The 1,153,433-nt window shown below is 36.1% G+C and overlaps 1 long non-coding RNA gene, 1 other non-coding gene and 2 pseudogenes across 12 annotated transcripts; 1 reads left to right on the top strand and 3 right to left on the bottom strand.

Annotated features, from left to right (window-relative positions):
- Window positions 1-14,669: 14,669 nt before the first annotated feature.
- LOC123801073 (large ribosomal subunit protein uL5 pseudogene) lies at window positions 14,670-15,282 on the bottom strand (annotated as a pseudogene).
- A 182,937-nt stretch (window positions 15,283-198,219) lies between these two features.
- LOC123801282 (uncharacterized) lies at window positions 198,220-1,123,418 on the bottom strand. 11 transcript variants are annotated; one of them, XR_015727934.1, is made up of 9 exons: window positions 1,104,326-1,123,374; window positions 897,504-897,647; window positions 744,733-744,814; window positions 572,745-572,859; window positions 457,359-457,483; window positions 304,932-304,997; window positions 258,607-258,683; window positions 253,084-253,130; window positions 198,220-199,422 (listed from the first exon to the last, which is right to left on the bottom strand). It is a non-coding gene; the product is annotated as an uncharacterized LOC123801282 (long non-coding RNA). The 11 variants fall into 11 exon arrangements; XR_015727939.1 differs by lacking the exons at window positions 198,220-199,422; window positions 1,104,326-1,123,374 and adding exons at window positions 1,040,038-1,040,111; window positions 1,123,385-1,123,418 and having other exon boundaries at window positions 245,081-253,130; XR_015727940.1 differs by lacking the exon at window positions 198,220-199,422 and adding an exon at window positions 1,040,038-1,040,111 and having other exon boundaries at window positions 245,081-253,130.
- LOC123801272 (glyceraldehyde-3-phosphate dehydrogenase pseudogene) lies at window positions 588,787-596,889 on the top strand (annotated as a pseudogene).
- On the bottom strand, window positions 613,752-613,854 carry LOC123802827 (small nucleolar RNA SNORA1). Its single transcript, XR_006782670.1, has one exon. It is a non-coding gene; the product is annotated as a small nucleolar RNA SNORA1 (small nucleolar RNA).
- Window positions 1,123,419-1,153,433: the final 30,015 nt, after the last annotated feature.

The following is a 1,153,433-nucleotide window of genomic DNA, read 5'->3' as shown; positions in this document are numbered from 1 at the left end:
GCCCGTATGGATGGTTGCCTTAGGGGAAAGAGACAGCCCCAGGGCATACTGACAGACGAAGACAGGTAGCATGTACCAGTACTCTGTGAGGTTTGGGGTCTGTGTTGACAAACAGTAATCACATTAAATCATATAAATTTTATATGCATATATGTATGCATATTGTATGTGGGGGAAAACTCATTATTGCAGAATTTATCTGTACAATTTTTTCTTACACTATCACTTCATTTTTAACTTTTGTAATAGGTCTTTGCTAAACAACTAAATTTGAGAATTCATCTAAAAGCATGGATACATTTTTAACCTTAATTTGTGTGTTATATATGGTTGTATCTTATATGCTGGGAATTTGCCAGCTGGCACACTTGTGACATTTGCTTAATTACTCTAGACAAAGTTCATTTTTTGAAAAAAATTTTTTAAAAAGATTTATTTATTTATTTATTTGTTTGTTTATTTATTTATTTGTCAGAGAGAGAGAGAGAGCACAAGCAGGGGAAGCAGGGGCAGGCAGAGGGAGAGGGACAAGCAGGCTCCCCGCAGAGCAGGGAGCCCCCACGTGGGGCTTGATGCCAAGACCCCGGATCATGACCTGAGCCAAAGGCTGCTGCTTAACCGACTGAGCCACCTTGGTGCCACTCTTGAAAAAAAAAATTTAAAGAAAACTATACATGATTTATTTTAAAGTTTTGCTATAAAGTCTTTACATATAATCGAAGACTTAACATGTCTACATGCCTCCTGTTTTCTCAGAAAAATTAAGAAAGTGCATTAAGTGTAATAAAAGACAGATGGTTCTTAGTCAATATCAAAATTTGCCCTTATAAGTGAGTTACTTTCATTCTTGATATTGGTATCCCTGCTAATATAATACTATACAAATTTGTATTTTTAGTACATGTTATGAAACTAAATTCATATAATGAATACAACACATTTTTAAAAATAATAGATTTCTATATTATAACTCTTTTTATAGAGCAATGTACTACATTATTTACTGAAACTATTGAATTATACCTTGATTATGAAGAATAGGAAGTCCACTACTTCCTGAATAGAGAGGAGGAAATGTGTCTCCTAGAGAGTAGAAATAAGAAATAGTCTACCACATAGTCATGATTCTAAGCTTTGCAACACATATATAATATATATCTATACATTTATATCTATATACATACAAAATAATACAAAAAGTTAAATATAAAATAATACAAAAAATAAAATATTTTTAACAAATAGAGATTTCTAATAGAGGTGTTTATTCCCCTGCCTTTTTCAAATGTTTCCCACTCTTTCAAAGATTTTCTCATAGACACTAATCATATTTATTTAATATTTCTTCACCTGGTAATGGTATTTAAATATTACCTTATTAGAAATCAATAGCTGTATGTAGGCACTTCATGTTTTAATATTATAAAAATAATGTTCTCATATAATCAATTATAATCTCTAGGTTTTAAATTTCACATGCTTTTCCCCCCCTCAAAATTGTATTATCATTTTCAGTTCATATTCTATTCTATGGTCCAAAACGGTGTTTCTTTGAGTTGGGTACTCAAAAGACTCATAAAAAATATGTTTTTGTCATCACTGGAAATGTCAGTAAGTCGTCTATTTTTTCAGTTTTCTATTACACCTATGTCTATAAATTTAATTACACACAATCACCATTTGTCCTCTCTGTTACACAAGTGTTGCTATAAAGACATAATAATTTTACACCTTCTAAAGATGTAATATTTTACTATTTCAGAAAATACCAGCGATTCCTCTCCTTCTATGGCTTACTGAAAATCTTTAAAAAGTAAACAAGATATGGATTGTGTCTGCCTCTGAAGGTAAACTTTATTTTATTTTATTCCTTTTTTTGTAAATTGTATGCCATCTATAAAATAATAAAAAAGAATAAAAGTCAAGGAAATATGCATATTTTTCAGAATGTTATTCCCAATCATCTTAATGATAAGAGAAAAATTTTATCTTTTATTTGAATTGCATCATTCCATATATTAGGTATATATGTATACATTAATATGTATCTTTTTATCTCTAAATATATTGAGAGAGAGAGAGAGAGAAGAATATAGTTTAAGAGAGTGAAAAATATTTGCACTCTTGTTTTCCTCTCAAAATCCCTAGCAGGGAGTGAGCTTTGAGAGGTTCTGGGGTCAGATGCTTGTGTACTCATTGACAGAGACGATAATGATGCTTCTGACAGCCCTGAGATACTGCACGCTGTATGACAACGAGCTTGAAAAGGCATCACTGAAGGTGATAATAATGGGGACCAGCAGGAGGACATATTTCAGACTGAGAAGCTAGGAGGGTATTATCAGCCTGATGGAACAGGCTGAGCTCCGGATCCATGTGGATGTCATTCTTCTTTTATTGAGAATCCTGCTGAAATAGATACCCTGTACTCTAGGATAGGCTTTTTGCAGCAGCTAAAGAGACTGAAAAACATTCTTCATGCAAGAGCAATTCTAGAGAATGATAAAGTCCACAAAGAAGGGTAATATTCATTTAAAAAGCCAGAGACTTGAGAAATCATCTTAGGATTTTGATTTTATCACAATGCAATGACAAGTTGCGCTACGTTTTACTGTGAATTTGTTATTACAAAAATTAAATATGGGCTTTCTTCATCTATAATCAGTCGTTCTAGAATATATGATACAGGGTCATTTTTACATTTTAATGAGCAGGTTTTCTAGTTCTACTAAGAACGTTCTGCCCAACATGCAATTTATAGCATAGTCCTGGGTTCCACAGAGGAATTATCAAAAGGGAGTTAGAGACTATATCTGCATGCCACAGTTCCCTCAATATAGTGCTAATGCAGAGCAGAGGTACGTAATAACACATCCTTGAAAGGTAGGTTTGGAAATGCAACGATTCACTCTAAACTTGTAACTGAATTTTTAGGGAACAAAAGTAGGGATGAAGTAGCTAGGAAAATGCCTCTGGCTCAGGGGTGCAACTATGCATCCTGGTTATAATGGTAAGTGATTCTGATTAAGTATTCCAAAGGCACACTCTTCCTTGAAATGGTTGCATAGCTAGTCCTAGATGTCTTGGAGGGGACATGATCTGATACTTTCTAGGGGAAAGTTTCTAGGGGAAAATTTATCAGGTTGTCATTGACTCTTCGGTTTCTGCCAGGATAGTATCACTGTCAGGCTCTGAGCAGGGGGTGATATGTGGAGTATCCACTTCCTAATTAACCACTATGGTGATCAATACAGAAGAACAGATTATGAATTCTGGTTACATATACCTTTCCATCAAGTTCAAATTCTTTGCAAATGCAACCAGATATATATAAAAATCATGGTGGGGCCTAATTAGCAGATATTCTAGTACCTGGGATTTCTGTTCAATTTATTGCAACCCCTGCCTCCCCCACAAAACAAGCAAGCAAACAAACAAACAAACAAACTATAAAGGAAATAACATGATGGATAGAAGAATGACAGGACACTGAAAAAATCCTGCAAGAGAAGTGTGATGCAGGATTCTGCAGTCCCAGAGAAAGATAGCCCACAGTGGCTAAAAATCCATCACTATTAATAAGAGATCAAGGTTGACCTGTTTCAGAACACTGAGGATGCTGTTCCCATGTACAGTGTTTCTCTCATCCTCCCTAAGTAATACCGCTTACGCTGATGCTTCACAAGATTATATTTTTACTTTGTTACTTTCCTCTGAGTTGTAGCAATCTTTATCCAGCTTCTTTTAGACATTTCCACTGGATTGTTTTGAAAGAATTTTAAAATAACATGTCAACCAAAGCTTTCATTCCTTCCAAATCTTTTTCTTTCTCTTTTTCAATGTAAAATATAGTATTATCAGCCACCCAATTGTTAAAGTCAGAAAACTCCATTACGAAATCCTATTTCTCCCAACAAAATATCTTAATTTGTCTGCTTGTTTTAACACCATTTCAACTTTCTGCTCCAATTTCTTCTCCTACGTGTATGTATTTTTCCTATGCTACGTTGAATTGTGTTACCTGAGAGAGTAAACTGAACTTACTTCTCTGTAAACAGGAAAAATAAAGCCTAATTTGTTCTCATGATAAATAGGACAATCTATGAAAATAACTAAGCAGAATTCTCTGTCATTATTGCTTATCCAAAATTTACACGTTACCTTCTCAGAGAGGATAACTCTGATGATCCTATCTGAATTTTCCCCTGACCTTTTTATCTCATGGCACATATTTTTGGTAGAATGGGTAAATGTATCCTCAAACATAATATTTATATGGGCAGAGAGTCTGTCTGTCCTGTTGGGACACTGTATCCACACCCTTAAAACAGTGTTGGAAAACAGTATTCACTCCATCAATAGTGGATGAATGAATAAATGAAAGAGCATCCTCTGAAGCCCAGATGTACTATGAAAATTAACTGGAATTACCTATTCATGAATTAAAAGTTCAAAAAGTATCATCTCCTCCATTCACAATTTTGGGATCTCTAAGCATGTCACTCATTTATGCCTAATTTATGCTTCTTTTCTCTGTGAGAAGATCAATGAGGTAAAGAGATCCCCCTAATAAGAGACTTTTTAATATCAAATATATGGTATTTTTAAAACTTTCTATATTTTATTAAAACATGACTGTTGATAGTGTTTTGAAATAATGATGGAGTCACACTGATACGCTTATAATCTCTTGCTGTATTGCTATTTGGTTCAATGTGAACATTTTCTAAGAATTATTGTGAGTTATGGACCAAAATCCACATTTGCGGAGTGTTAAGACATCACCTATTATGTATTATGTAATGTATTCAAAATACATTACTGGGAATTCCTAGAAAAATTCCAAATACACACTAACTACCTAAAAATATACTACTACTACTACTGGGTTTGTTACCATTTTTTTGTTTGTTTGTTTGTTTGTTTTCCTGCACATGAAGAAAAGACTAATTCCTGAATATTCTGTCCTATCAGAATGTTATTTTCTTAGGATGACATTGACTAAGGCTATTTTAAAATTCTATGTAGTCACTTAAATGTAGCTCCCTCTCCCCCCTGCTGTACTTTCATGTACAGTAATAAGCAAGCCTCCTTTTAAAGCTTTCTCTTGTGTGTATAACAGTGCTTTGATGTATTCATGTGGCTAGATAGGGACTCTTGGTCAGCAGGGACCACTGGGAGGGTTTTGGGACCAAAATTTACTCTGACCAATATTGAGCCTCTGTTTGGAGGTCACCCTCAACTAATTACCAATAAATGAGTATTTGATTTCTTGTTTGTTATTGTCCCTCTCATGTTTAGCTCCTAGAGAAACTCAGTAGAGGTATAGCTACATAAAGGATTCAATACTGTCTGTTTCATTGGCTAAAGTAACATTTTACAATATTAAGAAATAGCCCTAAATCCTGATATAGAGTGTGTATATATTATGACAAAAATTACCAATTTTGTGTTTGTTAGTATTAAATCAGAAGGTCTTCAAGCTCCCTTCCATTCTTGAATTACTTGCAAAATCCTGCTCCAAACAAATTGCTTCAAATGTGCCCTGAAATGACTAATTGTCGTATTTTTAAATAAATACACTTTCAAATACAAAAGAAATACATGTTTACTAAAAAAATATTGCAGAAGAAGAGAACATGTAGCAGGTGATGAAAATAATTCATATTTAAATTATTTAAAGCAAATTATTTGAAGCATTTTATTTTTTTTAATTTGTTGTTTTTTATGTGATTAGAAAAATAAAATATATTATTTATATACTTGTTAATTTAATATATAATGAAAAATTTCTTATGCCATGAAAAATTATTCATAAATGTCTTTACTGGCTCTGTAATATTCTAACAAGGAGGTAATAAAAATTCACTTAATAATTCTATTATGGATATTTAGCTATTTTCCCTAAATTTGCCATTAGAAATAATTTTCATCTGAATTTCCAGCGATTTTCTCCATGATTATTCAAAATTAATCTACTGAACCAAATATTTTTAAGGCTCTTGAAATATTGGCCAGTAGCCAAATAAGCAGCCAGTAGTTATGTATGAAAGTATTCAATTTATCAAAAATTCATTCAGCATAAATTCTTAGTGTGAAAATAATAAGTGATGTTAGAAATAATTTGCATTGTTAATATTTTCTTATTCCCATTATTATTCTCAAATGCATTGTCTTCATTTTGGAAGTTATTTTTATAGGACATTTATAAACATTTATAAATTAACATTGTTATTATCAACACAAATCTCTCATTGCCATATATATACTAAATGGTTATGAAATAACTCAAACACATAATCAGTATACAAATCAATTTAAGTGGTGCAACTAATGTGAATTTTGCCACCTACCATGGGAGGGAGTAATATTATATTAATTTTACTTTTCTAAGTGAAATATAGTCCGTTCTGATATTCCATCTTAACAGCTGGTAGAGATTCAGTGGCAGTCACTTTTGGGGTTCTTTTTCTCAGCCAGAATTTTACATAAAGTACAAGGATCTTGCCTAGTTCAGCATTAAGGAGCAGAGAGCATGATGGTATACAGAGTTTGGCCTGCTCCCCTGCATCAGCAGGAAGTATTACAGAATTTTCCTCCTGGCTCCTGAGTTCTTGCTGTCTGGGGCATAAAGAGAAACATGTCTGACTGAGCTTGACCCTCAAGAGTAAGCCTGTCTCCATTTCTTAAACAAAATGTGTCTCCCTGACACTACTGCCAACTACATTTCTCCCTTTCTTAAGAATGGGCTCTCTTGATGGATGTGGGTTACCAGAAAGTGTCTATTTTCCCTAAAGTAAGGAGAAAAAGAGGTGTATAAACTTCCCTAAACTTCAAACTGCTGACTCTGAGATGTTCACCTTACTATGGGTCAGAGCTCCCCATCAAAATCAGTTTCATTGCATCAAACCTTTGAGTCTTAACCAATTGTTAAGGTACTAAGGTCTATTCAACCAAGCAATTGGCTTCTGAGGGGTTATAAATGCCTCCAACTCTAACCTCTGTGACTAGTCTTCTATGCACTGTTTTCTGGTGCCTCTGAAGTTGCCATGGCTTTCTTTACTCAGAAAGGCGCTTTTTTTCCCCTTCACCACCTTAGGCAACTGGAAAAAGCAGAAGAAAATCTTTTAATATGGTGCAGCTTAAAGAGGATTGTTGTGGTCAATATTAACCAAAGCACACACGTTCTATGTAGAATTAATATTCTTGTGTTTAAAACTCCCAGGTCCAGTGTCCTCCATAGTTTTATGTATTTAATATAATCAAATTTTCTGCAGCTCTGATAAAACGTTAGGAAATTAATCTGAGATTCTCTTGGATATAGTGTGCATTAAAAAAAGTTTGTTTTAAAGTGATTAGATATTCAGTCACTATTGCTTGGGGCGCCTGGGTGGCACAGCGGTTAAGCGTCTGCCTTCAGCTCAGGGCGTGATCCCGGCGTTGTGGGGTCGAGCCCCATATCAGGCTCCTCCACTATGAGCCTGCTTCTTCCTCTCCCACTCCCCCTGCTTGTGTTCCCTCTCTCGCTGGCTGTCTCTATCTCTGTCAAATAAATAAAATATTTTAAAAAAAAAATAAAGTGATTAGATATTCAGTCACTATTGCTGAATACTTTTATGTTTTGAGTACTTACTGCTACGTTACAAATTTGCAGCCAAAGACATCCCATCAGAGTGTCATCCCTTCCTCCTACACATATTTCCACTCTGGCAGAACAAGGAAATACTACCTTTTGGGTATTTTCCTTAAAATATATTTAAATAAAATTTTAAATCATTCTATAAGCTGGTGAAAAAGTCAATGTCCACCGTTAGGGGGACGTTCCCTGCAACTATCAGCGGGAGGTGATATTTTCGGGAGTCTCATACTGTCATGTACATATATGGAAAACCCCTGTGTCATGGGTCTATACCAGATGTCTCTGGTAGACCCATTTTCCAAATGTTCCAGGCCTCCTGAATGTCAGGTGGCTCCTCTTCTTTTGGGTCAAACTTGGGTATTTAGGTAAAACAGAAACTTTGTAAAATATCTATGCTCTAGACTCCTTAATTATACAAAACCTGCTTCTCTCTATGTCCTTGGGACATTGCAAAAACGTGAGTTATAGCTCTGTTCTCACATGGACATTCCCAGTATTGAGAAAAATCTCTAAAAACTGACGTCACCTAAAGCCACTTCTGCACCTGTGACTTAACGTTTTCATCTCCCTTATCTCACCGTTCTGAAAGTATCCTGCGTTTTCTTTACACATGCTGGAAGCTCATTAACATTAGAGGGAGTTCTGTATTTTGAATGAACATTGATTTTCCCCCTTGCTGTATTGGATTATATTTATGTTTATCTAGTTCAACGATTAGTTTTAACTGTTTCTTTAATCTGTTCAGACAGATCTTGAATCGAAATTTGATTCCAATATTTATTTTCAAATAACTTCTCAAAGTTACACTTCAGTCTCAGCTATAAAATTAAAATGATCACAGCCTGGTTAGGAACATTGTATAGATGATATGTAGAAACCATATAACCCGGGCATGACACACAGTAGAAACAATACATACTAATAATTACTACATTCACTGTCACAAACATTTTAATATGAAATCAGAGATGTATATTACATGTGAACGCTTTCTCTTAATTTTTTAAACTTACAACCTAAATTTTTATTTTTCATTTATCTGGTAACTTATTTGTCTGGTGTTCTTTTCACTGCTCTAAATCAAGTTGAGAGCTTAGCAAGCACTTATTAAATATTTATTGATTTTATGAATAGTCATATGCTTTCAATAAGAGAAATCTAAACGGGGGTTGAAGGTTGAAATTTTCTTCAATTTCTTCATTCAGGTGTGAACTTCCATAGGCCCTGAGGCAAATCAACACGTGCCTCTTTATCTTCTCGGAATGAGTACGGAAAAAAACCTAGTAACCAGTAAACAGAACACCGCGTATTTCACTAAATTATCCTGTCACAATGACGAACATCTTGAAAAGCTGGAGAGCATGTCATCAAATAAATCAATGTGTCATGCATGGCAAAATTGACCTTGACATTGTTTACTTGGACTCCAGACACTGGGTTTCCATGCTTCTGGCTTCATCTACACCCAGACGTTAGAGAATGGATGTGTAACTCTCGAAGCTCTGGCATCCTCTGGTCACGCTACTCCATTCCCATGATCGAACTGTGTCTAGTCACAAACCCCAACACATTTTGAAAGTGAAGAATGTGTTTTAAATGGAAAGAAAATGCATTTGGTAACAATTAATCAAGTAAAACAGATTTTTCATGTTTCGGCATCAGCTGTTGGCGTCACAGAGCCATGATTCTGGACATAGCTACAACTACAGCAGAGATGAGATGTGAGACCCAGACAGTATCACTATATCCCTTCTCAAAGGAAGCGATTTTGACAATGAATACAATAAAATATGAAACCACTGGTCAGTGGTGAAAGGGACAGGAAAGACAACAGCAGCCTTGGACTTGAAGCCCAAAGATGACAAAAAGTCTGTTCCTTCAGAATGTAACAAGTATCTTTTTCCTGGTAAATTGGAAAGATGTTCACAAATACTGCCTGGTATACTATACCACACTTTTAGTTTTCTGATTCATACTTCTTATAAAATTCCAATTATGACATATTTTAGAAATCTGAATTTTAAGTGTTTCATAACTGTGAATGAGAGACAGTTTGACAATCTTTTAATCTAAATAAAGTAACTTTTTTTAATGAGTTAGAAACTGGTCAAGTGATACCAAGGATATTTTAAAAATAGAAGTAGTTTTAAACTTTTCTTAGAATGATTTTTTAAAAAATACATAGATGCATACAAATACTTTTGCAGCAATTATAAAATTTCTTATAAAGACAATACAGTGTTTATAGTACTTGCACATTTGAACAAAAAAAGGTTTAATGGGATTTTAAATGCTGGAAATTACAGCTATCATTTATATAGAGAATTAATTCATTTGCAAATATTTTATATGATATGAAATTATAAAATTAAGAAACTATTTTTTCTATCTAGGCTAGTCACTATCTTTTTAAAGCCATTATTATCATTCAGCTAACCAAACACCTACACTTTCAGATAATGTAGGAATTCTGGTGACTTAAGATTATACTATTAGCATATATCTTTTCATGTATAATTTATGACCCTGAAAGTTAAACTTTTTTTCTTTCTTTTTGGACTGTAAGCATAGTGTTCAACTTCAGCTAATCCTTTCATCTTCTTTCAATCTAGATTGTGAAGGTCGAGCTGAATATAATATTCCTTATAAAATCAGAACCAAGGTCAGCCGTTGAATTTTATGATCAAAATTTCCCACAGGAGAGAAGACTAAGACCTGGGAATCAATCCAGCCTCTGAAACTACCATGAGCTAATTACTGAACACTCTTCTCTGAAGGTCCTGGTTTAAAAAATAAAATAAATTCTATGATAAAAATTAAAGCTGCAAGTGCAAGTTAAAAATAGTAACCAAATGGTTTCTTTAACCTGTGATAATTTAATATAAGTAGTTTTGTGCAAAAATGACCACAGTGTGTCTTCAGTAATTACTTCAGTAATTACTTTACTCTGGACTCAATGCATTTGTAAGCCCATGCACAGCATTTTGACATGACATATCCTATAAAGATCTTCATTTGGGCTTCCATGTCATTTTGTTTACGCAAGTTCAGAATAGATTCTCTTCTTAATGGGTATTTTAAAGAAAAATTCTTAAATCACCATATTTACTTATTTTTTCCAGTTTTATGGAGAAACAATTGACATACATCATTGTTAGTTTAAGGCATACAGTAGGATGGTTTGATTTTTATATATTGTGAAATGTTTACTATAGTATGTTCAGTTAACATCCATCTTCTCATATACATACAAAAAAATTCAAAAAAAGAGAAAGGGAAAAAAGTCTTGTGATGAGAACTATTAGGGTTTGCTCTAATAGCGACTTTCCCGTACATCGTACAGCAGCATTAGGCATGGACAGCATGTTGTACGTTACATCCTTGGTACTTATTTGTCTTGTAACTGGAAGTCTTTATCTTTTGCTTACCTTCTGCCAGTTCTCCCTCCTGGTACCCTCTGCCTCTGGTAACTACAAATCTGTTCTCTTTTGCTATGAATTTATTTTTGTTTGGTTGGCTTGGTTTTGTTGTTAGATTCCTCATATTAGGTGAAATCATTTAGTTTTGTCTTTCTCTGTCTGACTTATTTTATTTAGTATAATGCCTTTAGGGTCCATCAATGTTGCCACAAAATGGCAGTATTTCCTTCCTTTTTATTGTTGAATAATATTCCCTTGCATATATATGTATATACCATAAGTCTTTTACCCATTCATCCATCAATGGACACTTGCTTGTTACTGTGTCTTGGGTATGATAAATAATGCCGCTATGAACATGGAGGTGCAAGTACCTTTTCAAGTTAGTGTTTTTATTTTATTTTTTGGATAAATTCTCAGAAGTGGAATTGCTGGATCTTATGGTAGTTCTATGTCTAATTCTTTGAGGATCCTTCATATAGTTTTCCATAGTGGCTGTACCAATTTACAATCCCACCAATAGTGCAAAAGAGATCCCTTTTCTTCATAACCATGCCAGTATTTGTTATCTCTTATCTTTTTGGTGATGGGCACTCTAACAGGCTTGGGGTAATATCTCAATGTGGTTTGGGGGTGCCTGGATGGCTCAGTCCATTAAGCATTTGCCTTCGGCTAGGTCATGATCCCAGGGTCCTGGGATCGAGCCCCACATCAGGCTCCCTGCTCAGTGGGGAGTCTGCTTCTACCTCTCCCTCTGCCTGCTGCTCACCCTGCTTGTTCTCTTTCTCTCTCTGTCAAATAAATAAATAAAATCTTAAAAATTATATCTCAATGTGGTTTTAATTTGCATTTCCTTAATAACTACTGATGTTGAGCATCTTCTCATGTACCTGTTGGCCTTTTGTATATCTTCTGTGACAAAATGTCTATTCAGGTCCTTTGCCCATTTTTCAATTGGGCTGTTAGTTTATTATTATCATTAATTATTATTATTATTATTATTATTACTTTTTACTATTGAGTTGTATGAGTTTTTATGTATTTTGGATATTAATCCCTTATCAGATACAGGTTTGTAATATATATTTTTTCTCATTCTGTAAGCTGCCTTTCAACTGTGTTGATGGTTTTTTCTGCTGTGCAGAAGCTTCTTAGTTTGATGTAGTACCACTTGCTTATTTTGATTTTGTTGCTTGTGCTTTGGGTGTCATATCCAAAAAATCATTATCAAGAACCACATCAAAGTGTTTCACTTCCACTTTTACTTCTAGGATTTTTGTGGTTTCAGATCTTATATTTAAGTCTTTAATTCTCAATAATTTTTGTGAGTGGTGTAATTTATGGGTCTAGTTTCAGTCTTTTACATGTGAATATTTAATTATCCCAACACCATTTATTGAAGAAACCATCTTTTCTCCATTGAGTATTCTTGGCTCCCTTGTCAAATATTAATTGATCATATATGCTTGGGTTTATTTCTGGACTCTTGATTCTAGTCCATTGGTCTTGTAAAAATGAATAAGGAAACCTAATTTAAAGTGAAGCTGGGAAGCCCTGAAGGGAGAGCTTGCACACACTACAACTTGCTATAAAAAGCATGACTCGAATTCCCCAACTGGAAGCTTACTTTACATGCCTCAGCAAGAGGAAAGAATTTCTCACACAGCAGTCATCCAGAGATCCAGCAGGGATCAAGTTCATGATTTATGAGTGCCATGTGATATTCACATTTGGGAATACTCCATATTTTATTTTTCCATTGCCTTATTAATGGTCATGTAGTTTAATGAAATTTTCATTATTAGAAAGAATTCCTCACTGATTAATCTTGAATGCTTATCCTTATGCATAAACTCAAGAGTGATTTCAGTATATCTGCTTGAAAGTAGTGTTCAGTTTTATCATGTAGTGGTCTTAGGCTCTCCAAAGCGTTGGGACAGCATATAATTCTTCTACTGGGTATGAGAGATAGTGCTTCTCCATATTTTTATCCACAGTTTTCACACTTTATGAAAGTTTTAAAAAATTTTAATTTAAGAAAATTTTATAGTTTTTGACTAGTGCTTGTTTTAGTTTGTCTTTCCCACAGTAATATAGCAGTTGAATAAATTCTGATATATTAGTAACCAATAAGATTTCTTTTAATATATATATACATTATATATATATATTCCTTTTGCTGATTTGTGAAAGTTATTTATATATACCTGATAGTAATTATTTGTTTGTTTTATTTGTTGCAAATAACTTTTCATGGCTAGGATTATCTTTCAAATTACTTTTGGGTTTTTTTCCTTATCTTTTCTTTATCTTTCTTATAAAAGATAATTTAACATAAACAAATGTCGATATTTATTTTCATGGACTGTATTTAATGATGTGGATTAAGATCACTGACCTCCATACGACTTGATTATCAGGATTAAGAACACAGATCATCTATGTCAGCACGACAACTAATTATTTCAGCAAATTCTTGCCCAGAAAGCAAAGACTATAAATGAATAAATCACTTTATTGTCAGCAAACCAATTTGTGTAACTGGATAAACTCCCTCCTATTAGAAGAATAGAAAGCTAAGCTAAGCAAACAACTCACTTAGGAAATAATAATTTACTTGTCAAGATTTGCTTCATTATCCTCACTTCATAGTGTCCATCAATTTTACACTATTATATTGCTGACTTGACCGGATTCCAACCAGTTTCTCACCTTGAAACCTCAAACCACTTGAGAACAGACTCAAAGATGTGTTAATACCTTCCATGACCAACCAATTTTTTCTAAGAATTATTAAGATTGTCAAGATTGGTGTCTTCTCTTAATAAAATAAATTGAATAAACTTACTCAGTTGGGTGATCAATGATGTGATTTTCTGTAGGAACCAAACAGTTAACAATCCTGGAAGTCACATTGAGATCCCATCAAGACACCCTCACTTTTATACTTCAAAATTCCCAACTTGGAAGCTGTATTCCTTGGAGACCCCTTTAGTCTCCTTTCAGAAGTACCCCCAAGTGGCGATAGTGGGATAAGATAAGATAGTGAGGTTATGTGAGATAAGCGTATTGTGTCAGATTCCCAATTCCTTTCATCAAGCTTGCAAGTATTTTCCTAGGAATAGGCAGAACTTTTAGGAATCCTCGATTACCTGGTCAGTATAAAAACTTTTGTTATGGGCAGAAATCAGCCTAATTAGTAATAAACATGACTATCCGTTCTTGCCACATTTTGGCGTGAGTCGTTAAGAGGAATGTCATAGAGAAGAGGATGTACCTGGGACCCATATGGCCCTCTCCCAAGCTGGATGTAAAAACATGAATTTAGCTTTCAACAGAACATTGTTCTTTACAGACAAATTTTCCATTGTGAGAAATTTCCCCAGTCTCATCTTGTTTTGTCCCTGAAAGACTGGTCTGGAAGTGACCTCCTCTATAAAAATTCTGTTTGCCAGGAATTGAAAATTTGTCGGGTCTGCAACAGAGGAAGCCAGCCATATTCAGTTAGAGGCCTGAGAAATAAGGCACACCAACAACATAGTCGATGAAAAACTCTAGACCTTCATAGGCCTATCTTCTAAGTTGAATACACTTTGTGTCAGATTGCTGCTTTAAAACAAGCAAACAAACAAACAAAACCCCATTTCACTGAAATGTTTATTGGTCTTTGGGGTAGAAACAGGAATTTCTTTTCCAGGAAGCATATTCCCATCATGCTTCCACAGAAACCAATGCAGCAATCCTTGCTGATTCTGTTTCTGAGTTTGGCCACAAAGCAGTCTGTCCTGCGCTTTTTGTCTCTGAGGGTGAAACCTGGCTTACACAGAACCACATAGAAATCCCAGGCTGTAGATACCAATGCTTGGGTCATATTTGATCTGCAGATCAATGAGTTCCTGATCCCTAAATAAAAGATTCTCCTATTGGAGAAGTTGTTTCTGTTAACTCAAACATAGTCACCTTTAGAACTTTCTCCAGGATTTCCTCTGCCTTGACATGGAATGTGCAGTGGTCGGCAAAGTTTTCATTTCTGTTGATGCCAAAGGATCTGATGCTGTGCCTGGCTTTAGAGAACACAAGGGTCTGGCCTATGAGCTGTCCCAGTGCCTTGGCTGCCAGAGTCCGTCTGTTTCCACTCTCCCTCACCCCAAAGAGGCTGAGGCAGAGCTTGTGGATGGGAAGTTCCCACATGGTACTCTCCTTTTCACCTTGATATTGTGCCATGATGGAGAACAGGAAAAGCCAGATTACTTCTTGTTAAGTGTATTCAAATTATGGCTCCAATTCTTGTACTTATCTTTAAAAATGGTATCATATCATCAAAGATAATTGAGAATTAAATGGTCCTTCAGGAATCTTTTAATGTGAACAAAATATTCATTTGAGAACTACCTATAAGGAAGGAGAAGGAGTGTAGAATCCCAAACATCCGATGATCTTCATTTTTATGTGAAAGTTCTTAAAGAAACTCAGATTCCAGATGGTTTCAAAGAAATATATATTATAAAATTATAAATGTACAAAGTTTTATATCCCCCTACACTACCCAAATCACAACTTGAACACGGTGGTCTTTATTAGTGGCTAACATTCCATAACCCTCTTTATAACCCATTTTCTTTTCATTTTCTCAGACCAGAAACATCTACAGCTTAATAGCTTAAAATTAATCTCTCTTTGAAACAGTCAAGACTCTCATGGTTGATTTTTAAGCCCTGGCCTCATTCTCTGCTAAGAACTATTATCCAAGAATTTTTAAAATTCTGCAAATATATAATTCAACACTTCCAAATCTATAATGATTGGTTCATATCCTAATAGCAATCTCAGATCTTTTTTTAAAAAAGGTGTACCAAGATAGAGTGGGAAGATTCTGAGGGTGATTTATAAGACTAAAAATTGTATAGAACACCAGGCAGATTTGAAAAATCTGGATGTTGGACAACATCTTTTGAAGGCTTTACCCAGAGTCACTTTCTATGGAAATAGATTGAACTCTAATTCAGTCCTGCAGGTAAGGAAAAATAAATCCACTGGAGACTTTTGGATAAGTTAACACCACCACACAGCATTCAGGAGTACATTTTGAAGCAGATGTGACATTCCCTTTCTTTTCACTTTTTATGATCAGCCTTAAGCCGCAACTAAATGGATTTAAGCTGCAGGCTAAAACTAGATTGGTAAATGGCCCAATGGCCAGATCCCTAACTTTCTCATTGGACATTTTAAAAGAGGCTTAGAACAAAATCAGACCTCATCCATTAAGCCTCTGAGGAGGGAACGTTTTGATAAAGACACCTGACGATACTATAAGCAACAAGGAATTAGATAAATAGTTGTGCTGTGCTGGCTAAGAATCTTGTAGCCTAAAGTAAAGTTGGTGACCAATAAAATTGCTCCAAAAAGACATCGGGAACTTTATTTCTTATTTTTCTTTACTGTCACCCAGCTTCCCTTGCTATGAGTTATTTTAATAAATCATTGAATGAAGAATCAACCAAGAAATGACTTTTTAGACAGTAACATCACAACATGTCAGGAAATCAAAAATCTAATATCTCTTCTGGTTCTGGAAAATATGGAGTAGATGCATTTATTTCTCTCTCCAACCAAGTAAAGCTAAAAACCCTAGATGTTATATGCAAAACAAATAAGAAGAGATGTTAAGGGCAAGAAGAGGAAGGCAGATCGACTAGAAACACTGAAATGTGAGCAACAGCACAGTGGTGAGTCTGTTGTGTTTTCTTTTTGCCTCCAATGCATTTCTGACTGCTCTAGAAGTTCCAACTGGCACCAAAAAAAAGTTTCAAGAAAAGTTTGTTCTCTTCTACTGAAGAATCATATAAGCAGCAGCCTAGAAATACAGAAAAATGTTTACAATTAACACCTACTCCAGCAAAAACATTGAGAAAAACCCTCACACACAAGGAAGGCTGAGTGAAGAGTCTAGACTTCACTTTCACTCATAGTAATGAAGAACCTTCCTCTTCCCCGTTGAGGTGATGTCAGTGGAGGCTGAAAGGATAGCCTGACTTACCAATGTCCAGGGGTGACTGATACTTTTCTGGGTAATTGTTCAGTTTATTTGTATTTTATATTTCTTACCTAATATTTTTCCTATGTCTCCTGTTTCAACTCTAATATTATTTATTTATATCATATGTGTATATGATGTATGTAATATATATTATATATTTTGCCAGGAATTTGCTCTACATTGAATCATTTTCTAGGAACAGCTTTGATTACTTTAATCTTCTATATGTGATTATTTTGTTTTCCACATTCACTCATATTTTCTCTTACACATACTTAATAATTTTTTAGATTCATAAACATTTTACTCTAACTTAATGAATTGAATTAAACATTAGTTAAGAATATGTTTAGTGGGGGCGCCTGGGTGGCACAGCGGTTAAAGCGTCTGCCTTCGGCTCAGGGCGTGATCCTGGCGTTACGGGATCGAGCCCCACATCAGGCTCCTCGGCTATGAGCCTGTTTCTTCCTCTCCCACTCCCCCTGCTTGTGTTCCGTCTCTCGCTGGCTGTCTCTATCTCTGTCTAATAAATAAATAAAATCTTAAAAAAAAAAAGAATATGTTTAGAGATAATAGTAAAAGCCATATAATTAGCCATATAATAACTTAATAGGACTTCAGTTTTCCCTTATTCTCAGAAAGACTGGAGATAGAGGTAATGTAATCAAGATGGCAACAAAGATTGTTTCCAACCTCAGTCTCTCTCACAAGCAGACAAACTAGCAACTATTCATAGACAAGATGCCATTTTGAAAATCCCAGAACCCAGGGATGGGAATGAAACATCCTCCTGCACCACAAAGACTGAGAAGAACCACATTAGAAGATTAAGAGGAGCAGAACAGATATACTTGGACCATATCACCCCTCCCCCAGGTTGGCACAGTACTGCACTGAAAGTCCCCATTACCCTGACCAGGTCTATGGTGTTTCCAGTGGGAAAAGAGAGCCTAAAGTGGATATGTATGCCCCCAGCATTGTGGGATGCTTCTTGGGAGCCCCACTTGGGTCTTGTCTCATGGTGATCACCAGGGAAATCTGGGACTAGCCCACTGGGGATCAGATAGCAATGGAGAAGGTAGTGGAGCTTATAGCGATCAGTGCCCAGATCTTGGAGGATCAAGTTCCTGCTTGCAGCTGTGTCCAAGCAGAGACCCTGGCCACAAGCTCCCAGAGTGAGATTGCTGGATCAGATGATAGTTCTATTTTTAATTTTTTGTACAATCTTCATACTGTTTTCTACAGCTTCTGTGTCATTTTATATTCCCACCAACAGTGTAATGGAGTCCAATTTCTCCACAACCTTGCCTACTCTTATTATCTTGAAAAAAATCTACTTAGGAACTCCTGGGGCTCAGTCGGTTAAACGTCTGCCTTTGGCTCAGGCCATGATCCCAGGGTCCTGGGTTCAAACACCACATTGGGTGCCTTGCTCAGTGGAGAATCGGTTTCTTCCTCTCCCTCTGCTGCTCCCCCTGCTTGTGCATACTCTCTCTCAGATAAATAAATAAAATCCTAAAAAAAAAAAAAAAAGAGGATTTTTTTTTTTAGGCCCACATGCTGAAATTCCCCCTACCTGGACCAGTGGAAGGGAATGCCTATCTTTTAATTGATTTGCTGAAGGAGAGAAATCCTCCCACTTAGGGGAAGAGCCAGGTATAATTCCCCTTCCCAGATTTTATCCTGAGAAGATTTTTTTTTTTTGTAATAAGACTTAGAAGAAGGAGGCCTGGAGCTTTCTGATTTAATGTTCCCCATATTATTTCAGTGTTACAGACTCCTGGGTTTTTATTAGGGAAGAGAGAGTCACCCTTATGAGACAAAAGAAGGGATGTCTAGGCACCCTGCCTTCTGTTTTTATCTGATAAAATGCTAACCTGAAATACACACGTGTGTGAAGAATGGAATATTCGACCATAAAAAGAAGGAAATTCTGCCATTCATGGTAACACGGGTGGAACTTTAAGGTATTATGCTAAGTGAAATAAGTCAGAGAGAGAAAGACAAATACTGTATGATTTCACTTACATATGGAATATAAAAAAAACTGAAATTAGGGAAACAGAGAGTAGATTGGTAATTGCAAGGTGTACAGGGTAAAGCGGGGGAAAATGGGTGAATGTGGTCAAAGGATATAAACTTGTTATAAAATAAATAAATTATGAGGTTGTAATGTACTGTATGGTCACTATAGTTAACAATAGTGTATAGTATATTTAAAATTGTTAAGTTTAAAATTGCTAAGTTAAAAGTTCTTAACATATACACAAAAAAATAACTATGTCAGCTGATGGATATATTAACTAACCTTATAATGGTAATCATCTCACAATATGTACATATGTCAAGTCATCACATTGTATACCTTAAACTTACACAATGATATATGTCAATTATATATATCACAAAGGTGGAAAAGATGTAAATAATTAAGAAAGAAGACCGGAGATGGTCATTTCAAGGCAAGCTGAATCCACAGTACTTCTATGTATGCATGAATTCTAGTCTCCACATCACCCCATCATCTAAAATAGATGCTAACACTAGTTATGTAATCAGTTCTATAGCCAATAGGAAGGAAAGCAACAGAAGAAATAAAGGATGCTTCCAGGATTTGCGCAAAAATTTAAATCTTAATGGTGAAAATACAGCCACATGTCTATGTCTAGTTATGGCTATCAAATACAGGTTTTCAGGTAGAAAATGTAGGCTATGTTGAAGGTCATACACCAAGCTAAAATTCAAGAATTATATTACCATGGAAGAAGGAGAAAGAGGGATTTGGGTGAATTTATGTCCTGTGCTAAAAACATTTACCAAAGGATGGTCAGTCCTTTTTCTGGTATAATATCTGCATTTGAAGTTCATGTTGTAGGCTGAACATGTTGTCCACCAGCATTTATGTGTCGAAGTCCTAACTCCCAGTACCTCAGAATGGAAATGTGTTTGGAAATAAGATATTTAAAGAAGTAATACAGTTAAAAAATCAGGTTTTTCATGGTGGACCTCTTTCTTATCTGACTGGTGTCCTTATAAGAAGCAGGGGTTAGGACACAGATATAGATATATGCCCTTAGGGGAAAGACAAAGCAGGAAGGGAAGCATCTGCCAGCCAAGGAGAGATGCCTCACCAAACCTGCCAACATTTTAGCTTCTAGCCTCCAGCACTCTATTTTGTTTAAATGCTTTTCAAAGAAATAAGGTATTTAACAGTACTAAAAATTTATCAATTTTAGTAAAGTTGATTATTCCTTTAAATTATTTTTAAGCATGCAATTGAATTATCTCTAATTTTCTCTTTGCTTTATTGTTTTCACATTATAGTATTTTGTTTCTTTTTAACAAGACCAAATTAGAAAGGCATATTGCAAGTTGACATGGTGCAAAATTGATTTTTCTGCTATAAATTAGAGTTGTTTCTGGTTGCTTGTGGTGAATAAACCATCACACTCATCTTAACTAAAGCATTTGGACAATGCACCTTCTGTTGTTTCAATTGATTGTTTTAGTGTCTCAACTGAGAGAGGTATCTGTGCTTTCACACATTTCTGCCTCACGATCTTTTAGGAACGACAATTTTTACCAATAGAGCTTTTGGAAGAACTCTTTTCTAGGATGTTAAAAATCTAACATTTGTTGAATAATGATAAGGAAATGGCTTGGAATATTTCAGACAAAGGGGAAAAAGAGAAGGGGTAAACGACCTGAGGAAGAAATGTGTTGGTAATGTTTGAGGAAGAGCAAGGAGAAAAATGTCATTTGTAAAATAAGTAAACATTGAGCTTTTTATTTAAATTTTCAAAAGTGTGTATATATATATATATATATATATATATATTTCTTTTCCTGCTTTATTGAAATATAATGGACATATAACATTATGTAAGCTTAAGGTGTACAATGTAGTGATTTTATATATGTATATATGTATGGAAAATGATTACCACAATAAGGTTAGCTAACACATCCATCATAGTTATTTTATTTTATTTTTTTTTTGGTCAAAGGATACAAGCTTCTAGTTATAAGATCAATAAGCTCTGGGAATGTAATGTACAACATGGTGACTATAGTGAACCATACTGTATCGTATAGTTGGAAGATGCTAAAGAGAGTAAGTTTTAAAGGTTCTCATCAGACGCACACACACATACACACACACACACACACACACACACACACAAATATATATATTTTAATTGAATTTCTGAGCAGAAACCTCTGATTTTCTTTAGAAGATGTAAAATCAGGGGCCCCTGGGTGCTCAGTAGGTTAAGCTTCTGCCTTCAGCTTAGGGTCCTGGGACCTAGCCCTGCACGGGGGCTCTCTGCTCAGTAGGGAGCCTGCTTTTCCCTCTCCCTTTGCTTGCTCCTCTTTCTGCTTGTGCTCTCTCTCTCTGTGTCAAATAAATAAATAAAATCTTAAAAAAAAGAAAATGCAAAATTAAAATAATATAAGCCTCTTCTTTCATTAAGGAACGTACTTTAAAAATGTGAATACTACTTTGAAATGAATATGCTCCTATTAAAAAGAAGTTGTAAAGCAAATCACTTGGGGCTAAAAATATTCAGGCATCATGTTAAAATCCCTTCATTTTTATGATAAGACAAGCTGAGAATACATAAGTTTGTGATACAGAAAACTAACTAAAGAACTTGCTTCTCTTCAGCTGCAGGGGGTTATATATAAATTTTGCTTGTCAATCATAATTGAAAGATTTCTTATGTTGTTTTTACATGCCATTTAGTGTAAAGGTGTGAGGACTCTCTTACAGATTTATAAGACAACTACATCTAGAATTCAATTTTAAATCCACTAGCTTAAGGTATTTTCCTGGAGACAAGAAATATGTTTTTATGAGAAACAAAAAATCCATAAAAATACATACATACTGCCCATAAATGACAGCATCAAATTTTTTCTCTTCTTTGTTTTTAAATTTTAAAATACATATAGGGGAACACCTGGGTGGCTCAGCCAGGTAAGTGTGCGACTCTTGATTTTGGCTCAGGTCCTGGTATCAGAGTCATGAGATGGAGCCTTGTGTTGGGCTCCATGCTCAGCAGGGAGTCTGCTTGAGAGTCTCTCTCCCTCTGCCCCTCCCCCAACTCATGCTATAAATAAATAAATAAATAAATAAATAAATAAATAAATAAATAAATAAAATCTTAAATAAAATAAAATACATATACAAATTTAAAAGAGGTTTTGGTTGTGGTAGATATCTACCATGATCTTTTATGCATCATTTGTAAAGTAGGTATTAAGACACAAAATTATCAAAATAAAAGTGATTTTTAGAGTTTCCAAAGTCTAAATATATGATGGAACATGTTTTGTACTTTTGTACTTTTAACTTCCACTATGATAATTCTTTAAAGTTGCATATCATAATCATGAAAAATATTTATCCATGTTAACATTCAAAAATTTATAGTCAGTAGTCCTGTACACTACATATCCCTACGCTGAGGCTATAAAAGAGAAAAAGGTACACTGCTTATCCTCAAGACACTCAGTCTAGCAGGGAAGCCATTCTAATAAACAGAATACAGCCTTCAGCGGTGCCTGGGTGGCTCAGGTGGTTGAGCCTTGGACTCTTGATTTTGGCTCAGGTCATGATCTTGGGGTCATGGGAGCGGGCCCTGTGTCAGGCTCCATGCTCAGCAAGGACTCTGCTTGAGATTCTCTTCCCTCTCCCTCTGTCCTTCCCCTCTCTCATGCTCTGTATCTCTAGCTCTCTAAAATAAATAAATCTTAAAAAAAGAATATAGCATTCAGTATGAGAAGTGAAATGATCATCATATGCCTAGGGTAAGGTGGTGTACAAAGATAGACAATGGACCCTAAGGGTGGGGCAATAAATCAACTCAACAGTCATCCAGCAAATATTCCTTAATCTCTTACTATGTGCCAGACATTATTTTTATTTTTTTGAAGATTTTATTGATTTTATTTGAGAGAGAAAAAGAGAGAGACCACACACAAACAAGGGGAGGGGCAGAGGAGAGGAAGAGAGTATCTCAAGCAGACTCTGTGCTAAGCACAGAGCCAAGCAGGGCTCGATATCATGACCCTGAGATCATGACTTTGAGCGAAAATCAAGAGTAGATATTTAACCGACTGAGCCACCCAGGTGCCCCCAAACATTATATTATTGCTGGGGATGTGGTAGTGAATAAAACTACATTTACAGGGGTTACATTTCATCATGGGGAAAAGATAATAGACAAACAAACACAATGAGTTGTATGTCAGATGGTGGTAAGTGCTTCAAGCCTGAAAGGACTTCTGAATTTGAACTTGACAATCATCTGAGTATAAGGAAGACTTGCTTAAGTTAACTTGACTGGGATCAGAAATCACGTCAGCTTTCCTTCTCATTACCACAATGTGGAAAGAATAGAAGACAAAAAGTCAAAGAAAATCATTGTTCTAGCATCGTTCTATTTCCAAGTTTGCATACACAGTATGGAAAGCATGATCGAGAATGACTACTAAGCAATTCATAGTGTGTTTGAATCAATGAGCATGTGGGGGAGTAAACAGACGCAAAGATTGGGCAATTGGGTAGTTCAGGTAAGTAGAGATGTTTGGTATTAAAGGGTGAAATGAAGGGGAAAAATCTTAACGATTTTTAATTCTCTGCTCTCATATTATATATAAGGAGCATTCTTTTTAACCTGTCATCCAGCCTCTCCAGATACTGCAGGGTGGGGCAGAATTAATAGATATGGAGAGAAACTTTTATATTTCTCTACATGACACAAAGGAAAATGCAGCAGTGACTTTGTGTGTGTGTGTGTGTGTATGTGTGGTAGGAATGAGAATTAAAGAAAGAAATATAGAACAAAAGGCCGTTTAGAGAAAAATATAAAAGGTCCTACTCTGAGATGGGTATTATAACCCCGACTCTTGTGTCCTCATGATACCTGAATGAACACCTCCCTTACTCCATAAGACTTTTGTTAATGGATCTATGGCTATGTTGAGAAGGCTGAAGCACAATTGCTCAAGAAAACTCAAAACATGAGGTTTGCTGTATAGTCAAATTGACCGGTAACTACATATGAAATATTTCTAGAACAGTTCTCTGGTACTGACTTTGAGCAGTATGGTAAAGCAGTCAGGATAGGTGTGCAGGCTATGGAGCCAGACAATTTATGTTCACATCCTGCCTTCAGTGCTTACTAACTGTGTGGCCTTGAACATGTTAATTGACCTCAGTGTGCCTTAGTTTCTTAATCTGTAAAATGGAAAGTATAAGTGTATTCCATTATGATTGTTGTGAGGATTAACCTAATATGTAGTTTATCAGCACACATTCTTAATAGAGGTTAACAATTTCTATTTTTTAGTTATCTCAATAGAAAATAGTTATAAAATTAAATCACTCTCTTGTTATCTTGCATCATTCACAACATGAAAGATAAAAAATAAATTATGTACAATGTTATAACTACTAGAAAACTATCAGAGGGGGTTAAAATAAAAAATAACAGAGGAAGAAGTAATTTGAATAATACAACTAGATTTTTATTTTTGGTAGAACAAAAAAGTTATATGTGTCTATATTGCTAGAGGGAGACAATGACAACGGAGTCTATGTTGAGCTTAAGGGATTGAGTATCTGAAATTGTCTGGACATTTCAAAGGCAGTGGTAACTATTAAATGTATGTTGTTGCTTTTTAAAACTTTGCAACCACAGTAAACCTTTATGGTCAAATAATGTTTTTGTGAACTTAATAATTTTTAAAATGTATTTGTTAGGTCATGTGGGGATTTGACACCATTATTAGCTCCTGTTGTTAAAATGTAAGCATCTCATTAGTTAGGGATTGAATTTCTTTACTGCAAGTAAAAGGAAACATAACTAAAAAGTAGCTTATACAAAGTTTGCATTTTTCTTACATAAGACAATTCCAGAAGCAAATAGCCCAGGACGAATATACGAGTTCTTTTTGTCATAAAATGCCCATGCTTTTCCTCATGCTCACTTATGTGTATCATATGGTTTGTCACCTGATAGTTACAAATGGCAATTCCACATCCAGCATCATGACGATGTTCCAAGAAGGATAGAGGAGAGAAGGGCAAAGGGCAAATTGCAGGTTTCAATTCTTTTTTAAAAGTGTTTTCTGCAAATCAGTATCAGTAATTCCCTTACATGTATTGTCCATGACAGTACATGAAGTTCAAGGGGCAAGCTCTCTCAGAGAGAGGGGAGAACTGGTGTTTTGTGAGTGTTAGTAGTATCTACCTGTCTAAATAAAAATATGCATCCAGAGTCATTTTTTATGTTAAATAATTCTTTAAAATTGCTTATTTATACCAGTTGCTTATTCTGAAAACAATCCAATAAAACAATTGGGTTTAATAATTTGAATATAGAGAATAATTATAATTTAATAATGATAAGCCAATGTTTTTAAATTTAACAGACTAAGAAAATCTCATAAACAGTAATCTCAGACAGAAATGATATGCTGTATAGAGTAATTAAAATAAATATCTATAGGGATTACCTATCAGAAATCTTTCCAAACATGTTATATGACTCTATCTTGATAGCTTTTAGGAATCAATAAATTTCAACTCCAGATAATTTTTTAATCTACCTTTCTATCTGTTTCTAATAAACAAAGGCAGGCAAAATTAGCAAACATTTTAAGATGATCATAAAGGACATGAAGCATCATAAACCTACCTGATGACTTGGGATATTAAATACTTCATGCTGAATTAGGAAATGCATCATATATATATGAATGTATATATGAATATATTCATTCAACACGTATATACTTTGAACCAATTAGGTATACCCTATGCACAGTGCAATGGTAATATTGAGAATCTATGATTCAACTTGGTGTTTTGAAATGTTTAATTTAATTAACTGTTTTGTGGTTGATCAAAGGAAAAAGAAGGTAAGTTCCTTTCAAAAATATTTTTATCTTGTCTTATTAAAAAGCTGTCTTTGAACTGTCCGCACTAAGTTGGTATAATTATCTTGATGATGTGAAGAGGCGTGAGCAGGGCGTAAGTCACATGAAATGACACAGACCTAGAAGGAAGATGGAACCAAGTGAGTGGGTAAAATATCCTTCTTTCATAAGCAGGATCTAAGAAGGAATGTACTTCACAAATATTCCTTTCAGTTTGAGAGCAATTCAAAAAAGGAAAGAGTCAAGAGCACCATTGCTTCAGAAGCTGACCTAGAATAGCTTTTCAATGGTTACCAGAAAGTATTCTTACTGGGAGCAGCAAAGGCCGCACTAACTACATGATTTTAGCACAGATCTGGGTCATACAACTGCCACCTTCCGGAACGGACAAGCAGGTAGTTCCAGTGGTTACATCAAGTCAACATGCGACAGGTGTATGCATTATTCACAATTCTGAATTGAAAATTCATTTGGTTGAAATAAATTGTGCTTAATTCTTAATTCTTGTTTTAAGCCAGGATACACATGTCGATTATCACCTTCAAGTGATAGATTTTCTGAACAATAATATATTTTCCCACCTATAAAATAGCTTAAAGGAAAAACAAACCAAGGAAAATTCATTTTATATGGAAGAATGCCATAATTAAGGTAACACAGAGAAATAAAGTGCATTTCCAGATACTATACTTCTAAATGAGATATAAGAATCCCCAAGAATTTTAATTCTTCAGCTAATGTTAAATTCCACCTCCCATCACAGGAAAAAAAAAAATTCACTAAAAAACATTTTTTTTTGTTTGTGTGATTGATTGGTTTGGTAAATTTATCAAACTATCATCATTCGAAACATAATTGTGTTTTAATTATGCTTTAGTTGGAAACATGGATTAGTGATTAAAAATAGTAAGTTTGTAATATCACAGATTGATATCAGTGAATCATTCTAATTATTAACGTTAAACTTGAAATCACTAATATATGTCAAACACAATATTATGTCACAAATCCACAACAGTAGGCTTTTAAATAAAGATAATATTACCATCACAATTATAATAAATAGATCAGTAATATGTATTATTTATTGTAAAAATCACTGAATGTACTTAGATGTTTATTTTTAAATGATTTTTATCACTGGGGACTACATTGACCATAAGTCTTGCTGTTTTTATATGAGAAAGACCAAGAAATAAAGAGATGGACTATTATTTGTAGCAATATTTAAGTAGATTCAATCTATATACTCATATTTAGTAAAGGTATATTGTAATATTTTGGCAATAAAGCAGAGGAGAGGAAATAACTTGAAGAGATAAGTGATAGATTAATGAAATCACATCAACCACTGATAAAAAAAATATGACGTAGGGAAATTAAGGATAGTTTTGGTTGCTTGCTTTAGCTTGCTTTGGTGATTTATATCTTTATTTGGTATAATACCAAACCATCTTTATATAGAATAGGATGCAAAATTCATATAAAATTTTAAATAAACTGTGAGATTTTAGAGAAATTCCTTCTTTAAAAAGGTGTTGGTTATAATGCACTAGATTCTTGAGGGACATGTTTATTTCAAACTGTTGTTAGTTTTGAGAGGGAGGAAGAATCAAGTGAAAAACACAAGTTATCTTAAAATGCAGTATAACTGATATGAAAATGTAGTATACTGGCAGTGAGTAATAAAGCTACATATTTCTTAGATTTAAGGAAGGAATGGGGAAATGGCTGTGAATGGAGAAGACTTAAAATGTATAAAGAAAGTAAAAGTTTGTTTCGGTGTTCTATAGCCATAGCTGGTCAACAACTCACTTGCCATCTTGCCATCTGCCATTCTGGATGTATAGTTCTGTGAATTCAATTAAAAGACAAGACCTGAGATAGCTATTTTTTCTTTACTTTTTAAAAAGCCTTAGAGAAAAAGTAAAACCTACCTGATCTGGACGGCAGGAAGCTGTGGGAATAGCAGTGCGAAGGATCAGTCTTTGAGCTCCATCAGTCTATGAATGGAAGTAGAGGAAAATACGGAACAAATTCCAGGCAAGTCAAAAGTCTTAGAGAAGTGAAGGGGAGAGGAACCGTACATGTGAGAAAGGTACTGAATAGACCAGTAGAACTAATACAAAAGATCACTCACAATGTGGTATCAGGAGAAAAGAATGGATTGATAAAATTAACAGGCTGTAGAAGGTTTGAAAGCCAAGACTATGAACTTTAATTCAGGCAATCCAATATAACTTGATGATATAAGGTTTTATTAGGATTTTTCTGGCAAATGCCAGATTGCTTCATGGAGAAAAGGACACCATTTAAAAAGCGATTTCAATGTTATGAAAGTGAGACAATGTGGGAAGATATAAGAGGATATATAGGTTATGCAAAAATATTGGATTTTACCCTGGAAACAATGAAGAGTAATTTGCATTTTAGAAATTTCATTTTGCGGTGTGGATAATATATGAAAAGAAGACACGGTCGGAGGCAGCGGGATAAATTGGGAGAATTTGGCTTGATTCAGAAAAGAAATGATCATGTTGCAGAGCAAACAGTAGATTCAATAAATATTTCACAGTTTGAATTGTCAGTATTTAATTACTAATTGAAAATGAGATTGTTGATGGAGAAGATGGAGTTAAAGGAGAGTTTTGTTTTCTGGCTTGAGCAGATGGAAACAGAGTACCCTTCTGAGATGTACCAAGTAATTGGCTAGAGAAGTGGAGAAGTTTTATGGTAGTGAGGGGTGGCAATGAGTGATAGATTCTGTATAGAACAATTTTTTTTTCTGTTATCTATGGCTATCTAGACGGAGGTTTGATGACTGTCTATGATGTTGGATATTTTGGGTCTGATGTTAAGGAAATATTTAATATTTCCAGGATTGGGGGGATAATGTTAAGAAGACTGAGGATTTGAAGACCAAGAGAAATGAGTAAAACAAGGAAACTGTAATATAAAAAAAAGAAAGAAAGAAAGAAGGAAAAAATAAAGAAATTATCAAACTCAAAACCCAAAAACAAATAATCCAATTAAAAAATAGGCAGAAGACATGACTAGACATTTTTCCAAAGAATATATACAGATGGCCAACAGACACATGAAAAGATGCTCAACAGCACTCATTATTAGGGAAATACAAATCAAATCTACAATGAGATATCACCTCCTTCCTGCCAGAATGGCTAAAATCAGCGACACAAGAAACAAGTGTTGGCAAGGATGTGGAGAGAGGGAAACCCTCCTACACTGTTGGTGGGAATACAAACTGGTGTAGCCACTGTGGAAAACAGTATGGAGGTTCCTCAAAAAGTTAAAGATAAAACTACCTTACATTCCAGCAATTGCAGTGCTATTTACCCAAAAAATACAAAAATACTAATTAGAAGGGATACATGCACCCAAATGTTTATAGCAGCACTATGAACAATAGCTATTATGGAAATTATGGAAAGAGACCTAATATCCATTTACTGAAGAATGGATAAAGATGAAGTGGTATACACAATGGAATATTACTCAGCCATCAAAAAGAATGAAATCTTGCCATTTGCAACAAATGCATGGAGCTAAAGAGTATTATGCCAAGTGACATAAGTCAGGGAAAGACAGATGCCATATGATTTCACTCATATGTGGAACTTAAGAAACAAAACAAATGAACATAGAGGGGATAATAGAGGAAAACCAAGAGAAAGACTCTTAAGTATAGAGAAAAAACTGATGGTTACCAGAGGGGATGTGTGTGTGTGTGTGGGGGGGGGTGGGTTACATAGGGGATGTGTATTAAGGAAGGCACTTGCTGGGATGAGCACCAGGTATTGTATGTAAGTGTTGAATCACTAAGTTCCACACCAGAAACGAATATTACACTGTATGTTAACAAACTGAAATTTAAATAAAAACTTAGGAAAAAAAGCAAAATGAAAAGACAAGCCCCAGACTGGGAGAAAATATTTGCAAAACATACGTATCTTATACAGGACTATGACCCGAAATATACAGAGAACTTTTAAAACTCAAAAAAAAAAAAAAAAAACAACAAAAAGTATTTAAAAATGGCCCAAATACCTGAACAGATACCTTATCAAAAAAGATATGCAGAGAGCAAGAAAGCATATGAAAATATGCTCCACGTCATTTGTCATAGGGAAGTGCAAATTAAAACAATAATGAGAAACCACTATGCACCTATTAGAATGGCAAAATCAAGAACACTGACAACACCCGATACTGAGGATGTGGAGCAGCGGGAATTCTCATTCACTGTTAGTGAGAATGCATAATGGTCCAGCCACTTTGGAAGATAGTTGGGTGGTTTCCTATAAAACTAAACATACTCTTACTATATGATCCAGCAATCATGCTCTTTGGAATTACTCAAAAGATCAGGTTTATGGTCTACATTAACATGCTCACGGGTATTTATAACAGTTTTATTCATAATTGCTGATACTTAGAAGCAACTAAGACGTCCTTCCGTAGGTGAATGGATAAATACTGTTATATACAGACCATGGACTATTTTTAGCACTGAAAAGACATGAAAGAAACTTACATGCATTTGCTAATTGAAAGAAGACAATCTGAAAAGGCTACATGCTAAATGATTCCAACTACATGACATCTGGAAAAGGCAAAACGATGGAGACAACAAAAAGTTCAGTGATTGCTAGGAGTTAAGAGAGGGGAAAGAGGAGCTGGCAGAGCACAGAAGATTTTGTGAAGTTATTCTGTATAATAGTATGCTGGTGGGTATATGTCAGTACACATTTCTCAAAACCCATAGGATGTACAACACCAGAGTGAATTACAAGGTAAACAACAGGCTTTGAGTGTTGATGTGTTAATGTGGGGTCGCTGAATGCAGCAGATATAGCCCTGCGGTGCTAAATGCCAACGGTAGGGGCGGTTGTGTGTGGGGAGGACAAAGGGGTTCAGGGAGTATATGCAAACTCTCTGTACATTCTGCTCAGTTTTGCTGTGAACCTAAAACTGCCTTATGAAATTGTTTATTAATTTAAATACACACAGACACACACATCTTCACGTGGTATTGGTAAGTTTTACATTCCACATATGTTTGTTTGTTTATGACAACCTGTTCCAGAAAGAAAGAATGTTCAGTAACTTAAAAGGACTCATGAATCTGTATCTATACTTACATCTCATAAGATAGGAGGAAAAAACAGAAAGAAAAGCTAGGGAAAGGACAGAAATTAGTCAATAATGAATTGAAGATTTACACAACATTTCCCTTCATACTTCAATGGACCATGAATTTGGTTTGAAGTTTTATAGAAACTCCTGTAAAAAAGGTATTCTGATCATTTGCGCATTTGACAGCAATCATAAGATTAAATATGCTCTTGGAGGAAGAATAGTTCTTCTTTCAGAACAATGTTTATTATCATTTAAAAAGTCCTTGCTGACATTGTTTTGGCACAGCTGCAGTGGGGCTTTGCCTCCTGAGCTCCTACCTTTCAGCATTTTCTCCTATATAGACTGATAAGGAATTTCACAAAAGCAATTCTGCAGGAATGGTGGGGTGGAGCAAGGAAATTCAATCCAGTTACTCTTTGCTGACTTTAACACAGTGGCAGAACACAACATAATGTATCCTATATTAAGGACTCCATATGCAGATCTGACAATGAAACAAATATGTACTGAACCAATGTTTCTAGTATAATTCTCTGTTGAACACAAAATATCTCTGCATATAGTTATCCAGGCATTCAGAGAAGATGGATGACTTTAGCTTATCTTAAGCCTCTACACCCTAGGTTGCATATGCATGCTGTCCATCAGGGAGGAATTCATGCAGTGAGACCTGGAAAGAGAAGAGCAGATGAGGGCAAAGGAGATCAGTGTGCTTCGAGCTGAAATGTTTTTACAATTCCGTGGCTTGGGTTACCTTGTACATGTTTTGAAAAAGTGCTATCTTTGTTTATATCAAATTTTAAAAGTATTGTAAATTATAAAACACTCAAACAATTTTACATGTAAGAATTTATGTCAGGTATAGATTTGAGTCCGTATTGCCAATTCACTTACTTGAATATAAGTATAGTAAACTGTGGGAGGTAAATATGGTAAAGCAAACAAAATATGCTATGTTGCACATATACGGGTTCTGTGAAGAAATATTTCAATGTTTAGTTGTAACCTCTAATTTCATTTTAATATAAGAAAACATAGAATTTCTCTTTAACATATACTTTCAATTCATTTTTCTTTAGTTTACTATCTTTCTGGGTAGATTTAACACTAATAGGAATAAATAAATCACTTCTGCCTTGCGAAACACACACACACGATTATAGCATTTTAAGAATTAGAAATATTAGAACATCATAAACTTGATAATGTATAACTCAGTCCTGTTAATGGCATACCGCTACTGTGTACTATTCAGTCAGTACAGATTTTAAGTTCAAATGGTTCAAGCAGATAGCCTAACTGATAAATTGAGACAGCTGAGACCTGAGGTGAAAAATAAAGCAATGTCATCAGTCATTGGTGTCCTGCAAAAAAAAAAAATACCAAACCAAACCAAAACAAAAAAACATGAACCTGAGTTATGCGTATCTCCTGATTTTTGGAGAAAAATGATTCCATTTATGTTCTGAAATCTATGTATATACAAGATGTATTATAAATTTCAAAAGGAAAAAAATGAGACAAACCAAAAAACAGACTCTGAACTATAGAGAACAAACAGATGGTTACCAGAGGGGTGGTGGATGAGGGATGGGTGAGATAAGTGAAGGGAATGGAGAGTACACTTATCTTGATGAGCACTGAGTAATCTATGGAATTGTTGAATGACTATACTGTACACCTGAAACTAACATATCGTATGTTAATTACACTGGAATTAAACTTTTAAAAAAGGTAAATTATTTTTTTTTAAAGATTTTATTTATTTATTTGACAGAGATAGAGACAGCCAGCGAGAGAGGGAACACAGGCAGGAGGAGTGGGAGAGGAAGAAGTAGGCTCCTAGCAGAGGAGCCTGATGTGGGGCTCGATCCCATAACGCCGGGATCACGCCCTGAGCCGAAGGCAGACGCTTAACCGCTGTGCCACCCAGGCGCCCCCTAAAAAAGGTAAATTATTTTTAAAAACAAGTAAAATTTTAATTCTGACAATTATATGTTGAAAAACTTATTACTGAAAATGTAGAAAAATGATATTGCCAATAATAACTAAAATAATTTTTCTTTCTCTTTTAATAATATATATTTAAATTTTTACATAATATCTCATTGAAAATACTGACAAATAAATATGTAAATTAAAAAATGCAGATCCACCAAAAACATAAATGTTAAAATTTTGGTTAATTCCCTTCATGGTATTTTATTTGAATACAGGCAACTAATAGAAAAATTAGGGTAACATTGCAATTATATTTCTGTGATCTGTCTTATGTCACAATTTTTATACCATTAAAGTGTTTGAATATTTACTTTTAAGTAGCAATGTGATTGATATGCATCATGTAATTACACCATAGTTAATCAAGCAAAATTCCTAGTGTTAGGTATGTGTGATGCTCCTAATTTTTTTATTATTAGGAAAAATGTTATTTAGCTAAAAAAAAAAAACCCCACAAATATATTTACTGCCAGAAGACGTTCCATCATTCTACAAAAATTTCTATCTCTGCACAGACCTAGCAACCGTATTAATAGTAGACAACATTTTGTCAATTTGGTAAATGGAAGTCACATGAGATCTCTATCCTTGATTGTTTCCTAGGGAGTATAAGCATATTTTGCTGTTTGCTGACTATTTGTATACTCCCACCAATAAAGTTTTTATTATATTTGTTCATTTTTTTTTAATGGGAAGAAAGTGATTCCTTATAAAATTTCAGGGACTCATGTTTTAAGGATAATAATCATTCTTTAGCATACTTGCTACAATTATTTTCTTATTTTTTCATTCTTTAACACTGTTTATTAAAGGATTGTTCAGAAGACTCTAAATGTCCAATATTTATATATCTATGTAGTTTTGCAAACTATGGTAATATTGAAAACAAGAAAAAGCTAAAACATTTATTTGCATATGCCTTAGATATATAATTATTGTCGTATGTATTTACTCTCATTTTACAAGAAATTTGATTTCTTGTGTCAGCCTGAGAATGGAAAGTCTTTAAATTCTTCTCTCTAGCTAAAGTAGATAAAATGATTGGCTTGATAAAAATGCAGCAAACTAAGGAAAGTTAGTCAAAATAACATGTTTCAGATTTTACGGTAGAAGTGGGGAGAAACTGCCAAATATAGATAAGATATGAAGATTCAAGTAATCCTTTTTTCACTCCCCTAAATATGATCAAAGGTGTGCTGTTGTATTCTGTAAATGCTTTATACCAAAAATATATCTCAATTGTAGTACTAATTGATATTCTTGCTGTATAATTTAATATTAAATTAGATCATAACAAAGCTAGCTCCATCAATGTTTGGAATGAAGAATTTTAAGTGATCTTTACTTCTAAGGAGGAGAGTAGAAAATGACTTTAGGACTCAAAATCACTTTTAACTTGTCCCAGAGGAATGAACATACACCTGTGTTTGTAGAAGAATCAGATTATGTTGTAAAGATGCGTTATTGTGATTGCAGATTTGCAGTTGGAAACTTTGGCAGCTGGAAGATTAATTGATACAATATTATGTTAGGTATGACCATAGTATAAACCAGAGTTTTAAATGGGTGCCTCCTGTATATCTTATTCAAATGTGTGCACCAATATCTTCCAAAATATAAGAATGCATAACTGAAATGGATTTTCTTTTTTTTAGGATTTTATTTACTTATTTGAGAGAGAGAGAGAGATTGCACACATGGGGGTAGGGGCAGAGGGACAGGGAGAGGCAGATTCCGTACTGAGCAGGGAGCCTGATGCAGGGCTCTATCCCAGGACACTGGGATCATGACCTGAGCCTAAGGCAGATACGTAACTGACTGAGCCATCCAAGGACCCCCGAAATGGATTTTCTTGAATAATCTATGATATATTTCCATGGTATCCAACTTAAACTTAAATCACTTTATACAGCTTAACCTTTGCCTCTTATGGATTGCATTTTTGATAATGAGCAAGAGTCTGGATAAATAAGCAATTAAGATGCTATACACTACACAAGAATGTGGGATTCCTGGGAAGAGAGAGGTTAAATGATGAGTTATTCCCACTCTATTTCCATTCATATAATAAAAGTGTATTGTTGTTCAAATAACTAATTCACATTGTTTTGTAATAATCTGAGCAATAATGTTTGCTTAATCTCATTTTGAGATCCAAAACACTTGATAAATGTTAGCACTTTATTTAACTTTGAATTATATTAGTTTCAATTAATCAGGAGGTCTTATTTAAAACACATAAGATTCATTAAGAAAAGAATAATAAATATTGAACCAAACTGAGGAGCTTCCTGAGCTTTTTATGTTTTACATATCTAACCATAGAATATTAGTGGATAAATTATCATTAAAGGGAGCAAGAAAGGATCACTGACAAATCATTTCCAAGAAAAAAGTTTATGAGTGATTAACTATTAATGATTAAAACCAACATAATCGTATGTGATATCCCAATGGGATGATTTAATCAACTCAATAAACATTGAGTAATTGAGAGATGATGAAATAGAGTAAGGTAAATCAGAATCAAGTAGACACAAACTAGGATCTAAGAATTAAAGGTCAAAGATATTAGAAAAAATTGTCAACCTTATTTACATGAAACATTCCTGGGACTATCTCATTCAAGCTAACTTAAGGAAGAAATAAACATGTAGCAGCAGAATTGATCATAATTGGTAGGAGTTAAAATTAGAGAACTGTTTCTTAGGGAAGAATGAGAGCAAAACATAACACCTGACACACTTAGGAATTTAATAAATGGTAAATAAAATTTAAGACTGAAAATCAAGTTGGATAAATGCAGATCAAAACTTCATCTGCTTCTGATAGGTATTTATTGAATGTCAGATTTAAAATAGCTACTCAAAAAATAAGATATTTTAATCAATTAATTGACACCTAATTTGGTATTTTTATCTTGCTAAGTACAAATTAAGCACCTGTATATATTTCTGAAGGTTAATACATTCATATGAATGCAGTTACAATTTTAGTATTTATAAAGTTCTAAGTTAAATGGTACAAAGAGTAATTCGTTGCACACATTTAAATACGTCTTTCTATGTATTGTTATGAGTCTTTTTTACTTACCTACTTTTTAAAAAAAGCCATTTCGTCTGGGCATATTTTCATGATAAATATATAATACAACCATAGTCACTGTAAAAATCATAAAGTTGAAATTAGAAGTTGCTCTACTTCAGTGTAAAAATGAAAAAAATGGACTAGAAAAATCCTCATTTAAATAGTGAGTAAATTAAAATTTGAAATGCAGTATTGTACTTCATTAAAACATCCGCACTAAAGGATAATGAGTCTGAATGTGCATAAATATATAATTTTATTTATCTGTGATTCTCAAATACACTATTATCAATATTTTAAATTACCAGAAGCCATATAACTTTGGTATAAGTAGCAGTTTTATGTAAAAATATTATTAAAGTCATGAGGTGGCAGAGAAGCAAAGATAAATGACCTGAGTCAATTTTAAATGAGATATAGAGTAAATTAGGGGAATAGCTCAAGTGTCTGTTGACTGATGAATGGATAAAGAAGAAGTTATATATATATATATATATATATATATATATATATATATATATATATATATATATATAATGGAATATCACTTAGTCATAAAAAGAATGAAATCTTGCCATTTGCAATGACGTGGATGGAGCTAGAGAGTATTATGCTAAGCAACATAAGCCAGAGAAAGACAAATACCATATGATTTCACTCATATGTAGAATTTAAGAAACAAAACAAATGAGCAAAAGGACAAAATAGCAAAGACAGAGAGAGGGAGTCAAACCAAGAAACAGACTATTAAGTATAGAGAACAAACTGATTGTTGCCAGAGGAGAGGGGGGTGGGGCGACAGGTGAAATAGGTGATGAGGATTAAGGATTGCACTTATTGTGATGAGCACTGGGTGTATGAAAGTGTTGAGTCAATATTGTAAACCTGATACTAATGTTACATTATGTGAACTAACTGGAATTTAAATAAAAACTTTAAAAAAAAGAAAAAAAAAGGGAGATGAACATTTACTGAGTGCCTACTATATTCCAGAAAATGTGTTATGTGTTTTCATACTGTTTAATTTTCCAAAATAACCTCGTAGGAATTTTTATCCTCATTTGTTCAATAAATGAACACCTGTTTGGTGAGTTAAAGGACTGGATTGTGATTCTCTCTTTTACAGTGAGGAAACTGAAATTCAGAATGATTAACATAATTACAAGAGTATGCAGCTAGAAAGTGACAAGAAGTGTTCAATCATAATAAAGAAACATTTTTTTACCATCAAATCATACTAAATTTTAGTATGATAGAAGTCAAGTTACCCCTGAATTGAAAAAAATCTTTATCATTGTACCTATTAATTTAAAAAGAGATCTATGATAATGACAGAGATATGACCCAATGAGAAAGCCAGAGAAGACCACTGGCCTGATAACTTAGTAATCAAAGTAAGCACCAGATACAGACTCCTAAGAGGGAGTAAATAACTCTCTGGTCATGTACAAATAAACATGAATCAACTGACTTGCCTGAATAATGGTAGCCCACTGGTCCATTGTGTCTCTGTGCTTTATTTCTCTAAGTCCTTTAGTTTCAAGACAAATAAAGAAATCATTTACAAATAGTAACATTTTCTTTTTTTTTTAAAGATTTTATTTATTCATTCGATAGAAATAGAGACAGCCAGCGAAAGAGAGAACACAAGCAGGGGGAGTGGGAGAGGAAGAAGCAGGCTCATAGCGGAAGAGCCTGATGTGGGGCTCGATCCCAGAACGCCGGGATCACACCCTGAGCCGAAGGCAGACGCTTAACGACTGAGCCACCCAGGCGCCCCAATAGTAACATTTTCATCACAATGGACCTAAATCTAAGTGACATATAGATTCAGTAGGGATGTCCTATAAATTCAAAAGTTATCAATATATTAAAACAAATTTCCAGAGAAAGTTTACATAGCTCATGTTATGACTATTTCTTTATTCCATGACATTAAACTCTTAGTGGTTTAATGGAAACTAAAATAACCAGATATAATATAATAAGAGATGTTTAGGAAGATTATCCTGGAATGAAAAAGAAAGAAAATTGAGAGTATATAAGCCTAAGATATGTATTAAATATTGTCAAATTGACCTCTATAGGGGTTGGACCAAAATAGATCCTAACTGAAATGTCTGGAAAAGTTTGGTGAGCATAGCATAATGTATAAACTTGTCAAATCACTTGTACACCTGAAACTAATGAAACATTGTGTGTCAACTATACTAAAATATATTTTTAAATGAGAATGTTTGTTTCCTTAAAGCTTTGCCAGCTGGGTGTTAAATACATATGTTTTGTTTTTGTTTGTGTTCTTTGTTGTTTGCTTTTTTCAATCTGATAGATAAGAAAGTTATGTCAGTTTAGTTTTAATTTGTATTACTTGTATTATAAGTTAGGTCTAGCCTCTTTTCTTATGTTCACAGGCCATGTATATATCTTTCTTTGTAAATCGTCAGTTCATGAGCTGGCAATATTTAATAATGCTATATATACATTTATCTTTTAACCAATTAATCCTCTTCTATAAATGTATTGTTTAGTTCTAAAAATATCAAAATTCATGCATGTATTTTATATACATTTATTCATAAGTTCATACATTCATACATAAAAATGCAAAGGGTTTTTCATTGCGACTTTACTTTTAATAACAAAATATTAGAATTATGAAAACAGGCAAGAGTTTCCTCTCCCACCACTACTATTTAACTTTGTATGCAAAGTTCCAGCTACTTCAATAAGGCAAGGAAGATATATCTATGTCTATACCATCTATCTCTATCTCTATCTGTATATGTAGAGAGAAAAAGACTGGAAAAGAAGAAATAAAACTGTCCTTAAAGAGGACATGATCGTCTATGTAAAAAAAATCTCCCTTCTCCCAAGAAATCACAAGAATATTCCTGGAACTAATAAGCAAGTATAGCAGGGTTTCGGTAAAAAGGCTAATATTCAAAAGTCAATTGTTTTCCTATATACCATCAATGAATGATTGCATTTGAAAATTAAAAGAAAATACTATTTATTATGGCATCAAAAAGTAAGCACAAAATAAAGCAGTATTGTATTGTAAATCCAAGAGTAAAATAAATATTCATGAGTCTATACTGATATAAATAAATGATCTAATAATTAAATAAACGAGAAAGAATAGACCAATCTCTGGGGTAGAATTTCAAGTAATTTATACTAATACTCCAGTCAAAAGGAGATGGAACATAATTCCCACTCAAGTGTGGGTATTCATAGCAATTGGCTTCCAAGGAATGCAGTGTTCAAAGGAAAGAAAGAAAGAGTAACTTTACAGCGGAGAAAGCTGACAAGTACTACCTCAGGCAGGTGATCAAGTTTATCATCAACAGTGATAAGTTATGTTAATAGTATGTACCCTTGATACGATCTGATGAAAATTGCACTTGATGTCTATGGTCTTCCTCCCAAAACACATAACACTAATCTAATCACAAGAACAACAGACAAGTCCCAGTTGAGGGACAGTCTACAAAATACATGACCAGTTCCTTAAAATTGTCAAGGATCAAAAATAAGGAAAGTTTGTGAAGCTATTACAGCTAATAAGGGCCTAAGGAAACATGACTACTCAATGTCATATGGTACCTGGAACAGAAAAAAGACATTAGTTAATAAAAATCTATCAGTATTGGTTAATTGGTTGTAACGAATGTACCATACTAACATAAGATGCTAATAAGAAGCAAAACTTGCTTCTATAGGATAGTGTAGCATATAGGGACTCCCTATACTATCTTTGAAATTTTTTTGAAAAATCTAGATCTACTATTGTAAAATTAACCATTTATTTAAAAAAATGGGGGGAAAAGCCCTTAAATATCCACACTTGGGAGATTAGTCAAATAAAGTAGCATACCTCAATGTAATAGAGTACTATACAACTATAAAATAGAGTATAGAAGACACCTATAAATTAATATAGCTTTATTTTTAAGACAGAAACCAAAACTTGCCAACAGAAAGTGTTCTAGAATCTTGTTCTTTCAAAAATATTTTAGCACCAATAATTTGGGGGAAGATAGCAACTCCAAAATTGCTAACACATCCAAAAAGAGAATCGAAGGTAGACTGCAGGTCAGAGAAGTATGGAGGAGCAATAGAAGGTTTTAAAGGCAATTCCTTAAACATTTCCATTCTTCAAATTATTCACTGTTGGTTATACATTTGGAATAAAATCTCTTAATTGCATAAGATTTATTGAAAACAAATTTGATAAAATAAAAAATTAAGAAAATAGTGGGCTTTATTGCATTCACATGGGTTTATTTATATAGAAACTAATGTTTTATGATCACAGGTTGTATTGTATCATTTTTCTTTATTCACTGCCTCAACATTTTCTCACCAGATATTCTTGGAGGACCTGTTGAGTGGCACACTGTTCTAAAGAGAAGCCTTGCAACATTAAATAATACTGCTGAGACCTGTGTTCTCAAACTTTTTACACCCTAAAGTGGGATGAGGCTTGAGAGAGATAATAAACAAACAAATAGAAAAATCCAAGGTAGTGATAGAGCTAAGAAGAAAATAAAATACTAGGGAAAACTTCACATGATCAGAGAAGCCCTCTCCGAGGAATTTATATGTAATCTAAAATGAGAATGACAGAAAGGAGTCTATTCTACAAAAATTGGAAGCGTAATATTTCTAGATAGGAGAAATAGCACTAAAGGTCAAGGAGGAACCAGCCTGGTCAGTTAGCACGGCAGAAAGTACACCAGTAGGGCTGTAGTATAGTGGGTGAAGGCGAGATGGGACAGACCACTGTCAGTAAAGGAGGTCAGGATATGGAATAAAACTTGATTATGACTGTATAGTGGTCTTGTTTTGTTTGATGTAAGTTTCTTGTGGTTATATATACCAACTATTCTCAACTGTGGAGGTTGAAAGTTTGTACCCATTGAGACAATCAGTTTTGGTTTGGAGTGACATGTGGGGGATTCCTCTGCACCAAGAACATAAAAAAAAATTTTGCAGTGATGTGTGGTCATAAAAGGCATTTTTATTACCTAAACTGCTTTCGTTGGCTTTAGTCACAGTGCATAATGTGAAATGCCACAGTATTCATGCATGGTATGCGATTTTAAGGCTTATTAAAAAGGCACATGGGATTAAAAAGGGTGAGCACCACATCATAGTCCACTAGAGACCATAGAAAAGACACTTCTGTTGATAAAAATGCCTAAACTTGTTTGCTGTTGGAGATATTAGTGTAGCGGACTTGTGTTCCATGGGCAATAGTGCTGAGATCTAGAGAGACAGAGGAAAAAGGGAGAGTAAGATCTCTTGATGTGGTTTGGGGAAAATCAATGTTAGGCATTATTACAGGGTTTTCTGGATGCATCTGGGGAAATCTGAAAGCATTTATTCCACTTTAGAGGTTTAGCTGCTGGTGCTTAGGAGACAGGATTTGAAAAGTATCAAAAGGACAAATAGAGAGTGTTGCACAAATTTATCAATCTGTTAACTAAATATTAAGCAATCCCCCATTTTCAATTTTATTTAAACAAAAACTAAACAGCGATAAAAGTAAACTAAATATATTTAAATATTTTAATAGTCAGTAAGACTTCCTAACTGTTCCTTAACTTCCCTTACCTGTAGGGGATGACTAGCATTACAACAATTCATTTGCATCTCTATGGACCAAGGTAACAACAAAAATCGCTCCCGCAACTACGCCTTGTCTCACAATGTCCTTTATACCACAAATACTCTTTCAGTAAAGATCTGGTTTCAGTGTTGCCTCAAAACCTAAATATGCAGTTTTTATTTTGTAAAACTGAGTTGTGATAGAAACATGATGTCAAAACATTGCATGCAACTCTGATACAAGGATATGTGACTTTGCACAGCTCTTAAATGTTAAAACCAAATGCTGAATTTCTGTTTATCCATTTGTAATATCATGTTAGAATTAGCTACCTCATCAGATTGCTGTGAGAATTATATAAGAAAAACACAGTTGTCTACAAGCTACTCTCCTTGTATTTCTTCTTTGGTCCAGAGTAGGGAGACATGGACTCTTTCTACAGTAGAGCTGTTCCTATGTTTTGCAGGGCCATAGCCACTGTGGTCTGGTTGGTTCTATTAACCTGAGGGGATGTAGACATTACCAGAAAGGCACTCAAAAGCAGCATGCTGCTGGAGACCCAGGGCCTGAGCCAGGGCTGCAGTTGCCCAGATCTAAGAATGTTCTATACTCAGTGCTGGGGAGAACTCCCACATCTTATTCCTCTTCATGGCCAAGGCATTTGAAATGATTTGTGCAATGAGGAGTTTAAAGAGAACAATGAACCCTATAGCTCTGTCTCAGGATCTAACAAGGAGATCTTTGGGAGAGGTCCAGAGGTGCCTCTATGTGCTTCATTTGACCTAGAAGATTATTTTAATAACCTCAAGAAAAGAAAACTGTGCTCATTGAACATAAAGCCATTTTTTTCTGAGCTAGTTTTACTTTTAACCTCTTACTCTTGTATGCTTGTGTCCATTTTTCAATTGGCTTAGAATTTAGAGAGTAAATATTGTTATTTGGTGTGTGCAGAAACCCCAATACTTAGAAACAAATAGGACCTGCGAACTATAACATGACACTCAAATACAATTTATTACCACAATCATGTATTCATGCATATCATTGTTTGCAAGGTACAAGGGTACAATTGTATGTACGAGTGTTAGGCAGGCTGCATAATGTCTGGGTCAGGCTAAGTAAGGATAAAAACATAGAGAGTGGTGGTGCTAATAAAATGTTGGTGAGTGCATGACCTGCACAGAACATTCACGTTCACTAATTTGGACATTCTTTCAGGGAAAGAAAATATTTGGAAATTGATTTAATCTAGGGCTGCTGGTATAGAAACTGCCTGGTAGAGTGCACTTCATTTGAGGTTAGAAATTGATTGTGGTTATTCCTTTTAATATCCCTGGTACCCATCACTGGATCTGGTATTTTCTAGGTACTCTATGAATATTTCCTGATTGATTGAACAGATGAAAAGCACAATTTTCTCAAATTTATTATTTATTGTATTTAGCTCAAAATGCCCAGTCAAATGTGCATCTACATTTAACATTAATAAGGGTCATTTAGGTATTCCAGATTGCCAGTCTAAAGCACTTATATAGACCTATAGATGCATACACACACACACACACACACACACACACACACACAGTCTAATTATTTAACACAAAATCAAGAAATGTGAAGATTTGATATTGTTGGATATCTGAAGTGTATAAGGTGTTGAAATATTTATTTTCTTAAATAAATTTAGTTTTAGATATTACTTAAATTGAAACCAAGGGGGGCGCCTGGGTGGTGCAGTCGTTAAGCGTCTGCCTTCGGCTCAGGGCCTGATCCCGGCGTTCTGGGATCGAGCCCCACATCAGGCTCCTCCGCTATGAGCCTGCTTCTTCCTCTCCCACTCGCCTGCTTGTGTTCCCTCTCTCGTTGGCTGTCTCTATCTCTGTCGAATAAATAAATAAAATCTTTAAAAAAATAAAAATAAATTAAAACCAAGGGTCTTCTCTAAAAATGCGTGTTACAAATATATGGATATATTTTACTGAATGAAGAAGACTCTGAAAGTCTATTACTTAAATATTTTGTACTGGAATACATAAACTCCAGCATGGTAGGTCAAATATTTCTTCTTCAAGTTTTTTCAATAATTTCTTTATTTTATTTTATTCCATTTAAGTTCAATTAATTAGCATATAGTGTATTATTAGTTTCAGAGGTAGAGTTCAGTGATTCAGCAGTTGCATATTACATCATGTGCCCTCCTTAATGCCCATCAACCAGTTACCACATCCCCCCACCCACCTCCCCTCCAGCAACCCTCAGTTTTTTCCCATAGTTAAGAGTCTCTCATGGTTTGTCTCCATAATTTCTAACAGCTGTATGATTTCCAAGAATATCTAGTTTTGTGCTGGCAAATCTGAACCATAGGGAGGTTCCTCATATTCAATTTTGCAATGTTTGCTTGCCCTGTATACTACCTAAAATCCAAATGCAAACAGAAATATGTCAAACTTTTATTAACAACATTAAAAACCTATGATAAAAACTATAGAAATTATTTAGTTTGAAATATAACTAAATCTGAATTATTATAAACACAATAACAATCATCTTCCTTGGAAAGGTTTGAAGAAACATTTTCAAAGGTTGAGGATTTAAAGGTAATCTTTCAAGTTCCCAAACAATTTTTTCATTCTCTGATTCACCTTTCATGTACTAAGCTTCCATATGTTCTAATATTGCTAGGAAAGAAAGATACCACGTGTTAGTGTTCAGGAATTTTTTATTCTATTAGATTACGTATTCACAGAAATTAATAAAATGTAATGCCAAAGTGATATGTTTCCCCATTTCTGTCCCCAAACACAAACACACATATAAGCAAACACTACCACCCACACATGTTAAAGCATACATAGGCTTCCAGTTTAATGGCATTCCTTCTTACTTCATTGTGAATTTGAAGCTATTAAAAGAGAAATTCTACAGACTTCCACGTCGTTCATATCTTCCCAACTTTCAATGTCAGAATTACATATTCTTTATCGTTGGCCTTCCCTATCCCTTTCTTTAGTCAACATAACTGCCAGACTTTTCTTTAAAAATCTTAATCCAATCGTATCCCTCTTTTCCCCCCAAACTTATATTTAAATTCTTATTAGTTAACATATGGTCCATTATTGGTTTCAGGAGAATTCAGTGATTCATCACTTACATACAACACCCAGTGCTCAAAATAACAAGTGCCCTCCTTAATACCCACCACCCATCTAGCTCAACCCCACCCACCTGCCTCCATCAACCCTGAATTTGTTTTCTATTTTTAAGAGTCTCTTATGGTTTATTTCCTTCTCTCTTCCCCCCCCCCATGATAATCTGTTTTGTTTCTTAAATTCCACATATGAGTGAAATCATAGGATATGTTTTTCTTTATTGACTTTTTTCGCTTAGCATAATACATTTTAGCTTCATCCATGTCATTGCAAATGGCAAAATTTCATTCTTTTTGGTGCCTGAGTAGTATTCCATTGTGTGTGTGTGTGTGTGTGTGTGTGTGTGTGTGTGTGTACCACTTCTTTATCTTCATTAGTTGATGGACATTTGGGGTCTCTCCCTGGTTTGGCCAAAACATATGTGCTTCGACTCATGCCTCCTTAAATTGAAATTGAAAAAGTCTTTTCTGTCTCTGTCCTCATCCTGTACCTTAATCTTCTACAGATTTTTCAAGCTGGTCTGTGGTCCTACACATAGTGGTCAAATGTACACTCTAGAATCAGAGCACAGCTTACATTCCAGCCCTTCTTTACTAGCTGTGTGTCCTTGGGCAAGCTACTCAATATCTCTGTGCCTCAGTATCTATATCTGGAAATAAAAATAATAACTGTACCTCTCACAGGATTTTGTTAGCATTAAATAAATTAATAAACCTAAAACACTTAAGAGTGTCTGGCATATAGTAAGTGCTAACTTATTGTGTGTCACATTTCTGCTAGAGTATCTAATTCTTTCTTCTTTTTAAGTTCTTCTCATTAAATTCCAATTTTTCCCCCTGAGAGCACTTGCTCAAAGCAAACCTGTAAAAAGTAAATCTTTAGCTTTATAATAGAATTTGCTTTCTATTTGATAATTTAAAGAAATGTCACTTACACTTCCGTTACACTGTTAGTCACTATCTCTCTCTCAAACCTATGCTGTCTGTGTTACCAAGAGCGATTTTCTTTGGTGTCTATATAGTTTTCATGAAAACAGGAATGTTTTTCAGATACGGTAACTACAGACAGAGAATTTTAAATCTCACTGTTCAGTGGAGCCTCCTTCTTTTTGAGTTTCAAAGCAGACCAAGGTCTCTCAAGGCTGAGAAATGTAGGCACCTTAACACTCCTGTGGAGGATCACCAAGCTTCCTAGGTAGTTGTGACCAAAGGCGTTATTGTTTAATCATCTCATACCCAGTATCATAAGGTTACATTCATTAGGTATAAAGTCACACTGCCGTGGCGGTGAGGGGGTTTCTGCAGTCCTTTCTTACATGTCAGATGATTGTCGTATGAACTGCATTACCCGATGGTGTCATTCTTCAGAAAATTGAGTTTCCTTATTAATGCCAGACCTATATTCTCTATAAGTAACCAAAATGCTTGAGAATTCTGAAATAAAACTATTATTTGATACTCTGGGCATTTTTGTTTGTTTGTGTTTGGTTTTGGTTTTGATTTTTTACTAAGTTCTGTGGGTGTCATAAAGTACTTCTTTGCAGTTATAAACAACGCCGTGCTGGAGCCAGCTCGTATACTTACGGGTCTCTTCTCTGTGAAGTCTAAATATGTCCCTCTAAAGAAAATCTCTTCTCCACTTCATCGTACGTATTCTCTGTCACAGTTTTGGATTGCAAACAAACACTGGTTCAAGCAGATTTAAGGGCAAAAGCAGTTTATATACTCACAGTAATACAGGAAAAACTGGAGAACAAGGCTTGGAAAACAGAGAGAAACAAAAAAGGCCTTAAAATCACAGTTAAAGTAAAAATTAAGCTTCAGAAACATTGAGCAAGGACATCATCTCCACTGCTAGTGAGCACCTGTGTCTCTTACTCGACTGCAGACAGGGCCAGCACTAGACAATGGAAGCCCCACAGGCTCTACTACAAGTGCTAGTTTTGGAGAGACATATAAAGATTTTATGTGTATAAGGCAGCAATAAACACATTTACACACAAAAGGGAGAATATTTTCTCCCACCTTTGCTACTGATCCACAGTTGATTCACCAACCTCCATGTTACATGTCATCAAAGTATTTCAGTTCAAAGCCTAGGAATCTGGTTTTGACTTGCTAAGCAAGAGAGGCCTAAAAAATAAGTATCTGGTTTTTATTGCTTCTGTAGTTGTAGGCAAATTCTACCTAGCACCAAATTTTTTGAAGTGCTTAACTTCCCAAACATGTGAAGGAGTTCAGAATAGGTTACCAAAAATAATCAAGTTTGATTCCATTTCTGCAAAATATTTTGCCAATAAAATTAATATTGTCAAATTAAATCAAAGGATGTCTGCATGCTCCTGTTCATTCCAGCATTATTCACAATAGCCAAGGTAAGGAAAAAACTTAAGTATCCATCGATGACTAAGTGGATAAAGAAAATGTAGCACATATATATAGTAGAATATTATTCAGCTATAAAAAGGAAGGAACATTGTGACAACTTGGATGAACTTTGAGGGCATTATGTTAAGTGAAATAAGTCAGAAAAAAAATAGTAGATGATCTCACTTATATATGAGATCTAAAGAGGTTAATCTCATAGAAACAGAATAGATTAATTGTTCGTCAAGGTCTAGGAGGTGAAGGAAATGGGGAGATGTTGGTTAAAGGCACAAACTTCCGGTTATAAGATGAGCAAGTTTTGGAGATTTAATGCACAGCGTGGTGACTATCATTAACAATACTGTACTATATACTTGAAAGTCGTTAAAAGAGATCTTAAATATGTTCATCACATATACACACACACACAGAAATGGTAGTAATATAAAATAACGAATGTGTTGACTAATATTATTCTAATATTATTATGGAAATCATTTTGCAATATATATAAGCATCAAATTGTCACATTATACATGTAATACGTAATCTTGATTACTATTAACCTAGCATCAGTTTCTAGTTCCACAATGCCCTTTTAGGGGGATGAATCCATCCTTTTCCCATGCAGTCATGTTCTGTAAGAGATTGATACCACACTCAACTCCAGTTTGGGGTATGAATGTTATAAAAGTGACCCCATCTCCATTTCCTGGGAATTGTACAGGAAGGACATATACAATATATTTTTTAAAAATCTGCCTTAAATTCTAGGAAAGTCTCTCATTAGTATTAAGATAGCAAGCCACTGTAAACCACTATTGATAGACATGAGAAAGATGAATGTAGCCCTAATATCATAATTGGCAGCCATCTTACAACCAAAATTTAAAAAAGTTCTAGAATGAAATTGACAAAGTAAAGGGGAAAAATAAAATCACTGGAAATATCCAGTCTTATGAAAATATTATTGAACTCCTGGATCAAACCCAAACAGAAACTTTGAGACTATATTATACATGATCAAATACATTACTTTGTGGCATAATTTATTTTTAGTTGGATTCTCCATTGTTTTCAGCTCAAAGAGCCTTAACAATTAAAGCAAATTTAAATATACATAAGAGAAGATCATACTATACGTATGTTTGCAATATTTAAACCTTTTAAACTACTCTCCCAAATCTCAAAATAAATACATTAGTTAATAAATTGATTTAAAAATGCATAATTCCAGTTTTCATGAATTTTTAGTAATGTGTAGTATAGATATATGTTATTTTATTTTATTTCAGCATGTCCTTATTAAACGAAGGCCTAGAATATTTAGTGGTTTGCTTTATTATTTTTGTTACTATAATAAATGTTGTAGTGGTACAATCTTGGCATGCCCCTTGTGAAATTATTTTATTAACTCTGTAGGATCATTGCTAGAAGTATGACATGTAGGTCAACCAATATACATATTTTAAGTGTTCAAATGTATAGCAACACTACCCTCTAGAAGTTTATAATGACTTACTTATATCCATCTGTGCGTGAAAATACTTATTTCTCCACATGCTCATTCAGGCTTGGTGTTGAAAGTTTTGTTAAGCATTCCAATGTAAGAGGAGAAAAACACTCTATCATTTTTCTTTCAGTTTTTATATCTCTCATTTTCTATATAAGCCATTGTAAACTTTTACATTTGTTTACCATCATTACTTCTTTTACAAAATTTTTTTATGTCTCTTATTCACTTGCTCCTTGAAGTATTCATCTTTTTTCTTGTTCTGTGGGTGCTCAGTGCATATTAGTTATATTACCACTGTATTTCATGACTTGAAAATATTCTCCCTTTTGTTTGTAAATGTGTTTATTGCTGCCTTATATACATATAATCTTTATGTAGCTGAATCAATTAATCTTCCTTTTCTGTTTTTTTAGTTACTGTCAGTCTTAGTTTACTAAATTTTAACGTATCTCATTCCTTCTCTAAGTTGTAATTCTCAACTGTTTTCTGTCCATTGGGTATTTAAATAAGTGTGAAAATTCTCTATCATCCCAATGAAAATCAAGTGAACACTAAAATAGTAAATGTTAATCACCAGAATTAACCTTGATATATACCCCAACATGCCTTGGTTTCAAAGGAATTATGAATGGACTGGTGTGTCATGTTTATAAAATCATGATTAATTCATGCCATAATTAAGAAAATATTTGTTTTGGTTTTCATTTATAATGCGTTAGTATCTTCATATTTTAAATCTATTTTAAAATATGTAAGTTTTGTTGTTGGGAAAATACACAATAATTTTGTGATTGTGGAAAGACAAGACTATTTATATGTATCACATATAAAACATGCTTCAGGTAAATAATCTGCGAACTATAATTCAAAGTAAAATAATTTCAATCCTGTTTGAAGAGCTTATATGCATTTTGTTATATTTTATATTGTCTTAACGTAATTCTTACTAGGCACACATATTTCTCCATCTTAAAAAACATTTGCCATATGTTTATATAGTTAATATCACAATCTTGATAGGTATAATAACATATTAGCATAAGAGACTAATCTGTGAGTTTTCCAGCATCGCTTGTAGTTATACAATATTTCTCTGCAGTAGAGACATCAAAGAGGAAGTTATTCAAACCTATTTAAATTTATTTTAAATGAATAAAATAGGAAATAGAAATTTTAAGGTTAAGATGGAAATAATGTGACATTACTCTAATAAATTTATTCTAAGAAACAAAAATTATTTTTAATTGTTAATTATGTGAAATTGCTGGGATTATTACCTTTCTATGAATGAGGTATCTTAAAAATAAGCTGTTTCTTGATGAGAAACTATATTTTCTACTGCTAAATCCAACTTCTCCATAGGTCAGGCAACTATCCATGTGTTCCACATACCAGTATTGACTATTTTTTATGTGGTAAGTACTGCCTTAATTTTCATGAGATCAAAACGTACCATTCAGCTATGACATGCATGACAGTCTTAGAAGCCCCATCAGCACAAAATAAGAGCTAAACAAACTGAAAAACAACGTTTTTCTTGGACTCATCAGAAAATTGAGGTTGCAATGCAAACCACTACCTCAAAATCTGGAGAGATGGGCAACTTAGGAGAAACACAGCTAACCTGGAGCAGAAGCTACCATAACAATAAACTGGTTAGAATACTTAAATGATAATTTTGATGAGTGGATGGAGGCCATATTTGGACTATTGTGAGAGTAAGAAACTCCTGGTGGGATACATCTTAGTGGGGGTTCTCACATTTTTGGGGGTTTTAGCTCCAGGAACCTATAGGTTTCTCACATCTAAGTCTAAGGGCTTAGAAAAGTTACCTCCTATCTTTGTCAAGGAGATATGTGAAATTATGAAATATTATGAAATATACCTAGCATGTATTCCATTAAAAAAAACTTACTCTCCAGTGAAAAAATTTACCAGAGCCTTATCTCACCTAGACAGAAGTGCGATTACCTAACACAAGCACACACTAGCCTTCCAGTCTTATATTACGTGGGAGGAAAAAATAAAACAAAACAAAAGGTAAAAAAGCACTTATGAAGGTCACAATCAAGGAACGCAAGCCCACTAAAAGACTAAGAATTAATTCAAAATTATAGAATAGTTACCTTTCCAATTCCTTATGACCACTTAACAAGGCTCCAAAATAATAACAGAATTATAACTGGAAATAATGCAAGGCAAAGACTGTATTTTAAGAAGAAGTTCTTGGGGAAAAACAAAGACAACAAAGGAGATGCAAATAAAGACACTGGAGAAATTGAAGCCCCTGACACTTACCATTATAGCAAACCTTAACCACAGCCCAACTCCTGGCCAGATTAATATAAACCTCACACTAAAAGCATATTTATCTCAGTTCCTATTATGTGATATATCATATCATCTTTCAACAAAACATTATAAGTCATGATCGAAGTCAGGACATAGCACATACTGAAGACACAAGGCAAGCATCAGAACCAAATTCAGATATGGAACAAATTTTGGAATGATCAGACAGAGAGTTTAAAATAACTATGATTGATATGTTAATGACTCTATAAAAGGTAGACAATATGCAAGAACACATGTATAATACAAATAGAGAGATAGAAACTCTAGAAGGAATCAAAATGAAATGACAAAACATCAAAAAGCTGTAACAGAAATGAAGAATGCTTTGATTAGCTTGTCAATAAACTAAACACAGCTGAGGAAAAGAAAAAGAAAAGAAAAAAAAAAGAAAATCAGTGAACAGAAACGTCCCCAAACTTGAATGCAGAGAAAAAAGAATTTAAAAAATTAAATACTGTAAGACTAATGTGAAAGCTGTAACTTGTATGTACTGGAATTATCAGAAAGAGAAGAAAGTGAGAATAGAGAAGATAAATATTTGAACTAAGCTAAGCATTTTCCCAATGGCTAAGAATTTTCCAAAATTAGTGACAGACACCAAACTATAGATACCAGAGGCTCAGTTAGCACCATACAGGTATAAGTACCAAAAATCTTCATCTAGGCGTATCATATTCAAACTGCAGAAAACCAAAGACAAACAGAAAATCTTAAAAACAAAACAAAACAAAAAACAGAAAAACAAAACATCTTGTCTATAGAGGAGCAAGGATAAGAATTAAATAAGAGTTCTTTTTAGAAACCATGCATACAAGAAAAGAGTTCAGTGTGAAAAGATAAAACACCAATCTAGAATTATATATCCAGCAAAATTATCCTTTAAGAAACAAAGGAAAAATAAAGACTTTCTTAGACAAACAAAAATTGAGGAAATTCAATCTGAGCAGTTTTGTCCTGTGAAAAATGACAAAGGAAGTTCTTCAGGAAGGATGAAATGATATAGGTCAGAAAATCAGATGTCTATGTTACAAAGGAAAAGCAATTTAAAGAGGAATAAATGAAGGTAAAATATTGTACTGTATTTGATTTTTTTAATTGAAGTATAATTAACATGCATTGTTATATTAGTTTCATGTGTACACAATTCTATACATTATTCAGTGCCCACCATGATAAATATAGTTAGCATTGATCACAAATGTTATTACAATATCATTGACTAAATTCCCTATGCTGTACATTTTTATCTTCATGACTTTTTTATTTAATATAATTTTTTAAAAAGATTTTATTTATTTATTTGAGAGAGGGAGAGAGAGTGAGTGAGAGAGAGCACAAGCAGGGGGAGGGGCAGAGAGTGAGGAAGAAGCAGCTCCCCACTGAGCAGGCAGCTGGATGTGGGACGAGATTCCAGGACCCTAGGATCATGACCTGAAGTAAAGGCAGACACTTAAACCGACTGAGCCACCTAGGTGCCCTAATTTAATTTAGTTTTAAACTGGAAATTTATACCTCTAATCCAATTAATCTAAGCATTCAAATTACTAATATTCAAATAAGCATTCAAATTAATAGTATTAACAAGGAATTGTGTGATTATAGCATATGGATAACGGCGAAAGGAAATGACAACTTTATAAAAGAAAGGAGGGAGGAATTGTGAATACTTGCTTATAAAGTACCTGCACCACCCCTGAAATGGTATAGTACTATTTGGAAGTAGATTTAGAGTAGTTGTACATGTATATTGCAAACTCTAGAGCACCTAATAAAACCATTAAAAACAAAGAAGCATAATTGATATGTTAAGAGAGGAGAAAAATGGAATCATATAAAGTGTTCAATTAACAACAGAGAAGAGGGAAAAAGAGAAGGAGAAAAGAGAATTAAAAGAACAAGTACAATGAATAGAAAACAGTTGTAAGTATGGTAGATGAAAAAAACACGAGTGAGACTTAGGGACACGTTCTTAAGACAAAAAGGCCAGCCTGAAAAGGATATTTACTTCATGATTTCAATATAACATTCTGGAAAGGGCAAAACTATAAACAGTAAAAGGTTGGTACTTGCCCAGGGTTCAGGGTGGATGATTGAATAGGAGAAGCATGGGGATTGTTACGGCAGTGAAAGTATTCTGTACAGTACTCTAATGATGCATACATGACATTATGGTATTTTTCAAAACTCATAGAAATTTAGAGCACAAGGAATGAATTTTAATATGTGCAAATTAAAAAATTCTTTAAAAGGTTTAGAGGTCCTAGGAAGGAATGGAGGCTATAACAAGAGAATATAACTGTATCACAAATGTATGAAGTAATTTTAATGAAGGAGATGGGAGATAAAGGTGCTGATCTGATTAACTTTGGAAATGAGTGGAGTATATAAGACTCAAGGCAATAGGAAACGCACATAAACACTGTACTTTCACTGATGAAGTTTTTTTCCTAAGGGGATAGAGACTGAGATTCTGACACTGCAATACATGTATGTTGGAATCAAAGATTTACTCAATGTGTGGTGTGAGGTGGCAGTCAGGATTTTACAGTTAGAGTGGAAATCTACAGTTGAAAAGAGAAGATCCCTGCGGTAATAGATTAGGGTTGAAAGCATCAAAATGAACTCATGTATAGCTTAATATAGATTTGAATGTTTACACACAGAAATATTTATAAATATTTGTATTAACAGGCATTTTATGCTCACATATATTTCCTGCTTTGTTAGCTGAGAAGTTCTAGAAATAACAATATCCCAGTAATGATGAACACACCTGGCACTCAGATCTTGATCTCCAACACCATCTACCATTCAAAGGGGAAAAAAAAGGAATCAAGTTTCCTTGGAGATATGTCTGATGCCAGAATTGGGCAGAAAATATACAAGATGAGCCTGGAGCATCTTAACATGTAAGAAAGTTTTTCCAAAACTTTGATTGTAAAAACAAGTTAATTTTAGCAGTAAAATAAAGTAATACTATTAAAATCCAAAGTATAAAATAATATCATAGAGAACTAAAACATAACTGTGAGGCCATGCCTTCTACCACAAATAATTTGTGTAGACAATCTGTTCTTAAGGAGCAGGAGCATAACTCTCTATTCTTTCAATGTGGGCTCTATATGCATAGTGAATTCTTTCCAAAGAAGATCTCATAGAAGGGAAGAAAAGAATATTGTCTTTGGAGGCAAGGAAAACAAAAGCAAAAATGAACTATTGAGACCTCATCAAGATAAACAGCAAAGGAAACAATCAACAAAACTAAAAGACAACCTACTGAATGGGAGAAGGTATTTGCCAATGACATATCTGATAAAGGGTTAGTATTCAAATCTGCAAAGACTTACCAAACTCAACACCCAATAAACAAATAACCCAATTAAGAACTGGGTAGAAGATATGAATAGACAATTTTCCAAAGAAGAGATGAAGATGGCTAACAGGCACATGAAAAGATGCTCAATCACTCATCATCAAGGAAAGGTAAATCAAAATCACGATGAGATACCACCTCACACCTGTCAGAATGGCTAAAATTAACAACACAGGAAACAACAGGTGTTGGCAAGGATGTGGAGAAAGGGGAAACCGCTTACACTGTTTGGTGGGAATGCAAACTGGTGCAGCCACTGTGGGAAACAGTTTGGAGGGTCCTCAAAAAATTAAAAATAGCACTACCCTATGACTCAGAAATTATACTACTAGGTATTTACCCAAAAAATACAAAAATACTGATTCAAAGGGGTACATGTACACTGATGTTTATAGCAGCATTATCAACAAAAGCCAAATTTATAGAAAGAGCCCGAATGTCCATCGACTGATGAATGGATAAAGAAGAAGTGGTATGATATATCTACATATACATGTATACATACACACACATATATGTCTATCTATCTATAATGGAATATTACCCAACTATCAAAAATAATGAAATATTGCCATTTGCAATGATGTTGATGGAGCTGGAGTGTATTATGCTAAGTGAAAGATGTCAGTCAGAGAAGATAAATAGCACATGATTTCACACATACGTGGAATTTAAGAAACTAAACAGATGAACATAGGGGAAAAAAGAGAGAGGCAAACTATAAAACAGACTCATAACTATGGAGAACAAACTGAAGGTTGCTGGTGGGGAGGGGCACAGGGGGATGGGCTAAATGGGTCATGGATATTAAGGAGGCACTTGTTGTGTTGAGCACTGGGTGTTGTATCTAAGTGATGAATCACTAAATTCTACTCCTGAAACTAATATTACACTGTATGTTAACTAACTGGAATTTAAATAAAAACTTGAAACTACTAAATAAATATATAAGTAAAACAGGTGGCTTTTTTCTTAAATTCGAATGTGTTCTGCCTTTTTATCTTCTAAATAAACCCCATTTTGAGCTAGTATATGGTTTTCTTTTTTTTTTTTTTTTTTAAAGATTTTATTTATTTATTTGACAGAGATAGAGACAGCCAGCGAGAGAGGGAACACAAGCAGGGGGAGTGGGAGAGGAAGAAGCAGGCTCATAGCGGAGGAGCCTGATGTGGGGCTCGATCCCAGAACGCCGGGATCACGCCCTGAGCCGAAGGCAGACGCTTAACCGCTGTGCCACCCAGGCGCCCCAGTATATGGTTTTCAATAGGCAAGAAGTTTCATGGTAGAAAAGTCTTAGACATTTAGGAAAATAATGCAACCTTAGATATTTTTTATTTTACTTTATTCTATTTTATTATTTTATTTTATCTTATTTATTTGAGAGAGAGAGAGAGAGAGAAAGAGAGCATGAGCAGGGGGAGGGGCAGAAGAAGAGGGAAAAGGATAAGCAGACTCCTCACTGAGCAGGGAGCAGAGGCGGGGCTTCATTCCAGGACCCTGAGATCATGACCTGAGCTGAAGTCAGACACTTAAGCGACTGAGCCACCCAGGCGCCCCACAACCTTAGATATTTTTAATCAAATAATTAAATTTATTCATCATTTTACCCCCTTGATAGTAAGTTAACCCCTTATTTATCAAAATGCATATTTGAGACAACTCTGTAACTGGGCACTGCATACAACAAGAATGAGACAATGAATTTTATTTAAAACTTATGTATTAGCTTAAATAATGGTTGGGAAACGGGCAGGAGCAAAAAGTGGCTGTGCAGCCTGATCTACATACAATTTATACTAAAATAAGTGTCAGGTTAGGACGCCATCATCATTGCTGCTGAAGACTGAGAACAATGCATTGCGTTACCTCCACCCTGGACCTGGATGCTGCCCCCCTATTGCTGGTCCTGCTGGCACAGCTGCTACTGGGCATTGCGTGCTCCTCATGATGAAATGAACATTAAGGAACCCCAGATTTTTTGCATCAGTCTTTCCAAGTTAAATTTAGAGAGATAGGATTATCCTTGATTCAGCTGTCTCTCTCTCTCACTCCACATCTAATCTTCAGGAAATCCTGTTGTCTTTTGTTTTGCAATATATGCAGAATCCAGCCACATTTTGCCATCTCCACTGTATCCCAAACCCAGTATGCTGTGATCTTGCTTGGATTACAGTAAATCTCTTAAATGGTCTCTTGTTTTTATACTTGATACTCTGCCGTCTATCCCCAATGGTATACATCTGGAGTGCTCCTTTTGAATCGTAAATCAAATCATGTCACTCTTCTGCTCAAACCTCTTCAAAGTCTTGCTGTTTCAAAGTCAGAGGAAACCCAAAATTCTTGGCAAAGCTCAGTGAACAGCTGAGTACAAGGGCCTAAGTAATCTGGCCTCTTGCTAATTCCTCACCCTTGAGCTTCAGTCCTACTGGCCTCCTTGCCATTACTGCATAAATGCAGGCAGAGCCTCTCACTCACTAGTCTCTCAGCAAGAAGGTTCTTCCTCACATACCCACATGACTAACTCCCTCTTTTTCTTCAAGTCTCTCATGACTACCCCATTTGGAAATGCAATATGCTCTCTTCCTGTGACATTGCCAATCCACTCACTCACTCCATTTTATCGCAAGGAACACATCAAATAACAATTTACTCTTTTACATGTATTTTTCTATTATTTACCTCTCCTCCTTTCTACCAATAAACAAACATATAAATAAATAAATAATAAATAAATAAATAAACAAACAAACAAATAACCTACAGTAGGATACATATGGCGGGGAGAGGGAAAGGTGAACAGGCAGGTCACAGAAGACTTTTAGAGCAGTGAAACTATTCCATATGATACTATAATGGTGGCTATGTGTACATTATACATTTGTCAAAACCCATAGAAAATGGAGCACCAAGAATGAACCCTAATATAAACTATGGTCTTTGGGTGGTACAAATGTACCACCCTGGTGTGGAATTGCTAGTGACAGAGGCTCTATATGGGGTAAGGGGTATAAGAGAGCTCTACGCATTGCCTATTCAATTTTGTTGTGAACCTGAAGCTGCTTTAAAAAAAATAGTGTATGGGGGCGCCTGGGTAGCGCAGTCGTTAAGCGTCTGTCTTGGGCTCAGGGCGTGATCCCAGAGTCCTAGGGATCAAGCCCACATTGGGCTCCCTGCTCCACTGGGAGCCTGCTTCTTCCTCTCCCACTCCCCCTGCTTGTGTTCCCTCTCTCGCTGGCTGTCTCTCTCTCTGTCAAATAAACAAATAAATAAAATCTTTAAAAAAATCTCTAAATTTTGGGAAATAATTAGCACAAATATAACTGAAAATAGAGTAATATTCAGAATATATTCAGAACTTCTAAATGTAAAATTAAAAATATAAACTCAATCAAAAAATAGGACAAGACATGAAAAGAAATTCCAAGAAAGCAAACATGAATGAATATAACATACCTTATATCTGAAAAAGAAAATGTGAATCAATAGTACATTTTCTAAAATGAGTTTCCATGTCACTCACACACACAGATAATAATATTCATAATAATCATAATAATTAATTGAAAAGTATGTTGAGCAATAATACCTAGCTTACATTTCTGGTGATATCTAAAGTGATACAGCCGCTTGACATAATAATGTCACAATATCTACAATATTGCTTCACAGTCTATGTTTAAAATTCCTTAAAATATCTTGGTATTTCTTTCCCTAGGCATAGTTACCTTGGGGAATATCTTTTGGTTACACTGAGTAAAGGCTAAGGGGAAGAACCAAAGTCCATACATCAGAAATTATTATAGGAGAGTCTCATAGGGATATCTATTATGTAACCATAATCTCCCCTATCTACACTCCCCAGATTTTTTATAATGTAAATTACTAAAATAAAACACTGAAAATCTTTTGGTATAATGCCTCTTTTCAAAGTTGTCTTTAAATTGACAATCACTAGAGAATTTTAAGCTGTTACTAATTCAATGTTTCCCAACCCTGGCTGAGTTTCAAAATCTGCTGGGAGGATTTAAAGATTCCTGGTGCCCAGACCATTTCCCAAACTAATTATATTGGTATTCCTGGGGACGAACTCTGGCATCCAGGCTTTTTAAAACTCCCTAGGTGATTCTAATGCACAAGCAGGTTGAAAAATATTCCTTTGGGTAGAAATTAAAGATGTGTGGTAGATGAGGAATGAAGTAGGCTAACTGATGGCCCTCCAAAAGATGTGTCCAGGTTCTAATCCCCAGAACCTGTGACTATTGCCTTATATGGTGAAAAAAAGTGAATATTGTCTTCTACGGCAAAAAAAAAAATATATATATATACACACACACACACACACACACACACACACACACACACACACACACGTCTTGAGAGGAGCAGCTATTCTTGGATTACACAGATGAACCCTAAAATGTAATCATATGTATCCTTATAAGAGAGGAGGAGGAAGTTTAGGGACAGATACATGGAGGAGAGGACATCCACAGAGTAGAAGGTGATGTGAAGGTGGAGGCAGAGACTGGAGATATGTAGCTGAACGCCAAGGAACACCAAGGATTGCTGGCTGCCACCAGAAGCTAGAAAGAAGCATAGAATGGATTCTTCCTCAGAGCCCTTGAGGGAGTGTGGCCGTACCGACATCTTGATTTCAGACTTCTGACCTCTAGAACTGAGAGAGAATAAATTTATGTTGTTTCAAGCGTGTTAAAGCAACCACTTGAAACCAATACAAGGAGGAATAAGAAATTATTTTTCAGGGAATTCCCCATGTCATTAAGGCAGCATAGATGTAGTCTTATCAGGTAAATGGCTAGCAGGAAACATACATAGCACCTGTGTCGTGCCTGCTACTGTCTTGTGTACTTGCTGGGCAAAGGAACTCAACACTGACCAACGGCAACAGGCAGGATATCCATATATATCCAGCAGAATGATCACCTGTCCATCCTTTCACCATTTGTACAGAGGTATATTTTGGCCTGGGACCATCTTGCTAAACCACGGGAGGAGCTTCAGAAGAGATTCTAAGCATAACAAAGAAGTTAAAAACATGCAGCCAACTGTGTGATAATGGAAACATCTGGCACAGGAACTAATCTTCAGTGACCTGAGGAGCTCAACTAGGGAGTTTGCATATCAATGTTTAATGCTGTTCCTCAGAGTCCCTGTTGAACTGGCCTTTTCCTAAATGATCAGAAAGTGGGTGTGTGGTGTTTGTGTGGGGGTAAGCCTCCCAGGTCATCAGTTTCTCTCTTTTCAGCGCTTTGTGTATTTTAAACTGACTTAAATCTCTCAACAACCCTATTTCATAGGTATTATTATTATCCTCATTTACAGATGGGGAAACTAGGTTCAGAATCGTTACCTACCTTGTTCAATGCCATGAAAATGTTAATGGCAGAGCTGAGATTTGTGCTCTTAACCACAAGGCTACGCTGCAGCAATGGGGACTTTGAAGTTTCCATGTGTCAGATGTGGTGAGCCAGGGCCCCATTCCTGGGCATTTACCTATGAGGTTGCACAGATTCCCACACTTAGAAGGGTCCCATAATTGGTTTAATTCATCTTGAAATCTTAATTTTTGACAAAGGACCCCATATTTTCGTTTTGCCCTGGGCCCTGCAAATTTTGTAGCCAGTTCTGCTCTGAATCTTTGGGATTCTTATAGTTTATTTTTATCCTCAAGTTTCCGTTCCTTACTATGGAAAGTGCTTATGTGCATATGACATCTAGTAATAGATTTTGAAAAACTATATTTCAGAGATTCTAAACACATCCTTTAACATCATTTTTTAACATCACTGATTTTCAGATGCACCTTTCAAAAACTGATGTTACATTCAATGTTGGTCAGGTGGCAGTCCTGATTTAGTAGCTATTACCTACACTCGTGCAAAGATAATAATTGCTTTTGATATTATCATTAAATTGAGTTATCTACATTGTTGGAATAGCACATGTTGTGTTTAACTGCCACTCAAAATGTCTTCAAAAAGATTAATCTAAGATTAAAAGGAAAAAAAAAACCTTTATGAATTATTACCAGACAACCTGTTAAAAAGCAAATCTGAGTTTATTTGACCGCACTGCAAGAAGGGAAAATACCACCTTGGCAGGGTCTTTGAACTGCCTTAGGGGGAGTCAGAAGTCATATATATATAAACATTGTGGGGAATCTGGGTTCAAGTGGTTTAAGGTGGGTCCTTTATTGCAGAAAACTGATGGGAATTAGGCAATGTTTGTGAGGTTTTTGTAAGTCATTCACTTTGGGTTTCAGGAATTTCCTGAAGCAAGGTGCAAAGTCATTTATGGGTTTACAAACTTATCCTTCTTTTTCCCCTCTTTCCTTTTCTTTATTTTAATTCAGCGTAGTTAACATACAGTGTTATATTAGTTTCAGGTGTATAATATAGCCATTCAACAACTCCATATATTACTCAGACTTACCCTTCTTGAAACAAACAACAAAATCATGGGCTACAGGTTATCTCAATTTGTTTTTAAAACTATAGTTTACTGTGTTCCCAGAAAGTCTATATTTTATTCTAATGGAGCATTACTACAACTCCATATTCTGTTACAGAGCAAAAACCAAAAGCTTGACATCCCTGCTACTTGTTACTAAAGTATTGACGTCATCTAGGATCTGTAGCAGATGCAGAATCCTAGCTTTCATCATTCCACCCCCAAGTTTAATAAATCAGAAGCTGCATTTTAGCAAGGTCCTCATTGTGTTAGTCTGGGTTGGCCAGAGAAGTAGACCAATCATATATATATGTATATAATTTGTTATGTGTTATATATATTTATTATATAGTATATATACTATATGTTTTATATAATAGTATAGTAATAGAGTATATTATATAGTATATAATTCATTATAAGGAACTGTTTCATGCCAATTGGCTAAAAGTCCCAAGATCCACAATTAACAAGCTGAAATCTCAGGCAAGCCTGTGGTATAACTCCAGTCAGAGTCTGAGTCTGAAGGAAGCAGAACACAGATTTCTCAGCTTTAAGACATTGAGGCAGAAAGCGTGAATTCTCCTTTACTCAGCCTTTGTTCTTTTCAGGCCTTAACCAATTGGGTGAGGAGAGCAATCTGCTTTACTCAGGCTACTAATTCATAATATTGAGGAGAGCAATCTGCTTTACTCAGGCTACTAATTCAGAAATAAAACATCGCACAAGTAAAAGAAGCTGTTAACTTTTGGCACCGAATTTGTGCAACAGGGTAACCAAGTAAATATAACGTACCTGAAAGCAGTAGAGATCGCCAACTCCTTTAGAAGAGAGGGATTGCATTTTAAAGAACCAAGAAGTTAGTAAGATTGATTCGTGTGACTGGCCAGACCATTGTTCAATTGTTGACACTCAATTTGTCAGAAAATTTGCATTTTGGACAGAGCTGTTTAACTTCTGTGTGATTTAATTGAGCGAATGAATAAGAGTTTAATAAATTTAGAACAATCTAGCATCAAAACCTGAAGAGTGTTAGAAGCTTGGGAGAATACCCCAGAGCTATCATAGAACACTTTTAAAAAAGAAATCCTGCTGCACCATCAATAGTCTTGGGGACACAGAAAATATTGCATGGAAAAATCAATATATCAATGACTCCAAGTTGAAAACAATTCAAAATTCAGACATTGAATTTACGAATTTAAAGATACTTTGGTAATACCTTAACTAGTTTATTCCATTACTATTTCCATTGTAGATTATGAGTGATTAATACATAAAATTTTATTTAAATAAACCTATAGTTCTCTAATAAGTACAAAACAATAATTTATACTAAACCTTATGTCTTTGCTTAGTTTTTCTTTTTAATTATAAATTTTTTTGTTTTGTTTTGTTTTTTTTGTGGCTTCTCATAGCAGAACTGAGTTTGCAATGCCAGGCCCATCTTGGGAGCCCCAGAGGAGGGCCCCAGAGTCCAAGGCACAGAAGGAAGGAAACCACTTCAAGCAAAGAGTGACCATCCCAGGAAGCCAAATGTCCCCAAGAGACCTTGCTGTGTCAGGGGCCCAGAGCCTCTGGCCAGGAGGTTCCTGAAGCAGAAAATACCAGGAAGAATGGGCTCTGGGCACCATGTTCCACCCCTTAAAGGGGACAGGCTTCTGACACAGGTTGGTGCCACAGTGCACTCCCCATGCCAAACACGGTAGGTGTAGAAGTTTTTGAGGAAGGTGCAGTGGAGGCCGTGTGAGTCTAGCAGCGACTGCACATTCTCCAAGCAACATCGGCCATTGATAATAAGCCCACCGTGCTTGGGAATGATGCCCAGGTGCTTCCCTAACACCAGCTGTTCAGCATGTTTGAGAAAGGCTTTGAGCTTCAGAGTTCATTTGAAGTCCCCCATGAGCTTGAAGAACGATGAGATGTTGATGATGTCCTGCTGCACCAGAACCAGTGCCAGCTTCAGCATCTCTTGGTTCCAGTCTGTGCAGCCTTCCACATATGAATTATGTTCTCTCACTTTCTTGTTTGACAGAATATCCATTTTTCTGCTGTATGTGTGTTTAACCCCTTTGAATAACAGGGCCTCCCTTTGGCTCGGTTGCTCCTGCTACTATTGGCCAGAAGCAGCTGAAAGCCTTCTGGACGTGGGAATGAAGCTCCGGAACGTATGCGCTTGGCCCATAAGTAGCTACAGAGTCCAGAAGCAGCTGACTGGACAAAGCATCCACTGCTGGGACCTATGTGCAACAAATTTTGACATCCTAGCCACTTAAGCTTGCAATTATCAAAGAGGTCCTTCTCTTTTAATGGTCATTTCCAAGGGGATCAAGGTCTGCCACCTGGACACTCTTCAATACAAGTAAGTCACTCTGGGTTGGCTACGCCCAATGCTGCTGACCTTGAATACTAAACAACACTTTCCGTTGCGCATTCTGCTTGGGAATATGGGAATATAGGGGGAAGACAGGATCACTACATTTTCAAAATCATGATTAATAGGGGCTTTTGGGGTATGCTTGTGCAAACTAGCTATCCAGCACATGTCATACAAATACCCATGATCTACATATCAGTTGTCAAAGGGGAAAACATTTGGTTTTAGTAGTAGAAAGCAGCATACTGCTTCCCCATAAGAACTACACCTTGCTATATTCCTCAAATATGGAAAGGGCTTTCAGATGCAAATCTGAAGGAAGAATTCACTGGGTCTTCAAACTTACCTAAGAATTTTCTGAGGTCTGTAAGGATACAGCATAAGGTACCAGGTTGTACAAATGTCAGAATTAGGGTTTAGGATTCTAATTTAATGACAATTAGTAGCCTTTTATTTCTCTTTCCTTTTAAAAAATCCCACTGAAATGCCAAAAAACATGAGAAAAAAAATCAAAACGCATGATTCCATTGAGAATAGAAAGACGAGACTTTCCTTATTCATATTGGAAGGCAGAAATCCCACTGACCAATGAGAGTGTACAAAGAATGTGCAAATATGTTTGGTATGGAAAGCAAGAAAGTGTGTGACAGAAATGCAAGTAATTAAACAAAGGATTGTATAGTGAATAGCAGAGCTGGATCTTTCCCCATTTTAATATTTTCAGGAAAATAAAACTGGCAGCACCAATGTTGGTTCCCAGGTTAAATCCCTAAAAGACCTGATTGCGTGGGGAGAACCTGGGCTCTGTGGTATTTGTTCCTCAGAGAAAAGGAACCCTTATTGTGGCATTAAATACTTTTACTTTAAAAAATTACCAATCTATTAAGTTAGTTAAAGTCATTAAACAGAATTCTCTATTACCACTCTTCCATTCAGGGGAGTTACCTTTTATAGAAATGGAACAACATAACTGCTGAAGAAACCCTTGCTGTCAATCCATATTAATAAAATGTTATTGTAAATTCAAGGCATAACCAAGGGGAATTTGAAAGCCATTGGCTCAAAAGAAAAATACCTTTATGGGAATAAAAATTTAAATACTGCAGTACTCTCTTACCTATGTTCCTCATTGCTTTAGGAAAAGTGTGTGTGTGTATGTAAAGCGTGCGATGATTAAGACTTCTTGGTTTAATAAAGAAGAGGATGGCATCTCTCCAGTCTTGTCCTCTTAGGGTCTCTTGAGAACACAAGCTATTTTTATGTCCCCTCCCACCACCCCAATGCAAGGTCCTGAGTCTTCTGATTCTTGGAACTAGAAATACAAACCTCCAAGATTAATTCAGAAGACCCCCAGGAAAGGTATTGGAAACTGTCATGGGTGTATTTTCTTATCTCTCAAGGAAATGAGAAAAGTTTTCATTTTTTTTCATACTTTACAAATTGCATGAAATTCCATCAAGACACTGTAAGCACTCTTAGTCAGTTATGCAATTGTCCTCTGCCCCCTTTTGTATATTTTCCCCAATTTATGTTAGACTGATTCTAGCCACTTAGACTACTGTTTCTGGAAGTAGAACATTTACCTCTAATCCCTCTCTAAGAATTTTTTACTTAAATATAGTATGCATATAGGGAACATCTCACTAAAAAAAACAAAGGGTGAAATTTAGGGTAGCATTTCAGCATGTATTTGGGATAAACAATTTCTCTAAAGTTCCTCAAACCATGCTTACAACTGAAATTATGCAATTTCTAGTCCACTATACGGCCACATTTGTCTATCTTCCTATTTCCTGTGGCACACTTTTATGTACACTAGGACTAGCTGTGAGAATTGAGAATGAAAATGAACTTGTTAATCTGAGGATAGCCTATTTTGTTCTGGTTTTCTCCCCCCTCAATTGAAAATAGTCAGTGACTCAAGTGGCAAGTTGCATTTCTGTAATACAGCTTTAAATATACTCCTCATCTGTCTTAAATGTTTTTGCATAACATTTAATGAAGCTTAAGTCCTAATCTGTGTTTAGAAAACATGTGATTGTACCATTAGATTCTATTTTTAACCTTATATCTAGAACATAAAGTTCTACTACAATTACATAGAGGCCACTTTTACTGTAATTCTGAATTTTCATGGGTCCATTGGGAAAGCTTAAGATGTGTGTAATGGTAATGTGAATTTTATTGAGCCTCCTTCCTTAGGAAATAACCAGAGTGATTATTTTCTACTGAGAGTGCGTGCCGGTTGGATTGTCCCGCACCTCCGTCAGTGTGAATGTATTCCTTAGCTAGAAGCTGTATCGGGTGAAACCTCATGTCTCTGTATCAGGCATTTTGTAAGTCTCTACATAGTGGTATCTGCTGGGGCTTTGTGTGTACAAAACCGAAAAAACAAAACAAAACAAAACCCTAGAATAAGTGTCAATTCTTGTGGGAATGACTTGTTACCATTTCCAGGATGGAGGAACCTAATAGAGTCAACTTGCCACCAAATGGACGATTTGTCTTCCCAAGTGAAAGTGCCATACTGGTGCTTCAAAATTGGTCTTGCTTTCTGGGAGATTGAACCTTCTGAGAAGGCAGGAGATAGATTGTGAGAGTTCATGCTGTTGGATTCATATGTAGCTTCCATCTATACTCCAGTGATTACTCCATTCCTGTACCTGTCAAGCCAGGTCTGATACAGCCCATGAGAAAGGCTGTTTATCAACTGGCTGAGTAATTTTTGTCCACATGGTCGGTGAGTGCTCTCTAGTGGGCAATTACATCTGACATTAACATTTTCAGCTGATGCCCATTTGCATATACCCATCCATGTGCCTTTCCCCTAGACCTCTTTTTAGGTGTATCCCAGTCCTTTCACTTTTGGGTCATTCACTGCCTGCAATTTCACGTAAATTCTCATCCCTCGCCACATATTTTTCCATAAAGTAAATGAACAGTGGTAACAATAGAAGCTCTGTCTATTGGAAAGATTTTTCACTCACCCACCATCCCTCAATGCTACCACTGAGTGTGACTGCAAGGTATTATTATTTATTTGGGGGGGGGGTTGCTTTATATACTGAGCTAATGTATCCATAAACCAAACTTGGATTTTTGATTTCCCTCCATTTCCTCTAGATACAAGGTGAGAGAGGGAGGCAAATATGGGGGTGACATGGGAATCAAGTCTATGTGTTCGTACAATTGTACCTTCTATGAACTGTTGCTGGATCTACCCAGATTGATTTTTATGGGTTATCAAATGGGCATATAGCCATCTAAGTTATTTAGGAATTTAATCTTATACCTCCATCTGGCGGCCAGAAGAGAAGGGGAGGACAGCTTCTGAGGGGGCACCCATTGCTTTGCAGGGAAGAGGCCTTTGCAGCATATTTCCACACTGGGGAACTGCTAGTACTTCCTAGGAAAGTGTGAGCTCCCTCTGGAGACTGAGGGTTCAGAGGAATCCACAAGAGAGGTTCCTAATCTAAGCTTCAATAACCTAGATTTTCTCAAATAGGCCCCTAAACATAGCCTAGCAGGCATGCCTAGGCTGAGCATTCAAAGGACTGTAGCTCAATGATCTTAAAAATATCCTGAATCTGTTCCCCAGAGAGTTCTACCTCACCCTGCCAGGGCTAAAGACCTCTTTTGTAAGCTACAGCGGCAGCTCTCTGACTTACACCCTCAGCTCCATCCAGTTCATCAACCTTCCTCTGTAGGGTGTCCGTGTAACTTCGTAAATACCAGCCAATTCCACTATCCTTGTATGCATTGTTCTTCCTGAACTTTTCAAAAACCTTATTCATTACTCTGGACGAGGCATTTCCTCCCCCTTTGTACCACTACCACCCTCTGCCATTGTTTTCTAGGATGTTCCTACCTTCACCTCAAAAGCTAACAGAGTTTCTAATGGCACTTAAAGTAAGAAGTCGGATAGAAACTCCCACAAAAAAGTATCCCTTTCTTAAAAGGAGATATGTGCAACTTCTGTCCATAACTGAAATCGTTGATAAATTCTGTGCTTCCAGAAACATAATCAATATGTGATTTAAAAATACCATGAAAATGTTCATTCAACACTTTTCATTAAGAACCACCGTGTGAAAATTTTGTGATGCATAATCTTTCCATTTATCCTTAGAATGGAAGTTGTGATGTACAAATACCTATACTTAGTTGGAAGTAATTTATCCTGAGCAGTATACTTAGGAAATAAGAAAACCACCATATGAGATTAGCGAAGTTCAAAATCAAATCCAGTTGAAGAGAATTGGATGTTGGCAGGATAGATGTGCCATTTAAGCTTGAAATTCAAATGACCATAAAGGTGAGAAAACACCTCATAGAGGAGGAAAAAAATGAGGAAACCATAAGCATAGATGAACGGAATTGCAGGGTCCTTTCTGGGAAAGAGAGTAAGTATTTTAACTGGGTGAAATATATATAATACAAAAAGGAGTTCTGAATACGCCTAGGTTCTGACACGTGGCTGAGTGTCTTAAAGACTAATCTTGAGTAAACACCAGCCTGGAGCAACTGTGCAGCTGCTTTTTTTTTTTTTTTTTTTTTTTGACCAGGCAGAGGCATGTCTACAGTTGGCTTAGGTATTTACTGAAACTTTCTAATTTCATTAAGGGTTACCAGTACTTCATCACTGTGGAATCCATGGAAGCCTAATGTCCTTTGGGTAATGTATGTGCTAGGTATGCTTTATCTTGTTTCTGTAGATTCCCATATACATGAGATAATCTGGTTTTTATCTTTATCTGACTTATTTCACTTAGTGGAATACTTTCAAGGTCTATCTCTGTTGTTGCAAATGGCAAGATTTCCTTTTTTTATGGCTAACAATACATTATATATATTAATATACATGTATATAATGTATTTGTGCATATATATATGATCACATGTTTATTCACTTATCCATCATTGGACACTTAAGTTGCTTCCATGTGTTGGCTATTGTAAATAATGCTGCAATGAACAAGGGAGTGCAGATATCTTCTCGGGTTAGTGTTTTTGTTTTCTTTGGATAAATACCCAAAAATAGAAGTGCTAGATCATATAATAGTTACACTCTTAATTTTTTGAGGAAAGTCTATATTGTTTTCCTTGGTGGACCAAATTACCTTCCCACCAACAGTCACAAGGTTTCCCTTTTCTCCACATCACTGATACTTGTTTTTTTGATTTTTGTTAATAGCCATTCTAAGAGACATGATGTAATATCATTGTGGTCTTGATTTGCATTTCCCTGATGATTAGTGATGTTGAGTACTTCTCCATGTACATGTGGGTCATCTGTCCTCTTCGGAAAGTCTATTCAGATCATCTGCCCATTTTTTAATTGGATTGCTGGGTTTATGGGTTATTTTGTTTTGTTAGGGTTTGTTTTTTTGTTTTTTTTTGTTAGGGTTGGTTTTTTTTTTTTTTTGATAGGGTTTGTTTTTGCTATTGAGTTGTATGAGTCCTTTATATATTTGAATATTAACCCCTTATCAGAAAGATGATTTGCAAATATTTTCTCCCATTTGATAGATTGCTTTTTTGTTTTTATTTTTTGATGGCTTCTTTTTGGTATTGGCATGGAAAAACACATAGACCAATGGAAGAGCATCAAGAACCCAGAAACCAACTCATACATATGATTGATTAGTTTATGATAAAAGAGCCAAGACTGTTTTGATGATCTTAGCTTGGTACTATAGTTTGAAATCAGAAAGCACGATGCCTCTAGCTTTAAGATTGCATTGGCTATATAGGATTTGTGTGTGTGTGTGTCTGTGTGTGTTTGTTTCCATACAATTTTTTTGGAATATTTGCTCTTTTTTTGTGAAAAATACCATAGGAATCTTGATAGGAATTGTATTGAATCCTTAGTTTGCTTAGGGTAGAATGAACATTTTAATAATATTCCACCAATCCATGAGGTTGAAATCTCTTTTCAATTTGTGTCTTCCTCACTTTCATCGAAGTCTTACAGTTTTCAATGTACAAGTCTTTCACTTCCTTGGTTAAATTTATTCCTGAATATCTTATTATTTTTGTGTAATTATAAACAGGATTGTTTCTTTTTTTTGATAATTAGTATATAGAAATACAATGGATCTTATTTTTTTTATCAGTATGAATGTATTGAATTCTAAGTTTATTTTATTTGTGTGGGTTTTTTTTTTTTAATTCTTTGAGCTTTCTTTCTTTCTTTCTTTTTTTTTTTAAAGATTTTATTCATTTATTCGACAGAGAGAGACAGCCAGCGAGAGAGGGAACACAAGCAGGGGGAGTGGAAGAGGAAGAAGCAGGCTCATAGCGGAGGAGCCTGATGTGGGGCTCGATCCCAGAACGCCGGGATCACGCCCTGAGCTGAAGGCAGACGCTTAACCGCTGTGCCACCCAGGCGCCCCTCTATATATAATATCATGTCCTCTGAAAATAGTGACACTTCTACTTTCCAAATTGGATGCCTTTTATTTTTCTTGCCTAATTTCTGTGGCCAAATTTGCTAACTAAAATACACCAATTATTTTAATCTCAGATCTTTCCCCCCTCTGTTAGATAAGTTGCTAAGTAGCTAAAATTTAACTATGTGTTACAAAGGAAACAAATTATCAAAATACTTAAAAGCCTATCTCTAAGGATTTCTCAACCTTACTCTCGTATTAGTCTGTTTTGGTTGCTATAACAAAGTACCAGAGACTGGGTGGCTTCTAAACAACAAATTTCTCCTACTTTTAGAAACCAGAAATGCAGTAAAAGGGTGTGAGCGTGGTTGACTTCCGGGAAAACCCCTCTTCTGAGTTGCAGACTGTCAACTTCCTGTTGTGTCCTCATATCGTGGAGAGCAGAGAGCAGCAAGTTTTCTCATGACTCTTATAAGGACATTAATCCCATTCATAAGGACTCTGCTGTCATGACCTCATTCAATCCTAATTATCTCCTGAATGCTCCACTTCTGAATACCATCTCCTGGCAAGCAGAGGGAGGGTGGGTTTTCACATACAAATTTCAAGGGGACTCAACATCCAGTCCATAACAGCTCTGTTGACTATGGAGGATAGATAATTGTTTGTGATGGGAGGTTGACCATGATATCGAATCAGGTTTAGCAACATCCCTTTATCCACAAGATGTTGGAAGCGCTCCTCAGTTGTATCAACCAAACCCATCTACAGACATTGCCAAATGTTTCCAGGGTGGGAGAGAGGGGTCAAAACCACCCTTGTTGAGGAAAAACTGCTCTAGGTGAATAGTATAAAAAAAATCTTTAACAGGGAAACGTGTGCATACACATACTATACATTCTATGTACAACCTATATATATTTGCTTATTACATGTTACGTATAATAGAGGTAGGAAATAATTGTTGGTATGCATACTAATGATATAACCATCTTCTTTGTTAATTCATAAATGGAATTCACCTAAAAGAGCTTTGTCTTATTCTACTACAGAATACTATACCAAAACTAGTTTATCACATTGTTAAAAATAGTAAACATAATCAACTTTTATATTAACATGTATATTCTAATCAGTTGTTCTAGATTTTTAATTTCAACCTAAAACCTCAACATACACAAATGAGGAGAGCTTGTATATTATTTAAGTCCTTGAATTACATTTTTTTTTTAAAACCAAGTATAAGTTTGCTATTCTCAAGTGGAGATATTAGCATGGACAACATCAACAAAACTTGCGTAAGGTATTTTGGCAAGTTGCTATTCCTGAGACCAGAACTAATGGACTGCTCAGAATAATTCATTGATTCAAGAATGATGTATTGAATACCAACTATGTTCCAGGTATTGTTATGGGTACCAAGAATATTGTCATGAATAAGGCAGGCAGAAAATAACCTAACTATCCTAGAACTTTTCCTCTTTGTTGGGGGGCGGGGAAAGGGAGTTGTTGAGACAGAATATAGGTACATAGTATGAATACATTTTAAATATGTTAATCTAATTGGATAGATAACTTATGAAGCAAATAAAGTGTATAGGTGAAATAGGGAGTACCTGGTGTGGTTTGAGTGGTATTACATTAGCTAATTAGAGTGCTCATAATGGGCTTTCAGTAGATGACATTTGAATTGAGAAGTGATGGAAAGTAGGTAGAATTGTGACTGGAAAAATATTTCAACCAGAAGAGCAGTAACAGCAAAGTCCTGGCAGTTCAAGAATGTGGGGTAATACAGTGACAGACAGCCCACTAGTGTGGCTGAAATTTAAAGGAGAAAGTGGCAGGGGATTCTTAGAATTTCCTTAAAACAATTGTTACTTTAAATAACATGTATCTTCATTTAAAATGCTGCCCTGCCCTGCTTTGTAATTCACTAAACATTTCCCTTTAGATAGCTCAGATTTTACACTTAAACCTAAGCCCTGGTTGAATTTCAGAGACTGATTCTCCCAAGCCATAACGTTTCTTTCTGATCTTACTTCAAGTATCAGAAACATTTGCTTAAAAACAAAGTGTTTACTCTCGACTTTGGCCATATCATTCCTGATATCTGCTATCTCTATTTTCTTCTTCACTACCTAAAGCTAATTCTTTTTCTAGTCTCCCCTCAAAGCCTATCCTGTATACTGTCTTAGTCACCACCACTTTGACTGGATTTTAGTAACAGTTCTGACTGATTGCTACACCAATCAGTATTTGTCCAGTTGGAAAATACAAAATTACTACCTCCAATATACCTCTTAACTGTAGAGTTTGTATAATGTATTAAATAGCCTCATTTGCCCCAACCCCAAAATTGTAGGATCCTTGCAGTTGGAGATAGTTGCTGAAGTCTATAAATAAGCTATATAGACCATTTTATTCCATTTAGGATCCACTGTAATAAATTACTCATATATAAATATTTAATGCCAGGGACTAGACAAAGTTCTTGAGATACACTTGTGAATAACGTGTAAATAACTTCATGTCTGTTACATTCTCAAGAAATGAAGCAGATTAAACACTACAAACCTCATAATAAGTTGTATATAATCTTAGAATGTGTTAAGTGCTATGAAAAAGAAAGTACCCCGAACTTAAGGTTTATGAGTGTGTGTATATATGTGGAGTTTATTTCAATTAAAAAATAGTAGCCAGGCTATGCATATTAGAGATGATATTTGAGCCAAGACATGAAAAAGTTTTATTCCATTCATATTAAAGAAGTTAGAAAACTGATCAGTGAAATTATAATTCAGTACACTTAGCCAGTAGAAAATGTGTCTGGAAGGCAGACATAAAGAAGAGCATTTGCAGTTATTTTGAATGTTAGTTACAAACCCAGTTTTTGCAATAGTCCTTTCCTCTGCCTGTTAGATCAAGGAAACAAAAGCATAGTTTTCTTAAATTGCATCCCTTGATAAGAAAATTAAATTTCATGGATCTCATTTTTCAAGAATGAACACTTTGTACTGAAACAAATCACAATACTTTACCCAATTTTTGCAATAAATTAGAACCAAAGGTACAAGCCAATTTAATTCACATTTTTTGGTAAATTTTATAAAAATATTTCAAGCATAGTTGTTACATATGTGTATATGTGAATAGTATACAGGTGTATTGAAACTAAAAACTCAAAACTATATATAGTTTCAGATCTTTTTTTGGTTTTATTTCAATAACAGGTGAAATCAACCATTAACTCAAATAGTTTGAAAAAGGTCATTTATCATCTCTTACTGTAGAAAATGTGGAATTTAACCGTAACTTCAATAACCTATTCTTCATAAAGTGATTTCTCAACTTGAATTAGAAAATTCTAATTCACAAAATGTGGGAACAGTCTTCTGAGTCTCTGATTGGAATATCTTTGACTCCATTTTAAGTGAAGGCAACTTTCACTGACATTGTATGTTTAGGTAATAGAATTAAATATAAACATTTGTTTAATCTTGTTATAAACAATTGCTATACATTTCAAATGATCTCAACTCTCATGATTAGAGTTACTTCCTTAAGCATAAGGATTTCTTCATTAGTATTTCAAGTATTCTGTTTGCTGATTTCAAGTGATGTTAGACTAAATCCTGCTTTGTCTGTTCACATTTGTTTTCTGATTTAGAATAGTCACTATCAAATGAATAAAGGTTTTAAGATATATATTTCCTACTTAAGAATTTTTTTATAACTCTTTGATCATATTTAGTCAAAAGATCTAGAACTGAAATATTGAACACTTAGAAATGAGAATGTAAGTTTTTTATTCTAGTATAGTTAACATACAGTGTTCTATTTCAGGGGTCAACATAGGGATTCAACAATTCTATAAATTACTCAGTGCTCATCATGATAATTTTACTCTTAACCCTCATCACCTAGTTAACCCATCCTCCCACTAATCTCCCCTTGGGTAACCATGTTTGTTCTCTATAATTAAGAGTCTGTTTTAGTTTGTCACTCTTTTATTTTTCTGTTTCTTAAATTCCACATATGCGTGAGATCATGGTATTTATCTTTCTCTGACTGATGTATTTTGCTTAGCATTGCTCTCTAGCTCCATCCATGTTACAAATGGGAAGATTTAATTATTTTTTATGGATGAATCATGTTTCATTGGTGTGAATGTATATGAGTATGTATGTATACACATGTGCACACACACACACACACACACACGCACACACACCTACACATACCACATCTTTATCCATTCAACTATTGATGGATGCTTGGGCTGCTTAGTTTGGCTATTGTAATAGTGCTGCAATAAACATAGGAGTGCATATATCCTTTTGAATTAGTGTTGTTGTATTCCTTGGGTAAATACCCAGTAGTGTGATTATAGGATTGTAAGGTAGTTCTATTTTTGATTTTTTGAGGAACCTCCATACTGTTTTCCACAGTGCTTGCCTCAATTTGCATTCCCGCCAATGATGCATGAGGGCTCCTTTCTCTACATCCTTGCCAACACTTGTTGTTTCATGTGTTCTTGATTGTAATCATTCTGACAGGTGTGAGGTGACCTCTCGTTGTAGTTTTTGATTTGCATTTCCCTGATGATGAGTGATATTGAGCATCTTTTCAGTGTCTTCTTTGAAGAAAGGTCTTTTCATGTCTTCTACCCACTCTTTAATTTTTTGGGTGTTGAGTTGTGTAAGTTCTTTATGTATTTTAGATATTAACCCTTTATGGGACATGTCTTTTACAGATCTCTTCTCCCATTCAGAAAGTTGTCTTTTTGTTTTGTTCTTTTCTTTGCTGTGCAGAATCTCTTTATTTTAATGTAGTCCCAATAGTTTATTTTTGCTTTTATTGCCCTTGCCTCAAGAGACCTCTCCAGAAAAGAGTTGCTATGGCTGATGCATCAGAGAAATTATTGCCTCTGTTCACTTCTAGGATTTTTATCACTTCAGGTTTCACATTTAGGTCCTTACTCCATTTTGAGCATTTTCTTGGTGTGTGTATGGTATAAGAAAATGGTCCAATTTCATTCTTCTGCAGGTGGTTGTCAAGTTTTCCCAACAGTATCATTGATGAGACCATTTTTTCCCCATTGCATATTCTTGACTCTTTTGTCAGATTAATTGACCATATAATTGTGCATTTGTTTCTAAGCTTTCTGCCCTGTTCTATTGATCTATGTGTCTATTTTTGTGCCAGTTTGATTACTATAACATTGTAGTATAACTTGAAATGTAGAATATTGGTATGTCCAGCTTTGTTTTTCTTTAAGATTATTTTGGCTATTTGGGGTCTTCTATGGTTCCATAAAAATTTTATGATTGTTCTGGTTCTGTGAAAAACGTTATTGGTATTTTGGTAGGAATTTCATAAAATTTATAGATTGTTTTGGGTAGTACAGACTTTTTAACAATATTCATTCATCCATGAGTAATTTCTCTTATTAGTGTTTTATAGTTTTTAGAATACAGGTCGTTTACCTCCTTGGATAAGCTTATTCCTAGGTGTTTTATTAATGCAATTGTAAATGGGATTGCTTTATTTCTGTTGTTTCATTATTAGTGTATAGAAATGCAACAGATTTCTATATTGATATTTAAATTTTTAAAAAACTTTTTTGTATCCTGTGACATTACTGAGTTCATTTATCAATTCTAGTAGTTTCTTGCTGGAGTCTTCAGGGTTCTCTGTATATAGTATTCTGTCATCTGCAAATACTGAAAGTTTTACTTCTTTACCAGTTCAAGATGCTTTTAATTCTTGTTGTCTCACTCCTGTGGCTAGGACTTTCAGTGCTACGTTGAATAAAAGGTAGAGGGAAAGTTTTCACTGTTTCCCTATTGAGTATGATGTTTACTATGGATTTTTCCATGTATGACCTTTACTATGTTGAGGTATGTTCCCTCTAAACTTTGTTGAAGGTTTTGATCATGAATGGATGTTGTACTCTGTCAAATGCTTTTTCTGCATCTATTGAAATGATCAGATAGTTTATCCTTGTCAATGTGATGTATCATATTGATTTGTAAATATCGAACCACCCTTGCATCCTCGCAATTAATCCCACTGGATCATGGTGAATGATTTTTTTAATATATTGTTGGATTTGGTTTGCTAATATTTTGAGGATTTTTGCATCTACGTTCATCAGAAATTTTCTATAGTGTTTGTTTTGTTTTTGTTAGTATCTCTATCTAGTTTTGGTATCAAGGTGATGGAGGCCTCAAACAATGAATTTGAAGGTTTTGGCTTGTTTTGTTTTTTGAATAGTTGAAGAATAGGTATTAACTCTTTAATCTGGTAGAATTCACAGTGAAGCATCTGGTCCTAGACTTGTTTGTTGGGAGCTTTTTGATTACTGATTCCATTTTGTTGCTGGTTCAAATTTTCTATTCTTGATTCAATTTGGAGATTTTAGGTTTTTAGGAATGTATCCATTTTTTCTAGGTTGTCCAATTTGTTGGCATGCAATTTTTCATAATATTATAACCCCTTGTATTTCTGTGGTGTCGGTTGTTACTTCTCTTCCATTTCTGATTTGGTTTGAGCACATTGTGCATGCCACTCATGAACCTGGCTAAAGGTTTATCAATTTAGTTAATATTTTCAGAGAACCAGCTCCAGTTTCACTGTTTGTTTTTTAAGTTTCTATCTTTTTTCTGTTCTAATCTTTCTTTACTTCTACTGGTTTTGGATTGTGTTCTTCTTAATCTTTTGGCGAAAGATTAGGTTGTTTGAGAATCTTTTGTTTCTTGAGGTAGACCTGTATTGCTATAAACTTCCCTCTTAAATCAACTTTTGCTGCATCCCAATGATTTTGAAACTGTTGTTTAAATTTTCATTTGTCTCCATGTTTTTTTTTTTTAATTTCCTCTTTTATTTCTTAGCTGTCCTATTCATTGTTTAGTAGCCTGTTATTTAACCTCCATGTATTTGTGCTCTTTCCAGATTCTTGTGGTTGATTTCCAGTTTCATAATGTTGTGGTCAGAAAAGAAGCAAGAAAAGACTTCGAGTTTTTTAGTTTGTTGAGACTTGTTTTGTGGTCTGATACGTGCCCTACTGTGGAGAGTGTTCCATATGCACTTAACGTATATTCTGCTCTCTTAGGATGGAATGTTCTGAAAATGTTAGATCCATCTGGTGCAGTGTGTCATTTAAAGTCACTGTTCCCTGTTGATTTTCTGTTTGGATAATCTTTTGATTGATGTAAGTGGGTTGTTAATGCTATTTCCTTTATATTTGTTATTAACTGCTTTAAGTATTTGGGTGTTCCCATGTTGGGTGGATAAATATTTACAATTCTTATTTTTTTGTTTGTCCCTTCTATGATTATATAGTGTCCTTCTTTATCTCTTGTTGCAGTCTGTTTAAAGTCTATATTGTCTGATATAAGTATTACCACCCCATCTTGGTTTTTGGTTCCATTTGCATGACAAACGCTGCTTCACTCCCTTCACTTTCAAACTGCATGTGTCTGTAGGCCTGAAATTCCTCCTTTTAGTTAGCATTTGGATGGGTCTTGTTTTTTTGTTTTTGTATTTTTTTAAAAAATTCATTCCATTACCCTATTTGCATTCAAAGTAATTGTAATAGGTACATATTTTTTGCCATTTGGTTATTTGTTTTATGGTTGTGTTGGTAGGTTTTTTTTGTTTTTTTTTTTTTTTTTTTGCATTTCATTTCTTTTCTCTCAAGATTTATTGGCTTTCTTTAGCAACATACTGGGATTCTTTCCTCTTTATTGTTGCATATCTACTATTGGTTTTTGATTTGTGGTTACCATTTGGTTGGTATATAACCTCTTTGCTATTTAGCAGTCAATATTAAGTTGATGATTGCTTAAGATTGAACCAATTCTTTACCTCTTCTCTCTCTACTAGGTTTTGGGTAAATTGTGTCCTACTTTAACATACTTTTATTTTGTGAGTCTCTTGACTTTTTTTTTTTTAACAGATATACTTTACTGCTTTTGTGCTTCCTGCATTTCTTACTCCTGCTTATGATTTTTCCTTTCTACTCAGAGTCCCCTATAACATTTCTTGTAGGGGTGGCTTAATGGTCATGAGTTCCTTTAACTTTTATCTGTGAACTCTTTATCCAGCAAGGCTATCATTCAGAATAGAAAAATGGTTGCAAACTTTTCCCCTTCAGCACTTAGAATATATCATGCCACACTCTTCTACGCTGCAAAGTTTCTGCTGAAAAACATCCGAGAGCCTTATGGTGTGCCTCTTGTGTTTAACTACTTTCTCTCTCTTGCTGCTCCTAAAATTCTGTTTATTACTACGTTTGCCATTTTAAGTACTATCTGTCTTGTTGTGGACCTCCTTGGCTTAATTTTGTTGGGAGATCTCTGTGCTTCCTGGATCTGAATCTGTTTCCTTCCCAAGATTTGGGACATTTTCAGCTATTTCTTCAAATAATTTTCTGCCGCCTTTTCTTTCTCTTCTCCTTCTGGAATCCCCGTAATGCCAGTGTTCTGCTTGACTGTGTTGCTGAGTTCCCAAAGTCTATTCTTTACATATTTATTTTTCTTTCAACTGCTTAGCTCCACTGGTTTCCATTACTCTGTCTTCCAGGGCACTGATTTGTTGTTCTGCTTCGTCTAGTCTACTATTTATTCCATCTACCGTATTTTTTATTTCATTTATTGTTATGCATTCTGATTGGTTCTTTTTTATCTCCTTGTTAAAAGTCTCATGGATATCCTCCACTCTTTTCTCAAATCCTGTAGGTATCTTTTTGATCATTACTTTAAATTCTCTATTAGGCATGTTATGTCCATTTTTGCTTAGGTCTCTTACTGTAATTTGTGTCCTGTTCTTTCATTTGAGACATATTCCTCTGTCTCCTCATTTTGTCTGAGTCTATTTCTGTGTGTTAGGAGAGACAGTGATGTCTCCTGAACTTGAAAGTAACGACCTTATGAAGAAGAGATCCTGTAATGCCCTGCCTGCCTCACAGTGTCTCCTGTGGACCAGAACCCTCCACTTAAGGATGTCTCTTATGTGGGATATGTGTACCCTGCTGTTGTGGCTGAGCCACTTTTTTTCTTCAATCCAGTTGTCTGCAATGGTTTTCTTTGCCTTCTCTGGTCAGTGTTTAGTCTCTGGTATTAGTGGGTGATGCAGTACCACCAAATTACAGGGTGCTTTCCCTGTGTTGTTCCCTGAGATGCTTTCATTGGTGGGTGGGGCTTGCAGTTAGACCAGTTGTCTGCCTCTAGCACACTGCTAGGGCCTCTGACTGGTGTATGTGGTTATCTTCTCCCTCTCTCTGGGGCAGGAGTCCCTTTGGAGTGGTGCTGGCTACTCTAGGGGCTGCTTGCATCTTGCCAGGCTGGGGCACTGCCCTGTATGAGCTCTAGTTAAGAGCATATTGGAGAGGGTAGATCTGTGGAAGCATAGCGTGGTGGGGAGGATGGTGTCGTGGGGCAAAGTGTGGTGGGACAGTGGTGCTACCAAGCTTTGTGCACCACTGTTCCTCTGTGGGCAGTGCCCTGTGGTACCAGGACTGAGGTGGGCTGTCTGGAGGGGTTTACTGGCAAAAGAACAGTGCTGAGGGTGCAGCAGCAGTGCTGGCAAGTTAGCAAATCCTGATGGGGAATGGTGGAAGGAAATGGTGCCTGGTGTTCCTTTGTTCCTGGAGGAGTTCCTGAGCAATTTCTGTGCCTCAATGACAGCTACAAGATGAGTAAATAACTCTCCCTCCTGTATGTCCCCAGCACCTTTCATACTGCTGCTTCTATGCTGTATCTTTGTGCACTGTTTGTTACACTGTCTCTTTAACGGCAGGGGTATTTCCTCTTGCCCGTGGGCTCCCCAGAGCCCAGACTTTTTTTTTTTTAAATCCCAGGTTTTAAGTTCTGCTGGTAGTAAGAACTCTTGAAATTCAGCCCCTCTGGTTTCCAAAGCCAAATGTTATGGGGACTTGTATTCCTCATGTAGGGTACCCAGTGTTGGAGTCTGCTTCTTTCCCTTCACTGTGCGTGTGACATCCTTCTTTCCTGTAGAGAGCCCTGTAAGTCTGTTTAGTTCCCGACCATATCTCTGCCCTTTCCACCCTCTTTGATGTGGCCTCTTCTCTACGTTTAGTTGTGGAATTTATTCTGGTAGTCTTCAGGTCAAGTTCTGGGTTATTTACACTGATTTGTTATCTACTTGTATCAGTGGGATCATGTGAGTCTGGGATCTTCCTATCCTGCCACCTTCCCTGGAAGTGGAAATGAGACTTTAATAATATTTTGGGGTGCCTGGGTGGCTCAGTCCGTTGAGCCTCCAACTTTTAATTTCAGATCAGGTTATGATATCAAGGTCGTGAGACTGAGCCCCACATCAGGCTCTGCACTCAGCATGCGGAGTCGGCTTGGTATTCTCTCCCCCTCTCTCTGCCCCAGTCCCTGCTCACATGCATGTGCTCTCTCTCTAAAATAAAATCTTCAAAAAAATTAATTTGACAAATGAGAATGTACCTTAGAATACTTATTCATACTCTTAAATATTATTTAGCAAATTACCCTCAGATTTTAAGGAGTATAAAATGAATCTTTTGCAAAAAATGTAGGTTGTAGTCTACTGTTGGCTTGTTGGCTTCCTAGAATCCTACTAAAGATTGCCTTTAGTTTTTTAAAAGAATGTCTTTAATGAACAGACAAATTTGTTATTCTATTCCCGGTTACGTTTGAATGTACCTTCTTCATTTGGCTGCAGAAGGCATGGAGTACCCTGGTTTGTGAAAAGCAATGCCATTAAAATTTTTTTTTTAAAGATTTTATTTATTTATTTGACAGAGATAGAGACAGCCAGCGAGACAGGGAACACAAGCAGGGGGAGTGGGAGAGGAAGAAGCAGGCTCACAGCAGAGGAGCCTGATGTGGGGCTCGATCCCATAACGCCGGGATCACGCCCTGAGCCGAAGGCAGACACTTAACCGCTGTGCCACCCAGGCGCCCCAGCAATGCCATTAAAATTTATGTTAAATACTTAATTGAACATTATTTAGGGATATTTTATTATATAATATCATATAACAGAGCTGGACAGGGTTGGGAGGAACCAGTCCTCATGTATCTTATTTGATCTAGTTAAAATTATGTACTTACTATTTAGATGCTGTAGCACAATTTATGTTGAAAAGCTGTTACTTTCAAATAGATTCTAAACAATACAGTTGTAAAATTGATAGTACCTTTGTCTCTCTGAAGGGTATGCTCTTCCCTCTCTGTACCTCATACTAAGAAAAATATTAATGTTCATGCACTGAATGTGATGTATGGTTACACTTGTCCTCAGTTCTATTTGGTTGATATTAGGCGTGTTTTTACATTCTCAATTTTCTGAAATAGTAACAATATCATCATGCCACTGCTATAACTAATCTATCACTTTAGAATAAGAGACATGTGAATAGTTATAATATCAAGATAACCTTATGTTTTTCCTTCCCAAAATGTTAGCACTACACTCCATTTTCATTCACTGCTGAAAGTTAGAGTTGAGCAATCAAAGAATAAGATTTACACTATACTTAGAAAAGTTGGTGAAAATATCACTGAAAGCCATCACTGAAAACCGTCATTAACATATAAGGATATGTTTCTGTTGCAGATACTAAGTTGAAGCAGTTTGCCTTTTTCTGCTAACTTAAATTACTGCCTTTGTGAATCTCATTATAAGTGCCAAATTTTCAAGTAATGATGTGTTCTGTGATGGCATTCATCAGGTTGTCATTCATTTTGTGAAGTTAAGACTAATTGGCAATGTTTTTAAGAGTTTTTTTTTCTTAATCCTTTAGACATGTTATCAGTTGGGGGGGGGGAGCCTCAAAGTGCCTAGCAAGCAGATGGTTCAATATAAATTGCATGTTTGCCAAGATGCATGCATTGCCCTGCTATGTGAAAGCAAAGCAAATCCTTATATACACATAACATTTTTGAATTCAGTGCTTAAAACACCTTCTGAATTTCATAATTTAACAAACATGATGTAGACTTTTCTGAAGACAAAACTATATACTGAATATTTCATCAGGTAAATGTCATATAGATATCAGGAAGTTCTAGAAGATTATATTTAATCACTTCTTAGTACTTCACATGATTGTTTCTTAATTCTGGATTTACAAGTTACATGGATACATACCAGATCCATAACTGACAGAGGAAGGCATTGATTATGGTTACTGGTTAATACGTTATACTACTCTATCTGGGAAAAGAGATATGTGTACCCCACAGGACAGGGTTAGATAGGGTGGGGAGTAACCAGCCCTCATGCGTGTTCCTTATTTCCCTCAAACTCAAGATGCCTAAAGTGAGTTCAGTTTTCGATCAAATTCACTCTACTAATCAATAATAAGAAACACTGACCAAAAAACAAATCTTTACTTGGAAATTAAGTAAGACATTGCTAGGCAATCCTACTATGGTGGCTTTCAAAGTATTCTGAGTCAGCAGTATGAGATCACCTGGGGACTTATTAGAAATGCAAATTTGGGGGCCTCACTGAAGACCTACTAAACTAGAATCTGGGAGGAGTCCCAGCAATCTGTTTTAACGCCCTTCAGGTGATTGTGATGTCTATTAAAATTTGGGAGTAACTGCCCTTAGGGCAAAGTGAAACTCAGAACAAAACAAAACAAAACCCTCTAGAAAGTTATGAAAATAACATGCATATGAAATATGCATATGAAAATGATAGTGAAATCTGTACTCAGATTTATAAACATAAATATTCTTAAAAGGCCAAAATTGACATTTTAAAGCTATGATTCATATTATAAATATTAAAGGTCATATAAAAGGATAATTATCTCCCCAGTTCTTTTTAGGAATTTAGCGTAACGTTAAAACCAAATTATGGATAACCACTTACTGACATGCATACACACTCGTGTGCATACACATACATGTGTTCCACACTTGACCTAGAAATAAAACCTGAAAATGGTTAATATATAAACAAATGTTAAAAATGCCATTTGTTAAAATGGAATTTGCACAGATTCAAAATACAATAAATAAGATTCAATTTTAATTGACTTAATGCTCTTTTTCTGTGCTGTTCCCTCCTAATTAGATATTGCGTCAAATTACAACACACAATCCTAGTTTTCCTGAGAACTAGCTACTCAATGATTGGTGAATAAGCAGGACATACTCAAGAGTATGGTTAATCTGTGAAAATGAATTTAAGATATTCCTTATTCAATTTTTTAAAATAATTTGGAATGAGAATCTGGTTATCATGCATTTTTTTTCTGACTTCAAAAGAACTTTCAGCATTATGAAATATCCTCTTCATATATGATATACACTTGAAACACTGTATACGGAGGCTGCCTTATGAGAATAGACTGCACTAACATTAAAAGATACATTTGGAGACCTAACGTATAAATCTAACTTTGCCTCTATTACTACTAGCCTTTTCCTATTTTCATCAATTTGTTACTGGTTCTTAGTCACAAAGTTTATTTATATAGAACATAATTATGCCAGGTAAATATACTCCAAGGGAGAGTAAATGATTGAATGTTACAAATCTTTAATGATCTTTTGAGTTCTAAAAAGGGCAGACTACATAACTTAGTATCTAAAACAATGGATAGAATACAAAAAACTCATGGAATATGAATAAAGTCCCAAGAACAATTTAGGTAACTAATGTCATTATATAATATCAGTTATGACATTTTTAAATTGTCTAAGAAGTTGAATAATCTAAGAACTATAACCAGTTACTTCATTGATATATTGTCAAAACAATACACTTGAAAGAAATACTAAAGGAATGGAAAATGAGATGGAACATAAACTACTTTTAGATGTACCTTTTCCTTTGGTCTCCATATAATATTAAATTACTTGCACAGCTAATAAAAGTTCACAAAATCTGAAAGTAAAGTAATTTTTAGGACTAGTTATATTCCACACAAATTCAGATAAGACAATTGTGAAGATTGAGGGTTAGTATCTGTTAGTAATTGACGTTGGCTCTGTATAAGTTTAAATGCACTGAAGTTGTTGTAGAAACATTTTTTCCAGAAGTTTCTAAAACTATATATTTAAATATCAAGTGATTTCTTTAAACTAGGATCCCTTGTTCAAAAGAAAATATAAGAGTTATTTTGGAGGTTTTCTTGTATTGAGGATAATTATTAAATCTGCTTCAGGTATAAACACTCCAGAAATATAAATGCTTTCAAAACAAAGTATCAAATGTTAAAGTTTGAATACAAAAATATTATCTTACATGGATGTATGAGAAAGACATTTGTATGCAGTTTTAATCCAACCTATTTGGTTTAATATTCAAATTAACCAAATTATTAAACTTAAAAGTAAAGACATGTACACATGATTTATACATGTATATATACATATACATATATATGAATGTATAAGTATAGTATATAAGAATTAACATCTTTCAAACAATATTGAAATTAATCATATCAATATCTTATAGCTTAAACATAGCCAGTTATAAAAGCCTATGCATAAAGATTTTTTTCACAGTTCACTAAACTAACCTTTGCACATTGAATCCAAGTTGATGGTCCAAATTTATGTGCCATTTCCCCAGAGTTGATAAGCATCCTATGCCCAGCACAGATGGTAGTAACAAGTATTGTCAATGACAATGGAGTCACTGGATGACTGAATTTTAGGTCTAAGCCACCAAGCAAACTAAAGTGGCATCCTGTCAATTTCTACAACTCCTCAGATATGACCAACAATAGGCAATTACAGCAATACTTATACTTAACTCATCACTGAAATGGTAATGCTGTTAAATCTAGACAGCAAGGGGAATGTGATACCATCATGCTAAAAATATAATACTTTCAATTAGGAGTTAGATGTTAAAAGATCAGCTAATGTAATATAGAGGGCCACAATTCTTACATAATGCCAAACAATTTACGGAGCAATTAGCACTAAAAATAGCTTAAGTTCATGTTGTTTTAATAAAATTTCTAATGAATTTTATGTATAATTTGGAATTTTCACAAATGACTGTGGTCCAAATTAGGTTTCAAATCAAAGTAATCAAATGAACTTTACATAAGTCATTATCTAGCATATCCTTGTACCCTATGATAAGGGTTTGATAATTAAAGTTTTCACTCAAAAAAATAATGGACGGAAAAGCTGGAGTTGCGGGGAGGGGAGTATTATGTGAGCATATCCTATTGGAATGATCAGTGAATATTTGCTGAATTGCATTTGACTATGCCGACCTCCAGTACACTGGTGATTAAGCTCAGGTATTTATCATCATACCTGCCGCCTTAAGAACTTACATTGTCTTTATCAGTGTCACACTACCACTAGGTATATGAGCCAGTATCACGAGTTCTCAGTGACCGTCACCAATCGATATCAAATAGTCAACCTGAACTTTATACTTTCTGAAAAGAGGAAACTACTTAGATTGGCATTGAGATAACTTACTCGTAAGTGAAATACCACATTTTACATAGATGTTTGTTTTGGCATCGGGGAGATATTAAAAACATTTTTATGAAAAGAATTTAAGTGCGTTAAGTGTTGGACCAACTTTCAGTTTTTATCATTTATTTAGTTCCCCATCTGAGGCACTTGGCAATCCTCTGTATCCTGTCTTTCACCTAATAATTCCATATGTCTGTTATCAAATCTTGTTGGTCTTATAACTGAGAAGTGACGGCATCTTATCCGTACTACTGAAGTGGTCATAATGTCTCTTCCAGCCTCCAGTCTAGCTTTATTCTGTTACCCCCTTTACATATCCTCTAGGGAGGCTCTTCTAAAACATAATACATCTTTAGATGTTATTCCGTTACCCTGAGCATGGTAAACATACAAATCTCCTAGATCAGTTGTTCTAAAACATTGTGCTTACAAATCACTTGGGGATCTTGCTAAATGTGTCTCATTTGCTAGTTTCCAGAGCCTAACCTCTAGAAAGTCTGACCCAGCAGGATCTAACTGGGGTCAGAAATGTACAAAGAGCATGGCACCGTGCCCTGAATGACCTGGCTACCTTCTCCCTAGTCATTTCCCACCACTTAAAAAATTTTAGGGCTTAATAGTATAAAAAGCTTTATAATAGTATTTCCCCCTTCGTGCTGAAAGACAAAGGAATAGAGAATGACAGGATGGCTATATTTTTTAGAGGGTGGTAAGGGAAGTTCACCTTGGTAAGGTGGCTTTTGGGTTGAGATCCTAAAGAAGTACAGGAGAAAAACAAGTTACCATCTTGGTTAAGACCATTCTGGACAATGGAAAGACAAAGGTCTTACATCTGAAGTTCAGTGGGAAAGGGGTTATGGTATGAGGCACAGTTTGAAATGTAGGCAGGAACCAGCTCTTCTAGAGCTGGGTGAATTAGAGATTTCTGGTAAAAAATATTTATGGTGCCTTGTGGAATTTTTCTGAGAGGAGTGCCCCAGGGCCTACATTTTAGGCCTACAAATTTCCAAAAGGATTATCATATAACTTCATTTTTTTTTTCTTTTTGCAATAGAAAGGGGAGGTGCTGTAGGGGAGTGCTTCTCAATCTTTAGCAAGCATCACAATCCCCACCCCCCCCAGCTGGTTAAAACATATTGCTAGGCCTCACCCCCAGAGTTTCTGATTCAGTAATTTGGAAATTGGGCCTGATAATTTGCATTTCTAATGAGTTCCCAAGTGACACTGATGTTGCTGGTCCAGGGACCACACTTTGAAAACCAGTGTGAAGAAATTTTGAGCCAGGTAATAACAAATACCAATTTATAACTTCAAAGTGTCTAAAGGTTGAGTAGGAGGTAATTAAGCTAAGGCCTAGGGGGGCAAGGACAATTTCTGGTGAAAAGAATAAAATTCCTGACGTCTTCAAGTGGCAGGAGATCGATTTCTGTTTTGCACCTAAGAAAGGCTGGCAGTGAGGCTGCAGTATGAATAGGGAAAAAGAAGGTGGTAAGAGGAGAGCTCAAAGACTGGCAGGAGAGAGATCACGGTGGAGCAAGATCCCTCAAGGCCTTGTAGGCCATGTTAATTAAACTGATCCTGTTCAAAAAATACAAAAATCCATTGGAGGGCTCTTAATGAGGAAATAACACAGAATTATTTTAAGCGTTTAAGGGGAAACTGAATCTACAGGGGCATAGTAAATAAAGGAGTGGAAATCATAACAATTTCAAATAGTTAGCGATCCTAGTTTCATGTATAACTGTATGGAAGAGTATTAACAATAACTTACATGTTTACAGTCCCCTAGATTTTGCAGACTATTTTCATGTACATAGCAAATTTTGAAATGATAATTTGAAATGGAGGGGAATCAATGCTTATATGGGAGGGTTTTTACTGAAATGAACTGAAGTCTTGACACTTCGTCAAAAAGATTTAGAGGCATGCTGGAGAGAAGGCTGAACTTGCTTTGTCTTCAGGCTTCAAGTTATCGGAGGATTATAAGCACAAAGTAGCCCACAAGCAGAAGAGAAGCACCTAAGGACAGGGACCACAAAATAATGGTATTCCCCAAAGAACCGTTGCTGTGTCACATGCCGTTTAAGTAGCTTCAGTGCATTTTGCCAGGAATTCGTATGGTGGGGGAAGGTAACAGATGATCAGATGTAACGTGAGGCACGTGTTATTGCACGTACAGATTCAAGTTTATTAGTCATAGGTGCATTAGTGTACAACCTTCCCTGTTTTGGGAAAATAGGCTGAAAGAACTGCAGGTACCTACGAGGTTGGTGGAAAGTCATGCATTTTCATATGTAAATCAGGTGTGTGATGGATGGTTGATATCTTTTCAAAGCCATGAAAGGAAATCTGAAAAATGAAAGCCATTTCCCTGAATAGAAAACATCGAATGTTTTTTAAGGTATTTTAATTCACATAGTTTGGACAGAGACTTTGGGAGTTTTGCATTACTCCAGTTACCCAATTTCAACCCCCAGGTGATCTTTACATACTTGCATATGAGTATTTGTATATTTATGTATCTACATTCACTATTTTGCATTAATTACTCTTATTGTGCGGGGAAACCAGTGAAACCAAAGGAACACCCACAAAAGAACAAAAAAAAAAAAAAAAAGGAAGGAATAAGACATTTAAAAAAACTCATTTAAAGAATATGACAATTTAAGAAATGAGGTAGTTCTTGGCTATTAAGGATTAATAGACATTCTTGCCTGATTTTCTAATAGTAGGGAATTATACCATCAAATATAGGCTGCCTATCTTATATTGAAGGATAAAGTGACCTAAGGGGTCAACAGAGCCTAAACTTGATTTGTCTACTTACCCAAGTTTTATTAGTGTGTTCTTAATGGGAACTTGCATGCTTTACCCTTCTCACTAATACCCTCTGAATCCATCTTGTGACTTGGGTACATTTATAAGTGTCTTAGAGTGTTCTTCACCATAAAACCTACCTTGTAATCAAACTGCTGACCCAAACCTCGTTAATGCGGTTCTCTATTATAGCAGTTACACAGTATGTAAATCAAGATATTTAAAAAAAAAATGACACAGGTGGATCTATTTAGGATAAAGCTAAGGGTGACTGGCAAACGTGTATGTGGCTAAACACTTAACAAGACACATAGAATTATCCCAAATTGTTACTTCTGTAACAAATGCGTCAGATTGTTTGCAATGAAAATTACAAAAATAACTCTTTCATATGCTCTTCTGCAATGTGACTTTTCCAGTTTCCCATCAAAAATTAGATCTCATTTCTCAATTTTTTATCAGAGCAAGAGTAGGATAAAAGTCTTGACTACATTCACTATTAGAATAATGTCAGGAATGACATTTACTGGCCTAGTAGCATGCATCTGCTGCTGCTTGTCTCATGAAACACTCATACTGGGGACAATCTCATTCAAAAACCAACCACTGTGCTGTGGAAAGAGAGGACCAACCCATGTGGCAGAATCACATACAGGAACTCTGGTCTACAACCCCAGATTAGTTCCCAGCCAACAACCAGAAACAACTGCCAACCAGGGTAGTGGGCCACTTCCTTTGACTGGACCCTCCCAGGAGAACACAAGTGAGAATCATTCGCATGAATCCAGTCAACCCATTGAACAATGAAGATAAATTTCGTTTGCTTCAAGGCACTAAATTTGGGCCATTTTTTTTTAGGAACAAATAAATGGAATATCAACAAACACCCCGGCCTAGAAAATTATAAGTCTTTTATTAAATAAGTTAATAAAGTAGCCTGAGGGGTCTCTGGAACTTTCTAAGGGCTTCGGAATACAAGATGTTCTGCATTCTATTCTAAAAGATGAACTAGTTCAAAACTCTGGAAGCCTGGTCATTTACATGATTGGCTCCAAAAAATCTTATAGTCCTATGCAGATGAATAAAAAGTGAGTGCAACGTCTTTCTTTTAAAACTTTTTCTAGCTTCCTCCACCCCACCACCAATTTCTCTTAAAAAAAAAATCTGCCTCTATACTCTCTGAAACATAGCCCTTTCATTATTATAGACAGGTGTTTCCACAAGAGTTTACCCTTGATTTGGCAGGGGGAGTGTCAAAATGTTTGGGTCCTCCTGATCTGCCCCAGGTCATATTCCTAGTGGTTGACCATCCTCCTGTCTTAAACACAAGATCTTGCTAGTCTACAATAAGATAAAAGAATTTTAGAATTTTAAAATTTTTACTTAGAAACACTAAGCTGAGTGAATATTTCCTAAGTTGCCTATTATCTCATTAAATCATATACTGTCACCATCACCCCTAAAAGCTACAAGGGGAGGTTGGAAAAAGGCTTCCAAAAATTATTCTTTTAATAATTTTCCCCTCTCCATGGCATTTGAACATTGAATTTTATCTCCCATATAGGTTATTAGGTTCAGAAAATCTTTTGAATTATTCATAACAAATGCTGTATTAAAATATCTTTTCCCCTCTATAGCCTTCACAAAACTCAGTAATCACATTCGGACTTCTCTAATAAAATATCTCCATTAAATGTATTCCATCAACTAATAATCTCTTTCAATAACAAGAGACTGTGATCACTAATTACACAGGTTAATTTGTCATAGGGATGAATTATGCTTCAAAGTAATAGTGGAAATTTCAATTCTTTTTCAAATGATGGAAAATTATCAATAAATAATAAATAAATAATAATAAATAATAAATTCAGTCCTTTAACTGAATATGTTTTGCATTTTGGCAAATTTAAGACTGTCATCTAAAAGATAGCTGTTTTGTTCTTAAATATTTTTTGGGTTGTATTTTACTTTTTATTACTTTCCCGGCTTCTGAAGTATATCAATAAACAACACAATCTGGGTAGTGAATATTGTATAATCATTGCAAGTTATTGGAGAAATACAGTTATGGAATTATAAGACACAAGAGACAAGCAAAGTTTTCAAAAACCTGAAAAGGGTGATAACTTAACTTTAGAACATTTATTATGATATAATATTAGAGGTCGGAGATAGATGTTATTCCCTTTTAAGAAGCCAATGAAATGTTCTTTTGGCTTAACATCTCATTAATTGTTATAACCATCTGGAATTTGAACACATTTCATATGCAATTATTTTCGGAGGAATAATTATTTGATAGTATTTGTGACCCTAAGGTATTATAATGCTTACATATATCTGGAGTACTTCAATAAGCTATTGAAATTAACCTGCTCCTAGCAGCTAATCATATTTTCTTTGCCCTTTGCAAAGAGTTATCATAAGTACAGAATGAAACCAGATTGAATCTGAGAAACTTGTATTTAAAAAATGTTTAGAATTTATAGTGAAAATGCAAGGTACTCTCACCCCATGTTTAAGTTTATCCATAATTAGCAACAAATTGAACAAACACTTGAGAATATACTATGGATTTAGATAGTATTTTAACTGAGTGCCTTCTGTCTTTCTAAATTTTTCATAGAAAAATAATATATTTAGGTCATTGTACCTTATAAGTCTCAATTTCCCTGCGAGTATAGACAAGTCATCATAAAATTTATAAACATTTATTAATCTCTTATGGTCAGTTTTAAAATGTTGGACATATCTTTAATATAACACCTGATTATTTCTTACTAAACTCTATTTTGGAATGAGAAGAGATTGAAGTGTTCATGTTAGCCTTACAGAAACATGTTGCTGCCCTATATAGATGGAATAGGCAAGAGCAAAAACAATGGTGGGGACCATATAAATGGTTATTTTATTCATTTAGTAATAATAACCTGAGCTAGAACAGTGGATGTGGACATTTAAGGATGGGAAGGAGTTTGCAAGCAATTTAGGGTAGAGTGTTGGACTGTTAGAACATAGACGTGACAAGATTAATAAGCAACATTCTCTAAATAATTTGTGAGATAGTCAGATAAAAATACTTCTAAAATAAAAAAAATGAGGTCAATTATTTTCCAAATACTGACTACCAAATAGCAGAAAGGGATTAAAAACAATGCTGAATTGCAAATTAATTAAGTAGAGAGAAATTGTTTTCCCACAAATCCAAGATTCAGTGATGTTCTCAACTGTGTGTCATGCACATCTATGTTCTCAGCGGAACTATGCTCTCTGAGCCCCAAGTGCTATTGCTGCTAAAGTGAATGTTGCTTCTGAACTATATTTCTTATCACCTCAAGCACTGCAATGTGTTCCTTTTTTCCTGTTCCAGAATATTTGATGGGATTCTGATAGTTCTTCTTATCTTCCCTTAGATTTTGTTCTTTCTCTTTGACGAGTAATTTTACTATATCAAACTTTTCCCTTTCCTTTGACTTTATTAATTCCTTTGCTAAAACTCCTGATGAGATAATTATTTGCATAAAGCATATCTACAGACCATTACTTAATAGTTACTCTTTTTTTTTTTCCCTTTGGATGTTGTAACTTAGAGTGGAAATTGATGCTACTTTTTTTGAGAAACTAAAAAGTCGAGTCAGATATTCACATTTCTGAGGGTATAGAACTGGGGGTTTTGAAAGAGTTTAAAATTATATCAAGCTGAAAAAGAAAAAAGCAGCTCCATAGCTCAATCAGGTTGGGGGGATAGAGAGAAAGCCATCTGCAAATTTAACAGAAAATACAGTTTTTCTCAAGGTCACATAGTGGCTATAAAATGCTGTAAGTAACCCATCTTAGTAATGCTGCTTTTTTTCTCATGGTGCCAGGGATCTGTTTATTCTCAGGACAGCACCCCATTTTTTTGGTTATGTTAGTCCCCATACAGTATATCATTAGTTTTTGATGTAGTGTTCCATGATTCACTGTTTGCGTGAATGCACCCCATTCTTGGTTAATCTCCATTTTTAATTGGCCTCATAAACAACAACCCATCCCCACTTCTTTAGATCCTGGTCAAAATTCTTCAGCAGGAACCTAAACTTTACAACATACACTTAACTCAGGCTGCCTGGATGGCTCAGTTGGTTAAGTGTCTGCCTTCAGCTCAGGTCATGATCTCAGGGTACTGGGGTTGAGCCCCAGGTCAGGCTCTCAGCTCAGTGGGGAGTCTGCTTCTCCCTCTGTGCTCTCTCCCCACCCTGCCTCTGTCTCTCTCAAATAAATAAAATTAAAAATATATATATAAACAAAGTACACTTAACTCTCATTTTTTCACAGTTCCTCTGAAAAGGGCTCTGCTGCTACATTGAGTCCATAAACCCAATATTGTCAAACTACAGACTTGTTCCTATGATCACTGCATTTACAGTAAACATTTCAAATACATATTTCAAAAACTTATGTAGTAATATTGGGTCCCTTTTCTAAAGGTTAAAATGTACATGATTGTCAGCTTAATGCTTTTCGGGGATAAGAATACTCTATTTTAGGTTTTTTTTAGAAGTTGGAACAATTATAAACAAAAATTAGGAAGCTGTTAACTGAGTGTTTAAAAGTATGAAAAAATGTAATACTGTACTATCTCCATATTAGAAAGGGTGTCACTTTCTTTTTTCAAAAGATGGAAAAAAAAACCACTTTCTTTCGAATATTTCATTGTCTCCTATTTCTCACAATCAGTATGTTCTATCCAAGTTGACCCAAGTTGTGACCCACTTTGAAGATATCCTGCATTTGGATGGTAACAAGTATGGACAGACCCAACAATTTTTCTATTCCTATACCTTTTTCTGAAAGGAAAAATCCATATGAAAAACAAAAACAACACACGAAAGTGTAATCTAGCACACACTTTGTATGCTGGATTCTGATAGGGATCAGAATATCTGAAGAACACTGAAGTAGAAGTATAAATGGAGTTGCGTTGAGAACTGAAAACACCGAACAGAAACATTGCTTATAAAAAAATGAAATATAAAATATGACCTTTGAAAAAATATATTTGAAAGTAAGATCTGTCAAAATTCTAGATTAATATAACAACCAAAATAATTGCTTAAGGATGAAGGAAATATTTGCTAACCTCTTCATTTTTACTGAGAGTGGTGTCACGCAGTTTGTAAGTTGTATCTTAATAATCAGGAAATACTGTTTTTATGATGTATTTTCAAACTGTCAGTAGTAAACGTAAGGTAAAATGCAAACAAGCCTACACGGGTGGGAAAGTAACAACAAAAATAACTCGGAAGAAAAAAATAGAAAACATTTTATAGAACATCTTAAAAAGAATAACCTGATATGAAATAAGCGAGAACAGTGTTATAGAAAAGAGCTTGTACTCAGATTAGAGTCCATTCAAGTTTATTTAAAATAGTCAATATCCTTGGGGCGCCTGGATGGCTCAGTCGTTAAGTGTCTGCCTTCGGCTCAGGGCGTGATCCCAGCGTTCTGGGATCGAGCCCCACATCAGGCTTCTCCGCTAGGAGCCTGCTTCTTCCTCTCCCACTCCCCCTGCTTGTGTTCCCTCTCTCACTGTCTGTCTCTCTCTGTCAAATAAATAAATAAAATCTTAAAAAAAAAATAAAAGTCAATATTCTCTCTTGTCACAGGATTCCAAGAGCAGCTATATTTCTAAGAAAGCAATGTATGCTTAGAAGTCAAAGCCATGCAAAAAAATAACATGCAGAATCAGACTCATCCTAGAATGCCTATAAAAAATTCTTGTTACTATAGCTAAATAAAATAGAAGAAATGGACATTTTTTTTGCAACATAAATATAACCCCTCTGGAAAAATTCTAATTTAACATATTAGCTTTGAAAATGTAAATTAATTCTCTTTTAAAAAGCAATGGTCTCAGGGCACCTGAGCGGCTGAGTCAGTTGTGCCCCACTCTTGATTTCAGCTTAGGTCATGATTTCAGGGTTGTGAGAGCAAGCCCTGCCTCGGGCTCAGAGCTGGGCATGGAGCCTGCTTAAAATTCTCTCTGTTCCTTTGCCCATCCCCACCACCCTTTTCTTCTCAAAAAAAACCCCAAAAACAACCCCCCCAAAAAACCCCAATAGTTTCCTATTAAATATATGGGTTAGTCACAAAAGGTCTACCTAAATATAAAATAAAAACTTTAAAAATATATCAAATAAGCACAATTATAAAAAATAAACTTTCATAATCAGTTATGAAAATTGAAATTCAAAGCAAAAGTAATTCAATGTAGCATTGAATACTTAATACTAATTAATACTTATTTTTATAAGTATTATGATTTCAAGGAAGATAAAAGTAAAAACTTTTTTTTATATACAAAATAACCTAGTATTTGAAAGAACAGTTGTTGGAAACATAAGCATATATTGGGAAAGGTTTTAACAAGCTCTATAAAAGCTTATTAATCCTATAATTAAGAACAATATTTATTTTGTAAGATGGAATTTTAATAAATGTTTACAAGCTATTAATAATGCTGGGGAAAGAATGGGGAGATTTGCATAAGAAACTAGGGTTAGATTTGCTAGACCTTCCCAGGAATCAAAGATAAGGAAAACTTTGTGTCCAAAGCCCAGTGTAAATAAAGCAGGGCACCCAAAATATTAATATCAACAAAAAGACAAAACAAATGGGCAGACACTTGCACCATAGTCATTTGCCAAAGATGATTTTGGGGTCTGAAATCTGTTTAATGACTGAAACTGAGAATTTTGTCCCAAACATGATGTGCAGCTAAAATACCAGTGGGGTAGCAGAGCGGGGGAATCTAAAAGCTACATGTTGCCACTTTCGGCGAAGCAAAATGTTGAGAGAAGCATTATTCTTTCTTGTGCCCTGAAGAACCAATGCAGGTTTCTGAGCTGTGGCTATTGAGTGTTGCTCAGGTCCTGGGTTTCTGTTTGGCCTACAATTAAGTTCACCATTTGTGCTCATAAAGCCCTAGGTTTCAATCCAACAATCTTACTTGAGAAATGTGACACCTTGAACAAAGTATGTCAGATCTGAATCCTAGTCCCTTACCTATAAAATGCAAATAATGCTTTTTGCAGAGTGTGGTTATAAAATTAATATAAGATTTTCTTCTTAAGTTACTTAAAACAGTGTCTGGCGTATGACTATTGCCAATCATATTAAGCACAAAGAACCTTCACTAAATTTCCATAACTCTCTTGAATTGTGCATGATATATTATTGGATAAAATGACAAAAATTTAATTCTTTAGAGCTCTAGCCATTCCATATAGACACATACACATTTAAAACGCTACATAATTGAGTAAAAAAATGTGGTCAAAAAGTAAATGGAATATTAATTTTAAATAAAAACAGTGCTAACACTGAAAACTATGGCCAAAGTTTTGTGGGAGGCAAGTGCAGAGCATATAATTTCATCATTAGACAGTAATTGCTAGAAACATACGAATTCCCAAGCCAATTAAAAAGGATAGAATAGGATGGCCAGAAAATACTGGATACTCAGTTCAATTTGAATTTCGAAATCTTTTTAGTGTAAATATGTTCATCAATTTTCTCTGAAATTAAAATTAGGCATTGGATTTGACAGATCTGTTAACCTTAAAATAGATATCAGCAGAGATAAGGATTATAAAAATAAACATGCTGTAAATATTCTAGAAATTAGAAAAATTCAGTGACTAATTAAAATAACATGGTAAGCTTCAACTTCTCAATTGCTTGTGTGTGTGTGTGTGTTTAATTTGAATACAGTGTAATATTAGTTTCAGGTGTACAGTACAGTGATTCACTTCCATACAACACCAGGTGCTCATCACAAGTGTGTGCCTTAATCCCTGTCACCGTTTAATCATCTGCCCCCCCAACCAGTAACCATCAGTTCCCTACAGTTGAGACTGTTTCTTGGTTTGCCTCTCTCTCTTTTTTTCCCCTTTTGCTCATTTATATAAAATTGCATTAGAAAGTAGAAATAACTCAGGGAAATAGCACAGATACTGTTGTGTAATATTTGCAAAATAGTCCAATATTATTAAAACAAATTAGAAAGCACCTCAAAGACCTTTAAATCAGCTATGGTGAAGTCAAAATCAAGTTTAGATTGCTGTTGTAGAAACATAGATAATGACAGAGAAAAACACCTATGCCATATTACCAGAGATAAAAAGCTTTGCATAATAGTGCAAACAAAAGAATCCTAAATATGCCTCCAAGTATGTACGTGAATATATGTAAAGTGAAAATATGATATTCAGTACATTTTCTCTTAACTCACCTCCACTTCTCTCAACTAATTAATGGTCTTATTTTCCTGTAAAATATACAGAAAAAGACTTATTTTAAATGATCTAGGATAATAAGTTTACACTTCAGTTAGCCAAGAATCTGATGGGTTTAAATTTGCTCTGCAAAAATATTCCTGTGAAAAAATGTTTCTATAACATGTAAGTTAATATTTTTGAAAACCCAACAAGCTCAGTTGCTAAAAAAGTACTTTCACAGGGACAACCTATAAAATCTGGAAATCTGCTCTCCTTTTGCTTACAATTGTTTTTAAGTTCTCACTCTATTTTTAAGAAACTAAAACCTGAACTCTTACATGATGCATTATAGGTATGATTTTTAAAAGAAAGCCTATCGGGGCACCTGGGTGGCTCGGTTGGTGAAGCATCTACCGTCGGCTCAGGTCATGATCTCAAGGTCTTGGCATACAGCCCTGCATCGGGCTCCCTGCTATGGGGGAGTCTGCTGTTCCCTCTGCCCCTCCCCCCACTCATGCTTGCTCTTTCTCTCTCTCTCTCTCAAACAAATCTTTAAAAAAAAACGGGGGGTGGGTGCATATATCCTTTGGAATTAGTGTTTTAGTTTTTAAGTAAATACCCAGTAGTGTATTTCCTGGACCCTTTGAGTAGTTCTATTTTTAACTTTTTGAGGAACCTCCTTAATGCTTTCTGTAGCGGATGCACCAGTTTGCATTCCCACCAAGATGCATCGATGTTTCTTTTTCTCCACATCCTTGCCAACACCTGTTGTTTCTTGTGTTTTTGATTTGAGCCATTCTGACAGATGTGAAGTGATATCTCATTGTAGTTTGGATTCGTATTTCCCTGGTGAGTGATGTTGAGCATCTCTTCATGTTATCTTTGGAGAAATATCTGTCCATGTCTTCTGCCCTTTAAAAAAAATGGATTATTTGGTTTTTTTTGTGTGTTGAGTTGTAGAAGTTCATTATTTTGGATACTAACTCTTTATTGGATGTCTTTTAGTTTTGTTGATTGTTTCCTTCAGGGTGCAGAAGCTTTTTATTTTGATGCAGTCTCAATAATTTATTTTTGCTTTTGTATCCCTTGCCTCAGAAGACCTATCTAGAAAACTGTTGCTATAGCCCATGTCAAAGAAATTACTATCTGTGCTCTCTTCTAGGATTTTTATGGTTTCAAGTTTCACATTTAGGTCCTTATTCCATTTTAAGTTTATTTTTATGTATGGTATGAGAAAGTAGTCCAGTTGCATTCTTTTGCATGTTGTTGTCAAGCTTTCCCAAAACAATTGTTGAAGAAGCTCTTTTGCACACTGCATATTCTTGCCTCCTTTTTCAAAGATTAATTGACCATATAATTGTGGGTTTATTTCTGGGCTATCTTTTTCAATTGATTTGCATCTTTGTGTGTGTGTGTGTGTGTGTGTGTGTGTGTGTGTGTGGTGCGTGCAAGAACCAGCACCATTTTGTTTTGATTACCACAGCTTTGTTGTATAACTTGAAATGTAGAATTATGATACTTCCAGATTCGTTTTTCTTTTTCAAGATTGTTTTGGCTATTTGGGTCTTTTGTGGTTCCATACAAATTTTAGGTTTGTTCTAGTTCAGTGAAAAATGCTGTTGGTATTTTCACTGTTGGTATTTTCATAGGCATTGCATTAAATCTGTAGATTGTTTTGGGTAGTATGGACATTTTAACAATATTCTTCCAATCCATGAGCACGGAATATTTTTCCACTTCTTTGTGTCTTCTTTAATTTCTTTCATCAAGTTTTATAGTTTTCAGAGTAGTCTTCTTAAAATATTTGGTAGAATTTACCTATGAAGTTATCTGATTCTGGACTTTGTTTGTTGAGAGTTTGATTACCAGCAGTGAATCAGTAATCAGTCCATTCAAATTTTCTATTTCATCCTCATTCAATTTTGGTAGTTTATATGTTTCTAGGAATTTCTCCATTTTTTTTTTCTAGGTGTGCAAGTTTTTGGCCTATAATTTTTCATAATGTCATATGATCCTTTGTATTTCTGTGATGTCAGTTATTCCTACTCTTTTGTTTCTGATTTTAAGTCCTCTGTCTTTTTTTTTTTTTTTTTTTTGAGTCTGGCTAAAGGTTTATCATTTTTTTGATCTTTAAAAAAAAAGTTCCCTGATTTCATTGATCTGTTCTATTTTTTTGTTTGTTTCTATTTCATTTATTTCTGCCTAATCTTTATTATTTCCTTTTACTGTCTTTGGGCTTTGTTCTGTTTCTAGCTTCTTTATATATAAGTTTACGTTGTTTGAGACTGTTCTTGCTTCTTGAGGTAGGCTTGTATTACTATAAACTTTCCTTTTAGAACAGCTTTTGCTGCATCCTAATGATTTTGATACCATTGTGCTTTCATTTTCATTTGTCTCCGTGTATTTTTTGATTTCCTCTTTTATTTCTTGGTTGACCCATTCATTGTTTAGTAGTATGTTATTTAACCTTCACATATTTGTGCTCTTTCCAGATTTTTTCTTGTGATTGATGGCCGGTTTTATAGTGTTGTAGTCAGAGAAGATACATGGAATGACTTTGATCTTTTTGAATTTGTTGAGACTTGTTTTGTGGCCTAATATGTGATCTATTCTGGAGAATGTTCCATGTGCACTTGAAAAGAATGTGTATTCTGTTTCAGGATGGAATGGTCTGAATATATCTGTTAGATCCATCTGGTCCAGTATGTCATTCAAAGCCATGGTTTCCTTTTTGATTTTCTATTTGGATGAACTGTCCATTGACGCAAGTAGGGCATTAAAAGTCCCCTACTATGATTGTATTACTATTAATTACTTTAGGTTTGTTATTAACTGTCTTAAGTATTTGAGTTCTCCCATGTTGTGTGCATAAATACTTACAATTGTCTTCTTGTTGGATTGTCCCCTTTATGATTATATAGTGTCCTTTTTGCCTCTTGTTACAGCCTTTGTTTAAAGTCTATTTTGTCTGATATAAATATTTCTTCACTGGCTTTGTTTTCACTTCCTTTTGCATAATAAATGCTTCTCCATCCCTTTGCTTTCAATCTGCATGTATCTGAAATGAGTCTCTTGTAGGTAGTATACATATGGGTCTTCGAATTTTTTTTTAATCCATTTCATCACCCTATGTCTCTTTATTGGGGTATTTAGTCCAGTTACATTTAGAGTAATTATTGATAAGTATGTATTTATTGACATTTTGTTACCTATTTTGTGGTAGTTTTTGTAGTTTTTTTTCTTTTCTTTTTTTTTGTATAAAAACAAACATTTTAATTTTGTTATAACCTGTAACTTGGTACTCTCACTTGATTTTTTTAAAATTTAATTTATTTCTTTCAGTTTTTACTATTTTTTTTACTTTATTTTATTTTTAAATTATTTTATTATGTTCAATTAGCCAGCGTATAGTACATCATTAGTTTTTGATGTAGTGTTCAACAATTCATTAGTTGTGTAGTTTTTCTTCTGTTGTTCTCTTACTCTCTCCTTTCTTACAATTTGTTGGCTTTCTTGAGTGATACACTAGGATTCCTTCCTCTCTAATTTTTGCATATCTATTACTGGTGTTTGATTTATGGTTACTCGTTGGTCCGTATGTAACATCTCATGCATATAGCAGTCTCTATTAAATTGATGGTGGCCTAACTTTGAACTCATTGTTTACTCTTCTCCCCCACATTTTAGGTGTGTGGTATTACAGTTTATATCCTTCTGTTTTGTGAATCCCTTGACTGATTTTTACAGATTATTCTTATTTCTATTGTTTTTGTGCTTTCTACTTTCCTTACTCTTGTTTATGATCTTTCCTTTCCACTCAGAGTATCCTTTAACTTTTCTTGTAAGGCTGATTTAGTGGTCATGAGTTTCTTTAACTTTTGTTTGTGAAACTCTTTATCTCGCTTTCTCTTCCAAATAATAGCTTTGCTGGATAGAGTATTCTTGGCTGCAATTTTTTTTCCCTTTTAATGCACTGAATATATCATGCCAATCTTTTCTGCTTTTAAAATTCTAATCATCACTACTTTTTGCCATGTTAAGTATTCTGTGTCTTCCTGTGGACCTCCTTGGGTTGATTTTGTTAGGAGATCTCTGTGCTTCCTGGATCTAGATTTATTTCCTTCCCAAGATTTCAAACATTTTCAGCTATTTACTTCAAATAAAATTTCTGTCCCCCTTTCTTTCCCTTCTGGGATCCCTGTAATGCCAGTGTTCCTATGTTTAATGGTGTTGCCAAGTTCCCTAAGTCTATTCTTATTTTGTATAATTTTTTTTCTCATACCTGCTCAGCTATATTACTTTCCATTATTCTGTCCTCCAGGTCACTGATTTGTTGTTCAGTTTCATCTAGGTTACTATTTATTTCATCTAGTGTATTTCTAATTTCATTTATTTTGTTTTTCATCTGATTCTTTTTTATCTCATTGTTAAGGGTCTTATGGATATCCTCCACTTCTAAGTCCAGCAAGTATCTTCATGATCTTTACTTAAATATTCTATCAGGCATGTTAGCTATCTCGGTTTCACTTAGTTCTTTTGGGATTTTTGTTCTGTTCTTTCACATGGGACATATTCCTCTGTCTCCTTATTTGTCTAACTCTGAGTCTGTTTCCGTGTGTTAGGAAAGACAGCTTTGTCTCCGCAGTTTAAAATTATGACCTTATGAAGAAGAGATCTTGTAGCACCCTGCAGCACAGTGTATCCTGTTCATCAGAACCCTGCACTTCAGGGACATATCTCATGCATGATGGGTTCACCCCACTGTTGTGGCTAAGCCAATTTTTTTTTCAGTTATCTTCAATGGCTTTCTGTGCCTGTTTTGGGCAGGGTTTGGTCCCTGTGGTGTTAGTTGTCACTCTGGGGATCCCTTGGGCTTGAGTTGAGTCAGACAGGGCATTTGCCATAGATAAAGCGATAACAAACTGCAGTGGTGATTTCCCTGTGTTGTCCCCTGAGAATCTTTCATTGGTGGGTGGGGCCTGCAGTCAGACCAGTTGTATGTCTCCAGTCCACTGCTGGGGCCTCTGTTTGACTGGTGTGTGTGGTTATCTTCCCCTCTCTCTGGGGTAAGAGTCACTTTGGAGTGGCACAGGCCACCATAGGGGCTGCTTGCATACTGCCAGGCCTGGGGCACTGGCCTGTATAGGACACTGGGATTATCAGTAAATCTCCCTTCTTTATGCCCCAGGCACCTTTCAAACTCTTACTTCTATGAGGTATCTCTCCTGGCTGTTTGTTGTGCTCCCTCTGTGTGGGTGAGGACTCAGTTTCCTCTTGCTCTCCCAGAGCTGAGCCCATTAATTTTTTTTTTTTTTAATTCCAGGTTTTCAGTCCCTCTGGTTCAACGAAAACAATGAAATCTGGCTCTTCTGGTTTTCAAAACCAAATGTTATGGAGATTCATCTTCCCCTGTGAATTCATGGTTGTGGGGGTCTGTTTCTCTCCCTTCTTCAGGGTTTGCAGCATCCATTCCTGCCTTTCATGGACAGTTCCGTGAGTCCATTTATTTCCCAACAACATCTCTGTCCTTTTTTTCCTCTTTGTGGCCTCTTTACATTTAGTTGTGGAGTTTATTCTGCCAGTCTTCAGGTCATTTTCTGGGTTATTTATACTGATGTGAGTGTTATCTAGTTGTATCCATGGGACAAGGTGAGCCTAGGGTCCTCCTACTCCACCGTCTTTGCTGAATTCTCCACATTACAATTATTAAAAAACTGCCAATGTCACATATGCACCTGCAATTAAAATAAGCAAAAGAATAACAATAAAACTTCTATAATATTTTTTTACATGTTCTGGGTGTATATTCTTTACCTCTTTAAATGACAACATTTTCTAAAGAGAAAGAATTTAATTCAGTCTTCCCTTATAGCATGGTTGACCAGAATCAATTTTTTTTAATCATTTGAAGTCTTTGAACATTTCTTTTAGCCTCACAGCTTATTAATATAATGTAAATGTTTATGATTATCATCCAAGTTGCAAGGAAATTCTACCAATTTTCATGTATGTTATCAGACTTCAGGAAATTTCAAGATGTCTTAGATTCCTATACCCTCATACTTGTGTCACCAGGTACTGAAAGCCACACTCATATCATTGTATGATATCTGGCTCTGCTCTTTAGTGTCCTACTACCTAGTGAGTCATCAAAGCACTAGGTAGGTGTGTTCCTGGAAGCCATTCTACTCCGGGATGGCTAGCAGTAATTAGCTATGGTAGGCAGAATTCTAAGATGAATTCTAAGATCTTAGCCCCTTGGTGTATACACCCTATATAGTCCTGTGAGTATGATGGGCAGCACTCTCATAAGTTTAGTTACATGACAAAGGTGAAAGAATTGTCTATATAACAAAGTCCTAAATTAGTGGACTTTAAGTTGATCAAAAGGGTGATCAGGCTGGTTGATCTGACCTAATTAGGTAAGCCCTAAAAGGGACTGCACTCTTCCTCATGCAAGAGAGTCAGGGCTTAAGAATATAAAGTCTACAGAGTGAGTCATGTGGCAAAAAACTGCGGGTGGCCTCTAGAATCAGAGTAATCCTTGGCTGACAGAAAATAGATGCCTCAGTCCTACAAATGCACATAATTTTACCAAAAAACTTGTATGTTCAAAAGAGAATCCTGAGTTAGAGAGGAATGAAACCAAGACAGCACTTTAGTTTATGCTTTGTGACCCCAATAATAAAACCTAGGTTAGCCATACTCAGATGTTTAACTTACATAGCATTTTAGATAAAAACAGTATTCTTAAAACAAAAAACAGTATTCTTTTAAGCTACTAAGTCTAGAGTAATTTTCTATACAATGATAGAAAACTAATGTAGTAATGATACACAGAAATGATACAAAACCCATACATATCTCATAACTTCAAACTCTATTTTCAAATCAATTTCCCATTAGCCTGATCTGAAAAATCTCTACAGCTATTCTAACGTACTTGGCACAAGGGGAAAAACAATGAAGAGGGAATACCAATGCAAAGAGAAAGGAATCTCCAGAGTTAAACTATTTTGTAAAAATTACAAAACACATAAGAATGTGAACATGTGTCTAGGGTACCTTCTTGGGTGTTGGAAGAGGCCCATCCACGTGACATACTAAAATATCTAACAATAAGCTTCTCATGTGTCAAACACTAGGATAAAGATTTCTGTGTGTAACCTCATTTAATTGTTAAATCTGAATATATAAGCATTGGAAGGCATGGATCTGTGATCCTAATTGTTATACTCAATTATAATTATTAGATCAATTTCTTTACTGAGATACAAAAAATGTCTACAAAACAAGTGGATCATGGTCAACATTAAGAAACCTATATGAAAAGTTATAGCCTGATTCTAAGATTAAGCTTCACTGGATAAAATTAAATTTTATTTATTTTGATATCTTAAAATTCAATAAATGTGCTAAAACAAATGTATCCATTAAACAAAATCATAGCATACTCTTCCCTATGCTAAAGCAAGGTCTGCTATCTATAGGTGGAAAGGGATTCTCTTTTTCTTTTTCTTTTTTTTCCCTTCTTTTTTCTCTATTTTCTCTTTTTTCTTTCCCTTCCCTTCCTTTTCCTAGATTTATTTATTTACTTGAGAGAAAGAAAGGGAGAGTGAGCAAGCAGGGGGAAGAGGCAGAGGAAGAGACAGAATCCTGAAGCTGACTCCCCACTGAGCATGGAGCCCATTGAGGCGTTCGATCCCAGGACCCTGAGATCATGACATGAGCTGAAATTAAGTCGGCCACTCAACCCACTGAACCACCCAGGATGCAATTTTGGAAAAACAGTGTGAAGCAGTGTTGAAATACAAGTAATCAGCTAAAGAACAGTAGAAATATTTGGTTAAAACTTTGGCATATTTTAAATCTCAGGATGTTCACTAAGACACTTAAAATATTTTCCTGAAAGTATAATTTGTATTGCAAATAAAATCTAGATAAAAATAATTTGTTGCCATGATAGCATGGTGCCCTGAGCTGAAATATGATTTTCTCAGAAACCTCAGAACTTGCATTGAGAGTGAGTTCAGAACACTAAGGTAAAAATTAAGGTAGAAATCCTGTCCTGTGCTAGATAGATTAAGGTTAAATTCATGGCATTTCATTTTTCATACCAGAAACACACATCATGTTCCTCAAAAGATAGCTTTCTATCCATCTTTTTCAATTTAGAACAAGCTAAGATTTTGAAAAGAAGCAAAGGGATTGAAACTACCCTTTTCTTTCTTTTGAGAAAAAGAAACTAGATGGAATAAGGCAAATGGAGTTCATGGAAACAATACTTCTAATTTTCAAAGTTCTTAGAGATAAATGCAAATAGGATACAATTATTAGGAATTTTGAATAAGGAATCTATAATCTTCAAAACAACTGGAGTTGTCAGAATAAAACAATGATATAGATAAAAGTGATAGAATCTTCCCATCTATTAAAAATTACATAATTTAAAAACTAAATTTTCTATGCACTGATTAAAGATAAACACATCAGAATAACAATTTGCCAATTTGCAAAGATAATAACTTTCATAATGATAATTCTAATTTGTGAAATCAATGGATTATATTTTAGGTAATTATTTGTTATGGGACTATGAGAGTTTAATGAAATATTTAATGGATGATTTAATAAAAATAAAAATCTACATACCTAAAGATAAAACCAGGCAACATTTATTCTTTTGCCCTGATTTTTAAAATATATTTTAATGTTTTATTAAATATTTTTAATATATTAATTTAATATAAATGTATTATGGCCAGCATTGACTGACAATTTGAAAGATATTGTATTACTAGCTTTAGATTCCTTCATTAGTTTCTGCTGCTTTTAAAGGAAGCATACGCTCTCCAATTTGCCACAATGCAGCTCCCCTTCCCAGCTGCTTCAATGCTTACCCTCTTTACGCATTTGAGTTTGATTATTGTTTTGCAACCATACAGGCACATAAATGGTTTTAGGTTCATGATAAAAATAGATATATTCTTGCTGCAACTTACATTTCTACAATTTATGATAATGCAAATGTATGTAACAAATTAGACTCTACATAAAATGAATTTTAACTTATAAAATGCTTTTGCATACATCTTAGAAACTTATATGTTTAAGCTGAAAATCATGCAACTCAGTAAGCATTTATAATTTCTATTCATGCATGCAACTCAGTAAGCATTTATTCCTATTTGTGCAAAGCCCGATGCTGTGTTCTTTGATATGGCTGCTGATCTCCAATAGCCTACTCCTTATATGAAAGAGATATATATACAATTATGAAACCATGTAGAATTTGAGGAAAAAAGTTAAAACATAATTATCAAATAGTGGCACACTTGAAAATTATAATTTTCTTCAGAAGAATTAATGAAGACTGTTTAAAAGGTGACATTTAATCTTTGTCTTGAAAACGGAATAGGATTTTATCTATTGGAAATGTGGATACATAAGGACTGAGCAAAAGAAAGGAATGCATGGAACCACCAAATACTTTAGAAAATGGTGAGCATTATTGTTTGCTGTCTTTTAAATAAGCAGGATGTATCAGAAAGTTAAAGTAGAGCCAATGAATAGGACACCTAATTTTCATGATGTATCAGTTAGAATAGGTTATATTATGATGTAGTAACAATCAACCAACTCTAAAAGCTTAATAACTTAAAGGATAATGGTTTACTTTTTGCTTATATGCATATCTTGTGTTATCATAGGCTTTGTTTTATGTCATTCTGGAAAGCTGCCTACTGTAACATCTGTCATTTAGATTTTTGCTGGTCACTGAGGAAAGAGGAAGGGAAATGGGGAATTACTGACTCAACAGATCCGTCTGGAAGAAATACTATCACTTTCATTCATAATTCATTAACCAAAGAAGGTCATATGAACATGTCCGATTGTTGGGAGATAATTATGCATTAATATCTCACATTTCTTCATGTTATGAGCTAAGGCAATTATAGCTAAAGTAAGGATGTTAGCATAAGAATATATTCCAGGATAGTGAAGTTTAAAGATGTTTTCTTTTCAGGAGATGTTCCAGGATGGTATAGATAGACATTTTATTTCTAGAGAAAATTAGTTTACCTTCCAGAGTAGAGATAAAATCTCTCTTTCTCCCAAAGGGAAGATAGGCCTGTTACTAGGGTCCTTATGCAAGTTCAAAGACTGCTATACTCAGAATTCCTCTCCTGTGATACATTCCAATGGATGTGCAAATACCATCTAGTCTTGACCATGTCACCCTGTAAGAACTGTGACTTGGGAACAGATACTCTGATGTTCCTTGGCTGCTGCTTTTTCCATAAGTAATAAACTCTTTATTCTGACCCAAAGGGCTCAGATTTTCTGTCAGGGTATAAATTTAAAACTCTGACAGCTCACTTGTTATCTTGCAAATAGAGTAAAATGTCAGTATTCAGTTCCTGAACTAACACTAATGTCAGGGAATCAGGGAAGTACATTCTTGATATGTACCTAAAAAGAGGAGATCTGAGAATGACAGTAAACCACTAGAATAATTCTGACACACGATAAAGGAACCTAGGGATGACTCCTTTGGCTCATTGGTTTCTCAGTATTTTATGGAAGGCAAGCAACCTCATCATAATAACCCTGTGCCTATATTTAATAGTACAGTTAGTCCTAAATTAGAAGGGCTGTTAGGGGCTTTGAGCTGCATTCCTTGGTGAATCCTATATATGAGAATACAAAAATATATTTGGTGCAATTGATGAATTGTAGGGTGGTCTATTTTTAATTTTTTGAGGAACCTCCGTACTGATTTCCAGAGCAACTGTACCAGTTTGCCTTCCCACTAATAGTGTAGGAGGGTTCCCCTTTCTCTGCATCCTTACCAACATCTGTTGTTTTGCACTACTAGGTGTTTACCCAAAGAATACAAAAATACTGATTCAAAAAGATACATGCACCCCAAAGTTTATAGCAGCATTGTCTTCGATACCCAAACCATGGGAAGAGACCAAATGTCCATCAACTGATGAATGGATAAGGAAGATGTGGTATATATCTACAATGAGATACTACTCAACCATCAAAAAGAATAAAATCTTGCCATTTGCAATGACCTGGTTGGAGCTAGAGAATTATGCTAAGTGAAATAAGTCAGTCAGAAGAAGACAAATACTATATGATTTCATTCAAGTAGAATTTCAGAAACAAAACAAATGAACATAGGGGGGAAAAGAGAGGCAAATCATAAAACAGACTTAATTATAGAAAACAAACTGAGGGTTGCTGGAGGTGGTGGCAGCAGTGGGGGTGGGGAGAGAATGAGTTAAACAGGTGATGGGTATTAAGGAAGGCGCTTGTTGGGGTACTTGGGTGGTTCAGTCAGTTAAGCATCTGCCTTCAGCTCAGGTCATGATCTCAGGGTCCTGGGATCAAGCCCCACATCAGGCTCCTGGCTCAGTGGTGAGTTTGCTTCTCCCTCTCCCTCTGATCTCTCAGTCTCACTCTCTCTCAAATAAACAAAAATCTTAGAAAAAAAAAAAAAAGAGGGTGCTTGTTGTGATGAGCACTGAGTGTTGTATGTAAGTGATGAGTCATTAAATTCTATACCTGAGACTAAAATATTACACTCTATAATTCACTCTGTACTTCAAATAAAAACTTGAAATTAAATAACAACAACAAAAGCCAAAATACGTTAGATTGGATACTTTGTCACTTGTGATCTGATGTCTACCATTAACATAACAAACTGATAAATGTAATATCTGTTCTTGGGTCAACATTCGGATAGCAAAGAAACACTTTTCCACATCTTTTTCTTTTTTTCCCCCTCAAAGCTTATACTGAAATGGCATGCATATGGCTGGGTCCTGCTACTATATATGGAAACAAATACTGCTTTAGAGTAAGGGAAAGATTTGTGCAAAGAAACTGCTTATGTAAATGTTGTAGGCAGAATAATGGGCCACCCAAGATTTCCAGGATCTAATCCCTAGAATTCATGAATCTATTACTTTGCAAGGCAAAGAGAATTTTGCAGATGTAATTAAAGTTAAGGACCTTGAAATGAGGGGAAATCACCCAGGATTAACCAGGTGGGCCCCAACTAATCCCATGGGATTTAAAAGCCGAGGACTCTGCTGTGATCAAAGAGAGATTAAGTATTTATGGACAAAGGGTCAAAAAGATGCAACCCTTTGTTGCCTGTGAAGGTGAAGAAGGGAGACAGGAGCCAAGAAATGTAGGATGGCTTCTAGAATTTGAAAAATAAAGAAGGTGGATTCTCCTGCAGTTTCCTGATAACATTAAGATATTCTTTTTTTTTTTTTTTTAAGATTTTATTTATTTATTTGACAGAGATAGAGACAGCCAGCGAGAGAGGGAACACAAGCAGGGGGAGTGGGAGAGGAAGAAGCAGGCTCATAGCGGAGGAGCCTGATGTGGGGCTCAATCCCATAACACCGGGATCACACCCTGAGCTGAAGGCAGACGCTTAACCGCTGTGCCACCCAGGCGCCCCACATTAAGATATTCTTGATGGGAATAAAGCCCTACCAATACCCTTGATTTTAACCTTTAGACATGTGTTGGGCTTGTGACCTATGGAACTATAGGATAATAAACTTGTTTTCTTTGGCGCCATTAAGTTTGTTCTAATTATTAGGGCAGCAATAGAAAACTAATGGAGCAGGAAAAAAGCCAGCTGAGTTAATTTACTCTATCCTTCCTCTGGAAGAGCATGGATACAACTGATTCTTATATACAAGTATCACTGCCTATTTATGGTAAACACACATTTTATTGTTTCTCTTACAGTTCCGAGTTGGAGTTTTCATAGTATATCAAAGAATTGCACATGGTAGCCACTGAATATTTGATACTAAAGCTATATTAATTTTAAGTATCTTTTATAGATCTAGCTGTAATATCTTTAGAGTGATATCAATATTTTACGTTGACTACTAGATGCATATTGAACGTAAAACTAATATATTGTCAATATTCAATACAATTAGATTTCAATAAGCACTTTCATTTATTCAAAGAATTTTGGTTAAAAATCTTATTCAATTTTATTTTTACATTTTAAAATAGTAATTTTATTTTAGAGATTAAAATTAAACATTTTTAAATAACATAATCTATTAACAAAATTAGAATCAATTTTAAAAAATTTATTAGACCATTACTCTAAATAGAATACAAATTATGGTTATACTTGATTATAACAGCAAAATTATAAATTTTCTTGATGTTAAGGATAGAAAAAGGAGTCTTATGGAATACAATAAACTATTAATTATGCATTTCTTGTTTGTCACCTAAATATTGCTAACCCATTAAGAATATACCAAGCATACACAAAAATAAATTAAATATTCTTTGGTATTTTTGTCAAATATTAATTATGCAAAATAGCTTTGTGTTTTAAATTTTTACCTTATGAAAGAATAATTGTCAAATTATTAATTTCTAACTTCTAAGGGTAGAGACATGTTAAATGGCCCTCCTTTGTAATCCTGTCCAGTCTTCACAAATATTAGAGGACGGCCTACATGAACTATCCCTAAATTTGTAAGTATTTTGAACCATACATACATGACCTTGTTCACAGCTGTTCTTAATACTGTCACTTTTGGTTTTGTTTTGTTTTTTAATGTTTGTATTTTGTCAGAGTTATTTTCCATTTAAAATAGGTTCAAGAAAACTTCAGTTCAAATGATAATTTTGTTATCTTACATATTAGAGAACTAGGAAAAAAACTAATGGAGAATAAAAATGTGTGAAGGAGTTTTGAAGGAATGACCATAATTCCATATTCCTTCCAGAGCAACAATGAAGTGCTTTATGGAGCCTAAGAAATGAAAACCCCACACTTAGAGAAGTCTGTTCTTTTGTTATGATAATACATTTGAACTCTGAATCTAAAACACAATTAAAATTCATTAAGAAATTTGTTATAATGTAATAAATATTTCTGTACACCTAACAGATCTTTCAATTAGTGAAATAATTCTGAATGACATAAAATTATTGGGTCATAATTTAAGTAATACTGTTTATTCATTAAATAAAGCATCTCAAGCAATAGCATGTCAGATTAGATGAAATGTGAAAAGTCATAACTAAGGATGCTTACTCTAGGAATGCAAGGATGCTTCAGTGTAGAAGCCTGATGCAGAGCACCTGGGTGGCTCCATTGGTTAAGCGTCTGTCTTCAGCTCAGTCATGATTCCGGGGTCCTGGAATTGAGTGTTGCACTGGGCTCCCCTCTCAGCAGGGAGTCTGCTTCTCCCTGTCCTCCCGCCCCTCCCCACCCCACTTGTGCTCACATGCGTGAGCGTGCTCGCTCTCTCTCTCTTTCTCTCTCAAATAAATCTTAAAAAAAAATTGATGCAATGTACTATTTTAATGGATTAAACAGAAAGTCTGAGAGCATATTAATGAGTGTATAAAAGGCATAAGTGGAATTCATTCTTTGGTTATTCAAATTTCCTAGCAAAATAGGCACATAAGCAAACTTTTATAATCTGATGTTATACATCTATTTTTTACATCAGGGAAAAAATCATACTTGAAACTGACTAGAATCTATTACACCAGAAACAAGACCAAGAGGTCCACTATTTTTCAGTATTGCTTTGTAGAACCTACTGCTTACAATAAGCAATGCCAAAAACAAAATGGCACAAAAACCCTGTAAGTCACTAGTCCTTAATGTACTAATAGGAGGCTAATACATGCAACATGATAAAAAAAAATGCTTAATTGACAATAGTAAAAAAAACTACATTGTACTGGAGACTGAACCTAATAAAACATATAAAGGCCTATATTGAAATAAAAATCCTCAATGATGTGCATGAGAGACCAGTTGAATAAAAGCATGGATACTACACTATTGGAACTCTATTATAATAATGACATGTTAATCTACAAATGCAATGCACTTCCATTCAAAACCCAGAGGGTTTTGGGTTTTAAAACCTATATAGAAAAATACATTATCTCCTCCAGTGCCGTCCATGTTGCAGCAAATGTTGAGAACTCGTTCTTTCTGATTGCTGAGTAATATTCCATTGTATATATGGACCACAACTTCTTAATCCAGTCATTTGTTGAAGGGCATCTCGGTTCCTTCCACGATTTGGAAGTATGAGAGACTATGGACTCTGAGAAACAAACTGAGGGCTTCAGAGGGGAGGGGGGAGGGGGATTGGGATAGGCTGGTGATGGGTAGTAAGGAGGGCACGTATTGCATGGTGCACTGGGTGTTATACGCAAGTAATGAATCATCGAACTTTACATCAAAAACCAGGGATGTACTTTATGATGACTAGCATAATAAATAAAAAAACATTAAAAAAAAAGAAAAAAAGAGAAAAATACAGGCTATGAATAATTAAAAAAAATGTTTAAACAGAAAGGGGGTAAATCATATATATCACATTTTACTATGAGGCTATCTTAAAACTATGTAGTTATTACACAGATAAATAGGCCAATGAAAGGCAAAAAAAAAAAAGAGCTCAAAAGCAGCTCAATGCAAATATGGCGACTTGATATATAGCAGAGCTGATAATCTAGACCCGTGGAAAATAAAATCTGTATCTATATCTCACTATATATAACTGTTCCAGGTAGATTAGAAATTTAGGATAAGCTATACAACTTTTATGAAAATAATGTTAAATATTTTTTTATTTTTAGGTGAAACACTGTTTTTAAGGAGACGACAAATTCAAGTGTAAAAGTAGGAAGAAAATGAGTTCATTAAAATTTGAATTTACAACACAGAAAAGCAGAGTAGGTAAAGATATTTGAAATACACACAAACCTCTGATCCAGATTTGTTTACAAAATTCTAACAGTATGGAGAATTGTCTTCAAAATGAGTGAATTATATGAAAAGGTGCTTCACTGTAGTGAATATTTGAATTATCCATAAACCCACGTTCTAGTTACTTATTGCTATGTAACAAGCCAAGATTGAGTGAATTTATTTGGAAGGTTCTCCCTTAGAATCTCTAAAGCAATTTCAATCAGAAGATGCTAAATCCAGAGGCCATGTTCTCTATCTAGAACTCGGGCTGGACGCCTAGAAAAGCTAAGGACTGGGTGGGCATCTCTCAATAGTGCTAAGAGGCTGTGTTTCCTGCTATCATGCTGCACTCCTTAAATGATAGCTAATGTCCTCACAATAAGCATTCCAAATCACAGTGAGATCAAAATGCCAGCCTAAGCCCAGAAATTGGCTCAGCGCCACTTTTGCCATATTCTATTGGACACAGCAATCATGAGCCCACATTTTCTCAAGGGGTAGATGTATACCTCTATTAGTGGGAGGAGCTTCAAAGAATGTGGCCATTTTCGATCTGCCACAACTTTGAAAATAATCTCAAACTTACAAGTAGTCAAATAAGTAAATTAAAACTATGATGAAATGATATTTATCCAACATTGTACTGGCTAGAGGCTTAACTTCTAAAAATAGCAAATGTTGGTGAAAAGGTAAATAAAAAAATCTGAGGCACTGCTAGGTAAGTGGACACAGGTACAACTCTTTAGAGGGCCGTGTTTGGAACGCTCAACCCTCTGGCTCAGTAATTCCACTTCCGTAAGTACAACCTAGAGACTTTCCTACAAATGTGCATCAGGATATTTGCCCACGAAGTTTATACAACATTCATTGTTCACAGTAGCAAAAAATACAAACTGCTGGATTGATTCTTTCCCAGCAGAGAAAACTGGGAAAGGGAAAAGAAATGGGGCCTCATTTGTATCTGCTACAAAATTAATATTTAATTTTAGTTTTTACGATTCTGAACTAAATCTAGCATACTGTTAAGATTTACTGAAGGTGTTGAGAGTTTGTGAGTGTCCATCATATTTTTATTTCATATATATGTAATACATTTGAAAATATATTTCAAAAATACAATGAAAGAGCACCTGAAAAAATTTCAAGTTACACTGAATTCTGTAATTTAGAGCTCAGGAAGTATGTTGTAAGGGAGAAAAGACATTTACATATATTAATGTAGTTAAAACAATTTTTATTTGAGAAGTTTTCTTTGGTAAAGCCCTTAATTTGGGGTTTAATTAAAAAGTGCACCTTAAATACATCAGACAAGATAAAAAAAACCCTCATTTTTGTTTGCTTTCTGTATATACAAATATTATGCACATAGAATTTTTGGACAGTATATTTATACAAATTAAAAATGAACAGCTGTTTCAAATTATCAAATAGATAAAATATTTACATGAAATTAATAATTTATATTATGAATCCATGCTAGTATAGTTCTCATAATTTTAAAGTGATACAGTCAAACAATACAAATTGTTTAAAAATTTTGTAGTTATAACACTCAAATAGTTATCATTTAAAAAAATTTTTTAATTAACATATATTTGTTTCAGGGTTACAGATCTGTGATTCCTCAGTCTTATGTATAATACCCAGTGCTCATACAACAGTACCCTCCCCAATGTCCATGACCCAGTTACGCCATCCCTCCATCCTCCACCCCTCCAGCAACCCTCAGTTTGTTTCCTAAGATTTAGAGTCTTATGGTTTGTCTCCCTCTTTGGTTTTGTCTTGTTTCATTTTTTTCCAAATAGTTATCAGTATGTATTTTTGTAGAAATAAAACTGCAAAGTAGTCTGGATAATCCTATTCCTTAATATTTTCTAAAGATGAGTGAGTAAAGAATAGTTTTAAAATAGTCCCTGTGTGCTTTAGGGAACATGCATTCTCCAGGCCTGGGTTAAATTGTTTTATTCATGTATGTTAGGCCAATAATGATTGTTGATATGTTTAAATCTACACTTAAATGAATTTTTGTCCCATCTGTCACTTACTGAGAGAACTGCCAAATCCTCATGATACGATGGTAGACTTACTAATTCTTCCTTATAGTTCTGTTAATCTTTGTTTTATAGTGAAAGCTCAATTATTAGGGAAATATATTTTGAATTGTTATATATTCACTAATGAAATTTCTACGATTATGGAGTGGTTTTCTTTTTTACTTATAAGGCTTAACCCTAAAGTATTTTTGTCTTGTAATAATTTTAATAACAGATATTTGGTTAAAGATGGCATAATTTTTTCCACCATTTGACTTAGAATATTTACTGTGTCTTTATGTTTGTGTCTTGTAACCTGTATATAACTGATCATTTTTAACTGGAGAGTTTAGTCATTTACATTTACTGGTATATTTAAATTCATTTCTATTATGTTATTTGTGCTTTGTGTTTTTCCCTCTTTTTCTTCTGGTCAATTTCTGAATTGAATTTTTATTCAATTTTCCCCTTTGCTACTTGGAAAATTACTATAGTTCCATGTTTTCATGGCTATGCTATAAATTTAAATGTGCATATTTACAATAACAAAATCCAAAGTTAACGAATACCTTGATTCACGTCCCAAAGAATATAGGTGAGCTGAATTGCTTTTGTTTGGCATCTTTCTTCTCAGCAGACCCATTTTGCCTCTTACTTTCATTCTATTTTTTAAGCCCACAGATTATAAATTATTACTGTTTTAGAAGTGTGATGCTCATTTAGCTTTTCTCATGTGTATCATCTGTCTTGCATACTAGTCTTTCCCGCAAATCAAACCTTCCTTGGTTGATGATTTACCATCTTCCTGAAATACATTTTTTAAAGGAACTTTATTGAGAGTCTCCTGGTAGTACTGTCAATGCTGAGTACTCAGTTTTTGTCTGAAACATGCTATTGAAAAATAGTGCAATAGTTATAGAATTCTTGAATAAATTATTTAAGTATTTTAAAAAGACATATAATTCCATTGTCTATGGTTTCTATTATTCCTGCAAAATGAGAGTTGTCAATTACCATTCTCTTCTGCCTGCAACTTTTAAACTTACTTTTATTCCTTTGGCGTATTAAAGTTTCAGAAAATCTCCAAGGTGGATGTCATTATATCTCTTTTTCTCAAGATACATTAGGATTTCAGAGTATAAAACTGTTGTCATTCATCAATTAGAAAGACTTATTAAGCATGATCTCCACAAATATTATCTGCATATCTTCATTTTCTTCCCTGTAGAGATCTGTTTCAAATTATGGTAGATTCCCTCCCTCCTTTCAGCTTCCATGGCCCTTAGTTCCATTTCCTATGTTTTACTTCTTTGTTTCACTTTGCTGTATTCATATAATCTCTTAATTCTTATTCAATATTTTGATCCTCAACAGGGTCTAATCTACATTTTAAATCATGAATTTAGTTTCTATATTTAATCATTATATTTTCCTTTCTAGAAATTCAATTTGCTTTTTATTCAGAGCTCCCTGGTAATTTTTCAATTGACAAAACTTTCTAAATTCTTCTTTCAATATGTTTAAATTTTTAAAAATATAAATACATTCATTAAATTACATTGGAGGATAGTACATTTGTAAGATGATTTAGCTGAATATACTATGTGTCTAATCAATCTAAAAACTGTTGATTTTTTAAAGTGTGTGTGTGTGTATTTATAATTTCCTTTGAACTCATTCAATGGACATTTTTTCATGTTTTTATTATTTTTTAATTCAATTAGCCAACATATAGTATATGATTAGTTTCAGATGTGTATTCAACAATCCATCAGTTGTGTATAACACCCAGTGCTCATCACATCATGTGCCCTCCTTAATGCCCGTCACCCAATTACCCCATCCCTCTACCCACTTCTCTTCCAGCAACCCTCAGTTTGTTTCCTATAGTTAAGAGTCTAACAGTTTTTCTCCCACTCTGATGATTTCCCCTTCAGTTTTTCCTCCCTTCCCCATGATCCTCTGTGCTGTTTCTTATTTTTCACATATAAGTGAAACCATATGATAATTTTCTTTCTTGGTTGACTTATTTTGCTCAGCATAATACCCTCAAGTTCCATCTACATCAATGAAAACGGTAAGTATTCATCCTTTCTGGTGGCTGAGTAATAGTCCATGTGGTATATACATTCAAATTTTTATTTAAATTCTAGTTAACATATAGTGTAATATTAGTTTCAGTAGTAGAATTTAGTGATCCATCACTTACATATAATACACAGTGCTCATCAGAACAAGTGTCCTCAATACCCAAGACCCATTTAGCCCATCCCCTGCTCCCCTCCCCTCCATTAACCCTCAGTCTGTACTCTAAGAGTCTCCTATGGTTTACTTCCCTATCTTTTTTTTTCCCCTTCCCCTATGTTCATCTGTTTTATTTCTTAAATTCCCCATAAGTGAAATCAGATGGTGTTTGTCTTTTCCTGATTGGCTTATTTCACTTAGCGTAATACACCTAGCTCCATCCATGTCCTTGCAAATGTCAAAATTTCATTATTTTTGGTGGCTGAGTAATATTCCATTGTGTGTATGTGGGTGTGTACCTCTTCTTTATCCATTCATTAGTGGATGGACATTTGGACTCTGTCCAGAATTTGGCTGTTATTAAAATGCTGCTGTAAACATGACGGTGTGTGTGCCTCTTCAAACTAATATTTTTGTATCCTTTGGGTAAATACCTAGTAGTGCAATTGCTGGGTCATAGGGTAGTTCTATTTTTAACTTTTTGAGGACGCTCCATACTGTTTTCCAGAGTGGCTGCACCAGTTTGCATTCCCACCAACAGTGTAAGAGGGTTCCCCTCTCTTTGCCTCCTCCCCAACATCTGTTGTTTCCTGTGTTAATTTTAGCCATACTGACAGGTGTGAGTTGGTATCTCATTGTGATTTTGATTTATATTTCCCTGATGATGAGTGATGTTGAGCATCTTTTCATGCATTAGTGATCATCTGGATGTCTTCTTTGGAAAAATGTCTATTCATGTCTTCTGCCCATTTCCTGATATTTGTTTTTTGGGTGTTGAGTTTTGTAAGTTCTTTATATATTTTGGATATGAACCCTTTATCAAATATATCATTTGCAAATATCTTCTCCCATTCCATAGGCTTCTTTTTAGTTTTATTGATTGATTCCTTTGCTGTTCAGAAGCTTTTTATTTTGATGAAGTCCCAAGAGTTCATTTTCACTTTTTGTTCCCTTGCCTCCAGAGACATGTCTAGTAAGAAGTTGCTACTGCTGAGGTCAAAGAGGTTGCTGCCTGTGTTTTCTAGGATTTTGATGGTTTCCTTTCTCATATTTGGGAATTATTTTTGTGAATCGTGTAAGACAGTGATCCTGTTTCATTCTTTTTTTAAAAAAATTTTTATTATGTTATGTTAGTCACCATACAGTACATCGTTAGTTTTTAATGTAGTGTTCCATGATTCATTGCTTGCATATAACACCCAGTGCTGCATGCAGTACATGCCCTCCTTAATACCCATCATCAGCCTCACCCAATTCCCCACCCAACTCCCCTCTGAAACCCTCAGTTTGTTTCCCAGAGTCCATAGTCTCTCGTGGTTCATTCCCCCTTCTGTTTACACCCCCTTCAACCTTCCCTTCCTTCTCCTACTGATCTCCCTGCTATTCCTTATAAATGAGTGAAACCATATGATAATTGTCTTTCTCTGTTTTTCTTATTTCACTTAGCATAATCTCCTCCAGTCCCGTCCATGTTGCTGCGAATGTTGAGTAATCGTTCTTTCTGATGGCTAATATTCCATTGTATATATGGACCACATCTTTATCTATTCATCTGTTGAAGGGCATCTCGGCTCTTTCCATGGTTTAGCTATTGTGGACAAAGCTGCTATGAACATTGGGGTGCATATGGCCCTTCTCTTCACTACGTCTGTATCCTTGGGGTAAATACCCAATAGTGCAATTGCTGGGTCATAGGGTAGTTCTATTTTTAACTTTTTTTTTAAAAAAGATTTTATTTATTTATTCGACAGAGATAGAAACAGCCAGTGAGAGAGGGAACACAAGCAGGGGGAGTGGGAGAGGAAGAAGCAGGCTCATAGCAGAAGAGCCTGATGTGGGGCTCGATCCCATAATGCCAGGCTCACGCCCTGAGCTGAAGGCAGACGCCTAACCGCTGTGCCACCCAGGCGCCCCCTATTTTTAACTTTTTGAGGGACCTCCACACTGTTTTCCAAAGTGGTTGTGCCAACTTGCATTCCCACCAACAGTGTAAGAGGGATCCCCTTTCTCCACATACTCTCCAACATTTGTTGTTTCCTGCCTTGTCAATTTTTGGCATTCTAACTGGCATAAGGTGGTGTCTCAATGTGGTTTTGATTTGAATTTCCCTGATGGCTAATGATTTTGAACATTTTCTCATGTGTATGTTAGCCATTTGTATGTCTTCATTGGAAAAGTGTCTGTTCATATATTCTGCCCATTTTTTGATTTATTTGTTTCTCCTGTATTGAGTTTGAGAAGTTCTTTATAGATCTTGGATACCAGCCTTTTTCTTTTTTAAAGATTTTATTTATTTATTCGACAGAGATAGAGACAGCCAGCGAGAGAGGGAACACAAGCAGGGGGAGTGGGAGAGGAAGAAGCAGGCTCATAGCGGAGGAGCCTGATGTGGGGCTCGATCCCATAACGCCAGGATCACGCCCTGAGCCGAAGGCAGACGCTTAACCGCTTAACCGTTGTGCCACCCAGGCGCCCCTGGATACCAGCCTTTTACCTGTAGTTTCATTTGCAAATATCTTCTCCCATTCTGTGAGTTGCCTCTTTGTTTTGAAGACTGTTTCCTTTGCTGTGCAGAAACTTTTTATCTTGATGAAGTCTCAAAAGTTCACTTTTTCTTTTGTTTCTCTTGCCTTTGGAGATGTGTCATGAAAGAAGTTGCTGTGGCCGATGTCAAAGAGGTTGCAGCCTATGTTCTACTCTAGGACTTTGATGGATTCCTGTCTCACATCAAGATCTTTCAGCCATTTGAAGTTTATCTTTGTGTATCTTTGTGTATGGTGTGAGAGAGTGGTCAAGTTTCATTCTTTTGTATGTAGTTGTCCAATTTTCCCAGCACCATTTATTGAAGAGACTTTTTTCCACTGGATGTTTTTTCCTGTTTTGTCAAAGATTAGTTGCCCAAAAAGCCAATGGTCCATTTCTGGGTTCTCTGTTCTGTTCCATTGGTCTATGTGTCTGTTTCTGTGCCAGTACCACACTGTCTTGGTGATCACAGCTTTGTAGTATAGCTTGAAATCAGGCAACATGATGCCCCCAGCTTTGTTTTCCTTTTGCAACATTTCCTTGGCAATTTGGGGTCTCTTCTGGTTCCACACAAATTTTAGGATTGTTTGTTCCAGCTCTCTGAAAAATGTCATTGGTATTTTGATCAGGATGGCATTGAAAGTGTAGATTGCTCTGGGTAGCATAGATATTTTAACTATGTTTATTCTTCTGATCCATGAGCGTGGAATGTTTTTCTATCTTTTTGTGTCTTCTTCAATGTCTTTCATCAGTGTTCTGTAGTTTCTAGAATATAGATCCTTTACCTCTCTGGTTAAGTTAATTCCAAGATATGTTATGATTTTTGGTGCTATTGCAAATGGAATTGATTCCTTAATTTCTTTCTTCAGTCTCATTGTTCGTTATAGAAATGCAACTGATTTCTGAGCATTGATTTTATGTCCTGCCACATTAATGAATTGTTGTATGAGTTCTAGTAATTTGGAGGTGGAGTCTTTTGGGGTTTCCATATAAACTATCATGTCATCTGTGAAAGGAGAGAGTTTGACTACTTCTTTGTCAATTTGAATACCTTTTATCCCTTTTTGTTGTCTGGTTGCTGTTGCTCGGACTTCTAGTACTATGTTGAACAATAATGGCGATAGTGGGCATCCTTGTCATGTTCCTGATCTTATGGGAAAGGCTTTCAGCTTTTCCCCATTGAGAACGATATTCGCTGTAGGCTTTTCATAGATGGTTTTTATGAAATTGAGGAATGTACCCTCTATCCCTACACTCTGAAGGGTTTTAATCAGGAAAGGATGCTGTATTTTGTCAAATGCTTTTTCTGCATTTGGTTCTTGTCTCTTTTCTTGTTGATGTGATCTATCACACTGATTGATTTGCGAATGTTGAACCACCCTTGCATCCCAGGGATGAATCCCACTAGGTCGTGATGGATAATCCTTTTAATGTACTGTTGGATCCTATTAGCTAGGATCTTGTTGAGAATTTTGGCAAGGATATCAGTCTGTAATTCTTTTTGGTGGGGTCTTTGCCTGGTTTGGGGGTCAAGGTAATACTGGCCTCATAGAATGAGTTTGGTAGTTTTCCTTCTGTTTCTATTTTTTGAAACAACTACAGAAAAATAGGTATTATTTCTTCTTTGAATGTTTGGTAGAATTCCCCGAGGAATCTGTCAGGCCCTGGACTCCTGTTTTTTGGAAAGTTTTTGAATACTGCTTCAATTCTATTCTTTTGAATAAGTCTGGCCAGTGGCTTATTGAACTTATTTATTCTTTCAAAGAACCAGCTTCTAGTTTCGTTGATCTGCTCTACTGTGCTCCTGGTATCTAATTCATTGTCCTCTGCTCTAATCTTGATCGACTGCCTTCTCGTGTGTGGGTTAGGCCTGTTCTTCTGTTCCAGCTCCAGCTTCTTAAGGTGAGAATATAAAGACTGCATTTTAGATTTTTAGATTTTTCTATTCCTTTGAGTGAAGCTTGGATGGCTATGTATTTTCCCCTTAGGACTGCCTTTGCAGTGTCCCATAGGTTTTGGACTGATATGTTTTCATTCTTATCGGTTTCCATAAATTGCTTAAGTTCTTCTGTAATTTTTTCTTCTTTAATTTTAATTTAACAGTTTACCCAATCATTCTCAAGCGGGATGGCCCTTTGTTTCCAAGTATTTGAGTTTCTTCCAAATCTTTCCTTGTGATTGATTTCCAGTTTCAAAGCATTGTGGTCTGAGAATATGCAGGGAATAATCGCAGTCTTTTGGTATCAGTTGAGACCTGTTTTGTGACCTAGTATATGGTCTATTCTGGAGAAAGTTCCATGTACATTCAAAAAGAATGAGTGTTCCATTGTTCTAGGGTGGAGTGTTCTGTATATATCTATGAGGTCCATCTGGTCCAGTATATCATTCAAAGCTCTTGTTTCTTTGTTGATTTTCTGCTTAGATGATCTGTCTATTGCTGAGAGCAGAGTGTTGAGGTCCCCTACTATTAATGTATTATTTATATGTCTCTTTATTCTGGTTAAGATTTGGCTTGTGTATCTAGCTGCTTCCCTGTTGGGGGCATAGATATTTATTATTATTACATCCTCTTGTTGGATACACCCTTTAAGAATAATATAGTGTCCTTCTGTATCTCTAACTACAGTCTTTAGCTTAAAATCTAATTTGTCTGATATGAGAATTGCTACCTCAGCTTTCTTTTGAGGTCATTGGCATGAAAAATGGTTCTCCATCCCTTCACTTTCAGTCTGGATGTATCTTTAGGTTCAAAATGAGTCTCTTGTAGACAGCATATGGACGGGTCATGTCTTTTTATCCAATCTGCAACCCTGTGTCACTTTATGGGAGTATTTAGGCCATTCATGTTGAGAGTGATTATTGAGAGAGATGATTTTAATGATGACATGCTGCCTGTGAAGTCTTTCTTTCTATAGATTGTAAATTTCTGTTCTGTATCACTCTTGGGGGTTTTTACTTTTAACCCCCCCCCCTTAATATTTCTTGTAGAGCTGGCTTGGTGATCACATATTCTTTCAGTTTCTGCCAGTCTTGGAAGGTCCTTGCCTCTCCATCCATTCTGAATGACAGTCTTGATGGATAAAGGATCCTTGGTTGCCTGTTCTTCTCACTTAGGGCTCTGAATATGTCTTCCCAGCTTTTTCTGGCTTGCCAGGTCTCTGTAGACAGGTCTGACATTATTCTGATGTTTCTCCCTCTGTAGGTCAGGTTTCTCTTCCCCCTGGCTGCTTCCAAGATTTTATCCTTGGATCTAAGATTTACAAATTGTACTATTATGTGACGTGGTGTTGGTCTGTTCTCACTGATCTTGGGAGGGGTCCCTTCTGCCTCTTGGACACGAATGCTTGTTTCCTTTGTCAGATTAGGGAAGTTCTCTGCTACAATTTGTTCATATATCTCTTCTAAACATCTCTCTTTCTCTACCCCCTCAGGGATGCTGATGATTCTGACATTGGAACATTTCGTTGAGTCAGTAATCTCCTGTATTCTACATTCTTGAGATTGGAGTTTTTAAGGCCATGTTCCTTCTTTTTCCTTCTTTTCTATCATCTCATCTTCCAACTCACTAATTCGTTTACCCTGGCCTTCAGAGCATCCAGTTGAGACTGCATTTGATTCTTAGCATTCTTAATTTCTGCCCCATTCACTCTTATTTCCACCCTTAGAGATTCTATATTCTCTTTATTTTCATTAATTTTTTCAAGCATACACATCATCTTGACCATTGTTACTCCGAACTCCATTTCTGACAATTTGGTTATATCCATATCCATTAGTTCTGTGCAGAGGCCACAGTCTCTGTTTCTTTCCTTTGTTGGGGGTTCCTCCTCGTCATGAGGTGTGGTTGTGGGGATGTACAGAGCCCAATTATTGACCAGGACCCAAGCAATGTGCACTTGTTTTATAGGGACCTTAGGGATGTGGGATTCTTGTTTTTTCAGCCTACCTTCTGGGGGAGGGCCTGCCACACTGATACTCAGGCAACCCTGCTTAGGTAGAGTTGCCCTGTTCCATTTGGTGGGGGGATGGGCACACTGAGAACCGGTTTTTCCAGGCTTTTGTTCTCTGGCAACTTTCCCTGGTAGCTTTCAGTGACTTTTCTGAGAGTCAGAGCAGCAGTGGCCATATCCTAGCCTCTGTCTCAGAACAGAGAGATGCAGTCCGCTCTCCACTGAGTTCTCCTGGCTACTGTAACTCTGTTTCTGCTGGTGCTGCTAAAAACCCTGCAGCATCCTGGAAGGTGTGCCCCACAGCTATTCTTCTAGTCCTCACTCCCAGGGCTGGCACATCTCTGTCCTTTGTGCTTCTGACACTGTCAGCTGCCCCAGGTTTCCATGCACGCATTCCCAGGCTCACAGTCTCATCAGTCTGCTTTCTCCGGGTGCTGATCCTCGAGTCCAGCCCACTCCCCAGTGCAGGTGGCTAAGGTTTCCCAGTGCCTGAGTGCAGTGGCTCCCTCCCCTTTCCATTTATCTTCCAATATCTGTGCGTGGATTCACGGCTCCTCGCTTAGTCCCTCAATACTCAGCGCTGGAGATGTTTGTTTGTAGAGATCCAGATGTATCTTCCTGAGTCTCAGGCTGATTTCGTGGGTGTTCAGGATGATCTGGTAGATATCCAGCTCGATTCAGGGGACCAGCCGAAAAAAGGTCCCCTACTCCTCAGCCAACTTTTTTCCTCCTCCTGTTTCATTCTTCTGCATGTTACTGTCCAGTTTTCCCAACACTATTTGTTGAGGAGACTGTCTTTCGTCCATTGGATATTCTCTCCTGCTTTGTCAAAGATTAGTTGACCATTTGCTGTGGGTCCATTTCTGGGTTTTTCTCTTCTGTTACATGGATCTATGTGCCTGTTTTTGTGCCAGTACCATACTGTCTTCATAATTACAAATTTGTAATACAGCGTGAGTCCAGAATTGATACTTCCAGCTTTGCTTTTCTTTTCAAAATTGCTTTGGCTATGCAGGGTCCTTTTGGTTCCATACTAATTTTGGGATTGTTTGTTCTAGCTCTGAGAAAAGTGTTGGTGGTATTTTCATAGGGATTATATTAAATGTGTAGAACACTTTGAGAAATATAGACATTTTGGCAATATTTGCTTTTCCAATCCATGAGCATGGAATGTTTTTCCATTTCATTGTGTCCTCTTTAATTTCTTTCATAAGTGTTTTATAGTTTTCAGAGTATAGATATTTTACCTCTTTGGTTAGGTTTATTCCTAGGTATCTTATCATTTTTAGTGCAATTGTAAGTGGGATTGATTCCTTGATTTCTCTTTCCACTTCTTCATTACTGGCATATAGAAATGCAACAGGTTTCTGTACACCAATTTTATATCCTGTGATTCTGCTGAATTTGTGTGTCATTTCTCACAATTTTTTGCAGAGTCTTTCATGCCTTCTACATAGAATATCATGTCATCTGTGAGCAGTGAAAGTTTGATCTCTTCTTTGCCGATATGGTTGTCTTTATTTCTTTTTGTTGTGTGATTGCTGAGGCTAGGACTTCCAGTACTGTGTTAAATAACAATCGTGAAAGTGGTCACCCCTGTCTTGTTCCTGAACATTGAGAAAAAGCTCTGTTTTTCCCCATTAAGGATATTAGCTGTGGGTTTTTGTATATGGCCTTTATGATGTTGAGGTATGTTCCCTCTATCCCTACTTTATTGAGAGTTTTTATCAAGAATGGATCATGTACTCTGTCAGATGCTTTTTCTACATCTATTGAGAGGATCATATGACTCTTATCCTTTCACTGATTAATGTGTTGAATCACCTTGATTTGTGAATTTTAAACCAACCCTGCAGCTCAGGAATAAATCTCACTTGATTGTGGTGAATAATTCTTTTAATGTACTATTAGACTCGATTTGCTACTATCTTTTTGAGGATTTTTCATCCATGTTCATCAGGGATATTGGCCTGTAATTCCCCATTTCAGTGGGGGTCTTTGGTTGTGGAATCAAAGTAATGCTGGCCTCGTAGAATTAGTTTGGAAGTTTTCCTTTCATTTCAATATTTTGGGACAGTTTGAGAAGAATAGGTATTAACTCTTTAAATGTTTGGTAGAATTCCCCTTGGGAAATCATCTGGCCCTGGACTTTTGTTTGTTGGGAGATCTTTGACTACCGTTTCAGTTTCTTTTCTGCTTAGGGATCTGTTCGAATTTTCTATTTCTTCCTGTTTCAGTTTTGGTAGTTTATATGTTTCTAGGAATTTATCCATTTCTTCTTCCAGATTGCCCTGTATAGTGGCATATAATTTTTCATAATATTCTTTGTACATTTTTTGTTTGTATTCCTGTGGTATTAGTTGTGATCTCCCCTCTTTCATTCATGATTTTATTTATTAGGGTCCTTTCTCTTTTCTTTTTGATGAGTCTGGCTAGGGGTTTATCAATTAGTTCTTTCAAAAAAGCAGTTTTTAGTTTCTTTGATCTGTTCTGTTTTGTTTTGTTTCTATATTATTTATTTCTCCTCTAATCTTTATTATTTTGCCAGCTTTAGGCTTTATTTGCTGTTGTTTTTCTAGCTCTTTTAGGTGTCAGGATAGGTTTTGTAGTTGAGACTTTTCTAATGACTGCTTTTGCTGTACCCCCAAAGATTTTGGACTGTCATGTTTTCATTTTCATTTCCTTCTATGTATTTTTTTAAATTTCTTCTTTAATTTTCTATTTAACCCATTCATTCTTCAGTAGGATGTTCTTTAGCCTCCATGTATTTGTGGTCTTTCCTAAAGTTTTCTTGTGGTTGACTTCAAGTTTCATAGCATTGTGTTTTGAAAATACACGTGGTATGATCTCAATCTTTTTGTACTTGTTGACAGCTGATTTTTGACCCAGTATGTGATCTATTCTGGAGAATATTCTGTGTGTACTTGAAAAGAATGTGTATTCTACTTTAGGATGAAATATTCTGAATACATCTGTTAAGTCATCTGCTCTGATGTGTCATTCACAGCCATAGTTTCCTTGTTGATTTTTCTGCTTAGGTGATCTGTCCATTGGTGTAAGTGGGGTGTTAAAGTCCCCTACTGTTACTGTACTATTATCAATGAATTTTGTTCTGTTTGTTTATAAATGGTTTATATAATTTGGTGCTCCCAAGTTGGCATAAATATTTATAATTGTTTAATCATCTTGTTGGATAGACCCCTTAGTTCTGATGTGGTGCTCTTCTTTACATCTTGTTATAGTCTTTGTTTTAAAATCTGATTTGTCTGATATAAGTATGGCTACTCAAGCTTTCTTTGGAAGCCTTAGCATGATAGATCATTCTCCATCCTCCCACTTTCAATCTGCAGTGTCTTTAGTTCTAAAATTAGCTCTTGTAGGTAGCATATAGATGTTTTTCATTTGTTTTTTGTTTTTGTTGTTTGTTTATCTATTCTGATACCCTATGTCTTTTGATTGGAACATTTAGTGCATTTATATTTGGAGTGATAATTGAGAGGTATGAATTAAGTGCCATTATGTTACATGTAAAGTTGGCATTTCTGGTGATGTTCTTTTTTCCTCTCTAGTCTTTGTTGCTTTTGGTCTTTCTTTCCCCCTCAAAGAGGCCCTTTAATATTTCTTGCAGGGCTGGTTTAGTGGTCATAAACTTCTTTAGTTTTTGTTTGTCTGGGAAACTCTTTATCTTTCCTTCTATTCTGAATGACAGGCTTATTGGATGAAGTATTCTTGGCTGCATATTTTTCCCTTTCAGCACAGTGAACATATGTTGCCACCTTCTTCTGGCCCGTCAAGTTTGTGGGGAGACACTTATTGTGAATCTGATTTGTCTTCTCTTGTAGGCTAAGGACTTTCCCCCCCTTGCTGCTTTCAAGAATTCTTCCATGTCTGTGTTTTTTGTAAATTTTACTACAATATGTCTTGGTTTGGGCCAGCTTTTGTTGATTTTAATGGGAATTCTCTGTGCCTCTTGTGTTTCACTGTCTATTTCCTTCCCCAGATTGAATTTTCCAAGTATAATTTGCTCAAATAAACCTTCTGTTCCCTCCCCCCCTTCTTCTGGGACTCCTATGATACAAACGTTATAGGCTTTATAGAGTCACTGAGTTCCCTGAGTCTACATTCATGATCCAATAATTTCATTTCTATCTTCTTTTCAGTCTATTTTCCATAAATTTATCTTCTATATCACTGATTCATTCCTCTGCTTCTTCTGTCCTTGTCAGTATATCCAGTTTTGCATCTCAGTTATAGCACTTTTAAATTTTGGCCTGAGTAGTTTTTATGTCTTTTATCTCTGCATTTAAGGATCTCTCTGGTCTCTTCTATGCTTTTCTCTAGCCCAGCTAGTATCCTTATGATGGTTGTTTTTAATTCTGGTTCAGGCATATTACTTATATCTGTTCGGTTAGATCTCTGCCCATTACCTCTTCCAGCTTTTACTTTTGGGATGAATTCCTCCATCTTGGCATTTTGCCTAGACCTCTGTCTACTGTGTATTAGGAAAACCTGTTACATTTCCTGCCCCTGAAAATAAAGGCTACAATAAGAAGTCATATACTGTCCAGGGCCTGGCACTTTTTCTTTTGGTGTATGCTGTATGTACTCTGCTGTCATGTTTTGGCCACTCTTTCCCTCAGGTCAGTCCTCTGCAGTGTTTCTCCTTGCCTGCAATGGGGAGTGTTTGGACCTTGTCCAGTGTGTGGCAAGTTTTAACTAGGTTCATTTTGGTCTGCTTGTTAGAAAAGGCTAGATCCTATTTCCCCTAGAGCTAAAGTTTTGTAGCACCCTATGATCAGTAGAGTTGGTACATGCCAGGGATTTGTGCTGGTCTTTTGAGGAAGGGGCGTTTTGCACTGGCTTTCAGGACAGCTTGCCCTAGTAAAGATTAGCCTGCAGGGTGTAGTGGGGTGGGGCTTGGTGTAAGTGGCTCCAGCCTCCACTGGGGCACTCTGTTGCTCACTGAAGTCTGTCCCTGCTGATGGGCAGGGGCAAAAATGGTGTCAACCCATTCTCTCCTCCCCAAACCCATTCTCTCCTCCCCAAAGAGGGGGAGTTTCTTACTAGCTGTGTAAACAAAACTTAACTGACATTCAAGCCTTAAGCTCCCCACCTTTTATGGTGAGGTTAAAATATAATAACACCTATAATGTAGCATAATGCCGAAACACTGTATGTGTTTAAGATGCTTGAAGTTATTATTAAAATGGAAAATTCCACTCTGATAAAGATAATAACCTAATAATCTTGTCTTGAAACCAAGGACAAAAAGAATCTATTTAATAGTCTTCCGTGACCTTTAGGATATAACATTCCTTTGAAGTGTAACATACATGCAGAATAAATAAGGATCAAATTAGAAATAAATATACTTTAAACACCATTGATTCTTATCTGTTGAATGTCTTTTACTAATTTCTTAAATAGTTTGCAGATTCATAGAGATGTGTTAATGTAACATAGCTGAGCTCTTGGTAAATGAGAAAAGTATGAAGATAAAACAACATATATCTTTGCCCCCCATTTTAGTTTAGTAGAGTATAAAAATGTACATTTATGTAATTGCTATCTTTCCAAATATTTTATAACCTGTTCATATTTTTAGAAAGACAGACATATTTTTCCAGGTGTGGGTAATGAGCTATGACTATTTCTGAGATCTCTTTCAATTTGTAACTTCTTATACCATTGAAAAGTGAGAAACTAAAAATAACATCATTATCTTTATGAAATTACAATGATTGGGTTTTTCTACAGCCTTTTCCATCAGGTTCATCATCAAATATCTATTTTTATTTGCTGAATATTTATATGCATTGCTTGAAAAACTTGCTGTTTTACATTGATTCTTCTATTCCTACACTGAGTTTATAAATAATATATTATTTGTAAATAGCTACCATCAATGCAGAAAGTAAGCCAAAAATCTTAAAAAAAAATGAATACCTATTTTACAATAAAAGAATATACCAAACATTTGACTTGACCATTTGTAAATATACGAACAAGTTAAGCCTAGTTATTCAAATATTCTAATGAGCCATGGCTTAAGATTTTGGTTCCTGGTTATAGAAGTTATTGATATAATCAATTTTTTTAAAAGAAAGATGCTAAATATAAGGCCACATGGTTCTAGCATTATATCATGGAAGCTAAAGAACTCAATTGCTATTAGCATGAATAGATGCAACATGGAAGCTATCTTTCTTCCTTTTCTTAAACACTCTTTACTTTTCTACTTCTAAAATCAATATCTAAAAATATACTTACGAGTAAGAGTAATTTAACTCAATGATCTTTACAGCAAATATACCTTTTCCCCATATTTTGAGAAGGGTCATAAATAGTATCCAGATGGAAATTATGAAAGTGTTCCTAAAAATCCTCATTCCAAACTGTGATCGCTGCTTCCCTATAATTAGGAAAGAGTGCAGTTTTCTCCTTATTTTACATAGTTCAATATCATGAACAGTAATATGCTTTTTTGACTTCCCCTTTGAGTTTAAATATTTTTAACATGTTGGCATTATATAGATTACATGAAAAAATCATTTGCCATTCTTAAGGATATCTTTCCAAGTAACAAGATAATTAAATAGGTAGAGGTAGAGAAAGAACATTACCTGAGAGGGAAAGAAAGCACCTGGGATTTTTTAATGTAATAAGTAGTGTAGTCAGATATCAGAAATGGAATTATTTTTATTAAATTGTATGTATGTGGGTGTGCTGTATGTGTGTAAACCACACTTTATTCAAATAGCATTTTTGGAAGTTCACTTCTCTACATTTGCAAGAGCAAAATTTCTCATAGTGATACCTCCCTTTGAAAATCTGGTACTCCCTGACATGTGAATCTCTGGGGACACTTTGAGTGTCAAAATGCAGAGCAGAATTTCGTATACCAGTACTGATATTCAGCTATTATAGTAAACATACTCCTTACTTTCTGTTGATGTTATTTGCATTTATCTGGAGGAATATTATAGACAGTATTCTCCTTTGAAGTATCTGCTTAAGTCTGTGAAACAATAATTTATGTGGCTTTACTGGCTGAAGTATTAGTTGAATTATTAGATATTTAAAATTTGTTTAGTAATGAAGCAGTGATAAATTCCTGTGCCTGATCCATGTCTATTTTTCTTTGTAGTTTAAAATAAGTTCTTATATACATTGCATTTACTAGTCAAAGAAAGGCAAGGAGATTATTAAATCTTAAAATGTCCTCTAAATTGTAATGATCATGCAGATGAGTCCACTCTAAAATATGGTTAATGCATTTTTAAAAATTGTAATACACATATTTACCACCATAATGACTATATTTCCCCTCACTTTTTCTACAGGATTGCTGGGAGCTTGACTTTCATATATATATATTCATATATATTTATTTTTTAAACCACCTTTGGTATTTATTACTTCAACATTATTCTACTATATTAATTTCAATTTTATTACTCTTAATTTTATCATTTTTTATTGAAGTATAACTGACATACAATATCCTACTACTTTTAGGTGTACATAATAGGATTTAATATTTTTACACATTACTAAATGATTTCCATGATATGTCTATTTATTCTGTCACCATACAAAGTTCAGTGGGAAGTCTGTGTGTCCCTCTCCTGCTCTCTCCCCCACCCCTATGGTGTACATTATATTCCCATGATTATTTATAACTGGAAATTTGTACCTCTGAATACATCCAACTTGATTGAGGCATGTGATCTTTTATTGTATTGTTGAATTAATTTGCTAGTATTTTGTTCAAGATTTTTACATCTATGTTTATCAGGGATACTGACCTATAATTTTCTTTTGTTTGGTATCTTTGTCTGGTTTTGGTATCAGGTTAATTCTGGTCTTGTAAAATGAGCTTGGTAGCGTTCCTTCATCTTCAATTTTTGCAATGATTTGAGAATAGGTACTAACTCTTTAAATGTTCTGTGTAATTCTGGTCTTGTAAAATGAGCTTGGTAGCGTTCCTTCATCTTCAATTTTTGCAATGATTTGAGAATAGGTACTAACTCTTTAAATGTTCTGTGTAATTCACCTGCAAAGCCCTCTGGTTCTGGACCCTTGTTTTAAGAGGAATTTTTAAATTATTGATTTAATTTCATTACTTGTAATCTATTCAGATTTTCTATTTCTTAGTGATTCAGTCTTGGAATGTTGTGTGTTTCTAGATGTTTATCCATTTCTTCTAGATTTTCTAATTTGTTGGCATACAATTTTTGTAGTAGTGTCTTATGATCCTTGGTATTTCTCTGGTGTCAGTTGTAACTTCTTTCATTTCTTTATTTTATTATTGGGTCCTTTCCTGTTTTTTAAATTTTGTGTATCTTTTCAAAAAACCATCTTTTAGTTTCACTGATCTTTTCTATTGTTTTTTAGTCCCTATTTTGTTTATTTTCACATTGGTCTTTTTTATTTTCCTTCTTGTACTAACTTTGGGTGTTCTTTATTCTTTCTCTATCTCTTTGAGTTGTAAAGTTAGTTTATTCAGAATTGTTCTTGTTTCTTCATGTAGGCCTGTATTGCTATGAACTTACCTCTTAGAATGGCTTTTCCTGTGTCTTACAGATTTAGTAAAGTATGTTTCATGTTCACTTGTCCCAAGGGTTTTTTGTTTTAATTTCCTCTTTGAATTCGTTGGCCCATTGATTGTTCAGTGGCATGTTCTTAGTCTCCATGTGCTTTTTTTCCCTCAATTTTTTTCTTATACTTGATTTCATTTATTTTATTTTTATTTTTTAAAGTAAATTCTAGGCTTGATATAGGGATTGAGCTCATGACCCTGAGATCAAGAGTTAACATGCTCTACTGGCTGAGCCATCTTCTTGTAGTTGATTTCCAGTTTCACACCATTGTTGGAAAAGATACTCAGTATGACATCAGTCTTCTTGAATTTGTAGAGATTTTAGTCTTCTGATTTCAGTCATCTTGAATTTGTAGAGACCTGTTTTGTGGCCTAACATATATGGTCTGTCCTGGAAAATGTTCCATGTACACTTAAAAAGAATGTGTTCTGCAGATTTCAGGTGAAATGCTCTCTCTCTCTCTCTCTCTCTCTGTGTGTGTCCTTTTAATGTGTGTGTGTAAAATAATTTGGTTTATTGTGTCATTTAAGGCCATTTTATAAATTGATTTTTCTACCTGGTTGATCTATCCATCAATATAAATGGGTTGTTAAGGTCCCTTGATATTTTATTTCTGTCAGTTTCTTGCTTTAGGACTATTGATGTTTGTTTTATGTATGTAGATGCTCCTATGTTGAGTTAATAAATATTCATAATTGTTATATTCTATTCTTGCATTGACCACTTTATCACTATGTAATACCCTGTTTGTCTTCTGTTACAGTCTTTATTTTAAAATCTGTTTAGTCTGGTATTGTTTTCTTTTGGTTTCCATTTGCATGAAATATCTTTTCCCATCCTTTCACTTTCAGTCTGTTTGTGTCTAGATCTGAAGTGAGTCTCTTATAGGCAGCATACAGATGGGTCTTGTTTTTTATCCATTCATCCACCCTAATTTTTTTTAATTAGAGCATTTAATCATTTACATTTAAAGTAATTATTTAAAAATAATTATTGATAGGTATGTTTTCATTGCCATTTTAGTTGTTTTCTGTTTGTTTTGTAGTTCTTTGTTCCTCTCATCTTCTCTTACTTTTTTCCCTTGTGATTTGATGGTTTTCTTCGGTGTTATGTTTGGGTTTCTTTTTATTTTTTGTGTACCTATTACAGGACTTTTGGGTTGTGGTTGTCATGAGGTTCATATCATATATATCACTTCATACACATATATAGCAGTCTATTTTAACCTGATAATCACATAAGTCGAATACATTCTAAAAGCACTACAGTTTTACCCCCTCCATGTTTTGTTTTTCAAGTCCTAACTTACAACTTTTTATTTTTTGCATCTCTTAACAAGTTATTGTAGTTACAGTTATTTTTAGTATTTTTGTCTTTTAACCTTCTTACCAGCTTTTTAAGTTGTTAACCCACTACCTTTACTATATATTTGCCTTCTCCAGTAAAGCTTTTCTTTCATATTTCCTTCTAGTTATGTCCTTTTGTGTTTAAAGAAGACGCTAACATTTCTTGTAAGGCTAGTTTCGTGGTAATGAACTCCTTTGGTGTTTGTATACTATCTTTCTTTCAATTCTAAATGACAATCTTGTCAGATAGATTATTCTTGGTTTTAAGTTTTTTTCATTCAGTGTGCGTGTGTGTGTGTGTCCTACCATTTTCTTCTGGTCTGCAAAATTTCTGTTGAAAAATAAACTCACAGCCCTATGAATTCCCCTTGTATGTGACTATTTGTTTTTCTCCTGCTGCCTTTAAGATTCTCTCTTAATCATTAATTTTGCTATTTTAATTATAATACATCTTGGTTTCAATCTCTTTGGGTTCATTGTGTTTGAGATTCTGTCATTTCTGAACCTGAATGTCTCTTTCCTTCCTCAAGTTAAGGACGTTTTCAGTAACTATTTCATCAAGTAAAGTTTCTGCCCCTTTCTCTCATGTCCTTCTGGGACCCCTATGATGCAAAAATTTGTAAGCTTAATGTTGTTCCAGTTGTCCCCCAAACTCATTTTTAAATATATATTTTTTTCTTTTTCCTTTTTTGTCCAGGTGATTGCCACTATTCTCTTTTGCAGATCACTGGTCCATTCTTCTGTGTCATCTAATCTGTTGCTAATTCCTTCAGGTGTATTTTTCATTTTATTATTGTATTCTTCAGCTCTGTTTGGTTCTTATATTATCTCTTTGCTAAAGTTCTCACTGTATTCTTCCGTTCTTCTCCTGAGTTAATTGAGCATTTTATTGACCATTACATTGCAGTGTTTTTCAGGGAACTTACTTTTCTCACTTCTATTAGAGTTTTAAAAATTTTCCCCTGGGGTTTTTCTTTGTCTTTCATTTGGAACATATTTATGTCTCTTCATTTTGTCTGACTTTCTGTATGTCTACTTTCCGTAGACAAGCTACTTCTTGTCTATGATGAGTGGCCTTGTGTGGGAGCATCCCCTGTGTAGACTGCATGCACCTGACAGTTTTAGTAGGTTGGCTAGAACTGGATTAGGCATAAGCCAGGGAGACCCTGGGGTGTATTACATCTGGGCCACCTTGACAGGGCAGTTGGAGCTAAAATGTGTAGAGGTCAGGGGTTAGGGGGTTTCCCCAGGATGTGCCTCTCCAGGGTTGCCTTAGTGGCTCAGCCAGAATTGTTTCAGGTGTAGTCCAGGGTTTCCTGGAACGAGCATGTGGTGTTCTGGGGCTGCATTAGTGTGATGGTTGAGGCTGGAGTGGACTTAGGTTTCCAAGGTGCTCTGCACCAGGACCACCATGGTGGGATGGCTGGAGATGGAGTGGACATTGGTCAGGAGGTATCAAGTTGTTCCACTTTGGGGCTGACTGGCAAGATGGCTGAAGCTGGAGCAAGCATGCAATGGGGGTGGGGGGTGGCTATGGCATGCTGTACTGGAGCTGTCTTGTAGAACTGCTGAGGCTGGAGAGGTATGGGCCAGAAATGCCCTGTGTCATGATGTGTTGAGGCTGGCTACCTTGCCAGAATAACTGGATTTGGGAGTCCTGGAGCACACTGCTTCAGGGGTGCCTTGGTGGGATGGCTTGAGCTGTGGTGGTGGGGAAGCTAGGGCATATCATGTTGGGTTTGCTTTGGCATGGCTGGAGCTGGTATGAGTCAAGGGCCCAGGGCAGCCTTAGCAGGGGGGAAAAGAACACTTGGACCTTGCCCCTGCCTGCACTACCAAGATGGAATGGTACTGTAAGAAATGATATGTGCCAGTTCCTCCAACCCCAGAAGGAATTCTTGCAGTTCCTTGCCCATTTGGTGGATGCTCTAGGATTAATAAATGGATTTCCTTCACTTACCAAGTTGCCCTTTAAACCACTGCTTTTTTGTTGTGCCCTAGGCTGGGTAAGTCTTTCCACAGGCCCCTTGGTAATTTCCTTTCCTCCTGTAGGTCCCTGTATTGGGGGTGGGATTTATGTCATTATAGTGTCTTCACCTCTCCTACCCTTCTCTATGTCATCCCTTTCTCATTTGTTGTGCAGAAGCTGTTCAATCTGCTCGCAGTTCTTTACAAAGATTGTTTTATATGTAGGTGTAGATTTGGTGTGTCCACAGGAGGAAGCGGGTTCAGTGGTTTCCTATGCCACCATCTTGGACTATCCTCCTCTCTATCATATTTTTTGAAGGGGGAGGTTGAAAGAGAGCAAGAAAGAGAGATTCTCAGGACACTTGCCAACAGTTATTTTCTGTTTGATAGTGGCTATTTTAATGGGTATAAATTAACATCTCATTGTGGTTTTGATTTATATTTCTCTAATGCTTAGTGATATTAAATATCTTTTCATGTTCTTATTAGCCATTTATATATCTTATTTGGAGAAATGCCTATTTAAGTCCTTTGCCTATTTTTAAATCCAGTCTTTTTTTATTGTTATAGATGTTCCTTATATAATCTGGATATTACCTCCTTGCTAAAAGTATGATTTGCAATTATTTTTTTCAATTCTATAGGTTCTTTTCATTCTATTCATTTCTTTTGCCATGTAGAAGTTTTTAAGTTTTGTGTAGTCCCATTTGCTTGCTTATTTTGTTGCCTGTGCTTCTGGTTGCCTATCCAAGAACTCATTGCCAAATCCTAGGTCATGAAAATTTTCTTCTAGGAGTGTAATAGTTTTAGGTCTTAGTCCATTTTAGTTTTTAATCTATTTTGAAATAACTTTTGTATATTGTGCAACATGAGAGTCCAACTTCCTTCTTTCGCATTTGGACATAACATTTTTTTAAAGTACTTAATTGTACTTATGATATTTAAGTCTCTGAAATAAAGGTGGGGCACCTGGGTAACTCAATTAGTTGAGCGTCTGACTCGATTTTGGCTCAGATCATGATCTCAGAGTTGTGAGATCGAGTTCCTAATTGGTCTCCATGTTCAGTGGGATGTCTGTGTGTCCCTCTCCTTCTGCTCTCCCCCCCACCCCTGTTCCCATGTGTGCACTCTCTCATGAATGAATGAATGAATGAATGAATGAATAAAATGGTGGATCAAGAGTTAGATCTGATAACATCTTTTACTTTCTTTCCCCCATATATATACTGGAGAGTATTTAAAAACAAAAGACTTAGAGGCTAATTTTCATGAAAGTAGCTTCTATGCAAAGATATAGGTTGCCAGCTCCTCTGGACTCTTTGGAGATTGCCTCTGTTGGCGTGCCAGTACTCTTCTGGATCCAGACTGCTATTGTGCTTTTGGGTAGGTATTCACAAGGCCACTTTGCTACATTCCCATCATTCCCTGTTATAATAGTAGCACTTAGGTCAAGTGGCAGGGGCTTTCAGCCTCACCCTTTCACTTTTATTTTCCTCATAGCAGAGTTAAGAGGAAAGCAAACCACTACTTGTACCCTTATCTATCTCACAAGTGGAGAAAAATAAAAATTGACCCAGAGGGCTACATGTTTCAAGAAAAGATAAGGAGTATTTTTTTTTCCTCTAAGTGAAGAATATTTTTCAACCTGGCATATTTCAAACATTCACATTATCTTCCCACCCCCTACAGGCATTTGAGTTTGCAAACCCTGTTTTAAGCCGTAACTCATGCTAACAGTGAGAAGTGTGCCATAAATATTCTCAAAAGTTCATCATTATATATCTTGCTCCTGAGGGAAGCAGAAATGATAAAAGGTTCTATTAGGGGAGAGTGGAGCACTTCTTCTTTCTGTTCAGTGCATACTATTTTTGTTTCCTAAATTGAATAAAAGCCCCCTTGCATGTGAATCCATGAAGTAGAATACCTTATTACAAATTCTCCAAAATATTCAAAATTGACATTTTAAGCAAAACTTCTGTCTCCATTGTGAATTTGGTAATGTATTAAACTGCTTATCATTAGTAATTAGGAATAGATTTAAACTGCCTACAGATTTCCAGCCTGTTTCAACAAGATTCTTTACTTTTCATACATGTTTGCATGCACAATGATAAGATTGGTAATAATAAAGTATATAAAAGATAAACGGATTTCAACAAAACAATTCTATAAGGCAAATATTTAAACTTAGAAATCCTTTCAAGTCCTGTAAAGTTCTTTGTGGAAATGCAACGTGATAGGAGAATTCTGGTTACTCTTTAAATGTGAAATTCTTTATCCATTACGGTAACAAAAGTGGTTTTAACAACTCTTCTTGTGTTCCTTTAAAATTTCACAGCCCCTTGGGTCCTTCGAAGATGAATGCCCTTTCTTTTTACCTCTCATTACTTATTTTCTGAAGATAGCAATGTTTACTGGTTTAACTGACTCCAAATTTAGGCATTATTTCATTTCTTCCTTTTCTTTCCTTATGAATGGACTTCAAATATTTTTCCCTCCAAAAAATTGTCCCTCCTCCATGCTTCCTTGGTATTAGGAGAGCCCACTGGGAGCTACACTTCTACCCGTCTAGACAGCACCCTATCGTGTCCTTCCTTTAGTCTCTTCTTATACTCTGTCCACTCACACAAAATCACTTCCCAGTTCACAGCAATAGGACTTCTGCTAATACCATCACAGTAATCCAGAGAATTTTTTTCCTTTGGATTTTTAAGAATCTTTTTTTTAAACATTTTAAAATTTAAATTAAATAAATTAACATATAATGTATTATTGGTTTCAGAGGTACAGGCCTGTGATTCATCAGTCTTATATAATACCCAGTGCTCATTACATCACATGCCCTCCTTAATGTCCATCACCCAGTTACCCCATCCTTCCCTCCCCTCCCCTCCAGCACCCGTCAGTTTGTTTCCTATGATTAAGAGTCTCTTATGGTTTATCCCTCTCTCTATTTTTGTCTTTTATTTTTTCCTCACTTCCCCTATTCTGTTTTGTTTCTTAAATTCCATGTATCAGTGAGATCATATGATAATTGTCTTTCTCTGATTGACTTATTTTGCTTGGCATAATACCTTCTGGTTCCATCCATGTTGCAAACGGCAAGATTTCATTTTTTGATAGTTGCGTAATGTTCCATTGTAACATCTTCTTTATTCATCTGTCGATGGACATCTGAGCTCTTTCCATAGTTTGGCTATTGTGGACATTGCTGCTATAGACATTGGGGTGCAGGTGCTCCTTCAAATCACTACATTTATATCTTTGGGGTAAAAACCCAGTAGTGCAATTGCTGGGTCATAGGGTAGCTCTATTTTCAACTTTTTGAGGAACCTCCATACTGTTTTCCAGAGTGGCTGTACCAGCTTGCATTCCCATCAATAGTGTAGGAGGGTTCCCCTTTCTCTGCATCCTCACCAACATCTGTCATTTCATGACTTGTTAATGTTAGCCATTCTGACTGGTGCAAGGTGGTATCACATTGCAGTTTTGATTTGTATTTCCCTGATGCTGAGTGATGTTGAACATTTTTTTCATGTGTCTTTTGACCATGTGTCTGTTCTGGAGAAATATCTGTTCATATCTTCTGCCCCCTTCTTGATTGGATTATTTGTTCTTTGGATGTTTAATCCAGGGATTCTTAATCTAGAGGTTGTAGCAGCTGATAGTCTCACATGTGAGAGCTGCCCTCCCCACAACAGACTTGGGTGTATAGCCAGTATATTGCAATCTCTGAAGAGAGTGGTAGTCAAGAACTCCTTCTATTTTTTTATGTATAAAATATTAACTTTATTTATATTTTGATATCTACACAGTAAATTGTATGGAAGTTATAGTAAAATTTAAAAAATTACCACTTAAAATGCTATAATATAACCTAAAAATGTATAGCAAATCAAAAAAAGAAAATGCATAAATACAACATCATCATAAGATAACTATCAAAGTATTTATGTGGTGATCTCATACTTACTACAGAGCCTTCTGAATTGTGGTTTTCCAAGTAGTTCAGAACCAGAAAATTGCCTGCCTTAATGGTTTATACACTGTAATGAGAGAGACATATAAAATATAATTTGATCAAGTTTAAGAAGAAAATTCTAGTCCAAGGTTTCTCAAACTCAAGTGCACACTGCAATCTCCTAAAGGGTTTTTAAATATTACTGATGCCTGTGTCTCTCCACTAGAGGTTCTGGGGAGTCCTCTGTGTTTGAATTTTTATAAGCCTCCATATGATTCAGATGCGCAACCAGTATTAAGAACTATTTGCCTTGAGAATTAGGTTAAGCAGGGTTAAAGTAAGGAAATGTGATAGACCTTTGAATTTCTGTATTTCTAAAGCCCATTAGATGTCTCTAACATAATCTTAAAGTATGTTTAAGGCTTTCCAAATTTGAAAATGTCTAAACTTTATTAGAGCAGGCATGCAGTTTAATGGAAATGCAAAAGATATCTGAAGGAAGATTAAAAATCTAAAGTTGGCTTGTAAAAGATAAAAGAAATTTCTGAAGATCCTGAGAATGAAATTGAGAATTGAAAATGCCCATATGTCAAAGACAAACATATGAGCTAGAATGTTTGAAGGAAGGGATTGGAAATGAGAACCAGATTTATGGTGAAGGCTGAAATAAGATAGAAGGAGATTAAAATTCCACAGATGATTGAAAAGACCTTGAGTGACAAAAATATTGGGATTAAATTTTTATAGCTTTTTTTTTTTATCATCTGTCTGCATCAATGCAGTGGCTTTATACATCTACTATCTTGTATTTATATTGGCAGATTCCTTGGTTCAGGTTCAGATTATTCTTGGCACTATGCATAGTGTTCTTAAGGTATATATCTCAAACTCCAATATGCAGCTTAACTCAATTGGACATTTTAGTGTGTAACAAAAACTAAATTTTCCACTAAGTTTTATCTTGGACAGAAGACTTTTATTAGAGGTATGACATAATAAATTAAGTTTCTAACCCTTTTATTTATCTTATTCACTGAATTTTAACATCCACATGAGTGAGATGAGAATTTCAAAAACATTGTAGAAATAATATATTTTTTAAAGTTATTCACAGTAAATTCTACCAGCATTATGTTGTACAATTTTTGTGAAGGTGTTTGATTTAGGAAATTCCCCAAAACCCAATGGAGAACAACAAATATTAAGTATGCAACTTGAATTCTAAAATACATAGTTAAAATTTATCATACATTGGCTTATTGCAGCTCACTATATTTCAGTAATACATATTTCTATAATTTTAAAATGGGAAGATATTAACTGGTCAACGTAAAAACAGATATTTAAAATTTCAGTGACTGATTTAACAAAGACCCCACAACTACTTTCACAATAGTCCACTTGGTAAAATGGTCAATATCGTAAAACAAGTGGATATGACATGCAGCCAACTAAATTACCCAGCATATGGCCACCACAATATAGCTACAATGAGTTTGTAGACTTATTAAGTCTCCAGGTTCATATGGATAATTTTACTTATTTATTATTTATTTTTATTTTTAATTTTAGCTTTTTAAGGTTTTACATTAATACCAGTTAGTTAACATATGGTGTTATATTAATTTCAAGTGTATAATGTGGTGATTTAACAGTTCTGTTGCTCATCACAAGCACACTCCTTAATCCCCAACACCTATTTCACCTATCCCCCACTCACCACACTACTGGGAACACTTTATTCCCTGTAATTGAGAGTCTGTTTCTTGTTTCCTTTTTTCTTTGTTTTGTTTCTTAAATTCCACATATGTGTGAAATAATAGGTAATTTGCCTTTCTCTTACTTATTTTGCTTAGCATTATACTTTTTAGCTCCAAACATTTCATTGCAAATGGCAATATTTCAGTTTTTATGCCTGAAAAATATTCCATTGTGTATATATACCACATCTTTATCCATTCATAAATCAATGGACATTTGGGTGTTTCCATAGCTTGGCTATTTTAAATAATGTTGCTATAAACATTGGGGTGCGTATATCCCTTTGAATTAGTGTTTTTGTATTCTTTGGGCAAATACCTAGCAGTGTCATGGCTGGATGATAGAGAACATCTCTTTTTAACTTTTTGAGGAGCCTCCAAACTGTTTTCCACAGTGGCTGTACCAATTTGCATTCCCAGCAACGGCTCATCAGTGTTCCTTTTCTCCATGTCCTTGCCAACATCTGTTGTTTGTGTTTTTTTATTTTTGCCATTCTGACAGGTTTGAGGCAATAGCTCATTGTGGTTTTGATTTACATTTCCCCAATGAGTGATATTGAGCATCTTTTCATGTCTCTGTTGGCCACCTGGATATCATCTTTAGAAAAACATCTTTCATGTCATCTGCCCTTTTGTAAATGGATTATTTGGGTTTTGAGGGGGTGTTGAGTTGTATAAGTTCTTTGTATATTTCGGATACTAACCCTTTATCAAATATGCCATTTGCAAATATCTTTTTCCATGCTATAGCTTGCTTTTTATTTTGTTGATTGCTTCCTTTGTTGTGCAGAAGTTTTTTATTTTGATATATTCTCAATAGTTTATTTTTGTTTTTGTTTTCCTTGCTTCAGAAGATCTATCTAGGAAACTGTTACTATAGCTCATGTCAGAGAAATTACTGTCCATTCAAAGATTTTTATAGTTATAAGTCTCACATTTAGGACCTTATGCCATTTTAAGTTTATTTTTGTGTATGGAATGAGAAAGTGGTCCAGTTCCATTCCTTTGCATGTAGCTGTCTAGTTTTCCCCAACACCATTGTTGAAGGGACTCGTTTGCGTATTGCATATTATTGCTTCCATTTTCAAAGATTAATTGACCATATAATAGTGGGTTTATTTCTGGGTTTCCTATTCTGTTCTATTGATCTATGTGTGTATTTTGTGCCAGTACCATACTGTAGTTTTGATTACTACAGTTTTGTATATAATTTGAAGTCTAGAATTGTAATGCCTCCAACTTTGCTATTCTTTTTCAAGGTTGCTTTCACTATTTGGGGCCTTTTATGGTACCATACAAATTCCTGGATTGCTTGTTCTAGCTCTAAGAAAAATGCTGATGCTATTTTGATAAGAATTGTTTTGGGTAGTATAGACATTTTAACAACATTTGTTCTTCCAATCCACGAGCATACAATGTTTGTCCATTTCTTTGTGTTGTCTTCAATTTCTTTCATCAGTGTTTTATAGTTTTCAGAGTAAAGGTCTCTTTTACCTCTTTGGTTAGGTTTATTCTTAGGTATCTTATTATCTTGGGTGCAATTGTAAATGGGATAGTTTTCTTAATTTCTCCTTCCGCTGCTTCATTATTAGCATAGAGAAATGCAACAGAATTCTGTCCATTGATTTTTGTATCCTGTGACTTTACTGAATTCCTTTATCAGTTCTAGCAGTTTTCAGGTTTTCTATATATAACATGTCATCAGCAAATAGTGAATGTTGTACATCTTCTCTACCAATTTGGATGCCTTTTATTTCTTTTTATTGTCTGATTGCTGGGACTTCCAGAATATGTTGAATGAAGGTGGCAGGAGTAGACATTCTTTTCTTGTGCCTAACCTTAGGGGAGGAGCTCTGTTTTTCCCCATTAAGGATGATGGTAGCTGTGGGGTTTTCATATATGGCCTTTATTGTGTCGAAGTATGTTTCTTCTAAACCTACTTTGAGGAGGGTTTTTTTTTTATCATGAATAGATGTACTTTGTCAAATGCTTTTTCTGCCTCTATTGAAATGATCATATGGTTTTTAATCTTTCTCTTATTGATGTGATGTATCATGTTAATTGATTTGTGAATATTGAGCCACACTTGCAATCTAGGAATAAATCCCACTTGATCATGGTGAATGATTTTTTTAAACGTATTGTTGAATTTGCTCTGCTAGTATTCTGTTCAGGATTTTTGCATCTGTGTTCATCAGGGATATTGATCTGTAGTTCTCTTTTTTAGTGGTGTCTCTACCTGATTTTGGTATCAGGATAATGCTGACCTTATAGAATGATTTTGAAGTTTTCTTTTTCTATTTTTTGGAATAGTTTAAGAAAAATAGGGATTAACTCTTCTTTAATTTTTTTTTTTTTTTTTTTTTAAGAATTCACCTGTGAAGTTATCTGGCCCTGGACTTTTGTTTTTTGGGGGGAGTTTTTTGATTACTGATTCAATTTCTTTGCTGGTTTTTGGTCTGTTCATATTTTCTATTTCTTCCTGTTTCATTTTTGTAGTTTGTTTCTAGGAATTTATTCTTCTAGGTTGTCCCATTTGTTGGCATATAAATTTTCCTAATAATCTCTTATAATTGTATTTCTGTGGTATTGGTTGTTATTTCTCTCATTTGTGATTTTGAGTACTTTCTCTTCTTTTTGTGATTAGTCTGGTGAATGGTTTATCAATTTTATTTTACTTTTTTTTTTTTTAATTAGGCAGCTCCTGGTTTCATTGATCTGTTCTACTAGGTTGTTGTGTTTTTTTTTGTTTTTTTGTTTTTTTGTTTTTTTAGTTTTGGTATCTTTTATTTCTGCTCTAATCTTTATTATTTCCTTCCCTCTGCTGGTTTTAGATTTTGTCTGTTCATTTTCTAGCTCCTTTAGATATAAGGCTAATTTGTTTGAGATTTTTCTTATTTCTTGAGGTAGACCTGTATTACTATAAACCTCCCTCTTAGATCAGCTTTTGCTGCCTTCCAAATGTTTTGGACCATTGCGTTTTCATTTTCATTTGTTTCCATGTACTTTTTTTTGTTTATTTCCTGGTTGACCCATTCATTGTTTAGTAGCATGTTATTTAACCTCCATGTATTTGTGGTCTTTCCAGACTTTTTCTTATGGTTGACTTCTAGTTTCATAGCATTATGGTCAAAAAAGATGCATGGTATGACTTTGATCTTGAAATTGTTGAGGCTTGTTTTGTGGGATGATATGTAATCTATTCTGGAGAATGTTCTGTGTGCACTCAAAAATGTGTATTCTGCTGTTTTAGGATGAATGTTCTGAATGTATCTGTTAAGTCCATCTATTCTAGTGTGCCATTCAAAGCCATTGTTCCCTTGATTTTTCTGTTTAGACGATCTGTTCATGGATGTAAGTGAGGTGTTAATGTCCCCTTCTATTTGTATTACTATTAGTTCCTTTATCTTTGTGATTAACTGTTTCATGTATTTGGGTCTTATATATTACAGTCTTTGTTTTGAGATCTATTTTTGTCCAATATAAATGTCGCTACTCCAGCTTTCTTTTGACATCCATTGGTATGAGAGATTTTTCTCCATTCCTTCACTTTCAATTTCTAGGTATCTTTAGGTCTAAAATGAGTCTCTTATAGGCTGCATATGGATAGGTCTTGTTTTTTTTTTTTTTTTTTAACAATTCTGTCATGCTGTCTTTTGATTGGAGTGTTCAGTCCATTTACATTCAAAGTAATTATTGAAAGATATGTATTTATTCTCATTTAATTGTCTTGTGGTTGTTTCTAAAGACTTTCTCTGATCCTTTCTTGTCTTTTTCTCTTTCATGGTTTGCTGATTTTCTTTAGTGCTATATTTTGATTTCTTTAGGTTTCTGTATAACCTTCATTAGGTTTGTGTATAACCTCTTCTGCATATAGGAATCTATAGTAAGTTGATGGTCCCTTAAGTTTGAACCCATTCTTTACTCCTCTCCTCCCAACATTTTAGATATATGTTGTCATATTTTACATCCTTTTATTTTATGATTTCCTTGACTGGCTTATTTTACAGAAATGTTCATTTTTACTGCTTTTGTTTCCTACATCTAGACTGTCACTTTGGCCTCTCCTTTCCACTCAGAGTCCCCTTTAATATTTCTTGCAGGGCTGGTTTAGTGGTCATGAACTCCTTAGTTTTTGTTTGCCTAGGAAATGCTTTATCTTTCCTTCCTTTCTGGTTTTTTTTCTTTTTTTTAGTAATATATTCATCTGAATTTTGAGGCATAGATTTTTTTGTTTGTTTTTTTGTTTTATTTTGTTTTGTTTTGTTTTTTAAGATAAGTTCCACACCCAGTGTGGGGCTTCAAATGTCGATCCCAAGATCAAGAGTCACATGCTTACTGACTGAGACAGCCAGGCCCCTTCCTTACACTCTGAATGATAGCCTTGGTGGATAGAGCATTCTTAGCTGCAGATTTTTTTTTTTTCCCATTCAGCACTTTGAATATATCATGACATTCCCTTCTGGCTTGGAAAGTTTCTTCTGAATTTCCTGCTATCTTTTTTAGTTTTCCCTTCTATATTACTGTCTTCTTTTGCTTTTTTGCTTTAACATTTTTTTCTTCATCATTTTGCCAATTATAGTATGTCTTGGTGTGGATCTTCTTTTGTTGATTTTGATGGGAGTTCTTTGTGCCTCCTGGATCTGGTTATCTGTTTCTTTCCCCAAATTAGGGAAGTTTCAAATATTATCTCTAAAAACAAATTCTGCCCCCCTTTCTCTCTCTTCTTCCTGGACTCCTATTATATGGATGTTATTACATTTGAAAGAGTCACCGAGTTCCCTAAGCTTGATTATTTTCCATTACTCTGTCTTCTAGGTCATTAATTCATTCTTCTGTTTCTTCTAGTCTGTTATTCATTCCATCAAGTGTGTTTCTCATTTCATTTATTGAGCCCTTTGTCTCAACTATGTTATTCCTTACCTCTGTGTTAAGGGTCTCGCTCATGTCTTCCAGTGAGTCCAGTGAGTATGTGTATGATAATTATTTTAAATTCTCTATCAGGCATGTTACATATGCCAGTTTTGCTTAGATCCCTCTTTGTGGCCTTGTCCTGTTCTTTCATTTGGGATAAGTTTTTCCATCTTCTCATTTTGTCTTAGTTTCTGTGCCTCTCTATATGTTAGGAAAGTCATCTACATCTCTTGTTCTTTAGGGTAATGGCCTTATGAAGGAGAGGTCCTGTAGTGCCCTGTTGTATAGTATCTCATCTTCCCTAGGGCCTGATGTTTCTGGGAGAGTCTCCAGTGCATGGCTCCTGTGCTCTGTTGTGTTCTGACCACTTCATCTTTCAGGCCAGTCACCTGCAGAGGCTCTCTTTGCCTGTTGTGGGCAGTGTTTGGTCCCTGGCCTGAATATGGTGAGTGTCAGCACTGCACTGGTTCCCTTATGCTGAGGGGTGGGGAAGGGAAATGGCACTGGGCAGTTCTTTTCTTCCCAGAAGGGTCTGTCTGTGAATGCTGCCTCTCTGGATGTGTTCCAAGATAAGTGAATAACTCTCCACTGTGTGCTTCAGGTGTTCTTCAGATTGTTGTTTCCACACTGTATGTCTGTGGGTTCTTGGCCTGCTTTCTGTCCAAGAGCTGGACAGTGCCCTCTAGGCTTGATCCCAGTCAAGCCCACTGACTTTTAAAACTCCAAGTTTTAAGCCCTGCTGGTTGAAAGAACTGATGAAATTTGGGCCCTCTCATTTTCCATACCAATTGCTATGGGAATTTGTTTTCCCCTGTGGGCTCCCCTATGTGCTAGTCTGTCTCTCCCCCTTCTTTGCGACCATGGATCATCCCTCCTCACTACAGTGGCTTTGATCCATTTCTACCAGGCCTTGTCACCACGCTTCCTACCTTCTTAGTTGTGGCCTCTTCTTTACCTTTAGTTGTGGAGTTTGCTCTACCATCCTTCAGGGCAATTTCTGGGATATTTAGGATGATTTCATAGTTATCTAGCTGTATTCGTGAGATGAGGCAAGCCTAGGGTTCTCCTACTCCTCCCCCATCTTCCATTCTCAACATATGATGGTTTTTAACCATTGGTAGCTTTTCTTTATTCTGTAGTTTATAAGGAAAACAATGGTTAATTGTAAACAAACTCACTCAAATTCAAACTCCTATCTATGAGGATAGAGATTATGCATTTCCCCCAAATTCTTTCTTTAAAAATAATTATGTATTAATTAAGTGAAGTAAATAAAATGTTGCTACAAATGTCACATAGTCTTGGTTTTTACTTTCAGATGGTGCTAAAGAAAATCTCTACCCTAACATTATTCAGATCCTCACTCAGCATCAGTTGCCTAATAATAATATCCACAGAAACAAACTGGAGATTTTTTAACATATTACAGAGTCAGAGTTTTTGTTTTTAATTTTATGTAGAATTACTTTAAGCTTTGTTCCCAGGACAGTTTGCTTATCTCCACTTTTGGTTTTCACCATCTGTAGGAAGGTATCTCTGATTGCCATACTCTCTGGTTTAGTTGTTCCATTCCTTGTCATAAGGTTTATAAATTCAGGGCAGAGATTATATCCAAGTCCACAGATCCTGAATCCATTATTACTCCAATGTACCAAATGACTTACTTGCATTTTCATAATGAAAATATCAGACCGATTTCCCACTTAAAAAAATTTTTTTTCAAGTAGAAATGGGAATTCACTAAGTACATCCTTGATTAGAAATAATGGCCAGCACTTATTTCCTTGCCATTGGAGGTCTTTCTCAATTGTACCAGGTTTTAATAGACGGAGTTCTAATTCTTAAAGAACTTATATAGTAGTAACTTTGGAAATTAGTATTTGGGACAAATATTCACTTAGAATATTGTAAATGGAAATATTCACTTATAATAGAGTGATCCTGTTCTGACTTAGAACTTTTGCTTTATACTCCTAGATAAAGTTAGAATTAAACTCTAGATTTAGTACAATTTAAAAACAGTACAAGTTATAGATTGTTTCAGAGCTGCCTTTTTTTTTTAATTATTGAATCCAATGGGTAATTTCTTCAAGGGCCCAAATATATAAAAATTACTTAACAATCACAATATGTTAATGGCTTTTCTCTCTAGGAGCAGATATATGAAAGTGTAGCTCATTACAAGTCTTTAGAGTTTCTATCCTCTCAGCAGGACAATGTTCTGCAAAGTTTATAAATATGCTAAGCCTTTCCCAATATTTGTCATTGGTTAATAAATTATGCTGGTTAATATAATATCTAATAAAATATTTATTTTAAACATCAGGAGGCATGGTTTCAGCTAAGACTTTAGTTAAAAATCTATGGGTCAATAGCTTGATATATTCTCTTTAATCAAAAAGATTAATGAATTGAGTCACACACAGTAGGACACAGGTTCAAAACCTGCAGTGAAAGTATCTTAATTTGTTCTACCCCCATGCTATTAACCTAATTACTATACAATTTAAAGTTAATAATAAATACAGCTTAAATGAGATCAGACTAAAGTGTAGGCAATTATGCCAAAAACTTTAATAGAAGACACAATGAGTTTTATCAATTAATTTCAATTCTATTTGACTTCCTCTGAAACTCTCAAATTGAAATAGATTAAGTCTCAAATTAAAGAGATAGAATTTTTGATAGAGTCACAATAAGATAATAATATTAATCACCCCCTGCCTTGTTGCCACATTATAGTCCTTTGGAAGAGAAATTCCTAGCACAGTTTGAGTTGCAGGTCATACAATATCACAGCAATGTATTGGCAGAGTAGTGTAAGGCTTATTCCCTGAATCGTAGTTTTAGTCCCTTAGTTACACATCAGCAGAATACTCAGCTTTATCTTCTTTTTTTTAAGTTTTTATTTGAATTCTAGTTAGTTAACCTACATTGTAATATTAGTTTCCGGTGTACAATTTAGTGATTCAACAATTACATATAACACCCAGTGCTCATCACAAGCGCGCTCTTTAATCCACATCACCCATTTAGCCCATCCCCCACCCACCTCCATGTAGCAACCATTAGTTTGTTCTCTAGTTAAGACTTTGCTTCTTGTTTTGCCTCTTTGTTTCCCCCATGATCATTTGTTTCTTAAATTCCACATATGAGTGAAAACATATAGTATTTGTCTTTCTCTGACTGACTTATTTTGCTTAGCATGATGCACTCTACCTTTATCCATGTCATTGCAAATGCAAGATTCATTCTTTTTTTTATTGCTGAGTAATATTCCATTATCTGTCTATTTATCTATACCACATCTTCTTTGTCCATTCATCAGTTGATGGACATTTGGGCTCCTTCCATAATTTGGCTCTTATAGATAATCCCAGCTTTATCTTCTGTATATCTCTAACTGAAAACTGTTTGATTTCATAGAATAACTGTACTTAGTACTAAAGAATATATATGAACATGCACAGTGTTTTTAATCTGAGAACAACTGTTAGAAGTAAAATTATGGCATTTTTTTAATGGACATCAGCAAACAAAGATAGTGTGAGTTCAGTTGTTCTTTCTTTCTTACAGAATCAGATGGTTTCATCTGACTATCTCAATCTGAAAATATGTAGAACTCTTAAGAATCACATAAAAAAAGCATGTTGACACATTTTTAAGTGAAGCAATTGGAATTAATTTAGCAATTTGAGAAAAATACATATAACTAATGGAGATCCAGATAAGGGAATTTAAAAGCTGTGGGGAAAGTGCCTTGAAATGAAATTTTCCAGTGCATAATTATTAACTGCTTAATTTGCAGAGCCATTATTAAGATAACTCCCTTTCTGACATTTTTATATCCACAACAAACTCCTCTTGATTTAGTAGTTTAACATACAATATTTATTTTCAAGTTATTATCACAATATATACTACTAGCAAACAAATCCACAAAGAGTATAGAAAACTCTGAAAGAGCAACCAGTATATGCGGCACACAAAAATAAACATAATATAAAAAAAGAATGTCAAACAACAAAGTATACTTGAAAAACAAAGGTTTATTTACTATTTAATAATTCAATTTTCTTACAATAATAGAATTAAAAATTTTAGAAGTTGTAAATCAGCAATTGTAAATGAACCAGTTTTACTTGTTTACAGTTAATTAATAGAATATGAGGATTTCTTTCTTTCTCCGAACTATAAAAAATGATGGCTCTTCTATGGCAATGCTATTAGTTTTCTACTGTCATATAACAAAATACCAAAAATTTAGAGGTTAAAAAGCAACACTCATTTATTAGCTCACATTTTCATTAGGTTAAAAGTCCAGGCATAGCATAGCTCAGGGTCTTAGAAGGCTGACATCAGGTGTCACTGGGTTGTGTTCTCTTCTGGAGCTTGGATCCCTCTTTCAAGCATATTCGATTTGTTGGTAGAATTCAGTTTCTCTTAAGAGTGAACTGTTTTCTTGCTGGTGATAGAGCAGGAATCACTCTCATTCCCTAGAGGCCACCCTCTGATCCTGGCCCTCTCAAAATATGGCAATTTCCTTCTTCAAGGCCAGCAGGAGAATCTCTCTCACACTTCAAATTTCTTCCTTCAGAGAGACAGTTCTCTCTGTGTCTTAAAGGGTTCACTTAATTAGATCATCCTCCCTTAAAGGATTCGCCTAATTAGGTGCTATCTACCACACTAACTTCTCTTTTCATAACCTCAAAGTCAACTAGTTTGGGACCTTAACGACATCTGAATTTTTTTTTTCATTTTTGTCCTGTAACATACCTTAGTTATGGGAGTGGAATCCATTCTATTCCATACTGTACCCTACAGAAGGGGAAAGTATTACATAAGGTTTATACATCAAGAAGAGTCTTGGGAACCATCTCAGAATTCTCCCTACTACAGAAATCTATGATATCCTTAATGCAAAATTTTGCAAATTCATAAAACACTAGAGCTTGAAGTGTCCTCAATCCTTCATCCTTATGATTAGAAAAAAATGTTTTTGGAAGATAGAGTAACTGTCTTATTTTCCGTTTTGTGTGTCAGGTGTTAAAGGATTTCTTTTTTTAGAATGAAATTAAAAAATGATTGATTTTTGTCTGTCTCTAGGAATTAGAAATAGTTGGTTAAAAAAAAAAAGTTATCCAGGATAACTAAGTTAATGGTGGAAAACTAGGATTGCCCCTGTATCTGATACCCATCAGTGCTCTTAGCAGTATTTGATTGTTCTTCTTGGTATATGAACAGATAATTTTATTACATATTTTCTGCATCTGTTGAGGTAGTCATTTCCCCTTTATTTTGTTAATGTGGCTGGTTTTATTGATTTTCAACTTTTTGCCCACGTTGCATTTACTTTTTGTGACATCTTTGAAGATTTCCTTTGTACCTTTGGTTTTCAACTGTTTGCTCAGATTTTTCTTTGTGGATTTCTTTTTATTTATTCCACTTGATGTTTGTTGAGTTCCTAGAATCTATCAGTTGATTTCCTTCATCAGTTCTGGAGAATTCCCAGCTGTTATCTTAAAATATGACTTCTATTCTCTCATTCTTCTCCTGCCCTGAATCCTGTTGAAGGTATTTTAGATTTTCTGTGTATTTTCTACATCTCTTACTTTGTTTTGTTTCCCAGTTACTTGTTTGTGTATTTCTGTGAGTTTTTCCTCTAAACTACTTCATGCTCACTAATTTCTTTCAGCATATCACATCTACTGTTAAAGGTTTCCAGTGAATGTATGTCTCACTTAGATTTACATAAAATACATTTTTAATGTGCAGATTGATGAGTTTTGTTATATTTATATATTCAGGCAAAGAAAATTCACACACAAAATATTTTCCATCATATCAGAAAATTTTCACATGCTCCTTCTAATCAAACATCATTCCCATAGTCAGTTTAGATTTCTACCCTCATGCATTAGTTTGGCTTATTTTTTAATATTATATAAAGTGAATCATATAGTAAACACTTTTTATCTTTTGCTTAAAATAGTTTTTATGATTCATCCTTGCTGTTGGATCATCATTAGTTCATTCTTTTTTATTGCTAAATGCATACTTTTGTATGACTATAACTCAACTTACCCATTCTCTGGGTTTATAGGCTTTGGAATGTTTTCCATTTTTAGCCATTATGAAAGGTTGCCTATAAATGTTTTTGTTAAGTCATGTGGTGTATATATAGGTCTTCATTTCTCCTTAGTAAAATATGCACTGCGAGATTGCTAGATTATAGTAAGTGCATGGTTAATGTCAGAAGAAACCACTTTTCCTGAGTGGCTATAACATTTTACATTTCCTCCAATAATATGTGAAAATTCTAATTTCTTTTTTTTTTTTTTGAAAATTCTAATTTCTACACATCCTTGCCAACATTTGTTATTATCATTTTTAGTCATTCCAGTGGGTGTGAAGTAATATATCCTCATGATGGTATCAGTTTGCCCTTCGTAGATCACTAAAGGTGGAGAACACATTTTTTATGTTTGTTGGGTGCTCCTATGCCTATTTTTGGGTAGGGATGATTCAATTAGTTTGTCTGTTTTGTCAATTGGGGTATTCGTCTTCTTACTATAAAATTATAAAAGTTCTTTATACATTCTAGATATAAGTTCTTTAAGATATCAGCATTGAAATTTTTTCTTTCTCCTATGATGTAGCTTGCCTTTTATTTATGATGCAGTGTCTCTTGATTAGCAACAATTTGTAATTTTGATTATGTCTTATCTGCTTTTGTGTAAATGATTTTAGGTCTGGTCTAAGAAATTTCTTTCCAGAGGTTTCAAAGATACTATAAAATTTCATCCAGAAGTTTTAGATTTAATTTAGGATTTCACATATAGAGCTATAATGTATTCCAAATTAAAGATTAAGGGTTTTTTTTTCTATTTATGTAGATATGTTATTTCTTCTCATTCATGATAATGATGTATATCTCTGTCTCCTTTAGTTACTTTGATCCATGTTTTGTAGAGGTATAAAATCACATTTTATTTTTTAGAGTTTTGATGGGTTTGATGTTATTTTTAAATGGTTTTTATTTTATTTTTCAATTATTCACAGTTACTTATAAAAATATATATGGGGGGTACCTGGGTGGCTCAGTTGGTTGAGCATCCAACTCTTGATTTCTGCTCAGGTCATGATCTCAGGGTTGTGATCTCAGGGTCGGGGGATCTAGACCCACATTGGACTGTGTTCATTCATGAGTCTGCTGGAGATTCTCTCCTTCTCCCTCTGCCCCTCCCCCTGCTCACATGTGTGTGCTCTCTCTCTCAAATAAAAAAATCTTTTAAAAATATATGTTTGATTGTTAAAGTCGATCTTGAATCTACAGACTTGCTAACTTCACTTAATAGTTTGTGTAGTTTTCTGTTTTTCAAATTCCATAAGATAGTCCATATGAACAATCAAGTTATCTCTGAATAAAGAGCATTTCCTTTTCTGTTTCTAATATTTATGCTTGTTTTGATTTTGCTTGCCTTCTTGCACAAATTAGGGCCTTTGGCACAACATTGAACAAATGTGGGCGGTGAGAGCAGACATTCTTGATTTGTTGTTGCCAGGCTTAGGAAGATGTTTTCTACATTATGTACAATGTTAAATGTATGATTTCTAAAGTCATAAAATTATTTTCCAAGCAAAAGTAATGTATTCATTTACTCAGCAAATCTGTCATCGTTTAATACACAGCAGATGCAGAGACAGAATAGGCTCTTCTCCTCACAGAGCTTATAGATGGTATAAGGGCAAGAGATGGGACCACAGATAATAAACAAGTAAATAAGATACCTGTGTTAGAGGGAATTACTAGTGTAAACAATAATTGAGCAGTTTTTCCCAATTACATTACAACTTGGTTTTATGAAGAGTGTTAGTTCCTGTCTACTGAAATACTGGCCTTGTCCTATAAGTGCCATGTGGATAAGAGTCTTTTTTATCTCTGTATCTGACTTGTATGTTTAATGAATGAATGAGTTACAGAGTGATTGAATGAATAACTGAATAATTTTGCTTGAAAAACAGTTTTGTGACTTGATAAATAATAATTATTTGTCAAGAAATAGTTAAAGCTTTCCAAAGAAATGGAAAATATTTTACCTGAGAAAGCATCACTAGCAACTCACCCTTTACAGAATATTTAGTTTGTACATGTCTACTTACCAGCGTCTGGGTTCTTTGAGGTTTGAAACTAGATGATGCTTGTAAAATAGTGGATGTTGCATAAATGCATGTTCCAGGAATGAGTGGATTAAAAACTATAGACATTGTTGATCCGCTGAGCAAAATGTTCAAGAAATTCTACATTTTGTTATACTTAGATACCAGCAATTTAGTATTTGTCAGGTTTGCTCTATTATGTCAAGATCTCATTTCGTGGTAAAAATGGAACTTTATAGTGTGTATGTCAGAGAACATTATTTTCTATTTGATAAGGACACTGCTTGCATTTAGAGACAATAACTTTTCTTTCTATTAATGCCATCATTCCATCAAGAGCCTAAGGCACTGACATATATTACAAAACAATAGGTCACAGAGAAAAGCACTTGAAAATTTTCAGTATAAATTCATAAGTTAAATTGATTTATACCTACAAGTGACAACTTGTTGCAGAAATTAGATGGATGTGTTCATAAGTCAATAGTTAAACTGAAAGCTGTGCCTATACCCAACATCTGTGCAACGGCATACTGTTCACAAAGCTGTTGTGGAGGAGAGCATGGTTGTATAACTAAACATCAAAATGTCCAAATACTAAGGTTCTACTAAAGATAAACCTCTGGATTAAAAAGAAAAAAAACCTGAATTTTTTTCAGGGCACTAGGAATGACCTCAGGGTCTCACATTCAACTATGGTTTCTGTACATTTAAAAATCAGCAGAGATCAAATTCAACATAGCAATAATATAGTTTTAGTTTCCTTAGAACAAGCTGTGTCATTAATTTTTTAAAACTCTGGTTTTTTCTTCAATATCTTTTCATATACCCAGAATAAATTTTTGGATTAAATTTCCAAATTTTATTTCATATTTTATCCTCTATCAAAAAGCATCCATCATAAATGAAAATTTGGAGATTCAGGATTTAGTCACACTTGACTATAACTTCAATCTGAAATTTAGTCCCTAAATTTTCATTTATTTTACCCACTAACATTGAATATTACCCCTTACTTGCAGGTCTGTGCTCTCTTTGGAATACTATTGCTGAACAGAATTTTAAAAAATAATGTACTTTTTTAAAAAAGCTTTTTAAAAAAACCATATTTATAATCACAAACTTAACAATTCAAGAATACAAGGCAATAAAAAGACATTGCCAACTGAAATAAAATCATTATCCTTTACTTAAAAGTTAAAGGTCTGGAAAAGCTATACTGGTGATTCATTTAAGCATGAATGATAGTTTCCATATCATGGTAAAGATTATGACTAAAAATATGGTCATTACTGAGTTATTGAGGATTTTGGAAAGAGAACAATGGAATGTCTTAGGTAACTTGGGTTGAATCACATGAAATTACCAATATTTGATTTTTAAAATCTAATAACAAAGCAATTTTATATGGCTCAAACTAATATTATTTGTCCAGGACTAGGGTAGTTATTTTGCTTTGATAACTGATCTATAACAGGCTACATCACATTAATTAATAAGACCACATTAACATTTATCATGGCATTAAATATTTCCCAGGGACAAAGCTGCTCAATGAAGAATCCCTGAGTGACTTCTCAAATACAGAGGCTCTATACCAAATATTGGAGAGAAAGTGAATTCTTATATATCAATGGTGGGAATATAAATTGGTTAAGTCTCTTATGAAATAATCACTTGGCATTTTCATATAGAGTTAAGCATTACATTGTGGTATATTTGCAATGAAATATTGTATAGGAGTAAAAATATAAATAGCTACATGCAATTGTACTGATGAAATAGCAAAACACATTTGAGTGAAAAGGCCTCCCTAACATTACATAGAATAATATTCTTTTAACAAAGTTAAAATTTTTATTAAAAGTTTAAAAAGTTAAAATAAGTAAAGTAATAAAATTGCATATAAAAAAGTAGGGGAGGGGCTCCTGGGTGGCTCAGTCGTTAAGCATCTGCCTTCGACTCAGGGTGTGATCCCGGAGTCCTGGGATCAAGCCCCACATCGGACTCCCTCCTTGGTGGGAAACCTGCTTCTCCCTCTCCCACTTCCCCTGCTTGTGTTCCCTCTCTCACTGGCTGTCTCTCTGTCAGATAAATATATAAAATCTTTAAAAAAAATAAAAACATAAAAAAGTAGGGGAATGTTGAGCACAAGATTCAGGATAATGGTTAGTTTGGAATGGGGTCATATCAGTCATGTAAGATGTCAGTTGTACAGGTTTTGTTTTCATGTGTCTCATGGATGTTTATTATATTATTATAGATAAATAAATACATCAATAAAAGAGGATTTCCTGTGGACAGATTATGAGACTGTGTCATAAAGCAAACACTGCAATTCATCCAATTCAATAATTGTAATAATATAAATGAGTAATGAAATAAGTTATATAAATGAGTAATAAAGTAAAACCTCTAGAAATTGAATAATATTTGCCATTGATGAATGAGAAAATCAAGACACAGCCAAGTTTATATAAAGGTATTATTAGATGTATTTGTTATACAATCTCCTTTACAAAAAGAGTGCTTTAGGGCATATTTGATGGGTAACATGAATTCCTGTCCCCTACAACATATCTAACCTGTCATCCAGGCAGGAGACAGAAAAGTTTATCATTAGAGAATTTCTGAATTCTGTTGTCGTTTTTGTTTTTCCAGGAAGTTTCCTGACCTTAGTGAGCCTGACCTTACAGTCATGTGTAGAGGAGAGGGTGACCACACTATCACAACTCCAGCAATATTGACCATGCTCTGCTCTCCCTTTCAACTAGTATGCTCTTCTCAAAGGTTCTCCTAGATTGTCCTTGACAAATTCTTGTGTACCACATCCTCCTTAAAAAGGTCTGAGGGGTGCCTGGGAGGCTCAGTTGGCTAAACATCCATCTTTTGATTTTGGCTCAGGTTATGATCTCAGGATTGTGGGATTGAGCCCTGCATCAGGCTCCATGCTCAGCAGGGAGTCTGCTGGAGATTCTCTTTTCTTCTCCCTCTGCTGCCCCTTTCTCTTCATCTCTCTCTCAAATAATTAAAAAAAAAAAAAAGTCTAACTGATCTCCCTAAACAAGAATATAAATGAGTAATAAAATAAGATATATAAATGAGTAATAAAGTAAAACCTCTAGAAATTGAATAATATTTGCCATTGATGAATGAGAAAATCAAGACACAGCCAAGTTTATATAAAGGTATTATTAGATGTATCTGTTATACAATCTCCTTTACAAAAAGAGTGCTTTAGGGCATATTTGATGGGTAACATGAATTCCTCTCCTTACAACATATCTAATCTGTCATCCAGGCAGGAGACAGAAATGTGTATCATTAGAGAATAGTTCCCATCCCATCCCCACCTCATCACTGTCCATCCCATTGCTCTATTTTCTGTTTTGCAACTCCTTCTTTTCTTTTAACAAACTTCAACTGCATACTTTATCACCTGTTTATGTAATTGTTCAACTGTGTAATTATTTTCTTTTTTAAGCTTATTACTCTTTAAAATGTAAATATCTTAACCTTATATTTATCTTTGGATGTAGTACCATTTTCCTTAGCTTGGTTGTACTTTGAAACTGAAACAAGTCACTTTTTAAAATTACTTTTTAAGTCCTTACTTTCATTTACATATGGTCATGAGAACATAAAAAAATTGGGACTCTACATCTTTGGTTCTCTGATGAAAAGTTTATATAGTAAAGAATTCCAACCAGGGGAACTTTATACTTTATAATTGTATATTTAGCAGCAAAGTCTTCATCATTATTTTCCTTGACGAGCATACCTGTCTAGTAATTGGCAGATTTCAAGAACGCATCCTTGCTGTGTGTTGCCTTGCCCACATACCATATCATAAAATTGCTATTGGCAGAAGCAGCAAGAAAAGTAGATGGTCCTACAAATAGATCTTATGTTATTTAAGCATCTGTTTGGGGCAAATATTAAACTAGATATCCTGGAAATTAAGATACTTGAAAGATTGTTCTCTGGTTTTGCCCTTTTCTCAGAAGCTTTCTCACCAAATTCAATGCACTGCAGGAACTCATTCAAATATTTTATACTGACTTGAATTTAGCCTTGCACACGTGTTGCTTCATTAGGAGCAATAATGAGGCTTGAATAATGACACCTACTAGTGGAATAAAAATACTATGGAACAACACCAGCAGTTTTCCCTATCCCTCATTCCTGATGGGGCAATAAATGTGGCTTTAAGTTTTAACACACAGGAAGATATCATATATGCATTGGGCCAGGTTTCTGCTGTGCTGTTTCTATTATTACTAATGATAGCTTGCTGTTCAAACTGCATTTTATCCAGTCAGCATTTTCCCATTATATAAATTACGTAAATTATAGCAGCTGACATGTGTACAGTCTAGCCTATAGGACACAAAATATACAATTCATAGCAGTGCTGAAAACAACTGTGACTTGTGTATCTGAGTTCTCCTTCCTCTTGAATAATACTTGTTTAGAAAATTAAGGAGACTTTACTCACATTATTGTGTCAACTACAGCTTATATTTGTATAAACTGTTGATTTTTAGTCTCCTTTCCAAAAAACATTGATTAGATTTGTAGGTGGCCTTTTATTCTACAAAGAATTTTTAAAAATCATACCTAGGAGCAGAATTTTTGAACTGGAAATAAATTATTTTTCCTTCATTTTTTACATTTTTATTAGGTTTTTATTCTAATTCCAGTTAATATAAAGTGTTACGTTAGTTTTAGATGTACAATATAGTGTTACAACAATTCCATGCATCACTCAGCTCAGCATCGCAAGTGTACTCCTCAATCTCCATCACCAATTTCACCCTTCCCCTTATCCCCCTCCTCTCTGGTAACCATCAGTTTGTTGTCTATAATTAAGACTCTGTTTCTTAATTTGTCTCTTATTTTCCCCTTTGCTTGTTAGTTTTGTTTCTTAAGTTCCACATGAGTGAAATAATATATTTGTCTTTCTCTGACTGATTTCGCTTAGCATTATACTCTCTAGATACATCCATGTTACTGTAAACGGCAAAATTTCAATTTTTTTTGGGGGGGCTGAGTAACATTCATATAGATATATTTATTTTAGGGATTAATATTCATATATATATCTCATATTTCTTCATTCATAAGTCAGTGGACACTTGGGCCACTTCCATATCTTGGCTTCTATAAACATAGGGATGCATGTATTCCTTTGAATTAGTGTTTTTGTATTCTTGGGGTAAAGACACAGTAATGCAATTGCTGGATCATAAGCTAGATCCATTTTTTAACTTTTTGAGGAAACTCCATGCTGTTTTCCAGAGTGGCTTCACCAGTTTGCATTCCCACCATCAGTGTGAGAGGGTTCCTTTTTCTCCACTTCCTTGCCAACACCTGTTGTTTTTTGTGTCTTTGATTTTAGCCATTTCTGACAGGTGCAAGGTGGTCTCTCATTGTAGTTTTGATTTGCATATTCCTGATGGTAAGCGAACATCTTTTCATGAGTCTATTGGCCATCTGGCTGTCTTCTTTGGAAAAAGGTCTGTTCATGTCTTCTACCCATTTATTTAATTGGATTATTCATTTTTTGAGTGTTGAGTTTTATAATTTCTTCATATACTGTGGATACTAACTCTTTATCAGATATGTCATTTGCAAATATCTTCTCCCATTCTGTAGGTTGCCTTTTAGTTTTGTTGATTGTTTCCTTTGCCATGCAGAAACTTTTTAATTTTGATGTAGTCCCAATAGTTTATTTTTGCTTTTGTTTCCATTGCCTCAGGAGACCTAGGTAGAAAAACGTTGCTATGGCTGATATCAAAGAGGTTACTGACCATGTTCACTTCTAGAATTTTTTTGGTTTCAGGTTTCCATTTAGGTCTTTAATCCATTTTGAATTTATTTTTGTGTATGGTATAAGAAAGTGGTCCAGGTTCATTCTTTTGCGTGTTGCTGTCCAGTTATCCAAACACCACTTGTTGAAGAAACTGTCCTTTTCCCATTGGAAAGTCTTTCCTACTTTGTTAAAGATTAAATGCCCATATAATTATAAGTTTATTTCTGGGTTTCCTATTCTGACCTATTGATTTATGAGTCTATTTTAGTTCCAGAACCATAATGTTTTCATTACTACAACTCTGTAATAGAACTAGAATTCTAGAATTGTGATGCCTCCACCTTTGCTTTTCCTTTTCAAGATTGCTTTGGCTATTTGGGATCTTTTGTGGTTCCGCACAAATTTTAGGATTGTTCTAGATATAAGAAAAGAGCTGGCACTATTTTGATAGGGATTGCATTTATTTTTTTATTTTTATTTTTTATCAGTCCAGATTTATTTTAAATTTGGTTTTTATATAGCAGTCACTTTGATTAGGCATGAAAAATAACTTCATAACTTCATTACCCTATTTTATTTTTTAAATAATTTTATTATATTATGTTAGTCACCATACAGTACATCCCTAGTTTCTGATGTAAAGTTCCATGATTCATTACTTGCGTATAACACACAGTACACCATGCAGTACATGCTCTCCTTAATACGCATCACCAGCCTATCCCATTCCCCCACCCCCTCCCCTCTGAAGCCCTCAGTTCATTTCCCAGAGTCCACAGTCTCTCATGGTTCATTCCCCCTTCTGTTTACACCCCCTTTCTTCTTCCCTTTCTTCTCCTACCAATCTTCCTACTTCTTATGTTCGTTAAATGAGTGAAACCATATGATAATTGTCTTTCTCTGCTTGACTTATTTTGCTTAGCATTTTCTCCTCCAGTCCCGTCCATGTTGCAGCAAATGTTGAGAAATCATTCTTTTTGATGACTGAGTAATATTCCATTGTATATATGGACCACAACTTCTTAATCCAGTCATCTGTTGAAGGGCACTGTGGCTCCTTCCACGATTTAGCTTTTGTGGACAATGCTGCTATGAACATTGGGGTGCATATGGCCCTTCTCTTCACTACATCTGTATCTTTGGGGTAAATACCCAGTAGTGCAATGGCTGGATCATAGGGTAGCTCTATTTTTAACTTTTTAAGGGACCTCCACACTGTGCTCCAAAGTGGCTGTACCAACTTGCATTCCCACCACAATGTAAGAGGGATCCCCTTTCTCCACATCCTCTCCTACGTTTGTTGTTCCTTGCCTTGTCAATTTTTGCCATTCTAACTGGTGTAAGGTGGTATCTCAGTGTGGTTTTAATTAGAATTTCCCTGATGGCTAATGACTTTGAACATTTTTTCATGTGTCTGTTAGCCATTTGTATGTCGTCATTGGAAAAGTGTCTGTTCATATCTTCTGCCCATTTTTTGATTTGATGATTTCATATGTATTGAGTTTGAGAAGTTCTTTGTAGATCTTGGATACCAGTCTTTTATCTGTAGTTTCATTTGCAAATATCTTCTTCCATTCCGTGGGATGCCTCTTAGTTTTTTTGACTGTTTCCATGGCTGTGCAGAAGCTTTTTATCTCAATGAAGTCTCACGAGTTCATTTTTTCTTTTGTTTCTCTTGCCTTTGGAGATGTGTCATGAAAAAAGTTGCTGTGGCCGATGTCAAAGAGGTTGCTGCCTGTGTTCTCCTCTATGATTTTGGTGGATTCCTGTCTCACACTGAGGTCTTTCATCCATTTGGAGATTATCTTTGTGTATGGTGTGAGAGAGTGGTAAAGTTTCATTCTTTTGCATGTAGCTGTCCAATTTTCCCAGCACCATTTATTGAAGAGACTGTCTTTTTTTCCACTGGATGTTTTTTCCTGCTTTGTTGAAGATTAGTTGCCCAAAGAGCCGAGGGTCCATTTCTGGGTTCTCTGTTCTGTTCCATTGGTCTATGTGTCTGTTTTGGGCCAGTACCATGCTGTTTGTGATCACAGCTTTGTAGTATAGCTTGAAAACCAGCAATGTGATGCCCCCAGCTTTGTTTTTCCTTTTCAACAATTCCTGGGCAATTTGGGGACTCTTCTGGTTCCACACAGATTTTAGGATTGTTTGTTCCAGCTGTCTGAAAAATGTCATTGGTATTTGGATCGGGATGGCATTGAAAGTATAGATTGCTCTGGGTAGCATAGACATTTTAACTATGTTTATTCTTCTGATCCATGAGCATGGAATATTTTTCCATCTTTTTGTGTCTTCTTCAATGTCTCCCAGAGTGATTTGTAGTTTCTAGAATATAGACCCTTTACGTCTCTGGTTAAGTTAATTCTGAGATAACGTATGATTTTTGTTGCTATTGTAAATGGAATGGATTCCCTAATTTCTCTTTCTTCAGTCTCATTGTTCGTGTATAGAAATGCAACTGATTTCAGAGCATTGATTTTGTATCCCGTCACATTACTGAATTGCTCTATAACTTCTAGTAATTTGGGGGTGGAGTCTTTTGGGTTTTCCATATAGAGTATCATGTCATCTACAAAGAGAGACAGTTTGACTTCTTCTTTACCAATTTGGATACCTTTGATCCCTTTTTGTTGTCTGATTGCTATTGCAAGGACTTCTAGTACTATGTTGAATAATAATGGCGAGAGTGGGCATCCTTGTCATGTTCCTGATCTTAAGGGAAAGGCTTTCAGCTTTTCCCCATTGAGAATGCTATTTGCTGTAGACTTTTCATAGAGGGTTTCTATGAGATTGAGGAATGTACCCTCTATCCCTACACTCTGAAGTGTTTTAATCAGGAAAGGATGCTGTATTTTGTCACATGCTTTTTCTGTATCAATTGAGAGGATCATATGGTTCTTGACTCTTTTCTTGTTGATATGATCTATCACACTGATCGATTTGTGAATGTTGAACCACCCTTGCATCCCACGGTTGAATCCCACTTGGTCATGATGGATAATCCTTTTAATGTACTGTTGGATCCTATTTGCTAGGATTGAGAATTTTGGCGTCCATATTCATCAGGGATATCGATCTGTAATTCTCCTTTTTGATGGGGTCTTTGCCTGGTTTTGGGATCAAGGTAATGCTGGCCTCATAGAATGCGTTTGGTAGTTTTCCTTCTGTTTTATTTTTTGAAACAGCTTCAGGAGAATAGGTATTATTTCTTCTTTGAATGTTTGGTAGAATTCCCCAGGAAATCCCTTAGGACTTGGACTCTTGTTTTGGGGGAGGTTTTTGATCACTGCTTCAATCTCTTCATAATTAATTGGCCTGTTTAAAAAATCAATTTCTTCCTGTTTCAGTCTTGGTAGTTTATAGGTTTCGAGGAAGGCATCCATTTCTTCCAGGTTGTTTAATTTATTGGCATAAAGCTGTGACAAATGTTTCTAATAATCCTTCCTATTTCTTTGGTGTTGGTTGTGACTTCTCCCTTTTCATTCATAATTTTTTTAAATTTGGGTCCTTTCTCTATTCTTTTGAATAATTCTTGCCAGTGGCTTATCGATTTTATTTATGTTTTCAAGGAACCAGCTTCTAGTTCTGTTGATCTGCTCTACTGTGCTACTGGTTTCTAATTCATTGATCTCTGTTCTACTCTTGATCAACTGCTTTCTCGTGCATGGATTAGGCCTATTCATCTGTTCCTGTTCCAGCTTCTTCAGGTGACATTATAAAAACTGCATTTTAGATTTTTCTATTCTTTTGAGTGAGGCTTGGATGGTTATGTATTTTCCCTATAGGACTGCCTTTGCAGTGTCCCATAGGTTTTGGACCATTGTGTTTTCATTCTCGGTCTCCATAAATTGTTTAAATTGATTTTTGATTTCCTGGTTTATCGAATCATTCTTGAGCAGGATGGTTCTTAGTTTCCAAGTGTTTGATTTTCTTCCAAACTTTTCCTTGTGATTGAGTTCCAATTTCAAAGCATTATGGTCTGAGAATATGCAGGGAATAATTTCATTCTTTTGGTATCAGTTGAGAACTGTTTTGTGACCCAGCATATGATCTATTCTCGAGAACGTTCCATGTGCATTCGAATAGAATGAGTATTCTTTTGTTCTGGGGTGTAGTATTCTATATATATCTATGAGGTCCATCTGGTCTAGTATAGCATTCAAAGCTCTTGTTTCTTTGTTGATTTTCTGCTTAGGTGATCTGTCTATTGCTGATAGAGGAGGGTTGAGGGCCCCTACTATTAACATATTTTTATCTATATGTCTCTTTATTCTGGTTAAGAGTTGGCTTGTGTATCTTGCTGCTCCCCTTTTGGGGGCATAGATATTTATAATTGTCATATCCACTTGTTGGATACATCCTTTAAGAATAATATAGTGTCCTTCTGTATCTCTAACTACAGTCTTTAGTTTAAAATTGTATCTGTCTGATATGAGAATTCATACCCCAGCTTTCTTTTGAGGTCCATTGGTGTGAAAGATGGTATTCCATCCCTTTACTTTCAGTCTGGATGTATCTTTAGGTTCAAAATGAGTCTCTTGTAGACAGCAAATGGGTGGGTCATGTCTTTTTATCCAATCTGCCACCCTGTGTCATTTATGGGAGCATTCAGGCCATTCACATTGAGAGTGATTATTGAGAAATATGATTTTAATGATGTCATGTTGCCTGTAAAGTCTTTGTTTCTATAGATTGTAAATATCTGTTCTGTATCACTCTTGGGGCCTTTTTACTTTTATAGAACCCCCCTTAATATCTCTTGTAGGGCTGGTTTCATGGTTATGAAATTGGTCAGTGACTGGTGATTCTGGAAGGTCTTTATCTCTCCATGAATTCTAAATGACAGCCTTGCTGGATAAAGGATACTTGGCTGCATGTTTTTCTCTGAAAGAGCTTTAAAAATGCCACCCCCCCCCAACCCTTTCTCTCATTCCAGGTCTGTGTAGACAGGTCTGATGTAATCCTAATATTTTTGCCTTTGTACGTGAGAACTTTCTTTGCCCTGGCCACTTTCAATACTGTATCCTTGGATCTAATATTTGCAAATTGCACCATGACATGACATGGTGTAGGTTTGTCGTGGTTGACCTTGGGAGGGGTCCTCTCTGCCTCCTGGACACGAAAGCTTGTTTCCTTTGCTGGATTGGGGAAGTTTTCAGCTACAATTTGTTCAAATATCTCTTCTTAACCTCTCTCTTTCTCCACCCCCTCGGGGATGCTGATGATTCTGACATTGGAGCGTTTCATTGAGCCAGTAATCTCCCGTAACCTACATTCTTGAGATTGGATTTTTTTGAGCCAAGTTTCTGTTTTAGCTTTCTCTTCTACCATCCCATCCTCCAATTCACTAATTTATTCTTCTGCCTCATTTACCCTGGCCGTCAGTGCATCTAGTTTTGACTGCATTTTATTCATAGCATTTTTAATTTCTGCCACATTCACTCTCATTTCTGCCCTTAGAGATTCTATATTCTCATTAGTATTTTTGTTAATATTTTTTTCAAGTCTACACATCATCTTGACCATTGTTACTCTGAACTCCATTTCTGATAATTTGGTTATATCCATATCCATCAGTTCTGTGGCAGAGGCCACAGACTCATCTTTTCTTTGCCGGGGGGGATTTCTCCTTGTTGTCATTCTGATGAGGAGAGGTTGCAGGGTTGCCAGAGCCCAAATTATTGACCAGGACCCAGGCAGTGTGCTCTTGTTTTATAGGGATCTTAGGGATGTGGGCTTCTTGATTTTTCAGCCTGCCTTCTGGGGGAGGGGCCTGCCGCATGGATACTCAGGCAACCCTGTTTGGGTAGGGTCTCCGTGTCCCCTGCGAGGGGGGATGGGGATGGGCATGCTGTGAGCTGGTCTTTCCAGGCTTTTGTTCTCTGGTGGCTTTCCCTGGCAGTTTGCTGTGCCTCTTCTTCTTCTTCTTCTTTTTTTTTTTTTTAAATGATTGAGGGGCAGCCCACGGAATGGGAGAATATATTTGCAAATGACACTACAGATAAAGGACTGGTATCCAAGAACTGCACCTCTTCTGAGAGTCAGAGTAGCAGTGGCCAAATCTCAGCCTCTGTCTCAGAGCAGAGGGATGGTAGTCTGCTCTCCACTGAGCTCTTCTGGCCTCTTTAACTCTGTTTGTGTTGGTGCTGCTAAAAACCCTGAAGCCGGCGTCCAAGCCCTCACTTCCAGGGCCAGCACGTCTCTGTCCTTTGTGTTTCTAACACCGCCAGCCACCCCCCGCACGCTCCGGAGCTCCATTTCAGTGTGGTTTGCACGCACTCCGGAGCTCTGGCCCTCAGACTGGTTGCGCACATTCCCCAGCTCACGGTCACAGTCTGCTCTCTCTCTGGGTGCTGGTCCGCGAGTCCACCTAGTCCCCAGTGCAGGTGGCTACCACTTCCCAGCACCTGAACATGGAGGCTCCCTCCCCCTTCCGTTTCTATTCCAATATCTGTGCACGGTTTCATGGATTCCCGCTTCACACCTCAATACTCAGCGCTGGAGATGTTCATTTGTAGAGATCCAGACGTATCTTCCTGCATCTCAGGCTGATTCCATGCATGTTCAGGATGGTCTGGTACCTATCCAGCTGGGCTCATGGGCCATCTGAAAAAGGGGACCCCTACTCCTCCGCCATCTTCGGTACTCCCTCGTTTGTAGATATTAAAACACACTTGCATGCCTGGAATAAATCCCACATGATCATGGTGAATGATTTTTTTAATGAACTGTTGGGTTCAATTTGCTGGTATTTTGTTGAGGGTTTGCATCTGTGTTTATCAGAGATATTGGCCAATATTTTTCTTTTTTGATAATTTCTTTTTCCGGTTTTGGTATCAGGGTAATGCTGACCTTATAGAATGAATTTGGAAGATTTCCTTCTATTTTTTTTTTGGAATAGTTTGAGAATAATAGGTATTAAATTTATAAATATTTGGTAGAATTCACCTGTGAAACCATTTGATGCTGGACTTTGTTGAGGGGTTTTTGATTACTGATTAAATTTCATTGCTTATAATCAATCTGTTCAAATTTTCTAATTTTCCTGGCTCAGTTTTGGAAAATTGAATGCTTCTAGGAACATTTATCCACCATCTCTACATTTTCCAGATTGTTGGTATATAATTTTTCAGAATATTCTCTTATAATCCTTATGTTTCTTTGGTGTCAATTATTTCTCCTCCTTCATTTCTAATTTTATATATTTGAGTCCTTTGTTTTTTAATTGATGAATATGGCTAAAGGTTCATTAGTTTTATCTTTTTCAAAAACCAGCTGTTAGTTTCATTGATTCTTTTTCTTTCTTCTTTCTTTCTTTCTCTTTCTTTCTTTCTTTCTTTCTTTCTTTCTTTCTTTCTTTCTTTCCCTTTCTTTCTCTTTCTTTCTTTCTTTCTTTCTTTCTTTCTTTCTTTCCTCTTTCTTTTGTCTCTGTTTCATTTATTTCTGCTCTGCTCTTGATTATTTCCTTCTTTCTACTAGCTTTGGTCTTTATTCTTTTTCTAGCTCCTTTAGGTGTAAGATTAGGTTTTTTAATTTAAGATTGCTTTTGTTTCTCGTGGTATGCCTCTATTGCTATAATATTCTTTCCTAGAACTGCTTGTGCTGTGTCAAAGATTTTGGGATACTATACTCTTATTTTCCTTCATCTCCATGTATTTTTTAGGTTCTTCTTTGTTATCATGGTTGCCCCACTCATTGTTTAGTAGCATGTTGTTTAGCCTGCATGTTATTCATTCCTTCCAGGTTTTTTTCTTGTAATTGAATTCTAGTTTCATACTGTTGTGGTTAGAAAAATGCTTGATATGATTTCAGTCTTTTTGAATTTATTGTGACTTGTTTTGTGGCCTAGCATGTGATCTATTCTGGAGAATGTTCCATATGTACTTCAAAAGTATGTGTACTCTGCTGTTTTAGATGGAATGTTCTGTATGCATCTGTTAAATCAACCTGGTCTAATATTTCATTCAAAGCCATTGTTTCCTAGTTGATATTCTGTCTGGATATCTCTATCCATTTATTTATGTAGGAATTTAAAGTCCCCTACTATTACAGTATTACTGTTAATTTCTCCCTTTATGTCTGTTAGTAATTGCTTTGTGTATTTAGATGCCCCCATATTTGGTGCATAGATATTTAAAATTGTTATATCTTCTTGGTGGATTGTTCATTTTATCATTATGTAGTGGTATTCTTTGTGTCTTTCTTCAGGTTTTGATTTATAGTCTATTTTGTCTGATAGAAGTATTGTTACACTGCTTTCCTCCCCTTCCATTTGCATTGTAAATATTTTCCTATCCCTTCACTTTCATCTGCATATGTCTTTATATCTGAAGTGAATCTCTTATTTACAGCACATAGCTGGGTCTTGATTTTTATCCAATCAGTTGCCCCACGTCTTTTGATTGGAGCATTTAGATAATTTACCTTTAAAGTAATTATTGACACTGATTTTGCCTTCAGTTATTGGTTTTCAAGTTGTTTTGTAGTTCTAAAGTATTCCTTTCTTCTATTCCTTTTTTCTCTTGTGGTTTGATGGCTTTCTTTAGTGTTATACTCAGATTCCTTTCTCTCTCTCTCTCTCTTTCTCTCTGTGTGTGTGTGTATCTATTATACGTATTTGATTGTGGTTACCATTATATTCATATATAGCATTCTGTATTAAGTTGATGATTGCTTAAGATTGAACCCATTCTAAAAGCAGTAAATTTTTACCCCCACCACATTTTATGTATATGAGATCATACTTTTATTTTTGAAACCCTTGACTGATTTTCATAGATATATTTAACTGCTTTTGTGTTTTAACCTTTATACTGGTTTTAGACATGATTAATCTGCTACCATTATGATAGATATGCCTTTATCAGTAAGTTTTTCCCCTTGTATAATTTTCTCCCACTGAGGGCCTTTTCTTTCTACTCAAAGAATTCCCTTCAACTTCTCTTGTAATTTTGATTTAGTGATGATGAGACTCCTTTTACTTTTGTCTGGGAAACCCATTATCTCTCCTTTATGAGCAATAGCCTTGATAATCTCTCCTTCTATAAATGATAACCTTGCTGGATAGAATATTCTTGGTTGTACACTTTTTTGTTTCATTACTTTGCAAATATCATGCCTGCAAAGTTTCTGCTGAAAAATCAACTGATGGCCTTTTGGGATTTCCCTTATATGTAACTATTTTCTCTTGCTGCTCTTAAAATTTTCTCTTTATCACTATTTTTTTGCCATTTTAATGATTATGTGGCTTGGTGCCACTTTTCCTACCATGTGTATGCCTGACAGGGTTTGGTCCCAGCCCTGCTGAAGGTCTTATGTGAGGCCGCCACAGGCTTATGGGTGGGAGGTGTCAGCAATCAGGCTAGCTGTTTGCACTTACTTTTCTGTAGCTGTGGGCATACTAAAGGCAGAATGCTCTCCCTGAGCTGTTCTCTGAGATACTTTCATTGATGAATAGGGCCAGCAGTCAGATTAGATGTCAGCACCTAGTCTTTCTGGTGCAACTCTGTGTGCACCTAATGTCAGGGTCTTTTCTCTGCATGGCCAGCTAACTGTCTCAGCTTCTGGAACTGTAGGCAAAATATTATATTGGATCATCTCCCCCTCTCTCTGGGGAAGGAGTCACTTTGGAATGGCACTGGCCCATGCCAGAGTTTCTTGTAGGGTATGTAGGAATAGGAGCCACTTTGGAGAAATGGCTGCTGAGGTGGGTAGATTGGCTGGGGCTGGACCATGGTGTTAGTTGGGATGGGGTACATGATGCTGTCAAGACAGGTGTAGAGTATTGGTGATGGTTCCTTCAAATATCCAGCTACCTAGGCTTGAGAAGGGAAAGAGAAATGGCACTTGCTATCTCTTTTGTTTTTGGAGAAGTCTCCTAATGATCCCTGCCCCTCTAGCACATGTTCTGAGATGAGTACTATCTCCCGTTCAGGTATAACCCCAGGTGCTCTTCAAACTGATGCCTCTCTGTGTGTCTTTCCAGGTTATTTATTATGCTAGTATTTTAAGGGTAGGCACTGTTTCTTATTGTTCTCTGGCTCTCCTGGAGCTAAGCTCACTGATTTTAAAGTACCAGGAGTTGAGCCCCACTGATTTTAAAAGCTCATGAAGTTAAGCTCCACTTGTTTTTCAAACCAAATGTTATGGTGACTCATCTTCACAGTGTGCGTTCCCAGTGCCCAGGATGCCTAGTATGGAATCTGATCCTCTCGCTTATGTGTATTACAGTATTCCTCCCAGTTTTGATTAGTATCACTGGGGGTTTGTTTCCCATCCCAGGGATGTCTCTGCCTCTCCTTCCCTTTTTGATTAAGTGCAGAAGGTCTGGTATGCCAGTCTTTATGTCCTTTTCAAAGCTGTTGTACATATGTAGCTGTTGTTTTGGTGTGTCCATGGTACAAGGTGGACTGAGGATCCTTTTACTCTGTCATCTTCTTCAGTCTAGGAACAATGACATTTTAACACATAATATAGCCTAAATTTATCAAATTAAACTAAAGAGGCTAGTTATTGATAATATTCAAACTAAATTTCTTATTTAATATACTTTTGACAACTTCTTACATATTATAATTAATTTAACTAGGATTAGTCTGCAGCTATGTACTTAGAAAAATTTTCCTGAGGCTTTGTCATCATTTTTTTGTCTTAATGGTATTATTGCTTATGTTCCAAACTATTAACTGTAGAAACTTAATTTCTTTAGAGGTTAAATTTTGACACCTGAGGGTGTTAGAACTTAAAATTACATTTTAAGATAATACTTCTGACAGTTTTACTCTCTGGTGTTTAATGTAGAGGCAAACTTACATTTGAATTCTAACACAATCTGTCCCATAGCTTTGAATAAATTACATAAATTCTACCAACCTTGTTTGTTTTATCTTTAAAATAGAAACAATAGAAACAACTTATGGGGTCTTATGGAGACAAAAGTTGACAATGTTTCTCTAAAACAGTTCCTGACACAAAGCAGGTGCTCAGTAATTTTAGTCTTTTTTTTTTCTTTCTTAAATACTTCTTTTACAAATATAGATGATCCCTGGTGACTAAGTCTACATTTTCCTCTGTGGGAAAGCTATTGAAAAATAATTAGATTTGGAAAACTACGAATACTTTCATTACACTTTTCTGTCTTACTGTGTTTCCCTTTGATCTACTATTTCTTGCTGAATGGTCTTTTCTGGGAGAAAATATAGTTTTTTTGGTTGCTTGTTATCTCAAAATATTGATCAGTATGTTAACATGTAAATCAAAACATCATTAAAGTTCAGAAAATAAACAGAATCAAGATCTTTAAGGGAGAGCTGGAGCATTTAGAATAAAGACTCCATCCACTCACAGGTTCTCACAACTTCTAAGGAAGAAGCATGGAGAAAATGTGAGGGAGTTTAATAATCTGTAATATATTACTCATGATGCCTTACAATATGCCCTCAGCACCATACATCTGGGTATATATATTTAATTCCATCTTCTCCCAAATCCAGTTAATTCTCTAGAATTGTCAGTTCTACTTCCTGCACTTTCTGTGGATATATCTGTTTATGTTCCTTATCTTCATTATCACTCTCCTAGGCAGATAATTCCCTCCAGGTTGTTCTACTCAGATTTGCAGCACAAACAGAGTTTCTAACATGTCCATGTGAGGATGTTTGCTATTAACTGAGTGTTTGGGTTACTTCCTCCTGAATCATTACGTTGAAGCCCTAACCCCCAATATGATGCTATTTGGAAGAAGGACCTTTGGGATGTAATTGGTTTTGGATGAGTTTGTTGACATGGTGCCCTCATGATAGGATTGGTGCCTATGATGGTTAATTTTGTATCAACACTAATGGATCATAGGTGCCCAGATATTTGGCTAAATAGAATTTCTGCATGTGTCTGTGAGAGTGCTTCTGAATGAAATTAGCATTTGAATTGGTAGACTCAGCAAAGCAATTTCCCTTCCCAATGTGAATGGGCATTCCCCAATCTTTTGAGGGTCTGAATAGAACAAACAGGCAGAGGAAGGTTGATTCCAGCCTTTCCTGCCTGAATATTGATAGGGATGTCAGTTGTCTCCCCTTGGTATTTCTAGTTCTAAGATCTTCACAATTAGACTGGAATCTACATCATTGGCTCAGTTGGTTCTCAGGCCTTTGTACTTTTTTTTTAAATAACATTTTTTTAATTTATTTTAGAGAGAAAAAGGGGGTGGGAGGGGGAGGGGCAGAGGGAGAGAGAAAATCTCAAGCAGACCCCATGCTGAGCATGAAGCTCAGTGCAGGGCTTGATTTCCTGACCCTGAGATCATGACCTGAGCCAAAATCCAGAGTTGGATGCTTAACCGACTGAGTCACTCAGGTGTTCCTCAGGCTTTTCTACTTCTACTGACATCATGGCTTTCTTGGGTCTCCAGTATGTGGATGGCAGATTGTGAGACTTCTCAACCGCCATAATTATATAAGCCAATTCCTTATAATGAAACCCTTCAAATAAAAGTATAAATATATGTACATATATATGTGTATGTATAATTATTGGCTCTCTTTTTCTAGAGAACTCTGACTAATATAGATATTTTGGTACTGAGAATGTATCTAGAGAAACAAAACTTTTAAGGGTGAGTTTTCTGAATTGAGTTCTGAGGTTTCTGGAATTGGCTCTCTAATCTGATTAGAATTAAAGACTACTGACTTTCTTTTAAGGAGGGCAAGTAAAGTTATGAGCACTGGGTGTTACAAGCTACTAATGAATCATTGAACACTACATCAAAAACTAATGAAGTACTAATGTTGGCTAATTGAATTTAAATTAAAAAAAGACTACTGACGTTCTAGTAGTAAAGAGAGCACTGATTTTCTATGGTGTTAACTCATAGAGATATACAAATTATCTATATTAGATACTCTTAATCAACCACTTAAAAGGAACAAGGAACTATTGCAAAGGAGGCAAAAATATACAATGGGGAGAAGACCATCTCTTTAATGATTCTGGAAAACTGGATAGCTACATGTAAAAAGAATGAAACTGGACTACTTTCTAATACCATAGACAAAAAGAAACTCTAAATGGACTAAAGACCTAAATGTGAGACCTGAAACCATAAAGTTTCTGAAAGAGAAAGCAGGCAGTAATTTCTCTGATATTGACCATAGCAACAGTTTTCTTGATATGTTTCCCAAGGCAAGGGAAACAAAAGCAAAATTAAACTATTGGGATTACATGAAAATAAAAGTTTTGCAAAGCAAAGGAAATGGTAAACACACACACACACACACACACACACACACACACACACACACACACCCTACTGAATGGGAGAAGGTATTTGCAAATGATACCTCTGATAGGGGTAGGTATTCAAAATATATAAAGAACTTATACAGCTCATCACCCAAAAAACCAAATAATCCAGTTTAAAAATGGGCAGAGAACATTTTTCCAAAGAAGATATACAGATAGTCAACAGGCACATGAAAAGATGCTCAATATCACTCATCAGGGAAATGTAAATCAAAATCACAATGATCTCACCTCACACCTATAAGAATGGCTAAAGTCATGATGGGTATTAAGAAGGGCATGTATTGCATGGAGCACTGGGTATTATATGCAAACAATGACTCATGTAACACTAACAATGAATGAAATACTGTATGGTGACTAACACAACATAATACATGTTAAAAGTCTGTTAAAAAGGTAGATCTCATGTTAAATGTGCTGATCACAATAAAATCTTTATAAAAATTGAAAAAAAGCTAAAATCAGAAAGATAAACAATTGTTGGTGAGGATGTAGATAAAAAGGAATATTGCTGCACTGTTGGTGGTAATGTAAATTGGTGCAGCCACTGTGGAAAAGAATAAGGAGATTCCTCAAAAAGTTAAAAATAGAAATACAGATGATCCAATGATTCCACTATTGGGCATTTACCCAGGGAAAATGAAAACACTAACTCAAAAAGACATACACTGTTATACAACACAAAGACTCATACAATAGCCCAGACATGGAAGCAACTTAAGTGTCCATCAGTAGATGAATGGATAAGGATATGCACACATACTAGAATATTACACAGCCATAAAAAATGACAAGATCATGCCATTTGAGACAACATGAATGGACCTAGAGGGTTTTACTGTAAGTAAAGTGAGTTAGACTAAGAAAGACAAATACCATATGATTCCACTCATAAATGAAATCTTTAAAAAAAAAAAAGACCAAAAAGTAGAATCAGAACATTAATACAAACTGATAGTAGCCAGAGGGTGGGGGGTGGGGGTTTGAGCAAAATGGGTGAATGGGAAGAGGGAGATACAGGCCTCCAGTTATGGAATGAGTAAGTCATGAGAATAAAAAGCAGAGCATAAGGAATACAGTCAATGATCTTGTAATAGAAATGTAATAATACAGATAGTAGCTATACTTATTGTGGACATAGCATAATACATATACTTGAGAAATCAGTAAGTTGTACAACTGTAGCCAATGTAATATTGTGTGTCAACTGTACTCAAAAAAAAAAAAAAAAGAAGAAGAAGAAAAGAAAAAGAAAAAACCAGGAGCTATGGGATTCTGTATATGATACTTCTGAACATTTTTTGAAAGCTAATTAATGACTGGTTGATACCTCCTAATATCCCTGAACAATGTAGTGAAAGAAAAGGATAAGCTCAGGGATTCAAATATTCACTTTCAGCTTAGTATAAATGAAACCAGAGCTTCTATATGTGTCCTATCTATAATAACAGGGCTGAAATTGCTGAAAAACAAACATAGAGCCTCATCTTGAATTTGGCTACATTACAACACAAGTAGAACTTACATTTTTGAGAGGTGTCTACTGTTAAGTGAGGGCATCTATTAGGAGAGAATGGGATCCTACAAATTGGAATGGGGATGTGCAGAAAAACTTTCATAATGATGGGTCATGAAGCCCCTAAATTCTGATGAGTCTTCTTTGCCTCTGGGAAAGTTCTCCCCACTCCCAGTGGAATTAGCCACCCCACATCTAGCAGAAGTGGCCTCCCAACCCCCAGAGGCAGCAGAATCCATTCCCAATTATTTTGACTTCACCCAAAGTGGTATAGGCCTTTCTACCCCTGTCTGAGAGGATTAACCCTGTATTGCCTGAGAAAAGTAATGACATCTTCTGAGGCAGTTGCCCTATAAGACAATGTTGATTCTCCTCAGGATTCACCCCTACCACTCCTCTTCATTTTTACACCCTTAACTAGACTCAAGTCCCAGTAGGTCCCTGAAAGTGCAGTACAAAGTGTGTCCTACGAGGAGGTATGTTATACTGCAAAAGAACTACTGAGTTTTCTAATTTATTCAGATGGAACTCTTGGGGACATGTTTGGGAATTGATGCAAAGGATTTGGGATAGTGGTGAAAGAAATGCAATGTAGGATCAAGCCAAATTTATGCATATGGACTTACTAAGCAGAAATTCTGGCTTTCACATTGCAGCTTTATGACACACTGGATGTTACACAACCCACCAAACCATAAAGTTGTGCATACACAGTGATACTCCATGATCAAATGTCAGTTGTCCAAACTTGATCAGGCCCTGAAGGCACAAGTTACATGAAGAATTGGCTGAAATGCTGATGGTCCCTATTTCTGCTGCACTGCCTTCTCTCTCCAAACCTGCAACTATGGCCTCAAGGGGCACTCCCTATGGTCAGTTGACAGAGGAAGAGAAAACTAGGGCCAGGCTTGTAGATGGTTCTGCACACTATGCTGGAACCACCCAAAAATGAACAGCTTCAGCACTATTGCCCCTTTCTGAGGCAGTCCTGAAGGACATTGGTGAAAGGATATCTTCCGTGTGGTCAGAACTGTGAGCAATGCATCTGGTTATTTACTTTGCTTTGGAGGGGAATTGGTTAGGTGTGTGATTATATATAGATTCACAGGCTGTAACCAATGGTTCGTTGAATTTGTCAGGGACCTTGAAGAAATAGAATAGAAAATTGGTGACAAAGGAAATCAGAGAAAAAAATATATATATGTAGACCTCCCTGAATAGGAAAAAAACAAAAAAAGATATTTTTGTCCCATGTAACTGCTCACCAAAGGGTGACCTTGCAGAGAAAGACTTTAATCATGGACAATATGACCCATCCTATAGATATTAGTCAGCTTCTCTCTTCAGCTACCCCTGCCATTGTCAAATGGACTTGTGAAAATGTAGTCATCATGGCAGTGATGGAGGTATGTATAAGCTCAGTAACATGGAATTTCATTCTCCAAGGCTGATCTCACTGCAGCCACCACTGAATGGTGGATCTGTCAGCAGCTCTGAGACCAGCACTAAGTCCACAATGTGGCACAATTCTCCATTGATCAGCCAGCTTCCTGGTGGTGAGTTGTTGCTATTAGACCACTTCCATCATTAAAAGAGCAGTGTTTTAGTCTAACAAAATAGACAATTACTCTGAATACAGATTTCCCTTCTCTGAACACAATGTTTATGCTAAAACAACCATCCATGGACTTAAAGAATGCCTTATCCAACTTTCATGGTATTCTATGTAGCACTGTTTCTGATCAAGGAACTTACTTCATGGTGAAAGTAGTATGCTAATGGGCTGGTGTTTATGAAATTCAATAATTTTACCATGTCACCATCCTAAAACAGGTGGCTTGATAGAAGGGTAGAGTGGAACTTTTGAAGATCCAGTTACCATGCCAGCTTGGTGCTAATACCTTGCATGGCTGGAGTAAGGCTCTCCAGAAGGTTGTATATGCTCTGAATCAGTGTCTAATATATGTTGCTGTTTCTCTGATAGGATTCATGGTTCCAGGAATCAAGACATTGGGCATGGTACCATTCATTATTACCCCTAGTAATCCACTGGAAAATTTTTTACTTCTTTTTCCTATGACTTTATTCTCTGCTAAAGGTCTGTCTCTCAAAGGGAGAAATGCTTTCACCAGGAAAAAAAAATGATCTTGTTGAAATGGAAGTTAAGACAGCCACCCGGCCACTTTGGATTCCTTATGCCTCTGAACTAACAGTTAAAGTAGTAAGTTACTGTGTTGCGTGGAGTGATTGATCCCGACCACCAAAGGGAAATTGAACTACTGCTCCACCGTGGAAGTAAGGACGAGTGTGTCTGGATTACAGTAAGACCCCTTAGGTTGTCTCCTACTATTACTGTGTCCAATGATTTAAGTCAGCGGAAAAGTAAATTGAATCCGGGCCTAACTACTAATAGCCCATAATTTCAAAAATGAAGATTTGAGTCACCTTTCAGGTAAAGAACTCTGACCAACTGAGGTGCTTGCAGAAGACAAAGGGAATACAGAATGAATACTGGAAGAAGGTAGTTACATATAGGAGACTTGTTACAGAAACAAGGATTTATTATCATGAGTATTTTCTCCTTATTTTGTTATGAATATGCTTGTGTGTGTGTGTGTGTGTGTGTGTGTGTGTGTGTGTGTGTGTGTGTGCAGGCATACATCATTTTATTGTAGTTCCTGTTATGTTCCTCCGATACTGTGTTTTTACAAATTGAAAGATTTTTTTTAAATTTTTCCTTTTCAGATTTTTTTTAATGGAAGTATAATTAAAATACAGTGTAACATTAGTTTCAGGTATATAATTGTATACATTACTTCTCATTACAATAAGTGTACTCTTTAATTCCCATTATCTATTTTACCCATGACCTCATCTGCCTCCCCTCTGGCAACCATCAGTTTGTTCCCTGTATTTAAGAGGTGGGGGTGTTTTTTTGGTTTTTTTTTGGGGGGGGGTTGGTCTACTTTCTTCCTTGTATGTCTTTGTTTTGTTTGTTAAATTCCACATGAGTGAAATCATGGTATTTGTCTTTCTCTGACTTATTTCATTTAGCATTATACCCTCTAGGTCCATCCATGTTGTTGCAAATTACAAGATCTCATATTTTTATGGTTGAATAATATTCCATTGTATATTTATGCAACATCTCCTTTATCTATTGATGTACACTTAGTTTACTTCCATATCTTGGCTATAGTAAATAATGCTGCAATAAACATACTGCATATGTCCTTTCAAATTAGTGTTTTCATTTTCTTTTGGTAAATACCCAGTAATGGAATTGGATCATATTTTATTTCTATTTTTAACTTTTTGAGGAATCTCCATACTGTTTTCCACAGTGGCTGAACCAATTTTCTTTCATACCAACAATGCATGAAGTTATCTTTTTCTCTGCACCCTTGCCAATGCATGTTATTTCTTGTCATCTTTATTCTAGCCACCCTGACAAATGTAAATTGATATCTCATTGTGCTTTTGATTTGCATTTCCCTGATAATTAATGTTGCTGAGCATCTTTAATGGGTCTATTGTACATCTGTAGGTCTTCTATGGAAAAATGGCTACTCAGCTCCTCTGCCCATTTTCTTAATCAGATGATGATAATGATTGGTGTTGAGCTCACTTCCATTTGCTTGACAAATGCTTCTCCAACCCTTCACTTTCAATCTGCATGTATCTTTACGTCTGAAATGAGTCTCTGATAGGCAGCATATAGATGAGTTTTGCTTTTTATCCATTCAGTTACCTTATGTCTTTTGATTGGAGCATTTAGTCCATTTACATTCAAAGTAATTACTGATAGGTATGTAGTTATTGGCATTTTGTTACTTGTTTAAGGTTGTTTTTGTAGTTCTTCTCTGTTCCTTCTTCTCTTGCTCTCTTCTCTTGTGTTTTGATGGCTCTCTTTAGTGTTGTGTTGGATTTCATTTTATGTTTTGTGTGTCTATTACAGGTTTTTGGTTTATGGTTACCACTAGGTTGGTATATAACCTCTTATGCATGTAGCAGTCTATATTAAGTCGATGGTTGATTAAGTTTGAACCCATTCTAAAAGCACTAAATTTTTACCCCCCCCATATTTTATGTATATGATTTTATAGTTTACATCCTTTTATCTTGTAAATCCTTTAACTAATTTTTGTAGATACAATTGATTTTACTGCTTTTGTGCTTTAACCTCTATACCAGGTTTTTAAGTGATTGATCTACTACTTTTATTATGTGTTTGCCTTTACTTGAGCAATTTCTTTTCCTTTCATAATTTCTTACATTTTTGGCTTTTTCTTTCCCTTCAAAGAATTCTCTTTAATATTTTTTGTAATACTGGTTTTGTGGTGATGAACTTTTAAAACTTCCATTTGTCTGGGAAACTCTCCTCCTCTTGAATGATAATCTTACTGGTTAGAATATTCTTGGTCACCAGGTTTTTTTCTTTTTTTCTTTTTTCTGTAGTACTTTGAACATATCATGCTAATGTCTTCTGACCTATAAAGTCTCTGCTCTAAAATCAGCTGATAACTCATGGGGTTCCCCTTGAATGTAACCATTTTCTTTTTTCTTTCTGCTTTTACAATTCTCTTTTTATCACTATATTTTGCCACTTTAGTTATGCTTCTTGGTGTGGACTTCCAGTGGGTTAATTTTATTGGGGGCTCTGTGTTTCCTAAAATTGGATGTCTGTTGTTCTCCAGATTAGTGAAGATTTTAGCTCTCATTTCTTCAAATAAATTTTCTTCCCCCTTTTCTCTCTTCTCCTTCTGGAAACCTTATAATGGGAATGTTATTATGCTTGATGATGTTTCTGAGTTTCTCTTAATTTCTGAGTTCTCTTAATTATTTTCATTTTTTATTCTTTTTTTTTTCTTTTTGCTGTTTAGCTTAGTTGCTTTCCATTATCCTGTCTTCCAGATCTGTTCTGCCTCCTCTGATCTGCTATTGATTCTTCCTAGTGTTAGTGTAATTGAGTTATTGAGTTTTCCATCTCGCTAATTCTTTTCATATTTTCATCTCTTTGTTGAAGGTCTGACTGGGATCCTCCACTCTTTTCTTAAGTCCAGTGAGTGTCTTTAAGACCATTAATTTGTATTATTTATTAGGCATGTTGCTCATCTCCATTTCATATAACTTTTCTGCTGTGATTTTTGTCCTGTTCTTTCACTTGGGACATATTCCTCTCTCCTTATTTTGTCTAACTTTCTGTGTTTTCCTGTGTTAAGTGGTCAGGTATGTCTGTAGATCTTAAAAGTAGTGGCAGTACGAAGAAGAGGTCCTGTGGTGCCCTGTAGCACAATGCCCCCTATTCACCAGATCCAGGCACTTAAGGGGTATCCCATTTGTGGGTTTACATGCACCCAACTGTTGAGGCTGAGCTGTGTTTGCCTTCGGTCCAGTTGGTTGCAATAGCTCACTTTGACATCCAGCACAGAGCCTAATGCAGGGCTTGATCTCACAACCCTGAGATCATGATCTGAGCTGAAATCAATAGTAGGGTACTTAACCAATTGAGTCACCCAGGTGTTCCTAAACTGATGTTTCTATATAGTTTCTCAGTCTGGTTATTTGTAATGCTGGCATTTTATGTGCAGAGACTCAATTTCCTACCACCCTCTGGATTTCCTGGAGCTAAGCCTACTGTTTTTTTAAAATACCAGGAGTTAAGACCCTGGTTTGCAAAGCTGCAATGTTATTGGGACTTATTTTCCTAGTGTGGGCCCTCTGTGCCTGGGGTGCCTGTGTGGAGGTCAGATCTTCTTGCTTCTTCATGCTTGTGGTGTCCTTCCCATTTGTGGTTAGTCTTACTGGGCGTTTGGTTCCCAATCGTGACTCCACCCCTTTTAACTTTTTTGATGTGTCCTCCTCTCTAGAAGTAACTATGGAAAGTCTGTTTTGCCAAACTTTGGGTCATTTTCAGAGTTAGTTCACTGGTATACCTGTCATCTTGGTGTGTCAGTGGGACAAGGTGAGTTCAGGATCTTCCTATTTAATCATTGTTCTATAAATTAAAGGTTGATGGAAACCCTGAATTGAGCAATTCTTTCAACATAGTTTTTTCAACAGCATTTGCTCACTTTGTGTCTCTGCATTACATTTTGGTTAATTCTTGTAATATTTTTCATTGTTATTATATTTGTTATGTGATCAGTGATTATGACTCACTGAAAGCTCAGAGGGTGGTTAGCATTTTTTTTAAGCAATAAAACATTTTTAAATTAAGGTATGTAGTTTTTGGACATACTATTGAACATTTAGTAGACTACTGTATAGTGTAAACATAACTTTTATAGCATTAGAAAACCAAAAAGTGTATTTGACATGGTCTATTGTGATATTCATTTTACATGGTGGTCTAGAGCAGAATCCCCAGTATCTCTGAGGTATGCAGATAAATAATAGATGATAGATAGATAGATGTTTTCTTTCCTCTCATTCATTTATGTAACATAGGATATGTTGATCATATATCCTACTACTTCAGGTACAAGATATCAAGAAGAATCAACATCACTCATGGACATTATCTTCTTTCTCAGAAAAGGGGTTTGTGCATTGTTGGTTGTATGCAGTTAGGCCTTGTTACTGTCTTTATTTGGAAATTAAGTATGGTTTAAGGGCATACGGGTACCAAATTGAAAAGGGGTGGACTTGTGATGGTTAATTTTATATGCAAACTTGACTAGATAGATCTTGGGTGCCCAGATATTTGGCCAAATATTATTTTGGGTGTGTCTGTGGCAGTGTTTCTGCATAAAATTATCATTTGAGTCAGTAGACTCAGTAAATTGGTTTGCCCTTTGCAATGCAGGTGGACATTCTCCAATCCATTGAAGGTCTAAATAAAGCACAGAAAAAAAGGGAAAATTCAGCCCTTTCTTCCAGTTGCTTAAGCTGGGACATTGATCTTTCCCTGCCTTTGGCACTCTTAGTTCCCAGGACTTCAAATTCAAGCTGAATTACACTAACCAGCTCTCTTGGGTCTCCACTTTGCAGATGGAAGATAGTTAAGACTTCTCAGCCCCCATAATTGTGTGAACCAATTCCTTATAATAGATCTCTTGCTGTATATATTCTATTAATTCTGTTTCTCTAGAGAACCTTAATAATGTGCCCTTATAAGGAGATGAAGAGAACAGAGTGCTTTCTGTACACTATGTGAGCATATTTGAAAACCAGGCAGAGGGTTCTCACCAGGAATGGAATATGCTGGCCCTTTAATCTTGGGGGTCCCAAGATTTTTAGCTTCTAGAACATCAGAAATAAATTGTTGATTAAGCCACTTTTATATTTGATACAGTATCCCAGAGTGATCAAGACAGTGTTATTCTATAAAAAACATTCCTATGGCTTTTTATGCTCTGTCTTGTCTGTCTATTTAGCTGCATTTTTGGTCATTCTTCCCTTTGTAACTATTCGTTTGAATAATTTGTCTGAAATTTTTCTCCCCTCTGAAAAAACTAGGCTCTTTCTGGACTTTGAATCCCTATGCTGGCTATATTCTTCTCACCCCCACTTAAATTCTGCTTAAAGACCACTTCCTCTGGAAAATCTTTCATGACCCTGTTAGACTAGGTAATTTTCAACGTCTTTCATTCCTGCCACATGTTAGCTCAGAATCTCCTGTAGTCCAATATCTATATTTCACTCCATTTCATTTTTTGTCCCATTTTTTCCTCCATCGAACAGAATCCTGTCTTGTTAAGTGATGGATATTCAATTTGTAGTGCAACACCTAAGACTATGGGCAACTAATAAGGATAACTATTTGATAAATAAATGCAAATATTGTGCACAATATGCACACACTGGTTAGTGATATTGAGGATCATTTTTAAATGAAGTGTGTCAGGAGACTCTAGTTGATCCTCTGGTAGGATCAAAATATAAATGTTCATTATTCCTTTCTTCTCTATGTTCCCCTCATGAACCTTTTCTTTTGTTCCTTAATGACTCAGATTTTAAGATCTGACAAAAAAGGATGGTGAAAGAGAAATAAAGGCATCCAGGCTGGGGCTAAAGAGGAATTTTTCTGAGTTGTTAAAAAACAACAAAAATAATTTTAGTGTGTGGGAAAAAAGAAAACAAGGATTTTTAAAATATTGTCATAGTCTTACAATCTTAGAATAAAAGCCCCATTTTCCTAGAATAAAAAGTATTTATTTCCTTATATAATTCAAATATAAAAATACTACATATTGAATATATTTATTTTAAACATTTAAAACATATGCTACACACAAGCTTAGAAGAGTAAATCTAGGGAAGGAAGTGAGAAGAGCAGAGGTGGTCAAACTATAGCTATTTCTTTTAGCAAATAAATTGGAGAAAATATGGCCATATATGAGAGTTAGGTACATGACTCCTATTGTTTTTGATACATATATTTCTTAACTAAATTAAAATGTGAATATAAATCTTTCCACTTCATTCAACAAACATTTATTAAAGTCCAAACATTTATTAAAGCTCTTGGTACTGGGGCTACAGCAGTGAAAGAATGGGAATCCTTGTGCCTACAGAACTTACATTCTCAGAAATCAATAGTTACCTTGAAATTATCTCACCCAAGAGCATGAGACCAGAAGAGCAAGTGACAGATTTTTTAAATGAAATTAAATATTCCTTAATATATCACCAATTTTTATTGAGTACCTCTCTTCCAGACATTGATCTAGGTAGTGAGAATCTAGGTATTGATCTAGGTATTGACAATATTAGAATAAACATGTATTTAAATTAATATGCCTTGGTTTGTAAAATTGACTTTAAGAATGATTGAGTTTCTAGTTTCATAAAATATTTTCCTAAGAAAGATAAGAATTTAGAAAATGATAATCATGTAATTTTCTATGAGGGTATTGAGCAAATATGAAGGAAGCCTCAGAGATGTGGGCTTTGGAGAAATAACTACTATGTTAGAAAAACAAATCTCTTTCAGATGAGGGGACTAGGAAAGCATGTATTCCCTGGAACTGTTTTGGCAGACATAACCTTTTCACTTTAATAGTTTCCAGAATTTAGTCTTTCTCTTTTAACTGTACTGTGATGAGAATCTCATTGGCAAACCATAATGATCAAGTTATGGGGATATTCTGAACTCATCTGTCCCCATCATATCAACTCCGAGGAAGAATGCTAGAATTAAAAGTGCTTCTCTTTTCAAACCAGGTACAGGAGACTAGAGAAAACATACTGCAGCTGTCACATTTTTCTTTCCTTATGAGGGCCAATAGGATATTTTTCTCCTTTCTTTTCATCCTCCTTTTTCTTCTTCTGAGATAATTGACATTACATTATATTAGCTTCAGGTGTATAATGACTTCTTATTTAAATCTGGTACCATCCATCACCGTACATAGGTACATTATTTTTCTTGTGATGAGAACCTAAGATCTCTCTTAGCAACTTTCAAATATACAGTTCAATATTATTAAGTGCAGACACCATGGTGTATGTTACATTCCATGGCTTATTTTATACCTGAAGCTTGTACCTCTGACCATGTACCTTCACCAATTTCATTCAGTCCCAATCCTCACTTTGGGCAATCGCCTATCTGTTGTCTGTATCTAAGAGCTCAGTTTTGTTTTGTTTTTAGATTCCACATATAAGTGAGATCATGTGGTATTTCTGTGACTTATTTCACTAAGATTTCATTTTCTTATGGCTGAATATTTCATTTTATATGTGTATATATACTGCATTTTCTTTATCCATGTATCCATTGGCAGATACTTACATGTCTTGGATATTATAAAAATTCTGTAATGAACATGGGGGTGCATCTATCTTTTTGAGTTTGAGTTTTTCTTTCTTTTGGATAAGTATGCAGAGGTACAATTACTGGACAGCATGGTAGCTCCACTTTTAATTTTTTTAGGGACCCCCATACTGTTTCTCATAGTAGGTGCACCAATTTACATTCCCTCCAATAGTGCATGAGGGGTCCTTTTCCTCCATATCCTCTCCAACACTTGCTATTTCTTTTTTGATCATAGTCATTCTAAAATATGTGAGATAATATTTAATTGTAGTTTTGACTTGCATTTCCCTGATGATTAGTGACGTTGAACATTTTTCATGTATCTGTTGGCCATCTGTATTCTTCTTTGGAAAAATGTCTATTTGGATTCTCTGACCATTTTTACTCGGATTGTTTGCTTTTTGCTATTGAGTTATAGGAGTTCCTTATATATTTTTTAATATTAACCTCTTATCAGATGTATGATTTGCACTATTTTTTTCCCATTCAGTAGGTTGTCTTTTCATTTTTATGATGGTTTCCTTTGTTTTGCAGAAGATTTTGTTTTGATATTGTCTTACTTGTTATTTTTGCTTTTGTTCCCTTTGCTTTTGATGTCAAATCCAAAATTTCATCACAAGTTTGATGTAAAGGAACTCACTGCCTATGATTCCTTATAGGAGTTTTATGGTGTCAAGCATACGTTCAAGTCCTTAATCCATTTTGGTTAATATTTTGTGTATATTTATAAGGCAGGGATTGAGTTTTATTCTTTTGCATGAGGCAGTCTAGTTTTCCCACATTATTTATTAAAGAGACAGTCCTTCCCCCATTGTATGTTCCTGGCTTTTTTTGGTCATTAATTAATTGATCAGATATGCATGGGTTTATTTCTGAGCTCCCTTCTGTTCCACTGATTTACCAGTCTGTTTTTATGCCAATTCCATACTGTTTTGATGACTATGGCTTTGTAAGGTAGTTTGAAATTAGGATGCATGATGCTTCAAGCTTTTTTTTTTCTTTCCAAGATTGCTTTGGCTATTTGGAGTCTTTTGTGGTTTCATATAAACATTAGGATTATTCTATTTCTGTGGAAAAGTATCATTGGAACTTGAAAGGGATTGAGTTGAATCTATAGATTGCTTTTGGTAGTATGGACATTTTAATATTCTTCCAACCCAATTGCATAGAATATCTTTCCATTTATTTGTGTCTTAATTTCTTTCATCAATATCTTATAGTTTTTAGGGCACAGGTCTTTCACTTCACTGGTTATATTTATTTCTAGTTATTATTTTTGCTGCAGTTGTAAATGGGATTGTTTTCTTAATTTATCTTTCTGATAATTCATTAGTAATAGAAAGGCAATAGATTTTTGTATATTGTATCCTGCAACTTTACTGAATTCGTTTTAGTTCGAGCAGGTTTTTTTGTTTGTTTGTTTTTTGTGGAGTCTTCAGGGTTTTCGGTATATAATATGCCATCTTCAAATAGTGACAGTTTTACTTCTTTCATAATTAGATGACTTTTATTTCCTTTTCTTGCCTAATTGCTCTGGCCAGTACTACATCAAATAAAAGTGTGAGAGGTGTTCTTATTCCTGATCTTAAAGGAAATGCTTTCACCTTTTTACAGTAGAGAATGATGGGTTTGTCATATATGACCATGTTTTTGTTGAGGTATATTCCCTCTACTCCCACTTTGTTGAGAGTTTTTTTGTTTGTTTTGGGTTTTTTTGTTTGTTTCTGAGAGGTTTTTTTTTTTAATCATAAATATTGAATTTTGTTGAATGCTTTTTCTGCATGTTATGAGATTATATGAATTTATCCTTCCTTTTGATAATATGGTGTATCACATTGATTGATTTATGGATGTTCAGCCATCCTTGCATACCTGGAGTAAATCTCATTTGATCATACTGTATGGTCATTTCAATGTATTGTTGAATTTGGTGTGTTAATATTTTGTTTAGGACTTTGCATCTATTTCATCAGTGTTATTGGCTTCAATTTTCTTGTGATGTCTTTTTCTGGTTTTGCTATCAGGGTAACATTAGACTCATAAAATGTGTTCGGCAGTGTTCCTTTGTCTTTGATTTTTTTGGGGAAAGTGTTTGAGAAGAATTGGCATTAATTCTTTTTTAAATATTTGGTAGAATTTACCCAGGAACCATCTGGTCCTGGGCTTTTATTTGCTGGGAGCTTTCTGATTATTGATTTCATCTCCTTACTAGTAATCAATTTTCTCTTTCTTCTTGATTCAGGTTGTATGTTTCTGGTAATTATCCACTTCTTCTAGTTTATTCAGTTTAGTATTGTTATTATAGTTATTATAGTAGCTTCTTATGAATCTTTGTATTTCTGTGGTATCTGTTATAATGTCTCCTTTCATTTTTTATTTCTTAGTCTAGCTAGTGATTTGTGAATTTTATTTATCTTTTTAAAAAATCCATCTCTTAGTCTCATTGATCTTTTCTATTTTATTTTGTCTCTATTTCATTTATTTCCACTTGGATCTTCATTATTTCCATCTTGCTAATAATTTTAGCCTTTGTTCTTTTTCTTTTCTAGCTTATTGAAGTGTAAATTTAGGTTATTTGAATTATTTCTTGTTTCTTGAGGTAGGCAATGTGCGCTTTGAATGTCCCTCTTAGAACTGTTTTCCTGCTTCCCATAAGTTTTGGTATGTCGTATTTCTGTTATCATTTGTATTAAGATTATTTTTTATTTCTCTTTTGATTTCTTCTTGAACTCATTGGTTGTTCTATACCATGTCATGTAATCTCCAAATATTTGTGAATTTTCCAATTTTCTTCTTGTATCTTATTTCTAGCTTCTTATCATTGTGGTCAAAAAAGATTGTTGATATGTGGGAATTCACAATGCCTGGCTAGCTAAGATATGATAGACAATCATCCTTGAGAGAGGCTAGTTGAAAAGCAAGGAAGGAGTGACCAGAAAACTGGGCCTCCTTTTAGGTTTTTGGGCTGAAAACAGTCAGATGCTAATTGTGGCTCTGGGGCTATCTCCCAGGGGACAGATGCTTAACTTAGGTTAGACATAAATCCTTAATAGGTACCTACTCCCTGCTTGCAAGTCACAAATGCAGATAGTTCTAATCACACAATGCCCATAAATGTCACTGCCATAGTTACTGAAACTTTACATTCCTTTCTAATCTTGATTCTTTGACAGCACGCATAACAAAAATGGAGGTAGTTTGGCTTGGGGTCTTTCGCCACTAGAGCTCTGGTCCCTAGGCCTTCTCCTTTCTCCTACTTAGGTGGCTGGAGTAATTTTTTTTTTTTTCACTATCTCAGGGTTTTGCTGGCCAGACCCAGACATTGATATTTCAATCTTCTTAAATGTATTAAGATTTGTCCTATTGTTTCACATCTGATTCTTGTGTGTTTTTGAAGAATGCATATTCTGTTGCTTTTGGATAAAATGTTCTGTATAGGTCTGTTAAGCCCATCCAGTCTAACATGTTGCTTAATGCCAATGTTTTCTTACAGTTTTCTATTTAGATAGTCAATCCATTGATGCAAATGGGGTATTAAAATCCCCTGTTGTTTTTGTATTGTTTTTATTTCTCCCTTTAGGTCTGTTAATATTTGCTTTATATATTTAGGTGATTCTATGTTTGGTGCATAATACATACAAATGCTATATCCTATTGTTGTATTGACCTGTTTATCATAATGAGTTTCTTTGTCTCTTATTATAGTTTCTTAATGTTTATTTTGTCTGATTATTGGTATAACCACCCCAAGCTTCTTTTGGTTTCCAGTTGCATGGACTATCTTTTTGCATCTCTTCAGTTCATGTGTGTCCTTACACCTGAAGTGGATTGCTTGGTAGGCAGCAAATAGATTGGTGTTGTTTTTATCTATTCAACCACTCTGTCTTTTGAATGGAGAATGTAGTACATTTACACTTAAAGTAATTATTGATAAGTATGTGTTTATTGCCATTTTGTTAATTGTTTTCTAGTTATTTTGTAATTTATCTGTTCCTTTCTTCTCTTGCTCCTTTTCCTTGTGATTTGAATATTTTCTAAAGTGGCATGCTTAGATTGCTTTTTCTTCATTATTTGTATATTTACTATAGGTTTACTTTTTGGTTACCATGAGCTTACTTAAAACAAGTTATATAATTATAACAGTCTATTTTAATTTGCTAACGACTTGATTTTAAATACATTCTGAAGCTCTACATTTTTACTCACCCCTCTACTTTATATTTTTGATGTTACAATATACATCTTTTTACCTTGTGTATCCCTTATTCAATTATAGTTATTTTTATAACTTTTGTCTGTTAACCTTCATGTTAAATTTATAAGTGATTAACCTACCCCATTTCAACACTTGATAATTCTGAATTTTATTATATACTTACCTTTACCAGTGTTATTTATACTTCCATTGTTTTCCTGTAACTAATTTGCACCTTTTTATTTCAGCTTTAGAAGTTTAATCATTTTTGCAAGCCCAGTTTAGTCGTGATGAACTCCTTTACCTTTTGTTTGTCTGGGAAATCTTTATCTTTCCTTCAGTTATGAAGAATAATTTTGCCCAGTAGTGCATTCTTTGTTGGCAATTTTTTCTTTTCCTTTCAGCACTTTTAATATATCATGCCTCTCCTTCTGGTCTGCAAAGTTGCTGCTGAAAAATCTGCTCATGGTCTTATGGTGGTTCTCTGTACATAATAAGTTGTTTTTCTCCTGGTACTTTAAAAAATTCTCTCTCTGTCTTTCACTTTTGATGTGTCTTGGTGTTGGTTTTCAGGTTAATATTTTTTGGAAATCTCTGGGATTCCTGAATCTGTACATCCTTCCCCAGGTAAGGGAAGTTTTCAGCCATAATTTCTTTAAATTTTCTGCCCCTTTTTCCTCACTCTTTCCATCAGATACTCCTATAATGTGAATATTGGTCTGTTTGATGTCCCATAATTCCCTTAAGCTAACTTTACTCTTTTCTATTTCATTATTACTATTATTATTTGTTTTGCTGTTTTGTTTGGGTGAATCCCACTGCTTTGTCATTAAATTCACTGGTCATTTCTTCTGCTTGATTGAGTTTGCTGTTGAACTCCTCTACTGAATATTTCAGTTCACTGTGTTCAGCTCTGTGACATTTATTTGGAACTATCTTATATTTTCTGGCCCATTGTTGAAATTCTCACTTGTCCAGATTTCAGTAAGCTCTTTTTCTGAGGTTTTATTTATTTTCTTTGGAATGTATCCCTCTGTCTCTTTTTCCTTGACTCTGTGTTGCTTTCTATGCATTAGGTAAAACAGCACCTCACCCAGCCTGCAAGGAGTGTCTGTGTGTAGGAGATGACCTTATTGTTTAGTCCTGCCCTATTTTGGGGTATCTCTCAAACTTTTGTGATTGTTCAAATCAGCTACTTTATTTTCAATGGCTCTGTGTAGTTGAGGGTGTCTCAAGACTTGTCAGTGTCCCAGAAGGGAGGATCTCAGTCATCACCTATATTCAGGTTGATTGGAAACCAGATTCTCAGGCAGCAGCTTTTAAAGTATGTAGATATATACTGGCCACAACAGCCTGATGATCAATGGGTGTCCCCTGGATGGCAGCCACAAAAAAGGTATTGTGCCCTGAGGGTGGTAGTTGGTTAAGAAATTTTCCTCCATTGGTTATAGCCTGTGGGACCTGTAAGTGTAAGCCCCACTGTCCACCAGAACCAGGTAATGTAGAGGTTACCCCTGGGTGGCAGCTGCAAAAATCAGGGCTACCAGATGATAGTTTAAGCTCCTTTCTGAGAGATGCTTGTTATCAGAAATGAGGCAGAGGGAAAGTGCCAAAATGGGGCCCATTAGCTTCTATCTCTGAAGAGTATATCAGTAGGCCCCTAGATGTCTGTTAAATTGGATGCCTGCCTCTCAGGCTGATGATTTAAGATAAACAAGCCTCATTCACAGAAAGTCTGGGTGTTTTTCAGTCGACTGCCCCTGTTTTGGGCCATGTGGTGGGTGAGTCTGTGTATGCGATCCCCTTAAGAAGTGTTTCTCAGATCACTATAGCTTTGTGGATCTTAATGGATGCAAGCAGTGTTGACTTTCAAATCTAGATGTTTTGAAGGATTGTCTTACAGGTACAGGTCTTAAAAGTTGGGGTGCCAGTGTAGGTTTAAAATGCTTTACCCCTCAGGGAGAAGCTTCAGGTTTTGAGTTCCTTCTTGTAGGTGAGTTTCTGTGCCAGTGTTGGGGTTTATGTCAAGTTTGTGTCTCAGCTTTTCCTACCTACTTCAAAGTTGGCTTTTCCTTGGCTACTCAATGTGTAGGAATTTCTCAACTAGCCTACCCCCGTACTCTGAGGAAATTGTTCCTATGCAGCTGTAGATTTGGTGTGTCCATTGGAAGAGGTGAGTTCAGGCTCCTTCTATGTCACCATCTTGAACTCAACCTCTTTTTTTTTTTTTAAGTGTCTATTGCTCAGGGTGATTTAGTGACTATTGATATAAATTATTTTTCCTCTTCATTCATTTAAAACTTAGAAATCACCCCAAACAATGTCATATATATTGATCTTTATCTTCTAGTTTGTTTAGTAAGGTGCCCAGTATATTCTAAGTATAGATGGAAGTAAGCAAGAACTCAAATGTGCAATTTAAAATTATACTTTTTACTGAGGAAAGAAATAGCATTTCAGAGTAATTCCATTTCACATTTTACTGTGATAGACATATGCCATAATCCCTCACTCTGTATACTTTCCTTTTGGAAGGATATAGGCTTCTTTAATATGTGGAAAGGATACAGCATCTTTGTTTGGAGACAGCACAGCTTCCTACAGTGCCTACCAGGGCACTCCCTGTATGCTCTTGGCACACTTTGCAACTGGATACTCAATATCTTGGCTTTCTATTTCCATCATCACTAAAGTGATTTTATGCAAGGATTTCATACTGATTATCTGAACTGACAGATAATCTTGACTGCTTCCTTCCTGTTCCTAATGGAGCCTCTGGGACTCTAAGCATCAGCTGCCAGTTCCTCAGGGAATCTTCATATTCTCTGCCTACTTCCCTCTGTTCTATTAAAGTTTCTTATTAAAAATATTTTTTCACGAAATTTTCTTTGCATTTCTAATGACTTCTGCTTTGTGAATTTAGTTGCTAAGCTATTAGTTTTATACAAGTTTGTCACTGTTTTACCTTTGTAAAGTGTGTCTTTTATCATGACACACTATTCTTCTCACTCTCTATCACACATTTAACCTTACACTACAGCATGTTTATGTATGATGCTAATAAAGCCACTTCTGTTGTGGAGTTTTCCAGATACCTATTTGAGAACTTCTTTATTTTCAACCTTTCTTCATTATTGATTTTAAATCTGTTTCTTATGGCCTGCATTTAAACTGATGAATTTGAACTCTCTTAATAGTCATAATTCTATTCACACAGAGGGCAATGAAGTATATAGTTGTCATGCTTCTTCCATCTTATTTTATGTTTATTATTTTAAACTATCATTTCCTATACTTATTTTATTTTTTAAGGATTATATTTATTTATTTGACAGAGAATGAGAGAGAGTGTGAGGGCTCAAGCATGGGGAACAGCAAAGGGAAAGGGAGATCATTGCGGGTCTTGATCCCAGGATCTGGGATCACAACCTGAGCTGAAGGCAAACGCTCAACCGACTGAGGCACACAGGCGCCCCTATTTCTTTATTTTTTACACGCTTTTATCAAGTGGCTATTAATTTCATGTTTTCCCTACATATTTGGATATTCTATGATTTTTTTGTTACCTTACCTGACCCTGTATTTATAATTACATATGTATTTCTCCACTATTGTTTGATAACAAAAAAAGCATTTTCCCATGAAGGCATACTGATTCCCCACCAAGATGGTCTATGTCACCCATCCCATTAAGAGGAGACATTAAAAAAACATTACCTATCCTATCTCACCACCCTCCCCACCTCCAACCTTCACCCTGGGGCCTTTAGATGCCCCAGTCCTGGCAGACCTAGTTAAAAATTTTAATTCTTAATTATGATTAAAATTTTCTTACAGTTTAGGATGTTCCTTCTGTTTCAAGTGTCCTTAAGTAGTTCCTCAATCATCTCCCTCAGATGGCATTTATTACATTATAACACACTAACAATCTGCTGTGAGATGATGCCTTATTCAGTAGGTATAGGATCTGGGGGTTACATATTTTTTTTTTCTCAGTAGTCAGCAAAAGTTACATTACCCTCTTCAACTTTCAAGTGTTCCAAATGAGAAATTTGAGGCCAGTCCTTTTACCTGCATAGTTAATGTTTTGTTGTTATTATTAACAACAGCATAAATTATTTTTATGTTCTAGGAACTTGAAGATTTTACATTTATCTGTAAAATTCAATATTTTCACATAACAAGATATATTGCTTTTTTCACTAATCTACCTTAGAACCTGATAGGTGCATTCATATCCAGACACAGGGCTTTCTAAAGCTCAGATTTCCTTCCATTATTTGTTAAGCATTGCCTATCTAGTACCTGTTCTTTTTTCTTTCCTTCGAAATATTATTTGCACCTTGAGTGTCTTAGATTCCCTTTTATGTGTCATCTTTTTTTTTTCCATATGTTTTGCCCATTTACTTTTTTTTTTTTTTTTTTTGCTTTTGGCAATACTTTTTATAGTTTCAAGCCACTAATTTGGGGATAATAACAGTGACTAGCCTCTTTTTAATTATATGAGTATGTCATATTTTTAAAATGTAGGGTTTTGTCTGTTTAATCTTCAGAATTCCCTTTAATGCTATTTTTATTTGGTTTTGTTTTTAATCATCTTTCCCCACCTGCTTTAATATGTGAAACTTACGACAGATCTCTGTAGCTACTGGTCCAGTTTAGACATACTATTATTCATCTTCCTTGAGTGAGCTGCTACAGGGTTGGTTCTTTCCTTATCCTGTGTAGTTGATAGTGTGAAAACTTTTCTTACGTAGCCAACAGTTGTGAGACTGGTAAAGGGTAGCAGAATATGTCACTCCAAAATGTGCCACCTTGAGATACTGATTATTTTACATTAAAGGTAGTTAAAAAACAGCTGGTGCAAGAAAGACACTCTGACTCTTCGACCCCCTACCCCCAAAGCAGGAGATAAATCTTCCATGTGAAAGGTACCTACCTTGTACCAGGAAAGTAGAAGAAAACTTTATCACCAGAGATAGGAAATTTAGGACTGAGAAGGAAATATAAACAAACCTTGTTACTTCTGCACCACTTACTCTACCCATAGCCCAAAACCCCTTGTATTGTCAATTCTTTACATGTTTTAAAAATCTTTGTCTAGGAGGTATAAAAGCTTCCTGTTCTGCTCACTTCTTCAGGTCTTCATTCTCTTATGAAGGCTCCAACATACATATAAAAATTCAATAAAGTTTGTATGCCTTTCTATTAATCTTTTAAAGTTTAATTTTCAGACCCAGCCAGGTATCCTAAAACAGTTGAGGAAAACTTTTTCCTCCTCTACACTTGTAAGGTCATAGAACCGAACTATTCTCGTAACTCTGTATCCCTTCAAGGTTTCTCATTTCCCAGGGTTGGCTCAAATCTTAATCTGTTCCTTCATTTCCTATTAGTCTTCTTGTCCTGGGAGAGATTAGGGTGAGTTTTAATGCTCAGATAGCTGAAGGTCCTGTTATTCTCAGGATTCTCTGCTTTGAGGACCTCAGAAGCTTACATCTGTGCATCTTCACTCTGGTGTCCCAAAATTCATCCACCCCCATGGAGGAGAAAACCATGTATGAGTCCTGTCTACCTTGAGTACCATAGAATAGATTTCGTTCTACCTATGTGCTTTTAAACCCCAGTGGTTCTTTGGTTTAGGCAAGGGAGATAGATTGGGAATTCTCAATGATGGAAACCTGGGGTTCAGAGTCATGTTCCCATAATCCTCTACTATTCCTAGCAGATACTTCCAAATGTTCTAATTCTCCTTGTTCTGCCCTCACATCTCTAGAAGCAAAGATCCTCTCCCATTGCTTTATATATAATTTGGTCTCTTTATCCAGATATTCAAAATTATGTTCAAGGATACTTTGAACATTTTCTTTCAGGTTCTCTTGGTTCATCCATCCAAACTCTACTCTGTTTGCTTTTCTGGTGTATCAGTTTAGGCTCTTGTTGACTCAGGAGGGTAAGCCAACTCCTGATTGACTAGATCAACTATATAAATTTCCAGGAAAAGTTTTATTTGATTGATCCACAAGTTTTATTTTTTAATTAGAAAATAGGATTGTATACACATGTATACATCAAGCTTGCAATATTTTCAAAAGATATTTTAAGTTCATATTAAATCCCCCGAAAACGCCCTTAACAAGTATTAAATGTCACTCTGAAAAATGCAATGTAACTGTAGTGTCTACATAAACTTCCTTATAGTCTTTGTAGCTGATAGCATAACACTTCTAGGATGATTCTTTTGCTGTCCTTTATAATGAATTGCTTCTTTCGGCCATCAGTGGATATTCTATGTATGCACAGAACAAATCTGCAAGAAATAAAATGTACAAGTACAAACTCTGGCTTGTGAAGTGCAAGCAAATCAATTGTGACCAGTTCAAATTAAATTCTTTCCCCCATTGAATATAATTTTAGAGGAAAATATACCAATATAGTTTATTCTAAGGGAATACTTTGGTGAGTCATGATGTGACATTTGCAATATCTCATTTTATTTCTAAGGTAAAAAATGTACAAAATAATTAATAGTGATACAATTTATTAGATACTTATTTTCTGTGCCAAGTAGTCTTATTACTTTAGATCCATTGTATCCTTTAATAAACATAACCAAATCAGTGGTGAGTTGTCATTTTCTTATTTTATGGATGAGGACATCAGAGTATAGACAAGTTAAGAAAGTTCTACAAAACATGTAAAATAATTCCTGATAAAGCCTGATTTTAAAACCATATTGGTTTTAATTCACTATAGCAGTATGGAATTTTAAGTTTATTCATGAATATCTATGTAAAATAAGAAAGCCACAGATGAAGAATTTTAAGTAAATATATCTGAAAGTATTTGACTTACTAAGTGTGATTTTATATAATTATCAAATACTTTAATAACCAAGAAATATTTCTAAATATGAGCCTGAGGCAGCTGGCATTGAGGAAAAAATATAAATACTGCATTCTCAATTATTAGTCTTTCCTGTATAAATGTATTTTCTCATTTAAAATTTTTCTCAATTTTTAAATTATAGAATAATACTGTTCAGAAACAACTTTATGTGGACTTTAATGATAATCAAAATAATTAACAAATTTAAACAAAAATCTGTGTGTATGGTTTTGTTATTCAGTACACTTTACTTTCAAATTCAATATTGATCAATCAAGTCCCCTTTAAACAAAGGCAGGAAAATGCTGGATTGTAACAGTTTATGTAGTATATTAAAAAAGAATGCCCTTAGTGTAAGCCAAACAAGACATGCTTACTCGAGGCAACAAAGTCAGCATACTTAAGTATTTTTTTTTCTTCTATGTAAAAATATACAATGGTTATATAAATAAAGTATGTATAATTTATACATTAAACTTGGAATCCTTTGTAATAAATTATTATATGGACAGGAAAAAAATTGCCTGAGAACATAATAAGATTTCTACCCATCTTCTAAAATGGGGAATTAAAAAAATTGCTTATAATTATATACAAAGAAAGAACAGCTTTGCTTTATTTAACTTTGTGTTCACATATAGGCCCAGGACAATCCCCAAACTTCTTGAAGTTGCACATTCCTGTGCTGTCCTGGAAGTTCAGCCATGGCTAGGCACTGGACCAATCCTCATCAAGACAATGATATACATATGTGTCTTGAAAAAACATTTAATTTCATCTGGAATCTGTCCTCCTGCCATTATGTTTTCAAAGCAACAGAGTTTAATTGCTTCTCTTGGTTCACAAAATAAAATAGCAAAAATAAAAAGTCAAAATTTATTAGTAGCTATCCTTTCCTATTGTTGAAGCCTTATTTTTGGATTTCAATAAAAGAAAAAAAGAGAATAGTCATTTCAAAAAAAAAACAAAACCCATATGGTTGTCACCTGAATATATTTTTTTAAAGATTTGGTTGATTTTGAGAGAGAGTGAGTGCAAGCATGAGCAGGAGGGGGAGAGGGAGCTCCTGCTGAGCATGAAGACTGACACTGGGCTGGACTCATGACCCTGAGATCATGACCTGAGCTTAAACCAAGAGACAGGCGCTCAACCAACTGAGCCGTCCAGGTGCCCCATCACCTGAATAATTTTGTCCCCAATTTACCATTGGGAAAAATTAGACAATTTGGAAAATGCTGAGGCTAGAAATAATGGCATTTCCAAATTTGAAAGGTGATAAACTTTTATATCCATGATCTGGATCCAAATTTGTTATCAAGTATGGCATATTTACTTCTGTTTTCATTGGCAATTTCTTTTTCTTTTTAAGAATTTATTTATTTATTTGCTGGAGACAGTGAGAACGAGCACAAGCAAGGGGAGTGGGAGGCTCCCCACTGAGCAGGGACTCCGATGCAGGGCTCAATCCCAAGATCCTGGGATCATGTCCTGAACCAAATGCAGATGTTTAACCAACTGAGCCACCCAGGTGCCCCATCACTGACCATTTCTTTAGACAAAAGTGGAGAAATCCTAATCAGGGAAAGCGAGCCCTTTATTTATCAATTTATTTACTTATTTCTTTATTTGGCTTTTATGTGTATGATTGATGTTCTTTTATTTCTAAAATGTTTTGTAAGGAATTTGGCTTGGTTTTTTATAATAATGAAAAGAAACCCTGTGCGTGGTGGTGTTCTATAGGGGGAGAATTTCAATGTCATTCTATCAGGTGATTCTGTACTTGGCAGGTGTGCTTAAAAAGTTGGCTACACAAGCCTCCTCAAAATGCTCCAAGACAGCATATCCAGGTGGCATATGCCACATCATATACATATTGTGTTGCCCTTCAGTATTCAACAAGGAGAACTCATCCCCTTTATTCTTCATCCTAATGAGACATATCCAGAATGATCAATATACATGCTAAAAACAACATAGGAAAATAAACCATTGATTACATTATCCGTGTAGCAATTAATTGTGTGGACATGCTTTAATTATTAATAGCTCAAGGAAATAAAGAGAATTGGTGATCTAAATGTTTTTAAAATGCGTTCCAAAAGGTTTTTCTTGAGACAGTAAAAACAAATTTTCAAGAAAATTTTACTGTTGTAAAATTATATATGTAATTATGTAAATAAAATTAGTTTTCAGTTAGCAAAACAAAGACTTGGGTTGTGCATGTATCTATCAACATTTTTGAAAAAGATATGGGTGTATTTGTGATACCTTTTAGGGATCTGGTCAGGTTTTTTAAGTTCATTGGAAATCACCACTAAGACAGCAGTGATAATGAAGACTGAAATCTTACATAAACTATTACTAACTTTCTCTAAAGTTAAACAATGTCCAAGATACGGGAATACATTCCACAACCAGAATTTACACACTATGACATCTATTGTAATAAGCAATTGTGACCTAAAATTTAGGGTTTGCAAAATCAGTTACTACTAATCACATTTTATCTATGATAAAGCGTTCACATAAATCAAACTTCAAAAAATGATAAATCATTTCATGTAATTCTAACACTGTTAAATTGTTATTAAGTAATCAAGAAAATATTTAAAATTATGTAATAATCCTTTTTTAGAAACACTAACTGCATGACAGTTTCTAATATTTGAAAATATTAGAAAAATGTGCATCAAAGTCTATTCAATTGTACTTCACATCTTAACAAAGTTTACCTTTTTTATAAAGATTTTTTTTTAGTTTAGAGAAAGCATGCACCTGTGGGAAAGAGGCAGAAAGGGAGAGAGAGGGACAAGCAGACTCCGTGCTGAGCATGGAGCCTGATGCGGGGCTAGATCTTAGAACTAGATCATGTCCTGAGCCATCCAGGCACACCCCACCAACTTTTTATTTAAAAAAATTCCATTCTCCAGCATTCAAGATTAAATTCTTCTCATTGAATCCCAAGCAGACTCCACAATGAGCATGGAGCCCAATATAGGGCTCCATCTCACGATCTGGAGATCATGATGTGAGCCGAAAACAAGAATCAGATGCTTAACTGACTGTGCCACCCAGGCACACCTAGTGTTTTCATTTTCTTCGGGTAAATGCCCAGAGTGGAATTATAAAATTGTATGGTATTTCTATTTTTAAGAAGTCCTACATAATGTTTTTCATAGTGGATACACCAATTTATTTCCACCAATAGGGCATGGGAATCCCACTTTCTCCACATTCTTGTCAGCATTTGTTATTTCTTGTCTTTTTGATACTAGCCATTCAGACTGGTATGGGATGATATCTCATTGGGTTTCAATATACATTTACCTGATGGTTAGTGATGTCGAGCATCTATTCATTTATCTCTTGGCCATCTTCATGTGGGCATTCTTTGGAAAATCTCTACTCAGGTCCTCTGACTGTATTTTCATCAGATTTATTTGCTTTTGTTTGTTTTTTGATGTTGTATCATATCAACCCCTTTGCATCACTGAAATAAACCCCATTTGATTGTGGTGAATTATCCTTTTAATGTATTGTTCAATTCACTTTTCTAATATGTTGAGGATTTTTGCATCTATGTTCAACGGTGACATTGGTCTGTAATTTTTTTGTATTGTCTGTCTGCTTTTGGTATCAAGGCAACCCAAGGGAAACCACTACCGATGGTCTGCACGACTAGACTAAGGCATGGAAGTGACCACAGCAAGGCTTTCGGGTCTGTGCTCTGACTGGGCCCTGCTGTCTAAGCCCATAGGAGAGGTGGGTGTGAGTGGACAGGGCTGGCACCAGCTGGGCACTAATGCCCAGTCTGCAGGCTAGGAACACACTGGTATAGGGGAGCAGGGACTGTCTGCGGGAAATGCTATAGCAATTTTCCAGTCAGAGGAGAGACCAGGCAAAATGGTCACCAAGGTCACCCATTTTGCGGCTGGCCCTTGAAGAACTACACCATGCCTCCAGGGCTTTGTCACATGCCCCAAACCAAAACAAACTGTGAACTGTGAGGTAGGACAACCAGAATCATGGGCATTTACAGATCCAATACCATCTCACACTTTATTATTAGTACTATGAGCATTTTCATCACCAAATTACAGATTCCAGGAGTACTTAAAACCCAGAAGATCCCAGAGCATTCAACAGGGAAAGAAAAAAAGCAGCTGTCTGAGGGGTAACTCTGTGTTGTTCTGCAGAGGGGGCAACTGTGAGAAGGTTCTGTGTCCTTATCCAGCAAGAATCTAAAAAGACAATGAAATAAAATTTAATACTTCAATAAAAAAAATGCTGGCCGCTTAGAATAAATTTGGAAGCATTCTTTCCTTTTCTATTTTTTGGAATAGTTTGAGAAGGATAAGAATTAACTTGTCTTTAAATTTTTTGTAGAATTTACCTGTGAAGCCATCTGGTCCTGGATTTTGGTTTGTTGGGAACTTTGTGTTACCATCAGTTTCACTACTAGTAATCAGTGTGGTCAGATTTTCTATTTCTTCATAATTCAGTGTTGAAGGATAGTATGTTTCCATGAATTTATCCATTGCTTCCAGGTTGTTTAATTCGTTGGTGTGTAATTTTTTGTATTAGTCTCTTAAAATAATTTGTATTTCTGTGGTGGTCTTTGTAACTTCTTTTTCATTTCTGATTTTATATATTTGGGTCCTCTCCCCTCTCTCTTGATGAATTTTGCTAAAATTTTATAAATTTTGATTATCTTTTCAAAGACCCAGCTTTTTGTTTTATTGATGTTTTCTATTGTTTTTTTAGTCTCCATTTCATTTGTTTCTACTCACATGTTCTTCTTATTTTCTTCATCCCATTAAATTTGTGATTCTTTTTCATGTTCTTTGGGTGTCAGAATAGATTGAGATTTTTCTTCTTTCTGGAAGTAGACCTGTATTGCTATAAACTTACCTCTTAGAGTTGCTTTGCTGCATTCCAAAGATTTTGAATTCTTGTGTTTTCATTTTCATTTTTCATGTTTTTAAAATTTTTTTCATCTTTGATTTCTTGGTTGACTCGTTTATTGTTTAGTAGACTGTTGTATAGCCTTCATTTATTGGTATTCTTTCCAGCTTTTTTCTTATGACTGATTTCTTATTTCATACCATGTGGTCAGAAAAAAATGCTTGATATGATTTTAGTCTTCTTAAATTTATTGAGACTTGTGTCCTAACATGTGTTTATATCAGAGAATGTTTCATACCTATTTAAAGGGATGATCTCTCTTGTTTTTGTTTTGTTTTGTTTTTTGGTCTTCAGCTTGGGTTGGTTTCTACTACCCTGTCTTCTAGATTATTCATCCATTCTTCTGCATCCTCTAATCTGCTGTTTATTCCCTCTACTCTAATTTTTTAATTTCAGTTATTGATTTTCATGCTCTGATAAGTTCTTTTTTGTATTTTCTATTTCTTTGTTAAATTTTTCACTCGGTTCATCTGCTCTTCTCTCGAGTCCAGCGAACATATTTATGATTATTACATTTAACTCTTTATCAGGTATATTTCTTTACTTCGTTCTTTTTCTGACGTTTTTCTCCTTGAGAAATCTCCTACAGATCACTTTCATAGACAGATGGCCTCATATTATTCAATACATTTTCTTTAGATATAATCCAGGTACTATTCAAACTGCTGCCATTGTTCTGGGTCTCTGACCAAGTCATATAGTAGTCTGGCCCTTTAAGAAAAAGTTTTAGTTTCCTATAGCCCTTTAGCTCTCCTGTAGTTCAGTCCTGCTGATTTTCAGAGGAAATCATTATGAGCACTCATCCGCGGTACCGGTGTTGGTGGGGCTGATGCCCTGTCTGACTGCAACGTACCTGTCCTGAGGCATGGGAGTAGGCAGCATTGCCGCTTGGCCCAGCTGCAGTGTGTGGCTGCAATGCAGCATAGTTACGGGTGGGGCTGTCAAACTGGACTTATTTATATATTGATTTTGTATCTTGTAACTTTTAGAGTAAAAGAATTTAGAACTAATAAATGAATTCAGAATTATTGGAGTCTTTAGGGCTTACTATATGTAAAATCATGTCATCTGCAAATACAATTTTATTATTTCTTTCCTATTTGGATGTGTTTTTAAAATTTTTTTCTTGCCTAATTTTTCTGGCTGGGACTTCCAATATTATGTTGAATAAAAGTGGTGAGAGGGAATTTTTGTCTTGTTCCTGATCTTAGAAGAAAAGCTTTCAGCTTTTTATTACTGAGTATGATGTTAACTGTGGGCTTGTTATACAGGGCATTTATTGTTTCCTCTATACCCACTTTGTTGACACTTTTATTATAAATGATGTTGTTTTGTCACACGCTTTTTATGAATTTAGTGAGATGATCATATGATTGCTAGTCTTTATTTTGTTAGTGTGGTGTATAAAATTGATTTGTGGATATCAAATCATCCTTGCAACCCTGGGATAAATCCCACTTGATTGTGTGTATGATCCTTTTAATGTAATGTTGACTGGTTAGTTAATATTTTGTGGAGGATTTTTGTATTTATGTTCATTAGGGATATTTGTCATTTTCTTTTCTCATAACATCCTTGTCTGGTTTTGATTTTAGTAATGCTGGCCTTATAAAATGGAATTGGAAGCATGTTCTCTTTTATTTTTGGAAGAGAGAAGCATTGGTATTAATTCTTTGAATGTATGGTAGAATTCTCCAGTGCAGCTGTTGTTCATCTGGGACTTTTGTTTTTTGGGAGGGTTTTGAGTTCTTGTTCAATCTCCTTACTAGTAACAGGTCTGTTCAGATTTTCTATTTCTTCATGATTCAGTCTTGGTAAGTTGTATGTTTCTAGGAATTTATCCATTTTTTCTAGATTGTCTAATTTGTTGGTATATAGTTGTTCAAAGTAGCTGTTATCCTTTTTATTATTGTGGTACTAGTTTTAACATATACTCTTCTCATTTTGAGTTATTATTATTTTTTTTTTTCTTGGTTAATCTAGCTAAAGGCTTGTCAATTTTACTTTTTGAAAGAACTGAAGAACTACCTTTGGTTTCATTGATCTTTTCTATTGTCTCTTCTTAGTCCATTTTTCATTTATTTCTGTATGATCTTTGTTATTTTTTTTCCTTCTAATAACTTTGAGCTGCATTTGCTCTACTTCCTTGAAGTGTAAAGTTAGGTTCTTTATTTGAGATTTTTCTCATTTCTTTATGTTGAGCAATTTTTTTAACTTCTCTCAGAACTGTTTTTGCTTCATCTTATAAATTTGGTTTGTTTCATACACATTTTTATTTGTCTCAAGGTATTTTTTTTTTTAATTTCTCCTTTGATTTCTTTTTTGATTCCTTGGTTCAGGAGCATGTGTCTTAGTCTCCACACATTTCTTAATTTTTATTTTCTTCTTGTTACTGACTTCTAGTTTCATATGATTGAGGTCAGAAAAAAATGTTATAATTTCAATCTTGAATTTATTAAGACTTGCTTTGTGACCTAAGATATGATGTATCCTGGATTATGTTCCATGTGCACTTGATAAGAATGTATGTTCTGTTGGTTTAGAATGGGATGTTCTGTATGTATCTGATAAGTCTATCTGGTCAAACATGATGTGTAAGGCCAATGTTTCCTTATTGATTTTCTGTCTAGATGACATATCCATTGATGTAAGTGGGTTATAAAGTTCTATACTATTATTGTGTATTGTTATTTCTTTCAGGTCTGTTAACACTTGCTTTATATATTTAGATACTCTTATGTTGGTTGCATATATATTTACAAATATATCCTCTTCTTGGATTGAATCCTTTATTGTTATATAATGCCCTTCTTTGTTTCTTACTAAAATCATTGCACTTTACTTTTTACTTACTTTAAAATCTATTTCTTCTAAGTATATCTCCTAGCTTTTTGTTGCCATTTGCTTGGAATACCTTTTTCTATTCACTTTCAGTCTGTGTGTGGTCTTGCATCTGAATTGAGTGTTTTATAGGCAGCATATGGATTGGTCTTTTTAAAAAATTCATTTACTCTTTTATTGGAGAATTTAGTTCATTTTTAAGTAATTATAGATAGATATGTAATTATTGCCATTCTGTTCATTGTTTTCTGTTTTATAATTCCTCTTTTTTCTCTTCTTCCTCTCTCTTTTCCTTTGTGACTTGATGACTTAGTGGTACGCTTAGATTCCTTTATCTTTTGTATATCTAATATAGGACTTTGCTTTGTGATTACTATGAGGATTACATATAGCACATATATCCATAACAGTCTATTTAAGTTATCAACTATTAAGTATGTTCACATTCTAAAACTCTGTTTTTTACTTTCCTCCCCATTATGTTTTTGATGTCACATTTTACATCTTTTTACCTTGTCTCTCTCTTAACTATCGTGGTAACAGTTATTTTTAGTACTTTTGTCTTTTAACCTTCATACTAGCTTTGAAGTGATCATCCATTTTTTTTTACTATTTGTTTAACTTTCCAGTGGGATTTATTCTTTCATGGTTCTCTTGTTACTCAATAGTGTCCCTTCTTAGCAGTTTAGGGAAGTTCCTTTAACATTTCTCGTGAGACTGGTTTAGCGATGATGAACTCCTTTAGATTGTGCTTGTCTAAAAACCTTGTTATCTCTCCTTTAATTCAGAATGATAATTTTCCTGGGTAGTATCTTGGTTAGAAGAATTTTTCTTTTCTTTGAGCACTGAGATATAACATGCCACTCCTTTCCAGCTTACAACTTCCTGTTGCAAAGTCAGCAGATAGCATTATGGGGATTCCTTTCTATGTAACAAGTTGTTTTTCTCTTGCTTCTTTTAAGATTCTCTCCTTGTCTTTATGTTTCAACATTTTAATTAATATATCTTGGTTGTGGGTGTCTTTAGGTTCATCTTGGTTGTAACATCTGAACTTTCTGAATCTGATGTCTGTTTCTTTTCCTACATTAGGGATGTTTTCATCTCCTATTTCTTCAAATAAGGTTTTGCTTCTTTCTCTCAGTCTTCTACTTTGTGGACCCTCATAATGTGATTGTTAGTCTGCTTGATGTTGTCGTGTAGGTCCCTTAGGCTATCTTCCCTTTACATTATTTTTTTCTGTTTCTCTGATTGGATGAGTTTCACAGCCTTGTCTTTGACTTCACCAATTCTCTCTTGATTATATATTCTGCTGTGGAACCCTTCAATATTTTTTAGTTCAGTTATTGTTTTTATTAGCTTTGTGACTTCTCTTTGGTACTTTCTTAAATTTTTTATCTCTTTGTTGAAGTGCTCAATGTGTTCATTCTCTTCCTGAGTTCAGTGAGCATCTTTATAATTACTTTGAACTCAGGGGTGCCTGGGAGGCTCAGTTGGTTGGGCATCTGCCTTGGGCATGGGTCATGATCCCAGGGTTCTGGGATAGAGCCCCGTGTTGGGCTCCCTGGTTGGGCTCCCTGCTCAGTGGGGAGCCTGCTGCTCCCTCTCCCTCTGTCGCTCCCCTTCGTCAAATAAATAAATAAACTCTTTTTAAAAATAATTACTTTGAGCTCTATTAGGTAAATAATTTATCTTAATTGTAGATTTTTATCTCGGGTTTTATCTTGACTTTATATTTGGAACATATTGCTCTGTTGCTCATTTTGATTTGCTCTGTATGTTGCTTTCTATGTAATGCATGAAACAACCAACTCTCCCAGTCTTGAAGGAATGGCCTTTGTAGGACATGAATCTTATTGTTCAACTCTGCCCTAGCTCTTTGTTGTCTCTCAAACCTTTGTGATTGTTCAAGCAGCATATTATATTTTTAATAGTTCACATTAGCTGAGGGTGTGCTAAGACCTGTCAGTGTCCCAAAGGGGAGGATCTCAGTCAGCACCTAGACTACACCTGATTGGAAGCTATACTCTTAGGCAGCAGCTTTTAAAGTATGTAGATATATATAAGTCTCAGGGAACCTAAGCTAAATCCCACTGGCCACCAGACCCAAGTGGCCTGGAGGTGTCCCCTAAGCAACAGTCAAAAAAAATCAGAAATCCAGGTAACTCTATAAGCTCTTTTCTAGGAAATACCAGTGAGCTGTAGTGTAATAGAAGGAGAATTCAATAATGGCATCCACTTGCCTATAGACTCAGAGTAGTTCCATAGGACCCTAGATGTGTCCAAGCTTGAAGCCTGCTCCTTAGGCTGTAGCTCCAGGACCATCAAATAGGGCCCTTAAACCAAATGACTTGGTGGTGTGTTTTCAGTCAGCTGTCTGTGAAGTGCCCCATTGGGTACTGGCCTGCCAAAAAATGTTCTTTGATTGTTACTGTCCCATGGGACCCAAGAATACACACACACACACACCCCTTTGCCACCATATCAAGACAGTCGAGGAGTATCCCCTGGGCAGCAGATGCAAAAACTAGGGCAGCAAGCACATGTGAGTTCCGCTTTGAAGATACTGGTGGTCTGGAGTGCAGCAGAGGGAGAGCACAAAAATAGCACCCTCTGACTTCTCTGGAAAGGATAACAGCCCCTTAGATATGTGCTTCATTAGAATCATACCCCTCAAGCTACAGCTATGATGATAAGCTTAAAGGCTTTTTTTTCCAGAGAAAGACTGAATAGGGTCTGTTGTCTCTTGCTTTTTCTCCATTGGTTACAGTCCTATAGGACCTACAAGTGTAAGTTCTGCTGGTTACCAGAGCAAGGTGATGTAGAGGGTAAACCCTGGTGACAGCAAAAAATATGAGTGCCCCACAAGATTATAAGCTCCTATCTGAAAGACCCTTGCAAGTTGGGGCAAGGCAGAGGGAAAGCACAAATATTGCATCCGCTGGCCTCTATTAACTGATAGCACTTCTGTAGGTTGCTAGATATCTATTGTAGAAGTCTGCCCCTTAAACCAAAGGTCCTGGAAAAGCAATTAGGCCTCTTAGAAAGACTAGGGTTGTATTTCAGTCCACACTCTGTGCAGGTGCCTGAAAGTGGTAGCCTATCATAACTGTTTCTCCAATTGTTACAGTCCCATTGTACCCTGGAACCAAGCTTCACCTGGCCAGGTGATCAAGGAATGCCCCACAGAGAGCAGCTACAAAAATCCGGTCACCAGATATAATGCAAAAGCCTCCTTCTAGGAGATAGTTGTACTCTGGAGCATAGCAGGGAGAGAGTGTGAAGATGGTGCTTAGTGACTGTAGCAAGACAACATTAAGACAGAGGAGTGTAAATATGGTGCCCATGGGGAAAAGATGAGTAAAAAAAGAAAAAGAAGAGAAAAAAGAGATGGTGCCCGCCAGCTAGTGGAAGGCAGTAGGGGAGCATAAAGATAGGGAAAAAAGATAGTGCTCACTGCCTAGAGAAAAGCAGAGGGAGTGCATAAATGTGGTCTCAACCAATATCTGTCCCTGGAGTTTTCCAGCAGGCTCTTAGACGTATGTGTTAAATTAGATGCTTGTCTCTCAGGCTGATGCATTCATATAAACAAAGTCTGAGCCTGACCAGATGCCTCTGAGCTGGGCTCTGGGGTGGGTGAATCTTTTTTTCAGATCACTACAGTATGATAGGTCTTGAGGATGCAAGCCCCATTGGTTTTCAAAGCTCAAAGTTTTGAGTGCTCATTTCTCAGGTGCAGCTCTTAAAAGTTTGGATACCCAGTGTGAGGTTAAAGTCCTTTACTCCTGAGGGAAGAGCTTCAGGTTTTGAGTTCCCTCCTGACTGTGGGTCATTATACTGGGAGTGGGGTTTATGGTGAAATTGTGTCCTAGCTTCTCCTCCCTTCAATGTGGTTTTCTCAATTCGCCTGATGTGTCGTTGCCACTTAGAAAGGCCTTAGTTTTTTGTTTATGTTTTTGTTTCCCCAGAGGAAATTGTTTCATACATAACTGTATATTAGGTATGTTTGTGAGAAGAGATGAGTTCAAGATCTTCCTACATTGCCCACATTAATCAGAACCTCTTACTATGTAATTTTGATATGACTTTTAAAACATTTTGTATTTCTATAGACATATCTTCAAAATTAACAGCAAAAATCATTTAAAAATTTTAACATATTAGTTTCAGGTGTACAACATGATTTGATATTTGTATGAAATGATCAGCATAATAAGTCAGGTTAACAACCATTATCACATTTTTGTTTCTTCTTATAACTTCTAATATATACTCTTTTAGAAACTTCCAAATACATAACACACTATTGTTACCCATAGTCACTATGCTCTACATTACATGCCCTGGACTTACTTATTTTATAACTGGATAACTTCATAACTTATTTATTTTATAACTGGATTCAAAAATTTGTAACTTTTGAACACCTTCACCCTTTTGGCCCACACACTGCCCCCTGCCTCTAGTAACTACCAATCTTCCTTATGAATTTATTTATGTATTTATTTTTTAGATTCCACATAAAGGAGAAATCATATTGTATTTGTCTTTCATTTAGCATAATGCCCTTGAGGTCCACCCATATTGTCACAAATGGTAAGATTTCATTCTTTTTATGGGTGGATAATATTACACACACACACTGCGTTTTCTTGTTTTCTTTCTTTCTTTCTTTCTTTCTTTCTTTCTTTCTTTCTTTCTTTCTTTCCTTCCTTCCTTCCTTCCTTCCTTCCTTCCTTCCTTCCTTCTTTCCTTCCTTCCTTCCCTCCCTCCCTCTCTCTCTTCTTTCTCTCTTCTCTCTCTCTCTTTCTTAAGGGAGAGAGAGAGAGAGAGAGAGAGCTCGAAAGATCAAGCAGGGGAGGGGCTGAGGGAAAGAGAGGGAGAGAATCCCAAGCAGAGTCAGATGCTGACCACCTAGACCACCAGATCGACTGAATCACCCAGGCACCCCCATATACCACATTTTCTTTATCCATTCACCCATTGTTGGATACTTAGGTTGCTTTCATGTCTTGATTATTGTAAATACTATAATGAACATTGGGTATATGTATCTTTTTGAGTTATTGTTTTTGTTTTCTTTGGATACTCAGAAGTGAAATTGTTGGATTATAGGATAGTTCAATTTTAACATTTTAAGGAAATTCCATACTGTTTTCTATAGTGTCTGTAACAGTTTATATTCCCACCAATAATGCACACTTTTCTCCCCATTCTTGCCAACACATTTCTTTTCTTTTTGTTAATGACCATTCTAAGAGATGTGAAGTGATATTTCATTGTGGTTGTGATTTGCATTTCCTTGATGATTAGTGATGTTGAGTACCTCTTCATGGTCTTTTTGGCCATCTGTGTGTCTTCTTCAGAACTATTCAGATCCTCTGTCCATTGTTTAATAGGATTTTTTTTTTTTTTTTGCTATTGTGTTGTAGGAGTTATTTTGGATATTAATTCTGTATCAGATACAGGATTGTGAACATTTCTCCCATCTGGTAGGTTGCTTTTACATTTTTTTTTTTCCTGTGCAGAAGCTATTATTTTGTTGTAGTCCTGCTTGTTTTTACTTTTGTTGCTTTTGCTTTTGTTATCAAAAAAATCATTGCCAAGACAAATTCACCAAGCTCACTGCCTATATTTTCTTCTAGGAATATTACAGTTTCAAGTCTTACTGTCGAGTCTTTAATCCATTTTGAATTAATTTTTGTATATGGTAGAAGATACTGGTCCACTTTCATTCATTTGCTTGGGCTCACCAGTTTTTGCAATATTTGAGAATTATGCTTTCTCCATTGTATATTCTTGACTCTGATATAAATTAGTTGATCATATAGACATATGGGCTTATTTCTGGGCTGTTTATTCCATTACATTTGTCTATATATACGTTTTTATGCCAACCCCATATTTTTAAAATCTCTCTAGTTTTATAAAATTGAAATCATGCAGTTTGATGCCTTCAGCTTTGTTATTCTTTCTCAAGATTGCATGGCTACTCAGTATCATTTGTGGTTCCATTTTAGGATTGTTCAGGATTCCAAATTTTAGGATTGTTTTATTTCTGTGAAAAATGCTATTAGAATTTTGATAGGAATTGCACTGAATCTGTAGATTGCTTTGGGTGGTATGGACATTTTAATATTATTCCAACCCATGAGCTTAGAATATCTTTCCATTTATTTGTGTCTTCAATTTTTTAACAGATTTTATTTTTTATTTGAGAGAGAGTACAACCTTGGGAGAGAGACAGAGGGAGAGGGAGAAGCAGACTTCCCACTGAGCAGGGAGCCTGATGTGGGGCTTTATCCCAGGACCCTGGGATCATGGCCTGAGCCAAAGACAGAAGCTTAACTGACTGAGCCACCCAGGCACCCCATGCTTCAATTTCTTTCATCAGTGTCCTATACTTTCAGTGTACAAATTTTTAACCTCCTTGGTTAAATTTATTCATTGGTATTTTTTTCCCCTAAGTTTTTATTGAAATTTCAGTTAACATGCAGTGTAATATTAGTTTCAGGTGTAGAATTTAGTGATTCATCACTTACATACAACACCTGGTGATCATCACAAGTCCCTCCTTAATGCCTGGCACCTATTTAACTCATCACTATCCCCTCACTCCCCCCACCTCCCTCCAGCAACCCTGTTTGTTCTCTATTGTTAATTGTCTGTTTCTTGGTTTGCCTCTCTTCCCCCTGCAATGTTCATTTGTTTCTTAAATCCCACATATCAGTGAAATCATATGGGATTTGTCTTTCTCTGACTTACTTGACAGAATAATACTCTCTAATTCCATCCACATCATTGCAAATGGCAAAATTTCATTTTTATGGCTGAGTAATATTCCATTGTGTGTATGTGTATATATGTGTATACATATGTATGTGTACATATATACACACCACATCTTTTTTTATCTATTCATTGGTCAATGGACATTTTGGCTTTTCCCATAATTTGGCTGTTTTTGATAATGTTGCTATGAACATTGGGGTGCATGTATTCCTTTGAATCAGTATTTTTGTTTTCCTTTTCCTAGGTATTCTTTTTGATACAACTGTAGTCTTTTTGATGCAATTGTAAATGGGAACATTTTTTAAATTTTGTTGATAATTTGTTATTAGTATTTGGAAATGCTATGGATTTTTTGTACTAGTTTTGTGTTCTGCAACTTTACTGAATTAGTTTATTATAAGAGCTTTTTGAGGAGTGCCTGGTTAACTTAGTTGGTAGAGCATGTGACTCTTGATCTTAGGGTTGTGAGTTCAAGCCCCACATTGGAGATAGACCTTTTTTTTAATTAAAAAGTTTTTTTTTTGCAGTTTTTAGGGCTTTTTATACATAAAATTATGTCATCTGCAAGTATATATATACACACACATATTTTATATATATATGTGTGTGTATATATATTGTGTGTGTGTGTGTGTGTATATATATATATATATATATATATGAACCAATTTGGATGCCTTTTCCTTCTCTTTTTTTCTTGTCTGATTTCTGAAGCTAGGACTTGTAATATTAGTTAAAGAAAAGTGCCAAGAGTCGGCATCCTTGTTTTGTTCCCAATCTTAAACCACAAGTTTTCAGCTTTTTACCATAGTTTGATGTTAGCTGTAGACTTATCATATATGGCTTTTATTATGGTGAAATATACATTTCCTCTGTACCTAGTTTGTTGAGTTTTTATCATGAATTGATATTAAATTTTGACAATGTATTTTTTGCTTTTTTTGAGATAATCTGTAACAAATGGTGTATGTTCTTTTTCATATATTGTTGAACTTGGTTTGCTAATATTTTGTTGAGGATTTTTGTGAGTATGTTCACTGGGATATTGGCCTATAATTTTCTTTCTCATGTCTTCTTTTTCTCATTTTGGGATGAGGAAATTGCTGGCCCTATACAAGGAGTTTGAACGTGGTCCCTCTTTTACTTTTTGGAAGAGTTTGAGGATTGGCATTAATTCTTTTAAAAACATTTGGTAGCATTCACCACCATAGAGCAGTCTGGTCCTGAGGAATTTTGACTACTCATTCAATCTCCTTTCAGTAACTGGTCTGTTCAGATTTTCTTTTTCTTCAAGATGCAGGTTATATATTTCCAGTAATTTATCCAATTCATCTAGGTTGTCCAATTTGTTGGACTATAATTGTTCATAGTAACCTCTTGTATTTTGTATTTATGAGTTGTAACATTTCTTCTTTCCCTTGATTTATTTTTTTTTCTTAGTGTAGGTAAAGGTTTGGGTTAATGTTTTAAAGAACCAGCTCCTAGTTTCATTGTTCTTTTCTATTATCTCATTAGTCTCTATTACATTTATTTCCATTCTAATCTTGGTTATTTTTTTTCTTCTACTAAGTTTGGGCTTTGTATTTTCTAGTTAACTAAGTCATAATGTTTGGTTGTTTGAGATCATCTTGTTTCTTGATTTAGGTGTTTATCAGTATGAATTTCCCCCTGGGAACTGCTTTTGGAATATCTTATAAGTTTTCATATCTTGTACTCTAATTTTAATTTCAGTCAAGGTACTTTTTGAATTCTCTTTTGTTTTTTTATTGACTTGACTATTTAGTAGCTTGTTATGTAATCTCCACATATGTTTGAATATTTCAATTTTTTTTGTGATTGATTTCTAGTTTCATACCATTGTGGTAAGAAAAGGTGCTCCATTATGATTACAATCTTCTAAAATTTACTGAGATGTGTTTTTTGGCCTAACATATAATCTGTCTTTTAGAATGTTTCATTTGCACTTAAGAATGAGTGTTTTTTAATTTTAGGATAGAAGATTTGTATGTCAAATCCATCTGATCTAATGTGTCACTTAAAGCCAATGCTTTATTTTTTTTATCTCAATGATTTATTGATTAAAGTGGGAATATTAAATTCCCCTTCTATTGTATTACTGTGTAGGTTTCCCTTTATGTCTGTTAAGTTTTATTTCACATATTAAGTGCTCACATAAAAATCATTTTTAACTCTAGCCAATAGAAGAATCTTTTTCAACTGAAATACTTGATACCTAAAAAGTATCTAAAATCAAAATGATAACATTAATAGCAACAAACTTATTAACAACCAGAAAATCAAGAGACATTCATCATGCTAATTCATCATTGTCTTTGACAAATTTTGATAAATAGCAAGGATATAAAGCTAATTTGGGATTCAAAATATGCAAATGATGCATTTGTATGTTTTATCCTTTGAAAGAGAGCAGTTTAGATGGCCTCACCTCCAATGGCTCATGATTTAAATTAGCCATAGTAAATCAAAGCTTTTATTCCTTAGCGATTGTGGCTCTTCTCTTTGAATGCACACTGGAATCACTGTTAGAGCTTTAAAAAATACAGAAAAGCAGGACTTTAACTCAGATCCACTGATCCAGGATCTTGCGCATATCATCTGGGAACCTTTATTTTGTTAGAAGTTGAATTTTATGCCCTGCCAGGATAAAGAATATTTGATCTATTGGATGAGTGTTGGTCATTTTTTTTTTTCAGTTGGTCACTGATTTTCTCCTTATTTCTTGACCAAAGAGATTTATCCTGCAATAAGTTGAGCTAGGAGTGGTAAGACAGTTTTAGACAGTTGGTTTTCCATAAAGTAAAATCCTGAAAATAAGACAGTGGCAAAATGAACTTGATGGGAATTGTTCCCCACACTTAGGGACAACAGATGTTTTTTGTGTATTTTTAGAGTATCCTATAATTAACAAATTATTTTGAATTCTGATTTTAAATTTATAAAATTAATAAAATTGGGAAATTAGGAAAACAGTTACTGAAATCATTGGTCAGAAAGATAATTAAAAATTGTAGTGACAAACTGTTTACACTTTTAGACTTTATTTGCCCAAATCATTTTGTCTATATTCTGATTTCAATCTGTACCCCTAAATTAAATAGTCCTTAATCCTGATTTTATATTAAAACCACTCAGGGAACATAAAAAAATCTTGATTCAGCTTCATACAAAGCAACTAAAATAGAATCTAAGGATGGGGACTGATTACCTGGTATATTTCCCCCCCATCAGGTAATTCTATGCAGCTAGAACTGAGAATCCTATTTGAAACCTGAAGTCTAGGAAATACTTTGCAACCTAATTTAATTATGCAAAATTCCACTTTCAGACAATGGTTTGGAAACCTACTATGTCTTTAAATATGTAGGGGAGTTGGAAATACAAGGAAGAAAAATCAATATTCAAAACAGAAACAAACTATCTTGAAAATACCTTCTTATAACTGTAAATATTTTTATTATTAAAACAAAAGTATCATAGTGTTAAGTAGGTCAATATATAAACAATAATGCAAGCCTAAAGGTTTTTTAAAATAGAAATTATTAAATCAGGTGAAAAGAAATTTGGTAAGAGCAGGATTATTCTGAAAAGATCAAGGAAGGATTTAACAAGTTTAATGGGAAAGAGGAAGTAAAAGAAAACATGAACCTGCAATCAAAACAATTATTTTCCTTAGGATTTTCTTAAAGAAGAATTCCTGAAATGAAAAACATTGCCAAAATATGGAAGTCCTTGACTTTTGGTGGTTGGATAGGAGTTATGTTCACTTTTTGTCTTTAAACATTTTCTGCATTATTTAGTTCATCTATAATTATACTACATATACAATTACATACAACTTATATATAATTGTATATAAAAATTATTATAATAACTCTGGTGGGTGCTTTTAGAATTGTCAGTATACTATTGTGGTTTTTATTTTCCTAAATTTTTATTTAAAAAATTGCATGACCAAAGGTGTACAAAACACAACAAACGAGTTAGGAAAAAGAATGTTTCCATAAAATATCATTGCTTTCTAGTCTAATCCTTTTCTAGTCCTGAAGTTATCTCATAGCTGCCATGGAACCTATTTGCAACTTCAGAACACTGGTTTGTACTGTGAAGTTTCAGGTACTAACAGTGAAACATAAGTTACAGTTTTTGTTGCTCAGTTCTGTAATTCTTTTGTTTGTGATTTATACCTGTGAAAAGAGCACAGTGCAATAATTGCGTTGCTGATGTATTTAATTTACAGGTTGGGTGACTAGAGAAGTATGTTTCAATGTGTTCAGTCTTGTTAACCATAAAGTAGAAGCTGGAGTATTCTCTTCAGCAAGTGAAGCAGGCAGATATTGCAGCTTTGATTTCACAAGTAAATGACTTTATTATTTTTTTTTTCTGGAAGCCTGTATTATTACATTGTGTGTGTGTATAAAATATGTACATATATAAAAGCAAAACTACATTTGAGATAATTTTCAGTCAAATATATGACCATGAATAAGTATAATTATTGAAGACATACACCATTCTGTTTTTTCATTGAGGAAATAATTTTAAGACCAGATTAGTTCCCATATATCTTCTCAAGAACCCAGCTGCTGACTCTCACTTACACTTAGAGATGATGTTAGATTGCTCTGGCAGTGAGTGGCTGGCTCATAGATTTTCAATCAGACATGACTTTGGGGAGGAATAATGTTGCAGAGAGATGTATTTTGTGTATTGAATTTAATTGCTAATAATAAAAAATGTTCAAAACTTCTTGGCCAGTTCTCTCATAGGAGAACCACTGGAGTAATCCAGTGGTTAAGAGATTAGTGGTAGTGGATTAGTTATTATAGTGGATTAGTTAAGATAAGTGGAAGAGATTAAAGATAGTGCCACACCTTGAATGGCATACCAGTTGGCCATGTATCAAACATTTTCCAAATAAATAGAAGTGCTTTATGCATGTGAATGCAATAACACATTTCCTAAACATGTAGACTCATTATATTCATTCTAAATATTTGTTTTTAATTTTTTCACTCAAATCGACATTGCATAAATAGAGATTTTTATTGTATATTAATTGTTGCCTTGTTACTTAGAGGAGGCCACAAACAGTAAGACTGCCATATCAGGGATTTGAGTCTATGAATCTAGTATTCTTTGTCAGATTGTTTTTGAAAAATAATTTCAAATCTCTATCTACCATGGAAGTGAGTAATTGTTTCATTCTTCCCCTGACAGGTTAAATAGTACCTTAAATTTGATTAGTAAAAATGAGATATCATTCTCTTTCATTTTATCTTTCACTCATCATTTAGTATTCACTAGGTTCCAAGTACCATACCATTATAGGTTCTGGGGATTCAACAGTAAACAAAATAGATTTTAAAAAATGTCCCCATCATGTTGCTTACACAGAGAATTGGTGAAACAGTGTCCCTGAGAAAGTAAGAGTGGATATACACCACGATTGGAGGTATGAGCCCCAGTTGCTAGTCTATGCATAGAGAAGAGTATATGTTATCACTAATGAAAGAGCAGCGGAAACTAGTACAAATTGTTTTTAAATTGCTATATTTTGTTGTTGGGATCATCTGAAAATAAAGATTAATGGGGGTATAATGGGTTTAAAGAGAAAGTACCATGTATAGAAGAGTTCCCTAGCAAATGGTTTAGAAAGTGCAGTTTTGTTTGGCATCTGCATTAAAGGCTATTTTAGTAGAGTGTTTTAAAAAATACATATAACTTGAGACTACCCAATATGATTGTATTTTTTCCAGTGATATTCAGAAACAGAATATAGGTCTGTGGTAAGCAGAAGTCTGGAGTTTCTTCATGTGAGTAGAATGAAATAAAAGGGTGGCAAGGGAAAAAGTATGTACGGAAATGGGTAAATATGATTTGCCTTGGGAATATGATGAATAAAGGGGAAACTGAGGACATAAGTTTGAGGGATGCTGTAGCATCAATGGCATGTTAGTTCAAGTGAAGGCAGAAAGTGTTTAGGGTGGGACATTAGAATGAATTGGAAAGATAAGAACTGGTGATTAGAAAATGGAGATATTTGAAATTGAGGTTATAAAAGTACTGCATGTGATGGTAACGACATCAACCAAGTGACTACGGTGGATGGAAAGCAAATTTCAGGGTAGGAGATCAAGGAAGCAAGAAAAATGTATGGGTCATCTTTATGTTGTAATAACCCATGTTGACAGGAGATCGAGGCAGGGAGGGAAGCATAGGGGAATAGGTGATAAGAAGGAATAACACATGGTTATTTAAAATATATATATTTTTAAAGAAGAATGGCCTAGAAACAGCCATGAACAAAGAGGGCACCTGTCCCACCTCCAGAAAATTTTCTCTTACGCTTTTTAAGAGAGCTGCAAGAGAAATAGCATCATCAGAAGTGAGCTTGATGTCACACAGCAGGAATATGAAGATAAATTTTACAGAACAGTTGAGGATTCTGTTTGGGGTGTGCCTGTGATTGATTGTGTTCCACAGGGCTCACTGAAAGAGTTTCAGGTGTATTTTAGGGTTTATTTTGCTCATGAATTTTACCAGATATTCCATTTGAGTGTTAGAAATTTTCCTATTTTATACCAGCTGCTTAGGTATCAACTCCTGTGTTGCAAGTACGTTTCTAATTTTCTCTTGAAATATTTTATAGTACTGATGAAATCATGAAGTAGAGCTTATTTGTAATTTATTAAGCAAGACCCAGTTTTATTTATGTCACAGATATTCTCATTTGAAAGGTCATGTTCATGTCATACCTGGGTCTTACTCCAGGTTTGTGAGTATAAATTTAGGCAAAATAGTCATTCATGTTGAAATCTGTAGGGTGTAAGAAAAAGAAAAGTTAAGGATTAAAATAGATTTTTCCCATGTACTTAATAAATGTTTCAAAATAGTTGTTAAATAATTTACCTCTTCTTCTTTAGACTGTGATTTTTATCCACAGTAGCATAGTAATATCATTTTCAGAATATCCTAAGTCATCTGTCCATTTTTATATAGTACTATTTTATATAATATACTGTTCATGCATTATATTACAGATGAAAATTTATGCACATGGAAAAGAATTTTAAATATCACATTAATGAGAAGGCTTCACAGCAATATGCTAGTTACATCCTTTTTTTTTTTTCTGTAAAAATGTACACATTCCTATTCAGAGAGGATATCTTTGGAAAGGATGAACATCAATGAGCAGCTAATGGTGGTTATCTCTACCTGTCAGAGATGTATTTTATTTTTATTTTTGCTAAATATGATTTTCTCATTCTTTTTCAATAAACATATTGACATATATTTACCTTTTTTAAATACCACAAACACAATATATATAGCAATAACCATTTAAAGAGACTTTGAAAATAGAGTGAAAAAAACCCAACCATTTACTTTGTCTGATACCCAGGCAACTATCCTTGTTTCATTTTATGAAACTCAGACTCCGAAAATGTCACTTTTTAGGCATTGTCCAGTGACTCCTGTTTTTCATAAATAAGTTTATTTAGCTAAATCTTATTTTTCAGATCACAGCTTAACTTTTTATAGATGTTACTTAATAAAAGCTTTGTCCCTGTCCCCACTCCTGCTTTGTATAATGTATATGTTTCCTTGTTACTCCTTAGTAAAATTGCCATCACTTGGCCACTGTCAACTCCACAGGGAAAGGAATCACATTTTTCTAGACTCTTCGATACTTAATACTAAGAGAGGCACATAACAGGCAATCAATATATGGTACACTGAGTGGATGAAAAAGAGAGAGGCTATATGTACAGATTTACTCTCCTGAGTAAATTTAGCTAGGTAACTTAGCTTCTCTTGATCTCAATTTCTTCTAAAAGATAATGAATTAGACTGCTTCTTTCATTATTTTTTTATGGTTAAAGATTAAAGAACCATATGAAAGACACTAAATTTCTGCATATATTATAAATATCCAATCAATGTTATCATGGCTTTAAAAGATTCCGGGAGGAGCGCCTGGGTGGTCCATTTGGTTAAGCCTCTGCCTTTGGCTCAGGTCGTGATTCCAGGATCCTGGGAGCCCAGCATCTGGGCTCTCCGCTCAGTGGGGGGCCTGCTACACAGTCTCCTCCTTTCTGCCGCTCTACTTGTGCTTATGCTCTCTCTCTCTTTCTCAAATAAATATATAAAATCTTTAAAAAAAGATTCCAGGAATAGATTCTTTTAAAACAAAAATGACTAACCAGTGCAATGGAGAATACAACAGAGAATTCCTGAAAGAATGGCCAACTAACAAGGTGGGAGTGGTGGTAGTGTCAGTGTATAAAAGATCACATTAAATTATGAAGTAATTTGTCAGCAAAGTAACTTGACTTACTGCCACAGGGTTTAACAGTCTAAAAGTAGAAGTAAATATTTTCAATTTTTTATTTAAGTAGGATTAACAGTGTTATATTAGCTTCAGGTATGTAATATAATTATTCAAAAGTTCTACACATTACTCAGCGTTTATCATAAATATACTCTTCATCCTTTTACCTATTTCACCCACCCATTTCCTTTCTGGCAACCACCAGATTTTTCTTTGTATTTCAGAGTCTCTTGACTCTTTTTCTCTTTGTTTCTTAAATTCTACATATGAGTAAAATCATATGGAATTTCTTCTTTTCTGACATATTTCAGTTAACATTATATCCTCTAGGTACATTAATGCTTTTGCAAATGGCAAGATCTCCTCTCTTTTACATCTGAGAGATATTTCAATATTTCATATATACCACATCTTCTTTATTTATCTGTTGGTGGACACTTGTGTTGCTTCCATATCTTGGCTATTGTAAATAATGCTGCAATAAACAGGGGTGCGTATGTCTTTTTGAATTAGTGTTTTTGTTTCCTTTGGGTAAATTCCATAATGAAATTACTGGATCATGTGATAATTTTATTTTTAATTTTTTGAGGAACACTCATACTCTTTTCCACAGTGGCTACACCAATTTGCATTCCCACCAACATTTGTTATTTCCTGTGTTTTTTATCCTAGCCATTCTGATGGGTGTGAGGTTACATATCATTGTGGTTTTTATTTGCATTTCCCTGATAATTAGTGAATGTGTCTGTTGGCCATCTACATCATCTTTGGTAAATTCTTTATCCATTTTTTAATTGAATATTTTTGGTGTTAAGTTCTTCATATATTTTGATATATGAGATATATCATTTAACCCTTAATGAGATATATCATTTGCAAATACATTTTTCCATTCAGTAGGATGTCTTTTCACTTTTTAAATCTTTTTGGGTTTTTTGTTTTTCTGTGTAAAAAGCTTTTTATTTCAGTACAGTCTCAATGGTTTATTTTTTATTGGTTTCCTTGCCTGAAGAGACCTATCTAGAAAAATGTTTCTGTGGCTATGCCAAACTATTGCCTGTCTTCTTCAAGGAGTTTTATAGTTTTAGGTCACATATTCAGGTCTTTAATCCTATTTGAACTTATTTTTATGTATGGTGTAAGAAAGTAGTCCCGTTTTTCCAGCCCATTTGTTGAAGAGAGTATTCTTTTCCCTAAATACTTTCTTGCCTCCTTTGTCATAGATTATATTGACCATAAAATGTTGGGTTTATTTCTGGGCTTTCTATTCTGTGCCATTGATTTATGTGTCTATTTTTGTGCTGGAGCCATACTGTTTTCAGTACTAGTGTATTTTTAAATCTGAGATTGTGATACCTCCAACTTTGTTCTTCTTCCTCAAAATGGCTTTGGGTATTCAAGGGTCTTTGTGGCTCCATACAAATTTCAGGATTATTCTAACTCTATGAAAAATGTTGGTATTTTGATAGGGGTTATATTAAATCTGCAGATTGCTTTGTAGAGTATGGACATCTTATCTTTGCAATAGTTCATGGCTTCTTTAGTTTTTGAAGATCTTTCACTTCCTTGGTTAAAAATTTATTGCTAGGCATTTTATTCTTTTTGGTGTAATTATAAATGGGATTGTTTTCTTAATTTCTCTTTTTGTTACTTTATTACTGTATAGAAAAGCAACAGATTTCTCTATATTAATTTTGTATTCTACAGGTTTACTGAATTCATTTATTAATTTATTAGTTTTTTGGTGCAGTTTTTAGAGTTTTCTATACATAGTATCATGTTAACAGTAAATAGTTTTACTTAATAATTTGGATGCCTTTTATTTCTTGTTATTGCTGTGGTTAGGACTTTCAGTGCAATGTTGAATAAAAGTGGTAAGAATGGACATGTTTGTCTTATTCCTGACCTTAGAGAAAAAGCTCTCAGTTTTTCATCATCAAGAATTTGGTTAACCATGGGTTTTTCATATATGGGATTTATTATGCTGTGGTATGCTTCCTCAGTTTTTACATTGAGAATTTTTATTGAATGGATGTTGCATTTTGTTAAATGCTTTTTCTGCCTCTATTGACAGGACCATTGGTTTTTATCCTTTCTCTTATTAATGTGACATATCACATTGATCAATTTGTGAATATTGAACTACCCATATAGTTGTGGAATAAATTTCACTTGATCATTGTGAATAAATTTTTAATGCAGTATTGGATTCAGCTTACTAATATTTTGTTGAGGATTTTTAAATCTATCTTCATTAGAGATATTGGCCTGTAGTTTTCTTATTTTGTAGTCTGTTTGTTTTTTGGGGTCAGGGTAATGCTGGAGTTGTAGCATGAATTAGGAAGTTTCCCTTCCTATTCTATTATTTGGAATAGTTTGATAAAACAGGTATTAACTTGGGGCACCTGGATGACTCAGTCAGTTAAGCATCCAGCTCTTGATTTTGGCACAGGTCATGATCTGAGAACCTTGAGATCAAGTCCTAGGTAGAGCTCCATGCTGGGCATGGAGCCTGCTTAAGTCTTTCTCTCCCCCTCCCCCACCTCTCTAGAAGAAAAAAAAAAACGGTATTAACTCTGCTTTAAATGTTCGTAGATTTCACCTGTGAAGCTATCTGGTCCTGGACATTTCTTTCTTGGGAGTTTCTTAATTACTGATTCCATTTCATTGCTAGTAATTGGTTTCTTCCAATTTTCTATTTCTGACTCAGTTTTGGAAGTTTGTATGTTTCCAGGAATTTACTCCTTTTTTCTAGGTCATCCAGTTTGTTGGCATGTAGTTTTTCATAATACTCTCTTATACTTTATATTTCTCCTCCTTTATTTATGATTTTGAGTCCTTTTTTTTTTGATAAAATAGGTAAACCATTAGCTAGACTTATCTTTTCAAAGAATCAGCTTCTTGTTTCGTTGATGTTTATTTTTATTATTACCTGTTTTCTTCCTTATACTTGTTTAAGCTTTATTCTTGTTCTAGCTCCTTTGGGAATAATGTTAGGAGGTGTAGTCAGGATTTTGCTTGTTTCTTGAGGTAGGCCTGAATTGCTCCACACTTGATTGTAGAATAGCTTTAGCTGCCTTCCAAAGATTTTGTAACCATTGTGTTTTTGATTTTCTATTGATTTCTTGGTAGACCCATTCATTTTTTAGTATCATGCTATTTAGTCACCACGTATTTATGTTTCCAGATTTTTTCTTGTGATTTATAATTTCATACAGTTGTGGTTGGAAAAGATATATAATTTCAATCTTTTAAAATTTATTGACTTGTGGACTAACATGTAATCTATTTTGGAAAATGTTTCATGTGTATTTGAAAAGAATGTATATTTCACTGGTTTTGGAAAGAAAGTTCTGCAAATATTTGAGAGATCCATTGGTATAATTTATCTTCATTCAAAGCCACTGTTTCCTTGTTGATTTCTGTCTGGATAGTCTATCCATTAATATAAGTGGGGTTTAAAGTCCTGTACTATTACTGTATTACTGTCAATTTCTTCCTTTAGTTGCTTAATAGTTGCTTTATGTATTTAGGTGCTCCCATTTTGGGTGTGTAAATATTTACAATTATTACATTCTCCTGTTGGATACTTTTTGACTATGTAGTGTCCTTTGTCTCTTATCACAGTCTTTGTTTTAAAGCCTATTTTGTCTGATTTAAATATTGCTATCCTACCTTTCTTTTTGCTTCCATTACATGGTAAATGTTCTTCCACCCCTTCATGTTCAACCTGCATGTGTCTCTATGTCTGAAGTGAATCTCTTATAGGCACCATAGAGATAAGTCCTGCTATTTTTAACTTCAAATTTTAATGATTTAGGTGTATAATGGTTCAACAATCCTATACATTTCTCACTGCTCATAATGACAACTGTACTCTTAATTCCCTTTACCTACTTCACCCAACCCCCCCTTTCCCTCTGGCATTCATCAGTTCTCTGTATTTGGGTTTAGGTTTTTTTTTTTTTAATCTCCTTTTCTTTTGTTTCATTAATTCCACACATGAGTGAAAGCATATGTTATCTTTCTCTGGCTTATTTTGCTTAACATTACACACTCGAGTTCCAACATGTTGTTGCAAATGCCAAGATTTCCTGCTTTTTTATGGCTAACATTCCACTGTATGTATATATCACCTCTTCTTTATCCACTCACTTATGGATGGATATTTGGGTTCTTTCTGTATCTTGGTTATTGTAAATAATGCTGCAATGAGCATAAAGGTGCATATAACTTTTCAAATTAGGGTTTTGGTTTTCCTTGGGTAAATACCCACTAATGGAATTACTGAATCAAATGGTAATTCTAGCTTTTATTTTTTGAGGAAACTACATACTGTTTTCCACAGTTGCTGCAGCAGTTTGCGTTCTCACCAATATTATTTGTGTTTTTTATTTAACCATTTTCACTTGCAATTCCTGATGATTAGTGATGTTGAAAGTCTTTTCATGTGTCCGTTGGCCATCTCCATGTCTTCTTTGGAAAAAATGTCCATTTTTAATTGGATTTTTTTTGGTGTTGTATAAGTTCTTTTGGATATTAAACCCTTATCAGACATAATTTACAAATATCTTCACCCATTCAGTAGGTTGCCTTATTCATTTTGTTGGTGATTTTCTTTGCTGTGTAAAATCTGTTCTAGGAATTTTACAATTTTGGGTCTTACATTTAGGTCTTGAATCCACTTGGACTTTATTTTTGTGTATGGTGTTAGAAAGCAGTCCAGTTTTCCCAGGACCATTTGCTGAAGAGGCTGTCTTTTCCCCCACTGCATATGCTTGACTGCTTTGTAGAATATTAACTGGGTTTATTTCTGGGCTCTCTATTCCCCTCCATTGACCTATGTGTCAATTTTTGTTTTGTACTGTACTGTTTTAATTACCACATCGGTGTAGTATATCATGAAATCTGGGATATGATACCTCTAGTAGTTTTCTTTGGCTATTTGAGTTCTTTTGTGGTTCCATGCAAATTTTACTGTTATTTGTTCTAATCCTGTGAAAAATGCTGTTGGTATTCCAATAGAGACTGCATTAAATCTGTAGACTGCTTTGGATAATACAGACATTTTAACAATATTTGTTCTTCCAATCCATGAGCATAGAGTATCTTCCATCAATGTTTTATAGTTTTCACAATATAGATCCTTAACCAAGATATTTTATGATTTTGGGTGCAATTGTAAAAGGGTGTGTTTGTTTTCTTAATTTCTCTTTCTGCTACTTCATTAGCAGTGTATAGAAATGCAATGGATTTCTGTATGCTGAATTTGTATATTACAACATTACTAAATCCATTTATCAGTTCTGGTAGGTTTTGTTTTTTTTTTTAAGTTTTTTTTTTTTTTTTTTTTTTATTCGACAGAGATAGAGACAGCCAGCGAGAGAGGGAACACAAGCAGGGGGAGTAGGAGAGGAAGAAGCAGGCTCATAGCAGAGGAGCCTGATGTGGGGCTCAATCCCATAACGCCGGGATCACGCCCTGAGCCGAAGGCAGACGCTTAACCGCTGTGCCACCCAGGCGCCCCAGTTCTGGTAGGTTTTTGGTGGAATGTTTAGTGTTTCTATATATAACATCTTGTCATCTGCAAATAGTGAAAGTTGTACTTCCTCCTTACCAATTCAGATGATTTTCATTTCTATTTCTAATAAAAATGGTGAGTGGACATCCTTGTCTTAGAGGAAAAACTCTGTTGTTTTTCCTGATTCAGAATGATGTTAACAGTGTTTTTCATATATGGCCTTTATTATGTTGAGGTATGTTTTTTGTAAACCTACTTTATTGAGAGTTTTTTTTTTTTAATGATGAATGGATGTTGTATTTTGTCAAATGCTTTTTCTCCATCTATTGAGATGATCACGTGGTTTTTATTTCCCAGACAAAATTTAAAAGGATTCATGACCACTAAGCCAGCCTTACATGACATAGCAAAATAAATTTTTTGATTGAAAAAGATCATAACTAGAAGAAAAGTATGAGATGAAAAAATTGCACATGTAAATGCAAACATATAATTGCTTATTCCATTTTAGCCTACATAATCAGTCGAGAGATTCATAAAATAAACTATGACATATACATAAAATATAGGCAAGGAGTAAAAATTTAGTGCTTCAGAATGGGTTCAAATTTAATGTAGATTGCCATACACATAAAATGTTATATATGAGCCTAATGGTAACTACAAACCAAAAAAAAAAGATATACAATAAACATAGAGAAAGGAACCCAAACATTACACTAAAAAATCCCATCAAACTACAAAGGAATAGAGCAGGAGGAGAAGTAAAAGAACTACAAAAGCAACCATAAAATAACTGACAAGATGTCAATAAGCACATATTTATCAATAATTACTTTGAATGTAAAAGGACTAAATGCCCCAATCAAAATACATAGGGTGACTAGATAAAAAAAAGTGAGACTCATTTCTGACCTAAAGACACATGCAAATTGAATGTGAAGGATGGAAAAGCATTTATCATGCAAATAGAAGCAAAAAGATAGCTGGAGTAGCACTACTTATACTGCACACAATACACTTTAAAAGACTATAATAGAGATAAAGGGAGCGATCCTGCAAGAAGACATAACAATTGTAAATATTTATGTACCCAACATGGGAATACCCAAATACATGAAGGAGCTAATAGCAGACATAAAGCAAGAAATTAATAGTAATACAACAATAGTAGGGGACTTTAACACCCCACTTACATCAATGGATAGATCATCCAGACAGAAAATCAACAAGGAAGCAGTGGCTTTGAATGACATATGGGCCAGATGAGTCTAACAGATCCATTCAGAACATCACATCCAAAGAGAGCAGAATACACATTCTTTTCAAATGCACGAGGAACATTCTAGAGAATAGGCCACAAAAGTTTTAGCAAATTCAAAAGAGTGAGGTCATATGCATCTATTCCAACACAGCACTAGGAATCAACCACAAAAGAAATCTAGAAAGAACACAAATGCATGGAAGTTAAATGCTACTAAACAATGAAGACATTAAGAAATCAAAGAGGAAATAAAAAAAATTCATGGAGACAAACGAAAAGGATAATACGATGATACAAAAGCTGTGCTAAGAGGGAAGTGTACAGCAATACAGGCCTACCTCAAGAAAGAAGAAAAATCACAATGTAACCTTCCACCTAAAGGAAAGAGAACAAGAGGAAGAACAAAACTTAAAACCGGTAAGGACATAATAAAAATTAGAGCCAAAGTAAATGAAACAGAGAATTAAAAAAAAAAAAAACAATGCAACACATCAATGAAACCAAGATTTGGTTCTTTGAAAGAGCAAGGAAATTGATAAAACTTTAGTCACAGACTCATCAAAAAAAGAACTCATAATCCTTTTTATGGAGTCAGTTATTTCTCTTTCATTTCTGATTTTATATAAGAGAATATTATGAAAAAATATATGCAAACAAATTGAACAAACCAGAAGAAATGGATAAATTCCTAGAAATGTACAATGTCCCAAAATCAAATCAGGAAAAAATAGAAAATTTGAACAGACCAGTTAACATCAAGGAAATTGAATCAGTAATAAAAAAAAACCAAAAAACAAACCAAAAAACAAACAAACAAAAAAAAACTTCCAATAAACAAAAGTGTAGGACCAAATGGCTTCACAGGTGAATTCTACCAGACTTTTAGAGAAGAGTTAATACCTCTCAGGGATTGTCTGTCTCCCTCTCTGATTTCCTCCCAGTTTTTCCTCCCTTCCCCTGTGATCCTTTGCACTGTTTCTTATATCCCACATATCCATTCTTTTTAGACTCTTAACTATAGGAAACGAACTGAGTGTTGCTGGAGGGGAGTTGGGTGGGGCAACTAGGTGATGGGCATTAAGGATGTGATGAGCACTGCCTGTTATATGCAACTGATGAATTACTGAACTCTACATTTGAAACTAAGGATGCACTATACATTGGCTAATTGAATTTAAATAAATAAATATTCCCAAACTATTCCAAAAAGTGGACAAGGAAGTTAAGCTTCCAAAATCATTCAATGAGGCCAGCATTACCTGATACCAAAACCAAGTGAATACACTACAGAAAAAGAACTACAGGCTTATATGTCTGATGAAGATAGATGCGAAAATCCTCAACAAAATATCAGCAAACCAAATTCAACAGTAAAGTAAAAAATTCACCATGATCAAGTGGGATTTATTCCTGGGATGCAAATATGGTTTAATATTCATAAATCAATCAGTATGATACATCACATCAACAAGTTAAAGGATAAAAACCTTATGATCATTTCAATAGATGTAGAAAAAGCATTTGAGAAAGTACAACATCCATTCATGATAAAAACCCTCAACAAAGTAGGTTTAGAGGGAACACACTTCAACATAATAAAGTCCATGTATGAAAAACCCAAAGGTAGCATCATACTCAGTGGTGAAAAACTGAGAGTTTATCCCCTATGTCAGGAAAAAGACAATGAAAGTCATCTAAAATGAAGAAAAAAGTAAAACTTTCACTATTTACAGAGGACAGGGCGATATAAATAAAGATTCCACCAAAAGACTACAAGTACCGAATAACGAATTCAGTAAAGTCGCAGGCTACAAATTCAACATACAGCAATCCATTGCATTTTATACAATACTAATGAAGTAGCAGAAAGAGAAATTAAGAAAACACTCCATTTTACAATTGCATCCCAAATCATAAAATACCTAGGAATAAATTTAAACAGGGTGGTGAAACACCTATACTCTGAAAACACTGATGAAAAAAATTGAGGATGGCACAGATGGAAAGATGTTCTATACTCATGGATTGGCAGAACAAATATTGTTAAAATGTCCATACCACCCAAAGCAGTCTACAGATTTAACGGTCTCCATCTTCACAAAATTAGAACAAAGCAGTAAATTTGTATAGAAGCACAAAAGAACTCAAATAGCCAAAGCAGTCTTGAAAAAGAATACCAGTGGTATCACATCCCAGTTTTCATGATATACTACAAACCTATAGCAATCAAAATTGTACAAGGCGGCACAAAAATAGACACATAGATCAATGGAGTAGAAAAAGAGCACAGAAATAAACTCACAATCATATAGTCAATTAATCTTTGGCAAAGGAGGCAAGAATATGCAATGGGAGAAAAATCTCTTCAACAAATGGTGTGGGGAAAACTGGGCCATTTTCTTACACCACACACAAAAATAAACTTCAAATGAATTAAGCAACTAAATGTGAGACCTGAAAATAGAAAAAAAAAATCCTAGAAGACAGCACAGGCAATAATTTCTCTGACATCAACCATAGCAATAATTTTCTAGATATATCTCCTAAGGCAAGGAAAACAAATGCAAAAATAAATGATTGGGACTACATCAAAATTACAGTTTTTCACTGCACAGGAAACAATCAACAAAACAGATAACCTGTTGAATGGGAGACATTTTCAAATGACATATCCCATAAGGGGTTGGTATCCAAAATATATTTAAAAAGTAACTCAATGCTACATAAATAATGCAATTAAAAATGGGTAGAGGACATGAAAAGACATTTTTCTAAAGATGACATCCAGATGGCCAACAAACACATGTAAAGATGCTCAACATCATTCTTCATTAGGGAAATGCAAATCAAAACTACAATGAGCTATCACCTCACACCTGTCAGGAAACCGAAAGTGTTGGCAAGGATGGGGAGAAGTAACCTTTAGGCACTGTTGGTGGGAATGCAAACTTGAGCAGCCACTGTAGAAAACAGTATGGAAGTTCTTTAAAAAATTAAAAATAGAATTACCCAATGATCCAGTAATTCCACTATTGGGTATTTACCTAAAGAATTACAAAAACACTAATTCAAAAAGATATATGCACTCCTATATTTATTGCAGCATTATTTACAATAGCCACAATATGGAAGTAACCCAAGTGTCCATCCACAGGTGAAAGGATCACACACACACACACACACATACACACACAGAGGAATATTATTCAGCCATAAATGAAATCTTGTCATTTGCAACAATATAGGTGGATCTTGAGGGTATAATGTTAAGTGAAATAAGTCTGGGGGAGACAAAAACCAGATGATTTCCTCATATTTATAATTTAAGAAACAAAGGACCAAAAAAAAAAAAAAAAGAAAGAAAGAAAAACCAGATTAAATATAAAGAGCTGGCAGTTACCAGAAAGGGGGGGGGGGGGCATAGGTGAAGGGATTAAGAGTACAATTATTGGGATCAGCAACATGTAATGGAGAAGTGGTGAATCACTATATTGCCCACCTGAAACTAATACAACACTGTTAATTATACTGGAATTAAAAATGTAAAAATAAGGATATATTACCTTTAAAATTTAAAAATTTACCAAAAATAAATTGCCTTAAAAAGTAAAATAAAGTGAACAAATATTAAAGGGAATACAGAATAATTTGGTGTTTTTGTAACTCTCAGTTACCACATCTTATTTCATATTTTAGATACTAGTTTTCCCATTCACATTTTAACTGGTCTTGGAAATAATTTATTTATACAACTTTTATAAGGTGTCATATCATTGGGAGTTTTTTAAAATATCTTCTTCAAGTTAAAACTTTAGCAGTTGAAACATATCCACCACATATTTTTATATGTGATATCTATGATCACATTTGTTAATTTATCAAAGGTATTCTGAAGCCGGATTGTTAACTTTTGTGAGATTATCATAAATATTCAAGTAACTTTATATTTTGTATATATTTTTGATATAATACAATAAGTTTTACCTTACTACAGGTATATAAGTTAAATGTAGTGGTACTAACAATTTTAAAAATTTGCCCTAGCTTAAATGAAGCAAATGTTAAGCTTTGATAAGATGTGCTATTGATTAGTTTGATCTCTGAAATGTCTAACCTCTTTTTCAATGTTACAATAAATATTATATTTAGATAAATATTTAAACAAATACTAGTGTAACCAAATCATAGCTATTATCTTCTCCAAAATGATTATCAATACTTGCCTTGGTAAAGATGATTATATAAAATCAAAATAGCTCTAATTGTGAAGCGAGTAATAAGGAGGAAAATGCCTTTGCACTATTCATGGTCCTCAGTTTTTTCATGTTCTCTTGAAATAATCTTTAAATTTTTACTTCATTATAATGTTTTAAAAGTTTTTTTTTAAAATATGTAATCATGGGATTACAAAAGGTAATGGTTTTGAGAGATTAGACAATCTACTTCTATGTTTTAACAGACAAGAAAGATACCAAGAAATTAAATGACTTTCAAATATTAGATTTCTTCTTGCCCCACTATTTTTCAGTTTCTGTAACTGTCTTCTTTTCATCCCTCCACACTGCCTTTTACCTTTTAGTCCTATGTTCTTTAAATATTTGGGAACACCTTTCGTGTTAGGCAGTGTTGAGATAAAGAAAGATGAATGCATTGTACAATATATCCACAAAATATTTAGCAATATTTGTCAAAATATTAAATGCAAATCAGTACTTTTATTCATCAATATCACTTGTAAGAATGTGCACTATAATCACAAAAGCATCTACACAAGAATAATTATTAAAGTTTGTTGTTTGATCAAAAACTGGTATGGCAGATTAAAAATGACTTGGGATTCTTTAATATTCCTCCTATTGAGAAGAATTTATCTTCCCTCTTCTTGAATCTGTTCTGATCTGTGACTGCTCTGTCCAATAGAATCTGGTGGTAATGATATTGTGTCAGTGTGGGGCATTCCCTTTAAGAGGGTAGGAATCATCCACTTTGGTATCATAATGCTCCAAGTTGTTATGTAAGAAAGCCAATTACCATATTAGTACCACATAGGGAAGCCCTGAGACCACTTGGAGAGAGGCCATATGAAGCCAGTTCTCCAACTGTCTCCATCTTACGTCATCCAGCCTGGCATCAACTAAGTATTACCAAGTAACCAGTTTATACAATGTGAGCTAGAAAAATCACCTAGCTAGGTCTTGCACAATACCTTATTAACAAAATGATGAGATACAATAAAATCATTGACGTTTTGATAAATTTGAGTTTTAGGGTAGTTATGTAGCAATAGATAACTGGAACAATTGGAAATGTGTCTGCAATGCAGTAATTATACATAAGATGAGTCAGCTCTATTACCCAGTATGGAATGATCTGAAATAAACTGAATGCAAAAGTAAGCTATAAAATATACATATTATTTTCTTGCTTAAAACATTAGCTATATACTACAACTATGCTCTCAAAAGGATAGAATATCTGCAAAGATACCCTCCAAAACTGACAAGTTTTTTGACTTTTGGGGGAAAATATATAGATACATAGATTTTGTGTGTGTGTGTGTGTGTGTGTGTGTGTGTGTATAAACTTAAAGCACTGGACTACTTGCTATGCTTTTCATCCTTTTAGTAGAAATTGGAAGAGAAAAGGAAATAAAACAAAGATAATACTATGGTCCTAATTTTGCTTAGTCTTATGCTGGTTAGTGTCTAGTATTCTATAAATACAAGATTTTTAGAAGTTGTCTTTAGGTTGTTTCTTAGAATATGAAAATGATCACTCAATAAATATTAGCAACTTAGGAAAACATTTCATGAAATACAATTGAAATCTGAGGCTAAATTCCTTGCTGAGCTGATCTGGCCCTAAAAGAGATGTACAAATCCAGAACATCAGGTTTGCATTTCTAATCATCCTCTATACCCCATCTAGCATGTATAATGAAAGATGATTACACAGTCACTGGTAACACAGCTGGGAGGTGTTCTCTGAATAAGAGTTTTGTTCTCTTTCATTTCAAAACAGCTTTTATTTCTATGACATCTTGCATAGAGCAGATGGTCTCAAAAGTTAAATTTGACCATGAATACTACATTAGCTGTCATGTAACTAGGGAGAGAACATTATAAACAAGAAGAACTTCCTTTTAAAATGTTTCATTCATTTTACTGTTATATCATATGTGTATGTTTCCATTTAGTGAAGAAAGTATTTAGCAAATAAGGTTTACTACTGTTTTATAACTCAATATCGTGTCATTTTATTTCTGACCATTCAAAGTGAAACAAGGATGGATCTGAAGAGTCATTAATATGCAATAGGGTATTACAATCATCACCACACAGAGAAAGAAAAGGTTTTCTTATTGTTTTTCATCAAGAGAGTCAATAAAAGCAGATGTTCTGCTCTTGACTTGCCAAGAAAATTAGTACTTTTCTAGGAGGTACATACAAAGTTGAAATATCCTCTAGTCATTGAAAAAAAAATAGATCTCAGCATGTCAGAGATGTGAAGAAGCAAACACTTTGAAATGGAACTACCAGCTATAGCGTGTGGTATGTGTCTATACATACACGCATTCATACACATATTTTGCACTAAGTTCATCCAATTTATGCCAGCCATCGCTTTAGCTTTGAGATAAAGTTCTGGCACCTACTTGTTGACCTTATTTTCTGTGGGTGAAAGAAGAGAATACAGGAAGAAAGGATCAAAGCAAATAAAACTAGAAAATCATATAGTGGTTCTAACAATCCAAACTCTTATTTTGACCCAATGATTAGGATATGACTGTCTAGGGATCCCTGTTGCCATCTTTGCTTTAACCCATTGCTCTTTCTACAGCTTGCTCTCGTTAGTCCTGGGGAGTAGTCTACACAGGAGTAACCAAGAGTCTGAAGCAAGACCCCTGGCCACTGACCCATACGACTTCCTACCTGACTGTTCTTTGGCCACCCCAGTCTCTGTGACAGCTTTGCATCTTTTAAACTAGAAGAATAACAGTATCTTCATTACAGAAAGCATGTCAGGATTAGAAGATTGATACATGCAAAGAATTTAGATCTGCCTACAGTAAGCACCCTAACAATGTTAACTTTTATTTTCATTCATTAATCAGAGAAAAATAGACCACTGCTGCCATTTTTGTATTTATCTTGTCTAATTTCATGCACTGTTACACAAATAATATTTTCTTTTAAAAAAAAATTTACTTATTTGACAGAGCACAAGCAAGGGGAGCTTCAGAGGGAGAAGCAGACTCCCTGCTAAGCAGGGAGCCCAAAGCTGGACTCGATCCCAGGACCCTAGGATCATGACCTGAGCCAAAGGCAGACACTTAACTGACTGAGCCACTCAGGCACCCCTATACAAATAATATTTTCAATGCTAGAAAGTGAATACAACACTAAACTCTCAAGAAAAAAAAAAATTGCTCTTTCAGGTAACACCTCCATCCACAGTGCAACACCCTGTCAAATTTCCATTTTAATATCTATCTAGCTGTAGCTAACATTGAATTGGCTAATGCTTAAATGTTCTATTTTTACCAAAGAACTGTACAATGACAATTTTTGCACTTTATCTTAACTATGAAATCCCATTCATTTGTTGAATCAAAATCTCTATATTGAATATTCACTATGTTCCAGAAATTATTCTGTGCTCTCTGGATATAAACATGCCTAAGTGGCCCTTGCTTGATGCGACTCATTATCTAGCAGGGGAAAGAGAAGTTCATAAAGCTAAATATAATAAAACATAATAAATGCTCTTCTTATATTATGACCAAAGTAATACCAGAATATGGAATAAGGGGAATTTAAGCCTATAAAAGAGGGGAAGGGAAGCAGTACAATGTGAAAAAATCATTACAGATGCAAGGGCTTTCAAGGCTAAGGGAAAAAGCAAAAGTGAATACAAAGTAATGATAAGTGAATACCTGTAATGATAAGAAATATAAGTGGGAAAGTAAATTAGACAGTGAAGTGGCATAATATGAAAAAAAGTTTCACCACCATTTCTAGCTGAAGGAGAATTAAAGACCACCAAATAAATAAATTATATGGTTAAAATTAAATAATGCTGTTAATTCCAATAATACCTGTGTTTTAGTTATTTTAACATAACAGGTTTAAAATGTGTTATTTATATGATTAAAATGCATTTAACTTGTATTGTAAAATGTAACACACACACAAAAGCATCTAATCAGTAACATAGCTTCTTCAGTTCTCAGGAAGTTTCTGAACTATGGATGCCCTAAGAATTTGGCAATGAATAGGAATGAAGGTTGAGGACTTACCTTTGTTCTGAAAATTGTAATGTCACAACTATAACACCACCTTACCTTTTAATCCTGAGTTCTATTTTGTTTCAGTTTATTATCCATTTCTTAGACAACTAGTAAACATATTACTTGTGTTCACAAAAAGATACATTGAAAGATAGCTAAAATAAAATATTCTCCAAAATTTCATTTCAAAGCCATTAATCATGCAGCATACTGCAGTTCTGTAGCTTTGACCTTGTACAGTGTAAAGATCCAGGTTGACTGCTTCTGAGATGGAGTCATGCTCCATGAGTTCCTCCAAGGTTCATACTTCCCTTTGTATCATGTGGTAAAGCTGGTTAAGAGGTATATTGGAATTCGCTATGCAATTTTTGCAACATTTCTGTAAGTTTATGATTAGTTCAAAATAAAAGTTTTAAAACTTAAGGAATATGGAAACATTTATGTAAATATTACTTCCATTTATGCTCAACTCCAAAACAGGGACTCATTTTTTGAAACTTTTAAGAATATGTTTCAAACAAATATTCAGGACCTAGATAACAAAAAGAAAAGAATTGAGGGCTAATTTCATAGCTCCTGTATAACAAAGTATATAGGAACCACATGGAGAATGACAGGAGGGATGGAGACACAGTAACAATATGAACAACACCCCCCATACTGCAAAATACAGGAGGAAAGATAGCACTGAGGGCCATAGGACATATCTTGGGACACAGGAAAAAAAAAAAAATTAAAGGGCAACTAGGCTATAAGAGAGGAGACCCATTTACTAACACTGAAGAATTTGCCAAATGGTGGGAGAACTGCTGGAACTGTCTCTGGGATGAGAGGAGCTGGTGAGTGCTATTGCTTGCACTCCCCTTCCACCTTCACAGCACAGATGGGAGTAGGGTCTGGGTACTCTAGCTGACCCAATGCTTCAATGAGCCCCAGATCCCTAAGTCATACTAACACTAACCATTCCCCTAAGGCATCCCCCCTCTCATTTACGCTACTTAAGCTCTCTTCCCTCCACCAAGGTGGCCCAAAGCAGTATACACCAAGACACCCCAGGTATTTCACCAAGGTGACACAGGTACAAAGCACGCAAGGACAACTTCAGCCTGGACCTGCTTAAACTCCAGTCATCCCAACAGAGTGTCCCCTGCACAGAGTGCCTCAAGAGTCACCAGCCCATGCATGTCCACTTTAGCTCCAGCCATCCACAAGGATGGCCCTGGCAAGATCTTACTTTGGCTCCAGCTCTCTCACCAGGACAGCTCTGGTGAAGTGTGTTCCAGAACCCAAAGTCTGTGCCTGCAATAGCTTCAGCCAGCTAGCTAGAGCCACTAGGTATATGCAGTCTACAGAGGGGACACACCTAAATAAGTCCGCTCCTTTAAGATTGTCAAAAGTAGCTGTTTCTCCTAATCCATAGAAACAAGATGGGGAGACAGAAATATGATATAAATGAAAGATCAAAATAAGACTTCAGAAAAACAACTAAAAGTAAGCAATCTTCCTGATAAAGAGTTCAAAGTATGTTTATAAGGATGCTCACCAGGCTTGAGAGAAGAGTATATAAACTCTGTAAGAAAACTTCAACAAAGAGATAATAAATATAAAAAAGAACAAATCAGAGTTGAATAGAATAACTGATACAGCAAATATATAAGAAGGTAGCGAATCACTTTTAAAGCTAGTATGAAGGTTAAGGGACAAAGGTAGTGTAGTCAATTATATCTATAAAAATTAAGGGATTCACAAAACAAAAATGTAAAATATGCCTCATATACGTGAAAGGGGGAATAAAAATGCAGCACTATTAGAATGAGTTTGAATTAAGGAACAAATTGGACAATCTAGAAGAAATGGATACATTCAGTGAAACATACAAATTTCAAAGTCTGAATCAGGAAGACAAAAAATCTGAAGAGACTGATAACTAGTAATGAAATTTAATCAGTAGTAAATAAATTCCCAGCAAATGGAAGTCTAGGATCAGATAGTTTCACAGGTAAATTCTACCAAACATTTAAAGAAAAGTTAATGTCTATTCTAAAACTAACCCTTTCCCCAAAGAAGATATTCTTCCAAATTCATTCTATGAGGCTGGCATTACCATGATACTAAAACCAAAGACACTACAATAAATTATAGAACAATATTCCTCATAAACATAGATGCAAACATCCTCAACAAAATATAAGCAAACCAAATTGAAGAATACATTAAAAGGATCATTCACCATTATCAAGTGGGATTTATTCTGGGAATACAAGGATGGTTTAATGTCTGTGAACTAATGCAGTACACTACATTAACAAAAGATAAAATCATATGATTGTTTCAATAAATACAAAAATTGACAAAATTCAATGTCTGTTCATGATAAAAACTCTCAATCAAGTGACTATAGAGGGAACACAACTCAACATAATAAAGGCTTACGTGTGACAAACCCACAACTAACATCAGACTGAATGGTGAAAATCTGAAAGCTTTTCCTCCAAAATCAAAAACAAGATGAGGATGTCCACTTTCACCACTTGTTTTAACATGACTGGAAGCAATCAGAGAGAAAAAGAAAATTCATCCAAACTGATGTCATGATACTTTATATAGAAAACCCCAAAGGTTCTGCCAAAAAAATTGGAATACATAAATTCAGTATGTTGCAGGATATAAAATATACAGAAACTTCTATATACTAATACCAAGAAAACAATTCTGCTTATAATTGCATCAAAAGAATAAAATTCCTAGGAATAAATTTGACCAAGAAATGAAAAACCTGTACTCTGAAAAGTATAAGACTGATGAAAAAAATTACAGACAACATAAATAAATGGGAAGATACACCATGTTCATGAATTGGAAAAATTAATACTGTTAAAAGGTCCATTCTTCTCAAAGCAATTTATAGATTCTTTGATAAGGATTAGTGCAATCCTGATCAAAACATTACTAGTACTTTTTGAAGAAGTAGAATAAATAATAAGAATCTTAAAAATTATACAGGACCACAAGACCTCAAAGAGTTAAAGCAATCTTAAGAATGAAGAAAAAAGCTGTAGTAATCAGAACAGTATGGTACTATCACAAAAATGGATACACAGATCAATAGAATAGAGAGCAGAGAACTAAACCCCCATTTACATGGTCAATTAATCTAAGACAAAGCAAACAAGAATATATAATGGGGTAAATACAATCTCTTCATATTTAGGTTGTTGAGAAAGGATGTTGGGAAAGCTGGACAGCTACATAATGAAACTAGACCAGTTTCTCATATCATACACAAAAATAAACTCAAAATGGATTAAAAACAGAAATATGAGACCTAAAATCATAAAACTCCTAAAAGAAAGCATAGAAGTAATCTCTTGGCACTGGCCTTAGAAGCATTTTCTGTATCTGTCTTTTCAGGTGAGGAAAACAAAAGCAAAAACACAAATGAGACTACATCAAGCTCAAAAGCTTTTGTACAGAGAAGGAAACCATCAGCAAAATTGAAAGTCAACCTACTGAATGGAAGAACCTATTTGCAAATGATATATCCAAAAAGGGGTTAAGGTCCAAAATATATTTTTTAAAAAGTCTACTAAACATCCAAAAATATCTGATAAAATGGGCAGAGGACCCACATAAACATTCTTTTAAAGAGGACATACAGATAGCCAACAGACATCAAATGCAAATCAAAACTACAATGAGATATCACCCCACACCTATCAGAAATGGCTAGCATCAAAAAGACAAATGAGTATTGGTGATAACGTGGAGAAAAAGGAAACCTTGTGCACTGTGGTTAGGAATGTACTTTGGTGCATTCATATTGGGCAACAGTATGGAGGTTCCTCAAAAAAATAAAAATAGAACTACCATATGATCCAGTAATTACACTTCTGGGTATTTACCTCAAGAAAGCAAAATCAGCAGGTCGAAAATGTACACACACCACTCTGTTTATTGCGGCATTATTTACAATAGACAAAATACGGAGGCAACCTAATGTCTATCAATAGATAAATGGATAAAGAAGATACTGTGTATTTATACAATGGACTATTACTCAGCCATAAGAAAGAATGAAATCTTGCCATTTTGTGACAACATGGATATGCCTAGACAGTATTATGCTAGGAGAAATAGACAAAGCCAAATACTGTATGATTTCACTTATATGTAAAATCTAAAAAACAAAACACAAAAATACAAAAATAGACTCACAAATACAGAGAACAAACTGGTTGTTGCCAATGGGAGGTGGGGAAATTGGTGAAAATAGGTAAGGAGGATAAGAGGTACAATCTTCCAATTATAAGACAAATAATTCACAAGGATGGAAAGTACAGAATACAGTAAATAATATTGTAATACCTTTGTATGGTGACAGATGGTAACTGTGATGATTGTGGTGAGCATTTCATGTGTATGATTGTTGAATCACTGTTGTATACCTGACACTAACATAATCTGTATGTCAACTATCTTCAACAAAAATAAAACATTTTGCTGCATCATATTAAGTAATACCATTTTATAAAACTATTTTCACCATATAGATTCAATGTTATTAATTATATGGAAATTAGATTATATAATAGGAGAGTCAAAGAAAAATCTTAGTATAAAAACACAGTAAAACCTCTTACATATAAAATATTTGTATCTATACATACCTATAAAACATTTAAATCTACATATATAAAGCATGTTCCAAATGAAATACATATAATTTCCCATATTAAATATAGACTTATTAAAATTTTAATAAATTATATCAATGTATAATATAATGTCATATGATAAAATATTTGACATGTGACACTATTCTCAGAATTTAGGAAAAACATGAGTTATTGAACAAAATAAAAACAAAATTTCACCCTGTAGATAACAAAACATGTTATTTAAAAAGGTATCTCAATAACAATGCACAACATAAAGACCAAAAGAGTTTGTCTCCCCCATCTGATGTGATTGCTGAAGTGAAATGATTGGCCAGAAAGCAATACTTAGTCCTTGCAGAGATTTTGTTCTTTCCTTCAGCAAATCATCTGGCCTATCATCAAATGACATCAGTTCTTTAGGAGGCCATTTGATTTGGCTCGTCCGCATATAGGTATATGGTGACACCCACCACTGAGTCGGATGTCCATAACCAATTTAAATAGAGAATGGTCAAATCACTGGCGATAGTTCAACTATAAGTTATCTTGGGAAATGTGCACACTCCTTAAGAATAGAGAAAAGGTTTCTAGATTCCTTTGTAGCAAACACTTCCAATTAATACAACTGGACATTGAAATTGATATTTTAACAGCTTAGGCACTAATAAACTTGTGATTAGCTTCAGTGAAGACAGAAGAATCAAGAAAATAATTTAATGATAATGTTTAGAAGGTTAATTCTAGTTTTTTTCTTCTATTAGAGACAAATATTGGACATGTTCCCTATTCCAGAAGTTATTAAGAAATATATAACCTGCATAGTCATATACTTGATAGAGATTTTATTCTTTTCATTTCTAATCATATATTGTTTCTGATCAAATTTAGACAGCTCTTGTTCTTGAATACCAATGTGATTACTTTTTTTAATCCCTGAAAATATATTTCCAGTTATTATTACACTCTTCTGTTTCATATATTCAGAGAATAACAGCAATCATTAAGGCTCAGTTTGATTTGGTTTTCTGTCATAAGTGTCAGGTATAAAAAATACTTTACAGCATAGCTATAAACTGTGTCAATATGATTAAAGTAGCAGTTGTTTTTGCTATAAATAGTATTCTGTAGAAGCTCACCAGTTCTGCAAATGACATTTACTCTACTAAAGTAATAAAAAGAATAATCATGAGGTGGAAAATTTACATCTCATAAGAAAAAAAGGTAAATTCTAAATTAATTTAGTGTTGAAACTTTCTATCTTTTTTTCCATTAAAAATGTATCTGCTATAACAGAGGTTGCTGTCTCAGAGATTAGTATTCAAAAAGTGCCTCTGTGCTTACTTAGCTCTCTCAGCACTTCAGGACTAAAGTTAAAAATAAAAAGTAATAAAAACCAAAAGAGATTGTTCCATAGGTGTGGCTGGCCACTATTACAGAACCATAGTATGTATAAGGCAGTATTGTTCACAAGGTATTTCTGGCTCTGGACATTTTTTTTTTAACAAGTATTCCCACTCCTCAATATCTGATGATTTGCTGATCTATAAATCAGTCAGGTTTAGTATTATAGATATCAGTGTTAGAAATGTTTCCATGTTATTGAAAGGGTCCTAGATAGATTGAAATTGAGTTGATCTAGAAAAAAAAAAAATCTGGTCATGGGATTTAGAATCTTTGATTACTTGTTGATGATGTTTTACCTCTGCAACGCAGAAAATTGCATGTACAATGCTGATTCCACCTACACCGAGACAAGAATTGCACTTAATTGCAAGTCATTCCCTCCGAAATTATTTTTAACCTTAGGTTAACAGTTCCATATACCCTACTTGCTGGAGGGTATATCTTAGTTGTCTGATTAGATTACATTTTCTAGATACGCCTTGAAAGTCACTGAACACTTAACCCTCTGGTGTTTAAATTATTTTGCAGAATAATGGACTATAAATAAGTATAGCTATTCTTTTTTTTTATTTTAATGTTTTTTTTATTATATTATGTTAGTCACCATACAGTACATCCCCGGTTTCTGATGTAAAGTTCGATGATTCATTAGTTTCGTATAACACCCAGTGCACCATGCAATATGTGCCCTCCTTACTACCCATCACCGGTCTATCCCATTCCCCCATCCCCCTCCCCTCTGAGGCCCTCAGTTTGTTTCACAGAGTCCATAGTCTCTCATGTTTCATTCCCCCTTCTGATTACCCCCCCCTTTCTTTATCCCTTTCTTCTCCTACCGATCTTCCTAGTTCTTATGTTCCACAGATGAGAGAAAACATATGATAATTGTATTTCTCTGCTTGACTTATTTCACTTAGCATTTCTTATGTTATATGCTATAAAAGAAAACTAGCAAACCGAGCGCATTTCGTGCATATTTACTAGAACAAAAGTGATCTAAGATTTCCTCAATGTTTTTGTATAGATTTGTATTTAAAAATGAAAATGGGGTAGGAAATGTATGAAGCATTATAGAATAATGAACCAAAGATACTTTTGGAATACTAATACACATCTTGGAGATAGATGACAGGTAGATGCTAGATAGATAGATAGATAGATAGATAGATAGATAGATAGATAGATAGATATATAAGATAGAGGATAAAAATAGCTAGATGATAGGTAGAAAGAATGCCATTTACAAAGCCAATGGAAGGATTTCACTCCCAGAAGTGGAAGAAACATACTTCTTAATATTTCTCTTATTAAATATAACTAAACCCCCTGAATATTACATATAAAACCTATTTAAAAAGACTTTGAAAGGGAAAGAGAAGACAGGCTGGCTAGGAACCTTGCAACCCAAGAGAAGACACAGTGGTGAGTTCTTAGCTTTTGTTTTTGCCCCATGATTCCCACCCTTGGTACTGAAGAAGCCAGAAATCAGAAATGCTAAGTGAAATAAGTCAAGCAGAGAAAGACAATTATCATATGATTTCTCTCATCTATGGAACATAAGAACTAGGAAGATCAGTAGGGGAAGAAAGGGATAAAGAAAGGGGGGGGTAATCAGAAGGGGGAATGAAGCATGAGAGACTATGGACTCTGAGAAACAAACTGAGGGCTTCAGAGGGGAGGGGGCGGGGGAATGGGATAGACCGGTGATGGGTAGTAAGGAGGGCACGTATTGCACGGTGCACTGGGTGTTATATGCAACTAATGAATCATCGAACTTTACATCAGAAACCGGGGATGTACTGTATGGTGACTAACATAATATAATAAAAAAACATTAAAAAAAAAAAGAAAGAAATGCCGGTGGGAGCCAATAACTCTTTAAAATTCCTGCTTTTTCTAAAGGACAAGGAAAAGGACAGCCTCAGACAACAGAAAACTTTTAGAAGATTGTTAGACTGAAGACAAACAGTACAGGTAGGAGGGCTAGATTTCCACCCCTTAAATGCTACCCCAATCCACCCTCACCCATTACCCCAGGTGGTGTCTGTGAGAAGTATGAACTAAAGAGAAAGGAAAGATATTGAAAGCAATGAGAGAAAAACAAAACCTCATCAATTAAGGAAAAACAATTCAAATAAAAGTGAATTTCTCATTATGAACCACAGAGACCAGAAGGAAATGATACATCACTGTTCAAAACTATAAGGAAAAGAACTGGCAACCCACAGTCCTATATCAAGCTAAAATATTCCTCAGGAATAAAAAGAAAATCAAGATATTTTTAGATACAAAGAAACTATAAGAATTTGTTGTCAGCAAACTTACCCACATAGAACAGTTAAGAAGGAAACTTGAAACACCAGGAGAGAATAAAGAATAGGAAAAAGTAAAGGTAAAGATAAATCCAATAGATTTTCCTTCTTTTGAGTTTTCTAAATTTTGTCTGGTAGTTGAATAAATGTGGTTCTAAACATTTGTGGAGGAAATATTGAAGACAGTTATAAACAAGGAAGAGTAAAGACATAAAAAGAGACATAAAGTTTCTACCCTTCACTAAAACTCTAAAATAATAGCAACAATCAATTCTAATGTAATGTATACATACATTGTGTCTGATATAATGTAATACTTAAAGCAATCCCTAGAAAAACCATAAAAACAGAATTCTACAAAGTAATAAAGGAACCCATAGGAAAGCAGGGAAAGGAACATAGAGAGACCAAATATCCCCAAAGAATGGAGAAAACTAACAGAAAACAAAACAAAATGAAACAAAATTTAAGTGGTATGCAGGCATACCTCATTTTATTGTGTTTCACAGATACTGCATTTTTTACAAATTGAAGGTTGGCTGCAATCCTGTGTTGAGCAAGTCTGTGAATAACATTTATCCAACAGGATTTACTGACTTCATGTCTCTATGTCACAGTTTGATAATTTTTACAACAAACTTTTTAATTATCATGACTGTTATGGTGATCTGTGATCAGTCATCTTTGATATTGCTAGTGTAATTTGGGGGGGCACAAACTGTGCCCATATAAGATGGTGAACTTAGTAAATGCTGTATGTGTTCTGACTGCCTCACTGGCTCACCCATCTCTCCCTCCCTCCCTCCCTCTCTCTCTCTCTCTCTCTCTCTCCCCTCAGGTCTCTATTCCCTCAGACACAACAATATTGAAATTAAGCCAGTTAATGACCTTTGATGGCCTCAAGTGGAAGCAAGAGTCATACATTTCTTACTTTAAACCAAAAGCTAGAAACAATTAAGTTTAGTGAGGTAGGCTTGTCAAAAGCTGAGACAGGCTGAAAGCTAGGTCCTTACGCTAGACAGCCAAGTTGTGAATGAAAAGGAAACATTCTTGAAGGAAATCAAAAGAGCTACTCTTATCACACAAATAGTAAAAAAGCAAAACAGCCTATTGCTGACATGGGAAAGTTTGAGTGGTCTGGACAGAAGATCAAACCAGTCACAAAATTCCTTTAAAGCCAAAGCCTAACCCAGAGCAAGACCCTAACTCTCTTTAATTCTGTGAAGGCTGAGAGAAGTGAGGAAGTTGCAGAAGAAGTGGTGGAAGTTGGCAGAAGTTGGTTCATGAAGTTTAAGGAAAGAAGCCATCAGCGTAACACAGAAGTTCATGGTGAAGCAAGTGCTGGTGTAGAAGCTGCTACAAATTATTCAGAAGATCTAAATATAATTAATGAAGGCAGCCGCACTAAAACAACAGATTTTCAACGTAAGTGAAAAAAGCCTTGGAAGAAGATGACTTCTAGGACTTTCATAGCTAGAGAAAGGAAGTCAATACCTGGCTTCAAAGCTTCAAAGAACAGGCTGATTCTCTTGTTAGGGGCTAATGCAGCTCATAACTTGAAGCTGAAGCCAGTGCTCACTGACCATTCTAAAAATCCTAGGACTCTTAAGAATTATGCTAAATTTACACTGCCTATGCTCCGGAAGTGTAATAACAAAGCCTGGATGAAAGCACATCTGTTTACAACATGGTTTAAGTATTTTAAGCCAACTGTTGAGACTTGTTGCTCAGAAAAATTCCTTTCAAAATATAACTGCTCACTGACAATATATTTGGCCATCCAAGAGCTCTGATGGAGAAGTACAATTAGATTAATATTATTTTCATACTTGCTAACAGAACATCTATTCCTTAGTCCATGGATCAAAAAGCAATGTCAAATTTCAAATCTTATTGTGGAAGAAATACAGTTGTCTGCATAGATAATGTTTTAACTGAGGGATCTGGGCAAAGTACATTGAAAACTTTTTAGAGTGGATTCATAGGATCAAGTCAAAAATGGACAGGAACAGGAGTTTGGAAGACATTGATTCCAACCCTCATGGATGATTTTGAGGGGTTCAAGACATCAGTGGAGGAAAGAACTGCAGATGTGGTAGAAATAGCAAGAAAACTAGAAATGGAGCCTGAAGGTGTGAATGAATTGGTGTAATTTCATGATAAAACTTTAATGGATGAGTAGTTACTTCTTATGGGTGAACAAAAAAGTGACTTCTTGAGATGGATTCTACTCCCAGTGAAGATGCTGTGAAGATTTGTTTTTAAAGATTTTATTTAGTAGAGAGAGAGAGAAACATGATTGGGGGGAGGGACAGAGGGACAAGCACACTCCCTGTTAAGCGGGGAGCCTGTCACAGGGCTGGATCTCAGGACCCAGGTATCACAACCTGAGCTGAAGTCAGACACTTAACTGACTGAGCCACCCAGGTGCCCCACTGCTGTGAAGATTTTTGAAACAATAAAGATTTAGAATATTATATAAACTTAGTTGGTAAAACAAGAGCAGTGTTTGAGATGATTGACTACAATTTTGAAAGAAATTCTGTTGTGGGTAAAATGTTGTCAAACAGCATTGCCTGCTGCAGAGAAATTGTTCATGAAAGGAAGTTAATTGATGGGCAAACTCTGTTGTTGTTTTATTTTAAGAAATTGCTACAGCCACCCCAACTTTCAATAATGACCACCTTGATTAGTCAGTAGCCACCACACTGAGGCAATAACCTCCACCAGCAAAAAGATTATGATTCGCTGAAAGCTCAGATGATGGTTCACATTTTTTAATTTAAAGTATTTTTCAATTAAGGTATGCACATTTTTAAACATAATGCTATTACACACTAGTAGACTAGTAGAGTGTAAAAATAACTTTTATATGCATTGGAAAACCAAAAATTTCATTTGACTCATTTTATTATGGCATTTCCTTTGTTGGTCATGGAATTGAATCTTCAATATCTCCAAAGTATGCCTGTGCTTAAGCTCCACTACACAATGATTAAATGTAAATAGCCTAACTACACCAATTAAAAGAGGGAGTGAGATTAGCAGAACATATTTAAAATATGAGCACTATGTACTGTTTACAAGAAACTCACTTCAAATACACCAAAATAGGTTGAAAGTAAAAGGATGGAAAAAGACACATCATGCAAAAATTAATAAAAAGAAAGCAAAAATACCTACACTGATACCTCCTTAGAACAAAAAAAAATTACCCGATACAGAGAGGGACTTCATATAATGAGAAATGGGTCAACCCATCAAGAATACATTACTGTCAGGGGCGCCTGGGTGGCACAGCGGTTAAGCATCTCCCTTCGGCTCAGGGCGTGATCCCGGCGTTATGGGATCGAGCCCCACGTCAGGCTCCTCCGCTATGAGCCTGCTTCTTCCTCTCCCACTCCCCCTGCTTGTGTTCCCCTCTCTCGCTTGTTGTCTCTATCTCTGTCAAATAAATAAATAAAAAATCTTAAAAAAAAAAAAGAATACATTACTGTCCTAAATGTGCGTACATCAAACAACTAAGTTGCAAAATATAAGAAAAAAATAGAAAAATATCTAATTAAAGTAGATCAATACCTCAATTTTGGAATGGGAATTTCTATAACTATTATACTATGTCATTCCTGTCACGATATTTTAAAAACAAATGACATGTTTTCTACTTTTCAGACCCATAGATAGACAGGAATTTTGCCCAAGGATGAATCATATCCAGAGTTTCACCCATATCCCATTTGAATTGTTTAGATGATCAGGGAGAAGGAGATTTAATATACACGGTGGGTAAGGCAATATGAAGACGAAACTGAAAGAGGTTTATAGATCGCCTTAAAAATGGAGTGAAGTGCCTAGAAGCCAAAGAATTCCTGCAACCACCAGAAGCTAAAGGAGGCAAGCAACAGATTATCCCCCACAACCCCCAGAAGGAGTATGACCCCACTAACACCTTGACTTCAGTTCAGTGAAACTTATTTCAGACTTCTGCTCCCCAAAACTATAAGAGAATAAGTTTCTGTTGTTTTAAGCCACCATGTTTGTGGTTATTTGTTACAGAAGCCATAGAAACTACTACGGATACCATCGACCAAGAGAATATAATCAACATTTTTTTTTTTAAAGATTTTATTTATTTATTTGACAGAGATAGAGACAGCCAGTGAGAGAGGGAACACAAGCAGGGGGAGTGGGAGAGGAAGAAGCAGGCTCACAGCGGAGGAGCCTGATGTGGGTCTCGATCCCATGACGCCGGGATCACGCCCTGAGCCGAAGGCAGACGCTTAACCGCTATGCCACCCAGGCGCCCCAGGAGAATATAATCAACATTTATAGAACACCCCACCCAGTATCAGAATAAAATGTCTTGCAAATTCCCATGCAACATGCACAAAAACGGATCATATCCTAAAACAAACCTCAATAAATTTAAAAGAATTTAAACCATACAGAATCTGTTCATAATCCACAATGGCACCAAACCAGAAATCAACAAGACAATGATCGTAGAGAAACCTGGAAATGAAGCAACAGGATTCCAAAGCATCCATGGGTCAAAAAAGAGGACTAGTTGGATAAAAAAAAAAAAAAAAAAAAAAAAAAAAAAAGCATTGAAATAAATGTAAAAAAAAATACAAAACATCAAAATTTATGAGACACAACTCAAAGAGTTTTGAGAAGGAACATTATGGCACCAAATGCATACATCCATAAAGAAAATAAATCGCAATCTGTAATCTAGGGTCTCACCTCAAGAACCTAGAAAAACAAGAGCCAAAGAAACTCAAAGCAAGCAAAAGGAAGGAACAATAAAGAGCAGAAATCAATGAAATTGAAAAAGAAACCAATAAAATGAAGAGCTACATTTTTTGAAAAGATCAATATAATGGGCAAACCTTCAGGAAATTGACCAAAAAAGGGGGGGGGGGAGAAGACAACTTAGCAATATCAGGAATGAAAGAGTGATAGCGTTACAGATCCTGTAGACATCTAAATAATATTAAAAGAGTAATATGAACAACTCTACACATAAATTATACAACTTAGATGAAATGGACAAAGTCCTTAAAAAGTACAAACTACCACAAATCTCCTAAAGTTATATAGATAACTTGAATAACCCCATACCCTATTAAGGAAAACAAGTATGTACTTAGTAAAACTTGAAAGAAAGAAAGAAAGAAAGAAAGAAAGAAAGAAAGAAAGAAAGAAAGAAAGAAAGAAAGAAAGAAAGAAAGAAAGAAAAAAGAAAAAAAGAAAAGAAAAGAGAAAATTCCAGGCCCAGATGGCTTCACTAAGGAATTCTACCAGATCATTAAAAAATTAAGACCAATACTACACAATCACCTCTGGAAAATACAATAGGAAGGGACACTTCCCAAATTATTTCATGAAGTTAGTATTGTCCTGATACCAAAATGAGTCAAGCATAGTATGAAAAAAGAAAATCACAGATTAATACCTCTAATATAAATACAAAGATCCTTACAAAGTATTAGCAACTAAAATTCAACTACCTATTTATCAATCTTTCTTTTTTTATTTATTATGATATGTTAGTGACCATAGAGTACATCATCAAAATTAAGAACTTTTGTTCCATGAAAGACCCTATTAAAAGATGAAAACACAAAGCTACAGGCTGGGAGAAAACATCTGCAAACCACATATCCTATATAGACTATATAAAGAACTCTTAAAACATGCTGATTAAAAAAACAATCCATTTAGAAAAAAGAAAATGACATGAAGAGACATTTCACAAAAGAGACTATATGGATAAGAAATAAGCACATAAAGAAATGTTCAATATCATTAGCTGTTAGGAAAATACAAGTTAAAATCATAAGATATCGCTACTCACTAATCACAATGGCTAAAATAAGAAGTACTGACAACACCAAATACTGGCAAGGAATACACAGAGACTGGATCACTCACAGATTGCTGGTGAGAATGTGAAATATTATAGCCACTCTGGAAATCAGTGGGGCAGTTCCTTATAAAACTAAACATCACAACTTCTATAAGACCAAGGAATTTCACCCTTAGGCATGTATCTCACAGAAATGAAAACCTACATTAATACACACAAGAAATCATGAAAAAGGATGTATAAAGTTGCTTTAGTTATCATCACACACATGCAAAGATATATGTGTGTGTATGTATGCATATATATGTGTGTTTGTGTATATTATGTGTGTGTGTGTGTGTGTATATATATATATATATTGCTCACTAAGACCCTTTTCTTCCTATGTTCACCAAGGCTAAACTTATGAACTAAGTTATTCAACTGAAAAATAAGTTAGAATTAAAAAAATCAAAGTCCCAAACATTCAATGGTCTGCATTTTAACTGGTATGAGTAAGCTTCAGATTGCAAAATAGATTCAGATTGCAAAATTATTTTAATTGTGCCACCAAGGCAAAGAAAAAGTATGTGAACTTAACTCTATTTCACATTCCCCCAACAATAAATTGAACCTAATAGTTTTTACCCCAACATATTCCTTTCCTTGTCCTATGTATTTTCATTGCTCTCTGCCTCTACCTTTCTATCTGATCTAATTTACCTACCATGCTGACCACCCGGAAAGAAACTTCCAATGCTTAATTGCCTGTTAAAACTGAGCCATAATTAGAATAAAGCAAGTCCCTTAAAGCTTATTTTAAGACCTCGTCCTGGTAATAGGTGAAAGTTATTATTAAAATCCTAAAACCCATAAAGATGAACAGAAATTTATACAAGAATTTAGAGTAGCTCTAAGAATGAATCTCGCACGTACATAATGGTTGACAAATGCAGAAAAGGACGACCCTAAGACGATTTAAGAGACTCCATTTTGCATAGGGAACTAGGGTGGTTCCAAAAAGCTGAAAATGCTTGATAATATCTTTGGAAACTCTCTCATAAAAATAGCTTATATTTTAATACAGTCCTGCAATCAAGGAGAAGACAATCCTTAGAAGACTTCAGGAATAGGTTGACCCTTTTATGCACCAGTCAGGTGTAAATTCTCAAACAGATGTATACCAGCTTTGTCTTCATGATTTGTGATGAGCATTAAGCCAGAAATAGGGAAATTCAACTTCTGCAAACCTGTAACGGGAAATTATTCTATTGTCAGACCTCCAACTACTTTCTGAACATTTAGAGTACGAGTAGAATGAGACCCAGGAAAAACTGCTGCTGCTAGCCTTACAAACAACAACAACAACAACAAAATAGCTGGTTCCTTCCAGTCATTACATACCAGCAAAGAGAGCCTTTTGAAAAAGACACCTGCAGAAAGTGCAATCAGAAAACAACACTGGGTAAGCAATTGTCCTGTGTTCACTAAAAACCTGAAAAATAAACTTAAAAAGCTGATCAGTGAAGGTGATCTGAATGAGAACCGAGTGCCTGATTTTCTACTTTACCTTTAAACAATCACGGAGATATCCATCTAAATATTAAATAATAAGTCTACAAATTTTTGATACATGAAGGTATGGGATATGAGCCTCAAACACCTGCCAATGTTTCACAAACTCTGCCTCAGAGTCTGTTTTTAATAACTCACAGATAGTTCCCATGCCCCAGTCTAGAATCTTTATGCTGGTGTCCCTTTGCAACAAGAGAGTAAATATCTTCTGTTTTTGGAAAACACAACGATGTATTGAGACAGTTCTGTCTCTGGAGTTTACTAAGACACTGTCTTCCCACTCCCCCTGTTTGTGTTCCCTCTCTCGCTGGCTGTCTCTCTCTCTCTGTCAAATAAATAAATAAAATCTTAAAAAAAAAAAAGACACTGTCCTATTTTTCAAATCCTTTAGTCAAGACCCTGAGGACCCTTAGATTTCCCTGTAACTCTAGTATTATTCAAATATGCAAGTGATCTCTTAGTGTGTCTTAAATATGAGGGGACCTCTAAGATTTATTACAATTACCTTTCTATTTTAGCTCAAGAAGAATACTGAACTTCCAATTCATGTTTTAATATTATTAAAAAAATCCCCTAGGATATGATTGATGCCTAGGAGGTAAATTCTTATATCCCTTTATTCCTCAAACATTTTCATCCAACTTTCCTTTTACTACCAAAGAAGGGAGAACTCACAAATGTCCTAGCATATTTCTGACAACTGTCCATATTTCAAGTCCATTTATTAAAATTTCCTTCCCTAGAAAATATTGTGTTTGAGGGGCTATAGTCTATGACACGAATGGGAAAACATGAGGCATTATACAACACAGCAAATCTGAATCCATAGTGTCCAAACCATCTGACACTCTTGGGCTTTCTTAGACAATTCTGTTGTCTTTGGCCTGTATGGCCTTCAACAATCATTGATTCTCACAGTAAAACATACCCAGTGTTATTCTATGAAGTTGGGCATTTCTCCCCAGTTGTGGACTTTAAATTAGTTTAAGATGACATGACAATATCCTAAAAGGACTCATGAAATAAACTCAGCCATATTCCAGGTACAATCCGCTTGTTCTCAGGGTCCTTCCAAGGGGTCTCCACAAGCTCAAATTCTAAGGACTTTCTTTGATGTCTTTTCTTAAAATGAAAATGTCTTAGAAGCACATCAGAACAGACATTGTCATATAGCCACTAGAATAGCAGCAGTTCATCACCAGAGGCAGGGCTTGGATGCATGATCCCCAATTGAGAAGACATACAGTTGTTAACTCTTTATCATCTTTCTCCATCCCAGTGAGAGATTTAAAACTAGAGACTGTCAAAAGTTATCCATAAATAGATGACATCAAATGAAAGAGAGCTATTCCAAGATCATAAAATCATGCTGATGACATTGTGAGGTACACAGCTTTCACCTAAGGCATTGGATCAAGATCTTGCCTTTCTTTTTTGTTTTGTGTCTATATCATTTTTGTTTGGCTTTGGTTTTGTGTTTTTTTATTTTTTAGTGCAGTCATTCTACTCTGCATTTAGTGCCACTTTCTGTCATTTAAAGGTGAGGACTTCTCCCCCCGCCCCACTAACCTTTTTGCCTGTATCTATGAGTATGGGCAACATTGTTTATTTTGTGGTAAGATAGCAATAGCTAGTTAAAAAATGGACCGTTCAATAGTAAAATGCTCAGAAAAATACTGGACTCTAATATGTTTCATTTTTCTACTATAACTAATAGCACACTTACTAAAAAGCTATTGTAATTTTTTTCTTGATTCATCTTTCAAGATATTAATCATTTTAGTAATCTTTTCAAATAACTTTTGGCTTTGTTAAATTTTTTAAGCTTTTTTACTTTTTAAAAACTTCTATGTTTAACTTTATTCTTCTTTGGTTTTGTTTTTCTATATTTTTCTAGCTTCTTAACAGGCAACATTAGACCTTTATTTTCAGGCTTTTAATATTTCAACATTGTTTATAAAACAAGGTATATAGTCTACCTTTATTTTCCAAAAGTATTTAATTTTGATAATAATTCTAAGTTAATACTATTTTTCTTTCAACATTTATCTTTTCTTTAACTTTGGTGTCCATTGTTTCTGTTGAAAAGTGTACCAAAGATTTTATGTTTTTGTAGAAGTGTGTCTTTTTTTTTCTCTTGTCACTTTAAGGATGTTATCCTTATTTCTGGTTTTAGGAAATTTGACTATGGTAATCTATATGATTTTCTTTTCTTTTCTTTTTTTGTATTTTCCTTCACAGAGCAGTCCAAACTCAATGATTCTGTGTGTTATAGTCTTTCTTCAATTCTGGAAGGTCAGTAGACATTATCTTTTTGAATACTGTTTCTGCCCAAATCTCACTCTACTTTCATTCTCGCATTTCATTTAGACTTAGATATTGTTCCTGTATTCCATAACTCTCTTATGCTTATTTCTGCATTTTGTTTCTCTTTTTCTGTTCATCTCATCAGTGTTTCTCCATAAATTTATATTTTGTACTCTTTCATTTAAACAATTTCGTATTCTGCTAAATGCAATATTTCTTAATTTCAGATACTTTAAAATTCTAGATTAGATTTTAGTTCCTTAAAATATATAATTCTTCATATATTTGGCTTACATTTTCCTTTATTTTCTTGAATAAAATTATTATAATTATTTTTAAAGCTCAGATTAATAACAACTATATTCAAATCACCTGGCAGTTCATTTTAATCTGTTTTTTGGACTTTTTAAAATATTTTAACATGTTTCAATTTTATTTCTACTTTCTTTTAATTTTTATGATACCCATACAGATATATGAAAGATTTAATGCATAAACTTATTGAAGTAGATAGGTTCTGCCTAAATCTCATGTAAATAAATCTGTCATCTCTCTTTTTAAAATTCAGGAAATGCACATCCTTTTTTAAAGAAAATAAATAATTCAAGTTGATATGCCTATAACTCAACTGCTAAGAATTTCAGATTCTCAAGCATGCATTTTATTTTATTTGGACATTTATTTTTACCCTTTAACTTTTTATTTTAGAATAATTTCCAAATATTAAAGTCACAGAGAAGATGGCAGAGTAAGAGGATCTTGGGCTTACCTTGTCCTATGGACGTACCAAGGCAACAGCTACATTTATGCAACTAACTCTGAAAATGACCAGAAAATTGGCAGATCTTCCAAAGTTAATCATAGATAGGAGGCCACGTTGAAAAGGGTAGGAGGGGCAGAGACACAGATGGGAACCAAAGTCGCAGCAAGACTAACTACCAAGCACAAAGACGTGAGAGGACTTGACTCCACATCAGGCATTCCCGGCACTAATGATCCACACTAGGAAGATGAGTCCCCAGAACATCTGGCCTTGAAAACCAGTGGGGCTTAGCTTCAGCAGCTTTTAAAGTTAGTATGTCTTAACTCCACATACTTTAATAATCATTAGGCTTAACCCTGGGAGAACCAGAGAGTGTTAGAAAACTCAGTCCCTGACCTTGAAGAGTCAGCATAGCAACACATTGATACACAGCACAGAAGCAGGAGTTTGAAAAGCAACTGGGGTATACGTGGAGACGAGACTTTTTTTGACTAATCTCAGAACATGCACTGGAGGGACAGGCACCATTTCCCTTCCCTCCCCCAGTCTAGGCAGCCAGACACTTGCAGGAGCCAGCACCATTACTCTAAACCACCTATCTTGCCAACACTATGTATCCCACCCCTATGTTCCTTTCAACCCATTCACCTTGGCAGGCATCCCTCCAAAGCAGCTCCCACCCCAACATATTCTGCAAGTGGCCCAGGCAGGAACCAGTGCCACTCCAAAGTGATTCCTGCCCTGCGGAGGAGAGGAGGTAATGTTACACACCAGTGTGACTGCAGTTCCAGCAGCTAAGCCCTTTATCTGGCTGAGCAGGGAGAAAGACCTGTAAAGTTTAGGGTGCCCACAACCATAACAAAGAAGGTAATTGTGTATACCTGGTCTGACTGCCAGCCTTGCCCACCAATGTTTAGGATGTCCACAACCATGAACATAGATGCAAAAATTTGCAATAAAATAGTAGCAAACTGAATTCAAGAATACATTTTAAAAAATCACTCACCATGATCACTGAGGATTTATTCCAGGAACAAAAGGGTGGTTCAATATCTGCAAATCAATCAATATGATAAACCACATTAACAAAAGAGAAAGGATAAAAACCATATGATCATTTCGATAGATGCAGAAAAAGCATTTGACAAAATACAACATACATTCATGATAAAATCACTCAACAAAATGGGTTTCAAGGGAACACATCTCAACATAATAAAGGTCATATATGAAAAACCCCAGCTAACATCATACTCAATGGTGAAAATATGAAAAATTTTCTTCTAATTTCAGGAACAAGACAAGGATGTCCACTCTTACCATTTTCATTCAACATAGTACTGGGAGTCTTAACCATAGTATTCAGAAAAGAAAAAGAAATAAATGTCTTCCAAACACTGTCACTATTTGAAGATGATCTAAATACTCCACCCAAAACCTATTAGAACTAACGAATAAATTCAGTAAAATTGTGGGATACAGAATTAAAGTACAGAAATATGTTGCATTTCTATCCACTAATAACAAAGTGGCAGAAAGAGATATTAAGAAAACAATCCCATTTACATTTGCACCAAAAAGAATAAAATACCAAGAAATAAAGTTAACCACATGGTGAAAGACATACCCTGAAAACTATAACACACTAACAAGGGCAATTGAGGATGACACAAATGAATGGAAAGATATTCCACATTCATGTTTCGGAAAAATTAATACTGTTAAAATGTCCATACTTCTCAAAACAATCTATATGTTTGACACAATCCTTATCAAAATACCAACATTTTTCACAGAACTAGAACAAATGCTGAAATTTTTATGGAACCACAAAAGACCCCAAATAGCCAAAGCAATCCTGAGAAATAACAAAGCTGGAGGTATCACAATACCAGAGATTTCATGATATACTATAAAACTGCAGTAATCAAAACAGCATAACGCTGGCATAGAAATAGGCATATAGAATAATGGAACAGAATAGAGAGCCCCCAAATAAATCCACACTTATATGGTCAATTAATCTTCAACAAAGGAGGTAAGAATATACAAAGGGAAAAAGTCTCCTCAATAAATGGTGCTGAGAAAACTGGACATGCAAAAGAATGAAACTGGACCAGTTTCTCACAGCATACACAAAAATAAACTGAAAATGGATTGAATACCTAAATGTGAGACCTGAAACCATAAAACTTGTAGAATAAAACATAGGCAGTAATCTCTTTTACATTGGCCTTACCAATAATTTTCTAGATATATCTTCTCAGGCATAGGAAACAAAAGCAAAAAGAGAACTGGTGGTTGCCAGAGACTTATTTGGGGTGTGTGTGTGGGGTGTGTGTGTATGTGTGTGTGTGTGTGTGTGTGTGTAATAGCTAAAAGGGAATAAGAGGTATAGACTTCAAGTTATAAAATAAATACATCATAGAAATGAAATGCATTGTATAGGGAATATAGTTGTTAATATTGTCATACATTGTATGGTGACAGAGGGTGCCTACTTATCCTGGTGAGCATTTAGTAATGTTAAAGCAATATATTGTGCACCTGAAACAAATATAACATTGCACATTAATTATACTTCAATTAAAGAAAAATTTCCAACTTTCAGAGAAGTTGAAAAATATACAAAATGATTCCATGTACTCTTTGTACAGATTCAACAAGTTATATTCTCCTCTACTCCTTAATATTTTATTAAGTGTATTTCTTAAGAACCAAATATTTCAGTTCTATAGTTTTCATGTTTAAATAACATGTTAAAACAAGAGTGCTACAGCTATCATTTTAGAAAATTTAACATTCACACAACGCTTTAACCTGCATTGTATATTTAAATTCATTATATTTCACAATAATATCCACAAAGGATTTTGTTTGCTTGCTTTTCCTATATAGGACTCAGTCAGGGGAAAAAATTTCCACTGTTTTTCATTCTCATAGTTTCCTTTAATCTGGAAGCTTTCCTCAGTCTTTCAATGTCTTTCTTGGCATTTGCTCTACCAGTTATCTCAATTGAGGGTTGGTTGTTTATTGACTTTCTCATTATTGGTTCAGGTTATTTATTTTTGGCTACAATAATATAAATTTGATTATTCCTTCTCAGAGTATCACATTTTCAATACTGTATACCTGCTTATTCATTATTTGCTATATTAATTTTGATCATTTAGATGAAGTGTCGTTTGGTTTCTCTAATGCATAGTTACTATATTTCCTTTTGAAGTTATCAAATAATTTGTTAGTAGACATTTGAGACTCATTACTTCTGCCAACAGAGTATATACATTCTAATACATATTAAAGTAACACTAGGTCAGATTGTTCCCAGTATATTTTCTCAGGGATTTTCTAATCAGTGACCATAACACCCAAAGCAGGCTCATGACTTAAAAGTGTGTTATATATTGAACTGTAAAAACAAAACAAAAAAGTAAAAAAAATAAAATAAAATAAAGAAAAAACCACCACCACCGCAAAAAAACAGCTCAATTAATCAAAAATAAAGTAGTAAAATTTGACTTCTTGGTTTCTTCAATGCACAACAGATACTTTAGAACAGAAAGTTCTACATTTTGAAGCATAAAAAAAAAAGTAACTTTGGGAATCTAATGAAAATTTAGTGTATTGACCAGACTTTTTAACTTGTCATATACTTAATTTATATTTTAGCAATAATAAAATTACACCTCAAAGGGGTGTGATTGAACATCATTATCAAAACCCAGTGATACGGACCACCTGGGTGTCTCAGTCAGTTAAGCACCTGCCTTCGACTCGGGTCATGATCCCAGAGGCCTGGGGTAGAGCCCCACATCAAGCCCCACATTGGGCTCCCTGCTCAGCAGGAGCCTGCTTCTCCCTCTCTTCCCCGCCTATGCTCTCTCTCTCTCTCTCTCTCTCTCTCTCTCACTATCTCTGTCACCATTTGTCATTCTCTCTTAAATAAATAAATAAAGTCTTAAAAACAACAAACCCCAGTGATGATGATTTATATTATTATGCCATTTACCATACTGAGGAGTTTGGAGATAAATCTGGAGTTGTGGAGAGGAAAAATTCATCTTTATGTCCAGAACCTCAAAAGTGGGCCTTCAAAATAATCTCTTACATATTTTTTAAGTAAATATCAATTTTATCTGTCTTCTTTCTAGAATAATTAAAACTGGGAAAATCAATATGTAAATTTTGAAGATAGTAAACAAGAAAAAGCTTGAGGTTTATATATCATTTAGGTTATAGATGAAGAACAGATTTTCAAAACTTTGCTCCAGAAAATAAATTTTCTTTTTTATTCCAATGTGATTTTCTCAATTCTGTCTGCTATATTTATTTAGCTTTCTGTACTTTCTAAATCTTTTGTATATTTTGTGGATTCTCGAGCCATATAACTTTTGAAGGAATAATCAGCATGTTTAAGTTGATTTTTTTTTACTGTTAGTTTCATTTTTCATTTCTCCCACTAAACTCTAAGACTTACAGACTCAGGAAATACATATGCAAAAAGAGATATTTTCCTGGAGAAATTAAAAATAATAATAATAAAAGAAAAGGGAAGAATATATAGAGACAAATCCTTAAAACAATGGATAATAATATAGAAGTAGGAAGTCCAAAAGTGGTAAGTTACATTGTCCTAAAATACATTTCTTATATCTACTAACCTTTTCTCTGTTATTTAGTAATAATTTTTTGTATTCGGTTATCCCTCTACGAAGTTATTTTCTACAAGTAGTGACATTTCTTTTAGCTTGATTGCTCCTCTAACCAAATGATAAAATAAACCATAACATTCAACTTCATATGTAATCATAGGAAAAAAGGACTATGATACATTAAATGACATTCCCGAAGTCATAGCTATGCTGTCAACCTATGAGCTGTTGCTAGGAATTAGATATACCCTCACCTCATAACTATGATAGATTGAAACAGAGAGAATTAAAGCTCCATCCCCTTTAGGAAAAATTTTTACTAATAACCATTTTATATTAGCTTATTTGCCAAAGTAGTATTTCCTAAATGACTAATATAGTCCATTAGAAAGGTTGACCCTTCAGTCATAATACGATGTTTTTATAACACATGATGAAATATCATATTGGTAAAATTGCCTACTTGTTTGAGTCACTCTCTCTGGATTCACATTATGTTATGAAATTTATTTCATAACATAAACAAAAAAGGTTCCACATGCTAGTATTATCATATGTAAAACAATCAGAAAACAGGGAGAGAGTGGGGGAGAGAGTAGAAAAGAAAATAGAGGAGAGAAAAGAGAATATGTCAAATTTCATTTTCTAAAACAATGTTGAATTAAAGTGCATTTCATTTTTAGTATTTTCAATTCTGATTTTTTAATTGGGAAAAGTATTACCTGATTCAAATAAATAAAATGGCAGTAACTCTATATCATAACAAAAGGAATTTTGACTTCAGTGGCTATGAGCCAGAGTGGTGCAATCATGTGAAAAACCATGGACATAATTGGTGTGCAAGTAACTAATTAGTACTAAAATTAATGGTTGTAGGAATCTCAGGCACAGGTGAAGGATATTGTATTCTTAGACATAACTAGGATTGTTTAATAGGTAAAATTAACATCTTCGAAGTGATTTACTGAGAATAGGTAAGCATACATCAGATGTAACAGTAATTACTCTGAGGCGTTAAAGTGTATTTAAATCATAGTATTATCATCTGAATTAACAGTGTCTATTTATGCTCCAATCAGACAGCAATTCTTCCAGCTGTGCTATTTCTGGAATTTTAACAGGAACAAAAATAACATTCAGATAAATGCGCTAGGTTTGTGAACCTTTGTAATAGGAATACTGTGAAAAGATGTATATGTCTAAATGATCATATTGAATATAAAGTGATTTAATACAAATTTTCTTCTTATAGTCTATGTCTTCTCCATGCATTAATTATTTCCAAATTGAATTAAGCTTTTGAAGATAATACTACGGTTAAAATTCTTACATTTTGTGTAAATTTCCTTTCTTTGGAATTTTAAATAAATAATAAATTTTAAATAAATATTAAATAATAATAAATATTAAATATTTACAAATCATTTTAAAAAGGAAGAGACAATCAAATGAGAGAAAAATATCAAATAGTATATATTTAAACTTAATATTTAAAGCAGAATTACATGTTAACCACACTATTATTAGTATTATTGTTATTAACAAAGAGATATGGGTTAAGAATGAATTGACAAATAGAGAGGATACTTTTTAAAAATGCTAACATGACCATTTTAAATCATAAACACTGAAAAATAACCGTAAGTAGAAAAAAATTTCTCAGGAATGAAATAATTTTTCTTAAAAATCATTAATGAATCTACATAGCTCTTTCAATAAAACCTGTAATTTTGAAATTAAAGCTTTTATGTATCTTTTACAATAAGATTATCTGCAAATTAAGTTTTGTTTATCAAACATACTGCTTCCTCATTTTGACATAAAAATATTTTAAATATAATAAAATTTGGTAAGAAATTCGTGGTATCTATGACCTGTTTACATGACATGACGCTGCTCCCACAAGTCCTTTTGGTATGTTCAGGTACTTGTTTTTGTGTAGATCACTTGCCTACATAAAAAAGAAAATGGAAAGAAAACCTTAATCGCTCAGCAAATATTTGCTAACACCTTTTCTGTGTAAGTCACTGACGTGACCATCATAAACACAACCAATAAAAATCCTAGACCTTGGGGCGCCTGGGGCGCTCAGTGGTTGGGCATCTGCTTCAGGTCTTGTCATGGTCCTGGGCTCCTGGGATTGAGCCCTACTGGGGGTCTCTGCTCCTGCTCCATGGTGTGTGCCTGGCCTCTTCCTTTCCCTCTGACTGCTGCTCCCCCTGCTTGTGTTCTCTCTCTCTCTCTGTCAAATAAATAAAATCTTAAAAAAAAAAAAAAAAATCCTAGACCTCAAGGCCACATCTTAGTTTTGGAAGATAGGGAGGGATAGGATCAAATAGGTTCAAATCCATCAGTCACCTAAACATGTGCCTTGTTTATCTTGAGCATGTTTTTGGTTACCGAAAAAAATATATAGGCAGAAAGATAGAAAGCATACTACTACCCTAATTGTCGTTTATAGCTATGTGTTGTATTTTACGCATTTGCCCCGCTGCTTTACATCCATTAGGGAGGGTGGTATGGTGGGTTTAGGCAGCTCAGTTTCAGCTCCAGGCTCTGTGCAGGTATGAAGTTACGGCTTATGTCTCAGGTTTTACATTGTAATCTCATCACCAAGTCCGGGAGGGGTGACTCCCCTCCAGCCGCCATGGTATCACTTCCAATTTAACCTTCTGTTTCATCCTCATTTCTGGCACCTAAAGACATAAATGCGTGTTGCCACATATGAATCGGAAGCCCCAAACCAGGGCAAACTTGATGTTAGTATCACAGTCCTCTGACAATGATTCAGGAATATGACAAATGACACTTTCTTGCATTTGGAGATAAAAGGAAGTTAATCCAAGCTGTGCAATTTATGTTGTACTTACATAAACCTTTCAAAAGTACATTTAAACCAGAAAAAGCACCGTAAGAGTGATAGAGAATTCCCCAAATCATCATTTTATTTAATTTTGTTAGTAAGAATAATCTCAAACTTTGAAGAGAAGCATGAAAAGTCTTTATTACACAAAAGCATAAAATGTGAACTGCTTCCTTTTATCACTCTAATGTCTCAATACTGAGGCAAATAGTGTCTATGAAATACCACTGTAATGACAATAATACTGGTAATGCAATTTCAGTTTTAATTGTTTGCCATAATGAGACAGAAAATGAACATATAAAAACATTTTCTAGTATTTCCTTATCATTTCAGCAACAGATTTTATTTTTGTTCACATTAATAAAATGTAGCCAAGTTCAACAAACTGACCATTTCAATTTCTCACATTAAATTTTGTTTGCTGCTATATTTTATTTATTTATTTAATCTTTTGCTGCTGTCTCATCTCAGTAGCTCACAGTCAAAACCTAATGGTCTGTAGCAAAGCTCAGCCTCAGAAATCAGAATCATATCAATGTTATGTGAAAGAATATCCCATTAAAAAAGTATCATGCTGCCTTATGATCTAGTCTTCTCATTTCAAAATATCTTTGCCTCAACCAAATCTGCTTCTACTCTACCAAATATCACTAAATATCAGACATTATGTATGATGGGACTCATCCCCCCATATGTTATTAAAATAAAATTTATAATCATTTCATTATTTTTCCTTCTTGCTATCTCTCCAATCCATTTCTTCCCATATATGCTGAAAACATTCTCAGGGTTAATTACTCCAAACCTATATGAGCTAAATTAAGACCTGCATAAAGGCAGATGTCTGATCAAAATCTCTGATTATTCATATGGCTTTAGTTGTGAGTAAAGAAACAAGAGTTTCCTGGAAGTGAAAAAAAAAAAGTCAGTTTCTGTTCATCCAATTTTCTAAATATCATTAAGGGGATCAGCTATTAACATGTCACACATAAAATGTGAAATGACCAGTATTTATCAAAGAAGAATCAGAGACTATATTAACCATGTAACAGAAAAAAAAAATCCACAGCAATATTTGGTAAAAATATAATGAGTTAAAAAAGCAGATTGAAGACAAAATACATAGACCATCAAGTTGATATGGAGGAGGAATCAAAACAGGGAGATGCAATGCTTTTCTTTCTTTCTTTTTTTTTTTTAAGATTTTATTTATTTATTGGACAGAGATAGAGACAGCCAGCGAGAGAGGGAACACAAGCAGGGGGAGTGGGAGAGGAAGAAGCAGGCTCATAGCGGAGGAGCCTGATGTGGGGCTCGATCCCATAACGCCGGGATCACGCCCTGAGCCGAAGGCAGACGCTTAACCGCTGTGCTACCCAGGCGCCCCAATGCTTTTCTTTCTTGCCACAGAAGTGTGAAGTGAGCCAAAAACAAAACGGGTAGTTTAGTAAGATGGTGTTAAGACTCCCATGAATGCTGAATTGTGTATATATCTTGTGAAAGTGCACTGAACTTGCCACTCTGCCCTGATTTTTACATTGTTTTATATCCCATAAAGTAATTAGAAACTATGGGCTGAGGAACATGAAACTCTAACAAAAGTATGTTGAGAAAGTCTGGATAGGAGTCTTTATGGGTTTCTACCGAAAATAAGATATTAGAGGACTGTGTGTGTGAAAGAGGACCTTGACCTTGTGTGTTCAAGAACTTCTTGGGAATTGCAGACCTACTTTATCTTCCTGAGCACTGATCACGGTCAGATGAAGTAGTCAAGTAAATGTTCCACCAACACACATTTCCTCACTTAAACCGCTGCTGACGTTGTGTGGAAGGAAGCATGAAGACAACAGGGTAGGTGGATATATTACTGGATATATTAGTGAAAATTACATTCATCTGCCAGCTGGAAACAAACATATACTGCTGACAGAATTGATTTGTATCATAAAGCTCAGGGTGAGTACGGTGGCTCAAAGTTGTCACTGGGAATTCAGGCCGTTTCCATCCTTGTCCTTTCTCCCCCTTAGGGACTTGGTCTCTCACCACGTTCTTGTGGTTTTATGGCTATATGTCTCCTCCAGCCAACCAAACAGGAAGAAGCAGGAAGGGTGAAGAAGGAATGGTGGTCATCTGCAATAAGAAATTAAGCTGCTTTCCCAGAAATGCTCATCTGATTATGTTCAATTGGCCAAAACTATGTTTCATGGTTTAATGTGTTTTACATAACACATTGCCATCCTAAACAAACTGGGTGGTATTTTGGCAAAAAAAGAATAGCAGGCAGTAATAAGGTATTTGTATCAGAGTCACCAGTAACAGATTTCATACTCAAATAGGATAACTGAGGAGAGGAATATTTATAATATTCAAGAAATGGTAAGGGAAATCAAAGAGAGATGATAAAGAACTTCAGGTCAGAAATAGCAGAAAGTCATTACCATGCCAGATTGAAGGAAAAAGTTAGAGGGAGCTCTTACTATTGTCCAGAGAAACAGAGTTGTATTTGTAGGACTAATCGGGACAGGAACCGTGTCAATCTACAGGTTAGCACAGGGAGATTAAATGCCCCAACATCACTGTCTTCCCACCTCTGATCTCTTGTTGGTGTTTGCCACTGTGGAATTCAACCAGAAGGCAAAGTGAACCCAGTTAAAACAGTCCCTAAATTTACACCTCCTGGGGGGAAGTTTTGAGGGGTGGCTAAAGCATGAGGCCAAAAGGAGGAGGTAGATTTGAAGGGGTAAATGGATAATAGCCAGTTCAATATCCAAATAACATGTAAAATCTGTGCAAGAAATATTGACTAAAAGACTTAGGGAAATACATGCTTTCAATTGAAACTAGAGTGGTTCTGCTTTGGGTTCAAATGGATAGCTCAACTTCATTGTCTAATTAAGATGATCTTGGTAAACTGCACTCAAAGTAACCTACACTTCTATTTAACACTTATTATGTATACATTAAAGTCATTATTTGTGCTTTTGTTCCCAAACTTGATGGCATACATTGCAAAAGGGGAGATTGTGTTTGACTTATTCACTGCTTGTGGTAGACAGAATACTAAGATGTGTCCCCAAATTCCCATCCAACCAGAAAACACACAATTTTTACCAGTTATTCAAATGACCAGTAACCTGGGTGTTGCTATGATGGTATTTTGTGGATGTAATTAAATCCCAAATCAGTTGACCTTATGATGGGAAGATTATCACTGATAAGCATCACTGAATCAGGTGAGCTCCTATAGGGGTCTGAACTCTTCCTGGTAAAAGATACAAGGTTAGAGAGATTCTAAACATGAGATAGATCTGATATGAGGGAGATTTTCTATTGCTAGCTTTTAACATGGAGGATGTAGATGGCTTCTGAGAGTAGAACACAACCCTAGGCAGACAGCCAGCAAGGAAACAGGGACTTCATTCCTAGAGCTAGAAGAAACACTTCTATGTGTTGCTGGAGAGGAGAAATGTGGAGGGATAGGGTAACTGGGTGATGGACATTGGGGAGGGTATGTGTTGTAATGAGCACTGGGTATTATATAAGACTGATGAATCAATGACCTGTACCCCTGAAACAAATAATACATTATATGTTAATTAATTGAATTTAAATTTAAAAAATGTAAAAAATTTTTAAAAATTACGAAAAGAAAAAAAAATGACACACTTCTGCCAACAACATAAGTGAGCTTGGAAACAAATCCCAAGTTCTAGATGTGAACCATAGTATGGCCCAAACTTAGGTAGATCACAGCCTTGTGGGAACCTCAGCAGAGAATCCAGTTACGTTGGCCCCATTCCTGACCTACAGAATTGAGCTACTAAATTGTGTTGTTTTAAACCACTAAGCCCATTATACAATAATAGTAAACTATATACTGCTGTGTCCACAAGCACAGTGACTGCTCCAGGAAAGAAAAAACAGTATTCGCAAAGTAATTTTCATGTATGAGAGAATCAAACCATAATAGAAACCTTTTAGATAATTCTGACTTCTCATTTGACAGATAAGAGAACAAAAGCTCATAAAAGTTCATATATCAAAAGTCAGACAAGTAAAAAATAGCCGAACATCTTGACCAGGTGAACTCTCTCTACACTTCCTGCCCCTTCCTCTATGTTGCACATCGCTGTTTATCCAGGTTTCCCTTCGCAAACAGTTCCTCAAATAAATACTATGGCACTTTCCAGATTTTGAAATACATGATTCTTAATCAGCAAACCGATAGGAAACTTGGAAAATAGATTTTTAACATCACTTTCAAACTGCTAGAAAATGAATAATCCACTAAATTTATGTAACATAATTTCAAACAAATTTATACATTTAGCCTCCATTTCTACAAGTTGTATTGAAGAAAATAAAAAAGACTGAAAATTTAAAATTATATGTTAAATCTGAATTCTTTTTAAATAAATATATTTCAAGAAAGTAGAATCTTAAAAAATATTTTAGATGCTTTCCATTTTACAAAATGGAAAATGGCATTTTGTAGGCACATGTTTAATTTGAACCATTCTAGAAATAATCCCATGTTTCTTGTTATTCTGTATTTGGGTACACCACTGTTGAGTATGTCCTAACCCACAGAAATAAAAGCAAATAAATCATAGAAACACAGATGGACACCTTCTGTTCAATAAACTAATGGCTACTAGAGTGGTATCTTATGTTTTTTTTAAATTTAAATGTATACTTGAAATGTTAACTATATATCAGTTTTAAAATATAAACATAACTTTTGGTTAATTAATTTTTTTAGACTTTCAGACAAACCAAAGGACATCTAAAATTTTTAATACTGAGAATTTCTGAGAAAAGTTATAAGTAATTTAATATGAAAAAATATATAATGTTATTCTATCAAGTGAAATCCAAAACATAAAATTAACTCAGATAAAATTACTTATATGGGCTATTTTTTTATTAAGTTTGCAATGCAATTGTAGCATCAGAATTCTGTAGACAATGAAAGCAATGATAGAACTTAAACTTATATTGCAATTATATTTCCAACTCCTAAAGCTCAATTGGAAAAGTGTCCTTCAACTAATTCCTGAAAACAGTGTGTTCTATTAGGTTTCTTCCTGAAACCAGTTTTATTAAATAAAATATTTGATTTAATGATAAAGTTTGCCTTCAAATTTAAGTGAAATATACATTTTCTAGAAACTAAAAATACTTAAAACTTTCAATAATTTTTGGCACGTACAAAATCATTGAGGATTTTAATTGGAAATATTTTTTAAAACAAAGCTTGAAAATCAAGGGGGGGAAATTTCCAAATTCTAGATTTCACATTAGCAGTACCAGTAAAAGATAATGAGTTAACTGAAATTTAAGGATCTTTATTGCCAGCAAATAATTGCTTAACAGACTTTGTGTGGGAGTATACTGCATTGTATTGGTACCTAACTGTATTGTTTTCCTAAATTTGGACTACTGATTTTGTAAACTATCTGTAAGTTTCATTTCCCAGTAAGTTCATCAGTCACTTTAAATAGCTTTAATTTCTCTTGCAAAAAATTAAGACAATTAAACCAAGAGAAAATTACCTTTTACATCGGTAAAATTCAATTAACCAAACTAAAATATACACATCATTTATGTATTTATGTGCAACTGAATTTTGTCTTTTTTTGGGTAAGTTCTCATTGCTTGCATGTATTATAATTTACTCTTCCATAACTTTTTGGGGGAAGGTAAACAAATCTATGTAATTCCAAAGATAAAAATAACCTTGCAAAACATAAGGACCCTAAATGAATATTACCCAAGTTAACAAACAATAGATATTGTTTATTGATATAAAATCCATTTATACATCAAAATACATATGTTGGTTTGCACACCATTAAATACTGAAGAGAATTATTATTTTAATTGGGTGTGCTTATCAAGTAATGAGGCAAATACACAAATATTTTGGAAATAAATAATTTGTACATGCTATTTATGTAAATAGAGAGATGGACTAAAAAAAACCCAAAAACCAAAAAAACAAAAACAAAACAAAACCCAGAAAGATTTAATTTCTTATTGGTGAAAGTAATACTAAATGGTGAAAGTCATACTAGACAGTATAACAGATAAAATCTAAAAACTCAGTGCCATAATATGTAAACATGTAATGTATTTTCTCTTCATGCAACTACCCTAAGTGGTATTTCTGAGTAGGGGCTCTCTTGAATGAGCAGAATTTAAGCAGTAACTCAGAAACTAGGCTTCCTCTCTTCCATTTTGGTACTTCTCCCCTCATAAACATCCTCATATCCTCTCCAGTTAGTGGTCTGGGGGAAAAAAAAGGAACAAAACAAAACCCAGATTGGAGAAGACATTCCCACTTTTCAGCACCTCAGCCTAGAAATGATACCTCCACTCACTGCAGCGGTGAAAACCAGTCACATAGTCATTTTGATTCAAGGAGACCCCAAAATGTCATTTTACCTCAAGAAGTGAGCACTGGTAACCTCTACCATAGTTATTATGAGTTTCCTCAGAATGTCTTGAAATCCACTGTGAAAAAAATGTAGAATCTATCTTTAGAACCTTATTCTGAATTTGCTTCTTAGGACAAGGCATCTTTATTCACTGATAGAGGGTAGAATTCACTGGAGAATTCTTTTTCTGATAAAGTACATTCTCTCCTAAGAGACTCTTTCTATGCTTTCTTATGAGGAGATAATTATTTTTCCCGCCCTCTAAATTTAGAATGTCTGTGCTTTCTACATATCATCTTTATTTTATTTATTTATTTATTTATTTATTTATTTATTTATTTATTTATTTATTTAAAGATTTTATTTATTTGACAGAGACAGCCAGTGAGAGAGGGAGCAGAAGCAGGGGGAGTGGGAGAGGAAGAAGCAGGCTCCTAGCAGAGGAGCCTGATGTGGGGCTTGATCCCAGAACGCCAGGATCACGCCCTGAGCCGAAGGCAGACGCCTAACAACTGCGCCACCCAGGTGCCCCTACATAATACCAGCTTTAAATATATGAAAGGTGGCCCACGTGGTAAAGGTAATAGTATTAACTACCTTTATTCATCTTGCTTCTTTCCCTTGTTAATTGTGTCCAGGATGAACACAGGCTATTTGTGCCGTTATCTGGAGTGGTGATGCATTGATAGGAGTACCTTGAAGTTATTCTGCCATTAGTATTTTTAAGAGCTATATAAAGAATCTTTTTACTCAATAAATAGCATATGATAGAAATCATTGCTATAACAAGTTTTATTTATGAAACTGCTATTGGTTTACAGGGTGTGAATAGAATCAATGAGTTTTACCAGAATCTAAATTAAATAGTTCACTAGTCCAGCTCACACGGTTTTCCATTTCAAGACTTTCTCAGTGAAGGATGCAGTACACTGATTTATCTTCTGGTTCAAGCCTCTTACCTCGTTGTGGATCTCCCCCCTTTTTTCTTTAAATATTCATTTAATTCTTTCACAGTTATAGAATTTTTCTTTTTATGGTCTTCTACCTTTGTCATATAGTTATTTCAGGTATAGAAATCCTATTCCTAAGTTAGCAGTTTTTAAATCCATTTTTATTACATTGGTATGTTCTATTCTATTAATTATTTTGAAACTTGAAACTTGTATGGAATATGCAGACTCATTCCTTAAAATTGTGACATAGAGACAATGAAATTTATTCCCTTTTTTACTTTTATTCCAGAATTCTCAGTAATTAAAACTTCTCTGATGTTCCCCTAATGGTGAGTTTCATGTCTCCCTATCTTTGCACACACTAATAAAGAAAACCAAAACATAGAGGATTAAACTAACATTACAAAGATAATGATAATTTTGCAATTGTTTATTTTTTCCTCCTTTTTGCATTCTTTTGGATTACCCATTTTTATTATCCCATTTTTATCCTGCCAAATTCTTTTTCTACTTTTGTTTTGTTTTTGTTTTTTCTTTTTCTCCTGCACTTCTAGGTTTCTGCCTGGCATCATTATTCTTCTTGAAGTACTCTGTTTATTTATTATTATTATTTTTAGCAAAGATTTCTAGAAAAAAAATTCCTCAGTTCATGTTTCTCTGAAAATGACTTTCTTTTCTATGTTTAAATATTATTTTCCCAGGGCATGATGTCATAATGGTAGATTTCCTTTTAGCACTTAAAAGTTGTCATATTTTTACCTCTGCCTCCCACCTTTCCTGTTGGTAGTCAGCTGTCAGTCTTATTGCTACTTTAAAGATTATAGGCCTTTGTATATATGAGGGTGTACAAGGGTTTTTAAGATGTCTGCTTACCTTTGTTTCTCAAGGTTTTAACACTATGTGTCTACGTGGGTTGTACTGGGACACATTCCCAGAGAAACATACTTGCAGAGATGTGTGTGCATCAAATCTATTAAGGAGTACTTCAGAAGGGGCGCCTGGGTGGCACAGCGGTTAAGCGTCTGCCTTCGGCTCAGGGCGTGATCCCAGTGTTATGGGATCAAGCCCCACATCAGGCTCTTCCGCTATGAGCCTGCCTCTTCCTCTCCCACTCCCCCTGCTTGTGTTCCCTCTCTCGCTGGCTGTCTCTATCTCTGTCGAATAAATAAATAAAATCTTTAAAAAAAAAAAAAAAAGGAGTACTTCAGAAAATAGCTGATCCCATTTTTTAAAAAGATTTTTATTTATTTGTCAGAGAGAGAGCACAAGCAGAGGGAGTGGCAGGCAGAGGGAGAAGCAGGCTCCCGGTGAGCAAGGAGCCCCATGTGGGACTTGATCCCAGGACTCTGGGTCCATGCCCTGAGCCAAAGGCAGATGCCTAACCAACGGAGCCACCCAGGTTTCCCTAGCTGATCCCATTTTAATGGAGCAAACACTTAGCCTTCTGAGAGCGCTGAGGCCCAAGATCCTGTCATCAATAAAAAGCAAAGCCTACCTAAGAATATGTGTTTATTTCAATCGAGATGAATTTCTGCCATTTCCAGCTGGAAGGGTTCCCATGTGGCAGCTCTCCCACCTACTAACTGGTTGGTCTCTGTGAGGGGTGCCATATCTGAGCCATAGCTTTCTTTCTACCGACATGCTGAATGCTGAGCAGCAACGGTCGCTGTATCTGCTTGCCTACATGGGTTTCCATGGATGGGGACCTATACATAATGTCCATTGATGGCATTATGGTTACTCTATCCACGAGTCCATTTTTCTAGAACTGGGGTGAGCAAGCACAGTGGATTCAAAGGTGAAGAAGATGGCTGACATCAGCCGGATGAGTCATTCTACTTACTAGGTTACTTAGCGCCTTTTCTTTAGTAGGTGGGCATTCATGTGCAATACAAATATCTTCATACTGCATGCCTTCCCATATGTCAATCTGTATGTTTCTTCCCAAGACCTTCTGCCCCAAACTTGTTTTTTTTTTTTTAATTCCAAGACTCTCATCAGTCAACCATTTGCTATTTGACCATGTGTTCATTTACACCTAGGTTCTGCAATTTCTTGGGTGCTTTCCTCACTCGGCAAACCCAATTCTTTCCTAAATAAATTATATTAGATGATCCTAGTTGTTGATATGTCAGGCAAGAGTACAGGGATGTGATTACAGATCCTTACTTCTAACAAGGAAAATATTCAACATTTTCAAATGATTCAGAGAATTTTACGAATTCAAGGTTTTCAGGTTCCTATGTCAAGTCTCAAAGACCCTGTCTTTCCCAATCATAGTTTTTACCTTGGCATATAAGACATGGAACAGTTGAAAATCAAACTCGCTATAGTCCTGTTATTTTTTCTTTGTTTGCTTCAAGTTTTTATTTAAATTCTTGTTAACATATAGGGTAATACTGGTTTCGGGAATAGAATTTAGTGGTTCATCACTTACATATAACACCCAGTGCTCATCACATCTGCCCACCTTAATACCCACCACACAATAGCCCTGTTACTTTGATACTTATATCCTGCATTTGATCTTTAGGGCTTTTTTTCTGGCTCAACTAATTTCTCTCCTAAGAGATTATTATTAAGATAATAATAATTATTCTAGTTATTAATATAATAATTAGTAGTATATTAATATGAAATTATATGATTTATAATAAAACTGAATTATAACAATATGTAATGCATCAGAAATTATCCTGTATTTTACCCGCATAAAAACAAAACAAAAAAACCTTGTGAAAAAGTTAAATATTATTCCCAATACCAATGTTTAAACCAAACAACTGAATTAAAGAAACAAGTCCAAAAATATTTGAAACATTGCTATTTAACACAGCTAGTAGCTGTTGAAAACAGTATTTAACCCAAGTGTCGTGACTCTAGATTAGTTAGGCAGGAGGCTGGGCATGAGCTACAGGAGGCTGGACCTTAGACATCCTGACTGAGAACCCCATCTGGGGACCGCCCAGGGACCACCCCATTCCACCCATCTGGAAGTCGGTTTGCGGTCATACCACATCCCAGCAGAGGAAGAGTTAAGTTTGCTGTACTTGCACATCTGCAGAAAGCAGCTCCTTGTTCTTATCTGACCGATGTCTTTAGAAACAATGTTGTGGCTTCCTACCGCAGGCAGGCATTTTGAATACACCTTGGGCAAGGACATGCACAGTTGGCTAATTATTATATAATTACGATAGAACCCTAGGACCCTGGCATTTCTGGGGCCTTTTTCTCTTGACTGGCCCACTCCTCCCTTGAAGTGTACTTTAATAAAAACTTGCTCTCTGGGGCGTCTGGGTGGCGCAGTCGTTAAGCGTCTGCCTTCGACTCAGGGCGTGATCCCAGGGTTCTGGGATCGAGCCCCACATCAGGCTCCTCCGCTAGGAGCCTGCTTCTTCCTCTCCCACTCCCCCTGCTTGTGTTCCCTCTCTTGTTGGCTGTCTCTCTATGTCAAATAAATAAATAAAATCTAAAAAAAACAAAAAAAAACAAAAAACTTGCTCTGCTTTACTTTCCCTACCCTGTCCTGCAATTCTCTACTGCAACAGTGAAAAGGACAGAGGCATCTTTCCTTGTTCATCTAACTTGCAGTAACATATAAAGGGCCTCAATTCTAGCCACTGTGCCATATGGCCTTTTAATAGTTTCCTGTGTCTATCTTTCTAAATACCATCTTTGCGTTGCAGGGTTTCAGGGTTCTTGTCTCACAGAGTTGAAGATGAATCTGGAGGACAATAAGGGAAAGTGAAAGTTTATTAAGGGAGTGTGAGAACAGAAAGGAAAACTCTCTAGAGTGAGAGGGGTCCTGAATGGGTTGCCATTGAGGGATTTTATAGAAAACTGACCAGGGAACTTAGTAAACACGTCTATAACATTTAAGACAAACAAGGTGGATTTGTAAATATTATGACAATATCTCATCTATATTTAGAACAAGGTGGATTTGTTATGTTTCCTTCTCTCCAGTTAATATCTTTTCTATAACATTTCTCCGCATCTGGGATTTCTGTGAGCCTGGTTACGTAGCCCCCTGCATGAGCCTAGTCATGTTGCCCCCTACCTGTCTCTCCCTACCTAGTGTTGCCTGTCCCTTACCATTTGCATATACAAAGATAATACATGAGAAATTTAATTCTCAAATCATACTGAATAATTTATTTGTTCATGTTAGACTATACATACCATTCATTTATTTTCACTTTACAATATGAAATATTTTGATGCCAGTACACTTCTTCCTTCTTATTTCAATGGTTGCATAATATTTCATTTATAAGCAATAATATCCTTAGTTTTTGGTATAGCGATTAATGGCACATTAAACTGACATTATGCTAGTTCTTGAGTACTTGTACACTAAACTTATGTTTGAGATTCCGCCATATTGTTATCTTTATGTTGTTTATCCATTTGCATTATTTTAGAATATTCTATTGTATAACTATACCACAATTTAATTATTCATTCTACTGTTGATGGGCATCTGAGCTTTTTTCAATTTTTGATTATTATAAATAATGCTTACATGAATGATTCTAGTACATGTTTTTGATAAACATGTACACATTTTTCATTGTAGTATCTCTAGTGGATACAGCCAAAGAGTTCTCCAAATTGACTGTATTTTGTTTTACCAGCAGTACGTGAGAGTTTCAGTTGCTCCACATCCCTGGTAACACTAATTAATAACAGGGTTGGTTTGTTTCGTTTTTATAATTTCATTCATTCTGATGGTTTTGCAACAACATCTCTGTGGCATTGTCAAGGAAACAAAATGATGCTCTATGAATATTTCCTTTTTTTGTTTATGGTCAGGGCTTCCTCAGCAAAGAAAATTGATATAATGATAGCATCAATTGTCTTTTATTCCTACTTGTCTTCTGTTTAGTTGAGCCATGTGTTTACATTTCAAGGGACTGAAAAACATAAACAAAAGATTCTTCTTTTCTCAGGAGAGGAAGGGGACACTATGTAGTCTACCCCAGACTGATAATTATGGGGGTCCTCTCCTATTGTTCATGACGTCCTCTTAATGTATGCACAGACATAATCCTCAGACTACCATTGCATTGTGCTAAAGTGGAGAAAGCAGTGTGGAGAACGGATGTGGTTATTGTTGTAAATAATGATAGTCCGTCTTGAACCAGAAATGTTTGCTTTCAGAGTAATAAGATATGTATACAAAGAACAATGTTAAAAAGGTATCAGGCATTATTTTGCATGTCCCTGAGGATGAATGATATTAAACAGTTTTCTAAATATTAATTTACTATTTTTATATCTTTTTAAAGTGCCTGTTGAAAACTTACATCCATTTAAAAATGACTACCTGCTTTTTTGTATTAATTAGTACAAGTTTAGTTTAATATAATTTGGTTGTGTTGTCCAATATATATAATAAAAATATCTTCTCCCACCCTTGGTTTGCATTTTCAGTGTTTTAATTGTGATTTTTTTGGTTTATACAACTTAATTTTAATGAAGTTCAATTTACCAATATTTCTCTTTTATGGTTAATATATTTCTGTGTCTGTATTTCCCTTTCAAAATACATTTATCCAAATCAAGCTCACTGAATAGTCAGTCTCCTATTATTTCTAAAAGCTATATTATTTTGTCTTCCAAATCTAGATCTACAACCAATATTGTTACTTTTGTTGTATGTTATGACTTAGGGGTTGATATTAATTTTTCCCACATTAGTATCCAAATTGACCCTAACTGATGAAAAACTCAATTTCCATTGGATTGAACTTATTCTTAAATTAGGCCTCTCTATCATTACATTTGTTTCAATTATATTTTATTTTTCTATTTATCTATTTTTGCATCCAAACTGTCTTAAATGTCATAGTTTTATTATAATCTTGAACCCGTGTATGTAAATCCATTCATTTGATTTTTCTTTAAGATTTTCTTGGCCATTCTTTGAACCCTTGAGGTCCACATAAAATTCAGAATCTGCCTATCAATTTCCACCAAAATATGTTTTTATTATTATTATACAATTTTGAATAGGAGTGAATTAAATTTGTAGATCAGTTTAGGAGAGTATTCACATCTTTATAATGCAGATTTTTCCAATTTATAAAATCCTCACCTGGGTGCTTTTATGATACCCCCATGGTGAGATCTGACCTAGTCAAATTAAGAATGAAGCAAATATCTCCTATCTAAACAAATCTTCCTTATTATTTTCCTCACATAAAAAGCACTCAGTAAATATTTGCTTAATGTAATTTATTTGGTAATTAGTGCTGAGTATGCCTGTACTATCTCTAAAACTGGGAATACAAATTGGAACTAGGAGTACCTGAAAGACCAGAACAAACATCTTTATATCTCCATAGGAGGTAGTCAATAAAGAGACAAAAGGCTCCACACATTGGATACTTAAGTTGACTATGTTTCATTTAAATGTCACCATTTCATAATTACCTCCATTAAAGGCAGTTCAAAGCAACACACACTGACCATGATGTGTTTGTTGACATATACAATGTGATTAATGTCAAAGGAATATCACTGAGCCCATGCAACAGGGCAGATTTCATTTTCCATTTTAGTGTTTAAACACAGTACAAAATAAATAAATTGTTTGAACTGAAATGATTGAGTGAAGAATAGGAAAATAAAATTGAGGCTACTATTCAATAGTAAAAAGAACATCCAATGATGGTAGCAGGAAGCAGTTAGAGTTTATCTAATTAACATCCAATGATGCCAGGAAGCAGTTAGAGTTTATCTAATTAAAATAGTGACAGGGCAGTTACCATTTTCCAATTCTCATTGTGGGAGAGCTCTATATAGCAGAATTAATAGTCAGAATACTGAGAGCCATAGGTGAGTAGAACAAGGGAACACACTGGGAAACATTTTGCATAACCTCTGGATGAAAAAAAAAGCAGGTAAAATATCATAAAAATAACAGGCAAACCTGGAAGAGGACACAATGAATGCCTACCTTGAATTGGTATATGAGAAAAAGAAAGAAATCAAAACATTAAATAATACGGGGCACCTGGGTGGCTCAGTTGATTAAGTGTCCAGTTCTTGATTTTGGCTCAGGTTAAGACCTCAGGGTTGTGAGACTGAGCCCTGCATCTGGCTCTATGCTCAGTGGAGAGTCTGCTTCAGATTCTCTCTCTCTGCCCCTCCCCCCTCCTGGCACTCTCTCTTCCAAATAAATAAATCTTTAAAAAAATTTTATAAAAGAAACATTAAATAATACTTGTTAGCCTGATGAGGTTCTCCCCCTTTTGGCTTTGTCTTTCATTTGTTACCCACTAAATTCACAGTTCTAGAAAATTTTATTTTCAAAACAGAGACTTCTCCTTGTTTATCAATCATTTTTTTACTCCAGGTGATATCATAAGAGAGAGACACTGTGGCCTGCCTGCAGTGGAATGCTGAGGCCAAGATGAGTGAAGCAGACACTGGGGAGATGAGCCAAATAAAATACTGACATATCTATTTTTTCCCCCCAAAATAAAAATATCTCTATTTCTTGCATATTTACAGAAGAGAAAATGGTGTTATTTTAAACCAGATAAATAATCTATACTTTTATTTATAAAGAAAAAATGTAACTCAAATATTTTTGGAAGTTAAAATTCTGGAATTATCTAAAATTTTCATTATTGGCTTCTCTTTACCATTAACACTTTGTTTTTAATCTCTAATTTCCAGAGTAGTATTGAGAGAAATCTTTATCTCAATCTATGAGATTAACTATTTTATATAATTGTGTAGAAAGCATGGAGAATGGCCAGGTCAGTAGGAGTCAAGTTTGTAACATAGTTCTTATTTATCAGATAACTGAATTTTGAAAGCATTCATAACCTATGTTTAATGAACATTAAAAAAATTCTAATTTCCAATGTATTCATTTTCATATACCTTTTTGTCAATCATTTACAGGAATGGAAATTTAGTGTGCATTTCTAGTTTTAAATCCATTTCTCAAACAGGAAAATCTTATATATAATTAGATATTATATATATCATATAAATATAAATACAATATAAATGAGATACAGGGATTTTTAAATAACTTTCCTGGTATATGATGTTGGGTATAGGGTGGGAATGTTCATTTAAGCATATAAATTTGGAGGGAAAAAAAACAAAAAATAACCTAAAGTAAACTTTATACTTTTCAGCAAGACTTGGCCATTAAAAAATATTTCATTTCCTAGGGCTCCTACGTTTTGTCTTCAGAACAAGATAAAACTATTGTAACCACAAAAATCAAACTTTTCTTCTCTCGAGCAGTTCTCTCAAGAGTAAACAACTCAATAAAAAGTAACTCCTTGCTTCTTTGCTTTTCTAACATCCCTGGAGAGGAAGACAGCAAAACAGAATACTTGTTCATTGATCTCCAGTTCAATTCCCAATCTCCCACCTTTGGACAAGTAATTAAAGATATAGTTTTAGCAGCTTATGGTGTAAGTGGAATCACTAAACCTGTGAGTCACTGTCAATTACATCCATCCCTAAGTGGAATAAAAAGACATGGGGTCCTCTTAGTTGGCATCACCTCCATTTTTGTCTCTGAAACTCAAAGCTTAATCCTGCTATTTTAAAATACGTCATGTTGAATACTCTACTTGTGTATTTAAAATATTAAATCCATCCAGAATTAATTTTGGCATTTTGTTATATTGTATTTACAAGTAAATAGCTGGTTGAATTAATAACCCTATTAAATAATCTATTCCTTTGTCTCTAAACTAGTAAATACTAAATTCTCAAATATATGAAGGTCTATTTATAGAGTCTACAAAATCCAGTATCAGTTATCATACCAATATGTACAATTTACTTTAGTATCTGATATTCTGGTATTTGATTAGGGTGCTACTTTCCCCCTACCACCATAACACAAGCACACATAAACATACATACCCTTCATATCTTTTTCTTTTAATTTCTTGGATAACCATGTATTGTTAAACAGGAAATTAAAAGGTAAGTTTCAAATCCATCTTTAAACTTTTTCTGGTTCACAACTATGTTTTTCTGTTATTTGAAAAACAGCATGAACTATTTCCCTCCCACCCCAAATACGAAGACTATTACACAAAAAAAAGAATTTATCTTCCATGTATCCTTTCATCCTCCAAAAGAAATTGTTCAGTCCCTTCCTATTTTTTTAACCCCTTGAAATCTTAAGAATGCTTTAACAGTATTTCTCAAGACTTAAAGGTTTTGTAGAATTTGTCTCTTTGTCTTAAGAAACTTAACATTTATCTTTATATATTTAAATGTAAGTTGAGATACATATGTAGCAAATTGGATTGTTCACTAGTATTTACTTTTCTTTTTATCTTTGCTTACACATGTCCTTTGTGCTGTTTCATTGATTGGACTTTTCTTGACCACTTGCCTCAGATTATCATAACACTCTTAATTCTTGTATGAAGCTATGTGAAGTGGATAACATCTTTTCTATTATTTCCTAGCTTACAAGGTCATAGTTAAAAATATGACATCCATCTGTTTTTCCTTTCAAGGTTCTTGCTGCCCCAGTGTTTTAAAGACATCCTCTTTAACCTCAGATTTCTGATATGTTTGAGGATTTGGATAGTAATCCTTCAAAAATTATAATGTTAAGAACATGGCCTCTGACTCTGACACTCGATTGAGTTACTTAATATATCTGTGCCATAGATTCCTCAACCTTAAAACAGTACCTAACTTATAGAGTACTGCAAGTATGAAGTGAATTAATATATGGAAATACTTACAGCAGTGCCTGGCATGTAGTAAATTCTATAAGTGTACTCTATTAAAATATTATTATTGTTATTATTATTACTATTATTATTACTATTATTATTATTATTTTGCCATTATCAGTCCAGCCTGGAAATTAGTGAACTCTTTCATTTGGAAAATTGAGGTACTTTATTTTTTCATCTCAAGAACATTTATTTCTATTATTTGATCAATTATTTCTTTTCCTTCTTGAATTTCTACTTCACTATTAATGTCCTAACTTTATTCTTCAAGTCTCACATATGCCATCACAATTTCAACCTACTTTTCCCTGTTTTATGAAATATGCCCTTCACCTCAACTTTGGGAGCCAATATTATCTTTCTTTCCTTCAATTTATTTGGAAATACTATTTTTAAATTAGATGCAGAAAGCCTTTTTGTATTTGTGTATTTATAACTTCTTAAGTGATTATTTTTAAATGAAGTTTCAATCAGTTCCTCCAATATAACTGTTTCATGAGGCGTGTGCTCTGAGTGTGCTGTCTTATCTTCCTGTTTTTCCTTATCAAACCACCACATAGGGTTTGCTTCCCTGAGACAGAGAGACACAGGTTGCTTATTGCAGTAGAAATTCTGTGCCTGATGAAAGGCAAAGCCATCTGGAACTTTTCTTCTTCTGGTATAGAAGAGAGCAAACTAAGTTTTTAGAACAAATGTTCAATAACACAGTGAGTATGTTGGTTATGTGACATTTCTACAAGAATCCTTCTTCCTTCTTCCATTGGGCTAGACTGTTTATCACAGGCATAAAGTGAACAGGTTTCAGAATGCCCCATAAACTAAGTAGGCTGTCCCATTTTTGTGTTTAAAATTCATTCCCTCTTTCTTGTTGGTAAAGATTTACCATTTTCTGGACTCTCCTCTGATTCCAGAGAATAACTTCGGAAATTCAGCATAGTGAGGAAAAAGTAGAATTTTGAGGTAAAATACTTGGAATTTTATTTTGCTTTGATCACATACTAGCTATGTTACTTTAGTATGATGATATTTCAATTCTCTGACTGCAAAGTTTCTCTTTTGTAAACTAACCCAACTTCTGGAACTTTTAATACTTCTTGAACTTTTATGAGGATTAAATGATATATATTTTTTATATTGTGTATGTTACTTATACTTGGAAGACAACATTGTTAAAATATACATATTACCCAAAATAATCTACAGATTCAGTACAATCTCTATTAAAATCCCAAAGTCATTTTTTGCAGAATTAGAAAGAAACCCTCCTAGACTTCAGAACCTCAAAGGACTCTGAATAGTCAAAACAATCTTAAAAAAGAACAAAAAGACAAACATATAACCAGTGGAATGGAATTGAGAGCTAAAGAGAACATCCACACAAAAATGACCTGAGAAAAATATGCTCCAAAGAAAGAACAAGACAAAAGCTCAGAAAACTAAATGAAACGAAGATAAGCAGTATGTCTGATGAAGAGTTTAAAATAATAATTGTAAAGGGGGCACCTGGGTGGCTCAGTCCGTTAACTGTCTGACTTTGGCTTAGGTCATGATCTCAGGGTCCTGTGTCAGGCTCCCCACTGAGCAGGGAGTCTGCTTATTCCTCTCCCTCTCTCTCTCTGCCCCTCCCCCTGCTCATGCTCTCTCTCTCTCTCAAATAAATAAATAAAATTGGAAAAAAAATAATTGTAAAGATGCTCACTGCCCTGGAGAGAGAGTGGAAGAACTCAGTGAGACCCGCAAAAAAAGATACAATATATTAAAAAGAACCATAGCTGAAGGATACAATAAATGCAATAAAAAATACACAAGAGGGAATCAACAATAGATTACTGGATGCAGAATGTATCAGTGATCTGGAAGACAGGGTAATGAAAAGCACTCAAGGTGAATAGCAAAAAAGAAAAAAACATACAACATAAACATAGGTTAAGGGATCTCTTGGACAACATCAAGTGAACAAACACTAGCATTTTAGGGGCCCCAGAAAGAGAACAGAGAAGGGGGCAGAACACTTAGAGAAATAATATTTGAAAATTTCCACAAACTACTGAAGGAAGCCTTCCAAGGTTTAGGAAGCACAGAGAGTTCCAAACAAGATGAATCCAAGGAGATTCATACCATGACATATAATAATTAAAATGTCAAAATTTAAAGATAAAAGGAATTTTAGAAACCAAAAAGTTACATATAAGGAAAACCCTATAAGGCTATCAGCTACATTTTCAGCAGAAACTTTACAGGCCAAAAGGGATATATTGATATATTCAAGGTGCTAGAGGGAATAAAAACAAACTCACAACCAAGAATATTACATCCAGCAAAGTTATCATTCAGAACAAAAGGATAGTTTCCCAAATAAAAGTTAAACAAAAGACAAACAAAAGTCATCATCATTAAACTATCTTTACAAGAAATGTTAAAGGGACTTCTTTAAGAGAAAAGGAAAGTGCATAATTTGATGTAAAAATATTATGAATAAAAAGATGTAAGATATGACAACAGATACACAAAATGTGGAGGAGGGAGTAAAAAAAATTTTAAATAATGTGTTCGAGTTTAAATGACCATCAACGTAATATAGACTGCTATAGACTTAGAATGGTATATATGTGAACCTCATGTGAACCCTAAACCCAAAAACTATAATAGAGACACAAAAAATAAGGAGAAAGCCAAATATAACATTACAAAAGTCATCGATCACAAAGAAAGAAAGAGAAAGAGAAAGGAACAGGGAAGAACTAAATAAACAACTAGAAAACAATGAACAAAACAGCAATAGGTACCAAATTATCAATAAATACTTTAAATGTAAATGGTTTGAATACTCCAACCAAAAGCCATAAAGTGGCAGAATGAATTAAAAAAAAAAAAGATCAATTTATATGCTGCAAAGAAGAGACTCACTTCAGACCTAAAAAAATACAGACCAAAAGTAAAGAGATGAAAAAGATACTCCATGCAAATGGAATGTGAAAAAAGAGCCAGGGTAGGAATACTTAAACAGAATAGACTTTAAAGATTTATTTATTATTAGAGAGAGAGAGGGAGAGAGAGAGTGTACAAGTGCATGCAAGTGGGCGGAAAACCAGACAGAAAGGAAGAGAAATCTCAAGAAGAAATCCCTGCTGAGCACAGTGCCCAATGCAAGGCTCAATCTCAGGACCCTAAGATCATGAGCTGAGCTAAAATCAAGAGTCAGAAACTCAACTGATTGAGTGACCCAAACACCTCAAACAAAACAGACTTCAAAACAAAGACTGTAACAAGAGACAAAGAAGGGCATTAAATAATGACAAAGGGTCCAAACCCAGAAGAAGATATAACAATTGTAAATGTCTCTGTATCCGTCATTGGAACCTAATACATAATTGGTGGTAATACAATAAGAGTAGGGGACTTAACACCCCACTCACATCAATGGATATATCATCCAGATAATCAGTAAGAATGTGGTATCCTTGAATGACACATCAGACTAGATGGCCATAACAGATATATATGGACATTCCATCCCAAAACAATACAGTACACATTCTTTTCAAGTGCACATGGAACATTCTCCAGAATAGTTCACACGATGGCCACAAGTCTAAATAAATTTAAGAAGATTAAAATCATACCTTGCATCTATTCTGATCACAATGGTATGAAACTAGAAATCTCTCTCTCTCTCTCTCACACACACACAGAACCTGTAAAAAACACAAACACATTGATGATACTAAACAACCAATGAGTCAATAAAGATATCAAAGAAGAAATTTTAAAAAAATACATGGAGACAACTGAAAATGAAAACACAATGGTCCAAAATCTTTGAAACATAGCAAAAGCAGTTCTAAGAGAGAAATAAGAACATAGAACAACAGAACAAAAAGAAGGTCCAGAAATAAACCCATGCTTATATGGTCAACTAATTTATGACCAAAAAAGCAAGAATATACAATTGGAAATAGTCTCTTTAATAAACAGTGTAGGAAAGCTGGACAGCTACATGCAAAAGAATGAAACTGGACCACTTTCTTACACCATATATAAAAATGAATTCAAACGGATTAATGACTTAAATGCGCGACTGGAAATCATTAAAATTCTATCAGAGCACAGGCAATAATTTCTCTAATACCAGTTACAGCAACAGTGTTCTAAGGGAAACAAAAGCAAAAATAAACTATTAGGACTACACCAAAATAAAGGGCATTTGCACAGAAAAGGAAACCATCAATGAATCAAAAAGGCAAACTACTGAACTGGAAAAGATATAGCAAATGACACATCTGACAAGTAGGTAATATCCAAAATAATCATTTTTAAAAAATTATTTTATTTATTTGACAGAAAGAGAGAGCACAAGTAGGCAGAGTGGCAGGCACAGGGAGAGAGAGAAGCAGCCTCCCCGCTGAGCAGAGAGCCCGATGCAGGGCTCAGTCCCAGGACCCTGGGATCATGACTTGAACTGCAGGCAGACACTTAACCAACTGAGCCCCCAGGTGTCCCATTATCCAAAATACTTAAAAAACATATACAACTCAACACCAAACAAAATAATCTAAATAAAAAATGGACAATGGACCTGAACATTTTTCCAAAGAAGAAAGATGACCAATAGACACATGAAAAGATACTCAACATCAATAATCACCAGAAAATGAAAATCAGTCTACAATGAGATATCACCTTACACCTCTCAGAATGACTAGAATAAAAATAAAAGTAAAAAAACAAAACAAGAAACAAGAGTTGGTGAGGATGTAGAGAAAAAGGAGTGCTTGTGTACTGTTGGTAGGAATGTAAATTAGCACAGCCACTGTGGAAAACAGTAGAGTTTCCTCAAAAAACTAAAAACAGAAAAATCATACAATCTAATAATTTCACTATTGTGTATTTACCCAAAGAAAATGAAACCATCAATTAAAAAAGATATATGCACCCCTGTGTTTACTGCAGCATTATTTACAATAGCCAAGATATGGATGTAACCCAAGTATCCATTCATTTAAAGCAGAAGTGGTATATATAAATACAATAGAATATTATTTGGCCATAAAAAAGGATGAGATCTTGCCATTGCAATGACATGAACGGACAAAGATGGTATTAGGTTAAATGAAATAAGTCAGACACAGAAAGACAAATACCATATGATTTCACATTTATGTGGAATTCACAAACAAAAATAAAAATCACAATCAGATCTATAAATACAGAGAACAAACTGATGGTTGCTAAAGGAAAGGGGCATGTTGGGATGGGAAAAATAGGTGAAAGGCAATGGGAGACTTCCAAATATGGAATAAGTCTCAGGAATAAAAGGAATAAAAGGTACAGTATAGGGAATATAGTCAATGGTATTGTAATAGCATTGTATGGTCACAGATGGTAGCTATACTTTTGGTGAGTGTGGCATAATGTGGAGCCCATCTATTACTATGTTGTATACCTGAAACTAATGTAACATTGTGTGTCAACTATACTAAAAAAAAAAGTTGTATATGCATACAATAGAATATTATTCAGCCTTAAAAGAAATCCTGTAATATGTAACGATATAGATGAATATTGAAGTCATTATGCTAACTGAACTAAGCTAGTCACAGAAGGGCAAATACTGAATGATTTGACTTATATGAGCTATTTCAAATAGACAAGCTCATAGAAACAGAGAATGGGATATTGGTGCCAGATGCAGGGGCAGAACGAAATGGGGAATTGCTAACCAAAGGTATACAGTTTTAATTATGCAAGATTTATATGTTCTAGAAATCTGAATATTTTCCAATAGTCAACAATAGTGTATTTACATTTAAAAATCAGTTAAGAAGGTAGATATCATGGTGTGTCCTTATCACAAGAAAATAAAGGCTGGTTGGAATATCTTCATTATATTCTACAAATTTTATTAATTTTCATAAAAATATCTGCATACCAAAATAGAAATTTATCTTAATCCAGCCAATAGTTATTATTTCTAACAGAGATAAACACAAGATTCAATATAGTCATTAAATATAATTATCTTTATGAAACTAAGTGAAATTTTTCATTAGAACTTTCCTTCTTCCCCGTTTCCCTCTCAGCCTTCTTCTTTACATACCTAATGCTGACATAGTTTGTTCTAATACTTTTCATATTTTTTCTTGTATAAACCTAAATATAACCAATATAATAGTGATTCCATGAACAAGGTATGTTCTTTTGTGCCTTTATATATTGATAAAAATTTGTAGTGCTGCCATACAATATATTTTCTTAGTCTCTTCTCAAACTCTTTTTCCTAAGTTAAGACTCACAAGAGAGGGGGGAGGGTAAAAAAATAAAAAGATTTTTTGTGAATGTTCCTTAACCCACTTTTCTCTCCTCCTATGAGTTATTCTTCTTTGGCTTTTGAGATGGTTTCTCTATTGCGTTTCTTTCATCATATTTCATGACATTTCAAAATGAACACTATTTTCACTCAAACATCCTCTTCTGTGTTTGAGTTTTCTGGGGACAGGAATCATTTTTATTTCCTCTAACTAGAGCCTAAGCATAGGTTAGGTACTCAGTAATACTTGCTGAATTGATAATGGAGTAATGGATGCATGCATTTGCTCAGTATTTTTAATTTTATGAAACATATTCACATATTCCTTCCATGAAAGAAATCTCCCACGAGAGTTCCCTACTTTATAACAATATAGCAGAGCACTCCAAAATTAATCCTTAGTTGTATAAAAAGGGCAAACTAAAGAAAGAGAAGTCATAGCTAAAGGAAGTAATAACAAATGCAAGATTTAAAAACTGGAATCTTGAAGTAGGCACTGTCTAGGGGCTTGTAATCTCCAGATAGAAAATTTACTTACACATTTTCAAATTTTACTTGGTAGATGCAGAGGCAAATTATTGTCTCCATATGTTTTTGACCACCCTGTCCCAGTCTATTCTCTTTGAAATGAGGTAAGAAAACCTCAGGGAACTGGTTAGAAGTTTCCTACAATTGCCCTTCTGTCCCAATTAATAAAAAACTACAAGAATTCATCCTCAACACCTCTCTGGTATGGGCTATAGATCTGGGGGCGGGGGCTTGGGAGGGAGTGTAATCTGTGGCCAAATAACCTTGGGAAAATATGAGTTAATCATTTTTCTTTTTTTAAAAAAACTGTAGAACTTTTGAGGCACCTGGGTTGCTCGATGTGTTAAGTGCCCAAATCTTAATTGCAGCTCAGGATATGATCTCTGGGTAGTGAGAACAAGGCCCCAGCTGGGTTCTGTGCTCAGTGCGTGGAGTCTGCTTGTCTCTCTCCCTCTGCTCCCCCCACCCCAATTGTGCATGCTCTCTCTCTCTCTCAAATAAAATCTTTAAAAAAATAAACTGTAGAGCTTTTATGATCCTCTTATATCAAAGAATATCTAGTGTATGTTCAATTAATGACTATTAATGTCTATTGTTAATCTTCAGAAGGGTGCTATAGCATACAGATCTCTACAATACATTTGACTATAATTTGCTAGTAATTTCTGAATTTTATTTCTGTGTGTGTATATCATTCAATAAAGTCTTCTGTATACAAGCTATCTCTTGTGATCATGCCCCTCTCCTTTAACTTCAAAAGTTTTTAATTTGCACATCTGTAAAATGAGACTTAGAATGTAAGTGCTTTAAGGTATCTTCTAGATTTAAAATATCATTTTATAATACTAAATCAAATATTTTTTCTCATTGATAAATCCTGAGTACAGCAAATAGCCTTAATTCATAATTCAGATCTTTTTCATTATTTTTAAATGAAAACATGCGCTGATCTAAAAAGAAATGAAGACCATTTATCTCTATGATTTATGTGCACATTTCAATATATTTAACTGGATCTATGCCAGCTTGAATTGCAATGTCTGTAGAATGACTTAACCACATCCATCTTTAGTTTGTACATTTAGCTCTCATGACTGTGAAACTTCTTTCACTTGTCTTGTGTGGTCTCCTGACTTGAATAACATGCTCAGATGTTCCTGCTATGGCATATGCCATACATTACTTTGTTTTTATAATGAGATTATTAGAAATAATGAAGCTATGAACATTCTAATATATTGTCACTGCATTTGTTCATGTAATCCTGCTAGGTATATGTCTAGGAATGAAAGTACTGGTTCAAAGATATGCATATATTCACCTGAAGCAGACAGTCCCAAAACAGGGACTGAATTAATACAATATGAGATGGGGGAATCAGGTTTATTTTTATGTCTCCATATGAAAATCCAGATTACCCAGTAATATTTATTGAAGAGGCTGTTTCCAGTATCACGCTTACTACAAGTCAAGTGCCCATCTGTGTGACACCTTGTATTCTACTCTGTTCCAATTTTCTTTCAATAATATTGCATTTAAAAAACCAAATATATTTTCTTGAATTTAAAATAACTGACATGATCACAATTATTTAAAAAATACATTTAGCAAAAAATAAAGCAAAAATAATTTTGCATGGAAAGATGTATGTAGAGTTCCAGAAGGTCTTCAAGACTCTGTATGGCATTAACTGGAATATATCGATACCTAGGAATACACCAAAATCTAACGTTGTTGGAATATGAGCCAATCATTATGACTTTAGACCACAAATTCTGTCAGAGAAATTAGATTCAATAAGAGTTCTGGATTACATATAAGAGATACATGAACAAAGGAGTATTTTAGAATAAACTGTTGAAACCACCACTAAAAGTTCTCTGAATCTCTGGCAAAATAGAGCTGTTGTTATCACCTTTAGCAACTATGAACTCAGATATGTGTGTGTTTGGGGGAGGGGCATCCTCAGGTGAGCACATGCAGATGTCTATTTATGTTTGGTGAGCAGATTTGTTAAGTTGGAGTTCTAAGGCCACTGGTGATTTGCTAACTCTTTGTCCCCAAGGAATTTTTAAGATTTTATTTATTTATTTTGAGAGAGAAAGAGAGGCAGGGAGAGCACAGAAGAGAAGCAGACTGCCTGCAGAGCTGAGAGCCCAATGCAGGGCTCAGTCCCAGGACCCAAGGTCATGACCTGAGGCACCCAACTGACTGAAACACCCAGGCACCCCCCAAGGCATTTTATCAAATCATATTGGTTTATTATGGGACATATGACATCAGATATGAGGAGAGCATTATTGAGAATCACAACAGTTAGGAGATAAGTGTTTCTATCAAAATTAAAGCATCCATTTAAAAGTTGGGGTAACTGAGGTACACATTGTAACTGACAAATGTGAGGCAAGTTTAAACTCTTCCTAAATTGTCAGCTGTTTCACCAATTGTGACTTTGATAACTCAGAACAGATATGAAATAAGTAGTTCACAAGAGCTTCATGGACTCTTCATTTGAGGACTCAAAATTAATATATTTGAATGGACTTTTTCAAATAAGAAAATAGGTTAACATTTTAAAACTAACTCAATGAGGGAGTATTTTAATATTATCATGTTTCTAAATTGTTTCTCACCTTTCTATTTGTAATGTACTTAAGCAATTATTGTCCACCTTCTAGTAACTCAATTTACAAATGTGCTTATCTCCACAAGAGAATCTTAATATATTTATCTTGAAAGCGTGTAAAAATGCCAAATCTCTCAAAAAGAAATCAAATAAACAATATATTATTTTTCTGATTAACTGGAATGGAATTTTCCCATGACTCTAATTTTCATTAGTCAGTTGTAAGCTATGTTAGGGACCCAATAGAAGTTTCATTGAACTCTGAAGAAGTAAACATGAAACAAGATTAATTCCTGACTGTGAAAATAATTACACTGTCTCTAACACATGTATTTGTAATCAATCTTTTTGCTAGCTAACAATAAAATATACCTTAAAGGCATACCCAAATTAACATTATTTGAATCCTCTTCCATTTCATTGTGCTAATATATAACTTTTAAAATCCAATTTCTCAAATGTTTTCAGGAAATTGATATTGCATAAATGTAAACAATTTAAATATTATATTGGAAATGTTTATTATTATGTTTTATATAGACTTTTGTAACTCCTGATATGGGGCACCAAAAAAATTGAGTCCTTAGGAAACATACATATACAGGGGTATAAATCAAATCTTAATGACTCAAATACATTTTAAAATTTAATAAGAGAACTCGCTTCAACGAAGCCCTATAGTAATTATTTTAATCACAATAAAACCATTTATTTAGGCTGATTCTAGTACTAGTATTTTGTTTTGCAAGACAGGTTATACATAACCGGTTTTTTTATACCTGTTCTGTGGCTTGAATTGCATCTACTCCCCCACTCTCCCCAAAATATATTCTAGTCCTAACCCCCAGCACCTCTGAATATGACTTAATTTGAAAATTAGATCTTTACAGATGTAATCAAGTTAAGATGAGGTCCTAAGTGACTAAGGTGGGCCCTAATCTAATGACTAACATCTTTGTAATAAGAAAGCAATTTGGCTGCAGTGGGAGTTAAACTATATAACAATAAGGCAGAGATGGAGTGCTGTGACTGTAAACCAAAGAACACCAAGAATGGCTGTCAATCCCCTGAAACTAGAAAGGAAGGACCCTTTCCCAGAATCTTTGGAGAGAACATGACCTTGCTCACCTCTTGATTTTGGCTTCTAGATTCCATAAGTGTGAGAAAATTTATCTTGTTTTAAGCTATCCAAATTGAGATAATTCGTTATGGCAGCTCAAAGAAACCAATACAACCTGCTGGGAATTTGCTCACACAATTACACGTTAGAAAGAGAATTTTCTCTTAAACTCCAGGGCCTGTGTTAGGTGTTTTTTATTTCAATCATTTATACTCAAAGTAATACAATGGGGAGAATATTAGTATCTTCAGTTTGTACTTAACCTAAATCACAGAGAAGTCATATTAGACACGTTCAACGTAGGTCTATGTAACTTCAAAATGTACTTCTGCTAAGAACTTGCCATACATAGGAACCCACGTTGTTAATTTTTAATACATTTCATCTTCAATTTTGAAAAGATAGTGGTGATGTATCCTTTGTTGTATATGTTACTATTTTAATATGTGAAATCCAAGTATAGTGATTCTAAGATATACAACTATCTTTCTACCAGTTATGCAGATTATTAGTAGATGTGAATTTTTAGTATTCGTCTCTTCGCATATTCTATATCTGTGTTAACAGTGTTCTTGATGTAGAAATTACATACCATATTATTTTTCAGGTAAGTATGCAATGATTTTTAGTAAATTCAGAGTTGGACAATCATTACAATCTAATTTTAGGACATCTTTATCATCCTGAGATGATCCTTATGCTCATTTTCAGTCAATATCCTTTCCCATTCATGGCCCAGGAATCTCTAATCATTTTCTGTTTCAGTAGATTTGTCTTTCCTGGACATTTCATATAAATGAAATTACATTAAATGTGGTCTTTTACATCTAACTTCTTTCACTTAGTGTTTTTGAGGTCCATCATCCAAGTTGTTGCGAGCATCAGTACTTTGCACTTTTATTGCTCAATAGTCTTCCATTGTATGGATATTCCATGGTATGTTTATCCATTCTTCAGTTGATGGATAGGTTATTTCTATATTTTTGATTAAACATTCGCAATAAGTATTTGTGTGGATATATGTTTTCATTTCTCTGAGAGTAAATTCATGTTTAAGATTTTTAGAAAATGCCAAGCTATGTTCCACAGCAGCTGAACCATTTTACATCCCAATAAGCAAGGTATGAGGATTCATTTCTCTCCATCCCTGCCCACACTTTATTATGTGTGCTTTTTATTGCAGTCTTCTAGTAACTGTGCAGTGTTATCTCATTATGGCTTTAAAATGCATTTCCCTAATGACGGGTGAGGTTGAATATCTTTTCATATGCTTATTGACCATTCCTATATCTTCTTTGGTAAAATGTCTATTCAGGACTTTTGCTCATTTTTTTACTTGGATTACTTCTCTTTTTATTTTTGAATTATAATTGTTCTTTCTATATTCTGGATGCAAGTCCATTATCTGATATATGATTTGTAAATATTTTTCCTACTCTGTGGTTTGCCTTTCCATATTATTAGTGTCTTAAGCACAAAATTGTTAAATTTGATGTGTAATATTCAGATAGTAATGTTTTGTAACTCCTTTACACATTTTAATCACTTGAAAGTTTAATAAAGAAAAATTACTTTTGTCCCTTCTTTTTACTTAAGATATCAGTCACTCCAAGGTGCTGTCAGTTTGAGAAACAGTACTGTCTATGGAAAAATTATTGCATGCAGAGCATGTTCCATGGTTCTCTTTTTGGGGTGCAGAACTCAGATAATAAGTATTTCTCCCATAAAATGCACTAAGATAAGGAGACCAATTTGTACATTCCAAGGAACTTTTCTAAGGTCAAGATCAGACTAGGAAAGAAGACTGTTCAGAAGGGTGTGTTGTGGATTAGGATTTTCACATGTTTATATAATATATATAATATACTATATATTAATATACAATATATTAATTAATATAATAATTATATTAATTAATATAATAACATATAATATATTATATATATTTTATAAGCATCAGCAGATAAGCAAAGTGGAAGTGAGAGGACTTTCTGAGAGAAAGTGAAAAAAGAGTTTTCTTACTGACATGAGTGGCTGGAGGCTGAGTGAGGACTAATGTAAGAGTGAGGAACTTATGAGGCCACATTCTCAAGGGGCCTGTGTTTTAGTGGGTTTTCTCCTAGAAACACTATAAATTTTGAGTTCTCACTGTGAGGATCCAAGAAATAGCTCCTCTTGGCTCTGGCAAAAGAGAGGGAGAGTTTATGAACTACAGCAGAGCAAAGGATAGCTCTCCAGGGAAAAGTATTTTGACAAAACAATTACGAAACCTCATTCCTGCTGGGAAAGTAGAGGATTCCCAGTTTAGCTATCTCCAGTATGGACCCCCCCAAAAAAGGGTCAAAAATAATAGTCAATAGGAGACAAGGCTTCAAGGAAATGGAATGGGAGCTTTGCAGACAGGGAAAACATTAGGGGACAGTTTATACCACTGGAGAAATGCTTATGAAAGTCTCAGTACTGAAACACAAACCCACTAAAACACTGACTCTCACTCAAATTATAGAACACCTCCCTTTCCTGTCACATTATTATCACACAAATAGAGTTCCAATATAATATAATTATAGTGAGTTTAGATGAAAGAGGTGTATAATACAGATTCTCTATGAAGATAGATATGTATATCTCCCAAAAATCAAGATAGGACATAAAAACACCAAAAGAATTTGAAGCCTCTAGTACATAAAGCTACAACAAACATAAAACACAGCTCAACTCCTACCCAGATTAGCTTAAATCCTCATATTAAAGATCTTTTTACTTCATTTATTTCCTGTTCCCCTATTTCTCAGATAGAATGTCCAGCTTTCAAAAAAGTGTAAACACAATAAACGGCAAGAATAAATGCAAGCTAAAGTGCTGTCATGGCCTCAACTCTATATACATACATACATACATATACAAACATATGTAGATGATGGTTTTTTATTTTGCTATTTTATTTGGCTCATTTTCTTATCATCTTATGAGTGTTACATATTTAATCGCTCTTTTAAAAATTTATTTATTTGAGAGAGACAGAGAGAGCACATGAATGGGGGTGAGGAAGCGTAGACAGAGAGGGAGAAACAGGCCCTCCACTGAGCAGGGAGCCTGACTCCAGGCTTGATCCCAGGACCCTGGGATCATGACCCGACCTGAAGGCAGACACTTAACTGTCTAAGCCACCAAGGCACCCCTATTTAATTACTTTTAAAAAGTATTTTTTTTGTCATCCTGGTATACTAATTTATTTTAACTTTCCTTAAATATTACTCATTTTGTTTTTCTTTAGCCTTATTCTAAGCAACAATAACCTTGAAATAATATTATGATACATTAATTATAATTTTTCTACTTTATACTACACTAAAAGGAATATAAAATGTTAAATGTTTTAAAAGTTCATTCAGTTTTTATGCTTATAATCATTTTCCTTTTTCTTCCTGATTATGAAAATCAGAGCTAATAGTTTTGAACTAAGGACAAAAATTAGGGAAATATTCAGCTCCACAAATCAACCTAAAAAACGCAACAGAAATAGCATATAGTCACAGGATTCAAGGAACCTGAAGTAAGACCAGGAAACAGGAAAGACCCAGGCTTTCAAAAGCAGCAGGGAATCTAGGTCTTCTATTTAGTATATTAGATTATGCTCTCAAATTTTCTGGTCATCATTTACATTCCTAGTGAGAGCCTGATCTAGCCTACACATATATTTTTGAGTTTGGAAACCCATAGTTACATTTCCTTAAGATTCACAAACAGTAGGGGTGCCTGGGTGCCTCAGTTGGTTAAGCATCTGCCTCTGGCTTGGGTCATGATCCCTGGGTCCTGGTATCAAGACCCTCATCGGGCTCGCTGCTCAGTGGGGAGTCTGCTTCTCCCTCTCCCTCTGCCTCTCCCCCTGCTCCTGCTATCTCAAATAAATAAATAAAATCTTAAAAGAAAAAAAAAGATACACACAAAGTAGAGGGAAAAAAGCCCTGCACTGGAGAGGAATGTTTTTTAAAAAGAAAAGAAAAAAGAAGTTGCCTTATGTTGTATCCTGGGGCCACTGTGTATTCAAACTTTCTTTTAATACATACAAACCCAGAAAATTGTTCCATTGGGCATTGCAACTTCTCTCCAAACCAACAAAAATATAGATCCATTCCCTTTCTGTTGAGAGAAACACAAGGTTGCAATTTGCTACTGAGTCCAGGAGATAATATCATGAAGCCATTGTTGTCAGAGTCCAGAACCACTAACTGATGGCACTGTTCATTTTCCTTCTCATTCTTCCTAATAAACCCTATGTAATATTATAATGAGAAGGAAGATAATGTTTTTCTTACATAAGGATAACATACAAAACTTTGGTGGCCCTGCCTGTATTAGGTGTGGGATGCCTTCTGCCTCCTGATAATCATTGCCTCTAAGCATAGGGATACTACAAAGTATTTCAAATGTGTCATAATTATAAATTTCATTTAGGTCGTTATTGGATAAACCGATCCTCTTTCTTTTTCATATTCATGGTCAGTCACCACATATAGATTTTACCCTGTTTGCAATGACCCAGTGAGGAGCGCTGGCTGCAATGAGGCAGTTATCAGTATGCCTTGGTGCCATCATCCCTTGGTCACCAAGACCTGTAAACTAGAAGAGTCCAGAATCATAGGAGCAAGTCATAAACCTACTCAGAATAAGCAGCTAGTATAATCCCAAGAGGCCTATCTCTTAGGAGAAAACATTAACGCCCTTACCTTTGATTTTCCTGAACCATTTCATAAAATCCTGTCTATCCCAATACAGAATATTCTTTCAAACAACTAAAGCACCTATTTTAAATAAACATCAACACATCCACTTAGTTTATGTTAATAATGACTTCCATTATGATAATACATTCTGTTTAAAATCTGCATTTCATGTTTTTAGATGATTTGACATTTTAAATAGCATTCTTTTAATTACAAAATTAATTAGAGTATAATACTCTTCTCATTAATGATGAAAATTAACATGCCATGCAATACAGATTGTTTTCAAATATGAAAATTGTCAGTGTTTATTGAAAGCTTAGGTAATTTTCATTAAAATATGCATAATTGCATCCATTCATAGGAAATTTTTTTCAGGAAATTATAGTTAGACTTTTTTTCTTTGAATGCGCCTCTATTTTTTAGGAAGAATTGAAAACCTGATTAAGATACATTATAAATTTAGGAAAAGAGACTTTTATCAGTAATAATCCTCCTCTAAGTTTACACAGTTAAAGCACTGAAGTGTTTCATTTCTTTACTTGTAAATTTTAAGCAAATAAATTCCTTTATCAGCAATTTTTTTCCTTAAAAAGCCAGCAGCTAAACCCACAGAAGATTTATGGGTTCACAGTTATAGATGTCAGCCAACTCCTTGGGGTACTGGGAAAAGAGAAATAGAAGAAGTCACTCTAGTCTTCAGAAATCATGCAAAGTGCAAAATGTACAAAGTTTTCAGAATCGTATTACATATTAGTTTTCCAGAATACCTCTCTATATCTGGTCCCATCCCTAAAACTTCAGCATAAAAACTAAAATATATGTATACACACACACACACACACACACACACAAAAGCAGTAAAATAATTTCAAATTGAATAGCAACTTGTGGTCAATTTTTACAGATTATAATTTTATTAACTCAGCTACCATTGGCTGAAAGAGTATTTTACCAGAGTTTTCTATGAGAGCATAGTAGGTTGATGTGTCTTGTGACAGACTAAATAAACTCATTCACTTCTGGAAACATACAGGTCAGGACTGGTTACCTCTCTAACTTAGAATCTATTTTGGTAATTTCCATCTTGCCTCTTACCATGGAATGCCAATCTTAGTATCTGGTTTTTGAGAATACTATCAATCCCACCAGTACAAAGCAAGCCAGTTGCATGACAATACCATGGTGATTGGAACACCAAGGTAAATCAGTTTGTCAGCTCTAGCCTCCTGAGCTCCTTAAATATCCTCATGTGTTCTTACAAATACATTTCTTATTACCTAGAAGAAGTTTCTTTTGAGCCTTTCCTGGGAACCTACTAAAGTTGTAGTTGTTCCCAAATTAGTCTTTGTAGCAATCTTAGCCTATCTATTGGTTTTAAGACAAAATGAAGATAAGCGTAGAAATTGAGATGTTGAGGTAGACATAGAGCATCTTTGTGACAATGCCTCACATGAGATTTCTGCGTGGTTTCCAAGTGAGAGAAGGCTGTTGTCTCATAACAAGGAAGGAGCTGTTTCCCTTGGGTGGAAATATTGGGAGTTCAAGACTCTCAGCTATGTTGACACAAATTCCACCATCATATACACCTGTATTGTACTCTTTCTCTATCTTAATTTTGGCATAGATCTCTGTAGATGTACATTTGGTGTCCTTTGGAGCTCTGCCACCACTAAAATTAAATTTCACCCTGATTTTTCAGCACAGTCTACCTTGTAGTTGTAGGTAACAAGTTTCTTAAAATGTTCCCATGGTGTTTTTCTGACATTCATCATGTGCCATTGATAGTTCGCTAATCTGAGCCTATCATTTTCTTTTAGGACTACTAAAATTAATCTCAAGCTATCAACCAAGTCCTTATAATGTCCATTGTTGCAAAATGTTCAAGTGTAATCCCTATAGTATAAGCCAAAGTTTCACGGTCTACCTTGTTGCATTCTGGAAGTTGCCACCAGAATCTAGAAGAAAAACATGGGACAGATTCTCTCTTAAAGCCCTTGGAGGAAGCATAGCCTTGCCAACTCCTTGATTTCAGAGCCCTGGCCTCTGAACTATGACAGAATAAAGAATAACCTTGTTTGTGATAATTTGTTATGACAGCCACAAGAAACTAATACACACCTCATCAAAATGTTCCACCACTTAGGTTCTTAGTAATGATAATTGTTCTGCATTCCAAGGATTATTACCACCACTACTGTTAACATCAGTGGAGTCCTTATTGCTGTCTGTCCTGTGGGTGATATCTCACCAGAATGCCACATTGAGTGTATGCTTTCTAAGGCCACTATGATACCAATTATCTCATATCAATTGTCTATCTTCCAAAATAGAACTTACAATAAGGATTAGCACACAGGTAGTTTATGTGAGAATGTTCTCCTAGGGACAAGGACAAGGGTGTTAGGGAAGAGTAAAACAGTAATGTCAAACCAAGGTTGTGTTATTGAGCTGGTTTCTGCTCTGGACAAATAAAGCCATATGAAGGGCTATTTGATGTACAGACTTGGCCAGGCCACACTCCTAAGTTATTTAATCATACATCAATCTAATTTTTGCTTTGAAGATATTTTGCAGCTGTGATTAAAATGGAATATTGGGGGGTGCCAAGGTGATACAGTTGGTTAAATGTCTAACTCTTGGTTTCAGGTCAGGTCATGATCTCAGGGTCATGGGACTGAGCCCCACACCAGGCTCCATACTCACCATGGAGTCCACTTAAGGTTCCCTCTCCATCTGCTCCTCCCTCCTCTCGCCCCCCCCCCAAATAAATAAATCTTAAAAAAGTTGACTTTTTAAAAAAGATTTTTTTTTTTTTTTTTTTTTAGAGAGAGAGTGCACATAAGCATAGGGAGGGGCGAGCAGATGGAGAGGAAGAGAGATCATCTCAAGAAGATTCCCCACTAAGTGTGGAGCCTGACCTTGGGCTGGATTCCCTGACCCTGAGATCACAACCTGAGCCCAAATCAAGAGTTAGATGCTTAACTGACTGAGCCATCCAGGTGCCCCATGAAAAAATTGACTTTAAGTAATCCCTTGACTCTAAGTAAGGGATATTATTCTAGATAATCTAGATGGGATTGTTTCAGTCAGTTGAAAGGCCCTAAGAACAGAGCTGAGCTTTCTTTGGATAAATTTCATATATGGGCAGCAGTTCAGCTCCTTCCTGATGGTCTGCCCTGGATGTTGGAATTGCCTAGCAAGCCTCCCTCAATTGCATAGGCCAAATCTTTGCAAGAAATCTATCTATCTATCTATCCATCCATCCATCCATCCATCCATCCACCCATCCACCCATTTCCTAATGATTCTACTTCTCTGGTTGAAACTTGAAGGACATGAATCCCCCAGAAGTACCTCAAGTGGCTATACCAATTGAACCTCAGGATTTTTAACAGAAACAGAAAAGTATTCATCCACAGACTTCTATTTTCACATCATCAAGGGTTCCTTCAGGAGCTATTAATTACTTAACCTTTCCAATTTTGTGCATAACTAGGATGGCTGAGCAAATCTTACAGGTAAACCATGTAGTGATAGCAGATAAATACTAGGGAAAAGTAAGCAAGAGATACAACATGGACTGAGAAAAATGACCAGTGGATTCATGCAAACTACTGGTTCCTGCAGCAATGGCCTGATTAAAAAGGTGGCTCAAAGTGATGTGAAGATGATGGGTATAGGAAGAAACATTTACATAGCTATCTCTATGTAGATACAATAAACAAGTTTTTCTAAAACTAAAATTTTAAAAATTTCTTTCTTTTTCCATAATGATCATGGTAAGGAAAAAGATGGTTGGTTTATTATGCTTTACTGCACCCAGTTAAGCAAAACATTTACATAAAAAATGTGAAAGTATTAAGTACTCAGCCATTCATATTAATTAACACTTATTACTGTATAATATTTCTTCTTTATATAACCCTAATTTCATTAGTCTTAATTGGAAGTAATTATGACTGATTAATTGAACACTTCATTAAATGATTTATCTATTAGTTTAGCTGTGATCCCTAATACTAAAGTACCATGTATGCAAATAGCACACTACTATTTTGGAATTAAGATAAAAATCTCCAAAATACATAACAAATCAAATATTTAAATTAAAATAACATTTATACATGCATGTACAATACATACACTCGTGTATATATACATATGCTCATGTGTCCATACATGTACTCAGGTTGAAAGGTAAATCAACACACACACACACACACACACACACACACAAAGATACACAAACACGAGTGTGTATATGTATATTCCTGTGTTTAGAGGAAAATCATATTTTTTCTTAACGCAACCTGAAGTTTTCTTCTTAACACAATGGTGAAAATTTTATATGTATATTCCTTTCCATATCTCTATTTTAAATAATCAAGTTTTTTAGACTGTAAAATTTTTAAGTTTTTATTTATCATTGAACTGTATGATCTAGCAATTCCATTTCCAGGTATATAAGCAAGGAACATGAGTTCAAAGAGAGACCTGCATTTCCATGTCCACTGCAGCATTATTCACAAAAGCCAAGATATGGAAACAACCTAAATGTCTCTCAGTGGAGGAATGGATAAAAAAGTTGTGGTAAACATATATAACAGGATATTGCTCAAATACAAGAAAGGAAATCCTGCCATTTGCGGACATGGAATATGCTCAGGCAATATGCCAAGTGAGATAATCAGACAAATACCGTAAGACTTTTTTCTGAGTGGGTTAATCCATGAAAATACAAACCAATTACTATGCCTATATTTATACCAGAGTTATCATGACCTATTTGCAGAACAATCATAGATTTCCTAGTGCCTTTAATAAATAAAAGTCATTGATTTTTAAATCCTCCAGAGCCTAGCAAATTGGCATAAAAGTATGTTATAGTTTAATTCAGATTATCTCACCCTATCTTCTTAGGTACTTCTAATGATTATTGCTATACCCTTCTCCAATGATTCTTCAATTAAAACTCTTCACTCTTAATCTTTTATGCATAGTAATCAGAAAAAAACTAAGGTGATCATGAGAGAATTTTCCCAGATCTTTTTCCTAAAACCCAGAATGACTTGTATTAACGGAAATGTGGCTTTGTCTTTACAGAAAGTGTACGATGAAATCAATAATTATTTCAGGTGGACAAACAGGAACTGTGTGGAGGTTACCTGTACAAATTATGATTCTACAACTAAGACAAATACGATCTTTAAAAACAAACAATTTGAAGGAAATAATATGTATTTTATTTTAATGATGAGTCTGATTAATGTTACTCCTGAATGTATATATGTTGTAAAATGCTAATTCATATTAAAGTTACCTATTCTTAGTTGGAAGAGTTATGGATAATAAAAAAAATTCGATAGGACTATATCTAAGTTTTGAACAAATTAAAACTACTTAAGATGATTTAAAGCATAAAGTATAATGCATTGGCTGGTATTTCTCCAACTCATAATTGTTTCTCTTTCTGTGTCTCTCTCCTTTTTTTCCCTCTAGCCTAAGAGCATCTTTGAGACAGTGCTTTTATTAATTCCCAAATTAGTGATAAACCCTTGTTTTCTCTTCAAATGACCTCTTTAGTAAGGGACAAGATAGGTAGGAAATACTACCAATTAGTATCGATGAATTGCCATTTCCTCAAGGACTTTCTCAATTTTTCTTGCCAAAAACAAAATTAATCAAATTAGCAAACGTTAATGTATGCACTCAGAATGGAATACACCTATTCTGGCCTATTACAGAAAGAATCACTGATAAAGATTCTTCGATTACCTTGGAACATTTAAGAAAATAACTACCAAAAATATTTCAACTTCTTTTCTCTCATTGGAATGCGAAATGCAGGTAGGCTAGTAATTATGGTTATGGTTACAATGGCAAATGAAAATGTATTACTCAACCTCCTGCAGTTCGTGAAAGGATCATCACTCAAAACTCCAGGATGATTTCTCCTGGGTACCTCTAAACGGTATCCTTTCTACGAAACTTTTATTTCTATTTTATTTCTCTCTTCTTGGAAATGCTACTGCTTCTTAGATTTGCAGCCTTCCTAATTTCCATCCTGTGCTTTGTGCCTGATGACAGAGTCTACAGGGACTCCCTTTGCTATCTACTTTTCTTATCCAACTGAAATAGAACATTCTGAATTACTGACCTCTTCACTCCTAAATGAACTTCACTCTTTTGAAAAGCTGGCAGTGATAAACTTCAACTTATTATCCCACAAACTGCTAAACCTAAATAACCACTGAAGTTGTTTTAAGTCTTTTGAAAACATTGTATCAGAATTTCACTCCTGCAGGATACCCACCAGCTGGAAATTGAAACAAAGTCCATTTAAATACAATAAAATGAGGTGGGGAAAAAAATCACAAAAGAGGAACTGAATGCTTACAGCTTTATTCAATCCAAGTCTCCAATATTCTGCAATTTCGTGACATTGACAAAAGCTCAGTCAAGTGAAAAAAACGTTACTGGTGATAGATTTGTTTCAGATTTGTTTGTTCTTTGTCACTTGTTACCAAGCCACAGTAAAACCACATCGTGTTCCCTGAAGAACAGGTTTCCGTTGTGGTTTTATTGTGGTCACCATGATGTATTCAATGCTACACTGTGGCAATGCAATTAACTACCAAAACATATTAATAAATTTTAAAACTAACAAAAAGATTACTCCTGAATACGCCTGCAAGATTTCCAAGATTAAAGAAGCACATCTGCTTAACTATTATTAAATGAGTGAAACTGAAGAAAGAAGTAGGGGAAATGAATAAATATTAAATGTTCTTTGGTGTATACCTTTGTTGTTTTAAGTATTACCCAGTAAAGATTGATTTTTTTTTATTATTCACCTGAAATACTCTCAAGGAATTTGTTAGATATCAATGTCTTTGTCAGCTAGACTGGGTAATATATTCCATTAGGTGGCACTTATATATGTTTGTGTCATAGTGGGTATGCCATATTGTTTACCTAATTGAAGTTACTGAACCTCCCTTTTACAGTCCAGAACAGGGAATATTAAGCAAAACTGCGGGACACAACACTGCACTGGAGAACTTTGATAATGTCATTCTTGTCTTAATATTTTCTTAAGGGGCACCTGGGTGGCTCAGTTGGTTATGCATTCAACTTTTGATTTCAGCTCAGGTCATGATCTCTGGGTCATGAGCTTGAGCCCCACGTCGGGTTCCACACTCAGCACAGAGTCTGCTTGTCCTTCTCCCTCTGCTCCTCCCCCTCAATTGTGTGCACTAAGTCAATAAATAGAATCTTTAAAAATATGATTTTTAAGAATGTAGGTTATTTTAGTAGAGTGCCCCTTAATTTGTGTACTTCTGATGTTTCTCCATGACTCTATTTACATTATGTATGTGGGGTGGGATTACCACTTAAATAATATAATGTCCTCTTCAGTGCATTATTTCAGAAAGCACAAGATTTTCCAATATTGGTAATGTTAAATATTAATCACTGGAAGTTGTGCCTGTCAGGTTTCTCTGTAAATACTACTTTTCTTTTTCTAATTAATATTTCTTGAGAAAAACTATGAAAATATTTCAACTTTTCTCTTATCGAAATTTCAATGAATAGTTTAACATTGATGATTTTCCAGTTTCAACATTCCTACTACATTCAACAGCCTCCATTCTAATAAAAAGCTTTTTGTGTGTGTGACTTTTATTGTATCAGTATGATTTTATGAATTCTCATTTCATTTGATGGATTATTGTTATTTATTTTGATGCTTGACTTGTCCCAAATTTGGCCAGTGGAAGTCTCTAAGTTTTGTGTGTCCTTTTGACATGGTCTTATAATTCTTTAATTACTTTCTTACTTTCCACTGTAAAAATAAGTACTACGTTTATCTTCTACTTTACCAGCTATACTCTGAAATCAACTATTTCCCGTGGTTTATTTAGTGGAGAATATTATTTAGAAACCAAGAGCTCAGGGTGCCTGAGTGGCTTAGTCATTAAAGCAACTGCTTTTGGCTCAGGTCATAATCCCAGGGTCCTGGGATTGAGCACCGCCCTCTCCCCACCCCACATTGGGCTCCCTGCTCCCGCTGGGAGCCTGCTTCTCCCTCTCCCACTCCCCCTGCTTGTGTTCCCTCTCTCGCTGTCTCTCTCTGTAAATAAATAAAATCTTGAAAGAAAGAAAGAAAGAAAAGAAAGAAAGAAAGAAAGAAAGAAAGAAAGAAAGAAAGAAAGAAAAAGCAAGCTCAATGCTACCTATGCTCATTGTCACTGGTGTAGCATTGCTTTTAGGTCTTTTGCGTAAACAGATATAGGAATAGATATATAGATGTATGTGTGGGTATAACATATAAATGTGTGTGTGTGTGTGTGTGTGTGTGTGTGTGTGTGTGTGTGTTGCCCCTTATGATGACCGTGTTCACCTAGCTTCTGATCATTAAGCCATATCTGCAGCCCTGGGATCTATCATCCCACTTAGGTCTGAGAACTCACTGCAATGACAGTATATCCAACTGTAATCTCTGGTTTGCAGATAACAGACAACAATAATAGAGTTTTTTCAGTGATATTGATGTTTTTCAAAGAAATATGTTGCTCAAGGTATTGGTGGAGGACACATCAGTCCTGGACAGTCCCAGGTGACAGACTTAAGGGACAGGGAGATCGTACATAATAAATTTATAAGTACACTCATCTCCTTAAACCTTTAATTTTCCTTTTAGAGTATAACAAGTATGTTCTGAAATCTCAACTTCATTTAATGCAGGCCACTTTTGAGCCCAGGTTTTATTTAATCGACTGAGTAAAGTGTTAGAGCTACTTTCATATATTCAAAATAATGCATTAACTATTGTTAATTCAATAATGTTCAGGGTCTTTTTGATCAGTACCCATATCAATAAATTCAGCTAGATCTAACATTTTTTTTCAACCCTTGTATAGCACTCTTAGGCTTATTCTCACCTGAATTCATCAGGTTTGTGTCAATATAACTTGATAAAATTTTGTAATTCTTTGTTGTGTCTGGTGCATCCTGTCAGATCAGGCTTTGTAGTCATTCTTTTGTGGTCTGCTACATCTAGTTGTAAGTCTAAGTGCAGGGAAAAGTAATTCATGTAGGAACTGAGAACTGGCATCCACCTAAAAAGCCACTGTCAGGTGAAATCCTTAAGGGGATAATAGGCAATACTTAGCTAATCCCTTGATTGGGGAGGATTCTGCTATTTCTGCCCACAAGAGAACCTCAAAGGAAGTTCATGGTCTTAAATGCCATTTAAATCCATTAAATGCCATTAAAATCAAGCTTTTAAGAAGTATTTAATAACATGAAGTAAAAAAGAGAGAGTAAAAACAATGTGTCTATCACCATAATATTGAACATAGAAAAGTAAATACATATATATGTTATTCATTGAAGGCAGACTGGAAAGAACTACCATGAAATAAGAGTGGGTTTAGTAAGAGTTCTTGAAAACCACTCTTGTTTTGGGGGAGCAAAGCCTTCTTTTCCACAAAAGCTGCACCATGATGAGTCATTAGAATTTAGCTCCTTTCTGGCTGGCAACATCAGTTAAGAATGTCCTAGGTAACTTCACGTAATCTGGGGATGCTGTGTGTAACTGCCTGTAGGAAGCTACATTGGTTGAACAACTGGGGGGTGGAGGGATGGTGGGTAAAAGAGTAAGAGGTGATACTCTGATAATAAAGCAAAAATGATACATGATTTTAAGTTTAGATTCTTTTATAATTTGAATGTTTCCAGTAGTAAACCTAAGACTTGCTGTTCAGAACATGCTCTATTGCATCTAGCTATTTTAATTTAGAAGTAAAAAAAAAGTCCTCGGTCATTCTATCATTTGTACAATTTTTGTTGACGTTGATTTAGTGTCCATTTAGAGTTTTACTTTAGAAGCCTTTTTGAAAAAAAATCTCATTATTTTTAATAATTCAGTTTTCAACTTTAAAATATGTATAACTGACTTAAGAGTTAATTTATGAAGTTAGTCAGAAGTACCACAGTCAAAGAGAGGCAACTATGAAATGCACCTGCAGCACAAAGATGCTGTGGCAATGCCAACTAACACTATTCTATCCCCTTTTGCACCCAAAAGCAAGTGAAATTATCTCGCACACAAATATTTGATCCTAATCTCAAACAGCTGACACTCCTCTGGAGACCCACTGTCAAGCCCTCTAAAAATTTACACAGTATAAGTCTTCCTGCCCTACTTTCCAATGCTAGTTGACTATCCATTAAAAGCCAGTTTCTGACCTTTTAGAAGCTTCATGACTTTAAATGTAGTAGTGAATAAAAGCAAGCTCACCAGGTTTTCTTTTTGATTACTGTACATGCTTTCAGAATTATCTGTGTTAGATTGGTTCCCAAGTTAGAAATCCGATATATATGTGTATATGTATTTTGTTTTACTATTGTTCTTTTTTTGTTTGTTAAACACCAAAAAGGAGTCACCGTTTCCTCTAGGAGCTAAAGGAGGAGGACTAGAAAGTAGAGAACTATTAAAGTGCCTTTTTCCCCACACTTGGCTCTGCTTGATTTACAAAACTCATAGACGAACATAGAGTAAGTCAGTTTTGTAATTTATATAATACACTTGCATAAGTGTCCCTTCTAGGCTCTCGTGCACACTTGTAACTTAAAAGAAGGGCTTTGATACTTTCAAGGAGCTACCTTTACCATTACTTATTTCAAGGTACTTCTGAAAGAGATCTTTGAGTGTGTGTATGAAAAATCTAAAATAACTGAAAATCAAAACTGACTGTAGAACTCAAGCATGGTCTTGAAATAGTTGCTCTTTTTGATGAGATATATTATTTCATATGCTTTTCAGATAGCAGCCAGGCAGTATGCCATATATAAGGATAAACAAAATACTTATATTAAAAAAAACAATGTATAGGAGAATTTGAGCCCAAAGAAAAAACATGAAAATACCACTCTAACTTAAATGCACCATGTCAAATTAATGCAAATAATAGTTTAATGTTTACTGTCCAATAACAGGGAGAAACACTAATGAATGAAAATACTAGAGGAGTAATGTTACCAAGATGGCAACATAGGTTATGCCTAGCTTTGCTTTTCCTCACAAGAACAGCAACTAACAACCATTCATGGACAAGGCACAACTGAGAAAATCCTAGAACACAGGGGTAAGACTGAGGCAGTCCTTCGTACCACGAAGACCAAGACAGATCACATTAAATGGGTAAGGGGAGAGGCTACATGCTGACAAATTTCCCCTACCCCCCAGGCTGGCGCAGCACCAGACTGACTGGTCTCACCTGAGCTTAAGGCACTCCAGTGGGAAAAGAGAGACCAAGGTGGACATTCAACTCCCCAGTGTTATGGGTCACTTCTTGGGAGTCTTTAATGCAGTCTCATCCTACAAGTGCTATGTGAGAATCTGCAGGGCTAACCACTGGGAATCAAATTGTGAAGGAAAATAGATAGAGGCTTGCAATACCCAGAACTCAGATTTTGGCAGACTCAGTTCCTACCTACAATGCCCAGGTAGTTTCAACCACTATCTTTGCTCATCTGCCAAGTCAAACAGTCGCACAGCCTGACCAGGAAACTTGGCAGGGTACCCGTCTGCCTGATTTGGGTCTTCAAACAAAGAGCCAGGCCCTGGAGCTTGCTCTGTCCCTGCCTAGGCAGGGTAGCTAATTCAAAACCTTACCCACTGGTAAAGTATAGCTCCCAGCCATGCCTGACCAGAAAACCTGGCTGGAATACCTGAAAGCTATATAGCCCAGCAACATTGGAGCAGAGACTCTGGCGGATAGAGTGAGTCACTCAGAGCAAAGCCAGTGGCCCCATTCAGTCAAGGAACCTAGGGAGTCGGTAGGCTCAAGTCAAGACCACAAGCAAAGAGCCTTGCCAGCCTTGGAGGCAATCCTCCTGCCTGGCATAAGCAGTGAAATTAATTCACAGCCCTACCCATTGTTAAATACAGCCTTCAGATTGCTTCATAAGGGAATCAAACCCAAGCATATTAGAATCTGTGTAACCCATCCAATAGCCCAGCATACAGGGGCACTTGAACAAAGAGCACAGCCCATGGCTTAAGCCATCTGCAGAGCAAAACAGGTAGCGCCATCTCACCAAGAAATTCAGTGCACAGTCTTGCCTAATTTATGTTCCCAAACAATGAGCTATGCAGGCTCTGGAAACCATGCTGATACTCGACCAGGGAAGGGGAGCCAATTCATGGTCTTGCCTATTGCTGAATACAGTCCTCAGTCCTGACTACCTAGGAAGCCTGATCAGAAAATCCAAGAAACCATGGAGCCAATCCTATGGTCTCATTTGAGTGGGGAACCAATCCATCAGTACTATCAAACTGTTCATAACCAATGGCGGCCCCCACCTCCAACCTCAGAGCTCAGGTTGCATCCTCACCAAAACATAGACCCTAATAGCAAGCCCTCCTGCCCAAGGACATTACAACAGACATGTCCAGAAACCTAAAATGAGTTGACTGGTGAAAAGATATCTCCGATAAAGTGAACCTGTAACGTCTGGAATAGGAGACTGCTTATTCAAATGTGCAGATACCAACATAATAAATAGAATCACAAAAATCAGGTACACACAGCACCACCAAAGTAATAAAACTCCAATAACTGACTCTAAGGGAATGGAGAAGTATGAGCTGTGAAAAATGCAATATAATTCTCTTAAAGTTTAGGGAACTGCAAGAACACACAGACAACTAAATACAATTAGAAAAAAATACATGGACAGAACAAGAAATTCAATAAAGAAATTGAAACCATTAAAAAAAAAACCCACAGAAATCCTAGAGCTGAAAAATCCAGTAACTAAACTGAAGAATTCAGACAAGATCTTCAAAATCACACTTAAAGAAAGAATCACTGACCTAAGGGCTCCTGGGTGGCTCAGTGGTTAAGCATCCACCTTCAGCTCAGGTCAGGATCCCAGGGTCCTAGGAAACACAAATAAAAACTACAATGAGATCACCTCACACCTGTCAGAATGGCTAAACGTAAACACAGGAAACAGCAGATGCTGGGCAAGGATGCAGAGAAAGGGAAACCCTCTTACACTTTTGGAGGGAATGCAAACCGGTGCAGCCACTCTGGAAGACAGTCAAAAAGTTAAAATAGAATGACTTTATGATCCAGCAATTGCACTACTAGCTATTTATCCAAAGGATGCAAAAATAGTGATTCAAACGTTCACATGCACCCCAATACTTATAGCAGCATAATTAGCAATAACCAAATTATGGAAAGCACCCAAATGTCCATCGACTGATGAATGGATAAAGAAGTAGTGCGCGTGCACACGCGCGCACACACACACACACACACACACACACAGCGGAATATTACTCAGCCATCATAAAGAATGAAATCTTGTCATTTACAATGACAAGTGGCTAGAACTAGAGTGTATTATGCTAAGAGAAAGATACCAGTCAGAGAAAGATAAGTACCATATGATTTCACTCATATGTGGAATTCACTCAAACAAAAGAGATTAACATAGGGGAAAGAAAAAAAAATAGAGAGAAGCAAACCATAAGAGATTCTTAACTAAAGAGAACAAACTGTGGGTTGCTGGAGGGGAGGAGGACAGGGGATGAGCTAAATGGGATGGGTATTAAGGAGGGCCCTTGTTGTAATGAGCACCAGGTGTTTTATGTAAGTGACACATCACTAAATTCTACTCCTGAAACTAATACTCTATGTTAACTAATTAAAATTTAAGTAGAAACTTGAAACATAAAAAAAAAAAAAATCTCCCAATGAAGAAAGCCCATGCCCAGATAGATGTCTTCACTTTCACCAAACATTTATAGAAAAATTGAAGCTAATCCTTTTCAAATCCTTCTGAAATACTGAAAATAAGGGAACACTCCCAAACTTATTTTGTGAGGCCAACATCACTCTGATACCAAAGCCAGAAAAGGAAAAAGCTTTAACTACATTGAAAGAAAACCACAGACCAATATCCCTAATGATTTTAAATGTAAAAATTCTCAATAAAATACTAGCAAACTGAATTCAGCAGTACATTAAAAGGATCATTTGCCATGATTAAGTAGGATCTACCCCTACATCAAAAAAATGGTTCAACATACACAACTAAAAGTGGCATGTTACATTAATAGAATAAATGAAAAAAATCAAATCATCATCTCAACAGATGCAGAAAAAGCATTTGACAAAATTCAACATCTGTTTATGATAAAATCTCTTAACAAATTTGGTATAGATATAAAGAATGTCAATAAAATAGAGGCCACATGACAAGCCCACAGCTAATATCGTTCGCAATAATACAAGATTGAATGCTTTTCCACTAAAATCAGGAACAAGACAAGAATGCCCACTCTCACCACTTCTATTCAATATAGTACTTGAGGTTCTATATAGAACAATCAGGCAAGAAAAATATAAAAGACATCAGAATTGGAAAGGAAGATGTAAAATAGTCTCTTTGTAGATAGCATGATTTTATATAGGAAATCCTAAAGACTCCACCAAAAGCCCTTAGATCTAACGAATGAATTCAGTAAAGTTGCAGGATACAAAATCAACAAAGAAAAATCAGTAGTGTTTCTATATACTAACAAATTATCTGGAAAAGAAATAGAAAACACTGTAATATACAATACCATCGAAACCAATAAAATACTAAGGATTAAATGTAACTAAGGAGGTGAGTGCTCTCTACACTGAACAAGACCCTGATGAAATAAACTGAAGGTGGAACAAATAAACTGAAAGGTATCCATGCTCATTGACTGCAAGTATATTGTTAAATTTCCATGCTACCCAAAGCTGACTGTAGAGTCAATGCAGTATCTACAAAAATTCCAATGGTATTTTTTTTTTTACAAAAGTAGAAAATAATAAAATGTATATGAAGACCTCAAATGGCCAAAGTATTCCTGAGAAATAATAGAACAGGAGATATCACACTTTCTGCTTTTAAGCTGCATTATAAAACTATAGTAATTAAAACAGAATGGTATTGGAATCAAAAGCAGACACATGGAACAGAGAAGAGCCCGGTAATAAATCCATGTATATATGACCAACTAACACTCGGCAAGGGAGCCAAGAATACTAAACAAAGAAAAGGCAGTCACTTTAAAAAATGGTTCTGGGAAAATTGGATGTTTACTGTAAAACAATATAACTAGACCCCTATCTTATACCATTCAGAGAAGTTAACCCCCCAAAAAAGACTCAAATATAAGAATCCATAAAACTCAGGAAAAAGAAAAAAAAAAAAAACAGGAGAAAAGCTCTTAGTCATAAGTCTTGGCAATGATTTTTCTTGTTTTGTTTAGATATAATAATGAAAGCACAAGCAAAAAAATTGAAAAATAAACAAGTTGGACTAAATCAAACTTAAAACCTTCTGCACAGCAAAAGAAACTATGAACAAAATGAAAAGGCAACTTACAGAACAGGAAAAAATATTTTCAAACCATATATCTAATAAGCAGTTAATATCTAAATATATAAATAACTCCTACAACTCAAAAGCAAGAATCTAAATAATCTAATTTAAAAAAATTGGCCAGGACCTCATTAGATCTTTTTCACAAAAGTATATATGAAATATCAATAGATCCATGAAAAGGGGTTCAGCATCACTAATCATAAGGCAAAGGCAAACCAAAGCCACAATGAGATATCCCCTCATACCTGTTAGAATGGGTATTACTAAAGAGACAAAAAAAAAAAAAAATGCTGGTATGGGTATGCAGAGAATTGAACCCTGGTACATCATTTTTGGGATTGTAAATTGGTGTAGCTACTAAGAAAAACAGTATGGAATTTCCCCCAAAAAACTAAAAACAGAACTATTATATGATCCAGTAATTCTTCTTGTGGGAACGTCCAGAGGAAATGAAAACACCATATAGAAGAGAGGCAGGCACCACCTACTCATAGCAGCCAAGACATGGAAATGCATTAAATGTCCCTGGGTAGAAGAACAGATAAAGAATGGACACACACACACACACACACACACACACACACACACACACACGATGGAATACTACTCAACCACTAAAAAGGAAATTCTGTCCTTCATGACAAGTGCATGGAACTGGAGGGTATTATGCTAAGTAAAATAAGTCAGAGAGAAAGAGAAATACTTTATGATCTCACTCGTATGTGCAACCCCCACAAAACAAACAAAAAACTCGTTAAAAAAGAGATCAGATCTGTGGTTGCCAGAAGCAGGGGTTGAGGGGGGTGAAGGAATTAGAGAAAAGTGGTCAAAAGGTACAAAAATCCAGTTACAAATAAATTCTAGGGACATAGCATAGAACATGATGCTATCATGAACACAGCTGTATAGTATATTTGAAAGTTAAGAGTAAATCCTAAAAGTTGACATTAAAAGGAAAAAAACCCACATGTTTTTCTTTCTTTTCTTTTTGTATCTACATGAGAGGATGGTTGTTAAACTAAATTTATTGTGGTAACCATTTTACAATATATGTTAGTCAAATAATTATGTTGTATACTTTAAACTTACATGGTGCTGGATGTCAATTATAGATCAGCAAAATGGGGACAAAAGAAAATACCAATGAGCAAATGCCAAGCAAGTGACAAACTAAAATGTGGGCTACATCACAGGCATTTGAAATCTTGCAGCTGTTTTTTCTCATGTGTGTTTGATGTTTAAAAACCTGAGGATTTCACAGAATGGATCAAAATAGATTTATTGAAGATAAATTGAATTCTCCCAAGTGTCATCATAAAAGATTTTGTCTTTATAACTGATTTACATAGTGACAGATTCTGATGCTAGGGAGCTGGTGAAATGGACAATGACTATGTCTGCTAACCCTTTACACAGCTGCTTTCACATCCAATAAACATCCTGTGTTCCCGAAAAAACAGTCTGGAAATCCACACTTACTATTGAGATTGCCATCATGAATGAGGCATTTTTACTATTTCTTTTCTTGCTTAGACATGGCCGAAGCTATCATGTAAATAAAAATGCCAACATTCCTAAATGAATAATGGCTTATCAGACTACATAAGCATTCTTGAGAATATAATGGAAGAGGTTATAAAACCATTTGATTATCCACCAAGATGTTTGTTAAAAAAAAAAAAAAGAAAGAAAAAAGAAAAAGAAAAAGAAGGCTCAGTTTATAAAAATACAGCTAGGCCAACTATTTGAAAATAACTTATCAGCCATTCTCCTTAGAAAATATCATTGCTGGGAGGAATAGTCTAAAGATTAGGATTCAGGTGAAGGACATTCTCCTCCTACCTTATCACTAACCAGCGAAGCACACTGGCTTCTGCAAGTGTAAATTTGTTTTGTTTTGTTTTGTTTTTTTGAAGCAGCATAAAGATTCTAACCTTCGGGAGTTTAATTGAACTGGCTCTGCTTTCAGGCCTTACCTCTTGGTAAGACCGTGACTTTAGTTACTTAGTCACTTTGAGTCTTAACTTCCTATTTTAAAAAGAAGTAGCGTAAGTATATATAGCCCATAAGGTTACTAAAGTTAACAGAATAAATAAATATATGTAAAAAACCTGGAAAAGGATAGACCCTTAATCAAGATGGTTCTCTAATAGGTGTTACATATGGAAGCAAAGGGAGTTCAACTTGTGGAAACACTTTACAAAGGAAAAAACACAATGGAACTTTATTTCTATCATCAGCACCATCATCCACATGTTGTGAAACAAAGGTTGCACTGGAATCTATGAAAAATATTTCCGGCCTTCTTTTTCTCCCCAGTATCATTTTGGACTATTGCAAGGATAATAAAATGGCAAAAACAGCAATCTATGTACTTCCCTAAACATTCACGGACTGTTAACATTTCTCTCTTTCTTCCTCTTTTCCCTTCCCTTTCCCACTCTCACTCTCCTCATATGTATAGCATTTGTGTGTATTATTTATAGATATGATAGCATTTTATTCCTAGATACTTTAATATTTATCATGATGAAAAAAGAAGTTTCTTCTATGTAAACATAATACAATAACCCCACACACGTACCTGAACTTAATATTATCATTTGATATACATTATCATTTGATATTTCATTTCATTTCATATACAGTCCATAATTCCTAGTTATTTCAGTGTCTTAACCAGTGCTTATTTTCCAGGGTTTATTTTTCACGTCTTATAAAAGTATTTTAAATACATTTGCAATTGTGTTATTAATATTGACTTCTAGATAAAATTTATAAGAGATAGGGAGAGATTTTTAAAATTATTAATCATAATTGCTAGAGCAAATCATGTTATCTCACAGATTTGTTTTAAAAACTAGAAATTTAATTAAAAACCAATGATAAATTTTCAGACATGCTAGACACAATGAAAATATTTATACATTGGAAATTACTGCCAAAATATAAGACATCCATGACAAATTATGATGTATCATGAGATATAATGCAGAGTAATGGACTGAGTGTTTGGGGTGTCTCAACACCCCTGTGTTGAAATCTCAATGTGATGGTATTAAGAGGTGGGACCTTTGGGAGGTGATTGTGTTATGAGGGTGGAGCCGTCATGAATGTGATTAGTGTCCTTATAAAAGAGACCCTAGAGAGTTCCCTCACTCTTTCTGCCTGCAGAGGCACAGTGAGAGGACTGTTAATGAACCAGGAAGCAGTCCTCACCAGACATGGAATTTGTTGGTACCTTGCTCTTAGTCTTTCCAGCATCCAGAACTATGAGAAATGTCTATTATTTAAAAGCTACTCAGTCTATGGTATTTTATTATGGCAACCTAAACAAAGATAGAAATAAAGATATGGAATCCAATACATAAAGGAAACTTTATTTCAAATAAGCAATGTTGGGGCGCCTGGGTGGCACAGTGGTTAAGCGTCTGCCTTCGGCTCAGGGCGTGATCCTGGTGTTATGGGATCGAGCCCCACGTCAGGTTCCTCCGCTATGAGGCTGCTTCTTCCTCTCCCACTCCCCCTGCTTGTGTTCCCTCTCTCGCTGGCTGTCTCTATCTCTGTCGAATAAATAAATAAAATCTTTAAAAAAAATAAAATAAAATAAAATAAAATAAAATAAGCAATGTTGGCTTATATCAAAACCTCAATTATTGTTCTTATTTGTCATTTTGTCTTGAAATTCTTGGAATAATTATAACTAAGTAGAAACTGTCTAATTAAATACTAGTTACTTATATCAAGAGAATACTTAAGCTCTACTTATTAGATATAAACTATAAAAGGCCACATCTCTTTTCATTTACATAGAAGAAAAATCTAATCTAAATTAGTATTTTTTATTTAACTTTGGTACACTTTTAAAAAACGGGCACATATGCTCGTTATGAAATGTTTCTGAAATTCTATCATTATTTTCTTTAAATCTTTCTTCTAGAGTAAGCCTGATAGTTGGGAGAGAAAAAGAAAGTTCAGATAGCTCATTCCCTACAGAGATGTATCAAACTGTGTGTAAAACGGGTCACACAAAGCCAATAGCAAAGAAATGCTCACCGCTGATTACCGCCCTGTGAGTATCCTACGGTGGAAGATGAATTGGCAGTGCTAACCTTCCTAAAGTCTACGTACAGCTTTATAGCCTACTATATTGATTGCTCGTTTAAATTTCATTGTTCTTTTTTCCATCTCAGATTTCTTTTCACTCACATTTGATTACTTTGTATTTTACAAATTAATTTGAATTTTTCAATCCGTTATTAAAATAATTCTATGAGTTGTCAGCTTAATATTTAATATTTTGGTATACTGTAGAGAAACCTCAACCCGAGAGTCTTATGTAAATGTAAAAATCAAAACAAAATTTGGCTTCCACTGGAATAGCTTTTTCTCAAATATTTGCATGCTATTTTATTCGGCAAAAGTGGTTGAGTTCTTTCAATTTCATTGCAAATTTTATTGGCTATCAAATTATAACTACACTTTTGATTTAGTGCACTTTGTTTTTTAAATCTTTTTGTCTATGTTGCCATCTTTGGTTACCTTTAATTTATTAATCTGCTAACCAACATGAATTTGGGAGATTTCTGATCTTTTTATTCTTATGAAACAGCTGTTTGAAATTTTACACTTTCAACTTTTGATCTCAGATTTTGTAATAACAAAAATACTATTTTTTAAGTTGTCTTTCTTGTTTCATGATTTTGAATTTTTGTGGTTGTTCCATTGTTTATTATAACTAGCTATGTAATATGGATTTTGTATACATGCTTATTTTGTCTTATCATTCACACTAATTTTAGTTAATGGTTGCTTTTATGTCTTCAAATCATCTTTAAGTATTTTTAAAAGTCAACTCAAGAAATAGATTATCTTTTGAATATCTCTAAATCTTTGGCAATACGGTTGAGAATTTTATAATGTTATTTTTTCTAACATTGTATAGGTCATTGTTTTATATATTTTATCCCACTTTAATTAAAAAATAAAAATTATTTTAGGCTAATTCCTCTTAATCATTAATTTGAAGTTTTTTTAAAATTTTTTTATTATGTTATGTTAGTCACCATACAGTACATCATTAGTTTTTGATGTAGTGTTCCATGATTCATTGTTTGTCAGTTTTATTTATTTTCTATTGAAAGAATTCTAACTCAAAGTAGCTTCAGAGAAAGAACATAACATTGACTCATGAAATAGTTTTTTGCAACTACAGGAATGGTAGAAAATTTAAGTATCAGCAACCAAAACCAAAAAGCTGGCAGGATTATCTTCTCTCATCCTGTTGGCATTTTGTTTTGTTTTTCTTCAACATTAAAATCTTTCTCTACATATTGAGAAACATAGACTTTAACGTTGTTGTTGTTTCAAGTTTTTATTTAAATTCCAATTAGTTAATATATAGTGCTATATAAGTTTCAGGAGCAGAATTTAGTGATTCATCACTTACATATAATACCCAGTGCTCATCAGAAGTTTGGATAATTCCTAAATTTTAAAATATATGCCTTCTATCACTAGAAAGGACTTTGATTTTATCCTGATTTCTAAATTCCCAGGGAAAGGAGTAACTGGCCCAGCTTTGACCAATTCACCAGCCTAAAGAGAGGTAATAATTTTCGATCATCTTTTCCATGTCCATCAATAAAATAAGTGCTATGATGACTAGAAGCTCTCAAATTATAGGGGAAAATTAACAGTTCTAGCAATCTGATAATTATACAATAAATGTTAAGGGTTACTAGGCTTTGACCTACCCTGGGATATGCTATAAGCATTTATTGACAGTTGTTATTTTCTATGTATTACATGATGTTCAAATGTAAATCCTGCATCACAAACATTAATTTATTTTTTAGGTACATTTAACAATTTGTTTGTTTAATTCCTTTCTTTGTGCTATTATACCCGTTGACAATTTGTATGTCTTCTTTTAGGAAATACCTAATCAGGTTTTTGCTCATTGTTTAATTTTGGTTTTAGATTATTTATTGCTATTGAGTCACATGAATTCCTTATATATTTTAAACATTAACTCCTTATCAGATATATAGTTTGCAAATATTTCTCATTCTGTTGGTTGCCTTTTCATTTTGTTTCATTATTTTCTTTGCTGTGCACTAGCTTTTTAGTTTGATACAAACTCACTTGTTTATTTTGGCTTTAACTGTCTCTGCTTTTGGTGTCATAGCCAAAAAATTATTTCCCAGACAATATCAAAAGATTTTTGCCTCTGGTTATTTTTTTCAGTAGTTTTAAGGCTTCAGGTCTTAAGTCTTAAATTACTCCATTTTGAGGGTTTTTTTTTTTTTTTTGTATATGGTGTGAGATGTGCCCAATTTTATTATTTTGCAAGTAGATATTCAGTTTTTCCAACATTATTTATTGAAGAGACCATCCTTTCCCCATTGGGTGCTCTTGCCACCCTTCTCAAAGATCAGTTGACCATAGATGCATGAATTTCTAGGCTTTCTATTCTAGTCATCTCAATATCAGTTTTTATACCAGTACCATACTGTTTTGATTACTGTAACTTTGTTTGAAATCAGAGAAAACTTTATTATTCATGCTCAAGATTGCTTTGGCTAATCAGGGGTCTTTTGTGGTTCCATATGAATTGTAGAATTGTTTTATTTCTGTGAAGAACGGCCATGAGATTTTGATAAGGATTGCACTGAATCTCTCAATTGCTTTGGGTAGTATGGACATTTTAACAGTATTAATTCTTCATATCTGTATAAGGCAAATCTGCCCACTCTCAGCACGGCCAACAGAGACCCTTTTACTTCTTCCTTTCTGATTTGAATGCTTTTTCTTTTTCTTGACTAATTACTCTGACTAGAAAAATAGTACCATGTTGAAAAGAAGTGGTGAGAGTGGGCAGACTTGCCTTATAGTGGATCTTGGAGAGAAAGCTCTGTTTTTTCCCTGAATTGTGATGTTAGCAGTGAACCTTTCATATGTTGACCTCATTGTGTTGAGGTAAGTTCCTTCTACAGTTATTTTGTTGAGACTTTGTCATGAATGGATATTGAAATTTGTCAAATACTTTTTCTGCATCAACTAAAATAATCATATAGTATTTGCCTTTGATTTTGTTAATGTGTTAGATCACATTAGTTTGCCTATGTCTTAATACACTTGCATCCCAGGGATAAAACGCACTTGGTCATAGTGTATGATTCTTTTTAATGTGCTGAATTTGATTTGCTAGTGTTTTATGGAGAATTTTTGAATCTATGGTCATCAGGGATATTGACCTGTAGTTTTCTTGACTTTTAGTGTCTTCGTCTGATTTTGATATCAAGAAGATGCTGGCCTCAAGAAATGAGTTTGAAAGGATTCCCTCTTCTGTTTTATGAAAGAGTTTAAGAAGGATTCGTATTAATTCTTCTTTAAATATTTGATAGAATTCACCTGTGAAGCAATCTCATCTTGGGCCTTTAGTTTTGGAAAAGTTTTTAGTTATGAATGCTTTGTATTTGTTACTGGTTTGCTCAGGCTGTGTTGTTCAAATCAGTCACTTATTTTTTGCCTATATATTCTATTCAGAATTGTAAGTGGGGTATTGAAATCAATTTCTACCTTGAGATATGTCAACACTTGCTTTGTATTGTTAACTGTTCTGATGCAGTTTGACATATAACACTGTACAAGTTACACAGTATGACTTGACTACATATATTATGAAATGATTATCAAAACAAATTTAATTAATGTCCAGCACCTCATATAGTTGTAATTTTTTTCCCTTTTAATGAGGACTTCTAGGATTTTCTCTCTTAGGAACTTACAAATATACCATAGAGAAATGTTAACTATAGTCATCATATTGTATATTATAACCCTACTACTTATATTTATAAGTTTGTATCTTTTGACTACCTTCTCCCAATTCCCCATTCCCCAGTCTCCATGCTTGGTAACAAGAAATCTGACCTCTTCTTCAATGAGTTTGTTTTTATATTCCACATATAAGTGAGATCTTACAGTATTTGTCTTTCTCTGATTTAACTTACCAAAACGCCCTCAAGATCTATCCATGTTGATCATTCTCGAGAGAGGAGTTAAGATGGCGGAGGAGTAGGGGTCCCCTTTTTCAAATGGTCCCCTGAGTCGAGCTGGATGGGTACCAGATCATCCTGAACATCCACAGAATCAGCCTGAGACGTAGGAAGATACGTCTGGATCTCTACAAATGAACATCTCCAGCTCTGGGTATTGAGGTACAAAGCGGTGAGTCGTGAAATCCGCACAGATACTGGAAGATAAACGGAAGGGGGAGGGAGCCTCCGCGTTCGGGCACCGGGAAGCGGTAGCCACTTGCACGGGAGAGCGGACGGACTCACGGACGGCACCCATGAGAGAGCGGACTGAGACCGTGAGCTGGGGAACGCGCACGACCAGTCTGAGGGCAGGACCTCCAGAGTGCGTGTGAACCACACGGAAAAGGAGCTCCAGAGTGCGCGGGGGCGGCTGGCAGCTGGTGGCTGGCAGTGTTAGAAACACAAAGGACAGAGACGTACCGGCCCTGGAAGTGAGGGCTAGGATGCCGGGGGTGGGGCGCACATCCCGGGATGCTGTAGGGTTTAGCAGCACCAACAGAAACAGAGTTATAGTGGCCAGAACATCAGGGGAGAATGGTCCGCAATCCCTCTGTTCTGAGACACAGGCTGAGATTCGGCCATTGCTGCTCTGACTCTCAGAAGAGGCACAGCAACTGCCAGGGAAAGCCACCAGAGAACAAAAGCCTGGAAATACCAGCTCAAGGGTGCCCACCCCATCCCCCTTTGCAAGGGACATGGAGACTCTACCCAAACAGGGTTGCCTGAGTATCCACGTGGCAGGCCCCTTCCCCAGAAGGCAGGCTGAAAAATCAAGAAGCCCACATCCCTAAGATCCCTATAAAACAAGTACGCACTGCCTGGGTCCTGGTCAATAACTTGGGCTCTAGACAACCCTACAACCTCTCCTCATCAGAATGACGAGAAGGAGAAATCCTCCCCAGCAAAGAAAAGACAATGAGTCTGTGGCCTCTGCCACAGATTAATGGATATGGATATAACCAAATTATCAGAAATGGGGTTCAGATTAACAATGGTCAAGATGATGTGTAGACTTGAAAAAATATTAACGAAAATATTAACGAGAATATAGAATCTCTTAGGGCAGAAATGAGAGTGAATCTGGCAGAAATTAAAAATTCTATGAATAGGGGCGCCTGGGTGGCACAGCGGTTAAGCGTCTGCCTTCGGCTCAGGGCGTGATCCCGGCGTTCTGGGATCGAGTCCCACATCAGGCTCCTCCGCTATGAGCCTGCTTCTTCCTCTCCCACTCCCCCTGCTTGTGTTCCCTCTCTCGTTGCCTGTCTCTATCTCTGTCAAATAAATAAATAAAATCTTTAAAAAAAAAATAAAAATAAAAAATAAAAATTCTATGAATCAAATGCAGTCAAAACTAGAGGCTCTGATGGCCAGGGTGAATAAGGCAGAAGAACGTATCAGCGAATTGGAGGATGGGTTAGTAGAAGAGAAAGCGAAAATAGTAACTTGGCTCAAAAAAATCCAATCTCAAGAGTGTAGGTTACGGGAGATTACCGACTCAATGAAACGTTCCAATGTCAGAATCATCGGCATCCCCAAGAGGGTGGAGAAAAACAGAGGTCTAGAAGAGATACTTGAACAAATTGTAGCTGAAAACTCCCTAATCTAGCAAAGGAAACAAGCATTTGTGTCCAAGAGGCAGAGAGGACCCCTCTCAAGTTCAACCATGACGAACCCATGTCATGTCATAGTGCAATTCACAAATATTACATCCAAGGATACAGTATTGAAAGTGGCCAAGGCAAAGAAAGTTCTCATGTACAAAGGCAAAAATATTAGGATTACATCAGACCTGTCTACACAAACCTGGAATGAGAGAAAGGGTTGGGGGGGGACATTTTTAAAGCTCTTTCAGAGAAAAACATGCAGCCAAGGATCCTTTATCCAGCAAGGCTGTCATTCAGAATTGATAGAGAAATAAAGACCTTCCAGAATCGCCAGTCATTGACCAATTTCATAACCAAGAAACCAGCCCTACAGAAGATATTAAGGGGGGTTCTATAAAAGTAAAAAGGCCCCAAGAGTGATACAGAACAGAAAGTCACAATCTATAGAAACAAAGACTTTACTGGCAACATGGCATCATTAAAATCATATCTCTCAATAATCAGTCTTAATGTAAATGGCCTAACTGCTCCCATAAAATGCCACAGGGTGGCAGATTGGATAAAAAGACATGACCCATCCATTTGCTGTCTACAACAGACTCATTTTGAACCTAAAGATACATCCAGACTGAAAGTAAAGGGATGAAATACCATCTTTCACGCCAATGGACCTCAAAAGAAAGCTGGGGTAGCAATTCTCATATCAGACAGATTGGATTTTAAAGTAAAGACTATAGTTAGAGATACAGAAGGGCACTATATTATACTTAAAGGATGTATCCAACAAGTGGATATGACAATTATAAATATATATGCCCCCAACAGGGGAGCAGCAAGATACACAAGTCGACTCTTAACCAGAATAAAGAGACATATAGATAAAAATATGTTAATAGTAGGGGACCTCAACACTCCACTATCAGCAATAGACAGATCACCTAAGCAGAAAGTCAACAAAGAAACAAGAGCTTTGAATGCCATACTCGACGAGTTGGACCTCATAGATATATATAGAACACTACACCCCAGAACCAAAGAATACTCATTCTATTCTAATGCCCATGGAACATTCTCAAGAATAGATCATGTTCTGGGTCACAAAACAGGTCTCAACCGATACCAAAAGACTGAAATTATTCCCTGCATATTCTCAGACCACAACGCTTTGAAATTGGAACTCAACCACAAGGAAAAATTTGGAAGAAACTCAAACACTTGGAGACTAAAAACCATATGCTCAGGAATGACTCGATAAACCAGGAAATCAAAAATCAATTTAAAGAATTTATGGAGACCAACAAGAATGAAAACACAATGGTCCAAAACCTATGGGACACTGCAAAGGCAGTCCTAAGGGGAAAATACATAGCCATCCAAGCCTCGCTCAAAAGAATACAAAAATCTAAAATGCAGTATTTATATTGTCACCTCCTAGAACAGTAACAGAGGAACAGGACTAATCCACGCACGAGAAAGCAGTTCATCAAGATTAGAGCAGAGAACAATGAATTAAAAACCAGGAGCACAGTAGAGCAGATCAACAGAACTAGAAGCTGGTTCTTTGAAAGAATAAATAAAATTGACAAACCACTGGCAAGACTTATCCAAAAGAATAGAGAAAGGACCCAAATTAATAAAATTATGAATGAAAAGGGAGAGGTCACAACCAACACCAATGAAATTGGAAGGATTATTAGAAACTTTTATCAGCAGCTTTATGCCAATAAATTAAGCAATCTGGAAGAGATGGAGGCCTTCCTGGAAACCTGTAAACTACCAAGACTGAAACAGGAAGAAATTGATTTTTTAAACAGGCCAATTAATTAAGAAGAGATTGAAGCAGTGATTAAAAACATTCCAAAACACAAAATGCCAGGGTCTGATGGATTTCCCGGGGAATTCTACCAAACATTCAAAGAAGAGACAATACCTATTCTCCTAAACCTATTTCAAAAAATAGAAACAGAAGGAAAGCTACCAAACTCATTCTATGAGGCCAATATTACCTTGATCCCCAAACCAGGCAAAGACCCCATCAAAAAGGAGAATTACAGACCGATTTCCATAATGAATATGGATGCCAAAATTCTCAACAAGATCCTTGCTAATAGAATCCAACAGTACATTAAAAGGATTATCCATCATGACCAAGTGGGATTCATCCCTGCCATGCAAGGGTGGTTCAACATTCGCAAATCGATCAGTGTCATATATTTTATCAGCAAGAAAAAAGCCAAAAATCATGATTCTCTCAATTGATGCAGAAAAAACATTGGACAAAATACAGCATCCTTTCCTGATTAAAACCCTTCAGAGTGTAGGGATAGAGGGTACATTCCTCAATCTCATAAAAACCATCTATGAAAAGCCTACAGCAAATAGCATTCTCAATGGGGAAAAGCTGGAAGCCTTCCCCTTAAGATCAGGAACACGACAAGGATGCCCACTCTCGCCACTATTATTCAACATAGTACTAGAAGTCTTTGCAACAGCAATCAGACAACAAAAAGGGATCAAAGGTATCCAAATCGGCAAAGAAGAAGTCAAACTGTCTCTCTTCGCAGATGACATGATACTCCATATGGAAAACCCAAAAGAATCCACTCCCAAACTATTAGAAGTTATAGAGCAATTCAGTAATGTGGCGGGATACAAAATCAATGCTCAGAAATCAGTTGCATTTCTATACACAAATAATGAGACTGAAGAAAGAGAAATTAGGGAACCCATCCCATTTACAATAGCACCAAAAATCATATGTTATCTTGGAATTAACTTAACCAGAGACATAAAGGATCTATATTCTAGAAACTACAAATCACTCTTGAAAGACATTGAAGAAGACACAAAAAGATGGAAAAATATTCCATGCTCATGGATCAGAAGAATTAACATAGTTAAAATGTCCATGCTACCCAGAGCAATCTACACTTTCAGTGCTATCCTGATCAAAATACCAATGACATTTTTCAAAGAACTGGAACAAACAGCCCTTAAATTTGTGTGGAACCAGAAAAGGCCCTGAATCACCAAGGAATTGTTGAAAAGGAAAAACAAAGCTGGGGGCATCACAATGCCAGATTTCAAGCTGTACAACAAAGCTGTGATCACAAAGACAGCATGGTACTGGCCCAAAACAGACACATAGACCAATGGAACAGAATAGAGAACTCAGAAATGCACCCTCGGCTCTATGGGCAACTAATCTTTGATTAAGCAGGAAAAAACATCCGGTGGAAAAAAGACAGACTCTTCAATAAATGGTGCTGGGAAAATTTGACAGCTACATGCAAAAGAATGAAACTTGACCACTCTCTCACACCATACACAAAGATACACTCTAAATGGATGAAAGACCTCAATGTGAGACAGGAATCCATCAAAATCCTAGAGGAGAGCATAGGCAGCAACCTCTACAACATCAGCCACAGCAACATTTTCATGACACATCTCCAAAGGCAAGAGAAACAAAAGATAAAATGAACTTGTGGGGCTTCATCAAGATAAAAACCTTCTGCATAGCCAAGGAAACAGTCAAAAAAACTAAGAGGCAGCCCACGGAATGGGAGAATATATTTGCAAATGATGCTACAGATAAAAGACTGGTATCCAAGATCTACAAAGAACTTCTCAAACTCAATACACGAGAAATAAATAAACAAATCATAAAATGGGCAGAAGATATGAACAGACACTTTTCCAATGATGACATACAAATGGCTAACAGACACATGAAAAAATGTTCAAAATCATTAGCCATCAGCGAAATTCAAACCAAAACCACACTGAGATACCACCTTATGCCAGTTAGAATGGCAAAAATTGACAAGGCAAGAAATAACAATTGTTGGAGAGGATGTGGAGAAAGGGGATCCCTCCTACATTGTTGGTGGGAATGCAAGTTGGTACAGCCACTCTGGAACACAGTGTGGACGTCCCTTAAAAAGTTAAAAATTGAGCTACCCTATGATCCAGCCATTGCACTACTGGGTATTTACCCCAAAGATACAGTTGTAGTGAAGAGAAGGGCCATATGCACCCCAATGTTCATAGCAGCATTGTCCACAATAGCTAAATTGTGGAAGGAGCTGAGATGCCCTTCAACAGATGACTGGATTAAGAAGTTGTGGTCCATTTATACAATGGAATATTACTCAGCTATCAAAAAGAATGATTTCTCAACATTTGCTGCAACATGGACGGCACTGGAGGAGATAATGCTAAGTGAAATAAGTCAAGCAGGGAAAGACATTTATTATATGGTTTCTCTCATCTATGGAACATAAGAAGTAGGAAGATCGGTAGGAGAAGAAAGGGATAAAGAAAGGTGGGTAATCAGAAGGGGGAATGAAGCATGAGAGACTATGGACTCTGAGAAACAAACTGACTTGCTTCAGAGGGGAGGGGGTGGGGGAATGGGATAGCCCGGTGATGGGTAGTAAGGAGGGCATGTATTGCATGGTGCACTGGGTGTTATACGCAAGTAATGAATCATCGAACTTTACATCAAAAACCAGGGTTGTACTGTATGGTGACTAACATAAAAAAAAAATTATTATAATAAAAAATTAAAATTAAAAAAAAAAATCTATCCACGTTGTCACAATTGTAGAATTTCCTTTTTATGGCTGAATATTTTCCATTGACCTAGGCCACATTTTCTTTATTCATTCATCTGTCAATGGACACTTAGGTTATTTTCATGTCTTACCTATTGTAAATAATGCTGCAAAAAAACATGGGAGTCCAGACATCTCTTTGACATAGTGACTTTGCTTCCTTCAGAAACAGTCCCAAATGTAGAACTGCTGAGTCAAATGTTAGTTCCATTTTTAATTTTTTGAGGACCCTCCATACTGTTTTCCATAGTGGCTGCACCGGTTTACCTTCCCCCCAATGGTGCACAAAGGTTCCCTTTTCTCCATACCCTTGCTGGGCATTTGTTATCTTGTCTTTTTCATGACAGCCATTCTACCAGGTATGAGGTGGTATCTCGTAGTTTTGATTTTTTTTTTCCCCTGATGATTAGTGATGCTGAACATCTTTTCGGGCACCAGCTACCTACTTAAATGTATTTTTTAAAAAGAACGAGGTCCTTTGTCCATTTTTAAATTGTTTTACTATTGAGTTATAAGAGTTATTTTTTAATATTTTGTATATTAACTCCTTGATAGATACACAATTTACAAATATTTTCTTCCATTTCATCAGTTGTCTACTAATTTTGTTGACTGTTTCTTTGGCTGAGAAATTTTTTAGTTTCATGTAGTAACCCCACTTTTTTGTTGTTGCTTGTGCTTTAGGTATCATGTCCAGGAAAAATCACTGCCAAGACACATGTGAAGAAGCTTTTTCCCTGTTTTCTTCTAAGATTTTATAGTTGCCAGTTCTCAATTTAAGTCTTTAGTCCATTTCAAGTTACCCTTTTTGAGTGGTGTAAGATATGAGTTTAGTTTCATTCTTTTACATGTGAACATCCAATTTTTCCAACACAATTGACCGAAGAGACAGTCTTTCCTCCATTGAGTTTTCTTGGCTTTTTTGTTAAATATTAGATGTCTGCATGTGCATGAGTTTATTACTGGGCTGTTGTTCTGTTCTATGCGCCTGTTTTATATCAGAACCACACTGTTTCATTTACTACAGCCTCATAATATAGTGTGAAATCTTCCTTTGTTATTTATTTTTGTAGTGATTGAAAAAAGGTTTTTTTGTAGTGATTTATTTTGTAGTGATGAAAAAAGATTCAAAATCATTAGCCATCAGGGAAATTCAAATCAAAACCACACTGAGATACCACCTTTCCTATTTATCTTTTATGTATCTGTTTTCTCTTTGCAATTAGGTTGAGGTTTAAATAAAACATTTTGTTAAAGCCATCTCTTTTAAGAATTTAACTTCGATTGCACAAAAAACCCTGTATTTTTACTCTTCTTACATGTTTTTCGTTCTTATAGTGAAAGTATATCTTTTATATTGTGTACTCATTAACAAATTTTTATCTTTTAACTTTTATATTAGAATTAAAGGTAATTTATATGCTATCATTACAGTATTAATCTGTATTTATATATTTACATTAACAATGAGGCTTATGTTATCATATGCTTTCACATTGCTGTTCAGGGTGTTTTCATTTTAAATTGAATTATTCCCATAAGCATTTTGTATCAGATTTCTTGGTATTTATTTAGTTGTGCATTTTTGTTTTGTTTTGTTTTGTTTTGTTTTGCCTGGGAAATGCTTCTTCATCTTAAAATAATTTTAATGTGTAAATTATTCTTAGTTGTAAGTTTCTTTCAGCAATTGAATTCTATCATCTCACTTTTTCCAGGCCCGTCAAGTTCCTACTGAGTAATTCATGGATAGTCTTACAGGTGTTCCCTTATATGTAGAGTCAATTTTTTTTTCTGCTTCGAAATTCTGTTTCTCTCCTTGACCTTTGACAATTTAATAATAACACATCCCACAGTAGTCTTGAGTTGATCCTGTTTGGGGACTTTAAAGCATCATGAATCTATATGTTCATTTTCTTCTCAAGATATGGAAAGTTTTCAGGGGTGGCTTTGGCTGGCTCTAAGGGAGAATAGCATAGGCTCCAGGCACCCCATCAGCTAAGCTCAGAGTCACCCAAGACTGTGGGTGTCCTCAGCAGCCAAATTTTGAGTAACCATGGCAACAGAAAGGGTTGCCGGGGTTCTCAGCGGTAATGGCTGCATGCATTCTTCACCTATCCTTTTCTTGACCACTGCAGTTAGTCATGGCCTAGGGGATCTATCTTAGCATAGGGTAGCGGGGTGTGGGCGTACAATGTTGGTGCTGGTTCAAAATGCAGGTGTGGACAGACTAATCTTGGTATCTGTGTCTGGGTCACATGTATATATATGGTGGTGACAGTTCAGGGGCACAGATGCACATGAGGTTATGGTGACGCCATTGTCTGTGGCTGAGCATGTACAGAGGGAACACAGAGCTAGAGTTTGGGGGATGGGAAAGTACAAAGCAGTGGTGACACCAGCGACTGGTGTATGGCTGATATGTGGTGGTTGTGACACTGGGTTGTGATACTGTTGTAGAGGGGCCACGGGGCCAGGACTCAGTGTATGTAGATATATGTGGCGTGGCCACGGACCTGGAGTGTGGGATGCCGCACACGCATAGCAGCAATGACACTTGGGGATTCGTGATGTGGGCAGGTGAAGAGCGGCAGGGCCAGGGTCAGGGATGCATTCATGCATGGAGCAATGGCAGCACCAGGGCCCAGGGATGGGAACACATGGAAAATCATGGATCTGGAATCTTGAGCACGTCCACAGTGGCACCAGGATGGGGTGTGGAGCACAAAGCAGTTGTTTGTTCCCTGTGGGTGTATACACTAGCATGACCTTCAAGTAGCTCTGTCAGCTGTGATCTGCATTGGTCAAGACTAGAGGTGGGGATAACTGATGTTGAAAGCAGTGATTTTCCACTAGTGGTATAGGCTTCTGGGGTCCTTCTGTTTTTTCCTTTCCTTGTGGGGTTGCCACAGCAGACTGGAACCCTCTTGGTGCTGAGTGTGCCGGAGTGGGGCATGCAGTGACACAGGTAAAATTCCTCCTACCCTTTCCTATTTGTTTCTGTGCGTGTGTTTCAATGGGTGATCCAGCTTCTTTTTTGTGTTGTGGCAGTCTTTTAGAGCTATTTTCATCAATAAGGAGTTTTTATTTTTTATTTTTGTGAGGGGTCAAGCATTGGGATTTCCTGACACATCATTCTTGATCTTATCCCGTTTAATTCCTTTGATTAAAAAATATAACTAGTGTGTTTTAATAGCCATATAAACTTACTTAATTTTATCAGCAAAAGATGTATTATTATATAATAATAAATGGATTAGGTATGTATGGATGAGTGAGGAATAAGTAATGAATAACTGTTTTACGAAACCCTAATGTTTCTCAGTTTAAATATGCACCCTGGCCTTCAACTTCCTAAACATTTGTGAATTTATAGGTGTAATCCCAAATCATGTGAATAATTACCAAATCCAAAGGGTGGATGTTGGATTAATTTGTCTCTAAAATTATTTGTAACTGATTACACAACCATGACTATTAGTCCTCCAGGACCACCGCTGTCTTGACTCATTAAAGATTGTAGTTTAATAGTCTTTGTTTAAAAATATCTTTATTCCTCAATATGAAGCGTAAAATAACTTTCATGTCTATATTACAGTTAAATAGGGTTGTACAGGTTATTGGACTTCAACATTTATATTATCCAGAATTTCATGGGGTTTGCCAAGAATGACTGACACAATAATGGATGTTGTCATATGTTAAAATTAAAGAGTGATAAGAGGGAGACTTCAGAGTTTACAATTTTACGTATTACTAAAGCTGTTTGATATTTAAGAGATTTTTATTAACATTAGAAAAAATATTGTATACATTTGGCAAATTATATACAAAAAGCTTGTGATATTTACTGGTCTTGCCCAAAATTACTGACTCATTTGTTGTGATTTTAAAAGACTACCTTGTAAAAAAAAATGTTGATTCACTATGGTTTACCAAGTTATTAATTACTTCCCTTTCAAAATATATTCCTTATCTAAGAGAATATATTTTACATAGTTATCATTATAACATAGGCACTATTTTGATATATCAAAACTATTCAACTGGATTGCTACTTAAACTTCATAACGATAATTTTAAGAAAGTATAACAAATTTGACAGCCATAATTTTATATCCATTCTTCTAAGTTTTTTAGATAGTATTAAATATGTACCTGACACATGATTTAAATTATTAAAATATTTAATAATCATTGAATTGATATTTTCCAAGTTTATAACCATAAGAATTTTTAATATTGCACATATATTTCTTTCACACAAGCACAGTCTTAATATTTTATCCATGGATGATTTTGAATGGTTGCTTAAATTAATTTTCATTATTAACCATCATTCTTGCTCTCTCTCATATATGTAAAAGTAATTTATATAGTTTCAATTATATTGAACCAAAAATTTTATTTTCTCCAAATTTCTAGTCATATGAAACATGTCTATAAAATCAAAATAAACACTGGTTCTATTTTCAGTCTGTCAAACTCAAAAGAAGGCCAGTTATATTGTATTATAGGTCACACCAGTAAACCTAAAGAGAAGTGTTCTTGATTTCAAAAATCAGTTTTAGCAAAAGTGAATTTTGGTAAGAAACACAGATATACCCATATACATGAATACATGTACCAATTGTCTCATTTTGCCCTCAGCAATCTAAAATATGGCCGAATTACTGGGTCTTTTGATATGCAATTAGGAAGAAAAGCTGTAGGGGAATATCCAGCTATGGTTGCTAATTCAAAATTTCGTTTTTGAAAATTATATTCCTCAACTTTAGATCTCAATTTTTAACCTTTGAAAGTTGATAGGAGTTTAAAAGATTATTTAAAGATATAAGGCAGAAAATTTTGGATAAGATACTTAGATCTTTTCTCTGTATTGAATAAGAATCTTCCCATACACACCTGAAAGTCATCTCTTATTTCCCTTAGAGGACACACCAAGGAACTCTTATGCCTTCTCTAAATCATGCACAGGCTGGTGGGCTGCTTAAATACTATATTGGTTTTTAACACTGGTATATTAGAGGGGTGAACCCAAGTTGAATTATTAAAGTTCAAAATCATTTATAAAATGTCATCACCAGGAGCATTTGCTTATCTATCACACTAAAATGCCATTAACATTCACAGCTCAAACATCAAAGGATAAACTATCTTAACTCCCACTAGAAAAGACAGTTGTTAGAGATCCACATTTGTGACTATCAGACACTTTTCACATTCAAATCTTCTTAAAATCTTAGTCACACTTTTCCTTTAAGACTTAACATTTGTGTTTTTTGTTTTAATAATTCCTCAGTGTCCTTAATCATTGATTTTTAATAAATAGTAATGATGAGGATTATGATTTTTAACCAAATAAACACTATTACTATTGCTTTACAATGATGTTTGGTCCTCAATAAATTTACAGTTGATACTAAAAAAATTTTTTTTTCTGATAACACCATTGAAGAGAAATGATTAAGAACTAAAGTGTAGGCAGAGCCAGTGCAAGATGGTTGCTCGGGAAGATCCTGAACTCACCTCCTCCCATAAGCACAACAAATCTACAGCTACATAAGGAACAATTCCCTCTGAAAATCCTTCATAACTAGCTGAAGAGCTCCTCTCCAATAAGGGGTAAAAGGACCACAATGAGACAGAGATGTAGTCTTGCCAAAGTCCCCATGCCCAGCACAGCAAATCAACCAACAGGAGGATTCTCACAAATTTTGAGCTTCTCCCTGAGAAGCAAGGGGTTTGTACCCCACATTAGGCACCACAATGTTTGGGACCTGAACTAGAGAGAGGAGTTACTTGTTAACCCAGCAAGGCTTACATCCACTAGAACCATAGGGTCACAGGGAATGAAGTATGTGCTCTTAGGAAACAAATTGAGGGTTACAGAAGGGAGGGGGCTGGAGGGATGGGGTAACCATGTGATGGGTATTAAAGAGGGCACATGCTGTGATGAGCACTAGGTGTTACATGCAACTAATGAATCACTGAACGCTACATCAAAAATTAATGATGTAGTATATGTTGGCTAACATAAGATGATAAAAAGCAAAAGAAAAGAAAGAAAACAGTGAAATGAAGATAACAGAGGGGAAAAAAAAGAAAAAGAAAAGAAAAGAGATCATATGCAGATCACTTGCACTGGGACCCAGCCAAAAAAGCAGTGTTTGGAAAAGAGCCTAGACCATGTGTGAATGAGATTCATTTGCTAATCTTAATTTGCTGGAGGGGCAAAAGTAAAGTGACTCATCCTACTACACCCCTCCTGTTGTCCCAAAAGGGCCAGCAGGTGGGTGTCCCATCCATTTCATGGCCCCCCAAATCCAGCAGGCATACACAGCCTATAAAAAGTGATGCCATTTGAGTGCTGGGCTCTGGAGGCCAGGGAGTATCGTTTTTCTGTGCCCATGGGCCTAAAAGAATCAAAGAGACACCTCAAGAAACGACCAGATCAAATGCAAGATTAAATGGTAAGGTTCATAATCTAAACAAGGCCACCATTCAAGAGCAGGACAGAGCTGTTTCACTGAATACATAGAAACAAACATTAAGCACCCAATCAAAATGAACAGAAGAATATCTTCCAAATGGAAGAAGATGAAACTCCAGAAAAAGGCTCAATGAAGAAGAGTTTACAATATGCTGAAGAGTTTACAATAACAGTCATAAAGATGCTTACTGTACTCAGGAGAAAAATGAACAAAGAGAGAACTTCAATAAAGAGAAAATATAAGCATAAAAAAGGTCATAGAGCTGGAGAGTATAATAATTGAACTGAAAAATACACTAGAAGAGTTCAATAGACAACTAAGGAGAAGAATCAATGATCTGGAAGGTAGGGCATCGGAACTCACTCAAACAGAGCAGCAAAAAGAAAAAAGAAGTTCAAAAAATGGAGATAGCTGAGGGAACAATGGGACAACATCAACTGTAATAATACTTACATTATAAGGGTCCCAGAAAAAGTAGTTATAGAAAGGAGCAGAAAACTTATTTGAAGATATAATGGTTGAAAACTTCCTTAAGCTGGGGAAGGAAACAGATACCCAAATCCAGGAAGCCCAGAGAGTTCCAAATAAGATGAATGAATGCAAAGATATCCTCACCAAGACACACTATAAGAAGCACGTCACATGTTAAAGAGAGAACCTTAAATGCAGCAAAGGAAAACAACTTATGTAAAAGGGATCCAGGACAAGACTATAAGTGTAGTTATCAGCAGAAATTTTGCAGGCCAGATAGAGTAGAAGAGTATATTCAAAATGCGAAAAGCACAACACTTTTTGGAAGGAAAACTTCCAAACTCATTCTATTAGACCAGCATTACCCTGATTCCAAAACCAAATACTCCACTAAAAAAAAAAAAAAAAAAAAAAACTACAAGCCAATATCCCTGATGAACATACATAAGAAAAATTGTCAACAAAATACCAGCAAATTGAATCCAACAGTGCATTAAAAGAACCATTCACCACAGTCAAGTGGGATTTATTTCTGGTTTCCAAGGGTGGTTCAATATTCACAAATCAAGCAAGGTGGTACACCACATTAGTAAAAGAAAGGATAAGAACCATATGATCATTTCAATAGATACAGAAAAAAATACTTGAAGTATAACATCCATTCTTGATAAAAACCCTCAACAATATAGGTTTAGAGGGAACATACCTCAACATCATAAAGGTGATATATGAAAAACCCACAGATAATATCATCCTCAACGGGGAAAAACTGAGAGCTTTTTCTCTATGTTCAGGAAAAAGACAGACACATGCACTCTCCCCACTGTTACTTAACATAGTACTGGATGGGTGCCTGGATGGCTCAGTTGGTTAAGCATCCAATCCTTGATTTTGGCTCAGGTTGTGATCTCAGGGTCATGAGATCAAGCCCTGTGTCAGGCTCTGTACTGGGCATGGAGTCTGCTTAAGATTCTCTCCCACCCCCTCTGCCTCTTGCCATATGCTCTATTGCTCTAAAAAATAAGTAAATAAAAATGAACATAGTACTGGAAGTCCTAGCCACCACAGACAACAAAAAAGAAATAAAAAGCTTCCAAATCATCATAGAAATCAAACTTTCACTATTTATGGACTACATGATACTATATTTAGAAAACCCAAAGGACTCCACCAAAAAATTGCTAGAACTGATACATGAATTATGTAATGTCACAGGATACAAAAATCAACATAAATCTGTTGCATTTTTAAACACCAATAACTAAGCAGCAGAAATAGAAATCAAGGAATCGATTCCACTTATAATTGTACCAAAATCCATAAGATACCTAGGAATAAACTTAACCAAAGATGTGGAAGACCTATACTCTGAAAACTGTAGGACGTTTATGAAAGAAACTGAAGAGGACACAAAGAAATGGAAAAACATTCCAAGCTCATGGATTGGAAGAACAACTGTTGTTAAAATGTTTATACTACCCAAAGCTAGCACATGTTTAATCCAATCTCTATCAAAATACCACAAACGTTTTTCACAGAGGTAGAATGAACAATCTTAAAATTTGTATAGAAACACAAAGGACCCTAAAGGGACAAAGTAACTTTAAAAAGAAAAGCAAAGCTCAAGGCACCACAATTCCAGACTTCCAGTTATATTATAAAGCTGTAGTGATCAAAACTGTATGGTACTGGCAGAAAAACAGACACATGGATCAATGGAGCAGAATAGAAAACCCAGAAATGGACCTACAAGTGTATGGTCAACTAACCTTCAATGATGCAGGAAAGAACAACCAATTGAAAAAAGACAGTCTCTTCAATAAATGGTCTTGAGGAAGCTGGACAGCAACATGCAAAAGAATGAAACTGGACCACTTTCTTACACTATACACAAAAATAAATTCAAAATGGATGAAAAGGCTTAAATGAGAGACATCAAAATCCTAGAGGAGAACACAGGCACCACAACCTCTTTGACATCAGCCATAGAAACTTCTTACTAGATATGTTTCCAGAGGCAAGGGAAACAAAAGCAAAAATGAAGTATTGGGACTTCATCAAGATAAAAAGCTTCTACATAGCAAAGGAAACAATCAACAAAACTAAAAGGCAACCTTCAGAATGGAAGAAGATATTTTCAAATGAATCTTATAAAGGGTTAGTATCCAAAATGTATAAAAAACTTATCAAACTCAACATTGCAAGAAATAATCCAGTTGAGAAATGGGCAGAAGACATAACTAGACATTTTTCCAAAGAAATACAGATGGCCAACAGACCCATGAAGAGATGCTCAACATCAGTCATCATCAAGGAAATACAAATCAAAACCCCAATGAGATACTACCTCACACCTGTCAGAATGGCTAAAATTAACAACACAGGAAACAAGAGATGTTGGTGAGCATGCAAAGAAAGGAGAACCCTCTTACTCTGTTGGTAGGAATGCAAACTGGTGCAGCCACTCTGGAAAACAGTATGGAGGTTCCTCAAAAAGTTAAAAATAGAACTACCCGACGACTTAGCATTTGCACTACTAGGTGTTTACCCAAAGGATAAAAAAATACAGACTCAAAGGGGGTACATGCGCCCTGATGTTTTCAGCAGCATTATTAAGAATAGCCAAATTACAGAAAGAGCCCAAATGTCCCTCAATTGATGAGTGGATAAAGTAGTAGTACGTACACACACACACACACACACACACACACACACATACACACACAATGGAATATTACGCAGCCATCAAAAAGAATGAAATCCTGCCATTTGCAATGACGTGGATGGAGCTAGAGAGTATAAATGCTAAGTGAAATAAATCAGAGAAAGACAAATACCATATGATCTCACTCATATGTGGAATTTAAGGAACAGAACAGATGGACATATCAGGATAACAAAAGAGAGGAAACCATAAAACAGACTCTTAAGAGAACAAACTGAAAGGTGCTGGAGGAAAGGTGGGTTGGGGGGATGGGATTTAAGGAGGGCACTTGTGATGAGCACTGGGTGTTATATGTAAGTGATGAATCACTAAATTCTACTCCTGAATCTAATATTACACTTTAAGTTAACTGGAATTTAAATAAAACTTGAAACTAAAACAAGAACAAAAAAAAATTTTGTAGATACCGTCTCAACAAAAGAGGTTAAGACATGATTTGAAACGTGCGTATTTAGATTTCCTGGAAAAAAGACAAGAGATAGTGAAGTAGAAATCTACCTAGAATATCAGTCTGCAGATCCTAATTGTCTTGTTTGGCTTCTAATTACGTCCAAGCCTCTGGAGGAAGATCAGCTCCGGCAAGAGCGCAAACAGAATGTTTTTTCCTAATTACAAGTATCCAGAGTCTCATTTCCTGCTTCGTTTTCCCTTATATTCCTCCTTTATATTCTAGTTTTCCATAGAACAGACCCCTTCTACTAAATGCCTTCCAAATATCCCTTTTTATTCTTACATCTCTAAGGCAATTTCCTACCCACCATCCCTGTTTTCTCTAAAATAAGGTCAATTCACCCCAGTGTCCTAATACTTCTCTAATATTAAATGTTCTTACCTGATGTTCTTCTTTGAGGGCAGAGCTGGCATGAAGGCATTGGACACTGCTATTGCTAGGCCAGATTTTTTATCTACTCCAAATACCAGAGCAATGATTACTTATATTTTCAATGCAGAATTTGACATATCTAGTGTCATTAAGTCTTTACTAAATGTGCGTGCAGGGAATAACATTTCTGCCCTAATTAAGGTAAAGGTTAAAATTGAGAGGTATTATCAAGCAATATTCTGTATTACATCGATACCATTTAAAGTCTGATTCTTGTTATCCTACTGGAAAAGAAAACACAATCTATGCATAGTGCTGCTTAAATGGCTTAAAAAAAAATTCCTATCACCAATTACCTTACTGCCCCTGAGTAAAATCCAGTATTTATTTTTAAATATGAGGACAAAAATGTATTCATGGTTATGTGCCTAAGGATTCATTGAGATTTTCATCTCAAAATTATAATTTATCTTACAACGGACTAAGAAAAATGTTGTAAAAACAATTTGATTTCATCAAAGACATTTGATACACTTAGAAAAGTACTCATATATATTCTTTTAGATATATTTTGCTTCATGAAATTATATTCTGTAAATATTTGCAAGAGTAGAGAGAATAGTGTATTTTCCCTAAACTTCAAAAAAGATAAATTCTGAAAAGATGATACTACAGCAGAGTTATTTCAAACCAGTATATACCACCCCCGCCAAGGAAAGATTCGTGTTAAACCAAATTCATTTTGTTTCCGCATGAATGCATGTGGAGTTATTCTTTGAAACACATAGGGAAACAGTAAAAATTCTTCGACACCGAAGGTACAATATAAAAAACAGTAGAAAGAAAAAAAAAATAAGACAAAAATGCTTAATATTTAACTTGCATCTTTGCAATTTAAATGTATGTATTTTAGACTATTCATATTTACAGGTATTGACTCTGCAGGAATCTACTCAAATACCTCAGAGTGTAAAAACTGATAGACTAGCTAGTTAGTATGATGACAACAGCAAGGCTATTTTAGATCCCAAACTGTGTATTTAAAAAATTAAGTCCTATATGGTGAAACTAGAATAACAATATTATTTTTCTGGATATGTTGCTTAACTGACATTTTCAGCTCATTTATCTTTTAAGAATTACTTTATTATTTTTTTGAGCACAATTGCCATTATTGAGTCATGACTGTATAGGCCTGATACCAAAGCAAGTTATAATTTTATCAGCATCTATGCCCAGATGTTAAAATTTACTAAGAAAAATCATGCAAAAATTTGTCTGATTATAGACAAATGACATAAAAAAGTAATGTCTATGAGTCTAATTAACAAGCATTACTTGCAAATGAATGTTTTTCCAACTAATTGCAAAAATTTCTTAATAAGAGGGAAAGAAAGTTAAAGCTACTGCAGAATAGAGTTGTATAAAGGGAATTTTAGACAGCAACCTAAAGTTGCATTAGACCTAGTGTGCTGCAAAATTAGTTCTAGGGTTTGACATATGATATAAGTTTATCTCATATTGAGACTGTGGGGACTCAGTATTCCTTGCTGAATGTATTTAAGAGGCTTTTAGTATTATTTTGGCCTTCTGAAATTTGTTCTTACCTTCCCACTGGGTTTGAGAGAAATAGCTGGAACGATCCTGATTGAAGGCAATAAGCCCCACATTTGCCAGGTTCATGTTGAAGTTTTTAAAGTTTTCTGTGATAAAGTGAGATACTTCCTGGTATTTGTCAATTACACTTTGAAAAGCTTTTGGTTCTGACCTGTAGGTTGTAAATTTACTATCGATGGGCCAGAAGAGGAATGTTTTAAAACTTGGAGGTGTTTAAAGATTTAGTTGGGGCTGAAAAGAGCCTTAAAACCCTCACATTGCCAGCAAAAGGGGTCCAAGAGACTATAACAGCAGGTACATGGATTGAAAAGAAGATTATATCTTCAGTAATTACTGAACCCTGTTGCCACCTGTTCATGAAGCATTTCCCAGCTCCCTACGTCAAAATGAATTGCTTCCTCTGCTCTGCTTCAATAGCACTCTGGGCATTCTCGATACCTCTCTTATTTGTATTATACTTCGTTGCATACACGTCTGTTTTGTTTTGTCTTTTTCCAACAGATTAAAAGTTTCTTGACCGTCAATAACTTTTTATTCATCTCCGTAACTCCTGCAGATAGATTAATGCCTGTTACTTAACAGGTATCACTGAAAGTTGTCTGCCTTAAAATTAATTCCAGAAGGCACTGTGAACAAGATAGAGAATAAAAGAAGAAACTGAAGTTAAAAACTAACAAAACACATAAACCACACACCGTGAAAGAATTAAGTAAGTCAAATACAAGAGAATCAGTATCCCCACAAAAGTACAGATAATAGAAGACTTTTTTCAAGTTATAAAATATGAATGTTTACAATTTTTTAAAAAAATGATCAGTTAAGTAATAGAAATCAAAGTGGAGATGCTCTTCAAAAAAGATCCAAACAATAAAGCCCATTTAGAAATAAAACAACAGTTAGGTAAATTAAATTAGGCACTAATGGACAGGATAAACAGAGAGTGTAAAAGAGAAAATTTAGATTCTCGTCTTCAAGTAATGATGGACTAGCAAATTTAAATAAAGTCTGCCACTGAGAATAACCGGGAAAAAAAAAAAAAAACTATACACATGTAGATCTTAATTCTGCTTCCAGGTATTGCATAGGCAAAATCGTGGAGAAACCTAATGGAAAAATCTTCGCCTTGGCTTTGGGGGATATTTCTTCCCTTGGACTGTCTGATAACCTCAGCTAAGAGTTGCAGAAAATTAACAGTTTTAACAGCCTTTTGCGTTAGTGGTTTAACAAATGGAGTTAGAATGTGCCAAGAAGCTGAGAAGGCAGATTGAGTCCAGTAAAAACCACTGGTTTTAAGTTGGCAGTTCAAGATGAAGGAAAATGTGAGTTGGAAATAGATCCTTGACATTTCAGAAACCCAAATCTATCCTTAAGGTATCACAAACACTGAAACTGGATGCAGATGACCCATCAGAATTATTAATGCTTCCAATCTTGCTCTTGCCCTGAACTAAGAGTAAGAGTATATTGTCTCTGGAGAAAGTAGACATTACTTCAGCCGTCAATTACTACAAAAAAGGATTCATTAAAAAATCTCTAGAACACAATAATGAATCCTCCAGTCTACAAGAAAGCCACAAACTCCAAATAACCAGTAAGTATTATAAAGTGATCATTTACGTGCTTCATTTACAAGAGTAAAGATGATCATACGGGGTTAAATTTTAGCAAAACTCAGCTTTTAAGAAGAAATATAAAAACGTGATAAAATTAAGAGAATGGGGAAAAAGATTTACTATGCAAACAACTAATCAAGGGAAGCTAGTATACATTTATTAACATCAATTAAAGTAAGTCTTACAGCAAAAGCATTAAAGAAATAAGACACTAGATAATAAAATGGTTAAATTTATCAAAAAGATAAAAATTCTCAATTTGTGTGAAAGGAATAACATGGGTTCAGGTATAAAGCAGAAACTGACAGAAATAAAAAATAGATAAATCTGTAATCATATGAGGCTATTTAACATACCTGTCAAAATCTAATAGAAAGGCAAACAAAGTATTAACAATATTATTGAAGATATTGAACAAGGTGATTATATCCTGGTTTAACTGAGATTACAAATCCAAACTCCAAAATACAGAGTCATGTCAAGATCACACTCAATGTTTAAAAAATTAGCTTTGTCAGGGTATAAATCAAGATGTAACAAATGTCAGGAGACTGAATTTATACAGGACATGCTCTCTGTCATCAGTGGGAAAAAGCTAGAATTCATGAACAAAAAGATAACTGGAAAATACCCATATGTTTGGAAATAAACTTATAAACCTATGAGTCAAAGAAAAATATCAGAGGAAATAAGAAAATATTTGAACAGACTGACATTTGAAACACTATATATCAATAATAATAGAGATAGCAGCAGTAATTATATAGATGGTATTACAAGAGTAGAAAAAATAGAACAGATAAGCCACAAGATAGGAATATACTGGTACTTGGATTATAACAAAAGGGCCCTTGCTAAGTGGTAGGGAAAGAGCCATCTTTTTAATAACTAGTACTAGATAAATTGGACATCCACCCGCAACTGATGAAACCTTCCCACCCCTGCCTCATGTCTACACACAATGGATAGTTCAAAGTGGACCTCAGAATGAAATATGAAGGAAAAAACTAAGATTGCTTAAAAATGATAAAGGATAATATTTTTAAAAACTTGGTATAGAGAAAGATCTCTTAAAGCACAGACATCATTAAACCTAAATAAAAATTTGGGATATATTAAAGTTAAATATCTCTTAATAACACTCAGTATGTGAATGTGAAAGACAAACTACTGACTGAAATTATTTACAATATATAACAAAAAACTCTTATTCAGTACAAAAAATATCTACCAATCAACAGAGGACATTTAGCTCATTAAAAAAATGGGCAAAAAAATTGAATTGGTACTTCAATGCGTGAACTTAGCTACTAAAAGTGAACATAAAGAATGTGTATGCTCATCCCAGGACTACATCTGAATCATCCCGGGCTTGATTAGAGAAGCGGGACCGGATAAGCAATATGGACTAAGGATTTATTATTGCAAATAACTCTTCCTCAATTGCGGGAGCTGGTTAAACAGTTCATGTAAGACTTTTTGATTCTACTGTGGAGGCCTGATGTCAGAGGGCTTGTAGTCAGGAATAAAGATGGGGGTGAACTGCAGAAGAGAGAAAAAAAAAATGGAAACAGCAAAGAAGTTACGAGGACAAATTGAATTCATGAGGGCAGACTGAAGCATAGCCTGACAAATTGGAGCTCTATCCTGCCACTAACCAAGGCGTCTCAATGATAGGTATGACCCTCAGCATGAGCTGGTGCCCTTTCCCCAGAGCTGCCCATGCACCTGGTTTAGAATTCAGAAACACTGGCACTGCCCTGAAATAGTTACTGCTTATCTTCTTCCTTCTAATTTTACACAAATTTAATTGTCTTCTATTCATTCCACAGAGACGGAAGATGGCCAAGCATGTGCCACTCAGCACAGGACAGATGAGAATGACAGCTTTCCACACATCCGTAGTCTGGGGAAGGAGGACACTGCACCTCGTAGGGTGACACAGGGTTGCATTTGGGAACAGAACCACCAGGGACCGCGGAGGCAGGGTTCGGAGCATCAAATGGTGAGGTGCCCCCAGGTCCCCAGGAGGATGAGATTGGTTTACGTGAATAATTCCCCAGGATCGCAGGGAACTGAAACCCACTACTCAAGATAAGACCTGCTCTCTGTGCCCTTGAAAAGGAGGGCTGTTTGGCTGGGGGACCTTATCTAAGTGAGCGGAGCAGGAAGGGGAACCTACAGTTCAGCCGTGGCATCCCAAGGGTCACGCAGTTAAAATATTTAACATGACCTAGTGAAGAGTAAAACAGGGACTTCAAGAATTGAAATTTATTATCTAAGACTTAGTGAGTGGAGGGGTGTCTCCATTTAACACCTCAATTTGGCCTGTTCTTAAACATAAGAAGACTGAATGGCACTTCACAGCAGATTACCACAAGCTTCATGTGTGATCTCACCCAGTAAGACCTCCATTATCTAATCTCCAGAATTATTGAAATTACTGATTCTGATATTCAATCACCAAATATTTTGCTATCTATAGATTAGGCTAAGATGTTTTATCCAGTGCCTATTTCAACGGTCTCTCAGCTTTAACTTGCCTCCTCTTCTGAACAGAAACAATATGCCTTTTCAAGGCAACCTAAACAGCCTTTCCACTGCACACAATCTTTGCTGTCAAGATCTTAACTGCATCCACCTGTCTCTGGCATCACAAGAATGACATTATACATATGAAGGCCACCATATAAGGCCTCACCAGGACACTCCTTATTCTTTCTGGAGTTCCTGATAATGACCAAGACACACATTTCATTTCTCACAATGCACAATTCTGGGCCCTTGAAAAAGGAAGTCAATGGAACTTCCATCTTCCCCATAGGCCCCAGGCAGCTGGTTTAACTAACAGGCATAAATGGGTTCCTTAGAGAACTCCTATTTAAGTTGCAAGGTGGGAAATGGAAAAACTGCTAGGTGTCATTGTTGCAACAGGCATTAGTTAGTCTAAATCCATGCCCCCTGGGTATACACACTGCCCACAACAATGGCCTACAGCTCCCTCAATTGCCTATACTGGTCACAAAAGCCCTCTAAAACTCATTTCAGTGACAACATCGCCATGTGCACTTACTCTTCCGATCTAGTGCCTAGCTTGCTATCTAAGGAGGAATCTTTCTGACACCCTAAAGTCTCAGTTATCACCAAGATTTAAACTAATGGCAAGGCATCAAGAAAGCAACTGAGATGCAAGGCCTAAGATTAAAGGTTAATAATATGTGGTATGTTGCTATCAGTGGGATTGAAGAGCCTCAAATGGCCTAAATCAAATTTCTCCTTGACAGTTTGCTCTCATGGATGAGGTCTCTTCGTCAAACAACCCTCTTTATAAAGAGAACCAGACACAGTTCCTTCTTGTTCCAGAGTAGTACGTTCAGAATTAAACCACAGAATTATTCAAACAAGCCAATCATTTCCTGTCGTGGGAACTAGGGGACACCTCACCCTCTTAATATTACAAAATCATGCCCTTGATTTTTCACTAGGTTCACTATGTTCCCTGTGCAGTGCTGCATGGAATGGTGTTCTCTTTCCCCAGGCTATGAGTTACATGACTAATAAACTGCTCTGTATCTCCTCTGCTCCATGTCAGGTGTCCTGTGTTTGACCATGCCCTTAACTCTAAGGTATAAATCTCTCCTTCACCAATGGAGAGAAGACAGCATGATTAAAATAGGGAAGGAAGGGAAAAAGGTAGAAAATATGTTAGGATCATAAACATAGGCTCTAGAATTTAAAAGACAGGAGACATTTTTTCCCTCCCCAATGAATTAAGAGCATGTATTACCTGTATTTGTTCTTAGGTTATAGATCCTAGAGCAAACTTTAGTTTTGTTATTTAGAACATAAGTATTGTTTTCTATATAGTGCTTGATTGGTTTACTGATCTTTCAAGATATATTATTGTATCATTTCTATGATAGGTTTCCATTCTTTTGTGAGGAAACTGTGCATTGAGTTGTTTTTTTAATTGTGTTTAAAATGTGGTATATGCATTCCAAGAAGAAAATTTACTCGGCACCACTACCTGTTAAATAAAAGGCAGAGTACCATTCTTACAGTGTCTGTCATCAGCATTTTACTAGGGATGTCAACAAGTCCTGTTAACAGGAAAAGAAATCTAGAACACATTGGTCCTATTACGAACACTCAAATGCTTAGATATTAAAAATCTACATTCTAACCTAAGAAATTATATTTAGAAGTTATATTTAAATATATCAGTATATATATATATGTATGTATTGAATTCTCTACAGACACAGAGCAAAGAAATACAATTCAAAATATTGTACTTTTTTTTCATGCACATTTTCAATTGTGATTTTACTTTAAGGAAGGGAACAGACTTTGTTATAGGCCCCAGAGAAACCTTTTTTTAAAGGGAAAGAGAAGTAGATACATTATAATTGAGAAAAACCTTATTCACAGAGGTTCTTTAATATATCATCCCTGTCTTGTCAAAAGTATAAACAAGAACAGATATCCCTTTTTCTTTGGCTCTTCTAAGTACTCTAAAGTTCTTCAAGTCAACTAACTTCTGAGGTAAAATGGTAGTGATAACTCTTTATTTCTGTAGTTGGCAAATATATATAATAAATAAATGGACAAATGAATGAACAAATTGCTGAAAACAGCAAGTAACATTTTGCTTGTTTGTTTGCTTTTAAATTGTTTTTTTTAAATCATTTCAACCCCTAAATTTGTAAAGCATAGGGATTTGATTATAATAAAGACTATAATGAGGTATATTACCCTGTTTACTTTTGTTCTCTTCAATGTTGCCTTTGAAGTTTGAGTGAAGATCTTATAACATGATACTAATTATAAGTTCAAAAGCATCAAATAGTAACGATGTTTCAATAAAACTTCAGAAGCCTAGAGCACTAAATGATAGATTCTAAATAACATGGCATATCCTTCAAACAGGCCATGTATTTAAAATATATTATCATCATTCTTGATCAGTAAAAGTAAACAATGTTCAGGGGGAAATTTATCAAATGAAAGCCATATTGTTGTATAGCATAAGAATTCTAATATGTTGTAAAATTGTTTTATTGGACACGAGGAAAGAGTAATGATTGGGCAAATGACCATATCTAAACTTAATTAGATACATTTATCACTTTAACTTTAGACAAAACATTTATATTTGACGTTATCCATCTAGACCAGGAGTGGGCAAATATGACCATGGGCCAAATCTGGCCCACCTTCTTATCGATAAAGATATATTGAAGCACAGCCAAGTTCATTCATTGGTATATTGTCTGTGACTGCCTTTGCATTAATAAAGCAGAGTTCAATCGTCATGACAGAGACCAGATGGCTTGCAAAGCCACATATTTTACTCTCTGGACCTATATAGAGAAAGTTTGCTGGCACCTAACCTAGACCATTCAGTTAGATCAAACATGATTGGTAAGTATTATTTGAATATCTTCTATACTTTATATAGTTTCAGCTAACATTTGTAAATCACTGCCCCTATTCTCTATATCTTATTGATATTATTGTTAAAGGAATATTAGAGTGATTGTGAACTGGAATGGAGACGTAATGCATTTTACTAAACCACAGTATTAATTATGGTGCTCCAAAAATATATTGATTAATAATCTTAGATAAGTTTTAGTGGGGTGTTGTCAAAATAAGGGAAAACAGGTATTGATTGATCTCATGTGGTACAGAATAGCATCTCTTTTCTTCATATCTCCATATCAATTCAGTAACCTATGTAAGTATAAATTAAATTTTTTAAAAAACTGATATTGATGAAAAAGAGAAGTATATTAAAACAAGTTTGGAATGGGAGTTGCAAAAACACCAGGACCTTGAACTTGTATTACTACAGTGTGGATAAAGGGACAGAATGCTCAAAGTCAGAGGATCTTGAGAGATTCTGTAGTGTTTTCTCAGGCGACACCAAGTTTGAAGCGATGTATGTCCTGAGAAGATGTTGGAGAACTTGCTGGCATATGTCTGACATCTGAAAGGGTGTAGGCCTCTGTTAAGCCAGCTTATAAATGGTAATAAAGAATTATTCTGGTTTATATGTTTTCTTACGTAAACTCTGATAATAAGGGAAGAAAACATTTTCAACTGTCAAATTGTATGCAACCAATTGCATATTATCATTCAATTCCTGAGGTATGATAGGTGCTAATTTTACAACCATCAATTTACATTATTTTATTATTATAATTAATCTTGCAGCCAGCAAGATAATGGGATGCATTGTTCCGGGAAGAGAATATATTGTAACAGAGTCAGAGTAATTAACTAATAAATATTTAAAATGCATTTTTTACATTTTTAATAATAATTTTTTATTATGTTAGTCACCATGCAGTACACCCAAGTTTTTGATGTAAAGTTCCAGGATTCATTACTTGCGTATAACACCCTGTGCACCATGCAATATGTGCCCTCCTTAATACCCATCACCGGCCTATCCCGATCCCCCACCCCTCTTCCCTCTAAAGCCCTCAGTTTGTTTCCCAGAGTCCATAGTCTCTTTAAAGAGAATTTTGTTAACTGTGTGGTTATATAAGTTTTGGAATTTGTGTAAAAAGAATTTAAAACTCATATAATTAATTGGCCATAATTCAGGTAGCAAGAATAAAGTTTTGATCAGGAAAACACATAGAAATTCAGGCATGAAAAGAGGAAGGCACAGTTCTGACATACTTTCAAACACAAGAAAGTGGAAGGAAACAGAATGGAGTTTAGTAGCATTGTGCAGGGAATTAAAAATGCCTGAGAGCACATAAGGATGTTTTTTAATGGTAAATAAAATGTGTTCATAAGCAGGAGAGCCCAGGACCCTCTTAAACATTCTTCTCCAGCTCACATAGTGGTGAAAAGCAGTGGTAAATGACATCTCTCCTTTCTGTAAAAATCCCTCCATGGAATGGAACAACACAATATAACCTAGGGAGCTAGTGAATTTCATTTTCTGGTGGCCCCCCAGTGTCAACTTGAGTGGAGGAAGCTCCTGCATTAGTTGCCCCCCCCAACCTCTCACTCTCGTGCCAACAAAGAGGATTAAAAAACAAGTGCAGAACAGTAATACCCAAATATTTATATACACTATGGATTAGGTCCCACTTGGAAAGTTTTTTGACTAAAGATAAATCTACTTTAAAATTTTAAAAATGTGCTATATACAGGTGTTTTAAAGAATATTCCACAAGTTCCAAAGCCATGTCCAAAGGAGGCTCCAGAAAGATAATTCAAACAAGAACAATAGAATGGGTAAACATTGTATAGTTCATCTAAAGTGACTATTCTGAAGATAAACACATACTGAGATGCATGGGCCTGTTGTGTTTGCTACAAAATCAGTCTCATTAGAAGATATATACAAATATATTTTCATACCTCATATACTTCTGAATCCAAATCATAAGACTATCTGCTTCAATTAATGACAGGCAGATTACAAAGGGAAAGAGGAGCACCTAGAGAATTCTACTAGAACAAAGCTATTAGTAACACTCAGCACAGAAGCACTGAAGTGTTTTAAGTAAAAAGCACTGTTTACTTTTCTAGTCCATGTTCTAAAGACAAAATGAAACCTTTAAGTACATTTGCATACATTAATACCGGAAGGAGTTTGAGGAAAAATTAAAACGAATATCCACTCTCCTCTGCTTTGGTTGTCTCTCCAATGATTTTTAAAAAGCATGTGTTAATTGTGCTAGGAAAACTAAAAATAAATAGCCTTTGGCCAATGAGCTAGACTCCAAAGTGAGATCACCTGACCCCATCTCAGTTAGTTGTACTGTTTGACATGCTGACTCACGGAAGTCCTCTCATCTTTTTAAAATATATCTTGAGTATGTTTCTATCTGCTGAAGTTTATATCTGGTTCAATTCTTCTTTCTAGACTAGATATTAAGACTATCAACACTTTACTTTTCCCTAGACTCCTATTCACTGATATGCACAGTGCTCCAAAAAACATGCTTCATTTACCAGGAGAAAGAACCCTGCAGTGTATCTCAAGCCTGAAGGAATTGACGTACAGCACTTCATTTGGAGGCCCAGTTAATGGAAATGATTCTGGGGCACACTGGTTTCTTATAGGTATTCGCTGCTGAAGAAAGAAGTTTAAGTCTCAATAGTACATCCAAAAGAAAACCAAAGCCATTTCAAGTGGCAAAATAACTAAAAGAATGATCAAAAATACTTTCAAAAAATTACATACATGCATGTATGTGTATGTATGTGTGTAGTTGGAAAAAACTTTTAAATTAGCAAAGGCTAATTGATTTCTCTCTTTTTAAAAATTATATAAAGACTTCTAGTTACTCATTAACTCCACTAATGAGTTATGTAGCCATCAGAGGTCAAAATTAGAACGGCAGAAACTAAGGCAAAAGAGGATTTAATTTTCTTCCCAATAACGTTTCAAAAATATACATTGTTCAGATTGGAGTCCACAGCTGACTCCATGCATTTAAGGTGTTACATTATTAGGTTAAGTGACACAAATTTCAGAAAGTAATCACTGCAGCTTTTACTGAAGAAACAGTTTGTTTCTGGTAAGTGACTTTCTTGGGCAATATTTTCAAAAAATATATACATGATATTGTTATAACTTCACTGTAGAATCTTTCACCTAGCATCTGAGGTGTTACGCCCACATGTCTTCAGTTGATCGCTCAGCAGTGCATTCAGAGAAAGGATGATGAGGAAATTGGAGACGGAGAGCCAACACAACTACCCTTTTAAATCCACCTTCTCTCCTGAATGTAGCTAAACAGGAATACTTGTTATAGCAAACGAGCAGCTTTGGCAAACTAGAACCACATACCCCAGGGGACCACCGCAGTATGATACCAGTGCTCGAGATTACATTCCTACCTCTCAAAGATGGAGAGAAACAAGTTTCCAGCTCCATGCTGATTTTCTAGTGATAATTGAATCATACCTTATCCATCCCCTAAATAACTGAATTAGCCAAGTAATCAAGGCTATTTAACCACATTCCAAATACAGAACTATCTTAAATATTCAAACTAGAAATGTTCAAAATAGAACTTACAATCCATTACCTCACCTGCTAGTTCTTTTTCCTGTGACAACTATTTCTGAATTTTTTAAGTGCACAATATAGTATTATCAACTATAGATATTATACAGATCTCTAGAACTTACTCATCTTGTGTAACTGAAACTTTTCACCCTTTGAACAGCAACTCCCTGTTTCCCTCTCCCCACACAGCCAGCCTTTGGCAGCTACCGTCTATTTTCTGTCTCTCTGAGTTTGACAATTTTAGTACCTCATGTAAGTGGAATCACACAGTATGGCTTCTAGATCTTTGCTATTGTGAATAATACCACAATGAACATGGGGCAGAAGACTTGAATAGACATTTCTCCAAAATGACATGAATATAAAATGGCAATGAGTATATAAAAAGATGTTCAATATCACTAATCATCAGAGAAATTCAAGTCAGAAGCACAAAAAGATATTACCTCATACTTGTTAGGATGGCTATTACAAAAAAAAAAGTGTTGGAGAGGATACGAAGAAATTTGAATGCTTGTACACTGTTGATGGCAATGTATAATAATACAGCCACTCTGGAAAACAGTACAGTGGCTCCTCAAAGAAAAAAAAAAAAAAGAATTACCATATGATCCAGTAATCCCACTGTGGGTATATATCTATAGTAATTCTTAGAGAAAACAGAAGATGTAAGAACAATCCTTAACCATTTTATGAGTCCAGTATTACCTCAATATCAAAATCATACAGTGACATTGCAAAAAGTAGATTCCCAGATCAATATTCCTCATGAACATAGACATGAACATCCTCAAGGAACTATTAGGGTAAAACCAGCAACTTATAGAGAAGATAGTGTACTTTAACCATTTTGGATTTATAGAAGGGATAGAAAGCTAACATTCAAAAACCAATGAATGCATTTTACCATATTACAGAATAAAGAAGAAAAAACTTATGATAATTTCTAGGCATAGAAAAATCATTTGACAAAAGTAAGCAACAATTCAGGTAAATATTTGCACAACCTAAAAACAGATGAAGACTTCTTTAATCTGATAAAAGTCATCAACTAGAATTCTACAGCTAACATTATACTTAAGGGTTAAATATTGGTAACTTTCCCCACTATTAAAATAAAAGAGTAAAAATATGCACTCTGAATTTTTCATCAATGTTGCATTAGAAGCTCTAGATGTTACAATAAAGGAAGAGGAAGAAAGTCATAGAAATCAGATTAAAAAGTATAAAACTTTATATTTGCAGATTGCATAATTATGTACATAGAAAATCCTTAGGGATTTAAAAAAATACTTGAACTAGTAAGAACTTAGTTTGCAGGTACAAGGTTAATATACAGAAATCAATATTTCTATATAAACACTTAGAAAATTAATTAAGAAAAATAATTCTGTTTATAATAGTATCAGAAACCATTGAGTTCTTAGGAATAAAAATACCAAAAGATGTGGAATATCTCTGTGTTGGAAAAATAAAGAACATAGATAAAAGAAATTAAAAGATACCTAGGTAAATCAGATACAATACCAAGTCTTCTATCAATGTTCATGGTATACAAGGGGGTTGCCAAACTACAGCCCATGGGTTGAGTCTGCTCCACAGCCTGTTTTTGTAAGGAAGTTTCATAGAGCACAGCCACATTCATTCATTTGCACATTGTCCATGGCTACTTTCATGTTACAACCATAGAGCTGAGTATGGACACACACATGTGCCCGGCTACACTTGAAGTACAGACTACCTAGTCCTCTGTAGAAACAGTTGACTTACGCTGTAGACTAGATGATGATTGGTTTCTGTATATTAACCTTGTATCCTATGACCTGACTAAATTCATTTAACAGTACTAGTTTATCTGCAGATTCCCTGGGGAAGTGCTGGCTAAAGGAAGAAACTTATCAGACAACAAAGTAGCTGCTATACCTGCTGACTTTATTTCAGGAGTTACCGAGAGAACGAAGGTGGGCCTACATTCTGGGTGTGTTCAACAAAGGGGAGTAGAATGTCAAGTTTCAGAGTAGCAAATATATCACCATGTGGACACTCTCTCATGACAGGTAGTTAAGTCCATGATAAAGAGATTGAGAGATGGTACTAGTGTGCTGCTAGTCCATCTATCATGCTCTTGGCATCAGTATGTACATCAGTTCCCTTTGACCTCAAGTCCCATAGTGATGATGCCAACAGGTCCAGAAGGATGCTGCACTTGCAGAAGCTTTGCACTGCAGCTGTGGGACATGAAGTTTGGGGAACATGCTAGTGTACAGCAAATGATAAGTAGTTTTCTCTTTGTCCCAGAGGGAAAACGATCTCTTCCCTCAAGATTGCTTGCTGCAAACACATACTAATGAAGGAAAAAGAGTAGAGTGGTTAGAGCTTGTACAGTTGTCAAGGGCATGCAGAGTCACTCAAGCTCATAATAAAATGCCATAGACTAAGTGGCTTAAACACGGAAATTAATCTTCGCAGAGTTTCAGAGGATCAAAGTCTGAGATCAGGGTGCCAGCATGGTGGGTTTGGTGAGGCCTCTCTTCCTGAATTGCAGACAACTGCCTGGGAGGATAGGGTTGGGAGACGGGAGAGGAAAAGTGAAAGAGAAGGAGACACACAGAGATGGAGACAAAGAGAATACGCTCTCCAGTGTCCTTGCTTATAAAGGCACTAATCTTATTATGTGGACCCTGTTTCTCAGGACCTTATCTAAACTACCTCCTAAAGGCCCCATCTCCGAATACCATCACACTGGGCATTAGGTCTAAAACATACATTTTGAAAGGACACATTCACTCCATACCAAGGCCTATGATGGATTGCCTATCCCAATGTTGAGAGATTAAATAACATAGGAAATGAAAAATATTCCTTGGACTTCAAGACTATGAGGTTGGTAGTCAACTTGGAGTTAAAATTTCAATGGTATGTGTGGGCAGAAATTAGATTAGAAGGGAGTAAGGTGTGAATAGGAAGTTGAGAAAGCAGGGCCAGAATATAAACTTAGAAAATAACTTTAAATCCAATGAGCTCATGGTGTTAATGTGCTGATGGCGTGAACTGCAATTAATTTCAAAGTTAGAGTGACTCTAACTTTGAGTCGCTGTCATAATTCTGAAGGCTCTGAGGTGAATATTATTTACATAAAATGAAGCATTCCACATGTTGCAGCACAGTTCATGATTGATGGGAAAATCTTTTGCCCTTTTTTGTTGCTTTTGTTTGCTGTTTGATAAACATATAATCCTTTTCTAATGACTACTTGCTAACTAAGCACACTTAAGCAAGAAAACTACCATTCATTTAATGTCTCCTAAATGCTATGCCCAACATTTTTACCTCTTTTAGTCTTCAAAGCAATCCTGTGACATGGATTTTTTAATTACCATTTTATACCCCATTAAAATGTGGCAGTGTCTGATTTTAAAGCCCATCCTCCCAATTCCTAGTCTATGTTGTTTTCCTACAATACATGGTTTTGAAGGAATAGGCCATGGCTTAGTTTTTTCACTGAACATTAAGAAAACCAACTAAGGATTCAAGGAAAAGAGGTGGAGGAAAAGGGAGCTCAGATATCAATGGAATGGTATTTTCCAGTGCCTGTCACTATGATAATTGAAAAAAAGGAAAATTCATAAGTTATCTTTTTATTTTTCATAAAAAATAAAAATGCATAATGTTAGAATTAGCAAGAAACTTTCTAGAACTAAATTTGGGACTCCAGCCCAAATATGTCACAAATACACTTTAATAATGAAAGTACTGTTAACTGATGAGCATGCAAATATTATATGTGGCACTTATTAATCATTATGGAAAGGTCTGAATGTAAAATACCTAGTCCTCAATTTTAATTGAAGGAATTTCATCTAGAGCTTTAAAGGAATAATCAGCAAAATTGATTAGGAAGTCAAAAATTAACAGATTTTTTTTTCTCTTAAGATATGGGAAACATCATAGCTTATAACAATACTTATAATGGCAGCATTTGAAAAGATAATTGTTTAACAATTCTGTCAATATCACTTCTAGGGTGTCTATCGGGAGACATTTGAAAGGATTAACTTCTCCCCCATACATGTGTTCTCTCAGTGGTTCTCTTATACATTGAAAGATAACATAACTTCTCATACATTGAGATGGTTAATATTTCTCCTACCAGGACACTGAAGATACAGTGATGTAGGGTAATTACTTTGGACTCACATCCAGCAGTGTTCAAATTCCAGATTGTCCACTTATAAGGTGACATTTGAAAAATTACTTAACTCCTCAAAAATGTTAGTTTCTTCATCTATGGGGTGTAATAAACACTAACATGTTTATTAGGATAATGAAATTATTATCATTGGCATATTGTAATTGCAATAAATGACCTCTACTTTTTATCATTATTAGGAGTGATTCAAGTATTTTCTCATAATATAGATCAGGAAGCTCAGAGATTCATTTGAAATCACTCTCTAGACCACTCTTGCCTCCTCCTGAGTGATAGATTGAAAACACAAACTCCTTCAAATAAAGAAAATAATAAATATGAGACAGCAAGACACTTGTCAACAGGAGACACTGTCACCTTTCAACTTCTTTGTTGGTATAGCAAAAGAAAGGAATCAGGGTGTGCTTGAGAGAAACAGAATTCTTTTAGAAGCCTCTATATTAAAAAAGACAGGTCAGCATAAATGAATTTTTTATGACTTGAATGATTTTTCTTATGCTCTCACTCTGAGTGGTGTCTGAAAGAAATTAGGACTACATTTTGTCTTCTTGTTGTTAAATAAGGCATATGAAGAAAACAAAATATGTGGTTCTCTTAGAATATAATTTTCTTTCTCTAAATCTCTTTTACTTAGAAAGCTTGATAATAAAAATATTTTGTAATTGAATGTGATTCTCAAATATCTCAAAATACCTCAAATATCTATAAAAATAGGCCAGTATTTGTGAATTAGTCTCTCTCCCAAACTATTCCCAGACTGGGATGTCAATCTGCCTTAATATAAAGCTCCTTAGATCTGCAAGTCCATTTGGATAGAGGACGGCTATACACCTATCTACATATCACTAGTAAAATCCTGTAGGCAGCTAATTTATGAAAAAGAACATCTTACCAGGTATATTCTGAATTTGGTGATTTAGTTAGAGTTCTTTATTCCTCTCACACTGTATTAGCTTACTAAATAAATCATACTTGTAACATTTTCTCCATTAGGCTACCTTGAAGGGCTAAAATCTAACCAACCAACCAACAAGCACTGGACTTCCAAGTCAAACTGTAGACAGAGCATATGGATTGGTCTCCTCTACCCTGTAAAGATCCACAAAGAGAAGAAGGACAAAGAAAACCAACAGGGGGAATGAGAAAAGTCAACAACAAAATAGGATGGTGAGTTTCCAGTGACAACAACAAACAGAAGCCATAGTCTCAGAAGGGGCTTAAAACAGAGGTGGAAGCCAGTCTTTCTCCAGAGACCTCAGAGGCTACAAATCAGGTATCAGTGAGGACAGGAACCTGCAGCAATTTTTCTCTAGGGAATGTCTGTTGATTAGCTCTACCACTTGACAGCCCTGTCCATCCATGCATGGAATTTACTTTTAGGCAAAATCACTTGCTCTGTTTGGCCTTCACAGTTGCAAAAAAAAAAAAAAAAAAAAAAAAAAAAAAAATGCCTGAAGAGATCAGGGACATCTTTTGGGTATTGATACTTCAACAGGGTTCCTCTGCATGTTGCTGCACAGGGAAAGAGGATGCTTGATTACTGGTCATTCATTAATTCACTCTAGGACTATTTGGTTTGGGAAGTCTTCTAGATAATGCGGATACAGAAATTAATCAAACAGGCACAAATCCCATAAACCGTGAAGTGTACATGGTGGACAAGGGTGGGAGGGTAAGCCAATAAACACACAAATGGATAGTTTATATTGCATATATGGATAGGTCATATTGAGAAAATACAGCAGAGCAGGAAAAACAGGAGCTGTGTTTGAGAGAGAGAGAGAGAGAGAGAGAGAGAGTGTGTGTGTGTGTGTGTGGTGTGGAGAGGGTCACAGCCAGTGAAAGCACCTCAACTACAACTGCAGCATAGCATATAACTTTCCACTTAGGAGTAAGGAATATTTTAAAAATACAACTATTTATATAACAGCAGAAAATACTCATACCAGATACCTACTTTGTTAAAAATAAAAGCAGCAAAAATCTCTAGATATTTGAAACACACACACAACACAAAAATAAGGAACCAAAAGAAACAACTAGGATTATTGAAACCAAAATAAAAATAAGTTAGGAAAGGGGGTAAAATGTTTTGAATTCTTATTAATAGTCTTAAAGTCATACAGAGATATACATAGATGCTCTCAAGCTTGAGCACCCTTGTTGAAAGAATTAAAACAAAGGGGTACAAGTTTATGATCTCAGTAGGTGATGTAAGACAAACGAACTTCACCCTCAAAAGGATGTTAACCAAATTTATCTCTAAAAATACAGAATGCTAAAAGAAAATTGAAGGCTTTAAAGTTACATAAAAAAATAATTCTTTAAGATTTTATTTATTTGAGAGAGAGCACAAGAGAGTACATTAGTTGGGGGGGGGGGTAGAGGGAGAAGCAGATTCTGCTGAGCAGGGAGACTGAGGCAGGGGCTTGATCCCAGGACACCAAGATAAGAACCTGAACTGAAGGCTGCCGTTTAACCAACTGAGCCACCCAGGTGCCCCTGGAAAAATAATTCTGAACACAGAACTTTAAACACAGTCAAACTAATCAAGAAAATTTCAGAGAAGCTAGACTCAAAAGTTTATTTAACAGAGGCAGTTTCTGAAAGACAGTATTTTTTTTAAAAAAAGAATTTATTCCAGCAAAACAAAAAAATGACACTAAAGCAAACTTGAGTTCCAAGAAACCCTGGCACTAATCCAATAGGGCAGGGTAGAGAGTTTCCATCTAATAACTGTGCCCAGCCCCAGGATGGAAGAGAAAGTCAGAGGGCTTGAATCTACATCTACGGGAACTTCGACATCACTCAGCCCACTTTGCCCACCGTCGCTCTACAAGTAAGGTAACATTCCTGCTGGACAGCTCCTGAGGTGTGCACTGAGATACAGCCTATAAACCAAGGGAATATTCTTCATGAGCAGGAAATTGATGTTAAGGGACCCAACTGTTAGAACTGAAAACAGTTTTGGAAATATTTATGGAATCATGGAATCAGTAAATCAGCAGGGGCTGATTAGTTTAAAATGTCTTATTTTAACTCATGTGTTTATTTATTTTTTTCCTGGAGGAAGTTACCTTAGAAACAAGGTTTATTGGCCCATAAACATTAGCAAATTTTTTAAATGCTATATAAAAAGACACGTTTTTGAAATTTCAATAATCTGTTGCCATTTTACTAATTGCTTACTTTATCTCAAGCTATTGTGTATATCAGATGAAGACTTAGTTACAATTTTTGGACATTACCCTCAATGTGTGGGATTTGAAATATGTTACTGTGACCACACGTGAGATGACACTTAAGTCATTTTAAATGAAATGTTTTTTAATTCAAAAAACAAAGCAATCATATCTCTTAAATATCACTTATTCTCTTTGAGATTTAACTTTTAACATAGCAAGAATAATCTATTTAAAGACAACATTAAGTACAATATACATAAAATGAATACATTAAATTTTGACCTCTTATTTTCTACAGCTATTTGAATTCCAATATCTATACGTCCTAAATGATTCTTTTAGATTCTATGTAAAAAAACAAACAAAAAAACATACAGTCCTTCCTTACCAGAAAGGCAAAAGAAAATTTACTAAAATTGCATTCTTTCCATAGATGGATCATTATGAAGAATATTTTGAAATTCTCTGGAAAATGAAATTTTGGCAATTGCTAGGATTAAATAAATTTCCTATTTAAATAAAAGAAGGGCTGATAGAGCCTTGGCATTTAAACACAAACAAAAGAAAGATAAGACTAGTCCTCCTAATGTGTTATTGCTTGATTTATTTAGGCCTTATGTAAGCAAAATTTGGTAGGAATAAATCACAGAAGAATGCACAATATTTAAAGTTCTGAGTTGGATAACAGTGAGGCTCATCCGAACTTCTATGTACTACACCATCCCAGGGATATTTTTTATAGTTTGATTTAAAATAAAAATCCCCTTTCTCCAACCTATTTCCTAACCTCTCCTTCTCTTGAAAGCTGGAGCAAACTGCTGTTTCTGCAGGTCCTACTTCCAGGTCTTAGGGTGAATGTAAACATCTATAGTTAGTGTGAAGTGCAATTCTGTGGCTCAGAATCCTATCATACCTAAATTTGTATACCCTTTTGAGAAACAGGTTTCCGTGTGTTCTGAGGACGAAATGCCTTCTATTGCCTTTGCCTCAATTATTTGGTCAAAAGCTTTATAAACTGCCTGGCAAACTGTCTGGCTCTTGCTATTCCTAGGACTTGGCCTTGCTCTTATCAGTTGCTCTTAAGTAGATTAGGGACCTATTCTTAAGTATTTCACTTAGGTTTAATGCTTTTTATACTGTCTGACATGCTTCTTTAATGCAGATTATTTGCCTCATGATTTCCAAATATTGTAGCTTGTAAAGTCCTGGTCTATTGATATTTTAGCTATTGGAACACTCTGTAAATCACTTTAGACCATATGTGTCACCTTCTTACTTGTACAAAAGTCTGTTTTTGTCATTTCCCACACATATAATTTTTGTTTGACTAACTGGATTCTAAGGCCAGAACTGTATTTTTTCTTTTTCCAGAAAGCAGAGATTATTTATAATGTCTGAACTCTAAACCACACTAACTTCCGTTTTATCCTACAGAAAGTAATTGAACAAAGTCTAAGTCTCAAGATACGTCAATCCCTGACTATGCACATGCATGCATTCAGACATTCATGAAACATGAAAACAACTGTTTCTCTTAAAATGGCTTTCTCAGGGGCGCCTGGGTGGCTCAGTCATTAAGGATCTGCCTTAGGCTCAGGGCATGATCCCAGAGTCTTGGGATCGAGCCCCACATCAGGCTCCTCCACTGGGAGCCTGCTTTTTCCTCTCCTACTCCCCCTGCTTGTGTTCCCTCTCTCGCTGGCTGTCTCTCTCTGTGTCAAATAAATAAATAAAATCTTTAAAAAAATAAAAAATAAAATAAAATGGCTTTTTCAAACATCAGAGTATTTCTCTACAAGACTATGAATTTAAGAGTATGAACTGTGAGCTTATAGGTAAAAAAAAACACTATTATATGGGCATGTTATTTATAGTATCACTCTAATGGAATTTTTCTTGTGGTACAAAACACATTGGACGGTTTTAAAGATCATGTACCTGAACCAATTAGCAATAAAATAAGACAACACAAGCTAGGGACAATCTTTCCTTCTTGCAACTGTCTTCCTGGGTTTTAATTGTATTCTATCAGGTAATAGGAATCCATTCAGGGAAACAGAAACCATGGTAGGTATTTCAAACAGAGAGAATTTAATACAAGGAATTGCACACAGGTGTTGGATGCAGAAAGAACCAACAAACTATGTCAAGGAATCTCAGGTTCGTAACAGTAGGAAACAGCTAAAACTACCAGAACTGGAGAAGTAAGAGAAAGAAGAGGTTCTTATGCTTTTACATAAGGCACATGTAGCTAACGTGTGGCGGCCAGCAGAGGCCACCTGAGGCTGAGGCACAGACTCCGGAAGGGCCCGGCCCTTCCTCTCAGCTTCTCAAACCACTGAGAGGACTTCAACATGCATGGCTAGCTGGGTTGATGCTGAAGCAGAATGAAGCTGGAGACTGGGGACACTAAATCAGCTCCCTTACCCCCTTCCATCACCCAGTCATTTGCCAGTGCCTCTGTGCTCAAATTCTAAGAGGAAGACCACTAAAAAGGGAGTCTGGAAACACCCTTCACATATGAGCAGATCCACCAGGGTGAGGGAAGGCTGAGTGATGATAGATATGTAAATAATGATATACAATCAATACATATAGAAAATTTGTAACTATTATATCACATATGATTTGTAGGTAACTGATAGATACTGATATATACACCTTAAAAACATAATGTGGCTTTCTAGAGTATAAAATTTTCAGCATGAAGTTCAAATCCCATAGCTTGGGGTATAGGAATTTTCATTATGTGGTTATCACATATTTCTTCATTATATGCTTTCACTCTTACAGTAATCTCATCAGGCCAGCTTTTCTTTATGCTCAAGTATAGCTCATTGATAGCATATTAAATATCATTAGAAAAGGTACTATTAAAATAGATTTAAAGTTAACAACTAAATAATTTAAAAACCAAAAAGATGTTTACATTCTCCACAGAATGCCATTTTTCCCATTTTTAATTCAGAAAGTAAAATATGTATTGTTTTACTTGTTCTCCAGAAAAAATAAATTGAGTAGTTATTGGACCTAACTTCATGTTCAAAAATGTTTACATATTTTCAAATGAACTTGTTTTAAAAAGAATCTACATTGTAGTAATTTTTCAAAGTACTTCTCTAAGAAAATTAAAAAAAAAAACTTTAGAATGTTGTACATCCATTTTCACTAATTAAAAGGCTCAAATAAATTGTTTATTTTTGCTGAGGAGTTGTTCAAATTATAAAGTGTCTCTCATCCCACTGCCTTCAAAAATCAGTGTGCTGTTGCATTATTCATCCAAACAGCATTTCAACAGATTAGCAGTTTAAGTAAGAATAAAATAGATTTTTATAAATATTCCAAACTATTTGATTACACTGTTGGAAAGGCTTGTAAACATTATGGATTATGAGATTTTACTGCCATCTTCTGATGAAAATACTTTATGAGGAAAGCAAAATGTTTAGAGATTGTTCAAAAGACATTCTCAGTGTTTTACTTGTGCTCGGAGATGGGATACTAGAGTAACATATGGAAATACGTTAGTAACACACATATAACTTCCTTACTGCTCCATTTCCTCAAACATGTTATTACTACGGTGCTGATTTCCTTCTTGGCCATTTTAAACAAAAGATTCAATATTCTCTGGTTTAATTGGAATAAAAGTAATTGGAAAGATTTAGTCATGCTCCATTTTAAATTGGTAAATTTAAATACTATACCATGATTTAGCCAATTGCAAAAAATTAGCAGGGTTTTAGTCTGGAGGATCGTTACTATATTTAACATATATATAAAGACCTTCAGGTTTATGCTCTTTCTGAAAAAAATGTACTGTTCAAATTCTGTTCTTCTGTTTTTTTGTTTGTTTGTTTTAACGTATAAAGTCTGAAGGAAAAATTAATGAGATTATCATCCAAATTCCTCAGATGATTACACTGGAATACAGTGCTTGGTTCTGCCATGAGCTTGCAGTATAATTTTATGCTAGTTATACTTGTGCCCCTAATTCAAAATAAGTTCAGTATTTCCTAATAACCAGTTTCAGAACATCATGCCTATGCGCTCCTTCATAAACTTCTGAGGTGACAAAATACTGGATTCCCCTCTTTGTCCCTCACCAAATATTTCCCTCACATTTGCAGTTATAGGCTGAGATACCAGAAAGTTGGTCTAGTATAATTTGGGTTAGAAAACACTGGATGATTGAAAGGCCTATACTCAGAAAATTCAAACATTTATGAAAAAATGGAAGATGACACAAAGGGAAAGACATTCATGCTCATGGATTGAACAAATATTGTTAAAATGTCTATTGTATCCAAGGCAATCTACATATTAAATGCTATCCCTATCAAAATACCAAAAGCATTTTTCACAGAACTAGAATAACCTTAAAATTTTTATGGAACCTCAAAAACCATAAAGAGCCAACATAATCATGAAACAAACGAAGAGGAGGTATCACAATTCCAGACTTTAAGTGGTATTACAAATCTGTAGTGATGAGCACTGGGTGTTATACACAACTAACGAATCATTGAACACTACATCAAAAACTAATGATGTACTATATGTTGGTTGGCTACTGAATTTAATAAAAAAATAAAAGTAAAAAAAAAAGCTGTAGTAATCAAAACAGTATGTGATACTGGCTCAAAAATAGACATATAGATCAATGGAACAGAACAGAAAGTCCAGAAATAAACCCACAATTGTATGGTCAATTCATCTTCAATAAAAGAGGCAAAAATACACAAGGAGAAAAAGCATCTTAAATTGTGTTGAGAAAACTGGACAGCGACATGCAAAAGAATGAAATTGGACCACTTTCTTACACCATACACTAAAATAAATTCAAAGTGGATTAAAGACCTGAATATGAGACCTGGAACCATAAAAATCCTAGGAAAGAGCGCAGGAGGTTATTTCTCTGACATTGGCCATAACAACATTTTTCTAGATAGGTCTCCTGAGACAAGGGAAACAAAAGCAAAAATACTTATTGGAACTACATCAGAGTAAAAATTTCTTCACATCAAAGGACATGACAAACAAAACTAAAAGACAACCTACTGAATGGGAGAAGATATTTGCAAGTGACATAGCTGATAAAGGGTTAGTATCCCAAATCTACAAAGAATACCAAAAGAATAATCCAATTTAAAAATGGGCAGAAGACATGAACACCAAAAGAATAATCCAATTTAAACAACACCAAAAGAATAATCCAATTTAAAAATGGGCAGAAGACATGAACAGGCATTTCTCCAAAGAAGACATACAGATGGCCAACCAACACAACAAAAGATGCTCAACATCACTCATCATCAAGGAAATGCAAAACAAAACCACAGTGAGATGTTATCTCACACCTGTCAGAATGGCTAAAATCAATGACACAAAAAACAAAAAGGTGTTGGCAAGGATGAAGAGAAAGAGGAACCCTCTTGCACTGTTGGTGGGAATGCAAACTGATGAAGCAACTCTGGAAAACAGTATGGAGGTTCTTCAAAAATTTAAAAGTAGAACTACCTTATGATCTAGAAATTGTACTTGTAGTACTTACTCAAAAGATACAAAAATATGGATTAAAAGGGCATATGCACTCCTATGTTTATAGCAGCATTATCTGTAATAGCCAAACTGTGGAAACAGCCCAAGTGTCCATCAACTGATGAATGGATAAAGAAGTAGTGTATGTAAACACACACACACACACACACACACACACACACACACACACACACACTGGAATATTACTCAGCCACAGAAAACAATGAAATGTTGCCATTTGCAACAACTTGGATGGATCTAGAGAGCATTAAGCTACGTGTAATAGGCCAGAGAAAGACAAATCCATATGATTTCACTCACATACGGAATTCAAAAAATGAACAGAGGGGAAAAAAAAGAGAGCGACAAGCCAGGAAATAGACTCTTAACTATAGAGAGATGGTTACCAGAAGGGAAGTGGGTGTGAAAGTGTGAAATAGGTGAAGGGCATTGAGAATACAGTATCTCAATGAGCATAAAGTAATATGTGGAATTGTTAAATCACTATATCATACACCTGAAATGAATATAACACTGTATGTTAACTATACTGGAATTTTTTTAAAAATTTGGATGATTGATCACAGGCTTCAAGCTCTTGACACTTATGAACTGTGACCACTTTAGCGGATGGATTGTGCTCAAACTATTGGATAGAGCTTGATGTAAAGCTCACCAGAAATGTTGAAAACTCCTTTTTTTTAAAGCATATTTTATTTTATAACTTTGCCATTAGGTTTTTCCTTCAGTTTTGTCTATGATTATAATCTTCCCAGTTCTCCCTTATCTGTGGAAAAGTGGTTTTAGAAAATTGTGTGATTTGTTAAATTTAATTGTGAAGATGGGCTCATTTATACTTTTCCTAAACATATTTTTATTTTCGTAATTTTGTGACACTTTAAAGAGTTGGCTCTAAATGTGGGAATTAGGTAGACATCTCACTTACGCACAAAACACAGTGTTTTAGTGTTGAGATAGCAACACTAGACCAATGATGGTGACTAGCTCATACCACATCATTGTGTAAATGACAAGATGTACTCCTTGTAGACACAATGCAAAAAGCACATTTCTTTGTCTAAAAGACCCCCAACCAGGAACATGAGTTTGGTGAATGGAGCTAAATGAAAGTCAATATGCAATGCATAACCTGCACAACCATATACAGTGACCCTAACTAAAGTAAGATTCTGAGATTTCTCGAGTTTCTCAGCTTAATTGGTGCCTGAAGTAGATTTTTAAGGTTTCTTTGCCTACTCTTTCTCTGCCCATCAAGTAAATGAGTAAATGTGAGAAACTGTCAGGGATCTGTCCTTGACCTCTTCTGTGCTCACTCTACCTTTTTTTTTCTTGACAATCTCAATCCTTTTTATGACCATGTATTCAATGCCCCAGATATACCCACGGTAGTATTTCCTTCCTGGTTCTCCAGGAAGAAATATGTCCTTTATCCTCTTGAAATCTGCACTTGCATGTTTTGCATTCATCTCAAACCCTAAGTGCTCAAAACTCAACTTGTGATCTACCTTTCAAATCTATTCCTTCTTCAGTAGTTCTAATTTCAATAAATTGCCCCATTATCCGCTACTTCACCTTCTTTCTCCAAAACTGTACATTTATCTCCATCTTCACTACTACCATATCCATATACTATCTTTGTTTCTCATCGTAAGTGTGACAAGTTGTCTGAGTCTCCCCATGATGCTTCTATCCATCTCCACTCTCTTCTCACTTTTGTCAGAGAGTCTTTTAAACACAGAGGTCTGGCCATGTCCTCTGCTCAGAATTCTTCTAAGGTTTCCTATTTCTTGGAGCACGTATGATTGGCTCCCTGCTCATCATTCTTGCTTAGGTACATCTCTCTCTTGATCTTTATGCTGGATTTCACAATATATCTTTTGAGGACCTACTATTACCATTTTCTCTGCTCTAGAGCATCCTGTCATTACACCTAATTAGTGACTATTTTTCTTCAGTTCTCAGCTGAAAAGTTATTCTTCTGAGCCCAAGATTAAGTAGTTATCCTTGCAACTCCTTACCCCTCAATAATATAAACTCTTCTAGTATCTTGATTTTATTTTTACCTTTACTACTTGGAGGTAATTACTATGTCTACCTGGACTGTAAACTCCATGAGGACAGGGACCTCATCTGCCATGTTCTTGACAACATCTCAACCATCTGACATGTGTCTGACAGACACAGAGACACTCAGTAAATATGGTTGGTTATGACATTTATTCATTTACTTTTTCCACAAATCTTTTTTAGAGCTACTATAAACAAGCAATGTGCTATTATGTTTGTAAATAAATTTACTGACTGTAATACAAAGTATGGGTTGGAGTCAGTAAAATATGAAAATAAATGGAACCATATTTTACCATCTTTTATGCTGATTTTATTCAAAACAACTGTGATCATATTATTTACAGCCCTACTTTGACTTTCCCAAGTTTTATGGTACTTTTTGTTGATAAGAAGTTACCATAACCATGGGGATCCTGTTTATTTCCATGGTGAATATAGTTAAAATATCTTCTCAGAAAGTTACCTCTGGTTTATATTCATTTAGTTCATTAAGTGTCAGGAAATGTCAATGTCATTTACTCACTAGCATATGTTTCACAGGTTTGTTTAACTTTGAACTTCCTTTATTTCTTCATTTAATTATCTGCCATGTTTTAAATACTTTTCAAAGATCATGAACTTCAAATTATGTTGAATGAAAGCAACTTCTTTACAACTGTTAAAACTTCAAAAGATGCTGGTGTTGTTTTATAAAACTACCACTAAGTCATCTGTGATGTTAATAAAATGAATTTATTCTCCACAAAATTATTTTTCTAAATATCTGAGCAAAAGTTATCTTTTATACTATGCTGAAAATATTTAGTTTTATCACTGAGTTCATATTTTCATAATTTTCATTTTCTTCCTTATAGATATTTTATTTTCCAAGTTGTATATAGAATACTAGAAAAATCAGCTGTACCTGCTAGTTATTAATAAAAATTGTCGTAAAACTAGTCCACATGATTTTTTGAGAATGAATAAAGCTTTTTACTAATTAAAATGTTAGGCTGCTTAGATCAGTTTATAACTAGATACTACACACAAGGATGTGAGATATCTACTAAGAAAACTCTTGATAGTACAAGTCAGCAAACATTCCACTTTTCAGTAATAAGCTTCACAAAATTAGACTAAAATTCAGATTATAGAAATGGCAGGATATCCTGTGATTATAGCTGAAATGTGTTTATTTGGGAAAATCTATTACCAGCACATTAGATTTTTTTTAATGTTTACGTATAATATGAGCTTGTTCAAACATTTGAAAATGAGGTTGAGTCCTCAACAGATAATGATAAACTTATGCAAATCAGCCACATCTTATGATGTAGCAGATTGCATTGTTTATTAAGAACCAAAAGCCTTAAATATATCAATGTTCACAGAGTGGCACCACTCTGCAGTGAAGATAGTTTGTGAGAGCTGCACACGCAAGTGATTTTATATATATATTTCTTATTTGTACACAATGATCCTATTATGATTCTACTCTAAGGAAGTTCACAAGGCAAAGCTGCTAAGTCCTTCACCTTGTTACTACAAATGTGTGGTGGTTACTTTGGGGGACTTGTTTTTTATATTACCAGCAGAACGTTGAATCATATTTCAGCTCTTTATAATTTAACTTCTTACCAGGTTTTCAGCTCTATAAGGATAAAAACAGTGCATTGCGTCTTTGTACTTCCAAATGCCCTAGCCTAAATTGTAGCATGCTGAGGGTAACATGGAGGTGCTGAGTGATCCTGCTACTCCATATGCAGTTATGGGGCGTTATCAGCATCATCTGGAGCTCATAAGAAATGAAGAATCTCAGACCCTACTCCAGCCTTGGCAAATTAAAATCCGAGTTTTAACAAAATTCCCCAAATCATCCAATTCACATTAAAATGCTAGAAACACTGGTGTGAAGGACATGATGTAATTTAAAGATAGGGATTTGAAACCCAGCTTTGTCACATATTGTCTCCAGAACTCTGAAAATCCCTTAAACATCTTTGAGTCTTATTTCCTTACCTGAAAAATGAGAAATTAACTGTTTTGAATCTTTCAATTATTACGAATATCCAGAATTATATAAAAATCTGAATATTTGTGAAAAAGTTCAACAACCTTTACCTTTATATACAGTGTTAAGAAAACCAAGTATTTGTTATATTCGTTGCATATGTTTTGCATGCTTTCACCTGTTTTGACTTTAATATTGGCATGTTTACTGTGTAAAAATTTAATGCTTACATTGTCAAATATATTTTTGTTCTGATTATTATTTAGAAAAGCCTTTTTTACTCAAATGCTTCATTTTTCTCAGTTCATATTTTGAATTATGTTGTATATTTTGAAGGAAAGCATACAGAACAATGTACAAAGCAAAAGTTTCCACCCCATGATTTATTCAAAAGTGAACAAAGCATACAACCACCAGCTAGAGTAAGAACCAGGCAATTCTAGCACCCCAGAACCCTATTCTCTAACTGCGCTCCTTTCCAATCACCACCCCATCCTTTCACTCCAGTGGTGACCACTATACTGATCTCTAAAACCCCAGATTATACAAAATTTTAAAAACAGGCAAAACTAAGTGAAATAAAATACTATGTATTTCTTGTATCATGTTCTTTTAATGTAGAAATTTGAGAGATTCATGTTGCTGCCTAAGTTTGTGCATGTATTTTTCTCTAAGACATTTTTATCTTATGCATAGGCCATTTTACTGTTGATGTTTCGGTGGTTTCAATTTAGAGCTATTATACTGCCACTACAAATACTCTTGTACATGTATTTTGGTACAAACGTGCACCCATTTCTTTTGGCTATCACCTAGGAGTGTAGTTTCTTTGTCATAAGGAATACATATGTTCAAGTTTAGTGATTATACTTGTACCAGCAGTGTGTGGGAGTGTCAGTTGCTCTATAGCTTCCCTACCACTTGATGTTACCTTTTTCATTATAGCGCCTCCAGTGACTGGATAGTACCATAATAATAATGTGATTTTAATTAGCTTTTCCCTGCTAATAATTTGATTATCCTTAAACATGGCAATTATCCACTTAGACATCTTCCGTGAGAAGATGTCTTCCGTGTTACCTATTTTTTTTTATATTGGGTGTTTGTATTTATAAGGGTTCTTTAGATAATATAAACAGCATTCCTTTGTTGATACATAATCTAAAGAACCCTCACATAAATATATCAAATACTATATGACTCACAATATATTATCTTTTTACTCTCTAGCATCTACCGATTAACAAAAGTCCTTATGCTAATACAGTTCCAAGTATCAGTTCTTCCCTTCTTGATTAGGCTTTTTTGGGGGGGCGGGGGTGAAGGGAGGCAAGAGGGGAGTAGATCTTTTTAAGAATTTACTAGCCAGGGGTGCCTGGGTAGCACAGTTGGTTAAGCATCTAACTCTAGGTTTTGGCTTATGGTCATGGGATTGAGCCCCATGTGTTGGCCTCTGTGTTCAGCATGGAGTTGGCTTGGGACTCTCTCTCCCTCTCCCTCTGCCCCTTCTGCTCATGGGGTGCTCTCTCTCTGAAATAAATAAATTAATTAAAAAAAAAAAAGAATCTCCTAGCCAGATATCATGGAGATATATTTCCTTTCATCCTGTGTAAGTTCTGTGGTTTTCTCTTTTACATTTAGATATATACAATCCACCAAGAATTGATTTTTATATATGGTTGAGATAGTTTACATTCATAATACATTTAAAAGTATGTATATTCTGGTGACTCAGTTTCATTTTTTTTTTTTTTAAGTCTGTCCTTTCTCCACTAACCTACTATACCATTTTGGCCACCATTTAAGTGTCATACGTATATGAGTGTTTCTAAATTCATTTCACTTTCCTTTCCAGTGATATAACAGACTTTCCTTGTGCCAATACCACACATTCCTTTAATTACTATAGCTTTATAAAAAACCTTGTTTTCTGACAGAGTAAACCCTCCTAACTTGCTTTTTAATAGAGTCTTGGCTCTGGGAATTCTAATTATACACATATGTTAGAGTTATTTATCTAATCTCCTATGACTTTTATGCTCTTTTTTGTATTTCTTGGTTTTATTCCTTATATTTATTCCTTTACTTCCCATTATCCATGTTAGTATACACATTTTCCCCTATTTTCTCCAGTTTAATAATTCTAAGTTTTATCTAATTTGCTAATAAATCCACATATTTAGTCTTAAATATCCATGATTACAGTTTCAATTCTAGAATTTGCTTTTCTTTTTATTGTTTCATTTTTGTGCTGAAATTAACAATTTTATTTTCTATTCCACCATAACCATTCGCCATTATTACTTACCAGTCTAGTTTGGAGTGACATCAGCAACATGGCAATATAAGACATTTCTCCTTTTAATGCTCTTTATAATCAATGAATTAAACATGCACACACTAACAAGAACACCTCTGTGGAAATTTTCAGACTGCATCTTGCTCCAACAGACTCAGAAGGAATTTTGCCTACCAGTGCAGCAGGTAGGAAATAGTCAAATCTCCATATGGGCTGTGAAACCAATGGAACCAGAAAGACTGCCTGGACCTCCTCTGACTGTTATGTAGGAATTGAGTTAGTGCTGAACTGGGCAGGCACTCACCCAGAAGAGAGAACTTGCTCAAGTCCAACTCTTAAAAAACACTCCAACACACTATTAGAGGCAAAAAAGAAAAAGAAAAAAAAAAGAAAGAAAGAAAGAAAAAGAATACAAGTTTGTAGTTGCAGTAGAGGTGATAAGAGACACCTTCTCACTGCTGCCTCATCCCCAAGGAGGTATTGATTGGGGTTGGTTTATCTGGCAGAGGTGACTTCTACCACAAGGCAAGAAGAAGGTCGTTAGAGAGAGCCCAGAGACTCCAACTGGCCCAGACATTGCTGGAGAAACCCCACTCTCTCCACCAGCACACAGTGGACTGAGGTGGGAACTCTGTGATTGAAGGGAAGGAGGATATAGGGAAAGAAACAGTAAGAATTTCGAACAGACTTGAAGGCATTGAGCTCAGCAGAAAGTTTACCCATGAACCTCTGGGAACACCACCTTTTGGGATTTCTCCACCAGGACATGGACATCCCCAACAAACCAAGTGCTAGATCCACACCTCTTCTCACTCTGCTACCACCTCCTTGTGCATGCCCTCCAGTGCTGCCACAAGAGGAAGCTCTGGTAGATAGGGAGCATGCTCAGAAAGGCAATGGTGGGTAGCAAGGAAGAAACCACAAACTCAAGCTACAGTGCCACTTTTTGGAAAACAAAAGACGTTTCTAATAGCCAGCCTGGTGTATTGTAAGAAACAAAGATGACATAAAAGCTAAGTTAAGGAGGTGTCTGCTACTTCAAATGCAAAAGCAGAAACACATAACTACAAGCAATATAAAAAGCCAAGGAAATATGTTATCACAAAAAGAAGATAATTCTCCAGAAGCCAAGATCAAAGGCATAAAATATTACAATCTAACTGAAAAAGAATTCAAAATACTTTAGAAAAAATTCAACAAACTACAGAAGACTCAATTCAGTGAAATCAGGAATAAATTTTAAGAAAAGATAAAGTTCTTTCTTTTCCAAAGACATTGAAATAAAAATATACCAAACAAATTCTGAATCTGTAGAATTCAATAAATGAGATGAATACAATGGAGAGCGTCTGAAGCATGGCAGACTAGACAGAAGAAGGAAGAAATGATGTAGAGAATAGGAATACAGAAATAACAGAAGAGAGGTAGGTAAAAGAGAGGAAAACCTACGAGAGCAATTAGATACCACCAGAAAGATAAATGACTGAATAATTGAGATTCTAGAAGGAAAAAAAGAAGTAGAAGGGGGGAAGAGAACTTAACTGAAGAAATAATTGCTGAGAACTTCCCAAACATGGGAAAAGATTTGGACATACAAGTCCATGAAGCTAATATAACACATTTGCATTATTTCAATGCAAAAAGACCTTCTGCAAGATACTTTGTAATTAAATAATCAAAAATCAATGATAAAGGATCTTAAAGGCAGCCAAGGACAAAAAAAGACTGTAATCTACAAAGGAAGCCCTGTTAGCTATCAGCTGATTTCTCCATAGAAACTCTATAGGAAAGGATATAATGACATTTTCAAAGTGTTGAAAGAAAAAAATTGCCAGCTAAGAATACTTTATCTGGCAAGTTATCCTTCAAATGTTAAGGAGGAATAAAGCCTTTCTGAGACCAATGAATGCTGAGGGAGTTCATCACCACTAGATCTACCTTGCAACAAATGCCGAAATGAGTTCTTCAAGCTGAAATGAAGACGTTAATTAGTATTATAAAAATATATGAAAATACGCAACATCCTGGTAAGGGTAAAAAAAAGTACAGACAGATTTAAAAAACTATACCTCTATATTATGATGGTGTTAGCCGCTCTAAGTGAAAAGGAAAAGAAGAGTCAAAAAAAAAAAAAAAAACTATAGCAACTATAAATTATTAATATATGACAAAGAGATAAATTGTGACAATAATGTAAAAGGATGGGACCTTAAATGCATGCAAAAATAAGTTACTATCTCCCTAAAATTGGCTGTTTCATTGACGGTTTATGTAAATCACATGACAACCACAAAGCAAAAACCTAGAGTAGATCCATAAAAATCAAAGGAGAAATTGAGCATAGCATCATGAAAATAATTTATGAAAGTATCGTGAAAGAGAGGGGAAAAAGAACCGTGAAAATACAGAACAACTAGAAAGCAATTAATATGTTGGCAATAGTAAGACCTTACACATTTACATAATTACTCCACATGTAAATAGATTGAAATCACCAATCAGGAGACACAGAATGGCTGGATTTAGAACAAAAAAACAAAAAAAATTATATGTTGCTTCCAAGGACCCATTTCATATTTAGTGACTCATACAGACTCAAAGTGAAGAGATAGAAAAAAAAAATACTCCATGCAAGTAGAAACAAAAAGAAAGTAGGGATAACTATACTTCATCAGATAAAATAGACTTTAGCTAGAAAGAACAACAAGAGCTGAGGAAGTTCACTATACATAATGATAAAGGGATAAATCAATCAAGATGCAACAATTATATATGCACCCAACACTGGAGTATCCAGGTGCATTAAATAAATACTAACAGATATGAAGGGAGAAATAAACAGCAATACAATAATCTTAGGAAACTTCAATACACCACTTTCAACAATGGATATATCATCTAGACAGAAAAATCAACAAGGAAACAATGAACTTGAACCATACCTTAGACAAATGGACCTAACAGACGTCCATAGAACATTCTATCCAACAGCAATAAAACACACATTCTTTTCAACTGTACATGGAAAATTCTTAAGGACAGATCATATTATAGGACACAAAACAAGTCTTAGAAAATTTAAGGAGACTGAAATCCTACACCAGGTATCTTTTCTGACCACAGTGGTATGAAACTAGCTACCAAAAACATGCATGAGGGAAGAATGAAGAGGGGGTAAACAGAAGAGGGAATGAACCATGAGAGACTATGGACTCTGGGAAACAAACTGAGGGCTTCAGAGGGGAGGGGGGTGGGGGACTGGGATAGGCCAGTGATGGGTAGTAAGGAGGGCACGTATTGCATGATGCACTGGGTGTTATACGCAAATAATGAATCATGGAACATTACATCAAAAACTAAGGATATACTGTATGGTGACTAACATAATAAACTATTATAAAAATTTTTTTTTAAAAACATGCATGAGGAAAGTTGGAAAATCTACAAATATGAGAAAATTAAACACATTCCTGAACAATGAATCAAAGAACAAATATAAGGGAAATCAAAGAGTATCTCAAAACAAATGAACATGGGATAGAAAACAAAAACAAAAACCTTACCAAAACCTATGAGACACTGCAAAAACTGTTTTGAAGGGGGAATTTATAGTAATAAATACATGTATTAAGAAATTAGAAAGATTACAAATAACCTAAATTTATGCCTCAAGTAACCAGAAAAAGAGACTACTGTGACAATTCTATGCCAACAAATTAGATAACCTATAAGAAATATTTTTTAATAATCAAAGGTAGAAGGAAAAAAAAAGATCAGAGTGAAAATAAGTGAAATTGAGACCAGAAAAACTATAGACAAGATCACCAAGACTAAGAGCTGGCTTTTCAAAAAGGTAAACAAAATTGACGAAACTTTAATGAGACTAACACTAAAGGATTCAAAATCAAAAATGAAGGAGGAGAAATAGTAGCTGACACTACATAAATACAGAGGATTATAAGAGGCTACTATGAATAATTCTATGACAACAAACTAGATAATCTACAAAAAATAATTTTCTGGGATCATACAAATGACCAAGACTGAACCAGGAATAAATATAAGGTCTGAACAGATCAATAACAAGCAGAGACTGAATTAGTAATCAAAATTTTCCCAACAGAGAAAACACGAGGACCTGATGGCTTCATGGGAGATCACTACCAAACATTTAAAAATTAATGCCAACCCTTCTCAAAGTCTTCCAAAAAACTTAAGAAGGGAAGTCTTCCAAACTTATTTTTAAAAAGCCAGCATCACCCTGATAGCAGAGCCAGATAAGGACACTGAAAGAATATTATAGACCAATATCCCTCGTGAAGTAAAAATCATCAACAATATGCTAGCAAACTAAATTCAAGAACTTGATGATTTTACCCTATGACCAAACGGGATTTTCCTTGGAAGACAAAGGTGGTTCAATACACACAAGTCAATAAATGTGATATACCACATTAAGAATGAAAGATAAAAATCATAACTATCTTAATATGCAAAAAAAAGCATTGACAAAATACAACATCACTTCATGATAAACACTTTCAACATACTAAGTAATAAAGAATATACCTCAATATAATAAGGGCCATATATAACAAACTCAGAGCTAACATTATACACTCAACTCTTTCTTTAATGTAAGGGTCACAAGAGTGTTCACGCTCACCACTCTTACCCAACATAGAACTAGAAGTTCTAACTAAAGCAATCAGGCAAGACAAAGAAAAGCATCCAAATTGGAAAGGAAGAAGTAAAACTGTTGATGTTTGCTGATAATATGATTTTATATATTTAAAATCCTAAAGACAACTGAAAAATTGCTAGATCTAATCAATGAATTCAGTAAAGTTTCAGAACACAAAATTAATATACAGAAATCAGTTGCATTTATACATACTAACAATGAAATATCTGAGAAAGAATAAATTATCTCATTAATAATAGCATCAATAAAACACCCGGGAATAAATTTAACCAAGAAAGTAAGAGATAGGGGTGCCTGGATGGCTCAGTCTGTCAAGTGTCTGCCTTCAGCTCAGGTCATGATTTCAGGGTCCTGGGATCGAGCCTCACATCTGGCTCCCTGCAGGCAGCCTGCTTCTCCCTCTCTGCTCTCTGTTGCTTTCTCTCTCTTAAATAAATAAAATCTTTAAAAAAAACAAAAAACAGATATGTGCAGTGAAAACTGCAAGATTCCTAAAATAAACTGAAGAAAACACAAATGGAAAGATACCCCTTTCTCATGGATTGCAAGAGCTAATACTGTTAAAATGTCCAAACTACCTAAAGCCGTCTATAGATTCAACTTAATCCCTATCAAAAAATCTAATGGCATTTTTCACAGAAATTAAAAAAAAATCCTAAAATTTGTATGGAACCACAAAAGACCCTGAATACCCAAAGCAGTCATGAGAAAAACAAAACAAAATAAAACCAGAGACATCATACTTTCAGAATCCAAATTATATTACAAAGCTATAATTAAAACAGCATGGTACTGGCATAAAAATAGACAAAGAGAACAGAACAGAGAGCCCGGAAGTAAACTCCCACATATATGGTCAGCTAATACATAGGAGAGCCAAGAACATCCAATGAGGAAAGGATAGTTTCCTCAACAAATGATCCTGGAAGACTGGATAACCATATGCAGGAAAATGAAATTGGACCTCTATTTTACAACATTCACAAAGATTAACTCAAACCGAATTAAAGACTTAAATATAAGGCCTTGAACATAAAACATAAAACATAGAAGAAAATGTAGGAAGTACCTCAACAATGGTCTTGGCAGTGATTTCTTAATATGACACCAAAAACACAAACAACAAAAGAGATTAACAAGTGGGACTACATCAAACTTAAAAGCTCTGCACTGCAAAACAATCGACAAAGTGAAAAGGCAGCCAAGCAAATGGGAGAAAAATACTGGCAAACCACACACCAGATGAGGAGTTAATATCCAAAATTTATAAAGAGCTCATCAACTCAATAACAAAACCCCACAAATAATCCAATTTAAAAATGGGCAGAGACACTAAATACACGTTTTGTTTTTTTTTCCAAAGAAGATGTCCAAATAGCCAAAGACACATGAAAAGGTGCTCAACATTGCTAATCGTCAGAGAAATGTACATCAAAACCATAATGAGTTATCATTTCGTCTGTAAAAATGGCTATCGTGAAGAAAAGAGAGAACAAGTATGGGTGAAGATGTGGAGAAAATGGAATCCTTATGCACTGTTGGTGGGATTGTAAACTGATTCAGCCACCATAGAGAAAGGTATTGGTTACCTTCATAACCACTTATTCATTAATTCTCTCAGAATTTTACATAAAAACTTGGTATCCTCCCCTTTATTCTGCTCATCCTCACTGCCACCACTTAATTTTGGTTGATTATATTATTATTAGTTCTTTCACTGTTGCCTTTAAAACCTCTGGTATTCTTGAATATATTTCATAAATTACATAACTCTATTTTGACCTTTTGTTTTAAAATACAGGGAAATTGATATCCTACCACCTCCAATATTCTCTTATACTTGACTTTTGTTAATTAGCCTAACACTGTCTTTCATAGTTTATAGCAGACAAATTCTGTTCTGAAACCATATTTTCCACAAGTATAGTTCTTCAGTTAAGTACATTCAGTATTCATTCCCAATTATTTTATCACTATATTTCTATTCCTTTGTAAGTTGGTGCCAAATTAATCATTTGTAATATCTGAGAAAAAAAATTCTGGGAATCCTGTTGCCCAAATTCTTACATTTGAAAATATTTTCTGTGGCCTTTATGTTTGAAGGAAAGTTTGAAAAGTTGTAAGATTCCTATAACATACTTTGAGGATGTGGTAGACACAGACACATTATTGTATACCACCGAATGTCACTATAGTGTATTATAAATGCAAACAGAGCTTTCCATTCAGAGGTCACCTGCTTTTATATCCCAATGGTGATTGTTCCATGTTTCTATAGATTTCTCCTTAATTTACAAACAATAATATTATGATAACTTTCTCAATGATAGTCAATCTATATAACTTTCTCAATGATAGTCAATCTATTTTAGACATAGAATAACCTATCAATACATATATATTTTTCTTTTCTTATTTCAGGATACTTTTCTCAAATTATAACTTTATGTCTTCTATCACGTTCATGGAAAACACATGCCTATACTGTCTTTGTCTTCTGTAGGACTGTAATATAACTTCCATATGATTTGCGATAAAGATATACATCCACTTATCCTCTCTAAATAATGTCTTTCTAATATATAACCAATTATATTAAGTTGATAGATCAGGCAACACATTACGTTTTATCAATTATGGTATTTTTGGAAGGGCTGCCTATTATACACAGATAGCACTTATTTTTACCCTACTTTCAAGTAAAAATGAAGAATGAAGATAAATTAACTGTAATAAGAATGAAAATTAAATGGGTACTATTTTACATATGTGAATAATTACAAAATCTAATTGCTATAGTAGAAAAATTTGCTTTTCTGAATTTACATATTTATTTTTAATAGTTATGGTGTTGGTGGACTTTGCTCTGTAAATCAGTCCTACCTGCATAAATACCCAAAGTCCATGGGCACTGAGACCAGGCCAACAATTAGAACCTGAGTTTTCTATTAGATTTTATTTAATTACTTAATGTAAAATAAAGTCTAGAAATTACATTGCCAAAAAACCCATTATATAAAAGATTATTTCCATTTTAATCATCAAAAACATTCTTGATAACAATGCTTCATTCTCAAACCAAAGAAAAAATATAATTTTCATTAAAATGTTTTATATAGCTCCATAACATACACTAAATAACTGTTTAATGACCATAGGAAACCAATTCGGTCTATACAAATCTAAAAGAAGTGTTTTTTGGTGGAACCTAGGTGGCTAAGTCGGTTGAGCATCTGCCTTCAGCTCAGGTCATGATCTCAGGGTCTTGGAGTCAAGCTGCACATGGGGCTTTGTGCTCAGTGGGGAGTCTGCTTCTCCCTCTGTGCCCCCCAAATAAATAAAATCTTAAAACAAACAAGGTGTTTTTAATTTTGTATTTACAGTAGCATTAGTCTCTCTGAAGAAAAATATGACATATGGCTATGATTCTTAGAGAACAATAAAATATTTGCACCATGCTTTCTCATCCAAATTTTCCACTCAAAAGTCTAACAGAGAACAGACGTACAGGCAATCTTCACTTTGTTTTGTGATTTTAAAATTTTTAATTAAATTGTTAAAAGTTTCTTATATTTGGTTATAAATTCATAGAGAAATGAAAAAAGACATAGTACAGCTAACACCTATTTAGCACAGTATAATTTAAAACATTAAAAACATTGAGAATTAATGTTTTATTTTGTGTGATTTATCAAGAACAGTTTGAACAATGCTTGTTATATAGCCTAAAATACCAAGAAATAATCTCTTCAGAGCCTTGAAGAACTGTCATACTCTTTTCCAAAATTTTGGATGGGCTTCTACCATTTTATCCTTTGAGCTCTCAAATGTTGTGAAATATATCCCTAACTTCCTTTACTGTGAAGTTAATTGCCAATGGTGTTTCCTCTGGGACACCTTCGTCCTTTTTATCATGACCATTTTCCTCATTTAGGTCAATAAATTTACCTTCACTAAGTTCCTCCGGCTGCAAATCGACTATCTCCAACGGTGGCAATACCAACATTCCCAAAGTCAGCTATTTCTTGTACACCATCATCTACATTTGATTAGAATTTCACTTTCAGCATTATCACATTTTTGGGGAGGGGGTAGGGCTGAATAGGGCTGCACTTTTGTTTTTGTTGGCTGATTCTCTTTACTGATTACTCAATCTTGTAAAAAGCCAGGTAGGCTTATCACTGGGAACAAGAAGGCAACCCGAATGCATTCTTCATTATCTGTATGTAAGAACTGATTAATAGATGTTCTGTGATCAATCAGCAATCAACACATTTTGGAAAAAATTAAGGTGATTGGTCAGTGATTAGGATGTGCCTCTGTTACATATGTAACGATGTGTAGGCTGAAAGCCTAACAAAGAAATTTGTCCCCTATGTGATAGCTCACAGTTTAAATATATTTTGGTAACTGAAATTTGAACCATTTTGTCAGAAAACTGGTTTTATTAATTAATTAATTAAATATTTGAGAAAGAGAGAGAGAGAAAGTGCAAGTGTGTGCGAATGCATGAGTGGGAGGGGCAGAGGGAAAGGGAGAGAGAATCTCAAGCAGACTCCACATTGAGCGCACAGAGCCTGATGTGGGGCTTGATCTCACGACCCCGATGTCATGACCTGAACTGAAACCAAGAGTCAGACGCTTAACCAATTGTGCCATCCAGGTGCCCCAGGACTGGTAGTAAGTAAACTGTGATCAGTTAAATTTGTACAACTCTGAACCACACAAAATGAGAACTGGCTGTGGTTCATAGTACTTAACAAGGTTCAATACCAAAACCAATGGAAATATGTTAATGCAACTCACCACATAAATAAGGGAGATTAATTCAACCAATGCAACAATATTTGCTAAAGTTCAATACTTCCAAGTGGTTTTAAAGCACTCAACAAATTCAAAAAAAAAAATAACCAACCATATCTATTTGATAATAAAATATACAAAAATGGTAACAGATCTCCAGTTTATATGGAGAACCAAAGAACCCAGAATAACCCACTCAGCAATGATGAAGAACAAAGTCACAGGACACTACTCATCTTAAAAACCTACTATAAAGCTAAAGTAATCAAGACAGTGTAATATTGGCAAAATGACAGGCAAATAGAACAATGGAAAAGAATAGAGAGCTCAGAAATAGAGCCACATAGGAATGCCTTGGCGGCTCAGTCAGTTAAGCATCTGCTTTTGGCTCAGGTCATGAACCCAGGGTCCTGGGATCGAGTCCAGGCTTGGCAGGGAGCCTGCTTCTCCCTCTGCCTGCCTGCGGCTCTCCCTGCTTGTGCTAGCTCGCAGGCTCTCTCTCCTCTCTCTCCCTCTCTGTCTCTCTGTCTCTCTCTCTCTGTCTCTCTCTCTCTGACAAAAAAATAAAATCTAAAAAAAAAAAAGAAAAAGAAAAAGAAATAGACCCACATAAATATAGTTAAGTGATCTTTGACAAAGGGGTAAAGGTAATAGAACAAAAATAGCCTTTTCAATAAATGGTGAACAGCTAAGCTTACACATTAAAGAAAAAAGTAATTTAGAAACTTTATACCCTTCATGAAAATTAACTCAAAATTATTGTAGACCTAGATGTAAAATGTAAAACTGTAAAATTTTTAGAACATAGAAGAAAACCCAGATGACTTTAAGGATGGCAAGGATTTTTTAGATGCAACACCATAGGAAGGATCTACAAAGGAAATAACTGAAATGCTGGACTTAATTAAAACTTAAATTTTTTGCTCTGTTAAAAAAACTATCAAGAAAGTGATAAGACAAGTCACAGAGAAATATTTGTAAAAGACACATCTGATAAAGGACTGTTATCCAAAATACACAAAGAGTTCTTAAAAAAAATAGTAACAGCCCAATTAAGACATGGGCAAAAGAGCTGCACAGACATCACACCAAAGAAGACATATAGATAAAAAAGCCATTTGAACACTTTATGTCTCAGGAAAATTGCCATTTAAAACAGCAATAAGATACCACTACAAACCTAGGAGAATGACCAAAATCTAGAACACTACCACTACCAAAAGCTGGCAAAGATGTGGAGAAACAGCAATTCTCATTCATTGCTGGTGGGAATGCAAAATGATTGATACAGATATCTTAGAAGACAGTTTGCAAGTTTATTATAAAACCAAACATACTCTTACTATGTGACCCAGCACTTGCACTCCTGAAACCTATGTCCATGAAAAAACAAAAACAAAAATAACTGTACACAGAGGTGTATAGCAGCTTTATTCATAACTGCCAAAACTTGGAAGCAACCAAGATATCTTTCAATAGGTGAGTGGATAAATGAACTATGGTACATCCAGATAATGGAATACTGTCATACTAAAAAGAAATGAGCTATCAAAACATGGAAAACATAGAACTTAAAGGCATATTACAAAGTAAAAGAAGCCAATCCGAAAAGACTACACTACTGTATGATTTCAGCAACATGATACCTGAAAGGGCAATATGGAGGCAGTTAAAAAATAATCAGTAATTACCAGGTGTGGGGTGGAGGGATAGATGAATAGGCAGATGGAAGGGGATTTTTAGGCAGTGAAATTATTCTGTATGATATTATAATGGTGGACACACGTCATTATATATTTGTCAAAACCACTGGCATATACCCACCCAGAATGAATCCTAAAGTAAACTATAGACTTTGGGTGATAATGATGTCAAAAATAGGATCACATTTGTAATAAATGTACCATTCTGTTGTGGGATTTTGATGGTAGAGGACACTGCATATGTAGAGACAGGGGTATACAGGAACTCTCTATTTTCCATTCAATTTTTCTGTGATCTATCTGCTATAAAAAATAAGATTTAAAAAATTTTAAATAAACTTCATGAGTTTTCCTTATGAGTGAAAAAAAATAAAAGCAATAAAACAAAAAAACAAAAACAAAACAAAAAAGCCCAGTCTTCCATTACTGTCTAACACAGAATCAAAATTACTGACAAGGTATAATCACTTGAAGAATTGACACAGTATTTGAAACAATGTGATCATTTACCTAGAAGAATCCACAAAAAAACTATTACAACTAAAAAGAGTGTTCTATGAGTTTATCAGATACAAAATAAGCATATAAATTTAATAGCACTTCTCTATATAATTATCAGTATGGTATATAATTTAAAAATGATACTGCCAACAATAGCAAAAACTATAAAGCACAAAAGTTAGCACAAAAATGAATGTGTAGGATATCTATGGAGAAAACTTAAAAACTGTAATAAAATTCATAGAAAACAGTCTACATAAATGAAGACATTCCAAGCACTTAGGATTTTTAAATATAGATGTTAATTCTGCCTTTTAAAAGTCTCATCAAAATTCCATTTTGATTTTTAAGGATTTATTTGGTGGGGGGGAAGCATGTGAGTGCTGGTGGAGGGGCAGAGGGAGAGGGAGAGAATCCTCAATCAGGCTCCCCAAGGAGCATAGAGCACATCATGGGGCTCAAATCATGACCTGAGTTGAAACCAGGGGCCTGATACTGAACTGACTGAGACACCCAGGTGCCCCTCCATTTTAATTTTTTTAAGGGTGCCCACATTTTTACAACATCCTAAAATGTTGTAGAAAAATAAACATTCATTTACAAATTAGTTAACCTTAAACAGAATAAGCAAGAGAATAAGAGGGAGGGAGGGTACTTTCCTTACTACATATAACATTAAGAGATAAATAGACCAATGGAACAAATAAGCAGCTGGCTAAGAAATGACCTACACATACAAAAATGCATAGTAGGTGATAAAAATAACAAAAATCATTGGTGATAAGACAGATCATTTAGTAAGTTGTATTGGAAAAACAGGAAAGAATTAAAAACTAATAGAAAATACAGAGATGAATAGTAAAGGAAGTGGTAGTCTAAATCTAAATGTAATTATACTAATTTTAAAAAATAGCATTTTTTGTGAAATAAAAGGTAAAGAAGGACTTCCTCAAATTTTAAAAGACAAACTTGGAAAAAATAATTGGTGATACACAGAACTTAACATCTCCCTTGTTGGGGTTAATGTAGAATATGAAATCATCCATAATACCCAGCTTGCTAAAATGTAACACAGAGGCCGCTGGGGGTGTTGGAAGGTTTTGGAGAAGGGCATAGGCTTTTGGAAGGCCAAGTCCTGCGTGACCACTCTCCTGTAGGAATGCCACAGGGAGTCACCTTCCCTGGAGTTTTCTTAGCACAAACAGCTATCCTGTGATCTAAGAGATGGACACATTGACCCCTAGGCTATGTTTAGCAGAACTTGTAGAACAAGGTGATCAGCACATCGCATCTTTCCCGTAATCACTCTCCTGTAAGACCTCTTGCCACACATCACTTGAGAAACAGAGTAATAAAGATTTATGATTATCCTGAAGCAGAAATAAAGGTGACAGCAAAGAAGAGCAAAGGGTCTTCATCTCTGAGCATTGACCCCCTTGCCTTCTCCTCTCTTTCACAGCAAAGTGATCTTTCATTCGTCAGTAAAGGGATTGCTGGCCATTCCAGCACTCCTTCAATAAATGACATCATGGACAGAGTTGACAGACCTAGCATACATTGTGGAAAAATATTTACTGAGGCTAACAATTTTTTATAGAAAACACAAGAGATTTCTGCAGAGTAAGAGGCATAAAATAATAATTTCCACTAGATCTCTATGGACAAATATTACACACAAAATGCTACTTATGGAGGAGAGAATAAAAAGGCTAAGGGAAATATGAAGCAATGCTCCAAAATAATAAATAATAAGAGTAAAGTAAATTAATTATTCAAGTACTGGTAGGGATGTTGGTGGAAACCCTGCATATTGTTGGTTAGAATGTAATGGATGCAGAGCCATTCTACAGAGTGAGTATCTATTAGTATTTGGTAATATCAAATATCTTTATAGTTTGTGAGCTAATAATGCTAATATCAGTTTGTATCTCTAAGAAATCCTCTCATTGTCTATGAGGAATACACATATTAAAAGGTATTTATTACAGCATTCTTTGTGTGGTGAAATGTGGAGTCAGCCATAGCCTGGGTTTCTATAACTGGGTTGGTGGATATGCAAAATGTGGTATGTGCACCTCAAAGATTACTATGCAGAAGTAAACAATGTGATAGGAATCCCAGTGGATTTTTAAATTATAGTGCTGAGTAAAAAACAGAGCAATGGCATTATACATTTATATATTTAATATACAAAGTGTTATATATAGATTTATATAAATTAGAAATACATGTGTGCAACACAAATATATTTGATGAGAACACATGCAAGCAAATGTACATCTGAATGAGTGTCTATAAATAAGGAGCTTGTACAAATATAATTTCAGAAAAATGATTCACTCAACATTCTGTACCCAAACAATCCTACTTTCCAACTTGCAGAGCAATTGCTATACATATTTAACACCTAAACCAAAGAGGTTTTTGCATTTGTAGTACTGAGATATCAAACTTACTTAAAGATTTAGGAAAAATGTCTGTTCATGTCTTCTGCCCATTTCTTAACTGGCTAATAGACACATGAAAAGATGTTCAACATCACTTATCATCAGAGAAGTACAAATCGAAACCATGATGAGATACCATCTCACACCTGTCAGAATGGCTGAAATTAACAACACAGGAGACAACAGATTTTGGCGAGGATGTGGACAAAGGAGAACTCTCTTATACTGTTGGTGGGAATGCAAACTGGTGCAGCTACTCTGGAAAACAGCATGGAAGTTCCTCAAGAAGTTAAAAATAGAACTACCCTACAACTCAGCAATTGTACTACTTGTATTAACCCAAGGGATACAAAAATACAGGTTCAAAGGGGCACCTGCACCATGATGTTTATAGCAGCATTATCCACAATAACCAAACTATGGAGAGAGCCCAAATGTCCATTGACTGAGAACAGATAAAGAAGATGTGGGGTGTGTGTGTGTGTGTGTGTAGGTAATGAAATATATGTGATATATGTGCGTGTGACATATGTGATACATACATGTTTTATACATTATATATATATATGAATGATGGAATATTCATCATCAAAAAGAATGAAATCTTGCCATTTGCAATGACATGGATGGAGCTAGAGTGTATTATGCTAAGCAAAATAAGTCAGAGAAAGACAAATACCATATGATTTCACTCATATGTGGAATTTAAAAAACAAAACAGATGAACATAGGGGAAGGGGCAAAAAGGGAAGCAAACTGTAAGAGACAACTATAGAGAACAAACTAAAAGTTAATGGAGAGATGGGGGTGGGCTAAATGGGTGATGGGTATTAGGAGGGCTTTTGTGGTGATGAGCACTGGCTGTTATAGGTAAGTCATGAATCACTAAATTCTACATCTCGAACCAATATTAAGTAGAATTTAAATAAAAACTTAAGGGGTGCCTGGGTGGTTGAGTTGGTTAAATGTATGCCTTCAGCTCAGGTCATCATCCCAGGGTCCTAGGATCTAGCCCTGCATCCAGCTCCCTGCTCAGTGGGGAGCCTGCTTCTCCCTCTCTCACTCCCCCTGCTTGTGCTCTGTCAAATAAGTAAATAAAATCATTAATAAATAAAAACTTGAAATTAAAAAAGTTTTTATCTGCCACAGATTTTTGAATAGCTTACTGGAGTCCAAGTTGTAGCCCAGCATTTCTTACTTCATCTTTTCTCAAAAACTGCCTTAGTTATAATAGTTTCTTATTCTGTTAGATCTAATTATTCTGGAAGACAGAACTAAATTTTCTATTGATATTGATAGAACAATTAGTATGGAACCCATCAAAGTTCAGAAGTTTAAAGAAGATTAAAACCAATGGTCAGTAGCTTAACAGAGAGAAGACTCATCATAATTTGTACCAGTTCCTATAACACTTCTACAGAACCAGTTAAAACCCCAACAGGTAAGTATATATTGTTTTAGAATCTCAGCTTTATAAAGTAGCCATTTCTTGATTTCTACTGGTAGCAAAGTCAACAGAACTGATCTCAGAGATAATACTGAACTATCTCTGGTGAAAATAACATGATTGTGACTAATGTATTAAAAGCTAGTAGAAAAGATAAATGATATGCATAATCAGATGAGTAATTTCAGCAGAGATACGGAATCGTTAAAGAGAAACAGTAACAGATATGGACTGCTTTTAATGAGCTCATCAGTAGACAATACAGCATAATACAACATAAAAATCATCAACATGAACAAAAATAAGTGGAAATCACCAATTTGAAACACAAGGGGATAAAAAGGTTAATCAAAATCATCAGAAGTCTGTGAAACACCACATTTTAATTTTTATATAATTGAAATCCCAGAAGGGTAATAAAGATTTTAAAAAGGCAAGAAATATTGAAGGATGGCTAAGAATTTTCCCAACTAATGATAGACACTATAGTTTTAAGGAACTCTAAGAACACCAAGCAGGATGAGTACAAAACAACCAAACAAAAAAAAATCTCATGCCTAAACATATCCTATTTAAACTCCTGCAAACAAACAAACAAAAAAAACAAAAAACAAAACAGAGAAAATACTAAAGGCAGGCAGATTTTTTTAAAAGGTAATTTCATAGAGAGGAACAAACTTAAATAATTACAACTAACTTCTTTCCAGAAACTATGCAAACTGCAATACAGTGAAAGGATCCTTTAAAATGCTGAAAGAAAAATGTCGTCAACCAAGCATTCCCTACTGGTGGCAACAGCATTTTAAAAATGAAGAAGTGATAAAGACTTTTTCTCCCCTGGGTAAAAATTGAGAGATTCCATTGCTTGTTGACCTAAACCAAATATTAAAGGAAGTTCTTTAGGCAACAGTAATATGATGTTAGAGAGAAACTTAGCACCACACAAAAAAATGAGTACTGAAAAAAAAAATAAGAAAGGAAATAAAGTTCATTTTTATTTTTAATATACTAAGGAGATATTTGCGATGTTGTGCCATGCAAAAGACTGCACAAAGAAATCTATGAAGGCTAAAGGAAGGCTAATCTTTCTGTCAGGCAAATAGTCCTCACTCTTACGTCTGCCCCCTTGATAACAGAAGAGACCAAGGTTTTGGAAAGTTTCAAATACAACATTAGAAACTGAGTGATTAGCTCTATGAATCAGAAAGGGATATCAGGAGAAATCTATTTTCAAATTACATAATTAAAATTGCTGGCACTTTCAAGATGGCCACTTAAAGATGCTAGAGGAATCTGAAAGGAAGCTTAAAAGAATATTCTATGATTATTTCATATTAGAACAAGTTGGCCACTCACTCCACTCAACCAACATTGTACATGAACCTTAACTAAAATTGCTAATGTTTTTGGTACTCGTCTCCTGCTAATTTTGGTAATATTATAAAGCTGAAACTTGGACAAGTCCCTAACCTCATATTTCCTCTTAATATCTCCTCAGGGTTACATGTAACTACACCACTATATCCTCACCAATGTTGCCTAATTCACAGGGTGGGCTGAAGCTTTTCCTTCCAGAGTTTTGGCTGTGACAGTCCTGGGGAATTCCAAGTTATTTCTGCAGCTTCAGAAGCACTCATTTTCATGCAGCTGTCATTAAACTATGTTATCAATACTTGCAGTAAGGGAGATGGTCCACTGTGTGTATCACTCCAATTTTACAGATAGGAAAAATAAATGAATGGAATTCTTAAACTAAAGTTAGCAAACCCCTCAGAGATCTTCAAAGTCCTATGGCCTAAGATATTTTCATTGACCTTAATAACAATGAATTTAACTCATTTAGGGGGACATCACCTCTCTTTAGAAATAGGCCACACCATGCATCAGTAAATATCAACTCTATTTATAGATTCTATCCTGTTTTAACAAGAGATGGCCAAATCCCCCAAGAGATTCATACAAATCCACTCAGTGTGAATGGGCAGCGTTTCTTCAACATTCTGCTAACGACACTTGTCAAGACCTAAAACCTGAATAATTAGTCTGTTGGAAGAGAGGTCAGACGTACAGCCCTTAAATCTAGATAGGTTGGGCCTCACTCGATAATGACAGTAATCAGAAATTAGACGTAAACATTTCCCCGAGACAGTAAACAGGTGCCCCTAAATTTTCCAATTCTTATAAACAACAATAGATGTTTTAGTCAGTTATACTGTATTCTCTCCCCCACATTCTTCAAACAAAATGGTTTATACCCACATCATCATTCTTCATATTTTTAAAATAAACATTCTATTTAGTGTTTATTTTTTTATATTTTGATTTTTAAAAATATTTCCCATTAATATGCTTTCCAACTGTTAGAGATTTGACAGATGAAGGTTTATATCCTGTCAGGGATAGTCTCTCTGTGACATAGTAACCAGACAGTATTTGGTAGAAACATCTATTAAATTGAAATTCTTCACACAGGGGTGCCTGAGTGGCTAAGTTGGTTAAGTGTCTGCCTTCAGCTAAGGTCATGATCCGGGGTCCTGGGATTGAACCCAACTGGGGTTCCCTCCTGTGCTCTAATCTTAACAAATAAATAAAAAATTTAAAAAAAAATCTTCACACAGTCAGAAATTAGATATAGAGATCTTTCCTTTGCTGGATTCTCTGGTACTGAAATATACGTGGTCATTTTCCACTTGAAAAGTGACCCATTAATTACTAATTAACTTTGGATGCTAGAGGCCTTAGAATCAATTATTATTGTTTTAAAAAATGTAGGAAATTGACCTTAGGTTAAAAATGTATGCAGAAGTAAAGGCCTCTGATGAGTAATAGTATTGCCGTTCTCCCGTGGGAGCACAAAATAGTTTTCCCTCATCATCCGTTTGAATACAATAAAGCCTATTTAAATATTATGCCACCAGCTCCCTCTTATCCTCCTTCCACTCAAATAACCAACAGAGTGCCTGTAAAATCAAGTCTTGTTTGGTGAACACACCTAATCAATACTTACAAATTCTGGGATTGTTCCCAATTATTACAGCAATCAAGCAGGCACATGTCTCTAAAATACTTGAGAGGAGGCAAGGAGATATAAAAAAGGCTTAAATATATGGGAAAATTAAGGCCTTGAATAGAATTATCACTTAAATTAGGTTTTATATGACCAGGCAGGGTGCCTTTGTGACAATTTAAGGTTAAAAACAAAACCTCTTCCATTGGTAGAGAGTGCCACTCTTCCCACCTCCAGTGAGTCCCCTGACCATGTTAAATAAACAGGCTTTCTTGACTTTTATTGTGCCTGTCAGCCAAGCCAAGGTCCCTTTTGTGACAGCACTATATGCAAAATGAAAACCAATATAATACTGAGCCATTAAGTCAAAGAAATACCTAAGTGTAGTCATTCTTATACTTTATAATGCAAATATTTATTCAGTGTTCTTTCCAGATATATCTTATGGATTTATGTAATTAAACTATAGTTTCAGCTATTCTTTAAGCATGCTACATATTGCTCTTCTGAACAATTAAAAGTTACTAAATTCTTGCTTATATATTAATAAAGAATTATCAGAACACTTCATTTTATAAATGTAGATTTTTCATTTTCTTACAAAACAGAATAAAAATAACTATATTGTGTGGTTTCCTTAAAATTATATTTTCAGTTTTTTAAAGATGAACATCTATGTTGACTTCTAATCACAACTCTACTCATATGGGTAGGGAAGGTAAAGAGTACACAGTATAAATTAACCAAACTGGTAATGCAGGAAACTTCTAGTACCATGCCTACATGCTCATAGACCACAGGCCAAAAAAACAAAGAGGATCTTTGTAAATTAACCAAACCAGAGGCTATATTGCAATTTTGTTGTATGTCTATTCCACAGGTCAGGGTCAGGATTAATTCCAAATAATGTTACAAAAAAAAAATAATAATAATAATGTTACCATTTGGTTTCCAAACTCTTTAAAGTATATTAGCTAACATCATATTCTTAGTTTGGCATGGTCTAGAATTGTACCAAGGATTAGAAATATAATGAGCTACAAATGTCATTTAAAACTTTCTGTTAAGGGGCACCTGGGTGTCTCAGTGAAGCATCTGCCTTTGGCTCAGGTCACGATCCCAGGGTCCTGGGATTGAGCCGTGCATTAGGCTCCCTGCTAAGCTGGGAGTCTGCTCCTCTCTCTCCCTTTGGCTGCTTCCCTGCTTGCGCTCTTGTGTTTGCACTCTCTTGCTCTCTCCCTCTCTCTCTCTCTCTCTCCAAATAAAAAATTTAAAAAACAAAACAAAACAAAAAAAGCTTTGTTAACTACATTAAAAGTAGAAACAGGCAAATTAATTTAATGATACATTTGGTTTAATCCAATATATCTAAATGTGTGTATTTCAATACGTTATCAGTATAAAATTGAGATATTTTATATCCTTTCCTTTATAGTACGCCATGGAAAACTACATATATATCACATCTCAACTGACATGCTAAATTTATTTGTAGATATATTTCATGAAATTTATAGTTATAAAAATAGATTCATATACTGAAATTGTTCCAAAAATACTTTTAATGTCTGATTCAAGTGCCAAAACATATTTCATTTAGCTTTCATACCCAGTGATGAAACTGGCTTATTCTTTTTGGGAGAATGGATTTGACTTCGAAGGAAAAACATCGATTTTGAAACTACAGCTCTCTGACACTCTTGTGTCAACTTAGTATTACTAACATTGAATGCAAAGCATTATTAACATTAAATGTATAAATTGAACCACAATCCTAAATATATCAACATAAAAAATAACATGATGTTGTAAATTAAAATTATATAATTGTACCAATTAACAAAATTAAAATCTGCATATTAATCTGTTCAAAAAATGGATAAATCTGTTTCATGGATTTATTTTATGAAAAGTTTAATTTTCAACATAAGTTATCATATTATCTATCTAAGTCTCACACAGGCCTCTCCTCTCTTAGGAGCTCATTTGTATGCAATCTAATATTGGTGAGGAAACAAACCACACTGACATTTTTGTCTTGATTGTTGAGTATTTGGCAAGCATTCCTTTTGTTCTAAGAAAATCTTGAATTGGAGTTAACAGAACAAGCAAATCTTTATAAAACTCTTCCACAACTCAACCAATGAGCACTGACAAAGAACACAAGATCATTAAATTCATTGTCTTCTATTTCTCTAAACAGTTCCATAAACTGGTGATGATTCATAACATTTGCATATACAGACGGAAAGATTTTAACAATTATATCCATGACACTTTTCTCTAAGCATCTGCTTCAGAAAATCTAGCAAAAATATATTCAGTATGTATCATACAGTGAAATAAAACTAGAAGGGGAACATTAGTCTCTTGTTTTGAAATTCCAATAAATCCTAATTTTGGTCTAACAAAAAGAGTACCATCTGTCATGATAGAAGCTAATTTTGTTTTATTTAGATGAATTCTTTCTTGACAGATAAAATGTACAAAAATTACTATACCACAAAATTTATATTTCAGGCTGCAAATTTACAATATTTCTTCATAAATATGGAACTCTTGAGGCAATTCAAGATATTAATTGGGAAGTATCTCTTATTGCATACTTAATCTAAAGCTAGAAAGGAACTTGCAATTTTTTTGAATTTTGAACCAAATGATCTTTGCTATTCGAAAAATCCTGTATTCTGCAATTAGTAGCCAATTGAAGATCTCTAACTTTTTGTGAAACATCTTTTTTAGTCTGTTCCTCATTTCTAACAAAATTTTAATAACTTTTTTGCTGTTTCTCCATCAAAAAATGGCTTTTTGTGTACAAATAAAAGTTGGTCAAAATTACAAGCTCAGATCTTGTTAAGATTGGTTTAAAAATTTTTATTTTAGGCAAGAAATTTCATTGGTTTTTGATTAGTGAGAGAAAAACATCAATTCATTATGTAGCCATTGAAAATATTTCTTTTGTCCATTTTATTACTTTAGAATTTTTACATAACAATTAACATTATATTGCTCTTCTCTGATGCAACAAATTTGCAACACACTTTCAGTTTTTCTTTACTGTTCTCATTACAGTATTCGTTTTTGCATCTTCTCTAAATTCTGCATTAGTTGTTTGCTTTCATGTTTAATTTTTAAAGAATCTATACTTATTTCTTAACCTAAAAAATCTAATTACATTAAAGGTATTCTAATTTGCATAGGCATCAGTATTAACGCTATCTTCATAGGGCATTCGAATGAACATGTTATATTTGTACAGAGGAAGAGCTACTCCAACTGAATCAATCCATTGACCACAGCTAGATCAATGAGGTGTTTGTAACACTGGAAATGAGGTCTACTCCCAACACTTGCACTGCAACACAGTAATATAGCTCGGGCAAATCAGCAGTTGAAATTAAATGAAGTCCCACTAAAAGAATAGAGTTTAACAGGAAACTATTTCACACTGTCTTCACAAACAGCTCAAAAGAAAAACATTCCATAATGCTAAAGTAAAATTTAACATTCAGTTCCTCTGTAGTCTAGCTATATTTCAACTATTCTATGCTGACCTGTGCGTTAAACCCCTCCACATTCCATACTCAAATACAGAAATTCAATCGACAAGGAAGATTTCTGATGTGATCTCAGACCCAAGACGTTAATATAGTTAGTTAACTAAAAGTGTGATGAGTTATCATTAGCTACCAGAGATAATATAAAGATAGAATAGATAAGACAGATTAAAAGGGTGGATAGACCACAAGTTTCCTAAAAAAGTGAATCCAAGAGACGAAAGAAAATGCACTACAGCATTTAACAGAAAACAAATGTACTAAATTTCCTTCAGACTATGCTAGGACTTGTTTTTATATCCCATTTACATACCTTCTATACACTCAACTAATTTTCAACCTTTTATTTTTAACTATTTCTGACCCGCAGAGAAGTTGCCAAAACAGCACTATGCCTACTTACTTTTTCCCAAATGCCTCAATGTTAACATTTTACATTTCCCCTTTAGGTTTTTATTTAAATTCCAGTTAGTTAACATATAGTGTAATATTAGTTTCAGGTGTACAATATAGTGATTCAACACTTCCACAGAACACCCAGTGCTCCTCACAATAAGTGCCCTCCTTAATCCCCATCACCTATTTTGCCCATCCCCCCATCTACCTCCCCTCTGGTAACCATTACTTTGTTTTCTATAGTTAGGAGTCTGTTTCTTGGTTTCCCAGTCTCTTTTTCCCTATGCTTACCTGTTTTGTTTCTGAAATTCTACATGACTGAAATCATATGGTATTTGTCTTTCTCTGACTTACATCATTTAGCATAATACTTTCTAGCTCCATCCACATCATTGCAAATGGCAAGATTTCATTCTTTTTATGGCTGAGTAATATTCCGTGTGTGTGTGTGTGTGTGTGTGTGTGTGTGTGTGTGTGTCTGTATGGGTGCACACACACACACACACACACACACCTTCTTTATCCATTCATCCATTGATGGACACTCAGCCTGTTTCCATAGTTTGGCTATTGTAGTTGATGCTGCTATAAACATCAGGGCACACGTATCCCTCTGACTTAGTAATTTTGTATTCTTTGGGTAGATACCTAGTAGTGGAATTGCTGGATCATAGGGTTATTACTACTTTTAACTTCTTGAGGAAACTCCATACTGTTTTCTAGAGTGGCCGTACCAGTTTGCAGTCCCACCAACTGTGCAAGAGGGTTCCTCTTTCTGCATATCCTTGCCAACACCTTTTGTTTCTTGTGTCATTGATTTTAGCCACTCTGACAGGTAAGAAGTGATATCTCCCTATGGTTTTGATTTGTACTTCCCTAATGATGAGTGATGTTGAACATCTCTTCATGTGCCTGTTGGCCATCTGTAGGTCTTTGGAGAAATGTCTACTCATGTCTTCTACCCATTTCATTGGATTATTAATGTTTTGGGTGCTGAGTTTTATAAGTTCTTTATATATTTTGAATACTAACCCTTTATCAGATATGTCATTCACAAATATCTTCTCCCAGTCCATAGGTTGCCTTTTAAGTTTTGTTTCTTATGTCCTTTGCTGTGCAGAAGCTTTTTATTTTGATGAAGTCCCAATAGTTTATTTTTTGGTTTTGTTTCCCTTGTCACAGGAGACATATCTAGAAAGAAGTTGTTACAACTAATGTCAAAGAGGTTGCTGCCCGTGTTCTCCTCTAGGATTTTTATGGTTTCATACCTCACATTTAAGTCTTTAATCCATTTTGAATTTATGCAGCAAACCAACTCCAACAATATATCAAAAGGATCATTCACCACGGTCAAGCGGGATTTATTCCTGGGCAGCCAGGGTGGTTCAATATTCACAAAGCAATGTGATACACCACATTAGTGAAAAAAAGGATAAGACAACATCTATTCTTGATAAAAATCCTCAACAAAGTAGGTTTAGAGGGACCATACCTCATCACCATAAAGGCCATATATGAAAAACCCACAGCTAGTATCATCCTCAATGGGGAAAACCAGAACCTTTTCTCTAGAGTCAGGAAACAAGACAAGGATGTCCACTCTCACCACTGTTATTTAACACAGTACTGGAAGCCTGAGTCACAGCAATCAGACAACACAAAGAAATAGAAGGCATCCAAATAAGCAAGAAAGATGTCAAACATTCACTATTTGCAGAGGACATGATATTTTATACAGAAAACCCTAACAGCTCCACCAAAAAATTTCTAGAAGTGATACATGATTTCAGCAAAGTCACAGGATAAAAAATTAATGTACAGAAATCTGTTACATTTCCATACACCAATAATGAAGCACCAGAAAGATAAATTAAGGAATTGATCCCACTTACAATTGCACCAAAAACATAAGATACCTAGGAATAAACCTAGCCAAAGAGGTGAAAGAAATGTACACTGAAAACCATAAAACACTGATGAAAGAAATTGAAGATGATTCAAAGAAATGGAAAGATATTCCATGCTCATGGGTTGGAAGAACAAATATTGTTAAAATGTCTATAATCCCAAAGCAATCTACACGTTAAATGCAATCCCAATCAAAATACGTGCAGCAGTTTACAAAGGCTAGAACAAACAATCCTACAATTTGTATGCAACTACAAAAGACCCCAAATAGCCAAAGCAGCCTTGAAAAACAAAAGCAAAGCTGGAGGCATCACAATTCCAGACCACAAGTTATATCACAAACCTGTACTGATGAAAACTGTATGGTACTGGCACAAAAACAGACACAGAGATCAGTGGAACAGAATAGAAATCCCAGAAATGAACCCACAACTATATGGTCAGTCTTCAGCAAAGCAGAAAAGAATATCCAATGGGAAAGAGACAGTCTCTTCAACAAATGGTGTTAGTAAAACTGGACAGCAACATGCAGAAGAATGAAACTGGACTAATTTCTTATACCATGCATCTCCACTTTATGATTCTTTTTCTGTACACACATATGCATACACACATATTTTCTAAAACATTTTATAAATTACAATCATGTTGCCCATTTACCTCTAAATATTTAAATGAATTTTCTTAAAAATTGTTTTATATAGCCATAATACAATTATCAAAATCAGAAAATTATCAGTGACATAACATTATTTAACTTACGAATCTTATGCAAATTTCACCCCATTAACTCTCTTCATTGTAAAAGGGAAAATAAATGTTTTTTCAGGATTGGGATCTAATTCAGAATCAAAGGTTTCACTCATTTCATGTTTTAGTCTCTTAAATTTGTAATACGGAACATTTTTCACTCAGACTTATTTTTACAAGGTTGAATATATCCTAAAATTAACAATGAGCTATAACCTATAATTATTTTTTGCCACCTGTTCCCCTGCCCAGGAAAACACACTGAGTTCTAAATGTACACACAATTAAAGCCCAACATTAACTTTCAATTCTATCATTTTCCAAATTATTAACAACACTAACTGCCATAAACAGCAAAATTTTACACGGAAAATGCACTCAGAATTGAGTTTATCTTGCCAGGAAAACAATCACCTATTTCTCTCCTTGGACATGTATATACAGTTTAGGCCAGGTAAGTATCCCTCTCATTTTATCTTAAGAAGGAGGTAAGGGGTGCCTGGGTGGCACAGCGGTTAAGCATCTGCCTTCGGCTCAGGGCGTGATCCCAGCATTGTGGGATCGAGCCCCATATCAGGCTCCTCCACTATGAGCCTGCTTCTTCCTCTCCCACTCCCCCTGCTTGTGTTCCCTCTCTCGCTGGCTGTCTCTATCTCTGTCAAATAAATAAATAAAATCTTAAAAAAAAAAAAAAAAAGAAGGAGGTAAAGGATATTTCTGATCAGGCTCACAAATAACACACTTTGGGTAAAGATGATAAGGATGGTCAAAACCATTCCTCTCAGATTTTAACTCCAGTGTCTCACAGCAGAAGAGGCAGTGGCAAAAACAGCTTCATATAGCACTAGAAACCATGGTAAAATCTCAAGATCTTATTTCTAAACAAAAGTCAGGGATCTTTCTGGGCAATAATCCTGCATTGTTAAAATTAAGAGAGAAGCAAGGGAGCTCTATCACCCACAAAGGCCTGAAGGGAAAAACAAAAGGAAAGAGAAGAAAGAGAAGAAAGAGAAGAAAGAGAAGAAAGAAAGAAAGAAAGAAAGAAAGAAAGAAAGAAAGAAAGAAAGAAAGACAGACAAGACAGGTCTACCTGGAAGCACAACACACCAAAGTTGTATTAGCCAGAAGCATTACCCAGAAGCAAAGTAAACCACCCCCTCTTTGGTCAAAAACTATGGGTTCTTAAATGATCCCAACTGCTTCCCTCTTTTACATTCTAAATCATGCACATAAATTTCTCAGGCATGAGAACCTCTGGAAAAGAGAGAAATAGATGGTTTTGAAGGAAAAATGAATTCCAGATCCCCAAACAGCAGTCCCTAACTTCTTTTTTTTTTTTTTAAGATTTTATTTATTTATTCTACAGAGATAGAGACAGCCAGTGAGAGAGGGAACACAGCAGGGGGAGTGGGAGAGGAAGAAGCAGGCTCATAGTGGAGGAGACTGATGTGGGGCTCGATCCCATAACGCCGGGATCACGCCCTGAGCCAAAGGCAGACGCTTACCGCTGTGCCACCCAGGCGCCCCCTAACTTCTTTTTTGAGGGAATCAGGGAAGGTATCCTGATGTAGGAAACATGTGAAGCCTTTGGAGGAGGAAGAAGAATTAGTCAGGAAAGCGGAATGAAGAAGGAGGATTTTGGTACAGCAAGAGCAAAGGTGAAAGAGAACATGCTATAGTTAGGAGAGTGCTTGGTTTCACTATACTGAGCAAAGTTTTATGTAGAGAGGAGGTGTGGAGCCATGGAAAGAGAGAAGATTGTATAGCTGGGCTGGGGTTGAATCTTTGATATTCTTTCCCTTTGTGGCAGCTCATCTTGAAGAATCAAAGGATCTATGAGGGGTTTAAAGAATGGAATGAATTCCTGCCTAAATCAGGTTCATATTTCAGAATACCCCTTAATAAGTAATGAGAAATGTTAATGGGTTAGGGGAGAACAAATGAAAAGAAGTGGCAACTGATAGAGGAAGGTTGATTAAAAAGTTATTAACAGAGACAGAAATCATGAGAAACAGAGTTATGGCATAAACGCATTTGTCTCTTAGTGTATTTGAGATTAGTGATTGAAATGTGTAACATTTTCATGCTTTTCAGCATCCTGTCGTCCTGTCTACTACTGCCCTCTTTTCTTTCTTTGTTCAAAACCATTCTACCGTCGGACCTTCTATAAGTATTTGAGGAAAAACATGCAGATTTTGTATTTGCAGAATGAAAAAGAGTAGGACTTTTGTTTGCTTAAAATATTTTACACCCCCTGTTCACCAGGGACTTCCCAATAACGGCTAGCTCAACCTTGACAAATTGGACTAATACCCCTGATAAATATTGATGCAAAAATCCTAAAGAAAATGGAACTCAGTATCACATTAAGGGATTATACACCTTGACCAAGTTGGGATGCAAGGATTGTTCATTATACAAAAAACAATGTGATACACCAAATTAAGAGAATGAAAGACAAAAACACATAATAATCTCAGTTGATGCAGAAGAACATTTGATAACATTAAATACCTTCATGATAAAAACCACTCAAACTGGGAATAGAAGGAACTTACCTCAACATCATAAAGGTCATATTATGAAAAGTCCACAACTAACACCAGAGTCTATGGTGAAAAACTGAAAGCTTTTATACTAAGATCAGGAACAAAACATGGATTCCTATTTTCATATTTCTATTCAGCATAATACTGGAATACATTAGCATAATTGGAGTGACTAGCCAAGAAAAATAAAAGAAAGGCATTCAAAACTGATAGGAAGAAGTAAGATTATCTCCTTTCATAGATAACATGATCCTCAAAAACCCTAGTGATTCTATAGTAAAACCTTCGGAACAAATAAACATATCTGGCAAAGTTTCTAGATGCAAGATTAATATACGAAAATCAGTTGCATTTCTACACATTAACCATGAGCAACCCAGATAGGAAACTTCAAAAATAATCTATTTACAATACAAATAACCTATTTACAATAGCTTCAGAAATAATAAAACACTTAGGAATAAATTTAACAAAGGGGGAAGGGTGAAAGACTTACACACTGAAAGCTATAAAACATTGATGAAAGAAATTTAAAAGAAACAAGGCATCCTATGTTCATGGATTAGAAACAGTGTTTTTAACACCCATACTTCACGAAGTAATCTAGAGATTCAATCCCTATCAAAATGCTAATGTAATTTTTTTTGGAATGGAAAAATCCTCCCTAAAATTTATATGGAACCCCAAAAGATCCCAGATAGCCAAAATAATCTTGAAAAAGAACAAATCTGGAGACTTCATACTTCCTGACTTCAAAACATGTTACAAAGCTCTAAGGAATCAGAACAGTATGGCACTGGCATAAAGACCGACATAGACAAATGAACAGAATAGAGATCCCATATAGAACAAAGCAGAGGGAGGACCAATTTGTCCCTTTTTTCCTGACTCACTAATTGAGCTAGTACATTTTGCATCATTCTCATTTGCCCTTAGATTGGGATTTATATATTGGTCCCCCCATGTTCTCATGTCTTTAAACACAGAATAAATTATACCATGATCTTTCCTGGGTCTCCAGCTTGCAGATAACAGATTGTAGGACTTCTCAGCCTCCATAATTATGTGAGCCAGTTTCTCATAATAAGTGTATCATCCATATCCACACATCAATCCACTCATCCTACGGGTTTTCTCTGGTGAATTCTGACTAACACACGTTAGTCTTTGCAATGATTTCCTGGATAGGACACTAAAACACAGGCAACAAGAGTAAAAATGAACTTGTGGGACTATATGAAGCTAAAAAGTTTCTGTGCTGCATCTCAGTCAACAGAGTAAACAAGCAATCTATGGAATGGGAGGAACCGTTTGTAAATCATGTATCCAATAAGGAGTTAATTAAAAAATACATAAGGAAGTCCTACAACTGAATATAAAAGAAATGATAAAAAGGCTTAGTCATTTCTCCAGCAAAGACATACAAATGGCTAAGAGGCATACGACAAGAAGTCCAACATCACTCATCATCAAGAAAATGCAAATCAAAACTATAATGAGTGATAACCTCACACACTTGAGGATTGCATTATCAAAAACAAACAAAAACAAAAACTCAGAAAATAACAAGTGTAGGAAAGGATATGGAGCAACTGGAACCCTTGTGCACTATTGGTGGAAATGCAAAATGGTGCAGCTTCTTATGGAAAACAGCACAGAGGTTACTCAAAATATTAAAATAGAGCTACTATATAATTTAGCAAACTTACTTCTGAGTATTTATCTAAAAGAATTGAAATCAGAATCTCAAAGAGATGGTTCCACTTCCATTTTCACTGTAGCATAATTTACAATACCTAAAAGGCAAAAACAATCTAAATATTCATCTACAGATGAATGGATAAAGAAAAATGTCACACGTATATACAACAGGATAGTATTCAACTTTAAGAAAGGAAATCCAGTCATATACTACGACATAAATGAACCTTGAGGACATTACACTAAGGGAAATAAGACGATCACAGAGAGAAAAATACTGCATAATTCCACTTATATGAGGTACATAGAGTCATCAAATGCCTAGAAACTGAGTGTAGAATTGTGTTTACCAGTGGCTTAGAGGAAGAGAAAACAGAGTTGCCATACAACGGGTACAGAATTTTAGTCAGGCAAAATTTAAAAAGTTCTAAAAAGCCGTTGTACAACAGCGCACATATAGTTAACAAATTAAGTGTACAGCACAGCATTAGTTAACAGGATAGATCCCAATTAATGTATTTTATATAATAAAAAATTATGTCAACAACCCTAACCCTAACTCATTTTTTCAAATAATTTTAATTGTTATGAATATTCATGAGCACCTATTGTGAATCCTCCATTACAGCTGAGTCAAACAGACAAAATTCTTTGCCTTCATTGTAGAGAATATTTCAATAAATATCCATAAGGCAAGCCTCCTTCACCATATGTGAGAGTTTTTCCTTAATGGAGGATAACAAGAAAAAAAAAACAACACTGCTGGTTTTAAATATTGGGGATTTCAGAGTCAATTTACCTTCTTAATCAGTTCTGTCTACTATAATTTTACAATGTGCATAAGCTATTTTAACTTTTACTGATAATATTTTTAATAATACTTAAATATCACAATTTTAGATAACAGAATATCTTCATAATTCACTGTAATAAAGGTTAAAAAACGTAGTTGACTTCATATTAAATTCCTTTCTGAAAAGACCTTTTAGTATTATAGGAGGATGTGCTCCTTACCTCCTCCTATAGTTTTTTTTTTTCCACTTTCTTCAAAAATATCCATGAGTAAAAACAAAGTATCTTTCTCAAGGTACTAAGTAGCTAAATTCTCTTAAGATGAAATGGATATATGTGATTACACTTTATAAAAGGAGATTTGTACAAAATATATTTATATCAAACTACTATTGTAGATTATGATTCTAATTATTATAATATCCTTTTGGTGTTAGTTCATATAATTACACACAACATGTATTTTGAAGGACCAAAGACAAATTGGCATTGATTACATCTTCAGCTGGTAGAGATTTTTAGATATAAAGATTTATAAAACCATGTAGAAATTTAATTATTTCATTGTGCTCTTGTGAATATCTCTGATAGTTTTATTTATTTTTTCAGTAAATAAAACAAGCCATGATTTAAAGTAATGCATACCAACACAAAACATCATGGATGATATATTATTGAAGAATACGTTATTTACTAATGCCACCTGGCTCAGAGTGCAGCTTTGCTCAAAATGTGTTGAGAAAAACAAACTTATTAGCAATTAAACTTTGTTTTAAATGTATGGACAAAAGTGGGTGTAATAGTTTTTCAACACAGTGGACTTGGTTAAACTGTTCCTATTTTAATTACTGGGTTAGTTTGGGTTCTCTATATCCATATCATCCATATTTATCATGCTTGATTTATCACTATGAATTGGCTCCCATAGTTACTAAGACTGAAGTGCACAATCTGCACTTGGCAAGCTGGAGACCCGAGACAGACTTTGGCATAGTTCTAGGCCAAGATCGAGATCTGGGACCCAGGAGAGCCAATGATGTAAGTACCAGTCTGAGGGCAGGAGAAGATTGATGTTCCAGCTCAATCAGTCGGCAAGGGAAGTGCCCTCTTTCTCAGAATTGTTATTCTATTTACTTCTTAATAGAATGAGTTCCACTCACCACTAGGAGGGCAATGTGCTTCACTCAGTCTACCTATTCAAACATTCATCTTATCCAGAAATATCCTCAGATACACCCAGAACAATGTTTGCACAAATATTTAGGAATGCCATGGCCCAATCAAGTCGACAAATAAAACCGACCACCACAGGATCGCCTCTTGCCAACTTGGTACACATGTGTATATATACACTTGTTTATATACAGGTACATGTATATGTGTGTGTGTGTGTGTGTGTGTGTGTGCATGTGTATGCACACACACACTTAGACCATGCTTTATCTCCAAAAAAAAATAACAGTCATAATTATGCCTAACGTGATACACCTATGTTGCATACCACCAACAATGCAATAACCCCTCCTACAGAAGTGGGGATAAAGTCCTTTAGTGATGTTTATTCTTTTCCTTGATATCCCATAACTTAAATATTATGGTATTACTATCTAGCTGGCACTGTGAGTCCTCAAAAGGCCATTCTACCGTTCTATCAAGCAGCTGCTTCAGGATGGTTGCAAACAGTAAAATAATAAATTCCATGAGCATGAGCCCACTGACATCCTTCTTTAGCTGTGGGTTCTCTCTCTAAACAGAAGCAATCCTGTGGAATACCATGATGGTGAATAAAGCTTCAGCAAATCAATGCCTGGTACTTTTGGCAGAAACATTGTATGCAAGGCAAATTCTTATCCAGTGTTAGCATGCATTCTTGTAAGAACAAAATGTTGCCCTTTCATGTTGGAAGTAGTCCAATGTAACCAATCTTTACCCAATAGCCACATAAATAACCCTGGGGAATGGTGCCATATTGGGGACTCAGTGTTCTTCTCTTCTAGTAGATTGGGCATTCAGGACAGCCACAGCTAGGTCAAACCTGATGAGTGGAAGTCTATGTTGCTGAGTCTGTGCATATCTCCCACCACTGTCACCATAGCTACTTTATTCATGAGTCCCTTGTGTGAGGACTGACTGGGAAAGAGGGGTGACTGGGAAAGAGGCTGACTGGTATCCACAGAGCAAGTCACATTATCCATCTGATTATTAATAGTGAGCCTTTGGTAAGCATTCACATGGAATAAAAATTATCTTCAGGTTTTTTGCCCGTTCAGTGAGGTCTACCCATATGTCTCTTCTCCAAATTTCCTCATCACAAACTTATCAATCGTGTTCTTGCCAAGTCACTCTGAATTGGTATATAATCATGTCTGGCCATTTCCTCTTCTAAATAAAATTAACAACCAGGTACAATGCTTGCAGTTCTGCCCACAAAGGGGATTTCCCTTCCCCTTTGTCCTTTAGGGTTGTACCAGAAAAGGGGTGTAGTCATCCACTTTTGGATAGTGTCTGCATATCCTGCACAACCATCTATAAACGAGGCCTGGTCTTTGCTTCCTCTGTCAACTGATCATGGGGAGCTCCCAAAGAGCCCATAGGTACCATGTAACATGGATGGGGACCACAGAATTTGAGCCACTTCTTCACTTAACTTGCCTAGGCCTTCAGGGTCTACCAAGGCCTTGTCAAGTATAACTGCTTCCGTTTGATGATGAAATGCTTCTGTGCATGTTGAAGTTTATGGTTTGTGGGTCAGTTAACACCCAATTCCTGATGAGATGCTCAAGTCTCATGGTAAATTGGTGGTCCAATCATTAAGCATTTTCCTTAGGCCCAGCAGCAAGCCAAGACTTGTTTTTCAAAAGGAGAGTAGTTACCAAAAGAAGGGCATCAGAACTTTGCTCCAAAATTCAACTGTGGGGACCTGCCAAGGCTCCAAACCTCATCCCCATGTTCCATGTCAAGGATCGTCAGATGTGCTGCTTCATATGACCCAAGTGGGAGAGCAACTTGTAAACAGCCTGGACCTAGTGCAGGGCTTTCTCTTGCTCTGGGCCTCACTCAAAATAGCAGCTTTGAGACCTCTCAGTAATGAACTGGAGTAATACATCCAAAGGAGGAATATGTTGCCTCTAAAATTGAAAGGAATATGTTGCCCCTCAAAAACAAATAAAAATAAATAAAATTTAAAGGGGCCCACTAGACACCGTGCCTCTTTTTTTGGTTATAGGAAGGGCCAGATACAACTTATCTTTCACTTTAAAAAGGATAGCTCAACATATCCCACATACCACCAGGCCCTTAGAAACTTCACTGAGGTAGAAGGTCCCTGAATTTGTCAGATTTCCCACCCTTGATATACAGAAGTCTGACCAACAAGTCTAGCGTAGTTGCTACTTCTCATTCCCTATGGTTAATCAGCATAATGCTCTCAATGTAATGAAACAGTGTGAAAGAGCTAGTGTGAGGGAAAGGCCATCAAGATCCTGGCGAACTAAATTGACCTGGAATACTGATACACTCCTGCAGTAAGTCAGTGAAGGTGTATTGCTGGTCTTGCCAGCTTAGTGTAAACTGCTTCTGATGGGCTTTATGGACACAGAGGATAAAAAGCATTGACCAGATTAATATCATAGGTACCATAGAATGTGTTAATTTGCTCAAGCAATGGAGTTGCAGCAGGAACTCAAGTCACCACCTGGCTAATCTTACAATAAGCTACTGTCATTCTCCAACATCCATCTATCTTCTACACAGGTAAAATAAGCACCTTGAATGGGAATGAAGTAGGAATCAGCACCCCTGTATCCTTCAAATCCTTGATGGTGACACTAATCTCCGCAATATCTCCAGGAATGAGGTATTGCTGCTTTAACAGTGGACATCCTATGAGACTGGGGGTTTGCATTGTAATTTAGCCAGTCACAGGACGAGATTCTGTGTTTGATTCTCAACAATCTCTGCTCTGTGGCTACAAGAGATCAGGGTCTCCTTCAGAGAACACATAAAAGCTTTCAGGTCATTTAGGTTGTGCTTGAGCTAGGAATTCAAATATTTTTTAAATATATATATAGAAATTGATACACATACTTATGGAAGCTGAAAAGGCCCGGTATCTGTGGTTGTCAGGCTGGAGACCCAGCAGAGCTGATGGTCTAAATTCCAATCCAAGGGCAAGTGAAGACTAACTTTCCAGGTCAATCAGTCAGGCAGATGAAATTCTCTCTTCTTCAGCCCTTTGGTCTATTCAGGTTTTTAAGTCATTAAATGAGGCCGGTGCTCCACTGGAAAGAATCTTTTTTATTCGGCAAACCTATTCAATGTTAATCTATCCTGAAACACCTTACAGATACACTCAGAATAATGTTTGACTGTGTACTCCATGGCCATCAAGTGATACTCAAAATTAAGCATCACTATTACTAGTCTAAATGGCAAAGGTTGCCTGAAAAATGACCCAAAACCACCAAAATAGTGTACCAAATATCCCCAAGGGAAGATCAGCAATGACTAAACATTTACTTAAATGTTTGACTACAACTAATGAATATTTTATGATAAAAATTATGAACAATGTCTATAATGAAAAGTTAGGCTAGTATAAGATTCCATAATTAGGCTGATTATATTGTTTCTCCTGTGTTTAAATTCATAAATATCTGATTTCTTGTTTCCTTTGAGTATATTTAAATCCATGTGACATTCTATTAAAACGTATTCAACATAGGCATTCCATAGAATCATTTAAGTTTCTTTTACTTTTTCCGTACCTTAATAAACTGCAATGTCATTTTAAATCTAAATGGTAATCAAAACACTAAAATGATGTGACTTAGATATCTTTTTAAATGAATTAGTTGATATTGAAAAGTGAATACCATAACTGATGAAAGACTAAGCAAATATAAAACATTAAACGATTTGAAAACAAAAAGATACCCAAATCTGATAAAAAGTATTGTTTACAAATATAAATGTTGCACTATGAAATATTTTCATGTGTAATAGCACTTCACAAAAAATTACTTTGCAAATAAGTTATTTAATTTTACTAAGAATTCCCTTTTCTATTGTCAGTATAAAATGATTTGAGGAGTATTATGAAACCAAAAGGAAAAGCAAAAAATAAACAGAAGGTTAGACTTGCAGGTATAACTGTTCTTAAATTAATACTTAAAAGTTTAGAGCACATGGATCCTAAGAAGGGTCTCTGTGTTCCTTTAATTTTTGTATTTGCTTCAGGGTTTGCCCACTTTACTTCATATTTGCACTAGTATGGTCGCTTTCACGTGTTTGCTATAACCCTTACCACCTGCAACCCCAAAGTGGACAGAAGTCCCTTTTCACCTACAAGAAACAATATTATTTGTTAAAAGGCCATCCCATTTTTTTTCTGAACATAGAAGACAATATTACCCTGCATCTTGTATCTGGATAGGACATGTAAGTAATTGTAGCCAATATATTACAGGAGGAATACAACATACAAGGACGCATGTCTTTCCAGACCTGCTACTTGATGGAAAACAAAACAAAACTCCTTAACACAATCTTCACTCTTCTTCTTCCATAGTGACTCACATGTCGAGGGGCACAATCCCCAAATCAAGGAATTTTAGATTCCTAGGTCACTCCATGGAAAAGAGCCATCTCAACCAGGAAAGTCTACAGTGGAATTTGTATAAGTGAGAAAGCTTTTTGTTAATTCACTGAGATTTTGGAATTGTTGTAACTTAATATATTTCACTTACAAAGCTAAGCTGGTTTGAATATTTAAAAAAATACTAAAACCTAAGTGGGTTTAAAGAGTTTAGGTGAATATTGACACACTATCTGTCTCATTTAAAACGCTGAAATTTCTGCTGCTGGCCTCATATGTCATATTCAGAAACTAGTCTAAGAAGTCTCCATTATTGTCAAAACGAAAGCAAAAACAAAAAGGCTGGAACATTTTCACATGCAAATATCTCTTTAGTTCCTGATAATGGAATTGCTTTCAGGAGCTATAAAACAACTTCTAACAACTACTCAGAACTTCCTTCTATGTATATACTGATGCCATATAGGTAAAGAGATAATGAGTTAGTCTATTGCTTATCGTGTTGGCTCCCCCTTCTCCATTTTCATTTCTGATCTCTTCCCAGATAGGTGAAACCAAACATTTCACTCTTTTAGACAAGACCATTAACTTCATCCTTAGAACCGTGAATAGAATAACATCTTGCTAATATCATACATGTTCCAAGGGTCATACATATACTAAAATGAGTCATTCAATCACAAATCATCCTGTAAGGTAATTCCAAATCTTATAAGAACATCCAACACAATTCTTGTAGTAGTAGTTAGCAGGAAAAGTCAAGTAATTTGGTGTCTTTGTGTACCTTATGAAATAAGATATTTTGGTAAGTCAGACTCTAGAACATAAAATCTCAAAAGGTTGATAAAAAGATTAACGTACACTACTGAATTTGTAAAATATTTATTGTGTTCTCTAGAACAACCTCAAGAGTGAGAGATATATAATATTTCAACCACGATATTACGATTAATGCAAAGTTATTTATGGTTCTCTCTTTCGATTTTAAAGCTAACAAAAGTGCCCTTTAAACTAATTTGTGCATTTAAACCTCAAAAACGGGAAAATATTTCTTTAGTCAAAAAACCCAGAAGTTCAGATTCTTATAATATTGTCATATGCATATATGCTCTCAATAGAATAAATTATTTTTGCAGCCTGCATGTACAAAAGAGGCAAATAGAAGCAGATCTGTGATAAAACATCAACATAATTTACACAGAGATAGTGGAAATAATCTTTTTATAGTTATGTTCAGTGTAATTTTATTTTTATTATTTTGCTAAAAATAATCACTCTGATTTCTTTTCACTTTCTATTTTTCCTAAGTGCTCCTTGGAAGTAATCCTCTAAATTCTCATGTACAAGTTTCAGTTGGAAGATAAATTGATTCAGAAGGGTGATAAATATGGAAACGTTATTTCAATAAAAATTGTACACCTAAAATATTTTTAATAATTTATCTGTTTGCTGAATTCTCAGGTTCTGTAAAGTAGCATCTCTAGTCTGAAGAATTTAATGACTTTCTGCTGCTTTTCCATAATCCAAGAAGTCTGAAAAAAGCCTCTACCAATGCACTATAGAGGAATTGAGCTAAAGATAACTAGGTACCAGAAGAAGTAAAATAATTGTGTTCCATTTTTCCTCATGCATAACTCTTTCTAGGGGAGAGCCCCAGTAAATTTTGAAAAACTAAAAATAGGACCCATGCCTATATGGTAGTTTAAACATTTTAGCAGCCAATGATCAACTTGTATCTCAAATATTTCCTTTTTCATTCCCAATGTTACCTCCTCTGTCAAGTTTTCATTATCCCTAACCTTGTTTTAGACCCTGGATTTCCTGCAACTAACTAATTTCTGTATTCCAGTCCATCATCTCTAATGCTAGTTTCTGCAGAAAGAATTATTTTCTGAAAAATCCGTGTAGATGTTATAGCCCAGGTAACTCCAGAGTGCCTACTGAATTATAGAGATATTCTAGTTTTACCTTTAAAAAAACCTTCAGAATATAACCACCACTCTAACTTCCCAACTTTTCTCCTTACAAACTTGAAGTTTCAGCCAAACACCTTCAAGCACCTGCCTGAATACTCCACATCCCTCAGAAACTCCATGTCTTGTGGTGCCTGGGTGGTTCACGTGGTTAAGTGTGTCTGCCTCCAGCTCAGGTCATGATCTTAGGGTCCTGGGATCGAGCCCCACATCGAGCTTTCTGCTCAACAGGGAGTGTACTTCTCCCTCTCCCTCTGCCTGCTGCTCACCCTGCTTGTTGTCTGTCAAATAAATAAAATCTTTAAAAAAAAAAAAAAAGAAAGAAAGAAAAAAGGAAACTCCATGTCTTTATACACACTTTTATCTTTTTTAAAAAGATTTTATTCATTCATTCATTCATTTACAGAGAGAAAGAGTGTGTGTGCGCACACGTGAGTTCACGTGAGCAAGGGAAGAGGGAGAGAGAGAGAATCTCAAAAAGGGCCTGATCCCACAACCCTGAAATCACTACCTGAGCAGAAATCAAGAGGTAGACCTACAAGGACTGAGCCACCCAGGTGCCCCCTTCTATCTTTTAATAAGCATTCCCACTTTACAGATGGTCATGCTTCAACTCCTTTTCCAAGACCTCAGAGGAACACTATTTCGCATTAGGTTTTTCTTAGTCACCTAGAAAGTTAACATGATTTTCCTTCTGATTCTCACATGACTTTATTCGTATCCTATATAATTATCTGCAGGAGTCATGTTCAAGTTTGCTGAGATTAAGAGATCATTGGATTGGCTCTTTCAGCAAGTGTTTCATGGGAAAATTCTGACGTGCAGATTTCTTTTCTGCCACAGCATTATCATATCCTCATTTTATGGGGAAAAAAATCAACTTGGAATACAGTCACCTTTACTTTGGTTACACCAAAACACCACTAAAATAAGCTAGGTGAATTTATAATAAAGTGGATCAAACTTCTTCATTGCTTTAGTTCCTTTGACTTTTGTTCTGTCCCTGAAATTACCAGGTGTGTCACACTCTCACATAGAATACACACGCACACACAGAGCACAGAGCAAGTGATCTCATCACAATTCTCTGGCTGAAAGGTTAATTTGTCTTTTGCTCTGAAATTTCAGTGTGGTTTATTGTGTTACGTACTTAGATCAAAAACAACTATGACAGAAAAATGATAGTTTAGTAGGCATGGAGCTTTTGGATGCCAACTGTGGTTTTAAATAAGTTTTTCCCTACAGATATACTTCTAGAAAACACCTTTATTGATGGACATGCAAATAACATTGAATTTAAATACCTTAGGTCTAAATACCTAAATACCATGTTATATTCTTTGGAAACCTAGCAAGAAGTAAAATGCCTTGCATATATTAGGCATAAAAGTAAGATGCACTTACTGACTCCAAATAGAACTGAAGCAATCCTAATTTCAATTTATATTTCCTATATATATAGGAAATATATATATATATTATGTATAAATATATATTTATATTATATAAAGGAGATTAACTAAAAATTCTTGAAAACATTATATGGAAACATTAAAGACTTTCCATCTAAAGAAATGGTTGTGAATAATGGACTGGAATTATTTCAAGATTAGATTTTTTCCTAAAATCTATATAGTTCATGCAGAATTTGAGAAGTGGCTCACAAGAATAACAATTTAGTAAGAAGGTGGATCTATATTCCTAGTACTAAAATTGTGGTGTCTGGATATCAAAATTCTGATTCATTTTCCATATTACATGATTCGTAATAACATATTAAAGCTTGATAAAATTGGTATTACATTAAATATTTAATATTTATACCACAATTTTTAAAAATCTATATAGAAATTACACTTCTGATATAGTAAATAGATACTGCATATATTAGAATTCTATTTGTAATGCTTTTTATTTTTAATTTTTTTAAAGACTTAAAGTGAGTGAGAGAGTGAGCAAAAAAGAGTGGGAGTTGGGGGAGGGGCTGAAAGAGAGGGAGAGAATCTCAAGGAGACTCCCTGCTGAGTGTGGAGCCCAACAGGGGACTCAATGGATCGATCCTATGAACCTGACATCATGACCTGAGCCAAAATCAAGAGTTGGACACTACACCGAGTCACCCAGGCACCTCAATTTGTAATGCTTTTTAAAGCTTGCGACAAAGTAAGGAGATAAACGAATATAGAGGACAATAGCTGGTTAACAGTTATGCAAACAATATCATATCCTGATTAGAGAAACAAATTATCCTCAAGGCAATAAGTCCAAAAGAAAATACCCAAACATGCTTTCATCAGCAGTTCTTCTTCATAGCAGACCAGACTGTTTATAAGTGAAGATCACAGGTGACAAAATTCACTCAGACAGCTTTTAATCAGCTTTTTAATGCCGCACTCTTAAATACCAGGTAGTCAAGGATCATCAGACATTTGAATAAAGCAAATAGATAAAGCAAATTAAAAGAAAATAATTGAGTGGAAAAATGTAAAAAGAAAACATTAAAAGTAATTGTCATTATGATCAGACAAGTTACAAAAGTTATGACAGCAGATACTTGGTTCCTGGACCTGTTTTGAAAGCATAGGCAGAATTATAGTTGTATTAACTGCATTATTAACTCAGCTCCACATTCTGTTTTGTTTCCTACTTATGTTTTATTCTCCTCAATCTCCTGCATAATCAGTCATTAACTTTGCCCTTTTACTCCTACTCTCTGTTTACCCACTGACCGCAGAAACCTAATGGAGATTGGAGGGTGACATTTGTCGTGATGTATCTGATTGAACCAGGTCTCAAATACTGCCTCAGTGTCCAAAAGAATGCTTTCCTCTAGATTACTTCAAGGCCTCCCTCCCTCAAGGTTTCAAGAAACCCCTTACCCTCCTCTCAGGTACATAAGGTGTCCCTAGACTCAGTAAGGGGAAGCAGCTTTGGGATGATACCCTGACTTCTTGTTTTCTTGGCTTCAAAACCAGTCTCAGGGATTGGTTTACTGTACACTGGGTGCATGGACAAGTCTGGCTTTGGTAATAGTTATAGTATCCATGAACCAAGAAACATGCCATTAAAAAAATTGAGAAATTAGAGTTGAAATGAAAAAATTCAATTATTTGGGATATAAGGCTAAGAAATCCCTAAGAAAACGGGGGGGGGGGGGGGGAAGCAAGACTTAAAACAGGAGAAAACACATAAGAAACTAGAAGAATTTGAAAAGAAGAAATTACAGAGCACAGAAAATAATTCAAAAATATTTCAAAACCTTTCCCAGAATGGAAGGACACAAACTCTACTGCAAAAGACCATTTGAGGACCTGTGCAAATGGAAGGAAAAAAATAATCTCTAACAAGGCATATGAAATTTCAAAATGTAGAAATTTTCTGTCTTTTACAAGTTTTGAGGAAGGATATCAAAAGCATAATAAGGGCACCTGGGTGTCTCAGTGGGGTTAAGCCTCACACTCTTGATTTCAGATCAGGCCATGACCACAAGTTCATGAGATCAGCTCCAAGAGCCGCTTATCAGGCTCTCCGCTGGTCTTGGAGCCTGCTCAGGATTCTTTCTTTCCCTCTCCTTCTGCCTTCTCTCCATCACCCTGTTCTAAACACACATACACACACAACAAAACAAAACAAAACAAAACACAATTCATAGAGTCCGGAATAAAACTTCAGACTACTTCTAAACACTACTCAGAAACTATATTAGAAAAAGCTCTTTAAATTCTGACGTAACAGAATTTCCGGTCCAAAATTCTGTACCCAAACTCCCAGGAAGTGAAAGATAAGCATATTTTCACATTTGCAGGATTTTGGGATTTCAAAATAATGACTTCCCATGCATCTGCTTTTAGAAAGCTTTAGGAATATGTGCTACATCTAAGCAGGAGGTGAACAGAAGGAAGAAGACTGGATTGTGGAAACAGTGGATCTCATACAAGAGCACGGTGACAGGAAGTCTCAGAGTTGAAGGGTCTTTGCAAACCCTTGACTATGCAACAGGCCTAAAAAATAACCAGTCAAGACTGGACTACGTCAAAAGCTATAAGAGATTTTTTTTTCAAGAAGATGAAATTTTAAAAATACTTGAAGTTACTGAACTTACTGAGTAGAGATCAACATTATTGGAAGAGAGCTGGAAGTTATACCGGTGAAAAAAACAAAAATGAAGTAAAAGGTAAAAAGATATTATACATGTTAACTAGAGGGAAAATAAAAGTTCTAATAAAAGAAATATTACTAAATATACTGTATGGCTCAGCTCTGAATAGCATTTAAATAGTCATAATATAATAAGTGTGGATTTTAATATACTTTTTAATTTGATTTAATTTGTTTTCATATGATTTTAAATATGCTATTAAAGCACTGGTTTTATTTCAAATATAAGCTTAATAAAATTTTATTACATTTTTTATGCCATAAAAATATTGACAGGATAGTAGGAAGTGGTTATAAGTGTGGTGAAGAACAGAGTTTGGGGATTGTAAAAGAGCTAAATCCTTACCTTCCAAAATGGAAAGTCAATAAATAATGTCTAAAAAAGAAAAGGATATAAACATATATTCAAAAAATAAGGATATAAAAAGCATACCCTCAGCTAAAAGAATGGAAAAGGTCAGTAGTATGTTCTACACATCAACACTTGGTTTAGGACCTTTCATGGCACCAATTCAATAAAATGGGTGTATAACAAAAATTCTTATCACATTTAGAAAACATCACCTCTAAGCAGTTTACCGTAAGGGAAGACAGGTAGAATGTAAAAGTACTATTTGTGAATATTCTTTTTAAAAACTGATATATCTTTCAAGGACACAACTCTACCATGACATCTGGTACTAGAAGACATGCCGTACCAGAAGACATCTGGCATCCTCTACAACTGTATTATTAAAATGTAAAACTATTTTAGACAATTTTTTCCCAAACAAGAATAAAACATGATAGTAGTCTCAATTCCATGTGAATATTCAAATACACTTACACAATTCACTGAAAATAAAAATAACACATTAAGCAGAAGACTTATCCTTCCTACATTTTAACCAATTGTTACAAAGTATTAGGAATATTTATACATTTTAACTTCAAGATTACAGCACTTTGTTCTCTGAAAGCCTCATGTAAATATGAATTTACTTTCTAGCTATTTAAATGTTAACTTTTTACTTCTAAAATATTTTCAGAAAACACTACACAGAATAGATTTCTTATGAGTTAGTTTGTCATTTCTTTATGTGCCATTTCTCACAAAATTTTATGTAGAAGGTGTAACCCCAAATGTAAAGTTCTCCTAAAAAGTGAGCATTTTACTATCTTAACAGGACTTTAAAATAGATGTACTTCAGATTTCTGGCCTGGCACCTAAGGAGTTTCAAACTTGCCCCTTTATCCTAACAAGTAAAAAGGTGAGCTGACAAATCAACAAATCTTCCGAGATCCATAAGAAAGGTGAGGTCAGTGGGCAAACTGCTGCACCCAAAACGGATAGTCAGACAGGTGGCTACAGAGAATCACAATTTACTGGAGGAGAAACCCATGAGTAGAAACCCCTAGAAACCAGTCCCCACATAGGAAAACCTACAATAATTTCTGGAAACTGAGTGGACAAATCAGAGTTAAAATATCCAGGGGGGACCCAGTCATCAGGGGTCTCCACATTTGAGTTTTATTTTACTTATTTCTAATAAAGAACAATTTGTTCAAAGTAATGGTGACAATATATTTAATCAGGTATGGTTAGGTTAAGGGAAATGGATAACAAAATAAAACAAGGGACAGGAAGGAGGAATCAGGTTTATTTTGTTATTTTAAGATGCTATACTCATGAAGTGGTAGAGTTCTTGGACATTTGGATTAGCTATAAACGTGTATTGTAAACTGGGGGAATCGTCAAAAGAAGTTAAAAAAAAAGTAAGATTGATGTTCTAATAAAGAGAAAATAAAACGTGAAATTAAGACACAAAAGGTAAAAGACAAAAATAGGAAGAAACAAGAGCACATAATAGAAAATAGTAACAACTATGGTAAATATTTATTCAACTATATCACTATGAACACTAGCAATCTAAATACACCAATTAAAACACATTGTCAGAGTGAATCAAAAAACATTATATATAAATATATGTGTATATATATATATACGCATATATATGTATGTTGTCTACAATATATATATAAACTCACTTTGTAAAGACACATCGATTAAAGTAAATAAATATATACTACTCTAACCATAGCTTTCCAAACCAAAGAAAACAGGCATAGCTATATTAGTTTCAAACAGAACATATTTCAGAGAAGGAAAGTTATCAGGGATAAATAAGGGCATTACATATTGATAAAGGGGTCAATTACCCAAAAAAGATTTAACATCACTTAATGTGTATACACCTATCACCAGAACATCAAAATATGGGAGGCGAAAACTGATGGAAATGCAATATGTAGATGAATCCACTCTAAAAGTTGGAGACTTCAAAATCTCTGTATTACAAATGGACAGATCCAAGAAGCAGGGGGAAAAAAAACAATCAGAAAAGACATAGTTGAACTCAATATCGCCATCAATCAATGGGACATAATTGGCATCTGCAGTACTTTATCAAAAAAGAAAGAAAGAAAGAAAAAAGCAGGATACACATTACTTTCAAACTCACATGGAACATTCACAGATAGAACACATTCTGGGCCATAAAACTCACTTTAACAAATTTAGAAGGATAGAAATCATACAGTGTGTACTCAGACATTTGGGAATCAACCTAGAATTCAGTAACAGAAAGATAGCTAGAAAATTCCAAAATCTGTAGAGATTATTATTTATACTTCCAAATAAAAGATGGTCATAGAAGTTAGAGAAACTAAGAAATATTTGAAACTAAATTAAAATGCAAACCAGGTATTGTATGTATTTGTTGACTCACACTTGAAACTAATGTTGCACTGTATGTTAACTAACTGGAATTTAAATAAAAATTTGAAGAAAAAAAAAAGACAGAGCTTCTAGGGAGGGGGGGAAAAAAGAAAACACAACTTATCAAAATTTGTGGAATATGTGAAAGCAGTGCCTACAGCAAAGTTTATAATCTTGAATGAACCTATTAGAAAATAAATATAAAATTAGTTATCTAAGCTTTTACTTTAGGAAATGAGGAAAAGTAAATTGAATTTAATGTAAGCAGAATGAAAATTAGAGTGGATTTAAATGAAATTGGAAACAGGAAATAAGAAAAAGTCAACTGAAACAAAACCTGGTTGTCTGAGATTAATAAAAGTGATAAACCTCTAAACCTCTAGCCAGGCTGACTAAGAAAAGAGAGAAGACACAAAGTAGCATCCGAAATGCAGGAGGGGGTATCACCACAGATCTCACGGGCATTAAAAGGAAAATGAACGAATAGTATGAACAACACTATGCCCACAAACTGGTAACGTAGATGCAATGGACCAGTTCCTTAAAAGACACAAGCTGCCAAAAGGTACACCAGGAGAAACAGACGATGTGAATAGGCCTAAATAAATATTAAATTGAAATAATTAACCTTCCAAAATAGAAAATGTCAGCCCAGATGGGCTCCTAGGGGAATTCTACCAAATGTTTAAAGATGAAATCCTATCAACTTTCTACACTTTAGAAGACAGAAGCTGAGGGAATACTCCCTAATACATTCTATAAGACCAACATTACTGGTCAAAATTATTGCCCAAGATCATAGAGCCAGAATGTGACAGAGAATGAATTGAAGCCCAGGTCCCTGAGCACCATATAATTTATTTTCAGACATTACGAAAGCACTGTACTCAAGAGCTCCTGCTCGTGTCTGTCTGTGGTACTTAAAGCTCTGAACAAAATAGCTTTGATTGTCTATTTTCAGTGGGCCCCAAATTAATGCCCCTTCCATGTGAACACCTCTATTCTTGCAAGTCAGAAAGTAGTCCTTAGAACAGCCTGTCCCCAAAAGTCAGGATATTGGACTTATATTACACTTCTCTTTTCCTCCCCAAGGAAAAAATCAGGGGCTGAGAGCTTTCTTCCTACTATGCCACACTGCACTGGAAAAGAAGGCCTCTGAAGAATAAGTACAACAAATGTTGCTACTGTGTGTTCATGCACATGGCTTTTCACTTGCCTGAGTTACAGAAACCTCTTAACTGGGTTTATACATTTCTTATAAAGGCAATTGGTCCACATACTGTTAAGTCTGTGCCTCTGTGGGAGAAAGTCTGGGGCTTCTATTCCACCACCTTGCTGATGTCCGTGTAGGTTTTTAAACTAGTTTAATGTGTATTCAACTGCTGCTAATTTGATTCTATACGCTACTTTTGAGGGTTTAAACTTTCATGTATTATCTTAAAATTTAAGTCAATATTTTAAATAGGGTAAATTGTGCAACTTCTGAAGATGGTCCTTATGTAAACATTTCTTTCACATGCATTATTTCCTGCAATGAAAATCTATAAAATTACATTGTACCAGAGAAATCTGCAACTGACTACAGCTCTGAGGCACAGTGGTTCTAACTTATTTTGGTTCTAGATCCCTTTATACTTTGAAATGCCAAAATAAATACTATTTTTAAAAGTAAATGTATTTACCAAAACAAAAAATATATATTTAAAAACTATTATCTAGGGGCGCCTGGGTGGCACAGCGGTTAAGCATCTGCCTTCGGCTCAGGGCGTGATCCCAGCGTTCTGGGATCGAGCCCCACATCAGGCTCCTCCGCTATGAGCCTGCTTCTTCCTCTCCCACTCCCCCTGCTTGTGTTCCCTCTCTCGCTGGCTGTCTCTGTCAAATAAATAAATAAAATCTTAAAAAAAAAAATAAAAATAAAAAAATAAAAACTATTATCTAGCTTAATAAATATGTTGAGTTTTCCTACCTAATTATGTATTCAAACTGTCACAGCACGGCTTTTGTTGAAATATAGAAAGAAAAGCCAGTGTTCCACAGGTATGTAGTTGGAAAAACAAAGTGTAATTTAGCAGCCTTTCCAGATAATTGAAGATATTCCTTGGATACCTCATCAAAACTCAAAGCAGTATTTCTTTCAAATTTAGTTTTAATGTGAAATTTGAAATCATACAAACTTTTTGGATACTATCTTAGTAAAATGAATGGGGGTCTGCCTTGAACTTTGAATGGAATTTTACCTGAGTAATTCTAGCCCTGCAGTGAAAAAGTCTTATGCACTCTCAAGAGTCACCAAAATATTTTGAGAACTGTTTGCCCTAGCTTATGCCTGAAGAAGTGCTCTTTCCCTCTCTCCCTACATTGAGGTAACAAAAACTAGATATATATAACTTGAAAGCTTGCTTTATTCACTAATCATATTAAACAATTTCTTTTATTGGGACACCTGGGTGGCTCAATCAGTTAAGCATCTGCCTTTGGCTCAGGGCTCAGGTCATGATCCCAGGATCTTCGGATTGAGCCCCTGCATCAGGCCCCCTGCTAAGTGGGGAGTCTGCTTCTCCTTATACTTCTTCCCTGCCCCTTCCCCAGCTAATAGTGCATGCTTGCTCTCTTGTACCGGCTCTCGTTTGCACTCTCTCTCAAAATCATAAAAAAAAAGTTTCTTTTATCATGAGATAATCATTTACAATGGAGTTATAGGTTACATAATTGGCTAAATTCTAGAAATAAAAAGAAATAGGGGATGCTAAGCAAAATAAGTCAAAGAAAGACAAATACCATATGATTGCATTCATATGTGGAATTTAAGAAACAAAGCACATGAACATAGGGGAAGGTGGGGGGGAAGGGAGGATGCAAACTGAAGAGACTGTTAACAGAGAGAACAAACTTAGGGTTACCTGAGGGGAGATGGGTGGGGGATAGGTGAAATAGGTGACAGGGATTAAGGAGGGCACTTGCTGTGATGAGCACTGGGTGTTATATGTCAGTGATAAATCACTAAATTCTACTCCTGAAACCCATATCACACTACATGTTAACTAACTAGAATTTAAATAAAAACTTAAAAATAATTATATAGCGGGAGTATTTAACTATTTCCCTACTGTTGGGAATTTAGTTTTCATTGTTTAAATATCATACATAAAAGGCAAACTTTAGCCACATTCCAGTTAATTCATGAATGGGGAAAATAAACATGATGTGAATAGAGAGCAGAAAAAGAGGTGCTTTCATTTATTATATTACTAATGAAATGCAAATTATTGCATTGGAATCTCCTGGTCATAAAACAAAATTAAAGAAATACCTACTTCAGTCTTGTCGATTTTACTACATAAGTATTTGGTAAGCATTACAAATTAAACTTAGGGCTCTGCACAAACTAGTTTTTTAGTTGTAGGTAGGAATATGGTATTACAAGAGTAGACGATGAGGAAAGATATGGAATGCTCTGTGTGTCTGACTCAAGGCTAAATGCAGAAGCTGTATATATTCTTCTACATTCAGGGTTGGAGAAACAGATAAAACAAAAGCACAGTAAGGTTTCTGGGCTCAAAAGAATCTGACTTACAGGAACACCTACTTCTGTCATTATTATTCTACAAATTTACTTCTAAGTTTTTACAAGACAATGATAGCTGTCATGTTATAGTTAATTGATTTAAAATATTTTAGCATAGATAATAGGATTTTACAGTTAAATACAATACAAGGGGCTGAGCTATTGACCAAGACCTTTCTAATTAGCATGATGAATATCAGAAATGAGTTTTCATCAGTAAAATTGATACTACTCAAAGTCAGAATTGTGTGTTCACTTTAAAATGAGAGGCATCCAAGATGATTAGCTGGATAAAGTATCGTAGAAAAATTCTCCATGCCCATATAAATGAGATAAGAACCCACCCAGCAAGCCCCACAACCTCTACTTTGGGAATCGTTTAACTCACTGAACAGGTCTGGATGTTTAATACCAACAGCAAGACTAACCAAGTCCTCCTGCCTCTGGAGTACACAATGCCTAAGGAACGGGGAACACAGACTCATTTCGAACCTACACAATAGTTTTTTCGACCTACACAATAGTTGTTTCCTTACGCACTACTAGCTAGTGCTTACTTAATAAACACCAGCATGTGAAGAAGAATTTCTCCTGGTGAGATTACCTCTTTTCCAAGCTCTTGGTAGCTAATTTTATTTACTTCAAAGAACCTAAGAGTTGTGCAGGACTAAGCGTAGGTCACTTTCCAGCCATAGCAACATGAATTTTTAAATTTTTAGTAAACACTAGTAGAAATAAAAAATTTACCTAACTACTAAAATACTTAGAATTATACAAAGCATAAGTTATATAGCAGAGTCTGAGTTAAAAATCCAGAAGCCACAAAAAACAAAAAGCATAAAACTTAAGACAAAGTAAGATAGATATATTAAATATCAACAATTATGTATTTTGTGTAAATGTTATTTAATTGGTATTGTGTACTTGAAATTTGCTAAGAGGATAGATCTTAAAACTTCTGAACACACAGATGCACACACACACTGGTAACTATGTCAAGGTGATGGATGATTATTTAGGTTGACTGTGATCTTTTCACAGTGTACAGATAGCAAAATATGTTGTACACTTTAAATATACACAACTTTTATATGTCAAAAATCTCAATAAGGTCAAAATTTTATGCCATCTGAAATTTCAAGTGTGGCTTTACTATTAAGTCTTTATTAATCTGGACGTGTATTATATAAAATTATGTAAATAAAGTAAGCATTGCAATACTTACTAGAAAAAAGTAGAAGTTTATGCAGAAGCTAAAATTATATAGGAGTAAAAGAAAAGCTAAAGAGGCAATCAAAAAAGTAGAACTTCAGTAGAATTAAAATAAAGTAACTTCCAAATTTTACATAAATTGTGATCAATAGGTAAAATTTAATGTTGTGGAATTCTCGGGCCAATATTACATTAGAGCAATGTCAGGCAGTTGGTGCCAATATTTTTTGTTATGCTCATAAACCAGGCCAATTTTCTCTTAAATCCTGTAGGTGAACTAGAGAATATTTTTTAGTAGCTTTTATTATCCTCAAATACTACAGCTAACTCAGAAACACCTTCAGAAGCCTTGCCGAACTAGTATATGTAAAGAAAAAAATTGAAGAAAATCATATTCATCTGGTAATAAATGGTATTTCGTATTGATATGATTGCATTTGTATCTTTTTCCCTGTAAAGCACTTAAACACTATAAATTATAATCTAATTTACACAAGAAGTCCATTGGAGAAATATCTTTAATCTCTTTGAATATCAAATTAGCTAAATATTAAAGTAGGAATGTTGGGGCACCTGGGTTACTCAGTCATTAAGCGTCTGCCTTCAGCTCAGGGCGTGATCCCAGGGTCCTGGGATCAAGCCCCGCATCGGGCTCCCTGATCTGCTGGGAGCCTGCCTCTTCCTCTCCCACTCCCCCTGCTTGTGTTCCCTCTCTCACTGGCTGTCTCTCTCTCTCTGTCAAATAAATAAATAAAATATTTTAAAATAAATAAGTAAATAAAAATATGAATGTAAAGTTATGGGTAATAAGAATATATTACATCTCTTTTCTATTCACATGTAATCATTCCGAACTATCCAAATGACTAATATGAGTGAAAAACTGTATGGTCAGTTGAGTGCTAGAAAAAAGTAAAGGAGTCATTTGCAGCAACATGGATGGGACTGGAGGAGATAATGCTAAGCGAAATAAGTCAAGCAGAGAAAGACAATTATCATATGGTTTCACTTATTTATGGAACACAAGAAATAGGAAGATCGGTAGGAGAAGAAAGGGAAGAATGAAGGGGGGGCAAACAGAAGGGGGAATGAAACATAAGAGACTATGGACTCTGGGAAACAAACTGAGGGCTTCAGAGGGGAGCAGCATGGGGGACTGGGATAGGCTGGTGATGGGTATTAAGGAAGGCACATATTGCACGGTGCACTGGGTGTTAAATGCAAATAATGAATCATGGAACATTGCATCAAAAACTAAGGATACACTATATGGTGACTAACATAACATAATAAAAAATTATTATAAAAAAAAGAAAAAAAGTAAAGGATTTCATTAACTCTTCAGGCCAAAGAGAAATATAAATATATAAGATGTAGTATATTTATTCACTGTACAGAACATTTATTGAGCATTTTTCCAAAATTGAAAAGTTTCACAAAAGAAACACATTGATATGAGAGTGTGTTTATGTAGTAACATTTTTAAGAATATTACTTCATTGGGAGAAAATACTTAGAAAATTCCAGTAAACTTTAAAATATTTTATCACATTTAAATATATTTCAGGGGCGCCTGGGTGGCTCAGTCGTTAAGTCTGCCGTCCACTCAGGGCATGATCCCAGGGTCCTGGGATCGAGCCCCACATCAGGCTCCTCCGCTGGGAGCCTGCTTCTTCCTCTCCCACTCCCCCTGCCTGTGTTCCCTCTCTCGCTGGCTGTCTCTATCTCTGTCGAATAAATAAATAAAGTCTTTAAAAAAATAATAAATATATATATTTCAGAAACCTAATTTCTTTAAATCATGATCTTGTTTATATTAAACTAATGTTTATATCCTGACCTTTATTTTCTTGAAAAGATCATTCAGTAGAGGAGTGACACATTAAAACACAAACTGTAAGACAGTAAAGAGTTGCATGGACTCCTTTGTTCTAAACAACTATCTTTCCAAGAGATCATCCAAGTCCTGAAGGGCTGCAGTGTGAATTGCAATTTGTGTAATAAAGCTCTCACTCAAGATAGAAGCAACATGACAGTGCAGGATTAAGTAATCTAGTTTTCCTATTGAAGGTCTTACAAATTTTAGTTATATCAAGAAAAGAAAATTTTAAAATAAGACACATTAACAATTTCGTAATCTTATTTGGAATGAGGCATACGGTTTTGTTAAATTGTAAAAGATGACTATAGAGGCAATTACAGAGGGTCAAGATTATAACGAGTAAAAAATGGAAAATGTAAAATTGTAACTTTTCTGTTATATCCTTCAAGCATTTTATTATTAAATATTTTAATATATCTACCACTATAAACAAATTAAAATTTAGATATAATCTACAATATTTACACAATTAAGAGAATTATATATAAAGGCTGCTGTGTGTTTTTCAGTTAATCTTTATAAAACTAATTTATTATTCATGCATTGTTTATGATGAAATTTTTAGAAAATTCTTTAATCCATTAGAATGCTGGACAGCAGACCTGAAAACAAATTATATGGTGTTCAGGGACCTGGGTTTCAATTCATCCTCTGTCACATTCTGGCTCTAGGACCTTGGGCAATAATTTTGACTTCTCTGAGACTTAATTTGGGGCTAATGATAAAATAGTATTCTACTGCATCAATGGTTTTGCACAAACAGCTAAAAAATTGTAAGTATAATGATTAGTATTTGTAAATTGGGTTTTCTTATTGGGAATATCCATTTGCCTCCAGGACACAGTGAATTTTCTGTTATGAAACTCTGTCACACAGTGCTGGGAAGCCAATAAAGTCTTGCATTATTTTTTAACAAAATAGAGCAATCTCTGATATATCAGTTGAGCTTTTTCCCCCTAGAAGCACCAAGACAAAAAGAAGCTTTTCTGTACAAAATTAATGATTTTGTTTAAAAAAGAGAAAAGCTTAAAAACCACACACACACACACACACACACACACACACACACACACACACAAAACCCTCTTAAAACAAGCAAATCTTATTAGGCCAAAAAGTTTGCAAGACTAATATAACAAATCTAATGACAGATTTTGTGCTTGGAGATAAAGAAGAATGAGTTATGGAAAACTGTCTGTACTTGTTGACACTTTTGTTGTGGCATAATATCACTGAGATAGAAAAGCAATTATTCTCACTCTTCGGGTGCTAAGACAGTCTGGGAGAGGGGGCTCTGCACTCACTGCCAACAGAAACAACACATGTTGACAATTAAGGGTGATTTCTTCAGAGTATTTTATGAATCCATGAATGTCCATCTTGTAAATTATAACCCTCACATGTCAAAATTTTGAATGTCATATTGTCACAAACTAGCAAAAGGTTTAAAGTAATTTTTAGTACACAATGTTTAGGTTGGCTTTGATTTGAATATCTAAAGTTATCTGATACAGATACTAATGTTTTTGCATTCCTGATCACGTAAGATTGAGCATTGGGATTGTCTGATCTATAGTTCAAGTTATTGCTCAGTCAGATATGAATAATTTGGTAAAAAACTGAACAGTATGCCTTTCCAAACATAAAGCAAGCATTGTAATTATGTTTCAGTTTTACTGTTAAAATATTGGAGAAGACAAATGCTAAGTGATTCATAGACATTTACCTATGATTAAGCTGTGTGGAAAAGCAACGCTTAGAAAATATTTAGGTAATTTCCCCAATATTATTTTCCTCCTACACTTAAAGCCCTAGTGAACTTCAGATGAAAGTGTTTATTTTTATATGGGGCTTGACTGAAAGACATAATGATAATGTCCTCCAAGATTCATAAGAATGTGGCATGGGGAAAAAAAAATCCTTATTTTTAGTACAAGGGAAGAAGTGCAAACTAAACTTATTAACTACTTGACTTCCCCCCTTTAGTATTTTTAATAATAGCATTGTCAATTCCAGTGATTGTGGAGGCAAGGTCTAGGGCAGTGGCTGGGAATAAATGGAAATAGATGTTTAGTTTTGATATTCAGGAGCTGGATTATTGAATGTAAGAAGACAAAAGGTAGATAAATGAGGAGAAGGATCACACCATTTATTGGCTTAGATAACAGGGTGGGGAATGGTGGGAAAATTCATGAAGAGAAGCAAGCTTAGGCTACAGACTTATAATCACGGGTTCTATCATATTAAATATGGCTGAAGGTTATTAAAGATGATGATTAAAGATGAAAAGAATTAAGATTAAAGATGATTAAAGATAAGAATTAAGGCCCTAAAGCTTTGGATGGGTCCACAGATAATGCTTAGTAAACTTTCAAAACTTGCAGAGTACAGAGGCAAAGATAATGACTTCATGAGAAGTGCATGAGAAGAACAACAAAGAAGCTGATGGTATAGCCAAGTGCCCCAAATAAATGGGTTTTTAATAGAAACAGAATGATCTAAGATCATCATTAGGCATGGCTGATTCCCATCTGCCATGCTGACATTTGTGGAATGTCGGACCATAAGCACCTCTCCTTTACAAGGCTGTACAGAAAGCAGAGTTTCACTTAATGTCGAGGAAGCAGAAGCATGTTTTGAAGGGATTGAGAATGTAGCTGGTTTTTGCTTTATTTTGTTTTTGGCACTGTAGAAAGTTCCATAGGGAAGAGTAGATATTTCTTGGAAGGATAAAAGCAACAGGAGCTTGCATGAAGGGAAATAACGCACAAAGCAATATAAAGAGCAGAGTAATGGAAAGGAGGGCTCAGAGCTGTTTATATTAGGATCATGATGGAGGTACACCTGGGATGTATGGAAGAATGAACGGAGTTACATCAAGACCTTAAGGTAGTAGTACCAACACACCTGTTTAGTTTTAATGTAACTTTTTTGAATAAAACTAACAACAATGTGTGTGGGTATGAAATCAAAGTATCTTACCCTTCAGCCTATAAACTATACGCATGAGGACAGGGATCCAATAGTCATGTTCCTCGTTGTTCCTTGGACCACAGGTCCAAACACTTAGTAAGTTTGTAATGTACTGAGTCAAAGTGGTTACAAGATCTAGATATTTTTTTATCTTTCCTTAAATGAAAATGGATTTTAATAGGATATGTGTAGAATTAGTCCACAGGATACTTGTATGAGACAGTGCAAAGAAATTAATCAGACACTAACAGTTTTATTCCACCTATTTTCTTGATTTCTTTTCATTTTTTCTTCAGTGGAGATGCATAATATTTATAGTCTCCATGAAGGTGAGGATGTTTGTTTTGATCACAAATAGATTCCTAACATCTAGGTGGGTACCTGGCATATAGTAAACATTTTCTATATTTGTCAAATGAGTGGTTGAACCCACCCACTTCATCATGTGCTCTTCAGGAAGAGTAGTATTTAGTAATAATGATACTTGAGAACATTCTCAACAGATCTACATTTCCCTTCCTACAGGGAATCAAGATATGTGCTGGTCTATTATAACAGTGACTAGTCATGCTTGCCATAAAAATAAGTTATTCGAAGAGTAACATAAGGTGTACTAGAAGCATCATCCTCCAAGAGGTTAAAGTAATATTCTGAGAAACACAACGAAGGATTTGTAATGAGGTCACAGCTGCTGAGTAATGTACACAATAATAGTATAAACTATTTGTGTACTCACTTTTAAATGTATTTCTAACATCAACTTCAACTACCTTAGGGGAATAATTTCATTTCCTATTTAATTTCAGGTGTTGCAACTGCCTTAAGGTGGTTATAAATTAGGTACAGCACTATACAGAAATAAAAGTTGCCATTTCTATTCTTTACCAAGAGCAAATTTTGTTTTAAATTAAACATAACATGCTTTAGATTCATGGTTCAACTCAGGATCTTGCTGTGGTTGCATACTTATCAAAGGACAATTTCAACGGCCAGCTTTGAAAAACACCAGTTTTCAGTAGATTACCAAGAATTCTATTGCTCCACTCAATACTTTTTAAAATTCACAAAATAATCACATATATAAAACTATAATTAAAAGCCTATTTTTCTAACTGGAAATTAAGTTACTTTCCTTAGAGCTAAACCCTCACTAGTGGTGAATTTGTCTTTTACTTCCAATTGCAACTCTTGATTCTTTTTTATTCTCTCACGTTAGAAATCTGATATTTTTTTCTATTTCTATTTTGTATTGTGCAGCAAGAAAACAAGGGAGTAAGGCTGTCCTGCCCCCCACCATGACACTTTCAAATGAAATTTGACAAATTCTACTGTTATATAAGAATTTGATATTTTCTTTTTAACTCTGTTTAAATTTGCTTCTCAAACAGGGTTATCATATAACTTCATTATAGAGTTTTTTGTACTAATTTCTGATCAAGCTTTTAGTGGGTGTTTCCAGAATTCCTAAGCAAAAAAAGATAATTATATCTATTGAGAGCACTTATTTTAGAATTAAGCAAATATTGAATGAGAAATTTACTGCATTTCATAAAAGGGAATATAAGACTTTTTTTGGTAACATCAACAAATTAAATCTATTTCAACACAGGCTCCTTAATCTTGAGCTTCTGCAGCATTCAACATAGTTGATTGCGTCACCCATCAATAACATTCTTGGCTCTTCAGGTTCCTGGCACTCACCTGCTCTGCTTCTCCTCCTACCTCTCTGGCTACTTTCCCCTGTACTATTCACATCACCTGCTCTATTCTGTGCTGCCACTGAGGTTGGTTCTGAGCTCTCTTACTCTCCTTTAGGCTCTACACACCTCAGAATCACCATTTTGAACTCAGAATTACTATGTGCCTGAAGGTCCTTTGCCCCCCTTCCTTAATAGCTAGTCTTTCCCTATTGTGTAAAGTGTTGAATAGCCCCCAAATCTTTACCCAGTTCCAGAAATAAAAATGTAAGGGGTTTCTTTATCCATCCCTTTTGTTGAGACCACACATACACTTAGCAAGTGCTTTTCCTGTTCTTCCAACTTTCCCCCAAACCTACCTCAAACCCATCCTCTTCCATCTCCACTACTACCACCACTATAGCTCATCTACTACTGAAAATGGCTTTCTGACAGATTTCCCTGGCCTGCTCATGATCCAGTTATTTCTCTATACGACAACCATGGTAACATTGTAAAAATATAAACCAAATAATTTCACTTGTTTAAAAACTTCAGTGGCTCCTTACTGCTTTCAGAATAAAACATAAACGCCTTGACCTGGCCTACAACACCCATCTTGATGGGGTTGGACTGTCTTTCCCACTTCATTCCATAACACAGCCCTTGCCTCCCTCTCAATCATGTTACACCTTCACTACCTCCCTCTCAGTTCTTTGTAAAAACCTTAAGCCCTTTTTCACTTCAGGGACTTTCATCTTACTGCTTCAATCCTGAGAGAAGTCCCTTTAAACTCAGCTCAGAGGTCGGGTTTCATCTTACACAACAACCTGTTTTATTAACGTCTTAATTCTAATCAGGAATCATGTATATATGGTCAGTTTTCCCTTTCTTGAATGGGACCGGAATTAGATCAGATAATATAGGTCTTGTTCAAATACACAGTTCTATCCATTAGCATAGTCCTGGAATATAGTAAGTACTATGTAAATGCTTGCTGCCTTATGAATAAATGAATTAATGAAAGAATGTGTAGCTCATGCTTCCCTATATCAGTGAATAAAGTGATTTCTATCACAGTCTATCTGTATAGAGAAGTCATGCGTTAGCGCAAGAGGATAAAAATACCATTAACAGAACTACTCAATTCTCCTATATTTATAGATATTATTTTAAACCGCATAAATGACCTTCTTTCAAATCTGCTCACAAATCTGTGGAATCCAATTTAATGTAAATATTCATAGTATTAAGTTCAATAGAGCAATGATGTTCATAGCTTCAGAAATTCTTATCTCTATCTTTACAACATGGACACAAACCATCTTCCTGAGCTCTACAGAAATAATCATTTTTAAGGTGGTCATTGGAGAAAGGGGTCTTCTGACCAAAGTTCTTTGCTTGACCTACACAAGCTTATGTTATTATAACATCCGATTCCAGGAACCAAGAAAAATTCAAGATTGTTTGACATCCCCAAGCTCAATGATACAGAAAAAGCATGTGTTGCCACTGAAGGACTAGGACAACATGTGCCAACTCCTCCAGATGCTTCTCCTTTTAGCAAGATGAAGCCTCGCAGCAAGTTTTATTTTATCCAGATGCTACCTTTTTGAGATCTTGGCAAAACGAAGGTAAGCTAGGTCTATGATTCAGATAAACATAACATTTTTTTCTTCTCTGCCCTTAACATCCCCATCAGGTTAGCAAAAAAGAGCTACAAATATCCCTTCAGAATTGTCTATTTTGATGACCCATTCAACTGATGTTATAGTTTTTTTCTGAATGTCTGTAACCCCTCAAATGTATCAAATTAGGCATTTTATACTGAATTGCCACACATGGGTGGACACGTGAATACACAGCTGTTGTTCGTTACCACTAAAAAATTTAGATTTAAATACAGATCTTTTGACTTTTTGCATTTTTAAAATAAAAAGTTGTTTCATTTCAACTTTGTTTTTTATCTAAAGTTATAAATCTTCAGTCTTCACTTTAGGTCTAGAATCTTATTAAATTTTCTCTTCTGTCACAGTGGGAAGGCATGGTCATTTGAGTCAAAAAATGTGTTTTCAAAACTGGGGTTTGGGAGTAAGTATGCGGACTCCCTAAGTCTTATTAACTGGAGTCTTACCAGAGCTAATAATTATTCTATTAAAAAATTGTTAAATGATTAAATAATACATACAAAATGTCTAGAGAAGCGCCTGATGGTAAGTGCCTGATGGTAAAAATACATGTCTTATATTATGCCACTAATGAAAAAACAACTTAAAAATCTTTTTAAAGAAAAACATTGGAATAAATGAGGCAATGCTTCCATAAATAGCTCACATCTGAAATGACTAAAATATCCTATGAATAGCACATACCATCTTCAAATGCAAAAGGATATAAAAACTGAATTTTGACTAAATAGGATTCCAAAGTAATTGAAAGTAATGAATAAAAATGGGAGCCTGAGCCAAATAAAACAGCTCAAAACTATTGAGGGAGGGAAAGAGGTAAAACCGAACGTGTGTATTTTAATCATTAAGTATTTGTGTTCCCCACTTTTTCCCCCATTTGCTTGTATTTATGCAGCTCACAATTCATGTGGAAAAAATATATATATATATATATATATATATATATATATATATATATATATATATATATATATTTAGTGCCCAGGTAGGGTTTCTCAAAATGTATATATACTCATGAAAATCTATAGTGAGTCATTAATGCCAATAAAGAAAATGAGATTTTACATAAAATATGCAAGTAGTTTTTCACAAACCTGTTCTGAGTCATTCAAATCAGGTCATTTTATATTTTTCTGTACACATATTTGCATTTATAAGGTACTGTTCATTTTTGACATTTTAAAATTCAAGAAAAAACATAAACCTCATTTATGCTCAACAGACCTATCATATTTCCAATTTTAGATTGTTTCATTTCTGCTCCACCAGCGTCTTCCACACAACAGATGCAACTCCCATTTGCCTCATTGTCAGGAAAAAATCGAATCTGTTTCAGCCTATCAGAGAGCCAAGAGGCTTCTGGGGCAGAGACACATTGCTACTTAGGATGAAAGCATCTTCATTATGCTAACTGATTCAGGGCAGGTTTGTGGCAGAAGTGCAAACTCTGGATTTATTAGCGAAAGGACACTGAGGGGCAAATGTATGTAACATTTGGCTAAACCAATTCTTCTCATCATTTTCAATTTCACTTGGCTCAGTTTATTTACCATGAATTTGACCTTGGAATGTGTGTTTTTAAATCACAGGACAAAGTGTTCAAAATGTCCCAACTAAACACTTATTTTAACTTCAAGAAAATTAATTCTATCTCTGAAAAAAGATAAATGTGAACTTCTGCAATTATGCAATGTATTATCTGCATATGAAAAAAAGGTGGTATGATTTTAAGTTTTGTTCTAAAAACTTTAAGACTTTCCCCAAAATGCTAGAGGCAAACTAAAAACACTAGATTCAGATTTATGACTATTTTTTAGTAAAACTATTTTTTTTTCTTCAGAAGAAAGGTGTGCTCTCTGCAAAGTATTTAGCAAAAAGCAAATAAAAAGTTTTGCAGGATATTCGTGGATACTATTTTTTTTCCTGATCTTTCATTTAATTCCAGCATAGCGAACATATAGCATTAGTTTCAGGTGTACGATATAGTGATTCAACAACTCCATACATTACTCAAGGCTCATCATGTTAAGTGTATTCTCAGTACCTTTCACCGATTCCACATATCCTTCCCCCTCCCCCCACCCCTTGGGATCAGAAGTTTGTTCTGTATAGTTAAGAGTCTGTTTTCTGGTTTGTCTTTTTTTTTTTTTCTTTGTTCACTTGTTTTGTTTCCTAAATTCCCATGTAAGTGAAATTATATGGTATTTGTCTTTCTCTGACACTGTTGTATTTTAAATTAAACTGATGAAATTGTCATTTTATAGGTCAAAATTCAAAAGAGTTTCACGTTTCAAACTTAATAGCCTCATCTTTATCAAGTCACAAAATCTGTACATTTGTTTCAGTTGTTTCATTATGCCAGAGGTTCCCAAACTTTGCTGCACACTTACATTTAAGACCTAAAAATGTCTGTTTCCCACCCCGAGACATTCTAATTTAATTGATACGTATGACCTTGTGTCAAGATTTTTAAAAATCTTCCCAGACATTTCTAACGCGCAGTAATATTTGGGAATCAGTTTGCTGTATCTTTGGTTTTCAATCTTTTAAAAATAACCTAGGAAGCTAGTTAAATCTCAAGATTTAACTCTCTCCTATGAGATTCTGATTCAGAAAAGCTAGGATGGTCTTGTTTTGAACTCCATAAAAACAGTCCAGCTACCATTTTTGTAGAAATCCCTAAAACAATGGTTCTCCCAGTGGATGTACTCTAGAGTTCTTCCAGTTAAACCAATGAAGTAAAAGAATTCAGAACTCCTAACGGTGAAGCCTGGCACCCAAATTTTAAGATTTCCACACATAGTTGTAATGTGCTGGTAGTGATGATAAACCATCGGTTTATGGTTTCAGTTAGGTATAATGATAAAGGCTACAACTGGAGTCAAAAGCCATAATTTGATCCCTGCAATTCACCTAATGACCATGTATAACAACATACAGTTTGGGACAATTACTGAAACTTATTTAATTGTTTATCATATGGATTATTTGACGACAGGGACCGCAGCAGTATAGCTGTTATAATTAGTGAACCAGGAAGCTATAATTACTAAACATGGTATGAAAGCATAATTTTTTAAAAAGCAGCAACAACAATAATGAAAAATAGAATCAAATCATTTTCCTCCTACAGCCAAATTCCCAGCTAATCTGGTTACCAAGATATAACCTAATGAGTCTTTAGAGTCAGACTCAATCAATATTCACAAATAGCAATGAAAATTAATAATCTGCTACAAACACTTAACTCTATCCTCAAGACATCAGTCTCTTCTGGTTTTCCTCTTACCTTACGGGCCGTTTCTTCTCGTTAGGAAGTACCCCAGGACTTAGTCTTGAGAATGCTCTTTGTTTACGTTCACACTCCATAGATGTGATCTCATCCATCTCTACAGCTTGAAATATTATTTGTATGCCAGCACATCTGAGCACTACTCTAACACCAGGCACAAGGTCAGGACAAGCCCTGGCAGCGACTTTCCTAATTCCTCTTTGGAACCGTTCAGCACTGTACCAACTCCTGCAAAGCCTCTCCAGCTCCCTTTTTGAGATACCCTGAAAGCTTCTTGGGAGCGTGCTCTCCTTTCTTGCAGCAAACTAAATAAATCTTTGATTGACTTTAGCTGTGTTCCTGGAGACTCGCTCATGCTCCTTGACAGCTGTCAATATTTGACAGATACGTTAGCTTGTTTAATTATTTACTTTCTGTCTCCAACACTCAATTGTAGGCTACTGGAAAGCAGGAACTTTGTTATCTTCACTGCCATATCCCCAGAGTCTGATCCAAAGTAGATGCACAATAAATATTTTGGAGTGAAGAGTAGTAATATTACAATTTTTTTATAACTGCTATTTTCTTTTCTGTGACACTTATCAGTATTATAGAAACAAAACTGACATCTTGCCCTTCCTCTACATCATAACCCACAGTCACAAAAGTAAAACATTATGCCAATGAAATAGATGAAAAATAACGAAAAAAAAATAGGGTGATCCTCTCTAGCTCTCTTCCCCAAATAAAGAAAACCTTGGTCCTTTTCTATAAGTTATTGATTCCAACAACCTTATTCCTTATCTTGACAACAGTAATACATGATAACCCTTGCAGGAATAATAATTATGTGGAAAAAAAAAAAAAAAAACCTTTTCTGCCACCATGAACAGATTAGTTGTATTTGGTTACCCAGTGGGGATTTGTTTGTTTTTTAAAATTTGTTTTTCTTTTAAATACTTGTATTTTTATTTGTTAGGCCTGAATATCCAAAACATGAATCCTCTTTAAAAAACTATTTGAAATAACTTAGGTTTCCTTCTAAAATTCTTTTGCCTTGGAGTCTTTGCTTAACATTAGAAAATACCATAAAATGGGGCGCCTGGGTGGCACAGTCGTTAAGCGTCTGCCTTCGGCTCAGGGCGTGATCCTGGCATTCTGGGATCGAGCCCCACATCGGGCTCCCTGCTCTGCTGGGAGCCTGCTTCTTCCTCTCCCACTCCCCCTGCTTGTGTTCCCTCTCTCTGGCTGTCTCTCTCTGTCAAATAAATAAATAAAATCTTAAAAAGAAAATACCATAAAATGAAAATCAATGAGATAGATATAAATATCATCCCATAAGTTAACAGTCTGATTCCAAGTTCCTTACTTCCCCTAAAGAATCTCTTAAAATATTATAGCAAATATAAATTACCTTACAACCATATAGAATCTCTTACTTTTGCATTGCAGGCATATATATATATATATATACACACACACACATATATATGATTTATGTATGTATGTATATGACATATATATCAGGCATATATAATGTATAATTATATATACATAATTTTACATTTACATATATGTATAATTATATATAAAATTATATATATAATAGTTACAATTGGAAAATGAAAAATGTGATTGGGTTAAATGAAATGTCCTATAGCAGCTGTCATAATATAACCCAAAATAGCTTGCTATAGGTAGACATTGATGGTTTAACTAATGAAAAACAGGTGGACTAGTTGAAAATAGAGGGCAGTAAGAGCTCTGCCATCCAAGGATTTGGCTGTTAATGATAATAAGATCACTTACAACAGCAGGTGTTTAAAATGTCATCTACCCAAGTGGAATATGTGTTGAGCATAGAAAGCTATATTTAACTTGTTCAGGACTTTTTCTCAATTTAGGAGATTAGGTTCCATTTAAATGTGATAAAAGAATCTCCTTGAAGAAATTCAACTGATATTAAAAATTTTCAATTCCTTAATATGTAGGTTTACAGATGAATGTGGTGACATACTTTGATAATATATAAGCTATTTTAACAGTTCTGTGCTTTATCTAGGTCTTTCTAACATAACATGATTAGCAAAGATATCTTTTGTATATTTTGTCCCCAAAATAGACTATAGTCAGTATTATAGAGATGTAAAATGGTCCTGTTTTCTTTATGCTGTTGAATTAAGATTCAAGGAAATAGCTTGAAAGTGTATATTAGTGTGTAAAATGTGTTTATATTTGTAATATTTATTAGTTACTAATAACATATTTTTAATTAAAAGATGTAGGCTGGCACTAAGTACACTATTTTCACTTAACATTTGTGGTTGTTAGCAGTTGATTAAATAGTTCCCTTGTGAAAGTTACAATATCATGGCAGATTGTGAAAGTTAAAATGAATTGCTTTCTGTATTTGAATGACTTTGCTTAAGCCTTTTATGTGTGGCAAGATTCTTTTTACCATTACTTTGTTAAGAAAAGAAAAATATCCATAACTTGGAAATAAAGCAGGAAGATGACTACATGTCCTTTCAATGTCATTGTTTAACAGGATCACTCAAGAATTTAATTATCTAGGAGGATGCACCTGTGTTTTACTTTACTATTTATTATTTTATTAGAGCCCTGAAACTGTGAAATTCAATGTTAAGTTACAGGTTTCTGTCAGGTACAAAAGATAAACCCAAAGGTTTCAGGGTTTCACTTTCAAGGCTTGTAGGACATTTAACAGTTTTATTTCTATCAAACACTTTTCAGGAATCCTTTGATGATAAAAATCTCTGTTCCTTGAATCATCCTTTGAGCCAGTTTTACCAACTTACTGGTTCCCTTATTGGTGAATAAGATGAATAAAATAATTGAAACATGTTTATTATGTGTTTATATGGTAGTCATACTCCTAACTTTAGAAAACTGTACTTAACACTTCTGAAAGTTCCAGTCTCACCTCCCAGAGACAATTATACTGAGTCACCTGAGAAAAACACCTGACCACACATCTTGCCTTTGAGACCACAATAAATCCCAAGAGGCATCAGACCTTTACCTTGATGACTTTTAGTTTCTGTTCTTTTCCTAGCTTTGTGTGTTTTAACTTGTTTCCAATTCTAGACCAAGTTTGGATCTGGTTCTCATTTGTTTGGGCCTGCTAAATTATTTCTTGTTAGTGGCAGCAAAAATTAGGAATCTGGTTTTATGATCTGATTACTTAATAGTCTTTGCTGAGCGAATGATGGTGATCTTTGTCTGTATGAGAGCTGATAAGGAATGTTTCTTGATGATCTTTTAAAATTTGCTCTCTTATTTGGGAAAACAAATTGACTGAGAAAATACCCCATTGCCCCTGGAATCGTAAACAGGTCTTTGAAATCTGGGCTGTTTTGTTTCTGTATTTATGTTGACTTATTATAGAGGTTATAGACCTTAACCTCCAAGTTCTGTGACTCTTTGAACTGATAAGAGCCTTTACCTCTCAGTTCGTGAGATGAAATATTTTCCTAGTTTAAGAAGATATTAATAAATTATATTATAGGGGTACCTGGGTGGCTCGGTTGGTTAAGCTTCTACCTTCGGCTCAGGTCATGATCTCGCAGTCCTGGAATTGAGCCCCATGTCAGGCTCCTGCTCAGCGTTGGAGCCTGCTTCGCCTTCTCCTGCTGCACACCCCCTCCACCAGCTTGTGTACTCTGTCTCTCAAATAAATTTAAAAATCTTTAAAAAAAATAATTACAAAGACAAATTCAAGGAGCTCTGTATTAATTGCTTTATGAAGAATAAAAGGTACTTACATAAGTCTAATATTTCAAAAATAGAAAATAAACTGATTAATATTTTAATATACTAGGCTTTTAATAGATACAAACTATTTTCTCAGAAATTTCTACATCAAAAACCTGTTTACATGAGAATCCACATTCACACGAATCTCCTGATGACCCAGGACATTTTAATAATTTTGGCTTAAAAACACACATCTTATATTTTTCCTTGTGTTTATTACTGTGAAGTATGTATAGAGTTTTTTTGGGTTTTGTTTTTATTTTTTTAAAGATTTTATTTATTTGAAAGAGAGAATGAGCAGTGGGAAGGAGCAGAGTGAGAGAGGGAGAGAGAAAAGCAGACTCCCTGCTGCACAGGAAGCCTGATGTGGGGCTCTATCCCAAGACCTGGAGATCATGACCTGAGCAGAAGGCAGATGCTTAATCTACTGAGCCAGGTAGGTGCCCCGGTAAGAGTTTTTATAAGAGTTGAATTTATTAATCCAACATAATATTTAGGACTGAGAATATGTAAAATTATATGCTCAATTCAAGCTTGAACACAATTTCCAAGATCGATCCTTACCTAATTTAAAAACTTGGACTGATAATAAGCTGATTTAATTAATAAATAATCATTTTATTTATTTATTTGACAGAGAGAGACAGCCAGCGAGAGAGGGAACACAGCAGGGGGAGTGGGAGAGGAAGAAGCAGGCTCCCAGCGGAGAAGCCTGATGTGGGGCTCGATCCCATAACACCAGGATCACGCCCTGAGCCGAAGGCAGATGCTTAACGACTGCGCCGCCCAGGTGCCCCAATAAATAATCTTTTGATAGATAATTTCTAAGTAAGATTAAATACAGATGCTTCAGTTACTAAATATAATTTTAATACACATATTATATTTATAATATAGTTACATATTTGTATATATATTTATAATATATAGTTACATATATTTATATTTATATAATATATATTTATATCTTTATATAATATATACTACATATTAATTTACTTATAAATAAAATATAGTCAATATAATATAACATATAAATATATATGTGTAAAGTGCTACTTTAAGATATTGCTTCATATTTTTATATATTATAGAATAGACAAGTTCTTAGGCCATGTTCAGGACTGTGCACATTCACGTCACTTTAAGAAATTATGAAAGTGATGTTTGTGGCTATAAAAGTTGTGCCATATATTTATGTTAACTTGTACAATTACTATAAAGGATTGATATTTCTTGCTTATTCACCCACTTTTTTTGTGAAGTACAGGCAATTATTTTTGTTAAAAGTTATCATCAATATGGGTAGTTTGAATCACAGTAGAATTAATAATAAAAGAGAAATACAACTGTATATATAAGGTTATGGGATGAGTTTTTGATTTTCAAGGAAAAAGAGAGAAGTTCTGCTGTAAGTTTCTATTTGTTTCAGAATATGATAGAGTATAGTGAAAGACAAAACTAGAGTGTTTATGGCAAGTTATGGAGAACTAAGGGAAATGAAATTTGTCTTGGTTTCTAGTATCTTAGTATGAGAAAAAGCTATGAAATGTGTCAAAGTTTTAGCAATGTGTACCCAGTTTTGATGAATTTGGTCATAAGGAAATCACTTTTTTAGAAAGGAGAGTATGCGTACTTTACTTTCAATTATTTTAAATTAATGCAAAATTAGACTTTGGCTTTTCTTTATTAGAATAAAAATTGATCTAGAAAAATTCAGTCTTCTCTTATCCAGAAGTACTACATGGTTACTAATTACCTTCTGTGTAATCTGACCAGGAAACAAAGGTTCTGTATCTGACCAGAATACTTTTCTTTGTCTTGACTCTTAATGTTCTTGATTATTTTTTTAAACAAATTTATAGTTTCCTCAATTCGGAACTGGCTAAGTCTTTATGAAGTTGTATGAATTCACTTTTACATTTATGCTATAATATTTTATTAGCATACTGATTAGATATGCAGCCATGTACTGTTTTGCAGGCACCAATGATCGTCCTATCAAGTGGCCTAATCTTTGACAGCTAGTATTTGTTTTGAATGTTCTTGGTATTGTTTTAAATACCAATATGCATCTATTTTCTAATGGATATATAATTCTTTTCTCTTTATTCTCATACTATGTAACCCTCGTGATCTTAGAAACACTTTTAAGGGGTCTGCTAAGTCAACATTATTGTTATAATAATACTAAAATGCTATTTCTGTTTTTCACATTTATGCTATTTTGAATGTATAGAAGAGTTTTCCAAAAGCTGTATCTGTGATATTGCAGCAGATACAATGCAGGTAACAGGATAATCCAGTTGTTTCCTATTAAGGGAGACATTAAGAAAAAATTGCAAGAAAAGTGTATACGTTTCTCTTCCTACTACTTTATTTTTTCAGGGTAACAGTTTTTTTCATAAAAATATTTGGTTTTAAGTACTAGACTTATTATTGTTATTTTAATATTTATATAGTAAATGTTGACAAATATAGCCTATGTAAACAAAAGCTCTTTGGAATTTTCTAGAATATTTAAGATTGTAAATCTGTATTAACACGAAAAAGCTTGAAAATGACTGTGATATACTATGCTATGTAAATTGATGAGAAAATATTTTTTGAATGGTGTCTGATTCTTACTGAACAAAGAATATTTAAATTATGTGAACAGATATTTTACTGAGCCTCTTTTTGTGGAAATACAGTTATTTGTATAGGTTCATTAAGAGTCTGTCCTGCTTTTATCTTTTATTATTAAACAAATCGATGTTGCAGCCAAAGCCTAGAGTGTCACTGAAGAAAGAATAAGCCTTATTTAATCAGATATAATTAGCCCACCATCAGAGAACACAAATTACTATTCTAATGAGTCCAGGGGTAAGAGAGCAAGAGGTAAGTCAGGGCAAATAGTCTCAAAGGAACAAAGTAAGAATGAGAGCCAACATTACAAAAGAATGTTTAAAAACAAAAAATTTCTCTAAAAAACAGGAAAAAATCAGCAGAATTTAAAATCCTAAACCCACAAATAAAGGAAAACATAAAAAGGAAAATATAATGAATTTTAGTAAATAAAAGAATAATTCTGGGGGTGGGGGTTCTTTAGTCATAAGGAAAATGATAGCAGATGGAAAAGCCCAGAGATTCAGAAGGAAATAAAGAGCACTGGGAAATAAAAACAATTATATAAATTTGTATAAAACAATATCCTCATGAGATTTAAAGTGTATATTGTATTAAAATACACAGCAAAATTGTACAAAAGAAGGAGGCTAATAAGGATACAGTATTCTAACTTCTTGAATTATCTGGGACATGGTGAAAGTAATTTTGATGGTAGATTTTAATAAGTCAAAAATGTATGTCTTTATTTCTAGACTATTCATTAAAATAGTGGTAAAATAATTATAAATTATAAATTATATGTATTATATAAATTATAAATAAGTGAATACAGAGAAAAATATATAATTTTTTAAAGGAGCGAAAATGGAACATAGAACATATGGGACAAATAAAAGACAAATAAAAGACTAATCTTTTATATTCCAATAAAGTATAGACAATAAAAAAATCAAAGATTGAATTTTTTAAAATATTGCTTTCTAAAGTGACACACCTTAAATATAAGGATAAAGAAAGTTGAAAATAAAATGATGAGAAAATATATGCCAAGTAAGCAGTAACAAAAGAAAGATGTCATAGTTTTATTCATATCACACTACATAGATTTTGAGATAATTATTTCATAATAATATAATATCCAATTCACAATGTAATTATAAATCCTAATTTTTAATGTATTTAATAACAGAGTAGAATATTTAAAAACTTGGCAGATATAAAGGAGAAACATATATATCTACCATCATATACAAAATTTGAATAAAATTCTCTCAAAAATTGGTGGAATAATCTTAAATAGCAAGAGTATAGTTTAGACAAAACAATGAAAAATGGACTACTTGACACATGTAGAACACTGCATTCAACTGCCAGAAACACATTCTTTGAAAATACATGGAGTATTTATATTCTCACAAAGTTAATTTCACACCCAAATAGTTTCACTGGAGGATATTTTAAAATATTTGCCTTCACAGGGATTAACAGAAAGAGGAAATACTTCCCAAATATTTTCATAAGGCCAAGTTACATTTGACACCAAAACCTGTCAAGGCTATTAAGAGGAAAGAGCATTACAGACTAATACATTCTTGAATATGATAAGATAATCCATTTTAAAAGATAGCAAATTATTCAATAATATACATACATGATAACAAATACAATCATAATGTGAATATTCCAGGAATACAAGGCTTATTTAATAATCAACAATGTTAATATAATTAACCACATTAAATTTTAAAATATGATGTCAACATGTGATAATTTATTAAATTTATAAAAGATGTGAACTTACTTCATATGGTAAGAGAGGTGTACAAAATTTCTATATAAAATTCAATGTAATAGGAAAATATTGAAAGGCTTTTCTTCTATGTTTTTTAAAAAAGTCAAGGATGCCTTCAATCACTGTTTATATTGAACACTGCACCAAACATTCTTGTGCAGAAAAAGAGATATGAAGGGCACCTGGTGACTCAGTTGGTTAAGCATCCAACTCCTGATTTTAGCTCAACTCATGATCTCAGGGTCCTAGGATCCAGCCCTGTGTAGGCTCCACACCCAGTGGAGACTCTGCTTCAGATCCTCTCCCTCTCCTCTTACTCCTCCACACTCACACACACTCTATCTCTCTCTTTCAAATAAATAAATCTTTAAAAAAATAGATATGAGTTGTTAAGATTAATATGGAATAAATGAAACCCATTACTTAGAACCTGATTGTGTTTATAAAATATACATATATATATGCAAACATTCATATAGACAGTCGAATAGACTAGTACAATTCATAAAGGAACAGAAATCAATTCTATTTTTATGGATTATCAATAAACAATAAGAAAATAAATTTTAAATTGTTATAATTATATCATCAAAGTCATTAAGTATTTATATCTATATGTTTTATATATCTATTATTATGCATTTATATTTACATATATTATGCACAAATTATGTACAGACATGATTGAGGAAAAAGAAATGTGTACAAAGGTGTAAAAACAGCCAAGACAATTTTAAAGAAGAACAAAGTTGGAAGACTTATTCTAACGTATATCAAAATTAGAAGTCTGAAGTAATTAAGACAGCTGATCAATGCATACCAATGATAAAAAATAAAAAGTCAAGAAACCATACATATACAAATATTTATAACAAAATGTTCCAAAGGTTTATAGGAATACTGGCCTTTTCAATAAATGGTGTTAGGTGAACTATATTTCTTCTATGGGGTCAGTAATCTTGGCTCACATCTAACATTATACAGCCTTAATTACATGATTTGTAGATGTAATTGTGAAACATAAAATTAAAGATTCTGGGAGTTGTAAGATGATACCTTCATGACAAAGGGGCAGCCAAATTTTCTAAGACAGGACACAAATTGTTTAAACGATTAAGGGATTAAGTAACAAATTGGATTTTAAGATTAAACCCTTTCTCTTAAAGTTCCATTATTTAAAGAGCTAAAACATAAACTACAGACTGAGAGAAGATATTTGCAATACATTTAACCAACATAAAACCTATACCCTGAAAATATAGATAATTTCTACAAATCATAGGAAAAAAACCCTAAAAAATAAGAAAAATAGTACTGAAGAGGCAACAAACAAAAACAAAAAAGACATACCATGGGAATATGAAAGATTTCTAAACCTCATTAGTCACAGAATATATACAAATGAAAAACAAAACAAAACAGAAATAAATTATCATTCTACCCCTACCAGAATTCTTAAGATAAATAGATAAAAATAGATAGATGATAGATAGATAAATAATAGATAAAGTAACTTTGAATTCACATGCACTGAAGGTGAGAGTAAATCAGTTCAACTAGTTTAGAAACTGCTTAGTAGTATCAACTAAAGTTGAATATGCACATACTTCTATGACCAAATAATTCTATTGTTAAATAGAAATGTTTACATATGTTCACTGAAAGATAAGTGCAGAAATATTTCTGACTGCACAATTCATAACAGTCCCAAACGGGTAACAATGCTGTCAGAAACAGCTGAATGGTTAAATAAATTATGTTATATTTGTGCAATGAAACATTGTGAAGCAATGAGAATGAATAAATGTGCTACACATAACAGTATGGAAAAATCTCAGCATAATATTGAGAATAAAACAGGCAGATACAAAAGAGAATATGCTGTATGACTCTTAATTTTTAAAAATTTAAAAATAAGAAAAACAAATGTGCAGTGTTACAATTCAAGATTGTGTTTATCTTCAAATAGAAAGGTACAATGTATTGACTGAAAGGTGCAGGAGGGACTTGTGGATTGATAACAAAGGACTTTTCCTCCTCTGGATATATTATTTATGTGTGTTCAATCTGCAAAAATTCATCAAGCCATATAGTTATAAATTTTGTATTTTGCTCTTGGTTATATTTCAACAATCTTTATAACATAAGTAGAAAATATTACCAAAACATGAATCAAATAGCCAGACAGTTTCAAATATGTAAGAATTCATAAAAGATAATACCTATTACTCCTTCTATAAATAAATGGTTAGTATTGAGTACACAAGCAATTAAGTGGAGAATGAATACAGAGGTCTGAATACAGAGGTCTCAGGAATAGAGATGGCTTGTGAAAAAACCCATTATGAGGCTGGGGTTTATTTAAATATAAAATCAGTGCTAAGAGAGTTAGGAATTAAAGTTATCAAATCTAATTGGATATATTTTTATAGTATAACAATTATGATTAACAAGGACTGCATCCTTGACATGGTGACCTGCAATAGAGAGACATATCACTACACACAAACTTGCCCGCCCTGGGGCACAGCAAAAAATAGCAGTTTAAAAGGCAACTAGACTAGAAGGAAAGGTAGTCAATTTACTAACTTAGAGTCCATCAAATAGGCAGAAAACTAATGGAACTCTCTCCAGGGTTGGAGATGCCAGTGAGCACAATTTTTTATGCCCCCTCTCCCCACCACCATCATACATGAGTAGAAGCAGGGATCAGGCACTTAGCCAGCCTGCTAGGGTCACTCCAGTGCATTCCATACCTTTGGCCCATGCCAGCTCCAGTTTCCTCTCCAAGGCAACCCCAGCATGGCACACCCTAGGCCTCTCTGCATATTCCTATCCCTGCTCCAGCTCTCCTGTCAAAGTGGCCCTCACACAGCATTCCCTGAGACCCCTCTGACCTACACCTGACAGAATATCCTACCAAAGTGGCCCCAGTATGGTGTGCCCCAGGACTACTTGATTCCAGTTGGCCCCATCAAGGTATGCTTCCAGGACCTTCCAGGGCTACCAACTTCAGCTCCAACTGGCCTGCCAAAACTGCCAGGGACACACAATTTACATAGAGGATACTTCTACACAAGGCTACTCTTTTAAGACTGGGAGAGGTAGCTATTCTGTCTAATTCATAGAAATAAATGGAATGTCAAACAAAATGAGACAGAAGACTATGGCCCTAAAAAAAAGAACAAGAAAAAAACCCAGAAAAACTCTAATAAAATGGAGACAAGTAACTTCCCTAATAATAAGTTCAAAGTAATGGTCATAAAGATGCTCACAGATCTTGGTTAAGAATGGAAGAACACAGTAAGAACTCCAAAAAAGAAGAAAAATGGGAAAAAAGCAATCAAAGCTTAATTGTAGCTGAAATGAAAAATACAACTGTGGGAATCAAGAGCTGAATAGATGATTTAGAAGAATAGCTCAGCAACCTTGTAGACAGAATAATGGAAATCATACAATCAGAACAGAATTTTAAAAAATTTAAAAAAAAATAAAAAATAAAAGGTAAGGATAGATTAAGAGATCCCTGGGTCAACATCAAGCATACTAATACTCACATTACAGAGGCCCCAGAAGAAGAAGAAAGAGAGAGAAAGGCAACTTTATTTAAAAAAATAATAATAATAATGGCTGAAAACTTCCCTAACTTTGGGAAGTAAACAGACATCCAGGTCCAGGAAACTGAGAGTCACAACCGAGATGAAATCAAAGAGATTCACATAAAGGCATTTTATAATCAAAACAGCAAAAGTTAAAGAGAAAATCTTAAAGGCAGCAGGAGAAAAATAAACAGTCACATACAAGGGAAACCCCAAAGACTGTGAACTGATTTTTCAGGAGAAACTCTGCAGGCCAAAAGACAGTGCAGAATATATTTAAAGTACTGAAAGGAAAAACTTAAGCTTAGAATACTATACGTAGCAAGATTATCACTCAGAATTAAAGGAAGGATAAAAAGTTCCCCAAACAAGCAAAAACAAAGGAGTTCATTATTACTAAACTGTCCTTGCAAGAAATGTTAAAGGATTTTCTTTAAACAGAAAAGGAAAGGCCATAACTAGAAATAACAAAATACATGAAGAAAAAAAAATCTCACTGGTAAAGGCAAATACACAGTAAAGTCAATGGATCAGCCACTTAAAAAGCTATATGAGTTTAAAAGACAGAATAATAAAATCAACTATTACTACAGTAAGTAAAGGGTACACAAAATAAAGAGTTTAATATATGATGTCAAAAACAAAATCGGGGGGAGTATAAATACAAAGTTTCAGGATGTGTTCAAACTTAAGTGACTATCAACTTAAAATAGACATATAAGGGCACCTGGGTGGCTCAGTAGGTTAAGCGTCTGACTTCAGCTCAGGTCATGGTCTTGCGGTCCTGGGATCAAGCCCCATATCAGGCTCTGTGCTCAGCAGGCAGTCTGCTTGTCCTCTCCCTCTCCCTCTCCCTCTGTCCCTCCCACCACTCATGCTTGCTCTCTCTGTCATAAATAAATAAAATCTTTTAAAAAAGACTATCTATCATCTAACTATATATAATATATTGATATATATTTACCTCATGGTAGCCACAAACTAACAATCTATAATAGAGACAAAAAATAAATAAATAAACAGAAAGGAACAAACCCATAATGCTACGGGAAACCTTCCACAAAGGAAGAGAGCAAAAGAAGAAGAAAGAAAAAACTACTAAAACAAGCAGAAAACAATTAACAAATGGTAAAAGTACATACCTATCAATAATTACTTTAAGTGTAAATAGATGAATTGCTCCAATCAAAAGACTGAATGGATGGATAGAGGACTGAATGGATGATGAAAAAAAAAGAAAATAAAAAAAATAAAAATAAAAGACTCGCTTATATTCTAGCCACAATGACTCACTTAAGATCTAAAGAAACAACACACAAAAGATCTAAAGAAACACAAAGACAGAAAATGAAGAAATGAAAAAAGATATTTTATGAAAATGAAATAACAGAAGCTGGCACAGCAATACTCACATCAAAGAAAACAGACTTTAAAACAAGGATTGTAAACAAAGCCAAAGAAGAGCATTATGTAATAATAAAGGGGTTAGTCCAAGAATATGTAATATTCATAAATATTTATTCACTCAACATAGGAACACCTAAATATATAAAGCAAATATTAATAGACATAAAGAAATTGACAGTAATACACTAATAGAAGGGAACTTTAATACTCCACTTACATCAATGGATAGATCACCCAGACAGAAAATCAATAAGAACCTGTGGCTTTAAATGCCACATTAGACCAGATGGACATAATAGCTACATAGAGAACATTTCATTCAAAAACTCCAAAATACACATTCTTTTCAAGCGTATATGGAACATTCTCCAGGACTGATTATATGTTACACCACAAAACAGGCTCAAATTCAAGAAGATTGTAATCATATCTAGCATCTTTTCTGATCACAGTGGTATGAAATTAAACATTGATTACAAGAAGAAAACTAGAAAAAACACAAACATGAAGACTAAAAACATGCTACTAAGCAATCAATGGGTCATGAAGAAATCAAGGAGGAAATAAAGAAAATAGCTTGAGACAAACAAAAATTGAAATGCACTGGTTCTAAATCTTTAGAATGCAACAAAAGCACGTCTAGAAGGGAAGGATACAGGCCTACCTCAAGAAATAAAGAAACAAAAATATTAAATAAAAAATCTAATTCTACATCTAAAATAACTATAAATAAAGAATTAGCAAAGCCCAAAATTAGCAGAAGGAAGGAAATAATAAAAATCAGAATGGAAGTAAAGAAAATAAAGACTAAAAAAAAAAAAAAAAAACAAAGGAAAGATTAATAAAACTAAAAGCTGACTCTGAAAAGATACATAAGATCAATAAACCTCGAGCCAACATAACAAGAAAAAAAGAGAGAAGGCCCAAATAAGTAAAATCAGAAATAAAAGAAGAGAGGTTGTAACTGACACCACAGAAATACAAAAGATAATAAATCATTGGAAAGCATGGGAAAAAAAGGATAAATTCCTAGAAAAACAAACCTTCCAAGACTGATCTAAATAGAAAATACAAATAGACTGACCACAAGTAATGACATTGAAACAGTAAAAAAACAAAGAAACAAACAAACAGAAAAATGCTCAAACCACAAAAGTCCAGGACCAGATGGCTTCACAGGTCAATTCTACCAGACATTTAAAGAAGAATTAACACCTATCATTTTCAAATTATTTTAAAAAATTGAAGAGGAAGAAATGCTTTCAAACACATTTTAGAAGGGCATCATTACCCTGATACCAAAACCAAAGAAACCACCAAAAAAAAAAAAAAAAAAAGAAAGAAAAGAAAAGAAAAAGAAAATTAAAAGCCAATATCCTTGATAAACATAAATGCAAAAATTATCAACAAAATGTTAGTAAACCATATTCAACAATACTTTAAAAGGATCATACACCACAATCAAGTGGGCTTTAATCCAGGGATGCAAGGATGTTCACATCTGGAAATCATATTAAAAAAATAAAAGATGAAAATATGATCTCAAAAGATGCAGAAAAAGACTTTGACAAAATTTAACATCCGTTTATAATAAAAACTCTCAACGAAGTGTATATAGAGGAATGTATCTCAACATAATAAGCAATTAGGTGAGAAAAAGAAATAAAAGTAACCCAAATTGGAAAGGAAGTAAAACTGTCACTATCTGCAGATGACATGTTTGTATATACAGAAGACCCTAAAGACTTCTCCAAAAAAAACTTGTTAGAACCAATAAATGAATTCAGTAATGTCACAGGATACAAAATTAACCTACAGAAATTGTATTTCTATAATAATGAACAACCAGAAAGAGAAATTAAGAAAACAATCCCATTTATAACTGTACCATAAAGAATAAAATACCTAGGAATAAATTTCACCAGGGAGGTGAAAGACTTGTATACTGGAAACTATACACATGATTGGTGAAAGGAATTGAAGATGATGCAAATGAATGGAAAGATATATCGTGCTCATGGCTTGAAGGACTAATACTGTTAAGATGTCCATACCTACAGATTCAACATGATTCTCACTAAAATACCAGTAGTACTTTTCCTGGAACTAGACCAAAGTATTCTAAAATTTGCATAGAAGCACAACAGACCCCCCAAATCCAATGCAGGCTGAAGGAAAAAATAAGCTGGAGGCATCATGCTTCCAGATTTCAAATAATACTATACCACGTCATTACAATCAAAAGAGTATGGTATGGCTACGAAAACAGACACAGATTAATGAAATAGGATAAAGAACCCAAAAATAAACCCATGCATACTTGGTCTGGTAATCTATAACAAAGGAGGCAAGAATATACAAAGTGGGCTTTTCCTCTATGGTCAGGAGTATGATAGGGATGTCCATTCTCACCACCGTCCTGGAAGTCCTAGACACAGCAACCAGACAACACAAAGAAATAAAATGCATCCAAATCAGCAAGAAATAAATCAAACTTTCACTATTTGCAGATAACATGATACTCTATATAGAAATCCTGAAAAACTCCTCCAAAAATGGCTAGAACTGATACATGAATTCAGTAAAGTTGCAGGACACAATATCAACATACAGAAAATTGCTGCATTTCTATACACCAATAATGAAGCAGTAGAAAGAGAAATTAAGGAATTAATTCCATCTACAATTGCACCAAAAACAATAAGATACTTAGGAATAAACCTAACCTAAGAGGTGAAAAACTTGTACTCAGAGAAAGACAAATATCATATGATTTTGGAATGTAAGAAAAAACCAAATGAGCAAAGGTGGGGAAAACAAAGAGAGTGAGAAGGAGGCAAACCATAAGAAATTCTTAACTATAGAAAACAAACTGATGGTTACCAGAGGGGAGGTGGGGGGGTGGTGAAATAGGTGATGGGGATTAAGGGGTGCACTTGCTGTGATGAGCACTGGGTATTGTATGGAAGTGTTGAATCACTATATTGTATACCTGAAACTAATATTACATTAGGTTAACTAAGTGGAATTTATATAATATCTAACTAACTAATTAAATAAATAAATAAATAAATAAATAAATAAATAAATAAATAAAATTTAAAAGAGTAAACAATGTGGAAAACACAGTCTCTTCAATAAATGGTGTTTAAACCATTTAAAACTGGACAGCTACATGTTAAAAGAATGATTACACTCAAATAATGAAACATGGAACACTACATCAAAAACTAATGAAGTATTGTATGGTAACTAACATAACAATAATAATAATAATAATAATAATTAATAAAAGAATGAAACTAGACTACAAGTTTACACCATAGACACAACTAAATTCAAATTGGATTAAAGACTCGAATGTAAGACCTGAAACCATAAAACTCCTAGAAGAAAGCATAGGCAGGAAAATCTTTGACACTGGTCTTGCAATATTTTTTGGATCAGTCTCCTCAGGCCAGGGCAAAAAAGCTAAAATAAACAAATGGGATTACATTAAACTAAAAAGTTTTTTTCACAGTGAAGTAAACCACCATTAAAATGAAAAGGCAACCTACTGAATGGGAAAAGATTTTTGCAGTCATACATTCAGTAAGGGGTTAAGATCAAACTGTATAAAGAGCTTACACAACCTAATTTCAAAAATACCAAACAACCCAATTAATAAATGGGCATTGGATTTGAATAGAGAGTTTTCCAAAGAAGACATACAGATGGCCAACAGACAAATAAAAAGACACTCAACATCACTAATCATCAGGAATTTGAAATCAAATCCACAGCAAGATATTACCTCATACCCGCCATATCAGCTATTATCAAAAAGACAAAAAACAACAAGTGCTGGTAAGAATGTGGAGTAAAGGAAATCCTCACACACTGTTGCTGGGAATGTACATTGATGCAGCCACTATGGGAAACATTATCGAGGTTCCTTAAAGATTTAAAAATAAAACTACCATATAATCTAGCAATTCCAAGTCCAGATATTTATCTGAAGAAAATGAAAATACCAATTCAAAGAGTGATATGCACACCTATGTTCAATGCAGCATTATTTACAATAGCAAGATATGAAAACATGGTATATATGTACCCACAATAGAATATTACTCAACCATAAACAATGAAACCTTGCCATTTGTGACTACTGGTTGGATCTAGAAGGTATTATGCTAAATGAAATAAATCAGAGAATGATAAATACTCTATGATTTCATTTCTCTATGGAATTTTAAAAATAAATAAACAAACAAAACAAACCAGAAACAGACTCATACATACAGGAAATGAACTATTGGTAACCAGAGGGTGAACGGGCTTACAGGAAAATAAGAGAAAGGGATTAAGAAAAAAAAATTCCAGTTATGAATAAGTCATAGGGATATAATGTAGACTATAGGGAATATATTATAAATGTTTATGGTGACAGATGGTAACTTGACTTATCATGGGGATCATTTTGTAATGTATAAAAATATTGAATCACTATGATGTACACCTGAAACTAACAGGATATTGTAAGTCAACTGTACATCAATAAAAAAGTTAAAATTAGCAGTAAAAAATGTTTTGTAATTGTTAGAGACTACATACAATTTATACATAAAAGGTCTCATAATTTCAGTGAATGTCCATCTCTCCAAAATGATCTTAGTATTTATTTAATAATAGTCCAATTAAAAATGTATCTCCAATTAAAGTCACAGTTACCAAAGTACTAAGAATTATTTATGGAATAATTGTAATATTTTTAAGGAATATGTTTTCTATTTTAAGGTAAAAAAAATTACATATTTTTGTTAAATCTTATATATGATTATAAACACAATTTTCTGACTTATCTACTCTAGAATATACTTTGTAAGATATTAAGTTTCAATCCGATTTAATATCTGTAACTGTATTCTTTGCAATCCTCCAACAAAGAAAAGATTTCAACAAATACCCTTTTCAAGTCATATAGTGGGTAGTATGCTAAAATTAATAATTGTACTTATTTCACATTCATTAATATTCAGATTTTTTAAAAGATTTTATTTTTTATTTGAGAGAGAGAGAGAACACACAGAGGGAGAGGGAGAAGCAGACTCCCTGTTGAGCAGAGAGCCCAATGCAGGAATTGATCCCAGGACCCTGGGATCATGACCTGAGCCGAAGGCAGATGCTTAACTGACTGAGCCACCCAGGCACCCCCAGATTTTATTTTTAAATAACTAATATGGTTTCCTCAGTATATACATGTAAGATTATTAATTCCATTTTATTAAGCCAAAACAGGCAATACAAAAACTTACTTTTTCCTAAGATGTTTTATATTATTAAATTGTAGTACCACTTTTTAAATCTAAACTAATTTTTCATCGTCTCCAGTTTTATTTTGTATAAATATAAATTTAAAAGTCTATAACAAAGCTCATAATACAGTCACTAAAACATATGTATTACTTTCAGTTCCCTGAAAACATGAAACATCTGAAAAGTTCTTTTTCCTTGGATTTGTTAGGAAAATTAGTGATAAACATTTTTATAGATAATTGTAAAATTCAAAGACAGAGAATAGTAGCTCTCCTAAAGAAATACTTAATGGAATGCATCTCCATTCAACTCATGGGAAAACATGGGAGAGGCAGCCAAAGAAAGAAAGCTATTTTTTTTTTTGAAAATATGTGATTTCTTTCTTAGAAGTTAAGATTTTATTGCCATTTTATTTATTAAAAATATAGAAATTCATCTTATTATAACACTGGCATTATTCCTACCATTGCCTAATTTAAAGGATAGTTCCTAACTGAGAAGTCCTACTTTAGTCAGAAATTAAAAAGTTCCTTCATGCTGTCATCCTCACTAAAGTTGAAAACTTATCCAAATCTTGTCCTGTGAGAGACCTGAATACGTCCTGGTGATGGAACTGCATCTGCGGCAGCGTTTGGTGCTACATCCTTCTATTCAACTCTTTGTCTTTGAGATGCAAGTTCCCTTTTCCCTCTCTTTTTCCACTCCTCTCTTTCTAATCCAAGTCAACCTTCTGCCTTGTCCTCTCCTTTCTTCTATCCCTAATTTCATCTACTTCAGGCAAGCACACTTTTGAATCTTTTTATTATCTAGTTAGGCCAGAAAGTTTTAGTATACATTTATGTTTCACTTTAAGATGAAGGAAGAAAAAAGTTGCCCTTGTGTTCTCAATGAAAGAAGAATGAGGACAGGAAATACAAAACACATAGATTAATTCCTGGAAATATACTGCTGTCATCTAATCTTGAGTACCTTTAGATTTAGAACTCTAGGCTACAGAATCCTACGATTCTTGAATTTGAAGTAGAAGAGTAACACAGATACAGAATAGAGGTCTATAAAGACTTGGAAATTGTCAAGGTAGAGCTGGTAGAAAGGATTTAAGTGAACAATGGTAAAGTGGATTGCAGATGAACCTGAATGTAAGAGAAGATAAAAACCGGGCATTCAAAAGGAAAGATCTTGATACTGAAATGCAAGGCACAGAAGGCACAATTATTACTTATAAATTCAGACAACCAGTAAGAAAGCAAGCCAATAATGAGATAGTGTAGGCAGACAGGAAACAGGAGCCTGTCTGTGCAATCTAGGCTGCACAGAATAGACACACAAACTAATAAAGAGAAAAAAGTCAGCATCTCCAGGTGTGGGGTTTGGAGAACAGGAAGAATAGCCAGCTAAACATAATTTGTTACACAATCAAATTTTTCCTAAATAAAAAATCTTTATCTGATTTCTCCTAGGACAGAAACTAATCAAAGACACAGACAGTATATGGAAAATTCATATCCCAATTAGATACATTGGTACATTTAGTTTTAAAAAAGAACAAAGACTAAGGAGAAAATAAAAAATTATAAATACTTGGGGTGTCTGGGTGGTGCGGTCAGTTAAGCATCAGACTCTTGGTTTTGGCTCAGGTTGTGATCTCAGTGTCACGAGATCCATCTCCAACCTGGGCTCTGCACTCAGAAGTCTGCTTAAGATTCTCTCTCCCTCTGCCCCCCCCTCTCAATAATAAATAAATCTTTAAAAAAAATTAAGCTCAAGCTTATTTTATAAAAGGTATAATTTAGAATGCTATATGCACTAAACTCCTAATTATAAATATCTATCATTTAGACTCTCTACAGTGGAAAGAAAAAGAAAAAATACTTCAGATTATGGTGCAGCAGTTAACTACTCATCCAATGAACTGTCAGGTTGTTCACAACTCTAGTGATGTCAAGTAGTGCCCAAGTATCATCCTTAAGAACTTGAATTTCCTTACATTTTTGTGAATTAAGCATTAAGCTGTGTTAATGTTAACATATATTCCATTAGGACAAATACCATTTGTGTGAAAGCCATCCGTGATGACACATAGGTAAGTATCAGATTGAAAACTTGCATTCAATCCCTCATGTAATTTATATCATGGAATCTCTCAATTAGTTGGGAGGTTCCTTGGCCAGGAAAAACATAAGTGCCAAGGTATTTGGATACATACCAATACTGATACTATAAAATATTTATTAACCATAGTCATGTCTAGTTTTATTCTGTTCTATTAGCACAACTACTAGTAGAAATATCAGTGGTTTTCAAAATCTTATATTGAATTTTTAAGGAATCTTTAAAATAAATATTTTCTGAAATAAATTTGATTATATTTTGTATTATTCATGCTATATGATGCAAAAAACTAAAATCAGCAGGCTTTGTTTGTTTTTGTTTTTCTTTTAGGCAGAAAATGTTGCCCAGATGACATGTATCTCATGACCAATCTCTGGGAGAAGAATAAAACTACTCTGATTTTTATAGCAGAGATCTGACCTTACTTGGTAGTCATAACAACCAACAAAGGGAAATATATCAAAGCAAAGATATCTTCTTTCAATTATCAACATGGAATGCCCACATTTTTGAGGAATGTTTATCTAAAAGTACAACAGAAATGATTAATAAATAAAGTGTACCTGTATTTTATGAGGTAAAATAAAGAAGGTTCCCACTTTCACACAATTCCTACCATCATGATGGGTAATGTTTCCATTGTAAGTAATTTTTTTTAAAGGGATGTAATTACTAGAAAGCAGGAGAAAGTCATGATTATTTTTAATTAGAACAAGTATGTCAATAGTGCTATTCAGGTTAACTATACCCTTAACTGATTTTCTGGGTGCTTGATTATCAATTACTGAGAGAAGCACATTAGAGTCTCCAACTATAATAATGGACTTGTCTATTTTCTTTACAGTTCTATCAGTTTCTGCATCATTTATTTTAACAGTATGTTGGTAGGTATATAGACATTAAGAATTGTTAGGTCTTCTTGGAGCATTGGGCCCTTTATCATTATGTATCTCCTCTATTTCTGATATTTTCCTTCTTCTGAAGTTGGCTTTGTCTGAATTTATATAGCTAGTCTAGCTTTCTATTTATGTTAACATGGTATATCATCCCTTTATATTTTAGCCTGAGTATTTATATTTAAACTGGGTTTCTTGTAGACAGCGTATAATCAGGTCTTTTTTTTTTAAATGCACTCTGATAGTCTCTGTTTTTTAATTGGCATAATTGGACTTTCTACATTTAAAGAAATTAGTGATACAGTTGAACTAGTATCTACATGTTTGCATCTGTTTCCAATTTGATGTACTTGTTCTTTGTATCTTTTTTTCTGGCTTCTCTGGTTTTTATTGAACTTAATATAGGAGTCTATTTTATTTCCTCTCTTAGAATATTAGCTATACGTTTTAAAAATAAATCTTAATGAATGAGCCAGAGTTTGAATACACATTTTTAAACAAATCTAAGTCCACGTCAGAAGCCACTGTATTATTTTGCAAGCAGTACAGATACTATATGAGTATTCCCACTTTCTATCTCTCATCTCTTATGATTACTGTCAGTGATTTCACTTAACCATATGCTATTATCACCCAATACATTTAGATTATTGTTATCTTGAACAGTTATCTTTCAGATTAAGAAGAAAAATAATTTTATTTTACTTTCATTTGTTCCTTCTCTCAGTCTTCCTTTTTCATCTAGATTCAAGTTTCTGACCTCTATCATTTCCTTCTCCCTGAAGAACTTCTTGAACATTTGAAAGACAAGTCTACTGGTGATGGATCCCTCAGCATTTGCCTAAGAATATCTTTATTTTTCTTTCATTTTAGAAGAATAACTTTTCTGGAAATATAAGTCCAGGTGGGTGGTCTTAAAATTTCCTTCTTCTTTTAATACTTTACATGTTCTGTTCCACTCTCTTCTTGTTTGCATGGTTTATGACAAGAAGTCTGATGTAATTTGTATCCTTGTTCTTTTATTGCTAGAGCTAGGAGGCATCATTTTTCTCCCCTACCCCCCAACCTAGATACCTGGACACCTGCTGGAATCAGCATGAACACTCACCACCTAACTTGCTAACACTGCATGCCCCACCCTTGTGTTCTCCTGGGGACAGCCCCCCTCACTCAGCAGGAGTCCATCCAAAGCAGTGCAAGACACATCTCATTCTGCAAGCAGCCCCAGCAGGGGCCAGCACCACTCTAAAGTAACTCTTACTCTGGGGAAAGGAGAAAATAACCACATGTACTAGTGCCGCTGCAGCCCTGGCAGTGGGTTGGGAGCAGACATCTGATCTGACTGTTGGCCCCATCCACAAAAAAAACAAAACAAAACAACACCTGATATAGGGCAGCACAAAGAGAGACCCTGATAGCTCAGGGTCACTGCGACCCCAACATATAGACTGGTGGCAGACATCTGTTCTGACTGCAGGCCCCACTCACCAGTGAAAGCCCCTCAGGAGGACAATGCAGGCAATGCCTTCTGCAGGTTACTGCAACCTCAGTTCCAACAAATGGGCTGAGGACAGACTTTTGGTCTGATGAAATTCAAGCCCAAACCAGCCTCAGACTGGCCCCTTAGCAGCATAGAAAACAAACCTTGACCATAAGAGGCAAAGAGAACCATTGCATACAACAGGGCTAAAGGCAAATATGGCTCAGCCACAACAGATGCAACATACATAGAAGACAATCTCAAGTGCCTGGTTCTAGTGAACAGGAGATATTGTACTAGAGGGCACTACAAGAGCTCTTCTTCATATGGCCACTATTTTCAAGATCAGGAGATATAACTGACCTTTCTAATACAAAAAGAGATGCATAGAATTGGACAAAATGAGGAGACAGAGAAATATGTCCCAAATGAAAGAACAGGATGAAATCACAGCAAAAGAACTAAATTAAACAGAGATAAGCAATATGCCTGATGGAGAATTCAAAATAATGGTGATAAAGATACTTACTGGACTTGAGCAAATAGTGGAGGATATCATTGAAACCTTCAACAAAGAGATAGTAAATATAAAAAAGAACCAATCAGAGATAAAGAACTCAATAACTGAAATGAAGGAAAAAAAAAAAAAAAACACTAGAGGGGAGAATAAATAGTAGCCTAGAAGAAACAGAAGAATGGATCAGCAATTTGGAAGACAGTAATGTAAAGCAACCAAGTTGAACAGGAAAAAGAAAAAAGAATAAAACATGAGAATAGATTAAGGGAACATACCAAAACCATCAAGCTTAATAATACTTGCATTATAGGGATCCCAGAAGAAGAGAGAGAAAAAGGGGCAGAAAATTTATTTGATGAAATATTAGCCGAAAATTTCCCTAGGGGAAGGAAACAGTTATCTAGAGCCAAAAGATACAAAGAGCCCTGAATAAAATCAACTCAAGGAGGTCCACACCAAGATATATAATTAAAATGGCAAAAAAGTAGTGATAAAGAAAAAACTGTAAGAGCAACAAGAGGAAAGAAAATAGTTACATACAAGAGAAACCACATAAGGCTAACAGCTGATTTTTCAGCAGAAACTTTATAGGACAGAGGGAGTTACATGATATGCTCAAAGTGATGAAAAAGAAAAATCTTGCCACCAAGAATGCTCTATCCAGCAAGGCTATCGTTCAGAATAGAAGAACAGATTAAGAGTGTCCCAGGCAAACAAAAATTAAATTAGAGGAATTCATCACCACTAAATCAGCCTTACAAGAAGTGTTAAAGGGAATTTTTTGAGTGGAAAGGAAAAGCCATAAAAGGAGAAAGAAAATTTCGCAGGTACATACAAACATAATAAAAGTAATAGATTAATCACTTAAAAAATTAGCAAGGAGGTGAAAGCACAAAAGCAGTAAAACAATTATATCTATAAAAATCAGTCAAGGGATTCACAAAATAAGAGGATGTAAAATGTGACATTATAGACATAAAGCATAGGGGAAGGGAGTAAAACTTTAGTGTTTTCCGAATGGGTTCAAACTTAAGTGACCATCAATCTAAAATAGATTGTTATGCTTTCGATATGTAAAATTATGTATATATGTAAAATTACATATATGTGTAAAATTAATGGTAAAAAAAAACTAATGGTAACCACAAATCAAAAATCTTTAAGAGATAAGCAGAAAATAAAGAGAAAAGAATCCATATCACTAAAGAAAGCCATCAAACTGAAAGAGAAGAAGCAACAAAGAACTGCAAAAACCACCATAAAACAAATAACAAATGGCAATAAGTACATACATATCAATGATTACTTTGAATGTAAATAGACTAAATGCTCCAAAGACAAAGGGTAACTGAATGGATCAAAAAGCAAGACCCATCTATATGCTGCCTATAGGAGACTCATTTCAGACCTAAAGACTTATGCAGATTAGAAGTGAAAGGATGGAAGATCATTTATCATGCAAATGAAAGCAAACAGAAAGCTGGAGTAGCAATACTTATATTGTACAAAAGAGACTTTAAAACAAAGACTGTAGCAAGAGACAAAGTAAAACACTACCTAATCATAAAGGTAATATCCAACAAGAAAATATAACAATTATAAATATTTATGTACCCACTTCCACTATTTGCAGATGACTTGATACCATGTATAGAAAACCCTAAACTTTCCATCAAAAAAATATTAGAGCTGACAAACGAATTCAGTAAGATTGCAGAATATAAAATCAACATACAGAAATCCATTGTATTTCTATACACTAATAATAAAGCAGCAGGAAGAGAAATTAAGAAAACAATCCCATTTATAATTATACCAAAAATAATACAATACCTAGGAATAAACTTAACCAAGGAGGTGAAAGACCTCTACTGAAAACTATAAAACACTGATGAAAGAAATTGAGGATGACACAAAAAAAAATGGAAAGATATTCCACACTCATGGATTGTTATAACAAATATTGTTAAAGTGGTCATACTACCCAAAGCAATCTACATATTTAATGCAATCTCTATAAAAATATGAACAGCATTTTTTGTAGAACCAGAACAACTAATCTTAAAATTTATATTTTAGACCCCAAATAGCCAAAGCAATCTTGAAAAAGAACAAAACTGGAGGTATAATGATCCCAGATTTCAAGATATACTACAGAGCTGTAGTAATCAAAACAGTACAGTACTAGCACAACAACAGAAACACAGATCAATGAAGCAGAGTAGAGAGCCCAGAAATAAACATACAATTACACAGTCTATGACAAAGGAGACAAGGATATGCAATGAGGAAAAGGCAATTTCTTCAACAAATGGTACTGGGAAAACTAGACAGCTACATGCAAAAGAATACAATGGAACCACTTTCTTATACCATACACAAAAATAAACTCAAAAGGCATTAGGGACCTAAATGAGAGATTTGAAACCATAAAAGTCCTAAAAGAGGGCACAGGTAGTCATTTCTCTGACTTTGGTTGTAACAACATTGTTCCAGATATGTCTCTTGAAGCAAGGGAAACAGAAGCAAAAATAAACTATTGGGTCTATGTCAAAATAAAAAGTGCTACAACAAAGGAAACAAACAACAAAAGTAAAAGACAACCTACTGAATGGGAGATGATATTTGCAAATGGCATATGATAAAAGGTGTAGCCAAAATATATAAAGAACTTATAAAACTCGACACCAAAACAAAACAAACAACAAAAACCGCAAACAATTCCACTACTGGGTATTTACCCAAAGAATACAAAAACACAAATTCAAAATACATGTGCACCCCTATGTTTATTGCATTATTTACAATAGCCAAATTAGGGAAGCAGTGCTAGTGTCCATGGATTGATGAATGGACAAAGAAGTGGTGTGTGTGTATATATATATATATATATATATATATATATATATATATATATATATATATATATAATGGAATAATTACTAAGCCATAAAAAAGAATGAAATCTTGCTGTTTGTAGCAATATGGATGGATCTAGAGGGCATAATGATAAGTGAAAGAAGTTAGGCAGAGAAAGACATATATCATACAATTTCATTTATATGTGGAATTAAAGAAACAAAAGAAGGAAGAAGAGACAAACCAAGAGCAGACTCTCTTTTTTTAATTCCAGTATAATTAACATACAGTGTTATAATAGTTTCAGGTGTACAATATGGTGATTCAAAGATGCCATATATCACCAGGCACTCATCACAAGTGTACTCCCTAGTCCCCATTCCTCCACCCACCTTGCCTCTGATAACCATCAGTTTGTTCTCAATAGTTAAGAGTCTGGTTTTTTTTTTTTGTTTTTTTTTTTTGGCTTGTCTCTTTCTCTTTCTTTTTCTTTGCTTGTTTGTCTAATTTCTAAAATTCCACATATGAGTAAAATCATATGCTGTTTGTCTTTCTCTGACTTACTTCATTTAGCATTATACACTCTAGCTCTATCCATGTTGTTGCAAATGGCAAGATTTCATTCTTTTTTATGGCTGAATAATAACAGGTAGGTTTTTCTGTTGGTGTCCCTTTACTATCACTTTCTGTATGCTGCTATAAAATACTAATATAAAAAGTTTACTTTAAACAAATACCTAATTTTGAGAACTCCCAATACTTCGTGCTGGGAATATCCCCAGCTTATTCTCTGGCATGTAATGGATGACAGATTTGTCCTTCCTGACCTGATATACTTCCTGTTGATAGTTTGTAATTTCAACCAAATGAAATTTTAAATATGCAGGTTAAACTACTAGAGTGGTCATTCAATTTGGCCATTAATCATTATGAGCAATAGGTTAGAAATAGTAATTTCCTAAGAGGCTTAAGACCTTATTGAAGTAGATGTTCACATTCTTACCAGTTCTCATTCTTATTTTCATTTATAAAAAATAAATTTTAATGTGCCAACTACTTATCACTTACTTATCTGCAATAGTGATTTCAGATTAAGACTCCAAATTTTTGAATCTTAACTCTTTTTCAAAACTGAAAGCAATATGCTGGCTCCAAAGCAATATCATATACAACAAAGGAACTAGTACTAAAATTTTAATAACAAATAAAATTTATTAGCTAATTAGCTAATAATCTTTCTACCATGTACATGGCTACTACCCAAAGAGATACGTCATTTAATCCATTTAATCTTTGCTTCAATTCTACAGAGTAAATATTAGAGTAATTACTACCCTTTATTTTTTAGATAAAAATTTGAGTGTAAAAATAATTTAATTGCTCAAGATCAGATATCCCTTAAGATGTAGATTCAGATATCAAACCAAATGCTCTTTGACTCCAAACTGAGTGCCCATTCCAGATACTCTGAATGGAACTAGATTAGATTTCTATATAAATAATTTGGTTTGGTTTGAGGTCTTGCATACTGAGAGAAATATACAAATCTGACAGAATTCATAGAGTATACTAAAACAATAAACAGGAAAATATGTCATGAAAATTGAGTTCTCACATTTTTGCCTCTCCTTTTAAGAACATTTTAGCAGAATGATGAGAATTACCCCACTGTGTAACTTCAAAAAATGTCCTGGTGAAATATGTTAGAGAAACTTGTTACCTACTCATGATAGGTTAGTAGAAAGTTGTAACCTGAAATTTTTAGATTTATAACTATTGCCCAAGAAATAATATCCAAAGCATTAGTTAAAAAAGGAAAAGATTAGTGGTGGGAATGTAAAATTGAGAAAAACTTCTATTTCCAGTGCTTAGCCAAAATTTTTGTCTATTGCTCTATTGAGAGAAGAAATAGAAATGTTGGGAAGTGTATTTTATTATGTAAGAGTAAAATAATATTCAGGAATATTAGGGGTCTTCAGGAAGCCAGCATTAAAACGTGGGTTCCTGTTCTCAGAACGTAGTGCCAAGTCGTGGTACTCTCTGAGTCTTAGTTTCACCACCTATAGAGTGCAGGTACTTTCCCTCTCTCCCAGTATTTCCTGGAAGCAAATTCACAACTATGGATAAGCCCTTTATAAATTCTACATTTATTTTTAATACAAAATTGTATGGTTCTCAAGTGCTATGGACATGTGCAGTGTCACCTCTCTGGACACTTTTAAACGTCATGTTCTTTGTTTAAAAAAAAGTTTTTAAGAGATTCTTAATATGGTAGATGTTTATATCCTCCCAATATTCATATGTTGAAACCCTGATCCCCAGTACAATGGTATTTGATGATAGGGCCTTTGGGAGGTAATTTAGGTTAGATGAAGTCTTGAGGGCCATGGGGTCCTCATGGTGAGATTGTGCCTTTCTAAGAAGAGACACCAGGGAGCTTGTGCTCTCTTGCTCACTCTCTCTCTTCCATGTAGGGCACAGAGAGAAGTTGGCTCTCTATAAGGCAGAAAGAGTGCCATCACCAGAAACTGACCATGCTGCTGCGCTGATCTTAGACTTCCACACTCCAGAATCATGAGAAAATAAATTTCTATTTTTAAGTCACCAATTTATGATATTTGTATGGCAGCCCTAGCAGACTGAGACAGAAGGATACATTATAATGATGATTTATTTGAATTATGTATTTTAAAAACAAAAACAAAAACAAAACTAAGACTGCATTGGGTTATTATGTCTCAATACTATAGATTTTTACCATTCTTATAAATGAAAATTTATATTGTAAATTTTAAATACAGAACTATAATTCAGAACTAAATCACAGTCAAAAGGGAAATAAATAATTCCATGGATTTATTAGCAAGTGCAACTGTAAAGTTCTGAAGAGTGAGAAAATGTTCCATCTTCAGCCAAAATTATTCAAGCGTAACTCGATCAAAGATAATATGCAGAACGCTGCCTTCAGTGAGACCACAGGACCAGAAGGCTTCAGATGGACACAAGCCAGTTCTGAGTGCTGCAGCTGACAGGAATTATCTCAGCAGTTCAATTACTGTTCTTTCCAACTCTTCTTCCATATTAATGTTTATATAAGTTCCCAAAGCTGCCCAAATATCATTTATATGGAGGAATACTGCTCCTTTGAAAAGCAGAGCAGACTTAAAACTCTACAAAGAAACTAGGAGAAACTGTACATCTAGTGACTCAATCAAATTTATAGGCTGACCTTCCTATTTTAACCAGAGTGGAGTAATAAAGAGAAAATATGAATTCAAGACAATGTTATCCTGATGATGAACACTGGTGAGCAAAGATTAGTAGACGAAGAGATCATAGCTAATAGCTGAAAGGAGATTATATAAGTGATCCATCTACTTCAATAGCTCTTTCTTCCATGATAAACTTAACACTGTTCTTTCAGAACATTGTGGAAATCCTGCTACTCTCCAGGTATGGACTGAAAAATCACTAACTCCTTTGATTCACTCCATTTCTATTTTACACAAATAGACCATATTGACTTCAAATAAGAATTTATGGAAAAACAAAATTACACTATCTTTGCACAATATTTTACTTTTTAATTTTTATTTAGAAAATAAATATCTCAAATGAATTTAGACAACTTTATTTCATTCTTCAGCATCATTTTCAAGTGTTTCATAAACTGTTTATCAGACCATTTTAAGAGATATTTCACTATTTCTATTAATTTATAAATTAATTATAACAAATATTTTGTAGTGCTACAACATACAAAAATAACATTTTGAAAAATATATTATGGCCCTGGATTGCAAATGAGGATATCGAGACTTTTTAAGTTCACTATCTAGAATTAAGATATTCAGTGAACTCAAAAGAAAATATTCTTCTATAGAATAGACTTTTATAGACTTTCTATTCAAAGAGGGAAACTGAGTAAATGTTTCATACTCCCATTTTAAATTTTCTCTAGAAAATGTTTCCCATGTTTCATATCCTCATTTCTTTCCACCATGCTTCCCACATAAAATTATAGATTATTTGAGGTGGCACAGTTGGTTAAGCACCCAACCCTTGTTTTGGGCTCAGGTCATGATCCCAGGGTTGTGGGATCTAGACCCATATGGAGCCCTGTGTTGGGCTCCATGCTCAGCAGGGAATCTGCTTGAGATTCTTTCCCTCTGCTTGCGTGCACACATGGGTGTGTGCACACACATGCTTTCTCTCTCTTTCAAATTAGTAAATCTTTTTTAAAAGTTATAGATTATGATTAAAACCGTAAAGTCCAGGTAAATGCATAAAAGCAATTTTCCATTTCTATCCAAGAAGAATGGATTCTGAAATTCTTGTTGATCCTTTATTTCTCATGTTTAATCCTACAATCACATTTAGCTCCTATAATAACTTTCTTAAATGTGCAGTTAAAATGTACCCTTTTGGTTTCAAATCCACAGCATAATTTCCCTCTACAAGCTGTTTTTACTTTTAAAAAAAATGTAGTCCAACAGTACCCTATTTTTTTAAACATTTATTTTGTAGTTATATATTCACAGTCAGTTTCAAAGAAATATGCCAGGATGTCCTGTGCACTCTTCACCCAGCCTATCCCAATGGTAATATCTTCCATAATTTAGTACAACATCAAAACCAGAGAGTTGGAATTAGTTCTCCATTGTTTTTGCTGAGCTAAATGAGTTAATGAATTTTCTCTAAACCTTCTAAATTTTACATAATACATCTTTATAAAGGTGTGAGTGTGCGTGCATGTGTAAACATGTGTATAAATAACTACGTTAAATATCTGAAAATTAGCTATTCCATTCCCTTTTCTTTCACACAAATACTTTTAAGCTCCACTATTTAAAAATTATTTTTACTTAAATATCTTTTTTTTTTTAAAGATTTATTTATTTATTTATTCGACAGAGATAGAGACAGCCAGCGAGAGAGGGAACACAAGCAGGGGGAGTGGAAGAGGAAGAAGCAGGCTCATAGCGGAGGAGCCTGATGTGGGGCTCGATCCCACAACGCCGGGATCACGCCCTGAGCCGAAGGCAGACGCCTAACCGCTGGGCCACCCAGGCGCCCCTTTACCTAAATATCTTAATCATACTACATTTATAATCATTCTTTGCTTCCTTGCCATAATTCTTCTAAAGGTAAGTTTCAAAATAATAAATTAACTGGATAATATGTATTCTTTATCTAGACTTAATACAAATGAAATGAATTTAATATCATCTCAGGTGTCTAAAAATGCCCTCAGGAATATCGCATTGGGAAGACACTTAAGGAATCTGTCTGCTTTTGAAGAGTCTGGAGCAATTGCCTCAATATAAATTTGACTTAGAGCTTAATGTTTCATTGTAATTTCTAGTATTGGTTTCTAATATCCTTACATAATAGTATTTATAAGTTAAATATATCATTAATTTCATAATTTTCATGATAATGTTACGGCTAAATTTCATATTCCAGTTTTTGTGGAATTATCTCTAATCCTGATGGGAATTAATGTTGAAGCAGAGCTCTTTTTTTTCCCCTTCTGTTAATCCACTTACGTAGTCTTGAATTTGAGATTAATTTTGCTATATTTTATATTTGCATCCCTTATTTAGACATGGGTAGAGAAGTACAGATTTCATTTTAGGCTTTGACTTTCTTCAAAACTGTGTCTATGAAACAGTGTTAGCAAGTAGAAAGAGCCTAGGGATTGTTAGTCTTGTGCCTGGAGGAAAACTTAAAAAATAATATCACACTGAGATGTGGGCAATATTTTTTGTGTTCAAGCTTTAATATCTCTAACTTCCTGAGGTCTTCAGGAATCATGGAATACGTTTACAGTCAATCTGGAGCTGGATAAATAGAGAAAACTACAACGTTGGTCAATGTCTTTGATAGGACCCAAGGAAGTATTGCCCGATTGGTGATACTAAGTGAAAAGGAGGAATGGCAGAGTTGTAGGATTAGAAGATTTTCAGGCACATTTATTGTTTCCAATATCCACACAAGTTTGGAATTATTACCCTTACTTTAAAAATATGAAAAATAAAATTCAGAAAAGTAAAGTGACTTACCTAAAGTTGCAGATGTGGCAGTTATTGAAATCAGGGTACAAATTCAGTTGTGAGTTCTCCAAACACTTCGAACTTGCTCATTTGTTATAACAGCTAGAGACTTCAAGTGTTTCTTTTCAATTAATCTTTAAAAAAATAAAGATTAAAAAATTATTTTTCAATTAATGTCAAAACAACAATGCATGTATAAATGCTATTTTCTAGGAACATGACAATTAGTCAAAAGGAAAAAGTTCAAACAAGTTCTAATAACTGAATTATGTGTTATTATAATTTTCAGAACTCTAAGTGTGCTAAGTATTCTGCATTAACAGATATTTGACATATCACATATCCCCTCTTGCATACCTGTCTAACCAGGGGGAGTTTCTGCATTGTCCAGGTGGGACTTTTCTTTCCATATCATTACTGTCCATTCTGTGAGTGCTTCAAGAACCTCAGCTGATGTTTTGGAAGATTGAGAGAAAGTTAATGAGTGTTCTGGATGTTTGACATGGGACAGAGTTGACATAGGTGCTAAGCAAAATTTCAGAGGACATAAAATTATTCTGCTAGATAATAAGCAGGCCCCACGGGCCCTACAGGCAGCATGTACCTAATGAGGCTACTGAAACTCTCTCCAAATAACTATAGAAATGGCCTCTGTGTTCCATACTTACTTGGACAAGGGAAGGGCTACAGGCATGCTCAATTTCAAGGTAGAAACCTGGCATTAGCCAAAATGTGCTCAACTGTCTCAACATCTTTATTTCTATCTAGTCTGCGCAATGTGAATTTTCCTGTCTACCAGAGGAAGATTGGGAATTGTGGGAAAGCAAGAAAAACACAAAAATACATATTCTAAGATTGTATGTAGCTACATGCATGTATGCGTATCCAGGTAAATAATACAAGTGTACACACGCATGCACATGCACACATTATATAAAAATATGCAGTAAAATATGAGCTCCAAGGACAGCAAGGATTGTGCTGACTTCCTCACCTTTGTGTTCTCAATGCGTATAAAGGTACTTAGCTTGGAAAAAAAAATTTCTTAAACACTTGCATACCCTGGGTATATATTCTAGACATTTGGTTTGTATATCCTAGATATTTTATGTAAGCCCCCAAGACCCACTTGCCACTCTTCACCACTCTTCTCTGTGCCATATGGAGCTAACTCTGTGAACCTCATCTAAAGGCTCTATTGGCCTCTGGCTTCAAGTTTGGTCCAGTCACTGGGTATAACGGGCGAGTGATTACAGGATGGAAAAACAATTTATTTCCATATCCTCCCTCAGAATTTGGCCATGTCTCTCTACCAGAAGGGTCATCAGAATTTGGTGAAGTCTGTACACCGAAGAATACAGCTTCTATCCGGGAGGTAATGCATCTCTTCTTTCTCCGTCTCTGTGACTGTTCCCTCCAACTGTATCTGAAGCCTACGGGAGCTGAAGCTCCAACAAACAGTGGGAAGCTTGATACTTCCCATTCATTTTAGCCACATATTCCTAAACAGCTCCGCTCATTTAAAATTTTTTGATTTTGACATGTGTCTCCCATCAGGACTCTGACTGATAAAATTCACTTCTTTTCTTTTTCTATAGAGTTTTAAATTAGACTTCTATTTCAGTGCCCACTCTCAAATAAACCATGATAATATTATAAAAGCCCTAGTTCTTCCAAAAGCAAGAATTCTTGCTGAGTCTCTCTTTGTCGACATTCTACCTTTCCAGCTCTAGGAGTTCCTGCTATATTTTTTGTTCAAAGCAAAAATGGTGTCAGATGAAGGGTAAAAAACAGAGGATTGTACATAAAGGAAAAGACTGTAAAACATGATGTACACAAAATACTTTTTCAAAGATAAATCATACCATCTTGCAGAACAGAAGTAAGTGAACGACAAGTAGCAAGAATTTCTCCGAAACAACTTTGCTGTGGACTCTGTAAGCGTGACTTCATTCTTTTTACTTCCTAGACTCTGCAGCTTTCCTTATCACTGGCTTCTTCTACTAGCAACAAGAAATAGAAATCACAAAAAAAGAATCACAAGTCTCATTTTAAAACTCTTTCCTCTTAAATCTAGACAAATTTCCTTTTTTCTGATAAAGAATTTCTCCAGAGTTTTAAGAGACCGCCTTCCCTCTTAACAGATTTCTTTTAAATCCGATTGCTGTTATGTTGTTCTCCTCTGATTCTTCAAATTGGTGTGTTTCCAATTCAGTCTTCTTATCAAGGCACATTATTACATAATCTTCTTTCTCTACTCCTTCTAACTAGTAAGAGTCTCTGCAGCCCTCCATAGACCTCAACTCAGTTCCTAAAAGTCATGTTGTTTCACGTTTTCAAACCTCACTGGAGGGAAGGAGTAATTGGAAGTGTGATGTGAAGCACTGTATACACAGTAAAATTACCTTCCCCAGCCCTCAGAGGAGACAGATGTAGGTGACTGAAAGGAGGTTATTTTCTTTTTGGATAGCAGAGCTCTCACCAATTATTGTTCAAAGACGACTTCATAGGAAAGTCAGAGGCATCAATTATTAGCCATTTTTCTCTATTCTTCTAACCCAATCATATCTCTAAAATTATTTCTAATGTAAACCCCATGGAAAGAATATAACCTCTTAGAAACAAAATTATATCCAAAATATAGATAGAAGAATAAAAGAAAATATACCCAAGTGAATTTTGATAAGCTTTGAACTGTCTCCTTCAGTCACTAATTAAGGTCAAATACAGCTCGCAATGTGCTTTGTCCTTGCGTTCAACAAATTCTTTCCTTTTCAAAATATCGAAGCAGTTATCATTCAGAAATGATCCAAGGAACTCTATCCAGGTGAGATGGATATTTTGGTCACTCTGATATTTGAGGTTTTAGGAGAAAGTTGAAAGACACTTGAATGTTGATTGCTAAGTTATTATACTGTTATAGTTATGTTATTTGCTACAATTAGTTATTCACACCAAGACAAGAACAAAGCTGTCTAATTGTGTTAGAGCTGATAGAACTGATTAAAAACTAAGTGAAATAATATGAATATTTCTCTTAAAACCTTACACCTGATCTTAGAAGTCAGATCAATTTAATTTAAACAGGGAGATTTTTTCCCCTTAATTCTTTGCTTTTGGTTCTTGAGAAGACATTGAAAAGTTTGTCTAAAGCCAAATGGATTTCATAATTAGTAGAAATAGCTTTCAAAGTAAATTGTCTTTTAAATATTGTACCTGAAGAATAAGAGAACTAATTTTAAAACAGATTAATAAATATATAAATGGCAACTAACATTTACCATTATACATCAGGAATTGTTCTAAGTGCTTACTGTGTCATTTTAATGAATCTACAGAATTAACCTAGGATATAAGTCATTATTATCTTCATTTTACAAATACGGGGATGAGACATCAAGGTTTAAATAACATGCCCACAGGCAGACCTGGCATTCATGAAAGAGATCTGTCGCTACCCAAGACCATGATTCTATCCCACATGTTAAATTTTAAATATGAAGAGTACCAATTTGTTACATAGTTATAAGAGTTCTTTTCAAAGTGCTAAAAATAGCACTGGTATATTTTAAATCACAATTCAGTGATCTCAGCAAATACTGTCCTATTTATTGCATTACTGTGAGTCTACTGATCCATGCACATGATTATAAGAGTTTTAAAATAAAAATGTATTTTTAGCATACATAAATCAGTTACTTAATAACCAAATACACACTTTTTAAAGTCTTAAATGAACCATTTAAACACCACTAGAGCTCTTATTTATAAGTGCCATTTTCTAAACATAAGTTTAAATTGCTTTCGTTTGAACTCTTAAACTTAAGGGAGTTCAATGTATTTACATTTCTAAGAGCAATAAGCATAAATTATAAGACAAAGTTAGAATCAGAGGTCTTGTCTCTTGGTCATTACAAATGAGGGCAGATGTATACAAATACCTGTTCAAGTTCTCTTTCAATTCAATTTGGCCTTCATCCCATTTTGTCTAATAATTCTATCTAGGGCCTGCATTTGGTTGAGGACAATAGCTGGTTGTTTGTTTCCTTTATACTAGGACAATCATCCTGTTTGATTCTCTTCTAAAACAGGTTTTATTTTTATTTTTAATAAACATAAGTAAAATTAATTTTGATTAAAATTTGCTTCTATAAATATTGTAATTTAAATGGTTCAAAGGAAAGCTATTGATGAATATTAGCAAAGATGAATTATTTATAACAGTGATGTAGTAAACAGAATTAGAAGAAAAGTGATAGATTGGGAGTATTTGCACTACTTATCCAAAATCCAAAATATATGTAGAACACTTAGAAATTGATGCAAATTACTAGAGAACTTAAGAAAAATATGCAAAAGATAAAAATCAACCAACTCACAGTAGAAGAAATATAAATGGCTAATAAACAAACAAAAATATTTTCTCATAAAAATCAAAACTACAAAACTGAAATAACCATAACATATTTTAACATTGTTGTTTCAAAAATGAATAGATTGAATGGAGGAGTTGAGATGGCGGAGGAGTAGGGGTCGCCTTTTTCAGCCGGTCCCAAGTCGACTAGGATACGTACCAGACCAGCCTGATCATCCACGAATCAGCCTGAGACGCAGGAAGATACATCTGGATCTCTACAAATGAACATCTCCAGCACTGAGTATTGAGGTACAAAGTGGGGAGCTGTGAAACCGCGCACAGATATCGGAAGATAAATGAAGGGGGAGGGAGCCGCCGCGTTCGGGCGCCGGGAAGCGGTAGCCACTTGCACGGGAGAGCGGGCGGACTCACGGAGGGCACCCATGAGAGAGTTAACTGAGACCATGAGCGGGGAGCACGCACTACCAGTCTGAGGGCCAGAGCTCCGGAGTGAGCACGAACCACACGGAAACGGAGCTCCGGAGCACGCGGGGGTGGCTGGCGGCTGGTGGTGTTAGAAACACAAAGGACAGAGATGCGCCGGCCCTGGAAGTGAGGGCTGGGACGCCGGGTGTGGGGCACACATCCCGGGACGCTGCAGGGTTGAGCAGCACCAACAGTAACAGAGTTAAAGTGGCCAGAACATCAGTGGAGAACGGGCCGCAATCCCTCTGTTCTGCGACAATGCAGCCGCTGCTGCTCTGACTCTCAGAAGAGGCACAGCAGACCGCAGGGAAAGCCGCCAGAGAAAAAAAGCCTGGAAATACCGGCTCACAGTGTGCCCATCCCCATCCCCCCTCGCAGGGGACACGGAGACTCTACCCAAACAGGGTTGCCTGAGTATCGGCGCGGCAGGCCCCTCCCCCAGAACACAGAAGGCAGGCTGAAAAATCAAGAAGCCCACATCCCGGGGCGCCTGGGTGGCATAGTCATTGACTGTCTGTCTTCAGCTCAGGGCGTGATCCCGGTGTTCCAAAACGAGTCCCTCATCGGGCTCCTCCGCTGGGAGTCTGCTTCTTCCTCTTCCACTCCCCTGCTTGTGTTCCCTCTCTCGCTGGCTGTCTGTCACATAAATAAGTAAAATCTTAAAAAAAAAAAAAGAAGAAGAAAAAGAAGAAGCCCATATCCCTAAGATCCCCATAAAACAAGTGCGCACTGCCTGGGTCCTGGTCAATAACTTGGGCTCTGGACAACCCCGCCATCTCTCCTCATCAGAATGATGAGAAGGAGAAATCCCCCCCCCCCCAGCAAAGAAAAGACAATGAGTCTGTAGCCTCTGCCACAGAACTAATGGATATGGATATAACCAAATTGTCAGAAATGGAGTTCAGAGTAATAATGGTCAAGATGATGTGTAGACTTGAAAAAAATATTAACGAAAATATTAATGAGAATATAGAATCTCTAAGGGTGGAAATGAGAGCAAATCTGGCAGAAATTAAAAATTCTATGAATCAAATCAGTCAAAACTAGATGCTCTGTTGGCCAGGGTGAATGAGGCAGAAGTATGAATCGGCTAATTGAAGGATGGGTTAGTAGAAGAGAAAGCTAAAACAGAAACTTGGTTCAAAAAAATCCAATCTCAAGAATGAAGGTTACGGGAGATTACTGACTCAATGAAACGTTCCAATGTCAGAATCATTGGCATCCCCGAAGGGGTGGAGAAAAACAGAGGTCTAGAAGAGATAGTTGAACAAATTGTAGCTGAAAACTTCCCTAATCTAGCAAAGGAAACAAGCATTCGTGTCCAAGAGGCAGAGAGGACACCTCCCAAGCTCAACCATGAAAAACCTACACCACGTCACGTCATAGTGTAATTCGCAAATATTAGATCCAAGGATACAGCATTGAAAGCGGCCAGGGCAAAGAAATTTCTCACGTACCAAGGCAAAGTTATCAGAATTATGTCAGACCTGTCTACACAGACCTGGAATGAGAGAGGGGGGGGGCATTTTTAAAGCTCTTTCAGAGAAAAACATGCAGCCAAGGATCCTTTATCCAGCAAGGCTATCATTCAGAATTGATGGAGAAATAAAGACCTTCCAGAATCGCCATTCACTGACCAATTTCATAACCACGAAACCAGCCCTACAGGAGATATTAAGGGGGGGTTATATAAAAGTAAAAAGGCCCCAAGAGTGATACAGAACAGAAAGTCACAATCTATAGAAACAAAGACTTTACTGGCAACATGGCATTGTTAAAAACATATCTCTCAATAATCAGTCTCAATGTAAATGGTCTAAATGCTCCCATAATGCTACAGGGTGGCAGATTGGATAAAAAGACATGACCCATCCATTTGCTGTCTACAAGAGACTCATTTTGAACCTAAAGATACATACAGACTGAAAGTAAAGGGATGGAACACCATCTTTCACGCCAATGGACCTCAAAAGAAAGCTGGTGTAGCAATTCTCATATCAGACAGATTGGATTTTAAACTAAAGTCTATAGTTAGAGACACAGAAGGGCACTATATTATTCTTAAGGGATGTATCCAACAAGTGGATATGACAATTATAAATATATATGCCCCCAACAGGGGAGCAGCAAGATACACAAGCCAACTCTTAACCACAATAAAGAGACATATAGATAAAAATATGTTAATAGTAGGGGACCTCAACACTCCACTATCAGCAATAGACAGATCACCTAAGCAAGAAATCAGCAAAGAAACAAGAGCTTTGAATGCCATACTCAACGAGTTGAACTTCATACATATATATATAGAACACTACACCCCAGAACCAAAGAATACTCATTCTATTCTAATGCCCATGGAACATTCTCAAGAATAGACCATGTTCTGGGTTACAAAACAGGTATCAACCGATACCAAAAGACTGAAATTATTCCCTGCATATTCTCAGACCACAACGCTTTGAAATTGGAAATCAACCACAAGGAAAAATTTGGAAGAAACTCAAACACTTGGAGACTAAGAACCATCCTGCTCAGGAATGACTTGATAAACCAGGAAATCAAAAATCAATTTAAACAATTTATGGAGACCAACAAGAATGAAAACACAATGGTCCAAAACCTATGGGATACTGCAAAGGTAGTCCTAAGGGGGAAATACATAGCCATCCACGTCTCACTCAAAAGAATAGAAAAATCTAAAATGCAGTTTTTATATTCTCACCTCAAGAAGCTGGGACAGCAACAGAGGGACAGGCCTAATCCACTCACGAGGAAGCAGATGACCAAGATTAGAGCAGAAATTAATGAATTAGAAACAAGGAGTACAGTAGAGCATATCAACAGAACTAGAAGCTGGTTCTTTGAGAGAATTAATAAAATTGACAGACCACTGGCAAGACTTATCCAAAAGAATAGAGAAAGGACCCAAATTAATAAAATTATGAATGAAAAAGGAGAGGTCACAACTAACACCAATGAAATTGGAAGGATTATTAGAAACTTTTATCAACAGCTTTATGCCAATAAATTAAGCAATCTGGAAGAGATGGAGGACTTCCTGGAAACCTATAAACTACCAAGACTGAAACAGAAAGAAATTGATTTTTTAAATAGGCCAATTAAATATGAAGAGATCGAAACAGTGATAAACAACCTTCCAAAAAACAAAACTCCAGACCCGGACGGTTTTCCTGTGGAATTCTACCAAACATTCAAAGAAGAAATAATACCTATTCTCCTAAAGCTATTTCAAAAAATAGAAACAGAAGGAAAGCTACCAAACTCATTCTATGAGGCCAATATTACCTTGATCCCCAGACCAGGCAAAGACCCCATCAAAAAGGAGAATTACAGACCGATTTCCCTAATGAATATGGACGCCAAAATTCTAAACAAGATCCTGGCTAATAGAATCCCACAGTACGTTAAAAGGATTATCCATCATGACCAAGTGGAATTCATCCCTGGGATGCAAGGGGGGTTCAACATTCACAAATCGAGCGGTGTCTTAGATTTTATCCAGAAGGAAAAAGCCAAAAATCATATGATTCAATAGATGCAGAAAAAGCATTTGACAAAATACAGCATCCTTTCCTGATTAAAACCCTTCAGAGTGTAGGGATAGAGGATACATTCCTCAATCTCATAAAAACTATCTATGAAAAGCCTACAGCAAATATCATTCTCAATGGGGGAAAGCTGGAAGCCTTTCCCTTAAGATCAGGAACATGACAAGGATGCCCACTCTAGCCACTATTATTCAACAGAGCCCTAGAAGTCATTGTAACAGCAATCAGACAACATAAAGGGATAAAAGATCCAAATCGGCAAAGAAGTCGTCAAAATGTCTCTCGTCACCGATGACATGATACTCTATATGGAAAACCCGAAAGAATCCACTCCCAAACTATTAGAAGTTATAGAGCAATTCAGTAATGTGGCGGGATACAAAATCAATGCTCAGAAATCAGTTGCATTTCTATACATGAACAATGAGACTGAAGAAAGAGAAATTAGGGAACCCATCCTATTTACAATAGCACCAAAAACCATACGTTACCTTGGAATTAACTTAACCAGAGACGTAAAGGACCTATATTCTAGAAACTACAAATCACTCTTGAAAGACATTGAAGAAGACACAAAAAGATGGAAAAATATTCCATGCTCATGGATCGGAAGAATTAACATAGTTAAAACATCCATGCTACCCAGAGCAATCTACACTTTCAAGGCTATCCCGATCAAAATACTGATGACATTTTTCAAAGAACTGGAACAAATAGTCCTTAAATTTGTATGGAAACAGAAAAGGCCCTGAATCACCAAGGAACTGTTGAAAAGGAAAAACAAAGCTGGGGGCATCACAATGCTGGATTTTGAGCTGTACTACAAAGCTGTGATCACAAAGACAGCATGGTACTGGCACAAAAACAGACACATAGACCAATGGAACAGAATAGAGAACCCAAAAATGGACCCTCGGCTCTTTGGGCAATTAATCTTTGATAAAGCAGGAAAAAACATCCAGTGGAAAAAAGACAGTCTCTTCAATAAATGGTGCTGGGAAAATTGGACAGCTACATGCAAAAGAATGAAACTTGACCACTCTCTCACACCATACACAAAGATCAACTCCAAATGGATGAAAGACCTCGATGTGAGACAGGAATCCATCAAAATCCTGGATGAGAACATAGGCATCAACCTCTATGACATCGGCCAAAGCAACCTTTTTCATGACACATCTCCAAAGGCAAGAGAAACAAAAGATAAAATGAACTTGTGGGACTTCATCAAGATAAAAAGCTTCTGCACAGCCAAGGAAACAGTCAAAAAAACTAAGAGGCAGCCCACGGATTGGGAGAATATATTTGCAAATGACACTACAGATAAAAGACTGGTATCCAAGATCTACAAAGAATGTCTCAAACTCAATACGTGAGAAACAAATAAACAAATCAAAAAATGGGCAGAAGATATGAACAGACACTTTTCCAATGATGACATACAAATGGCTAACAGACACATAAAAAAATGTTCAAAATCATTAGGCATCAGGGAAATTCAAATCAAAACCACACTGAGACACCACCTTACGCCAGTCAGAATGGCAAAAATTGACAAGGCAAGAAATAACATTGCTGGAGAGGATGTGGAGAAAGGGGATCCCTCCTACATTGTTGGTGGGAATGCAAGTTGGTACAGCCACTCTGGAAAACAGTGTGGAGGTCCCTTAAAAAGTTAAAAATCGAGCTACCTTATGACCTAGCCATTGCACTACTGGGTATTTACCCCAAAGATATAGACATAGTGAAGAGAAGGGCCATATGCACCCCAATGTTCATAGCAGCATTGTCCACAGTAGCTAAATCACGGAGGGAACTGAGATGCCCTTCAACAGATGACTGGATTAAGAAGTTGTGGTCCATATATACAATGGAATATTACTCAGCTATCAGAAAGAACGAGTTCTCAACATTTGCTGCAACATGGATGGCACTGGAGGAGATAATGCTAAGTGAAATAAGTCAAGCAGAGAAAGACAACTATCATATGATTTCTCTCATCTATGGAACATAAGAACTAGGAAGATCGGTAGGGGAAGAAAGGGATAAAGAAAGGGGGGTAATCAGAAGGGGGAATGAAGCATGTGAGACTATGGACTCTGAGAAACAAACTGAGGGCTTCGGGGGGGGGGAATGGGATAGGGTGATCCTGGGTAGTAAGGAGGGCATGTGTTGCATGGTGCACTGGGCGTTATACGCAACTAATGAATCATCGAACTTTACATCGAAAACCAGGGATGTACTGTATGGTGACTAACATATAAAATATAAAATAAAATAAAATAAAATAAAATAAAATAAAATAAAATAAAATAATAAAATAAAATAAATAAAATAAAATAAAATAAATAAAATAAAATAAAATAAAATAAATAAAATAAAATAAAATAAAATAAAATAAAATATAAATAAAAATGAATAGATTGACAATATCTGATATAGGTGATGTTCTTGGGAAATATCATTTTTAACCTTCACATTACCTAAAAAGGACTGATAATATCCAGTATTGATGAATATTTAGGAAATCAATAGTCTCATACTCTGTGAAATTATGGAGAAAATGTGATATAATATCTTTGGAGCCCATTTAGTTGTGTAAACTAAATGTAAAAATTTAGTTTTTCATAAAATTTAAAAATGGGCAAAACTTTTAATTGATGTATAATTTATACAGTATGGAGAAATACACTTTTTCACAGTGAAACACATGAGAAAATACATTGCATCATTATATTGTGAGCAAACTGTTTTAACAATCAAAACGTTATGGTTAAATACTAGGATGTGGTTCTAATGAATAAAATCAATCTAATATACTGATACAAAGAGATCTCTAAGATGTGCTTTAAAGGATAAAGCCAATAACCAAAACCATATATAAACTGTATATATCAAATCAAAACTATATATAAAATATATAATCAAAACTATATATGAAATAACACTATATTACATATACTATATATATTACAGTGAATACTCATAGATGAACTCTTTTTCTTGTTTGAATTTTTAACAGAATTTATTTATATATCCTTTATGTAATAAATATTTAAAAATGGACAAGAAAATGAAAGACGGTTGTTGTTAAGTTTATTAAAGTAATGAATGATCTTACTTTTTCTCCCAAGTAGAGGGGTTTTAGAGTGATATTCAAAAATTCTCAAAATGACATTCATTGTCAATTGTTTTAGGAAAGAGAAAATAGATTTAGATTGATTTTTTTATTCTTTTAAATATTGTTACTATTTTTCTGGGATAATATATAATTTGTTGTCAGGGGAGCATGTGAAGAACTGGAGCTAAGAAATAAAAGGATGTGGAATGTCTGCTTTTGACAGTCTTTAGTCTTCTCAGCTGTGCCTGAAGTTGATGATCCAGTATTTCTGCCTTGTTATGTTCATCACTCCCAGCTCAGTCATGTTATTTCAAGAACACATCAAAAAAGATCTCTTTTTGCCTTAAGTGTAACATATCCATCTTCTTCTTTAGATAAGTTGAAGACCTTTTAAGGAAATGGTTTCAAAACTGTTTTGACAAATGGAATTATCTGGGAATTTTTTTTTTAATAATGTAGCTATCTGGAAATTCTGAATCAGAAAGGCTCTGGAGGCTTCAGCAGTCAATCAATCCGTCAATCAACATGTGTGTGTGTGTGTGTGTGTGTGTGTGTGTGTGTGTGTGTGTGTGTATGTGTTTCTGGAAGACAGAAAGGGCCCTGTCCCAACTAATTTTGATAGATCTGTCAGATTTTAAAATCATTCATGTGTTTTCTAGAAACATTGAATACAATGTGGGGGCCACCTGATGCTATTTTCAAGTTTAAGTATACAACTTTTTGAGAGGATGTTTGATGTCTGTGTTTTGAAATTGTGTATTGAGAGTTCTATGTTAGTGGTCGTTATGGGTTGGATTGTATGCCCAAAAAAGATATGTTGAAGTCCTAAGATACCCCAGCGCCTCCCCCAAGTACATGTAAATATAGCTTTATTTGGAAATAGGTTCTTCGCAGATATAATCAAGTTACGACAAGCTGATTAGGATGGACCCAAGCAGACAGAAGCAAAGATTATAGTTAACACTCCTACAAAACAAAGGATGATCCTCGCCTAGAGGCTTCTAAGGTAACACGGCCCCAGAGATACTAAATAGACCCTCATTTTCAACTGAATTCAGTAGAGCAGAAGTATGGGGGTTACTTGTTTTCTCCAACTTTTTCTTCTTGTCCTCAAACTCTTTGACTTCTTTATCATGTCCATATTGAAACAAGTTTACAATAAATTGTTGTATATGTTTGAGGTTTTTGACACTTTGTGAAATTTTGATTAACAAGTATAAAATTTACCAAACTTTCAGTTTTCTCACATTTTATGTATACAGTTGACCCTTAAATAACAGGGGTTTGAATTATACAGGTCCACTTATATGCATATTTCCTTGATAAATATAGTACCATAAATGTACTTTTCCTTACAAATTACTTAATAACATTTTTTTAAAGATTTTTATTTATTTATTTGACAGAGATAGAGACAGCCAGCGAGAGAGGGAACACAAGCAGGGGGAGTGGGAGAGGAAGAAGCAGGCTCATAGCAGAGGAGCCTGATGTGGGGCTCGATCCCAGAACGCCAGGATCACTCCCTGAGCTGAAGGCAGACGCTTAACGGCTGCGCCACCCAGGCGCCCCTAATAACATTTTCTTTTCTCTAGTTTACTTTATTGTAAAAATACAGTATATAATACAAATAACATACAAAATATGTGTTAATCCACTCCTTAAGTCATGTCAGTAAGGCTCCCAGTCAATAGTAGGCTATAACTAGTGAAGTTTTGAAGAGTCGAAAGTTATATGCAGACTTTGATTGTGCCAGGCAGGGGGGAGCTGGTGCTCCTGACCCCCAGCACCACAAACCTGTGTTGTTCAAGGATTAGTTGTGATTTAATAGTGTGCATTACAGAGCGTTTTGGATAAGTAGACATAATGTATTATGGCGCCCAGAATTTAGAAAGCACATAATGCAAAATAACTATTGCTAGCACTACGCAATAGTTGTTCTTTTCTGGTATTTCCTATTCTTCTATTTTATCTGCCCAAACAGCTTACAAATTGATGTCGCATTTGAATAACTCTTATATTGTGTCATTGAAATATTTTGACCACAACCCACAATTAGAAACATATCTTACAATGTAACTGAGTTAAAAATTGGCTTCAACTTTAACATTTGTCTAAAAGGAATTCTTTGTCTAAAAGGAATTCTTTGGCTTTGGCTTCAGCATTCAAAACCCCAATTAAGATACATAATATAGTACAATTTCTGGCAAATGTGAGTTTTAGATTGTGTGTTTAATTATTATGCAAGTGTATGCACAATCTATACATATATGTGAACACATGTATAACTATGTATTTATATATACACATATGTAATTGCATGCACATACACTTGTAACAATATAATAATTACAACAACATAACTAATACAAAAAGTCATGTCATGTGGACTGCATTACCTTTACTCAGCTAACTCACTATCCACCTTAAAACAATACAAAGCTTTATCTGGGCTCTTTTTACATTTCCTTAGAGAAAAAAGTGTTCTTTACCATGTCTTGTGAACTCATCTTTTCATGTATTCCTAAAGAAGGTTCTTTCTTCTTTATGTTACCATACTATTTCTCTTCTTCTAACAATTACTAATTACCTATTTTTGCATTTTAAAAAACTCTCTACAGTTTAGTTGCCTAAAATGACAATGTGTCATTTCTCATCCTTCTATAGTTGGCTAAGTGGCTCTTCTTTTGTTTTCACCTGGGTTCATTCACGTGGCCTTATTCAGCAGGAGTCTTAGCTTGGCCAGAAGGTTCCAAATGGCCTCACTCAGATGTCTTCCAGTTTGGACTGGCTGGCTGCCAGAGAGTCTCAGTCCTCTTTCATGTGTCTTCTATCCTCCAGTTAGCTGACCTGGCTACCACACATGATGGTCCATGGTGGCGTCCAAGAGGGTAAAAATAGAAACTGCAAAGCCTCTTTAGGCACAAGCTCTAGAACTCATAGTGCCACTTCTGCTACCTTATACTGTTCAGTATAAGGTATTGTTCAAAGCAAATCAATCATGAGGCTGTCCCAGATTTAAGGGGGGAAGAAATAATACCACCTTTTAATGGGAGGAGCAAAGAAAATACAGTTGAACTAACAGAAATCATCGCCTTTAACTCCCAGGTTATCTTCGCTATCCTATAGACCAAGAAAAGCTAATTTTCAAGGTAAATTCTAAGAAGGTGTTAAAGTGCAACAACAAAAGGCTAACCAATCTTGAATTAATAATTCTCCAAATTATTACTGTGCCCACTAAGTGCCATCAAAATGCTTAGAATCTGGGAATACAACGATAATTAAGATATTTCCTTGTTCTAGTGGCAATTACAACAAATCCAGCTAAATAGATGTGCTAAATACAATGAAGTAATATAGATGAGTTTGAAATAAAGGGGAAGAGTGTTTTAAAAATTTGATGTAAAGAGGCATTTGATTTTAATAAAATTTAGCACATGGAAACGAAAATTTATTTTTAGGAAATTTTCTGAGTTAAAATAATTAAAGCCCTCCCATGAGGCAAAAATGTGTTCCATTATAACACCCTTTCAAGTGTCAAAGATAAATCTGCAAAATGCATATGATGCATTTTGCTATTATAAAAAGAAAAAACTATAAGTGGATGAACCTGTTTTGAAAACTATGATGTAAAAAATATTTATTTATGGTATAGAGTAGTTTTATCATATAAAACATTTTGATATCTCAAAATACAAAGACAAAAATCTGTTTAATTATCATAAAATTACTCCATCTTTTTTACCTAGAATCTCTCTTCAAATTATGATCAATATCTGAACACCAAGGACTTGAAAGAGCAAATATTTAAGTTGTAAAGTATAAGCCAGTACAGCCGGAGAAATTAATAAATATTTGTGCAATTGTAAAAGTTTTGCCATTCATCTGCTTCCCTGAATCAAATATACATGCATTCATCAAGTTTTAGTTCAATATTTATTGAGTGACAGCTTCATGTTATTAAAGCAATCTAAAAATCCTGACCTGCAAAACATATGATTTGGAAAAATTATAAATTATATAATATCTGTAAATTGTTTTATAAAAATTATACATTCTAGCTCCATAAATTTATTTCTTTAATGACTAGAAAAGATATTTCTGTAACTAGTTATTACTTACTTCTGCTCATTTTTAGACTCAGCCTTAATTTTGAATTAATGACATTTTGGTTTTTAAGTAGTTTCCAGCCTAATATTTAGCTTATTATTTCATTTGAAAATAAAATCCACTATAAGTTGTTTCTATACTTTTTCTGATATGTAAGAAAATTTTACATAGTTAAAAAAATTTTAAACTGCTAATTTTCTGACATTACCAAAGAGGAAATTATATTTTAATAAGAATTTTTCTTGTGTAATGAAATACTTTCTAAGTTATGCTAAGTAATACCTTATCTCCATAATGAGGAAAAATATAGAGCACAAGAAATTATTAGAAATCATGCACTGTTGTGTATTTCCAAATAACATCTTTACCACCTACTCTCATGCTTCAGTGATGAGTTCACACATTGTGTTAGTATAGTGTCAGTGAGAGCCTAATGAAATAAATTATTATCCAAGGGTGCAATTCAAGTGAGAAATTGGGAACTCTGTGAATTCAGAAAACCTGATGGAATGTAATTTTTGGCATCTACTAAGTATTATTCACTTTAAACATGTGCTGTGGGAAGATGTTGAGCCACAGTTAGTTCAAAAGATTTTCTGGGAAAGAGCAATGACAGAAGGAAAAGGGAGGAAGCAGTATTGGACAAGAGGGACCATCCCACTGGGATGTCGACCTAAGGACATTTCTGCCTGCCCCATGGGATACTGTAGAGCAAAGACTGCACATTAGAGAGATTTACTGCTGGCCACACATGCCAAAGCCCTTAAGCCAACTCTGCATACTACTGAATGGGGGTCATCCCATGAATAGGGGACCTCAGATCAAGAGTTGGGGCACACTAACTAACAACTGGAAGCTGACTATTAACCTTGTTCATTGCAGCTGGGCAGCAAGTCAGTGTTTAGCACATGGATCTTCCTTCTTTTCCAGTCTCTCTCCTTCTTGACACCCATTAATTAAGATTCCTTGTTTTAAGCTTCATTTCTGGTGGCTCCTGTACAAACCAGCTCTAAATTCAGTGTCCCTCTACTTTAGTTCTGGTCCTCGTCCTCCCTAGGTCTAGATGAAATATTCTATTAATGTTTCCATGTATTATCTATACGCTAAGGATACCCACCTTTGCATTTTTTTTTAAAGATTTTATTTATTTATTCGACAGAGATAGAGACAGCCAGTGAGAGAGGGAACACAAGCAGGGGAAGTGGGAGAGGAAGAAGCATGCTCATAATGGAAGAGCCTGATGTGGGGCTCGATCCCGGATCGCCAGGATCACGCCCTGAGCCGAAGGCAGACGCTTAACCGCTGTGCCACCCAGGCGCCCCCACCTTTGCATTTCTATCCTAGCATCCCCCTTTGAATCTGAGACTCCTCTGTGGAGCTCACAACGTGGCCAGTGTTTCAGCCTAAAACTAAGGGAATTCTGGACCCGCTTTCCAAGCCTGCTCCTCTCCTAGTCTTATAAATTGCTGTTCTAGTCAGAAACATGGCACTTAAGAACTGTGCTTCCTCGCCAAACCCCCACATACATTTAGTCCATTAAAAGGCCTTTGACTCTGTCTCAAATCATCCATCCATTTCTCTTCCCCTTCACTGACAGTACACTGGTTCAAGAAAATATGATCTCTTCCCTACACTGCCAATAAACTATATAATTTGGCTTGTCTTTTCATCTATTCTCCATAAAGATATAGAATAATATTTCTTAAGTTGTAAGTTAAATCACACCATTTTCTTGTTTAACGCAATTTAATTGTTTTAATTCGTACTGAGAGAAAACAAGTCAGTGAGCCTTACCTGAGAGTCCCTGACTGATCTGGACCAGATTGTCTGTAATCTCATCTCCTGCTTATTTTCCCACCTCACTGTGAACCACTAACACTAGCCTTCTTTCAGTTCTCTGGATCAGTCACCTCAGATCTTCTACCCAGAACAGAGAATCAGCAGACCTTTGCACACCCACCACTTACACACTAAAGCTATGTGAATGAAAGTGAGCAGGTCACTCACTCTCACTTTCAACCTTGCTTTTCTCATCTGTAAAATACTTTCTTCACATAAGAGTTGTGTAATCTTAAAGAGATACTATAGGGAAACTTATTCCACAAACGTGAATCTGCTTAATAAGAATATACTATTAAATTTAACTGTATTCTGTACCTCTGGAAGCTTTGGTGAAAAGACAATTTTTAATATCTCAGTAGACTTGGGGAAAAAATAACTTTGAACAGAAAAGGATAAATTCGTTTTATCAATTATGCTAATGATAAAACAAAAACTCATGAAGAATCTTAGATTACAGAAGATTTAAAAGATGGCAGGGAAAAAAAGCCTCAATAATGTTCATACCTAGCAATACTTGACATAGAGAACTCAATACAGAGAGAAGTTAGAATTATGTCAGGAAATATATAATACAGAGGTAGTGATTATCTACTCTCAAAATCTGCAAAGTAACCATAAAAGTAGTCTGTTAGCTAGTCAGTGAGGCAGTGTGAGATCTCTCTGGTATAAAGGGAATGTCCTTTCAGCCTTAAGAGAGTCTGTAGCATTTCTTTTAGAGTGGATGTGTTATCACTGAATTCTCCTATTTATCCTTCAGCTACAAGGTCTATATCTTGCTCCATTATTCAAGGATATTTTTAGTACATACGGAACTGACACTTTTCTTTCAGAACTTCAAAGATGTTTCACTATAGGTACCTTTTTATGAAAAGTTTTCAGTCATTTGAGTTGTTCTCACATGTAATGTCTTTTTTTTTTTTTACTGTTTGCAAGTTTCTTTTTATCTTTAATTTATAATATATATGTGATATGTCTGAGAAAAGTTTTCTTTGATTTTATCCTCTTTGATATTAACTAGTTTTCTTGAATCTGCAAATTAGCCCTTTGGAGAAGTTGTTAGCTATTAGTTTTAAAAAATATTTTTCTACTTCCCTAATCTGAGGAAGGAAAAGGACATCCAGATCCAGGAGACACAGAGAACTTCCATCAGCATCAACAAAATCAGGCCCACATCAGACATATTGTAATTAAATTTGCAAAATGTAATGACAAAGAAAAAAAATCTTATAAGCAGCAAGAAAAAATACATCCTTAACTTATAAGGGAAAATCCATGAGGCTAGCTGGGATTTCTCAATAGAAACCTGGCAAGCCAGAAGGGAGTGGCATGCTATATTCTAAGTGCTGAATGGGAAAAATCTGCCGTCAAGAAAACTCTATCCAGCAAGGCTGTCATTCAGAATAGAAGAACAAAGACTGTAGGGGCATGCAGAGTGGCTGAGTCAGTTGAGTGTCCAACTCTTGGTTTTGACTCAGGTCAGGATCTCAGGGTCATGAGATTGAGCCCCATGTTGGGGTTCAGGCTCAGCGGGGTGTCTGCTTGAGATTTTCTTTCTCTCTTTCCCTCTGCCCCTCCGTCCTGCTCTCTCTCTCTATCAAATAAATAAATAAGTCTTAAAATAAAAAAGAGACTATAAAAAGAGAACATTCTATAATCATAAAGGGGACAATCCAACAAGAAGATATAATAATTGTAAATATTTACACGCCCAACTTGGGAGCACCCAAATATATTAAACAATAAATAACAAACATAAAAGAACTAATTGATAATAACACAATAATACTAGGGGATTTTAACATTCCACTTACACCAATGGACAGATCATCTAAGCAGAAAATGATCCAAGGAAACAAGGGCTTTGAATGACCCACTGAACCAGATGGACTTAACAGATATAGTCAGAACATTCCATCCTAAAACAGCAGAATACACAATCTTGTCAAGTGTTCCTGGAACTTTCTCCAGAATAGATCACATATTAGGTAAAAGGATAATCCTCAACAAGTACAAAAAGACAAAAATCATGCCATGCACCTTTTCTGATCACAGCATTAGAAAAGTAGAAATCACACCACAAGAACAAACTTAGACAATAATACATGAAGGTAAAACAACATGCTGCTAAACAATGAACAGGTCAACTAGGAAATCAAAGAAGAAATAAAAAAAAAATACTTGGAAACAAATGAAAATGAAAACACAAATGGTCCAAAACCTTTGATACACAGCAAAAGTGGTCCTAAGAGGGAAGTATGTAGCAATACAGGCCTACCTTTAGAAGCAAGAAAAATATCAAATAAACAATCTAACCTTACACTTAAGGAGCTAGAGAAAGAACAATAAATGAAGCCTAAAGCCAGCAGAAGGAAGAAAATAATAAAGATTAGAGCAGAAATAAATGATACAGAAACTAAAAAGAGACAAACAAACAAAAAAATCCAAAAAACAAAACAAAAAACAGAACAGATCAATGCAACCAGGATCTGGTTCTTTGAAAAAATTAATAAAATTGATAACCCTTTAGCCAGTCTTATCAAAAAGAAAAAAAAAAGAGGAGCCAAATAAATAAAATCACAAATTAGTGAGGATAAATAACAATACAACAGAAATACAATCAATCATAAGAGAATATTATAAACAATTATATGCCGACAAACTGCACAATCTGGAAGAAATGGAAAAATTCCTACAAACATAAAGACTACCAAAATTGAAGCAGAAAGAAATAGAAAACTTGAACAGACTGATAACCAGCAAAGAAATTCAATCAGTCATCAAAAAACTCCCAGCAAACTGAAGTCCAGGGCCACGTGGCTTCACAGGCAAATTCTATCAAACACTTAATCAAGAGTTATCACCAATTTTTCTCAAACTAGATTATTCTCAAAATAGAATAAGAAGCCAAACTTCCAAACTCATTCTATGAGGCCAGCATTACCCTGATACCAAAACCAGATAAAAAAAGAGAACTACAGGCCAATATCCCTTATAAACATGAATGCAAAAATTCTCAATAAAATGCTAGCAAACCAAATCCAACAATACATTAAAAAAATCACTCACCACTATCTAGTGGGATTTATTCTTAGACTGCAAGTGTGGTTCAGTATTCACAAATCAATTAAGGTAATATACTACATTAATAAAAGAATGGATAAGAACCATATAATCATTTCGACGGATGCCGGAAAGTCACTTGACAAAGTACAATATCCATTCATGATAAAAACCCTCAACATAGTAGAGATAGAAGGAACATACCTCAACATCATAAAGACCATATATGAAAAGCACACAGCTAATGTCATCCTTTATGGGGAAAAACAGAGCTTTTCCTCTAAGGTCAGGAACAAGTTAGGGATATCCACTTTCACCCCTGTTATTTAAAGTAGTACCGGAAGTCCTAGCCACAGCAATCAGAAAACAAAAAGAAATAAAAGACATCCAAATGGGCAAGAAGTAAAATTTTCACTATTTACAGAAGATGTGATACTCTATCTAGAAAACCTGATAGATTCCACCAAAAAGCTGCTAGAACTGATACACAAACGCAGTCAAGTTGCAGGATATGGAATCAATGTACAGGCATCTGTTGCACTTCTATACACCAATAATGAAGCAGTAGAAAGAGAAAGTAAAGAATTGATCCCATGCAAAGCTGAAAGCATCACAATTCCGGACTTCAATCTGTACTATGAACCTGTAGTGATCAAAGCCGTATGGTACTAGCACAAAAATAGACACATAGATCAATGGAACAAAACAGAAAACTCAGAAATGGACCCATAGCTACATGGTCAATGAATCTTTGACAAGTCAGGAAAGAATATCCAATGGAAAAAAAGACAGTCTCTTCAACAAATGGTGTTGGGAAAACTGGACAGAACATGCAAAAGAATGGAACTGGAGCACTTTCTTACATCATACATAAAAACAAATTCAAAATGGATGAAAGATGTAAATGTGAGACTTGAAACCATCAAAATCCTAGAGGAGAACACAGGCAAGCAACCTCTTGGACATCAGCCATAGCAACTTCTTTCTAGATATGTCTCCTAAGGCGAGAGAAACAAAAGAAAAATGAACTATTGGGACTTCATCAAAATAAAAAGCTTCTGTACAGCAAAGGAAACAATCAACAAAATAAAAGGCAACTTATGTCATTTATCAAATGACATATCTGATAACAGGTTAGTATCCAAAATATACAAAGGACTTATAAAACTTAACACCCAATAAATGAAGAATCCAATGTAAAAATGGACAAAAAATGAATTGACATTTTCCAAAGAAGACATTCAGATGGCAAACAGACACATGAAAAGATGATCATCAGGAAAGGCAAATCAAAACCACAAGGAGATGTCACCTCAAGCCTGTCAGAATGGCTAAAATCAACAACACAAGAAGCAACAGGTATTAGCAAGGATACGGAGAAAAAGGAACCCTCTTGCACTGTTGGTGAGAATGCGAACTGGAGGAGCTGCTCTGGAAAACAGTATGGATTTGCCTCAAAAAGTTAAAAATAGAACTGCCCTATGACCCAGCAATTGCACTACAAGGTATTCACCCAAAGAATACAAAAATACTAATTCAAACGGATGCATGCACCCTGATGTTTACAGCAGCATTATAGACAGTAGTCAAATTGTGGTAACAACTCGGGTGTCCATCAATTGATGTATGGATGAAGAAGATGCGGTATATATACCTTCTTTATATATTCACACACACACACACACACACACACACACACACACACACAGGAATATTACTCAGTCATAAAAATGAATGAACTCTTGCCATTTGCATAGACATGGATGGAGCTAGAGAGTATAATTCTAAGCAACATAAGTCATTCAGAGAAAGACAAATACCATATGATTCCACTCACATGTGGAATTTAAGATACAAAACAAGCAAGCAAAGTGGGGGGGAAAGAGAGAGAGGGGCAAACCAAGAAACAGACTCTTAACTATAGAGAACTGATGGTTGCCAGAAGGAAGGGAGGTGGGGAGGAAGGGTGAAATAGGTGATAGGGATTAAGGATTGCACTTGTGATGAGCACTGGGTGTTGTATGGAAGTGTTGAATCACTATATTGTATACATGAAACTAATATCACACTGTATGTTAACTGGTATTTAAATAAAAACTTAAAAAATATTTTTCTGCATTAATATCTTTCTCTTTACCTTATAACATTCCAATGACAAAAGTATTATATATTCGGATATTATCTCAGTAGACACTGTGGTTCTGTTCACTTATCTTTTTTTTTTCCCCTCTTTTCTTCAGCTTGGATGATTTCTAGTGACCTATCATGAAGTTTGCTGACTATTTTATCTATTATTGCCATTCTGTTATTGAGCCTATTCAGTGAACATTTTTATTTCAGATATTGTGTTTTTTAGTTCTAAAACTTCCATTTGGTTCTCTTTTACAGTTTCCATTTCTCTGCTGAAATATATCTTCCCATTCATTTCAAGAGTTTTTACTCTTACCTCACAGAGCATGGTTAAAGCTGCCTTAAAATTTATGTCTGATGACTCCAACATTTGGTTCACCATAAGCTGGCATCTGTTCATTTGAGAGAGGCACAGAATAGGCATTTTTAATAAGCACCTCTGTTACAAGTCATTTATGACATCTGAAGGAAATAGATAATATAGAATATAGCAGGGGATCTGACTTATTTCTTAATAAAATCATTCAATCTTAAAAAGAGTTTAATAAAGACATAATCTCTCCCCAAAAAAGAACAGAATTATCCTATTACCATTGATAAAGCCCTTCCCATGATGTAATCATGTTTGAGGTTCAGATGTCTTACTCCAGTAGACTCATGCACACACACACACACACACACACACACACACACACACACCAGTAATTTCAGAGCTATCAACATTTTTGTATGATAGTATATCCCTGATTAAAGTAATATAAGAGAATGCCAAGCAAAAGAAAAAGTCGTTTGTGCATAGTGCATAAAGGCCATTTAATAAGACATATTTAGATTGTTGAGTGCATAAAGGCCCAATTTTAATCTGATTGGTACTGTCTGTGGAATTAACATTAACGTAATTAATAATGAAGAAAGAAATGCTCATAGAGCCACCAAAGTATTTTATTCCCTGGATACAAAAGGTCCAGTTGCAGTTGCTTACCACAGTAATTATAATATTCTCATCAAAAACCTTAGAGTAAGAGAAAAAACACACAGAAAAATTACATTATAGTTTCCCCCAAAAAGATTATAACATACAAAAACAAAGTCTCTTATCAGTTCTTTTCCCTTATGTGAAAAAATTCAAGTTAATTCTCTTTTGTCCATAGATAAACAACAAAATTTTCGTCATGTTTACTTTTTTCAGCTTCGACTTTTTGACATGTACGTATTTATCAGTTGTAATAGGGAATCCCTGATCCATCTCCTCTACCTGAATAGCTTTTCTCACTAGAAATTTTCAATTTTCCTAAAGCTACCAATCCATGAAGGTTTTTCCACCACAAAGACTGCTAATTATCCAGGCAGAAATCATATACAGTATCACTGCTCTGTCATCGTGACGCTTTTTCATTCATTCCGTTTAGTCAGGCAACAAATTATTTATTTAGTATCTACTTTATGTGAGCATTGCGTTAAACTCCAGGAAGACAACTGTGAAGGAACAAATCATGAACTTGGCCTTTAAAAATAAAACACGTTGATTCCTTTCACAATTACTGAGTCTACACTATATATTGTACAAGGCACTGCACTACATATGTATATGTATCTACATGTTTCATATATATATGCAGTATTTTAATTTATATTTGTTGTAAACATTCTGAAATAATAGAGGTTAGCTTTACTAGTACTTAATATACATGGAGATATATATGTACATATTTTATAAATAAGCATACATGTATTTAGTTACATATTCAAAAACTTGAGGAAATGCTTGTTACAGGATTCTGATACATCTATCATAGCAATATCATATTGCATTTTAGTTTGCTCCTTTGAGAAAAAAATTCAAGCCTTCGTATTCATTAATCTGCCTAGCACAGTATTCAGCAGAGAGCTACCCAAAAAAAGTCTCGAATTAATTTAAGAGATGATAGCCATACAAATATGGAATCTATGACCTAAGTTAGTGAATCATACTTCATAGAAGTTGTTCAAACAGAAATTTTGAGAGAATATCAAAACGGTAATAGAAAGTAACATATTGGGTCAGATAAAAGACGCAATACTTTAATTTCTATAATAATCCCTTGTGAATTTATGATTACTATATTATTTAGCTTCTTATAAACATTATATGAATAGAAATGAGTGTCTATGCCCCCTATATGGAAAACATATGTTTTAACAATATAGTTTTGTGGTAAATCTATTACTCAGTTACTTGAATTTTTTTTTCTTTCAACCAACACGGTTACTGAGATACGTATTAGTATTCTTGAACAAAAATTGCCATTAGAGACCTTGTTCTTTTATGTAAGACTGGAAAACAGCTCATATGAGCTAGCCAATCCTTAAAAGCCAGTGATAAATGCCTATGTATTTTCAGATATGACCTACACATTCCAAAATATATGCCAGGGCTGACAAAAGAAGCTGTCAATGGGCAGAAGGAAATAAGGCCAGAAGCAAAAATGAATGCAAGGGGCCTGACAGGACCAGACTTTTAAAAACAACTGCCTGCATAAAGAATCTTGTAGAAGGGGAGGAGTTCACCCTGAAATGTAAAAGCTGAATTTCGTGTTTAACAGAACATGGAACCGAGTGTACAATGGCTTTGGCAGAAGTCCTCCTAGACAGGGTATCAGGTGCCATAAGGGAGGCAAAGTTACACACAAACATTACACAGACTAGCAGTTTTGACGGGAAGCAAATTTCCCTGTGACCAGAAGGAAAAGCAGCTTTGGAATTGAACAGCCTTGGCTATTGAGGCCCCTCCCTATTCCACACCAGCACTTCAGCAAAAAGCCACAGCAGAATATACAGCTCTTTCATTTAGCATAAATAAAAACAAACTCACAAAGGAGATTTTTTTAATGCAATAAGAAAAGGTGTAGGAAAAATGCAGTAAACTTATTCAAAAGATATTTTTCCATAGAGTAGAATAAATTTTGATCAGGATTTTGCCACAAAACTTGAAAACAAAATTGTAAAGACATAATCACCTCCATTAAAGAAGATCACAAATGCAGCAGCCCCTGCCGAGAGCTTATGCTAAGGACATAACAGGAACACACGTTCGCGACCTCGCGGGCTTTAGCCTACACGTCAGAGCACAGCGGCCGAACGCCCGGCTTGCCCAGCAGTTGGGAACGCCCAGCTCGCCAGGGCAGAGCACTGCCCCAAACCGAAACCTGATTGCTCTTGACAATAGCCCGGGGTCCATAGAAACATGTGTAAGAACAGGCCTCACTTGCTGAGCGTTACATCCTCTAATCCCGTGACCTTCCCCGGATGCACTACTATTCACTAGGATGTAATACAGATCATCCCCTTGGTTGTCTTTGATTGTTTATTGCCAATACATACGCGAGGTTGCAGCTATTTGGGGCACTCGGGGCGGTGGCGCGCCTGGCGGTCGTCCCCTGCACCCACGCTCTCTTTCACAAGCTAACCTGTCTGTGCCTCATCCTTCTGCCGAATCACGCCACAGCTCCGCAGGTTGTGCCAGGGCACGCAAAGCAGATAATTAAGAATTAGGGTCAAAATGGAAAGATGAAAGGATTTGAAAAATGATCTGGCTGACATAGAAAAAAGAGGGAATTAAGACTAAAATATGGGAATTAGTAATGTATCACAGTCCAGGTCCTCAAAACCAAATAAAATGGATTCCTAAAGGAAAAGATAAGCAAACACGTTATTTGAGAGTGCAATTTCAGGAAGCAGAAGCTAGAGAAAAGGGGAATGAAAGAGAACCAAAGTTAGAGAGCGCTTCACTGAACTGGCTGGAGCATCAGGACGAGCATTTCTTACTGCTTTTATTGAAGGACACTTTCCCAGAGCCCTTATTGGACGTTTGAACCATCTGTCCTGAGGATAGGGAGGGAGAATTTATCTGTAGGTTTCTGTATCCCGTCAATCAAATTTGGCCCCATATGTCTTTGACTCTTCCATGCTCCTGAATTATACCAACCTCCCCAAAGAACTGCTGCAGAAGCCAGTGCCCAACAGAGTAACGATGGCATTGTGGGTCCTGTACAAGTCAGTGAACCCTTACCCACTCACTGCTGCCTGCAGGCTTACGGGCCTGCACTGGTATCCATGGGTGACAAGTACATCCTGCTGCTTTTCATGCCTCAGCGGCATCAGGAAAAGCCCCAGAGCTGAGGGTGGGAGGCAAACGAAGCAGGCATCAGACTACATACTTTCGGGGTTTTTTTCTGTATGTGACTCGGAGGACCCGGGAGCAACGCCCAAGGCAGAATGCATGGTCTTTAGAGCCTGCAGTAGCAACAACACTCTAACAACACTTCCAACTCTTGTTGGAAGAGCACGCTCTGGCTGTGGGTACCGTAGCCAGAGAGCAAATCAGTTCACAGAGCAGCGTGGAGCACAGACTGAGTCCAGTGCAGTGGTGAAGATCAGGATACAGATAGTGTGCGGTGAAGACGCAGACATGATGCAGCTAGAAACACATCTGAATGCCAGGGAGAAAGAGCGGTAAGCAGGGTAAGTTTGCTAATAGCCTCACCCACATCTATCACTAAGATAATGCGATAGTCCTTTCCCTAAGTCAGGGGATGTCTCTTACAGCTGTCCAACCAAGTAATAGGAATATAAGCATATTTAATGGCATAAATTGAAACACTAAGAAAGATGATATCATTTCTGAAATTTGAATGGCAGAGGACAGAGAAAGAAGAGAGGGAATAATTATTCATGTCAACGAAAATGAATGATTAACTTGCCTAAAAGAAATTTAGTGATGTGGCCAAGGTCCACAAAGATCTTAAGCAGCAGAAACAGGGAGAGAGCTCAGGTCTTCCAATCCTTGACAGGCGCTGAAATAGCGCTCAGTGCTGTACTGTTCCAGACTACTTAAGAAGCAGGTGGGAAACCTTGGAAACTTTGAGCTGTAAACAACAGGCTGTATGAAAACACATGAGGAATAGTGGAAACATGCACAAATTCACATGTAGACACCTTAAAACAAGTATACTTCATTTTGTTATTTTTAATAAACCCTAACTTTAGAAAGGGGAAAACACATATTCTACATTTTTGTTTTATTTTGTTTCAATTTGGACTTTTAACTTTTTTTTTTTTAAAGATTTTTTATTTATTTATTCGACAGAGATAGAGACGGCCAGCGAAAGAGGGAACACAAGCAGGGGGAGTGGGAGAGGAAGAAGCAGGCTCCTAGCGGAGGAGCCTGATGTGGGGCTCGATCCCACAATGCCGGGATCACACCCTGAGCCGAAGGCAGACGCTTAACCGCTGTGCCACCCAGGTGCCCCTGGACTTTTAACTTTTTAATCGAAACTTTTCTTCAAACATTTAGAAGAATTGTGACCAAAGACCACCTGATGCAAATGAAACCCTAGGAGGGATTCTTCTATCATAAATATGGTCATATATTGATTGGATGAATACCAATCTATAGCAATGAGAGTATATGGCACTACTCAAGTACCAGAGATTTACAAAGTTGCTGTGGATCTTATGCCTCTTCTTGGCAACTTATTATTTTTAGTTCATGTTACAGTCAAAATTAGACATCTTATAGTCAATTTTTCTTTTTTCTGCTATAAAACTGTATCTAGCTGCTCTCTTATTTAACTTGAATTCTTTCAGCCTGAAATATTGAACAAGAAAACAGTGAACGCGACCAGAGTAATAATCTTACAAATATACAGAAGAGTTAGAAATAAATGCCCCAAGAGTCAAGTGACAGGCCTCCTCTATTTGGCACTATTGACTCAGGCCCAGCAGAGAAGTCTGACAGACAATCTGCATCCGAGAAGTGTCAGCAGGTCGTCAAGCCAAATCCTGGCTTGAGGTTCCATGGCTATTTGCGATACAGGCTGGTTCCAAGGGTCACAGAAGCCGAGCTGAGCTTTCCATTTGATGCCAGGCTGTACCAATAAATGTAAGAAGGTGCTGCTCCCGGAACCTTTGTGAGCTGTGATGCAGCAGAAAGCACTTGCCTAAACCAGAAGAATGGCTGCTTCAACAGAAACCATTTGGTATGTGGCATAGCTAGACCTCGAGGGTGAGAAACAGTATTCTGTTAGGCTGCTTTTTTTTTTTCCTCCTGAAAAACAGAATCCCAGCACATATTTGTCTTCTGGCCATGGCTCAGTGACTGTCAGAACCAGGAAAACAAGGTTTGACAGGCTGATGGGCGCAGCAAGAGAACAGCAAAGTATGATAAAGCAGTGACTCCCTAGTGGCCTGTGGTTCAGATAATGCCATCGCAATGATGGCCTGAACCCAGGATGCTTTTCCAAGGCCCAAGACAGTGACTCCGAAACTGGCTGCCACTGCCACTTGGCTGATGTCTGGAACAACTTAGGGCAGGGAGGGGCCAGAGAGTAAGAGAATTTCAAAAAGATACTGCCAACCAAAAGTTGAGGGAAGGGCATCTATTTGTTGTCATACAGCGGCCAGTTCCCAAAGATCTCAGATACGAAAAGGTCTCTGCAGCAAAGACTATTGATTCTGAATGTCTTCTTAGGGGAGAGTGGAGACAAATGGAGGAGACACCTCATCACAGAGACATCGAGCTTTCATAGGGCTGTGCTGACGTAACGTCTCAGACAGGGCAGGACAGGCAGCTAGATTCCTTCATCTCTGCAAGCAGCAGACTGGCAAGGCAGACCTCATTCATCAGTGCCTTCAGAGCCAGGAGTCCAAGCCTCATATGGATTCTTTATGGCAACTTAATCTAGTTTCCGTATTTCTGGTGGGCTACCTGACTATGCAGGTTGGAGTGCTTTTAAAGACAAGCTCTTGAGGGGCACCTGGGTAGCACAGCGGTTAAGCGCCTGCCTTCAGCTCAGGGCGTGATCCCGGCGTTCTGGGATCAAGCCCCACATCAGGCTCCTCCGCTATGAGCCTGCTTCTTCCTCTCCTACTCCCCCTGCTTGTGTTCCCTCTCTCGCTGGCTGTCTCTATCTCTGTCAAATAAATAAATAAAATCTTTAAAAAAATAAATAAATAAATAAAAAATAAAGACAAGCTCTTGAGTACACAGAATACATGTATGGTGGATGAAGCTCATGGGACAGACCAGATTTCTTTTATTGTATGATTATTTCCTCCCTTTGAGATGCAAGCTTATTTAGAATTTCCATTGGTGACAGGCCACCACTTTGGATGCTGTGCAATCCTCCAGCCCAGCACCAATGCACTGATACTTTATAATGTTGCCATTTCTATGCCATCTGCCCACCTTACATGAATGTGCCCGACACAAAGTTAATCGGCTGACATAAATAACAGTTGCAGTTGAAAGAAGAATGGAAACCTACATTAGAGCTCTGAAGAATTACCATAAATTAGGGCTGACGTCCCCCTACATGGGATGAATGAAGATACAATCTCATTATATAGTGCCTGCCATCCCAGTATAGTGAAGTGGTTCAAATATACAGTTTGATAGCCAGCAAATCACTCTGAGTAATCTCTCTACCGCTTCTTATGTGGCTTTAGGCAACCATAATCTCTTAATCATCAGAAAATTCATGTACAGAGAAAAGGAAAACAGATGGAAATCATAGCGAACTCATGCAGCTTTTAAAAAGGATTAAAAGAAGATAATGTTGAAGTGCTTAGCATAGTGCCTAATCTAACAAAAGCCTGAGAAATGTCAGTTTTAATGATAACTCTTATCATGTTGCTATTTTGATAATGCATTTTTTTCCCAGAAATCTCTTCTAGTATGCAGCTCTGTTATGGGATGGCTACCCAATCAATGCTTGTTACAATGGCTAAAGTGATTACACTAAAAATGTAGACTAAGTTTGGGACAGAATAATAGATCTAACATAAGGCAGGCTGAATCGAGCATGCTACTAGCTTGGTGAGAGCAAGAGGGCGGGCACATGCATAGTATAGCAGGACTGATGAAGAAAGCCCTGAAAAACAAGACTGATGAATGAGGAGAACAAAACAAACTCATCCTCTAGGTTTTTCATTGGTTGTTTACAGTGGAGCCTTCCCACCCTGGGTTGAAGGCACAAAATAAATCCAATGCAAAGAAGACAATCACCTTAGTGACGAAACCCAGAGCCTCCCAACCTGTCATCTACTCATTAATGCCTCTACGAGAGAAAAAGTTTCTCGAAAGTAAATCCCTCTGCTGTGGTCTCTACAGAAAACACAAGGGCATTTGGGATATCACTTCCGAATAATGGAACCTAGGATTTCTTTCTCTCAGCCCATAGCCCTGTGATCCCCAGTTTTTCTCTTGTTTAAACTGGAGAGATAATTCACAGCCTGTGCTGTGCCTGAGACCCAAATCAATGACAACGTGTCGTGAGCTGTAAAACACTGCTGAAATTTCACGTCTAAGTAACCAAACGTCCAGCAACCACGGCCCTCTTCTAGAGCACTGTGTACTTCTGCTCTTGCAAAGTTGTCACAGGCCTCAGTGACGGAAAGACGTGAGTTCAAAGATGAGCTCTAACACCTACTGATTCTGAAAGCTTGAACAAGTTACTTTTTCTAGCAAAGTAGCTATATGAGAGAAACTGAATGTGCGTGTGTGTGTGTGCGTGTGTAGAATGTATTTGGTGGCGGGGATAATAGGAATCTAAATAATTACTCAGTGATCAGAAAAGTTAAGAGTTTTTCGGAGCGTCTTAGCAGGTAAGTATACATTTGCAAGACTGTGGATTTGATTGAAAGATGTGAGTGAAGATGGGGAGAGAAAGTGTAGTTATGGTTACATGGAGAAGCATTCTAACAATCGGCACAAAAAGATTTTCTGATTAGAGAGGAAAAATTAAAAAAAAAAAAAACCACTGCAATGATTCTCTAGGAAGCATAAGGAGAACCTCCCCTCTTTACTGAGAACAGATTTGATGGCTTCCCAAACACGAGAGTGAGGAAAACCGCAGATGGTGATAACAATGCATGGAAAGTACAAAGGCAGGCGGGTCAGTGTGGCGACAGGCCCAGAGCTCCCAGGATAACTCCAACCGCCACTCCCCAAAACACACACACACACACACACACACACACACACACACACACTTTAAAGTCCTCAATAGGTTTTGACCTTAGAGCCATGTAGCCAAGAGTCATAAGTTATTTCAGTATTCCTGGAACATTTAGGGTCTCTCTTGAAATGGCCAAATACCAGAAAAACTATCAATGAATGAAAAATATAACACCAAAGAGATAATGAAAGACATTGTACAGTCTGTACAATTTCACTCAAATATGCTGTATCGAAAGAAGCAGCACAGCTGTAAAGCCGCAGTAAAATCATTAGTTAGGAAGAATAAGCCATATGTTATATTAATCCAACTCTAAGATGTACACATGTCCTAGAGGTAAGGATGCAGGTTAGCACAATAGTCAAGAGGGTAGACAATACAGCTTTGGGTTGGAAAGACATAAAGAGAAACATAAATTATAACATGTTTTATAGCCAACAATATATTAAAATTTGGCCTTTAAGATTATACATGACAGTACTTACACTACGAGGACTGACGTCATCCACCTAATTATGCAGAGATGGGTAATTCTAACCTGAATTACCATGGGGCAAAATACCTGAGTTGAGGCAAAGGGACCATAACTAACTAAAGAAGAAACAGAAAGGAAACAAAGAGTTGAACCCTCGGGATTACACTTCTTGACTGTATACTGCATCATCTGATACTTTTTGAGCTTTATCATCACGTTTACTAAGTTAATTTTTAAGCAATACCAGCTAGGCTGCCTTTTAGTATTATTCATGGAAGCTGTTTCCATAGGATACAAAATAAATAGCACATCCAACAAATTCGGCAAACTACTCTTTGAAAACCTGAAAAGCACAAACCGTCTTCAAATTCTGGAGAATAAACCTAAACAGTTAAGTACATTTTATAAGAAATAATTTAGTTTTTTTCATGGACTTACAAATATATTGATAGTCTCTGGTAGCTGCTCCTATCTTTAGTCTTTTGTTTGGGGTAAAGAAAAGACGGGGATTACCATGATATTGTGAAATTACCTGCAGGTAGGCAAAAATAAAAGGATAGCTAAGAGGGCTGTGAGACCAAATTTCTGCCTGATTTGGCACCATTTCTTAAAAATAGATATGGCAATATTGTGGGCAGATACTTATCACTGTAAATCATTAGGTGCCTCGGGCTTAAAAGTAAAATATATTGGCTGAATCTCATGGTTTCCACAAACTCAGTATTATTGGACAAAATAATGGCACTAGTGAGACAATGAGAACAGAAAGGTGCCTCTGGTTGTATTTTCAATTTATTATTCTCCAAACACTTTATTATAACTTGGCCAGCTTTTAAGCTCAAAGGGTACACATTCTGAACAAAATAAATGCATGATGAGGGAACCATCATATGCCTGGAACATTCACCTAAGCTTTAATTTTAAGGGAAGTTAAAAAATTAATGATTTTTACATTCTGTGTTTCAGTGGAAAGAGAAAATTAGCACAAGAAAGAGATAAAGGGTAATAATTCCATATGATAAAAATGTTTTAAAGGAAATTAAATTATAGCTTTGATATAACATTTTCTTATAACTTGTCCTATGGTTGTTTTGAATTCATCTGTCACTTAGAATGTTAAGAAACACAAAGATCAACATTAATAATTGAGTAAAAAAATACAGAAGAATTAATTACAGTTACGATAAATGGTACATATTAAATTTCTTTAAAAACCCCAATATGTACCTTCATAAGTTTATTTGATATTATTATTAGACTAATAGATTGTATATGCTTGAGGGTTATTCATGAATCAAGGTTAAACATGTGATCCTATTGTGAAACAATCATTTGATGATTTCAAGAAGTTCATATAAATAGGAAAACATTTTTTGTTAGGAGAACATATTAATATTTGACTTTAAAACTTAAAAAATGTTAATATATGTTTCTATAGCTCATTGGTAAATGTGGATTTATTAAAAGGAGAACATCTGACTCAAAGTAAACAATTTATCTTGACAAAGGAGCTTGAATTGAGTTGCTAATTAACAGCACCTCTGCTGTGTATCGAAAGGGCGTCAGATCAGAGGTAGAAAACCCTGAATATTAAGGTGGGCTCTGCCATCCACTATCTGAGTGATGTGAGCAAGCTGATGGAGGTTTTAATTTTTGTACGAAACAAGAATTGTCCAGGTTGCACAGATCCAGAGGAACTTGAATCTGGAATTTCTTTCTCTTGCCAAGTAAGTTGTGTCCTGTCCAAATCAGAGGCTGGTCTCAGTTGCTCTTGGTCTCGCATCACTGTGATGGGAACACTCCGTAGTACTCACTTTGATCAAACAAGAGCATTGGACGGCACACAGCACTTCCGTGCATTAGGAGTTTGTCGAGCAAGATTTGTATATTAATGATACGAGACTACTCATTTCTCTACATGTATTCGTAAAGTGAAATCAGCACTTCCACAGATCCTTATTACTTATACGCTATGTACCAAGCACAATGCTAAGCTCCAGAGAGATGCAGAATGACCCAGACATTCAAAATATCAAAATTTGCTTGAATTCTTAAATGAAAAGAAAGTTGGCATTAATAAATAAAACATCTCATGATGAAGTACAGGTTTCTTTCCTGTGTCAAATACAGTGAATTCTCTCAGTGGGTAGCATTGTTGTTTGCTTACTGGAAAGGAATAAACAATTGGGAAATAAATCATGTTTTTGGCATTGCCCTTTTATCTTCATCCTGTTCAAGTGCCTTATTCCAGGGAACACTTACAGAACAACAAATGCCACTTAGCATTTTGCTGTAAAATATCAGATTGGTTTTCAGCTCTCAGTATAGAAAATGAGTTTATAGTCTCAGGAAATGTAATTAATTATCAGTATGTTTGCAATAATTTAAAATAGCCATATCAATGAAGAACTCTTATGACATTCAACTGAGCTCATTTATTATTGGTTAGACTTTTAGCATCTCTACAGTTAATGGCATCTCAGAATCTTGTTAGCAACACCATTTTTTATAACTTTAATTCAACAAGATTGGAAATAAATCTGTTTGGGGGCTCAGGCTAAAGCCTAGTAAACCAGTTTCTTCTAGGTGAACCACAATTTTTTTTATCAGTCATTTTTAATCAGTCGAAATTTTAAAACTCAAAAGAAATTTGCCCTTATACTGTAAGAACTCAAGTATACTCTCAAAGGCCGAATTTTAATATTTTGTGGGCTATGAGGTATTTTATAAGAATACATATCTTTAATAAGTAATATAGATCATGTGTCAGATGCTACACTAAGCCGTTTTCGTATATTTTTTGTTGATTTCATAAATTTTGAGAGTCTACTATGTGTCATGCCTACTTGAGGCAATAGGGTACAATGATAACAGGTACCAGAGCTCTACCTTTAGGGCACTCCCAGTTTATAAGGAAATACATTAATCATAAATAAATATAAAATCACAATTGTTATAAAAAATTAGCATATGCTACTCTGAGAAAACATAACCTCACGTTGGCCTTCCAATTATATAGGTAAGAAGTATTATTACATTTTGCTGATGGAAAGGAAGAGTTATTTACTTAATCCCTATAAACCTGAATTCTCAAAAAATGAGTAAACCCAAAATTCAAACAGAAGGTATGTTTAATGCCAAAGCCAGCACTCATAAGCAGTAAATTATACAGGCTCTAAAAGCTTCTACATTTGTGAAAAATAATATTATAGCATTTGTCCACACAATTCAGGAACAGGCTCAAAGAATGAATGGCATGTACCTTAATGCAGGTAAAGATAAGAGTTTAAATCCCAAATAACAATTTTAAAGTATTAAACTATCTGTGATATATATTCTGTCTGTAGTTCAGAGATGGAACTCTACGTAGTTATATAATAAGTTATCTTCAATTACCCTTTCTCAGACTTTTTTCTAATCAATCAAATCCGGATACTGAGCCACTCTAGAATACCACTGATGGTAAATATTAAGTTATTATTTTAGTGAAGGTATATGTAGCAAATGTCAGAGACTACTTATGTTCAGACCTTTAGTGTTATGACATCACAATAACATCTAGGACTATCTAAAAGATACCTTTTATTTTTCTATTTCCTTTTACTATATCCAAAAATAAAATTGGATGCTTTTCTCCTCTAACCATTTGCAGGAAACACAGGACTTAAGACGTGCATAAGGCCATGTGACATACATGAAATTTACTGTTGAGGAGAGGTGTAATTTCAAAGCAATTCACACCCAAAGTCCCAAAAAGTAGATACACAGAACTACTAGGGTTGTTTTGCAATCTGGCTGTTTCTCACACATGCAGCTCACGGTAGCATATTCCAGGGCAAGTAGCAGCAGGGATTTAATTATTTAACAAAGGTCAACAATTCTCCAGAGCAACACCATCTAGGCCTCCTTCACTTGTATATATGAGCATCCTGACAAAGACATAGTGTAACAGTATACAAGCATCCAGGAAGAAGACAAAAGAATCTTCCCCTAAACTATCACAAACTCCACTTTTCATCTATAAAGTTAAAATAATGCCTTCTCCTAAAGTGAAATTATAAAATAAAATATAAGGAGAGCACGGTATACCTGACACACATTTTTTGGGTTTTGTGGGTTTTTTTTACTTTTTCTCTTATTCAAACATTTTCTGCCTTTTCAGCATCTGTCTTATAAGCTGAAAGTGTGCCCTACTGAAGCTGTAATTAGAGGTTCTTCCACGAAGAGGCCATTGCTAATCGAACTCATGGTACTGGTCCTGACTTTACTAACTTCCAACCAAATAAGACAAATAATCTTCAATGTACTTAAATATCTAAGAATGGTTAAAAGTTTGTAGAAAAGTACCTTAAGAAACATAAAAACTTGTAAATATAGAACTGCTGAAGTGAAAAAGGGGATGGACTCAGCACTGTAATAAAAAGAGTATTAGATCAGTGTAAAAGAAGAATTTACCACAGAGAAATGTTAGTATGTAAGAGGCAATTGGTAAACAAATAAATATGTTTCAACACATTTGGAGAAAAACGGTGTGCTTAACACACACTGCTAGTACTAGAGATCACGCATCTGAAAGTGAACAGTGAATAGAATCCTCCCTAATGGCACATACAGTTATTTTACACTACATAAAATAAAATTTCAAACATAATAAGAAAACCAAATTATTTTAGAACGGACCTTATGACTACATCCAATCAAGAAACCCAGAAAGTATTAAAGAAGCAAGGTAGATTTAACTAAGAATTTTAAAAAGCTAAAAGATTAATAATGGCATGGAGAGTGGGGCGCCTGCGTGGCACAGCGGTTAAGCGTCTGCCTTCGGCTCAGGGCGTGATCCTGGCGTTATGGGATCGAGCCCCACATCAGGCTCCTCCGCTAGGAGCCTGCTTCTTCCTCTCCCACTCCCCCTGCTTGTGTTCCCTCTCTCGCTGGCTGTCTCTATCTCTGTCGAATAAATAAATAAAATCTTTTAAAAAAAAATAATGGCATGGAGAAACATGGGCATCACATATAAGAAATACAGAGTTAACATTATTATGCAGAAAGTTCATACTAACTGATTTTTAAAATAGAAATGGAAAAAATCCAACATAAAAATCTGCAAAGAATCAATAATATTTGAAAACAAGCTGAAATGCCCAGTATCCAGGGAAATATAAAGTAACAGTACAGCGATATATCAATTTTTTGCCCGTGAGATTTAAAAAATTAAGAAATACCATTCAGGGATGGGTGAAAGAGGTGATGGGGATTAAGGAGCTCATTTGTCGTGATGAGCACTGGGTGGTATATGGAATTGTTGAATCACTGTACTGCACACTTGAAACTAAATATAACACTGTATGTTAACTATACTGGAATTAAAATAAAATAATAAAATAAAATATAAATCAGAGGTTGAGGAGCCAACAAAAGAGGCTGAGAAAGAATGATCCATGAGGTACTATAGTTCACTCAACCCTTATTGCAGTGTGTATTTGTGTTTGTCTGTCATCCTCTTGGGACTAAGTCCTTTAAGGAGGGAAGCCATTTCACATACAATCAAAAATGTAAAATAGGACAAATAATAGATGGTTTAAAAGTGATGCCTAATGGGGCGCCTGGGTAGCTCAGTTGGTTAAGCGGCTGCCTTCTGCTCAGGTCATGGTTCCAGGGTCCTGGGATCCAGCCCTCTCCTTCTGCCTGCAGCTCCCCCTCTTGTGGAAATAAATAAATAAATAAAACTGAAAAATAAAATAAAATATCTTTAAAAAAGGATGCCTGAGTACATATGTTTTCATTTTAATATAAATTTTTGATAACTTCATACAAGTTATTTCCCTGTGTATTTGGTAGATGCTCATGTTTATAACTTAGTAAAGTTATCCATTCCTGTATAGCAAAAGAGAAAAAAGAAAAGAAAAAGAAATACTGCACAAGCATATTTCAGAGATACTGCAGGTTCAGTTCCAGACCACCACAAAAAGTGAATATCATGAGAAAGCAAGTCAAATGAAATTTTTGGTTTCCCAATGCATATAAACGTTATATTTATACTCTACTGTATGTAGCCTATTAAGTGCAGTAGGATTATGTCTAAAAAAACAATGTGCATAATTTAACTAAAAATAGTTTATTGCTAAAAAATGCTAACCATTATCTGAGCTTTCAGCAAGTCATAATCTTTTTGTTGGGGGAAGGTCTTACCTTGGTGTTAATGGCTGCTGACTGGTCAGGATGATGGCTGCTGAAGGTCAAGGTGGCTTGGCAATTTCTTATGACAGTGAAGTTTGCTGAATCAGCTGACTCTTCTGTTCATGAAAAATTTCTCTGTAGCATGTGATACTATCTGATAGCATTTCACCCAGAGTAGAACTGCTTTCAAATGCGTCAGTCCTCTCAAATCCTATCACTCGTTTGTCCATGAAGTTTATTTAATATTTTCAACATTTTACTGTCATTTCAATAATTTTCACAACACCTTCACCACAAGTAGTTTCCATCTCAGGAAACCACTTCCTTTGCTCATCCACAAAAAGCAACTCTTGATCTGTTAAAGTATTATCAGGAGATTACAGCAATTCAGTCACGCATTCAGGCTCCATTTCTAATTCTCTCACTATTTCCATCACATCCACAGTTCTTTCCTCCACTGAAGTCTTGAACTCCTCAAAGTCATCCGTGAGGGTTGGAATCAACTTCTTCCAAACTCCCCTCCATCTGCAAATTTTGACCTCTTTTCATGAATCACAAGTGTTATTAATGGCATCTAGAATGGTGAATCGTTTCCATGTTTTCAACTGACTTTGCCCAAGTCCAAAAAGGAATCACTATCTATGGCAGCTATAGCCTTATGAAATGTATTTCTTAAATAATAAAACATGAAAGTCAACATTACCCCTTGATCCATAGGCAGCAGAATGGATATTGTGTTTGCAGGCATGAAAACAATATTAATCTCATCCCACCTCTCCATCAGAGCTGTTGGGTGACAGGTGCCTTGTAAGGGAGATGAATTATTTTGAAAGGAATCTTTTTCTTTTTTCTGGGCAATTTTCAACAGTGGGCTTCAAATACTCCATAAACCATGTTGTAAACAGATGTGCTGTCATCCAGGCTTAGTTATTCCATGTATGGAGCACAGGCAGAATAGATTTAGCATAATTTGTAAGGGCCCTAGGACTTTCAGAATGGTCAATGAGCACTGGCTTCAACTTAAAGTCACCAGCTGCATTAGCCCCTAACAAGAGAGTCAGACTCTTCTTTGACGATTTGAAGCCAGGCATTGACTTCTCTCTAGCAATGAAAGACCTGGACGGCATTTTCTTCCAGTAGAAGGCTGTTCCGTGTACACGGGAAATCTGTTGTTTCAGTGCAGTCACTTTCCTTAACTACCTGAGCAGGTCTCCTGCCTAGCTTGCTGGGGCTCTGTATCAGCATCTGCTGCCTCAACTTGTACTTTTATGTAATGGCAACAGCTTCTTATTTCAAACCTTATGAACCAACCTCTGCCAACTTCCCCCTTTTCTTCTATAACTTCCTCGCCTCTCTCAGCCTTCATAAAATTGAAGAATTAGGGCCTTGCTCTGGACTAGGCTTTGGTTTAAGGGAATGTTGTGGCTGGTTTGATCTATGCAGACCACTCAAACTTTCTCTGTATCAGCAATAAGGCTGTTGTGCCTTCGTATCATTCAGGTGTTCAGTGGGGTAGCACTTTTAATTTTCCTGAAGAACTTTTCCTTTGCATTCACAACTTGCTTAACTGTTGATTGCAAGAGGCCTAGCTTTTGGCCCATCTTGGCTCCTCCATCTATGCCTTCCTCAGTAAGCTTAATCATTTCTAGGTTTTGATTTAAAGTGAGAACATGTGACTCTTCTGTTAATTTGAACACTTAAAGGCCATCTTAGGGTTCTTAACTGGCCTAATTTCAATATTGTTGTGTCTCAGGAAATAAGGAGGCCTGAGGTGAGGGAGACAGATGGGGATCAGCCAGTGGTGGGCTTAGCAATCCATTTGCCATCTTATAGGGGCACGATTCATACAGCCCCAAAGCAAATGCAATAGTAACATCAAAGATCACTGGTCCCAGATCACCATGACAAATATAATAATAATGAAAAAGTGTGAAATATTGTGACAGTTACCAAAATTTGACAAAGAGTCACAAAGTGAGCAAATGATGTTGGAAAAATGACACCAATAGACTTGCTTGACTCAGGTTTGGCACAAACCTACAATTTGTAAAGAACGCAGTATCTACAAAGCTTGAGAAGGTGAAGCACAATAACACAAGGTATGCCTGTACATTAGTGATATATTAATCATGCATTTGTGAATTTCTCCTGCTGTTTGGGTTTTATTCTAGCAATATATTTTAGAATTATAAATATGCATGCCCTTTGATCTAATAATTTCACTTTTAAGAAAATATCCTATAGAAATAAAAGAATGAATATATAAATGTTGTATCAAATATGTATATCCTAGCATTATTTCTAATAGTGAAAGAAAAAAGAATCCAAATGATCTTCAATTGACCTTTTATTCATTAATTAAATAACATACTTTAAAATCATTCAATTAAAAAAATCAATTGAACACGTGGATTAATGTATGGATGGATGAAAGGAAGTCCATAATGCATTAATGAATAAAAAAGCCAGCTCGTGAAAAAAAAGTATGATGAATAATTTTTTATAAAAATATAAATAATTCATGAGAAAGCATGGTATGAATATGTGTTTATGATTATATAGTATGTATGCAAAAAAGGTAGTAGAAACTATTGATCAGAGCATTAGAAGATATTAGCAGATATCAGAGCATATGAAGATAGAAAGTAGAGAATGGAGGGGATAAAAAGGAATAGTAGTAAGGAGGGCACGTATTGCACGGTGCACTGGGTGTTACATGCAAGTAATGAATCATGGATCATTACAGCAAAAAACTAGGGATGTACTGTATGGTGACTAACGTAACATAATAAAAGATTATTATTAAAAAAGTTTTAAAAAAAGAAACTATTGATTTTTTAAAGAAATACACATCTTTTTATCATTTCAGTGGTTGCATTGAGTCCCTATTAATTTTATTCATACTTTTAAATTCTTAACACTCTTTTTAAAACAAATGGTATACTATATTTCTTTCTAGGTTTTTCATAATATTAAAAGTATCATAATATATTATCTTTTCTTCCTAAAGAGTTCATATTTGGGCAATTGCTTAACTATCGTGCCAGGGATTTCAGAGGAGGGAAAATTTATTTCAGCAAAAATCAGGAAATTTTCATGGATGAAAAAATTTTAAAATTTTTATGAGAAGAAAAATATTTTTTGGCAAATTAAATATAAAGCAAGCTTCATTTGAACCTCTAGATAGAAATGGTAAAAAGACACACACAGACACACACACACACACACACACCACACACACACACACACACACACAAAATAGAATATTTCCTCCTTCAGTACTGAGGAAATATAAAGAAAAAATAATTTAAAAACAGAAATATTCAGAGGAAACTGCAGAAGTCAACCTCATACTACATACAATGGGAAATATGGTAACAAGAAACACAACAAAAGAAAAAAAAATAAAAGATTCAGACATGATTCAGTGTCTGCTGGCTCTATTCTTTTCCCTCTATCCCAGATGGAAAAAGAGAGTGCACCCATAAAATCCTAACATAAAGTCCTAATATCTCTCATTCAATATCATCTAATTTCCGGAAAAACAAACTGTGACAACCACTGCAGATGGTCAGGATCTCAGCAGAAGAGGAAAAATTGCAAAGGATTGCTATATACTAAGGCTCACTATTAAAATAAGACATCTATCCAAAACACGGAGATATTCGCCATATATGGAGAGAATAAAATCCAGCTAGGTGAAGCAAATTCTTGTTTACATATATAATGATACCTCTTGACATGGCATCAAAACCCACCAAAGTTGTATTGTACTCCAACACTGTATCTCCAACCACAAAGTGAATACAACAGTACTCATTACTCAAACTAGTTAAGAATAGAAGAAAAGCAATTCTCAGATGAGGTAATACTGATATTAACAGTAATTTACTCATGCTAACTAAGAACAATTTAAATGTTTAGATAATGCTGCTAATTGAAGCATAATCAACTTGAAAAGAGATAATAAGGGAAATTTTGCAAAGGGACTACAGGAAAATAAGTAAAAGAAAAATACTACTCAGAAAACAGAAAAACATACTCGCCTGGAGTAAAATATAGATTTAGGAATAGCAATACATCTTTCCCAAAATGTTTTGTGCTCTGAAATAATTAAAATGAAAATGATTTCAATAAATGGAAAACCCAGAGATTATATGATAATACAGGGAGGGCGGAAAGGAGAGATGAGAAAGCTAAGGAAATCAGACCTACACTTTTAAAAGACTAACCGTCAATGGCCTTCATTCAAAGACCACCAAGGAGACAACTGTTGAACAGTGAATTTACTGAAGCCTTTTAATAATGGAAATCTCACACCATGGGAAATGATGAGATGTCTTAGTAAGAGGAGGTCAGAAAGAACTTATTAAAGGATTTGAGCTTGTGTTAGGTGTTTTGAAAAATAATTCAAGGAAGCAAGACTCTACTCTGGATTAGATGCTGTCAGAAAGCAAGTTAATTCTATGATTATCTTAACAATTTTTATCAGAAAGAAAGAAATAATGAGGTAAAAGTAAACATGTAATTGGAAGGAAGCAATAGTCATTTATATTAGGCAGGATGGTAAAACATTTTGTCTTTTTATTGCATGGATAAAGTCCGTGTTCTGTCTGCAGACATGATTAATGAATAGATTTGATTTTGTCTTGACCCATCATGGTCACATAGTGACTTCATCTGATGTCAGTATTCTAAGAAATTGTTTGGGTTCAATAGGAGAACGCCAATGTCATGTTGTGATACAAGTCCATATCCTAAAAATATCAGGACCTCAAAATAATGCGAGGCCACTTCCAGGTTCAGGAACTGCTTTTCTTTCTTTTGCTTTCTTTTAAGATTCTCCTTTCTAGTTAACAAACTTTATTTTTTAGAGCATTTTAGGTTCACAGCAAAATTGAGCAGAAAGTATACAGTGTTCTCATGCATGCTCTGTCTTCACACATGCACACACTCCCTATCGACATCCGATGGGACAGTGGCAAATTTGTCAAATTGATGAACCCACACTGCATGTCATTATCAACCAAAGTTCATAGTCTATATTAAGGTTCACTTTGGGCATTGTTTATTCTAAGGGTTTTGACAAATGTATAGTGATATGGATTGACCATTAAAGTATCAAACAGAATAGTTTTCACTGACCTAGAAACTCTACCTAGTCCTCCCTCCCTCTTCCCAACCCTGGGCAATTGCTGATCTTTTTACTCCCTCCATAGCTTTACCGCCTCCAGAATGTCACATATTTGGAATCATACAGTATGAAGCTTTTCAGATTAATTTCTTTCACTTAACAATATATATTTAAGGTTCCTCCGTGTCTTTTCGGGGCTTGACAGCTCATTTCTTTTTAGTTCTGAGTAATATTCCATTGTGTGATGTATCACAGTTAATTTTTTTTAAACTTTTTTAAAAAAATTTTATTTATTTATTTATTTATTTATTTATTTGATTGAGAGAGAGTGAGCACATGCAGGGGGAGCAGCAGGCAAAGGGAGAGGAAGAAGCAGGCTCCCAGCTGAGCAAGTAGCCCGATGTAGAACTCAATCTCAGGACCCTGGAACCATGACCTGAGCTGAAGGCAGAGGCTTAACCGACTGAGCCACCCAGGCGTCCCTCGCAGTTAGTTTATCCACTCACTTACTGAAGGACATCTTGATTGTTTCCATGTTTTGGCCATTATGAATAAAGCTGCTGTAAACATCTACATGAAGTTTTTGGTGTGGACATAAGTTATCAGTTTATGCAGGTAAATGCCAAGAAATATGATTGCTGGATCATATGGAAAGAGTATGTTTCATTTTATAAGAAACTACCACACTGTCCTCCCATTCTCACCAGCAGTGAATGAAAGTTCCCATTGCTCCATATCCTCATCGGCATTCGGTGCTGTCAGTGTTTTAGATTTGGCCATTCTAATAGGTATGTCCTAGTATCTCATTGTTGTTTCAATTTTCAATTTTCTAATGATATACGATGTAGAACATCTTTTTCATGCGTATTTGTCATCTTCATGCTTATTTATATCTCCTTTGGTAGGATGCTTTTTCTGTCCTTTTGCTAATTTTTTAGTCTATTTGTTTCTTATCATTGAGTTTTAAGAATTTTTGTATACTTTGGACAACAGTACTTTATCAGATGTAACTCTTGGAAATATTTTCTCTCAGTCTGTGGCTTATTCTGTCATTCTCTTGACATTGTCTCTCACAGCACAGAAGTTTCTAATTTTAATAAACTCCCACTTATCAATTTGTTCTTTCATGGGTTGTGCCTTTGATGTTCTCTTAAAGAAGTCATATCTTACCCAAGGTCACCTAGATTTTCTGTTGTCTCCTAGGAGTTTTATAGTTTTGCATTTTATATTTAGGTCTATGACTTATTTTGAGTTAATTTTTATGAAGGAGGTAAGGTCTATGTCTAGATTTTTTTTTTTTTTTTGCATGTGTTTCAGTACCATTGGTTGAAAAAAATGCCTTTGCCCCACTGTATTGTCTTTGTTCCCATTTCAAAGACTAGTTGACTACTTACGCGGGTCTATTTCTGGGCTCTTTATTCTGTTCTATTCATCTATTTGTTTATTCTTTTACAAATACAACACTATCTTGATTACTATAGCTTTATAAAAAAACTTTGAGTATTATCAATCCTCCAACTTTGTTCTTCAAACTGTCTATTCCGGGTCTTTTGCCTTTTCATTTAAATCTTAGAATTAGTTTATATCCACAAAATTTATCTGAGATAGCTCCTGAAGGTAAAACTCACAAAACTGTGAGGGTTGCATTATGACTAGATCCCCTTAAAGTTCTTAAGTATAAGAGGTGTCCACACGGGGCCTCTAGAAATCTATCAGTTACAGTTTAGGTTTTCCTACCCTGATACTGCTTTTCATGGAAGTTTCTGTTCAAAGGTTTCTGCTCTAGTAGGTTGTGAGTCTCTGTTCCCATCCTGTTCGTCTCTCAAATTTTGGGAGCAACAGTTAGCCTTATGACCTCACTTTTCTGACAGATCTAAGAGGAACTGTTAAATTTTCAGTTTGTTCAGGTTTTTAGTCTATTAAAACAGAGTGACAGCTTCCAGGTTCCTAATAAACCAGACGAGAAACTAGTAGTCTGTTTTTCTATTTCTAAAAAAAAAAAAAAAAAAAAATTGGAAACTGCAGTGGAAGAATAGCTATGATTGAAAATTCTCTATTGACTTAGAACAGTCTTGAGATTATAACAGTAAAGGACAGTAAAACAATTAGAGAAAAAAAAGATGAAAATATACAAAAAAAAATGGTTTCCATGAAGTAGGAAGTAGAAAATAGAACCAAAAAATATTCAGAGACAAAAATAGAAGAAAGGAAAGACAATCGAAATATTCAGATTGAAAGAGAATATCAGTTTTTCAAAAGAAATCGGTAATTGACTACAATCCGTAGTTGGGGACATTGGGAAGGGGTGAAGGAAACTCTAGTAGCTTATATCTCATCAGAAAAGTAAAAGCATTTAGACATTTGTAAAATTTCCCAAAGTTCTCAAGTAATGAAAACTTGACTTTAGAATATGACACCCATACATGCTGTTATTAACTAGCAAAAACAAATGAAAAATTTTCTCACTGATGACAGAACTCAGGTAATACAACCCTGGTGAGTTCTTCTGACATAATGCAAAACAAAAAAAAAAAGCAAAACAAACAACAACATGAACAAACAAAAAACAACTTGATGAAATCCAGCCAAATAATAAGTGAATGAATAACCTATTAAATTTCAGTAAAACTAAATGTGTTACTTTTCCTGTACAAATAATCTTTCTGGCTTTCCAACCATTAAGAGACTCTCATTTCACAGATTTTTTCCAAGTCATTGTTTATCTTCTCTTATTTTAAGAATCATGGCTATGTTACATGTATGTGACCATGTAGTAGAATTTAACAGGAAACATACTAAATTTCAGGAATTTATGAACTTCAGATTAATGTTCCCTTAAAAGAGATACTCTTAAAATTTCCCGTGAAAGAAAAGAAAATTATTACGTTTTACAATTGATTTCATTGTAGGTGTTCTTAGGTGCAGGAGGGATCATATTCTTGCCATATTTCATGGGTAAGAATGGCTGAATATCTTCATGAAGCCTGAATAACCATGTAACTAAATAAAATTTTCATTAAATAAAAGCTATTTTTAAAAATCATCTACGTATTGCTCCACTAACTATAGCATCATATAAAACGGAGAATTTGTGGAGAGTCGTGATGACTTCCCTTTACATAAAGGCAAATTGCTTTTCTGCTCGCCTACCTGGCCACCTAACACTTTCTAAATATGCTTAGAAAAATGTTTGAGAAAATGTTCAGCTGGTGTTCACAATGTTATTTTTGATGGCATGAATTTTTACGTATTTGCAATTTTTTCTTGCACTTTATAGTCCATGTACTTATTAGAGGATATGTTTTAAATGAAATAAAGGCGTATTTAAAAGAGAGGAAGAATAGAAGTAGTATGGAACACAGAAAGAAACAGATTCAGTGGAAAGCACAGAATATATTTGAGGAGAATGCATGTAAAGATGAATGTGAAGTTGTTGCATAAACTGAAGAAAGGCTTCCAGGCCAAGTTGAAGACTTTAAATGCAGTCAAACAAAGAGAAATTACTGGAAGATTTTGCATAGAGCAACAGAGTAAGATGCGCTCTTCAAGAGAATCCATATGCCAGGCATGGTCAGAGAAAAGACTTAGGGTAAAGAGACATCAAGAGACATTTGAAACAGAAGAAAAATTGCAGTTTCTTTCCTTAACTGATATAAAACAGGTAATGAGGCTTGCAGTGAAGGAATGACGAGGTTTTAAGTTTTGGGTTTTGTTTTCCTTTTTTCCTTCCAGCAACTTCCCGGCAAAAAAGCTATGTGAAGACTACTGAAGCTTCTGGAATGTATTAAGGTCATACTCAGGGTAGACTGAAAACACCTGAGAGCTGTGATTTGCCCCCTGTCCTTGACTTCAGGTCAAGTCTCCTAAAAATGCATCACAACTACTATAACAAATCATGCAACCTTAAAAAAAGAAATGAAAATAATGCAGCCATTCAGAAGTTGGCTTTTTAGATTTTAGTTAGAAAATAACCAGTGCCACCCGCGAGAGAACGGACTGAGACCGGTGAGCCGTGAACGCGGGCGCCACCAGGCATCTCCCGGAACACCGGAATCCCGGTGTGCTCACGGGATCCAGACTGAGACCGGGAACTCCCGGAGCGCGCGCGGGGCGGCTGGCGGCTGGCGGGCCACCTGCACGGGGGAGCGGGCGGACTCGCGGTTGGCACCCGCGAAACAGCAGACTGAGACCCTGAACCGGGTGCGCACGCCACCAGGCTTCTCACGAAACTCCGGAATGCCGGTGTGCTCACCGGGCATAGACTGAGACCGGGAGACCCGGGAGCACGCGGGGCGGCCGGTGGCTGGCGGCATTAGAAACACAAAGGACAGAGACGCACCGGCCCTGAAAGTGAGGGCAGGGTCGCCGGGTGTGGGGCGCACATCCCGGGACGCTGCAGGGTTGAGCAGCACCAACAGTAACAGAGTTAAAGTGGCCAGAACATCAGTGGAGAACGGGCCGCAATCCCTCTGTTCTGAGACAATGCAGCCTCTGCTGCTCTGACCCTCAGAAGAGGCATAGCCGGCCGCCAGGGAAAGCCGCCAGAGAACAAAAGCCTGGAAATACCGGCTCAGAGAGTGCCCATTCCCATCCCCCCTCGCAGGGGACTCGGAGACTCTAACCAAACAGGGTTGCCTGAGTATCGGTGCGGCAGGCCCCTCCCCCAGAAGGCAGGCTGAGAAATCAAGAAGCCCACAACCGGAGACGCCTGGGTGGCGCAGTCATTGAGCGCCTGTCTCCGGCTTAGGGCGTGATCCCAACATTCCGGAAAGGAGTCCCTTCATCGGGCTCCTCCGCTGGGAGCCTGCTTCTTCCTCTCCCACTCCCCTGCTTCTGTTCCCTCTCTCGCTGGTTGGCTGCCACATAAATAAATAAATAAAATCTTTATAGAAGAAGCCCACATCTCTAAGATCCCTATAAAACAAGGGGCACGGCCTGGGACCCAGTCAATAATTTTGGGCTCTGGACAACCCTGCAACCTCCCCTCATTAAAATGACAAGAAGGAGAAGCCCCCCCCCCAGCAAAGAAAAGACAGTGAGTCAGTGGCCTCTGCCACAGAAGTAACGGATATGGATGTAACCAAATTATCAGAAATGGAATTCAGAGTAACAATGGTCAAGATAATGAGTAGACTTGAAAAAAGTATTCAGGAAAATATTACTGAGAATATAGAATCCCTAAGGGCGGAAATGAGAGCGAATTTGACAGAAATTAAAAATTCTATGAGCCAAATGCAGGCAAAACTAGAGGCTCTGACGGCCAGGGTTACCGAAGCGGAGGAAAGGGTTAGTGAATTGGAGGATGGGTTAATAGAGGAAAAAATAAAAACAGAAGATGGTCTTAAAAAAATCCACGCCCATGAATGTTGGCTACGGGAGATTACTGACTCAACGAAACGATCCAATGTTAGAATCATCGGCATCCCCGAGGGGGTGGAGAAAAACAGAGGTCTAGAAGAGATATTTGAACAAATTGTAGCTGAAAACTTCCCTAATCTAGCAAGGGAAACAAAAATTCGTGTCCAAGAGGCAGAGAGGACCCCTCCCAAGCTCAACCATGACAGACCTACACCACGTCACGTCATAGTGCAATTCGCAAATATGAGATCCAAGGATACAGTATTGAAAGCGGCCAGGGCAAAGAAATTTCTCACGTACCAAGGCAAAGGCATCAGAATTACGTCAGACCTGTCTACACAGACCTGGAATGAGAGAAAGGGTTGGGGGAGCATTTTTAAAGCTCTTTCAGAGAAAAACATGCAGCCAAGGATCCTTTATCCAGCAAGGCTGTCATTCAGAATTGATGGAGAAATAAAGACATTTCAGAATCAACAGTCACTAGCCAATTTCGTAACCACGAAACCAGCCCTACAGGAGGTATTACAGGGGGTTCTAAAAAGTAAAAAGGCCCCAAGAGTGATAAAAAACAGAAAGTCACAGCCAATACAAAGACTTTACTGACAACATGGCAGAATTAAAAGCATATCTCTCAGTACTCAGCCTTAACATTAATGGTTTAAATTCTTGCTTTAAACACCACAGGGTTGCAGATTGGATAAAAAGAAATGACCCATCCATTTGCTGTCTACAAGAGACTCATTTCGAACCCAAAGATGCATTCAGACTGAGAGTAAGGGGATGGAGTACCATCTTTCACGCAAATGGACCTCAAAAGAAAGCTGGGGTAGCAATTCTCATATCAGATAAATTGGATTTTAAACTACAGACTATAGTTAGAGATGCAGAAGGGCACTATATTATTCTTAAAGGAAGTATTCAACAAGTGGATATGACAATTATAAATATATATGCCCCCAACAGGGGAGCAGCAAGATACACAAGCCAACTCTTAACCAGAATAAAAAGACATATAGATAAAAATACATTAATAGTAGGGGACCTCAACACTCCACTCTCAGAAATAGACAGAACACCCTGGCAAAAACTAAGCAAAGAATCAAAGGCTTTGAATGCCATACTCGACGAGTTGGACCTCTTAGATATATATAGAACACTACACCCCAGAACCAAAGAATACTCATTCTATTCTAATGCCCATGGAACATTTTCAAGAATAGACCATGTTCTGGGACACAAAACAGGTCTCAGCCGATACCAAAAGATTGAAATTATCCCCTGCATATTCTCAGACCACAACGCTCTGAAATTGGAACTCAACCACAAGGAAAAATTTGGAAGAAACTCAAACACTTGGAGACTAAGAACCATCCTGCTCAGGAATGACTCGATAAACCAGGAAATCAAAAATCAAATTAAACTATTTATGGAGACCAATGAGAATGAAAATACAACAGTCCAAAACCTATGGGATACTGCAAAGGCGGTCCTAAGGGGGAAATACATAGCCATCCAAGCCTCACTCAAAAGAATAGAAAAATCTAAAATGCAGTTTTTATATTCTCACCTCAAGAAGCTGGAACAGCAACAGAGGGACAGGCCTAATCCACGCACAAGGAAGCAGTTGACCAAAATTAAAGCTGAAATCAATCAAGCAGAAACCAGAAGTACAGTAGAGCAGATCAACAGGACTAGAAGCTGGTTCTTGGAGAGAATCAATAAAATTGACAGACCACTGGCAAGACTTATCCAAAAGAAAAGAGAAAGGACCCAGATTATTAAAATTATGAATGAAAAAGGAGAGGTCACGACGAATACCATTGAAATTGGAAGGATTATTAGAAATTTTTATCAACAGCTGTATGCCAATAAACTAAGCAATCTGGAAGAGATGGAATCCTTCCTGGAAACCTATAAACTACCAAGATTGAAACCGGAAGAAATTGATTCCTTAAACAGGCCAATTAATTATGAAGAAATTGAGTCAGTGATGAACAACCTTCCAAATAACAAAACTCCAGGCCCGGACGGTTTTCCCGGGGAATTCTACCAAACATTCAAAGAAGAAATAATACCTATTCTCCTAAAGCTATTTCAAAAAATAGAAACAGAAGGAAAGCTACCAAACTCATTCTATGAGGCCAATATTACCTTGATCCCCAAACCAGGCAAAGACCCCCTCAAAAAGGAGAATTACAGACCGATTTCCCTAATGAATATGGACGCCAAAATCCTCAACAAGATACTTGCTAATAGAATCCAACAGTTCATTAAAAGGATTATCCACCACGATCAAGTGGGATTCATACCTGGGATGCAAGCGTGGTTCAATATTCGCAAATCAATCAGTGTGATACATCATATCAACAAGAAAAGACTCAAGAACCATATGATCCTCTCAATCGATGCCGAAAAAGCATTTGACAAAATACAGCATCCTTTCCTGATTAAAACCCTTCAGAGTGTAGGAATAGAAGGTACATTTCTCAATCTCATAAAAGCCATCTATGAAAAGCCTACTGCAAATATTATTCTCAATGGGGAAAAGCTGGAAGCCTTTCCCTTAAGATCAGGAACACGACAAGGATGCCCACTCTCGCCACTATTATTCAACATAGTACTAGAAGTCCTTGCAACAGCAATCAGACAACAAAAAGGGATCAAAGGTATTCAAATCGGCAAAGAAGAAGTCAAAATGTCTCTCTTCGCAGACGACATGATACTCTATATGGAAAACCCAAAAGAAGCCACTCCCAAACTATTAGAAGTTATAGAGCAATTCAGTAACGTGGCGGGATACAAAATCAATGCTCAGAAATCAGTTGCATTTCTGTACACGAATAACGAGAACGAAGAAAGAGAAATTAGGGAATCCATCCCATTTACAATAGCACCAAAAACCATACGTTACCTTGGAATTAACTTAACCAGAGACGTAAAGGACATTTATTCTAGAAACTATAAATCACTCTTAAAAGACATTGAGGAAGACATAAAAAGATGGAAAGATATTCCATGCTCATGGATCGGAATATTAACATAGTTAAAATGTCCATGCTACCCAGAGCAATCTACACTTTCAATGCTATCCCGATCAAAATACCGAGAACGTTTTTCAAAGAACTGGAACAAATAGTCCTTAAATTTGTATGGAACCAGAAAAGACCCCGAATCTCCAAGGAACTGTTGAAAAGGAAAAACAAAGCTGGGGACATCACAATGCCGGATTTCGAGCTGTACTACAAAGCTGTGATCACAAAGACAGCATGGTACTGGCACAAAAACAGACACATAGACCAATGGAACCGAATAGAGAACCCAGAAATGGACCCTCAGCTCTTTGGGCAACTAATATTTGATAAAGCAGGAAAAAACATCTGGTGGGAAAAAGACAGTCTCTTCAATAAATGGTGCTGGGAAAATTGGACAGCTACATGCAAAAGAATGAAACTTGACCACTCTCTCACACCATACACAAAAATAAACTCCAAATGGATGAAAGACCTCGATGTGAGACAGGAATCCATCAAAATTCTAGAGGAGAACATAGGCAGCAACCTCTACGACATCGGCCAAAGCAACCTTTTTCATGATACATCCCCAAAGGCAAGAGAAACAAAAGACAAAATGAATTTATGGGACTTCATCAAGATTCAAAGTTTCTGCACAGCCAAGGAAACAGTCAGAAAAACTAAGAGGCAGCCCACGGAATGGGAGAATATATTTGCAAATGACACTACAGATAAAGGACTGGTATCCAAGATCTACAAAGAACTTCTCAAACTCAATACACGAGAAACAAATAAACAAATCAAAAAATGGGCAGAAGATATGAACAGACACTTTTCCAATGAAGACATACAAATGGCTAACAGACACATGAAAAAATGTTCAAAATCATTAGCCATCAAGGAAATTCAAATCAAAACCACACTGAGATACCACCTTACGCCAGTTAGAATGGCAAAAATAGACAAGGCAAGAAACAACAATTGTTGGAGAGGATGTGGAGAAAGGGGATCCCTCCTACATTGTTGGTGGGAATGCAAGTTGGTACAGCAACTCTGGAAAACCGTGTGGAGGTCCCTTAAAAAGTTAAAAATTGAGCTACCCTATGATCCAGCCATTTCACTACTGGGTGTTTACCCCAAAGATACATACGTAGTGAAGAGAAGGGCCATATGCACCCCAATGTTCATAGCAGCAATGTCCACAATAGCTAAATCGTGGAAGGAGCCGAGATGCCCTGCAACAGATGACTGGATTAAGAAGTTGTGGTCCATATATACAATGGAATATTACTCAGCAATCAGAAAGAATGAGTTCTCAACATTTGCTACAACATGGACGGCACTGGAGGAGATAATGCTTAGTGAAATAAGTCAAGCAGAGAAAGACAACTATCATATGATTTCTCTCATCTATGGAACATAAGAACTAGAATGATCAGTAGGGGAAGAAAGGGATAAAGAAAGGGGGGGTAATCAGAAGGGGGAATGAAACATGAGAGACTATGGACTCTGAGAAACAAACTGAGGGCTACAGAGGGGAGGGGGGTGGGGGAATGGGATAGACCGGTGATGGGTAGTAAGGAGGGCACATATTGCATGGTGCACTGGGTGTTATACACAACTAATGAATCATCGAGCCTTACATCGAAAACCGGGGATGTACTGTATGGTGACTAACATAATATAATAAAAAATCTTTATTAAAAAAAAAAAAAAAAGAAAATAACCAGTGCCAGTGTCTTATGACATGGGTGGTTTAGCCCATGGCTGGAAAACTAAATAAGCAGCATTCTTTACTATGTAAGTTCCATTTGCTGTTTGAAGTGTTTTTGTTTTGTTTTTGTTTTTGTTTTCTTTCAGTGTATACGTGAAGTAATGAAGTTTTAAAAAGAAAATCACTCCATTATTTTACCTAACAGCAATGTAATGTCTGGAAAATTCCCAAATGCCAAAAATATTACATAGCTATTTCATTCTCAAGAAACTTAATCCTGCTCTAGCCTAAGGCTTTAGGATTGTTTCCTCCAACAATATTTTCTGGTCAGAGCAATTTATAATCTAAAATTTTTTTACAGAACTATAAAATGTATCTGCTAAATGACTGCTTCATGGGGGAGGGATTGTAGGAGATAAATGAGATCATATGCAATTTTCCACGGAAATAAGAACAATTTTCCATCATCATGTACTTTCTGCTGAGTTTATTATTTTAATTCCAAACATTCTATTTTCTTCACCTTATATAAAAATACATTATCTGATAAAACAGTGGAGTAGAGTAGGAGTTTAAAGAATACATCTTTAGTCTTTTTTTTTCTAAAAGGATATCAATCCTTGATTTATAAAATAAAAGTGATGAACTAGAACGTAGTTCTAAAATTTTATGGTTTATAATAGTATATTAAAATGCTATCTAAATATTCAGAAGGCTGCAGGGGCATCTGGCTGGTTTCTGGTAGCGCATGTGACTCTTAACCTCAGGGTTGTGAGTTCAAGCCCCAAATTGGGTGTGGAGCCTACTTAAAGAAAATACAAAAACAAACAAACAAACAAACCAAAAACGCTGATTGCTAAATATTCGGGAAACAATTACATACATTATTTTAATATAATACCCTTGATTAAACATATGATTTATTTGACTGCCTTAGAAAAGTATAACTAAACCCTATGTTCCACATCTTTTAATGAAATTACTTTTAAAAGCAGGTGGAATTGAGCTGAAATATTACAAATAGAGTCTAACGATGCAATCCAACCTCTGATAATGAAATCACATCCTAAAAATTACTCCCCTCACACTTGAGTCCATATATTTAGAATCATATTGTGCTCAAACTTAGACTCAGAGTAGTTTATACTATTAATTTAAAAGGAGACAGGGCACCTGGGTGGCTCAGTGTGTTAAGCATTTGAATCTCGATTTCAGCTCAGGTCAGGATCTCAGAGTTGTGAGACTGAGGCCCGTGTGTAGGCTTCTGCACTGGGATAGAGCCTGCTTAAGATTCTCTCTGTCCCTCTGCCTCTGCCCCTACCCCCTGCTCATAAGTGACCTTTCTCTCTCTCTCTCAAAAAAAAATTAATTAATAATAAAATAAAAATAAAAGGAGAAATACATTTGCCTTCCCCCGATCTTTACTTCAATATTAATGCTTACTTGATAATTATTTTTACATATAATTTTTAAATATCAATTGTTTCTGCAGCTCAGGATGCATTGTTTGAATGTCTCAAAAGGACAACGTGTAGTAAAGGATAGAAAAAATGTCAGGGTAACACTATTGAGACCTTATCAAGGAAATATAAACAAACAAACACTTTCACATCTCCAATTTTAATCTCAATGGCAGTTTCACAGACAAAAGCAGACTAAATGTTTGTTTGCCTTGTTCACAAATAGTTTTAAGATTTATACTGACAAATCACTAACAGAGGGGTTAAGAACAATGTGGACCAAAAGGAGCAGTGAATCGGTTCTGTTACATTTTTAGGTTTTTACATTTGCCTGCCATGTAATTGCAGTAAGAGCATTTTTAATAGCTGTGTTTGTTTGTTTGTTTTCTCCTCCCCTCTTCTACCTATCACAGTTACACACATTCTCCATAGACCAGCTCAAGTGCCAACTCTAATATGGAAACTTCCCAGTCACTGCCTCACCTCAAAATAAAGTTAATCTCTATTTCATCTAATCATGTGCATATCCACTTCCACATCTATGTCAAAGATATTCTGCAATTTATATTTTTAGGACTTGGATTACCGCATAAACACATTAGTGATTGAAATTTTGAAAAAACAAAGGAGTAAAGTGGGCAATCATTGAGTTGCTCTTACCTGCTAATAAACACCGGCTGCTTTATTTTTAACATTTCATAATGGGTGTTAGAATCCTGGAGTTGTTTGCTCAAGGTGATACAAGTTCAAGTAGGATTGAATTTAGGAACCCCAGTCTCCAAATCTCATGCTTTCTCTATAAATATATTTTCTCTTATTCTGAATAAAACAAAATAACATAGACTACCTCAAAATAGTCCTTACACTCACTCTGGTGTGTTTTATTGAATGCAATAAAACATTTGTAGCCCCCGTGGACTTCGTAGAATATAAATGTCAACGTTGTCTCTGGGTAGACTTGCCTGGCAGTAAAATTTGACTATATGTATATGTAACTTAGAAATTCTGCTAAGTGAAACAAAAATTGAATATATAAGAGGTGGAAGTCTTGTCCTAAAACAATGGTGTCAATGAATAGCAAGTGAAAGGAAGGAGAGCAAATTGTGCTCTTTGTCTCTTACCAAAGGCACATTGAATCAACATACTGATGTGCTTCTCACGGTTGGTTGTGGACCAAATGACTAATTTAAAATATTGGCTTTTCCTCCTCGTAACTGAACTAGAATTAGCATAAATTGCTAACACGTGAAGGCTGGTGCATCAGCAGCCTCAGGATGCCAGGAGCCAGGATCACCACTAACACGCTTAACTGTATTAGAGGAACTACTGAAAAATTCTACTTGCACTGCTTTTTCTTTGAAAATAATTTATGTTAAGTGGCTAAATCCAAACTCTAAATCATATCTTAAGGAGCAGCAAACTCTTTGGTATTTTATCCAATAGTTCCCAACTCAATATTATTTCTTCTTCTTGCTTTTAATTATTTTAATGAGTGAATACTTACACATTTCTCTTTTGTCATATTGATGAAAACCCAGGACAACTAGATGAAAAGTTCTTGTAACTTTCTTCAAATGACAGATAGTTTAACTTTTCTTACAGATAGCCATAAATGAATTCACATGTTTGTTCATCCTACATTTACCAATTTCCTTACCTGCGCCACATACATAAAGAGATGAAGAAGGCCTAGATAATACCCTAAAGGAGTTAATAATCTATGGCTGCCCTTTCCAGTATGGCAGCCACTAGAGCACGTGCACTGCTAGGTACCCGAAATATAGCTACTTAAAATGCGAGGTGCTTTAAGTATGACATACCCATCAGACTTCCAAGATTTGGATTTTTTTAAGTATGTAAAATATTAATGTTTTTAATTTTTTAATTAAAGATTTCATTTATTCACTTGAGAGAGAGAGAGAGAGCATGAATGGGGGAGGGGAGAGGCAGAGGGAGAGGGAGAAGCAGGCTCCCTGCTGAACAGGGAGCTCAACCCAGGGCTCCATCTCAGGACCCTAGGATCATGACCTGAGCTGAAGGCAGACACTTAACTGACTGAGCCACTCAGGCACCCCTCTCATTAATGTTTTCATGCTGACACATGTTGAAGTGATTATATGTTGAATATGAAGGGTTAAATATTCTATATTTTAATTTCACTTGCCTCTTTGTAATTTTTAATAGTTGCACTAGAAATTTGAGAATTGTAACTGTTGCTTGCATTATGTTCCTATGGGAATGCACTGGTCTATAGAGTCACAGACTACAGACTTATGGGACTATATGTTTGGAATATGTATTAGAATATTAGGTATGGAAAAACATGTCATTTGGGACTTTTTTGAGTTCCATCTAAGCTTCAAAGCTGACATGAAAGAGGTGCAAATACACAAAATTCTAAATAGGAAAGCTAAGCACATAAATGTAGGACTAACTAAGAATGAGGCAAACAGATTTAGTGACTAACACCAGTCTCCAAGTTACCCAAGCATGGTAAGGATTGATTGATTGGACAGGGGAGCTGTTACAAAGAAATTGGCAGGAGTATAGAATGCTGCGTCATTTCATCTTTATCCCCACAGAGGACAGGATAGGGACTCCCCACCCTCACCCCACTTAAGGCAAGCGAAGGAGGCACCAAGAGAAGACTTTCAGAGGCTGCAGATGCCTGCTAGAAGGGAAACTTCTATCTTACTACCCGAGAGGATTCTGCTCCAACTGCTGCTTCACCTCCTCAGCTTGTCCAGGGAAACTACCAGGACACAAGTCAAGAGCACTGTTGGGAGAGCTTCACATATATAGGTTAGAGATTGGGGCATAGCTACCTATAACGGCTTTTGTCTAGAATAATCTGAAAACAGGTGGCTGCCTTGGGGAGCCTGCGAAAAAAGAGAGAGCAATCGGAGCAAGCCGGACTTCTGTCCTTGGTGGTCAAACCGGGCCCAGATACCTAAGGCCAGGTAGATTCCACAAAAGTCTCTAGAATTGACATATTTTAAAAGGATACTACCCAAAATAAATGTCTATTGGGCACACAGGTTTCCAGAAGAAACAATCTGTAGGGGTTCCGCGACAGGATACGCGCTACGGGTTGATAACCAGTCAGCCAAGAGCATATCGCCACATCAGAGGTCAGCGAGAGCCAGGGGCTCTACACAGTCTTTGAAAGAACGGACTAATAATCCCACACAAAAAAAGCAAGCATTAGAACACCTGCTTTGAAAAAGAGCCTTCACTGGCTAATACTAAACCACAGGTATCAGCTAAATAGAGAAATATATGCCCTCATTCTTATCATGCTGCTTTATCAGCCTGACTCTACTTGAGCCAGAAGCGGGGGTGAGGGGCTGAGGGAAAAAATTAAATGGAACAAAGAAGGTCCAAAACAGACACGAAATTCTTTCGTATTGCTTGTCCTAAAATAGTAGACCAGGTTGAGATGCGGGTTCAAGGAGAAATCTGAAAACAGATGTGAGAACAAAGCTTTGATTTAGATTTGCCTTAAATTTTAATTCCTCAAAATAGTGTTGTTTTAATGTCTAAGTAAACAGAATATTAGTGCGGGTCTACCCAAGATGTCAATTACAGGGTAGGAAACTCACAACTGATGTTTTAAATAAGTGGTCAGAAAAAATACAGTAATTCCCTGATCATAACTATCCACTTCAGCCTTCTCAGAACCTGTTAAACGGAAATGTGCTGAACTGTGAAAGATAACGTATTAGAGCAATTCACCGATTTTGAAGCTTTCTTCTAATACAGATTAATTTTTCATACTGTCCAAGGAAAGGAACTGCTATTCTTATTTGATACTGCCTTGAAATGCTTTACATAAAACTTTTTAAATTTTAAATGTTCCAGCATCATACAAAATTATAAATCCTCACTTCTTTAAAATAACAATACAGGAACCAGTTAAGAATCTTACAATTTAAATTCCAAGGCTCAGTTAACTAGACAAGTTTTTAAACACATAGCAAGGCTAGCGGGGCTCTTCTTACAGGGTGTGAAGTGTAAAAGGTATATTTGAGGAGGGTCCTAGACGTGGCTTACATAAGACTAGAATAAACTCACCAAGAAATAAGAACTAATCTCTTTCTGGGAGAAGTTTATAGCCCAAATCATTAATTCTTGAGAGGACATGGAAAACCTATGCCCCAACAAGACTTTGGTGTCCATGTACCCACAAAGAACCAACAGAAATTGCCAAGACTGGAGGAGCTTCATGTCAGTGTGGTAGCTATTTATCTTTTGAGAGAAGGCCATCAGAATGATGTACAAGATTTATTCGAAGTATGATCCAGTCTAGGTAAAAAAAAGAAACTCCAGGGATGGGGAAAGCTCTAGGCAACATGCTTGACTTTCTGAAACAAACCCTTGTTCAAGTGATAAACATGCAGCAGAATGTCAGGACAGAGAAGTTCGGCCAGAAAATAAGAGGTCGGGTTAAGAGCAAAAAAGAACTCTGCCTATAGGTAACACACACATCTATATTCTTAACAGTTGATTTAATTGCAATATAAAATCGAAGTGCAAACATTATGTCAGCTTGATAACTTCACAAATTAAACACACCTATGTAACCTGCACTCAAAACTATTATCAGGGTGCTTCTTCAATAATTCCTTCCAGTCATTACCATCACCCAGAAGTTCCCATTATCCTGACTTCTAAGATTGAGTTTCATTGCTGAATAATATTCCATTGTGTTATAATCCATATATTACAATTTATCCACTATTCTTTTTTTTTTTTTTTTTAAGATTTTATTTATCCATTCGACAGAGATAGAGACAGCCAGAGAGAGAGGGAACACAAGCAGGGGGAGTGGGAGAGGAAGAAGCAGGCTCATAGCGGAGGAGCCTGATGTGGGGCTCGATCCCATAACGCCAGGATCACGCCCTGAGCCGAAGGCAGGCGCTTAACCGCTGTGCCACCCAGGCGCCCCACAATTTATCCACTATTCTTATTGTGCACCTGGGTAATTTCTAGCATGAGGCAGTTAGAAATTGTGCTGCTATAAACATTCTACCTCACATCTTTCATTAAGCATATATACCTGTTCCTTCTGGGTGTATACGTGGGTATTGAATTGCTTCATCACGAGGTACACAACTCAGCTTTAGTAAATGCTGGTTAACTGTTTTTCCAAGTTGTAATAATTTACACACCCACAGGAATGTAGGAAATTTTTGTTGAATATACATCTTCATCATAATGGACTTTTTCTGTGTCATGTTAGCCATTCTGATGGTACACATTAGAAGTTTGATTTGCATTTTTTAATGATTAATGAAGTTGAACAACTTCTCATATCTTTATTGGCCATTGGAATCTTTTCATTATTGTGTCTTCAAATTTTCTGTCCATTTTTGCTATTATTTTTAGCCTTTTTCCTTATTTATTAGTTTATATATTTCAAAAAAGCCCATTTTCAGATGTATACATTGTAAATATTTTCTCCTCTGTGCGTTACTACACAAATTTATTGGTGTCTTTTTGATTACAAAAGTTAATTTTAATATTGTCTAGCTTATCTTTTTAAATTTATGATTAGTGCTTTTTGCATCCATTTTAATTAATTTTGCCTATTTCAAAGTAACAAAGATGTTCTCCTGTAAGTTTTCTTCTAAAACTTGTATTGCATTCCAGGAGTATCTAAACAGCACATAAATTAACCCAGGGCACTGGGCAAAGGGTTCTTTCTAAATCCCACTAACTTGAACAGGAATTCCTAATCCCCAGCAGACCAGGCAAGGTTCTCGGTTCAGAACCAAGATAGAGCCATGCTTACTCAAAGCAGGACTTCAAACGTTGATCTGAGCTCTGGACTACGATTTTGAAGAAAAGGAAGAAGCCGCTTTCTATACACTTACTGTCTAATTATGATCCAAGAAAATGTATGAGAGTAATGGAGTTTAATTTACAATGTATCAAAATAACGCACTAGTTGTTACAATAGCACTGATTTCCACAAAGTGACAGCAGGCTGTTTCAGGCTTATCTGTAGTCTGAGGCACAAGCTACGAATGTACACAGGTACAATAGACTTCTTCTCCTGTTACATCTCAAGAGAGTTATTTTAATGTTCCATATAGAGGAATTCATGGAGGTATAGACAAATTTGGAAATGCTTATTGTATATGTTAGATATTAAGACAATCACTGGTTGCTTGTTACAGATTGATTGATTGGTATACTGATAGCATTAGTTGTAATACATGTTTAGACATGTATCTCAATCTACCCTGATTATTTTTTTCCAAAATCTTCAAGGTCAAGCTTTAACCTTTTTCTGGCCATTTATTATCCCAAACAGATTTCCAGGAAATATGACCACAGGAAATATTCTGACATTTGAGGGTGTGTGTTAGGGACTGCTCATTCCAGTTAACATACTTCTATCGTGGAAATTTGCAAAATTTATAACCAACTAGTACTTGAAGCCCTTAGTATACCTTAGGGAAGCCAGGCTGTCATACAACCCACACTGCAAACCTCTATGTATTTAGAAGTTGGGACAAAAAATTGAGATATTTGTTCATGGTCACCTAAGATCAATGCATTTCCCCAATGATTAGATGCAAGGGAAAAAAAAAAAGAAAACTTTCAGCAGTTTGTTCAAATTCATTAGTTCCTCCTCGGGCTACAAAAATTATATTTTACAAAGTCTAATAAATAATACATGGAAGACAGTGTGTTTTACACATAGTTAAGACATGCTTTCTCCATCACTGTCAATTATTACCTTTGTAATTAATCTCTATTTAAGATGGTATTTAGTGTCTCAGCAATATTTATAATGCAGAACACCTGCATTATTTCATAAAATGCACATTGCTCACAGCTGCTCATGGTACTGCCTGCAGCTGTGGGATGGTTTGCTTAGTAATGCCTGGGCTTCCGGTTTTATGTATACGAGAAAAAATGAAGCCCAGATGGCCCATATCAATTATGCTACAAAATGTTGGCTAGTCTTCTCCTTCTCAGTAGGACTTCTATTAATCTCAGTTCTGTCAGGATCCGACACAACGATTGTGAGCAAATCACTTTGTCTCCATAAGTCTCATTTTTCCATACCATTAAAACAAAGATGTCAGTTTCAATTCTATGTTTTGCAAAGACTCGAGTTTTCATAGAGTAATACTAGGGTCGGGCTGAGAGTGACAATGATTAGGACAAGCAGACACAGTTCCAGAACTTTCTGCCCTTCTTTTATATATTGGAGTTCTAGGGAAATATTTATTTGAATAAAAAATTGATCTTTAAACCTCCAAGCATGATCAACAGCAATGCCCCTTTACTTTGTAATGATCTTTGAATCCCTACTAAGGAAAGGCAGTTATCGTAAGGTGTTTAAAAACTCTTGAGGATAGGGGCACCTGGGTGGCACAGCGGTTAAGCATCTGCCTTCGGCTCAGGGCGTGATCCTGGTGTTATGGGATCCAGCCCCACATCAGGCTCCTCTGCTATGAGCCTGCTTCTTCCTCTCCCACTCCCCCTGCTTGTGTTCCCTCTCTCGCTGGCTGTCTCTATCTCTGTCGAATAAATAAATAAAATCTTTAAAAAAAAAAAAAAACTCTTAAGGATAGCCACAACTAAGATTTGATCATGGCTCTGCTATTCAGCCAGCTTTAAGGGGGAAAATGAAATTTCCCTCTCTTTTGTTCACTTCATCTATAAGAAAAGAAGATTGTAAAAGCTAATGCCTCATAAAGTTGATGTGAAGAATATATTAAATAATCCATATGCTGCACTTTGTACAGATCTTAGCAAACAGTGGGCGCACACACAAAAATACCATCAGTGCTCTTTCGCTTTTTGTCATCTATAACATGTACTCTCTTGATCAAATGTAGAAATAATAACAAAATGAAAGCGATTGTTATTGCTTACAGTACTTTTGTAATAACAAGAAGTGAAAGGCGACACTAAAAACAGGACTTTGTATTAGTTTCCTAGGGTCACCATAACAAACTACAATAAACCGAGTGGCTTTAAACAACATACATTTATCTCCTCACAGTTCTGGAGCCTGAAAGTCTGAAATCAAGGTGTCAGCAGGGTCATACCCCCTCCAAAAGCTCTAGTAGCGAATCTTGCCTTACCTCGTCGTACCAGCAATTCTTAGCACTTGGCTTGTCAGTTTTTGCTTCCATCTCAACACGGCCATCTTCTCTCTGTATGTGTTTTTGTCTCTATCTCCTCAATCTTTCTCATAAAGACACTGGTCATTGGATTTGGGGTCCATCCATATTTAGTATGACCTTGCCTTAACTTGATTACATCTTCAAGGACTGAATCTCCAAAAAAGGTTACATTCGCCAGTACTAAGGGTTAGGACTTCAATATGCCTTTGGGGAGGACACAATTCAACTCATATTAGGCTCCATGAAGATACAGACAAATATTAAGTATAAGATGCTAAATAATATAATAGAAGCATGCACATTTTGAAATAATTAAGCATTAATAAAGGAAGTTGAAGAAATCTTGACATAATATGGAAAATATCTAACTATTTTGACAGTATGCCTTGTTAATGTATGGAAAACTCAATAATTTATGGTGTCCTGAAATCTCCTCCACATATTATCAATTCCAGTCAAATCAATGCAATTCCAGTCAAAGTGACAAAAGATTTTTGAATACATGTGGGCCTTAACAAGCTAATCCTAAGATTTGTAAGACTCAACAAAGGGTCAATAACAGCCAACTCAACTTAGAAGGAAAGAAATATGTTTGTAGAGCTTGAACTACTATAAAATGAGACATTATTAAGCTATCATGATCATGACATTTAAGCATTGGAACACCAACAAAGAAATAGATAAATGAACCTAATTTACTATTGTAGAAACAAACCCAAATAAACATGAAAACTTGGATTGTGACAGATCAGTGGTGACACTTAAATGGTGCTTTAACAATTGCTTATTCATAAAAGAAAAAAAATTGAATACCTATGTTATGCAACAAACAACCCCAAACAAATTAGAAAACTAAATGTGAAAAGTCAACTTTAAAACTTCTGAAAGACATGTAGGGAATTATTTCTATGATATCTGGGTGGCAGAATTTCTCAAGAAATTCTAAATTCTAAAATGACATATTTTAAAAAGTGATAAAGTTAATCACATTAAAATTCAAGTCTTCTGAATTAGAAATAAAAGCATAAGAATGTGACAAGATAAGTCAAATCTTGGAAAAACGAGAAAAGATTGGAAAATACCTTATATACATGAATAGGAAAACAAATATTCTGTAGTATATTGAAAAAAATGGAATTCCATATAGCAATGAAAACAAATGAGCTACAATCATTTAAAAATGATTTAAGAATCAGTTTGCAGATAAATTTAAACAACAGCATCCCATTTATAAGGAATTAAAAGAATAAAACAATGCCTAGAAATGAGAAAAAAAGCAGTTATTTCCAGAAAGGAAATATATTATGCTAAAAAAAATTAACAAAGACAAAAAAGTACCTTAAAGCCTTAATTGGGAAGATTTTTTACGGCTTGAAAACAAAAACACAAATACATTGTTTTACCCGACTAATAACACCTTCAGCAAATGTAGGAGCACAGTCTATGGGATACATAATCTTCTAGATATCGCAGTAAACGAATAAGAAAAAAGTAAGCCTTACAAAAATTTCATGGAAAATTAATATCCTGATAACACTTTAAAAACAAGGATAATTAAAATAATATTATATGGAATGAGGTAGTAAAAAGCATTTTCACTCTAAGCAACAAAAGTCAGTTTGGTCCAGTTCTGCTTTTTAAGCATAGCATATGAGGGGAAAAAATTACTAGAAATAAAATTTTCACCAAGACTTTTCAACTTGTAGCAAAAGGAATTGGGGTGAGGGAAGAGGGATAGGGCCATGTGGGATGAAGAAATGGAAATAAGTGAATGGAAACTGGCATAGAAACTAAGAATTGTATTAAAGACTAAGATATTTTATTAAAAGCTATAAATATTTTGAATGACACATCCACTCAATTTGGGGCTAGGATAAACCAAATGCTTTTTCTTTTCTTTTTTTCCCCCTTAATTTTTAATGAACAAATTATGTTGGGCCAACTCAAAACTTTCTAAATTAAAAGTATAGGATTGTGTTCGTAATTCTCCACAACTCTTGGGGAAATAACTCTCAATAATTACCAAAGGAAGGGAGGAGGACCTTGAATGGGCTGACCTCTTTTTATAAAAGTGCCCATGTTGAGAAATCACCATGCTTGTTATCATATCACGACAAGTTAAGGTGTCTCTGTGACTGTTAGTACTGTTTAAGAAGCTATAGTGCTAGCATTCGGACCATCAGAAAAAAACCCACTTGCTTGTATACTGCGTGTGTGCACTGAATGAAAAAATAAATAATAATAATTAATAATAATAATACATTCTCCAGGAAGTGGATCCAATGAAAAAGGTATTTTAGCTAAAAATCACAAAATTGTTGGTAAACAAAAGCAGGTTGTTAAATTTCTATAAGGCCATTCCTCTAAAATAGTGACTGTTAGATGTTAGTTGAAAAGCTTCCCTTTTATTCTTAATCAAGTCCATTGATGATCTTTACTTTGGTATGATTAGTTTTAATAGGCAAAAGTATTGATATTATAGACTGCTCAGCCATTTCTTCAATAAATACATCATTAAAGTTGAAAGACTATGCTGAGCCATCAAGATATTTCAATAAATCTTTAGTATTAATATTTTTAAAATTAACTCAATCAAGTATAAAATTTTTAATGTGGGTAGTGCACTCTTTTTGCTTTCCATTAATTTATTACACCCAACACAAAGACACATTCCATGAAGGCTGTCAGGAACAAATGGTTGGGACACTTTTCACTGACTCCCAGGGTAATTCGTGGACTCACTGCATAAATACTAATATAAACCATGAAAATCCTATATTGTGTTTGAATGCAGTGAACATTCATAACCACTCTTATAGGATTCTTATGTCATCACTTCACTTTTAATTCTTGCAAAGAAAAAAGAGCATTTATTGTCCTTTTCAGAATGCCAAGTAAACTGAGGTTCTTGCTATTGTTTATTGCCGTCCATTCCTAATGTTGATAGAATTTCCTTTTTGAAGGTGACCAAAGCTTTATTCAGTTATCTCTATGGTAAACCCTCAGAATCAGAGCTCCTGATGTAATTTTACTATATATTTCTGTGGCTCATATAGACAACATTTCAACAGGAGTCATCTTGTGATGAAAGTGTCAAGCTCACACATACTGATCTATTGCATACAAGCACAGCATGCAATTGATAAAAGTGGCCTGTCAGTGAAAGACTGATGAGAATGTATTTCATTTCAGGCCTTATGCCTAGCTAATGATGAGAAATAAGAAAAACATAGGACATAAATGATGAATTTGCTGAATTTGTTTTGATATTGTATAAAGTAATATCATTTCCATTAAAATTATTTATGCTGCCTTAAAAGTTATGTTGTTTTCATGTTTAAATTTTACAAAACAAAAACAAAAACAAAAACAGTTATCCCTTAAGGAGTTAACTAAAGTAAAACTCCAAATTAAAGAATTTTGGATCATACCATAGACATTTTTGAAATATTTTTTCACACAACTTTTATGAAACAGTGATTTATTAATGGCCTCTGCATATGACATTGAGCTACATTTAAGATAAAGTTAACAACAATCCTCTGCTTAAACTTGAGTTACTGGGGAAGGAGTCTCTAAACAGCAGATCATGAAACATAATCTTTCAAACTACAGAAGTCACAGGGGATAAAGCAGGGGATAAAAACCAAAATCTGAAATATTGACCTATTTGTATTTTATACATATCACACATAGAAAACTTTTATATGGAACTTTTTTTTCTAAATGGAAGTATAACAGAACTAATCAATGGAATGTGAAAATATTTCCCCCTTATTTTAATTAAAGGAAATATGCTTGTTAAATTAACTTTCAGGCAAACAAAATTAATCAGATCATACCATATTGAATTGATAAAAGATCCAAAATCAGTATTTGTCAAATCAATTAACTAGTATAGATGGTTTATTATTAATTCTATTGTTTCCATTTGACATTTTGAAATATTGTAGCAGAACTTCAAAACTACTTCTGTGAATATCTAGATATCTAGGAATTCTAAATAATGAACATATGATATAGCTTAACTATTAAACCACAGAGAGAAGACACGTAATTCAGAAACCAAAATAGGTACCAATTCTTGAAGATGGGTTTAAAACAAAGCTGATGATCTGATTACAGAAATTAGTTTTAATATATATAGCAAAAACAGATGAAATACTAACACAAATTTTATTTCAGAAAAATGACACTGTTACTGAAACACTGTTACTGAAACACAATTAATACTGAAATCACTGGTTATATATAGTCCTTATTAGAGATGGACAGGGTTATAACATTTTCCTTTTTTTTTTCTTTTAAGATTTATTTACTTATTTTAGAGAGAAAGAGAGTACACCAGTGGAGGAAAGGGGCAAAGGGAAAGGGAGAGACTGGCAGAGAAACAGACTTCCCACTGAGCATGGAGCCCAACATGGGACTTGATCCCAGGATCCCAAGATCATGACCTGAGCTGCAATCAAGAGTTGGAGGCTTACTCAACTGAGCCACCCAGGCACCCTAACATTTTCCTTGCTCTTAATCTAAATTTACCATTAAACCAACTTCTTTGTAGAGAAATGGCATATTTTAAGGAAATTATAAGAGAATCTTGTTTCATCTTTAAGATGAAAGAAATAATAGCATCTTGTATGTAAGTGACAGAGACCCTAAAGAGAGGGTAAGATTAAAACCATAGGTAAAAGTGGATATTATGCAAATTAGTTTTTAATTAGGTAAAGAAATAAGTATGAATGGTTACAGAAAACTGTAAATATTGTCAAACTGTAAAAAAAGAGGAGCAATTCATAAAAATGTAAAAGAAATTTGAAAGTATATTTATTTTTCCACTTAGAAGAAACTGAAATTTTAATGTTATGAAATACTTTGTGAGATTCATTTATAAAGAAAAATAGTTGGCTCTAAAGAGCACACACTTATTCAAAAAGAAGACTTGGAAATGCCTGCTTTGCCACAACTCAAGACCAAGGCAGCTCCAGACTGGTGTATTAACAACACAGGGACCAAATCTCATGCACAACAGGCAAAGAGAGTGACTGCAGATAACAGGAATGAAGACAAACCCAGCTCTGTCATAACAGCAGGGTGCACACAACACACACAGGAGACACCCCTGAAGCACCAGGTTTTGGTGAACAGGGGACATTGCACTGTGGGGCACTATAGGACCTCTTCTTCATAAGGCCACTACTTTCAAGAGCAGGGGTTGTAGTTGACTCTCCTAACACACAGAAACAGACACAAGGAGTTAGACAAAATGAAGGGACAGAGCAAATGTCCCAAAACAAAGAAAAGGAGAAAATCACAGCGAGGGGCCTAAATGAAATAGAGATAATATATCATATAGAGAATTTAAAGTAATGGTCATAAAGACACTCATTGGACTTGAGAAAAGACTGGAAGATCTCAGTGTGGCTCGCAACAAAGAGACAGAAAACATTAAAAAGAACCAATCAGAGATGAAGAACTCAATAACTGAAATTAAAAATACACTAGCGGGAATAAATAGTAGACTAGAGGAAGCAGAAGAATGAATCACTGACCTGGAGAACAGAGTAATGGAAAGCAATCAAGCTGAATAGAAGAAGGAAAAAAGGATAATAAAAAATAAAAATAGATGAAGGAAACTCAGCAACACACTTAAACATAATAACATTTGTATTATAGGGATTCCAAAAAGAGAAGAGAGAGAAAAGGGGGGCAGAAAAATTATTTGGGGAAATAATAGCTGAAAACTTTTGAATCTGGAGAAGAAAATAGAAATCCAGATCCAGGAAGCAAAGAGATTCCCCCAACAAAATCGCCTCAAGGAGGTCCACACCAAGACATAGTAATTAAAACAGCAAAAAAAAAGTAGTTATAAAGAGAAAATTGTAAAAGCAGCAAGAGAAAATAAGTTACATTAAAGGGAAATTCCATAAACCTATCTGATGTTTTTTCAGCAGAAATTTTATAGGTCAGAAGGGAGTGGCATAATATATACAAAGAAAAAAACCTGCAACCAAAAATATGCTATCCAGCAAGGCTTCCATTCAGAATAGAAGGAGAGATAAAGAGCTTTTTAGACAAGTAGCAGTTTTACCACCACTAACCAACCTTACAAGAAATATTAAAGGAGAGTCTATGAGTGGAAAGAAAAGACCATAAGCCGGAGTAAGAAAAGTAGGAGACACACAAGCAGTAAAATTAAGTATATCTATAAAAATCAGTCAAGAGAAGGGAGCCTGGGTGGCTCAGTCAGTTGAGCATCCGACTCTTGACTTTGGCTCAGGTTATGATCTTGGGGTCATGAAATTGTGCCCCGCATCAGCTCTGTGCTCAAAAGGGAGTCTGCTTGAGATTCTCTCTTTCCCTCTCCCTCTGCCTTTGTTCCTCCACCCTACCTTCTCACTCTCTCTCTCTCCCTCAAATAAATAAATCTTTAAAAAATATCAGTCAAAAGATTTACAAAATGAAAAGATGGAAATTATGACATAATATACATAAAATGTGAGGGGGAGAGAAGTAAGAATTTAGTTCCTTTAGAATGAGTTCCAACTTAAGAGAGCATCAACTTAATATGCATGCTATATATAAACCTAATGGTAACCATAAATCAAAAACCTTAATAGGTATGCAGAAAATAAAGAGAAAGAAATCCGAGCATATCATTAAAGTAAGCCTGCAAGCCACAAGGGAAGAGAACAAGAGAAGAAAGAATTAGAGAACTACAAAAACAACCTTAAAACAAGTAACAAAATATCAATAACTACATACCTATCAATAATTACTTTGAGTATAAATGGACTAAATGCTCCAACCAAAAGACACAGGATAATTGAACAGATAAAAAAGTAAAACTCATCTATGTGTTGCTTACAAGAGACACATTTCAAAACTAGAGATGGAAAGTGAAGGGATGGAAAACAGTCATCATGCAATTGAAAACACAAAGAAAGCTGCAGTAGCAATAGTTACATTGGACAACATAGACTTTAAAACAAAGACTGTAATAAGAGAAAAAGAAGAACACTACATGATCATAAAAGGAAAAATCCAACAAAAAGATTAAATAATTGTCAATATTTATGCATCCCACATGGGAGCACCCAAATATATAAAGCAACTATTAATTGACTTGAAGAAATCAATAACAATATAATAAGAGTAGGAAACTTCAACACCACACTTATACCAAAGGATAGGTCATCCAAACAGAAAATCAAAAAGGAAAGAGTGGCTTTGAATCACACATTAGACCAGACAGATCTAATATATATACTCAAAACATTGCATCAAAAGAGCAGAATACACATTCTTTTCAAGTACACATGGAACATTTTCTAGAGTAAATCACATGTTCAGCCACAAAACAAGTCTCAACGAACTCAAAAAGATTGAAATCATATCACATATTTTTTCTGACTACAACAGTATAAAACTAGAAATCAAGCACAGGAAAATTCTGGAAAGAACACAAATACACAAAGGTTAAATAACATGCTACTATACAATGAATGGACACCAAGATCAAAGAGGAAATTAAAAAATTACATGGAGATAAATGAAAATGAAAACACAATTGTGCAAAATCTTAAAGATACAGCAATAGCTGCTCTAAGAGGGAAGATTACTGCCAAATGGGCCTTCCTTAAGAAACAAGAAAAATCTCAAATAAACAAGTTAACCTTACACCAAAAAGAACTAGAAAAAGAACAAGGGTGCTTGGGCAACTCAGTCAATTAAGCATCCAACTCTTGGTCTCAGCTCAGGTCTCTGATCGCAGGGTTTTGAGTTCAAGCCCTGCATTGGGCTTGATGCTGGGTGTGCAGCCTACTTTAAAATACAAATGAAGGAGTGATGAATTAATGAATGAATGAATAAACAAACAAAACCCAAAGTCGGTAGAAGGAAGAAAACAATAAAGATGAGAGCAGAAATAAATGAAATAGAGACTAAAAACTAATAGACCAGATCAACGAAACCAGGAGCTGATTCTTTGAAAAAAAATCAACAAAACCATTAACTCTTTAGCTAGACTCACGGAAAAAAAAAAAAAAAGAAAAGGACTCAAATAAATCAGAAGTGAAAGAGGAGAAATAACAACATCACAGAAATAAAAAGGATTATAAGAGAATATTATGAAAAATTATATGCCACAAATTGCACAACCTAGAAGAAATGGATACATTTCTAGGAACATATAACCTCCCAAAACTGAATCAGGAAAAAATAGAAAATTTGAACAGACCAATTACTAGCAATGAAATTGAATCAGTAATCAAGAAAATCCCAACAAACAAATGTTCAGGACCAGATGGCTTCACTGGTGAATTCTACCAAACTTTTGAAGAAGACTTAATACATATTCTTCTCAAATTATTCAAAAAATAAGAGGAAGGAAAGCTTCCAAATTCATTCTGAAAAACCAGCATTATTTTGATACCAAAACAAGATAAAGACACTACAAAAGAAAGAAAACTGCAGGCCAATATCTCTGATGAACACAGATGCAAAAATCCTTAACAAAATATTAACAAACCAAATCCAACAATACATTTAAAAAATCATTCACCGTGATCAAGTGAAATTTACTCTAGGGATGCTAGTGTAGTTAAATATTTGCAAATCAATCACTGTGATACATCACATTAATAAGAGAAAGTAAAAATCATATGATCTTCTGAATAGATGCAGAAAAGGCATTTGACAAATTACAACATCCATTCATGATAAAAACTCTCAACAAAGTGGGTTTGGATGGAACATATGTCAACATAATAAAGGCCATATATGAAAATCCCATAGCTAAGTTCATACTCAATAGTGAAAAAATGAGAACTTTTCCTCTATGATCAGAAATAAGACAAAAATGCCCACTCTCGCCCCTTTTATTCAACATAGTACTGGAAATCCTAGCCACAATAATCAGAAAAGAAAAAGAAATAAAATGCATCCAAATTGGTAAGAAAAAAGTAAAACTTTCACTATTTGCAGATGACATGATACAACATATATATAGAAAATCCTAAAGACTCCACTAAAAAGCTACTAGAATTGGTAAGTGAACTCAGTAAGGTTGCAGGATATAAAATCAATATAGAGAAATTCACTGAATTTTTACACACTAATAATGAAGTGGCAGAGAGAGAAATTAAGAAAACAATCCCATTTATAATTGTACCAAAAATAATAAAATACCTAGGAATTCACTTAACCAAGAAGGTGAAAGACTTGTACTCTGAAAACTATTAAACAATGATGCAAGAAATTAAAGATGACATTCTATGTTTATGAATTGAAAGAATTACTATTCTTAAAACATCCATAGTACCCAAAGCAATCTATGCATTCAGTGCATCTCTATCAAAATACCAACAGCATTTTTCACAGAACTACAATGAATATTCCTAATATTTTTAAGGAACTATAAAAGACCCCAAATAGCCAAAGTAACCTTGGAAAAGAAGACTGGCGGTATCACAATCTCAGACTTCAAGATCTACTACAAAGTTGTAGGCATTGAAACAGTATGGAACTAGCACAAAAATAGACACATAGATTAACGGAATGGAATAGCCCAGAAATAAACCCACAACTATATGGTCAATTAATCTATGACAAAAGAGGCCAGAATATGCAATGGGAAGAAGTCTTTTCAAGAAACAGTGTTGGGAAAACTGGACAGCTATATGCAAAAGAATGAAACTTGACTGCTTTCTTATACCATACTCAAAAATCAACTCAAAATGGGTTACAGTCCTAAACACGAGACCTGGAACCATAATAATCATAGAAGAGAATACAGATCTAATTTCTCTGATGTTGGTTGTAGCAACATTTTTCTAGATATGTCTCTTGAGATAAGGGAAACAATAGCAAAAATAAAGTATTGAGATTACATCAAAACAAAAAGCTTCTGGACAGCAAAGAAAACAATCAACAAAATTAAAACCTACTAAATAGAAGGTATTTGCAAATGAAAACAGTTATCGATAAAAGTGTTAGTATCAAAAATATATAAAGAATTTATAAAGTCAACACACACAAATGCAATTTAAAAGTGGGCAGAAGACATAGACATTTCTCCAAAGAAGACATACAAATGGCCAACAGACACCTGAAAAGATATTCAACATCACTAATCATCAGGAAAATAGAAATCAAAACCACAATGAGATACCATCTCACACCTGTCAGAATGGCTAAAATCAACAACACAAGAAACAAGTGTTGGCGAGGATGTGGAGAAAGGAAATCCTTGTGCACTGTTGGTGGGAATGTAAATTGGTCCAGCCTCTGTGGAAAATAGTATGGAGGTTCATCAGAAACTAAAAATAGAATTACCATATGATGTAGTAATTCCACTATTGGGTATTTACATCCAAAGTATTCCAACACTAATTCAAAAAGATATACACACCCCTATGTTTATTGCAGCATTATTTACAATAGCCAAATTATGGAAGCAATCCAAGTGCCCACTGATACATGAATGGATGAAGAAAAAGTGTTATATACATAAAATGGAATATTACTCAGCCATAAAAAGGAATTAAATTCTGCCATTTGCAACAACATGGATGGACCTAGAGGGTATAATGCTAAGTGAAATAATTCAGTCAGAGGAAGACAAATACCATATGATTTCACTCATATGTGGAATTTAAGAAACAAAACAAATGACAAACCAAAAAACAGACTCTTAAATGTAGAGAACAAACTGGTGGTTACCAGAGGGGAAGTGGCTAGGGAAATGGGTGAAAGAGGTGATTGGAATTAAGAGTACACTTATGGTCATGAGCACTACGTAATGTATAGAATTTGTGAATCACTATATTCCACACCTGAAACTAGTATAATGTTATACGATAATTACACTTGAATTAAAAAATTAAAAATAAATTGAGAAAAGGAAGACTTGGAATTTTCCCAAGAGACTGATAGAAGTATTTTATGTTAAGTAAATTTCATGTCTATTAAGTAACTATAAAATGTTTTAAATATGTTTGAATTATTTTGTGTGACTGGCCAGTAAAATAATTTAATTAATTGACTACTAACAGTATCCGTTTGGATGAAAATCTTAATACTATATGTCTCAACATCTGTGTAATGTACCTAAAATAGTAGTCAGGGAGGAGATTTAAAAACTTATATGCTTACATTATAAAATAAAATTATAACAAAATAAATAAGATGGAAATAAACAAGTCTTATGATGAAATGTTACAGAAAAAATTAACATAATAAAAAATGAATAAAATATAAATAAAAGCACAACAGGGATTACCAAAAAAGCATAGGATAGGGTCTTTTAAGACTACTATTAACTTAGATAAAATCTTGCTACAAAGAAAGAAGATACACACAAAGCATGAGTAGGGATATGAGGGATATGGCCAACAAAGCAATATAAATAAAAAATCTTATGAAAATACACTGAGTAAAAATTTCTATTTTACTTTAAAACCTAGAAAAGAAAGAATATTTCTTTATCAAAAATGGTAAATGTTTAATATTGATACAGAAAACATTAATAGACAATTTATATTAAAGCAATTACATCCTGTGGTCTAAATTCTTGCAAAAACACTAGGACACAGGGATTTTATGATTTTGCTATCACAAATCTATCCAAAGAGTGAAAATCCTTTTTATACACTAATGATTTTAGAAAACAGAAAGTAGAAAAAAAGAGCAGACTATTTAACTCATTTTCAATACTAGAGTTACCTTCACACTAAAGGCATTAAAAAATAAAATTATAGACTACTAATGAAGTTATGGAAATCCTAAATAAAATGATAACAAATTACATCATGCCATACATAATTATATCATAACTCATTCACACATAAAATTTGTTCAGCATAAAATTTTATCAGTATAGTAATTATCCAAATTAGAACATTAAGGGAGAAACTATGATAATTATGCTAAATTTTAAAAATCTGTAACCATTTCTGATTAAAAAGCAGTGTATATCAAACTAGAAATGGAAACTTTGCTAACTTGATAAAAGATATTTTCCTACAATATCAACAGCAAAGTTAATATAAAACTAGAAGAATTCTCTTTCAAGTGAAGACAGCATTGTCCACAATCAACAATTCTATTTAATACTTTCTAGATTTTTTCACCAAGAAAAATAAAGACCTAATGATAAAAAGAAAAAAAAATGTACGAACTATTAGGATTGACCATAAAGCTGAGCAAGGTTGCAGTATAGAAGATCTATATGGTATAGCTCTAATGGTATTCCTATACATTAGTAAAAATAATTAGGAAGTGTAATAGAAAAATATCCAATATATACAGTTTTTAAGAAGCACAAGAAGTTGGTGAAGGAAAATATATTATTTATGATCATAGATTACGAACAATTGAAGAAACCAAAGTATTATTAAATAGTAGACACATGCTGATTTTCCCTCATATAATCCATAAATTCATTGATGTTACTATGAAAATTTAAATAGAATTTTCTTGGAATTAAGAAAGTGAGTCTCAATTCATGTAGTAGAGTCATTTTCCATGAATAGTCAACTTTGAAACAGAAGAGTGGCTCTGACACACCAAGATTTAAATAGAAATCATGATAATTAAGAGAGTATGATACCAATAATGAATAGACAAATAGATCTGTGAACTCCAGTAAAGATTTCCAAGTAGACCTGATTATACATTTAAAGGTAAAAATGTATTCATAATAGTGTGGAAGACAGATTATTAATTTAATGCATTAACATAAAAGACTTTTCAATGAAAAAATATTAGATCTGTATTAACAAATACACAAAAAATTATAGATACATTAATAAGCCAAATGTAAAAAATAAAACTTTATAAGTTTTTAAAAAGATTTATTTATTTATTTGAGAGAGAGAAAGAGAAAATGAGTGAGTAGGGGAGGGGCAGAGGGAAAGGAAGAGAAGAATCCCAAGCAGACTCCCCGCTGAGTGCAGAGCCTGACTGACTCAGAGCTGGATCCTAGGACCCAGAGATCATGACCTGAGCTGAAACCAAGAGTTGGTTGTCCAACTGACTCAGCCATCCAGGTGCCCCAAGTACCTTTTTAATTAAGTATAAAAATGACTTTATGATCTAGAGGCATAAAGTTACTTTTTTCTGAAAAAGGCAAATAAATTACAAATCTTAAAGGAAAATATTCACATTTTTATTCACTTAGAAATATTGGTGTGGCATAAAAGAAGAAAAACCGCTTAAAGTTTTGAAAAAGAGAGATAGGCAGATGGAGTGTATTTGCAAGATTTAACAGACAAAGTAGAGTTTCTAAAATGCATTTTAAGTAGACCTCAAAGCCAATTTGGAAAATATAATTAACTCAAATGAAAATGGGAAAAAGGATATTAAAAGGCAAATTACAGAAGAAAACGAAATGGTGAATAAATGTAAGAAACTTATATATGTTCAGATTCACTATTAAGGAAATACAAATAAAAACAAGGAGATAAATGTAATTTCTCAACATAAATGCAGTCAAATGAAAATAATGATAATACCTAGTGTTGGTGAGGATATGAGGAAAGCAAGAGCTCTCACACCCACTGGCAGGGGAATAAATAGGTGCAACCACATTGCAGACACTTCTAACAGCATATGGAAAACGTCCTGGCACCTCCACTTGAACCTGCCCCTAGGAGATAGAGTCAAGCTTAGCAGCTGCACCACCGCAGAGAGGAGTGAAATTTTATTATTAAGGGAAGGTATATATAAATTGTGGGGAACCCGAATGAGAATACATTATTCAAAGTTAAAATGATTGGATTCAAAAGACTACATCTAGCACGGAAACAGAATAACTTATACCATCTCTTTGAAAATAAATTATGAAATAAAAAATTCAAAGTAGTAGGGCGAGAGAAGAGGGGAGAGGAGAAAGAGCAGAGAGGAATATGATTCTTATTCTTTAGGATTATCATTTTTAGATTTCAACCCCAAAGCCCCTTTTGTCCTATGGTTTTTACTTTGTAATACATATACATATGTACATACACACATACTTAGCACATATATGCATATTTTTGCTTCCAACTTCTTAAGCAAAAATAACTAAATAAAGGTTACACACAATTGAAGTCTCACTTGCACTGATTACCAGTTCCATTTCTTCATTAAAACACCTATAACACTACCATAATGCATTTAACATGTATCCTTCCAGTTCCTGATTTTTATTTGCCACATATAAATATATACAAAAACAACAAATAGAGTTTGGGTGTGTATGTTTCTGCGTTTACTCGCATTAACTTCCTATTTAACGTTATATGTATTTTTCTATTTCTGGTGTTAATATAGAATAATGTATTCCATTTGAACAGCCAGACAGTAGTCCATAGCATAATCTTTGATATTTTAGATATGTATTCCCTTCCTGATGGACATGTAAGTCGTTTCTAATTTTTTTCTAGCAAACTGTTAACTATAACCTCCTGTCGATACCAAACGTGGAAGTCTCCTTGCTCTCTGAGCTTCCAGTTCATAAGCAGTGTCTGTTTAACGGACAAAAACACCCCATGATGCTGTTCCATAGGAAGCCCATTTCACTGGTAAGGAAATAAGGCGCAGAGAAATTAACTTCTAAACATCACCAAGGTGATTTGTAGGGAGCCAATATTTGTACAGAGGCTTAGCTCATTCAAGAAATTGTTGCAATCAAAGCTTTGTATAATGCACACCTAAGTCACAGAAGTAGACTGTTATACTAATTATTTCCCATGTTTTCACAAAGATAATATTTTCCCCAAACATATAATTTATAGCAATGATGATGAGTACCATTCCCTAAATAAGGTAAAATCCAATCAATACAAAGTTTTATTTATGAAAGGATACAATTAAAAACATTTTTACTTGGTTTAAAGTTTTCAGTTATAAAGAAAGATAATGTTTGACAGAAAAATGATTGATGGTTATGAACTCAGTTTAAGACAATCAAATGATAAGGGAATAAACTCATGGAATTGCTGCTGGGTGAAGGAAACTCAAGTTTATCACCTTCAGGTCACAAGTTTGAATCTTTGCTAGCCTAAAGCAGACTGAAGATCACTACTTTCTGACAGCTGTGTGAGTTTATTTTTTTAAATCATAAAACAATAGGAATCAACATTTTCACCTCTGCAGAAATGTTTCAGTTACAAAATGAAAGCTAAAGTGATGGTCAGGTCCTTTCTTCTCAAAACAAGACAAGCAGAAAGAGGGAAAAAAGGGTTCACAATTAATAAAAGTTCCATATTTCAATAACAGAAAAAAAAAGTTGAAGATGTGTACATGTGTTATGGGTGGGAAGGTGATGGGGGGAAGGGGGTGAGATCCTGTGAAACAATGAAAATAGGCAAACATTAAGTTTACCCGAAAGAAATGGCTACAAAACTGGAAATTTCCATCCGAACATTTTCCGGTTAGCAGAGATGCCCTCATTCTTCTGTCACACCTACGTTCATTAGAAAAATTAAATAGGACACAATGGAAATTCTCCTTTAAAGGGGACATTAAGGAGCAGGTGGATATATACTATTGTTTTCATAAAGTAGATTTGGCTACTAACATCTTGCACATGTATTTTCAGGGACTGTTCATTATTTAAAAATGTCAGATATTTATGGCATTGAGCATACTTAAAGTAAAAATTTTTAAATCTTACCAAAATGGAACATTTAGTGTTAACAGTTTCAAGCTGGCCCTACAGTATCAATATAGACTTTCCTGCAGAGAAAGTGTATTTCTTTTCTAAATCACCCTGCTTTTCAAATGTATATAATTTTTAAAAAGCGATTTTCCTTATAAATGATGATGAATGGAGCAAAGATTATATTTACCCCATAAATAACCAAACAAATAATTTGTACAGCAAATACATAACATACAAATCTATAAGAAATGAAGCAGCGTAATAGATAAAATAGATATTCCACAGGAGAGAAAATATGAACATCGAACAAATATAAGATGACCTGTATCATTAGAATTTAGAGTAATGCTACTTAAAACAACAGTAGGAAATGAGTGCAAACACACCAGGTTGACAAAATTAAGATGTTAAACAATGATAAGATTAGCTTAGGATACAGAGGACCAGTAACTCTCCTTTGTTACAGGTGGGAGAGAACCTTGATACAGTCACTTTGGAAAACAATGTCACATAAAAACTTTGTCCCAGTAAAACTTTATCTGATGCAGCAAACCCACATCAAGTGTATAACCTAGAGAAACCCTTGGCCTTGTTAACCAAAGACCTGTACATGAATGATCATTAGCAGCAGTGCTTGTAATAGCAAAAAACTAGAAACAATTGAAATGCATATGGAAAGGAGAAGGAAGAATGAATAGTGGTGTATCCATAAATAGAACACAGTGCAGCAGTACAAATGAATGGGCTACATCCCATGCGTTATTATAGTTGTATCTGAAAAATATGACATAAAGTGATAAAAGAAGTCTCAGAGAGATACAATATGTAGGATACTGCTTACATAGAGTTCCAACACTTGCAAAGTTAACATATGTTTTGCTAGTAAATAAACACATAGAAAACTATAAAGTAAAGCAAGGGGATAACATGGCATTCAAGCTAGTGATTGTGCTTGGATTCAAAGGCATGGGAACTGACCGTGAAGGGGTACACAGAGATTTTCAAAGACCTTGGTGTTATCAGCATCCTATTTCTGAAGAACTTTCCAAAATAAACATAAAACTGAATGAATAAATATATGCACAAAAGAATGAATGAAATCAAAAGATATAATGCTGTCACTGATAAATTATGTGATTTCGGTGAAGTTGCTCTACCCTTCTACCTGTAATTACACATTGATTAAATGAGGAGATTATATGGGACCATATCCAAGAGTCCCCTATGGTTCTAATATGCTTTGATTCCATATAATAATTTCTGTGACACACACTATTTTGATAAATGGGGGGAACATATCTACAAATTACTTAGAAATCGAGACTTAACCTTTCATGATTTTCTACATCTGTTAAGCCATTGCCTAATCTTTCCACTGAAAAAATAAATCCCTCATGAGACATGCTGAATTAATTCCACTTCTATAAACAAAGATTAAGAAATGTTAAAATTATTGATCTATGTGTGAGCTAATATAATACCACATCTACATGTACCAAATATTTTGTTTCCTGGTATAAGCAATGCGAAATTTTCAAGTACTATGTCTAGATAAAATTTTAAGAATACTGAAATCTTCATATTCACAATCAACGTCCTACCATGAGGAAATAAGAATCCTCGTTTTATTCAACTCTCATTTAAAGTTAACTTTGTTCTCGAATGAATGGATGAATAAATAAATAGATGAGGTTAACTTTGCTTTCCCAGATGTTATCCTGCATCTTGTTGAAAAGCTTTACTGCCAATTTTAAATCCGAAATGAAAGATGTATGATCAGGATTTCGTGGGTACATTGGGTTCAATTCATATGCAAATCATAATATCCATTTGTTATAAAAACAATTACTGAAATGGGTAAGTTACTTTCTGTGGGTCAGTTAATATTCCAAAGAGATGAGAAACACAGTTTTCTTTTAACTTCCTTCCCCTCCTTCTCATAAATTGTTTGGGGGTATTAAAGTTGAAAATATCCAGTTTTGAATCCATCCATGGCACCTAATTCTTGTGCAGAGTAGAACAATATGTTACTAATCGGTAAAGCAGATATGGAAGCATTGCTCAAACATTCCCTTTGCTTTTTTTTTTTTTTTTTAATGTTTATTTATCTGTTGGAGGGGGGAGGGAGAGGGGCAGAGGGAGAGGGAGAGAGAGAATCTCCACAGACTCCCCGCTGATCAGGCAGCCAGACTTGGGGCTTCATCCCAGGACCGGGAGATCATGACCTGAGCAGAAATAAGAGTAAGATGATGCTTAACCAACTGAGCCACCCAGGCGCACCTCCCTTTGCCTTTTAAAGGGAAGACAGTTTCATTTGATAAGTGACACAAGGAATTGGAGGAAAGGTTGAATGCCTGAAAGAAAAATGTCTCTGTGCTCACTGTAAAATGGAACAGGGCCAAGAATTCTGTGAATCCGCTTCGCCAAGCCTCCGTCTTTCTGTACCTCCATGGATTTTAATTGACAACAGTGCTGAGGTCACCATCGTTACTGCAGTTAAGTAATAGTGGGCAAGTCACAGACAACTAAAACAAATAAATTGCTTTTTGAATTCTTATCTGATATATTCACAGGGGGCTTGGCCTAAGCCAATTCTTTATAAAGCACTCCTCTCCCTTTTTCTCTCCCTCCTTCAAATTGAAAGCAAATGTTTTGCTTTAAAATTCAAAGACCTATTATTATAAGACCTATTGATCAAGATCTAAAGAAATAATAGTTGTTGAATATCTCTCAGAAATGACCAATTCATGCATCATCTAAAACTCATTAAGCCATTTTTATAAACAAAACCTTCCTAATCTTAGTTTAATCTCTTTAAATATATGTCTTCATAGAAGAGATGAAGCACATGATACTGTAAATTCATTCTACTGTTACTCTTGAAGTTTTTTTCATATTTCTTAAAAATAGATTAAAAGAAGGGGGGCATATATAGATATTAGACAGGATTTCACAGGAGATCACCCAAATACAAAAATGCCTTGCAGATTGTTCTATGGCCAGTACAATAAGTCATGATTGAAGCTTATCATTTTATAAATTGAAACAAAGTGAGTTCTAAACAATTACCAACTAGTATATGGCATTTGATTTTCTGTTCTTTGGCAAGCAGAAGCAACATTTCCCATGAAATAATTTAAACATTTTTATACTATATCCTACCTATAATAGTTTATCTTTTTAATATATATTAGCCCATTTAATTTTCAAAAAAACTTTTGGAAAATAAGCTAAGTCATTCACATTTTATAAATGACGGAACTAGGGTTGATAAAGTCCCATAGCTAGCAAATGTCAGAAGTAGGATGTGTTTTCTGTCTTCAAAATAATTGTTTAATGATTTTAAAAAGGAAATAAAAATGATATTAGTGGAATATAGATGTGTGGACCTATGTGATACATACAAGAATAAAAATCTAGCTATTTCTTTCTAATCTCTCTTCTGAACCCCTACCTAGTAGAGGAAAGGCTGATAATTGGACAAGCTTTAAATTTATGCATCTTAGTGTTTCCAGGTTTTAATGGTCTCTATGGAGGGATTAGATGCCTTCAGGTACAAATGAAGACATCCACATTAAACTCACATGGTAGAACTGCCTGCCCAGGATGCCATTATCTGGGTGCCAGAAGTCTCTAAGTGTATGTCCTCCAAGCACTATGTGCACTGGAAAGAGGGTCCATATGTGTCGTTGTCTAGCTGTGAGTAGAAGTGAAGGCAGGTATCCTGGACTAGGTCCTCCAAACCATGACCTCTCTTCTCATGCCTTTTGATTTTTAATGGCATCTACCATACATAGCTGCTATTGATCCTGCCTAAGCCATTCCTCAGAATGACCTCTGTGGAATAAAGTCCAATCCCATACCTTCACACCCACTACCAGGTATACAAAAACATCTGGGCCCTTGCACACGGGATCTGGGAAGCCAGGAGCTTACAGCCAATCACTTCACACCACTGCTGTGCTATCATTACTTTCTTGCCAGACTTGGTTACCTTCAGGGCTTCTCCCAGAGTTTGATTTGTAAATTTGATTGGTTATTAGAACTATGCAGGAGGCACTGAAAAACACCAACCTTGCAACCTATTCTTCAAGACTGATTTAATTGGATTTGTCACCATCAGAAAAATTAAATGAGAATTTCAAGGAATACAGTACAACACTGGTTTTTAAAAAATATTCTCCAGCTGATTTTAATATGCTACCAAAACCACTTTCCTAGAGCCTGGCAGCCTTCCCTGGACTTTTTGCAGGGAGTCATCATACCAGTCTTTCCACCTATGTTCTAGGTTTGCCTCATATATGCCTATGTGGCTTAACTGTCCCATACACCTCCTTTCTCTGCTCTACCATATTCTAGAGAAGGAAGAAACAGAAGACAGTGTGACCTGTTCTCTTTACATCCTTACAGATCTCGGCTTTAATGATTACACTTTAATATAATATTATTCATGAAAGAAAATTAAAAATACTACCCATATCAATTTCTTATCGACACAAAAGCCCTGCATAAGCATTTATTCACAAAATAAATCAAGTTAAACAAATTACAAAAAGTAACCATGATTGGATTTAAAGTTCTTTGATCATAAAAAATTTAATCCCAGGTCTATCCTAAGAGTAAATTGCAATAAAATGAATTTGATGGTATAAATGGCCTAAAGATGAGTATTAGTGAATTTTAAAATATATAAATTTTATATATATGTACCTGAGTATTTCTAAGAAAGAAAACATTTACACCTGACTTACTTATAAAGTTGTATTAATTTATAATTCACATTTCACACTATAAAAATACTTTAATATATGTTCCTGAAATCTCTTTGGTTTCTTTTTCTTAAAGAATATTTATTGAGCACTTTCAAATCCTACAGAAATTTTGAGAATCATTATTCCCAATTTATAAAAGATGAAGCAGAGACTCAGAATGTTTAATACATGCAAGGTTACATCACTACCAAATGAAAAAGTTGAGGTTTAAATTGGGTACCACCTATATCTGAGAAATACTGCAATGTTCATGAAATCCTTCACCAATGCAAAGATAAGGCAAGGCTCTAACTTTTTTGGTTTCTTCTGTTTGGTTTTTAAAAAACAAAGCTATGTCTTTCTGTTCTGAATGCATCATTTTTGAAAGTTGAGAAAGTTGCAAAATCGCTGTCCTAGACCCAGGCCATTTCCACTCAGGCACTCCACATGCACTTCACCTAGCCACCACTTCCATCCCTGCAGCACTGGTTTCCCCTCCAGATTATTAGCTAGAGGTTAAGATAGAGTTTTCTATACGTGCCAACAGTACTTAAACCTATTTGTCACATTTCACCTATTGAAACACATTACTAAAGTGTGTGTGTCTGTGTGTGTATGTATAAACCTCTATTGGTTTACTGGGATAAAACTTTAGGATTGCTCAAACAATGCCCGTGGTCATCTATGGCCTCCTTAGAGATCTTTAGCTTAATAATATGATGCCCCCCTTAGTCTTTCCACTACTTAATCCAGCTCTACTAAACTGAGATTCATTTTGGTCCAATTATTAATCCAAGGAACTTTCCCAGTACTCTGAGCTTCTGCCTTTCTGCATCTTTCCTCTATCAAGGACACATAGATTAAGTCTCTTCCTGACTTTAGTTAGACTAGAATAATCCCAAGGTTCCCATCTCACTTTGCAATCAAGGTCAGTTTCTGACTGCCCAAGATACTGATATGGAATGCTTCCACTTTGTTCTTTTCTACTGTTATCTCTGCCTCTCTCCATCTTCTTTTCCTTGGAGAGCATTTGATTTTCAGTGTAAAAAAAATGAAAAATTTCCTTGTTCTGGAGTTTTTGTAGTTTTCCAAGTCAGTACTGTCATTAGTATTCAATTTGCCTGTGCTTTAAAGAGGCCAAATCTTTCCTGTATCTCTAAATATTTTTGCTATTTGATTACGAAATGTGTGTATAACAATATATTAAAATATATGTATAGAATACATATATTTATACATACATACCTTCACACCAGGTCAAATACCATATCATGATGGGGGGGGGGTCAGCTAAAATAAATGTGCTTCTTTCTTTTTTCTTTTTTGTTCCATTTGGATTTTTTTTTTAAGATTTTATTTATTTATTTGACAGAGAGAGAGACAGCCAGAGAGAGAGGGAACACAAACAGGGGGAGTGGGAGAGGAAGAAGGAAGCTTCCCACCAGAGCAGAGAGCCCGATGCGGGCTCGATCCTAGGACTCTGGGGTCACGCCCTGGGCCAAAGGCAGATGTTTAACGACTGAGCCACCCAGGCGCCCCTCCATTTGGATTTTATTAACCGGTTTACATTTAATTTCCCCACATCGATTTTTAGAAAGAAAATTAAAATTACCGCTATGCTCTTGTCACCCTTTACCCAAAAATCTTTGTAAAACAAACACAACTGAACTCACTCACTTTATCCTATTTGTAATGGAATTTGAAAACAAAACAAAATAAAACAAAAAAACTTTGACATTCTGAGAGTTCAAGTTAGGAAAGTAGCACTTGTTCTGATTTGGGGGCACGATCGTGTGTGTATGCATATATTCCACGCCTTTCAACAGTCTCACTACTATTACTAGTTAAAGGAGGAAACAAAGATGGCTTGCAGGGCTAGGATGAAATTTATCTCATTTCTTAAAATAGAATAGCTTCTTTTTTCTATCTGAAGGCTAAGCTGTCAGCAAACAAAGATATGCCACTTATGTCAGTATTTATGAGGATATTAAATCTCCTGTGAATTATCTATTATGGAGTATAATAAATATATTCTTTTCAAAATTTAATTTAATTGCAAATAACATTTTGCATTTTCCAATTAGTTTACACTTTGCTATTAAAACAGAAAGTAATCAGAATTGCTGTCAATGATATCAAAACAGTTTTAATACTATCTAAAGTCCATTTATTTAGAATCGAGAATTCATATCAATCTATGATTTACATTTTCTGAAAGCATTAGCAGTTTCATATTGTAAACTGCACTTGAAAGAAGACATTAAGGAAACTCAAGTATATTATGAGCAACTTTATGATATTTTGTTACAGTTATAACCACATAGGTAATTGTTCCTCTTTCTACATTCTTCTATTTTGGAATGAAATTAATGTTCGTTAGAACAGAGAGGCTTATTTATTTAACCAGTATAATATAAATTTAGCCTCTCATATATTGCCACAGGTCTAACTAATTTGTAAATAGTAACCTGGTGAATTATAAGATTTCAAAAAGCAACACTCTTAAGTGTTTCTCTTATTTAAAGGGAAGTGCCTATCCACAGAACATTGTCTCTCAACTATTCTTAAGAGCTGATCATTATAATGTATTTGTAATGATATTGACTAAATACTCTTCAAGGATTATTCTTAAAGCTGACTTTGAAATAAGTGTCTTTAAGTTTAATTGTGTAGCAATGTATTCTAATTAATTCATACTGTTCTTCAGATTCTCATTTCCTGTATATAGATGCAATGATCATCCTAGTATAATTTTCAAGAGACATTAAAATGCAAACATATGGTCTTCCAAAAGAATCTAAATCACTTGGCTTTTCCATTTCCACAACTTCATAAAGTCTTCCATTATTGCTTCTGGGCTAAACTCATTAATTAATTCCTGGTAGTAGTAAATTCAATATTTAAATTGCTAATTACACTATCATTATGCATGTGTATACTTTTGTTTCACTGCTGATTCAATAAAGATTTTGACAGAACAACATTTTAAATTATTTTTTTCTTCATTGGTATAACATTCTAATTACTTTTAGTAATTTCTGTGGGCTCAATTTTTTACCTTTAAGAAAACTATTTAAATGGATTATTTCTGCTGTTAATAGAAATGATTATAACTACCTTACTCAATAGTGAAGTTTAAGACCTTGAAATATTATCAGATAGATGTTTCAAATAGTTGCTTTGACAAAAAATATTATGTTAGTCATATAAATTTTTGTGCTCAATTTAAAAAAAAAAAATCTAATTTACCAAGTCAGTTGGTCCAGAACTCAAGTTTCCATCATCAGACTTTTTTTATGATTATAATACTATTCATTCCATGATGGCATGTGTTATTTGTAATATAAATGTACTTACATTTTGAAATAGCATTTAAGTAGTATGTACTATGTGTCAAGCGATGTTCTAAGCACTTTTGAGTAATAATTCACTTAATTTTACTATACAAATAAGGAAGACAAAGCAAAAAGGAAATTAAATAACTTAACCTAAATCACACAGATAGTAGGAAAACAATACAATCAGGATTCAAATTCAGGCAAGCTCACTTGAGAGTCCTTATAAGGAATTAAACACTGCCCTCTTTATTGTCTGAAAGAAATTTGTACAACTAAATGGCACAAACCAGTAGTGTCTGCCATAGTTTTATATTAAATTCTAATATTTATTAGTTTTGGAACCAGTCAGATTAGATGATTTCAGGCTATAAACCCAAGGGAGGGACCATCTGTGTTTTCCATTCATCAGTGGTGATTCTGTTGTGGTCATTGTGTCCCCACTGATCAATACATTTGGACTCCTGTAAGTCCCCTGGCTGGATATTCTTCCTTAACCTTCAACTGAAGATACAGACTTTTGCATACAATGTATTTTGAAGGAAGACTCTCCTAACAGACTCCCTGCACTACATGGATTTTTTTTCCTTCTGGGTCCTAAGTCCTGTGAAGCTATGAAATGTATAGTGTAAATTCAGTTTGACAAATGTGCTCAATTTTCAAAGCCAACTTCAGAGCTCGACTTCTCTGACTACTTACTTAGATTTTAGAAATGAAAACTCCTTGCTTCGTTGCCTGCATATCCGAGCATTTCCATTTAAATAAAAATTTATCCAGGATATTAGTTGTTTGCAGTGGAGAACTGATCCATATTCCTCCATAACTCCAGAAACTGGAGGTTATTTTAGCTTTTCTTTAAAAGCATGGTATTCAATTTCTCCTCATTTTGACCATTGATTCTTGTATTCATACATATTCAATAAGGAAACTTACTGAATGTTTCAGGGAAGCTTAAAGGATACAAAGGGTGAGAACAAAATGCTTGCCATGAAAATTCGTATCAGGTGGTTATTTAGAATAAAAATTGTGTTACATTCATACACTGGTTTTCCAATGTGAATTAATACTCTCAAAAGTGTTCTTCCTTCATCTTCAGGTCTAAATATGAGAGACCAGAGAGAAGAAGTTTAGAACCCAACTGATAAACTTTAAAACTTTTCTTCTATCAAGTTTGACTAATTCATCACTAAAACTTCTATTTTTATTTCTTATGTATACATTTTACCACATTCTCGGTTTTCAAAATTATTTTATTTACACTGCTATGTTACATTTAAGTGTTTTTCAAGCTGTATGTGGAAAATACTAAAAAAAAAAATGAAACTAAAATATCTGTCAAAAGATTTGTCATTGTTGTTATTTTTTTGAGAGAGAAGGTGCACATGAGCCGGGGCGGGGCGGCGGGGGGAGCGGTGTTGCAGAGGGAGAGGGAGAAAGAGAATTCCAAGCAGGCTCCAAGCCCAGCATGACTCTGACATAGGGCTGGATCTCACAACCCTGAGATCATGACCAGAGCCAAAATCAAGACTCTGATGCTTAACCGACTGAGCCAACCAGATGCACCTAAAAGATTTGTTATTATTAATACAGAACAAAAGCTGAGTGTTTGAACAGCTGGCTTTGTTATTGAAGTCAAAGATATCGGATGTCAATAAAAAGTATTATTAATTATAATGATTACTTTTATTCCAAGAGAAAATATTCATGTAGAGAAATTTTTGTGAATAATGTAGAAGGAATTTGAATTTTGGATTAGTATTTTTAAATGCTGATTTGATAAATGAACTGTTTTAATAATGTGGCTATTTAACTGTTTTGAATATTTTATTTCTACATATTTCTTTTACATCTTATTTATGGAATTCCACAACCACACCATATTCACTGAGAAAAATGTTACCTTGAGATTAGTGATTTAAAAATTCTAAGACTCACAGCACTCATACTTGTCTCTATTTAAAGGGGTATGTTACAGATTCTTACGAAGCATTATATTGGAAGATGAAGATTCATTTTATATCATTTTCCTACTTGTGACCTGTTTTGGTTGATAGATAAGATACAATACAATATACAAATAACTTAGTATAATCAGTAGTAGAGGTAACAGTGGGCCAGTTTTTTCTTAATTTTTTTATTATGTTACGTTAGTCACCATACAGTACATCCTTAGTTTTTGATGTAGTGTTCCATGATTCATTGTTTGCGTATAACACCCAGTGCACCATGCAATACAGGGGGCCAGTTCTATGCATAGGCCTCAGAGCCTTGAGAGTATCCACGTACTTCCATAGAACTCTGCCACCACCATGTGAAGAAGCCCAGACTAGTCTGCTGCATAATGACAGACCCATGACCCTCCACCCTGATGGCCTCAGCCAGATGCTGACTGATTGCAGATGCAGGAGCAAGCCCAGTCAAGATCAACTGAGGCTGGCCCAGGGCTGAAGATCTACCCAGCCCACCAGCCAACTCATAGGTCAAATAAATGCTTAATTGTTCCAAGTCACTAAGTTTTAAGATGATAGGACAATAGCACCTTAAAAATCACTCAGCATGTCCCAAGTACATGGTAGAGCACAAAATAGTAACTTTTATTAATAATCCTATATATTCCCTCAGTGTTCTCTATGTGCTAACATTATACCATTCTGCATTTGAATAGGTTTCCCTGTTTCATCTCTACTACTTTTGCCTTAAATAATCAATTTAGTTACTTTTTGTACTTTAGGATTATTGATCTAAAGGTACTCTATGTGTTGATTTTTGTTAACAGGAAGATAAGAACTAATTTTGAGATTAGCGTACTTATCACTAGTGACAGTGTATTTTCTGTTATATATTCTCCTCTGACCAATAAATACACTACCAGTGGAAGAGAGTTTAGATCAAATGAGACCCAGTTCTTTGCCCCAAAATATGGTGAAGAAAGGATGCCTTCCATCTCAGAAGGGAGAGATAAATTTTCCATTATTTTTGTATTTATAATTATTAGTCATATCAACTCAGAATAAAGTTCAATCAAGGTGCAAGGCCCTGTTGATTTACTCTTTTTCTAGTATGATACAGACCATGGAACTGCTACATATTTTCAGAGAGAAAACTCTAGGGCAGGAGAGAGCCTTAGAGACTCAAACAATATAGATCAAGAAATGAAGGAATATAATAGTCTTTGTTTAAAAAGGCTGGCGATCCAGTTCGAGAGACAAAGTGATTTTGTGGAATTATTGAGAAAAAACATACACACCTTTTAAAACAACAGGAGACAGGAAAAATTAGAAAGAAAAAGGAGCATAAATATTTTAAATGTATATCAACTACAGTGGTTGGTGAAAAGCTAATCTGCTCAATGAATTGCCTTCTCCAAAAACCCCCACAAAATGAAACGGCAATTAAAAAAAATTTAGGCAACACAAATAGAAATATGATCTATAATATTGTACAGTCAAAAGACAAAACTAAAACAATTTACTATCAAGTTTGATGTCCTATATTCAAAGGAAACAACTGATGTTTGGGGGGAGTGCCCTTCTAGTAGTGGAACACTGTTTGCAAAGGTTGGGGGACAAAAGTGACTTTCACAGTGTCAGAAAAGGCAATGTGAGAACAGTACTACTGGCCAGGAGGTTAGGGATTTCCTTACAAGGCTAGCAGGCCCTGTTTTCTAGGGTAATGTAAACCAACAAAAGCTGAGAGGACTGTGATTGGTCCATGTAAGATTCTTTGCAGGTGTTTCCCAAAGTGCAAGCTGATTACGTTTAGATTTGTGGTGTGAGCTGGGCCACTGGGGCAGCCTCCATTTCGTGAGCCCCAATATACCAATTAACTTTATCAGTATTATGTATATAAGCTTTCCCTTCCCAGTTCTAATGTGTACGTGTGTGTGGTTGGGGGTGGGTGGGCTGGGGGTAGGATTCCCACAGAACCAAGCAATTCTCACTGACCAGTGGATGTCCTATAATTCAACTCAATTCTGATATTCTCTACCTGGGGATAGTATCTGATTCCAAAGGCTAAGAGCTCAGTCCCACACCAACTGCCCCCATCCCTCTTCAAGTTGCCAATCATAAGTCTGGGCTGTCATCTGTGCTTTTTTTTTTTTCTTTTCTTTTAAATTTATTTATTTATTCTAGAGAGAGAGAGTGAGCAGGGGGAGGAGCAGAGGAAATCTCCAGCAGACTCTGTGCTGAGCATGGAACCCGATGTAGGCTCAATCCCAGGACCCCGAGATCATGACCCAAGCTGAAAACAGGAGTCGGTTGCTCAACTGAACCACCCAAGTGCCCCTCTCTGCTTCTTTTATAAATCAGTTTCCCAAGATCCTCTCCTCAGGTTTGATTAATTTGCTAGAATGGCTCACAGAACTCAGGGAAAATAGTTACTTTTGTTTACTAGTTTGTTAAAAGGATACAGATGAACAGCAAAATGAAGAGATACACGGGGCAAGACCGGGAGGGTCCCAAGTACAGGAGCTTCTCTTACTGTGGAGTTGGGATCCCTCACCCACCTGGAATGTGGATGTGTTCACCACCCTAGAAGCTTTCTGAACCCCATCCTTTTGGGTTTTTATTTTGTTTTGTTGTTTGTTCTTGTTTTTTTTTTTTGCGGGGGGGGGGTGTTTGTTTTTTTTCTTTTGGTCTCCATTACACAGGCATGATGGATTAAATCACTGGCCATCGGTGATTGATTCAACCTCCAGCTCTGCCCACCCTGGAAGTTAGGAGTTGGGACTCTGACTGTCTAATTGATTCTCCTGGCAGCCAGTCCCATTCCTAGGTGCCTTCCAAAAGTCACCTCATTCACATAAACCCAGTGGTGGTGAAAAGGGGCATGTTAGGAATATTGAGAAATCCACTGCACCTTTATAAAGCAGTTTCAGGAATTGAGGACAAGAGAAAATATCATGACGAAAGATGTTCCCATCACTCTTACTGCTCAGGAAATTCCAAGGGTTATGGGTGCCGTGAGCCAGGAACCATGAATGAGACCGAAATATATATTTATTTATTTTATATGTTTATATTTATATTTATTTATTATAAATTAAATATATATATATATTCACACCATAGCAGAGATGCTAGCGCCTCAAAATACCCTATGTGGATCAAATGACATTTGTTAGATGGTAGCAAGCAGGACGGTGAGAAAAATAGAAACCCAGTCATATTAGAAATGATTGCTTGAAGAATTAGAGGCCCTTCATCAGGTGAATAAATATGGAGTAATGAAATAGCTGTCTTCAGAGAAATTGCACTTGTGCTTGCTCACAGGGATTGAAATTAGGACAAAGGATAAAAGCTACAGTAAGATAGGATTGAACTTTATGTTAATAAAGAAGAACTTCCTAATATTCAGAGCCCCACAGATACAGTACACCTGCTTTGGAGGTAATAAATTCATAGTTATTTTAATTGTTTAAGCCACAATTAGCATCACTTGGTGCATTACCATAGATGTTATCCAAGCTTAAGATGTGACCTTACAGTCAATATCTTTAAGGTAACATGTTAGACTACAAAGCATATGAAACTAATGTAGGGGGATCAATTTAACCTGGATTTTTTTTTTTTAAATCTTATTTATTGATTAGAGAGAGAGTGATTGCTCCAGCACAAGCAGGGGCAGAGGCAGAGGGCAAGGGAGAAGCAGACTCCCCACCGAGCAAGGAGCCTCATGCAGGGTTTGATCCCAGGACCCTGAGATCATGACCTGAGCCAAAGACAGACGTTTAACCCACTGAGACACCCAGGCCCTCAACCTGGATTTTTAATACTCCCACCTTTTTCCCTTTTATGGATGGCCTGGCCTTCCTGCAGTAAGGAATAGAGAAAGTGGGTCGATTACAGGAGTTAGCTGTTATAATCACTGCAACAACAAAGCTAAGGAAGTGAACGTTGCCTTTTCACTGAGTATGTTTGCAGTAATTCAAATCAGCAGAAGAGGCAAAGCAATATGAATGAGCTGTCCTAGATTTATTTATGCCTAGTGGTTCCCGGGCCTGTGAAGAGGCTTTGCAGCACCTGAGAAAATTCAAAATACACATGCTCAGACTGGATTTACTAAATAACCACACCAAAAACACAACAGCAAAACCTTTATCCCGTGCTTCCTCTTACAACACCCCCATTTCCACCCGTTTCATCTTCGAGGGTATCTTTCTTGACCCTTGCACAGCACTACTCCAACACTTTCATTCTCAAAATTTTACATTGTAACATGGGGAATGGCAAGAGGCTTTCATCTAATTTGAATTAACCCTGGATAGTCCTTCTTTGGAGGTAACTCTAATGTTACTTTGTTGTCTTCCAAGGAAGTGCCAACAATATTATCTTTTTAAAGCTTAGGACCTTGAAAGAGCCAGCCCTCTGCTTTTCTTTCTCTCCCGTTGATGTCAGTTGGTATTAATATGATACATCTCCTTTTACACAGCTTTCATATTTCTGGTTCTCTTTTGGTGAGAAAACCTTCCTTTCTTTAGATTGTAATTACATGTTTCAAAAATATTATCTGAACTCAAATATACTAAATATATTGGAATTTTACTCTTTCAACATTACAGTGCTAGCAGAAATATTTAGCATAAAAATTAGTAGGAACCTCCTCAAAAATGCTATTCAAACACAGAGTTGTTTATTATTATCTGAAGAGTGAATCTTCTTTCCCAGAAATATTTAAGAATAGACTTGAGATACTCTATATAGAAAATCCAAAAGACTTCACCAAAAATTTGTAGAACTGTTACAGGAATTCAGGAAAATCACAGGATACAAAATCAACATATAGAAATCTGTTCTATTTCTATAGATCAATAATGAAGCAGAAGAAAGAGAAATCAAGGAATTGATTTCATTTACAATTGCACGAAAAACCATAAGAAATCTAGGACTAAACCTAACCAAAGAGGTAAAAGACCTGTATTCTAAAACCTATAATACACTGATGAAAGAAATTGAAGAACACACAAAGAAATGGAACATTCCATGCTCATGAACTGGAAGAACAAACATTGTTAGAATGTCTATGCTACCTAGAGCAATCTACACATTTAATGCAATTCCTATCAAAGCACCACCAGCATTTTTCATTTATATGGAATTACATATTTCATTTGGAATCACAAAAGACCCCAAATAGCTAAAGCAGTCTTGAAAAAGAATAGCAGAACCGGAGACATCACAATTCCAGACTATAAGTTACATTACAAAGCTGTAGTGATTAAGACAGTATGGTACTGGCACAAAACAAGACACATAGATCAATGGAACAGAATAGAAAACCCAGAAATTAACCTATAACTATATGGTCAATTAATCTTCAACAAAGCAGGAGAAAGTATCCAATGGAAAAGGACAGTCTGTTCAACATACAGTCTTGAGAAAACAGGACAGGTACATGCAAAAGAATGAAACCAGACCATTTTCCTACACCATACACAATACATAAAAATACATTTAAAAAAGGGGGCACCTGGGGCGCCTGGGTGGCACAGCGGTTGGGTGTCTGCCTTCGGCTCAGGGCGTGATCCCGGCGTTCTGGGATCGAGCCCCACATCAGGCTCCTCCACTGGAAGCCTGCTTCTTCCTCTCCCACTCCCCCTGCTTGTGTTCCCTCTCTCGCTGGCTGTCTCTGTCGAATAAATAAAATCTTTAAAAAATAAATAAATAAATAAATAAATAAATAAATAAATAAATAAATAAATAAATAAATAAATAAAAAAGGGGGCACCTGGGTGGCTCAGCCTGCTGAGCAGCCAGCTCTTGGTTTTGGTTCAGGTCATGATGTAGGTCCTCGGATCAAGCCCCACGTTGGGCTCCATACTCAGCAGAGAGTCTGCTTGAGGATTCTCTCTCTCCTTTTCCCTCTGCCCCTTCCCCCATTCATGCTCTCGCTCTCTCTCTCTGAAATCAATCAATCAATCAATCAATCAATCAATCAAAATGAATGAAAGACCTAAATGTGAGACAGGAAACCATCAAAATCCTAGAGTAGAACACAGGCAGCAACCTCTTTGACCTTGGCCACAGCAACTTCTTGCTAGACACATCTCAAAAGGCAAGCAAACAAAAGCAAAAATGAACTATTTGGACTTCATCAAGATAAAAAGTTTTGCACAGTGAAGAAAACACAAAACTAAAAGGTAACCTATGGAATGGGAGAAGATACTGCAAAAGATATATCTGGTAAAGGATTAGTATCCAAAATCTGTAAAGAACTTATCAAACTCAACACCCAAAAAACAAATAATCCAGTTAAAAAATGGGCAGAAGACATGAATAGACATTTTTCGAAAGAAGACATCCAGATGGCCAAAAGACACATGAAAAGATGCTCAACATCACTCGTCAGGAAAATGCAAATCAAAACTACCATGAGATATCACCTCACACCTGTCAGAATGGCTAAAAATCAACAACATAAGAAACAACACAAGTTGGTGAGGATGTAGGGAAAGGGGAATCCTCTTACACTGTTGGTGGTAGTGCAAACTGGTGCAGCCACTCTGGAAACAGTATGAAGGTTTCTCAAAAAGTTAAAAATAGAACTATCCTAGGATCTAGCAATTGCACTACTAAGTATTTACAGATTCGAAGGGATACATGCACCCCAATGTTTATAGCAGTATTATCAACAATAGCCGAATTATGAAACAGCCCAAATGTCCATTCACTGATGAATGGATAAGGAAGATGAGATGTGTGTGTGTGTGTATATATATATATATATATATACATATATATAATGGAATATTACTCAGCCATAAAAAAGAATGAACTCTTGCCATTTGCAGCAATGTGGATGGAACTAGAGGGTATTACACTAAGTCAAATAAGTCAGTCAGAGAAAGACAAATACCATATGATTTCACTCACATGTGGAATTTAAGAAACAAAACAAATGGAGATACAGGAGAGAGAGAGAGAGAAGCCAGGAAACAGACTCTTAACTATATTGAACAAACTGAGGGTTGCTGGAGAGGAGGTGGGTGGGGGGCATGGGTTAAATGGGTGATGGGTTAAGGAGTGCATTTGTTGTGATTCTCACTCAGTGTTGTGTGTAAACGATGAATCACTAAATTGTACATCTAGAGACTAATATTACACTGTATATTAACTAACTGAAATTTAAATAAAAACTTTAAAAGAAGAATAGACTTGAGGATTTGATAAAGAAGTCACTGATTGATATCTGAGATTTCATCTCATTTTGTGATTCTATAATAAATATCTACTTGCATATGTCTTACTTTAATTCATAGGGCCTTAGATTGTCAGTACATTTTTTTCCTGAGAAAATCACCCTAGTCAATCCCATTTTATGAGATAATAATACTCTTCTCAAATTCCAGCAAGCTAATATAGCAATGTAGGCTAACCACTGTTAAGACTAATATATTGCTTAATTTAATCAGCATTTCAAGATATTTTATTAAATCTACTTAATGCATGCAGTATAACATAATACCTGTAATTAAATATAAATTCAATATATAAATACATTAGAAATTATTATTAAATAAACAAACCACTTCACTTACAAATAAATACTTGCTCAGGCATTGCTCCAAAGCAAGTTTGCTGCCACTTTGTTCATTGAGAACTATAATTCAATCTAAACACATTTTATCCTGACCATTCTATAAAGTCACTCTTTGCATAGTAGAAGGATTTTATGAAAACACAGCTTCAGCTTGTAATGGGTCTCCCAGTGTGCTTCCCCAGCTTCAGATTGGTTAAGGGGAGCCTGTTAGCCTAGTGAAGCACAAGGTTGGCTTCTCGTACCAGAGAGCTCTATGACTTGAGGCAAGTACTGTTCTCTTCAAAGGAACCCGACGTCACTTATTACTAGGCTTGTTCAACAGTCTGCACAACAGAACAGTTAAATCACTGCGACACTGGGTCAGCCTATGCCTACCTCATACTGATCTATCCAGAACTTTGGTCAGAGATTGTAAGCCTTCCAGCTAACCCCTTTGCTGGGGCACGGGATGGAGACAAGTGATGTCAAAGGCAGGGGCATATCCAAGGACGCCATTGATCTAGTTCCAACGTGCTCAGGATGGGCCAACCCAGTCCCCACCGATGCTTATGGGAAGAAAAACTAGAATTAGAACTAGTTTTGATATCCTAAATCTGTATTGCAAAATACATCCTTTTCTACTTTTTACATAGACTGCCACCTCAAAAAAGTGAAACACTCTCTCTATTTGACTCTGTTCTTATATTGGTTACCCACATGTCCTAGAATCATGCTGACTCTTAGGTTGTGCTTCACACTGAGATTGCTGTTGTTCTTGTGAAGGGTTAGAAAGCATCTACATGTAAAGTGGAGGCTTGCTTAGTGGCTGTGACACATGCAGCAGTATGTGTCTGTTTTACATGCTCGCTAGTGATGACACGATGCCAACAGAGTGTGGGAATGAAGGGCACAAACTTCAGCACAAATCAGACCATGCTTGTTCCTTCTTAATCTTATGGCTAGAGTCAATTGTCCTTTTAGACCTTCAAGAATGCTCTCTCTCTCTCTCTCTCTCTCTCTCCTGTTGCCTCATGTGCCCTCACTGGAACAGGGCTCTTCTGCAATGTCATCACAAGTTATTATTCTCTCTGTGTCTGGTAAGCCCCAAGACCCAATTTTTCTTTATTGGCAGGTCCTAATGTTCACATTCAAGGGGAGAAAGCAGGAGCTTCAGGTCCAAGCCAAGTTCTTAAATACAGTTTTACGAGCAATGCAGTGCTCAGAGTATTTTAATTTCCACTTAGCTCCTTAATGTATTGCTCAATTGCTCAGTCTCTGGAGTAGAGGAGGGTGAATGAATGGGCTCCCCCAGAACTCCCATCACTCCTGTGAGCAGATTAGTTTTATATGAGCATGCCAATTATTTAGATTGGAAAAAAATACATTTTAGATATTCAGAATATTGAAATATTACCTTATGTAATGAGCTAATGTAGTTTGTTAAGATCCCTAATTTATAACTTACTGAGATGTTATGAAAATGTACTTAACATAGTACGGCCAAAGACAACATAGAGTCAGGATGTGGTCATTGTATTCAAATTAACTTTAGTAAAGTAATTGTTTAGAATCAGAGTACTGAAAGAGATTCACTATTAACCAAAAGGCCACAATTCATCACAGAACATCAGTATTGGGTTAGAATGGAGATGACTTCTAGTCTGAATCCTTCCTCATATAAATGAAGTAATTGAGGTCCAGGGAGGTTAATGAACTTGCCTAAAGTCGCCTAGCTAATGAGGTGAAGTGAGAAACGTAGAGCCAGGCTGATAAAGTTGAGCAAACAGAAGCACGCGCCATGCAGTTCTGGGAGTGTATGTGTAAAGGATCAAATAGGAAACATAATTATTTAATCACAGCAGAATCATTCTGACTAGCAGTAGAATAGCACTTTTCAGGATGCATATTTTAGTAATAAAGTTTTAAAACACAGCAACTATATTTCAGGCATGAGAGCCTGAAAGCATATTTCAAATGTTTCCTTAACATGGAAATCTGGACATGTTTATTTGCAGGTTTTAGAGATGTCTGAATCTGACATAAACAGCAGATATATCACAGGAGTAGGACTTTAAAAATCCGTATATTGTAAGATACATGAAAGTGTATATTTTATTTCTATATCCCAGTTACTTAAGATGCTTGAGACAGCTTTGAAACCAGCGTTCAGGCACCTTAAGATGAATCAAAGCAAAACTCTGAAAGAAAATGAATGAAAAACATACAGTGCTTCGGTTCCTAGAGATGACTGAGCACAGGGATGGTCTACTATACACACTCTGTAATGGCCGGTGACTTAACAAGAAGCAGTTGAGCCATGACAATTTCCTAGTTCCACTTCGGCTAAACATGTTAATCGCACATACCGAAGGGAAGGATGGAAACATAGTTCGTAATAATAGACATCGAAAATTTAAATATCAAGGGAGAAAATATTTTGACATCATATCCTTCAAAATTTTAACCTATATATGTGAGCACACAGAATGCCTCCAACCTCTTACCTCCTCAGCTTAAACAGAGGCAGAGATAATTAACAAGGCAGTATGGTGTTCCAATGAGCACCTTACGTTAATTTAACAGGTGATGGCGGTTATTTAAACAGTTTAGCAGCTATGTTGACCTGAAACATTGCTCAGAAATTAACTTTTGGCAGAAGGCCACAATGTCTGTGTGGTATGTTAACAGCAAAATTTGAGTATTTTCTAAATGCCCAAGAATCATTAGTAAGCCACTTACCATTGGTAGTGATAGATTTAGGAAGGAGTACTGCTGACAGAATAAAAAGACATGAAGGGGATAAAGGAGGTGGGCTAGGAAAAAAACCAGCAACCTTCCAAAGACTCACTCTACCGCAGTCACATCAGATTTTCTCTGTGGAGTCAACCAATGGTGCAATTTTCTCTTTAGTCTTTGGTCTGCGGCAGATACATGCAGTGATCACACAGTCTGTGCTCCAGCACCCAGGAAGCCCAGCTTGGCAAAACACGAGCTCCAGAAAAGGGGCTTAGAAACAGACACAAACCACACTAGGCCTTAGTCTTGCTACCCGAATTGCAACATTCGCAACATTCCCTTACCCAATTCCACAGTTAAATGAAAAAACAAAAAACAAACAAACAACAAAAAACGCAAAACAAAAAATAAAAATAAAAAAAAATCCTCTCCTTCATGGCTTCAGATACTTTGCTATATTTTTGTTTTATATCATAAAGTTATAATTTATCTCTTTATATTTTCAATGAGAATATAACATTCAATGGCTGAGGGAACATTTTTGTCTTCTTTATTACTTTATCCTTCATGTTTAGGCAGCATAGTGCCTGGGACAATAAATATATGTAGAATTTAAAAAACAATCAGTGAATGAGTATTGGGTATTCTCAACCTTGTGTTTGTAGGACATCTATGAGTTTTCAACTCTCTGTATTTCTGGAATATAGTTGGCTACTCTTACTTTGGTCCAATTCCATCTCCTAGGAGACTGTATCTAATTTCCAGTCCTTCTTGTTTCGGACCAAATTGGCTTTCTCAGTAAGCAACATTATCTGCGTTGATAAAGAGCTGCGCCACTTTCCAGAAATTACAAGGTCACACTCCTAACTAATTCCTTAATTAGATCTTTCTGATATATTGACACATGCCTGAAATTGAACTGGAGCTTTGCAACACTCCTTGGAACTTGGCTGTTGCTGTTGTGGGCAGCTCAGGAGGGCCGAGAGAAAAGCTGCAGAGAGAGGGCACTGTTGCTTCTATCCTCCAGTACCTTCCCTATTAAATCTTGCTTTTTTCTCTATTTCGTACGTCTCCATATCTCCAACATTGTAGCTACAATTGTATACAGCAACACTGCAATGTATATTTACCCTCTCAAGATTGACAATTAATTCTAAACATACTGCTGGGGGGGAGGGGGCGGAATCATGACTATGAGGCTAGACATTCTATAATCTTCATTTAATATCCCCAACCTTATCTTTTATAGCACCAATTATTCATTGTTCTATCAAACTAATGTGAGGTTTTACACACACTAAGAGATCTGAACAATCTTAACACTTGTCTCATTATTTTTATCTTATCTTAGTGTGTGTGTATACAGAATATTTGTAGTGAATGGGTTTCTAATTTTTTTTTAAGTATCCATATCTGTAGCTCAGAAACTTTTTTTTTTTTCAAATGTATAGTAAAGTTCTTTGGAAAATGTCATCTTTGTTTTCTAGCTAACCAACTACCAAAAAGAGATATGAAATAATAACTCTCAGAGGCTTCTAAGAATTTATAACAGAGAAGAGATAAAAAATATTGTTAAGAAAGGCACATGGAGCATGAAGTAAAATACTGTAATAGAACCTGAGTGAGGTAAAACTCAAATGGAACATCAAGGAAAACTTCTCAAGAAAGACTATATTGTCATAGATTCATAGGGAGTCTTAGAGCAAGAGGAGGAAACTAAAGATGACAATATGCTGCATGCCAAAGGATGGGCTTTATCTCTCTGCTTACTTTCTATCGTGGCCTTTAGGAGAAAAAGTTGAAAAAGTTAATAACACTGCAAGGAAATTCAGACCATGAGAAGCAACCAGTTTCCATCCTGCTTCACAGCAAGGAATGCATTTAGACATATCTGAGAACCATTCAGCGTTTCAACCTCAGGCAGAGCTTCTGGACTGCAAACAGAGAAGAGAGCTGGAAGTACAGCAGGGAGAGCTATTTTTCCCACTTGTTCGGACATGACAGTGTTTATTTTTAAATGCCAACAGACACTACGTGACAATATTTCTGGCCCCTTAGGCAAGAACATATTTCACAGTCCCAGGTATCAGCCATGAAGGCTAGGTCTCTCTAATGGAGGAGAAACTTCTTGAAGAAGGTCAAAGATACTTTTAAAGCCCAATTCTATTCTAAAATTACAAAAAAAAATATATAGAAAGTTAAAGAAAGAAGAAATAGTGATTTATGTGACTAAGTTATAGTAGCTGTCAATTTCCAGTTTCCAACTTAATTTTACAGGGCCTTGCACATAGCAAAGGCTCAATATATATTAAATTATATAAAAAGTCAATACTGGGTTGGAGTGTGGGGAGGCACCTGGGTGGCTCAGTTGGTTAAGTGTCTGCCTTTGGCTCAGGTCACAATCTCAGGGTCTTGGGATCGAGCCCTGTGTGTCTGGCACCCTGTTCAGCAGGGAGTCTGTGTCCCCCTCTGCCTCTGCACTCCCCACCCCTACTGCTCATGCTCTCTCTCTCTCTTTCAGATAAAAACAAAACAAAACAAAACAAAAAACAGTCAATACTGGGAAATATTTAAATGATACATAATGTATTTTATAGTAAAAAACCAGTTACTTCAATGATTCAATGATACTCACTGATTCTGAGGCCTTTAAAACTCCTAAAATAGGACATAATTAAAGATCATATCCCCATTTACTAAGCATGAAAGGTTGGAGAATGTAAATGTTTAAACAAAGTCATAGTATTTTACCTCAGACCACAGTCAGAGAATGTCATAGGTAAAAGTGTAGAGTAAATGACATTTGCCTTTTCTTTGTGACACTGTTCTTTCAGAACAATTTCCTCGACAAATACCTTGTCCTGGACACCACTGAACTTAACTCATGCTCATTCTTTTTCTTTTTAACCTGAAATTCTCATTTTCATGGATTCTAAATCTGTACTTCACTTTCCTCGCAGCTTTCAAATATATTCATCCTTGGATGCCTCGGTGGCCAGGTCGGTTAAGCATCAACTCTTGGTTTCGGCTCAGGTCGTGATCTCAGGGTCCTGAGATGGAGCCCGGCGTCAGGCTCCGTGCTCAGCACCGGGTCTGCGTGAGGTCCTCCTTCTCCCTCTGCCCCACCTGCTTGTGCTCTCTCACGCTCTCTCTCTCTCTAAAAATAAATAAATAAACCTAAGAAAACAACAAAAAAATTTAAAAAATAAAATATATTTATCCTTTATCTCATCTAATCTAGGGCTCCATAGAGGTCATGTGCTAAATAAATCTCTCATGCACTAAAGAGAGAGTAGCTCCTTCATGAAATAGGTATATGTATTCTGATCTTTCATAAATCCTTAATTTTTAAACCCAGTATAAGCAAAAATTTACTGAATTATTTATTCTTAATTTTCACTTCCGTGTTGGCATGCATGTCTGGAAGGACGGTTTGGGGGAAACCATGAAAGACTGCAGTGGGGAATCCGAAAGGTTTATTTTAGCAATTATGCAGGGGTATTTGTTAGCCAGTTTCTGTGGTCTTGCCCTGTTACTAACCAAGGATATGCTAGAAAAATACGAGGCTATTAAGTCTCAGGCTGCTGCTGAATGCCTGAGGATCTCGATGAAGGCATTGAGATTCCAACCCAAAGGTAAGCATAATCAAAGTCACAAAATCATGTGTGAATCACTGTGACTGATTTCATATGACCACATACTCTCTGACACTCTGCACTGCAACATAGTCACTGTCCTCTTCTCTCGAAGGTAGGCTGGCTGGGACTGTTTAGATCAGGAGAATATAACCAAAATAACACAAAAAACCCTTGGCCTGGCCATTAAGACGACTGACAGCTTCCATTTTGTTCTTTTGGAACTTAAAACTACCATGTAAAATGTCTGACTACCATGATGGAGAAGTCCACATGGAAAGAAAGAAGAGCTCAGCTGAAAGCAGTCCCTCCAAGATACCAGGCATCTAAGTGAAACTGACAGGCGCCTTCCAAACCAGTCCCTCGGGCAGTTGGTCAGCACCAAATTTATTCTGCCATGCCATATAGAGCAGAGGTGTCAACCAGCCAAGCCCTCCCCAAATGTCTGACCTACAACAGATATGAGATAATAGAACATGGTTGTTATTTTAAGACACTTAGTTTGGGGGTTTTATTATGCAGCAATTAATAACCAGACGACAGAGCATGTTGTGTCATTTTCAGCAGCCTGGTTAACCTGGTCTTGTACCCAACTGGGAGAACTCTAGACTGCTTTCTCAAAGAAATTCACATAAATCTGCACAAAGCTGGAGACCTGTCTTGACATCAGACTTTGAAGACTCCTCTAAACGACAAGTTTCTAGTCATGCCCTGTGAACAAACCGTTGCATTAATAGATAAGACTGTTACGTGTTTTGTCTTCCAATTGCTTCATGAACAGAGAGAGTGGTTGTGGGGGATGAAGTTAACTATTGTTCATAAACTCTTTGTGAAGTCTAAAATACATGCCAAAAATAAGGTACTATGACTGTCAACGTTTTATGAATACTTTTCTCTCTGAAAAATTTTGGACTAGAAAACATTTAGTCTGGAACCAGGGGAACTAAAGTGTAATGATATTGTTATAAGAAAAGCACTGTTACCAGGAAACTTTTCAAATAGATCTGAAAGAAAAGGGGTCTCTAAGAAATGTTTAAGATATAATTCATATACCATAAAATTCACCCTTTTAAGGTATACCACTCAGTGGTTTTTAGTATATTTACAAAGTCATACAGCCATCGCCACTAGTTCCAGAGCATTTTTGCTACCCAAAAACAAAGCTTGTACCCAGAAGGTATTATCTAGGAATAAAAAATAAAAGTTGATGGTGATAATCAGGAAAATAATAATTTAGGACAAACACATAGGTTTAAACATACAGGAAATGAATCAAGGGAGTTACAAGTGGTGGAAAGGACAGAATGTGTATACAGAAAAGAATTAAACAGGCCAGCCACAAGGGTTGGCTCTTGGCTTACATCTGGGAACTTGACTGTTAAGTAGGCACCCACACTGATATGAAATGCTCTGTGAATGATAAAAGTGTCTCACTGTGTGTTAATGGTACACATAATATGATTCACACTGGAACTTAACTTTGCCTCTGGGAGTCTGGAATTTTGGTATGTGATAGGCCAAAAGTGGCTGCATACCCAGTAAAACTTAGCACTGAGTCTCTAATGAGCTTCTCTGGCAGAAGACACTCACACAGGTTGTCACAATTTGTTGCTGGAGGAATTAAGCCCAGCTTGTGAAATTTCATTGTGACAAGACTCTTGGAAGTTTATGCCCAGTTTGCGATGGATGTTGACCGATGTGCTTTTTCTTCTTGCTGATTTTGCCTTGTATCTTTCACCATAATACATTTGAGCCATGAGTTTGACTAGATGCCGTGTACTGTGAGTCCTCGTAATGAATCATGAAACCTGGGAGTAGTCTTAGGAACCATCCGACAAAACATGTTACAGAAGATCAGTCTTTAATTACTCTCAACAGCATTTTACAATTCTGCTCTAAGATCTTTCCATTACCTTCTTAACAACCACATCAACTTTTAAAAATGAGTAGCTAAAACTGTGCCCCAACTTCCAAGCTGTCTATAACTTTGTTGTTAGGGAGACAAAAAAGTAAAGTGTATGGCAGAATTAGAAAAGAGGTTTTGTCAAGAAGCCTTGGAAAAGTAAAGAAATGTAATTCTTATCTGCTAGAGAGAAGAAAATTGTATATATATGTATATATAGTTGATGGAAATAGATTGTAGAGTTCTAAGTTTGTCTAATCAGGGACATGAAATCAACGTGAGACGAACAAATGTTGTAATTACATATTGAGCAAAACGTGTTTCAAAAAAATCCCTGGGATTGTGAAGAGCTTCCCCCCCCCCATACCTACACCAAGGTAAGTTAACGACCTTATGAAAATCTTTTCTTAAATATTCCGTCATGGGAATTGAAAATAAGCAGATTGAATGTCACTAGACTTCTTTATGAAAGAATACATTGTATGACAAGATATTATTTATTTACAAAGAGTCATCAGGAGAGAGCCTAAGGAAAAAATATAATAGAAATTGCCTTTGCATGAAGTTGAACAGAAAATAGTTTTCTTATTGAAGGTAGAAGGCCATAGAATTAAAGAAGAATCCTGAATAAGAGATGTTTTTCCTTTTACTTTTTAGTGAAAAGAAGCTGAAATACAACAAAAGACACACTCACAAACTCTCAAAATCAAAGTATAAATATAAGGAATTATAGCAAGAGGCCAAACTTTTATCAGTGATGGATAACATAAATATTATAAATAATGAAGTGGTCATCTGTAATCTAGCAACAATTTTAGGTATTCTAAAAAAGCACATAATTCATTAGAGTTAGAAGAAGAAGCTATTGTGAGCTTCGTATAGCTGAAGTCGCCTTGTCTGAGGACAAAATAACATAAAGCCTATTTGTCATTTCAAATTGTGATTGTGAGTTTAATAAATACCAACTGTGGTCCGTTTGCAAATGATACATCAATAAGAGGTTAATAACCAAAATATATAAAGAACTTATACAACTGAACACCAAAAAAGAAATAATCTGATTAAAAACTGGGCAGAGAACCTGAACAGACATTTTTTCCAAGAGGACATACAGATGGCCAACAGGTACCCGAAAAGATGCTCAACATCACTAATCATCAGGGAAATGCAAATCCAAACCACGATGAGATTATCACCTCATGCCTCTTAGAATGGATAAAATTCAGAAGACAAGAAACAAGTGTTGGAGAGGATGTAGAGAAAAAAGAACCCTTGTCACTGTTGGTGAGAATGTAAACTGGTGCAGCCACTATGGAAAACAACATGGAGGTTCCTCAAAAAATTAAAAAGAGAAATACCATTTGATCCAAGAATTCCACTACTGGTTATGTACCCCAAGAAAATAAAAGCACTGGTTTGAAAAGATATAGGCACTCCTGTATTTATTACAGCACTGTTTATAAGAGCCAAGATATAGAAACAGCCTAAGTGTCCCTTGATAGATAAATAGATAAAGATATGGGGTGTATGTGTGTGTGTGTATGTGTGTATACATATATATTATATTAAGTTATATTGTGTTATATCATGTCTTAGAATATTATGCAGCCATAAAGAATCAGATCTTGCCATTCGCAACAACATGGATGGACCTAGAAAATATTAAGCTAAGTCAGACTGAGAAAGATAAATATCATATGATTTCACTTATATGTGGAATCCAAGAAATAAAACAAATGAACAAACAAACAAAAGTAGAATCAGACCCATAAATACAGAAAACAAACCGATGGCTGCCAGAGGGAAGGGGGGTGGGAGATGGGCAAACTGGGTGAAGGGGAGTGGGGGAGAGCCTCCAGTTATGGAATGACTGAGTCACAGGGAGTCAAGGCACAGCACAAGGAATACAGTCAATGATATTGTAACAGTGCTGTCTGATGACAGCAGCTACACTTGTGGTGAGCACAGCATAATGTACAGAGATGCTGAATCACCACGTTGTACACCTGAAACGAATGTAACATTGTCTGCCAACTATACTTAGATAAAAAATATAAATAAATAAATAAAGTCTGTTTTTTTAAGTCTTACTCGTAATTGAATCTTTTTATTAATATTCCATACTGGTTGGTTATCTCATGTTCACTGTTTCTGTAATAAAATTCATTTTAACTTAAACGATGCTGCCAGTCAAGCTCAAGTTCTTGATGCCGCCGCTTGAAAATCACACAGATCACTCACCTTCATCTTTTACTGTCAAAACAAGTCTCCTGTCCTCATGTATAGTCTAAGGGGCAGGGAACTGAAATTCTACCATGCGTCTAGAAGAGTAAGAACCAGAATGTTTTTGAAAACTCCGAATGATTATTACAACTCAGTTTGAGAGTCACTTAACAATGTTTTCACTATGATCTATGTAAGGAACTGCATAGACGGTGCTCTGCCATCCCAAGGACACAAAGAGACACAAAGAACGACTGTGGTTGATTGTGAGTATGCCCACATCTTATTTTGATTAAAAAACTAAATAATAAATTATTCATTTAATAAAAACCCTGCTAATCTATGACCCAGATGTTATGGTAAAGGATAAAATTCATTGATAAAAAAGGCACAATCGCTTGTTCTTGGGTTTTTAACAGAAGCCTACTACTTTTCACATGAACTCTGAATACATTACTGCCTTCAAAAGTATGCACACATACTACCTCTATAAAAGTGTTTTTAAAATATGTGTTCTTAGCTAAAGGCAAATAAGAACACACAGGAAAGGAGCACAAGAATGTTATAAAGGTTACTATATGATTATATACCACGTTGTCAAGGAACAAAATCATCACAGAAAATACTTAACCCTGAGATGTGCCCCATTCATTATTGCCAATGCATCATGTATGGGTTTCCTCTTATGAATGGAAATGATTTCATATCTTAGATTCAATCAAGGATCCAAGCCATATTTGTGAAATATTAACCAACCACTGAATGACTGTCTTGGAATATCCTGAGTCTGGGAAATGTGTCTAAACAATTTGTGCAGATAAATGGATGTGGGCTGCCAAGATTATGTGGCTAGTAAATTTATATGAGAAAGGAATTTTTAGACTTTTTTTCCTTACCCTCACCCCCTGAACAAAATTCCAAAGGTGAGATCCAGAGGTTTTACCCCTTAAATAATCAGGGACTGCCTATAATCTCCAGATCCAATATCAGCACTGAAACCATATAGACCCTTCGTGATGCTGAATTGAGGCATGTTTTCTGTTCATCTCAGAAAGCGCTCAGAGACTGCTCTTTAGGATACTCCTAAATAAAGTTTTAAGGTCACCCTATAACATCTAGGCATTTGAGTCCAAGAAAATTCTTTCCCACCATTTCTGTACTTATAGGACACCAAACCTAGTAAGATACATTCATGAGAAGTCTCTCACACCACCACAGGTAAGGGAGAAGATATGGTGATTTATCTATCCTTTAAACATCATTTTGGGACCTTAGTTTTATGCAATGCTTAATTTGATCAGCCTTATATAGGTGAGTAGGGGAAGGGGCTAGATATCACAACAAGTACTAAAGAACTTTAGGTTTTTTCCATCTTTCTTTACATCATGAAAACAGTGCTCTGGAAGCATGAAGAAGAGGCCTGACATAATCTTTGTTTGTTGGAAATAGAGTGATAAAATGTCTAACTTAGGCATTGAAGAAAGGCAGCAACAGAAGTAATTCTCAACACTTCTGATTTTTTTTTCATCTAATGGATATTCAATTAATGTACCTCTGTGGCTTCTCTCTGCTCTTTATAAACTCTTCCCCAAAAACTATGAGAGGAAAAAAATAAATAAACTACTTGCTGAGTTAATAGACAGAGCTTGAAGCCATTGAAATATGCATTATATTTATTATGTTATTTGTTGCCCCAGGCTGGTGAAAGTTGGAATTTGCTAGACACTTTGAAGCACATACTAATGGCATGAGGAGACCCATCAGAGTGTATAGAACGAGAAGAGAGTAATGGAAGAACATTGGCTAACTTTGCAGTAGTCTCATCCTGTTTGTGTTCTACACAGCAGAACTTTCCTTTGGGAAAGACTTCCTTCATTGTTTATGGTCCTAGTGGGGTTGTCATAGCATTTGTCTCCCTGGGCTATAGGGACGGTCACCTGACACAGACCCCCAAAATTCTCAAGCCCCAGACTGCTGGTGATTGTTATCAGTTCATTGGCAAGTAACCCAAATATGTTCTATTACATTGTCCTCTAAAGTTGGTAATCTGCTTTAAAGGAGTAAGATACTTTTTTCCCTCAGAAACAACATACTGGAATGGTATGAACCCAGAACTGCCAATTGTCAATGCCTTTGCCATGCACATAGAAGCTACACGAAATTCATCCAAGTGGAGAAAGAAAAGAAGACTTTTGGTGCACTGAGATCCTTGTTCCAATCCTTGAGGCTCTTTTACCTAGTCTGCACTGTTCTCACATCCTCCCCAGCTTCATGAATCAGAATATTTCCTTTTTGCATAAATTTGTTGCAATGGATTCTTACCGGTGATAAAAATGCAGTCTTTTGGGACTAACCAGAGGTAGAGGTGTCTACAAAAGATAATTCCATATACTCCATAGAGTTTTATAATTTAATGACGCCATGATGACTGACCGTATCAGAGAAGTAACTCCCAGGCTACTCTTTATATGGCCGTAAAAAACAGCACTGGCAAAGGATAAACTAATGGGACAGAAATCACATACCTTTGCAAAGCCCAGGAAGGGAGGGGAAGACAACAATGAGCATCATTGTACAGGGTATAGAAGAAATCGTGAAAGAAGATCGTAATAACTTAAGATTTGGATACATCAACCAAATCTTATAAATAACTCTGGATAGTGTTTGAGTTATAAATTTGTCATACTTAAAACTATTGTTTTTTTCTCCATACAAGATCTATCAAATAATTATTTTTTCTTGAAAAGAAATTTTTTTTCTGAAACATTAAGGCCAGTATTTTGGCAAGAAGCTTTATTTTTTTTATTACTTTTTTTACTGGAACCAGAGCCAACTGATCTTGCCTTCGTGCCATAATTTCTTCTAGCCTTAGGGATGCATAATGAGCACATCTCTACTAAAATGAAACTAAGTTTTCACATTTTAAAGTGAATATTCGTAATACATAGAGATAACCTCAGTGCTGACATTTTCCCAAGAGATCTTAATAATGCAGATAGTTTAAATATTAAAATATTATAATTTGAGTATATTAACAATAGCAGCGTTATCTGGTGTTCTTTAAAAGTATTGAACCTCAAAATGTCTGAGTTTTGGTTATTTTCATCTGAAACAACGGAATAATAAAAGTATTTTTTAGAACCACGTAGAGTTCACATCTGCCCCAAACTTTTGAACCATCTCTCTGTATTGTGGGAGTCCCATTATTGTATACCCCTTTTTCAACAGAGAGAAAAAAACAAAACAAAACAAAAAATACTACATTTCCCACATTCACTTGCAGCAAAGATACAGTTAGGTGATCTAAGTTTTACCTCTTGTCTCCCGACTTCCTGAAATGAGGATGTGAGGGGGACAAACAGGAGGTGCTTGCTGTGTGGAAGAACCGTCTCCTGCGAGCAGGGTGGCTAAGGTTTCGACCCCTTCTGGGGCAGCTGCATGGGTCACAGAGGGCTCAGCCCTGAGCGGCCGCAGCACTGCTGACAGGCGTGTGGTGTGGGGAGCACTGTTACTGAGGACTTTGTCCTGGAGTCCACGTCTGGATTCCCCAGCACTGCCCGGTGCACAAGATACCAAACACCATGACATAAGCCACTTTCGGCTTACATTTGCAAGAGTGAATTCATTTGCTTCGATTAAGGATGAATAACTATAGGTGTAAAGTTTAAAAATACAAAAAGGAAAAGATACAGATGAAAACACTCAGTAAGCCTTTATGTGCTCCGTAAATCAAAGATGGTGTCATTTCTGCGGTGATTATTACATGCCCTTAAGTATTCTCATCTGTGACTCTGCTACACTCTCGGTTTTTGCATTTCTTAAAAACAATGAAGCAAAATATGCATACATTTTATAAAAATTTCGATTATACTAGGTTTTTAAACCTATTTTGCCCTACTATTTTCTTCTTTATGCTGGATATTACTGGGCATAGGAACAGAACAAGTTTGTCCCAAAGATTTTAAGTATCGTGTCTGAAATTGTTCAGTAAAATGAGGAAGAGGGAATGCCAGGAGGGACCAAGGCTTTCAGCTAAGTATGAAAGTGAGGAGGGCAAGAGTGACTGACAAGCTCATGCATCTTAAACTCAGCACCACTCTATGCTCCTTCCCAAGAGGATGCCTAAATAGCACCAGACAATGGAGATATCTGGTGATAGGGTGCATTGATACAGAAACATTACATGCATGTAAATGAGAACAGTCAGCTCCCAGGGGAATCGGCTAGGGAGCAGAACTGTCACTCCTTATAAAAAGAAAACATACACATGCACACCCCAGAGCAACAACAGCAATAGTGGCAGTGGTAACAGATCAGGTGACACGATACAAACATAATCATTGGATTTTTTTCTTTATTTTCAATAGAGTACCTTAGACATGCTTTAAGAAAATTACATTGATGGGGACTAGATGAGTTTTAAAGTGAAAAGTATTTCCAGAAGTGTTTTTTGTTCACATGTAAAATAATATTAACTTACCTTTCAATTTCAAACTCATTAAACATGAGATTTTGCACCAACTATCCTGCTCTGCGCCCTTCCCCCTCCTCCCCCTTGCTTGCATCATAATGCGAACACCTTCTTTCTGGCGAAGCTATTCTCTGCTTTTCTTTGCCTGTTTCTAACTCTGGTTTCTGCTTTCAGAGGATGAACTACCATACCGTTTTCCATTTGCAATGAGAAAGCTCACTGAGATCACATTGGATCTCTGAAGTTAAAGTGCCATCTTGTGCCAAAAGAAAGCATCTCAGTACAGACGTTACTTAACACGAGCAGGATATATGACGGTTTTCACATAATAGAGATATATCATATGTATATAAGACTCCCCATATTAAACTGCTTAAACACGAACATGTTCATACAAACAGATATCTGGCTTTATTTCATTTTGTTAGCAATGCCACGTTCGGCTTCATTTGGGCGGCTGAAATCACGCACCCCGCGTGCCTGCTGCTGCATTCTGCCTGCTCTTACTGCAGGACTGTCAGCACAAAATGGATGCTACAGACCTCATTCTTTCACACAATAATCAAGATTGTTTAAGACTTAAGTAATAGTTCTTTAGTTCTTTCAGGACCAAGGGCAAACCCCAGACTCTCTAATAAACTTGTCCTGCCTGTACCAATCATGCCACTTGGAACTGATCCATTCTATTTCAAGAATTTAAATGGCAGCAATGCTCAAAACATACCCAGGAGGGAAGGCCAGTGCCAGGACAGACTAGGCTGCCGGGGCACAGTCAGCAATTGCAAGGAATGCCATACAGCAAACAAAACGGTCTCTTGCATTTAGCCTGACGGCGTTCAAAAGCTGCCTCATGGGACTGGCAAGAGGTTTCATCACACTTGTCATGCTGACACTGCCGTGATATTCATGGCACACAGCATTGTCATTGACTTGGTATTATAATTCCTTAAATCAATAATGTATAGGTGGAGAACTTAAAAAAAAATCTAGACTGTATTTTTAGAGTGTAGTAATATAAACCGTGAAACAAAAAACAGTCAACCATTGGGAATGGAAAAACATCTCTCTCAAAAACCCCTAAAAATCATGCCTCTCATATAACCTCAACCATGATGAAAGGAAAGCAGTTACTAAAATAGAGACACTAGTCTAAAGGGAATGTGAAATCAAGTAGAATTCCAGGAGAGCCTGATTTGGGGGTCAGTGGATCGATGATTCATAGATAATTAAGAACTAATTGGTGTCCAAATATGTGGCTAAAATACACCCAAGGGCTCAGTAAAATGATGATAAGAGCATATAAAGGGTGGATATGTATAAAATTCTTCTACCCAAAAATATACTGTCTCAGTCACTTTCTTTTTCTATTTAAATTTTGTAACATTTAAACTCTTCAAAATATAATGTCTTTTCTTTATAATACAGTCCTTGGAGGGGTCATAAAAGGAACCATCATATAGAGAAGCAAACATAATCTTGAGGATATTTTTGTCATTTTTGGTGCACCGAGAAATAAACAATATCTGTTGAATTTCTAAATAGCCTGATCCTACACCTAATTCTGCTCTTTTTACTGGAAGTTGTGAGGGGATATGGTAAGACTCATGAGCATTATTACCAGCATTCATCTCTTCCAAAATATGGTAATAAAATGGTACCTAATTTTACCCTTTTGTTTAAAGATTTAGCAGGTAGCTTTTTTTATAATTAATTCTTTTAATTGAGCACTATTATATGTCTACCACTTCACTGAGTGTTTAAAAATTTTTTCTTATTCAATCTTCACAACAGCTGCGGAATGGTAAAGCAAATTTTCCAAGATCAAATAGCTAATGTAGGTTGTATGTGGCATGTAGCTTTCTTTTTAATTTTTACATGTGCTAAAACCATACTTTTAACCCAACTTTCAACAACCATGGCAAACAAACAAGAAAAATAAGTTCTTTATTTAATGATCAAGAACTATTACTTCAGTTTCAACATCATTTCAATAAATGCATGTTTAACTTACATGTGTACTTTATGGGTAGTTTAACTTACAGAATATAAACGCTCATGGTGTTTTTTGTTCAAAACCCTACTAACAATGAAATACATGGAATGCTGTATTAGGTTCTTCTGCTAAATATCTCAGGATCTGAACCCATGAATTAAGTTTAGTGGCATCAACTGTCCCTGTGACATCCACTGCCCCTCTCGGTATTACCATGTCCCATTACAAAATGGCTTCCCACTGCTTTTGGCTCTTTTCTCTCCCATAGTTGAATGTCTGTAGTAAACACGGTGTCTAGAGGGACAACGTTAGTGATACACAAGAATCCTGAGGCAGCACTGAGAACATTCTCACTCCAGACAAGGCATGCCCCTTACCCCACTCCACTTTCCCTTCTGTTTCCACAATCCTTCCTTTTCTCTCCTTTGAGTGGGTGAGGTTGTCACACATTGTCATTGTCATACAACTACAGGATCCACAGACTACCAGTCTTGAAAGAAAACAACAAAAACCAACAATGGTTTTTAATCATTGTGCTAAGCACAAGCACTGTTGTGTGATCTTCCCGTAGACATCCCACATGGTGCAGCCTACAAATAGCTGTGGCAGCACTCTGATGGGCACATCAACTTCAGGTCACTGTTTGACAAGGGGTCCTTGAAATCCATGACAAAGTCTGGTGGAAGCTCCATATTTTAATGAATGAAAATCATGTCCCTTTATGACCATCAACCACACTCCTTTTTCCTTTTCTCAATCTTTTGGGTTCATCAGTTGTATCTGAGAACAGGAAATTTTGGAGGGCATTCAAGACTTTAGAACCGCTAAAGCTTTGGCCAATAATTGTCTTTCTTTTCTTTCCTTTTCTTTCTTTTTTTTTTTTGGTTGTCAGATTTCCCTTTCAGAAACTCCCCCTTTCCCTCTCTTTGCATAAACACACACACACACACACACACACACACACACACACTCAAACACATTTTCAAATAGATATTTGATGCAATTTGTACAAGGTGGGGGAGAAAACACCTGTTTCAATTTAATTCATTTCTATTCAAAAGGACTGACAATACAACATATTGAATGTTTGACTATGCCCAAGTCATAAAGAAACAGAAAATGAAAGCCATTTCCAACATGCCCATACTCATATGCTATTATTGATTGGTTCTGAATCCCTCTTTACTCTGACCCCAACTACTGCAAACAAAAAAAAGTGTCTGCTCTTCTGAAGCTTCTAACACAAAAAGATGAAAACGCATAACCATACACTTGAAAAATGAGAGAAAATATATGCCTGTATCACGTTGCCTGTCTTGCCTCTGGATACAATTCTATCAAGGCAAGTGGCAGCTCCTGACAGTGTCACCCCATCTGCCCTCCTCCTCTTCTCATTCAAATTGGCAAAATGAAAATCTGAAGCTGTAAAGTGAATTTAAAGGGAAAAATCCCTAGAGCAGAAAGACTTGTGCATTGTGCAGAAGTATGACATAGGCTTTGAGTTTCCCTCAATACTCAAGCTCTTCTCTGCCCCATAAAGATTGGGATGCTGTCACATGCCCAGAATGCAAGCCAGGAGTGCATCCTTCATCCTTCATCCCACCCACTGTCAACTGGGTGCCAAGTGCTGGAATAGATACTCAGCATAGAAAGTCAAGAAGCAAGATCTCTGCCTCCACATCACTGACAGTCCAGGACAAGAGACCCCAGGAACAGAAAAAGACAGGGCAGAGGAAGAGGGCATGAAAGGAGGGGTCCCTTAGGAGTTATGTGAGCTGAGTCATAGGAACAAGTAAGCATTAGCCCATTGGAAAGGGGGCCAGTGACAGGCCAATAAAGGCAGAGGACACTTTATGCTCTAAGCCCAGATGTCAGAAATAGTGGGGTATATATGTCAGCATAAACAAGGAATTTACTATTCAATCAATCTTCACAGGATCACACACTTTGGTTTATTTTTTTTCTTATTGTGTTTTTTCACTGTATAACATATTACTCTTTATATAGTAGGGCCCTCACAATGAGTCTCAGCTTACCTTACAGCAGGAAGTTTGATACCGTCAGAATGATTTCACTTCACTCTTCTCTGCAGCCTTAAGATCACAGGTCCTCTCTTCACTGCCTGCTCCATGAAGCTGTATTATACAATGTCTGATGGAGAGTACAGAGTACATAGAGGCTTATAAAATTGTCATAACCTGATTTATATCTAGTTCACTACTAAGAATAAATTCCCTTCACAATAGTTCCTTACATTAAACCACTAGAAGTAACTGAGAAGAACATCTGCCTAATACTTATAAATGTCTAGGCTTAGATTTCTAGATAAACATTTAAAACCATTTCTAATGCAGATGATCTGATGCATTTTTGCAGGGAAAAACTCTCAACCCAAAGATCTACTTCTTAGCTTATGGCAGTTTGAAGAAGAGTTTTAAAGCTAGGTCCAAAAACTATTAGAGAATGTATACCTTGTAATTTTTCCTTTTGAAATTATAAAACATGTGTTTGAATTTTTAATAAGATGTCAGAACTGATAAAAATGATTGACAGATGCATGTGTTTTGCTTTAACAATCTGTCGAATGGCCTCCCTGTGAAGTCCAACTCTATTGTCTATAATTTTGGGGGGGGGGGGGAAATAAATGTTTTTCTTAAAAAAACATCTCACAATTTAAAGTCTGTTTTACTGTTGTTATTTGAACTGATATATGATCACTAACTTTTCCTTTCTTACTGTACACTTGGTCTTCCTCCAAAGTTGTATAGGAAAGTCACTTTCATTCATATATTGTTTCTCTGACAGTCTTATCACTCTCTTTACTTCTTGCTCTGAAAGCTGTATCTATCTGTGTGTGTGTGTGTGTGTGTGTGTGTGTGTATACATACATATATATATATATATACATAGTTCTTGGTTGTCATGTTTTCTCCAAGACAGAATCAATTTTGATGAAGTTCAATCTTAATGGTGAACATAAAAATGTGTCTAGTGTCATAAAATCACAAATGATTTATTATTTGCCAGAATCTTCCTCCAAATGAAAAATGAATACACTTATTTTTCTTGCCATATTTTCAACCATTTCTTCCTGTTTGTGTCAAATGTGCAATAGATTTCTTAGCCTAAATTATTCTAAAATCCCAATTTCAACATTAATCCCATGACATACTACCTGCACACTGAGTGAATAACATGACCAAAGTTACTGAAGAAAGTAGAAATAAAAATCAAATCTACTTTATTTTTTCCAATACTGTTTAGCTTTTATTTTTAATCAAGTGTTTAAAGCACTTTGCTCTTGTAATAATTGTTCTCACGTCTTCTTTACTAGATTATCCGTCCACTGGAGCTTGACTGTATTTCTCATATATTTCCATATCTCCAACATTTAGCACATTTTCTATATACAGAAGACATTCAAATTATTTTTGCGAAATAGTTAAAATTACATAAGCAAGATAATATATGGAGGTATTATGAAGGGATGTTGCTAAAATCATCACTCTGTAGAGATGCTAGTCTTGGTCATATGACTTAGGATATCTAAAAAGATTTGAATTTAAAGTATGTATTATCCACTAACATACAAAAAATTGCTCATTTCGAGAGTACAGAACAATTTGGGGCAATTTTTCTACCTTCATGATGCACTAACTTTGTACTTTCTTTACCAATTCTTTTACTCCAAACTCTTTTGCTTGTTAATTCAACCTCTTTGCAAAGGAAATCAAATCAAATCTGCTTTGGATATGTATACTGTCAAGTAATTAAAATGATTTGGAGTAATCAGAGTCTAGATGTTATGCTCATTTTATATCAAGTATTAAACATAATTATCCTAGCCCTTTGCTGAGGTAAAGCTGTCTTCTTATTATAATAAATATTTCTAAAAAGTATCTCCTAAAGAAAAAAATATCAATAATTTGTAAAATAATTACTTATGTAATCCACTCTTTTATGGTTTTCCAACAAGTTAAATAAACTTCTTGAGCAAAACTCTCATGGGAAAACTGATGATTGACCCAACTCCTGGTGCCTAGGGCTTTATGCCATATGGTAAACTTCACATTTTCACAACCTTACTCTTGGTCTTGCTAGATGTATATTTTGCAAGATATGATTCTAAGTGTACCTCATCATCTCCAAAGCACCGCATAAAAGTCACCTGCAAATAACTGATGTGGAGGGTTACACAGGAGTGTGAGACTTTCTACAGTGTCAGGGAGCCGCTGAGGTGATGCACATCAGGGCAGGTGCCTGGAACCACAGGCTAGAGCAGAATCACCTGCGGCTTTAACTCCAGGCTGCGTGAGCGCTTGCATCGCACCAGGACATCTACCCACCTGCATCTCAACAGCCGTGTATGCCCGAACATTTGGCTGTGAAAAATCACGAGTAATCTCTAGGCAGTAACTAAGGAAAGATAAATAATTCTTTAAAATATTTTGCTACAAGTTGGTACAGCCACTCTGGAAAACAGTGTGGAGGTCCCTTAAAAAGTTAAAAATTGAGCTACCCTATGATCCAGCCATTGCACTACTGGGTATTTACCCCAAAGATACAGACGTAGTGAAGAGAAGGGCCATATGCACCCCAATGTTCATAGCAGCATTGTCCACAATAGCTAAATCATGGAAGGAGCCGAGATGCCCTTCAACAGATGACTGGATTAAGAAGTTGTGGTCCATATATACGATGGAATATTACTCAGCCATCAGAAAGAACGAGTTCTCAACATTTGCTACAACATGGACAGCACTGGAGGAGATAATGCTAAGTGAAATAAGTCAAGCAGAGAAAGACAACTATCATATGATTTCTCTCATCTATGGAACATAAGAACTAGGATGATCGGTAGGGGAAGAAAGGGATAAAGAAAGGGGGGGTAATCAGAAGGGGGAATGAAACATGAGAGACTATGGACTATGAGAAACAAACTGAGGACTTCAGAGGGGAGGGGGTGGGGGAATGGGATAGACTGGTGATGGGTAGTAAGGAGGGCACGTATTGCATGGTACACTGGGTGTTATACACAACTAATGAATCATCGAGCCTTACATCGGAAACCGGGGATGTACTGTATGGTGACTAACATAATATAATAAAAAATCATTAAAAAAAATAAAAATAAATAAAAATAAAAAATAAAAAAATAATATAAAATATTTTGCTACAAAAGAGTGCCTATAGGAACCTGGAAAAATGACTTTTTCAGAAAAGTTACTTTAGGTAAACCATCATGAAAAAAATTACTATTATTACTTGAGAACATAGAACACGATTAAAAATCAGGAACCAGAAGAGTAATCAGATTAAATAAAGATGTGAGCATAGCATTCCATTTCTGAACGAACTAGCTACCTTCAAAATCATGTTTGGCGGCGCCAGGGTGACTCAGTGGGTTGTGTCTGCCTTCTGCTCAGGTCATGATCTCAGAGTCCTGGGATCCAGCAGCCTTGGGTTCCCTGCTCAGCCCGAGTCCTTTTCTTCCCCTCCTGTCGCCCCTCCCCTACGCGTGCTCTCGCGGGCGCGCTCCCGCACGTGCGTGCTCTCCCTCTCTCCCTCTCTCTTTCTCTCTCTCCCTCTCTCTCTCAAATAAATACATAATCACTAATAAAAGCATGTTTGATGTGAGGTTTACATAAAAAATAAAAGATTCTTTAAACCAGTGATTGCCAAACACTAGTGTACATTAAAATTAGCTGGAGCATTTTTTAAAGACAAGCTCTTTAGTCGCTTTTCCCAAGATTCTCATTTCTGATTTACTGATTAAGAACTTTTTAAGGCGGCGCCGCCTGCGTGGCGCAGTCATTAAGCGTCTGCCTTCGGCTCAGGGCGGGATCCCAGCGTTCGGGGATCTGCCCCACATCAGGCTCCTCTGCTGGGAGCCTGCTTCTTCCTCTCCCACTCCCCCTGCCTGTGTTCCCTCTCTCGCTGGCTGTCTCTCTCTGTCAAATAAATAAATAAAATCTTTAAAAAAAAAAAAAAAAAAAGAACTTTCTGAGGAGGAATTTTATTTTTCTTCTTCAATTAAAATAATTCCTTATTAAAAGGTATTTTAAGTAAGGTAACGTGGTAATGGGTTTGATTTTTTTAGAATGACTTCAAAGCTTTACTTTGAAGGTAAGTGGGCAACTTTGGATTTAGAAACATTCTCCCAAGAAAATAAGTGAAATTGTTTATTTTGACAAGTACTGTTTTAATGGAGATATAACATAGAGCAACATTAGGAAACCTCATGCCTTACATTAATTTAAAAAGTACTTATTGTCATTATTATAATTATCATCTTATAAAATGTTCCTAAACAACAACAAAAATAAACAGATTGAAAGGAGCTACAGACACAGACGGACACATAGACAACCACACGTATACAGACATACACATAAGAAAGGGATATCAAGCTGCAGAAACATACCCTTATGTAAACTTAGATATAATTAACAGTCTTTTGTGGTCAAAAAGGCATAAATACTTAATTTAATACACCTAGGCCTTATTTTCTGTTGTTGTAAATAATAAAAATTATGGGAATGATTTTTGCAGGACAACTACATATCTAACAAAGATATATCATCCATTCTGAAGCATAATATTAATAATAAAACCATAGTTAATAGAAGTAGTTCTATGAGAAAGACACAGTTATTTAAAAAACACACATTTCACAGGTTGTTTTGGTTTCATTTTCACTAATTTACATTTTTCCTTGTGGAGGTCATGGGTGACATTTATCCTTAAGAAAAATAGGACAAATAAACTAGAAAATTTAAAAAAAAAAATCGTCGTCACAGGTTGAAGGGGAGAAATCCCAGCGCACTTGACTCACTCTTCCGTGACTCACAGAGGAGGAGCTCCTTTGTCATGTATGAAAAAATTAATATTCCCTCATCGATTTCTCCTATGTAAAACAGATTCATAAAAAGTAAATGGGCTATACCAATAAAACGAACAAACAAAAAAAATCCAATAAGAATTAAACACAACAACTTGAAATATCTGTGTGAGGGGTGTGTTTCTTTGCATTAAAACTGTCTGATTATGTGATAGTTTGGTTTTTAAGGGAAGTAACTGAAAAAAACAATAAAGAGAAACTCCACGGCATACAGAAAGTAATTTCTTTCTTATTTATAGGCAATATTATAAAATAAGATATATCAAGATTGATGTTATTATTTACCGAATGAATAAAAGATAAACAAATAAAAAAGAACCAATAATAGGAAACTCTAAAAACAGTATTTTAAAAATCATCACTCTTACATATATCTATTACTTAGTAAGCTTTATGTTGCTATGTAAAGTTAATTCTCAAAGCTTTCCCGAAGTCAATTAGTTTTCTAAAACTTGTTTTCATGCTCAAATATTTAATATTCTAGCCCTACAAAAAAATTATGAGGTTGTTTGCCTTTCAATATAAATGGATTTTGAAAAAGGATATATATTCTGTTATCGATCCAAACACAAAGTTGTTTAGGTTTCTTGACTGTATTTGAAATTTTAACATGATATCTAATACCACTGATACGTATTTATGGCAAAAATCATTCTAATCTTTACTTCCTAAGTATTTCCTTGAATTTATTTTCAAATAATAATAGTTGTATCATTCCTTTTATGAGAATAACTATCTCAGATTTGCTTCCTCCCATTTTCTTTTTAATTCTGCCAAACGACACCCTACAATATCTCTCTCTGAAGTGGAATGACAGACTGACAGGTGTTGTCAGCAAGAAGTCTGATGACTGAGAGATGTGTTCGTCGTCTAATAGATTCAATAAGGCGTAGAGGAGAGGCAAAGCAGCAGCGCATGCAGCATGGGAAAGCCTTTGGCAAACCGCCTTTGAAAGATGCGAGATCTCTGAATATTCTGATAGAAGCACAGAGAGCTACAGTCTGCACTATTGTGCTCTTAAAATATTCAGCCAACATGCCTAATGGCATGCTATTATCTAGAAAACAGGGATACATATCATAATGAGGCCCAGATCTATTGGATTTTTATACTTCCAAAAGAAACTGTGGTCTGGTCTTGTTAGAAAGTGACATAAAAATCTATCTTAAAGGTGTGTTATCTCTTATTTCCTCTGCAACTTTGAGATTGTGCTGTGAGCATCTTCTCAGCAGCACAGAACTCAAGCCCGCTGTGAGTCTTTACACCCTCAGCAAGACTTCTTCCCCTCTTCCTCCCACCTTCATTTGGTTCCCCTAAGACAACACTGTGTGCTGGGTATTCATTTTCTGCAGCCCTTGGATCCTGAGTGTAGCTGAAGGGAAACTGACCAATTCCGTAATAAGTAACCTCTTCAATTAGTAACACTGTCACCTGTGATAATACAAATTCTTCTTTGTGATTCTAATCATCAGCTGTCATTCATATAATGCCAGGTGCTTGGCAAAGCGCTCTGGAATTTTTCATCCATCTGTCCAGTCTTAGAAATGACCTTCCATTACTTTCCTTTGTACACATGTTATCTTTAAATAGGGCATTTGCATAACAAAAGAATTCCTCTGCCTACACTAGGAAGTTGCATAGTGGGAGAGGTGACTGTATGTACTACGTTCTTTGTAATCCATATGATATTGATGGCTGTTGCCATTCAGCCTCAGGCCACCAACACTTCAGTTTATTTATTTAAGGGCAGCAAATGCTAATTGTTAACAAAAATACAGCTTTCTCTTTTATCAACTACAAATTTATTAGCAGCGGAGAGAAATCTATTCTACAAATAGGTATTTGTATTGCAAATGCTTAAAGGAGTAACTAATGAGGCCATTTATTGTCCAAGTTTGACTAATTATTATGCTGAGACACTGCCGAGGAGCCAATATGTGCTTTGAAATCAAGCATTTTCAGTAAGTGCATCAAATGAGTTGGAACCAAACTAACCGCAAGAACTTCAGAAATCTGTCTATTCATATAGATCCCAACTTGCACGGTGTTGTGTAGAAAACTAGCTACAGGCGCTTTAAAAATAAAGGATCCGCAGGCAAATGTAAAGAAATCATGAATAGCCTCCCAAGGAGAAGCATGCTAACTAGATTGACCATATAATTAATCCTCTGGACTGGAATAATGTTGAGTCTTGTTGGATAGACCTTGAACTTCTGAACTTGCTGTTCCTTATGGCACAGTAACTGGGCACTTGGTGTATGTTCAATAAACGTTTATGACATTGAACTGACAAGTTAGTAAAATATAATAGTGAAATGTAATGTTGAAAATGGCAGTATAAACAAGAGAAGTCAATAGCCCTTTAATTCCAAGATGTTGAAAAACAAGTCACCACTCATTTCATCTCTACTTCTTTCTTCCTCTCTCATTCTCATGCTAGTATAGAGGAATAGAACAATGGATGTGTGTTAAGTAAACTGTTCGTAGGATGGTAATCAAGACACCAGAAATGAAAATTGAGCTACTAAAAATCATATATTCTTAAAGAAGCGTGGATCAAAAGTTTTATCTTGGTTTTAGAGGAAAATCACTTCATTTTCACACAGTCAGCATAATAACAGGATTGGTAAACTCAGTTACAGTAAATTAAGAGATTGACTTTAAAAATGATCAGGAAAAAAAGAGGTGAATATAAGCTGAAATAAACAAAAGCCCAGTCTGTCTTTTATCAATCTTTGTAGCCTTTTAAATGCCAGTTAATAAGGTTTGGTTTATAAAATGTTATTTTATATATATATATATATATCAAAGAATATATTTTTAAATATATTCAAAGCCTTAAGACTGCAAAATGGACTATTGCCACTGTTTTAGTCCATAACAAGTCTTCCCAAAATGTGCCATTTTGGCATGTGGCTTATTTTGAGCTGAAGGCAATCAAGAGCCGCAGGCTCAAGGGAAATCTTTCCCCTCCCTTAACTCCCTTGAAGAATCTCAGGAGGGTGTCTCCCAGTATAAGAGTTATGACCAGAGATAAATTTGATCTAAGTGACCCATCTGTATGACAGGGTAAACATCTAATTCCTAAACATCTGCTCTCTTTCTTATCGAAGAAGGAATTGCTTGTGAATTGCCCTCTTCACCTTTGAAGCCCCAGACCCCTATCCCGTTCCTTAGCTCGGGATAGCATATATACTTCATTGTATCTTTCAGTCTTTGAATCTCTTATGTTCGTGGAGTTCTCATACATATAAAATTAAGTTTGATTTTCTCCTATTAATCTGTCTCTTGTCAATTTAATTCTTAGACCAGCTAGAAGAAACTTTGAAGGACTTAGAAAGATTTTTTCCTCCCTAACAGCACCATATATCTGAAAATTCAAGAAATGTCAAGGACTGAAAAGTCATTATGTGAATCTACAAGGGAAATAAATTAAGGTCAGAGTTCACCTGACTCTGAGAATTCTCATAAAGATTAACAAAGAATTCAGTATCATTGTATATCACAAACCAAATTTTGTTTTACAATTATGCAATTATTTTGGCAGTTTCCTGGCAATGCTAGTCTTGGTCTTTGCAAACATAATGGAGCCAAACTTCTTACCCCCAAAATTATAATAAAATATAAATTTTTTAACTACTTTCTTCATTTATTAAGATTTGAAGAATCCAGAGACTACTGTGCACACTTTAATGTGCTTGGATCCTTTTACTTTTATCCTTCAGCTCCTAAAAAATGCTTTCAGAGGGTAATCAAATTTATGTCCTCTCAAGTGAAAATCTCATGGGTTACTGGAGAACACTGTTTGCTTGCATATTAGGAAACTAAAACTTGGAACCAAAGACACAGCAGCGGAAACAAAAACATCATTCTATACAAATACTTAAGCAGGGGTGGGGGTAAGGAGAAAAAAAAGCACGACGCTAAACAAAGGAAAACTCCACTGTGGAATGCAGCAGGATTAATTAAAGAGAGATGACTTAATATTCAGGATAACTTCTATTTTCACCAGAAGCAGTTAAATATAAAACGTATAAACGACGAGCTAAAGTCTTGTGAAGCCTTTTTCCCTTAGGTTTAAGAATGGGTTAAGATTTCCAGCGAGGGAAACTGTGTTGTATTACATCTCTGAGTCATGGTAAGAAGTATGGGATGAATTTTCTCATTGAACTTCTGTCCTGCTCTAAGCTGAAAAAAGAAATGAACACATCAGTGAAGAGGGGGTGGTTATAGTAGTATATGATAAATGCAGAAAAACACTTTTTCTTCCAGTGCATTGCAGATATTTCAGCAGTTTATCTGTACAAAAATAAAATGTGACCCCTTATAAAACAGCCAAGGTCAGTAAGTATTGGTCATGCAAGTTAAAGTTCCCTCAGCCTTTTCAATCTTTTACAAGATTTTTCCCTTCCTCCTAAGAAAAATAAGACCTTTACAGAGGGTTTTGGAATCCATTAGAATGTCTCATTCAGCTTTGTAGCTTCTGCTACATGCATTTCTACCAAAACGGTTATTAAAGGACATTTTAAAACACCCTGGGTCATTTGGAAAACTAAGGACACCTCGTGCTAAACAACAAACTTACTTGTTACAAATTTTACGTTTCAAGTACTCGTGTTGCAACTAAGTAATTTTGTGGTGCTATGTATATGGACTGACCTCATTTTCTCCATAATTTTGAAATCTCTTCTTAGAGTAAGGAGGGACTCCACAAATACAAGCTGCATGAGGCAGGTATACACATTTGAAGGTCCCCTTCTGCTTGAAATTTGCATTTATTAAAAAAGTAAATTAAAATTTACATTTTTAAATTCAGCAATTGTTAAGCTTGGCTATTTGTTATAGCTTGAGATATTAATTTACTATCAGGTCACTGTGCTTGACAAGATAATGTAACTAATAGCCTAAAAAAACAAGTTCCTAAAGGGAAGGCTCCTGTCTCTCTCCCTCTCTCTCTCTCTCTCTCTCTCTCTCTCCTTCTCCCTCTCTCTATCATAGTCTCATACTCTCTTGTTTATTGGGTGCCTGGAACAGCCTGACACAGAAGTTCTCCAATAAATAGTTTTCAGTGAATGAAAGAATAAATGAATGAAGGATTGACTCAGGCATCAAACCTATACTATGCATAGATTCAAAACTAACCTCACAATTTAGCCAAAAGGGAAAAAGGTTATTTCCAGAATATGAAGAAGCCAGAACTCTGACTGGACCTCCAACCCAAAATTTCACATTTGGCTTATAATATTCCTAAGGATATAAACTGATTTATTTATTGCTTGTTTATTATTTATTAAATGTATTAAAATATGAGTTGAAGAGAATGAGAGATATGCACTGAGGACTGAGAAGTATCCACTGTGGGCCTTGCACATCCTTGTCCCCTATAGCTGTCGCTTACCTCCCCTGCCCCACCAGCACATGACCTTTGCCTTGAACTCTCCCTCTCTCTTGCCTTTGATAAAACCCAAATAGCCCAAACAATGGTTGCTAATCTGCAAAAATAATTCCTTCCTCTTCTGAGTGCCATCCCTGACCAGCTAGTGACAAAACAATCCTAAAAGAGTCAGCCATGCCAAGTTAGACTCCTGGCTCCTTTGTAGCTTTCTCCTGCCTGGTATTTTCAAATAAAGATTTATGCTAATAGTTCTGTGTTTGACTTTCTTCCACAGGAGAATCATCCATTTTAGAGCCAGAGCAAGCCTTAGATATATGTGACTATGTACACTCAACTTATAGGTCAGTACACTGAGGTCTTAACCTCTGTGAGGAAGGTAGGACAAGCAAATGTTTTTATATTTCTCACTCTCTGACCATCGAGTCCTGAATACTTAGTATAAAGTATTGCATACATTTTAAATTACAGAGAAAAACAAAAATTAAACACTTCAGCTTTTCATTTTTTGTTTTCATAAATAATTTTTAATTTATTTAAAACTCCTCTCAATTATTTTTATATTTAATTTCATTTTATATGTAATTTCAGTTGAGTATTAGTTTTTTGTTGTTGTTTTGTTTTTGTTTTCTTTTTTTAGTCTGGGAACAAACATGTGAGAATAAATTACTCTTTAAAGGTACCTGTGTCTTGGCTTTTATAAGACCTCCTCATGAAGAGGATGAACACTTTAGGTGTTCTTTAGATGAGAAACCTTTTCTAGAAGTATCTCCAGCAATGCTTACAGCCAATCTAGAGACGCATGACATTCATCGACAAACATATTTCTTTACTGACAAAAGAGAAGCTGTACCCTCTGGACTCTGCTTGGTCCATCTCACTGTCTATAATAGGAAGCTGCCCCAGGCTTCCTACTAATTCTACTACTGAAGTCAAGACCAAGAGTTTCCCAGGAGGTATCCCCAGATCACAGAGAACAGCCAGCAGTAAGAGTGACCTCACCCTTTGTGCCCTGAGCACCTAGAGACAAGGCTATTACCACATACTACCCATCACAGTATTTCTGAGCTTAATTCTTTATTAGTCATTTGCCCAGTTACTAAATCTATTGGGTTTTGTTTATGATCCAAAATATAAACTTCCCTAGTTACTTGTCTTTTCCTGAAACTTTCATTTATCCTCAAACTAATCTATACTTTCTTCTTCCTAACTCAGTCTCATTTCTTCTAAGCCTTTTACCATGCTCCCTAAACCATTCCTTCCATTGTAGGAAACATTAAAAACAAACACACCAACAAAAATTAATTAAAAAAAAAAAAGCAAAAAAAAAAAAAATCCTACATTGACTACTTTACTGAGAATCTCCCTCCACCTCCTTGACGTAATTGGATCCCGATCCCTACCTAGAGCCACTGATTTTCCCAGAGCGGAAACTTTTCATATCACACGACTCAGGTTTCAAAGGAAAGGTAGCATCCCTACTTTTCCTGAATGCTTCTGCCAGTCTCTTTCCGAAGAATGCTCATATTAAAATCTTCCTCCAGTGACACTGAGGACAGCCTAAACTTCACTTTGTTACTGTCACGACCAACCACCTGATTATTCCTTCTCTTTCAAAGAAGAAAATTTTAGCCCTGGCTCTTGGTGCTCCTCTCTACCACAGCTCTACTATTCAGAGATAACCTGAACAATAGTTTTAGCTTCTTACATTTCTCATTTTCTGTTCCTATGACTTCTTCTATTCCCCTTTAGCCACCTAATCTCATGGCCACACTAAAGCACTTTTGCTAACACTCAATTGCTCCATTTCTGAAATTCAAATAATAATAAAAAATACCACTTTCTGGAAACTGTCTCCTAGCTTCCTTTGGGTCTCTCTAATAGTCACCCAAAAGGCTTGTTCTTCAACCTCGCAGGGACTCAGATTTTATTTTCTCCATATCATTTCAATCACTCAGAACCTTCCTGCCTCCACTGTAGCCTCATCAATTTCATGGTATGTTATTTCAATCCATTCCTTTTTAATGTCAACAACTGCTCTATTGTATCTCCCTGACCCGGCTACCCAGGAGAATCTAGCTCTGCATCATTTCATCATTCAGTATCTTCGTACTTAGGCTTGGGATGTTCAGCAATTGTTAAAAGAAAAAACCCACAATGCTACAGATTAATGTCCTATAAAGTCACAGACAAGTTTAACCAAATCCTTTAAAGCAGGATATAGAAATACTGGGTGTACAAAAAACCAAGACTTTCCAAGGAATAGTAATGAAAACATTCTAACAAACAAACAAAACTTCTTGTTTTTAAGGGAATCATTTTCCCTGCCTTCAACCTCCATATGGATTCTGTTCTAAATAATATAACTGTCAGAGAGTCACCAATTAAGTATTGACCAAATAAAATATAAAACAACAGCAAAAATAGCAGCATGGCAGTGGCTAATTCTAGGAATTAAACAATAATCATAATGGAATATAACTACTAGGTAACAATAACACGTAGATTTAGAAAGTGGCAGAAGTTGTTAAATTCTTCCAGTACTTTTTTATTGTTTAGGTGGAAGATAGAGTAATAAATTTTAACCTTTTCATTGTGAAGTTTTCATGTCAGAAATTTAAGAGTAATCACTAAAAGTACAGAATATATAGCTTCTGCAAGCAAAATAGAAACTAAAAGTTAATAAAACTTGAACCATATGAGAAAAAGAAAAGAAGGAAACATCCAACAAGTGCATATTAAATAGGGAAAAGAAACTAAAATGCTAGAAATAAATCTAAATATATCAGTATATGTATCAATATGGATGAATATTTTTAAACCTATGACGGTAAAGGACAAATGTAGTTACAAATACCACAAATCATATGACACTCTGTATGTAAATTGTAAGCACTCCCTAAACAAAATACATATATATTATAAATAGTATGAGAAATTTGCATAAGAAGCATATATATCATTTGCTGAGTAGGTAAAGGAAAAGAAAGTAGATGGGCTATGAAGTAGGGTAGACTTTTATTTGTATTTGCAAACGTTTTCTTAAAATAAATCAAAAAAATATGGGATGTGCCAGTATTAGTCAAATCTTCAGAAGAATACATTTATAAGTGATAAATTTTTTTATTTATGAATACTCAACATATTTTATCATTTTATACTTCAAAACTAAAAATAAAATCACAAGGTTTTTTCAACTAATAAATTAGTAAAATTAATGTATTGAACCAAAGTTTAATAATAATGTATAGAAATGTATGATGAAATTCCAAGACAAAAATCAGGACATGAAATTGACTCCAAATAATTTTTCACTATGTATTCATTCTTCAAGATCATCACTGAATCTAAGTATTTGATAGTATAAATAATCTTTTATGGATTCAAGTGTACACAGTGTTTCATATTTCAGACGAAATTTATGATCTAGATTTGACTTCCTTAGTTAATAGCCATTTGTAATCATTTATTTAATTCATAAGCATTGTTATGTAATTCCTCATTCCAACTGCTTGCTTTTATTTTGGGGCACTGCAAAATAATAACCAAAATAAATCCCTGTTATAACTAATCTCTCATATTTCAAGATTAATTTGTCTGCCCTAGGTAGGGTTGATATGGGGAAAATGTCAACATTTAATATGATGTCCTGCTTATCTTTAATAACTCCATAAAAATAATAGTAAAATAGCTGGAAATCCAGCTTGCAACATATTTCAGGTGATATAGTCTGAAGTGTGAGACTCCCGAGCACAGGACAGGAAAAGAAAGGCAGAGATAATACATCTGAGGGCCAGGAGACAAGGCCCTGGCCTTGTCTATAATAATACAGAATGTATGTTTAATAGTGTCAACCAAATGAACTGAGTTCAATTAAAGTTAGTTACATTTTTCCTTCTATTTTTATAAATGGCAGACTATTTTTTATAAGTAGATAAAACTCTTATACAGATTTAACAAAATGTATTTATCTAGGTAAACTTAAGCTTGGAGTCTTTTAAATCTTTGTAATAACATATATCGCATTAACAGTATCTAAATTAATAACCATTGTGTCCTTATATTTTCTCCTTCATTTAACTCATTTTAAAAGCTAATAGGTAGCTTTTAAAATCATGCATTTAATATTATAAGTATTTCATGGGTTAATTTGTTTTTAATTTCAAAATATTTGAGCTATCAGGATTAAGAAAAAAAGGCATAAAATTGTAGCTTTCAGTGTTTTAACAAGAAGCTTCATGAATCAAACATATTGAAAGATGAGAAACTCCTTACAGAGTTCCTGGATGAGGCAATAAAAACATAAATAGTTATGGGACAAGTAGGAAAATGGAATACTATCGTGAACACAAGTAAGAACAGTGAAGATGGAGAGGGACCATGATGATAGGGGGCACGGGTCCCGTCAAAAGGGGCTGTCACAACTCAGTTCCGGCTGACTGCAGCCCTGTTGGAATATGGTTTCAGGGACCCATATGTTCTCATTGCTTTTTGTCAAATAATTGCTGGCATTCAAATATTTAGGTAAATGTAACAGGTTTTATCCAGTTATAAGGCAGCAAGTGTTTATTGTTTGTGTGTGTGTGATTTTTAGAACACAGCTTGGGAACAGACATCATATACGTGGGTCTTTGTTATAAAACATGTCCTTCATTTTCTGTGAAGTCGTCTTACTGTATTACATTGAATTTGGAATGAAAACATTCAATTCATTTGACACATATTTTTGATCAATTTATTTTTGATACAAAAGTGATAAAACTGTTAGGTCCAAAAGTTAAATAATCTTACGGATTATATTTGAAGAATATGAAATATTCTGAATGGTTTTAAAGAAGGCTTTCTGTTCTAGTAGCATTTTACTATCTCTTGCTTAGGATCAATCTTGGGGCCTAGACCTGTGGACATAAAGAGCTAAGAGTAAGTGTTTATAATTATCTCATCTATCTGGCTCATACACACTGAAGAAACCCTCTAGGACAGTATTTGTCCTTTTACTCATGCTGGAGCCACACCTACAACAAGATGGAATATTGTACAAATTGATATGATTTCATCATTGTTAATCATTGGACTTGTTCTCTGGTTGGAAACAGAACACAGCGCAGACTCCTTGTGGTGTCATCCTTGATGGCACTCTTGGATTGAATGATTCGCATCAACAGCATTCAAAGAGCTTACCATTAGTATTGTAAAACTCCATGGGTGACCAACCTGCAGCCCACATTCCCTTCTTTAGTGCTTACTTTTGATGCTTTAGTTGTGACTAATGTCTCTTTGTCAGTCATTTCTGTATAAAAACTTGTTCCCCACTTAGCTCTATTGTATTCAAACAGGTAACATAACCCAAAGGAGATTTGTTTCTGAATAAAATACTGCAGAAAGAAAATGATGAGACTTCTTTGATGCTTTTACTTGAGAGCTATTTTCCCTCATTTTGTGATGGAAAGTATTATTTGACTATTAGTATTATACTCCCCTTCACCCTCTTTGAAAATGTTTTTCTTCACTTTATCTTGGCTACAAATGATCTGCCTAACAGCTGTGTCTAAATGAAGAAAAAATTCCCCCCAAATGCTATTCTACTTAACTAAAAATCTTTCCTTTTCAATTAACACGTGGGTATTAATAACAGATATGTGACACTCCGTAAGCAGATAATCAACTGAAGGACAATATTATATATGGTAATTTTCAAATATTTTAAAACAACAAAATTTTGAAATCTGGTCTCTGGGAAAGACATAGATGGTGAAAACGGTACTAAATTAAGGGCCCGCAGAGGATGCTTCAAGTTCAAGGAACATCACTAAATACTGTTCTGACCTTGGGTTTAACCACTCGGAGACTTCACTGTCCCATTCTCCACGATGAGAAGATTAAAACACTTACTGCTCAGACCACACACTTGTGGAAAGCCTATGTGCAAGTGAGACAAAATATGTGACAGAATTTTGTGATAATGCTATCCAAACACAAAAAATCCCTACTACTGAACGCTAATCTGAGCTCTCCTCATCCAAGCCTTCCTAATCACATCTCTCCTGGAAGGAATTATATTTCCAGAGGCCCCACTTCACAGAATGAATTCTCGAGAACTGAGGCTGGACTTCAAAACCAACGAAACAGGCATTCAGCCATAAAGCCTGGTCAAAGATACCCTGCCACCTGTATCTTGGGCAAGGATGGACACTAAGAGAGCAGCCAATTCTTATCAAGCAGGAAAGCCAGAAATGAGAGCCTCCATAAGCACAGAAAAAAATCAATAGAAAGTTTCCAGGAGACAGGGCCTCAGGATTTTCTAAGAGCCAAGTGTCCAGCAGGAGGAAATCTTTGCTGGATACTTGCAGCAGGGATATTGTGATGGTGAGAACAATTTGGCAAGTTTGATGTAAGACAAGAAAAGGTTCTGGACAGAATTTGGCATTCGTGTCCCAACTCAGTCTCTCCTATAATCTTACACAGTGAATGCAGGTCTACCACGGATTTGTCCATTTAGAAAGAAGTATAACCTTTTTGAGCCAGTATCAATTTTCCCCTACTAATCTGTCATATGGATTTATGCCTCTGTCAATTCAAACCAATGACAGACGTGAAGAGACCATGAGAAGCAGGGTTAAAGGGACAGAGTAAAAGAGGCTTAAAGTTAATTTGTAATACGTTGGTATTAAAACAAAATATTGTACTCACGGTATTCGTTTACTGCTTTTGTTCAATTCCACCTCCCCCATAACTATACCCCAAAGTGGGCTGGGAGCACAAATAGGAAATAGAATCCTAGGTTTTAAAATATCATTCAAGGTTGTTTCTTTTAAGGAATGTTTTGTTAAATGAAACAGAAGTAAAGCAATAGAACATTCTGATCCATTCAGGCCATGATGTTGACTTTATTTAAGTTTCAGATAGGATAGTTTCTTTTTGAAAGGATTGGTGTAACTTCCAAAAATGTTGAAGCATTAGAAATAAAAACAGAGGTTTATACCAAAGAAATCACGATAAACTGACTGGAGCAATTTGTGCCATAGGTTATACTGACATTTTTCTTGGTTCAAAATCTGCCAGGCTATCAAGCTCCTTTTCCTTGGGACATTTCATTCTTAAATTCTTTTTCCCCTAAATGTTGATATACCATTAACTCTGATTCTCATAGAGAAGAGATCCAGATTTTTTTACACGAAGCTATCCAATTGTCACCATAATACTAATGAAGCAATTTATATTTTCCCGATTATTTATTCTGCTATCATTACCATATACATAATTCCCAAATATAATAAGTCTATTTTTTATCTTATCTTATTCCACTTATTATTCTTACTTCAGTCTTATACTTTTGAAAACGGCTTTAGAGTTCAACTAGCATGTACCGCAGCACTGTCCAATAGAAATATAACGTCAGCCACATCTATAACCTTACACTTTCTAATAGCCTTGTTTTTAAAAAAGCTTTTTCACATGCAACTACATTGAAACATATAATCAAATATAAAAATGATAGTTAATGCGATATCATATGTTATTTTCTCATATTGAACATTTGAGATCTAGCATGTAGTTTACACTTAAAGCAGATCCCAATTCAGATCAGCCACAGTTCAACTATTCCACAACCATGCGTGGCTGGTGGCTACAGCGTTCGACGGTACGGATATGGACAAGGAAAACCCAGCAAAAGTCTTGACAGAAGATCATCTTTCTGACAGATATAACAGAGAGTCAGATAACAGTAGTCTTTAAGAGCTTTTCAGGATCAGGCTGGCATGCACCCAGGACTTCTTTGGGGGAAACAACTCTGGATGGAGTAAAACATACAACCTTCCTAGGTAAAAATCAAGCATCTCCTAAGGAAGCTACCTCTACTTACTGTTCTTTACTGCTTAAGTTAACTTCCCTTGAATCAGGCCCAAAAGCATAGAACAAATTCCACAGTTGTCTCATTTAGTAATTACCTGGAAAGTTTGTCAGTATTGTTTAATAAAAATATAAATCGTAATGCTGTAGCCACTGGGATATTTGCTTTGAAATTAATTTTACTGATCATAGATTTTACTCATCATCATAGGCATCTTTAGCAGCCTGATGTGATTAATTTTTTTTCTAAATCACTTAAATAACTTCCTGCACATCTACCATATCAGTCCCTTCCCCAACCCCACCCCCCAAACGGGTTCAGTCTCTAAGGAGAGTAGTGCTTTTAAAAGATTGTCAGATAAGGTTACTCTTTTGCTCAAAACCCTCCAAAGAAATCTTGCTCATTCACAGTCAAATCCAAGATCTTGAGAGTGGCCTACATGACCCACAGAGCTGACCTGTTCTTTAACCTTATCTTTTACCATGACCTCTTCTCAACTCTAGGCGGACACACTGGCATTATCACCACTTCTCAGACACAGCACTTAACGTTTCCTCTGGTTCAATGTGTTTCCACAGATCTGCACGTGACTCTGCCCTCAGCTCCTTTAGGTCTCTTCTTGAATGTCCACTTCTCAGCGGCTTCTAATCTGGTAACATTACATCATCTCCTGTTACCACTCATCCCTGTTCTCTATTTTACTTTTCTTCATACACTTATCACTATCTAAAATAGTCTACTTTTCTATTATTGATTTTGTTTGTTGATGTTTCTTCTCCTCTAGAATATAAACTCCAGGAGGGTAGCAATTATAATCTCTGATTTGCTACTATACCCCCAGGAGCTAGAACAGTTCTACAGCACAGACACAAATAGCTGTCAAACTGATAAATGTAAATTTTTGACTAACATATATATTTAAAATAACATAGAAAACGTACACCACAAATATCATATATATTTATTTATCTGATTGTATTTATTTTGATGGTCTAAGAAATAAGAATGCATTTTATATATTTATAGCCAATATTGCAGGGAACAAAAGCTAAACAAATAAATTTTTAAAAATATTTTAATTATTTGTCAGAGAGCGAGCACAAGCAGGGGGAGCTGCATGCAGAGGGAGATGCAGGTTCCCTGCTCAGCAAGGAGCCGGATGTGGGACTCAATCCCAGAATGTGGGACTCAATTCCAGGACCCTAGGATCATGACCTGAGCTGAAGGCAGACGCTTAGCCCACTAAGCCACCCAGGCATCCTGCTAAATAAATTAATTAAACATGATTACACTGCAGGCATGCAGCTTTTCAATCCTTTCAGCAATTCATTGGTAGGTGACAGTGACAGACTTTGAAAAAAAATGACATAAACATATTATGTCTGTTCACAGTTATAATGGAGAGTTAAAACATTCAAAAGCATTAGAAATTTAAACTGATTTTAGAGATTTCTGGGACAAAATTTTATGCTTCCTTCCACATTACTATAAAGCAAATGTGAAGTGAAAGAAATCTCAACCTTAAACTGATGGAAATTATCTAAGGGTGTTTTTTTTTTTTCTTTTATAACAAGCAATTGTTCATATTTTTGACAATCAAATAAACCACAATTATCACCTTGTCTTTCAAAAAGCCTCTGAAGTTTTAGAGAAATATGAATTTCTACTGCTTAAGTTTTAAGAATCATAAAACAATACTACATACAAATTAAAAGCAGTATTCACAGAAGGATTGAAATAAATATATCCATAACTAACAATCTGAAGAGTTGAATGTATTTTAGGGGAGGTTTATAGATTTTATTAAGAGATGCCTAATGGTAAATATAATATCAATTAAAAACGAGCTATAATTTTTGAGAACTTACTACATATATGCTAATCACAATGCTAAGGATATACATTCCAAAAAAATTCTGAGAACAAACTTGCTCCTTCTGTGATAGTTTGCATTTAATTAAAGAGAACCCCATACATCCAGTTACTTGGCCCCAACGGAATGAGCCACTTCTAGTAAGAGGGAAAATGCCATCAAAGATACCAGGTCCTATTTAGCTCTGTTAGCTTATGAGTAAGAAGCATCTTTGCAGTTGTTTTTAAGAATCTTGATATGGAGAGATTATACTGGATTATATATTTTATATGTTATGTATATAATGGCTCTAAATCCAATCTAGTGTCTTTGTAAGAGGCTGTGGGACATTACGTATACATAATGGAGAAGGCAATATGGACGGGTAGTCAAAGATTGGAGTGACTTAGCCATAAGCAAAGGAATGTCACCAGAAGCTAGAAGCAAGACAGGGAATCTGTCCTAGAGTCTCTGGAGGAAATGTGGCCCTGTTAATATCTTGATTTCAGCTCAATGAGATTGATGTTGAACTTCTGGCCTCCAGAATTGTGAAGGAATCAATTTCTGTTCTCTTAAGTCAACGAGTTTGTGGTAATTTGCAATGGCAGCTTAGGGAATTAAGACAGATTTTGGTAGGGGAAAGTGGGGTGCTGCTGTAACAAATACGTAAAAATGTGGAGTGCCTTTGTAATCGGACAGTAGGCAGAGACTTGGGAAAAATCTGAGGTAGAGGATAGAAAAACCCTAGACTGCCTTGACCAGGAATATGAACAGAAGTATGAATGTGAAAGGTGACTTTAGTGAAAGCTCAGAAGAAAATGAGAAATGTGTTATTGGAAATTGGTGATAGGTAATCCTCATTATTTACTGGCAGACTATTTGCCTCAATGTGTTTTATCGCTGTGTGGAAAGCAGGACTCATAAGCAAGGAATTTCGATTTTGACTGAGGAGATTTCTAAGCAAAGTGTTGAAGGTGAAACATTGTTTCTTCTCGCTGCTTATAGCAAAACACATGGGGAAAGAGAGAAACTAAGGAAAGAACTGTTAAGAAAAAGGGAACCAGTACTTAAAGATTTGGGAAATTCTCAGCCTGTTCAGAGAGCAAAACATGCTAAAATTCAGAGACCAGCTGTTAGGAAATTGTGCTCTGGAGAGAAGGCCAGGTGTGTGGCTAGAAAAATTTTGCTGAAGATACTAGTTTTGTGACTCATGGTTTCACTCAATCATCTCAGCACAAGCCGGGAACGGAAATGGAATTATCTAGGAAAGATCTGAGGAGGAATCTCTTGCTAATGAGATTAGCATTGGAATGAAAGAGACAGAGACCAGACAAAATGAGGGAAGATGTCAGAGTTCCAAAATTCTATAAGTAGAAAACATACTGATAAAACTATTCATCTGAAAACATGTACTATCCTTCAAGAAGAAGTGATGATACACTCATGGCAGAGCCATGGTCCCCGAAGAATGGAGCTGTAGGGCCAAAGGCAGATGCCCAGATCTAGAAATAGAGCAGAGCCCTGGGCCCAGTGGGCAGAAGTTAAAAACACATGGAATTATTTCTAACTCATAAAACATAGTGGGATTTTACCTGTTGGATTTCAAAATTATTTGAGAACACTGATTTCTTTCCTCCTTATATTTTATCCCTTCTGGAATAGAAATGTCTATAACTGTTATGCTATGCCAGCTGATAAAGGAAATTTTCAACTTTTAACATTTGTAGTTCCTGCTCCTGGGCTCCCAGGGAAGCTACACTTTAACATTTACCAAGGTCAAAATGACTCCACAAAACCTCAGAGCAGGGGCTCTTATTTCTGCCCCGAGCACACATTGTATGTCTGCTTTGTTAAAACAAAACACAAAACAAAAAGGAGCATTCAAGACATAAAGATAAGAAAAACAAAAAAACCTTCCTGGTTCCCAAAAGATTAAAGTTATACAGCCTAGTATACATACTAAAAACATAAGGTAAAGTCTACAACTTTCTGCAATGTCCTTTGTCATGGTGATTTGTAACTACATAAACAAAAATATGTAACTCTGTATGAAATATTCCTTCTCCAGAGCCTTCTTTTCTGTGTGAAGACTACGTAATTTGGGCAGCTGTTCTAACTTAGGCTTGAATAAAACTCTTTTACTTTCCCTTTAAAATTTCAAAGAAAGGTGTTTTTTGTTTGTGTGTGTGTGTGTGTGTGTGTGTGTGTGTGTGTGTGTGTGTGTGTGTGTGTTGACAGAGCTCTACATTATATTTGGGGACCAGACAGCAAGATTTCCAATTTCATAGGTCCAAAGATGGAGATAAAATTTTCTCCAGGATGGATCATAGGCAGAATCTAAATTATGTTGATTTTGCTGATTTAAATAATGAGATTTGAAAATTCTGAGTTGGTGATATTTAGATACATTTTGGACTTGTGTTGATGCTGTAACAGGTTGATACTCTTGAAGACACTGGGATGGAATAAATGTATTTTGCACGTGGGATGGATTTTAATCTTTGGAGGCCAGAGGGAAGACTGTGGTAGACTGAAGCATCCCCCCAAAGATATCTGTGTCCGAATCCCTAATTCCACATTCCCATGCCTGGGGACATTAGCTTCCTTCTATGGAAAAAAAACAAAAACAAGAAAAGGCTTTGAGGATGTGATCTGGTTAAGGATCTTGAATTATGAATTATCTAGCTGAGCCCTAAATCCAGTAAAGGTGTCCCTGTAATGGGAGGCAGAGGGAGACTTGAAACAGTGAAGAGGAAAGGCAGTGGGAGGCAGAGATGGAGTAATCAGTCCACAAGCCAAAGAACGTTAGCTGCCACCAGAAACTGGAAGAGACAAGGAGCGGATTTTCCCCTAGAGCATCTGGTTAGAACATTAATACCAATGAAACTAAAAAATACTAATTAAAATTAATACTGATTTAAAAAAACCCCTCTACATGTCAAAATTTGCAAGGCATTGCTAAAACTCTATGCTTGGGAAATTTTATAGCCCTTAGTACATTTATCAAAAATAAGCAAGATCAAAAACTAAAAAATCTGGCTTTCAACACAGTTATAGGTAGAGTGCTACACAGCAAATTCAGAGAAAGGAGTTCACAAATTATAAATGTAAGAAGAGGCTTTCTGCTCCTCCCAGTTCGACAGACAACCTCATCTTCTGGTGCAGTACTAGCTGTGTCCCTGAGACACAACGCTGAAGGTTAGAGGAAACAGATTTGGCCGTACTGGGCACCTGGTCACCAGGGCTGCTTTTAACTCAGGCAAGGTGAATATTGTCACCATCAATGACTATCACCCCTTCATTGATCTCAGATACATGGCCTAATGTTCCAGTATGATTCCACCCAGGGCAAATTCAACAGCAGTCAAGGCTGAGAATGGGAAACTTGTCATCTATTCTAAGCCCATCTCCATCTTCCAGGGATGAGATTCCACCAATATTAAATGGGGTGAGCCTGGTGCTGAGTATGTTATGGGGTACACTGGGTCTTCACTACCATGGAGGAGCTGGGGCTCACTTGAAGGGGGGGACCAAGGGGTCATCATTTCTGCCTCTTCTGCTGATGGCCCCATGTTTGTGATGGGCATGAACCAGGAGAAGTATGACAACTCCCTCAAGAGTATCAGCAATGCCTCCTACACCACCAACTGCTTGGCCCCTCTGGCCAAGGTCGTCCACAACTCTGGTATCATGAAGGGACCCATGACCATAGTCCATGCCATCACTGCCACCCAGAAAACCATGGACAGCACCTCTGGGAAGCTGTGGCGTGATTGCTGAGCAGCTGCCCAGAACACCATCCCTGCTTCTATAGGTACTGCCAAGGCTGTAGGCAAGGTCATCGCTGAGCTGAACAGGAAGCTCACTGGCATGGCTTTCCATGTCCCCACACCCAAGGTGTCAGTCGTGGATCCAACCTGCTACCTGGAGAAAGCTGCCAAATATGATGATATCAAGAAGGTGATGAAGCAGGCATTGGAGGGCCCCATCAAGGGCATCCTGGGCTACACTGACCAGGGTGTCTCCTGCAACTTTAACAGTGACACCCACTCTTTCACCTTCAATGCTGGGGCTGGCATTGCTCTCAATGACCACTTTGTCAAGCTCATTTCTGGTATAACAATGAATTTGGCTACAGCAAACAGGTGGTGGGCTTAATGGTCCCCATGGCCCTCAAGGAGTAAGAGCCCCCTGGACCATCAACCCCAGTGAAGGTGAAAGGAAAAGAGAGGCCCTCAGCTGCTGGAGAGTCTTTGCTGCCACTCATCCCCCAACACACTGAGAATCTCTCAACCTCTACACAGTTTTCATCCTAAAGAAGGTAAGGGGCTTGAGGAACACCGTCTTCTCATGTACCATCAATAAAGTACACGATACCTAGCTAAAAAAAAAAAAATAAAAATAAAAATAAAAATAAAAAGAGATAGTAAAATAAAGAGTAACACATACTTATGATAGTAAAAATCCAAAAAATTAAAACCTAGTTACTTAAAAAGATAATTAAACATTTGGAGCACTGATAAGAAAAGACAAATGTAAATAAATTTATTCTGAAATAAAAAGGAGAAATATCTACAGATAAAAATAATATTTAAAACTACTAAAATTGTGTTAAAAGTATGAATTTCTCAGAGCGCCTGGTTGGCTCAGTCGTTAAGCGTCTGCCTTCGGCTCAGGGTGTGATCCCGGTGTTCTGGGATCGAGCCCCGCATCGGGCTCCTCTGCTGGGATTCTGCTTCTTCCTCTCCCACTCCCCCTGCTTGTGTTCCCTCTCTCGCTGGCTGTCTCTCTCTCTCTCTCTCTCTCAAATGAATAAACAAAATCTTAAAAAAAAAAAAAAGTATGCATTTCCACGTCCAGCCATGATGGAGTAAGAATTACCCCAGACCCATTGTTCCATTATGACCAAAGAAAACTCTAGACAAAATAAATAAAATATTTCTTTCAAGCACAGGCATGCAAGACTATGAAAATGGGAAGGTGGAAAGCAACTGAGGTGACTCATACCATCACTCTGACTTTTCAGCAATTTCTAGACTACTAGTGCAGGGTTGGTTAAAAAAGAGAGAGAGAGAGGGAACTCAGTGATATTAATGAATTAAAGAGCTGAAGATTGGAGTTCTGGGGGCTGCAGAAGATGGGAGTTGCAGAGTTTCAGAGAGGGAGGGGCTTGAAGACTGAATACACTCTCAGTTAGGAATTTCAAGGGTTCAAACATGTCGGTAGACTTTTGAATTACCAGTCAGAATTAGGAATCCTCAGCAATCACCTGAGACATTCACTAGACAGCCATGAGAAGTGACACCTTGGTAATAAGACGGTATTTGAATTATCCTTGGAGTGAAGCCTACTCAAGTCTACCCTAATAAATCTGTAAAATACTCCCTGAAGGGCTCAAACTGATTCCATAACTTGGCCATTTGGCCAAAAAAAAAAAAAAAAAAAAAAAAAAAAACCTGAACAATCTATAAAAATAGGACAACAAAATCCCAATATTCAACAATGTACCAATCACCATAATTATAGTTGAAAAGGTTACCACTCGTCTATTAGTAAGTGATGGGACAAACAAGCATTAAATTTGTAAGGATAGAGAGGACTTGAATAACACTACCAACCTACTTGGCCTAATTGATATTTATAGAGCACTCTACCTAATAATGGCAGAATACACATAAAATATTCAGCAAGATAGATTATATGCTGGGCCAAACACAAGCCTAATAAAATTTTAAAAGGTCACATCAAACAGGGTATGTTCTCTGAACATACTAGAATTAAATTAGAAATCAAAAAGTAAAGTAAAAAATATCTAGAAATACCCCATACAGTTGGAAATTCCACAACAATAATTTTCAAATAATCTACAGATACTATGTATATAGTCAAGGGTATTATGATAGTGTTACGTGGAGACGAATGGCGGCTACATATGTGGCAAGCACGGTATAATGTATAGAGTTGTCCAGTCACCTGAATGTTGTACACTTGGAACTAAGTAACATTGTGTATCAACTATATTTTAGTAGAAAAAAGGATGTTTGGTAGAATTCACCAGTGGGAGGAGAGGGAGTTGGATAGAAATTAGATAGTATAGGGGAATAAAGGAAAATAAAAATAGAGTATATAAAAATTGTTGGGCTGTAGCTAAAACAGTGTTTAGAAAGAAGTTTGAATACTTTATTGCTTAAATTATAAAAATTAAAAATTTTGAAGCTAATAATCTAATTTTTCATCTTAAGAAGCTGAAAAAATTAATCAAATTAAAGCCAAGTAAGGAAAATGAGGAACACAATAAAGAGCAGACATCAATTAAACAGAAAATGAACCAACAATAAATCAAGGAAATCAAAAGATCATTGAAAAGATCAGTAACATTGGTAAACCTCTACTCAGTGTGATCAAGAAAAAGAAGTACACATGGGGGCTCCTGGGTGGCGCAGTCCTTAAGCGTCTGCCTTCCGCTCAGGGTGCAATCCCAGCGTTCTGGGATCAAGACCTGCACTGGGCTGCCTGCTCCACTGAGAGCCTGCTTCTTCCTCTCCCACTCCCCCTGCTTGTGTTCCCTCTCTCGCTGGTTGTCTCTCGGTCTATCAAATAAATAAATAAAATCTTATAAAAAAGAAAAGAAAAAGAAGTACACAAATTACCAGAATCATGAAAAAAAAAAAAAAGAAGACAACCACTTAGAAACATGATAAGTGTAAAAAGGTAATATAATAAACCACTTTATGGCAATAAATTTGACAACTTAGATGAAATGGACAACTGGAAAAATTCTTTGAAAGAAACAAAACACCTAGCTTGCTTAAGAAGAAATAGATACCCTGAATAGCCATGTATCTATTAAATAAACTTAGTCTGCAGTTAAAAATCTCCCTAGAGGTGATAAGGTAACTCCAGGCTCAAGTGCTTTTATTAGAGAATTCTACCAATCATTTAAGAATGAAAACAATACCAATTCTATACAAACCCTTTAGATAAAAAGAGGGAATACTCACCAACTAATTTTATGAGGCTTGCATTTTCCTGTACCAAAACCAATCAAAGATTATATAAACAAAAGAAACCTGAACCAGTTTCTCTCATGAACACAGAAGCAAAATTCTTTAAAAAATATTGACATGGCCAATATAGTAATATATAAAAAGAGTAACATATCATGACAAGGAAGAATTTATTCCAAGAATGCAAGTTTATTTTAACATTTTAAGAAATCAATCAATATATTTCTGTGTATTAAATGTAAGTGAGAAAAACCCAATAATCAGATTCAGAAAAAGGCATTTGACAAGATTCAGAAAAAGGCATTTGACAAGATTCAACATCCATTGCTGATTAAAATTTTCAGCACATTAAAAATAGATGGAAATTTTATCAATCTGATAAAGGACATCTGCAAAAACTACAGCTAACTTCATATTTAATGAGGAACAAGGAAAAGATGTCTACTCTCACTACTTAGTTTCAAACTTCTACTGGATGTCTTAGCCAATGTAATAACAGAAAAATATATTAAAATCATATGCAAAGGAAGAAATAAACTGTCTTTCTTCCTAGATGACACAATCATGTACACAGGAAATGCGAAGGATCAACAGCGTGTTAGAATAAATATGTGTGTTTAGCAAAATCAGTGGCACAAAGTCAATATCTATAAATCAATTGCGATGTTATATCCCTGCAATAGATTATTGGATGTATAAAAGTATTTTTATATTATTTAAAAGAGTATCAAAAACATGATATAATTAGGGATAAGTTTAGCAAAGTAAGTGTAATATGTATACACTGAAAATCACAAAATATGTTTGAGAGAAACTGAAGCGTTACTAAAGGAAGGGGTATGCCATATTTGTGGACAGCAAACCGAATATTGTTTTGACCCAATTATTCCCAGAATAATCTATATGCTCAATGCAAATCTAATTAAAATTCATGCAATTTTTTTAGTAGAAATTGATGAAAAACTGAAACATATAAGAATGCAAATGACCTAGACTAACCAAAATAATTTTTTTAAAAAGTCAGATTTGGAGGACTCAGTATGTACTACAATAACAAAGAGAGCGCGGCTTTTGCATATCTATAGACATGAAGATCAATGAAACAGAAAACAGAGACTCAAAATAATCTAACACAATAGATCGATGTTTGACAAAAGTACCTATGTAATTCAGTGGAGAACAAATATTCTTTGCACCTACTGGTGCCAAAACAACTGAATATCCATATGTAAAAGAAAATAAATCTCAAGTCTTTTAAAACATCACGCACAAAAATTCTCTAAATACGGATCATAGAGTTAAACATATGAGCCAAAATGGTAAGACTTCTAGATGAAAGTATTCTAGGGAAAAATCTTGAAAACTTTGTGATAAGCAAGAACTTCTTAGGATACAAAATGCATGAATTATAAAGAAAAAGCTGATAAATTGGAATTCATGAAAACTAAAAACTTTTCAAATAATACAATTAATTTTGTATATTGAAGAAGATAATGAAAAGGTAATCAAAGTGCTTGAAGAAAATAATTGCACTACAGCTTTCTGACACAGACTTGTATACAAAACACATCAGGAATTCTTACAATTCAATAATTAGGGGACGAGCAACCTAACAAAAAAGGGCAAAATATTTGAATAAAATTACACCAAAGAAGATAGAGAGATGGTCAATAAACACGTAAAAAATATTCAACATCTTTAGCCATTGGGAAATGCAAATTCAAACAATAATAAAATAACAATACACACCATTAGAATTGAAAAATTTAAAAACTGGCAACTATTGTTTATAATGCAAAGAGACTGAAATTTTCATACACTGCTGAGGGTGGGGGATATAAAATGGTACCTCTACTTGGAAAACAACTCGGCAGTTTCTTAAGAGGTTAAACACACACTTAGAACACACAACATGCATAAATACCTATGTACATACAACCCGGCAATGCCACTCTGAGTAATTCACCCCACCATATATAAAAACTGTATACCCACACTGTTATGAACCAAATGTGTCCTCTGCAAATCGATATGTTAAGTGCTGGTATTTGGAGTTGAGGCCTTTGGGAAAGGATGAAGTTTAGACTGAGCTCAGGTGAGCTACTGAGGGCGGCTTTCCCGTGGTCTGGTGAGTGCACTTGTAAGAGGAAGACACGCCAGAGCTACCTCCTGTCCACACACTTGCACTGAGGAAAGGACATGTAAGCACACAGGTAAAGGCGGCTTCTATAAGCCAGGAAGACGGCCCTCACCTAGAACCAAATCTGTCAGCCCCTTGATCTTGGCTTTCCCAGCCTATACAACCAGGAGAAACCATTTCTGTTGTTTAAGGCACCCCCCAGTCTACGGTGTCTTATTTTAGCAGCCTGAGCTAAGACACATGCAAATCTTTATATGATAACACACAGAGCAGCTTTCTTCCTAATAGCCCCAGATTGGAGGCCTAAATGTCCATCATCAAGAGAAAGACAAATAAATTGTGCTATATCCATTTAATGGAATACTTAGCCATAAAATAAAAGAAGGTATGTTATAACAATATGGATAAATCTCAAAATCACTATGCTGAGAAAGAAGCCAAATACAAAAGAATATCTACTGTAGGATACAAATATGAAACTCTAGAAGAGATAAATGGATTTGGTAGTGACAGATAAACAGTTGGGTGGTGGCCTGGGGCCTGGGCTGCGCTGGGAGCTGGGAGGGTTTGACAAGGCAAACTAGGGCCTCCTGCAGACAATGTGTTTGGTTTGAGTGAATCTTGATTGTGGATGAGGTTATACAGTGTGTGAGTGTGTGTGTGTGTGTGTGTGTGTGTGGTAACTCGTCAAACTATACACTTGAAATGCATGCATTTATTTTACATAAATTATATCTGAGCATTAGTATAAAAAATCGAAACTGAAATGTTAGAAAATCAATATTAAATGGAAAAAAAATGCAAAAATTTTTAAATATAAAAGAATAAGTGTAAAAAAGAATAAGAACAGCTAAATAGATTAATAAATAATAAATTGAAATGGTAAGCAAAGACCACCTCACACACCAAAGAGGCCCAGACTTAATTTTACAGATATAAAATTTTCCTGAAAGTGTAAAGGCGGATGTAATTTCTTTCTTATAGGAATTGTTACAGCAAATAGTAACAGAACAAACATTACCTAATTTATTTTACAAAATTATTGCCACCGTGGTCAGCAAAGTAGATTGGGAAAGTACAAAGAAAATAAATCACAGGCCTACTTTGTTTGGAGCCACAAAAGTAGAAATCCTAAAGAAAATACCAGCTAACTAATTTCCATTATACCTAACAATAATAATAGAAATAGAAATAAAGGTAGGATGGGATTTATTATTTGCTCATGTTTATAAAAGTGTGGAATGATTAAATGTGGTCATTAGTATGGGGCTTATCAGCAATTTTGTAGATTTCAGTTCAATTTCCCCAGGTGCAACCTCACCTCTGACTCAGAACAATAAGGAAGGGCCAGTGTTCCTACAGGCCGGTCAAGCCGCTCTCCGTCGATGCAGCATGTTGTCCACATCACAGAAGCCTGCTGGTAAGTGCTGGGCTACGTACTGTCCAGTCAGGGCTGTCGCGTTCTTCCAAGCCTTTTTGGTTGCTACTCTCCAACCGTTCTAGAAGTCTGTTTTATGAGCAAAGGCAACACAAAAGTTCTGTTGCCCCGTCGGCTTTGCTCCAACTTCTGCTTGAAAGACGGCATTTCCCCAGCCTGTCATGTTGCCAATTATCAGTGGTGGGATAGAAATAGAGTATTTGCTGTCCTTCTTGAACTTTGATCAATTGTCACCACCCTGCTGGCAAAACTGAACGGGGCCATCAGAGTTACCTCATTTCTAGTTGCACTGCAATGTGCTCATAGCTTCTTTATATGCTCGCCAGATTGCCTTCCATGTGATACAAGCCATGTGTTTCTGCGAGCATTTGTTATTTGTGGTGCATATTGGACCCTTTCTTAGCTTCAAAATTTATGATGTTATCTCTACTATTTTGCATCTTTTTGCTCATTTCTGTATGTGTTGGGGTGAGTGATGGCATAAATCTCTACTTAGGACACTTTTTTTGCAGTCACTCTGTTGATAGATATGTTATTATTTATGCACTGGTATTTGTATCTTTATACTTGGCCTATAAAGAGTGTTTATTCCTCTTATTTAAACTAACTGCTGTTTTTCATACATTGAAATAAAAATATTAATCTACCATCAATAGTTATTTCAATTTAGATTTTTCCCTATCATAGAGATGAAGGGAACTGAATCATTTACGTCCTTAATCAAGTGCAAGCATTTACAATATAATGATCCAACAATTGTACATGTTTCTCAGTGCTCGGTAAGGTAAGTGTATTCTTAATCCCCTTGACCTACTTCACCCACCCTCCCACCCACCTCCTCCCGGGCAACCACATTTGTTGTCTGTATTTAAGACTGTTTTTTGTCTCTTTTGTTGTTGTTTATTCGTTTTGTTTCTTAAATTCCCCATATGAGTGAAATCCTATAGTATTTGTCTTTCTCTATCTGATTATTTCTTAGCATTATACCCTCTAGGTCCATCCATATTGTTGCTAATGGCAAGATCTCCTTTTTATGATTAATATTCCAGTGTGTGTGTGTGTGTGTGTGTGTGTGTGTACACCACTTGTTCATCTATGGACACTTGGGCTGCTTCCATACCTTGGCTACTGTAAATAATGATGCAATAAACAGAGGGGTGCATGTATCTTTTCGAAGTAGTGTTTTTGTTTTCCTTGAGTAAATACCCAGTAATGGGATTATTGGATCATAGGGTAGCTCTATTTTTAACTTTTTGAGGAACTTCCATACTGTTTTCCACAGTGGCTGCACCAGTTTGCATTCCCACCAACAGTGCAGGAAGTTTCCTTTTTCCCCACATGCTCATCAACACCTGTTATTTTTTGTCTTTTAGAGCTTAGCCATTCTGACAAGTGTAAGGTGAAATCTCATTACAGTTTTGATTTGCATTTCCCTGATGATTAGTGATGTTGAGCATCTTTTCATGTGTCTGTTGGCCGTCTTTCAAAAAATGTCTGTTCAGGTTCTCTGCCCATTTTTTTAATAATATTTTTTATTATATTATGTTAGTCACCATATAATACATCCCTGGTTGCTGATGTAAAGTTCCATGACTCATTAGTTGCGTATAACACCCAGTGCACCATGCAATACGTGCCCTCCTTAATACCCATCACCAGCCTATCCCATTCCCCCACCCTCCTCCCCTCCGAAGCCCTCAGTTTGTTTCTGAGTCCATAGTCTCTCAGGCTTCACTCCCCCTTCTGATTACCCCCCCTTTCTTTATCCCTTTTTTAATCGGATTATTATTATTTGTTGCTGTTGTTGTTTGCTCTTGAGTTGTATAAGTTCTTCATGTAATTTGGATATTAGCCCCTTATCTCATATATCACTTAAAAATATCTTCTATTAAGTGTTGTGCCTTTTAGTTTTGTTGATGGTTTCCTTTGCTGTGCAGAAGCCTTTTATTTTGATGTAGTCCCAACTGTTTTGTTTTTGTTTCCCTTGCCTGAAGAGACATTTCTAGAAAAACATTTCTGCAGCCAATGTCAAAAAAATTACTGCCCAAGTTTTCTTCTAGAAGTTTTATGGTTTCAGGTCTCATATTTAAATCTTTAATCCATTTTGAGTTTATTTTTGTATATGGTGTAAGAAAGTGGTCCAGTTTCATTCTTTTGCATGTTGCTATCCAGTTTTCCTGGGACCATTTGTTGAAGAGACTCTCTTTTCTCCATTGCATATTCTTTCCTCATTTGTCATAGATTAACTGACTGGGTTTATTGCCACGTTCTCTATTCTGTTCTATCAACCAATGTGTCTATTTTTATGACAGTACCACACTGTTCTGATTACTATAGCTTTGCAGTATATCTTGAAATCTAGAATTGTGATACCTCCAGCTTTGTTCTTCTCTTTCAACATGGCTTTGGCTACTTGGGGTCCTGGGTTCTACACAAATTTTATTTTTATTTGTTCTCGTTCTGTGAAAAATGTTGTTGGTATTTTGATAAGGATTGCACTAAATCTGTGGATTTCTTTCTTATTCTACTTTTAAACTTGTGTGAACTACAAATATGTAAGAAGACATTCTAGAAATCTTTTCTTTGATTTACTCCTGTTGCTATTTCACAGATTTATTCACCCATACAAATGTCAGTCACAGAGAATATGTTACATAGCAAGTAACATACCCACTTATGTGTATAAAATATTTATATATAATCTTTATTATTCTCAGTTTATATAAATAAAAAACAGAATTATTATAAAATAATTTGTAAAAGTCAACCAATGTTTTCAAAAATGGTAACTCAATGTACTGTTCCATTCCTTGTTAATGAAAGAATACAATTTATATACTATATTATTAATACTTTATCTGAAGAAAATTACTCTTTTACTCTTCGAAATTCTTCAAATTAAAGGCATTCTAAAGGAAACTTTAAAAACTAAAGACAATATATATAAGTACTTTAAAACTATTTTTAAAAATCCTCTTTGCCTGAGTAAGTCTTTATTTTCTAGAAAGAATGTTGAATTCCTAATATCTGCTACAAAGATGTTAAACCATTGGAAATTAGCATTTTTCTTTGTAAATTCTTTTAATTGTCTAGCAATTCATTTAAGATTTCAAATACATGCTTATCAATTTTATAGCTATTATATATTACTTTTATATATCATATTTTGAAGAAATAGTATTTTTAATACAACTATTAATAAATCAAGTTTTTAGTTGTACTTTATAATAGTCCATTGGATGTATATTTATTATGTGAGGAGAAATAGCAAAGATAATATAAATATTTCAATGATTAGCATTGTCCCAGATACTCTAAACATATTTAATAAAATATACGTGTGCTAACCAATGAGGTATCTTTGAAGTACATAACAAAATATAATGACATGAAATAAAAACCTCCTGTGGGAAATAATATAAACTCTATTGAAAACATTTATGGCAATAGTAATAATAAATATACATTTGCAATTTAATATTAACCAAAATATTGTATATCTTTTATTCCCTTTAGACCCTGGAAATATTCCTTTTCTGCAGATTTACCACACTCTAGAATACTCCTTTGTTTTGAATCATTTCATCTCAATAAGCCAAGGATTTAAATTCATATAAGAATATACATTATATATCTGTCTTAATAATAATTCAGTACTTCTGTTTTGAATATTTACTATCATAGACTAATTCCTTCTGCATCAGAAATCGGAACTTGATGTGAAGTTCACCTGCCTTCAAAATATCAAAATACCGTCATCTTGTTATACCTTGCAGACAAAAGAAAGGATGGCATATCTTCCTAATGCATTAAGGCAAAGATCATACAGGGACAGAAGTCTTGGATTTGAGCCTGGATATGGGCTTTATTGACTGCCCATGTCGTCAGATACCTCTGAGTTTTACCTCTGTCTCTGGGAGAATGAATGCACAGACGAATTCTACTTGGAAGATGTACATCGTCATCCATGTCTGGATTGTTATCTTAACCAGGAACACCTCAATGACTGGGCAGGACTGATTGCTTTGTCCTCAAATTCAAACTGATGGTAAGCCAATGTGACATTTTCTCTTTGATTTCCTATTGGTCAAGATCCAATCAGTTAGGGGTGCCTGGGTGGCACAGCGGTTAAGCGTCTGCCTTCGGCTCAGAGCGTGATCCCGGCCATCTGGGATCGAGCCCCACATCAGGCTCTTCCCCTATGAGCCTGCTTCTTCCTCTCCCACTCCCCCTGCTTGTGTTCCCTCTCTCGCTGGCTGTCTCTATCTCTGTCGAATAAATAGATAGAATCTTTAAAAAAAAAAAAAAAAAAAAAAAAAGATCCAATCAGTTAATAGAGGCTGTTAGTATGAGCATCTGGTCACAAAGGAGGTGGAAGAAAAGGAAATCAAACACCACCTTTGGTGGTACCTGTGACATTGGAGAGCAGAACTGGTTGGCAGGAGGTGAAACCAAGGAGCTACTGTGAGAAATTCATACAAATTACGAGAGGGAAAAATGTCCTGGCTTTTTTCTTCTTCCCACCCTCCAATGTTCTGCCATGGACTTCACTGGCACTTGCCAAAAACCAGCTTGGGAACAATGGTGTGTAGCACTCAACGTTTTGTGATAAAAAGATCAGGGTGGAGGTAGGAATGAATCTGTGAGCAGAGAGGCAAATGATCTGCAAGTATGAGCTTATCTCCAGGCTGGCCTTTTCTCAGATGATAATAGGCATTTCCAGAAGGAAAGGTATATGTTTGCCAAAATGACACTGATAAATTGCCTGCCCTCCATCACAGATTTACCTAGTACTTGATCTATTATCCTATGAATACTACTCCCAATTCCAAATTTTTGCTTCAGTGGAATGAATGTAATGTTTTCAGAAGAACAAAATAAGGAGAACTGATTAAAACAGTAATGATCCTTCCCTTCTGTCTTGACATCCTTTTAGCTTTCCTTCGCAGGAGGAGAGGCCGTATCCAAGCTCAGCATCCTCTGTCAGGAAGGACTTAATACCATGATCTCTAGGCGTGGACATCAGACATCCCCAGGCAAAGGCTATAAATATCTGGCATACCCAACCAGTTAGTTGGCTTGGCACTAAGTAGGTTCTGAATTCATCCGTTATCCCCTTCCCACAAACACACACACAAGTTTGCTTTCGTGTTTGCTGTGTCCAAATAGAAAAAAATGGGCGTATATTAGGTTCCCGTGGCTGCTGTAACGAAGTACCAGACTGGGTAGCTTGAAATACAAGAAATTTACTCTCCCATGGTTCATAGAAGTCAGAAGTCTGAAATCAAGGTCTTGGCAGAGCTGTACTTTCTCTGAAGGCTCTAGGGGAGTATCTTTCCCTTCCCTCTTCCAGCTTTTGAGGCTGCTGGAATTCCTTGGCTTTTTTGGCTTTTGGCCACATCACTCCAGTCTCTGCCATGGTCTTCACCACTGCTTTCCCCTCTTCTGCCTGTGTGTCCTCTTCTGTTTGTCTCAAATTTCCCTCTACTTTTTCTATTTTAAGGATACTTGACATGGAATTTAGGATCCACCCATAATTCAAGATTATCTCATCTCAAGATCCTTAATTACATCAGAAAAGATGCACCCCTTTTTCTCCAAATAAGGTAACATTTGTGAGTTCTAAGGATTTAAACTGGATATCTTTCGGAGGGTTACTTTCACCTTTTTTTTTTTTTTTAATCATTTTTTATTATATTATGTTAGTCACCATACAGTACATCCCCGGTTTCCGATGTAAGGCTCGATGATTCATTAGTTGTGTATAACACCCAGTGCACCATGCAATATGTGCCCTCCTTACTACCCATCACCGGTCTATCCCATTCCCCCACCCCCCTCCCCTTTGAAGTCCTCAGTTTGTTTCTCAGAGTCCATAGTCTCTCATGTTTCATTCCCCCTTCTGATTACCCCCCCTTTCTTTATCCCTTTCTTCCCCTACCGATCATCCTAGTTCTTATGTTCCATAGATGAGAGAAATCATATGATAGTTGTCTTTCTCTGCTTGACTTATTTCGCTTAGCATTATCTCCTCCAGTGCCGTCCATGTTGTAGCAAATGTTGAGAACTCGTTCTTTCTGATAGCTGAGTAATATTCCATTGTATATATGGACCACAACTTCTTAATCCAGTCATCTGTTGAAGGGCATCTCGGTTCCTTCCACGATTTAGCTATTGTGCACAAAGGTGCTATGAACCCTGGGGTGCATATGGCCCTTCTCTTCACTACGTCTGTATCTTTGGGGTAAATACCCAGTAGTGCAATGGCTAGATCATAGGGTAGCTCAATTTTTAACTTTTTAAGGGACCTCCACACTGTTTTCCAGAGTGGCTGTACCAACTTGCATTCCCACCAACAATGTAGGAGGGATCCCCTTTCTCCACATCCTCTCCAACAATTGTTGTTTCTTGCCTTGTCTATTTTTGCCATTCTAACTGGCGTAAGGTGGTATCTCAGTGTGGTTTTGATTTGAATTTCCTTGATGGCTAATGATTTTGAACATTTTTTCATGTGTCTGTTAGCCATTTGTATGTCTTCATTGGAAAAGTGTCTGTTCATATCTTCTGCCCATTTTTTGATTTGTTTATTTGTTTCTCGTGTATTGAGTTTGAGAAGTTCTTTGTAGATCTTGGATACCAGTCCTTTATCTGTAGTGTCATTTGCAAATATCTTCTCCCATTCCGTGGGCTGCCTCTTAGTTTTTCTGACTGTTTCCTTGGCTGTGCAGAAACTTTTAATCTTGATGAAGTCCCATAAATTCATTTTATCTTTTGTTTCTCTTGCCTTTGGGGATGTGTCATGAAAAAGGTTGCTTTGGCTGATGTCGTAGAGGTTGCTGCCTATGTTCTCCTCTAGAATTTTGATGGATTCCTGTCTCACATCGAGGTCTTTCATCCATTTGGAGTTTATTTTTGTGTATGGTGTGAGATAGTGGTCAAGTTTCATTCTCTTGCACGTAGCTGTCCAATTTTCCCAGCACCATTTATTGAAGAGACTGTCTTTTTCCCACCGGATGTTTTTTCCTGCTTTATCAAATATTAGTTGCCCAAAGAGCCGAGGGTCCATTTCTGGGCTCTCTATTCTGTTCCATTGGTCTATGTGTCTGTTTTTGTGCCAGTATCATGCTGTCTTTGTGATCACAGCTTTGTAGTACAGCTCGAAATCTGGCATTGTGATGCCCCCAGCTTTGTTTTTCCTTTTCAACAGTTCCTTGGAGATTCAGGGCCTTTTCTGTTTCCATACAAATTTAAGGACTGTTTGTTCCAGTTCTTTGAAAAATGTCCTCGGTATTTTGATCGGGATAGCATTGAAAGTGTAGATTGCTCTGGGTAGCATGGACATTTTAACTATGTTAATTCTTCCGATCCATGAGCATGGAATATCTTTCCATCTTTTTATGTCTTCCTCAATGTCTTTCAAGAGTGATTTATAGTTTCTAGAATATAGGTCCTTTACGTCTCTGGTTAAGTTAATTCCAAGGTAACGTATGGTTTTTGGTGCTATTGTAAATGGGATGGATTCCCTAATTTCTCTTTCTTCGGTCTCGTTATTCGTGTATAGAAATGCAACTGATTTCTGAGCATTGATTTTGTATCCCGCCACGTTACTGAATTGCTCTATAACTTCTAATAGTTTGGGAGTGGCTTCTTTTGGGTTTTCCATATAGAGTATCATGTCATCTGCAAAGAGAGAAGTTTTGACTTCTTCTTTGCCGATTTGAATACCTTTGATCCCTTTTTGTCGTCTGATTGCTGTTGCAAGGACTTCTAGTACTATGTTGAATAATAGTGGCGAGAGTGGGCATCCTTGTCGAGTTACTGATCTTAAGGGAAAGGCTTCCAGCTTTTCCCCATTGAGAATAATATTTGCAGTAGGCTTTTCATAGATGGCTTTTATGAGACTGAGAAATGTACCTTCTATTCCTACACTCTGAAGGGTTTTAATCAGGAAAGGATGCTGTATTTTGTCAAATGCTTTTTCGGCATCGATTGAGAGGATCATATGGTTCCTGAGTCTTTTCTTGTTGATATGATGTATCACACTGATTGATTTGCGAATATTGAACCACGCTTGCATCCCAGGTATGAATCCCACTTGATCGTGATGGATAATCCTTTTAATGTACTGTTGGATTCTATTAGCAAGTATCTTGTTGAGGATTTTGGCATCCATATTCATTAGGGAAATCGGTCTGTAATTCTCCTTTTTGAGGGGGTCTTTGCCTGGTTTGGGGATCAAGGTAATATTGGCCTCATAGAATGAGTTTTGTAGCTTTCCTTCTGTTTCTATTTTTTGAAATAGCTTTAGGAGAATAGGTATTATTTCTTCTTTGAATATTTGGTAGAATTCCCCAGGAAAACCGTCCGGACCTGTAGTTTTGTTATTTGGGAGGTTGTTTATCACTGACTCAATTTCTTCATAATTAATTGGCCTGTTTAAGGAATCAATTTCTTCCGGTTTCAATCTTGGTAGTTTATAGGTTTCCAGGAAGGATTCCATCTCTTCCAGATTGCTTAGTTTATTGGCATATAGCTGTTGATAAAAATTTCTAATAATCCTTCCAATTTCAATGGTGCTCGTCGTGACCTCTCCCTTTTCATTCATAATTTTAATAATCTGGGTCCTTTCTCTTTTCTTTTGGATAAGTCTTGCCAGTGGTCTGTCAATTTTATTGATTCTCTCAAAGAACCAGCTTCTAGTCCTGTTGATCTGCTCTACTGTACTTCTGGTTTCTGCTTGATTGATTTCAGCTCTAATTTTGGTCAACTGCTTCCTTGTGCGTGGATTAGGCCTGTCCCTCTGTTGCTGTTCCAGCTTCTTGAGGTGAGAATATAAAAACTGCATTTTAGATTTTTCTATTCTTTTGAGTGAGGCTTGGATGGCTATGTATTTCCCCCTTAGGACTGCCTTTGCAGTATCCCATAGGTTTTGGACTGTTGTATTTTCATTCTCATTGGTCTCCATAAATTGTTTAATTTGATTTTTGATTTCCTGGTTTATCGAGTCATTCCTGAGCAGGATGGTTCTTAGTCTCCAAGTGTTTGAGTTTCTTCCAAATTTTTCCTTGTGGTTGAGTTCCAATTTCAGAACGTTGTGGTCTGAGAATATGCAGGGGATAATTTCAATCTTTTGGTATCGGTTGAGACCTGTTTTGTGTCCCAGAACATGGTCTATTCTTGAAAATGTTCCATGGGCATTAGAATAAAATGAGTACTCTTTGGTTCTGGGGTGTAGTGTTCTATATATATCTATGAGGTCCTACTCGTCAAGTATGGCATTCAAAGCCTTTGATTCTTTGCTTAGTTTTTGCCAGGGTGTTCTGTCTATTTCTGATAGTGGAGTGTTGAGGTCCCCTACTATTAATGTATTTTTATTTATATGTCTCTTTATTCTGGTTAAGAGTTGGCTTGTGTATCTTGCTGCTCCCCTGTTGGGGGCTTTTTTTTTTTTTTTTTAATCTACCGAAGTGAGAAAAAGCTCCTTGCATTGCACTGATATGTAGATTCACCCTGGAGGCCCAGCAAGGTCCAACTTCAACATATCTCTCTGCAGGAGAACGGAAGAATCAAAAGGAATCTTACCTTCTCTTCTCTTGTCATCTTTAGCCTATATGAATTTCCAAATCCGTTTTCACAATAAAGCTATTTCTTCAATGAGAACCATGTGTTGTTTAGGAATTAACAGTGGAGATCCAGAAGGGATACCTATTACACTACAACAATGCACTGTAACAGATTAGTTCAGGAGGCCCATTTTGAATGCTCCTCACACACATATAATATGATACAAGCTTACATTTCTAGAATAACATGACTGTGCAGCACGCAGACCTAGGAAAATGACATCCTAATAGAACCTGAATTCTTCAATGCTCTTAAATTGTCCCCTCTATCCCTGTCTGCTCATGAGGAAATCACCATTTCAAGTAGGTTGCAACCACCAATTCCAGACTCTTCCTAATGCATAAAAACCTAGCAACAGCTGACTTCATTATCTCTCTCATCTTACTTAGAAGAATCACGATTAAATCACAAATACCCCAAATGATTTTTTCTTAGTGAATCATGCATGCATCTATTATAGTTATTTGTTCAAGTCAATACATTTTTGTTCAGGATTTTTACATTTGGTTCCTTCTACTACCAATAACCACAGTTCCTTCAAAGTCAGAATCAAAATCTTCAAAAGACGTTTTGTTCAAACCACAGTTGTCACGGTCAGTCTAGAGTTCTTTAGGTTGGGCTTCTTTGATCTCCACTTGGAGATGCACATATCACAATTCAAAAATTCCCCACCTGTAATCTTTGGAATCCAGTTTCTTTACTTTAGGGCCCTAGAATCCAAATTGTTGGAAGTACATTGGTTGCTATTTTGGCAAATGATCTAAAATTGTTATTCCTTCATTGTTTCTAGTACTGAAAAGTCTTGTGACTTCCACACTACTCCATGAGCCTAGCAGAAAATATTACAGACCTCACTGTCACCACCACAACAAGCCTGCTGTGATGGAAGCATAACCTGTGTCTCAATACAGCCACATACAGTTATTTTTATATATAGGCTATATGCTAAGCATAGAAAACAGAAGTTTAATAAAATAAATTAATAATTAATTATAACAAGATTATCCAAAATTATTTAAATGAAATTGAAGACTTGAAAGAAAATTTCTCAGAAGTGTGCATAATGTTTATTACAAAATGTGTTTTTGGGGTGCTTGGATGGCTCAGTCGGTTAAGCATCTGATTCTTGGTTTTGGTTCTGGTCACGATCTCAGGGTCCTGGGATCAAGCCCCACTTCAGGCTCCACCATCAGCCAGGAATCTGCTTGAGGGTTTCTCTCCCTCTCATACTGCCCCTCCCCCACCTTGCATTTGCTCAAGCTCTTTCTAAAAATAAATAATTCTTCAAAAAACATTTTATTATAAATTATGTTTTATTATAAAATGAGAGAGCCTATATTTTCTTAAAAAGAGTAAGAATCATGGAAAAGATAAGAGAAGAGAAGCATTTCGTTGTTTAGATTGGGATTAGCAATCTATGGCCTTTGCCTATTTTTACATAATAGCCCATGGAAGAGTTTTGAAATTTCAAAATGGTTAAAATAATCAAAAGAAGACAATATTTTACAACACACGAACATTTTAGGAAATTTAAATTTTAGTGTCCATAAATAAGAGTTTCACCAAACACAACTACACTCTGTGGTACACCCATGGCTGTTCACATGCCCCAACAAGAGTTGAGTAGTTGTGACAGAGATGACACAGGCTACAGAGCCCAAAATATTAACTGCCTGGGGGCGCCTGGGTGGCACAGCGGTTAAGCGTCTGCCTTCAGCTCAGGGCGTGATCCCGGCGTTATGGGATCGAGCCCCACATCAGGCTCTTCCGCTAGGAGCCTGCTTCTTCCTCTCTCACTCCCCCTGCTTGTGTTCCACCTCTCGCTGGCTGTCTCTATCTCTGTTGAATAAATAAATAAAATCTTTAAAAAAAAAAATTAACTGCCTGGCCCTTTATAGGAAAGTTTTTCCAACACCCAGGGTAGATGAGTGAACCAAAAAAAAAAAAAATTCCCCCAAACAAAATATATCATGTGTCATAATTGTTATAGTCTCTGCCCCCCTACTGTTTCTCTTTCTCTCTCTCTCTCTGTTTGAATTTCTTCTGTAGCCTTCAATGACTCACTAATGACTTTAGGAAAATGTTTAAATTCCCAGGCCAGAAGTTCAAAACTCCTAAATCTAGCACTAACCAAATTATCCCAGTTATACCTCCTATGTCATAAACAACCGAATCCTGACAAGCTGTTCCACTACTCATCATCCCACACATCTAGAGCGTTTGCCATCTTACTCCTGCTACTGAAGGAAAGCCTACCCTCTGCCCTCCATCCTTGATGCAAAATCTTCCCTTTCTATCTGACCATTGTATTTCACTTCAGGACAGAGTAAATCTCTTCTCTTCTTTTTTTAATACTTTTCAGTGAAGACATCCTGCCATGTATCATACTTACCTCATTTTTTTTTTCAATAAGGATTCCAAATGTTAAGTAGTATTTTGGAATATTTCCCCACTTTTACAATAGGCACCCCTAATACACAAATTACTGCATCTCTCTCCTATAATTAGGGGCTACTTCTCCTATAACTTGGATTCTTTAACTACTCCTCACAGTGTTTTTCAAGTTATAAGTACTTGATTTCTTTTTATTGTATCTAGAATATTCTGAAACAAAAACTGTGATACATAAATCAATGCATATTTTAAAATGATTATATGAACCATATATTTATGTTTTTTAAATTTTTAAAAAAGATTTTATTTATTTATTTATTTGACAGAGGGCGAGAAAGCGCACACACAAGCAGGCAGAGCAGTAGGCAGAGGGAGAGGGAGAAGCAGACTCTCTGCTCAGCAGAGACATGGGGCTCTATCCCAGGACCCTGGAATCATGACCCGAGTCGAAGGCAGACACTTAATTGACTGAGCCACCCAGGTGCCCTATATTTATGTTTTAAATTTATGAAAGATATATGAGAAACTGAAAAAGGAGGGAAGATGGGAGGGAGGGAGAGAGAGAGGTGCAAGGCATTTGAAAGCAACACAACATTGAAAGCAACAAAGCCGCTGGTCTGACATCTGCGTACCAGCCCCAGTATCCAGCTCTCTGCTGAATGAAATGGTAGAATCAGTGCTGTGGCCATCTGTACCAATTAACTGAACACTAATGTTCTTGCTGCAGCTGATGACGGAGACCTCTGCAGCACGATAAAGTGCCCAGAAATTCTATTTGCCATTTTGTAGAAAGGGGTAGGAAATATTGATCAAGGCTATAACATAAGAGCTCATTCAATTCAAAGCAATACAGAGACATTAAGACAACAAATATTTTCAGCTAAAGAATAAAGGGGTTGGTTGTGCATCACATATGCATAATTATGAACAGTTGCTACCTTCCTAATTGGATGACTGGGAAAGCTTTTTAGCTGTGGGCATCCAACTGCCAGGGTCAGAATTGTTCACTGTGTACACTGATATCTGACGAACAGTCTTCATACCCATAGCTCTTGCCATGTCTAAAAGTACTCACCTTTAGACTTTCTAATAACAAAAGCCAACCAGCCTTAATTTACATTATGATGAGAAATGGGAAAGGAGCATGTTGCCAGTAAATGAGAAAGATAACTTTTTCCTTAAAACCTGTGACAAATTCAAATCAGCTAAATCACAAAAAAGGTCATCTTGTGTTATTTCCTGAAGCCACAGTCTCTGAATTTTTATCTACTAATTATATATAGTTCATACAAAACTGCTGACTTAATTTGGGTTCCAATGAATTTGGAGTTATGTATATTTGCACAAAAATATTTCATTTAACTCAGAATACAGGGCTGTCAGAATATTATGTAAGCTGATAAAAATATACTCTGGCATCATTGAAGCAACAACAGCCAAAGGAGCAACTGCCTTTGGAAATTGGAACGAGGCTAGTGATCCAGGGAAAGCACTGGTATTTTCATGGTCCTGTAGAACTGGTCTTCATTTTATCTGAAATTATCTGGATACTCCTAGTCAATTTCACACAGTCCACTGTGCAGCATATAGCTGCCTGTGTCAGCCATCCCACATTGGTTTTTTTGTTTTAATAGCAGCTTTCTGTGACAAAGTGGATTTTATCCAAAAAATAGCTACCATATAGTAGGGAAAAATGCAACTCTCAGAGTAGGATGAAGAAGGCATTTCTTCCAATGCACTGCTACACTGAAAAAACTAGGTTAAGATTTAGCTTACCTCTCAGATAATACACTGCAGCAAAATCAGCAGGGAATTTATGTCTGCCAGGATGTAGTTATAGTGACAGATATAGATACTGCAATCTGGTTTCTTTCTAATTGTTCTGTCATTCAAAACATTTGTGTGAAGATTAGGAAAGAAAAAAAAAGACGATACTTAAGTATGGGTAAGGCTGAGATAAAAAGTGAAAAGCATCCTTATTCCCCCAGTTTCCTGTTTCCTACATTCTTGCCTTTGTGTCTATGAATTTCAATATTTGTTAAGTACAACTCTGTTGTGCTATAATAAGAGTGTCTCAAAATACAACGGACTAGAACATGAGTCGAACCTCCATGTTTGATGATGCTATTTCCCCAGGCAGCCGAGCTAACTGCACCTCATCTCGCCCCAAAGTTAGCATTAGAGGGAAATATTAAGAGTTCCATCATTGCCTGAGAGGTGAAATACATCTTTGAAGGCTTCATAGAGGCTAGAGATAGAAATTCTATAAAAACTTCACCAGAGAATTAAAAACACATTCCATATTTGTTTTTGGGGTTTAAGAGTAAATGCCTGAAAGTCTGTTCTGATAGTAAGCTTCAACAAAATATCATCAGGCAATGGTGTTAGATATAATGAGGCATCATATTATTTTTCTAATTATAATTTGTTAAGCAAAAAACATGCAACGTACAAATATAACAGCAAAAGAATATAGCTAAATCTAAAACTAAGTTATTAGAGTAAGTTCTTCATTATTTGATATCCTACTAAATACAATTTTCATGAACAGCATGCGCACTAAAGCCCTATGTGATAGCTGTAAAACAGCATGGGTAATTGGTCTCCTGCATCAGTATCTTAAAGCTATTAAAAATATTACGTATTTTTCAATTTCATGCAAAACTTCAAAGTCTCAAAATTAGAACATTTTCTGCCCTACTGTAAGGACCATGAAAATATAAACATTTTTTTTTTGTATTTGCCACTGAGAAAAATGAGTACCCAAAACAGTTCATGATAGAAAATAAGTGCTCAAAAAATATCTTTAAATAAATATAACGGTAATTATTTTCAGAAATAACAATGACAAAAAACATTTTTAAAATTTCTGTGCTTGCCAACCTTTTATTTTTTGCAATTTCTAAAATAAATTCTGGCAATTTCTTTTAAGTGGTTTTATTGTTGGTTATATTTCAAAGCATCACACTGATCTTTAAATTGGCAATTTGCTCTTGTGGGTTGAATTGCATACCCCTCGAATTCACACGTTGAAGTCTTAACCTTCTGCACCTCGGAATGTGACCTTATTTGGAGATAGGGTCTTCACAGAAGCAATCAAGTTACAATGTCATTAGGGTGGGCTTTAATCTAATATGGCTGGTATCCTTTTACAAAGGACAGACACACAACGTAGAATACCATGTGAAAATGAAAGCAGAGATCAGGGCGATGTCTCTATAGCCAAGAGACATCAAGGATTGCCAGTAAACCACCGGAAGCTGGAGGAGAGGCATGGAACAAATTCTCCCTCACAGCCCTTAGAAGGAACTAACCCTCCGACATCCTGACCTTGGACTTCTAGCCTCAGGGACCAAGACAATACATTTCTGTTGTGTAAGGCACCCAGTTTGTGGTGCTTTGTTACAGCAGCCCTCGAAAACTAATACTAATATTAGCAAACTAGTAATGTGCATCAGGTTCATTTGGTGGTTCTTTCTCAGGAAATAGAATAATTATTATTTTTTAAAAACATCTTTTTTTAAATATTTTATTTATTTGAGAGAGAGAGTGAGTGAGAGAAAGAGAGATGGAGCAGGGGAACAGCAGAGGGAGAGGGAGAAGCAGGCTCCTCACTGAGCAGGGAGCCCTACATGGGACTTGATCCCAGGACCCTGAGATCATGACCTGAGCTGAAGGCACACGCTTAATCGACTGAGCCAGCCAGGTGCCCAGAAATACAATAATTATTCACAGCATGCCATGAATATTATGTTGTTTAATAAGAAAACATATTTTACTTACATATTTATATATTTTATATAATATTATATATTTATATATATTTTTATTTTATATGTATATTTACTTTTAAAATATGTTGTATAATAAAATATATTTTACTTAAAAACACTTTTATCCTTATAAAAAAAAACACCTTACAAATTAGCTTTTCTCCCATATTTAAGAGATGTTTTTCAAACCCTAAAACGTTTTTTAATTTTTTAAGAACTATAATGAATAATAACAATATTTTGCAGTTTTCAATCAATATAGCTTGTATATCAAATTTATATGTGAAAGAGAAGACATATTTCAAGGACTCTTTAAATTCTCTGGTTAGTTTTGGAAGTCTAACTTGTTCATGAGTTTAATTTTTTTAACCACCACAGGATTAGGTGGCCAATACACAGTAAGAATCTTTTGTAAATTGGCAAAAACTGTTTTAGCATAAAATAAACATAAACTAAAATAAATATAAAAATAACTATATCGTACATTTATAAAGAATTTTATGATTAGAAAATAAGTCCTTTAATCCTCACAACTTTATTTGACCACATGTCAAATTGACCAATACCTGGAGGAACTAGATATTAGACTGCTGTATGGGACCAGTTTTGAAGGAAAGGAAAATGTAATACAATGTCTTGTTTTTGTGATTACTATTATATATTGCTATCATGTATATGTACTATATGAAAATAAATCACCTTAGTACTTTAAATCAAACCTTGTCCTAAAGTCTTTTAATGAGACTTGGCAGAGATATGTGTCTTCAACTCTAGCTTTGTTTAAATTTTAAACTCTTCAAATTAACTATGATTGGAAAATGTTTGCTTACTTTGCTCAAAGGTCTCGCAAGCTCAGCAATCTTTTTAGAACACAAACTTAACTTTCTGCCTTCCTTTCTGTCTCTGATACACAGTGCCTCAATAATGTTATTTAACCTTTTAAAATGTCTTTTTACTACTCATTGTGTGTGTGTGTGTGTGTGTGTCAGATATCTCACCCATGCTAAGTAAAATTTGCCTACACATCTGTAACTGTGATTACTCATAACTTAAATCTCAAATCCAGGGCATGTAACCTAACCTTGAGTTAGAATATGTTTGAAATAAATGACTATCCACTTACAAAGTTGAAGAATTAAAGCATGTGTTTTCAGAAATTTTATTTTAAAATAGTTTGTTATTTTTGCAATTACTCTTCCTTTGTCATTAATAACTTTGAGAAATATTTGGGGATCCCATGCAGGTGACCTGTCATAATTAATAATAAGTATGCACTGTTCAAAATATTACCTAAATATTTACTTTTATTATCCAAAGATTTGAAGCTATTGCTCCTATTTGCCTTTTTACTGGTATTATTTAATACTTAAGTGCAAAACTTCACGTAAACAGTAAGAATATAATAATTTGGGGATTGTCTTATATACCATAAACCGTCTCTAGTAATGAGAATTTTATTTTCTTTCACCTCAATTAGAATGAAAAGCCAACTCTCGAAGGTCATATCTCAGTCGGAGCATGTTTTTTACGACCTCCTGCAATACGTGAATGTACCGATGAAAACGGAAACCTCTAGAATGCCCAGATATGGTCCTCTACACAGGTGAAGAGTAATTTTTCTCCTCAACCAAAAGTTTATAAATCACGTGTTACGCGGAAATTCACACTTAGTCACTGATGCCAGTGAAACCTTGACTGCCTCCACAACGAGATATTCCAGTGATAAAGCAGTTTCTGCGGGCAACCTTGTAGCATTGTTACTGCTAAAATGGCTGCTAACTACCCCAATATGATTTACAGTGAATACTCTGATAAGAAAAAGTTCTCGATAGCTGCGGGGTTTCTCCATGCTGCCCCTATAGCATTAGTGATTCTGGTTACAGTGGACGGGCAACCCCATCACCACATCCGTGTAACACTTCAGATTATTGTGGGATGTTCATTCCTTTGTTTTCTCTTTACCTAATACTGCATCACAGAAAAACAGAAAGATCTTAGAATTCCTTTCTTTCTCTTTTCTTTTTTGCTCCCTTTATTTTTTTCCTTTCTGACGCTATGTACAAGGAACTTGTTTAATATTTAACATTAGTGAACATATGAACAAACAGATTAGAGGTTGGCATGTAACAGAATCACAGGTAGAAACAGAGTTACAGAAACATAAGTGAAAAGAATCTCAGTTTATATACCCAGGCGTGGTACAGGTGTTGTTTTTTCCAGTATTGGAAGATGGATTCACATTTGTAAACTTTCTAATTGCAAAGTCCTAGCACTGTCTTGAATAGATACTTTCTTGAAGTTTTAAAGATTACCATAAGTTTATCTAAGTGAATGAAGACATTTTCTACTAAAGAACAATGTTTAATTGGGAGTGAGTCCTTCCCTTTTGGAATGTTCCCAATTCACTGTAAAGAGAATTTCTTACTTGCAAAATGTAATACTGTTTTGATGTTCAGCAAGCTACTTTCTCTCATATTAATATTACTGAATTTGAGATCAGTTTTGTACCTAGAAAATCAATAAAAAAGCATAAATGCATCTCACTAAGAAGACTACAAGAATACTCTGTGGCATATAAAAGGTACCTAGAGCCACTGTCTAAAGATCAAAATAACTCAATTGTTAATTTGTTGTACTGTATAAAGGAAGCATTCATAGTCTTTTGGTGTTGTTAATAATGTTGCCAATTACAATATTACTATCTTTCTTTGAACACCATAAAATGTATACACAATGCATACTTTACATATCATAAGTGGACTTTCAAAGAGCAGAAGAACACAAATCAAACTCAGTAGAAAAACAAAGATCACTACTTAGGGCTAAACTTTAGGGCTCAAAGTTCCCACTGCTGAATGATTTTCTTACACACCTTTCTTAGCACTAAGAGTGCAGTGGCCCTATCCTTCCGCTGACCTCTGCTTCCAGGGCTTAAAAAAAAAGCCTAACTTAGAGCCTGTGGTCAATAAATTTATTTTTTCAATTAAATTGCATGAAATCAGTCATACATAATAACAAAGGTTTGAGTGAATAAATGAATTTTGAATCAGTTAAAAAGTCACACTTTGATTAATCTTAGCTTCATCAGTGCCATTAATATCATTTCAGCTAACTTAAAAAATAAAGATAATTGAATTAAGTTATATCAATATTAATGATTATTTTGTTTTAAAATAAATTTAATTCTATTTAATATGCACTAAAATCTTGTAATAAAAATGCTACGTGCCTTCAGTTGGCAGAAAATAATTTTTAATTTGAATAATGAACTTTCACTTCATTTATCTTGTCAGTTCATTTTCTGTGATAAATTTTTTGAAAGCGTAACAGTTATAAATGAGATAGACAACATGTACATTAAATTTTCTTATAAATACAGATATTAACATCAAGACATAAGGTCTCGATTATTTTTTTCATTATTGACTTTCAGAAACATGGAAGGTTTTAATTGCATGGTAATACAAAGTGGGAAGGGCTGGTTCCTGAAGTGTCTGGAGGATACAGCAATGGCATGAATGCATTTCAGGTTTACTGAACTGCCTGGAACAGCATTAGAATCAAACACACACAGATCTACCAGGAAGAGGCAGGGAGAGGTACAGCCATAAATCAGCCCTTGCAATTATTAAAAGATGATCACGAGAAATTTACAGAAGTTTGCAACTAGCTTTTGAAATACGAGATCTTCATTAGCATTTTAAACAGAATTCTAATATTCCACCATTGCCATCACCATTAAGGAGGACTACTCAGAAAGAAAGCAGACCGTGGGCTGCACAGCTGTGCTTTAATGCAGACTGGGGAAGAAAAGAAGGACGAGGTGACCTCCCAAAGTTGCTTGCTAAAGTAAAATTCAACTCAACCTTGAAAAAAAAATTTATTTTACAGCTTGCATCTTGTTAGCTTAATTGAGTTCCTCCTTTATTCCAGATAAGCAACAGAGCTCCTCTCCCTCTTTTTTCCGTCAGTGAGTTTCGGAACTTCCAAGTTCCTATTTTATTGCTTATTAAATGTTTGTCAAATGAGAAGCTCGCTCAGGCCTGCTAATTGGTATGGCTTCCCATATCCTGTCACATTGACTTGGCCAGAAATGTAGCAAAATAAAGATCTGCTAATTAGTTGTGTGAGCCTGTTACAAGTGATTTCACAGTGCAAATGTGCACAGAAAACATTGAAAATGCTTTCAATTTTCTTCTTCCTTTTTTGAAAATCTTGGTTTTAAAACCTATGCTTAATAGACACTAGTGACAAAGATATAATACAGTAATTTTATGAAGTTTTACCAAAATTGATGAGATTAAATACATAATAGGTTATTGAGGAGAATTTATATGATTTTAAAAAGATAGTAACTTAAGCAGAACTATGCAGATATATATATATATATATATTTTTTTAAACATACCAGCTATGTAAGGTGAATTCAAAAGCAATTCATTATGCGAAAAATAAGAAGGGAAATAAAAAGCACTCCCAAGACCTCTGCAAACAATATTAATAATTGGAATAACAAAGGTTTAATCCCCAACATTTTTCTGCAAAGATATAGTGAAATTAGTGATAATGCAGCAGAATGGAATGTGACCCAAAGATCCCTTGATTATTGAATCTGGTATATGGTATCTCTTGCCAGTGTGTATGGCTTCTCTGGGACAGAGGTTCCCAAAATTCTAGTCTCTGGCAACTGATGAGTCAATCACAGTGGGCATCAGTGTGTTGGAGAATCTAATTTTTTAATAAATAATTTCCTTTTATTTGAAATAGAAATATCTTTTGCATTTTCCTCCTTGATTAAAAACTGCATGTAATATGCCATGCCTTCCTAGAACTGGAATCTAGGAAGAAAAAATACAGTAAGAACAACCATTAGGCACTTATTGTATGTGAGGCACTGCTCTATGAATATTATTATTAATTTCTTAAAGATTTTATTTATTTATTTGAGAGACAGAGCATGAGTGGGGTTAGGAGCAGAGGGGAGGATAACAGACAAGCAGACTCTGCACTGAGTGTGGAGCCCGACGCGGGCCTCGCTCAATCCCAGGGCCCTCAGATCATGACCTGAGCTGAAACCAAGAGTTAGATGCTTAACCAACAAGCCACCCAGGGGCCCCTAAGTATTACTATTTAATGTTTTACTAATCCCATATTACTGATATAGAACCTAAAACTCAGAGAGGATAAATAAGTTGTCCAAGGTCACACAGTAGAGTAGTATTTGAATCTATGTCTGCTTAACTCCAATAACGAGAGCTCATTTGATTGAGAATTTACTATATGCTAGGTGGCCTTCTAAGAACTTTACATACATAAGCACGTTAAATCTATACAACAATCCAATGAGATCAGAACTATTATTGCTTCTACTTCACAGATGAGGAATCGGAGGCGCACGAAGGCCGGAATATGCCCACCTTTGTAGACTTAGTAGGGCCAGAGCCAACACATGAGCAGGCAGTCTGGCTAAAGACTCCTCTGGGCTACCTTGCTCTCTAGCCACTCATGTTTGTACCACCGTGGCACGGTGAAACTTTTTTGAGACTCAAATGCTTGTTACCAGGAACATCTGATAGAGCTATGGGTAGAGCTGTTTGTGTAGTGCAACTGAAGGGGCTCTGGAAAGACTCAAACTACATCAATCAGACTTTTAGTCCTACCTCCTAAGAAGGCTTCAGAATATAGCAGGAAAAAATACAGGTTTTGGTGCTTATACCCCTCCCCCCCCCAAAAAAAGTTGAGAAATGTCTTCCTTTGTCTCTTTCTGCCATAGCTCTACCATAAGTTAATTATAATTATTTTGTTTTATCACCTTTTAATATATACATCACTCAGATCTAAGAAGCTCAAAGACAGTGAGGGGAAAAGGGAACTAGATGACAAGACTTTATATTATTTCATTTAACTGTCAACAGTTAGTGCTCTCCTCATTCTCCAATTCTGTAAGTGGGTATTTTGCTTTCTGCATTTTAGAGATTGTAAAATTAAATACCGAAGCGTTAGATAATTTACTAAAGTTATTGATTAGAATAAAAGAAATTAGGCACCAAAACCCGTTTCTTCTATTATACCCAGAAGCCTTCTGAAATGGAGGCAGGACTACCAGCCCGATTCAGGCAGGAAATGAGTACAAACAGACAATTTTCTTTCATGTGACAGTGAAATCTTTAACATAATAGGAACTTTGATGCTTATAGAGCAGGAGATAACTTTAAAAGCAAGCAAAATACAGCTTATGAAGTATTTATTCTCCCATTTAAGATTTGTGTTTACTGAAATTATTGTGTTCAGTGATAGTGTCGCTTAGTTGTATTGTTGCCTTTGTATTTTACGTCCTCTCATTTAAATTTCACAAAAGTTTTGTAGAAAAAACCACAATGTAATATTATACTATATTTATAAATGCCTGCTCTGGGCTGTGTGAAGGGACCCTCTGCGATGGTGATAATGTGTACGTGCTGATGCAGATTTGGGCTACACATGGGTATGCATTCATCAAAAATTTTATAAATTTACACTTAAGATTGATGCATTTGCCTATAAAACTGAACTTCAAAAGAGTGAAAACTACCTATAAATAAATACTAAGTTTTAAATAATGATATACATGTGAGAGCATTTAAGGGGAAATGTATTTAAGTCTGCTACTTACTTTGTATATAAAATAGCATGAATTGATGGATGGCTTGAGGAAGGAATAGACAAATCTGTGACAAAACAAGCGTAGCAAAATGTTAATGATATCTAGGTGATGAACAGAGGGATGGTCGTTATCAAATGCCTATAACTTTTCTATATATTTAAAATTTTTTGCAGAAAAATGTGGGGAATCCCACTCTTTAATGTGAGAAAATTTAGCATGAGATTTCTCTACTTAAACATTTATCATCAAATTTTACCCTCAGATGATTGAGATTTGTGATTTCTCAGGAAAACTCTTACGCAATGTCTGTCCAGGTTCTCTCCTGGTATTATTTATACAACGAATACTGTTGGCTCCTCCTGTTTAAGCAGCGTTCCAGGTGCTGCAGACACGAGGGGAACTAGAGCAGGCTCGCCTGCATAGAACTGACAATCTAGGACAGGGGACAAATGTTCATATAGGTGCTATGATAAGAGCATGGAGGATGACAGTCTACTCCAGAAGACCTCACCTGGCTGACACCTATAGGAAAGTCTGCCTGGAAGGAGTCTGTGGTCTGAGATGTGCCGTATGAGTAGGAATTTACATGAACAAAGAGAACATGTGTGAAGAGCTGTAGAACTTGAGGAAGCACGGAATAGTTGAGGCACTGAAACAAAGTCAAAGTGACCAGACTGGCAGAGAGCAAGTGGAAAAGATCTGCCAGAGGGAGCTGGAGAAGTGAGTGGGGGTCTGGCCCTTAGGCAATTCTTGCTATCAGTTTACACTGCCATATCTGATACTTAAACAGATGACCTCTGAGCATTTGCTATCCAGAGAGATTCCATGGGATTCTAGGAAAATGGCACCACAATGAGTCCATGTGGCCCAGACCCCTCCAACCCCAGTTTAATAATTCGTTACTTCTACAGAGATAAGCCGTTTCTGGGTGTAAAGGTGGTGGTGTAGAGGGTTCAAGTGAGAATTTTTGCTCTGCCAGAATCCAGGATAGCAAGAGCTAGTAAGCGATTTTCATTCCTCCTATTCCCAGACCTTGAGATGAGGGAGAAGACTTGCCATTGAGAATTCTGAAGTAAGGATTAGTGTGAGCTTTAGATAGATAGATAGATAGATAGATAGATAGATAGATAGATAGATAGAGAATACCAATGAATGAGAGTCAATTTCACATGAGAATTTGTGGACCCCCGGGGGAAAGCCTGCACTCACCTCCACTCTGCCTTTGGGAAACTAGGAAAAGGCGTCTACTTTAGAGGGATGATTAGAAATAAAGCATGTCCTCTGGGCAGATAGCTTGGTAGCCACATAGCACCGATTGTGTAGAAAACTATGCACCGCTTCGTCCAGGAGGACATAGCCCCGTCGCCATGTGCAGTCGGGGAGCAGAACAAGAGCTGGACTTTGGCCTGAATTTTTTTTTTTTTTTCCTTTGCCAAAACTGATTATAAGTTGCCATCTTGCCCTTAGTGGAAAAGAAGCTAAATATCCATCCATGAGTGTCTTTTGGGGGGATCTGGCTATAAGAGAGCCGCAGAGAGCTGAAAAGGTCAGCAGAGTCAACCTGAATTGTGAAGGCTAGAGGGTGGCAGCTTTTGCAGCTGAATCCATGCCAGAGCAATGGCAATTTGCAGGTCTGTAGGCAGCTGGCCCCCAGGGAGAGATGCTGGTCCTGCCTTTACTTAAAAGATCCCCTCCTGCATAAAGGATCTCAGCAGTGAAGCATGAACCCCAGTGAGGAAGCCAAAGCAGGAAGTGAGCAGCGGACAAACCATAAGGGGTGCTTCAAACAGAATGTAACCATATGATGAGACGGTTAAGTACTTGAACAAAAAAAGAGTAACAAGGGCATTTACTCAATTATGGTATTAAACAAACAAACAAAAAAACCTTCTGAAAGTTGAAAACATTGTTTTAGAATTAAAATATTCTAGTGACAAAAAAAATATTCCAGAGATGAATTGAAGGAAAAGATGGTCATGTTTGAGACCTGAATATAGACGTGAGAAACTGAGAATCTGAGGTGGAAATCATGAAGGGAGAGATTTTGCAGGCAGAATTGAGAAATAAATTCACAAAAATGAAAAGCAAGTGATGGAGGAGAGATAACACTTAACCAAAAAAACCCAAGAATAGATAAAAACATTTAACATGGCAAAGGGGAAATTCTGCAATGGCAAAATGCTGAATTTGTGAAGACTATAAACTCTGTACCAAAGAAACAACAGCTTATTAACATATTAATCCAAATACTATTATAAATGCAGTTAGAACAGGATAAATATAAAATAATGGGAACATTTTATTAACTGTTCCAAAATCTGACAGAACTAGCAGCTAAAAATAAGCACAGATCTAGAGGAATCGAATAAATAAAATCACCAAACTCTACTTAGTAAATCAATAAAATAAAGAATATACATTTTGGTTTGCCACGAAAATATGCCAATTTTTTTAAAAAAAGACTATGTACTTAGCACAAATAACTACTAAAAATTTAAAAAGTAAAGCCACGTTCACAAGCATACTCCAAAAGTTTAGAAATAAAAAATAAATGTTAACTTCAAACACCCTGACTCTTTGAAAATTAAGAAACATAATCTTAAATATATTTGTTCAAAGAATAAATTAAAAAACTGAAATAATTGAAATTACACATTATCTAGAAACAATGAGGATAAAATACTTAATCAAAATATTGATTATATAGCAAACTACACCTTCAAAACAATGTCTACAACATTAAAGGCATATAAAAGAAAACAACTACTCAAATTTAAGATTCTTTTTAAAGTGTACACAAAAGGAAATCAAAGAAAGTAAAAAAGAAGAAATGATAAACTAAAATTAAAGAAATACAAAAACAAAAGAAAGGCCCCCAAAAAAGCTGCTTCTTTGGTTCTATTTTATTACCTTTTTATTTTATATATTTATTGTTTATATTTTATTTGATTTATTTTATATATCTTAGTCTATATTATTATTATCTCAATAAAGTAGATATAAAAGGAAACAAAAAACCTAGGGGGCAAAGCTTCCAAAATCAAAAATGCAAAGGATCTCTGGCAACAATACATAATCCACTCACACATCCTTTAAGAATAATTTGCCCAGAGCTGGATTGTAAAGTTCCGTGGTCATGCTAACCTCTCTCCATTGACTTCACGACTGGGGGGACTGATCTGTGCACTGAGCATATTAGCATCCTTTAGGAGACCTGAGGTTAAGGAGAATCCCTACATTTTTGCCTTTCAGGGATTTTCCCCAAATTCTTCCAAGCTTAGAAATCATCTTAACAAACTAAAACTGGGGGGTGCCTGGGTGGCGCAGTCCTTAAGCGTCTGCCTTTGGCTCAGGGTGTGATCCTGGGGTTCTGGGATCGAGTCCCACATCAGGCTCCTCTGCTGGGAGCCTGCTTCTTCCTCTCCCACTCCCCCTGCGTGTGTTCCCTCTCTCACTGGCTGTCTCCCTCTGTCAAATAAATAAATAAAATCTTTAAAAACAAAAAAACAAAAAAACCTAAAAACTGGGTAACTGTACATGGCCTTAAATTTAATTTTGAGAATGAATACTTTATCTTTCTAATACCTTGTGATGCAGCAAGTGCTCTGCCTTTTAAAGAGTTGCTACCAATACCTTAATCTGTAGAAAATGTATGAGTTTTTCAAAATGCTTTTCACAAGTATTTTCTCATTTCATCTTGACAGCAGCCTTGTGAACCAGGCAATAGCCTTGGAACCCCAATTTTTATTTTTCACAGGGAAAAAACAGACCCAACAGAAACTGAAATCTGGAGATTTTTTTTCAATCATAGCACACTTCACCTTGCTTCCTTTTTTTCTCCTACTTCCTCATTTTTTAATTTTTTAAAAAGTCAATTGTAGTTTATTCATAGAGTAGAATAAAATACACAGCAATTAAAATGAACAAGATCTGTAAGAATCAGGGATAGCTTTCTTTTTAAAAAAAAATTTTTTTTTTATGTTCAGTTAGCCAGCATACAGTACATCATTAGTTTTTGATGCAGTGTTCAGTGATTCATTAGTTGCATGTCACATCCAGTGCTCATCACAACACGTGCCCTCCTTAATACCCATCACTCTGTTACCCCCTCCCCCCACTCCCCTCCTCTCTGAAACCCCCAGTCGGTTTCCCGGACTCCATAGTCTTTCATGGTTCATCTCCCTCTCTGATTTCTCCCCCTTCGGTTTTCCCTCCCTTCCCCTATGGTCCTTCGTGCTATTGCTTCTGTCTCACATATGAGTGAAACCATGTAATAATTGTCTTTCTCTGCCTGACTTATTTCACTTAGCGTAATCCCCTCCAGTTCCATCCATGGTGATGTAAATGATGGGTATTCATCCTTTCTGGGGGCTGAATAATATTCCATTGTATATATGAACCATATCTTCTTTATCCATTCATCTGTTGAAGGGCATCTCAGCTCCTTTCACAGTTTGGCTATTGTGGACACTGCTGCTATGAACATTGGGGTGCATGTGCCCCTTCTTTTCACTTCATCTGTATCTTTGGGGTAAATACCTAGTAGTGCAATTGCTGGGTCATAGGGTAGCTCTATTTTTAACATCTTGAGGAACCTCCACACTGTTTTCCAGAGTGGCTGCACCAGCTTGCATTCCCACCAACAGTACAAGAGGGTTCCCCTTTCTCCATATCCTCGCCAACATTTGTTGTTTTCTGTTTTGTTAATTTTTGCCATTCTAATTCAAAACCATTGTGGTTTTGATTTGTATTTCCCTGATGGCTAGTGATGTTGAGCATTTTTTCCATGTGTGTGTTAGCGGTTTGTATGTCTTCTTTGAAGAAGATGTCTTCTTTGAAGGAGTTGTTCATGTCTTCTGCCCATTTTTTGACTGGGTTACTTGTTTTTTGAGTGTTGAGTTTGAGAAGTTCTTTATATATCTTGGATATCAGCCCTTTATCTGTAATGTCATTTGCAAGTATCTTCTCCCATTCTGTGGGCTGCCTGTTAGTTTTGTTAACTGTTTCCTTTGCTGTGCAGAAGCTTTTTATCTTGATGAAGTCCCCAAAGTTCATTTTTGCTTTTGTTTCACTTGCCTTTGGAGACATGTCTTGAAAGAACTCACTGTCGCCAATGTCGAAGAGGTTACTGCCTGTGTTCTCCTCTAGAATTTTGATGGATTCCTGTCTCACATCAAGGTCTTCCATCTATTTTGAGTTTATCTTTGTGCATGGTGTAAGGGAATGGTCCAGTTTCATTCTTCTGTATGTAGCTGTGTCATTCTTAGTGTAACCATGCAGGTCTTTAGAGGCTATCCCTGCCACTTACAGCATGACTAATAATCAAGCCATATATATTTGACCATATGTGCCTTATATAGGTTATTTTATCCTGTAATGATTTGCAAATTGTTTCCAAATTCCCATTTTCATAACAATGATAAATGTAATTCTCACTCTGTGCTTTCTAATTAAATCACAACCTCTGTTTTAACTCATCTCTCTTCATTTCACATTTTGCCCTCTACACATAAACCTAGAATTTCTTGCTATTGATTTATCACATGAATTACTTCTTGCAAGCTGATTTATCACTTTTTAAGACCACACTCTCTGCTTATCTACCCTGCTCCCAATTTTTCAGTAAGATAAACACAAACAAGAAAGGATGAGAGAAACAGAGACAGAGAGAAATAAGAAGGAAAAACAAAAGAAAGGAGGAAGTAAAACTCTTAACAAAGCCATCTCTTGATCTCTCAGATGAAGTCAATTGCTCCATCCTGTGGGCTAAACACATTTCTAAAATATCTTTGCAACAGAATTTTTATTTTATAATCTCTTTTTTCTTGAGTTACTCAGTAGGTTTGTTAAAGGAATTCTTATAGCCACCAATCCAAACCGTGGAAGTCACAAAGTTTACAAATTTTTGAACCATCAATCTGTGTGTAATGAGGGTAGATTTTTCTAGGATCTTGGCTGTAAGGAAATCTTGAGCTGGTTCTGATTATCACCAACTATATACTAATTCCAAATACTAGTGAAGAGGAAGAACCCCATCCCTCCCCTCACATCTCCTCATGGATCAGGGATGGAGATACCTAAAAATGCCCTGGAGTCTGAAGCTGGAAGACAATCCAGAGTGAAAATATTTTTGAGGTCATTCTTGCTAGACAATTCCAGGTAACACAAAGGCAGCTCTAGACGTGCTACTTCCCTAGAATGACATCAACACAGATTTCAATTTCATACACACGTTTCTGATCGAGAACTATTTGGGTGGGATTGCAAACGGAGGAATATAAGAAGAACATTGAACAAAAGCTTGGAAGACAGAAAATCCCAGGTAGCTTTGGAGAGTAAAAAGATTCTAACTGCATGAAAGAAAAAGATATTTAATGGGGACAATTTCTACTAGCTAAGATAAAAATGATAGATCAGGAAGGGCTATGAATGTTACGAAATAGCACGTTAGTAGGGGGCTGACAAAATTGCAGCCATTCTTTATGAAGATTATTTAAAAAGTAACATGTATGATAGATTGGGGGATAAGATACAGAGAAAAACCAATTATGAAGTTACTATAATAAAACAGCTAAGAGAAACTAGGACAGTTACTAGTAGAATAGAAAAACAAAGATATGTATGAGAAATACTCCAAAGATGGCCCCCAGTGGTTTTACAACAACTCCATACAATTACAATCAAACTCCCTTGTATTGCAAAGGAAGTTCCAGAAGCGGTAGGTCTTCACTTTCTTAACCAAAGACCTTCGTTGAATATTCCTGATTAGAAATCTATCACTATTGGAAAGCTGTCAGAATCAGTGGTACGCTCTGATTTCCAAGTTCAGCAAGTACCACACCTTTATACATATAATCACCTATTAAAGAATAGACCTATTAACTCAATAAATATTTATCAACTATTTATTACATGCTAACACAGTTTTCTAGATTCTGGGGATATAGCAGCAGTGAGCAAAACAATTATTTTGTGAAATCATGTAGTGTACTATCTAGGAGCAATATAGATACTACATTAATATACACATCAAATAAAATATACCAGATGATGATAAGAACTTGTGATCACTATCCAATAGATAAGAACTATGGAAAAAATATAGCAGGAAAAGGGGATAGTGCAGGTCAAGGAGGTGGAGAGTCACTATTTCAAACAGGGTGGCCAGAGAAGGCTTCAATGAAAGATGACCTTTAAGTAAGGACTTGAGGAAGAGGAGGAAGTGAACTATGTGGGTGCAGGGGACAAAGGAGTTCCAATAAAGGGACCACCCAGTACGAAGACCCTGGGACAGAAGTGGATCTACCACATTCAAATAAGTACAGAGAGAACAATATGGCTGAAGAAAGGAGGGTAGGAAAAATATTAGTAGGAGGTGGACTTAGAGAAATCTTGGTTCCAAATTATGTAGGATACTGTGAGTCACTATAAAGCTTGGGGTTCAGCTTTTATTCTGGTGGAGAAGAGCTCCATTAGAGGGTTTTGAGCAGAGGAGTGACTGGATGTGGCTTAAGTTCTAAAAGGATGATTATGCCTCCTGGATTATTGGTAGCGGGGCGCAAAGCGGGGAGATCAGCTGGGAGGTTATTGCAAGGATAGGGTAATAAAGCGATGCCATTGGCATTAACCAGGAAAGTAGTGGTAGAGGTGATGAGAAGAGGTCCAGTTCTGTATCTCTGTTGGGTAATAGAAAAAATGCAAAATCTCCTTAGCCCCAGTTATTTGTGAGCAACGTTCTTTCAGTTATAAAAGTATAAAGGTATAAAAATGAATATTTGGGCCTTAAAATGAATTTAAAAATTAATTTTAAGATAGATTTTTGGGTCCCATTCAGTGCTCCACAGTTTCTAGATTTGTTAAGTTTGCTCCCTAAACATAGACTAAAACTGGCTAAATTGATATGTGCAAATTAATCAGTAAGACAGCTCCCTTATCTAGGGATACTCCAACATTTATGTGTATATTCCAAGCTTTTCCAGCTGGTTCATCCTGTATCCTTAGAACTCTCTTTCGCCTGTGTTTCACATTTAGTACATATGTAATTAACTGAAATATGTAAAGAAAATGACAGATTGTCTGACATCTAAAGGAATAGGGTCTGTTCTAAAAGTTTCTGAAATGCAAAACCAATTTTTAACTTAAAATAAATCTTGCCAAGAGGGTAATACCAAAAATATATAGAGGTGCCTGGGTGGCTCAGTCGGTTAAGCCTCTGACTCTTGATTTTGGTTCAGGTCATGATCTCAGGGTCTTGAGATCGAGCCCTGCATCGAGTTCCATGTTGGGTGTGGAGCCTGCTTAAGATTCTCTCTCTGCCGCACCCCCTCCCTCTCCCTCTTTAAATAATACTATAATTTAAATTTTAATTTATATAATTTAATATTTATAAATTAATATAATTTAGATTTCTTTAAATAAAATAAATTCCTCTCCTAAAACTGAATAGCCAAAAAATCCATAAACAAAAACCCAAGCAATCTGATTTTAAAGTGGGCAGATCTCAATATACCTTTTTCCAAAAACATAACAGATGGCCAACAGGCCCATGAAAAGATGTCCAACATCACTAATCATCAAGGACATGCCAATCAAAGGAATCAAACTCCTCAAACTAATATGTTACGTGTTGATTATACTTCGATAAAAAAAAATAAAGCTTGTTGATGTCGCCGATATGAACTGCACATTGTGATTCATGAACAGCAAGCACACATACTTAAAGAGATGACTAATTCTGTACCACTTCTGGGCTTAACCAAGAAAAAGCTTAAGAAAAATGAATATTTATAAAGCTAATTTTAAAGTACAATATTAATATGTATGTATTTTTACATAAAGTAAAAATCTAATAATATGTAAATGTTTCATTGACTTCAGTTGTATACTTCACTCAAAGGAACAGCTAAGGGACCCTCTTGTGCTGACGAATACCAAGGACTTGAGCAGATTCGTTAAATGAAAGCACATACTTGCGTTTCAGTTCCAGGTACCAGAGTAAGCACACTCCATCATGTCTTCCCCTCTGAATGCAGCTATAAAATCTGGGCAGAAGGTACGGAATTGCTATTTGAGGACTCCGAAAATTCAGTAGTAGCAGGTAGATGCGTGAAGGAGATGGCAATTTGAAATATCAAGGAATCAGTGGTGAGTCCATCACTTTTCTTTTTCTCCAGGGTGCACAGCCTAAAGTCAGGTAGCCCCCAACCTGGAAGTGGGCACTGGGGTGCAGACAGAGAGCTCTGGCAGAAGTTCTCTAGTCCTGATTCCGAACAATCCTGTAGGTGTGGCTGTACCACCTGCATGGGGCCCCGTAGGAACCCAAATTATCAGACTAATTCTCCCATCCTATCAGTACAACCGTGGTCCCAAAAGCATGGGCTGAATTATCTTTGCAATTTTTCTTTGTAATTTTTTCTTAGCCTCTGATGTTGGCAAAGCCAGAGTGGGGCAACTGAAGCCCCAGCTTTCTGGCAAAAGGGCCGAAAAGGGAAGCCCTAGGGAACCAGAAAGTCCTGGGGAAATTGCAGAGAACTCAGGAAAGCAAACCCATAAAGTTATTTATAAAAATCCTGGGCTCCTTTCCCAGAGCTGTACATGCATGATTCTGATCCTAGTCAGCAAACCAAGTCTTTGAGAACCGAACTAATAGGAAACCTCCCTGGCCCGTAAGGGTCACTGAGGGAATAGCTCTGCACAGGCTTTAACTGAACTGACATTGAAACCACACGCATACTAAACCCCAACTAAACTAGCATTTTTTTTTTAAAGATTTTATTTATTTATTTATTCAACAGAGATAGAGACAGCCAGCGAGAGAGGGAACACAGCAGGGGGAGTGGGAGAGGAAGAAGCAGGCTCCCAGCAGAAGAGCCTGATGTGGGACTCGATCCCATAACGCCAGGATCACACCCTGAGCCGAAGGCAGACGCTTAACCGCTGTGCCACCCAGGCGCCCCAAGCTAGCATTTTTTTATACAAATACGGGATCATATTTTGCTGTATACTTTGCAAAAATAAAAAATACTTTCTTAATGGTGAATAGCAAAGGCCCACAATGTAGTTACTCTGTGACAATGAGGCTGCTATTATGGGGAATGATTTACTCTGTGACTATACTATTTCATAGTGTTCACCTCTTATCTGTTAAAATGTTCACTTTTCCTCATTTATTTTTAAATAAAAATGCATACTTCTTAAGCAATATTAGAAAGTGTATATATGTCCAAGAAAAGGAAAAATTATGTAAAGATTTCTCACCCATTTGCTTCCGGTCTTATTTTTTCTGTACAGAAGTTTTGTTTACTGTATTTTCTCTAAAAATTACTTTTACATCAAAGACCACTTATAAGTATTTTCTGGTTGAGGTTATTTTTATTTTAGATATAAAGCCTGTAGAGTATTGCATACAGCTTGTTCCCATTTCAAGTAGTAATGCAGGAAAAATTTTTTTGCAAATATTTTTTCATATTTGTGGCTCTCTTTACCAAGAGATTATTGAGGCATAATTGACATGCCGTAAGTTGCACGTAAGTGTACAACTTGGTAAGTTTGGACTTACCAAGTTGTAATAATACAACTATTACTGTATACCCTTTTTGTAACACCACCACAATCAAGACGGGGAATATATATACATCAGCCCCCAAACTGTCCCTTTTTAATGCTACCCTCCTGTCCCTCAACCCCTTCCCTGCTTTCTGGTACGATAGATTAGTCTGCATTTTCTGGAGTGCAGGTATATTTCAAAATAATTTACAAAATACAATTTATCGTGACATCTATTCTCAAATTGGGAATTAAGTGGCTGATATTATCAAACTTGTTTTCAAAGAGTCTCTATCAACTCACTTCTCCAGCAACACGTACAAAAAAGTTTGTTTTTGCACACCTTTGCCAAAACTGTTATAGTAAACTTATTGAACTTTTCTGTTCTAAAGGGAAAAAAAGAAAGTTGTTTTGCTCTTGTTTTCATTTATTTTCATTGGATTAGAGTGAAGAGAGAATTTGTTTCATATGTATTGGTAACAGATGTTTATACTTGTAAAAATTCCTTGTTCCTGTCATTTGTTTAGGTTTGTACGGGGATGTACATTTTTTAAATTAATAAGAGCATTTTTTATTTTACAAAATTTAGCTGTTTGCTATTATAGATGTTTTAACTGCTTTTTAAAAATCATTTTGTTTTTTTCTCCTGACAGAATAAAAACTCTAAAATTAGTATATAATAAAGGTATCATATCAATTCACTGGGAACAAAAGATGAATTTTTTTTCATAAGAAGTTTGAGGGTAACTGACATTCATTTATAAGCAAGCAAATAAACAAGCAGGAAAAGTTCATTCCATAACTACATGGCATCCCCCAAATAAAGTCCAAATGCATCCCCCCCCCCAAAAAAAATCACAAGTGTACTGGAAGAACATTGGTAAATGTGCCTATAATCACAAAGTAGAAGGTTAATCTAAGAAAAAACACAAAAGTCGTATGATAAACCATGCTTAAATAAATATTGAATATTTCTGTTTTCAAAAATACTTGTAATTTTTAGGTAATCAAAACATGCAGTTCATAAATTTGACTAGATCTGGTTATACAAAAATTTACACATACACACAGAGCTATTTTCCTATAATTTTTATATTCTATTTATTCTGCTTGTATATTTAAATGGGATTTTTATAATAAATTACAGCAATATATTTTGTGATTAAATCAATATTTACAAAATAAATGATGACTTCACTCTTAGACCATATTATATACTCTGAAAAAAATCATAATTTTAACCAGAGGAAAGCTGATCATTCATGTATTTTCAAGAATTCCTACAAAGCTCTTTTTACTGCTGTTAGAACTATCTTCCAAGGAAGACATTGTTTGACAAATTAATAAGTGAGAAGAGTCAACTAATATTCAAAGCAGAGGTGATAGATAAGCATATATACATTTAAAATTTTTCAATAGTAAATTTAAGATGTGAAATTTATTAATGTTTTATCTCAAATATGTTTTCAAAAATATATTCAGTTTTAAATTAGAATATTACATTAAAATTTTGTCATTTTCAAAATAACTAAGGGTACTAAATTAAATTTCAATAAAAAAATTGTCAATGTCTGAAACACCTGGCTGGGAATGACTTATGAATATTTCAGGATATTCTATTAATCACATACCTATTTTCATTATGTATGTCCTATAAATAGTAATCAAAGTAAGCACAACTTGATACATTTGGCATGGAAAGTCTAGCTAATCAAACCATTTAAAGTCACTTTCATTACTTCTTTAAAAATGCTAACATCTTATTTTGATGTGTAGACTAAAGAGGTGTTAAAGTGCTTAAATTATTATCACAACTAACATTATGATATGTGGTCCAAATTTAATTAATATTGAGCCCACCATACTCTGGATATAACTTCATTGGTTATTCTTGTCCATACTAAGTGGAGAGACTAAAAGACAGTGCTCTTTCTTGTTTTGTTTCATTTTTTGCTTTAGAGAGAGAGCACATGGGTGTACCCATGAGCTGCAGAGGGAAGGGGCACAGGGAGAGGGAGAGAGAAAATCTTAAGCAGACTCTGCCTGCACTCATGACCCTGAGATCATGACCTGAGCCAAAATCAAGAGTCTGATGCTTAACCGACTGAGCCACCCATGTGCCCCTAGAAGACAGTGCTTTTAAAATTGCTTGAAAGAGTTAGGAAAAGCTTCATGATGAAATCATTAGAGGCATTGTATGTTCCAGGAAACTTGACTCTCTCCATAGTACTTCTGATTATGAGAGGATGAAAAGAGCAGTATATTTGGTAGAGTGGTGGAGTGAGCCTGTATCATTCACAAGGGCTGCAATGAAGGCTCTGAGTACAAAGCAAAAAAAAAACCCAAAAAACAAAACAAAACAAAAAAAAACAAGTTTTGATTTTTTAACTATAAGGTCAATATATCTTAACCTTTTAAAAACCATGTTGTTTTTTAAGGCTGAATAATATTTCACTGTATATACCACTTTTTATCTATTTGTATGTAGATGGATATTGAGATTGTTTCCACATCTTAGCTATTGTGAATTATGCTGCAATGAACATGACAGTGCTAATATCTTTTTGAAATCTTGATTTCAATTATTTTGAATAAATACCCAGAAGTGGGGTTGCTGGATTATATGGTAGTCCTATGTTTAATTTTTTGAAGAACCTCCACACACTTTTCAAGAGTGGTAGTTCTATTTTACATTCCTACCAACAGTATACAGGGTTCCAATTTTCCCACATCTTCACCAACACTTGTTGTCTTCTGTTTGTTAGTTTTTAACATAGCCATCCCAAGGAAATTCTGCAGTATGTAACAACATGGATGAATCTTGAGGACATTACGCTAAGTGAAATAAGCCAGTCACACAAAGACGTATACTACATGATTCCACTTACATGAAATATCTAAAGTAGTCAGTCATAGAATTAGCTAGTAGAATGGTGGTTGCCCAGGGTTGGGAGGGAAGGGAGAAAAAGAGAGTTACTAATCCATCGACATAAAGTTTTAGGTAAGCAAGATGATTAAATTGTAGAGATCCACTGTACAACACTGTATAGTCAACATTATTATATGGTACACTTCAAATTTTACTTATTTTTTTTAAAGATTTAATTTATTTATTTGACACAGAGAGAGAGAGCGCAGAAATAGGAGGAGCAGCAGAGGGAGAGGGAGAAGCAGACTCCCTGCTGAGCAGGGAGCCCAACGTGAGGCTCGATCCCAGGACCCCGAGATCATGACTTGAGCCGAAGGCAGATGCTTAATTGACAGAGCCACCCAGGTGCCCCACACTTAATATTTTATTAAGAAGGTAACTGCCACTAAATATTTTTATCACAATAAAATTAATTTAAAATTAAGAAAAGAAAAAAAAAGGAAGGAAAAAAACCTGTTTCCTTTAGTTTTGTTTTGTTTGCCCATCTTCTACATTTCTCTACCAGGCAAAAAAATAATTTTTTTTTTCAGTAGTTTGTATGAAGAAAACAATAGATGCACTGAACTTGCTTTTTTATGTTATATACTGCCAACTCTGCCCTCTGATTTCCTGGGGATGAGACACTTCTCTCCATCTCCCAGAGTTAAGAATCTTTGCTACAGCCTTGGGGACATCATCGCTTGTTGAACAGATATTAGGTATCACTACGTACATTTAACCAAGGATTTTGAAGAGGACAGAAATATGAGCAGACAGGCGTGGTCGGCATATTTCTCTGGCAGCACTTGATGGGAGGACTACAAGGAAGATCATTAACTGTCACAGGTTCACAGAAGAGAAGAAAGAAACAATATGGAAAATACCAGCAATACAAATATGTAAGATACTATGGAAGAAGTAGCTGTGATTGAGGATGTTAAAATTGAAAGTCTTGGTCTGGGTATTCAAAATAAAACTCTGAGAGCATGTGTGTTGACGGTAAAACCATGTTGGGTCTCCAAGAGCAGATGAGTTTCTGAGTGTCACCATATTGCACTTCCTGTGTTACTGGGCTGCATACAATGGTAACACTGGGTACAGGGAGAAGGAATATAGGTCTTGATTACTATTTCCGGTTAGCTCTCACAGCCCCCTACACGAAGATTAACATTTTATGCCTAATCTGGTTTAACTGGAAATGTATCATCTTACATGAATGGAAGACCTCATCTGTGTTCCCTGTCCTTCTTTACTGATTGCCTCCATTCTTACTTTATAGGGCCAGACCTCAGAACTCAGCAGTGACTTGAAAAGGGAGTCTGGTTTATGTATTTCTATTATAAACCCTTTGGAAGGCTATTAAATATGTTCATTAAATTTATTAAGGTACGAAGTAAGGAAAAGTTTTATATACTTTTGGTTTATCGTTTTTTTAAGAAAAAGGTTTTCCATTTTATATTATCTTAAATTGGTTGATCTATATTTCTTTTAGATTTTTTTTCATTCACACAAGAAAAATGGTGCTATATTTTAAAGTATACATAGAAATAAAATGCATTGGAGCAATATCACAAATCTGTATAATAACTTTGGGTGATATACTACTTTTAATTTCCCTTAAAATCATATTGAGCTACTTTAGAAAATATAATATTGATAAGTTTGCTGAAAGGACAGAAAGAAGTCATATAGGGGAAAGCACTTTGCCACATGAAGTCTTTGTTCTAATTTCAATGATTCTACATATATATGCTTAAAAAGAAACTTAAGAGATCCATCTTAACTTCTCCTAGCCTTGATTCTTCCATGTATAAAGTGAGAGTGATAATGGTACTTCAAAAAGCATAGCTATTGTGTTCTTTTATACATTTTCTTTGGTAGGAGGACACGTGTAAAAGTGACAACTGAAAATTAGTGAATTAGCTCTAGGTATTATGTTTTGATTTTGAAAGTCTGGAAATTACAAGAATATATAGTCAATTTGGTTCATGTATATAACTGGTACAAATATCCTTCCCTTCCCAATCGTGAAAAAAATAGAATGGAGAAGTTTAACATGTAAGAAATACATATATTCTTTTCAGTAACACATCTCTATTATTTTGCTTCTATAATTTTTTAAAGATACTTATTCCTCCTAACAGGGACTTTTTAAATGATCTGGGACAATAAGGTCACCAAATTTGGGAAACAGCTCGTATTTGCCTGTTTGATCAATACTTACTGTGAAACACCAAAGGATTTCATGGCTGCCATGACAACCATGGGTTTTCTGAACACAGCTTCTGGTTCTAAGCATTTTACAGCTTTCAATCAGCTGTAGAAATAACCACTATATCATGGCACAGTCAAATATATTAACATGGTCATAGAGCTCTAAAAGGAATTAAGACACAAGCTAGCATTTACGAAATGTAAGAGTTCTACACAATGATACTATATCTTAAAAGTAAGGGAAAACTTTACAGTATATAAAATAAATTTACAGACAAAATAGTAGTTTTTAATCATTAATCTCAGGTGTTTTACTCCAGTTTCCTTAATGAAAACCAGTAAGCATGAAACAAGTAAGTACAAAATACCTAATCATTTTCCTTAAGGGATTTAAATAATTACTAATAAACAAGGCTCAAAGCACATAAAAGGGGGTATGCATTGTAAACCATATCTATGTGACATAAATATTTTAAAAACTGAACTGTAAGCTTTTTCACATTGCATTGCAGAGATGAGTAACCTGTGGCATCTGAAGCATTTTGAGTGGCTTTATAGTGAGTGTTCAAATCATAGCACATAAAAATGTTGAGGCACGTATTCAAGGGCAGCTCAATTCTCTTGTATCCTCATAAAGAGAGAGGAACAACGGCCTCTTTCTTGGGTACTTAAGATGGGAGCAGTGCAGAGAGAAATGGAGAGAGAAAAAGCAATATTAAGAACAATAACAAAACTGTGTTGGGCTTTTGAGCCCAAGGTCACCATTCCTAAGACTTCTTTTCCAGCTATCACTCCGATTCCCAAACTCCTCCAAATATCTCCCAGGTCTGCTTCTTGGAACATTATCATGGCAGTGAGAGGAGAGAGGGGAGGAAGGCTCATGCCTATTTTCAGGTCTCCCATCCTACTTGTGACAAGCACTAACTACATCTAAAAGGAAATCAGATGTGATTCTTCGCAACTGCATGGATTTTATTCAGTTGAGGAGGAAGAAAAGGGGCATTGAATCATCTCTGTTCCAAGCACGGTATGTGAAAGCCACTCTCTGACCAAGTTGTTTTCAGAGCTGCTGCAGTTTGCCTCCCTCACGAGGCCGTTGTTAAAATTAAAAAGCATATAAGGGAACATCTGGCAACTATAAAATAATCTACAAATAAAAGGAACTCTCCAACACAAGAATGTTGCCAGTGAAAATTCTCAAAAATTTCCTTCCAGGCGGTATTACGTCCCGTAAATGACATGATAAAATTCCCCTTAGATAGCCACCGAAGTTGTAAATGAATTTGTGGCATTGGTAGCCCTAATATTGTGAATGGCTGGGTAATATACACGGAAATGGTGGACCAAACCTTGACTATCTGCCTTAGATTAGTCAGGATAAAGAAGAGTATGAAATACTTGAGTACACGCTATGAATTTTAAGAACCACACGTAGCCTCAGTTAGATTTATAAATAAAGGAAAAGATTATGCTTCATCTTTGCGGTAGTTGTTAGCAAAATCTATTTCTGGCTGTGCTAATACTTTTTCAACTAAAGGAGGAAGTGTCATCTCTCTCCTAACCAGAAGGAGATTTCCTACGCTCCACAGGACTTAGTTTACCCAAAAGAGCATCTTCTACCCTCGCCCTCAATAGTATGTGCCAAACACAGCAGCTGACCTCAGCTAGGGGCCTCCCCCTGTCCTGCATTTTCCACTATCCTTCCTTTAAGGTTGAATTCCCTTGGCCTACGGGAAGAAACAAAATAGACCTTTGTATACAGGTGTTCTACGTTTACATAAATATAAATGCTAAGGACTTGAGAATCAGTTTCTAGACTAAAAAGACAACTTAATTATTCAGTAACACAACCATGTTTATTATATCAAGATTGTTTTCACTGAAACACTCACTAGCCTAAATTAGCTTTACCTCTTTTTTTCCATATCATTTTTACCTCAGAGCTGAACACAATTTTGATGGCTAAATTGGTGTTTCAGGCCATATAAAGGGCACCTTATCATATTGGAGATTTTCATTCTGTTTTAGGACTTTTTCCTTATCTACTTATAAAATCATAATTTGTATTCTACTAGGATATACAACTACTTTCAAACAAATAAACTAGTCACAAATTAGCTATCTTATCTTTATAGTCTGTGTTTCAATATATAATGAGTCAAGTTTATACAGCGAGGCAGGAGTGGGTTTGAGCGAGTGTGGCTTATGTGTGTGGATGTGTTTTCATGTGTTCAGGGACAATACTGCCAGATTAAGGTACGCCAGAATGTAAAGATGTTAAAAATAGTTTTCTGTTTCTTTCACAAATTTTAGCCTCCGGCTAACAAGAGAAAAGTAAAATCAAATAAAATAATAAGTAAAGGAAAGTCATGAAGAAGTTACCTATCCCCAAAGAAGAAATGGTGAGTTCAGGTGCCACTACTTTTCATCAGAAATTCCCCAAAGTATCCTGCACAGTCACTAATCTATTCAGCAACTCATTTTAAAAATAAAAGGTAACTCTTACTCTCTAAGACTTTCTACCACAGCCTTCTCCCCAGCCAACACACACTGTGTCTTGTACTTACAGCCAACCTGGGGTAAATAAGGAGAATATTCTGGTTTTTACATCCTTTGTAGACTTTAATGAGAGCATGGTGCACCCCAGGATCCTTGGAGGAGGCAATGCCTCAAGCCCATGTCAGGGAAATAGAAATTCATTAAATTTTATGTAGCCTGCATATCTTTCACAAAATCTTTTTAACTACTTCCTATTTCACCTCTTTCCCACAGCCAGATACAAGTATAGGTGCCGGAAATTATTGAGAAAGATAGCCGTCTCCCTCTAATTGAGAAGTATTTGTTCTCAAGGATCTCATCAGGTAATGTGGCAGCCTTTGCTATGCAGAGAACAGCTGTGCTGACCACATAGCATTTGCAATCCCTCTCCTGAACCACGATGCTGTTGATGGCCTCTTGGTGTGAAGACCAGCCAGCCAGTCAGCCCTCACATTTCAATGAAGACATAGGCACAAGATTTAATAAAGCTGGTGTAGAAAAATGGGCCAGGTGAAGAAGTTCAATAGTGTTTACCTCTTTTAATGCTCGACTCTTTACAAGCAATCAGTTTTTGCTTGATTATTTTGAAACAACACATTTTGACACAACCATTCTGATAACAGTCAATTTAATATAGAAGGAAAGAATGGCCTTGTGAAAGCATTAAATTTAGATCTCGTGTCTTATTCCTCAATTGTCCAGAGCTTTTACTTTATACTGTATTCACAAATGGCTATGATTAAATATTACCTTTATAATAAGACAAAATAAAGATCTATGTTCAGATTGCAATATATGTTCATTTCCAAGGGAGCATCAATTTTGACTCCCAAATTTTGAGTTTCCAGAATGTTAATAATGTTATATATAATAAGTGTACTGAGAGATAGTTGTTAGAAATGTTATGAAAAACTGGGTGTCTTACACCATTTGGAGATGATGAGTGATCCCATTGTTTTCATTACTGCTTTTCCATGGGTCTTCAAGTTTATGGAAAAAAAAAATCAGAGAATTTAATATAAAGCAATCATGGATATGGGTGAGTCCTGAGAGAAGGAGCATGTGCTTGTCATAACAATGGATAGATATTGTCATGTGTGCAAGATGGTTAAGCATTGATTCCTAAATGCAGGAAGTTTGTGCCAGACGTGGCCTGGACACCAGAGTCCCTAAGCCTCTGTGTAAGCTCTGTCCAGCCTCAACACCTGCTCTCTGCACAGAGCCGACCTCACCCACACCCTTATTGTGGGATGAGGTTAGTTCAGGGATAAGGGGAGGCTGATAATAATAAAGGCTGAAAGCTTAATAGTGCCTTTTTAAAGGTATGTCAGAAACAAACTTGCATCAAAATTTCATGTCAAAGTGGCATGTCTGGAAGCTTCTAGCATCAAAATGCTTTTGTCAAAGAAGTTGCATAGGTCGAAGGAGCCCCATCAAAATGTCATATACACATCTAACTCTTCCTAGCCCAGGCACAAAAGAAGACAAAGATGTCCTAAGATGAACGAGAATTGAAGCTGTCACTGAAAGGCCCCAGAGAAGAGCAGAATCTGGTTATTATGGAGGGAGGGGGAGAGTGGGTAGAAGAGTAAACAAACAAGTAAGCTCAGTGAGCTAAACAATCCTTCAATCCTTTTTGTTCTTTTACCCTTAAACTGTTAAAGGACAAACCCCAAAGGTATTTGAATATTCCTTTCATCAAAACTTTCAGTTTAAGCTCTCACAAGGATTAGCATTAGTCACTTGACACAATAGTTAGGTTTTTTCCAACCATCTTAAAATATGGCTTCCCAACATAGTGGCAATTCAAATACATACCAAGCATAGAAATAAAGTGCTTAGTAAGGATGAAATGGAATACAATTTTCTGTAAAAGCCAAATCCCATTTTAAGAAAATCTTAATGGTCATGGGGATAATTTATTTTTTTCAATAATAATATCTTTTGTAAGTGGTTCAGTTTGAAGTAAGAATAACTAAGGGCATCATTTTCCTGTCAGAAACAAGATATATTAGAACAGCTAACAGACCTTTCTTCATTTATAATTTCGATATCTCATAAATGAAGAAAATTCTGACTTCTAACTTGGGTTTTAATTTTTTTTTATTTGAACCTCCTCTAGATGCCACAGGGCGTATATTGTTTGAAGAGACTGTAACAAGTGGTCTAAGAAGTAACATATTTTATATGGCTTTTGGGGAGGGGACCCTGACCTTTTGGTGTAGTCACTAATCCAGAGTTCCTTGCTGGGTTCTTTGCATGAGGAACATTTTAAAAAGACTTTACTAGTATATTTAACATCAACTTGGGGTCTCTTTTCAATATATACATACGATCCTACCTGTGCATAAGCTACTTTGTTTGACCTTTATTCATGATGTTTTCCATCTTTCCCTAAAAATTCCATGCCAGATTCCAGTATGATTAGGCTCTGTGGTCTCCTTCCCTCAAGGGCATCTAAGCTTCTTCCTTATTCTCATCATTGATAGCTAAGAATAATACAGTCCCCCAAACAGGACAGTTATTGCGGTAACCATTATATTTTTGGAGGTCGTACTTTTATTTTATATTCCTTATTTTTTTCTCATCTCCCAATTTCTTCATTTTTGGTTGTTGTTCATATTTAGTGTTGATCCAAGTTGATCTTGCACTGACAGCTTATATTCAAGTTTGCAGATAAAGGAACGGTGCACCCATATTCAATCATGAATATGGTTGGATGTATTTGGACCTCCTCTCTAATCTCACCATCCCTTCAGTTCTGACAACTGAAGTTATGACTCATCCTTAGCTGTATCAGTTGTGGGGGGTAGTAGATCTCTAATACAACTTCTGAACTTCAACACAATTTCACTGATGGAGCATATTGATAGGAAAGCTGTGAAAATCTACACACTGACCATTATGGTTTAAGGAAATCCTGCCAACTCAAGATCAGATGGTCTAGCTGGGCATCCATAGTTGTAGGGGGAGAAACAAAGAGACAAATATTTGTATTTGTCTTTCAAATATTTGCGGTAAATAACACTTTTGCAAGAAAAATTAAACTGCTAGTTTATTCAGGCCTGGATTATAAGAAGAAAAAGAAATAAAGAATAATAATGTCACCAATTGTAATCTGTTTCCCAAAGCTACTTATCGACTCAACATCATTTTAAGAGTCTTTTGCTTTTCATTTGCTTTCACTCTTGTTTTTGGTTTCTGCCACAGGGCTTTTCATTCACACAACAAAAGCTATGGAAGAGGGACGAAATGTATTTTTGACAAAACAGCTGCTAAAAATATAAATAAAGAATATGTGACTGCTCTGCAGCTACTGGTGGAAGAGAGATGAGAAAATCATTCCTTTGCCCCTGGGTTTTCTGAGAATATACAGAAATGAAGAAAAAACTGCTTATACACAGGTCTCAAATGAGATCATCACCGTTCAACAAAATTATGATATGAAAAATGATATGATATACATTTTTATGAAAAAATGAGTCAGTTTTTTCTTTAAAATATTTGAGTACAAAGGGCCACTTAAAAACTTAAGAAGTTTACGCTTTTTGAATTGTTTTGTAACTGAAGAGATTGAGAAAACAACGACAAAACCTAAAGAAAAATTAAACACAGTTAAATGTAGCTCCGTACCCCAACACACACACACACACACACACACACACACATATACTCATATACCCACATGCATACACATCCATGCACAAACACATGCACACACCCCAAGTCACACACATAGCTCCAAAGAGCTTCACAAACTTGTAGCAGAAAACATTTCAGCAAAAATGGCTAACACAGGACTGTAATTACATAATAGTGAGTTAATTACTTTGGGGGAATATTTTTTCCTATTTCTTATAAAAGCAAATTTATATTTACATTTATTATTTCAAGACTATTTAAATGATTTTCTTAATCAAGTTAGAGCTGTTTAATATTAAAATTATATCTGGCTCTTTTCATATCACCTGGCTCAATTTGCTCCTCATTTTATAAATGTAGAAAATAGAGTCTAGAAAAGGTAAGTGGACTTTCAACATTCACTGGCAGAAACAGGACAGGAATCCTGAACCACTCATCTTCAGTCTTATGCTGCTTCTTCTACACATTGCTACCCTAAGGTGCCTGAATGGCTCAGTGGGTTAAGAGTCTGACTCTTGATTTTTGGCTCAGGTCATGATCTCAGGGTCATGGGATTGAGCACCACGATGGGCTCTGCACTCAGTGGGGAGTCTGCTTAAGATTCTCTGTCTCCCTCTCTCTCTGCTCCTTCCAGCCCCACTCTCTCCCTCTCTCTCTCTCTAAAATAAATGCATCTTTAAAAAATTTAAAAACAATAAACATTGCTACCTCAGTCCCTCCCCCAGCTGTTAACTTTGGTTACATATTTCATCAAAAATATGATCTTTCCTTCTTTAGAAATTTAGAGCTGAATTAATTAGCTAGTGTAGTTTGTGCAGAGAACAGAAGATATATCAGGTCCCTCCTCAAGCTCCATTTTATCACTTCATCATTTTCTTTAATATGTGGGCTTCAATTTCACTTGGAATTTAAGATATAGCAGGAGATCTTTTGTAATCTTCCTCCTAATCTGTTTATAACTATGCTCCTGAAGTTAGTTTTTTAATAATTACACAAATACTTGATTGATCTTATCGCATGACTAATGAAACTTTTTAAAGACCGTCATTGGCTAAGGTGGAAAGGGGCTTGGGGGATGGGCAAAATAGGTCAAGGGGATTAAGAGGTAAAAACTTCTCATTATAAAATAAATCATGGGATGAAAAGTACAGCATAGGGAATATAGTCAATAATATTGTGATAATGTCTGGTGACAGATGGTGACTATGCTTACGGTGGTAAGCATTGGGTAAAGTATAGAATTGGAGAATCACTACGTTATATACCTAAAACTAATATAACATTGTATGTCAACTATACTTCAGTTTTATTTTCAAAAAAAAGCTCATCATTGGCTACTGTATAAAGTCTAAATCTCCGTCGTTCAAAGCATACTACAATCTGACCCCGAAGTAATATACTACTTAATTTTTATACACTGAGCTTAGCCAAAATTATCTATTTTTTGCTTTCCTTTTTGTACACATTGTACACTTTCTTACCCATGACTTTGAACCGAACTGCTTCTACTCCCTGGAGCTCTCATCACTCTCTTTTGAACACTTCCTGTGCGCACAGTGTTAAGAACTTTACATCCATTAACTCGTTCACTTCCACAACAGCGGCAACACTCTGTTTTGAGAATATAAGTAGAGCACTGAATAAACCAAGAAGTCTAACTGTACGATTGGTTTGTTGCAAATTTTAGTGAGAAGAATTTTAAAAAACCTGTCTCCTAAGATCTAGTCAACTTCAGGCTAACACCATTGAAATGAAACATTCATTTCCTTAATTTCCACAACAGAGAGTATTGAATTCGTATGGTATTATTGAGCTCAGTGTATAAATGGGAAGACTGAGGCTCAGAAAAATTTAGTAGTCTGCTTCCGACCAGTGACTAGTCGGGTAAACCGGACTTCCACACGGCACTGTCTGCCTCCTAAGCCCATAGCGTTTCTGCAGCTCTTCCCCAGGCGCCGTAGACACACGCGTGTACGCCAATATGCGAGGCCCAAGGCTCATTTCAGACTCTAGAGTGGTGACAGAGACCTGGTCTCCCCTAACTCTTTAACATCTGACGTTGTCAGGCTTGCAGTAACCATCCCGCTGACTTTGTGTGTGTCAACATTTTACTTCAGCATCATACGACATCATACGACAGCATCATTTCACTTCCTCGCCAACTTTTTTTGACAACCAACTTATTCTCCGGCGCCGACTGTAATCTTGCTGAAAAATTTCTATTTTCTTTTTAAATAGTAGCCGGCACCTTATTTCCTTTTCCAATATAATAACTCTACATGTAACAGCACAAGGTCCCGTCGAATATAGCCAGAGAGCAAATGATTCAAAAAATATAAAATACTGTGATTTTAAAACACATAATTAAGAGTCATAACCACTTGGGACTTCTTTTTTTTCTCTATATTCGTAAATAATATAATAACGTAATAAAATATATTTTTGTTAGAAAGAAACAGTAATTGTGAGGCTAGCTATTAACTATTAAGTAAACACTATGTGACAAACACTCCCGAGATTAATTTCTTATAACCACCTATAAGCAATTACACTCATTTTGCAACAAGAGGAAATCAGGGATCAGAAAGCACAGGTGAGATACTTCAGGCTTTGGACGTGAGTAAGAGAGCTGGGATTCAAACCCATATGCGCTAGGCTGCAAAGCCTAGACTCTTTTTGCCATAACATCTAAAGAGATAGTATATGTTATATTGCTTTGTTTACTGCAAATAGTAATGAAATATTTCCTTGATTCTGAAACAGAATCAAATAGAGAAAATATGATTGAATTAATACTTTTCTTAAGGGGGAAAAAGATAAACTGTACGTGTATATCTGATTTCTTAAGTATTGATTTTTAAATTGTCAGAATGAAAAGAAAAATATATTTTGTAATAATTGAGGAAATAAGTAGTTATAGTTGCCTCTATCTTCTTGAGGAACAGTACTTTGTTTTACTCGTCTTTGAATTCTTGTCATTTTCTCGTGGCCCTCATACAGCAGAGACTTAAGAGTGAAAGAAAACCCGTGAATGGAAATAGTCCTACTCTTTCTAGCACTGACATTGAAACAATACGATGCTTGTGGCTCAAATAAACACCTTATATGATCTATATCCTGATGTTTCTGCAGTCCTCGTAACCATGGTGAACTGTGCTAACTCCCACTGGTGCCCCAATTTATCAGCATATACTATTTACATAACACATACTGTAAATGCAGATTAGTCAGCCTGAATTCTAATGTGTTATCTAAATAACTTTATTTCTGATTTCTGGGTGGCATCAGCTGCTCCTATAGAAATAGTATATACTATGAATTAGATCAAAGTCATTTTGAATCTTTCACTCTAATTTGTTGACTCAAGATTAATATAGTTGGTACTGTTAAAGATATAATGTATATGCAATATTGATTAGAAGGAGAACTTACATTATTAGTGTGGGGAAAAGAAATCAATGTTAATTAGCAGAAAAATCAAATATGAAATAATATATGAAATTGAGAGAATGTGTTAAGGTTACTAAGACCTTGTAAATAAACAAACAAAATAAGCAATGCAAGAACTACAGCAGTTGTACATTATTTTAACAATGTGGGATCGGAATGCAAGTGGGGGTTTTCGTAAGCATTGTTTAGATTCCAGATAATGTGATGCTGCCACTCCCGGTTGCCATGGCAATAGGGTTCCTACCATATAGTAATATTATTATAAGGAAAACCACATGCAAATTTAATAAATCGTATTTAGAGATAGAACTATGTGCTGTCCTAGTCCTATCATGGGAAAAACCTGGAGAGAAATCTGACATGGACTGAGCTAGAAAAAGAGTAAAGATATGATGGTATTCATTTAAAATATTTATAAAAGATTAAGAAGTTAGGTTTAGTTTTTATGTTAGAGCCTTTTGCTATGGCACAATTGTTTCTCCTACTTACGGTAGTCAAGGTCAGTGTAGATAATTAATGATGTAGCTGCAGATCCGTTGTGTGCAACCAATTCTATCCACTGACAACAATGCTTAGAAGGAAACATAGACTTAGTAAGTCACAGAAGTACAATATCCTTATGATCTGTGCCAACTGGTGTGTAATCGGAGCAACAGTATTAGATGCTTACTAAAATTGCTCTCCTGTTCCTAATTATTACCCAGGAGAATTGTGTGCACCAGAAGGAATGGGTGGGGAGGGTAGGAAGCAATCAGTTTTGAAGATTTGCCCAAAATTAGGACATTTTGAACAAAATTACCATATAAATGTTCTCCTTACTTAATGCTTAGATATATTCGGTGATACTCTAAAGTCATGGCAAGTTGTTCTGTTTTAGGTGTTTAGATTGTACACCTTAAGGTATAATACACTCTTCTGAGTTGAGATGTCCACCTCGTATTCATTAAGCGTCACACAATGACTGAAAGGCACTCTAAGTCAGATACGTCAAGATACCAACAACTGTAGTAGAGAAGTGCTATGTATCTTTCACACGCCAAGTTGAATAAGCAAGAGTTTGGAACTCAGGTAAACGTCCCTGGAGTCACTGCTGTACTCTTTTTGGAGGAATGCCTTTTGTTTTTTTATTCATGAAAAATGCCATTGTTGTCTTACTTATTTCACTGCCAATTTTAATTTAAAAAATATAAATATTAAGACAGTTTACATTTTGAAAACACTGTTTTGTGAGTGTAGAATTCTTGCAGCATTCCTAACCATTATGTGGTACATTTTGCTTTTCTCTCCTGAGCAGATGTGCAGAAGTTAGGAGAGGAGAATAGGAGGCATGTTCAATTGGGTCCCAGAGTCAACACTGTTGTGACATCCATTTTTTTTTTTTTTTTAAGTAGGATCCATGCCCTGCGTAGAGCCCAACATGGGGCTTGAACTCATGACCCTGAGATTAAGACCTGAGCTGAGATCAAGAGTCAGATGCTTAACTGACTGAGCCACCCAGGCACCCCCATTTTTATAAAGGAGCTAAATAAAGCTCCTGACAAAGAATGTGTGTGGGTGTGTATGTGTGTGTGAGAGAGAGAGTGTGTGTGTGTGTGTGTGTTACAGGTGGGTAGTAAAGAAACTGAGAACTCAGATTGCCAAAATACCTTAATAAACCCTGGTGTATGTGAAGATTCCATTTTAAAAAGCAACACATTACATCTTAGATACCGTCATGTTAGTAGTTCCTCACTCCCAATATGCAACAAGAACGACAATCACAAGTACAGCCCTATAATCGCATGGCCGTACTCAGTAGCAAAGTGCTCATCCTGGGGATTCAGAGTGCTTATAATACTCTTTTCTTTCTCTAAAAGTAAAAAACAAAAATAAAGAAGTAAATTATTATAGAAAATTCTGAGACACCTCAGGAAAAAAGATCCATAGATGAAGAAAGATTATAAGACCCAGTTAAGCTTTCATTATCTTGCTTCATCTCAGTCTACACTTTTACTTAAATTTAATAAGTCAGGACCAGCATTAAAGCCAAGCTACAAGATCCAGACCCTCCCTTCCCTAGGAATATTATCAGTAATAACAAGATCCGGAATATGGCAGAGACGTTTGCACCTAAACATGGTATTCTTATCGAAATTTTTTTCTGTTATACATAGAGAGAGAGAGAGAGAGAGAGAGAGAGAGAGAAAAGGGGGGAGTGCATCAACTACAAAAAAACAAAAGCATGTTCTTAAAAGAAGCCAATACTCTATCCAGTGTGGCAGCGTGTGTGATTATTTATGTTTGTGATTGTAAGATACTTGGCTTACTTTTGAATTTCATTATTTAGTCCCATCTGTATGCAGGATAAAAATTCAAATTCACTGGGAAATTTTGAGATGTGTACAGCCTTATGCCTCTTAGCTAATCTTTGTTTCAAGTAGCTCATTAAAATTATGTTTATATCGGAGGGAATAAAATCACAAGTCAGAAGAAAATACTGATTTATCTTAGTCATGTCTTTACACAGCCAATCTATCCCAGCAAAATTGTTCATGGTATGCTTTTACAAATCCCCTGAAGATTGGACAATTACAAAGTCACTGTAAAATGCCTCTTTCACACAGCAATGAGTGTGCCCAGTAAGTTCTGCCTGCTCACCCACCTCCAAGAGCCAAGCTCTTTTGTGGATTGCTTCAGAACTCAGAAACTGAAAGGATAGCAGAAATTCACAACCCAACCTTCCAGAGTTGCTTTTTGGTTCTTTTTAATCATATTTCTTCAGGCTCTGATTGCCCCACTGTGATCTTACCACTAAAGTGAGCGAGTCTTATTTCTTTCTTTCATAAACACCTTCCTTCATTCATAAACACTTCCTCAAGTCTTCCACTGTCGTAATCCTGACAGCCTGCAGGGGTTCATAACAGTTCTTTCTCTAACTTGGATCACGTTCTTGGCTTCCCTGAACCCATTTTTATTTGTAAGCTGTAAGGTGAACATTCTCTCTATTATCCTCTGATTTCGAAAGCCCTTGCGTTCGCCACAGGTCCTGAACACAAATCTGAGTTCTGTTGCTTAGCAGTACATACTTAGAAAGCATACTAAATAACAGGTCTTTCAGTGCTGATGGAAAAGTGATGCTCAATTCTTTAAGTATTTCATGACGTTGAGCCATGTAAGCCCGTTTGTGATGTTTATTAACACATCACATGCCAAACTCATGGGAATATACATACCTATGCGTGTGGTTGAGTGTCTGAGGTGCGTAAGGATAAATGTATATGCACACACATGCGAATGGGTAATATACGTGGTGTGTCATTGATTTTAAAGCACTTTGATATCAGTGTGGCATCATCATTATTATTACTATATTACAGATACGGAAATGGAGACTCACAGTGGTTAATATTTTGCCCAAGGTCACGAAAGTTGTAAATGACAGAAACCGAGACTCATCTGAAATGACTCCAAATTTGACAGTTTTTTCTACAATATTTTTGTCTCTCCTACACAATCCTGTAAGAATTCTTTAGATTTTCCCATCTCAATGTTGGTTTTTACAGCCATCTAATCATATTGTTTTCTAATACTGGGGCTCTAGTCCAAGAACTAATTACCTCATCTCTTTGATAATTGTCTTTTAAGGTTAATTGACTCCACTTCACTTCTGTGTTTTTATATAGCTGTCAGTTAAAATTGTTTTAATGTCCTTGCCTGCTAATTCTAACAGCTGTGACAGCTTTGGGTGCATTCCAATTGGTTGATTCTTCTTGTCACTCTAGGTCATGTTTTTTGTATGCTTGGCAATCTTTGATTGGATACCAGAAATTGTGAATTTTACATTTTTAGGTGCTGCATATTTTGGGGGTTCTTAAAAACACTCTTCATCTTCATTCTAGGGTGTAGTTAAGCGCTCAGAGACAGGACTCTCTCAGGTCTTGCTTTTATGATCTGTTGGGGGGGGGGTTCGTGCAGTCCTCAGTCTAGAGCTAATTAATCCCTCTCTAATTGCCTCAACTGGTTCTTTTCCCTGCTCTGGGGCATTAGCCAGACTGAAAAATTTCATAATTCACAGAGCAGTGGGTAGGGTTCTCAAAAGGCAGTTTCTCGGTATTGGGGAATAATTAGCTGTAGACTGCTAACTGCTGCTCTGGTCCTACCATTCTTCTATTTGTCAGGGTAAAAGAGGTTTCAGTTGCCCTATTTCATATTGATTCGGTGATTAACCCTGAAGTTTGTATTAGTCTTACTTCCTTCTAAGCACATTTCCTTCTTTTTCCTCATCAAACTTTAGTTTTCTCATCTATAAAACAAGCAAAATAATAATACTTATGCGCACAGAGTCATTGTGAAGGAGAGAAAATGAGGCAATGCATGTGAAGTTTTTAGCTCTTTCCTGGCATAGAGCACTCAATAGATGTTAGCCATCGTTATTATTACTGAGTGCAGTTGAAATTCCTGTGTGACTTGCATGTTAAGTAGAATCTGGTTTTGCACCCTCCTCCCTATCTGATTTATTATTTTTGGTCTCATAAACAAATTCTCTAGTTTCAATTTTTTAGTTTCATTCTATTTATGATTCAGAAACATCTCCATGACTTCCAAGCCTCTGCCTTGTTTCTCCCATTATTATCAGAGCATGTAAGTTCTTTCTTCTCATAATTTTCATCCACTTAGATCCTTCTATCCATTTGTATCCATCTTAAGTCATTATCTCCAAACCCTCTCTGATATCTCTAAATCTCATGGATCCCTCCTCTTTCAAATTTTTACAACACATAATCCATGTAACATGATTTAGCAATTAATTTGACAGTATTTTTCACCATTGATTTTTCACCAAATAGACATATTCCTTATTGGTATTTTATTTTATTAACTTTTTTCTCCCCTCATAACTATCACTCTGCTTCTCACAAGTGATTAACAGTACTTGGTAATTTATTCACTAACATTTTTAATGGAGTATTCTTTTATTATTATTTTAAGCTTTTTCCACTTTTCAAAACATAGGAAATTTACATTTAAGAAAGAGCTGTTCAGATTTGCAAAGCATACATATCATTTTGCATGCTTTATTGCCAATATGTATAAAATTATTTTATATCAGGTTTAATAATATTTGCATATTATATGGGCCACTTATGCTTACTATAGTTGTTTCTCATTATTCACAAATTTTGAATTAGCTTCCTTATTAAAACTTATTTGTAACATTCAAATCCATACTCATGGTATTTTTCACAGTCTTTCATGGACATACACAGAGTTGGAAATAATATGAGTCATCTAACGCACACATTCCCAACTCAGGTCAAACAAGGAGGCATTTGCAACATGGATGGACCTTGAGGACATTATACTGAGTGAAATAAGTCAAACAGAAAAAAAATAAATACCGTATGATTTTACTTATATGTGGAATCCAAAAACAAAAACAGAAACACCAGCTCATGGAGAATAGACTGTTCATTACCCAAGGCAGAGTTCAGGGAGAGCAGTGGTAAAACTGGTGAAGAAGTGAGATAAGTCATTCAGAGAAAGAAAAATACTATACAATTTCACTCATGTGGAATTTAAGAAACAAAACAGATGAACATGGGCAGGGGGGTGAAGAGAGAGGCAAACCATGAAACAGACTCTTAAGTGTATAGAACGAACTGAGATGCTGGAGGGGAGGAGGGCAGGGGAATGGGTGAAACAGGTGATGGTGGTTAAGGAGTGCACCTGTCATGATGAGCACTGGGTGACGTATGGAATTGTTGAATCACTATACTGTTGACCTGAAACTAATATAACAATGCATGTTAACTAAAATTAAAATAAAAACTTAAAAAAATGAACAAAGCGAGGGTCAAAAAAATGAAAACAAAAGAAGGATGCATGGCTTTCTTGGTTCAGCTCTCACACTGAAAATAGGTGTCCTTTTCAGTCTATTCTGCGTTATGTTTTCTGCATTTTTGTGCTTTCTGTTGGTGATTTCTCTGTTTAAGCTGGCCCATGAGCATAGTGCTAACGTTCTGTTTAGTGCTCCTAAGCATGAGAAAGCTGTGATGTGCCCTCTGGAGAAAATATGCGTGTTAGATAAGCTTTATTCAGACAGTAGTTAAGTATTCTCATCCCTGAGTTCAATATTAATGAATCAACAATATATACAGAATAAGATATTTTCAACAGAAACACATAAAATAGGTAATATTGATTAGTTAATGAAAATGTTGTAACCAGATGCTCACACGAAACTAACTCTCTATTTCTTCTAGGAACAATGGTTTCATACTAGCTAATTCAGTGTTGGCAGTGACTGTATAGAAAATATCTATTATGAAAAATGAAAATTGACTGTAACTAGTGTCTTACCTTTACATGATTAAGGAGATGTAGGACAAAAAGAAAAGAAACCGTATGAACCTATCTCAGTGAAAGAAACGAATCTCAGAGAGTGAAGGCAAAGAAACTTCACCTGACCGCACTCTAGCTGATTAAGTTGTTTCCCGTGGGAGCATGGGTTAAGAATTCAGATTCTGCTATCCGTGTATATTGCAAGTAAAAAATTAAGTAAATGTATGGCAGATGTGGGAGCCAGGTATCTCACAGGAGTAAAATTTGTAAATATGCAAGGGAGGAGGTTAGAATGAACCATGTAGTAATGGATTAGGGTTGGAGATATTAATATGAACTCATGTTTAGTTTAATAGAGTTAAAAATGGTTGCATATAGAAATATTTATAAATATATGTATATGCATGGGTTAGCATACACATATATGTTTCCTTGCTCTGACAGTTGAAAAGGTCTGATACCCTAATAGGAGCTCACCTAGAGTCCAGATCCTAGTATCCTTCTCCAGCAAAAAGGAACCAGACTCCTAGGACAAATGATTGGTTCTAAGAAATATATTTTCCTTGTGCGGGAAATATGCGATAAGAGGCTACAGAATCTTAGGGGGGCAGAAAGTGACGAGGTGCTCAATAAGAAGAAAAAACTGATGGGGGTATGTCAGAGGGGCACAGGATCCAATTAAAAGAGCTCCCAGTGGCCAAAGCTGGAACAATTTGAACAGGAAATTAATAAAATAAAGTAATATGGGATTATAGCCTGAAGTACAAAGTAAATATACACGAACCCATACTGACATAAGTAAATGACCGAATAAGAAGATACAGGAGGGAGAAAAGATAAACCTTCTTTGCCTTAAAAATTCCAAAAAACAAACGCAGATACTCTGTCCAGAAGGAGAGGGAGCATAAATATCCACTCTCTTAAGTGTGAGTTGTGCATAGTGACTTCCTTGCTAAGAGTTCAGTAAAGAAAAATGGAGGGGGAATAACCTACAATGGAGAAACGGGACAGGCACCACCTCAGCCAGTCAACACCAGCCATGATTAATCGTGTTGATTGTGTATTCTCAGGCAGAGAGTGATAGAAATGGCACTTGGCCTCCGAGATCTTCCTCCCCAAATGCTCACAACCCCTGTCTACTCATGAGATCGTTTCCAGTAGAGGGGTACCCAACAAAATACAGGACCGGCACTCCACATAGTCATCAAGGTCATCAAAACCAAGGAAAATAGGAGAAGCTGTCACAGTGAACAGGAGCCTCAGGAGACATGGCAACTAAACGTGTGTGACATCTGGGCAGAGACGAAAGCGAGGACATTGTAAACCACAAGAACGGCCAAACGTCCTCCTTTCCTAACACCAGTGACTGTTGCTTCTTAACTAATCACAGATTTAGTTCCTATCCTTTCCTTCAACCTCCTAGATTTGAAAAAAAAAAAAAAAAAAGCCCTTACTATAGTTAACCTACTTCCCGCCAGCACCAAAGCAGAGCACACCTCCTGCTTTTGTAAACCCTCCTTCAAATTACGTAACATAAATCAACCAGTCTCTTCTTAAACTTTCTCAGTGAGGTGTCCTGTCATGACCCATGGTGCACAGTGCTCCTCACTGTAATACTAATACACCCAGCTTTGTGTGACTACAGCTCTGTTCCTGAAGGTCTTTGGTGGGCATCGACCAGACTGGACACACGAGGGCCAGGACCATAATGCAAGAATACAGGCTGTGTGAAGCAGCTTGGGCTTAATCCTGTGAGCAACGGGAAGACTGATGGAAGAATTTTATACATGGAATAAGATGCCTTAAACTGCATTTAAATTGTGACAATTAATATGTAAACAATAATGTGAGGGATAGAAGAGTGTAGTTTAGGAATTGCTGCCAGTCAAACCTGACCCTGAGGACAAGGTAAGAATGGAGGGGACAGTGATGCATTTGAGAAACGTTTACTAGGCAAAATCTGAAGTCTGTAGTAATTGGTAATGAGAATAGAGTGAGAATAAACCTTCAATCAAGGATATTGATTACTGGTTGACCACATTATTGTCTCACAACTGATTGCCTCCATCGAGGTGTCCACACTGCGGACGTGTATAGGAACGGCAGCATGAGAACAGAATGGGTAAGGCACACACAGTTCGTGATTTGGATTCAAATACAAGGCAGATTGCTGTTTTCACATTTAAAATTCTACCACAGTAATATAGTACCAGTGTTCCTAGGTTGGAGGCATTTTGAATTCAAGGAATGTACAGTATATGCTTGATAAAAAGTAGCCAAAAAAAAAAAAAAACCCCAAATTGTATATTTGATTTTTTTGCCTAGGAGAAAGACCAAGAGTTGACAGTTTCCCTAAAGAAACAAAGATATCCCTTGATGAAAATAAAGATAGCCTCAGAATATTATCAGTTCCACCTGACTGAAAACTTCACAAGGGCAGAGAGTATGTCTGTCATGTCTATTATTTTATTCATAGCACCCATCATCATACCTTCTGGTATATATTAAGTGCTCAGTAATTGATTAATTAGTAGAGAATGTAGCCCTAACAGAGCCCAATGACACCAATGACAGGTTGTGGAAAGAACTGTTTAACAGGGCAGCAGCCTGAAACAGACAGCTACTAGCAGACCTCGAACACAAAAGCCAGAGACGGCTGTAACAGCAGGGGAATCAGGTTGAGGTAGCACACAATTTATGCTAAAAGGGAGTGTTCTCGCTGTGGGTTCCATGGCAGAAGAGATGCAAGACCGCAAGTGCTCAGAGAAGAGGAAGGAGATCTGTGTCTATAGATTTTTGGCAAGGTCAATAAAGTCATCATACTAGGTACAGTGCTAGGACACTGGATGTTGAGTAAGCTGCAATAGTTTCCCCATCTAGGACAGGTGTGGCTAGGAAAGTGAATCATTATCAGCTGGGATGTTTTCACACTATCATTCTATCCCTAATCTAGATTTTGGCAAATCCCATGAGATTACGTGAAACACAGGATGGAGAAGTATGAGAGAGCCCTTTGCAAAACCAAAGGAGAAATGGAGAGACAATGACAGTGGATTAAGAGGAAAAGCAGTGCCACCCAAAGTTAAAGTCTTGTTGGTGGGGTGCCTGGGTGGCTCAGTTGTTAAACGTCTTCCTTCGGCTCAGGGCGTGATCCCAGGGTCCTGGGATCGAGCCCCGCATCGGGCTCCTCTGCTGGGAGCCTGCTTCTTCCACTCCCACTCCCCCTGCTTGTGTTCCCTCTCTTGCTGGCTGTCTCTCTCTCTGCCCAATAAATAAATAAAAATCTTAAAAAAAAAAAAAAAACTGGTATGTGTAGAGACCGAAAACGATCTGGCGTAATCTTTGTGTGGCTCAGTCTGATACCAACTCGCTAGGAGACAATTGGCTCTGGGCTAAGATACTTTAAAAAAAAAAAAAAGAAAGAAAGAAAGTCTTGTTGGAATAACAGCCAAGCCTCAGAGAAAAGGGAGTGGTGGTCAAAATTAAACCCAAGCAGTTTGTGTAATATTCCTCTACATCCATTTTAACTGTTGAATACGTGCATTTTTCCTTTATCTCTAATATAAATAACCTCCAATAACATAAAAGTAAAAACATCTCGTTATTAAAGTTTTAAAAAATTAATTTCATCCAAAGAAAAAGCATCTAAATTTGAATAGACTCTATGCAGGGCAACCTCAGAAGTCCAAGCAGTAAATACATTATGGCACATCCCCTCCTCCCAAACCCACCAACTACATTACATAATGAAAAATAATATTTTTTTTCTATATATTCTAAGTTCACGGAGGCTGACTTTTTATTCTTACCCTCCTTCCCTCTCTTTCTCTTGTGTGCACCACTTTGTGACTCTTTTTCTGCTGATCTTAAAATGTGTTTAGTCTACCAGCAGGATAATTGTCCACTGACCCTGCCAGCCGCTGGACTACGAAGGCAAAGGTGAATTTTCCTTAATGCTTTTTTTTTTTTTTTGACTCTTACTTACCAAGCAGAGAGGAAAAACACAATTGGATTCTCCAAAATAAGTTACAATGAAACTTGATACATAAAATGATATGAAATAAAATGATAGTTTTTGTGGATAATAAAGAAAGCTACCACATTTAGGCACAATTTCAGTCAGCAACCAATGAGTTGTTTTCGCGAAGCAAAGAGTGCCTGATTTTTAATCTGTCAGGACATTTTGCTTTCATGTGGACATCATTTGCCATCCTTATAGACTCACGGCTTCTGCGACATAAACTGAAGCTGCTTCCCACCAGCTTCATTTTAAATGAATGTAATGTGTCCAAATATTTAACATTATTAAACACTCTGTATCAATTTGTCTTCTAGATTTTTTGCATCAGTTTAACTTTTTCTCTGGCCCACATCTCTTCATGTCTTTTAGTTCATGTCTTTTAGTACGAAAGTTTTACTACATATTGCTATGTGTTGTACGGATGCATTGAGTGAAATTCAATCCTTCGAAACAAAAAACAAAGAAAAACCAACATAAGCCAAAAGTTTATTGAGAACAAAGAATGTGTTCATCTGAAATAAAGAAACAAAAGTTCCCACGACTACAATAATTTTTTACCGCAGAATATTTTTGAAATAGAACTTACGAAATGAGAGATGTGAAGAATCCTCAGAGTACACCACTGTACGGGGCAGGCTATTTGTGGTGCCAGGCTCAATGTTTCTGTGATGTGTGTGTGTGTGTGTGAATGTAGGTGTGTGTACATATTGGCATGAACTCCCAGCCAAGGTGCTGGACGGTAAGTAAAGGCTAGAAGTTATTAGCCATTTTCAACTAAACTTAAGGAATGAAGGCATGGTGATGGTACCTGAAAATCTAAACGATGTATGGATTTCCTTGCCTATTTTGCTGAAAAGTTTATACTTACACATGTACCCACATGTCATCTATTAAATAGGCAAATATAAGAATTGTGTATCTCTTTAGATTACTTAAATTTGGTAAGACTGTAGATTCATCGAGAATTTGATAAAAATCTACAGATACTCTCCCTAGAAATTCACAGTTAAACCTGCCTCTAGCATGTACTTTCAAAGGGTTCATACTTATGAAATGACCATTGTACATACCCCAGTTTCCATCAAACCCATACTTTAAAAACTCGTTTCTAAAACATATGTTGTTGGCAACTGGCCCACCTTTTGATAATAGGGAAAGCCCTCTGAGTGGGGCAATGAGAAGAGTAGGTCCTCCTGGAACTAGACTGTAGGGAAATACATTGTGTTGGCTCTACTATGAGAGAAATACCGTAGGACAAGCAGAATGAAGGAAAACAAGCCATGAATATGCTGATTATGCTTCAGAGGGAGTTTACCTCTAAAGCCATTTAGTTAATTGGATGTTAACTGAGAGAGATACTTTAGTGACTTCTACTGAGTATAATTAACAATAAGAGAGACATTCTAAATCAGGCTCTGAGAGAAAAGAAAAAAATCTTGGAAGGAAAACTGAAAAAGATAACACTTTCAAATAAGGTGAAGAAAACTGAAAAGAACGTTGATTTTATCAGAAATAAAGGATTTATCCAGTCCAGCGTAGTTAATAAAACCAAAATTATGTATAAAAGTAACTTGAAACATCAGCATGCATATTCTTTCTGAGATGGGGAGGAAGATACTTGATAGTTTTAAAATGATTTAGGAGGAAATTCACCATTCTACAGAGCTAGTTTTGGCTGGAGACATGTAATTGAAAAGAATATATATAGCCTTGCCTAGTTAATAAACCATTAATGGAAAAGAGTAGCAAATAGCTTAACTGACCTTCTGGATCTTGTCAGAATCCTGTCAAGGAGGTGGCAGTAGAAGAGTGACGGAGAGTCGGTGACTAAATGACAATGGCTGGCGAGACTGATTTTAATGAAATGTATCTTTGAGAAACTAATATAGAACAGATGTGCCTATAGTTGTTACGTAACACTTTAAATTCTGTTTTGCTATTTGCTCTTCTGCACTTGCCAGTATTCTGATGTCCAGGTGCTTACAAATCTGACAAGGAGAGAAAAAGTCATGTGTATGTCTATGTATGTGCGAGGAGGGTGGGGGCCTTCCCATCTGCCCCGCTCTCCATCACCTTCATTACTTCCCTTCAAAACCAGAAGTGCACCTTACTAGTTAATAGGATGTCATTTTTGCCACTCTTGCCAATGCTGTCACTTGATTATAGTATTCTAAGCATATCCCTATTTTGCTGGGTTTGTTTCAAGATTTTATTTATTTATTTGAGAGAGAGAAAGAGAGAGCATGAGTGTGCAAGCAGGGAGGGGCAGAGGGGATGGGTAAAAAAATTTGAGGCAGACTGGACATGGGGCTCCATCCCATGACCCTGAGATCATCACCCAAGCCAAAATCAAGAGTCAGAGGCTTAACTGATTGAGCCACCCAGGTGCCCCTTCTATTTTGGTGTTTAGCATTTCTAGGTGCAGATACCATCTGAGTTTATAAAAATATGTACGTAGTATTGAATTATAGAATTATTTTATGATTTTGTTTAAAGTGTATCATTTTTATTTTGTTACTGTTTTTATTATATTACATAAAATATATAATTATATAATATATAACATAGATACAACTTAATAATGTTATTGTTACAATAAACACAAACAACAAAGATTTGACAAAAGTAATATTACAGGACAGCTTGATTACAGTGAAGTTTAAAATTTTGGCAATCAAAATAATCAAGGGCTTGGTGCAGTGGACTAAATGTTCGTTTTCCCTCCAAATTCATATGTTTAAACCCTAATCCCCATTGTGATGGTATATGGCCATGGGGCCTTTGAGAAGTAATAGGTCATAATGGTGAAGCCCTCAAGTGGGAAGAGAAAGGAAGAGAGATTTCTCTCTCCCTTCCCCCCTTCACCTGAGGATACAGTAAGGCTTTCATCTGTACACCAGGAAGAGGCACAGTACCAGGACGTGACCATGCTGGCACCCTGTATGTCTGGAAGTCTGGAGATGTCTAGCCTCTCGAACTGCAAAGAACAAATTTCCATTGTTTCATCCAGTCTGTGGTATTGTTATAGCAGCTCGAACTGACTAGGACACTCAACTGAAAGTCACGAAGTGAAAAGATACTGCAGTGTCACTGAAGGAGCCTCCTCAATGACAGACACAGTTCTGGCATTTCATTCATCCTCTTATTTATTACTATAAAGGTCTCTAAGGCCTTCTTCCAGGTTTTGTGGATCCTTACTTGTGCACAAGTCTAAGTTGTGGATTTTTAACAATTTTTTAAAACTGTTGCTTTAGGTATCAGTCATAGAACTCAACCGAGTTATCTCCATAGAGTAAGCACTAAGTAGTGTTTGCTAAATTATAATAAATGATCTCATATTTCCTATGCTATAAGAAATTAATGGTTCATATTTCTTACTCAAGTTGTAGCTTTCCTTCACCAGTAAGACCTACTCAAGCCCACTAATCACCAATGGGCTGGAGGGAGGTTAACACAAACAATGTTACCAAAGCTGGTGTTACTTCTATGAGAGCCATCAGGAAGGAGACAACGACATGCCAGTCAGCCCCTCTGTGACATCTTCAAACCCACAACAGTCCTAGCACCAAAAATGCATTTACTACAAAGTTGTATCCCAAACCTCATGGGCCACTCAATTCTATCTACATCTTGGACACCTCACCTCTTTGGTCACTTGTCACAATTGCAGCCACTCCTTTTTCTTAACTCTGTCCTTCTCTTGTACCACACAATTTGTTCTCCCTCCTCTGACATTTTCTATCCCCATCCAACACAAATCTTCCTTCAGAATATTTCTATGGGGGTTTATAAAGTCAGCAAATTTCTCGACATCTTCCTTTCTTTTCATAGAATATTCCCATTCCCCAGTCCTTGAAGGTGCCCACACTCTCCTCCAGGATCTAGCACTCCTTCTGGCATTTTCTAGTGCCTAATTCTCTAACTTCCACTTCTCACTATTTCAGCACATGGGCAGGAGAGAAAACTAGAGCAGATGAATCAGAACTCACACAATATCATTCTCCCTTTCCAATCTCATGGGGAAATCCCCCATTTTTTACTCCAGGTATCCAGCTATATCAGCTTCCACCCACTGCTAGCAGCCAAGTAAGAAATTCTACTATATTTCTTGAGACTTTTTGTTCTTATTTCAACGTCTTCACCTACATTATAATTCTATTCATTGCCGTCACTGACCCATCATTCCTGATTTCCTTCTATTTGAGCTCCCAAGGTCATAGCTACAGCATATAAAGGATTAGGAGACTTCTCAAAAACTTCTATGTGTTGAAACGTAGAAAGCAAGTTATCTATTAGTTTTCTCTTCCCTATGCTTCCCTGATTTCTCTTGTCCTTTCTAATAACTTTCTTTAATTCCTTCAATCATTTATCTGATTTTCCCTTAACACCATGTACTTTGTCCACATTTTTGTAAGGAGTAGTAAGCAAAACTAGACCTAATGTTCTAAAGTTTTCCTTCCTTTTGCCTTTCCTTTCTTCCCTTGCTTCTCCTTCCTGCCCATCTTTCCTAAACTATTGCAAAAGAGAACTTAAGGAAGCTGATAATATTAAGTATAATGACATAAGATTAAAAAAGTAAACCATTTGTGGCAATGGGAAAATAGAATTTGAGTATTAAACACGAATTGTAATAGAACAAGACCTCCTGTACAAAATTTTTAAATGGGGTCAGTGGTAAAAGCAAATGGAGAACAGCAATCTGCAGACACCATGGGATAACTAATTTACTCGGAAGAAACACGTCTTTTGCTAGTAATAAAGCTTGGGAGACATTTCTTTGGTGAATCTTTATTATGTATTACCCGATATCCTCAACAACAGCTTGAAATGCAACTATGATATGCAATTTAATACGGCTCTATCTTAAAACTTTGCTGAAAGAAAGCTGAGAAAATGAAGCCATAGGGAAGACAATTTAGTAAACATTCAATATAAAATGATAAAGATACATAAATCTTTTTAAATCAAGTTTGATTCAAGATAAATTTCAAACTGGTAAGTACATGAGTTTTTACTTTCTCTCTCTGTCTGTATTTGTGTGTGTGTGTGTGTGTGTATGAATTGCCTAGGCAATTTATGAAAAATGAAGGGTCCTTGGAGATCCTAAGTAGGCCTTTGCTGGGTCTTAAAAACCTGCAGTTTTGTTTTGTTTATTTCCCACCAACACCCAAAGCGGTTATTAGCAATTGATCCTTGAACCTCGATTTCAAAAACACTCACCTGGAGTAATAAACAGGCTGCTTATTCTTTGGGAAAACTTTCATAAGTTATTTCTCACACATAGCTGTGGATAAAAGTTGGCTGCAGAGAGTGCAAAATTATAATTTCTGGTAAGATTCTAGAGAACCAACATTCTTTATGACTGGTTAATACTAAAATCAATGGAAAAGAATAAAGCTGTCCTCTTTTTAGTCATGCTTTAAAATGAAATACCTAAGAGAAGGTAGAAAAAGGTTTTATGGGCAGGGCAAAATTGTTTTCAGAAAATAATTTGGATTACCCCAAAACAAAAATAGATGATTCTATAAAATTTGTCTATCTATTAAAAAAAAAAAGGTGGATGAAATGATGGAAGCCTTCAAATTTTAGCAGCTGCTTTGTAAAGATTTTTAGCCTGGAAAACTCATAGAACAGGTGTCACTAACTATCCACCAAATATATATGGTTAGTATATATAGTTTTATATATATTATATATTTCATAATATACCCAAATTATATATATATATATACACATAAAAATTTTATATATAAAATTTAAATCCCTACAATATTCTGATAAAATTTCAAGAAAAAAGGAAATAAAGTCTGATTCATCTCTAACTTATAAAATCAATTGTCCTGCTTGTGTTGCCTTAAATTAAATTAAATGCTGACACATTTCAGTTATGATCTTGGTTTTATGAAAACATTCTCATTTTTTTCCTGACACTTACATATACCAGACTACATTAACACGTTTAATACCACTTTGCATTTGCTTTCTGTTTCTTTGTTTCATTTCTTTTTCTTCTTAACCATCCCTATGCTTCTTACTGTGTCCGAGAGTCCTCTTATACTCTGGCCATCTGAACAAATGCTGAGAACATTTAAATTGCTGGTGCCCTCAGCTTAGCTTCACCATCACTGTAACCATCAAACTAGGTATTTTTAAAAAGTGCTTGCCCCTGTTATCCATCACCACCTACAAACATCTCCAAACTTTGTGAGTGACAATAACCAATATATTATGCTCTCAGGAATTAGAGGGTGGCACAATGGGGGCTGGCTTGTGACTGCTATAGTCAGATACCTCAGGAGGGAGGGGAAGGAAGACCAAATGGCTGAGGGCAAGAATCAGACAGAAGCTTTTTCTCTCACCTGTCCAGCATTGGGCTGGGGTCACCCAAAACACCTGCATTCACAGTAAGGTTACTTCAGAGAAGTTCGACTTTTTCCACTGTGGTTCAGGATTCCAAGAATGAGTATTCTAGCAAATAGGGTAGAAGCTGTAAAGTCCCTGTGACTTAGCTCTGGGACTTTACCGAGTGTCACTTCTTTGTTTTTTATTTATTTATTTATTTATTTATTTATTTATTTATTTATTTATTTAAAATATTTTATTTATTTGACAAAGAGTGAGACAGCCAGTGAGAGAGGGAACACAAGCAGGGGGAGTGGGAGAGAAAGAAGCAGGCTTCCAGCGGAGGAACCTGATGCGGGGCTCGATCCCAGAACGCTGGGATCATGACCTGAGCCAAAGGCAGACACAATAACTGAGCCACCCAGGCACCCCTGAGTGTTACTTTTTTAAAACCACAACATAATATAACACATTAATTAAGTGCCAGAAAAAAAAAAAATCGTATCTAAAGATAGGGAGGTGGAAAAAGTGGATACAAATGTTATAGTTGTTTAGGTTCTGTTTCAAATAAGTAGAAAGCACTTTCTAAATATGCTTTTTCACATAACAGAATGACAACTCTGCGGCCTTAAAATTATCATTGAAAATAATTGGGTCTTGCACATATTTTTAAATTTTATTTTTATAAAGTATTTAAAATATACAGGCAAGTATGCATAATAATAAAATGCAAAATAATGTATATAATAATATCTAGCCTTTTAAAATTTTAATATATTTTTTATATTTGTTTCAGAGATACTTTTTAAAACACTAAAACATAACAGAGTTGAAGCATCCTGTGTAAATTTCTTAATCCCATTTGCCTTCTTACCTCCCCAGAATTAATAACTACAATTGATTTGGAGTCTATTACTACATATTTCCAAATGCTATTTTTATACACACATGCAGCCATAAAAATATATAGTAATTCTTTGTAGTGTTTTGCACTTTATATACACAAAAAAAGACAGCACTTGCTTGGTACCAGATATTGTTCTAAATATTTCACATTTTCAATTTAGGTAAGATAATAAAGTCCTATGAATAGAAAATATCACACACCCGCACCCCTTTACTCTACAGACAAAAAAATAAAAAATAAATCAGGCAAAGACACATTTGCAAACAACTGGGAAGGTCTGATATTTCATCCCACTGAGAAGCTAACAAGTTAGCCTGCCAGAGATTCAGGGATACTTGTAGAAGACAGGAGACTCCTGGGTTAAATGAAATACAATTTATTGCTCATAGTAACCGCAGGAGCCAGAGTATCAACATTTATTTCTCTAGCTCCCCAAACCCACTTACCACAGGGCTTCACCAGGAGGGTCAGATAATATCTGCACATGCAGTGGATTGCTTTATAGAAGAGGAATAGTGAGCTTTGGGAATCTTTAATAATGTGCTGTAAGCATGCGGGCTCTTTGCTCCAGCGGGAGACACTATCTCTATCTTCAAAGACTGTTTACTATACAAATATTCTTGAAAAGGTAATTGTAAACAAAGTTCAGTCAGTGCTTCACTCACAAGGCCTGCAGAAATGCATGACCTATGGAGATTTGTTTCACAGCAAGATAAAGTAACCTGCTCCAGGCTCATTACTATAAGGATTGTTAACGGGTTTGAAAGAGAAGGGAGTGACTCCAGAATCCATGCTCTTAACTACTATGTTATCCAACCTCTTCGTTGGCAGATAAGAATTCTCAAAGTACAGCCCAACACTGATATGTCCTTTTTTAAAAATCACCTATAGGTGTGAAATGACAACCTGATTAGTAAAATTAGTGATAAGCTTGAGCAGAATGTGCTTATTGGCCATTTAGCTTTCTTTATTATAAACTGTTTATAGCTTTTGTAATTGACTGCTATTAGCTTGTTTTTCTTTTTCTTTCTTTTTTTTTTTTTTCTACCTGAATTGATTTATAGAAACTTTTGTAAATTCTGGATTGCAGAACCTTATTGCTCATGTGCTTTGGAAACATTTTTTCATCTGTAGCTTGTCCTTTTTTTTACAGGGACTTATGTTGCATAAATACAAATAAATGGGAAAAAGCATTTTATTGTAAGCAAATAATCAGGGCTTTCCTTTTTGACTCGTGCTTTCTCTTTTTATAGAAACCATTTTAAAGAAATATTTTATTTCATCAAGTTTCTAAACCTCTATTATAGATATTTCTTATAAATAATTAAAATTTTTGCTTTTCGAAAGTAGGTCTTCAGTCCTCACTGATCTTTGTAAGGGATGATTACTCTGTTATGGTATACTAAATATCAACTTGAAATTATTCAAAGTTGTACACACCATGAATGACATCTTATCTCTGTTAGCAGCTGTCAGTCTTGACTCAAAAATAGAAAAGAAAAAAAAGAAAAAGGACCTCTAGGATAACCTCTAAGCCTCAAACAGAGTTTCTAAACACATTTTTTGAGCTAGTAAGACTTATATCCCCAGGGGAGTAGTAAGCATGATTATACAGTAAGAAAAGTAACTGGAAAGTTAGATAAAAGTAAATGGTTACAATGTAGAGTTTTATGATTCTTGTTATACCTATAGGGCAATCTTTTAAAACAAACAAAAAAATAAATAAATAAAGCTAATTCATTTAAAACCCCATTCAGGCAAAAATAGACAAGGCAAGAAACAACAATTGTTGGAGAGGATGTGGAGAAAGGGGATCCCTCCTACATTGTTGGTGGGAATGCAAGTTGGTACAGCCACTCTGGAAAACAGTGTGGAGGTCCCTTAAAAAGTTAAAAATTGAGCTACCCTATGATCCAGCCATTGCACTACTGGGTGTTTACCCCAAAGATACAGACGTAGTGAAGAGAAGGGCCATATGCACCCCAATGTTCATAGCAGCAATGTCCACAATAGCTAAATCGTGGAAGGAGCCGAGATGCCCTTCAACAGATGACTGGATTAAGAAGCTGTGGTCCATATATAGAATGGAATATTACTCAGCTATCAGAAAGAACGAGTTCTCAACTTTTGCTGCAACATGGACGGCACTGGAGGAGATAATGCTAAGTGAAATAAGTCAAGCAGAGAAAGACAAATATTATGTGGTTTCTCTCATCTATGGAACATAAGAACTAGGAAGATCGGTAGGGGAAGAAAGGGAAGAAGAAAGGGGGGATAATCAGAAGGGGGAATGAAACATGAGAGACTATGGACTCTGAGAAACAAACTGAGGGCTTCAGAGGGGAGGGGGTGGGGGAATGGGATAGGCTGGTGATGGGTAGTAAGGAGGGCACGTATTGCATGGTGCACTGGGTGTTATACGCAACTAATGAATCATCGAACTTTACATTGGAAACTGGGGATGTACTGTATGGTGACTAACATAATATAATAAAAAATCATTAAAAAATAAATAAATAAAACCCCATTCAAATGTCAAAATAAGTGTAAGAGTTCTAGTGCAATACCACTTGCAAATGTCATGGTTTTTCTATACTCATGCTGTTTAATCACTTCATCAAAAGAAATTAATACTCAACAGCAATTATATGTCTAAAAAACTGAAAATTTATCTATCACCAAATCTTTCAGCTTTTTTTTTTTTCTCACAAATTTTCAGCTAGAGAAGACAGAGTGCGTGGCACATGCTAACCTTTTCATTTTGAGTTGTTTTGACTTGACTCTTAAGCTAACATTTCAGAAATGCATGCTATTCTTTTTTTTCTTTGAAGCTAATCATCTACATTGAACACAGGTGCTTATAAAACAGTGGACACCAACTAATTATAGATTGACCCAGCCATATTTGACAGAATTGATTCCTGTACTTTTTCTCTTACAGAATGTCATACTAACTTTAGCTTGACTTTTTAGAAGGAAAGGAAAATAGTGACCATCTCATAAACAACCTGCAACTGGAACATGACTATGTCTGACGTGCTTCGTTTTTGCAAATGTAAGAATAACATTAAGAATGTACGACCTTATTAGTTTGAGTCTGTAAAAAGAGACAATCTATATCTAGCTGTACGGATTTAAAAAAAAACACTTTTTAATTTTATGTTCATACATTTTTTTACTCTTTTTCTAGATTTTATATAGTTACTTATGTTATTGCAGTAAGAGTGGTAATATTCATAGGGAAAATACATTTTGTTGGAAAAATAAATGTTGATTAATTGATTTACCATCTATGGAGATATATATATGGAGAGACATAACATTCAATAGTGATATGATTAAACGTAGAAAAAGTAACAGTTGTCCTAAATTTATCTACAAATCCAGTACTGTCACAACTCAAATTCCAGCTGGTAAACACATTGCTCCATATAAAACACCTGCAAAAACGTCTATAAAAAGCTAATTCAACTTAAAAAAAATAAAAAGAATAACAGAGATACATTCCTTATACTGATAGCAACCCATAATGGAAAGACCAAAAATTGAGATATTATCGAATACCACAGAAAGAAACAAATGGAACAGAATATAGAATTCTGATATGCAGTTGATATATTTGAAATTATGTTAACAATGATAACACAGAGCAATGGGAACTTATAGATTGCTTAGTAGATTGATATTGGGAGAATAAGCTAATTCTACATTAAAAATACTCTTTGATGTACATACTATACAAAGGAATACTGCACATGGATAAAACCACATAAAGCTTTTATTTAAAAAAAAGGAAAAAAATAGTAGAAGAACTTCATCTAGGAGTAGAACAGGTTTATTTAAAAAGATATTCAAAGCACAAAATCTAGGGCAAAAAAATAAGGATTTGAGTACATTAAAATTAAGGATTTCTGTTCAGCCACAAAGTTAAAAAAGAGACTAAAAAATAAGAGAAAATATTTTCAACATCTAAAAATGGCGAGATTAATATCTAAAATATAACACTCCCCACCCCCCAAAAATACCCAAGGGAATTATAGGAAATTAGTAGAATAGGAGTAGAAAGATAAACAGAAATTTCACAGAACAACTAAACAGGAAGTAAAGAGCTCCTCAATCTTATCCATCATCAGAGTAATAAAAAATAAACAATGAAAAAGTATATTATATCTATAAAGTATAAAATTAATATCACCTAGTGTTGGCCACAATACAGGTAGTCAAGAATTCCTGTGCAGTAAAAAGGGACATAGATTAATGGAGCAGAATACAAAACCCAGCAACGAACCCACCACTATATGATCAACCAGTCTTCGATAAAGCAGGAAAGAATATCCAATGGAAAAAAAAGACAATCTCTTCAACAAATGAAGTTGGGAAAACCGGACAGCCACATGCAGAAGAATGAAACTGGACCAGTTTCTTACAGCATACACAAAAATGAATTCAAAATGGATTAAAGACCTAACGTGCGACCTGAAACTATAAAAAATCCCAGAAGAGAACGCAAGCAAGTAACTTCTTTGACATTGGCCATAGCAACTTTTTCTAGATATGTCTCCTGAGGCAAGGGAAACAAGAGCAAAAATAAACTATTGGGACTTCATCAAAATAAAAAAACTGCTGCACAGCAAAGGAAACAATCAACAAAATTAGAAGGCAACCTATGAATGGGAGAAAATATTTGCAAATGACATATCTGATAGAGGGCTAGTATCCAAAATATATAAAGAACTTATAAAACTCAACACCCCCAAAACAAATAATCCAATTAAAAATGGTTAGGAGACATGAACAGACATTTCTCCAAAGAAGACATACTGATGGCCAATAGACACATGAGAAGATTCTCATCTTCATTTACCATCAGAGAAATGTGAATCAGAACTACAATGAAATATCACCTCACACCTGTCAGAATGGTTCAGTTCAACAACATGAGAAACAACAGGTGTTGGCAAGAATGTGGAGAGAAAAGGAACCCTCCTGCACTGTTGATGGGAATGCAAACTGGTGCAGCCACTGTGGAAAAAAACATGGAGGTTCCTTAAAAAGTTAAAAATAGAACTACCCTACAATCCAGCAATCACACTACTGGGTATTTACCCAAAGAATACAAAAATACTAATTCAAAGGGATACATGCATCCCTATGTTTATAGCAGCATGTCTACAATAACCAAGGCATGGAAGCAGCCCAAGTGTCCATCAATTGATGACTGGATAAAGAAGATGTGGTATATATGTACAATGGAATATTATTCAGCCATGTAAAAGAATGAAATCTTGCCATTTGCGACAACGTGGATGGAGCTAGAGAGTATTATGCTAAGTGAAATAAGTCAGAGAAAGACAAATACTATATAATTTCATTTGCATAAGGAATTTATGAAACAAAACAAATGAGCAAAGGAAAAAAATGAGAGAAGACAAACCAAGAGAACGAACACTAAGGAATGCCAGGAGCCCCAAAAGCTAAGAGAAATGCATGGAATAAATCCTACCCTACTGTCTTCAAAGAGATTTTGAACTTGCAGTCTCAAATGCAAGACAATAAACTACTACTTTTTTCAGTTATCTAGCTTGATGATTTTTTATGATATCTGTAGGAAATTAATACAGAGGGCTGCATGATAACTAGAGAACTACCAACCTGCTTTCATGTGCAATTTTTATGGTTTAAAAAATTGTGCTTTCTTTGCTAGTAATTCCTCAAGAATAGGAAGCTAATTCGTGAATTATTTTATAAATAATGATTAGAAAGTAATATATATTATTTATACATAATAGATTGAAGACAGTGACCAAAATGTCATTTAAAATAAAATCCAGGGGTGCCTGGGTGGCTCAGTTGGTTAAGCATTTGCCTTCAGTTCAGGTCATGATCCCAGAGTCCTGGGACTGAGCCCTGCATCAGGCTACCTGCTCAGCGGGGAACCTGCTTCTCCCTCTTCCTCTGCCTGCCACTCCCCCTGCTTGTGCTCTCTCTCTCTGTGAGATAATAAATAAAATCTTAAAATAAAATAATAAAATAAAATAATAAAATAAAATAAAATGAAATAAAATCCATAGAGGACTGCCTGGCTGGCTCAGTTAGTGGAGCATGCAACTCTTAATCTTGGGGTCATGAGTTCAAGCCCTATGTTGGTTGTAGAGATTACTTAAAAATAAAATCTTAAAAAAATTTTTAAAATACAAACAAAACAAAGTAAAATCCATAGAGACATAAACTTGTATTCCATTCATTATTGCTAGATGAATTTATGTTATATTTTATTGCCATTTATTGCTTAAAATATTTACATGCAAATTTGGCTGCATAATTCCTTTATTTTAGAGAACATTTAATGTTTTCTTAAGCAGACAATATATTATTACAGAAACCTGTTCCAACTAAAGAAGAATTTGGAGAAAGGATATAGGGGTTTCACACAGAACTCAAGAACAAGAAGTAAAACTGGGTCTTCCATAAGAAGAGACCCGGGAAATAGAAAAACAATAACCATAACATATTTTCTTTTAATTTCCCTTTATTTTTTCTGTGAGGTTGAATGTTCTATCACTCCTGCTTTTCTCCATTTCCCTGCTTTACTTTTGCACATTAGAGTTCTCTGCTTATTCAGTCATTTGCACACTGCTTTCAGTGACCACCCCAAAACTGCCATCTCAACTCCTGAGTCTGCTTGAATTTACAGGCTCTTATCAGAATTTGGAACTCAGTATCTATGCTCTAAATCAAAATTCTTGGAGGCCTGGCATAATTCAGACACCAATGTCTGATCCTATAAACTGTGGTCAAAGGACTGAATTTATATGGAACACAGGGCTCCAAACTCTAAGGTTATGGGAAAGGCAGAGTCTTTTAAGAAAGGGATGTGAGAACAAGAAAGGAATGTTCAGCATTTCTACCACAAAAGTATTCTTTAAAGAAAAAAATATTTATTTATTTATTTATTTATTTATTTTAGAGAAAGGGAGAGAGCAAGCAGGGGGATGGGTGCAGAGGTAGAGGGAGAGAGCGGCACCTGGGTGGCTCAGTCATTAAGTGTCTGCCTTCAGCTCAGGTCATGATCCCAGCGTTCTGGGATTGAGCCCTGCATCGGGCTCCCTGCTCAGCAGGAAGGCTGCTTCTCACTCTCCCACTCCCCCTGCTTGTGTTCCCTCTCGTGCTGCCTCTCTCTGTCAAATAAATAAATAAAATCCTTTAAAAAAAAAAAGGAAGAGGGAGAGAGCTAATCCTCAAGCAGATTCCCTGCCCAACACAGGGCTCATCCCAGGACCCTGAGATCATGACCTGAGCTGAAATCAAGAGTCAGCCACTTAACTAACTTAGCATCCAGGTGTCCCTACCACAATATCTTAAAGCTTTATAGACTCCAAATGGTTATTTCTTTATTAAAACTCATTAAGATAAATTCATCCTTTTTTTTATTTTTTTATTTTACTTTTTAAAAAAAATTGTTTTAAATTCGATTTAAGTATCAAAATCTAGGTAATACTTCATAACTGTTGGAATTGGTAACTACAGTTATGCAACATAGTAAGAAAAATGAATGCAACTTGAAACTAGAAAACCTGAAGACCAAGCCCACTGCCACTCCCCCGTCACAGAATCCTGGGCAAGTCATGCAACCTCCCTCACCGTCACAATGTTATCTATAAAATGCAGGTAAAAATAAGAATATATACTTTAAGTGATTAATGTGAAGATCAAAAAAAGTTCATGTATAGGTAAGGACCTCAAAAAGTGTAAAGTGCTCAAAAAGCTGAAAACAGTGTCATGTTACTATATTGGAACCCCCATAACAACATACACAAAGCTCTGCAGTTGACGCATCATAAGTGCTTGGATGCCACCTGTCCATTGATCAGTGCCCATTTGTATTATAACTGTCTTTCTTCTACTGTCATGTACTGAATTAAATTTCTTTTAGTTGCATGTAACAACAACAACAACAACAAAAAGATTCTTGCTTAAGTAAAAGCATGGAAAGAAACTAGATTTAAATAAAAACTTTTTAAAAAAACTATAGGACCCATGACTTTTTTTTTTTTAAAGATTTTATTTACTTATTTGACAGAGATAGAGACAGCCAGTGAGAGAGAGAACACAAGCAGGGGGAGTGGGAGAGGAAGAAGCAGGCTCACAGCGGAGGAGCCTCACGTGGGGCTCGTTCCCATAACGCCGAGATCACGCCCTGAGCCGAAGGCAGACGCTTAACCGCTGTGCCACCCAGGCGCCCCTATAGGACCCAAGTCTTAACCAACTACCAGTATGAGCAGGACACAAGCTGGCACTAGGAACCTTGGCAGGTTCAAGCAACTTCAAAAAAGAGAGAGAAAAGAAAGGAAGTGAGGGAAGGAAAAAGAGAAAGAGGGAGGGTTATAAACTCCTTGAAGAAATTCCTTGAGGAGGTTCTGAGTCATTTCTCTTTTCCTCCAGAACAGCAAAATACACAGAGAGTATAAGTAAAAGCAAGGGTTCTTATAATATTAAGATGGAATAATGTTCAGGAGTGCCCACAGACTATTTGAACCATGCTTTGGCTCTCTCTCATAAAGACTTCATACATAAAAGTACAGTAGAGAAAACAAGCTCCCATCATTGCTTCCCTGCAAAAATCTTTGCTTAAAGTAGGTTGATATATGTATTTTTATCTAAAAACCAATAAATTCCACTTCCTTTCTCAAAACCAGACCCTAAAGATGATCTTTTCTTCTGACAGATGCAGTCAGAAGAGGAGAAAATGTGATAATCAAAGTTGCATCGATGCTAGTTACCACCACCGCTCTCCTACCCCCCAACAGAAAAACCAAAACCAAAGACCAAAAAAGAGAACCAGTGCCTCACCTGGATACAAGATTGCATTTTCAAAAGCAGAATGACACTATATTCGTCACTAAAGAGGAAGTCAGTAATTGTGACCTAGTTTGGATCCTTTACTCTGATCAGTTGTATCAGCAACTTCCCTTTTCTCTATGTACTTAGCAGGGTGAGTACTGGACACAGAACAAAGAGATGCAGAGAGGCTGCGGTTCAGGAGTGCTCCCATCCCCCACCCAGAGGACATATTTTCCTCCACCTCTGGTAAGATTTAATAAATATGAAGAGCTGAAAATTAATTCAGAACTCAGATGATATAATTTGTAGTTTTCTAACGGTAATCACCCTATATAGCATAATCTACATTATTATCATAAGAAATTTTTCAAGAGTCAAATATTTTGACCATAGATTTTACCTTCAAGATCCCCCATGACCTAGCTCTTGTTTCCTCAGAAACCAAATTTTCTTTCAAACATACAGCGGCATATATGGAAAATCAAAGATTTCATGGAAATTGAAATGTTGAAATTTACTACTTTACCACTAACTAGAATATAATACAAAAAAATACGTCAGAGGTTTACTAAACTCTCTAAATTCCTAACTTCCCAAGAGATATGTGGTAGCTTTCAACTTGTTCTATTTCTACTTTCGTGTTGTGTAAATTATATGACAATAGCAGATTGCGTGATTTTTTTTAGTTATGGATGAAAAAAAAAATTGCACTAGCTTAGAAAAATCCCTGGAAGCTTTCTTGGACCATTCTTCTATGGGGAGCAACAATTATTCTGCTTTTGGCAAATACTATCAGGTGCTGAGGGAATACATGTACAGTAATAAAAAAAAACTGTGAAGAATGGGAGAGAGATATTGTTTTAGTATATTCAGTATTAAAGATATTTTACTTTGAAATATTTGGGGCTTGGAAAATCATAGAGTAACGTATTTTAGAACTCACCTTGCTTAGGCAATTTATCTGATGGGCCATATAAAATCCTATTGCTAACCTCTAACAGAATGGTGGTTGAAAAAAATTTAGAAATATCTTCTTCAGATATCTATCTATAAGGTCAACCCCACTTTGTGAATATTAATCCATTTTTATAGCTTAACTAAAATAACAGTTTTATGTACATTATGCACAGTGAAAAGTCTGCCAATGCAATATCACCCTCAGCAAATGTTTTGTTTCTCATACTCATGAGGCCAAAAACTTGGCATTAAGAACACTTAATAAAGTCACTTTGTTATATTTTAATCCTAGGGATCTTGGTCTGCCAAGAAAATTAAAGTGTTCCTGAGAAAATAAAGCCTCCCTATAAGCCTTGAAATTAAGTTTCTGTTTAAATGTTTATAATCTAAAAGTCATAAGGGGTAGTTAAATATATATAAGACAGCAGGTCAGAAAGAAAACGTAGGCTGTCTACATATAATCACTGACTAAGTTGTTTTGATCCAAACCTTTATTTTTGGCAAACAACCACCTACACAAGAAGAATAACATAACAATCATCCAGTGAGGAAGCAAATAGCTTCTAACATCTACTAGGGAGGACGTTGGCATGTGGAGGAAGATGAAAGGAAATTTTACCATGGAACAGAGTGAACAACCATAGACAAAAGGTCTTAACATAATTTGGAGACATCCTTAAATACTGCAATGAATCCAGATCACATTTTTCCACCTACAGTCATTTGTTGCACTCATTCCAGGAGCACAGATTTTTATGAGGGCATTTTGTGACAGGATTTTTATAGATGACATTAGAAGAGGCAGTTAGGAGAGTTATAGCTCCTGAATGTGTACGGACTTCTGAAATAGCAAGTAAAACAAACACGATAATTCACCACCACAAGAAAAATTACACTTTTCTAGCCATTCTTAGTTTGGAGACATTATAAGGAGACAAAAATTTAAATAACAGTATTATTATGATGATCTAGCCACAAAAAATTGTAAGATAGTTTCAGGATGTTTATGTATTCAACATGTTGATTAAGCTCCTACTAAGTTCCAGGCACAGCAGATACAGCAATGAATAAACTAGATAAAAATCTCTGCCCTCAGACATCTTAAGATCTAGCAAAGAAGATCAAATTATACAAGTATAATTAAGTAATTCATTATTTACTTTACCCCTGTGAAACATATTAGGAGGGAGAGTACAGGATGCTCTCAAAGTACGTTACGGATTCTGAGTCTTGGGAGAAACATTTGGGGCAGGTTTCTACAGAGGTTTCCAAAGACACTCATTATCTCTTTCACTACCCACCTGACATCGGTCCTCACTGACCATCTGTTCAGATGATAGCTCTTCGTGTTTTGACTTCACTGTGCTGGTGTTTGCGATGAGGGTACTGACATATGGGGGTAGGGATGATTCAGAAGATCAGAGGGGGAGGTCAGATATCAATAATACTAGAGAAGACTGCTATCTTTCTGTGACTTCCTATTACTTCATCTTGAACCTTCTCTACTTCCTGAAATGTCTATTACCATATTCTCCCTAACCAGAAGTCACGTATTGAGTTAGTTTTCACCATCTTCTCATTTAATCCTTATGACATTCTCAATGAGTTAGTTGCCATTATTGCTGTATTAACACAAAGATACTAAGACTCAGAACTCATTACCTAAATGAGTGGGTGAAATCCATCAAAGAATTGGGTGACCACATAACCAACCTATGCAACATGGGGTCCCCCACACCTGGCATGGCAGAGTATCTCTTTGACAAGCATGCTTTGGGAAGCATAGGATGAGAGCTAAGCTTTAGGCTGTCTTTCCATAGCTGCAAGGGTGACTTCCCTAGTCACCAAGGCAGTGCTTGCATGTTGGAGTTATCTTTACCTTTTCTATTAGTTGTACCAAAACATTTACTTATTTCATTAGTACCATTTCCTTCAAATAAAGTAATTTGGTACCCCCATTCCCCTCCCAATAAAAGATACTAAGACTCAGAGAAGTTAAGCCTAAATGAGTTGCCCTGCAAGATGTGTTACTACTGTGCATCCATCAGTAGTAAATACATCCTGAGGTATATTGTGCTGGGACCAAGTCTGAGAAAAGTGGAGGATAGATGCACTGTATCCTTTTCTGTCTGCTGCAGTTTTGACATTCTGTTGTAAGTGTCTAGATCTTATGTTTAAAGCAGAGTTTTTTGTGCATAAACATTAAATTGTATTAGAAATTTGGGCAAATGAACTATTTCTAGGCTTTTCTATGGACCAGGACTCGGACTAGTCTTCAGTAGTTACGTGATTTTCCGAAGAGGCTAATGCTCACTGGAAAGCAAACGATGAGAATAGAATCCTTTGTTCCCAGCCAGGATGCCAGTTTTGTCACCAAGATTGATACTAGATTATAGATAAGAAGGAAGATAGAAAACCACCATGGGTGTTTTTATTTGGCTTGTTCATACTTTCCTGGGAATTTAGTATCTGATTAAGTCAATTTGTAAGTGAATTGGACATATTTCAGTGAACTGGTTTCATAATGTGGATTCACACTTTATAAACCATTATTTTAGTTAGCATTGCAATAGCTCAGGTTAAGGAAACACTTTCAGTTCTTAAGAGTCCTTACCCAAGCAGAAGGACCCAATTACTTCTGTTACAAAAATGCCAGTGCCCAAATTGGGCTGTCTAGCTGAGCAGAACTTTTTTTTTCCTGTTCAGGCATGAAGCTTACAAGTTGAAGAAACTCAGCAGTTCTCCAGCCTGGCTGCATATACTCATCACATGAGGAGACAGAGATGTCTTTTTCTTACCTTCAGGTATTATGATTTATTTGACTCATGCGGAGCCCAGACATTGGTTTTGTTTTTTGAAACCACTTCTTGAAGTGATTCTAATGTCTATCCAGGGTTGAAAATCAATGAGCTCTGTTGGCAGGATAAAAAGAGAGTAATCTCACCAACGTCAACTCTAAGTAAGCTTGAGGAGAGAAAGAGGAGAGCGTTTTAGGGCTTCATGGTGGCCACAGCAGAGTTAATGGTGGAGGCGGTGACGGAGTGGTTGCGTGATCATTTGTAGGTGTTTTTGAAGAGAGGCAGCTTAAATCACTTAGCTACACTGGCTGTGGGGAGGTGAGAGAGGTATCCTACCCTCAGTGGATAAACATGATTATAAATGCATTTCTATGAGGAAAATGGAACTTTTGAGGTTAAACTAATCCAGTGGTGAATTTCAGAGAAGATACACAAGGGCCAGTTTACTAAAATAAAGTGTAAAACTGAGGAGGTCAGCGGAGCAAAAGATGGGACATCTCCAGTGTGAGCACAGGACATGAAAAGCTGCCTAATTAGATTGGTCTTGCCACTTTCTCTTTTGCTCTTTGTGTTCCTCGCAATAATGATGATTTACCGACTAATCAAGTTACAGAGACCATTATTTAAATGGCATTCATTTTCTCAATAACTATGGAAATGGGCATATTTCTTGTTGTCTTTCTCTCAATGTCTGATTGTGAATGCTTATGTTAGTAAATTACCACAGAAGAGATGAAACAATATAGAATAATAAAACCCTTCTCCATTTACTTCAAATCTGGGGTCACAGTTTTGGAACAATCAGCTGCAGTGCCCACATATTCTTTGTCTTTCAGTTTTTAGCTCATTTTTTTCCATGGGATTTTGTGCTGAGGAGACTGTTTTGCAGTGATTATTTATTTACCTTTGACCAGAATATTTAACCTCACACAATGGAGATTTTCCATTGCTACAATTGTGAACTTAACACAGGGCAGATTTTCCATCTCCTTTGATTCGTTAATAATCTAGAATACAACACTGATTTCACTTCCCGTTCCACATAAATTTATACCTTATCTGTATTCAAATCGCATACAGCTTTATTATTATCTAAATCACAGAATCAGATAGAGTAAGGTGGGTAATGTAGGGACGTGCTGTTTATGAAAGTGGTTCTATTATCACCGGTACCAGCAAATTCAGAGAATACACAGCAGGCTTCTACCACACATCAGGTATTATGGCGTCAGTGGCTCTCAAGCTTTCTTGTATATCAGATTCACCTAGAAGCTTTGTTAGTACACAGATCGCTGGGTCCCACTTCTAGGGTTTTTGAATCAGTGGGTGTGAGATGTGACACTGTGTATCAATTATACTGAAATAAAAAATTTAAAAACCACAATGAGATAACTCTTCTTATTTATCCAATTGTCAACACGTAAAATTGGAATAATTCCTAAAGTTTTTGAAAAAAAGAACTGAAATTCTCATTGACAGCTGATAGTAATATGAGCATTGTTAAAGTCACTTTGGAGATGATGGAGACATTATCTAGTAAAAAGAAGTTGCTTATACCTATGACCCATAATTTCTACTTCTAGATGAATTGCGTAGAAATCTCTTATAGAGAAGTAGAGAAGACTTTACAATGGTGTCCATAGTAGCAATGCACAGTACTGAAAAACTGAAAATGATTTAAAGGTCCACCAACAGAATTATGTTATATTCAAATGACAGGATACCATACAACAGTTAAAATGAATAAACTAAAGTTACATATATATCAACACAGAAAAATATCATTGACATATTAGGCAAATAGAGTGCAGAAAATATATATTATATACTTGTTATCAAATTTTAGGTACTGCAAAATCACAGTACTATTTAGAAACCATACATATGAAAGTTAAAATAAAGAGGTCATCACGATAAACACAAATACTAAATTTATCAGCAGAGAGAAAACGTGGAATTGGGGAGATAAATTTATAAGCCTTTTTTAATGTCGAAATCAAATTCTTGAATTATCTTCATTTTGCATACCTCTGGGGTTATGTACATACTTTTATTTAAAAAAATAAATCTGGAAATCCATCTACACCCACCTTCATGTTACGCATGGCCTTCCTAATACTATAGGAACACTTAATGCCCATAGGTAAATTAAATAAGTCCATAAGTTCATTAATCATCTTGTCAAAGAGAACTGGTGTCTTTGCCTCCCTCCTCTTAAATCTGGACAGGCTCTGTGACTGCAGTTTACAACAGAGTATGTCGGAATTGATGTACTCCAGTTTGGGAGCTTTGTTCTTAAGAGATTGGCAGCTTCTCCTTTTTGTCATTGGGAGCCCTGAGCAGCCTTATAAGAAGCCTGACTGTGCTGGGAGCACATACGGGTACCCTGGCATGCAGTTCCAGCTGGGCCAAGGTCTCTGCCAAGGAGCTAGGCTTGTCAGTGAAGCCACTGGGACCTTTCAGACCAGCCATTCACCGGCTAGGTACCATGAAGTGAACTCAGTAAACTTCATGGAGAGGAGAAAAATCATGCGTCTGATTCCTGCAGGGATTCCTGACCCTAAAATTGTGCTAAAATAAAATGGTTGTTTTAAGTTACAACATTTGGGAGTAGTTCAATAGATAACCGAAAAAAATCCTTTGAAAATGCTTCTAAACTCTGTTGTAAACTTTGGTTAAGCCCCAGAGAAACAGTTTTTCTAGTGTCCCGAGATGATCCTGTCATGCTAAAAAGCAAGGCACCGTTTTCAATCCTTTTCATAGGAATTACTTGCTAGAAAACATTATTTTCCCTCCCATTCTATTTTGTCTATATTCTATCCACAAGTCATTGAGAACCACGCTAATTTCTCCTGTGTTTGCCCTATGGCTCCGTCCCAGTTACTTGTATTTCTGTGTTTCGCCTCACATATTTATATTATTTACCCGAGGCTGTACTATTGTCATAAACCCTTAAAGCATTTTGGGAACAAATGGGAGTTCTGAGGTTGATATGCCTTGTAGAGGGAATGGCCAATGCAAAGCCCCTACGTAGAAACAAGTTCAATGTGAAGAACAAAGGAAATGCAAAGAGCACATGCATTCATGGTAAAAGAAGCCAGACATGTAGGGACCACATGGCTTATTGACTATGTGGAGTAGTTTGCATTTATTAAAAACAATGGAGAATCACGCGGGAGCATGATATTGACCTTTCGCTTCATAACAAACCCTTTGGTGTCTGTGAGAAGGATGGACTTGAAGGGCATCTTCTACCTCCTCGTTGCCAGCCCCCATTCCTAGGACTGAATCTGGCTCCCATTTTGCTCTGCCTCATCGTAGTTGGACTCTCTGATTATCTCACCATGCCTGTACGGCTCTAATCATCTTCCTTGTCCTCAGAAACCTGGGGGACTCACACTGCTATTTTAGTACATTATGCTTGATTATAAGTAGGGTTGGAACAGAACAGCTCTATACTCTGGTGTTCATCTGATCCCACTCTGCAACACCACTTCAATATTTACCTTATGTTACGTTATAATTCTCCTGTTGGGAGTGAATAATTTTCCAAATCCTCAAATCAAGCTGTCCACAAGCTAACCTTGTAAGATTTTTCCATATAATCTACATTTGGTTCCTAAAACTATTAGTTCTAGACAAGGACATGCTTCATTATTATCCTAGCAATTGATAGGATCAACTAGGTGCATGTATACCAACCTTCATACTGAAGCCAAAGCTTACGGGATGTTATTTTATTTAAGGCATTAATGAAATTTTTACCTCTAAGGAAAAAAAGTAAAATTTAAAGATTCTGTAATTTTTAAAGATTAGTTATCAGTTTCAATTAAAAATTGATTTAAAAATTAATTTTGAAAAATAAAACCCAAAGCTGGAAAATCATAATGAGTAAGGTATGTTTTCAAATCTAAATGTTTGGTGTGCATATATAAATAAATACATTTCTTAAAATTATCTTTCTTTTTATGTAGTGGAGTAGCTTGCTGAAATACACACCCACACACATGCATGGTAATAAGGAGGTTATCTGAAAATTCTGGGCAATCAATAAAGTCATGTGCCTCCATTGACTGAATGACTGAAGTTTGTGTATTTGGAATTGCATAGGTAAACAGGATAAAGCACCTTGCAGACATTTAAGTAAAGCACTTAGAAATGTCACAAATAACCCTGCTGTCCACAGGAAATGGTATATTGTGGCCTTTTTTTACAAGACTATTAAGATTAAGAGAAATTTGCTTAATCCTTAGTCAGGAAGAAAGAAGAATAGGAGATCTAGGTCCGTGAGGGGTTGGAATCTAGCGATTACCTAAGTCCCTGCTCCTGAACCAGTGTGCAGCCTGGGAGATGACCATGAATGATAGTCAAATAATTCGCTAGCACAGAGGAGGAGCCAGTATAGGCATGTGGAAGAGGAGAACATCATCATAGCAGTGGTCACGCATGGTTTTCATACTGCGTCAGCACATCTTCCACAAGGACGTCAGGTCCTTGAGGAAAGAAATTGTCACGGTAAACTGATCAGATTCCAGTTACACTCTACTTGGGCATGGATTTTAGACTTCTACTTTTCAGACCATGGAAATACGGAAATCTTCAATATTACTCAACAATTTAAAAGAGAAGGATGGTCTTAGATGGGAGTTATTGAATATCCTGAGGATAAGGCAGTGGAAACTCAAAAAGGTTGTTTGAAAAATTAAATGTCTGTGACCAGATTTGCGTGCTGATTTGGTAAAGCAGTTTATGTAAGCTAAATTAGAAGAGATGTTCTGAATTTAAAAAAAAAAAAAAAAGGAAGAAGAAGAAAAGAAAACAAAAAGAAAAAACACAATATTCTATAAGGTCTAAATATATCCCTACATAAAGCTATCAGTAAGAAATAGCTTAAAGTAGTACAAGATAAAAGGAAACTTCCTAAGAAAAGATCATTTCTTTAAAGACTCATGTTACAATAAGAACAAGTGAACGCAAATATGCTTTCCTCTTTCCCCCATCTCCATTACTTTATGTCATATTTGCCTCCTGAAATGTTAGGCTAATACATGGAATACATAATACATGAAAAATATTTTCAGGACTAACATGTAGAATGTTTAAAAATCACTCAGAAAAACAGCGAATTTTATCCATCAGAACAAGTTAACCTTTGCTGCTCTATGTTCAAAGTATAATATAGCTTCTTGTCATTAGTAGAAACAAACCACTCAAACTATAAAATTCACATTTTTTAAGTGCTTATCAGGGCCAGACACTACCTAAGTGCTTTCATGAATTACTTTATCCCCCCCCAACACACACAAGTCTGTGATTATCCCATTTGAGGTGATATTAAGTAACTGTACATTTAGTAATTACCAAGGGCAGAATTTGAACCCAGACAGACTGTCTCCAGGTCACACATGTGCAACCATTCTCCTTTGTTAAATATAATCGGAGATCTAAAGAGAGTCACAATGGACAATCTTGCACTATCTTTATGGCCACTGGGTTTTTGTGAAGAACTTGTTTCAGCTTTAATATCAACAATTCTATAGTAGAAATTATGTTGTTCACTATCTTAGTTAATGACAGAAAAATTTCATAACTGTAATATAAGCATCATCTATAAGGCCTCCTTCACCATCATGGTTAATCAATAGCCTAATTTATTCTAGTTTCTTAAAGTTTTTCACATGAATTCACTATTTCTATTCCTAATCTCTCTAATTCAAACCTTTAAAATCTCTTGCCTTGACCACTCACATTGCTTCTTAAGCTTCCATTCATCCAGCTTTTTACCCTGTGAGCATCCAAACTTTATAATCCCCAATAATTTTTCTAAAATTCATAATGTATCACTTTAATTTTATCTAAAAGTACTTAACATTTTCCCATTTCATGCAGAATAATCTCATAACACTTCAGAGTGATGGCCAATTATCTACAGCTGATTCTCTTTATTCATAGTAGTGTTCTATAAAGTTGCCGCAAACACGGAGTTAGTGAGTAAGGAGCCATTGCTCCTAGCGGAAATACAGGATTGGGTTCCTACCAGCCTCTGGTGACATCTTTGTCATAACCTTATTTTATGTGTGTTCCTGTTTGAAGGTACCTTGTTTAATATACGTTTCTTAGAAATAATTAATTGAATGGTCTTTAGACGATTAAAGCAAGGGGCTTCGGAGGCCATTTGCTTTATATCTGTTTGTTGTCTAACGTCCTTGTAAAACAAGACACTCTCTTCGGTATTGAAAACCCACTCTTCCACAGAACTGTTTTGCTGTAGAATATTTAGGAGGTTTATAGAATGAGAGCTGAAACGAGAGGGCAGAACATCGTCTTGTTTGACCTCAGCTGGAAACGTGTGCATCCAGCAACTCAAATGTTTTGCTGCTCTGTGCATGACTGCAGATGACCACGGAAGCATTGCAAGTTTTGATTTTGGGGTTACAAATAAATTTTAGCACCTAGGTAAATACTTAAATACAGAATCTGCAAGCAATGAGGATCAACTATATCTCTATTATAGCCTGTAATCTCACCAAATTTTTATCTTCAGCTATACTGTCTTTAGCTCCTACTATTTTTTGAATCACACTTTCATTTTCTTCATTGTTGAATTTCTTTTTAAATTATATTTATTGCCTTAAATGTCTTTATCTGACTCACGGTGCATCAAGTTCTACACTTCAAGGTTCAGTTCATTAACAATTTAGCCTAAATTCTCTGTTTAGGCTTTTTCTTCCTCTCTAAGAGATTCTCCGAGCATTTTATTTGGACCACTGTGGTAAGCAGAATAATGCTCTCCCACCAAAGATGTCTATGCCCTAATCTCCAGAACCTGTGACTTACATGGCAAGAAGGACTTTGCCAATGCAATTATGGTTATAGACCTTAAAATGGGTAGGATATTGGATTATATGAGTGGGCCCAATCTAATCCCAAGGGTCCTTAAAATAGAAGAGGAAGGCAGAAGGGTAAGTCAGAGAGATTCAAGGTTAGAAAAAGAAGAAGCAGAAATGAAAAGCATAAGAGAGACTTGACCTGCCATTGCTGTTTCTGAAGACAGAGGAAGGGAGCCATAAGCCAAGGAATATAGCAGTCTCTGGATGCTGGGAACAGCCTAGAGATGACGGCTGCAAGATGAAGACCTTAGTCCTATAAACACAGGAACTGAATTCTGCCAGCAATCTGAATGAGTAAGAAATGTGTTCTCCCTTAGAAACTCCAGAAAAGAAAGCAATTCTGCAGACACCTTGATTTTAGTCTGTGGAGGCACATTCCGGACTCCTGACCTAGAGTACTATAAAATAAATACATTGGGAAAATGACATTGCAGCATATGAGATCATTTTGTGAGTTTATCTTCTACTTAGTAAATAATTTTTTAAGAAAGAAAAGCTGTTATTGGGAAACTCTCTATACAACTTACATTTTAGCTATTTTAATACTTTATTCAACTCACAGTTCATATCTATAATGTGTTGTGCTACGTTCCAGATGAGTAAGCTAAATCTCCGACCTATAGGAGCGTACTGTTCAGTGCAAATTACAATTACTGAGACGGAACATCTGTGGTTTTCCTAAGAACAACTGGTCATCCAGTTTTTTTCCAAGCATAGGGTATGGAAAGAAGAGAGAAATCTGAACATCTTGTTTGAGATGTAATTATTAATGACCAGAATATGAGAAGTTTGCACTTAACTAGCAAGGAAAAGAGATACTGTTGTTTTGTTGTTTTTTGTTTGTATGGTTGGTTGGTTGGTTGGTTTTGGGGTTTGTTTGGTTTGTTTGGGTTTTTTTTGAGAACACAGTACTATGATCAAATCTTACTTTGGGAGGATTAATCAGGAAGTTAGTATAAAAGATAAAAGATATACTGCCAAAACAGAAAGAGATTATAAGCATAAATCCCAGGAATTTATTGAAATGGTTTAGGGCTATTTGGTGGGAATTTTAACAACAGGAATGGAAAAATGAATCTAATAACAAAATAGCACAGAAGTTAAATAGACAAAACTTGGTGATAAATTTGATGGGAGAGTGAAAAGAATAATTAAGACATAATATTCTGTTATGAATATGAATGACATAAACATTAGTGACATTTTCAACAGAAATTTGGAAGTCATAAGAATAATCCATTTTCAAAAAGGAAAAATGATCAGTTTTGCTTTGGGCCCAATACCAAATATCTGAATGAGAATAAAAAAGTTTACCTAAATATTTAAATGTTTTCACTCTTCTAATGTGTGTGCTTAGTGCTTTTACATGTGGTTACTTTTTGATGTAGCATTGATACTATGCTTTAGGTATGTGACAACATGACTTTGGCTAGTTCAGAGCCATCCTCTAAATACTTAGCCAAATAATTTCTTCATCATGACTGAGACACTAAATGAGATTGCTTATTGAATCTGCAGATGTCGTAACATAGACGCTAATGCTTAATGGTTCTGACAGTGAACATGTTTAAACTGTCTAGAAAAAGCAATATTCTGAGACATTTTAGGAAATTGACAGCTATAGAGAAAAAAGCTGCAAGTATTTATACAGCATGACACCCAGTACCTCCAATGTGCCTAAATGCGCACCAGTTGTTGACATGAGTCGATCCCAATCTGCCCTAGACTGACAGTGCATGCATACTGGAATGGCTGTTGAATTTGTGATTCGATAACTATGGAGTCACACTGTTTTGTGATAGGATCATAGTGATTGAAACTCACAATGAGGCTTGACACTGCTTTATCTGGTCACATATAAATAATATGCTATAACCTCTTAGGATAATAAGTTTAGGATATAGTTTATTTGCAATACAGAATACAGAATATCAGAAACCTGACAACATTTCAAGTTAAATTTATTCTTTTTTTCTTGATTTGTCATTTCTTTCTGGTTCTAAAAAAAATGAGATTAAAAGTCCTCATGTATGAGAAATAAAAAGGCAGTGTTTTCTTTGGCTAATCTGTTTTCATTTTGAGAGAACTGCCTCACGCCAAAAAGAGGCATAGGAAGGCAGCAGGCAATCTCTCAGACATTCCAAGTTGCTTCTAAATTAGAAATTTTTATGATTGTTTTAATGTATTATTTTATATTTGCTTGACCCCTGGGGTGGACATTTACTTGAGTGCAAAAAAGATAGCAGCAGCAGCATCAACTAAAGTACCCTTCTCAACAGGGGAAAGAAATCAAAGCCTTTCCTTTCCTTAATCATTAATTTCTAGTTTATTTCTACTGATGCTATTTATTTATGTGAAAATCTGAAAAAAAGTTAGAATTCAAATGCTCACTGTTCATTAAGCAGACACTGTTACGACGGATTGCAGGATGCACTGCAACTCCAAGTAATAATTCTGACTCAAGTGCTATTTGATGATATTTAAATAATTGAACAGACATAAAACTTTTTAAATTTGAAGATGCAGCTATATGAAGATATTGGCTATATTTATAGGTTAGTGCAACTGAGAACAAGAAAGATTATTTTTATAAGTACTTCTAAATTCATTGTTCAGTATATCTCAAATCTACATCAAACTTGAGAATGCCTTACCACAGGTAGGGAAATGCAGCCTAAAAATTAAAATTAAGTCTTATTCTATGGACATATTTTCAGTTGTGAGTTATCATTGCAAAAGAGAAATTTTGTTTTTATGACTCATAATATAATTAATCATTATTGAGGATATAAACAGTATGGTGTGATTAATTTTCTATTAGGACAATATTCCCGAACCCCAGCTTAAAAATATAGGTTTAATCTGGGGCGCCTGGGTGGCTCAGCCGTTAAGTGTCTGCCTTCGGCTCAGAGCGTGATCCTGGCATTCTGGGATCAAGCTCCACATCAGGCTCCTCCGCTGGGAGCCTGCTTCTTCCTCTCCCACTCCCCCTGCTTGTGTTACCTCTCTCGCTGGCTGTCTCTCTCTCTGTCAAATAAATAAATAAAATCTTTAAAAAAAAAAAAAATATATATATATATAGGTTTAATCATTGCCTAAAAATCTAGTGATCATATTAAGCCAATGTGGAAAATCCAAGTCATCATTCTGCAGAGGTCCATTAGTATTCCAGAATTCTGACTGTCTTCAGTCTGTGAAAATTATGGTCTAAAATATTTATTATTGAAGAAGGCACTTTGTTAAGTTATCAGAAGGATTCAAATTAAAGGGTTCACTTTCAAGTAACTAATACAGGGTACAAGCTCCCAATGTGTGCAGTACTAGATAACAGTAAAAGTTGTATGACTTATCTCAGTTCAGTACAGCCAATTCAGCAATAAATATCAAAAGCCTTAACATTTTGTATCCCCCCGCTCAATCTCGCTCTAAAACAAAATAAAATAAAATAAAATAAAATAAAATAAAATAAAATAAACCTTATCTCTTTATATAACATTTGATCTAGTCATTTCACTTCGAGGAATTTCTCTTGAAGATATAAGTGTATAACTAAACAAAAATTGAACAAATTTTTTTTCATTGGAATGTTGTTTACCTTAGCAAATAATCTAAAGCAACAAATATATAACTCAAGAGTACTGATTAAAGATTAAATATGGATGTTACAGCCACAAAATGAAATGATAACCTACATAAAATTTAAAAAGTTATGTTACATGGGAATGTCGGAAAAATATTGTTAAGTTGAAAATAGCAGGTTGTTTACATTTAGATATGAATGATTAATAGAGATAGAGAAAGATAGATGATTGATACTTAGGTGATAGGAAGACAGATATATAGACAGATTAAAATGGTGACAGTGAATATCTCTGGGCGGTGGTAATAACACACTTTATTTTTCTTTTTCCTTCTTTTCTTTTGTATCTATGGCTTCAAAATTTTTTCCAGGAGCGTATATTTTTTAATAAGGAAAAGGCAATTCTTAAAAAAGAAATAAACATTGTAATTGAGTCAACCTAGACATTACATCAAAATGTCATACAAGATAAATTTTTAAATTAACTGTTCTGAAATATTTTCCATATGATTTTACATTAAAAATACTAATACCAGTTTAGTTGCTCACAGAGATATGGGCTTTGAGGTGTGATCGGTGTTTGAATATGTAGAAAAGTGGGAAATAACATTCTAAATTGGATGGAATCCTGCTATAAAACGACAGAGATTGAAAGCACACGGGTTTATTTGATAATAGTGAGCAAAATAGTGAAGTATAGTGGAAACTGAATCAGCTAAGACTATGGCCATTTATGGAGGGTCTAAACTGCCTGACCAGAGATGTAGGTCTTATCAGATATCTATTCTCTGAAACCTCAGCTTACATCACTTTCCTCATCAACCCACTCTTCTCACCTATAATATTTACCTTCTTTCTGCTCTGGCTTCATCCCTATCCTCCCTCTGGGTTTTACGCACCTGCTCATCTCTGAATCTGAATTTCCTTGACCATCACATGGCTGGCTCCTTTTAGTCACTCAGATCTCAGCTTGCACTTCACTGCCATTAAAGAAGCGGGGCCTGACTTTCCACCTTAACTAGTCATGCACCACAATATCTCTGTTTTAATCCACCACAGAGCACTTATTATTAACTGCATTTCATGTGTTTATTACCTCTCTTTAGAATGTAATCTCCCTGCAAACAGAAAATTTGTCACCTTATTTGTCACTTATACCCCCCAGGACCTAGAGACATATCCATAAAATATCTGTCGAGTAAAGAAATGAATAAATAAATACTGATCTGTCCCTGACAGAGGGAATTGAGATCATTTTCTTGAAAACAGAACCCAGAAAGATAACGGTATCTAAATCATCCCTATGAGTTAAGCTTACACGCCTCAAGAAGACGATCCATTAGTTGCGTATAACACCCAGTGCACCACGCAACTGATGAATCATCGAACTTTACATCAGAAACCAGGGATGTACTGTATGGTGACTAACATAATATAGTAAAAAAACATTAAAAAAAAAAAAGAAGACAATCCAATTAATTATCTCTTTCTTCACTTAAATTGTAAATTATTGGAAAATAGTCATTCAAACTGTTCATTCAAACTAATCATTGCCTTTTCCCAATATCACCAACACTCCCCCCACACCCTCCAACCCCCACCCCACCCTCGACACACACACACACACACACACACACACACACACACACACACACACACATACACACTACCAAGATACTAGAAATAGGAATAAATAGCATTTACTCTTAGACATTCAGGGACAAAAGGGTATCAAAATGGTGAAGGTCAGTCATATATAACCAACACATAAAATTAAATCTGAAAAATATGTATATTTCAGGATCAGCTTGCATAAAATAATTACATGAAAAATTGCCAGATTAAATTAATTTCAGAGCATATTCAGAAGATAATTATATCAATAATTAGTGGATTTAAAATTTTATGTGAATGAATCTTAAAAAGAATTCACGAACCTAGTTAAAATGATCAGTGTCAGACAATGTCAAAGGCATGTTCATTTTCTGAGCGTGAAGCATGAGCGTTAGGCTCACGTTAGATATTTTTGACGCTTAGCTATAAAGCACCACCGTTATGCGTTTTGTGTGCTGTATTTATTCACTGTCTGACAAAGGCAGAAGTCAGACCACTGAAGAATTACACTTTTATAGAAGAATTTCCATCAAGCCTTCATTTTTGTCCTCCTGCAATATCTTATTTTTCTAGAACATGATTAGAATCCTTTCAATTCTAAAGGAATTCTCTCAGAGACATTATTCTGATAAATCATTATTACACCTGGACAAAAAAATAATGCAGCTCTGGAAATATATAGAACATTGTTTTAACATACATTAGGGCCATACGTATGCTTTGTATATACAATTAATTGAGACGACAAAGTGTATTCTAAATCACCTCTTTTACCATTAATAATATGTCCTAATTTTCCTGATATTATACGTATATGTACATATATATTATACATGGAAGCAAAATGGTACAGAAATTGGTAAGTTTCTAAATGGTAATGATAACTCAATTTTTAAAAGTACACCTTCTATAAATTTGCCTATTGTATATACCTCATTCATCAAGACAGAAAGTATAATAGAGGTTACTAGTGGAATAGAGTGGAATAGAGTGGAAAGGGAACCTGAAAACAGATGGGACCTCAGGTATCATCCAGCCCCTTAACAGGCTCCTTAGCAGTTAAGAACAACAGACCCAAGTTGATTTTCTGAAATTCAGACAGTAGCAAAATTCAGTCTGAATTCAATGACATCCCAATCCACCTTCTCTTCAGTAAACTAAATGATCAACCAGATGAGAATCTCAACAACACCACACACTGAACACATCAAGAGCTGCACAAATAATCATTTCTCCAAGTCAGCTCTTTATTCAGCATTCTCTAGTTTGACTAAAGACACGCTCCTCTCCTAAAGCACGTATTGCCTCCCGCAGCCAATTACCCACAAGTCCTATCCCTTGAGTCTTCCCCAAGTGTCTTGACTTTTGCCACTTCTCTTTATTGTCCTGACCCTGCTTAATGTCACAAGGCCCCATCTGTTCCGTACCTCTTGACACTATCAGGACAACTGACGTGTGGCCTTCCTGGATTGCATTACTATTGGACATGGCATGAAAACAAATTGTACTCTTCTACCTTTTTTCTTTCTTTGCTTATGGAAGTCTTACACATTCTCTGAACCTCGCTCCAGCACTCCAAACACTAGTTCCTTCTCATATTTTTATGTAAAAATTATTTACTGAATGCCAAGCATGGTACACTGTGCTAGGTTCCAGGAGATTCAATGATAAACCAGACGGAATCCAACCAATACTATCCTTACATACGTCATATGCATATAAAACAGACTAATGTTAATCAAACGTTGGTAAACCACTTAAGTGCTCTCTCAAAGCAACAGCGTCAGATGTTAAGTTTCAAGGCAAAAATCAGTCATGAGGATAAACGCAAGATTCTGGATCTTATAAGGGAGGCAGAAATTGGTGTCAATAGGCAAAGCTTGAGAAAGCCTACAAACTCGTCATGCCCCAGATGAACCAGATGAAGTCTCTTAAGAATGACTAGCAACAGCTCCTATGGCAGGACAAGGTCATACAGAGCTTCCTCTTCTGTACCCATCACCAGGAGGGTGCCTTCTAAGGACTGAATGAATGGTGGTGTCCTCTGAAAATTCCTGTTGAGGCCCTAACACCCAGTGTGAAAGTATTTGGAGGTGGAGCCTTCGGGAAGTAACTAGAGTTGCTTTAGTCATGAAGTCGAGTCCTCACAATGGAATTAATGTCCTTATAAAAAGAAAAAAGAGACATGAGAGCACTGTGTCCACCATGTGAAAATACAGCCAGAAGGCAGCCATCTCCAAGCCGGGACTAGGCATTCTCACCAGACACCAAATCTACCCGGCACTTGGTCTTGGACTTCACAGCTTCCAGAACTGAGAGAAATAAATATTTATTGTTTCAGCCATTCAGTCTATGGTATCTTGTTATAGCCACTTGAACAGACGAAGACAGTGACCAAACAAACCTTAAGAAATAAAAGAATTAGAAGAAAAGCCTACCATACATAGATTTTTTTTTTTTTTTTACAAAACTGAGAAATCTAAGTGGTCACAGTTTAAAAATCGTATTTTAGCAATCACAAAATTTCCAGTTACTTGAGTATGTGCTCTGGGAGAGAAATGCATGCCACAACATGTTATCATTTATGTAAACCAGGGGAAATGTGGTTCCCATACTAGAAAATAGGGATCTTTTCTTTTTGCTCCCCAGAATGGAAAAGCACATGTAGTATAACTTCTTTCTTCACTTTTTAATATGTGTATTACCATATAATTTAGGAAATTATGGTGACCAGAATCGATTCCATTTTATAATGTAAATATGACAATCGAGGTACAAACTTGATGCATAAACAAAAGGTACAAACTTTCAGTTACAAAATAAGTAAGTTGTGGAGATGTAATTTACAGCATGGTGCTAGAGCTCAAATATTATACTGCATATTTGCAAGTTACTAGGAGAGTTGATTTTAGAAGTTCTCATCACAAGAAAAATAATTCTGTAACTATGTGTGGTGATATTAACTAGATTAATCGTGGTGATCATTTTGCAATATATACAGATATTGAATCATTATGTTACATACCAGAAACTAATATTAACGTTATATGCCAGTTATACCTTAGGGGCACCTGGGTGACTCAGTCGGTTGAGTTTCTGACTCTTGGTTTCGGCTCAGGTCATGATCTCAGGGTTGTGAGTTTGAGCCCCACGTGGGGCTCTATGCCCCATGTCAGCCTCCATGCTCAGCACAGTGCCTGCTTGAGATTCCTACCCTCTCCTCTGCCCCATGCCTCACTTACTCTCTCTCTCTAAAATAAATAAAATATTTAAAAAAATTATACCTCAGTAAAATTTTAAATGACATTTGATATGAAACTTGAAGAGTCTCAAGACACTGAAATCAAGATAAAATATTGAAAAGTTGTTTAAATCTATTTTAGAGTGTTTATTTTCTCTAACAAACATTGATTAATTCATTATATATTTTTGAAACAGATTCATATTAAGTATTTTGCTTATCAACAGTATGATGAAATATTTATTTTTTCCTTTTCTAAGTAAAGCAAAAAGAAATTATAAGGAAAATGAGAAGGAATGGAATGATCCCACTCTTTTATTTAAAAAAAAGGCGCCGCAGTAAGAAGAAAGTGACATTTTCAGAATCAGCTAAAATCCTAAGAAAAAGAAAAAAAATAATGTCACCTGAAGTTTCTAAATTTCCAGAAATTTTTACAATCCCTTGATTGCCTTGTTTGTTACCTCTGGCAGCTTGCCTGAAAATATTTATTGTAAATTCTAAAAAGGAAAAAGACTACCCCTAGCCCCCTCACCCTCCTCTACACAGCCAGGTCCTGGAAGCCTTCCAGCTGAATTTCTCATATGCACTGGCTTCCAAGGTTTCAACAGCATTCTGCTGATAAGAGGCTATAGCTGGAGAATGAATAGAGGATAAAAGAAAAGGAGATGCCATTTTTCCTGCTTGTAATTCCTGTAGTGACATCAGGGAGCAACTGTGTGCTATGAGAGATGCCTACGAATCCCTAACATAGTGTGGATGGGCAAGACAACGGTAGCAGTAGGCTACTGGTGTTGGCCACAAAGGACTGAAGGTCCCAGGAGCATCGGCAGCAAACAGCGCTGTCAGCGGGACTGAGGGCTCCTGGCTCCCTGCCCTGAATCAGAGGCAGCAGTAACATCACTCCAGGAGCCCCAGTGGCAAGTGTAATTGTAGGCTCTGGATTACACTACCTCTCCCTCTTGTGTCCTGCTTTACTAATCAATTCCCTATATTAAATGTCTAAATTTATCAATATGATTAACTTCCCAAAGTCCCTCTATTCAATGTGTTTGCTTCAGCTACTGGCAGTGGCTTTAACAATAATTGGTTGGTTGACTAGGACCTGGACTCAAAAGTGATTTAATCAAATGAGCTTGAGATGCCTGAACTTCCTGATACAGAGGCAAAATCCAAAGGCAAAAGGACATATGAATATTGGAGTCCATAACTGTATAATGTGCAACCCCCCCACAACCCCCCCCCCATTACTCTCAAATTTGCGAAGTGCACTAATGGAGGGAGATTTCCTACATTCTTAGAAATTTCCATGGTTGTTCTCTGCAGGTCAGAGACAAAGGTGGGAGCTGTTACCACTGAAATGTGAATTTCTGGGCTGGTAGAGTCCACGTGGCAGCACCTTACTCCTGAGGAGGGTAGTCACAGTTACTATAAAAGTAGTGAGAATGTTTTGACCCGGAGACATCCTTAGGTATGGTTAAGTAGTCACTAGAAATAAAATAAAGTTCATCCTTCTAAATAATTTGTCACTACATAAGCACAGGGAAACACTAGGACTTGTGAGCACGGGTCTGACTTCAGTCACCACAACGAAGAGCCTCACATTCTCACCAAGTTCCCATTCAGAGCTTGATCACAGACCAGGTACCCTTTGAATGAAAGAGAGGCCGAGCCCACTTAAAGAAGGACCCTGATATGCCGTGCCAGGAAGGGTCTATAACTCTTCCTTAAACTTCCCTGATGGGATCCCTTTGGTCATTTACCAGGGAAGCTAGATATACACACCAGGAAAAAAACAAAAAAACACACACCATTCAGAGATTGAAAGACACTGATAGTGATTTTACTTAGTCTGGGGACCCAAAATACTGTCAGGATCAACTGGTTAAAGTTGAGGCTTATGGGAATTAGGTGATAAATGGAGTTATGACCTGAGCCGATCTCTCAAAGAACCCAATGGATTTGTCAACCCAACTTTGAGTTCCTGAAACCATCATTGGAATAAACTAGTCAGTGGAAACCCTCAGAACTTCCCCTCTCTGACAAAATTGTAACCAAAGGCAATAACATACAAAGGGAGGATAAGTGGGGTGCCTGAGTGATATAAGAACATGCATTAAAGAGAACTGAAACTTGAGACCCTTATTCATACTGTTTTAAAAAGGGAACTAGACCCCACAGAGTCGAGGAGATTGTCAGTCATGTGGAGAAAGTAGCACAGACTAAATTAATGAGAACTGTGAGAGAAAGTTAAGCCTAGTTTGCTGATGAGAGGCCAAGAAGTGGACCTATGGGTGTAGCTGGAAGGAGACCGTGGGAAGTGTTCCCACAGGCAGTCTACTTCATTGTTGGCCTTAAACATCAACATCCTCTCCATAGACAGTGCTCCAAATAGCTACTTTAACAATGTAGGACAAAGTGATAAGTCTATTTTGCCAAAAGCCCCTCTTGGGCAATATTTTATTTCCGTTACTAGCCTGCTTTTTTTTCCTTTATTTTTCCTCAAGCTGCATTTAATTTCCTTGAATAAACTCATTGTGGTCACTGCAAAGACAATCCCATGACATTAACAAATGAAAATAGCATAAAAGGACATATGTCTTATTAGCCGTGTTCCCTCAAAAGACTTCAGGGCCTAAGATAGAACCCAGAGTATTATTTTGATTAGATGAAAACCACTCAGAGGAAAAAACCAATTTTAAAATGTCGCTCAAGCCATCCCTGTTGGTTTCAACTGCCCAGAAATACAGTTGTATAAAGCTGTGGCATATAGTCTTCCATTCCATAGTGCTGATGTCATAAGTATCATCAAGACATTAGCTATCAAATAAAATACAACATTCCAATTACTTCAGAGTTATTAACAAATATTGTGATATAATAAAGTATTGCATCTACAGTGTGGCATTTAGTTATGTTGTCTAATCACAAATTAAACATTTATTGATTATTTTAATACTAAGTATATTATATATATATCCTAAGACTTTTATAGCAAAACTCTGGCTGCATAATATTGAAAATTGAAATAAATTTCCTGTTGCACTTATGCAGACTCTTCAAAGAGTGAGATACGGAAATAAAAATTCAGAAAGAAAATTACAAGTTCAACCAACTACATAAAATATGAACTCCTTGGATAATGATAATGAAACATTTCAGGAAGTTTAAGCGTATATTATAATATGTGAGTGTATATAGATACTTCATCTCTGCTGAGTTTTTCTTCTTGCTCAAAATTGAAATATATTGCTACAAAAAAATATCTGGACCCTTGAAAATTATGAAATGTTTAGTGAATATTTAAACTATTTAATATAATATATATTGGTATGAATTATTAAATATATATTACCAAATACATACTTATTATTAATATATATCATATGTATTTGGGTACTAACTTTCAAGCATCTTATAGGGCCTTTCTTATATAATAGTCTGTCTCATCCTAACAACCCTATGAGGCAAGTATTATTTTCATATTTTACAACTGAGGATGTTAAGCCTGAGAAAAACACAGGAGGCTTAAGTAACTTGATTGAGACAGAAATTTCCAAAGAAGAGACAATGTATGGCTTGTGTTTCTTCAAAAGTCAGTACTGTTTATATAGTGCAATTGTTTCCTTTTTCAATCTCTGAATTCTGAAACACACACATACATACAAAGTGTTGCACAAACCATTTCCTGTACATCTATACACATTTTAAGATCACCTTGAACTGTATCTCGTACAATTAATTACATTATTAACTATTCATAGGTCAACAACATATAGTTCAGATAGATATTTTTAAAGTGATATTTCCCTAGCATAGCTATTAAAATACGTTCATTACCCAATTTAAGTATCTCATACAATGCTGCATGCTAACAATTATTCTTTTGTTAACTAGAACTAAAAATAGACAGATACTGTATTGTCAACTTTTATTTTTAATATATTCAAATATATTAGTATATTCTGGAACTTATTAGGATGGCAACAGTGAATCCCATGATATTTGGTACATTGTGCTCCATTTCTTAAGTAAAGACCTCCTCACTTTAAGTAGAATTATGGCTCAAACCCATGCCATATATAATAAGTCAGTAACACAGGTATAAGCCAAGTCATTTTTAATAGTTCATTACACACCCAAAGTGAAATAAATATTTTGCTCTGCACATAAACATTTGTGAGGGATCCAGAAGGACTTCCCTCACAACCCCATATACCTTTTGAGAGTGTTCTTTCACATTTTTGACACAAGACGAATACGTAATCATTATATATTACATATATATATTCGCTTGTTAAAGCTTTTTGAGGCTTTGAAAGTTTGATTAGCAGCTGTAAATTGGAACAGAAGTTTTACTATATCCGTGAAATGAAGCTAGACCTCTATTCATCTCACTACCACCACCTACTCCTTCTTTTCTCTCCATTACGCATTTTCTATGTTAATCATTTTGCAGAAGACACATAAACATACAAACAAAAAACTTTTGGTCAATGACTTCATCAAATTGGAAACGTTTTCTTGATGTAAAAGAAAAACTGAAACAAATTCAGGTGACAAGAGACATTTAACAGAAGATATCCTCTGGAATTCACACACAGACATGATGTGGTCTCAGATGTTCAAAACCTGCCAACTTATGCATTGTCAGGTGTCTTCTTCTTATCCCCGTCTTTTGTGGGTTTTCTTTTTTTGTTTTTTCTTGTTCCCCTCACTGACTGGATCATTTTAAAAGCCTTCTGTTAGTTCTCTTTACCCTTCCACATCTGCCAGGGTATAGAAACAACTGGCTGAGTTAGAAAACCAACTCACCACCACTACAGCTGGTTTGCAAGTAGAATATTTTTATTATTTTATGAGAACAAATGTCTTATCAGGAAACAGATCATCTGGAAAACTTTCCTTGAAATACTGCTGGGATGAGCTTTAAAAGAAATGTTTCCTGGGGCGCCTGGGTGGCACAACGGTTAAGCATCTGCCTTCGGCTCAGGGCGTGATCCCAGCGTTATGGGATCGAGCCCCACATCAGGCTCCTCCGCTATGAGCCTGCTTCTTCCTCTCCCACTCCCCCTGCTTGTGTTCCCTCTCTCGCTGGCTGTCTCTATCTCTGTCGAATAAATAGATAAAATCTTTAAAAAAAAAAAAAAAAGAAAAAAAGAAATGTTTCCTGCTCTGCTCCTTCCAGCCACTATTGTGTTCATCAGCCTGCTAGGTTTTAAATCTCTTAAAAGATGATCTTGGAAGAAATGATTTATAATTTTAGAACACATTTGAAATCACAAAAAAACCTTGAACTATACATATGACTCAAAGTAATAGTACTTCACTAGAGCAGTATATAAGAAATATAATATACTACATAAATATTGAATTACTGTTGTAATAGTAAACTGATCAGATCTGAGTTTGCTACTTTATTATGCATAAGCTTCTATTTTATTGCTTTGATTGCTTTTCCAAAGATGATCTTCACATAAATGATAATAACAAGTACCTTTAGTTACAAGCAGCACATAATAAATAAATACTCATTATACCGCATGAATACCTGCCATTACCCTCTGTTAAGCTATTATTAGTGAATAGTCCCTCGTCACCAGAGTACATTTCTACCATTCACCATGGTGGCAGTTTTAAGCTGTGCCTTCTCCGTGGGTGTCATGCAAGCAGGAGCTTCTCAGCTCTGTGGCAGGAGAGAGTTGACTGCCTCGTGACAGAGAAGGAAAGAAGTTTGGTTAGTCAAGACCTGCCCTTGCAGCTTGTCGGCTGTTATACTTGAAAACAGGGTGCTTCAGATCAGGTGCTGAGTGTCACGTGGGTTGGGACACACAATTAATGAAAAAAAATCAATGGCTAGTTGTTTTTGAAATGTCAGGGCGAACTAAGGAAATATCTGAAATGTCAAAATGCACTTGAAATAGGATATAGTGACCCAAAGGCACTGAAGTAATTTAGGGTTTCGTACACGAAAGCCCTGAAGCAGGACAGTGGAAGTCCTTCAGCAGTCTGTGGGTCTGTAGTCTATGAACTACTGCATTTGGTTCAGTTCCAAAAACTTCTTAAGGAAATGGAAAGGCTTTAAAAGAGGAGAGGCAGCAATAATCACGGTGAAATGATCAGCAGTCTGGAATAAGACAATAAAGAAAGTAATTATGCCTGAAACAATAAAACCCCTGGAAGAAATCATAGGTGGTGAGCTCCTCGACATCTTGGCAATGATTTTTTTTTTTTTGGATTTGACACCAAAAGCGAAGGCAACAAAAGCACAAATAAGCAAGTGGGACTCCTATCAAACTAAAAAGCTTCTGCACAGCAAAGGAAAACATCAACAAGATAAAAAGTCAACCTGCTGAATGGAGGAAATATTTGCAAACCCTATAACTGGTAAAGAGTTTTATCCAAAATATATAAAGAATTCATACAACTTAACAGCAAAAAAATAATCCAATTAAAAAAATGGGCAGCAGATCTGAATAGACACTTTTCTAAATAAGGCATACAGATGGCCAACAGGCACATGGAAAGATACTCAATATCACTCATCTTCAGGGACATGCACATCAAAACCACAATGAGGTATTACCTCATACCTGTCAGAATGGCTATTATCAAAAAGACAAGAAATAAGAAATGTTGGTGAGGATGTGGAGAAACAAGTATTTTGCCTTTGTTGGTGGGAATGCAAACTGGTGCAGCCACTGTGGAAAACAGTATGGAGGTTCCTCAAAAAGTTAGAAATAGAACTACCCTAGGATCCAGCAATTCTACATCTGGTATTTATCTGAAAAAAACAAAACAATAACTCAAAAAGGGTATATGCACTCCCATGTTCATTGCAGCATTATTTACAATAGCTAAGATATGAAAGCAACCAAAATGCCCATCAATGAGTGACTGGATAAAGAAAATGTTATTTTACGTATGACTAAAATTTATTAACAACTTCATCTGACTCAACACGATGAGGCCGGGGTGGATTTGCAGACTGGCTACTTGCACACACCAGTCCTCCTAAGACTCCCCAAGAAGAGTTTCCCAACAACTCAGAGAATCCTGCTCTTTCCGGGCCATCAATTGCAGGTGCCAGAATTTTCTTTCTTGTATTGCTTTTCCTCAATGAAATCATTGACTTTAGCCTAAAACACAACACATCTGGGGCATCAGCTTCAACTGCCAAGCAGATTTTTGTACCTGAGCCCCTACCAGTAGAAATAGCTTCATACAGAAATTTCATATAGTTATTTTCATTTTTAATCAACTGCCTCCAGTCAGGTACCCCCAAAACAGGAGTGTATTGATGACCTTGATGTTCTTATAAGCTATAAGGAGTAACCAAGAAATAATGATAAATAGCCCCAACCTGACATTTTTCTAAATGCCCCCCAATTTGTCTCCCTAAGAAGTTGTGTGTTCTAGGATCTAAAAGTTTGTGTTGTTTTTCTTTCACAAATCATGAATAAGTAGCTTTCTTTCTGGATGAAGGATTCGTCATGTCTTCTTCCCAGACATGACACCTTAACTAGTCTTGCAAATTTTCTAGATCCCATTGCTTGCAACCACGTTCATAGCTCAATCTTTTTTTCCAGTACAGGATCTTTTGAATATAAGGAACAAAACTCCCTCTCAACTTTGATGAAATGAAAGCTAAGTTTTTTGTGTGCCTAAGCAGGTATCTAAGACAGTCTGAAATATGGAAATGCCAGGCTTGCTGCAAATTGAACGTAAAGAATAAGAACATCATTGAAAAAGGAGGGCACTCCAGCCCACCCTCGGGAAGAGGTCCACATGGTGCTTGTCACCTCAATCTGTGTCTCTGTGTGTGTATTGCGTTCTCGTCGCCCTCTTGACTACTTAGCATTTTGCAAATGCTCAACGGCACTGCCCTGTGGCCTTTGGGACCAAGCTCTTACTGCTCACTCTAGTCTCTGTATCTACTTCTCATTTGCTAAGGACATGATGTGATCATGAGACAAAACTGCTGGAAAGACAGATCTGCTCAGGATAGCCCAAACACGGAATGTTCTTATATCAGCTCTCACTTTGAATCAATCTGCTGTAATAAATCTTTTTGTTTGTTTGCTTGTTTGTTTGTTTGTTTGTTTAAGAAGGCTTAGAAACTTAAAGAAGGGTGATATATTTAGCCAGAGTGTGTTGCTGAAATTCACCATCAACGACCAGACAGGGGATGAGGGAATCTAAAGGTCAGAACAGCTCTGATTTATCACTTTGTTCACCCATTTATGAACTATCTCATTCGAATGACAAATTCTATAGTTAATAAGAAGAGTTTGAGGAAATCTAGTCTCACCCTGTTCCACTTGAAAATGTCTTCACTTTAAACACTGGTGCTTCGGGACAATTTGTAGAAGGACATGGCTATCTTTATTTTCTCTCATAAACTACTATTGGCATTCATCCATAAATCTAATTTCTTCTTTGATACATTTTACATGTTTAGCCTGATAATATTCCTTCTCAGTTTACTTTCTTTCCAGCAATATAATTCAAGCATAGATACACTACTGAGCCCCTGAAGGGTTTTTTTAATTTGGTTTCCAATTTTGTTGCTGATGATAGAGCACTGGCCTTTAATGGGGCAATTTATTAATTTTAAAAGATGGGGTTCTCTATTTTTCTGGACAGGCTTTTAAAAATGAATCTAACAAAAAGAAATTTTTACTATTCCAAATTCTTGGTGAAATGCACTTGGTTTTATAGTATGTATTAAATTCTGCTATTTCACCTATGGTGGTTAAGTTTCTGTGTCAAGTGGATCATAGGGTGCCTAGATATTTGGCTAAACATTCTTTAGGATACATGTATGAGGCTGTTTCTGGGTGAGATTAACATTTGAACTGGTGGGCTCAGTAAAGCAGATGGCCGTCCCCAGTGTGGGTGGGTACCATCCAATCCATTGAGGGCCTAAATGAAACAAAAGGTGAAGGAAGAGGGAATTAGGCACTCTCTGCCTGAATGATGGAGCTGGGACATTGATGGTCTCCTAGCTTCAGACTAGGACTTCCACCATTAGCTACACTGGTCCTTAAACTTTGGGAGTCAGATTGAATTACTTGTGCCTCCACCTTGCACATGGCAGACCATGGGACTTCTCAGCCTCCTTAATCATATAAGTCAACAAATCAATTGACAGATTAATTAATTCATTTAAAAAGTATACATAATCTCTTATTGGATTCTATTTCTCTGAAGAACTTTTACCAGTACAATATTACAAGCAAAACACAATGGTAGCACAAAGAAATTAAAACCAGAGAGAGTTGGTGAAAACGGCAGGAAAGAGACAATTTGGAGTTATACCACTAAGAATGGAGGCTTCGAGAGACAGGAATGCTGGAGAAGGGGACTTGGAGACCTAGACTCGAAGTAGTCCAGTTCATCAACATGGAAAAAGATATGAAAAGTTTAGAGGTGTACACAACAGGCGTAAACATGAAACAAGAAGATGGAGTGCCTCTCAACAAGGATTTAAACCATGACTGTAAAGAAAGTAAAAATAATTGCCATTTACTCAGTAGCTACTATGTCACTACTATTTGCTATGTGATTGGTATCTAAAGCTTTTAGTTAATCCTCAAGTCTGAGAATATAAGTATTATTACCCCTGCTTTGCAGAAGACTCAAGGCCTTACTAGTAAGTAGTAGATTTGGGATATTAACTCAGGTCAATCTGATTATAAAACACTGCTAATTTCTATAATTTTATAAGAATAATTTGAATTATTCTACTTGCAATATAATACCTTTTATTTGCATTTAAATGTATCCTTCACACTACTCACTTATTCAAAAAGAACTTCCTTAATAATCCAGGAAAGAAATAATTCATGATTTTATTTTTGTGGACCCTCAAAACATACAAAAATTAAGTATTAAAAATGAAGCCATATAACAAACAACTAAATATGTACAACTTTGAAGATAGGAAAGCGATCATTACAATCTTTAGTATATACTCTCCAGCAGCAGCTTGCAAAGGATAAAACATACCCTTCATATTCTCCGCCCAACATTGAGACCCAGAGTGCGGCATAGATAGGAAAGCAGGTTTAGGGAAAGAACCAGGAGCACCTTTTAGGGACATGCCCTCATAGAGCTGTGCATACAGAACGTACACATCATCACTGCCTTCACCCAAAAAGTGGAAGGAATTCAGGTCATTTACTTTCATCACCGCAAAGGGGTACAGGGAGCTGATGAAATAGGGCAAAGGATGAAAACATTCTAGACAGTTTAGAAAAAGACACTGAGTTACACAATTGTTTTTTAATGCACATAGATTTTACTATGGCCGCTCATTTTTGTAATTCAAGTAGAATAATGAAATTTCAGTAATAATCCATCTCATTTAGAATGGTTCAGAGCAGACTTCATCAGAACGGAGCAAGTTGTCTAATATCTTATTATTGAAAGTTCTCTTTCACTCTTGGCTCAGGAAGAAATTCAAAGATGGTGAGATTTGTGATTAAATGGAGAAAAGAACATCACTAAGACACAGAATGGTTTTTGGGGCACTGGGCTGGCTCAGTTTGTAGAGCATGCAACTCTTGATCTCAGAGTTGGGGGTTCAAGCCCCACCCAAGTTGGGTGTAGAGCTTACTTAAAAAACAAAACAAAACAAAAACCAGAATCGCTTCTCCCAGGGGTTAAGTTTTCTATTTATCTGACATCAGGATCATATTTAAATTAAAATTATTAGTATATAAGCACAGGCTCACTCAGCTTGTTATCATCCATTATAATCTCAAGACCATAACAATGTACTTATTTTGACTATTAACACTCATTAATTAGCCTTTGTTATGTATGATAAAATTATGTATCTCTCTCATATACAAGTATATATGTATATATATTTATATTTACAACCTAAATAAATATATATATTTATTTATTTATTTATTTATAAACTCTATATGCATCTCTCTCATGTACATATACACACACATTTTTTTTCTGGAAATATCACTCTTTCATTTTAGCGGACACGTATGGATGTATTTTTTTCCAGCCCAACATCCCTATTCCTTTGGGAAGCTTCTCCCCTTCATTTTTCTCTAATCCCAGAAGTGACCTTTCCCCTGTCTCGGACGTAAACCCTATCTAATGATGACCTAATTAGAAGAACACTTTTTGCCTTAGCAATATTTTTTGTTGTTCCCGTGGAGAATCCATATAGCATTTTTATTGGAATCAGACTGCTGTGGTCTAATCCTGGCTCTGTCACTTATTAAATATGTGACTTTAATCTCTGTGTCTCAACTCCCTCACGGGTAAAGGAGAGATAGTAATAGTATATCCTTCTTAGAGTTTTTTATGAGGACTAATGAGCTAATATTTCTAACAGAGTGTTCAGAGTACAGTATGTACTATAATATATAAATATTTGTTAAATAAGCACATTTGTTTAAAAACATATGTAATTATTCAGTATTCTACTCAGAACGGACTTGCAGATATATGGGAGGAAAAGTGATGTTTTTTACTATGGCTGCTAAGGTAGGTCAGGAAATGGAGATGAAGGGAAAAAAGAGGTGTCTCAGTCTATTCAGGCTACTATAACAAAATAGCCCAGGCTTCTCTAACAGCCTGGGGGCTTGTAAACAAAGCGATTTCTCTCTCACATTTCTGGAGTCTGGAAGTCAGAGCTTGGGGTACCTGTAGAGTGAGGTTCTGTCTGGTGAGGCTGACTTCCTGGTTCTTAGAAGACATCTCTTCACAGGAGTATTCTCAGGCAGCTTTTATGAAGGCAATGATACCATTCATGAGGGCTCTGCTCTGATGACCCAGTCACCTCCCCGAGGCCCTACCTTTAGGATTACCTTGGGGGTTAGGTGAATTCAATATATGAATTTGGGGGAGACACAAACATTTAGACCATAGGAAGAGGTACAGCTGAGGAGTCAGAAACCTTCTTAGTTACAACATACAGAAATTGAAAAATGAAGTCAGTAGCACAACTGGCAGCAGAATCAAACTATGGAGAAAGACAACATACTAAAAATACGATGAGTCCTTGTGCCCGAATGTGCCTAATAATAGCATGACCCTTAGACATCTTAAAGAAGTCAATAAATTACCCTTTTTGAAATTTTTTTCTTTTGCTAAAGCTTTTTTGAAATGGGTTTCTGTTGCTTGTCACCAAAGACTCCCAATAAAAATATTAAGATTTTAATATATCTTTGAAGGAACTTTAATAAGTCTACCTATGTCCTTTAAGAACCATCTCAACTTGTGACTGTCAAAAGAAATATTTGACTTACTTTAGTCATACAAATAAGTCCCTATTACCACCTGCTAATATACCTTCACTATTTCGTTTGGTTGAACATCAAGCCATTTCAGTTTTTTCAGAGCTAAATTTTATTTCCTCTTAAATATTTATTGAGCAAGAATCAATTTCAGTCTGCTAATTAGTTTCCTACCATGTCTTCTTGTCACCATAGCTCAATTCACAATATGTTATATTAAAGAGATGTTAATTGTTCAACACTATTAGTATAAGTTTCACCACAGCTAATATGCCAAGAAAATGAGTGGTTTTATTAGGCTACATAAAGGTTATCTAAAAGAACTTGGAATAGACCGTTTAGTAATACAAGTTTACATAAACAATATTGCTTGGGAAAATGATCTTAAATGTGAATGATCTTAATGAAGTTTAAGGGGAAAAAAAGTGAAAAAAATCAATCGTTTGTAATTGAAATTATTGATAAGAAGAAACAAGAGATATTTAAAGGGTAAAGAATTTCAAGTCCAAAAAATAAAAGGTTCAAATCCTGGCTCATGATTTACCAGTTTGTTTTGGTAATTTACTTAACCTCTTTGATCCCTATTTTCTCATCCCAAAAATTAGTGAATATAATGTCCATCATTCAGGTTCATAATGGGATTTGTATATGTGAAATCACATAGCATCATGCCAGGCACAAAACAGTAATATTTGCAATAAAAACAGGAACAATTAAAGATATGGACAAAGATTATGAAGATTCTCAACCTTATTGCCTCAGTCAGATACATGTTACATTAAGGACATTCTCAGGCAAGAACGCGTTTAATGCAAAGAATTAGTTACTTACAAAACTGTGGAAAGGACATGAGAATCAAGCATTAGTGAAAAGTTTTCAGAGGAAAAGAAAGTTTCAGGAATTTCAGTAAAGCACTCAGATACCTCAGTTTTCTGCCACACCAAAGCAGAATGCCGCTAGGAGTTCACTTGGCCCCTTTCTGTTGATAGAAAAATGTTTGTTTCCTCAAGAGACTATACCTCCATCAGTTGCAAAATGACCATAATACAAAGACTGTGTGAGAATAACTTTAATTACATCTGTTAAATTTATTTAATTACATCTGCTAATTACAAGTTGTAATAAAGTGCATGTCTACCTACCATATAAAGCTTAACCTGTTAGGTGCAACGCCCTTGTATGGTGTACAATAGGACTAGAACTGGCTTATTCTCCCCTTAATGAGACTACAATTTTTATTTCTCTGCTATTACATAAGAACCATTACATGATAATAACAGTGTCAAACACCAAGAGTCTCTATTTCTTCACTGTTTCACTCTAACAGGTAAAATGAGAATTTTATAATGATTTCACATAAGATCTTAATTCTCAATTCTGTATTTTGCATGTATGAATTCACAAGGGCTCATGATTTTTTCCTCCACTCATTTCTTTATTCCTCTATTGAGATCTGTATTCTAACTCGTTTTTTACTTGGTGAGACCCTTGTTTTTGAGAGTTTTCCTCTCATAATTGGATATTCATGTGATATAGTCTTTAGATGCTTATATACCTGCAAATACGTATGTTTGCCCCTAATAGCTGAATTAGCTATCTTGGCTCGTATTTGATTATTATTTTTTAAATAATCTATATGTGATACAGATGAAAACTATAACACCTGCCTAATTCCCCTCTTCTCCTTTTAAGTTGTTTTATTTTGTTGTGGGAGCTCATATGACTTCTGTTTATATCTAGCCTAACGTTATTTTAGGATATGCTTTTACTTTGCTTTTCTAGTCAGTCTTGTCTAAAACTTAGTACATATTTTCAATCTGCTTTCTCTAGTCTGTTAAATTACTTATAAAAATATAGTGTATTATATAACTATGCATAGTTATGTTTTAACTAGTGGCCCAAGCTCAATTATTCCTATTTCTCCTTCTGGTGGCAAGTTATTTCCAAATTAATTCTTCTGGATCTTCCAATTCTCATTTTTTTTCTCTCAAAGTTTCCATCACTGTTTTTGCTCTGTATTTTGAGATGCATCTCCCACCTCCTCCTGACCACATATTCAAATTTCAAGAGTGAATATCCTCATCGTTTTATCTACTGGGTCTTTAAATTAAAAATTGATTATTTTATGTGGGTTAATTTTTGTTCATATTGGTATTAGTTCCCTTCAAAAGTCATTTCATTGAATTCTACCTTTTGATAATTAGGTTATTCTGATAATATGTGAAATTCTCATTCATTCTCATTCTTTCTCTCTCTCCCTTTGTGTCTCTCTCTCATCTTCTAGGGCCCACATGTTAGTGCTGTGTTTTTGCTCTTGCTTATTCATCATTTTGTTTAACTTATGGGTACAGGACCGAGTGTTGCGATGGCTTACGTGGTGGCAAGATTGTTAGTATCCTACATCATTAGTGTCATTCCTGGCAATCTGTCTTGTCGAGTGTGCAGTGGACAGTCAGGCATGTTTCCAGGCCTCAACCAAGAAACAACCAGGAAAAGTTCAGATTGTCCTTGGCACCAGATAGTATCAAGAGATCTCACTGGAACTGTCCGTAAGCCAGTGACAGTTTATCTTATTGCCTGATTTTCATAGGACAAACTTTCTCCCCAAATTCCTTATAGAAACTTCTAACAGAAATCAGAAGAGTGATAGATTATATGAGGGGCAGACTGACCTTACGGAAGTATGAGATAAATTCATGGTATGAAGGAAATGTTCTTTACCTTGACTACAGGAGATGGATAGATTGCTATCCTTTTTTAAATATACATATATATATCTTTTTTTTTCAAAACTCATGAAATTTTACCCTTAATACCTATGGATACCACCATATGTAAATTTTACCTTGAAATTAATAATTTTTAAAAGACACTAGAAGAAAACCATTTATTGTTTATTTCTAGCCATCCTATCCATCCCTCTGTATGAGCACCTAGAGATGCCTCAAATGTTGTTTTGTTTGTTATGAGCGCTTGGGCTTTTTAAAAATTTATTTTTCATACTTGTGTGTATTTTTGTGCACTAGTGTGTGAGAGAGACATATAGAGAAAAAAAAACAGAGAAAGAATCTTAAACTTCTTTTCCAGTTTGAAGTGAATTGACAAGTTAGCAGTACATCTTTTTGCTGAGGGTCTTTATTTGATAAGCCGTATCATTCAAGGGCTCCCCTCATCCTGACTGCACACTTGCTTTTGTTAGCAGCTTTCTTTTTGTATGTAATATTTTTTCTCCTCTAAAATGTTCACTTTTTCTAGCACACTAACATCTTCCTTGTCAATGGGAAGGAAAGTGGCCTATTTCAGATACTGTCTTTAGAATTGCTTCTGAATTGTGCTGCCTCACATTTTTCCTGACATTTTATAGAATTCATTAACAATTTGGCTATCTCCTTACATCATTCTGACTTACATTTATAGACACAACTTGTAGTCCTTTGTAGATAAAACTGTATTTTAAACAAGAAAGATAAATGTGCAAAGAAACCAATTTCTGATTAGAGGCCCCAGAAACTGTTTAGCTATAATGTGACTACTTGCTCTAAACCTCTTGACCTAAGGTTGTCCTTTTAGGACATAAGATGAAATAACAATAATAATAAAGTTTATACTTTGTTGGTTTATATGTTTGTTTTTGTTTGTTTTGTATTTATCCTGACTTTGGAAAAATTCTTACTTCTTACTATTGTTTTGAGTGTGAATAAATTTTATATTTATGAAAGACAAACTTCTACTTATCATGACTAACACTTTCACAAAATGACAAGCATCCAAAAGGCACTGACAGATTCATATCTTTGAGATGAATGATTTGAGAGTTTTTTCCTAGACCAGAAATTATAAATAGTTTTTTAAATAGTTGATAAGGTAATCTATTTTTGTGTCAATATTTCTGTATCACAGTTTCACTTTAACTATATTTTAGTTGGAAATTTTTAGATGTAAAACACTAAGGAAGTCATTGGCAAATGAAGCCTATAGTTTTCAAATATTAATTCAACTATTTATCCACAATCTGCTCCTACCCATTTAAATGAAAGGAGAATGCCTTGCACCTTACAGAATATCTCTCTAACTTCCATTAATAAAATATTATTCTCCTCTGTAAATGCTATGTGGCACTAGTGCCCAGAAGCTAAGATTATGAAAGCATTACCATAGAAAAGCTGGTGCTATATTTATCACAGAGAGTATACAGATGTCAAGTGTAGTGGTAAAAAAACCTAAATAGATTTTTTTAAACTCTGTTTTTCACTTCTCCATTAGCATTATAATGCTACAAGAAGAAAAAAAGAATCTGACAGCTACATTATGGATTTATGCAAATTACTTACCACAAACTAAGCAAAATAGCAGACACCTTTATACAAGGGGAATATGTTCCCAAGCAGGTGCACAAGAGTTCTTTCATGACTGTCAAAAACCAAACCCTGTGAACTCTTTCTTGAATTAATTTAGAATAATCTCCTCCAAATATAGAAGTCTTCATTTAGACTATCAACTTATAGTGGCCTTCTAAATGCCAAGCAAACATTCTTTATTATACTTCCTATCTGACTGTATGCAAACAATTAACTGAAAAGAAATTTCTTCCACAGTGTTGTTTCAAAGATTTTTAGTATTAGCTATTTAACAATGTTTGAGTTCTAATTGTTTTTTTTTCTCCCTTCAATCACTATTTGGCTAACTCACACTCGTGTATTAAAAAAAGAAAAAGTTAATATCTACTTCTAATTTATTGCCTTCCTCCTCAGAATGTTCCCTGTCCTCATAATATGATACAGAATAAATTAGATTTCATTGATTTCCATTGTAATCATAGCTATTGTGTAGCCTTCATCATTATATCTGCCATTTGCTTTCTGTTCCCTTCGAGGTAAATAATGACAATATTTCCAATTTTTTTTTTTAAATAAGTTCTCAATAAAGGGCAACCTTGTGCTTTTTTAATAGGCCTATTCTATTCTCAACTTGTTTAACCAACCCTTTAAAAGTTAATGTAAACAAACTTGACTGCTGCATTCAAGATAACACATACTTTGTCCAGGATTTTGACTGCTTTTTCATTCTGAGAGTGGGATTGAAGGAGACTGATCACTGCCCTTTAGAAACTTGTTTAAAAACTGATTGTAGAAACATGAATATTTGAGACTGTGCTATATGGATTTTCCTTCCCCAAAAGGTAAGAGCCTAACAAGTATGTAATAGTATCAAAAAGAAAGCCTAATTATAAAGTAAGTATGGAGAAAGCTGGCTTAATTCAAGGGGAAAAATATCTAAATTTCACAATTATTTAATAAATTACATCTTACATTGTTAGATAGGTAATGTGACTAGAAACACACTTTAGTTTCTTATCACATATATTTAAATTAACAAAAATTGTTTTTAAAAGCTCAACTCTTAAGTCCTAAAAACAAATCAAATGTTAGGAAATTAATAATCCAATTTTTAAAAGATCCTATGAATGTCCTTAGTGTATAAGATTATCTGTTTGTTTAAACCCCTAAAACTTCTCAATATATGTTTTGTAGGGAAAAAAATCTATCGTTTGTACTGATATAGAAAAAAGTAGTGCCATGCACATCATTCTCCAGTAGTGAGATGTTCTGAATTAATGAATAAAAACCAGATATGTGGGGGTGCCTGGGTGGCTCAGTCTTTAAGCCTCTGCCTTCAGCTCAGGTCATGATCCCAGCGTTCTGGGATCGAGCCCCACATTGCGCTCCCTGCTCCGCAAGAAGCCTGCTTCTCCCTCTCCCACTCCCCCTGCTTGTGTTCCCTCTCTCGCTGGCTGTCTCTCTCTGTCAAATAAATAAATAAAATCTTTAAAAAAAAGCCAGATATGTGAAAACTAATTTGGACATAGATGGAATAGTGCCTAGTCCATTACTATTAATTGCAACGGGGTTTTAATATCTTTTCAATTGTGACTTTATTTTGTAATAGTTGTTCCAAAAAAAAATAAATAAATGAATACATATTTAGAGAAGTATAAACACAAATGGCTAAGAAACATATTATTAAATGTTCAACACCCACAGTACCAAAGATGTTAAATAAGACAACCAAAATTCACTTTTCCCTTAGCAAATTAATAACTTATTTTAAATACCAATTTCTTGAAATACATGGCTGGTGGGAGGATATGTACATTGTTACAGACCTGAAAGACACTATGGACTATCAAATATACATCAAAACCCTTTACAATGTGCATATGAGGCAATATCACTTTCAGGAATTTATATCAAGGAAATAATACTCATAGCAGTTTTGATTATTACAATGAAAATATGGACCCATATTTTAAAAAATCTGCCAACAGATTAAATAAACCATGGTACATGTATAAAATTAAAAACAGTGTACCCATTAAATATGAAAAAATATTTAATGATATTGAAAGATGTTCGTATATTAAAAATTAAATACAAAACAATGGACAACACAATATGAAACTGGGCAGAAAGAGATAACATAGCAGGCCTACCTGTTATTCTTTGCAAGGCTTATTTATAAAGTTGTCTCTTTGGCTGACATCTGAGAATTTAGATTTCAGGAGAGTTCCCAACACCATTAACTGAGAAGAGTGGCTCATTGTACATAAACTATGCAAAAAATGTGGTTTACGCTGAACACCTGCTTTTCTTCTGGGAGTCTGAAATTTAGTTATAGGCTCACAGAGGGTACTATGTGATCAACGCCCAATAAAACCTCTGGGCAGAGACTGTTACCAACTTGCCTGGCTGGCAACCTTTCACATGTACTATCACAATTCACTGGTGAAGAAATTAAGTATATTCTGCAGGACTCCACTAGGAAAGGAACCTTGAAACTTGTACCTGGATTCCCCAGATTTTGCTCATGAGTCTTTTCCCTTTGCTGATTTTGCTTTGTAGCCTTTCATTGAAATAATCATAGTTTGGGGAATGACCATACGTTGAGTCCTCAGGACTCTCCTAGTGAGTCATCAAACCTGGGGGCGGTAGGTAACCCTTCTCACTGAAATACATGTTTTCAAATATATAAATAAATACTTATAAATAACAAGAAAAGAAAATAGAAATAAAAATAAGAAAATAAATATACTAACAATATTAGTGGTGAATCACAATTTTTCTTAATCTAATTCCATCAGTATTGCTATCTTGTCTACAATGGGCTTGTCTTACGTTTGTAATATTTTTTTAAATATATAGTTACTTAAATGATTGAACTATTTCTTTCTTGTTCCCAGAATTAAAATAAGAACCCCAGAATAAAGACAGCAACTGCTTATATTTACAAATAATAATAATAAAATAAAATGAGAACCCTAGGACAAATGTAATATTTCTTAAAGTTACAATATAATTGGAGGTAACATCACAGATGGTCTAAATATGTGGAAACAAGGTGTGGAGTAACTTTCATTATTGTGACAAATACCCAAAATATTATTAATTTCATCATTGCTTTCATAACACTTCATCATTTTCTAGGATATATAAAATTATCATACTGTTAGCTTGCTACTTACCACCTTCACAAACTAAACAAATTAAGTTTGGAGCAAAAGCCAACCTGTTCTTGGGTTTGACACTTAAAAAGTTTTGGTATGCAGCATGCATTTTAACATTTTTATAATTTCAGCTTCCTCATGGCACAGTTTCTCAACAAGAGTAGTTTCCGTTAAGGTCTAAAGTGTTACTGATTTGTGGACTTGTTATTTCCTCGTCTTTACATATTTACAGTATACAATTTGGCAAAAACCTTAGGAAATAATTAAATGGACATACAACTGAACAAATTTACAAATATTGGTTAATTTGTTTCTAATGAAAACTTCAGAATAAAAAATTGAAATAGTGTGTTTAATCTATTTACAACAAGCTGCTAATCCATATACATACACGATTTCTCCATCATGTCACCTAACGATAGAATATAATCATTTCTACTGCAAGTAAATAGGTTCCAGTGCTAGTCTAAATTTTTGTTCTTTTGCCAAGAATTCATAAATTTCAAGTCATTGAACTATTTCACCTATAAATTTTGTTGTTTTTCTGTATCAGAATTAGGGAACAGAGGTTTAGATTTAATTTAGTTTGGCTCTTGGTGCAAGTGGGAAAAGATGTTAACGTGTATGTTCAGAGATATGGAAACAAAGTATGAGTCTTAAAAATTTACAAGCTCACATTTTAAAAGTTCTCATTAATATAGATCTTTTTCTTTGTAAAATGATTGTGCAGTGCTTCAGATGTCATAAAGCAGAAATTTAGGAAAGAAAATTCCACATAAGCATCTACATCTCATAATTTTAAAAACACATTAAATAAAATTTGACCATCTTTATCCTTTCTGTACCTAGAGGATTGCATTCTTTTTCAAATATATATGCATAACTAGCCTAAATGAGCTACTTTGCATTTCAAAGTACAAATTTTTGCATGTTAAAATGCAGTACTTATGTGGTGCATAGCAAGAAGATTACGATTTTTACTGATATTTATTTGGGGTTGTTAAAACTTTTTGGGTTTGATGGGGTACTTTGAGGGGAAACTAGAGAGAATGTTTTCCTTCTATGTTTAAAGCTGTCATTGAGATTTCCTACCCCTTTTCACTTAATAGAAATTTCTGTGGCACTCTATTGTTTATGGTCTCTGGTGAAATCACACACTCTTCAGTGTTTGACTGTTTATTTGGTTTGGCTGCCACTGTGGGAACAATTTAGACTGTTTGAAGAATGTGCTCAAAATAATGAGAATGACTGACAGCTGAGTGAGATTAAAAATCCCATAAAAGTAAAAGGTGAAATATATTTTTTATAACTTTAGGCTTCCCCTCCCCCAATTTGAACTGTTATATACTGAATTCTCATTTAGTCATTAATTAGTGGGATTCTCATTTTAGGTGAGAGAAGCCAAATTTCAAAGAAATATTTATGCTTTCTTATCCTTGTTTCAATGGCAAAGTATTGATGGCTTTTATTCTAATACTAACTTACCAAATAGTTGTTTATCCATTTATGTAAAAAAAAAATTCACCATATATAGATTTCAAGAAGTAAATTTTATATTTTCCAGCTGATTTATTCTGCAACAACCTTTATTTTTTGATTGGTAACAGAATTTCACAATGATGCTTTTAGAATTTTTATATTATGATTTAGTCTGATGTTAAAGAAGAATCCAGAGGATCTCTCACTTTTACAGAGGTCCTGTCCCCAATGTCCCACCCCCTCAAAAATAAAAAGGAATAAATCACAGTGAAGCATGGTGAAAATAATTTTTTCACACTTCATATTAAAGCCAGGACAACATGGGATGATGACAGATAACTGGGCTTAAGTTCCAGCTAAACTAATAAATATTTCTTTTAGCAAGTCTTGCCTTCTAAGAACATGTTTCCTTTGGAAATATTGTAAGAATAAATAGTTTCTTAAGAATAATATTCAGGTGTTAAGTCTCCTGAAACTATTTAATAAATCTGTCTCATGTCTCCTTCCACTGTTTCCCACTTCTTGAGTGACACCAGATCTGCAAAAGCTGAGCTGGTTCACGTTCCCTTCTGACAAACAGCATGGTTGAGAATAGTCACAACTCCCAGCACTAACAAGACAGTCCTCAATCTCTATGTCATCCTTTGGAAGAGACCAAAGTAAACATGGCCATGTCAAAAAACCCAAAAGTCGTGATTATTTTTGAATATTTTAACTTCTTGACTTGGAAAAACACAGTAAATCATTGATTCTTCCTAGCTCACACATTTGCTGAACTACTTTAAATCAATTTGAAGGGAAATTAATGTGAGACTTGCTGATTAACACTTACTACTTTTTTTTTTTAAGATTTTTTATTTATTTATTTGACAGATAGAGACAGCCAGCGAGAGAGGGAACACAAGCAGGGGGAGTGGGAGAGGAAGAAGCAGGCTCATAGGGAAGAGCCTGATGTGGGGCTTGGCCCCATAACGCCAGGATCATGCCCTGAGCCGAAGGCAGACGCTTAACCGCTGTGCCACCCAGGCGCCCCAACACTTACTACTTTTGAATCAAGTATTGTAAAATTCTTAAGGACAGACAGAACAACTTTTATGAAGAATTTATAAGACATCTGTCCATATTACAGATTAGATGTGCCAGTCTTCTAATAAAATAAATTGTCCACATGAACCTGTAGTTTGTTTCTAAGCTGAATTTTGGAGAGACAGAGCTTTCCAAATATATGCCAAGACTTCTACTTGAATTTCCGAGTTAGATTATGGCTTCTAAATTTGATGTCTTCAAGAAATGGAGAAAGCATAAGGAAAAATCCGTAAATAATTTGAACCCTCTAGCTGAACAAAAGTGGTGTCTAGAAGAGTCTGACATACATATTCACGTAATTAGGAAAAAAAGGACTGTCACTATGCACTTGCATTGATAACATAAGCATATATTTTTTTGAATGAACTAACGAATTAAGATTTTCTTTGGTCCCAATATATTAATTTAAAAAATATAATACCACTTGTGATTGCAAAAAATAATAATCAGGAAGATAAAAAGAAAAAAAGAAAAAAGATCCAATTAAGAGAAATCAAGAAAATGACACCACTTCACCACTTAAAGTTGCACAAAAAATAATAAAATATCTAGGAACAAATTTAAGCAAGGAAGTAAAAGACCTGTACTCTGATAAAACTATAAAACATTGGCGAAAGACATTAAAGATGACACAAACACATGGAATGATATTCCATGCTCATGAATTGGAAGAACAAATATTGTTAAAATAAATGTACTACCCAAAGCAATTTATGGATTTAATGCAATCCCTATCAAAATACCAAAAGCATTTTTCATAGAACTGGAACAAATAATACTAAAATTCGTATGGAACCACAAAAAACCCTGAAAGTAAAAGCAAACTTGAAAAACAAGAACAAAGTGGGAGGTATCACAATCCTAGATTTCAAGATATACTACAAACTTTGAGTAATTAAAATAGTAGTGCACTGGCATAAAAATAAACACACAGACCAATGGAAAAGAATAGAGAGCCCAGAAATAAACTCATGATTATACGGTCAATCTATGAGAAAGGAGACAAGAATACACAATGGGACAAAGACAGTCTCCTTAACAAATCATGCGGGGCAAACTGGACAGCTACATGCAAAAGAATAAAACTGAATGACTTTCTTACACCAAATGGATTAAAGACTAAATGTGAGATGTGAAACCATAAAATTCCTAGAAGAAAAGATAAAGAATATATATATATTTTTTTACATAAGCCATAGCAGTATTTTTCTAGATATCTCTCCTCAGGCAAGGGAAACACATGCAAAACTAAGATAGTGGCACTATACCAAAATAAAAAGCTTTTGCACAGTAAAGGAAACCATCAATGAAACGACAAGCGAACTTACTGAATGGGAAAAGTTATTTGTAAATAATAGATCCAATAAGGGGTTAATATCCAACATATATAAAGAACTCGTACAACTTAATAGCAAAAAGGCCCCAAACAGTCCAATTAAAAAATGGGCAGAACATATGAACAGACATTCTTCATTATAGTGTACATCTGAAACTAATATAACACTTTATGCTAATTTTACTTCAATAAAAAAAAAAAAAGTGGCTCAAAATTCTCCTTTATTCACCTGCATATGTAGAAGGCCGGGGACTTATCTTTGACTTTTCCTTCTCTGTCATATTCTCTGTCAATTCTCTCTAAATTTCTTCTGAAATCAAGCACATTTTCCCCACTCCTGGTAGTAGTATTCTGGTCTAAACTACGATACTCTCCTGTTTTATACCATCACACAAATAACTTCTCTCCTTGATTCCATATTTTTTACTTTACAGTTCACTTTTCACACCACACTAGATTAATATTCTTACAAACATATATCCAGTCTTCTCCACTCATTTAGGATGTAGAAAGGAGCAAAGAATGGTGCTTCCACTGTAACACTAAGAAAAAATCAGATAAACACTATAATTTTATTGAGTCAATCAGAGAATTGGGATCATAAAGCAACTAAATAATCTGAATTTCAAGAGGACCAGAATCCTCTAAGGAGAAATGAGACCGTGAGCAGAGTTAACATACAAGAGGGTAAGAAGAAACTGAACAATATGCTAAAGATCAAATCTGGGTTAGTCTAGAACATCCCGGAGCCCCAGACACAAGGAGAAGTCTCATACTTTTGTAACATCTTTTCCTTGAGCTTCCAATGAATGTTCAGAAGACCAGGATCAGGGAACAAAGACCAGAGAGAGCCTACATTGCTGATATAGGCATATAGGAGAATACCAGCAGGCAAGAAGGGCATGGTTGGTGGCAAGACATAAACTTTAGGGGGAGGGACAGCAAACCTACTTCTCTCCTCTCCCCCTGACTAAATTGGTTTTCCAATCATACTTAACTTCTTTCAGTTGTTTGCACGTCCCATATTGTCTCTTATTGTAAGACTTCTGCAGATGCCATTCCCTCTGCCTAGGGAGATGCCTACCCATTCTCTTTTCCTGGGTAATTTGTTTGCTAATTCTTTAAATATATACTTAATTTTGATGGTACTTTCCATTAGTAAGTCTTCAGTGACTAATACCATCATTTTGTAGGGGAGAAAGTCTAAACTTTCCCTCTACCCTTCTAGGTTCTTGGCTGAGACCCTCCTGTAGTAAAAAGATTAATAGGAAAAAAACAAATTTAACTATGTATTTACTAGAGAATGCTACAAAGATATGAGATTCAAAGAAATAACAAAGCAGGAAGCTTTTATACACTTTACATTCTATACATTTATACATTTAGCTTTATACATTTAATTTAATATAATTAACTTGAAATTAAGAAAAAAAAATGACAAGACAAAGGGGTTTGGGCCTAGGGATAGTAAAATGAAGTAACAAGGTTTGTTTATATAGCCTTTTTGGCCCTAAATTCTCACTTTCTGGTGATAAGGATGCTTTCTACACTCCTTGTACAGGGAAGCCTGGCATATAGAAGATTTATCTCATGCATTCAGGAGGACAGAGGTGGGTCAGAGTATTATTCTTGTACTGGTCATTTCTCAGGAACATTTAATTCAAATTAATCAATATTCCAACATGACATAATTTGGCGTGACATATTCTGAACCCTATATTTCCAACCCAAAGATTTAATTGTGTGCTGTGGATACTTCATTTATCATATTGCTTTATACACTTTGCCATGTTTACTCAAATGGACTGTTCCTTCTAGATTCTAAGCTTCTTGAAAACAGAAATATCTCCATCTTTCACAAATTTGTATAACTAGGACCCAGCACAGAAAAAAAAAAAATGTTGATTATGTACTATTGAATGAATAAAAAACCAATAGTTTTTTATGGAAAAATTACAGGCATATACTTCAATGTAACATTCACTGTGTTCTTGTTGAACCTTAAATCTAGCTACAATGACTTTATTTTCTACATCATTTCTAGGCTTTTGCAGATTCTTAAAATATACTGTCTAGTAAGTGTATTTTGTAATAAAAATACTGTATTTTAAAAATGAACATTCAGCAATAACCCTTCTGAAGTCTTTACCTGCCAACCTAAATAGCATGCAAACATAGAGCCTGGCTATTGACATTGGTACCCCCGCTTCCCATTAAAACTTGTCATTTACAATGATAGCTTACATTGGAGAATGCTAGCCAACAGTTGAGGACACATATTTGATCATATGTATAGGCAGAAACAAATATTGTAAATGAAATGCAAGGCATTTTAAATTGGGAAGAGAAATTAACTACCAACTTGAAGAACTGAAGTAGCCAAATTTGATGAATCATCATAGTTGTATTATATTTAGTGAGCCATATCTGTAAAATAAAAATTGATGATTCATTCCAAGAAAAAGCACATGTAATAGTTTACCCTTAATACTTTTTAAAGGTATCACAGATTCTTGGGGTTAGGGCCTGGAGAGGGCAGATATATATATTTATATACTTTTATTGTGACATATAACCCATTTTAAGAGAAAAGTGCAGTTATACATATATTTGATATTTTCCAATATTAATTTGCTTACAGTTTCTATAAGAAAATACTAGTGACAAATTTTCAGTATCTTTTCCTACATCTACTCAAACTTGAGTCAATAGAATATGAATTTTTTTTCCCTTAACTGCTAGATTAACATTGCTATTAATCTTTCTACCATGTTTCTTTTCCTGTTGCTACTGCACAATAGGATGTAATACAGAACATCCCTAACAAGTCCAAGTACCTTTTGCCGTAACCATTTAGGAGATGTCCTTATGCTGGTTAGAAGAACAACTATTTAGAGACTGTGAGTTCCAGGATCAAACTATCATGTAGGACAGATCTCTAAGTTAGAAGTGTCTTTCTTATGATTCGAAAAACCTTTCTTTTCCTACTTTTCTAGTTTCTCACCAGAAGTCCTACTGATATCTGAAAATTGAAGAGACTACTGACATCTAGAGTGAAAGTTTATCTCATAAGAGATCAATCTTCCAACTCACCGAAGTCTTCATTCGTTAATTATATGTTACCTTTAATATTATTGATCATTTTTTTCAGTATCTCATTTGTAACCAAGTTGACTTAAACATAGCTAGAGCCAAGATTATCTATAATACAAGAGCAGCTAGATGATACAAAATTGGTCTTTTTAAGGTCTTTATAGTCCGCAGTGCTCCCTGAATTCTTTCTTATATGGGAGCCTACATGCTTTTTATTTTATTACTATTTCATTTCACATTTAGATGATAGCTTTGAGCTTGAAAGAATTCTAGTATTGCCATTTACTAAGATTCAACTTATACTTTATCCTTTGGACAATATTATTTCCTTTAAAAGATTGTTTAGTTTCCTATTCCTCATGTTAATTATCAGTAGAAGACAATTTTCAAAACAAAAGGCTTTATAGCATTTTTTTTTAAAGAGAAACATTTGTGCCTTTAAAAAATATACCAGAGTGCTGGTCATATTAACTGCAAATAGACTGTTAACATATCTGAAACTTATATAAGCCTGGCGGATACTCAGTATATAGAGATGGCCTATTCTTCCATTTACATTAAGGTATTTGATAACAAATATAAAGTTTAATGTCTTGAGAGCATTTTTTCCTTAGAGTAAAAAAGATCAATAATAATAAAATCATATACCCAACGCTGGTTGAACTAAATAAGGCAGATTTAAAAGAGAAACAATAGAGTTAAGATGGCGGAGGAGTAGGGGACCCCTTTTTCAGCCGGTCCCCTGAGTCGAGCTGGATAGGTACCAGACCAGCCTAAATAACCACGGAATCAGCCTGAGACACAGGATGATGCATCTGGATCTCTACAAATGAACATCTCCAGCGCTGAGTATTGAGGTACGAAGAGGGGAGCTGTAAACAGTGCACGGATATCGGAAGATAAACGGAAGGGGGAGGGAGCCACCGCGTTTGGGCGCCGGGAAGCGGCAGCCACCTGCACGGGGGAGCGGGCGGACTCACAGAGGGCACCTGCGAGAGAGCGGACTGAGACCGGTGAGCCGTGAACGCGGGCGCCACCAGGCATCTCCCGGAACACCGGAATCCCGGTGTGCTCACGGGATCCAGACTGAGACCGGGAACTCCCGGAGCGCGCACGGGGTGGCTGGCGGGCCACCTGCACGGGGGAGCGGGCGGACTCGCGGTCGGCACCCGCGAAACAGCAGACTGAGACCCTGAACCGGGTGCGCGCGCCACCAGGCTTCTCACAAAACTCCGGAATCGAGGTGTGCTCACCGGGCATAGACTGAGACCGGGAGACCCGGGAGCGCGCGGGGCGGCCGGTGGCTGGCGGCATTAGAAACACAAAGGACAGAGACGCGCCGGCCCTGGAAGTGAGGGCAGGGACGCCGGGTGTGGGGCGCACATCCCGGGACGCTGCAGGGTTGAGTAGCACCAACAGTAACAGAGTTAAAGTGGCCAGAACATCAGTGGAGAACGGGCCGCAATCCCTCTGTTCTGCGACAATGCAGCCTCTGCTGCTCTGACCCTCAGAAGAGGCACAGCCGACCGCCAGGGAAAGCCGCCAGAGAACAAAAGCCTGGAAATACCGGCTCAGAGAGTGCCCATTCCCATCCCCCCTCGCAGGGGACTCGGAGACTCTACCCAAACAGGGTTGCCTGAGTATCGGCGCGGCAGGCCCCTCCCCCAGAACACAGAAGGCAGGCTGAAAAATCAAGAAGCCCACAACCGGAGGCGCCTGGTTGGCGCCGTCATTGAGCGCCTGTCTTCGGCTTAGGGCGTGATCCCAGCGTTCCGGAAAGGAGTCCCTCATCGGGCTCCTCCGCTGGGAGCCTGCTTCTTCCTCTCCCACTCCCCTGCTTCTGTTTCGTTCTTGCTGACTGTCTGTCTCCCTCTCTCAGATAAGTAAATAAATAAAATCTTTAAAGAAGAAGCCCACATCCCTAAGATCCCTATAAAACAAGGGGCACGGCCTGGGACCCAGTCAATAATTTTGGGCTCTGGAAACCCCGCAACCTCTCTTCATCAGAATGACAAGAAGGAGAAGCCCCCCCCAGCAAAGAAAAGACAGTGAGTCAGGGGCCTCTGCCACAGAAGTAACGGATATGGATGTAACCAAATTATCAGAAATGGAATTCAGAGTAACAATGGTCAAGATAATGAGTAGACTTGAAAAAAGTATTCAGGAAAATATTACTGAGAATATAGAATCCCTAAGGGCGGAAATGAGAGCGAATTTGACAGAAATTAAAAATTCTATGAGCCAAATGCAGGCATTTGGCTCTGACGGCCAGGGTCACGGAAGCGGAGGAAAGGGTTAGTGAATTGGAGGATGGGTTAATAGAGGAAAAAATAAAAATAGAAGATGGTCTTAAAAAAATCCACGCCCACGAATGTTGGCTACGGGAGATTACTGACTCAACGAAACGATCCAATGTTAGAATCATCGGCATCCCCGAGGGGGTGGAGAAAAACAGAGGTCTAGAAGAGATATTTGAACAAATTGTAGCTGAAAACTTCCCTAATCTAGCAAGGGAAACAAACATTCGTGTCCAAGAGGCAGAGAGGACCCCTCCCAAGCTCAACCATGACAGACCTACACCACGTCACGTCATAGTGCAATTCGCAAATATGAGATCCAAGGATACAGTATTGAAAGCGGCCAGGGCAAAGAAATTTCTCACGTACCAAGGCAAAGGCATCAGAATTACGTCAGACCTGTCTACACAGACCTGGAATGAGAGAAAGGGTTGGGGGAGCATTTTTAAAGCTCTTTCAGAGAAAAACATGCAGCCAAGGATCCTTTATCCAGCAAGGCTGTCATTCAGAATTGATGGAGAAATAAAGACATTTCAGAATCGACAGTCACTAGCCAATTTCGTAACCACGAAACCAGCCCTACAGGAGGTATTACGGGGGGTTCTATAAAAGTAAAAAGGCCCCAAGAGTGATACAAAACAGAAAGTCACAGCCAATACAAACAAAGACTTTACTGGCAACATGGCAGAATTAAAAGCATATCTCTCAGTACTCAGCCTGAACATTAATGGTTTAAATTCTTGCTTCAAACGCCACAGGGTTGCAGATTGGATAAAAAGAAATGACCCATCCATTTGCTGTCTACAAGAGTCTCATTTCGAACCCAAAGATGCATTCAGACTGAGAGTAAGGGGATGGAGTACCATCTTTCACGCAAATGGACCTCAAAAGAAAGCTGGGGTAGCAATTCTCATATCAGATAAATTGGATTTTAAACTACAGACTATAGTTAGAGATGCAGAAGGGCACTATATTATTCTTAAAGGAAGTATTCAACAAGTGGATATGACAATTATAAATATATATGCCCCCAACAGGGGAGCAGCAAGATACACAAGCCAACTCTTAACCAGAATAAAGAGACATATAGATAAAAATACATTAATAGTAGGGGACCTCAACACTCCACTATCAGAAATAGACAGAACACCCTGGCAAAAACTAAGCAAAGAATCAAAGGCTTTGAATGCCATACTCGACGAGTTGGACCTCTTAGATATATATAGAACACTACACCCCAGAACCAAAGAATACTCATTCTATTCTAATGCCCATGGAACATTTTCAAGAATAGACCATGTTCTGGGACACAAAACAGGTCTCAGCCGATACCAAAAGATTGAAATTATCCCCTGCGTATTCTCAGACCACAACGCTCTGAAATTGGAACTCAACCACAAGGAAAAATTTGGAAGAAACTCAAACACTTGGAGACTAAGAACCATCCTGCTCAGGAATGACTCGATAAACCAGGAAATCAAAAATCAAATTAAACAATTTATGGAGACCAATGAGAATGAAAATACAACAGTCCAAAACCTATGGGATACTGCAAAGGCAGTCCTAAGGGGGAAATACATAGCCATCCAAGCCTCACTCAAAAGAATAGAAAAATCTAAAATGCAGTTTTTATATTCTCACCTCAAGAAGCTGGAACAGCAACAGAGGGACAGGCCTAATCCACGCACAAGGAAGCAGTTGACCAAAATTAAAGCTGAAATCAATCAAGCAGAAACCAGAAGTACAGTAGAGCAGATCAACAGGACTAGAAGCTGGTTCTTGGAGAGAATCAATAAAATTGACAGACCACTGGCAAGACTTATCCAAAAGAAAAGAGAAAGGACCCAGATTATTAAAATTATGAATGAAAAAGGAGAGGTCACGACGAACACCATTGAAATTGGAAGGATTATTAGAAATTTTTATCAACAGCTGTATGCCAATAAACTAAGCAATCTGGAAGAGATGGAATCCTTCCTGGAAACCTATAAACTACCAAGATTGAAAAAGGAAGAAATTGATTTCTTAAACAGGCCAATTAATTATGAAGAAATTGAGTCAGTGATAAACAACCTTCCAAATAACAAAACTCCAGGCCCGGACGGTTTTCCTGGGGAATTCTACCAAACATTCAAAGAAGAAATAATACCTATTCTCCTAAAGCTATTTCAAAAAATAGAAACAGAAGGAAAGCTACCAAACTCATTCTATGAGGCCAATATTACCTTGATCCCCAAACCAGGCAAAGACCCCCTCAAAAAGGAGAATTACAGACCGATTTCCCTAATGAATATGGACGCCAAAATCCTCAACAAGATACTTGCTAATAGAATCCAACAGTTCATTAAAAGGATTATCCACCACGATCAAGTGGGATTCATACCTGGGATGCAAGCGTGGTTCAATATTCGCAAATCAATCAGCGTGATACATCATATCAACAAGAAAAGACTCAAGAACCATATGATCCTCTCAATCGATGCCGAAAAAGCATTTGACAAAATACAGCATCCTTTCCTGATTAAAACCCTTCAGAGTGTAGGAATAGAAGGTACATTTCTCAATCTCATAAAAGCCATCTATGAAAAGCCTACTGCAAATATTATTCTCAATGGGGAAAAGCTGGAAGCCTTTCCCTTAAGATCAGGAACACGACAAGGATGCCCAATCTCGCCACTATTATTCAACATAGTACTAGAAGTCCTTGCAACAGCAATCAGACAACAAAAAGGGATCAAAGGTATTCAAATCGGCAAAGAAGAAGTCAAAATGTCTCTCTTCGCAGACGACATGATACTCTATATGGAAAACCCAAAAGAAGCCACTCCCAAACTATTAGAAGTTATAGAGCAATTCAGTAACGTGGCGGGATACAAAATCAATGCTCAGAAATCAGTTGCATTTCTGTACACGAATAACGAGAACGAAGAAAGAGAAATCAGGGAATCCATCCCATTTACAATAGCACCAAAAACCATACGTTACCTTGGAATTAACTTAACCAGAGACGTAAAGGACCTTTATTCTAGAAACTATAAATCACTCTTAAAAGACATTGAGGAAGACATAAAAAGATGGAAAGATATTCCATGCTCATGGATCGGAAGAATTAACATAGTTAAAATGTCCATGCTACCCAGAGCAATCTACACTTTCAATGCTATCCCGATCAAAATACCGAGAACGTTTTTCAAAGAACTGGAACAAATAGTCCTTAAATTTGTATGGAACCAGAAAAGACCCCGAATCTCCAAGGAACTGTTGAAAAGGAAAAACAAAGCTGGGGGCATCACAATGCCGGATTTCGAGCTGTACTACAAAGCTGTGATCACAAAGACAGCATGGTACTGGCACAAAAACAGACACATAGACCAATGGAACAGAATAGAGAGCCCAGAAATGGACCCTCAGCTCTTTGGACAACTAATATTTGATAAAGCAGGAAAAAACATCCGGTGGGAAAAAGACAGTCTCTTCAATAAATGGTGCTGGGAAAATTGGACAGCTACATGCAAAAGAATGAAACTTGACCACTCTCTCACACCATACACAAAAATAAACTCCAAATGGATGAAAGACCTCGATGTGAGACAGGAATCCATCAAAATTCTAGAGGAGAACATAGGCAGCAACCTCTACGACATCAGCCAAAGCAACCTTTTTCATGACACATCCCCAAAGGCAAGAGAAACAAAAGATAAAATGAATTTATGGGACTTCATCAAGATTAAAAGTTTCTTCACATCCAAGGAAACAGTCAGAAAAACTAAGAGGCAGCCCACGGAATGGGAGAAGATATTTGCAAATGACACTACAGATAAAGGACTGGTATCCAAGATCTACAAAGAACTTCTCAAACTCAATACACGAGAAACAAATAAACAAATCAAAAAATGGGCAGAAGATATGAACAGACACTTTTCCAATGAAGACATACAAATGGCTAACAGACACATGAAAAAATGTTCAAAATCATTAGCCATCAAGGAAATTCAAATCAAAACCACACTGAGATACCACCTTATGCCAGTTAGAATGGCAAAAATAGACAAGGCAAGAAACAACAATTGTTGGAGAGGATGTGGAGAAAGGGGATCCCTCCTACATTGTTGGTGGGAATGCAAGTTGGTACAGCCACTCTGGAAAACCGTGTGGAGGTCCCTTAAAAAGTTAAAAATCGAGCTACCCTATGATCCAGCCATTGCACTACTGGGTGTTTACCCCAAAGATACAGACGTAGTGAAGAGAAGGGCCATATGCACCCCAATGTTCATAGCAGCAATGTCCACAATAGCTAAATCGTGGAAGGAGCCGAGATGCCCTGCAACAGATGACTGGATTAAGAAGTTGTGGTCCATATATACAATGGAATATTACTCAGCAATCAGAAAGAATGAGTTCTCAACATTTGCTACAACATGGACGGCACTGGAGGAGATAATGCTTAGTGAAATAAGTCAAGCAGAGAAAGACAACTATCATATGATTTCTCTCATCTATGGAACATAAGAACTAGAATGATCAGTAGAGGAAGAAAGGGATAAAGAAAGGGGGGGTAATCAGAAGGGGGAATGAAACATGAGAGACTATGGACTATGAGAAACAAACTGAGGGCTACAGAGGGGAGGGGGGTGGGGGAATGGGATAGACCGGTGATGGGTAGTAAGGAGGGCACATATTGCATGGTGCACTGGGTGTTATACACAACTAATGAATCATCGAGCCTTACATCGAAAACCGGGGATGTACTGTATGGTGACTAACATAATATAATAAAAAATCATTATTAAAAAAAAAAAACAAAAAAAAAACAAATAAAAGAGAAACAGTGGTAGAATTAGACCAGTTCTATAAAAATATACCCAATTTTAATATGATGATAATAATGTGGTAATATCACAATGGTTTGCTTTTTAATTTGGCTTTGTGCTGCCCCTTACTGTTCTCAAGAACTTGAATACAGGCTTGTCTTTGACAGTTATAAGGAAAATGTCTCAAAGATTGCTATTTTTTAAGATGTTTTTCAAAATGTTCGTAGTTAAAACAAAAGGACAACTAAAAAAAGTAGAAATGACAGCTTGATGTTCTATGTATATCACTTCTTCATATCTCCAATGACGGAATGAATCAGTTTATTTACTAGTGCAGAGCATTCCTTTCCATACTTCAAGGTCAAGTGTATTTTTGTAAACCAAAAATATGTTTCTTGTGCTGCATCACTTTGAATTAGTGGCAATAAAATCTTCAAGAAAAGAATATGTTTTCTCTGACTTGTTGAGAAAATGATCAACTAAAAAGAAAATGTCAATGTAGACAAAATGCTAAAACTAAATAAGGTAAAAGAAAAGTTGCAAAAGCGTCTCTAATTTGTTGTCTACATAGATCTGCATGGTGGAGATTTGTGATACGGAGGCACCTTACACTTCCTACAATGACATTTATATATTCTAGTAACCAACACCCGTAAAAGAAAAATGAATTGTTTTTTAAAAGAGATATTCATTGTATTATTGGCAGGTATAAATAAGAAACACTTACTTATGATCGTTAATGAAATGTATTCTTTACTAGTTACTAAATAGTAACCAGCCATTTTTCATAAAAGAAGTTCAATGTTCAGAAAATTCAGTATCTAAAGATATCAAGACTTCTTATGGGAATGCAAGCTGGTATAGCCACTCTGGAAAACAGTATGGAGGTTCCTCAAGATGTTAAGAATAGAGCTACCCTATGACCCAGCAATTGTACTACTAGGTATTTACCCCAAAGATACAGACACAGTGCAAAGAAGGGGCACATGCACCCCAATGTTCATAGCAGCAATGTCCACACTAGCCAAATTGTGGAAGGACCCAAGATATCCTTCAACAGATGAATGGATAAAGAAGATGTGGTCTGTATATACAATGGAATATTATTCAGCCATCATGAAAGGATAAATACCCACCATTTGCATCAGCATAGATGGAACTGGAGGGGATTATGCTAAGTGAAATAAATCATGCAGAGAAAGACAATTATCATATGGTTTCACTCATATGTGGAATAGAGGAATAGTGTGGAGGACCACAGAGGAAGGGAGGGAAAACTGAATGGGAAGAAATCGAAGAGGGAAACAAACCATGAGAGACTCTGCACTCTGGGAACCAAACTGAGGGTTACAGAATGAAGGGGAGTGGGATGATGAAGTAACTGGGTGATGTGTATTAAGGAGGGCACATTTGGTGATGAGCACTGGGTGTTATATGCAACCAATGAATCGTTGAACACTACATCAAAAACTAACGATGTAGTATATGCTGGCTAATTGAACATAATAAATAAATAAATAAACAAACAAACAACTGACTTCTTAAAGGCACTATGTATAACTAGAAATAGACATGCAGAGAAAATGTCATATAAAATATACTGAAGTAAATTTCTCAAATTTTAAATTATTTTCAGATATGCAATGGCTGATTGAAAGCAACAGTAAGCTCAACTTTTGCAAATACATTTCAATTCTGAAATTAAATCACTTGCTATACATTTTCAAGTGGATGAAGTTTTGTGCTAGGAAATTTCTCTTTACTACAAGATAGGGCAGTGATTTCATACCCAAATACAAGCAGTTCCAACAGCAAAGCAGATGGTGTCATTAAAACCTGCTTGTATGGGAGTTGTACTGTGTGTTGCAATCAGTACAGACATGTATTCATACTTCAAACAACACTTTTTCCAAAGTACTTTGAAATTCATCTGGCAGATGGCTACTGCCAATAATAAAAGAAGGAAGCAGATCGATAACACTGAGCCTAAGAGGAGGTGTGTTTATAGGAAAAAGAGCACAGCGTTTGAAGGAGACCCCATGGGTTCAAATCACCAAATGGCCGTCAATGCGTTATGTGATCCTGGGCAATTATTTAATCTTCCCTTTTCTCAGATTTGCCATATGTAGACTACGAACAATAAAAATGAACTCACTAGGTATATGAGAGGATAATATGAAGTATCACATGAAGTGACTGGCACCTAGTTGATTTCTAATAAATATTAGTTTCCTTCCTTCCAAGATCCATTTCTAAAGATATTAATTTAGATCAAAGAGAAGAGCTAAATATGAAAGTTACACAGACATCAAAATATTACTTCTGTGTACATTTCATGTGGAATCAAATGTGTTGCAAAAATGTCATGTGTGGTACAAAACAATTCCTCTTCAACTTGAAAAGACCAAGGGAGAATCTGAGGAGATGCAGACTCTAGTCAACTGAAGTGAAACAGGAAATATGGTAAAAGCATTGTAACAATTCTACCTGCAATCACCCATTTTTAAAAGTATACAATGTGATAAAGTAGTATTAGACAACATCACGAAGAAAAGAAATATATATTGGTATGTGTACAATTTTTTAAGCTTCTTAAACATTCATTTAAATGCCCAAATCATGGTGGACCCATTTGCTGCTTTCTCATGCTGATACCTTTTCTTCTTTAAGTGTTCATTTTTCTAGCTTTAAAACTAGTTAAAAAATTACATATGTTTAGGTCGTACACCTTAAATCATGCTGATATGTTCAACCTATGGTTACAATACAACAATTCATGGTCAAAGATTCTCACTCTAGTTATAAGAAAATCTAACTTTCCTCATCTGTCCTCCTGATCTGCTATAGAGTATATTCTTTAAAAAAAAAAAGTGTTTGCCCCCCCACCCCCCCGATACTTCCTCTTGAAGACTGCGTTCCAAGGAAGAACGTCAGGCCCCGAGCTCCACTTACAGAGGCCAAGCAGCAGAGAATCTTAGTCTCAAGTTTAGACCGTGTGGTTCCTGTATCTGGATTCAAGTTCTTGATCTGCTACCTCTTAGCTGTCTAAGCTACAGAAGTTACTCCGCCTCACGTTTTACTTGTTCTCAGTTTTCTCATCTGTAAGATGAGGATAATTACAGTGTCTACATCAAGATAGCTATGAGGATTAAATAAATGTGTTTTTTTTTAAAGCATTGACTAGTTTTTGGAACGTAGCAAATTATTCAGCTAATGTTAGCCATGTTTATTATTATTTATTATGAGTTAATGCATGAAAAAAGGCTCAAAATGAATAAGCATCTCATTTAAGATATAACATACAAGCATTGGAGCTTGAATGCTGTATTTTTTTTTTTATTGCAGTATAAAAAATCACCACAAACTTAGTGGCTTGAAACAACACATACGTATTATTTCATACTTTCTGGGGCTCAGAATTCCAAATACAGGTTATCTAGGTTCCTGCTCAGGGTTGCAAAAGGCTATAACTGGCATGTCAAAAAAGCTCCATCCCTTGCTGGAGCTAAGAGTTCTTTTCGAAGCCCCTACAGTTGTTTTCAGAATTCAGTGTCTTGTGCTGTAGAACTGAGGCCCCCATATGCTTGCTGTTCAGTTTATAGGTGCAGCTCTCAGCAACGAAATGCCGCCATTATTTCTTCTCACAATTCCACCTTGGTATTGGTCATCTCTGAGGCTAAGTGCCTGAGTTTCAATCCTGGTGCAGTCATTACTAGCTGTAAGACCACAGGCAAGTTCCTTAACATTTGCACGACTCAAATTTCCTATAAAATGGGCATAATAATAGTACCTTCTTCCCAAAGCTGTTGTGAGGATTAAATTAATTATTATATGTAAAGCACTCAGAACACAGATTAATTATCAGTGTTTACTATTATTATCATCCCAGTTAATTTTGGTAATCAGTTATTTATAGTCAATAATTACAAAAGCCCAGTTCAAAAAAAGATAACATTGGGGAAATGGCAAACAGCTAAAACTTCCTCTGGGTAACATTTTTTTTTTTTTTTTAATGTACTGGATGAAATAGTTTGTTGCTTTCAAGGTGCTATAGTTTAAGCAGGATTGTGGTCAATTACTCATAGTTGGCTACTTACTATCCACTGTCACCCATATTTCATGATTCTGTCGGGAGCACCAATGTATCAAGCTCCAGGAATTGTATAAAGATTGTTTTAAAACGTTCACAGTCTTATTTTCTGCTTCTTCAGCACTCCTTGCTGCCGGGGTTCCCATGGGACTTGGTTCTAGGCAATGAGATTGAAGCAGAAGCCTGCCAAGAGATTTCTAGGAAAGATTTTGCTTCCCTGCTGAGTGATAACAACAGCTCTGGCACTGACTTTTCCCCTTATGCCTGGAGATGTAGCAGTCATCTTGAGGACAAGAAGTAAAATGCTAACTATCGTGATGATGGAACAGAGAGGCAGAAGCATTACTCCTTAAGCTACTGTATTAACGCCAGCAACCCATCAATCTCCCTCTAGTTTTCTTACTATAAGAAATAAACACCAATTTGTAAGAGACTCTTTAAGTAGGGGTTCCCACTGACTGTAAGTATTTACAATCTAATACAATATTTATAATATATGAAAGAAAGATTGAGTGAATGACTTGAAATTACAAAAACAAAACAAAACCAAAAATAAAGAAAAACAAGACTGCAATCAAAAAAGACAAAACCAATGAGAATCTAATATCACTGAGCTATACCAAAAAGACACTTCAAAAGGATTTTTTATATGAATGAATAAGACAAATAGATGGTTAAAAATAAAACTTTGCCTTACATTAAATTACTGTCTTCTAGTCTTGATTAAACTTTATTTGAAGGCTGTATGTGTTACAAGTTAAATCTACTATTTGCTTTAACTTGGAACAGATACAGCCCTCAAATAAAGTTCAGAGTCCCTTATTTCATTAAATTATCTGTGATGACGGCAGTCTTGCTTCTGTAGGATAAACCCACCTACCTCCCCCTCAAAAAAAAAAAAAGATGCTGAAAATAACAGAGAAGTAAATATAAAGAAAACAAAACTTACTCAGTGCTCTGAAACCTTATCATATATTCCCTTTAACTGTCATAAACTTTATATAAAACCCCACAACCCACCTCCAATCCCAACCTCACCACCATTCCCACCAGTATCTGTCATTCAAATTAATCCCTTTTGCTTTCTTTTAAGTACTACTGCCTGTTTCAGATTATTTTGTTATTTCTCTTTCCTTTTTATGTTTTGTTTTGGTTTGGTTTGGTTTACTGGTTTGTCTCCCCTCTTCACAACTGAAATATAAGCTCCATTGCAGAACAGACTTTTCCTAGTGAAAATTCACTCTAGGGGCGCCTGGGTGGCGCAGTCGTTAAGCATCTGCCTTCGGCTCAGGGTATGATCCCTGGGTCCTGGGATAGAGCTCCTCATCAGGCCCCCCTGCTGGGAGCCTGCTTCTTCCTCTCCCACTCCCCCTGCTTCTGTTCCCTCTCTTGCTGGCTGTCTCTCTCTGTCAAATAAATAAATAAAAATCTTAAAAAAAAAAGAAAAGAAAAGAAAATTCACTCTAAAAACCTAAAAATGCTCCCCAAATATTGGAGACAGTAAATAAGTGATGAATGAATGAAGAAATTGAGAAGGATGAATGAATGATAGACAAATGTAGCCCTTACAATAGCTGAAGATCTCACACTTAACAGGCATCAAATGGATGTTTAAAAAAATTTAAGAAAACATCCATATATTCTCACTGTTGGAATACTGCAAATTCATTCGCAGTTCAATGCAGGTTTTCTCCAGAATCAGAATCATTTCTACACAATCATTAGTTTGTATTATAAATACGCAGCTAATTTGTTTTAGAATCACAACAGCATTTCACTATTCTTAAACCCCAAATATATAGGAACAAAGAATCAAGGAAACAGTAGCTAACTCCTCATAAAAAAAGACACATTGAATTAGTAAAACTACTACTCCATGAAAATCACACAGAAAATCCTTAGCTTCTCCCAATTCTGAAACATTTCAGAGTTGTGCCTTCAGTTACCAGATTGCAACTGTAGACGAAACAACACTCTAAAGCCAAGGAAAAAAACCTCGTATGCTAGCTTCTAAATTAAGGTCTTCTAATTTCTTTCTCTAATCATTTTTTCACGTACAAAATACAAAAGTGTGATAAAAAATCCAAACGAGAAAGGTGACACAATGAAAAGTATCTCTTCTCCCACTTCAGAGTATGTTCCTACGTGACAGAGGGAATAGCCATTGACAGAGTTTTAATGAATCCTCCTCTGATTTTTTCAAACTCACACAAATACATTGCCTATATACACATAAAACTTGTCATACATATGGATGCAGATGTGACACCGTTCTGGAGAATTTTTGTGCTTGCAGCTTGTGAACGTAGCATGTTCTAGAGCTCCAGCTCATTGGGCGTTGCTCCACTGCGTGGCTGACCCCTTAGATGATCACTCAGGACGTGTTCAGATTTTGCTGCATCAACAAAGCTATAATGAACATGTGTGTGCGTACATCTGTGAAAATCACAGAATGGATGTCAGGGAAATTTTCATAAAGACTGAAAAACTCCCACGACATTTGTTACACCAAAGTACGTTTTGTCAACGACACATGAAAAAGCCTGTTTTTCAACCTCTCCAACATTGTATACGTTTGAAATTTTTCTCTGACAGGATGAAAAGTGGGAAGTGCTATTTAATTGCTGTCTTATTTGCAGTATTTACAATACAAAATAGCTCTATAGGAGAGACTACATCTTTTGGTCTACTTATGAACCATGAGTATTTATTCCTCCATACATTGCCAGTCCATGCCCTTCCTTTTTATCTTCCTCCCTTCCTTTACAGGGATTTGCTATTTATATTAACGATTTGTAAGAATTATTTTAGCAAGTTAGTCCTTGGTCACAATTAATACAAATTATATTTAATCATTCCCTCATTGTTTTTTATTTGAAGTTTTTGTCACACAGAAGACTTTACATTTAAGGTAATAAAATTTGTCATCTTACACCTTTTGACACCTAGGTATTCTGTCTTAAATGATGTGGTGATGTGGTGAAACAGTATCTTTAAATGTTGATATTTGTAATTCTCTTTTCTCACTGCCACGTTTAAGACCATATTCCCAGTCAGTCACAGTCATCTATATAATGCAGATAAATCTTTTGAGTAGAAAAACAAAAAGAAAGAAAGTTAAATGTTCAGCCCTTCCCCCCAAATGAGGTCTTCAGCATTAAAAAGGGAACAGCAAAGGGAAACTAGGCTAGATCTTCTGTCACTGTAATAAATTGAAAAGGAAATGAAGGGAGCTATAAACAGCACCTGCCCCTAATATGGTCTTAAGGAGCCACAGATCTTCTAGCTCTCACAAAATCTAACTTGCAATGCATCACAGACCTAAATGTAAAATGCCCATCTATAAAACCCCACGAAGATAACACAGGACAAAACCTAGACGACTCTGGTATAGCAATGCCTTTTTAGATAAAACATCAAAGACAACATCCATGAAATAAATAATTGACAAGCTGGACTTCATTAGAATTAAAAACTTCTGCTCTGCAAAAGACAATACTGAGAGAATTAGAAGACAGGCCACAAACTGGGAGAAAATTTTTGCAAAAGACACATCTGACAAAAGACTGTTGTTAAAAACATAAAGAACTGTTAAAACTCAACAATAAGAAATCAAACAACTCAATTAAAAAGTAGGCCAAAAACCATAACAGACACATTACCAAAGATACACAGATGGCAAATAAGCAAATGAACAGATGCTCCACATCGTACCTCACCAGGGAAAGGCAAGTTACAACAACGAGGTACCACCAGACACCTACGAAAACGGCCAAAACTCAAAATACTGACAACACAAAATACTAACAAAGATGTGGAGCAACAGGAACTCTCATTCATTGCTGGTGGGCATGCGGCATGGTACAGGCACTCTGAAAGACAGTTTGGCAGTTTCTTATAAACTACACACACTCTTACCATCTGATCCAGCAACTGTGCTCCTTAGTCTTCACCCACAGGAGCTGAAAACGCACATCCACACAAAAATGTGCACTTGGATGTTTACAGCAACTTTATTCATAATCGTCAAAATCTGGAAGCAACCAAGATGTCTCTCAGTAGGTGAATGGATAAATAAACCGCAGTACATCCAGACAATGGAATATTTTCAGTGCTAAAAAGAAATGAGCTATCGAGCCACGAAAAGATGGAAGAAACTTAAATGCATATTGCTAAGTGAAAGAAGCCAATCTGAAAAGGTTGAATACTGTATGATTCTAATTCAATGACGTTCTGGAAAAGGTGAAACTGTGGAAACAGTGGAAAGATCGGTGATTGCCAAGGGTTGGGGAAAAAGGGGATAGATAAGGAGGCAGAAGCACAGAGGATTTTTAGGGCAGTGAAAACACTCTGTATGATATTATGATGGATATATGTTTTTATACATTTGTCCAAATCCATAAAAACGTATGCTACCAATAGTGAACCATATCCAAATTATGGACTCTGGGTGATTACGATGTATCAATATAGGCTTGTCCTTGGTAACAGCTATATCATTCTGGTGAGTGATGCTGATGAGGGGGGGAGACCAGACTCATGTATCCTCTCAATTTTGCTGTGAACCTAAAACTGCTCAAAAAAAAAAAAAAAATGAAGTCTTTAAAAAAAGAACCAGAAGAGGAAGGCAAAAGGGAAAGTCAGAGAGAGTGGAGCATGAAGAAGCACTTGAGACCTTTGAAGATGAAGGAGTCCATGTACAAGAATTCTCTAAGGGCCAAGAGAAGGCCATGGTCAAAGCCAGCAAGGAAACAGGGTCTGCAGTCCTACAGCTGCAAGCAACTTTAAGAAGCTGAATGTGTTCAGAAGTGGATTCCTCCTTACAGCCACCAGATCAAAGCCGAGGCCAGCCAACACCTTGATTTAGGTTTCATGAGGCCTGAACAGAAAAATTTAGCCATACCATTCCAAACTTCTGACTTCTAAAGCTATGAGATAAAAAACAGGTGTTGATTTCAGCCACCAGATCGGTAGTAATTTGTTATTCGATAGTACAAAACCAACACACAGTTCCTGGCAATTTCAAAATACACAGTATATGTGTATACGATATACACATAAATGACCCTTGGAATATACTGAGCTAGCAGCTCCTCGCCCCCTGCCTTTCAGTTATCTGGGTCTCCGACTCACCTCAGCCACTCATACTCATCGTCATAGACTATAATCGCCAGTACTATGTTTTTTTTATAAATTCAACTTAATAATCCCACTCTGTGACCTCCTAGTTGATGAATTCATTTTCTCCAACACCTTCACTATAATAATCATTTGATTATACCTAGTCAGCAATCTACTGACACCACCACCCTCCTTTCTCTGTAATTTTTCTTCCTTATATATTTATTTTCCTTTTGAAACCTTATGTTCCTTGATGAAGCATTCTAATCACTCCTTGACAAACATCTTCAACTCCATTTCTTTTTTGTTTCTTTGTACTCACTTAAATAAGAACCATGGGTTAAATACAACTCCCCCATATGTGGCCGCACTTGCACATGGTTAGAGAAAAACACCACAGCAATGCTGCTTTCTGTCCACGATCACTTGTTCCAAGTGGGCCCTCGGTGCTATGCGTAAACCTATCACACTGTTTATTCTAGTTACCTCCCTCTCAAATTCTTAGACTAAGGGTCTTCTTTTTTGTTTTTCTTTTTAAATCCTCAACAGTTTTTTTTAGACTACAATGTCCTACTCAGCTGTTTTTAAGATTGCATTTAAAATTTCTCAGCACATTTAAAATGTTGGGATCTTATTAATAGGAATGAAAAATATTAAATAGTTTGTAAGATAAATGAGGAATGCTTTTACATGGAATAAATCCTTTACATATGATATGATAATATTAAAAATTGAATAAAGCACAAAAACACTGTACGATAGCCCATAAAATTTTGCCTGTGGATTTTATCAAATGTATCCCACTCTCCCAAAATTTGAGTCTTACAAAATACTGCTGTTATCTATAAACATTCAGTGCTGCTAACCTATCTTGTTTTATTTGTTTGGATTCAGAGGATACCACCGTGGGCCAAAATATTCCCATTTCTAATAATGATAAACTTCATACCTTTTCTCCTCAATCAGTGATCCATTTTTTAAATTTTTTCATTATGTTATGTTAGTCACCATCAGTACATCCTTAGTTTTTGATGCGGTGCTCCACGATTCATTATTTGCGTATAACACCCAGTGCTCCATGCAGTATCAATGATCCATTTTCTAATCTCACTCTACTTCATCATCTAGGTAAGTAGCAATTCCATCCATCTAGTTTTTCAAATCAAAATCCTTACAGTCATCCCTGCCTTATTTTTCTTCCTCCACATTAAATTCACCAGCATGTCCAACTGATTCCACCTTCAAAATACATCCAGGATTAGACTATGTGTCTTTGCCTCTGCTGCTACAATTCTTATTCAAGGCATTATCTCTCACCCGGACTTTCACAGATTTTCAGCATGGTCTCCTTACCTCTGTCCTTGTCCACCTTCATTTATTCTTAACACAGCAGCCAGAGTGAAACCATTAAAATGTCAGTAAAACCCTTTCACTTCTCTGTTCAAGGACCTCCAAAGACTTCCCATCTCAGTGAGAGTACAAGCCAAGCATTTTCTTATTATGACTTATTAGGCCCATATGACCTACAACCCACCCTGCCACCCCTATTCCCATTCTCACCACATTTCCTAATCTTTCCTTTCTCATTCTACTCCACACTCAAGGTCATATTTGCTGCTTCTCAAACATCCAGGTGCAGTCTTGCCTTGGGGCTTGGGCCTTTGCATTTGCCTTTTTTCCTGCTTCTACCGTCCTTCCTCCCAGGTACGCATAAGGCTTCAAGCTTCATCTACTTCATATCTTACCCAAATGACACTTCATGACATAACTGTATTAAATATGGTAATTGTATAGAAAAAACACTCCTCCATTTCTCCTTTACTCACATACTCACGATACGTCACTGTTCACGATTCTGGTCAACAAATGTGTGGAGGTTTTCATACACCAAGCAATCCCCCATGATATCAGCTGGGTATCCCACAACTTAACTCATTCTGACTTCCCCTTTTCCACTTCAGATGCCAGTTGCAGGTCAGAGGTTGTCACCTATACTTCTGACTAGCTATAAGTTGGGGTTTCCATGACCTCCCCCTTGGGTTTAATAATTTGTAGAATGGTTCACAGAACTTAAGAAAACGCCTACTTGTATTTACTGTTTATTATAAAAGTATACGATAAAGGATACAGATGAAATTCCAGATAGAAAAGAGGGGGTAAGGGGTGCAGAGCTTCCGTGCCGTCACCAGGCACCCCACCCTCCTGGTACTTCAACAACCCTGAAGCTCTCCAAATTCCGTATTTTTGGGATTTTTATGGAGATGTCATCACATAGACATTATCGATCATTAACCCCATTTCCAGACCCCTTCCTCTTCCTGGGGGATGGGGAGTGAGGTTGAAAGTTCCAAGCTCTTAATCATGGCTTGGTCTTTCTGGTGACCAGCCCCACCCAGAAGCTGTTCAGGAGTTGCCTATTAGAGCAAAAGATGGTCCTATCACCCAGGAAATTCCAAAGGATTCAGGAGCCCTGTATCAGGAACTGGGGTCAAAGACAAAATACTAGAACAAAAGATGCTCCTAGTAGCTTATCACTTAGCAAACTACAAGGGTTTTAGGAGCTCTATGCCAGGAACTAAGAATGGAGACCAACATATATTTTTTCTATTTTTTCACAATAACACATTTCAACATTTTGTAAAAGTAGTTCCACTATCGTTCTACTTTTATATAATTATACATGCTTAGCTTTGCATATGAGCTTTATTTATTTGTTTGTTTGTTTGTTTGTTTTGAATATGAGCTTTAGAATCCTATTGTTACCTTCACAGGTATTGCACTGGGTCTTAAGATTGATAAATTAAAAATATGCTGTTCTCTAAAAAAAAGAATAAAGTGTTTATTTTGACAATTTCAAGTTCTTTTACCATCCTTCAGTAAAGTTTCACCATTATATTCATATAGGTTTGGTTGAGGCCTTATTCAGTTTATTTCTAGGTATTTTACTTTTGTGGTTGCTGTCTTGAGACAGGCTTATTTCCTCTATTGTACAGTCTGGCTAATAATAATTCATAGCCAGGAAAACATTTTTGTTTTCTTTACTATAGTTCAAAAGCCACAACTTTATGGATTTTTTTATGTCAATTGCAAATTTTAGAGTTTCAAGGTACAGAATTATGTAATCTGTTATAAATGGTATTTTCTGCTTCGTATAAAGTTTAAAGGCTCTCATTTTTTTTTCTTCTAACTTCATTGGCTAGTACTTCAGGAACAATGTTCAATAAGGAAAGTAGTAGAAATCTGCCTACCTGCTTATTGATTATGGTGGGTATGCCTCTTCTGTTTCACAACTAACATGACTGTGGCTTCTGTTGAGTACACAGTTTTACTATGGTAAGGAGGTATATATATACATAGATATATGAGTATCTATTTGGTTAGGAGACCTATCATTACTATTAGATATGGATGTAAAACTGTATGAAGTGACTCTTCAATATCTAGAACAGGAAGAAACATTTTTTCTATATAAGTTATTAATTTGTTGAATTACCAAAAGTTCTTAATATAAGTCAATCCCTGCAATTATGGAATAAGTTTAACTGAAGTAAGCTATGTGTGGCTTGGCTATATTTTAGATCCAATTTAATAGTCATTTTGAACTCAATGATATTAATTTCATTCTGCTTTTGTTTTTAATGGTATTGTAGATTTTTATTAAATATTCCATTAAGTCATTTTTATTTATTTATTTTTTCACTTTTTGCATCTTTTTTTCTTACAGAGTATATCTAATGGCTAACTTTATAATTTTCAATAAATTATGTAATGTTTTTCTAGGCCGAACAAATAACGCAGAGTTGGTTTCCAGTTACGAACTAGTTCCCCCATGAATGTTTCTTGAAAGCCCCTGATGAAGACGACATACTCCCCCGTTTCAGGCAGCCTCCTCCTCAGCTTGCATAGCATTTACTCAATAGACTCAAGAACAGAGAGTCTATGATAATAGAAATGGATGCTATGCATCAGCTCAGTGACATGAACCCTTCTGACCAAGTTGGACTCACTCCAGCTATTGCTGTGAACCTACTTGCCAGTGACCATAACATACTTGGGCTATCATATTTTAGGTACCAGCTAGCTATTTTGGTGGCACGTGGATTATATTGGATCCCTTTCAACACAAAGGGTTAATTCCTTACCCTCATTGGAATGCAGACTTACTCAGGATTTGAATTTGCTATTCTTACTCATCATGTGTCTGTATACAAATCATCTCTCTATTTACTACATTTTGTGGTATCCCACATGGTAGTACTTCTTTCTTTGACAGCCTCTTTACACAGAAATAGAAAAGTTTATGGGCTGATGAAAATTAGTTACAATGCCAACTACTGACAACATGTGATACATACTCTGAACCCATAACCTATATATGGTACTATTTTCCCCATAAATTGAACACCCGAATTCATAAATCGAGAGGTCATCACATCTCATTACTTAAACCAAATGATTCTTTCATTAAAAATAAATTATCTCGCAATGATTCCAGACCTTGCAGACTTAGTGGCTGTAGTACACAAAAGAAGAACACTTCTAAGAAGGGACAAAACCATGCATGTATCACATACAATTGATTACTATTTTCTTTGTTTTCCTCTTAACTAGTACTGTATATGGGGAGTATAAAGTAGTTAACTTTTGTAAATCAACACGTAAGTTAAACAATATTAATAATGGAACAAACTTGAGCCAGAAGATAAATGGACATCAACCAGAGATTCTAAACTTGGAGATGTCTGCAGAAAATCTTGACAATTTGAATTGGCTCCCATCAGGAATGGTTTCAGCACATTCTGCACTCAGCACATATGAAGAAAAGTCCCATTTTGTTAGGTGGGAGATATTCTTTTTTTCAAAGTAAAAGAATGGGACAAACATATATATACATGTTTTTAAAGCTTATTTATGTACACACACAGGACAAAGGGTTTAAAAGCAATAGAAATATGCTATGTGTTTACTCAGCATACAAACAACCTTCCTAATATGTGGAACTCCATCACTGTGTGTGGTTGGTGACAGGCAGGAAGTCAAGAAGGCAGATGATTTCTCTACCCTGGAGTGGAGACTATAGAGATATGAACTAGGATCTACCACTCACGACTCTTACCTTGAGGAAGTGATGCACAGCCAGATGTTAATCATGGTGATGACAGAAAAGTCAACAGTTCAGCAATGATGGCAGTTTGTTCCTGTAATAGAAACAAGTGAAAATGAGTGTCCTATAATGGAGGCAGCAACAGTAGCATCCTAACCAGTTGTTTCTTGGCTGCAAAGTCTGCCTGGCTCATGCTCATTATCTACGTAGGGCCTCCCAGCATTCCCGCAGATCCTTTAAGCTACCATGTATCTTACCAATCAATTCTGTTACTTGTGGTCAAGAATGTTACCTGATAAAATAGGTAAGAAGTGTTGTGTATGTTACATTTATTATAGTTCCCAACTAAGAGAGAGGAGTTGGGTGGGGGGAGATAGGAAAGGTTGAAGGGAGAGAGTGAAACAGAGACAAAAAGAAAAAAAAAAGAGGTGGAGGAGAAAGAAGAATAGGAGGAAAAATACATGCTTACACTTCTAAATGCAAGAATCCTTGCAGTGCTAATCACCTCTCACAGCATTTAAAATAATATGGAGTTTCCTCAAAAAGTTAAAACTAGAACTACACTATGACCCAGCAATTGCCCTCCTAGGTATTTACCCAAAGGATACAAAAATATAGATTTGAGGGGACACATACACCCCAATGTAATGCAGCATTATCAACAATTACCAAATTATGGAAAGAGCTGAAATGTCCATCTGCAGATGAATGTATAAAGAAGATGTAGTATATTTACAATGGAATATTATTCAGCCATCAAAAAGAATGAAATCTTGCCATTTGCAACAACATGGATGGAACTAGAGTGTCTTATGATAAGCGAAACAAGTCAGAGAAAGACAAATACCATATGATTACATTCATATGAGGAATTTCAGAAACAAAACAAACGAGCACAGGGGAAGAGGGAAAAAAGAAGAGAGAGGGAAGCAAACCGGAAGATACTCTTAGCTACCGGGAATACACTGAGGGTTGCTGGAAGAGGAGGTGATTGGGAAGGGCAGTTAAATAGGTGGTGGGGACTAAGGAAAGCACTTGGTATAAGGAGCACTGGATGTTATATGTAAGTGGTGAAGCACTAAATTCTAGTCCTGAAACCAGTATTGCACTACATGTTAACTAACTGGAATTTTAAATAAAAACTTGAAAAAAAAACCAAACAATCAAAAAGAAGCAGTAGCATTTCATCAGCAGTTTTTAGGAGCAAGGAAGAGCAATGCGATACAGGTAAAGTAGAAGCAAACAACACTGACGCATTCCTTAAGAATCATAAAATAATAGAATTGAGAAATAAATAATGAGCTAGCGAATAAATCTGAAGGTGTTAAACTCCTCTGCTACAATGCAGTCATTCATTCACTGGGTTAAAAAGTAGAAACTACTAAAGATTATAAAAACACCAGGAAAGCAAAATTTTCAAAGTAAAGAGATAGTTTAAATATATATACCACTTTTACAGGCTGCATTCTCAGATTCATAATCAATAAAACTAGTAAAATATTTTTTAAAACTTCAATACTTAGAAATGCATGTTTTTCCTACATTATACCTAGATCAAAATAAAAGTAAACCTGAGATTTCCAACCACACACAATGTAATCAAAAGCAGAATAGTTCACACCAAAACTTATGTTGTATAACTAAGGAAAATCTGTAGGCATAAATGCTGTAAATACTTAAAGTATGAAAAGATAAAAGGCGGGAAAGTGGGAGGGAGGGAATGAGGAAGGAAAAACATCTTCATTTAATGTAAAGAAATTAGGATAAGAAAATACACCCTAAGAAAGAACAAGACTGAACTGCATTTTTTAAATGAACAGAGAATAAAAAAGAAAAAAATAACAACAACAACAACAACAAAAAAAAAAAACACCAAAAAAGGGAAAACATTACTAAAACAAAAGGTTAGGTCTTTGAATGATGAATAAAATGGGTAACTTCTAAAAAGACTGTTTAAGGATAAAGGAAAGAATGTAAACTGTACATGAAAAACAAGAAAATATAAAAATGTTATGAGCAAATTCAAAGTACAACTCAGAAAAATTTTTTTTGAAAGACTAAGGGAAATGGCTTATTTTCTAACAAAATATAATGTACTGAAATGATGTTTTTAAGGTAAAAGAAAAAACCTTAAGAGATTCATGGCCATACATACATGCTATTGGAGAAGAAATTCCAGTGAGGCTATTGTGCAATTGTGCATAAGGTGGAGGAAGGCAGGCTGGCCAGAGCCCTGCCTCACCTGCCGTAACATCAATACTGAGGACCATGCAGGCATCTCTGTTGATCCCACAGCTCATGAGAACCCCACAGGTAACCAGGGCTGGAGATGATGGCAATCCCTGGGCAGTTCTGAGGAGTAAAGCAGCCTGCTCAGTATGCATGCCCAATCTCTCCCAGGTGATAAGAACAGCAAGCGAGATGGAGGGAGAAGAGCTGCAGTGTGCGAAGTGTGGGCACTGATGCTGCGGAGACATGATACAAGCCTGAGGCAGGGCAATATGACAATAGATGGGGATGGAAAGTCAGGGACAAACAGGAGAAATATTTTAAAGATAGAACTGACAGTACCAGGTGACAGATTGGAAGGTGTAATTAAGGGACAAGAAGGCTTCTAGAATCGGTTCCAGTTCTAGGTCATGTGCAGCTGGGGGCATACACAATAAGGAGAACAGAAAGGAAAAAAAAAGAACAGAATTATAGCAGGCTGCGGGAAGGGTATGAGAAGTAAAGAGGCAAAACCCACTTCTCTTGTGTTCCTTCGCTGAAAATTACAGGGCGTCTTTCTTAGCCATTATGTAGTATAGTGAGTGCTTGCTATGGTGAACCAGCTCCCAGAACAGATATGCAAACACAACATGAAGAATTGGGATTTACCAATGCAAAATATTCTAGAGCAGAATAGTCTAAAAAGTCCAGTTCGTGCTGTGAAAAGTAGCAGCTTATAGTCATTAAATTTACGTTTCTCTAAAAGCTACAGAAAACTAAAAATGAACACTGGCTTAAAAACACAGAAATTCACTTACTTCTTATATAACCAGAGCAGTCTTGTCGTAGTTTAGCAATTCCATGGCTGTCCAGATCCACAGCCTTTTCTAGCTTGTCCCATCCACCTCAATAGCTTCTACTTCATAGCCCAAACTAACTACTCCATAGCCAGTCAATATGTCTATCTCTTGACTCCAAGAAATAGGAACAGGAAAGCATGTCTCTTTACTTTATGTATACTTTCCAAAGTTATCTACACCATTTCCCTTAAATCTCTTATATTCCATGGACACTTGGTCTTGTTTAACTAAAAGGAAGCATGGGCAATCTAGTTTTCATTTTCGGCAGCCATATGCCCACCCTAAGTCAGAAGATGCTATTTCTACATAAGAAATGAAGATGGGATTTTGGTGAACAACCAGTCAACCATAAAAAAAATTCACATTCTGGGGCGCTTGGGTGAAGCAGTCAGTTAAGCATGTGACTCTCGGTTTTCGCTCATATCTGATCTCAGCGTTGAGATCGAGCCCTGGGTGAGGCTCCGTACTCAGCATAGAGTTTACTTAAGATTCTCTTTTTCCTTCTCCCTGTTCCCCTTTCCCCTCTCTCTCTCTGTTTCTCTCTCTCAAATAAAAATAAATAAATCTTTAAAAAATATTTTGCATTCTAATATATGGATAATGTTATGTCTTATTGAGATAGAAACTCTTCAGTAATGCTATCTTTGCATAAAGATGTTTAGATCTAGATTTCTTGAGTTGACTAATTCACTTTATTCCTGTAACACCTATTATTGGTTTTTTACCTTCATGACTCCCTGTTTTATAGAGACACTGCCACAGAAGCGATGTTTTTAGATTTTCTTGGCATCTTTTTAGTTCCTATCTATCAATAATATATATCTATCTATCTCAAAGCCTTTCATTGCCTATTGTGTCTACTGCAAATTTGAGCAAAGGATTCAAATGACAATCACACAGGTTCTAAGAGCATAGGCAGAAAATCTGCAACCAAAGACATGGCAAATGAAATAAAGGAGGACTTTGAAGGCCAAGGGCACAAAGCCAAGAAATGGAAAAGAATAAATCAAGTGGAAGAGGAGAAAAAATAAGAGTTTTCTCATAATGAAGTAAAACATGAGAAATAATATACTGGACAAGTTAGAAAACATGAGAATGATTCTCAAAACCCGAATGATATCATTAAAGTAGGGTTTTAACTGCATCAAATCCTTTCTAATCAAAATAATATTCATAGTATTATGTAATATATAAACATAAGTCTAGAAATATCTCTGGAGATAATGGAGCTATGTCTAAAAATGTCCTGGCTAAATATTCTGCCAATCACTTAGGGGTTAATTGATTTATTTTATTGCCCAGATAACTTAGTCAAAATAGTCCTATCAGACTGATCACATACAAGAATTTGAATACTTCAGTTGATCCCTACTAAGAACCTAGAAGTGAAGTAAGGAGGAAAGATACTAAGATTAGCCTCTTAGTCTTGGTTCCCCACAACTTTCTTGCTTGTAAATATATTTTCATCTAAGCACGTGATATTTAAAAAACATTGCTCAATGAAGCCTGGTTTCTTATGGAACTAAATAAAGGAATCATCCATTATCATCTACACTTATTTTAGAGATAGCGGTATCAGTTTCATCAGATTTCCACATGTAAAAATGAGTGATACATAACGCAAGCAGTAGTTACTTCAAGAAAAGCATAATACATTCAAATACCTTTTCTCAACATCAAAAAGTTGCAATTCAGAAAGAAGTCTCTTGCATAGACACAATAATTATAATTCCTTTTTTTGAAAAGAAAACTATAAATAAGACTAGAAACAACATTTAATTAAAATCAGAGATTTTCTGCAATAAAATTTCCAAGAAGAAGAAAACATATAATTTGGACACACATTTTAAAGAACAGCTGCAGAAACAGGCTTCAACAATGAAGTTTCTTGACTAGAGAATATCTATATAAAAAGACCAACACGAAATAAGAAGGTGACCAGGGGAAAGGAAATGAGTTGGGGTCAGCAGATCTTTCCTTCTACCTTGTAGAGAACACAGTACCAAAATTCAGTATCTCCACATTTACCCCACACAACTCTATCATTCTTTGATACTGATGAGAATTGCTTTGACCTTTGAGAAGTCTTGTATTTAGTACATCGACTCTGTGAGACATGTTTACAGAACTTCAGATGTCAATATTTCCCATATTTGGAGTTAAGCAAGGTTCTAAAGTAATATTTTATAAAGACTCTGATACTTCCTAGCCACATACAAAAAAATAAAGTCAGAATTACATGTACATGCTAAAAGATTATAAAGGACAGAGATACTTTATGCTAGAGAAGTATACATAATAAAATTCAAACACGACCACATTTTAAAATTAGAGATTAAGGTGAAGATAGAAAGTTTGCGTTGAAATATGCCGTAAGAAATAAAGAAATCTGGGGTGCCTGGGTGGCTCAGTCGGTTAAGCATCTGCCTCCCACTCGGGTCATGATCCCCGGGTCCTGGGATGGAGTCCCACATCGGACTCCCTGCTCAGTGGGAAGACTGCTTCTCCCTCTCCCTCTGCCTGCTGCTCCCCCTGCTTGTGCTTTCTCTCTGACAAATAAATAAGTAAAATCCTTTTTAAAAAAGAAATAAAGAAATCAATATCTATAATTCTATCTTAAGTGTGAGTTTTTTAAAAAGATGATCTATTTTTCATTAGGCATATTAAGCATTCACTTTACTGACGGGCTTCAGGCCGTAAAAGTATCTTCATTTTGTAAGTCTTTAAAAAACATCTTTATTTTGTTCTGGTGTAAGTCCTAAGATTTGATTAACATTAATAAAACTAAATTTTTTTCTGAACAAAACATATTTGTAAGTTATACATAATGGACTTATATGTGTGGGGTAATGGAGAATCGCTGTGCGACAGTTTAAACAAATAAGCCATAAAGGGCGTATATTCGTTGTGATTAATTCCTGGCAAAGATAATTTACTAATATTTTCTCATGTCATGTAATTACTGCCTGGCGTGGATGATGTTTGTGTGATAATGCAGATTACTCAAGAACCTTGACATTCATGGGTTTAACATTTGTAATTTCAGCAATTCCCAAGGGACTCAGTGATCCATAGCCCATAGCGATTTAAAATTTTGCTGACGTACCCTTTTATATGTGCTAATTGTGAGCAGAAATGGCACTGGAACTAGAAAAGTCCTGGGTAAAGGTCGTAAGTAAGGACCAAGTGAATCATTGCAGAATCACTCAGTTATGTCCTTTTGTTTAACCTTATTTAGGGTTTTAACCTTACTAGACCAACTTGGTAATGATTCTTGTAATATTACTTTACTTAACCAATTGATCCATGTAGCTGTATCGTATACCCTGAAGTTTGTTTTATCCTTTTTTTTGATTTATGACTTAAGTAAACAGTTCCACATGTATGATCAGCAAACGTATATTCTACATTAATATCAATGCAATGTCATTAATTACATTAATTAGTATGATATTAATATAACGCAATGTTAATATTTCAATACCAAGCCATGCCTAATTCAACAAGTTTCACAGATGGAATAACCCAAATTGTGTGTCCCTTAAAAGTTGAAGCTAAAAAATAAATTCACATTTATATGCATAATTTTACATAGACTACACCTGTGAATTAAGTAGTAGAAGATATCTCTTGTGTGAATTCCATGGTAAAACAGTGCATCCAATTAGAAAAATTGTAAGTGAAGCCAAGCATGAGATTTTGCATACGCAGGAGACCAAGAGGCCTTTGAATTCAATAAAATGCAATGATGCTGGAATCAGACTGCCTGGTCTGAACTCTGGCTCCTCTACTTTCGGGATTTGGGCAAGTTATTTAACCTCTCTGTGCCTATTTTTTTTTTAAGATTTTATTTATTTATTTGATAGAGAGAGACAGCCAGAGAGAGAGGGAATACAAGCAGGGGGAGTGGGAGAGGAAGAAGCAGGCTCCCAGTGGAGGAGCCTGACGTGGGGCTCGATCCCAGAACGCTGGGATCACGCCCTGAGCGAAGGCAGACGCTTAACAACTGCGCCACCCAGGCGCCCCACTGTACCTATTTCTTACAGACAGATACAGATCATCATATGCTTCTGTTGTAAGAATTGGGTCAGATAAAGCCTACCAGAGTGTTTGGCACATATTAAGGGCTCAGTAAACTTTAGTTTCACTGATGCTAACTTTCTGTCTGGGGAGTCTAATTTGTGAGAGAGGGGTTGTTAGGTTGTTAGCAGATTTAATGAATTTCCCAGACCCTACATTTCAGTATAATATTTTTTTTCTTCAGTTACTATATAATCTCATCCAATCAGCTGCCAAGAACTGATTTACTTCCTTATTATGCGGCAAATAAGAAAATTATGTTTTAGAGACAGTGCTAGCCAGAATAAGAGAAATTAGAAGCAGAGGTAGGTAAGAGAGAGACAGGGAGGCTGAAATAGAGAGAGACAGTGACAGATGACTGATCATTAGATAGACCGGTAGGTAGGTAGATAGACAGACAGACAGATATAGATGATAGGTTGACAAATAGATAAAGACAGATGAAACATAGATGATATAATTTGTGTTAACATTCCAGTTAAGAGGTGACTGCAAATTTTGTCAAGAAAGAGCCCTAAGAATAAAGACTAGGTTAATTTAAAGAAAATAGTATCGATAAATTTAAAATTTGCCCCACAACTTAATGTGGAAGTTTCTTAATGTGGAAATGCTTAATGTGGAAGTTTCTCCTACATAGGCAGGAAAGTAAAACATGTAATTTACAAGCTTAATTCAGTTTCTAATTTGTACAAAGTTGCAATATGATGTTAGCTGCCCATTATATTGGCTCTGCACTTAGAAATGTAAATAGCTGTGATTCAGTAAACTGTTCTTTCAACAAGGGAAAGTCAGTGTGGGCGATCTCTCTCCATGTCTGTCCCTCGTTTCCTTTCTCCCCTTATTTATCACTTCTGTGTACAACTTCCATTTAGTAGGAGCCTACCGGTATCTGAAAAACAGCTTAAACTAATATTTACTCAGAAATGGAACACTGCTTCAACTATTCCCAGGACTCTGGACTTTTGAAAAGATTATAGTGTTATTTTTACCTTAAAAATAGGAATCAAAATACTAATATATACTCTTGAATGACTTATAGTAACTTTGTGTACAAGATAAAAACAAAAACAAAATCTTAACTCCTTCAGAACCTGAAAGACAATACGTGTTTTAAAATATCTAGGGAGGTATTTCCTTTCCTGAACCTAACAGCCCCATTTTCTCCTTTTACAATTTCCTTTTAAATGGAGGTTAGACTGCATGATAAAACAAAATCCACTGCTTCAAAGTCTGTTCCTAGAACTGTGTCTACGGTTCTGCACTTGCACTTACTACATTTCATAGTCTGTCTATGTGCCCTTGTCTCCCTCATCATCATGCTATCGAGCCCTGAAAGACATTGATCGTAACTTAGTCATGTTTGTGACTCCCATTCTCGACCCCCCGATTCCTACATTATAGGTGCTCGAAATATTTTTGATAAGTGAAGAGAAAGAGTATTAAGACGTATGAGTAGGCTTCACGAGTCTTTGATCATAAAGATATCAACAATTACAAAACAAGTATAGAATTCAGTTGAGAAAGATTCAGAAAACAGGATGCTTTGACTGACAAGACTAAATATTTAATATTGGAACTAGTATATATAAAGTGGTAATGCAAAATGATTAGCTTACTTCCAAGTAATGAAGATGAGGGATAAACATATGACTTGGGCTCATGGTTCCAGTGCAAAGAAAATGTCAGCCCCATAGAACATACTTTTTGCTAGGACACCTACCAGGTCAAGAAAAACAATTATGTTACCACTTGTTCACATATTTATTTGATGATTTTTTAACTGAAGGCTAACTAGAGTGTCAAATACATATAGTATCCAAAATTTGTCCAAATGGATTTTACAGCCAACAACTTGGAGCACAAAATGACGTCTGCAAAGAAATGGAGTCAAAGGGGCGAGATAGCACACACAAAACAATGAGCACATGATGGAGAGAATGATCAGTCTTACCTGGGTGTGAATAAAGGCATTAGAAAATGTGGCATTTAAATCATTGTGGCAACTTCTAGAGTACAAACTCCAGAATATTTTGAATGTAGAGAGCATCTGTTCCTTCCGAGTGACTAAGCTTTTCAAGTAGGAATGACCAAAGTAAAAGAGAGTTTTGCGCGTGAAGTAGACTAAGTATTGCTAGACTCTGAAAGCAAAACACGGAACCTGGTGCCAAAATCCTGCACCCCTGGACCCAAATCTGAGCATCTTTTTGTTCTTCCTGAACCTATGAATACTTTTGCTATTTCTCAACCAAGTCAGCTCTAAGAACACCACCACTTACGAAATCATAGAGCCAGAACTGAGATGTGTAGTTGCGAATTTTCCTTAATAGTTTATTTTGCTAAATACTCATTAGTGGTGTACTGGAGCCATTTGATTGCTAAAATTTCAGGAATTTGTGAGCATTTGCTGAGTTAAATAAACACAGGTATAAACCATCAAAATTTATAATCTCTTAATACTTTTACTACATCTTTCTATCATTTATGCTGTAGAGCTGACTTCTAATATTGTATGTGTAGGGGTGGAAATACTACATAAAGTTGTGCCACTTCACATCTTTTCTCAACTCTATGTTCAGGGACCACATTGTTAAAAATCAGCCATTGTGGGAGTCCTAACACCATAAAGACTACAGCGCAGGGCTTGGTTTATTGTTTTGTTGAGGTCTAGACTTAAGGAAGTGATGGAAAGAATTTTAATAGCGCAGATTAAACTTAAAAGTAGGCATGTTGATATTCATATTGTCACTAGCACAAAAACTCAAGGAAATAGCCTTGCAAGTCCTAACATTACTCTCTGATTTGGCAAAGCCGTTACTCACAACATTGAAGAACTAATAAAGTTCCAAACATATTTTTATTATCTCACTTTTGTCTTATTTGTCAATGTAAATGAAAATATCAACCAATATTTATGTTAAAACTTTACTCATTTCTCATTCACAACAATAGTTTAGCTACATAGACAAGAGTTCAGCAAAAATCAATGCAAGCGTTCTGAAAGAATCAACTGACTCTACGGAATTTACAACAAAGAATATTTTAAGTTTATTATTTGTGAACCGCAAATATTCTTATATCTCTAAAATTGGTAATTTATACACACATATAGTATATATACGAACACACACATTCTGTTTACATTGTTATCAAAATTCATGAAAGAATAAATTTAAGCCTAAAAATGCATGTCTGTCCGTTTTGTAGCGTTGGCTGAGGTAGCTAAATTTGTTTATAAAAATTCAATTAGTTCTATAAATCTTACCCAAGTTCCCAGTTCCAATCTCTTTCCTGTCCCCCTTTTATTTGTTCACTTTGTACTTCTTTTTTGTAGCACTTACTTGTTATTCGTTTGTATAATTTTTGGTTTAATGTATGTCTCCCTATACGCATGCACAGAAGCCTTTTGGAGTAAGTCTATGCCCATCGTGTTCCCTGCTGAATATACAGTGTCTATCACAGTACCTGAAATTGGCCATGGTGGGAGTATTTACACCATGTTCACTGAAAATACACATTAAATATTTACCTCACAGACAAATGAGTGAATGAATAGAAGAATGAATCCTCCCGGAAGACATTATTTTATTGTTATTCGAGCCATGGGTACTGATGAGAACATTAGAAATACAGTTTCGACTTGTCAATACTGTGCTGTGGAAGAGTGAATAAGTCCCACTTTTAGCTGATAACTTTCACAGCATTTAAAGACTCAAAACTCCATGAGAAAGTCTTCTCCCTCCTGCCACTGTCTATCCCTTCATGAAGTATTACCTGGGTTTGGTGGATGCTTAAGAGAGACAGACAGAGAGGGAAACACCGGACTGTGGAAGATTTGAAACACTGCAATTTCACTCTCTTCTGACTAAACTTTCCCTTCTGCATATATAAAACAACAACTTCATTATGAGGGAAAAAAGGGCAGATGGTTTTCACAGTTCTTTCAAGGATGAGAGCAATTAAAATGTTGCTTAGAGCTGTCTCCCTGACAACTTCATGTCATAGATTTGAGGAAGTTGACTTCAACAAAAGCTCAGAAAGCAATAACTTTTTTTTTTCTTTCTTAAAGCATTCAGTCAATCAATAATGGACAGTACTGAACTTAACCATTCCTTTTTTCAATGAGGATAAACATTCTAAACACTTATGCTCTTACAAATTGCAAGACATTTAAGAGATGTTTTAAACACTTTAACATACACACTTAAAGTAGGAGAAAGAAAAGAAAAATGCATAATAAAAGTATTTGAGGAGTAGGTTGTGAAATACTGAAATGATCATATGTTTACTTATAGACAAAGCAGCAGATATAATTTAGTTTCTGTTCTTTTTAAAAACTCTCAAAGATAAACCAGTTAAATTCTCAGTGCATTAACTTTATACTTTGTTTGCCTTTCATTTAAAAAATAACAATAGTGTAAAGAAGAAATCTTAAATGAATTAAAAACAACTAGGTAAAATTAAAGTAATATGGCTTTTGATAGCAGGTTTTAAAAGGGACACTGGGCATTTTATGAGACATTTTTATGCTAGTGTAAATGGTTTATTATTTAAAAAACAAGAGACCACATGTTTTTTAAAGCAAATTTTTAAATAGAAATTGCCAACCACAGTTACAGATATTATCAAGGGAAAGTCACTATGTCATGAAGCATTCTTCCACAAATCAAGGTGTAAGCATTGAGGCAGTAGAGTCTTTAAAACTGTAAAGTATAAGTCATTTAATTTATCAAATTTGTAACTACCTATTAGATCTGAAGGTTGTTCTTTCCCAGACCCAATACTGTAGGACCACAACACTCCAATTTGAATTGAGAGAGCTAAAAATAATGAGTGAACTCATAACAGCCATCAGAGGGAAAGGTTTCTGAACAGGAAAACAAACAAACAAACAACAACAACAAAAACCTTCTAGAAATATATTTACTGTAAAAATGAGAGGAAAGTTTACCAGTGAACAGGTTTCAGAGGAAAGATCAAATTTCCTTCTGCACAGGCTCTATACATCTCTGTAGGCCTAACTCACTACTCCATTAAAAACAAAAAAGCAAAAAGTAAAATTTCTTTATTTTGTCTTTATAATTTTACGTCTGTGAATTCTAGAGGCATTTTTTTCTTTTCAAAAGTTCCCTATTAAAATATAAAATCCCATTGGAATGGCCATTACCCTAATATTTTTTTCCCTTGAAGCCAAATGTGGCCTCCACAGTTTTGTAAACGCAGTACCCCAAGGCACTACATATAAATACTAGTTGTTACCACCTACTTGTGATCTGTGGCTCACAGCATTCTCAGCGTTAAAACTAAGACTTGAGCCCGCAGAAGTGGAATGGGATATACAGTAGACAAAGGAAGCAAGAATCCATTGGACGGCAGAACAGTATCTAATATGGACTTCTACAGAGTCAATGATTTGACGTAGGGCCCTAGGCTGAGTCCCTACTAGAGGTGACTATTTATCATTCAGAGCTCTGAGAATAAATCTACTTCATAGATATGAAAAAGAAGACATGTTGCAAGGACTAAAATATGCATACAATATAAGGCAGGACTCCAGGATGAAAAGCTATAGACGGGAAGATTGGTCACCCACGAATGAAGTCTTCTTAGTGCATTAGCATGTCCCAACCCCCAAAGAAAGTAGAAATTCCTTTTGCTTTGTCAACTGAGAAACCTTGGATCTGTAGCTCCCCAGTCTGAAACAGCTATTGAATTTAAGTGTATTAGAATTAATGAGGTTATAAGCAGTCAACACATGGCCTTTGTGAAATAAAAAGATGTTTATAACTGAGAAAGTAATGGACTGCAGTTAAACTGGCTAGACCACCCAATTCATCTCATTAAGGAGTACACACTGGAATTCAGTCAGGAAGTCTAATTGAAAAGAGAAAATGATGTGTTCCTCCCTTAAGCTACTAATATTACCTTCAATACTGTCTTTCCATGGTTCTCAATGTTTAAGGTGGATGGTTTCTGTTTTAAAAGTGAATCAATAGTCTGTTGCTCAGGTTTGCCGAATTAGGTTTATCTTCTACATACACACGTAAGTAAAGTGTTGTTCAATGAGCTGAGGTAAATAGAGCGGTTGATTGTTTCCCCATTTTGTGGTGATACACATAGGTGTTTAGGGATAGATGCTAATTTTATGAAAAGCTGACTTGGCTAAAATGAAAAATAGCATTAGTAAAATACAGAAGCAAATGCGGTCAACAGCCCACTACGGCAGTATTTTTCACACATCTTTCAACTACTTAGTTCAGTTAAATTCATGATCCATAAAGCAGAGAGCAATAAAATCCACTTCTTGTTCTTGTGTTGAATTAAAATATTACTAACCATGCTTGAAATACCACTGTTTCTGTAAAGACACTGTAAGTCCAGTTAAAAGACTAATATTTTTCCCTTTTAGCAAGCAATCAATGGAGACAGTAATTTTAATCTTCTTTTAATTCTCTTCAAAATAATAAAAAGGGGATTTTGTCATCAATACCACTATTCCGATCAAATGCCAAAAGAAAATGTCCGCAGAAGTCAGCTCATTTACATAATACTTCTTATTACCTATTTGCTTTCTGGGGATTTGGTGATCCATAGATGGAACATAGGAAAATGCGAATTTGGGATTAGTGTTAGCATGTCAACAATTTTCTCTCCTACTTTATATGAATGTAATTGTCCTTTAAAATAAACAATTAATATATACTAAAAGGCACTTTAATGCAATATAGTGAGTCTCCATAGAGTTTTATTTTGCTTAATTCACCTCCTTCCATACATATTAAATATCTATGTGGATCATGAAAATGGATCGCTAAACACTTACATAACCATATATCATAGAGTATTAGGACTTACTTTTTAAATTAAACTTTCTCAGATAGCTATATCTTATCTTAAAAAGCTATCATTGGGGCGCCTGGGTGGCTCAGTTGGTTAAGTGTCTGTCTTTGGCTCGGGGTCCTGGGATTGAGCCCCTCATTGGGCTCTCTGCTCAGCGGGGAGTCTGCTTCTCCTTCTGCCTCTGCCTGCTGTTCTGCCTACTTGTGCTCCCTCTCTTTCTGTCAAATAAATAAATAAAATCTTTTTTAAAAAAAGCTATCACTAAAGTGTCATCAAAAATTATGAATTTAGCAAAACATTGGAAGATACTCCTAAATTTATTTAACACCTACTATAAAATTTTGAAAATTTATTTCAAGTTAATTTGTTTGGGGGTTTTAAATGGAAATATGAGGGGGAAATTATTAATTTCATGCCAGTTTAATTCAGTTTCTCAAAAAAATTAAAAATTAATATTCAAATGAATAATTATTAATGTTACTCTACAACTGATATTTGGTGTGGCTATTTATAAGCAATGGACTATTTTCAATGGCATTTCAAGTACGAGACAACTAGAAACAAGCTGCTGAACAATTCATCACAAAGACTGAAGGGCAGAGGTCAATGGAATGTGGTGGTCATAAACTGGCCCTTAAGCTTCTCAAGCTACCATTCACTAAGGTGAGGGGAGTTTCTCTTTAGTCCCTTTTTGGGGGTCTGCCAAGAGCCTCATTTCTAAGTCCAAGCTTCTTTTCAGAAGAGTAAATGGTCGTAATAACTGCAATTTGATGTCACTGAGCACCAACTTTTGCTAGATGCTATTCAAAATGTTTATTGACTCAATTACTCCACAACCCTGTGAGACAGATGACAATATGATACTTATTTTACAAATGAAAAAAGAGTCAGAGAGTAGATCATTTACCTTAGGGCTAATAAATTGGCTAGTGAAGAAGGTAGAATACACTGAGAAGGTCCTAGTTTTTGTCTAAGCTATGTATGTTAATGAAACTCAGATGTGCCTGACTTTGGTGACCTGGTTGCTTGGGCCAAAAATTCTATTTGTATAAAGGGCAAGAATTATCTGGAGAAAGGACTATTCCTGAAGAAATAGGGACTCTGTTGTAACCAACTTGAGCTAGATGTAAAGCCTTGGTATTATGAGGAAATAGAGAAACACTTCTTATCATATCAAAAAATCTATTACTCAGATTTTTCTCCCGGTCCAGCCCCAATGAACACTGAAGCCTATGGGTTACAGCTGCTATCAACTAACAGCATTGCTTCAGTAGACACTGCAAGGCCTTGGGATGCTTTGGTGAGAACAGTACAACTAAAGTATGTGATACAAAATACTAAAAGGTAGGAACTCTAGTCACTTAACTTTGGAAACAGCACTTCTCTAAGAACTTCAGATCACTCTCAGTTTTCCAAAGTCTAAATTACCTGTAAGGTTTTTTGTTTTTGTTTTTTGTCTATTATATCCTGTGAAAACTCTGGAAATGTGGCTGCTAAACTTACCCATCTAAATCCCCAATTTGTTACCCCCAGCCAAAAGAAACATGGGAAGGAATTCTTTTTAAACAAAAAATTCAAAAAAGTTATTAGACAGTGTGTTATACACTTAGCAAAATGACCAAGCAATCCAATTCCTGAATGTTACCCCAGATAAATGAAAACTTACATTCACACAAAAATATGTACATGAATGTTCATAGCAACTCTATTAATAAACACCAAAAACTGGCACAGCCCAAATGTCCTTCAGCAAGTAAATTGGAATATAAACACTGGTGTATCCATTCAGTGGAATATTACTTGGCAATAAAAAAAAATGAATGAGTTAGTGATACATAAAGTTTCAATGAATCTCAAAGGCATTACATGGAGTAAAAGAAACCAGTCTCAAAAAGATACATACTGCATAATATATTTGACATTCTCCAATGACAATATGATTGTGATGGAGAAGAGATCAGTGTTTATCAAGGGTTAGGGTCGGGGGGGGGGAGTTGACTATAAAGGATAGTGTGAGAGAATCTTTTACATTAATAGAACCATTCTGTATCCTGATTATAGTGGTGGTTAGACAAATATAGACATGTTAACAATTCATAGATGTGAACACCAAGAGAAAAACTGTCAATTTTAGTAAAGGTTACCTTTAAAAATGACAAGCAAACAAAAATACTGATCAATGACCTCAACATCTAGGTTGCGGTATCAATAAAATTATTTCATTTTAAATAAGCTTTTCTAAAAAACTGAGAATAAGAAAGAATTGCAAACTGCACATCTCAGCATCAGCTACCAGCTGTAAGTCAATCTCATATTAAGAACAGAATAGAAAAATAAATGTAATTACTAAGGCTCTTTTAAGAATAAACACCTTCTGTTTTAATTCAGCTCAGCAAATAACGTGTTGAGTTCCTACTGCATACACAAGTCCTGAGTGACAGTAGAGATACTCCCACCAAAAAAAACCCCACTACATTTACTGGAAATTTCATTAAATTAACAGATTCAGTTAGGCTACTAGGACAATACATCACTCAGCAGATGTAATAGCTAGAACTTATCTACAAAGATTTTGTATTCTTTGGCTGAATCCCCTGTTAGGAGGCATTAAGACTCCTGCAGCATTTCTATTCTTCTCTTGCAAGGTAGTTCCTAGTTTGTTTGGCTCCCCTGCCCTACAAGACTGAGCAACTTTAAAGCCAAAGACTATGCACGCTGTAGATCTTTGTGCTTGACCCTGCTCTGCACATTACACATAGAAGGTGTTCATAAGTGACTGTAGAATTTAAAGTGGGTGGAAAAGAGTTTCATTATAGGCTTTCTTTCCCCCTTTGAAAGCAGGCATTTGCTTTTTTAAAAAAACTCACATTCTATAAAGCCATCTACATATTTCATTTTTAGAGAAGTCATAAATTGTGAAAACAAGATTTACTTGTTGATAACCACAGGAAACTGCCTCTATTGAATTTCACATCTCTGTAAACTGCTTTGGAAAGTATCATGCAATTGTATCTGGGTAAGTATAGAGTAGGGTGGTGTTCCATCTAGAAGAGATTCAAAGAGGATCTACAAGTCTTTTGCGTACATGTATGCTTCTTTTTATCATTTCAAATCCATCCTTACCCTTAACACTCTATTTTTGTGGCAGAGATCATGATTTAGCTTATCTATTCCCTTTCTTTCCTCATCTTATTCCTTGCCCCCAGTGTCCCTGGTAGAAAATTTCAGTCGTTCTCCAATTTCAATAGTTACAATTATTATTTGTATAATCTCCAATCTACTGGGTTATTATACTATAATCAAGTGCTCCTGAATCTCTTCATAATCAAATCCTAAATGATCCATTTGTATTGACCAAAAGAATCATTGCCTCCAATAGCACATTTTCCCCCATCTCGGTGCCATTTTAAAAGAAAGTGCTTCCTTAAGTCAGGTAGCTGTAGCTTCCTCACTTGCTTTACCAAGTCTACAAACAAACAAAAAACAAACAAACAAAATGGCAATGAATGGGAAGGCAGCAGGAGCCTAGAATTCTTTATCTCTTAGACGGACAGGTAGGACTTCCAGCTATGCTGGGTGCACGTTCAGGCAGGCCAGAAAGAAGAAAAGTTAATGGAGTCCAAAATCCTTCATGGTTTCACAGTTGCTAAGCATGTCCTGTTTTATATGAAGGTCGATGGTAGTGGCTTTAATGCACCTCTGCCTGTCTCAGTTGAGAAAGAAACTTGGCCACAAATTTCTATTTAATTTTCTGTGGGGACTAAAAATAGGCACTGATGTGATTTTTTTTTTAAGGATTTTATTTATTTATTTATTTGACAGAGATAGAGACAGCCAGCGAGAGAGGGAACACAAGTAGAGGGAGTGGGAGAGGAAGAAGCAGGCTCATAGCGGAGGAGCCTGATGTGGGGCTCGATTCCATAACACCGGGATCACTCCCTGAGCCGAAGGCAGACGCTTAACCGCTGTGCCACCCAGGCGCCCCACTGATGTGATTTTTTAACCAAATCAGGTCTCCAGTGTTAGTGAATCACTCTTTTAATAAGGGCAGCTTGTTTTCTCACCATCCCAACCCCCTAAGAATTCAAGACAGCATCCTTCAAACTAGAGAAGCTTGGCTTCCTGTGGTGCCATTAATTCATGTCCCTCATTTGGGCATTAACATGAAAGAAGCCACCAGCCGACCCCATGATATCCCTGGCACTAACACTTCAGTAGAGTGTAAATGGAAGGTAACTACTTATCCATGAGCAAAAGTGGATTGATGAATTGCATAAAAGGATGATGGATGGACTAATAGGCCAGACAGGCACTGCTTATAAATGGCTTTGAACTAGAGTGGCTGAAAAGTAGTCTTTCGTTTTTCGTTCTTCCTTGCTTCAAAGCTTTAATTCATCACTCTTTATCTCTAGCAAAATAAAACAGAACGCACCACACTATAGCCAGTAATTTGATAGAAGGGACTGCGCAGACCACAAAAGGTTTAGAAACAAACATCATCCCGTCCCTGCCGTACTCCACCCTCTCCCAGGGTCTCGAGGACCTTTGTGTGATAGCAGTTGACTAACGCATGCCAGCTATTTTCTGCGGATGAGGCGCGCTTGCTCTGCAGCTCAGCACCGGAGCTGCTTCTCTGGCTGTGTTTCAGAGAGGGGGAGAGCTTTCAGGTTTTCCATCATAAGGTCTTGCAATTTGAGCTGTTTGCACGCAAAGCGTCTGCTTTCAGAGTTGTATTCTGTCAGCTGCAGGTACTAACCAATTTACTTCATAGATCACAATAGACAAATAATTGCAAATAAAGATTTTTCTTTTTTTTTTTTCTTGTCTAAAAATCAAAGAAGAGGTGATGAACAACCCTTTAAGTTACTTCACCATTGTTTGAGGTTCATTTCACACACCTTTATCCTATTTCCAATTGTCCTAACCACGTCTTTTTATTTTCTGTATTTTTTTTAAAGATTTTATTTATTTATTAGACAGAGATAGAGACAGCCAGTGAGAGAGGGAACACAAGCAGGGGGAGTGGGAGAGGAAGAAGCAGGCTCATAGCGGAGGAGCCTGACGTGGGGCTCGATCCCATAACGCCAGGATCACGCCCTGAGCCGAAGGCAGACGCTTAACCACTGTGCCACCCAGGTGCCCCTATTTTCTGTATTTTGATGCTTTGCCATCTTGGAGCCTTGCTAATCCTGAAGAGACCACCCCTCCCAGGGTTAGCCAATTTTCATAGGGACAGTAAACAACTTGTGAGCATACTTTTTATGTTCAAACCTAAATATCTAAAGCCCATACTGTTAACCACCTGCCTTTCTTAGGGCCTCAATTCAGGATACTATCCACCTATTCTACTCACCCCAGGGCCAGGGAGCAGACACCCAGTTTCTGTGCCCCAGAGTCTGCTGTAACTACTGAAATGAATTAATCCTAAACCTTCTTATCCAGTCTTGCTGGTTCCTTCCTGAGGAAACTACAGTAAAGGCTCTTGTCTCTAATTTCTCTTGCTTCCTCTGCCCCATGGACAACCCCATTGCCTCCCTGTAAGGCCCCCTTTGTGCTGTGCCATACCTCCAACTTCTGGGGAACTGAGTATAATAAACTTTCTTCACAACAGTCATTTCTGGGTCTGTGTATCTTACCATTCCCAATAAAAACAAATCCTGAGTACCATTAAAAGATTAGTTAAACCTTGTATATTCTTCTTCCTTTTCTTATTCTTAAAAGATGACTACCAATCAATTTTTTTCTAAGTGTAATCATCATTAAGTCAACCATTCAAATCAATTAATTTAAATTACCAAGACTCATACATTAGTGAGATGCTTTGGTGACAAAGCCACCATATTCATAATTGCATTCCTCTTTTAAATGCATCTCTGCTCTTTTGTTAACTTTTATTACTTAAGTATGAATGCTTCAGTGTCCTAATTTGTAAAATCAAATCACTCATTCTATCACTCAACACCAAAGAATTGAAATGCACATTATACATCAGGGAAATGTGTTACAGTTACAAAGATAAATACGATATAGCTGTGCCCTTCAGAGAACTGGAAGAGCTGGAGAGAGAGGAACTCGCTTCTGAATCATTAGTGAAGTACTATAGAGAAGGGACTGTAAAAGACTCTGTAAAGAGTTATTCAACGCAGCTGCAAAGATACCAGAACTTGAACCACCATGGGATTTAATCAGAATAATGAAGATCCCAGACTGCCTGGAATAACTGCCATGGATGCTGTAAGGGTAGGTTGTGTCTGAGTAGAGTCTTAAAAATGACAAACTAAAGACTTGAGACTTTACCTTGAGGCAGTAAGGGGTAAAAGCAGGAGAGTATTATAACTAGATTTCTATTTTAGAACGATAATGTTACTAACAACTTGAAGCATTGATTGAAGGACAGAGACCAAAAGTAGTGATATTGGTTGGTAAGCTACCACTACTGTCCAACTGGGACATAATGAATGTTCAGCCTAGACAGGGGCATGGAGAAAAAAATAATTGTTTGAAATGATAATTAGAAGACTAAATCAAGGGGTGCCTGGGTGGCTCAGTCAGTTAAGCATCTGCCTTCAGCTCAGGTGATGATCCTGGGATTCTGGGATTGAGCTGGCATCAGGCTCCCTGCTCAGAAGGCAGTCAGCTTCTCCCTCTCCAGCTGCCTGCCACTCCCCCTGCTTGGGTCCTCTCTCTCGCTCTCGCTCTCTCTCTCTCTCAAATAAATAATCTTTAAAAAAAAAAAAGATTAAATCAAAAAAAGCGAGGATGATTTAGTAGGGGAAGTGAGAAGAGGAAAGTCTAAAACATTCCAGTGGCTCTTACATGGATAAACAGTGATACTATTAATGAACAAAGAAAAAGTTGAAGCACAACTCTACAAATTCCATATTTTCATACTGAACAAGTTATATTAACTAAAAGACAAAAGGAAATTTCAAATATACTGAAATCTTGGTACAGGCTCAAAAAACTTTTTGGAAACTAATATAAAAAGGAGTAATTTGAGAAAACACAAGGTATGTATTGCATTTTCAATTTTATAGAAAAAAATATAATTGCTCTTCAGAAATTACTTGTAACAAAAGATAAAACATACACAATAATCATTTTGAAATGCTTTTAGATCAGATCCCAATTTTAAACCAAACTTTTAGATTACTCTGCCTTATGTTTTATCTACTCAAGTTTCAATAATAAAAATTATTGAGTCATACTCAGTCCACATTATTTCATTAACACCTCCCACAACTCAATTACACTTTTAGAAAGTACGATTCAAAGGCAGGTTTGACGCTCATATAAATAATTATATAATACTTTTGAGTTCCTAAGTGTTAATATCATAAAGAATTCTAACCCACTGATTTTCATATATCTGAATGCCTGTTTTGTGCCAAAATTGAGACTAAGTAGCAGATACATATATGTGAGTAAATAATATTCACATATCATCCCTGAAAAATTAAATGAACAAAATGCACTGCTTAAAACACGGTATGTATGTTTTACCCCAAGAAGCTCCGAAAAATCAAAACTATAACCTCAGAATCATAGATGATATAATAACCATTATTGCACATCACTGAATATTGGAAACAATTTGTTTTAATATTGTTATATAGACTTTACAGATAACCACCATCAATTGCTTGCAGTACGGAGCACATTTTTATAGGGAAATGATTTTGCAAGAAAAAATAAATTGTTCAGGAAACAAAATCCCGATGAGGAAAAATGACCTATCAGGTCAATGCCAGTGACTGTTTGGCAGGGGCCATTGGATCAGTGTCAGAGAACAATTACAGACAGCACACCTGCGAGCTCTGCAAGCCTGGAGACTATGGCAAGTATGTCTCAATACTATCAATACACACACACACACACACACACACACACACTTTATCAAGAAAATATGTAGATATATAGTATTGCATATAAGAAATAAAATTTGGGATACATTTACTCATTAACACTCTTTGAAAAGAAAAATGGATTTTTATTTTCATTAGAAAATGAGTTCATAGTTATCAAATACATTAGTCTAGGTTAATACCATGCCTAGAATTTTTGTTTCTTTGTTTTATCTAAAACAAGTTGTCAAGAGGCCAAATCTCTTTACATTTCAATTTAGAAAAGCTTCACACAGTATATTCCAGGCAGATTTTTTTTTCTAATGAATTGTTTTCAATGCATTTTATACTATTTTTAATCAAAAACATTTTTAAAATTTGTAAGGTATATTATCATGTTTTATTCTATTTTCATACTCCATTTTGTATTTTTAATGGCATATAACTCTCATCTATGAATGGAGTCTAATATACTATCTATTTTTTAAAAAGATTTTACTTTAATGGCTTACCATGCTACCCTTGTCTAAAAACCAAGGAGTTAATAAGTCAGGGTGTGTGTGTGTGTGCGTGTGTGTGTGTGTGTGTGTGTTTAAAAAGTATTTTAGAATGGCTAAAGTTGAAAAAAAAAAAGAAAATACTGACAAGCCAAGTGTGTGTGACAAGCAAGAATGTGGAGCAACTAAGCTCTAATATCTTGCTTAGGGGGTGTGAAATGATTCAGCCACCCTGAAAAACAGGTAAGCAGTTCCTGGAAAAAGTTAAACTTACACCTACCATAAACCCAGACATCCTGCTCTTGGGTATTTACTTTAGAGAAACAGAAGCATATTTCCATATAAAACCTATACATGAATGATTATAGCAGCTCTATTAATAAGTACTAAACACTGGAAATGACCTAGATGTCCTTTACTGAGTAAACTGATAAACACGCTGTGGTAACATCCACACAATGGAATGTCATTAAGCAATAAAAATAAATTAACTATTGATAAATGCAACAATTTGGATGAATTGCAAATACATTATGCTGAGTGGAAGAATCCCGTCTCAAAATGTTACATAGTATATGATTACATTTCTGTAACACTCAAAAAAAACCATAACAATGAAATGCAGATGAGTGGTTGTCAGAGATGAAGGGGGTGATGACAAAGGGGCAGCACTAGACAGCTCTTTGGATGATGTAACTGTTCTGTACCTAACTGTGGTGGTAGTTATACGGATCTATCCAGAGGTTAAATTCGCAGAACTGCATGTTTAAAAAGTCAATTTCACTGAATGTTAGTATTTAAATTAAAAGCAGAACAAAATAATAAAGGAAACGTGGTCCCTGTACTTTCTGTGAGCAAAAATTAAAAGCTCTCTGCTCCACTCCCTTCTTCAAAGAGAAAAGGCCTGAATGAGTAGGAGAAGGCTCTCTAAGTACATCCTCATACTTACATATTTATGTAGATGTAATATTTTTCAGAAAAAAAATCATAACATTTCATCCCCTCAAACTGAGCATTTACAATTTTCTCTTGGTTGCTACTTCCACGGTTCTCAACTTTACATTATTAATTAAAATAATACCTACAAAAAAAAGAATAAAAAAAAAATAAAATAAAATAATACCTACAAAAACAGTCTCAGAGGGAAAAGTATTTTATGTACAATTAAGGAGATACACCCTACATACATACTAAGTGAAAGCGCTGGATTTCTGTGCATGTGGGCTTTTAGAGTTATGGTGTTGAAGCAGGTACTTTATATGCAAATATTTTTTCAAAGATCAATCTTCTGTCTCACAGATTATAAACTGTCATATTTCACTCAGTTTCAATCTGGCGTATGTTAAAGTATTCCCTGTTGTGTTTTTATCGTCACGAACAGTAAACTATTCAAAGCTCAGAGGAATGGAACTAACAGCATGTTTATGGAGTTTCATCAAAACAGTTAGAGAGAATACAAATTAGTTAATTCATCAGTTTCATATGTCTGGGTAATTGACTCTGCTTTTGAAACTTACAACCATAAGATTTTGAAAGACTGAATACAATGGTTTCGAAAAGGTACAAGAGTTGCTTATTTCATTTTACTGTAAATGGTGATGCTGACAAATTGGACATCGTAATTTTGTCCCCAAGACTTGGGTCTCACTAAAAAGCTGAGCTACTATGCTTTGTGCTTTAATTACTATACGCTAGTGAATAAAAGGGAAATTTTTGTATTTTATTCTGTCATCTAATATCTAGTCTTTGTGCCTAGCAAATACATTTAAAACAATAATGCCTAATTCTGTCCATAGCTAGTTTATAGAACGCCAGCCAAAGTGCCCTATATCTTCATCAACATTTTATTTAACTGTCCAGAGATGGAGGTTTTCCCTGTTGTTTGGTGCATACGGAAATAGAAATAATTTTAAAATAACGAACTATCACAGTATCTGCAGCAATCAGGTCACTTTAAAAAAATCTAAACAAGAAAACTATTCTACATTAGACAATAAAATATTGTTTAGGAGAAAGCATGTGCCCCAGGAAGAAACTGTGGCTGTTCTTTTGCTTCACTTTAAATGCCACTGAATATTCTAAGAGAGGGAACCATTTTTTTTTCCAAATGTTTATTTAAATTCTAGTTAGTTGATATAAAGTATAATATTGGTTTCAAGAGTAGAATTCCGTGATTCATCGCTGACATATAACAGCAAGTGCCCTCCTTAATACCCATGGCCCATTTAGCCCATCCCCCTGAGCCCCTCCCCTCCTGCAACCCTCCCTTTGTTCTAGATCATTCAGAGTCCTAAGAGAGGGAATCTTTTTTTTTTTTTAAAGATTTATGTATTTATTTATTTATTTATTTATTTATTTATTTATTAGAGAGAGACAGCCGGCGAGAGAGGGAACACAAGCAGGGGGAGTGGGAGAGGAAGAAGCAGGCTCCTAGTGGAGGAGCCTGATGTGGGGCTCGATCCTGAAACGCCAGGATCACGCCCTGAGCCGAAAGCAGACGCTTAACTACTGCGCCACCCAGGCGCCCCTAAGAGAGGGAATCTTAAACTGCACCCAATCCAGTCCCAAAATGAGCTCCACAGGATAAGAGCAATATATTTTCTTCAACACTCTGTCTACCTATTATACATGACATAAACTAATTAACCACCTCATTTTACAAATGAAGAAAACCTAGCCTCAGTAAAACAAAGAGAACTGAACCCGGTTACGGTAGATGGGGTTTCTAACAATGGTCACGACAGTATTTCCTATGACATACGCGCATTTGCACAGTGCCCTTGTCAGTCGTCTACCGAAGCACAGACTCTAGTTCCTCTCCCCTTAGACCTAGATTGACCTCGTGGTTTGTTTTGATGAGTAGAATGCAGTCGAAATGATGTTGCACAACTTCTGAGTGTGGTCCTAAAAACCTTCGCAATTTTGTTTCTGCTGCTTAGAATATTTGCTCCTAGGAGCTGCCCAAGTAAGGAAGCCCAGGGCAGGCCATGTAGAAAAAAGCCACGTGGAGAGCGAAGGATTGGCTCAGCCTCCACTCCATCCCGGCTGAGGTGCCAGACAATAGAGGCCATATTGGATATTCAGGCTCAGCCTGAATGACAGACTGATGACACATGCCAAGAAAAAAGAAACTCACCCAAGTTCTACCTGAATGTTAACAAAGACAGTGCTCACTGTTTTAAACACTAAGTTTTAAAATAGACAGCAACCCAAAACTAAAATATAAGTCACGTCTTTGGTTTCAGTGGAATTCTCACAAGAATTCCTCCTCTCCAAATCCAAAGCATAGTATTCGAAAATGTGCTTTTTGGTGAACGAGATTTATAACTCTAGTCTTGATCTAAAAATAATGGATAAAACACATACAGGCCGTTACTTTGTTTCTAGAGTTAGTCTCAATTATCTGTGACTTATTAAAGAGAAACACAGTAATATCCCAGAACGTTTAACAAGATGTGATACTTGAATAATTAGCACCTGTACACATACTAAAGATGTTCCTAAAACTAGAATCAAAATGTGGACACGAGGAATTCCAAGTACTTTTAAGATAAAAACATTCATATTTTCCTGTACATATGATAAAAACGGGAAAAAGTGCCCGAAGCATTGCCTCTGGATAAAGAAAGAGGGCTGCCAATTCCCATAAATTTAAAATAAGTTGAAATCTAAACAACTTTACTCAACAAATTTTCTACAGCTCAGCATTCTGTTTGAAGCAGAACATTATCAGTCTGTAAGTTTTGGCAATTCAATCTCTTCAAATGGCTTATAAGTAAATACATTATTAGTGCTTTGAAGTTACATAATTTGAGTAGTAAGTTATAAAAGTTGGATATGAAATACGAAGAAATGAAACTAAGGACCCAAAAACCTTACATATTCAGTTGTAAACAGGATCCAAAGTTTTCATCAACCATAAAAAACTAAGCGATTGAAACAATTTCATTCACATTTATGAGTACTTTTCAAAATGTATGACTATTTACTAACCAGAACGTTATGCTCCGTGCTAAAAGGTATAAGGCAAAGAAAGGAAGAAAGTGGGGGTGGGGGAAGGAAAGGGAGACAAGGAAGAAGTGCTGTATTATTTCACTGGGAAATTTACAGTAGAAATAGGAAGGTCAACGTGAAAAGGAACAAATGAGACTATACAGGCTGTAAATGCACAATCTACGAACAGTTTTTACTGCCCCTCCACTGCCCTTCTCAAACACATATAGGCTCTTTCTAACTCTACAGCTCACATTCAATGCTCAACCTATAGAAATGAGGACTCCCAGAGTAATGCCTCACTAGAATGCAAATTAACTCTTGCATTACCTAGAAGACATGAGCTCTGTGAAACATGGGACAGTGTTTTGGCACATTGTCTCAATTCCCTTTGCTAGCTTCCCTTCATTATTTTACCACTTTTAGTCTAATTTAGGGTTCACCTCGCCTCTTATGGGTAGAAAGATTTTTGTAAACCTAAAATCTGTTGTCTAGCAACGTCTACTAGGCTAGACATCAAACAACAAAAGGTAGCCAAGTTCCATATGAGTTTCATCAATATGTAAAGTAAAAAGGAAACAGTGTCAGCAGGAGGTTGTAAATCATTCAATTCAACATTAGGTGTTCTTAATCTTGTTCTGAACTCCAATTGCTCCAGGTTTCAATGAAAGAACTATAGAGGAGCAAATCTGAATTCACCTGCAATGTACATAGGCTCCTGCAGCCTCCGCTCCATCTGTTCCATTACAGGTTTTAAGTTGTCTCTGATTTGTCAAATACATGTATCTTGATAAAGACTTTGCATTTCAAATATCAAAACAGAGATTTTTATTAATGCACATATGACAAGGAATGGGAGCCCTTAGATATGTGTCCTTCAAGAGTATAAGCTTTTCATTCTTGACTGTCTTTCTCAATGATTTTTACCTTTTTCCATTCTGATGACTTAACCACATCCTCAGCCCAGATCTTTCTTCTAAGACCCAGACAGTTATATCCAGTATCCTATTTTATATGACCACTTTCTGGACCCGTAGCAGCCTCTAAATTAGCATTTATATAATAGAATTTATTGCATCCATCATCGAAACAGTTTCTTGTCCCAGCTAGCTTGTCTTGGCTAATGCACCATCTGGTTACCTAAGCAGAAAAATCTAGGTATCATCTTTGGGTTCTTCCCCTCCCTCACTTGTTGTGTCCATTCAGTTACAAAATCCTATTTTATCTGAAAGAATACTTGTACAGAAATGACCCATCTCCCTCTTCCCATTACCAACCAATCTTAAGGCCCTTCTTACCTGGAATACTAAAATAGATCCTTAACTTTATCCCCTGACTTTATTTTCTTCTATCCTCGACCATTTTCCACTATTCCACAGGGCAGTATTTTGAATACACAAATGTGATTCTGGTACCTTACTGATTAAATCCTTCAAGACTGCCACTTCAATTTCAAGATACACGAAGGTCCCTGTCTACCTTCTTAGTCTCATTGTGTGTTGTCCCCATTCCTAACCTCATAATTCAACAATACCGCAGCATCTGCAGTTGCCTGATATGTCTTCCCTGTTCACTAGCGTATGCTTTTTCCTCTGTCTAGAAAAATATATATCTCATTTATTAGCCTGTTAAACACCCCATTCTTTACAAACCTGAAGGCATTCTTCCTTTCCATAAGTCTTCACTAAATTTCACACACCTCAACTTCCATATCCACCCATAGTGGATAGGTTGCTATTTTCCTCATATCATACAAATAACTCAAAAAGTTGTTTAAATATCTAGCTTCCCCATTAGGCTCTGAACTCCTTCTGAAAGACATGAACCATGTTCACTTTTGATCTTTGATACCTGACAATTGCATTTCAGGTACTAGGAACACAGTAATTACTTGAAAAATAAATAAATGAACAAATGCACAAAATAATCATTAGTATGATCTTTAGGTAGTTTCTTAGTCTAATTTTTTTATTGTCTGAAAGAATAGAATATAATGCATAAATCCCTGAGAGCTCAATTTTATGAACTACAAAAGCAAAGAAGAAAAAAGACAATGCATAAAATGCAAATTTTGGGGTACAGAGAATATCAGTGCTATAGAAATGTTTCCAAAAGGAGATGGAAGACTTACATAAGAGAAAGTATTTAAGCTCAGTCTTTAAGGATACATTATATATGGACAGTAGAGAGGAGGGCAGAGTGAGCATATTTCACACGAGAACAAAATGAGTAAAATGGTTGAAGTCAAAGCCAGTGCAATGCTTGTTAGAGGCAGTACAGGGATGTTCTGTCCAGACCAATGATTGGGCATTTTTGAGAGGTTGTGCAACACAAAATTGGAGGAGACAAGTGTGGCTATTGGAAGATTTTAGCACTTTAGAAGGTACCAATTATCATCGTCAGGATATTTAAAAATAATTTGCTACAAAATTGGAGTAATTAAAAGAAATAACCAGATCTGGAATTTCTAATTATGAGCCTACTCTTCAAAACGACTTGTCAAGGCTGATAGAGTTTGTTACAATTAAATAGTGAATCTATTTATTGACATTTCATTGTAACACACAAAAAGGATCTCCATGCCTTGCTACAATCTTTCAGGCTCCATCCCTTATAGCTCTGAGCAGGATCATTCAAGTTTCCAGTAAAAACTTATTTTTTAACCATTCCTTGAATTTAACTTTTGTTTTCGTTCCTTTTCACTTTGGTTAAGCTCTATGACTTCCCCAAATACTCCTATTTTCTACATTACAAATCCCTATTCATCTATCAAGACAAAACGCAAACGTCATCTCCTCCATGAGGTCCTTCCAGTAACACAGGCCAGAATTAGGGTTAAAAAGCAACTTTTCACTCCCATTGTAATACTCATGCAAAACCTTTATTGCTATCATAGCTTTCTATCAAGGCTCCTGAAGCACCAGACTGGGTCTATTTATCTTGGCCTAGAAAACTTTGCAGAGTTTCTGGCAAATAAAATGAGCTCATTAAAGGTTAAAATAATTAATAAATACTGGTCAGATAATAATATGCTGAGAGCTTTTAATTGCCAACAATCTAACATTTTTTGTTTGCTTGTCTTAAAGATTTTATTTATTTATTTGACAGAGATATATAGAGAGAGCACAAGTAGGCAGAGCAGCAGGCAGAGGGAGAGAGAGAACAGGCTCCCCGCTGAGCAGGAAGCCCAAGGCGGGCTCAATCCCAGGACACTGAGATCGTGACCTGAACTGAAGGCAGCCACTTAATGGACTGAGCCACCCAGGTGCCCCCAATCTAATGTTTTTATTTATGTTGTCATGTATAGTATTCTGTTAAAAAATATAGCTGACAAGAAAAGAGAAAAATTTTTATCAAGTAAAACACTTTTTTTTTGAGAGAGAGAGAGCAAGCACACGCACAAGTGGGGCAGGCGGTGGCAAGGGGCGAAGGGAGAGGGAGAGAATCTTAAGCAGTCTCCACGCCCTGCCCAACACAGGGATGCAGGGCTCAATCTCACCACCCTGAGACCAAGACCTCAGCCAAAATCAAGAGTTGGACTGAGCCACCTAGGTACCCCAAGTAAACAACATTCTAAAAAATATTTATTATAGGCAAAGTTGAAGTAAAGAGAATACTTTCATATGCTGCTAGTAGAAGTGTAAATATCTGAAAGCAGTTTGGTAATATTTATGAAAATTTTAACCAGTAAAACTGCTTCTAGCAACATTTCCCAAGGAGAACTTCAAAATGATTAAGAAAATATACATTTAAAAGATAAATGTTATGTAATCACTGAATTTTGTGTTTTCAAATATTATATAAAAAAATAGGGAAAATTGTCTTTAATACTTTTTTTGAAGGCAATGAAGATGGATTGTATGCAAATCCTACTTCTGCCCCATACTAGTTAAAAAATTTTGGCCAAGTTACTTATATTCTCCAAACTACAATTTTCACAGCCATACGTTAAGCCTAATAATAGTAACTATTTCATAGTGTTGCTGTGAGAAAAATGAGAGAAAAAAATGTAAAAAATTCAGAATAGCACAGAATAAGTGGTCGGCAATATAATTTATTATACCAATAACAATAACAATGATGGAACTGGCTCATAAAAAACAAATCAGGACTTTAGCAGGAATGCCTACAATCCCAAGATGAAGCATTTCATTTTGATACAGTTGAACTGCTAGGATGGCATTTTATAATGAACTAAAGACTAAGAGACATAGAGAACAACATTTTCTTTATAAGCATTTTTGGTGAAAAATACAGAATCCTATTTTTAGTTATCATTATTCTGGGTATAGTAGTGCTGGATGTCATGAGTTTCATTATTAGGATGGATATTTTAGAGTTCCTTTTCAGATATTTAAAAATACTTTATTTTTGACAAGATAATTCTGCCACCTTGCTAACTAATCATCTCAGAGCCTACACAATTATTTACATTGTACCATTAATGTCCCGTTTCTTTTTTAAAGCTCAGGCAATCATTGTGACAGTAACAAGTCAGGATTTTATAATTATTTGAGCTGCCTGTCCCCTTTGTTCTTCCTTAAAAGAGATGTCACTCAAATCCACGTCTGATTGGTACTTCCCAAAGAACAAGGAGGAAAATTTGTACTTGTCATGAAGTCATTTATGATAATGTTAGAAAAGAAAAGATTGAAACACTTATAAATTTCTTTAGAGGTACTTGCTATGCAAACGTGCTGAGTGGGATGTTTTTAAGAAAAAAAAAAAAACTTCTTTAAAATCTTATCTGTTTGGGAATCATTTTAAGACCCCAACTAATTGTAGGTAGAGTGTTAGGAGTCATGTGACAACTGCAAATAATTTTAATGTGACTGCTATATTTCAATCATTTTTGTGCCAAAACATTTACTTTGAAAGTATTTAGAATGAGATTACCCATCCAGTTAAAATTGTAACTTTAATGAAATAAAGATTAAATCAATATATAATTATCCTTGGGAAAGGGATGAAAAAGTGCAGGAACAGAAAATAATGAAGTGTGATTTATTTAAAATCACAGAAGTACAAAAAGAAATCTAAGCAATGATGAGCCACTTTCGTTATTGACCAGATTTATCTCTTTTGTTCTACATATGTGAGAGCATGTTGTCCATGCACAGGTACGGGACATATGTGTGAAATTCCTATGGAATATATATGCATGTATCTATATGGATAATCTTTGCAAGCACACACTTCTTGTGGTAACTTTAACAAACAAATTTTGTGTGTTTACTATTATCTTAATCTCGAGCCACGTAAGTTGTTTTAGAAATCATTAGCACTTGTTTCTATATGAAATCTATTTCTGTCACTTTCTGTGTAACGTGAAAGGGTATCAGACCTGCTCTACTCAGGCACAGAGAGAAATGTAGTCTTTGTGTGACTCAAACATGGAATCTTTGAAACAACAAATGTTAATTCTGGTTCTTACCAATTGAAGCACCAACCACTCCTTAAAAGAAAATTATTTAAGTTGGGGGAAAAAAAAAAGACCTTCTTTCCAAAGTTCTTGTGACCTGGGAAGCTTTCCCAGGTTTGTGGGTGAAGATTTAGATTGTAACATGAAAACTGGACTTTGAGTATTCATCTCAGAAAACTCCAAAAACTTAGACAAACTGGGTGATCTTTGTATAAGTCACTTTGCATAACTGAGCCACTTCTTTACTATCTCCAGCCTGAGACTTACAAAATGATTGTGTGATGCTGGTCTCTCTGTTTTAGCTCTAGAACCTCCTGAAGGCACCATAGACCCCAAAGGGACAAAAGTGGGTCCTTGTCAACACACCGTACCATTTATAGATGAAATGATTTGTGTTTGGTGAAGGCCAAGGTGCAGGTTGTTGGAACAATGCAGAGATGAGAAGGGCTTCCGAGGACTGAAAATGTAGAGGGGAGGGGAGAAGGTGAATGGAGCATTCACTGATAAAAGTGGGGCCGCCATATCCTAGCCCACTGGAGAACACCAAGATCAATGGAAAAAACAGAGTATAGAGAATCAATCAATGAACCAATATGGTTAGTAGAAGCAGAATCCAAAAAAGACAATAGCCAGGATGCTTAGGAAAGGTAATTTTGAGTAAAAGCAAACAAAACCTTAGAACTAGAACAATAGCAAAAAGATCTAATGACTTCTATAATCATAAGCTGAATTTAAAACCATAACTTAGTCTGGCCCTGGGATATAATTAAATATGAAATAAAAACCTTGGTAAAATAAGTTAATACAAATAATAACAGCTACTATTTTTAAGCACACAGTGTACTCCAGACACTGCACTAAGACTCTACATAAAATTTTCTGAAACTAGAAACCTGAACACAGGAATCTCCTCAGCCATTCGCAGTCTCATTAAAATGAACAAAGCTCTATAAGAAGAAGGAATAATTTGGGGGGCGCCTGGGTGGCACAGCGGTTAAGCGTCTGCCTTCGGCTCAGGGCGTGATCCCGGCGTTACAGGATCGAGCCCCACATCAGGCTCCTCTGCTATGCGCCTGCTTCTTCCTCTCCCACTCCCCCTGCTTGTGTTCCCTCTCTCGCTGGCTGTCTCTATCTCTGTTGAATAAATAAATAAAATCTTTAAAAAAAAAAAAAAGAAGAAGAAGGAATAATTTGGATCACTTCTAGAAAATAGACAGACCTGGCAAGAAACTCTGTTGTGCGGTATTTTGGAGGACACAAGGGTAAAATCTGGGAGTTCTACTTCATCCTCAACATGAAAGCTTCCTGCCAGATAAGTTGTAGGCAATTAATTCACCTAACAGTGTTACCCACAAAATCAAATCCATTCTTCTCAGGCCAGTTGTATTGGCAATTCTAAAAAAAAAAGCTTAAGATCTGAGACGCTCCTAAGGGTAATCATCCCACCCAGTATGAAGGTAAATAATAATAGTAATAATAACAATAACAACAGGCTTGAATAACAGATCTTTTTGCAAGTTTTAATTTTTTTAAAAAAATTAAAAAACAAAGTAACATGAAATATTTTTTAATACCCTAAACATACAAGAATATAAGTACTGAAAAGACAAAGAAAGACATACTGTATTTAAGACAAACCACCAAATATGACTTATTTTAGGAAATAAATTATAGAGAGAGTTAGCTTTTTACCCTTAATAAAACACATAAACATCATGGAACAAAAACGGAAACATAAAACAGAACAAAACAGAGTACTGAGGTCAAAAGAGCTGAGCCTAAAGGCAGGTAAATATAAACAAGTAATAGAAACATACTAGAAGAAAATATGTGATAAAATATAAATACGAATGTATATATCCAAGGATAAGGTTCTCACGTACATACAAGAGCAATTTCTTCAGGAAAAAAGTGGACTAAAGCAGAGTGAATATATATATATATTTTTTTTTTCTGAATACATAGGTAGAGTGTATGTATGTATTTATATATATATGTGTGTGTGTATAGATATATACACAAACATACAGATACGTATGATTATTTTCACTGATGAGGAAAAGATGTTTGATAAAGTCAAAAACCATTCTTTATTTTAAAGCAATAAAGTAGAAATAGAAACAAAATCTATAAATATCCAAACTCAGTATCATGTTTCATGAAAAAATAGTATCATTTTCACTCAGGTTAGGAAAACGACAAGAAAGGCCACACTCATCGCCATTATTTTTGTCCTAGAGGTTATCAGCCACTGTAAATAGAAAAAGAAATATGATGTATAAAAACTGGAAAGGTAAGGGGCACCTGGGTGGCTCAGTCAGTGAAGTGTCCACCTCTTGATTTCGGCTTAGGTCATGATCTCAGGGTCATGGGATGGGGCCCTGAATCATGGGGCTCTGGGCTCCATGCTCAGCCGGGTGTCTGCTTGACATTCTCTCACCCTCTCTCTCTGCCCCTCCCCACTGCTCAAGGCCGTGCGCTCTCTCTAAAATAAATAAATCTTTAAAAAAATTGAAAAGGTGATAAAGATATCACTATTTATAGATTACAAACCTGAAAACCCTGAAAATCAACTGGAAAAACTAGTGACAGCAAGGTAATTCAGTGAGACAATGGATTACATTAATATAAAGAAATCAATGACTTTTACATTTAAAAGAAAAGAGAAAATATAGCATTATCAATAGCAATAACTATAAATAATACAAAAATATATTGGATAAATGCACCAAGAAATGTATAGAACTTTATAAGATATTTTAAAAACATTATAAAGAACACACAAAAGAATCGAACAAATGTCCTTTGATACGTTCACTTCTTCCAAACTTGATTAGTAAACAAAATACTATCCTAAGAGCATAGAAATTTTTTAGAGGACAGGAGCTGTAATGTTTATAGAAAGTTAAACAATAATTATTTGAAACCTCAGAAGGAGGAAGAGAAGGACAAGAAGAAAAAGAAAAAGTATAATAATGGGAATCAGCCTTAACAGCAATAAGTAAATACATACACACATACATACATACATACATACATACATACATACATACATACATACAATCATATTTTATAGGGATGACCTTGGGTTCCTGACACCATTGTGAAGTGGCTTAAGTTTCTGTACCCCATTCCCAAAAACACCCTAAGATAAACAGAAAATATGAGAGGGAATACAGAATTCAGGTTATTGAAACAATAAAATCAAAAGTAGATAATGGGTAAAAATTGCTCACGTCACTAATTTCTCTAGGTTTAAATTAGGGCAAAGTAAAAACATATCAACCACAGATGAGTATCATCTTGAACGCACTTAGCTATAAAACCAGGACTTACTGAAGAATAAAGAAATAGCTTCAGTTCCATCTACCCTCCTCCTCCTTCCATTGCCCCAAAAGCAGTCTCTTTCAGTTTTGTTATTATCCTCAAATTTTATAAGTAATAAACCCTTATTTTATAACACATAGCTACAAAATGCAAACAAAGGATATATTTAATCAGTTTACTCTCTATTCTATGAAGTATGGAGAAGAAATGACTCACGTCTCTGATCTCAAAGAGCTCAAACTCTACTTACTAGAGGCAATAAAAATTAACATTAAATGTTAATAAAACAATATGAAACAATATGTCAGTAAAAGCTGAGTTGTGCGGGAAGGTTATAATGTGATATCAGCGTGGAAACTAAAAGATTAATGGTGTTTACAGGAAAATAAAAAATGAAAAAAAGAAAGGACCAGAGTCATTCAAATCATCCATTCCAACTGTGATCAGTGACTCAGAACAAGAACTGAAATCCTGGGCTGACTCTATCTCCTCTCTCCTAGAGACAAAAATCTATGGTTCTAGCACATTTTAATAACTTTTTTCTTGCTCTAAAATTCTTTTTTCTTTTATTCCAGTATAATTAACATATAGTATTGTATTAGTTTCAGGTATACAATATAGTGATTCAACAATCCTATACATTACTCAGTGCTCATCACCATAAGTGTACCTTTAATCTCCTTCATCCATTTCACCCGTCCCCCTATCCACCTCCCCTCTGGGAACCACCAGTTTGTTCTCTACATTTAAGAGTCTGTTTTGGAGGGGGTTGTCTCTTCTTTTCTTTGTTCATTTGTTTTATTTCTTAAATTCCACAAACAAGTGAAATCTTATGGCATTTATCATTCTCTGATTTATTTCACTTAGCATTATACCATCTAGATCCATCCATGTTGCTGCAAATGGCAAAATTTTCATCCTTTTTTATGACTGAGTAATATTCCATTGTGTGTTCGTGTGTGTGTGTGTCTATACACACACACATATATATACCACATCTTCTTTATCCCTTCATCAATCCATGGATACTTGAGTTGCTCCCATAATTTGGCTATTGAAAATAATGTGGCCATAAACATAGGGGTGCGTATATCTTTTCAAGTTAGTGTTTTTGTATTCTTTGGGTAAATACTCAGTAGTGGAATTTCTGGATCCCTGGTAATTCAATTTTAACTTTTTGAGGAACACCATATTGCATTCCACAGTGGCTACAGCAGTCTGCATTCCCACCAACAGTTCATGAGGGTTTCTTTTCCTCCACATTCTCACCAACACTTGTTGCTTCTGTTCTTTATTTTAACCATTCTGACAGGTATGAGGTGGTATCTCATTGTGGTTTTGATTTGCGTTTCTCTGATGATGAGTGATGTGGAGCATCTTTTCATGTGTCTGTTGGCCACCTGTATGTCTTCTTTGGAAAAGTTCATGTCTCCTGCCCGTTTTTAATTGGATTATTTGTTTTTTTTGGTGTTGAGTTGCATAAGTTCTTTATATATTTTGGACACAAACCCTTTATCAATGTGTCATTTGCAAATATCTTTTCCCATCCAGTAGGTTGTCTTTTAGTTTTGTTCATTGTTTCTTTTGCTGTCAAAAAGTTTCTAATTTTGATGTAATCCCAATAGTTTATTTTTGCTTTTGTTTCCCTTACCTCAGGAGACAGATCTAGAAAAATATTATTTCAGCCAATGTCAGAGAAATTACTGCCCATGTTCTCTTCTATGATTTTTATGGTTCCAGTCCTTAATCCATTTTATTTTTGTGTATGGTGTGAAATAGCGATCCAGTTTCATTGTTTTGCATGTAGCTGTCCAGTTTTCCCAAGACCATTTGTTGAGGAAACTATCCTTTTCCTGTTGCATATTCTGGCCTCCTTTGTTGAAGATTAATTGACTATAAATCATGGGTTTATCTGGGGGCTCTCCATTCTGTTCCATTGATTTACGTGTCTGCCTTTGTGCCAGTACCACACTGTGTTCATTACTACAGATTTGTAGTTTATCTTTGTATCTGGGATAGTGATACTTTCAGTTTTATTCTCCTTTTTCAAGATTACTTTGGCTATTCAGGTTCTTTTGTGGTTCTATACAATTTTAAGGTTATTTGTTATGGTTCTGTGAAAAATTTCGATAGTGATTGCATTAAATCTGAAAATTGATTTGGGAAGTCTGGGCATTTTAACAATATTTGTTTTTCCATTCCACGAGCATGGAATGTCTTTCCATTTGTGTCATCTTCAATTGCTTTCATCGATGTTTTAGAGTACAGGTCTTTCATCTCCCTCATTAAATTTATTCCTAGGTATTTTATTATTTTTGGTGCAATTATAAATGAGATTGTTTTCTTAATTGCTCTTTCTGCTACTTCATTATTAGTGTATAGAAATGCACTGGATTTCTGTATATTGATTTTGTATCTTACAACCTGACTGAATTCACTTATCAGTTCTGGTAGCTTTTTGGTAGAGTCTTAAAAGTTTTCTATATATGGTATTGTGTCATCTGCAAGACAGTGCAAGTTTTACTTCTTCCTTACCAAATGCCTTCCTTTCATTTCTTTTTGTTTTCCAACTGCTGTGGCTAGGACTTCCAGTACTGTGCTGAATAACAGTGGTGAGAGGGAACATCGTTGTCTTATTCCTAATCTTAGGGGAAAAGTGCTCAGTTTTTCACCATTAAGTACGATGTTAGTGGTGGTTTTCCTCTAAACCTACTTTGCTGAGGAATTTTATCATGAGTTGATGTACTTTATCAAATACTTTTTCAGTATCTATTATAATGATCATATGGTTTTATGCTTTCCCTTGTTGGTGTGATGCATCATGTTGATTGATTTGAACCACCCTTGCATCCTGAAAATAAACTCCACTTGATTGTAGTGAATGATTTTTTTAATGTGTTGTTGGATTCAGTTTACGAATATTTTGTACTAGATTTTTACATCTATGTTCATCAGAGAAATTGATCTATAGTTTTCTATTTTGTGGTATCTTTATGTGGCTTTGGTATCAGAGTAATGCTGGCCTCAGAATGAATTTGGAAGTTCCTTCTTTTTCTGTTTTTTGGAAGAGTTTGAGAAGAATAGGTATTAATTCTTGTTTAAACATTTGGTGGAATTCACCTGTAAAACCATCTGGTCCTAGACTCTTGTTTTTGGGGGTTACTGATTCAATTTTATTGCTGGTAATCAGTCTGTTCACATTTTCTGTTCTTTCCTGATTCAATTTTGGGAGGTTATATGCTAGGAACTTATCCATTTCTTCTAGGTTGTCCTATTATATGAAATAGGTTGCATAAAATTTTTCATGATATTCTCTTATAATCCTTTGTATTTCTGTGGTGTCAGTTGTTATTTCTCCCTTCATTTCAGATTTTGTTTCAGTTCTCTCCCCCCTGCCCCTTAATAAGTCTGGCTAATGGCTTATCAATTTTGTTGATCTTTTCAAAAAACTAGTTCCTGGTTTGATCTGTTCCTTTTTTTTTTTTTCCTTTTTTTAGTTTCTATTTAGCTTATTTTGCTCTAATCTTTATTATTTCTATCCGTCTACTGCCTTTGAGTTTTGTGTGTTCTTCTATTTCTAGCTCCTTTAGGTTTAAGGTTTGGTTGTTTATTTGAGACCATTCTTGCTTCTTGAGGTAGACCTGTACTACTATACACTTCCTTCTTAGAACTGCTCCTGCTTCATCCCAAAGATTTCGATCTGTTGTGTTTTTATTTTCATTTGCCTCCATGTATTTTTTTATTTCCTCTTTGATTTCTTGGTTGATCCATTCATTGTTCGGTAGCATGTCATTAAACTCTATGTATTTGTGTTCTTTCCAGTTTTTCTTATGATTCATTTCAGTTTCATAGCATTGTGGTCAGAGAAGATGCATGATATGACTTCAATTTTTTGAATATGTTGAGACTTGTTTTGTGGCCTAATATGTGATCTATTCTGGAAAATATTATGTGTATATTTGAAAAGAATGTGTATTCTCCTGTTTTAGGATGGAATATTCTGAGTATGTGTTCATATCTGCTTTATATATTTGGGTGCTCTTACGTTGGGTGCATAAGTATTTACAATTGTTATATCTTGTTGGATTGTCCCCTTTATGATTACATAGTATCCTGCTTTGTGTCTTTTATAGTCTTTGTTTTAAAGTCTATTTTGCCCAACATAAATATTGCTACCCCAACTTTCTTTTCACTTCCCCTGTCATGATAAATGCTTTTCCATCCCTTCATTTTCAATATGCATGTGTCGTTAGGTCTGAAATGAGTCTCTTGTAAATAGCATATATATATATATATGCATATATATATATAGCATATATATATATATGTAATATATATATTACATTCAAAGTAATTATTGGGGCGCCTGGGTGGCACAGTCATTAAGCGTCTGCCTTCAGCTCAGGGCGTGATCCCAGCATTCTGGGATCGAGCCCCACATCAGGCTCCTCCACTAGGAGCCTGCTTCTTCCTCTCACACTCCCCCTGCTGTGTTCCCTCTCTCACTGGCTGTCTCTCTGTCAAATAAATAAATAAAATCTTTTAAAAAAAAGTAATTATTGATAGATAGGTATTTATTGCCATTTTGTTACTCACTTCTTGGTTGTTTTGTAGTTCTTCTCTGTTCCTTTCTTCTCTTGTTCTCTTCCCTCACATTTTACTAGCTTTCTTTTGTAATATACTTAGATTCCTTTTGCTTCATTTTTTTGCATATCTATTACCAGTTTTTTATTTGTGCTATACAACCCAAAGTCTGCCCCCAGTCCACTGGTGGGACAGCAGCTGGACTAGTATGTGTGGTTATTTTCTTCTCTCTGTGGAGCAGGAATCACTTTGGAGCAGTGCTGCCCCTCTTGGGGCTGCTTGCACACTGCTAATCTTATGGCACCACTTTGGATAGCTCTGGCCAAGGGGATGGAGGGGGGAGGTCTTCAGAAGTTGTAGGAGGGGAGCTGCAGCTGTGCAGGAAAAGTCCTGCCCAGGCCTGGATGGAGGGGTTAGAGCTGCATAAGTGTGTGAGGGCAGGGCATGCTGTTAACAAGCTACGTGGAGAGTGATCTGATCTGGTTCCCGCAGGGGTCCATGTATCTAGGCTGTGGGGGCGGGGGGGGGGGGGAACCTACCAACTCCTTTGATCTTGGAGAAGTCTCCCAAAGATCCCTGACCCTCCAGTACCTGCTCTGAGATTAGTAAATAAATCTCCTTTTGTATATCCCAGGCATTTTTCAAATTGCTGCTTCTATATTTTATCCCCACAAGGCTGTTTGTCCTATCTCTTAAGGGCAGGGTCTCTGCCTCCAGCTCCCAGAGCTGAGCCTGCTGATTTTTAAAGTTCCAGGTGTTAAGCCCCACTCCTTGTTAGGCCCCTCTGGTTTTCAAAGCCAAAAGTTATGGGGAATCGTCTTCCTCATGTGGGTTCCTTGTGCCTGGGGTGTCTAGTGTGGGGTTCTGGCCCTCTTCCCTCTATGAATCCCTTATGTCCTTCTCTCCCCAGACAGTCCCATGTGTCTGTTTGGCTCCTGACCACGTCTCTGCCCTTTCTACCCTCTTTGATATGGCCTCTACATATAGTTGTGGAGAGTCTCTTCTTCCAGTCTTTGGGTCATTTTCTAGGTTATTTATACTGATGTGGAATTTGTTATCTAGCTGTATTTATGAAATGAGGTGAGCTTAGGATCCTCCTACTCTGCCATCTTCCCAGAAGGCCTTGCCCATTTATTTTAGTTATTTTATATAAAACCCATTATTTCTGAGAACATTTAAGATGACTGCCATAGCACAAAGATATCTTTGTAAATGTCTTATGGGCTTACCCCTAAGAGTCAATAGGTCAACAAAACCACAATGAGACAATGAGATATCTACCATTTCATACCTATTAGGATGGCTAAAATAAAATAAAATAAAAATAGTGTTGGCAAGAATGTGGAGAAATCAGAACCCTTGTGTATTGCTGGTAGGATTGTAAAATTCTGTAGTCACTATGGAAGATACTATGGTGATTCTTCAAAAATTAAACAGAATTACTATATGATCTAGCAATTCTACTTTTGGGTATATAGCCAAAAGAAGTTAAACCAAGGACTTGAACAGATATCTATACACCAATGTTCACAGCAGCATTATTCACAATAATCAAAATACGGAAGCAACCAGATGTCCATGGACAGATGAATGGATATACGTACTATAGAATAGTATTCATCTTTAAAAAGGAAATTCTGACTCATGGTACAACACAGATTCACCTTAAGGATTTGAAGGTGATATCGCTGCCTGATTTTTAGTATCTCTTCAGAGATACTGAAACAAACCAGTAGTGAAGGGAGCTAGAATGATGAATTCATCAACCACTGTTCTGTTCATGAAAAGTAAAAGTCACATTAAGTAGGTGCATAAAATATTCAGCCAAGGGGCGCCTGGGTGGCACAGCGGTTAAGCATCTGCCTTCGGCTCAGGGCGTGATCCCGGCGTTCTGGGATCGAGCCCCACATCAGGCTCTTCTGCTGTGAGCCTGCTTCTTCCTCTCCCACTCCCCCTGCTTGTGTTCCCTCTCTCGCTGGCTGTCTCTCTGTGTGTCAAATAAATAAATAAAATCTTTAAAAAAAAATATTCAGTCAAGATCTAGACGAGTGTTGAGATCCTAGAAATCTAATCCAGAGAGTAAAAATGTGATATGATCTGCCTGATTTTTAATAGGCTTCCAGGAGCCTGAAGTCAAGAGCATCTAGAATTGGAGTGGGTATAAGCCAAAGAAAGGGATATCTCCGGCATGGCAAAAACAAAAAGGAGGGAAGAGTTTTTATCACATTAATATGAAATAACATTGGGGATGTAAGGTGCAGTGAGATTTCGTTTTGCATTATAATAACCACTACAGTTTTTACTCAGAGGTCTCATTCATCCGCCATTTACTAGCGCAAAAAAAAAGTGAATTAATTTAAATTAGGGAAAATAGGACTTTCAACTTCCTACATCTGACAAAGCCAAATCTGTCATTTATTCATAACAGTAAGCTTTAATCTAAGCAATGCTCTTTTAAAGTTTACTCAAATAAAAGTGCCAGAAGTTGAAAACAGAATGGTTAATACCTGAGCCTTGATGTTAAGTCTATCCTTGCAGATTCCTGAGGATGACCACCTGCAGACAAGTAAGAGCAAGCCCTCAGGTTGGGGAAGGCCAACTCTCTGACAGCAGGTGGCCCTCCTAGCCGGGGCTGGGAAGGGATGCTGAGACTCAGCAGGAAGGGGAAGAGAGAAAAGCAGGCAGGTCTGAAATGAAGACCACATGGAAATAATTAACCAGATGGGCAGCTGTGTCACAGCTAGAAACCAGAAAGTGCACAGGAAACTGAAAGTATAAAACAATACAAAATAATTACTTAAATTTTTTTTTCCTAAGGTTAAACTGAGACCTCAGCTACCAACAAAACACAGAAACTAAGAGAAGATTCCAGTGTTAACTGAGAAAATCAAAGCTATTGGATAAATGAAGAAAGGCCCCTTTGAGGCAAGTCCCTGTTTCTCTTAACCCAAAACAAACTTTCTCCTATTCCTTAGATGCCATTCGAATCCTGATTAAATGACACTTCTGGAGCAGGAACAGGTCCACACAATAATTCTCATTTGCCAAAGTCACTTGGAAACATAGTCTAACAGTCTTTTTCCTTTTTTCATTTTCTAATGCTGACTTAAATAAGTAAAGTGAAATAAAATAGACCCTGCGAGGCAAATTTTTCCTTATGGGAAAGAAGTGATAGAAATTTCTCATAGGATAGAGCTTGTGAAAAGCAAAATATAACAAGAAGCTAATACTGTGTTTAACATTATGATTCTGAAATCACACTGCCTAGGTCCAAATTCTAGCTCTATCCCTTACTACTATGTATGTGACATTGTACCATTGACTCATCTTCTCTGGTCTTCAGTTTCCTGCTCATAAAATAGTGATGATGTCTACATTATAAGGTCATTGTGAGGATAGAGCAAATACGTGCAAAGCACTTAAACTAGTACCTAGTAGATAAAAAAGCATTATGTGTTTGATATTAAGAAGTTTATTTTTTTTAATAATAATTAGAAACCAGGAAGAAAGGAAAGGAGAAAGGAAGAAGAGAATATTATCATTATCTTGGGTGTTCCAGTGGTTAATTTTATGTAGCATAATACTAAGTACACATTAAACCAAAAAACAATAAAGTATAATTCAAACAGGAGAATGGAAAAGGAATAGGTAGTTATATAAGTGAATGAAATCCTCATTACAGAAAACGAATAGTTGTTAAGTAAAATTGGTAAATGCCAAATATGTGAAAGTAATACTAAAAGAAACAGCTAAAATAACTAAAAGTCTAGAAACTGGAACTTAATGGCAAGAAGGTATTACTTGATATTTTAATCAGATGCATGTGACACTTTGACGTGTCTTTCTATATGTGTGTGTATATATACACATACATATACACACACATATATATATATACACACATATATGTAGTAGTATGTATAAACTAGTATATATATATATATATATAATCTCCACACACACAAACTTTAACTGTGAGAAAAACAAGTGTCTAAACATGTGGAATCACACTAAAAGTTGGTTTGCTATTATCACAGTGTATGATTTGTATAAAATTTAAAAGGCTAGAAACAGAGGCATCTGGTTTAAAGTATCATGAAACATTATGCCTTAAATTGTTTTTAAAAGCAGCTAACTGGAAAACATAACTTAAATGTTGAACAAATTTTGCTTGGGGACCAAAGTCACATAGTGGTCAATTTCCAATGGAATGTGGACTAGTTACCATTTCTTCCCAGCTGTTTCTGAGGGTTTCTACCACAATGAACATTGGTGACAGGTGGAAATTTTTCTCTATATCTTACAAAAAAACATGTAAAAGATATTCCTTTACTGCTATCTACTAGAGAGAAAGGGTCACTTCACAGCCACACTGCTCTTCAAAAATTGCCAACCCCTCATATCTTTGAATTTCTTGGCATTATCCTTTTTTTTTTTTTTGGCATTATCTTTAAATAAGCACTTCCTTTTCAGACAATCAAGTCATTCTCAGTGCCCTGCTTGAAAAAGAAAGAGAACTAGCAGTGTGACCTTGAGCAAGTTTGAATTCTCTGAACAGCAATTTTCTCACTTTTAAGAGGAAAGGGGGTGAAATTAGATCCCCAAGGACCCTTCTACAACTCGAGTCTAGGATTTCTCACATTCTACCCAATAGGAATATCTCTTCTTCCCAAGGAATGTTACACCCTTCTTCATCAGGCATTATAGATGATAATGATGTCAGCACAGCCAGACATAACTAACTTGGTTCTCTTCTGCTTTGATGAGTATATAGGTTGATAATCGTGTTTAAAGTGAACTTCTGCATCCTTCCAAATAACCTGCGGAAGTCCTCTAAGACACCTAGCATTAGTAGAAACCTCACCTCCTCTTGGTTGAACTTTTATTTTCCTTTTCAATAAAGCCTGAGGAAAGTTTCCCATTTGTTGTAGAAAAGGATGGAGAAAAAGGGGAAATAACAAGTGAAAGCAAAAATAATTCAAATGCAAAAAGCTGAATATAATAACTGTTTTTATACTATTGTGAAAAGTCTGTTCCTCATAATATTTTAACTGCAAGGCAATATCAGTATTGATTTATTTAAATTATCCAGCTACATTCAGGCAATATTTTTCTCTTAGACAAATTCTATACTTTTACATGTTTCATTCTTCATTATATTTCTTTATATATAACCTTAAATTTTTAATGATTTTCTTGCTGGAATTCAAGAAATCTCACTTTTTAACATTTTAGAGCAGTTTTTATTACTATTTTTTAAGGAATATGAATGAAGACTGTGTTAATTAGGATACTAGCATTTTAGCGAAAATGAAGTCACCCAAGTGATTTAAGGAAACACAAGAAATAAATAATCCAACCTTTAAACAAATCACAGATCAGTGAGTCCGAGCCTCCTATTATTAATTTTTTTTGGTAAATGTTTAAAATCATAACTTCATTAAAAATTAAAAGGTGATTTTCTTCATGTAATTACTCTCTAAGCAAATAAATTAATTCCCCTTTCTCTAATTACCTTTCGACTGCTTCCAATAATACTTTTCCCTGTAATAATTGTCCACAAAACATCCAATTTTCTTACAAAGCATACATGCAGTCAAAACTAATGACCCTAAAACAATTTGCCAGATTTGGAAGACCCAACTGCCTAATCATTTTTCAAGGGCAAACAGATCTGCAGTATATCAATTTTTGCATATTTTATGGGGTTTTGTATTTCTACGCAAGTATTCTTGGTGGGAGACAGAACGGAAAGGATTTTGGTTTGAAGTTCTACATGCTTACGTTTGAATCATGGCTCAATATTTTATTGGCTGAAATATTGTTGTAAGGAAAAAAGAAATTGGAACACCGATAGATTTACATGTTCAGTTCCCCATCTCTTGCTTTTCTGAGAACAATACCTTTTCCACATGGATGAAGGAGGAGAATTCATATTTGTACAAAGTGACACAATTGTACCCTGGGCCACAGTTTATTGGTTCAGGAAGGGTGAGAAAGGCAAGCTGAACCTATCAAAGTCCTTTTTTGGAAACTGGAACTGGGAATGCAGTATCAGCTATCATCCCTCAACCTTCTATTTGTATAAGCAGCCTCTTTTAGCTTATCAACCCAGACACAGAACTCCTATTTTCTTTTTGTCCTCTGAAAGGATCCAATCACAAAAATGCATTAGAGGGAAGTGTGTGTTTTGCTTAAGACTTGTTATAAGGAAGATGGTAAAGAACATTTATTTCACACTACACACAACAAACAAATTAAAAACTACTCAAGTAATAGTTCTGATCTCCAAAGTCCTTTTTTGCGGAATGGTTTTGTTTTCTTCTGACTGTCCTTTACTCTGGGCTCTATCTCATCATCATCCTTTACATTTCTCTTCCTTCTAATATGTGAAACAATGCAGCTTTGCTCTAGCTTCCACTCCTAAATTGGAGATCCAAATTCAATCCCAGGTGTAGCAAAACAAAGGTATAAACACTTGTCTGGACATAATCTCTCAAGAAAATTCTAGTGCCATTGTTTATTACATGGGCATAGCCTCTAGGGTCCTCCTTCCCCTACTTTATCAACATAAATATTTTCCAAGAGAAATTTTAGAGGATAAAATACCCATGTATTTATATCATTTAGTATACATGGAAGGTTTTGTAGCTAAAAGACATGACTTAATGGGCCAGATGGAGAAGTGAAGGCTCTTCTTTCCTTTGTTCAAATGGCAGTAGGGGCATGATAGGGGAGGGGAAGCCAGTAATGAGGAATTGAGGCAGAGACAGGCAGGTAAAGGGACCTAAGCATGGGCAACATTTCCCTTTTGTCATGACAGTAGGCTGCTTTAATTCAAAGACATTGGAAAAGGAATCCTACGTAGTAGCTGGTCAATAAATCTGTCAGGCTGATCTCGGTGTTCTATTTCCTTCCACAGACATAAGTATCTAACTTTTCCTCTATAAAGCTTTCTCCACCCATATTTTCCACTGAAGTTTCTCTTTTCTTGTTTTCTCTTCACTGCTCTGAAAGTAAGAATAAATATACTATTTTTTTTCAAGAGTTCTATGATAATCAGAAAATGAAAGGAAAAAAAAAAAGAGAGAGACACAAAAATAGCAAACAGGAAGAAGCAAGCCTTTACAAAACCCTTACCAAAATCTAACAGCAGTTATTCCACATGTTGCTAAACTCCTGTCTTTTGTGGTGCTGCCACTGCCTTGATTCTTCCTAAGGAGTACCAGCAGTTTATTCACCCTTGTGTTCACATTTTCATTGGAAATGTCAACACAGTGGATTTGTTCATTCGTTCGTTCATTCATTCATTCTGAAAATATTTTGACCATGTAGATACTTGCAAAGGGTCTCAGGAACCCCCTAAAACTTTGCTAAATGTTAACCTAGAATTTCTCTTATCCTCCAAGTCTAAGTATAAACTTGGGGAACATAAGCCTGATAGTCTTTGCAGGTAATGATTCATAACATATACAGTCAAGATCGCATAAAATTTATTTTCTTATAAGAAAATACAGATTATGAAGTCATTGCAATTATCCTAACTAAAATGTCATTTTAGTTGTCTAAAATTGTCATACCCTAAAGTTGTATACAGTCCTAGAAATATTTTGATAAATAATAAAAGTATCAGTTTAAGTCATATTTAACCATCGTAGGCAAGTATAATCCCAAGGAAACCACAAATAATTTAGAAAATTTAAAAAAAAACAAAGAATTTTGTCACAATTCAAGATTTGGTACCCACTCATTTAACAAAAGCTCATATGGTAAATAGCTATTTGGGAAGTTTTATTCATTCTTGCAACTAGAATTGCAAAAGAATTACGATTAAAACAAGAATTATTTTAATGATGCAACACTATGTATATATAACCTACTTGGTAGGTGGCTTTTACTTTAATTATATGTATTGTAATTTACTTATATCAATTTATATATTTCTCCTAGATAATAGCATAGAAATAAAATTGAGTTAATCAAGATCATTTTCAGCACCCATTTAAACATTTTCAGAGGTGCTGCTGAATATTTAAGTGAGGTATCTTCAAAAGGCCCACAATTATTCATAAGCCAATACTGTTTTCCCAATAGTGAATATTTTCCTTGAGAATGCATGAAGACAGATTTTCTACTTCTTGACTCCATCTAAGTCTCGTTGAACGAATGAATACCTAATGTACCAGAATACAGTAAGTTGAATATAATTGTCTCTAAAACTAAAAGTATAAAACTTTGGCAAAAAATCTTACCTGACTCTAAAAAACTCAATTCCCATGAAATGCAAAAACCTAAATAGTATACTTATTTTTAAGATCATTTAAGAGTTGATATATCTTATTTTAGTTCATGGTACCAATGTAGCTACTCTAACTCATAACGCTTTCTCAGGATCTAGCTCTTCTGCTTTCTAAAAATGTAATACTGAGAAATCAGTTAACGTGAGTCTTAATTTTCTTATTTATAAATACTGGTAAGCTCATAGGTTGAAGTTAGTTTGGTTTAGGATCTTGTATTTAAGGAAAAAAATAACTCTACAGCAAAATGTAAACCTATGTTTACATAAATAGTTACAGTCCTAACAGTTATTCTTTTAATTATAGCGTAGTGTTGGGCTCTAAACTAGGTTCTATTTTAAAATGAACACATTTTAAAGGAATTATATATATGCTGTAAATGATTTACTAGAACATGGGTGGGCAAACTACAGCCCTCGGGCCAAATTTAATCTGCCTGTTTTTAGAAATAAACCTTCTCGGGAACACAGGCCTGCTCATTTGATTGCATGTTGTCTGTGGCGGCTTTCGTGCTGCAATGGCAGAGCGGAGTGGTTGGAGCGGAAATCACATGGCGTACAAAGCCTAAATATTAAGACTAAGATGAACTGTTATATCAAAATGTTTTTCTAAGAATTACATTGAAGTTATTTCTTTCACTAATACTTTTACATTAATACCACAGCAGTCAGATCAAGTGCAACCATGGATAAAACCCCCAGAACGCGAACCTTTAAGCTATTACAGATTATACAGCATTGTGTTTCTCAAAATGGGTCCTGCCTGCCAGTATCAGAACCAATTGGAAATCTTGTAAAAAATATTCCTATGTTGTTCTTTAGGACATTTCCTGAGCAGAAATCAAAGAAAGCCTACGATGTCTGGCACCTTGGTACTCAAAGTACGGTCCATGGACCAGCAACATTGATATCACCTGTAATTCATTACAAATGCAACATCTCAAGCTCTACACTAAACCGACTGAACCAGAATCTGCATTTTTGAAATACCCCAAGTATGCATAATAAATTTTGAAAAGCTATGATTTGAAACATAAAATTTTAGATTCATTATCTACCTGGAGCTGTCAGGCAAAAATAAAAGCCCTTGAAAAGTCTCAGTGAAAAGATTTGCCACAGCAGTTACAAAAATTAGGGTCACACGATCCAGGAGGGGAATTCTGGCGAATTCTTGTTTATTCTTAATCTTAACCAATATCTCTATTTACAGAGAAATATGCAGAATATGAATTGCAACTGGACCATGGTTTCTGGGGAGTTTGCAACTGACCTATAACACAGAGCAATGGTTGCCACCTGGGATTTGTGAAACAGAATTCAGAAGGAGTTTGCCTTTGGGCAAGTCCCACGCAAAGAAGAGGTACAATTATAGATTCACAAAAGTAAAGATTGTCAGGGAATAAAAAGTAGCTTTAATATACTTCAACAAAAGAAAGAAGAAAACACCGTACCTCATACCCAATTCAACCTGCCAAGTTCTGTTTTCTTATTTCTTTATTTTCTTTCTTTCTTTCTTTTTAACAAAAAACAGAGATTTATTTCTCACAGTTCTGGAGTCTACAAGTCCAAGATCAAGCCGCACAACCAACTTCTGGCGAAGGCAGGGAGCCTGCCAATTTCTGGAGTCCTCAGGTAGCAGAAGAGGCTAAAACGCAGCTCTCTGGAGCCTCTTTTGTAAGAATGCTAATCCCATTCATGAGGGCTCCACCCTCATGACCTAATCACTTTCCAAAGGCCCCACCTCATAATATCAATCACTTTGGGTATTAGGTTTCAGCACATGAAGGTGGGGAGGGGCACAAACATTCAGACCATAGCAATCATCAACCTGGAGATCGCCTCTTCTTTGATTTCTCAAAATTAGCAAAAAGCTTTCCGCAGTCTGTTTATAAACACTTTCTCAGTTATCTTTAAAATAAAATACCTTCTGGCTGGGAAATAGAAAATGCAACCCTTTTGTTCAGTCTGGCAAAGCTTTATGGAGTGATGGTGTACTACTATTCTGTAGAGTTTCATCTAGCTTCTTAAATTTCTAAAGGAGTTTTATTATTGAAATTTTTTTTTGTCTTGCTTGAGGAAATCTGAAACACTCTGCTCTCTCCTTCCATCACTTTTTGGAGAATGGTTTTTATCCACTACTTCAATGTATTTATTTTACCTACATCAGGACACAACAGTAGTACAGCATCGTTATGAGGCGGTATTTTAAAGACCTTCTCCTGATCCAGGATAACCCTTACCCAGACACTTTCAACTCTTACTCTAGAATTATTCATTTATCTTGACTTTCACATCTATATTAACTTTTTTTTTAAATTTCAAGATTATTAAATAGCATGTCATAACTATATATAGTCACATAACTAAAACGCAGTATTTTTATTACGATTTTTGCAAATTTTGTTTAGAATAAAAATAAAGAATGTCTGGCAGGCTAAACTTTATATGCAATTAGTTTCATAAATTAATTATAAAAAAAAGTGAGAGAATAAAATCAGTTTTGTTCCTAAATTAACAAGTTTTCCTGATTATTTTAGCTATTGATTTTCAATTTAATTAGAGTTAAACTAGATCTTCAGTAAATTAAAGCTAGAACCAATTACTACTTCCAGTTCTGGCACTGTGGATAAATACTATTTTCTTGCCAGAAGCACTAAAAAGAGAAATGATTTGAAGTCATATATTTTTAATATTACTTTTGCCTCTAATTAAAACCATTTAATTAATGCTTCTAATTAAAGTCATTCATTAATATAATATAGTTTACTGGTTATTCTGTTTTCCCTAACAAACCCTTTTTAAATCTCAGAACTTATATTTAACTCATGCAAACTAGGTTGTAACTTTGGCCAGGAAATGTTCTCTTTTTTAATGTCAAACTACAATGGTTGTGTGAACTATAGGAAAAAATTTCCAACCAAAATCTTATGCAAAATCCCAATAAAAAGGGCTGACTAAGGCAATGCTGCTCTTTTTCGTGTATGTGTATGTGTAAGTATATGGTGGGGGATGGTCTATCTATAAATTTCTGCAATGTCCCCTCCCAGTGCCTAGAGTTGCCCCTAGAGAACTTCAAAGAATAAAGTGAGCATATTGGAGCCCTGGCATCTGTTAGTCTATGTATCTTTTTATTCCCAGCAGTGTAAGATTCCTTGACTATAGAAAGGAGAAAATAAATCTTCCCCTTGGAAAGAAGAGCGTGCATATATGTAGACTTCCTTATTTACCAAAAGGAAGCAACACGAATTGCAAGTTCTCATTTATATAATGGATATGATATGGGTAAATGTAAAGTTAACCTAATTCCTTATTGATAAGGATAGCTAGAGCATGGGAGAGAAGAATTATAGATAAGAACAAGATAAAAACAAGCCTACCCTATTATGAATGACAGGTATCCTACCTGGATCTGTATCAGGACGAGACTATTGCCAGTCATCTGACTATCCAGAGCAAAACCGTAGAGAACTGAGCTCTGGAACAGAGGCCTATTTATGAGGATGCATCGATCAAAATGGGAAATACATGGGCTGGTACATGAAGCTGTAATGTAGTTTTCTGGGACTTGTAAATTTTTAGTGTAATTGGCCATCCCTCTCACTCAAACTGGACCTCATCCTCCCTGCCCAGTGGAAAGGAAGCCCCCTCAGAAATACAAAGAGAAACAAAAGGTGTTACCCTGGAATTTCAACATCCAAGAGTCAGATCATGGCATAAAGAGTAGAAGAGAAAAAATAATGCGCTAACCAGATTCCCCCCCCCCCATAAATTGAAGCAATAAAATGATCTCTTTGGAGCAGGGTGGGACAGTATTTACCCATAAAGTAAAAGTTACATGTGATTATGAGATAGTTGGGGTATATCCAGAACACAGGGATTTGTGCCTTTATTCTTTGGGTGTGTTTATTTGGTGTAGGGAGCCAGACTAGGAGCAGCTCTATGTGAGGTGTTCTGGTAATGGTCTCACAAATCCAAGGGATCTTGGTAAGCCATGAGAAGCAAAGACACACTTGTGAGCTAATCTTAGAAATTCGCAGAAAAAAGAAAGTCTTTGTCATGGCTGGAGCAAGAGGACTCTGCAGCAAAGAATGTTGCTTACATGCCTCCATCCAGCCTTAGGACTGGTTTGGCAAAGGACCATCTCTGACAATGTCAGTGCAGAGATGTAAGCAACCTAGGATCGACCAACAGGATGAGCAGAAAACGGTTAAGTACAGAGACCGGTGAAGGACTACCTAGTGTCCTCTCAGCGCTGTGATATCGGTGTGACTCTACTGAACCTAGATGCCACTGGAGAAAAAAGGAGGGAGGATGAAATGCTGAAATGGATTTAAATCCAAGATAATAAGACTAAGGAAAATCATTTAAATGATTATGTGACCAGACCAAGATTTCTATATAAAGGCTAAAAAGAGAAATTAATCCCAGTTATAAGAAAAACCAGAAAGACTACATTTTTGCATGCCAGAATTTATGGTAGTAAATTTATCCTAATGTGTCAGTTATACAAGCTTAACCCTCTGATATCCTTCTTCACTCCTCAGTTGGAAAGACAGTCTATAGCTGCAGACCTAGGACCTCTCTGATGCACAAAATAGTGACAGTAATCTGTGACTGAGTTCTGAATGAAACTCCTCTGCTCATCCATTTGCTGTTGGCAACCACATTATTTTTTGTCCAATGGAGGCATCTGAGATTTGGGTCAGGTCTCAGCCTGTATCTTGTGAGTCAGAAGTCACTTACTTTAAGGTCCCCACCAACCTGCACAGGTACAGAGATTTAGGTCATCAAGGCCTTACTTCATGAGCCTAGAAAGGAAGACACTCAGATCAGGGAGATCACTGCCTTGGTTGCATGTAAAATTGGGAGAAGTGGTCTGTGCGGATCAGTCCACAAATCCTCCTAGCCTCTGCCTTTAAAATTTATTTTATTGTTCTTATTTTCTAATTGACAGAAGTCTCCCTACGCCATTATTCTTCATATTTTATCCCAGGGATATCCCAAGGGATATGCTCACACCAAAGATATTTCAGGAATGCCTGGGTGGCTCAGTCGGTTAAGCATCTGCCTTCAGCTCATGCCATGATTCCAGGATCCTGGGATCGAGCCCCACATCGGGCTCCTTGTTCCCCAGGGAGCCTGCTTCTCCCTCTGGCTGCTCTGCCTGAGCTCCCCTGCTTGTGCTCTCTGACAAATAAATAAATAAAATCTTTAAAAAATTATTAAAAAAAAAAAAAAAGGATATTCCAGTACTCAGCAAGTCAAGAACCTTGCAAAATAGGCTTTGTTAAGGGGGGGGGAAGATTTTCTAAATGTCTTTATCTCCACCAAGTAACATATTCAAAAAACTAACCTGGTGATACACACCATAGAGTTTAATAAAAATGCTTTCTAACAAAGAGGAGGAGGAAAATAAAGTTCACACTTATGGGCCTAAGGAATTATAAGAACATGAGAAATAGAAATGGATCAAAGAAATAAGGAGCCAAGGATTTTGACAACAACCCCTCTGTTTTAAGGTACAGGTTAAGTTGCTATAACAGAGACACTTCAATTAAAATAGGAATAGATGTCTCATTCACATAGTAACTATTTAAATGTGAGTCGCCCAAGGTTGCTTGGGGTAGCCTTTCTGGGCTGACTACATGGCTACCATCTTTGGATCCAAAATGACTGCTCTGGGTGTCATCACTTCCCAGATCACAAGAGGGAAGAAAAAGATAATGGAGGGCAGGCAGCTTCCTTTTAGAGAACATCACTCAAAAGTTCCAGTAGTCATTATCATTCATATATCATTCACTGTTCAGAATGTAGTTACATAGCCCCACACAGCTGCAAGGGAACTGAAAAACGATTTGACTTTGTTACCACATGCCCAATAAATCTCTATTCTTTTAGAAAATGGTGAGTGTAGATTTTGTGGAACAGATAATAAAATAGCAATCTCTCTCTATCCCTCTCTCTCTCCTTCACTCTTCCATACACACACAAACACATACACACACACACACACACACACACACACACACACACACACACAGCTCAAATCAAACTTCCAGCATCTGTGGATATTTTAATGGGGTGACCAACTAGTGCCAGTTTACACAAACTTTTCTCTCACAAAACCCATCCTGGGAAAGTCATCCATTCTGGGAACCTCCTCAGTCCCTCAGGATACTGGGGAATTTGAGATCTTATTGATATTAATAATAATTTTTAAAAGCAATATATAATATTAGAAATGACCACTGGCCCACTCTACCCTATAACTTTTATAATCCGTTAGTATTTATTTTAAATGTATTTCAGGATTCTTAGAGTCTAACAATTCTTTCAACTTAGAAATAAAAATCACTGATGCAATTTATTGAAAGATTGAAAGGAAGCAAGGAATACCCAGAATAATCTCTAAGAAAACATATTAAATAGACTTCAGGGAACATTACTAAGAAATTCATTAAATTTAAATGTTCCCTAACCCAATTTTTTATTCATTTATCAATTATTTATCTCAGCTGAAAATATAAAATATAATAAATACTAATTTGGGGGTGAAGGTGCTTATATTACCACTTCAGTTAGCAGAATCATGGAAACCCATAACCACATTGTTGACTAGCATCTTAATTTTGAGTTATCTACAATGCAATTATATCTTGTAAAAAAAATTCAGTTGAAATAATCAGCATGGTATGAGACATGTGGGTGGCTCAGTCGGTTAAGTGTCTGCCTTTGGCTCAGGTCATGATCCCAGGGTCCTGGGATCGAGTCCTGCATTGGGCTCCTTGCTCAGCAGGGAGCCTGCTTCTCCCTCTGCCTGCTGCTCCCCCTGCTTGTGCTCTCTCTCTTTCTCTCTGACAAATAAATAAAATCTTAAAAAAAAAAAAATTAGCATAGAACCCACAAAAAAGACATTCGTTTATTTGGAAATAAGATCTCCAGAAAACCAGGTATCTGAAAAGTATCACTTGACTTACCTAAATAAATGTCTTCACAGAATTACAATTTCACATTATACTTTTGAACTTATCAAGAGTCTGTAAAATAATTGCTTGCAAAGAAGAGTGACCATTCTTCTCAACCTCCACTGGACTCTTCTTCTGCTTATCAAATGGCTCCACAGGGTGCCATCTCCCACCTTCATCTCTCTTTTTACTCCATATTTTCTCCCTGGTTTTCTCACTTACTGTCATAATTTTAACCTCCCCTGCCCCCACACACATTACTGACTTCTAAATCATTATGTCACATCTATACTTTTTGCTAAGATCTCAGTTCATATATCCCCTTGTCCAACTGCATGATTGAATTTATTCCTCAACACCCCAAACATATCTTAAAACTCAGTGTGTCCATACTGCTCCTTCTTCTCCTGTGTTTCCGCTTTGGGTTGACATTAAATTTGTTTTTCATTCATTTTTATTATACAATTTTAATAAGATTCTAATTCTCACACTGACTCCTGGTATTTCTGGAATTCTTCGTCCCTATCCACCAGGACTGGTTGGATTTGGGTCCCTTTTATCTACTGATTTGACCAGTAATTTTACCAAAATACACAGAAGAGTTACTTGGGGAGTGCATTAAAAATGCAGATTCCTGGATATTTCTACTGAGGCGCTGAGCTTGGAGACAGCTGAACTCAACTGCCAGGTGCCAGGGTCGCTGATTGAGACACGCGGAAACAAAAGTAACAAACAAGGCTTTAATCACTGCAGCAGTGTAAGCCGGAGGCTCTAAAGAAGAAAGCACCCACTGACCCACCCCACCCCCATTTCTGTGTTTCTTCACAGAAGAGCACCAGTTGAAAGACATCTGGCTACTGCGGTTTTATGGCCCAGAGGGCCTGGGGCCAGGAAGAAAGAACGAGGAAGAGAAACGTACTGAGCGGTACTTCGAGTGGAGAAAAGTGTTTTCGACGCCCCTCTCTTCCCCATGATAAGGAAGTCTTTGCAGAGGTAGCTCGGGAAGGCCTCTACAAAGAACCTCAGAAAGGAGGCCCCCCATTGGAGGCTAGGAATGCAGGTATGTGTAAGAGCATGGTCTGCCAGAGGGGGTGGGGGGAGGCTTAGCCCTTGACTAAGTTCTTGACTTAGCTCTTGACTGTAACGCACTGGCTGTGTGCCACTGCAGGGAGGGCAGTCTTCCCATGAGGACTGCCAGGTAAAGTTTTTTAATTGCCTATGGTCGGTACCTGAAAAATCCCACTTAGGTTTCTGGCCAGGAGTCAGACACGTCCTAGCAGGTGATTTTGATGCGGGCAACTTGGTCCACATTTTGAGCACAGGGCTGAGGTTCTGGAACAGATTTCTTAACCGGCTTTCCTGATTTCAATTTCAGTATTTGTCCAAACAATCCTTCACACATTGCCACAGTGAAATCATTTTAAAAATTCATTTCCTAACATGTCTTTTATTAACATAAAACTTTTGAGAAGAATTGTTACTTGCCTGAAGAGTAGAGTTTAAGGACCTTATACGGCAGTTGTTTGAGTTGCTGCCTACAGAACACTTTCACCTTCCCTCTTCTGCCTTTAACATTGAACAAGGCTAGATTACTGGTTTTGAGGGCAAGATCATGCTACATATTTTTTCTTTATCTCAATTCCTAACCTATGAAAATGGATATCAAGAAAAGTTTGTTAAATTCAACTGAATCCAATTCCTCTATGTAGCTTCTATTAAATTCAGAGTTCACCCAAAGCAAATCTATTTACTTAAAACCTAGCACATGGGGCGCCTGGGTGGCTCAGTCGTTAAGCGTCTGCCTTGGCTCAGGTCATGATCCCAGGGTTCTGGGATCAAGCCCAGCATCGGGCTCCCTGCTCAGTGGGAAACCTGCTTCTCCCTCTCCCACTCCCCCTGCTTGTGTTCCCTCTCTCGCTGCCTCTCTCTCTGTCAAGTAAATAAATAAAATCTTAAAACAAAACAAAATAAAACAAAACCTATCACAGTACATTTTCTCTAAGTTCAGACCTACCAATATGTTTATGGACCCTGAATAGCTTTAACATGCTCTTCTTTCACTACCTAATGAGACAGATATCACCAATAGTACTTTTCTTTTAACTTTGGCTGTCAGAAACCTAGGAATTAAATTTTGTGCTGAATTTCACTAAGCCTCACCCATGTTTTGATCGCATTGTGTTTGTATCTTTAAATGCCTCAAATGGATGTGGAAGTATGCATTACCTAAGTAATACATGATGTAAAAACACGCACCACTCTCCAACTGTTTGATTCATAGTCTTTTAAAAAGCAAAATAGTATTTTTGCACTTAGTTATCTAATACTCCAAATAGTTTTTAAATTATATTTGCAGGGGAATAATGTATCAAGAGTGTAGAATTTCGGTTATAATACATACTATATATGCTTTACAACCAGAGCAGACATATTGGTCTGTAACATATCTTAATGGTATATGACTCTTGGTTTTAAACCCTAAATTAGAATGCTTAAAGTTTTCCTGATTTAATAATTCAAGATGTATTTGAATATGAAATACTAAGATATAAAAAACAATACTAAAGTTCGGAATTTAGTAAGATACAGCATAATATATTAAATATTTATATGCCTCTGTGCTATAATCAGAACTTAAAATTTTAAAAATTCTCACTCTTTCTGCCAGCTGATATTTTTATGCCTTCACAGAAAGCTGGATGTGTGTGTGTGTACGTATGTATGTGTGAGTGTGTATATATAAATAACATTTTAGTTATAAAAATACTTTTTCTTCAGGCTCATTTCTCATTCAGATGTCTTATTATAGTATTTCCCAAGCCAAGACTTGCCATAGTGCAGGCTTATAAGTAAACTGCTCTATATGTTTATACTTTTATTTATAAACAATTTTCACAAACATGTTTTGTAAGGTTTTGCACAAAGAAGGGAAGTAAAATTGGCCTTTTCTCACACTCTACATCTAAGCCATCGGAAAGTCCTACAGGCTCACTTCAAGATAGATTCTGAACCTAAGCTTGGATCACCACCTACTTTCCTGCTGAGACCCTGGCCCGAGCCACCCCCACCTTTTGCCTGGATTCTTCCAATGGCCTACTGCTCCCCTTTATCTGCCCTGATCCCTTTTCAGTGTTGATTCCCCAACACAGAAGCCAGAGTGAGCCCTTTAAATTGGGAGTTAGAACATGTCACTCCTCTGTTCAAAATCTTCCAGCAGGTTCTCACATCACTCAGAATAAAAGCAGAGATCCTTACGGTAGACCAGAAGCCTCAGCTCAGTAACCTTGCGGCCATCCCTCCCATTACTGCATCATCAGTCGCCGCTCCTCAGCCTGCGGCCCTCGCTCATTCCGCTCAAGCACAGCGGCCTCTCAGAGGTTCTTTGGAACATCAGCACTCCAAGTACCTCCAACTCAGGGTCTTTACGCTCACTCTTTCCTCTGCCTACCATCCTTTTCCCACAATTATTTGTGCATCTTACTCCTACCTGTGTAGAGGCTTTGCTCAAATGTCATCACAGTGAGGCATTAGCAGACTACTTTATTTAAAATTACACCTTTTCCTTCCTACAACCTTTTCTTTTCCCTGCTTTTTGTTTTCTTCATAGCACTTACTATTTATATTTATATTTTATACACACACACACATATAGATATGCACACACATTTGGGGATACATACATACTAAGCATACCTGAAGTATGTACATAGAATTATATGGATAGTATAATTTTTATGTTTGTTGACAATCTCTTCCTACTAAAATGTAAGTTCTATAAGGGCAAGACTTGAATATTTTGTTCATTGTCATATCTTAGTTCCTAGAATAAAATCTGGCATATAACAGTCAATAAATATTTGCGGAGTAAACAAATAATTAAAACAATCAGAAAGCACATCATAGGGTTAGCAGAGATCTTATGGGGAGTTGGGACAAATAGATGTAATATTGGTCTATTTCCCTCCTTTATTAGGAAGAAACTCTGAATTTGGTAGTATAGAGCGATTACAATGCCCCCATGCATTATAGAATGCTCTTTAAGGATTTTTAACATAAATTCTACAAGCTATTTTCTGGGATGCCACTCAGAGACTTACAATTTTTTGCAACATCTGAAATTGTTGTAGGAGAGAATAAAGAATATTCTTATAGTAAATTAAAAAATCAAAATTAATTCAACAGAGTTGAATTTATGAAGGCGCAATTTTGACTAGTGCCTAAGGTTTGAATTTGCTTCAAGACACTTATATGTTTCTACTTGTACCACTTGTTATCAGAAGTTATCAGTGATTTGTACCCGTGTCTTTCAACTGTGCTCGCACACACACAGCCCCATTCTCACCCCAAAAGACTTGACTCTGGGCATCAGCCTAGATGCTTCAGTCCGATGTTTTAACCCTGGCAGCCGGTGATCTGTACAAGGTAGTGTTGGGTGACGTTTCTTCCAAAAACAAACAAGTAAACAAAAAAAAAAACAACAAAAATGAGTAAGCAACAGTGATTGATATTTTTAGTTTAAGAATTATGAATTTAGTCAACAAATAGAGTATTCTCATGTTGTTTTCTATTTTCTTTTACTCTGAGACCAAGAATAGTCTATACACTTAGCCCGTGTACTAATTAAGTGCATATCCATGCCTCTGGGAGCAGGTCGCAAAATAAGAGACTTAATTTTTAGTATAGAGCATAAGATTTTAATATATTAATTGCTCCAAAAACATTAACGGGAAATGTGATGTTGTTCTTTACAATATCCTAGCACCATCATGTAGGCTGCATTTGTGATTAATAATTAATATAAGAACATTAATGATGACATTATAATTTCTCGATATAATATAGCTAATGTTAATGTTTCCAACAAACTACCATATTTCAAACCACTTTTCCAAAAGAATTTTCTGGCTGTTATTGAATGATAAATTGTGTTTTCACATAAAGATTTTGATTAGTATGTTTTAATTCATATCCTACAACTGAGTCTAACTCACATATGATTAAGTTGCCCCAAGACTAAAGAAATTTTAAAAATAGGATCATGACATGAACACATACACATGCATTTTACATTAGAAAGAAATGAGCTTTAAAATAGATTTTGAATTTCAGCTAAAAAAAATTTAAGCATACCTTTTATGAAATGCATACATTAATGGATTTGCTAATAAAATTTCCATTTTTAAGACAAGATGATGAAGGAAAATATTCAATTCAGAATTAGAGAAGAAAAATTTTCTCTTGGTAAACTGAAACCAGTGATCTTCCAAGGAGAATAGTAGTGTATGGCTCATAGTAGTCATGAACTGAAAACTAGTTTCTTAAATGCTTAAAGTCAATTCGAATGTTCTTTGAATTTTATGAAATGTCTGAGGATAAGTTGGAAACTGTAAAAACAGAGTTAGACGTTTTTAAACAAACTGACGGACAAATTCTAACTGCTCAGAGTCTCATGTTGAAATTTCTCAGTGCATTTCTCGGCTCAAATCTCTCATTAGCACAAATCTGATTATACTATTCTTCAAAGGTTCAAAAAGAATGTAAAGTGTAGCACTGCTTCTGCTTCTGCTTTTGCTTCCTGGGGCTCAGGAAGTGGCAATGAAAAGATTCAGTGAGGGAACTGAGAGCCGAGGATGGCTTGAGGGCTTCCTGACTACTGGATGGGCAGGGTCTGGCTTGGAGGGTATTTACTTACTGTATTTTGTTGTTGGTCTTGTGAATTTAGACTGACCCACCGTTAGAACTGGATAAACCTTTGAATAATAAATCTGTTAGGAAACCTAATGAAACTATGGGTGTTTACCTGAGAATACGACTATGCGTGCACATCCATTCGCAAAATTTTAGGTTATTCAAAGACTTCAGGACATACTGTCACAGACCAAAGACCATGTTCCATTCATTCATTACAGTAACCTATCTTTTGTACCTACATGGAGCCACATATTGTATTATTCCAAGAGGATGAGGACAGAGAGAAAGAAAGACGGAGAGTGAAAAAAAAAAAAAGACAAATACCTCACATTCAAAAATCTCTCCGTCTATTAAAGAAGACAGGCAATTAAACAATATGAACAGTACAATGGCAGCAAATAAAAATAAAATAACCATCTGCAGGGACCGCTTATATAGCAAACTATGGGAACAGAGATGTAAGATCACTTTCATTCCATCTGTAATATGATTTTCCTGAAGGGGTCAGGGAGACTTCGCAGACAAAGTGGCTCTTAGATTGAATCTTGAAGGATGAAAAACAATTTAGCCAGGTAAATGACAGAGGGGCATTATAAGGAGAAGAAACCACAAGTGACAGCTGTAAAAGGAATGGCAAGTAATTCTAGACATTCCATGTCAGTTGATAACTTGTTGCATATGAGGAAGGACTGACTAGCACTAATGAAAAAGGGTGGGCACGGGTCAGGTCATGGAGGGACTTGAGGGTTTCTGTGAAGAGGTTTCCATATACCCTGTAGCTAATAGCATGCCTTTAAAAGATTTGAATTGCTGAGTGAGACTTGCTTTACAAAAAATCATCCTGGTAGAGGTGTGAAAAACAGGGCTGGGATGAGAGGCAGAGTTTGTGGGGAGAGAGAGAGAGTGGATTAATGCCAGTGGCAGCAGTTATCAATCTGTCATAATACAGGTAATAAAAATCCTTGCAGGCCTGGGAAATATTTACCAAAAAAGAATTAGCAGGACTTCATGAGGACCAACAAAATTAAGTAACTTGCTCAAGGCCACACACTTAATTAGTAGCAGAGATGTGTTTAGAATTAACTTTCTTGACTCCCGGCCCATTTCTTTCTCTATAGTCCTTCATTTCTTATTGTTTGATTAATTCAAATAGAGACTTCAAATCAGGGATTTAAAATTGCCTATTAATGTTGATGACTTTCCCTCAAAATCTTCCATTTTTCTTTTAAATAAGCAAATTTGGTTAAACACATTGTTATTGGTTTCCTTTTAACAAAAGTTTTATGTAATTAAACTCGATCATTATTTTCCCCCTTACAGATAAATGAAGTTCACTAATGTCAAGATTAAATGTTGCCTTCGGTCACCAGCTGAGCCAATGGTCTGCTGCATGACATGAACGTGTGAGTGAGTGAGTGAGTGTAGGTATGTGTTAGAATTTTGCCAATTACATTATTTTAAGAAAATAAATTTCTCTGTGAATATAATCTCCTTCATCTCTGCCTTTTTTAAAAGACAGGTTATTGCTCCTACATTTCATCATGGGACAACAGAACCACTATGTTTTTGTTTTTTATTATAGAAGTCTACGGATATCACTGAATGCTGTTTACATAAGACATACCCTCTTTGCTCTGATATCAGTAGGACTTTGGTTGGGAAAAGGGCATTTTATTGAAAAGGGCATTTATTGAAAGGTCAAGAACGAGAAGAATCTGAAGGCCATTGTTTATTGATGTCTTCTGTCTTTTTCTTAAGAATACAAAATTACATTTGGTTCTATTTAGTCAATCAAAAAATTTTTTTCACTTTATATAATAAATCGACATGTCTATTTTTGGTAAGTGAAAACAAATGAATCACTGAATTAAATTATCCTGTTGAATGGAGATATTTTTTAACTTAAGTAGAAATACTATTTTCAAAATGTATTTCATAAAGGAGTTAGAAGCCAATATAAAATCAGAACACTAATAGGGAAGGAAAGCTGTACTCTTACGGTATTTTATATATGTTTTTATTTATCAAAATAATTACAGATTACTTAAACAAAAGTTTTCAACAGCTTCTACTCTGTGCAGAGTGCCGTGCTATGCAATGAAGAGAAATAGTCCCTCAATCTCATGCCAGTCCTCACAGAGCTCACAGTTGTTGGAAAAACACAGTCAGAGAACTAGACAACTGCAGTAGAGTTTGACATGTGACAGAATAGGGGTATTGTGCAATATCATTTTTCAATAATTCAAGTGATGATATGGAAATAAAACTGAAACAGATGAGAATCTAGGCAACAATGGGTGATGATTTCTATTCTCTGTTAAAGCCACGAGTAGGATTTAATTATACTGCCATGTTGTTTTTTTTACTCAGGTCTTTTAGACAGCAGGATTTGACTCTTAGAAATCCTTATCTTTTGTAAAGAGAACAAATCAATCTTCACCAAAGAATAAAGGGCCCAGTGATTAAGGATGGTGAACTGTACAGCTTTAGCTGCACTGCTTGAATAATTGTTCCTTGTTTATTGGAACACAGCTAAAACCCTTTCTTATAAAACTGGTGAATGCCTAGCTTCATCAGTTATCTCAGGAACTTCAATAGTTACCTTCCTGATAGTTATAAATTGAGAATTATTGACTAGCTAGCCTTCACAGAAGTATTCCTGGTGGGCTTACCAAATGACAATGGAGATACGTTCTTTTTTTATAAAATACCTGTATCTCCAGAAAGTTTCATTAAAATATAAACATCAAATATGAGAGGGATAACATATTTACTTAGTGTCCACTCTACGTTATTAGTCATGCATCACCCTGAGGATGAAAGGACAGGAAATTTATGATGACATGCAGAGAAAGCAACACTAGAGGGAATGGGTGTTACACCCATCAGAGAATACTTGATCTGGCTACAAAGGTAAGACCTCTGACGGGATTGTTTAAAAAAGATATCATTTGATATTCCTGCATGTTAGTTGAAGCAATGATACTTTTTCTTAAAGCAACTGGATTAGGATTTAGAAAACTGGGTTTCACTCTTACATTCTAACTAGCCAACTGGTCTACGGTATCTATGTCATTTGGGTTGATTGGCCTTCATTTTCTCAATCAGTAAATGAGGGAATATCACCAACAAACTTTCAATGCCCCTTCCAACTCTGAGTTTTAATTATCATTAAGACATGGGAAAGCAAAAAGCTATTGAAAATGGAGACAATGAAAGTGGGAATAGCTATGAAGAATGAGCTTAGGTCATTCAAATCTGGCCTAGGTCCAGTCCCTCATTCAAGATGATTGCTTCATTATTTTGAATGTTGAATAATGAATAATGAATATTTTTAATAATTCCATCAAACTTTTCCCCTGTATATATGCATATGTATATATTATGATATATAAGATACATAATATGCAATAGATCTTTTAAAAATACCAGGTTAAAATAATTATGCAAAGTCATTTTTATTCTAATTACAGAAACTTCATTTGTATTCTAATCACAGAAACTTCTGCTCTCCTATTTCTATTCAATTGGATTTTTTACTCATACCAGTAACTACACATTTGTTGTTATTTATCTTAGATATTTCTTAAAGTTAATACTTTTATATCACTTAAAGCTCAGACCAGAGGGGAAAAACTGAATCATGCTTATTTAAAAGAAAGAAGAACATCATGGAAGTTTTAAGATTATCACCAATCCCAGAACCGGTTTGTCTTCATTTCGTAAAACTTCCTTTTACATTCAGTTTAATGCATTTAGGAGTAAATTATTCAGGAAGTTGATAAAGATTCATTACTTAACTACAGGGAAGTCTAAAAGAGCAGTTAGCAGCAGCTGTGTGGATCTGCTGCTCCTTTACTCCATATATAGGGCATAATGGATTTCCAGCAATTTGGGTAATGTAACATTATCTGTGTTGATTGTAGATATTACAGCAAGATATTATGCTCTTTAAGAGTGCTTTAAAATGAAACAACTACATGATGGGTAAGGAGACAGTCCCAATCTAGGCGTAAAGTTTTCTTTAGAAGACCTTGAAATGCAAGCAGAAATAAGAGTTTAGAAATATCTTCCTCAAGGAGGAGGACCAAGTAGTGGATTGGCAGGACCCAATGACACATTTTCCAAATGAAATACACCGCCTTCACCTCCACAAATGATAAATGTGGAAGCAAGCAGATGTTATGCATACCAAATTGGCAGCCTGTGTTGATTCTGACTCGAATTAGCTACGGTGTTGGGCAAGGTGGTAAATGTGGGGGAAATGTTTATATAAAGGAATGGAAAGACATTCATGTTGCCAAAGAATGGATAATAATTGTAAAAGATGAAAATCTACCTGAATATTTACATTTCTTCCACCATAAAAGAGAACATGCATTCACATTTAAAATAAACATAAGGTGAATTTGGCAGTCTATGATGAATTTAGATTTATGACTTAAAATATGGTTACTACACTGTAAATCTAAATTTGGGCCAATAGCTACCAATGACAATTTACAACAAATCAGCAAGGATAATTTCGTTTTTTTTCTTGAATATTTAAAAATTGAGTTCTACGGAGTTCTAATGCTTTGTGCCAATACTAAATGACAACTACTAAGTATTTACTAAGTGCTAAGTTTCACAACTCTGTGAGGGAGATACTTTTATTACTTCACCCTTACAGATAAGGACACTGAGGAAGAGATTAAAGAAATGGACCAAGTGTGCAGCTAGTAAGTGTCAGAGTTGAGATTAGATCCCAGGCCGACTGACTTCAGTCTATAACATACAGCCTCATCCAATAAGGCCTTTGATTTCGCTTATTTGACAAACATTCAATAAACACCTCTAAGCCGAAGGCATGACACCTGGAGTCACAAAGGAACAGGAATAAATGCTACATAGCTCTTATGCTCAGAGCTCTCAGCTCAGAGCTCTTACGCTGTTAGCCTGTCCCCTAACACCTCAGCGCTCATCTTCCACAGCTATGGACAGTAGTAGATATTTGCACTTGTGATAGTTACTTAAGACACGGAAACCCAGATACCACTGCTAAAGGACACCAAATAACAGCGTCACAAGAGGAAGAGAATATGTCTTTCTGCCTCCTAAGCCGGGTCTCCTGGACTTCTAATATTCTCATTTCGTCTTGGGGTTTATTCTTCTAGAGCCTCATTTAATCCAATGAGCACTGTGATGTGACTGACATAAAAATTTTCTATGAAATAACCGAAAGTTTAGGAAGAATCTACTAGGAAGAAGCTAAGTGGAGCGGTGGGGATTTTGCCCTACTTAAGTATATTTTACAGTGTGGAGGAGAGCTGGAAGGAGAATTCCCACTGGATTAAACACAAGTTTATAAATTAGTCTGTCACAGATCCACGGTTCCTAAAAGAAGACATGAGTCTCCTGGATCAGACACAAAGGAGTTTATTAATCACAATGAAAAATAGCAACAGGCATCTCAGCATATTTCTGCTGGCTCCCATTTGCCCTGAAGTCCAGGAGCAAACATGACCGGCTCAAGTGAATGGTTATGCAAGAAGAGGACTGCACGACAATTTAGGAACTCTGAGCTTAAAAAATCTGCCATTTTTTATAGCAAGCACTAAATAATCTGTTCCTGGTGCAGAGAGAGCCCAAGTGCTATGCAGGACTATGTGGTGCATTCTTCTGAAGCATTTTCTCACTTTTCAGAATTCCCAGCTGCAGAAACAATCCAGCTAAGTGGCCAGGGTGGAAAGAATGATCAGGATCTGGAGGTTTGGGAATACTTAACAAGACATGTAGGAACCTAAGAAGCCCAGAGCAGACTGCCGCCCGGTTATATTCCGGGCACATTAGAAAAGAAATGGGGTTTTGTATATGAGCCTTAAAAGGGCACATGCAAAAATTTAAACAAAAATCTTAGAAACTTTTAAACAACTTCTCTGTGACTTGGGAATGACCTGAATCTCTTTTATTCGCACACACAAAAACGTGGTTGAATACTTCATGAAATCACAAGTGGGGGAATGCTTTTGTTTGACCTAAATTGGAACTTCTGTAATCCACACAAACACCTTTCAAGCAGCCTGTTTTTTGGAAGGTAATCTCACGGAGAGAGGATGTTTGGTCTTAGATGGTAGAAAGACAGGGTGAGGAGCTCTGTGCTGGCCATTGCGCTCACACTCGAAAAACTCAGGGAAATGTTTCTTTTATTGCTGGTTCTCCCTACTTCGCCATGACCCGAGGAAAGTCAATTAACTTCTATGTGCCTGTACAATGAGGATAACACTACTTGGTTACACACCTCTGAATGGCATTGTAAGGAAAAACAAGATAATGGTTATAAAGCATTTGCAGAAAGTTCAAAAGAAACACAGAATAAGAGTACAATGCATTCTTAAATGTGAAAAATGGTCTAATTCAAATTCTTTGACACGGCTCGGCTAATAGAGAAAGGCATTTTTAACACTTTGCTAAACATAATTTGCTCCTGAGCATAAGTCGTAAATATACTCCCCGACCACACAAAGCTTCTCAAGCTAAATTCCGCCCCACCAAATCAATAACACAGTGCCACTTAGCCACACAAGTGCACACAATTTGTATGAGTAGATGAGAAAGGGCTTTCTTATCTGTCCCATCAGTGCAGGCGGGAACGAAAAGCAAAGCAGTTTAACCATAATTCTTGAAACAGTTCAGTCATTCCACCTGTTGTTCGACAAGAATGCTTCTTAAGGACCTACTGTGCTTCAGGAATAAAGCCAGGTAGTGTGCTAACATATCAGACAAGGAATGGAAACCTTCTTAGCAGAAACCCTGAAAATTTCTTAGTGCAAGTAAATATTAGCAGCCCGTGGTTTATTATTTATTCTGCAGTACTCTCTGTACTTGCAAAGAGTCAAATCCTCCAGTGGTAGCCCAGAACCCATTCGATAGCTGATTAAAGATACATTGTAAAGAAATCTCAGAAAAGTTCCTTTCCAAGGAAGAACACTGAACAGCCTAGAGAGCAGACACCTGTGAAAAACTGTCAAGAGGATCTCTAGGTCATAGCACATAGACTATAATGAGGGATGCATATTCTCTTATCCCCCTAAACAAAAACTCCCATCAACATAGCAAACTTTGAAAGTTATACAGGCCAGTGCTACTTAAAAATTCATCCACAGACTTGAAACTAATATTCTAATATTACACTATATGTTAACTAACTGGAATTTAAGAACTTAAAATTTAAAAAAAAAAAAAAAGGTCCATACCTAGACAGCATCAACATCACCTGAGATATTATTAGAAATATTATTAGAAATTATTATTATGGAGCCTCAGCCCAGATTTACTAAATTAAGAGCTACTAGACCACAGGAATCTCTATTAATAAGCTCTCCAGGTGACTACCAAGTTCCCGTAAGTTTGGTAAGTTTTGGCCTAAACTATCCTGATCAATTCCAATCAGACGATAATTATTTAAACTTTCAATCGGCCTTTAGTATAAATTTACGTCAATGGAATGTGCCATATAAGAACACAGACAGAAATGGCTAATGAACTGGGTTTAGTGATTTACAAGCCGCCTGTCGCAATTCTCCTTTAGCGTTCATATGAACTTTGCACACTATCTCCTAACACAAAGCACTTGTAATGCGAGAAAAAGCATAGTGCATTTCTTAGATTGTGTTTCAGCCGCACTTAGACGTCTCTTTCCTATTCAGAAAGAGTTAGAAGAGTTTGATCTTAAAAAGATATCTTAACCAGGTGGTGATAATGCCAAACACAGCAATCCTGATCTTGGCGTGTTGGTAGTGCTTTCTATCACACAGGGTATGTTTTTCCCCTAAGGGTATAACACGTGGGAAAATACAGGGTAAAGACATTAAAGCTCAAGCGTTCAATTTCTTCTAAACAATGCAGAAGATTCTGATTGTTGTTGAATCAACTGCTTTGTTTCCCTGGGCAAATAAAATAGCCTTAGCAAGGGGCTCCGTGGAGCTCGGCACCTGGGTTTCAACACAGCTCCTCCATTTCTAGCTGAGTGATCTTGTGCAAGGTACCACAGTTCTCTATGCCTCAGTTGTTTCATCTGTAAGGTGGTAAGGGTGATCCTATTTAACTTACAGGGTTGTTAAGAAAATTAATATAAGAATTTTGAACAGTGTTTGGCACAGAAAAGAATATAGGTATACAATTCGAAATAACCTGAACATTCTAGGTCATGGAATACAATGCTATCTCTGGTTTATTTTCATTATTTTACTTCTTATTCTTTGAAATTTTTATATTACTACGACTTACGCTTCTGTTCTGCCAAGAGCGGAGTGATGGTATAGACTACCTCATTAACGCAGTACCATTCCTCACATATATGCAGATACCTTCTTTGGCTTTGTATTTCAATCCCTAAGTTAATTTTTTAAAAAAACTGAAAGAAATGTGCTACGCAATAAAACACAACAATGTTTATTACTTCAAAAATGTGTCCATAATTCATGTTCCTGCCTTCAAATCAGAAACATTACTCTAACAGAAAATTGAAGATGACACATTTATAACAAGATGATATACTTATCCCTTAGTCTGATAATTGTTGTCAAGTATTCAATCAAGCAAAATTCTAAGAAAGGTCAAGTGAAAAGTAAGGGAGGTAAGCTGGACTATCAAGGAATTGAGAATGCCCAGGCAACAAGAGGTTCACAGAGTGACAATCGCAGGGAAGACGTGGTTCTCATTCTCAGGAGGTCTGTTCTCACGGCTACTCAGTTGGGCTTCTGTGTCAGCACAGGAGCCAAAGACCTACTGCAGAATGTCACACTGTGGGCTGCACCTGGCTGATGACATTCAGACATTCGGTTTAAGGAGTAGAGGATGCTCACCATGTGTCACTGTGGCCGCAAGGGCCACTTACTCAACGAAGATCACTCTCTTCCTGAATGTTCTTTGCCAGAGTATGTGACAATTCTTGAAAGAGGAGCCAAATAGGACAACCCATTCTGAGGTGGAAAAAAAACACACAAATGTATTTTACTTTACAAAATGGCAGACAGTGTGTGTAAGTACTGTGTAAATCTAATTTTGTACATTAAATCATTCCCTATGACTTTCACTGTGACAACAGAAACTATATTCCACAAAGGGAAAAGTCTTTATAACATTTATAACATCACAGAAGCACACACAAGTACATTAGGTCCCAGGATGGGAATTAACAGAATAGAAATGGAGTCAAGAGGCCAAGTTGATGTGATAAGCTGTACGACTTTGGGTAAGATACAAATCATCTGAGCTTCTATTTTCACTATGTAAAATAAAAGCTGAATGATTCCCAGAACTTTCTTTTTACCTAGCAATATTTTAGATTTACATAAAAATAACCTTTCCTCAATGATGTATGTTCTTTAAAAACCTCAATAATCACAAATCAATAATAACAGTAAGTCAACTGAGCCAGAAAACACATAACATTCTATCTTATAGTTTCAGAATATTTTCTAGTTGCTATAGATATGTTGGAGAAAAACAATATGCCTGCCTTTACAGAGAAGCATTCAGTGTCTTTGCATTGTATATTGAAAGAGAAAAAATGTCTCTAAAGAGACGTATCTTGGACCCTCAATTCTTCCCAGACTTTCCTCTCTTGTTTACCGGCATCATGCAAATATCCCAGACCTTGAGCTGCTGCTCTTAGTTGCAGGCAATACATTTGCGTAACTCCTAGCAGTGCATTTAGAAGGAAGTCTTCCCCTTTAATAAGCTAGGATAACATTACAGTTGAGCAGAGATGTGCACTCTGGGCAAAGCAAAGCACAAGGAAGATTAAAGATATAGGAAATACGGACAAATTTTCATCATTCAACAAATATTTTAAGGCACCTAATTATCAGGCAAAATGCTAGGTTCTCTGGATGTACTAGAGAACAAGATGATTCTTTTCCTGAGTAAGCTTTTAATGCTTTGGGGAAACAGACAAGTCCACTTAGGAGGATCCCGCAGTATGTATCTTCCCTGGGAAGATGAGGATGGATAGCAGAGAAGGGAAAGCACATGGACTCCTGAGTGTCTCTCTGTGTAAAGGGCATCACACAACATGAGGCCAAGGATGCGGAGGAGGAAGAGGAAGAAGAGAGAAATAATACGGGGACCAAACATTGCAAAAGACTAAAGACTTTTAATCCTTTCATGAAAGAAAACCTGTATCGTACTAAGGAACAAAAACTTATTAAATATCTAGTTGAATACCATGTTTTTACAAACAAGCTTCAGGAAGAGTCCATGACCTTCCCATGACTATCCAGTGAGTTACTGAGAGAATGTGAGTTAGAACTCCCATTTCTAGGCAGGCTTCATACCTCCTTTTTCTGTCTCACCGGAGAGCAAGAAGGGGGAAGGACAGGGCATCTAAAAGGTAGAAGCACAGCCCATTTATTTTTATCAACATCAATGTACACCCCATTCTTTTTACTATCCTTCATTATATAATGGGTAGTAAAAGTCTAAAAAGTTATAAGAAAGATTTAAATCGTAATAGACAGGAATGCCTGGGTGGCTCAGTCGGTTAAGCATCTGCCTTCAGCTCAGGTCATAATCCCAGGGGCCTGGGATCGAGTCCCATGTCAGTCTCCTTGCTTGGCGGGGAGCCTGCTTCTCTCTCTGCCTGCTGCTCCCCCTGATTTTGTTTGTCCTCTCTCTCTCTGACAAATAAATAAATAAAATCTTTAAAAAATTGTAATAGATAATTGCACAGATACTCTGCTTTAGGAAATAGTAACATCTCTGAGTCATCCATTACACAATGAATAGAACCACAACTTTTTTAGTTAATCAATTAGCTAATATATCTAACAGGATGAATTCTTAACTTCGCAGACTGATCAGCAATATTCATTTCCAAATATAAAATAATGCAAAGTTGTTTAAATATATGCAACCCTCGTTGAAGAAATTTACATAGCATAATAAGGAGAGCCTGGATTAAAACCCCATGAGCTCATAATCTCTTTATTCTGTGCATTGTTCCTCACAGATGATTTTTGAGATTGCTTTCTGTCAATATAGAAATGCTGCAGTTACGTAATGACTTGTGAATCAGTGAGATAATTAAAATTTGTTCATCACAATGGACAAAAAAAATCTAGCATCCAATTCAGTTTCCAGTAGCAATATCATTTAAAAACAATTTCACTTATGTACTCAAACCATAATCATGAATATAAAATACCAACTCTGAATCTACACAAATGGAGATATAGATAAACCAAAATGGTAGATAATTCAAAAGTAATTTAAATTCAATGTTTGGATTTTTTAATTACATTTATGTATGGCCAGAGCAAATGTTCCTGGAAGGGACTCAAGTAATGATATCTACTGAGAAACTATACTGAGTTTTCTCATGTTGAATTGGGATTAATTTGTCAATATAACATATGCATTGTGGGGAATAGGAAACACATCTTTGGACAATTGACGCCAGTACTTGTTAAGTAGAAATGAACTGACTGAAAGCAACTTTCTTGGAAAGGGAGCAGTGTTTGTGTGGGATGCATTATAATTGGTGAATTGATATATGAAGCTGGAATCTGTGAATTGGGTCATTTTAATAGAATCCTAATTAAAATACTTATTTTTTTTATCCAGACATCCCTTCAACAACTATGTATCAAGAACTTACTTTATGTCTAACATGGTGCCAGGTATTAGAGAGTCAGAATTGGAAATTATCTAATATTCTCTGGTGTATTTTTGCCACCACCAATAGAATATGGAAAATATACATATGGAGCATTTAATCTCTGCACACAGTCTGGTGAAATTGGACACATTTCAACTGATCTTACTTAGAAATGCTAAAAAAATTGCTTTTTCCATAATTTTCTGATTTTTGTTTTTGTTGTTCTTTTATCATTTTCTATTATCTGCAAGATTATCTTAGATGCTGGGTATGAGTTATAACTATAGTAAATGGATTTACAGCATCGAGGACTATCAGGTGCAATGTCAGGAGTGGCTGGAAACACTGAATGAATGAAAGAACAAACAAATTCACGTGGCAATCCTCATTTTCTGAAAAATGTGTTTTCTCTCTGTATTTCATCAGGCACTATATTTCATTTGATAATAGCTGATGTGTGATCTGTCTTTACATCATTATTTGAATAATACTCTTACGACATTCTGGAATGACTGTTTCATCTATCATGACTGTCTTAAGAATGCTGTGAAAGAAAAACTACAGTGCATCTATGGAACAGTGCTAATGAAAAGCTATTGAAAACACTAAGTAAATCCTTTTGTTAGTGTCATAAAATATTTGTCTATCTCCAGAAGCAATGGTGAGAGTGTGGTCTTTGGGCCATGAGTGTATGAAAAGGCTCCCACATTGTGTGGTTGATTCTCCTGCACAAGAGAAGCTGCATTACAAGTTCTTTGTTTCCCCTGTAGTTAACCTAAGTGAATAATATTTGAACAGAGATTCCCCATTATTAGAAGCTTCCAAGTTACTCTAGAAAACCAAGGGAAAAATAATTCCTTGCGACGAATGGACAAATCTATTTACAAGTCTGGGCTGGAAAAGTATTCACAGGTTATCACAGCTAACAGAGAACAGAAAGTAAGCAGAAAGAATTCATGGGATGTAGACACAAACTTATTTGCCATGTTTTCACCAGCCCGGCCCCTAGCACATCACAGCCACTAGACACACACAGGAAACCAAACGTACGAAACCATCATAGATGCCGCCACTGCAACAGTAATTCTCACACCCAAGTTTAGGCAATCCAGGCAAATTGCAGAGATCACAAGAGCAAAATGAAGTTATTTTTCCCTTGATACCAAATAACATCCAATGACTATTAAAAGCCTCAAATGTGACAAATCAATAGAGAAAATGTCCATAAAGCAAGGAAGTAAGCAGAGAATTACTGGTGCCACCTGTCACTATACCACTAAGCACAGGTTTGTTACAGAAATCTTTGCTAATTGATATTTGACTGACTGTATACTCAGTGCAGTCTGATTCGAAAAAATGTGCAAAGAGCCAATCAGATTGAATCATAAGGGGCTTTTTGTGCCACCTGAAGTGAATAGGATTGGGACAATAAAGCAGCACTGCAGTCATTAATCACTGACTGCTGTATAGAAAAAGCCCAAGGAAAAGCAAGTCAGAAAGTGGCAACAGTGTAAAAACATCCTGTTCAAAAAAAAAAAAAAAAAAAAAAAGCCTTATTCACCATGATGATTATTTTCTGATAAATATCTTGGCTTTCCCTCTGGCTAAAGGTCTACTCCATTAAGACAAACTCTAATCTACTAAAACTATGTAGTCCTGGGGGCCGTTTAATAACTTTTTTAAAACTCCATTTAATCTGCACACATTAATTAGTTAAATGTAAGACAATAACAATCAGTTCTGAAATATGTAGCCATACCACTTTGGTAATGAAAAAAATGGGACTAATTTACAGAATTGTTACTCCTTTTTATTTTTATGCAAAGAAACTTTCAGATGCCAAATCATTCATTTTGATTTGCATCCCAAATTATCAGTCTCAAACGCAGAACCGTACACACGAACAATTTGGGTGTAGATTGCATACACCATTTCCTAGGATAATCATCACGGGAGGCAAAATGTCGACACTAAAAAAAGCTACCCAAACTCTTGGCAATTTTTCTCTTGAGGAAAATGCAAACAAGCATGTGAGTCACCTTAATTTCTGCTTGTGAAGAGTCACTCAAGTACTTTCTTTTGAAATGGAAGTAAAGGAAAGTGATGTCATTCATCACAATAATGTGCACTCAAAATAGCAATAACCTTAAAAATATGGGTAGGGAGGAAAATGGTAAATGTTTGACAGCTTACTTGGAAAAGATGTTATTGTAGCTGACCTTCAAAATTCATTGAACCTACTTGATGATTAACCTGTATTTACTGAAAGTATCATTCATTTAAGGCCAAAGGAGACGGTAATTAGATGCTATCCTCTAAAATTCCAACTAAAAATTTATCTTTTGAAAATTGAGATCTTAAGAACCCAATGCGTTTAAATGATTCAATAACAATACAAGTGAATATCTGTCTATAAAGAGATAATCTCACTTCATCAAACATTTGTTTAAAATAAGATATAAATCTTCATAATGGCATCATGCCACTAAAGGTTAGACTGGATTAAGAAGTAATTCATTTGAAAAAACGCTTAGCATTTATCTTAGACTATCCTCAGTGATTATTTTTATTTCATTGACAACAATGCAGAAAAAGAATTAAACATGAAAAAAGAATTAAAGAAAAATTATATATACATTTGCATACAACATACAATTGCATAAATGTTCTGAGTGGTTCCTTCATATTCTTCTGAGAAAAACACAAAAAAATGAAATATAGGTAATAATTACTGTTATAATGACAATATTGCAATATGAGGACTTTTTAAACTACACGTACATATATATACATACATGTTTAACTATACATATATATGTATGTATTTTTTTTAATTTCCATATAACAATCTTGTCACTATAATCTTATTATTAATGTTTGTATATCTATTTTCAAAACATACCTCCAGGTAAGAGTAATTCTGCACATATCTACATATGCACATCAACCAGATTAAATTCTTCCATTTGACCTACCAGCCAGTTGTGTTTTTAAATGACATCTCAGTGAGACCAATGAGCCTTGGAAAATCAGAACAGTAACCTAAAATTTTAAGGAGGTACTCATGGATCCTCAAACCGGGGACATCCTTTACTGAACTCATCCTTCCAAAAATCTCACCGCTTCTCATGATCTCCACCACAGCCACCTGGACAAGCTGCCATCACCTCACCTCCAAACACTGTTACCTGCACCTGCCCAGTCTATTAGACCAAGACAGTCTATTTTCCACAAAGCTTTCTTTTCACTTACCTCTCAAAACTTAAAAATGTCGGGGCGCCTGAGTGGCTCAGTCGGTTAAGCCACCAACTCTTGATTTTGACTCTTGATTTCAGTTCAGGTCATGATCTCAGGGTCCTGAGATGGAACATCATGTGGGGCTCTGCACTCAGTGGGGAGCCTGCTTGGGATTCTCTCTCTCCCTCTGTCCCTCCCTACCCACTCTACGCCTCTCCCCTCATATGCTCTCTCTCTAAAAAAAACCAAAAACAAAACAAAAACAAAAACTGCCCGTATCACTGTCGAATCTGAACCTTGGCTACTTCTAAGTCTTCTTTTTCTTCACTCCTTTTGCTCAAATTAATTTAGACACACTATCGTCCTACATACACATGCACATAAGCATAGTTCCTTCCCTAATTCATTCAGTTCTCAGCATAGGGGTCTTCTTGACCACTGCGTCGACGAAATATCCTGTTATAATACCCACTCTCTACTCTACCTTGTTTTTATGGCTTATCTTCTCTCATCTGGCTTTATTTTCTCACTCAGTGTCACCTAATATATTATTGATTGTCTACCTCTCAACACCTGAATGATGCGTCAGATCAGGGATTTTGTCCGTTGTTTGCTACTATGTATCCAGCACTTACAACAGTGTTTAGCACATTATAGGTGCTCAGTAAATACTTACTGAATGAAATAATTACTCCTTTTGGGAATCAAATTCAGGAAGTGTAGTCTAGTTGCAGGGTTCTCTGCTTTTGTGTTTATAGTGTGGAGGTTTCTGTATTTGTGTGTGTGTCTACTGCAGATACAATATCATTTTTCCCTAAGAAAAAAATTGAAATACTAAAAGCCAGGAAAAATGGAAATTACAGCCATCATGAATTCTACTAGTCAGAAATAAACAGTATTACTATATTAATGAATACCTTTCTAAACTTTGTTTTCCTATGAAAATTCTGCCACTAATTTTAAATGTATTTATAATTAAGTTCGCTTTTATTTTTTTGCATTTACAGTGACTAGGTTTATTCTCTAACTATGCAGGTTGAGGAAAATATTTTTTAAGTTCTTATGAAATATAGTCCAGAAGCAAGAAAATATTTCAGTGTTTTTAGTGCTAATCAGTGACCCCAAAAGCCTTCAAATCCCAATTACATATGTACATGAACCCCCAAGACAATTCCCCCCTCTTTTTTTTTTTAATTTGGACTACCTTGTTCAAATGTATTTTCTAAAATTAAAAAAAAAAAATTAAGATGTCTAGTTTCTCTTCCTAAATCTCCGTAATGCACAACATAAAACTATTAGGATATGTTACTTTTATTTTATCACTGTTTTAATTGAAAGGCATTTTTATATAAAATTGCAATTGCTCATTGAAAAAGTGTTGCTTATCAAAACACTAAAAAGCTTCATATCGTCCGGTCTAGTGTGGCAGACTTTCAGTCAATTGCTACATTCTCAGGATTCAAACAAAATGAAATGTAAAGGTTTAAGAAATAAAGAGGAAACATAAAAACAGAAGGCGGTGAGACAGGAGGATGGTAAAATGTAAAATTTTTATCCTAAGGCATAAAAATCTTAAAATGAACATGACACAATAATGAAAAGCATATACACTTAAGGTAGGAATTTACAATATCGGTTTTGGTCATTTTGTTCTCAAAATGCTCAGGGATTTAAAAAAATTTTTTATTTTTAGACCAAAGTCTTCTCACATTTTTTTCAATTCTCCTGATGCTGAATGTAGCCAATTTCGTACCAGGCTCAAGCTGCACACATTCAGTCTTTGGGGACTACGTCCCGCTCCTACAGCTACCCCGGCCCCTCCAGCAGCACTTGCTGTAGGCTGTGGCACGGAGGTGATTTCTCTGGAGATTTAAAGAATGCACAGAACAGTCAAACATGAAAGTGTGACAAAAGAATAAAGAAGAAAAGGGGGAAAGAATAACAAAGAACTATTTTTGTCTTTAAAAGGTCACTGCGAAATTTGTATTAAAAGCCGCCGTGAGTGGTAGCAAACAGCCATAGAACTCCACAGGAAAAAGCTTTACACCCACAGAGTCTGGATCTCCAGTCCCTTAATGGGAACTTCACGTTAGGATCACTTCTTGAAAGGCGTCTTCAGGAAGTGATTCATATTTTCCTTATTAAGTGATTCCTGGTGCTAGAACGGTGATTAATGTGAAAACAGATCCAGCAATTAAAGAATTTTTTTTTGAAGGTGAACTCTGCATTGTAATACCAGTGAATTATGTGTCTGTATTTACAACTCATTAATGTGGAAAAGAACGTGAATGATACACAATTTATTCCCTGTAAGAATCAAGCCCCAACACCTTACCTTCCTCAGGGCTTCGGAATCCACGTTAGGTTTCAAAGAGGAATTTTAGCTGTTTCATCATCAACATTGCAACCCACCATAGGACGAATTATATAACTGATTCCAAGAAATAGCCACATTTCACATTAAAATACTTGATCTTTAAAAAATTCTTTGTATTTTTGTATTTCAAAGTACTATGTACATTATAATTTTTTCTTTCACTGTTTAGTAGGAACAAGATATGTAAGTTTGAATGGCAATACATCATACTGATACAGTTCAGAAACTCTGGAGCTCAACTGTCTTGGGTTTGAACTCAAATGCCGCCTCTGTCAATTGTGCAAGCTTGAGAAACTTATTTCATCTCTCTGGCCCTCAGTTTCTTCCACTGTAAAACAGGGATTATTAAGTATCTGCCTAAAATTGTTTTTGTGAATATTTAATGAACTATTCTGTGTCAGGATGTAAAAGAGTGCCCAGTACATAGTAAGTGCTACATAAATGCTTGTTTCTACTATTATTTCAGGGTTATTTTTATTAATTATAGTATTATGATCATTATTTTTAACCTGCTTTTGTACTCAAAAGTTTTTCTCCCTTCTTCATTATTTTGTTTTCCTCAAATTTATTTTATTTTTATTATGTTAGATGCTAGTTCATTTTTAGTTTATTCTTCCTTAAAAATATCACTATTCTAGATTAAAATTTTTTCCTTCCTTTATCATTAATTTGGCTATATATCTAAAAGTGTGATAGTGTTTCACTATTGATTTTTTCTAACTATTGTACAATGATTTTTTTTTCATTTCTTTTGGACCCAAGAAAATATAGATAATGATAAAAATAATTTTACTTCAACTGGAGATGTCAGACAAGTAGATAAGAGAAATAAATAACTGGCATAATAAATTAAAAGTTGAATAATTACAACTAATGAATCATCGAACCTTACATCGGAAACCGGGGATGTACTGTATGGTGACTAACATAATATAATAAAAAATCATTATAAATAAAAAAAATACAATTTTTAAAAATAAAATATATGTATATATTTTAAAAAGTTGAATAATTAAGAACTAAAGCAATAATTAAGTCACAGTGATGAAAGCTACAGTATAGGGAATAGAGTCAATGGTGCTGTAACAGGTGACAGGTGGTAGCTATGCTTGTGGTGAGCACAGTATAAAGAGTTGTGGAAGCACTATGTTGTATACCTAAAACTAATGTAACACCGTGTCAACTGTACTTCAAAATAAATATTTTTTAAAAGGAAATGAATTACTACCTTTTACATGAAATATGATTTATGCTAAAAATCACAGTATGTACCTTAAATCCAAAAATTTTGCATGAAAAAAACTACCATAGAGCTCCTAGGTGGCTCAGTCAGTTAAGCGTCTGCCTTTGGCTCTGCTCATAATCTCAGGGTCCTGGGATCCAGGCCCAGGTCATTTGGGGGTCCCTGCTCAGCAGGGAGTCTGCTTCTCCCTCTGCCCCTCCCCCCACTCATGCACTCTCTGTCTCTCTCTCTCTCAAATAAATAAATAAAATCATTATTTAAAAAAATTCCATAAAGCCAAACAATAAACTAAGAGAGATTTTTATAAAGAATAAGAGAATTTAGTATAGTGTCTAGATGCAAGATCAACTCACAGAAACCAATAAACTTCCTTAACACAACTATCGACTAGGGGACATAATGAAAGACAATACCAAAGATGGATAAAATATTTAGAAATGAGCTTAATAAAAAAGAAAGCTCTAAGAAAACTTTAAAAGCACTACTGAATAGAAGAGGAAATGAAAAGGGGTACCACATTTCTTGATAGGAAGAAACACCATCATAAATACAGCAATCTTTCTGTCAACTGGTGAATCGAATATTTTAGAATCACAATAAAAACACCATTAGGATTTTTTAATTTTCTCTAGACAAGCTGACCCTACGTTTTATGTGGAAAAAAAAAAAAAAAACAGTCAAGATTACCAGAAAAAACTTTTGAGGGGTAACGAAGGGAAACTAGCCCTACTAGATATCAAAGTATATCATTAAGCCATAACCACGAATGCATTCAAGTTATACAATATGGAGACATATACATCAAATTCAACAGAACACGATGTGCAGTAATAAACCCAAATACATACTTAAGTAAAACAAGGTAGGGATATCAAATCAGGTAGAAAAGATGTATTGCTTTATAACTGGTGTTAGGACAAAGCAATAGCCATTTGGAAAAATTAAATAAATTTTGAAATTTACCTCATTCCTTAAACTCAAAGAAATTGTAAGTAGATCAAGATTCAAACCAAAAGAATAAAACCACAAAAGTTATACCTTAAAATCTGAGAGGGTTTGTTTTGTACTTGTTTCTATTTACAGTACTTTTCCAAATATAACTCAGATGCCAAAACTCATAGAAAAATCAATAATTAAATTACATTAAAGTTTTTTAAATTTATGTGAAAAAAGATCTACCATAAGGAAATCAAAAGAAGGATTTTTAAGGTAATGAAAATAACTTACCACAAAGCATTAATTTCCAAATTATACAAAAGGCTTTATAAATCAATAGAAAAAAAGCTCAAACCCAATAAAAAGGGAATAAACGGACAGCTTATAGAAAAAATGAATCTTAAACATATACAAAGGTGCTCAAGCTATCAATAACAAAAGAAATGGAAACTAACATTGTTACCACTTTTACCCAGTATATTTTTTTAAAAAAATGATAGCACATTATAAAAGACATGGGAAAACAGGTCCTCTTACAGACAGCTGCATTAAGTATTTATATCACTGTGCAGGGTATTTTAATAATATTTATCAAAATTTAAAATGTCTACAATCTTTCCCCTAGCAACTAAACTTCTAGGAACTCATCACCCAGATATATTCATACAAATAAAAATGATACAACAGCAAAGATATTCATTTGATCCAATATTATTTGTAACAGCAAAGGATTGGAAACTGCTTCAACTCCAATGGGAAATACGTCCACCAGTATGAGACTGCATAAATAAATGTTGATACATCTTTATAACCAAATAGTATGTAAAAAAAGAGGCAATTTTATATAATAATATTCAATAAAGTGAAAAAAACAAATGTAAAACTATGTCATATGTTCATTACCACATGTGAAAAATTATATGTATATATCCTGTGTAAGCATAAAATAAATACTGAAGAATTCACAGCTAATTGGTATTAGTAGTGTCTCCATGGTTTCATGGATAAAGTCTTACTTTTAACTACTTAAAAGACAAGCATGTAATATTTAAAAAATATAATCATTACTTTAAAAAGAAAAGCAGTGAACCAAGTCATTAATCACAAGATATACAAATGAAATTTCCAATTTATTAATTAATAATAAGGAGAATTCATTATCATCTCAGTTCCTCTGTCTTCTGGCAATAATAGAATGGATAAACTTGCAAAATTATACAGCTAAATACTGTGCAATAATAAAAAGAATAAAGTTATGCAAGGTGGTGTCAGCAATATGGCAAAACAGGAAGCTCCAGAACCTTCTTTCCCCACAAAGACACCAACTCAACAACAATACAGAGACCAATCCTCTCTGTAAGAAATTCAAAAACCAGTTAAGGGGCTCCTACACCCCAGGGGAGCACAAAACTAGCTACATTGAAGCTAGTAGTAAAATTCATGGCACTCACTTACAATATGTTGACCTCCCATCTTGGTGTGACCCAAATGACGGAAAAAATCTCATGTATTAGCATCTAACTGGAAACAAAGAGAAGACTGAAACAAGCATCAAATGTTCAGACCTTTTGGGGGCTGCCTGAGGGACTTGTTTCTGTCTTGCCTGAATCTAAGCATTGACAGAAAAGGGCACCAGGTTGGGGGCTGCTAAGAACAAAGGTGATCATTGAACTAGCATGCCCTTACTCACCATAGTTCTTCCCCGAGTGGAACAAGTGGGAGAAAAACCCCAACTCTCAACTTCTCTCTAGGGAAGAAAAAAGTTGGAGCATGCATCCAATATTTCACCTTTTCAGGGAGTTGCCTGAGGGACTGGTTTATGTCTTGCCTGACTATAAATTCTGAAGGTATCCTACATATTCTGGAATCATAGGGGCAACTGAAAATAAGAGATCTGAGTGACTTTCAGCAAGGGCAAAGAACCTACCATATCCAGACAGACACCAAAAGGTACAAGAAATCATGAGCTGCTGATAAAAGAAACTAAGAAATCCCTTTAACGGGATTTACATGCATGAATCCAAAGAAGATACATCCACAGAGAAGGTTTGAGAGTTCACCCTTGGCTGACTGGTGAAGATCCTTCCCAGGCCAAGACAGGCTGTAAAACCTGGGAGAGGTGGCTATTTTTTTCAAGTGTTCAGATCCCAGCACAAAATTACAGTGACACAAGAAACAGGGAAATGTGACCCAATAAAAGGAATAAAAAATTCTCCAGAAACAAATCCTAAGAAAACAGGTATATGAATTATCTGACAAGAATTCAAAATAAGCATCATAAAGATACTCAATGATCTCAAGAAAGTAATGCATGAAGAAAATGCGGTTATCAACAAAGAGAAAATATTTTAAAAGAATCACAAAAATTTTAGAAAAAGAATAACTGAACTGAAAAAAATCCCTGGGGTGTGGGGAGGAGAAGACCAACAGCAGACTTGATCAAGGTAAAGAATCCGCAAACTCAGCGGCAGATCATTTAAAATCATTCAGTCAGAGTAACAAAAAGAAAAAAGAATAAAAAAGAGTGAAGAACACCTAAGGAATTTCTGAACTATCAAAGGATGAACATATGCACTGTGAGACTGCCAGAAGGAGAATAGCTTATTTGAATAAATAATGCCTGAAGACTTCCCAATTTGAGGAAGGAAATGGATATCCAGATTCAAGAAACCTACCTTCTATTATGATAAACCCAAAGAAGTCCACACATACAGCAAAAAGGCACTCTACAGAATGTGAGAAAATACTTGCAGATCATATATCTGATAAGGTGGTAAAATCTAAAACATAAAAGCAACCCTACAATTCAATAGCAAAAAACTGAATAACACATTGAAAACAAGCAAAGGACTTGAACATGCATTTCTTCAAAGATGACATACAAATGGCCAACAGGAATATGAACAGGTGTGTAAAATCACTAACATCAGGGAGATGCAAACCAAAACCACAACAAGATACAACCTCATACGTGTTAAGCTGGCCATTATCAAAATAACAGAAAATAACAAGTGTTGGTGAAGATATGGACAAATTGGAACCCTTGTACATTATTGGTTAGAAATGTAAAATGGCATAACCGCTATGGAAAACAGTATGGAGGTTCCTCAAAAAATTGAAAAGAGAACCACATATGATCCAGAAATCCCATTCTGGGTCTTTATCCAAAAGAACTGAAATTGGTATCTTGAAGTATTTGTATTCTCATGTTCACTGCAACACTATTCACAATAGCTAAGAGTTGGAAACAACTGAAATATTTATTGACAGATGAATAACGAAAATGTGGTGCACACACAGAATGGAGTATTATTCAGCCTTTATAAAGAAGGGATTCTATATGTATTACAACATGGATAGACTTTGAGGACATTATGTTAGGTCTAAAACACCAAACATAAAGGACAAATACTATGTTTCCATGTATACGAGGTACCTAAGTAGACACATCATAGAAGCAGAAAGTACAATGGTGGTTGTCGGGGGCTGGGAGTGGCAAAAATGGTAACGTGCACGTAGTTAACGATACTGCACTGCATACTTACCAATGTGCTGTAAGGGTAGATTTCATGTTACATGTGTTTTACCACAACAAAAAATAAACGAAAAGGATGAATTAATTTTATATATAACAACATGGATTGAATATGATAGACATACAAGAAACCAAATAACAAAGAGTACATAATATATGATTCCAATTATTTAAAGGTCAAAAATAAGTCAAAATAATTCATGGCGATAAAGTAAGAATAATGGTTATCTTTGGAAAGCAGTGAGAGAGAAAGCTGCATGTGGGAGCTTCTTGGTGCTCGTAATATTCTTTATCTTGATCTGTTTGTTGTTTGCAAGGGTGTGGCCAAGTTGTAGACTTAGTATTTTCACACTTTACTGGATGCATGGTATACTTAAATAAACTTAATGCAGAAGCTTTAAGAATACAATGTGCCTAAACTGAAGGGAAGTGAATCAACAGACCCGTAAGCTGTTTCTTTCAAGACAAAGAACTTGATTCGGGGATGACGTGCCATTTGCCAGCCTGACTAAACCAACTTCCTGTTTTGTGGTATGGGTATTTTGATACAACGTCTTTGTAGCTCAAGTGAATTTTTAATCATGGAAATACCAACCATTTAACTAAAATTTTCAGTTTTTGTCAGGAAGCTTGGCACCATACAAACATGCATTTGACAATATGCTGATTGTGTGGGATCGTCTGTGTCTTCAGGGACAGTTCTTGGTTGTGCACATTCTTTCAGATGCATCATTTTTAGCCTGTCAGCTTCTGGCAATTTAGCATTCTGTTGACCCTACAGTGTTGTTTACTAAGGCCACTTGGAGGCCTTGTTATTATAGAAGAGTGGCTGAAACATACTTGACTCTCAACAGCTCTCGCAAAACTATCTTGGATGACAATTTCATTCTTCTGAATACAAATCTGAGGGGCTCCCACTCACAGAGTAATGGGCACTGATTTGCCCAGATTCATAACAAGCAAAGCAAAGCGGCCAACAACAAGTCCCTACGCTAGTTTTAGCTTTGAGGAAACTTTCAGCTCTTGGTAGAACAAGAAAGACAAAGTGTTATCCAAACAACCAAAGGTTGTGGGTTATCAGCCTTGACAAGAAGCTCGATAATTCTCCTGTCTATGTTCAGTCCAGAGGTGAGACTACTCCAAGGATAATGATCTGAAAGCCTAATTATAATTTAAAACAAGCCTGTCCTGAAAATGGGCTAAAAGTAAAAATCAGGAATAAAGAAGATAAATTACCCTTGTACGTGAGCATGCCTAGATGTAGTAAGAGGGAGAATGAAAATCACAACTCTCCAAACAGACAAAACCAGAAAATAGCTCTTTTTGCATCAACACAGGGAGTTAGATAGCATGTTTATCTGTTGGTATATGTGTGAATTCTCCAGAACCGAGACATAATAACCTAGGAGGAGCTCTGCCTCCCCTAACAGGCAACCTAAGGTTAGGGCACAAGCTTAAAAAATTCCAGTTTTAAGGAATGTAATCATAATTTTATAATCAGATATCTAGACAGTTGGTATTATAACTTCAAAATATGTGTAGGTTTTACATCATTTTGAAAACAAAATTTTTCTGTTGCAATATATGAAGAGATTCAAATGAGCACCTTTGTTTTTTCAGTGGATAATTATTAATGCAGTTCTTCTCAAGGTGCCCTCACCTCTTAAGGTAACTCCTCCCATCAGCTCTACTCACCTTTTCAACAAGGCAATAATGAGGACAATGTCCTGCGTTCTTGGAGGCAGTACAAGGTAAGACAGTGATTCTTAGCATTGACTGTACATTTGTATCCCCCGAGAAACTTTAAAAAGTCCTGGGGCCCTGCCCTCACCCACGGATACTTGCTTTGATTGTTCTGAGATGGAAAATGGTCATTAATAGTTATAAAAACTCTTCAAATGAGCCCAATATACAGGTAGGAGGCAAACCACTGGTGTTGTGGTTTGGAGGTCAGTTCAGACCAGGAGTCAGCAAACTACAGTTCACAGGCCTGATTTAGCCAGCTGCATGTTCTTGTAAATAAAGTTTAGTGGACAGAACCATATACATGTGTTTCTGTGCTATACTGTCTGTGGCTGCTTTCTCCCTACAAAGGCAGAGTTGAGTAGTTATAAGAGAGACAGCATGATCCACAAAGTCTAAAATACTAATGGGCCCTTTATAGAACAAGTTTGCCAACTTTTGGGAAGTCTTCCTTTCAAGCAAGGGAATTAACAGTGAATGAAATATTTCATGAGGGGCCAAGCCTTAGAACTGGCATATATCCATTAGGCTTCTATGCTATTGGTCATACTTCAGTATCATGGGTACCTAACTATAGGCAAGGCAAGGCGATGTCAACATCCTGTGCCCAAAATGGAAAAGGAAGTAGCTACTGCAGAGCTAGCATGACTCTGCCATATAGATATAAAATGAAAATATTAATAAACACTAATATACCTTGGAGTAATTGGCATTTTTAACATTTAATAAATGGCAAAAAAATAAAAAGAGCTATATTCAATTGCTACCGCCTGACTGGTCATTCTCAGTGTTTCTGTGGGATACTGCTCAGCTCACAAAAAAAAGAAATAGGATGTAAATTTATGTTTTCAGATTTCATGTTTAAAACTTTCATTTATGATCCTGTTTCCCTGACAGCATCCTTGTGATTTGGATGTGACCATTTCTATTATGCAGAGAAAACTGAAGCTCAAAGAAGTTCAGCAAATTGTGCAAAATTGAAGTGAGGGGTATCCTCAAAAGAGTGGCTTTCCCCTAACTCTAAACCTCATCTTCGCATGAAGCCAGGGACAGATCCTGTGAAAGGGGTGGGCATACCTCCACTGCGTCTCATGGTTTTAACAGCTACGACTTCCATTTCAATAGAAGAGATGATGAATTGCTTCAGATATTTACCGTAATGGACTTTCCCTCAAGATGTTTCTTTAAAAAGTCAACTTACACTGTTGGTGGGAATGCAAGCTGGTGCAGCCACTCTGGAAAACTGTATGGAGGTTCCTTAAAAAGTTGAAAATAGAGCTACCCTGTTACCTAGCAATTGCACTATTGGGTATTTACCCCAAAGATACAAATGTAGTGATCTGAAGGGGCACCTGCACCCCAATATTTATAGCAGCAATGTCCACAATAGCCAAACTATGGAAAGAGACCAGATGTCCATAGACAGATGAATGGATAAAGAAGATGTGGTATAGATATACAATGGAATACTACTCAGCCATCAAAAATGAAATCTTGCCATTTGCAATGACATGGATGGAACTAGAGGGTATTATGCCAAGCGAAATAAGTCAATCAGAGAAAGACAATTTTATGATCTCAATGATATGTGTAATTTAAGAAAAAAACAGAGGATTATAGAGGAAGAGAAAAAATAAAACAAGGCGAAATCAGAGAGAGACACAAACCAAAAGAGACTCTTAATCATAGGAAACAAACTGAGGCTTGCTGGAGGGGAGGGAGGTGGGGGGATGGGGTAACTGGGTGATAAACATTAAGGAGGGCACATGATGTAATGGGCACTGGGTGTTATATATAACTCATGAATCACTGACTTCTACCTCTGAAACTGATAATATATTATATGTTAATTAATTGAATTTAAATGGAAAAATGGAAATAAAAGTCAATAAAGAAAGTATGCTTCTTTGGAGAACACAAAGACAGTAAAGTTAATATTTAAAAAAGAAGTATTTTAGTTTAATTTGTATAAAAATGGTTAGAAACCAGAGAAAATCCTCTCTTCTTCAAAAACTTTTCCTTCCCAATACTATTCATTTTAATCTTCCATGAACAGAAACTCCTTGGGAATCCACTTTCCCTTCTAGTCTAGTTATTTCTCCGGGACAGACTTCTAGGGAAAACCTTACCTTATGAAATTCTGCTATCAACTTTTCCAATAATCTTTCAAACGTTCTAGATTCTGGTAATACCTGCTATGTGAGCTGTGAAAGAGCTTCCTGCCCTCTAGGTCCAGCTTGGCAGGCAGAGAAATGACTGGGTTCTCAGTCCCCAGCTATCTCCTTGTCTCATCACTCTTGGGTAATGTAGTGAGCCCGGGGATGGGCTTCAAAAATATCCAGCCCCAATCCGTTGAACTTGTGAATGTTACTATACATGGAAGAGTTTTTGCAGATGTAGTTAAATGAGAGATTTAGAAATGAGAAATTATCCTGGATTATCCAGGTGGGTCCTGATTGCCATTTTATGTATCCTTATGAGGGAAGGGCAGGTGAAGATTAGTCAGAACCCCCTCCCAACCCTGCCGCCCAGAGAAGACAACGTGAAGGAGGAAGAGGCTGCAGTGATTCGGTCACAGGACAAGGAGTGCCAGCAGCCAGCAGAAGCTAGAAGAGAGAGGCAAGGACCAGACTCTCTGACAGCCTTCCAGGTGAATGCAGCCTTGCTGACACATCTGCTGATGTTTCAAGCCACGGATTTGTGGTGATTCATTACAACAGCCGCAGGAAACGAATACAGGTAGTACGCGAATAATCCCAACTTGGGAACAACTTCCACTCTGTAGAGAACAGTGTAAGAGAGAAACGTTCTCTCTCTTCAGAATGTATCACTTTCATCTTGAAAAGTATTTTCACTTTCTTAATGTATGCTCTCAGCAATTATAATTTCAGTGCTTTCCTTAGTCTAGTTTCTTGTTACTACTTCGTATAGTTTCTCTTCACTACCCTGAATAAAACAACATTCTTTCTTCCCTGCTACCAATTCAACCATCAAACTGTGGTTTTCCAAGTATCACGTATATTCATTCCACTTACCTTCCCCAATCTTTAATTTCTGTCCTTGTCATGTCATCTATTTTCCTTAGGTCCACTAACCAAGTTTCTTCTTAATTCTAAACTTTATTTCTGATATCCCTTAGGCTTAAAAAAAGCTTCTTTACTGCTGTGTCCAACAAAACATTCCAAATGTAAACCCCAGCCTATGTTTCCAAAATTGTTTCTTCTAAACCAATAAAGCCAATTTCAGATCTAGACAAATTGAGGTTCCCAAGTAAAACCAGAAATATCTGTGTGTGGGAGAATAAGCATCATCAAGGGTAGAAAGTTATGGGGTTAGAAAGAATCCACTTAAACTTTTTCTCTAAATGGCAACTTGAATTGCAATCCACTGTCCGCCCTGAAGGCAGAATAAAGAGCTGTGAGAGGACAGAAAGCAGAGAATTCAACCTCTAATCTGTCTTTCAGTTTTCCCTTTCTATCTCTCCATCGTTCTTTCACTCCTCTTTCCCCTATGTCTGCCCAGCCCTTATCACAGCAGCTCTGTTTAGGATGAACAAAGAGAGAAACTAGGCCGCTTAAAAATACAAAAATATCAGAGACGTAGAGAGAACAGGGAATAAGGAAGGAAGCCAGGACCCAGTGTTTATCTTCTCTTGCTGCTTTCTTTTTTTTTTTTTTCCTTCAGTATCAGATCCATTTCTCTTCAATTAAAAAGCCACATCCCAAAGAATCAACGTTTCCATCTTAAATCTGAATCTCTAGTTATTTATACATCAACACATACATAATACAGACATAGGATTTTGTTGCACGAAGTAATACACACTATACACAGTCCTGAAGTAATCTGAAGAAACAGAAAGTGAGATAGAAAATATTCATGTAAGAATGGACATAGAGATGAAAGAAAAAAAAAACAGTAAGTTCTGTGCTGTTGCTAGAGATAGCAAATTTAGGTCAAAATTTCTGTCAAGAAATATGAAGGGCCTGGGATCTCACCCTGCTTGCCAACTCAAAAGTTAGACCTTGAATTTTATGGATCCTGGCAGAAGACATAGCGCAGTAAGCAGCCTGAGCTTCATGGTAGCATTGGTTCCCTTTGTCGCCCACGCCCCATAGAGCCACCCAGAGTGAGCCAGGCAAATGTTTGGGGTGGGTGGCATGCAGTGGTTTTGCTCAGAGCTGAGGAACGCCAAGCTCAGGAAACCCTACGATGTTACAGCAGGCCGTTAGCAAACTTGCCTGACTTTCGCCCCAGAGGGAGACATTCTTTTCTATACTGGACAAAAAAGGAGAAAAAAAACCCAACTATCCTCTTCTTCAAAGAAGACACTCTTATCCACCAAGCCTGTTTGCTATAAAAACATTCTAGAAAATATAGTCTAGAACAAAGATGGTCAGGGCCTCTGCTCACAAGATATGAAGAAATGTGAGAGACCAATGGAAAATTGTCTTCCAACAGCTTCTTTGACATAATAATGAGGGAAATACATTAGACTGTGAGATCCATAATTGAAATGTGAATTAATAAAAAGATCCTAACAAGCAAATAGGCTCAGCATTTCAAACTTATTTGATGTATTTCCAGAGCTTCTGAACTATAAGTTTGGCTATCAAGAATTTATCTCCTATTGTCTGCTCATGAAATTCAAGTGAAATGTACAAATTAAAAGGTAACATAAGCTAGAGAATCTGTATGTCAGTGCTAGATTAATCCAGTAATATATGGTGCACGCTTAGGGTAGTGGAGTTTGTGCTAATCGTCCTATCACCTTGCCCTAGTAACTTGCTATTTTGACGTTATCTATTATAAAGGAGCTCATTATTCAAATGTAATACTCCATTTTATGACGTCTATATTTTGTCAATATTACAGAAAATTCACATTAGAAAAATTAGTCTATTAGCTTTCTCCAAACCTGTGTGGTAGCATCAGGAATGCCACTGTCTTGAGGCAAGTTCAGATGCTGGTGGCTCCAATAGTCCCCAACATGTCATGGGAAAAAATTCAAAGGAAATTTAAGACCAAGTGTAACTGAGCCAACAAGTGGAAAAAGGACAGTATTCAGAAAAGAGAGTATTTGCGTTGGCCTTAATTCAACATTTTTTTCCATTTTGTTTTCAAATGTAGGCCATTGTTTCAAGTTAATCATACTTCACTATGAGCACCTTGAATTCTGCTGCACTATGGTTTCATGCCTAAATGTATAAAAGATATGAAGAGCAAGTGTCACTAACCTACTACTTTCAGGAGTGTCTACTGAAATTGTAGTTCTTGGAACTTGAAAACTAATACAAGCTATTGTCAGGTCAGGAGGCCTGGTGGCCGTCCTCACATCTACATGGCTACAGACCACTGCAAACATTTGCTGTGAAAAATTCACCTGTTGCTCTGCGTTTTATTTTGTTTCTGTAAAATCAATAAAAACTCTTTACAGAAAAGACAAAAAAAAAAAAAAGAAAGAAAAATGTCTCCCTTAATTTTCTGTAAATATTTTGCTGCATCTTCTCCCAATCTTATATTCCTATACATGTACATACAGAGATCAGTATCCTTTTCCTCTTATCGTATTTAGTCACTTCCAATGATTGCATAATGCTCTATCCACTGGCTATATTGTGATATATTTCAACATTTCCCTGTTTTTAAATATACATATTTTCTATTTTTATTGTTATTATTATAATTGTAAAGTATTATGGGAAGGACATCTTGTTGTATATAGTTGTTTCATTTTTACAACTATTCCTCAGGATAAAATTTTAAAGAGGAGATTACTATGTCGAAGTTAAGAAAAAAAAATATATTAAATTTCTTTTAAAAGTTGCTCTGTATATTTCTTCTTTTTCATCTAGACACATCACCTACCTAAACTTTCCTAGTGTCTGTCCTACATTAAGATCAAAAAGGATACAGCTTCCATTACTAGTTAGCTGGAAGAAATCCTTCAAATAATGAGCTCTTGAGTTTCTTCAATTTGTTGACAGTTACTTTCCAGGATTGATGTTTAATGCTTTATGTTAACTATACATTTAAGCTCCATAAAAATAGGCTAAAAGTTAGGTAGTGTAAACTGGATTTTACAGATAAAGAATTTATGTCTCAGAAAGATGAGGTAATTGATCCCAGGTCATAATTAATAAGTGGCAGAGCTAGAATTCAAACCCAAATCTGACATTCAACTATACTACTCTCATTACCAAAATATTGAAGGCCCAAAGTATAGCCTTTCCATGGGTGAACTTTTAGGCACCTATAAAAGAGGTATTTTCTGTGAGAGGAGTCATTCCTAGCAACCTTCAAATCTCACCTCTACACAACCATTTTCTCTGGTGAATTATAATGCTGGGACTGCTAAAGATTTTAGTAATGAATAAATCATACTCCAAAGAGTCTCTTGTTCCAAGGTTAGCATGGCATGAACCTATTTAATTCATTCTTATATCTTTACAGATGAATCCACTTTAAAATTTCTGCAGATTTCTTATTTAACTATATTTAAAAGCAGATTTCTACTAAATTTTCTTCAGTTATATTACATAGGACGTTTCCTTCTTGCCCCTTATTATCTATACATTTTCACCTAGCCAAAAGGAGTATTAAAAGCATGATAGTCTTTTCTATGTATGTGGAACTACATTTTCTTGGAAAAGTTTCAAAAACCATTCCAGTGAGGACATATTTTAAAATATTGGTTCAATGTTCACTGTTTTTCTTGGAGAAAAATGTCCCCAATTTGGCTACGTAGGACCAATGTCAATGATTAGTATATGTCAATGGCTCCAGAAGACCTCACACAGGGATGACAGAGACACAGTTTGTGACCTATGCCAGTTCACCTTTTAAAAAATTAATAGATTTGTTCCCGGATACTCAGTTTTGTTTTGACACCTTTCTTTTCAGGATCCATACCTAGGAAATCATCAGGTTTCTTCTTGTACATTTGAATCCAGTGAGGAAAACAACAAATAGGATGCTCATATTTATTGACTAAATCCTAATCAAAATATAGAGGTCTTAGTAAAAGTACACAAGAATCAAGTTGTGTGGACATTATGTTTCTAATTCTTGGAAATCAACTACTTCACATTCTAGATTTACAAACTCCTCAATAAACAAGTTATTGGTAATAACAGAGTTTTACATCCATGGAGCTGCTTTCTCAAACACTGGACCAGAACAGTATCCTAGTACCCATCTATGGCACTACAGATTAATACATAAAGTTTATAGTAGTAATTAAGATTTGAGGAGGACCATGCTCATTTACTTTGCAATAATCCTACGAGATTGTTATTGTTGTTATCTCCATATTATAGTGAGAAAACCGAGACAAAGACGTTTTTAAGATAATGCTAGCTGCTGTGTTAAATAATAAAATGTATGATGGCTCAAGTAAGGTAGGGTTTTTTTTCATTCATAAAACAATCTAGTTCCACGGTGACTTTCCCAAAATCAAGATGCAGAGAACCTCTGTATAATCAAACCTTCATGACTCTTCTACATCAAGTTCACAGAAGGGGAAGAAGACCAGAGGACCCCAAGGGGAGCTCTCGTTGGCTCTGCCTACAAGAGGAACAGCATCTGTACTCACACAGCACCGACTAGAACTTCATCACCAAGCCTCGCCAAACTGTGAGAGAGACTGAGCAATGTGGTCTCTCCGTATTCTACAAAGAAGAGGTAAGTTCTGTGTCAGCAGTCAGACTCGATCCCCAAAATCAATACGTGTGTCCTAAGCATGTATAATGAGTTTTTTTTACTTGATTATTAAAGCAATATGTGTCAAAAATTAGAAAATACAAAAAAGTATAAAGAATATTTTAAACCACCTGGAACACCATCACTTGGAGAAAATCACTGTAAGCATAGTTTATGTTTCCTTATATATTTTCCACTGTATATATTGATATAATTGATATTATCCTATAAATTCCATTTTTACATTTGCTTAAAGAAAACACATCAATAGGAGTATATAATATTGCATTCTATGGTATATCATTATTTTAATTAACCAATCTTCTACTCTTGGGTATTTAGATTATCTTCAAATTCTTGCTTTGGGAATAATCCTATCATGTTCATCAATAAATTTCTACAATTTAATTATTTCCCTATGATAGATTTGCTTAATGTCAGTAACTAAGTCTGATAGTATAAAAATTTTACAAAAATATATCCCAAAGAATTTTATACCCCCACCACTAGAATCTTGGAATGACAGGTCTATCTTGCAAGTCTGTCAATTTGCTAATTTGACAAATAAAAGAGAAGGTATAATATTGCTTAACTAAAAAATTTTATTGCTAATTAAGTAATCAAACCTTTTTCAGTATGTTAAGGTTTTATAGCTATGTGGTTTTTTCTTTATATAAGGTGGTTTCTTGTCTCAATATTGCTACTCTAGAGTTGTAGGCATTTAGACCCTCTGTGCCCTGAAAAATAAAAAACTATGCTGAATCTCAACTCTATAATATCTTAAACAATCTCACCAAACTAGTCTCAATTTCTTTAACTACATCAGTTAGGATAACATCTGTCACCAAATAACCATTAGACTATGAAACAGTTCGCATGAAGACTCCAATATAATACATAGTTGGCAACAAATAAGTATTATTTTCCTTTCCTTCGTAGAAAAAATACACAAGCATACGGTCTGTTCACCAAAAGATGACTTGTATGATTATCGTGAACGTCCCGTTAACACATCTATTCATAAGTTCTACCTACATGCTCATCAGGCAGTAGGTCAAATGTATTAGTCCATATAAAAAATAAAATGAAAACAATGATCAGTTTGGTCACCTTAACATGACTATAAAATCACAGAATGGGCAATTTTCTCAAAAATTAATTCATTTTAAATGTTAAATTATCAAACAGCACCTTCTTTACTTACTTTCAAGTTAACTTACAGCCACTCTAAAATAAATGGTAACTATCAAACTGGATTATACGTAAAACAGTAACAGGATGCTTTAATAAAACAAGTACAAATATTTGACTCTTGCCTTTACTGTTTACCTACTCTGTGGCACTAGATAATTACCTGCTATAAACCTTGGTTTCTTCTTCTCAGTATGAGATTATACCTGTATAAAGCCTGACTTCTAAAAAACACACCCTAAAAGACTGTCATAGTCAAAGGAATATTAGTCCACCTAGAAAAATAGTTTTTTTTTCATTTCTTTTTTTTAGGGAGAGAGCACGCATAAACGGGGAGGAGGGGGAGGGACAGAGGGAGAGGGAGAGACAATCTTAAGCAGACTCTGCAATGAGTACAGAGCCCCATGCTGGGCTCGATCTCAGGACCCTGAGATTAGGACCTGAGCTGGAACAAATAGTCCAACGCTTAACCAACTGTGCCACCCAGGCACCCTCAGAAAAATAAAAAATAATTTTAAAATAATTAATCTCCCAAGGGTCAAAGGTATAATAACAGGAGCAACAAAAAAGAATAGTTGTAATAAATTTAAACACCTAATCTATGTTAAAATCAAGCACTTGGAGTCTTCTGATTCTCGTAAGAGGGTATCAGATTTACCAATCCAGTAAAAATAACTAAAAAAGCTAGGAAAAAAGACATAAAACAATTCTTTACAGGTATTACATAACAATCAAGGCAGGGGTACAACCTTTGAGGAAACAGAAGCATAGAAAATAAGCTCCATGGTCATGCGGCTTTTTCCCTGATGGCATTTCTAAATCATGGCACAGGGAAACAGAGCCCAAGAAGAAAGCCACTAAACCAAGGGAATAAAAATAAGAATTCAGGGGTGTTTAGCTGACTAAATTAGGGGAAAAATACAGAATAAATTCCCCCAAAAATACGTGAAAAACTTCCCTTTGGTCCTTGGCAACTCGTAAGTACTAAGTGAGACTTGAGGAGTTCTAATGAACAAGAGCCAGTATGAAGTGAGAGAGCTTAGCAGGAATTTGAAAGACTATCCAGGAGTGGTCTCCGTACGGACTCAGAATTTAGGTCTGAGTCAAAAGGTCATAATTAACATCTTGGTTTTTTAATTCATATGCTCAGAAACCATAACACACCACAGGAGTAAGACTCACACACTAAGCGCGTGGGCTAGTCCCTAGGAATAAGGGCAGAACTACACTCACTGGCTTAATAAAAAAGAAAGTGTGCCTCATTGGTATCAAGGAGACCCACTTATAATGTATCTGTCTACCAAGAAAGTTTTATACTCTTCAAAGGCTAATAACATAATCAAGAGGCTTTACTACGTATTAATCAAAATACCCACTATGTAATCAAAACTACTAGATACGTGAAGATGAAGTAAAAAGGGATTAATAATCAAAAAATAAAATAGATAAGAAACAGGACAGGAGTGGTCCAGATACTGGAGTTAGCAGGAGACAGCAACTTTAAAAACATGTTTATGATTATTGCTATGGTCTGAACATACATGTCCCCCAAAATTCACATTAGAATCCTAACACCCAATGTGATGGTGTTAGAGGTGAGGGGGCCTTTAGGATGTGAGTAGGTCATGAGGGTGGAGCCCTAATGAATGGGCTTAGGGCTCTTATACAAGAGACTCCACAGAGCTCCCTAACCCCTTCCACATGGGAAGACACACGGAGAAGTCGGCAGTCTCCAAACTGGAAAAGGACTCTCGCCAGGACTGACTGCGTTGGCACCCTGATCCCAGACTTGCAATTTCCAGAACTGTGAGGAATAAATTTCTGTTGTTTATAAGTCATCCAGTCTACGATATTTTACTATAGCAGCCCAAATGGACTAAGACCATTGTTAAGTTGAAGAGAATGCATTTTATTTTATTATATAGGGAAAAAACGCTCATTCTAAAGCAGTAAAATAAAGAATCTGAAATTAAGAGCTCATCTGATGAGTTGAACCTCAGACTGGATTTGGCCGAAGACATTGTTACTAAATTTCAGTAAAAAACATCCAACCTGAAATTCAGAGAAACGAAAAAAAGCAAAGCATAAGTAACTTGTAGGACACGTTCAAAGGTGTTATGCGTGTGTATCTGAAGTCTGAGAAAGGGAGGAGAGAGAGAAAAAGTAAAAAAAGAAACTCTATTTGAGGAAATAAAGACTGAGAATATGTAAATCTTGTGAAAGGTTACAAACCTCAAACTCAATGCATTTAGCAAAACCAAGAAGAATAAATATGAAGAAAATCACACACCGGCACATCAGAGGCAAAAGAAGAGGTCTATTAATGCCGAGAGTAAAGATAAGAACAGCAGCTAATTTTTCAAAATAAGTATGGGAGCTAGAAGACGGTGAAAAGAGATCTTTAAAGCAATGAAAGAAAAAGAAACAGCATAGAATTCTGTATGTACCTAGGCACAATTCCCCTACCAAACAATAGAGTCAAATTAGAATATTGTCAGAAAGGAAAACTTGAAAGAATTTGTTGTGAGAAGACCCACAAAAAAATGTCAAAGACAGTTCTTTAATGTGAAGTAAAATCATTCCAGTAGGAATGAAAAGCACTAGGTAGGGTAAACACATGAGTAAATTGAAATTGATACTAATTGGTTAAAACAGCAGTAAAAAATGACATAGATGTAACACACGTATAAAGCAAAAATATAAGAAAAGACAAGAGACAGGACGGTATAAATGGAAGAAACTATCGTTAAGTATTTTCACATTTTGGGAATTGAAAAAGTATTATTTGACATATATGAGCGATTATACGTAATAAATTACATCTCAAATAAATCAGAGTACTTAATTACTTAGAAAAAGAGAAAGAAAGAGAATAAGAGACTTGGTAAGATATTTTTCAAGAGTCTTTAGATACATATACCAAAATATGTACAGATAAAATATATCTGAGATTTTGTCAAAATAGCTATGGAAAGGAAAGGTGCATGGATTATTGTTTTAGCTGGGTGATAGGTACTTGGGGGCACATGGGCTTTTCCATCTCTGTGTAAGGAATTAATCTTTTCTTTGGCAATTTGAGCAATGGCATCTTGACATTACGTTCAGAAAATACATATTACTTTTTAAAATGACAGCTATTTCCTCCCCAATATATACATATTCCTCCCCAATACACATATATACATATATAGAGAGAGAAAGAGAGAGAGATCTGTCAAAATATCTTATACATGCACTCTCCTTTATGACAATCTATTTTTTTTTCTCCTGCCTGTTGTGTCTCTCTTCCTTTTCCAATGGAAATCAGGCTGGCCTCAGAGTTTTCCAGTTTTTCCACTCTTTCACTATTCTGCTCATAAAACACAATACCAAGGAGCGAGGTTAGACAGACCCCCCTCGTAGAATGAGGACACTTGGGAGGAGAAGAAATGTGGTCAGTATTCTCTGAGGGGAAGGAAGAGATGAAGAGGATTGCTCATTGTTCATTTGTTCTTAGTTTTCTTCACATATCCCCTCTACTTCTCAGGCTTGTTATGAAATTGTGGGTCTCATATGAAGAATGCCTAACACAGAACCTGGCAAGTACCAAATTCTTGACTGCTCATGTCATCATTCCCACTTCCACATATATTTTCACATATATTGTTTCATCATGTCATGTGATTTCAAAATATAAACAATAGGGAGAGTTGAATCAAAGTAACAACTAACAGAAAAACATACCTTCGTAGAAGATTAATGACTCTAAAGAAAGGTTATTGTGTGAACGAGCGGTAAGATGGAACATGGCACAAACGCCCTGCATGCTGACTGGTGAATGAACTCAAGCCATCACCCTGACTTCATTGACACCGAACTACTTGACCTTCCCCAAACATTCCAGGAGACTTAACAATACTTTATTTTCCCTTTTGTGGGTCTCTCTGTTGGCAGTCTGAAGTGGTTTACAAAGTTTCTTTTAAGAACTTGGAAGTAAAGGAAATACCATTAACCTTGGAGGGTAAAATGGTAAAAGCAATCCAACACCAAAATATGTTGCCGAATATAATTTTCTGTACAAAAATAAATTGCATACAATAGTGAATTCTAGATCAAAGAAAAATAAGTGAGGATTCTGGAGATTTAGCTGTTATGTATGTATGTGCAACATTTTTGCCAAATGAAATGTTTATATATGAAATACATAGATATGTATGTACATATATACATACATGTTCACTACATGTGTACATACCTCACACACATATATATGAGATTTATTATAAGGAATTATAAGAAATTGGCGCACATGATTATGTGGACTGAGAAGTTCCACAATCTCTGTCTGCAGGCTGCTGCCCCTGGGAAGCCAGCAGTGTAGTTTGAAGGGCTGGGGGCTGGAGAGCAGATGGTGTGGATTCCAGCCTGAGTGTGAGGACCTGAGAGCCAGGCGTTCCAAGGGCAGGTGAAGATCCATGTCTGGCTCACACAGTCAGGCAAAGAGACCAAGCCCGCCCTTCCTCCACCTTTTTTTCTATTCTGGTCCTTACTAGATTAGATGATACCCATATATATATTGGGAAAGTTGATTCGATTTACTCAGGCTATCAAGTTAAATATTAATCTCTTCCAAAAACACCCTCACAAACATATCCATGAAAAAATGTTTGACCAGCTATCTGGACATCCCATGATTCAGTCACAATTTTGACACAAAATTAACTATTACGATAAATATCACATGGGTCTCAGCTTGACGTCTATTGGGAGTCCAGCACTGAAATCAAAACACATTTGAATATGAGGAGTGGACATGGGAAGTCTCCCCACCAGGTGTTTCTTTGCATGAAAATGACTTCCTGGAAGGAAGCTCTGGAACAGAACGAAGCACTCAGATACTGCCAATAGCAATGCCTCTGTCCTGGAACACGAAATCATATTCTGATAACCATATGGTATCTGTTACTCATATTTGTTCCAGTTTCTCACGGAGTCTCATTTAGATTCTTGGAGAAAGAGTGTGCTAAGGATGAAAAGATACATGACTCATTTCTTTGACATTTCTTCCAAGACTTTGAGAAATAAGACAATTCACGCAACAGAGGCTGTCTCTGTTTAAGAGGAAGACGCTCCTTTCAACACAGCTGACAGCACGGTTTCGGCACACTGCAGGGAAACATAACAAAATAGCAACCGCCAGCCTCCATGGTACCACTCTGGGGGAATCACAGTGCTGCAGGAATAGAAAGCCTGCATAAAGACCGTGGGGACAGGCTCCAGTACGTATGGCTTCACAGGCAGCACAGGCCACAGAAGGGGAGACTGTATATGGAGGCCAATGTAGGACAGGGAAACCTGTCAAAGGCCACCTGGAAGTTATAAGAATTTGACTATGAATTCAAGAGAATATTCTGACAAAGATACACGGAATATACCTGTGTCCTTGGAGCGTAAACCTTGACAGTTTTTCTTTTTTGTAATACAAATGCCTGTCTCAACTAAACACATCACCGGCCACACAAGTAGGTAAAGAGCCAGGCCACCTCCCCCCACTGAGGCTCCTCTGTTTTCCAGATCTTGGCTGATTTCAATAACTGAACATTTGAGCCACTTTTTTCCCCCTCTTCCTGTACTTTAAGTCCCCACTCTCATGTTTAAATTACCAAAAAAAAAAAAAAGAGAGAGAGAGAAGCGAGCCTATAAAACCCTACCCCCCCCCAACCCCAATAAAAGCAGAACCCCAGGCCCATGCATTGTTTTCATTCTCTCTACCTGAGACTTTGCTATGTAGGCCCAAGTGTGCCGTGTAATTTCTAAGTCCCTTAAGTAATAAACCTTTTTTTTTTAATTTTCCTGATGGTTATTGCTGAAGGGCATCTTGCAGTCATAATAAAAACCACAAGGGCTGGTCCGCCACAACCTTAGTTATCAGTAGGCTGAGACCGGCACGGAACAGTCCTGTAAGCAGAAAAGCTGAGTGATATGAACTGTGAACAACAGCTAACGAAGTTTGCCGCAGGTGGGGGGTGTTGCATGGACCCTGACGCGTAAGAAGGGCCTAGACCCAGAGAACTAGTTACTGCAAGTCCATCTTTAGTGCCCGTTAGGAATGGAATGGAGAAACGTGTGTATGGTGCTATTTAAGCTTCAGGGCTGTAATTTCTTCTCTAATGTGGATGACTATGGAAGAAATAAACTAAAAAATACACCCATAAGCAGAGCAAGAAGGAGACTGAGGACTGTTCTCTGTTTTGCTGTTATGGAAAACAGCAGGTAGAGTACAGAGTACAGCAATGGTAAATTCACGGTGCGTTGATAGTAAAATACAAAAGCTCTGAAGCAGGCAGTCCCCAGCCTCAATCTCCATTCTGCTATTCACTTAACGGGGCGGCGTTGCCAAGTTATAGACCTAAACCTCTGTTCCCATTCCATAAAATAAAACTAAGTATGCCGAACTCCTGGACAGTTGAATAAATTAAATGTAATAATACACCTCAAGTATTTAGCATAGTCTGGTACACAACAGTCACTCAATGGGTATACACAATTTTATTACCTTCATATTTTTATTTTTAAACAACTAAATATAAACAAGTTCTACATGAAAATATTTGTCATTGTAATAGAGGACCATTAAATTATCCGAGAAGCATTCCATTGCTGTACATTCTAATTATACCTTTGCCTACCTGTATTGGTCAAGAACAATTAACGTAAGTACACACACACACACACACACACACACTCGCACTCCTGCACAATTCCACAGCTGGCAGTAAGGAGCAGAATCATCACATGCCCTCATTTATAACTGGGCCAGCAGCCTGGATATTCTCCTATGTACAATTATTTCAGCACCTCCTTAACTTCTTCATCTAATTAATTATAATGTTAATAATGTTACTTAGTGCAAAGGGTAAAGAATCATTAGTTAATATTTGTAAGGCATTCTGAAATATTTTTAAAAGCCTTCCTATCCTAAGGAGGAGACAACTTAATTGTGTTGACTTCTGCATTTTTTCATGGTCTTTCACTTTATTCCCCTCAGCTTTTTTTGTTTTTTCACGGTCAGCCAGCCAAGGAAGTTGCATGTTGTAATAACCGTTTTCATTCTTTAATACGTTGGTACCTTGATCCTAATGATTAGTTCCTGGTCACAACACGGAGACAAATGGACAAACACTTGAACTTTAGCACCAAGTATATGATGCTATAATGTATGTTAGGACCCTATATAGGCCTGTGACTTTTACCTTTGGTGGGTAAATAAAAAGTCTAGAGTATTATTCCCAAGGCTAAGAAGAACTTTGTCAGAAACCAGCAGTTTTACCACTGCTTAAAGAGAAAAAAAACCTATTTTCTATTTACTATTTTTATGCACAATCATAGCCCACCGGCTCAAAAGTTCACCAGGTATCAAGAGAATTAAATATGAGTTTTGTGAGAGCACCTTCCTCTATCTACATGACTTAGACTTGGGTACTTGTACAGGAAAGGATATTTTCTCAACCATGACAATTTGATTAACTCATGTTTCTTTTACTGAGTTTTTTGATTTTGAACGGGGCCTTTTATCCTCAGCTTCCTCCATCATTTCACAAGAGAACTTCCCTGTGTCCCACTGGATTTCAGCAGAGGTGAAAAGTGGTAACTGAAAAGTATTTAAATTGACTGTCAAACATGATTTGGTAAAAAATCCATTAAAATAATCTCCCAAATGCCCTGATGCATTAAACATTTGCTGGTACACTTATATTGCAGGCAGGGAATGTGTTTATCTCCATTTTACGAAGTCTTCAAAGGAAAAAAGGGAACCCAGAAATTGACAGCTGGTCCAGACAGAATTTCCACACATACAGTGTATGCTTGCACAAAGCTTTTATTCTGTTTGTATAGATAATAATGTGGCTTTTTAATTAGTTCTGGAAGGCATATACTGTAAGCTGAATGTTACCTGGCAAGCATTCAAAAGATAAAAGTTTACATTTTATTTTTCTCTTCCCAGGGAATATTGTTTAAGAAATGAATTTCATATATTAGAAAAAAAACTGTTCTCTTCATAAAATATTAAAAGAATGCAACAATGAAATTTCTTTCCTGCCATTCTGTTTAATTAAAATCTAGCTTTGGAAAGCTCAAGTACATATAACTTAGAGTCGGTATGAAATTGCTAATAGACAAGCTGAAAGTAAAACAAGATACCAAAGAACCACTAATAACCTAGGCTCCAGCAGATGGGACCCATTAAAATGTTTAATTGTGTATTATGAACACCTCCCAGCATCATTATGAATATTCTCACATTATGTGATTTCTCCATCTAATATATGATAAAAGAGTTGTTGAAATAATTTTAAAAGATCACTAGTTTTATTAGTCATTTACCAATTCTAACAAATAAAAAACATTCTCTAACCTTTGAGTCTTTATGGTACCATTAAATTGCCACATCTAACAAAGGTGCACGAAACGTACTGACTTTTCATAGTATGCATAATACACTCAAAAATATTTATATAGCATCCAATATATTCGTTATCATCTTACTAAGTGTTATAGGAGTTCCAACGATAAATAAGTATAGATTCTACTACTATCACTGAGCTTAGAGTTTATTACAATATATGAACACTATACTAATTAACTATAATTTATTTAAGAGCTTAAGAGTCATTAGATGTCGCTCTGTGGGAAGAAGAGCAAATGACTACATTTATCAGCTCAACCATGTAGTAGGAGAAGGTGAACTATGGGAAGTAATTTGGGAAAAAAGAGGGAAATGGGAATTGAACACCAGATCATGAAAAATTGTGAGTGCTTCACCAAGGTTTTAGAACTTTACTCCATTGGAAAAAAGGCTGTTCCTTCAGTGAAATCAGTCAGGATATTTCCTTCCTGCCTTCCTCCCTCCCTTCCTTCCTTCCTTCCTTCCTTCCTTCTTTCCTTCCTTCCTTCCTCCCTCACTCCCTCCCTCCCTCACTTTTTTTTTTTTTTTTTTTGTAGAAAATAGAAATTTCCAAAAAGAGTCCAATCAACTGTAGAGCAAATGAAATGTAAGCTTGGGAGCAGAAAAAAAACAAAGAGCTTAGGTAAGATAAATTCATTACTTACAATCCATGTTACTTGCTTTGGTAAATTTCTCAAAATATGAATTCCATGATTATCACCTATATGAATAGGCTGATAAATAAATGTAACTACAGAACTTCTTGCAAAAAGTATCAGCATGCAATCATCTCTACTCCAAAAGCAGAAGTATTTGAAAGAAAAACAGATGAATAAGAAAAACAGTGACCCAAAATACACAATGACTGCAGAAGATGATAGTAAAAGCGAAATATGATGCAAACAATTTCTCTATAGGTTAAAAAAAGTGAAATAAAGGAGCAATTATTTTAGATAGAATAACCATTCATGTTTCTGGTAATGGTTATATTACATGCATTTTATAAGTATATGGATTCACATTTCAGATACATAAACTTTGAAATCTCAGGTGTATCTCTTTGAAGACAGGGACCACCATGTTTTACATTTCTTTCATATGACTGATTTAACAATTTTCACTAAGAGGATTATCCATAAACACTGCACGAACTGAATTACTGCAATTTTAATAACATCAAAAATCCTACCCATATTGGAACGTCTGGGTGGCTCAGTCGGTTAAACATCTGCCTTCAGCTCAGGTCATGATTCTGGGGTCCTGGGATCAAGCCCCACATCAGGTTCCCTGCTCAGTAGGGAGTCTGCTTCTCCCTCTTCCTCTGCCTCTCCTCTAGCTTGTCCACTCTCTCCCTCTCAAATAAATTAAGAAAAAAAAAAATCCTACCCACAGCAAAATTTTCAGGTCTTGTTGCTTTAACTGATATAATTACTTAGTTTTTGCATGCTTACTAAAATTTAATTGTCATTGGAAAAGTGTGACAGAGTAAATTTCTTTGGCCCACTAACACTTTAACAATCATAAAATATAGAAGGGAGTGTTCGAACAAACCCCAGAAATTTTCCATTACAGTGATTCACAAAGTACATTCCATAGAACACAAACCCCACAAATTATTTTGGGAAAAAGAAGATTCTATTGTCAAAGTGATTTTGGGAAACCTCATGTATAGTATTTCATCCTGGTGGTAAATAATATACATTACCATAATAAAAGATTTGAAAAGACTCTTAGTAAAGAGCACAGCTTAATTTTCTTTAAATTCGTATTTCCCAAAATTATTTGCAAAGAATCTCTTTCAACTTTCCTTAGACTGATTCATGAAAATGTGGTAGGAAACATTGTTCCAGTCCAAATGCCTTGTAGAATGGAGAAATACAGACATTGAAAACTGTGAAGGTTAGGAGCTAAGGGTTTGGATTTCAGACAGTTCTGCCCTTAACAATTTCTGTGTCCTTGGATAAGTTACTTTGATTTTTCTAAGCATCAGTTTCCTTACCTTATGTCAATTTCAAAAAGAAGGTGAAACTGAAAAAGAACCAAGGCCTTTATTTGGGGTCTCAGAATTGCAATTCAGTTTGCACAGATTCCAGAGTACCCAGAAAAGTGTCCCACTTGTGCAGGGAAAGCATGGAGTTTTTATGAGAAAGAAGGAAGCGGTAATCACACAATTCAGGTAAAGAGAAAAAACCCTGCTAATTTGGTGCCGACTGGTTGAGCCACTTCTGATTACTATCTCATTGATTATTTTATTGGTGCTCTCAAACGAAACTATCCCTGCTATGTATTAATTAACTTTATTGTCCTCATATGATCCAAATGTCAGTTGCTCTGCTGAAATTTTATGAGCAACTGTTTGGAAAACAATGCTGCTTCTGGTCCAGTTCAAAAGTTCATGAGTTAGAAAATGGAGCCTCAAACTGGAGGCTCTTATGTTCAGAAATTTTATACAATTTCACACTTATAATGTAGCTAATAACTATATCTCATAGGTTGTTATGATGATTAAATATAAAATGTTTGTCAACTACATGGACATTTTAACATTCAACATCATCAGATATGATAGTTTCAATGACAAGGCAACTAAGTCCAGAGAGATGAAATTCTTGGCCCAAGTGGCTAGTATGTGCTAGATAACATGATATTTCAACCCGCTTGGCCGTCCCACTGTTTTGCTTGTGTTCGTAACCAGTTGAAGGGGTTCAGGACGGGACCCCCAGAAAGTGCCACTCTGGCATGTGGGTTATTTTGAGCTGAAGGCAATGGAGACCTTGCAGGCTCAAAAGAAACTATTACCCCTCCCTTAACTACATAGAAAAATCTAAATTAGGGATTGTCCCAGAATAACGGTTACTACTAGCAGAAGTAAAATTTATCTGAGTGACCCATCTCTATGGCAGAGCAAACATCTGGTTACTCAACATCTCCTCTTCTTATTGCCCTATGAAATACATTTCTTCCCTTCACACACACACACCCCTGCCCCCTTCTCCTTAGTTCATTTTGCCTGTCTTTGGAATTCTTATGTCTGTGTGGATTTCCTGCGCACATGCTATTAAATTTGATTTTCTCCTGTTAGTCTGTCTCATATCAATTTGATTCTTAGTCCAGTTAGAAGGACCCTTGAAGGGGACAAGAATTCTTGCTGCCTGACAGAGTATTATTGTGAATTATAAGAAATAGATAGTTGGTCATTCAGATAGCCATATATTTAGTATTCATCCAAGGTTCCTGGCTTATAGCTCCCAAAACCCTTGGAATTTCCTGAATGATAATAACAAAGGAGCATCTTTTGCTACAATATCTGTTCTCAGTTCCTGAGGACTCTTTTTTTTTTTTTTTTAAGATTTCTTTATTTATGTGGGAGAGAGAGACAGTATGCACCCACGAGTGGAATGTGGGGCAGAGGAAGAGGGAGAGAGAGACTCTCAAGCAGACTTCCCGCTGAGTGAGGAACCCAGTGCTGGGTTTGATCTCATGACTGAGATCATGACCTGAGCAGAAATCAAGAGTTGGACGCTTAACCAACTGAGCCACCCAGGCGCCCCAGTATTTTTTTTTTAATTAGCAATATAATGTTCTTAGTTGTAGCTCTCTCTTTTCCAAGTGCATTGCTTGTAGTTACTTTCCTATTTATATTCCTTATTTCTCAATTCCGCTGATTCTCTGGCTACTCTGGGGTGATGTGATAGGACCTGGATCACTCACTGTGATGGTTAATTTTCTGTGTCAAGTTGACATTATTTCTAGGTGTGTCTATGAGGGTGTTTATGGATAAGACTAGAATTTGAACCTGCAGACTCAGTAAAATAGACTGACCTCCCCAATGTGAGTGGGCATCTTGAGGGCCTGAATATAACACAAGGCAGAGGAAGAAGGAATCTTCCCCGTTGTTCTGCCTCATTGCATGAGCTGGGACATCTCATTTTCTCCTGCTCTTAGACTCATTTGAATTATACTACCCGCTTTCCTGGTGGGAGTTCTCATCCACCATAATCATGTGAGCCAATTCCTTGAAGTAAATCTCTCCACACACACACACACACACACACACACACACACACACCCCAGTTCCATTCTCTGGAGAACCCTAACTCGCTCACACCTCAGAGACGTTCACACGCACACCTGCTCTAGCTCTGCAGCTGCACTCACTGACCATCCTGTGACCGGTACTAGGTGACACTTGGTCTCACTGAAATCTGGAGCAACTCTCAAGTAACATGCTGCTGCGTAGGAGTTTTTAGGGATCAACTAAATGAGTGAAAGGCACATATAAAGGGCTTGCCAAACCTAAGGTACACACACACACACACACCTGCTCTAGGCAAAAATTAGAGTTTGAAAGAGCTAAGATCACTATGGCAAGAGCAATGTAAAAAAGAAAAAACTCCCCAGATATATTTATAAATTATACACATTAATACTAAATGGGTTGCCTAGAATCCCCTGAACACCCATTAGACAGTAAGAATTGCCAAACTGGGTCTAATCTTTGATTGCAGCTCTAAGAGAAAGTTGTGAGAAGCCATGCTTATTTTCTTTGGTGTCAACTATAAACTAAATATGAATGTATTAAATATTACTATATTTAAATAATCATTATAGATATTCAGCTTAGCTAACCTCCAGAGATAATTATTCTCAACTTTTCCATTAAATATATAAAGTAGCACTCAAAAAGTTTTGGCTTAAATTTACTAGAACTACTAGAAAATCGTGAAATGTTTCTGGTCACGTCATGGAAAATTTCTTTGCTCATTCTACAGAAAATGATTTTATAGTGATTCTTGAGGTATTTTAGGCCCAATAAACTTTTGATAGACATAAATTACATCACATTTTTTTTTATCTGTGGGTGTCTCGGTTCTAAGTACTTATTGAAGTAAGATGTGGAATTTTTTTTTTTTTAAACAGAAGAAAAACCTTTAAGAAGCTATTTTCCTTCATACATTTCCTCAAATTCCTGCTCATCCCAGAAACTGCTTCCGTAAAACCTTCCCTTTCTCTGTTGGAAATTTCTGGCCCTGACTAGTCTTTCCTCAGAAATCCCTCCCATTTCACTCTTGACCCTTCTTTCCTACCTCCTTTAGAAATAAACATGCAGGAAACTTTGAAGATTAATAAATACCCACAAACCCACCTAATAATTTCCAATGGTTGCTTTATACTTTTGTATTAAAAAAAAATAAGGCACTGCAGGTACTGTCAAAGCACCCTAACTCTATCTATTCCCATTGTCCTGCCTTGCAACCTCCCACTTTCCCCAGGAGTAACCACTATCTACAATATGTGGATTATTATCCCCATGAAATTTATAAGCTACCACGGACTATCTGTATATTAATAAATAATACATAGAACTGCTTTGCTTATTTTCCAACCATAAATGGTATGATGTTCATCCCATTCTGCAACCTGCTCATTTCCCTTAACATTTATTCATCTTAAGTACTGGATCACATTCCACTATATCGAAATGCCCCAAATTATTCTCCTGCCTTTGTTAATGAACACAGAAGTTATTTCTATCTTTTCTCTATTATGCAACTTGCTGCGATAAGCATTCTCACTGATGTAGAGAGTTTTAGAATAGTGCCTCACGCAGTTTAGCCTTCCCATGTGACGTATCATAACAGGAGGGTCCCAGAACAAGTGGCATTGGCATAAGGTAGCTTCTTAGGAATGTAGACTCTCAAGGCCCACCCTAGACCTACTGTATCAGAACACGTGCTTTCACACGAGACCCCACGGTCTCTCTGTAAATTACATTTTCAAAAGCACTGATGTATCGCGCTCCTCACTGCAGGTTCTGCTCTTGCTGGTGATGTTACAGCTGCCGGAGTTGTTATGTAGCCTCATAACGTGCAAGACTTTTTCTCTGAGCAAAGTTGTGGGGATTTAGCATATATGTATTGTTAACACTCCCAGTGTTGTTCTACAGAGGGAACGTATCTATTGATGAAGAAAATAGCAATGTTTAAGAGTTCTAAGTCCTCTACAACCTCAACAGCAACTGACGTTGTCATGCTTTCAGTTTTCTGACAGAATTTAATTGAAATACTTTGTTTTACTTCAAATTTCCAGGATCCCCACGAAGTTGAACATTGGTAATGCTCATTGGTCATTCACTTTCCCTCTTCTGTGAAATGTCTGTTTATATGTGTGCACATTTTCTATTGAGCTGTTTGCCATTTTTTTAGTTGTTTCTATTTTGGGAGTACTATGTTTTCTCTCAAGGACTATAAATATCTTCTCCCATCAGTGACTTTTTTGTTGTTCTTATTTTTCTTTAATTTGCTTATAGCACCTACTTCTCCATTTAGAATAATTTAACGGAGTCAAATTTACGATCATTCCCTTATATGTTCAGATATTTTGTTATTTTTTTAAAGAGTTTATTTATTTATTTGACAGAGAGAGAGTGGGAGCACAAGCAGGGGGAGCTGGAGAAGTAGACTCTCTGTTGAGCAGGGAGCCCGATGTGGGGCTCGATTCAGGACCCTGGGATCACGACCTGATCCAAAGGCAGACACTTAACCAACTGAGCCACCCAGGCACCACAATATTTTGTTATTTTTCAAGAAATATTACTATGTTTCAAAACCACTGCCCCAACATCTATTATTGAAAAGTCTGTACTTTCTCTTGTGCATTTGATACACCATCTTTTCAATATGACAAATCTCTGCATACATGTGATCTGTTTAGTCTCCTCCTACATTCAAATACTGTTTTTCTATTCCCACACTCTGAAAATGTCTATATGTTTATAATATGTAATAATTCATGACAGAAGTGGGCCATTTTTTCTCATGACTTTGACAGTTTGGATGTCATATATTTTAAGGCTACGTTGTTAAATGCATAGCTGTTAAATGCAAGTTCATGATGACTATATCTTGTTTTTTTTTTAATTTATTATTACATGGAATCCATTCCATTTTGATTAAATTAGATTCTATTTTAACTGATAAGATTGTTTCATGAGCTTCCTGTTGGTAAGAACTTACATAATTTATCTTTTCATTTATCTATATATCAATCATTTGGTGTGTTTTAGTTTTAAAAAGGGTCTCTTATAAGCAGTGTATGTTTTTAAGAGCCATTTGATAATTTCTTTTAAAGGGTTAATGTTTTCCATCCAAAGTGGTGAGAAAGAATTAAAGCTGTCACAGATGGCATGATATTGTAAATGGAAAAAACCAAAAACACTATTAGAATAAATGAATTCAGTAAAATTATAGGATACAAAATCAATGTGCAGAGCCTATTGTGTTTCTATACACTAATAACAAAGTAACAGGAAGAGAAATTGAGAAAAATTTCATTTACAATTGCTCCCAAACAAATAAAATACCTAGGAATAAATTTACAAAGAAGGTGAAAGACCTATGCTCTGAAAACTATAAAACGCTGATGAAAGAAATTGAAGACAATACAAATGGAAAGATATCCCATGCTCATGGACTGGAAGAATTAATATTGTTAAAATGTCCATACCACCCAAAGCATTCTAAGATTCAATGCAAACCCTATCAAAATACTAATAGCATTTCTCACAGAACTAGAACAAATAATACTAAAATTGTATGATATCACAAAAGATCTCAAATAACCAAGGCAATCTTGAGGAAGAACTGGAGGTATCACAATCCAAGATTTTAAGATAATACTACAAAGCTATAATAATCAAAATAGTGTGTACCAATACGAAAATAGACACACAGGTCATGGGAACAGAATAGAAAGCCCAGAAATAAGCCCATACTTACATGGTCAATTAATCTACAACAAAGGAGAAGAGAATATACAATAAGGAGAAGAAAATCTCTTCAACAAATGGTGTCAGGGAAACTGGACAGCTACATGCAAAAGAATGAAACTGGACCACTTTCTTACATCATACACAAAAATAAATTCAGAATGCATTGAAGACCTAAATTGAGACCTGAAACCATAAAACACCTAGAAGAAAACATAGGCAGTTATCTCTAGGACATTGGCCTTCGCAATATTTTTCTAAATATGCCTCCCCAGGCAAGAAAAACAAGAGCAAAAATAAACTATTGAAACTACACCAAAATAAATAGCTTTTGAACAGTGAAGGAAAAAAATCAACAAAATGAAAAGGCAACCTACAGAATGGGAGAAGATATCTGCAAGTGATGTATCCAATACAGGGTTACTATCCAAAAGACAAACAACTTATACAACTCAAAATCAAAAAAATTTAAAAAGCAAATAATCTGATTAAAAATGGGCAGAGAACCTGAATAGACATTCTTCCAAAGACAACATACAGATGGTCAACAGACGCATGAAAAGATGTTCAACATCACAAATCATAAGAGAAATGCAAATCATAATCACAATGAGATACTTACTGCCCTACACCCGTCAGAATGGCTAGAGTCAAAAAGTCAAAAAAATGACAGGTGTTTGCGGGGATATGGAGGAAAAGGAATCCTTGTGCTCTGTTGGTGGAAATGGAAACTGGTACAGCCACTGTGGATTACAGTATGGAGTTTTCTCAAAAAATTGAAACTAGAAATACCATGCAATCCAGTAATTCTACTCCTGTATATTTACCCAAAGAAAATGAAAACACGAATTCAAAAAGCTCTTTGCATCCCATGTTTACTGCAGCATTATTTGTAACACCCAATATATGGAAGCAACCCAAGTGTCCATCAATATATGGATAAAGACTATGTGTATATATACAGACACACACATACACATACGTAAACACACACAATGGAATATCACTCAGTCATAAAAAAGAACACAAAACTCTTGCCATTTGCAGTGACATGGACGGACTAGAGGGTATTATGCCAAATGAAATAAGTCAGAGAGAGAAAGACATACCATATAATTTCACTTAAATGTGCAATCTAAAAAACAAAATGTACAAAAAAAGAAGAAACAGACCCATAAACACAGAGAACAAGGTGGTAGTTGCCAGAGGGAAGGAAGGAGGATCATAGGTAAAAATGGATGAAGGGAAGTGGGAAGTACAGGCCTCCAGTTATGGAATGAATAAGTGATAGGAATGAAAGGTACAACATGGGGAATATAGTCAATGGTATTGTAATAGTGCTGTGTGGTGACCGATTGTAGCCACACTTGTGGTGAGCACAGCCTAATGTATAGATACTGAATACTAGGTTTCTACACCTGAAGCTAATGTAACATTGGGTGCTGACATTAATTTTTTTAAAAGTTAATGTTTTCTGTCTACATTTATTTTTTCATTATCACAATATATTGTTTAGTTTATTAAAATTTAGGATTTTAGTTTGCTTTTTAAATTTTAATAAAAATTATAAAGGATTTATATCATACGGTAATAACTACTTTTTAACTGTGATATTAAATCTCAGTCTTTCTAAGCTTTAAACTATCATACCCTTTGTTTGTTTGTCCCTACTCTAAAATATGGTTTAGCTGGGGATAAAATTCTAAGTTGGCAATCATTTTCCTTTAATACTTTGAAAATACTCATATTTTTTCCCTAGTCTCTATAGTTGTTGAAGAAATGCCTAAAACCAATTTCAATGCTATTCCTTTCTAAGAAATAAGCCTTTCTGGGAAATATTTAGAGTAATTCCGTGTTTCTGTCACAATTTGCAGTCTGACAATGACATGTCAAGTTGTGCATTTTTATTTGGCACAGTATCCAAAGAGTTCTTTTATATAGAAATACCTGTTTGGTTTTTTTCCATTCTGGAAAATATCTGCTATTTTCTCCTCAATTATTACTTCACTAATCTTATTTTTATTTTCTACAATTGGGTTCCAATCAGACCTGTTTGGAGCCTCTCTGTTTTCCATGTCTCTTTTATATAGTTTCCATATTCTTTTATATTTTGTCTCCTCTTCTCTTTTGAGTGAATTTCTTTTTTTTTTAAAGATTTTATTTATTAATTTCACAGAGAGAGAAAGAACACAAGCAGGAGGAGCAGGAGAGGGAGGAGCAGGCTCCCCGCTGAGCAGGGAGGCTGATGTGGGACTTGATCCCGGGTCCCCAGGATCATGACCTGAGCGAAGGCAGATACTTCACCGCTGAGCCACCCAGGCGCCCTTGAGTGAATTTCTTAAAAGTAACTTCCAGTTCATAAAATCTTTCTTTAATGGTGTCTAATCTAGGGTTTATTTTTTATTTATTCTTCAGTTTCCAAATATCATTAATTTTATTCTACAGACACACAGACATATATATACCTATGTATCTACATACATACATACACACATATATCTGCACACACACATATATTTTTGGTCTTTTTGTGTCTATTTTTCTATCTAAGGAAAAATAACATTTTCTTTACCTTTGTAGGTATTCTAAACATTTCATATTTTTTGCTAACTTTTCTGTAAAATTACTGTCAGTTGAAGGGAATTCAAGTACTACTTGTTCATTTTGTTGGTAAAATCTTACCGTTGGATATATTTATGTATTTTGGAATTTGCAGTTGCAGATCCATGTTTTATTTAAGGGTTTTTTTTTTTTTCTTTTACATTTTTTATTTAATTTAGTTTTATCTCTGTCTGTAAGTCAGTTTTGTAGCTTTATCTTATAATGGTATTCTACATTTCCTTTTCCACAATTCTGTGTGGAAAATCTCAGATCCAGCTGCTGGGAGTGAAGGGAGAAGGGCTGCAATTAGTACCTAGATGCAGGGATATAGGCAGGTCCTCAACTGCCTACAAAGCTGTAGCCCCTAGCCAACAAGTCAACACATTTTTGAGTCACTATTCTACAGGTTTCTACCCAACTCCTCAAAGTCAAGAGCGAAACTGTCTGTGGTCTAGAGTCTCACAAATACCTTGTTTTACTGTTCTTTTCTCTTGAAGAGCTGATTTCTCACCTGCCTTCTTCTGGACTCAGATCCCAATAAGCCTATGACTTCTGTCCACTCAATTTTTTGTGATTCTGTTCTGTTTCTAGTGCATGGAGATGTTTATCTTGATTTGTCAGTTACGTTCTATCTTATTTTTATATTTTATCCATCATTGCTCTGTGTTTGTAGTATAAGGAGCTATATCTGATTGCAAACTAAGTAACCCATCTCGTCCAGAAGATATGTTCAAATACAACTCAATCTACCACTTTTTTTGGTTTTGGTTTCATTTCCATTTTAAACTGAACAGTTCATAAACAAAACAAAACAAAACAAAAAAACAGAAGGATCTTCCCTCCTTACAAGGGAAGGGGAAGGAGAGAGCCATGAATACTTTCCCTTTGATATTTTTTTGTCCAAACACATCAGGGTATTCATTGGTATTATACTTCGCAGATTCGTTGTGAGAAGAAATGTGATAACGTAGCACTTGCTGTGCTAATAAGTGAACTAGGTCAAGCAGAGAAAGACAACTGTCATGTGGTTTCACTTACATGTGGAACATAAGGAATAGCGGGGAGGATATTAGGAGAAGGAAGGGAAAAAAGAAGGGAGGAGAATCAGAGAGGGAGACGAACCATGAGAGACTATGGGCTCCGGGAAACAAACAGGGTGTCAGAGGGGAGGGGGTGGGAGGGATGGGTTAGCCCAGTGATGGGTATTAAGGAGGGCACATACTGCATGGTGCACTGGGTGTTATACGCAAACAATGAATCATGGAACATCAATAACTAATGATGTACTGTATGGTGACTAACATAACATGATAAAAAAAAAATTCTTGCTGGGTAAACAGCTTGTTTCCTACTTTTTAACTATGCTAAAAAATATTTTTTCACATGTAGTTTTAACCTCATTCTATTAGGAAAAATGAAGGACAGTAAAATTTCATCCAAATTTACTATGAGCCACAAATAGATCATTTTCAAGTCTTCCAGAAGTTATTCCATGCCCAATGATCAAAGTAATATTGCAAACTTCTTAAATGCTACATGACAGGGAACCTGGAAGATACATTTTCATTCACTAAAGTCCCTCCCCTTTTGTTCCAACTTTGCCTAATTAAGGGAAACCACAGGGGGCACATGCTGCAGATGAATAAATCTACAGTAGCTACCATACTCTAATCGATGTGAAAATATCTGTGTATATCTAATATAGGTATTTTTCATTTTACATAGACCTAAATTTGTTAGTCCAAATTTTCAGGCAACAGAATCTCCAATAGCTCCTTCCCCCAGGAGAGCTCTCCTTGTTGACTGGCACTAATTATTATAATCATCCCACATAAAATGCACGACATTGCTGCCATTATGTTTCCTCCTTGTCACAAGCAGATCCCGATTTTAGAACTGAGTATACAACAGAAAACTGTCTCGGGGAAGCTCATAAAACTTCAGCAAACAAAAGTGATTTGCTTTTTCCTATTTCTACAGATATTATAAGGCATTTTAAAGAATGAATTTTCCCAGTTCTAGAGTCTAGAAATGTAAACGGAAAAATCTCACTTGCCCATAAGAAGTATTTATCTTCAAAGCTGAAGGATGGCTTCATGGCCATCTAAAAGAGAATTTCTATAGGCACATAAATTCTAACTTCATATATCCTAAACCCTCACCCTCAGAAATCCATTCAGGTCATAACTGAGTTTAGGAAATTGTGTAGGAAACTGATAATGCTGTCTTTGCAATATTCAGCCCTGCTTTCTAGGACTTTTCCTCATTTCAAGGCACCAATTTCCTATGTAACTAAGAATTCACTGCCCAAAACTTCTCTCCTCCAATCCCAACGGCTATACCTGTGTAGGGTTTCTTATAATTGTGGAGGGAGTGGGAATAACTCTTAACAGATAGTCAAAAAACAAATTTTATTAGCCAGGTAACCCTGAAGATGTTACTTTGCTTCTTAGATTCTTAACCTATGAAACATAGGTAAGACTGACTTGGTTATTACGAGGGTTTGTACAGTGATCTCTATGATAAAGTATTACAAACAGTGAAGTAGTATGACATTATGTTAGTCATGTATACACCAGTACAGGTTTAAATTAGTGCACTATCTCTGCACATTGAGTACTTTCTCTAATTATCAAGGTCCAGATTTTTCTTAAAGGGTCAGAAACTAACAGGGCAGTTTGGGGGCTCAGAGAGCCTTTCCCTTTGCCACAGAAATTGGCAGCTGCCTTCTGCATCTGGACTGCTGACACTGTCGCTAAGCCAACTCCAGTATAAAGAAATCTAAAGGGCAGGATGTTTTTCAGTGTTAAGCTGATGAATCTTGATGTTTACATTGTTACCTAGAACCCAGAGCTACTTGCTCTAAATCATGGAGTTGTCTAGGGATCACCATAGTTACCCCATGAAATAGCACATGAAATAGCCAGAAATTTTCAACCACAAGTAGAGAAGCCCAACTTAAACTGACTCAAGCACACAGAAATGTATTAGCCAAGACATAAACTGGCTTCAAGCATGGATGTGCCCATGTACTCAAATGATGTCAGAAACCTGCCTTTTTCCATCTCTTGTTTAGCTTGCCTCTGTGTTGGCTTCTTTCTCAGGAATGGTCTCCCCATGTGGTAAAATGATGGCCAAGCTTTCATCCCTCGAGATCGGCCACCCCAGCGGAACGAGCACTTTCATTTTCCAGCAGTTTCCAAAAAATCCCCAGGGAGAATGCACATTAAAAAGGTTTGAAAGGTCTGGCTTGGATTTGAGGCAAAATGGAATTTAAAACAGAGAACAGTTGTTATGAGAAGGATGAAGAGTGGGTACTAGTCAGGCAAAAACAACAGATGTCCACCACGTCCTCAGTCTCCATCATTCAAAACATCCTGGGCACAGACCACTGAAGTTTTATCCCTCCAGGGCCCACTTTGTATTTGTTTTCAAAAATCATATCTGATGGCCAAGTATACAATTACTTTTATAGTCAATTCAGAGGACTATATTAAACAATTTATACAGCAGCAGTGCTGTGTGTCACAAATAGAAGAAACAAACCCTACAGACAGAATCTGACCTTGCCAGATCCCACAGGAAAAGAAACCCGCTTTATGTACAGCTAACGTTGAGCTGCCTGAGAATAATGCGTCCTACAACTGCATGTGAGCTGTGCTAAATGCCAGTTCTACAGAAATCAATGTGATATTTCTCCTAGAGATGAAACTAACAATTATTTTCAAATTTAGTGCTAGTTAAAACTGATTGTTATAGAACAATTTCTCTGTACAGTTTTGGAAAGAAATGTGTGTTTTCTTTGTAAAAAAATCATACTACATAAAGCCAGAGTGTTTTCTACATTTTAAAGTACTCTTCTGTGGGGAAATAACTTTCTAGAACTTTGGGAAATGCAGATTGATATAAAATCCCCATGGTACCACTTGCAAGTTGTATGACCTTGGCAAAATTTCTCAACCACCGAGGCCTCGAGGCCTCGGTGGTCTTATCTGCAAAACAGGAACACCATCTAATTGTTTGAAAGCAGAATAAACCCAGAAGAGATTTGGGCATTTTCAATATGAGCAAAACAGAAAGATATAAAATGCAAAATAAAGCTAAAGGCATAAAAATATCTATATACTCAATGAAAAATCTGATAAAATGAGATAACAGTCCCCATAAATATTAAAACATAAGATTATAGAGAAATATTGACTTGATCATTCTTACCTAAATGTTTTAGAATAAAGAATAAGTATTGTCTACAAATCAATGAGTCATCACAACGGGTTAGATTGCAAATATTGTTTAGAATTTTTTTTCTATAAATAGAATAAGAGAAATATATGGACCAAAGTCAAGAATATTAGGCCTTAGTCTTGGTTTTCTCTCCAACTTTCTAGAAAAAAACTTGGAGGAGCGCCTGGGTGGCTCAGTCGTTAAACGTCTGCCTTTGGCTCAGGTCATGATCCCAGGGTCCTGGGGTCAAGTCCCGCCCCCATACTTGGGCTCACTGCTCAGCAAGAAGCCTGCTTCTCCCTCTCCCACTCCCCCTGCTTACGTTCCCTCTCTCGCTGGCTGTCTCTCTGTCAAATAAGTAAAATCTTAAAAAAAAAAAAAAAAAATCTTGGAAAAGTAATTTCCACTCTGTTTGCCACTAAGGACAGTACTCCCTGTGTTCTCAAATTCAGACAACAGGAAAATTAGTGGTAATTATATAAAATTCTAAACGCTAAACATAAAGGAAAAATCAATTAAAAACACAAGGCAATTTTTTTCGGAGAGGGGCAGTGTTTTCTTTAGAAGTCTATTTTTCGTTAGTTCCATGAGTCTTGCCACACTAGAGATTTTGTATTCAAGCTTTCCTTTCAGTCCATGCCTTGCCTTCTGCTTGGAGTTCATTTATATTAAATCTAGCAAAGTGGCTAAGGACAGACTCTAGTATCAGGTAAGCCTGAATTTCAATGCTAACGACATCACTTCTTAAGTGTGAGGCTCTAGATAGATTAAATAACCATTCGACTTCTGCTTCCTCATCTGGGAAAGGAGGATAATATTTTTATCTATTCCACAGAATTCTTACAGGAGTAAAATAAGGTAACATATATAAAGAGATTTTCAGAGAGATTCCCATAAAGTAAGCCCATGATAAATGGTATATGTTATACTATGGATATTATTCCTATTTATGAGAATAAGCATTATTTCAGTGCTTAGCTGAGAGAGTAAGTTCAAGAAATCCATCGCATGTAAAAACGCGTTTAGTAGCAGAGGCCGTCGCTAAGTAGATGCAGATTTATGCAACACGGAATAAAGATAGTGAATCTTAACCTTCCCTTCAAGGTGCAAGCTGCTCATGGATAAAATGTACATTTTTCTTCTATCAAGGAAAACAAGGTCACATTTGTTAACCACACTGAAAAGCAAGAAAAATCACTGAGATTTTGCTCCTCCCAGCAAACACAGGTCCCATCGGTGAGTAATGCTGGAAGGACCGACAGCCGTTTCTGTGATGAAACGGCTTCAGATCTTCTCTCCTGCCTGTTTCAGTGCACTTCTTTGAACTCTCTACCTTGTGAAGGTCCTTGTTAGAGGGCGTACCACACAATATTGCAATGTGTTTGGTTTCCTGTCTCCCCTATTTGACAGAGAACCCTTTTTTTTTTTTTTTAAGATTTCATTATTTATTTGACAGAGAGAGACAGCCAGCGAGAGAGGGAACACAAGCAGGGGAGTGGGAGAGGGAGAAGCAGGCTCCTAGCGGAGGAGCCCGATGTGGGACTCGATCCCAGGACTCTGGGAGCACGCCCTGAGCTGAAGGCAGACGCTTAACGACTGTGCCACCCAGGCGCCCCTGACAGAGAACACTTTTAAAAGATGTCTGAATGGGAGTCATCTTGCATTTCCAGAGCTTACATGCTCCCTGTCAAATCATAGGCATGCGATAAAAGTTTATCAAATTTAATTTAACTTGTACGGAGAATTTTCAAAGCTCCTTTAACTTATGTATGAATGATTTCTTTCTTTGGAAACATAACATCTTAGCCATTATTGCAACCAGGTATACTCCTGCTTAAGGTGTTAAATGACAAAAGCAATCAGTCTCCTACACGAAGCACATAAACATAGGTGAAAAACACTGATTTTAAAATTCCTCTATTTTTTTAAATAGTTTTCAGGCCATGTCATTCAAAAATGCATAAAACTAATTCTATTGCTTTACTGAAACTCAAAACAGTAGGATTTTAAATAGCATGCGAGTCGTTTGTATTAGTAAATTAGTTATCGTTTCGCATTTCAGTGAATCTCATGAGCCATCTTTTAGATCTTACCTGACACATCGGTAATCAGCTTACGGATGCATCCATCTAGATTTCTCTTTGATTTTAATATTGTGTATTAAAATATTAAAATACAGTCCTTAGTATATATATTTCTTAATGTGGGTTTAAAATTTTAATTTCAAAATATTTCTTAGCTTAGATGCAGAAATACTCACATGAAACATGTCCTCTAAAAATTTAACTAGGCTACACTACTGTGTGATCTCTCTTCGTTAAGCTTCGAAGATTCAGGGAGAAATATTTTGTGACTATTCACATCTGATACTGTCCTGGGATTTCCCACTTGAACTATTTTCATCACATTTTCTAAATTCTAATAAATGAAATAAAAATGTATATCTCTTTAAGCTAATGAAAAGTTAAAGCTTAAGCATTTAAGTATGACTTTTCTTTCAACTTCAAAATAGCTCTTTTTTTCTTTGTAAAGTGCAACCTTTCTTTTCCTAATTTTAAGTATTAGTCATTTTTAATATTTTATAGTTTTGAAAGCATCTAACATTTTAACCCATTCTGTGTCATTTCAGAACTAATGTGCTTCCTCTATGGTTGCTATAAGGGGAAAGAAATAAGCCAAGGAAACAGAAAACCTGAGTTCTTTCCCCAGCCTCACTTTTGTGGCTAGATCACAGCTTGCCTGGTCTTGGTACAGATTTGCCCACCCTCTGCTCTTCACCACTGCAGCTCCCACCTTCTCAAGGACTCCAGTGATCTTTCTTTGGGACCATTCAGGATCAACTTACAGGGCAATAATAACAGCCAATCATAGTAGATGCCCAGAGTCACATTCTTGTGGAAGCTGTCATACATTTTCCTTACGCCAAATGTCTAATTTCGACTAACTTATTTGCTGCACTTCCCAAGTAGCCATAATATGCCAGCGCCATATTTAAAACCCTATGAATTTCAACAAGACCCACTCAGAATTTACTAAGGGAAAGGTAACAAAATCTATAAGAAAAAAACATTTGAACAAGAGTCGGTCAAGTTGTAATTCATACACACTTGTCATGGACCTTGGAAATCAAAGGGGCTCCAAGCTTCAGCTCATGCTTATGGGGTTCTAGTCTGCTTGACTGGCATATTCCCCTTCTGACTGCTGGTCCTACACATTCCAGCCTTGCTTAGCTAAGTACCCACAGTTACTTTGCCCAGTTCTTTGTTAATCTGTAACAACAATTATAGCTCTATTGTTCTATAACACACTGTGGCTACAAAGATTTGATGAATCAACACATTCATGTTACCAATATCTACATTTTTTAAAAAGTTCCCTAGGGGAAAATATTATAAATAATGCATTATTACATTATTTCACACACCTGATAATTAAAAAAATAATAATGAACCAGATGTGTTGAGCAGATACTAACTTTCTTGGATTTTACATTCTTAGGTTCAACTATTTGCAACTGTCTGTGCTTTAAGGCCCAAGAGCTATAGTAATTTATAATTTTGTGGAAGCATATATTTAACCACATTACTGACAAGTCTGTCCAAACAGAAACTAGTGAATCGACCAAGTAAACAAAAATCACATGGTAAAACATCTTCATCATGGTCTATTTGTAAGAAAATAATAATAATATGGGCTGAACTATTTGGTGACAGTATTCATAACGTTGAGATATCTTAAAATATCTTATAATTTATCCCTTTCAAATATTGAACATATAAATGTTCTTCAGGTTTTATTTGTGGTTTTTTTGGTTTGTTTGTTTTTTTTTTTTTCTGTTTTTAGAGAGGGAACACAAGCAGGGGGAGTGGGAGAGGAAGAAACAGGCTCATAGCGGAGGAGCCTGATGTGGGGCTCGATCCCGTAACGCCGGGATCACGCCCTGAGCAGAAGGCAGACGCTTTAACCGCTGTGCCACCCAGGTGCCCCCAGGTTTTATTTCTAATGTGTTGGTTTATAATTGGTTTTGTTAAGAGCTACATTTTGTTAATGGGATATAACATGACTATCTTTTGATAATGAACGTTTTAAATCATTCAAGTGATTATGAGCATTTGATGGACACTTTTCTTCATCATCCCCAATTTGTCAACACCTTGCCTGATTTGGAAACCTAGAGAAATAATTTCCATTCTTTTCTTTTTTTTTTTTTTTTTTTTTGCTTCTTCATCAATTTATTTTAACTACATCATGTTTTTAGTTTCCTGACTTACAAGCTGAAAATCTTACATTATGGATGAAATATGTCTGTAGTAGGAATGGGGGAGGGAGACAGAAAAGCAGGTGGGGGGGTGCAGGAGACAGATTTAAAAAGAGAGGACAGATGTACCCATCCGTTTCTCTCCACAGTGGGGAAAAAAACACAGCTTTTTCTTCCAATAGATACTAATACTTTTTGTTTTCATTTATTTTCTTCTTCATACAATAAGTCAGCAGTGTCATTTTTCTAACATGCTGCACATGATGCTGTTAAACCAGTACAATGGCTTCTCCTATTACTTTCTGGGAAGTTGGAGGGAGAAAGTATCGCCTAATAGAAACAGGACCGAGGTCTGAAATCCCAATGCCTAGTCTCAGCTCCGCCTCTCGCTAACAAAATGATGACCAGCTGAGCCTGTTTTCTCACCCCAAGTGCTTATCACAAAAGATTTTCAGGATGGTGAAAGAAAATAAACCATACAAATTTACAGAACCAATAGAAAATTCTTACAAATAAGTGTTAAATGAAATTTTGTTATTTCTTTCTCCGTGTTTCATAGACACTAAGAACCATTTTTAAGACATAATTTCTATCTTTGTCTCTCTCCACTCCCCCCCCCCAGTTTCATATTGAGATGTCTCACCAAAAACAAAAAAACAAAAAACCTCTTTGTTCTCACACAGTGGCAACTCACTGCTGTTTAGAGTTTCCAACTCTGTTTTTGACAGAGTCCTAGCATGCACAATACACTGATGGCTTCTTTCTTGCCAATCCAAAGGCCTCTTTAAAATTCTCATCTTTCTTGACCTCTCCGTAGGATTCGACACTGATAACCTGCTGCTATTCTTGAGATGTTTTATTCCTGTGGCTTCTACAATAGCATTTCTTCCTTATATTTCCTGCTCTAGCTCTGGCTGCCTCTTTCTTTTTTAACAGCTCCTCTTCCTACGCTTACCACCCAAGTCATGGGTTCTCTGTGGTTTGTTCAATCTCCTCTCTTCACTCATCTATTTGACACACATTGTTTTTTTTCTTTTTGAGATTTTTTAAAGGATATACAATATTTTTGCCTTTTTCCCCCCAGCTTTACTGAGGTATAATTGACAAATAAAATGGTATATATTTTAAATGTACAATGTGATGACTTGATGTACACGCATGTTGCAAAAGGGCTCCGACAATCAACACATCCATTACCTCCCAATTATTTTTGTCTTTATTTTTGTGGTGAGAATGCTTAAGATTTAATCTCTTAAAAATTCCAAGTATACAATACAGTATTATGAACTACAGTCACCATGCTATACATTAGATCCTAAGGATTTATTCATCTTATAACTAAGGTTTTTAGGCTTTGACTTACTTCCCTCCATTTCCCCCATACCCAACTCCTAGCAACCACCATTCTATTCTTTGTTTCTATGAGTTTGCCTTTTTTTCTTAAAGATACCATGCAGTATTTGTCAATCTTTGTCCAGATTATTTTACTTAGCACAATGCCTTTCAGGTTTATCCATGTTGTCTCAAATGGCAGGATTTCCTTTATATATATTATATATGTGTGTGCTTTTTTTTTTCACATACGATAGATTTTTCACATTTTCTTTATCCTTTCATCCACTGACAGTTACCTAGGTTGTTTCGGTATCTTAGCTACTACGAATAATGCTCAGTGAACTTGAGAGTGCAGATATCTATTTGAGACACTGATTTCACATTCTTTAGATATATAACCAAAAGTAGGAAAGCTGGATCAGATGATAGCTCTATTTTTTTTAATTCTGAGGAAGTTCCAAACCGTTTTTGCATGATGGCTGTACCAGTTTAACATGTCCACCAACGATATAAAAGGGTTGTGCTTCCTCCACAACCTTGGCGACATTCATTTGTTATCTCTCCTTTGTTTTTTGTTTTTGTTTTGTTTTTGTTTTGTTAACAGCAATCCTGTCAGGTACGAGCTGATATCTCATCATAGTTTTGATTTGCATTTCCCTGATGAATAGTGATGTTTAGCACCTTTTTGTGTACTTGCTGGCCATTTGTATGTGCTTGGAAAAATGTCTTTTTGGGCTCTTTACCCATTTTATATTGAATTAGTTACTGTTTGCTACTGATTTGTACATGTTTCATATATTTTTTAGTATCAATCTCTGATCATATATATGGTTTGCAAATATTCTCTCCCATTCCACAGGCTGTTTTTCCATTTTGTTGATTGTTTCTTTTGCTGTGCAAATTTTTACTTTGTTGTCATCTCACTTGTTTATTTTTCCTTTATCATTTGTGCTTCTGGTGTCATTTCCAAAAAACCTTGTCAAAACCAGTATCAAGGAGATTTTTCCCTGTGTTTTCTTCTCTTAAGGTTTCAGGTATTATGCTTAATTCTGTAATACATTTTGGAATTAATTTTTGTCAGTGGTGTGAGACAGGGGTCCAGTTTCATTCTTTCGCATATAAACATCCAATTTTCCTAATACCATTTATTGCAGAGACTATCAATTCTCCATGTGCATTCTTTGTGTCCTTGTCAAAGATTAATTGACCACATATATGTGCAGTCTTTTCTGAGCTCGCTATTCTGCTCCATTTATCCACGTGTCTGATTTTATGCCAGTGCCATACTATTTTTGATTACTATGGCTTTGTAGTATTGTTCGAAAAAACTTCAGCTTTGCTCCTCCTTCTCAAGTTTGCTTTGGCTAGTCACACTACCTAAAGGTCATCTCACGTTCCTCTCCCTACTGGCCAATCAACCATCAGTATTTTATACCCACAACAAACTCAGTATTCAAAACTTACGTTTCTCATGTTTTCCTGGTAACACTACTCATCAATCATCTTCTCTCAGACTAAATGTCTATGTTTTTTGTCAGGGTGCTGTGAACATCTCTCACAAGCTTACATTCCATATCTCTATTTTGAGTTTGCCATCATTTCTAAAGCAATAATTCATTCACTGACTCATTTTTTATTTTCTCTTAGATATTTTCTTCCTTGTAGTTTTTTTTTCCTGTCTCTTCCATGAGCCTGTTCCCTTTGTCTATCCAGCCTGTTTTCCCGTTATATCTATTTTACCACTTCATAAAATATATTTTTACTTCATTTTCTTAAGGGTACAAACTCACTCTGAAATTTACTCCTGTTTCCCGTAGTTAAAAAAAAAAAAAAAAAAAAAACTCAAATTATGCTCTTCTTCTCCCTCATGAATGCTATGTCTATTTCCCTTTGTTGCCGCAACTTTGAGTAGGCTCCATGTAGGAGGAAACTGTTATTCATTCTTGAATAAGAATTTATTCAGAGCTGGCACCTGCCCAAAACTAGTGTGGGTGGATTATCACTGACTCCGTTCATTGTTCACTTAAACTCATTGGAAGTTTTTCTCAGATCTAAAGCAGAGGCAATTTAAATTTCTGTAATAGCAAGGCTGGAAATGCAGTATCCTGTGGGGAGTGGGGAATGGGCTGCCACCATGAAGATTTTTGTATTAGTCTCCTCTGAAAAGTTTCTATTTTCCCCTGAGTTTGATTAAATTGCTTGGGCAGAAGGGTGGCCTTTCTCAGCCAGTTTGGCCCAGCTTCTATTCCAAAAACCTACGATGGCAATACCCAACTTCTTTTCTGATACTACTTCTGACATTAAGAACAATTCTGCCTGCTGCTGAAGGATAAAGCTACTTTGGCGGGGGAGGCTCTGCAGATTTTCTATTCATGCAGCCAATAGTGACCCTTGGGCACTTCATCCTAGAACAATAACTTTATACTGAAAAAAAGGGATATCCTGTATATCCCTTAGCACAAAGTCCCATAGCACAAAGCCCTAAATATTTGGTGGCATTTAAATGCACACTGTTCCCTAAAATTCCTACCCTCTGTTAAAACAGATGGGTGGACAGAATTATACTGCTTTTTTCTGAACATTCTCCAACCTATATGCCCATTCTCTAACCTGTACACCCTCTCATATAATGTAAAGGGACTTTTATAAAGATAGTTGAATCTAAGTGTCTCACTTACTCTCCTCTCCAATAAACCCAATTAGAGAGATACAAGGGATGGGAAAATGTGCTAAAAATAGTAAAAGTGCCCTTATATACAACGAATGCTGCAATGGGCACTACACAATGAGAACCAAGCTGTCCCTTTAAATAAACACCAACATCACTGAAAACATGTCCAATCCACAGAATTTCTCTACCCAATGCAAACCACCAAATAAAAAAATGCATTGTTTAATTCAATATGAGCTTACTTTCTAATGTGTTTAATTTTAATAGGATCACAATCAACTAGAAACAAAACTCTCTAAGTGATTTTCCATGTTTGTTTTTTAAGATTTTATTCTTTTATTTGACAGAGAGAGAGAGAGAGAGCACAAGCAGGTGGAGCAGCAGAGGGAGAGGCAGAAGTAGGCTCCCCACTGAGCTGGGAGCCTGATGCAGACTCCATCCCAGGACCCTGGGATCATGACCTGAGCTGAAGACAGATTCTTAACCGACTGAGCCACCCAGACGCCCCTGTGATTTTCCATGTTTTAAGAAATTTCTCACTCTTAATCACTGATAGATAGTTCATGTGTTAAAAATATTTTTTTGTTTATATATTTCAAGATGGAAAATACCTGGCAATATTTCAGAGATAATAATGTATGATTGCTGAGAAAGTGGGGGGGAATATGAATAAGAGCACAGATAGAGAAACTCTTGTTAACAGATAAGGAAGGAATTTAAGCATGAGTGTGGTCACACATAATTCTAATATTTGGTAGCTGGAAGTTGATGACATTCTAGATCAGAATCTCAAACTTTTGTTTTTTCCTTAAGATTTTTTTTTTAATTTTTTTCCAGAATCTCAAACTTGGTTGCAACTTGGGAATCAAAGCAAGTTTTAAATTCTACACCTATCTCGGATGTGCTGATTTATTTTTTCTGGAACATGGTGACTTTGGAATATTTTTAATTTCCTCAGGTGATTCTAATGTGCCACAGGGTTGAAAACCACTCTTTTAGGAGGTATTATAAGAAAGATGACTGTCAAAAAAAAAAAAAAAAAAAAGGGAACAGAAAAGAGATCATGAAGAAGCTTTCAAATAAGCTAAGCAGAATGTTAGAAAGTGAGTTTCTACCCAGAGATAACAGAGATCAGGCAGTAGTGTAAGCTCAGCTGAGAAGGGGACTGACTTTGTAGTTGCGTCCATCTTGAGTCTTTCCCAAAACGGTCACCTACAATCTTGGAACTCAAACGTTCTTCTATGATCTCACCTGGGAACTTGTTAAAAAATACAGAAACTCAGGCTCACCCCAGATCTCTGGAATCAGACTTCGCATTTTAGCAAGAACCCCAGGTATTTTGAACTCAGATATAAAAACAGTATTTCGCACTGAGTTCCTCAAGTGCCCACTTCTTTCTTCTGAGAGAGTAAAACAAGAGGACAGGAAGCTAAGGAATTTGGGGTGTTATCGCAAGGGAACTGATCGACATTACGAACATGAGCTGGGTAGGTGCAGGAGTACAGATGATTAGAGAGAAACAATCAGCATCAATGTGCTGGAGAGTTGATATGGTTAAAGTTCAGTGCGGGCTGGAGGACTCTTCCAGGTGTTCTGACTAAATAAGCGGAGTTAAAAATCACTGGAACATGGGAAGGTCTGGCTTTCACTTTAGGAGTCAGCTAAGGAAAACAGAGATAAGGGGCCACATGGTTGTCCTGACAGGTTCTTGCGCATGCAAGCTTGATAGTCTGGTAGCTTTGGTGCAGAGCCCAGTATTCTCTTTGGGTTTTAGTAATTTAGTGCCTATGGCAAGTACAACATCTGGTAGTCAAGAAAAACTGAAAAGGAGAAAGGAGGAATTAGATCTTCATGGATGTGTGTGCATGCCAATACGTGAGCATGTGGTATGTATATATTGGGCAGAAACAGTCAAAAACAGACTACAGGGCAGAAACAAATCTTTCATAAACTGAAACTCTGTTTTTATGGAAGTCAGCAATCTTAGCACACAGGTTTAAAGTAGACTCATGTTTTTCTGGGCCTGTGTAATTTCAGGTGCTGGTGAACCAAGGATTACTTCATGGGTCTGATCCCCAGGTCCTTGATGTTGAAAATACTCGCTGGGGAGCAATAAGTAATGAAATTGAGCTTGTTTGGTGTTAATGTTCCTAGGAACAGAAAACACAGCTCCTTTAGGGATGAGTGGGCAATCCTATGGACAATGCTTGTTTCATCTGTGGAATTACTCATGTGGAATTACTATATTGACACTAGGAGAATGTGGTATAGGAAGAGTAATACTGTAGATTTTAACAAGACAACCCGTGTAGGTTATAATAAAAAGGGAACCAAATAGATGTTCCATTCTCTAGTCTTTATCTTGCATGATGTCATGATATCTCTTGCTTATTGTTTTTTGCAATTCCTCTGTTAGAGAACAGAAGCAGCCCACACATAGTACCCTAATGTGAATGATAAAGTCATAACTGGGTGTCATGGCTGTCCATCATTTGGGGTATTATAGGGTGAGGAAGGACTAAGTCATATTTACACATCCTTGACCATGGACTCTCCTCTTAAAAGATATAATGGAACTAAAGATAGAAGAAAACATTCCTAATTTTCTCCACAACCTTTTAAAGAGTTCCATGGTAGAAGAGAAACTTCTAAGAAGAAACTGTAATCAAAGTGTCTTTCTACTTAATGTAACCTTTAGTCAAAAATACACAAACATTTTGATGCGGTCCCAATAGTTTATTTTTGCTTTTGTTTCCCTTGCCTCTGGAGACATATCTAGAAAGGAACTGCTACAGCCGATGTCAAAGAAGTGCTGCCTATGTTCTGCTCTAGGATTTTAATGGTTTCATTTAGGTCTTTCATCCATTTTGAATTTATTTTTGTGTATGGTGTAAGAAAGTGGTCCAGTTTCAAACTGAGGGCTTCAGAGGGGAGGGGTGTGGGGGAATGGGATAGACTGGTGATGGGTAGTAAGGAGGGCACGTATTGCATGGTGCACTGGGTGTTATATGCAACTAATGAATCATCGAACTTTACATCAGAAACCAGGGATGTACTGTATGGTGACTAACATAATATAATAAAAAAAATTTAAAAAAAAAAGAAAGTGGTCCAGTTTCATTCTTTTGCATGTTGCTGTCCAGTTTTCCTAACACCATTTGTTGAAGAGACTGCCCTTTGCCCGTTGGATATTCTTTCTTGCTTTGTCAAAGATTAATTGTCTATACAATTGTGGGTTCATTTCTGGGTTTTTTTATTCTGTTCCACTGATCAATGTGTCTATTTTTAAGTCAGTACTATACTGTTTTGATCACTACAGCTTTACAATATAACTTGAAGTCCAGAATTGTGATGCCTCCAGCTTTGTTTTTCTTTTTCAAAGTTGCTTTGGTATCAAAATAAGAACCTTCTGCATAGCAAAGGCAACCTATGGAATGGGAGAAGATATTTGCGAATGACATTCTTCAAATATATGATTAAGAGTTAGTATCTAAAATATATAAAGAATTATAAAACTCAACACCCAAAAAACAAATAATCCAATAAAAAAATGGGCAGAACACATAAGTAGACATTTTTCTAAAGAAGACATCTGGATGGCCAACAGACACATGAAAAGATGCTCATTATCACTGATCATCAGGGAAATAAACATCAAAACCACAATGAGATGTCACCTCACACCTGTCACAATGGCTAAAGTCAACAACACAAGAAACAACAGGAGTTAGTATGTGGGGGAAGGGGAACCCTCCTGCACTGTTGGTGGGAATGCAAACTGGTATAGCCACTCTAGAGAACAGTATGGAGGTTCCTCAAAAAAGCCAAAGATCCAGCAATTGCACTACTAGATATTTACCCAAAGAACACAAAAATACTAATTCAAAGGGATACATGCACCCCAATGTTTATAGCAGCATTACCTACAATAGCCAAACTATGGAAACAGCTCATTGACTGATGAATCAATAAAGAAGAATTTACACACACACACACATACACACACACACACACATACACACACACACACACGAATATTACTCATCCATAAAAAAGAATGAAATCTTACCGTTTGCAGTGAAATGGATGGAGCTAGAGAGTATAATGCTAAGCGAAATAAGTCAATCAGAGTAAGACAAGTACCACATGATTTCACCAATATGTGGAATTTAAGAAACAAAACAAATGAGCACAGGGAAAAAAGAGAAAGAGGCAAACCAAGAAACAGACTCTTCACTACAGAGAACAAACTGCTGGTTACCAAAGAGGAGGTGGGCAGGGGGGATGGGTTAAATAGGTGGTAGGGATTAAGGAGTGCAATTGCTGTGATGTATGAAGTGCTGAATCACTAAACTGTACACCTGAAACTAATATTACACTGTATGTTAACTGGAATTTAAATAAAAACCTAAAATTAAATTACAGAAAAAAATAAAATACACATATACACAGAGGCATCTGTATACATGTATATGAGGAAAACAGATAAAGAAAATCTGATTCATAGGCCTGCCTTGAACTTCTGAATGCTTCACTTACTAACATAATAACCTATATATTTTTGAGGTTTTGTATCTAAATTCATCTAAAACAGCTTTTTTCTTGATGACTATAAACAAAAAGAAAAGGTACATGATCTGCCAAAGGTGCTTTTCTTAGAAGGGGCTAGTAGGTTTGGGTTATAACTGTAGCTGTTTGATTATTTCAACAACTTGATTGCAAGATAATTCATGCACATACAGTTCATCAGATTAAATGGCACAACTCAATGGTTTTCAATGTAGTCACAGAATGATGCAAACATCACTACAATTTTAGAACATTTTTATAATTCCAAAAAGAAACCTCATACAGATTAGCATACACTTCCCATTTTCCCAAACTCCACCCCCACCCTCTAGCCCTAAGCAATTCTATAGAATTTTCTACAGATAAGATTGTGTTGTCTGCAAACTGTGTCCTCTGCAAAACTAAAAATCAATTGTCTTATTTCTTCAATTCTAATCTGGTTGTGTTTCACTCCTTTGTCTTGCCTAATTGCCCTAACTGGAACTTTCGGTACAATGTTGAATAAAAGTGGCAAAAGCAGATATCCTTGTCTTGTTCCTGATCTTAGAAATAAGTATTCAGTCTTTTTCACCATTAAGTAGGATATTAACCATGGATTTTTCATAAATATGCCCTACTAGGTTGGGAAGTTCCCTTTCCCTAGTTTCTGTCTTGTCTTTTTTTTTTTTTTTAATGAAAAGAGTGTTTAATTTTTTCAACTGCTTTTTCTATGTCTCTTGTGATGATCGTGTGATTTGTCTCTTACTGATATGGTGTACTACACTAATTGATTTTTGGACGCTAATCCACATTGCATTCCTATGATAAATCTCACTTGGTTATATTGTATAATCTTTTTTATATGGGACTAGATTAAGCTTGCTAGTATTTTGTTAAAGACTTATGCATCAATACAGGCACTGTTTGTATGTGTTCTTTCTTTTTTTAAGATTTTACTTATTTATTTGAGAGAGAGAGCACACAAGTGTGCGCAGGATCTGGAGGGAGGGGCAGAGGAAGAGGGAGAAACAGACTCTCTGCTGAGCAGGGAGTCTGATACCGAGACTTGATCCCAGGACCCCAGGATCATGACTCCAGCCTAAGGCAGATGTTTAACCAACTGAGCCACCCAGGTGCCCTGTATGTGTTCTTTCTGTATGGGGATAATTATTTTTTCTCACACTTTTCGTAAAATCCTTTTAAAGACTCACCCCGTTTATAATTATTCATATAAATTTGCTTGAGGTTTCTCCGCATTTCTCGTGAACCATAGTGTAGAAGACACTTATCTCCTTCTCACTCCCAAGTATGATTTAAGTCCTATCAGATCACATCATGACTGCTCTTTTTCTTTATTCTTATACTGGTGCTTGAAAGTTCATCACAACTGCCTTCTTTAGAATTAAGATAAAATCCCCCAAAAAGGAAGTTCCTGCTCCCTGGTATTGGACACTGATTGCTGCTTTCAGAACTGAGTTCCATAGGTTACAGTGATCTTCAGCACGGATGAGGGAAAACAGAGCTAGCAGGACTGCTCCTTTCTCCACCCAGTTCAGAGACTGTATCGTCTCTACAACTTAACACGGCTCACTCCAGGGCTCACGATGACTTCTCTCTCTTAGGAGCTATGCCTAAGGAATATATACCATATCTCCTCATACAAAACTCCTTGGATCAAGGATATTAACTCATAGATTAAAATACAGATCATTTGCCATTACCTAACTATATGGCTTTAGGCAAGTTACTTGTCTGGCATCAGTTTCCTGGGATTACGGTTAAATAAAATATGTGTGTGTGTGTGTGTGTGTGTGTGTGTGTGTGTGTGTGTGTGTATCAGGTGCCAAGCACTGTGCCAGAAACTTAGTTAGCACGCAATAAATGGCATCCTTTTGTTTCTAAGGTGGGTGAGGATTAATGGTAAATATTTAGCAAAGTACTTAGAACCTATGAAAGACTTGATAACTACCCAAAAGATTTTAGTATTGTTGTTGCTGTGATGATGATGATGATATTGAAGATACTAAATCTAATAACTAGGGTTCAAATACTAGCTCTACTACTTGCTCTCTGTGTGATACTGACCAAGTGTCTGAGTCTTACATTCTTCATCTATAAATGGAGATGATGATGTCTATTTCCCAAGATTACTGAGATCAAATGAAACGAAGTTTATGACAGCACTGCGTATAGTGTAAAGCCAGGGACCAGTGTTTTTATTGCCATGACTAATGGCATTGTGCCTGCGTACAACTGTTCAGTAAGTTTTGAATTGAAATCAACTGAATTTTAACATATCACTGGGTGGGTGTAGGATAATTGGGTTGCTGTGTGAGAATTTTTCAGATATCAATAATACCTGCTTTAATAGTAAAGTGTTTAAAAGTCAAAATAATCTCTCAGTGCATGGGGCACCTGGGTGGCTCAGTCGTTAAGCGTCTGCCTTCAGCTCAGGGCGTGATCCTGGCCTTATGGGATCGAGCCCCACATCAGGCTCCTCTGCTGGAAACCTGCTTCTTCCTCTCCCACTCCCCCTGCTTGTGCTCCCTCTTTCGCTGGCTGTCTCTCTCTCTGTCAAATAAATAAATAAAATCCTTTAAAAAAAATCTAAAAAATATAAATAAATAAAAAATAATCTCTCAGTGCAATAGCACCTAGAAAAAAAAAAGCATCTAGAAAGTGCTTTTGGACAATAATTTTAAAACCCAAATTTTACATGGAACACTACATGAAAAACTAAGGATATACTGTATGGTGACTCACATAGCATAATAAAAATTATTTAAAAAAATTTTTTAAAAACCCAAATTTTATCCGGAAGAATCTATATAACAGCTTAAAAAAAGAGAAAGAAAGAAACTTAGGGTAGAGGGCAACAAGCTCCAGCTATTAGGGGAAAGGATAAAGATGGAGTGGATCAGGGTCAGAGAAACAAATGCATTCTGGTTTCTATCCCTCTGCAAAAGGAAATCTTCGTTAAGATGTAGCAGGCAAAATGCCCAACCTAACCCCTAACTAGCATCTTAAATTTTTCTGTAAACAGCAAATCCCAGGGAAGAGGTTCAGACCCATAGCTACCTAATAACTTCTGTACAGTAAAGCAGCAATGCCTTTCTGAAGCAACTTCTAAACAAATAACAAAGACAGAATGAGCCCTGTGTGACCCCAAGCAAATCATTTAACCCCACTGAGCCTCATTTTTTCCATTAGCAAAATAATACTACCCCCTATCCACCTTTAGAACGTTGTCAAGATAAAGGAGTAGATTCTCCAAAGCACAGGGTGTTCCTGAGATTAAACATGCTCTATGAATACAAGATGCAATCACTTAATAATTTACAAGTTCTTGTGTTTTTGTTTTGATTTTGATATTGAGATCTGGAGGGTTATTTTCCAGAAACCTTTTTTTTCCCCTGTTCTATCTTTTCACTTATGTAAGAAAGAGCTGCCTAAGTGAAAGGTCTAGCCACAACTTCAGAGTCAACAGCACACAAAATAGCCTACCTTGGAAAAAATTCTCTGAAATATCTACCATAGCTAGACACTGAAATTTCTTCTTCCTAATATGATAGAGTTATAAGATTTGTGTCCATTCAATAAACAGTTATTGAGCCAAGACTCTGCCCGAAAATGTACAAGCCCTGAGAATATTCAAAAGAGAATGACAGGTCCCACCTTAGGGGCAATCTAATTAGGAAAACAGATGCACAAACCAATGGTTAAAACGTGAAATTGTTGCAACTGACTATTTTCAAGTTGTTATTGGAACGTGACAGTGGAAGTGACTAATTTGTTGTTTGGTTTGTTTTAACTGATAAGAGTCCCATAGATCAATTACAGCTGCTGGAGGCATCTTGGAGCATTTAATGACCAACATCTGGGTAGTGGAAAAAATCAAGAGTATGAGCCTGGGAGTTAGAAGTACTAAGCCCTGGAATCATTTCCACATTTTTTTTTTTTTTTTTTTTTTTGTAGTTGGATGAGCCTTAATCTCATCATCTACAAAATGAATTGGTTTGCTGGGTGATTGCTAAGATTCTTTCCAGCTTCCACATTATGAACGCTTTCTAATATTATACTTCTTGCAGTGTATATTTTCCTCCATCCCCTCAGTCCTGCATCTTCAAATCATTTGAAGTTAAGAGAACTGTATTATTTATTTTCTTTTATTGTGGAAAACCAATACTATCATTAGGTCATATGAGAAATTCACAGACCACTGTCCAGAAACTGAGATTTCAAACTGACCCTTTGTAACCCAGCAAAAGCCTGCTCACATTTATGCTTTCCTGCTTTCTGGAAGATATGTCAGCCCTGTCAAACGTTTTTATAAGATTACGAAACAGATTAGTGTATGTGGAATGACAGCGCCAACAACGTTACAGTATGTAAATAAAGGGCCATAACAGAGCTTCCTGAAGGGAAATGGATGAACAAGTTGGCTAAATCAGCTACGAATGAAAAATTGATCAACAAAGTACAAAATAATGAACAGCCCTAGGATATTACCACTGCTTGAGAAACCAGATTATTTTTCATTTCAAAATCTCTGTCGTTAACACTGAAAATACATAGGTTTCTATGATCCTGAAGAATTTTCAGGTCGGGACTCACTAGCAGAGCAGACCTCACAATGAAATAGTTCAGACTTCCAGAAAAGGGCTGGGAAACTGACAAGAAACAAACTGCCTGCTGGGTTGAGAACTGTCAAAACCCCACAAAAAAATGGGTATTTTAAACAAGCCATTAGGCAAGGGTGGCAAGGGAAAGGGGGAATACTTGGGTACCTCCCTATCCTGAACTTTAACTCTGGATTTTGAAGGAGTTAAAGGAATCTTTATTTAGAATAATGGTTTAATCAAAGCCCCCATTTCTGTGAGCTCACGTCACTCTTCCTTTGCAGCCAGCTTAGCTTCCTCGCACGCCAGGAACAAAGGCTGTGCTGGCAGAGGAACAGTCCTGACACAGTCTATGTGCTGCTCTTCCAAGGCATCCTGCAAAATCCCACCTCCTGTCCGGGGATGCTGGTAACCCCAAGCCCCACATGCCTTCATAAGCCATCAGATAAGGGCACTCCACTCCCATGGGATTCTTCCTCTCATACCATGGAATTATTATGTTGCTTCTGATTTTCCTTTCAAAGGTTTTTAACTGACATTTCAAGTAACATCAGACACAAACGTGGTTTGTCAGCATGGATGTCCTTTGACTCTCCTTTTAAAAGAAAAGCTTAAAGCGCAGTAATTAAAATGCTGATTAACTTTTAAATACTGAAGTGTTTTATTCTGCTTTTGAGAGCTTCATGCTTCAAGCTGTGATTCTTTATATGGGTCTGAGGGGTGTTTCTTCTTATTTTCAAATGTGGAGCCTTAAGAAAAAGGGCAGGCGCAGCTCAATTGAATGCACCAGGGATGTTAGGAACACAAATGAATCCCAGAGAGGAGTGTTAGTTCTGTGGAGCATAAACCTTTGCAAATGCCAATGGCTGGGAGAGATTGGAGCACTGACCTTCAGGGATGGTGAGGGGGAGAATGTATAGGGATGAGACTGGAGAAGCAGGAAAGAGCCAAACCACAGGAATGAGTCTGATTTAATCCCACATAATAGGAAGACAGCCAAGGTTTTTAAGTAGGGGTCTGATGAGATCTGATATGCTTTTTAAAAAGTGTTTTAAAATTGTTAATTACCTATTCATGTGTACATGTCCATCTGACTGCTAGCACACTAAATGATTATGTGCCAGATAATATTCTAAGGGCTCGGCATAGTACCCTATGAGATGGTATGACCGCTATCCCTCTTTACACCACGGAAGCTGAAGGCACAGAAAGTTAAGTAACTTGCCCAAGGTAATACACCTCGTAAGCGGCAGAGCTGTGATTTGTACCCAAGCAGCACAGCGGAAGCACTTGTAATGTGCTAATACTAATGACTAGTTGCTCTACGGGTCCTGATAGTATCCTGTGTTCCAAAGAATTCGTACAGAACTTACTCCATTTCTTAGTCTTTCAGGTAGACAACATTAAATATGATGAATTCTGCACCTCCTACTATTTCCCATTTCCCTAATAAATGAGAGATATCAGGTATTTGTGGTAAGTATGCTCTAGTGCCTTACACAAATTTTCCTCAGGGTAACGATGATGACAATAACAAGTAACACACATACGGCAAAAAACCTTTACCCTCAAATGTTCCCTTTCACTTTTATGCTTTAATTGATACACAGATACTGCCTGAGGGTACTTCTTTCTTTTCGGCCATTGTCACTATCATATTCTGTCCCGGAAGTAGAAGAGGTATCTACCTGGATCCTTGAAATCACAAATCACTCAGACACAATTTCTTTCCTTCTCCCTCAGATTGCACCTGCTATTCCTCCTGAAATCATCTAGTGACCTTCGGGAGACCCCTTGACTAGTGACTCCACCACTTTTCTAGGGGCACTGGTTCCTTGTCTCCCCTCCTCACCCACATTAGAGTCCATGACTCATCATCATAATCATGCTCTTATTATTTTTTAAAGATTTTATTTATTTATTTGACAGAGAGAGAGAGACAGCCAGCGAGAGAGGGAACACAAGCAGGGGGAATGGGAGAGGAAGAAGCAGGCTCCCAGCAGAAGAGCCTGATGTGGGGCTCGATCCCACAACACCAGGATCACACCATGAGCCGAAGGCAGACGCTTAACAACTGCGCCACCCAGGCGCCCCAATCGTGCTCTTATAAACACTGCATGTGATCCTCCCTCTCTCCATCACTCTTGACTAGCAAAACTGCTAACTAAACTCAACCATTTGCTTTTTCAGTGCCTGATTCTAAAACTAGAGAAGAGCTCCAGCACTTTGATTTGTGCTTACCAACTTCAGTTGCACTTCTGCCCCCAGTGGGTGCCTGCCCTAAGCCCAGGTAAGTTATTCAGAAAAATTTTAAGATGCCTGGGCCCTTCCCCAGACCAAATAGCCCAACCTCTAGAGTTTAGACAAAGTTGAAAGTGTCTTTAAAGTGCCTGAATGATTCTGCTGTGCAGCCAAAGTTAAATCACTCTTGATTGCCGATCTCACTTCAGATTTCTGCGAGACTCAAAGAGAAGCCATGAGGTAAGAATTCTTTCACTTTTCTACAGAAAATCCACAAAACCCTGCCAATGCTATTTCCATATGATATCCTGAATCTGTCCACATCTCACCCTCTCCACTGCTGCAACCGTGGCCCAAGCCACCATACCTGATCTTTGAAGCTTCTGGTTGCCTCCCAAATTCTCGTCCCTACAAACCATTCTCCAACTAGCATCTATACTCTTTTGTAACGTTAAAAACATTCTATGACTTCTCATCTAAGAATTTAATCCAAGCTCTTTGTCAAGTCCTTCAACATCTGTGTAATTTATCCTGTTTAAGTACAAAATCTCATTCATTGTACGTGTCTTTTCCCTCACGGCATAATTCAAACTCTAGCCTCCTTCATTCCACAAATCAGGACACTTCCACAGCTGCTGCTGAAGGCACAGCCTCTAGCCTACCCTCATCCCTGTCTCCATCTTCAACTTGTAACTCCTACTCACGTTCAGGCCATCCATCCAAATATCTCTATTTCCCAATAAAACTTTGTTTCCTCTTATTTTCCTTCCTTTTTCATGACATCCTGAGTTTTCCTTCTTAATATGTCTCAATTTTTTAACTATGTATATGCCAAGTTTATGTTTAGACATTTAATGGATATAAGGTTAGAAACCACATTGAATTAGTCTCCGCTACATACAAAATGCCTAGCTTGGTGCTTGTCACATGATAGAAAAGCAGTATCTATCTGCTGATCATCTGCTATATTGAAAAAATAATTTGTAATCACCTTGAGTTTGTTTTCTAAGGAATCTTGGGAATTGCTTTCTAATAATTTTTAAAATTAATCCAAAGCAATAATTTCCTTATTATAATTATACTATTGTCAAATTACACTAAAAGCACTTCAGATTTGATTATATTATCAGTCAGGTCATATGCAGAGTGCTCTTTTTCCCAACAACACGTGTGTAATGTTTCCTAATACCCAGATGATAGTCTATTCTGAAATTACAAAACATCCAGGATTAAACAAACATCAGTATGCTTCCAACTGATTAAAAGATTATCTTTATCTGTTATTTTTTACTTTGTCACTTTCACCACATTAAATAAACACTAATTCAATTTTATTCATCACTTCAAAGGACCATCTTCTGGATATACAATTGAGCGTATTTTTTATTTAATTCACTCTTATCTGTGTAATTTCATTCTATCTTCTTTGATTTTTGTCTTTCATTAATTTTCAAGTTGAATGTTGAGCTCATTAATTTCTAGTCATTCTCTTTTCAACTAGAAAAACGAAGACCATATACATAACCCTCTAAATCAGAGATTGGCACACTCTGCCTACAGGCCAAATCCAGCCATGTTCTATGCCCCGAGGGTAAAAATGGTTTTTATATTTCTTAAAGGGTTGTAAGTACAAAATAAAAAAGAATATGTAACAGAGACCATATGTTGTTCACGAACCCTAAAATATTTATTCTCTGGGCCTTATAGAAAAAAATCTAATCCTGATTGAAAGAATGTTTTAGCTGTAGCCTATAATTTTGTTATATAGTACTTCCATTATCATTTCATTGTAAATATTTCTATTTCCCACTCTAATTTCACTTTGATGAAATTATTTAGAGGTATATTTCTTGATATCCTAATAAGTGTCATTTTGTATTTTGTTTCATTGTTGAGGCTAACTTAATTTCTTTTTGGTAAGATGACTTGACATGTATAATACCAAATACTTGATAGAAACCCAGACTTGCTTTATGACTTACCACATGATCAACATTTTTGCATGATCTATGTGTGCTTGAAAAGAATCTTTATTTTTTAAAGGTTGGTTGTATGTTTCTAGTCACATCCATTAGATCCAGTTATTTAATCAGTTTGCTCAAATCAACTATTATCTTTATTGACATATTGTTCACTGATCCAGTAACCACTAGAAAAGGTGAGCTTATATCTCTCATAACGCTAGTAAATTTATCAGTTTGTCCTTGCACTTCTAATTATTTTTGCTTTATGTATCTTGAAACTATATTATCAGTTGCATACAGTTTAAAATTTCTATATCTCTTGGTGACTTGACTCTTTAACTCATATAGATAAACTTATGATTAGCAATGTTTTTTTACTTCAAAATAATCTTATCTGATATTAGTATACTTACAGCAATATTCATCCAATTAGTATTTTCCTGCTTCATCTTTTTACATTACCTTCAACCTTACTGAATCACTATAAATGGAAGTTAATTGTACTATTAACTATATAAATACATGTAGATCTGACAACCTTTTAACTGGAAGGTGTACTTTGTTTAAACTTATTTTGATTACTAATATATTTGGATTCCTTTCTATCATCTTATTTTGTACCTAGTTTTTCTGCCATTTTTGCTTAATTTTTCCTTTATTTCAAACTTAGTTTTAACTCCCATTCCATTTTTTTCTAGCTCTATTTCCATAGAAATACTCAAATGTATACTTGACAAAATCTACGGTTAATCAATTTATTGATAACAAGAACACCACAGTGCTTAAACTGCAATTATTTTCTTTTTTTATGACAAATTAACAATAAGTTAGTTTGTCTTGCTTACATTCCTTCAAATTAGACATTAATGCCACACATATTCACATTTTGCTTAATCTAAATGTTGACCATGCCTTCCTGTTCGAGTATTCTTTATATAGTCAATCCTCCTATTTGTAGATTCTATATTTGTGAATTTGCCTACTTACTAAAATGTGTAACCCCAAAATTAGTCATTGTGGCACTTTTGTAGTCATTTGCACACACACACACACACACACACATGCTCAAAACAGAAAAAAAAAAAAAAAGAGTCATTTAATGCATGCACCCCCAGCTGAAGTTGAACAAGGTGACACTTCTTTCAGTTCTTATTCTATAAACAAGTGTCCCTTTTGCAGTCTATTTAGTGCTGTGTTTTCTCATTTTTGTTGGTGATTTCACTGTTTAGGTAACCCCAAACATAGTGCTGAGGTTCTGCCTAGTGTCCTTAAATACAATGAAGCTGTGGTGTCCATTCCAAAGAAAATATGTATGCTAGATAAGCTTTGCTCAGGCATGAGTTATAGTGCTGTTGGCCGGAAGTTCAATGTTAATGAATCAACAATATATATTAAATAAGGCATCTTTAAATATAAACACTCATAAAGCAGTCATAAAACTTATAAATTGATTGGCTGGTAAAAAATGTTATGACCAGATACTCAGAAACACGACTCTATTTCCACTAGGAGAAATAGTTCAGTATTTGCTAATTCAGTGTTCACAGCAACTTAGTAGAACATAACTGCAACAAATAATAAGAATTAACTATATTATGATTTTTCCTTCCTCTGGAATACATTCTTTAGAAATATCTTAATGGGGATCTATTGGTTGTAAATACATTCAGTTTTCATTTCTTTAAGTGTATCTTTATTTTATCTTCATTCTTAAAAGATAATTTTACTAAGTATAGAATAGTAAACTGACAAGTACTTTTTTTAGCACATTGATAATGCTTTTCCACTGTTTTCTTCTTCCACTATTACTACCGAGAAAGCAGTTAGCAGGCTAATTGTTCCTTCTTAAATAATCTATTTTTTCTCTGATTACCTTAAACATTCTCTCTCCTTTGTTTTTCTGATATCTGTTAAGCTTTTTGATTGGTGTTTTTCATCAGTTCTGTAAAGTGTACATTGATTTTTTTCTCCTTTTTGAATATTGTATCTCTTCCATTCTCCCTTTCTAGGGCACTTGAGAGATGTCTTTTGAATCTTCTCAATCTGTCCTCCACATATCTAACTTTTTTTTTTTTTTTTACTGTGCTTACCTGTATTTCTTCATATTAGTTTTCAAACTACTACTAGTTTCTTCATCAGTGCCACTCTGAATTTTAAATATCCATTTATTTTCTAAATTCAATAATTATGTATACTATTTTCTAATATTGAAGTTTTGATTCTTTTTCTTAAAACTGTCTTCTCAATTTTTATATGTTTGCATTTGGTTCTTCCATGCTTCTGGGTCACATCTGACCTGAGACCAATTGCAACTAAATTTTCAACTCAATTCACAAGGTATGAATCCTTACCTTAGGCTACAAATGCTCTGGAGTGACATTTCCTTCTCTTACTGTACCCTAAGCCAAGAATAATACAGACACAATTCCCTCCATACTCCCTGCAAGGCAACTATCTCTAATTCACCACTTGCTTATCATCTCAGAGGATCATGATTTATGCACTGAAAGGGTGTCTCTAAATCCGTCAGAACTGGAAAAGGTCCTCAATGATCAACAGAGATCCTCAGGATATACATTAGACTCAGTACTTTCAGTACTCAGTACTTTTCCGAATTCAAAATTACTTATTTGTATGCTCTCCAAAATACATTTAAAATGTCTTTAAAATATTCCATTTTGGGACTCCTGGGTGGCTCAGTCAGTTAGGCATCTGCCTTTGGCTCAGGTCATGGTCCCAGGGTTCTGGGATTGAGTCCTGCATTGAGCTCCTTGCTCGGCGAGGAGCCTGTTTCTCCTTCTGCCTGCCACTCCCCCTGCTTGTGTTCTTTCTCTCTGACAAAGAAATAAATAAAATCTTTTAAAAATAATTAAAATAAAATAAAATATTTCATTTGTACATCTCTTCTGCCATATACCCAAAAAAGGGAAATCTAAATCAATGTTTCTAACAGAATTTTTTAAATACTTGTATTAAGTTTATAGTAAAAAAAAAAAAAAGGATCAAATTCCTTTGAGCAATTCTTACACTTTTAATATAGCTGCCAAACTAATAAAATAAAAAATAAAAAGTAGGTAGATAATGTACATATTTTAACCTTATTACAATGCAATACTACATATACGGCAATGTTGCTACAGTAAGGAAAAAGTGACGCTAAAGAAATATAATGATATGTATGTTATGGATTGAATTGTGTCCCCCCCCAAAATAATATGTTGAAGTCCTACCCCCCCAATGTGACTATTTTTGAAGATAGGGCCTTTAAGAAGATAATTAAGGTTAAATGAGGTCATTAGGGTGGGGCCCTAATTAATAGGACTGGTGTCCTTCTAAAGAGAGAAAGAGACACCAGGAGAAAGCACACACAGAGGAAAGGCCATGTTGAGGACACAGTGAGAAGGTGGCCCTTTCCAAGCCAGAAAAAAAGAGCCCACCAGATACCAACCCTGCCAGCACCTTGATATTAGACTTCCAGCCTCCAGTACTATAAGAAAATAAATTGCTGTTGTTTAAACCATCCAGTCTGTTGTATTTTGTTATGGTGGCCCTAGCAGACTAATACAATATATGCACATACATTTTAAATCTTAAGTTAAAAAAAAGTGCACATTCATAATAGAAGGATATAGTCGTATTAATATAATGAATGCCTTATAAAATTCAATGGAAGTATTTTCTAAAACAATACAGAGCAAAGCAAAACAAAACAAAACTTTCTGATGTCAGTAAAATTTTACTGACAAGTCAAAAATGTCAATAGTTGATATTCTGCAATATATACTACTTAACATTTTTTTTTATGCTTAGCAATGAAATTTTTCACTGGCAACTCAGCTAGAAAATAATAGATTTTTGTAATAATAAACTAAATTTTTTCAAGCAAGAAAACATATCTAACAAACAATGCTTTTTTAACACTTTGTCAAATACATGAAGAAAGGAAGAGAGGAAGCAAAACTAAGATTATTTTCAAGTGGAAAATGGAAACAAATTTTTAAAATATTTTTAACTCAAAGGACAATGAATTTAAAACATATTGAGAATTGTGAGATGCCATCAAGGCAGTGCTGATAGAAAAATTTATGGACTAAGGTGCGTATACTAAAAAAGAGAGAGAAAAGCTAAAATTCAAAGATCTAAGCTTCCACTTCAAGAAGCTGGAATAAGACAATAAATCAAAACTTAAAAAACAAAAGAAATGGGGGGCGCCTGGGTAGCGCAGTTGTTAGGCAGCTGCCTTTGGCTCAGGGCGTGATCCCAGCATTCTGGGATCGAGTCCCACATCGGGCTCCTCCGCTGGGAGCCTGCTTCTTCCTCTCCCACTCCCCCTGCTTGTGTTTCCTCTCTCTCTGGCTGTCTATCTCTGTCAAATGAATAAATAAAAAATCTTAAAAAAAAAAAAAAAGAAATGAAATATATAAAAAAGCAGAAATCAATGAAATCTCTAATAGGTAATGAACATAAAATTAAAAAATTTAAAAACCATATATGCCTCTTTAAAAAGATTAACTCCAGGCCCACATATGTTTATCCATGAATTCTTCCTAACCAATCAAACATAAACCCTTTTATATAATAGAAGGGGAAAAAAAGAAAATTGCCCCAACATTTTGGAAGGAGCTAGCACCATTTTGGCAGCAAAAGCTGACGAGGCCAAAGAAATTAGAATTACAAACTAGTCTCTCTCAAAACACATTTGTAAAACTCGTAAACAAGATATTATTAAATATAACTCACCAATACCTAATAAGGATCATACAATATGACCAAGTGACGTTTATGTCAAGGTTTGGAATTATGATGTTTACAATGTAATTTTTTCTAAAATCTTAGAAATCTCTTTTTTTGAACCAACTTAAACTATACTGATAAAAGCCAAAGAAATTTAAATACCATGGCATAAAAGCATTTCTGAAATACTTTCAAAGTATATTTGTACAAAGGTCTTCAGCCAAAACTTACGCTAACAAGTCATCTCAAATTTAGGTCTAACTTGACTCTGTAGTTGCATTTTATCTCTAGAAGCAAAAGTAGCTAATGTTATTCTCAAGAAGTATTCTATGATTTTTCTTCAATGCATCTTTTCCTATCAATTCAATGATTTACAGATCATCCTTATAAATAAAATTCACAGGTGAACTACATTATTTTAGCCTATTGCAGAAAAGATGTTTGCACTTCCACATTACCTGAGAGCAATATATCCACTTTTTGTCCAGTGTTAGTAAATAGTCAAGATATCATCAACTTCTTATTGTACAGCCAGAATTTCATATCTATCAAAGTGGTAAGACCAAATTTAAACCTGTTATCATCAGGTAGCTTAAACATTCCTGTCACTAGAAATATGCCGAGTTTATATTTCAAGCAAATATGGTATGAAATTAATTTAGCTTTATGCTCAATTTAATTACTTTCAAAAAGGACTACTTCTCTAATAAAAGAAACTTTATCTCTTTTGAGTTAATTAATTGAATGATATATCATATAATCAAATTTTAACATAGTCACTAAAATTTTCTAGTAGGTTATTTCAAATATGAGACTTCAAATCTTATTCAAAGTAATAAATTACAGTTAAGATCGATTTAATACTACATCCTATTAAGGTTTTGAATGAACTATTACTTGCAACTTTGCAACTAACCAACTGAGGGTTTAATGGCCAAATATACTGCTGTTAATCAAGTTTTATTTTCTTTATTGGTCATAATAAAGTATTAAGACTGCCCCTTAAAATGTTCATAAACCTAATTCATATTTTTACTTGAATCATTTGTTCAATCATCTTGGGAAAGTCACAGATACTATAAATAGATTTAAGGATCTTATTTTTCTAGTTACCTAAAAAAATTAAAAGCTTAAAGTTAGGATAATGTACTGTTAAGTAGAAAAATATAATATTTATAATTAAGATACTATATTCTTGAATACCAATAAAAATTTTGGAAAATTATCTGTTAAACACCAAATACCAGTCAATTTTGTATCCAGTTAATTTTGCTCTATGTAGAAGACATAAATCGAGAGATATTTATTTGGAGAGATAAATAAAGAATATATTCTTCAATAGTTCTTAGAGAGCATGAATTTATCCATATGGATGCTGCCATGTAAGATGTCAGAAGATATGATAAAAAAGAAGATTCATGTTAGAGTCAAAGCCATCAAAGGAGAAGGTGGATTACCTGTGAGTTCAGAGGAAAACAGCAACCAGAAGAGCACTGGACTGACAACCAGGTAGCATACATCTGAGAGCAGAAGAGTATAAAGGTGACAACAAGAGCAAGGAGAACATCAAAAGCAGAACCTAATTCAGTGTCTGACAAAGATTACACACTCATTAGTTATTTGTTGAATAAATTTGCTGAATAGATGTTTGCTGAACAAGCAAATCAAAAAATAAGTAGAAAAAAGTATTAACACCACTTCTGCTTCCTAGTATATCTGGGCATGAGAGAGTAAGATTATACTCAAGAAAAGAAAAGGGGGAAAAAAAGACAAGAAAAAGAAAGGCAGGGAGGAAGGAAAGGAGGGAGAGAGGAAGGAAAAAAAGAAGAGTAAATCCCTCAAAGAAGAGTTTGATATTTATTAAGTCAGGGAAATCATGGCACATTCACAAAAGGGGATATTTAAGAATGAGAGAGGGGATTTCTCAAGAAGTTAAAATAGAGCTACCCTATGACCCAGCAATTGCACTATTAGGTATTTACCCCAAAGATACAAACGTAATGATCCGAAGGGGCACCTGCATCCCAATGTTTATAGCAGCAATGTCCACAAAACAACCAAACTATGGAAAGAGCCGAGATGTCGTTTGACAGATGAATGGATAAAGAAGATGTGAGGTATACACACACACACACACACACACACACACACACACACACACAATGGAATATTACTCAGACATCAGAAAGGATGAAATTTTACTATTTACAGTGACATGTATGGAACTGGAGGGTACTATGCTGAGTGAAGTAAGTTAATCAGAGAAAGACAATTACATGGTTTCATTCATATGAGGAATATAAGAAACAGCTCAGAGGATCATAGGGGAAGAAGGGAGGGAAGATGGAATGGGAAGAAATCAGAGAGGGAGGCAGACCATGACTCTTAACTATGGGAAAGAAACTGAGGGTTGCTGGAAGGGAGGTGGGTGGGGAGATGGGGTAATTGGGCAATCTTTAAGGGCATTAAGGAGGGTGTTACATGCAACTGATGAATTAGTGAACTCTACATCTGAAACTAATGATGTACTATATATTGGTAAATTGAATTTAAATTTTAAAAAAATAATGAGAGAGGGGATACAGAACAGCAGGAAAGGAGGCAGATCATCAGTGCCTAGAATAGTGACAAGTTTATAACTGGTGTTCAAAAATGCCTATTAATAGGATTAATGGAATCCAAGAGAAAATGACTATGGAAGCACAAATACATCACTCTTTGGGAAAATATTTCATCCTACATATACCCTTAATACCCTTCAAAAACACTCATCGTTTTAGAATCTAACTTCTCAAGTAGACTGTATGTTTCATGATTAAAGAAAATATGTTTGGTATTTCACCATGCATCCCCAGTACCAACTATGGTGTATGACCTGTGTAGGAATATGTATCAGATATCAATGAAAACAGAGGAAGGGAAAAAGAGAAAAAGGGAGAGAGGAAGGAGGAGAGGGAAAAGGATGGTAATGGGGGAAAATGAGGTTTGAAAATAAAACCAACCACACTATTGCTTAAATTTGATTCCATGAGGTAAATTTCCAAGAAGAACGTAGATGCAAAAACAAAATATTAGCAAACTGAATTCCACAGTACATTAAAAGGATCATATACCATGATCAACTAGGATTTATTCCAGGGACGCAAGGACAGTTGAACATCTGCAAATTAATTATGATATACGACATCAACAAAATGAGGAATAAAAATCATATGATCATCTCTATGGATGTATAAAAAGCATCTGACAAAATTCAACACTCGTTCATAATAAAAACTCTAAACAAACCGGGTACAGAGGGAACATGCTCCAAAGGTTAAGTCCATATATGAAAAACCCACAGCTAACATCATACTCAGTGCAGGATCAGGAACAAGAAAAGAATGATCACTTTTGCCACTTTTATTTAACATAGTCCTGGAAGTCCTACCCAGAGCAATTAGCCAAGAAAAATAAATAAAAGGCATCCAAGTTGGAAAAGAAGTAAAACTGTCTCTGTTTGCAGATGACATGATATTACACATAGAAAATCCTGAAGACGCTATCAAAAAACTATTAGACCTAAAAAATCAATTCAGTAAAGTTGTAGGATACAAAATCAATTAAAACATCAGACGTGTTTCTATACACTAATAATAATACTATCAGAAAGCAAAATTAAGAAGGCAATCCCATGTACAACTGCATCAAAAAGAATGAAATACCTAGGACTAGATTTAACCAAGGAGGTGAGATCTGTATATTAAAAAGTATAAGACACTGATGAAAAAAATTAAGGAAGACACAAATAAATTCCATGCTCATGAATTGGAAAAATTAATATTGTTAAAATGTCCATATTCCCCACAGTGACCTACTGATTCAATGCAATGCTTATCAAAATTTTGATGACATTTTTCACAAAAATAGGAAAAGCAATACTAAAATTTGGGTAAAACCACAAAAGACCCCCAATAGCCAAAGCAATCATGAGAAAGAAGAAAAAGCTACAAGTATCACACTGCCTATTTCAAACTACACTACAAAGCTATAGTAATCAAAACAGTATGGTATGAGCATTGAAAACAGACACAGATCATTGGAACAAAATTAAGAACTCAGAAATACTCATGCATATGTGGTCACAATTAATTTATGACCAAAAAAGCCAAAAATATATAAGGGGGAAATGAAAGTTTTTACAATAAATGGTGCTGGGAAAACTGGATTATCACATGCAAACTGGACCACTTTTACACCACATGCAAAAATCAACTCAAAGTGGATTAGAGACTTGAATGATGACCTGAAACTGTAAAACTCCGGAATAAAACAAGCCGTAAGCTCCTTAACATCTGTCTTGGCAATGATTTTTGGGGGGCTTAATAACAAAAGCAAAAATAAACAAGTGGGACTAAACTAAGCTTAAAAGCTCTGCAAAGTGAAAGGAACCACCAACAAAATGAAGAGGCAACCTACAGAATGGGGGAAAATGTGTGCAAACCATATGTATGACAAGGAGCTAATAGTCAAACTATATAAGGAATTCACACAACTCAATAGGAAAACAACAGCAAAAATCTGATTGAAAACTGGTCAGAGGGTCTGAATGGATATTTTTCCAAAGAATACATACAGATGGCCAATGGTACATGACAAGATGCTCACCATCATTAATCATCAAGGAAATGCAAACAAAACCACAATGAAATACCATCTCATACCTGTTCGAATGGCACTTATCAAAAAGAAATAAAAAGTGTTGGCAATGATATGTTGAAAAGGGAACCCTTGTGCACTACTGGTGGGAATGTAAATTGATTCCACCACTATAGAAAACAGTATGAAGGATCCTCAAAAAATCAAAATTAGAACTACTATATGATCCATCAATCCCATTTCTGGGTATATATCCGAAGGAAACAAAGTCACAATCTCAAAGAGATATCTGTACCCCCACAATCATTGCAGCATTGTTTACAAAAACTAAGGTATGGAAACCTAAACGTCCATCAAAGGATGAATGGATAGATATTATATCTAAGTGAAATAAGTCAGATAGGGAAGGACAAATATTACATGATCTCACTTTTGTGTGAAATCTGAAAACACAAGCAAAAAACCCCACAACTCATTGAAACAGCACAGACTGGTGATAACCAAAGGTGAGGGCTGGGGGTAGGGGAAATGGGTGAAGGTAGCCAAAAGGCACAAACTTCCAGATATAATAAGTTCTGGAAATGTAATGTGCAGCATGGTCAGTACAGTTAACAACACTGTATGATATATTTGAAAGTTGTTAATAAGTGGATCTTAAATGTTCTCATCATAAGAAAAAAAGATAACTATGTGAAGTGATGGATGTTAACTAAATTTATTATGGTAATTATTCCACAATACATACATATATGAAATCAACATGTTGTACACCTTAAACTAATACAACATTATATGTCAGGTATATCTCAATAATACTGGAAGAATAAATTAAATAAACAGATTCCTTGAGTCATTGTCCATGTTTTGGCAAAATACAACCTCACTATCTCAATTCTAAACCATGCCAAGTGTAATAAGCATGTTTCCTAACTTCTGGATCAATATGATTTTAAATTTTGTCTCATTTTTGTCATAAGTATATTTCTCCCTAATTTGGCATATCTCAGTTAAAGTTCAGAAAATTATGATCATCAATATTCTAATTTAAAACCAAGAATTTTATTAATTTTATTTATACTGTATGACCTTTAAAGTTATATTGTCTTACATTTGAGAACATTAGACCATTTTCTCTCCTGAAACAAGAGACCTTTCCAACACGCCTAAGAACTGAAACTTTTGCTGAAACTCCCATACCTCCAGGGAGCTTGGTAATCTGGAAGGAGAGCCCTTCCCTCATCAGCCACTTGTCCTCCTTGGCAAACCAGCCATCATCAATTACCAAATTCCTATGATAGTTCTCTCTTGCTGATCTCCTCTGAGCCCATAAATATATATATTTTTTAAATTTAAGAGTACTGAAAACCTTATTGTTTAAAAAAAGTATTCAAAGAATGCAGGTAAAAACACAGATCCCTTTGACCACAACCTAGAGTCTTTAAAATCTCATTCTTCTTCATCTAACTAGAGACGTAAGTACACATATCCTAATTTAACATCTATCTTCTATCCATCCATCCATTAATTTATTTTTACAAAGTTATTTATTCAGTGGCTATTTTGTTTGGGACCCTGTGCAGTATCCTAAAGATACCACGGAGAATAAAAGAAACTTCTCTGTCCTTAAGAGCTTACTAGCTGGTGTAAGACATAGGTACAGAATGCTAACTTATCTGCCCCATACACTTATCTCGGTCAAATTCAGATCTGCCAGATCGCGCATGAACAAATCTTCCTTCCTCATTTATGTTGCTCCTAATTTACTTCGCTAGAAACATCCAAGTGCTGAGAGTGAAGCAGCCCAGGGAACACCATACCATGATTCTTTAGAGCCAGAGCCAAAAAAACACAACCTCACTTCTTTTTTCATATGGCATAGCAGTTTACATTTTGGGGGGGTCTTGTAGCAACTAAAATGCCTCCATTCTGAAATACATCAATTATTGAATCTTAGCCACGGAATGAACCCTGGAGATTACCTAGTCCATTTGTCCATTGCAAAAATTGCTTCTCCAATAAATAGTATATTTCTATATCTCCAGGGACAAGGAATCTACAGACTTATGAGGAAATCAGTTCCATTGTTGAATGGATCTTAGTTTCTAAATTGAATGGAAATATGTTTCCCTATGACTTCTGTTCACTTTTCCCATTTCTATTATTTGAGTCCATATAAAACAAATCTACCTTCCTTCCACTAAAATTCTTCAGGCTCTTAAACATGTCAAGGAAGCAAAACTAGATGAATATGTTCATGTTTTAGCATAGTCAGAGCTTATTGAGCAAATATTACTAGCAACTTGGGTTAAAAGATGTATGAATGGCAAACAAGTCTTGAAAGTTAATGACAGAGGTATCTCCCCTGGAGTTATTTATTTATGGTTCAAGACGTAATAGACCTACGGATCAGCAGCTTTTCTTCCCAGAGATGATTTATATTGTTTACAGAGCAAAGCTCTGTCTCATCCTCCTCCCTCCCTTCCTCTGTCTCTGTCTCTTTGTCTCTCTATCCTCCCAGAGGTGAGGAGTAACAGCTGTGCCCTCACCCCCTAAATAAGCTCCGAGATTCATAATTTTGGAGTTCCTGTCCCCACTGTACGTGCAGATGACATCTTTCCTCATTATGTCAGCCCAGGGGGGTTGGGAGGTACGGAACTGATTAAAATGTTTGTGAGTAATTAAAAGTCTCTTTCTGAGCCAGAAACCTCTTATTTCCTGTCAGAATAAAATAAATAAATACAGATATAACAATTTAGCAAAAACTCGCTATTAGTAAGACTTCTCTTCTTCTGGCTGAACACCTTGAGGTTCCTCAAGCCTCAAGCCAATTACCAACCCCCTTAGCACATTAATAACCAATTCTCCATTAGCTTGCCAATGTCATCCATAAAATAGGCCCCTCAAATAAAATAATAACTAGAAGATCAGAAATTATGTGCCAGTCTTTTTAATCCAGCTTCACATGGTTTTTATCAGTATGTGCTAAAGCGGCTTTCTGTGTCTTTGTGCTGAGAAGCCATGACATCAGTCTTCAGACCACATTAACTTGAAAACCTACCCCCAGCTTTCTGCAATTCTGACAGTATATGTCTCCTATTATATTCCTTGGCAGACTTGGAATCCTGCCTACAGACTGTTAGAAGAGGTCCACAGCATTTTGAGTCACAGCAGTGTCTCAGGAGAATGAGAGTAGGTCCTAACATCTGCTTTCAAGGAGTCTTCAAATATGATCACATAAAATAAACTAAAATATACATTCAACTTTTAAGGAAAGTTATATATTTGTGCAAGGTGAACTCCTCACGCTAAAGTGAATGTTATGGTGGGGAGGGAGGTATTTAAGAACACTCGTCCTTATTTAACATAAGGACAATAAAGCCAAAGTAAAAGTTGGCCTAAAATCTCAGAGTACGTGATAGGATTGCTTTGAATATGGATTCTTGAAGACTCAGAATTTGGACAGAGCACACTCTCAAAATGTTTGGTCAGCTATTACATGTAATAATCATTTTTGAGCATAAACTTTTATTCATTTGATGTGAATATTTGCATGTTTCCTAGAAACACCTGAGGACATTTCCTGGTCTGACACATCAGGTGCTATGTCTAACAACTTCACGGTTCTGAAAAGACAATTGACTCAACGGTCATGTATTGTCTGCAGTAAAAAAGAACCTGAGTAAGTAGAAAGCCATTTTTTAAAATATACCTCTTAGAAAAACGTACCCACTTGTGACATGATCTTTTGCCTACATGACCAGTGTGACTCCTTTATTTTCTTTTAAAAGAACTTCGTTCTATGCTATAAACAACCTAGCCTATAAACTTTCAGGGATATGATTAAGTATCTTCTAAAGAAACAGTTACAATCCTATAACTCATGTTTTTAACCACTGCCTGAGTCAATTTGAAATTTTAAAGTCATTAATTCTCCTCCCTTAACAAAAACTATCAGCAGGATTAATTTATATAATTACTGTAAAATAAAACACAATGGATCACTTTTTTTTTTTTTAACCAAAGATACAGACACTCGAAGTATTCATCTTTGTTCCTCATCCCCAAATTCCTCGCACTCTATAGGCTAGCTTTATTCTAAACAGAGGGAACAATTTTATTACTGTAACTGGTAGTATTCCTCTCGGATTTGCCTATATTCATTATTTTGATCCAGGTGTTCTTTTTTAGAAGTTTGCATTCCGGATTGAGCAGCTTTCTAAAAAAGAAACTTTGTGTCTGAACAGTGGGCCCCTCTCTTTAATGCTGGAGTGGCCAGGGTGCAAGAATACTCAAAGGGAGTTTACCTAGCAAATGTACTTCCTGAAATTGGCAACAGTCCACACTTCAAATGCCAGCAACTCCCAGTGCGCCTTGGACTGTCAGCTAATTTCGGCTACAAAAGGACTCCTGCAGTGCATTTCTTCCACGAATTATGCTTAAGAACCAGTTAATTGTTGGCATGGTGTTAAAAATAACTTTTTCCAAAGGCTTCCAGGTTGTATTGAAGCCCCTTTGCACTTCATTGTCACTGAAAAGCTGTGATACTCACGGCCAGTGAGGTGCTCAGCAGCCGGTCATGTCTCCTGTCTCCCGTGGCAGCCGATCCATGCGTCAAGTGACAACGCTTTGCAGCAATCTCAGCCTTTCTAAGAACCATCCTGTGTGATGTCTTTCTATTTTTCAAGATGAGGCTCTACAGAGGGAAAATATTGGGTGAGATTATTATTATTATCACTATTATCAATCTCTGAAAATCAGACCATATGTGTTTTCCTGAGATCCCTCTCCCTCCCCAACAACAAGCCAACAAAAATAAACAAGACAAAAATAAAACAGGGGCTTAGCATTCACATCAGCACTTTTAATATAGCCCAAATTAGTTTAGCTATAGCTCAAAAAACACTTCATTGTTTCAGGTTGTTAACCACAATGTCTTATAAAATGAAGCGTGTTTACTGTCATTTTGCAAAGTCCTTTCTTCCTTTACGAATTTGGCAACGAAGAATTTCAAAGATACCAATGTGGGATTGTTATCGCGCACCAGCCAAAGCTGTCAGGCCTCATTACCTCCAAGACAAAAATTACAGACTAATGTATTAAATGCTTGACTAGAAACACGCCGCGCGCCATCTCCGTTCTGCGGTGACGGGATGACACCAGCAGCCCACAGGCTGAACTGCAGCCGTCTCCCCTCCCCCGGGCTTCGCAGCGCACAGAAGTGGAGAGATGATAAACATCCCAGTCAAAATCGAATTGCTGGATTTATTGCCAGCAGGACCAAGCGACGCTGCTGTTGCTGTGAATGCAGTGCATTCATTTTAACAAACCCCGTTTCAAGGGGTCTGTCGCGAAGAAAACATACTTCTTATCTGGCTGGATATTAGCATAGCAGCTCCCAGCCCCAATTTATCGCTCTTAAAAAGGGAACTAGAAGTCAATTTGCGGGGTTTGTTCTGATTCTACAGAACAAATTGATTTCAGTGATTACGTAATGATGTCATCCTGGCTGAAGTGGATTGATTTTTCTTTTTAGTATTTTTAATTTTCCAGTCACTTGTTTAAAATTCACTTTTGTTTCTCTACAAGGTTCATGCTTCCAGACTTTACAGATAAGTCCTTGAACATGTTTTGCATCCCTAAAACAGACTGGTGAGGTCATATTTTAAAATCCATCATGCTGACAGTGACTGTGAACTCTCCCTCTTCCTCCTTAGTCATCTACCATACACACCTGGCCAACAAAGAACTCCAAATGATCTCCTCCTGCCTGAATTGAAGCTGTGAACTCCAGCCTTATCTTCCTAAATCGTTAGTGTTTATGTTGGACACCTGCAAGATGTGGGCTGGCAGAAAGAAAGCGATGGAGCTTCAACGTACAACGGACAAATACGTTGATCGGTCCATGGTGCCTAGAGAGCATGAGCCTCATCCTGAACTGGAAGGAGTCATCTCTCGCCCGACCAGGCAGATGCATAAGCATGACTCTCATAGTTCTAATGTGCAAATTTCAAAAATTGTCAAACCGTGGAAAACTTGCAGGGAAGATCGTTTCAGAGAATAAGGTAAAATAGGACGGCATGTGGTTTGGAATGAGACTGGCCTAGGTGGGAATCATGGCTCTAGTACTTACCAAGCTGGGCAACAGTGGGTAAGTTTCCTAAACTCAGTTCTCCTTTCTGTGAAATGAAGGGGAATAATGCCTACTTCAGAAGGCTGTGGGGATCAGTAAGAACTATAATGTTTGAAATTCACTTAAAATAGAGGGCACACTATGGGAGCCTGTGTGGCTCAGTCAGTTAAGCACCTGACTTGATTTCAGCTTAGGTCTTGATCTCAGGGTCATGAGTTCAAGTCCCACATTGGATTCCACCATAAAGCCTACTTTAAAAAATGGGAGCACACTGGAAAAATTCAATGGTGGTTAGAGGTTATTACTACTTCATTTTGAATAATTATTTTATTTATTAAGGATTTTCTTTTGCCAAATTGTTATGAACTTTATAGTCATATCATAAAAGTCTAGGCTATTTTACTTACTTAGAGCAAGGTTTTCTAGGTGATTGCCCCCCCCCCATCTCTTACAATGTTGATCAATGACATTTAATGTCTACTCAGCTGAGAATAACTTTCAAGTCTTAACTCTGAGGCTTTCGGTAAGTATGTGACATTGAATGCACATGGACATGTGGACATGGTTTCACTCTTAAGTCCACACCCCTCTACGCCACTATCCCCCACGCCATGGCTCTACCAAAGCCAGTTGAAAATTGATCAGAATGCAAATACTTTATTGTCCATTCATGTTTTAGTTTAGTATTTCACTTCTGCTATCATAATATAGTACACATTAGTGGCTTTGGAGTATAACTTAACACTTATTTTAATTGAGTACCTATGATGGCCAATGCAGACATGTGAGATGCTGGAACAGACCCCAGAACATGGAGTCCTCTGTCCAGGCCAGTGCACTCGTTTCAGAGAGGGGAAAGAAAATGATACCCAGATGGCTAAAACAGAAAGTGAAATGGCACAAGTGCTGTGTGAGAAAAATAAAATCCTATGGAAATTTCATATACTAAGGGGACCAGAAATGGCTTCTATGAGGTGGCATTTAGCATAAGCCTTTGTGTATGCTTAGGCTTTCATTAAATTGGAAAAGACGGGGTGGATTGGGGAAGACCAGGTGCAAACAAAGGACAACAATTCAGAGGAAAATTCAGGTAGGGGGAATACTACATGTAGATCACATTGCAGGGGATCTCAAATACTTTGGCAAAATTTGATCCTGAAATTGTAGGCAATGATTAAACACTGAAAGTGTTTGAATGAGGAAATAACATGATTTTTTAAAAATTGCTTTAAAAAGAAGAACGTAGTAGCAATGTGAATATGATAGTGCAGAACAAAGAGATACTGGGACATCAATAGAATCCTATTTCAGGAAATAATTAACAAAGGCCCAAACCATAAGCCCCTGGGTGGTGCAACATAGTTCACCTGGTAAAATACCAATGACAAAGCTTTGCTCAACTAGGTACTTATCAATTTTGAAGGAGATGGATGCATCCATATGGAATAGCCAGGCCAGCTCTTTATTCATGAACATCAACTTCTTATCACATTCTCCTTTCCACAGGGTCATGGAAAAGACTAAGATGGCACCCCTGCCTTGCCTGTCCCCTAAGTGTGGTGTTAGGAGCAAGACATGCCACCTTCCTGCACGACAGAGGAAACCCTGATCAAAGAGCAGACCCATAACTGACTCCATTCCCAGAGACCTGTTTCAGAGATGACATCACAGACCAGAGGTGGCCATGAAATAGATCTCCTTTTCTGCATTCCTGGGAAAATAACTAAAATTTTCTCCCTTTACAAAGCATTTTTTTCTTCCAATGGACTTAACATATTCTTTTAGTAATTCTTTCAGTAGCTCTCTGAAGGCAAATGTTGTGCAAAAATGATCATTCTGTCCTTACAGATGAGGAAAACTGAGGCAGGGAGGTTGAGTGTCTTGCCTGAGTCTATAGCCAGGAACAGTCACCTTCACTGTGACTCCAGCACTTTGGCACAATACTACATCATGCTGACTATGTTCCTTGTGAGCCGTGTGAGTGACAGCAAGTATTAAAGCAATGCCCACTTTCTACGTGCTGATAAATAGACACCAGCATTATGAATGCCACAGACGAGAACTAAGCTCTTCGAGAGGAAGGTCATCTGGTTTACTTCCATCTCTCCTTCTTTTTCATATATATATAACTTCTTTCCAAACTTCTAGTGTGATCTGTACTTAGCCTTTAAGTTTTTTACTTACTTTATCTAGTTTCTCACCAAGCTGAAGTCTAAACAGTGTAAGGTTTTGTCCAATGGGATGGCATGCTTCTCAGAAGCACATAATCTATTTTTCCTTACCTTGCAGCTCTCACAATGAAAAAGGACACAAAAATGTTTTAAGTTCCAGATGTGTTACTTAGTGCATTCAGTTCTTAGAGATGAGCTAGGCTATAAGTAACAGAAAACCCAACTACTAAGGACTGAAACCATAATTATAGTTTATTCAGTAAGAAGTGTGGAGGTTAGATGAGCTCTGAAGTGGTTCAGCAACATAATGCCATCATCAAATGCCCAAGCTCCCATAAGGTTGTGTTTTCAATAATGACCCTTCTTGTTACCTCATGGTGGTAAGAAGGCTGCTGTAGATCATGCATCAAATCCTTATTCAAGAAAGGAAGAAAGAAGTGGGAAGTGGCAGTACCAGGAAGCAACCATCAGGTGCTTCTCTTTTATCAGGAAACAAGAATCTTTACCAGAAGCTTTCTAGAAGAATTTTGTTTGTATCTCATTGACCAGAACTAGATTATGAGGCCATCTTAGCTTAAAGTCATGCTGAGAAGAGATTAGCTTGGCTTTACGAGCAAGAGAAAGAAATGAAAATAAAGATGAGAACCAAGTATCAGCCACAACTCTCATGTCCATCAGTGGAGATTCTTAAAACACAGCATACATGTTCTTCACCTAATTGATTTTTATAAAGCTACTCTTTGGGTAAGGTAAAATAATAATTGGAAAGAAATCAGAGAAATGAAGGAAATAAGGATAATAAGTGGATAAATGTTAAAGGGAAATGATTTAGCAAAAAGGGAGAACTTTGATATAACTGGATAAACTAAAAGGTACCTTTTACAAGAAAAATCCCTATACACTTTTGAAATACGCTGTGACAATCATGCAGAGAAATGGGGCATGTAGTTCAGCTTATCTGAGCTCACATTTGGAGTTCTTAATTTTTTACTCCTCCTTTCATAATACTATCATGGCCAGGATTCTTTTACAAAGATAGTTTCACATGGCATTACTTATACCCTTTGAGCAAAATAACCCTTCACTTTCTAATCGATTATTCCGTAAAACACTGGAAACATAGAAGAGCTCACTGAACGTTCTTGTTTCCAGTATCTGCTTCAAGCATACCTAAGAGATTCTTGATGTGTCTGCATGATTGGGGCCACAGCAGATAATTAAGTTTCCTGCCTACACACCTTGGGAGTCAGAATTTTTCCCCTGGGTGGCCCTAGCTAGAGAAATGACCAAAGCATCAGGATTCAACACAACTCCGATTGGCAAATATGCAAGGGAGAGCAAGAAAGCATTTTAAATGGCCTCTCAGAGCTGAGAATCTAACAACTTCCAATTGCTACTGCCACTCTGCCATATGCATTTTAAATAAAAGTATTTTCATTCTCAGCTATGCCCTGAAGCAAATCCATCTTGAGTGGCACCAAGTTATAAATTTAACAAATAAATTAATGTTGTCCGTTGTGATATCTTAATGCCAAGCATAGGAAAGTCTCCTTAGCCTTAGATTCCTAAGCTCCAGTAAATACTAAGTGTTCTTATTGGTAAAGTAAAGGCTGGACTGAAAAACTGCTGGTTCTCTACTCTGCTGGTATTTAATTCCCGGAAGAGAACACCATCAGCAGCAACATAGTAACAACCATCTATGGAGCAATTATAATGTGTCAGCCCCTGTGCTAAGAACTTGATGTATCTCTTCATTTATTCCTGACAATTACTTGATGAGGTAGACAACATCATCCCATTTTATAGATAGAGAAACTAGGGTCAGAAATATTCAGTAACTTATCTAGGATAACATATCTTATTTGTCACAGAACTAGCATGAGGACCAGTTATATAATCAGACTATTTCTTTTAAAGCCACTGCAGTTCATACCGATACTTGGTAAGAAATCTTTCTCTTTATATTCTGGCATTCTGAGACTACTAGAACCCTCTCAACCCAAGAGATAAAAGCATTTCTGATGTAAGAGTATGTTTCAGACAGTATAAGGCTTGCCATGGTGCAAATTCTTAATAGATGGCAATTAAATTGAAATGTACCATTTAGCCACTTGTGTAATCTTTATTTTCCAAGGTGCACTGCCTTATTAAAATAAAAGTGAATACAACAGAATGGAGGGACAAGGCGTTTCGAGTTATTGCCACCAGAAGCCTTTATATACCGTCTGCCATGACGCATATTCTCTATTAATGCAGACCCAGTGGTTACAGGCAACCAAGTGGAGTCAAACAGTTCATAGCTTAATTGCCTTCTAAGTTTTTATAACACCAAGAAAAGGCTTGACCCGACTAAGCAAGCTGGCAGGAAAATATGTCTTCTTAAAGCCTTCTGACCTTGAAACACTCATCTCAAAAAACTTCTTCCACCCATAGGCAGATACGTTTATCCATCATCCTGTGTGTGAAAGAAAATGAGTCTACAGAGACAAGTTTCACTAAAAGAATTATAGATTTAAAAAAAAAAAAAACCACAATACTTGGGAGCATTTGCAGCCCATTTCTCATTTCCAGAGGAATCTCATGGGAAATGCCACAGTGAGATTATTTCCAGGGCTGAACTCCTTAACTATCTACATATCTACGGGATATCTGGCTTCTAAGGAATATCTGAATACCAAACAGCAATTAACATTCATTGACAAAATAGAGTAAGTGTCAGCAAATACGGACTCAACTTTACCTAAATAATACTAAGTTATTAAGGTATCTAGTCATTATTTTTTATAGGATTTGGTATCTCTTGCTCTTCACCTTTAAAAACTCCTTTTAATGCTACGTCCCTGAATATCACCCCCCCAAACTCACACACACACTCACACATAAAGATGTCTGTTGCTGTTTTAAAAAGCAATATTTTGGAAGTCCTAGTTGGGCTATTGCCTATGATATGGCCAGCCACCATTTACCTGATTTTACTGTTTCCTCTTGTGTAAAAGAGGTAAAAGTACGGTCTACATTTATTGTCATTATGTGCAGTGGGTATATTCTATAAAGTCGCCACAAACACTGAAAGAGCAAATACTTAACAACTGCTCTCCTGCAAAATGCAGGGTTAGGTTCCTGTAAGTCTTTGATCACATTTCCATCAGCCAATGAATATTTACCTTTGTTATAGGTATTTCTGTTTTAACAAACCTTTTATAATATATATTGATGATTCATTAACATTGAACTTATGGTCAACAGCACTGTAACTCATCCTGAAAGAAGTTTCCTAACACACATTATTTTCTCTCTATAAGACGCATCACAACCTTCTCACGGTTAGGAACATCAGACAACCCTTGAGCCTTGCACTTGGGAGCCATATGAAAGGGTAAAATCGCCAACAAAATGTACAGAACTGAAAGAAGTGTCACAAACTCAATAGGCTATGAAAAGGACATGCTGCGGTATAAGAGCTGAAACAAGAAGGCAGGACAAAGCCTTGTTCGTGTACCACGCCTCAGCAGGGAACATCAGCATGGGGTAACTCGAATTTCCACTCCCCCATGCATGTGGCCTTGAAGGTGCTGAGAGTACTGATCTGGGGGCAGCAATAAATTTTTAGCAAATAAGTAAATGTGCAAATACAGAATTGGCTAATAGTAAGGATATACTTGGGAATATTAAAAATCGAATTCTGATTTTCTTAGATATAATTCTTTAGATTAAATAGAAGTCCTGGAAGTTGTCATTCACATACCCAGCGTTTATAGACCTCCTGCTCCAACTTTTGCATGACCTTAGTTGTCAGAAGATGAAGAGAAGACGGTGCTCCAACAAAGATTCACGAAGGTGCTGATCTGCAAGAGCCCAAGGAGCCAAAGCAAGAAAGGAACGGCTGCTTCTGAATTATGTCACACTGCTTCTAAATAACTTTCACCCATTCATTTGTTCAGCCAACAATTGCAGCAGGGACACAAAGAAGAATGCAAGATAGCCACTCCTTTCCAGGACTGTTCTAAGCTTTCTGGGGAATGTGCACCGGCCAGACTTCTGCAGCTCTGTCTGCTCATGAAGGACATGGCAGAGCAAGCTTGTGTTTGCTTTGAGTGTATCTTGTCAGACTAGACTCTACACCTGGACAGATCACGTTGGGAAAGTGGGGTGAAGATTAAAGCAAAAAACAATGACTACCCCCACTCCCTGAGGGTTGGTAAAAGGCTGTAATGCATGTGAGAGCAAGATGGAAATTGCCAAAAATATATTCACGTTAACCTATTATTATTATTATTGATGATGAGAACAAAGCTATATTGTTAGCATAAGTCACCAGCCTCGCAAGGTAGTTGTTTGTTTTCCCTGAATGAATGACTGTTTTGAAGAGGCACCACAGATTGATTTTTAGAAGGCTAATGTTTCTTAAGACATGCTGAAAACTGCTGGTATGTGCTTCTCCCCTGTGGTTTAAGGATTTTCAGACCATCAATATAACTATGTAACAAAGCATTTATCATGCCTCTGCTAACAGAATGTAAGTTGAAATTCAATGCTGGTACAAATAATTTATATTCCTGGAATTTAATTTTTAATGTATAAAATTAAGAAACAGCAACACAAGTTCATTTGTAGATGACATGAGTCTGAACCTACTGCATTGAAAGTGATTCACATCTTCTCAAACTCCCCTTGTCAATGATGGTAGCGTCATCAATCATCCCAGTCAGTAGGTGACAGAAAAGAGTTTTAAATCATATCTTAAAGTCAGTTTTTCATCATCCTTTTCTTAACCCCAACTATCCAATTCTCAGAGGTTGATATTGTGCATATTTTTATCCTCATTTTTGCTGTGTTCTATTTTAATAGCTTCTAGGATGTTCTTGCAGCCTATCATAAATTCCATCTTTTCTGTTTGATTATATTAAAAAAGTGAATTGCTAAGAGAGGAAGTAATTGTACCATTCTTCTTTGTTAATAGAGTGCTAGAGTATTTATAGGGTCTTTGCACAGCAAGGCAATAGCATTTTTCTGCTTTTATAAATATTAAAATTCTAAGTGGAAGAGCTCGATATCCGTAATCATGTGACTATAACTTTACCATGGTTTTACCATTAGCACAAATGTTTACCTACACGTCTTACTATTTTACTAATACGTCACTAATAATCATCCTTTAAGGTCCCCAGTTGCTTCAACCATCCACGAAAACTAGCTAAATTAGTTTGCATGAAGGAATAGTACCCAAGCCCTCTCCCCATTTTCAAAAATGTTTCTTCAAATATCTTCCACACATTCCAATGAGCTGTTGCTATTATTTAGGGTGTTACTCTTCATTGTTCCTGAATATGATGTGGAGAGGTCACAAGAGAAAGAACCCACTTGAGGAAATATGATTCAGAAATAGAACCATGGCCCAGTAAATGAGAGTCTGGGTACAGTTCTATGTATCAAAAAAAATTATCAATTTTTCTCAATTTGCACAAAACCAATGGGGTGAGGGAGTAGAATGGGAGATGTGAGTGGCAAATCATTACCTAGAATGTGGTTATAGGATAAAAGTGAAATTTTTAAATATTGAAAATGTTTAAATAATAAAGATCATCATCTAAGCAGTCTATGATAAATATCTAAGTGTGGCATAAACCTGAAACAAGCTTTCACCTTAACACTTGTATCTTAAAATACTATTAGAGTCTCTCCCCAACCCCTGAAGGTGTTTCTGAGTTTTTACTTTTTTTAAATTGACTTCCAGGCATTCTTTTTACATGCATAACTATGGAAAAATACTTGCACAAGACAAGATTGATGGGTTTTCTATGGGATGTCTACGCTGAAATATAAGGTGATGCAGCCTCCTGTGGATTTTGAGACCTGGGAAATGGTCATGAACATGTATCAGATGCACCTGGCTAATCTGAAGCATGCTCCCAAAGAGACAAGGCCAGTCATCCATCCAGTAAGTTTAGATACTTCTTGAGGGTCTGCTACTTTCTAGGTACTGTGCTGAAATAATGCTGGCAATGGGAAACAATCTGACCACATTACCTAACTTGAATGAAAATTCAAGTGGGGTTTTATCCTGTGCCCAATGATTAATACTGCCACATATCACCTTGTCTTTTAATTAAAAAATGGAAAGTAAAGTCACATTTTGAGTGTTGACTATGTGTTGGGTATCATACCAAAAGTTTTTGTTTTGTTTTACAAGTGATCTCATTTAATCCTCATTTAACCCTGAAACAAGTTCATCCAACTTTTACAGATGAAAAAGCAGAGTCTCAAAGAGCCTAAACACATTTGCTCAATGACATCCAATCTGGCAGTGGCAAAAATAGAAACAAAATCCAGTATAATCTGCTATATTCCATACCACTCTTCTTTAGTCTTTGGAGTTATAAAGACTTTTCTATCTTCAGGAATCCACCATACTGACACAGACATCCTTAAGGAGATCATACCCCATGGTCTTATCAGGGAGTGGATGCCTTCCTTTCCAGTCAGTGCTTCAGGAAAAATCTACTGTCACCTGTACACTAGAATAAAAGCCAAGAATTGGCATTATAGCTGGAGAAGAGATCAAGAGCCTGGAGTAAAGAGGGAAAACAAATTTAAAGTTCAAGTCTTACCAAGAGCCAGCCCAGTCTCTAGACTTCTTCTCTGATATTTTGTTACAGTGGCCTTACCAGAAACAGAGACATTCTTGAGCTACATAAACCTACAAAATCCCTAGGAGAAAAATGGGGTTTCCCCCTTTGGGGATACTGATATATATATAACTCCCAAAGCCCCTGGGAAATAATAGGTGATCTTATTTCTCACATTCTTGTATTTCTTTTGTTTCATTGATTGCAAATGGCTTTGAGTGTAGACTCCCCAATGTGTTTTCCGAGTGTTTTTCTTCTGCATAAAACATGAAATTGTCAAGCGTGGAGGACTACACAGTTCACTGCAGCCACCAGAAGTCATTGATTCCTGAATTTATTTTTTCCAGATTTCAAATCTATTTTTCATGCTGCTTGTCATATAGGGTTGACATGTGTCACAAGATGCTGCTACATACTGAAGTAATGCATAACCATCAGGCAAAATTTTCAAAGAATAATGCATTTTAAACGCCTCTCTATTGGGTCTGATATACTCAGACCATGGCCACAAATCAACATCTAGGGATAATATAAATAAAATGAAGTTATTTCTCAACTAGACCCCTCAAAGCTAATAAACAAAAACAAAAGAGACAGTCTCTAGCTTCATCATTTTGCTGACTTTAAATGCATAGAATTAACAATGTTTATTAAAATGTCTTTGAAAGGTTAGTTGATGACCCTTTCGAGTCTCTCCTTGATACTTAGAGTCTTGGATTTCAGTCCCCCAGGATTCCCATTTAATCATGGCACTGATTTTCTGTGAGCTATCTGCAGATCCCGTCGTTTACTAAGGATCAATTTTTCTCATCTTTTAAATCCTGCCTCTTCTCTGGAAATTGTTATGAGTCAAAGGAAATGAGGACTATAAGAGGAAAGTCATTTTTTTATTCTATAGCATGACATTTATCCAAGGATTCCTGCAATAAGGTGAATATATACATATTCTACATTTATAGATAAAGCAGTAGTCCTGAATTATGTCAATAGAATAACATTGGTACAAGGTAAGTGGTGAGGCTTGCCGCACCTGGTGCACCATGGTCTATGCAGGAAATCTAGATGGATTATAGATCAAGAGAACTAAGTCACCATCTCTGCCTCACTGTGAAATGTATAAAGCAAAATATTCATCAAGCCACACTGCCTTCTCTATCATAACACATGCAGATGCACACATGTACTATTATCTGGACTCATGTCCCATACAGAAGCAGAGACAAAATGCTGGCATGATCTTCTCATTGGTCAAATTTCTTTCTGCAGAGTGGACACAGTGAAATAAGGGTAAAATGAGTTAAATATTAATCTGGTGAAAAAATACCAGCTTTCCTTATAACAGCCTATTAGATGCTATTTTTCTATATTAATAGTGTTCTTACTTGACACTTGACTTTGAGTAACTCAGAAAGAAAACAATGTCATTCATTCATTCCACATGGCTTACATGGCTGTGTATTTGGTGCCCACTCATCTATCCTGTCTCAACTCCTGCCACTTGTTCTAATTATTTCTGCTGCACAGTTACTCATCTATTAGGTTGAGCTACATGAAATTGCCAATATTGAACCTTTTAGACTATAAAAGCAACACTTTCACGTTTCAGCCCAGAACTTTAGTTTACTCGTCTTACTACATTACATCTCTCTGGACTCCAGCCTTCATTCATTTGGCTCTTTTTCACTTGCTTCCCCATACCCAGCCCCCTCCTACCTTTACTTGGCTAATTCTGACTCATCTTTTAGGTCTCTGCTTCTATTCCCCTTTCTGTAGCAAACTTGTCAGTTAAAAAAAAAAGGGGGGGGGGGGTCCATGCTCTTCCTAATCAGAAAATACATAGGATCCAACCTTTGCTGTTCTCAAATACAGCTATCTACAGCATCCATTCTTTGAAACATAGCCCCATTGAATCTCTTTATCTGCTTTATTATTCTGTTTTTGACAATTTATACCACACCAGAAATACTTGCATAGATTGGGGATTTATTCATTCTTGGTGGTAATTAAAACTTATTTTGATGGCATTCACCTTCATCAGCCAAATAAGCAATCACAAATGCCTGCTGCAAATGTGTGATTCTCTAAATTGCATAAATTCCCCCAACCGCGACAGTTTTTGCTCAGCTGCTTTATATGCAGACAATAGTTTCTATTATAGCCACAGAGAAAGCTATGTTTTCACCTATCAGTCATCAGTACAATTCCAGGTGCTGCCAGTCCCTAATCTGATTCTTATCGATATGGATTGTGTATCTGTTCTGACACCAGGATGCTTCAGGGAAGAGCTCTACAAGATGCTATTATGCACCCAAATATTACTCCTACTGTAGCCTGAGCTTGAATCCTACAAAATGGATAAAACTTTTCAAACTCAGCAAAAATCTATTGCTCGCTTTTAAGGGGATGTTTCTAATACATTCCCAGTAGATCGACAATAGTATAGACTCAAGTTTTTATTTTTATTTCCAGGAAAAGGGATCACCATAGGAGTATAGCAATCGCTGATGTAGAAGAAAAAGACAATCTAAAGGTTTTTCCTGTAAAAGGAAAAAAAAAATACACCTTGACACATCCTTCACTCTATTACCAAACTAGAACTATACCATCCTTCACTCTAATTATTACCAAACTAGAACTATTACCAAACTAGAACCAGCAAAGATACAAGACAATACTGAAATTTGGACAATAAAACCATTTAGACTAGCAACAAGGCGATCATGTTGGGTTATTTAAGGTAATTTCTGAAGAATATTTATGGCAAAAAAAGCCACTAAACTTAGTACAGTTATAAGCAAAGTTAAAAAAATTAAAATAAAAAATTAAGTGCCCAGAAAAGAGTAAAACAAAGTCTTATCTATATAAAAACAATCTTTTTCTGAAATATGTTCATAGACATATCAAAAAGATAAAGAAATGAATTCTAGGACTGCATGTTTCACATCAAAATCAACCTGATTAAACAATCTGTTGAGTGAAATGTATGTGTTTATTTCATTTAATGACTACGCACCAACATTTATCAAGTACCCACTGCGCTACGGAGCACTAAACAAACCAAAATCAATTAACAGAAATTGACACTCAGAAGCTTTCAGTCTAATACAAAATAAGTATAAACAAACAAAAAGGAAAATGTATCTAACAAGCACCATGATTCATGACTCTACCTGTCATGACATATGGCAAGAGTCCACAAGGACATATTTCTGCAGGACCTTAGCAGAACACACAAATTCATAGGACAGTCTTAACAAATCTCTCATCACATTCATTTGCCTGCAGCAAACAACATGCTCCACCAACACGAAAACAGGTAAGAGAACCATCTCAGTGTCATTTCGCCAGGCGGGGGAGTTCAGGTATTTGCTGGTTGTTGTTGCTGTTGTTTAATGGCTTTTGATTAATTAGCCACAGAGACATACCATGGTGGACAAATACTACTTAGATTTATGCTAATAATCATTTCTCCATGCCTCTACTTTCTGAAGGGTCATAGCAGTTTCCTTTCTGTTCAACTCCAACAACCTCCCCCACACACTCAGAGTTTCAAATTAAAAGGCCTTTCATCGTGTGGTGACAAATATCAACAATAATGATCAAAATCACCGGACTCTCCAGAAGAGATCATTGAAAAGGATTATTGTACTATAACATAACAATGGAAAGCAGCAGGCAGAGAAAAATAAGTAGGGAACTTTAGGTATATATTTTAACCAAAGACAGGATTGACTGATTTTTTTTTTCTTTTCTGGAAGTAAAGCTTTAGAAATGAACTGAATTCTTACACAGAAAAACCCAGGCTGAGAAAGAGGTTTCTTAAGTCAGGAGGGAACTTTTCTTTGTCAGGTGATCTTTGAACTTGTTGAGTTGAACCTATCAATGGGGTCAATTCCATTGTACCTTTTAAGTAGATATGGATAGTTTTTCAATTTAAAGTGAGCACCTACCTTTAACACCAAGAGCCACCAATAATGTAAAATGGGATTTTGCCCAAAGCATGAAAAAAGAAATTCTGAATTTTAGACGCTTTGAGTTTGAAAACCTACTTATGTCATCTATTGAATATTTTTTAGGGCTAGGTGTGTGTGTATACCTTCTAAACATAAAAATGTGTAAGGTCACCTAGAGAAGAGGCGAAGTACTTGCCAAGAGTGCCAAAATAAAATAACATTTCACGTGCCAGATGATCCTGGTTGATGTATTAAATTGCTATACTTTGAAAATTTAGGACATGGACTTCCTCTTCTGGCCAAGATGGAGTAACAGGAACCGGATTTACTTTCCTGACTAAAACAACTAAAAATCTAGATTATTTAAAACAACAGTTTTTAGACATTGTCCATTAGGCAGTGCAGAACTGTGATTCCTGAGAGAAAAAGACAAAGTGAGCCCTATAATTGCCCCAACTTACTTCCTTGAAAAAGTTTCCAAACTGCAGCAGCTGGATGGGGACAGATAGAGCCTGACTATCTCACTGAATGAGACAGAGCTGGGAGTCCAGGGAGGACAAGGAGGCTTCCAGAGAACTGGAAAGGAGAGAGCTGCACATAGAGAAAATCCCAAGACCTGTGGGACTTCCAATCTAGTCTTAGACTGATTGCAAATATCTTTGGGGGGAGAGTGTTACCAAATAGGTTCCCACCACCTCCTGTGGGGGGATGTGGAGTACTTTTCCCTTCCCCTCAAGCTTGAGGAGAAGAGAATTTATAGTTAGAGTCTAGAAGGTTTGTCCCTAACTCACATCTGAGAAAACTGAAGTCACTTAATGCTGCAGAAGAGAAATAAATGTATAGTTTCTCCTGACTCCCAAGTGTCTAAAAGCAAGGGATACATGGATACTTCCCAGGGTAAGCACTGACTAAGGGGAGAGGGCCACTATGACATGATCTTAGGTGCTCTCAACCTAGAGGGATGGTCAGATGACTGTAGCCAGTACGTGGATATGGAAGTGAACACCAGATTTCAGAAAAAGGTGTTGCAAGCAACTATCTGAAAGAGAGAAGCAGCGTCCCATGTCAATTGCAGAAAAGTGATCCTCAGGGCAGCGGTGGGAATTCATGAATGTGCCCCAAATGTCATCTTTACCCCTCTGTTAAACTAAAAGAATGCAAAGTCACTCAGCCAAGAATCACCCTAAATCTTTTGCCTCTCTCACCAACTTTTTTCATCTGTTATAATTTATCAGGATATAAAACAATAGCTATCACAAGTGGAGCAGGAGTTCTGCAAAAATCCACCACACTCGCTCTTGGAAGGCAAAAAGCCACTGACTACTGGTTAAAACACGGGAAGGGGAAGGAGATGTACCTCTGTGTTGAATTTTCCAAAATATAACAAATACCCTGTTTAAAAAAAGAAGAAAGCTCAGTTTATTAAGAAGAAAAATCATGTTTTGCATCATTTTTAAGGGCTATTTTGAAATCTGTTGAGTTTTGAAAGAAAATATACACATACATTTCTTTGTAGGTATGCAGACAATTTGTGAAGGTACACACCAGGAAACGGTAAGGAATTACTACTTCTGCAGAAAAAGACCAAACATTGAGGATAGGATGGATCTTTCCTTGTGTATGTCCTATACTGTCTGCACCTTTTTCTTCCCTCACCATGTACATCATGGGGGCACTGTCGGTTGTTACCCCATACCTATTCACCTCTTCCTGCCAAGAGAACCCTGATTTTGTTCAGGACAGCAATGTACCTAGCCCCAAGACATGGATCTCAAATAATGTACACTAGATCCCCTGTGAAACTAGCAGGAGCCTGTATTTCACTTGAAAACAAAAACGTCACTGATAAATACATCGCACAGCCTGCCTTTTCCCTTTGTCTTCTCGTGCTGCCATGAATGCAGACTGAGGGCCGGAGCTGGAGCAAACATCTTACAGCACTGCGACATGGAAAAGTGAATCACAGAAACTTCGATCCTGACCTTGGGGAACTAGGAAATCGAAGCCAGAACCTCCCAACCTCTCGTTTCTAAGCCGGTAGGTATGTTCTCACAGTTAGCAGCATCACTTGATAGCGTGTCAGACATGCAGAAGCTCAGGCCTCACCCCAGCCCTACTGAACCTGAAACAGCATGTTGAAGAGACCCCCAGGTGAGCCACAGACACATCAGAGCATGAGAACCACTGCTCTGCAAAAAATAACTTCTTGTTGATATCATCGTCAGGCATTATGTTAACTGGAGCTGAAATTATTTAAATCCTATGTGTGTGCATTGCATTCTCAATTTAAATAAAGAACTGCTAGAAAATATAAATTGCAGTATAATAAAAAACATTTACATAAACTTCTAAAAAATGTTTAGGAGCTATTTATTTCCCTTTACCACAGTACAAAAGAGCAAAAAACCAACAGTAAATGAGGTTTCCTTTCCTTTCAGAATGAATAAAATTTCAAATTCCAAATGCCAAAGTTTTCATCTGTGGACTACCCTGTATTAAAGCTGTGGCTTAACATTAAAAACGCTTACCCAATAAAAAGATGATAGAGGTATAAGCATATAATCAATTTTTTAAAAAAAAATTTGCCAAAATGTAATTATTTACTCTAGATGTAAATTTCATCAAATGTAAGTTCTGCAATAATTTTATCAAGGTAAACTCTTTGTATATACAGATTTTTTTTCCTGACGTTTAAACCCTAGATGCTGACTTAAAGCAGAAGCTGAAAGAAATCACTGCATTTGGTAAAAACAAGTTCCCACCACTAGCATTTCCCATTTCCGCTGGCTGCTCCATTGAACTTCTTATGTGTCCTGGCTCTGCTGTAAAGAAATTTGGGGCTCACATCCCAGGATTGATTCCACTGCAACAGGACTGTCAGCTATAGCATTCTGTAAAGTTTTCCTTCCTTCTCCATTTATTTAACCCAAAGATTTGGAATCTCGGTCACCGAAAGTTTGCACTAACAAAAATTTCACAGGGTAACAAAGAGAAGCAGAAAGAGATGACTGAATCAATCTGTTTTGTTCCCATATTCTGAACACATTCACAGAATAGAAAACGAATCTATTGGAGAACGCAAAAAGCTATGCCATGTATTCTATACATATATTTTGCAAATGCGCACGCAAGGTTGAAGTGGAGCAAGTCTCAGGGAAATAACTTATGCATGTAATCTGCATCAAATAGGTAACAGCATCACTGCCATTGAGATTTCATAGCCACATTTTACATAAAGAGAGGAAAGGGATGTTAAAGTAACTACACCTTGGTTTCATGCTGATACTGAAAATATCAGAATGATTAGAACGTCATAAAAATCCCGTCGAACTGATTGTGCATTGAAAAAGCGTGTTCTTTTTTATTTGTATTTATGATTACCTTCAGTACCCACTTCTAGTGGCTATTTTTCAATAGGTAAAGTGTGAAGGCTATTGTTCATCAGACAGCACTCTATTTCTCTGTTTCCATGCTTGTGCATCTGTGCCTCCTACTTGCCTCTGAGCCCCATCCCTAGGATTGCCCCTGGTCATAGTCAGCACTCCATTTTTGGTCTCTGTTTAGCTCTGTGTTGGCCTCACTCTGCTTCTAGTGCTAATAAAAATACAGTTGTTCTGATGTGCTTACACTGTTCCATTTTATCCATGGATACCCTAGAATTTTCTTGCTTGACACTGAGAGACTGGTTTTTAGAGGTGGAAATCAGAACTGAAATGATGGAATTTCCATGCGGATGGGGTTGGGCGGGGGGGTGAAGATATAAGAACTTAGATTCCTGTCTGACAATTAACTATTTAATAGATTTGGGCTAAATCTCCTAACCTCTCTGGGCTTCATGTTCTCTGTAAATGAGGGTTTTGCTCTAGATTCAGTGATCTTCAGGGTCCCCTCCATCTTCCACCTTTTGAAGTTCTCTGCTTGTCCAGTCTTCCAACCCTGCCCTTAACACCATACAAGGCTCAACATTGCCAAGCACAGCACTAAGAAATTAAGTTTAGATGGAGCCACTCAGAGTTCACAGCTCATAACATTCAAATTCCAATGGCAAAGGTCTTTCTAACATGATTGTTTTTTAAACTATAGGCAAAAGGTAGAAGCCCAAATACAACTTTTAATGAGTAGACACCAAATTGTCCCACCTTTAAGCGATGCTCCCATCCAGAAATTGTCCCACCTTTAAGCGATGCTCCCATCCAGAAACAGGTTTCTCCTCCAAGATTAATTACTGCTGTCTGACACTGTTACCCATTGAAATGTTCTATAAGACCACAATACCAAGAGCTTCAAAAAGTGTCACACAGCAATTCCTATTACTGGAAACATAAATATGACAACTGAATACAAAGTGAGGGGGGAAGCTGCCCCCAGGTGGTTTTTCCAGGCCTAGCTTGCCCTTCTACAGGGGCTGGTGGAAGCTGGCACTGACCTTGACAGAACTACCTAGGACATGTTTCTATTAGGTTAAGGTTTCCTTTAAGATGCTTTGGAAGGAAGGAAATAAAGAGGAATTCTGTTGTCAACAACCAAATGTGCTGCTTAGTGTCACCTTTCCAGTTTCATGACACACGCATCTGCATAGCAGTTACTAGAGAAAATCTCTCTTTTCCTTTCTAATTGGATTGACTTGCTCCTAGATCTTTCTTCTAGTCCCCAAAAGAGATCATGAGGGGGTGGAATATCTTAAGCTAAAAGGTAGAATTATTTAAAGCACTCACAGCTAGATTCCAGTGCCACTGTAGGTGTTTCCTCCCTCTCCCCCCTTCTCTTTTTCCTTTTAATGAGTTTCTTTGGTTATATTTTTCCTTATGGACATCCAGTTATTTTGTTTTCATTTGGTCTTTGAGTGCATGACTGCTCACATGCAGCACTGAGCTGTGCTAAGGTACAGATAAGTAGGAGCCCCTACGTTAGGAGAACCTTGCTGTAGTTTTTGGAAGCCTTACTAACACCATTTCTTAGGCTACACAACCCTGGGTGTGGAAAGGAGAAAGGAAGAAAACTGCTTTGAGGTCCAAATCGGTTCTTGGGAATTTGAGGAAACCTTTCTCAGGGTGCTTCACATGGCTTTCTAGACATTTTTTACTTGTCCCCCCCTTCTTCCCCTCTCCCTTTAAGAATGCCAAAAAGAGATAACCCCAAATAAGGATCTATGCAAAATAATAGGATCTAGCTACAAACCAATGAAGGCAAACATCTTCCAGCAAGAAAAGGGTAAGATCTTAAAGGGGCGCACGTCATATAATCCGTTAGAGGACACTGCAAGGGAATGGGAAGAAAATCATTCTGGACAGGAACCAGAATTTTATATTTTTCATCTCCCTCACAACAAATAAAACTACCATCCACAAAGTAGGAGTTCAATAAAGAAAGAACGTACAGCAATAAAGTTCAGAAAGAGAGTAACTTGACACAAGGTTCTTAAATGGGTTGGAGGCGGCAACTCTTCATTTAATCCCAATGTACTTCTTGTTCTGCATTTTAATAAAGGACTCTGGGGGGTGCTGTGGGTAACCTGAAGGGGTACAGCTCATCTATGGATCTCTAGCTGAGATGATGACCACTGCACTGCTCTTTTAACCATTTGAGAGGGGGTTAGGGAATAAATCAGAGGAAAACTTAAGTTTCAAGGAAACCTTGTAGGGGCCAAGGGCAGCCCACCCATGAGAGACCACTTTGGCATAAAGATTATTTTGAGTTAAAGAGCAATCAAAACCCAGCAGATTTAGGAAAAGCTCTTTACCTCCCACTCAACTGCCTAAAAAGAATTCAGATCAAGAAGATGCTCCAGGAAGGAGCTGTTGCCATAGATTTAATTACACTATGACATGAACTAGATATGGGAGACAGGGAGGAATATAGCAAGACCTGTTTGATCAAAGTCCTCTATGTTCCATGCCTTCTCAGCAGCCCAGCAAACATTTGTTTACCGAACATTTACTCTTTTTCATTCCCCCTGAAGATTGCATTCCTTCTCTTTGAAGACCCAGACCCCTACACCCTTCTCCTTAATTCAGAATGACACATATTCCTCATTTTGCCTGTTTTTGGAATTTCTATGTCTGTGCAAATTCTTCATACATATGCTATTAAATTTCATTTTCTCCTGTTAATCTGTCTCATGTCAATTTGATTCTTAGTTCAGTTGGAAGGACCCTGAAGGGGACAGGAATTCTTGCTCCACGACAATTAATTTTATTATAGATTGTGTTAATGAAATGAATGCATCTTATTTTCTCAAATTTAAAAAGAAACACATGTGCCTCCATTCATTTAATTTCTCAATTATTCATTTACCATAAAATATCAGTAAGTTAAATACTTTTAAACAAAATCAAATTACCACTTCCCTTCAGTTGAGGTTTTCATTTTAATAATATTTCACCAGAAAGTTTATACTTTCAGTCAAGGCTGCTACTAGAACAATAGGTGAGATAATGGCATTCCAGGACAAGAAGCCTGATAGACTCTACTTTCCTGAAGAGACATGTTGAAAATAGTAACCTCTTTAAAGGTAAAATCTATTTTACTTAGCTTCCTTAGATATTCTAGTCATTGTTAAGAAGAAAAATTACTTGTTAATACAGAACAGGTTTCTTATCTTGACCATATACATTTTCTGTATACTCTCATTAAAATCCAACATAGTATCCAATGCCTACTAAAAGTAAAATTAAACACACACATTTATGTGTAGGCCACCACAGACACACACCAGCACAGGACAAGCTGTACGCAGTTAAGCTCTCCACTATCAACTAGGTCATTCTTCCTTCTTCCAGACTGCTCTATGGATTACTGGCCAAGACAAACTTGTTGTCATTGACTATACTGCCGGGATGGAATTGGTAAATATTACTCACCAAAACGTCAGAGTTTTTATTTGTAGCCGTATGGTTCCCCACTTTTTCCCCTCTTTCTCTGTTCCTTCCCATATATTATATTATCTTTCCTCTTCCGCTATATCCCAAACTCCTTCCTGTGAATATTTTTTTGTCTCTTCTCCTTGCATCATTTGGCACGTGTGTTCATAGTAGGTGATAAATAAATTATGCACTGTTATTTTGTGTGTGTGTGTGTGTGTGCGCGCACACCAAGGTGCAGTTAGGCTGAAGGTAATTTCATATACTGTAATGAGGAAACAAGAATGACCAAACTTCATTACTATATATAGGCTTTTAATAGCAGGTTTAGAAGTTTAGATTCGATACAGTAAGTGCATGGTTCCTATTGGACCCTGAGTAATGATGCTTGGTATCAAATATACTTTGTCCAAGCTGTTTCTTGCAAGAGACCATAGGTGTAATGTTCCTTTTAAAATTTTTCAGAAAATCATGACAAAAAAAAGAGGCTCCCTCTAATTATTTTCTTGCCGCAGGAATCAATCACCACTCTAAATTTCTAAAACTGACAACATCCAGCCAATAATGTTAAGGAGAAGTCACTACCAACCAATAGATGTTTGAGTTGTCTCTGTCTTGACTCCCCCCATACTCACACCTACCCCCACCACAACATCCCAGGAGGCCAAGCAGAGCAAATGTTAAGTCCTGCATGCAGCATACTAGTTCAGGAGCCTCAGTTTCTCCACCAAAACATATCCCCATGGGAAGCAAAATGACCAAAAATGAAAAGTAGCAAAAGCAATCATGCTTAGAGGGGCAATTCAGATAGAACTTTCTGAGACAAGATTTTTTTACTTTGGTTTCTACTTATTGTTTTCATCTATTACTTAGAAGAAAGCTTCAAAGAGAAAAGGAGAAGATACAACAAGGCATATGTGTACCTAGGAAAGAATTTTCCTTTTAATAATAACATACCATTTCTTACAAAAACCAATATTTCAGGAAAACAAAATGTTAGGGAATGTTGTATAAGAAAGAATTTACCTGGTGTTCAGCCTGAGCTCCTGGAAGGGAGCATCTGAGCCTTTGGAACTTACATACAAGTCTCACATTTGGGACTCTCTGAGACCTCACCCTATATGTCTCTTCATTGGCTGGTCCTGACCTGTATCCTTTATAATAAAACTGTAATCATAAGTACAACACTTTCTTGAGTTCTGAGTCATTCTAGCAAATTATCGGACCTGAAGGGATGGTGGAGGACCCTGAATCTATAGCCTGGGAACCCTGGAGCTTACACTAGTGTCTGAAGTGAGGGGAGTTTTGTGGAGGACTGTGACCTCAACCTGCAAGGTCCGCACTAACTCCAAGTAGTTAGTGCCTGAAGGATAAATAGCAAATTGGCGGGGGGAGGGAATATTAGGAGCTTAATTATTAATTCCCATTCATGAATATTTAATTAAGCTTTTTAAAATCATCCAGCTAGGGGTGCCTGGGTGGCGCAGTCCTTAAGCATCTGCCTTTGGCTCAGGGTGTGATCCTGGCGTTCTGGGATCGAGCCCCACATCAGGCTCCTCTGCTATGAGCCTGCTTCTTCCTCTCCCACACCCCCTACTTGTGTTCCCTCTCTCGCTGGCTGTCTCTGTCAATTAAATAAATAAAATCTTTAAAAAAAATAAAAAAATTTTAAAAAATTAAATCATCCAGCTAAAAACACTTTAACTGGAGCATTTATTCCATTACCGTGTGCCATGTCAGGTTGTAGTATTCAAGTAGCTTCATTTTTTATCTTTTCCTGCCTCCCCATAAAAATGGAATAAATAACTCAAACAATCTGGATTATAGTCATTTTGTAATAAGGTATGCTGATAACTGTGATTGTGAACACTGACCATTTATTATAATAATAATAATAATAATAATAGTCAGCCTGACCTAAGCCACAGAAAAGAAAGAACAACTTTAACTCCTAATTTTTGATCTTCCCACTCCTCTACTGAAAAGGAGCGATCTTCTATTTGCTTGGAAACCCTTCTCAATGGCCCTGTGATTATATTTAATTTACTCAGTAAGTCCAGCCTCTGTTATAAAGCTGACTGAAACTAAGTTCTGCATAAGTGAGCAAATGTCAGCATTTCCAGATCTTCTTTAGGCCACTAACTATGTGCATTATTTGCACTGCCTAAAACTGGGGTGATCAATACGATTTTCAAAATTCTCATTGACAGTTCAGTAAAAGAATACAATGCCTTTCTCCCTCAGTTAGTAATGATCTAAATTAACAATAGCCCAATTCAAACTATAATTTCATTCCATTTTCATTACAAGTAAACATCTTAACTAACTTTTCACTTAATATAATTTACCAACAATGACTAATCAGTATATAATACTAATTTCTTTTGACATAATTCCTCCTAATATAATTCTGTTCCTCCTCATATAATTCTTATTAAATTTTTCTTCCTGTAACAAATCTTTAACTTGTCATCTTTCAAACTCTCAATAATTCTGTGTGCAGGCACACATGTGCACATGCCTATGCACGCACACACACACGCACACACACACACGCACACACACGCACACGTCGGCTCTCTAAGCCATATACCTTCTATAGTATTGAATGCATGAGGAGCTGAGGAAGCTCAAAACACATCTTTTCGGTTACTAGTGTGGAAAAAATCCCCCACACTTAATTCCAGGCCCCTGTAGCAAAAACAACCAAGACAACAACAAAGGTCCTCTTTTACCCCAAATACTGAGTTTGAAAATGTAGTCAATCAGTAATTCTGGGAAGAACACTGTCACTTACCAAGGATTCCTGACCACTGACTTGCTCTTTATTGGCATTTTCTAGGCTACCCTGATTCTCAGGCTACCCTTTACAGGATAGCTAATGACTTTCTAAAAATTCTTCTCTAAATATTTCAGCTATAGTACGTTCTTCATCAAACTACTCTGATTCAATGGCTCTCATGTACAAAGTTCTTTCTTTTCCATCTCAGTGGCAGATAACCATGAGTTTATCTTGAAATTGTATGGGCACACACTATTATAGAAAAAGCAAGGACTCGATGGCAGAGGCAGGTTGTACAGTACATGTGAGACCAGGGAATGGCCACAGAGAAACAAGCCAGCTTTTGGAGAATTTGATGACAAGAAAGTTTAAAGAATTACAGTTACAGCAAAGCCATGATGGGAGACATCAAGCCCAGACAATAGCATATTCTTTCATTTAAGCCTCAGTTTAAAAATAATTATGATCAGTAGTCAAGAGAAAGGAACAGTCATAAGAAACTAAAATGATATTTTGATATTGTATAGATTTGATATTGTATAGATTTGATATTCTACAGAAGGTGAGAGCCTTATGAGACTTTGACTCTAAAGGTCTTAGAATGAACTACAATGCAAAATTTTGGAAATTCTCAGTTAAAATGAACATCAGACACGTCAAAACGCTAAACTAATCTGGACAGAGTGGTAACATCAAAAACTTTACCTTTACTACTATATATGAAAGCCCATAATATTGAGAAACTCCAGTTATTTGGACTGACTTACAGGCCATTCTGATTTAGGAAAAAACTGAGATTATAAACTACCATTTTAAAGCTAGATGGTTACAATAAATGCCGGGGAGAGGAAATGCTATCTCTTCTAGCTCCCTGGAAGGCCTATTATAATAAATCACCAGCACGAATTTAGGGGGCAGTCCCAAGACCACCCTCACTTCTGACATCAATTGTAATTTCAGGGTTCCCAAGACCACCCTCAGGCTTAATAATTTTCTAGACGGACTCAAGTAAGTCACTGAAAGCTGTTATGCTCATTGTTGTGGTTTATAATACGAAAGGATACAGATAAAAATCAGCCAAGAGAAGAGACAGATGGAACAGAGCCCAGAAAAGTCACACACATACCGAGCTTCCAGGTGTCCTCTTCCACTTGAGTTGTAGGAAATGCTAATTTCTCCCACCAATGATGTGTGATAGCATGCATGGAGAACTGCCAACCAGGGAAGCTCACCTGAGCTTGGATGTACGGAGTTTTTATTAGGGCGCTAGCATGTAAACATGGTGGCAGACCTGTAGTCTCCTGATAGAGCTCACATTGTGTGGCCCGAAGCCCTCACAATAAATCGCATTGTTATACCATCTGGTGTGATGCAGGACCCCAAGTAAACAAAGGTGCTCTCCTTAGGCAGAGCATTCTAAGAGCTCAGAGATCACTTCCTTTGCTGAGGGCAAAGACCAGAACTTTTTTTGGGAGGGGCGGGGGGTAAAGTTTAGGAATAATTTTTTTCTGATCTAGATGTTAATCTTGCCTTAAAAGTTTCAGAGGAAATTTAAATTGCTCCTTACTTAAGGTTATATTTATTTAGAGAGAGAGAAAGAGAAAGCACAGGCGAGCCAGCAGCGGGAGGAACAGGGAGAATCTCAGGCAGAATCCCTGCTGAGTGCAGAGCCCCGAGGGGAGCTCAATCACACATGACTTGAGCCAAAATCAAGAATCAGATACGTAACCCACTGAGCCACCCAAGCACCCTTCTCCTTAATTTTTTAAAAGCATTCTTCAATTATATGTACCTACTATAAATGAAGAAAGAATTTATCAAGATATCATCCATGTTTCTATCTTATTTTTCATGTACAATAAATTAGTGATGCCCATATCAAGTAAGGTTGTATTTTAAAATGGGATTAGCATATTTATAATTCCAAACATACCATCAAACAGTGTATCTGTCTCCTGTGGAGATAATACAATGACTGAGTAGTGAAGAAGCAGAGGCTATGTTTTTATAGTTTTTCACCAAAAAAAGGAAAGATATATTGTGGAGAATGTATTTTTTTTTTCATGCTGTAAGTTTATTTACAAACATGTTGAGTATATTGTTGCTGTTTTTCCCCCGTTGTGGAGAATGTAAAACACTCATTCACATAAAAGGCACTGGTGGCTCCTAACTGAATATATATAAGAAACTATCCCATACGAATGCACATTTACCATAATGGAATTAGATCAAAATAATACTTATATACACAGAAATTTGATGTTTCAGTATACACTAATTCCTTTTTTAAATATTCCTTTCTAGAGAAGAATGCTATTTATAAGCAAATCTATAGCCATGGCAACTGCTACCCCTCTCCCCCCAAACCACCACTGTATGTCTGTGTATGCTAATAGAAAATTCATTGAAAAACTAAATACAATATGAAGTAAGAGCAACTCCAATCAAAAGAAATCAAGAACCAGAGACACTGATGCATCAACTCCTTTGGCAGAACAACCCAGAAAGGAAGTATCATTATCATTGCAACACTGTGTTCCTCATACATATTTTATGAACTAAGTTTTTCACACACTTTAGAGGTTAGCAGTGCATTACATTTTTGTCTGCTGCTTGATTTAACAGAATGAAATGCCCTAAAGGCATTTATTAAAACCAGAGGAGGAAAAAAATGCGATTACTGTTAACCTCTGCCTATAACTTACAAAGGCTTTCATGAAACAAGTATCAAAGTGCACTCCAATCACGAAGTGAAATATGAGCTGTTCTGTCACTTAACACTCACTGTTACTCAGCATTTGCACACTAACATTAAATAGGTTTGTGTCAGCTTAAACCATGGCCTCTGTGCTCCAATGTCCAACTTCCGGAGTCCAAATGCATTAATATTTTGTAATTACCAAGCTTGCAAAGGCTTGTCTTTTAGCAAATACTGAATTGTTTGCATGCTTGTTCTTCTAACTGAACTTACGGAGCATCAGCTCTGTGTAAAGAGCTATGGAACACCAGCTCCCCAAATATCACCAACACAACCTCGGTTGATATGACACTTCCAAGTTTTTTGCCTACTGTGGTAAAGACTGACGAAGATTTCTGTGTCTCAGAGGGGAAAAGGCAAGGTCAGAATTTATGGAGAATCTGAAGTTTGGTTTCCCTGGGACTTTCAGTGCAAGGGAATGAGTAGGACTCCTTGTGCACAGACTGTAGTATCACATTTTAGAATTGCTAGAAACAGCAGGATAAGGATTTTAAGGCCAAAGGTTTGGGAGGTTGGGGCTTCAACAGTTGATCTTTCCAACTGAAGAATGTATGGGTCTTTCTGGAAGTTCTCCTGATCAAAAGGCTCCTAGAATAAAAAGATTATGCTAATGAAGGCAATGGCATAGCCAAATCAATTAAGTAGACAGTAAGCTGCTTTGTGAGGAGGTAGTTTGGTCTTCAGTGTTCTGCTAGTTGCTGAAGGAAGGAACAAAGCTGTGCCTTCAGTGTCTCTAAAGTGGAACGATAGCATAAAAAATTATCTCTGGGTATAACCAACTTAAACAGATATACTAGATGAAAACTGAGACCTACATAATCATCAATTAGGCATGGGGGTTCTAATTTTCATACTAAATGCATGTGTACCAATGTATTCAGGGTCGAATTATATTTATTAACAAATGTCTTTCTGCTTTTAAAATAGAATCTGGGGTGCCTGGGTAGCTCAGTCGTTAGGCGTCTGCCTTCGGCTCAGGGCGTGATCCCAGCGTTCCTGGATCGAGTCCCACATCGGGCTCCTCCGCTGGGAGCCTGCTTCTTCCTCTCCCGCTCCCCTGCTGTGTTCCCTCTCTCGCTCCCTGTCTCTCTGTCACATAAATAAAAATAAAATCTTAAAATAGAATCTGACTATATCACTTTGTTTTGCACATATCATTAGAATTATATCAATTGCATAAAATAATGTTTGAAAAGCCCTGCTACAGAATATATGAGAAAGAGAGTCAGGAAAAATTCACCGGCAAAGTAGAATAGAGAAAATGGATGTCAAGGAGAGTTTTGAAAATAAAGTGGGGAAGGTATCTTTAAAAGTACAGAGTAGATCACATATAATATGTGATACAAAGGCTTTCTACCTGAAGGAAAGAGCAGGCACCAGAGTAGAAGCGAAGAATACATTTATATGTAGGAAGGGGGCATTCAGGTGATGGACGTTTTGAAGTGGACAGGCAGCCATTCAAGGGGCCTTATAATGTGAAAGTTGCGACAGAAAGAAGTTCTCTCAGACTCTCTGACCTGCTGAAGAAGATTCTTTCTCTGGATCACATAGCTCCTTTTTGGTGCAAAAAAGGGGTAAGTGAATAGAATGACTGGGAAAATGGTCAAGTTATGAATGTATTTACCCGAGAAAAGGAATGAAAATATGCACACAGGAGGGAAAAAAAGATCCTAAAGGCAGGAAAAGAAATATTGATGGAAAGAGGAGAGAGAGAGAGAAAGGGAAAAGGAGAAAGGAAAAATAGAGAAGTAGAGAGAGTCAGAGAGAAACTGAAAGGAGCTTAGAGAGCGAGTAGCAGTGGGCTGAAGGCTCAGAAGGGTTGGTGAAGAACCACTGCCAGGTGGTTCAAGTGTGATAGGGGAGAGAGGTCTAGTCCGGATTTTAGGCAGTTTTGGTGTGTGATATATAGTGCAATTTCACCCCTGTGCTAACCCCGGCACGTACAGTGCATGCGTACCACCACCAAGACAAGTCTTTCTTAAAGACAGAACAATGTCCATGCAACCGACCTTACAGGGCAAGGCAAATCCCAATCAATTATTACTGAGCTGTTAAGGAAAATGAGGTCTGAACCAAAACAAAACACAACATTCTCCAAGGCCTGGGCAAAGAAGAGCTTCTGAAAAAGCACTGCCAGATAATCAAACTGGGAGGCAAGAGGAAAAGAATTCATCCACTGAGTGTGCAGCGTGTGTCGAACACCTCATATTTTCCGTTACATTTGACTGTTTTCTCAGGGCCATGAGTGAGTTTCACTATCCCTGTATTAGAGATGAGGAAACTAAGACTCCTTAGTCTCTTAGGCATGACATTATGCTAACCCAACTTGTCTCTGGTTGATTAACTTCTCAGAGAGAGTTAACCTGGCCTGAAGACAAAGACAGAGGAGTGCCACATTTCCTTTGAATTTTTCATTCACTGCCCTCAATTTATGAGAATGTGTCAACTGCCTGAGTATAGCACATCTGTCTTACCTTCAAGCAACTTCTCTCGCTAAAAGCCATGAGTAGCAGATGAGAAGGCGGCAATCAATAAATTGAAAGAGAGAAGCTTTAGTTTGGAGGGAGGAATCATTTCCACTTTTAATCTCCCAGCTTCCTCCCTATACTCTCCTCCCTAACTTCAGCCCCCGCACCTTGAGTTGGCAAGATACACGGCAAGGCAGTGTTCATCCAGCACTGATAGCACATTGAGGCAAGGAAGAACATCTCAGGGAGGAAGAAAATACAGAAGTCACACTGAACCACAGTTTGAAGAGAGACTGTGCTGACAAGGAGTTCTAAAAAATGAAGAACCTCACTGGTGATCACAAATCAAAGGGTATTAGGATAAGGCAGAGGAGCCTTCAATTTTCATAATGTAACACAGTCTTGGATAAATCTGACAGAATTATATATGTTAGTGGGACTTGTAAATGGACTCATTATGGAGAAAAAAGTAAAGGTTACATTTTATTAAATTTAGTCATAACCCAATTTGTCATCCCTATAAATAATACAAATAAATATACAGATTAAGTGCATGGCATCTGCTTTTTTTATAAAATATATACTAAAACAATCACTAATTTCTTAAAAGTCACCTAGATAGCGCTGCTCAATGGTATCATCTACTCCCTAAAGTAGGAAACACCGTGTTCATTTAAATAAGGAAATAAGGACAAAGAAAAGGCACCATGGCTGAATCGTAAGAATCATACGAATAAAAGGAAAATGAGATGATTGCTGAGAGTGCTGGCAGGGATCGTATTACGCAGGGTCTTATGAATCACTGTAAGGATTTGGGGCTTTGTCACGGGAGCAACAGAAAGACACTGTAGAGTTCTAAGCAAAAGAGTAACAACATTAGGTCCTTTTTTTGAAAAGATCATTCTGACTGCTTCATGAGTAATGAATCACAAAGTGGTAAGAGTGTGCTGTTGGTGGAAAGCATGTAGGGGACAACCACAGAGTGCCAGACAGAGGTGACTTTGGCTTGAAGTAAGATTTGCCTGTGGATATGGAGAGAAAATGACCTGAGAAAATTGCTGAGAGGTTAGAATTCCATAGATTTGGTGGTTTCATGGACGCATGGGGTGAGAGAGGTGCTGAGAATGGATCTCAGCGTTCTGGCAGGAGCAGCTGGATGGTCAGCGCGACAATATGCTGAGTAAGGAAATACTCACAGGAGGTCATCAGCTCCATTTTGAGGATGTTCAGTCTGAGATACTTGAAAGGCACCCAAGTTACAGCTATAATGTACATAAACAAAATCTTGTGTTCAGATGGGAAGTAGACTAAAGATAGGACCTTGGAAACCATCCTCATAGACACAGAAAATGAACTCATGTCCGTAGATGAGAGAAACAGGGAGACAAAAGAGAATAAAAGGAAAGAAGGTTATGGATAAGCCTGGGAAAATCCAACATTCATATTTGGGGTAGAAGAGATTTTGGTAAAGATGATTACAAAAGAGGATCCAGAGGCAGGAAGGAAAAACAGGAATCACTGAAACCACTATGACGTGTACTGTGGGTATTTTTCACTTGTTGTTTCTAATCTTTATATCAGCTATGTAAGATTAAATGGAAAAATAAATGAATGAATACTCATAAAAATATCCACCCTGGAGAGAAATTAAACCTAAGCACCTCCTATAAGGTGAATTCCCCTTTAAGGTACTCTATGCTATCTTACGTTTCCCCCAAAGACTGTGGACAGCACAGCACCCATCACTACTACATTGTAGAAATATGGAACCAGTTGATTGCTAAAAAAATGAATTTTAATAGAACATGGTATGGACTTTTAATCAAATATACTGAAAAGAGAATGCTTCTGGGGAAAAAAAAATATTTCCTTTTCTTTCCTCCTATTTCAAAGCTAAAAATAATTCTTAAAAATTTTAAATTTGGGGGGCACCTGGGTGGTTCAGTTGGTTAAGCATCTGCCTTGGGCTCAAGTCATGATCCCAAGGTCCTGGGATCAAGCTCTGGGTTGGCTCCCTGCTCAGCTGGGAGCCTGTTTCTCCCTCTCCCTCTTCCCCCCACCCCCTGCTTGTGCTCTCTTGCTCATATTCTCTCTCTCAAATAAATAAAATATTTTTAAAAATTTAAATTGTGGTATTTAAACATTTCAATTATTTTCCACTGCTAGTTTTAATAATTTTCAAAATCTTGCTTGAGGATGGATGGAGTGAAATCTATGAAAGTGTAATAATGGAAGGAAAAAAGGAAAATGCTACCAGAACTAGGTGCTGTAAATTCGAGCAAGCAGAATGCTGTCTTTATATAATTGGAGAAAATAGATCTTTACTTGAGGGTTAGGACTGGATGACAGATAATAATGAGTCTTCATCTCAGCTTCTTATTTGTAAATCGGAAGTAATATCACTACAAGATAGGGCTCAGAGGGTCAAGACAAAAGATATTGGTAAAACTGCAGTTAGTACCAGGCTCACAGAAAGCATTCAATAAATATTCATTCTTGGAAAGTCAAATTCAAATGAAAAAAAAAAAAAAAAAGATTATCATACTGGCGAATAGAGAAAACAATGAATGAAGAGTACCTGGTCTTTTAAAATTCAAACTGGCTTTGTTGGAGATCTTTGTGAAGACAATCTTATGTGATGATTAAGATCCACACCACCACCGACATCAGACTGCCGAGGTTCAAACCCCAGCTCAACCACCTACCAGTGTAGAACCTGGCTAAGTAGGTCAACCTTGCCTTCTGTCGGTTTTCTTATCTATAAAATGTTAACAACAGTATCTACTTCACTGGCTTCTTGTGAAAATTAAATGAATTAACACATGTAATGAAAATATATATGAAGTTAATAGATAGAGAGCACTAAATACATTCTGACACAGGGCAAGTGCTCAAAAAGGGTAATCTTTTATTATCTACACATATGAAACAGTAACTCTATGGCAGGATAGGAGATACTAATTTCTACCCTGGTCTTGCTGGTACAGGAGAGAAAAAATAACAGATTTTCTCCTTGGCCTTCCCCTTAGAAGAACAGCCAAGCCTTGTGTCCAAGGTCTAAGTTCCTTATTACCTATGCCTTTGAGTCAAGTTTTTGTCTGCCTTGAGATTCATAGGCATAACTAGAGAAAAAAACCCACTAAGTTCTTGGATCATAAGATTAAGGACACAGATGTCTATCAACTGACGAGTGGATAAAGAAGATGTGGTATATATATATACAAATGCATATTAATCAGCTATAAAAAAGAATGAAATTTTGCCATTTGCAACCATGAGGATGGAGCTAGAATAATTATGCTAACTGAAATAAGTCAGAGAAATTAATTTAAAAAAATTTTAAAGATTCTATTTATTTATTTTTGTGAGGGGGGTGGAGAACACGCACACACAACCAGGGTTGGGGGGGTGGCAAAGGGAGAAGCAGACTCCCTACTGAGTAGAAAGCCTGATGCGGGACTCTATCCCAGGACCCAGGGATCGTGAACTGAAGCTTAACCAACTGAGCCACCCAGGAGCCCTCAGTCAGAGAAATTTAAATACCCTATGATTTTACTCATACGTGGAATTTAAGAAACAAAACAGATGAACATAGGGAAAAGAAAAAAAAAGAGAGGGAGGCAAAGATAAAATAGCTTAACTATAGAGAACAAACTGAGGGTTACTGGAGAAGTGGACAGGGGGACGAGCTAAATGGGTGACGGGTACGAAGGAGGGCACTTGTGATGACCACCAGGTGTTATACACAAGTGATGCACCACTACATTCTACACCTGAAACTAATACTGTATGTTAGCTAACAGGAATTTAAGTAAAAACTTAAAAAAAAAAAAAAAGTAAGTAAGCTAGATGTCTCTAGAAAGATATGGAAGAGTGTCTAGAGCTGGATTCCTAGGAAAGAATGACATGACTCAGAGACCAAGATCCCTGAAGACCTGAAAAATAGAGGCAAGCTTTGCAAAAGCCGGGGATTTATGTACTCGATGCATGCAGAAACCTGGATAGGGAGGGAGTTGCTGGATGCTTTGGATTCTGAACACAATAGCAAGTGTTTCCACCTGATCAAGCTGGTTGTATATCCCAACTACCCATGCCTGCTATATGTCTACAGCCAGATACGGACATATCAGTGTCTCGCAAATTTCAGAAGGCTGATGTTCAACTGTGGCAATGGTGATAAACAATAGTAATTCACATGGCTATGGCCATTTTGGTGCACCTAAGCCCTAAGATATCCTTACAGGCTAATGGAGGTAGAGAAGGAGCCAATATTAAACAATATAGAATTTCCTATCAACACTGCTGTGTGGGGACTTGAAACCAGCTTGATCTTTAAAACACACACACACACACACACACACACAAAACCCCCACAAAAAAAAGCCCATGATTTTAAATGACCTTTATTGTATCTGAATTTTGTGGGTTTCATTCAACCAAATAAGAGTTCTGTTATGAATGTGGAGTACCTATTATATTGATCTAGTTGAGGTTGTTCTAACCTTGTTCTAAACTAATTGGACACTGACTGCTTTACTATTCTTTTGGAAGTTGCACCTAAGGATATAATGAGTTTAATAAAAATGGTGCAACGTCACACACTTTGTGGTAGGGCGTTCTTTTTATGTAAGTATGTGACATAAAAAGTAAGAGATAACACATAACTGCTAAAATAAATATGTCTTACGAGTTGAACTGGGTATGAAAATCACTTTAAGGAACAAGGCTATAATATAAAATCTGATGTCTACTTTGAGTTTTAAGAGATTTACAGACCTTCAAATATAAAATTAACAGATAAACTATATTTTGCACTGTTTTGCTGAACTTCAATAATCCAAGTCATACTTGAAAATGTAGAATAATGCCCTCTAGAAATCTTCAAATAGACATACCGATTGAAAACATTCACTCTGTTTGCACACATCAGATTCCCATACATCCATTTTAAGAAGAATTTTAAGAAAAAAAAGTTTTCCCAGCTAATCCCTTCATCATTAAACCATCATACACAATATCCTGTTTCTCTTGCTTGAATCAAGAATTCTGTGGTCAGTTCCCCTAAAGCCTACCTAAAATATTCTTTTGCCCTTTAAAGTGTTTTTTAAATGCAAAATCCAGCAACTTGCAGCCTAAGAGAAAAAAAAAATTATTTGTTCTTCTCACATTATTATCTCTATACACTACATCACTCCCTCTCCAATTACCAATTTCCTCATGTGTATCTCTCAGAATAAAATATAAAGCTATAGGTTCTCTGATGTACCCCACAGTCTGGAAGATTTTAATGGCAATCTGCCATGAAGAGCTTTCCATAATAAGAATAAGTCTTTTTGTATCTCATCTTCTTGTCATCTGTGTTAACGCAGTTAGTTTTAATGTAAAAATAAAGTGGTTTGGTTTCTTGGTCAAGAAGGTATATTTTTAAAAGCTCCCTCTTTCTGTATAAACCCAGAAATGATAAATAACAAAAAAATAAAAGGTCTTTAGATTATTTTTGAATACCTACCTCTGTTTGAAAGGAAAAAAGAAAAACTCTGTAGTTTAAAAAGAGCAATATCTCTCCTTAAAAAAAGATAATGAATGGGAGAAAAGAAAGGAAAGGGGAACAAGAACAGAGAAAGGAAATAAGAAATTAAGAGAGAAAAAGAGAAAGAAGAGAAGCAAACCATAAGACCATTTCACACAGATATTGTCCCGACCCAAGGCACACAAAGGAGAAATCTTTTCTGGAAGTTGAGCTCATAAAGTGTAATAATAAAGTTTAGAGAAACACCTGCACCATGAAAGTTGTACTCAGTATCTACAAATAAGAGGTTTTCCGTCTAAGAAAACAGAGATAAAATAAATCCGTAAAGAGCTTTAAGGCATGTATCTTTGAAAATCCTCATAAATAAAGGTATGAGTAGCATCCACAAATTAAAATGGGAAGTTGTTAATATTAGACAATTATTAAGTAAAGTCAAATATTTAAAAGGCCAACTTAGAAAACCTACAAAGAAAAAAATGCTTAATATTTTAAATATATATATAACAATTCAATTTCAATATATATTCAATTATGGTTCATTGGAGTTAGCCCAAGAAACACAATGATAATATCATTTACAAATATTATTAAACACAAAAAACAATAACATTTATGGGGATATATATAGTAAAAATAGACAAACTTGCATGGGAATAATACATGACAATTTTAGGAAAGTAGTTACCCCTGGAGTGGAAGGAACTGAGAATAAAGGCAATGCCACTGTCACGATATCTAATTTATTCTTTTTAAAGAGGAGATTTTGAAGCTAATATGGCAAATATTAGCATCTTTTTTTAAAATTTTGGTAATATTCATGGGTGTGTTCTCCACTTTTCTATTTGGTTAGAATTTTAATAATTATTACATACCTATTTATTTTTTTAAAAATTTGTATGCACTAAAAACTATGGGGACTGTTGAGCTTCACTGCTACATTGTTAGTCAGGGAGTCCCAAACTCTCGCCTGCCTCATTCAGAGGATTTAGTTTCTCTAAACTTCCAATCTCCTGCCTGGGCTATTTATCCAGCCATAAGCATCCTTGAAGCCAAACACCTGTTTCCAGTAGAACACCTCCACCTCTCCCCCTACGTGTCTGGTGCCCCAGAGACCAGAATATGATTGCTCCTGAAAATAAATAGCCAGTTGCCTTGAGGACAGGGCTAGGCTAATCACATAACTGTGTGGAATAGGAATGGGAATCTAGGGATTTTAGCTTCTCTTTTCAGCTCTTCTAAAGATCCCTCCAACCCCAGTTTCCGTCATATCCCTTACCTCCTTCTTTCTAGTGCCCTGGTTCCTTAAATTTCTGAGTTATTCCAGAATTTTGGCAGGTCAATCAACTGGCATTGGTGGGCAGCCCTCTGTCTTTCCTTAGATTTTATCCTCTCCCTCTCTGTCATTCCACACAACTGTCCACTTCCTGTCTTCAAAAAATGTAAGACCCTACCAATGCTCACCCACTGTTACCTGTCCCCTCCTTTCCCTGTGCTCTTGTGGACGTGTACTTAAAAAAAAAAAGTAATTACTGTTACTTTAGAGAAATTTACAAAGGAGCATAAATATGTGTTTTTACCACTTTTGATCAAAAGTCACTTGTTTTCCCAGCTTTTAAAAAAACAGCATAGGGGCGCCTGGGTGGCACAATGGTTAAGCGTCTGCCTTCGGCTCAGGGCGTGATCCTGGCGTTATGGGATCGAGCCCACATCAGGCTCCTCCACTAGGAGCCTGCTTCTTCCTCTCCCACTCCCCCTGCTTGTGTTCCCTCTCTCGCTGGCTGTCTCTATCTCTGTCAAATAAATAAATAAAATCTTAAAAAAATAAAAAAATTAAAAAACAGCATAAAATAAATGTATCTTTCATTTTTAATGTAAAGATTTCCCATGTAGTACTTACCAGGTGCAAAGTTAAAGGAATGTTCTGAGATAAACCTAAGAGTAGGATCTTACAACTCCAAAAAAAAGGGCTGAAATCCTTGCTAAGACTAGTCAAACAATACTTCAAAGTACTCTATGTATGTGCTTTAAAGTGAAGGGGTAATTTAGCCCAGTAGGTAAATTTTTAAATCTTTTACAAGAAGTACCTGTGTTTAAACCCATTTCCTTTCATCCTGTGGGAATATCAGGATGTCTTATCAACCACTAATTTCAAACTAGTGGCTTATCTCCTAAGCAGTCTTATTTGGCTTGTGTATTTAAAATAAATTTGAACATGCATTTAGGTTAGGCCTACATTGGCCCCATACTCGCTATTTTTGCAACCCTCTTCTTTTTTTTTTTTTAAAGATTTTATTTATTTATTCGACAGAGATAGAGACAGCCAGCGAGAGAGGGAACACAAGCAGGGGGAGTGGGAGAGGAAGAAGCAGGCTCATAGTGGAAGAGCCTCACGTGGGGCTCGATCCCATAACGCCGGGATCACGCCCTGAGCTGAAGGCAGACGCTTAACTGCTGTGCCACCCAGGCGCCCCTGCAACCCTCTTCTTGATTTACATATTTACATTATCTCCCTGGACCCTGTAGGTGACTGGGGTTTACAATCCTTGTATGGAATTCTCACCAAACTGAAGCCAGAGCCCTTTAAATGAACCCAACTCTTAACAAAGACAGAGCAAGTGCTAGGCATCAGCAATATAAAGAAATCTGAACTGATACCTTCCTTTTACAGACTCTAACAAAATATAAAAGAAAAAAATAGGGTTCAGTAAGTCACAAGAGAACCGCTCTTTATGAGTACCACTTTGGACGTTTTCAGAGGAACACAGAGCAATCCCTGACTCCCTTTGTTCTTAATCCAGATTAGTTAATGAGTCAGCTTCAAATATTTATAAGGAAAACCCTATATGTTGCTTGGGGAGTAGCCTAAGAGTTTCAGTTATAAACTGATGCTTTCACCTTGAAATGTCTGCTACCTCAACTTGCAACAGCTGGGGGGGCAGTGCTCTGAGAAAAAGCCTGGCTAACGGAGCAAAGCCTTGCGAACACCCCATCTCAAGTTTTATGACTTCTTAATGGCTTGAATCACTTGTAGGTGTTTTTAATACCTGCTGTCAGTTTGGAAATGTTTCTCACTTGGCAACTGGATAAGGACAATAAACTTGTCAAGCAGGCAGCTAACTATTCAATCTATTATTAAAAACATAAAATCCGAAGAAATGGAAAAGCTGTTTAGGTCTGTAGCTCCTCACTAACACTTTTCATCCGGAATGCCTTTTAAAAGCACTTCCTGAAGTTTATTCCCTTATTAAGGGAATTATCAGAGAATAAATTATGTGGTAATAATCTAGTGCTCTTTCTAAATAACAAAGAGGAGCAATAAATATGAGAAGATATTTATATTATGTGCTTTTAATAACTGCTGGTAGTTACAAACACATTATTTTAATTAAGGAAAGGCTTAGCAGAAATCAGTTACGGAAAGTATCTGTGGCTAACCCTTTTCTTTCCAGAAAAAAATGCAAAGATAAACACAGATTTTTGTTTCCGAAGAGAATAAATGCATTGAACACATAATTATCATTCCCAGATTCGGGTTTTATTTTGTTGCTCCTGAAATAAACTTACAACTCTCCTTTCACCTACTCAAATATGCACTTTCAAAATAATTAATATCCATTGAGTAATAAAATGGCACCTGGTGATATTGTAAGAATTAGAGTTACTAAGACCTCCCTATTATCATTCAGGAATAGAGTTAAGATACTTGAGAGACATGAACTCAGCAGCGTACATCTGTGGGTTTTAAATAGGGTTCCAAAAATCACTAGTAAGAAAACGTGCAGTCTCTGGAGTTTTGAAAGAGTTCAGTCAGATACATTTTATCAAAATTACTTACTGCACATGGACTCGTTCAATAGGAACAAACACCTTATTCATTTTGACCAGTTATCCATTGGTTACCAGTTATCAGTTATTTATTTGTAACAGGTTTACTGAGGGGGGATCACAATTCAACGGATTATAAACATGAAATGATTTGATTTCCCCGTATCTACTCTAGGAGTTACAAACTGGTAGCCTATAAACTTAAGCAGTAGTTTGTTTTGCCTGTAGAGTTGAAAATAAAAGTGAATTTGAATGTAAGTGAAGTATGCTCAATCTTACTTGTCACTGTACTCCATACTCTCTGTGGCAGGTAGAATTCAATTTTATGATGGCCCCTGAATTCCCACCCACTGGGGCACATCCCACGGATAACACCTTCCTCTTGACTGTGGCTAGGACCTGTGAATGATGGATGCCACTCCCACTGGTAAATCACGACATATTGCCAAGGTGAAAGTACTTTCCAGATTCAGTTAAGGTTCCTTATCAGTTGACCTTAAGTTGTTCTGAAGGACAGTCTCCTGGTGTGCTTGACCTGGTGTGCTTGACCTAATCATCAGAGCTCAAAGAGCGTCTCGGCCCCTCCCGAAGCAGCAGAGTTCTTTTCTGGCTGCCTTGAGGAAGCACACAGTCGCGCTGCCAACTGCTTACAGAGGGGGCAGCTGAGGGCCTGGATTCCACAACTGTGAGGAACTGAATTCTGCCAACAACCTGAGCTTGGAATTAGGTCCTGAGCTCCGGAGGAGAATGCATTCTGTCTGGCACATGGATCGCAGTCTGGTGAGATGCTGAGCTGAGGACCCCGCTAAGTCATTCCCCCACTCCTGATCCTCTGGAAACTGGGAGATAAGAAACACGTGCCATTTTAAGCCACGAAATTTGTGAAGATTTATAACAAAGCAACAGAACCCTCGCCTTGATTCACACTTAACCCCTTTCCATCTTTTTGACATCTTAGAGAGTTTCTGTAATATTCTCAACAGTTTCAGTTACTAAAACTTTCTAGCTCACAGTTTTAACTTCGTATCAATTTAAAGCTCCTGAGCTCACCCAGTGCAAGTTACCGCAGTGGCTGTGCCTGCTTGGAGTAATGTGGGGAAAGTTCTGTCTTTCCCACTTTTTTCAGCGTCTACATTTCTGTATTGGGCTCTGTAAAGAGGAAAAGGAGACCTAGAGATGGCATTCCATTGGTATACATAGTGGGAGGTTTGTTCTACTTGGTCTGATTTCACTCAGTCTACAAAAGTGGCACTAATGCCTTTCTCAAGGATGTTTGGCTTCACTCCAGCCCTGCTCAGTTGCTAAGGATTCCCCCAGGAGAAGCACCGTCGGACCTCCCTGGGTCTCCTGCTAGTGGACTACTCCCAAAATGCCTCCCCAGGTTGAAAAACAACTCCTATGTCACTGAACCTGTCTGAAAGCTGAATGTCCCTCCTCTAACTTCACACTCCCCTCCGGGGGGAGACCTGTGTACTTAGAGGCCCTCTTCCATGATGTCTGAGGACTGTGGAGAACTGGAAAAGGATGAGGTTGGCCCCAACTCCTGCCATGTTATGTTAGAATACCTTCAAGCCCTGCTGGAAAGCTCCTTTAATTCTGCTTTCAAAAATGCATAAGAGGGAACTAATCTTTAAATTCATCAATGCCTTCCAACTATGGGGGACCCATATCAGGCTCTCTCACAAAATCAGAGAACAGAAACACGTTTAGTTCATAGACTTTAGTTCAATATTCATCTAGCCAGAGAATAAAAAAGAAAGACTTTAGTTCATAGACTTTAGTTCATAGTTCTTTCACTCAGCAATATGCATTTAAGGTTCCTCCACATTTTCTAGTGGTTTGATAGCTCATTTCTTTTTAGTGCTGGATAATATGGATAATAGTCCATTGTTTGGGTGTACTACTGTTTATCCATTCACCTAACTGAAGGATATCGTGGCTGCTTGCAACTTTTGGCACTTAAGAATAAAGCTGAAGACATCTGTGTGCAAGTTTTTTGCTGTGGACGTGTTTTCAATTCATCTGGGAGGTACCCAGGAGCAGGACTGCTGGATCATATGGAAAGGCAATGTTAGTTTTGTAACAAACTGCCAAACTCTCTTCCAAAGTGGATGTACTGTTTTATTTCCACCAACAATGACTGAGAGCTCCTGTTGTTCCATATTCTTGCCAGTGTTTGGTGCTATCAGTGTTTGGAATTTTTACCATTCTAAAATGTATATAGTGGTATTTCATTGTTATTTTAATTTGCATTTCCCTGATGACATATGATGTGAAGCATCTCTTTATATGCTTACATGCCATCTGTATATCCTCTTTGGTAAGGTATCTGCGAAGCTGTTTGACCCATTTTTTAATCAGGTTGTTTGTTTTCTTATCGTTGAGTTAGAAGAGTTCTGTATATCTATTTGCATAATACCCTGTATTAGATGTGTCTTTTGTAAATATTTTCTCTCAGTCTGTGGCTTGCCTTCACATTCTCTTGACATTGCCTTTCACAAAACAGAAGTTTTTAATTTTAATAAAGACTAGCTTATCAATTCTTTCTTTCATGGATGGTACCTTTGATATTATATCCAAAAAGTCATTATGACACCCAAGGTCATCTAGATTTTTTCCTATGTTACCTTCTAGGAGTTTTATAGTTTTATACAGGTAGGCGGCTTTATTTGTCAGTTACTAAAATAACACCTAGAACACAGTAGACACTCAAATTCTTACTGAATCAATTTACTTGTGTACCTGTGTGCAGTATAATTTGTTTTTTGCCTTGGGTTTCCGATGAGGAGTTTCAAAACCTTTTAGAAATTCCTGAGTGATAAGAGTCTTTGCAATGCTAATCAGTGACTCCTGTGGACCCCTAGGTAGCTTCAGGTTGGAGCTGGTCACCAGAAAGACCAACCAAACACTTACAGGGTTGAACTCTCAGCCCCCTCAATCTCCAGGGAGGGGTGGAAGACTGCAGATTGAGCTCAATACTTTGGCCGTTGATTTAATCAATCATGCCTTTATAGTGAAACTCAGTGGTACGTTTTCCTGATTGGTGATCACACTGATATGCTGGGAGAGTGAACCACCCCAGTTCTTCGGGTAAAAGGCATGGAAGCTCGGTATTCAAGATCCTCTCAGACTTTGCTCTATGTGTATGCCACACACACACATACACACACACACACACACACACACACACACACACACACACACATATAAACTAAGCCTAATGCTTTCCTGAGTTGAGTTGTTCTAGTGAATTATCAAATGTGCACTGAGTTGTGGGAACTCCCTAACTGCTGGTCAGTTGGTCAGAAATGTGAGTGGCTGGGGCGCCTGGGTGGCACAGCGGTTAAGCGTCTGCCTTCGGCTCAGGGTGTGATCCCAGGCGTTATGGGATCGAGCCCCACATCAGGCTCCTCCGCTAGGAGCCTGCTTCTTCCTCTCCCACTCCCCCTGCTTATGTTCCTTCTCTCGCTGGCTGTCTCTATCTCTGTCAAATAAATAAATAAAATCTTTAAAAAAAAAAAAAAAAGAAAGAAATGTGAGTGGCTTCAGGACCCCTGAACTTTTAACTGGCTTCTAAAGTAAGGGTATCGAGATAGGGACTCTATCCTTAAACCTGTAGATCCTGAGCTTAATTCTGGGTTGTCAGCCTCCAAAGTGCACTGAACTGCCGTTCCCCAGATGGGACTCCAACAGAATACTGTGTGTAACAAACCACTTAATTGCATTTCCACAAGAGTGTACACTGTATTTGTCTGGTATCTACAAACAAGGCCCAGTCTCAAACTGCAAATTCTCACGATTAATGCATGGAATAATTTTTAAACTAACTGTACAATACAATGACAAATAGGAGTCCAATCAATGCATTGATTTTTTTCCATGCTGCTGAATGTTTGCCCTTATTCACTTTTTAACCAATGACTTATACATATATTTGTTTCTCTGAGTAGTATCGTTAAATAAAATTTTATGGACACAAAAATAGAATTGAGATGCCAGGAACTGCAACTTTGAAATGAATTGATTAAGGTAAACCAAGTCATCATTAATACTACCTGAAATATATTGTCACTACATCAGCACATAATGTGACACTCGTTAATTTTATGCACTCTATGAAGAGTATATTCTAATAGCTTCTAGGTTAGCAGGGGTAAGTAAATTAGGCAAAACATCAGGAAGGCATTAGAAAAGCAGGTGACTCCTATTACACTGGTTTTTCATAAGCTGAGATAAGGATCTACAATAGAGGCAATCAATTATTTCAAAAGAAATTCAAGTTCAGAAATCAATAACTGGCTTTCTTTGCACAAGGGGAATATCTAATAGCAGCAATCAGTAACTAGGGCAACTTCTAACCTGATACATTTAGCCAAAATGATTTCAATTTCTATATCCAAGTATGTTTTAGTGCTTCTATTACATCGTATTACTCTGAAAATTTTCATTAGAGATTCAAGGCTTTTCAGAACTGAAAGTCACCATAGAAATCATTCTGAGATAACATCTGCTGGAGACACCTTATGAAGCTAAATTTGGATTTGGTTTAAATATGTAATAAGGACGATTGTTATATTACACTAATCCTCTTGCTTAATGAAAGCAAAGTGAAAAATATAGGTGTTGTGTTTCACTTGTAAGCACCGTAAGAATTTAGGATATTTTAGAAGTGCTGGGCAGATTTTATCTTTATCTCATCAAATATAAAACAGATTTGTTAGCAAATCAATAGTGCAAAGGAAGAAAATGTTTCTTCTGCTGGAGAGTGAAGAACAACCACTGTTTCAATCACCACTTTAACAGCAGTGTTTGCATTCAAACAATGAACTGTTAATTACAAATGATTGTTATCTGTATGTAAAAACAAGTTCTCAAGATATATATAACCCACCTCTTTCCTGAAAGCCAGCAACAAAATATCTCTGTGCCCTTGAACCTAACAAAATTTTTAAAATATTCTATAAATTTGACTCTTCATAAAGTCAGATACAAATTAAGAAAGTTTTTTCAGTGTGTGCAAAGAACTAACGAGCTTAAAATCGCGATTACTATTCTTTCAGTGGAAGAAGTTTAAGGAAATTTTTTTTAAAGGATACAGAAATGAGCCCAAACTACTTAATCCCAGTCCCAACATTATATTTAAAATTTTACATCTTTGTACCTTTTCAGTAAAGATATTGAAAAAAGAGTTCTGAAAATACATAAACAAATGATGAATACATACATTAAATAATTGTAATTGCCAAATATAGGTGATACCTGCTAGAAGAGCAGATTTTGAATTGTCCTGTGTGTAACAGGATTTCTCAGCCTCCGCACTGTTGACACTTCGGGCTGGATAATTGTGACGGAAGACTATCCTGTGCATCATGGGGTGTTTACTAACATCTCTGGTCTCTGCCCACAACACACCAGCAATTCCTACTCCCTACCTCAGTTGTGACAACCAAAAATGTCTGCAAACATTGCCAAATGCCCCCCAAGGGTGGGGACAAAATTACTCCCAGTTGAGAATCACTGGATAGTTTGTTGAAAATACAGATTGTTGAATCCCATCCCCCAGCAATTTTTCTTTCCCCCCTAGCAATTCTGATTCAGCAAGTCTGAAGAGATCTGCACTTTTTTTTTTTTACAGCCACTCTGCATTTTTCTTATGTGGGTATTCCCAAACCCCATTTTGATGCCACTACGTAACATCACAGGGAAGGGAGAGGCATTCGCAAAGGCGGGCTACGTGTCCAGAAATCTGACCTCAACAACCCTTCTGACTGTCCAAAGCTGAGAGCTGGAAGAGAACCGCGAATGTCTTCTTATTAATCAGAAAACCATGTATCTTTTCAAGCCCCACAATAATATAGAATGTTTTCATGAGCTCTGGATTCTCCCAATAGGCCTCTGAGGGAGACAGGAAAGATATTTTACAAATAGTCTTCCATAACCATTTCTACCTCATTAGGATTTATATTTCTAGTTTCTGTGATCATGAATAATAGCACAACAAAAGCCAATCAACTCTTTCAACTGCATGGCATCCCTAGAGAAAGCAGATTCAGGGTTGTCTTATTTAAAATTATACACCTTTGCTGGAGAGGATGTGGAGAAAGGGGATCCCTCCTACATTGTTGGTGGGAATGCAAGTTGGTACAGCCACTCTGGAAAACAGTGTGGAGGTCCCTTAAAAAGTTAAAAATTGAGCTACCCTATGGCCCAGCCATTGCACTACTGGGTATTTACCCCAAAGATACAGACGTAGTGAAGAGAAGGGCCATATGCACCCCAATGTTCATAGCAGCAATGTCCACAATAGCTAAATCGTGGAAGGAGCCGAGATGCCCTTCAACAGATGACTGGATTAAGAAGTTGTGGTCCATATATACAATGGAATATTACTCAGCTATCAGAAAGAACGAGTTCTCAACATTTGCTGCAACATGGACGGGACTGGAGGAGAGAATGCTAAGTGAAATAAGTCAAGCAGAGAAAGACAATTATCATATGATTTCTCTCATCTATGGAACATAAGAACTAGGAAGATCGGTAGGGGAAGAAAGGGATAAAGAAAGGGGTGGTAATCAGAAGGGGGAATGAAGCATGAGAGACTATGGACTCTGAGAAACAGACTGAGGGCTTCAGAGGGGAGGGGAGTGGGGTAATGGGATAGACTGGTGATGGGTAGTAAGGAGGGCACGTATTACATGGTGCACTGGGTGTTATACGCAACTAATGAATCATCGACTTTACATCAGAAACCAGGGATGTACTGTATGGTGACTAACATAATATAATAAAAAAACATTAAAATAAAAAAATAAATAAATAATTAAAAAAATAAAATAAAATTATACACCTTGGGGTGCCTGGGTGACTCAGATGGTTAAGCATCTGCCTTCAGCTCAGGTCATGATTTCCAGGTCCTGGGATCGAGCCCCGCATCAGGCTCCCAGCTCAGTGGGGAGTCTGCTTCTCCCTCTCTCTCTCTCTCCCTGCTTCTGCTCTGTCTCTCTCTCTCTTTCTCTTTCAAATGAATAAATAAAGTCTTTTAAACAAAATTTTAAGAAATAAAATTATGCACCTAAAATCCACCAGAATTCAAAGTTTGGGATTTTTCATATATAAAATAATTTTTTTTCATGATCCACATACCTCTTTCCTTCAGCAGGTATAACTAGATCAAACAGACCAGTTCACTATAAATTAGGCATTAAGGAATTCTATACGCTTATCTACACTTATCACTAAAGTTATATGTGAACATGTGCAAAGATTTTTTAATGGATTTTGGATTTATTTTCCATTAAGTAATTTACAAATACAGTAGTCATTTCAGTGAATGTCCCATCTTCCCCGCAAGTTGAATTATATGTTTTGTTATTGTTTTTTAGCAGTCACATGACTCCTTATCTAGCTTCTGGTTGGATAAAATCTCCTTTCCCATGGTCTACTGTCAAACCTATCCTGCACGGTGCAACTGACTTTTATGAACTAAATACAAGAGTGCACAGTTATTGCTGTCAAATTTATCTTCTTGATTCAACCCAAATGTCCATTCTATACAAACCAAATAATCAAACTCATAAGGCTAGATGTAAATTCCTGTACAAGCCTGATATAACCTCTATCTTTACTTTTAATCTTTCTCCGAGTCATTATTAAGAGATATTTATACTTCTGAGATCCTCTGAGCAAGATGAAATCATAAGGACATGTCAGATAAATGGAACAGCACCATAAATAACTGAGTGGATCAGCCTACAGTGTATTGGCTTTCAACAGCCCACTAAATAATGTCCGAGGACATAGTATTCAAGTATCTCACTACCAGCTTTCAACCTGTCTTTTCAGGCTCACCTCACCTTGATCTTCATCAATTATACTATACTATGAGCCAACAGGACTGTGTCTATTAATTGAATTTCACAGGATTTCTTACCTCAAGTCTTCTACTCACTCTTGATTCATCCATTCATGAGATTCTAACTTTGCCTGGTAAGATTCTCGTAATCCTTTAATGTCCAACACAACCATCTCCTCCATAAAAACCTGCTATCATTACCACCTTCATTACCCAACATTTTTGGAAATAACTTTCTCCTGCTGAATTCTCATGGTAATATATGAATACATCAGCCTTTAGGTACTCATCAATTGCTAATTCCCTATTCATAGGTCACATGTACCTAATACCTAACACAATGTTTCTCACTTGGGAATTTTTTTTATTAATTAACGAATTAATATACCTCAAACTTGAAACTTCTATGTGAAAACTAGAAAAAGGTGGCAGCTAGAGTCAGCACAAATTAGGAGTAGGCTTAAGAGTAAAAATAAGAGTGAATAAGAAAGTATTTCATCAACGATCCTGCATTGAGAAGGAATAACAATAAAAATGTGCCTTTTCTAACCCAAATTTTAAAAGTGAGATTAATCAATCTAATGGGCTTCCATAACCATTTCTAGCTCCTTAGGATTTTCATTTCTAGTTACTGTGATCATGAATAACAACCTAACAAAAGCCAATCAACTCTTTCAACTGTAGGACATCACCAGAGGAAACGGAGTCTGATTTCAAAAAGAGCACTTCAGAAATGATGCAAAACCTATAGTGGCTACGGATGCCAAAGTAGGTTTGGGCCAAAATAGCTAATTACTTAACCAGTCCTCGGGTCACCAATTCATTTCAAAACGATTTGACCTGGAGTAAGCCTGGAGAGCCTAACTCTACCTGCACCAGATAAAAACTATTTAGAGGGAGTAGGCAATTGATTCCCCAAAGGACTCTAATAAAAAACAACTTAAGTTAGAGAAAAGAACTGAAGAAGCTCAGCGTTTGAGCCACAATTTATTTATGCACTTCCATCATGATTGCTGAAATATAATTTAAGTTGGGAAAAACTTCTAAGTGAAAACTTAGATTTTTTCCTAGAACCAATATAGTAAATTTACCTGTATTCAAATATATTTTGCAAAAATAAAAAATAAAAACTTGCTTAAGTAACCTAACCATATGCTCTTCTTAAACAACAATCAAATGGCAAAATTCCAGTTCAAACAAGAGTTCTTAGAAAACTTCTACATTCACTTCAATGGGATAATATCTATTTTATCAAAATTAATTGACATCAACATACATTAAAAAATATAGTAATAATTCCCCACCAACATACTTTATTATTACATATATCTGAATATACACACACACACATATATATATACACATACACACACACACATATATATACACACACACAAATGTCAATGTGATATAATATAAATACCAGATACTTGGAAGCCCAGAGATCTGATTTTAAATTCATCATCCTGACTTTAACTCACTTTATGCCTTATGGTTACTCCACCTCTTTAGAATTGATGTCAGATGTAGAAAAGGCTACATGAATTTTGGACAATATGGGCTTCCAGTATTAACAGTCTATGCCTTTATGTCTTACATGATGAAGGTGTGTAGTGCTGAGATAATCTACACTTTAACCACAAGGGTGTTAAACATATTCCTCTTGGCACCAGTACTTTAATAAGAAAAAAATAATGTCCAAACAATAAAATAGGATTTTCCCTACACCTTACCAATTGCCTTTGATGTTCTAGTATTCATTCTATTTCTTACCTTACAAAAGTACAAAAAATTGGGCATTTGTTTATTCATTGAATACATCATTTTATCATCAGTTTTATGCCAGGGACTGTTCCTAGGCAGTAGGGGAGCAGTAATAAATAACATAGACAAGGTATCATAAATATCACAGATCTTATAACTAGTGGGGTAGACAGATAATAAATAAGGTTAGATATGAAGTATGGTAAGAGGTGTAGAGGTGGCTGAGATACAGTTGGGTAATCAAGAAAGTCCTCTTTAAAGACTTGAGATTTCAAGCTGACACCTGAGACTAGGCCATAAGCCAACAATGTAAGGAGCTGGGAAATGTGCATTCTCAGCAGAGGGATGTAAAGGCAAGGGCAGGCCATGTAAAATATGCCACTTTGACAATATTGATTATTTTTTAAATAAAAGTTACTTAAGTGACAGCCTGTGCAAGGACTCTCAGACCCTCCTCTATCCCCCTGATTGCAAGAAATAAATCTTCTCTAAGAAAAGTACCCTCCTTGTACTAAAGAGTAAATAGACATCTTTATCACCAGAGATAGGGATGTTAAAGCTGAGAAAACTGTATAAACAAAACTTGTTACTTTCTACTAATCTACTACCTCAGCGCAAATTCCACTTAGAATTCCTTACTAATTGAAGCTCCCAAAGTTAAGTTTCCTTTGTCCTTTCAGTTCCTCACAGATTTATTGTCTCTTTGTCTACAAAGTATAAAAACTTTCTGCCTTGGTCATTTCTTTAGTCATCAATTTCATTATTGGGCCTCCATGCATATGTAATGAAACTAGGGAGTTTTTTTCCTGTTAATCTGTCTCATGTAAATTAGTTCTTAGTCCAGGTAGAAGAATCTTGGGTAGAGGAAAATTTCCTCCTCCCCTGCAGGGACCAGTAGAGACAAAGGTCCTGAGAGGAGAAAGGCATTGGTGTCTTGGTCATCAGGATCCATTTACTAGGCAAGAACATGGAACACTGGTTTAGAACTTCTGTAAAGGATTATTATGAATCAGTTTTGGGTTATAACAAGAAAAACAATCTAGGCTTTGGAGGAGCTCTTGACTCCTATTCTAATCCCACTGACCACACCTGGTTGATCACCAAGTCCTATTTTAAATCATGTCAAGTCCTAATTTAAATCATGATAACTAACATACCTGAATGCTTAAAAGTGCCAGTTAGCCATCTAAGAGTTTTAGATCCATTAACTCATTTAATCCTCACAACCTCCCTACTTTGTAGGCACATTACTATTATCATCCTCTTTTTATATTTGACCCAATAAGAGATATATGGATTGAATAACCTGCATGAAACAAGATTTTAAGCAGCATGTCTGGCTCCAGAATCCATATTCTTTTCCATTACATTTCACCATCGCCTAACCGTCAGTTCTGTCTCCTCCTTACTATCCCTACTGTCTCGGCTTTATTTAGCTCAAGGACTCATCTTCTATGGATTGGATTCTTGCAAGGACTCTAATCATTTTCCCTGACTCCACCATCTCCCCTTCCCAGAACAATGCTTTTGTCCACATTGATGCCAGTGTGGCATTGAACACATAGCTATTGGACACTTAAAATATGTCTGGGCCAAATTGAGATGTGCTCTAAGTATAACATACACAGCAGATTTTAAAGACTTAATATGAAAAAAAAAGAATGTAAAATATCTAAATAATTTTCCCTTTGATTACATGTTACTGTTCTTCGTTGCTTGAGGCCTGAATGAGCTAGTAGAATCTGCAAACTTTTCAAGCCCTCTAAAGAAGATATCTTCCAGTATTTTGTGAGAAAGCCCCTAAACAAAAAAGGTAAGAGACCTAGGACCAAAGCACCCAAAATTTAACATCTTGTTACTCCATAGGTCCTGCAACACAAATGTCGATGTATTGCTCTAAAGAAACAGCATACTGAGAAAAATAAGAAAGAGGCTACAGAATATGATGAACTTTTGGTCAGGAAAATAAAGGACGCCAAAGAAGAGCATTAGAACAGATTTCCAAGACACTGAGGTGTCCTTTCTGAGAGCTTCCACCTCTAAATTTGAGTCCAGTCAAAAATGAGATTTTCTAAGAGTAACAAATAAAACTAGATATTAAATAATTTTTAAAAATAGCAACACGTGAAGAGATAGAATTCAAGAAATATAAAGAGGAGGCAAGAGGGGCTGTTTTCTAGAAGAAAATGTATCCATTTTAGAAAGGCTGCATTAAAGAGGTTCTTAACCTACTACTTTTCTGGGTCTTGAATGTAGTGCTAATGTGTATGCACAGGGCATGCTTGCAGGACCCCACTACCTCCTTGGACAACTGTAAGAGGCTGTTTGTACTTAGAGTGAACACATCTAGGGAAATACCTGCACCCATCACCTCAGCCTCTCCTGTGTTCCTGTTCACATACGCTCTTACTAACTCCGTGTACTATTTCCAAGCAGAAGGTCCCACTGGCCCCTATTTCCCAACAACCTGCTTATGTGTCTGAGAAACACAAATGATCTCCCTGGGTGTCCATGCCTAAAAAATGTTTAAATTTTGAAATTATAATATTTGAATATATTGGGTTAAATAAAATATATTATTAAAATTGATTTTACTTGTGTGATAAAAATGGGAGGGAGGGAGGCAGGGAAATACACCCTGATGAGCAGCAAAATAATGAAAGGAAGAAAGTCTGTTTCCCAAGGATAACTGGAACTGAGAAAGACCACTTAAAGTGAACCCATAGAAAATGAAAAACCAAACTTCATCACTATTTTTAAATGTTTAATGCAGATTTTATATTGAACAATACCAAAAACACTATGTTAATTTTTATCTTGTGTTTAAAAGATTTATATTATAATTAAAACTATCCTGGATTCTTAAAATAAACTGTGAATATACCAATGGGGCAGGACTGATTTTTTTTTTTTAATTGATCACACCACAGAACTTTGCCTTCACATTTGACTTTCATAGCATGACTATAAATAAGGGTCAGTTTCAAAGATGTATTCAAGGTCTTCATTAATTTTCCCAAGGTCCTCTTTATAACATTTTCAAAGTCAAATCATCCTCTTTAAAATAATTATCTTGTTCTCATCTTTGCCAATTTTTATCTTATTGTTTCTGGCTTAACTTCCACATCCTTGCTTTTCAATAGCTTTGTTCTGATTTAAGTAATTTACCAGTATTCCCTGAAAGTACTTTATCCAGTAACTCTTATGAAAATTATAATTTCACTTTATAATCATTTAGTTTTCATTCATTGTTGTACTGTCCTAAGTTGTAACAAGAGTGATTCTTAAAGTTGGAAGAATGGGCCAGAGATACTAGCATTGAGCAAAAAGGGACATTTGAGTGAGAACTAATTTTTATAGTAAAGTTTATCAGCTCATACTAAATAATTTCTGGTTACAATATCATTCTTTTCTATAAAATGTTGTAATTTCAGGGATGCAGAAAACAAAAATGTTCTTATAGAAGACATATGTTAAGGAGAAGAGCAAAATTAAAATTATAATCAAGACAGTACACCATTACATAGGAAAATATAAGAACTCAGGGTATAGAACCTAGTATATTCAACAAAAAGTCTTCATTTAGTAATTAGAAAAATGGTCTGTCAAACCTATAGAGGGGAACCTTCCAAGGAGAAGGAAGCCTCTGAGAAGAAGGGAAGAGGGCCAGAGAGAATATGCCTATATGAAATGGAAAGTGGCTCTGTTGTTCTAAACACTAAAGTACATCTTCTAAGTAGGAGAGTCAAAACTATGTCATTATTCTACAAGATGCACAGAAATAGCTCAAAAATTCAAATCATGTATGAGGCCTGAAGCTGAGGGGGGAAAAATGTGTTTTGGAATTATAAAATATCCAATCTGAGCTGATTGTGTGGGAGGGGCAATGGGTAACAGTTCGCTTGTGTTCAGATGAACATCAATCTCATTAATAATGTTTTTTTCCTTCTACAAGTTTCCCCTGCCTCAGGCTAAGTAGGCTTCTAGCCCAAGGTGACACTGAAGTTGGAGAAGCCAGTTATAATCAAAGGGCTGTCAAGGATTTGTTGTTAGGAGTTAACATAGCATTAGTAACTAACCATCTTTGTAAAGAGTTATTGATAACTTTAAAAATCACAGCTAAAAATAAAATCACAGTGTTCTTCCAGAACTCATAGTTCAACCACATTTATTCAGCATACAAAAAACAAAGAATTTTTGAAATACACACAAAACTTCATTTGAGAGTGAGCTATCTCCATAAATACATCGTATGTCCACTTCTCTTTGGCTGAATCCACCTTCATACACTTGGCAAATGCTGACTCTGAGCCTGAAAAGTGTCAGACACCATGCTAAAAGCTGGACAGCATGGATGAAAAAGGTTCAGCGTCTTCTTCATACAACTTAGCAGATGTATAAACCAGTTTGAGCAGATTGTTGAGCTAGTAGAGCACACAGTTTGACTGTTGTTCCATTGATTTGGGATTGGTTTTATATTGATTTGGCAGACAAATTCTGTAGCATGGTCTGCATGACTCCTGGCCCCATATGCTCTGCTGTGGCATGTGCAATTACTCAACCCCCACCTATAGACTGAGCTGTCTCCCAATACCTGGAATAAGTAAAGGGCCCAATTAAATTAATTCCTTCAAATCAGCAAAGCCATTGACTTACTGCTTGGTAATTACTGTTCTCCTGAGATTCACTTCCCTCACTTCTCCTTCAGCTCCCTATTCTTTGTTTCCTATCACCGAACCATCTAGACAAGCCAGAACACCCCCAGATTCATTTATCTATTTGAAGTTTGACAAAGTGTGATCGATGAATGTCTGCATCAGAATCACTTGGTTCCTGGGCCCCATCTAGACCAGCAGAATCAAAGTGTATCAGGTGGGATAGAGGGTGATGGAGAAAGAGAAAGAATGAGTTCTAGGGTAGAATGTCAGAGTCTAAATTTCATGAAGTCCCCTCAAGGTGATTTTTACATTTTACAGGATTCCACATCCTCCTGGTTTTCCTCTTACCTCAACTGTTCATTCTTTGCCAATCTTGTTTGCTGGTTCTTTTTTATCTGCTGGCCAGTAAGTCACTGTAAATACCACAGGACTCAGTCCTTAAAATTCCTCTTTCTATCTACATTTATTTCCCCGTAGTCTCATGATTTTAAATACCATCTGGTTACTCCCAAATTTATGCTCCAGCTTGGACATCACCCTCAAATTCAATTGCCTACTTGACATCTCCACTGAATGTCTATTAGGCATCCAGCACCTAACATATTCAAAACTGAGTTCCTGAGCTTCACCTTCAAACATGCCCCTCCTTCAATCTTTTCCAATCTCAGCAATGGCAACTTGACAATCCAGTTACTCAAGCCCAAATGTGGCATCATCTTTTATTTCTAATTCCCTCCTCTCCCTGTACCTCTCTCTGCTCAGTCCTTATCATCATAGAACACAATTTATTTTACCTATTTATTCTGCCAACTCTTTGTCACCCACAGCCCCATTAGAAAGATAAAGATTTTGTCGGATTTTTTTTTTCCTCACTGCTTACACCCTTGTTTTCTAGAATAATGCTCGGTACACAGTAGGCACTCAGTAAACTTGTGTTGAATAAATGGAGCAGTGCCTAACACACAGTAGACCCTTAATAAATATTTGGTGACAAATAATGAATTTTTACCTAATAATCCTTAAAACAGATTCCTTTGCAATCTCCAAAATTTCTGAGCAGTGTCACCACCCTGAAGTTCCAGGATTACCTCCAGACTATCTATTTTGTTTTCCAAGTCCCAGTTAGGCTACGGTGTGGAAGTCTATAAGAGAGCGAATATGAACATGACCTCAGAGTCTTCCTGCCAGGCAACAAGAGAAGTAGATACTCCCTACTATTATTCTTTGCTAAGTCCATCAAGTAATTGATTACCAATATCACCAAACATTATCAGCATCACTACTACCATCATTATCAAGGTGTTGATAATACCTAGTTTGGAAAATTTTTGCCATAACAAATTATGGGTGTATGACCCAAACGCAGAATGTCTTATTAACTCCAAAAGAAGATCTATTTAAACCACAAGATATTTAGTCTAAGAATAAGAGGCTCAAAACTTGCAGACCTCAAACTACATACATATTTGTTTGGCCTACATGGTCTTTTAGTTCTTTCAATGCAATGCCAATATTTAAATATTAGGAGATAGCATATAAAAATCCAGATTTCCAGTTTATTCTCAATGACAGAGAGATTGGATGGTGCTGGGCCTGCATTTCTGCACAACAGGTGAGCATACACATCACCTGCGCCCTCCTGACAGGCGATGCCCTCTTCAGGTTGCCACAATTGCTATCCTGCCAGATTTGCCAATTCGCACTACCTTCTTGGTCTCTGTGAGGACTTAAGTTGTCAACTAGGACTCAAGAGCCCAGATTTTTGAAAGAGAACTAGTACTTAAGACCCAGACTGTCTAGTGTGGTGAAACAGAGAAGAAAATATATAGGCTGAAATGTGACTCCTTTGGGGGAAATCCACTGGCTAAATGCTCTCTTGAGTTTGGAGGTTACAATTTTTGTGACCAAACCAAATAGAAATGCTAACAGTAGTATTCTAAGGATCTCTCATTGGTGACATTCTGTGAGAAAAGAAACAAAAATACCTTTGGTTTCATCCAAAGCAATGAGCAAAGACTCAAAAAGCAGGAGAATGCATCCCATTACTTTCAAAGGAGTTTGCAGTGAAAAATCCCATTTCTCTTACACTCTGCACACAGCATGCATTTGGTGACAGATGGTCATTCCAAGTGTTGTGGTCTGTCTCAATATATAATGAAAAATATATAAACCTTCTGTTGCACAGCATAGGCGTGAGGCTTAAACACCTGTTTCAAATTATTCTGATACTATAAACATTGTTGGAAATTGGAAAGCCTTGTTTTAAGAAAGTGAGAGGTGCCATAGCCAACTACACGAAATTGAGTAGGCTTGGGTCCAGTGAGCAGTAAAAAAAGAAAATTATGCCCGCAGCTACTGGCAACCAGCTGATGGTAATAATATTACTGAGTGGGAATACAGTTGAAATCTATTGCAGTAGAAATCCTGTATATTCTCCAAGGTGTAAACTAATGCTCTATATTTTATTTTCCATCTCCTTTTTTTTCAAAGCATTACTTCAGGCATGATCCTTGGGGGATATATTTTAAGGTGGTGATATTTTGATGTTCTAATTAATAGCAAGATTAGTGACACTCTCTACTATGATTCCTTCCTATGTCCATCAAGTGATCGATTACCAATAATAAACTCGAGAAACTGAACTGCTAGCATTTCAGCTCATCTAGCAATTCCATCTAAAGAAGATATCTGAGTTCTTGTCATTCTACAATAAAGTTGTCACTGCACTTTCCTGATTTCTTCAGGGAAACATCTGCCTACTTGAATCTCTCATAATGAAGCACTGTCAAATTACTGATGGACTGCACACCATCCAATAGCTAACCTGGAAAGATCACTTGCCAATGGCACCTTGCCATGACAAACAGATGTGGTCTCTGTTATCTATCTGAAAAAGAGGTCAAATGTTCCAAAACAGACATATTCTGCTCTCTACCTTGTGGGTATATATTAGTCATCTAATAAGCTTTTCATTTTGCACTGTATGAAAATCAGAGGTAGTTTTCAGTTCATTGATTGACATATTAGATCATTTTAAAAGCAGACTTATCTTTAGAGTAATTATGCAATTGACTTTGACTTCAAAACTGGAGAACTACAGATAGCTTGTCAAAACGCACGTCAGCTGCCACTGCCTTTTACATTCATCACAGAGTTATGTGAACACTGTAATCAGAGTCTTGCCAAAATATACAAAAATAAATTTAATATTAATAAATAAACATTTATTGCCCATGTGCAAATACTAAGGGTTAGAATATTACCATGGATCCGAATGAACAAATTCTTTCAATCCTGAACCACTGGGCAAACAGAAGATGAAGAAATGATACTTACTAGGTCAACAGCAATTTCAATGGAGACAAGTATTTAGTAAAATATATTAGGATCAAAACACTGTACTTGACCAAAACTACAATTTCTGCTCTTACACAGATTCTTTCTAAGCAAATTTAGAGATTATATTTAGGAATTAAACCTCTTTAGGGACTTGTTAAAATTTGAGCCCATACAGTAAACATTTGTTTCAACATTAAAGAGAAAAAACTTCCTCCTTTTTTACTCATTTTTTTCTTTAAAAATATTTTGTGTCTGTGGTTTTTAAAAAATCAACTATCAAAAAGATGTAAAATGAAATAACAGCACTGCCCTCAGCCCCACGTTCTCACTCTCCAGAGACAAGCAGTGAACGTTGTGTGTATCTCTCCAGAAATCTGAGTGTCTACCTTATGAATGATAGCATACTCATTGTGCCACACCTTGCTATTTTTAAGTACATATTTTGGAAGGCTTTTTATATTTTCATGTGAAGATAGATCTTCATTCGGTTTAGCAGATGCATATGGGTATACCGTAATTTATTTAAATGTTCTCTACTGGATGCTCGTTTCATTTCCTGTGTTTAGCTGTGGCAACAATGACACAATGAACAAAAGAGTGACTTTCTTATAGCATTTATTCAAAAATGGAATGAGTCTCTTTGAGAAATTGAGGAAATTACCTAAGTACCTTCAAGTGAGGAGGGCAGAAGAACTTCTAGTTTCATGATTATGTCAATCAGCCTCACTCTTAGGACAAAGACAGGCTCATAGAAAGTCTCCCAAATGTTCATTCATGCCCTGTCTTTCATGGTCTCATCGTAGTCAGTTACATCTATAAATGAGGGAATTTCATGGCTATTTAAGGCAAGAGTATGGGAAGTTTCATAGAGCTGCTCTCTTTGCATTCCTCCCCCTATGTCTCTGTATGTGAGTGTGTGTATCTGTCTGTCTGTCTCACTCTCCCTCTTTCCCCTCTCTCTTTCCATATAAATAGACAGCTAGGTAGATATTCAAATAGACTTATGGGATATTTTTTATTATGCTTGTAGTACCTATTTTTTGTCCCCAAACCTCTTGTATGTCCCTTTGATGTTGGGAAAGCCTAAAAGAAGACAAAAAGTAGTCTGGCTCACAGATTCTTTGGAGACATTGAAGTTCTCAAGACATCAGGGAAATGAGAGCATGGATGCATCCAGCCTAGTTGCAAAATCAACATTTAAATAAAAATTTGAAAATATCTTTCTTCAATTTCACAATGCCCCTTCAATTTACAAGGCTTTCTTTAACCAAACATTTCTGGTATTTATAGCAGAAACATTTTAAGGGGATATTGAGAAAAATTATCTGGCCATTGTTTTTAACTCAGTGGCTTTAATTCAATGATTTGTGTCTTGAAAGTTCCTCTCCACCTCTCTTTCTGTTCTTCAGGCATCTTACAACACTCAACTTGTGCCGCTCCCAAATTTCCAATGTCAGACACATGAGAGAAGTCACTCTTCACTCCTGTGAGCTCTCCATCTATTAATCAAAGGGAAACAGCACTCCTGCATTGTAGGAAGAACCCAGTGGGGTCAACTGCTTACTATGAGCCCAAACTTGAGCTGCCTGCCAATACACAGATGACTCACTGAGTCATAGCAATTTTTATTTCATAAATGCACTGCATTTAAAAGTCTTTAGAGAACATTTATAAACTTTTAAATAAGCCTCTGGATAATTGACAATTTGTTGTTTGGGGCCACTTTATTTCATATACATCTATGATTATATATATACTATATAAAATTATAAAGTCTATGCTGCTACATACATCTTTTCCTACTTACTGATGATTGCCTTAGGCAAATACCAAATGTGAATTATTTTTGGTTATATCTCGTGGACATTACTATTCATTTTTTTGTCTTTCAGGTGTTTTTCTTTACTCCAAATCTCTAAACTTTAGTATCTTCTTTTGTTGTATCTGTTCAGGATTTAAGAGAGTGTATATTCTTTATTTTTCCTCCACCATGACATACTGCCTGCCCTGAGCATGAAGAAGAGCAGATCTCTTGGGGGTTCTGTCAGTTCCCCCCAACAAAGATTGTACTAACTGTTTAACCCAGTGACTTTGGGCTGGAGAGGAAACGAGTAGGAGCTTTCATGGACGTTATGACTGAAAGAAAAAGCAAAATACCATGATCCTTTGGATACACAACCCTGGGATAAAAAAGTAATAAGTATATGTTGGGTAATAAGTAGGATACCCCCATTACAATCTTTCAGACCTCAGCTGATAAGCCTGAGCTGCATATTAAAATCATGTGGTGAGGTGTGTTTTTTTTTTTTTTTAATTCTGATGTTAGAATATACTTCAGACTAAGTCAGATTGGAGCATCAGTAGTTTCTCAAACTCCCCAAAGTGATTCCAATGTCCAGCTACATTTGAGAACCAGGATTTTCAGGTACAGCAGAGCAGCCATCTGATATAAAAACCTCAAACCTTTGGAAAGGAAAGCTGTGCCCATGGTTAATTAGTCCAGACCTTTAAGTAAGGAAGGTAGAACTGTATTAGCATTGGTTGAATGCTGGGATGTGACAGAATCTGAAGATATACTGTTTACTGGATCCTAGTTAAGTCTTTGAGATAGATATTAGGTCCCATTTTATAGATGAAAAAGCTGAAGCTCCGATAACTCGCCCAAAGCTGACTGAACGAAGATTCTACCCCAGGACCATAATGCTCCACATCCCGTGCTCTTTTATGCTGCATGATGCTTCCACTGCCCTGCAAAACAGAGGCAACACCCATCCCTACTGCAAATCCTGTCTCATTTCAGGCTCCCTGTCATTGGATTTCATATCTGGCTCCTAGAAATTCTCTAGGAAGGGAAATGAAGAAGTGAAGGAGTTCTAAACACACAGAGAATTCTATTTTACTCAGAACAGCCATTCAATCAACCAGGCTCTGTGTCTCTGACATTCTGATAACAGAAAATAATTCCTTTCTTTTGCAGGCTCCCTGGCACATCAGCACCAAGTTTCTCGTGTCACGTCCACTTCAATTTCAATTTTACCCTAGGACACATGCACCTCAGCATGGTCAGCTCAGCAGCATATCAATGATGGCAAAATTTAACAGCCTTTAAAAGAGAGCTGGATGAAAAGGATTCCTAAATGCTTTTCAGTGCATCCATGAATCATCTGCTTTCAATGGAGTGATATTTTAGAATCGCCCACTCAGGTTGACACCAATTCTGAATGGCGAGGTCTCACCTTTCTTACAAAGATAAGTTCCAGTGCCATTAGTCTCTTTAATGCAGCCTTAGTACCAATGAAACTATTTCTGGCATGGAAAGATAGAAGAGTATTTTCCTTGGAAAATACTCATTTTAAAGCTTTAACCCCATAGTTTAACAAAGCCCAGTAAGCATATACCTTGACTCTGGTCTCTCACAGAACTGTCTTTGCAGATCTCAGATGTAAAATTACTTTTTCAATATTCATTAAGGGCCAGTGAAGATCTACCAAGAGTCTTTTGTCCTTTCACTATCTGTACATTGGGGAGAGAATTACTGTATATTTCACAGGTTTGCTATACAGATTACAATGACAGATGATAGAAATTAAGGGCAGCTTAATAAATTATATGGAATTTAGTAAAATTCAATACATATTAGCATTATTCCTTCAATTTTTTATAAGTTACTAAAGTTGCCTTATTTAAAGAGCCTAAGAATAAATTTTATTCAAGAAAAGATTTCAGGAATGCTTCCTCTCCTTGTAAACTAGATACTCACTTCTGCCAAGCAATGGAGGGTGTGCAATCCACTGCACTTCCCTCTTTATCCTAGCTACCAGAAATCTCAGTGTTGTTTCTGCTAAATTACTCTTTTTTGAACAGAAGAGAGATTATTTTATTTTTTTCATTCATTCAAGTATGCCCACCTCTTTTTTCAAAGCAGTAGGAAGCAGCATACTATAGAAGCATGAATTTAATAGAAAATAATCTATATAAAATAAATACAACTTTAAAAAAAAAAAGGAATTTCTTGTCCTTGAACTCTGAGAGAAAGAGAGCCAGTAGGGTGTTGATGTAAAGGAACTGAGCCCTGGTCAGTCTGCTCCATAGATGGATGGACGGATGGTTGGGTGGGTAAATGGATGGGTAGATGAATACATATAGTTCCCTTTTCCTGCCTCCCCTTTTGCTACTTGGCTTTTATCTTTCATTTAGCATTAAGTATTTGATTTAGACTGTCAATAATTTGTTGTAAACGGCCTCAATTCTTTTGGGAAAATAGAATATAAATAAATACATAGATATATGCACAAAAAAGTGTCCTCTTCCTCTCTCTCCTCCTCCTCTCTCCTTTATTTTTATTTCAACAACACAGAGTAAAAACCAACACAATTCCATTTGTTCAGTAAATATTATGTTCCAGGCTTTATCCTGGGAAGTAGGATTACAATAGTAAAGAAGATAGGCAAGTTCTCCTGAGAAGGACATTTTAGAGCAGATCTTTCCTTTCCAGTCAGGGTACACCAGTGAGCTAGAGTTGTACCAAGATCAATCCTCTCAGTCTTTTGGGTGGTTAGAGGAGTCTGGGGACTGCAGCACTGAACTCTAGAATCACATACCCAAATGCATGGTAGACATCATTACTTGGTGTTTAGTAGGCATGCAAACCACTAGTACATTTATCTCCATATACCAAATACAGTCCACCCACATTATTCAATAATTCCATATTTACTCACCAAAATTTAAAACACCAAAATCAATACTCCTAGCTTCTTATAGTCATTCACAAACATGCACGGGGCAGTCAAGATTTTGAGTTATGTGACAATGAACATTCCAGACTAAGGCTGAACAAGGTGATAGCTTTTTTTTTTTCTTTTTTTTTTAGCTCATACTACAAACAAGTGCCTCTTTTGTAGTTTTAGTGCCACATCTTCCACACTTTTGTGCTTTCTATTGGTGGTTTGCTGTTTAATATGGCTCCCGAACACAGTCTCACAGTGCTGTCTAATGCAGTGCATTATGTTTTGGGGGGGGGGGGGGGAAGGATGTATTAGAAAAGCTTCCTTCAGGCATTAGAATGCTGTTGAACATGAGTTGAACATTATAAATCAACAATATATTTTAAATACAGTTCTTTAAACAGAAACAAATAAAACAAGATTATGTTTGATGGGTTGAGAATGGTGTGACCAGAGATTCATAGGAACCTAACCCTATGTTTTTTCTGTAGGAGCAATAGGTCAATATTCACTAAGTCAGTGTTTATAGTGGAACATAACTACCATGAATAACAAAAATCATCTGAAATATTTCTTATGCGTGCTATCATGTAAAAAAGTTGTAAAGAACTGTGCTAGATGAAAAAAGACACATAACGGTGCACATAGGTGGCTCAGTCGGTTTAAGCAGCCAACTCTTGACTTGGGCTCAGGTCATGACCTCAGGGTCCTGGGATCAAGCCCCATGTCAGACTCCACGCTCAGTGAGGAATCTGCTTGAGGATTCTCCCTCCCTCTCCCTTGGTCCTTCTCTTTCTCTCTAATAAATAAATCTTTTTAAAAATGACACATAACAAGCAAATAAAAGTATTAATAAACAGGGTGGTTTCAAATATTCAATTCCATGAAGAAAAAGAAAGATTACTGGGAGGAATGAGACCACTTAAAATTAGGTGGTCAGAAAGGTCCTCTTGGATGCGGTAACATTTGTGCTGAGCCCTGAATATCCGGAAGAAGCCAGCTGAGGCAGAAGATTCCAGGCAGAGACAGTAAGCATAAAAACCATAAGGAAAGATTAGGCTTGGTATATTCCAAGAGGAGAAAAGGTCAGTGTGGCTGGAACACTCTTTGGTGCAGGAGGTTGGAGGGAGGCAGGGGTTTGAGGCCCTTGTAGGAAATTTGTACTTTAAGTATAAATGGAAGCCATATGAGAAGTCTAAGTGAGCAAATGATATGATCAGATATACGTTTTTAAACCTCCCTTTGGCAGCAATGTAAGGAATGAATTGTAGCCAGGCCGGGAAGAAAACAGAAAGAGCTGGTAAGAGGTGATGGTAAGATCCAGAGGCGACATGGTGGTGGCCCAAGACCATAGCCCTAGGGATGGCATGACACACGTGGATTCCAGATGCTGACAACACTTGTGAAAGGCAAGCAAAAGAGAGGAATCAGGGGTATATTTTAGGTGGCTTGAACCATTTGACAGAGAGTTATACTGGAGGAAATATAGTTCTGCATGAAAGAAATCATGAATTCTGCTGGAGATGTCTAGAATGCAGTTTGAGAGAGGATTCTACAGAATTCAGTAAGAAAATTAGAGCTGGAAATATAAATTTGGGCATCACTGGCATACGGGTGGCATTTAAAGCCTTGGTACTGACACAATTAACTAGCAAAAGGAGCAAAGAACTGAACAACCAAATCTGGGATAGAACATTAAGGACAAATATAGGGGAAAGAAAAGTCAGCAAAGAAAACCAAGAACAAATCTCCAGATGAAGCAAAAAGGAAATCAGGGCTTAAAAATATCTTTTACAAGAGTGCTAGAATGATGTAAATTTGGTTGTATTATAAAAGTTCTATTATAAAACAGAACGACCACTCTGCTGGCATATTACTATTCTTGTTATTATCAATATTTGCTTAATCACTATTAAGTACTAGCATCTTAATGTGTAATATTTGTTCTTAGAATATACAAATACACAAAATGAATAAGGTTTCTTTTCCTCGAGATAAATTATTCACTGCCATAAGTTGCTGGAGACCTTTAACTCTCGGCAGTGAAAAGGAGCATAGCAACTAAGGTCACTCTCTAGGATGCACAGCTATGACCCATATGCTGTGTTTGGTCCCTCTGCACTCGACATTCGCAATTGTTTTTGGCAGCTGAGGGTACCTCTTTCTAAATTAAACAATAAAATGCTGAAATATGGCCACAGTTACACATGGGCAAGTACATTGAACCTAACGATAATTTTGATGTGGCTTTTTTGTTTGTTTGTTGTTTTTCTTACTATTATCATCTTACAACACAACTCAGGGAATTTTTATTCATTGTAAATCATTTGTTGTTATAAACAATGGAAAACTAGGCTTGCTGCCACCAACGGCAGTCATAGCTCAGGCTTGATAAAGATGAATGTAACACCCTCATACAGCATCATTTTACTCCCTATTGAAACCAGCCCGAACCTGGGCTGACTACCTTTTGAAAGGAAACTGTTCCCCATCTTGCACCCTTTGTGTCTGCCAGCACCCTATGTGACCTCACCCTGCCACCCACCTCCACCCCAACACAAACTCAGCTTCATGTTCAGAAGCTTCACATTCTCCTTGTTCTCATTCTTTTCGTTTATATCAAGGACTGTGTCTAATTTATCTCTCTATCCTCAGCACCTAGCAAAGTGGCTAGAAAATTGAAGGCTACCTTCAATTTGCAGTTGCCCTGCCTTCTAAAATCTTTTGTGTTTTGATGCAGAATCTCTAACTATTTCAGTATAATTAGTTAATTTATGATTTGTGGATTTTTTGCTTTTTAAAAACTCATTTTGTAACATCGACTATAGACAAGACCTTAAGTTTAAAGACAAGACCTTTAGTAGCTGTTATAAAAATCCTACCTTTGTGGAGCTGACAAGTTAATTATTGAATAATATAATTTAAAAATATCAAAACAAGTGCCAAATATATAGAATGTATTAAAAATATCAAAGCAGTTCAAAGGAAAGAGAGATTAGCATGTGCAAGAGTCACAGGAGAACATTTTTTAGAAAAGGCAAAATTTAAGCTAAATATCAAGGCTAGGACAGAAAAGAAGGACAGAGAATATCTTGCTGGAATAACAAATATGAGCTAGGGTCCAGGACTAGAAATGTATAGTAAATGAGAGTAAGTAAGTGAGTCTCAAGGACTAATGAGAAGAATGATTTGTGAACATAAAAGATCAACGTCCAAGAACAAAAATGGAAAAGGCAAAATGAGAAAGAGAAGTCAGGCCCTTGTCCTAGAAGATAGCTATTTTTCATACTTAAGTTCAGAATTTCTTTTAAAGCAGCAGGGAGGAACTGTGAGTTTTGTAATTATTAAAGAGAAGAAAGATCAATTTGTAAGAAGGTTTTACGATTGCTCGCAAGAAAGGAGGTACTACAGAGGGCAGTGAATCCAGTGAGAATATGGTTAACATAATACAAGGATTAGGAGTGGTAATGAAAACTAGCAGGCTATATTGACCGATTAAATATGGCTGAAGAAGAAAGACATGAAAGACAGCACTGAGTTTCCAGCTGGGCATCTGGAGCAATGAGGATATTATGGACAGATATAAGGAAGTCAGGACAGATCAGAGGGAAGCTGTTTTAGGAAGGAAAGAATTCTAATTTAGACTTATTGGCTCTGGGGTGCTATTAAAGCACCTCAATAAAGCTGTTATGGGGAAAAAAAAGTACTTGGTAGAAACATCTAACAAGAAGTAGAGGGATAGGACTGGACGTTAGAACAGAACATTGCCAGCCTCCCTGGAAGATACAAGCAACCATTTTCGGCTTCATATTGTATGTATCTATTGAGCACAAGCCTGCTTTTCAGCTTTTAATACATTTTGATAACATTTTGAATTAATCTCTAAAATGAATCCATATGAGTCCCTTTGAATCAAAGAAAACCAGACAAATTTCTGAGCTTTCACATACCTTTAAGGACCATTATTTCAATGAATATTTACCCATAAGAAGCATTTAAAACAGCTACCAATAAAGGGGAGATGTGGTTCCAGAGAGAACGCTCGACTAGAGAAGACACCAGTGTTTGCAGCAATGCTCACCAGCTGCATCTTCACAGGCAACTCACACGTTGCCAGGTCTCTGCTCCCCACCTGGGAAACAGCAGCCTAAGGCCAGATCACCTAGAATCTACTTCTCATTGTTTCTATCAAATTCCATTGCACTAAAGCAACAGTACCATAACTTACGAAGAAAATTAAGTATAAAAGAACAAGGACACAGAGAAAGAAATTTGAGAGGCTCTTCACTTGAAGAGCTACTTGTCCATCAGAGCAAGCTGCCTCCCTTGCATTGCTTAGGCTTGTTCAAAAAGCATTTTCTGTGTCTCCGATGACTAGTTAAGGTAATTAAAGGGCTGTTTAGATATGCAACAACATGGACGGAGTGAGAATTCTAATAGAAATGAGTATTAACTTTATGTTTTAGTACATGTGCATTTAATGAGCAAAAGCCCATACATTAATTTTTCTTCTTAATGTGACTGACTCTTCCAGAGAGAAGTCAATGCACTCTGTATTTTTACTGCACTGAGCAGAGAAGAACCAGAGGAGGGGAACCAATATCCACTGCTACCGTTCAGTGTTCCTGGTGCTTTACATAGATAACATACATAAGCTCACCAAACCATCAAAACAAGCATCTAAGATAAGTACCATTCTGACATTAGATATTTTATAAAGAAAGCGACTGAGGCTACGTTATAGTAACTTATTCAACTGTCACTTGATTAGCACAGGCTAGAAGCAAGACTTGAAAGCTAATTTTATTCCAAAAAAACCTCTCCTTCCTGTACCTCTTCCCTTACCCACATTTAAGAAACTTAATTCTAAAATGCTCCACAGGAGGCACTAGTTTAGAGGGCACCTGAGGCCTGGGATCAAACCTCAGCTTCACGACCCAGGGTAAGTCACTCAACCTCACTATACCACAGTTACAATGGAGATGATGGTAATGCCTACACCCTAAGGCTATGTTGAGGGCTACATATGTTAATATAAGTAAAATATTTACCTCCCTGTGTCTGGTCATGTAAACACTAGCTACTGTTATACCAGGCACTGAGCTAGATGTTTAATAATCATTACTATATCTACTGCTTACAGCAAGCTCATGAGATGGGCAGTATCACATTACCATCTTACTGATAAGAAAACTGAAGCTCAAAGAAACAAAAGAACTGGCCGAAGATCACACCACAGTAAATAGCAAAGCTTGGATTTTCATCTAAATTCTCTGAAGTCCAACGTCTCCATGCTTTTTTATTCCATATTTAAAACAAATGTGTCAGGATTATTAATGGCAGGCACCACAAATGGGAAAAAAAGACAGAATTTTAGGGACTTAAGAATAATTGGTTAAGATGGCAGAGGAGTAGGGGACCCCTTTTTCAGCCGGTCTCCCGAGTCGAGCTGGATAGGTACCAGACCAGCCTGAAGATCCACGGAATCAGCCTGAGAAACAGGAAGATACATCTGGATCTCTACAAACGAACATCTCCAGCGCTGAGTATTGAGGTACGAAGCGGGGAGCTGTGAAACCGCACACAGATATCGGAAGATAAACGGAAGGGGAGGGAGCCGCGGTGTTCGGGGTGCCGGGAAGCGGTAGCCACCTGCACGGGGGAGAGCGGGCGGGGCTCGCTGACGGCACCCGCGAGAGAGCGGACTGGGACCGTGAGCTGGGAGCGCGCCACCAGACTTCTCACGGAGCTCCGGTGCGCTCACTGGAACCAGACTGAGACCAGGAGCTCCGGGAGCACGCAGGGGCGGCTGGCAGTGTTAGAAACACAAAGGACAGAGACGCGCCGGCCCTGGAAGTGAGGGCAGGGACGCCAGGTTGGTGCGCACATCCCGGGACGCTGCAGGGTTGAGCAGCACCAACAGTAACAGAGTTAAAGTGGCCAGAACATCAGTGGAGAACGGGCCGCAATCCCTCTGTTCTGTGACAATGCAGCCGCTGCTGCTCTGACTCTCAGAAGAGGCACAGCAAACCGCCAGGGAAAGCCGCCAGAGAACAAAAGCCTGGAAATACCGGTTCAGGGAGTGCCCATCCCCATCCCCCCTCGCAGGGAGCACCGAGACTCTACCCAAACAGGGTTGCCTGAGTATCGGCGCGGCAGGCCCCTCCCCCAGAACACAGAAGGCAGGCTGAAAAATCAAGAAGCCCACAACCCAGGCGCCTGGGTGGCGCAGTCAGTGAGCTCCTGTCTTTGGCTCAGGACGTGATCCCGGCATTCCAGAAATGAGTCCCTCATCAGGCTCCTCTGCTGGGAGCCTGCTTCTTCGTCTTCCACTCCCCTGCTTGTGTTCCCTCTCTCGCTGGCTGTCTGTCACATAAATAAATAAAATCGTTAAAAAAAAAAAAAAAAGAAGAAGGAGAAGCCCACATCCCTAAGATCTCTATAAAACAAGGGTGCACGGCCTTGGTCCTGGTCAATAATTTGGGCTCTGGACAACCCCGCAACCTCTCCTCATCAGAATGATGGGAAGGAGAAGTACCCCCCAGCAAAGAAAAGACAATGAGTCTGTGGCCTCTGCCACAGAACTAACGGATATGGATATAACCAAATCATCAGAAATGGAATTCAGAGTAACAATGGTCAAGATGATGTGCAGACTTGAAAAAAGTATTAACGAAAATGTTAATGAGAATATAGAATCTCTAAGGGTGGAAATGATAGTGAATCTGGCAGAAATTAAAAATTCTATGAGCCAAATAGAGTCAAAACTAGATGCTCTGACGGCCAGGGTCACTGAGGCAGAAGAACATATTAGCGAATTGGAGGATGGGTTAGTAGAGGAAAAAGCGAAAATAGAATCTGGACTTAAAAAAAATCCACGCCCACGAATGTAGGTTACGGGAGATCACTGACTCAATGAAACGTTTCTATGTCAGAATCATCGGCATCCCCAAGGGGGTGGAGAAAAACAGAGGTCTAGAAGAGATATTTGAACAAATTGTAGCTGAAAACTTCCCTAATCTAGTGAGGGAAACAAACATTCATGTCCAAGAGGCAGAGAGGACCCCTCCCAAGCTCAACATCACGTCATAGTGCATTTTGCAAATATTAGATCTAAGGATACAGTATTGAAAGGGGCCAGGGCAAAGAAATTTCTCACATACCAAGGCAAAGGTATCAGAATTACGTCAGACCTGTCTACACAGACCTGGAATGAGAGAAAGGGTGGTGGGGGGGGCATTTTTAAAGCTCTTTCAGGGGCGCCTGGGTGGCGCAGTCGTTAAGCGTCTGCCTTCGGCTCAGGGCGTGATCCCGGCGTTATGGGATTGAGCCCCACATCAGGCTCCTCCACTATGAGCCCGCTTCTCCCTCTCCCACTCCCCCTGCTTGTGTTCCCTCTCTCGCTGGCTGTCTCTATCTCTGTCAAATAAATAAATAAAATCTTTAAAAAAAAAAAAAATAAAGCTCTTTCAGAGAAAAACATGCAGCCAAGGATCCTCTATCCAGCAAGGCTGTCTTCAGAATGGATGGAGAAATAAAGACCTTCCAGAAGTGCCAGTCATTGGCCAATTTCGTAACCACGAAACCAGCCCTACAGGAGATATTAAGGGGGGTTCTATAAAAGTAAAAAGGCCCCAAGAGTGATACAGAACAGAAAGTCACAATCTATAGAAACAAAGACTTTACTGGCAACATGGCATCGTTAAAATTATATATCTCAATAATCAATCTCAATATAAATGGCCTAAATGATCCCATAATGCCACAGGGTTGCAGATTGGATAAAAAGACATGACCCATCCATTTGCTGTCTACAAGAGACTCATTTTGAACCTAAAGATACATCCAGACTGAAAGTAAAGGGATGGAACACCATCTTTCATGCCAATGGACCTCAAAGAAAGCTGGAGTGGCAATTCTCATATCAGACAGATTGGATTTTAAACTAAAGACTATAGTTAGAGATACAGAAGGGCACTATATTATTCTTAAAGGATGTATCCAACAAGTGGATAAGACAATTATAAATATATACGCCCCCAACAGGGGAGCAGCAAGATACACAAGCCAACTTTTAACCAGAATAAAGAGACATATAGATAAATATACATTAATAGTAGGAGACCTCGACACTCCACTATCAGCAATAGATAGATCACCTAAGCAGAAAATCAACAAAGAAATAAGAGCTTTGAATGCCATACTTGATGAGTTGGACCTCATAGATATATATAGAACACTACACCCCAGAACCAAAGAATACTCACTCTATTCTAATGCCCATGGAACATTCTCAAGAATAGACCATGTTCTGGGTCACAAAATAGGTCTCAACCGATACCAAAAGACTGAAATTTTCCCCTGCATATTCTCAGACCACAATGCTCTGAAATTGAACTCAACCACAAGGAAAAATTTGGAAGATACTCAAACACTTAGAGACTAAGAACCATCCTGCTCAGGAATGACTTGATAAACCAGGAAATCAAAAATCAATTTAAACAATTTATGGAGAACAAAGAGAATGAAAACACAATGGTCCAAAACATATGGGATACTGCAAAGGCAGTCCTAAGGGGGTCAGCCATCCAAGCCTCACTCAAAAGAATAGAAAAATCAAAAATGCAGTTTTTATATTCTCACCTCAAGAAGCTGGAACAGCAACAGAGGGACAGGCCTAATCCACTCATGAGGAAGCAGTTGACCAAGATTAGAACAAAATCAATGAATTAGAAACCAGAAGTACAGTAGAGCAGATCAACAGGACTAGAAGCTGGTTCTTTGAGAGAATCAATAAAATTGACAAACCGCTGGCAAGACTTATCCAAAAGAATAGAGAAAGGACCCAAATTAATAAAATTATGAATGAAAAAGGAGAGGTCACGACCAACACCAATGAAATTGGAAGGATTATTAGAAACTTTTATCAACAGCCATATGCCAATAAATTAAGCAATCTGGACGAGATGGAGGCCTTCCTGGAAACCTATAAACTACCAAGACTGAAATAGGAAGAAATTGATTTTTTTAAACAGACCAATTAATTATGAAGAGATTGAAACAGTGATTAAAAACCTTCCAAAAAAACAAAATGCCAAGGCCTGACGAATTTCTCGGGGAATTCTACCAAACATTCAAAGAAGAAATAATACCTATTCTCCTAAAGCTATTTCAAAAAATAGAAATGGAAGGAAAGCTACCACACTCATTCTAAGAGGCCAGTATTACCTTGATCCCCAAACCGGGCAAAGACCCCATCAAAAAGGAGAATTACAGACCGATTTCCCTAATGAATATGGACGCCAAAATCCTCAACAAGATCCTGGCTAATAGAATCCAACAGTACATTAAAAGGATTATCCATCGTGACCAAGTGGGATTCATACCTGGGATGCAAGCGTGGTTCAACATTTGCAAATCAATCAGCGTGATACATCATATCAACAAGAAAAGACTCAGGAACCATATGATCCTCTCAATCGATGCAGAAAAAGCATTTGACAAAATACAGCATCCTTTCCTAATTAAAACCCTCCAAAGTGTAGGAATAGAGGGTACATTTCTCAATCTCATAAAAGCCATCTATGAAAAGCCTACAGCAAATATTATTCTCAATGGGGTAAAGCTGGAAGCCTATCCCTTAAGATCAGGAACACGACAAGGATGCCCACTCTCACCACTATTATTCAACATAGTAGTAGAAGTCCTGGCAACAGCAATCAGACAACAAAAAGGGATAAAAGGTATCCAAATCGGCAAAGAAGAAGTCAAACTGTCTCTCTTCGCAGATGACATGATACTCTATATGGAAAACCCAAAAGAATCCACTCCCAAACTATTAGAAGTTATAGAGCAATTCAGTAATGTGGCGGGATACAAAATCAATGCTCAAAATCAGTTGCATTTCTATACACGAACAATGAGACTGAAGAAAGAGAAATTAGGGAATCCATCCCATTTACAATAGCACCAAAAACCATACGTTACCTTGGAATTAACTTAACCAGAGACGTAAAGGATCTATATTCTAGAAACTATAAATCACTCTTGAAAGACATTGAGGAAGACACGAAAAGATGGAAAAATATTCCATGCTCATGGATCGGAAGAATTAACATAGTTAAAACATCCATGCTACCCAGAGCAATCTACACTTCCAATGCTATCCTGATCAAAATACCGATGACATTTTTCAAAGAACTGGAACAAATAGTCCTTAAATTTGTATGGAACCAGAAAAGGCCCTGAATCGCCAAGGAACTGTTGAAAAGGAAAAACAAAGCTGGGGGCATCACAATGCCGGATTTCGACCTGAACTTCAAAGCTGTGATCACAAAGACAGCATGGTACTGGCACAAAAACAGACACATAGACCAATGGAACAGAATAGAGAGCCCAGAAATGGACCCTCGGCTCTTTGGGCAACTAATCTTTGATAAAGCAGGAAAAAAACATCCAGTGGAAAAAAGTCTCTTCAATAAATGGTGCTGGGAAAATTGGACAGCTACATGCAAAAGAATGAAACTTGACCACTCTCTCACACCATACACAAAAATAAACTCCAAATGGATGAAAGACCTCGATGTGAGACAGGAATCCATCAAAATCCCAGAGGAGAACATAGGCAGCAACCTATACAACATCGGCCAAAGCAACCTTTTTCATGACACATCTCCAAAGGCAAGAGAAACAAAAGATAAAATGAATTTGTGGGACTTCATCAAGATAAAAAGCTTCTGCACAGCCAAGGAAACAGTCAAAAAAAAGTAAGAGGCAGTCCACGGAATGGGAGAATATATTTGCAAATGACACTACAGATAAAAGACTGGTATCCAAGATCTACAAAGAACTTCTCAAACTCAATACACGAGAAATAAATAAACAAATCAAAAAATGGGCAGAAGATATGAACAGACACTTTTCCAATGAAGACATACAAATGGCTAACAGACACATGAAAAAATGTTCAAAATCATTAGCTATCAGGGAAGTTCAAATCAAAACCACACTAAGATACCACCTTACACCAGTTAGAATGGCAAAAATTGACAAGGCAAGAAACAACAATTGCTGGAGAGGATGTGGAGAAAGGGGATCCCTCCTACATTGTTGGTGGGAATGCAAGTAGGTACAGCCACTCTGGGAAACAGTGTGGACATCCCTTAAAAAGTTAAAAATTGAGCTACCCTATGACCCAGCCATTGCACTACTGGGTATTTACCCCAAAGATACAGACGTAGTGAAGAGAAGGGCCATATGCACCCCAATGTTCATAGCAGCATTGTCCACAATAGCTAAATCGTGGAAGGAACCGAGATGCCCTTCAACAGATGACTGCATTAAGAAGTTGTGGTCCATATATACAATGGAATATTACTCAGCTATCAGAAAGAATGAGTTCTCAACATTTGCTGCAACATGGACGGCACTGGAGGAGAGAATGCTAAGTGAAATAAGTCAAGCAGAGAAAGACAATTATCATATGATTTCTCTCATCTATGGAACATAAGAACTAGGAAGATTGGTAGGGGAAGAAAGGGATAAAGAAAGGGGTGATAATCAGAAGGGGGAATGAAGCATGAGAGACTATGGACTATGAGAAACAAACTGAGGGCCTCGGGGGGGGGGGGGGGGGTCGGGGGAATGGGATAGACCGGTGATGGATATTAAGGAGGGCACGTATTGCATGGTGCACCGGGTGTTATACCCAACTAATGAATCATCGAACTTTACATCGGAAACCGGGGATGTACTGTATGGTGACTAACATAATATAATAAAAAAACATTTAAAAAAAAAAGATTTAAAAAATTTAAAAAAAAAAGAATTTTAGGGACTTAAGTAGAGGTTTGTTGCCATTGGACGGCTTAATCAGATCTGATATAGATAGAACAGGTGGTCCTCCTCCAGTCTGAAGCTATACCAAATGGAACACATGGACTCCACAGTTGCCATGGCAGGGCACAAGAGAGATGGAGAAGGTGCAGAGTTACTAAATGGCTCAGCCAGAGTCACACAAACACATCCATATAAAACCCACTGGTTTAAAATAGTCACATGACCCAAACATGATTGCAAGGGAGACTGGGGATCTCAGGGGAACAAACAGATATTTCATGAACTTTGTCTATGTCAAACTAAACCCCTGCTTGATATTTGAATTCTTTGATGTCTTCTATCAAGTAAAGATTTTTGTATTTTGGAGAAGCACATCATCAAAATTTTAATGGCAAATATACTATAATGGATACCTATCATTTGATTTGCTCCATAAAACTTCCTTCCCTCCCTAGAAATTTTCACTAAAACAGAGTGGGAAAATCAGTATCTATCCAATGATACTTTATACATGTGAGCTTCTCCACCTGTCAGTAGCCATTGGGATTCAGCCACTCTTCATTGGGAAAGAAATACAGGGACAAAGATATAATGAAAGACAAGAAACAGAAACAGTCTGTCAGTGTCTACAGTTCTATTTCCAGTGGTTTCCTTAACCAGGGCTAATTAATATTCAGTATAGCCTAACCACGTGTTGATGGCTTAGCCCTAATCTGATTGGGTCAGTATCCATACCTATTGGTCAGTATCTGTTATGTGCTGGAATCTATTATTTTTAATATTAACCCTGCCTGGGGCCAATTTGCAGTCTTGTTTGGATCCCTTGGCCAAACCTCTTTTGCCTTTTAGTTTGAATTAGATTTCTCTTATTTCCAGGCAAAAATATCTCATTAATTTATTCACTTAATGAATACTTACTAAGCACTCACAATGGACAGACAGTACTCTGAGTGTTGGGGACAGGGAAGTGCACAAAATAGACTGTTGCTATGGAATTTACAGAAGAGCATGATTTCTGTGAAAACAGTCATAAATCCACCAGTTTATACTCAGTCTACTCTTCAGTATTTGAGATTGAGGAGTAAAACTTAGTGTTGAATAACTGAACGCATAAATGTCCACTGTGTAACTCTTCCTATATAATGAGCCTTAAGAAACAAGGAGCAAATATTTTTACACGGGTTAGGCTAGATAGAATTAGAGCCATGTAGTGATTAAAAGAGAATTAGGCAGCCATGTCACATATAATACACACACATACACAGACAATCCCGGAATGACAAAAGCAAAACATAATATTCCACAGTTCTCTAGAATACTGGCAGTAAAAGTTTATATTCCTTTGTAATAGGTAGAATGCCTGCAGTAATTATTGCCAGCATGTGCTCAAGTCCCAAGATGGGGTGGGCGTTGAGGAAAGGAGGCTCAAAAAGGCTATCAGTCACGGCTCTTCTCTCCGGAATTATTTCTTTTTAAATAATGAAGCATTAACATTTTCCTAAATAGCCTGATTAAGGTCCTCAGAAGTAAAGAACTGCCTTGTGGGTGTATGAACATAAAGAAAGTCCCTAGAGACATGAAGGTATAAAAACTCTCAAGTCAGCAGTTGAAGGGTATGTCAGTTCAATTAAAAATAAAATAATGTTTTGCCACATTTAAAATATACTTAAATATCATGTTTTAAAATATTATTTCTTTTATTCATTTTTTCCTAGAAAAATCCCAGTATATGTTTTAAGATATAAAGCTTTAGAGGATTTAAAAATAAAAGTATTTCTTGGGCATCGAAGTGTTTTATGCAAAATACATACTTAAATTACATAAGCCTTAATGAATAAGATATGAATTCAATCTCTGCTAAATTATATGTTACTTCAAAAATTATGCTGATGATGCTAGATAAACATTTCTAAAAATAAAGTATCCAATACTCACTGAATCCTAAGTTTATGGTCCATCTCTAGGATTAATGACAGGCCAGGATTTTTACCTTCTTTTCACTCAGCCATAAAGGTTGAGTTTATAAGTTCTTATTTTTGTGCCAAGAGATTCACATTTAGAGAATTTCTTTTCACTGTGCTGCAGCATCTTGTCTTAAACTGTCATTATACACCACTCATCACTATCAACGTCAAATGTAATAGCACCAGCTGCTCCTGCCTCAGAGAAAAATTCTCCAGCTTCAGAGTTTAGATGCTGACCATCCTATAATTTCTGTACTACTTATTAGACTGCCAGTTTGATTAGTAATGAGAATTTCCAGCTGGACTTAAATAACAATACCCCTTTATTTCATAAGTATGGGCTGAAACGGCAGCTCCACCAGTTCCTCGGTGACTCTCCTCATCCCTGCCTGCTTTCTTCCCCACCCTTAAATAAAGCCCTCATTCTTAGTCAGATGATTGCCAGAACTCCAGTCACCCTATCCTTATTCTAGGTCTCACATGGCCTCCCTCTTCAAGATTTTCCAAATGTCACACACAATAATTTCACCTAAAACCCAATGGCTAAAACCTTATCACATGACTGAGCCTTGACTGCAAGACAAAATGGGAAGTGTAGACTTTTACCTCATATGCCCAACTAAAAATAGAGGTTATTACTAAGGAGGAAAAACAAGAATGGATAGTGGAAGACATCTAAGAACACCAAGCAGACATTTGTACAAACTGCACGCTTTTTAAAAAGCACACATGATCACATGTGAAGAAGAAAGAGCTTATATTACTTTCATTTTATTGACAGAATTGAATTGAATCCCAGAAAATTTGTGTAATGGGGACCTGGTTGGTAATCAGTATTACCCATGTGTACAGAAAGCTGGTCCACGGTGAAACAAAAAGGGAAATAAAAGGAGCAGAGATAAAAGAGTGGTAACCTCAATTTTCCTTGAGCTAATTTAGCGTGCTTCTGTTCTTAACCACCAAAAGGACAATGAGCAGAATAAGCTAACAGAAACACAAAAATAGAGAGAAAGAGAGCTGATAATTTTTTCAATATTTGCTTTGTATCAGATATTATGTCAGTATATTTATGCCTTAAAATGTATACAGAGATATCATCTATTGAGTCATTAATAAGCAAAGCATTTGATGTGTGAATGTAACCTATTTCCAAAGGTAATAAAACTGAATTTTCATTTTGGGTTCCACACCAGTACAGAGGAGAAACCCACCTGACCTGCACCAACTCCCACTAATTATTTTGTCCTATGTAAATCAATGTTTGGGCTGTGTGGTCGAAGTGGCAATCTGCTCACTCAGCACTTATTCCCAACCACTTTTTCTCTCAAAGGGGCTTCTCTTTCTGATTTTAAATAAATAAATAAAAGTCCTTTGGAAGAGGAGTTTGGCTTTCCTATGTTCTATCTTTCCAGAACCTTAATGTAAGGTCTGTGGTGCTCAGCAGCCATTTTGAAACCATAAGGGAAAAAAGTCACCAACTAAGAATGTCTAGGGAAAAACAGAAAAGACTTAGGTTCCCTGATGACACTTTGAATAGCTATGCCAACCTCTTGGACTGCCTATTTTGGAATTCTTATTATGTAAAAAAAATAAATAAATATTCAGTATTCAAGTTATTCCTTGTCTTCTTCTCTGTGGCTTGCAGCTGAATACTTTCTTAAGTGAACAGGTAGATACCTGGCTTCAAAAGCTCTTCTGGTTCTTACGTCAACCCCAGGATCTACTAAAATCATTGTGTTCTGTTGGTTCCACAGACTGCTTCTCTGTGTCACCACCTCCTTCCCAGGCTACCCTCAAAGTTTCTTCTGTCTCCCCCACCACAGTGACCACCATCAGGGTTGCCATGGGCTGACCTGTTGTTCTGGTATCAGCAGGCTTTCAGTAAGAAGGGTGTTGCTCAAATACTGGTCTAGACACGTAGAAAAACACATCTTTACCTCTTCGGAAATTGTGACAGCTATTGCTGCTTTCTTTTTCTGTGTGAACCAAGTAACATAGAAAACCAGACATTTGTCTACCATAGTTTCTATAATTCCATCCATGTAAGGGATACCTTTCCTGTCTTCACCATTCCAAGGTAGCTGCCACTTCTATGGAAATACATACACACACACCCCCCAAGAGCTAGATAGTCAGAGATGCTGCATCCACCTTTGTTTTGAAGTCATCTTTAAATCTAAAATTCATTGTTTAATCACACAAAAATCTTGTAGGACTTGAATTGTTATCCCCATTTTGAAAAAAAAAAGCCTAAATTTAAGTAACTGGTAATTGGAGAAGATAGGATTAAATGTCATATATGACCCAAAAGACTTTATTTTTCCACTTTGTTTCATTTCCTCTATTGGCTGGCATACTAACTAAATCTGCTTCTAACTAAATTACAATTGAAAAGAAAAAAATAACAGGAAGAGTTAAATGACTTTTAATGCAGCAAGTAAGTGCCAAATGAGTGATACAATAAGTCATCCTAGTAACTCAGAGGGAGAATAAATGTCAAAAGGAAGATTGTTTCAATACTTAACAATCACCAATAAAATGAGTCATAATTACTTTCCTGAATAAGATTCCAACTGTTTGTCATGGCTCATGTTGTCCTTTGTGTAGTTCTCTAGCAAGCATCACAGTCACAGAATAAACAGATTATTCAACCCTTTTCAGACTCCTTGAGACTGATTTACAGGAGAGAACATTCAAGCTGCAGAACCCAAGGAAGAGAGAGCTGAGTTGGCTGGAGAAGTTGGGAACAGAGCACCTCCATGATCTTTCCTTCGTGGTTGTTTGCATACCACTCATCCCAACATGATCTGTCTTACATCTTGTAGCCAAAGCTCTGGAATTTGTGGCAGCATGCTTCACAAAATAAATGACAGTTATTAAATAAGTGCAGATAATTAAGAATTAAATTTGCTCTAGACGCAGTATCTTCCAGTGTGAAATGTTGTGAACATGGCACCGGATTTGTTTCCTTGACAAATAAATGCTGTCTTTTATAGGAGACACTACGCTAAAATCTGGGCATTCAGAAAAAATTGAGATCTGTCCTTTTAGGAAAACAACAAGTAAGAAAGAATGAAAGGGCTAAAGAACAAGAAATAAAGGAGGGTGGGAGGTGAAGGAGAAGGAAGGGAAGAGGGGAGGGAAAGGGAAAAAGGAAAGAGGAGGAAGGGAGAAAGGTAAAAAAGGGAGAAAGGAAAGAGAAAATGTGTGAGAGAGAAAAATATTTCATATAGAACAAATATAAATGAATGGTCAACTCTATCCAGACTTTTTTTATGATGGGGGGTAGATTAATTTGTTAATTTATTTATTCAACAAAGAATCTTAAAAACATCAGGACTGGAAGTACTATCTTAAAAATATTAGATACCAACAGACACACGAAAAGATGCTCAGCATACACATGAAACTATTGCACTATATGTTAACTGACTGGAATTTAAATAGAAAATTGAACAAGGAAAAAAAGGACGCTCAGTATCACTAACCATGAGGAAAATGCAAATCAAAACCACAATGAGCTATCACCTTGCACCCGAAAGAAGGGCTAAAATCAGTAAGACAAGAAATAATGAGTGTTGGTAAGAGTATAGAGAAAAAGGAATCCTTGTGCACTGTTGATGGAAATGTGAATTGGTGCAACCATTGTGGATAACAGTCTGGAAGCTCCCCAAAATTTAGAAACAGAATTACCATATGATCCAGTAATTCTACTACTAGGTATTTACCTAAGGAAAACAAAAACACTAATTTAAAAAGATAGATGCACCCCTGTGTTTGTTGCAGCGTGATCTATAACAGCCAAGATATGGAAACAACCCATGTCCAGCAATAGATAAGGAAGGGGAAGGGGTGTGTGTGTGTGTGTGTGTGTGTGTGTGTTTGTGTGTGCGCGCGCGTGTGTGTGTGTGATGGAATATTAGTCAGCCATAAAAAGAATGAGATCTCGCCATTTGACCATTTATGACAACACGGATGGACCTGGAGGGTATTATGCTAAGTGAAATAATTCGGGCAGAAAAAGACAAATGCCATATGATTTAATTTATATGTGGCATATAAAAGGCAAAACCAAGAATTAAGCAAGCAGAAACAGACTCATAAATACAAACTGCAGATGCCAGATGAGAGGTGTGCGAGAGGGCAGCAGGCAAAAGGGTGAAGGGGAGTGGGAGATACAGGCTTCCAGTTACGGAATAAGTCATGGGGATAAAAGGCACAGCATAGGAAATATAGTCAATGGCACTGAAGTACCATTGTATCGTAACAGATGGTAGCTGCGCCTGTGGTGGATATAGCACAACATATAGAGTTGTCAAATCTCTACGTTGTACACCTGAAATGAATGTAGCATTGCGTGTCCACTCTATTTCAATAAAAAATAAAATAAAATATTTACAAGTTAATTAAGATCTCACTCCTGGTGGAGTTTATGGTCTCATAGAAGCAGGAAGGAGCAAGAATGTCTTAATGGGCAGTGGTTCTTTTTCTTCTCGTTTTCACGTGTCGACTGTGGTATCTAAAGCAGGTCACATAAGTGTCTGGGCCTCAGTTTCTTGATGTAAAAGTAGCAGCTTTCCCAGCCTTTCCTAACTTGCCAGGTTTTTTTAAAATAAGAAAAGAAATGGTGTTTTTGAGATAATTTGGGGTGTATTGTAAAACATTTTACAAATAGGAATGGAATATGTTTTCCACTTGGCCATCTTGGAATTTAGCATTGAACAAGAAAATTATATGCTAGCAAGGGTGAGTTCAGCACTGTAGACTCACTGTCAACACCAAGAAAATCAGAGAGAATAAATGTGAAAAGCAAGCTTTTCTAGCTTTTGGCTGATGGCAGTTTATCTTCCAAGCCTTTGCCATAACATATCAAAACGAACAGCACCCATCGTGACATCCATATAATAAACCATCTGCCCGCTTTCCTATATGTGACTACATGGTTTACCCTCAAACCTCCCAAAAATATACCCTATTAGGCTTGAAATGTGGTAGCTGTGCCAAAGCACAGAGCAGAGACGAATAAGTGACACAGCTCTATGATTAGATGCACAAACTTCCTGGAAGATTTATCACCCTCCAGACTGAAGATCCATGATCTCCAGATAAAACTCCATCCCCCGGGAAAAAAAAAAAAAAAAAGTGATTTTTGAAATTTTGTTTTAAACTACCATTGTGCGTATCCTACAATTTTTTTTAAAAGATTGTATTTATTTAATTGTCAGAGAGTGAAAGAGAATGCAAGCAGGGGGAGCAGCAGGCAGAGGGAGAGGCAGACTCCCTGCTGAGCAGGGAGCCCGATGTGGGACTCAATGGTAGGACCCTGGGATCATGACCTGAGCTGAAGGTAGATGCTTAACTGACTGAGCCAACCAGGCGCCCCACATATCCTACAATTAACTTCTTATCAGATTGCCTAAACTTTGCCAGTAAAGCCTCTTCTCCTAACCTGGGGAGCAAACATTCCCAGGAAGACGTATAGACACGATTATCATAAAGCACTTAAGCGGTCCCAGTGCCTCTTTCAATCATCTCAACTGAAGGCAATATTACTTCAGATACTCATATAGGAACTCGAAAAACCCAGCAATTTAACAGTTTTTAGTTAAAATTATTTCTAATTGTTGCAGGCTAAAAGATTTTTAATTTTCTCTACCTAATTGATAAGGGTACAGGGGGCTTGAAACATTCTTCTTTTACTTAAATGCCACTGAGCAAGTTACTGAAGTTCCTGAGGCTCAGGGACATCACCTATTAAATCTGTCTCAGGGTGTCATTCCTATTTCTCTGAAGCACCCATCTTCCTCACTTTTCGCAGCTTCTCACCCTCATCCACTGGTAGATTTGAAGCAGAAGCGGCAGTACTCAGCTTGTCAAGTAGGCGAAGAGCAGGTGGAAGGCATGTTCTGAGAGAGTCATGGGAAGGGAAAGAGGGGCTCAATGCACAGCCCGGGGCTAAATAACTTTCTACTGTCAAGAGGAGATGAAGATTAATAACATCTATCAAGGAGGAAAGGAGTAACTGCAATTAAAGGTCAAGAAAAGCAGGAGTGAGAAATGCAAATATGCAAGTAGCTTGATGCAGGACACTAGCAAGTTGAAAAATCCTAGTTGATCTGGATATGGGGACATTTACTCTTTGTCTGGGATCGAGCCCCACATCAGGCTCCTCTGCTGGGAGCCTGCTTCTTCCTCTCCCACTCCCCCTGCCTGTGTTCCCTCTCTCGCTGGCTGCCTCTCTCTGTCAAATAAATAAAAATAAAATCTTAAAAAAAAAAAAATAATCCGTTCCAAAATATACAATAGAGTGTCTTGCTCAACAAGACTCTTAGAATCTAATAAGGAAGCTATCACTTATATTCAAATAACTTCCAATTAAGTGAGCATAAAAGAGCAACTAAAATGCTGTAAGAAGTCAAAGGGGACAGAGCATATCCCAGCTGAGATACTGAGATGCCTGCCTCAAGGAAGCAAGACTAAAACTGACCCATAAAGGATGGGCAAGATTTTAGTAGGTAGAAATGAAGGAGAAGATGAATAAAAAAGAATGTCCAGGGTCACCTGGGTGGCTCAGTCAGTTAAACATCTGCCTTCAGCTCAGGTCATGATCCCAGAGCCCTGTGTTGGGCTCCCCGCGCAGTGGGGAGTCTGCTTCTCCCTTTCCCTATGCCCCTTCCCTGCTCCTTCTAAGTACATAGACAAAATCTTAAAAAAAAAAAAAAAAAAAAAAAAAAAATGGGCAAAGGTAGAGAAGGCAAAAACCCTAAGAATTATTTGTGAAAGCAATGCAGAGTAAATAAACACCTTAAAAAAGAAATTGGAAGATGAGGCTAAAAATCAAGGTCCCTAATAAATCCAGTTAAAATAAGAAGTCTGATTCTGATTAAGAAAAGGAAGAGCTTAGCACAGGTCTAAATGTGAATTGGTGCAGATTGCTTCCTTAATTCCACTATAATTAGAAGATCTCTGTAGAGCTTATTAGGCACAAACCATGCAATGGACATTGCACCATGCATTTAGAGGAACTAGGTATTTTCAGTACAAAGGAACTTCACTACTTGCACAAAATGATTTCACAATACAAACACAATTTTCCCCAGTTGTCCAGTAATAATATTGCTAAAATATTCCGAGCATATTTTACACATAGATCTATCACAGTAGAGAGGGGCTGATGATCTGATTTGTAACACAAGGGGTGACAACTGGTTTATTGCCCTCGGTACGCACATGCAAAAATTATAAAGGACGTGCACATGAGGCATTCAGTTCTTTGTCACCCAGTTCTGGTGTTGTAACAAATTAAAAACTGTCCTATGAACTGCTTTTGAAAAGGAATTTATATAAAGATTGAGTACAAAAAGAAGTGAGGTGGATACAGCGGTAAAACATGACGGGTTTGCAGGCAGCCATGGGAAAAATCCAGAAAACAAGTCAGATATATCTTGGCTTCCTGCATCAGGTACAGAAAGACGTGAAAAGAGGGAATGACAGAGCTAGAGGAAGTCTATTCTGTCATATTTGCATGAAGTTATAAAGAAGAGAACTAAAATCAAACAACATTGTGCTGTGGAAAGAGGCTTTGAGAGCTTCTCTTGGATAAATCTGGAAAGTCTCTCTAATCAGGATAGACAGAATAAAAATTACCCATAAATTTTAAGGTGATTTGGGTTCCCTTTCCACATCTCAAACACAGAAATACTGTGATTTTCTGAGACAATGATGAGACCCAGAAGGCATTAGTCAGTAATGTAAAGTCATAATCACTCTACCATTTTATCATGGAATCATGCTCAGTGAATAAGATGAATATAGTGCAACTATACAGAGATCTAGCAGTCAGAAGGCAGGCAAATATTTTCCTCCATGGAGAAGGCTATTTTGACAGTAGCATAAGCTAATTTCTGAGTCATTTGGGTATTACTACTTTACATTATTATTGAAAACTAATCCGTGATATCCAGTTTTGCTACAGCAACTTCAACATTTTACATTTATGAAACATTTCTTGAGTCATATATATTTTATTATAGTTATTATGAAAGGATAATCTATTGAGTTAATTCTCCTTGTATTTTTCCCTTCCCTCCCATTAAAAAAAAAAAATAGCTGGGTTTGAACTCTGTAGTTGTCTGAAGAACACTCTCTATTCTTCTGTTTCAGAAAACGTAGGGTTTTTTTAAAGGAAGTATGTCAAATTATCCTACAGGGAAGAAAGACAGGAAAGTCCCTCAGGTGAAGACAAGTGTTAGACATTAGCTCCTAGGCTAGAGAGAGGAGACTGTCTTAGAGTTTTGAAAGTATCATTACCAAAGATTTCTGCCTTCCCAGAGGGGAAAACTGGCAGTGTCTCAGAGGGAAATGCCTGTTCAACAAATCTAAGGAGTCTGGATGCCAGTATCAAAGGCCTCAGCCTCAGCAAAGGTTGCCTCAACCCACCCTGTGAGCTTAGACAATATGACCTCCAAATCCACAGTGACTGACAGAAATACCTCACTCTGCATTAGATCCTTCCAACCTGTCCAAGACCTGGGATTTGTAAGACTACTTGCAGAAGGGGAGAGGGAGAAGCCCAGCAATGACTGAGACTGAATTTCCCATCAATCCCATGACAGTTTAAATGAGAGCCTAAAAATCAGATTTTATTTTATACATACACACACACTACTATATAGAGTACTGTGATATTTCTTGAATATTTACTTCCTCAATATAATTTATACCTGCTTTTGAGCCCGTGCATCATGTAGCACAAATACACTACCATATTCCTAATTGAATATAATAATTTTAATCTAGAGTTGCAGGGTTTTGAAGCTGCAGGACTTTGAAACAGTACGTTGTCATTTATCTCTCATCTAACATTTGGGAACCAAAATATTCAAAAATCCCTTTTTTTTTCCTAAAAATAATGACTTTTACTTTGCAAATTCTGTCCCATTAGAATGTACTTGGTTATGTTCTTGTGCTTTCTACCACCCATCCTCACTTGCAACAGACGATGCGAGAAACTCCAATTGGTTATCTTTAACCATTCTTGGAATTAGTATTATTATTCTGATAAGTCAAGGAAAAGTTCCTCTTTTGAAGGCACAGTGAAAAAGATTTTATTTAAGTGATCATGAATTTCTGCTAAGAAATCCACAATGCTCTATAGAAACTACTGGGAGGAGCCAATTCAAATTTGGAAATCAATGACGCGCGCTGAGATTCTTCTGATCTAAGATCACTGTTACGCTCAACTTCGTTAGTTCTACTTTGTTAGTTCCCTAGGAGATGCATTTATTTTCTTTTTCCCGGGCCTTGAGCAAGTGCTCTGGTGCATTTATTTGTGCTATTCAAATTGATAAATGAGTTAACGCAAAAAAGACGTATCGCTAGTTATTACAAGAGAACCATTTAGTCACTAACTTGCAATAAGATCTTAGGCAAGTTGCAATTTCCTGACCTCAGTTCTCCACACTGTACCAAAAGAGAATATAGGTTTACTAACATCCCTTCCAGATTTTATACTCGAATTCTCTGATTATACAGTAACCAAATAAACCCACCTACTCCAAGAGGCTCTGCAAAAGAAGTCCTAGAAAGTGAGGATAAAGTGAAATCTGTTCATCTAATGACATGAGAATACATTTGTTCTCCAATATGTGAGTGATCCTCCAAAGAATCTGAGGAGCTTAACATTATTTCTATTGTTTTAATAACTTCTTTTCCCCAAGTGATACATTCAACTATATTTTTATTCGAAAGTATTAAAGGGAAGAAATGTGGTAGCAAAAATTATCCAAAAGTTGGGAATAAGGTAGAATAATGAGGATGGTGATTTTTTAATATAAGAGAGTACTTTCTAATAATCCCAGCTTATTAATTTCTTTTATTCCCTTCAGGAAATATAACTTTGTATGACATACTATCCAGAAGTGGTTCACACCTAAGCATTTACAACCCTGTAAAGTCAGGAGTTAGTTTATATAAAACTGATAAGGGGTGATCTTTTTCCTTTACCCGGTAGCAAAAGAAACCCCAAAGTTTATGGCTGCATTGTCCTATGGGACATAAACCTCATTTCATCATTCCTTTCCTCCCAGACTATAAATCCCAGTTCCTTACAACCCCTTCAAATCAAGTCTGACTGTTCTGCTTGTTACGTAATTAATGAGCTAAATAAAACTTTAACCCATGCTGGTTATCTATTTGTACAAGACTATGTTTTAAGCAGTTTGAAAACTGTGCTTTCAGAAGTGGCATACTCCTGGACAGAGAAACTTCCTTTGGGAAGCATAGTCAGAGCCCGTTCTAGGCCAGTTCTCTACATTTTAAAGCTCCACCTTGTTAAAACAAATTTAATAGGTGCCACTGATCACATTTCCATGTGCTCCGTATCTAAGCAATTTAGTTTCTCCCTCTCCTTACTTCTCTTATCTTTATAAATAAGTCTTCTAATTCCTGTCAAATTGGCTGTTCCTTCTCCCCTTAGCTTAAACTGAAAAAAAGAGCAAATCTTGACAATTCAACCATTATAATAGTATCTCTTTTTATTTTTTTTATTTAACAGAAAACAGCTTGTCTTCTTAATGGTAAAGAATAAAGTGACAGAAAATAAATGAGTTTCTAAATTTAAAGCAAGCATTTTGTTGCCAAAGCAACCAGAATCTACAATTATATAATGCAGATAATCTCCTAAGAATACAACCAAATACATGCTGGATATGAACTGATCTTAGAAATTATAATTATTGAAAGAAATGAAAAAATGACATTTTACAGTTTACTGAAGAGTACAGTAATATCTTAAAGTGATAACCTGTTATTTTTATCTTCATGAAAATGAAAACAAAATTTTGTTTCATAACATGCTTTTAGACACAGAAGAGATGAATATGAAAACATAGGATACTCCAGAAGGAAATCACAAATACTTGAAGTGCTATCTATCACATGACCAAAGTTGCTATGGTGACTCTGAGATTCATTGCCAATCAAGTGGACCCTGGCCTTCATTTTATTTTAAAGCTTCAGATACATGAAACACAATAGCCATGATCAAACAACTGGAAGTATATTCATGAGTGCACAGATATAACATCAAAACTGTAAAGAAACTAATGACTGGCAATGACCTTTTCAATTGAGATTAGTCTAACACTCAATAATTGTTCATGTGATGGGAGGGTTATTTTTATTGTCAGTTGTTTTTTAGCTACCTTTTTTTTAAAAGTCCTTTTTTTTAAATTTTAATATTAAATTCAATGGACAAACTCAAGTTCACAGTTATGGAAAAACTATACTAAAAGCTATACATTCTAGTCTCCTAATGAGTCCCATAAAATTGTAAGGATCTAAGTGTATTATGTTATTCATTTCAACTATTTTGAATTATTTTCCCTCCAATTCCCCTATTAGTACATTTGTTGAGATATATGACTTGGCATTAGGACAGTTTAGAAATTGTTTGAGATCAAAAGATCAAACTCAAAAATCCACTTTGTACTTCATATCATTGTATAATATTCATACACCATTTTCAAGGCAAAAGTTGGTACCTGATACAATGGGAGCTATTTTTTAATGTTTCTTTACAAATGACTCACTGATTATATTAAAAGTACTAATTCACAGCTACATAGTAAAAGGTTCTGCTGCTGATTTCTTGGAAATATTGTGAGGCTTCCAGTTGGGAGGTAAAACATAGTAAACACATGTAAGAAAGAATTTAGAAACAATGCAAACCTCTTCTTCCTCTTTCTTTGCTTCATGAACAATGTAAGGCCAGGCCAATTGATGGGGCCAAGCAACACAGACATCCACACTTGGAAAGGGAGAGGAATGCAGCCAGAATGACTTAGGGTAGAGTTTAGAGCTCAAGGTTGTGAGCAGGTAATCTACCTACCTAGAGGCTCTAAGGGGGACCAACAGAGCCCGGAAAGGTCAAAGGAAGGCTTCATAGGAGGGCAGCCCACCACTGAGTTTCAGAGATTAAGCATGGTGAGAAGACTACCCAAACAAGCCAGGGTGAACCAATTTGAGGGGTCAGAGCCAAAACAGGGTGAGGAAGACATTCAATTAAAGTGGGAGGGGTAAACAGGTAGTGAGTTGTCAGAGTCCCAGCTGGTTGGGGACAGCCTCCACTAGGGGCATCCCTGGAGTCAGAACCAGGTAGGGAAGCCTTCTGTCCAAGTGAAGGTGTGGTAGTAGAATAGGAGATGGAATATGTACGAGGTTGAGCAAATAAATCAATATATTAAACATAACGGAAGCAAGTTTCTCATTGCTGGAAAAGACAGTTACAAGTACGAAAAAGCAGAAATTTAGAATGAACTCTGTGCTATTCAAATGGAATTAGATATATTGGTTGGAACTCATGGCTTTTAATATACAATCATATATATATAAATATAAATGTAAATGTGTATAAAAATATGTTTGTATATATATGTATATGCATTCATGTGTGTACATGTGTGTTGATTTTTGCATCTAGCTCTGTGAACAATGAGACCCCAAAAGCAATAAACATCTTGATATTTAAAAACCATTTTCCACTAAAGGAGATCAGTGCTCCTCAGAAAAAAAGACTGATCCTAAGTCTAGGGTATGAATAATATAAAAGGACTATGGCGTTGTGCCAAAAAGCAGAAAAATGCTTCAACAACTAAGGGCACATGTCCGTTAAGACCAAAAAAAAAAAAAAATCCAATATGAAGGAGCACCCACTGGCCAAATTAGATCAATTTTTGCTTCAACATACATGATGATAGTAACAGATTATAAACCATTGATTAAAACAGGAAACATTCATTCATATTGATAAATAAATGAGTAAATTGAGAGTTTGATGACAAAGAGAATATTTATATAGTTTCAAAATACTTCCTACAAAATATATAATAATTACAAAAGGGAGAAAGTACAATTTTGCAGAAGAAAATCAAGTAATCACCACTGTAATCAAATGATCAAAGTAAACATCATCAGTAATAGGACAAATGGAAATTGTGCATCCCCTGATAGATGCAGTTAAGAATACAGTATCACTTCTAAAATGTTCTTGCCAAAATGAATAACCTGAATCTAATTATATGAAAGTCAGACAAACCCAAATTTGCAGGACATTCTCTAAAATAACTGGATGTATACTTCAAAAGTATCAAGGTCATGAAAGTCAAAGAAAGGCTGAGAGACTCTTCTAGAAAGAAGGAGAAGACTAGGTGCAAAGTGTGATTCTGGACTGCATCATTTTCTTATAAAAGATACAGTGGGGATGATTACTGAAACTCAAACAGGGTCTCACGATTAGGTGGCATCACGTATCCATCCTAATATACTGATTTCAGTGGCTTTTACAGTAGTATGTGGGCAAATGTCTTCATAGGAAATACTAAAATATTTAGGAATGATGAGACATCATGTCAGCAACTTAGTCTCAAATGGCTCAGGAGAAAAAAGTTCTTTGTACGGTACTTGCAGCTTATCTGAAAATTTGAGATTTTCAAAATTACAAACATCTTTACTTTAAAAATTTCAAAATGAAAAAGAGCAATTACTCTTACCCTCTTTCCTTAAGCCCCCCCACCCCATCCCATCCCCAAAACTATAACACCAAATTAGTTAATTTCCTTTACCTTTTGATTTCTCAGTGTTATAAATCATGTTATTTTCACATGGCCTCTTAAAGTTCTTAGGAAAAGGTTTTTAAAATATGGAAAACACATAATGGGATAGACTGGTGACGGGTAGTAAGGAGGGCACGTGTTGCATGGTGCACTGGGTGTTATACGCAAGTAATGAATCATGGAACTTTACATCAAAAACTAGGGATGTACTGTATGGTGACTAACACAATATAATAAAATAACAAACTAACACAATATAATAAAAAATAAAAATAAAATAAAATACGGAAAACATTGAAACAAAATATGGTATAGAGCTTCCCGGGAGAAAATGTGCACCAATAGAATGTTTTTATTGATGCTACAAATAAAAATTTATCATAATTGACCTTCCTGCAATATTTTTACAAACCTACTTGAAGGAAGAAATCCTATGCTAGGACCAAAATGTTTTGAGCACAGTCAGTCATTTCTATGGATTCTAGGCAACTCTTGGGGCACTATGCAAAATACAGAAAGGGCTTGACTCATGTTTGTGAAGACAGATTTATAAGTTGGACTTTTTTAAGCATCAAGGTCAATTAGAATTACATGCAGTTCAAAAGGTGCACCAAGATTAACTTCTTAAAACTAATTTAACATACGGTTAGACAATCTACTATCACAATCAGTTTTTGCTGTATTATTCCTCACTAGAAAGTTGGCTTTTTTAAATATCATGCTTTTTATATCCTGTTTTGGTGTCAATACATCTATGTTTTATTATTCAGTAATTGGAAACTACTACATAAAATCTTCCAAGATGTAGGCTTTACTTAATACAATTAAGAATTTTTTTTGTAAACTTGACCATCTGCTTTTAATAGTTTTAATTTAGAGGAAAATGCCACAATATGCCAAATCTCGAATTACAAGAAATGAACATTTCTCCATGTTTAACATAACTATGAAGCTCACTTCCATCACTCAACATAATTTCAAGGTAAAAACTCCACAGTACACCGAGTTGAGTCAATTCAGTTCAGTATGTGGGATGGAAATGTACGCTCTGCACGCAGCCTTTACTTATAATAAAAGGTGAAGACATACAAATAAAAACACAATGTACAAATATTGCTATCTGTAGGGGGTGCAGCATTTGTCATAGGTTGTAAAATTTCCTTTTTTAAGGCTGAATAGTGTTCCACTACACACACACACACACACACACACACACACACCACATTTTTGGTGAACCTTGAGGACCTTATGCCAAGTGACATAAACCAGTCACAGAAGGACAAATAACGTATGACTCCACTTATTCGAGGAATTTCAAATAGTCAAATTCAGAGAGTCAAAGCATGGAATGGGGTTTCCAGGGGCTGAGGAGAAGGAGAAGCAGGGAGTTACTAATCAACAGGCATACAATTTCAGTTAAGCAAGATGAATAAGCCCTAGAGAGGGGCTGTAGCTACAGTCAACAATACTGTATTATACACTTGTTTTGTTAGGAGTGTAAATTGTTTATTAAGTGTTCTTACCACAAGGAAATGTTTGCTTAAAAAGAGGATGAAAAGGGGTGCCTGGGTGGCACAGTCAGTTAAACGTCTGCCTTTGGCTCAGGTCACGATCTCAGGGCCCTGGGATTGAGCCCCGCATTGGGCTCACTGCTCAGCAGGGAGTCGGCTTCTCCCTTTCCCTCTGCCCCTCCCCATGCTTTCTCTCTCAAATAAATAAAATCTTTAAAAAAAATAAAATAAAAAGAGGATGAACAATAAGCACTGCACTAATTCCATAGGTATTTTCCCAAGCATAACTTGCTAATTGGCGTGAGCAAGTTTAATAGTTAGTGTCCTACTTAGATGGTAAAAACACAAAACAAAACAGGTTTTAAGCCATCCATTGCTAGTATTCCAGATGTGTGTGCATTGTGTTTGCACGTGCATGCGTGTGTGTGCGTGTGTGTGCGTGCACGTTGGGGGCAGAAGAAAGGGTAATTCTTCAAACATAATATTTCTGAAGTTATTTTGTTGGTGAACATGACAAAGCTTCACTTTTCTCCCTAATGTTATCCAATAGTTGCTCATTCATTTACTCTTTCCAAGTCGTAAAGAACAGTAACTTATCTATCAAGAAGTATCTGGATAAGAACTTGAAGATAAAGAAGAAATTGCTGACACCGAAAGTTTGTAAGTGCAATAATACTCTACACAAAAGCTGTTGCCTTCTCTGTGAGTTGAGATTAGCACAAACATAAAAGAATCACCTCTTGCCAACTTTCTTTGGAGCACCCAGCCAGCCATGTGTGATGGAATAAATTTTAAAGTCCAGATGATGCAGGAGATACTTGGAAAAGACGGGCCAGGGCATTCGGTTAGCTTTCAAATTTATTTCCTCACACATGGATGACCATTCAGTTTAAATGAAAACAGAGAAGCACAACTCATCTGCAAATATGTCCAAGAAATGTTTGGTTTAGTTTCAGAAATTTTTTTCTTTGGCTCAACTGATTTGCCCGGCATGCTTTAAAAGAAGTACTCAGTTGTCTCAACTTTACAGCAGCAGGTCAGGTACTAGACCGTCCGAAATTGGATTCACATCGGACAGAACAACAGCTGAATCTTGATTTTAAAGCGGCAGACATAGAAAAGAAATACACACCAGGAAATAGTAAAAGAAACTACAGGTCAAATTATTCTTGAACAGAATCTCCTGCCTAAAAAGGATGAGAATAAACTACAATGTGTAGAAAATTTTTCCTAAAACCAACTAATGGTAAAAGCTAGCCTTAAATGTCATGAAAATATATGCCCTAACTTCTATATACCCTCAACTGCAACAAAGAGTTTCCCTCCATTTCTGCTAAAATTTATTTTATTCTTTATCTCCAGGTAAGTGAGAAAATAAAACCATCCACAGTTTATTTAAAAAAGAGAAACAAGCCTCAAAAACATGCTGCATTGAACAGGGATTGACACAGAAGAGGTGCACAAAGGAAATGAGTCTTCTAGTTAAATTGGATCAACAGAGCAATCCATTAGGAATAACACAGACCTGAAAAACAACAGCATTTTTAAGTGCACTGTTTCTTAGTCCATTTGTTGTATATTAAATATTTATCACAAGTAAAAATGAGAAACTTCCTTTTTCCTCACCATAATTAAAACATAGACCAGTATGAAGAAAAAATGAAATAAGTGCAAAACAAATATAGATAAAAACAAATGTTGCTTTTACTAATAGAGTATGCAATAAAAACATCGAGCAAAAACAAAAACATCAATCTTCCTCTGACCACTCATCAATAGTGTGTTTCTTTGAAGTTGTTTCTACATCCCTATGCTACTTAAATAGCTGTATTATAGGGTACAAATACATTTATGTTCTGTGTCACTCAAGATTTCAAGCAGATTTTATTATGAACCTGTTTAATGACTACTTAACTCAAGAGATGTATGTTTAATTGGCCATATCCCCATCAATGGACATTTAAGTTAAGGAACGTAATTTCTAAAATGACAAGGGAATTTTGGTTTCCCAAACAAATATTACATTGCCAACGTTGAAATGTCCCAGACAGGGTTATATACCTAGATAAATGTACTTTACATATGTAATAGGATTAATGCGAAAATCTTTGACACTTGATAATGTGTCATTTAATTAACAAGCACTTACTTATCTACCACACTCCATGGCATTTTTCTAATCTAGAAATATCCTTGGAGTACTTAGAGAATAAAGCAGACTGGAGCTTAATTTCTAGGCACAGATAACCACAGGTCCATTGGATATGAAGTGGAGTTCATTATCATGACTCAAGATCTTGATAAGGAAGGTACCACCTTCATTCTGCACCAAGAGCATTTACAGATGAAGTACAGACACCCCTCACATTTTTGATATGTAGATAGAAGATTCAAGAGCTCCACTGGGAATCAAGACATCTAATATCTGGTCCCAATTTCCTACTTTTTAATTCTCTGACCACCCAGAAATCATTTGAATTCTCTGAACCACAGCTTTTTCATCTCTAAGATAAAAACAGTAATAGCTGTAAGCACAAAGAGAAGCAAAATCCAAAATATATATGTACAGGCATACAGTAATTTATGACAGCTGGCTAATGAAAATCTCAGTTCAACTCTGCTTTGCACATAGCGATGTAAGACTGTCGAAGGAAAGCTTAGATTATTACATCAGGCATATGTATGAAATTCTACTCAGAATCTAATTACTAAGAACTTCTTACAGATGATCAAAGCTCTCAGGTTTAAAATATACAGATCTACCCTTAAGCTCTCTATGTCCAGCTGGGGGTGGGGCAGAAGCTTCTAAGAGATTCTAATCTCTCATTTGAATCATCTCTGCTTTCAAAATCTGTGCTTAATCCATTTTAATTTCAGCATGAAAGTTGTACTTTTAAAAGGTACAATTATAGTTGAAGAACTTTACTTTCACCCAACAAGGGCCTTCTCTTTATATTGAATGTGCATGGATTATGTCTATTTCTTTTTTCTTCCTAACATCTAAATAAGAATAAATTGATATCCTTCTTCAGGTAGAGAATTACACTTATAAGAGCATGCATGAATAGGCAAGCATGGCCCCTAGGTTTTGTCTTTAATCAGTCTCTTTTGAAAACACAATCTCCTTGGTTTAGAATAGCTTATTTTGTGTCTGTTTCTGCTACTGTTCTCATAACCTCTTATGAGCTGGGCTTCTACCTTAAAAAAAAAAAGTTTTTGTTCCCAATGCTTCCCTTAATAGTTACTGAAAAAATAGAAATTTTTCATTTAAACAAGAGAATCATATGGGACACATGGGTGGCTCAGGCTCAGTTAAGCATTTAGCTCTTGATTTCAGCTTAGGTCATGGTTTCAGGGTAGTGGGATTAAGCCCCACATCAGGCTCAGAGCTGAGCATGGAGCCTGCTTAAGATTCTCTCTCTCCTTCTCCCTCTGCCCCTCCCTCCTCACTTTCCTGCTCACTCTAAAAAAAATAAATAAATAGAGAATCATGAGAGTAATAGTAAATATTCCATTCAAAATAGTTATACCTTGTAGTGAATATAAGATGGAAAATATGACTGCCATCTCTGCTTACCTTTAAAAGTATGAGCATTTCTCAGTGCAGAGGATTATTCTAGTGCTAAAATCTATGGTTTTTGATATAACATGGTCCCTACACGTAAGCACTAGCTAAGATAATGTTACATATTCATGAAATCACTTAAGTATCTTCCTGAGTAGGTGGTAGGGCTACATTTCCCAAACCCTAGTGCATGTAAATAGAATTATGTGACTGAGTTCTAGATAATGTAATCTGAGTAGAAGGGATGAAGGCCAATTCCAGGCCTGACATCTGAAACAATCCCCCCAACATTTTGTGCTCTTTCTTCTCCCAGTCTGCTAAAAGGATAATGCCCCAGTGACCTAGACACCACAAAACAGCGAGATGGGATGACCACAGGATGCAAGTTGTCTGGTTCACTTGAGTGACCACTCAGAATAGAGACACCAACCAAAAAAGCACAAGCAAAAAAATAAACTTTTATTACATGAAGGCACTAAAATTTTAAGGCCATTTGTTATGGCCTTTCTGAGAAAAGAATATATGGCCTGGTCTAATGAAAACATGGGCCAACTCAATAAACTGGAGTTCCGTAAAAGAAACAACCAAATGTTTCAATGTTAAAAAACTAAAACAGTATGTTCCTTCCTATGGGACTTTAAAGGGTAGCTTTTACTTTCTTCCTTACTAACCAACTAAGCACCTAATACCTACCTAAGACACGACTTCAATGTGCTCAAAAGATGACAAAGGCTTTCTCCTCAGCTCTGCCATGCATGGTCTCCACATCTCTGGGACTCAGTTTCCTCATTTATTGAAATGAAAAGGTTGTGCATGATAATCTTGAATGATCATTCTGACTCTATTATACTAAACCTGTACATCTAAAATAGTATTATAATCTGCATTTACCATAGGTCTTAGAATTTATAAAAACTGAATAAACCAAGGAATTTGTAAAAACTTATCAAGAAAAATAAGCCAAATCACAATTCATGCTTTGAAATAATTATATGAAGCTCTTAATATGAAAATATGGGTGTCAAGGATTTAAGGAAGTTAATATCATACAACAATTTTGAACACGAAACTGCTGTGGGAATGAATATAAGCCTTCCCTGAAAACGGGCTGAGTATTAAAATTGGTTACACCTATTCAAATACATTATCTAATATAGTCTAAATCACAGAAATCATGGAAAATATGTTTTGCAGCAGGGGAAAGGAAAGAATATAATGCAGTTAAGGGACTAGACTATGGTTGCAGACTGAGTTTGATTCTCTCAACTCCACACTAAACAGTGGTGTGACCTTGGCCAAGCTACTTTGCCTCACTGTGCCTTAGTGTCCACAACTTAAACGGAGAAGATTAGTGGTATCTGCTCCGTAGGGAGCTGTTATGAGCATTAAGTAAGTGAACATATGTAAAATACTTGGAACAATGCCTGCATATAGTTAATGCAATATTAGTTTGCTATTATTATGCAGTGAATTTGTATTAAAAGTAAATTCTTTCTCTATCCAGTTCAGATAGCTTTGATATACAGCACAGCTATAAAATTAGATTTAAAGAAATTTAACCTAATGTTATTTTTCAGTACTATCAAAAGCTGTAAATTATGCATCATGAAATAATAGTTTAAGTCTTTTTAACTGACCCTTTGTAAGTGTCTCTAGCTAAGTACATTAACAATATTAAACTAATTCAAATTAAGATTCTCTCATTAAAACTGTTGTACTTTGGCATAAGACAAAAGAGTTATTAATATGAATATTTCCAAAAAGACGAAAAACTCAACTACTTGACCTCCTTGTTTAATATAGCAGGGCAACACTTTCAGGGAAGAACTAAGATATTTGCATAGGTCAAAACTTGTGATCATCAAATTATTAAATTTATGACATAAATTTAAAACAATTTATGTCAAGGACTAGGCACACACATACAGAAAATCAAGAATTTTATATGAGATCAAAATAATATGTGTAAATAAACATGATACCAAAGAATCCAGAATTGGATTTGAATAAAATAAATTGTAAATTAGTTAAGACTGTTTTAAAAAGAGAACACACAAACATTTCTGGAGTGCTAGACTCAAGGTTAACGGTTTTAACTGACTTCAAAGATATCATGTTGACAACTATTTCTCTGGTTAGAGTATAAAAAGCATGCTCTGAAAAGTGAAGCTCAAAAAGAAGGAAAATTCCCAGAGCCTCCAAGTTACTTAGAAGCTGAACACTAGAGCAAAGTTGGCATTTAACCATTTTTGGATGCCCTGAGAGTAACGAGAAGATTTGAGTTTAAATACTACAGAAAAAGAGATGACTAGAGGTACGGCCTTTGGAAACAAGGAAGTGAGGATCAAAGTATCACTCTAAGTGAGGAAACCAAAGGGCAACATACGCAGGGACAGGGTGGAGAAGAATAAACTGATCAATAAACAAAGAAAAGAAGGAAGTTTAACTGTTCAGACCAGCGTGTTCTGAGTGAAAAGGAAACAAGGAAGAAAAAGGAGAAAAGTAAAAAGATAGGGAAAGGAAAAGAGAAAAGGAAAGAGACAGAGACACCATAGAGAATTAACAAGCAGAGAGGTACCATCATATAGGTTTGGGAGTTCAGGTTTATATGACTCACCTTGTCCTAGAAGCCCCAAGCTCAGAAATTATTGTTAAAACGTTCCTTGAGAAGACATATGGGTGGCCAACTGGTATGTGAAAAGGTATTCGAAATCATTCATCATCAGGGAGATGCAAATCATAATCACAATGAGGTATCACCTGACACTTGTCAGAACAGATATGATCGAGAGGATAAGAAATCACAAATATTGGAAAGGATATGGAGAAAAGGGAACCCCTGCATACTGCTGGTGGGAATGTAAATTGGTGCAGCCACCATGGAAAATGGTACAGAGGTTCCTTAAAAAATTAAAAACTGAACTACCATATGACCCAACAATTCCACTTCTGGGTATTTATCCAAAGGAAAATAAAACACAAACTTGAAAAGATATATGCACCTTAATGTTCCCTGCAACACTATTTACTACAACCAAGATATGGAAACAACCTAAGTGTCGACCGATAGTTGAAAGGATAAAGAAAATACAGTATATATACAGTAGAATATTATTCAGCCATAAAAAAAAGAAAATCATACCATTTGTGACAACATGGATGGACCTTGAGGGCATTATGCTAAGTGAAATAAGTCAGAGAAAGACAAATATATGTGGAATCTGAAAACAAAACAAGATACAGAAAACAAATTGATGGTTGCTGGAGGCAGGGGGTAGAGAGTGAGCAAATGGGTCCAGGGGACCAAAAGGTAAAATAAATGAATCCTGGGGAGGTAATGTATGGCAGGGTGACTACAATTAGCAATACTGTATTGTATACTTGAAAGCTGGTAAGAGTAGATCTTAGAAGTTCTCATCACAAGAAGAAACTTTGTAATTACGTGTGCTGATGGATATTTTTTTTTAAAGATTTTATTTATTTATTTGACAGAGATAGAGACAGGCAGCGAGAGAGGGAACACAAGCAGGGGGAGTGGGAGAGGAAGAAGCAGGCTCATAGCAGAAGAGCCTGATGTGGGGCTCGATCCCAGATCGCCGGGATCACGCCCTGAGCCGAAGGCAGACGCTTAACCGCTGTGCCATCCAGGCGCCCCTGTGTTGATGGATATTAACTAGACTTATTGTGGTGATTATTTCACAATATATACAAATATTAAGTCATTATGTTGTATACCTGAAATGAATATAATGTTATATGTCAACTATATCTCAAAAAGAACTCCAGAAAAAATTATTCCCTGATTGGTAACATTTTTGAGGTCCTAGAGAAAGCAAAACCAAAATCTCTCTAGGAAAATACAAGGATAATTTAGTATTAGAAACTTGATTAATGTATTTTACCAAGTTAAACCAAATGAAGAATGATATATAATTATCTCAACAGATAATAAAATGTATTTAATAAAAATTCAATACTTGTTCACGAAAAATACAGATTATAGAAAGGGAACTTTCTTAACATGATAAAGGTTAGTTGGAAAAGGCAACCACAAATAACATATTTACAGTGAAGCTTTAGAAATATTCCCATTAAAGTCAGGAGTAACACATGATTCCTTCTATATTTTGCTTCTTCTAGTCAAGATTATATCAAAGGTCCTAGCCTATACAACAGTATAAGGAAAAATAATCAAAGTTATAAGGATTAACACAAAAGAAATAATAACAACATGCATATGCTATATGATTGTCCATATTCCAAGAGAATCTACAAATAAATTGCAAGCATGTTCCTGTACTACACAAATGCTAAAAATAAAATATTAAATGGAAGCTGTAATTTAGAATAGCAGCAATAATTGTAAGGTATCTTGGAATAAATTTAACATAAGATATGTGAACCTGAATAAAGAAAATTATAAAACCACTGACATTAAACATTTATATAAACAAAGAGATTTACTACATTCACAGTTGGAAAGTTCCAATGTATAAAGCAGTTATTTTTCCTCAAATTATTACATAGAATCAAAGCAAGTCCAATGAAAACCCTGAGATTATTTTTTATTTAACTTGATAAAATTATTCTAAAAATTATAAAGGAAAAGCACAGAACTAAGATGAGTGAAGACATTCTGAAGAAGAATATGGTGTGTAGATTTCCTATACCTGATAAATAGTATAAAGGTTCTAGAAACTGACCCATGTATGTATGGAAAATGGTAGCATTTCTTATCACTAAAGAATCAACTGTTCAGTAAATGGTGCTGGAACAATTTTTAATCTATACTGAAAAAATATAATCGGATCCCTACTTCATTAATATATAGAAATTAATTCTTTGTTCATTAGAGATTTAAATTGAATTTTCAATAATGTTACAAGAAAATCTTATGGACCAGTGACGAGGAATGATAAAATATTATCCTTAAATAAACATTGACTTGATAATACACCTCTGTGGTACAAAAATTTTAAAGTACAAAATCATATCCAGTGTATTTTTCCTCCCATTAATGACTCTCAGACAAGCTTATTTTCCTTTACAAGTCACGTGATAAGTTGTTTTGTGTGTATTTCCACTAAGACTATATACTTTCTTATGTATCCTTTGAGTTTCTTGTGTATCCAAGGTCATATCAATTCCTGTATACTTTATCAATTCTTGTGCATATACAAACTATTTCTTTTTACATAAATAACAGAATATACATACAATGTTAAGCATTTTACCACATTTGAGATGGTTTAGTATCAATATATAAAGTAAAGTAATTCATTTTTAAAAAGCTACACACTTATTCCACACAATAACAAAGATACGAAAACAATCTGAATGTCCATTAATGGATAATGAAGAAGTGATTCATATATACAATGGAATCTTATTCAGTCATGATAAGAAAATCCTGCCTTTTGCAGAAACATGGATGAATCTTCAGGGTGTTCTGCTAAGTAAAATAAGTCAGAGAAAGACAAGTACTAACTACATGGTATAAGTTACATGAGAAATAAAAAAATTTTTTTAAAAAGCTTAATTCATATAGACAGAGTAGAGAAGTGGTTGCCAGGGGTTGATGGGGAGGGTAAAGGGTGGTAAGTAGAGGCTGGTAAAAAGGCACAAATTTTCTGCTATAAAATGAATAAGGTGGGAGGATTTAATGTAAAACATGGTGATTATAGCTGTTAACATTGTATTGTGTAATTGAAATTGGCTAAGAGAATAGAATTTAAATGTTCTCACCAAATTATATAGATGGACTGATAGAGGAAAAGAGAAATGTTAGTCAACTAGAGGAGAAGAACACTTTCACAGTGTATGCATACATCAAAAGATCAGGATGCATACTGTAAATATCTTACAATTTTGTCACTTTTACTTTAATAAAGATCAAAAAAAAAGCTACATACAACTCCATTATATAAATATACCAAAATGTATTTACTCCAATATTGACAGGATTCAGTCTGTTTCTAATCCTTTGTATAATGTGACTATAGATACATAGTTGTGATAGTAATTTTGATAAATATTTCAAATTTCCTTTCGAGTCTGTATCAAGTCACACTTCCTTAAGCTTAATATGAGAGTGTTGTCTACATTTTCACCAACTGGATATTATCATATTCTTTAATATATGCCAATGGTTTCTCTTATGAGACTGAGCATCTTTTTCATTTAGGGACATTTTCTATTTTATTTTCTATGAATTGTTTGTTCCTTTCCTCATTGTTCTACGGTGTCATTTTCCTATCACTTCAGATTCTTCTTTATTGGGCAAATTAGTACACTGTGGTATTGTTACATAAATCGAAAATATTTTCCCTATTTATTCTTTGGTTTTGATTTATGGTAGCTTTCTCATGATGAATTTTTATACTTTATGTAATCTAACTCATCAGTCTTTTATGCTTTGTGGGTTTTATGAGGTACTTGGAAAGTATATTACTTTTTTTTTTAATTCCCACGGTTTAGTCAAGTTTAAGTGTATCTTTTTTAAAACCATGGATCTTTGGTTACTATTCATTTAATTTGGTATAAGGTATAAAGTATGAATCCAACTTTCACTTTTTTTTTACATGATCATCCACTTGTCCCAAACTTATATTTAGTATTATATCACTCTCTTTACTTCTGTTGGTTTGAAATGCCTCTTCATTATAAAATATATATCTGATTCTATTTCTGTTCTTATTTGGGTTTCACTGATGTCTCTCTACTCATATGCCAGTACTATATTAACATCCAGTAAAGCTAGCTCCCTCTCATTATCCCTTTTTAATACTTTTTGTAATTCTTGAATTTTTTTATATAATGGTAATATCAATTTTGTTGTTTTCATTGCCTTTAACTTACAAATTGCATAAAATATATAGGTTACCTTTGGAGAACTGACATCTTTATGATGTTTGATGGTTCTATTTTGACATTAATCATTTTGACTCCTTCTGGAGAACATAAAAGTCATCTTCATCTATATCCTGCACGCTTTTTATCAAGCATATTCTTAAGTATTTTATTTTTGCCATTGTTGAAATTATTGTAAATTGGTCTTTTTCAATTTTATCTTCTAATTCATGTTTGCCTATATTAAGCGATTTTTGCATAAAATTTATGTACCCAGATATTTACTGAATTTTTGAAATAGTTTTCTTACCGATGTTCTTGAGCTTTCCAAATACAAAATCATACCATCTGTAAATATCAACATTACACACACTTCACATTTTATACTTTCAATTTCCCTTTCGATAACTATATTATCAAGACCAATATATATAATCATGTTAATAGCAGACAGCTTTCTGTTGTTCCCAATGAATGGGAATGCCTCTAGTGTTTTCCTATTTAGCATACATATGTACGAATATATATTTAGCATGCTGTGTATATATATATATGTTACATATACACACACACACACAGATATATATGCAGAAAAAGAAAACATTACACATAGTGCTAAAAGTATAAATATTCAAATGTAGAGTTGTACAGAGTAATATATATCAATACAATACATATAAATCTTCTAATATCACCATTTTTACCCCTAACATTTACATTTGTGTTAGGCTTAGATTTATAGTTAAGTAGATTTTTAATGATCCACATTAGTTCTTTTTTTTTTTTTAATATTTTATTTGTTTTTATTTGAGAGAGAGAAAGACAGCCAGTGAGAGAGGGAACACAAGCAGGGGGAGTGGGAGAGGAAGAAGCAGGCTCCCAGCGGAGGAGCCTGATATGGGGCTCGATCCCAGAACGCCAGGATCACGCCCTGAGCCGAAGGCAGACGCTTAACGACTGCGCCACCCAGGCGCCCCCCACATTAGTTCTTTTGCCTCAGTTCTTTCATTTATTTTTTGGTTAGGTCAAGTTCTTTATCTAACTTCATTAAGAAGGACTTTTAACAGCAATAATACCTCCCTTCTGGTATGTTCAAAAGTGTTTGTCTGTTACTCTTATCTTTGAAACAAGTTGACTCAGAATAAAATTCTAGGATCATTTTTTGAGTACCCTGTAGAAACTACTCCACTGTCTTCTAGAATCTGAACACAGTTATGGCATTGTCTGAAGCCAGCAAGATACCTTTTCTCTTACAATTTAACTTGCCATGATGTCCAAATTGTTTCTTAGTTCTTTTCAGAGTTCATCTTTATTAGGCTATGTGAGTTTTTCCTCAGACATAGCATGTCTTTTTAATCCATAAATTAAAATCTTCATTTACTTCTGTAAAGCTTTAATGTAGGCATACCTCAGAATTATTATAGGTTCAGTCCCAGACCACTGCAATAAAGCAAATATCACAGTGAAGCAAATCCAGTGAAGTTTTTGGTTTCCCAATGCATGTAAAAGTTAAGTTTACATTTGACTGTAGTCCCTTGGGTGTGTGATACATTATGGCTAAAACAACAACATACATACCAAAACATTAAAATACTAACAAAGACCATTGATCACAGGGCACAACAAATACAATTTTGAAAAAGTTTGAAATATTGAGAGAATTACCCAAATGTGACAGAGACAAAACAAGAAAATGCAGTCGGAAAAATGGCACTGATAGACTTGATTGCCACAAACCATTAATTTGTAAAAAAAAATTAAAAAGAGAAGAAAGAAAAAACCACAGTATCTGCAGAGCACAATAAAGCAAAGCATAAGAAAATGAGGAATGCCTGTAAAATTGTTCTGTTCCATTATCATCTTCTTAGAGGACCAAATTATGTATTTCTTCACTTTCCTTTTCTTGTCTTCAATATCATTTTCTCTTCAATCCATTCTATTTCTGTATTTTTCTCACGTATTCTCATTCTCCATGTTCTCCTCCAGTCGTATAGCAGCCATTTCGTCCGTTTCTGTACATCTTTCTTTCCTTTTACTTTCATTTGAATTCTTCCAATTCATATTTTATCTTTTCTGTTGTCTCATCATCACTTTCCTTTATATCTACTTAAAGTTCCCATTTTGTAGACTCAATTGTTTCATATATGTAATTTTTTAATTCCTAAGAAGTGTATGACCGCAGTTTCTGTCTGTTCAATAGCAACATTTTTCCATGGAGTGGTATTTACTTTCCATTTAATCTAATGTGACCGTGATCTCTTTCCTTATTTGTCCTTGTATATTTGAATATATCCTGGGCCAATTCATTTTTGATTACCCAACATTTTAGGAGGTAAGCTTTTCCTATCAAGTCATCTGTATTTGATTCACAAAGGGGAACGGATCCCCCTTTCCTTTTGGTTGGAATTCCCATTATGACAACTTTGTGTATGCTATTTCAGTCTTTATTTCTTCCCAGACCACAAAATATCTTTTCTTGCCTTTCCTATTGACATACTATTTCCTAAAAATATAGCCAGTCTTTGTCATTTCTTCTTCAGCCACAATTAGGTACAGGGAAAGTCTCAACATCCAATTCTCATTCAGTCTCTGCATCCAACTCCCACCCACCTTTGCAAAGAGAGCTTTAAACACTGAATCTTGTCTTCTCACTTTGAAATGTTTTCTTTGTGTCTTCTTTTTGCAACCAGAGGTATTTCCTCTCTGCTTCTTCTCACACCTCCTGCTTGATAGTCACATTACTTGGTACCATTTTGATCTCTATCATGGTTTATGTTTCAGTTTTGCTCCAGTTTCACTGAATCAAGTAGAAAAAATGTTTCTCAGTATCCTGCATATTATTCAGGAGAAGGAGTAAAAGTTGACTCTATGCCCCATCATTAAACCAGAACCCTGTAAGTGGATTTCTTAAGCAAATTATCCAATAGAAAATTTAAAACTTGGCATATTAAGTACTATTTTAAAAAATAATGAAAAGACATGCTGTCAACACCGAGAAGATGGATGTATATTACATAAACAAATACAAAATTAGAATATAGGATATAAAGAATTTATGCAAATCATAACAAAAAGACAACAGTCCAATAGAAACAGTCCTTATAAAAGGCAATTTTAGAAGAAATTCAAATGACCAAATAAACATAATAATAGATGCTTAACTCCAATGGTAGTCATGTGGACAAAAATTCTTATAGCTAACATTACAAACATGGAATAGATAATGAGAGATAAGTTCATACTCTTAAGTGAGCATAATTTTGTGCAAACACTTTGGAAAACAATTTGACAATTTTCAGGTTGAAGACCCAACAATTACATTTTTACCTATATACTTTAGAAAACACTTGCCCAAGAGACAAGTTTTTAAGAGCAGTTTTATAACAGTAAAAAATTGGAAACAATCTAAACATGCCAACAGAGGAATGGATAAACATTTGTAGCATCCCCAAACAACGAAATACTATAAAACTGTCAAAATGAATTTCCTATATAAAATTATATATTTTTCAAAAAATACCATAAAGTTAAGCATAAAAGTATATACATAATATGATACAATTTACTTAAACTTTATGATGTATAATGAAATGCTATATATTGAGGATTGAATTCATTTGCAATAAAAATATAAAGAAAAGCATGGCAATGTTAAGTACTAAAGGTACTATTTACAACCCAAGAATCCCCATAAATATTTGAGGAAGGTGAACCAAGTACAAGGGCAGATTTTATACAGTCAAGGATTTAGACTATAATCATACAGACATTGAAAAGAAAGCATTAAGTAATAAGCTGGTGATATCTAGGGCATTTGAGTGTTAATATATACGCAGAGTAGCCAGATGAAAATACTCCTGAGAGACTCATCATTTGAACCACTCACAAACATTTCTATCTCTATTTCTTTTCCATTTTACTCCCCTACAGCAAATCAAAATAAAAGCTTAAACACTGAATAAGACTGGTAAATATGTCTAAATATGTATAGACAGACACATACAATATTACAATAATTGAGAGAGCTTAGAGCTGCAGTCAGAGCCATTCCATTCTATAGGAGAGACAGTACAATGAAGCCACGGTTATTCTTTCAGGCTAAGCAGCCATTTTCAGGGTTTTTGTAACATATTTCCATAGAATAATTGATGACAGTTTTATCCATCTCCTGCAAAAATGAGGCCAGACCACACCGGATATGAACCAGAGAATCATATTATTTTGTATCTTTATTTTTCCTTATTTCCTTTTATCTTCTAAATTTTATTACAAAGGTCCCAAGATATCAAGGGCCTCAACTTTATAACCACTTACAAAAATCTCATGAACCTAGCCAGTTATTTATAGTTAAAATTAGTATTTGTTTCAGTATAAAGACAGAAATTTGAACTATACTTTGGTTTTCTAATCTGCAGGGGAAATTGATTAAACCTGTAACTGCTCATCTTTCCATAGTAATACTGAACCTTGCCAACCTGCTCAGCAATCAGAGCAAATGAGCAAGTTATCAGAAATCATTAGATCTTCTAGAAGAGCATTTTTTTATAAGACTTACAAAGATAGTAGTAGGAGAGTTGTTTTCTTATCACTCTAGGGTTGTTTGCTAGGATTTAGCAAGGACAGCCATCAAACTTAAAAAGGTTTTTGGTACTTGGGCCAGAGGCATTCAAGCTGCACCCACAGAGGGAACAACCCATCCCCTAGCACAACGAAGGGCACAAGCCTTGTGGAAATAGCATTATCCAGGCCCCCAGACCTGACTTACCACCTCAGCACTCTACCAAGGATAATTGCCTTAAGCAATGAGCTGTTGCCAACTTCATAGAGCAATGTTTAGTTCCTAAATCATCTGCCAGAAAGGAGGTAAATTCCCTTTCTGGGAGACCAGCCTGCAGGAAGTATGTCGTAGACAATTAACCCTACCTCTTACTACCAAAGAAAGAAGCTGGAATTCATTTCCCTGCCACCATTACAGAGAGTACACTGGCATCTGACTTTGGCTAGGCTAATCAGATACATCAGCCAAAAAACTTCAGTTTGGAAATGAGCAACGTGAGGACAAAGCCGCTATAGGGAATTCATTTTCTGCTAAGAATGGTGAGAGAAAAATTAGGCTTTAGGAAGTGACATGAACAGAGTTTCTGCTGTCTAATGCCTAATGTCTACAGCACAAGCAGAGCGCTCTCCCCCAGAGGCAGCAGCTGTGGTGTGTTGCTGAGGCGGTATTCCCAGTACTGTTTGTACCTTTTCTCTGGCTGTGCAGCTTCAAAGCCTAGATCTCTAACCCTCCCAAATATTATAGAATTTACCTAATGTGTTTTAGCAAATTCTTTTTCTGTTTTAACAAGCTAAGTAGATTCTCTTACTTCCAACCAGAATGCTGACAGATACTGAATTAGCTGTAGGCATGGCTACAGATACCATATCCTTAAGAAAACAGAAATCTGAGATTGGTTATATGGACAGTTTGGGTTTAGAGGTAATAAGGATCCAGCCTCTGGCAGCCCATGAAACATGATGATTGACAATTTAATTAAATTATCACCTAGAGTCACCCGGCACGGAGAGCTAATTGAAGACTGGTTTCTGAGTACTGAGAAGCCGCTGCTGCACAGCAGTGTGAACGACATAGGACTACAGTCCCTAGAGGGTAAATGGTCTCCTCCTAACGACATTAGAGAAGGAAGGGAAGGGAAGGGAAGGGAAGGGAAGGGAAGGGAAGGGAAGGGAAGGGAAGGGAAGGGAAGGAAGGAAGAAAGAAAAAAAGAAAAGGAAAGAAAAGAAGGAAGGAAGAAAAAAGAAAGAAAGGAAAAAGATACTATAAACTCAAAATCCCAAATTCTCAGCTCAAAGTGCAATGAGGAACTTTCCATGACTATCTTAAGAAAACCCTCTTCTCTCATGTAGTCACATGGCTAAGGTAAGCAAATAATTAAATTTTGTCAAATGACATCATCTGAATGTTCATCCTTGCCAGGTCTCTTAAGTGAAATTGAGACCACTGACTAGGAAAGAGTAGAACCCTGAAAATTGACATGGGGTCACACTAAAGGATTCATTTGGTCTCTAAGTACTCTGAATTTCCAAACCCTACTTGAGCCTCCTTTACCAGTGGAAGCAGTTTCTCCTCTTTTGCTGAGCAGTGCTTCCCTATATAAATATCTATCAAAGTCCTGGCCTGGGATCCTCGCCTTGTAAAAGAAGGCCTGTTATGTATCATCACCCCTCACTATCTGCCCACCTAAAACAAGCGTCAGATTCTGTTTACTTGTTGGGTAGAGGTAAGTGGAAACAACCTATATGTGTGACTTCAGGTGGAAAAACTTAACCCCACCAAAAAAAAAAAAAAGTAAAATTCGCTAATTTGTATTAATAAAATCCTAGAGAATATGAATAGGTATAGATTCAGACATATTAAGAAGGAAACTTTTAAAATAAGCTAAATTTCTCATTACAGGTACAGTTAGCAGAGACCTACTGTATCTACTTAAGCAACAAAAAATGCGACTAAATATTTCCAGGTTAGTTGGCTAAAACCAGAATCCACAGTGGTATACAAAGTTAAAGGGTAAGAAATTCTTGGTATAACATAGAAGGAACCCAATATCTTAGGAAGCTGAATTAGATTGAAGTGGATTTATAATGCGTAGACTGATATCTACTCCCCTGGTATCTTCGGAACCTCAAACTATGTTCCTTAAAAGAGCCCATAAGAAAAGCCTTTCACAATAGTATGGAGAATAACATTGCCTTGCAGAGCACCAATATATATTAAAAGTGCTAAAGTGGCTACTCTCTGTTGTGTGTGAATATGCATGGATATAATGCTTTTGAAATGGGCTTTCTATTTCAGAGATGATGGTAGACTCCTTGAGTGACACAAGTGGCTTGTAAACAGAAGAGGGAATGCAGACATGGTTATGTTAACAAACAACGGAGTCAGCACGGCTCCCAGAATGATCTGACCTACAGAGATCTTGTGTTATAGAAGTCTGATCACCAGGTTCTTAAGACCTAAGTAGATGGGTAGTTCACAGAGTTGGTGTGTCTTTTATAAGAAGGACACGGTATATAATTGGGGAGTATCTTATAACACCAAAAGCACCTACTGCAAGTCTTTGTTTATAGCTTTCCCAAATGGGCCTACAGTCAATAACCCGGCTAAATGTATACTGGGGAAAGGGACATAGTAAGATATTTCAGAGATTATTAGATTATTAACTAGCTTTAATCTCACAGTCCCTGAAGGCACAGAATATTGTCCTCTACTGTTAAGAATGGGGTTTTGTTGTTGTTGTTTAAATAGAGTTGTGACCAGAGGCCACCTCAAGTGGGTCTTATGAAACTCCAGTCCTATCTGTTACAGTAACAAATTATTCCAAAACTTAGTGGATTTCTACAATACTTATTGTGTTCATAAATTTGCCACTTGGGCAGGACATGGCAGAAAAAGTTCTCCTCTGTTTTGTTCAGCATCAACTGGGAGCTAGAGTCATCTGTAGACTCCTTTACTCATGCCTCACAGTTGATGCTGGCTGTTAGCCAGAGCACTTACAAGTTTTAAATGAGGTTGTTTGCCAAAGTACCTACACGTGGCCACTGGATGTGGCCCAGACTTCCTGAAAACATGGTAATTGTGTTCCAGCCACCACAAGCATCAAGAGGCAGAGAGGAAGAAGAGAGAGGAGGAAGCTGTGTCTCCTTTTGTAACACAGCCTTGGAAATAGGCAGTGTCATTTCTGCCATATTCTATTTGCCAAAGCAGTAACAAAGATCTGACAGTATTCAAGGGGCAGGAACATAGACTTTTCCTCTTGATGAGGGAATAACAGGGTCTGGAAGATTATATAGAACCAGAAAAAAATCATGGCAGTCATTTAAAAAATGTTTCACATTATTCTTACATTATTTATCTGGTTCCAAAGTATATAGTTGGAATAGATGCCCTAAGTAACTGGAAAACATCTCCACACTGGCTCCCAAATGAACAAATCTTTTTCAATGACAAAGATTATCATATACTTAATTAGGCAATTTCTCCCATTGCAGCAGTTTTCCAAAATGTGGTCTCATTTGGGGAGCAAATGAGCACTGCCCCTGCTTGCCTGATGGTTTATAAATACTGATCTGACATTTTTTTTTTAAGTTTTTGCTGTCCCCACATAAATAGAAAATATAGAAGCAATTTGTTATTCGGGGCCAGGCCAATGGTACACTTTCACTGTCCCATCTCTGGGACAAGTCAACTATTTGGCTGTCATAACATAATGTAAAAGCCCTTGATTTCCCCATCTCACAGACTATCACGCTGTTCACTATATTGATAACATCCCATGTCCCGGTCCTGATAAAGAGAAAGAACTCAGTTCCTTTAATGTCGTGGTACCATGTGGGTATTAGTGGCTAAAAAAAACAATCCCAGAAAATTTCAGAAGTCTGTCACTCCATGTATTTTTGGAATACAGTAGCCTGGGGGTAGAGACTAGTTGCTGTACCATGTAATTCTAACCTCTAAGAAAAGGACATGACACTTAAATTTTAAAGGAAAAAAAACCCACATAAAACCACATTTAATGTGCTGCTGGAAGCCATTTACTAAATGACCCAAAGTGTTAACTTGAAATAGGGCCATAGTTAGTGATGGTTCTCCAGCTAGTCCAGACTTCAGTGCAAGCAGATCTTTCTCTAAACCTGTATGACCCAACAGAACCAATGGTGCTTGAAGTATCTATGGCAACTCAGCCTGCTTTGTGGAAATTAAGCCCTAATAAGAAATCCACAAGTCGGGTGTGAAAGAGAATTTATACCCTCTTTAGCTAGAAATTAGTTTCTATTGGCTTTATATTGGTCTCCATTAGAGACTGAACACCTGACATGGCAGCCTGAGCTGCCCATAAAACAGTGAACATCTATCTGAGTGAAGCTGGGCATACCCATCAACGTTCCATCAACAAGTGCAGTTCCTGGGGTCATAAGAAGTTTTCATCACCAGGTAGCTCAATTTCCTGTGTGCTAGTAACTGCTACAGTACCATCACTTCCTCAACCCATTCCCACAACCACATGGGAAGTTTGTACTACTTGATCACAGAGAAAATGTCTCTGATTCACAGAGTTCTGACCAATATGCTGGCATTAGTTTAAAATGGACTGGTGTGCCCTGACAGCTTTACTTTAGGTGTCCCTGAGGGATAGAAGGAAGAATATTCCCCCCATGGTCCACTTGTCCTAGGAAGAGAGATTGCATGAGGAACAATTCAAGGACAATGACTAATGGTTTGACCAGATGGTCTGGGACAAAGAGGTTTGGATAAACCTCTCAGAATTAACTCACAGAATATTTTTGTATTATGCAAATGTCCAGCAAAAAGTTCCTAGTGAAGAGGAGGCCTCAATAATTAGGGGGACAAGTTGTTCTAACATGTGGATGCCAATCAGTCTTTTTTCCCCTATCCCAGTAGTGTTTACTCAACAGGCTCATTTAAAAAGTGGCCATGGTGGCATAAGGAGATTTTGAATAGGCTCGACATATGGACCTCCCCACACCAATGCTGACTTGGCTCTCATTACTACTGAGTGCCTTGTTTTCCAGCAGCTATGCCCGAGCCCCTGAGAGGTGCCCATATCCTGAGGAGACCAGATAGCCACTTGGCAGCAAATTGATTATTTTGGACACTTCTCCATAGTGGATTTTTCCTTATTGGAATAAACACTGATTCGGGGTTTGGATTTGACTTCTCTGCTTGTCATGCTTTGCCAGCAACACCATCTGTTGACTTACTGAATGTCTAGTCATCATCAACTTAAACCAAACAATATCACTTCTGACTGAGAAAGCTCAATTGACAATGGAAGAAGTAAGGCAGTGCGTTAATATTCATGGAATGGAGTGGTCTTGTACCCCAGAAACAATTGGCCTCATGGAATACTGGAATGGTCTGTGGAAGATTCGGTAACAATGTTAACTCAAAGACAATGCTTTGTGAGATTTAGAGCTCATCCTATAATATACAACCTACTTTTTGATGCTATCCTCTCAGCCAAAAAACAAGATCTGTGATCCAAGGGATAGAATTGGGAATAGTTTATTTAATCTCAGAATGTGACTGATACAATATCTACTTCAATTGAAGAGTTATATCCTTTAAACTAAAGTTAACTTAAAAGATGTATTTATTAAGATCACTGAATTTAATCTCATGATCTTCAGTTAGGACAAGTTGTTCTCAAAACATATAGTTAGTGGCTTTAAGTTATCTATGTATTTTACTTTATGAAACACAGACATATGAACATTCAAACACAGAGATTTACCTAAGAATAGAATTCTTCTATTTACCAAGGAGTCACAAAATACCTGCTACATAATAAGTTCTCGATAAGTATTTGTAGAATGAGGAACTTAAGTAACTCATTCAGTGAATATCTGCCATAAATATTTAGTTTGCATAAAACTTATTAGAAATACATCTAGTATGTAAAAATATTGTTACTCAACAGTTCCTGCTTTATCTTTTTGTTGAAGTGTTTTTTAGATCATTTCTCAGTCTCTAATATTAACTAAGACTTGTATTGCTATAAGCAATAGACTATTTCAGCCCATATTCTGTAGACCTATATCTGATAAATATTTATTATTCCTAGTCAAAATACTACTTCCTGTCTAAATCAAAACAAGTTAGCACCAACAATGAAAAATATGATGACAGGATTTCTATAAAAAGAAATGCTATTCTAAGGAAATTAATGTATTTTATTGCTATTCTCACACTAATTTAAATATGTTTGCCCTCCTTAGAACTATGAAAAAAATCTGTACTTTGTTCCTGGGTTTTATTTTTAAGGATCTGAGCCTGTGAAGTAAATAAGACTATCTTTTTCTTTCTGTTGTAGACATTTTTAATCCAATTCCTATAATAGTGAAACTTTGGGAATCTCAAACAGATAGGAGATTACTTTTAATGGGAGCTGATCTCATGAGATTAGATTTTTTATTTCCCACCTGGCTACCAGGAGAAAAATAAAAATAAAAAAAATAAGTAGACCTAAACTCTGCATGTAAATTTGTATCAACTCTTCAGAGATCTACTGATTCCACACAACAAAAATAAAACCTGTGACTGAAGTCAGCTTCTTACCAGAAGTGGAAATACATATTAGAATAATTGTCCTGAGGCTCAAATAGCCATTTTTGTAATGGTTCAAAGAATTCCACGTCACTGGAGCTTTATTACAAAAGTAACAAAAGCAGAAATCATGTAAAAGCTGTTTAATTACTTAAGAGTGAAATATTTCCCATTTTATGTATTAGAGTAAGAAAGAAAAACACATGATACATACAAAATTATTAAGTATACCAAACAAAATAGCTCTTCATACAGTGTATCAGTCATAACTCAGTTAAAATTCTCTTCTATTTCCATTAGGACTAATACCAAAAAAAAAAAAAAAGCCCTCTTATTGAAGGAAAGAGCCAGCCATCAAAAGTCCCTTTCATAACTCAAGTCAACATTACTTTGTGATCCAAACATTATGACATCTTCAGAATTAGAGTTATTCTGATGGTGTAAATTAAATATGTATATGATGCAACTCTATCATTCACAGATTCTTGTTTCTCTTACTTGACAAGGATCATATTTATGTCATTGTGTCCACATGCTAAATCAAAGCACTAGGAAGCACTCTTAGAAATGCAGATACTTTCCTCCAGTCTAGAAGACAGATGTGTAAATTAATAAGAATAATATAAGAATGAATGAAGTATGTCTGCAATAAATGCTAAGGGAACTAATCAATATATTCTAGTTTGATTTTTAAAGAATGTTCCAAAACAGGTGGCAATTTTTAAATCAAACTCTAAAGCTGTTATACATCATTCTGTGTCCCAAAATGTCTGCAGCAGTTTCTTGCATGTGACAGTTATTCAACAAATGGTTACTGAATGCATTTTTTTTTTAATTATAATACACAAATAATGAACTTTCACAAACAAAATCATTCTGTCTGACGTAACTGCTTACGATCAATATTAATATCTGATGGTAACTAACCCCACAATTCATGCAATCATGTTATGCCAAAATTGTGGGGAACACATTCCTCAAGGGGAACACAACTTGACCTGAAAGGCCGTATCAATCCAGAGAACAGCAACTTTATTCTTAACGATGTGAATATCACTCTTAATTTAGCATCTCCCAGTTTAAGTTCATTCAAGATATTTACAAGATGTGTTTATATCTGAGCACTGCACCAGAAAATAATTTTTGTATTTTTAAAAAAGATTAATACAGATCAAAGGAATCCACTCTGGCTATTCTGGGGTTTTGCAGCTATCATAGTCTGGTAACAGATCACCTTCCTTACAGGGACCTCTTGTCTTTAAACAAACATTTTTGTAAAAGGATGACTTAAGTAATTTGGTCCAGGCAGAGACTAACGAGCAGGGTAGATAAAGAATCTCTGCTTTCAAAACCTAAATGTTCTCCACCAAGTATATATTTTATCACACCAGACTGTCAACGTCTCCTCATTTGACCTTTCAAAATTTCGGAAGGGTGAAGGGACATAGCTATCCCTAATAATCTTCCAATCTCGCTGCATCTGCTGAAACATCTTGGTATCCACCATTAGTGAGATGGATGATGGAAGGGGAAAATCAGTAGCTCATCTGAGAAGGGTCGCATTCACTCCTCTGGTGATGGATGAAAGCTATTTCTTTGTTAGCAGCAATCCTCCTTTATTGTCATGCAAGTCCTGCAGTGGGAACCAGTTTACTCAAGTAAAGTGACACATCCATTCCACCCCAAATAGATTGCTGCAGGAACTACTCTATGTCCCTAAAAACTGTATTTCTATGTATGTCGTGGAATCTCCCTCATGCCACCTCCAGCTGAATTTAAAGACCGACTCTCCTTTAAAATCTAGAAAGCACTTTGAATTCCTAAACTGGGAGGCAGGAGAACTGGATTGTACCTGCATGAGTCTCAAGCTAGTTAGGTAATTTTATAAAAGCAATTTGGTCATGCTATGGCTCTGTTTCTCTGTATACCTCCTTTAAGGGCTTTTTAAAAGAAGTTTAAAATGTGTACTATATGTAAAGTTGTGAGAACTAAAACAAAAATAAAAACAATTATTCAACTAGAAGTTGGAAAATATCCTAATTTCAGCTTTTAAAAAGAAGAGAATGTTTAAACCAATCTTGGAAATTAGTCGCCAGTGGCTGACCTAAAACTATCAAAATCAACAGCTTCAAAGGAGGGACTGGTCACTGCTCAAGAAGCAGGTGATGTGCAGCAGAGCTTCCAGATGTGCCCTCTACCTTATCTAATCCATCTTCAGTATTAACTCACCTTAATAAACGTAAGTCAATATCTTATACACCATCATTGTTAATAACATTCTGCATAGAAAAAACAACAAAAATCCCAAAGGGGGGCATACAATCTCACCCCTACCCACTATTGTTTTATGCCTCCTCGCTACGTTAGCAGACTGACCAAAGACTTTCCCCCAGAAATCCATTCCTATTGAGAACTTTATAAGAAATACACCTCTCCTTCTCTTCCACCTACTGATAAGGCCCAAATTAAGACCATTCTTTCTTAATGACTTCAGAGATCACCCAAAGTCTCAAGGACCTCTCCATCCTCTGCAATCAATAACTTGCAACTGGTCTGGGCACTGAAGAAATGAATACAAGAAACTGTACACGTGATAAAGGAAGGTCTTAAAGGTAATATGAAACACTAGCTAAAGAGAAAAAGAACTAGAAGGTCACCCTAATGAAGACCCTCAGGACTAGACATGGAAACTAACATTAAGACTAATCACACAGGGAAAGGAATACATGGAGCTATCTGGCAAGAACTAACTTTGAAATAAATAGAAACTTTTCCTTTTCTGATTCTTCATTATTTATTCTTTCCCATGTTTTTGCTTAATTTTTGCATGTCTGCAAAACAGGGGCAGAATTAGAAAAAATATCTTAAAATATGAGTGAAAGTCTGCAATCCCAAAAATATGCTTAGTACGGGGGAAGTACAGAATTAGAAAGCATGGTCTACATCAGAAAGTAATTTATAAACCAATTTGAAACCATTTAAGCAAGCAATGACCATAAATTTAATATTAAAATTTAAATGATGTGGTATAGACCTCTCATATTGCTCTTTCACCCAACGGCTAGGGCACTGCGCAGAAGATAAGCAGTGGCTTTATAGAAAAGGTGGGATTAACCATTCCTGAAAGAATTGGTAACAGAAAGAGAGGAAGGAGAAAGGAAAGAGGACATTCACATTCAGGGACAGTCTAAACAAAAGTTAAAACTGAATGTATCGGACATTGTGCAAGGAACTGTAAGGGGCATATGGAAGCTATCGTCCCAGTAAAGGGATAAGACTTCCATTTCATTTCTTATCATATCTGGAAAATAGGACTGAAATAAAAGGACGAGCAATGATTTTCTACTGAGCAAGTTGTTTCTCTCTAATAGCTACATCTATAACAGTATAGATGGGGGAAAATATCTAGCGTTCAGATATTAATGAAAATACAAATAATGTGGTTAAAACACCAAGCCCAGGACCATGAATACATGGTAGATGACTGTTAACTTTAGAAATTTTCTTCAGATCAAAGCAAGAAGTTCCAAACACCTTAGGGCTGTCCATCAACAGAACAGACCAACTCACCGAGGAATCTCCTCATCATTGGACATGTTTATATACAGCCTAAACCAGTGGTTTTTCCAAAAATAAGTTGTGTATAAAATGATCCACTGAGTAAGAGAAAATTAGTTTTTCTGTCATTCCTTTTAATTTTTAATTTTGAATGTAATTTGCAATGGACATAGTACTTTAATACAGGTGTACACGTTCATTATTTTAAAATAAGTGTATGTAATAGTCTCAAAAGTTGCTTACTGAGAGAAGTAATCCCCCCCAAAAATGTGGTTGTCATTTATCAAGGATGTTACAGAAGAAAGTAGAAACAAGCTGAGGAATAAAATAGAAATAAAGCTAGCTTGGTATGAAGGGTTCAGGTTATGGAACACTTTGAAAGTCAGGCCAGATATTTACCCTGTGTGACTTATGCATGTCTGTAAGCTGGATCTTTATATGCATTTCAGTATTATGTTTACAGAAATTGGGTATAGAATGTGTTAACAGAAAATGCCAGCCATCTAGAATAATTTATTGGAGAAAAGAAAAATTCTTTTGAGTCTGTGTAGTTGAATACAAAAACATAAAAGTACCAGATTTGAGTTAAAATTCTAGTTAATAGCTAATAATTATTGAGTCTGCTTCTATTTCAGTCACTGTTCTAAGTGCTTTACAGGAATTATCGCATGTGTTCTTTTAACAAACTTGTGAGGTAGATGCTGATGTTACAGGTGAGATTATGTAAGCTGCCTAAGGTCACACAGCTAGTAGGGGGCAGAGGCAGGAATCAGACTCAGGAAGGTCCGCTCCAGAGTCTGCGTTATTAGACACTGCATAATGCTGCCTCGCAAGGTGACCACTGAGAAACCACCCGCCTCTTCCCTTGTCTAACAGACTGATATCTAGTCATTGTAACACTGAACTTCTATCGAAGACTGTGATTTGTAAACCCGAAGAAACAGTTGGAAAAGTGCCAACCACTTCTATAAAGATAAAGGGCAGATGGGCAGCTTTGTCACATTTTCCGTCTCTCATGTCCATCTGTCCAGGTGTCTATTCTTCCTGCCTAACCCAAACGCGCGTGAGACAAATGGAGCAGGAAGTCACAGGAGGAAGAAAAGGGAATCAAGTCCGAAACAGGGAAACAGAAGAAATTACAGAGAAAGAAAAGGGAAAGGGAGGAAAAAAAAAAAAAAAAAGAATGCTTATTGAATCGCCATTGTCTTAATACACCCAGTCTTCGCTTCTCAAAGCCTCTGCTCCCAATGTTTCCTTTAATCGTAATTGCTTTGTTGTCTATGGAGTAAGAGTACTCGTAACTGTGCGCAAGTGGAGTGAGCACGCTCGCCTGATGTACTAAACTGCCTGGAACTTCCGAAGCCACTCACTGTTTTAACCCCCAGTGTCTACACACATGCATTCTGCAACTATTTCCCTCACTTGCCGACTTTTCATAAATATTTCAAAACGAACCCAAGAATAACTTCTAGGTAGTCTTCCTCACCACCTCAGGACTCATCACTCTTTCCTCTGTGCTACCTCTGCCCCTTGTTTCATAGAAACTTCTACAAATTTGGCACTTTGTAGTTAAAGAACTGACACATTTTTCTCTTTAATTAGACTCGGGGCTGCCTTGAGTTACCCTGTATTTATCCACCACCAGCGCACGGTCCAGTGTTTAGTACACAGTCAGCACTCAGTAACTATGTTTTGAATTGACCCTGTGGTATTCAGAGGAGATAGATATACAGATAAACGAGATATAATTGCACCATGCAGGAGGCCAGAGTCCAGCAAACCAACTGCACAGTGTGGAAGCGCTGTGATAAAGGAGTATAAGTGCTACTATCACAGGGGAGAGTGCCAAGCAATGGAGCCCTGACCTGGAACTTAAGAAGTTCAGTAGGCAGACAAGAGACAGAAGGAATTTCCAAGAGGACATAAAATTGTCTCATAAACTAGCATGAAGTCAGGGAAATGTTATGAAGTTCAAGATGGCTAGAGCACTTGAGGCATAAACAGAAACATGGCTGGAGACAAGGCTGGATGAGTGAGAAGTAGATGATCGAAGGCCATCAAGACTGTCCCTGTACAGCCTACGCCTTCCTTGAAGCAGAATGCTGCCATTTCATGCATCCCAAAGTTGGATCCACTTCAATATATTCAGAATGGAAACACATACACACACCAAGAAATGGATCCCAAAGAAATAATTTTTTATTGTTTAATTTTAAAAAGTGTCTTACCGAAGATTGGGCGGGGAACATGCTTAAATAGATCACAAACTATTTTGTAAATATTCTTTTTAAAAACCCTCTAGAAAATAACTGTCATCTAAACAAAGACCCATGAATAATTTCCCTAGATCAATATTCATACTCCAGAACTGTTCAGGTAGACAAGAGATGTTTTGTCACCCTACGCCTGCAAGGACTGCTATTCGCAAGCTTTCTCCCTGTGTACTAATCACCTGTCCTTTCTATCCCCCAATCTCCGTATCACACTTTCCAAGTCACTTTCTCCATCAACCCCTCCCCTTCCATATTGCCTTCCTTTCCTAACCACTTCTACCACATGTCTCATCATTTCATTATGCCTGTGTTTTAAAGGGTGAGGCATGTAGTCCTCCCAATTTCTCCCATTTCTATCATTATACTCAGCATTCCCTTAGTAAAGAAAGGACCCTCCTTAGGATATATATTCCTTAGAAGACACTAGGTATTGATAAAAAGTTTCTTCAGAACAGATTCTTTTCCTGACACCCACGCAAAGGAAGAGGGCATCTATCATTAGGACATATACAATGAATAAGAAACAAAAAAATGTTCAACTTGAACCATAATTTGAAAATTATACAAACAAAATCAAAATTGAAAAGATTTTGCTAAAGATAATATTTGGTTTTGGGTAGAGTGTGAAGGACCCAACACTCAAACACTGCGAGTGGAACTACAAATTAGTGCACACTTTCTAAAGGATAATTTGGAAATACTTTAAAATATCGGAAGTATTTAATTTAATCCAGGAATTCTACTTCTAGAAATGAAATTAATAATTACAGATGAGTACAAATAGTACTCATATTAACCATGGGATATTGTTTATCACAATGTTTATAATAGACGAATTCAAGAACCCACTTAAATATTCACAACTGAAAATTGTCTTCATAATTTATACCTACACACAGGATGCAGCTATTTTAAAATGATGCTGTAGGTTAGTGTTTTCCTAGTCCTTTTAGCAATAAAAACCATTTTATCAAAAAACTTCCTATGCATAGGTACAGTATAAAAAATGGATAAAAGTAGAAATGGGGTGAAGAGGCCAAGCAAATTGACCCCTGCCCTCGTGGCACTAAGACTTGAGTCTGTGATAAATCTCATTGCACATGAGAATACTAATAGGAGAAATTTCACACCAGAACTCAAGTAGCAAAAGACAGCTACAAAATTAGTATACACAAACTACTTCCAAAAAGTCAGTGGGTGAAGGACAATACAGTCAGAATCCATTAGCATAAAAAAAAAAAAACACCAAACATGGGGTCCTTTTAGTAGGTAACGATCCAGAGAATAGTGTAGTCAAATTCTTTACTTTCCCTGCCGCCAGATTCCCTACAGTCCACCTGGGTGGTGTTTCAGCCTTCGGAGCACCTTCATTCCTGGCTCCATCTAGGAGCACGATTATTGTTCCATATAGTTCTGTTTATAGATTGTTAAGAATAAAAGAATCTTATATTGATGTCTCTCAAGACACAACCTGATGTTTTATTTGCTAAGAAGGAGGAGAAGGAGGAGGGAGAAGGGGAGGAAGAGGAAGAAGAAAGAAATCCTTCTCCTACCACCCAACTTACATCAGGAGTAAAGTTGAATTCAGGTCTGGGATTCCATCTCAGCCACTTTGTTCTTGTTTTTCTTTTCCTAATACCATTCCCACACAGAGTCAGGTCAGGTGTAACTAACAGAACATAGCAGAGGTGTTGATACAGGACTTTTGAGGCTAGGTCATAAAAGCATTAAAGCTTCCACCTTGCTCCCTTGGATTACTTGCTCTGGGGGAAGCCAGCTGTCTTTCCCTAAGGACCATTATTTGCTAAGCATATTAAGTACCTCTAAAAGGTAAGGGTGTACAAATGACTAAGAAACAGATTTTTAGTTTTCCATTGGTTTGTGAGATTAGGAAACTCATGTAGGTGCTTCCTGCTCAGGAGACTGGTTGTAGTTTCTCATGGCTGGTTATCTTCTGCTGCTCCCTTCCCAGCATCACATCAAAACTATTTAAAATGTATTGCTATTTAAAAAATAAAACAAAAAATAAAACATATTGCTATTTTTGATGACCATTTTTTAAATTAGGATATCAGTTCAATAGACAAAAGAGTGCCTCAAAATTGGAGTGTTTTCAACAAATTTTTTCTTACACAGAAGTCGAAGTTAACAAGGCTGCTTTCCTCTGCAAAGGTCTCAGGGTCTAGACTCCTTCCTTTATGTTTTTGCCATCACTAAAGGTACTGTTCTTGTCCACATAGTCCGTGATGGGTGGAGTAGAGAGCAATGAGAGGGAGGGGAGAAACTATTAATTGATTCTCTTCACATCGCATCACCCGGAACATCTTCACTGGTATGTGAATATTGCAAAAAGGCTGGGAACATAATACAATCTCACTCAGTATTTATCCCTCGGCAACATATGTCACATGTATATAGGAGATTCTCCAGTGGCTCTATACAAGTTTTCAAAAATCCCTCCTTGTAGTCTAGAACAAATTTCTTCAACTCTTTTTTACTCTACATCCCTTTTGCTTAATATTAAAACCTCAATCAGCTCTCCTCACTCTCCACCCCCAACCAGGTATTGGGAATCGCTGACTCAGGCAACGGCTGGTGCAGTGCATTCCAACAACTGCTATTACATTTAAACTATTAGAACTATGTCTAGGCTACATGGATGGGATGTTGTTAGATGATTTATCACACAAGAAGTCTTTTTCTTCCCACACAAAAGCTTCATAAAACAACATAATGACCATTTCATTGCCAAATAACTTGAGTGATGATTTTCTCCATCTGTAAAATTTGTATTAAACAACCTGAGTCATGTTATTTTAAAATTGCAAATGATAATTAAATGATCCAATTACAAAGAGTGTGTCACTCTTTGTCTCATCTTTCTTCTTGGATCTGTTAACGGTTCTTATGACAAATACCCTTAACGAACAGTCTATATAGTAGGATGTAACAACACAAATTCAACACAACAAATATAAACTGCACTCACCATGCGACGGGCATTGTATTTGGTGGTTAGGAAATAATCTCTCCTACCCCCAAAGCATTTGAACCGAAAATTGAATAAAGAGGATTTAACCAAGCAAATATAGGTAATACAGGCAATGCGCCCAAGGCAATATTTCACCAAAGATCTAGAGGAAAGAAAATGGCACAAATACACTATACAGACCATAGAGGATGGAAGAGGGACAAGGCTGAGGCTGCAGATGGAGTCATGAACTGCTTTGTGCAGGGGCTTTGGGGATTTTATTCCAAGGTCAATTGGAAGCCACTGAAGAATGTGAGATAAGGGACTGAAATAAGTAAACGTTTCGTGGAAGAAATCATTTGGTCTCTAATGAGAAGCATATGGTGGTAAAAACAAAAACTGGGAACCAAGGACAGGCAAGACTGCAGTAGAAAAAGTAATTTAGGAAGCAACTGTAATAATTCAAGCAAAAAGGTAGAGACTAAAGTGGCTTAGACTAGTAGTATGGGAAGAGAGAAAACAAGAGTGGATCTAACTACTATTTAGCAGACAGAATTGACAAGACTTGGCATAGGAAAAACAAGAAGAGTAACTGGAAAAGATGTTAATATATTGAGTTATTTCATGTAATAGTATTCTAGGCAACTTTTACTTTGATCCTTGTTCTCAAAAATGTCTACACGAAGGACTATTAAGAAAACTGACCTAATTGGGATGTGTACTTTTGTTTATATTCTATGATCACAATAAGGTAAGTAACACAAGCAAATAATCCTTCAGGGTTCACAAAAATTTTTTATCAATGGTGTGACAGAACTGATTTTTTTTTCCCTTACTCCTTGGTAGGATTTGCAAATATTCTATAATGTATCCTTTATTCATTCAATCATTCATTCAACAGATATCTATCTATTCAACACCCACACTCTGCTAGTCACTCTGTTAGGCACAGGATATAGCAGCAAAAATACCTAACAACCCTTGCCTTCATAAAGTTCACATTCTGATTGAGGGGAGTGGGAGGCAGAAGGAAATAAAAAAGGAAGTATATAGTACACTAAATGGTCATAAAATTGATAGGGGGACTTCCTATTTTAATTGCCAAAATAAACTTTTTCAAATACAAATAAGGAAGAAGTGGAGTAGAAATAGGACTACCAGGTGAAGTTCTAACAGACTCCTGGGCCTTCCCCTCATTCTTTATTGGTCCCACCTCCCCACTGATCCAGCTTCCGCCTCCTCTCCCTGACCTCAAGGCAATCTGCTTATTCAGCTCCATAGCACTTACCGGCTTATATTAGAATTATTGAGCATAGCTGTATCCCGCTTTTCAATACTAGGCTTATGAATAAAGTTTGGAGCCGGTGGTAGAGAGACAAATGCTGTACTTGTATTTTAATAGTAAATGTATCAAATGAACCTCATTTCATAAAGACTCAATTAATGAGCAATATCCATTTCTTATTAATTAGGAAATAGCCATTACAAACCCTATTTCTCAAAGCATACATGGATGTAAATAGAAATTTCTATTTTGAAAGTGTGATATCATAAACATTATCTTTTGAGTCTCACAAACCTAATGATACTTGCATCTGACTGGTTTCAAATTTTATTGGGGAGATAACCTCCCAAATGGATAGGATTTATTTGTACACCTGATCCACAAGTTACTCTGCCACCCACTGGCAACCGCTCACATTGCAATCTCTGAGGCTCAGACCAGCTAAGAATTGCTTATTTGGGGCTGTGAACAGTCAACAATCCATATCAGCAGAAAAAATCAGTCACACTAAACTTTTTGAATGATTTGAGGTTTTCAGGTGAATTATCTTAATGGTTAAGTGGAAGAAGCCATGTATATTATCCCTGCCTTCTGTTTTATACTGTGAAGATGAAGCTTCTATCTTAACTACAAATTAATGTGTTTTTTTTAAAGGATAGAATATATGTGTTCACTTAATATTCATGACCCATTTGGTAATGCATCTTAAAAATTAATAGCATGCATAACGTTGTGTTTTTAATGAAAGGATTTGAACATTCCTTATAATGTGCAATGACTAAGTTTATTTTATATAACGAAAGTAATTCACCAAGTACAGTATGATTAGCTGTTAGTTACAACGGGTACTCACAAATCCCCATGCTAGAGAATTATGATTTGGGGGTAAGCTATTTCAAACCTCGATAACTTTGTTCCCTTTGGGTTATGGTAGGAATACGGTGTATTGATTTTTCTCAAAACATCCAGTGCTTTTCAATGAGGCAAAAGTTTCAAGTATCTTCCATGCAGTAATCTCAAAACTCTCCTCAAATTATAAACAAAGGGTTTTTTTTTTCTATATGGTTTAGTGAATATGAAGCAATGCATATTATAATGAGGATCAAGCTCTCTATGACAGCAAAAAGGAAATGTAATTATAGATAAAAATCATCATCCAAAGTAATACCTTTCCCAGAGAGCCAGGAGCACACTTCTATGGCACACGGTATCTAACCCTTCCTTTAACAGGACATGCACTTCTTTAAAAAAAAAAAAAAAAAAAATCTAAGTCCACAGAGCATTAAGGAAGATTAAAACGAACAGTTTACTTCATCTAAGTGTGAAGTCTTTACATAATAATTACAATGACCTTACTAATTAAAATGAAAAATAAGCTACTCCAAAATAGAAAATTCAACTATTTGTTAAACAATGTAGTGGATTATTTTCAACTGCAAAGAAAATGAACTCCGGCAGTGTTTTTGAGTAGACATTTTTAAAGCACTTCTTCAATTAATAGATAGTACTTCTGGTCAATCACTCACCACATAAATACTTTTAGATAACCTGAAACATATTCTTCCATAAACAGGGACTAGGTGGAGAGGGAGATTTGGATGATTTTTGTTTTTTCCTTGTTATTCCTTTTGGGATACCAGATAGAAGTGATGGTTCTAAAAAGCATAATCTTTTATGATATATAAGAACATTATATTTCTTTGTTGATCAAATTTTATGATACAACTTCTATCACCTACAACCAAATTATCATGAATTTCAAATTACTGGTATCCATTTTAATTGTATATTCTTGTTTTATACAAACATCACTTATAAATATGAAATATTAGTAAAATACCTTTTACCATGCACGTATGTTGTATCAGACAGCACATTACTTTTGTTAATCAACCAAGGAATCCTCTGAAGTAATAGGATTCTTATTTTACAAACAAGAAACTAGAACCCTGGTGGATTTTTTTCCCCTAGAGTTGCCCAGCTCATTAGTCATGATTTTAGTCCTTATGTAGACGATCCAATCTGGTGCTCTTTCAACTTCACTGCAAGGTCGAGAGCTGGACATTAGAGGGATTTAAAATAGCAGAAAACATCTGCTCTACCATGAATTATTTTACCATAGAGCTTTATGGAAGATACAAGAATGCCGAATGATTAAGAATAATTGATAATTATTACATTCCTAACATCGATTTGCCGTGCATTGTGCTGAACACTTCGCATGGATTATGTCCGTTATTCCCACACCTGTCATCTGACAAGTTTCTGCCTAAATGTCACTTTCTCAGAGAAGTGTTCTTTGGCCTCCTCACCTCTACCAGGCCCCCATGTTGTGGGCTCATCATAAGCTACCCTCTTCCTTCATGGTTACTCCTTTCAGTTTTAGATTCTCTACTTATTGGCTGAAACATTCCATGAGGGAAATGAAACTGGCTCTTCTTGCTCTGACTTCCTCTACAAGATACTGGTCACATTTTAAAAAATCACTACGCAGCAAAAAAAAAAAAAAATTGAAAACTAGTATTAATCTTTCCTGAGTCATTCAAAATAACAAGAAATTTTCCACTCATAATTCACAATAAAGTATCTAAAAACCTTTTATCTAACTTTTCCTCTCTCTTACACTCAATATCTCACTGGCAGCACAGCTGCCACCAGAAGCTCTCTTTCTCTCCTAACTTTGTAAAACTCCCTCTCAAAGCCCACTTCTGCTGCACCTTTCCTCTCTCTCCATCCTCTCTCACCTTGCAGAGCTCTCAAGTTCCAAATCTGGGCTCCTTTCAGTTCATTGGCTCTAGTGATTTTTCTAATTCTTCTCAACAAAGTTTCAGAGGCAGGGGTGAAAAAGACAGCAGAGGACACAGATAAAGCTTGCATGTCTGTTTAAATTGTGTTAGTTCAACTTATGCATGCAGTGGGACCGGAATTGTTTTTGAGCAATGTCATGATGACAGCAGCATTGTATGAAAAGTTAAGTAGGTGATATTTTGCAGAATGAATTGGAGAAAAGCAAAGGCATTGGAGGCTAGGGGCTCTGTTAGAAGGTTGCTATAAGGACATAGGAATAAGGTCCTTATTTTGGGGTAGAGGCTGTAATAATGGAAACAAATGTATGGATTAAAAAAATTCTTAAGGCAAGAAATGTAAAAGAACTGCTGACTGTCAACAAGTGGTGAAGGGAAGTCAAGAATCAAGGATGATTCCAATTTCAAGCCTAATCGAACATGAGAATAGTACAAATGAACAGGGAGTCCTGAGTTATGATCTCCGTCTAGCTTAGACTTTAGAAAATAAAGTTATACTTACTAAAAATGCTTAAGTATAATTCAATATAATGCCTTGTTATAAATGTTCTGCTGTGATCATGCATTTTCATCAGTGTTCGATCACTCACTAGCAAAGTACATAGTAACAAAGCAGTGCAGGAAGAAAAAAAGATTTATCCCAAAGTGAAGAAACTAAGAAAAACACTAATAAAGTGGATTTTTTTTCACCTGCAACTCTATTTAGTAAGAAGGAAAAAAAAAAAATACCGAATCTTACTGTTATTAATCTTATCAGAGGTTTCAATCCAGTTACTGTCCAGAGCACAATAAAATGGAATTACTGGGTACAATGTAATAACTATCTCTAATCCAAAGAGGAAGTCTTATTGGCCCCAACGAAGTGCTGTATTTTGAAAGAAACTCGAAATGCCTGCTAACCTGGGGTGCCTGGGTGGTTCAGTTGGTTAGGCATCTGCCTTAGGCTCAGGCCATGGTGTTAGGGTCCTGAGATTGAACCCCATGTTGGGCTTCCTGTTCAGCAGGGAATGTGCTTCTGCCTCTCCCTCTGCCATCCCGTCTGCTCATGCTCACATGCTATCACTATCTCTCTCACTATTTCTCTCTCTCTCTCTCTCAAATAAAATCCTTTTTTAAAAATGCCTGCTAACCTAGCATGTAGGTAGGACAAGTTCCATGGGGATTGGTCTTATTTCACTCCAGTCCTAAATTATATGGTGATGTTTGCGAATCAAGAATATTATGTGCAAAGTTTTTATGCACACCATTTAACAACGGTAAGAAAGACCTAGGAAACCAAGGTGGAGAGTGGAAAAGACGGAGGAAGATTCAACTGGAGATTCCTGTTACTAGTGAATTTACCTAGCAACCTGAGTGGGAAAAGTACTAGTTTTTCCTCCATCTGCTCAATGCCAATTTTTCTTGATCATCAAAAATGAACTATTTTTGGTAATGAATAGTACCTTCCTACTCTTCAAATATCAAGAACTTAGCAAAGATGTCATGTAAATTGATCTAATAAGTCTGCTCAAAAAAAAAAAAAAAATCTCTTAAAATGACAAAATAGATCCCAGAACATTAAGACCAGATTGGACCCTGACTGAAGATATCACCTTAACAAAGAATGTCATGGTTAAGAGAGAAAAATCTCTATAATGAAAGGGGGAAAAAGTGAGTCAAAGAGGTATATCTTTCATCGGCCTTCAAAGTGCAGTTCCAAGAATACCTTAGTATGCTTGGCAAAGACGCACACGTGTATGTGGGTGGAAATGTGTGTCCAGTATGAAGGTATATCAATAATAAGATAATCAAAATCTGATATCATTTAATATCCTGATTGTGTATTATCCCTGGTTATAAGTTTTTGCTCATTAAGCACATTTTTAAAAATCTAACATCAAGAGAGAATAAACTGCAGTGGCTTTATAATGTGCCAGCATAGCCAGGCTAAACTACACTTCTCAAAATTCCCTGCTCTGTTTCTAGTTACAGTGAACTGACCATAGTAGAGATTCTCGCTGGGGAACTACAGGGGAGAATTTAAGCAGGAGTCATTTTGTTGCTCATTCATATGACTTATCTTCTAACTCATGCTGTTGGCATGAGACTGGATCCAGGCCTGCACCTGCTGCACCTTGCCTTTGGTTCTCCTTTGCAATTACCAATTCCTAGGCCAGACAGGTGTATTCAACAACATGACAACAGAAACCCTTGATTTCGGCAGAGTACGCATACCATCCAAGCCAGAAGCAACAAGAACTGACAATTTGGTCAGTCCCCATGGACTCTAGTTTGTATATTCCAGCTTGCTCTTATTATCTCCCAATTTATATCTATCTTCCTTTCTGAACTGCTTGTCCTATGGACTTTAGGCTCCAGCATCAAATCAGATGTGAAGAAAATGATTTACACAGAGACGGCCTAGTTCCCGAACTGCAGAACGTAGAATTCATGAATGTGTAGCCTAGTGGTTCTGCTCCTCTGATTAAACTCCGACTGATATATATGCTGTCCCCGTCAACCAGCATGAGTGCCCAGTCTAATAATTCATTCATTTACCCAAGAATTATTTAGCACCCACTGTGTCAGGTATTCTAGGTACTGGACACCTGGATATAGCAAGACGTCCTTTCCTTCATGGAACTTGATACTAATTAGGAAGATGAAAACTAGGGTACAATTAAGCAAGCATAAAGTTTTTAGATAATGTATTAGCTTCCTACTGCTGTTGTAACAAAGTCAGTGGTCAGAAGTCCAAAATGATCTTGGAGAATCTAGAGGAGAATCCATTTCCCTTGCCTTTTCTGGCTTCTAGAGGCATCTGTCTTCCTTGGTTTGTCTGTCTCCATCTTCCATCGTTCCAACCTTTGCTTCCATTGTCACATCTCCTCTTTCTGATGCTAGCCCTCCTTTTTCCCCTCTTATAAGGACCTTGTGATTATACTGGGTCCACTCAGATAATCCAAGATCATCTCCCCATGTCAAGATTTTTGATCGCATCTGTAAGATGCCTATTACCATGTCAGGTAACATTCACAGATTCCTAGGCATTATTCAGCCTATCACATGTTTATTTTCTGAACACAAATAACTAAGACCAGGGAATATTTTATGTTGTACAGTCAGAGATATCCTCTCCTAGATTATTTCTTTTGAGCAGAAACCTCAATGATTAGTATTATAATCTAGACCAAAAGACTAGGAAGTGTTAAGACCCAAGGTAGAAAAAGTTAAACCTGTTCAAGGAAAAGAAAAACTGCTTTGGATAGAGCATACTGAGTAAGATGTGGTAGTGGCAGACCTCAAACAGATTTGAGAACAGATCTCATACGGCCTTACGATAAGCAAATTGGGTTTTCTTCAAGGTATAATGGGAAGCCAAGGAGGTGAAGGGTACTGACCCAGGGAGATACATGATCTGATATACTTTAGGACATCACTCTGGCTAAATAAAAAATAGACTAAAGGGGACTGACAAGAAATTATTCTCTATTCTCTTACCCTGTTTGATGCTCCTCATAGTCCAATTATTATCTGAAATTTTTAATATTTATATTCTAGTGAGGGCCATTGACCAGCAGCATTCATATTACCTGGGAGCTTATTAGAAATACAGAATCTCAGGCCATATCCATGACTAAGTGAGAACCTGCATTTAATATCCCCAGATGATTCACAGATATAATTTTGTGAAGCACAGTTTTAAGAAACACTGCAGTAGTCCTAGAAAGAAAAACTCGTGGTTTGGCCTAGGGCAGAGACATCGGGAACTGTGAAAAGTAATCATTTTCAAGATTTATTTTGAAAGTAGAGGCTGATAACTGCTGTCAGCTTGGTTACAGATGAGAAGGGGGGGGACAGAAAATCTACAAGGATAACAAATTTGGGGCCTCACTAATTAAGAGTTGATTGTGGTATTGTTTACTGAGATGGAGAAGATTGACAGAAGAATGAAGGTTTTATAAACCTGTTATGAGATGCCCATTAGACATTCAATTTCAATATAGATAATTCAGTTGACCACATCAGCATGAGAGCCACAATAGGGCATGTGCAACCAAGAGCAAATACTTTATTTCAAGTGACTCATGACAGTTAACAATGAGCAGTAAACCTACGAGCACCTATCAAGAAAAATATCAAGCAAGCAGAATATTTCCCGGGACTCTTGCCCTATAAAGAACCAAGGTTATCAGAATCTAGATTATCTAGTCTAATCCAGGGCAACTGGCTGGCTCAATCTAGGTGGATTCAAATGTTTTCATATCCCATACAACATATGCTATCCTAGTAAGTTAACACTGGCTTAGTTGGGCACGTCATTTGTACCTCCTTCACTTCATTCTGCATATTTCAGGTCTAAGAGTAGTGCTGATTAACACAAAATTCAGAGGTGAAGCCAGGACTGGGAATATAAACTTGGAAGACATGAAGGTATGGTTAGTATTTAAAATCATGGAGATTGGAGGCTAACATTTTGTGAGGAAATGTAGACAGAAGAGCCAAGAAATTCCAGGAGCACACCACCATGTAGAGGCAGGAGAGAGGAAAGAGCCATCAAAAAAATCTGAGACCAAGTGGCCAGTGAGGCTATTTGGAAGCCCAGAAGGCTAGGGAGAAAAAGGTTTCACAGAATCAACCATGCCAAATGCTCTTAAAAAGCTGAGTAAATTGAGAAGGATTTACCGTTGAATTTGGCAATGTGGAGGCTGCTGTTGACCTTGACTAAAGTGAATCACAGAACAGGAAATGATCGACCTTGGCTCACTGCTAATTAGTCACTAAGCAAAGGCTTTACTGCTGTGGCACTCTAGAGAAGAGACTTTGTCTAAGGCAAAGATAGACCATGTTCTGAAGTGAGCCAATGAGACTAATATTAGACACATGTCAGCTTTATTTCATGTCACTGACTCTTACAGAAGATCTGTATGTATTATGAGTCACAAGAATAGCACAAATATCTATACTCCACAGTATTTTCCTGACTGACTGGTTAGCAAGCTACATCTCTCCAAGTAGCTCTTAGCAAACAGAAGCAGCTAAGGGAAAGAATCTTGACTGAATGTCTGTGTAGTTGAGTCAGACTATTTATTGAAAAAGTAATGACCTTTTTTCCTTCAAATACAATTTGAAAATGAGAGTTTTATAAATATAGGTTCTTCTGAGAAGATATGCCATTCACAATGCTAAATTTTTTTCTTTTCATGCTTTTCTATTCTATTGTGTTCCAGTGGAATGAGGAAGGGGAAATCCTATTTGAAGTAGGTTGAAGAGAGAATGGGAAGTGGAGAAGTGGAGACAAGTTTGTGTATCACTTCTGTGAGAAGTTTTACTGGGAAAAGAATCGGATAAATGAGGCGGTACCTGGAGGGGATTATAAGATCTAAAGAGTTTCTGTTAACATGGGAGATATTATGTAGTATGCTTACAGATGACAGAATAATGAGGGAAAACTTGTTGATAGAGGAGGCAGCAAGAGAATTGCAAAAGCCAAGTACTTAAAGTCAGTAAGAAAGAGTAGGATATATGCACAACTGCCCGCTCTAGCCTGGAAGAAGAGCAAGGACAGTTCAAATTGAAAGTCATATTTCTCATTAACTAAAAGATTGACACTCTGTTTTTGTACCTTGGTCTCTTGTGAGTTTTGTTAGCAGAAAACAGCCTCCTAAATCTGAGTACTTCAAGACACTGACAAGACTGAGTTTCTAAGTCTTTAAGGCTGACAGCATCGTACTGAACTGTGGCAAATCCACTGAGGAAAACGCCATCTCACAGGGGACCTGTCAGGAAGGACAGCTGACTTCCCCCTGGTGACATGCCTTCCCTCTCTGTGAGCTAAGTTCATTACCTTCAGATCGCAATTCATGTGAGCCTGTTGTTTTCTTTTAAAGTGTACCTTTAGCAAATAATAATTATATACAATTTTAATTGATACACTGAATCAACTAGCATGAAAGCGCTGGTTTCTTCCCCCACCCATACTTGTGTGAGAATTCTCCAAGTGTAAGAATTAGCAAATTAAAACCAGATGGCAGAAAACCTAACAATAAGATGGCTTCTGTGGTTCCATACAACTGCATAAAGATATTTTGCTACCAACCATATTACTGGAGTTAATATGAAAACGTTTTATTTGGTATTCCACTTTATTACCGATTTCCATGCTTAATTGGTAGTTGACTTATCCATTTTTCAAAGAAAGGAGTAAATAGGTCTAAGAATGCATTTAAGGCTTTGCAAATCTAAGTTCTGTTTTAGTGGGAAGCTGGAGAAAAAAAGAATCGTGGGTGGTATTGATGCTGTTGGTTATGCAAAATAGAAAAGCACAAGAAGTAAGAGTTATATCATTTCCATGATGGATAGAAATGGGCTTAGGGTTGACAGGCAATTTAAAAATTACTATTCCCTCTCATTATATCCTTCCGAGCATTTCCGTTTGTGCAGAATGGGATTTTAACCATCTTGATCAAGCAACAGGAATCTGCCTCATCCCCTGACACTGACGATCATCACAGTAATATTGTTGCTCTAACTGGCATCCTGATGCTGTTATGAAACTGCATGAGACATTACTCAAGAAGTGGGTTGTGATTGGAAATAGCCAGCAGAAATTTAAAGGTAAGTATCATTTTATAACTCATGAAATGATCAAAGGCTTCACATAGTTATGCCTATGAGGGCTGGTATACAGTATAAGATTCACTCTGAAATCCTAATCTCCAGATGTAAATTTGGATATTTTCAGCCAACTTAAATTGAGGGAGTTGTAGGACATCATAAACTGTCCAGTTTCAAGTGTTCAAATAAGGAAATGGAAACCAACAGTGGTACTAGTACACTCCCATCATCACAGGGTAACTGATGGCTGTGGACATCAGCGGTCACGAGTCACAGATGATTGCTCTTTCTAGCTCATAATTTTAGGGCAAAAATATGATAGGTATTTCTTTGATCTGGAAATTAAAACTCCTACAGTTTTAAAAATTATTTGGGGATAATTTATCTAAAACATTTGAGGCCTTCTAGCAATAAAATCATACCAATCACAAAGTAGATCTGGGAAGAATAAGGATAGCAACAACTCTCTCGGCCTCTTCAAACTTCAGTTCCCTTGCCTGTAAAATATGAAAAATAATGTCTAGCCCCTGGGCTGGTTAAAAGGATTAATTGGATTATAATTATAAAATGTTGAGTTCAAAGTCTGGCATAGCGGGGTGCCTGGGTGGCACAGCGGTTAAGCGTCTGCCTTCGGCTCAGGGCGTGATCCCGGTGTTATGGGATCGAGCCCCACATCAGGCTCCTCCGCTATGAGCCTGCTTCTTCCTCTCCCACTCCGCCTCCTTGTGTTCCCTCTCTCTCTGGCTGTCTCTGTCTCTGTCTCTGTCAAATAAATAAATAAAATCTTAAAAAAAAAAATCTACAAAGTCTGGCATAGAGTGACCACTCAAAACAAACAAACAAACAAAAAACGGTGATGGTCATCATTTCATTCTCTTTGTTCAAAAACCATAAAGCCATGTTTCATCATAGACTCAAACGCCTGAAAGAAACTTTCAGAAGACATCTATTCATCTTTCTTGTTTTGTGGACCTGGGTTAAAATTCCACTTATCCACCCTGACTCTTCCCTCAAATGATTCTAAGAAAGCAGATGACACTTCTTAGTGGATTGTTAGGACTACGTAAATAATGCTGTTTAATTGTTATGGTTATGGTAGTTGTTTTCCTGTAAGAGATTTCTGCAGTTCTAAACCACAGCAGCTGACAGCTTCTGGGGACAGTATCTTAATTAAGGATTATTGTGCAGAAAGCTTTTCTCTGACTAGGAAGGGGGAGAGAGGCTGTTAGGAGGCAGGCAGAAATGTATTAGAGAAGTCCAGAGAGCAAAGGGCCTTTGTGAGCTTAAGGGGTCTCCTCTTTGCCTAAGAAAGCTCTCTGATTAGGCAGAAAACTGTAACAGGAGCATAAAAGCCATTTTTAGCACCATGTAAGGCAGTTCTCTCTCTCTCTCTCTCTCTCTCCCTCTCTCTCTCTTTTTTTTTTTTTTACTAGACCAGGGAAATGAGAACCACATCTCTCCAGTTGCAGCTGCCAATTATTTAAGAAGAGGAAAAACTCAAGAAAGTCAGGAACAAGTCTCAAACATAAAATGACACAGTTGCAAACAGAATTGGGTACAGTTTATGGATGGCTTTATGGTTGTTCAGTAAGACTAGGCTGGAAGCAGCCAAAAGAGAATAAACTCTGGCTTTATTTACTTGGAAACAGATGCCTCAATATGGGTGAGATACTTTTATTTGAAATTAGCTGTTGCCAGGGATGCAAGAGACAAAAGTCACTAGGTCTCATCCATATTGGGTATGGACAACCTAATAAAAGAAAGGTGGTACTTTTTAAGGAAAAATGAAGAATCAGACTCAGAAGGCAAACAAGTTTCCAAAAGATCCTAAGCATAGAACAGAAAGATAAATCTAACCCAAAACATGCCAAAGGGATCCTATCACTAGGACCATCCCTAATTAAACTATAACAGAGGATTATAACCAGGAGTCCCTACCAGCTTTAGATTGTGTGTTTACATTCAACATCTGGTCTAAACAGGTACAGAGGATACTTGACTGGCATCGTAAAAGCTTATTAGTAAGTACTTTAATCACTGACGATATGACAAATATTTATGAAATGCCCAGCGCAGACCAGGCATTGCACCAGGCTTCAGAGTTGCAGAGGGAGAAAAGTATATAATCCCTGACCCTAAGGAACTTAAAATCCAACAAGGAAATTAGTTATTAAAGAAAACAGCTTGTGCCATTAGGCACATGATGAAAAGGAACCTGATTTCAACTGAAGGAGTAGAATCAAGCTCTAACCTGAAAGACTAGTAACAGCCAACGAAGAGTAGGAAAAATAAAGATTTTGAGGCAAAGACCCTGAGGTAAAGAGGGAAAGAGGAAGAGAAGTTAGAGTAGCTGCAGAACAAAAAGGCAGACCTATGACCCAACAATCACACTATTGGGTATTTACCCCAAAGATACAAATGTAGTGATCCGAAGGGGTACCTGCATCCCAGTGTTTATACCAGCAATGCCCACAATAGCCAAACTATGGAAAGAGTCCAGATGTCCATCAACAGATGAATGGATAAAGATGTGGTATGTATATACAATGGATTATGCAGCCATCAAAAAATAAATCTTGTCATTTGCAATGAAATGGATGGAATTAGAGGGTATTATGCTAAGCAAAATAAGTCAGTGAGAGAAAGACAATTATCGTATGATCTCACTGATAAGAAACAAGGTAGATGATCATAGGGGAAAAGAGGAAAAAATGAAACAAGACAAAACCAGAGAGGGAGATAAACCATAAGAGACTCTTAATCTTAGGAAACAAACTGAGGGTTGCTGGAAGGGAGGGGGTGGGGCATGGGGTGGCTGGGTGATGGACATTGGGGAGGGTATGTGTTGTGGTGAGCGCTGTGTATTGTGTAAGACCAATGAATCACAGACCTGTACCCCTGAAACAAATAACACATTATATGTTAATTTAAAAAAGAAAGAAAGAAAAGGCAGCCAGTGAGGCTAGTGTTGACCAACTCGAGGGAACAGAAGATATGTAGCTGGAGCATACAGGCCACGTAAGGAATTTTTAACATACCCTAAGTGCAATGGGAGTGCCAATCAATGGTTTTGAGCAGAGGGGGTGAAATAATTAGATTTCCATTTCGCAAAGAACTTGGCACAGTACTGTATAGCGTAAGACAGCACATGTGGGTGTATGTAAGGATGAGTTAGGAGGAACTGTGGTGGTCTAAATGAGGCATGGCAGCGGCTTAGACTAGGTGAGAGATGTGGAGAAAAGTAGATCCATTCTTAAAGAAGTGACTGTAGGCCTGATGATAGAGATGCTAGATATGTCTGAGTAAGGAGTCAGTCGCTCGCTGGTTTCTGGTTGGAATTACAAAGTACAGTATGGTGCCATTTGCAGAAACAAAAAGCACAACAAAGTCAGAGCTGGAGGAGAGGGAAGGGAAGAAGAGTAACAGTTCAGTTAGGAGAGCACTTCACTGTAGACCGAAAAGGGGAAATAGGGAAAAGTGGTTCCAGGGAAGTATTAGAATCTTTGGGGTAGAGAATAATTTGAAGTAGTACATCCAATTTTTATAATTATTTTTAATTTTTATCTGTATATCATTTAAAATATAAGTCACAAATCTCAGAAGTCTTTTTTGGCTAATGAGAGCAGCATGACTCCCTAGGGCAAAGAATCTGAGCCCCCAGTGCCTGATGGTTATCAAAAGAAGACATGAAATGAAAAAGATTAAGAAACTCCAAGTAAGAAGGAGCCTCAAGACCAAACAAATCAAAAATAATGTTGAGGTTTAACAAGAAATAGACACAGTTAAAATATGAATAGTGTATTGAAGGAAAGCAGAGGCATCCAAAAGAAATAAATTAACAAAGACCCCATCGTCAAAGATGATACCTTGATGAGGTATATAAGGAGAACAGAACTTCGTGATTAATAAGGCTTGAAACAAGAATGTGGCAACCTTGCGCAGATTACCATAAAACGAGGTGATGTGGGACACAATGAAGAGATGCTCATTAGGTCCCAGAACCAATGCAGGACAGATGAGATCTCCCACAGGGACACTACAGGTAAGGATTATCACCAGCCCCAGCATGAGGAAGCCCTGGGTTCTCAAATTGGTTTCAGAAACAACTGTTTGTCTTTATCAAGTGTTTTATGAAAGTATACCTAGTGAAGCGTATATAGTTCTCATTACAGAGTATGGATTTAATCAATCTCAACAAAACCTCTCTCTCCATAAAGTCTTAAGTTAAGGAATTCCTCTGTAAGTTGTTTTTAAAGGCAGATACTACTGGATTCTTTCCATTAAAATTTAAGTGCCTGGAGGGTAAAATTCATATAAATAGCAGCCTTTACAGAATGCCGCCTTAACAACATCAAGGCCAGAAGAAGACAACGCATTATAAACTCCAGTGCTCTAGAGCTCCACACTCCCCACATTTTCTGACTTTTCATTTGAAGGTCTCTGCCATGAAATCCCTTGTTTCAACCTCAGTGGAAATGGTTATCTTTCTCTGTAAAGATAACCTAAAGGGTTTTGTTTGGAGTCTGTATGTATTAATTTCCTACATCCTTTCTTCATGAGTTTCTGGTTTCGAATTCATTCATCATTTTCATTATTCTTCTCTAGAATCTCTCCATACACTCCCCCTGCTCTCATAGTCATAGAGTCCAAAATTAGTTCAAGTGCTTGGCCAATGACAAGTCTAATGAGATGATATGCTCATGAATCCTACATATAGGAGATTGACAATTCATTGAAATAAGTGATGTGATGCCGGGATCTCAGATATGGTCTTCATGTGCTATCTGAATCCTGACTGAAAATATGTAAGCTAAAACCATGAAGTAACTATTTACAAACAACCAAACTCCAAATCACAACCTGAAGTTGTAAAGCACCAATCACAGCCTCGCTTCTGCCAACACACACACACACACCACCACCACCACCACCACCACCACCACCACCACCACCACCCCTCTTTATTCTTGTCTAATTTCTGTGGATGTAAGAATTCCAAGTTGAATGAAAGAACAGAGATGACACCAGAAAGGACTAATAGCTAGAACATAACATGCAGAGGCAAAGGCTGAGTATATTCAGCATAAACCATAGAGGACTTACCAAGGAAAGGAAGAGAGAAGAAGCTAATCTGGTTAAGAGCATAACTCTGGTTCCAGAATTCTGAATTCTTACTCTACCACTTAACAGTAGTGTGACATTCAGCCTTTTAGCCTCAGGTTCCTCATCTGTAAAAGGCAGCTAATGATGGTATTAGGTTATAGAGTTTAACAATCAGATGAGCTAAATATTGGTAAATGCCTACTAGATCTGAAGCACAGTCCTATTATAATTTATATATACTTTTGCATCATTTTAAAAAGAAGCATTTGTTAACTTGATTAAAATAAGCATATAAAAAGGGCAACTTAGACCATCTTTGCTGTTGAATTATTGAAAGAAATCCCAGGTGATTGTCAGTTCTCCATTAACTATATAAATCTTTGACCAACATAGTGACCATTGCCATGGGCATCAAGTTTGCAGTTAATATAAACCAATTCAATACACACGACTAGAAGAAAAAAAAATGGGAGATTTCCTGGCCCAGGTCTTGTCGGCCAACATTCCTACCGGCAGCATTAATTTAACCTGTACCCTCACTGAAGTCATTTCCTTTCTACCAGGGAGCAAAAGCTAAGTTAAATGTTCTTAAGTATTTGGAATTTCAAGTTTTCCACAGAAGGTTATTTTGTAGAAAAAAACACAGGCTCACTCAGCATTTTTACATATGAATACTCACACACAAGACACTTCTCACTTAAGCTCAAAAGTGATTTCCCTTCACATTAGTAGTATACACTGGACCAGGTACTTAGGAATTTGCCATCAGTGCTCTCAGTGGAGTTGTAAGTATTTATAGATCTTAAAGTTTTAAGTTAAATTTTTTCTACTTCATTTAAGTCACAAGAAGAGCAAAAAAGGCCAGACACAAATAGGTATATACTTCATGATTCCACATGAATTTCTAGAAAATGCGAAATAATCTATAATAATGAAAAGCAAGTCAGCAGTTGCCTGGGGGTGGGGTGGGAAGGAGGAGGACTGTGAAGGGCCACAAAGAAATTTCGAGGTGATGGAAATGATCTGTATTTTTATTGTGGTGGCAGTCTCATGGTGTACAACAAACCTTACCAAATTATACGATTTTAAATACAGTTTATTCTATATAAATTTACCTCAATAGAGTTGACTTGAAAATGTTTAAAACCACACACAAAATATAAATGAAATTCATCAAGAGTTTAAAAAAAAATGTTTCTACCTTGAGATCGAGTTCAGTTTTATTCACTATCTAAAATACAGAAATATGATTTTTACTAGCACAAATTAAATTAAAACTGGCATCTTAAAAAGGGTTGTAGAGCCAGGATGTCATCTAAGAAAAGATGAAAGTGTGTGTTTTTATAAACCTGGCACTATGGGGAATAAAACAAGGAAATGAAGACAAGTTGGAGGTACCTGTCTCTTCACAGAAAATGAAATGGGCTATTGCATGCAGAGTTGTCAGGAATATTATAGTTACTGATGGTTCAACCTGAAAATTTTATGGAATCAGATGTTAAAACTCTTCTCAAAACTCTTAGTGGAACCAGCATAAAGGATACTTGCTGAGTATTTTTCCTGTACTTCATAAAAACCTCCAACTCACATCACAGTTTTAGAGTCCACATTATAATTAAGTATGCCTACGGAATGTTGGCACACGCAAGAGGATCCTAGAGAAGGCTTTATGTCTCACGTAAAACACCATCACAGGATTACAACATACTATCACACTCATAATAATTTACCACAAGCCTGACAAAATATCAAATTCACTGGATTAAAACTAAATTATTTCCCTCATTTAAGTAGTACAGCCTGCTTCACAAAATCAAAGTTCAATTACGGCTATAATTCTTTCCCCTCTTTCAGTCCCTTATTCAATCTATCATACCCCAAATAGCTGTAAGTCATTCAAGTCTTTCACTTGAATTTTCTCCCTCCCCCTAAATTATTGGGGAAGGGGAGCTGATTAGAGCAGTCTAGGAGCAGAGCAAGGGGTATGCAATCCAGGTGATCACAGGGACCCCAGGAGTCCACCACTGCCATTGTTTCTTGTTGCCACCCAGTGTCACCACCGTGCAACTGGCAACTGTTCCGCTTGTCCAGTTCATTCCATAAACACATGGTTCCTTCGGGATGGTAAACCCTTCTCAGGCTTGGGCTCCCTTTGCAGCTGATACCCTTATGCTCAGGCATTGCTACCCAAAGTTCAAGCCTATGCCACAATGACAGAGTCTGAGAGGGCTTTCAGTAGTAGGCATGTTTTCTGCCAAAAGCTGCCTCCTTCATTCATTGCAAAGCCTTTGTCTGCAACCTAAAATCTCTCTCAAGGTAATTTTACACAAGACAGTTGTATTTCAAGAGCCTCACTCTCTGCATCTTAGCCTTGAACAGAGCAACTCTAGTCCAGTTTTCACAGGTTTTCCTAACTTCATTCCTGGGAAATGAAGGTTGAAGTACAGATTCCTTCCCTTCCACAGGGCCCAATGACCCTGATATAGAATAATCCTTCTCATCTCCAAAACCTTCACATACCAGGAATCTCCAGGGAAGACTAGCTTTGAAGGGCAAAATACATTTTGCTAAGCCAGAATCACAAGAGAATGGGTACCCACCATAACAGATGTTGCTGGTGTCCTATTCATATCCTCTTGGCAGTCACCATTTTTGGACACACCTGCCTTCCTTCCTTCCACCTGCAAGCACTTTGCCTGAGGGTTTTTTCTGAGCACTGGTATATATATTCTGCCCTCACACCAAACAGGCCAGAAGTGCTGAGGAGTTACCATGCCCTAAGGATAACCCTCAAAAATGCTAAGTGAGACTTGTTGGATGCATAACATAGCCCTCTTGCCTTCAAGTGGGACATTCAAAGGAATGTTCTACGGTGTTTCCCAGAGTTACCCCAAACAATTAGGCTCCAGTTGCCCACAATGATCATTTGCTTAGTAACTCACTTTCATTAGCTCCCTCCCGTAGCCCTTCTATACTTCCTACAATGTTTCCCGACATCACCTCCCAAGAAAGGACTTGCACCCAAATCCTTATTTCACCATCTGTCTGAAAGAACACAAACTAAGACACCCACTTACTAGTTCAGCGTAACAAGAGGGTCAAGGCTGGAGAGCAGTCAGGAAAAGATGTCAGACATACAATCTCAGAAGTTGTAGGTCACTTGAGGAAATTAGAGTCCAAAAACCAAAGCAGAGAAGTTTTAGGACAGGAAAGCCAGGCAGGTGGTCAACAAGCTCTGGTCATAATTAAGAGGAGTGAAGGAAAAGGCAGAGCAGAGAGGAAGCACTGGGGGAGGAATTCATGCATAGATGCTCTGGGCTGTTAGCACTATCCCCAGTCACCAGGCAAAAGGAAGCCTTAGGGAAGAGTGCACAGGTTCCTTCATCCTGCAGTTAGCTTTCTAGAGCACCAGCAGTGAGACCCCTTCATAGCAGGAGCAAGTGCTGCAACCACGTACATCTGAATCATTTCGCTGTAGCACCAAAGTGTACACTCTCGTATTGTCCCAAGAGACCTTTGAAAATAAATCTTGTCTCTCCAGGAAAATTATACATTTAAATAGATTCTTTGTACTAAGCATAGTCCAGGGAATTCAACAAAATTAAACAGGACATAAAAACAGCTTGAGTGTTCATGTGGATACCTCTGTATATAAACACATCTCAAATAGAAGCAACTGTACTACTTTATCATTTCAGATGATCGTGTACATTATTTAATCCTCAAAGCCACTTTGTAAGGCACGTGAGGAAAGTGTCTTTTCCATTCTTGTTGTAGATATAGTGTCTGTGGGTTCGTGTGTGGGTGTCTTGAGTTACTATGCACAAACTGAGTCACTCAGAATCACTGGAATCACAGCAGTCTGGTAGTATTGAGTTTATTTTTCCATCCCAGGATAGCTTGCTCACTAGACATGTTTGATGTGAATTTGTCACCAACTAGGGACTATTAGATTAAGAAATATGAAAATCTGGTCCTGATGATTTTTTTAATAAGTATGAAAACTTTGAGACACTTGAAAACTAAGAAAAAGATTGGATCAGTTGCTGAAATGATATTTTTCTCCAAATGATAGGAAGCAACAACTATTATCACAAATTTCATTACCACATTCAGATTCTAACCCAATTCTATTCGATTAGATTATACTTCAGTATCTGTTGATTATTCACTATAGGAAAAGAACTAAGTGCTTTTCTTTATTTGGTGCGGGGGGGGGGAGAGTATGAAAGATGAATATACATAGAATATAGCTTAGAGAAAAAATTTTGAGCCAGACAAAACTTTGAGGAATTTGGTGAAGTTATTCAACCTTCCTGCAATGCAATTATCTAGATAAAGTTAAGGTACTAATACCCAATAATACCTTCAGTTTTTTAAATCAGAGTTAAAGAAAATGATTCTTAGAAGTTTGGCATTGGGCCTGACACAGTACGTATTTACTGGGATTTAGTGTCTTTCTTTTTTTTAAAGTAGGCTCCATGCCCAGCATGGAACCCAGCACGGGGCTTGAACTCACAACACTGAGATCAAGACCTGAGCTGAGATCAAGAGTTGGACATTTAACTGACTAAGCCACCCAGGTGCCCCAAAGATTGGCTTTTTAATATGAAATAGTTAAGACACATAAACAATCATAAAGTTGAAAAAGTGGGATTCTATATGATTCAAAGAAAAAGACTTTTATCATTTTCCTCCACTCTACCTATAACTCAGTATTTGGACTCACTTCACTGTCCTTTTTGAGATCTTGTCCCTACCTCAAAAATTTTTTAATCCTCAGGTCACATGTAGTTACAAAATACATTCATATCAGTACTAAAAAAATGTCTTAGTCCTGTGTAGTAGTCAGAATTCCAATTTTCATTTACAGTTCAACTCTTCTGCTTCTGCAGTTTGGGTCAGCTTCAGCTGAAGGTCTGCAGGGGCAAATCACTCGATCTGAGATCACCCTCCTAACCCTACTCCCACGTTTCTCGCCATGGTTCTGAGCCTGACTTTTGCCCAGAGATAATCAGGTTACAATGAAGTCATTACGGTGGGCCCTAATCCACTAGGACAGTTGTCCTAATAAAGGGAGGGAGGGGTGCAGCATTTAGTCCTAGAAACAGATACACACTCAGGGAGAATGCCTTGTGAAGACGAGAAAGAGATGGAACGACACTTCTAAGAGCCAAGGAATGCCAAACTACTAGCAAAGCACCAGAAGCCAAGACACATGCGCAGAACAGATTCTCCGTCACAGCCCTCAAAAGGAATCAACTCTGCCAACACCTGATCTCAGATTCCAGCCCCAAAACTGTGAGACAATAAGTGGCTGTTATTTTAAGCCACTCAGTTTGTGATATTTGTTATGGCAGACAGACTATACGTGTATTTTGTGTATTTCTATACACACTAGTTTGTATATAAATACCTAAGGATATTTATACATAGAAGTGTCTGATATATAGATTATGTGTATAAAAGGGAAAAAAAACTACTTTGAACCCTTTTGAATATTTCTTTTTGTGAATAGCTTAGGAATGTTGTTTTCTTATTTTACCTCAATTTTTCAAAGTATGGTCTCATTCAATACTTTTAAATAGTTGTAAAGGAAGAGAGTCAAATTCTGGAGGCAATTTGTCATTTCTTAAGTTACTTATCACTTCTTATGTCAAAGTTGTTCATTTTCTTTCAAGATAAAAGTTATATTTTAAAATGGAAGTGGCAGATATTAAAGTTTGATGACATAGAACGTTCTCTTTCATCTTGATAATTCGCTATCACCAAATGCTTATAAGACTAGGTTTAAGACACAATTTTTTTTTAAGATTAAGATTTTAAGAGCTAGAGCATGAGCCAGGGGGGCTGGGGCAGAATGAGAGGGAGAAATAGACTCCCCACTGAGGAGGGACCCCCCCTCCCCCATGTGGGGCTCCATCCAAGGACCCTGAGATCATAACTTGAGCCAAAGGCAGACGCTTAACCAACTGAGCCACCCAAGTCCCCTAAGATGCAATTCTTAAACCAAAATTTACTCCAGTAAGTCAGAGTTACCTGGTCCATAATACAAGAAATAGAACTCGTATTTAAAGAAATAAAATAATAGAATTATTAAATTTCAAAGAGCAATTGAGTTGAAACCATTTTTCCCCTTTTATTCAAGTATTTCCTGCTAATGCAGAGAACATCTTCTTACTGTAAGTGTGGCCAAGAGCCAAATGAGGTATAATAGGGTTTTGGATAGTCCAGAAGTATCTCTCTTCTTACTGAACCCTAATCAGGTAAGATTAGGCATTCTGAAAGGTGACTTACTGGGTGGCAGTTTTATTTATCCTCTCTAAGTAACATCAGTCATTTATTTTTGCATTTGGCACACATTATTTTTCCCAAGAAAGACAAAGAATTAACTTCTTACTCATTTAGACATCCACTCTAATTGTTTTGAACTTTCTTGGCCATTTTTCTGGTCTTAAAATAAAACAGTAGCATTTTCCCCCAAAGAAGAATTAATTCAGACCACAAAAGGGATGCACTCCAGTTCAAGGGAATGTGTGAATTAATTAGTGTTAGAAGAAAAATCCTTTTTCTTACTCATATACCTTTTGTTTTGGTTCTTCCAAACAATGACTGCTTTTGTGCAGTATTTGAAAGAAATGGGGCACATTTTCCAGGCCTGTTTGGCACAGAGAAGGATAGACAACATTATACCTCTCAGAAGAATTTCTCTATGTTTGATTTAATGACTTTCTCAACACATCAATCAATTTGAATTCTCACCGAATCAAAACTTAAATTACAATTAAAAACCTATTCTGATAAATCAATAGTGGAATTTAAGAGAAGTCTTTCAGGCTCTCCTGACAATAATAGCCCAGCCTCATTAAAACAAATCCTAGAGTTCTAGCCTGGGTTTTGTTTTGCGGTTTTGTTGTTGTTGTTTTATTTTTGCTTTAAGATTAAAAAGTAAGCATAACAAAAGTAATGAATTCAAGCAAGAAAATTTTGGATACTTCAAATTGAAAGGCTTCAGCAAATTGTCACTACGACATTTAATTTCTAAATATCTCAAACAGGGCTCCCATGAGGGTTTAGTTTTCTGGAAGCTGCTAACAAAGTTTAAATGTCATAAAGCTATGTCATTTTCATGCTAAGTCATTTCAGAGTACCTGAAAAACAATTTTTTAGTATGGTACATAAATGGGAATTAATCTACAATACCTTGAAGGCTCCAAGCGGGCTCTAAACCAGGGCGAGTTAGTAGTGACTCCTTCCTTATGGAGAAACCACAGGGCCATCACCCAAGAAGAGCACTACTATTTGGGACCCATGCTATTTGTAACACTCAACTCAGGATTATACCACTTTCAGGTGAGTCAGGGGATGAATCAATCATTACTTAGACCAGCCATACTCAGACCATTTCAGTGACTCCATGGAGCCAGAATAGGCCTATAGAAAATAATATTTCTCTAATAAAGTTAAGAAACACTGGCTTTTTAAAGGCAGTTATTTATATCCAGCCCTTTGAAAGGTAACAGAGTAGAATGGTAGTTCCCAAAATTTGCTGCTTACTAGAATCACCTGTAAAAGTCCTGCTGCTCAGATCCCACCCCCTACCAAGTAAATCAGACTACCAGAGAGTGGAAGCCAGGTGTCAGGAATTTTTAAAGACCTTCAGGTGATTCCAATGTGCAGCAAATGTTGGGATCCAATGAGGTAGAATTTTAAAGGAAATTAATGGCAGAAATACAAGGGATAAGAAAGAAAAAGAACATGATTACCTATCTAGAAAACATAGGCCCAAATATTTGGATATGTTTCCATTTGAAATGGAGAATGAGGGGGTGGAGTTAAGATGGCAGAGGAGTAGGGTCCCCTTTCTCAGCTGGTCCACTGAGTCGAGCTGGATAGGTACCAGACCATCCTAAACATCCACAGAATCAGCCTGAGATGCAGGAAGATACATCTGGATCTCTACAAATGAACATCTCCAGCGCTGAGTATTGAGGTACGAAGCGGGGAGCCATGAAACCGTGCACAGATATCGGAAGATAAACGGAAGGGGGAGGGAGCCGCCGCGTTCGGTCGCCGGGAAGCGGTAGCCACTTGCATGGGAGAGCGGGCGGACTCGTGGACCAGCACCACGAAGAGAGCAGACTGAGACCAACCGTGAGCCGGGGAACGCGCGCCACCAGTCTAAGGGCCAGAGCTCCGGAGTGCATGCGAACCACACTGAGACGGAGCTATGGAACGCGCGGGGCGGCTGGAGGTGTTAGAAACACAAAGGACAGAGACGTGCTGGCCCTGGAAGTGAGGGCTGGGATGCCGGGTGTGGGGCGCACATCCCAGGATGCTGCAGGGTTGAGCAGCACCAACAGAAACAGAGTTAAAGTGGCCAGAACATCAGTGGAGAACCGTCCGCAATCAATCTGTTCTGAGACAGAGGCTGAGATTTAGCTACTGTTGCTCTGACTCCTCCAAACCACCAGGGAAAGCCGCCAGAGAACAAAAGCCTGGAAAGACCTGCTCACAGTGTGCCCATTCCCATCCCCCCTTGCAGGGGACACGGAGACTCTACCCAGACAGGGTTGCCTGAGTATCACCGCGGCAGGCCCATCCCAATGAAGGCAGGCTGAAAAATCAAGAAGCCCACATCCCTAAGGTCCCTAGAAAACAAGTGCGCACTGCCTGGGTCCTTGTCAATAATTTGGGCTCTGGACAACCCCACCACCTCTCCTCATCAGAATGACGAGAAGGAGAAATCAACCCCCCCCCCCCGCCCAGCAAAGAAAAGACAATGAATCTGTGGCCTCTGCCACAGAACTAATGGATATGGATATAACCAAATTGTCAGAAATGGAGTTCAGAGTAACAATGGTCAAGATGATGTATAGGCTTGAAAAAACTATTAATGAAAATATTAATGACAATATAGAATCTCTAAGGGCAGAAATGAGAGTGAGTATGACAGAAATTAAAAATGCTATGAATCAGATGCCATCAAAACTAGATGCTCTGATGGCCAGGGTGAATGAGGCAGAAGAACAAATCGGTGAATTGGAGAATGGGTTAGTAGAAGAGAAAGCTAAGACAGAAACTTGGCTCAAAAAAATCCAATCTCAAGAATGTAGGTTATGGGAGATTACTGACACAATGTCAGAATCATCAGCATCCGCAAGGGGGTGGAGAAAAACAGAGGTCTAGAAGAGATATTTGAACAAATTGTAGCTGAAAACTTCCCTAACCTAGCAAAGGAAACAAACATTTATGTCCAAGAGGCAGAGAGGACCCCTCCCAAGCTCAACCATGACAAACCTATGCCACGTCACATCATAGTGCAGTTCACAAATATTACATCCAAGGATACAGTATTGAAAGCGACCAGGACAAAGAAATTTCTCACATACCAAGGCAAAGGTATCAGAATTACGTCAGACCTGTCTACACAGACCTGGAATGAGAGAAAGGGTTGGGGGGGGGCATTTTTAAAGCTCTTTCAGAGAAAGACATGCAGCCAGGATCCTTTATCCAGCAAGGCTGTCATTCAGAATTGATGGAAAGATAAAGACCTTCCAGAATCGCCAGTCACTGACCAATTTCATAACCACGAACCAGCCCTACAGGAGATATTAAGGGGGGTTCTATAAAAGTAAAAAGGCCCCAAGAGTGATACAGAACAGAAAGTCACAATCTATAGAAACAAAGACCTTACTGGCAACATGGCATCATTAAAATCATATCTCTCAATAATCAATCTCAATGTAAATGGCCTAAATGCTCCCATAAATGCCACAGGGTTGCAGATTGGATAAAAAGACATGACCCATCCATTTGCTGTCTACAAGAGACTCATTTTGAACCTAAAGATACATCCAGACTGAAAGTAAAGAGACAGAATACCATCTTTCATGCCAATGGACCTCAAAAGAAAGCTGGGGTAGCAATTCTCATATCAGCCAGATTGGATTTTAAACTAAAGACTATAGTTAGAGATACAGAAGGGCACTATATTATTCTTAAGGGATGTATCCAACAAGTGGATATGACAATTATAAATATATATGCCCCCAACAGGGGAGCAGCAAGATACACAAGCCAACTCTTAACCAGAATAAAGAGACATATAGATAAATATACGTTAATAGTAGGAGCCCTCAACACTCCACTATCAGCAATAGATAGATCACCTAAGCAGAAAATCAACAAAGAAACAAGAGCTTTGAATGCCATACTCGATGAGTTGGACCTCATAGATATATATAGAACACTACGCCCCAGAACCAAAGAATACTCACCCTATTCTAATGCACATGGAACATTCTCAAGAACAGACCATGTTCTGGGTCACAAAACAGGTCTCAACCGATACCAAAAGACTGAAATTATTCCCTGCGTATTCTCAGACCACAACGCTCTGAAATTGGAACTCAACCACAAGGAAAAATTTGGAAGAAACTCAAACACTTGGAGACTAAGAACCATCCTGCTCAGGAATGACTCGATAAACCAGGAAATCAAAAATCAATTTAAACAATTTATGGAGACCAACGAGAATGAAAACACAACGGTCCAAAACCTATGGGATACTGCAAAGGCAGTCCTAAGGGGGAAATACATAGCCATCCAAGCCTCACTCAAAAGAATAGAAAAATCTAAAATGCAGTTTTTATATATTCTCACCTCAAGAAGCTGGAACAGCAACAGAGGGACAGGCCTAATCCACGCACGAGAAAGCTGTTGATCAAGATCGGAGCAGAGATCAATGAATCAGAAAGCAGGAGCACAGTAGAGCACATCAACAGAACTAGAAGCTGGTTCTTTCAAAGAATAAATAAAATTGACAAACCACTGGCAAGACTTATCCAAAAGAATAGAGAAAGGACCTAAATTAATAAAACTGTGAATGAAAAGGGAGAGGTCACAAGCAACACCAATGAAATAGGAAGGATTATTAGAAACTTTTATCAACAGCTTTATGCCAATAAATTAAGCAATCTGGAAGACATGGAGGCCTTCCTGGAAACCTATAAACTACCAAGACTGAAACAGGAAGAAATTGATTTTTTTAAACAGACCAGTTAATTATGAAGAGATTGAAACAGTGATTAAAAACCTTCCAAAAAACAAAACGTCAGGGCCTGACGAATTTCCCGGGGAATTCTACCAAACATTCAAAGAAGAAATAATACCTATTCTCCTAAAGCTATTTCAAAAAATAGAAACAGAAGGAAAGCTACCAAACTCATTCTAAGAGGCCAATATTACCTTGCTCCCCAAACCAGGCAAAGACCCCATCAAAAAGGAGAATTACAGACCGATTTCCCTAATGAATATGGAAGCCAAAATTCCCAACATGATCCTGGCTAATAGAATCCAACAGTACATTAAAAGGATTATCCATCGTGACCAAGCGGGATTCATCCCTGGGATGCGAGGGTGGTTCAACATTCGCAAATCTATCAGTGTGATAGATTTTATCAACAAGAAAAAAGACAAAAATCATATGATCCTCTCAATAGATGCAGAAAAAGCATTTGACAAAATACAGCATCCTTTCCTGATTAAAACCCTTCAGAGTGTAGGGATAGAGGGTACATTCCTCAATCTCATAAAAACCATCTATGAAAAGCCTACAGCAAACATCATTCTCAATGGGGAAAAGCTGGAGGCCTTTCCCTTAAGATCAGGAACACGACAAGGATGCCCACTCTCACCATTATTATTCAACATAGTACTAGAAGTCCTTGCAACAGCAATCAGACAACAAAAAGGGATAAAATGTATCCAAATTGGCAAAGAAGAAGTCAAACTGTCTCTCTTTGCAGATGACATGATTATATGGAAAACCCAAAAGAATCCACTGCCAAACTACTAGAAGTTATAGAGCAATTCAGTAATGTGGTGGGATACAAAATCAATGCTCAGAAATCAGTTGCATTTCTATACACGAACAATGAGACTGAAGAAAGAGAAATTAGAGAATCCATCCCATTTACAATAGCACCAAAAACCATATGTTACCTTGGAATTAACTCAACCAAGATGTAAAGGATCTATATTCAAGAAACTACAAATCACTCTTGAAAGACATTGAAGAAGACACAAAAAGATGGAAAAATATTCCATGCTCATGGATCGGAAGAATTAACATAGTTAAAATGTCCATGCTACCCAGAGCAATCTACACTTTCAATGCTATCCCGATTAAAATACCAATGACATTTTTCAAAGAACTGGAACAAACAGCCCTTAAATTTGTGTGGAACCAAAAAAGGCCCTGAATCACCAAGGAATTGTTGAAAAGGAAAAACAAAGCTGGGGGCATCACAATGCCGGATTTCAAGCTGTACTACAAAGCTGTGATCACAAAGACAGCATGGTACTGGCACAAAAACAGACACATAGACCAATGGAACAGAATAGAGAACCCAGAAATGGACCCTCGGCTCTTTGGGCAACTAATCTTTGATAAAGCAGGAAAAAAACATCCAGTGGAAAAAGACAGTCTCTTCAATAAATGGTGCTGGGAAAATTGGACAGCTACATGCAAAAGAATGAAACTTGATCACTCTTTCACACCATACACAAAGATAAACTCCAAATGGATGAAAGACCTCGATGTGAGACAGGAATCCATCAAAATCATAGAGGAGAACATAGGCTGCAACCTCTTTGACATCGGCCACAGCAACTTTTTTCATGACACATCTCCAAAGGCAAGAGAAACAAAAGATAAAATGAATTTGTGGGACTTCATCAAGATAAAAAGCTTCTGCACAGCCAAGGAAACAGTCAAAAAAACTAAGAGGCAGCCCACGGAATGGGAGAATATATTTGCAAATGATACTACAGATTAGGGGCGCCTGGGTGGCACAGCGGTTAAGCGTCTGCCTTCAGCTCAGGGCGTGATCCCGGCGTTATGGGATCGAGCCCCACATCAGGCTCCTCCACTGGGAGGCTGCTTCTTCCTCTCCCACTCCCCCTGCTTGTGTTCCCTCTCTTGCTAGCTGTCTCTCTCTCTGTCAAATAAATAAATAAAATCTTTAAAAAAAAAAAAAAAAGACTGGTATCCAAGATCTACAAAGAACTTCTCAAACTCAATATATGAGAAACAAACAAACAAATCATAAAATGGGCAGAAGATATGAACAGACACTTTTCCAATGAAGACATACAAATGGCTAACAGACACATGAAAAAATGTTCAAAATCATTAGCCATCAGGGAAATTCAAATCAAAACCCTATGCCAGTTAGAATGGCAAAAATTGACAAGGCAAGAAACAACAATTGTTGGAGAGGAAGTGGAGAAAAGGGATCCCTCCTACATTGTTGGTGGGAATGCAAGTTGGTACAGCCACTCTGGAAAACAGTGTGGAGGTCCCGTAAAAAGTTAAAAATTGAGCTACCCTATGATCCAGCCATTGCACTACTGGGTATTTACCCCAGAGATACAGACGTAGTGAAGAGAAGGGCCATATGCACCCCAGTGTTCATAGCAGCATTGTCCACAATAGCTACATCGTGGAAGGAGCCGAGATGCCCTTCAATAGATGACTGGATTAAGAAGATATGGTCCATATATACAATGGAATATTACTCAGCTATCAAAAAGAACGATTTCTCAACATTTGCTGCAACATGGACGGCACTGGAGGAGAGAATGCTAATGAAATAAGTCAAGCAGAGAAAGACAATTATCATATGGTTTCTCTCATCTATGGAACATAAGAACTAGGAAGATCAGTATGAGAAGAAAGGGATAAAGAAAGGGGGGGTAATCAGAAGGGGGATTGAAGCATGAGAGACTATGGACTCTGTGAAACAAACTGAGGGCTTCAGAGGGGAGGGGGGTGGGGGAATGGAATAGGCGGGTGACGGGTAGTAAGGAGGGCACGTATTGCATGGTGCACTAGGTGTTATACGCAACTAATGAATCATCGAACTTTACATCAAAAAAATTAAATTAAATTAAATTAAAAAGAAATGGAGAATGAACATGCATTAAGAATATGATGTATGCATGTATGCCCCCACACACCAGTGAGTGCTAAATGAATGCCCATTTGTAATTCTACAAGAGTGACCATAAACGCACACTGCTTGGGCATTCATTTGGTGGTGTGTCAAAATGCTATAAGGAATATAAAAGGTATTGACTGATAAATCAATGAATGGATGACTTAGAATAAATGACCTTGCACATTTTATTAGCTCAAAAAGTAGCAGCAGCCTTTAAGATCAACTAATAGTTTGCCCCCGCTGTGCTCTCCTTGTGAAGAAATCTCCTTGAAAGGACCTTGAAAGCTCCTCTGAGCACAACTGCAATCAATAGATTGATTTCCAAAAATAACCAGGGGTAACGCTAGTTTTCAGAGAATATTGGGGAGGAAACAGGAAGAGGAATTGCACCCAGAGAACATGCTTGTTCTCTTTGGGAACTATCTTGAGATCTATCTCTCCTCTCTACAAGGAAAGACGGGAAGCATTGTGCACCCCCAAACCAATTCACAATCTTATCTGAGGGTACAGCAGAGAAATAAATTTGACAAAGTCATGGAGAAGAAACAGCTGAAACCAAGTCACATGCAAAAGCCTCATACCTCATACCATAGGTTAACTGCCTAGTTTTGCAAATTGGTTTATAAAGTTTTCAGAATTAGCGATCTACCTAACAAAGGCTGGCCTGCAGTGAGATAAACAAGCTCTGACTATGCCCCATGTTAGCATACACTGAAACATTTACTTTCCTTCTCAGTCTCTGGTTATATAGACAACACCAAGGTCGCTGTGCCAAAGGGCACCTCTGCTTTGGTTGCTTCTTGGACCACACGAACAACACTTACTCACCCAGGAAAATACTTGGCTCCTAGAATCCTTTCGGGTTTCATGGGGTCCCATGAAGTTTCCTCAGAACTTTGTGCCTACACCCAGTGAAATAGCCCGTGGCAGAGCATTCGACCCCTCGAGTCTCAAATAGGAAGCAGGGAACAGGTTCCTGCTACTCTTCGAATCTATTCTTTCATTCATCAACTACTTCTGTTGGCAGCTTCCGTCTCTACCTGCTCCTCTAGGTGATGTCACATATCATAGGTGGAAGCACTGCTGAGGGTGAACTCTGCCCCACTTGCTCACCTGACTACCAGTCTTGTGGGGATACTGATGCTGGAGAAGTGCATCAGTATCACTGATGACTGGGCACCAGTGGGGGTACTCCCAAATTCTCAAGCACATTTGAATTCACATATTTGACATACCCCAAACCTCTTCCTTTCAAGGTCTTAACTCTATCCTGGATTTCCACCCACTACTTCCCTTGGGGTCAGCTCTTTCACCCCTTACGTAATGCCACAGCGCTACTACCGCACAGTACAAGTTAATTTGTACTTTCAGTTCTTGCTTTACCCCTTGTGTATGATGAACACTGGTGTGGTGTCCTAAGCAAATATGGCCAGTTTCTTTGTCGATAACAATCATAATGCTAGTTTATTTTTTTCCATGTTATAGTTTACATAATATATTTCTATGACCCAAAGTTTGGCAAGATATCTTTATTTACTTTTTGTCATGTCTTATATTCACCCATTGGTATTAAAATTAGCTTAATTTTTTCATATCCTCATACTTCTTGATCTGTTTTTTCAGGAGAATCTGTTTTCTTCAGGCGATAAAGTCTACTGGTTTCTAAAATTTGATGATCTTGACCATCCTAACATATTTTATCTAAAATTTACCTTTTACTTTTTTATTTCACAACTTAACAAATACATATTGAGCATCTTATATTTTCCAGGCAAGCTGTCTGTCTAGTGATATAAATTTAGAAATCACCAGCATACAAATGATGATTCTTTCCAAGGGGCTAGAAGGAGTCACATAAGAAAATAGTGTTGAAAAAGCAGAATAGAGTTTTAAAGTTTGAACCCCAAGACATTGGTAATGGTTAGAGTTCAGAAAAATGAACAGACTCTACCAAAGGGGATTGAGATAGAAGGATAACCAAGAGATAATAGTATCCTGGAGGCCAAATCGAAGAAAAATTTCCAGGGAAGCCTGGAATAATCAATGGTGCAAAATACACTGATAAATTGAGGAAAAGGAGGACTGAGAATTTGCTGTTAGATTCAACCATACAGGGTCAGCGGCAACCCCGTTAAGTACAATTTATATGATGGTAGAGAAAGCATGACTTTTTATGTCTTGGACATACAGAAGCAGTGCAGTTGCATCTCTCCCATTCCCAACTGCTCACTCCCAATCTGGGATATACCTGATACTGAATGAAAAATACAATACCCAGCTCTAAGAAATAGCCTATGTTTATTAACTGTGAATGAATCGCCCCCTGCTATAGATACTTTAACACAGGTTCTTATCTGAATGGGTTCATCTCTAAATAAGCAAAGACCATGTCTTATGCTTTGCTATCCTTATTTTTCCCAACTCCTGGCAATGCAGAAGACCCCAACATGCAAAGGCCATAGCACCAAAGAAGACAGGTGCTCTGCTCTTGTCATCATCCAAACCATAAAGTTGGACACCAAAAAAAAGTGCTTAAAATGATTATTGCAGAACATCTGCCCTTAGTGACAACAGGAAATTGATTTAAAGAGACTATTTCAGAATGTGAGTAATAAGGTACTTCCCTATCAATATGATCAGGAATGATTCCTCTGAATTGGTCACATTTTGTGATGCTCTAGACCCACATTATACGACGAGACATAATCTGTGTCAGAATCAGGAGCCAATCCTCCGCTGGGAGCCTGCTTCCTCCTCTCCCACTCCCCCTGCTTGTGTTCCCTCTCTTGCTGGCTGTCTCTCTCTGTCAAAATAAATAAATAAAATCTTTTAAAAAGAATCAGGAGCCAAGAACTCCAGCTCTACGTTTACCACTAAATTACTGAGTGACATTGAGCAGGTCATGGAATCGTCCTCTGACTTCATTTCCTTATCTATAAATGGAACTGTAAGGATACTTGCCCTTCCTTCTTCATGGAATAATTGTGATGATGCACAGATAAAATTAATGTGAAGGATTCTGTAAAAGCATATATTTCTATACAAAAGCAAAGTGGTATAATAAGATCATGATTAGATCCAAAGCCATTAAAACTAGAGACAAAAAACTATTAAAAAATTACAATCTATAAATTCCTCCCTTTTTACCTATAAATCTTTCAAGTTATAGCAATGCAAAATGAAAAAAATTCCCTAACATCTAATTTGTATGTCTATATGGGCTAAATACATTTGTTCTATTATAAGTTTTTGACACGCTTCAAATGATAAGAATATATAATGAATTTAATTCTGTAAAATGAGGAAAATTCAAGAAAAACTCAAGATAAAAATGAAAACTTAGGGTAATAGATAAGACATATATTAGGGATGGAAATTTTTGGTTAAATAAAAACTTATATTTGAGTGTTGAAATATTTGTACTCTTGTTTCAACTAATATAGCACTGAATATTGAATTTTTAATTTATGGATGAGTTCTGTGTTTATATGCTTTTTTATTTTATTATACAAAGCCTTGAGGTGTTCACTTGAGAAGGTACCCCATAAATTATGCTGTGTAACTTCATACAGCATGGCCATTAATCACAAGCATTAAACTTTTCTTTTCTTTTCTTTTGGCATTGAACAAAGAAATCTTGGAAACATAAAGGAAACAGGTCAGGATAAGCTGCCATGACTATTTATTTCACTTTAAAGAGTTGCCTCAGAGTAGGGAGAATGCGTTCGAGTTATCGTTTCCAACTTCACTCAGCGTCCTAGGTTGGGCAAGAGTTTTCTAAACCATTCTCCCCCAGAAAAAAAAATTTTTTTAGTTGTTGCAAGAGGTTTTCAGCATTCGAGCTAGGATAATCTTTAAGAATTGTTTCTAAGTAAAGCTTTTTAGTTACCCTTCTGCTCTCATAATGTTTTGGGACTTAGAATATTAAAATTCTTATAAAATTGTTGAAATTTCTTATTGAAATTGTTATTCTTATAAAAATAACAGACCCAGGATTTTAATTTCTCATGGACCAGATTTTTAGTTGAATACACAAGGGTATCCAAGTCTCTTAAGATCATCACACATCATTTATGCTTTACCCATAAATGAAATAGCACTGCCCTTTCACTAGTAAGGAAAGGAATTAAATTTCTGACACCTAGAATGTTTCAAACAGTTTATTTGACATATTGCCTTTTTGATAACCCCTAGAAAGTGTATTGCATGTTGTAAATTCTCATTTAAGTATATATGTAGCAGAAAATATTGTTTGTGAGAATATGGATAAAAGGGAACCCTTGCAGACTATTGGTGGGAATGTAAAATGGTGTAACTGCTGTGCAAAACAGTATTGTGTTTCCTCACAAAATTAAAAATAGAACTAACCACCTGATCTAAGAATTCCACTACCAGATATATATCAAAAAGAATTGAAAGCAGGTTCTTAAAAAGGTATCTATATATCTGTGTTTATAACAGCATTATTTAAAATACCCAAGAGGTGGAAGCAACACAAATATCCATCAATGAATGAATGGATAAGTGAAATGTCGTATATGCGTGCAATGGAATATTATTCAGCCTTAAAACGTTAGTAAACCCTGCCACATGCTATAACATGAATGAACCTTGAGGACAATATACTAAATGAAATAAGCCAGTCACAAAAAAGAAAAATACTGTATGATTCCATTTACATGGGGTATCTAAAGTAGTCAACTTCATAGAAACAGAAAGTAGACTGGTAATTACCAGGGGCTTCGGGAAGGGGGAAATACGACTTGTTTTTCTAATGATTATAGAGTTACCATTTTGTAAGAGAAAAAATTTCTAGCGAGGCACCTGGGTGGTGCCTGAGGTGCTCCTGAAGCATCTGCCTTCACCTCAGGGCGTGATCCCAGGGTCCTGGGATCGAGCCCCGCATCGGGCTCCCTGCTCTGCTGGGAGCCTGCTTCTTCCTCTCCCACTCCCCCTGCTTGTGTTCCCTCTCTCGCTGGCTGTCTCTCTCTCTGTCAAATAAATAAATAAAATCTTTAAAAAAAAATTTCTAGAGATCCATTACACAAAAATGTGAATATACTTTTTTTTTTATTATGATATGCTAGTCACCATACAGTCCTCATTAGTTTTTGATGTAGTGTTCCATGATTCATTGCTTGTGTATAACACCCAGTGCTCCATGTTATACGTGCCCTCCTTACTACCTATAACTGGCTTAGCCCATCCCCCCACCCCCTCCCCTCTGAAACCCTCAGTTTGTTTCCCAGTGTCCATAGTCTCTCATGGTTCATTTCCCACTTTGTTTACCCCTCCTTCATTTTTCCCTTCCTTCTCCTAACGATCTCCCTGCTATTCCTTATGTTCCACAAATGAGTGAAACCATATGATAATTGTCTTTCCTTGCTTCACTTATTTCACTTAGCATTATCTCCTCTAGTCCCATCCATGTTGATGCAAATGTTGGATAATCATTGTTTCTGATGGCTGAGTAACATTCCATTGTATATATGAACCACATCTTCTTTATCCATTCATCTATTGAAGGGCATCTTGGCTCATTCCACAGTTTGGCTATTGTGGACAATGCTTTTATGAACATTGGGATGCATATGGCCCTTCTTTTCACTATGTCTGTATCTTTGGGGTAAATACCCAGTAGTGCAATTGCTGGGTTATAGGTAGGTCTATTTTTAATTTTTTGAGAAACCTACACACTGTTTTCCAAAGTGGCTGTACCAACTTGCATTCCCACCAACAGTGTAAGAGGGCTCCCCTTTCTCCCCATCCTCTCCAACATTCGTTGTTTCTTCCTTGTCAATTTTTGCCATTCTAACTGGCGTAAGGTGGTATCTCAATGTGGTTTTGATTTGAATTTCCCTGATGTTCCCTAATGATGTTGAACATTTTTTCATACGTCTGTTAGCCATTTGTATGTCTTCATTGGAAAAGTGTTCATATACTCTGCCCATTTTTTTATTTGATTATTTGTTTCTTGGGTATTGAGTTTGAGAAGTTCTTTATAGATCCTGGATACCAGCCTTTTATCTGTAGTGTCATTTGCAAATATCTTCTCCCATTCTGTGAGTTGCCTCTTTGTTTTTTATTGACTGATTCCTTTGCTGTGCAGAAGCTTTTTATCTTGATGAAGTCCCAAAAGTTCATTTTTGCTTTTGTTTCCCTTGCCTTTGGAGACGTGTCATGAAAGAAGTTGCTGTGGCCAATGTCAGAGAGGTTACAGCCCATGTTCTTCTCTATGATTTTGATGGATTCCATCTCATGTAGAGCTCTTTCATCCATTTGGAGTTTATCTTTGTGTATGGTATGAGAGAGTGGTCAAGTTTCATTCTTCTGTATATAGCTGTCCAATTTTCCCAGCACAATATATATTGAAAAGACTGTTTTTTCCATTGGATGTTTTTCCAGTTTTGTCAAAGATTAGTTGCCAGAGAGTTGAGGGTCCATTTCTGGAGTCTGTATTCTGTTCCATTGGTCTTTGTGTCTGTTTTTGTACCAGTACCATTCTGTCTTGATGATCACAGCTTTGTAGTATAACTTGAAATGAGGCAACGTGATGCCCCCAGCTTTTTCTTTTTCAACATTTCCGTGGTGATTCGGGGTCTTTTCTGATTCCACACAAATTTTAGGATTGTTTGTTCCAGCACTTTGAAAAATGTCATTGGTATTTTGATCGGGATGGCATTGAAAGTGCAGATTGCTCTGGGTAGCATAGACATTTTAACTATGTTTATTCTTCTGATCCATGAGCATGGAATGTTTTTCCATCTTTTTGTTTCCTCTTCAATGTCTTTCATCAGTGTTCTGTAGTTTCTGGTGTATAGATCCTTTCTCTCTCTGCTTACGTTTATTCCGAGATATCTTACAGTTTTGGGTGCAATTATAAAGGAAATAGATTCCCTAATTTCTCTTTCTTCAGTCCCATTCTTAGTGTATAGAAATGCAATTGATTTCTGTGCACTAATTTTGTATCCTGCCAGGTTACTGAATTGTTGTATAAGTTCTAGTAATTCGGGGGTGGAGTCTTTTGGGTTTTCCACATAAAGTATCATGTCATCTGTGAAGAGAGAGAGTTTGACTTCTTCTTTGTCAATTTGAATACCTTTTATTCTTTTTTGTTGTCTGATTTCTGTTGCTAGGACTTCTAGTACTAAGTTGAACAATAATGGCAAGAGTGGGCATCCTTGTCGTGTTCCTGATCTTCAGGGAAAGGCTCTCAGCTTTTCCCCATTGAGAATGATATTTGCCGTAGGCTTTTCATAGATGGTTTTTATGAAATTGAGGAATGTATCCTCTATCCCTACACTCTGAAGGGTTTTAATCAGGAAAGGATGCTGTATTTTGTCAAATGCTTTTTCTGCATCAATTGAGAGGACCATATGATCCTTTCTCTTCTCTTATTAATGTGATCTATCACACTGATTGCTTTGCAAATGTTGAACCACACTTGCATCCCAGGGATGAATCCCACTTGGTCATAATGGATAATCCTTTTAATGTACTGTTGGATCCTATTAGCTAGGATCTTGTTGAGAATTTTGGTATCCATATTCATTAGGGTTATCAGTCTGTAATTCTCCTTTTCAATGGGGTTTTTGCCTGGTTTTGGGGTCAAGGTAATGCTGGCCTCATAGGAGTATGGAGGTTTTCCTTCTATTTTTTTATAATAATATTTTTTATTATATTATGTTAGTCACCATACAGTACATCCCTGGTTTTTGATGTAAAGTTCCATGATTCATTAGTTGCGTATAACACCCAGTGCACCATGCAATACGTGCCCTCCTTACTACCCATCACCAGCCTATCCCATTCCCCCACCCCCTCCCCTCTGAAGCCCTCAGTTTGTTTCTCAGAGTCCATATTCTCTCATGCTTCATTCCCCCTTCTGATTACCCCCCTTTCTTTATTCTTCTGTTTCTATTTTTTGAAACAGCTTCAGGAGAATAGGTATTATTTCTTCTTTGTATGTTTGGTAGTCCATCAGTCCCTGGACTCTTGTTTTTTTGTTTTTGTTTTTTTTTTTTTTTTTTTTTGGAGATTTTTGATCACTGCTTCAATCTCTTCACTGGTTATCAGTCTATTCAGATTATCAATTTCTTCCTGTTTCAGTCTTGGCAGTTTATAGGTTTCCAGGAAGGCATCCATTTCTTCCAGGTTGCTTAATTTATTGGCATATAGTTGTCGATAACAGTTTCTAATTATTGTTTCTATTTCCTTGGTGTTAGTTGTGATCTTTCCCCTTTCATTCATAATTTTATTAATTTGGGTCCTTTCTCTATTCTTTTGAATAAGTCTGGCCAGTGGCTTATTGATCTTATTAATTCTTTCAAAGAACCATCTTCTAGTTTTGTTGACCTTCTCTACTGTATTTCTGGTTTCTAATTCATTGATCTCTGCTCTAATCTTAATCAGTTGTCTTTTCATGCATGGCTTAGGCCTGTTCTTTTGTTCCATCTCCAGCCATTTAAAATGTGAGTATAAGGACTGCATTTTAGATTTTTCTATTCTTTTGAGTGAGGCTTGGATGGCTATGTCTTTCCCCCTTACGACCACCTTTACAGTGTCTTGTAGGTTTTGGACTGATGTGTTTTTGTTCTTATTGGTTTCCATAAATTGCTTAAGTTATTCTTTAATTTCCTGGTTTACCCAAACATTTTTAAGCAGGATGGTCCTTAGTTTCCAAGTGTTTGAGTTGCTTCCAATTTTTTTCTTGTGATTGAGTTCCAGTTTCAAAACACTGTGGTCTGAGAATATGCAGGGAATAATCTCAATCTTTTGGTATCAGTCGAGACCTGTTTTGTGACCCAGTATATGGTCTATTCTGGAGACAGTTCCATGTGCATTCGAAAAGAATGAGTATTCCATTGTTCTACGGTGGAGTGTTCTGTATATATCTATGAGGTCCATCTGGTCCAGTGTGTCATTCTTTGTTGATTTCCTGCTTAGATGATCTGTCTATTGCTGAGAGTGGAGTGTTGAGGTCTCCTACTATTAACATACTATTATCTATATGTCTCTTTATTTTGGTTAACAGTTGGCTTATGTATTGGCTGCTCCCATGTTGGGGGCATAGATATTTATAATTGTTAGATCCTCTTGTAGGATACACCCTTTAAGAATAATATAGTGTCCTTCTGTATCACTAACTACAGTCTTTAGCTTAAAATCTACTTTGTCTGATACGAGAATTACTACCCCAGCTTTCTTTTGAGGTCCATTGGCATGAAAAATGGTTCTCCATCCCTTCACTTGCAGTCTGGATGTATCTTTAGGTTCAGAGTCTCTTGTAGACAGCATATGGATGGGTCATGCCTTTTTATCCACTCTGCAACCCTGTGGCATTTTATGGGAGCATTTAGGCCATTCACATTGAGAGTGATTATTGAGAGAGATGATTTTAATGTTGTCATGTTGCCTGTGAAGTCCTTGTTTCTATAGATTGTCTCTGTAAATTTCTGTTCTTTATCACTCTTGGGGTCTTTCTACTTTTATAGAACCCCCCTTAATATTTCTTGTAGGGATGGCTTGGTGGTCACATATTCTTTCAGTTTCTGCCAGTCTTGGAAGCTCCTTTTCTCTCCATCCATTCTGAATGACAGCCTTGCTGGATAAAGTATCCTTGGCTGCATGTTCTTCTCACTTAGTGCTCTGAATATGTCTTGTCAGCCCTTTCTGGCTTGCCAGGTCTCTGTAGACAGGTCTGATGTTATTCTGATGTTCCTCCCTCCGTACTTAAGGAATCTCTTCCCCCTCACCACTTTCAAGATTGTTTCCTTGGATCTAAGATTTGTGAATTGTACAATTATATGTCATGGTGTAGGTCTCTTCTCATTGATCTTGGGAGGTGTCCTCTCTGCCTCTTGGACATGAATGCTTGTTTCCTTCACCAGATTGGGGAAGTTCTCAGCTACAGTTTGTTCAAATATCTCTTCTAGACTTCTCTCTTTCTCCAACCCCTCAGGGATCCCAATAATTCTGACATTGGAATGTTTCATCAAGTCAGTAATCTCCTGTAGCTTTTTCAAAAGAAATTGGAGGTTTTTTCCCCATGTTACCTCTCTTTCCTTCTTTTCTATCATCTCATCCTCTAACTCACTAAATCATTCTTCTCTCTCATTTACCCTAGCAGTCAGAGCATCCAGTTTAGACTGCATTTCATTCATAGCATTCTTAATTTCCACCAGATTCATTCTCATTTCAGCCCTTAGAGATTCTATATTTTCGTTACTATTTTTCTCAAGCCTATACATCATCTTGATAATTGTTACTCTGAAATCCATTTCCAACATCTTGGTTATATCCATATCCATTAGTTCTGTGGCAGAGGCCACAGTGTCTGTTTCTTTCCTTTCCTTGTCATTCTGATGAGGAGTGGTTGCAGGGATGTACAGAGCCCAAATTATTGACCAGGACCCAAGCAAGGTGCACCTGTTTTATAGGGACCTTAGGGATATGGGCTTCTTGTTCTTTCAGCCTGCCTTCTGGGGGAGGGGCCTGCCGTGCCGATACTCAGGCAACCCTGTTTGGGCAGAGTTGTCCTACCCCCTGGGGGGGGGGGGAAATGGACTCAGTGAGCACCGTTTTGGGGGGCTTTTGTTTTCTGGTGGCTTTCCCTGGCAGTTTTCTGTGTCTTCTGAGAGTCAGAGCAGCAGTGACCCTATCCAAACCTCTGTCTCAGAACAGAGAGATCACAGTCTGCTCTTCACTGAGCTCTCCTGGTCACTTTTAACTCTGTTTCTGTTGGTGCTGCTAAAAACCCCCGCAGCGTCCGGGATTGTCCACCCCGCAACCATTCTCCCAGCCCTCACTTCCAGGGCAGGCACATCTCTGTCCTTTGTGCTTCTAACACTGCCAGCTGCCCCTGGTTCCCACGTGTGCTCCTGAGCTCCCTGTTTCAGTGTGGTTCACGCACTTTCCCAAGCTCCTGGTTTCAGTCTGGTTCTTGTGCACTCTGGAGCTCCTGGTTTCAGTCTGGTTTCTCGGCCACTACCCCTCCATGAGTCTGGCCTGGCTCCCCAGTGCAGGAGGCTACTGCTTCCTGATGCCCGAGTGCAGCGGCTCCCTCCCCCTTCTGTTTATCTTCTGATATCTGTGCGCTGATTCACGGCTCCCCGCTTCATACCTCAATACCCAGGGCCAGAGATGTTCGTTTGTAGAGATCCAGATGTATCTTCTTATGTCTCGGGCTGATTTCGTGGGTGTTCAGGATGGTCTTGTAGATATCCAGCTTGATTCAAGGGACCGTTTGATATAGGGTCCCCTACTCCTCCGCCATCTTTCCCCCCCTCTAATGTAAATATACTTAACACTACTCTACACTTAAAAATGGCTAAGATGGCAAATTTTAGGTTACGTTTTTTACCACAATAAAAACAGGAATACATGTAGCAGCAATCATAACAGCAACTATACGTGTTGATAGGCATTGCTATTTCATCCCCAAATATTATCATATATGAATCTCTTAAATTTATAATAAGAATCTGAAAATAAACAATAGATATAAACAACTGTTAAAATTACCCAAGAAAAAGATAGGCTTGATAAGCAAGGAATAGAAGCTGTGGAAGGAAGGCACTATTTGGGTGATGAATAATAGCATATGTATTAGAATAGTCAATGCCTTAGGCTTTACAAGAATGGAACTATATTTTAGTGGCAGTGCTAAAGACAGCAACCATGTGATTTTTATATACAATTTTAATTATTTGGTTTTAAAACCTAAAAAAAATGATTTTAGTGGATTGTGATATTATAGTTTAGATAATTTCTTAATGAAACATTGTGCAATTTGTTGGTAGTTGCTTACTTAATTTGCATGTATATATATAGATATGTAAAACAATAATTTCTTGATCATTTGTTATATATATATAAAATGATAAACATGTTAGGAAACAAATTTTAATTACTTTGTGATATTTCTTTGGTTCCTTTATTGCTTGCTGTATTGTTTAATAAATAAAACATTACCAAGAAATAGAAAATTCTTTTGCCCTAAGGAGTCAGGCTTGATTATTAACACATCAACAATAACTGCAGAGTATCCATAGAGAACGAGGGAACTGTGACATAAAACTCTTTTTTTTGGAGAGATATTTTAAGGAAAAGAACAAAGGGGGAGAAAGTTAATCTTCTTTTATGAGACAAAGTGCTGAGACAAGAACTTTTTTTTTGTATAAGATATTTTACAGTTAAAAGATAATTAACAGATGACATAAAGATGCAATAGCATATAAAATATATAGAAGCTGGAAGAGCTAAAAATTTTTCAGAGAAGGAGACAAATGATAAGAACCAAAGGAAAGGAAATCTGGCATGTTTTGTAAAGTGCTGACTGTGGAAAATATAAGGGAAACACCAGAGCAGAACGTCATAAGAAAGAAAAGAGAGAGAGAAAAAAAGTAAGTCAAAACCATGCAAACAAGTCCTTTCAAATACAAAATCACTGCAAGGTTTACTCCAAGTAAAAATGAAGGGTATTTTTTATAATAAGTAAAGCAATCATACACAAAACAAAACAAAATTAGAAGATGTGTAAAGGTGTAAGTGTCAGTGTATGGTCCCTGAGTCACCCCACATCCAGTACATGGCAACTCTGTGGTTGGGTAAGACATGCTGTTCTCAAGGGATGCCTAACTGCTGATGACCACTCTTCCTGCCTGGTCCCCCACTGGCAACCCCCAGGAAATATGCTCATCTACGGTTCCTTTCAACAAGTGATCATGTGAGTGTTTTGGTGGCTCTTTCTTCCAGCCTGGATTCCACTCTATCCTTGTACAGAAGGGTTCCCAGATATGTGGCTCACTTGTAGATAATACTGCTACTTTGTTCCTTGATGCTAATCTTATTTTGAGCATCTTACTGAGATTGCAGAATAAATACACATAGATAATATCTTCCATTCAAACAGACCAGGGCCAGCAAGTGGATGCAAAGTATCCCTCTGAATGATTGTCTGCTCTTCCAGCCCCAACCTCTGGGAGTGCACCCATTTCTTCCTCAGGTAGGTTTGCTTGAGAAAGCTCCCTTCCCTCTCCTCCTCCAAGAGAGAAGATAAAAGCCACCTTCACCCTAAGGCCAAGAAAAAAAGAGAAAACCTACAGCAGTCACATGTTCAACTCTGACTGCATACAAATGAAACTCCATGACTCGTTTTTCTAAATTAGTGTTTCTCAGCTGCTAGGAGATGACAGTTATCACTCTTCTCATAATGTTTTCACTGTAAGTGTCAATATAGAAAACTTAGATAATTTACTTACAACAGCTATGGGTTGGAAACACTATTCTCAATCATTTGATTGTTATTATGACTTTCACAATTCTTTGATGCAACAAGACATTAATCAGGATCAGAAACATGGCTTGTCCTCTCAGTCTATATCCTAATGCAAACATCCTAAGTAAATATGTATCTACACCTGAATCTCTGTTGGCCATATTCGTTCTTGCTACATCTGGCAATATCACTGTATTCTAACATCTTAGCACATCATACTGTGTTCATAGGCTTCTATATTATCCCATATTTACAAGTCCTTGGAACTTCTCTTTTCAACACCTGGCAGGTTCTAGCATCCATACTTCAGCCTAATGGTTAAAGGAACAGACTTTGAAGACGAAGTAACTTTGTTTGGAATCCCAGTTATGTCACCTCCTAGCTTTGTAATTTGCTTAGGTTTGTCTTCTTGAATTTTTAAATGAGACACAGTTTTCTCATGTATAAAATAGAAGAAATAATATCCACTTCATGTATTTCTTTATATGCCAAATAATATTATATATGTAAAATATGTACCAGGAATGCAATAAATAATAGATGTCATTGTTTTGCATATTAAAAGTGCAAAAAAAGCTATTATTCATAATGCGGCCATTGAGTCAAATCAAGATCTTGCACTGCCCTTTAAATTATTAAAAAAAATAATGAAATTACTTTCAAATTAACATTAAATGTACTTTAAATACTTTTTTTCTTGCTTTTTTCTTTAGCAATCCTGATAAGTCATATTAAATAATTTTTAGTAAACCAAGATATTTGAAAAATTGAGGTAAATGTTTATCCAACCATACAAGCAGTTTATTAAATATCTTCCTCTGCTTATTCATGAATAATGGTTGTTATAATTTTTAATCATAAAGGCTCAATTCTTCAAGTCATATTTTTCAAATGTAACATTTTTAGATTTATATTCGCAGATATTAACAATAAAGAAACAGTCTTGTTAATTTATGGGACACAGGTGAAGATGGGAAAAATTGGAGAGAGAGGTGAAAGTATAGAATTTCACAACTAAAAGGTACCATAAATGTCCTATTTTCCTACATTAAGTGTAGTATGCTTGTATCTAACCAGAGCAGGTTTCTATTAATGGTTTTTACAAAAAAAAAAAAAAAAAAGACCTCTTATGACAAAAATCAGGTGCTTTGTTTTTAATTCTAGGTAACTAAAAGTTTGCTGATGTTAGTAAGATTGTTAGGGGATAAATTGTATCCCCAAAATTCACATGATGAAGTACTAACCCTACTACCTCAGGATGTCTGTATTTGGAGATACAAGTTTGTATTTGGAGGGCCTTTAAGGCACCAAAGTTAAAGTGAGGTCATTGGGGCAGGCCCTAATCCAATATGACTTATACAAGTGTCCTTATACAAAGAGGCGATCAGGATGTAGACACTCACAGAGGAAAGACCATGTGAAGAAACAGGGATAAGGCAACCATCATAAGCCGAAGAGAAAGGTCTCAGAAGAAACCAAGTCTATCGACATCTTGATCTCTGACTTCTAGCTTCTGGGACTCCGAAAAAATAAATTTCTGTTCCTTGATGCTAATCTTATTTTGAGCATCTTACTGAGATTGCAGAATAAATACACATAGATAATATCTTCCATTCAAACAGACCAGGGCCAGCAAGTGGATGCAAAGTATCCCTCTGAATGATTGTCTGCTCTTCCAGCCCCAACCTCTGGGAGTGCACCCATTTCTTCCTCAGGTAGGTTTGCTTGAGAAAGCTCCCTTCCCTCTCCTCCTCCAAGAGAGAAGATAAAAGCCACCTTCACCCTAGTCTGTGGTACTTTATTATCAGCAGCCTCAATAAGTTAATACAAGATCCAACTTTAAAAAAAATTAAATTAAACCTGTAGACTTTTATGAGATATTAACTTATATCAAAGGTCAAGATACACATACAAAGAAGTAGGACTCACGAATTTATGGAGTGCAGCTAGGCGTGTGTGACATAGAAAGACTTACATGATTAACCCATGTGGGGGAGGTCAAAAAAAAACAAACTATTAAAGGTAAAAACTGGCGTGATAGAGATCTTCAAAAGGTACAATCCTATAATGAAAGGTTAAAAACATAAGTTTTAGAGAACAGTAAGTCATAGCTGCAAAGCCTCATGGTAATTGTAAACAATGTTTTAGGTATTATTAACATACACTAACAAAAAGCAACCAAAATTAATGGGGATTAAAATGTTGCTCCTGGATACAGGACAAAATGATTCACTCCAATTAGTACGGAATTATATATATTCTACATACATTAACTTTAACCTCAAATATTTACCTGAACTGTCCTCATTTACAATTAAATTTTACCAATTAATTTTTCTCAATCCTCTCCAAAAGACATCACAGTTAATGTTCCAAGGAGCATCTATGATCATGTCTGTGTTGCTGTTGACAATCTACTTAGCTAGTCATGATTCACCAGTAACAGGAATCACGACTCACGTATGTTAACTGCTGTTTGTTTCAACTCTGCTCTTTTCTTTATAGATGTGCAAAAGCTAAATGAAGAAAGAAATGCTGATTTTGAAAGCTTTTAGTTTTACCCTGATATACAGTGTATATATGAAAAAAATTTTTTAAATCTTCTATTTTACCAATACTGGGCAACTTCACGGGGACTCTTCACTTATTTGTCACACCCATACATACATTCACACACAAATACATACTCAGAAGTTTGGAATTAGCATGCTCATTTTGTTCTCACATAAATAATGCAGCCTTTACGACAAGGACACAAAATTGATTCTGAGACCAAAGAAATAGATGGGAGATATCTTACAAAAGGTCCAGGTCTCCTGGTGTTTAGATGATACGTAAGTCTTACTTGCCATGCCCACCCTGAATACCGATTGGGTAGCCTCCAATTTAACTCATGTTGACACTGTCTGGAGTTAGGGCAGACCTCACAGCTAATTCTTTTCCCAGAAATTGTCCTCGGCAGAAAGGAACTGCTTCACCCCGGGTGTAATATTGTAACATAATAAGGACTGTATATTTGGTCCTTATCCCTGGTTCCCAGTACGGAGCTCCTAAAACCCTTGTAATTTCCTGAGGGATAGGAGTGCTAGGAGCATCTTTTCTTCTAATAATTGGTCTTTGACCACTATTCCTGACACAGAGCTCCTAAATCCCTTGACATTTTCTGATGATAAGACTGTCTTTTGTTTTAATGAGATGGCTCCCAGCAGGTGGGGGGGAGGGGTCCTGTATAGTTTAAGGACAGAGGCTGGTCACTAGAAACACCAAGCCATGATTAGAAGCTTGAAACTGTCAGCCTATAAGAGAATTTTGATCTAAAATGGAACCAGAAGATATAAAATGTAAATTTTCATGCATGTACCTTCATGAAAACAAAATTTAAGGACTGAGACCGATTTCCTATAAATGGCTGATTTATAGAAAACTGAAAATATTGGAATTTTCTTAAGTTATAGAGAGTTGGTCAGGAATTGTCTCATATCAACCTTGGGAAGATTTACTTAGGATTTCCAAAGGCATGAACAAAGAATGATCCAGGTTGGGCTGGCCTCACAAAAGAAGCTGAATGGAGCTTTGTTTGTATGACTGGACTGGTTTTGTCTGCTTAGAGAATTTTCAAAGTTGGTCTGTTTTTTTACTTTAACAGACTCTAACTGAACACTCCCGTCTTTACATTCCCTACTACCCCAAACCTACAATGGATTTGCTCATAACTTGCTACCGTTTGCATTTCTCAAACTATAATTCCTCTGCTTATCCAGAATGAACTCATCTTTTTGACAATTTTGAGCTTGACTCAGTTTACTTCTTTATTTAGGGGGGCAAATCCCACTTCCCATCCTCCAGGGAGGGAAGAGGATCTGAAGACTGATTTCAATCACCAGTGGCCAATTTTTTAATCAATCCTGCCTACATAGTGGAACCTCCATAAAAAAACCTTAACCAACGGGGTTTGGAGAGCTTCCAGGTTGGTGAACACATGGAGATACTGGTAGAGTTTGCACCCGGAGAAGGCATGGAAGCTCTGTGACCCTTTCCCATGCCCTGCACTATGCATCTTGTCCACTTGGCTGTTCTTGAATTGTATCTTTTGAAGGTAACAGTAAACAAAACACTTTCATAAGTTCTGTGAGCCATTCTAACAAATTATCCAACAAAAGAAGACTGAGTGTAGCTGGCCTGTGAGCCATTCTAACAAATTATCCAACAAAAGAACACTGAGTGTAGCTGGCCTGTCAAATGTATGAGAGTCCCAGACTCACAATTGGCACCTAAAGTGGGGGGCAGTCTTGTAGAACTGAACCCTTATCCTGGGAGTCTGCACTAACTCAAGAGAGTTAATGTAAACATGAGTGAAATTGGAGGATACCCAACCAGATACCCATTGAGAATTTAAAAATTGCTCAGTGTGGGAAAAATCTGTATGTTTGGTGTCAGAATTGGTGGGAATAGCAGGGAGGGGAAAGTGTTTTCCTTTACAAGGTCATATCCCTTACTGAGACAGGCTACCCCAGTACCCAATGGCTAGTTGATACAGGAGTACAAAGGCCTACCTCCCTTATTTCAACATGTGATAACAGGGGGCTCTGAGCTCCCCACTGAATTGGTTAAGGTGTTGTGGTATCCATATAATAGTTCAATTTCTCCCACTGCCCCACCTTTCTTTTCTTGCTGCTTCATACTCTGTGCAATTAACTTCCTGCACACAAATCCCATTCTCAGAGTCTGTTTTCTGGGGAACACAACCTAGGGTACTTGTAACCTTAGTTATGTAAAAATAAGCATATAGGTGTTTTAATTTAATATAGGTTTTTTTATTTGACTATGTATATGTTAATGTTTTAACAAAGGATCTCATGCAATATGGCCCTTAATGCGTGAATGTACAGTCTGACCGTGAGGTGGGATTTCAGGTGACATTGCTTTCTTCCATATACTTCTACTGTTTTTTTTTTTCAATTTTGCAATGATCATATTTCATTCTTTTTTTAAGATTTATTTATTTCTTTGAGAGAGAGAGAGTATGAGCAGGGGGAAGGACATAGAGAGAATCCCAAACAGACTCCCTCCCTGATCATATTTCATTCTTATACTCAGAAAATATATACTTATTACAAAAAGTTATGCAAATAACCAATAGAATAAATTAAAGTCATATTGTTCTTATAAAATGAGAGGAAAATGAAAATAAGAAACTAATACCTTACCTTTCATAGCAGGGACTCATATGATTTTATGTAAAGATTATTAATCGCAAAATGGTGAATGATCACATTATTTTTTTTAAAGATTTATTTATTTATTTATTTATTTATTTATTTGAGAGAGAGAGAGAGAGATGGGGGGGAGGCAGAGAGAATCTTAAGCAGAATCTACACTGAGTGGGGAGCCTGACACTGGAGCCAAATGCTGGGGGCCAGACTAGAGACTCAATCTCACAACCTTGAGATCACGACCTAAGCCAAACCAAGAGTTGGATGCTTAACCACTGCACCACCCAGGCACCCCAGCATGTTACCTTAAAGTTTTTAAGATAACCTTTAGAAGAAGCAAAAACTAAAATTTTTAAAAATTATTATTTCCAGAATGTAAAGCTTAAGGTAAGAAGGGTGAGTAGGGTTAGTTCCTTTGGTTTTATGTTTCTCAGTACAATTGAAGTTTATTTAATCATATGTGCTATTACTCTGGTAACATTTTCTTAATTCCTTTGAGGAAAAATAGCACACATTAAAATGGGCCATAAGTAAAGTGCCTGGGTGGCCCAGTCAGTTAAGCATCTGCCTTCAGCTCCGGTCATGATCCCAGAGTCCTGGGACGGAGCCCTGCATCGGGCTCCCTGCTCAGCAGGGAGTCTGCTTCTCCCTCTCCCCTTGCTCCTCTCCGTTGCTCATGCTCGCTTGCTCACTCTCTCTCTCTGTCAAATAAATAAATGAAATCTTAAAAAATAAAATAAAATAGGCCACAAATAAAATTTTACAAATTATAATAGTGATGATATTAGAGATAATTGAATCGTGGTCACTTATATATTTACTGTCAAACTACCTTATTATTTTCCATAATTTATATAAATACATAAAATTTTAAATCGGTCTTTGCCATCTACTATATATGGAAACGTAAAGAAGTTATTTATTCTCTGTAAACCATATTTTCCTTATTTAGAATATGGCTATAATAATAACCATGAGAGTGTGACTTAAATGAGATAATGCATATACAGTGCTTAATAGAGTCTCTGCCACATAGAAGTGTTTGATAAATGCTAACTTAAATGAAGGCCCAATTTTTCAACTTCTTCACCAATTTCAGTTATCCATGTAGATTTATCAGTAGGTACCATATATCCTAGTTAATACCTATCATTCCAGAGTAACTATCAATAGTACCACTTTCACCTTCCAAAGTGTCCCAATTAAGTTTATAAATTATGTGGTTACTCTACTTATCAATAATAGCTTTAACATAAAAAAGAGAAAGAAATCAGTTGTTCTTTTCAAGTTCATAAGGTACTTCTCTCCATATACCACTTAGCTAATATATGGGGAATGGTGAGTGAAGATTGTCTATTATATGGAATAGATAATTCACACACAAGACATACAATTATTGAAAAGCATCTTTGAGCAATCAAAAATTACAACACCACTATTAAAGTTTTATAACAATACAAATAAATTATTTCACATTTGAGTTCACTGTCAACAATTCTAGAAAAAGTTAAATTGAGCAGTGATGATTACTTTTCCCATCAAAGAACATTCTAGGTCACTCTAAGTAGGAAAAAATAATCACTAGACTAATGCAGGATTGAATCCTGTTATTTCTGTCCTCCTCACCCTCCCTAAACAGCTGACTGTTTCTTTGAAACACATTTCAAGTTACTGGGATACAAAAATATAAAATTAACTTTTTTTAATTATGATGAAACCACATGTGAACACTAGGACATATGAATTGACTCTCTTCTCATTTTAAATAGACTGTATCCTTTGAAAGATTTTATTATCAATGTCTTATTTTTAAAAATCAGGCACATTATCTACTAGAATTATATTGATTGAACAGAGAAAATTAGAGTTTTACCTGTGCATTTTTTACATGACCTATCTGTACTGTCTAATCACCTCAGACAAAGATATTATGTTCCAACAAAGTTGTACTTAGCAGAGTCTCTGTGATGCTAGTCTTAGTAATTAGGACTCAATCTTCCAGCCATTATGCTCACAACTATCAGCGACCCAGAAAACTCCTGCTGACACTGGAGGAACATAATGAATGCATAATAGGTCATTCTCAAACTATCCTCTTTTCAGATTCTGTGTATCTCTTCTTCACACAGACTTTCTTCTACTTAAATGAAAACATCAAATGCTGAAATATATACCACAGGCATAAGGAGAATAAAATTATAAACAGACAATGACTTTAAATGGTCAATACTATTTAAAAGGCTCTAGAGGACAACTTTGTAGTGTGAGCAGCATTAAAAGACCTCTCCTCCATTCTAATATCCCTAGTCATCTTTAATTTTCCTTGATCTCTAAGAAAAATCTATTATAGGCAAGCCAATCTTTTCACTGCCCCTCAAACATGTCTCCTGCCCCTATACATATACATTTGATATTTCCTCCAACAGGAATACATTCATCCACAACTTCTATATATTAGTACTGTACCTTATGCTCATCCAGTTCTATTTGATGTGTTTACGAATCCATATCATAATTAGTGTCTCTTGCCAAGCATTTCCCCAGTCACATACAGGCTGAGCTCTTCATCTCTATTTCTGGCGCAATGGCCTACTGCCTGATACTGTCTCCGGGCTTCTATTTACCAATGTGTCAATCTGTGTGCTTAAAAATACACAACTGTGGCAGAGACTGGCCAGCTGTTCATTACATTTGTTTCTTTGTTTCCTAGGCTTACAGAACTACCACACTTTCCAGACTTCTCTGCAATCAGATTTGGCCATACGATTGAGTCATAGCCAATCAAATCTGATTGGAAGTGATGTGTACCATTTGGGCCTAACACATATAAAACGTTGCAATACAATTCCTTATGTTCTGTTTCTACATCCCCCAACTTGGGTTAGACAATCATATCAATCTTGAAAGGCAAAAGTTAAAGATAGTGGAACCACAATATGGATTCACTTTGTAGAAAAAGGTACCCCTAGGGTACCTGGGTGGCTCAGTCGGTTAAGCATCTGACTTCAGCTCAGGTCATGATCCCAGGGTCCTGGGATCAACTTCCGTGTAGGGCTCTCTGCTCAGCTGGAGACTGCTTCTCCCTCTCTCTGCTGCTTCCCCTGCTTGTACTCTCTTTCACTCTCTCTTTCTCTCTCTCTCTCTCTCTCTCTCTGTCAAACAAATACATAAAATCTAAAAAGAAAAAGAAAAAAAAAACCTTAAAAAAACTTTAAAAAAGAAAAAGGTACTCCACAACTGGAATGCCTGCTTTGGACTATTACATGAGTGTATTATAAATTTGTGTTGTGTTAATCCACTGGCATTTTTTAATTCTTGGGTCAACAGTTGGCAATCCCCAATTAATACAGAAATTGGAATCGGATGTGGCATTAGCAGTCAGGCAGTCAATAGCAAAGGAATTGATACTGGAGTCTGAAAAGATAGAGACCTATGTTATACAAGGGCAAAATGGTTAGTGGAATGATCACCTGAGAGAATCTAGAGAGCGCAACTAATATGCCTATTGAGGCTGTATCCCTAAGGAAATGGTTGCAAAAAGTTAAGAGTTTGTATTACATTTCCTTTCTGCTTTTTTGTAAGGTGCTATGTCTGCATGTTTGTGTCCCTATCCAAATTCATATGTTGAAGCCGTAACCCCCAAGGTGCTGGTATTAGCAGGTAGGCCTTTGGCATGTGGTTAAGTCCAGATGAGGTCATGAAGGGGAAGGCCTCATGATGGGATTAGCATCCTTGTAAGAAGAGGAAGAGACAAGAGCTCTGTTTCTCTGCCATGTGATGACACAGCAAGAAGGTGGCCATCTGCAAACCAGGAAAAAAGCTCCCACAAGAACTCCACCATGCTGGCACCCTGAATTTGAATTTTCTAGTCTCCAGAACCATGAGAAATAAATATCTGCTGTTTAATCCACCTAATTTATGTTTTGTTGTGTTATAGCAGCCCAAACAGACTAAGACACGAGATAGAAAAATAAAGAGTTATGCTAAGAATTAGATTGCTTGAAGGAAAAATAAAGAGGAATAGATAATCCAGAAATGTGCAGCCTTGAAGGATTGGAAAATTAGAAACTCAACTGCTCTTAGACCTCAACTACAAGAATAAATGGCTGAAAATGATTTTGAAAGACAAAAGCTCACTATGATTGTTCGATTAAGCAGTGTCACAGCCTTGAGCAAATCAGATTTAGAACATTTCCTTCCATGCAAGCCTTTTGTATTTTAGATGCCCTAAAGATAGTTCAATTAAATCAAGAAATATAGACAAGAGGTATCGAAGCCCTCTCAAACACTAATGGGAAAACATATTGATCAAGCAAAGATAGGTTTGTTAAATCTACTAACAATAAGGAAGACTGCCTTCTTGACAAAGTCTTGGTAGTATCACAAATTATGAATGCTGGAAATTAGGAAATGATAGAAAGTTTTTAGGGCCTGGGTTGAGTGACCTTAAAGTGGATGTTTCAAGGCAGAGATCTGGTTTAGAATGGCCAGATTATGACATACTAGCTTTGGGTTTGTGTGCACAGTGGTGCAATGGCCTTGAAGCAGCCTTGATAAGCAAGCTGTTGTTCTAAATGAGTATGTTAGTTGCTTTACAGTCTAATATTCCAGAAAAAGGTATTTTCTGGAGAAAGTAGCTACCTTGTGCTTGGTCTCAGTACTATTAAAATAAGGACACGGATACATGCTTATTTTCATCATTGGTTAATTAGGAGAAAAGAAATTATATTCACAGGTAGAGGAAAGTATCATTTAAATATTATTTAACATAGAGAGAAGAAATTATGTGGGTTTCAGTTATCAATTCCCACTTTCGGTCTTTCTCTAACCTGTGCTCGAGGATGGATCATTTACCATCTGGGGTCATGATCCATCCAAATGTGCACTGCTATTTGATGAGACACAGTCATGTATTAAGATTCCTTGTTAGATGAAAATCTACTGAATCGTTTAACACAAAAGTAGCTTCATAACATCATTAGGACTCTGAGGATAACACACTTGAGCACTGTGATACAGACAAATACTAAGGAAAGGATTATGATCAGAGTTTATAATCTACTTCCAAGCCAAGAGTAAAGACTGCCTAAATTAAAGCAAGAAAATAGAACCAGTTCCCAATGTGAAGAGCCTGTAGTATTATTTGCCAGATGTCTTAGAAATAATCAGGATTCTAGAAAACTCTGTAGAGTTAAAGAGGATAATATAATATCTAGGGCTGCTCTATTTTGAATCACCACCAACCTAGTCCCATGAACTTCTTAGGCAAGGAGATCTACAACCTTAATGGCATTGTCATACTCTCTCTCCAATATGTGAACTATCACATTTTAGACATACCTTCACTTTACAGACACATTATAAAGCAAGCAAGAGGAAACTCAAGAACAGAAGAAAGAAGGCTCAAATCCCTTTTAATAGCTAAGTTTTGGGGTCTCAAATGAAGACCAAGTTTTTCTTTTTTAACTAACTTACCTAAAGATTTCTTTCTGTTTTTTTCTTTCATTTGTTTTTTGAGAGAGAAAAAATGGTGCATTAAAATGAATTCTGTGTGATATCAGACACTATCCTGATAATAGGCATCAGCTACTGAGATAATAACACACTTACCCAGTGTTGCAGGTAGTAGCCAATGGATAAATTTTCATGAACAAGACCAATATCATTTGTTGGGAGTCAGTCACCCAATGTTTTTTGTTTTGGGGGGGTGGGAGGGTTCTGAGCCAAAATACCCTTGGGGGCTGTCTAATTATTTTATAAATGTTTAGTGCCACTTAGTAAGAGTGGATTAGAGTCAAACGGCAAAATTTAAATTAGGGAGATCATTGGTTAGAACAATAGTAAAACAGCATAAGATTAAGCTTAAGAAATAAGTCTTACGCTAGCTCTGTTAAAATGAGGTGGTGACTTAGTCAGCTTGGACTGCCATAACAAAATACCGTAGACTGGGTAGCTTGAACAACAGGATTTCCTCACAGCTATAGAGGCTGAAGTCTGAGATCAGCACGCCAGCATATGGAGTTGAGTTCTGCAGAGTTCTCATCCTGGTTTGCAGATGGCTGCATTCTTGTTATGTACTCACATGGCAGAGACAGAAAAAGAAAAAGACAAAGCTCTCTTGTGTCTCTTCTTATCACGACACTGATCTCATTGTAAGGGTCCCACCCTCATGACTTTACCCAATTCTAATTATTTCCCAAAGGCCCCTATCTCTAAATACCATCATACTAAGGGTTAGGGCTTCTACATATGAATTTTGGGTGGATGCAATTTAGTCCATAGCAAGTAGCTTTCATTTGTAGACTACATATTTCCTAGTCATATTCTAAGCTCTATTTCTGTGAAAAGTTGGTTACAAAGGCCAACTACTATGAAAAATTCCTAAATATTGCTTTAACAAAGACAGAAACTGCCTACCTAGATGTGGTATCTAAAAGCTTTGGACTTTTGGCTCTCTGGTCTTTTGCATTATTGCAGTCTAAGAAGTTGCATAGTAGTTGAGTCCAACCAACCAAGATACTAGTTAATTAATTCATCAGAAGAAATTGGTACTAATCGGATTGGGTTAGCTAAAATATAAATCAAAATCACAGAAAAATTATAGCAAGGCGCTGAACGCATACAAAGGAGTTGCTAGCAATGCAAAGAGCAGTATCAATGATAGAGGCTTTGTGGATATCATAGTTAAAGGATAGTAAATGTTTGATAGCAAATCCAGAAACTTAGAGCAGCATAAAATATTTAAAACAGGTGGAGAAAATCAAGAACAAGTGCATACAGACTAAATCATGATAATCTGTGGCTCCAGTCAGTTGGCCTTGGTCTGTGGGTTGTACAGAAGCTGTCTACTTCATGGAGCTGTCAACCAGGTCTAAATATCTAGAAGCTATCTTTTCTCAAAGATTATCTGCTTCTGGAGGATACCTAAAAATAATCATCTTAAAGTCTGTGTCCAGGAGTCTTCCAATGAGCTACAGAGGGTTTATATCTCTTAAATGGGTAGATATAAATCAAGGATCAACCCCTCAAAGTTTTACTATGGCACTAATGGTTAACAATGGCTAATACTGTCTATTCCATATGAATTCAAGTTCTGTCCATCTTTGATATATCTTCCAGAAAACCAAATCTGCACATTTTAAGTTATGCAAAGGTTGTTAAAAGGATGTTAAAGAAAGGCTGCCTATACCTGGTGATGATAAGACTGAATGTACTACATAAATCCCCTGCAGTTTTTGGTCATGCCTGGTTCCAATAGGACAGAGTCTAGGATTAAAGGTAATATTCCTAAATTCATGAATCAGCCTGTTTCTAACCCATTACAAAAAAAGACAATGAATGTGAAAAAGAGTCAATCTCATTATCATTAAGGTCAATGGAAATGCATTAAACTACGGAAGTTCAAAGGACTCAGATCTTTAAAATTTTTCATTTTAAAATTCCATTTGTGCTTTTCCCCTTTCTCAAAACTGACACTTTTAGAGACTATGAAGTTTCTCAATAAGTGACAAGTCCTTGAAAATCTCTTGAATGAGAGCTCCAGCAAAATGGATGCTTCATCACTAGAGAGATAGTGAACAAAAATCAAGCAGTTGTTTCACTACCATCATGGCTTAGCTCTCTGGCTAGAAAACCTCCAATCAATCCTGAGAAGAAACAAACAATGATCAACACGTATTTAAATTTTATTCTAGGTGTTTGCCAAATAAAACGCATTTTGAGATTTTCAAAGCTTTGAATTGCTGAACACAGTAAGGTAAGGGCCTTGATGAGCAAGCTGTGAAATATGGCTGATTTAGCTGTTTCATAATATTGTCTCTCATGAGTAAGAATGTCCTGGAGCAAGCAGCTAAATTATTTTTTGCTTGGTCTTGATATTGTTTAACATGGCAACAGGAAAGTAAGCTTGGTCTCAGTAATGTATACTACAGGGACAAGACATGATGTTGCTTTCCATTTTCAAGAGCAAAGGAGTGAAAGAAACCAAACCAGAGAACTATGTAAGAACTTTGGGGATGGTTCCTGACATGTTTAGAACCGCTAAAAACAGATCAGAAGATTTGTATGTTTCTAAGATAAATACATTGTCAATGAAACTCTGGACTGGGGTTTAAAAATCCTTTGATTTCTTCAGCCCTTAAACACCCCTTGGGCATAGTAAAAAGTACCAGCACGTAGTAATTGTAAAAGTTGCACCTCCCAGGGAGGACATACTCCCAATTCCTGTTTCTGTTGCGGCTGTGGAGAAAAATGGACAAGGAAGAATCTTTCATCTGATGGAACTAAGAGCTATAGAAAATGCTAGAGTTCCTCCAGAGAGCAGAATCAAAATCTAATAAATAAACTTCCTCCACAGGCCAGATAGAGGGCTTTCTCTATGTCTGCCATTAGAAATCGTTAATGTTGTAAATCAGAGACAACTGTGTCTTTCGCAATATTCTGGTTTTGGTAATAGGAGTTTTTAGCATGTTATTTTGTCTTTGTTTTACCATTGTATGTGGGGCATGTGTGGAACCATGGGTATGACATGGAGAGAGTAAATAGTTTATCCTAGGGGTGCCTGGATGGCTCAGTCGTTAAGCGTCTGCCTTCGGCTCAGGGCCTGATCCCAGGGTCCTGGGATCAAGCCCCGCATTGCGCTCCCTGCTCTGCTGGGAGCCTGCTTTTTCCTCTTCCACTTCCCCTGCTTGTGTTCGCTCTCTCACTGGTTGTCTCTCCGTGTGTGTCAAATAAATAAATAAAATCTTTTTAAAAAAAAAATAGTTTATCCTAGTTTTTCTTTTTAGTTCATCAACCACCAGAAAACATGGACTGACATCCAGAGCTGAAAAAGAGGATGCCGTGAATCAAGAGATCCTGAGTTGGAGCTAGATGTTACCTTAGGTGGCTCCTTTGGGAGGCATAGGGGCACGGTCTTCTGACCCTGCATTAAACAATATTGAGACCAAAGCAAAATTAACTTAGCTTCTTGCTCTGGGACATAGTTGTTCCTAAATGATAAGACCGTGAAATAGCTATCAATGGATGTAGATATATGAAGATATATGTGTAGATACAGATGCAGACATACATGATATATGTGTGACCAGCAAATCAGTGGGGCAGAGACTAGCCGGCTGTTTATCAGACCATCATCCCCTCCTCTTCCCAAGCTCACAGCCAGACCACATTTCCTATCCTCACCTGAGGTTCGGTGTGGCATTTCACTGAGTACTAGCCAATGGAGTGTAAGCAGAAATGAGTTGTGCCTGCACGGGTATACCTTCCTATATGTGACTCTCCAGCTTCTCGTCCTCTGTGTGAATTGAGGTAGACAACCACAGGGATGGTGGGAATCAGTTTGTGAAAATGATAGAATCACAAAATGCAAGGAGCTTTAGTCCCAGAAGCATGATCTGAAGGAAAACCATCTGCTGACCAAAACTGTAAATTCGGGATAGGTTTGTCAACTAGAAATAAACATTCTGTTGAGCCACTGAAAATTTGGAAAATGTTTGTTACAATAGCTAGCCCCATTCTGATTAATAGTAGTTAACGGCGCTTTGGAACAGATTAGACTCAAAGGCACCTGGTTCAGTAAGAACAAAAGCAAGGATTTCCTCCCTACCTGGCTCAGCCACACCCCTTATACTGGGTACTGTGAACAACTAAACAGAGTGGCACTTTACTGTCTTCTTTACTTGCCATTCCTTTTTAAATGAACTATTTGAGCCTATAGGGCAAGAATTGTATTTTACATTTCTTTTTATAGTCTGCCCTGTAAAGCACACAGCAGGCACTCAATAATATCCATCGAATCCAATGTAATTTCTTGATGCTTACATTCAAACACAAACTGCTTCTCCCTAGTAGCTCGAGGCCTCTCAACTTTCTTTCCAGCAAAGACTCTACCTCACTAAAGTTCTTCTACTTTGGAAGAAAGCATGAATTCAATTATGTTTCTAGTAGAGAAGAAAGAAAACCTTACCAGGAAAACAAGGCTTTCAAATGACAGGTCAGTACTCAACTGTCAAAATCCACCAAGCAGTTAAGAAAAAGCCTTAACTCTTATAAGTTCTGTAAATAGGTGTCAGTCTCAGGTCAAGATACTCTGTTCACACTGCCATGCAAGTGAACGTGCATGAGGAATATCTACGTTTGCGACCACGGGAAATTCTAGATACAAAATCAAATATTAAAAAAATTAAAAATCAGGGGCGCCTGGGTGGCACAGCGGTTAAGCGTCTGCCTTCGGCTCACGGCGTGATCCCGGCGTTATGGGATCAAGCCCCACATCAGGCTCCTCCACTGTGAGCCTGCTTCTTCCTCTCCCACTCCCCCTGCTTGTGTTCCCTCTCTCGCTGGCTGTCTCTATCTCTGTCAAATAAATAAATAAAATCTTTAAAAAAAAATTAAAAATCAATAAACATAGTCACCTATACGTAATTCAAAAAGACTGGATCTTTTATTTTTTATTTATTTGCCATTTCTTCATAAGTCGATAGCTTGTATTAAAAAAAAGTAGCACATTAAAAAGTACCAAGCAGAATCCAAAATTTATACCAGGTAAGTGGCTCTGCGCTAGCCCTAATAGGAAAATCTAGCAAAAACACTTCTGTAACTAGCTAGCCATTTCTTTAGAAGTACGATGCCTCTAAAGTCAGCCTGAGTGCTTTTCCTTTTTTTGTAGTTTACTAGCAACCAAGGATCCAAGAAAACAAAACTATTTTAGTCACAATATTTCATTCTGCTTCTGTTAGGTGTATCGACCACAGAATCTAAGCAAACCATGCCTTGTGTCAGTGTTCTCAGGAAGGCAACAGAGGAATATCAAAGAATTTCTGTGCCTTTAACTTTACCACATTAGCCAAGAATAATTAGCAATGGTCTGAAAGGAACTGTTTTTTTTTTTTTTTAAGGCAACAATTCACACTTCAGCATTTATGCAAATTTGGGTAATTTAAATGTATGAGATGATTAAGAAAGAATCTTCTCTTTAATTCCCCAAGAGTGTGCATGTTCTTTTCTCCTTATGCAAATTTCTAGGATAGTCTCTTCTTTGATTCTTTTCTTAGATCACCACACTGCTTAAAATAAAACATTGTAAATAGACACAATAGAATCAGAATCTTGCCTATGGCTTCATGTGAGACTATGTAAACACTTGGCAAGAGTGACATTTTAACTATTTTTGAATTGTGACATGCTTATGTGGGAAAATGGTGATGGAGGAAAATATACAGGCAAATATCTATGGAAACTCTTCAGGATAATTTGTCAAGGCTGATAAATGTAGTGCCCACATCCAAACCCTTAAGTGCCTTACTGCTTTGTGCCCTTGCATCAATTAACATTTAATTTGACTTTTTAACAACCTCACTTATCACTAGTTTTCTCATGACTGTGAAGCTACAAATGTTAGCTTTTGAAAGCTGACAGTTTATGATTACTTATAACCAACACAATTTCAGGGTAATGCAATAAGAGATTAATGGACCACAGGGATGATGCAGCCACAAGGCTTGCTATAAAAAGAGAGATGAACTACAATCCTGGTGAATGCCTCTTTTGAATAAATATATTTGAAAAACATCTACACCAATGTCAAGAGGGAAGATTTCAACCTAATTATATTAACAGTGCTTCTAATTGTACACTTCAGAAGTGATTTAAAGCCCTTGTTTATAAAAATTCTTTCACTAAATAATGTATCTGGTATTGGAAGCGAAGTGAAAAATGTGTCAAGGAACAGTTTGATTAAACAGTGTGAAGAAAGCAATAATTTTAGACTCAAGTTAATAAAACAGTATCACTATTTTGCTACAGGAGAAAGGAATAGATCTGAAATATATATACACATATGTCCTTGGTATTTAGGAAACATACTGAGGTATTAACTGCATTAAACTGAAAAAACAACTTCAGTCCCAAAGTAATTCATGCCTGAGAGAAGTCAGCGAGCTGTCTTTTCAAGGATGCTTGTAACATTTTACATTTCTAAAGGAAATTACTTGAACAGGGGACCAATGTGAAGAAGAAGAAAAAGAAAAAGAAGAAGAAGTAGAAGAAGAAGATGATGATGATTTCATGTAGGTATTTGGATATCACCCAGGGGTAGATAGACAGATATAGATCATACTTATAAATATATGAATAACATTACTTTATAGGAAATCAGTAACTTGGCATCACCACATGTTTAAGCTCTTCCTATCCAAACCCTGGAGCTTTTTATTTGTTCTCTATACATTTTAATATCCTTTATAATTATTTGTGTAGAGGTTTTCTCCTCTTTTTACATTATAAGCTTGGATACTCAAATGGATATGTAACTGAACAAACAGCCTAAATGAGAATATTAAAGCTTAAAATGCATACACTAAGGGAAAAAATTGTAAAAAAAAAAAAAAAAAAAAAAAAAAAGAAGAAGAAGAATTTAAACATGGCTTGATTTAAATGATCTGAATAGATTTGCTTTAATGGTATATCACACATACAGGTTATATAAAACATTACAAATAGTCTTTGAAAAACATGAAAGAAACAAAGACAGTTACTTTCAAATTAGACACATGTTGAATGTGTATTATCAGCCAGGCACTGTGCTAAGCGCAAAAGGATGTAAAGATACATGAGACAAACTGCCCATCGTCAAGGAGAATTGTTTAATTAGAAAGGGAGATATCAATTTATATAACTGATCAACCCACCCATATAATTGGCCCTTCCCCAAAAAGTTAAACTTCACTTTGGGAAAACTAGGGGAAATATCATCTACAGATAAAAAGTATGCAATTTCCAAAAGCTATATTGGAAATATAGAAAAACATAAAGACACAGTAATTTTGAATAGAAAAGTAGCTTGGTACAATGGTTAAAGACTCAAGTGCTGGGATCAAGTGACCTGGGATCAAATCCTACCTCTCCCATTCATCAACTGTTACCTTGAACAATTACCCACTTTTTGCCTCCTAGTTCCCATCTGTAAAATAGTATCATTATAATACTAATTAACTATTCAGCTAGGAAGCCAAATTACTGAAATAGTAAATAATTCCCATCATGCCTTTTAAATAGTAAGTCCTTCTATAATGACAGATGATATTATTATTATCTATTAGTATTTTATTATCATAATTTCTTTTGGGAAAAGAATCTCTTCCAAAAGAAGAGATCTTCCCAAAAGAACACTAGAATTGCTTCCAAATCAAGGAAGCAGTGGCCTAGAAAGGTAGTTCACAGGGGAGTGTCAGAGACTGTGACAAACAAGAGCACATGCCATATCTGAGGAACAGGCATGACTTAATTCTGACCAGTCATTTCCATTCAGCAACACAGGCCCAAATTTGTTAGCGCTTCATACTTCCTAAGAAAAAATTGAAATCTACAATTTCACACAAAATTTCCCAGTTTTTACTACAGTGATTGGTTCGTAGCCTCTGCTCTAAAGAAAACTGACTAATGGGGTTCAGGACACATTACTTCCAAATGTGGCACCTTGGCATATTGAATATTTTAAACTGAAAGAGGTTAAGAAAACAGCAAAGGCAGGACTGTCTCTCTGACCTTCCCCTGCCCCTCACTCCTGGAGCAGGTCAAAAGACCCTCACATGAGAGGTGCCCTCTCTATAACCTGAAGAAAAAACAACTTTAAGATGGAGGAATGCCAAAAGACATCCAAAAGAACAGGTCTTGCTAAGTTTCCCTTAGTCTACTACCCTTACTTCATACTCTTCATCCTATTGTATTTCTCCGAGTCTTTCTGCTCTTCATCAAACCTGCCATAAACACATGCAGGTTTAACCATGTCCTTGGGTATTTATTTCCTTATGAAAGCTCCCATGTCGTGTAAAATTCACATTAAATAGTCTGTATGTTTTCTGTTGTTAATCTGTGTTTGTCATTTTAATTTTTGGATCCCACCATGGACTTTTACAAAATTGAAATATATTTTTCCTCCCCTACAACTGCAAGAATTTCCACAATCTTCACACTCATCTAAATCTGCTTTCACTCCCAGAAAAATAGAATTCTGGGGGAGGAGTTAAGATGCCGGAGGAGTAGGAGACACCTTTTTCAGCCGGTCCCCTGAGTCGAGCTGGATAGGTATCAGACCAGCCTAAACAACCACGGAACCAGCCTGAGACGCAGGAAGACGCATCTGGATCTCTACAAATGAACATCTCCAGCGCTGAGTATTGAGGTACGAAGCGGGGAGCCATGAAACTGTGCACAGATATCGGAAGATAAACGGAAGGGGGAGGGAGCCACCACGTTCGGGCACCGGGAAGCGGTAGCCACTTGCACGGGAGAGCGGGCGGGGCTCGCGGACGGCACCCGCAAAACAGCAGACTGAGACCATGAGCCGGGTGCGCGCGCCACCAGGCATCTCGCGGAACACCGGAATCCCGGTGCGCTCACCGGATCCAGACTGAGACCGGGAGATCCGGGAGCACACGCGGGGCGGCTGGCGGCGTTAGAAACACAAAGGACAGAGACGCGCCGGCCCTGGAAGTGAGGGCTGGGACGCCAGGTGTGGGGCGCACATCCCAGGATGCTGCAGGGTTGAGCAGCACCAACAGAAACAGAGTTAAAGTGGCCAGAACATTAGTAGAGAACGGGCCACAATCCTTCTGTTCTGTGACAGAGGCTGAAATTCGGCCGCTGCTGCTCTGACTCTCAGAAGAGGCACAGCAAACCGCCAGGGAAAGCCGCCAGAGAACAAAAGCCTGGAAATACCGGCTCAGGGAGTGCCCATCACCATCCCTCCTCGCAGGGGACACGGAGACTCTACCCAAACAGGGTTGCCTGAGTATCGGTGCGGCAGGCCCCTCCCCCAGAAGGCAGACTGAAAAATCAAGAAGCCCACAACCCGGGCGCCTGGGTGGCGCAGTCATTCAGCGCCTGTCTCCGGCTTAGGGCGTGATCCCGGCGTTCCGGAAAGGAGTCCCTCATCGGGCTCCTCTGCTGGGAGCCTGCTTCTTCCTCTCCCACTCCCCTGCTTCTGTTCCCTCTCTCGCTGGTTGGCTGCCACATAAATAAATAAATAAAATCTTTAAAGAATAAGCCCACATCCCTAAGATCCCTATAAAACAAGGAGCACGGCCTGGGACCCAGTCAATAATTTGGGCTCTGGAAACCCCGCAACCTCTCCTCATCAGAATGACAAGAAGGAGAAGCACCCCCCCCCAGCAAAGAAAAGACAGTGAGTCTGTGGCCTCTGCCACAGAAATAATGGATATGGATGTAACCAAATTATCAGAAATGGAATTCAGAGTAACAATGGTCAAAATGATGAGTAGAATTGTAAAAACTATTAACGAAAAGGTTACTGAGAATATAGAATCCCTAAGGACAGAAATGAGAGCGAATCTGACAGAAATTAAAAATTCTATGAGCCAAATGCAGGCAAAACTAGAGGCTCTGACGGCCAGGGTCGCAGAAGCAGAGGAACGGGTTAGTGAATTGGAGGATGGGTTAATAGAGGAAAAAATGAAAATAGAAGATGGTCTTAAAAAAATCCACGCCCACGAATGTAGGTTACGGGAGATTACTGACTCGATGAAACGATCCAATGTTAGAATCATCGGCATCCCCGAGGGGGTGGAGAAAAACAGAGGTCTAGAAGAGATATTTGAACAAATTGTAGCTGAAAACTTCCCTAATCTAGCAAGGGAAACAAACATTCATGTCCAAGAGGCAGAGAGGACCCCTCCCAAGCTCAACCATGACAAACCTACGCCACGTCACGTCATAGTGCAATTCGCAAATATTAGATGCAAGGATACAGTATTGAAAGCGGCCAGGGCAAAGAAATTTCTCACGTACAAAGGCAAAAGCATCAGAATTACGTCAGACCTGTCTACACAGACCTGGAATGAGAGAAAGGGTTGGGGGAGCATATTTAAAGCTCTTTCAGAGAAAAACATGCAGCCAAGGATCCTTTATCCAGCAAGGCTGTCATTCAGAATTGATGGAGAAATAAAGACATTTCAGAATCGCCAGTCACTAACCAATTTTGTAACCACGAAACCAGCCCTACAGGAGATATTACGGGGGGTTCTATAAAAGTAAAAAGGCCCCAAGAGTGATACAGAACAGAAAGTCACAGCCAATACAAACAAAGACTTTACTGGCAACATGGCATTATTAAAATCATATCTCTCAGTAATCAGTCTTAATGTAAATGGTTTGGACCATCCCATAAAACGCCACAGGGTTGCAGATTGGATAAAAAGAAATGACCCATCCATTTGCTGTCTACAAGAGACTCATTTCGAACCCAAAGATGCATTCAGACTGAGAGTAAGGGGATGGAGTACCATCTTTCACACAAATGGACCTCAAAAGAAAGCTGGGGTAGCAATTCTCATAGCAGATAAATTGGATTTTAAACTACAGACTATAGTTAGAGACGCAGAAGGGCACTATATTATTCTTAAGGGAAGTATTCAACAAGTGGATATGACAATTATAAATATATATGCCCCCAACAGGGGAACAGCAAGATACACAAGCCAACTCTTAACCAGAATAAAGAGACATATAAATAAAAATACATTAATAGTGGGGGACCTCAACACTCCACTATCAGAAATAGACAGAACACCCTGGCAAAAACTAAGCAAAGAATCAAAGGCTTTGAATGCCATACTCGACGAGTTGGACCTCATAGATATATATAGAACACTACACCCCAGAACCAAAGAATACTCATTCTATTCTAATGCCCATGGAACATTCTCAAGAATAGACCATGTTCTGGGACACAAAACAGGTCTCAACCGATACCAAAAGACTGAAATTATCCCCTGCATATTCTCAGACCACAACGCTCTGAAATTGGAACTCAACCACAAGGAAAAATTTGGAAGACTTGGAGACTAAGTCTCAAACACTTGGAGACTAAGAACCATCCTGCTCAGGAATGACTCGATAAACCAGGAAATCAAAAATCAAATGAAACAATTTATGGAGACCAATGAGAATGAAAATACAACAGTCCAAAACCTATGGGATACTGCAAAGGCAGTCCTAAGGGGGAAATACATAGCCATCCAAGCCTCACTCAAAAGAATAGAAAAATCTAAAATGCAGTTTTTATATTCTCACCTCAAGAAGCTGGAACAGCAACAGAGGGACAGGCCTAATCCATGCATGAGGAAGCAGTTGACCAAAATTAGAGCTGAAATCAATCAAGCAGAAACCAGAAGTACAGTAGAGCAGATCAACAGGACTAGAAGCTGGTTCTTGGAGAGAATCAATAAAATTGACAGACCACTGGCAAGACTTATCCAAAAGAAAAGAGAAAGGACCCAGATTATTAAAATTATGAATGAAAAAGGAGAGGTCACGACGAGCACCATTGAAATTGGAAGGATTATTAGAAATTTTTATCAACAGCTATATGCCAATAAACTAAGCAATCTGGAAGAGATGGAATCCTTCCTGGAAACCTATAAACTACCAAGATTGAAACCGGAAGAAATTGATTCCTTAAACAGGCCAATTAATTATGAAGAAATTGAGTCAGTGATAAACAACCTTCCAAATAACAAAACTCCAGGCCCGGATGGTTTTCCTGGGGAATTCTACCAAACATTCAAAGAAGAAATAATACCTATTCTCCTAAAGCTATTTCAAAAAATAGAAACAGAAGGAAAGCTACCAAACTCATTCTATGAGGCCAATATTACCTTGATCCCCAAACCAGGCAAAGACCCCCTCAAAAAGGAGAATTACAGACCGATTTCCCTAATGAATATGGACGCCAAAATCCTCAACAAGATCCTTGCTAATAGAATCCAACAGTACATTAAAAGGATTATCCATCACGATCAAGTGGGATTCATACCTGGGATGCAAGCGTGGTTCAATATTCGCAAATCAATCAGCGTGATACATCATATCAACAAGAAAAGACTCAGGAACCATATGATCCTCTCAATTGATGCCGAAAAAGCATTTGACAAAATACAGCATCCTTTCCTGATTAAAACCCTACAGAGTGTAGGAATAGAAGGTACATTTCTCAATCTCATAAAAGCCATCTATGAAAAGCCTACTGCAAATATTATTCTCAATGGGGAAAAGCTGGAAGCCTTTCCCTTAAGATCAGGAACTCGACAAGGATGCCCACTCTCGCCACTATTATTCAACATAGTACTAGAAGTCCTTGCAACAGCAATCAGACGACAAAAAGGGATCAAAGGTATTCAAATCGGCAAAGAAGTCAAAATGTCTCTCTTTGCAGATGACATGATACTCTATATGGAAAACCCAAAAGAAGCCACTCCCAAACTATTAGAAGTTATAGAGCAATTCAGTAACGTGGCAGGATACAAAATCAATGCTCAGAAATCAGTTGCATTTCTATACACGAATAACGAGACCGAAGAAAGAGAAATTAGGGAATCCATCCCATTTACAATAGCACCAAAAACCATACGTTACCTTGGAATTAACTTAACCAGAGACGTAAAGGACCTTTATTCTAGAAACTATAAATCACTCTTGAAAGACATTGAGGAAGACATAAAAAGATGGAAAAATATTCCATGCTCATGGATCGGAAGAATTAACATAGTTAAAATGTCCATGCTACCCAGAGCAATCTACATTTTCAATGCTATCCCGATCAAAATACCGAGGACATTTTTCAAAGATCTGAAACAAACAGTCCTTAAATTTGTATGGAACCAGAAAAGGCCCCGAATCTCCAAGGAACTGCTGAAAAGGAAAAACAAAGCTGGGAGCATCACAATGCCGGATTTCGAGCTGTACTACAAAGCTGTGATCACAAAGACAGCATGGTACTGGCACAAAAACAGACACATAGACCAATGGAACAGAATAGAGAGCCCAGAAATGGACCCTCGGCTCTTTGGGCAACTAATCTTTGATAAAGCAGGAAAAAACATCCGGTGGGAAAAAGACAATCTCTTCAATAAATGGTGCTGGGAAAATTGGACAGCTACATGCAAGAGAATGAAACTTGACCACTATCTCACACCATACACAAAAATAAACTCCAAATGGATGAAAGACCTCGATGTGAGACAGGAATCCATCAAAATTCTAGAGGAGAACATAGGCAACAACCTCTACGACATCGGCCAAAGCAACCTTTTTCATGACACATCTCCAAAGGCAAGAGAAACAAAAGATAAAATGAATTTATGGGACTTCATCAAGATTAAAAGAGTCTGCACAGCCAAGGAAACAGTCAGAAAAACTAAGAGGCAGCCCACGGAATGGGAGAATATATTTGCAAATGACACTACAGATAAAGGATTGGTATCCAAGATCTACAAAGAACTTCTCAAACTCAATACACGAGAAACAAATAAACAAATCAAAAAATGGGCAGAAGATATGAACAGACACTTTTCCAATGAAGACATACAAATGGCTAACAGACACATGAAAAAATGTTCAAAATCATTAGCCATCAAGGAAATTCAAATCAAAACCACTTTGAGATACCACCTTATGCCAGTTAGAATGGCAAAAATAGACAAGGCACGAAACAATGATTGTTGGAGAGGATGTGGAGAAACGGGATCCCTCCTACATTGTTGGTGGGAATGCAAGTTGGTACAGCCACTCTGGAAAAGAGTGTGGAGGTCCCTTAAAAAGTTAAAAATTGAGCTACCCTATGATCCAGCCATTGCACTACTGGGTATTTACCCCAAAGATACAGACGTAGTGAAGAGAAGGGCCATATGCACCCCAATGTTCATAGCAGCAATGTCCACAATAGCTAAATCGTGGAAGGAGCCGAGATGCCCTTCAACAGATGACTGGATTAAGAAGTTGTGGTCCATATATACAATGGAATATTACTCGGCTATCAGAAAGAACGAGTTCTCAACATTTGCTACAACATGGACGGCACTGGAGGAGAGAATGCTAAGTGAAATAAGTCAAGCAGAGAAAGACAACTATCATATGATTTCTCTCATCTATGGAACATAAGAACTAAGATGATCGGTAGGGGAAGAAAGGGATAAAGAAAGGGGGGTAATCAGAAGGGGGAATGAAACATGAGAGACTATGGACTATGAGAAACAAACTGAGGACTTCAGAGGGGAGGGGGGTGGGGGAATGGGATAGACCGGTGATGGGTAGTAAGGAGGGCACGTATTGCATGGTGCACTGGGTGTTATACACAACTAATGAATCATCGAGCCTTACATTGGAAACTGGGGATGTACTGTATGGTGACTAACATAATATAATAAAAAATCATTAAAAAAAAAAAAAAATGTGTTCTGGGGCACCTGGCTGGCTCAGTCGGTAGAGCATGGGACTCTTGATCTCCGGGTTGTGAGTTCGAGCCCCATGTTGGGTGTAGAGATAACTTAAAAATAAAATCTAAAAAAAAAAAAAAAGAAAAAAAAGAAAAATAGAATTCTCACTGGGGCTATAGAGGTATACACCAGCTATTAGTAGTAAGCAAATCCTCATCGATGTAAACAAACAACCAAGAATCACCAAACATTTGAGGAAAAGCAACAGGTGGTACCAAGCCCACAAAAGGAGAAAGTAACTTATGAAAAAAACTTTATTATTTCAGAAAAATAATCAATAAGTATAATGAAAATATTCAGAAATTTGGGAATATTATAAGGGGGAAAAAGGAATAGCTGGAGGAGAAAAAAGAGGAGGATGAAGAAAATAAAGAGAAGAGGCAAAGGAGAAAAAGGAGAAGAAACTGCTATGAAAAAGAAGCAATGAGAATTGAAAATTATCTTATTTTCAAAGTAAATAGATCAATAGATAGACCAAATAGTAGAAAAACCAAAGCTAAAGATAAATCAGCTGAAGAAATCCACGTGGGAATAATCTTCAAACAATATGAAAGAACAAAAAGTTGGAAATTTTAAAGTAATGTAATTATATCTGGGAAGTCTGCGATAAAAGTAATAGGGACTTCAGAGGAAGAAGAAAGAAAGAGGAAGGGGAAAAATTGGACCTGGGAAGAAAATTTCCCTGATGTAAAAATTAATAAAGATTTCCGATGAAAAGCTCCCTTTGAGTAGTAAAGTAAAAATTTACCTAGCCAGTACATGAAAAGTAACAGGATATACCACCCCAAAATATTTCTTTTTGGTATAGGGATTATCGTGAGAGGATCACTTTGAGCAACAGCAGATGCAAGAGAAACTCTGAAAACAGAGTAAAAGTTATCCTTCTGTAAGAGAAATTTATATTTATCACAAAAACTTCCATTTGTAAGTGTATTTCCCTCTCTGTACCAGGAAGAGAAGGATTTCTCCAAATCACACATACACACACACACACACACACACACACACACACATTTTATCAATGGAGAAGGCACTAATTTATATCTGCATAACAACCCTTATCTTTGTTTGCCATACTTCTCCTGGTACCCTTCTCAAAACTGGCCTCTCTCACACCTTTCTTCTGCTTTTAGCTGAAGACAGTATTTAAACCAAAGTTCTAAGCCAACTCTAAGAGTTAAACATTCTTCCCTGGGTATCTCCCATGTATACATGAGGTATGCATGTTAAAAAGTTTCTGTTTTTCTCTTTTAATCTGTCTTTTATTATAGCTTCTCAGCCAAAAACTTAGAAGGATTAAGGAAAAATAATTATTTCTCCCCTACACATACCCTGGTAAAATTACTGAATTCCAGTGATATAGAGAAAATTCTAATAATCCATAAAGACAAAAGAGGTTTTTCTAAAAATTGACATTTTTTTAAAGAATACTAAAAAGAAAATAGAAATATATCATTAAAACTCATATGAGGAAAAATTTAAAGAGATTTTTAGAAAGTTCATTGTATATTAACACTTCTGAAATAATTTTTTGATAATTTACTCAATATTGTGCTCCATCAAAATAACTAGATGAAAAAAGTAAGACAAGATTCAAGAATATAGAGATATTTGGGGGTGCCTGGGTGGCACAGTAGTTAAGCGTCTGCCTTTGGCTCAGGGTGTGATCCCAGTGCTCTGGGATCAAGCCCCACATCAGGCTCCTCCACTAGGAGCCTGCTTCTTCCTCTCCCACTCCCCCTGCTTGTGTTCCCTCTCTTGCCGGCTATCTCTCTGTCAAATAAATAAATAAAATCTTTGTAAAAAAAGAATATAGAGATATTAAAAATATTAATACATTTCTAAATATCTTTTTTTAAACACATAGAATACAGAATTTCAAACAGATTTCTTAAAATTTATCTAAGCCTCTGGGAAGAAAAAAATGGAGGAGGTAGAAGAGGAGAAGAAGAAAAGTAACCATAACAAATAAATAAGGTAAAAATATGGTAGGAATAAATTCAGAATTATCAATAAACATAGAAAATGTGACTGGGTTATATCCTACCATAAAAACACAGATTGTCACATTGGATTCAAAACTATTAATCTAGCTGTAGATTGATAACAAAAGATGATATTTAAAACAAAATGATACAGATAGAATGAGAATAAAGAGATGGAAATAAATAAACAAATAATATATAAATAAATATATATATGGATGGATATATGGATATATATGGACCCATATATTTATATACACACACATATATATAGCTCGAGCCATATAGATGCCATATAGCTCCAGATAAATGCTTGCCCCCCTCTCCTCCAAAAAAGCAACTATAAGATAGAATTCAATGTCCAGAAATTATTAAAAATGATACAAGAAATAATCTACCAAAACAAATTTACAAATAGTTATACAACTTTATGGAACAAAAAACATTAGCATCAAAACATATCACAGAATTATAGAAGTATAAGGAGAAATTTACAAACTAATTGTCATAGAGGTAAATTTCTACACGTGTCTCTAAAAATGGTCAGATGAAATAGGTAAGAATTAGAAAAGGATTCAAATAAAATAACTTATAAGCATAAGTTAAAAAGTTTTTCACCCATTAAACAGAAAATGAACATTTCCATGTAGGAATAGAACTTTCAAAGATTGATCACAAAACATCTAAAATTTCAAAAGTTTAAGTCACAGAAAACTATAATTTTAGAATACTTCTTGTTTTTTATCATCTACCATTTACATTCTTAAATCACAGGAAATGCTTAGGATTTGAAAAAGAAAAATTTGTTGACAGGGATTCTCAACACCTGGGGAACGTTAAAAAAAAGTTTAAACCTCATGGGGTGCCCAGGTGGCTCAGTTGGTTAATTGGCCAACTCTTGGTTTCAGCTCAGGTCATGATCTCAGAGTTTTGAGATCCTACCCAGTGCTGGCTCTGTGCTGGGCATGGAGCCTACTTGAGATTCTTTCTCTTCCTCTCCCTCTGCCCCCCTCACCCTCACCTCCATCCCCATTCCACATGCATGTGCTCTCTCTCTCTCTCTAAAAAAAGAAAGTTTAAGGCCCAGGTCCTGTCCCTGAACAGCAGTATTTTAAAAAGACTTTTGGGGCACCTGGGTAGCTCAGTTGGTTAAGCATCTGCCTTCAGCTCAGGTCATGATTTGGGGTCCTGGGATCAAGTCCCATGTCCATCATCCATCCATCCCTGCTCAGTGAGGAGCCTGCTTCTCCCTCTCCCTCTGCCCCTCCCCCTTGCTCATGAACTCTCTCTCAAAATAAATAAAGAAAATCTTTTTAAAAATTAAATAAAAAATAAAAAGTTTTTTGAGGTGATTCTAAAATGCAGAGGGTTTGGAGAAGCAGTAGCCTATTCACAAGCCACTAGACAATTTGCCATTTGAGCATGAAGCTTTGGGGAGAGGCTGAGAGTTCACAGATTTGGGGACTGGGAATAGCAAGAAAGATACTAAGGGCTGAATTCATCTGGCAGACCATTTTATTTGGCCCAACATAGTGGGTTTTTTCCCCTTGAGTATAACTGTAAATATCTTTAGTCATTTCCAGTACGCCACAGGCCCCATCATTTCCTCTATCTCTCACCAATCTAATTCACACATTTAATTATCTGCCTGCCTCTTACTATTCAGGGTAGTTAAAATCATGAGACTATGTAAGATGGCTCAGAGAAAAGGAAGAAGGCCAGAGAGTCCTGCAACTACTTCGAAAGGATGGGCAGTAGAAAAGACCCAAAGAAAGAAAATCAGAAGGAAAGATAAGAGAGGTAAGAGGAAAAATCAAGAAAAGGGTGCAATTCAGTACAAAAATTTAGTACGGATCAATGCCTGTATATGCAACTAGAAACTTAAGTTAATTTAGTCCTTATTTTATGGTCCTCGGCACCACCAGTGCCTGAAAGGGTTGAAAGAGAAAAAAATTTTTTTTTAATTTTTGTAAAATTATATCTTATGTGTATATGTATTGCACAACAGGAAAAGGAAAAGTTTGCAAAGTTGTGGATTGAGGCCATGGTGAGTCTTTGACTAAATGTTCCACAACTAGCAAGTAAGATCTGTAAGTTTCTACTTAAAAATAAAGTGATTTGGCAAGGTGTAACTTTTAACACCAACTTCATCCTGCCCTCAACTGCAGCAACCACCTGCTGGATCAGATGATAAGGAAACACTCTTTTTCATGTCTAATTAATACTGTCTTACATAGAGATTGTTGAAGAGAGTGCCAATTAGTGTCACCAGCCAGAAATGAAATTTTCACACAGTTCAGACAGCATGGAAAATCAGGTAAGTCCTGGAATGCAATTCTTGTTTGATCCAACAATTTCTTCAATTTATAATAATTAAGAAAACAATCACACCTCCCTAAACACTTATAAACATTTATACAATAATTCTAGGGAGAAAATACAAGATGCAAGAAGGCTATGAACTCAAATACATGGCAGAATAGATAGATACTTTCTCTTTAATACGTTAAGGTCAAGGACTGGTCATCTTTGTATCTGCACTGCTTGCATAACTTAAGATGTTTATTATGTTAAGGGCTAACAAGAAGCATCCTCCTGGTTTTAAGTCTTTGGTCAGATTTTATGTTTCTTTTACCAAAACATTCCAATACAATATTATACACTGAGGCAAAAACTATTTGTTATGTACCAGCAACCATTCTACCATTATCTTCTTTGCCATAAAAGAGACAGTCCCCCATGAGACTAAAAATGTCAGAGACTTGCTTTTCCACCCTCATTTGCTCAACCATGAGTATATAATGCCATCCTGTCCTGTCACTCTTGCTGGGAAGTTTAAGGGGATATTTCTTGTTAAAATTTTCTCCTCATAAGAGATGGCCAAAAAGTTTCTATTCTCTTTTCAATTTTTAATGTTGTGTGAAGATGCAAACTTGGAGCTATGGCCACCATTTTGTAATACTGAGTAGAAAACTAACAGAACTAGAGAAAACCTTTGAGCAGTTGACACCAATACTGCAATCACCTGTCTTACTCTTTACTTGTGGTTAAGTGAGCAAAATGAAACCCTAAATTTAAGCCACTTTTAGTTGGATGTTATTTTGTTGTAGATGAAAGAATTTTAATGGAAACACTCATCTGTTAGGGTTGTTATGAGAATTCAATGAGAAAATTTATGTAAAGTGCTTAGCACAATGTCTCCTACAAAATGAGTACTGGAAAACTTTAGCCAATATTACTAGTTTAAGTAAGTATATATTATAATGTCTGCCCAGACCCTTCCCTTCTGGTACCATCAGTCTCCTTATTTTGAGGAACTGCCCCCCTCTTTCAAACTTCCATCACATACTCTGATGAGAACTGCCGCCTTCTAACAAGATCCAGATTTACAGGTTACATTCGTGGTCCAGGAGCGGAAATTAGTACCACGCTGAGCTAAGCATCATGTTTCATCACACTGGTTATATTCATTGGTCCAGTAATTGATATATGTGTATCCACATCTCTAGGCACTCATTATTTTAGACTCATGGAGAAACCCTGCCTGAGAGGTTGAAGCCAACACACAGAAAAATACGGGTAAAAGAAAATGAAAATAGCCTGATTGCCCTGAGCCTCTGGTTTAGTTTCTTAGTTCCCATTGCTACCCTGCTTACTGCCTTTCTGTAGCATTTGTATATACTCCTTTGCTGTGTGAACTATCCTACTATCATCTTAGCATATTAGTCAGAATTGAGGTTTCTGTCACTTGATCCATTGTCCTCTGCCTTAGGAAATTTCACTCACACTTTCTTAAATGTCAACTCTAGTCATTCAACAAATATCTATTAAGGATCTATAATATTTCAGGCACTATCACAGTGTATGACAAAGACACACTCTTTGCTGTCAAGTTGCTCAAGCTTCACTGACATACATGGATGGTTCAAGATCATTACCAAACATGATATTAAGTGCTTGAAAGATCTGTGGAAATGAAGTGATGGAAGCAGGTAAGAAGGTCATTTACTCCAGCCTAGGATGAAGATCCAGGGGTGAAAGAAGTTTCCTGAATGAGATAACAACTGAGATTCTGAAAGGATGAGTAGAATTTGACCAGGGAGATTTCAATCAGGGAAGTAACTGGACCAGCTATGTGTTCAATCTCCAGGACTTAGTGAACAATTAAACAGCAGACTGAAACAAACTTTGCTTTTAAAACTTGAGTTGACTTAGCTTCCTCACTAAGTTAGGAACTATAAAGAGAGGAGAAGTAGCTTGTGGGAGAAAAGAAGATAAATTATGGACACAATGAGTTTCAAGTACCTTTGAGAAATTCAAATGGAGATAGTAACAACTTTGATATATGGGCTGGAACTAAATTTTTTAAAAGTGGCTTGACCTACATATATATTAAGGAGTTATCAGCATATAGATGACAATCGTAGTCATGAAAGTGAATGACATTGAGAGAAGAGAATGTGGAGAGGAGAAGAGGAACAAAAATGGAACCCTAGGGAACACAGCATGCCTTGAAAACCAACAGAGCAGAATTTCAAGAAGAGAATAGTCAATAATTCACACCAAGAGAGGGAGAGAGTAAGACTAGTACTAAAATATGTCCTTTGAATTCAGCAACAACCTTGACAACAGTGGGTTCAGTTTGTGGAATATGATTATATGGATTGAATAATAAATATGGGGTGTGCAAGTGTGGATGGGCTGTAAATTATTGTTACTCTTTTGAGAGGCTTGGTTATCAAAGGCGGGAGAAGGATCAGGTAGTACCTAAAGTCTTTATTTTTGTCCTTTGTTTATTTAATTATAGGATAGACATGAGCATGTTTATATGCTTAGAAGAAGATCCATTAAATAAAATAAAAGATGAGTCAAATCAAACAGGGCAAGAATACTGAGAATGAAGATGAGGTCAACAGGAATCAGATCAAGCCAGATTGGGCCATTTCACCACCTTAAATCTTCCATGGTCTGCAAGGTCCTACATTACTTTGTCCCCAAATAGCTCTCCAGTTATACCTCTCCTTCCATATTCCCCATTGTTCACTCCACTGTAGATACGTTGATCTCTGCTGTTCTCAAACATGGCAACACACTCCAGCCTCTGAATTTGTGTACTTTCTCTACTGCTCGTAGAAAGTCCTTCTATCAAAATAAGCATGGCTCATTCCTTAATTTCCTTCAAGTCTCTAAGCAAATATCACCTCATCGGTGACGCCTTCCATGACCACTCTAGTATGTAAAGTGCAATAACTCCCTTGTCCTCACATTCTACAGCCCTCTTAACTTGCTTTATATTTTTTCCATAGTTCTTATTGCATTCTGACATATTATCTTTTCTTATTTGCTTATTATCTGTCTTCTTCCCCTAATATGTAAACTCCATGCTAAAAGTCAAATTTATTTTCAATACTATATTTTTAGTGTCTAAACAGTGATTGGCATTTGATAGGTGCTCAAATAGTGGTTAAACAAATAAACAGATTAATGAAAAGGATGTTTCAGAGATAGCTAAATTGGAAGAAAGTGAGGCCACAGGAGGGTGCCAGATGGGGAGGAGAAGAAGGACTAGAGAGGCCAAAGAGAAGACTTCCAAAAAGTAAGACACTCTAACAATGCAGACATTAGGGGTTATGATCAAAGCTAAGAGTACTTGGGCTTAGGATCTCCGAATGCATGCAGTCATGGGGGATACCAACATCCAGGTTGGGCCCTGAGGTTGTGGTGAAAGGGAAGCTCTTTGGAGTTCAGGGAACCAGAAGCTTCTTATGCTAAAGTGTTGGAAGTGTCATGGTCATAGTAGCAGAAGTTTCCTGGGGTAGTGGCAGGAAGTGGTATATAGAAGCAGACAATGCGTACTATTCCTTAGTGAACTAGGGATCTCAGGGAATAAGTGGTGATAGCATTAGGAAGCTACCCTTCTCCGCCCCAAAAGTCTCATTATGTAACCAATAACCTTTTTTCATATCCTCTGTGTGTGTGTGTGGCATTCTGATCTAAATTTTGAGTAAGGGTCCATCAAGTTTCTGCAGTGTGCCCACAGAACCCAGCTGCTAAGGAGACTTTTAGCAAAGCCCTCACTGATCTCATCAGGCAGAATTAGTCACTCCTTACCTTATGCTCTCATTTATGTTTATTTATATTTTTAGTGCTCACTAAAGTCTAATATTTATTATAATTGTGTATGCATCTATTACTCTCATTAAGATTCTTGAGGATAAAAAAAAAAACCTGTATGTTATTTATCTCTATATTCCTTGGAACCTTATGTAGGAATGCTTAATAAATATTTGATTTATTGAAATTTTCAGAAGGTGCAAGGGCAGAGTGTCATACCCTTGGGGAATTGGAAGTTTCAGTTTTGATCTGTAGCTTTAAAAATACCCCCTGAATGTATTCTGTCTCTCCTGGGCTCTGAGAGTTCATGATATAGTTCAAATCATGATATAAAAACAGCAAAGCACAATATAAAGCCCTCTTTAAAAAGATCAATTCCTTCTAAGCTGTTTCCATGCTCCTTATGGAATTACTAAACAGAAGGCTTAGTTGAAGATCCCTGAAAGTTCATTTATTTTCTGTAAGAGCTATGAGAATGCTCATAAAACCAGTTTTGAATAAGAACCCACCCATATGGTTTATGCTGTTTTTCAGGCAGTTAGCCTAATTAAGCCTCCTAGGCAGGTTAGAGTCCCCCTGTGGAAACTAAATTGAGTTTAAATACAGAATTATCTCAAAATCTATGAGCTTTTGATTGATGCCCCAGTTAATTTTGACAGTTGAAGTGGCTTCCTGCTTATCTTCACTTTAGGAAAATGAATAATTATGGAAATGACCTCATTAACTCTTTGATGCCAGTCAATGGAATTTATAGAAGTTATTATGCCTAAACTCGAGACCGAGGAGAGAAAAATTATCAGTCTATTAGGCATATTTGCTTCAAATTTTTATCTTGTTCCATTTCACTGTCATACCCACAGGCACTGCCAGAAATGTTACATTGTGTGTCCAACAACGTAGGAGGAGATTAAGGAAAAAATCTCCACTCAGATGAACATGACTCTCACTGGTACCAGGACTCCTTACCTCCTAAGATATTTTACCTCAGTTGGAAAAGATTTTATCCCGTGTGCCTTCATGTCATCTCAGTTTGGATAAGCAAGCACTGAAACACAACCCAAACTATGAAGAAAGGAGTACATTTGAGAACTCTAAAGGAAAAAAATAATAAATGCATTTGAGGGGACAACAAAATATTTCTTGGAGCTAATTCTACTGTCCTAAAAAGGGAAGATTAGACTAGGAATTTAACCTACATGGTGCCACTGAGGTTATGCCACTAACAGTTTCTAGGTTCATCAAGGCTACATTGCTAATAGTGTTACGTTTTCATTCATCCTTAACCCCTTACAAATAAAGGGTTCACTCATTTTACTTCATGAGAAAGGAAGGTGTATTGAAGGTGAAAATGATTTAAACAAGAGCTCTTACACATCGCACATTATCCTCAATTTTCTCATTTAGAACATAATGTCAACAATAATACTATTCCAGAGAAGTCCAGGAATGATCTCAGATGATTTTGGTGCATGTGAAAGTACTTTTTAAATGGGAAATTACCACTAAATCAATGCGTGATGTGTAGAGCAAACACTAGACAGATTTGTCCAGTAAGTGCTTGGATCCCTGCAAGTACAACTTGGGGGGAAAAAAAAGAAAAGAAAAGAAAAGGATTCTAAAGTGGGTTTTAAAAGATTGACATCCTTGAGACTTCATTCTAAAAGCAATCACTTACCTCTCTGAGCTTCATCGCTAAAGAGAATCCAGGGCGTTATGATCCCTGTTGTAGACTACAAAAACGGTCCAAATTTTTTCTACTCCTTATAGTCACACCTTTTGTCTTGGTGGTGCCTTCCCATTTAACCCCTGGGGTTTGGGGCTCTAGGACGTGATATGGCCAATTGAATGACCCAGAAATAATAATGTGCTCAGTTCTCTAGAAGCCTTGCATACTTCCATTTGCTCTCTTGCACCCCTTTCATCATTCTGAGAATATACCTAGACTTGCCTGCTGGAGGATGAGAAACAGGTGGCACAGAGTCCAGTTGTCCAGCTTGCCCCAGCCTAGTCCATCCTCCCTCAGCCTACAGATAGCTAACACCCAGTCATGTGAACAACCCCAGCTAAAATCAGCAGAGCTGTCTAGCGGACCTAGATTCAAGAGCAAGAAATGGTTATTATTTGTCACTGAAATTTTGTGGCTACTTAAATAATAATATCGTGGTGATAGATAACTGATAGAGGCAAAGTCGTAGCATTACTGCTTATCTTAAATCATATAAGTAAAAATTGTTTAAAATGTTATAAAACTCTTTTCAAATGTATGATTGATAGAGTTACTGGGAGGACATATCATCTTACAAATCTAGGTAAAAGTCTGCTTATAGTTCCCTAGGATATATGGGGTAGATATTTTCTCAATATTTCGTAGTGTGGTTTTACACAATTTATTCATTTATTTGTTCATGTATGAAAAATCCAGAAATTTTTCAATTTCAGAATTCCAGTAAAAGTATAATAAAATTACCTATAAAAGTATTTTATGGGATGTTCTATAGTTTTTGGATTGGAACCGAAATACAATCATTCTAGAGAATGTGTTATGTCCATCTTATACACCCTTAGGCAAGAATACATGTAAATCATTCCAGACAGTTGTCTATCATTACCTTTAAAATTCTTCTGGGAGGGAGTCTGCATCTACTTGTTAATTTTATCAGGTTTTGACAATCCTATCTTTCAGAAATATTACCAACTTATAACTTAAATTTCTTCTGAATTCACCTAAGATACTTATTTTTTAATTGCAAAGTAGAAATTAAAATGACTAATTGTATTCTCACTGTAATTCTTTTGCATATACTTCAGGATAATTAAGCCTTTTTGTCTTTAGGCTTACCAGTAACTGATTTTATTTTAATTATGAGAACATGTACTCTAAGATAGATACTAAGCTTTTAATATTTCTACCATATAATCTCATTTCGTGTTCTAGGGTTTTTTATCTATAAAATGGAGATACAATACTTCCAACTTTGGAAGATTTCCCTCAGGGACACAGGCATCCCAGTATGTCCCTAAGCATATTGAGTCTTTCTTGTCCTAAGCACGGTACCTTCTCTGACAATTATAGTGAGTGAGATTCTCTAAACCCAAATTGGGGGTGGGGGGGGATGTGCATACCCACTAGGAATTCGCTGGAAATTTTGAAGCAGTGCTCGTGGTCAAATAACAAATTTGAAGCCCCCTCCCACAGTCATGATTCATCGATCATCATCAGTGCTCATGAGCATAGGAGTGGATCATGTCTCCCCCTGCTCTGATACGCCCGTGTGTGCTTTCAAGGCTGCTTATTGGTTGATACTACACCAAGGACCATTTTTCTAGGAGGTTATCCACTAGTTTCAATCAGAGACTTTGCCTAATGAAGGCAAGGAGGGTTTAATAGAATATTCCTGTTTTCAGGGCCATGCAGAGTTCTAGCACCAGCGTGTTAAACAATTGTGGAACTGGAATTGTATTTAAGATTTTATTCAACTGGCTCAATATCTTGCCTTATGTAAAACAAAGTACCTTGGAGAAATACCGGTGAGGATTGTGTTTTCACAAAAATATTTAACTTGCTTTGGGCAACAGTACAAGAATTCACAGAAGCAGTAGAATTATGCTTTAATGAACCATACAGAACATCAAAATTGCTTCGTCGCGTTAGAATTTCACTTACGCAGGGAATTACAACTGTTAATGTACAGAAAATGATGCGCTTCTGGAGTTTAGATTGTTGGTTTTCCTTTTTTATTTTTGCTAAAATACACAGGGAAACTCTTTCCCACCCCATCTTTTCTCCCTGCCTGAGTACTTCAGGAGGTATTTTTAAGCAAATTCTGTTATGTGCCCTGTAATATCAGCAAAATAGCAATGCCAGTTTCTATAACATTTGTCAGGGTTCAAGATTCATAAATCAATATTCCTTAATCTTTTCTAAGTTCCAAACCTGTATTTTCAATACAGGTGGCAGAGGCCACTGACTAAATATGTGACTGCAGATGAGGGTATTTACCTTCCTGGGCTTTAGTTTCCTCATGTGTAAAATAAGGCATTACATGATGGAATAACTTTTATGATGCTACACAATTTCAATAGCTTGTGATTCTCGCACCACCTCAATCTGAAAGGTACGTCATATCCAAAATGACCAAGAACTAAAGGTAGATGTTTTATAAACCTGATTGTTCTCAGGTGTTTATGATTTTGGTAGCAACCAGGGCTCACTCAGTGTTAAAATCTCAGAGTCCTGGTTGCTTTCTTATCCTGTTGTCAAATCTAAGGCCACAGTGTCCCTCAAATGCCATTTCTCTCCTTCCCTTCTTCTTGGAGAAGCCACATCTTCATTACTTTTCCTGAATTGGTGAAATACCTGTTAGCAGTTTCTTCTACTTCTAAACTACCTGTCACCTCAATATCAAAGTCACCTACTTCAATCACAGATTTGAGGAAGCCATTCTTACTACGATGGTTCTTCTTGTCCTTCAGGAATACGTTCACATTTCTTATCGTGGTAAGAAAGTTGTTCCCGAATAGAAAACTACACTGACATTTTTGTTTACTCTCCACCTTATATAGGTTACCATTTTCCAACCAGGGGGACGATGAAGCACCTACTTTCACTTGTGGCTGTGAAGACCAAATGAGACGATGCATGTAACACAGGCTTAGCACAATATCTGGCACAAAAAGAGCGCTCAGTTATTGCTGACTATTGTTAAAATTACTCTCACGGTGCCCTAAACTTTCCACACCTGTCTTTTCCCTGCCTCGTTGCTCTCCCTGGAAGAGCTCTTCCCATTGACTCTCCACCAAATGCAACCTTGCCTCTCTTCTGAATCCAAACACCTCGTCCTCTGTGAAGTCTTCCTCAAGATGTCAAAATTAATCTCCCCTGCACTATGTCTCCAAAGCATCTCCCTTAAAAATCTCTTGTATTAATTTTCAGCATGCCCCAAACTGCAGACTCTTCATCCATTTATTCATTCATTCAATGAATATATCCTGAGGGCCTACTATGTAGCCAGCATTGTTCAGGGTTTTAGATATAAAGGAGTAAACAACAACAAAATGTGCTTTCTGCTTTTATCAAACCCATATTCTAATGGGAGAGAGAGATAATAAAATAGTAAACATGTCCTACAACAGGTGTTATGAAGTGTCCAGGGCAGAAGCAGGATTGACTCTATCCACTTAATCATTTCCTCTATATGGAAGTTCCTCATGTCCTGAGATCATCTCATTCTCCTTGTCTGCTCCTCATCACAACACTGTTTGCTGTTGTGTACAATGAATGTGTATTGGTTGAACTTGACTTTGTAATGAAAACAACATTTTAAGCAAAATGCTTAAACTTTCTGTTTCAATTGCCTCCTCTGAAAAGAAATTAGCAATACTTATCTACATGCTATTAGGGAGAGAAAATGAGAGGTCTATAAAATACTGGCATTTTATACTGGCAATTAAAAAGTTTCTATCAGATACTATTGTTGTTTTTAACAAACATTTTTCAAAGTCTTGTAATAATTAACTCATAAGAATATTCATTTTAAAGTCTATTTTGAAAACTTGTAATAGAATTCAGTAAAATATCATTATTCTGGGCCACTTGTGGAGATGCGGAAATGGACTTATTATATCAGACTAAACATTTTTATGGTGTTCATTAAAACCAGGTTACCCTCAGAAAATATTTAAACATTTCTAGCAGACTTAAGAAGGAATTAAAACATTACCTTTTGAATGAGTTATTTAAAAATAATAATAACCACGTTCAGGAAGAGCTATGGATATTAACGTAAATAGTCATAGAAAAGCCATCAACCCATCTCCAGGGTTATTTATAATGAAAGAGACCTTAAAAATCTTTTGCTCTAACTCTTTATTTTATAAATGAGATTCATAAAGGAGAAGTGACTCGCCAAATATGCCACAAAGAGCTGGCAGAGTGAGCACCAAGCTTCAACTTCCAGCAGTCCCCTTCAAAGAAAAGAAAAAAAAGGCTCTGCTTTTTCTTCCTTCTGACTAGAAAGGAGTCTGTTGCTTCACAAAGAAAAATTATTTCAGTCCACCACACTCCAAGACTTTGCTGAAGTACGTGCATGGATACTTCCATAGTTTTTGGCCTTCGGGTAAATATATGACATTAAAGAGTGACTTTCTGTTATTACCCAAGTGATCTGTTTGGGTGTTTAAAGGTTTCCTTGAACTTTATTCTTACATGGGAGCATGGTGAACAATTTTCCTGGCCAGCCCTTTATGCAGTAATCCAGCCCATGTTAATTAACTCTGAACACTCTTTATTATGCAGCATTGCTAGAGACTGCCTCCCCAAAACAGCAGAAAATCAGCACTAAAGGACATAGGCCTTTTTTCCACATGATAAAGTCTTGAGAAGGAGCAGAGAAGCAAATGGAGTTTAATATAAACACTGAATCACAGATGAAAGAATCCAATCAAATGCTGACAAAAGAAAAACATCGGAACAGGGTAGGTAAGCAACAACCTGCATAAAACACCATAAGCACCCTGACAACCAAGCATTCACACCTACTCTGGGGAAATTCAACACCCCATTAGAGGGGCAGGAAGCAGACGTCCTGAAGGAAAACTCTATAAGCAGCAAAGACAAGTTGATGAGACATTTTCAGAATCATCATTGCACACATGACACCCAAGATGTTTACGCTCCTTTCTCTTCTGAGTTGTTTGGGGGATTTATAATGAGGAAATATGAGAAATCAAAAAAGTAATAAGCCTCACTCCTGTATAGCTGTGAGGAGAATAAAATAAGGCCACTTCATAAAATTTCTCCTTTATGATATTTCCCTTTCAAGAATGCCAAAGAACTTCTTCAAAAATAGTATTTTGGGAAAGGTTAACTTGCATTTGTTTTGCTTTGGGTGCAATAAAAGTTGTTTTCTGCTAACAATGTTAGTAATAATTATAAGCTAAAATAAATAATACTAGTAATGATAATATTTGCAATCAGACAGTCTCAGCATCTTCTCTGCAACACCCAGTTCTGGCTACTATTATCCACTTCATAAAGAGAATCCAACATGCTCTCCCTGGTTCCAAACTTGCCCTGCTACTGATTGAGCTTTTAAATGAAAATCAGATTATGTCTTTTCTGTTTATACTCTACAATGGCTCCTTCCTCTCAGAAGAAAACCTAGCATTTCCCCCTTGGGTAGGGAGGCCCTGACTGACCTGTCCTCTACCTCTCTCTGATCCCCATCCTTCCTCTATTGCTTTCCACTCTCTTGCCCCATTGGGTGTTTTACTGTTCTTCACACAGGCCAAGCTTCCTCCCATCTCAGAGCCTTACCCTTGCAATTCCCTCTTCCTAGACACTTTTCTTCGCAGGGCTTTGCACCACTCTCTCTGTTCCAGTCTCTGTAAATATGTCATCTCCTCATAAAGGCCATCCCTCCTCGCCCTCTCTAAAACCACCACCCGGGTCTCCAGTCACTCTCCTTGCCTCACCCTGGCCTTATCATGTCGTCCGGGCTTTCCATCTCCATTGCACCCATCACTGATATAAGACTATGTATGCACGAGTTCATTAATTTGTCATGTGTCTTTCCTCACCCTGAGGTAGACAGCAAGCAGCAGGGACTTGTCTTATTCAAAACCATGTCTCCAACGTCCAGCATAACGCCTGACACATAATAGACACTCTATAAATAGTTATAAAATGAATCAATGAACAATAATAAAAATGTGTTAAGTATCTACTATGTGCCGACTACTATATTTATATTACTTCTAATCCTAACCTCAAAACACTCTGGCAGGTAAAGAATATTTCCATTTTCTGATCTAAGGAGAAAAGAGTTCAAAGAGCTTGAGTAACTTTCCCAAAGTCCTACAAATAAATGCTGAGCCAGGATTTAAATCCGGTTCTCCCTGGTTCAAAAGTCTATTTTCTTTCCATTACACAACACAATGTTTCGAAGATATCAACAAAGTTAATACTAATAATAGCAAATATTTATAAGGTACTTGCCAAGTGCCAGATACTGTTGTAAGTACTTTATAAGTACCCTCTCGTTTAAAGCTCAGGACAGCCCAATGATGTTGGTACTTTGACCTGACCTCACACATAGGAAACTGGAGCTCAGAGAGATAACTTGTTTGCGCAGGATAACAAAGGCAGTCAGTGGAAGAATGGGGATTCAAGCCTAGGCCATACAGATTTAGAATCTGTGCTTCTAACTTCTATGCTGTAAGGTGAGAGAAGATATTTCCTTTGTGTAATTTCTGAAGCAAAATGGTTGAGGCACAAAATGGTGTTAATGTCTCCATCAAGGTCACTCCACACGACCCTGCAGCACCAGCCCTGCCCGCCAGCATCCGGGACCCAGGGCACACACAGGAGCTGGGGACCGCTTAGAAAAGGCGTGGTCTGCTACGCTGGGAGCCAATAATAAACAAACAAACAAACAAACAAATAAATAAATAAATAATATTTTGTAGAGCGTTTCAATTTATAGTTTACAAAGCACCTTAGCATAAACTTCCTTAGTTAATTTTTAGAAAGGTATTTAATTGAAACAAAATTGTTGTGCCAACCAACCTACTTTATACCAAAGCGCCTTGAACTAAATTTTGTGCCCAATGACTGGTAGCCGGGTTCCAAACCCATTTTCCAAGTGAGGAAATTGAAGATCAGGGAAGTTAGTGGACAGACATCGAATACGTCTTCAGGAATCGAGACTAGATTCTTGGTTCCAAAGCAATTGGTAACCAACCTAAAAAAAATTTGCAGGCAAGAGCAAATGCCATTGCCCTGAGGCTGTTACCTTTAGAAGGTCTTGCTTTGCAAGATTGACCTTTGGCCGGCATCTGGGAACTTAGCTTTTAAAAACATTCACTAATTGGTAAGGTCTGAGGGCTCTGCCAGCTTGCCTAGACTGTTTATACAAACGATGTTTTATGTCTTCATTTTTTATGGTGAGCACCCTCTTTAGAATCTTGCGGTCTGGACCTCTGGTGGGCACGGGTGCCTCTGTGATCAGCTTCCCGTGAAAACCCTGAGCTCTGAGTCACAAACAGCCTTCCCTGGGCACACACATTACACAGGTGTTGATATATTTTTACTGCTGGAGAGAGAGAGCGTGCTGTGTGTGACCCCTCACAGGAGGCAAAGGGCATAGGAAGCCAACACAGGGATTTCTCCAGACTCTGCCTGGTGTGTTTTTTCAGATATGTTTTTCCTAACATAGCTGTATATCCTGACTGCACTGTTGTAATAAATGTTAACCACAAGTATGAGGCTGAAATCCATGAATCCTAGCAAATCACAGAATGTGTGGGTGGTCTTGGAGGTCCACAAAACAGAAAGCAACAGGAGAAGAGGGGAGCTCCTGACAAAAGTAATGGCAACAACGGAGAATGGAGGCATCTCTGGGGATAGACCTGAAAGCCCAGAGATTCACGGGGATTACACAGACCATGTAACCTCCCCCAGGGTAGGAAGCCTGCGCCCATGGCTGCGGAATTCACTGACCCAAGGAGCAGGGCTGTCCCTCTAATAAGGAATTGCTAGCACAGTATTCTCCCCTTAGTCATGGTTTCACTTTCCGCCTGTTTCATTACCCCTGGTCAACTGTGGCGCGGAAACAGATGACCCTCCTTTTTTTTTTTTTTTTAATTTTTCAAATTTAAGTATAGTTGATGCACAATGTTACATTAGTTTCAGGGGTACAACATAGTGATTGGACAACCCTCTATGTTACGCTATGCTCACCACAAGTGCAGCTACTCTCTCCTTTACTAGGAGTCTTTAGGCAGGGAGGGAAGAAAGGCTACGTATTTGTTCATGCCAACATCACTACCCATTTTTAGCACATAAAGATTTTTTATCAACTCTGTTTGCATGGACCCGGATCTTTCCCTCCTCCCTCTCCCAGACTGTCTGCATGAGGGATGGGACCTGGTGAGTAAGAGCAAGGAGGCAAGAGGAAAAGCAGAATTTCGGAACGAACTTCTCACCTGGCTTGCTGAAATGGCTGCAGAGCAGACTCACAGGATGATGTCGAACCTTCGGTCTAATTTGTGAAAATGTGTGCAATTTCTTTCCTGTACGACACTACATACAAATCACCAGATTACAAATTAACCCTTTGTTAACCCTTTGTTTGTGATCCTTGTTGTAATGAGCAGTTTCTTGGGGACTTTCTCTTTCTGGAAAGTGGGAGGGAAAGGAGCAAGGCATCATCCTGCTCTTCATTTGTATTTTGGTCCCAAAATGTAAATACAATTGTCTATGTTACTTTTTTGTGGTAACTACCAAGATGAATATTTTAATTAGATAAGTTATATGAAAAGGAAGGAAAATTCTATGTCTAAGTGAAAAAACAACCCCCCTTAAAAATATATACGTTATTATAATATCATTAACTATATTCCCTATGGTGTACCTCTTACCCCCATGACTTATTCATTCCTTAACTGGAGCCTATATCTCCCTCTCCCCTTCATCCATTTTGCACATCGTCTCCACCTCCTGCCCTCTGCCAATTATCAGTTGGTTCTCTATTTATAGTTCTGATTCTGCTTTTCACTTATTCATTTTTTTAGATTCCGTATATGAGTGAAATCACATGGTATTTGTCTTCCTCTGACTGACGGATTTCACTTAGCATTATACCGTCTGGGTCCATCCATGTTGTCACAAATAACAGGATCTCATCCTTCTTATGGCCATGTAATATTCCATTACACATATATACCCCATCTTCCGTACCCATACATCTATCACGGACACTTAGGTTGCTTTCATAGCTTGACTATTGTAAATAATGCTATAATAAACAGAGGGATGCATAGAGCTTTTCAAATTAGTATTTTTATTTTCTTTGAGTAAATACCCAGCGGTGTTTACTGGAGTTATATGTTTTTTCTATTTTTAATTTTTTGAGGAACCTCCATACTCTTTTCCACAGTGGCTGCACAATTTTGCATTCCCACTAACAGTGCACAAGAGCTCCTTTTTTTCCACATCCTCGCCAACACTTGTTATTTCTTGTGTTTTTCATTTTAGCCATTCTGATAGGTGTGAGGTGATTTCTAATTGTGGTTTTAACTTGTATTTCCCTGATGATTAGTGATATTGAGCATCTTTTCATGTGTCTCTTGGCCAACAGATGATCCTTCTAAGGTATCATCAGAAGATCGATAGTAGCCTAACGCTGCCTCATAGCACCTGCGTCGTTCAACTCACTTTGTCTCATCGTGTAGGCATTTTGTTATCTCACATCATCACAAGAAGAGGGGTGAGTATAATACAATAATATATCTGGGGAGGGGGCACATTCACATAACTTTTATTAAGTACATTAATCATTCTATTTTATTATTAATTTCCTACTGTGCCTAACTTATGTATTAAATATTATCATAGGTACATATGCATAGGAAAAAACATAATGTAATAGGTTTCAGTACTACCCACAGTTTCAGGTATCCACTGAGGGTCTTGGAACATATCCCCCATGGATAAGGGGGGACTACTGAATTTATTCACCATCAGTTAGGAGGAGAGGAGGCTCCCTGCACAATTGAATACAAACCCCAACACTTTCCAGGAGAGTTGAAATTATAGGAGAGAAATTGGTTTTTCTTGGCTGAAACACTGCATACTGATTAGCAGCCCAAAGAGGCAAATTTATTCAAATCTACCTCCCTAAAACAAATGTCATCTTTCCCGGGGGAGTAAGATGGTGTGGAACTATATATAAGGTACACCTTCAAATTCCTTTTTCAGGAAAATTCCTCTACACACTCTTTCACATTAGCTGTATTTGAAGCCTGGATAAGAGCTGAACCTTATTTCAAAAGTGATGTCTAACGAATCCCTTGGGTCTCATCCTGATACCATGTTGTGTAATCCACACATACACTATGCAATTTATGTTGTACGGTCTCTTAATAGATGTCTAGTTGATGGCAAATTCATTTTGGTATTTTAATAACCAAGCTCATTTCTAGTACAAGACACACTGTTTTTTTTTTCTTCCCCTATGTTAAGCTTTTCATAAAGAAACTGACCTCCCCATACACTTACATACATATACACACAGGTACAAATCCCTTCTAAAAGGAAAAATTTGAATTTGGAAAGCACTTAAATAGAGCTAGCATCACCCATCTCAAATGGCTAAGAGAGAGCCAATTAGAGCTAGAATGGTGACTCTTGCAATATAAGAAGGCCTAAGAGTACAATGTTCCCAACACAATACTTGCAGGGTTATTATTTCACAAACGGCAGGGCTAAAGTCATGCCAACGGGGGAAATATCTTTTCAATATATTAAAGTAGAATAGTTTTTCTTGGGGGAAAAATGGATGAGAAACTGTGCTCTCTTCTTAGAAAGCTGGGAGAAAAAGTGAATGTGATGAAAACAACACTGTCACCTTTACCCATAGTACTAAGCCTACCGACACGCCAGCCTACCTTTGGAGTCATCGAAGCCTGTGCTATGGACTGCATGTATACACCCAAAATTCAGATTTTGAATTCCTAACCTCCAATGTGATCGTATTAGGAGATAGGACCTTTGGGAGGTGATTAGGCCATGAGGGTGGAGCCCTCATAATAGGATTAGTGCCCTTACAAGAAGAGACATGAGAGCTTGTTTCCATTCTCTGCTGTCTGCCATGTAGACACAACAAGATGGTGGCCATCTATAAGCCTGCAAGCAGACCTCACCAAACACCAGATCTGCTAGTGCCTTGATCTTGGACTTTTTAGCTTCCAGAAATGTGATAAGTAAATGTCTATTGTTTAAGTCACTCAGTCTATGGTATTTTTTATAGGGGCCTAAGCTGACTAAGGCAACCTGATTATAAAAGGATTATCAATCGCTTGCATTCAGAATCTACTAGAATGTTCAGAAAGAGACAGAGCCTTCTTCAGTGAGAAGAAAAACTTCTTGAGAGATGGCAGGGTACCAGATTTCATGGATCTGAAAACAGGGCTCCAGAGAAAGGAGGGAAAATTGAGGAGAGGGAAGTGAGAACTGAAAGACTATGCACAGGGCTTGTACTTCCGTAAAAGATTTACCTTCAGCATGCCTCCTTCTCATCATGCATCTCCATCAGTGTTATATAATTGGTTCTGAGGAAAACTAGGGAGTGCAGACATCAATTGGAAAGAAAAGCTGAAAATTTCTCATCTTATGAAGATTTTGTGAGTGAGAATTGGAAGGAATTTTCCCCACTGCAATTACTAAAGGCACCACCACAACAGCAGAGATCTCCAGTATCAGAAAGGATCCCTCCTGGAACACAGCCCCAGTAAGACAAGTCTGTCCAGATTGGAAGTTTCTAGGGATCAGAAATCGTGTGTATTCATTTTAGGGTACCATTTCCTACCCCAGGCAAGTGGTCCATAGATGCTTAAAAATTTGTTATTGAAGAATAAAAAAGAGTTGATTACTGTATATTAAATGCTGCCATCTCTACCTCTATATCCATCTTGTACATGCTCTGCAATATTTTCTCTAATTCTCCTGGATACATACAATCTCTCTCCTTAGAATGCCCATTGCACTCCATTATTTTGGTGGTAATTATCTTAATTAAGCTTGAAATAAAGACAACTGTTTATTTTATGCCCATTCTTTTCCCTACCCTACTCCATTCCTGACCCCATATACTGTAAGCTCATTGACTATCAGACACATCTTTCTGCCCATAGACCCTTCTATTACGGTACAGAGCAGAATGTGTTACCTACAGGGAGTTCAGATTTTCTTGATTTTATACACATGCAAAATTGTCTGCAGATTACTTTTTCTGCTTCCACTCCACATGACAGATTTATCCTTAAATAACATAGCAATATGCATTCCTGATTTTATTTTGTAAAACAAGTAATTACTATTATTATGCACGTTATATAGTTATAATATCACACATGTTTCTATTCCTTTTCACTAACAACTAAAATCTCTTCATTTATGAACATTTTTTTTTTCTGTTTTTGGAAGGATCTATTTTTTCCAGACTGTGATGGATGGATATGCTCATTTCATCTACTCACCTGATGTTACCCCTCAGATTGAACTGGATATACTCTGTGGGGATCCCGAGGATAAAGTCTGACTCACTAAATGACTAGTTAATCCACATCGGCCAGAACACTTCTCACTTCTCATTTGTAAAATGAGATTTAAAAACCTTTATCATTATTTATTAAGCATGCACTATACCCAGGGGACCTAATAAAAGAGACTGCACTCAAAGAGCTTAAAAATAAGATCCCCACGTGCAGTAAGGGAGCGCGGTGGGAACTCTCATCTGGGGTCATTCCATTTCGAGTGCTTTACATAATAAAAGGTTCCAATAGCATATGGGCTCAGATACACAATTTGTAAGAAGGCTAGCAAACGATTCCTAGGAGAGAGATTTCATCTTAGTGGCAGAGAAGTGCCAGGATTAGAGACCCCACAGCTAAAGCAGCCTAATAACAGAGGGAGAAAAGCAGAAAATACTAGAGGTTAATTCAGAGTAATAAAAGTTTTACAGGGAGAATAAGGCCTTTCCCTTTGCAGAAATATGAACAAGTTGTACACATCGTGAGAAATACTCTAAATACTTACTAATGTTTTCTATAAGATGGATCCATTTAGTTTATAATCATACTGAGTACAATAACCATCAACTCTTTATTCAGGTCACAAAATTCCACCCAAAACAAATCATGACCAGACTCCTAAACAGGCATACTATTTTTAAAAATCTTAATTTGTCTACTTTTCACTCCAGAAAAAGTGGCAGATCCTGTCTACCCTTAGATGCCTCATACTAAATCAAGTCAGAGAGTGTCAGCTTTATTTACAAAACTGATTCATCAAAAACTACCTCTTAGAATTGAGAATTCATTGTTATCTTTGGCCTTATTCCCTTTGTTTCCACTTATGTGAATGGAGTATTTCTTGTTTGTCTTGCTGTGGAATTAATTAAACCCAAGGTAATTGTTTTCATGTAATCAACACCAGTTGTCCAAGCACTAAATAATTCTAATAAGAAGCATCTATGGTGAAGTCAAAGTTTTTTAATGAACAACTCTTTTTTCAGTTTCCTTTTCAATTTATACTTAAAGAAGATCAATTATTTTTATTGTTCCACCTATTTGTTTCATAGTCATGGAACTTAGGCCTCAAGGGAACTTTGGAGATCATATAATCCAATTCATTCATTTTACAGGTAAGAAAAAGTAAGACGTTTAATAGCAGGGCCAGGTCTTGTGATCCCAGACCTGGTTTTTTATCCCTCTATTGCATTTCCTCCCTGCTCTGTAGTGTTCCTAAGGGGGAAATCTTAAGCTTTATTTCCAACTCCCTTTTGGAATGTAGCTTCCAAAGACAACTATGGAATAGAAGCCCCCATATAAATCATGTCTGAATGATTTGGAATGTGCCAATGGAGCTTCACAAAGAATGTTTACCTCTAAAATCCGTAGTTTATATTCAGTAGTTAGTGTTTCTTTGGGGGAAAAAAAATCCCTTACTGAGCAATTAATTAATCCTGATTATCAAAATCTAGTTCCCAAGCATTCGAAATTACACTTATCTAAGAAATTTAACTTAGGTAAATGATTTCCTGTTATTTCCTAAATGCATCTACATGTTTATAGAAAAAAAAATAATAAAGTTTCAGTTAAAACTCAGGAAAGCATGTGCTATTTGAAAAAGAGCTTCTGATGAAATGTTATTTTCTATTTTCTCAAATATAATTTGCAGCTGTGTATAAACAAACTTTCTAATTGCAATAAAAAGTCTAATTTTTTCATGTCTTCAAATATAATTCAGAGTATGAAGCAAACAGCTAAAGGAGATATATTTTTTTAAAGATTTTATTTATTTGAGAGAGAGAGCACAAGCAGCGGGGAGAGGCAGAAGGAGAGGGAGAAGCAGACTCCCCGCTGAGCAGGGATCCTGACATGGGGCTCAATCCCAGGACCCTGGGATCATGACCCGAGCCAAAGGCAGATGCTTAACCTACTGAGACACCTAGGCACCCCAAAGGAGGTATCTTTAAAAGGTGTAAAATTCTATTCTGTTCTTCTAATACTTTTCTCAAAATGAAGCATCCTGTGGGGCACCTGGGTGGTTAAGCATCTGACTCTTCGTTTCAGCTTGGGTGGTGACCTCAGGATCAATGATCTCAGGGTCAGGAGATTGAGCCCCAAGTCAGGCTCCACAGTCTGCTTAAGGTTCTCTTCTCCCTCTGTCCACCCACCCCCCAATGTGTGCTCACACTCTCTCTCTCTCGCTCTCAAATAAATCTTTTTTTTTTAATGAAGCATCTTGTGTCCAACTCAAGAATTAGCACTAACTTTCAAAAGGCATTGTTTCACTGTTCAGTAGTGAAACGGTGTTCTAGGAAGAAATAAAATCATCTGATAAGTATAATAAAAGTAAATTAGGATTAGCATCAAAAACTAAAAAAATGCTATACATGATAGAAATGTATTCTTGGGGAAAAAATAGAAATGTATTCTTGCTTATTTATGTTTTTCTTTGTTTTTGAGTTAAAATGAAAATAATTTCCATTATTAAATGTCATTTAAATAACAGACACATTTATTTCTTGAAAGAGTATTTCAGAATGACTAGCTTTGTGGTATATTTTATTGGTATACATTAAATATAATGAAGGGGTAGCAGAATATGACAACTTAAAATGTGCCATTTGGCCATTTTGAGCTGAAGGTAATTTAAAAAATGCAGATACAGGGGCGCCTGGGTGGCACAGCGGTTAAGCATCTGCCTTCGGCTCAGGGTGTGATCCTGGTGTTACGGGATCGAGCCCTACTTCAGGCTCTTCCGCTATGAGCCTGCTTCTTCCTCTCCCACTCCCCCTGCTTGTGTTCCCTCTCTCGCTGGCTGTCTCTATCTCTGTTGAATAAATAAATAAAATCTTTAAAAATAAATAAAAAATAAAATAAAATAAAATAAAATAAAATAAAATAAAATAAAATAAAATAAAAATGCAGATACAAAGAAAATGTTCCCTGCCCTTCCTCCATTTGCCTAAAAGCAGGACATGAAATTCATAAAGATGTCCCTTCCTCCCTCTCCACCAGGAGGACAAAAGTTAATAGCTGGAGACAACTCTAGATCCTTATCAGCCCAGAGACATCACGGAGGAACCTACGTAACAATCCTTATGAACTACCCCTTATACTCTGTTCCCCCACATATTTATCTTCACACAATTTGCCACTAGAGAAACTCAAGGTCCTTTTCCTTGTCTTACCACTTGTCTAGAAATGTATTGTTCTTTTTAAGGACGCTCCAGAAGCCCATTTTAACCAGCCCTTTGATGTACTCATTGCTGAGTACTCCTGCATGTATGTATGATGCACATGTTAATCCACTTCTATTTGGTTTTTTCTTGCTAATTTGTCTCTGTCACTCCAATTTACCGAGCCCCGGGTGGAGAACCTAAGATGGGTAAAGGAAAAAGAAAAAATTTTTCCTCCCCTACAATAAATTCATAAATACTTAAAAAACAATGCTAAAAACTTAGAGCTTAAGCCTTTGAGGTCAAAGTCCATGTTTGTCACGTTCACATTTCCAGGATCTGGTCCAGTAAGTACTTAATAAAACACACAGTAAGACTTAATAAAAATGTCTCTGTGGATTTGTAAGTACACATACTTTCTGTATTAGAATTCTTTATGATTAACAACAAAACACACGAGTCCAGTTTAAGCAGAAATGAGAATTATTAAATGACATTAGGTAACTTCCACAACTCTCATGAGAACTAGAAGGTCAGGCTTTAGGGCTTTGCAGCCAGAAACAACTCTCAAACGACAGAGCTGGGAGTATTCCAGGGAAGAACCCTCTGCCAGTGAAAGACGATATAAACACGGTGGCTTGCACTGCTGATATTGGGTGGCCCTCGTCCCTGAACTTGTACACCAAAAGTATCATCTCTTTCTTGCTATTTCTTAACAATGCAGTCATCAATCAACACACAGAGCTCACATTCTTCTTTCTAAACTTTTCCCCTAATGCAAGAATCACTAAGTACGTGATCTGCTTCCTAGGTGAGAGTATTACCACATATTTCCTTCCTGATTATAACAGATCACCAAGCTTTCAGCTTCTGTTTCCTGATCACCAATCAACTGACCATTAAACCAATACTACATAATTTATGGTTTTGTTATAGCCGTACCCCATTCTGGCTACCAATTTCAATACCAGTCAGGATGGATGACGTCAGGGCAATAACAGAGAGCCAAAAATAAGTCACCTAACCCCAGAATTCAATTCTCATCTTTACTATCTATCCAACTTGAATCAGTATGGAGAATCTGCCCATTACAATCCAGGGATCCAGGCTGATAGGAACCTGTTTGTACCATATTTTTTTGAATATTGTGAACCAGATAAAGATGAATATGGCAGATCACATGGGCAATGAAAGCATTCACCTGCATTTCATTGACCAAAGCCAGTCACATGATGATTCCTATAAGTCACATGATAACACCCAATTCAAAAAGAAGCAAGTAAGTGCAATTCTACTACTGCCTCGAGAGAAAATCAGACATATTTAGTATACAGCGTTTATGCCTGAACACCTTGATGAAGCAGGATTAATAATGTCAGGTATTTCTGAAATATTAAAAAACATGTTCTAAAGATTCTGCATGGATACAAAAAAGTGACACTTTCTTCTGTATCTAAAGTTGTTTCTTTCAAATATATACCATCAAGAGTTCTTAGAAAATAATGTTTCCATTTCTTAACTTAGTTTAAATTGAAGAATGAAAACTATATAGGATTTGATAAATCACATTTGATTAAATAATTTCAGGCTGTGGTAGATAAACTCAACTGTCCCCCAACAATCCCCATTTTCCTGTGCCCACACCTTTGTCTAATTCCCTTCTCTAGAGCATGAATGGGACCTGTAACTTGTTTCCAACTAATAGAACACGGCAAAGGAGATGGAGTGGTATATCTTTGATTATGCTATGTTATCTGTTTACCTAAGCAGACTGGAGTAAGACACTCTTCTGCAGGCATGTTTTGAAGTACCTGTAGAGAGGGCCACCTGGCAGGAAATTGTGGACACCCTTTGGGATCAGCCTTCAGCTAACAGCCAGTAAAAAGTTGAGACTCTCAGTCATATAACCATAAGGAAATGGATTCTGTCAACAAATTTAGTAAGCTTGGAAGCAGGCTCTTCCTCAATCAAACCTCTAAATGAAAATGCAGCCCAACTAATATCTTGATTGTAACCTTGTAAGACACCCAGCTAAGGTGTACCTAGAATTCTGCCCCCAAGGAAACCATGAGACAATAAATGTGTGTGTTGTTTAAAGCTGATAAATTTGTGAACATTTGTTACATAGCAATAGAAACTAATACACCTGCTTATTGCAATTCAACTTCACTACCCTTATTTATCTTTTGTATTTTTTATTCACTTTTTTATTTGAAACTTTTATTTTGATTAAACCCACAGAAAAGTTGCAAAAATGCCACAAGAAAATTCAATATATCCTAATTTATGATTACGAATCATAAATTCAATATATCCTAATTTATGATTACGAATCCTCCGGATTCATCAAATGTTTATATTTTGTTCATTTCCTTTATCATCCTCTTCTTCTCATATGTATGTGTGAGTGTGTGTGCTTATAAATTTTTTTCAGAGTCATTTGAGGGTAAGTTGGATAAATACTTCATCTTGAAACCTTTCTGTGTGTTTTTCCTTTAAAAATGTCATTTTCTTTCCCAGCAGTATAATTATGAAAAACAGGAAATTAACATTTAATTTTCTAATCCACAGTTGATATTCAAATATCATAAATTATATCAAGGAAGTGTTTTGTAGCCAGGTTTTTCTTTTCTTTTCTCAGCCCAATATTCACTTTGACTTGCGTCATATCACTATAATTTCCCTTATATTAGAATTGTTTCTTAGCTTATCTCTGGCATTCCCTGATCTGAGGTTTTGAAGCAATAAAGATCAATATTTTTTTGAGGTTTTCTCATTATCAAATTCAACATATGCATTTTGGGCAGGATTACCAAGAAGTGATGTGTCCTCATTGCATTATATTAGAAGCCGCTTGATGTTTGTATGTCTCAATACAGGTGACATTAATTTTGAAAACTAAATAAAGACAGTCTCTTCTTACCAAAATTAGCATTATACTACTTTTAATGGGTCTGCAATTTGTAGGAGAATCTTTTAAATAATGTACATTTCCTGTTCATTATAAAATTTCACCTACTAGTTTTAATACCTATTGATGATATCCTAACTCCAAAATCCTTGTATATTAATTTGTCTGATGACATTCTATTATAAGGAAGAGCTTTTTCTGTTCCTTATATATCTCATTATAGATTCATGGGTTATTATTTTATTCAGCAAAAAATACATTACTATCATTTTGAGAAGTCTATTTTGTCCCAGTGGGGGGCCCCTTCAAGTTGCCTCTTGTGTTCTTTTAACAAGTCCTCATTGTCTAAACACTTCCTTACTTTCTAGCATAACGAGATATCTCAGAGTTATCTTGTTCTTTCCCCACATTGGCTCTAGATATCAACCAATTCTCCAAAGGGCACTGGTTTCCGTTAGAGAATAGTATTTAGTAACCAAGACCTGGGCACTAGGTGTGCTCATTGCTGCTGGAGTAACACTGTTTCTAAGCCTCCTCAGTGTGCAAAGCTAGAGAAGATAGAAAATCTATGTATATGTACACACGAAAACACACACACTCACACATACGATGAGTTCACTGTAATACCTCCAAATTGAGTTCAACACCCATAGGGTATATTCTAGTCTATCTTTCCATATTTGTAACTCCCATCTCCAACATTTAGAAACCCATTCCCATTAACCTCAATATGTTTACTCATTTTGTCAAGCATACAACAGACTAAAAATAACGCCAGAACCTTTAACTCATACCGCTGTGGCAAGCAAACCTACTATTAGAATTGGGGTTTTTTTGGAGAAACAGGGTAAAATTTACATTCAGTAAAATGCACAAATGTTAAGTATAGAGACCGATGAATTTTGACAAATACATATACCCACTAATCCACACTCCTGTCAAGATATAAAATATATTCACAATTCCAGAAAGTTCACTGAAGCCCTTTCTCAGTCAATCCCCCTACTTTTTTTTAAATCATGGATTCATTTTGCCTGTTCTAGAACTTCAAATAAATTTAATTACATAGTAAATAGGTAGGCCTTTGTTTACAGCTTCTTTCACTCAGCAAAATGCCTGTGAAATTTATTCATACTTTCATATATATTCGTAGCTTCCTCCTTCTTATTGCAGAATAATATGCCATTGTATGAATATGTCACATTTTGGTTACCTGTTCTCCTGTTGATGAATATGGAGGCTGTTTCTGGTATTAGAGTATAATGAACGATATGCTATGAACATCCTTCTACAAGACTTTTTGTGAATATGTTTTTATTTCTCTTGAGAAAATATCTAGGAGTGTAATTTCTTAGTCATGGGACTCCTATTTATTTAACCTCATAAGAAACTGCCCAGCCTTTTTGCAGAAGGTCACTTTAGAAGTATACAATTTACACTCCCATCTCCTAGCAGTTCCATCTGTTTATGTACTTGACAACAGTTTTTCTTCGCCTTTTTAACTGTAGCCATTCTGATAGGTTTGTAGTGTCGCTTCACTTTCATTTTTATTTGTGCTGTTCTAATGTCTGATGATACTGAGCTCTTCTTCGTGTGTTCATTAATGATTTGTATATCTTCCTTTGTGAAGTATCTATTCAAGTCTTTTGCCCATTTTTGCCATTGGATTTTTTTTATTGAACCATAGGATATGGCTCAGATATAGGTTCTGCAAATATTTTCTCCAAATTTGTGATTTGTCTATTGATTTCTCTAGCGGGTGTTTGATAAGCAGTTTACTTTTATTTTGATGAAGTCTAACTTATCAATCTTTTCCCTATGGTTATGACTTTCCGCATTTTTATTTAATTTTGCTGGAAAATATGCAGGGTTTTTTTTAGCTATCTTAAATTATTTTCTAAACAAGAAAGAGTATTAATGATTTTAATAACATATTTATAATTTAAAATTATTGTACTCAATTACCTTACTTTTCTTTACACTTTGTCTAATCCAGTAATTCCTTTTTTTTTTTTTTCTTTTAAGAGAGGCAGGGAAGGGGGAGAGGAGCAGAGGCAGAGGGAAAAAGAGAATCTTAAGCAGGCTCCATGCCCAGCTCAAAACCCAACGCAGGGCTCAATCTCACAACCCTGAGGTCATGACCTGAGCTGAAATTAAGAGTTGGACCCTTAACCAACTGAGCCACCCAGGTATCCTTAATTCAGTAGTTCTCAGTAAAAGGCTATTTTGACCTTCAGAGAATATTTGGCAATGTCTGGAGACATTTCATTTGTCACCACTGGTGGAAAGGAGTGCTATTAGCATTTAGTGGGTAGAGGCCAGAGATGCTGCTAAACATCCTGCAATGCACAGGACAGTCCCCTACAGCAAAAAAATTATGTATCTCAAAATGTTGATAGCGCAAAAGTTGAGAAAGATGTGTCTAATCTGAATGGGATAGAGGAAGGATGGGAAGAGAGCTGGAACACTACAGATAGCTTGGTTTTATTAACTTCTAACTGAGATGATTAAATGTTTGAACCAATAAAAAGTAAATAATAACATGACTCAGATGCAAGTGCTTAGGTTGAACTGAAGTGATTGGCCTTTCTTTGGTCAAGGAAATCTAAGCCAATGCTTTCCATGGCTAGAAAAACAAAAATGAGAGCAGAAATGCCTCTTATAGAAGGAGTCACATTAGTAAAGGGTTACTGCTCAAGCTAAATTAAAACAAATCAGTGACATTTTTCTCTCCATTATGTGCACAAATCTCCCATAAAAATCAATGAAAGCCACATCTGTATAACAGAGATCAGAATGCAGCTAATTCTGGCTCTAACTTGCTATCCCTTCCAGGGCTCATAAACCCCACAATAGTTGCTCAGGAACAGGAGGACCATGTGATGGATAAAGCAGCTCAAGCCAAATCCTGGATGAATCATCCAGATCATTCTGTTCTCTGGTTTATTAGGCAGCTGAGAAATCTTAAGGTTCTGGGGGTAATCACAATTGGAGCAGAACTCTAGGGAATCATCTCAAATCAAAGGAAGAGTCACTGCGCTTATAAACAGTTTGTTTCTTTCAATTACCAATGTGGCCTATATTTACTATAGACATTTTTAAAATATAGAACCTATGATGTTATCATCCAGAACCTATTACTTATTACCTCTTTGGCAAATCATCCTTTAGTTGAAATTTATCTATGTACTTCTTCTTTACCTACTCGAGATTTAACTTTATATACAATTTTGTACCCTGGGTCATTCACAAAGCATTTTCCCATGTGATTAAGAAAATTTTGATTATTTTGATGTGTACCCAAATAGTCACCAGGTTTTATAATTTTTTCTTACCAATTATTTATTTCTTGTTGCACATCTAGATTGCTTCTGATTTTTAATTATTCCACATAATGCAATGAAAACTATCTTTATGCAGATATACTTCTCTGCATCTTGTATTATCTTCACAGTATATAATTTCCAAAGTATAATTATAGGACATAATTTATATCATTTTAATACTCTTTTTATATATTGCCAATTTTTTTCTGAAAAACATTGTATTAATTTACTTTCCCCAGAGCAGCATATCCTCCCCTCACCTCTCTATCAACCCAGCAGATTTTTAACTCTAGTAATTATATCAGGTACTGTGATACTTTCTTTTTCATCTTCTCTCTCAGTGAGAGGTGGCAAAAGAAGGGATCCCAGCAGGTAAAACTCTTCGGATTAATTTACCCTTGAGTTGATAATAATACATGATGTTTTGCTGTCAAATGTCATAAGAGGAAACAAAGAATTCTAACAGCCTAGAAAATACTGAACTGAAATTATAATAACCTTACCTCCTTAGGTAAGAGAAGTTTAGGCTTCACGTGATTAAAAAAGATCTCCAAGTACATCTACATATATAAAGTCAAATATAATAATTGTTTTTTAAAAAAATCAATCTTTATGTGTGTAGAGGTAAATGCAACAAATCACCATTACTATTATTATTTCCTGCAACTCTGCTATGGGGAAATGATCCAACTTTAACTACAATTAGTGTGCAGAGTTCAGCTATGTCAATGAGAGCCAGAATGGATGTTGAAAACTAAGAAATGATCAAGGTGATGGCCTGGGGCTGAGTATTTTCATCTGGGAAGCATCAATTCCAGGAAGAAAAATCATTTTGATTACTGTTCTTTTTTCCGCATTCCCTACATTTGACAGCATTACACTGGCCTTGGGAAGTAGAAAATGGACAGGAGACTAGGAAAAGAAAAGCAAGATTGAAAGAAGAAAGTTGGACTTCACAAAGACAAAAAAAAAGTATCAACATAGAACGCTGAGACAAAGAAAAAACCTTCCACGTAGCACAGAAAACTGAAGATCAGGTTTTTCTTGACTAGTGTCTTATAATCTTAAATTCATCTTGTGATCTTCAGACCCATCCTGTGGGCAGGGGCCATATCTCAAACTTCTTTTTTAGATCATAGTAAAAACCTCAGTACTTTATTCATGATAGATATTCATCAATTTTTTTCTCTTGAGTTAAAAATTATCTAGTAATTCACAAAATATTCGTTGCATGCCTACTCTGTCTGTAGCACTATTCTAAGCAGACACTGGAAAGAGTGCTAACCAAAGCAAGATCTTTGCCCTCATAGATCTCAGAGTTCACTGTAAGCTTAAAACTTGATTGACAAAAGCAAGAAGCTCTTTTGCCAATTTCATTTTTTAAATAGTGCATTATTTTTTAATTTTGGTATTACATTAAAATATTATTTACCTTGATCACTGAAGGGTTTTGGTGCCCAATGCCAGTGCTTTACTCATCTTACCCTTGTCCCAGCACTGGTGAGTTATATCTTTGAAAAGTTGACAAGGCAATTACTAATTTTTTTCATTGCTGTTGAAAATTCCTTGGGGATGATGTGTCAAAGATATCCATTTGTCTGGGCTACAAAGCTACAACAGCAGCAGCAATAGCAGCTACTCATCATTGAACAACTCTTCAGTTTAAGAAAATGTATTCAACAACAAATATTTATTGAGTACCTACTCTGTGCCAGGTAATATTCTAGAACTGACAATAAGAGGCGAGTCTATTGATAGAATTCCTGCCAACACCGTGTTTGCAGTCTAGTTAGAGTCAAGGGCAAGAAATCGTAAGGTAACATCAGATACTAATAAGTGCTCTAAAGAAAACAAAGCAGCGTAATTAGCTTGTAAACTAAGGGGAGGAGAGGCATTATAGTTGGAATGTTGACTCCAAGGAGATAACAATTAAGATGAAATCTGAATGAGGGGAAAGAGCAAAACGTTAAATTATCTGAAGAAAATCATTCCAGGCAGAGAGAATAGCAAGTAGAAAAACATTGAGGTATGAAAAACTGTTGTTTTCTCAAAAACTAAAAAGACCTGTGTATCTGGAGTCTGGAAGAAGGGAGGAAAGAAGAATAGTTCAAGTGAAGAGGTTGGAGACCAAATCATGTGAGATACTATAGGCTATGTGAGAAGCTTATTTTTCTTTTTAATTTCAGGGACATCACTGGAGTGTTCCAACTTGACTTAATTTAATAAGACTGCTGTAAAAAAGTTTGAATTGGAAAAGAATAGAAGCTGGTTGGAGATGTTGAGGAATCCAGCAGGGAGAGGACTGCAACTTACACTATACCTTAGCTATGAGAATGGAGGTAAGGGGACAAATTCTGGTTAGATGTTGGAGGAGAAACTAATCAGCCTTTCTCCTGGGTTGGATCTCAGCTCCACAACTTATAGAACAAGTTCACACAACCTCTTTATATCTCAGTTTTCTCATCTGTAAGATGAAGATAATAACTGTGCCTATTTCATAAAATTGAGTCCTTAGAAGAGGACTCAGTACATACTAAAGTGCTCAATAAATCTTAGTTATTGCTATTTTCATCATTCAAACATGGAAAAAGAGAGGAATTAAAAATGGCTTTTAGGTCTTGTCTGAGCAAATGGGTAGACTAAGTTGCTTTTGAGATGGGAAAAGCTGGAAAGACGCAGGTCTAGGCAAGAAGAAATACAGAGTTCTTCTTTGGACTTGTTCACTTGAAATGCCTATGAATAATCCAAATGGAGATACACGTCTGGAACTCAAAAAAAGATCAATGCTACACATATGAATTTGGGAGTTATCAGCATACAGATGTATTTAAGGCCAGAGAACAAGAACAGATCACTTAAGGGGATAGTGTAGACAGAAGGGGGGGGAGGCCAAGTGTTGAGTCCTTGAGAATGCCAAATTTAGAGCTAATGAAGAAATCTGAGCCAACAAAATAAACTTGGAGGAAGAGTCAGGGAGACATAAGGAAGCAAGGAGTGTGTGGCATTGTGGAAACCAGAGAAGGATCCTAGAGTTTTATCCCACATGCATTACTTTATAATGAATGGTTATACTTTTCTAATAAAATAAAAGTTAAAAGTATAGAACCAATTTCAACTTTTCTGTAACAATGCTCCATACCAATTTTAAAACCTTGCAGTGAAAAAGTTCAGGAAATACTTTGTAATTTGGTTTGGGATATATACACTTTCCTAGCTTAGGAAGAAATCCTCAGAACAATTTCCCCAGAACTCTATAATTCACTGGAGTAGAAGATAATGGATGCAATAAATAGAAATTATCATATAAATGCCAACTCCTATTACTATATATGAAATATATTCCCCATATGACTACAAAGATATGAAAAAACTATATATAACTTTATCATTCAGTTTAGAAAGATCAATACAAGAGATTGGTAGTATTTTTATTGAAATCTAGTTTCCATGTGATTGTTAGATAATGGAAAGCATTTTGGAGGAATGCGTATTACAGAAAAATGAAAAAAAAATAAACTCTTACCTGGCAAGTGTTATACAAAGGAAAACAGACTCAAAATCACATTGAGAGCATGGACAACCACCTTTACCTCTAGTCTAGTGGGACCTTCTACAAGCAATAGGCATAGGAGTTCTTGTTAAGTTAGTGATAAATATTGAGGAGGAAGAATTCTATCTGCCTTTCAAGATCCTTCTAGCTGAACGAAGAATCAAATTGACATGAGACAGATCAACAGGAGATAATCAAATTTAATAACCTACATACGGGGAATCCACACAGACATGGAAATTCCTAAGATAGTCAGGCAACATGAGGTTTATATGAGCCAAGGATAGGAGTAGGGGTCTGAAGGCACAAAGGGGTAGAAAGTCATTAGCAGGAAGATGAGGGGAGATGTTTGGAAAACAAAGGTTGCCCTATGATGTTGATAGATATCTTAGGTAAAGGGGAATCTTTGTTAATAGATCTCCTCCTGGAACAAGCAGGCAGTTGAGGAGGAGGCAAAGAGCTTTTCCTGAATCTGCTGCGTTTTGATTATTTTCAACTCAAAATAATGTACAAGTCAAAGTGGCCTATCCTGGGGTTGCCTGCCCTAGGTCCCTACAACATCATAGATTAAGCAAGGCAAAAACTTTAGTTTCCAAAAAAATCTGTTATTGCACTTCTTAGTTTTCATGGTTTTAAAAAAGCACTTTTTATAATCACATCTTTGGTTTGTACAGCATCATTTTCCCAGAGTCAAATTATTCCATGTTTATTTATACCTTGCTTTGTTCAAAACACACACAAACTGAGGTTGTTTAATATTGCATAAAACACAAAAGAAAAAATTAATTGAGAGATGAGTCAAAGGAATTTAAGGGGAGAAAATGGCAATTCAACTAGAAAACTGGAGTGCAGAAATCTCAACCATTTTGTCATGCATAGGCCTAAATAGGGGCATAAATTTGGGTTTACGTTTACAAACCATAACAACAAAGGAAAAACAAAAAGATAAGATTCAGTTTTGATTAAAAACAAACAAAAGATAGGTACAGCTTTGCCTGAGATCAAAGCTTCAAGGAAATTTCTATTATAAGTCCTTAAATTTCACATATATTATTTCCTTTATTCTCACAAAAATCTTTCTAAAACAGGCTTTAATCTCAGTAACTATCACTTTAATTGACTATGTATTTTTTAGTCTGTATCTAGATATTTTTAACATCTTCATATCTTGGAGTAAACTTTGACTACTTTCTCTACCTTATCTTTCCACATGCCATCAATCTCAAATTTTGTTGATTTTTCTTCCTAAAAATTCTCCAAATTCTTTTAATTTTTCCCTCTCTCCATTGTCCCCACTAATTCCAAATGAATATTCTCACACCTGGACTCCATGGCAACCTTGTAACAGATACATTCTACTGTCCATTTTAAAATGCCATTCCATTCTTTAAAACTTCTTCAATTTTGCCCATTATCTTAAGATGAAATCCAGACCCCTTAACATAGTTTATAAATCCTTCATGACTGGGCCTTACCTATTTTTCTAGAATATATCTCTTATTCCTTCCAACTACCATTTTCTCTCTCAATGATATTATAAATTTTGGGGTCTTGCAATGCACCAAGCTCTCCCATTTCATGTTTGACCTTTGCACTGGTCCCTCTAGTTAGAAGAAAGATCTCACTTTCACCTGACTAACTTCTCAGTATTTAGGATGAAGGATATCTTTTCAGAATGTCTACTTTGACTCACCTCTCCACAGACAGATGTTTCAGTATAGCATATTGTACAATACAATGGACTTTCTCCTGTCACAGACTTTATCATTTTTTATTTAATCACTGACAGCATCTAAATTTTTGTGTCCTCCCCATAAATTCTTATGTTAAAAAGCTAATGACTAAGATGATGGCATTAAGAGGTCAGGCCTTTCAGAGGCAATTAGGTCATGAGGACAGAGCCCCTATGAATGGGATTAGTGTCTTTATAAAAGAGGTTCCAGAGAGCTCTCTCCCTCCATGTGCCATGTGATAATACAAGAAATTCGTGAATTGAAAGAGGGACCTCACCTGAGCAGGCTGGTACCCTGATCTCAAATTCTCCAGGACTGTGAGAAAAAAGTTTCTGCTGTTTATAAACTAATCAGTCTGGTATTTTGTTAAACAGTAGCCCAAATGAACTAGGACAATCTCTTTACTTATTACCAAATTGTGTGTCTCACTGACTACCCTGTACTCAAGTTTTATTTTTTCAAGGTTTGGTCCTTAGGTTATATCTAGGATGCTTGTTTTAAAATGCAGATTCCTGGTTACTAATGTAGGGATAATCCATCCCAAAATGGGCCACTTTGGCATGAATAGTATTTTGAGTTAAAAATAATCAAACCCCAGCAGATTCAGGAAAAGCTCTTTGCCTCCTCCTCAACTGCCTGCTTGTTCCAGGAAGAGATCTATTAACAGAGATTCCTCTTTACCTAAGATATCTACCAACATCATAGGGCAACCTTTGTTTTCCAAACATCTCCCCTCAACTTCCTGTTAATGATTTTTTACCCCTTTGTGCCTTCAGACCCCCTACTCCTATCCTTGGTTCATATAAACCTCATGTTGCCTGACTATCTTAGGAATATCCATGTCTGTGTGGATTCCCCATATGTATGCTATGAAATTTGATTATCTCCTGTTGATCTGTCTCATGTCAATTTGATTCTTAGTTCAGCTAGAGGGATCTTGAAAGGGAGAGAATTTTTCCTCCCCAATGCTAACCTTAGACATGAATCAGAATCTCTGAGAATGGAATACGAAAATATGCTATTTTAACAAACAACCCAGACTAGCCCTATCTGATAGAAATATAATGTGGGCCAAAAATATAAGCACCCAATATAATCCTAAGTTTTCTAGTAGCCACATTTAAAAAGATAAAAAGAAATATGGTGAGGATCTGACAGGGAAAGATGATGGAGTAGGAGGATCCTAAGCTCACTTTGTCCTGTGGCTATAACCAGATAACAGCCACATCAGTGCAACAAACCCAGAAAATGAACTAAAGACTGGCAGAACTGACTCTACATAGTTAATCATTAAGAGGAGGCCACATCAAAAATGGTAGGAAGGACAGAGTCCTGATTGGGAACTTAACTAACCTATGAGACTAACCATAAATGGGAGGGACACCATAAGCATGAACAAGGGAGAAGAACTGACCCCACACAAAGTACTCCAGGCACAAGACACCTGGGAATATGTGTCCCCATAACATTTGGTTTGGAAAACTGGAGGGTCATAACATTGTGAGCTTTTACAATCAGTGGGGCATAATACCTGGAACTTTAAAAATCAGCAGCCTTAGCTCTCTCAGACAGCCAGAAGGTGTAGGAAACTGAGTCCCTACCCTTAAAGGGCCAGCATAACAAACAACCTCTTGGAGATACAGGATAGAAGCAGCAGTTTGAAAAGTGTCTACTGCACACCCCACCAACACATTTTCCTGTGGACTGCCCCATCCAACCCTCCCCACTCACCAGGACTGCCTCCAAATCATCTCCTGATCTGTCACATTCTACAAGCACCCCAAAAGTGGCTGGCACCACTCCAAAGTGACTTTTGCCCTGGGGAGCAGCAAAGATAACCATACATACCAGTTCTACTGCAACCTGAGCCGTGGGCTGGGGGTAGACATCTGATCTGACTGACAGCCCTACCCATCAAGAAAAACCTCAAAAGGGGCAACACAAGTAGAGAACCCTGCAGATTGGGGTCACTGCAACTCCAACAGACAGACTGGAGGCAGACACCTGATCTGACTGCAGGCCATACCTACCAATGAAAGCCACTCAGGGGACAGCACAAAGAGAGTCACCACAGTCCTGGCAAATGGGCTGAGGACATCGGACCCAACTATAAGCCCAAGGTGGCCCCAGACTGACCCGTTAACAATACAGAGACTAAACCCTGTCCACAACAGGCAAAGAGGGCCATTGTAGCTCACTGGACTGAAGGCAAATGCAACTCAACCACAACAGTAGAGCACACACAATACACATAGGAGATACCCCTGGAGTGCCTGGTTCTGGTGAATAGGAGACATTATACTACAGGACACCACAGGACCTCTTCCTCCTAAGGTCACCACTTTCAAGAGCAGGAGAGATAGTTGACTTTCCTAACACATAGAAACAGACACAGAGAGACAGACAAAATGAAGAGAGAGAGGACTATTTCCTAAATGAAAGAACAATAATATGACAGCAAAACAGCTAAATGAAACAAATAAGCAATATGCCTGATAGAGAATTCAAAGTAATGGTCATAAAGATACTTGCTGGACTTGAGAAAAGAGTGGAGGATATCAAGGAGACATTCAACAAAGAGAGAAAAATTTTAAAACAACCAATCAGAGATGAAGAATTGAATAACTGAAATTAAAAATAGACTAGAAGAACAAATCCATGGGCTGGAAGACACAGTAATTGAAAGCAACCAAGATGAGCGGGAGAAAAAAAGGAAGAAAAAGAATAAAAAATGAAAATAAGTTAAGAGAACTCTGTGACATCATCAAGCATAGTAACATTTGCTTTATAGGGATCCCAGAAGGAGAACTTGCAACCAAGAATATTCTAACCAGCAAGGCTATTATTCAGACAGAAGGAGAGAGAGAGTTTTCCAGTCAAACAAAAGTTAAAAGATTTCATCACAACTAAACCAGCTTACAAGAATTCTTTGAGTGAAAAGAAAAGGCTACAATAAGGAGTAAGGTAATTAGGAACGGAAAAAAAAATGCACAGATACATACGAACATAATAAAAGTTGTATATGAATCACTTACAAAACCAGTACAGAGGTTAAAGCACAAAAGCAGTAAAAATTGACTACATCTATAAAAATCAGTTGGGAATTCCCAAAATAAAAGGATGGAAAGTATGACATCATTTATACAAAAAGGAGTAAAAGGTTAGTGTTTTTTAGAATGGATTCAAACTTAAGCAACCAGCAACTTAATATAGACAGCTATATGCATGAGATGTTACATATAAATCTAATGGCAACTACAAAGCAAAACCATGTAACAGATATGCAAAAATTAAGGAGAAAGGAATCCAAGCATATCACTAAAGAAAGTCATCAAACCACAAGGGAAGAGAACAAGAAAAGAAAGGAACAGAGAAGAAATACAAAAACAACCATAAAACAAGTAACAACATGGCAATAAGTACATACCTATCAATAATCACTTTGAATATAAATGTACTAAATGCTATAATCAAAAGACATAGGGTGAATGAATGGATAAAAAGCAAGACCCACCTATATGCTGCTTACAATAAACCCATGTCTGTTCTAAAGACACATGCAAGTTGAAAGTGAAGGGATTTATCATGCAAATAGAAGTGAAAAGATAGCTGTGATAGCAATACTTACATCAAACAAAATAGACTTTAAAACAAGGACTATAAAAAGAGACAAACAAGGATATTTTATAATCATAAAGGGACCAATTAACAAGAAGTTATAATAACTGTAAATATTTGTGCACCCAACACGGGGGCACTCGAATTCAAAAAAACAACTGTTATCAGACATAAAGAAAGAAATTGATAATAATACAATAATAGTAGGGGATTTTAACTCTCCACTTACATCATGGATAGATCTTCTAGACAGAAAATCAACAAGGAAAAAATGAATGACACTTTGGACCAGATGGATCTAACAAATATATTCAAAACATTTCATCCAAAAATAACAGAAAACACATTCTTTTCAAGCGTTCATGTAGATCACATGTTAGGCCACAAAACAAATCTCAATAAATTCAAAAAAGATTGAAATTATATCATGCATCTTTTCCAACCACAATGGTATAAAACTAGAAATCAATCACAAGGAAAAAACCTGAAAACAACACAAGTACATGGAGGTTAAATAACATACTACTAAATAATGAATGGGTCAACAAAGAAATCAAACAGGAAATCAAAAAATACATGGACAAAAATTAAAAGAAAACACAATGGCCCAAAATCTTTCAGATGCAACAAAAGCTGTTTTAAGAGGGAAGTTTATAGCAATACAGCCTTACCCCAAGAAGCAAGAAAAATCTCAAATAAACAACCTAACCTGATACTTAAAGAAGCTAGAAAAAGAAAAGCAAACAAAGCCCAAAGCCAGTAGATGGAAGAAAATAATAGAGAATAGAGCAGAAATAAATTAAATAAAAAACAAAAAAAGGCAATAGACCATATCAATAAAACCAGGAGCTGGTTCTTGGAAAAGATCAACAAAATTGATAAACCTCAGCCAGACTAAACAAAGACAGAGACAGAGACAGAGAGAGGACACACACACAAAAATAAAGTCAGAAAAGAAAGGGGGGGGTCCCTGGGTGGCTCAGTAAGTTAAGTGCCTGCCTTCTGCTCAGGTCATGGTTTTAGGGTCCTGGAATCAAGCAAGCCCTGCATCAGGCTCCCTGCTCAGCAGAGAGCCTGCTTCTCCCTCTCCTCTGCCCCTCACATCTGTTTGTACTTGTGTTCTCTCTCTCACTCTATCTCTATCACAAATTTAAATAAATAAAATCTCTTAAAAAAAAAAGAGGAGAAATAACAACTGACCTCATAGAAATATAAAAGATTATAAGAGAATATTATGAAAAATTAAAAGGCAACAACTTGCACAATCTAGAAAAAAATGGATTAATTCCTAGAAACATATAACCTTTCAAAACTGAATCAGGAAGAAATAGAAATTTTGAATAGACCAATTACTAGCAACGAAATTGAATCAATAATCAAAAAAACTCCCAACAAACAAAAGTACAGGACCAGACAGCTTCACAGGTGAATTGTACCAAATATTTAAAAGAGTTAGTACCTGAGGAGGACTTAAGATGGCGGAGGAGTAGGGGTCGCCTTTTTCAGCCGGTCCCGAGTCGAGTTGGATAGGTACCAGACCAGCCTGATCATCCACGGAATCAGCCTGAGACGCAGGAAGATACATCTCGATCTCCACAAATGAACATCTCCAGCGCTGAGTATTGAGGTATAAAGCGGGGAGCCGTGAAACCCGCACAGATATTGGAAGATAAACGGAAGGGGGAGGGAGCCGCCGCGTTCGGGCGCCGGGAAGCGGTAGCCACCTGCACGGGGGAGAGCGGGCGGGGCTCGCGGACGGCACCCGCAAAACAGCAGACTGAGACCGTGAGCCGGGAGCGCGCGCCACCAGTCTGAGCCCCGGAGCTCCGGAGTGCACGCGAACCACACTGAAACGGAGCTCTGGAGCGGAGCACGCACAGGGCGTGCTGGCGGTTGGCTGGCGGTGTTAGAAACACAAAGGACAGAGACGCGCTGGCCCTGGAAGTGAGGGCTGGGACGCCGGGTGTGGGGCGCACATCCCGGGACGCTGCAGGGTTTAGCAGCACCAACAGAAACAGAGTTAAAGTGGCCAGAGGGGCCCAGTGGAAAATGGTCCGCAATCCCTCTGTTCTGAGACAGAGGCTGGGATTTGGCTACTGCTGCTCTGACTCTCAGAGGAATCACAGCAAACCACCAGGGAAAGCCACCAGAGAACAAAAGCCTGGAAAAACCGGCTCGCAGTGTGCCCATCCCCATCCCCCCTCGCAGGGGACAAGGAGACTCTACCCAAACAGGGTTGCCTGAGTATCGGCATGGCAGGCCCCTCCCCCAGAAGGCAGGCTGAAAAATCAAGAAGCCCACATGTGTAAGGTCCCTATAAAGCAAGTGCACACTGCCTGGGTCCTGGTCAATAATTTGGGCTCTGAACAACCCCGCCATCTCTCCTCATCAGAATGACGAGAAGGAGAAATCACCCCCTGCCCCCAGCAAGGAAAAGACAATGAGTCTGTGGCCTCTGCCACAGAACTAATGGATATGGATATAACCAAATTGTCAGAAATGGAGTTCAGAGTAACAATGGTCAAGATGATGTGCAGACTTGAAAAAAATATTAATGAAAATATTAGTGAGAATATAGAATCTCTAGGGGCGGAAATGAGAGCGAATCTGGCAGAAATTAAAAATTCTATGAATCAAATGCAGTCAAAACTAGATGCTCTGATGGCCAGGGTGAGTGAGGCAGAGGAATGAATCAGTGAATTGGAGGATGGGTTAGGAGAAGAGAAAGCTAAAATAGAAACTTGGCTCAAAAAAAATCCAATCTCAAGAATGTAGGTTATGGGAGAATACTGACTCAATGAAACGTTCCATTGTCAGAATCACTGGCATCCCTGAAGGGGTGGAGAAAACAGAGGTCTAGAAGAGATGGCTGAACAAATTGTAGCTGAAAACTTTCCTAACCTAGCAAAGGAAACAAGCATTCATGTCCAAGAGGCAGAGAGGACCCCTCCCAAGCTCAACCACGAAAAACTTACACCACGTCACGTCATAGTGCATTTCGCAAATATTATATCCAAGGATATAGTATTGAAAGCAGCCAGGGCAAAGAAATTTCTCACGTACCAAGGCAAAGGTATCAGAATTACGTCAGTCCTGTCTACACAGACCTGGAATGAAAGAAAGTGTTGGGGGGGGGCATTTTTAAAGCTCTTTCAGAGAAAAACATGCAGCCAAGGATCCTTTATCCAGCAAGGCTGTCATTCAGAATTGATGGAGAAATAAAGACCTTCCAGAATCGCCAGTCACTGACCAATTTCATAACCACGAAACCAGCCCTACAGGAGATATTGAGGGGGTTCTATAAAAGTAAAAAGGCCCCAAGAGTGATACAGAACAGAAAGTCACAATCTATAGAAACAAAGACTTTACTGGCAACATGGCATTGTTAAAATTTTATCTCTCAATAATCAGTCTCAATGTAAATGGCCTAAATGCTCCCATAAATGCCACAGGGTTGCAGATTGGATAAAAAGACATGACCCATCCATTTGCTGTCTACAAGAGACTCATTTTGAACCTAAAGATACATCCAGACTGAAAGTAAAGGGATAGAATACCATCTTTCATGCCAATGGACCTCAAAAGAAAGCTGGGGTAGCAATTCTCATATCAGCCAGATTGGATTTTAAACTAAAGACTATACTTAGAGATACAGAAGGGCACTATATTATTCTTAAAGGATGTATCCAACAAGTGGATATGACAATTATAAATATATATGCCCCCAACAGGGGAGCAGCAAGATACACAAGCCAACTCTTAACAAGAATAAAGAGACATATAGATAAAAATACGTTAGTAGGGGACCTCAACACTCCACTATCAGCAATAGATAGATCACCTAAGCAGAAAACCAACATAGAAACAAGAGCTTTGCATGCAATACTCGATGAGTTGGACCTCATAGATATATATAGAACACTACGCCCCAGAACCAAAGAATACTCATTCTATTCTAATGCCCATGGAACATTCTCAAGAATAGACTATGTTCTGGGTCACAAAACAGGTCTCAACTGATACCAAAAGATTGAAATTATCCCCTGCGTATTCTCAGACCACAACGCTCTGAAATTGGAACTCAACCACAAGGAAAAATTTGGAAGAAACTCAAACACTTGGAGACTAAGAACCATCCTGCTCAGGAATGACTCGATAAACCAGGAAATCAAAAATCAATTTAAACAATTTATGGAGACCAAAGAGAATGAAAACACAACGGTCCAAAACCTATGGGATATTGCAAAGGCAGTCCTAAGGGGGAAATACATAGCCATCCAAGCCTCACTCAAAAGAATAGAAAAATCTAAAATGCAGTTTTTATACTCTCACCTCAAGAAGCTGGAACAGCAACAGAGGAACAGGCCTAATCCACGCACGAGAAAGCAGTTGATCAAGATTAGAGCAGAGATCAATGAATCAGAAAGCAGGAGCACAGAAGAGCAGATCAACAGAACTAGAAGCTGGTTCTTTCAAAGAATAAATAAAATTGACAAACCTCTGGCAAGACGTATCCAAAAGAATAGAGAAAAGACCCAAATTAATAAAATTATGAATGAAAAAGGAGAGGTCACAACCAACAACATTGAAATAGGAAGGATTATTAGAAACTTTTATCAACAGCTTTATGCCAATAAATTAAGTAATCTGGAACACATGGAGGCCTTCCTGGAAACCTATAAACTACCAAGACTGAAACAGGAAGAAATTGATTTTTTAAACAGACCAATTAATTATGAAGAGATTGAAACAGTGATTAAACACCTTGCAAAAATCAAAATGCCAGGGCCTGACAGATTTCCCAGGGAATTCTACCAAACTTTCAAAGAAGAAAGAATACCTATTCTCCTAAAGCTATTTCAAAAAATAGAAACAGAAGGAAAGCTACCAAACTCATTCAATGAGGCCAATATTACCTTGATCCCCAAACCAGGCAAAGACCCCATCAAAAAGGAGAATTACAGACCGATTTCCCTAATGAATATGGACGCCAAAATTCCCAACATGATCCTTGCTAATAGAATCCAACAGTACATTAAAAGGATTATCCATCGTGACCAAGTGGGATTCATCCCTGGGATGCAAGGGTGGTTCAATATTCCCAAATCGATCAGTGTGATAGATTTTATCAACAAGAAAAAAGCCAAAAATCATATGATCCTCTCAATAGATGCAGAAAAAGCATTTGACAAAATACAGCATCCTTTCCTGATTAAAACCCTTCAGTGTGTAGGGATAGAGGGTACATTCCTCAATCTCATAAAAACCATCTATGAAAAGCCCACAGCAAATATCATTCTCAAAGAGGAAAAGCTGGAAGCCTTTCCCTTAAGATCAGGAACACGACGAGGATGCCCACTCCCCCATTATTATTCAACATAGTACTAGAAGTCCTTGCAACAGCAATCAGACAACAAAAAGGGATAAAAGGTATCCAAATCAGCAAATCCATCTCTTCGCAGATGACATGATACTCTATATGGAAAATCCAAAAGAATCCACTCCCAAACTACTAGAAGTTATAGAGCAATTCAGTAATGTGGTGGGATACAAAATCAATGCTCAGAAATCAGTTGCATTTCTATACATGAACAACGAGACTGAAGAAAGAGAAATTAGGGAATCCATCCCATTTACAATAGCACCAAAAACCATACATTATCTTGGAATTAACTTAACCAGATACGTAAAGGATCTATATTCTAGAAACTACAAATCACTCTTGAAAGACGTTGAAGAAGACACAAAAGATGGAAAAATATTCCATGCTCGTGGATCAGAAGAATTAACATAGTTAAAATGTCCATACTACCCAGAGCAATCTACACTTTCACTGCTACCCCAGTCAAAATACCAATGACATTTTTCAAAGAACTGGAACAAACAGCCCTTAAATTTGTGTGGAACCAGAAAGGCCCCAAATTGACAAGGAATTGCTGAAAAGGAAAAAGAAAGTTGGGGGCATCACAATGCCAGATTTCAAGCTGTACTACAAAGCTGTGATCACAAAGACAGCATGGTACTGGCACAAAAACAGACACATAGACCAATGGAACAGAATAGAGAACCCAGAAATGGACCCTCGGCTCTTTGGGCAACTAATCTTTGATAAAGCAGGAAAAAACATCCAGTGGAAAAAGACAGTCTCTTCAATAAATGGTGCTGGGAAAATTGGACAGCTACATGCAAAAGAATGAAACTTGACCACTCTTTCACACCATACACAGGGATAAACTCTAAATGGATGAAAAACCTCGATGTGAGACAGGAATCCATCAAAATCCTAGAGGAGAGCATAGGCAGCAACCTCTACGACATCGGCCACAGCAACCTTTTTCATGACACATCTCCAAAGGCAAGAGAAACAAAAGATAAAATGAACTTGTGGGACTTCATCAAGATAAAAAGCTTCTGCACAGCCAAGGAAACAGTCAAAAAACTAAGAGGCAGCCCACGGAATGGGAGAATATATTTGCAAATGATACTACAGATAAAAGACTGGTATCCAAGATCTACAAAGAACTTCTCAAACTCAATACACGAGAAACAAATAAACAAATCAAAAAATGGGCAGAAGATATGAACACTTTTCCAATGAAGACATACAAATGGCTAACAGACACATGAAAAAATGTTCAAAAATCATTTGCCATCAGGGAAATTCAAATCAAAACCACACTGAGATACCACCTTATGCCAGTTAGAATGGCAAAAATTGACAAGGCAAGAAACAACAATTGTTGGAGAGGATGTGGAGAAAGGGGATCCCTCCTACATTGTTGGTGGGAATGCAAGTAGGTACAGCCACTCTGGAAAACAGTGTGGAGGTCCCTTAAAAAGTTAAAAATTGAGCTACCCTATGATCCAGCCATTGCACTACTGGGTATTTACCCCAGAGATACAGACGTAGTGAAGAGAAGGGCCATATGCACCCCAATGTTCATAGCAGCATTGTCCACAATAGCTAAACCTTTGAAGGAGCCGAGATGCCCTTCAACAGATGACTGGATTAAGAAGATGTGGTCCATACATACAATGGAATATTACTCAGCTATCAAAAAGAACGATTTCTCAACATTTGCTGCAACATGGACAGCACTGGAGGAGATAATGCTAAGTGAAATAAGTCAAGCAGAGAAAGACAATTATCATATGGTTTCTCTCATCTATGTAACATAAGAACTAGGAAAATCGGTAGGGGAAGAAAGGGATAAAGAAAGGGGGGTAATTGGAAGGGGGAATGAAGCATGAGAGAATATGGACTCTGAGAAACAAACTGAGGGCTTCAGAGGGCAGGGGGCTTGGGGGAATGGGATAGGCTGGTGATGGGTAGTAAGGAGGGCACATATTGCATGGTGCACTGGGTGTTATTGCAACTAATGAATCATCAAACTTTACATCAAAAACCAGGGATGTACTGTATGGTGAATAACATAATATAATAAAAATATTATTATGGAAAAAAAAGAGTTAGTACCTATTTTTCTCAAACTGTTTCAAAAAAGAAGAGGAAGAAAAGCTTCCAAATTCATACTACAAGGTCAGCATTATCTTGATATGAAAATCAGGTAGAAATTGAAGATGACACAGAGAAATGGAAAAACATCCCATGCTCATGGATTGGAAGAACAAATATTGTTAAAATGTCTATATTACCCAAAGCAATCTACACATTTAATGCAACCCCTATCAAAATACTGCTAGCATTTTTCACAGAGCTAAAACAATACCAAAATTTGTATGGAACCACAAAAGACCCCAAATAGCCAAAGCAATCTTGAAAGAAAAGCAAAGCTGGAGGCACTACAATTGCAGACTTCAAGTTATATTACGAAGCTTGGTCATCAAGATAGTATGGTACTGACACAAAAACAGACACATGTATCAGTGGAACAGAATAGAAAACCCAGAAATGAACCCATAACTACATGGTCAATTAGTCTTTGACAAAGCAGGAAAGAATTTCCAATGGGAAAAAAACTGTCTCTTCAATAAATGGTGTTGGGAAAACTGGGCAGCAAAATGCAAAAGAATGAAACTGGACCACTTTCTTATACCATACAAGAAAAATAAATTCAAAATGAATGAAAAACCTAAATGTGAAACAGGAAACCATCAAAATCCTAGAGGAGAACACAGGCAGCCACCTCTTTGACATTGGCCTTAGAAACTTCTTACTAGATATGTCTCTTGCAGCTGGGAAACAAAAGCAAAAATAAACTATTGGGACTTCCTCAAAATAAAAACCTTCTGCACAGCAAAGGAAACAATCAACAAGCTAAAGGGTAACCTATGGAATGGGAGAAGATATTTACAAATGACATATCTGATAAAGGGTTAGCATCCAAATTCTGTAAAGAACTTATCAAACTCAGCAGCCCAAAACCAAATAATCCAGTTAAAAAATAGAAGACTTGAATAGACATTTTTCCAAAGAAGACATATAGATGACTAACAGACACGTGAAAAGGTGCTTAACATCACTCATCATCAGGAAAATACAAATCAAAATTACAATGATATATCCCCTCACACCAGTCAGAATGGCTAAAATTAACAACACAAGAAGCGACAGGTATTGGTGAGGATGTGGAGAAAGAAGAATCCTCTTATACTGTTGGTGGAAATGAAAACTGGTGCAGCCACTCTGGAAAACAGTATGGAGGTTCCTCAAAAAGTTAAAAATAGAACTACCCTAGGATCCAACAATTGCACTACTATGTATATCTTTACCCAAAGAATACAAAAATACCTAATTCAAAGGGATATGTGCACCCTGATGTTTACAGTGGCATTAGCAACAATAGCCAAATTATGGAAGGGGCCCAAATGTTCATCACCTGGTGAATGGATAAAGAAGAGGTGGTATGTTGGGGCACCTGGGTGGCTCAGTCTTTAAGCATCTGCCTTCAGCTCAGGGCATGATCCCAGGGTCCTGGGATCGAACCCCGCATCAGGCTCCTCTGCTGGGAGCCTGCTTCTTCCTCTCCCACTCCCCCTGCTTGTGTTCCCTCTCTCGCTGGCTATCTCTCTCTCTCTCTGGCAAATGAATAAATAAAATCTTTAAAAAAAAAAAAGAGGTGGTATGTATATACAATGGAATATTAGTCATAAAAAAGAATGAACTCTTGCCATTTGCAATGACATAGATAGAGTTAGAGTATATTATGCTAAGTGAAATAAGTCAGTCAGAGAACGACAAACCATATGGTTTCATTCATATGTGGAATTTAAGAAACAAAAGAAATGAACATGGTGGGGAGAAAACAAGGCAAACCAAGAACCAGTCTCTTAACTATAGAGAACAAACTGATGGTTACTAGAGGGGAGGTGGGCGGAGGGGTTGGGGGAGCCTGGGTTAAATAGGTGATGGGTATTGAGGAGGGCACTTGTGATGAGCACTGGTGTTGTATGTAAGTGATGAATCACTAAATTCTACACCTGAAACTAATATTGCACTGTATGGTAAGTACATGGAATTTATATAAAAACTTGGGGAAAAGAATGATGGGGGGATAACAGTCCCATACTATGCCTTCAGACACTCATTTCTTTTAATTTTCAGCTTCTTTCTGTCATGAATTGTCCTTCCAAGCCTGTGCTAAGTTAACTACAGGTGTTTCTTTGCTTAAAAATAAAAAAGACACTACAAAAAGCCACAGGCCAATATTGCTGACAAAGAGAGATGCAAAAATCCTCAACCAAATATTAGCAGACCATACCCAGCAATACACTGAAAAAATCATTCACCCACAATCAAGTGGAATTTATTCCTGGGATGCAAGAGTGGTTCAATATTCATAAATCAATCAATGTCATATATCATATTAATAAGAGAAAGTATAAAATCATACTATCATCTCAATAGTTGCAGAAAAGGCATTTGACAAAATACAACATCCATTCATGATAATTCTCAGCAAAGTAGGTTTAGAAAGAACGTACTTCAACATAATAAAGGCCATATATGAAAAACCCACAGCTAGCATCATACTCAGTGGTAAAAAACTGAGAGCTTTACCCCTAAGGTCAGGAACAAGACAAGGATGTCTACTCTCACCACTTTTATTCAGCAAAGCACTAGAAGTCCTTGTCACAATAATCAGAAAATGAAACAAAAGACATCCAAATTGGTAAGAAAGAAGTAAAACTTCCAACATTTGCATTTGACATACCATCTATCAATATACAGAAATCAGGTGCACTTCTATACACTAATAATGAATTGGCAGAAACAGAAATTAAGAAAACAATCCCATTTACTATTGTACCAAAAATAATACAATATGTAGAAAAAAAACTTAACCAAGGAGGTAAAAGACCTATTCACCGAAAACAATAAAACACTGATAAAAGAAATTGAAGATGACATAAATAGATATTTCATATTCATGGTTTGAAATAAATAATATTATTAAAATATCCATATTATCCAAAGCAATCTACACATTCAGTACAACCCTTGTCAAAGTATCAACAGCATTTTTCACAGAACTAGAATAAATATTCCTAAAATTTACATAGAACCACAAAAGACCCTGAATAGACAAAGCAATCTCAAAAAAAAAAGAAGAACAAAACTGGAGTTATCACAATTCTAGACTTCAAAACTGTAGTAATCAAAATAGTACAGTACTGGCACCAAAAGAGACACATGTATAGATGAGTAGAACAGAATAGAAGTCTCAGAAATAAACCCAGGCCTATATGGTCAATTAATCTATGATTAGATTATTGTAGAGGCAAGAATATACAAAGGGACAAAGGTTATCTCTTCAACAAATGATGTTGGGAAAACTGGACAGCTACATGCAAAAGAATGAAACTGGACCACTTTCTTATATCACACAAAAATAAACTCTAAGTGGATCAAAGACCTAAATGTGAGACCTGAAACCATACAAGTCCTAGAAGAAAACATAAGCAGTAATTTCTTTGACATCAGCCATAGAAACATTTCTCTAGGTATGTCTCCTTTGGCAAAGCAAACAAAAGGAAAATTAAGCTATTGGGACTACACCAAAATAAAAAGCTTTTGCACAGAGAAGGAAACAAACAACAAAATAAAATTAGGCAACCTACTGAATGGGAAAGGATATTTGCAAATGATATATTTGATGAGGGATTAATATCCAAAATACATAAAAAAAACTTATACATCTCAACATTAAAAAAAAAATGATCCAACTAAAAATTGGCAGAGGACATGAATAGACATTTTTTCCAAAGAAGACACGCAGATAGCCGACAGAAACATGAAAAGATGCTCAACATCACTAATCATCAGAGAAATACAAATCTAAACCAAAATGACATATCACCTCACACCTGTCCAAATGGGTAAAATGAAAAACATAAGAGATAACACGTGTTGGCAAAGATGTGGAGGAAAAGGAACCCCATGTGCACTATTGGTGGAAATGCCACCTGGTGTAGCCTCTGTGGAAAAGAGTATGGACATTACCCAAAAATTAAAAATAGAATTACCATATTATCCAGTACTGAGTGATAACCAAAAGAAAACAGAAACACTAATTCGTAAAGATATATGCACCCCTATGTTTATTGCAATATCATTTACATTAGCCAAAATATGGAAACAACCCAAGTGTCCATCCACAGACAAATGAATAAAGAGGTGGTACACACACACACACGTGTGCACACATGCAATGGAATATCACTCAGCCATAAGAAAGAATGAAATCATCATTTGCGACAACATGGATGGATCTAGAGGGTATAATGCTAAGTGAAATAAATCAGAGAAAGACAAATACCATATGATTTCATTTGCACGTGGAATTTAAGAAACAAAACAAATGAAAAAGAAAAAAGAGAAAAACAAAAGACAGTCTGTTAAATATAGATATCAAACTGGTAGTTACTGATGTGGAAATGTTGGGGTTTGGAGCCCACAGTCAAGGAAGAATTCTTGAGATGTCTTTGGTGCAACCTAGGTGGTTTTATTAAAGCACAGGGACAGGACCCCTGGGGAGAAATATCTGTGAGGGGATTGTGAGGAGCAACTGATTATATGCTTTGGAACTAGGGGAGATGAAGACGAAGTTTCCAAAAGGACTTTCATATACTAAAGAAGACTCACGGGATCTTGGAGGCCTAACTACAGCCAAGCTAAGGTTGTTTTTCCCCTCTAGCAAGGCATTAACATTCAGACTGGGAGTTACTGGGAGTTCCTGGAAGAAGATTATACTCTGTCTGCCTCAAGTATTTGTCAATGGGCTGCAGGTTATAAGGAAATTTAATTTTATCTACATTTCTTTTTTTCCTTTGTTCCCCACATCAGTTACCAGAAGGAAGGTGGGGGGGGATGGGTGAAATTGGTGATGGGGATGAAGAGTACATTCATTATAATGAGTATGGAATAATGTATGGAAATTTTGAATCACTATATTGCATACCTGAAACTGATATAATACTGTATGTTAATTATACTTGACTAAAAGATAAAAAATAAATTTAAAACTGCAAAAATATCCTCATCCATGTACAGCTATAGATGTTTTTATTAAAATAAAGAATTCCTTAAAGTGGAACTGAAAAAAAGAAAAAAAGAACTAGGTGAAATTAACTTTGTTATTTTTAACCCATATAACCAAAATCTTATTATTTGAACAGGTAATCATCAAATACTATTAATAGATATTTTACTTTTTATACTAATTTTTCAAAATCCAGTGCATGATTTATGTGTACAGTACATCTCAATTTAGACTGGCCATATTTCAAGTGCTCTTTAGTGTAGAGGCTGCTTTTAGGCAATAGGCTTGAGCAATGGAAACCTGAGTAAGGTCAAAGGGCCCACAGCCCACCCAGCTGAATGCAAACAGGCTCATTAGGTGACCCACTTAAAAATAGCCATAGGCCCTAGCTGACCAATGGGTTACTTACAACCAGGCACAGTCACCAAAAAAGGAAAATCCCAGGCCCTAGCTGACCGATGGGTTACTTACAACCAGGCACAGTCACCAAAAAAGGAAAATCCCATGTATTCCCATACCTCCTCACTCCTACATCCCCTCCACCACTGCTTCCTGGCAGAAAGCTTCTCCTTTCCTGTCGTGATAGCTGCCCCCTTGCAGTGTATTCAGTAAACTTCTATCTCCTTTGTTCTGCCTTGGGTGAATTCTTTCACTGCCCACACCTCTGGCCTCTACCCCATCAGGTTACCCCACAACTAGCCACATGTACAAGTAGCTACCATTTGGGAGAAGAAATCCAAATGGCTCTGTCACAGGAGACTGACAACTGAACTCTGATAAAAGAGAAAATGACTGTCTTTCATATCATTTTAACTCCAATATAGATGCCAGGCACACAGCAGACAATCAATAAATACTTGTTTTGTTGTGGAGCATTATACTTTTTGGTTAAAAAAAAAAAGGCATAAAAAGATCCTGAAAAATCAGAACAAAAAACATGTCTTTGAGAGGATAGCTTGCAATATGGCAAGTTACATCACAAAGCTAAAATAAAAATGTGTCTATTCCCACAGCCACTTCCATCCTGACCACCACATTGCCCTATTATAATTACCCCGAGCTTAAAAGTATCATGACCACTTGAAGACATCTTGAGCTGAGAAAAATTGGGAAAAGATGTGGGGAAAAGGGCAGGAGGAACCTACAAGCAATTGTATCACTAAAGGTTAAAACAAAAACACACTCATGCACACATGTATTTCTGTAGCCTCCAACTTCTAGTCCACAAATTCAGCCTCATTTTTGGTAACGTGTTCCAACTTCAAGGTTGATGATTATTTCCGCATAAAGAAAAGAAGTGAGGAATTACGATCTAAACACTGAGCTGTTAATCTAGTAAATCTTATTCTAACGTGGTAAATTTCTGTTTTCTCACTTTCTGGGAGAAAAAAAAAAAGCACTGTGCTTACATGATTTATAACAAACAACCTCATTTTTCCAAATGTCAACAGATACTTTTCAAGTCTACCCTGAAAGAGTAACATAGCAACCTTGAGAAAATGAAGAACTGAAGAATAGAAGCCCAGCTTGACCCCAACTTTGCCTATCTCCATTATTTTTAATGTGCAAAACAGCAGTAACAATAGATTTTTCTGCATCCTGTTGACTTCAATGTACAGAGGGAACACTTGTCATTTTCCATATGGTAATCCAATTCATGTGCTGTTATTGCTACTTGGGGATGTGAAACACTTAAAATTAACATCTTCAAAAGTTCCATCAACATTTCCACACTCAAGGGGAGAGACATTTATGTAAAAATGACCTCTGCTGCTTCAAGGATCAAGAGAAAAGTGAAAGAACTGAGAAATCCTTTTCTCAAAGCAAACTCAGAAAATACTGAGAGTCCAGCTCTTCCTTTAGCTTCTGCTCTCTCACTTCTCTCCTTCTACACTCTGCACTTTTGGGGTGGGAGTGGGGGTGGGGGTACACGTCTCCTTTCTACCTAAGCAAGAAGTACATAAAAAGCTCCTGACTAGATGAGAAATTTGCTGAGGAATCAAGGAGGTCTTCATTATGGTACTTATTCTTCTGCAGGCTTTCCCCAGCTGTTTCAGCTATATGCCTGTTTCCTAAATTTGGGCCCAGACTTCTGAGCTCCTTTCCCTGTTTTCCTGGTCCTCCTCTGCCTAATCCCAAGGCATCATTTGGACCCAGAGGCTGGACCCAGCAGTGTCTTACATGCCTGTTTTTGGCTCCTCTCTGTGCTCTGAATCTACTCACGCCTATCCTGGTACCAAAAAACTGGACCTCAGAAAAGCACCCACAAAGTTTGGTCTTGATGTAGAAAGGAATGTTAGGATTTTAAGCCAATGTCCAAGAAAGAATTCTTGAGACGCTTTGGTACAAAAAGGTGGTTTTATTAAAGCATGGGGATAGGACCTGGGGGCAGAAAGAGCTGCCTGGTGGGGGGTGGGGGGGATAGGTAGGCTCATAAGTAGTGGCCCATTATGTACTTTCAAGTTGGGAGGGGGTTAGAGATAGTCTAAGTCTCTAAGGAATTTGGAAACAAGGTTTCCAGGACCTTGAGGGGGCTAGCTATTGTTGGGAAAAGGTTATTTATTACCAGCTAATAAAACCTGAGTCATGAGACCCTTCAGATGTATATCGGTGTGTCATATGCTTGGGGGATGACTGCTGACATGTATCTTGGCAGAGGGTAGAGATAAAGGAAGCTTCAAAAGGAATTTTTATATGTTAAAGTAGACTTACATGATCCTGGAGGTTGGGCTAAGATTGCCTTTTACCCTTAGCAAAGCTTTAACATTGAGGCATTTGAGTCCCTAGAGGAATGTCACTCTGCCTGTTTCAAGGACTTGTCAATGGACTATAGGGGAATAAGGGACAGGCGGGGCTAGGCAGGGAGAGATAGGTAGGGGGCCATGGGATCAGCCTCACAAAACTCAAAATGTGGGAGATGAAAGGAAACCAGAGATAAGGGAACAAACCAGACCATCCTGTTCTAGGTGTCAGAAGTGAAGTCTTGTAACAGCTACTCCTGACCAGCCAGGAATTTCGGGATCCTAAAAAGGAAGGAAGCCATTGAAGGTGTTATCGCTAGTCCTTGCTCAATGGTGACATCAATAGAAATGTTAAAAAGATTTAAGGTCCCTGGTTGGCTTTCTATAAAAGACCATCCCTAAAAGCCCTCAGTGGCATTCCTGTCAGACCCCTCTCACTCCTGAGAGCTTTTTTTTTATCCTTGCTTAATAAAACTCTGTCGCTTTACTCATTCTCTTTTGCCAGATTCATTCTTTGACTCCGTGAGACAAGAACCTCGCTTTCCCGCATCATCAGTCGTATGGAAATTTAATAATTTTTCTTCTGCCTTTGTTTCCCACGCCAGTTTTCCAGAAACCATTCCAGCAACACCACAGATGGAATCATCAGGGAAGCTGTGGAAACAATGTACTCTGAACAGAGAAAGCTCCTGTGCTAAAGGACAAAGCATGACTGAGGGCCTGTCTGAAAGTTCCAACCAAAGTTCCAAGCTTGCCTCTGCCCACCCCCCCAGCAAATATGACCTGTGGAGGTACACAGAGCAAGGAGATGTGTGGCAATGGGGAGCCAGAATGCTACTTTACTTCATTTCATGAAAATCAGAAACCATGCAGCAAGGATTTTACAGTAAGTTAGGTTAAATCTAGGACTATATATAAATTTTAACTTTCAACTTCTTTATTTCTCCTACTGAAATATATTAACCATTTTTTTTCTCCAGTTCCTGTCACTTCAGTATTGTTTCAAGCCTTACGAAAATTAAATAATCTCTCTCCAAAATGAGACTTATAAAAAAGGCTATATACTCTTAGAGCAGACCATTGATTATAAAGCTTTACTCTCCAAAATGTGGCTGCAAATTGAGACCAATGTGGGAGATAAGGACTGAGAAGTGTCCATCGTTTGTGGCAATTATGAAATTACTGGTAACTGAGGGTGCCTTTTGGGAATGAAAGACAGACTGCAATATATTGAAGAGTGAATGGAAACTGTAGAAGCAGACCCAGCAAGTGTTCAGTCTTTCAAGAGCCTTGGGGAGTTAAAGAGGTACTGCATAGCTCAAAGAACATCCCAAAGTCCCAGAAGAGTTTTAAGACCTGAGGATTATTAAGAACTCAGTGGAAGGATCCAGTTAAGGAATAGATCTATTAAATAACAAAAATTCGACGGAGTACATTTTAAAGATCTAGTTGATTTTGTTAATTGATTCATGTATCTGGTAGCATCCCATCTACAAGTGGAGGGGAGCTCCAAAGTGCTATGGAAAGGGAAAGATTTTTAAAGTCAAAACAAGGAAGTCTTTAACAAACAAACAAGGGTTATTTCAGGTGAGGTCACCTCCATTTAGGGACAAAGGGGTATTGGTAGGTAGTTTATTTCATCTTCCTTTAGGGAAATGAAGAGGGCCATGTGACAGATTACCTTATTGTGGCTGACTAGAAAATTCTTGACTGACAGGTTAAAAGTTACATGCCTGGGGGATTGAAACTGTAATTAGGTTAAGTATTAAGTCTTGGTTTACTGAGGGGCCTTAACCTAAATGATGCCATTTGGGGCCTGTGGTTTTCTTTTTAACGGATCTAAACTATAATATGTGTATGAAACACATACAGTTGGTTATGTATTTGTGTACAAATGAAATTTTAAACTCTAAAACATAAAAATTATGAAAGCCGTATATTCAAACCAAAATATAAGACTACCCTTCTTCTCTGACCCCCCCACAAATATCTATCCAATAGGAAATTATAAACTTCATTCTAAATCAAGTTATAAATTTTTTAAATGAATAACAAGGAAAGCACTACATATCAAAACCTATGAGATGTAGCTCAAACAACACCCAGAAGAAAATAGGTGGACTACGATGAATTTATAAAAAGTAAGGAAGGTTTTAAAAGTACGCAAAGAATTCAATTAGAGAAGCCTGATGAAAGAAAAATCAAACAAGCATAAATAAAGTAGAAGAAAATTAATTTAAAGAACACATCATATTTAATGGTGAAATATTTAAAGAGGTTTCATTAAATTCAGAAACACCATTATTTAACATTATCCTGGAGATCATAGTCATTGCAAAACAAAGGAAAAATATGAGGCATAAACATCAAAAAGGAAGATAAAACTGCTATTTGAGGCTGGTATGACTGACTTACTGCAAATACAGCAGAGAGAAGTTAAAATACTAGCCTTCAATAGGAAAACAGCTCTTTAGCTGACACTATGGAGAAGGAGGTGAGAAGGTGGCTGTGGGAAGCCAAGGCAGTGCAGCCAACTGGCAGTCATTAGATGGCATTAGAGTTCCGTGAACTGGAGGAGCACCCCCTAGGAGAGGAAGCTGAGGGTTGCGGAGAAGACTTAAGAGCTTGTGAAAATCTGGAATAACCACAAGGGATAATACTTGCTGACCAAATTTCAGGAATTCAGGTGACTTTATATACCATAAATTCAATGATAGAGTCATCAAACTCTACAGGGTTGTTTGTATTCCTGGGATATTCGGAGTGAGCCTAGAAACTGGTGGAATACAAAAATTTGTCTTTGGGACAAAGGAAATTTTGAGATGAGAGTTGAAAGAAAGTAGAACTGATAGAGAACGTTAACAAGTGCCGAATCATTGACTTGCTTTGTCAGTATCCATCTACGTGAGTTTGCCAAATTATCACAAGAAAGCAAAATGCCCCCGTAGTTATATTTTTCCCTTGTTCTTTTATTTTTGCCTAATCTGCAATAGAGATGAGCTATTGAAAATTTACTTAGAATAATACTGTTGTGTAACTGCTGAGCTTGTACAATGTGACTCGTATACTGGGAACAAAAAGGGTAAATCTGCATTCTTTGAACTCTATATGCATGACTCTAAATAAATGAAGATTTGTTTTATAAACAAAGCATTCCTGAAATGTGTACATAGAAATGTGTAAATAAAATCTTTGTTTCTGACCCTATTTTTTGTGAAGATCAAAGATGTTTTTAAAAATTATCTCCTATTATCCCAGATACAGTTTGACCTTTATGCACTAGTGTGTGTGTGCACATGTATCCACACACATGCACACACTCCCTCTCATCTCTACCTGTGAAGGCTACTGAGGTGGCTGCTCACTACATAATTAAATACACTCACCTTCTCCATCTCTTTAGGCCACCAAAATTATTGCAGCATGTCTAGGCTATTTCTCTCTCCTTGCAGTGCACTGCAACTCAATCTTGGTGAAAAGTGTGACAATCATCACTTTCTATTATATTTGAAGGTAGTGGGCATCTGGGTGAATTCATTGGGACAATAACTTCTGAATTTTGTTGGAAGATTTATGTGCCAAAATTCTCATTTCTGTTAACTGGATTTGTGCATATAACTCTTCCTGAACTCCTTGATTCTAGATATCAGGAACTGTTTTGCACCAAGGTTAATACCAGTGTATGTGTTAGTGTGAATTTCCCAGGTCCACAGTTGCAATGAGGACACAAGAAGCAGCAGCCTCATTGTAATGCATCCGTGATTCAGTCATCTCAGGTGAAACAGTATGCTGTAAATTCAGAACTGTAATCTGTGCTAGGAATGCACAAGATGTACTGTATATTCAATCTCATGCTCTCTAATGGAAATCTGTCCTGGAGATGACTACAGTAGCTGCTGGCTGGCTGTGTCATTGAATGGGGCAGGGTTTAACTGTAAAAAAATCTACATTTAGATAGCCACACATGCATAAGAAGTCAAGATGATATCGTACTTTTAGAGAAAAGATAATTTTGCATGGGCAGAGAAATGTTTAAATATTAATATTTCTTGTGGTTCCATGTTATGAAAACCAATTCCTCATCTTGTTTTTAAGACAAAAGGAGAACTAAAGTCAACACTTGCCTCTGTTTAGAAATTTCGGAGTTCTAATCATCTTGCTTTTAAGAACTCTATAAAGGCAGCAGCTATTAAAACTACATTTATAACATATAGCTTATGAGATATAAGTTTAAGTGATATACTGCATCAAGCTGATTGCTTGGAAATCTCAGTTCTCTCACTGACTGATTTTAGCTATTATGATAGCCTTGAAAGGAGTCACCACCTTTTGTTGTGGTTATTAATTTTACCTCCTGGGAACAAAGCTGCAAGTCAGCTATTCTTCCTCCAAAGACTACAAAGAGAGTGGTCTATACGCTCTAGATCTAAGTTTCTCTGAAAATGCACAGAGTGACCAAAACAAGCTGGCATCATTACATGGATTATATAACCCGATGTCAGCTGGGGTCATCCTTGAGCTCTAGGACAGATTAACTCAAATGCCCATATCACGTCCCTCAGTGCTTTGCTACACAAAGTGCGCACTAAAGACAACAGCATCAACATCATCTGGGAGAAAAAGAAGAAACCCAGGCCCTACACCAACTCTATCGAATCCATATTTGCATTTTAACAAGCTCCCATAAGATTTGTCCATGTATAAAAGTTTGAGAAGCACTGCTGTGAAGCCTCCCTGGGATTCCAGAAAATTCCCAGAGGGCTTAACACTCACGGTCACTTTGCTTCAATTTCTTCTTTACATTAATACTTAAGATTCTCTCTGCATCTTGCAACTGTTCTTCTATTTCTTTTCAATTAAGAAAAAAGTAAAAAATTCTTTTCTTGATTTATGCCACACACACACACACACACACACACACACACACAGCAAGATCTGTAATTGTCATGAGAAACAAAATGCACTGGGAAATTAAAAAGATTATTTTATTCAGGCTATTACAATAGAACATTCATCAAAGAAGAATATCTCAAAGAAAAGGAAGGGGATCTGGAGTTTCATGGAGGTAGGTAAACAAAGGGATCATCCTCAAATCTTATGAGCATCATGAGGAGAGCTAAAGATGAATCTTAATTTGAAATATGCAAGGACAAGGTGATCCTTTGCATTAGACATTTCAGGAACAAAAAAGGATGAAGCATTTCTCTTTTTTTTCCAATATTTATTTAAATTCAAGTTAGTTAACATATAGTTAATATTGGTTTTAGGAATAAAATTTAGTGACTCATCACTTACATAGAACACCCAGTGCTCATCACAACACATGCCCTCCCTAATGCCCATCACCCATTTAGCCTATCCCCTACCCCCTCCTCTCCAGCAACCCTCAGTTTGTTCTCTAGTTAAGAGTCTCTTATGGTTTGCCTCCCTTTCTGTTTTCATCTTATTTTTCCTTCCCTTCCCCTATGTGCATCTGTTTTGTTTCTTAAGTTCCACATATGAGTAAAATCATGTGGTATTTGTCTTTCTTTGACTTATTTCAATTAGAATAATACACTGGAGGGTATCCACATCACTGCAAATGGCAAGATTTCATTCTTTTGATGGCTGATTAGTATTCCATTGTATATACATACTAATTCTTCTTTACCCATTAGTCAATAGATATTTGGGCTCTTTCCATAATTTGGCTATTGTTGATAGAGCTGCTATAAACATTGGGGTGCATGTGCCCCTTCCAATCACTATATTTGTATCCTTTGGATAAATACCTAATAGTGCAATTGCTGGATCCTTGGGTAGTTCTATCTTTAAATTTTTGAGGAACCTCCATACTGTTTTCCAGGGTGGCTGCACCAGTTTGCATTCCCACCAAATGTAAGAGGGTTTCCCTTTAAGAATGAGGGATTTCTTAACCCTCACTGCTTCTCAGGAGCACAGGACTCAGATAAAGTTCAACTTTGTCAATCAAGATGAACATTATTAATTGCTGAACAACTAAGAGCAACTAAGAGCAGGGTCTAAGGAATAGTCTCTGGAGGACTCTTGCTGGCATCTTTTCTCTAAAATGGGTTGAACTATTTGTTGAGAGGTAATGACACAGGTCAATTGTTTTAGGGTTCCTGGGATCAAGCATCTTAAAAGAGGGGTGCTTAAAATGAAAAAAAAAAAAAAGACATATTGACATAAAAGTTTGCATTTAAAGAAAAAAGCCAACAGTTGAACCCTGAACCAGTTTATTGGATCTATGGGGCCAAGGGCAGGCTGCCCCAAGATAGGCCACTTTGACATAAACATATCTTGAGTTAAAAGCAATCAAAACCCAGCAGATTCAAGTAAAAGGTAAAAAAAAAAAAAAAAAAAAAAAAAAAAAAAAAAAAAAAAAAAAAAGATCTTTACCTTCCCCTCACCTACCTTCTTATACAAGGAATAGAGCTATTAACAGACATTCCCCCTTACCTAAGAAACTTATCTATATTATAGGGCAAACTTTGTTTTCCAAACATCTCCTCTCATCTTCCTGCTAATGGTCTTTCTCCCCTTTGTATTCTCTATCCCTACCCTTACCCCTCTCCTTAGCTCACATAGCCTCATGTTGCCTGACTATCTTTGGAATTTCCATGTCTGTGTGGATTCCCCATTTATATGCTATTTTCTCCTGTTAATCTGACTCATGTCAATTTGATTCTTAGTCCAGCTAGAAGGACCATAAACGGCAGAAGGAAATTCTTCCTCCCCAGCAGATCCCAAGAGGTCAGTGGAGGAAAGTTTTTCAGTTATGCAGCACCACTCATTGAGTTACATGAAGCCCTCAAGGTAGGATGGCAATGCTCTTGGTGTTATACACAGACGTAGTTACCTCTTAGATAAGAACATGCATGACCAGTATTTCTCCAGGCTTGCAAAGTGGTCCAGGCAGTGGCTTAATAAGGGAGAATTCTGAATTCTGCATGACCTGCTGAGATATTGAGGATTATATCAAATTATCAGGCTTCAGCTCCAGGGCTTCTTCAGATCCTAGAGAAAGGGGTTAGCTAGCTGCCAGGCAACCTAGAGTCCCAATAGGGATCTGGGCACTTATGTTTTAGTTTGTGATGATGCCAAACCAGGTAGAAGAGAGAAAATTTTTTAAACTTTGTAAATTATAGACAGATTTAAAGAAAACTGGAAGAATTAAAAATTTGATAATAATTGACAACTTGGGCAAGGTAACAGAATCCAATTCAATCTATAATTAGGTAGGTACAACTGCTTTTCCTATATGTGGAGATGAAATCAACTAAAGCTTTATAACCAAGACAGAGTTTGCACACCCATCACTTACCTACAGTTTAAATAAGGTGCAAAAACCTCTAAGGAAATGAACAGGAGGGTGTGCTGTGAAGGAGGCGTAGTTTTCTACTGAAACATAATAGATAACTTAGATAACTTTAAAGAAAGATTATTCTTTTTTTTTTTTTTTAAGATTTTATTTATTTATTTGACAGAGATAGAGACAGCCAGCGAGAGAGGGAACACAAGCAGGGGGAGTGGGAGAGGAAGAAGCAGGCTCATAGCGGAGGAGCCTGATGTGGGGCTCGATCCCAGAACGCCGGGATCACGCCCTGAGCCGAAGGCAGGCGCTTAACCGCTGTGCCACCCAGGCGCCCCTAAAGAAAGATTATCCTTAATCACAAAATAAAATGGCCTTATTAGATTGAGTCTTGTTATTTACATAGGTGCAACAAGAATGGTAATTTACCATATAGGCCTTCCTAGATTTGCTTTGCTGGATATTTTCATACAGAATCTCAGTTTGGAGTTTTAAAAGCTTCTGAGTCTAGGAAGCTAAGCCAACAACTCTCCATGAGATTTTACCTGTAGTACTCACAAATTTGAGAAAATTCTTCTCTTTCTGAGATTCCCAAAATATTCTAAGTTTTCTGGGTGGTGTTTAGGTGTCCCCATGACCGCTCTGTTTCAATAATTCACGAAAAGGATACTTAGAATTCAGAAGAGCCATAAACTCACAGTTGTGGTTTATTATAAGAAAAGGATACCGACTAAAAACAGCAAAGAAAAGAGGTACATAGGGCAGAGGCCCAGAGACACCAGTTGCCACGTTCCCATTATCTTCTCCGATGGAGTCCTGCAGACAGCACTTAATTCTCCCAGAAATTATGGGTGGCAACACAACAGAATATTGTCCTCCAAGAAAGTTGAACCAAGCCTGATGTTTGGAGTTTTTTACTGGAGTCAGTCATATAGTCAGGCACACCGGAGGTCAAGTTGATACCACACAGCCCAAGGTCCCCACCAGAAGTCTCATTGTTAGCAGAGACTATGTGGTGTGGTCATAGGCCCTCAGGGGAAAAAAAGGCACTTATCAACCAGGACATCACAAGACCTTAGATGTTACTGCCCAGAAACCAAGGCAAGGACCAAACCTTTCCTTATAATGTGCAGGGTATAGACCCGGATGCCGAATTTATCCTTTGCCACTCACTAAGCCAACCAGGAAGTGACCTCCTACTCACCTATAAGTCTGGGAACCTCACAAACAGGTATCAGATCAGTTTTTCCACGAGGAATTTGTGCAAATTGGCTTCATAGAGTCAAGCTCTGTTCTTTATAAGTTTCTGGTCATATCTGATTAAACCAGCACCATTATCAAATATGACATTCCAAGTAAGAACTTGTTTGCATAATCAATAATTTTGATTATGTCCTGAAAAGAAAGAGGAGATATTCTTACTGAGCCTATGCAAATAATTGTATTGGCCTGAAAATAAGAATACTTGTCAGGCAGGGAGAAAAAGATATAAGTAACAAGTGTTTTATTTCAGTTTACAAGAACATAGTCTACTAAGTAGTTACAAGTTATGGATAACCTGAAGAAAAGGGAAAGGGGTTCTTTATATACTCAGAAAATAGAACATTAACATATTAATAATATTCTGAACAAAACCCATAATCATCCTTAATCAGTTCATTTAGTTCTATGTAATTAATTCCTATTCTGCTTGATCTTGGGTTAGCAGCCTCTTAAACCCATCAGCTTCTCAGCTAGAATTCTGGAAATCCTGACTGAGCCACTGGCCTCAAAGTTACTTAAATGACACCATCAGAACCCTGTCCCCAAAAGAACAAAGTACAGTTCTCTTCCACAACCTCTAAAATAGTCCTTTATCAAAAACAAAGTACTCTGGCTTGTAGCTGATTGCAAGTGCTTTTGGGAGAGTATTAAAGTAAAGCAAAAACTATCTGTAAATGACAAAAGGTTTAAAATAGCTGTGGTTAATATATTACTGATAACTTTCCAAAGAGGAAGATTAGATGAGAGTTCATTACAAGAATAATGCAACTGAAAAGGAAATTTGGTTGTTTCTATGGCATGTAAAACTAGATAAAAGTCAATTTAAAAAGTTTTAGACTACATATCTATAAACATAACAATTATCCCATTTTCAAAGAAGAGTAGATGTTGCAGCTAATCTAGAAAAATAGATGAGCATAATCTTTACAAAGAAAAAAGTCTTCAAAGATAACATATGTCAATCCTGAGACATAACTTAGTATGAATTTATCAAGCATGTAGTTAGAATATATAGTTAAATATCAAAATATCAAATAAAGAGATTGTCTAAGTCTGAAGCATGTTCTAAACATCTACATATTAATAAAACTCCTTAGGTAAGTGTTGTAAATCTCCCCCCTGAAAACCACTGGCATAGGAGATGCTAGATTCAAATTTAAAAGTTTAGGCCAAGTTAATGTTTTAAAAAATAACTGAAATTATAATGTAAAATAATTTTTTAAATAGCTGAAATTATAATATGAAAATATGATCCTCTACAGTGTTGTTTGATATCAGGGAAAGCAGCACCGGGACTGACAAATAGAAACATCTCATGGACACTAAGGGCATTAACAAATCTCTAGGGTTTCCCATACAGCAATTTTGGAAGTATTTGTTTTAGTAATACCATATAAATATAACCTAGGGAAGGTTAAACATCACTTCTCATTTGACAATGTTTCCCATGCAATTCATCTATAGTAATATATCCCCCAGATTAACTATTTCTAACATCACTCTTTTTACAAGGCGAAAGAATAAATCCTTTGTAGATTCTCCAGGGACCCCTCCAGGGAATCTCTGAAAAGAGTTTCAGGTGCAAAAGATTTCACTCAGTTTGGAAAAGGAAAACATCAAAAGTTGTCAAGATACGTGTACACTGAAGATAGGAATCCAGTCATGGCTATTGTAGATACAATACTTTGCAACTCACTTCAAAGTAGCAACAAAACAGGGGCTTGGGTAGCTCAGCTGGTCGAGCATTTGACTCTTGATATTGGCTCAGGTCTTGATCTCAGGGTCATGAATTCAAGCCCCGTATTGGGCTCCATAGTGGCCATGGAGCCTACTTTAAAAAGGGGGGGGGGGGGGAGCAAAGAAATGTTTTAAACATAAAAGGATTGTAGAGAATTTTAACATGAGAAATCTTTGTTTTCTTAAATATCAAGGACATAACAAAGTCAACATAAACCATAGAAGATTATTCTGGCAAGAAGAAGAATCTTTGTTACATAAATAAACTATACGGAAGATAAAGAATAACCATTTATGACCTATTATTAAGAGCAGACCACTAATCCAAGAAAATTCTGTCATTTTGACAAAAAGAAAATCAAACTCTAGTTTTACATCAGTATAATATTTCATACTGAAACTCTTTGAAAATCTTACAAATAAACTTATCAAACCTTAGCCAGCTTCCTCTATTCTAACAACATTCCCTTTTGGGGAAACTTTTACAGGCAATTGTGTCCTATACTTTCTATTTCTCATTCTGGAGCAACTAGTTATGTTACTTTAAGACAAAAATTACTCTCTTTTTTTCCTTCACAAGAACACATCCTGCTTGTCTTAGAAACAAAGCTGCTCCTCTCTACCACCATTGCTTTTTTAAAAGATGTACTTATTTATTTATTTATTTTTATTTATTTCTTTGAGAGAGAGAGAGCATGAGTGCAGGGTGGGGGGAGGGTCAGAGGGAGAAGAAGAGTAGGGAGCCCCACGTGGCTGGATCCCAGGACCCCGAGATCATGACCTAAGTGGAAGGCAGATGCTTAATGGACTGAGGCACCCAGGTGCCCCGGGAGATAGAATCGTAAGCAGACTCCACACCGAGTGTGGAGTTGACATGGGGCTCGATCACACGATACTGAGATCACAAACTGTGCCAAAACCAAGAGTCTGATGCTTAACCCACTGTGCCACCCAGACGCCCCCACTATTGCTTCTAGTAGAGTTTCATTCCTGTATATTGATTATAACTTTCAACCATAGTAGTTTCTATCTCAGAGAAAAGGTGGAGGAGGATAATGTGAGTTTTCTGTCACATACCAGCACTTCTCAGCAGAATAGCTGGGCTCATGAATACACATCTCACAACCTTCTGTAGCCCTTATAGTACAACTT

This window comes from Ursus americanus, chromosome 20, assembly GCF_024610735.1.
Source record: "Ursus americanus isolate L20-20 chromosome 20, mUrsAme1.1.p, whole genome shotgun sequence".
NCBI lineage: Eukaryota > Metazoa > Chordata > Mammalia > Carnivora > Ursidae > Ursus > Ursus americanus.
This window is presented reverse-complemented; position numbering and strand designations above follow the sequence as displayed.